General features: G+C 43.2%; 1 protein-coding gene across 7 annotated transcripts; it reads right to left on the reverse strand.

The window, feature by feature from the left end:
* Positions 1 to 263,068: 263,068 nt before the first annotated feature.
* On the reverse strand, positions 263,069 to 972,012 carry CTNND2 (catenin delta 2). 7 transcript variants are annotated; one of them, XM_088445721.1, is made up of 23 exons: positions 971,615 to 972,012; positions 874,707 to 874,845; positions 808,820 to 808,932; positions 763,207 to 763,241; positions 719,905 to 720,021; positions 700,525 to 700,697; positions 665,969 to 666,533; positions 650,891 to 651,082; positions 602,813 to 603,131; positions 579,814 to 579,946; positions 538,259 to 538,472; positions 511,847 to 512,030; positions 487,950 to 488,067; positions 460,231 to 460,416; positions 446,551 to 446,724; positions 426,740 to 426,890; positions 394,307 to 394,517; positions 388,698 to 388,782; positions 350,887 to 351,009; positions 321,120 to 321,246; positions 288,812 to 288,934; positions 282,642 to 282,715; positions 263,069 to 264,315 (listed from the first exon to the last, which is right to left on the reverse strand). In XM_088445721.1, the coding sequence occupies exons 2-23, from the start codon at positions 874,833 to 874,835 to the stop codon at positions 264,055 to 264,057; spliced, it is 3,807 nt and encodes a 1,268-aa protein (XP_088301847.1). In that variant the 5' UTR covers positions 874,836 to 874,845; positions 971,615 to 972,012; the 3' UTR covers positions 263,069 to 264,054. The 7 variants fall into 7 exon arrangements, with proteins under 7 accessions (XP_088301847.1, XP_088301846.1, XP_088301848.1 ...); XM_088445720.1 differs by having other exon boundaries at positions 350,887 to 351,012; XM_088445722.1 differs by having other exon boundaries at positions 350,887 to 351,012; positions 602,813 to 603,065; positions 650,891 to 651,085.
* Positions 972,013 to 1,026,736: the final 54,724 nt, after the last annotated feature.

Genomic DNA, 1,026,736 nt, shown 5'->3' on the forward strand with positions numbered 1-1,026,736 from the left:
GTTATGGTTATGGTTAGGGTTAGGTTTAGAAAAGGGTTAAAGTTAGGGTTAGGGTTAGGTTAGGTTAGGGTTAGGGCTAGGTTATTGTTAGGAGTAGGGTTATTAATGGTTAGGCTTAGGGTTAGTGTTTGGGTTAGAATAGGGTTAAGGTTAGGGTGATGTTAAGGTTAGGTTAGGGTTAGGGTTATTTAGTGTTATGGTTAGGCTTAGGTTAGGTTTTGGTTAGGGTTAAGGTTAGGGTTAGAAAAGGGTTAAAGTTAGGGATAGGTTAAGGTTAGGGTTAGGTCAGTTTTAGTTTAGGGTTAGGCTTAGGTTAGGGTTAGGGATAGGGTTAGGCTTAGGGTTAGGGGTAGGCTTAGGTTAGGGTTATGGCTAGGTTAGGGTTAGCTTAGGGTTAGGCTTAGGCTAATATTAGAGTTAGGGTTAGAATAGCTTTAAGGTTAGTGTTAGGTTAGAGAAAGGGTTAGTTAGGGTTAGGGTTAGTTAGGGTTAGTCTTAGGCTTAGGATAGGGTTAGAGTTAGAGTTAGGGTTTTGGTTAGTTAGGGTTAGGATTAGTTAGGGTTAGGGTTAGGATTAGGTTAGGGTTAGGTTAGGGTTGTGGTTAGGGTTAGGGTTAGAAAAGGGTTAAAGTTAGGGTTAGGTTAAGGTTAGCGTTAGGTTAGGTTTAGGGTAGGGTTTGGTTTAGGTTAGGGTTAGGGGTAGGTTTAGGGTTTGGGTTAGGGTTAGGGGTAGGCTTAAGTTAGGTTTAGGTTAGGGTTAGTCTTAGGCTTATATTAGGGTTAGGGTTGGAATAGGTTTAAGGTTAGCATTAAGGTTAGGGTTAGGGTTATAGGTAGGCTTAGAATAGGTTTAAGGTTAGAGTTAGGTTAGGGTTAGTGTTAGTTAGGGTTTGGCTTAGATTAGGGTTTGGTAAGGGTTTTGGTTAGGGTTAGAAAAGGGTTAAAGTTAGGGTTAGGTTAAGGACAGGGTTAGGTTAGTTTTAGGTTAGGGTTAGGCTTAGTTTAGGGTTAAGAGTAGGGTTAGGGTTAGGCTTAGAGTTAGGGGTAGGCCTAGGTTAGGGTTAGAATAGGGTTAAGATTAGGGTTAGGTTAAGGTTAGGGTTTGGTTAGGCTAGGGTTAGGGTTTGGTTAGGTTTATGGTTAGAATAGGGTTAAGGTTAGGGTTAGGGTTAGTTAGTGTTAGGTTTAGGCTTAGGTTAGGTTTAGTTTAGGGTCATAAATAGGGTTAGGGTTAGAAAAGTGTTAAAGTTAGGGTTAGGTTAAGGTCAGGGTTAGGTTAGTTTTAGGTTAGGTTTAGGGTTAGGCTTAGGTTAGTGTTAGGGGAAGGGTTAGATTTGGTATAGGGTTAGGTTAAGGTTAGGGTTAGATTAGCTTTAAGTAAGGGTTAGTGTTAGTTAGGGTTAGGCTTAGGTTAGGGTTAGGTTAGGGTTGTGGTTAGGCATAAAAAATCGTTAAAGTTAGAGTTAGGCTTAGTTTAGGGTAAGGGGTAGGGTTAGTGTTAGGCTTAGGGTTAGGGGTAGGCTTAGGTTAGGGTTAGGGTTAGAATAGGGTTAAGGTAAGGGTTAGGTTAAGGTTAGGGTTAGGTTAGGATAGGGTTAGGGTTAAAGATAGAAAAGGGTTAAGGTTAGGGTTAGTTAGTGTTATATGTTTAGGCTTAGGTTAGGTTTAGGTTTAGGTTATGGATAGGGTTAGGGTTATGGTTAGAAAAGGGTTAAAGTTAGGGTTAGGCTTAGAATAGGTTTAAAGTTAGAGTTAGGTTAGGGTTAGGGTTAGTTAGGGTTAGGCTTAGGTTAGGGTTAGGTTAGGGTTTTGGTCAGGGTTAGAAAATGGTTAAAGTTAGGGTTAGGTTAAGGTTAGGGTTAGGTAAGTTTTAGGTTAGGCTTAGTTTATGGTTAAGGGTATGGTTAGGGTTAGGCTTAGGGTTAGGAGTAGGCTTAGGTTAGGGATAGAATTTGGTTAAGGTTAGGGTTAGGTTAAGGTTAGGGTTAGGTTAGGCTAGGGTTAGGGTTAGGGTTAGGTTAGGTTTAGGGTTAGAATAGGGTTAAGGTTAGGGTTAGGGTTAGTTAGTGCTAGGTTTAGGCTTAGGTTAGGTTTAGGTTAGGGTTATGGATAGAAAAGGGTTAAAGTTAGGATTAGGTTAAGGTCAGGGTTAGGTTAGTATTAGGTTAGGTTTATGGTTAGGCTTAGGTTAGTTTTAGGGGTAGGGTTAGATTAGTGTTAGGGTTATGGTTAGGTTAAGGTTAGGGTTAGGTTAGTTTTAAGTTATCGTTAGTGTTAGTTAGGGTTAGGTTTAGGTTAGGGTTAGGGTAAGGTTGTTGAAAGGGTTAGAAAAGGGTTAGTGTTAGGTTAAGGTTAGGGTTAGGTTAGTTTTAAGTTAGGGTTAGTTAGGGTTAGGCTTAGGTTAGGGTTAGGTTAGTTCTGTGCTTAGGGTTAGAAAATGGTTAAAGTTAGGGTTAGGTTAAGGTTAGAGTTAGGTTAAGGTTAGGAGTAGGTTAGTTTTAAGTTAGGGTTAGGATTAGTTAGGCTTAGGCTTATGTTAGGCTTAGTTTAGGGTAAGGGGTAGGGTTAGGTTAGGGTTAGGTTAGGATAGGGTTAGGGTTAAAGTTAGAATAGGGTTAAGGTTAGGGTTAGGGTTAGTTAGTGTCAGGTTTAGGCTTATGTTAGGTTTAGGTTAGGGTTATGTATAGGGTTAGGGTTATGGTAAGAAAAGGGTTAAAGTTAGGGTTAGGTTAAGGACAGGGTTGGTTTCATTTAAGGTTAGGGTTAGGGTTAGGCTTAGCTTAGTGTTAGGGGTTGGGTTAGTTTAGGGTTAGGCTTAGGGTTAGAATAGGGTTAAGGTTAGGGCTATGTTAAGGTTAGGTTAGGTTTAGGGTTATTTAGGATAGGGTTAGGCTTAGGTTAGGTTTAGGTTAGGGTTATGGTTAGGGTTAAAAAAAAGGTTAAAGTTAGGGTTAGGCTAAGGTTAGTGTTAGGTTGGTTTTAAGTTAGGGTTAGGCTTATGTTAGGGTTAGTGGTAGGGTTATGGTTAGGCTTAGGGTTAGGGGGTAGGCTTAGGTTAGGGTTAGGGTTAGAATAGGGTTAAGGTTAGGGTTAGGATGAGGTTAGGGTTAGATTAGTTTTAAGTTAGGGTTAGGGTTAGATATGGGTTAGGCTTAGGTTATGGTTAGACATAGGGTTTAGAGGTAGGTTAGAGGTAGGATTTAGGGTTAGGGTGATGGCTAGGCTTAGGTTAGGGTTAGGGTTAGAATAGGGTTAAGGTTAGGGTTAGAATTAGTTTAGGGTTAGGTTTGGATAGGGTTAGGGTTAGGTTAGGGTAAGGGTTAGAATAGGGTTAAATTTAGGGTTAGGGTTAGTTAGTGGTAAGGTTAGGCTTAGGGTTTGGGTTACGTTTAGGCTTAGAATAGGTTTAAGGTTAGCGTTAGGTTAGGGTTAGGGTTAGTTAGGGTTAGGGTTAGGCTTTGGTTAGGGTTAGGTAAGGGTTGAGGTTAGGGTTAAGTTTATGGGTAGAAAAAGATTAAAGTTATTGTTAGGTTAAGGTTATGGTTAGGTTAGGGTTAAGGTTTGGGTTAGGGTTAGAATAGGGTTAAGGTTATGGTTAGGTTAGGGTCAGGGTTAGTTAGGGTTAGGGTTAGGCTAGGTTAGGGTTGTGGTTTGGGTTAGGTTTAGGGTTAGAAAAAGGTTAAAGTTAGGGTTAGGTTAAGGTTATGGTTAGGTTAGGGTTAAGCTGAGGCTTAGGATAGGGTTAGGGTTAGAATAGGGTTAAGGTTATGGTTAGGTTAGGGTTAGTTATGGTTTAGGGATCATGTTAGGGTTAGGTTAGGGTTAGGCTTAGGTTAGGGTTAGAGTTATTTTAAGTTTAGGGTTAGGCTTAGGTTAGGGTTAGGGGTAGGTTTAGTTGACGGTTAGGGTTAGGCTTAGGTTTAGGGTTTGGCTTATATTTTGGTTAGACATTGGGTTTAGAGGTAGGTTAGAGGTAGGGATTAAGGTTAGGGGGATGGTTAGGCTTAGGTTAGGGTTAGGGTTATGTTAAGGTTAGGGTTAGGTTAGGATAGGTTTTGGGTTAGGGTTAGGGATAGGTTAGGGTTTGGGTTACAATAGGGTTAAGGTTAGGGTTTGTTAGGGTTAGTCTTAGGTTAGGTTTAGGTTAGGGTTATGGTTAGAGTTAGGGTTAGAAAAGGTTTAAAGTTAGGGTTAGGTTAAGGTTAGGGTTAGCGGTAGGGTTAGGGTTAGTCTTAGGATTAGGGGTAGTCTTATGTTAGGGTTACGGCTATATTAGGGTTAGGTTAGGGTTTGGCTTAGGCTTATATTAGGGTTAGGGTTAGGTTAAGGTTAGGGTTAGGTTGGCACTGGCTTAGGGCTAGTGGTAGGTTAGGGTTAGGGTTAGATTTGGGTTAAGGTTAGGGTTAGTTAGTGTTAGGGTTACGCTTAGGTTACATTTAGGTTAGGACTATGGTTAGGGTAAGGGTTAGGGTTAGAAAAGGGTTAAAGTTAGGGGTAGGTTAAGGTTCGGGTTAGGTTAGTTTTAGGTTAGGGTTTGGGTTAGGCTTAGGTTAGTATTAGGGCTAGGGTTAGGCTTAGGGTTAGGGTTAGAATAGGGTTAAGGTTAGGGTTATGTTAAGGTTAGGTTAGGTTTAGGGTTATTTAGGGTTAGGCTTAGGTTAGGTTTAGGTTAGTTTTATGGTTAGGGTTAAAGAAATTAGTTAAAGTTAGAGTTAGGTTAAGGTTAGTGTTAGGTTGGTTTATTTTAGGGTTAGGCTTAGGTTAGGGTTAGGTGTATGGTTAGGGTTAGGCTTAGGGTTAAGGGTAGGCTTAGGTTAGGGTTATGGTTAGAATAGGGTTAAGGTTAGAGTTAGGTTAGTTTTAAGTTAGGGTTAGGGTTAGTTAGGGTTAGGCTTAGGTTATGGTTAGACATAGTGTTTAGACGTAGGTTAGAAGTAGGGTTTAGGGTTAGGGTGATGGCTAGGCTTAGGTTAGGGTTAGGGTTAGAATAGGGTTAAAGTTAGGGTTAGGATTAGTTTAGGGGTAGGTTTGGATAGGGTTAATGTTAGGTTAGGGTAAGGGTTAGAATAGGGTTAAGGTTAGGGTTTCGGTTAATTAGTGTTAGGGTTAGGCTTAGGTTAGGTTTTGGTAAGGGTTATGGATAGGGTTAGGGTTAGAAAAGGGTTAAAGTTAGGGTTAGGCTAAGGTTAGGGTTAGGTTAGTTTTAGGTTAGGGTTAGGCTTAGGCTTAGGTTAGGGTTAGGGGTATTTGGTAGGGTTAGTTTAGGGTTAGGCTTAGGGTTAGGGAAATGGTTAAAATAGCGTTACGGTTAGGGTTATGTTAAGATTAGGTAACGGTTAGGGTTATTTAGGGTTGGGGTTAGGCTTAGGTTAGGTTTAGGTTAGGGTTATGGTTAGGGTTAGGGTTTAAAAAAGGGTTAAAGTTAGGGTTAGGTTAAGGTTAGGGTTAGTTTTAGGTTAGGGTTAGGCTTTGGTTAGGGTTAGGGGTAGGGTTATGGTTTGTCTTAGGGTTAGGGGTAGGCTTAGGTTAGGTTTAGGTTAGGGTTAGGCCTAGACTTATATTAGGGTTAGGGTTAGGGTTAGGGTTATTTTAAGTTTAGGGTTAGGCTTAGGTTAGGGTTAGCGGTAGGGTTACTTGAGGGTTAGGGTTAGGCTTAAGGTTAGGGTTTGGCTTATGTTTTGGTTAGACATTGGGTTTAGAGGTAGTGATTAAGGTTTGGGTGATGGTTAGGCTTAGGTTAGGGTTAAGGTTATGTTAAGGTTAGGTTTAGGTTTGGATAGGTTTTGGGTTAGGGTTAGGGATAGGTTAGGGTTTGGGTTACAATAGGGTTAAGGATAGGGTTAGTTAGTGTTAGGGTTAGGCTTAGGTTAGGTTTAGGTTTAGGTTAGGGTTAGAAAAGGTTTAAAGTTAGGGTTAGGTTAAGGTTAGGGTTAGCGGTAGGGTTAGGGTTAGGCTTAGGGTTCGGCGTAGTCTTATGTTAGGGTTACGTCTATATTAGGGTTAGGTTAGGGTTTGGCTTAGGCTTATATTAGGGTTAGGGTTAGGTTAAGGTTAGGGTTAGGTTAGGATCGGCTTAGGGCTAGGGCTAGGTTAGGGTTAGGGTTAGATTAGGGTTAAGGTTAGGGTTAGTTAGTGTTAGCGTTAGGCTTAGGTTACTTTTAGGTTAGGGTTATGGTTAGGGTTAGGGTTAGAAAAGGGTTAAAGTTAGGGTTAGGTTAAGGTTACAGTTAGGTTAGTTTTAGGATAGGGTTTGGGTTAGGCTTAGGTTAGTGTTAGGGGTAGGGTTAGTTTAGGGTTAGGGTTAGGCTTAGGGTTAGGGTTAGAATAGTGTTAAGGTTAGGGTTATGTTTAAGGTTAGGTTAGGTTTAGGGTTAGTTAGGGTTAGGCTTAGGTTAGGTTTAGGTTAGTTTTATGGTTAGGGTTAGGGTTAAAAAAATGGGTTAAAGTTAGGGTTATTTTAAGGTTAGTTTTAGGTTGGTTTATTTTAGGGTTAGGCTTAGGTTTGGGTAAGGTGTAGGGTTAGGGTTAGGCTTAGGGTTAGGGGTAGGCTTAGGTTAGGGTTACGGTTAGAATAGGGTTAAGGTTAGGGTTAGGAAAAGGTTAGGGTTAGTTAGGGATAGGCTTAGGTTAAGGTTAGACATAGGGTTTAGACGTAGGTTAGTGGTAGGTTTTAGGGTTAGGGTGATGGCTAGGCTTAGGTTAGGGTTAGGGTCATAATAGGGTTAAAGTTAGGGTTAGGATTAGGTTAGGGGTAGGTTTGGATAGGATTAGGGTTAGGTTAGGGTAAGGGTTAGAATAGGGTTAAGGTTAGGGTTAGGGTTAGTTAGTGTTAGGGTTAGGCTTAGGTTAGGTTTAGGTTAGGGTTATGGATAGGGTTAGAAAAGGGTTAAAGTTAGGGTAAGGTTAAGGTTAGGGTTAGGTTACTTTTATGTTAGGGTTAGGCTTAGGCTTAGGTTAGGGTTAGGGGTAGTGGTAGGGTTAGTTTAGGCTTAGGCTTAGAGTTAGGGAAAGGGTTAAAATAGGGTTAAGGTTAGGGTTATGTTAAGATTAGGTAACGGTTAGGGTTATTTAGTGTTGGGGTTAGGTTTAGGTTAAGGTTATGTTTAGGGTTAGGGTTTAAAAAAGTGTTAAAGTTAGGGTTAGGTTAAGGTTAGGGCTAGTTTTAGGTTAGGGTTAGGCTTTGGTTAGGGTTAGGGGTAGGGTTAGGGTTTGGCTTAGGGTTAGGGGTAGGCTTAGGTTATGTTTAGGTTAGGGTTAGGCTCAGGCTTATATTAGGGTTAGGTTTAGAATAGGTTTAAGGTTAGCGTTAATTTAAAGTTAGGGTTAGTTAGGGTTAGGGTTAGTTACGGTTATGGTTAGGCTTACGTTAGTGTTAGATTTAGGGTTAGGCTTAGGGTTTGGGTTAGGGGTACGCTTAGAATAGGTTTAAGGTTAGAGTTAGGTTAGGGTTAGCTTTAGTTAGGGTTAGCATTAGGCTTAGGTTAGGGTTAGGTTAGGGTTGTAGTTAGGGTTAGGTTTAGGGTTAGAAGAAGATTAAAGTTAGGGTTAGGTTAAGGTTATGGTTAGGTTAGGGTTAAGCTTAGGCTTAGTTTAGGGTTAGGGTTAGAATAGGGTTAAGGTTATGGTTAGGTTATGGTTAGGGTTAGTTAGGGTTAGTGTTAAGCTTAGATTAGGGTTAGGTTAGGGTTGTGGTTTGGGTTAGGTTTAGGGTTAGAGAAAGGTTAAAGTTAGGGTTAGGTTAAGGTTATGGTTAGGTTAGGGTTAAGCTTAGGCTTAGGTTATGGTTAGGGTTAGAATAGGGTTAAGGTTAGGGTTAGGATGAGGTTAGGGTTAGGTTAGTTTTAAGTTAGGGTTAGGGTTAGATATGGGTTAGGCTTAGGTTATGGTTAAACATAGGGTTTAGAGGTAGGTTAGAGGTAGGATTTAGGGTTAGGGTGATGGCTAGGCTTAGGTTAGGGTTAGGGTTAGAATAGGGTTAAGGTTAGGGTTAGAATTAGTTTAGGGTTAGGTTTGGATAGGGTTAGGGTTAGGTTAGGGTAAGGGTTAGAATAGGGTTAAATTTAGGGTTAGGGTTAGTTAGTGGTAAGGTTAGGCTTAGGGTTTGGGTTACGTTTAGGCTTAGAATAGGTTTAAGGTTAGCGTTAGGTTAGGGTTAGGGTTAGTTAGGGTTAGGGTTAGGCTTTGGTTAGGGTTAGGTAAGGGTTGAGGTTAGGGTTAAGTTTATGGGTAGAAAAAGATTAAAGTTAGGGTTAGGTTAAGGTTATGGTTAGGTTAGTGTTAAGCTTAAGCTTAGGTTTGGGTTAGGGTTAGAATAGGGTTAAGGTTATGGTTAGGTTAGGGTTAGTTATGGTTTAGGGATCATGTTAGGGTTAGGTTAGGGTTAGGCTTAGGTTAGGGTTAGAGTTATTTTAAGTTTAGGGTTAGGCTTAGGTTAGGGTTAGGGGTAGGGTTAGTTGACGGTTAGGGTTAGGCTTAGGTTTAGGGTTTGGCTTATGTTTTGGTTAGACATTGGGTTTAGAGGTAGGTTAGAGGTAGGGATTAAGGTTAGGGGGATGGTTAGGCTTAGGTTAGGGTTAGGGTTATGTTAAGGTTAGGGTTAGGTTAGGATAGGTTTTGGGTTAGGGTTAGGGATAGGTTAGGGTTTGGGTTACAATAGGGTTAAGGTTAGGGTTTGCTAGGGTTAGTCTTAGGTTAGGTTTAGGTTAGGGTTATGGTTAGAGTTAGGGTTAGAAAAGGTTTAAAGTTAGGGTTAGGTTAAGGTTAGGGTTAGCGGTAGGGTTAGGGTTAGTCTTAGGATTAGGGGTAGTCTTATGTTAGGGTTACGGCTATATTAGGGTTAGGTTAGGGTTTGGCTTAGGCTTATATTAGGGTTAGGGTTAGGTTAAGGTTAGGGTTAGGTTGGCACTGGCTTAGGGCTAGGGGTAGGTTAGGGTTAGGGTTAGATTTGGGTTAAGGTTAGGGTTAGTTAGTGTTAGGGTTACGCTTAGGTTACATTTAGGTTAGGACTATGGTTAGGGTAAGGGTTAGGGTTAGAAAAGGGTTAAAGTTAGGGGTAGGTTAAGGTTCGGGTTAGGTTAGTTTTAGGTTAGGGTTTGGGTTAGGCTTAGGTTAGTATTAGGGCTAGGGTTAGGCTTAGGGTTAGGGTTAGAATAGGGTTAAGGTTAGGGTTATGTTAAGGTTAGGTTAGGTTTAGGGTTATTTAGGGTTAGGCTTAGGTTAGGTTTAGGTTAGTTTTATGGTTAGGGTTAAAGAAATTAGTTAAAGTTAGAGTTAGGTTAAGGTTAGTGTTAGGTTGGTTTATTTTAGGGTTAGGCTTAGGTTAGGGTTAGGTGTATGGTTAGGGTTAGGCTTAGGGTTAAGGGTAGGCTTAGGTTAGGGTTATGGTTAGAATAGGGTTAAGGTTAGAGTTAGGTTAGTTTTAAGTTAGGGTTAGGGTTAGTTAGGGTTAGGCTTAGGTTATGGTTAGACATAGTGTTTAGACGTAGGTTAGATGTAGGGTTTAGGGTTAGGGTGATGGCTAGGCTTAGGTTAGGGTTAGGGTTAGAATAGGGTTAAAGTTAGGGTTAGGATTAGTTTAGGGGTAGGTTTGGATAGGGTTAATGTTAGGTTAGGGTAAGGGTTAGAATAGGGTTAAGGTTAGGGTTTCGGTTAATTAGTGTTAGGGTTAGGCTTAGGTTAGGTTTTGGTAAGGGTTATGGATAGGGTTAGGGTTAGAAAAGGGTTAAAGTTAGGGTTAGGCTAAGGTTAGGGTTAGGTTAGTTTTAGGTTAGGGTTAGGCTTAGGCTTAGGTTAGGGTTAGGGGTATTTGGTAGGGTTAGTTTAGGGTTAGGCTTAGGGTTAGGGAAATGGTTAAAATAGGGTTACAGTTAGGGTTATGTTAAGATTAGGTAACGGTTAGGGTTATTTAGGGTTGGGGTTAGGCTTAGGTTAGGTTTAGGTTAGGGTTATGGTTAGGGTTAGGGTTTAAAAAAGGGTTAAAGTTAGGGTTAGGTTAAGGTTAGGGTTAGTTTTAGGTTAGGGTTAGGCTTTGGTTAGGGTTAGGGGTAGGGTTATGGTTTGTCTTAGGGTTAGGGGTAGGCTTAGGTTAGGTTTAGGTTAGGGTTAGGCTTAGGCTTATATTAGGGTTAGGGTTATTTTAAGTTTAGGGTTAGGCTTAGGTTAGGGTTAGCGGTAGGGTTACTTGAGGGTTAGGGTTAGGCTTAAGGTTAGGGTTTGGCTTATGTTTTGGTTAGACATTGGGTTTAGAGGTAGTGATTAAGGTTTGGGTGATGGTTAGGCTTATGTTAGGGTTAAGGTTATGTTAAGGTTAGGTTTAGGTTAGGATAGGTTTTGGGTTAGGGTTAGGGATAGGTTAGGGTTTGGGTTACAATAGGGTTAAGGTTAGGGTTAGTTAGTGTTAGGGTTAGGCTTAGGTTAGGTTTAGGTTTAGGTTAGAAAAGGTTTAAAGTTAGGGTTAGGTTAAGGTTAGGGTTAGCGGTAGGGTTAGGGTTAGGCTTAGGGTTAGGGGTAGTCTTATGTTAGGGTTATGTCTATATTAGGGTTAGGTTAGGGTTTGGCTTAGGCTTATATTAGGGTTAGGGTTAGGTTAAGGTTAGGGTTAGGTTAGGATCGGCTTAGGGCTAGGGCTAGGTTAGGGTTAGGGTTAGATTAGGGTTAAGGTTAGGGTTAGTTAGTGTTAGCGTTAGGCTTAGGTTACATTTAGGTTAGGGTTATGGTTAGGGTTAGGGTTAGAAAAGGGTTAAAGTTAGGGTTAGGTTAAGGTTACAGTTAGGTTAGTTTTAGGATAGGGTTTCGGTTAGGCTTAGGTTAGTGTTAGGGGTAGGGTTAGTTTAGGGTTAGGGTTAGGCTTAGGGTTAGGGTTAGAATAGTGTTAAGGTTAGGGTTATGTTAAGGTTAGGTTAGGTTTAGGGTTAGTTAGGGTTAGGCTTAGGTTAGGTTTAGGTTAGTTTTATGGTTAGGGTTAGGGTTAAAAAAATGGGTTAAAGTTAGGGTTATTTTAAGGTTAGTTTTAGGTTGGTTTATTTTATGGTTAGGCTTAGGTTTGGGTAAGGTGTAGGGTTAGGGTTAGGCTTAGGGTTAGGGGTAGGCTTAGGTTAGGGTTACGGTTAGAATAGGGTTAAGGTTAGGGTTAGGAAAAGGTTAGGGTTAGTTAGGGATAGGCTTAGGTTAAGGTTAGACATAGGGTTTAGACGTAGGTTAGTGGTAGGGTTTAGGGTTAGGGTGATGGCTAGGCTTAGGTTAGGGTTAGGGTCATAATAGGGTTAAAGTTAGGGTTAGGATTAGGTTAGGGGTAGGTTTGGATAGGATTAGGGTTAGGTTAGGGTAAGGGTTAGAATAGGGTTAAGGTTAGGGTTAGGGTTAGTTAGTGTTAGGGTTAGGCTTAGGTTAGGTTTAGGTTAGGGTTATGGATAGGGTTAGAAAAGGGTTAAAGTTAGGGTAAGGTTAAGGTTAGGGTTAGGTTACTTTTATGTTAGGGTTAGGCTTAGGCTTAGGTTAGGGTTAGGGGTAGTGGTAGGGTTAGTTTAGGCTTAGGCTTAGGCTTAGGGAAAGGGTTAAAATAGGGTTAAGGTTAGGGTTATGTTAAGATTAGGTAACGGTTAGGGTTATTTAGTGTTGGGGTTAGGCTTAGGTTAGGTTTAGGTTAAGGTTATGTTTAGGGTTAGGGTTTAAAAAAGGGTTAAAGTTAGGGTTAGGTTAAGGTTAGGGCTAGTTTTAGGTTAGGGTTAGGCTTTGGTTAGGGTTAGGGGTAGGATTAGGGTTTGGCTTAGGGTTAGGGGTAGGCTTAGGTTATGTTTAGGTTAGGGTTAGGCTTAGGCTTATATTAGGGTTAGGGTTAGAATAGGTTTAAGGTTAGCGTTAATTTAAAGTTAGGGTTAGTTAGGGTTAGGGTTAGTTACGGTTATGGTTAGGCTTACGTTAGTGTTAGATTTAGGGTTAGGCTTAGGGTTTGGGTTAGGGGTACGCTTAGAATAGGTTTAAGGTTAGAGTTAGGTTAGGGTTAGCTTTAGTTAGGGTTAGCATTAGGCTTAGGTTAGGGTTAGGTTAGGGTTGTAGTTAGGGTTAGGTTTAGGGTTAGAATAAGATTAAAGTTAGGGTTAGGTTAAGGTTATGGTTAGGTTAGGGTTAAGCTTAGGCTTAGTTTAGGGTTAGGGTTAGAATAGGGTTAAGGTTATGGTTAGGTTATGGTTAGGGTTAGTTAGGGTTAGTGTTAAGTTAGCTTAGGGTTAGGTTAGGGTTGTGGTTTGGGTTAGGTTTAGGGTTAGAGAAAGGTTAAAGTTAGGGTTAGGTTAAGGTTATGGTTAGGTTAGGGTTAAGCTTAGGCTTAGGTTATGGTTAGGGTTAGAATAGGGTTAAGCTTATGGTTAGGTTAGGGTTAGTTATGGTTTAGGGATCATGTTAGGGTTAGGTTAGGGTTAGGCTTAGGTTAGGGTTAGGGTTATTTTAAGTTTAGGGTTAGGCTTAGGTTAGGGTTAGGGGTAGGGTTCGTTGAGGGTTAGGCTTAGGTTTAGGGGTAGGCTTAGGTTAGGGTTACGGTTAGAATAGGGTTAAGGTTAGGGTTAGGAAAAGGTTAGGGTTAGGTTATATTTAAGTTAAGGTTAGGGTTAGTTAGGGTTAGGTTTAGGTTAAGGTTAGACATAGGGTTTAGACGTAGGTTAGTGGTAGGGTTTAGGGTTAGGGTGATGGCTAGGCTTAGGTTAGGGTTAGGGTTAGAATAGGGTTAAGGTTAGGGTTAGAATTAGTTTAGGGTTAGGTTTGGATAGGGTTAGGGTTAGGTTAGGGTAAGGGTTAGAATAGGGTTAAATTTAGGGTTAGGGTTAGTTAGTGGTAAGGTTAGGTTTAGGGTTTGGGTTACGTTTAGGCTTAGAATAGGTTTAAGGTTAGCGTTAGGTTAGGGTTAGGGTTAGTTAGGGTTAGGGTTAGGCTTTGGTTAGGGTTAGGTAAGGGTTGAGGTTAGGGTTAAGTTTAGGGGTAGAAAAAGATTAAAGTTAGGGTTAGGTTATTGTTATGGTTAGGTTAGGGTTAAGCTTAAGCTTAGGTTTGGGTTAGGGTTAGAATAGGGTTAATGTTATGGTTAGGTTAGGGTTAGGGTTAGTTAGGGTTAGGGTTTGGCTTGGTTAGGGTTGTGGTTTGGGTTAGGTTTAGGGTTAGAAAAAGGTTAAAGTTAGGGTTAGGTTAAGGTTATGGTTAGGTTAGGGTTAAGCTGAGGCTTAGGATAGGGTTAGGGTTAGAATAGGGTTAAGGTTATGGTTAGGTTAGGGTTAGTTATGGTTTAGGGATCATGTTAGGGTTAGGTTAGGGTTAGGCTTAGGTTAGGGTTAGAGTTATTTTAAGTTTAGGGTTAGGCTTAGGTTAGGGTTAGGGGTAGGGTTAGTTGACGGTTAGGGTTAGGCTTAGGTTTAGGGTTTGGCTTATGTTTTGGTTAGACATTGGGTTTAGAGGTAGGTTAGAGGTAGGGATTAAGGTTAGGGGGATGGTTAGGCTTAGGTTAGGGTTAGGGTTATGTTAAGGTTAGGGTTAGGTTAGGATAGGTTTTGGGTTAGGGTTAGGGATAGGTTAGGGTTTGGGTTACAAAAGGGTTAAGGTTAGGGTTTCTTAGGGTTAGGCTTAGGTTAGGTTTAGGTTAGGGTTAGGTTAGGGTTAGGGTTAGTTAGGGTTAGGCTTAGGTTAGGGTTAGGTTAGGGTTTTGGTCAGGGTTAGAAAATGGTTAAAGTTAGGGTTAGGTTAAGGTTAGGGTTAGGTAAGTTTTAGGTTAGGCTTAGTTTAGGGTTAAGGGTATGGTTAGTGTTAGGCTTAGGGTTAGGAGTAGGCTTAGGTTAGGGTTAGAATTTGGTTAAGGTTAGGGTTAGGTTAAGGTTAGGGTTAGGTTAGGCTAGGGTTAGGGTTAGGGTTAGGTTAGGTTTAGGGTTAGAATAGGGTTAAGGTTAGGGTTAGGGTTAGTTAGTGCTAGGTTTAGGCTTAGGTTAGGTTTAGGTTAGGGTTATGGATAGAAAAGGGTTAAAGTTAGGGTTAGGTTAAGGTCTGGGTTAGGTTTGTATTAGGTTAGGTTTAGGGTTAGGCTTAGGTTAGTTTTAGGGGTAGGGTTAGATTACTGTTAGGGTTATGGTTAGGTTAAGGTTAGGGTTAGGTTAGTTTTAAGTTAGCGTTAGTGTTAGTTAGGGTTAGGTTTAGGTTAGGGTTAGGGTAAGGTTGTGGAAAGGGTTAGAAAAGGGTTAAAGTTAGGGTTAGGTTAAGGTTAGGGTTAGGTTAGTTTTAAGTTAGCGTTAATGTTAGTTAGGGTTAGGTTTAGGTTAGGGTTAGGGTAAGGTTGTGGAAAGGGTTAGAAAAGGGTTAAAGTTAGGGTTAGGTTAAGGTTAGGGTTAGGTTAGTTTTAAGTTAGGGTTAGTTAGGGTTAGGCTTAGGTTAGGGTTAGGTTAGTTTTGTGCTTAGGGTTAGAAAATGGTTAAAGTTAGGGTTAGGTTAAGGTTAGAGTTAGGTTAAGGTTAGGAGTTGGTTAGTTTTAAGTTAGGGTTAGGATTAGTTAGGCTTAGGCTTATTTTAGGCTTAGTTTAGGGTAAGGGGTAGGGTTAGGTTAGGTTAGGATAGGGTTAGGGTTAAAGTTAGAATAGGGTTAAGGTTAGGGTTAGGGTTAGTTAGTGTTAGGTTTAGGCTTATGTTAGGTTTAGGTTAGGGTTAAGTATAGGGTTAGGGTTATGGTTAGAAAAGGGTTAAAGTTAGGGTTAGGTTAAGGACAGGGTTGGTTTCATTTTAGGTTAGGGTTAGGGTTAGGCTTAGCTTAGTGTTAGGGGTTGGGTTAGTTTAGGGTTAGGCTTAGGGTTAGAATAGGGTTAAGGTTAGGGTTATGTTAAGGTTAGGTTTAGGGTTATTTAGGAAAGGGTTAGGCTTAGGTTAGGTTTACGTTAGGGTTATGGTTAGGGTTAAAAAAAAGGTTAAAGTTAGGGTTAGGCTAAGGTTAGTGTTAGGTTGGTTTTAAGTTAGGGTTAGGCTTAGGTTAGGGTTAGTGGTAGGGTTATGGTTATGCTTAGGCTTAGGGGGTAGGCTTAGGTTAGGGTTAGCATTAGAATAGGGTTAAGGTTAGGGTTAGGATGAGGTTAGGGTTAGGTTAGTTTTAAGTTAGGGTTAGGGTTAGATATGGGTTAGGCTTAGGTTATGGTTAGACATAGGGTTTAGAGGTAGGTTAGAGGTAGGATTTAGGGTTAGGGTGATGGCTAGGCTTAGGTTAGGGTTAGGGTTAGAATAGGGTTAAGGTTAGGGTTAGAATTAGTTTAGGGTTAGGTTTGGATAGGGTTAGGTTTAGGTTAGGGTAAGGGTTAGAATAGGGTTAAATTTAGGGTTAGGGTTAGTTAGTGGTAAGGTTAGGCTAAGGGTTTGGGTTACATTTAGGCTTAGAATAGGTTTAAGGTTAGCGTTAGGTTAGGGTTAGGGTTAGTTAGGGTTAGGGTTAGGCTTTGGTTAGGGTTAGGTAAGGGTTGAGGTTAGGGTTAAGTTTAGGGGTAGAAAAAGATTAAAGTTAGTGTTAGGTTAAGGTTATGGTTAGGTTAGGGTTAAGCTTAAGCTTAGGTTTGGGTTAGGGTTAGAATAGGGTTAAGGTTATGGTTAGGTTAGGGTTAGGGTTAGTTAGGGTTAGGGTTAGGCTAGGTTAGGGTTGTGGTTTGGGTTAGGTTTAGGGTTAGAAAAAGGTTAAAGTTAGGGTTAGGTTAAGGTTATGGTTAGGTTAAGGTTAAGCTGAGGCTTAGGATAGGGTTAGGGTTAGAATAGGGTTAAGGTTATGGTTAGGTTAGGGTTAGTTATGGTTTAGGGATCATGTTAGGGTTAGGTTAGGGTTAGGCTTAGGTTAGGATTAGAGTTATTTTAAGTTTAGGGTTAGGCTTAGATTAGGGTTAGGGGTAGGGTTAGTTGACGGTTAGGGTTAGGCTTAGGTTTATGGTTTGGCTTATGTTTTGGTTAGACATTGGGTTTAGAGGTAGGTTAGAGGTAGGGATTAAGGTTAGGGGGATGGTTAGGCTTTGGTTAGGGTTAGGGTTATGTTAAGGTTAGGGTTAGGTTAGGATAGGTTTTGGGTTAGGGTTAGGGATAGGTTAGGGTTTGGGTTACAATAGGGTTAAGGTTAGGGTTTGTTAGGGTTAGGCTTAGGTTAGGTTTAGGTTAGGGTTATGGTTAGGGTTAGGGTTAGAAAAGGTTTAAAGTTAGGGTTAGGTTAAGGTTAGGGTTAGCGGTAGGGTTAGGGTTAGGCTTAGGATTAAGTGTAGTCTTATGTTAGGGTTATGGCTATATTAGGGTTAGGTTAGGGTTTGGCTTAGGCTTATATTAGGGTTAGGGTTAGGTTAAGGTTAGGGTTAGGTTGGCACTGGCTTAGGGCTAGGGGTAGGTTAGGGTTAGTGTTAGATTTGGGTTAAGGTTAGGGTTAGTTAATGTTAGGGTTATGCTTAGGTTACATTTAGGTTAGGATTATGGTTAGGGTAAGGGTTAGGGTTAGAAAAGGGTTAAAGTTAGGGTTAGGTTAAGGTTCGGGTTAGGTTAGTTTTAGGTTAGGGTTTGGGTTAGGCTTAGGTTAGTGTTAGGGCTAGGGTTAGGCTTAGGGTTAGGGTTAGAATAGGGTTAAGGTTAGGGTTATGTTAAGGTTAGGTTAGGTTTAGGATCGGCTTAGGGCTAGGGTTAGGTTAGGGTTAGGGTTAAAAAAAAGGGTTAAAGTTAGGGTTAAGTTAAGGTTAGGGTTAGGTTAGTTTTAGGTTAGGGTTAGGCTTAGGTTAGGGTTAGCGGTAGGGTTAGGGTTAGGCTTAGGGTTAGGGGTAGTCTTATGTTAGGGTTATGTCTATATTAGGGTTAGGTTAGGGTTTGGCTTAGGCTTATATTAGGGTTAGGGTTAGGTTAAGGTTAGGGTTAGGTTAGGATCGGCTTAGGGCTAGGGCTAGGTTAGGGTTAGGGTTAGATTAGGGTTAAGGTTAGGGTTAGTTAGTGTTAGGGTTAGGCTTAGGTTACGTTTAGGTTAGGGTTATGGTTAGGGTTAGGGTTAGAAAAGGGTTAAAGTTAGGGTTAGGTTAAGGTTACAGTTAGGTTAGTTTTAGGATAGGGTTTGGGTTAGGCTTAGGTTAGTGTTAGGGGTAGGGTTAGTTTAGGGTTAGGGTTAGGCTTAGAGTTAGAATAGGGTTAAGGTTAGGGTTATGTTAAGGTTAGGTTAGGTTTAGGGTTATTTAGGGTTAGGCTTAGGTTAGGTTTAGGTTAGTTTTATGGTTAGGGTTAAAAAAATGGGTTAAAGTTAGGGTTATTTTAAGGTTAGTTTTAGGTTGGTTTATTTTAGGGTTAGGCTTAGGTTTGGGTATGGTGTAGGGTTAGGGTTAGGCTTAGGGTTAGGGGTAGGCTTAGGTTAGGGTTACGGTTAGAATAGGGTTAAGGTTAGGGTTAGGAAAAGGTTAGGGTTAGGTTATATTTAAGTTAGGGTTAGGGTTAGTTAGGGTTAGGTTTAGGTTAAGGTTAGACATAGGGTTTAGACGTAGGTTAGTGGTAGGGTTTAGGGTTAGGGTGATGGCTAGGCTTAGGTTAGGGTTAGGGTTATAATAGGGTTAAGGTTAGGGTTAGGATTAGGTTAGGGGTAGGTTTGGATAGGATTAGGGTTAGGTTAGGGTAAGGGTTAGAATAGGGTTAAGGTTAGGGTTAGGGTTAGTTAGTGTTAGGGTTAGGCTTAGGTTAGGTTTAGGTTAGGGTTATGGATAGGGTTAGAAAAGGGTTAAAGTTAGGGTAAGGTTAAGGTTAGGGTTAGGTTACTTTTATGTTAGGGTTAGGCTTAGGCTTAGGTTAGGGTTAGGGGTAGTGGTAGGGTTAGTTTAGGGTTAGGCTTAGGGTTAGGGAAAGGGTTAAATAGGGTTAAGGTTAGGGTTATGTTAAGATTAGGTAACGGTTAGGGTTATTTAGTGTTGGGGTTAGGCTTAGGTTAGGTTTAGGTTAAGGTTATGGTTAGGGTTAGGGTTTAAAAAAGGGTTAAAGTTAGGGTTAGGTTAAGGTTAGGGTTAGTTTTAGGTTAGGGTTAGGCTTTGGTTAGGGTTAGGGGTAGGGTTAGGGTTTGGCTTAGGGTTAGGGGTAGGCTTAGGTTATGTTAAGGTTAGGGTTAGGCTTAGGCTTATATTAGGGTTAGGGTTAGAATAGGTTTAAGGTTAGCGTTAATTTAAAGTTAGGGTTAGTTAGGGTTAGGGTTAGTTACGGTTATGGTTAGGCTTACGTTAGTGTTAGATTTAGGGTTAGGCTTAGGGTTTGGGTTAGGGGTACGCTTAGAATAGGTTTAAGGTTAGAGTTAGGTTAGGGTTAGCTTTAGTTAGGGTTAGCATTAGGCTTAGGTTAGGGTTAGGTTAGGGTTGTGGTTAGGGTTAGGTTTAGGGTTAGAAGAAGATTAAAGTTAGGGTTAGGTTAAGGTTATGGTTAGGTTAGGGTTAAGTTTAGGCTTAGGTTAGGGTTAGGGTTAGAATAGGGTTAAGGTTATGGTTAGGTTATGGTTAGGGTTAGTTAGGGTTAGTGTTAAGCTTAGCTTAGGGTTAGGTTAGGGTTGTGGTTTGGGTTAGGTTTAGGGTTAGAGAAAGGTTAAAGTTAGGGTTAGGTTAAGGTTATGGTTAGGTTAGGGTTAAGCTTAGGCTTAGGTAAGGGTTAGGGTTAGAATAGGGTTAAGGTTATGGTTAGGTTAGGGTTAGTTATGGTTTAGGGATCATGTTAGGGTTAGGTTAGGGTTAGGCCTAGGTTAGGGTTAGGGGTAGGGTTAGTTGAGGGTTAGGCTTAGGTTTAGGGGTAGGCTTAGGTTAGGGTTACGGTTAGAATAGGGTTAAGGTTAGGGTTAGGAAAAGGTTAGGGTTAGGTTATATTTAAGTTAGGATTAGGGTTAGTTAGGGTTAGGTTTAGGTTAAGGTTAGACATAGGGTTTAGACGTAGGTTAGTGGTAGGATTTAGGGTTAGGGTGATGGCTAGGCTTAGGTTAGGGTTAGGGTTAGAATAGGGTTAAGGTTAGGGTTAGAATTAGTTTAGGGTTAGGTTTGGATAGGGTTAGGGTTAGGTTAGGGTAAGGGTTAGAATAGGGTTAAATTTAGGGTTAGGGTTAGTTAGTGGTAAGGTTAGGCTTAGGGTTTGGGTTACGTTTAGGCTTAGAATAGGTTTAAGGTTAGCGTAAGGTTAGGGTTAGGGTTAGTTAGGGTTAGGGTTAGGCTTTGGTTAGGGTTAGGTAAGGGTTGAGGTTAGGGTTAAGTTTAGGGGTAGAAAAAGATTAAAGTTAGGGTTAGGTTATTGTTATGGTTAGGTTAGGGTTAAGCTTAAGCTTAGGTTTGGGTTAGGGTTAGAATAGGGTTAAGGTTATGGTTAGGTTAGGGTTAGAGTTAGTTAGGGTTAGGGTTAGGCTAGGTTAGGGTTGTGGTTTGGGTTAGGTTTAGGGTTAGAAAAAGGTTAAAGTTAGGGTTAGGTTAAGGTTATGGTTAGGTTAGGGTTAAGCTGAGGCTTAGGATAGGGGTAGGGTTAGAATAGGGTTAAGGTTATGGTTAGGTTTGGGTTAGTTATGGTTGAGGGATCATGTTAGGGTTAGGTTAGGGTTAGGCTTAGGTTAGGGTTAGAGTTATTTTAAGTTTAGGGTTAGGCTTAGGTTAGGGTTAGGGGTAGGGTTAGTTGACGGTTAGGGTTAGGCTTAGGTTTAGGGTTTGGCTTATGTTTTGGTTAGACATTGGGTTTAGAGGTAGGTTAGAGGTAGGGATTAAGGTTAGGGGGATGGTTAGGCTTAGGTTAGGGTTAGGGTTATGTTAAGGTTAGGGTTAGGTTAGGATAGGTTTTGGGTTAGGGTTAGGGATAGGTTAGGGTTTGGGTTACAATAGGGTTAAGGTTAGGGTTTGTTAGGGTTAGGCTTAGGTTAGGTTTAGGTTAGGGTTATGGTTAGGGTTAGGGTTAGAAAAGGTTTAAAGTTAGGGTTAGGTTAAGGTTAGGGTTAGCGGTAGGGTTAGGGTTAGGCTTAGGATTAAGTGTAGTCTTATGTTAGGGTTATGGCTATATTAGGGTTAGGTTAGGGTTTGGCTTAGGCTTATATTAGGGTTAGGGTTAGGTTAAGGTTAGGGTTAGGTTGGCACTGGCTTAGGGCTAGGGGTAGGTTAGGGTTAGTGTTAGATTTGGGTTAAGGTTAGGGTTAGTTAATGTTAGGGTTATGCTTAGGTTACATTTAGGTTAGGATTATGGTTAGGGTAAGGGTTAGGGTTAGAAAAGGGTTAAAGTTAGGGTTAGGTTAAGGTTCGGGTTAGGTTAGTTTTAGGTTAGGGTTTGGGTTAGGCTTAGGTTAGTGTTAGGGCTAGGGTTAGGCTTAGGGTTAGGGTTAGAATAGGGTTAAGGTTAGGGTTATGTTAAGGTTAGGTTAGGTTTAGGATCGGCTTAGGGCTAGGGTTAGGTTAGGGTTAGGGTTAAAAAAAAGGGTTAAAGTTAGGGTTAAGTTAAGGTTAGGGTTAGGTTAGTTTTAGGTTAGGGTTAGGCTTAGGTTAGGGTTAGCGGTAGGGTTAGGGTTAGGCTTAGGGTTAGGGGTAGTCTTATGTTAGGGTTATGTCTATATTAGGGTTAGGTTAGGGTTTGGCTTAGGCTTATATTAGGGTTAGGGTTAGGTTAAGGTTAGGGTTAGGTTAGGATCGGCTTAGGGCTAGGGCTAGGTTAGGGTTAGGGTTAGATTAGGGTTAAGGTTAGGGTTAGTTAGTGTTAGGGTTAGGCTTAGGTTACGTTTAGGTTAGGGTTATGGTTAGGGTTAGGGTTAGAAAAGGGTTAAAGTTAGGGTTAGGTTAAGGTTACAGTTAGGTTAGTTTTAGGATAGGGTTTGGGTTAGGCTTAGGTTAGTGTTAGGGGTAGGGTTAGTTTAGGGTTAGGGTTAGGCTTAGAGTTAGAATAGGGTTAAGGTTAGGGTTATGTTAAGGTTAGGTTAGGTTTAGGGTTATTTAGGGTTAGGCTTAGGTTAGGTTTAGGTTAGTTTTATGGTTAGGGTTAAAAAAATGGGTTAAAGTTAGGGTTATTTTAAGGTTAGTTTTAGGTTGGTTTATTTTAGGGTTAGGCTTAGGTTTGGGTATGGTGTAGGGTTAGGGTTAGGCTTAGGGTTAGGGGTAGGCTTAGGTTAGGGTTACGGTTAGAATAGGGTTAAGGTTAGGGTTAGGAAAAGGTTAGGGTTAGGTTATATTTAAGTTAGGGTTAGGGTTAGTTAGGGTTAGGTTTAGGTTAAGGTTAGACATAGGGTTTAGACGTAGGTTAGTGGTAGGGTTTAGGGTTAGGGTGATGGCTAGGCTTAGGTTAGGGTTAGGGTTATAATAGGGTTAAGGTTAGGGTTAGGATTAGGTTAGGGGTAGGTTTGGATAGGATTAGGGTTAGGTTAGGGTAAGGGTTAGAATAGGGTTAAGGTTAGGGTTAGGGTTAGTTAGTGTTAGGGTTAGGCTTAGGTTAGGTTTAGGTTAGGGTTATGGATAGGGTTAGAAAAGGGTTAAAGTTAGGGTAAGGTTAAGGTTAGGGTTAGGTTACTTTTATGTTAGGGTTAGGCTTAGGCTTAGGTTAGGGTTAGGGGTAGTGGTAGGGTTAGTTTAGGGTTAGGCTTAGGGTTAGGGAAAGGGTTAAATAGGGTTAAGGTTAGGGTTATGTTAAGATTAGGTAACGGTTAGGGTTATTTAGTGTTGGGGTTAGGCTTAGGTTAGGTTTAGGTTAAGGTTATGGTTAGGGTTAGGGTTTAAAAAAGGGTTAAAGTTAGGGTTAGGTTAAGGTTAGGGTTAGTTTTAGGTTAGGGTTAGGCTTTGGTTAGGGTTAGGGGTAGGGTTAGGGTTTGGCTTAGGGTTAGGGGTAGGCTTAGGTTATGTTAAGGTTAGGGTTAGGCTTAGGCTTATATTAGGGTTAGGGTTAGAATAGGTTTAAGGTTAGCGTTAATTTAAAGTTAGGGTTAGTTAGGGTTAGGGTTAGTTACGGTTATGGTTAGGCTTACGTTAGTGTTAGATTTAGGGTTAGGCTTAGGGTTTGGGTTAGGGGTACGCTTAGAATAGGTTTAAGGTTAGAGTTAGGTTAGGGTTAGCTTTAGTTAGGGTTAGCATTAGGCTTAGGTTAGGGTTAGGTTAGGGTTGTGGTTAGGGTTAGGTTTAGGGTTAGAAGAAGATTAAAGTTAGGGTTAGGTTAAGGTTATGGTTAGGTTAGGGTTAAGTTTAGGCTTAGGTTAGGGTTAGGGTTAGAATAGGGTTAAGGTTATGGTTAGGTTATGGTTAGGGTTAGTTAGGGTTAGTGTTAAGCTTAGCTTAGGGTTAGGTTAGGGTTGTGGTTTGGGTTAGGTTTAGGGTTAGAGAAAGGTTAAAGTTAGGGTTAGGTTAAGGTTATGGTTAGGTTAGGGTTAAGCTTAGGCTTAGGTAAGGGTTAGGGTTAGAATAGGGTTAAGGTTATGGTTAGGTTAGGGTTAGTTATGGTTTAGGGATCATGTTAGGGTTAGGTTAGGGTTAGGCCTAGGTTAGGGTTAGGGGTAGGGTTAGTTGAGGGTTAGGCTTAGGTTTAGGGGTAGGCTTAGGTTAGGGTTACGGTTAGAATAGGGTTAAGGTTAGGGTTAGGAAAAGGTTAGGGTTAGGTTATATTTAAGTTAGGATTAGGGTTAGTTAGGGTTAGGTTTAGGTTAAGGTTAGACATAGGGTTTAGACGTAGGTTAGTGGTAGGATTTAGGGTTAGGGTGATGGCTAGGCTTAGGTTAGGGTTAGGGTTAGAATAGGGTTAAGGTTAGGGTTAGAATTAGTTTAGGGTTAGGTTTGGATAGGGTTAGGGTTAGGTTAGGGTAAGGGTTAGAATAGGGTTAAATTTAGGGTTAGGGTTAGTTAGTGGTAAGGTTAGGCTTAGGGTTTGGGTTACGTTTAGGCTTAGAATAGGTTTAAGGTTAGCGTTAGGTTAGGGTTAGGGTTAGTTAGGGTTAGGGTTAGGCTTTGGTTAGGGTTAGGTAAGGGTTGAGGTTAGGGTTAAGTTTAGGGGTAGAAAAAGATTAAAGTTAGGGTTAGGTTATTGTTATGGTTAGGTTAGGGTTAAGCTTAAGCTTAGGTTTGGGTTAGGGTTAGAATAGGGTTAAGGTTATGGTTAGGTTAGGGTTAGAGTTAGTTAGGGTTAGGGTTAGGCTAGGTTAGGGTTGTGGTTTGGGTTAGGTTTAGGGTTAGAAAAAGGTTAAAGTTAGGGTTAGGTTAAGGTTATGGTTAGGTTAGGGTTAAGCTGAGGCTTAGGATAGGGGTAGGGTTAGAATAGGGTTAAGGTTATGGTTAGGTTTGGGTTAGTTATGGTTGAGGGATCATGTTAGGGTTAGGTTAGGGTTAGGCTTAGGTTAGGGTTAGAGTTATTTTAAGTTTAGGGTTAGGCTTAGGTTAGGGTTAGGGGTAGGGTTAGTTGACGGTTAGGGTTAGGCTTAGGTTTAGGGTTTGGCTTATGTTTTGGTTAGACATTGGGTTTAGAGGTAGGTTAGAGGTAGGGATTAAGGTTAGGGGGATGGTTAGGCTTAGGTTAGGGTTAGGGTTATGTTAAGGTTAGGGTTAGGTTAGGATAGGTTTTGGGTTAGGGTTAGGGATAGGTTAGGGTTTGGGTTACAATAGGGTTAAGGTTAGGGTTTGTTAGGGTTAGGCTTAGGTTAGGTTTAGGTTAGGGTTATGGTTAGGGTTAGGGTTAGAAAAGGTTTAAAGTTAGATTTAGGTTAAGGTTAGGGTTAGCGGTAGGGTTAGGGTTAGGCTTAGGATTAGGGGTTGTCTTATGTTAGGGTTACGGCTATATTAGGGTTAGGTTAGGGTTTGGCTTAGGCTTATATTAGGGTTAGGGTTAGGTTAAGGTTAGGGTTAGGTTGGCACAGGCTTAGGGCTAGGGGTAGGTTAGGGTTAGGGTTAGATTTGGGTTAAGGTTAGGTTTAGTTAGTGTTATGGTTACGCTTAGGTTACATTTAGGTTAGGATTATGGTTAGGGTAAGGGTTAGGGTTAGAAAAGGGTTAAAGTTAGGGTTAGGTTAATGTTCAGGTTAGGTTAGTTTTAGGTTAGGGTTTGGGTTAGGCTTAGGTTAGTGTTAGGGCTAGGGTTAGGCTTAGGGTTAAGGTTAGAATATGGTTAAGGTTAGGGTTATGTTAAGGTTAGGTTAGGTTTAGGGTTATTTAGGGTTAGGCTTAGGTTAGGTTTAGGTTAGTTTTATGGTTAGGGTTAGGGTTAAAGAAATTAGTTAAAGTTAGAGTTAGGTTAAGGTTAGTGTTAGGTTGGTTTATTTTAGGGTTAGGCATAGGTTAGTGTTAGGTGTAGGGTTAGAGTTAGGCTTAGGGTTAAGGGTAGGCTTAGGTTAGGGTTATGGTTAGAATAGGGTTAAGGTTAGAGTTAGGTTAGTTTTAAGTTAGGGTTAGGGTTAGTTAGGGTTAGGCTTAGGTTATGGTTAGACATAGTGTTTAGACGTAGGTTAGATGTAGGGTTTAGGGTTAGGGTGATGGCTAGGCTTAGGTTAGGGTTAGGGTTAGAATAGGGTTAAAGTTAGGGTTAGGATTAGTTTAGGGGTAGGTTTGGATAGGGTTAATGTTAGGTTAGGGTAAGGGTTAGAATAGGGTTAAGGTTAGGGTTTCGGTTAATTAGTGTTAGGGTTAGGCTTAGGTTAGGTTTTGGTAAGGGTTATGGATAGGGTTAGGGTTAGAAAAGGGTTAAAGTTAGGGTTAGGCTAAGGTTAGGGTTAGGTTAGTTTTAGGTTAGGGTTAGGCTTAGGCTTAGGTTAGGGTTAGGGGTATTTGGTAGGGTTAGTTTAGGGTTAGGCTTAAGGTTAGGGAAAGGGTTAAAATAGGGTTACGGTTAGGGTTATGTTAAGATTAGGTAACGGTTAGGGTTATTTAGGGTTGGGGTTAGGCTTAGGTTAGGTTTAGGTTAGGGTTATGGTTAGGGTTAGGGTTTAAAAAAGGGTTAAAGTTAGGGTTAGGTTAAGGTTAGGGTTAGTTTTAGGTTAGGGTTAGGCTTTGGTTAGGGTTAGGGGTAGGGTTATGGTTTGTCTTAGGGTTAGGGGTAGGCTTAGGTTAGGTTTAGGTTAGGGTTAGGCTTAGGCTTATATTAGGGTTAGGGTTAGGGTTAGGGTTATTTTAAGTTTAGGGTTAGGCTTAGGTTAGGGTTAGGGGTAGGGTTAGTTGAGGGTTAGGGTTAGGCTTAGGGTTAAGGTTTGGCTTATGTTTTGGTTAGACATTGGGTTTAGAGGTAGTGATTAAGGTTTGGGTGATGGTTAGGCTTAGGTTAGGGTTAAGGTTATGTTAAGGTTAGGTTTAGGTTAGGATAGGTTTTGGGTTAGGGATAGGGATAGGTTAGGGTTTGGGTTACAATAGGGTTAAGGTTAGGGTTAGTTAGTGTTAGGGTTAGGCTTAGGTTAGGTTTAGGTTAGGGTTAGGGTTAGAAAAGGTTTAAAGTTAGGGTTAGGTTAAGGTTAGGGTTAGCGGTAGGGTTAGGGTTAGGCTTAGGGTTAGGGGTAGTCTTATGTTAGGGTTACGTCTATATTAGGGTTAGGTTAGGGTTTGGCTTAGGCTTATATTAGGGTTAGGGTTAGGTTAAGGTTAGGGTTAGGTTAGGATCGGCTTAGGGCTAGGGCTAGTTTAGGGTTAGGGTTAGATTAGGGTTAAGGTTAGGGTTAGTTAGTGTTAGGGTCAGGCTTAGGTTACGTTTAGGTTAGGGTTATGGTTAGATTTAGGGTTAGAAAAGGGTTAAAGTTAGGGTTAGGTTAAGGTTACAGTTAGGTTAGTTTTAGGATAGGGTTTGGGTTAGGCTTAGGTTAGTGTTAGGGGTAGGGTTAGTTTAGGGTTAGGGTTAGGCTTAGGGTTAGGGTTAGAATAGGGTTAAGGTTAGGGTTATGTTAAGGTTAGGTTAGGTTTAGGGTTATTTAGCGTTAGGCTTAGGTTAGGTTTAGGTTAGTTTTATGGTTAGGGTTAGGGTTAAAAAAATGGGTTAAAGTTAGGGTTATTTTAAGGTTAGTTTTAGGTTGGTTTATTTTAGGGTTAGGCTTAGGTTTGGGTAAGGTGTAGGGTTAGGGTTAGGCTTAGGGTTAGGGGTAGGCTTAGGTAAGGGTTAGGGTTAGAATAGGGTTAAGGTTATGGTTAGGTTAGGGTTAGTTATGGTTTAGGGATCATGTTAGGGTTAGGTTAGGGTTAGGCTTAGGTTAGGTTTAGGGGTAGGGTTAGTTGAGGGTTAGGCTTAGGTTTAGGGGTAGGCTTAGGTTAGGGTTACGGTTAGCATAGGGTTAAGGTTAGGGTTAGGAAAAGGTTAGGGTTAGGTTATATTTAAGTTAGGGTTAGGGTTAGTTAGGGTTAGGTTTAGGTTAAGGTTAGACATAGGGTTTAGACGTAGGTTAGTGGTAGGGTTTAGGGTTAGGGTGATGGCTAGGCTTAGGTTAGGGTTAGGGTTATAATAGGGTTAAGGTTAGGATTAGGATTAGGTTAGGGGTAGGTTTGGATAGGATTAGGGTTAGGTTAGGGTAAGGGTTAGAATAGGGTTAAGGTTAGGGTTAGGGTTAGTTAGTGTTAGGGTTAGGCTTAGGTTAGGTTTAGGTTAGGGTTATGGATAGGGTTAGAAAAGGGTTAAAGTTAGGGTAAGGTTAAGGTTAGGGTTAGGTTACTTTTACTTTAGGGTTAGGCTTAGGCTTAGGTTAGGGTTATGTTAAGATTAGGTAACGGTTAGGGTTATTTAGTGTTGGGGTTAGGCTTAGGTTAGGTTTAGCTTAAGGTTATGGTTACGGTTAGGGTTTAAAAAAGTGTTAAAGTTAGGGTTCGGTTAAGGTTAGGGTTAGTTTTAGGTTAGGGTTAGGCTTTGGTTAGGGTTAGGGGTAGGGTTAGGGTTTGGCTTAGGGTTAGGGGTAGGCTTAGGTTATGTTTAGGTTAGGGTTAGGCTTAGGCTTATATTAGGGTTAGGGTTAGAATAGGTTTAAGGTTAGCGTTAATTTAAAGTTAGGGTTAGTTAGGGTTAGGGTTAGTTACGGTTATGGTTAGGCTTACGTTAGTGTTAGATTTAGGGATAGGCTTAGGTTTTGGGTTAGGGGTATGCTTAGAATAGGTTTAAGGTTAGAGTTAGGTTAGGGTTAGCTTTAGTTAGGGTTAGCATTAGGCTTAGGTTAGGGTTAGGTTAGGGTTGTGGTTAGGGTTAGGTTTAGGGTTAGAAGAAGATTAAAGTTAGGGTTAGGTTAAGGTTATGGTTAGGTTAGTGTTAAGTTTAGGCTTAGGTTAGGGTTAGAATAGGGTTAAGGTTATGGTTAGGTTATGGTTAGGGTTAGTTAGGGTTAGTGTTAAGCTTAGCTTAGGGTTAGGTTAGGGTTATGGTTTGGGTTAGGTTTAGGGTTAGAGAAAGGTGAAAGTTAGGGTTAGGTTAAGGTTATGGTTAGGTTAGGGTTAAGCTTAGGCTTAGGTTAGGGTTAGGGTTAGAATAGGGTTAAGGTTATGGTTAGGTTAGGGTTAGTTATGGTTTAGGGATCATGTTAGGGTTAGGTTAGGGTTAGGCTTAGGTTAGGGTTAGGGGTAGGGTTAGTTGAGGGTTAGGCTTAGGTTTAGGGTTTGGCTTAGGTTTTGGTTAGACATTGGTTTTAGAGGTAGGTTAGAGGTAGGGTTTAAGGTTAGGTTGATGGTTAGGCTTAGGTTAGGTTTAGGTTAGGGTTATGGCTAGGGTTAAAAAAAGGTTAAAGTTAGGGTTAGGCTAAAGTTAGTGTTAGGTTAGTTTTAAGTTAGGGTTAGGCTTAGGTTAGGGTTAGGGGTAGGGTTATGGTTAGGCTTAGGGTTAGGTTGTATGCTTAGGTTAGGGTTAGGGTTAGAATAGTGTTAAGGTTAGGGTTAGGATAAGGTTAGGGTTAGGTTAGTTTTACGTTAGGGTTAGGGTTAGTTAGGGTTACGCTTAGGTTGGGGTTAGACATAGGGTTTAGAGGTAGGTTAGAGGTAGGGTTTAGGGTTAGTGTGATGACTAGGCTTAGGTTAGGTTTAGGGTTAGAATAGGGTTAAGGTTAGGGTTAGAATTAGGTTAGGGTTAGGTATGGATAGGGTTAGGGTTAGGTTAGGGTAAGGGTTAGAATATGGTAAAGGTTAGGTTTAGTTAGTTTTAAGGTTATGCTTAGGGTTTGGGTTACGGGTAGACTTAGAATAGGTTTAAGGTTAGAGTTAGGTTAGGGTTAGGGTTAGTTAGGGTTAGGGTTAGGCTTAGGTTAGGGTTAGGTAATGGTTGTGGTTAGGGTTAAGTTTAGGGGTAGAAAAAGATTAAAGTTAGGGTTAGGTTAAGGTTATGGTTAGGTTAGGGTTAAGCTTAAGCTTAGGTTAGGGTTAGAATAGGGTTAAGGTTATGGTTAGGTTAGGGTTAGGGTTAGTTAGGGTAAGGGTTAGGCTTAGGTTAGGGTTAGGTTAGGGTTGTGGTTTGGGTCAGGTTTAGGGTTAGAAAAAGGTTAAAGTTAGGGTTATGTTAAGGTTATGGTTAGGTTAGGGTTAAGCTTAAGCTTAGGTTAGTGTTAGAATAGGTTTAAGGTTAGAGTTAGGTTAGGGTTAGCTTTAGTTAGGGTTAGCATTAGGCTTAGGTTAGGGTTAGGTTAGGGTTGTGGTTAGGGTTAGGTTTAGGGTTAGAAGAAGATTAAAGTTAGGGTTAGGTTAAGGTTATGGTTAGGTTAGGGTTAAGCTTAGGCTTAAGTTAGGGTTAGGGTTAGAATAGGGTTAAGGTTATGGTTAGGTTATGGTTAGGGTTAGTTAGGGTTAGTGTTAAGCTTAGCTTAGGGTTAGGTTAGGGTTGTGGTTTGGGTTAGGTTTAGGGTTAGAGAAAGGTTAAAGTTAGGGTTAGGTTAAGGTTATGGTTAGGTTACAGTTAAGCTTAGGCTTAGGTTAGGTTTAGGGTTAGAATAGGGTTAAGGTTATGGTTAGGTTAGGGTTAGTTATGGTTTAGGGATCATGTTAGGGTTAGGTTAGGGTTAGGCTTAGGTTAGGGTTAGGGTTATTTTAAGTTTAGGGTTAGGCTTAGGTTAGGGTTAGGGGTAGGGTTAGTTGAGGGTTAGGCTTAGGTTTAGGGTTTGGCTTAGGTTTTGGTTAGACATTGGTTTTAGAGGTAGGTTAGAGGTAGGTTTTAAGGTTAGGTTGATGGTTAGGCTTAGGTTAGGTTTAGGTTAGGGCTATGGTTAGGGTTAAAAAAAAGTTAAAGTTAGGGTTAGGCTAAAGTTAGTGTTAGGTTGGTTTTAAGTTAGGGCTAGGCTTAGGTTAGGGTTAGGGGTAGGGTTATGGTTAGGCTTAGGGTTAGGGGGTATGCTTAGGTTAGGGTTAGGGTTAGAATAGTGTTATGGTTAGGGTTAGGATAATGTTAGGGTTAGGTTAGTTTTATGTTAGGGTTAGGGTTAGTTAGGGTTAGGCTTAGGTTATGGTTAGACATAGGGTTTAGAGGTAGGTTAGAGGTAGGGTTTAGGGTTAGTGTGATGGCTAGGCTTAGGTTAGGTTTAGGGTTAGAATAGGGTTAAGGTTAGGGTTAGAATTAGGTTAGGGTTAGGTTTGGATAGGGTTAGGGTAAGGTTAGGGTAAGGGTTAGAATAGGGTAAAGGTTAGGGTTAGTTAGTGTTAAGGTTAGGCTTAGGGTTTGGGTTACGGGTAGGCTTAGAATAGGTTTAAGGTTAGAGTTAGGTTAGAGTTAGGGTTAGTTAGGGTTAGGGTTAGGCTTAGGTTAGGGTTAAATAAGGGTTGTGGTTAGGGTTAAGTTTAGGGGTAGAAAAAGATTAAAGTTAGGGTTAGGTTAAGGTTATGGTTAGGTTAGGGTTAAGCTTAAGCTTAGGTTAGGGTTAGAATAGGGTTAAGGTTATGGTTAGGTTAGGGTTAGGGTTAGTTAGGGTAAGGGTTAGGCTTAGGTTAGGGTTAGGTTAGGGTTGTGGTTTGGGTCAGGTTTATGGTTAGAAAAAGGTTAAAGTTAGGGTTATGTTAAGGTTATGGTTAGGTTAGGGTTAAGCTGAGGCTTAGGATAGGGTTAGGGTTAGAATAGGGTTAAGGTTATGGTTAGGTTAGGGTTAGTTATGGTTTAGGGATCATGTTAGGGTTAGGTTAGGGTTAGGCTTAGGTTAGGATTAGGGTTATTTTAAGTTTAGGGTTAGACTTAGTTTAGGGTTAGGGGTAGGGTTAGTTGAGGGTTAGGGTTAGGCTTTGGGTTAGGGTTTGGCTTATGTTTTGGTTAGACATTGGGTTTAGAGGTAGGTTAGAGGTAGGGATTAAGGTTAGGGTGATGGTTAGGCTTAGGTTAGGGTTAAGGTTATGTTAAGGTTAGGGTTAGGTTAGGATAGGTTTTGGGTTAGGGTTAGGGATAGGTTAGGTTTTGGGTTACAATAGGGTTAAGGTTAGGGTTAGTTAGTGTTAGGGTTAGGCTTAGGTTAGGTTTAGGTTAGGGTTATGGTTAGGGATAGGGTTAGAAAAGGTTTAAAGTTAGGGTTAGGTTAAGGTTAGGGTTAGCAGTAGGGTTAGGGTTAGGCTTAGGGTTAGGGGTAGTCTTATGTTAGGGTTACAGCTATATTAGGGTTAGGTTAGGGTTAAGCTGAGGCTTAGGATAGGGTTAGGGTTAGAATAGGGTTAAGGTTATGGTTAGGTTAGGGTTAGTTATGGTTTAGGGATCATGTTAGGGTTAGGTTAGGGTTAGGCTTAGGTTAGGATTAGGGTTATTTTAAGTTTAGGGTTAGACTTAGTTTAGGGTTAGGGGTAGGGTTAGTTGAGGGTTAGGGTTAGGCTTTGGGTTAGGGTTTGGCTTATGTTTTGGTTAGACATTGGGTTTAGAGGTAGGTTAGAGGTAGGGATTAAGGTTAGGGTGATGGTTAGGCTTAGGTTAGGGTTAAGGTTATGTTAAGGTTAGGGTTAGGTTAGGATAGGTTTTGGGTTAGGGTTAGGGATAGGTTAGGTTTTGGGTTACAATAGGGTTAAGGTTAGGGTTAGTTAGTGTTAGGGTTAGGCTTAGGTTAGGTTTAGGTTAGGGTTATGGTTAGGGATAGGGTTAGAAAAGGTTTAAAGTTAGGGTTAGGTTAAGGTTAGGGTTAGCAGTAGGGTTAGGGTTAGGCTTAGGGTTAGGGGTAGTCTTATGTTAGGGTTACAGCTATATTAGGGTTAGGTTAGGGTTAAGGTTATGTTATGGTTAGTGTTAAGTTAGGATAGGTTTTGGGTTAGGGTTAGGTATAGGTTAGGGTTTGGGTTACAATAGCGTTAAGGTTAGGGTTAGTTAGTGTTAGGGTTAGACTTAGGTTAGGTTTAGGTTAGGGTTATGGTTAGGGTTAGGGTTAGAAAAGGTTTAAAGTTAGGGTTAGGTTAAGGTTAGGGTTAGCGGTAGGGTTACGGTTAGGCTTAGGGTTAGGGGTATTCTTATGTTAGGGTTACGGCTATATTAGGGTTAGGTTAGGGTTTGGCTTAGGCTTATATTAGGGTTAGGGTTAGGTTAAGGTTAGGGTTAGGTCAACACCGGCTTAGGGCTAGGGTTAGGTTAGGGTTAGGGTTAGATTAGGGTTAAGGTTAGGGTTAGTTAGTGTTAGGGTTAGGCTTAGGTTACGTTTAGGTTAGGGTTATGGTTAGGGTTAGGGTTAGAAAAGGGTTAAAGTTAGGGTTAGGTTAATGTTAGGGTTAGGTTAGTTTTAGGTTAGGGTTTGGGTTAGGCTTAGGTTAGTGTTAGGGGTAGGGTTAGTTTAGGGTTAGGGTTAGGCTTAGGGTTAGAATAGGGTTAAGGTTAGGGTTATGTTAAGGTTAGGTTAGGTTTAGGGTTATATAGGGTTAGGCTTAAGTTAGGTTTAGGTTAGTTTTTTGGTTAGGGTTAGGGTTAAAAAAATGGGTTAAAGTTAGGGTTAGGTTAAGGTTAGTGTTTGGTTGGTTTATTTTAGGGTTAGGCTTAGGTTAGGGTAAGGTGTAGGGTTAGGGTTAGGCTTAGGGTTAGGGGTAGGCTTAGTTTAGGGTTACGGTTAGAATAGTGTTAATGTTAGGGTTAGGAAAAGGTTAGGGTTAGGTTAGATATTAGTTAGGGTTAGGGTTAGTTAGGGTTTGGTTTAGGTTATGGTTAGACATAGGGTTTAGACGTAGGTTAGAGGTAGGGTTTAGGGTTAGGGTGATGGCTAGGCATAGGTTAGGGTTAGGGTTAGAATAGGGTTAAGGTTAGGGTTAGGATTAGGTTAGGGGTAGGTTTGGATAGGGTTATGGTTAGATTAGGGTAAGGTTAGAATAGGGTTAAGGTTAGGGTTAGGGTTAGTTAGTGTTAGGGTTAGGCTTAGGTTAGGTTTAGGTTAGGGTTATGGATAGGGTTAGAAAAGGGTTAAAGTTAGGGTTAGGTTAAGGTTAGGGTTAGGTTAGTTTTAGGTTAGGGTTAGGCTTAGGCTTAGGTTAGGGTTAGGGGTAGTGGTAGGGTTAGTTTAGGGTCAGGCTTAGGGTTAGGGAAAGGGTTAAAATAGGGTTAAGGTTAGGGTTATGTTAAGATTAGGTAACAGTTAGGGTTATTTAGGGTTGGGGTTAGGCTTAGGTTAGGTTTAGGGTAGGGTTATGGTTAGGGTTAGGGTATAGAAAAGGGTTAAAGTTAGGGTTAGGTTAAGGTTAGGGTTAGTTTTAGGTTAGGGTTAGGCTTTGGTTAGGGTTAGGGGTAGGGTTAGGGTTTGGCTCAGGGTTAGGGTCAGGCTTAGGTTATGTTTAGGTTAGGGTTAGGTTTAGGCTTATATTAGGGTTAGGGTTAGAATAGGTTTAAGGTTAGCGTTAATTTAGCGTTACGGTTAGTTAGGGTTAGGGTTAGTTATGGTTATGGTTAGGCTTAAGTTAGTGTTAGAGTTAGGGTTAGGCTTAGGGTTTGGGTTAGGGGTATGCTTAGAATAGGTTTAAGGTTAGAGTTAGGTTAGGGTTAGTTTTAGTTAGGGTTAGCGTTAGGCTTAGGTTTGGTTTAGGTTAGGGTTGTGGTTAGGGTTAGGTTTAGGGTTAGAAAAAGATTAAAGTTAGGGTTAGGTTAAGGTTATGATTAGGTTAGGGTTAAGCTTAGGCTTAGGTTAGGGTTAGGGTTAGAATAGGGTTAAGGTTATGGTTAGGTTAGGGTTAGTTATGGTTTAGGGATCATGTTAGGGTTAGGTTAGGGTTAGGCTTAGGTTAGGGTTAGGGTTATTTTAAGTTTAGGGTTAGGCTTAGGTTAGGGTTAGGGGTAGGGTTAGTTGAGGGTTAGGCTTAGGTTTAGAGTTTGGCTTAGGTTTTGGTTAGACATTGGTTTTAGAGGTAGGTTAGAGGTAGGGTTTAAGGTCAGGTTGATGGTTAGGCTTAAATTAGTGTTAGGGTTATGTTAAGGTTAGGGTTAGGTTAGGATAGGGTTTGGGTTAAGGTTAGGGCTAGGTTAGTGTTAGCATTAGAATAGGGTTAAGGTTAGGGTTAGTTAGTGTTAGGGTTTGGCTTAGGTTTGGTTTAGGTTAGGGTTATGGTTAGTGTTAGGGTTAGAAAAAGGTTAAAGTTAGGGTTAGGTTAAGGTTAGGGTTAGGGGTAGGGTTAGGGTTAGGGTTAGGGGTAGTCTTATGTTAGGGTTACGGCTATATTAGGGTTAGGTTAGGGTTTGGCTTAGGCTTATATTAGGGTTAGGGTTAGGTTAAGGTTAGGGTTAGGTTAGGATCTGCTTAGGGTTAGGTTAGGGTTAGGGTTAGAAAAGGGTTAAACTTAGAGTTAGGTTAAGGTTAGGGTTAGGTAAGTTTTAGGTTAGGCTTAGTTTAGGGTTAAGGGTATGGTTAGGGTTAGGCTTAGGGTTTAGGAGTAGGCATAGGTTAGGGTTAGAATTTGGGTTAAGGTTAGGGTTAGGTTAAGGTTAGGGTTAGGTTAGGCTAGGGTTAGGGTTAGGGTTAGGTTAGGTTTAGGGTTAAAATAGGGTTAAGGTTAGGGTTAGGGTTAGTTAGTGCTAGGTTTAGGCTTAGGTTAGGTTTAGGTTAGGGTTATGGATAGAAACGGGTTAAAGTTAGGGTTAGGTTAAGGTTAGGGTTAGGTTAGTTTTAGGTTAGGTTTAGGGTTAGGCTTAGGTTAGTTTTAGGGGTAGGGTTAGATTAGTGTTAGGGTTATGGTTAGGATAAGGTTAGGGTTAGGTTAGTTTTAAGTTAGCGTTAGTGTTAGTTAGGGTTAGGCTTAGGTTAGGGTTAGGTTAAGGTTGTGGAAAGGGTTAGAAAAGGGTTAAAGTTAGGGTTAGGTTAAGGTTAGGGTTAGGTTAGTTTTAAGTTAGGGTTAGTTAGGGTTAGGCTTAGGTTAGGGTTAGGTTAGTTTTGTGCTTAGGGTTAGAAAATGGTTAAAGTCAGGGTTAGGTTAAGGTTAGAGTTAGGTTAAGGTTAGGGGTAGGTTAGTTTTAAGTTAGGGTTAGGTTTAGTTAGGCTTAGGCTTAGGTTAGGCTTAGTTTAGGGTAAGGGGTAGGGTTAGGTTAGGGTTAGGTGAGGATAGGGTTAGGGTTAAAGTTAGAATAGGGTTAAGGTTAGAGTTAGGGTTAGTTAGTGTTAGGTTTAGGCTTAGGTTAGGTTTAGGTTAGGGTTATGTATAGGGTTAGGGTTATGGTTAGAAAAGGGTTAAAATTAGGGTTAGGTTAAGGTCAGGGTTGGGTTCATTTTAGGTTAGGGTTAGGGTTAGGCTTAGGTTAGTGTTAGGGTTTGGGTTAGTTTAGGGTTAGGCTTAGGGTTAGGGTTAGAATATGGTTAAGTTTAGGGTTATGTTAAGGTTAGGTTAGGTTTAGGGTTATTTAGGATAGGGTTAGGTTTAGGTTAGGTTTAGGTTAGGGTTATGGTTAGGGTTAAAAAAAAGGTTAAAGTTAGGGTTAGGATAAGGTTAGTGTTAGGTTGGTTTTAAGTTTGGTTTAGGCTTAGGTTAGGGTTAGGGGTAGGGTTATGGTTAGGCTTAGGTTTAGGGGGTAGGCTTAGGTTAGGGTTACGGTTAGAATAGGGTTAAGGTTAGGGTTAGGATAAGGTTAGGGTTAGGTTAGTTTTAAGTTAGGGTTAGGGTTAGTTAGGGTTAGGCTTAGGTTATGGTTAGACATAGGGTTTAGAGGTAGGTTAGAGGTAGGGTTTAGGGTTAGGGTGATGGCTAGGCTTAGGTTAGGTTTAGGGTTAGAATAGGGTTAAGGTTAGGGTTAGAATTAGGTTAGGGTTAGGTTTGGATAGGGTTAGGGTTATGTTAGGGTAAGCGTTAGAATAGGGTTAAGGTTAGCGTTAGGGTTAGATAGTGTTAAGGTTAGGCTTAGGGTTTGGGTTACGGGTAGGCTTAGAATAGGTTTAAGGTTAGAGTTAGGTTAGGGTTAGTTAGGGTTAGGGTTAGGCTCAGGTTAGGGTTAGGTAAGGGTTGTGGTTAGGGTTAAGTTTAGTGGTAGAAAAAGATTAAAGTTAGGGTTAGGTTAAGGTTATGGTTAGGTTAGGGTTAAGCTTAAGCTAGGTTAGTGTTAGGGTTAGAATAGGGTTAAGGTTATGGTTAGGTTAGGGTTTGGGTTAGTTAGGGTTAGGGTTAGGCTTAGCTTAGAGTTAGGTTAGGGTTGTGGTTTGGGTTAGGTTTAGGATTAGAAAAAGGTTAAAGTTAGGGTTGGGTTAAGGTTATGGTTAAGTTAGGGTTAAGCTGAGGCTTAGGATAGGGTTAGGGTTAGAATAGGGTTAAGGTTATGGTTAGTTTAGGGTTAGTTATGGTTTAGGGATCATGTTAGGGTTAGGTTAGGGTTAGGCTTAGGTTAGGGTTAGGGTTATTTTAAGTTTAGGGTTAGGCTTAGGTTAGGGTTAGGGGTAGGGTTAGTTGATGGTTAGGGTTAGGCTTAGGGTTAGGGTTTGGCTTATGTTTTGGTTAGACATTGGGTTTAGAGGTAGGTTAGAGGTCGGGATTAAGGTTAGGGTGATGGTTAGGCTTAGGTTAGTGTTAAGGTTATGTTAAGGTTATGTTAAGGTTAGAGTTAGGTTAGGAAAGGTTTTGGGTTAGGGTTAGGGATAGGTTAGGGTTTGGGTTACAATAGGGTTAAGGTTAGGGTTAGTTAGTGTTAGGGTTAAGCTAAGGTTAGGTTAGGGTTATGGTTAGGGTTAGGGTTATAAAAGGTTTTAAGTTAGGGTTAGGTTTAGGTTAGGGAAGTGGTAGAATTAGGGTTAGGCTTAGGGTTAGGGGTAGTCTTATGTTAGGGTTACAGCTATATTAGGGTTAGGTTAGGGTTTGGCTTAGGCTTATATTAGGGTTAGGGTTAGGTTAAGGTGAGGGTTAGGTTAGGATCGGCTTAGGGCTAGGGTTAGGTTAGGGTTAGGGTTAAAAAAAGGGTTAAAGTTAGGGTTAAGTTAAGGTTAGGGTTAGGTTAGTTTTAGGTTAGGGTTAGGCTTAGGTTAGGGTTAGGGGTTGGGTTACGGTTAGGCTTAGGGTTAGGGTTAGGCTTAGGTTAGGGTTAGAATAGGGTTAAGCTTAGGTTTAGGGCTAGTTAGTGTTAGGTTTAGGCTTAGGTTAGGTGTAGGTTAGGTTTATGGATAGGGTTAGGGTTAGAAAAGTGTTAAAGTTAGGGTTAGGTTAAGGTTAGGGTGAGTTTTGTTTTAAGTTAGGGATAGGCTTAGGTTATGGTTAGGGTTGTTGTTAGGGTTAGGTTGAGAAAATGGTTAAAGTTAGGGTTAGGCTTAGGTTAGGGTTGGGGTTAGTTTAAGATTAGGGTTAGGCTTAGGTTAGTGTTAGGGGTAGGGTTAGTTTAGGGTTAGGTTTAGGCTTAGGGTTAGGGTTTGGCTTGTGTTATGGTTAGACGTAGGGTTTAGAGGTAGGTTAGAGGTATTGTTTAGGGCTAGGGTGATGGTTAGGCTTAGGTTAGGGTTAGGGTTAGGCTTAGGTTAGTGTTAGGGGTAGGTTTAGTTTTGGGTTAGGGTTAGGCTTAGGGTTAGGGTAGGAATAGGGTTAAGGTTAGGGTTATGTTAAGGTTAAGTTAGGTTTAGGGTTATTTAGGGTTAGGCTTAGGTTAGGTTTAGGTTAGTGTCATGGTTAGGTTTAGGGTAAAAAAAGGGTTAAATTTAGGGTTAAGTTAAGGTTTGGGTTAGGGTTAGGGTTAGGGGTAGGATTAGAATAGGTTTAAGGTTAGAGTTAGTATAGGGTTAGGGTTAGAATAGGGTTAAGGTTATGCTTAGGTTAGTTTTAGGTTAGGGTTTGGGTTAGGCTTAGGTTAGTGTTAGGGGTAGGGTTAGTTTAGGGTTAGGGTTAGGCTTAGGGTTAGGGTTAGAATAGGGTTAAGGTTGGGGTTATGTTAATGTTAGGTTAGGTTTAGGGTTATTTAGGGTTAGGCTTAGTTTAGGTTTAGGTTAGTTTTATGGTTAGTGTTAGGGTTAAAAAAAAAGGGTTAAAGTTAGGGTTAGGTTAAGGTTAGTGTTTGGTTGGTTTTAGGTTAGGGTTAGGCTTAGGTTAGGGTTAGGTGTAGGGTTAGGGTTAGGCTTAGGGTTAGGGGTAGGCTTAGGTTAGGGTTACGGTTAGAATAATGTTAAGGTTAGGGTTAGGATAAGGTTAGGGTTAGGTTAGTTTTAAGTTATGGTTAGGGTTAGTTAGGGTTAGGCATAGGTTATGGTTAGACATAGTATTTAGACGTAGGTTAGAGGTAGGGTTTAGGGTTAGGGTAATGGCTAGGCTTAGGTAAGGGTTAGGGTTAGAATAGGGTTAAGGTTAGGGGTAGGATTAGGTTAGGGTTAGGTTAGGGTAAGGGTTAGAATAGGGTTAAGGTTAGGGTTAGTTAGTGTTAGGGTTAGGCTTAGGTTAGGTTTAGGTTAGGGTTATGGATAGGGTTAGGGTTAGAAAAGGTTTAAAGTTTGGGTTAGGTTAAGGTTAGGGTTAGGTTAGTTTTAGGTTAGGGTTTGGCTTAGGCTTAGGTTAGGGTTAGGGGTAGTGGTAGGGTTAGTATAGGGTTAGGCTTAGGGTAAGGTATAGGGTTAAAATAGGGTTAAGGTTATGGTTATGTTAAGATTAGGTAACGGTTAGGGTTATTTAGGGTTGGAGTAAGGCTTAGGTTAGGTTTAGGTTAGTGTTATGGTTAGGGTTAGGGTTTAAAAAAAGGTTAAAGTTAGGGTTAGGTTAAGGTTAGGCTTAGTTTTAAGTTAGGCTTTGGCTTTGGTTAGGGTTAGGGGTAGGGTTAGGGTTTGACTTAGGGTTATATTAGGGTTAGGGTTAGAATTGGTTTAAGGTTAGTGTTAATTTACAGTTAGGGATAGTTAGGGTTAGGGTAAGTTAGGGTTATGGTTAGGCTTAAGTTAGTGTTAGAGTTAGGGTTCGGCTTAGGGTTTGGGTTAGGGGTAGGCTTAGAATAGGTTTAAGGTTAGAGTTAGGTTAGGGTTAGGGTTAGTTAGGGTTAGCATTAGGCTTAGGTTAGGTTTAGGTTAGGGTTAGGCTTAGGCTTATATTAGGGTTAGGGTTAGAATTGGTTTAAGGTTAGTGTTAATTTAGAGTTAGGGATAGTTAGGGTTAGGGTAAGTTAGGGTTATGGTTAGGCTTAAGTTAGTGTTAGAGTTAGGGTTAGGCTTAGGCTTTGGGTTAGGGGTAGGCTTAGAATAGATTTAAGGTTAGAGTTAGGTTAGAGTTAGGGTTAGTTAGTTTTAGCATTAGGCTTAGGTTATGGTTAGGGTTAGTTAGGGTTAGGGTTAGGATTAGGCTTAGCTTAGGGTTAGGTTAGGGTTGTGGTTTGGGTTAGGTTTAGGGTTAGAGAAAGGTTAAAGTTAGGGTTAGGTTAAGGTTATGGTTAGGTTAGGGTTAAGCTTAGGCTTAGGTTATGGTTAGGGTTAGAATAGGGTTAAGGTTGTGGTTAGGTTAGGGTTAGTTTTGGTTTAGGGATCTTGTTAGGGTTAGGTTAGGGTTAGGCTTAGGTTAGGGTTAGGGTTATTTTAAGTTTAGGGTTAGGCTTAGGTTAGGGTTAAGGGTAGGGTTAGTTGAGGGTTAGGCTTAGGTTTAGGGTTTGGCTTAGGTTTTGGTTAGACTTTGGTTTTAGAGGTAGGTTAGAGGTAGGGTTTAAGGTTAGGTTGATGGTTAGGCTTAGGTTAGTGTTAGGGTTATGTTAAGGTTAGGGTTAGGTTAGGATAGGGTTTGGGTTAGGGTTAGGGATAGGTTAGGGTTAGCGTTAAAATAGGGTTAAGGTTAGGGTTAGTTAGTGTTAGGGTTTGGCTTAGGTTAGGTTTAGGTTAGGGTTAGGGTTAGTGTTAGAAAAGGGTTTTAGTTAGGGTTAGGTTAGGGTTAGGGGTAGGGTTAGGGTTAGGCTTAGGGTTAGGTATAGTCTTATATTAGGGTTACGGCTATATTAGGGTTAGGTTAGGGTTTGGCTTAGGCTTATATTAGGGTTAGGGTTAGGTTAAGGTTAGGGTTAGGTTAGGATCAGCTTAGGGTTAGGTTAGGGTTAGGGTTAGTATAGGGTTAAGGTTAGGGTAAGGGTTAGAATAGGCTTAAGGTTTTGGTTAGGTTAGGGTTAGTTATGGGTTAGTGATCATGTTAGGGTTAGGCTAGGGTTAGGCTTAGGTTAGGGTTTGGGTTAGTTTAAGGTTAGGGTTAGGCTTAGGTTAAGGTTAGTGGAAGTGTTATTTAAGGCTAGGGTTAGGCTTAGGGTTAGAGTTTGGCTTAGGTTATGGTACGACATTGGGTTTATAGGTAGGTTAGAGGAAGGGTTTAGGGTTAGGGTGATGGTTAGGCTTATGTTAGGGTTAAGGTTAGAATAGGGTTAAGGTTAGGGTTATGTTAAGGTTAGGGTTAGGTTAGGATAGGGTTAGGGTTAGGTTAGGGTTAGAATAGGGTTAAGTTTAGGGTTAGTTGGTGTTAGGGTTAGGCTTATTTTAGGTTTAGGTTAGGGTTATGGTTAGGGTTAGGGTTCAGGTTAGAAAAGGGTTAAAGTTACGGTTAGGTTAAGGTTAGGGTTAGTGGAAGGGTTACGGTTAATCTTAGGGTTAGGGGTAGTCTTAGGATAGGGTTACGGCTATATTAGGTTTAGTTTAGGGTTAGACTTAGGCTTATATTAGTGGTAGAGTTAGGGTTAATGTTAGAGTTAGGTTAGAATAGAGTTAGGGTTAGGTTAGGGTTAGGGTTAGAATAGGGTTAAGGTTAGGGTTAGTTAGTGTTAGGGTTAGGCTTAGGTTACGTTTAGGTTAGGGTTATGGTTAAGATTAGGGTTAGGGTTAGAAAAGGGTTAAAGTTATGGTTAGGTTAAGGTTAGGGTTAGGTTAGTTTTAGGTAAGGGTTTGGGTTAGGTTTACATTAGTGTTAGGGGAGGGTTAGTTTAGGGTTAGGGTTAGGCTTAGGGTTAGGGTTAGAATAGGGTTAAGGTTAGGGTTATGTTAAGGTTAGGTTAGGTTTAGGGTTATTTAGGGTTAGGGTTAGGCTTATGTTAGGTTTAGGTGAGTGTTATGGTTAGGGTTAGGGTTAAAACAAAGGGTTAAAGTTAGGGTTAAGTTAAGGTTAGGGATAGGTTAGTTTTAGGTTAGGGTTAGGCTTAGGTTAGGGTTAGGGGTAAGGTTACGGTTAGGCTTAGGGTTAGGGTTAGGCTTAGGTTAGGGTTAGAATAGGGTTAAGCTTAGGGTTAGGGTTAGTTAGTTTTATGTTTAGGCTTAGGTAAGGTTTAGGTTAGGTTTATGGATAGGGTTAGGGTTAGAAAAGTGTTAAAATTAGGGTTAGGTTAAGGATAGGGTGAGGTTTGTTTTAGGTTAGGGATAGGCTTAGGTTATGGTTAGGGTTGTTGTTAGGGTTAGGTTTAGAAAATGGTTAAAGTTAGGGTTAGGCTTAGGTTAGGGTTGGGGTTAGTTTAAGATTAGGGTTAGGCTTAGGGTTAGGGTTTGGCTTGTGTTATGGTTAGACGTAGGGTTTAGTGGTAGGTTAGAGGTATTGTTTAGGGCTAGGGTGATGGTTAGGCTTAGGTTAGGGTTAGGGTTAGAATAGGGTTAAGGTTAGGGTTAGGTTAAGGTTATGCTTAGGTTAGTTTTAGGTTAGGGTTAGTGTTAGGCTTAGGGTAGTGTTAGGGGTAAGTTTAGTTTAGGTTCAGGGTTAGGCTTAGGGTTAGGGTTGGAATAGGGTTAAGGTTAGGGTTATGTTAAGGTTAGGTTAGGTTTAGGGTTATTTAGGGTTAGGCTTAGGTTAGGTTTAGGTTAGTGTTATGGTTAGGGTTAGGGTTAAAAAAAGGGTTAAAGTTAGGGTTAGGTTAAGGTTAGTGTTAGGTTGGTTTTAGGTTAGGGTTATGCTTAGGTTAGGGTTAGGTGTAGGGTTAGGGTTAAGCTTAGGGTTAGGGGTAGGATTAGAATAGGTTTAAGGTTAGAGTTAGGTTAGGGATAGGGTTAGTTAGGGTTAGGCTTAGGTTAGGGTTAGGTAAGGGTTGTGGTTAGGGTTAATGTTAGGGGTAGAAAAAGATTAAAGTTAGGGTTAGGTTAAGGTTATGTTTAGGTTAGGGTTAAGCTTAAGCTTAGGTTAGGGTTAGGGTTAGAATAGGGTTAAGGTTAAGGTTAGGTTAGGGTTAGGGTTAGTTAGGGTTAGGGTTAGGCTTAGGTTAGGGTTAGGTTAGGGTTGTGGTTTGGGTTAGGTTTAGGGTTAGAAAAAGGTTAAAGATAGTGTTAGGTTAAGGTTATGGTTAGGTTAGTGTTAAGCTGAGGCTTAGGTTAGGGTTAGGGTTAGAATAGGGTTAAGGTTATGGTTAAGTTAGGGTTAGTTATGGTTTAGGGATCATGTTAGGGTTATGTTAGGGTTAGGCATAGGTTAGGGTTAGGGTTATTTAAGTTTAGGGTTAGGCTTAGGTTAGGGTTAGGGTTAGTTGAGGGTTAGGGTTAGGCTTATGGTTAGGGTTTGGCTTATGTTTTGGTTAGACATTGGGTTTAGAGGTAGGTAAGAGGTAGGGTTTAAGGTTAGGGTGATGGTTAGTCTTAAGTTAGGGTTAGGGTTATGTTAAGGTTAGGGTTAGGTTAGGATAGGTTTTGGGTTAGGGTTTGGGATAGGTTAGGGTTTGGGTTACAATATTGTTAAGGTTAGGGTTAGTTAGTGTTAGGGTTAGGCTTAGGTTAGGTTTAGGTTAGGGTTATGGTTAGGGTTAGGGTTAGAAAAGGATTAAAGTTAGGGTTAGGTTAAGCTTTGGGTTTGCGGTAGGGTTAGGGTTAGGCTTATGGTTAGGGGTAGTCTTATGTTACGGTTTCGGCTATATTAGGGTTAGGTTAGGGTTTGGCTTTGGCTTATATTAGGGTTAGGGTTAGGTTAAGATTTTGGTTAGGTTAGGATCGGCTTAGGGCTAGGGTTAGGTTAGGGTTAGTGTTAGATTAGGGTTAAGGTTAGGGTTAGTTAGTGTTAGGGTTAGGCTTAGGTTACGTTTAGGTTAGGGTTATGGTTAGGGTTAGGGTTAGAAAAGGGTTAAAGTTAGGGTTAGGTTAAGGTTATGGTTAGGTTAGTTTTAGGATAGGGTTTGGGTTAGGCTTAGGTTAGTGTTAGGGGTAGGGTGAGTTTAGGGTTAGGGTTAGGGTTAGGGTTAGAATAGGGTTAAGGTTATGGTTATGTTAAGGTTAGGTTAGGTTTAGGGTTATTTAGGGTTAGGATTAGTTGAGGTTTAGGTTAGTTTTATGGTTAGTGTTAGGGTTAAAAAAAGGGTTAAAGTTAGGGTTAGGTTAAGGTTAGTGTTAGGTTAGTTTTAGGTTAGGGTTAGGCTTAGGTTAGGGTTAGGTGTAGGGTTACGGTTAGGCTTAGGGTTAGGGGTAGACTTAGGTTATGGTTATGGTTAGAATAGTATTAAGGTTAGGGTTAGGATAAGGTTAGGGTTAGGTTAGTTTTAAGTAAGGGTTAGGATTAGTTAGGGTTAGGCTTAGGTTATGGTTAGACATAGGGTTTAGGCGTAGGTTAGAGGTAGAGTTTAGGGTTAGGGTGATGGCTAGGCTTAGGTTAGGGTTAGGGTTAGAATAGGGTTAAGGTTAGGGTTAGGATTAGGTTAGGGTTATGTTTGGATAGGGTTAGAGTTAGGTTAGGGTAAGGGTTAGAATAGGGTTAACATTAGGGTTAGTTAGTGTTAGGGTTAGGCTTAGGTTAGGTTTAGGTTAGGGTTATGGATAGGGTTAGGGTTAGAAAAGGGTTAAAGTTAGGGTAAGGTTAAGGTTAGGGTTAGGTTAGTTTTAGGTTAGGGTTAGGCTTAGGCTTATATTAGGGTTAGGGGTAATGGTAAGGTTAGTTTAGGGTTAGGCTTAGGGTTAGGGAAAGGGTTAAAATAGGGTTAAGGTTAGGGTTATGTTAAGATTAGGTAACGGTTAGGGTTATTTAGGGTTTGAGTTAGGCTTAGGTTAGGTTTAGGTTAGGGTTATGGTTAGGGTTATGGTTAAAAAAAGGGTTAAAGTTAGGGTTAGGTTAAGGTTAGGGTTAGTTTTAGGTTATGGTTAGGCTTTGGTTAGGGTTAGGGGTAGGGATAGGGTTTGGCTTAGGGTTAGGGGTAGGCTTAGGTTAGGTTTAGGTTAGGGTTAGGCTTAGGCTTATATTAGGGTTAGGGTTAGAATAGGTTTAAGTTTAGCTTTAATTTAGAGTTAGGATTAGTTAGGGTTAGGGTTAGTTAGGGTTATGGTTAAAAAAAGGGTTAAAGTTAGGGTTAGGTTAAGGTTAGGGTTAGTTTTAGGTTATGGTTAGGCTTTGGTTAGGGTTAAGGGTAGGGATAGGGTTTGGCTTAGGGTTAGGGGTAGGCTTAGGTTAGGTTTAGGTTAGGGTTAGGCTTAGGCTTATATTAGGGTTAGGGTTAGAATAGGTTTAAGTTTAGCTTTAATTTAGAGTTAGGATTAGTTAGGGTTAGGGTTAGTTAGGGTTATGGTTAAGCTTAAGTTAGTGTTAGAGTTAGGGTTAGGCTTAGGGTTTGGGTTAGGGGTAGGCTTAGAATAGGTTTAAGGCTAGTGTTAGGTTAGGGTTAGGGTAAGTTAGGGTTAATATTAGGCTTATTTAAGGGTTAGGTTAGGGTTGTGGTTAGGGATAGAAAAGGGTTAAAGTTAGAGTTAGGCTTAGTTTAGGGTAAGGGGTAGGGTTAGGGTTAGGCTTAGGGTTAGGGGTAGGCTTAGGTTAGGGTTAGGGTTAGAATAGGGTTAAGGTTAGGGTAATGTTAAGGTTTGGGTTAGGTAAGGATAGGGATAGGGATAAGGTTAGGGTAAGGCTTAGGTTAGGGTTAGGGTTAGAATAGGGTTAAGGTTAGGGTTAGTTAGTGTTAGGTTTAGGCTTAGGTTAGGTTTAGGTTAGGGTAATGGATAGGGTTAGGGTTATGGTTAGAAAAGGCTTAAAGATAGGGTTAGGTTAAGGTTAGGAATAGGTTAGTTTTAGGTTAGGGTTAGGCTTAGGTTAGTGTTAGGGGTAGGGATATTTTAGGGTTAGGGTTAGGCTTAGGCTTAGAATAGGGTTAAGGTTAGGGTTATGTTAAGGTTAGGTTATGTTTAGGGTTATTTAGGGTTAGGGTTTGGCTTAGGTTAGTTTTTGGTTAGGGTTAGCATTAAAAAAAGGTTAAAGTTACGGTTAGGTTAAGGTTAGGGTTAGGTTAGTTTTAGGTTAGGGTTAGGCTTAGGTTAGGGTTAGGCTTAGGTTAGGGTTAGGGCTAGGTTAGGGTTAGGTTAGGGTTAGGCTTAGGGTTAGGCTTAGGTTAGGTTTAGGATAGGGTTATAGTTAGGGTTAGGTTTAGAAAAGGGCTAAAGTTAGAGTTAGGGTTAGGTTAGGGTTTGGGCTAGGTTAGGGTTAGGTTAGGGTTAGAAAAGGGTTAAGGTTACGGTAAGGTTAAGGTTAGGTTTAGTTTAGTTTTAGTTTAGGGTTAGGGTTAGGGTTAGATAGGGTTATGCTTAGGTTAGGGTTAGGTTAGGGTTGTGGTTAGGGTTAGGGTTTGAAAAGGGTTAAACTTAGGGTTAGGTTAAGGTTAGGGTGAGGTTTGTTTTAGGTTAGGGATAGGCTTAGGTTATGGTTAGGTTAGGGTTGTTGTTAGGGTTAGGGTTAGAATAGGGTTAAAGTTAGGGTTAGGGTTAGGATAGGGTTAGGGCTAGGTTAGGGTTAGGTTAGGGTTAGGGTTTGGGCTAGGTTAGGGTTAGGTTAGGGTTAGAAAAGGGTTAAGGTTACGGTAAGGTTAAGGTTAGGTTTAGTTTAGTTTTAGTTTAGGGTTATGGTTAGGGTTAGATAGGGTTAGGCTTAGGTTAGGGTTAGGTTAGGGTTGTGGTTAGGGTTAGGGTTTGAAAAGGGTTAAAGTTAGGGTTAGGTTAGGGTTAGGGTTAGGTTAGTTTTAGGGTAGGGTTTGGGTTAGGCTTAGATTAGTGTTAGGGGTGGGGTTAGTTTAGGGTTAGGTTTAGGCTTAGGTTTAGGGTGTGGCTTAGGTTATGGTTAGATGTAGGGTTTAGAGGCAGGTTAGAGGTAGGGTTTAGGGTTAGGGTGACGGTTAGGCTTAGCTTAGGGTTAGAATAGGGTTAAGATTAGGGTTTGGTTAAGGTTAGTGTTAGGTTTAGAGTAGTGTTAGGGGTAGGGTTAGTTTAGGGTTAGGGTTAGGGTTAGAATAGGGCTAAGGGTAGGGTTATGTTAATGTTAGTTTATGTTTAGATTTTTTTAGGGTTAGGTTTAGGCTTAAGTTAGGTTTAGGTTCGAGTTATGGTTAGGGTTAAAAAAGGGTTAGGTTAAGTTTAGGTTAAGGTTAGGGTTAGGTTAGTTTAGGTTAGGGTTAGGCTTAGTTTAGGGTTAGGGGTAGGGTTAGGGTTAGGCTTAGGGTTAGGGGTAGACTTAGGTTAGGGTTAGAATAGGGTTAAGGTTAGGGTTAGGTTAGGCAAGGGTTAAGGTTAGGGTTAGGTAAGGTTTAGGGTTAGAATAGGGTTAAGGTTAGGGTTAGAGTTAGTTAATGCTAGGTTTAGGCTTAGGTTAGGTTTAGGTTAGGGTTATGGATAGAAAAGGGTTAAAGTTAGGGTTAGGTTAAGGTTAGGGTTAGGTTAGTTTTAGGTTAGGTTTAGGGTTAGGCTTAGGTTAGTTTTAGGGGTAGTGTTAGATTAGTGTTAGGGTTATGGTTAGGATAAGGTTAGGGTTAGGTTAGTTTTAAGTTAGCGTTAGTGTTAGTTAGGGTATGGCTTAGGTTAGGGTTAGGTTAAGGTTGTGGAAAGGGTTAGAAAAGGGTTAAAGTTAGGGTTAGGTTAAGGCTAGGGTTAGGTTAGTTTTAAGTTAGGGTTAGTTAGGGTTAGGCTTAGGTTGGGGTTAGGTTAGTTTTGTGCTTTGGGTTAGAAAATGGTTAAAGTTAGGGTTAGGTTAAGGTTAGAGTTAGGTTAAGCTTAGGGGTAGGTTAGTTTTAAGTTAGGGTTAAGTTTAGTTAGGCTTAGGCTTAGGTTAGGCTTAGTTTAGGGTAAGGGGTAGGGTTAGGTTAGGGTTAGGTTAGGAAAGGGTTAGGTTTAAAGTTAGAATAGGGTTAAGGTTAGTGTTAGGGTTAGTTAATGTTAGGTTTACACTTAGGTTAGGTTTAGGTTAGGGTTATGTATAGGGTTAGGGTTATGGTTAGAAAAAGGTTAAAGTTAGGGTTAGGTTAAGGTCAGGGTTGGGGTCATTTTAGGTTAGGGTTAGGGTTAGGCTTAGGTTAGTGTTAGGGGTTGGGTTAGTTTAGGGTTAGGCTTAGGGTTAGGGTTAGAATAGGGTTAAGGTTAGGGTTATGTTAAGGTTAGGTTAGGTTTAGGGTTAATTAGGATAGGGTTAGGAATGGGTTAGGTTTAGGTTAGGGTTATGGTTAGGGTTAAAAAAAAGGTTAAAGTTAGGGTTAGGCTAAGGTTAGTGTTAGGTTGGTTTTAAGTTAGGGTTAGGCTTAGGTTAGGGTTAGGGGAAGGGTTATTGTTAGGCTTAGGGTTAGGGGGTAGGCTTAGGTTAGGGTTGCGGTTAGAATAGTATTAAGGTTAGGGTTAGGACAAGGTTAGGGTTAGGTTTGTTTTAAGTTTGGGTTAGGGTTAGTTAGGGTTAGGCTTAGGTTATGGTTAGACATAGGGTTTAGAGGTAGGTTAGAGGTAGGGTTTAGGGTTAGGGTGATGGCTAGGCTTAGGTTAGGTTTAGGGTTAGAACAGGGTTGAGGTTAGGGTTAGAATTAGGTTAGGATTAGGTTTGGATAGGGTTAGGGTTAGGTTAGGGTAAGGGTTAGAATAGGGTTAAGGTTAGGGTTAGGGTTAGTTAGTGTTAAGTTTAGGCTTAGGGTTTGGGTTACGGGTAGGCTTAGAATAGGTTTAAGGTTCGAGTTATGTTAGGGTTAGTTACGGTTAGGGTTAGGTTTAGGATTAGGGTTAGAATAGGGTTAAGGTTAGGGTTATGTTAAGGTTAGGTTAAGTTTAGGGTTATTTAGGGTTAGGGTTAGGCTTATGTTAGGTTTAAGTGAGTGTTAGGGTTAGGGTTAAATAAAGGGTTAAAGTTAGGGTTAAGTTAAGGTTAGGGTTAGGTTAGTTTTAGGTTAGGGTTAGGCTTAGGTTAGGGTTAGGGGTAGGGTTACAGTTAGGCTTAGGGTTAGGGTTAGGCTTAGGTTAGGGTTAGAATAGGGTTAAGCTTAGGGTTAGGGCTTAGTTAGTGTTAGGTTTAGGCTTAGGTTAGGTGTAGGTTAGGTTTATGGATAGGGTTAGGGTTAGAAAAGTGTTAAAGTTAGGGTTAGGTTAAGGTTAGGGTGAGTTTTGTTTTAGGATAGGGATAGGCTTAGGTTATGGTTAGGTTAGGGTTGTTGTTAGGGTTAGGGTTAGAATAGGGTTAAAGTTATGGTTAGGGTTAGGATAGGGTTAGGGCTAGGTTAGGGTTAGGTTTTGGTTAGAAAAGGGTTAAGGTTACGGTAAGGTTAAGGTTAGGTTTAGTTTAGTTTTAGTTTAGGGTTAGGGTTAGGGTTAGATAGGGTTAGGCTTAGGTTAGGGTTAGGTTAGGGTTGTGGTTAGGGTTAGGGTTTGAAAAGGGTTAAAGTTAGGGTTAGGTTAGGGTTAGGGTTAGGTTAGTTTTAGGTTAGGGTTTGGGTTAGGCTTAGATTAGTGTTAGGGGTAGGGTTAGTTTAGGGTTAGGTTTAGGCTTAGGTTTAGGGTGTGGCTTAGGTTATGGTTAGATGTAGGGTTTAGAGGCAGGTTAGAGGTAGGGTTTAGGGTTAGGGTGACGGTTAGGCTTAGCTTAGGGTTAAAATAGGGTTAAGATTAGGGTTTGGTTAAGGTTAGTGTTAGGTTTAGAGTAGTGTTAGGGGTAGGGTTAGTTTAGGGTTAGGGTTAGGGTTAGAATAGGGCTAAGGGTAGGGTTATGTTAATGTTAGTTTATGTTTAGATTTTTTTAGTGTTAGGGTTAGGCTTAGGTTAGGTTTAGGTTCGAGTTATGGTTAGGGTTAAAAAAGGGTTAGGTTAAGTTTAGGTTAAGGTTAGGGTTAGGTTAGTTTAGGTTAGGGTTAGGCTTAGTTTAGGGTTAGGGGTAGGGTTAGGGTTAGGCTTAGGGTTAGGGGTAGACTTAGGTTAGGGTTAGAATAGGGTTAAGGTTAGGGTTAGGTTAGGCAAGGGTTAAGGTTAGGGTTAGGTAAGGTTTAGGGTTAGAATAGGGTTAAGGTTAGGGTTAGTTAATGCTAGGTTTAGGCTAAGGTTAGGTTTAGGTTAGGGTTATGGATAGAAAAGGGTTAAAGTTAGGGTTAGGTTAAGGTTAGGTTAGGTTAGTTTTAGGTTAGGTTTAGGGTTAGGCTTAGGTTAGTTTTAGGGGTAGTGTTAGATTAGTGTTAGGGTTATGGTTAGGATAAGGTTAGGGTTAGGTTAGTTTTAAGTTAGCGTTAGTGTTAGTTAGGGTATGGCTTAGGTTAGGGTTAGGTTAAGGTTGTGGAAAGGGTTAGAAAAGGGTTAAAATTAGGGTTAGGTTAAGGTTAGGGTTAGGTTAGTTTTAAGTTAGGGTTAGTTAGGGTTAGGCTTAGGTTGGGGTTAGGTTAGTTTTGTGCTTAGGGTTAGAAAATGGTTAAAGTTAGGGTTAGGTTAAGGTTAGAGTTAGGTTAAGCTTAGGGGTAGGTTAGTTTTAAGTTAGGGTTAAGTTTAGTTAGGCTTAGGCTTAGGTTAGGCTTAGTTTAGGGTAAGGGGTAGGGTTAGGTTAGGGTTAGGTTAGGAAAGGGTTAGGTTTAAAGTTAGAATAGGGTTAAGGTTAGTGTTAGGGTTAGTTAGTGTTAGGTTTACACTTAGGTTAGGTTTAGGTTAGGGTTATGTATAGGGTTAGGGTTATGGTTAGAAAAAGGTTAAAGTTAGGGTTAGGTTAAGGTCAGGGTTGGGGTCATTTTAGGTTAGGGTTAGGGTTAGGCTTAGGTTAGTGTTAGGGGTTGGGTTAGTTTAGGGTTTGGCTTAGGGTTAGGGTTAGAATAGGGTTAAGGTTAGGGTTATGTTAAAGTTAGGTTAGGTTTAGGGTTAATTAGGATAGGGTTAGGAATGGGTTAGGTTTAGGTTAGGGTTATGGTTAGGGTTAAAAAAAAGGTTAAAGTTAGGGTTAGGCTAAGGTTAGTGTTAGGTTGGTTTTAAGTTAGGGTTAGGCTTAGGTTAGGGTTAGGGGAAGGGTTATTGTTAGGCTTAGGGTTAGGGGGTAGGCTTAGGTTAGGGTTGTGGTTAGAATAGTATTAAGGTTAGGGTTAGGACAAGGTTAGGGTTAGGTTTGTTTTAAGTTTGGGTTAGGGTTAGTTAGGGTTAGGCTTAGGTTATGGTTAGACATAGGGTTTAGAGGTAGGTTAGAGGTAGGGTCTAGGGTTAGGGTGATGGCTAGGCTTAGGTTAGGTTTAGGGTTAGAACAGGGTTGAGGTTAGGGTTAGAATTAGGTTAGGATTAGGTTTGGATAGGGTTAGGGTTAGGTTAGGGTAAGGGTTAGAATAGGGTTAAGGATAGGGTTAGGGTTAGTTAGTGTTAAGGTTAGGCTTAGGGTTTGGGTTACGGGTAGGCTTAGAATAGGTTTAAGGTTCGAGTTATGTTAGGGTTAGTTACGGTTAGGGTTAGGCTTAGGATTAGGGTTAGAATAGGGTTAAGGTTAGGGTTATGTTAAGGTTAGGTTAAGTTTAGGGTTATTTAGGGTTAGGGTTAGGCTTATGTTAGGTTTAAGTGAGTGTTAGGGTTAGGGTTAAAAAAAAGGGTTAAAGTTAGGGTTAAGTTAAGGTTAGGGTTAGGTTAGTTTTAGGTTAGAGTTAGGCTTAGGTTAGGGTTAGGGGTAGGGTTACAGTTTGGCTTAGGGTTAGGGTTAGGCTTAGGATAGGGTTAGAATAGGGTTAAGCTTAGGGTTAGGGCTAGTTAGTGTTAGGTTTAGGCTTAGGTTAGGTGTAGGTTAGGTTTATGGATAGGGTTAGGGTTAGAAAAGTGTTAAAGTTAGGGTTAGGTTAAGGTTAGGGTGAGTTTTGTTTTAGGTTAGGGATAGGCTTAGGTTATGGTTAGGGTTGTTGTTAGGGTTAGGTTTAGAAAATGGTTAAAGTTAGGGTTAGGCTTAGGTTAGGGTTGGGGTTAGTTTAAGATTAGGGTTAGGCTTAGGTTAGTGTTAGGGGTAGGGTTAGTTTAGGGTTAGGTTTAGGCTTAGGGTTAGGGTTTGGCTTGTGTTATGGTTAGACGTAGGGTTTAGAGGTAGGTTAGAGGTATTGTTTAGGGCTAGGGTGATGGTTAGGCTTAGGTTAGGGTTAGGGTTAGAATAGGGTTAAGGTTAGAATTAGGTTAAGGTTATGCTTAGGTTAGTTTTAGGTTAGGGTTAGGGTTAGGCTTAGGTTAGTGTTAGGGGTAGGTTTAGTTTAGGGTTAGGGTTAGGCTTAGGGTTAGGGTAGGAATAGGGTTAAGGTTAGGGTTATGTTAAGGTTAAGTTAGGTTTAGGGTTATTTAGGGTTAGGCTTAGGTTAGGTTTAGGTTATTGTCATGGTTAGGTTTAGGGTTAAAAAAAGGGTTAAATTTAGGGTTAAGTTAAGGTTTGTGTTAGGTTGGTTTTAGGTTAGGGTTAGGCTTAGGTTAGGGTTAGGTGTAGGGTTAGGGTTAGGCTTAGGGTTAGGGGTAGGATTAGAATAGGTTTAAGGTTAGAGTTAGTATAGGGTTAGGGTTAGAATAGGGTTAAGGTTATGCTTAGGTTAGTTTTAGGCTAGGGTTTGGGTTAGGCTTAGGTTAGTGTTAGGGGTAGGGTTAGTTTAGGGTTAGGGTTAGGCTTAGGGTTAGGGTTAGAATAGGGTTAAGGTTAGGGTTATGTTAAGGTTAGGTTAGGTTTAGGGTTATTTAGGGTTAGGCTTAGATTAGGTTTAGGTTAGTTTTATGGTTAGTGTTAGGGTTAAAAAAAGGGTTAAAGTTAGGGTTAGGTGAAGGTTAGTGTTTGGTTGGTTTTAGGTTAGGGTTAGGCTTAGGTTAGGGTTAGGTGTAGGGTTAGGGTTAGGCTTAGGGTTAGGGGTAGGCTTAGGTTAGGGTTACGGTTAGAATAATGTTAAGGTTAGGGTTAGGATAAGGTTAGGGTTAGGTTAGTTTTAAGTTATGGTTAAGGTTAGTTAGGGTTAGGCTTAGGTTATGGTTAGACATAGGATTTAGAGGTAGGGTTTAGGGTTAGAGTAATGGCTAGGCTTAGGTAAGGGTTAGGGTTAGAATAGGGTTAAGGTTAGCGGTAGGATTAGGTTAGGGTTAGGGTTAGGTTAGGGTAAGGGTTAGAATAGGGTTAAGGTTAGGGTTAGTTAGTGTTAGGGTTAGGCTTAGGTTAGGTTTAGGTTAGGGTTATGGATAGGGTTAGGGTTAGAAAAGGGTTAAAGTTTGGGTTAGGTTATGGTTAGGGTTAGGTTAGTTTTAGGTTAGGGTTTGGCTTAGGCTTAGGTTAGGGTTAGGGGTAGTGGTAGGGTTAGTATAGGGTTAGGCTTAGGGTTAGGTATAGGGTTAAAATAGGGTTAAGGTTATGGTTATGTTAAGATTAGGTAACGGTTAGGGTTATTTAGGGTTAGAGTAAGGCTTAGGTTAGGTTTAGGTTAGAGTTATGGTTAGGGTTGGGGTTTAAAAAAAGGTTAAAGTTAGGGTTAGGTTAAGGTTAGGCTTAGTTTTAAGTTAGGGTTTGGCTTTGGTTAGGGTTAGGGGTAGGGTTAGGGTTTGACTTAGGGTTATATTAGGGTTAGGGTTAGAATTGGTTTAAGGTTAGCGTTAATTTACAGTTAGGGATAGTTAGGGTTAGGGTAAGTTAGGGTTATGGTTAGGCTTAAGTTAGTGTTAGAGTTAGGGTTAGGCTTAGGGTTTGGGTTAGGGTTAGGCTTAGAATATTTTTAAGGTTAGAGTTAGGTTAGGGTTAGGGTTAGTTAGGGTTAGCAAAAGGCTTAGGTTAGGTTTAGGTTAGGGTTAGGCTTAGGCTTATATTAGGGTTAGGGTTAGAATTGGTTTAAGGTTAGCGTTAATTTAGAGTTAGGGATAGTTAGGGTTAGGGTAAGTTAGGGTTATGGTTAGGCTTAAGTTAGTGTTAGAGTTAGGGTTAGGCTTAGGGTTTGGATTAGGGGTAGGCTTAGAATAGATTTAAGGTTAGAGTTAGGTTAGGGTTAGTTAGTTTTAGCATTAGGCTTAGGTTAGGGTTAGGTTAGGGCTGGTTAGGGTTGTGGTTAGGTTTAGGGTTAGAAAAAGATTAAAGTTATGGTTAGGTTAAGGTTATGGTTAGGTTAGGGTTAAGCTTAGGCTTAGGTGAGGGTTAGGGTTAGAATAGGGTTAAGGTTATGGTTAGGTTAGGGTTAGGGTTAGTTAGGGTTAGGGTTAGGCTTAGCTTAGGGTTAGGTTAGGGTTGTGGTTTGGGTTAGGTTTAGGGTTAGAGAAAGGTTAAAGTTAAGGTTAGGTTAAGGTTATGGTTAGGTTAGGGTTAAGCTTAGGCTTAGGTTATGGTTAGGGTTAGAATAGGGTTAAGGTTGTGGTTAGGTTAGGGTTAGTTTTGGTTTAGGGATCTTGTTAGGGTTAGGTTAGGGTTAGGCTTAGGTTAGGGTTAGGGTTATTTTAAGTTTAGGGTTAGGCTTAGGTTAGGGTTAAGGGTAGGGTTAGTTGAGGGTTAGGCTTAGGTTTAGGGTTTGGCTTAGGTTTTGGTTAGACTTTGGTTTTAGAGGTAGGTTAGTGGTATTGTTTAAGGTTAGGTTGATGGTTAGGCTTAGGTTAGTGTTAGGGTTATGTTAAGGTTAGGGTTAGGTTAGGATAGGGTTTGGGTTAGGGTTAGGGATAGGTTAGGGTTAGCATTAAAATAGGGTTAAGGTTAGGGTTAGTTAGTGTTAGGGTTTGGCTTAGGTTAGGTTTAGGTTAGGGTTAGGGTTAGGGTTAGAAAAGGGTTTTAGTTAGGGTTAGGTTAGGGTTAGGTTTAGGGGTAGGGTTAGGGTTAGGCTTAGGGTTAGGGATAGTCTTATATTAGGGTTACGGCTATATTAGGGTTAGGTTAGGGTTTGGTTTAGGCTTATATTAGGGTTAGGGTTAGGTTAGGATCAGCTTAGGGTTAGGTTAGGGTTAGGGTTAGAATAGGGTTAAGGTTAGGGTAAGGGTTAGAATAGGCTTAAGGTTTTGGTTAGGTTAGGGTTAGTTATGGGTTAGTGATCATGTTAGGGTTAGGCTAGGGTTAGGCTTAGGTTAGGGTTTGGGTTAGTTTAAGGTTAGGGTTAGGCTTAGGTTAAGGTTAGTGGAAGTGTTATTTAAGGCTAGGGTAAGGCTTAGGGTTAGGGTTTGGCTTAGGTTATGGTACGACATTGGGTTTATAGGTAGGTTAGAGGAAGGGTTTAGGGTTAGGGTGATGGTTAGGCTTATGTTAGGGTTAAGGTTAGAATAGGGTTAAGGTTAGGGTTATGTTAAGGTTAGGGTTAGGTTAGGATAGGGTTAGGTTAGTGTTAGAATAGGGTTAAGTTTAGGGTTAGTTGGTGTTAGGGTTAGGCTTATTTTAGGTTTAGGTTAGGGTTATGGTTAGGGTTAGGGTTCAGGTTAGAAAAGGGTTAAAGTTAGGGTTAGGTTAAGGTTAGGGTTAGTGGAAGGGTTAGGGTTAATCTTAGGGTTAGGGGTAGTCTTAGGATAGGGTTACGGCTCTATTAGGTTTAGTTTAGGGTTAGGCTTAGGCTTATATTAGTGGTAGAGTTATGGTTAATGTTAGGGTTAGGTTAGGATAGAGTTAGGGTTAGGTTAGGGTTAGGGTTAGAATAGGGTTAAGGTTAGGGTTAGTTAGTGTTAGGGTTAGGCTTAGGTTACGTTTAGGTTAGGGTTATGGTTAAGATTAGGGTTAGGGTTAGAAAAGGGTTAAAGTTATGGTTAGGTTAAGGTTAGGGTTAGGTTAGTTTTAGGTAAGGGTTTGGGTTAGGTTTACATTAGTGTTAGTGGGAGGGTTAGTTTAGGGTTAGGGTTAGGCTTAGGGTTAGGGTTAGAATAGGGTTAAGGTTAGGGTTATGTTAAGGTTAGGTTAGGTTTAGGGTTATTTAGGGTTAGGGATAGGCTTATGTTAGGTTTAGGTGAGTGTTATGGTTAGGGTTAGGGTTAAAACAAAGGGTTAAAGTTAGGGTTAAGTTAAGGTTAGGGATAGGTTAGTTTTAGGTTAGGGTTAGGCTTAGGTTAGGGTTAGGGGTAGGGTTAGTTAGGGTTATGGTTAAGCTTAAGTTAGTGTTAGAGTTAAGGTTAGGCTTAGGGTTTGGGTTAGGGGTAGGCTTAGAATAGGTTTAAGGCTAGAGTTAGGTTAGGGTTAGGGTAAGTTAGGGTTAGCATTAGGCTTATTTAAGGGTTAGGTTAGGGTTGTGGTTAGGGATAGAAAAGGGTTAAAGTTAGAGTTAGGCTTAGTTTAGGGTAAGGGGTAGGGTTAGGGTTAGAATAGGGTTAAGATTAGGGTAATGTTAAGGTTTGGGTTAGGTAAGGATAGGGATAGGGATAAGGTTAGGGTAAGGCTTAGGTTAGGGTTAGGGTTAGAATAGGGTTAAGGTTAGGGTTAGTTAGTGTTAGGTTTAGGCTTAGGTTAGGTTTAGGTTAGGGTAATGGATAGGGTTAGGGTTATGGTTAGAAAAGGCTTAAAGATAGGGTTAGGTTAAGGTTAGGAATAGGTTAGTTTTAGGTTAGGGTTAGGCTTAGGTTAATGTTAGGGGTAGGGATATTTTAGGGTTAGGGTTAGGCTTAGGGTTAGGCTTAGAATAGGGTTAAGGTTAGGGTTATGTTAAGGTTAGGTTAGGTTTAGGGTTATTTAGGGTTAGGGTTTGGCTTAGGTTAGGTTTAGGTTAGGTTTTTGGTTAGGGTTAGCATTAAAAAAAGGTTAAAGTTACGGTTAGGTTAAGGTTAGGGTTAGGTTACTTTTAGGTTAGGGTTAGGCTTAGGTTAGGGTTAGGGCTAGGTTAGGGTTAGGTTAGGGTTAGGCTTAGGGTTAGGCTTAGGTTAGGTTTAGGTTAAGGTTATGGTTAGGGTTAGGTTTAGAAAAGGGCTAAAGTAAGGTTAGGTTAAGGTTAGGGTTAGGTTAGGATAGGGATAGGGAACGGGTTAGGGTTAGGCTTAGGGTTAGGCTTAGGTTAGGTTTAGGTTAGGGTTATGGTTAGGGTTAGGTTTAGAAAAGGGCTAAAGTTAGAGTTAGGGTTAGGTTAGGGTTAGGGCTAGGTTAGGGTTAGGTTAGGGTTAGAAAAGGGTTAAGGTTATGGTAAGGTTAAGGTTAGGTTTAGTTTAGTTTTAGTTTAGGGTTAGGGTTAGGGTTCGATAGGGTAAGGCTTAGGTTAGGGTTAGGTTAGGGTTGTGGTTAGGGTGAGGGTTTGAAAAGGGTTTAAGTTAGGGTTAGGTTAAGGTTAGGGTGAGGTTTGTTTTAGGTTAGGGAAAGGCTTAGGTTATGGTTAGGTTAGGGTTGTTGTTAGGGTTAGGGTTAGAATAGGGTTAAAGTTAGGGTTAGGGTTAGGATAGGGTTAGGGCTAGGTTAGGGTTAGGTTAGGGATAGAAAAGGGTTAAGGTTACGGTAAGGTTAAGGTTAGGTTTAGTTTAGTTTTAGTTTAGGGTTAGGGTTAGGGTTAGATAGGGTTAGGCTTAGGTTAGGGTTAGGTTAGGGTTGTGGTTAGGGTTAGGGTTTGAAAAGGGTTAAAGTTAGGGTTAGGTTAGGGTTAGGGTTAGGTTAGTTTTAGGTTAGGGTTTGGGTTAGGCTTAGATTAGTGTTAGGGGTAGGGTTAGTTTAGGGTTAGGTTTAGGCTTAGGTTTAGGGTGTGGCTTAGGTTATGGTTAGATGTAGGGTTTAGAGGCAGGTTAGAGGTAGGGTTTAGGGTTAGGGTGATGGTTAGGCTTAGCTTAGGGTTAGAATAGGGTTAAGATTAGGGTTTGGTTAAGGTTAGTGTTAGGTTTAGAGTAGTGTTAGGGGTAGGGTTAGTTTAGGGTTAGGGTTAGGGTTAGAATAGGGCTAAGGGTAGGGTTATGTTAATGTTAGTTTATGTTTAGATTTTTTTAGGGTTAGGGTTAGGCTTAGGTTAGGTTTAGGTTCGAGTTATGGTCAGGGTTAAAAAAGGGTTAGGTTAAGTTTAGGTTAAGGTTAGGGTTAGGTTAGTTTAGGTTAGGGTTAGGCTTAGTTTAGGGTTAGGGGTAGGGTTAGGGTTAGGCTTAGGGTTAGGGGTAGACTTAGGTTAGGGTTAGAATAGGGTTAAGGTTAGGGTTAGGTTAGGCAAGGGTTAAGGTTAGGGTTAGGTAAGGTTTAGGGTTAGAATAGGGTTAAGGTTAGGGTTAGGGTTAGTTAATGCTAGGTTTAGGCTTAGGTTAGGTTTAGGTTAGGGTTATGGATAGAAAAGGGTTAAAGTTAGGGTTAGGTTAAGGTTAGGGTTAGGTTAGTTTTAGGTTAGGTTTAGGGTTAGGCTTAGGTTAGTTTTAGGGGTAGTGTTAGATTAGTGTTAGGGTTATGGTTAGGATAAGGTTAGGGTTAGGTTAGTTTTAAGTTAGCATTAGTGTTAGTTAGGGTATGGCTTAGGTTAGGGTTAGGTTAAGGTTGTGGAAAGGGTTAGAAAAGGGTTAAAGTTAGGGTTAGGTTAAGGTTAGGGTTAGGTTAGTTTTAAGTTAGGGTTAGTTAGGGTTAGGCTTAGGTTGGGGTTAGGTTAGTTTTGTGCTTAGGGTTAGAAAATGGTTAAAGTTAGGGTTAGGTTAAGGTTAAAGTTAGGTTAAGCTTAGGGGTAGGTTAGTTTTAAGTTAGGGTTAAGTTTAGTTAGGCTTAGGCTTAGGTTAGGCTTAGTTTAGGGTAAGGGGTAGGGTTAGGTTAGGGTTAGGTTAGGATAGGGTTAGGTTTAAAGTTAGAATAGGGTTAAGGTTAGTGTTAGGGTTAGTTAGTGTTAGGTTTACACTTAGGTTAGGTTTAGGTTAGGGTTATGTATAGGGTTAGGGTTATGGTTAGAAAAGGGTTAAAGTTAGGGTTAGGTTAAGGTCAGGGTTGGGGTCATTTTAGGTTAGGGTTAGGGTTAGGCTTAGGTTAGTGTTAGGGGTTGGGTTAGTTTAGGGTTAGGCTTAGGGTTAGGGTTAGAATAGGGTTAAGGTTAGGGTTATGTTAAGGTTAGGTTAGGTTTAGGGTTAATTAGGATAGGGTTAGGAATGGGTTAGGTTTAGGTTATGGTTAGGGTTAAAAAAAAGGTTAAAGTTAGGGTTAGGCTAAGGTTAGTGTTAGGTTGGTTTTAAGTTAGGGTTAGGCTTAGGTTAGGGTTAGGGGAAGGGTTATTGTTAGGCTTAGGGTTAGGGGGTAGGCTTAGGTTAGGGTTGCGGTTAGAATAGTATTAAGGTTAGGGTTAGGACAAGGTTAGGGTTAGGTTTGTTTTAAGTTTGGGTTAGGGTTAGTTAGGGTTAGGCTTAGGTTATGGTTAGACATAGGGTTTAGAGGTAGGTTAGAGGTAGGGTTTAGGGTTAGGGTGATGGCTAGGCTTAGGTTAGGTTTAGGGTTAGAACAGGGTTGAGGTTAGGGTTAGAATTAGGTTAGGATTAGGTTTGGATAGGGTTAGGGTTAGGTTAGGGTAAGGGTTAGAATAGGGTTAAGGTTAGGGTTAGGGTTAGTTAGTGTTAAGGTTAGGCTTAGGGTTTGGGTTACGGGTAGGCTTAGAATAGGTTTAAGGTTCGAGTTATGTTAGGGTTAGTTACGGTTAGGGTTAGGCTTAGGATTAGGGTTAGCATAGGGTTAAGGTTAGGGTTATGTTAAGGTTAGGTTAAGTTTAGGGTTATTTAGGGTTAGGGTTAGGCTTATGTTAGGTTTAAGTGAGTGTTAGGGTTAGGGTTAAAAAAAGGGTTAAAGTTAGGGTTAAGTTAAGGTTAGGGTTAGGTTAGTTTTAGGTTAGGGTTAGGCTTAGGTTAGGGTTAGGGGAAGGGTTACAGTTAGGCATAGGGTTAGGGTTAGGCTTAGGTTAGGGTTAGAATAGGGTTAAGCTTAGGGTTAGGGCTAGTTAGTGTTAGGTTTAGGCTTAGGTTAGGTGTAGGTTAGGTTTATGGATAGGGTTAGGGTTAGAAAAGTGTTAAAGTTAGGGTTAGGTTAAGGTTAGGGTGAGTTTTGTTTTAGGATAGGGATAGGCTTAGGTTATGGTTAGGGTTGTTGTTAGGGTTAGGTTTAGAAAATGGTTAAAGTTAGGGTTAGGCTTAGGTTAGGGTTGGGGTTAGTTTAAGATTACGGTTAGGCTTAGGTTAGTGTTAGGGGTAGGGTTAGTTTAGGGTTAGGTTTAGGCTTAGGGTTAGGGTTTGGCTTGTGTTATGGTTAGACGTAGGGTTTAGAGGTAGGTTAGAGGTATTGTTTAGGGCTAGGGTGATGGTTAGGCTTAGGTTAGGGTTAGGGTTAGAATAGGGTTAAGGTTAGGGTTAGGTTAAGGTTATGCGTAGGTTAGTTTTAGGTTAGGGTTTGGGTTAGGCTTAGGTTAGTGTTAGGGGTAGGTTTAGTTTAGGGTTAGGGTTAGGCTTAGGGTTAGGGTAGGAATAGGGTTAAGGTTAGGGTTATGTTAAGGTTAAGTTAGGTTTAGGGTTATTTAGGGTTAGGCTTAGGTTAGGTTTAGGTTAGTGTCATGGTTAGGTTTAGGGTTAAAAAAAGGGTTAAATTTAGGGTTAAGTTAAGGTTTGTGTTAGGTTGGTTTTAGGTTAGGATTAGGCTTAGGTTAGGGTTAGGTGTAGGGTTAGGGTTAGGCTTAGGGTTAGGGGTAGGATTAGAATAGGTTAAGGTTAGAGTTAGTATAGGGTTAGGGTTAGAATAGGGTTAAGGTTATGCTTAGGTTAGTTTTAGGCTAGGGTTTGGGTTAGGCTTAGGTTAGTGTTAGGGGTAGGGTTAGTTTAGGGTTAGGGTTAGGCTTAGGGTTAGGGTTAGAATAGGGTTAAGGTTAGGGTTATGTTAAGGTTAGGTTAGGTTTAGGGTTATTTAGGGTTAGGCTTAGATTAGGTTTAGGTTAGTTTTATGGTTAGTGTTAGGGTTAAAAAAAGGGTTAAAGTTAGGGTTAGGTGAAGGTTAGTGTTTGGTTGGTTTTAGGTTAGGGTTAGGGTTAGGTTAGGGTTAGGTGTAGGGTTAGGGTTAGGCTTAGGGTTAGGGGTAGGCTTAGGATAGGGTTACGGTTAGAATAATGTTAAGGTTAGGGTTAGGATAAGGTTAGGGTTAGGTTAGTTTTAAGTTATGGTTAGGGTTAGTTAGGGTTAGGCTTAGGTTATGGTTAGACATAGGATTTAGACGTAGGTTAGAGGTAGGGTTTAGGGTTAGAGTAATGGCTAGGCTTAGGTAAGGGTTAGGGTTAGAATAGGGTTAAGGTTAGGGGTAGGATTAGGTTAGGGTTAGGGTTAGGTTAGGGTAAGGGTTAGAATAGGGTTAAGGTTAGTGTTAGTTAGTGTTAGGGTTAGGCTTAGGTTAGGTTTAGGTTAGGGTTATTGATAGGGTTAGGGTTAGAAAAGGGTTAAAGTTTGGGTTAGGTTAAGGTTAGGGTTAGGTTAGTTTTAGGATAGGGTTTGGCTTAGGCTTAGGTTAGGGTTAGGGGTAGTGGTAGGGTTAGTATAGGGTTAGGCTTAGGGTTAGGTATAGGGTTAAAATAGGGTTAAGGTTATGGTTATGTTAAGATTAGGTAACGGTTAGGGTTATTTAGGGTTGGAGTAAGGCTTAGGTTAGGTTTAGGTTAGAGTTATGGTTAGGGTTAGGGTTTAAAAAAAGGTTAAAGTTAGGGTTAGGTTAAGGTTAGGCTTAGTTTTAAGTTAGGGTTTGGCTTTGGTTAGGGTTAGGGTTAGGGTTTGACTTAGGGTTATATTAGGGTTAGGGTTAGAATTGGTTTAAGGTTAGCGTTAATTTACAGTTAGGGATAGTTAGGGTTAGGGTAAGTTAGGGTTATGGTTAGGCTTAAGTTAGTGTTAGAGTTAGGGTTAGGCTTAGGGTTTGGGTTAGGGTTAGGCTTAAAATAGGTTTAAGGTTAGAGTTAGGTTAGGGTTAGGTTTAGTTAGGGTTAGCAAAAGGCTTAGGTTAGGTTTAGGTTAGGGTTAGGCTTAGGCTTATATTAGGGTTAGGGTTAGAATTGGTTTAAGGTTAGCGTTAATTTAGAGTTAGGGATAGTTAGGGTTAGGGTAAGTTAGGGTTATGGTTAGGCTTAAGTTAGTGTTAGAGTTAGGGTTAGGCTTAGGGTTTGGATTAGGGGTAGGCTTAGAATAGATTTAAGGTTAGAGTTAGGTTAGGGTTAGGGTTAGTTAGTTTTAGCATTAGGCTTAGGTTAGGGTTAGGTTAGGGTTGTGGTTAGGTTTAGGGTTAGAAAAAGATTAAAGTTATGGTTAGGTTAAGGTTATGGTTAGGTTAGGGTTAAGCTTAGGCTTAGGTGAGGGTTAGGGTTAGAATAGGGTTAAGGTTATGGTTAGGGTTAGGGTTAGTTAGGGTTAGGGTTAGGGTTAGGGTTAGGCTTAGCTTAGGGTTAGGTTAGGGTTGTGGTTTGGGTTAGGTTTAGGGTTAGAGAAAGGTTAAAGTTAAGGTTAGGTTAAGGTTATGGTTAGGTTAGGGTTAAGCTTAGGCTTAGGTTATGGTTAGGGTTAGAATAGGGTTAAGGTTGTGGTTAGGTTAGGGTTAGTTTTGGTTTAGGGATCTTGTTAGGGTTAGGTTAGGGTTAGGCTTAGGTTAGGGTTAGGGTTATTTTAAGTTTAGGGTTAGGCTTAGGTTAGGGTTAAGGGTAGGGTTAGTTGAGGGTTAGGCTTAGGTTTAGGGTTTGGCTTAGGTTTTGGTTAGACTTTGGTTTTAGAGGTAGGTTAGAGGTAGGGTTTAAGGTTAGGTTGATGGTTAGGCTTAGGTTAGTGTTAGGGTTATGTTAAGGTTAGGGTTAGGTTAGGATAGGGTTTGGGTTAGGGTTAGGGATAGGTTAGGGTTAGCGTTAAAATAGGGTTAAGGTTAGGGTTAGTTAGTGTTAGGGTTTGGCTTAGGTTAGGTTTAGGTTAGGGTTAGGGTTAGGGTTAGAAAAGGGTTTTAGTTAGGGTTAGGTTAGGGTTAGGGTTAGGGGTAGGGTTAGGGTTAGGCTTAGGGTTAGGGATAGTCTTATATTAGGGTTACGGCTATATTAGGGTTATGTTAGGGTTTGGTTTAGGCTTATATTAGGGTTAGGGTTAGGTTAGGATCAGCTTAGGGTTAGGTTAGGGTTAGGGTTAGAATAGGGTTAAGGTTAGGGTAAGGGTTAGAATAGGCTTAAGGTTTTGGTTAGGTTTTGGTTAGTTATGGGTTAGTGATCATGTTAGGGTTAGGCTAGGGTTAGGCTTAGGTTAGGGTTTGGGTTAGTTTAAGGTTAGAGTTAGGCTTAGGTTAAGGTTAGTGGAAGTGTTATTTAAGGCTAGGGTTAGGCTTAGGGTTAGGGTTTGGCTTAGGTTATGGTACGACATTGGGTTTATAGGTAGGTTAGAGGAAGGGTTTAGGGTTAGGGTGATGGTTAGGCTTATGTTAGGGTTAAGGTTAGAATAGGGTTAAGGTTAGGGTTATGTTAAGGTTAGGGTTAGGTTAGGATAGGGTTAGGTTAGGGTTAGAATAGGGTTAAGTTTAGGGTTAGTTGGTGTTAGGGTTAGGCTTATTTTAGGTTTAGGTTAGGGTTATGGTTAGGGTTAGGGTTCAGGTTAGAAAAGGGTTAAAGTTAGGGTTAGGTTAAGGTTAGGGTTAGTGGAAGGGTTAGGGTTAATCTTAGGGTTAGGGGTAGTCTTAGGATAGGGTTACGGCTATATTAGGTTTAGTTTAGGGTTAGGCTTAGGCTTATATTAGTGGTAGAGTTAGGGTTAATGTTAGGGTTAGGTTAGGATAGAGTTAGGGTTAGGTTAGGGTTAGGGTTAGAATAGGGTTAAGGTTAGGGTTAGTTAGTGTTAGGGTTAGGCTTAGGTTACGTTTAGGTTAGGGTTATGGTTAAGATTAGGGTTAGGGTTAGAAAAGGGTTAAAATTATGGTTAGGTTAAGGTTAGGGTTAGGTTAGTTTTAGGTAAGGGTTTGGGTTAGGTTTACATTAGTGTTAGTGGGAGGGTTAGTTTAGGGTTAGGGTTAGGCTTAGGGTTAGGGTTAGAATAGGGTTAAGGTTAGGGTTATGTTAAGGTTAGGTTAGGTTTAGGGTTATTTAGGGTTAGGGATAGGCTTATGTTAGGTTTAGGTGAGTGTTATGGTTAGGGTTAGGGTTAAAACAAAGGGTTAAAGTTAGGGTTAAGTTAAGGTTAGGGATAGGTTAGTTTTAGGTTAGGGTTAGGCTTAGGTTAGGGTTAGGGGTAGGGTTAGTTAGGGTTATGGTTAAGCTTAAGTTAGTGTTAGAGTTAGGGTTAGGCTTAGGGTTTGGGTTAGGGGTAGGCTTAGAATAGGGTTAAGGTTAGGGTTATGTTAAGGTTAGGTTAGGTTTAGGGTTATTTAGGGTTAGGGTTTGGCTTAGGTTAGGTTTAGGTTAGGTTTTTGGTTAGGGTTAGCATTAAAAAAAGGTTAAAGTTACGGTTAGGTTAAGGTTAGGGTTAGGTTAGTTTTAGGTTAGGGTTAGGCTTAGGTTAGGGTTAGGCTTAGGTTAGGGTTAGGGCTAGGTTAGGGTTAGGTTAGGGTTAGGCTTAGGGTTAGGCTTAGGTTAGGTTTAGGTTAAGGTTATGGGTAGGGTTAGGTTTAGAAAAGGGCTAAAGTAAGGTTAGGTTAAGGTTAGGGTTAGGTTAGGATAGGGATAGGGAACGGGTTAGGGTTAGGCTTAGGGTTAGGCTTAGGTTAGGTTTAGGTTAGGGTTATGGTTAGGGTTAGGTTTAGAAAAGGGCTAAAGTTAGAGTTAGGGTTAGGTTAGGGTTAGGGCTAGGTTAGGGTTAGGTTAGGGTTAGAAAAGGGTTAAGGTTACGGTAAGGTTAAGGTTAGGTTTAGTTTAGTTTTAGTTTAGGGTTAGGGTTAGGGTTCGATAGGGTTAGGCTTAGGTTAGGGTTAGGTTAGGGTTGTGGTTAGGGTTAGGGTTTGAAAAGGGTTTATGTTAGGGTTAGGTTAAGGTTAGGGTGAGGTTTGTTTTAGGTTAGGGAAAGGCTTAGGTTATGGTTAGGTTAGGGTTGTTGTTAGGGTTAGGGTTAGAATAGGGTTAAAGTTAGGGTTAGGGTTAGGATAGGGTTAGGGCTAGGTTAGGGTTAGGTTAGGGATAGAAAAGGGTTAAGGTTACGGTAAGGTTAAGGTTAGGTTTAGTTTACTTTTAGTTTAGGGTTAGGGTTAGGGTTAGATAGGGTTAGGCTTTGGTTAGGGTTAGGTTAGGGTTGTGGTTAGGGTTAGGGTTTGAAAAGGGTTAAAGTTAGGGTTAGGTTAGGGTTAGGGTTAGGTTAGTTTTAGGTTAGGGTTTGGGTTAGGCTTAGATTAGTGTTAGGGGTAGGGTTAGTTTAGGGTTAGGTTTAGGCTTAGGTTTAGGGTGTGGCTTAGGTTATGGTTAGATGTAGGGTTTAGAGGCAGGTTAGAGGTAGGGTTTAGGGTTAGGGTGATGGTTAGGCTTAGCTTAGGGTTAGAATAGGGTTAAGATTAGGGTTTGGTTAAGGTTAGTGTTAGGTTTAGAGTAGTGTTAGGGGTAGGGTTAGTTTAGGGTTAGTGTTAGGGTTAGAATAGGGCTAAGGGTAGGGTTATGTTAATGTTAGTTTATGTTTAGATTTTTTTAGGGTTAGGGTTATGCTTAGGTTAGGTTTAGGTTCGAGTTATGGTTAGGGTTAAAAAAGGGTTAGGTTAAGTTTAGGTTAAGGTTAGGGTTAGGTTAGTTTAGGTTAGGGTTAGGCTTAGTTTAGGGTTAGGGGTAGGGTTAGGGTTAGGCTTAGGGTTAGGGGTAGACTTAGGTTAGGGTTAGAATAGGGTTAAGGTTAGGGTTAGTTTAGGCAAGGGTTAAGGTTAGGGTTAGGTAAGGTTTAGGGTTAGAATAGGGTTAAGGTTAGGGTTAGGGTTAGTTAATGCTAGGTTTAGGCTTAGGTTAGGTTTAGGTTAGGGTTATGGATAGAAAAGGGTTAAAGTTAGGGTTAGGTTAAGGTTAGGGTTAGGTTAGTTTTAGGTTAGGTTTAGGGTTAGGTTTAGGTTAGTTTTAGGGGTAGTGTTAGATTAGTGTTAGGGTTATGGTTAGGATAAGGTTAGGGTTAGGTTAGTTTTAAGTTAGCATTAGTGTTAGTTAGGGTATGGCTTAGGTTAGGTTAGGTTAAGGTTGTGGAAAGGGTTAGAAAAGGGTTAAAGTTAGGGTTAGGTTAAGGTTAGGGTTAGGTTAGTTTTAAGTTAGGGTTAGTTAGGGTTAGGCTTAGGTTGGGGTTAGGTTAGTTTTGTGCTTAGGGTTAGAAAATGGTTAAAGTTAGGGTTAGGTTAAGGTTAGAGTTAGGTTAAGCTTAGGGGTAGGTTAGTTTTAAGTTAGGGTTAAGTTTAGTTAGGCTTAGGTTAGGCTTAGTTTAGGGTAAGGGGTAGGGTTAGGTTAGGGTTAGGTTAGGATAGGGTTAGGTTTAAAGTTAGAATAGGGTTAAGGTTAGTGTTAGTGTTAGTTAGTGTTAGGTTTACACTTAGGTTAGGTTTAGGTTAGGGTTATGTATAGGGTTAGGGTTATGGTTAGAAAAGGGTTAAAGTTAGGGTTAGGTTAAGGTCAGGGTTGGGGTCATTTTAGGTTAGGGTTAGGGTTAGGCTTAGGTTAGTGTTAGGGGTTGGGTTAGTTTAGGGTTAGGCTTAGGGTTAGGGTTAGAATAGGGTTAAGGTTAGGGTTATGTTAAGGTTAGGTTAGGTTTAGGGTTAATTAGGATAGGGTTAGGAATGGGTTAGGTTTAGGTTATGGTTATGGTTAGGGTTAAAAAAAAGGTTAAAGTTAGGGTTAGGCTAAGGTTAGTGTTAGGTTGGTTTTAAGTTAGGGTTAGGCTTAGGTTAGGGTTAGGGGAAGGGTTATTGTTAGGCTTAGGGTTAGGGGGTAGGCTTAGGTTAGGGTTGCGGTTAGAATAGTATTAAGGTTAGGGTTAGGACAAGGTTAGGGTTAGGTTTGTTTTAAGTTTGGGTTAGGGTTAGTTAGGGTTAGGCTTAGGTTATGGTTAGACATAGGGTTTAGAGGTAGGTTAGAGGTAGGGTTTAGGGTTAGGGTGATGGCTAGGCTTAGGTTAGGTTTAGGGTTAGAACAGGGTTGAGGTTAGGGTTAGAATTAGGTTAGGATTAGGTTTGGATAGGGTTAGGGTTAGGTTAGGGTAAGGGTTAGAATAGGGTTAAGGTTAGGGTTAGGGTTAGTTAGTGTTAAGGTTAGGCTTAGGGTTTGGGTTACGGGTAGGCTTAGAATAGGTTTAAGGTTCGAGTTATGTTAGGGTTAGTTACGGTTAGGGTTAGGCTTAGGATTAGGGTTAGAATAGGGTTAAGGTTAGGGTTATGTTAAGGTTAGGTTAAGTTTAGGGTTATTTAGGGTTAGGGTTAGGCTTATGTTAGGTTTAAGTGAGTGTTAGGGTTAGGGTTAAAAAAAGGGTTTAAGTTAGGGTTAAGTTAAGGTTAGGGTTAGGTTAGTTTTAGGTTAGGGTTAGGCTTAGGTTAGGGTTAGGGGTAGGGTTACAGTTAGGCATAGGGTTAGGGTTACGCTTAGGTTAGGGTTAGAATAGGGTTAAGCTTAGGGTTAGGGCTAGTTAGTGTTAGGTTTAGGCTTAGGTTAGGTGTAGGTTAGGTTTATGGATAGGGTTAGGGTTAGAAAAGTGTTAAAGTTAGGGTTAGGTTAAGGTTAGGGTGAGTTTTGTTTTAGGATAGGGATAGGCTTAGGTTATGGTTAGGGTTGTTGTTAGGGTTAGGTTTAGAAAATGGTTAAAGTTAGGGTTAGGCTTAGGTTAGGGTTGGGGTTAGTTTAAGATTACGGTTAGGCTTAGGTTAGTGTTAGGGGTAGGGTTAGTTTAGGGTTAGGTTTAGGCTTAGGGTTAGGGTTTGGCTTGTGTTATGGTTAGACGTAGGGTTTAGAGGTAGGTTAGAGGTATTGTTTAGGGCTAGGGTGATGGTTAGGCTTAGGTTAGGGTTAGGGTTAGAATAGGGTTAAGGTTAGGGTTAGGTTAAGGTTATGCTTAGGTTAGTTTTAGGTTAGGGTTAGGGTTAGGCTTAGGTTAGTGTTAGGGGTAGGTTTAGTTTAGGGTTAGGGTTAGGCTTAGGGTTAGGGTAGGAATAGGGTTAAGGTTAGGGTTATGTTAAGGTTAAGTTAGGTTTAGGGTTATTTAGGGTTAGGCTTAGGTTAGGTTTAGGTTAGTGTCATGGTTAGGTTTAGGGTTAAAAAAAGGGTTAAATTTAGGGTTAAGTTAAGGTTTGTGTTAGGTTGGTTTTAGGTTAGGGTTAGGCTTAGGTTAGGGTTAGGTGTAGGGTTAGGGTTAGGCTTAGGGTTAGGGGTAGGATTAGAATAGGTTTAAGGTTAGAGTTAGTATAGGGTTAGGGTTAGAATAGGGTTAAGGTTATGCTTAGGTTAGTTTTAGGCTAGGGTTTGGGTTAGGCTTAGGTTAGTGTTAGGGGTAGGGTTAGTTTAGGGTTAGGGTTAGGCTTAGGGTTAGGGTTAGAATAGGGTTAAGGTTAGGGTTATGTTAAGGTTAGGTTAGGTTTAGGGTTATTTAGGGTTAGGCTTAGATTAGGTTTAGGTTAGTTTTATGGTTAGTGTTAGGGTTAAAAAAAGGGTTAAAGTTAGGGTTAGGTGAAGGTTAGTGTTTGGTTGGTTTTAGGTTAGGGTTAGGGTTAGGTTAGGGTTAGGTGTAGGGTTAGGGTTAGGCTTAGGGTTAGGGGTAGGCTTAGGATAGGGTTACGGTTAGAATAATGTTAAGGTTAGGGTTAGGATAAGGTTAGGGTTAGGTTAGTTTTAAGTTATGGTTAGGGTTAGTTAGGGTTAGGCTTAGGTTATGGTTAGACATAGGATTTAGACGTAGGTTAGAGGTAGGGTTTAGGGTTAGAGTAATGGCTAGGCTTAGGTAAGGGTTAGGGTTAGAATAGGGTTAAGGTTAGGGGTAGGATTAGGTTAGGGTTAGGGTTAGGTTAGGGTAAGGGTTAGAATAGGGTTAAGGTTAGGGTTAGTTAGTGTTAGGGTTAGGCTTAGGTTAGGTTTAGGTTAGGGTTATTGATAGGGTTAGGGTTAGAAAAGGGTTAAAGTTTGGGTTAGGTTAAGGTTAGGGTTAGGTTAGTTTTAGGATAGGGTTTGGCTTAGGCTTAGGTTAGGGTTAGGGGTAGTGGTAGGGTTAGTATAGGGTTAGGCTTAGGGTTAGGTATAGGGTTAAAATAGGGTTAAGGTTATGGTTATGTTAAGATTAGGTAACGGTTAGGGTTATTTAGGGTTGGAGTAAGGCTTAGGTTAGGTTTAGGTTAGAGTTATGGTTAGGGTTAGGGTTTAAAAAAAGGTTAAAGTTAGGGTTAGGTTAAGGTTAGGCTTAGTTTTAAGTTAGGGTTTGGCTTTGGTTAGGGTTAGGGTTTGACTTAGGGTTATATTAGGGTTAGGGTTAGAATTGGTTTAAGGTTAGCGTTAATTTACAGTTAGGGATAGTTAGGGTTAGGGTAAGTTAGGGTTATGGTTAGGCTTAAGTTAGTGTTAGAGTTAGGGTTAGGCTTAGGGTTTGGGTTAGGGTTAGGCTTAGAATAGGTTTAAGGTTAGAGTTAGAGTTAGGTTAGGGTTAGGTTTAGTTAGGGTTAGCAAAAGGCTTAGGTTAGGTTTAGGTTAGGGTTAGGCTTAGGCTTATATTAGGGTTAGGGTTAGAATTGGTTTAAGGTTAGCGTTAATTTAGAGTTAGGGATAGTTAGGGTTAGGGTAAGTTAGGGTTATGGTTAGGCTTAAGTTAGTGTTAGAGTTAGGGTTAGGCTTAGGGTTTGGATTAGGGGTAGGCTTAGAATAGATTTAAGGTTAGAGTTAGGTTAGGGTTAGGGTTAGTTAGTTTTAGCATTAGGCTTAGGTTAGGGTTAGGTTAGGGTTGTGGTTAGGTTTAGGGTTAGAAAAAGATTAAAGTTATGGTTAGGTTAAGGTTATGGTTAGGTTAGGGTTAAGCTTAGGCTTAGGTGAGGGTTAGGGTTAGAATAGGGTTAAGGTTATGGTTAGGGTTAGGGTTAGTTAGGGTTAGGGTTAGGGTTAGGCTTAGCTTAGGGTTAGGTTAGGGTTGTGGTTTGGGTTAGGTTTAGGGTTAGAGAAAGGTTAAAGTTAAGGTTATGGTTAGGTTAGGGTTAAGCTTAGGCTTAGGTTATGGTTAGGGTTAGAATAGGGTTAAGGTTGTGGTTAGGTTAGGGTTAGTTTTGGTTTAGGGATCTTGTTAGGGTTAGGTTAGGGTTAGGCTTAGGTTAGGGTTAGGGTTATTTTAAGTTTAGGGTTAGGCTTAGGTTAGGGTTAAGGGTAGGGTTAGTTGAGGGTTAGGCTTAGGTTTAGTTTTTGGCTTAGGTTTTGGTTAGACTTTGGTTTTAGAGGTAGGTTAGAGGTAGGGTTTAAGGTTAGGTTGATGGTTAGGCTTAGGTTAGTGTTAGGGTTATGTTAAGGTTAGGGTTAGGTTAGGATAGGGTTTGGGTTAGGGTTATGGATAGGTTAGGGTTAGCGTTAAAATAGGGTTAAGGTTAGGGTTAGTTAGTGTTAGGGTTTGGCTTAGGTTAGGTTTAGGTTAGGGTTAGGGTTAGGGTTAGAAAAGGGTTTTAGTTAGGGTTAGGTTAGGGTTAGGGGTAGGGTTAGAGTTAGGCTTAGGGTTAGGGATAGTCTTATATTAGGGTTACGGCTATATTAGGGTTAGGTTAGGGTTTGGTTTAGGCTTATTTTAGGGTTAGGGTTAGGTTAAGGTTAGGGTTAGGTTAGGATCAGCTTAGGGTTAGGTTAGGGTTAGGGTTAGAATAGGGATAAGGTTAGGGTAAAGGTTAGAATAGGCTTAAGGTTTTGGTTAGGTTAGGGTTAGTTATGGGTTAGTGATCATGTTAGGGTTAGGCTATGGTTAGGCTTAGGTTAGGGTTTGGGTTAGTTTAAGGTTAGGGTTAGGCTTAGGTTAAGGTTAGTGGAAGTGTTATTTAAGGCTAGGGTTAGGCTTAGGGTTAGGGTTTGGCTTAGGTTATGGTACGACATTGGGTTTATAGGTAGGTTAGAGGAAGGGTTTAGGGTTAGGGTGATGGTTAGGCTTATGTTAGGGTTAAGGTTAGAATAGGGTTAAGGTTAGGGTTATGTTAAGGTTAGGGTTAGGTTAGGATAGGGTTAGGGTTAGGTTAGGGTTAGAATAGGGTTAAGTTTAGGGTTAGTTGGTGTTAGGGTTAGGCTTATTTTAAGTTTAGGTTAGGGTTATGGTTAGGGTTAGGGTTCAGGTTAGAAAAGGGTTAAAGTTAGGGTTAGGTTAAGGTTAGGGTTAGTGGAAGGGTTAGGGTTAATCTTAGGGTTAGGGGTAGACTTAGGATAGGGTTACGGCTATATTAGGTTTAGTTTAGGGTTAGGCTTAGGCTTATATTAGTGGTAGAGTTAGGGTTAATGTTAGGGTTAGGTTAGGATAGAGTTAGGGTTAGGTTAGGGTTAGGGTTAGAATAGGGTTAAGGTTAGGGTTAGTTAGTGTTAGGGTTAGGCTTAGGTTACGTTTAGGTTAGGGTTATGGTTAAGATTAGGGTTAGGGTTAGAAAAGGGTTAAAGTTATGGTTAGTTTAAGGTTAGGGTTAGGTTAGTTTTAGGTAAGGGTTTGGGTTAGATTTACATTAGTGTTAGGGGGAGGGTTAGTTTAGGGTTAGGGTTAGGCTTAGGGTTAGGGTTAGAATAGGGTTAAGGTTAGGGTTATGTTAAGGTTAGGTTAGGTTTAGGGTTATTTAGGGTTAGGGTAAGGCTTATGTTAGGTTTAGGTGAGTGTTATGGTTAGGGTTAGGGTTAAAACAAAGGGTTAAAGTTAGGGTTAAGTTAAGGTTAGGGATAGGTTAGTTTTAGGTTAGGGTTAGTTTTAGGTTAGGGTTAGGCTTAGGTTAGGGTTAGGGGTAGGGTTACAGTTAGGCTTAGGGTTAGGGTTAGGCTTAGGTTAGGGTTAGAATAGGGTTAAGCTTAGGGTTAGGGTTAGTTAGTGTTAGATTTAGGCTTAGGTAAGGTTTAGGTTAGGTTTATGGATAGGGTTAGGGTTAGAAAAGTGTTAAAATTAGTGTTAGGTTAAGGATAGGGTGAGGTTTGTTTTAGGTTAGGGATAGGCTTAGGTTATGGTTAGGGTTGTTGTTAGGGTTAGTTTTAGAAAATTGTTAAAGTTAGGGTTAGGCTTAGGTTAGGGTTGGGGTTAGTTTAAGATTAGGGTTAGGCTTAGGTTAGTGTTAGGGGTCGGGTTAGTTTAGGGTTAGGTTTAGGCTTAGGGTTAGGGTTTGGCTTGTGTTATGGTTAGACGTAGGGTTTAGAGGTAAGTTAGAGGTATTGTTTAGGGCTAGGGTGATGGTTAGGCTTAGGTTAGGGTTAAGGTTAGGGATAGGTTAAGGTTATGCTTAGGTTAGTTTTAGGTTAGGGTTAGGGTTAGGCTTAGGTTAGTGTTAGGGGTAAGTTTAGTTTAGGGTCAGGGTTAGGCTTAGAGTTAGGGTTGGAATAGGGTTAAGGTTAGGGTTATGTTAAGGTTAGTTTAGGTTTAGGGTTATTTAGGGTTAGGCTTAGGTTAGGTTTAGGTTAGTGTTATGGTTAGGGTTAGGGTTAAAAAAAGGGTTAAAGTTAGGGTTAGGTGAAGGTTAGTGTTTGGTTGGTTTTAGGTTAGGGTTAGGGTTAGGTTAGGGTTAGGTGTAGGGTTAGGGTTAGGCTTAGGGTTAGGGGTAGGCTTAGGATAGGGTTACGGTTAGAATAATGTTAAGGTTAGGGTTAGGATAAGGTTAGGGTTAGGTTAGTTTTAAGTTATGGTTAGGGTTAGTTAGGGTTAGGCTTAGGTTATGGTTAGACATAGGATTTAGACGTAGGTTAGAGGTAGGGTTTAGGGTTAGAGTAATGGCTAGGCTTAGGTAAGGGTTAGGGTTAGAATAGGGTTAAGGTTAGGGGTAGGATTAGGTTAGGGTTAGGGTTAGGTTAGGGTAAGGGTTAGAATAGGGTTAAGGTTAGGGTTAGTTAGTGTTAGGGTTAGGCTTAGGTTAGGTTTAGGTTAGGGTTATTGATAGGGTTAGGGTTAGAAAAGGGTTAAAGTTTGGGTTAGGTTAAGGTTAGGGTTAGGTTAGTTTTAGGATAGGGTTTGGCTTAGGCTTAGGTTAGGGTTAGGGGTAGTGGTAGGGTTAGTATAGGGTTAGGCTTAGGGTTAGGTATAGGGTTAAAATAGGGTTAAGGTTATGGTTATGTTAAGATTAGGTAACGGTTAGGGTTATTTAGGGTTGGAGTAAGGCTTAGGTTAGGTTTAGGTTAGAGTTATGGTTAGGGTTAGGGTTTAAAAAAAGGTTAAAGTTAGGGTTAGGTTAAGGTTAGGCTTAGTTTTAAGTTAGGGTTTGGCTTTGGTTAGGGTTAGGGTTTGACTTAGGGTTATATTAGGGTTAGGGTTAGAATTGGTTTAAGGTTAGCGTTAATTTACAGTTAGGGATAGTTAGGGTTAGGGTAAGTTAGGGTTATGGTTAGGCTTAAGTTAGTGTTAGAGTTAGGGTTAGGCTTAGGGTTTGGGTTAGGGTTAGGCTTAGAATAGGTTTAAGGTTAGAGTTAGAGTTAGGTTAGGGTTAGGTTTAGTTAGGGTTAGCAAAAGGCTTAGGTTAGGTTTAGGTTAGGGTTAGGCTTAGGCTTATATTAGGGTTAGGGTTAGAATTGGTTTAAGGTTAGCGTTAATTTAGAGTTAGGGATAGTTAGGGTTAGGGTAAGTTAGGGTTATGGTTAGGCTTAAGTTAGTGTTAGAGTTAGGGTTAGGCTTAGGGTTTGGATTAGGGGTAGGCTTAGAATAGATTTAAGGTTAGAGTTAGGTTAGGGTTAGGGTTAGTTAGTTTTAGCATTAGGCTTAGGTTAGGGTTAGGTTAGGGTTGTGGTTAGGTTTAGGGTTAGAAAAAGATTAAAGTTATGGTTAGGTTAAGGTTATGGTTAGGTTAGGGTTAAGCTTAGGCTTAGGTGAGGGTTAGGGTTAGAATAGGGTTAAGGTTATGGTTAGGGTTAGGGTTAGTTAGGGTTAGGGTTAGGGTTAGGCTTAGCTTAGGGTTAGGTTAGGGTTGTGGTTTGGGTTAGGTTTAGGGTTAGAGAAAGGTTAAAGTTAAGGTTATGGTTAGGTTAGGGTTAAGCTTAGGCTTAGGTTATGGTTAGGGTTAGAATAGGGTTAAGGTTGTGGTTAGGTTAGGGTTAGTTTTGGTTTAGGGATCTTGTTAGGGTTAGGTTAGGGTTAGGCTTAGGTTAGGGTTAGGGTTATTTTAAGTTTAGGGTTAGGCTTAGGTTAGGGTTAAGGGTAGGGTTAGTTGAGGGTTAGGCTTAGGTTTAGTTTTTGGCTTAGGTTTTGGTTAGACTTTGGTTTTAGAGGTAGGTTAGAGGTAGGGTTTAAGGTTAGGTTGATGGTTAGGCTTAGGTTAGTGTTAGGGTTATGTTAAGGTTAGGGTTAGGTTAGGATAGGGTTTGGGTTAGGGTTATGGATAGGTTAGGGTTAGCGTTAAAATAGGGTTAAGGTTAGGGTTAGTTAGTGTTAGGGTTTGGCTTAGGTTAGGTTTAGGTTAGGGTTAGGGTTAGGGTTAGAAAAGGGTTTTAGTTAGGGTTAGGTTAGGGTTAGGGGTAGGGTTAGGGTTAGGCTTAGGGTTAGGGATAGTCTTATATTAGGGTTACGGCTATATTAGGGTTAGGTTAGGGTTTGGTTTAGGCTTATTTTAGGGTTAGGGTTAGGTTAAGGTTAGGGTTAGGTTAGGATCAGCTTAGGGTTAGGTTAGGGTTAGGGTTAGAATAGGGATAAGGTTAGGGTAAAGGTTAGAATAGGCTTAAGGTTTTGGTTAGGTTAGGGTTAGTTATGGGTTAGTGATCATGTTAGGGTTAGGCTATGGTTAGGCTTAGGTTAGGGTTTGGGTTAGTTTAAGGTTAGGGTTAGGCTTAGGTTAAGGTTAGTGGAAGTGTTATTTAAGGCTAGGGTTAGGCTTAGGGTTAGGGTTTGGCTTAGGTTATGGTACGACATTGGGTTTATAGGTAGGTTAGAGGAAGGGTTTAGGGTTAGGGTGATGGTTAGGCTTATGTTAGGGTTAAGGTTAGAATAGGGTTAAGGTTAGGGTTATGTTAAGGTTAGGGTTAGGTTAGGATAGGGTTAGGGTTAGGTTAGGGTTAGAATAGGGTTAAGTTTAGGGTTAGTTGGTGTTAGGGTTAGGCTTATTTTAAGTTTAGGTTAGGGTTATGGTTAGGGTTAGGGTTCAGGTTAGAAAAGGGTTAAAGTTAGGGTTAGGTTAAGGTTAGGGTTAGTGGAAGGGTTAGGGTTAATCTTAGGGTTAGGGGTAGACTTAGGATAGGGTTACGGCTATATTAGGTTTAGTTTAGGGTTAGGCTTAGGCTTATATTAGTGGTAGAGTTAGGGTTAATGTTAGGGTTAGGTTAGGATAGAGTTAGGGTTAGGTTAGGGTTAGGGTTAGAATAGGGTTAAGGTTAGGGTTAGTTAGTGTTAGGGTTAGGCTTAGGTTACGTTTAGGTTAGGGTTATGGTTAAGATTAGGGTTAGGGTTAGAAAAGGGTTAAAGTTATGGTTAGTTTAAGGTTAGGGTTAGGTTAGTTTTAGGTAAGGGTTTGGGTTAGATTTACATTAGTGTTAGGGGGAGGGTTAGTTTAGGGTTAGGGTTAGGCTTAGGGTTAGGGTTAGAATAGGGTTAAGGTTAGGGTTATGTTAAGGTTAGGTTAGGTTTAGGGTTATTTAGGGTTAGGGTAAGGCTTATGTTAGGTTTAGGTGAGTGTTATGGTTAGGGTTAGGGTTAAAACAAAGGGTTAAAGTTAGGGTTAAGTTAAGGTTAGGGATAGGTTAGTTTTAGGTTAGGGTTAGTTTTAGGTTAGGGTTAGGCTTAGGTTAGGGTTAGGGGTAGGGTTACAGTTAGGCTTAGGGTTAGGGTTAGGCTTAGGTTAGGGTTAGAATAGGGTTAAGCTTAGGGTTAGGGTTAGTTAGTGTTAGATTTAGGCTTAGGTAAGGTTTAGGTTAGGTTTATGGATAGGGTTAGGGTTAGAAAAGTGTTAAAATTAGTGTTAGGTTAAGGATAGGGTGAGGTTTGTTTTAGGTTAGGGATAGGCTTAGGTTATGGTTAGGGTTGTTGTTAGGGTTAGTTTTAGAAAATTGTTAAAGTTAGGGTTAGGCTTAGGTTAGGGTTGGGGTTAGTTTAAGATTAGGGTTAGGCTTAGGTTAGTGTTAGGGGTCGGGTTAGTTTAGGGTTAGGTTTAGGCTTAGGGTTAGGGTTTGGCTTGTGTTATGGTTAGACGTAGGGTTTAGAGGTAAGTTAGAGGTATTGTTTAGGGCTAGGGTGATGGTTAGGCTTAGGTTAGGGTTAAGGTTAGGGATAGGTTAAGGTTATGCTTAGGTTAGTTTTAGGTTAGGGTTAGGGTTAGGCTTAGGTTAGTGTTAGGGGTAAGTTTAGTTTAGGGTCAGGGTTAGGCTTAGAGTTAGGGTTGGAATAGGGTTAAGGTTAGGGTTATGTTAAGGTTAGTTTAGGTTTAGGGTTATTTAGGGTTAGGCTTAGGTTAGGTTTAGGTTAGTGTTATGGTTAGGGTTAGGGTTAAAAAAAGGGTTAAAGTTAGGGTTAGGTTAAGGTTAGTGTTAGGTTGGTTTTAGGTTAGGGTTATGCTTAGGTTAGGGTTAGGTGTAGGGTTAGGGTTAAGCTTAGGGTTAGGGGTAGGATTAGAATAGGTTTAAGGTTAGAGTTAGGTTAGGGATAGGGTTAGTTAGGGTTAGGCTTAGGTTAGGGTTAGGTAAGGGTTTTGGTTAGGGTTAATTTTAGGGGTAGAAAAAGATTAAAGTTAGGGTTAGGTTAAGGTTATGTTTAGGTTAGGGTTAAGCTTAAGCTTAGGTTAGGGTTAGGGTTAGAATAGGGTTAAGGTTATGGTTAGGTTAGGGTTAGGGTTAGTTAGGGTTAGGGTTAGGCTTAGGTTAGGGTTAGGTTAGGGTTGTGGTTTGGGTTAGGTTTAGGGTTAGAAAAAGGTTAAAGATAGTGCGAGGTTAAGGTTATGGTTAGGTTAGTGTTAAGCTGAGGCTTAGGTTAGGGTTAGGGTTAGAATAGGGTTAAGGTTATGGTTAAGTTAGGGTTAGTTATGGTTTAGGGATCATGTTAGGGTTATGTTAGGGTTAGGCTTAGGTTAGGGTTAGGGTTATTTAAGTTTAGGGTTAGGCTTAGGTTAGGGTTAGGGTTAGTTGAGGGTTAGGGTTAGGCTTATGGTTAGGGTTTGGCTTATGTTTTGGTTAGACATTAGGTTTAGAGGTATTTAAGAGGTAGGGTTTAAGGTTAGGGTGATGGTTAGGCTTAAGTTAGGGTTAGGGTTATGTTAAGGTTAGGGTTAGGTTAGGATAGGTTTTGGGTTAGGGTTAGGGATAGGTTAGGGTTTGGGTTACAATAGGGTTAAGGTTAGGGTTAGTTAGTGTTAGGGTTAGGCTTAGGTTAGGTTTAGGTTAGGGTTATTGTTAGGGTTAGGGTTAGAAAAGGATTAAAGTTAGGGTTAGGTTTAGGTTTGGGTTTGTGGTAGGGTTAGGGTTAGGCTTATGGTTAGGGGTAGTCTTATGTTAGGGTTACGGCTATATTAGGGTTAGGTTAGGGTTTGGCTTTGGCTTATATTAGGGTTAGGGTTAGGTTAAGGTTAGGGTTAGGTTAGGATCGGCTTAGGGCTAGGGTTAGGTTAGGGTTAATGTTAGATTAGGGTTAAAGTTAGGGTTAGTTAGTGTTAGGGTTAGGCTTAGGTTACGTTTAGGTTAGGGTTATGGTTAGGGTTAGGGTTAGAAAAGGGTTAAAGATAGGGTTAGGTGAAGGTAATGGTTAGGTTAGTTTTAGGATAGGGTTTGGGTTAGGCTTAGGTTAGTGTTAGGGGTAGGGTTAGTTTAGGGTTAGGGTTAGGGTTAGGGTTAGAATAGGGTTAAGGTTAGGGTTATGGTTAGGGTTTGGCTTATGTTTTGGTTAGACATTAGGTTTAGAGGTATTTAAGAGGTAGGGTTTAAGGTTAGGGTGATGGTTAGGCTTAAGTTAGGGTTAGGGTTATGTTAAGGTTAGGGTTAGGTTAGGATAGGTTTTGGGTTAGGGTTAGGGATAGGTTAAGGTTTGGGTTACAATAGGGTTAAGGTTAGGGTTAGTTAGTGTTAGGGTTAGGCTTAGGTTAGGTTTAGGTTAGGGTTATTGTTAGGGTTAGGGTTAGAAAAGGATTAAAGTTAGGGTTAGGTTTAGGTTTGGGTTTGCGGTAGGGTTAGGGTTAGGCTTATGGTTAAGGGTAGTCTTATGTTAGGGTTACGGCTATATTAGGGTTAGGTTAGGGTTTGGCTTTGGCTTATATTAGGGTTAGGGTTAGGTTAAGGTTAGGGTTAGGTTAGGATCGGCTTAGGGCTAGGGTTAGGTTAGGGTTAGTGTTAGATTAGGGTTAAAGTTAGGGTTAGTTAGTGTTAGGGTTAGGCTTAGGTTACGTTTAGGTTAGGGTTATGGTTAGGGTTAGGGTTAGAAAAGGGTTAAAGTTAGGGTTAGGTTAAGGTTATGGTTAGGTTAGTTTTAGGATAGGGTTTGGGTTAGGCTTAGGTTAGTGTTAGGGGTAGTGTTAGTTTAGGGTTAGGGTTAGGGTTAGAATAGGGTTAAGGTTAGGGTTATGTTAAGGTTAGGTTAGGTTTAGGGTTATTTAGGGTTAGGATTAGTTTAGGTTTAGGTTAGTTTTATGGTTAGTGTTAGGGTTAAAAAAAGGGTTAAAGTTAGGGTTAGGTTAAGGTTAGTGTTAGGTTAGTTTTAGGTTAGGGTTAGGCTTAGGTTAGGGTTAGGTGTAGGGTTACGGTTAGGCTTAGGGTTAGGGGTAGGCTTAGGTTAGGGTTATGGTTAGAATAGTATTAAGGTTAGGGTTAGGATAAGGTTAGGGTTAGGTTAGTTTTAAGTAAGGGTTAGGATTAGTTAGGGTTAGGCTTAGGTTATGGTTAGACATAGGGTTTAGACATAGGTTAGAGGTAGAGTTTAGGGTTAGGGTGATGGCTAGGCTTAGGTTAGGGTTAGGGTTAGAATAGGGTTAAGGTTAGGGTTAGGATTAGGTTAGGGTTAGGTTTGGATAGGGTTAGGGTTAGGTTAGGGTAAGGGTTAGAATAGGGTTAACGTTAGGGTTAGGGTTAGGCTTAGGTTAGGTTTAGGTTAGGGTTATGGATAGGGTTAGGGTTAGAAAAGGGTTAAAGTTAGGGTTAGGTTAGTTTTAGGTTAGGGTTAGGCTTAGGCTTATATTAGGGTTAGGGGTAGTGGTATGGTTAGTTTAGGGTTAGGCTTAAGGTTAGGGAAAGGGTTAAAATAGGGTTAAGGTTAGGGTTATGTTAAGATTAGGTAACGGTTAGGGTTATTTAGGGTTAGAGTTAGGCTTAGGTTAGGTTTAGGTTAGGGTTATGGTTAGGTTTATGGTTAAAAAAAGGGTTAAAGTTAGGGTTAGGTTAAGGTTAGGGTTAGTTTTAGGTTAGGGTTAGGCTTTGGTTAGGGTTAGGGGTAGGGATAGGGTTTGTCTTAGGGTTAGGGGTAGGCTTAGGTTAGGTTTAGGTTAGGGTTAGGCTTAGGCTTATATTAGGGTTAGGGTTAGAATAGGTTTAAGTTTAGCTTTAATTTAGAGTTAGGATTAGTGAGGGTTAGGGTTAGTTAGGGTTATGGTTAAGCTTAAGTTAGTGTTAGAGTTAGGGTTAGGCTTAGGGTTTGGGTTAGGGGTAGGCTTAGAATAGGTTTAAGGTTAGAGTTAGGTTAGGGTTAGGGTAAGTTAGGGTTAGCATTAGGCTTATTTAAGGGTTAGGTTAGGGTTGTGGTTAGGGATAGAAAAGGGTTAAAGTTAGAGTTAGTTTAGGGTAAGGGGTAGGGTTAGGGTTAGGCTTAGGGTTAGGGGTAGGCTTAGGTTAGGGTTAGGGTTAGAATAGGGTTAAGGTTAGGGTAATGTTAAGGTTTGGGTTAGGTAAGGATAGGGATAGGGATAAGGTTAGGGTAAGGCTTAGGTTAGGGTTAGGGTTAGAATAGGGTTAAGGTTAGGGTTAGTTAGTGTTAGGTTTAGGCTTAGGTTAGGTTTAGGTTAGGGAAATGGATAGGGTTAGGGTTATGGTTAGAAAAGGCTTAAAGATAGGGTTAGGTTAAGGTTAGGAATAGGTTAGTTTTAGGTTAGGGTTAGGCTTAGGTTAGTGTTAGGGTTAGGGTTAGGCTTAGGGTTAGGCTTAGGGTTAGGCTTAGAATAGGGTTAAGGTTAGGGTTATGTTAAGGTTAGGTTAGGTTTAGGGTTATTTAGGGTTAGGGTTTGGCTTAGGTTAGGTTTAGGTTAGGTTTTTGGTTAGGGTTAGCATTAAAAAATGTTAAAGCTACGGTTAGGTTAAGGTTAGGGTTAGGTTAGTTTTAGGTTAGGGTTAGGCTTAGGTTAGGGTTAGGCTTAGGTTAGGGTTAGGGCTAGGTTAGGGTTAGGTTAGGGTTAGGCTTAGGGTTAGGCTTAGGTTAGGTTTAGGTTAAGGTTATGGTTAGGGTTAGGTTTAGAAAAGGGCTAAAGTAAGGTTAGGTTAAGGTTAGCGTTAGGTTAGGATAGGGATAAGGAACGGGTTAGGGTTAGGCTTAGGGTTAGGCTTAGGTTAGGTTTAGGTTAGGGTTATGGTTAGGGTTAGGTTTAGAAAAGGGCTAAAGTTAGAGTTAGGGTTAGGTTAGGGTTAGGGCTAGGTTAGGGTTAGGTTAGGGTTAGAAAAGGGTTAAGGTTACGGTAAGGTTAAGGTTAGGTTTAGTTTAGTTTTAGTTTAGGGTTAGGGTTAGGGTTAGATAGGGTTAGGCTTAGGTTAGGGTTAGGTTAGGGTTGTGGTTAGGGTTAGGGTTTGAAAGGGTTAAAGTTAGGGTTAGGTTAAGGTTAGGGTGAGGTTTGTTTTAGGTTAGGGATAGGCTTAGGTTATGGTTAGGTTAGGGTTGTTGTTAGGGTTAGGGTTAGAATAGGGTTAAAGTTAGGGTTAGGGATAGGATAGGGTTAGGGCTAGGTTAGGGTTAGGTTAGGGTTAGAAAAGGGTTAAGGTTACGGTAAGGTTAAGGTTAGGTTTAGTTTAGTTTTAGTTTAGGGTTAGGGTTAGGGTTAGATAGGGTTAGGCTTAGGTTAGGGTTAGGTTAGGGTTGTGGTTAGGGTTAGGGTTTGAAAAGGGTTAAAGTTAGGGTTAGGTTAGGGTTAGGGTTAGGTTAGTTTTAGGTTAGGGTTTGGGTTAGGCTTAGAATAGTGTTAGGGGTAGGGTTAGTTTAGGGTTAGCTTTAGGCTTAGGTTTAGGGTGTGGCTTAGGTTATGGTTAGATGTAGGGTTTAGAGGCAGGTTAGAGGTAGGGTTTAGGGTTAGGGTGATGGTTAGGCTTAGCTTAGGGATAGAATAGGGTTAAGATTAGGGTTTGGTTAAGGTTAATGTTAGGTTTAGAGTAGTGTTAGGGGTAGGGTTAGTTTAGGGTTAGGGTTAGGGTTAGAATAGGGCTAAGGGTAGGGTTATGTTAATGTTAGTTTATGTTTAGATTTTTTTAGGGTTAGGGTTAGGCTTAGGTTAGGTTAAGGTTCGAGTTATGGTTAGGGTTAAAAAAGGGTTAGGTTAAGTTTAGGTTAAGGTTAGGGTTAGGTTAGTTTAGGTTAGGGTTAGGCTTAGTTTAGGGTTAGGGGTAGGGTTAGGGTTAGGCTTAGGGTTAGGGGTAGACTTAGGTTAGGGTTAGAATAGGCTTAAGGTTAGAGTTAGGTTAGGCAAGGGTTAAGGTTAGGGTTAGGTAAGGATTAGGGTTAGAATAGGGTTAAGGTTAGGGTTAGGGTTAGTTAATGCTAGGTTTAGGCTTAGGTTAGATTTAGGTTAGGGTTATGGATAGAAAAGGGTTAAAGTTAGGGTTAGGTTAAGGTTAGGGTTAGGTTAGTTCTAGGTTAGGTTTAGGGTTAGGCTTAGGTTAGTTTTAGGGGTAGTGTTAGATTAGTGTTAGGGTTATGGTTAGGATAAGGTTAGGGTTAGGTTAGTTTTAAGTTAGCATTAGTGTTAGTTAGGGTATGGCTTAGGTTAGGGTTAGGTTAAGGTTGTGGAAAGGGTTAGAAAAGGGTTAAAGTTAGGGTTAGGTTAAGGTTAGGGTTAGGTTAGTTTTAAGTTAGGGTTAGTTAGGGTTAGGCTTAGGTTGGGGTTAGGTTAGTTTTGTCCTTAGGGTTAGAAAATGGTTAAAGTTAGGGTTAGGTTAAGGTTAGAGTTAGGTTAAGCTTAGGGGTAGGTTAGTTTTAAGTTAGGGTTAAGTTTAGTTAGGCTTAGGCTTAGGTTAGGCTTAGTTTAGGGTATGGGGTAGGGTTAGGTTAGGGTTAGGTTAGGATAGGGTTAGGTTTAAAGTTAGAATAGGGTTAAGGTTAGTGTTAGGGTTAGTTAGTGTTAGGTTTACACTTAGGTTAGGTTTAGGTTAGGGTTATGTATAGGGTTAGGGTTATGGTTAGAAAAGGGTTAAAGTTAGGGTTAGGTTAAGGTCAGGGTTGGGGTCATTTTAGGTTAGGGTTAGGCTTAGGTTAGTGTTAGGGGTTGGGTTGGGTTAGTTTAGTTTAGGGTTAGGCTTAGGGTTAGGGTTAGAATAGGGTTAAGGTTAGGGATATGTTAAGGTTAGGTTAGGTTTAGGGTTAATTAGGATAGGGTTAGGAATGGGTTAGGTTTAGGTTAGTTTTATGGTTAGGGTTAAAAAAAGGTTAAAGTTAGGGTTAGGCTAAGGTTAGTGTTAGGTTGGTTTTAAGTTAGGGTTAGGCTTAGGTTATGGTTAGGGGAAGGGTTATTGTTAGGCTTAGGGTTAGCGGGTAGGCTTAGGTTAGGGTTGCGGTTAGAATAGTATTAAGGTTAGGGTTAGGACAAGGTTAGGGTTAGGTTTGTTTTAAGTTTGGGTTAGGGTTAGTTAGGGTTAGGCTTAGGTTATGGTTAGACATAGGGTTTAGAGGTAGGTTAGAGGTAGGGTTTAGGGTTAGGGTGATGGCTAGGCTTAGGTTAGGTTAGGGTTAGAACAGGGTTGAGGTTAGGGTTAGAATTAGGTTAGGATTAGGTTTGGATAGGGTTAGGGTTAGGTTAGGGTAAGGGTTAGAATAGGGTTAAGGTTAGGGTTAGGGTTAGTTAGTGTTAAGGTTAGGCTTAGGGTTTGGGTTACGGGTAGGCTTAGAATAGGTTTAAGGTTCGAGTTATGTTAGGGTTAGTTACGGTTAGGGTTAGGCTTAGGATTAGGGTTAGAATAGGGTTAAGGTTAGGGTTATGTTAAGGTTAGGTTAAGTTTAGGGTTATTTAGGGTTAGGGTTAGGCTTATGTTAGGTTTAAGTGAGTGTTAGGGTTAGGGTTAAAAAAAAGGGTTAAAGTTAGGGTTAAGTTAAGGTTAGGGTTAGGTTAGTTTGAGGTTAGGGTTAGGCTTAGGTTAGGGTTAGGGGTAGGGTTACAGTTAGGCTTAGGGTTAGGGTTAGGCTTAGGTTAGGGTAAGGGTTAGAATAGGGTTAAGGTTAGGGTTAGGGTTAGTTAGTGTTAAGGTTAGGCTTAGGGTTTGGGTTACGGGTAGGCTTAGAATAGGTTTAAGGTTCGAGTTATGTTAGGGTTAGTTACGGTTAGGGTTAGGCTTAGGATTAGGGTTAGAATAGGGTTAAGGTTAGGGTTATGTTAAGGTTAGGTTAAGTTTAGGGTTATTTAGGGTTAGGGTTAGGCTTATGTTAGGTTTAAGTGAGTGTTAGGGTTATTGTTAAAAAAAAGGGTTAAAGTTAGGGTTAAGTTAAGGTTAGGGTTAGGTTAGTTTGAGGTTAGGGTTAGGCTTAGGTTAGGGTTAGGGGTAGGGTTACAGTTAGGCTTAGGGTTAGGGTTAGGCTTAGGTTAGGGTTAGAATAGGGTTAAGCTTAGGGTTAGGGCTAGTTAGTGTTAGGTTTAGGCTTAGGTTAGGTGTAGGTTAGGTTTATGGATAGGGTTAGGGTTAGAAAAGTGTTAAAGTTAGGGTTAGGTTAAGGTTAGGGTGAGTTTTGTTTTAGGTTAGGGATAGGCTTAGGTTATGGTTAGGGTTGTTGTTAGGGTTAGGTTTAGAAAATGGTTAAAGTTAGGGTTAGGCTTAGGTTAGGGTTGGGGTTAGTTTAAGATTAGGGTTAGGCTTAGGTTAGTGTTAGGGGTAGGGTTAGTTTAGGGTTAGGTTTAGGCTTAGGGTTAGGGTTTGGCTTGTGTTATGGGTAGACTTAGGGTTTAGAGGTAGGTTAGAGGTATTGTTTAGGGCTAGGGTGATGGTTAGGCTTAGGTTAGGGTTAGGGTTAGAATAGGGTTAAGGTTAGGGTTAGGTTAAGGTTATGCTTAGGTTAGTTTTAGGTTAGGGTTAGGGTTAGGCTTAGGTTAGTGTTAGTGGTAGGTTTAGTTTAGGGTTAGGGTTAGGCTTAGGGTAGGAATAGGGTTAAGGTTAGGGTTATGTTAAGGTTAGGTTAGGTTTAGGGTTATTTAGGGTTAGGCTTAGGTTATGTTTAGGTTAGTGTCATGGTTAGGTTTAGGGTTAAAAAAAGGGTTAAATTTAGGGTTAAGTTAAGGTTTGTGTTAGGTTGGTTTTAGGTTAGGGTTAGGCTTAGGTTAGGGTTAGGTGTAGGGTTAGGGTTAGGCTTAGGGTTAGGGGTAGGATTAGAATAGGTTTAAGGTTAGAGTTAGTATAGGGTTAGGGTTAGAATAGGGTTAAGGTTATGCTTAGGTTAGTTTTAGGTTAGGGTTTGGGTTAGGCTTAGGTTAGTGTTAGGGGTAGGGTTAGTTTAGGGTTAGGGTTAGGCTTAGGGTTAGGGTTAGAATAGGGTTAAGGTTAGGGTTATGTTAAGGTTAGGTTAGGTTTAGGGTTATTTAGGGTTAGGCTTAGTTTAGGTTTAGGTTAGTTTTATGGTTAGTGTTATGGTTAAAAAAAAGGGTTAAAGTTAGGGTTAGGTGAAGGTTAGTGTTTGGTTGGTTTTAGGTTAGGGTTAGGCTTAGGTTAGGGTTAGGTGTAGGGTTAGGGTCAGGCTTAGGGTTAGGGGTAGGCTTAGGTTAGGGTTACGGTTAGAATAATGTTAAGGTTAGGGTTAGGATAAGGTTAGGGTTAGGTTAGTTTTAAGTTATGGTTAGGGTTAGTTAGGGTTAGGTTATGGTTAGACATAGGATTTAGACGTAGGTTAGAGGTAGGGTTTAGGGTTAGGGTAATGGCTAGGCTTAGGTAAGGGTTAGGGTTAGAATAGGGTTAAGGTTAGGGGTAGGATTAGGTTAGGGTTAGGGTTAGGTTAGGGTAACGGTTAGAATAGGGTTAAGGTTAGGGTTAGTTAGTGTTAGGGTTAGGCTTAGGTTAGGTTTAGGTTAGGGTTATGGATAGGGTTAGGGTTAGAAAAGGGTTAAAGTTTGGGTTAGGTTAAGGTTAGGGTTAGGTTAGTTTTAGGTTAGGGTTTGGCTTAGGCTTAGGTTAGGGTTAGGGGTAGTGGTAGGGTTCGTATAGGGTTAGGCTTAGGGTTAGGTATAGGGTTAAAATAGGGTTAAGGTTATGGTTATGTTAAGATTAGGTAACGGTTAGGGTTATTTAGGGTTGGAGTAAGGCTTAGGTTAGGTTTAGGTTAGAGTTATGGTTAGGGTTAGGGTTTAAAAAAAGGTTAAAGTTAGGGTTAGGTTAAGGTTAGGCTTAGTTTTAAGTTAGGGTTTGGCTTTGGTTAGGGTTAGGGGTAGGGTTAGGGTTTGACTTAGGGTTATATTAGGGTTAGGGTTAGAATTGGTTTAAGGTTAGTGTTAATTTACAGTTAGGGATAGTTAGGGTTAGGGTAAGTTAGGGTTATGGTTAGGCTTAAGTAAGTGTTAGAGTTAGGGTTAGGCTTAGGGTTTGGGTTAGGGGTAGGCTTAGAATAGGTTTAAGGTTAGAGTTAGGTTAGGGTTAGGGTTAGTTAGGGTTAGCATTAGGCTTAGGTTAGGTTTAGGTTAGGGTTAGGCTTAGGCTTATATTAGGGTTAGGGTTAGAATTGGTTTAAGGTTAGCGTTAATTTAGAGTTAGGGATAGTTAGGGTTAGGGTAAGTTAGGGTTATGGTTAGGCTTAAGTAAGTGTTAGAGTTAGGGTTAGGCTTAGGGTTTGGGTTAGGTGTAGGCTTAGAATAGATTTAAGGTTAGAGTTTGGTTAGGGTTAGGGTTAGTTAGTTTTAGCATTAGGCTTAGGTTAGGGTTAGGTTAGGGTTGTGGTTAGGTTTAGGGTTAGAAAAAGATTAAAGTTATGGTTAGGTTAAGGTTATGGTTAGGTTAGGGTTAAGCTTAGGCTTAGGTTAGGGTTAGGGTTAGAATAGGGTTAAGGTTATGGTTAGGTTAGGTTAGGGTTAGGGTTAGGGTTAGTTAGGGTTAGGGTTAGGGTTAGGCTTAACTTAGGGTTAGGTTAGGGTTGTGGTTTGGGTTAGGTTTAGGGTTAGAGAAAGGTTAAAGTTAGGGTTAGGTTAAGGTTATGGTTAGGTTAGGGTTAAGCTTAGGCTTAGGTTATGGTTAGGGTTAGAATAGGGTTAAGGTTGTGGTTAGGTTAGGGTTAGTTTTGGTTTAGGGATCTTGTTAGGGTTAGGTTAGGGTTAGGCTTAGGTTAGGGTTAGGGTTATTTTAAGTTTAGGGTTAGGCTTAGTTTAGGGGTTAAGGGTAGGGATAGTTGAGGGTTAGGCTTAGGTTTAGTTTTTGGCTTTGGTTTTGGTTAGACTTTGGATTTAGAGGTAGGTTAGAGGTAGGGTTTAAGGTTAGGTTGATGGTTAGGCTTAGGTTAGTGTTAGGGTTATGTTAAGGTTAGGGTTAGGTTAGGATAGGGTTTGGGTTAGGGTTAGGGATAGGTTAGGGTTAGCTTTAAAATAGGGTTAAGGTTAGGGTTAGTTAGTGTTAGGGTTTGACTTAGGTTAGGTTTAGGTTAGGGTTAGGGTTAGAAAAGGGTTTTAGTTAGGGTTAGGTTAGGGTTAGGGTTAGGGTTAGGCTTAGGGTTAGGGATAGTCTTATATTAGGGTTACGGCTATATTAGGGTTAGGTTAGGGTTTTGTTTAGGCTTATATTAGGGTTAGGGTTAGGTTAAGGTTAGGGTTAGGTTAGGATCAGCTTAGGGTTAGGTTAGGGTTAGGGTTAGAATAGGGTTAAGGTTAAGGTAAGGGTTAGAATAGGCTTAAGGTTTTGGTTAGGTTAGGGTTAGTTATGAGTTAGTGATCATGTTAGGGTTAGGCTAGGGTTAGGCTTAGGTTAGGGTTTGGGTTAGTTTAAGGTTAGGGTTAGGCTTAAGTTAAGGTTAGTGGAAGTGTTATTTAAGGCTAGGGTTAGGCTTAGGGTTAGGGTTTGGCTTAGGTTATGGTATGACATTGGGTTTATAGGTAGGTTAGAGGAAGGGTTTAGGGTTAGGGTGATGGTTAGGCTTATGTTAGGGTTAAGGTTAGAATAGGGTTAAGGTTAGGGTTATGTTAAGGTTAGGGTTAGGTTAGGATAGGGTTAGGGTTAGGTTAGGGTTAGAATAGGGTTAAGTTTAGGGTTAGTTGGTGTTAGGGTTAGGCTTATTTTAGGTTTAGGTTAGGGTTATGGTTAGGGTTAGGGTTCAGGTTAGAAAAGGGTTAAAGTTAGGGTTAGGTTAAGGTTAGGGTTAGTGGAAGGGTTAGGGTTAATCTTAGGGTTAGGGGTAGTCTTAGGATAGGGTTACGGCTATATTAGGTTTAGTTTAGGGTTAGGCTTAGGCTTATATTAGTGGTAGAGTTAGGGTTAATGTTAGAGTTAGGTTAGGATAGAGTTAGGGTTAGGTTAGGGTTAGGGTTAGAATAGGGTTAAGGTTAGGGTTAGTTAGTGTTAGGGTTAGGCTTAGGTTACGTTTAGGTTAGGGTTATGGTTAAGATTAGGGTTAGGGTTAGAAAAGGGTTAAAGTTATGGTTAGGTTAAGGTTAGGGTTAGGTTAGTTTTAGGTAAGGGTTTGGGTTAGATTTACATTAGTGTTAGGGGGAGGGTTAGTTTAGGGTTAGGGATAGGCTTAGGGTTAGGGTTAGAATAGGGTTAAGGTTAGGGTTATGTTAAGGTTAGGTTAGGTTTAGGGTTATTTAGGGTTAGGGTAAGGCTTATGTTAGGTTTAGGTGAGTGTTATGGTTAGGGTTAGGGTTAAAACAAAGGGTTAAAGTTAGGGTTAAGTTAAGGTTAGGGATAGGTTAGTTTTATGTTAGGGTTAGGCTTAGGTTAGGGTTAGGGGTAGGGTTACAGTTAGGCTTAGGGTTAGGGTTAGGCTTAGGTTAGGGTTAGAATAGGGTTAAGCTTAGGGTTAGGGTTAGTTAGTGTTAGGTTTAGGCTTAGGTAAGGTTTAGGTTAGGTTTATGGATAGGGTTAGGGTTAGAAAAGTGTTAAAATTAGGGTTAGGTTAAGTATAGGGTGAGGTTTGTTTTAGGTTAGGGTTAGGCTTAGGTTAGGGTTGGGGTTAGTTTAAGATTAGGGTTAGGCTTAGGTTAGTGTTAGGGGTAGGGTTAGTTTAGGGTTAGGTTTAGGCTTAGGGTTAGGGTTTGGCTTGTGTTATGGTTAGACGTAGGGTTTAGAGGTAAGTTAGAGGTATTGTTTAGGGCTAGGGTGATGGTTAGGCTTAGGTTAGGGTTAGGGTTAGAATAGGGTTAAGGTTAGGGTTAGGTTAAGGTTATGCTTAGGTTAGTTTTAGGTTAGGGTTAGGGTTAGGCTTAGGTTAGTGTTAGGGGTAAGTTTAGTATAGGGTTAGGCTTAGGGTTAGGGTTGGAATAGGGTAAAGGTTAGGGTTATGTTAAGGTTAGTTTAGGTTTAGTGTTATTTAGGGTTAGGCTTAGGTTAGGTTTAGGTTAGTGTTATGGTTAGGGTTAGGGTTAAAAAAAGGGTTAAAGTTAGGGTTAGGTTAAGGTTAGTGTTAGGTTGGTTTTAGGTTAGGGTTATGCTTAGGTTAGGGTTAGGTGTAGGGTTAGGGTTAAGCTTAGGGTTAGGGGTAGGATTAGAATAGGTTTAAGGTTAGAGTTAGGTTAGGGATAGGGTTAGTTAGGGTTAGGCTTAGGTTAGGGTTAGGTAAGGGTTTTGGTTAGGGTTAATTTTAGGGGTAGAAAAAGATTAAAGTTAGGGTTAGGTTAAGGTTATGTTTAGGTTAATGTTAAGCTTAAGCTTAGGTTAGGGTTAGGGTTAGAATAGGGTTAAGGTTATGGTTAGGTTAGGGTTAGGGTTAGTTAGGGTTAGGGTTAGGCTTAGGTTAGGGTTAGGTTAGGGTTGTGGTTTGGGTTAGGTTTAGGGTTAGAAAAAGGTTAAAGATAGTGCGAGGTTAAGGTTATGGTTAGGTTAGTTTTAAGCTGAGGCTTAGGTTAGGGTTAGGGTTAGAATAGGGTTAAGGTTATGGTTAAGTTAGGGTTAGTTATGGTTTAGTGATCATGTTAGGGTTATGTTAGGGTTAGGCTTAGGTTAGGGTTAGGGTTATATAAGTTTAGGGTTAGGCTTAGGTTAGGGTAAGGGTTAGTTGAGGGTTAGGGTTAGGCTTATGGTTAGGGTTTGGCTTATGTTTTGGTTAGACATTGGGTTTAGAGGTATTTAAGAGGTAGGGTTTAAGGTTAGCGTGATGGTTAGGCTTAAGTTAGGGTTAGGGTTATGTTAAGGTTAGGGTTAGGTTAGGATAGGTTTTGGGTTAGGGTTAGGGATAGGTTAGGGTTTGGGTTACAATAGGGTTAAGGTTAGGGTTAGTTAGTGTTAGGGTTAGGCTTCTGTTAGGTTTAGGTTAGGGTTATGGTTAGGGTTAGGGTTAGAAAAGGATTAAAGTTAGGATTAGGTTAAGGTTTGGGTTTGCGGTAGGGTTAGGGTTAGGCTTATGGTTAGGGGTAGTCTTATGTTAGGGTTACGGCTATATTAGGGTTAGGTTAGGGTTTGGCTTTGGCTTATATTAGGGTTAGGGTTAGGTTAAGGTTAGGGTTAGGTTAGGATCGGCTTAGGGCTAGGGTTAGGTTAGGGTTAGTGTTAGATTAGGGTTAAGGTTAGGGTTAGTTAGTGTTAGGGTTAGGCTTAGGTTACGTTTAGGTTAGGGTTATGGTTAGGGTTAGGGTTAGAAAAGGGTTAAAGTTAGGGTTAGGTTAAGGTTATGGTTAGGTTAGTTTTAGGATAGGGTTTGGGTTAGGCTTAGGTTAGTGTTAGGGGTAGTGTTAGTTTAGGGTTAGGGTTAGGGTTAGAATAGGGTTAAGGTTAGGGTTATGTTAAGGTTAGGTTAGGTTTAGGGTTATTTAGGGTTAGGATTAGTTTAGGTTTAGGTTAGTTTTATGGTTAGTGTTAGGGTTAAAAAAGGTTAAAGTTAGGGTTAGGTTAAGGTTAGTGTTAGGTTAGTTTTAGGTTAGGGTTAGGCTTAGGTTAGGGCTAGGTGTAGGGTTACGGTTAGGCTTAGGGTTAGGGGTAGGCTTAGGTTAGGGTTATGGTTAGAATAGTATTAAGGTTAGGGTTAGGATAAGGTTAGGGTTAGGTTAGTTTTAAGTAAGGGTTAGGATTAGTTAGGGTTAGGCTTAGGTTATGGTTAGACATAGGGTTTAGACATAGGTTAGAGGCAGAGTTTAGGGTTAGGGTGATGGCTAGGCTTAGGTTAGGGTTAGGGTTAGAATAGGGTTAAGGTTAGGGTTAGGATTAGGTTAGGGTTAGGTTTGGATAGGGTTAGGGTTAGGTTAGGGTAAGGGTTAGAATAGGGTTAACGTTAGGGTTAGTTAGTGTTAGGGTTAGGCTTAGGTTAGGTTTAGGTTAGGGTTATGGATAGGGTTAGGGTTAGAAAAGGGTTAAAGTTAGGGTAAGGTTAAGGTTAGGGTTAGGTTAGTTTTAGGTTAGGGTTAGGCTTAGGCTTATATTAGGGTTAGGGGTAGTGGTAAGGTTAGTTTAGGGTTAGTCTTAAGGTTAGGGAAAGGGTTAAAATAGGGTTAAGGTTTGGGTTATGTTAAGATTAGGTAACGGTTAGGGTTATTTAGTGTTAGAGTTAGGCTTAGGTTAGGTTTAGGTTAGGGTTATGGTTAGGGTTATGGTTAAAAAAAGGGTTAAAGTTAGGGTTAGGTTAAGGTTAGGGTTAGTTTTTGGTTAGGGTTAGGCTTTGGTTAGGGTTAGGGGTAGGGATAGGGTTTGGCTTAGGGTTAGGGGTAGGCTTAGGTTAGGTTTAGGTTAGGGTTAGGCTTAGGCTTATATCAGGGTTAGGGTTAGAATAGGTTTAAGTTTAGCTTTAATTTAGAGTTAGGATTAGTTAGGGTTAGGGTTAGTTAGGGTTATGGTTAAGCTTAAGTTAGTGTTAGAGTTAGGGTTAGGCTTAGGGTTTGGGTTAGGGGTAGGCTTAGAATAGGTTTAAGGTTAGAGTTAGGTTAGGGTTAGGGTAAGTTAGGGTTAGCATTAGGCTTTTTTAAGGGTTAGGTTAGGGTTGTGGTTAGGGATAGAAAAGGGTTAAAGTTAGATTTAGGCTTAGTTTAGGGTAAGGGGTAGGGTTAGGGTTAGGCTTAGGGTTAGGGGTAGGCTTAGGTTAGGGTTAGGGTTAGAATAGGGTTAAGGTTAGGGTAATGTTAAGGTTTGGGTTAGGTAAGGATAGGGATAGGGATAAGGTTAGGGTAAGGCTTAGGTTAGGGTTAGGGTTAGAATAGGTTTAAGGTTAGGGTTAGTTAGTGTTAGGTTTAGGCTTAGGTTAGGTTTAGGTTATGGAAATGGATAGGGTTAGGGTTATGGTTAGAAATGGCTTAAAGATAGGGTTAGGTTAAGGTTAGGAATAGGTTAGTTTTAGGTTAGGGTTAGGCTTAGGTTAGTGTTAGGGGTAGGGATATTTTAGGGTTAGGGTTAGGCTTAGGGTTAGGCTTAGAATAGTGTTAAGGTTAGGGTTATGTTAAGGTTAGGTTAGGTTTAGGGTTATTTAGGGTTAGGGTTTGGCTTAGGTTAGGTTTAGGTTAGGTTTTTGGTTAGGGTTAGCATTAAAAAATGTTAAAGTTACGGTTAGGTTAAGGTTAGGGTTAGGTTAGTTTTAGGTTAGGGTTAGGCTTAGGTTAGGCTTAGGCTTAGGTTAGGGTTAGGGCTAGGTTAGGGTTAGGTTAGGGTTAGGCTTAGGGTTAGGCTTAGGTTAGGTTTAGGTTAAGGTTATGGTTAGGGTTAGGTTTAGAAAAGGGCTAAAGTAAGGTTAGGTTAAGGTTAGGGTTAGGTTAGGATAGGGATAGGGAACGGGTTAGGGTTAGGCTGAGGGTTAGGCTTAGGTTAGGTTTAGGTTAGGGTTATGGTTAGGGTTAGGTTTAGAAAAGGGCTAAAGTTAGAGTTAGGGTTAGGTTAGGGTTAGGGCTAGGTTAGGGTTAGGTTAGGGTTAGAAAAGGGGTAAGGTTACGGTAAGGTTAAGGTTAGGTTTAGTTTAGTTTTAGTTTAGGGTTAGATAGGGTTAGGCTTAGGTTAGGGTTAGGTTAGGGTTGTGGTTAGGGTTAGGGTTTGAAAAGGGTTAAAGTTAGGGTTAGGTTAAGGTTAGGGTGAGGTTTGTTTTAGGTTAGGGATAGGCTTAGGTTATGGTTAGGTTAGGGTTGTTGTTAGGGTTAGGGTTAGAATAGGGTTAAAGTTAGGGTTAGGGTTAGGATAGGGTTAGGGCTAGGTTAGGGTTAGGTTAGGGTTAGAAAAGGGTTAAGGTTACGGTAAGGTTAAGGTTAGGTTTAGTTTAGTTTTAGTTTAGGGTTAGGGTTAGATAGGGTTAGGCTTAGGTTAGGGTTAGGTTAGGGTTGTGGTTAGGGTTAGGGTTTGAAAAGGGTTAAAGTTAGGGTTAGGTTAGGGTTAGGGTTAGGTTAGTTTTAGGTTAGGGTTTGGGTTAGGCTTAGATTAGTGTTAGGGGTAGGGTTAGTTTAGGGTTAGCTTTAGGCTTAGGTTTAGGGTGTGGCTTAGGTTATGGTTAGATGTAGGGTTTAGAGGCAGGTTAGAGGTAGGGTTTAGGGTTAGGGTGATGGTTAGGCTTAGCTTAGGGATAGAATAGGGTTAAGATTAGGGTTTGGTTAAGGTTAATGTTAGGTTTAGAGTAGTGTTAGGGGTAGGGTTAGTTTAGGGTTAGGGTTAGGGTTAGAATAGGGCTAAGGGTAGGGTTATGTTAATGTTAGTTTATGTTTAGATTTTTTTAGGGTTAGGGTTAGGCTTAGGTTAGGTTTAGGTTCGAGTTATGGTTAGGGTTAAAAAAGGGTTAGGTTAAGTTTAGGTTAAGGTTAGGGTTAGGTTAGTTTAGGTTAGGGTTAGGCTTAGTTTAGGGTTAGGGGTAGGGTTAGGGTTAGGCTTAGGGTTAGGGGTAGACTTAGGTTAGGGTTAGAATAGGGTTAAGGTTAGGGTTAGGTTAGGCAAGGGTTAAGGTTAGGGTTAGGTAAGGTTTAGGGTTAGAATAGGGTTAAGGTTAGGGTTAGGGTTAGTTAATGCTAGGTTTAGGCTTAGGTTAGGTTTAGGTTAGGGTTATGGATAGAAAAGGGTTAAAGTTAGGGTTAGGTTAAGGTTAGGGTTAGGTTAGTTTTAGGTTAGGTTTAGGGTTAGGCTTAGGTTAGTTTTAGGGGTAGTGTTAGATTAGTGTTAGGGTTATGGTTAGGATAAGGTTAGGGTTAGGTTAGTTTTAAGTTAGCGTTAGTGTTAGTTAGGGTATGGCTTAGGTTAGGGTTAGGTTAAGGTTGTGGAAAGGGTTAGAAAAGGGTTAAAGTTAGGGTTAGGTTAAGGTTAGGGTTAGGTTAGTTTTAAGTTAGGGTTAGTTAGGGTTAGGCTTAGGTTGGGGTTAGGTTAGTTTTGTGCTTAGGGTTAGAAAATGGTTAAAGTTAGGGTTAGGTTAAGGTTAGAGTTAGGTTAAGCTTAGGGGTAGGTTAGTTTTAAGTTAGGGTTAAGTTTAGTTAGGCTTAGGCTTAGGTTAGGCTTAGTTTAGGGTAAGGGGTAGGGTTAGGTTAGGGTTAGGTTAGGATAGCATTAGGTTTAAAGTTAGAATAGGGTTAAGGTTAGTGTTAGGGTTAGTTAGTGTTAGGTTTACACTTAGGTTAGGTTTAGGTTAGGGTTATGTATAGGGTTAGGGTTATGGTTAGAAAAGGGTTAAAGTTAGGGTTAGGTTAAGGTCAGGGTTGGGGTCATTTTAGGTTAGGGTTAGGGTTAGGCTTAGGTTAGTGTTAGGGGTTGGGTTAGTTTAGTTTAGTGTTAGGCTTAGGGTTAGGGTTAGAATAGGGTTAAGGTTAGGGTTATGTTAAGGCTAGGTTAGGTTTAGGGTTATTTAGGATAGGGTTAGGAATGGGTTAGGTTTAGGTTAGGGTTATGGTTAGGGTTAAAAAAAAGGTTAAAGTTAGGGTTAGGCTAAGGTTAGTGTTAGGTTGGTTTTAAGTTAGGGTTAGGCTTAGGTTAGGGTTAGGGGAAGGGTTATTGTTAGGCTTAGGGTTAGGGGGTAGGCTTAGGTTAGGGTTATGGTTAGAATAGTATTAAGGTTAGGGTTAGGACAAGGTTAGGGTTAGGTTTGTTTTAAGTTTGGGATAGGGTTAGTTAGGGTTAGGCTTAGGTTATGGTTAGACATAGGGTTTAGAGGTAGGTTAGAGGTAGGGTTTAGGGTTAGGGTGATGGCTAGGCTTAGGTTAGGTTTAGGGTTAGAACAGGGTTGAGGTTAGGGTTAGAATTAGGTTAGGATTAGGTTTGGATAGGGTTAGGGTTAGGTTAGGGTAAGGGTTAGAATAGGGTTAAGGTTAGGGTTAGGGTTAGTTAGTGTTAAGGTTAGGCTTAGGGTTTGGGTTACGGGTAGGCTTAGAATAGGTTTAAGGTTCGAGTTATGTTAGGGTTAGTTACGGTTAGGGTTAGGCTTAGGATTAGGGTTAGAATAGGGTTAAGGTTAGGGTTATGTTAAGGTTAGGTTAAGTTTAGGGTTATTTAGGGTTAGGGTTAGGCTTATGTTAGGTTTAAGTGAGTGTTAGGGTTAGGGTTAAAAAAAAAGGGTTAAAGTTAGGGTTAAGTTAAGGTTAGGGTTAGGTTAGTTTTAGGTTAGGGTTAGGCTTAGGTTAGAGTTAGGGGTAGGGTTAGGGTTAGGCTTAGGGTTACTGGTAGACATAGGTTAGGGTTAGAATAGGGTTAAGTTTAGGGTTAGGTTAAGGTTAGGCTTAGGTTAGTTTTAGGTTATGGTTAGGCTTAGGTTAGGGTTAGGCTTAGGTTAGTGTTAGGGCTAGGTTAGGGTGAGGTTAGGGTTAGGCTTAGAAAAGGGTTAAAGTTAGGGTTAGGGTTAGGGCTAGGTTAGGGTTAGGTTAGGGTTAGAAAAGGGTTAAGGACAGGGTAAGTTTAAGGTTAGGTTTAGCTTAGTTTTAGGTTAGGGTTAGGGATAGTTATGGTTAGGCTTAGGTTATGGTTAGGTTAGGGTTATGGTTAGGGTTAGGGTTATAATAGGGTTAAGGTTAGGGTTAGGTTAAGGTTAGGGTTAGGTTAGGATAGGTATAGGGATTGGGGTAGGGTTAGGCTTAGGGTTAGGATAAGGTTAGGTTTACGTTAGGGTTATGGTTAGGGTTAGGTCTAGAAAAGGGTTAAAGTTATGGTTAGGGTTAGGTTAGGGTTAGGGCTAGGTTAGGTTTAGGTTAGGGTTAGAAAAGGGTTAAGGGTAGGGTAAGGTTAAGGTTAGGTTTAGCTTAGGTTTATGTTAGGGTTAGGGTTAGGCTTAGGTTAGGGTTAGGTTAGGGTTGTGGTTAGGGTTGTGGTTAGGGTTAGGGTTTGAAAAGGGTTAAAGTTAGGGTTAGGTTAAGGTTAGGGTGAGGTTTGTTTTAGGTTAGGGATAGTCTTAGGTTATGGTTAGGTTAGGGTTGTTGTTAGGGTTAGGGTTACAAAATGGTTAAAGTTAGGTTTAGGCTTAGGTTAGGGTTGGGGTTTGTTTAAGGTTAGGGTTAAGTTTAGGTTAGGGTTAGGGGTAGGGTTAGTTTAGGGTTAGGTTTAGGCTTAGGGTTAGGGTTTGGCTTAGGTTATGGTTAGACATAGGGTTTAGAGGTAGGTTAGAGGTAGGGTTTAGGGTTAGGGTGATGGTTAGGCTTAGGTTAGGGTTAGAGTAGGGTTAAGGTTAGGGTTAGGTTAAATTTAGGGTTAGGTTAGTTTTTGATTAGGGATAGGGTTAGGCTTAGGTTAGATTTAGGGGTAGGGTTAGTTTAGGGTTAGAGTTAGGCTTAGGGTTAGGGTTAGAATATGGTTAAGTTTAGGGTTATGTTAAGGTTAGGTTAGGTTTAGGGTTAGGGTTAGGCTTAGGTTAGGGTTAGGGTTAGGTTAGGGTTAGATCTAGGCTTAGGTTAGGTTTAGAGTTAGGGTTAGGTTAGGGTTAGAGATAGGGTTAGCGTAGGTTTAGGGTTTGGCTTAGGGTTAGGTTATGGCTAGACTTACGGCTTATGGTTTGGTTTGACTTAGTGTTTAGGATTAGGGTTAGGCTTAGGTTAGGGTTAGGGTTAAGCTTAGGTTAGGGTTAGAGCTGGGTTAGGTTAGGGTTCGAGTTAGGGTTAGGGTTAGAATAGGGTTAAGGTTAGGGATAGGTTAGGGTTAGTTACGGTTAGGCGTAGGTTAGGGATAGGGTTAAAATAGGGTTAAGGTTAGGGTTAGGTTAGGTTTAGGGTTAGTTAGGGTTAGGGTTAAGGTTAGGGTTAGAATAGGGTTAAGGTTATGGTTAGGGTTAGGTTTAGTTTAGGGTTAGGATTAGTTAGGGGTTAGGGATAATGTTATGGTTAGTTTAGGGTTAGGGTTAGTTTAAGGTTATTGTTAGCCTTAGGTTAGGGTTAGGGGTAGGGTTAGTTTAGGGATATGCTTAGTTTAGGTTTAGGTTAGGGTTAGGCTTAGTTTAGGTTTAGGTTAGGGTTATGGTTAGTGTTAGGTTTAGGTTTAAAGAAGGGTTAAAGATAGGGTTAGGTTAAGGTTAGGGTTAGGTTAGTTTTAGGTTAGGGTTAGGCTTAGGTTAGGGATAGGGGTAGGGTTAGTTTAGGGATAGGCTTAGGGTTAGGGTTAGGTTATGACTAGAATAAGGGTTTAGGGGTATGTTAGAGAGAGGGTTTAAGTCTAAGGTTAGGCTTAGGTTATTGTTATGGTTAGGGTTAGTCTTAGGGATAGGGGTAGGTTTAGGTTAAGGTTAGGGCTAGGTTATGGTTTGGTTAGGGTTAGGGTTAGTTAGGGGTTAGGGTTTGGGTTAGGGTTAGGGTTTGGGTTAGTTAGGGGTTAGGTATAATGTTAGGGTTAGGTTAGGGTTAGGCTTCGGTTAGGGTTAGGGTTAGGCTTATCTTAGGGTTAGGGTTAGTTTAAGGTTAGGGTTAGGCTTAGGTTAGGGTTAGGGGTAGTGTTAATTTTGGGTTAGGGTTAGGCTTAAGGTTAGGGATTGGCTTAGGTAATGGTTAGACTTAAGGTATAGGGGTAGGATAGAGTTAAAGTTTAGGGCTAGACTTAGGGTTTAGGGTTAGGTTAGATTTAGGGTTTATGATTACTGTTAGGCTTAGGTTAGGGTTAGAGTTAGAATAGGGTTAAAGTTATAGTTAGGTTAGGGTTAGTTAGGGTTATGGTTAGGATTAGTGTAGGGTTAGGGTAGGGTTGTGGTTTGGGTTAGGGTTAGAAAAGTGTTAAAGTTAGGGTTAGGTTAAGTTTAGGGATAGGGTTAGTTTAGGGTTAGGGTTAGGCTTAGGGTTAGTTTATGGTTAGACATAGGGTTTAAGGTTAGGTTAGAGTTAGGGATTAGGGTTAGTGTTAGGTTAGGGTTAGGGTTAGCTAGGGGTTAGGGTTAGGTTAGGATAGGGTCAGGGTTAGAGTGTAGGTTTTGGGTTAGGGTTACACTTAGGTTAGGGTTAGGTTAGGGTAGGCTCAGGGTTAGGTTAGGGTTAGTGTTAGGGTTAGAATAGGGTTAAGGTTATGGCTATGTTAAGGTTAGGTTAGGATTAGGGTTATTTAGGGTTAGAGTTAGCCTTAGGTTAGGTTTAGGTTAGGGTTATTGTTAGGGTTAGGGTTAAAAAAAGGGTTAGGGTTAGGTTTAGGTTAGGATTAGGTTACTTTTAGGTTAGGGTTAGGCTTAGGTTAAGGTTAGAGGTAGGGTTAGGGTTAGACTTAGGGTTAGGGGTAGGCTTAGGTTAGGGTGTCGGCTTGGTTAGGGTTAGTTTAGGGTTAGCTTTAGGCTTATACTAGGGTTAGGGTTAGAATAGGTTTAAGGTTAGCATTAGGTTAGGGTTATGGTTAGTTAGGGTTAGGGTTAGTTAGGGTTAGGGCTAGGCTTAGGTTATAGTTAAGTTAGGGTTGTGGTTAGGGTTACGGTTAGGGTTAGAAAAGGGTTAAAGTTAGGGTTAGGTTAAGGTTAGGGTTAGGTAAGTTTTAGGTTAAGGTTTGGCTTAGGATAGGGTTAGGGTTTAATGTTAGGATAGGGTTAGGCTTAGGTTTATATGTAGGCTTAGGTTAGGGTTAGGCTTAGGTTAGGGTTAGGGTTAGTCTTAGTGTTAGGGGTAGGCTTAGGTTAGGGTTAGGCCTAGGTTATGGTTAGGTTAGGGTTAGGCTTAGGCTTAGGTTAGGGTTAGGGTTAGAATAGGTTTAAGGTTATGGTTAGGTTAGGGTTAGGGATAGTTGAGGTTTAGGGGTCATGTTAAGGTTAAATTAGGGTTAGTCTTAGGTTAGGGTTAGGGTTAGTTTAAGGTTAGGGTTAGGGGTAGGGTTAGTTTAGGGTTAGGGTTAGGCTTAGGGTTTGGCTTAGGTTATAGTTAGACATAGGGTTTAGAGGTAGGTTAGAGTTAGGGTTTAGGGGTAGGGTGATGGTTAGGCTTAGGTTAGGGTTAGTGTTAGAATAGGGTTAAGGTTAGGGTTAGGTTAAGGTTAGGGTTAGGTTAGGATAGGGTTAGGGTTAGTGTTAGGTTAGGTTTAGGGTTATAACACGGATAAGGTTAGGGTTAAGGTTAGTTAGTGTTAGGGTTAGGTTTAGGTTATATTTAGGTTAGGGTTATGGTTAGGGTTAGGGTTAGAAAAGGGTTTAAGTTAGGGTTTGGTTAAGGTTAGGGTTAGGTTAGTTTTAGGATAGCGTTTGGCTTAGGTTAGGGTTAGGGTTTAATGTTAGGTTAGCGTTTGTCTTAGTTTTAGAGGTAGGCTTAGTTTAGGGTTAGTGCTAGGCTTAGGATAGGGTTAGGGTTAGTCTTAGGTTTTGAGGTAGGCTTAGGTAATGGTTAGGGCTAGGTTATGGTTAGTTTAGGTTTAGGCTTAGGATTTGGTTAGGGTTAGGGTTAGAATAGGGTTAAGGTTATGGTTAGGTTAGAGTTAGGGTTAGGGTTAGTTATGTGTTATGGATCATGTTAGGGTTAGGTTAGGGTTAGGCTTAGGTTAGGGTTAGGGTTAGTTTAAGGTTAGTGTTAGGCTTAGGTTAGGGTTAGGGGTATGGTTTGTTTAGGGTTAGGGTTAGGCTTAGGGTTAGGGTTTGGCTTAGGTTATGGTTAGACGAAGGGTTTAGAGGTAGGTTAGAGGGTGGGTTTAGGGTTAGGGTGATGGCTAGGCATAGGTAAGGTTAAGGGTTAGAATAGGGAATAAGGTTAGGGTTAGGTTAAGGTTAGGGTTAGGTTAGGATAAGGTTAGGGTTAGGTTAGGGTTAGGGTTAGAATAAATTTAAGGTTAGGGTTAGTTAGTGTTAGGGTTAGGCTTAGGTTAGGTTTAGGTTAGGGTTATGGTTCGGGTAAGGGTTAGGGTTAGAAAAGGGTTAAAGTTAGGGTTAGGTTAAGGTTAGGGTTAGGTTAGTTTTAGGTTAGGGTTAGGGTTAGGCTTATGGTAGTGTTAGGGGTAGGGATATTTAGGGTTAGGGTTAGGCTTAGGTTAGGTTTAGGTTAGGGTGTTGGTTAGGGTTAGGGTTAAAAAAGGGTTTAAGTTAGGGTTAGGTTATGGTTAGGGTTAGGTTAGTTTTAGGTAAGCGTTAGGGTTAGGCTTTGGTTAGGTTTAGGTTAGGGTTAGGCTTAGGCTTATATTAGGGTTAGGGTTACAATAGGTTTAAGGTTAGCATTAGGTTAGGTTTAGGGTTAGTTAGGGTTATGGTTAGGCTTAGGTTAGGGTTAGCGTTAGGTTTAGGTTAGGGTTAGAGTTTGGGTTAGGGTTAGGGGTAGGCTTAGAATAGGTTTAAGGTTAGCATTAGGTTATGGTTAGGGTTAGTAATGGTTAGCGTTAGGCTTAGGTTAGGGTTAGGTTAGGGTTATGGTTAGGGTAATGGTTAAGGTTAAAAAAGGGTTCAAGTTAGGGTTAGGCTTAGGTTAGGGTTAGGGGTAGGGTTTGTTTAGAGTTAAGGTTAGACTTAGGTTAGGGTTAGGTTAGGGCTATGGATAGGGTTAGGGTTAGAAAAGTGTTAAAGTTAGGTTATGGATATGGTTAGATTAGTTTTAGGTTAGGGTTAGGCTTAATTTAGGGTTAGGGTTTAAGGTTAGGATAGGGTTAGGATTAGGTTTAGAGGTAGGCTTAGGTTAGGGTTAGGGTTAGGTTAGGGTTAGATCTAGGCTTAGGTTAGGTTTAGAGTTAGGGTTAGGTTAGGGTTAGAGATAGGGTTAGCGTAGGTTTAGGGTTTGGCTTAGGGTTAGGTTATGGCTAGACTTACGGCTTATGGTTTGGTTTGACTTAGTGTTTAGGATTAGGGTTAGGCTTAGGTTATGGTTAGGGTTAAGCTTAGGTTAGGGTTAGAGCTGGGTTAGGTTAGGGTTCGAGTTAGGGTTAGGGTTAGAATAGGGTTAAGGTTAGGGATAGGTTAGGGTTAGTTACGGTTAGGCGTAGGTTAGGGATAGGGTTAAAATAGGGTTAAGGTTAGGGTTAGGTTAGGTTTAGGGTTAGTTAGGGTTAGGGTTAAGGTTAGGGTTAGAATAGGGTTAAGGTTATGGTTAGGGTTAGGTTTAGTTTAGGGTTAGGATTAGTTAGGGGTTAGGGATAATGTTATGGTTAGTTTAGGGTTAGGGTTAGTTTAAGGTTATTGTTAGCCTTAGGTTAGGGTTAGGGGTAGGGTTAGTTTAGGGATATGCTTAGTTTAGGTTTAGGTTAGGGTTAGGCTTAGTTTAGGTTTAGGTTAGGGTTATGGTTAGTGTTAGGTTTAGGTTTAAAGAAGGGTTAAAGATAGGGTTAGGTTAAGGTTAGGGTTAGGTTAGTTTTAGGTTAGGGTTAGGCTTAGGTTAGGGATAGGGGTAGGGTTAGTTTAGGGATAGGCTTAGGGTTAGGGTTAGGTTATGACTAGAATAAGGGTTTAGGGGTATGTTAGAGAGAGGGTTTAAGTCTAAGGTTAGGCTTAGGTTATTGTTATGGTTAGGGTTAGTCTTAGGGATAGGGGTAGGTTTAGGTTAAGGTTAGGGCTAGGTTATGGTTTGGTTAGGGTTAGGGTTAGTTAGGGGTTAGGGTTTGGGTTAGGGTTAGGGTTTGGGTTAGTTAGGGGTTAGGTATAATGTTAGGGTTAGGTTAGGGTAAGGCTTAGGTTAGGGTTAGGGTTAGGCTTATCTTAGGGTTAGGGTTAGTTTAAGGTTAGGGTTAGGCTTAGGTTAGGGTTAGGGGTAGTGTTAATTTTGGGTTAGGGTTAGGCTTAAGGTTAGGGATTGGCTTAGGTAATGGTTAGACTTAAGGTATAGGGGTAGGATAGAGTTAAAGTTTAGGGCTAGACTTAGGGTTTAGGGTTAGGTTAGATTTAGGGTTTATGATTACTGTTAGGCTTAGGTTAGGGTTAGAGTTAGAATAGGGTTAAAGTTATAGTTAGGTTAGGGTTAGTTAGGGTTATGGTTAGGATTAGTGTAGGGTTAGGGTAGGGTTGTGGTTTGGGTTAGGGTTAGAAAAGTGTTAAAGTTAGGGTTAGGTTAAGTTTAGGGATAGGGTTAGTTTAGGGTTAGGGTTAGGCTTAGGGTTAGTTTATGGTTAGACATAGGGTTTAAGGTTAGGTTAGAGTTAGGGATTAGGGTTAGTGTTAGGTTAGGGTTAGGGTTAGCTAGGGGTTAGGGTTAGGTTAGGATAGGGTCAGGGTTAGAGTGTAGGTTTTGGGTTAGGGTTACACTTAGGTTAGGGTTAGGTTAGGGTAGGGTCAGGGTTAGGTTAGGGTTAGTGTTAGGGTTAGAATAGGGTTAAGGTTATGGCTATGTTAAGGTTAGGTTAGGATTAGGGTTATTTAGGGTTAGAGTTAGCCTTAGGTTAGGTTTAGGTTAGGGTTATTGTTAGGGTTAGGGTTAAAAAAAGGGTTAGGGTTAGGTTTAGGTTAGGATTAGGTTACTTTTAGGTTAGGGTTAGGCTTAGGTTAGGGTTAGAGGTAGGGTTAGGGTTAGACTTAGGGTTAGGGGTAGGCTTAGGTTAGGGTGTCGGCTTGGTTAGGGTTAGTTTAGGGTTAGCTTTAGGCTTATACTAGGGTTAGGGTTAGAATAGGTTTAAGGTTAGCATTAGGTTAGGGTTATGGTTAGTTAGGGTTAGGGTTAGTTAGGGTTAGGGCTAGGCTTAGGTTATAGTTAAGTTAGGGTTGTGGTTAGGGTTACGGTTAGGGTTAGAAAAGGGTTAAAGTTAGGGTTAGGTTAAGGTTAGGGTTAGGTAAGTTTTAGGTTAAGGTTTGGCTTAGGATAGGGTTAGGGTTTAATGTTAGGATAGGGTTAGGCTTAGGTTTATATGTAGGCTTAGGTTAGGGTTAGGCTTAGGTTAGGGTTAGGGTTAGTCTTAGTGTTAGGGGTAGGCTTAGGTTAGGGTTAGGCCTAGGTTATGGTTAGGTTAGGGTTAGGCTTAGGCTTAGGTTAGGGTTAGGGTTAGAATAGGTTTAAGGTTATGGTTAGGTTAGGGTTAGGGATAGTTGAGGTTTAGGGGTCATGTTAAGGTTAAATTAGGGTTAGTCTTAGGTTAGGGTTAGGGTTAGTTTAAGGTTAGGGTTAGGGGTAGGGTTAGTTTAGGGTTAGGGTTAGGCTTAGGGTTTGGCTTAGGTTATGGTTAGACATAGGGTTTAGAGGTAGGTTAGAGTTAGGGTTTAGGGGTAGGGTGATGGTTAGGCTTAGGTTAGGGTTAGTGTTAGAATAGGGTTAAGGTTAGGGTTAGGTTAAGGTTAGGGTTAGGTTAGGATAGGGTTAGGGTTAGTGTTAGGTTAGGTTTAGGGTTATAACACGGATAAGGTTAGGGTTAAGGTTAGTTAGTGTTAGGGTTAGGTTTAGGTTATATTTAGGTTAGGGTTATGGTTAGGGTTAGGGTTAGAAAAGGGTTTAAGTTAGGGTTTGGTTAAGGTTAGGGTTAGGTTAGTTTTAGGATAGCGTTTGGCTTAGGTTAGGGTTAGGGTTTAATGTTAGGTTAGCGTTTGTCTTAGTTTTAGAGGTAGGCTTAGTTTAGGGTTAGTGCTAGGCTTAGGATAGGGTTAGGATTAGTCTTAGGTTTTGAGGTAGGCTTAGGTAATGGTTAGAGCTAGGTTATGGTTAGTTTAGGTTTAGGCTTAGGATTTGGTTAGGGTTAGGGTTAGAATAGGGTTAAGGTTATGGTTAGGTTAGAGTTAGGGTTAGGGTTAGTTATGTGTTATGGATCATGTTAGGGTTAGGTTAGGGTTAGGCTTAGGTTAGGGTTAGGGTTAGTTTAAGGTTAGTGTTAGGCTTAGGTTAGGGTTAGGGGTATGGTTTGTTTAGGGTTAGGGTTAGGCTTAGGGTTAGGGTTTGGCTTAGGTTATGGTTAGACGAAGGGTTTAGAGGTAGGTTAGAGGGTGGGTTTAGGGTTAGGGTGATGGCTAGGCATAGGTAAGGTTAAGGGTTAGAATAGGGAATAAGGTTAGGGTTAGGTTAAGGTTAGGGTTAGGTTAGGATAAGGTTAGGGTTAGGTTAGGGTTAGGGTTAGAATAAATTTAAGGTTAGGGTTAGTTAGTGTTAGGGTTAGGCTTAGGTTAGGTTTAGGTTAGGGTTATGGTTCGGGTAAGGGTTAGGGTTAGAAAAGGGTTAAAGTTAGGGTTAGGTTAAGGTTAGGGTTAGGTTAGTTTTAGGTTAGGGTTAGGGTTAGGCTTATGGTAGTGTTAGGGGTAGGGATATTTAGGGTTAGGGTTAGGCTTAGGTTAGGTTTAGGTTAGGGTGTTGGTTAGGGTTAGGGTTAAAAAAGGGTTTAAGTTAGGGTTAGGTTATGGTTAGGGTTAGGTTAGTTTTAGGTAAGCGTTAGGGTTAGGCTTTGGTTAGGTTTAGGTTAGGGTTAGGCTTAGGCTTATATTAGGGTTAGGGTTACAATAGGTTTAAGGTTAGCATTAGGTTAGGTTTAGGGTTAGTTAGGGTTATGGTTAGGCTTAGGTTAGGGTTAGCGTTAGGTTTAGGTTAGGGTTAGAGTTTGGGTTAGGGTTAGGGGTAGGCTTAGAATAGGTTTAAGGTTAGCATTAGGTTATGGTTAGGGTTAGTAATGGTTAGCGTTAGGCTTAGGTTAGGGTTAGGTTAGGGTTATGGTTAGGGTAATGGTTAAGGTTAAAAAAGGGTTCAAGTTAGGGTTAGGCTTAGGTTAGGGTTAGGGGTAGGGTTTGTTTAGAGTTAAGGTTAGACTTAGGTTAGGGTTAGGTTAGGGCTATGGATAGGGTTAGGGTTAGAAAAGTGTTAAAGTTAGGTTATGGATATGGTTAGATTAGTTTTAGGTTAGGGTTAGGCTTAATTTAGGGTTAGGGTTTAAGGTTAGGATAGGGTTAGGATTAGGTTTAGAGGTAGGCTTAGGTTAGGGTTAGGGTTAGACAAAGGTTAGGGTTATAGTTAGGGTTAGGGTTAGTCTTAGGGTTAGGAGTAGGCTTAGGTTAGTGTTAGGGCTAGGTTATAGTTAGGTTAGGGTTAGGCTTAGGTTAGTGTTAGGGTTAGAATATGGTTAAGGTTATGGTTAGGGTTAGTTTAAGGTTTGGGTTAGGCTTAGGTTAGGGTTAGGGGTAGGGTTAGTTTAGGGTTAGGGTTAGGCTTAGTTTAAGTTTATGTTAGGGTTAGGGTTAAAAAAGAGTTAAAGTTAGGGTTAGGTTAAGGTTAGGGTTAGGCTTGGGTTAGGCTTAGGTTAGGGTTAGTTTAGGGCTAGGGTTAGGAAAATGGTTCGGGTTATGTAATGGCTAGCCTTAGGGTTTAGGGTTAGGTTAGAGTGAGGGTTTATGGTTAGGGTTAGTCTTAGGTTAGGGTTAAGGATATGGTTAGTCTTAGGGTTAGGGGTAGGTTTAGGTTAGGTTTAGGGCTAGGTTATGGTTAGGTTAGGAATAGGTTTAGGCTTAGGTTAGGGTTAGCATTAGAATAGGGTTAAGGTTATGGTTACGTTAGTTTTAGGGTTAGGTTAGGGTTAGAGTAAATTATGGGTTAGGGTTAGGGTTTGGGTTAGGGTTAGGGATAATGTTAGGTTTAGGTGTGGGTTAGGCTTAGGTTAGAGTTAGGGTTAGTTTAATGTTAGGGTAAGGCTTAGGTTAGGGTTAGGGGTAGAATTAGATTAGGGATAGTGTTAGGCTTAGGGTTTAGCTTTGGTTATGGTTAGACATAGGGATTAGGGGTAGGATAGAGTTTGGGTTTAGGGCTAGGTTTACGGTTAGGGTTAGGGATAGGTTAGGTTTAGAGTTAGAATAGGATTAAGGTTAGGGTTAGGTTAGGGTTAGGGTTATTTAGGGTTAGGGTTATTTAGGGTTTGGCTTAGGTTAGGTTTATGTTAGGGTTATAGTTATGGTTAGGGTTAGGGTTATAAAAGGGTTAAAGTTAGGGTTAGGTTAAGGTTAGGGTTAGGTTAGTTTTAGGTTAGGGTTAAGTTAGGGAGGGGGTTAGTTAGGTTTAGGCTTACGTTAGGGTTAGGTTAGGGTTGTGGTTAGGGTTTGAAAAGTTAGGGTTAATTTAAGGTTAGGGTGAGGTTAGTTGTAGGTTACGGATAGGCTTAGTTTAGGGTTAGGGGTAGGGTTTAGTTTAGTTGTAGGGTTAGGCTTAGGGTTAGGTTATGGTTAGACTTAGGGTTTAGGGTTAGTTTAGAGTTACGGTTTAGGGTTAGGGTTAGGCTTCGGTAAGGGTTAGGGTTAGTATAGGGTTAAGGTTAGGGTTAGGTTTAGGTTAGGGTTAGGATTAGGGTTAGTGTTAGGGTTAGGGGTAGGCTTAGGTTAGAGTTAGGGCTAGGTTATGGTTAGGTTAGGGTTAGACTTAGGCTTAGGTTAGGGTTAGAGTTAGAATAGGGTTAGGGTTAGGGTTAGGGTTAGTTTAGGGTTAGTGATAGCCTTAGAGTTAGGGTTAGGTTTTGGTTAGATTTAGGATTTAGGGTTAGGTTAGAGTTAGGGTTTAGGGTTAGGCTTTGGTTAGGGTTAGGCTTTGGTTAGGGTTAGGGCTAGGTTAGGGTTATGTTAGGGTTAGGCTTAGGCTTAGGTTAGGGTTAGGGTTAGAATAGGGTTAAGGTTAGGGTTAGGTTAGGGTTAGGGTTAGATAGGGGTAGGGTAAGGCTTAGGTTAGGGTTATGGTTAGAATAGGTTAAAGTTAGGGTTACTGTTAGTTAGGGTTAGGCTTAGTTTAGAGTTAGGTTAGGGTTGAGGTTAGGGTTAGTGTTAGAAAAAGATTTAAATTAGGGTTAGGTTAAGGTTAGGGTTAGGTTACTTTTAGGTTAGGGTTAGGGGTAGGGTTAGTATATGGTTAGGGTTAGGCTTAGGGTTAGGGTTAGGTTATGGTTAGACTTTGGGTTTAGGGTTAGGTTAGAGTTAGGGTTTAGGGTTAGGGTTAGGCTTAGGTTAGGGTAAGGGTTAGAATAGGGTTAAGGTTAGGGTTAGGTTAAGGTTAGGGTTAGGGTAGGGTTATGCTTAGGTTTGGGTAATGATGGGGAAAGGCTTAGGGTTAGGTTAGGGATAGGGTTAAGTTTAGGGTTTGGGCAGGGATAGGGATAGGCTTAGGGATAGAATTAGGTTAGAGTTAGAGTTTAGGGTTAGGGTTAGGCTTAGGTTAGGGTTAGGCTTAGGGTTAAATTTAGGGTTAGTTTAGGCTCATGGTTATGGTAAGGCTTAGGTTAGGGTTAGGGTTTAAGTTTAAGATAGTATTAGGGTTAGGGTGTTGGTTTAGGGTTAATCTTTTGCTTAAATTAGTGTTAGGCTTAAGGTTAGGCTTAGGTTAGGGTTAGGGTTAGAATAGGGTTAAGGTTAGGGTTAGGTTAGGTTTAGGTTAGGGTTAGGTTAGGTTTAGGCTTAGGTTAGGGTTAGGGTTTAGGGTTAGGATAGAGTTAGGGTTAGGGTTAGTTTAGGGTTAGGGTTAGTTTAGGGTTAGGCTTAGGTTTAGAGTTAGGCTTAGGTTAGGTTTAGGGCTAGGTTATGATTAGGTTAGGGTTAGGCTTAGGCTTAGGTTAGGGTTAGGGTTAGAATAGGGTTAAGATTATGGTTAGGTTAGGGTTAGTTTAGGGTTAGGGTTAGTTGGGGTTAGGGCTGTTGTTAGGGTTAGGTTAGGGTAAGGCTTAGGTTAGGGTTAGGGTTAGTTTAAGGTTAGGGTTCGGCTTAGATTAGGGTTAGGGGTAGGGTTAGTTTAGGGTTAGGGTAAGGCTTAGGGTTATTTTATGGCTAGACTTAGGGTTTAGGGTTAAGTTTTAGTTAGGGTTTAGCGTTATGGTTAGCCTTAGGTTAGGGTTAGGCTTAGGTTAGGGTTAGAGTTAGGGTTAGGTGAGGGTTAGGGATAGGGTTAGTTTAGGGTTAGGGTTAGGCTTAGGGTTAGGTTATGGCTAGACTTAGGGTTTAGGGTTAGGTTCGAGATAGTGTTTAGGGTTAGGGTTTGGCTAACATTAGGGTTAGGCTTAGGCTTAGGTTAGCGTTAGGGTTAGAATAGGGTTAAGGTTAGGTATAGGTTAGGGTTAGGGTTAGTTAGGGTTAGGCTTAGGTTAGGTTTAGAATAGGGTTAAGGTTAGGGTTAGGTTAGGGTTAGGGTTAGTTAGGGTCAGGGTTAAGGTTAGGCTTAGGTTATGGTTAGGGTTAGAATAGGGTTAAGGTTAGGTTTAGGGTTAGTTAGGGGTTAGGGATAATGTTAGGGTTAGGTTAGGGTTAGGGTTAGTTTAAGGTTAGGGTTAGGCTTATGTTAGGGTTAGGGGTAGGGTTAGTTTAGGTTAAGGTTACGGTTAGGTTAGTTTTAGGTTAGGGTTAGGCTTAGGATAAGGATAGGGGTAGGGTTAATTTAGGGTTAGTGTTAGGCTTAGGGTTAGGGGTAGGTTAGAGAAAGGGTTTAGGTCTAGGGTTAGGCTTAGGTTATGGTTAGGGTTAGTCTTAGGGTTAGGGGTAGGATTAGGTTAGGATTAGGGCTAAATTATGGTTAGGTTAGGGATAGGTTTAGGATTAGGTTAGGTTTAGGGTTAGAATAGGGTTACGGCTAGGTTATTTTAAAGGTTAGGGTTTGGTTTAGGATAGGGATAGGGGTAGGGTTAGTTTAGGGTTAGTGTTAGGCTTAGGGTTAGGGGTAGGTTAGAGATAGGGTTTAGGTCTAGGGTTAGGCTTAGGTTATGGTTAGGGTTAGTCTTAGGGTTAGGGGTAGGATTAGGTTAGGATTAGGGCTAAATTATGGTTAGGTTAGGGATAGGTTTAGGATTAGGTTAGGGTTAGGGTTAGAATAGGGTTACGGCTAGGTTATTTTTAGGTTAGGGTTTGGCTTAGGATAGGATTAGGGTTTAATGTTAGGATAGTGTTAGGCTTAGGTTAGGGTTAGTCTTAGGGTTAGGGTTAGGCTTAGGTTACGGTTAGGCCTAGGTTATGGTTAGGTTAAGGTTAGGATTAGGCTTAGGTTAGTATTAGGGTTAGAATAGGGTTATGGTAATGGTTAGGTAAGGGTTAGGGTAAATTATGGTTTAGGGATCATGTTAGGGTTAGGTTAGGGTTAGTCTTAGGTTAGGGTTAGGGTTAGTTTAAGGATAGGGTTAGGGGTAGGGTTAGTTTAGGGTTAAGAGTAGGCTTAGGGTTTGGCTTAGGTTATGGTTAGACATAGGATTTAGAGGTAGGTTAGAGTTAGGGTTTAGGTTTAGGGTGACGGATAGGCTTAGGTGAGGGTTAGGGTAAGAATAGGGTTAAGGTTAGTGTTAGGTTAGGGTTATGGTTAGTTAGGGTTAGGGTTAGTTAGGGTTAGGGTTAGGCTTAGGTTAGGGTTAGGTTAGGGTTGTGGTTAGGGTTATGGTTAGGTTTCAAAAAGTGTTAAAGTTAGGGTTAGGTTAAGGTTAGGGTTAGGTAAGTTTTAGGTTAGGGTTTGGCTTAGAATAGGATTAGGGTTTAATGTTAGGATAGGGTTAGGCTTAGGTTTAGAGGTAGGCTTAGGTTAGGGTTAGGGTTAGTCTTAGGGTTAGGGGTAGGCTTAGGTTATGGTTAGGCCTAGGTTATGGTTAGGTTAAGGTTAGGATTAGGCTAATATTAGTGTTAGGGTTAGAATAGGGTTAAGGTTATGGTTAGGTTAGGGTTAGGGTTAGTTATGGTTTAGGGATCATGTTAGGGTTAGGTTAAAGATAGTCTTAGGTTAGGGTTAGTGTTAGTTTAAGGATAGGGTTAGGGGTAGGGTTAGTTTAGGGTTAGAGATAGGCTTAGGGTTTGGCTTAGGTTATGGTTAGACATAGGGTTTAGAGGTAGGTTAGAGTTAGGGTTTAGGTTTAGGGTGACGGATAGGCTTAGGTTAGAGTTAGGGTTAGAATAGGGTTAAGGTTAGGGTTAGGTTAAGGTTAGAGTTAGGTTAGGATAGGGTTAGGGTTAGTGTTAGGTTAGCGTTAGAACAGGCTTAAGGTTAGGGTTTGGTTAAGCTTAGGGTTAGGTTCGTTTTAGGTTAGGGTTTGGCTTAGGTTAGGGTTAGTGTTTAATGTTAGGTTAGGGTTTGTCTTAGGTTTAGAGGTAGGCTTAGTTTAGGGTTAGGGTTAGGCTTAGGTTAGGGTTAGGGTTAGGGTTAGTCTTAGGGTTATGGGTAGGCTTAGGTTATGGTTAGGGCTAGGTTAGGGTTAGGTTAGGGTTAGGCTTAGGATTTGGTTAGGGTTAGGGTTAGAATCGGGTTACGGTTATGGTTAGGTTAAGGTTAGGGTTAGGTTAGGATAGGGTTAGGTTTAGTTTAGGGTTAGGGTTAGGTTAAGGTTAGGGTTAGGTTAGGGTTAGGGTTAGGCTTAGGTTAGGGTTAGAAGTAGGGTTAAGGTTAGGCTTAGGGTAAGGGGTAGGCTTAGGTTAGGGATACAGCTAGGTTAGTGTTAGGTTAGGGTTAGGCTTAGGCTTATATTAGGGTTAGAGTTAGAATAGGTTTAAGGTTTGCGTTAGGTTAGGTTTAGGTTTTGTTAGTGTTAGGGTTAGGCTTAGTTTAGGGTTAGCATTAGGCTTAGGTTAGGGTTATAGTTACGGTTATGTGTAGGCTTAGAATAGTTTGAAGGTTAGCGTTAGGTTAGGGTTAGGTTAGTAATGGTTAGGGTTAGGCTTAGGTTAGGGTTAGGTTAGGGTTGTGGTTAGGGTTAGGGTTAGAAAAGGGTTAAAGTTAGGGTTAGGTTAAGTTTAGGGTTAGGTTAGTTTTAGGTTAGGGTTTGGCTTAGGTTAGGGTTAGGGTTTAATGTTAGGATAGGGTTAGGCTTAGGTTTAGAGGTAGGCTTAGGTTAGGGTTAGGGTTAGGTTTAGGTTAGGGTTAGGATTAGGGTTAGTGTTCGGGTTAGGGGTGGGCTTAGGTTAGAGTTAAGGCTAGGTTATGGTTAGGTTAAGGTTAGACTTAGGCTTAGGTTAGGGGTAGGGTTAGAATAGGGTTAAGGTTATGGTTAGGTTAGGGTAAGGGTTAGTTTTAGTTATGGGTTAGGGATCATGTTAGGGTTAGGTTAGGGTTAGGCTTAGGTTAGGGTTAGATTAAGGTTAGGGTTAGGTTAGGATTAGTCTTAGGTTAGGGTTATGGTTAGGCTTAGGTTAGGGTTAGGGCTAGGTTAGGGTTAGGCTTAGGTTAGGGTTAGGGCTAGGTTAGGGTTAGGTTAGGGTTAGGCTTAGGGCTAGGCTTAGGTTAGGTTTAGGTTAGGGTTATGGTTAGGGTTAGGGTTAGTTTTAGAAAAGGGTTAAAGTTATGGTTAGGGTTAGGTTAGGGTTAGGCTTAGGTTAGGGTTAGGGTTAGAATAGGGTTAAGGTTAGGGTTATATTAGGGTTAGGGCTAGGTTAGGGTTAGGCTTAGGTTAGGGTTAGGTTATTTTTTTGGTTAGGGTTAAGGTTAGAAAAGGGTTAAAGTTAGGTTTAGGTTAAGGTTACGATTAGGTTAGTTTTAGGTTAGGGTTAGGCTTAGGTTAGGGTTATGGGTAAGGTAAGTTTAGGGTTAGGGTTAGGCTTAGGGTTAGGTTATGGTTAGACTTAGGGTTTAGGGTTAGGTTAGAGTTAGGGTTTAGGGTTAGGGTTAGGCTTAGGTTAGGGTTAGGGTTAGAATAGGTTTATGGTTAGCGTTAGGTTAGGGTTAGGTTTAGTTAGGGTTAGGGTTAGGCTTATGTTAGGGTTAGGATAGGGTTGTGGTTAGGGTTAGGGTTAGTAAAGGGTTAAAGTTAGGGTTAGGTTAAGGTTAGGGTTTGGTTAGGGTTAGGGTTAGGCTTAGGTTAGGGTTAGAAGTAGGGTTAAGGTTAGGCTTAGGGTAAGGTGTAGGCTTAGGTTAGGGATACGGCTAGGTTAGTGTTAGGTTAGGGATAGGCTTAGGCTTATATTAGGGTTAGAGTTAGAATAGGTTTAAGGTTTGAGTTAGGTTAGGTTTAGGGTTAGTTAGGGTTAGGGTTAGGCTTAGTTTAGGGTTAGCATTAGGCTTAGATTAGGGTTAGAGTTAGGGTTAAGGGTAGGCTTAGAATAGGTTGAAGGTTAGCGTTAGGTTAGGGTTAGGGTTAGTAATGGTTAGGGTTAGGCTTAGGTTAGGGTTAGGTTAGGGTTGTGGTTAGGGTTAGGGTTAGGGTTAGAAAAGGGTTAAAGTTAGGGTTAGGTTAAGTTTAGGGTTAGGTTAGTTTTAGGTTAGGGTTTGGCTTAGGTTAGGGTTAGGGTTTAATGTTAGGATAGGGTTAGGCTTAGGTTTAGAGGTAGGCTTAGGTTAGGGTTAAGGTTAGGGTTAGGCTTAGGTTAGGGTTAGGATTAGGGTTAGTGTTAGGGTTAGGGGTAGGCTTAGGTTAGAGTTAGGGCTAGGTTATGGTTAGGTTAGGGTTAGACTTAGGCTTAGGTTAGGGTTAGGGTTAGAATAGGGTTAAGGTTATGGTTAGGTTAGGGTAAGGGTTAGTTTTAGTTATGGGTTAGGGATCATGTTAGGGTTAGGTTAGGGTTAGGCTTAGGTTAGGGTTAGTTTAAGGTTAGGGTTAGGCTTAGGTTAGGGTTAGGGCTAGGTTAGAGTTAGTTTAGGATTAGTCTTAGGTTAGGGTTATGGTTAGGCTTAGGTTAGGGTTAGGGCTAGGTTAGGGTTAGGTTAGGGTTAGGCTTAGGGCTAGGCTTAGGTTAGGTTTAGGTTAGGGTTATGGTTAGGGTTAGGGTTAGTTTTAGAAAAGGGTTAAAGTTACGGTTAGGGTTAGCCTTAGGTTAGGGTTAGGGTTAGAATAGGGTTAAGGTTAGGCTTAGGTTATGGTTAGGTTATTTTTTTGGTTAGGGTTAAGGTTAGAAAAGGGTTAAAGTTAGGTTTAGGTTAAGGTTACGATTAGGTTAGTTTTAGGTTAGGGTTAGGCTTAGGTTAGGGTTATGGGTAAGGTAAGTTTAGGGTTAGTGTTAGGCTTAGGGTTAGGTTATGGTTAGACTTAGGGTTTAGGGTTAGGTTAGAGTTAGGGTTAGGCTTAGGTTAGGGTTAGGGTTAGAATAGGTTTATGGTTAGCATTAGGTTAGTGTTAGGTTTAGTTATGGTTAGGGTTAGGCTTATGTCAGGGTTAGGATAGGGTTGTGGTTAGGGTTAGGGTTAGTAAAGGGTTAAAGTTAGGGTTAGGTTAAGGTTAGAGTTAGGTTAGTTTTAGGTTATTATTTTGCTTAGGTTAGTGTTTAATGTTAGGATAGGGTTAGGCTTAGGTTTAGAGGTAGGCTTAGGTTAGGGTTAGGGTTAAGCTTATGTTAGGGTTAAGGTTAGTTTTAGGATTAGGGGTAGGCTTAGGTTAGGGTTAGGGCTAGGTTATGGTTAGGTTAGGGTTAGGCTTAGGTTAGGGTTAGGGTTAGAATAGGGTTAAGGTTATGGTTAGGTTAGTGTTAGGGTTAGTTATCAGTTAGGGATCCCAGTAAAAGAACTACAGATAAGCCTAAAAGTGTTATTATTTGGTACACACATTTATATTTGAGCACGTGCATTTCTTACTTTAAAATTTCTACACTATCAGGCGCATGTTCTTTCCAAACTTCACTTCCAGATCACATTTGTCCTGATTGCCATTCGGGAACACGGGAAGACTACTGCCACCTTCACCGGAAGGATTAATGTGTCACATCTGTTAGCACTAAATGGATTCTACATATTTATAAAATATTTCCTACACCGCAGTGCAACACTACTTGAGACTTGAACCAGTGCGCCTTTCTATAAATCCTCTACAAGAATATATATATATTCTGTATATATATATATATATATATATATATATTTGCTGTGAGAAATCAGTTGCCAATGTTGTGTATATGTTGCTATGGTGGCACTTGGAAAACAGCATTTGTTGCATGTATAAACAACTAAGGCCATTTAGAATGATGATGGGGTGTATTCTGTTCTGTTGTCTGTCAAATTTGATGCTGCTGTCATGAATCAGCTGCTAATATTTCAATCTGTTACTACACCCATGGCCAAAAGTTTTGAGTGACACAAGTATTGGTTTTCACAAAGTTTGCTGCTTCAGTGTTTTTAGACCTTTTTGTCAGATGTTACTATGGTTTACTGAAGTAAAATTACAAGCATTTCGTAAGTGTCAAAGGCTTTTATTCACAATTACATTGAGTTTATACAAAGAGTCAGTATTTGCAGTGTGGATGGTTGGGAGAAGTTTATCAACTTCTTGGCCACATATTGACTGATGGCCGCCCATTCTTGCCTAGTCAATGCTTGGAGTTTGTAAGAATTTGTGGGTTTTTGTTTGTCCACCCGCCTCTTCAGGATTGACCACAAGTTAGGTCTGGGGAGTTTCCTGGCCATGGACTCAAAATTTTGATGCATTGTTCCCCGAGCCACTTAGTTATCACTTTTTCCTTATGGGAAGGTGCTCCATCATTCCAACAGTAAAGCATCCTGAGACCATACATGTGTGGGGCTGCTTCTCAGCCAAGGGAGTGGGATCACTCACAATTTTGCCTAAGAACACAGCCATGAATAAAGAATGGTGCCAAAACATCCTCCAAGAGCAACTTCTCTCAACCATCCAAGAACAGTTTGGTGACGAACAAGGCTTTTTCCAGCATGATGGAGCACCTTGCCATAAGGCAAAAGAGATAACTAAGTGGCTTTGGGCACAAAACATCGAAATTTTGAGTCAATGGCTAGGAGGTCTGGAAAAAGAAGGGTCAACACTGCAAATAATGACTCTTTGTATAAACTTAATGTATTTGTCAATAAAAGCCTTTGACCCTTATGAAAAGCTTGTAATTTTATTTCAGTATCATAGTAACATCTGACAAAGATGTCTAAAAACACTGAAGCAGCAAACTTTGAGTAAACCAATACTTGTGTCATTCTCAAAACTTTTGGCCATGGCTGTAAAGCAGAATGTACACAGCTACAGTATGGCTGTCCTAAATGATTTTCAGTTACGGGCTTCTTATGTATTGTTCGTCATTAGATATATGCTTCTGTTTTATTTTAGATAGATATATTTAGACAATATATGTTAGATATATTGTTTAGTATGACCCCCTCCCTTTCATGCACCTGAAGAGAATTGATAAATTGATTGTTTGCTGTTTTGAGAGGCATAGATGGAACCAGCATTTGGAGGGCATGCTGGTTCTTGTAGTGCTAATTGGATTGCCATGGGGTGACTCCCAGGTAAGCTGGCTCTCAATTTGGATGTATTTCTGTATGTGCCTTTTATCATGAGTCATTACCATAGACAATTACATGGCCCAGAGTGGGTACTTTTATCATGCAGTGTAGGGACCACCAGTTATCAGAGAAGCTGTGAAGTTGGCCTGGTGGCTTACCATGTATTTGCAAATGCATGCAACAAATATCTCTGAATTTTTATTACCATATAGTTTTCAAGTATTGTTGCAGGTAAAATTTAGTGCGCTGGGGGATATCCCCCTTTTCTGTTTTTTAGCTATAAGATTGTATATGTTATGTAGCTTGTTTGCTAGTTGATGTTTAGGTGGATGAATTTGATGTATCATAGGGTAGTAGAGGTTATGTCAGTGTCAATTGTGTGATGACAAATGTGCATTATTAAATGTGAGAGGCATGCTCTTATTATTGGTTGCTGTGGGTGTTGTTATAGCCATACCAGTCCCTATGAACAGGCCCAGTGACAGGGGTGTACTAAAGATACTCCTGTCCCAGTGTGGATGGTAATGCCCAGGGATGTGACATCGCTGCCGGGGATCTGTTGCTGCCGGGTGATGCGAGTCTCTCCCCACCTTTCTATGCTTGGAGCATGCTCTGCACTTGTTGAGATAAGCCATAGCGCCGGGATGGAGAGGCGTCAGCAGGCATTTGCAGGGGCTGAGAACGCTACTGCTGGGTCCTCCCACCTGCATAGCTGCAGTTGGTATGGAGCACACACACACATACTCAAGGGGGCCCCTCAAAGACATCATTGTACTGGGCCTCAAGACTTCTGTTGCTGGCCCTGCCTATGAATGTGTCGCACTTCTGGTGCTTTGGTTTAGGGAATCAGTTTAATAGGATGTGCATAATTATAGGAAATAAACACTGGCACACACTTCTGTCTAATTGCCCCATATATGTTATATCTTGGTGAGGTCATTGCTTTGCTGATTCTTGGTTGGCCCCAGGAAGTAAATTCAAATTGGGGTAGGCAATGTCTGTCTCTCCAGCTTAGGCAAGGCATGCCGGACATTGCCTACCACTGGTCTATAACATTTATACTGTAGGTAGAATCTGATCAGTAGGCACCCATTCCTTTCCATCATTCTAATATATAGTTCTCTGCTTTCAATATCTCTTGTCATGATTCATTATGGATCTCAAAATTGCGTATGCATGCAGATCAACTGCGATAGTATGCTAATCCTCCATTGCGAATGGAATGCAAACTCAGCACTACATAAGGACACCCACTTTATATTGCACACATCCGTAATACTAGCAGAATAGCAAAACAATTGGTACAATCGAGTACCATCGCAGCCTCACGCACACTTGCACAAGGTCTGACCTTACTCAGAAATTGCTAACAACCACACACGCTATGAGACCTCATAAGGTGTATGGCATTGCAGTGGTTCATTTATGCATGCTCCTGCACTGGCACATCTGAGTTTCCCCGACCCCCCCGTCCCCCGTCACCTCCCACAAAAGATGCTTCCTGTCAATCAATCTGCAAGGAGTCTGCGTAGCCTCTGTGATCGCAGTTCCAATCACAATCGCTAGTTTGCGCATGCACACTGTGATGCATATGCTTGTGCAAAACGCAACAAGTGGCCGATTGGGTGCGGAATCGCAGTTGCGTATGGTAGTGAATCAGGCCCTATAATAGATGTATTTTGTTATAATTTAGAAAATGAGTGTCTAAGGGATTTTTCAGATTGTTCATCCGACTATGTTTCAATGATTTTTCACTTGACCATCAGTCAAGGATGGTTTAGCTACAATATATGGGCCTGATTCAGTCCTGCTCGCGAGCGCTGAGCACTCGCAAGCGGGTCGATGTTGGCCAAGTGCGCATGCGCACGACGGAGGCGGCTCCGTCGTGCACATGCGCGAGACCCGAATAACGATGGCCAAGCCGTCGTTATGGGTCTCGCACCAAAGGGGGCGTGCTGTTGATGGTGATTGACAGCACACTCCCTTTGGTGGGCATGCCGGGGGCGTGGCTGCCCAGACGGAGGCATTCCCATGGGAACGCCTACCATCTGGGGTCGGCCCCACTGACATTAGTGATGTCAGTGGGAGTGCTTTTGGCTCTGATACCTACCACAAGGGTCTCGTCGCAAGCCCGATGGCCCTGATTCAGAGCGAGCACTCTGTCAGAGCGTCCGGCTCTGAATCATGGCCTATGTTCCTTACTTTTCATTAGATTTGCTCTGGTAGTATTTTTTAGGACTCCCAGTGACTGTGGTTATGCTGATATATGCTTTGCGATCAGCATGCTGTGCCAAGAGACAAATAATCACCCACTTGAACACTATTAGAGCACAAGATTGTATAATCAGATGGCTTAATATTACACATATTAATCAATTAGAGTCCTGCCAATAATGCTTTTGTTTTGCATGTGCATTGCCCAAATAGTATCACGTACCTAAAAACAATTGCTCACATCCCCAGTAGCTAAAAACAGTATATGTCTTATATTTATATATTTACAGTACACATTTGCTCTTTAAAAAGGATACTGTTATTGCTTTTCAGGCTGGAAGTACGGGACTTCCCACTGATATGAAGAGAAGGGTTTTTTTGTACCAGGATGATTTATTATTTACAAGATTATAGTGCAAATAACATTATTTTGTCTAATGCACATCTTGAAGAAAAAATATATAGAAAACCATTATTAATACCAGCAACTTGAAACCACGGTTAGTATTGGCTTTTTAAAGAAAACGTTATTAAACTTTAATTTGTGCAAATTATGTTGTAGGATAATTGGCACTAAACATTTAATTTTTTTCTAAAATAGTCATATTGTTGAGATACAGTATATTGAACAGTTTTTGCTCATAATGTCTCTCCATTTAGATTTATTTTTATAGAGAAAAAAGGTTTTATGGTATGATACATAAGCAAAATTTTACATAAAAAGCACATATTCCAGATCAACAGAAAATATATTTTATAATACAAAATATTTGGAAGTCACATGATGGAAAACATACATTTTATATTACTACATAACTAGTTTGAGCAATAGAGCAAAAAAAGTAATATTGTGCCCATCACACCACTACACTATATACATACTGAATGTCCCTGGAGCTACCACATAAAATCCTACTGCCAACTGTGTAGTGTCATACCCATTACAATAGCCTCTTGCTCACAACAAAAACAATAACTCAAATACTCAAACAATCGTTTCATGGCCAACATAACAGCCAATGGCTATGAAATAACAACCATATGTACGCACAGCTGCCTTGATCCTTGTAGCACTGCCAAACAAACTCAGATACCAGCAAAAACTAATCTGAGCAACCAGCACAATAATTGTTTATTGAGCTGTGGTTGTGCTTCCTATTCATGTAGTTTAAATTTTAGTCAGTTTTCCTGAGCATATGTGTAAGTTGCCAGAGAAATCGGGTCAGGTTCTTTGTGTTTCTTTTTCGAACACACTTTAGTTATAGCCAGGGCACAGTGCAAGCCACAGAAGACTCATATTGTGAGCACTTACAGATCCAATATAAATTGTTCCCGGTACTTTTATACATAGTTTGTCTGCATCATTGTTTATATTATGTTTTATTAATATGGCGCCACAAGTTTTTAGTAGAGCTGTAGGAATAAAACAACATATTTACATAAGTGTATTAGGGGTCTATTTACTAAACCTTGGATGGAGATAAAGTGAACGGAGATAAAGTCCCATCCAATCAGCTCTTAACTGTAATTTTTAAACACATCCTGTGAAATGGCATTTAGGAGCTGGCTGGCTGGGACTTTATCTCTGTTTACTTTATCTCCATCCAAGGCTTAGTAAATAGACCCCTTATACAGTTACAGACAAGTTTACAAATCTACCTGTATACATATTTTCATAAATACAACCTGCAAGTTTCATAATTATGTAGCGGAGACTATAGGAGAGAGAGCCCTCCTCGCAAGAGCTTGCATTCTTTGTCTAACAGTGCAGACAACTATGGAGACCTGACCTCATTAGAACATATAGAAATCTTAGCAAAAGCCCTGATTGGAGAATCATGAAACCATTCTTGAAGTTAAAATTATTAAAGCAAAATAATTGTGAAGTCTGCTCAGCTTACTTGGAGTTCCAAAGTCCAAAAAATGTATTTGCACAAAGAAATAAATAACGTACTGCCCCTTACAATGCGCATGTGCGATTGGCACCAATACAAGGCTTCAGTTCTGAATGCACTGACTTCCATCGGTCACTGCAGTACAATTTATAAGTTCACATTCAAATAGTCCTTAGGGAATAAAATTATTGGGTACAAGCAGAGATCTGTATATACTCGACATCGGACAGGTCAGTTCCTTCTTCTTTGTGTGTGCAGCTGGATCTTAATTAGGCCAGGGGCTCAGCCAAAGGCTATCCCATGCTGGAAATCCTTTGTCTTACAGTATCATGGGTGAGGGGGAAATGTTTGAGTTTCAGGGGAAGCACATTACATTGCTTAACTGCAAATAAAGGGATCTAGAACATTACATAAATAATATTACATTTATATTTCCAACAGAGATGCAGTATTTACCTATAATACAATACATATTAAATGCTGATTAAAATAAGACTAAACATCAATATCAATATCAATAATTATTTAAAATAAGAACTTTGTAGTGATGATATTCCATAACCGCATGGTGTAATGATATTTGCAGGGTCACCAAAGTTATCCTATTGGAATACAGAACAAAACAAGCCTGAGGAATGGTGCAATATTATGAATCACAATAGCATACAATCAGATCTCATGCAATCAGAACTCATACAATCAGATTGGCTAATCATTATTTGTAACTTATATAAGTAAATGCCAAGATATCTGTCTTTAACAGTCCATCCTTTGATAGGTCACAAAACGCTATCATCCCTTCTTAACTTATGACATTTACCCAGACATAAAATTTTGTTATATATATATCTATCTATATATATATATATATATATATATATATATATAAATGTCCGTGAACCCGGCACTCCTGTTGATATACACGAATGCTCTGGTGCCCTCCAGGGTTGTAAATAACAGCCAAATGTAAGGAGTCCAATGAGAAGGCACTCCGGAGACTTTACAGCAAGTAATAAAACCATCTTTTAATACCTCCTATGTTTCGGGAGTTACCCCGTCACCAGGGCCTGAATAAACATACAGCACTAGCACAACATATAAATACCCTCCCCCATAAACAATTAACACTGTGGGTTATCTCACCTGAGGGATGCCAGCTGACAAGATCCCCAGCAGCATGGCCAGACAGCATGTCACTGTCTGGTGACATCATCAGTCCTCGCCCCCCCACCACATGAGCTCAAACCCTGGTTGCCAAGCAACCAACACCACTGCATACAGCGTAATAAAAACATACAATAAACATATGTTAAAAATTACATTGTCAGCACTGCAATAATCTCACATGAGGTATACACTTTTGTACAAACTAAATAATAATTCAACTACTTAAATATCCATATTTCCAACTCTAGCAAGGATCATCATAAGAGTCCAAATTCTTCCCCTCAGGGTAATTCACAACATAATCTACTATCAAAACACTAGACATAGTACCATATGAGCTACAATGAGCTCCAAGTAACTATGCCTAAATAAAGCAATAGGGTGAAGGAGTAATTACAAACAAAAATCCCTGATGCACTTCAATCTTCCATCCAATACATTATATTGCATGTTACCCTGCCCAAATGCATATGAGACAAGGTATCCTTGCCCCTATAAACTTTACTATCATTACAAAAAACACTGTAGCCCCAAGGTTTCATTCAAGCCCCTGGTTGCAAGGGTACCCAGAGTATGTATCCACTTAGATTATTTTTGAAGCAGACATCTACCTCTCTTATCACCATGTTTCAAAATTGGCACATGATCAATAATTATAGCTCTCAGGCAAGCCACACCATGTCGAAACTGTGAAAAGTGCCTAGCCACTGGCTGATCACTATGGCCTGAATCTATAACCTGAATGATTGCACTTCTGTGCAATGCCAATCTTTCCATAAATTTCCTCATAGTTGAAACCACATGGGCAAGATAGGAGGTAGATCACATGAGTTGTTGTACAGGTCAATGCATAATGAATTTTGTACTTTTTCGCCGTGTGAGGATGTGCAAAGGTGTCCCCCACCAATAAGGACCTACAAGTCACTCAGCCCAAACAGCAGAAACACCCCACTCTCTGACTCAAAAAATGTGTTGGATTCATCCTATCAATCCCTGTGATATCCAGATTCACTACTCTGTCTTTCAGGTTTCTCCCTCTCGTGTGACAGGGCATCAGTCTAGAACTGTATAGTGCTGACAGCTCCCTATCTGAATTAACAATTGGCCACCAACCTTTTGCTCTCTTATTGATTCTAACACTACTGGTTGTGTACCTATTTACCCATGGGACAAGGCAAGAGAAAGCACACAGCGAAACGCGCGTTGGCACACCAGCCGTGTGTGCTCCCTTTCTGAATTAAGAAATCATGTTATGATCCTATGTTATGACTATTGTAATACAGAGAAACCTGCACTGTGACAGGACGTGACTATGTGAGAGAGCTCAGCCATCTCACTAACCGCTCAATAAGCAACAGTGTTGCAAGCTGTGCATGTGTGTTTTGCTACTGATGTAACCAATGTTATACTAGTTACAACATAGAGAATCCCTATATCATCCGAAACCATCAATAAATAATCACCTCATGCACTTATGTTTAGGGGATTGAATAGACAACAAATGTGAATGATTCTTTGACCATAATATATTATAAATGAATGGGGAAGAGACAAAATAATATATAAATTGAATAAGAGCTTTCATTGCTCCCCCATTAAATCAATGGATAAGATATCATATAATTAATATCCCACTGGCGAATTACATTGTTAGATTCAGTGATTATCAAAATTAGGTGCACATGCACTAATTTTAAATAACTATTCCCCCAACAAATTTGTGCAGAAGATCGATACTCCGTTGATAAACGGTACCCTCGACCACAATGAGTCACTGCTACTATAAGGTGATGGTGTATTAAATTAATGATGAATTGTTAATACTTTCTGGTGTGATTTATGGAGTCAATGAGTCACCATTATAACAATAAAACATGCAACAGACAAGGTGTATTTGTGATATACTAAAGGGGGAATTTAGGACCAGTTATGATTAACTACACCAATTAAAATACTCAAGAGACTATATAGCGGAACAATATCAATATATGTGATACCATTGGGTAGAAGGGTACACCCTTCATTCAAGGAGATTCTCATACCGATACGTTAATATATCTCTTGTAATATATCGATACTGTAGGTTCACTACCTTTACTGTAGCCCTTTCCCCCCCTATTTTTCTCTGTTTTTCATTTAGAGCTTCAACCATTAATATTGTGATTATATGACTGCTCAATCTTATTACATATCAGAATAATAGATTTAACAGATTGACAAATTGAGACAAATGGCGGGGCATTTTTTTATTAAAATATAAACATATACAAAACATTTTCACAGATACTTATCACAAATCTTCACATTATATCACTTTTCATTTTTTAATTGATATTTCACTAATTTTGGTGCCATTTGCACCAATCTTTTTAATGTATACCTAATAAAGATTTATCTTTTTTATGTTAATGGAAAACTTCATGTGCGCCACACATTAAGACAAACTCTTTCTTTCTTCTTTTAACAACTTAACAACACTAGAAGAAGAGTTGTGTTCATTTAATAGGGCACGGAGGTCCATTTCCATGCCCTGCCAGAAGATAAGCAGATCATCAATGAATCTATAATACATGATGACCTCCTTCAATAGAGTACCATCACTGTACAATGAACTCTGTTCAACATCATGCATGAAGGTGTTGGCATACGATGGGGCCACATTGGACCCCATCGCACACTCCGCCCTCTGCAAATAGTATTTCCCGTCAAAAAGAAAGTAATTTCTCTCCAAAGTGAGCCACAACAATTGTATAAAAAATCCACTGGTGGACCTGTATTAATAGGATAATTGGTAATATGCTTTCTCACTGCCTCCACACCCACATTGTGTGGGATGTAGGTGTAGAGGCTGGTTTCAGCAGCACTGTACAAACATATGTTTGCAGGTAATTCCCCCAAAGACTCAAATGTCACCAAAAGGGTCGTAGTGTCCTTCAAATAGGAGGACATCTGTTGTATACAAGGATTCAAAAGGGTATTCAAATACACAGATGTAAACTGGTACAAGGACCCCTGTGCAGATATAATCAGATGCCCCTGGGGGTCCACTAAACATTTGTGGATTTTTGGCAGAGTATAGTAAAGTGGCACCACTGAGTGAGTTACAGTCAGGGCCTTCTGTAGTTTCTGTGTGATGATTTGTTGCTGGACCGCTTCTGTCAGTATTTGATCAAATTCCCATTTTAAATTAGCAAGTGGGGTCACCAGGAAGCAATTCATATATGGATGTGTCCTGTAATTGTCTCAGGCACTCCTTCTTGATGTAAATATCTCTCTCCAGAATGGCAGGATAATGATGACTTTGTTTTCTAAAAGTACGGATAGGAATACCTTTCTGCAGCATGACAGGTAGTCCCATGGGTCAATAGGTACACAACTAGTAGTATTAGAATCAATAAGAGAGCAAAATGTTGGTGGCCAATTGTTAATTCAGATAGGGAGCTGCCAGCACTATACAGTTCTAGACTGATGCCCTGTCACATGAGAGGGAGAAACCTGAAAGACAGAGTAGTGAAACTGGATATTACAGGGATGGATAGGATGAATCCCACACATTTTTTGAGTCAGAGAGTGGGGTGTTTCCGCTGTTTGGGTTGTGTGACTTGTAGGTCCTTATTGGTGGGGGGACACCTTCACACATCCTCACACGGCGAAAAAGTACAAAATTCGCTATGCATTGACCTGTACAACAACTCATGTGATCTACCTCCTGTCTTGCCCATGTGGTTTGAACTATGTGGGCAAGACAGAGAGGAAATTTAAGGAAAGATTGGCATTGCACAGAAATGCGATCCATCAGGCTATAGAGTCAGACCATAGTAGGCCATAGTGACCAGCCAGTGGCTATGCACTTTTCACAGTTTCGACATGGTGTGGCTTGCCTGAGAGCTATAATTATTGATCATGTGCCAATTTTAAAACATGGTGGTAACAGAGGTAGATGTCTGCATCAAAAATAATCTAAGCGAATACATACTCTGGGTACCCTTGCACCCAGGGGCTTGAATGAAACCTTGGGGCTACAGTGTTTTTTGTAATGATAGTAAAGTTGATAGGGGCAAGGATACCTTGTCTCATATGCATATGGGCACGGTAACATGCAATATAATGTATTGGATGGAAGATTGAAATGCATCAGGGATTTTTTGTTTGTGATTACCCCTTCATCCTGTTGCTTTATTTAGGCATAGTTACTTGGAGCTCATATGGTACTATGGGCCTGATTCAGATCCCCTCACAAGCGCACAGTGCTCGCAAGCGGGTCGATGGTCCCCGACTGCGCATGCTCCACCTCCGGCGTGCGCATGCGCGAGACCTGTACTGCGATGGCAGCTCCGTCACAATGGGTCTCGCTACAAGACGGGGTGGCTGTCAATGTTGATTGACAGCTCGCTCCATTTTGTAGGCGGGGAGGGGGATGGCTACACAAATGCAGGAATTCCCTTAAGAATGCCTAGCATTTGTGGGCAGCCCTACTTACATCACTCGTGATGTCAGTAGTGGACTTCCTGCACCATTAGAGCAGGAAGTCCACTCGGGCTTGCGAAAGCTGAGACCCTACCACAGGGTCTCCTTGCAAGCCCGATGGTCATGATAATCGTGACCATCGCCAGGCCACTCACAAAAGCTGTGGGTGGTCACCCACAGCTTAGCGAGCGGCCTGGAGGCTGAAAAAAAAAATCCCCGCCCTGATTCAGAGTGTGCACTCGCAAACAGCGAGCACTTCTGAATCAGGCCCTATGTCTTGTGTTTTGATAGTAGATCACGTTGTGAATTACCCTTAGGGGAAGAAATGGGACTCTTGTGATCCTTGTTAGAGTTGGAAATATGGATATTTAAGTAGCTGAATTATTATTTAGTTTGTACAAAAATGTATACCTCATGTGAGATTATTGCATTGCTGACAATGTAATTTTTAACATGTGTTTATAGTATGTTTATATTATGCTGCATGCAGTGGTGTCGGTTGCTTGGCAACCAAGGATTGAGCTCATGTGGGGGGGGCGAGGACTGATGATGTCACCAGACAGTGATGTGCTGTCTGGCCACGCTGCTGGGGTCTTGTCAGCTGGCATCCCTCAGGTGAGATAACCCCCAGTGTTAATTGTTTATGGGGGATGGTACTTGTATGTTGTGCTAGTGCTGTATGTTTATTCTGTTTGTCCCTGATGAAGGGGTAACTACCGAAGCGTAGGAAGCATTAAAGGAAGGTTTTATTACTTGCTGCAAAGTCTCTAGAGTGCCTCCTCATTGGATTCCATATATATATATATATATATATACACAAATCAGACATAGATCATTCAGTTGAGTACAGGAGGAAAGGGTAAGATGTGGTAGGATGTGGGAACTCATCTAACCTGTAAAGGATGCTTGGAGAATTTAGGGCTAAATTTTCTATGATGTCTGGTGTAACATTCACTATACATATAATTATGTATGGCTATATCTATTCACATTTCTTTCCTTATTAGAACTAATTGAAATATTTCAAACTATACATACATTCTTTACGATCCACCAATAAATACTAATTCGCTAAAGGATGTTTGCCTATTTCAAATCACAATTTGCATTCATAGACCTTTTTCTTCTTCAATTTTGGACCCTCCAGAGCATTTCAAAATCCCAAAGTTCATCAGATCTATTTATTATACTAAAATTGAACAATGCGTTAGGTTGGACTGAATTTTCTTATCAATTTCTCCTCTGATTCCACACCTTCAGTACCACCACCAAACCCATTCTCCATCACTTGATTACCTTTGCAAAAAATAGATTGTCCTGTGGGAAAAACAAAAAATGTGGAAAAGAGAGAAAGAAAAAAAAAATAGGAGACAAAAAGTCCGAAAGAATGCTGTGGTAGTAGATCTTTTGTTGGATCTTTATTTCAGGTGTTTAATGGCAATTGTCTCTTTAAGTCTCATGGAATAGATTCTCGAGTGATGGCGTAACATGTTCAGTCTCTGCTTGGTCTTGAATTTTCTCAGTATTACTGACTTTCTTGCCGTGGGTGGCATGTATCCAAGTATCTCTTTCGGCTACCTTCAAGACTGTAGTGCTAGTCATCAAAACCTGGTACGGTCCTTCCCACCTGTCTACTAAACAATCTGAACATAATAAGTTTTGGATCATAATATATTTTCCAGGCTCAATCTCATGGCATTTTGCTTCTGGCATCTTAGGAGACAATAATTTCAATGGTTTTTGTTGCTTCCTCAAGTGCTTACTCATTTTTATGAGGTAACTTCATTGTTGCACTTTAAATCTTCTTGAGGATTTATCATCACATGGGTTGTTTACCAAAAAGTATATCAAAAGGTGACAGGTTAAAAGGTGGTTTGGAGTGGTCCTGATGCTGTGCATGACTAGTGGCAATGCTTCTGGCCATGCAAATGGATTCAGTATGATTTACCACCAGCCACATGGCCGGCGGTTCTAATCTCAACAACGGCGTCCCGGCAGAGGAGGAAATCCTGATTGTCCTTAGGTACGTATAAACTAACCTAATTCCCCCTTCCTAAACCTAACCCTCCCTTAGGGGTGCCTAACCCTAACCTCCCCCCTAAGTGCCTAACCCTAATCCCCACTCTAAGTGGCTAAACCTAACCCCTCCTTCCCCTAGCCTAAACCTGGCACCTGGGGGGGTGCCTAACCCTAACCTCCCCTGGGGGTGCCTAACCCTAACCTCCCCTTCCAGTAGCCTAAGCCTAACCTCCTGGGGGGGTACCTAACCCTAAGCCCCCCCTGGGAACCCTAAACCTAAACCCTCCTCCCTGTCTGCACCGGTTGCCCAGCTTACCTTTGTTCGGTAAGCTGGGTGTCGGGCTCCCGTCGTAGGGAAAATTACAGGCGTTGGGATCTCGACGCCTGTCATTTAACCCTTGCTGTGATTATACAGATGGGAAGTACGCGGTCGGGATTCCATTCATCAGCTTCCCGACTGTATCCCCACGCTAACCCAGTTTCAACCATCGCTTTGCTCAGTTTGTTCTTAATAGTCCTATTGACTCTCTCCACTGGTATGCCTGCTGCTGTCAAAGGTATAAAACATTATTCTTATCTGTCATAGGACCCCAACTTTATATATATGAAATCAAACTGATATAAATGTTCCATGCAATCATGCGTATCTGTGTAACTGCTAAATCCTCATCACTCTCCACCCTTTGTATCTTATGATAACTAAATTACAGATTTAGCATATTACATGTTTTGATGGTTATTATTTGATGATGCCATAAGGGACTATTTCCATCTTGTGCTCATTTGTGTCAAATTTAGAATGAGCACATATTGCATAGGGTGCATATAACATTAGATTACGCCCTTATATTGTGTTTTTCCTAAATCCTGTCTGGTGTCAAGTGCCTCATCCCCTGAGTCAGACATGTCCCACAATATTTCTCCTTTGACCGACATGGCTTATCCTTATAATGAGTCCTGCTTGCAAGAGATGAAACAATTGTTTTAGCATTAGGCAAAAAAGACATTAATTATCATAACAATATCTCATCCATATGAATAAGGATGGATAAATATAGAGGTTATTAAGGATCTGGTCGTCCCTCTATCTACAATAAAAGTTTGATTAGTACCAGAAACATTAATTTTTACATTAAGTTCATCATTGAGGATTTCTGTCACTCTATCTGGCTGTAGAACACAGGTATGACCTAAACTTCAAGAGTTATTGACATACTCACATGTAGCATTTATGGCTATCATTTGTGCTTGTCTCTGGTATGTAGCATCAGGTACTTGGGTATTCAGCCAAATTTCCCTGTTCCTGATTATGTGTAGAGTAATTTCTCCCATGTACCTGAGAATAAACTAAGTCTGTATTTCCCTTCTTATATTGTTCCACTTTACATTTCCTGGCCATATGTCCTATTTGTTCACATGTGTAACACTTACCTGACTGTGGCTGTCTTTGCTTTACATACCGTACACTGTACCTTTGCTGCTGTGGATGCTGTTCCTGCAGGGCCTGTCTACTCACAGTCATACATTTTTCAATTTGCATTTCCTTTCGTTTGATTATATTTTTATCATGAACAATAGCTGATTTCCTAAGGGCATCTACCTTGATTCCTCTCCAATTTTTATATATGGGTTCATGGGCATTACCCAAATCCGTAAAACATTTTTGACAATTTGTTATATCTTTCCTAGGATCTGGGAATTCAGTAATAATTTACCTTAATTCAGATCTACTCCAAGGACAGTGCTGAGCTACATTTCAAAATGGGATCACACCATCCTGTCACGGTCACCATGGAGAATTCCCCTGTTGATGGGGTGAAAGCTGAGATCCCGGATTGAGGGAGGAATCGGAGGCATGGGGCATAAATATAAGATCTTCTCATCCACGGATGTCAGACGTTGATGAGACCAGTCCAAAGGTGCGGAGTCTAACCAGCAGGGAGGTGTTCTCCAGTGACCCCACCAATCGGGATATGGGTTTAAGCTGCACCCAACTGGCAGGTCACAGTCCTTTGAACTGGTGTCCGATACCGTGAGAATAGAGACAAATAAACAATGGCCCTGGGAATATACTTCAAGGAGAAGTACTATTACGGGAGACTGATACTTGTATTGGAATGCTGGATGCACTGTTATGACAAGGAAAAGACTTTTGTAACTAGTTCTCAGGAAAGGGTCCTGGATGCAAACTAGCGTCGAGATAGTCACTAGAAACTTGTACACCAGAAAGCGGTTCTGGACACAAACTTGTGTCGAGATGGCCACTTGAAACTTGTACACCAGAAAGGGGTCCTTCACGCAAAACTGCATCGAGAGGTGGTATTGTAATGCACACAGGCGAGATGTCAGATGCACTTTTGCACAGAAGGTTGGTATGTGTTTTGCACACAGGCTAGATGTTTAGCGCACTGTTGCAGAGAGAGATGGTACTTGTTTTGCACACAAGCTAGATGTTGCGAGCAGTGTTGCAGATAAAGATGGTGCTTGTTTTGCACACAAGCTAGATTTTGGATGCACTGTTGCAGAGAGATTAGGCACTTGGATCACCAGTAATCATGGAGGAACCTGGAACGAGGTAACAGAAAGAATACACTCATAGCTACAATGTTACACAGGTAACTTCCTTCTGTCCGGAGGCCAGCTTTATACCCCGCAGTAGCAGATCATTGGAAGACAGCATCAGCTGACTACCACCATGCTACCATTGGGTACAGGGTAGTCAGGTGATGAAAACTGTCATGGCTGCGTCCATGACGGCGACCGCAGTAACCAAGGCACAGCACAACTCAAGGCAGTCTACAAGGCTCTAAGATTAATACTCAGTGCATCACCCTCCGCCGCACCAGGCGTCTGACCACACGAAAGACCAGGGGAAGCTGGCACTGGGCTGAGTAACGGCTTATCCTAGGCCGCAACCTGACACATCCTTATTAAGCTTACTATTGGGAACAGCTATTGTGCATACAGGGTGTAGTCCTGCATGTTCACTATTGTTTATTCTAATTGCAGGGACTATTGTTTCAATAGCATGAATGCTCCTGGGCTTATTAGCATTTGAGAGCATCTTATGATCCCCCACTATGGCCACTGGAGCAGAAAATACTCATCCCTTACTTAGGGGCCCTCCTGTAACTGAAGGACATGAGAAACAGCAGAAATTAAAGCAGGTTCATAGTCTTCATTAAAATCATCATATTTTCTTTTTCCATCACTGGATACAAATTACATTTAACTTTCTTATCAGCGGTACTTAGGCCATCATCTGCATGTGGTGGAGGTAGTCCGCTTGTGACATGTGTAACCAATTGCGTATCTTTGTTTATACCAGTATGTGTGATTTTTTCTTTTCACACCATATACTGCCCTCATGTAGCCACAAATTCAAACACGTATTATGTTTAAGTCACCACTTCAGCGATCTTAACGTACAAATCTTATCTTTAACTGAGCTAAATATTTCTGGGTCAAAGCTACCAACACTAGGAAATGGTTTCACACATTTTGCAGTCAATTTCATCCACTTATCACAGTACGGTGTTGCCTTCACACCATACTTTTTTGCATACCTTGCTGACCCTACTGGTCCTATTTTGACCTTCACACCAGTCACAATTTGCCCCTGACGCCTCTGCTTTGTTCTCATAGCGGAAAATCTTATTCCTGTCGTATGAAAACAAGCCATGGTGTGCGTCCATGGGCTCATGTTACTTAAGTGACGTGTCCTCCACTCATCACGACTGGGAGCACACCAAGCCACATTCAAGGTGTCTTTCCAGTGTGGTCCCTAACACACACTGTTAAAGACTGATACCGTCACTCAGTTACAATTTCTTGTCTCTGAGCCGGGCCAATCACCTGCTTTCATTGGTACTATTTACTGCAAGCTTTGATGATTGCTGTAAACAATTCAAGCAGATTAAAACTCTAGCCTTAACCACTTGCATTTCGGAAATATACTTTCAAGCTAATCTAACCTCACAACACAACAAAAATACTTGTAATCCCTACAGTATCTTGTATATTTCAAAAACCTGAATGCCTCTTACCTGGGCATTCAGCTTGATACCTCACATGGGCACCCCACATTTCAAAAGCGATGTGACCTCCACTTTTTAACAATATTTCCAACACACAATTCACATACACTCTTTTTCCTGTACAGGAATTTTCTATTGCTGGTAGCTTATTCCCAGAAACTTCTAACAATTTACTTCAGTATACTATACAATAGCAGAACAAATATAAACATTTGAATTTAGTGGCAAACAGTAAATGCAGTATATACATAACTTAAAAACACAGCCGCTTACCCTTGAACATAACCATGGAATTTAAGTACACAATCTCTTTACATAAAAAAAAATATCACAATAGGACTTTTGTAGGAATTCAGCTTGCCAGCACCAGATGCACTCTAAGAGAACGATTTGCGTTCTTACCTTAAAGATTCTTTGCCATTGTGCTGAAACAAAAATGAATTCTGGGGCAGTACCTTTAATTTTAGATATCTTTTCTATTTAAAATATATATACTGACTGAGATTAAAACTAAACTATGAGTCAGTCTCTGAGGCCACAGATTCTGTTATCAGTGTGACTGGCTCAGAGCTTTTCAGGTGCTAAGTAACCTTTTCAGCTTACAAGCACAGGAACAGTAAATTAAGGTAAATTAAAACTGTACAATACTGTATCTTAACTGGGCTAATTTGGGAAACACCCCAACTACAGTTCATTTGTTTTTAAATGGTACTAAAATACTATACATAACAATCATGTATGTATATGCACAGCATATGCCATACAACAGACACAGGATTTTAAAAACAAAGTATTTCTTTAGTTTTCAGGAAGATGTCTGGATTCAGCACTGACTCTTCTCTCCACCAATTAGAATTTATTGGATTTTATCTGAAACCCGGAATACTCGTCTGTGTCAACTATCAATGTTGTATTACCTCAACATATAAACTTAAGCAACTACAGTATAAGAATATGCTAGCATTTCATAAGCACTTAAAATTAAGTTCAACTCAATAGAAATGTACAACTACTGTATACACTTACAAGTTTTGAAATATCTATCCAGTTGATACGCTATATTTATATTAAATTCCTTTACCCTAGATATTGAATGTTTCAAGTGTGTTAAATAAAATTATATTGATTCTATTTTGATGGTGCACATATATTGTTGCAAGCCCGAGCTTGGTGCACATCTGTTGTTACAGAAAGCTATTGTTACTATTGTCCTTGGGTTGCTTATTTATTTGTTAATTTGTAGCTACATCCAAGTTTTAGATACTAGGTAGGATAAACTTCACATATAAAGTAATTAGGGGTCCATTCATCATCTCTTAATGGCCCATTACACATGCAGAAATGCTAGTGTTTGAGAGAAAGAAAAAAAACACACATACACTACCTGTTTCAGCATCAGGTTTAAAACATAGCATTTAAACCAGCGGTTACATTATCATAATAAACTTTGTAAATAAAAGGTCCAAGTTGTACAGATAAAATTTGAAGTGATGACGGTAAAGCTAAAATATAAAACCAAATATATTGCAGGATGATTAGCAGTCTGCACCTGTTACTATGGATACTGGGAACCAGAAACCGGAAGCAAGATTGTTGTCCTTTGGTAACTATGGATACTGATAAACACCAGTGGTGCCGAAAATGATGTAGTGGTATTAACCAGAACTTCCGGTCACCATGGATACCGACAAACAAAAACAAAAGTAGTATTGAATAATGGGCTTTCCAGTAATCTATGAAGCCATAGGTCTACAAAAATATATATTATATAATTTATAATTAGGATAAAATCAAATTAGTATCTCTGAGGAATCAGAGTCTACCTCACATATATAATTAATGATATATCCTTGGTAACATGAATCGAAATGGGTATATATATAAATAGAAGTATAAAATAACGTTAATTCTGATATCTTATTCATTATAAATACAATATCATAAAACAATAAAACAACCTAATCAATTTGTACAATTGTATAAGATAGTTGGATGTTCATTTCTCAGTATAAAACGATAAGGTGATTGAAAGGAGAAATTAGACTGACAAGAGGACGGATACTTACATTTTTAGGTATATAACAAGTTAAAGCAGATTGGAGGAACAGGGATGAGGAAAGAAAGTGAATTTTGTGGTTCTATAAATTAAGAACTATTGTCCCTGGAGGTTTAAATCATGAATTTGAATGAAAATGCTTTCTATAGCCAGTATGCAGACCTTACGCTTATGACTCGTTAAATTTAGAAGGGAGAATAGGTGAGGGATGGGGTACGGTATAGTAAGGGCATCTTCATGTAAATGTGACTGAGTCAGACCATGACACAGGTGCATATTAGTCTGTCTGGATTGCTGGTGTAAAATACTCTATGATGATGAATTAGTAGGATTAGCTAACCATTTCTTATTGTCTTAACGTGGTGGCTATTTAATGTCTGTACAACAATCATCCTAACAAAGAAGATTTTTATTGCAGTCATACAGGGATAAAGAGATACTTTAGGTGTAGGGCTGTTTCTAATTAATTACAATTGTAATGCTTAAGTATGAGGAACTGCAATCACACTTTATAGAAAGTTTTGTTATTCTTTAATGTGTACGGAATACATTTGGATTTTGGACCCCACAAGATAATAACATGTGGCTATTGGGGATACTGCAATAAACATAATTTTTCACAACAATATCTACACACTAACACAATCATACACTATATACTGATTTATCATTTTGAAACATCTATTTAGCCGATTATATTTGCTTACATTTTAATCTATATGAAGTTGATTTTTTTTTTTACTACTTTGCTAGATCAGAATGTGACAAATGTGTCATACGTGCTGAAGGGATGTCATGCATATTAATATTGTTTTAATACATTTGTTTAACAACACATTACACAATGATTAATGTGGAGGGTGTCTGCAACATAAATTCCCTGCAATGTTTATGCAGTTTAATCCCAAAACGCTTACATGATTAACACACATATCATCATTATTCCATTTCTCATGTTTATGTGTCATATAGGCTCATTTGATCAGGTGATAAGGAAAACCTCCCCTGGCACCAGCAGGAGCCCCAGCGCCATCCCTGTCACACAATAGCGAGGTCATTATATTGCCATTGGCAGAATAAACCCATTTGAAAATAAAAGAACAACTTTTGCTCGTTTCCCGCATGTCAAAGTCACAATAGATACTACACATGTGGCCCTTGTTCCACCAGCAGTATGAAATGAGTCAGTCTTTCATAACTACATTCCTTCAATGTGTAGGCTATATGGACTGTGTCTCTCGTCATTTGGAGTAGGGTGCCAGTTTTTCTGTGAATATTTATGACACCTTCATAATAAAAGATTCAGCAATATTGCAAACATTATATCTATTAGGTAAATGTGTTTGTACTCATTCAAAGTAAGTTGTCTATATCATAGCTAGAATTAGGAGCTGTATATATTTAATTGTATTCCATGTAGAGAATCATAATTTTACCTTATGACAATTGCTGATGACGATGACGATAAAGAAAACAGCTAAATCATTCTCACCAGTAGTCCTAGCACACAGATATACAGATAGGAAATGCATTTCATATTTCATTTACAGTTCTGTAAGCCAGCTGTGGTAAAGGTCAGCTTACCAAGCAAAGACTTGGACCTCATTCAGAGTCGGTCGAAGTGGCCGCACGGTCGTACGCCACCGATGTTCGCTATACTGGGCATGCGTAAAGTTCGCAATGCGCGTGCGCAAACTAACCGCTACGATCAGAAATTTCTCTCTCCTTGAACACAGCCAGGTCGGTAGTTTGAGTGACAGATGGAGGCGTTTGTGGGTGGTAACAGGGGAAGGTGCTTGAAAACGGGGGAGTGGAGATCCGAACGCAGGCGTGCCAAATTATGCGAACGGCGTTTTATGGGAGTGCATATGGATTATGGGAGTGCGTAATTAACAAAGTAGCGTCATGGCACATGTGACATGGGAGGTTTTTACACTGACATGATCATAGTGCTTAAGAGAGGGTATGGTCAACCTTAAGCTCTACGACCAGTTCCGATGGTTCCCGATGGTCTCGATTAATCATTATATGCCCGGAGATGATGTGCAATGCATACGAGAAGGGGGCGTATTTATTTGTCTTCCGACCGCTTCCTCCCCTTGGTCGCCAACTACCGATCCGAACTTAGGGATGCAACTTGCGAGGGAATCATTTGAATATCCGGCCCCTTTTCCCGTACCACCGTGCGGCCGCTTTGACCGACTCTGAATGAGGTCCTGTATGCTTTAGTACGCAGGATATGAATTCACAGCTACCAATATTATTTTAAAAATGTTAATTGATGTTACAGCCCACTTCACCAAATTGTCTTTATTTTATATTTCTTGTTAATATTAAACATTTTCCACAATCATAATATCAATCGCAACATGTTAGAGTCATCCTTTGCTCCTTGTTTGATATAAAGAATGCAACATATTGTGTGATGCTTCACAAACATGCATATTTAATAAACTAACATTTTATAGACTTACTAAAAATTAAAACTAAAGTGACTGTGCTGGTGTATAAAAGTCTGTAGTACTAGTACATATACCTGTTGTCAAATGATCACAAATGGCTTCTCTCAAGAAAAAAAACATTTAATAACACATATCATATAAATAAAAATATATCAAAAACATCTTAGTATAAAAGGCAGCAGAGAAATATGCATAAAATATGTCCGTATAAATAAATAAAAAAGTCTGCGATATTTTTAGGAGTGCCAAATTTCATAAAATAGACAGTCCCAACCTGGACGTTTCAGTGTTTGATATATATATATATATCACAAAAGTTCCATAGCAAGACAGATTGTCACCTAATATTAATATCCCCAGCTTGAAACATCAATAAGTGAGATGTAACTTGCCGCTGAGCCCTACGTCTGAGGACTTGACAGTGTGTGTAGCGGTGGCAAAAGTATGCACAAGCTGACAGTCCTAGTAAATACAGTGGGCATCGCTGGCAGCTGCTTACGGAAAGTGCAATGTGCTGGGGAAATCCCGTTGTAGCTGGCCAGCTAGAGTCTTTCTGGGCTGTGGGAGCTGTGGGAGGCAGGTAATTCTGATTTCAAGGCACTCCCTCATGTCGTACAGGACCAATGGAACAATAGATGATTATAATATGTTCTAGCTTGTATGAAGTGGCAACTTCTTTGGAACATCCACGTATAAAATGAATGCAGCAAACTGTAAAGCATCAATGCATTTCATTCTACTTCTGAGAACTTGTTCTTAAATAACATGTTGACACCAGAGTGTTGACATATGGTTTTTTGCTTATTTTATCCTAACCCTATATATAAATCTGTCACAGTGTGCCGGACACCGGTCATTACTGACCGGGTCCCGCAGCACTGGAGTCCCTGCTGGCAGATCCGTAGCTAGACATTTTTGTGCCCTGTGCCAGAAAGAGCTTTGGTGCCAAATCGTAAACAGAGGCAGTCCTTTTTATGGACAGGCCAAAAAAAGGGCATGGTCTCATAAGGAAAGGGCATGGCCACACTATAGTACCACCAATTCACATTACACCACACAGCAGTGTCACTTATTTACATTACACTACATATCTGTAGTAGTGTCCCTTAGGCACATTATGCTAAATTATACTAGTGCCCCTTACACATTACGCCACTAAGTAGTAATGCCCCTTACACATTAAGCCACACAGTACAACTCCCCCCTCCTCCCTTACATATTATACCACACAGTACAACTCCCCACCTCCTCCCTTACACATTAAGCCACACAGTACAACTCCCCCTTTCCTCTCTTACATATTATGCCACACAGTAAAACTCCCCCCTCCTCCCTTACACATTATGCCACACAGTACAACTCTCCCTCTCCTCCCTTACACATTATGCCACACAGTACAACCCCCCCTTTACATATTATGCCACAGCACTGCCCCACCACCTGCCTCTGTCTGTAACAGTGTTAAAAACACAGTGGACAGGACCACACATGGCAGGTTCTGTCACTATCCAGTGCCCTGGTGTCCACAAAGTGCAGCCGCAGCACGCCGTTCCCTGCTTTACCCATCCAACAGCAGCAGCTCCTCCACAGAGAGACTTCACCCACAGAACTGTGGGAGTCTTGGACGGGGAGACATCTTGATGTAATGACGTCTCTCCTATCCCAATAGATACAGGGCTTGTTGCACTTGCTGGGACTTGGGAGGTTGTGCCGGAGACTCAGACTGAGTGAGTCACACTCTGTCCCATGTAGGGGGGGAGCTGAAGGCTGCGGCTGTTAATTGCCCTCCTGCTTGGCGCCACAATGGCGCATCGCGATTTAAGCAGTGGCAGCCAATCACTAGCAGAGAAACTAGAGAGAAAATTAGGTGGGTGGCTGGTGTTCCACCCTCAGGACAGTTGCGCTCTGTGTGGTGGCACCGGCAGCACCACCCTAGATATGGCCCTGTCAGCTGGTGGCGGGCAGCAGATGGGGAGTCCCCTGCGCCCGCTGCTTGTGTCTCTGCTCCCGGCCCCTCTCCATCTCCCAATACGGCTGCAACTGCAGGCAGCCGCGGCTCCACTAGAGATGCGTGCACTGTCCTGCAAGGGGAATTTGAAGCAGCAGGGGCACCAAACATGGAGTCACATTTGGCGCTATAATTGGACTTCTCCCTATAAGAGGGAATCTCTGGCAAAAGGCAGGTGCCAGAGTATAGGTTCATAACTTGCTTCTGCATACTTGATCTGTGTCCCTTGTCTGTTCACTGTTTCTGACCTTGGCTATTCTCTTCAACCTGATTTTTTCTCATTCCTGGTATTGTGCAGCTCTGATGGTTCTGACCCGGATTGTCGACCTCCCTTGCAAGTCTTCCTCCTGACATACTAATTCCACACACCAGTGTATACCAGCACCTCTAAGAGAGAACCCAGACAGAGAGGGCTGTGACTTGCTTGTCGGGCACAGCTAAGTCCATACATCCTTGCAGGGTTCCTTTCAGGGGTCCCTGGTGAAAACCACTGGCATATTAGACACTGCACTTCTGTACTGGGTCTCTGCCAATCCCAATTACAGGCAAGCACCATTATTCACCTGAACAATTAGGACAGAATACTCTGGCCAAAAAGAAAATGGATGCTGCTGGTAATCCGTCACCAAAAGAGTTGCTGGAGCACCTTAATGCCAGAGTTGAGAAGCAGGAACAAGATCTGGCCCAGATTATGCAATTCAGTGGGTGGATATTGCACAGGCACCACCAGCAAAACCTGCACCGCCTCCCGCCATGTTGATGCAAGCTACAGGAGCTTCAGCTCTATTGAGGATTCTGAAGCCCTCAAAATTTGACGGGGACCCTAACAATTGTCGGGGTTTCTAAATTAATGTTCAATCCAGTTTTAGATCCAAGTCACAAATTTTCCCACAGACACGTTTCCCTGTTAAGTGGCCAGGCCTTGGCATGGGCTTATCCACTCTGTTAGAGGAACGATCCTTTGGTCAACAATTACACTAGCTTTTTTGAAGCCTTTAAGAAGGTGTTTGACGAGCTGGATGTGTGACTTCAGCAGCATTAGCGATCTTCCATCGTCCATCTGAAGCAAGGTAACCAATCTGTGGGTCAGTGCGCTGTGCAGTTCAGAACTCTTGCTTCGGAGCTCAGGTGGTACAACAAAGCCTTCATGCAAGGGCTTTCGGAATAGATTAAAGATGAATTGGCATCAGGAATGAGAATAGTCCCATCGCTACAGCTTTAAGCTTGCTCCTTGTTTCACAGCTCTGGTAGTCCTGCCAGAGGAACCCATGCAAGTTGGGAAATCTTGCGTTCCTGCTAAGGAGAGAGAAAGGATGTTCAAAAACAAGATATGCCTATATCCAGATCATCTTCTTTCCATTTGCCCCATCCAGGAAACATGAAGCCCTAATCAATTGTGGGGTGATCAGGTTAGATGAGTTTCAACACAAGAAATGCTCCATCATAATTTTTGATCAATGTGACCCTACTGTTAGAGCGATCTGCTGAAAGTCTCAAAACTTTCCAAGATTCGGGTGATGATGGCAATTTTATTATGGCTAAAAAAGTCAAGGAGCTGGGAATTGCAAGTAACTCCCTTCAGACTCCACTCCATGTAATTGGAATGGATGGAAATAAACTTCCTTCGGCTTCCATATGCTACTGAACTTCAGAGATCACCATGCAAGACGACACTCTCCATAAAGATTTAATTTATTTTTATATACTCCCATCAACTGAATGTTCAGTAATTCTGGGTCTTCCATGGCTATGCAAGCACGCTCCCGCTCTGGACTGGAATGAACCTCAAATCTTGTCTTGGGGCTCTAGGAGGTCTCAATGAGTTTATTAGCTATTCAGTTTTCCTAAACTAAACAAGTTCATTTTATTTTAATCTTTCTTTATGAAGTCTGGATAAACACACCCAACCATATATCATACTTGAGAGGATGTCAAACCAACCTTATGCTACATCTTGGATGTTTAACTAAACAAACAACAGATCCTAAAAAACTGAATCAGGCGCAACAGTAATTAAGATTAATACAGCAGATGTTTATCTTGTTATCAGCTCCCAAAAAGTATTCTGGAGATATTAAATAAACAGTATTGAAAGACCATAAAGGCACCTAGGGAGCGCTTAAAACACTTATTTAATATAATTAATTCAATATTTAATGCTCTAGATATCACATAAAATGATAAACAACATACATATACTAAAGGCTTAAAAAGTTCAATACATAAAGAATTAGATGTTCCAATGGCAGGATATTAATCCACTTATTTAGCTCCGCTACAGAAAAACCACAGCATGATAATTAACAGAAAGAAATCCAATAGTTATAGTCACTTAGAGCAAACAATGTGTCTGAAAGACTGGCATAAATCTCCAACTCCGCCATTGTAAGATCAGCTCACCACCTGCGCAGATAACACTCCTTGGACACAGTCACAGAGTAGCAGCGGTGGGAGAGATCCTCAGTGAATTACGCTCCTCATTTTTGGAATCAGGCTACCACCTGAGGTAATGATACAACAGCGTCAAGTTGGAGCAACACTTAGAAGCCAGAGTCACGGGGAGGGAGAAAGCCACTCACGCTGGAGTCAGACATCCATATTAACCTATAGGAACATGTTCCACTCTTAATTATACTTGTATACTTACATTGAATATAAATTATTTTTATTTAGGGTTGTATTTAGTAGATTTCACTCACTACATTCCCTTATGCTTTTTTTGCACACTAATACACAGGTTTTTGTATGTTTGTATTGATTTTCACTTTTAGTTTTTAATCGATGTATAGATAGTTTACATTGTAATTTGTTTTGTTTATTCACCAATCCTACACATGCCACTGACAACATTATGCACAGACATTTTTACTCAATATATTTTTCCTTTACTTTTGACCCTATACTATTAATATCACATACATTGGATTCCCTCTCATCAACCTTTACTTTAGTACACCAAGATCTGTAATCTACTGTGATGTACAGAAATACCTCCATACTTTGTGTAATATTACTGTTCCATCACCCTATATAAGTATGCTCATGTGTATGTATTTTCTCATGTGTGTATATATATATATATATATATATATATATATATATATATATATGAAGAAACGGACGGCACTCGTGGAGACTAAATAGCAAAAAACACAAATACAATCCTGTAGTCAATGTTTCGAAGGATAGACCTTCTTTATCAAGACTGGAACACGATATGAATGAAATAACAAAACTTAATTACCTTATCATATCACCGACGTGTCTCATGCAGCATACTCCGATTCCCAGCTGAGGCCCGGTGACGTCACAAACGCGATGCGTCGACGGCCGGGATCTCCCAGGGAGGAGTGGTCAATAGTGAAACCCATCACCATGATTACAATACACACACGGAAGGCACACTGGCATCCGTGTTTACCTGTAGCCAAATAAAATGCATGACATCAATAGCAGAGATCTGACTGTGACTGTATAGCAGCAACATATGAGGGGAAAAATATACTTGTATAAGTAGCACATAAATAAGCACTAAATAACAGACGAGTATGGGGAGAACATGTTAGAGAAAACAAGTGAGGGACAATGTTTCATTAAAGCCACGGGGTTGTACAGTTTGTAACCTATGAATCCACTTGGCTTCCTTTTCTAGCAAAACTCAATCTCTATCACCCCCCTTGGATTAGGAGGTACCAGTCTATCATTTTATAACAAATCGTAGATAGGCTATGGTGATGATCCTTGAAATGTCTAGGTACAGGAAGGTCTGAATTTTTGCCTTCCAAAGCTGCTCTGATGCTGGATCTATGCAATGCCATTCTCTCTTTCATTTGCCGTGTGGTCTTACCAATGTAGAGCAGCCCGCATGGGCATCTGAGGAAATAAATGATGAACCTACTAGAACAGGTAAGTGCATATTTGATGTGATACAACTTGCCAGATCTGGGATGGGTGAACGTATCTCCTGTTTCCAAAAAGCTGCAAGTGATACAGCCAGTGCATTTATAATTACCCGCTCTCTGGGTAAGGAAATGTGTAGGTTTGTCCTTGCTTAAAGAACTAATATCGATTTTCACAACTACATCTTTGATGTTTCTACCTCTACGAAATGAGGGGAGAATGGATTTCTTATAAAGAGTAGAAGTTTGAATATTTTCAGATACGATGGGCCAAATGCTTCTCGCTTTTTTGACTAAATCAGAACTTGCTGTAGTGTAATTTTGAGTCCAGACAATCGATTTATTTTGTACTTCTTTAGATTTACTTTGTAAAGCAATAGTTCTGTCCATGGATAATGCTCTTGTCTTAGCTTTATTTAAGATTTTATGTTTGTAGCCACGTTGAGCAAATTTCTTCATCATTAGATCAATTTGTTGAATAGCATCATCTGGTTCACTGCATATACGTATGATACGTAAAAATTGAGAGTACGGCAATCCTTGCTTACAAGCTGGTGTATGGTGGCAGGAGGCTAGTAGCATAGTGTTCCGATCCGTGCTTTTGTAGTAAATGGAAGTTTGAAGCTTACCAAAATCATTTTGTTTAATTAAGACATCTAAAAAATGAATTTGCTGGTAACTGTATTGAGAGGTAAACTTAATGGGAGAGTCTTTTCTGTTAATGTCATTCATCAAAACATTAAATGAATCTTCTGAGCCTTTCCATAAGATGAAAATATCATCTATATAGCGCAAAAAACAAACCATCTGTTTGATAAATTCAGGATTGGAGAAGAAAAAAGCTTGCTCAATGAAGAACATATATATATTAGCAAAGCTAGGGGCCACACTGGACCCCATAGCACATCCGGATAGCTGTTCACAGTACTGGCTGTCAAACAGAAAGTAATTATGTTTGAGAGTAAACCCTAAAAGTTGCATAAAAAAATCAATCTGTGGGCCCGTGTACTCAGGATTGTTGCCTATGAAGGTAGGTACAACATCTAAACCATGATCTTGAGGGATGCTGGTGTATAGGCTACACTCATCAACTGTACACATCAAATATCTATCAGTACTGGATGGTAGGTCACGTAATTTACACAAGAAATCTGTAGTGTCTCAAAGAAAGGTACATTGTCCCTCATTCAAAGCCGCTCGTAAGCGGTCGTACGCTCGTAGTCATCCGATGTTGTTAAACCACGCATGCGTCGGTGTAACAGTGCGCATGTGCGTACGGCTGATTGCGGTCATTTTTTCAGTCGTTCGTCGAATGGCGAACAGGAAGTGACATGTCAAATGTGATTGCCAGAACTGTCCATTTTAGGGCAGTGACGGGGGTGGAGATGGGAAAACACAGGCGTGTCGAGGCGTTTTTTGGGCGTACATAAATTATCTGATGCGAACGGCCAATGTGAACGGAACAAGTGTTACGTCACTGTCTGATCCACTTTCCATTCCAACTGCTCGCTCAGCTTGTGGTCTGGTATTCTCTACTGCAATGATGATGGTCTCTTCATTCTTCCTGTAGCTCATCAATGGTTTCCCGATTTATCAATTGAGGCCTCAAAAACAATCAGTTTTGAATTGCAAAAATGCTTGTAAGGGGTTTAGCAAATAGCCTTTTTTTAGTAGCAAAAAACCGTACGCACGTGAACTACTCAGCTGATAATTTCTGGGTTAGACAATCAATTAGCTTACAAATTTATTTTACATTTGCGTGTTTTTGCCAAATTTGATTTTTTTTTTTTTCCGGGCAACAATATTGTATGCAGTTTTGTTGTTTTTCTTCATTTTTTAGGGCCCAAGAAAACAATCGTCCTTTTGTTTTTTGCTAAGTGTTAATTAAAACTCATAAATTGTTTTTAACCCTTGGTTTATTTTTCCCTAAAAAATGTTTAGATTACCGTGGTATTGTTTGTAATGTTGTTTGCAGGATTACCTTTTAACCATTTTTTGAATAAATTAACAATAGAATTGTGCAGATTTTCAACAGTATTTTTTATTTTTTTGGGTTTATTTCTCAACCAATTTTGGGGAAATAAAAAAAACATGATAACGTAAAAACAAATAAAAAATGATTTTAAAAACACACAAACAAAATAAGTGGCATTTGAAATCCACAAACAAACACAATTAATAAAAAATTCACAAGAAAGGAGAGGGAGGTTTTGGGCATTAAGGAATATGGTGCCTACACTGAGAAGGATTGTGGGAAAATTAGCCAGTGCTGTCATCGCCTTTTGGCCCGTTTGGCCGGGGTAGGGAGGGAGCCTGAATGGGTCCGGGATGTCCTTCTGCTGGCCTGGCCAGAGGCAGATGTTGTGGCCTCTGGACTAGGCATAGGGCTAGGCACATTTGGAGGGATGGCTGTTGTTGTGCCAGAGGTGGAGGGTCCTGATGTTCCGGCAGGAAGGGAGGCCGGCTCCAACATGTGCTGGCGAATGAGCTGCTCCAGGGCATTTGCTATTCGCACGTTGGCCCCAGTATTTTCCGCCAGGGCCTTAGCAATGGTCACGTTGGCAGCAGCACTTTGCTCCAGGGCGTCCGCCACCCGTAGCAGATTGGCGTCCATCCTCAGCAGAATCTTGGTCTGCTGATCCGTTTTAATATTGAGATCAGTGAGGAGGCCCACTGCCTGCAAGGGGGAATGCCCTGAACTGTCTGCCACAGGGTCCACAGCCGGATCTACTGCTTCCTCCCCTGCAGAGCCAGAAGAAATTCTGCGGCCAAAGCTCCCCTCTGGAGTAGACTCATCCGCCTGTGTCTCTGTGAGAAAAAAGAGAAAAGAGTAACATTATAATCTAGATATTGTCCCAAACACATTTCTGAGTTGTTAACATTGCAACATTTACCTAGGGCAACATGAGGAGCCGCAAAGTCTGGCATGTCGATATCCATGTTCGACATGCCAAACACCTCCTCATCCTGCACACACCCCTGGGCCAGCTCCTCCAAATCTGTGAGCTCCAGTGACACAGGGGTGGGACCCCCACCTGTCCCCCCTGCATGCCTAGCCCTATCAGCCAGTTTTTGCTTAAGACGATATTTGAAGTCGCTCCATCTGTGGGTTAAAAAGTTGGCATTATTCCTACAGTATTTGGACCTGTAAACACTTTTTACTAAAATGTAGTTTTTACGTACCGGCGTTTGACCTCCCGGGTTGAACGTTCACAATCACCCACCCTATTGACACCACTGGCTATGTCATCCCACATTTTCAATTTCTGGCTTGCACCCATATTCCTTGGTGCCTGTGGCAGGTTGTCATTGCACATTTGCACCAAAACCTCCATCTCCTTTCTTGTGAATTGTGGCTGCCTTTTTTTTTTTGTTTAGTTGGCCTACTAGGCCCAGCAGCCTCTTCCATGGCATCCTCAACACCTTTTTTTAAAAATGGGATTAAAATTTTAAATGTAAAATTTGGCCAAAATTGTTGTTAAACAGTATCCTTTAGCCCAAAAAAGAGAAATACTTACCTGGCACCTCTTGGCCAGTGCTTTGCTGCTCTGTAGCAATTTTGGACTTTCAGGTCTCACTACAGCAGACCGATCTGGCTTTTCAGTGACGTTTTTATACATGCGTCAGCATTATTCATCCGCATCATTGACTGTGCACTCCTATTGTCTGTCCTTAATTTGAGCAGGAAAATAAAGACTATTTATGGCTTGGTGTGACTGGAGTCGATGTGGCATGCTGTTTGTTGGAGGTTTGGTGTAGGAGTATTTTTGAGGTTTTGCGGTTGACTGAGTAGAAGGAGGAAAATTTTGTTTTTGTTTTTTGGTTTATTTCTAGCTTCTTTATTTTCCGTTGATTTTTTTTTTTTTTTTGGCTATTTTTTTGTGATTTTTTGAGTAAGTATTTTAATAAACCACCGTAAAAAAAAAGTAAATAGTTTACAAATGTTTTTAATATTTTTTTATTTTGCTTTACAGTTATTTTGGCATTGCCCCAGTGAAGTTTTTGGACTTTGGGATATTTGTCTGTTTTTGGTAAGTGTTTTTGTTTTCATGATTTTACAAATTAGATGTGTTGTTCTTAGCATATGTTTAGCAAATTAATGTTGTTTTTTTCTGGTAACAATCATGTCTTACCACTAAAAGTAGCGTACTATTTAGCGAACTAATGTGTCTTGTTTTAACTGTAAAAGTGGTGTACTATTTAGCGAACTAATGTGTCTTGTTTTAACTGTAAAAGTAGCGTACTATTTAGCTAACTAATGTGTCTTGTTTTAACTGTAAAAGTAGCGTACTATTTAGCGAACTAATGTGTCTTGTTTTAACTGTAAAAGTAGCATACTATTTACCGAACTAATGTGTTCTGTTTTAACTGTAAAAGTAGCGTACTGTTTAGCAAACTAATGTGTCTTGTTTTAACTGTAAAAGCAGCGTACTATTTAGCGAACTAATGTGTTTTTATTTTTTCAGTGTAAAATCATGTTTTACCACTAAATGTAGCGTGCGATTCTCCGAACTAATGTGTGCTCCCTTCTCTTTCTTTTTTACCCTAAAAAATGTGTTTACAATCCAAGTTTACCCCAAAAAAACTAAAAATATTTTCTACTTTTGAAATGTAGGTTGTTCTACTCATGACAAGACCCCGGCCTGTAAGCATCTTTGGATTTCTTAAAAAAGATAAGTATATTTTTCATTACACATTTGTCTAAAACAATAACTACCTGGCTTACCATTTCAGGTTGATGTTGGTCGTATTATATTGGCCATGGTTCCAGAACCCGACCAACCTCAACTTCGTCCCAGGCGTAGTTCTCGTAGGCGTGCAAGGCCCCAGATATATAGAACACGTGTCACCCTTTTTGGAATGCCAGATGATGAGGTATTAAGACAATACCGTATTCCTACACAAATCATCCGAGACACTCTCTCATTAATAGAGAGTGATCTTGAACGGCAAATTGACAGTCCTACAGCAATCTCACCACTTACGCAATTAATGTCGGTGTTACATTTCTGTGCCTGAGGATCCTTTCAAACCACTGTGGGAATAGTTGCCTGAATCTCCCAATCCTCCTTTTCAAGGATCCTGAGGGCAGTGATGGAGGCCATTTTTAAACACCTCCTTCATTTTATTACAATGCCAGTGGATATGGGTTCACTTAGTGTGGTGAAGGCCAATTTTTACCAAATAGCTGGCTTCCCACACATCATAGGGGTTGTGGATGGCACTCACATACCACTTCAGCCTCCAGCAAGGCTGGAGGCTATTTTTAGGAACCGCAAACACTTTCATTCACTGAATGTAATGGTGGTATGTGATGCCTCCCTCCAGATCCTGTCCCTGAATGCCAAATTCCCCGGGAGTGCACATGATTCCTTCATCATCCGGCAATCAGGGATTTGGCACAAATTAGACAACCTACAAGCTGGTGATGCGTGGCTTCTGGGTAAGTTGACACCTTCTGTTGCAACCACTGCAAAGCTTGTTACACAATGGTCCTGATGTTTGTTTTTGTTTTTTCACAGGAGACAGTGGTTGCCCTTGCACGCCCTGGCTGCTCACTCCTTGTTTGGCTCCCACACCAGGGCCACAAAGTGAGTATAATTCCGCACTTACAGCCATCAGGCAGGTGGTGGAGTGCTGTATCGGCCTTTTAAAAGGCCGATTCAGATGCCTCCACCGCTGTGGTGGTGAGCTCATGTAATGGCCGGATATGGTTTCGAAAATTGTGTTCCTGTGTGGGATATTTCACATCACCATAAGGAGTGGTGTCCCAATGCAGCCAGAGGATGCCTTGCCTGAGGATGGCCCCCCCGAGGTTGGTCGGAGCTCAGTATGTGGGGGGGCCATACGCGATGATGTGGTGGCCAGATATTTTAGGTAATTATTTTCAAAAATTTAGTTAATTGACATAATGTAGACATGTAAGATTTTAATGGCCAATTTTAATTTTTGTTTTTTTGTTTTTTTGTCTTTTATTCCATAAAATTACCCGAAAAAACGATGCCTACTACCTGATCCTAAAAATTGTCTACATGTGGCCACATTGGATATAACTTCTGGAACAATTATTTCATCGCATCATTTGTGGATTCATGTTGGCCTGCTACTTCTTCAAACAGTTCTTGATTGTTGTTTTTTTTTTTTATTTCTGGTGTTGGTTGTTTTTTGGAGTGTGTTTTCACTGTGTGAATTGATTGTCACAATTCACTTTGTGTTTATTATTTGTGTGGATTAATTTTTTGGATTACGTTAAAAAGACTTTTCCTTGGTAAATTACAAGCAAGTATAACCTGGTCCAAAAAAGGCAAACTTTCTTAATGGCTAATCCTGTAATGTGTTAAATTGTAAAGTATTTTACCATGCTTTGTGGCTAAAAACAAACACCAAAGGTATTATGGTGAATCAGTATGTTTTCTAATCTAGGCCTAAGCAGGTTTGATTTAATATTTACATTACCCACCAAAAAAAATAAAAAATTGCTGGTAATTCTACAAACCTATTGGTATTGTTAGGTGTTTTTTAGTGCCAGCTTACATACTTACTTTAGCTTTCTACAATCAAATTTACATTACTTCAAAAAACATGCTCCAATAGTCGACTTATGTAAGGTTAAACAATCTAATATTTACAGACAAGGAATGAGACTTTAATAAATCAAAATATATTTTATTTTTTTTAACATTTTTATGGAGGAAAAAAAAAATTAGTGGCGCAGGAGCGCCAACATGTGATCCAGGACCACGAGCATGCCTACAACATGGCCCCTCAACCTGTGCAAGCCCTCCTGCATTTCTTGCATCTGCCTCTGGTCCTCTGTGGGTTAAAAAAAATGTGTGGATTACTAAACTGACACCTTAATTTATATGTTACCAGACAACTTAAAAATCAGACTATACTTTAAAAAAAGAGTATAAATAAAAAAAAACAAAGTAATGGCAAACGCAAAGATTGTACAAATAAAAACTTAAAAAATTACACATAAAAAGACAACCAAAAAAAGGGAGAACTACACAAAAACACTACATTTGTTGGTACCGTAAACTAGAAAGACACAAGTATGAGTGTTTGGACATGTGTGATATGTGTAAGGGGAAAACATCCTCGACATTGTTTTGCAAAAATATATATCCAAAACATTAGAAATACTTAACAAATTGGAAATGCACAGGCAAAAGGACAACATCACCCAAAAACAAAAAAATGCAAAAGCAACCATAGTTTAAAAGGGAAACATACCAGTCATATTGATGACTGGTCCTGGAGCCCCGACATCGTCCTCCTCTGAGGTGGGCCAGTGCTAGTCCGATGGAGGAGGGGAGATGTGTCTAGGTGTGGAGGGGGAAGAAAAGAGAGGGGTGGGTGGAGGGGAGGGTGATGAAAAGAGAGGGGGGTGGAGGGGAGGGTGAATTTTGAGGGATGATAATATTAGGAGAGGGAGGGGCCTCATGGACTGGCCGGTCTGGGGTGGAGGGGGAATTTGGGGAAGGTTGGGGAGAGGAGGATTGGGTGGGAGTGGGGGATAGGGGACGAGGCCGACGATGTTGTCGTATTAGACGTCATAGTCTGCACCCCTAAATGATGGATAAAAATTTTAAGTTTTTTTTTTTTTTTTTGGTTTTGTTAAAAATTTACACACCCAAAAATTTTAATTGAAAAAAAAAAAAGGAAAACATGCACATGCAGGTATGTCCTAAATAAACAAACAGGGCTAGATGGAAAACATGCACACACAGGTATGTCCTAAATAAACAAACAGGGCTAGACGGAAAACATGTAGATGCAGGTATGTCCTTAATAAACAAACAGGACTAGTCGGATAACATGCACACGCAGGTATGCTTACATTTAAAATGTAAAAAAAACACTTACTGTCGCTAATTTGCTGACGCAAATTGGCCAAAAGGCGTGGGGACCTGCAGTGGAGATCCGACCACCGCCTTTCAAGCTTGCCGATATTGCGGCGGAAGCCCAAATTACGCAGCCGGCGCCGCACCTCCGCATAGGCGAGCCGCTTGCAGAGGTTTGTGATGGGGGCCGGATGATCAGTGATTCTCCGGTCCATCACATCTGTGAGGATCTGGAGTTCTCTGCGTGTAAATGCTGCGGCTCTCATGATGGCAATGATTTTTTCAACAAAAAACAGTTTTAATAAAGGTCCCAGAAAAAATTTGATTGGCTAATGTACTTTGAAAAATAACAGAACGCATTGTATTGGTTATTGTATGAGTCATGTGACCTACACCCTCACAAATATAATGTGAATTATGATAGGCTTGATGCAGTGACATGCGTAAGCTAATTTAAATAATATTAATAAAGATGAAAAATCTGCATATAAACTAACGCAAAACAATAGTAGCATTAAAACAAACTTTAAAATTTGAAAAACCATCCCCTTGGTACAAACGTACGTATTCTGCGGAAGGAATGACACACACGAACAATAATAAAGTTTATTGACATTGTTAAAAAAAACGGATTGCAAAGATGTGAATACCAATTAAGCTAATGAATATACTGATTGCTATCAATCGATTCAAGTATGTGGGCAGAATGAAATAGCAGACAATCGAAAACTGACAAGGCCACTTCCGGAATTGCCTTGTGCGAGCGTTCCCTGCAACCAAAGAGGAGACGGAATGGTCGCTATTTCGAATGTTCGCTAGCTAGAGGAGGGGTTGGGAGACTATGGGGCGGAAGATTAGCTACGAACGAAAATACGAGCGAGCGGTTTCATTTACATTTTCCCGCTCGTACGCCGTACGTGCGAACGGCCACTTGCGTCTGGGTCTGAATCAGGCCCTTTGTTTGCAAATTAAGGGCTGTAGATAAAAATCCAAGTATAATACAGCGAATTGCGTGCTGCAATTATGGTTCGCCATTGCGGTTTTGCCGCATTTTTATGGAGTTTAGGAATATTGTAAATTATTGGGACTTTAGGATGATGTTGCATCAATGCTTCTCCAATCTGAATAGGGATAATCAGATCATTCATAGCTTCTTTGAGTACTTGTAATTCAGATTGGTATTTATATGTAGGATCAGAATAAAGTTTCAAGTAGACATCCCTATTGGCCAATTGGTCCATAAGTTCATTCCTATAGCTTGATAAATCTTGAACAACTATGCCTCCACCTTTGTCCGCTGTGCGGGTAATGATGTCTGTATATTCACTCAATTGTTTCAATGCTAGACATTCTGATGCTGACATATTGTTAATATGTTGTGTAGAGTGACAATGATCTCTCTCAATGATAGTATCCAAATGATGAGTGAAACTTTTAATGTGGATATTGTTGGACAAAGGGGTAAAGGTGGATTTCTTGCGTACAGGGACTGAAGTAGGATCCAAGGTAGAGTTACCAAAATGTTCTTGTAGTTTAATTCTTCTTTCGAATTTAAACAGATCTATTTTCTCCTGAAAAATGTCCAGTTTTTGAGTCGGGACAAAAGACAATCCTTTATTAAGGACTTTCAATTCTTCTGTACTGAGTATCCGAGAAGACAAGTTATAAACTATTTCCTCCTGTTGTATACTCTTTTTGGTTTGTCGAGCCCATTGGCCCCCACACCGGGTGCTGGTTCTCCTGTGAGGTCCAGAGTGGCGCGACTGGCTAGCCCTAAAGGGGGTCTTGTTGTAGAAGTATTGGCGTTTTTATTGGTTCTTTCTATTTCACTAGAAGAAGCACCAGCACTCGAATAGTCAGTATCACGAGCATATTTTCAATCTTGGCGGAATCTGGGTCGGGTGTCTCTATTTTCTCCTCTATTGTACGCCCAGCTATATACCCTGAATTCTGCGTAATCTCTTGTAACAGTATTGAATTTAGCCTTCTTGAATTCCACTAAATCAGCACGATATTTTTCGATTTGTGTGGTTAAATTCTTAAGACAATCTTGTGAGAGATCATCTTTAATCTTCTGTAGATTAACTGTTTCAAATGCTGTGATTTTTTCTTTGACTAGGGTTAATTCCCTTCAAGACTCTTCAATGACCAGTAGGATAAGGTCAAAGGAGCATTTGTTTAATACAGCTGCCCACATTCTGCAGAATTCAGGATTATAGCGTCCAATAGTTGGAATATTTTTAATACAAAAACCCCGCGGGTCTTCGAAAGAAGAATTAAACTACAAGAACATTTTGGTAACTCTACTTTGGATCCTACTTCAGTCCCTGTACGCAAGAAATCCACCTTTACCCCTTTGTCCAACAATATCCACATTAAAAGTTTCACTCATCATTTGGATACTATCATTGAGAGAGATCATTGTCACTCTACACAACATATTAACAATATGTCAGCATCAGAACGTCTAGCATTGAAACAATTGAGTGAATATACAGACATCATTATCCGCACAGCGGACAAAGGTGGAGGAATAGTTGTTCAAGATTTATCAAGCTATAGGAATGAACTTATGGACCAATTGGCCAATAGGGATGTCTACTTGAAACTTAATTCTGATCCTACATATAAATACCAATCTGAATTACAACAAGTACTCAAAGAAGCTATGAATGATCTGATTATCCCTATTCAGATTGGAGAAGCATTGATAGAACATCATCATAAGGTCCCAATAATTTACACTATTCCTAAACTCCATAAAAATGTGGCAAAACTGCCAGGGCGACCCATAATTGCAGCACGCAATTCGCTGTGTTATGGGATTTCACAATACTTGGATTTTTATCTACAGCCCTTAATTTGCAAACAATGTACCTTTCTTCGAGACACTACAGATTTCTTGTGTAAATTACGTGACCTACCATCCAGTACTGATAGATATTTGATGTGTACGGTTGATGAGTGTAGCCTATACACCAGCATCCCTCAAGATCATGGTTTAGATGTTGTACGCACCTTCATAGGCAACAATCCTGAGTACACGGGCCCGCAGATTGATTTTTTTATGCAACTTTTAGGGTTTACTCTCAAACATAATTACTTTCTGTTTGACAGCCAGTACTATGAACAGCTATCCGGATGTGCTATGGGGTCCTGTGTGGCCCCTAGCTTTGCTAATATATATGTTCTTCATTGAGCAAGCTTTTTTCTTCTCCAATCCTGAATTTATCAAACAGATGGTTTGTTTTTTGTGCTATATAGATGATATTTTCATCTTATGGAAAGGCTCAGAAGATTCATTTAATGTTTTGATGAATGACATTAACAGAAAAGACTCTCCCATTAAGTTTACCTCTCAATACAGTTACCAGCAAATTCATTTTTTAGATGTCTTAATTAAACAAAATGATTTTGGTAAGCTTCAAACTTCCATTTACTACAAAAGCACAGATCGGAACACTATGCTACTAGCCTCCAGCCACCATACACCAGCTTGTAAGCAAGGATTGCCGTACTCTCAATTTTTACGTATCATACGTATATGCAGTGAACCAGATGATGCTATTCAACAAATTGATCTAATGATGAAGAAATTTGCTCAACGTGGCTACAAATATAAAATCTTAAATAAAGCTAAGACAAGAACATTATCCATGGACAGAACTATTGCTTTACAAAGTAAATCTAAAGAAGAACAAAATAAATCGATTGTCTGGACTCAAAATTACACTACAGCAAGTTCTGATTTAGTCAAAAAAGCGAGAAGCATTTGGCCCATCATATCTGAAAACATTCAAACTCCTACTCTTTATAAGAAATCCATTCTCCCCTCATTTCGTAGAGGTAGAAACATCAAACATGTAGTTGTGAAAAACGATATTAGTTCTTTAGGCAAGGACAAACCTACACATTTCCTTACCCAGAGAGCAGGTAATTATAAATGCACTGGCTGTATCACTTGCAGCTTTTTGGAAACAGGAGATACGTTCACCCATCCCAGATCTGGCAAGTTGTATCACATCAAATATGCACTTACCTGTTCTAGTAGGTTCATCGTTTATTTCATCAGATGCCCATGCGGGCTGCTCTACATTGGTAAGACCACACGGCAAATGAAAGAGAGAATGGCATTGCATAGATCCAGCATCAGAGCAGCTTTGGAAGGCAAAAATTCAGACCTTCCTGTACCTAGACATTTCAAGGATCATCACCATAGCCTATCTACGATTCGTTATAATATGATAGACTGGGTACCTCCTAATCCAAGAGGAGGTGATAGAGATTGAGTTTTGCTACAAAAGGAAGCCAAGTGGATTCATAGATTACAAACTGTACAACCCCGTGACCTTAATGAAACATTGTCCCTCACTTGTTTTCTCTAACATGTTCTCCCCATACTCGTCTGTTATTTAGTGCTTATTTATGTGCTACTTATACAAGTATATTTTTCCCCTCATATGTTGCTGCTATACAGTCACAGTCAGATCTCTGTTATTGATGTCATGCATTTTATTTGGCTACAGGTAAACACGGATGCCAGTGTGCCTTCCGTGTGTGTATTGTAACCATGGTGATGGATTTCACTATTGACCACTCCTCCCTGGGAGATCCCAGTCGTCGACGCGTCGCGTTTGTGACGTCACCGGGCCTCAGCTGGGAATTGGAGTTTGCTGCACGAGACACGTCGGTGATATGATAAGGTATGTAAGTTTTGTTATTTCATTCATATTGTGTTTCATTCTTGATAAAGGTCTATAATTCGAAACGTTGACTACAGGATTGTAGTTGTGTTTTTTGTTACTTAGTCTCCGAGTGCCGTTCGTTTCTTCCTATGTTCAGTACTGTTTTGGAAAGGCACCGGAGCCACTTATTTTTGGACGGATCTAGCGCCGGACTATTCTACATTGTATATATATATATATATATATATATATATATATATGGACTTGTTTTCCCATGTGATACATTGTATCTTCACTTGTATATATTTATTTTTGTTCAAATGCAAATTTTATTTCTACTGTTATCTAGGTAATGTTTGTGGTGTAACAAAAATATTTAACATTTGTTGTTCCATATACCATGCACACATGTTCTCTCCTTTGGTCCCCTTTCTTTCACAGCTGATTATACTCTCACTATCATCACATGTTTCTCTCTTATTATTTATTAAATATTGGCACTAGGTGCTTTTAATAGTAGTATTTTTATTGATGTTTTTATATATTACATATATATATGCGGCCTGTCTCCATATTCTAAGACTACTGGATTCTCCTATTTAGCATTATATTATAAAAGGTTCCTTTTTAATTTTTTATCTATTTATATATGTATTAACAAATATACTTGCAATACACAATGGTATGATGATCATGTTGTATTTTTAGACATCATATTACTTAAATTTGGGACATTATAGATGCATGTCTAAGGGAGTTTTGCCAATATATTTTTGTCACTTTTTTTTAGTGTTCTGTTCACATATCATCATTGTGACCATCGCCATGGGTTACAGCGATTCATCAATGTCACGTGTCATGACTGTATGTATTCTGTGTGCCCTGGGTAAAGTGAGCTCATGGCACTATGAGCAACAAACTGAATGTGAGAGTTATGTGTATTATTATAGTTTACCTAAAATATATATTTCATGAATGTGTGCTTGCTATGAATTGGTACAGTATGTCAAAACATCATTGCATCAGCAACTCAGCACCAAGTGGTCAGGTGCTACCTAGCCTTTGACGACAAAAGTTTCATGGAAGGAGTGTTTGCTCTTCACCCTAGGGGGCCCCTATTCCAAGCCTGTGCACAGACAGGCCTGCTTATTTTGCAGTTTATCAGTTTTCCTGCCATAAAAAGACCTTTTCAAGTCATGGAGATATATGACACTTAAGTCCTGGTTTACATCTGCACAGATCTGTGTAGAACAAAAGGACAGTCCCTTTTGAGCCCAGGGAGGTGGTGGCTGCTGGTGGAGAGGGTGGTTGTGGAACCATGAGACCCAGCCACCCAAGTTTCACTATGTTCACTCTACAAGGGAGTAGCTTCATGCTAGGAGTGCTCCTCATCTTCTGTATATGGTGGTCTCCCTCCACACAGAACATCAGAGTAAGATAACTTACGATTCTGAATTTTTATAATTTTCTTTTATTTGAAATTAATCTGTGCATTTATACATGTATGTCTTGTTTATTCACCTGTTTTTCCTTGTAATTTAACCCTGGAGATATTTTCTCAATAAATCCTAAAAATGTATCAGCATTATCTCTGTGCTCTAATGAATTCATGGCCCATGCTACTTTTGTGTTATTATTTGTGGAATATTAAGTAAGATTTAAGTGTCTGGGGACCACAAGAGCGCTATTCTAATACTCTTCGTGGTGGCAGCTCAAGTTAAACTCATGTGACAACCGCCCACCTGCAGGTTTGCATATCTGAGCGCAGACTGGGGCGCGGTGTCGTGACAATCATAGTTGTGGTTATTTCGGCTTTAGTGTATCGATTACAGTACTATGTTTTAAAATAATTTTGAGGGGCATGTATTCTAAATTGAGTCTAAATCAGGGGTTCCCAACCATGGTCCTCAAGGCACACTAACAGTCCAGGTTTTAAGGATAACCATACTTGAGCACAGGTGACTTAATTAGTACCTCAGTTATTTTGATTTAACCATCTGTGCTCAAGCATGGATATCACTAAAACCAGGACTGTTTGTGTGCCTTGAGGACCGATGTTGGGAATCACTGGTCTAAGGGGTAAATTTACTAAGAATCGAGTCTGATCTAGTTTTTTTTTTCAACTTGATTTGCATCGACGAAACTCGGGTGATTTCATGCTTCTGAAACTCACAAATTTACTAAGAATTTAGTTCAGCTGAGAGTGAGTTGGCCGATGGTGAAGCAGATCGAGATTTCTCCCCAGAGTAACAAGTTTAGATAGAGATTACTCACCCAAGATTGCAGTGTTTACTCTAAGCCAAACTCTCCCGAACAAGCAGCCTGCACATATCAGTGAGATTTGTGAATGCTGCTTGTGTGTTGTACCTGTAAAAAAAAGGTTAATATAATAATGACGTAGAGTCCCACCCAAAAAAGCATAACCAGACCCAGACTGCTTATCCAGTCCTAGTTCTTAAAAATACAGGGTAAAAAACTAGTAGGGTTACCCCAAATTTTAGGAAACAGCACTGGGCTGCAGAGCCTGTCCTGGTTTTTTTTAACCCGGCATCAGTACGGTAGAAAATTGTTACACCGGCATTCAGGTGGGTCAAAATTACCCTGAAATATTTAACCCCACATTTCTAATTTTTTTGCAAAGATTTGTAAATCCATCAGTATATTTTAGTTAAAAGACTCATAAAAAAAGTTATTTATGTGAAACAAAAGACCTTAGAAGTAATTTTAGGAACTTTATTTTACTATTATGAAAAACTATAAAATTAGTTAACAAAAATAGACATCCTTAGTCTCACTGTTATTAAACTAGATAAAAATTAACTTTTTGACATATATTTTACATTTTGGTGTAAGTGAGTATGAGATCTTTAGGAAATAAATGCAAAGTCTTATACTTATCATGTTCTTGCACCATATTACCACACTTGCTGCAGTACGGAACAATATGTTTGGGGCAAATAAACTTGTTACAGTTTGTAACAATGGGAATGAACAGTCTAAACAGCCTGCGCCCCAAGGACTGCAGCTCAGTCCACACTCAGGAGCACCACTCCTCCAAATACAACAAACAAAGAAATATGAGTGGCCCAAAGAGCGCTTGTCCCTCAGTAAACACGTCTTCTTTTATCCGTTCGTAGATTATATAATATTCTCAACCAGGGATAGAAAGATAATATGCAGTTATATTCCAATTATGAATGTTTCTCTGATAAATAGTGACAAGCCTGGGAACCATTCACCTACAATAGGTGAGATGCATTCACAAAAATGTATCTTTAAATCCTCTTGTGTTCAACATAGATAAGTAGATACTTTTCAATGCTTGTTCCCCTCTGGGAATAGACTCACCTGGGATCAGGTATCGACGTTCCCCAAAAGGTTTCTTTTCACCCCATAATTGTCCACCACTTCGTACAGTATGTACTGGAGACGCAACACGGAAGTCTTTAGAGCGTTGGAGCCGATATCACTCCTGAACATGACACTGCATCCTCTAGTCCATCTAAATTATTCTGCAATATCATCCCAATATCTTCCAGTATAAACTTCTTATAGTTATCAGACGTATCTTCCCTTTCCCAAAAAAATTGGACAGCTTTAAGGCCCAATTGATGCACTATAATAGTGTACAGGGATGTGACATCCGCCGTCACCATCCTGTACCCAGTTTGCCATTCTATATCGGTCAATAAACTAATCACTGATATTGTATCCTTTAAATATGATGGAGTACCTTGTACTAGAGATTGTAACTGGAGGTCAAGGTAATGGGATAAATTGGACAGGACTGAGTTTGTACCTGCCACAATAAGGCGGCCTGGGGGTTCCTCTTTATTTTTATGTAGCTTCGGTAGTACATATATCACGGGAATGGAGGGTTTATCAATCTTAATATAGTCTTGTACTGTTTCTGTGATAATGCCCTTAGATGTATATAGAATGAGGAAAGTTTCCAATTTCTTGGCTATCATATCTGATGGATTACTCCTCAATGTCTTGTACAACAAACTATCTGATAGTTGTCTGACAATTTCCCTATTGTATTCCTCCACATCCATTACTACAACACTACCACCCTTGTCGGCCGGTTTAATAACAATTCGTTCATTATCCCTTAAAGTTTAATGGCATGTCTTTCCTGTTTTGATAAATTCATATTCTTAATCGGTTTAAGGCTATTTCTTTCCAGATCGTCCTTCACTAGACATTAAAACGTTCGATGAAATACCCCTTTTTATGAAGAGGGAAAAAGGTGGACTTTAAAAAAAAAAAAAAATGGTTTCTATTAGGGGTGAGCGGGTTCGGATTTCTGAAATCCGAACCCCCCCGAGCCCCCCCGATCCGAGTCCGATCCGAGTCAGGCTCGACTTTTCCCGCCTGACTCGGATCTGACATCGAGGCAAAACGTCATCATCCCGCCTTCCGAGTCTCGCGGGTTTTGGATCCTATATAAGGTACCCGCGTCGGCGCCATTTTCTCACTCGGCTGTGGACAGTGAAGAGGGAGGGTGGGAGTTAGTGCTGTGTAGTGTAGTGTAGTGTAGTGCTGCTGTTGTCCACTACTTCAAAGTCCATAGGGGCTGGCTGTGTTGTGCTGTGCTGCTGTTGTTAATAGGGGCTGTGTCCACTACTTCAAAGTCCATAGGGGCTGGCTGGACTGTGTTGTGCAGTCAGTTCCAAAGTCCTGTGCAGTGTCCCAGTCCTAAAGGGGTGCTGTAGTGTTGTCCAGGGGGTGCTCTGTCCATCAGGGGTGCTCCCCCCAAGTGCTAAAAAAATAATATATTTTCTGTGTTTGTGAATTGTGTGCGCAGTAGCCGCACGTGCATCAACAAAGTAGTGCCAAGCGTGCGCCTGTGTCATAAGTAAAGGGCCGGCTGGCTTGACCGTTAAGGGTGCTGTAACCCCCGAAAGTACACTCCAGTCCAAACCAAAAAAAAAATTATTTTCTGTGTTTGTGAATTGTGTGCGCAGTAGCCGCACGTGCATCAACAAAGTAGTGCCAAGCGTGCGCCTGTGTCATAAATAAAGGGCCGGCTGGCTTGACCGTTAAGGGTGCTGTAACCCCCGAAAGTACACTCCAGTCCAAACCTAAAAAAAAATTATTTTCTGTGTTTGTGAATTGTGTGCGCAGTAGCCGCACGTGCATCAACAAAGTAGTGCCAAGCGTGCGCCTGTGTCATAAGTAAAGGGCCGGCTGGCTTGACCGTTAAAGGGTGCTGTAACCCCCGAAAGTACACTCCAGTCCAAACCAAAAAAAAATTATTTTCTGTGTTTGTGAATTGTGTGCGCAGTAGCCGCACGTGCATCAACAAAGTAGTGCCAAGCGTGCGCCTGTGTCATAAGTAAAGGGCCGGCTGGCTTGACCGTTAAGGGTGCTGTAACCCCCGAAAGTACACTCCAGTCCAAACCTAAAAAAAAATTATTTTCTGTGTTTGTGAATTGTGTGCGCAGTAGCCGCACGTGCATCAACAAAGTAGTGCCAAGAGTGCCCCTGTGTCATAAGTAAAGGGCCGGCTGGCTTGACCGTTAAAGGGTGCTGTAACCCCCGAAAGTACACTCCAGTCCAAACCAAAAAAAAATTATTTTCTGTGTTTGTGAATTGTGTGCGCAGTAGCCGCACGTGCATCAACAAAGTAGTGCCAAGCGTGCGCCTGTGTCATAAGTAAAGGGCCAGCTGGCTTGACCGTTAAAGGGTGCTGTAACCCCTGAAAGTACACTCCAGTCCAAACCAAAAAAAAATTATTTTCTGTGTTTGTGAATTGTGTGCGCAGTAGCCGCACGTGCATCAACAAAGTAGTGTCAAGCGTTCGCCTGTGTCATAAGTAAAGGGCCGGCTGGCTTGACCGTTAAGGGTGCTGTAACCCCCGAAAGTACACTCCAGTCCAAACCAAAAAAAAAATTATTTTCTGTGTTTGTGAATTGTGTGCGCAGTAGCCGCACGTGCATCAACAAAGTAGTGCCAAGCGTGCGCCTGTGTCATAAGTAAAGGGCCGGCTGGCTTGACCGTTAAGGGTGCTGTAACCCCCGAAAGTACACTCCAGTCCAAACCAAAAAAAAAATTATTTTCTGTGTTTGTGAATTGTGTGCGCAGTAGCCGCACGTGCATCAACAAAGTAGTGCCAAGCGTGCGCCTGTGTCATAAGTAAAGGGCCGGCTGGCTTGACCGTTAAGGGTGCTGTAACCCCCGAAAGTACACTCCAGTCCAAACCTAAAAAAAAATTATTTTCTGTGTTTGTGAATTGTGTGCGCAGTAGCCGCACGTGCATCAACAAAGTAGTGCCAAGCGTGCGCCTGTGTCATAAGTAAAGGGCCGGCTGGCTTGACCGTTAAAGGGTGCTGTAACCCCCGAAAGTACACTCCAGTCCAAACCAAAAAAAAATTATTTTCTGTGTTTGTGAATTGTGTGCGCAGTAGCCGCACGTGCATCAACAAAGTAGTGCCAAGCGTGCGCCTGTGTCATAAGTAAAGGGCCGGCTGGCTTGACCGTTAAGGGTGCTGTAACCCCCGAAAGTACACTCCAGTCCAAACCTAAAAAAAAATTATTTTCTGTGTTTGTGAATTGTGTGCGCAGTAGCCGCACGTGCATCAACAAAGTAGTGCCAAGAGTGCGCCTGTGTCATAAGTAAAGGGCCGGCTGGCTTGACCGTTAAAGGGTGCTGTAACCCCCGAAAGTACACTCCAGTCCAAACCAAAAAAAAATTATTTTCTGTGTTTGTGAATTGTGTGCGCAGTAGCCGCACGTGCATCAACAAAGTAGTGCCAAGCGTGCGCCTGTGTCATAAGTAAAGGGCCGGCTGGCTTGACCGTTAAGGGTGCTGTAGCTCCCGAAAGTACACTCCAGTCCAAACCAAAAAAAAAATTATTTTCTGTGTTTGTGAATTGTGTGCGCAGTAGCCGCACGTGCATCAACAAAGTAGTGCCAAGAGTGCGCCTGTGTCATAAGTAAAGGGCCGGCTGGCTTGACCGTTAAGGGTGCTGTAACTCCCGAAAGTACACTCCAGTCCAAACCAAAAAAAAAATTATTTTCTGTGTTTGTGAATTGTGTGCGCAGTAGCCGCACGTGCATCAACAAAGTAGTGCCAAGAGTGCGCCTGTGTCATAAGTAAAGGGCCGGCTGGCTTGACCGTTAAAGGGTGCTGTAACCCACAAAGTACACTCCAGTCCGAACCAAAAAAAAATTTATTTTCTGTGTTTAGCCGCACGTATATATCAAATCGATATAACATAAATGGAGGACCAAACTTTCTCCGATAAAAATAAAATAGAGAAAGATCAAGAACCACTTCCTCCTAGTGCTGAAGCTGCTGCCACTAGTCATGACATAGACGATAACATGCCATCAACGTCGTCTGCCAAGGCCGATGCCCAATGTCATAGTAGAGGGCACATACAATCCCAAATGGCAAAGTTCAGGAAAATGACCTTGAAAAAGACATTTAAATCAGCTGAAGAGAAACGTAAACTTGCCAATATGCCATTTACGACACGGAGTGGCAAGGAACGGCTAAGGTCGATCCCTAGTATGTTCATGACTAGTGGTTCAGCTTCACATGACGATGGAAGCACTCCTCCCACTAAAAAAATCAAAAGAGTTAAGCTGGCAAAAGCACAGCGAAGAACTGTGCTTTCTAAGAAGATATCACAAATCCCCAAAGAGAGTCCAAGTGTGGTGGTGGTTGCGATGCCTGACCTTCCCAGCACTGGACGGGAAGAGGTGGCTCTTTCCACCATTTGCACGCCCCCTGCAAGTGCTGAAAGGAGCACCCACAGTCCACTTGCTGATATGCAAATTGAAGATGTCACTGTTGAAGTACAACAGGATGAGGATACTGGTGTAGCTGGCGCTGAGGAGGAAGTTGGCGAGGAGGATTCTGATGGTGATGTGGTTTGTTTAAATCAGGCTCCGGGGGAGACAGTTGTTGTCCGTGGGATGAAAAAGCCCATCACGGTCATGCCTGGGCAGAAGACCAAACATTCCACCTCTTTGGTCTGGCAATATTTCTATCCAAATCCGGACAACAACTGTCTTGCCATATGTACCATATGTAAAGGTGAAATAAGTAGGGGTAGGGACGTCAACCACCTAGGAACATCCTCCCTTATACGGCACCTGCAGCGCGTTCATAAAAAGTTACTGTCAAGTTCAGAAACTTTGGCTCAGACCTAAGCAGTCCAGGGACACCTAAATCCCGTTGTCCTGTTGTATCCAAGCGCCTGCAAACCACACCGTCAACTCCCTCCTCGTCAATTTCCTCCTTAGTCAGGATCGGAAGTAGTCCTGCAGGCCATATCACTGGCATGACTGACTCTCCTATCCGGGATTCCTCCGGAGGATCCTGCATTGCTACGCCTACTGCTGCCGCTGCTGCTGTTGCTGCTGCTGCTGGGAGTCGTTCATCATCCCAGAGAGGAAGTAGGAACACCACTACTTTTACTAAACAATTGACCCTCCAACAGTCCTTAGCGAGGAGGATGAAGTACGACAGCAGTCATCCTGAAGCAAAACGTATAACTGAGGCCTTGACTGCTATGTTGGTGTTAGACGTGCGTCCGGTATCCGCCATTAGTGCAGTGGGATTTAGACAATTGATGGAGGTAGTGTGTCCCCGGTTCCAAATCCCGTCTAGATTCCACTTCACTAGGCAGGCGATACCGAGACTGTACAGAAACGTCAGAAAAAGTGTCCTCAGTGTCCTGAAAAATGCCGTTGTACACAATGTCCACTTAACCACGGACATGTGGACAAGTGGAACAGGGCAGACTAAGGACTATATGACTGTGACAGCCCACTGGGTAGATGTATCACCTTACGCAGCAACAGCAGCAGCGTCACCAGTAGCAGCATCTCAGAAATGCCAGCTCGTTACAAGGCAGGCTACGCTGTGTATCACCGGTTTCAGTAAGAGGCACACCGCCGACAACCTCTTAGAGAAACTGAGGGAAATCATCGCCCAGTGGCTTACCCCACTTAGACTCTCCTGGGGATTTGTGATATCTGACAACGCCACCAATATTGTGCGGGCATTACATCTGGGCAAATTCCAGCACGTCCCATGTTTTGCTCACACAATAAACTTGGTGGTGCAGAATTTTCTGAAAAGCGACAGGGGCGTGCAGGAGACGCTTTGGGTGGCCCGAAAAATTTCTGGCCACTTTCGCCATTCAGCGACTGCGTGCCGAAGACTGGAGCGCCAGCAAACACTCTTGAACCTGCCCCGCCATCACCTGAAGCAAGAGGTTGTGACGCGGTGGAACTCAACCCTCTATATGCTTCAGAGGATGGAGGAGCAGCAAAAGGCCATACAAGCCTATACATCCACCTATGACATAGGCAAAGGAGGGGGTATGCACCTGACTCAAGCGCAGTGGAGAATGATTTCCGTGTTGTGCAAGGTTCTTCAGCCCTTCGAACTTGCCACACGTGAAGTCAGTTCAGACACTGCCAGCTTGAGTCAGGTCATTCCCCTCATCAGGCTTTTGCAGAAGCAGCTGGAGAAAGTGAAGGAGGAGCTAAGACGGAGCGATTCCGCTCGGCATGTGGGACTTGTGGATGAAGCCCTTCATTCGCTTTGCCAGGATTCCAGGGTGGTCAATCTGTTGAAATCAGACCACTACATTTTGGCCACCGTGCTCGATCCTAGGTTTAAAGCCTATGTGGTGTCTCTCTTTCCGGCCGACACAAGCCTGCAGAGGTGCAAAGACCTGCTGGTGAACACACTGTCAGCTGAAGCGGAACGTGACACGTCAACGGCTCCTTCTTCATTTTCTCCCGCAACTGGGGCTGCCAGGAAAAAACTTAGGTATCCTAAGCAACCCGCTGGCGGTGATGCAGGGCAGGCAGGACCAAGTTTGGACATCTGGTCCGGACTGAAGGACCTGGCAACAATTTCTGACATGTCTACTGTCACTGCATATGATACTGTCACCATTGACAGAATGGTGGAGGATTACATCGGTGACAGCATCCAAGTAGGCATGTCAGACAGTCCATACCTGTACTGGCAGGAAAAAGAGGCAATTTGGAGGCCCCTGTACAAACTGGCTCTATTTTACCTGAGTTGCCCCCCCTCCAGTGTGTACTCCGAAAGAGTGTTTAGTGCAGCCGGGAACCTTGTCAGCGAAAGGCGTAGGAGGTTGCTTCCACAGAATGTGGAGAAGATGATGTTCATCAAAATGAATTATCAGCTCTTCCAGGGAGACCAGCCTCCAGAAGGTACAGAGGGACCTGTGGTGGTGGATTCAAGTGGGGACGAGTTAATACTTTGTGAGGATGAGGATGTACACACTGAAGAGGGTGAGGAATCGGTGGATGAGGAGGATGAGGATGACATCTTGCCTCCGTAGAGCCAGTTTGTGCAGGGACACATTAATTGCCAGCTTGTTTTGTGGGGGCCCAAACGAACCAATCATTTCAGCCACAGTTGTGTGGCAGACCCTGGCGCTGAAATGATTGATTTGTTAAAGTGTGCATGTCCTGTTTATACAACATAAGGGTGGGTGGGAGGGCCCAAGGACAATTCCATCTTGCACCTCTTTTTTTCTTTGCATTATGTACAGTTTGGGGCCTAGTTTTTCTAACTGCCATCCTGCCTGCCACTGCAGTGTCACTCCTAGATGGGTCACGTGTTTGTGCCGCCCACTCGTGTCGCTTAGCATAGTCATCCAGCTACCTCGGTGCAACCTTTTGGACATAAAAACACTATTGTGAGGTGTGAGGTGTTCAGAATAGACTGGAAATGAGTGGAAATTAAGGTTATTGAGGTTAATAATAGCATAGGAGCAGAAAAACCTACAAATTCTGTGATTTTAGCTGTTTTTATGCTTTTTTTCAAAAAAATACAGATCCAAAACACAAAACCCAGAACCCAAAACACGGAAGGGTGGTTTTGGCAAAACCAATCCAGATCCAAAACACGAAGAAAGATCCAGATCCAAAACCAAAACACAAAACACGAAAAGTGGCCGGTGCACACCCCTAGTTTCTATAGGTTTCTATCATTTCCCTCCAAACTATAGGTTATGGTGCTTTAATTATATATATATATATATATATACCATCCAGTTTAGATATAGCCATTAGCACTTATATTTCATATTGATGTGTGCTTCTGTATGCCCTATTAACTGTATATTTTTATATTTTATTTTTTATATCTCCCGAATATCATTATCTTATGCCCATTATGTTGGTACTCGCACACTATGATTAAGAGCTCTGGTCTTCTACAATATGGCATCCAATAGAACACTAGAGGATGCAGTGTCATGTTCAGGAGTGATATCGGCTCCGACGCTCTAAAGACTTCCGTATTGCGTCTCAAGTACCGGAAGTGCTATACGACAATGGAAGCCACGTACTGGAACTCCCGGCACCTCTTGATGCTCACTGTAGTGGATGTCCAAAACTGATGGCATCAATTTCTATTGATGCTCAGTCTGTTTGAGTGAGCTCTTCCTAGATACGGACTGGATCTGGAGTATGTTATCCGCATGTTTTTAACATTTTGGATGAATATCTGTTTATCATCATTGGTAAAAGTAAATGTATATATGTATATGATCATCGTTTTACCAAACTATGTATTTTTTATGTGTGTAATGGTTTATAATGCACCAATGTGAATAGAAGTGTTCCATTTCTTAGCGATTGCCTTGTATACACTTTACAGTAACCCCTCCTCCTTTTGATGTTGAGGCGTATAAATAGCTGGAGGCATGGTCCCAATACACCCTGAGGAAGGACTTGAAAGTCAGAAACGACTTGGTGGAGAACTAAAGGGGAACTCTCAGTTGGACTTGGACTTTCCTATACACCTTATCCATCTTGTGTGTGCAAATAGGATTCCACATTATTCCAGATATAGTGGTTTCCTCTTTTTTGTGGTTATCTTCATTATCCACTGAGAACCCCATTTTGGGACTCTATACCCTTTTTTTATACTTGATTTTTATATTTTTATGAATGTCCTCCGTTTGGATGTTCATTGTTATATGTAGCGTAAGGATATATTCAGTTGTCTGGAAAATAAATAATTTTAAGTGAGTATTTGTCTCCTTGGAGCTGGACATTTTTCTTTTCTGGAGTGGCTAGAAGCATTATACCCATATATATGAAGTGGTGGACAATTACAGGGTGAAAAGAGACCTTTTGGGGAACGTTGATACCTGATCCCAAGCATTGAAAAGTATCTACTTATCTATGTTGAACATAGAGGGATTTAAAGATACATTTTTGTGAATGCATCTCACCTATTGTAGGTGAGTGGTTCCCAGGCTTGTCACTATTTATCAGAGAAACATTCATAATTGGAATATAACGGCATATTATCTTTCTCTCCCCGGTTGAGAATATTATATCACCTACGAACGGATAAAAGAAGACGTGTTTACTGAGGGACAGCGCTCTTTGGACCACTCATACTTCTTTGTTTGTTACAGTTTGTGCATGTGTGGGTGGTCGTGCGATCTTTTATAGCAGGACAAACTTGACATCTTTTCCGTACACCTTGAACTTTTGCTTGTGGCTCCTCAGAAGCCTCCTGCTCTGTGTCTCTCTGCTGGCTGCATATACTAACGTGATCTTCATTTACCACTCTGCTGGCTGCGTATACTAATGTGATCTTCATTTACCACTCTGCTGGCTGCGTATACTAACGTGATCTTCATTTACCACTCTGCTGGCTGCGTATACTAACGTGATCTTCATTTACCACTCTTCTGGCTGCGGTATACTAACGTGATCTTCATTTACCACTCTGCTGGCTGCGTATACTAACGTGATCTTCATTTACCACTCTGCTGGCTGCGTATACTAACATGATCTTCATTTACCACTCTGAAACAAAGTAACAGCGCTAATGGATGGAGAGACATTTTAAATAAATGTATATCATATACACATGGCTTGGTCAAAATGAACACAATTTAATAAGAACGTATAAAAACATAAATATGAAAGCTAAAATGTGCAATATTACATTAGGAATTGGCCCCACAACACTATAATGAGTCACTGAGGGCCTGATTCAGAGCCGGATGCTCTGACCAGAGCGCTCGCTCTGAATCAGTGCCCTCCTACCTAAAAATGGAGCGGCCTCCTGGCCGCTCGCATAGCTGTTGGTGACCACCCACAGCATATGCGAGCGGCCAAAAAGATGGTTGCGATGGTCAAGAACATCACGACCATCGGGCTTGCGACAAGACCCTGCGGTAGGGTCTCGGTGAGCCAAAATCAGAGGGTATCAGAGCCAAAATCACTCCCACTGACATCACTAGTGATGTCAGTGGGGCCGGACCCAGACGGTAGGCATTCCCATGGGAACGCCTCCCTCTGGCAGCCACGCCCCCGGCACGCCCACCAAAGGGGGCGTGCTGTCAGTCACCATTGACAGCACGCCCTCTTTGGTGCGAGAGCCGGAGCGGCAGCTTGGCTGTCGCTGTCCGGGTCTCGCGCATGCGCACGATGGAGCTTCCCTCCATTGTGCGCATGCGCATTGGGGTGACATCGACCCGCTTGCGAGCTTCCTGAGCTTGCGAGCGGGTCTGAATGACCCCCAGAGTCCAGTATCAAGTAAATAGCCGGTGCAAGTCCCAGTAAGAGGAGTACATTACCAAGTGGGTACTGTAGCAGGAAGTCCTTGCATATAAAGTAAGTCCTTTAACTTGGATTAGCTGTTGCCATATAGCAATTGACTCCAAATTCCTGGTCCGGAAAATTGAATAAGTGTGGTCCAAGTGCTCTGGTATGTGGGGGTCCATGTGCAGGCTCAACGCGTTTCCGTGCGGAAGTATCCAGCACCTTCGTCAGGAGCAAGTGTCATTTACCACTCTGCTGGCTGCGTATACTAATGTGATCTTCATTTGTCAAATGGTCACTTTGTTCTGAATCAGATTCCTCTAAAAAAGATAAAATACGTTGCTGTTCACGTTCTTCGCGATCCATTTTGAAGAAAAACCTATAAATAACAAAAAACAAACTATAAACACTACACTAATTTGGCACAAAATTGTAACATTGACTGTAAGGTTGGGTCATATTTACCTTTTTGACGTTTGCACACGTCTATCTCCCTGCGCAGTCGCACATTAACTAAGCTGTGGTGAAAAACAAGAAGTGAGGGGTCTTAACTCCAGCTACTGAGAAGTTTGGCAACATCGCATTACATTACAAAAAAATACACACAAGTGAAAACTGCCCGGGTCAAAATGACCCAACCTGACTGACGCCGGGTTAAAAATAGGGGGGAGAAAAGTGCATAAGGGTCCCCCTATATTTAAAACCAGCACTGGACTCAAATCCGGCTGGGTTGTAATGCCACAGCCAAGGGACCCAATCACCAGGTCACCCCAGCCAAAGCATTATCACCCCAAGCCGGTCAGCCCAAGCTGGGGATCTCAGGGGAGGTGGGGACCTCCCAATAAAAAGGTCCCCCCTCACCTGAGCACCCCAGGCTTAGTCTGAAGCTTGGGGCTTTTCTCCACACCCCTGGGCTGTTGATATGGGGGTAATAGTAGTGTAAAAAATTAGAAACTATTGTTTTTTATCGTAAAACTACAGGTGCCATCATGCCTGCCCTTTAGCACTTGTGGAACTACAAGTGCCAGCAGGTGGCCAGCACCCATACCCCCACTGTAAAAAAATAGACAAAAAACCACAATACACACACACCGTAGAAATTATACCTTTATTACATATACCTACCACACTTATACATACTTACCTGCTGCCAGTTGATCGGTCCACTTCTCCAAGTAGAATTCCAATGAGTATCTGTGAACAAAGATCCTATACTCACCTCCGCTGGTCTCTGTAGCATCTTTGGTAAGTCCCCAGCACAGCAGACTGTAGCCGTCTATGTACTGTCACATAGGGCCTGATTCAGCAAGGAACGCACAGATGCAGACACACGCAATCGGCTGATGCGAGAATATGCTAATGAATGCATACGCATGGCAATCACAGCAGAATAAGCAGATGCCCAGCACTACATAGTACCACCCACTTCCCTTTACTTGCATCTTCTATACCTGGCAAGACAACAGAAACATCGGTAACATCAAGAACCATCAGACCCATACGCACAATAGTGGTTGACCTGACCCTACTGCAGACATAGCAAGACTTCCTGTGTGCAACTAGGACCTCAGGCTGCATCCGCCGCTGCAAGGGCTTAAATATGCACGCCCCTGAAACACCCTCCAAATGCACAGGCACACCTGCGTTTGCCAGACCACCCCCCGTCACTACCCACAAATGGCAATTCCTGTCAATCACTGTGCTTCTGCAAATGCAGTTCCCATCGCAATAGCTGGTTCACACACATGCACTGCGATGCATAATAATCGACCTATTTTGTGCATCTGCATCCATGCGTTCCTTGCTGAATCAGGCCCATAGATGGCTAACTGGCTTCTGACGGGACACCCCATGTCAGGGATGTTTTAAGAGAGGAGGGGGCCCGTGTGCACTCCTCATGCGGGGCCCCCTCCTCTCTCCCTGGTGGCTGGCAGCCGACTGACGTGGCTTGCCAGCCACTGGAGCATTAGTAGACTCCAGGCACTAGAGTGTGCCCGGAGTCTACTGCGCATGCACAGAATGTCGGAAAATGGCCGCGGCGGCCATACTCCGGCATTCTGTGCATGCGCAGTAGACTCCGGGAACAATCTAGTGCCCGGAGTCTACTGCGCATGCGCAGAACACCGGAAAATGGCCGTGGTGGCCATTTTTATGGTTTTCAGAGCAGCAGTGACACCCAACGCGGGACCTCGGACAGGTAAGTTTAAAAAAAATATGGGTGCAGTGTGTGTGGTGCGGGGCCACCCTGGACCCGGGGGCCCGTGTGCCCCGCGCACACTGCACCCATTATAGATACGCCACTGCCCCACGTGTAAAATGTCAGAAGTCGGACTCACCAGCCAATCAGCAGCCACTAAATGTAAAGCAGCATAAGTGTGGTAGGTGTATGTAATAAAGTTATTCTTTCTACAGTGTATGTGTGTGTTGTGGTTTTCTAACTATTTTTTTACAGCGGGGATACAGGTACATTTCACTCTTTTTTGGCAATTTACAGGCAGAAACATACAAGGAATACACTGATCTGTGTATGTTTCTGCTGAACTCACAGCTCACAGGCAGATGAATTAATTTCACAAATTTGGACACAAGTTTTGTCCGTTCTCGTGAGAGTTTTGAAACTCTCATCTTGGTAAGTTCCTGAATCCTATCTTCACTAATGAAAAGTTACTCAAGTTTGGCCGATGGTGAAGTGAAGAGAGTTTGCTAACTCTCCAGACTTTTCCTGTAGCAAAGGAGATTTCTCTCCTGAGTTTGACATTAGTAAATTTGCAAGTGGGAAAAAATGAGCAAACTCTCCAGAGATTGCTAATTTGACCAAACTCGAATTTTAGTAAATTTACCCCTAAATTTTTATGTTAGATATTTATCTGCATGCGGAACACTGCACGATGGAGGGATGAACTATTAACATATAAATAGGCTGCAGTTTGCTTTTTGTCAACAAACATAGACTTTGATTGAGTGACTGTTCCTTCTACCAATCACAGACTTAAAGTAAATAGGCATTTTGTATAGAGATATGATGAATGGTTAATCCTCCTACCAACCACATACTGTTTGGAATGTAAACAAACTACTTTTCATACAACTGAATGGACTGGGCACATTATTGGCTCAATAACTTGTCGCCGGATTCCATATGACGGTAAAATGCAGCAGGGGCAGATTGGGATGGAAAACCAGCGTGGGAAATTTCTACAGCAGCCCTAAACGGGAGTAGGTGGAGTCTGTGAAGGGGGCGGGATCTGATGGCATAGCGATATGGATCTGATGATATATAAGGGGCATGTGGAGGAGAGAGAGCAAGAAACGGCAGAGTGAGATGGGGAGGGAGAGAGGAGACAAGAGAGATAGAAAGAGAGATGAAAGTTGTTTTTTTCCTCATAATTTATTAATGTACAGTCCACTCTCCTCTATATAATAATAATGCCACTAGGGGTGAGCGATTTCTAAAATCCGAACCCCCCCGAGCCCCCCCGATCCGAGGCCGATCCGAGTCAGGCTCAACTTTTCCCGCCTGACTCAGATCTGAAATCGAGGCAAAACATCATCATCCCGCCTTCCGGGTCTCGCGGGTTTTGGATCCTATATAAGGTACCCGCGTCGGCGCCATTTTCTCACTCGGCTGTGGACAGTGAAGAGGGAGGGTGGGGGTTAGGGCTGGCTGGGCTGTGTAATGTAGTGTAGTGCAGAGTAGTGTTGTGCTGTGCTGTGCTGCGCTGTGCTGCTGTTGTCCATAGGGGCTGTGTCCACTACTTCAAAGTCCATAGGGGCTGGCTGGACTGTGTTGTGCAGTCAGTTGTCCATAGGGGCTGTGTCCACTCCAAAGTCCTGTGCAGTGTCCCAGTCCTAAAGGGGTGCTGTAGTGTTGTCCAGGGGGTGCTCTGTCCGTCAGGGGTGCTCCCCCCAAGTGCTAAAAAAAAATATTTTTTCTGAGTTTGTGAATTGTGTGCACAGTAGCCGCACGTGCATCAACAAAGTAGTGCCAAGCGTGCGCCTGTGTCATAAGTAAAGGGCCAGCTGGCTTGACCATTAAAGGGTGCTGTAACCCCCAAAGTACACTCCAGTCCAAACCAAATAAAAAAATATTTTCTGTGTTTGTGAATTGTGTGCGCAGTAGCCGCACGTGCATCAACAAAGTAGTGCCAAGCGTGCGCCTGTGTCATAAGTAAAGGGCCGGCTGGCTTGACCATTAAAGGGTGCTGTAACCCCCAAAGTACACTCCAGTCCAAACCAAATAAAAAAATATTTTCTGTTTGTGAATTGTGTGCGCAGTAGCCGCACGTGCATCAACAAAGTAGTGCCAAGCGTGCGCCTGTGTTATAAGTAAAGGGCCGGCTGGCTTGACCGTTAAAGGGTGCTGTAACCCCAAAAGTACACTCCAAACCAAATAAAAAAATATTTTCTGTGTTTGTGAATTGTGTGCGCAGTAGCCGCACGTGCATCAACAAAGTAGTGCCAAGCGTGCGCCTGTGTCATAAGTAAAGGGCCAGCTGGCTTGACCGTTAAAGAGTGCTGTAACCCCCAAAGTACACTCCAAACCAAATAAAAAAATATTTTCTGTGTTTGTGAATTGTGTGCGCAGTAGCCGCACGTGCATCAACAAAGTAGTGCCAAGCGTGCGCCTGTGTCAGAAGTAAAAGGCCGGCTGGCTTGACCATTAAAGGGTGCTGTAACTCCCAAAGTACACTCCAGTCCAAACCAAATAAAAAAATATTTTCTGTTTGTGAATTGTGTGCGCAGTAGCCGCACGTGCATCAACAAAGTAGTGCCAAGCGTGCGCCTGTGTCATAAGTAAAGGGCCGGCTGGCTTGACCGTTAAAGGGTGCTGTAACCCCCAAAGTACACTCCAAACCAAATAAAAAAATATTTTCTGTGTTTGTGAATTGTGTGCGCAGTAGCCGTACGTGCATCGACAAAGTAGTGCCAAGCGTGCGCCTGTGTCAAAAGTAAAGGGCCGGCCGGCATGACCGTTAAACCGTTAAAGTGTGCTGTAACCCCCAAAGTACACTCCAAACCAAATAAAAAAATATTTTCTGTGTTTGTGAATTGTGTGCGCAGTAGCCGCACGTGCATCGACAAAGTAGTGCCAAGCGTGCGCCTGTGTCAAAAGTAAAGGGCCGGCTGGCTTGACCGTTAAAGAGTGCTGTAACCCAAAAAGTACACTCAAGTCCAAACCAAATAAAAAAATATTTTCTGTGTTTGTGAATTGTGTGCGCAGTAGCCGCACGTGCATCAACAAAGTAGTGCCAAGCGTGCACCTGTGTCATAAGTAAAGGGCCGGCTGGCTTGACCGTTAAAGGGTGCTGTAACCCCCAAAGTACACTCCAAACCAAATAAAAAAATATATTCTGTGTTTGTGAATTGTGTGCGCATTAGCCGCACGTGCATCAACAAAGTAGTGCCAAGCGTGCGTCTGTGTCATAAGTAAAGGTCCGGCTGGCTTGACCGTTAAAGAGTGCTGTAACCCCCAAAGTACACTCCAGTCCAAACCAAATAAAAAAATATTTTCTGTTTGTGAATTTTGTGCGCAGTAGCCGCACGTGCATCAACAAAGTAGTGCCAAGCGTGCGCCTGTGTCATAAGTAAAGGGCCGGCTGGCTTGACCGTTAAAGGGTGCTGTAACACCCAAAGTACACTCCAAACCAAATAAAAAAATATTTTCTGTGTTTGTGAATTGTGTGCGCAGTAGCCGCACGTGCATCAACAAAGTAGTGCCAAGCGTGCGCCTGTGTCATAAGTAAAGGGCCGGCTGGCTTGACCGTTAAAGGGTGCTGTAACCCCCAAAGTACACTCCAAACCAAATAAAAAAATATTTTCTGTGTTTGTGAATTGTGTGCACTGTGGCTGCACGTGCATCAACAAAGGAGCAGTGCCAAGCGTGCGCCTGTGTCCCATAAGTAAAGAGCCGGCTGGCTCATTTCTTAAAGGGTGGTGTAACCCACAAAGTGCACTACTCTCCAGCAAAAATAAAAAAATATTTTCTGTGTTTGTGTGCGCCTTAGCCGCACGTATATATCAATATAACATAAATGGAGGACCAAACTTTCTCCGATAAAAAAATAAAATAGGGAAAGATCAAGAACCACTTCCTCCTAGTGCTGTTGCTGCTGCTGGGAGATGTTCATCATCCCAGAGAGGAAGTAGGAACACCACTACTTTTACTAAACAATTGACCCTCGAACAGTCCCTAGCGATGAGGATGAAGTACGACAGCAGTCATCCTGAAGCAAAACGTATAACTGAGGCCTTGACTGCTATGTTGGTGTTAGACGTGCGTCCGGTATCCACCATTAGTGCAGTGGGATTTAGACAATTGATGGAGGTAGTGTGTCCCCGGTTCCAAATCCCGTCTAGATTCCACCTGCATCCTCAAAGCAGTAGCGACAAGCGTGCGCCTGTCTGTTAAAGGGTGGTGTAACCCTCAAAGTGCGCTCCACAAACAATAAAAAAATTCTTCTTTTTTTTTCTCTTTGTGAAATGTGTGGGCTGTAGCCGCACCTGCATTCTTAAAGCAGCAGCGACAAGCATGCGTCTGTCTGTTAGAGGGTGGTGTAACCCTCAAAGTGCGCTCCACAAACAATAAAAAAATTCTTCTTTTTTTTCTGTCTTTGTGAATTGTGTGGCCTGTAGCCGCACTTGCATCCTCAAAGCAGCAGCGACAAGCGTGCGTCTGTCTGTTAAAGGGTGGTGACACCCTCAAAGTGTGCTCCACAAACAATAAAAAATGTCTTCTTTTTTTTCTGTCTTTGTGAATTGTGTGGGCTGTAGCCGTACTTGCATCCTCAAAGCAGCAGCGACAAGCGTGCGTCTGTCTGTTAAAGGGTGGCGTAACCCTCAAAGTGCTCCAAAAAATAAAAAACTATTTTTTTAATGCGTTTGTGACTTGTGTGTGATGTAGCCGCACGTGCATCAACACAGTAGCAGCGCCAAGCGTGCGCCTGTGTCATAAGTCAAGGGCCGGTTTGGACATCTGGTCCGGACTGAAGGACGTGCCAACAATTTCTGACAAGTCTACTGTCACTGCATATGATACTGTCCTCAAAGCAGCAGCGACAAGCGTGCATCTGTCTGTTAAAGGGTGGTGTAACCCTCAAAGTGCGCTCCACAAACAATAAAAATATTCTTCTTTTATTTCTGTCTTTGTGAAATGTGTGGGCTGTAGCCGCACTTGCATCCTCAAAGCAGCAGCGACAAGCATGCGTCTGTCTGTTAAAGGGTGGTGTAACCCTCAAAGTGCGCTCCACAAACAATAAAAAAATTCTTCTTTTTTTTTCTGTCTTTGTGAAATGTGTGGGCTGTAGCCGCACCTGCATCCTTAAAGCAGCAGCGACAAGTATGCGTCTGTCTGTTAAAGGATGGTGACACCCTCAAAGTGTGCTCCACAAACAATAAAAATTTTCTTCTTTTTTTTCTGTCTTTGTGAAATGTGTGGGCTGTAGCCGCACCTGCATCCTTAAAGCAGCAGCGACAAGCGTGCGTCTGTCTGTTAAAGGATTACATCGGCAACAGCATCCAAGTAGGCATGTCAGACAGTCCGTACCTGTACTGGCAGGAAAAAGAAGCAATTTGGAGGTCCCTGTACAAACTGGCTCTATTTTACCTGAGTTGCCCGCCCTACAGTGTGTACTCCGAAAGAGTGTTTAGTGCAGCTGGGAACCTTGTCAGCGAAAGGCGTAGGAGGTTGCTTCCACAAAATGTGGAGAAGATGATGTTCATAAAATGAATTATCAACTCTTCCAGGGAGACCAGCCTCCAGAACGTACAGAGGGACCTGTGGTTGTGGATTCCAGCGGGGATGAATTAATACTCTGTGAGGATGAGGATGTACACAACACTGAAGAGGGTGAGGAATCGGTGGATGAGGAGGATGAGGACGACATCTTGCCTCCGTAGAGCCAGTTTGTGCAGGGACAGATTAATTGCCAGCTTGTTTTGTGGGGGCCCAAACGAACCAATCATTTCAGCCACAGTCGTGTGGCAGACCCTGGCACTGAAATGTTTGGTTTGTTAAAGTGTGCATGTCCTGTTTATACAACATAAGGGTGGGTGGGAGGGCCCAAGGACTATTCCATCTTGCACCTCTTTTTTTTCTTTGAATTATGTACTGTTTGGGGCCTAGTTTTTCAAACAGCCATCCTGTCTGCCACTGCAGTGTCACTCCTAGATGGACCACGTGTTTGTGCCGCCCACTCGTATCTCTTAGCATAGTCATCCAGCTACCTCGGTGCAACCTTTTGGATATAAAAACACTATTGTGAGGTGTGAGGTGTACAGAATAGACTGGAAATGAGTGGAAATTAATGTTATTGAGGTTAATAATAGCATAAGAGCAGAAAAACCCACAAATTCTGTGATTTTAGCTGTTTTATGCTTTTTTAAAAAAAAATACAGATCCAAAACACAAAACCCAGAACCCAAAACACGGAAGGGTGGTTTTGGCAAAACCAATCCAGATCCAAAACACGAAGAAAGATCCAGATCCAAAACCAAAACACAAAACACGAAAAGTGGCCGGTGCACACCCCTAAATGCCACACAAGTGTGTGCTGGGAACTGTGTTACTCCTCCACATATAACTGTACAGTCCCCTCTCCTCTACATAATTATGCCACATATCAGTGTGTACTAGCAGCGGTTTTATTCCCCCTCATATCACTGTATAGTACCTTCACCTTGATATAATAATAATAATAATAATAATAATAATAATAATAATAATAATAATAATACCTCATATCAGTCTGCTGGGTGGTGTGTTATTCCCCCTCATATATCACTGTACAGTTCCCTCTCCCTATATAATAACAATACCACATACAGGGCCGCCTCCAGTAGGAGCCGCGCCTTGTGCAGCCAGGGACCCAGATGCCACATGGCCTAATTACTTAAGGCCATGCCCCCTTAATGAAGCTATTTGGGGGGTGTGCCCTTATGGCATGCCTCCCATTTAACATCGGGCTGGGCGCAAGCCCAGCGCTATGTCAGTAGCTGGGCTGCCCCCAGCTATCTCCATGCACTGAATGGATGTGCGCTGCATCCATTCTTCTTCTCTGGGGCTGCCACCGCCGCACAGCTGTGGCAGTGGAGTGCCCAACCTCCCAACCACCCGCGGGACACTTCGTCCCACAGGTTGAATAGCTGGGCAGTGCCCAAAAAACATGACTATCCCGCTGAAATTGGGAATGGTTGGGAGGGGTGCGTCCTCTATAGGGTCGCACCCCTGTTCTTCCGCACTGGTCGAACATGCCTCGAGCCAGCCCTGACTAAATATGAGTGTGCTGGGAGCTGTGTTATTCTCCCTCATACAGTATTTCACTATACAGTCATATCTCCCTATATAATAACAATACCACACATCAATGCCCTGGAAGCTGTGTTATTCCTCCTCATATATCACTGTACGATCCCCTACCCCTATATAATAATACCGCATATCAGTGTGTGCTGGGAGGTGTGTTATTCCCCCTCATGTATCACTGTACAGTCCCCTCTCCCTATTTATTAATAATACCACATATGAGTGTGTGCTGAGAGCTGTGTTATTCCCCCTCATATATCACTGTATGGTCCCTCCTCCACCAATATAATATAATACCACTAATCAGCGAGTGCTGGGAGCTGTGTTATTCCCCCTCATATATCACTATACAGTACCCTCTCCCTATATAATAATAATCCACATATCAGTGTATGCTGGGAGCTGTGTTATTCCACTCATATATCACTGTAGAGTACCCGCTCCCTATGGGGCCTATTCATCAAACTATAAATGGCACGGTAACCATATGGAAATGCTAGTTTCCGCATTTTTAAGTTACCGGGCCATTCATCATTAGGGGTCCAATAGGACCCCCCCCAGTATCTTCAGACGTCACTTGTTCTCGGATCCACGCTCCTTCCTATGGGAAGGAGTTCTGGGGGATGAGAAGAGGAATCTGAGAGGATCCCTCCGCCGCCTCCTCACCAGCTCCGCGGCAGCTGTGTGCATGCATGACCCGAGGTCACGCATGCATTGCTGGGACGATGGCGAGCAGGTAAGTAACGCAGCTACAGAAGTAGCTGCGATACTTTCCATAGGGACAACTGCTTGTCGGAGCAGTTGTCCCCTCACCAGAGCAATGATGAATCGCTCTGGTGTCAGGCTTCCCCCACTGTGAGTTAGATACTAAAGTATCCTTCGCAGTGAGTTTTAAACTTCATAATTGGAGGCCATACGGCCTTCGATGATGAATAGGCCCCTATATAATAATAACACCATATATCAGTGTACTAGGAGCTGTATTATTCCCCTTATATATCACTATATGGTCTCCTTTGCTGTAATTGATCAAAATAACCCCCATTTCAGTGTGTGCTGGAAGTTGTTAATTAACACTCCCTCCCTATAGCAACCCTGACAGTCTTCAATCTCCCTAGAGGGTCACTTACTAGCCTTTATACAGTGCTGGTCTCACTGCTGCTTCCTTGAGGTAAGAGAACACAGCAGGTAGGGATCTTTTCAAATCCCTCTGCTGTATCGGGTACTGTACGGCCTCTCAGGGTGGCGTACAGTATCACTGTCAAGTTCCGAAAAAAATGCCTTTTTGGAACTTGATGAATTACATAATTTCCAAAGTATGAGAACTGTGGAAATTATTGTGGGACAAATGTAACCAGGAGATATCAGTGATATATCCTGTGCTACATGTTTAATGAATAACACTGACACTTAATTACCACATAAATTGGTGAAAATCTTAATTTTCACCTACTTTTGTAGAAATCAAGTGATGATAAAAAAATATATATTGTATGAACCTGATGTGTCTGATTCTGTGACATATAAATGGATATCGCAGAGACACCACAGGATCTGTGTTCTGGAATTTATATGTGGTATGTGTAAGGAGCTATATTATTTTCAATTTACCTGTTACTTTTATAGTGTACCTGAAAGTGTTTATATTTGATTACAATTTTTTATTATTATGGACCTAAAGAGACTCCTATAATAAGGTTTATATAAACCCATATATATATGGGTGTGAAGTGGTGTTGGATGACATTTACAGAAAAACTAATTTTTACGTTATATGATACAATATTTTCTCCATTGCTGTTGACTGTATATAAAAGTTTTAATGATATACAGAAACATATATATTTTTGCTGGAAATTGATCATATGCTGTTTGACCTGTCTTCTATGTAGAAAATTATTTCTTTAATATTAATACATGGGTGGACTCGCCGATGTTATGAGTCTGTTTGCCCTACTATTTTAGATGAGAAAAAGATAAAAGGTATATTTTAATACTAACCACAATTCTTACATACAATACTATACATTTTTCTACAAATGAGTGCTCCCAAAAACAGGAATTTCTTTTTTTAGCTTCTGCTAAAATAATTCTGAGAGATGTTTTCAGTAAAAAGGCTGCCAAAACTCTTCCCACTCATTGAGAATGGACTGCGCAATTGATTTGGTGCCTGGGAAAGAGTCCACCCTCCATTCCTGAGACTCCGGCAGTGACCGATTATATTAAAAAAAGGTTTTATCAGGGAGTCTAAGTCTCCAGCTAGAGCAGGACTCTTCTTTGTTAAAAAGAAGGATGGAGGACTTCAAGTGGGCGGGCCAAGCTGCATGACCGCTTCTTAGGAGCTCTCCCTCCTAGTGCCCTGAAACAGTCCATAAACACCAGTGGCACCGGGACTTTTGACCCCACATTACCATCTGTGGGGACTGGAGATACGGCAGGGCAAAGTGGGCAACTTCCCCCGGCTCCCCCATGTGCTACACCACCGAAGCAGGCACACTTACTGGCGGCTGCTATCTTGATTCATTGCCGCGGTTCCCTGCACCTATACTTACCTCTCCATACTTCTCCTGCTGGGCAATCTGTCCATCCACCAGGAGTATTGACCTGCATAGAGCTTAGATGATCTTGGTGAGTCTGCTGTCACGCTTATCTGAGGTCTCTGGAGCTTACCTGAAGCTGCAGATGGATGTAGACTGTATGGGAATATGGGCTGCATAGCTTCTTATAAGATATCTGTACAGCCAGATTGCAGCATCTTCATCCCTATGAGCTCTGACTAGGATCAGTGGACATTTCTGTGGCATTTCTTCAATAATTAAAAGGTCAATATTCCCTGTCTTATATATAGTAATTATCAGTGGCTGTTCCTGTATTGTTTCCCTGCTGGCAGTGGTTGTGATTCAACTGTACAGCTCTATATTCTGATCTGCTATACAACACATGGATAAATATATGGCCAAACAGCAAAGATCAGGCCGGGGTGGCATGGCATCCACATCTAAAGAAACAAAGTGACTACTAGTCCTTCCTCATCCCCTGGGAGATATGATGTCCTGGATGGGCTTTGTGACCCGATCAAATTCAGTTCAGGTATAATTGCTAAAGTACAAGAGGTTTCTGACCTATTATCACCTTTATTGCATAAAAAATTGTATGGTCTTAAAGAAACAATTGAGTCCCCTCCCCCTTCTGTTTTTGTATCTTGGTTATATATTGGGATTATTATAGGCCCTTACATTTTGGTTCATAAAATATTTAAAGTTTATGGTACTGCGAATTACAGAAAACTGTTTCCCATATCTACTTTTTTACTCCAGAAATGAGGTTTGTTATGTATACTACACTATAATTTTGGCTCAAAAGAATCCCTGTGCATTCTGGGACATAGGGGATCTGGGTAATTCGGTTAATTGCTCACATGGTATCTAGTAAACGAGGCATTGGTTAATACCATGATCAGACCTCGAGACTCTGAGAGTATAACGTCATATAAAATTGCTCACGTGGAATGTAGAGGAACTGAATACGCTAATTAAACGTACAGTAGGAAGGTGTTGCAGCATTTAAAAAGGCTGAAATCTCATATACTGTAGCTGTGCTTCAGGAGACACTGGAAAATAGGTGATCCCAATGTTTTGAGAGACACATGGATCGGTGACTATAAGGCAGCCTCATATATGTCAAAGAAGAGGGGTGTTGTAGTCATTTTTCATAAATCACTCTGTTATAAAAATACTGGTTACCAAAATTGATGAGGGTGAACGTTATCTATTCATTAATTTAGAACTAGATGGTGAAGTATCTCTCTATGCACCCACAGGCCCAAACAATTTTTTTACAGAGATATACACACGCATACAGGATTGTGCATTGATTTTGGGGGGTGATTTCAATGCCTTGTTGTCACCAACTCTTGATAAATCCAACTCGCATACTGAAATGAAGGGGGGTATGCCTACAGCTTTGGCTTTATTGACAGATTCACTAAATTTACTTGATCCTTGAAGATATCAGCATTCGGTAGCAAGAGAATACACATTTTATTCTCACCCGCATCACACATCAACTAGACTTGATTATTGGTTGATATCCACGAGTTTACTCCCCACACTTCAGGAGTCTAAGATAGAAATTATTGTTTTGTCCGATCATACCCCTACTTGGTTTACTTTGTCCCTTTCCACCCCCAGGGTTACTTCTGTTGACTGGAGGTTTCCTACGTATCTTTTCACCTCACCTGATTTCAAACTGTTTTTAGAACAACAATTTTCAAATTATATTGATGACAATATTGAGCATATAGAGAATATTAATTTGTTTTGGGTAGCTTCAAAACCGGTATTACAAGGTCATATTATTTCTTATGTAACCAATAAAAGAAAACATCAAAACCAAAGATTTCATACTTTGGGTTTAGAATTTTCAAAGGCTTATGAAGAGTTATTATTAAGTTAGGATACAGAAAATACGCTAAAAATGTATGAGGATACTAAAACTCTTTATGATACTTTGTGCACAAAGAGGGCGCAAAGTTATTTAGATTACCAAAAACACCAATATTTTAGGAAATAAGGCCAGGAAATCACTGGCTAATGTTGTGAAAAGTTATACAAATACCACTAATATATTGTCCCTCTCCTCACCAAATGGTAAATTACATGACACTTCAGAAATTGCTAAGACGTTTTTGGTATATTATAGCAATTTATATTTGGCACCCACTGATAGCCCAGCCCTTGGCATGAGGTTTCTCAACCTTAATAGATGATGAGCATGAATCTCTTACAGCACTGGTTACCACACAAAAGGTTTTAATGACTCTCAAAAGTAAAAAAAGTAACGGTAAAACTCCAGGTCCGGATGGACTAAGTGCCGAATGCTATAAATAATTATACTATAAATAACTATCCCTACACATAACACCACATTTGGTGTCATTGTATAACTAAATTTTGGAAGGAAATGAGGCCCCTAAAGAATTTGCAGCCCGGGACACTCAGCGGCTCATTCTGGGAAATACTTCAAAACAAGTGCTGGAGTTATCTGCCCTAGCGTATCATAGGAGCAACCCACAGCAGCAGTTCATAATTGGGATGCCAGGATTTTAAACCCCACCCATCTAAACAATCCCTCAGTGTCGCGGCTGGCCACGCTAATCAGGGACAGCAGGTGCGTTGTCAGGTAATACTGAGACTTGTCTACGACTACAGTAAGATTGCTTTAATTGACCTGCTGCATTGACTGGGACTGTGGGGCTGATTCAGACCCGCTTGCGAGTGCAGGATGCTCACAAGCGGGTCGATTGTGCCGAATTGCGCATGCGCACGACAGAGGGAGTTCCGTCGTGCGCATGCGCGAGACCCGAACAACGAAGGCCAAGCCGTCGCTATGGGTCTCGCACCAAAGGGGGCGTGCTGTCGATGGTGAGTGACAGCATGCCCCCTTTGGTGGGCGTGCCTGGGGCGTGGCTGCCAGACAGAGGCGTTCCCATGGGAACGCCTACCATCTGAGTCCGGCCCCACTGACATCAGTAGTGATGTCAGTGGGAGTGATTTTGGCTCTGATAGAGCCAAAATCACTCCAGGGCTTGCGGTCACCGAGACCCTACCGCAGGGTCTCGTCGCAAGCCCGATGGTCGCGATGGTCATGACATGGCCGATGTTCTGCGTCTGCGCATGCGTATGCGTATGCTCCGTTATGCGCATGTGCAACCGAGTTCTTGCGATCAAATTTTCATTTGCTCGTATGGACTGCGAGCAGGAAGTGACTCCCGATAGTTGATTGACAGGAAGGGCCATTTGTGGCTGGTGACAGGGGGTGGTCTAAAAATGCAGGCGTGCCACAATGTTCGCACAGCGTTTTAGGGGCATACATAAATTATCTGCTGTGAGAGAGAAGTAGTAATACATCACTCTGCGAGCAGGTTACAGGTCAGGATGATCATCCAGCTTGTGGTAGGGTATGGTCTCCTGCAAGACCGATAGTATTTTCGTTGGTATCTAATGTAACCGATGTTACTAGTGATGTTGCTATTTTGAAGCCCACTATGCAAACACCTAATAGTCTGCAAACTTGTTGGTAATAACAGGGCTAATTGAATGCCCAATTGCTCGGGTGCGTTTGCAGGAGCGAATTAGTTTAATTAAACCATTTACTGCTGATGGATTTCTAAACATGTTTGTTTTGTAAATTATCCTGAAACTTGTATTTTTGGATACTTTTGTGTAAATGTTGTTTGTAAGCAATTACCTTTTTCCTGGGATTATTAAACCTGCTTTTTTTTACCATCAAAAAACGAATGTAGACAAAGACGTATGGTGTGTAATGTTTTTTTTTAATTTTGTTATTTTTTTGCACATTTAAAATCATGGCAAAAAAGACATTTACACTAAAAAAAAATTCGATATATAAAAACAAATTGAAATCATTAAAAATTCACGAGGAATGAGATGGAGGTTTAGGTTGCAAGAAATATGGGGACTGCACAGGAATGGATGCAGGACGAGATAGCCAGTGCTATCTTTTGCCTTTTTTAGGCCTCAGCTGAAGTGCAAGCTCGGCAACAGTCGACTTGCGTGTAACATGCCGACTGGCCTGGACAGAGCTGGATGGTATTGGCTCTGGCCTAGGCATAGGTCTTGCCATAGGATGGGGGCTGGCTGATGGGCTGCCAGAGGTGGTGGTCCTCGATTGAATAGCAGGAAGGGAGGATGGCTCCAACATGGCAAGTCAGTTGGCCTGCTCCTGGGCAGCAGCAATACGATCATGGGCCGCAGCAGATCTCTACAGGGCCTCCACCATCCTCGCCATAGTGGTTTCCATCCTCGGCAGGACAGATGTATTCTGCCAAGTCTAGTCAACCAACTCGGTGAGGAGGGCCATGGCCTGCGATGGTGGTGCCCCAGGAGTGGGGTCCAGAGGGTCCACAGATGATTATTTATTTCATCCCCTGCAGACCCTCCAGATCTGCTGGGCCCATACCTGACCTCAGCAGCAGGCTCTTGCTCTTCTGGTTCTGTAAAGAAGCTAATAACAATTAATCATATTGTGTATGTCGAGTTGTTTCTGGCAAGCAGTTTTTCTTTGTTTTTTTATTTTGGGTTAATTTAAAAAATTACTTTCTACACCATGTGGAGCTGCAAAGTCAGGCATGTCTGTGTCCATATTAGACACATCGACCACATCCTCTTCCTGCACACACCCCTCAGCCATCTCTTCAAAGGAGTTAAATCGAGCGACTCAGGGGTGGAACCACCACCTGTCCCCAGGGCATGCTGAGCCCTCTTTCCAGCTTCTTCAGCCGGGATTTGTTTTTGTTCGTTTTTTATTATAAAAGAAATAAAAACAAATAAAAGATCCTCAATAACGGAGTGGTCCCCTCCAGGTTGACAGCACTGACTATCTCATCCCAAATCCTCTCCTTCTGTCCAACCCCAATATTTCTGGGTGCAATGACAATTTGACAATTTTCTCTATGCACATGCCAACCAAAACCTCAATCTCCTTCCTTGTGAATGGTGGCTGTCTCTGCCTGCGCCTCCCTTGGCTTGTGCCAGCCTCCTCATCCATAGCTTGTGCATCTTGAGGGTCTACACGTTGTAATTGTAAATTTGTGATTACTTTTTGAAACATGCATAATTCATACTGTCATTAATTTTTGGGGCAAGTGCAAACATTGACGTTTCAATTTACTTAATTGGGGTGTGCTTTGGTTTGAATGCTCCTCATAGTCCATGGTGTATCACTACTGATCCAAGCATGAGTAATAGTGGTGTGTGCCCAGTATTTATAGATGCCTACGCATCATAGGCTGTGCACTGTGCACTTTGCGTTGTGTGCTCTGCGTACACATATTTTTTTTTGGCGGGAGTTTGCACCCTATTTAAGGTTGATGTGTTTCAGCCATTAGATGTGCTTTATTGTTTGTTAGTGGCTGGTGTTTGAAGGGTTTAGTTTATGCATGAAATCTCCTTGGTATTTTTGACAGATAAGTACATATGAGTACTGCATGCTGTTCTTGTGTTGATGTTGCCTTAGCCTGCCATGTTTGCCTCGCTTGAAATGTCTAGTAATCTTCTTTATTAGCAGACCATGTTTTTTACTACTAAAATGTCTAGTATTCTTAATTGTTAGGAGAGCATGGTTTACTTTTCTTTCCCTAATTTTTCAATTAATACTAATTTACATTTTTTTGTCTTTAATTTAAAAAAAAACATGTAGGAGCAAGCCAAGATGTCCCTTTCCAACCCTGTAAAATTAATCTCCATTCTGCTGAAGTTAAGTTTTTTTGTAATTTTTAAAATTATACACAAACTAAAAAATGTTTGTTTAAATTTCAGAGAGCTGTTGGAGATTCATTATGGCGATGCTCTCACACCCCTACCTACCTGTCCATCCTCCTAGGCATATGCAAGGCCCCAGATATGTAGAACACGTGTCACCCTTTTTGGAATGCCAGATGATGTTGTCTTAAGAAGGTTCCGGCTCCCACCCAACATTATCATAGACACTCTCTCATTAATAGAGAGTGATCTAGAAAGTGAAATTAACATTCCTACAGCAATCCCACCACTAGCGCAGTTGTCAGTGTTACATTTCTGTGCCTCAGTGTCCTTCCAGACCACAGTGGGTGTTGTGGGTTGGATATCCCAGCCATCCTTTTCAAGGATCCTGAAGCGTATTTTTACCAAAAATTGGACATTTTATTAGTATGCCATTGGATATGGTAACCCTTGGTGTGGTAAAGCAGCATTTTCTAGAAATTGCTGGCTTTCCACACATCATAGGGGTAGTGGATGGCACTCACATACCACTTCAACCTCCTTCATTGCAGGAGGCTATTTCTAAGAAATGAAAACACTTTCATTCTTTGAATGTAATGGTGGTATGTGATGCCTCCCTCCATATCTTGTCCCTGAATGCTAAGTTTCCAGGGAGTGCCCATGATGTGTTTGTCATTCGGCAATCAGGGCTTTGGCATAAATTAACCACCCTGCAAGCTGGTGATGCGTGACTTCTGGGTAAGTATAATATGTTGATGTGTTGCTCAAATGAACTTGATGTCACTGTACTTTTATGATATGTATTTTTCAAATTCATTTTGTGCAGGAGATAGTGGATATCCTTGCACGCCCTGGCTGCTGACTCCTTATTTGGCCCCCACACCAGTGCCACAAACCCAATATAATGCTGTGTTTACTGCCACCAGGTAGGTGGTGGAGCACTCTATTGGCCTGTCAAAGGGCCTATTCTGATGCCTCCACCGGTGTGGTGGGGAACTCATGTATTCGCCAGAGATGGTTTCCAAGATTGTGGTCCTGTGTGGAATCTTTCATAAAATTGCCATAAGTCCCAATGCAGCCAGAGGATGCCTTGCCAGAGGATGGCCTCCCTGAGGTAGGTGGTGTGGGAGTGTCTAGGGGGGCCATCCGCGATGCTATGGTTGCTCATTTCTTCAGGTATTTTTTTATATTTGTGGCATATCTGTTCTCTTTTGTGGTACATATTTAGTCCATTTATGTTTAGATGATTACCAATATTTTAATTTTGAACTGATGGCATGTATGCTTACTTCTTTTTTTGTGTTTTTTCTAAACAAAAACTCTTTCTTCCCCTCCAAAATCCATCATTGCCACATTATCAATGCCTTTGTATGTGGCATTTGGAAATACGACACTTTGGATGGATTTGGACAATATGTTGTGATGCTCCATCTTCTCCCAGCTCTTGATGTTTTTTTGGCCAACATTTGTTTTGTGTTTTCCGTTGTTGTAAATAAATTTCCTTGCTCTGTAAGTATTTTTTTTTGTTTGTTTTTAATTTTTAACCAATGCACATTCCTATCTCACATACATTTTATTTTTGGAGTTTAAACCAAACCAACATACCGATCCATTTCATTATTGTGTGTGTGAATGTGTGTTTGTTGTAATCAGGATTGCACTTTTTGAAAAAGTGCAGCAAAATGTATACATCTTTTATTAATCTTAAAATGTAATTTTCCCTGAGGCCCAATGTTAACAAAATGAGTTCATAACCTATGCTAGTTATGGGTAGTAGGGCTAACCTGTTTTTTTGGGGGGGTTTGTTTAAGTTTTTGCCTAAAAATCTGAACAATTCTAAACTAAACTAACAAATAAAAACTCGGTCTAGGTATTTTTATAAACCAGTAGAAATATAGTGTTACTGTTACCCATTCAAATGACAATGGACTTCAATAACTTAAATGTAAAAAAAACATATTGTTTACCCTGTAAAACATACAAAATCGGTTCTACACCTTGGTTCAGAATGTGGTTATCGGTGAATAATGACTCTGTGGTTTAACTAAACCGAATTTTAATAACAAAACAAGGTACATTTCCAAATTTCCAAATTATGTAATTTTTCACAAAAATTTGGCCAAACAACAAAAGTATTAGAAAAAAAAAAAGGCGTGGGCACTAAGCTGACCTCTAGCTGAAAGATACTGTAAGTACACAGCCGTATATGCATAGCAAAAAATTGGGCACATTAAATGTTGCAAACTGTGCCAGGGGTTGCTGCACAATGTAGTTATGGCTTGGTTAAAAATGCATAAACTAAATTATTGTTTTTTTCAAACACAAAAACAGTTTTAAAATGACAGATATGTACACAATTTAAAAAAAAAAGATTACACTACAAATGTATCAATGCTAGTTTACACATTTAAAAAACATTCTACTACACATGAAATTGATGGTAACATACAGAGAGAACAAAAAAAAAATTGCTGATCAGGGGCCAAATATGCATTTGTGGCCTCCCTTGCAAAATTTAAAATAGCTGACAGAAAAGAAGGAAATAACATAAAGTGCCATGGGGTCATGATAAAGGGCCAGGTTAGAGAGGGTAGGGCACTATATGGTGATTATTAAAGAAGAGATATACAAGTGTTAATATGGCCAAATGTCCCAAACAGTAACAGCGACACAAGGCGTGTGTTAGCCTGTGGCATGGCACAGCTCACAGCTACTTTGTTCACAGAATTAATATAGTAAAACAGGATATTTCTGTTTTTTTACAAAAACTAAAGCAAAAAAAAACCCCAATAAGTGCACCAAAAAAACAATGTGTAATAGTTATCTGTGTCTAAACTCACACCTAAAACACAACTTTTTAGTTTGTAAATTGAAAGGATAATGTTGGCCAAAAATTTGAAAGTATGATTTAGCAACAACAAAATATAATAGCAGTGAGCATATGATGTTGATGGTCCAATTGTCAGAAATGTGAACATTAAATAATTGATTTTTGTAAAGGCATCAAGAATCAACTTTTTAGGTTTAAAATGTGCAAAAATTGATTTTTCTAACTTTTCAGGCCTAAATTTAACATGGTGACACCTCAAGTATGCTTCAACATGCACCAAAGACAAGGTAGGCTTATATGTTTGTATTTAATTGTTTTAAAGTTCAAAACAGTGTAGGCATAACAAAATAACTGCCCAAAAATAGAAATCCTGGATACGTGTCCAATTATAGTGACCACACCATCAAGAAATATTCACAATATTAGTGTACACGTTATTACAGTATGTGGCAAAATAAACACTTGTAGTTATGTGAACAAGGCCACAAAATTATAATATTATATGCTCACCCTTAACAACATTAACATGTAGCCCCACACACATACATTATGTGTTACAATAAAGGACATATTTGAAATAGATTTACATTTTTGAAAATTTTACCTGCATTTCTGGAAAATGTGACCTGTTCCTGTATGTTGCCGGTGAAGGAGGGGAAAATTCAGAGGAGTGTTCTAGGGAGGGAGGGAGGGAGGGATGGGTAATTTGGCAGGAGAGGGGAGGGGAGGGAGGAGACATTTGGGAGGAGTCGGCTGGGGAGGGAGGACACATTTGGGAGGAGTGGGCAGGAGAGGGAGGAGACTCTTGGAAGGAGTGTTCTAGGGAGGGAGAGGTAATTTGGGAGGAGAGGGGAGGGGAGGGAGGAGACATTTGGGAGGAGTGGGCAGGAGAGGGAGGGGTAATTTGGGAGCAGTGGGGAGGGGAGGGAGGAGACATTTGGGAGGAGTGGGCAAGGGAGGGGCTTTGCGGAATGGGCAAAAGATTTGTATCCGCTGTTGTCCTAAGTGAAGGATATACTTTGTTTGTTGATTGTTTACTATAATTTATAACATTAATTTAGCATAATCGTATTTTCACTAAGTAGACACTGTTTTTTTTAATAAAATGTAATTAGGTTACATACTTTACATAATATAAAGTACAGTAGGGCCATACTGTACAATAGTTGCACATACATTACTGGTAAATATCATATTTACAGTACAGTAGGGTCATATTGTACAATAGTTGAACATACATTACTGGTTAATATCATATTTACAGTACAGAAGGGCCATACTGTACAATAGTTGCACAAACATTACTGTTTCTAACATTAATAAAAGCATAGTAGGGCCATAATATTTTTTTTGCAAATTGCTGATTTTAATAAGTCATACTTACGCTGGCGAATACGCAGACGTAAACAAGCCAGAAGGTCAGGTGAGCGGCAGCGCAAGTCGGACCACCGCCTTTCCAGCAGCACGATGGTACTCATGTACCCCGCCATACGCAGCCAACGGCACATCTCCGTATACACTTGGATTTTTTCACGGTTGGGGATGGGGGGGCTAGAGTGCCCAAGCGCCGGTCCATTACCTGGACCAAAATTGCCAGCTTCTGGCTTGTGAACGCTGCCGCTCTCATGATGGCAATGACAATTTTAACAGTAAACACAATTTATACAGGAAAAAAATAAAAGATGATTGAGTATTGTAGATTATTCGGTGTCAGTTTAGTTGAGGGCGAGCGGCCGTGCAAATGCATTGATTACCATATTCTCGCTCGCACGCCATGTGGGCAAGTGCGGCTTAGCGACCAGGTCTGAATCAGGGCCTATATGCTTTGCTTACTAACTAACTCTTTGAAAAAGACCCCATTCTATAGGGACAAAACGCATCAGTGGACCCCCTGGTTGATAGCACCTTAAAGTGTGACAAGCTTTCCTGAAGGAATTCAATTGAAATACCAAGCGGAATTACCAATGCGAGCACCTAATAAGCCTGTGGGCTTGTGAATAGGCTTTGGTCCGATCATCACGGCATGTTTAGCTGGTGAGCACATGAGACAGAGGAATTGCTGGTGCGGTGTAAGCCCAGCTCCGGTGGCTGCCTAAGAGAAACGAGAAGCCAGATTTACCACTCGCTGCACCAGTGTAAAGGTTACGCTTGCTAACAGATATCCGCAGGTACTTTGGATTATTTAATTGTGACATTTCAGCTTGTCAATTTATAATAGTCACTTTGGACTGTAATTTAATTTATCAAGTAATTATATATTGGAATTATAGAGAAGTAATTGGTGTTCTAGATGAGCGACGAGATCATTAGATTTGTTTATTGCTTACTAACAGCACTTGGATTTGTACCATCTGTCTAAGTTAAAGATTTGTTGGTTAACATTAATCCCAAACAGGATTGTTCTGTGTGATAATTTGCCCCAACATATTTGTCTTGGTGACCAATCATTCTATATTTATTTATGATTATTTTTTGGCTTTGACAGCCTGGTATGTTTTTTAACTGTATGTAATATATGTTGATTATGCATTTCTTACCATGATCCTTCTTCTTATTTAATTTTTAATATTATTCTATTAAATTGATTATCTTCTTCACTCAGCGCTCCACCCCCCTTTTTTTTTTAGTTCCCTAAGGAATTTAATTAAGCCTGTATTGTTGTATTACATAAGCCGGGGAAAGATCCGCAGTTGGTACAACCATACTGCCCGATATCCCTGTTGAATCAGGATCTTAAGATTTTGTCCAAGATTGTTGTACAGAGATTGCAGATTCTATTGCCAAAATAATTGCATCCCTCACAGACAGGCTTTGTCAAGGGCAGGTTATCGGTACATAATATGAGGCAACTAATTGCGGCCCTGACAAAATTGTTTTCTTCGGAAAATGGTCAGACTCTGTTGGTGAGCTGTGCTGCGGACAAGGCCTTTGTCCTGGACACATTTTTTGAGGGTACTGCATCTCAGGAATTTTGGTGTAAATTTTGTTACTCTCTTTAGAACGTTATATAATAAATCTATGGTATTTCTCACTATAAATGGCTTAAATACAACAACATTTCAGTTACACCAAGGTACTAAACAGGGATGCCCATTATCGCCTGTATTGTTTAACTTATAAATGTGTAGGATGGCAGGGTGTAAAAATCCGCCCATTAGAAATGAAAGTATCAGCATATGCAGATGATCTTTTATTATATTTTGCAGATCATCAGGCCGCTTTTCCCTGTTATCTTAAAATATTGCAGGATTTTCATAATATCTCAGGATTTTTGGTGAATAATACAAAAACAGTGGCTCTAGCATTGCATAAGGCTGCAAAACGATATTGGAGGAAGTCGTTCCCCTTTATATGGGCCAACTATACCCTAAAATATTTGGGAATTAATATTTCGGTCAATCCATTTAATTTATACAGATTAAATTTTCCTGGCCTGATCGAGCAGACATTGAAAGACTTTGGAGCATGGAAACATTTACCGTTGTCGTATCTGGGCAGATGTCACTTAATTAAAGGTGCCCACACACATAGCGATTTTTCTTCCAATATGGCCGATTTCGACGAATCGTTATGACGAATCGGGTAATAAAAGTACAAATCGTGAGTTTATACTCACGAGCACGATGCCTATGTGCGTCCCCACTCATCGTTCCTCGCATCCTCTGATCTACCGTGCTGTAGGGCAGATTAGCCAACCTGGAACATGATGGAAGCCGATCGTGAGGGTTTTTTCCCTCATGAAGAATCGTACGATTCATCTCACAACGCGTAATTTGATTGACAGCTTCATGTGCATGCCCCATCGCCATCTTGTGCAGCATCATGTATGGAGGATGATAGACGCACTTTGGGAGCCTGCACACTGGAAGTCTTGTTTTGTTGGAAGTTGGGTGAGTATTTGTGCAGTTTAAATGCAACCACACTGACCACCAATATGTGCTCCGCCACTGCCCACCAATGTGTGCCCCAGGTAATAAATGCATGACCCAGCCACCACCCACCGTATTGAGGTGGGCGGTGGCTGGGTCATGCATTAAACTCCCACTGCCCACCAATGTGTGCCCCCCAGGTAATAAATGCATGACCCAGCCACCGCCTGCCGTATTGAGGTGGGCGGTGGCTGGGTCATGCATTACGCTCCCACTGCCCACCAATGTGTGCCCCCTACCTAACCATTAACTTGCAAATAATGTCATGGGGCCACCTAATAATTAATTAGGAAAAAAAAACAATTTATTTTAAAATTAATAGACAAAAATATTTAATCAAGATAAACAAATACATTCCAGGCAGATTATTCATATTGAAATAACATATTATATTAATAATAAACATGTTTAAAAATCAATTCAATACAGATAAAATAAAAATAAATTTTAAGTAATATAACAAAAAAAATAAAAAATAAACACGTATTTAACAAAATAATCACCCTACATTACATTTAAAAACACACATTATTTAAAGCTGGGGTCTTCTACCTTTCGGTCTCCAGCTGTTGTGGAACTACAAATCCCAGGATGCCCTGCCACCCACCCCTGGGAAATAATAGCATGTTAAAACTGTTTTTAGGGCATCCTGGGATCTGTATTTCCACAACATCGACAGGCCCAAAGGTGGAAGACCCATGTTGTCAAACAAAGAAAAACATTATATTACCAAGAAATTAGCACATGACATTCCTGTAAAAGAAAACACGATTGCAATACCATAACAAACCTTTAAAAACCTGTACAAAAGAAAATATTAAAACATTAAAAATGTTAACTATAAGAAAATTAAATTATTAAAAACCTGTAAAAAAGATAATATTAAAACATTAAAAATGTTAACTATAACAACATTAAATTTAAGACAACTACATACACAAATATTTAAATATCCATTTTTTTTTTCTTCATAGATAATGTCCATGGATAGTGAACCTGAATTAGTTACAGGATTAAATGAAATTCTGCACTCGAAAGAGTGTCTGTGGAAGATCAGTTCTCGGAAGTACCACAACACAAGTTGGCCACACTAGAGGTACTTTTGGAGTATACGAAAAAGTACATTTCTGATGCAGACCTGAAAACTGTACTGCAAAAGATTCAAAATCTCAGGACAGTGTACATCAAAGTTAAAAAGAAGGTGGATGACTCAAAAAAATCAGGAGCGGGCACAGATGAAATATATATTCCTGTGCTTTGGTACTACCATATGATGTCATTCATCAGTGATCAAGAGCATCAAAGGGAATCTATCGTCTTGATGGCTGAGCGTGAGGGAGAAGAGGAGGTTGCAGAAGTCTTGGTAAGTAGTGACACAGTTTTAACCAAAATCATTAATGTTTTTGTTGTTAAATCCCAAATGTACAATTTAGGCAGTAGTTCACAGACAGTCCTCCTGCCATGGTACAGCACCTGGTCCATTAAAAAAGGTCATGTACTCCTCCCTCACTTCTTTGGCATGTGCGGTGGATGTTGTTGTAATTGGGGTGCAGACACAGATGACAAATGTTCAATGTCCTCCAGGGGTCCTACATCTTCTGGCCTAGCTGAGACTGGTCCTCATTGAGTAGATTTTCTTCACAGAAAGTTGTACAGCACACAGCACACCATCACGACCCAGTCTATCTTTTCCACACGTAGATTGATGGCGGTGTGGAAAATGCGGAAGCGTTTGCTCATTATTTATAAATGTATTTTCCACAATTTGCCGTGTCTGGGATAGACGGTAGTTGTAGATCCTCTTCTCTTTGGTCAGGCCCCTCTGTGCAAATGGTTTCATCACATGTTCATGTAATGCAAAAGACTCGTCTGCGACGAAAACGTAATTTAGGCCGTGCTTTGTCTGGTCCAGTGAGGGCAAGTTGAGGGTTTTGTTGGCGAGTCTCTGGTAGAAACCCGTCTTTTTGAAGGACCCACCATCCAAAGCATGGCCATTCTTGCCGACATCCACAAACAAAAATTCATAGTTGGCATTCACCACTGCCATGAGAACGATGCTGAAGAATCCTTTGTAGTTGTAGTAATATGATCCAGTGTTGGCAGGTGGGTTGATGCAGATGTGTTTCCCATCGATGGCTCCTCAGTCAGGGAAATTCCAACGTTGTTCAAAATCTTCCGCGATGCTGGTCCACTCCTCCACGGTGTTAGGAAACTGTAAAAATAGTAAAAAAGGGGTTAAAACATGACTATAATATTTGTTTTTGTCCTATATAGACTCCCACCCAAGACCCTGATTTAACATCCACACCGGACCTCAGTCTGCTCGGTGGTGACAGTGAGCCGGAGAGTACCACACAAGTGGAAACTCCACTTCCACCTGGACCCTCATCTTTTTCACAACAACCGCAAAAAAAGAAAAAAAAACAGGGGAAAAAGGAGAACCTTACTGAACGTGAGGACAATTTTTTCCAAAATGGAGAACGGCTGCTGCAGAAACCCCCAGATGCAATAGATGATTTCACAGCTCATGTGAACAGCACATTGAGAAATCTGGATACAGATATCCAAAGAAACTTTCTCAGGTTAAACTACGACCAGTTGAGTCGCTGTATGAGCAAAAATATCTCCAATTCTACATACATTGCAGATCCAATGCTATTTTCCCCTGCCCCAAATAGGTATGTCCACCGCACCCCCTGCCCAGTTAGATATTACTCCCCCCCCAAGCACCAGCAGGACCTTGCTCTGCTGGATGCAGTGGATGAGTCGCCCCAATATACAGAGATGTAATTTTTTTCTTGCTTTTAATATCACCAAATTTTATGAATTCTAATGGGTGCATGGGATAGGGTGGTGACAAGGTCACTATGCACATGGCACAAGTACACATTGCTGGAAGCAGGGGCCACAATGTGTACTTGTGCCATGTGTGTATTGGCCTGTTCAAACTGGTGTCTGACCCACCCTATCACATACAGCCAGCTACCTATTGGGATTCATAAAATTTGGTAATATTTTATTTTGTTTTTTTTGTCTTGCTTTTAATATCACCAAATTTTATGAATTCTAATATGTGCTTGCTGCATAGAATAGGGTGGTGATGACGCCATTTGGACAAGGTCACTGCGTACATGGCACAAGTACACATTGCTGGAAGCTGGGGCCACAATGTATACTTGTGCCATGTGTGTATTGGCCTGTTCAAACTGGTGTCTGACCCACCCTATCACATACAGCCAGCTACCTATTGGGACTCATAAAATTTGGTGATAATGTTCTTTTGTAAAATTGTTATACAAAAAGGATATTGCACACAGTTTAGTGCACACTTTCAGTTGCCTGCAGGTCAGTGCACATTGTACTAAATGAAGGCTATTTTTTACTTTATCATGAGTAAAATAAAAATAAATACATTTTTCTTTACACAAGAAACCAATGTGTAGTGTGTGTTTTTTACTTACCTTGCAATACTGGTACTTTAGCACTTTAACAATGGCTTTGCAGGTCTCCGGAATGATGACGCTCAAGGACTGAGGTGAGATGAGAGTCCCAAACTTCAGGTCTTCAAATGACCTTCCTGTAGCTAGATACCTCAGGGTAGCCACCAGTCTCTCTTCAGCAGGGATTGCCCTCCGCCACCTTGTGTCCTGTCTCTGGATGTGGGGGGTCACCAGATGCAGCAATTCCTGGAAGGTGGCGTCATCCATGCGCAGGTAGTTCCGATAGTCATCTGGGTTGTTCTCCTTGATCTCCATCAGCAGGGACATGTGAGAGCGGGTATCCCTTTGTAGAAGCCACTCCTTGGTCCTGCATGCTCTCGTCCTTTTTCTCTGGGCCCTCTTCCTAATATCCCGGACCCCAGCTTCAGCGACCAACACTCTATACCGATAGGGATGCATCAGTACAGAATTCAGGAACAGAATAGAATGCAGGTAGGTAGCACACACTTGCAGGTAGAATAAACATTGTAAAATGCAAGCCAAATACAAAGAGCACAGTAGCAATGTACAGGATTCAGCAGGAATACACCTAGCCTCATCTAGTAGCAGAGCAGAATGTACACAGAGTTTAAAGGGTGCCTGCTATTTATACTCCCTAGATAGCCCTTCCCATTGTTATGGCTATTTAAATTTCCCACCAATAGTCAAGAGCCTGTGTTTTTTTTTTTAAACTCATGATTTGTTATGGCCAATCTCACGATGCGTATGATCCGATAGATCGTGAGATCGAAAAACAGATTGGGTGTCTTTTGTCCAAAATCGTGATCACGATGGCAAGGGAGCTCCTGTGAAAGTTCATGTGGAAATTGGACAAGAAATCGGATCGTGAGCACATCGGTATGTGTGTGGGCACCTTAAGATGATTTCTTTCCCACAGTTGCTGTATCCATTACAAATGCTGTCTTTGTTATTTTCTGATACCGATTTAAAAATATTAAATAAAGCAATTAGTAAATTTATTTGGGAGAATAAAAAAACTAGGATATCAAATTGAGTCAATCTCCCACTAAGGGAGGGATTAATCTGCCATGTCTGCGTACATATGCTCTAGCAGCAAATTACAGATATTTGGTGGATTTGTTGAGATATAGATAAATTTGCCAATATGGCATTAGAACAAGCTATGAGTCTTGAAATACCTCTTCTAAGCTTTTTGCATATGCGACAATCCTATTTCCCTAAACATATACTGTATCTCAAAATCTATTATTGACTACCACCTGTATGTGCCTTTATCATGAGGCCTTATAATTGGTACATTTTACATTTGGGGTGAGCATTTGGGCATAGGGCCCCCGGGGCTGGTCTGGCTGGGCCCCCTCATGGCATCACCACTTAATACACATAGTTGCTTTTCACATCACTTGTTATGTTTGTATTTTTTTCATGTAATATTTCACATATATTTTAACCATTTTTTCAAACACTCATTAATTAGTCTTTCACATCTATACTTTACACTGCACTATCACACTTTTTCCAATTTTCGTGTGATGCCCTCGGGGGTCCTGGGCTGGATGTTTTTTGGGGTGCACTGCGCCCCGGACATGAACCCCTTAGTGTTAGGGACTGCTAGTGACAGAGAAGCCGTGACGAGGCCTAGCAGCATCCCATGTATTTGCAAATACATGCACCCAATATCTCTGAGTTTCTATGACCATATAGTCTTCATATATTGTTGCAAGTACTATTCAGTATGCTGAGGAACAATAGGGGGTTAAATCCACCTCCTTTTTCTACCACCTGTACTGCCCTGAAATTGACAAAATATTGGATGGGTGTCTCGACTTATTATTCTCGCTTCAATAGTGGTTTTACATCTGCTGTTTTTAATTCTTGGTACCATAAGGGTCTCCGTTTAATACACCAATTTCTAGATCAAGATACTGTCGAAGCCGGATAATTGGCTGAGATAGGATCGGTTTAAAATTAGATCTGCGTGACGCCATTTTGCGAATGGCAATGAGACACCATTTTGCGACTGGCCGCCCAGCACCATTTTAGTGAAACTCGCCATTATAAGTACATTCGGCGATGCTATTATTTAGCGTTGTGCGATTCCCCCGCAATAGAAAGAAGTTAAAAGTCCTTACCATGTAAATACAGACAGTCACTAAAACATATAAAATGATCATCCCTGCATAACACGTACCATAATGTACTCCACAAAACACATAGTCGCACAGTGCTAACTAGCGTCTTTTCCCTATTCCCCAATACTTACACACTGCACACTTACATAAAAGGTTCCCTAGTATTAAAGTGTAATATTGAAGGTTTATTCAGTAATTATTAATGTTGTGAAATAAAGATTATTTGATATCTAAGATTTAGTACATGGTAAGCAGACCGTGTTTGGTGTTGTACTGATCCACTGTGTCTCTACAGATTTCCGGTACCATCGGTGAGAAGATTGGAACAAGCGTCTGCAAACTATGGACTATAGAGAGTTAAAACACTAAAATGTACTTTGTAATGTTAGCAGCTTAGATTAGCATGCAGCGGGAAAAAGGACACAAAGGGCGGTTGGAGGCTGTTTGTGTCTATTTGAATTGACCTATGAACTATCCTGTAACAAAAGCACCTTTAAGAAGATCCAATGAAAGCATGTCAAACTTGTCTATTGTATTGCCTATCCCTGCAAGAGTATATATGTGCGCTCTCTGACCCCAGTCTTGAGTCTTCTTGCTGTGCTGTTGACGGAGGTTTCGAATGCTGATGCCAGTATCTGGGCCCAGAGCGCGTGCATATATAACAACTGTACCTTGGGTCTGTATGATTTATTTGCACTAATTGTATTTAGATCACAGCGTGTAACCATCTGTTTTTATATTGAATAATATCTTTTTGTGCTTTGGAACCACATTCAAAGTCTGAAAGCATTTATTTCTTGTGCTATTACGCTGAATAGCGACAATTTTAGAAGGTATAGGAAGGAATATTGTTTAGAAGGTATAGGCAGGAATCAATTGTTAGAAGGTATAGAGAGGTAGGAATCAATAGTTGGGGGCTCGCAGTGTTTGTCACGCTACCAGTCACTAGGGAACACTCGGTAGCAATCTCTCAGCAAAAGAGTGGAGGCGCCTAGCAGGAGAACGCATTGTGCCTTCAAAATCTGCTATCACTTTGTTGCTGAGAGTCCACTACCTGTTATTGTGACTTTAGGAGCGCTGATTGAGAATCAAGGGACGAGGGAGGAAAAAGTTTGTTTTCCTTCATCGATAGTTTTTTTGTGTTAAAAAGGGGAAATCGCATTATTGTGTATGCGACCAGTCGCAATATAGTGTAGAGTCATAATACATGTTGTGTAGTAGTCGCATTATTGTGTATGCGACTAGTCGCACAATAGCGTATACATGTTTCCGGTATTGCTGGCAAGTGTTTTAAACAAAGCCATTGAGAGTGCACGGTGATATTGATAGATAAGCATTGTTGTTAATCTTGATCAGTGTTGCCATAGTCTGGGAAAATATGTATTTTTCTGCGCAGGAAAAGGGTGTGTAACAGTGAGTATTTGTTGGTAGGGGTAACTTGTTCCCTAGTTAAGGGTATTGTAGGACCCTTAAGTGCTAGGCGCCTGATGTTGGCCTAGTAGCTCAGTAGTAGATACTGTTCTATACACATAAGCAGGTGTAGTTGTCTTTGTTGTAGATTCGGCTCCCAGTGTGATTACAATATTCAGTGATCAGTTAGGGTTATTTGAGCATTGTAATTGAACTGCACAGTTTTGGCTAAATTGTGATTGTGAACTGAGTAGAGGGTTGACGAAATCACAGAAAAGGGTAAGTATTATTGGAATACCTACATGCTAGCAGTTGAAACGTAGTCAAAAAGGGATTAGGTGCATGGAAGCAGCCTGGTTATTCTTCCATAGGTGTGTGGGCGCATCCTGTTAATATAGTCCACAGGTAAGTGAAAGTATCTTGACTGTCTTTCACCAGTTTAAATCTCTATTGAAAAGCTTAGGGTTCTCCCAGATGGGGGCTAAGCAAACGGTAGAGATGTTAGATGATGTGCTGCAGTTGGAAGCGCTGCTTGGGTCGGCACACCATATTATGCATACTAAGTACGGTGCTTATGCAATTAGGTACTGTGATGTATGGTTTAAAATGATGATGAAGAGTGTTAGACCGTTTCCCAGAATTGGCAGCTTTGATAAGGAGGTATTGAACAATGTCTGCATCTGTATGATGCGCTCTGGAATGAAAAAGGTAAAATATAACGAGTGTTTAAAATTGTGGCAGTGTGAGGGGGATGTGTGACTTAAAGGTGTGCAAGCGATGCAAACTAGTGTCACAAGCACATTACAGGAGAGAGTCGTGCGCACTGTGAAATGGCATGCACGTGCAGCAAGGTAGTGTTGTGGAAGGTATTGCCAGTGGTTCACGCGCACCACTGCCACCCTATGTGGATGGGGGTGCAGGTACAGTTGTTGAAAAAACCTATAATAATGTAACAAGTAACCTGTACCCTCTCTAAAGTAATCATAAGTAAAATGTTTATGATGCGGATGATGAGCCTATTGTTGTCTGCCATTTCCCTTGCTGTACACATGTTAGATGCTCCACCACAACAATCACAAGTGGTGCCACCATCTTCATCAGTGATAGTACAGGAGGTGTTAACATCCACTGCACCCGTAGAGGAAGTTGTTAACCCTACACGTAGCAGTAATAGACTAAATCCCTAGCCAGGTAACAAGGTCAAAAGTAGCAGTGCAGCCGGTCTGCATCCCATCCGGACAATAACTGTTCCGAATGGTAATGTGGATGCAAACAGTGTAGTGCCCACAAGGGAGGTAGCAATGCACTGTACTTGGACAAGAGCGGAGCTAAACTCCATAATGAATGATTTCCCCGATCCTAAAAAGGAATTAGCCAAATGCCTGATGTTTCTTTTCCTGCAAGTTCTCAGTTCCAGAGAAGAACTATGCAGTTGGGGATAAAGAGTTACTGCCAATCAAGCTGACCTTAGAGGACTGGTGTCACCTGCTGGAGGGATCAAGATTCCCAGTCACAGTTTTCACAGATCATAAAAACCTTCTGTATCTCAAAACGGCCCACTGTCTAAACTATTGCCAAGCTAGATGGTCATTATTCTTTGATCAATTCTTCAGTACTTCTAAGGATGAGTTATCTAACAGAAACAAGCCCATTCTGGATCCAACTTGCTTCCTTGCTGTGTCAAGTAGCATAAAAATTCCATCCGGGAAATCCTTCATATCTCCAGAATTAATGGCCCACACTACTCCACTGGGCCCATGCATCTCACTTCACCGGGCATGCAGGGGTGAAGAAAACTTTAGACTTGATTCTCAGGCAGTATTGGTGGCCATCAGTATGAAAGGATTGTCAAGGACCTTGTGGAAGCCTGTTCCATCTGTGCTCAACATAAGATCCAACCTCAAGTTCCTTGTGGGCCTTTACATCCTCTATATACACCAAGCCGACCTTAATCCCATGTTTCTATGAACTTCATCACAGATTTGCCCTCTTGTCAAGGCTTTAACACCATTTGGGTAGTGGTGGACAGATTTTCAAAGGCAGACCATTTTGTTCCTTTGAAGGGCCTGCTTTCAGCTCCAAAACTGGCAGACACCTTCATGAAATAATTTTTTAGACTATATGATTTTCTCAAGGAGATTATTTCAGACCGAGGGATGCAGTTCACGTCAAAATTTTGGAGAGCACTTTGCAAGTGTATCAGAGTCCGCCTAAACTTCTCCTCTATTTACCATCCTCAGAGTAATGGACAGACATGGTAAATCAAGATCTTGAAAAATTTAAGAGAATATATGAGTCCGCTAATCAGGATTATTGGGTCTCCCTACTACTGTGGGTGGAGTTTGCCCATAATAATCTTCTTCACCTTGGTTTCTCCCAGCAGTTCATGCCACTACTAGACAGTTTAGGAATGAAAAAGGTACTGGACCTGTGTGAATCTGTAAAATTGGAGGCACCCTGCAGCAGCATAAAAAGAGGTATGCCAGCCCCAAAAATACACAGAAAAAAACAAAATAAAAATAAAAATAATACAGCACAGTAATTTAGTTTTTTCTACTACTAAACAGTTTGTCAAGAGTGGGAAAGAGGTGAGAAGGAATCTATGAAAAGCCTCTTCCCGGTACAAATTTTTTACTGATAAGAAGAGAAGGAGAGTTCCGGTCCTGAGAATGTAACAAGCTGCAGTCATGTCCTGGTAGATGGAGATTCTCTCAGGCCGGTTGCTGGGAGACAAAGACGCCATGCTTTCAGCTTGTAGATCCTCCCATCTGGCTGACATCATCTCTGCAGGGATGGGATTGGTGCATCCTCCTTCTTCTACCTTGCTGGTGCACTGTTAGGGGTGCCGATGATAGCGTTCTACGTGTTTCTGGTTCAACTGTGAGTATTCTGTGTCCGGTCCAGTATCCAGTGTCCACGTCTGCTTTGTTTTGATTCCTGCCATTTGTTTCATACAGGGGGCATGGCCGCATACCAGTCTCCTGCCACTTGTGTCATCTAGGCAGCATGGTCCGCATACCAGCTTCCTAACATTTGTGTCATCTAGGCGGCACATGCCGCACCACAGCATCTCGTTTATGCTATCCAGTGAGTTACCACTTGTGTCAACCTGGCAGCACAAGCTGCACCATTGCACCAGGTGCACGCAAACCAGTGTACTGCAACTTGTGTCAACAGGGCAGCCCAAGCTGCACTTCTGCATTCCGTGTACGCAAACCAGTGTACTGCTACTTGTGTCAATCTGGTTACACAAGACAGACTTCTGCACCCTGTGTATGCAAATTAGTGTACTGCAGTGTGACAACCAGGCGGTTCAAGCTGCACTTCTGCACATCCTGTACTCAGCCAAGAGGCTGCTTCTTGCCAAAGACTTACCAGCCCTCAAGGCTGCTGCACGGCCCAAGGCCACATCTCGTACACAGCCCAGAGGCTGCCTCTTGCAAGGCTTATCACCCTCAAGTCTGCAATACCTCATCAGCCCTAAAGGCTGCCACATGGCCAAAGGCCGCATTTTGTACACAGCCCGGACGCTGCCTCTTGCCAAGGCTCATCAGCCCTCAATGCTGCAACACCTCATCAGCTCTCAAAGCTGCCACAAGGCCAAAGGCCGCATCTTATTCACAGCCCAGAGGCTGCTTCTCGCCAAGGCTTATCAGCCCTCAAGGCTGCAACACCTTACCAGCCCTCAAGGCAATTACGGCAGCAACTAGCCAAGTATTCCAACCTTGCATTCAGCTGATATTTCAGCCTAAAGGCTGCAACAAACAGAATACCAATCTTAAGGGTTACCCCCACCAACCTCCTTGTACAATCCTCTGCTCTGCACAAATCTGAGTCGATTCCCTCCTGGATTCATTACAGAGTCCTGGTGACAAAGTCTGGTTATCAACAAAACACTTTCAATTAAAAGTTCCCACCATGAAGTTCGCTCCTAGATTCAATGGACCCTTCCAGATCCTCCAGGTGATCAATCCAGTGGCATTCCATCTAAAATTTCATGGCACTCTCAGGATACCTAGTGTATTTAATGTCTCTCTCCTTAAACCTCTGCTGCTTAATCAATTTTCAACACCTTGCAATCCTTCTGCAATTCTGGTAGATCACCAGGAGGAATACGAAGTAAAACAGATCTTGAACTCCATATTTTCTAGAGGTTCTGTTCAGTTCCTGATGGTTTGTAAAGGGTATGGTCCCAAGGATCATTGTTGGGTCAAGGCTTCAGATATTCCTGTGTCTCAGCTCCTCCAGAAGTTCCACTGGAGGTTTCCTAACAAACCTTTTGTGTGATGTTCAGCGCTCACCCCTAGAGGGGGGGAATATAACAGTGCATTGGACACCATTCATTACTTAATGGGTCCATCAGCACTAAAGTTCTGGCCAGCAGTGGGCAGCAGGCGGAGAGGTGCATGCACCAACCTGCAAGGGAATTTTAAAGTTGCTTCTCCCTATAAGAGGGAGTTTCTGGCACTAGGCAGGTGCCAGAGTATAGGCTCATACCTTGTTCCCACGTACTTGATCTGTACCCCTTGTCTGTTCACTGTTTCTGACCTCGGCTATTTTGTCTTATCTCTGGTACAGTGCAGCTCAGCTGGTTCTGACTCGGATTGTCGACCTCTCTTGTATATCTTCCTACCGACGTACTAATTCACACAGCAGTACGTGTACAAAGTAGGGATGAGCAGGTTCGGATTTCTGAATTCTGAACCCCCCAGAGCCCCCCCGATCCGAGCTGGATCCGAGTCAGGTTCCAGTTTTCCTGCCTGACTCGGAACTGAAATCGAGGCAAAACATCATCATCCCGCTGTCAGATTCTCTTGGGTTTTGGATTCAGTAAAAGGTCCCCGTGTCTGTGCCATTTTGCACTCTGGCTGTGGACAGTGAAGAGGGATGGTGGGAGTTGTGCTGCTGTTGTTGTCCATAGGGGCTGTGTCCACTTCAAAGTCCATAGGGGCTGGCTGGACTGTGCTGTGTGTCTATTGGCCATAGGGGCTCTGTCCACTCCAAAGTCCATAGGGGCTGGCTGGGCTGTGTTGTGCAGTGTCCCATAACGGCTATAGGGGTGCTGTAGTGTTGTCCAGATCTATTTTAAGTACATCTCACATCATAATTATTAGATAACAATACCTTTAATAACTCTGGTTATTAACTATAATGTGTGGGAACCATTTTATAAATATGCATTCGCATATGTGCGTCTGTGTATTGAAATAGCAAATGTGCGTCTATGTGTATGTACGAGAATATATACAGATGAGGTTCCATGTGTAAGTATGTGAATACGCATATGAGCGTCTGTGTGTATATATGTATATATATATATATATATATGTGCGTGTTGTGTGTAAGTGTATGCATGTTGTGAATTCACATTTGTGCACATTGGATTGCACTGACGCAAAGTAGCGTCCTAGTAATACGTCATCAGACCATAGACGACTATATCGTCAAATAATAATTGTAAAGCAATCGTATCCAATTATTTGACTTTGACAGTCCACCCTTTGTTAGCACACATAAAACTAAAACATTCTATTCTTAACCTATTTAGTCATGCATGATAAATTATCTAATATTCTATACTGCATGACACAATTCAGTCATTGAACCATCAATAGTGAGTCTCAGGAAAGGGTAAAACAACTCTAATATGCACTCAGTGGATCTATAGGGGACCATTGGTAGGATGTGGGACCTCATCGAACCTATAAAGGAAGTTTGGGGGAAAAATTGAGACTATGGCCCTCATTCAGAGCCATACGCTCTGAGCAGAGCGCACGCTCTGAATGAGGGCCGGGCTCCATTTTCATGGAGCGTCCTCCTGGACGCTCGTATAGCTGTGGGTCACCACCCACAGGCTATACGAGCGTGCTTTTTGATGGCCACGATGGTCGTGACCATCGCGACCATCGAAATTGTGAGCCGGAGCCTGCGGTTGAGGTTTTCAACCGCAAGCTCCGGAGTGATTTTGGCTCTATCAGAGCCAAAATCACTCCCACTGACATCACTAGTGATGTCAGTGGGCCGGCTTCTGACGGGAGGCGTTCCCGTGGGAACGCCCCCGTCAGGGAGGCACGCCTCCGGCACGCCCACCAAAGGGGGCGTGCTGTCAATCAACATTGACAGCACGCCCCCTTTGATCAGACACAACGAGCGAAGGACTTTCCTTCGCTCGTCGCGTCTGGCGCATGCGCACGACGGAGCTCCCTCCGTCGTGCGCATGCTCAGTGCATAACATCGACCCACTTGCGAGCGGACAGCCGCTCGCGAGTGGGTCTGAATCAGGCCCTATATTATCTATGATGTTTAACGGAACATTTACAATACATTTTATTATACATGACCAAGCCTATTCACATGTTATTTTCTGATGGTACATTCAATTTCAGGATCATAATGCAGTTCTTTATCAACCTTAGTACCTATACTACCACTACTCACCACCATTATGATTTAATTTTCACTGTTTATCTTGGTGGTACGTTTTCCACACTTCAACACAGTAAGAACACATCTGACACGTAAACCAATTACTAAAATGACAACAAGTATAAGAAGAAGAAGCTTACCTACACTAGCAATCATCTCCTGTACCCACTCTCCCAGACCAGAGAACCATTTTACAGGGTTTAACCATGGGAACCATTTCTCTACCTTTACCTCAGTCCCATACAAGGAAGTATTATGGTCCTTCTGAAATTTCCATTTTAGTTGTAGGATTTCATTCATTCCCTGGTCAATCACCTCTTTGGGGTCATTAGTATTATTGGTGATGTACGTGCAACATTTGACACCAAATTGGGTGGCCAAAGTCACACAATATCCACCAGTAATAGCTGTCAGGTAGTTTAACACTAGCCTATGTTGTACCCAATCCTTTTTATAAGCCTGTAGCTCCTTACCCGTATACCTGAAAGTGTCATCATACATCTCGGTGATGTTGACTATTAATTTAGCCAGGTCTTGGATGTATCTAAAATTTTAAGTTCCCCGAGTGATCCTGGTGGGATCTAATGCTACCAAAATTTGGAAATCAGTTGTTTCACTAATCAACTGTGTGGCTATATGTTCTTCACCTGGGATCATATTTCTTTTGTCATGATGTTCATCCTGTGTGTGTATGTATGGAACTCGGAGATAACCAAGAATAAGCCCTTTTTCCACAAACATAGTATACATTATCTGGGAGGACATAAGGTATATTACGATCTTGCACAATATCATATAAAGTTTTAACAAAACTACCTATACCTATTGTCTTCATCTGTTCAAGACACATTTCAGCCTGAATAACATTTTTACAATAACCCATAGGAACTTTTCCAATAGATACCACATTCAGTTTGTTCCTATGCCCTCGTCTCTGGGGTTCATCACTACTGGTGTGGCAAGCCATTGTCTGATCCAATAAGTCTGCTTCCCAATTCTCCAGTATTTCTATGTATGATATGTTTAGACACCCAACATTCAGTCTGGTTTAAGACCTTACCCACTAAGGAATGGTAATCATCTAAAGGATGCCTGCCCAAATACAGATTACTCTTGGACTGGCATTGTTGGATGCATTTCTCATCAACTACGGATCCACAGTACTCACAGATACAATATTCCTCAGACAATAGCCCCTCACACTGTCTCCGAGTTCCATGGCTGACAAATCTCTTAACAATCACTGAACTAAATTTGACCTTATGTTGCCCTGATCATTCTATCGCTCTCTCCTCCGACTTTACTCTATCGACATCACTATTGGCCTCCCTCTCCATCATCTGTCCTCCATCACAGAAATAGGAAATTCTGAAACAAATAAGAATGAGAAGAACCCTGGAACAAGAAAAATAAATAGATCGCCACTCCATTGCTGGAATAGTAGACTGTACACGTCTCTGGCTCAGGTGTTTTCACTGCAGACTTTAGTTCTTCCAGAACAGGCTTGCAATAGACAGGTCCACGTTGTCTGTCTTGACTTCGCCTGATAACTCCTTCGGGTGGTTGACCTTTCTGCAGTGAGTGGAATGGACCCAGGTATGTCTTTCTTCTACCTTCAAAGATGTGGTATGCATCATCAACACCTGGTAAGGACCTTCCAAACAATCTGAGCATAAGAAATTTCAGATCATAACATATTCTCCAGGTTCAACATCATGACAGTTTGTTTCTGGTATATCAGGAAACAACATTTTCAGTTTCTGTTGCTGTTGTTTCAACTATCTACTCATTTTTATAAGATACTGCACAGTAACCTCATTATTACTCTTCAAATCATCCTGTGGATTTATAATCAAATGAGGTTGCCTTCCACACAGTATATCAAAGGGAGACAGATTAAGAGGAGGTCTGGGAGTGGTTCTGATGCTATGGAGAATGAGCGGTAAGGCTTCTGGCCATCCTATTCCAGTTTCAGCCATGATCTTACTCAGTTTATTCTTAATAGTACCGTTTACCCTCTCCACCTTGGCACTGGCTTGCGGTCGGTAGGGGGTGTGAAGTCTACTATTGATTCTCATAAGTTTACACAAGTTCTGGAAAACTTCACCAGTGAAATGAGTACCCCTATCACTTTCTATGATTCTAGGGATACCGTATCTGCATACAAACTCCTGAACAATCTTATTAGCATTAAAACAGCAGTATTAGTGGCAGCTGGATATGCCTCTACCCAATTAGAAAATACATCAGTACAAACTAATACATACTTTAGATTCCTGCAAGGTGGTAATTGGGTGAAGTCATTTTGTATTACCGGAAAAGGTCCATCTGTTGGATGGATATGGGATGGCTCGGTTGGTATTGTCTTCCCGACATTTTTCCTCAAACAAGTCAGACAGGACATTGCTTTCTTTCCAGCTTGAGAAGAAAAGCCTTTTGCACACCAATAGTCTCTGACCAACTTGCACATACCTTCTTTTCCCTGGTGAGTCAGACTGTGCGCTGCCTCAGCCAGGCTTGGGTAGTATGCCCTGGGAGCAACAGGCCTACCTTGTCCATCTCTCCAAAGCCCTGAGGACTCCTGACCACATCCCTTCAATCTCCAGACTGCCTTTTCCTGTAGGGAACACAAATCTTGCATTTCAATTAATTTCTGTGTGTCTATTGTCTGGAAGTCCATCACTTTGTTAGTTGGTATTTTTATGCTTGACCCTGCTGCCCATTTGGCAGCTTCATCTGCTCTGTTATTGCCCTTTGACACCGGGTCTTTTTCGCATGTGTGAGCTTTGCATTTGATGACAGCTACTGCCTTTGGTAACTGAATTGCTGTCAGAAGTCCTTTTATGTGGTGTGAATGTGCTACTGGTGTACCTGCCACTATCATAAAGTTCCTAATACACCAAAGAGCTCCAAAATCATTTACTACCCTGAAGGTGTACCTAGAATCAGTGTATAAGTTCGCTTATTTACCTTCTGCCAAATCACATGCTCTCCTTAATGTCACCAGTTCAGCCACCTGGGCTGAGTGACGTGGACCAAGTGGTTCAGCTTCCACAACCTCCTCATCATTTACAACAGCATAACCTGTGCATAATTCTCCTGTGTCTGTCTGTCTATGACAACTCCCATCCGTGTAAAACGTCAAATCCAAATCGTCTAATGGTGTGTCACGTATGTCTGGTTTTGCAGTAAAGGTCTGATTCAAATATTCCATACAATCATGTGTGTCAGTATACCTGCAAAACTCGCCTTCAACCAGCGACTCACCATCCTCCACCCTTTGTGCATCTTGAGGCACATATAGTAAGTACATTGCTGGATTTAACATATTGCACTGTTTAATGGTAATATTTGCAGGTGCCATCAGAGCTAGTTCCCATTTCGTAAACCTTGCTAAAGAGACATGTCTGGTTTGGGCTGAATTTAACAAAGCAGATACTGCATGTGGTGTATAGACAGTTGTATCATGCCCTAATACTACGTCCTCACTCTTATTTACCAGAAAAGTAGTTGCAGCTACACTTCTTAAACACATAGGGAGTGATCTTGCCACAGTGTCCAATTGTGCACTGTAGTATGCTACAGGTCTGCCAGCATCACCATGTTTCTGTGTGAGGACACCTGCTGCACAGCCATCAGCTTCTGTACAATATAACTCAGACCCATTGCTTGGTTGAATAGATTGCAAACAGTCATGTAAGGCCTGGGAAAAAATACTTGGGCTATGAAGCCCTAGGGTGATCGCATCCATGTATATTATACCCCTCTGTAGGAGAATGCAAATAGATATTGACAGTCAGGGTGAAGAGGAACAGAGTAGAGCAAAAACTACAGGTATGACCTGACCCCTAGCACTGACTATCACCCTCCAGCAGAGCATTTGCTGTCACTGTGTGAGTGGGTACATTTCCTGCATCTTGCAAGTGTCCTCTCTGAGTGTTTCTATGTGTTCCCTTCTTAGGTGGTCCCCGATTTCTCGATTTACAGTCCCTTCTTATGTGTCCCTCTTTGTTACAATTAAAACACCTTCGTGGTTTATATTGTAAGTCTGTGTCTGTGTATATGCTTCCTGTAGAGCCTGAATGCTCGTTGCCATTAACTTCTCACTCTGTGCCTCTTTCTTCCTGGAAATGTTCTTATAATGTTCTATGGCAGATTCCCTAAGTGCAGCTACAGTAATTACTCTCCAGTTAGGTAGAGAGGTTTGCACCCTGGTTTTTAGATTATCTTTGAGACAATCCATTAGAACCGTAACAGCTACCTCCCTGTGGTGTACATCATTTTTATATCTATTATACCTGTGTACTGGGTTATCGCTAGCAGCGCTCTGTTGAAATAATCTGCTGCAGATTCACTATCTTTTTGTTTGATAGTGAAGATTTTACTCCAGTTCACTACCACTGGAAAATATATGGCCAACTGCGCAATTACTTGCTTTATATTTACCTGATTATCCTCATCCGTTAAGGGTCTATCCATCTCCAAATTACAATCTGCAATAAACTTTTGTACATCAGTATTGGAAGGAAGGCAGGCCCTTAACACCATTCGCCAATCTTTATTAGTTGGCTCATGAGCATTACCTAAATCTTTAACAAATTTCTGGCATTTGGCTAACTGTTTCCTAGGATCTGGGAAGTCTGAAATAATTGAATGCAATTCTACTCTCGTCCATGGACAATACATTGCTACATTCCTTAAGGGAACTATACCATCTTTGTCCGGTTTCCCATTGGGAACTGCTATTGTACGGACAGGATGAATACCTACCACATCACTATGTTCAGGATTAATAATTGGACTTATTGTTTCGGTACTATGGATGTTACCTCTTCTACCACGTTCTCCACTAGTCTCAGCAATTCAACCGCTGCCCCTGCTGGTTGGATCGCTGCCTTTCCTCTCTGTGAAACATCTAGCTTATTAACAGCATGTGCAATGGCTGAAATTACAGTGGGTTCATCATCTTCTACAACAACATTTTCCTTGAGGTGACTTAAAACAGGGTATAAGTTACTTGTTCTGATTTTTTGATTTTTGGTTTTGGCTGTACTTCCACCTGCAGCCGCATAGGGCAGTGGAGGTGCGCATGTGCTCTCTTCTTTATACGTAGTAATGCTACCTTGCAGCGTGGGTACGCTATTTTGCGGTGCACCATTTTGCAGTGCGCTATTTTGCCATGTGTTCCCCTCGTGCAGCCACAGCTTTAAATAGTCATTGCATTTTACTCTTTTCTTCAATGATTTGACTAAACATATGTTATTTCTAACATTACTTAATACCTCCGAATCGAAACTGCCAACCTTTGGAAATGGTCTTATACATCCAGTGGTCATCTCAACCAATATGTCACAGAACGCTGTTGCGTACATGCCATACTCCCTATTCATTATATACCTTGCCAATCCAATCGGCCCATCCATGATCAGCTCTTCCTTGACCATCCCTAGTGACTGCTTAGCACCCATCTGGGACAACGCTTTTGCTTCTTTCACTAGGGACTTCGACAGTGGATGAATTCACAAGCTGCGTCGACTCACATACTCCCACTGTGCAAAACTGACCGCTTAGGTGTGATTGTCAGCTTGCACAATGAGGAGCAAAATATAGCCTATGCTATTATTCTGCCTTCTGGACAAATTCACAAGCTTTGTCTCTCAGCTTCCCACTTTGAGTATTTACTCCCTCACAACCCTAAGTCACAATCACAGTTTTATACACAACTATGCGGTGTGTACACAACCATGCAGTCCAATCGCAATGCCTATAGATACTAACTACCAATAAGCTTTGTTATTACTATTGGGTGTGTCTGCCGAAAACCCCTTAGATTTCACTGAAAACAGAAATCCCTGCTTTTGCTGCCAAAATAACTGCTGTGTATACCTACTCGGTAGTAGTTGTGCCGCGTCAGACACCTACCGGGTCTCTCCTGTCTCATTCCAACAGTGCCACAAATCTTTTTCTTTTCACATCACAAGCACACGTTCACATTCATATCCCACCTTGTTTTCTGCACAGAAAAATTACTTTCCCAAGTGACAATACCTATTCAGAGGTTTTAACAAGTATTCACGCTATAAATACAACAAGACTGCTTAACCACTTAAATGACGAATTCTTTTTCCAAAAACCGCTCCAAAATTGTCGGTTTCTTTTATGATTGAATTAGGTCAAGAACATAATTTTAAAGTTATCCATCACTATTTTATTTGAAAATATTTTTTTTTTAAAACAGTATACCATAAAAATAGCAAATTTTATGTTATACTGCAGTGATGGCCATTGACAGCTGTACCATTGATGGTACAACCATCGTTAGAAGCCATCAATTGTTTAGCGATTGGGCAAGATCTGTGTAGACCACAATTGTCGATGTTTCCTAAACATCAATTGATGGCTATCATCGATGGTGCAACATTGATGGCCACCAGCAATGGCAAACCACTTGTTTTCAGTCAGACATCGATGTTTGCAAACCATCGATGGTTGGTTGACATCCCTAAACAGAGGCTCTGTGATATCTATTGAACATATATGTATATATATATATATATATATACAGTCAGGTCCATAAATATTGGGACATTGACAGAATTTTCAGATTTTGGCCTCTATTCACCACCACAATGGTTTTGAAATGAAACAAACAAGATGTGCTTTAACTGCAGACTTTCAGATTTAATTTGAGGGTAATTACATCCAAATCGGGTGAACGGTGTAGGAATTACAACAGTTTCAATATGTGCCTCCCACTTTTTAAGGGGCCAAAAGTAATGGGACTATCAACCCAAAAGCTATTTCATGGACAGGTGTGGGCTATTCCCTTGTTATTTCATTATCAATTAAGCAGGTAAAAGGTCTGGAGTTGATTCTAGGTGTGACATTTGCATTTGGAATCAGTTGCTGTCAACTCTCCATATGAGATCCAAAGAGCTGTCACTATCAGTGAAGCAAGCCATCATTAGGCTGAAAAATCAAAACAAACCCATCAGAGAGATAGCAAAAACATTAGGTGTGGCCAAATCAACTGTTTGGAACATTCTTAAAAAAAAGAACGCACCGGAGAGCTCAGCAACACCAAAAGACCCGGAAGACCACGGAAGACAACTGTGGTAGATGACAAAAGAATTATTTCCCTGGTGAAGAAAAACCCCTTCACAACAGTTGGCCAAATCAAGAACACTCTCCAGGAGGTAGATGTATATGTGTCAAAGTCCACAATCAAGAGAAGACTTCACAAGAGTGAATATAGAGGGTTCACCACAAGATGCAAACCATTGGTGAGCCACAAAAACAGGAAGACCAGATTACAGTTTGCCAAACAACATCTAAAAAAGCCATTACAGTTCTGGAACAACATCCTATTGACAGATGAGACAAAGATCAACTTGTACCAGAGTGATGGGAAGAGAAGAGAAGGAAAGGAATTGCTCATGATCCAAAACATACCACCTCATCAGTGAAGCATGGTGGTGGTAGTGTCATGGCGTGGGCATGTATGGCTGCCAATGGAACTGGTTCCCTTCTATTTATTGATGATGTGACTGCTGACAGAAGCAGCAGAATGAATTCTGAAGTGTTTCAGGCAATATTATATGCTCATATTCAGTCAAATGCTTCAGAACTCATTGGACAGCGCTTCACAGTGCAGATGGACAATGACCCGAAGCATACTGCAAAAGCAACCAAAGAGTTTTTTAAGGCTAAAAAGTGGAATGTTATGCAATGGCCAAGTCAATCCCCTGACCTGAATCCGATTGAGCATGCATTTCACTTGATGAAGACAAAACTGAAGGGAAAATGCCCCAAGAACAAGCAGGAACTGAAGACATTTGCAGTAGAGGCCTGGCAGAGCATCATCAGGGATGAAACCCAGCGCCTGGTGATGTCTATGCGTTCCAGACTTCAGGCTGTAATTGCCTGCAAAGGATTTGCAACAAAGTATTAAGAAGTGAAAGTTAGATTTAGGATTGTTTAGTTGGTCCCATTACTTTTGGCCCCTTAAAAAGTGGGAGGCACATATAGAAACCGTTGTAATTCCTACACCGTTCACCTGATTTGGATGTAATTACCCTCAAATTAAATATGAAAGTCTGCAGTTAAATCACATCTTGTTTGTTTCATTTCAAAGCCATTGTGGTGGTGAATAGCGGACAAAATATGAAAATTCTGTCAATGTCCCAATATTTATGGAACTGACTGTATTTATATATATATATATATATATATATATAGAACATGTATATATATATATATGCATATAAATATATATATATATATATATATGTGCATATGTATATATATATGTATATATATATATATATGCATAAATATATACAAAGAAATCCTTCTGGCATGGGTATGCACCCAGCACGAAACAAAGGAAGGCGGCACTCCAATAGATGATGCAAATCAACGTGTATTATTAATACAGCAACATATTAACATCCATGTGTAAACATTTCAAGGCTAAGAGCCTTTTCATCAGGACATGTAAAGGATATATATATATGAAGTCTCATGGAGGACTATATTTTAGTATGGCCAGGCCCCTTATAAAAGTGGGCATTATGGGGGAGGAGGAGCAGCTGAGGCTGGAGGGGGTGGCCCGGATACTTAGAACAGCGGCGGCTACCAGAGCCGCCGCTGCTGTCTATACATCACTGCCGGAGCCGCAGCTGGAGGGTGTCCCGCTGGCGGCCCGGACCCATAGCACAGTGGCGGCTACCAGAGCCGCCGCTGCTGCTTCTGCTGAGCCAGTGATCACTATGTGATCACTGCTGTGCCTGAGCCACATACCATAGCCGCGCTGCTGCTGCTTCTACACAGTGATCATGCTGATCACTGTGTGTTCCCGGAACTGCAGCGGAAGGGTGTTCCGCTGGCGGCTCCGATACATAGCAGCAGCGGCGGCTACCAGAGCCACCGCTGCTGCTTCTCACTGAAAGGGGTGGGGCTGGCTGGGCTGCCCGATCACTGCTGGCCACAGTGATCGGGATATACTGGAGCCTGCAGCCGGGCCGGGAGGGGGGTGCCGCCAGATGCCCGATCACTGTGGCCAGCAGTGATCGGGACACAAAGGAGGGGGATCCGCGGGTGTAGAGGGACCAGAAGGTCCCTCTGATATAGGCGGCAGTGGGAAGATTAACTTCCCGTAGCCGCCTAGTGGCCATTCCTGACTGGTCGTATCCGATACGACCATGTCAGGGAAAGCCCAGCCTTTTGTGGTCGTATCTGATACGACCATGCCAGGCAAGTGGTTAAACATGTGGCAGCAAAAGAGGGATTGCTTAAACATGTGGCAGCAAAACAGGGAAGATGCATATGCTATGTGCGAATCGCCTATTGCAGCGCAAAAATGATTTTTCTCTCTTGTCCCTGGATTCTAATCAGTGCTCCTTAGATTACACAAAAATGAGTATTCGGTTTCACAACATAAAGTGCTAAACAGGCTTTGTTTCTTACCAGTATATGACGCGTCCACCCTTTGTTGAGGAACTGAAATCCGTACACACTACGTAATTCCGGTAGCGTGATATCAGTCACGAGCCTCCATCTATGAATACCTATTAGTCGCTATTTAGTGCTGCAAGTCGTTTAAGAAAGAATTGCTTTCCAGTCCAATCGTGTGGTTCCAAAGCACAAAAAGTTATTTATATAAAAAGGGGTAACATGATGTAAGAGTTAACAATTAGAGTAAAAAGCAATAAAATAGTACAGCCGATACATACGCATGCGCACTGGTCCCAGTATACAGTCATCAATACAGAAGTCTGCGATCACTAGAAGATGTGTGTACACTGAGGTCAGGACACAGCCTATATACCTTACAGGTTTCAGAGTTAACAAAGGGACAAACTGACAGGTTCTCATTGGTTCTTGCTTCTGGTCAATCTGGTCATTGGTCAGTTCATACGGTGTCATCAGGGGTATGGCTCAGTCTTCCAACAGTCACATTGTGTAGCTTCCCACCGAAGAACAGGTTAATACTGGCTACAACACTGAATACAAGTAATGACATTCTATTTAATAACTCCCTATCATCCATAACTAGCGGACGCACGATGCGACTTCTTTTCTGATAGAAACGGATGTCTGCAAATAAACAGGGATTTAGTGTGATACCAAACATGACATGTCCACTGTATTCTGAACCTTAGATATCTTTTAAGTACATCTCACATCATAATTATTAGATAACAATACCTTTAATATCTCTGGTTATTAACTATAATGTGTGGGAACCATTTTATACATATGCGTTCGCATATGTGCGTCTGTGTATTGAAATAGCAAATGTGCGTCTATGTGTATGTAAGTGAATATATACAGATGAGCGTCCATGTGTAAGTATGTGAATACGCATATGAGAGTCTGTGTGTATATATGTATATATATGTGTGCGTTATGTGCGTCAGTGTATGTGTGTTGTGAATTCGCATTTGTGCACATTGGATTGCACCGACGCAAAGTAGCGCCCTAGTAATACGTTATCAGACCATAGACGACTATATCATCAGATAATAATAGTAAAGCGATCGTATCCAATTATTTGACTTTGACAGCTGGCTGGCTCGTCTATTGAAGGGTGGTGTAACCCCCAAAGTGCTTGAAAAAAAAATATTATTTTTTCTGTGTTTGTGCGCTGTAGCCGCACGTGCATCAACAAAGTAGCGCCAAGTGTGTGCCTGTGTCATAAGTAAAGGGCCGGCTGGCTCGTCTGTTGAAGGGTGGTGTAACCCCCAAAGTGCCTGAAAAAAAAAAAAATTTCTGTGTTTGTGACTTGTGTGCGCTGTAGCCGCATGTGCATCAACAAAGTAGCACCAAGCATGCACCTGTGTCATAAGTAAAGGGCCGGCTGGCTCATCTGTTGAAGGGTGGTGTAACCTCCAAAGTGCCTGAAAAAAAAAAAATGCTGTGTTTGTGACTTGTGTGTGCTGTAGCCGCACGTGCATCAACAAAGTAGCGCCAAGCGTGTGCCTGTGTTATAAGTAAAGGGCCAGCTGGCTTGTCTGTTGAAGGGTGGTGTAACCCCCAAAGTGCCTGAAAATAAAATAATTTTTTTTTCTGTGTTTGTGACTTGTATGCGCTGTAGTCGCACGTGCATCAACAAAGTAGAGCCAAGCATGCACCTGTGTCATAAGTAAAGGGCCGGCTGGCTCGTCTGTTGAAGGGTGGTGTAACCCCCAAAGTGCCTGAAAAAAAAAAAATTTCTGTGTTTGTGACTTGTGTGCGCTGTAGCCGCATGTGCATCAACAAAGTAGCACCAAGCATGCACCTGTGTCATAAGTAAAGGGCCGGCTGGCTCATCTGTTGAAGGGTGGTGTAACCTCCAAAGTGCCTGAAAAAAAAAAATGCTGTGTTTGTGACTTGTGTGTGCTGTAGCCGCACGTGCATCAACAAAGTAGCGCCAAGCGTGTGCCTGTGTTATAAGTAAAGGGCCAGCTGGCTTGTCTGTTGAAGGGTGGTGTAACCCCCAAAGTGCCTGAAAATAAAATAATTTTTTTTTCTGTGTTTGTGACTTGTATGCGCTGTAGTCGCACGTGCATCAACAAAGTAGAGCCAAGCATGGACCTGTGTCATAAGTAAAGGGCCAGTATTGAGACACTGTTAGTCAGTAATACAGCAGTGTAGTATATTCATAACAAATATTGTGACCTGATACTGTAAGTGGTAGCGCAGTGTATTCATACAAAATATTGTCACACTAAGTGGAAACACAGTATGTTATTCAACACATATTGTGACACTGTAAGTGGTAGTGCAGTGTATTCATAAAAAAATTGTGACACTAAGTGGAAATGCAGTATAATATTCAACACGTATTGTGACACTGTAAGTGGTAGCACAGTGTAGTCATAAAAAATATTGTGACACTGTAAGTGGAAATGCAGTGTATTATTCAACATGTAATGTGACACTGTAAGTGGTAGCACAGTATATTCATAAAAAATATTGTGACACTAAGTGGAAATGGAGTATAATATTCAACACATACTGTATTGTGACACTGTAACTGGTAGCACAATGTATTCATCAAAAATATTGTGACACTAAGTGGTAGTGCAGTTTATAATTCCTAAAAAATACTGTGACACTGTAGGTCCTTGATAAATCAGTGTAATATTTAAAATTAGTACAAATTGACGTGTGTGCTATACACCACTTTGTGTTTGTTGATATAGAGAATGATCAGTTGAGAGGAGAGCAGGGACCTCATACTAGTGCTGGAGCTGCTGCCAGTGCTACTAGTCATGGCAATACTAGTCCATCTACGTCATCTACTAAAGCCGATGCCCAATGCCATACAGGGCTTAAGTCAGGGCATCTAAAATCAAAGAAGCAATTTTTTACAGTGGTAAATAAAAAAACATCAGAGGGAAAGTTAGCTGCAGAAATACATAAAATTGGCAACATGCCTTTCACCATATGAAGTGGCAAGGAAAGGCCTTTATTTATGACTGGTGGTCTGCCTCTTATGATGATTTAAGCACAAGTGAAAATGCTGACATAGAAATTGAAGATGCTTCTGTGGAAGTGCACCAGGATGAGGAGGATATTTGTGTAGCCAATATGGATGTTGATGATGAGGATGTTGATAATGATGATATTGTTGATGAGGATGTTGTTTGTATAAATCAGGCACCAGTGGAATAAACAGTTATTGCTATGATAAGGAAAAGACCATTGTCATGTCTGGGCATAAGACAAAAAAAATCCACTTCTTATGTGTGGAATTATTTCTACCCAAATCCGGACAACAATTCCAAAGCCACCTGTACCCTTTGTAAAGCTAGAGTAAGTAGAGGTAGGGACCTTAAACATCTAGGAACCTCCTCCCTGTTATGTCATCTGCAGGGTATCCATCCAAAAAGTTTTATTAAAATTCAGAAACATTGGCTAAAAAAGTAACAGCAAGCAGTCCAGCGTCAGCTAGCTCCCTGATTTATGCTAGATCCAAGCACCTGCCATCGTCACCACCAACACCTTCATCAACAATATCCTCAATCATAAAGTGGTTTGTTTGGGTTCCCAAAAGACAAGCTACCAATGGGCAGCTGACATTGCTGGCAATTATCTCTCTGTGCACAAACTGGCTTTACCAAGGCAAGATGTTGTTGCCATCATCATCTGATTCCTCACCCTTATTAGTGGCTACGTCATCTTTCTTCACAAAAAATGAATTCATCCCCGCTAGGATCCACAATAACAATTGTGTCACAGCTACAGACACTTGAGACTCCAGGGAAGAGTCAGGCTTACTAGGTAGTATGAACTTAGGTGGTTTTAGGAATGACATTTTCATGAAATATCACTAGCATGAAATAAAAGTAAATAGAATTTATTCAAGAACAAAAACTGTATGGCAAAGTTCCACATTAAGGACCTTATTCAGAGGTGGCCATACAGTCTATGACTGTACGGCCGCCTCAATGTTTGCCAGTGCGCATGCGCACGAGGGAGCCGGCTCCCTCGTGCGCATGCATGAGACCCGCTACAACCAACAGCGCCTGTCGTAGCGGGTCTCTTTCCAAAGGGGGCGAGCTGTCGATGTTGATTGACAGCTCGCCCCGTTTGGAAGGCGGGCCGGGGGGTGGCAGCCCAAATGGAGGCATTCCCATGGGAACGCTACCGTTTGGGGGAGGCCCCACTGACATCACTAGTGATGTCAGTGGAGAGCTTCCGGCTCTGACAGAGCCAGAAGCTCTCCGGGGCTTACGACAAGTGAGACCCTACCCTAGGTCTCGTCATAAGCCCTGATGGTCACGATGATCAATGACCATCGTGACCATCGCCCGAGCGGTCATTAGAGCTGTGGGTGTTAACCCACAGCATAACAACCGCAACAGAGGTGGGCGGTCAGGATGCAAGTGGCCGCCCAGTTTCTGAGCGACTGCTTGCATCCTCCAACCGCCTCTGAATGAGGCCCTAAATCTCAATAACACAAAGTTCATGACATGCACTAACAGGTGCAGGGGTATGCCCCTGTGAGAAACAAAGTTCAAAGTACACACTGAACTGGTGTGGGGTGAAACCCCAAGTCCGACACGAGGCTAGGGCCTCAGGATAGAATGGAGGGCAATAACAGGGTTGAGCCCTGTATCATGACAGAGGTCTGGAACAGGGTTGACCCTTGAGATGTAACAAGATCCGGAACGAGGTTAATCCCTGAGATGTAATGAAGATCCGGAACAGGGTTGAGCACTGAGACTTGATGAGGGTCCGGAACTGGGTTAAGCCCTGGGACGTGATGAGGGTCCAGAACTGGGTTGAGCCCTGCAACGTAATGAAGGTCTGGAGCACGGTTGAGCACTGTGGCATAATGAAAGTCCGGAGCAGGGTTGAGCCCTGAGGCAGGATGAAGGTCCGGAGCAGGGTTGAGCCCTGTGGCAGGATGAAGGTCCGGAGCAGGGTTGAGCCCTGCGATGTGATGGGGTTCTGATGAGGATAGACTGTAATAGTGCAGTTGACAACTGTAGAAGAAATAACCCCAGTGTCCGTATGAGTCAATTATAACAAGTAAACCAAATAGTATAGCGTAGAATGGAATAGCAGTAATAGAGCAGGATAACAACAGAAAGACAATGGCAATGCTGAGCTCTGTAGTGCAGCTGATAACCTGTATCAAAACTTGAACTGAAACACGAGCAGGAATGTAGCGAGATCCACATCATACACCAGGCACAGTGGGGATCTGGCCTGAGTCCAAGGAAGACTTGAAAGTAACGTTGCACAGATAATGAGGCATAGTTAGTAACAGGCTTTATACTAGAGGTCTGTGATCCATAGGAAGTTCAGAATATGTGATCCAAATAGAATCAGGTTTGGAATAATAAGCAATCAAGGAATCCAACCTGACGACATCTAAGAAACAGATTATCACTTTAACTCTCTGCACACTGCATGTGATGAACGACAGTAACCAGGATAGATCCTCCAACGACCACAATGGAACTTCGGCAAGTGTAGATTATCTTTATGTACTGAAATAGTCAAAGTCCTGGCAAGTTGCCTCTATAATTTTAGGGCATAATTGGCTGTAAAGGTCTTCCTCATGGAATAAGAAGTTCATTTTGATGAACATCAACTTTTCCACATTTCGAGGAAGTAGTCTCCTACGCTGATCATTGACAAGGTTCCTGACTGTGCTGAAAACTATTTTGGAGTACACACCGGAGGGTGGGCAGATCAAGTAAAGCAAAGCCAGTTTGTGCAAGAGCCTCCAAATTGCCTTTTTTTTTACTGCTAGTAGTCAAATGGACTGTCTAACATGCCTATTTGGATGCTATCATTAAAAATAGTCCTCAACAATTCTTTGAATGGTGACCGTATCAGATGGAATCATGGTAGAGGTCTCATTAATGTCATTGTAGGCAATTCTTTTACACCTGACCAGGTGTCAAAACTTGGTTGTGTTGACTCATCTGCATCACCAGTGGGCCTTTAGGGAAAGACCTTGGCAGAGACCCATTTGCCAGAGAAACTGAAGGAGGAGCCATTGCTGCATCACGTGCTACTTGAGCTGACAATTTGCTTAGCAACATGTCTTTGCATCTCTTCAGATCTGTGTCCATTGGGAAGAAAGACACGATGTATGACTTAAACCTAGGATCCAGCATGGTCACCAAAATGTATTGATCTGATTGGAAGGTCCTGACAACACTTGGATCCTGGTGAAGCGAATAAAGGACTTGATCTACAAGTCCAATATAATTTGCAGAATTGCTTAGTTACAGCTCCTCCTTCAGTTTCTCAAGTTGCTTTTCTAACAGTCTAACCTGCAATAAGTCTCAACAGGTAGCACCTCCCATTATATATATTCAGAGTGTGCAGTCCATTAATCTTTCCTAATTAAGTTAATTACCTGACTCTAGCTGGCAGTATCTGAACTCACTTCACAGGTGACTACTTTGAAGGGGTTCGGCACTTTGCACATCACAGAAAGTATTTTCCACTGAGCTTGAGTGGAGTGTCATAGTTCGCTGTGTAGCTTTGAATAGCTTTTTGCTGTTCCTCCATCTGCTGAAAACATAAAAAGGGTGGAGTTCCACCTTGTAACTACCTCTTGCTTCAGCTGGTGGCAGGGCAAATTCAACATTTCTTTCAGGTGCTGCAATCTTCTATCTGCCTGCTGAATGGTAAAAATGTCCAGATATTTTTTGGGCCACAGAGAGCATCTCTTGCACGGCCCTATAATTTTGTAAAAAAATTTACACCACCAAGTCGATTGCGAGAGAAAAACTTAGGACGCGTTGGAAATCACCCAGCTTTAATGCTCTCACAAAATTGGTGGCATTGTCAGAAATCACAAATCCTGAGGAGAGTGCAAGCGGGGTAAGCCCTTTTACAAAGACTTCCCTGAGTTTTCTAAAAGGTTGTCAGCAGTATACCTCTTAGTGAAACTGGTGATACACAGAGTAGCTTGCCTCTGAATAAGTTGCTGTTTCTTATATGCTGCTGCTGCTGCTGTTGGTGCAGCTGAAGCCAATACACCCACCAAGTGGGCTGTTACAGTTATGTAATCTTGTGTTTGCTCTGTTCCACTTGTCCACATATCTGTGGACAGTGGGTACAATGGCATATTGAAGGACACTAATCAAGATTTTTTTAACGTCCCTGTACAGGCTGGGAATTGCTTTTCTAGTGAAGTGGAATCTAGATGGGATTTGGTAGCGAGGACACAGCACCTCAATTAACTATCTAAAACCCCCCTGCATTATTGGTGGATATTGGACACACATCTAATTCCAGCATAGAGATTATGGTGTCAGTAATCTGCTGTGCAACTGGGTTACTGCTGTGAATACTTGCTCCCCCTTGCAAAGGTTTATTTAACAGTTAAATGTTTTTTTTTAAACTACTACTATTAGTCTTCCTGGTCCCCTTCTGGGATGAAGATACACTCCCAGCAGCAGGCATAGTGCTCAAGGACTCTTCTGGGACAAGGACTGATGTGAATGATTTAAATATATTTTGTAAATCAAAATTTTTTATTAAATTTACTACTAATTAAACCTTCCTTTCCCTGCCTTCAACTACATACGTACTGCAACTCCTTCAGGCCTCTGACCTAGTTCTTGATTAATGAAAACATTCTTGGTTTTCAAACTTCCTATGGGGTCATATAGTTTATAAACTGCCATTCTGTCTACCACTGCAGTGTCACTCTATGCCATGTTGGAAGCTGAACTGGCACTCACTGCTATTGCATATGTTAGTCAGCCAGCTAGCTCGATGCAACCTTTTGGCCTAAACTGGATAAAGCAATATTGTGAGCTGTGAGGTGGTCAAAATTAACTGGAAATGACTGGAAATAAATGTTATTGCAGTTAATAATACATTAGGAACAAAAACAGGCCCAAATTATGTGATTTCAGCTGTTTTTATTAGGGATGTGCAGGCTCAGATTAGTTCGGATTTTCCCGCCAAAAATTGGGTCTCAGAAAGAGGCAAAACATCATCTTTCATGGAGAAACATCATCTTTCATGGACTTGCATACACAGGCACACCACTGGTCGCATCATTGATGTTCTTAACCACTGCATACGAATTTTCAGTTGCAGGCATAGACACAGCCCCAAACGGTTGCAACGTGCCTGCATTTGAGTCACCATCCTTCCCCCATTACGCCCCACAAACGCCTCCTGACTATCCATCACTCTGCATCAGTGGTGTATCTAGGGGTGATGAGCAGGGCTCGTGACCTGGGCACCATCGGACCTGTGGCGCAGGGGGGAAAACTATTTAGTGTAGTGCTGATCCACAGAAAGAGCAGTCTGTCATAAAAGCACTGATTACAACAATATGTTAGGATCGAACAGCAGCAGCTAATTGCGATAACCTTATTGGTGATTAATGTGAATAGATTTTAAAAATAGAAAGTAATCATACTGAGTTGTACCTGTGCAGGATATGATGTGAATCCTCATTAGTAGGACATAAATACTTTTGAAAAGCACAGTAAAAATTCAGGCCCTCATTCAGATGCGCTCGCAAGAAGCGAGCGCTCGTTCTGAATGAGGGCGGCTGCTTCTATTTTTAAGTGCGGACACCCACAGCTTAGCAACTGACCAGGGTGATGGTCGTGATGGTCAAGACCATCATGACCATCAGAGCTTGCGATGAGACCCTAAGGTTGTGTCTCGGCAGCCGCAAGCCCCAGGGAGCTTCCTGCTCTGAATGAGCAGGAAGCTCCTCACTGACATGCGGCCACCCACAAAACAGCAGGTGTTCCTTAAGAAACGCCTCCATTTGTGAAACCACCCCCCGTCCTGCCTACAAAATGGGCCGAGCTGTCAGTCAACATCGACAGCCGGCCCTTTTGTAGTGAGCTCCTGAGCAAGAGAGTTTCTCTCTCGCTCCGGGGCTTGCGCAAGCGCAGTATGGCCGCTGCACATGCGCAGGGCCTAACCATCGACCCGGTTGCGAGTGCTCAGTCCTTGCGACCGGGTCTGAATGAGACCCTCGGTGTGGTTAATAAAGATGTTATACGAATGACATAATCACCTAGACTATGGTGCCCATTTATGCAGTTACCAAGAGGCAACTGATTGGATACATTTCAGGAGATAAAAGTGACACATAGAGTACAACTGTTATCAGCTGGAATATAATACTGTATTAGCAGAGAGAGGTTACATATAGAATTATAGCAGGACCATTATGATTAGCCCATTACTGATGATTTGAGAATGTGTAATAGTTAGGTGTAATAGAGTATCATTAGCAGCATTGACTGGCTACCTTGAAAAAGGGCTAAGACTGCACAACACCTATCTTTCCGTGTGCGTGGAACAACATTCCATTAAACTCTCTGGCTATAACATATGAAATGAAAACATAACAGTATGATGAATACTACTAAGCAAATAGCTGTGCTAAGTGATATACAGAAACGGAACAACACAGACAACGGTTGTTTTGTTGAACATATTTTTTAATACTCTTTACTATTTTTTATTCCTTTATTTATGTTCTTTTGTTTTATAATTCACTTATTTCAATTGATAAGATTTATACATTTAATACATACCAATAAAGTTTATAACTTTTAAATTATATTATTGTGGTCGCCAGTGCTCCCTCAAAACTACTTACCGTTCTCTTCGTGTTTTTGCAGTGGTGTAACTACGGCCCCCGCGGTGGCTTGGGGGTGCCGGGGGCTGTTGCTTCGCCACTGCAACTTTGAACTCTGACCTCTGAAGTGATCAGAGGCTAAGGAAGCCTACGATCACTTCAGAGGCCAGTGCATGGGTGACTTCATCACGTCACTGACGACATGAGGAGCCTGCGTGGCTGCGCTTGCTCAATCAAGTTAGATACAGTCAGCATGGCAGGGGGAGCGACAGCCTGGATGATGGCCATGTGGAGTCAGGTAAGTACTGGGGTCAGGTAAGTACTGTGGGGCACTAGTTTAAGAGGCACAACTACATGGGGCACAGCATATGGGCACAACTACAGGGGGTACAGAATATGTGCACAACTACAGGGGGTACTGTATATGGGCTCAATTATAGGGGTCACTGCATATGGGCGCAACTACAGGGGACACTGCAAAAGGAGCACTACAGCAGGGGGCATTGCACAAAGGGGCACTGATACAGGGGGCATTGCATAAGGGGCACTGCTACAGGGGGCACTGCTACAGGGAGCCCTGCATAAGGTGCACTACTACAGGGGGCATTGATAAGGGGCACTACTACAGGGGGGATTGCATATGGGGCACTACTACAGGGGGACTACTACAGGGGGCACTAACTTGATACATGCAGTTTACAGGTTATAAGATATGTTCCCAATAATCGGGTTCTACATGTACATAGAAACTGTGCAACCTATCTTGAGCTAAGGTGACAAACTGGCAGGAGTGGAGAGGAGGGTTGGTGAAGTGGATCTTTCAGGTTTGGTTGTAAAGGGCATTACTATGTGGCATAATGTGTAAGGGGCATTACTGTGTGGCACAATGTGCTATTAGAGGTATTACTTAGTGTGGCATAATGTGTTATAAAGGGCATTACTCTGTGGCATAATGTGTAAGGGGCATTACTGTGTGGCATAATATGTTATAGGGGCATTACGGCGTGGCATAATTTTTATAAGGGCATTACTGTGTGTAAGGGGCATAATGTGTTGTAAGGGGCATTACGGTGTAACAAGGTGTTATAAGGGGCATAACTTAATGTGTCATAATGTGTAAGGGACATTACACATAATGTGTAAGGGACATTACAATATCATGAAACCATATACCTTAAATGTCATCTTTGGATGTGTTTGTTTTATGGGTGGGGGAGTGCCTGAAACTTTTTTTGGCAGTGGGGAGAAACATTTATAGTTATGCCACTGTGTTTTTGTGAAATATGTAAAAATCAAGTTATGGGTAGCACCTCATACTAGCTATTTAACTATACAGTAGGACATTTACCACAGATCTGAGCTATTTTGAGATATGGACCATTGAAGATGTTAGTTATGACAGTTATTTTGAGCTATGGACCATTGAAGATGTTAGTTATCCGAAACTAGGATTTTTGTCACCCAGGGCAAGGACATAATTCGGTACCCCCCCAAAAAAAAATACAAAATAGAGGACAAAAAGAGTGTGGTTTTGTGACACAGTAATACCCCTTATAACACATTAGGCCATACATTAATGACCCTTATAACACATTATGCCATAGTAATGCTCCTTATAACACATTATGCCACACAGTAATGTCCCTTGTAACACATTTTGCCACAGTAATGTCCCTTATAACACATTATGCCATAGTAATGCTCCTTATAACACATTATGCCACACAGTAATGTCCCTTGTAACACATTTTGCCACAGTAATGTCCCTTACAATGCAGTATGCAACATAGTAATGCCCCTTATATATTAAGCCACAGTAATGCCCCTTATTCATTAAGCTTCAGTAATGCCCCTTATACATCATGCCACAGTAATACCCCATATACATTATGCCACAGTAATGCCACACATTATGCCACAGTAAGGCCCCTTTTACATTATGCCACAGTAAGGCTACTTACACATTATGCCACAGTAAGGCCCCTTACCCATTATGCCACAGTAAGGCCTATTTTACATTAAGCCACAGTAAGGCCCAATCTCCCTTCTCTTACCAGCCAGGGCCGTGCAGTGGGTGAACTCGGGGTGGTGCAGGATGGGGCTGCCACACGCTGTTGAACTGTCAGTACTGTCGTCATTGTAATGTGGTGCTGCTCGCAAACCAATTGGAGCTCATGGACCGGCAGCCTCTGCTGATTGGTTGCCGGTCTGCGAACACTGATTGGCTTGCAACCGGCACCACATTAGACTGACGGTGTCTCTGTGCCTCTTAAGGCCAGGATGCAGCTCCAAACCCACAAGAGCAGCAACCTAGCCTCCCATCAGCCTCTCCCCGGCACCCCCTCAAGTCCGGCACCCGGGTCCATTGGCCCATTAGTCCCCCTGGTTGCAGCCCTGGTTATGATAAAGATACTGGTGCAGGATTAATTTCTGTCTTGATTTTGGAGTTTGTTTCTGGTCTATTATTAGTCTGTGATTTGTTTAACCTGGTTGAATATATGCATCATACTTGCCAACTCTCCCTGATTTTCAGGGAGACTCCCTGAAATAGTAACAATCTCCCTGTTCCCCTAAAGAGTCTAGCAATCTCCCTGATGGCACCTTACCCCCATTATGTAGCTGTTATATATGAACTGCTTTCGGGCTCATTTACGTTTGGCTGTAAATCAATTTTATGCCATTTTAACTCAGACTCCACCCCAGCTCTGGCTGGCCCAAACCTCTCTCTCAATGTTCCCCGCACACACCTGCGCTCCATCACAGCCCTATCCTGACCCCCACATCTCCACAGCTCTGTCCTGGCTCTGTGCCGTCCCCCCACCCATGTGGCTCCGCCCCCCCTTCACTGTAACTTCATCCTGACTTCTTCCCACCACTTTGTCCCATCCCCCCTCCCATATTTATCCCGAAAGCTGGGAGTCATTGGGGCTTACGCCCATGCTTCCACTGCGTGTGCATTGAGGAGATGGGACAGCCTTACACAATAATAATAATTATAAATATTATTATTATTATTATTATTATTATTATTATGATTATTATTATTATTATGTTTCTTGTTGTGATCTAATTTTCTTATATTTTTGGATTCCTTAACCTTTGGATTCCTTACTGATTTTATTAGACATATCATTTTGCTGTGTTTAATATACACGCAGATGTCATCAGTGTTCAGTTGCTGATAAAGGAGCCTATTCATCAACACTAAAATAATGTTTTTAAGGACATTTTCCTTAAATAACGTTATTTTAGTATTCATGATGACACTTAGCACAGGAGATAACACTGATATGTCCTTGCTAAGTCCCCCTGCCTTAACTTCCACACTCCCCAGTATGGGGATATGGAAATTATGGTATTCATCAAATTCCGAAAATTATGTATTTATGAATTTGATGGAGGTACTATCCGCCACTGTGAGGTGGCGAATAGCAGGTGAGACTTACCTGGGGTCAGCTGGACAGGTCCCCCGCAGCTCCCTCTGGTGCTCTAGTCCCTCCTCTGGCTCCAGTGGTTGCTCGCACACTGTGTTCTCCCATCAGAACACAATAAAGTTTAGAAAAAAAAACTTTTTTTTTTTCTAAACAGCACTGTGGTGTGCTTGGAGACCACGTGTCAGACCAGCAGGATGGAGCCGGAGGCTGCTGCGTGGGCAGGTAAGTGCGGGACGGGGAGGAAGTGAGCGGAGGGGGAGGGGGGATGGGGGGGCACACAAACTTACCGCCGCTGTAAGTAGTGCTGCGCATGCGCTGGGTTTACGAATGTAACAGCGCATGCTCAGCACTGTTTCCAGCTGCGGTAAGTTAGAGTAGAGAGGTAAAAGTATCTATTTCCCGAAAAGCTGTCATCACAAAAATGACAGCTTTTCTGAATAGATAGTTATGGGGAGGAGGAATGATGAATTCCTCCGATAATTAGGTTGAACTCCATGCAATTTCTAAACCTAATTACCTCCATCGATTTTTAAGGTATGATGAATAGGCCCCAAAGTCAGATAAAATAATAAGGTAGATAGGGGGTGTGTTCCTTCCTTCCTTCTCTCCATTTATGTTGCTCCTATATAACATATCTGCTGGCAGATTAATTTAACAGCAATCCTGGGCATTCTTGTCTCTTTTTATTATTTGAATGTATAACTGGTGCTTCTTATTCTGCCAGTTTCCTTTTTATTAAATGGATTAAAGTATTCCAATATATAAAATATATACAGTAAAATTAAAGATGATATATATTTTTCAGCACTGGAGCTTGTTAAATTAGGGCTGGTTGGGGAGTAATGATTTTTGAGTCACCTTTACCCAGATGCTCAGAGGGACCTCCGTGCTAGTAATGGACAGAGGGCCTGATGCAGACGTACACAATGGCGATTGCTATGTAGATCGAGCAATTGTTTGCTTGTCCGAACACCGCGCTGCACACACGCATCGATTACATTGCGATCACGCACACACAGGGGACCCACTCACAAAGTGAGTGACAGGTAGTCAGTGTTTGGGGGTGGTAACAGGGGGGTGGTTAGAGAAAAAATACAGGTGTGTCTGACCGTTTAAATGACGTTTCGTGGGCATGTAAAAATTAGTCATTGCAATGTTCTGTGCAGCATGAGAGCTCTCTGTATGTCAGGAGAGCTGCGGTGTTTGCATGGCTGCCCGATGTGTGTCAATGGGACCAATGTTTACACTGTTTCATATCATCCTACGTATATGAGAAGGCAGCAGTGGGTGTCCCTATGCCTGGGTGTGCTTTGGAAGTCATTAACATATTTAACTGTGATCCATAAGATAATGCAGGTGTGTTTGCATTACCATCCATCTCTGAATCATGCCCAGAGTTCAACTACTCCTGAGGAATACAGCAGGAGCCGAAGAATGGCAGGTAGACAGTGGCCACCCTGATAGAGCATACTTTATCCCCTTGCGGGTGCCAGGCAGCCTTTTGCTGTAATGCATGATCCCCTCCTCACAGTCTGCGATGGGACCTGTTATTCGACGTGCCTGGATGCCTCAAGAATGGAGTTGAAGAACTGCTTCACAGTCCACCTACTACACTTTCCTAGGCTTTACTGGCAGCATGCTATTTATTGTATGGCTGTCATTATGGGATGGGTATGGGATCCCGGTGGTCAAAGTCCCGATGCTGGCATCATGACAGGGTTAGGATACTGACACCTGTTGGTAGCTATCCTAACCCTCCCTCCCCGATGCCTGAACCTAACCTCCACCCGTAGTGCCTAAACCTAAACCTAACCCTCCAACCTAGTGCCTAACGCTAACACAACCCCTAGTACCTAACCCTAACCCCGCTACTTACCATCAGGATGCTGTTGCCGGGGTTCTGACAGTTGTCAATATTCCTGTGCTGGAATTCTAAGCACCAGCATCACATGTGCCAGAACACTGAATATATCCTGTCATCAGAGTGCAGCCTGTTTTGTATGGTGGTAAATGGGATGTTTTTCTGTATAGTATGGTTGTCATTAGATTGGTCTCAGTATTGATGGCTGTCACCAGTCTTTATTGTTATGTTTATGTTTCTATCCTGTGCATGATGCTCATATACTGAAGATTAAATTGACATTAATTGTGCATTTTTGAACTTGCTTAATGTATTGTATTTTATGTGTGATTGGAGACAATTCTTTGAACACAACCTTTTGTCATATACATATTTATAAGATATAATAACAAATTCCCTTTTTCCCCAGTGCTGTTCTTCCCTCCCATTTTTTTTTGCACTAGAAATGAGGGATTTAAAAAATGGTATGTTTTATTGTTCGCAGAAACAAATAGAAAAGAACATCTATCCGCACAGGTACAAATATCTGTCAGATATGGTCTTATAAGAGAAAATTATAATCATATAAACTCCTATAAATAATTCTATCTATTGGTATCTACCATTTTATCTGAATGGAAAAAGAGGGGAGCTATCCCAGACAATTATCTAAGTACAATCAACAGAACGAAGAAAAAAAGAATTGTCTAAGGTAGATGCACTCATGCTAAAATATAACTTTTATTATGTTTTTTTTTAATTCTGAACATAAAGAGAAACCACAGTGAAATATAAAAGAAAGTGTGTGTGTATAATCATTGAAAGAATAAGGTGTATTAAAATAGTCCCGAACGCATGGGGCTCCTAATCAGGGCCATATTCAATTAGACGCGAAAAGCCGAGATCCACGGAAAAGTTTCGCGGATCGGGACTTTTGCGTGGTGAAAACTTATCTCCATATTCAATTCCAGCCGGGTTTTGCATATGCGGAAAGTCAATGCAATGTAATAGGCAAAAAAGATTTGTCTCTGAATAGCAGGAGAGAATAAGTGCAATTTTTTTATTTTGGGGTGCAAAGGTGGGGAAACCTCTCAGCACCCTTGGGACAGCCCCCAAAGGACAACTGCATCAAAAAATTCCAAGAAAAAACTTGACACCCCAAAAAAGTACTTTAATTTTGGGGGCAAAAAAGCACAAAGTGGGGGGACAACTTCAAAAACTAGTGAAATAAGGTTCAGGGGGTGCTCTAAGAAGGGGCCAAGTGTTTTTGGGATTGCTTTTGCTTGTATGACAGAGGAATTTCACTTTTATTAAAACCTTACTTTAGAGACCTTAAAATATGCTAGCACCCATTTTCAGGTACCCCAAATTTGACAGGACTACTTATTTTCACCAAAAATACTGTTTAATGCCATTCTTCACCACTTGTGCAAAGACGCAACTAAGAAACTATTGAAACAACTTTTTATTTATTATTTTGGGCAGCAGCCCCTCGACAGACAGGAGCACAGCACCCCTACGCAGCTACACTGATGACAGTGACAGCCAGGTGTAAAACTGATAATAAATTAATTTAAAAACAATTCTTTGGGTGCAGCACCTGGCTGTTAAATTGATCATAAATTAATTTAAAAACAATTCATTGGGTGCAGCCCCTGGCTATTAAATTGATCATAAATTAATTTAAAAACAATTCATTGGTTCCTAAACCAACCATAACATTAATTTAAAATGTCAGGCAGCAATGCCCCAACCAGCACATAATGGAAAGGAAAGAGGTGCAAGATGGAATAGTCCTTGGGCCCTCCCACACACCCCTATGTTGTATACGAAACAGGACAGTTTAACAAACCAATCATTTCAGTGACAAGGACTGCCAATTGTGGCTGAAATTATTTTTTTGTTTGGACCCCCCACAAAACAAGCTGATCCCTAACACAAACTGGCTTTACATTACAAGTTGTCCTCATGCTCGTCATCCCCATCAGTGTGTACATCCTCTCTTTCACACAATATTAATTCGTCCCTGTGGGAATCCACCATAGGCGCCTCTGTAATTTTTTTATGTAATTGTTGGTAGAGGTTTTCCTCGTGGATTTTAATGAACATCATCTTTTCCACATTTTGAGGAAGTAACCTCCTACGCTAATCACTGACAAGGTTGCCAGCTGCACTGAAAACTCTTTCGGAGTACACACTGGAGGGTGGGCAACTTAAGTAATGCAAAGCCAGTTTGTGTATGGGACTCCAAATTGCCTCTTTTTCCTGCCAGTACTGAAAGGGACTATCTGACATGTCTGTTAGGATGTTATCTCTGAAATAGTCCTCCACCATTCTGTGAATGGAGACCGTATCACACATAGTCATGGTAGAAGACATGTCACTAGTAGGCAGTTCTCTAAAGCCCGACCAGATGACATTTTTTGGTGACTGATCTGCATGACCAGCAGGCATTCTGTAAGGAAAATTTAGTTTTTTCCTGGCAGTTGTTGAAACTGAAGGAAGAGATGAAGGCAATTCACATGCGGCTGGAGCTGACAATTTTTTGACCAACAGCTCTTTGCATAGTTTAAGATTTTGGTCTATTGGAAAAAAACTCACAAGGTAGGACTTAAACCTAGGATCCAGAATTGTAGCCAAAATATATTTTTCAGATTTCAATAGATTGACGACTCTTGGATCCTTGATCCACCAGTCCGACATACTTTGCGCAATCACTCTGTTTCAGCTCCTCCTTCAGTTTCTCCAGCTGTTTTTTTGCAAAAGTCTGATGAGGGGAATGACCTGACTCAAGCTGGCAGTGTCTGAACTAACTTCATGTGTGGCAAGTTCAAAGGGTTTGAGAACCTTGCAAAACATGGAAATTATTCTCCACTGCGCTTGAGTAAGGTGCATTCCTCCTCCACGGCCTATGTCATAGTCCATTGTATAGGCCTGGATGGCCTTTTGCTGTTCCTCCATCCACTGAAGCATATAGAGGGTAGAATTCCACCAAGTTACTACCTCTTGCTTCAGCTGATGGCAGGGCAAATTTAACTGTACCTGCTGGTCATGCAATCTTTGACAAGCGGTCACCGAATGTCTAAAATGTCCGGATATTTTGTGGGCCACTGAGAGCATCTCCTGCACAACCGTGTCAGTTTTTAAAAAACATTGCAATTAATTGTGTGAGTAAAACATGGGACATGTTGGAATTCGCCCACATGCAATGCTCTCACAATATTGGTGGCATTGTCCAAAATCACAAATCCTGAGGAGAGTCCAAGTGGGGTAAGCAATGATTTCCCTGAGTTTTTCTAAGAGGTTCTCAGCGGTATGCCTCTTAGTGAAACCAGTTATACAAAGAGTAGCCTGCCTCTGTATCAGCTGTCTTTTGGTAGATGTTGCTGCTGCTGTTGTAGGCAATACACCTACCCAGTTGGCTGTCACAGTCATATAACACTTAGTTTGGCCTGTCCCACTTGTCCACATATCAGTGGTCAAGTGGATAGTGGGTACAACAGCATTTCTGAGGACATTAATAAGGTTTTTTTTAATGTCTGTACAGATTTGTAATTCCTCTTCTAGCAAAGTGGGATCTAGAAGGGATCTGGTAGTGAGGACACAGGAACTGAATTAACTGTTGAAAACCCACTGCAGTAATGGCGGATACTGGATGCACATCTAATACCAGTATAGCTGTTATGGCAAAAGTAATCCACTGTGCAACTGTGTGATTGTGTCATACTTGTTTGCCCTTGCAAACGATTGTTTAACAGTTAATTGTTTTTTGGAGGATACGCTACAAGTAGTCTTCCTCCTGGTCCCCTTCTGGGATGAAGATCCACTCACAGCAACAGCAGCAGCAACAGGCGTAGTCTTCAAGGATCCTTCTGAGGAATCACGGATAGGAGAGGAGTCAATCATGCTTCGAATACCAACATTGGATGCAGCAGGACTACTTGTGATGATGAATGAGGATGTTGATGATGCAGGTGTTGGTGTTGGAGATCGAAGGCTCTTGGATCTCTCAGAGAGGGAGCAGGTAGGTGACACTGAACTTGTTACATTTTGAGTTTTGGAACTTGGCAACATACACTTTGATATTTAATGAATGCGCTCCAAGTGACGTAACAAGGAGGAGGTTCCTAGGTGGTTTAGGTCCCTCCCTCTACTCACTCCTGCTTGGCAATGGTTACATATGGCTTGACAACTGTTGCCCGGATAGGGATGGAAATAATTCCACATGTGAGAAGTAGATTTCTTTGTCTTTCCGTATCAACACCATCTTTACCCCAAACAGGTACAGTATTTAGACACTGCATCAATTGCAGCGGCGTCCCGTCCCAGCAGCAGTGTGTGCACAATTACAAAGCAGCAAAGCCATCTCTGTGTCATTGCATAGAAATGAAGGGTGGGGGAGGTGCTGAGCTACAGTACTGTATGCAGTGAGTTCAGCAGCAATGGTCAGCATTAACTCATCTCCTATTATTGGAAGCTGAGAGTGCTTCTTTACACCACAGCAGTTATGTGTCCCAAATACCAATTAGTGTCATGTTGAGCAAGCTGCTAACAACAGTATCTATAGTGGTTAGCGGCAAAGCCATCTCTGTGGCATTGCATGAAGGCTGGGGAGAGGTGCAGAACTATAGTATGTTGCAGTGAGGTGCAAGCAAAAATATGTAACTGTATCTTTGAAGGAAAGAAATCCTCTACATCATCAGGATAACACACCTAAACTTACACAATTAAGATGCAAATGAAAGCTTGTAAAGGTTCCTTTGCTTTTATAGGCAATAGTTCTAAAACACAGCTAAAAGCTGAGTATATGTAGGACAAGGTATTCTTTTTTTGCATACACATACTCACACTCTGTGCTGCATAGTAAATCCCATCTGGGTATCTTTGTGTTCCACCTGGTAAAAATTCTTCAGTCCCAAACTCATATGGGTAACTAATATATTTATTTACTCATAAAAGTTCCATAAAACACCACATAGAATTGATGAAGAAATGTATAAAATATATATATATATATATATATATATATATATATATATATTTATATATATAACCAAATAATGGCAAATTGCCATAAAATGTGCAGCAATGTGCAAAGGAATGGGGAACTGCACTTGGACAAAAACCGGAGAGTTCTGGACCCGAAAAAATACAAAACAAAAAAAATAGTATCTTTTGCCTATTTATTTTGTGTGTGTGTGTGTGTGTGTGTGTGTGTGCGTGTTAGGCTTTGCCGCACAAGATACAGCAACGCAACCTATTGCTCTAGTCATCATCCTGTGCTCTCGGCCCAAGTTTTGGACCCGAAAAAAAAAAAATTGTGTCTTTTGTATATTTTTTTTTTGTGCACGCACAACTGCACGTGTGTGAATTTTGTAACCGCACCTTGGCTATACTATTGGTGCTTGTGACACTGCTTCAAGACCACAGAGAATATGTAGGGCTGTCACATGACAGGAGAGCAAGGCCAAGAACCACATGTTATAGCTGCCGCCAGTAGTCATCATGATAATGCAAGGCCATCAACTTCTTTGTCCTCTATGAAGGCCCATGGCCCATGGCTTAAGTCATGCCATGGATATGGTAAAGCTACTTTTACTGTAGTAAAGAAAAAAAATCAAAAGGCAAGGAAAGGATAAGGCCATGGCCTTTATTTATGTTGACTGCTAGTTCTGCTAGCCCTTCTGCTTGTAGTAGTAGTGGTGGCGGTACCATTAAAAAAATGAAAGTTGTTAAGAAGAGTAGGACAGCTCCGGAAAAACCAACTGTGTGCCCTGAGAAATCGAAATCACAAATCCCTGAGGAGAGTGCAAGTATGTCCGTGGTTACCATGTGTGAGCCAGACCTAAATACTAGTTTACTGGAGGATCCTCCAAGTTCCAACATTTGTGTGCCCTCTGTAAATGTGGGGAAGTGCAGTCAACATATTGCACATGTAGTCAGTGAGGATGCTTCTGTGGAATTGCACATGGAGGAGGAAGATATTTTGGTAGCTGAAGGTGCTAAGGATGATGAGGATGTTGATGATGAGGATGTTGATGCCGAGGATGTCCTTTGTGTAAGTAAGGCAACAGCTGTTGCCCATGGATTGAAAAAGCCAAAGCCCATTGTTGTCATGCCGGGGCAAAAGACAAAAAATTCCACTTCTCACGTGTGGAATTATTTCCACCCCAATCCGGACAACAGTTGACAAGCCATATGTAACCATTGCTAAGGAAGAGTGAGTAAAGGGAGGGACCTAAACAACCTAGGAACCTCCTCCTTGTTACGTCACTTGGAGCGCATTCATCAAATATCAAAGTGTATGTCACCAAGTTCCAAAACTCAAAATGTAACAAGTCCAGTGTCACCTACCTGCTCCCTCTCTGTGGGATCCAAGCGCCTTTGATCTCCACCACCAACACCTGCATCATCAACATCCTCATTCGTCATCGGGAGTAGTCCTGCTGCATCCAATGTTGTTATTCAAAGCATGATTGACTCCTCTCCTATCCATGATTCCTCAGAAGAATCTTTGATGACTATGCCTGTTGCTGCTGCTGTTGCTGTGAGTGGAATTTCATCCCAGAAGGGGACCAGGAGGGAGACTACTTGTAGTGTATCCTCCAAAAAACAATTAACTGTCAAACAATTGTTTGCAAGGGCAAACAAGTATGACACAATCACTCAGTTGCACAGTGGTTTACTGATGCCATAACAGCTATGCTGGTATTAGATATGTGTCCAGTATCCGCCATTACTGCAGTGAGTTTTCAACAGTTAATTGAGGTCCTGTGTCCTCGCTACCAGATCCCTTCTAGATTCCACTTCACTAGAACAGCAATTCCAAGTCTGTATAGGACATTTAAAAAAACCTCATTAATGACCTCAGAAATGCCGTTGTACCCACTGTCCACTCGACCACTGATATGTGGACAAGTGGGACAGGGCAAACTAAGGATTACATGACTGTGACAGCCCACTGGGTAGGTGTATTGCCTACAACAGCAACAGCAGCAGCAACATCTACCAAAAGACTGCTGATACAGAGGCAGGCTACTCTTTGTATAACTGATTTCACTAAGAGGCATACCGCTGACAACCTCTTAGAATAACTCAGGGAAATCATTGCAAAATGGCTTACCCCACTTGGACTCTCCATGAGATTTGTGATTTCGGACAATGCCACCAATATTGTGAGAGCATTACATGTGGGCAAATTCCAACATGTCCCATGTTTTGCTCACACAATTAATTTGGTGGTGCAACATTAAAAAATGACAGGGGCATGCAGTAGATGCTCTCGGTGGCCCGCAAAATATCTGGACATTTTAGACATTTGTGAAACGGTTGTCGAAGATTGCATGACCAGCAGGTACTGTTAAATTTGCCCTGCCATCAGCTGAAGCAAGAGGTAGTAACTTGGTGGACTTCTACCCTCTATATACTTCAGCAGATGAAGGAATAGCAAAAGGCCATCCAGGGCTATAAATCAGACTATGACATAGGCCATGGAGGGGAAATGCATCTTACTCAAGTGCAGTGGAGAATAATTTCCGTGTTGTGCAAGGTTCTCAAACCCTTTGAACTTGCCACACGTGAAGTTAGTTCAGACACTGCCAGCTTGAGTCAGGTCATTCCCCTCATCAGACTTTTGCAAAAACAGCTGGAGAAACTGAAGGAGGAACTGAAACGGAGCGATTGTGCAAGGTATGCCGGACTGGTGGATGAAGCCCTTGATTCACTTCACCAGGATCCAAGAGTATTCAATCTATTGAAATCTGAAAAATATATTTTGGCGACCATTCTGGATCCTAGGTCTAAGTCCTACCTTGTGAGTTTTTTTCCAATAGACCGAAATCTAAAACTATGCAAAGAGCTGTTGGTAAAAACAATTGTCAGCTGCAGCCGCACGTGAAACGCCATCATCTCCTCCCTCAGTGTCTGCTGCTGCCAGGAAAATACTCAATTTTCCTTACACAATGCCTGCTGGTCATGCAGATCGTTTACCAAAAAATTACATCTGGTCGGACCTGAGAGAACTGCCTACTAGTGACATGTCTTCTACCGTGACTATTGGTGCTACAGTCTCCAGTCACAGAATGGTGGAGGACTATTTCAGAGATAACATCCTAATAGGCATGTCAGACAGTCCCTTTCAGTACTGGCAGGAAAAAGAGGCAATTTGGAGTCCCATACACAAACTGGCTTTGCATTACTTAAGTTGCCAACCCTCCAGTGTGTACTCCGAAAGAGTTTTCAGAGCAGCTGGCAACCTTGTCAGTGATCGGTGTAGGAGGTTACTTCCTCAAAATGTGGAAAAGATGATGTTCATTAAAATGAATTACAAATTCCTCGAGGAAGACCTCTACCAACAATTACATAAAAATTGTCTCTCCCGGCTTTTCCCCCATTCCTTCTCACTCTCTCTCTCTCTCTCAGCTTACCTCTTTATCTCCTATGTCTCTCCCATCTCCCTCTATTCCTCTACTCTCTCCCAGCTTCCTCTCTTTCTCCTGTGTCTCTCCCATCTCTCCCTATTCCTCCTCTCTCTCCCAGCTTCCCCTCTTTCTCCTATGTTTCTCCTGTTTCCCCCTATTCCTACCAACTATCTCCCAGCTTCCCCTCTTTCTCCTATGTCTCTCACTGCTTCCCCTATTCCTCCTCACTCTCTCGTCTTTCCCTATTCCTTCCTACTCTCTCCCAGCTCCCTTCTCCTATGTCTTTCCCGGCCACTTCAATTACTTCTCTCTCTCCTGGCTTCCCCTATTCCTTCCCTTTTTCCCAGCTCACCCTATTTCTCCTGTGTCTCCCTAGCTTCCCCAGTGACTCTTCCCTTTCTCTCAGCTCAACCTGTTCCTTCACTCTCTTGTGGCTCTCCCTTTTTCTGCTCTCTCCCGGTTCAACCTATACCTTCTCTTTCTCTCCTGGCTCTCCCTATTTCTTCTCTCTCTCTTCCTGCTCCCGATATTTCTCCTATGTCTCTCCTGGCTCCCCATATTCTCTCGCTCTCCATCCCAGTTCCTCCTATTCCTCCTCTCTCTCTCTCTCTCTCTCTCTCCTGGCTCTCCCTAATTCTCCTATGTTGGGTCCCCTCTTTCCTTCTCTCTCCCCAGCTACCCAAATTCCTCCTTTTTTCTCCTGGCTCTGCCCTTTCCTCCTCTTTTTTTCCTGTCTCCCTCTATTTCTTTTAGTATGCAGTATTAATTGTATACAATATTTTTTTTATTATATTTCTATTTTATAATATTTGTTTTGTGCAAATATTCATGTTTGAGTATGTGACTAAGGGACACTATTGTGTGAAATAATGTGAAAAAGGGACACTACTGTGTGACGTAACGTGAGTATGGGGCACTACCGTGTGACGTAATGTGAAAAAGAAACACTACTGTGTGACGTAATGTGAAAAAAGGACACTACTGTCTGATGAAAGGTAAAAAAGGGCACTACTGTGTGATGTAACATGAATAAGGGACACTACTGTGCAGAGTAGTGCGACTAAGGGACACTACTGTGTTTTGTAGTGTGACTATGGGGCACTACCGTGTGATGTAATGTGAAAAAGGGACACTACTGTCTGACGTAATGTGAAAAAGAGACACTACTGTGTGACGTAACGTGAAAACTTAGGTGGCTATGCCCCTTCCCAGCAAAACCACACCAAGACCATCGCGATCATCGGGCTTGCGATGAGACCCTTGTGGTAGGGTCTTGTTGCCACAAGCCCTAGAGTGCTTTCAGCTCTAACAGTGCTGAAAGCACTCCCACTGACATCACTTGTGATGTCAGTGGGCTGGCCCCAGACGGTAGGCGTTCTCATGGGAACGCCTCCTTCTGGGCAGCCACGCCCCTGGCCTGTCCACCAAAGGGGCGTGCTGTCACTCAACATTGACAGCACGCCTCCTTTGGTACGTGACCCAGAGCGACAGTTTGCCCATCGCTATCTGGGTCTCGCGCATGCGCACGATGGAGCCGGCTCCGTCGTGCGCATGCGCACTTGGCCACCATTGACCCGCTTGTGAGCGCTATGCTCAGGCCCTATGAATCAGGCCCTGTGTGTAAAGCTGGGTACACACTATGCAATTTTTGGCCCAACATAGTTGTATCTGTCAGATAGGGCTAATAATTATGCAGTGTGTATGCAGCACCAGGGCGCAGCGGTCAGTCTAATACCTGCCACATTGGCTCCTGATATAGCGTGTGCTACGCAGGTTGGGCATGGGATCCCAGTGGTCGGGATTAAGCAGTTAGAATTCCGACAGTTAGAATCCTAACCCAGTTAGATAACTGTCCTAACCCTAACCCACCTTTCTTGCAGCCTAACTTAAACCCTCCCACTTGCAGCCTAACCCTCCCCACTGCAGCCTAACACTCCCCACTGCAGCCTAACCTTCTCACTGCAGCCTAACCCTCCCACCTGCAGCCTAACCCTCCCCACAGCAGCCTAACCTTCCCACTGCAGCCTAACCTTCTCTCTGCAGCCTAACTTTCTCACTGCAGCCTAACTTTCTCACTGCAGCCTAACCCTCCCCACTGCAGCCTAACCTTCTCACTGCAGCCTAACTTTCTCACTGCAGCCTAACCTTCCCACTGCAGCTTAACCTTCCCACTGCAGCCTAAGCCTCCCCACTGCAGCCAAACCCTCCCCACTGCAGTCTAACCCTCCACTTGCAGCCTAACTTTCTCACTGCAGCCTAACCCTCCCCACTGCAGCCTAACCTCACTGCAGCCAAACTTTCTCACTGCAGCCTAACCTTCCCACTGCAGCTTAACCTTCCCACTGCAGTCTAACCCTCCCCACTGCAGCCTAACCCTCTCACTGCAGCCTAACCCTCCCCCTGCAGCCTAACCCTCCCACCTGCAGCCTAACTCTAACAGGCTGTAGGGGGGAGATCCCCTTCTCTGAAAGTGCAATTATCTGACACTGTGTACGGAGATGAGATGATTTGGAACCCGAAAGGATTGTTTAGAAGTAAATGATTATTAGGTAGTGTGTACGGTGTATATTGGCCATATTTCAATCGGTGGTCTGAATTGGTGTAGTTGTTAGCATTGTTGGGCAAAATCTTATAGTGTGTGTACCCAGCGCTTTCACTTTACAAAGTGCAGAAAATGAGACATACAAACTGAATGTTACAAGTGACATCTGTGTAAGAGCTGACAATTAACAAACAACAAGTTAATCGTAAATGACAAAATAAGATGTGGTTAAGATGCTAAAAGTACAGTATATTGAGAATTTTCATTAGTGAGCCTAATACCATAATGGAGTTGACTTTAACAGATTTTTTGATAACATTGTTGAGATTATTGATTGAAGCCTGAAGTACAGTATAGTTTCTCTTGGGCGAGAGGAAGAAATGAAGGTTGTATAAGCACGGTAGCTCCTAACTACCCTGTGAACTGACAGACAATGTGAGAGCTATAGGCTAATAAAATCAGTACATTTGTGAAACAGTAAGTTCCAAAGAGATTACACCTGAGGTTTTGCCATGAGATAGCATCAGAACACATGATTGTTGTGGTGTGCCAGGAAAGCAGGCAATGAGCACCAATAGTACTGACATGCCCATCCTTAATTTGGTGTCAGATGTGGTTTACTATGGCAGGTGAGAACAAATAAACGTGTGCACTTACCACATCAGGATTTTAGTTCCCTAGTGCATCAGAGTGGGTTTCCGATAAGGGCAAGGCTTATTACTATATCTCAGTAAGAGACATCATCTGCTCACATGCTGGAGAAAGGAAGAAGTCAGGTAGTAAACATTTAATGGGAAGATGGGCCTGAGTATGCTAATCTACAGTCTTATTTGTAACAGATCATGAATATTTATAATATTACCACAGGCCAGGCAGGTCTAAGATTTGTCAGCTGTATCAAGGTCACTCTGACCAGTTATGGTAATTTATATGTAGTTCTTTGGGAAGAAAGTATGGGTGCTCTTGAGTCTCCTCTGACCAAGGGAAATGGGGGTAGAAGGGTAGGTAATGGAATGTTTTTTTGTTATCATTGACAATTTACAGTCGGTAGGTGCCTGAGTGTATGTAGCAACAACATCCCACAGATGGAAAGGGGTCTACAGCCTTTTTAAAAGTTATTTTTTATTGGCAAAGTTTGATAACATGACAAAATACCTTCCCCTTCAAAGTCAGTGAAAAGTGTTCAACCCACAAGAAAGTAAAATACAAAAAATAAAACCCACAAAGTATCTAATATTGACACATCTAGAATTTTGTATCTGCACTGTATTGAACCAGCGTAAGAGAAAACTCTTACCAGAAGTTCTATAAATACCTTTCCCCAAACCTCTGACAGCATCTCTTCAAGAATTGTCAATCTTTGTTCAATGAAGACTCTCAGGGTCTAGATCTCCCTTAATTTGTTACATTGATTCTTCAGAACAGCAGTCATAGATTCCATTGAATATGATAGAAGCTAAGAGGTATTAATTTCATTTTCATAGCTAGTCCATAAACATTTTGCTGCTATTAAAATATTAGATACATTTTTAAAGCCTTGAGCAATTGAAAAATAGAGTTTCACTAAATAAACCTATTAAATTGTAACTGTACATTTTCCTCAATCATTCTACAAACTTCCAACTAGTAGGGTTGGACTACAGTAGGTGGCAAATCCACAATGCATGCAAATAGGAGCCAGTCAGAGAAAATCTCTGTAAAAATATCCCTGTAAATTCAAGGGAGAATAAGTGCTATCCTATTTAGTCATAAAGGAATAAGGGGCTGATGTATCAAGCAGTGAAAAGAGTGGAGAAGTTGCCCACAGCAACCAATCAGCTTCTACCTATCATTTTATAGAATGGACTTGTTATATAAAAATGCTGTGCCATTGTCCAATAAAAATATTTGAAGAAAAAAAAAAAGAATGTACTACATCAAAGCTGATTGGTTGCTATGGGCAACTTCTCCATTAGTCCAGTTCTCCTCGCTTTTCACTGCTTAAAACATCAACACCTAAGTTAGCACCTACTCATAACCTTTTATGTGTTATTGTGCAGGGTGACAGAAGTGTTGGTTGCAGCACTTTCTAGATCACTGCCTAATTCCCTCTCCCATTACAACACGTAGTCAAAATTAATATCTAGATCTGAGGAAATAATGTCAGGGTAAAATGAATATTAATTGTATCAGGAATTCCATCTTGGTGCACCAACCCTCAAAGAGATGGTAGGTTTTCCAGTAGCAAATGGGGGAAAAGGAGGGTTTGAGTAGGCTTTCCACCAACACCTGAGTAAATATCTGCCTAGCCCGATGGGTGTTTGGATTTGCAGGTTTTTCTCTGGTGGAGTCAGAAATACACATTCAGAAAAGGCATTGTAGACCCTTGTTGAAATATGTCCCATTACCTTTCCATGTAGATAGATGCCCCAAACCATTAAAGCAGGATTGGCAAAGTGTCCAGAGGGACTGAAGTGAAAATCATAGTTAACTGAGAGCCAGAGCAGATGAGTAAACCATTAGACAGGATGTGGCCTGGGATCGGCCATTACTCACCGCAGCACCAGTGTCTTTGATCTCCCAGGCGGTTTAGTGGCGTGTGGTGTGCTGAGTATTTTCCCTGGGGTATGCTAGGACATCCATGTGTGCGCTCGGTTGCAGTATCTTGTGATTATGGTCATGGGTGCAGCCATGTTGGTCTGTATCACCTGACTAGTCTTTCCCCAATGGTAGTCCACTGGTCGCTCAGCTAATCTTTTCTTCCAATGACCAACTACCTAAGGGTGTATACCTGGAACAGGAAGTTGCCTGTACAACTTCGCTACTACAGTGACTGTTTGCTGTGACAGCGTCCCAGGCTCCTCGCTGTGCTCATTCCTAGTGATAGAGTCCAGTATTCTCTCACAGCGTCTGGATCTCCAGTGATTTTCTCTAGTGATTCCTACAGTCTGTGTGCTGATTTCCTGTGACATTCTCTAGTGTCCTCCTCTATCAGTGAACTGATCTTCAGAGAAGAGTCTCCAGTGTAGTCTACAAAACTGTGTACTGATCCTCTGTACTGCCCACAGTGCACACCTGGGTCTGGATCCTCTGTACTGCCCATAGTGCATACCTGTGTCTGGATCCTCTGTACTGCCCACAGTGTACACCTACGTCTGGATCCTCTGTACTGACCATAGTGCATACCTGTGTCTGGATCCTCTGCACTGCTCACAGTGTACACCTGCGTCTGGATCCTCTGTACTGCCCATAGTGCATACCTGTGTCCAGATCCTCTGTACTTGCCACAGTGCATACCTGCGTACGGATCCTCTGTATTACCCAAAGTGCAAAACTGCGTACAAATCATCTAATCTCTTCAGTGTTGTTGTCCTCATATCCGTTTCTGTGTCCTTCCTATTCCCTCGTACCTGGCCTGAGGACCGCGACCTGCTCACTTGGTGCAGTGAACCCAAATCCCAATTGAAGGAGTCACTGGTGAAGACCACCAGGCGGCTTAGACTCTGCACCTCAGGTCAGGTCTCACCAACACCTGTGTTTGGCATATGAGGAAGACATACATACAGCCACCCCATTTGCTGCTTCCTGGTAGGTTTCTGTCCTCATTGAGCTCGCCTTAGGACATCTGCATTACGGTTTGACAGGTGTACCGTCCCAGTCAAACTCCCCACCTTAGACCTTAGGCTCTTAGACCTCTAACTGTGGATACCCAGTGTCAGGACGTAACACCATTCATTTGAGTTTATTCCTGCTGTACAGATGCATCCAGTTATATTATGTCTGAGCACACCACAAACATGCGCACACATCGTGCCTGTATATGATACGGCATGCTACAGTGCTCTGCAATCGCACCGTGCATTCCCATGAAGGCGCGTATCCGCTCATGGGCGTGCATCTTGCGCTATGTGTGTGCATATCGGTGGGTGACATAGTAAAGTGTACAGAAAAAAATTGAGAAATACTGTATAATACATAATGTTGCAAATAATTTTTCCTCCTACTATACTATATAATATCTCTGTTCTTTCCTCTGTGTAATCCATTTCTGATTTTATTTCATTAAGGGCTTGATTCAGCAAGGATCGCTATTCTGATTATACACACGCAATTGCATTGCTAATATCTGCGGTGTTATTTAAATGTGTGCATTCACATTGAGTACGCAGCCTGACATAAGGACGCCCACTTCCCCTTATTCACATCCGTATACTAGGGCAACGTAGCGAATCAACAATCGGTAACATCAAACCCATATGCACAGTTAAGGAAGCCCAGACCTCACTCAGGAATTGCTAATGCTATGAGACCTCAGGAGGCGTCAGGTAACTAGTGGCTAGTTTATGCACGCCCATGCAATGGTGTTGAAACGCACTGGCATGCCTACGTTTGCCTGACCACCCCCCATGACCACCCACAAATGGCACTACCTGTCAATCACTCTGTTCTGGTTCTACGTAGCCTCTGCAGACGCAGTTCCCATCGCAATTACTACTTCAGCATATGTATGCGCAGTGCGGATTAATAGACCAATTGCGTGCGTATAAGCAATTGCGTTCCTTGCTGAATCAAGCCCTAAGTCACTACATCCCTTTCTTTATATTTATACAATATGCATTGGTATTTTCATAATGCCCACTAAGGGCCTCATTTAGAGTTTCACGCTCTTTCAGGTACTATTAAAATAATATTGCCAGAATTGTGTACTTACGTGTAGAGTTGCATGAAGTTTGTCCAATACAGAACACAAAATGTAATTATTCCAAATCAACCATGTTGTATCTCATTGCTTGTATTGCTACCATACCATATTGTTGGTGGTGCTCCCAAAGCCCAAAATATACCATATACAAAGGAAAGAAGAGCAAGAAGGGCTTGTTGCTGGGGCACTCTTAAATCAACATGTACATAAAATATAACTTTTAACAATATAATTAAATTTCAATTTTATTTATTGAATTTTAATTGTATTATGAAAAGTTATATTTTATGTACATTTTGATTTAAGAGTGCCCCAGCCACAAGCTCTTCTTGCTCTTCTTTCCTTTGTACCAATACAGAACACGGCAGTATGTATACGCTATAAATGCATGTGTTTATACGCCAAACAATCATGGTAGAGATGTGTCTTGATAGTGCTAATTATAAATACAAAAGTGACCCTATTTGTCAACAATACAATGTAACGAAGTGCCGTATACATAAAATAAAAATATAAAATTTACATTTTCCAAATAAAATTAAATTAAATGCAAACACTTCCACCACGTCTTATCCCTTTTTTATCACTTTATAAATTGAATGGGAATTTATTTTTGTGCAGTAGTCCAAATGGAACTGACAAATAAAGAAATCCAAAGAGACGGCTATAATATGACATAATATAGCTGTGATGCTAATGAAGCACTATGAGCTGGAGGGTCAATAGAAAATGCCAAAAAGAAGCAACTATTAGATAATGCTGTTAGTGTAATCATCATCACATGTAGCTTTACATTACGCCTCCAGAACCTGCAAAGATATACAGTATAAGGATGTGCTCTATTCTCAAGGGAAATTTCACCTCCAGGATACGGGCAGCACATAAGTCTATTTCTCTAGGCGCAGTGGACTACAAGTCCTAAATACTATCATAAATTATTGATGCATTTTGGTACCACCCAGGAACAAAATGGAAATGCATATTTTATGCCCCACTTTACAAACAATTCTAGATGAGGTTATAAGACATGAAATTATCACCCATTAGTACAGTATCTTACAAAAAAAACTGCAATCTTTCTCTAAGCAACATTTTCTCTTAAGCTGGCCACACATCTAAAGATTATCTGTCCAACCAGCCAACTGACCAACCGTCCAACTTGTCTGTCCAACTAAAACTCTTCCCCACACATCTAACCAACTTTTCATCCAACCAGGCAACCTGCCAACTTTTTCAACAGACCAGCCAACTTCTGTCCAACTTGTGATGTCACAGAAGTAGGCGGATACTGCCATGCCTACTTCTGCATGTTTTGAATAAATATATTGAACACACACACACACATACATGTCTGTGCGTGTTTAAATATATGTGTATATATATATATATATATATATATGTGTATAACACACACACATAATATATATATATATATATATATATATATATAAAAAATATATATATGCGACATTGGACAGTGCCGAATGAGGGGAGCAGAGTTGGGATGGATCGACGGGTACAGCGCCGTAATGGTCGGGGGAGTGTGGCCCATTTATCATTCAACCATTATCGGGGATAGCCGCAAATATTAAGTATTTTTCAATATCTGTTGCTGTCCCTTCATTTCCGTAGGCAACGCAACCCCCATTAGTTTCTATAGCGGATGCAATGCTGACAGATTTATTAAGTTCCAGAATGCGAAACATTCCGAAACCTTGATGCGCGCAGCATGAGCCTTCTGAAGATGGCGTAAGCCACTGTAGCCTATGGGCTACACATCACAAATCTGTCTGGAAGAGGGTTCCATAGGAAACATCCCTTGGCAATGGCCGCATCGCATGTGTGGTCTGCAGACCGCACATGCGCAGGATCCAAGCACAGGAGTGAAGTGACCGCCGTCTCTGCAGGTGGAACTTCATACATCCAGGCAGTATGATCACATCCTGCAATATGATCATTACTAAATGGGCTACACACACATATATATCTTATACAGTATATGGATATAATTATGAGACTGGCGGTCTCAATTCCAACTGTGGAATCCCGGCAGGAGATTTAACATAGGTGGCGAAATTCCGACGGCTATGTTAATCCCAACGCCGGACCGTTCGCCCTCCTGCCGGTTAAGTACAATACTTAGCCCGGGGATGGGGGGTTAGGTTTAGGAACCACCGGGGGGACTTAAGGTGCTTACACACTAGGCGATGTGGTCACGATCCGATATCATGTCCCTTGAACTTTCCCCGGCACTCCAGGACACGATGTGCAGCGCCAGCTGCATGATGTGTCACAAGATCTATCGTGCACGATCTAAAGATTTGTTGATCTTTAGATCGTGCAGGATAGCAAACAGATGCTTGCACGGATCAGGGATATCCGGGATGCATGTATCTGTCTGTAAAAAAATAAAACACAGATGCATGGACGGGAACAGTGCGACCCGTCTGTGCTGCTGTTTAAAAAAAATGAAGTGTGTAAAAAAAAAATGGCGTGACCCCTCCCCCAAAAGAGCAACCAGCCCCCGGGCTTTAGTGATCCAGTGCTGGTTGCGCAAAATACGGTGGACAAACGACGTAGGGGTCCCCCGTATTCTGTGCAACCAGCACTGGGCTGTGATCCGGTCCTGGTTCTGGAAATACAGGGGGAAAAATGAGTAGGGTCCTCTTGTATTATCCAGAACCAGCAGCTGACTTTTTCTAGCGGGGGGGCTAATGCCACAGCCAGGAGAGCCCATTCACCGGGCCACCCAGCTGAAGCATTAACCCTGACCGTGTCAGCCCAGGCCAGGGATCCCTGGGGAGCTGGGGACCTCCCCAATAAAGGGGTCCCCCCTCTCCAGGGCACCCCAGGCACAGGCTGATAGCCCGGGGCTATCCCCAGCACCCCCGGGCGGTGGGTGCCGGGTTGATTGTGCATAGTGTGTGTAAATAATAGATTAACTAATATTGTCTTTTGCTGTGGAAATGCAGGTCCCAGCAAGCCTCCTTGACATTCTGGTACTTGGAGAACCACAAGTACCAGCATTCAGATCATTACGGGCCCCGCTCTTACCTGTAGTTCCACTGCAAAAGCAATATTAAAATAAACACAGGACACACACACCGTACAAAGTATAAGTTTATTAAACATACATGCACTCACATCTACACACACATGTACTCATGTACCTATGTATCCCTATAGCATCGGGCCACTTGTCCAGTAGAGTATCCATAGGGGACCTATTAAAAAAAACACACTCACCATCTCCTATGCGAAGTTCGGTCCTCTTCGTTCCAAAGTAGGCATTCCAGAAATCATGGAGCCACGAACTAAAGTACCGTTCTTTAGGAACGGTACTTCCCGAATGAGAGCTTAGCGGCGGGATTTCACCATGGAAACCCAGCTGCTGAGCGTTCACTGGCTGAGACGCGAGTCCTCCGCCTCTCAGTCGGGATCTCCACCATCGGGCATCTGCTGTCGGGATTTCAATTCCATTCCGATCTCTCTCTCTCTCTCTCTCTCTCTCTATATATATATATATATATATATATATACACCCACACACACACACTTATACGTACACATACATACAACTGGGGGGGTAACTCATGCGGGGGAAGGGGGGCACCTATGATGGAGACCTATGATGGAAAGGGGGGGGAGACGACCGGCGGGGCGGTAGACCTGTGATCGCGGGGGGGAGAACACCAGCGGGCGGGCAGACCTGTGATCGCGGGGGAAGGAGTGCGGGCATGGGACAGTGAAGGTGCAGCTGCGGGTGGTGATCGCGGAGGGGGGGCGGTGCACATGTGGGGAGGGGGTGAGGGCAGTGCACACTGAAGCTGCAACAGTGGGTGGTGATGTGGAGACGGCAGTGGAGACCAGTCCTGTTGTCAGGGGCGGGGGGGGGGCTACATACTTACTGGAGACTGGTGAGAGACTGTAGTGCTGCAGCTCCACCGATCCTCTCCTACGCTGCACCTGCCCCATCCCCTATACAAACAATGTCACACAGACATACATGGAGGAAAGGACAGATATATACACATACAGTACATACACACACTGGCAAGCAGGGTCGTACTGTACATAGACACATACATACAGACAAGGAGGGTCACTCATATACACGTACAGGCAGGGTGGTTCACACATAGGCACATACATACATACAGGCAGGGTGGTTCACACATACATACATGCAGGCAAGGAGGCTCACAGAGACACATACATACGGACAGGGAGGGACGATCACAGATACATACAGGCAGACATGGAGGTTCACACAGACACATAAATACAGTCATACATACATACATACACGGAGGTAGGATCACACATACATACATACATACATAGTCATATATATATATATATATATATATATATACAGGCAGGCAGACAAGGAGGCTCACAGACACATACATACAGGAAGGCTCACACATACACACATACATACAGGGAGGTAGGATCATACGTACATATAGGCAGGCAAGGAGGCTCACACAGACATACATACAGGAAGGATCACACAGACATACATATACACATGATACATATATATATATATATATATATACACACATACTGTAGATATACATACACAATATGGGGCAGCAGGAACAACCTCCTGAAGAGGGAGGCCAACCACATCACTCCAGGGATAGGAGGTCAGCCAGGCAGCACCCTGTCAGGTGCCACAGAAGTGAGAGGATGAAGGTCTGGAGCTTCATCAATGCACCGGTGATAGAGCAGGTGAGTATGTATCGGGCTCTGGGAAGAGGGTTGGTCGGCACCAGGGCGGCAGATGCAGTTGTGATCGCGGGGGGGGATAGTGCACTCGCGGGCGTTGCAGCTGTCATCGCGGTGGTCTGTACCCACGAGGGGAGGTGGGGTGCAGCACTGCAGCTTTGATCGAGGTTGGAGAGGGGTGCAGCTGTGATCGCGGGGGGGGGGTGGTGTGCACCCGCGGTGGGTGGCAACTGTGATCGCAGGGGGTTTGAACGGAGGGGGCAGTACTGCAGTTTTGATCGAGGCTGGAGAGGGGGTGCAGCTGTGATCGTGGGGGGGAGGGGATGGTGTGCACCCACGGCGGGTGGCAACTGTGATCGCGGGGGCTTGTACCAGCAGCGGGTGGGTGGGGGGGGTGCAGCTTTGATCGAAGGAGAGGTGCTGCAGCTGTGATCGCGGGGGAAGGGGGGCATTGGTGCTGCTGTGATCGCGTACCTGGTCTGTGCAGCAGCTGTACGGATCTTTTCCCCCGCTCAGCAGCCCGCTGACAAGGGCAGTACAGTCGGCAGGTGGTGAACTATCCCCCTACACTAGAACGATAGTTGGTGAGAATCAAACATGCTTGATTTTCACCAACTAGTTGGAACGACCGTTTCTGGCCGTTTTTCAGCGTGTGGGAGCAAACGGCTGACTATCGTTTGCTAATACACACAGGACGATTATCATTCCAACCTGCCAACTAATTGGCTGGTTGGAACGATATTGTTCTGGTGTGTGGGGGCCTTTACACATTCAACCACACACAATATAGAACCTCTCCACACAAACGCCAAGATACTGAGAAAATAAACATTAGATTGAGTTCAATAAGTAGAACACATTATAAAACAGTTATAAGCTCAATGCCGCCATTTTGAAGGCAGCGGAACATGTATATACAATGTTAGGAACATATGACACGCAAAATGGCCTAATTGGCTGGAGCTGGGCATTTGGTTTACATTCATGGTAATATTCCTTTTTTGCTCATATTTTTTTGAAATGGCTATGCAGTACTACATGATGTTATATGTTATTATTCATTTGTATTCATTTATTTTGAAGTATACAGATAGTATACAGTTAGTTGGGAATGTGAGATATACAGTATGATCTAGTTAACATCTTCCATGATATATAGCCCTGTTCCACTAAATGCATATTATTATTGCCCTTTGGGCCCATTTTGAGTTGCACGCAATCAGAACGCAATGCCAATGGATACGTAGTTAAGCGATTATTTGCAACCGCGCATGCGCAAAAAGTTCTGAAAACTCTATAATGCATTAGTTACACAGAGTGTATGCACAAAGGTGCTGTTGTGATCGGGACATTGTATCAGAAGAGTGGCGGAAACGTGATGGGTGGTGACTGTGTGGTGGCTTGAATTGAACATAAACAAGTCAGTCTCGTGTTATGGGAGTGTCGCTGGCATATCAGTGACAGTGACAGAGAATCTGCATCTGCCACAGGTCTGGTGCAATTTTTGATAGTGCGACAGATGGTGGAGTATAATGACGCAACAAGTGGTCTTATAGTGTGCACAGGTGGTAAAAGTGAGCATCTCAGTCCTTGCACATTTAGATGCATGGAAAGGAGTTTGTAATCCATCATTTTTGCTTGCAAATCAGAATCAGGCCCTTTGTGTTGAAATGGTTAATACTGATTGTTCCCAACTCCATAAAAGACACTTCAGTCCCCAATCATGAGATTATTGACTGCAGAAAAAACCTGGTGAAAAGAAGTGAGGAGAGAACTTTGACTTATGCTGTTCCGTCCTAGGGTGCAATTATCAGCTCCTCACGTCTCCATCTTTTCATCAACCTGCTTCTTCTCACTACCCTAGAGGCAGATGGTTTGAGCCTTCAAAAGATGAGAAGTTGTTTATAGCAACCAACCAGATTCTAGATATCATCTATCAAGCACATTATGCAAAATGAGAAGTATAAGCTGATTGGTTGCTATGGGTAACTTCACCACCAGTCGTCTTTAGAAGGCTTGCTAGTGTACATATCCTCCTTAGTTATGGATTGTACTCTGGGCCTGATTCAGACCTGGTCGCAAGCGCTGAGCGCTCGCAACCAGGTCAATGTTTGCCCACTGGGCATGCGCACGACGGAGCCGGCTCCATCGTGCGCATGCGGGAGACCCAGCAAGCTCCGGGTGCTCCGTTACTCCGGGTCTCGCACCAAAGGGGCGAGCCGTCGATGGTGATTGACAGCTCACCCCATTTGGTAGGCGTGGCCGGGGGGTGGCTTCACAAACGGAGGCGTTCCCAAGGGAACGCCTGCCGGTTGTGGGTGGCCCCACTGACATCACAAGTGATGTCAGTGGGAGAGCTTCCAGCTCTATTAGAGCCAGAAGCTCTCTGGGGCTTGTGGCCATGAGACCCTACCACAAGGGTCTCGTCGTAAGCCCGATGGTCGCGATGGTCCTGACCAATAGCTGTGGGTGGTCACTCACAGCTATGCGAGCGGCCAGGAGGCCGCACAAAAAAAAAAAAACGCCCAAATTCAAAGCGAGCGCTCTGAATCAGGGCCTCTGTCCCTACTATTAGTGTATTGGGACCATAATGACTGGCAACACTAGTGGAGAAGGAGCACGAAAACACGTTCTCTCCTTCTGGTGTTCTGTACTGCATTTGTCCAAATATCACAGGAGATTAACAACAACAAGACTAAGCTGAAATGATTTGTAACATTGATGTTGTCCATCACGAGGAACAGACTATCAGTACGCTAGTATGCAGTATGATCAGCAAAATATAATTTAGATACAAATACAAATATACAAATGAGTACATCAGATGAAAATCTAAACATTGAACATTTATACCTAATCAGTCGTAATTAAATTCTCTTGCACTACTTTGCCCATATACTGTAAGTCCATGACATTTTTTGATTACATTTATTAACATTTAACACAGTGTTTTGACCTGTGAATGTGATCATACAAATCCTATCATATTTTATGCATTATGTGCACTATATCGCATACCATTTTATTTTTACATGGAATTGGATTATTGCTTGCAGTAGAGCAATAAATTATTGCTGTTTATAAACTACCCTTTATTTCTAAAATTGATACACTTTTACAGTAGTGTTTGGTACAAAGGGCTACACAATTTATCTATTACAGTCAAAAACATCACACTTTACATATACACAGGATTAATGTACTTAATCATCTAAAACTTGTATGCAAGAAGTTCTAAACATTAATTTGGTGTTAAAACACTGTACAGAATAAGTTCAAATTTCTAGTCTGTGGAAGATTTTAGAATATGACATAAATTTAGTTGTTACCACTCCAATGCATTAAACTTCAACAGTCAAATTGTTACATAAATGTGCCCTACATAAAACAATATAGCAATCAGCAAATTATAGACTTTATATACCCTTTAAAAATCACTTACAATTACCACAGGTTATTAATTGTGTAAATATCAGGTTATTTCATTTTGTGGTCGTAAATAATTTGTTTCATTAGCCAAATATATATTGTTTTCATGTAAGGAAGAACCTATGACCATTCAATTTTACATATAGATATAGCAAAGCCCTACTCTTTTTGGAAATGTATTAGAAAAAGGGATCATTATTGCAAGTTCAATATATCCGTTTAAGAATAAGTACACAAGAGTCCTTGGCTGGATATAGTGAATCTTATAAAGACATTTGCTTGTTGAAATGATTTGACAGATAGCGGCAGAACAATAGAGCCCAGCATGAACCAATGCCCTGTCGCCTGTTATGATATTTTAGAAATGTTTAGTGTTATAGAAGAGAGAAACATCTAACTGATTGATGCAAAATCCATGTCAGATGAAACAGAGAGATCAGCAGATTTATTTGATTAATAATGTAATAAGTCATGCACCCGCTTAATTTGGTCATTTCCACTTCTAGTTTGTGGAAGTATACAGACTCTTCCACTGTGGAAATGTTATACCATGCAACGATGATTATAAATATCCTTTGCCATCTCACCAGAACTTTCACCTGCATGCAAAAGCACAACAATGGGAATAGAAACAATGTGACCTTAATAATAGATAACTGATTCCACCAAGAGCTGTAGTACAGGTTGAGTCTCCCATATCCGAAATGCTCTGGACCAGGAGCATTTCGGATATTGGGTTTTTTCAGTTTTCAGAATACCAGAGGCCAGGGTGCTGTGTGAGTCTGGGAGTGTCACGGGAGGCCTAGCGGGAGTCGCGGGGGGGTCCGGCGGGTGCCGCAGTAGGTCCAGCCTGTGGTGCAGGTGTAACAGGAGGGTGGACGTATGCTGCAGGGGCTCTGGCGAGTGTCAGAGGGATTTCCGGCGGGTGCCGCTGCTGTGTAACAGGAGGCTGCAGGGGGTCCAGCGCTTGTCACTGGAATTTCCGGCGAGTGCATTGGGTCCGGCGGGCGCTTCGGGTATCACTGGGGGATCCGGTGAGTGACGTGCTGTCTGGAGTGTACCGTGGTGGAGATCCGGCATGTGGAGGAGAAGAAGACTCATATTTTCTGGTGAGAAAATGCCTCTGAAGCCACATCCACCTTCTAGTCATTGGCCATTGACACTAGTGACGTCATGACGTCAGGTCACGTCATGACGTCACTGCTGCCCTCAAATTTTCCGGTTTTTGGAATATTTCGATTTTTAGAATATACGGTTATGGGAGACTCAATCTGTATAAGTATCACAAAAACTCATACACTAAGTTATATGTATAAATTAATATTCAAGACAGGTATTTTGATGTTTTCTCCTCTTTTGAGTCAAGAGAAGAGGAAATGTAGAAAGGGTATAAGGCAAAGTTAATCAAGATAGACCCATTATCCAACACCTGCTATGTCAGTATACTGTATCACTGTCAAGAAAAGCATTTGGTTAACATACAAAGAAGGCTACATTAATTTCCCGTCATATTCAACTGTACATGTATCTACAAAAATAAAGTAAACTCTTGATTAAATGAAGGATACAAAGTATTCTGAATACAAGTGGTTCCACACATGTTTGATTCCTGAGTTAACTTATCCATGAACATCCGATCATAGTTGGGGTCATGTATACAAATGCTAAGCTGGTCCAGTTGCCCTACGTGGACAAATATGGATTGATGGATGGATAGATGGATACCTATATATCACCACAAGTGCTTGGGAAATGTTCAAGAAGGCTGTATATGGGGCGTTATACATAACTGGGAGATAAATAGGCCTTGGAGAAACATCAGAAAAGGACTCTGCTCTGAAGAGTCTAATTAAGTAACTAGGAAAGAAAATTACAGACATGAATTTAATGCTGGCATCAACCTGCATCACAGTAGTTGTAGGCTTATTTGACTGAGTCTCACTGCATGTGTTTTGGAGATTGGTCTGGAATGTGTGAGGAGAGGATAAGTAGATATCAGCCGGAAGGAAATGACACACACGAATGCACGAACATACACGAATGAACGCACGCACACACACACACACACACACCAGCAGCATAGTCGTGTATAGTAGACCAGCCATATTAAGGTTCTGATGCACAGGTGAATGCAAGTCAACCATAATAGCTTCAGCATTTCATGCATGGAACTCAATACATATTTTCCCATATGCAGTTGAGCAAACCACTCCTATCTGTAGACACTAACTTGCATAAAATCGTCCCGTTACAACTTGGTAGCTCCACTTTAGACCTAATGCATACGACTCTGCAAAGCCTGTACTTGTCTATACTTGGTTCTGATGCATATTGTATATTCAACTCTGCATTAGTCCTTACATGTGTAAGTGGGTGTCGGGGTACAAAGTGCGTTAATGAAAAAAAGGTTTATTAATAATATCAATCAAACTTCATGGGAAGTCAGCCATGAGATTAGGATAAAATGGGGATGGTTATGAAATGGGATAAACGTGTAAATGATAAATTGAGTAAATAACATGTGATTTCATTATATGGTCATACAAAATGTTTGTTGTGTCAATGGTTTTACATATACAACTGCATATGGACTAAACTGAAGTATTTTATCTGACATAATTGATATAATTTCAAACATATAATTTAGGTTTCTCAAAACCATACATAGCATGATATTATATTTGACTCTTTAATAAAACATTTTCTAGGAATTAAACATTTTTTTAATGTTAAAGCTCTCTGGGAGTATATTGATTAAAACTGTTAAAATTATATATACAATTTATATCAATAAAGTTTTATAAATATATATTAACCAATATGGCTAAATAAATATTACAATTATAGAAAAGTGGCAATATTAATATATTCAAATCAGATTAGCAAGGATTAAAATAAAATATAAAAAAAAAGATTGCTAAAGAAAGCAAATCTTATAAAAATGAAAACATATTATTGGACAGTAATGCCGGTTATACATTGTCAGTATATCGTTAATTCGATCGATGAACAATATATCGCAGGTGCTTACGTCTGTGAATGACGTCGTTCGCACACATATCAGGTCGGCCCTGCGGCACAGCCGATGCATCTGCATTTGTGTATGGGTAACCCACCGATGGCCCGTACATTTGCTGCAGGGACCGCCGACACTGGCATCTCAACTGGGCGGGCAAATTTTAATGCTCGTCCAGTTATGATGTCAGCTCAGACATATCAGTTGGCCGATTGGAAAGTGTGTATACTGTAGCTTGCCTATTGGCTGCTTGGACACTTGCCAATTGGACAGCAGATTGGTCTGACCGATCTGTCATTATAGTGTGTACCCAGCTTAAAACGTAGAGCAGGTGATAGATAGATAGATAGATAGATAGATAGATAGATAGATAGATAGATAGAATGTTTTGTACTTAGGCTATGGAAAAATATACTTATGCATTAAGGGGCTGAATCTGAGCAGGTGGACAGATTTTATATTTGCAAAGAGTTTTAAATTTGAGAGGGGCTTGTCCAAACGCCAATCTAAATTGCAATTTAAAAAAAAAGGTGTCCACCATTTGTGGGCTACATGCAAAAGTAGCCAATATTTACCTCATATGCATTGTATTTGCACCTCTTGCATTGAACCATGGTTTGTTTCAGATATTAAGTTATGCTAGGCATGCACTGTCCAATCATTGGCTCGATTAGCCGATAATCATCTGATTGGGCCAATAATTAAACAATGTACTGCCACTACCGATAGGTAATTATCGGTCTGTCGGACATGCTGAAATTGTCCAGCATGTCTAATAGATCAGATAATTGGTTGGCCGCATCTGGCAGTGTATGCAGTGCCGTGGCCGACTGTCCGATATATCCTCTGTTCCTCCACAGGGAAGGAATGCAGATATCATGGCCAAACACTGTGAAATATCTCACAGTGGGCTTGGTTTAGAGCTGGATGCAATGCCGATGTTTGCACAGTTGAGTGATTCTTTGCTACTGCATGAAAAGTCCTGTAACCCCTATGGCGCACTGGCCCCTGGGTCCAGGAAGGCCCACACCGCACACCCTGCACCATTATTATACTTAACACTCTGGAGTCCCACATCGGCAAAGGTGTCAGCGCTGTAAATAAATGCCTGGAAAATGGCTGCCATGGCCATTTTCCCGGCGTTTTGCACAAGCGTAGTATGGAAAACACCTGACCTGAGCATGCGCTGTAGACTTTGGGCACAGACTAGTGGTCAGAGTCTACCTCTGCAGCGCAGCGCTGCGCTTCCAGCTGCCGGAGAGAGAGCAGGGGGCCATGGATTGAGACTGTACACAGGCCCCCTCCTCTCTTGAAATGCCCCTGCTATGGCGCAAGCGTTCATTTGAGTGTATAGAGATTCCGCTGTTGCATACAAAGGCGCTGGCATTAGAATTCGTGAAGCAAAATTATGGGCACACCTGGGCGGCATCCTGAAGTGAATGCTAAAAAAGGCTGTCACATGGGCGTGTTATGGGAGTGTCAGTGAATGTGGCTGTATTCCCAAATGCAGAGCCACAGACACAGAGACCATGTTTAACTGTAATTCAGAAGGAGACATTGCACCAGCTGTAGGCTGGTGCAAGTGTCAATGGTTGAAGCGATGGTGCGCCTATGATGGAGTGTTCAAAAGCACCAGCGAAGGTACACTGTCCACGAACATTGAAAGTGGCCGTTAAAGGCATACACAGTCTGGCGCACCCATGTGCACAAGGGAAAGGCTGAAACTAATGTTGTATATAACTACCACTGTGACTCCACAACATATTGTAACCACGGCTGCAACTGCGACCACCTCTAAATCAGGCCCAGTGTACAGCCAAGATATCCGATGGGTTAAAGCTTGTTAGATAAATTGTCTGTCGGTCTGACAAACTCCTTTTAGCTGACAGTGTATGCCAAGCATTACTTGGTGTATTTGCTTTGCTCACAACAGCACCTGAATGAGAAACAACTGGGAAAATCTGAGATTGCAATGACTTAGGAGTACTAGTCAGTGGCGTATCTATAATGGATGCAGTGTGTGTGGGGTACAAGGGCCCCCGGGTCCAGGGCGGCCCCCCACCGCACACACTGCACCCATATTTTTTTAAACTTACCTGTATGAGGTTCCACGCCGGGTGTCACTGCTGCTCAGAACACTGGAAAAATGGCCACTGTGGCCATTTTCCGGTGCTCTGCACATGCGCAGTAGACTCTGGGCACTAGAGTGTGCCCGGAGTCTACTGTGCATGCACATATCACCGGAAAATGGCACTCTAGTGCCCGGAGTCTACTAAGGCTCCAGAGGCTGGCCAGCCGCGTCAGTCGACTGCCAGCCACCGGGGAGAGAGGAGGGGGCCCCGCACGAGGAGTGCACACGGGCCCCCTCCTCTCTTAAAACGCCTCTGGTACTAGTGGACAGTAAGTAGCTCTCTCTGCGATAACTGATAACATCCTGTACTGCATAAAAAGTATACAATACGAGATTTCTGCTGTGGATTCACTTTTTCACTGCTAATTATATTGCATCTATGTGCACTTATCATCATTTATCAATTGTGCTATCACGTTACCCCGTCTCTTACTTCTGGCTACACCTACATGCAATGTGCTTCTCCTTTTTGTCGCTCTCTTGTAAAAAAAATGCAGAAAAGTATACAATGGCTAAAGGATACAGTCAAATCACATCTAAAAAATTAAAATGACTGATAATCAAAACGTGTTGTTTTTAAAGTATCTCCTGTACTTTAAATGTGCTACAAAGATGCACTTCATACATATATCTTTTTATTATTACACACCTATATACAGTATATAATAGAATAGTAAGGTAAACAAATGCTGACAGATGCTTGTGAGGTTTTTACTTAAGAACTAGGGGTCTGATTCAGATTTGGGAATAGAGTGAGCTAGAGAAAGTAATTGTGAACCTGGACAAACCATGTTGCAATGCACGGGGTGCAAATAGACACATTTTTTTGCATGCGAGGTAAATACTGACTGCTTTTGCATGTAGTCCACAATGGCTGGACAGCTTTATTTTTACACTGCAATTTAGATGTCAGCTTGGACACACCACCCCCAAATCTAACTCTCTCTGCACATGTTACACCTGCCCCACCTGCAGTACAGCATGGTTTTGCCAAAATGCAGTTACTTGCTCTTTCTTCCTCTATTCCCGAACCTGAATCAGGCCCTAGGTCCAGAGATGACTGCATATTTGTTTTAAATACTTTTGACAGCTACACTAAATTCTGGTATTTTGTATAATGTGACATTGTGGACATCACACAAAACTGGCGGGTTTTGACCTTCAAACCTCTGGATTTACTGTATAGCTGTTTAGAAGGTGAATCTTATATGTGGCATATACACTTCCCAAATCGTCTGTGGTCTCAATCAAACCTCCATAAAAGGACTGAAAAACCACAGCTACAGTATCTGGCCAATCAAAAGACAAAGGGGCACAATACATTTATTATATGGGAAATCATTATGTATTCAATAAAATTTAAATAACCTTGATAATTATTTAGTGTGGCAATATTATTTAAAAAAGGAGGCCAAATTAATGAGTAATTAGATTAATAGACTAATAATATTTAAATAATTTTTAGTTGCCACTATTAAATGATTGCTAATAGGGCCAAAGAAAAATGTCATTATGATGGGGAAACAAGTTCTTATGTGACTATAAATGTTAGCCACATCATAAAATAATTGTTTCTCCCATCGTAAATACATTTTTAGGGGTCTATGTACTAAAGCTTGATGAGAGATAAAACACAGCTGTAAAATGTAAGTTAGAAGTGGATTGGTTAGTGCTTTATGTCTCACAATTTTCTCCCTCTCCAGTCTTTGATAAATACCCTCGTTAATTTGGTCCTACACTATAAGCATTATTTAATATTAGCAATTCCATATCTTTTAATGAATACTAATGGTCTATTAATGACTTTCTGCCTTATGTTTATGTACTGATTTATTAAACTTCTCTTGACGCAATGTTGTCAAATTGTTTTGTCAGCCCCTAAAAAGTGGCATTCATTGAAAGTCAAATTTTGATAAACAGCATAATACTTCTTTTATCATGATGATCAGTATGATGCTTGGTGATCTGAAATGAAATACCCATATTGAAGATTAAAATCAGCAAAAAAATATTTTTATTGCTGTGGATTTTTCCTGTGGTGCAGTGTCTGATCATGTTTGCAAATGTCCAGATGTTGGCTGAATGTTTCATTGGACAAATGGAACATTGAGAAATACAATGAGGATATATATGGAAAATACTGTATAATAAAACAATAAATGTAAAAAAATCCCTATAATGTTGGCCACTAGATAAAGAGTCATGGTTAGGGGACATTGACACCTTCTAGAAGTTATTACTGTTGTATCTTGCGATTTCCACTAATAGGGCCCGATTGCTGTAATCTTACATTTAGGTGCACAAAAGTTAACAACTAAGCAAAGTAATCTACTGTTCACAAAGGGAGGTTAAGGTCCCACAAGTATTCCTTTGCTACAGTATAATGCAATTCATTTCCCCCTGTTGATATTTCACAAGCATGTAAGCAAGGTTTTTTTGCCAGCCATTCAATCCTTAGGGCTAACATGGAGAGAATCACTTGTCACCCTAAACTATTTTATATATATCCTCTATGCCATTACTATTCAACAATACATTAGGACTGTGGGATTCATTCAAATAAACAGGCATAAAAAGTTAGTAATGTCCAAATTCAACTCATCCACTATGCTAGGCTTACCTCCTATACTACTCTGCACACCTGTAGGCTTCCTGCCCAGGTAAATTTTCCTATAACACCTGGTACATGGTGTTTTACATTTTGCTCTTAAAAAAAAAAGCAATAATTATTATTATTGCTGATTGCTAAGGTGGCACAGTTGAGAACAAGACATACATATAACAGGGACAGACAAGGCAGATAAAATGAGGACCCTCTTTAAACAAGAGGAGGGAGTATGGTTCAGAATGAGATTGGGTGAGTGTATTAGTGTGAGTATTATAGGTGGGAAAGAGAGCAGGTACAGATTTGGTGGGTGTAGTAATCTGATCGAGCGTGGTAGGGAATACCAGAAGGGAGTGAGAGGTGGTTACCAGAGACAAGGGGATGTGCAGGTCAGAGGTAGATCTAGATGGCAGGAGGGAGAGAATTTTGAGATGACATAGGAAATGTATGAAGGTATGGTGGTGCTGTGGGCTTTTGTAAGCATGAGTGGGTATTTTGAATACCCACCTATTCCAATGTGATAATAATTAAATTATTCACATAATACACATCAACCCTGTTAAAATACATTGTTTATTTCCTTTCTCTCTTAGGGGCATATTCAATTAGACGCGAAAAGTTGGAAAGGTTTCGCCTGCCGTACTTTTTGCCATCTTCGCGTGTTTTGGAGGCGAAAACTCTTCATGTGTGGCCCCGCTATTCGCCCTATTCAGTTCCAAAGGACGCGAAAACAGGACCTGGCGAAACTCAAACAGGCGAAAAGTGCTGTCAGATATGGGGAAATCAGCCTGACACCCCCCAAAAGATGCACTAACATTGGGGATCAATGTATATGCCCCCGAATAGCCCCACTGAAGCTATTTGGGGTACTTAAATGCTCTCAATAGCAATAACTAGTCCCAGCAAATTTGGGGTACATGAAAATGGCTGCAAGCATGGTTAAAAATTGCAAAACTAAGTTTTAAAAAACATGAAAAACGCACCTTCAGCAACCAAGTGCAATCAAAAGAACACCTCCCCCATACTTGCAGACCCTCCAAAAGCTTATTTTGCTAGTTTTTAAGTTTGTATACCAATTTAGTTTTTTTTCATCCTCTTTTTCTATGTCATGTTTTGGGGTGTTCTTCAAATATTTGGGGAATTTTTTTGATGCAGGTAACCTTTGGGGACCTGTCCCAAGGGTGCAGGGTAGTTTCTCCACTTTTGATCCCAAAACCGCAATTCTGCACTTTTTTCCGCCTGGTTTCATAGGCAAATCTTTTTCGCCTTTGAAAATGCATTGACTTTCCGCATAGGCAAAAAGTACTTGAAATTGAATACGGGTATAAGTTTTCGCCTGGTGAAATGACGTCACTGGCGAAACATTTTCGCCGAAAACGGCTTTTCGCGTCTATTTGAATTGCCTCTAAATCTGTACGTCCCGCCCTGCCCCTCACACACACATTTGTTTTAGGTGTTGTTCTAGCTCAGTGAAGCACATTTAGTGCAAATATCACATTTCAGAAAATGGACATAAGTTAACCATAATATGCCTAATATTATGTTCCCACAGCGCCTCCTATGGGTACAGGTGAAGATTTCGGTATCTGACACATTTTCGAACAAAACATATTTTTGGCTACAACATGCTAGCAGGATAACTCCTCTTCCTGGTGGCAAGATTTTAAAAAGATTCATTAACTTTTTTATTTGGATACACTAGATCAGGGAGATGCTGACACATATTGTACCATTTTGAAGACTCTTTATGCTCAACTGCTCTGCTCTCTCTAAAATCTAATAAACAAAATCTATATAGGTTCCCTAAAATTCCATTGCTCACTTAATTATATTTAATCTTAGACAGCATAAGGTAGAAGACAATTCCCCTTGAACAATGTTACATATGCAATAATATATTAGGTGAAGAACAGTAGACGTGTAGATGAAGTCATTGGTGAATTTACATTATGCTTTCTGAAATTATATAACTTACAATAGAAAATACCAGTAACATGACTGATTTAGGGGGAAAAAATAACAATATAATTTACTGTAGGGTGAAACATACTATAGAAGGTTTTTACATCACATTTAAAGTAAAAATATAAAATCTAATTATACACAAGCAAATTACTGAAAATGTGACATCAGCATGTGCATAGTTTTGCTGATTACAATTACATAATGATTTATTTTTAAACACCACCAACCTACTTTGGTTCCAATGTAATCTAGAATTTAACTAGCAATATTATTTTTAATTTGTCCCATAAAGATAAATTAGTAAATACATACTCAATATTTTACAAGCATAAAAACTTTAGGGACCACATTTTTACAAACAAATGTAAAAAATGTTTTCCTCTAATCTTCCAATAAATGTAGTTACATTGTATTCATGCATTAAAAGTCTAAATAATGATTTAATCTGAAAGACATATAAAATATATTAAATTGGAATTAATGTAAAAAATACATCACAAACTTGTTGGTGTTAATGTGTTTAGCTTGATAAGCAGTCATATGAGAGATAAGTCAGAGGAGACTCTCGACAGACTGATCAACCTTCTCAAAATTCACCGTTTAAATGGTAACTCCGACAAAACTGTGAATTGCCTAATAACTGTTTTAGGAGGAACTGGGCCTTTTAGAATTTTGGAAAGGATAACAGTGGCACAGAGACTATGCTGCCTCACAGCACTGGATCTATGGGTTTAGGTTCAACCAGGACATTAACTATATGGAAATAGTATGTTCTACCAGTTTTCGTGTGGGTTTCCACTACATGCTCATTTCCTCGACAGTCCAAAACTATACTAGTAGGTTAATAGGTTTTGGGCAGTACTGACCATAGCGTGCTTGTGGTAGAGAATTTAATCATCAGTAGCAGGGGCTGATTTGAATTATTAAACATTCTTTGTAAAGTGCTGTGCAATATATTGGCACTGTATAAATAATGGTCCATAATAATACTATATTAAAACAATGTGGCATGTCATTAATATGCCCCACCTTACTTCCCTTCATAGTTTCCTTTGACAAGTGAAAGCAGTAGACCATATTTTCACTTTAGTTGAAACCATCCACCATGGTTTCAAACAATGGGCATCTACTATATATGAGTTTCCTATTCCTTAATTCATCTAGATACTAAGCTCTCATAACTAAAAGTTTACATTTAGAAATTAAATTTGTGTATGTATACAGTATCTCTAATCTGTCTGTTTTGATCCACAACTGTATTGGTCTTTTCCTTACATATTGTGCATCTTTAGTTTCTCCCCTTCACTTGTATTTGTACATGTCTGGCTTATTCTTCTACTAATCAGCTTTACAGGATTGTGTGACACTGTAAGGCTATGTACACATTGGTGTTTGCAGTGCATATTTTAACACTGAAATAGTTTAATGTTAAAACTGAAATTAAGTTTACAAGTGCATTCAATCTGCATTTATTAAACTTGCAACTTTAACAAGACAAAATGTTGTTATCTACCAGCCAATCACAACTGGAAACACATCTATAAATGCTTCTTACTGCATCACATTGCACTCGTGTTGCGATAAATTAAGTTTACAAATGCATTGACTAGCCTCAAAGCCACTGAAATGGAATAAGGAGCGTTGAAATAACGCACAGCTGCGTAACATAAGTTATACGCCATTAAAATATGGACGTTCTAATTTGGTACAATACATTTTATTTTAACAGCCATTTACATGCTCTTAATTGTGTTATAACCGCATAATTTTAACACCAATGTGTACATACATAGCATTGGTTAGGTTTTAGAATAAATCTCTGTGCAGCCTGCCTTTATATGAAAATTTTCCCAAAATTTACAGTATTTCATAAATAAAAATAATACAAGTTATAATACAATAATAATGTATGTTTCACATACTCACAGCTCTAAGGCACATGGTAGTAGAATACAACAAAGATCACACAAATCAATGTTAAGAAGTAAATGATTCCTCCAGTTTGATTCATGCATGGTACACAGAAAGGTGACATACCATTTAGCATATTATAATGCAGAGTTGGTAGCATTATTATAAACATGAGTCACATGTCTATGTTATGCTATAAAAGTAAATAAATAGTAGTAAATGTCAAAGATTAAATGCAATCACACAAAAATTAAGAAACATTCATACACATGCAGACATATCTTTGATACATTGTAGCTTTTTGTTTTGGAAATAGACATGTTTGGCAAGTATGGATGACAGATCAATTGTAATTTATTTTCTTTTAACACTGTATCATCATAAAGAAAACTGGTAAAAATGAAAAAAAATCTATTTCAAATATCTACATGTAAAATTTTAGGCAGTGAAAAAGCACTTTGTTGACAAAGAGTGTAGAATGATGATGTTATCTGTCAGAAATTACTGAATGCTTTGTTTAGTTGCCACAAACAAATTCACATATCAGACCATACAATACTGCGAAATAGTATTTTAGTCTTGTTTGCTGTTTTACCTTGTCGTAACTTACTGGGGCAAAGGAAAACAAAGTATATTGAAATCCTTGCATCTTTTCAAAATTTTGAAGAACTGAAGCAATATCTAGAACCACTGATGAAGAAACACTGTGGCATTGGTGTAATATACACAATGCACTCTTCTTTATCCGTAATGTACATCAAATACTTTACAACAAAGCATTAACAAAAAGCAAGAAACATCTTGCTGTACAGAGGAAACCTCAAATGCAACTTGAAGCCTAGATTCACAATGAGGATAGTAAACAAAATGTGAAGGACTGTTCCCCATAGATTATGTAAACTTCACTCTTGTGCTTATTGTACCACCTCAACGCACATCCAATGTCACTTCTTCCCACCACCCTCTAAGCATATTCATTATTCACCATCTATGCAACGCATAACTAGAGGTCAGTTACTAAAGCACCAGTGAAAGATTAATGCAGCGTACTTTGTTATATAACATTGCTGCCATGCTTTTTTACATACCCAGCTTCACAGATTTGAAGCTAACCTCCTGCTATTAATGTTAACTTATCTCTCATGGCAATTACAACCTTCTATGAAGTATTAGTTTCCATTACATCAGCCTTCTACAACACCATATTCAATTTTCCACAATGATAATTAGGGCCTTTCTAAGGAACAGGCTTAACAAATTAAATCTGCAAGGAAAAATGTCTTATGTTATGCATGCACATGCACAGATTCTGAATCTGCGTCTCAAACCCAGGAGTCTGGAGAGGCCGGATAGTGGCTTGTTTCATAGTTCAGTTCACTATAGGGGCGAGCTGCAGAATAAAAGTCAACATAGTTTCCAGTTGACTTTAATCCCAGATGCATATTGTACTCGGTGGCTGGAGGACGGTGGTGAACTTGATCCTCAAAGAAGGAGTCATCAAAATTTCTTGTTGAATTCTGAAAAGGTTGATAGGTTTCATAGTCTTTTCTGCTGGATTCTTGTGGAACTGGCTGTGTAGAAATCTATTTAGAAAAAAATGGAACAAATATTTATTACAATGTGCATGGTATTTCCAGTATTATCGCAATGTGCATTGTACAGATACAGTGCATCTGGAAAGTATTCACAGCGCTTCACTTTTTCCACATATTCAAAAAGACTTGAGGCTGTAATTGCTGCCAAAGGTGCATCAACAAAGTATTGAGCAAAGGCTGTGAATACTTATGTACATGTGATTTCTTAGGTTTTGTTTTTTTTTAATTAAATTTGCAAAAATCTCAAAAAACCTTTTTACATGTTGTCATTATGGGGTATTGTGTGTAGAATTTTGAGTACAAAAATGAATTTATTCCATTTTGGAATAAAGCTGTAACATAACAAAATGTGGAAAAAGTGAAGCGCTGTGAATACTTTCCAGATGCACTGTATGTCCTTCCTAGTCTATCCTCCGTGTACTGAGTCACGTTACACATGGTACATGAGAGCCACAGTGACTTGACCAGCACAGGACATCTTTTTCGCAGCAAATGTGTCTTATTCACAATGTGATGCAAAAAAGATGCACAAACAGACTTCAAAGAAAAAGAAAAAAGAGCTGCATTCACTCAATCAACTTGTTGGTTGGCTGCCATTTAACACAGCAGTTTGATTTAATAATTGTTATTTATTATCAAGGTTGATTTAAATACACCTTTCTGGTACACTGATAGTTCTATTCCAGCGCCTTGGGTATATATTTTGATTTGCACAAGCAGACTTTGCTGATTAAAATGATATATGGCATGTGTATGTTATGTGTGCGGCCGCGTCTGTACAATCATCACAACGGAACAGCCACTGACACTGTAACGTAGCATTTCATATGCAGATACAGCTGCAGTCGCACATACACATGCAGCATATCATTTTAATCAGTAAAGTCTGCTTATGTGAATAAGACACAATTGTGGAGGAAAAGACATACAAAAAGGTGCTCAGCATGAATAAACTCACACATGGTGCAACTAGAAGAGCTGTTTAACACAACTGCAGCAACAATGACGGAGGACACATCTGTATTTCTATTATTATTGCAATATACATGGCATTACTATTATTATTACAATATACATGGCATTACTATTATTAAATTTATTACAATATACATGGCATTACTATTATTAAATTTATTACAATATACATGCCATTTCTATTATTATTACAATGTAAATGATATTTCTATTATTATTACAATGTACATGGCATTTCTATTATTATTACAATGTACATGATATTTCCAAATACCAAAACAAATAAGTGAAACCAGTTTCAGTAATATGGATATAGAGAATGCACAAAGCATGCTACAGTATATAGTACTCATTCAATATTTAAATACAGCGTACTAATTTGGGGAAAACTAGGTAACAGCTGCAGACTACATTCCAAGTAAAGAGTTGTATATAGGCAGTTCCAGACTCCTACTGAGCTCAGTTCTGGCTTTCCAAGTTCATATTCTGCCAATGCTCAGTGTCTGGCACCATTTGGGAAATAGAAGAGTTGATAAATAGGAAACAGTAACAAGATTCAGTCAGTGTGAGAGGAAGAATATACACAAACACATTCAGCTTACGATATACATACTGCATTTAAATACAACAATTTTGTTATATTTCTTGATGGACATTTATTTATATGATATGTCTAATGCAAAAAGGTAAGGCAAACAATATTTTGTTCACATTTAAAAATCCTTAAAGATGGTTGATATGTTCGGAGTATTCTAGTAATCTCAGCGCCTAATTGACCAACTGCTGATAAATAGTCTATACACACCTGCAGCAGAATGGTATGAGGTGTTGCCACCCTCACAAATTTAGACAAAAAGAAAGACATTCTGCGCTGGAGTGCAAGTTCAATCAATTATATTTATTCATACCATATATTGTCTCAATAAAAACAGCATAAGTACAATATGTACCACTTTGGACTCTTATATGCACTTTCCAAAATAAAAACAAATGTAACCACTACTTCTATATATCAAGTGGGAATGTATCCATTACATACCATAAAACATAACAGCTTGAAAAATAAAAATTATCAGCATTCTGTACATAACAATATAATATAAACCTGTATATAGGGTATTGGCAGCTTGAACAAGTAATATGTTCCTTATATCTAGAGGGTTATTCCCACAAAGACCACTTTAGCATTTATTTATATTGTGGATGTCCAGGTAATTCTCCTAGTGTATATGGAGAATAGAAAAGTCAATATATAACTTCCAGGTAATAGCTACAGTGTACAAGCATATCCAGATAAATGAAATGTCCCAAACACTGACGGCAAGCAGGGGCGTCCCCCTAGAGCAGGTCAGAGAAACATAAGATCAGGTCCAGCCTGACTCACCATCCGCTGATATTAGCATGCAAGCAGGAGAAGCTGTAGTTGCAGCGCCGTATTCAATCCAGTCTTAGAGCCGGAGCGCTGGCCACCGTCGCTTCATCAGGTGTAGTGGTGCTGTGCCACTGACCGCCGTGTGCCTTTCCAGGTGGGTGTTAAGGATAGCAATGCAAAGATAGTAAAGCACCAAGAGCTACAGGGACAACTACGCGTTTCAGTCACTCAACTTGAAAAAGGTCACAGCAAGTGACCTGAGAAAGCACAAGTGAAACACGTGTCTAGGCGTTCTCTGTGCCAGTCCTAAATGTTAATAATACCTGTTGTACCTATAATTTGAAAGTTATGATAGAAATTGAAGCTCCACTGAATTGATAGTAATTCTAGCTGTAGCTTATGCATGGCGCTGCAGAGCCAGTGCAAATAGTGCAGCTTTTACTCTCAGAGCAGGCGATATACCAGGCTAGCTGAGAGGAGACACGTGGCCAGACTCAAAGCACTGCTGTGTATATTAAGTGAGCCAGCTGAGAAAGATATGTGGCCACTGTAAGCAGCGCTGCCTTATGTGATAACTCGGCTGAATGAGAGAGATATACAGCCAGAGTCAGCAGTGCCGCTTTATATTATACTATTACCCCGTGTGTATGAACCAAGCTATTAATTAGTTTAATTAGTGACGAATAGGAACAGGCACTTGTAATTTAGAGGAATTACTGGCAGGCTGGATACTCTGTAATGATCTGTTTGTTATCCACTATTAAACCAGACTTCTGAGATTGATACAGTGTTGCTGTTCTGGAATCAACATGGTGTTGTGGAAACACAATTACAAACAGAAATCGTCTATAATGTGTTACATCATAATATAACACCCTAGTAAGGGGATTCATTTGGTTGATATATTAGATCTGTAAGCACACATGATTATTACTGGATCTTCTCAATTGAGATGTACACACGTGGGTTAAACTAATTGCTGATGCTCTCTATTAAGCAGCCAATTATTTGAGAACATCTCAAACTGTCATTGAATTTAGGAGCATTATAAATTTAATAGGTACACAAAGGGACACTATCAAGTGTATATGTGACAAATATATAGGACTGAGCACACATATTTTAATATGTCCTGTTATATGTAATATTGTATGTTTTGTATTTTGCTGTGTTTGTTCACCCAAGGGTGTATTTTAAGAATTGAAATAAAGGTTATATTTTATTTTTATTATAAGTAATAGTGCACTCATATAGGGATTCTTCCCTTCTCTCCTTTTTTGAACTAAAGTAGATGCACATAGTGTTCATCAGGATAATAATCCATAATACGAGTCTGAGCGTTCCATGTTTATATAAATAGAGCACAATTTATCAAGTCCAACCTGCCAACTGGTGGCATGCCAGACTGCCTCCCACAGTCAGAGACACAATTGTGCATAAAACAGTCATTTCCATAATCACATCATTGATAGAGCCAGAAAGATCCAGTGCTCCTTTCCCTCTCACAGTAACAGCATGTAATTGCACAGCCAGTGCTTGGGTTGCTGCTCACAGCTTCCTCCTTCACAGTACAATACAGAGCTGACTGTATTCGAGACACTGGCATGCCCATGTCCCGCAGGAGCTGTGGAACAGCTACCCTGAACAGAGCAGAGCTGCAGACTGCCAAAATAATGAGGCTAAGCTGATTTATGTCCTGATTATAACTGTTTCTGACCTTAACAAAAAGATAGTTCAAACTCCATGCTGTGTGAGCTGTCTTTCCTGTCAAGATGCAAAATGAATAAATACAGTAGTGAAACAGAAAACCATTCCTATATCTTCAACAAACCCAGCCTACTTAGCATCAGACTTGACCCCCTGGGCTAATGCTGACTAGCACTTGGCCCCTCCTGGTACCATTGGAAGATGGTTACCAGGGTAGTACAGTTAAAATATAGTGCATGAACAGATATGCGGTAGTAAATACTATGACTTTAGTGTCATGAGAGCGTTAACTACAAATGTTGGAACCTTTGTTATATAATTTATGTTACACCAGGTAGCTAAATACATAACTTATATTGCCCAATGTTGTATTATAACTCGTCAGGGACGGGCTGGGCCAGGGGTCAGAACAATTTAAGCCCTAGGGGGCCACCAGTTGCCTGCAGCTGCACTTTGCATAGACATGCAGGGCTGGCCTTGGGCATAGGTGACCCTCAGAAACCGTCCTGCACCAGCGTCTGTGACTGTCTTTAATAAGGAGGCTGCTGGTACCTAGAGAGGCTGAATACTGAGGTAAGGGCGGGGTTGCCCAGTGCTCAGCCTGGTGCTCAGCAGCAGCCTCTCAAGTACCACCCAGTAGGAGCAAGCAGCAGCCTGGAGGCAACTTTCCTTTTCCGGCCGGCCACGTTCTTTGGAAGTTAAGTGCACCTCAAGGTGAAGAGGGATGCAGCCAGTGGTGTGGTTACTTTTAGCTGTGAGATTAGGGGGGCAGGGCAGGGAGTACAAAGGGGGAAGGAGAGCACATTGAGGCATGTGAATGTGAGAAGAGGAGCACAGTGTGGGATGTGGATAGGGGAAGGGGAGCACTTAAAGAAGACTACGGCTAGAAGCTTGCCTGAAATCTATATACTCTCTTACAGGAGCTATTACTCATCCTGCCAGAGCTACAGCCTGGGTGGCAAAAGCCATTGAGAGTTGGACAGAGGCCCTAGAAGATACATTTATCTCTGATGCTTCCAGGGAACATCTGTCATACATATCTCACATTAGAGATGCAGCCTCCTATTTAGGGGAGGCCGCTTTGGATATTTGCCTCCTAGCTTCCAAGGCATCTGCTACTTCTGTGGTAGCCCACTGTATTATTTGGCTTCCCTCATGGAAAGCAGATTCGGACTCTAAAAAAGGCTTTGGAGTAAATGCCTTATTCTGGGTAGATCCTGTTTGGCCCAGAATTGGACTACCTTGGCAGCTTTCAAGACAGTGTTCCTGCCCTCTGCATCTACTTCGGTCCTTTCGTCCCCGAGGAAAAGCTAAAGATCAGTCGTTTCCACGGCAGTTGGCATCCACAAAGGCCTAGGACCAAACAGGCCTGGGCTACTAGACGTCCACCCACCAAATCTGAGGACAAGTCCTCAGCCTGATGGGGCGGGCCTCTCCATGGGGGCTCCCATGGTGGAAGGCCGACTTTTTCAGTTCACCCAGTTCTGGCGTCAGACCACCTCAGATGTCTGGGAAAGAGAAGTGGTCTCCCATGGATACGCCCTCTCATTCCTGAGGCGGCCGTGCCAGCAGTTTTTTTACACAGGACCTCCATCAGACCTAAGCAAAGCCCTGCTCCTCTAGAAGGCCATTCAGTCCTTACTACTCTCGGGGGTAATAATTCTGGTCCCCTCATCACAGAGGGAAGGACAATTATTCTACCCTTTTCTTGGTTCAAAAGCCCAATGGGTCTCATCAGTCTATCTCCAACCTCTACGCTCTATTGTCCTGGCCATGAAGCCTGAGGACTTTATGGTGTCTCTGGACAATCAGGACGCTTACCTACATGTACCTACAGTACAGCGCCTTCTCATCAGCATTATCTCCAATTTGCTGTACTACGACAACATTACCAATTTCAAGCACTGCCTTTTGGGCTTTCTACAGCTCCTCGGGTCTTTACCAAGATCATGGCAGTTATGGCGGCCTATCTTTGTCGTCAAGGGATCAAACTGCTCCCATACTTGGACGATCTCTTGCTCTTAGCAAGCTCCCCAAAAGTTATTTACCGCCATCTTCAAGTAACCAATGTCTTTCTATAAATGCATGGTTGGCTGATAAACTGGAAAAAGTGTTCCCTGACCCCTTCTCGAAGAATGGTACATCTGGGAGCCCTCCTGGTCTCTCAGGCTCAGAGAATCTTCCTGACCGCAGACAAAATCTCTGTATTACAGAACCGAGTGTGCAGATTACTCCCCAGTGTAAATTCAATCTGCAATGCAGACCTTGGGATCAATGGTGTCCATCTTTGACATGGTGGAGTTGTTCAATTTCACTCCATGCCCATACAAAACCTGATGGAACAGGTTGCCTCATCTCATCAGATCCATGATGATGGGCCTCTCTCCGGAGGTTCGCCTGTCTCTATCCTGGTGGATACAGATGTTCAATCTAAACAAGGATCACCCCTTTTGGATCCCAGACTGGGCAGTCTTCACAATGGGATGCATAGCTGTCCTTCCTGGGGCGCTGCACTCCAGCCAAGGCAGTCTTACCAATCAACGTACTGGAACTTCGAGCCATTTACAAAGTCCTCACTCTGGCTCAGGATATTCTTTAGGGCAAGCCTGTACAAGTACAGTCCAACAATTCTACCTCAATCACCAAGGAGGCACTCAAAGTTGGTTAGCAATGGCAGAAGTGTCCCATGGGCCACATGGGCCGAACGCCATCTCCCAGCCACCTCCGCAGTGTTCATCCCAGGATTTCTCAATTTGGAGGCAGACTTCCTCAGCCGACACGACTTGCATTCAGGGGGAGTGGTCTCTCAATCCAGAAGTTTTTCAGCTCCTGGTGGCCAAATGGGGTCTACAGGACACAGACCTCATGGCCTCACCACATAACCACAAGCTTCCAATGTACGGCCAGGACAAGGGACCCCAATGCAGCCTTCGTGGATGCATTTTCTGTGAAGTGGACCTTCCATTTGTCATAGCTCTTTCCTCCGGTCTCCCTTCTGCCTCAAGTTCTTCGGAAGTTCAAGCAGGAAGGGGGCATGGTCCTGTTGGTAGCTCTGGCTCAGCCCAGATGCCATTGGTACTCTGATCTTTAAAGTCTCTCCATAGACGTTCCTCTCCAACTTCTACTCTACTACCAGACCTGTTGTCTCAGGGTTCCAGTCTACATCCGGACCTGGTCTGTCTGTCTTTAATGGCTTAGCTCTTGAGACATCCCTCCTAAGGTCTAAAGGGTTTTCTAGCTCTGTCGTCCATATATATTTCCAGTGGTGTGCTGCTATAAACTATGACCCTCAGGTTTTTAGGATTTCTAGAATATTTGCTTTTATTCAAGCTGGATTGGATCTCGGGCTCCATCTGCTCCTCTATTGGATGTTCACACCTTCCTGCAAGGTGTTCTACATATACAACCTCCCTTCATCCCTCCTGTGGCTCCGTGGGATTTGTCAGTGGTTATCCATGCACTTCAGGAACCTCCATTCGAACCCCTGGATTCAGTCGATGTCCAATGGCTCACTGCGAAGACTCTGTTTCTTTTGGCTATAGCAATTGCCCGTAGGGTATCAGATTTATGGGCACTTTCCTGTCGCTCCCCATTTCTAACCTTTCATCCAGACAGGGCTGTTCTTCCCAAGTCTCTCATTTCCACCTCAATGAGGAAATTGTGGTTCTGACCTTTCAATCACCAGGCCTCTCAGAAGGTAAGGCCTCTTTGGATGTGGTCTGTGCTCTGAAGATCTAGGTGGACCGTACTACTTACATCAGGAAATCAGATTCCCTCTTATATGGATTCCATAAAAAGGGATGGCCAGCTAACAAACAGACTCTGGCCAGATGGCTTCGCATGACTATATCACAGACTTACATGCAGACTGGCCTTCCTGTGCCGGCTACAGTCTCAGCTCTACTGAAAGCATTCTACTCGCTCTGTGGGTTCCTCGTGGGCAGCCCGCCGTGGTGTGTCTGCCAAACAACTATGCAAGGTGGCCATGTGGTCTTCTGTCCACATCTTTCTTATGTTCTATGCCTTTGATACATATGCCTCTCAGGATGTTTCCTTTGGGTGATGGGTTCTCCTCTCAGGTCAGGAGCATCCCCACCCTTGAACAACTGCTTTGGCACCCTGTGGAGCCTTATGGACCCTGAAGAAGAAAAGGAGAGTAATGTTAAACTGTCCAAAAGCCTGCTCCATGTGAACCCCCTAGAACCCAGGCTAGTGAGGTCTTTCACCACTAACAACCTCCTGTTGTTCCCTTAGAACTAAGACACGTTCACCGGTACTTAGGCGGCTGTGTGGTCTTAAAACTCAGTGTAGTAGTGATTCACACAAAGGTACAAAGGGATTCAGTGGTGAAAAGAATGACAGGAACAGATACAGGTTCAGGTAAGGCTTGAATGTCGATGGTACGACTTAGTGAACTGAAGTTGCAGTTTGGGAACCGATGGTGCAGTAAGAACTGGTAGCAGAGCTTGGAGTAGCAGGAGCCGATAAAAGAAGTTGGTATGCACGTGCAGTGGCTTTGAAGCCCATGGTGCGGCTTGGAGCCAGTAGCAGAAGAAAGAACACACTTGATGTGGCTTTGTGAGCCGATGGTGCGGCTTGGAGCTGGTAGCAGAAGAAAGTTCACAATTGATGCGGCTTTGAGAGCCAATGGTGCAGCTTGTAGCAGGTAGCAGAAGAAATAACACACTTGATGTGGCTTTGAGAGCCGATGATGCGGCTTGGAGCCAGTAGCAGAAGGAAGTTCACAATTGATGTGTACTAGTTACTGTAATGATTCATGGACTGCGGCTTTGAGATCCGGTACACAAGTTTGTGTACTAGTTTGTGTACTGCGGCTTAGAGAGCCAGTACATAAGTCTGTATACTGTGACATGGCTTTGAGAGCCGGTGGCAGCACGGAGGCCGATGGTGTGGCTAGAGTGGTTAGGGAGATGATGACAGCATGGAAACTGCTGGTGTGGCTAAGGAGCCGTAGGAAAGGGTGGTGAGTCGGTGGCAGCAGAGAAGCTGGTGATGCAGCTAGGGAGCCATTGGAGAGGCTAAGAGACGAGGGGAAGGTAATTTCGCTGGAGTGCCAGTAATCACTTCCACAAGGTGATACAGAATGCTGACGGTACAGATGAGCCGAGAGGACCTACAGAAACTCTATAGTCGGCGTGGCGGCAAAAGGCCAGTGTGCACAAATAGGAGTAGAAACCAATCACACCGCTGTGTGGACAACACGTTACCTCCTGAGGCGTGCAGATCACCTAGCAACCGAGGGAACTGGAACAACACTGTCATGAGAAGGTAAACTGCTCAAGAGAGACAAATCGTGACCACGACTCTTAACAAAAACTTACCCTTGTTAACTCTCTTTCTTTGAAGTCCATAGAGTCCACATGGCACCCGCCCTTACGCACATGGGTTCTATGGGTTTATTGTCTTGGTCACTTGTTTCCTTATTTGTGTGATTCTCTCCTATCCTGCTCCTGCCTTGGGCTTGTTAACAAAACTGAGTTGCCCTCAGGCTGTGGGCGGGGTATAGAAGGAAGGATCTGAGCATCCTGGGACAAAAAAAAGCTTTACTGTTGGTGTCCGGTCCTCCAGGCAGGGCCGTAACTAGGGTAGTGCGACCAGTCCCATGGCACAGGGCACGGAAGGTGGCACTGTTTGGGCATGTCAATTTTCCTGTTTATTATCATTCTCACTTTTAGCTTCCTCTTCTTTTATCCCCAGCATCTCCTGGCCTCCCCTATCTCTTCCCTGACCCTTCCCCATGAGGCCATGGCCCTTTTTCAGGTGCATTATCTTATGCCCTATTTAAAAAATGGGGGGGCGCCAATGCTCTTTCTGGCACAAGGCACCAAAAAGTCTAGTTACGGCTCTGCCTCCAAGTACCACTCTCCCTGTGGACCCAATGGACTACAAAGAAAGATAGTTAACAAGGGTAAGTTTTACCATAACTCTCCATTTAACATAACAATTTTTCATACATGCTCTAAAACACCATATCAACATTACACAAACCACATCCCGGAGCTATTCTATTCAGTGTGATGTTTGGTCCGACTAAAGAATTTCTTCTAGTACCCTCCTTAGGCTGCGAGGAGAAATCCAACAAAAGTGCCAGTTGCGCAGCTGTTTGCCAGCTTAGCGTGATGCTAACAGTCTTGTGGCGGGCCCTTTAGTCGGAGAATGCGAGTACTCGCGATTAAATACCCAGGTTAAGTCGTGAGAACTGGTATTCTCTGACTTAACAGCGCGCTGAATTGAACAGCTTGTGGCCCATGTGTGGTTATTATTGTAATTTACTATGAATGCAACTTTTTATTAGTTTTTCTTCACAATGTATGGACATGTACTATACTGTGTATGAACTGTGGGGCCGATTCAGCGTGCAATGCTGAACGCAGATTCCCGATTATCATTCTGAGAGTGTGCAAAATTGGTTCTTTGTAATCGCACGCAGGCCCTGATTGACAGGTAGAGGCATTTAAGGGGCGGTGTAGGGGCAGGGGCGGCCGGCGTTTCCGGAAATGGGGGCATGTCTGCACCATTTTCCAGGAGACTTTACTGGCCTTGCAAGCCGGCCAGCCAGAGTAAGCTCAGGCTTACTCAGCTGGCCGGCAGCCCGGAGCTGTCCTCCATCGTGACCATCGACCACCGACGGTCACGAAGGTAATCCCAGCCTGCGACCTTGGTCGTAGTGCTGGAATCCTAAATGCAGCAGGGGGTGTCATACACTTCCTGCTACATTTGCATATTTACAATGACGGAATTGCAAAGCTGCCTGCGAATGGCTCATTAAATCAGTTATGCCTGTATATAAATCCAGCTCTGCAAGCTAAGCAAATTGTGGCTTTTCCAGGGATACAAAGTATATTCTATAGATTACAAAGGCTAAAGCCATCTGAAAGTGATGTTAGCTACCGGGGTCAAGATCCAGAATATAAAGCATTCAGGATCTTGGTAAACTCTGGGGGCTGCTTTTGAGGTCAAAAACAGGAGCCCGTTTAGATATCTCAAAAATCTCCCCCCTATATACATCCAGGGGCTACTTAATATTTATAATTTTTTTTAAGTGTCATAGTGACTCTGGTGCAATTTCCATTTACCTGTGCCAAGAGGGCTGGGACTGAGGGGCATTAACATGCCACAGTACAGTAAAGGCATGCTAATGTGGGTGCTGAAAACCCACCTGTTGATAAAAGAATATCCGTCCACCACTTTAACATGTCACCACGTAATCTACCTCACCTTCTTGCAGTGTCAAATTCTCTCACTCCTGCTTCCTGCCCTTAGCTCTCCTTACACGGGCACACTCCTTATGTGTTCTGTTTATCTCCCCCTTCCTTTTGGATTCTAATCTTTCTTCTGATCTCATTACCTACGTCTCTTGCACACCAGCTACACTCTAAGGCCCTCATTCAGAGGTGCTCCCAGGAAGCGAGTGCGCGTTCTGAATGAGGGCGGCCGCTTCTGTGTTTTAGTGCAGCCTCCTAGTCGCTAGCTAAGCTGTGGGTTACCACCCACAGCTTTAGCGACCAACCAGGTTGATGGTCGCGATGGTCAAGACCATCGCGACCAATGGGGCTTGCGACGAGACCCTAAGGTTGGGTCTCGGCAACCGCAAGCCCCAGGGAGCTACCTGCTCTGATCAAGCAGGAAGCTCCCCACTGACATCACTGCTGATGAGAGTGCGGCCGCCCACAAACTGGCAGGCGTTCCGTTAGGAATGCCTCCGTTTGTGTAGCCACCCCCCCGCCCCGCCTACAAAATGGAGCGAGCTGTCGATCAACATCGACATCCGCCCCTTTTATAGTGAGCTCCGGAGCGAGAGAGTTTCTCTCTCGCTACGGGGTTTGCGCACGCGCAGTGCGGCCGCTGCGCGTGCGCAGGGCCTTAACATCGACCCAGTTGCGAGCGCTCAGCGCTTGCGACCGGGTCTGAATTGTCGAAGCTGGATTATTGGCTTAGACAAGATCAGTTTAAAATTGAATCGCAGCGACACCATCTTGCGACTGGCCGCAAAACGCCATCTTGGAAATGAGATCGCAAGACGCCATTTTTCAAATGGCCGCCTAAGCGCCATTTTACATAAACTCACACTTTAGTACATGTGGCGATATTACTATTAGCATCATGCGATTACATCTGTGACCATCGCCATAAATTATGGCGATTCATCAAAAGCCCATTTCATGACTTTACGTAGTTTGGTGCTCTGGATAAAGTGTGTATATTATTATAATTCCCCTAAAGGATATATTTCAGAAATGGCTGTACAGTATGTCAAAATTGGATTGCATTAGCTAAACAGAGCAAATGGCCACGTGACAACTAGTCTGTGAAGACAAGCTTCATGAACATAACGTCTGCTCTCACTCCAGGTGGCCCTGCTCGAATACAGCAAGAGGGTCGTTTGTAGCACCTTACATTAGCAGGCTTCCTACAATAAAATACCTTCAAAGCCAAGAGTGTTATCTGAGGTTTGGGTCTTGTAGCTGTGCTAATTTGCATTTACACAAGAACCTGGGAGAACAAAGGACTGTACATTTGAGCCTGGGAAGGGTGGGGGCTGCTGAGAGAGGGGGGCGTGTGGAACTATAATGCTCAGCATTCCACACTGCTAGGTGTTCACTTAGTTTAAGTGAGATTTAAGTGCACCATTTCTCTTACACACATTAATACGCACAATTGCGCTGTTACTAATCGCATATTAGCGAATGCATAAGATCCTGTATGAAAATGCTGTTTATTAGCTTGATGCGCACGCATCTGCCCCAAGTTAACTAGCGTCTTTACATCACACCCTGCATACTTACACATTACATATTCATATAAAAGGTTTAATAAGCTTTAAAGTATAAGATTTAAGTTTGTTCACTTAGCATAAATGCTGTGAAATAAAGATTATTTGGTAACTAAGGTTTTATACATGATAAGTAAGCAGTGATTGGTATTGTACTGATGCGTACTCTTTCAACAGTATTCCGGTACCATCGGTGTGGAGATCGCATCATGCATTCTCAACTTATGGACCGCAGAGACTTCAAGCAACAAAATGTACATTATATGAACAACTGTTAGGATGATTGCATGAGGCAGGAAACCAGAGACCCCCAGTTGTTAGAGGCTGGGTTGTATCTATTTGAATCAACCTGTTAAATGCCTTGTAACATATGCCCTCTCCTTTAGGACCAATGGTATTAGCAACAAACTTCACTATTGTGTTGTTTATTTCTGGGGGGTATAAATATGCTCTGAGCCTGGGTTACTATTATTTGTGCTGAATGCTGATCGACGAGGGGTTTCTTGCTGATGCCTAACATCTGGACCAGAGAGCGCTGCGTATGTATAATTGTACTTGGGTCTGTATAATCTCTTTGCACTAAGATTATATGAGGATCATAGCGTGTAACTGCTGTACTTTACTTAATTAATACTTTGTGCTTTGGAACCACATGTTCTAAGTCTGGAGTCTTTATTTACTGGATGACTGCGTACGCAAATTAGTGTCATCCTTAGAGGTTTATAGGAAGGATTTTAGAAGGTATAGGCAGGGGTATATAGAGGTTCAAAGGCAGAATCCTTAGTATGAGGGTCTATATCTCCTCCTTGGGCTTTCTGCCCTTGGACTCCAGTCCTCTGTTGTTTTTGTTTCTTCAGACAACCTAGACCCGTTATCTGCAGCCACTCTAATGGCTATAGGTTTCAGCTGATGCTGAAAATTTCCATTGCACCCCTTGTATCAGTGGCTGTGTTGAGATTTGTAGTGATATATGTTACTTGTCTACTGTATTGTACTGTACTGTTTTAACCTGTACTGTCATATTGTTTTGTCCTCTGTACGGCACTGTGGACCACTTGTGGTGCCTTATAAAATAAAGTCTAATAATAAAATAATATTAATACGAAATGCCCCCCAAGATGGCAAACCATAAGTCGCAAGTGTACCTGTTAGGGGGTGGATGACTTGCAATTACTCAAAACCCTGGTGCATATTGTGAGCTGATGAAGATGACAGCAACTGATTCCCGGAACGTGTCTAAATCACGTTGTGCAAATATAGTATATAGGCCTGTAATGAGGGGTGTGCGACTGGGGCCGCCACACAGATCACAGGGCTCTGTGGGCAGCACCGCCACTGCACCATGACCCTTGCTTCTAGCTAGCAGGGTGTCTGAAATGGTATCCTGTAGCCAGTATCACCATGGCAGTGGCACCCGTAGCGTCCTTTGGGCGCTACCGGCAGGGACCCTGCCGTGAATACAGCTGCCTGGAGCATCTTGAAGACGATCCAGGCACTGCTGCACTATGCACAACGTCATGATATCATGTGCAAAGGGGGCGGCACAGGGCACTGTTAAGCCCTGTTACGGCCCTGATAGTATGACTACAGTAACTGCAATCTAAAGCAGGATTATAGTGGGGGAAGGCTGCTGACATGTTTATTAGTGTGGACTTTAACAAAAATTATTATCTAAACTTTCTGGCCATTTACTTTATGGCAATGAATACTTTATGGCATGAATTATGTACTGTCTTTTTGCCCCTCTTTTGTACTCAGTATAGCCACAACTACTGTAGATGCAAATTACGTCCAAATCTATCTATTTATTAATGTTGCCATTAATAGAGAAGATAATGTATTTGTTTTTCTGAAAATAATTTGTACAGGATATTTATATGTATATTTACGGATGTAGTCAGCATCAGACAGACAGAATTCCGGCGCCGGCGCCTTAGGTTTAAGGTTAGGCACTAGGGGCAGGGTTAGGGTTAGGCTGCAGGGAGGAGAGGGGGTGCAGTTAGTGTTAGGCTGCAGGAGGGGTTGGTTAGGCTTAAAATACTTACCTGCATGCGTCAGGATTTCCACCGTCAGGATTCAGCAGCCGGGATTCTGATGCCGCCACTATCAGCGCCGGGATTATGTACCCAACCCGATATTTATATATATTTTTCACTATCATCTTTTTCAAGATTCTATTTCACATAGAGATATGTATGCATTAGAGGGCAGACCATGTCAACTGGGAAAGTTCATCATCCTTGTAAACATTGAGTACAGATTTGCAATTGCCACCTGGTGTCTGCAACTTAACGTAAAACAATATGGGCCTGATTCAGAGCCGGACGCAATTAGCGCTCGCTCGTCCAGAAAATAGGGGTGGCTATACAAATCAACCGTTCGCTGTTTGCGGTCTGTTCACGCCTCTAGGTTTGAACGAGCGAACAAAACTTGCGGACGTTTTTTGGGAAACTACGCCCCCTTGCCGCTCGCATCCTACGTCATATCCGCTATTTATTAGATTAATCAAGTACATCGAACAGGGTATGAGCTGCTCGCTATTCTTGTGGTTGGTTTTTGCTACCACAATTTTGCGAGCAGTTCTGGCTAAAAAATAACCCAGTGACGTGGTCAATGACGCTGCTGTTTTAAATATGCACACCCATAAAACGCCCGTTTTGACCTTTAAGCACGCCTGCGATCGGATCTCCACTCCCGGTTTTCAAGCACCTTCCCCTGTTACCACCCACATACGCCTCATCCTGTCACTCAAATTAGCAGGCATTCGCTATTTTGCGAGCACATGAATTTCGGCCGCACTGACTGGTTCGCGCATGCGTATAACGATCCGTACGCATGCGCAGTTGGGCAAACATCGCTCGGAGCGAACGATCTGCCACTTACGAGTGGCTCTGAATCAGGCCCTATATTTCTAAAAATTGGTGTTTTGCAGACAGAGCCTGAGAATGTAGTGGCGTGCATGCTGCCTAGCGAGCATTAAAATATTTTATATACTACAAAATTCACTGATAATGCAACATAATCTAGACTTTTAGCATGAAAGAACAGATACACATATAATAAAAAGAAATTTAAAAATACAAAAACAAAAATTCTGATTGCATACATATTTTCTTTCATATATTTCAACTCAAGGTCAAAACAGGTTTAGGATGAAGCTGCCCAAAGGGTATGCAGTCAGGAAGTCCACGGTCGAAATGTCGACTGCCGGCTTCCCAACTGTGCAATCCCGACAGGGAACTAATGATAGGCGTTGAAATCCCGATGCCTATCATTATCCCTACGCCGGGAGCCTGACGCCAGGCATACCAACTTAAGGTAAGCCGGGCAGCGTGCGTGGACAGCCGCGCGGGTGGGGGTGGTGGGTTAGATTAGAGGCTCCCGGGGAGGCCTTATGGTTAGGTTAGTTATGGTTAGGGTTGGGTAAGGGTGAGGAGAGGGTTAGGTTAGTTAGTTTACTTACTTGTCTGTATCTTCACTGCTGCCGGTCTTCCGGAGTCATTCATACCAATCTCGCCCAAAGATCTTGATTATAAAGATTTTTTTACAAGATCTCCTAGTCTATCACAGTGCAAACCACGTTGCAATAAAAAATGACAGCTTCCTTCTGCAACTGTGAGTAAAGGTGAAGAAAGGTGGGCTAGTGCATAATAGTCTCATTCTAGAAGGCAGAGGCTGAATGACCATAACCTTATCGGAAGATTTCCCGGCAGGCCCATTCCAAGATTTTTCTATATATACACAATGGTCTGTCTCAGAGGGTAGATTCCGTACCCCGATGAAATATGTGAGAGTTACTGGGAGGGTTGCAAAGGAAGTAGATCAGTGTTTACCAACTGCAGTCTTCAGGGACACCTAACAGTGCATGTTGTCCAGGTCTCCTCAGTATCAAAAGTGATGATCTTTTAATATGTGTCAGTCAGTAATGAATACACCTGTGCACCAACTAGGAGATCTGTTTCACACTGCAAGCAATAACCCTGGATATTGCATGTGAATGCGAAGAAACCCGGGTTACTGTGCAGTGTAAAAGGGCCAGGTTGAAAAAGTTGTGTCGAGCGACCCGGCATTTCAACCCTGGTCACAAACGGGGTTGAACATGGGTTCAACCCGGCTCGCGATGCAGTGTCAACGGGTAACCTGGGTCGATACGACCCGGATCCCGTTCACAATCATAGGAAGAGACGTCGCTTGGAGATGATCTCATCTCCAAGTTCTTACTCAGCACGTGATGGTGGTGATATCATCAACCCGGCAATAAGAATGGTCAGGCTGCCAGTCTGAAAGGGTCGCACCCGGGATAGATGCGTGAACAGCTGGGTCACACCCGGGATGGATGCGTGAACAGCTGGGTCGCACCTGGGATGGATGCGTGAACAAAAACCCGGGTGCGACCCGTCATAGTGATGTGAAAGGGGTATCAGTGGTCCATGAGTTGGGAAACACTGGAGTAGGTGGTGACACATACATGTCATCATTTGGAGGTGCAGCCCTCATTGACGTAAGGCAGTGATGCGAGCTGTTAGTTACAGTGGTATCATTAGTATCAGTGGCACTGGTGGTGCAGATGCCTGTTTGAGAAAGCCCTTTGGATCTCCCAAGAATCCCTTATAGGGACCGGATACCACGTGGATTAGTAGTGATAATGTAACAGGAAGTCCATGCGCTGCTAAACAATAAAAAACATGTATCTGTGTAAGTGTAGTTACAGTGGGAGGATGTAGACTGCTAAACTGCCTTTGGAGAGTGGACCCAAATACTGTGAGGGGATACCAACTGGCCATCAGATTTCAGGCTTTTACAGTTTTAGTAGGAAAGCTCTCACTGGGTCTTTTTAACATTAAGCGGTCTATTTACTAAGCAGTGTTAGGAGACAGAGTGAAAAGTGATAAGAAAATGATAAGGTGCCAGCCAATCAGCTCCCAACTGTCATCTCACAGGTTTGTGTTTGAAAAATGACAGTTGGGAGCTGATTGGCTGGCACCTTATCACTTTTCACTCTGTCTCCTAACACTGCTTAGTAAATAGACCCCTAATAATGTAATCTGGGATTCTGTTTTATCACATAACTCAGGATAAATCATTCAACATTTAAGGGACCTCTCAAGCTAATTACGACTGTGGGATACATTTTAGAGCAGACAGTACTTTACTTACTTAGACCAAACACTGAGCAAAGAATTTGCATAAACAAGCATCCGATACCTGTACTTATTTTGAAGTATGTAGTTTGCAATATTAAGAATATATTAAAATGTAGGATGTGTGCAAAAGACAACAGAATACAAATTGGCTTATTTTGATTACATTATGTTACAAATAAGATACTCCCATACATAATTTCCATGCTGTGATTGTAATATTTATCAGCTAATAAACACTTGATAATTTGCAGGCTTCAATGTAGCATAAATTATATTTAAAATTATACTATAAACAATTACAGTGCTTAAAACAATCACTTACCTGGTTGTGTTTGATATCATCAGCAGGTGCGCCAAATGAATTCCTATATATGGTTGAGGATCCAGAGTTTTCAGCTAAAGCAAGGGAAATCAGATTTATCAGCTAAATATGAACTACTATAAGAGAAAATATTTAAATATAGATAGATGATAGATAGTTAGACAGACAGACAAGCATGCAGACAGACAGACAGATAAGACAGATATAGACATATTAAAAAAAAATATATATGTATATATGCTAAAGGTTTTTGTTTTAACAAATTGGCAGATGAATGTGCTGTGTGCTGTTCCATCAAAAGAAAATACCCACCCCAATGTCTATTTCAATCCCTCTAAATATCTAATAGGGCAGAGTCATAATTGCATATTTCCTGTATCATATTACTGCCTGGATAAATTAGTTAATATTAATAATATTAATCATGGGCTTGATTTAGAGATAAACGCTATGCTGATGTTTTCACAGTTGATCGATTATCGGCAATCTGTACTTCTAAGTCGCACTGCGCATTCGTCAAGATACAGTACCATAGTCACTCACAGCGACTTTTTACTCGCAGTGTAATTGACAGACAGCAAGTGTTTGGGGAGGCAGAGCCGTAACTAGACTTCTTGGTGCCCAGGGCCAGAAAGTGCCCTAAAAGAGGATGTGACTGAAGGTGCTTGGGGAGGTGGCCAGATGGAGGGGGAGTTGGCCAGGGAGCAGATAGGGGCGCCAGGAGATGCCAGAGATAAAAAGTTACAAGTTAGCATGATTATGACAGAAAATTGACAGGTCTGAACAGCGCACCCTACCCTGCGGTGCCCTGTGCCGTGGCACATGTCGCACCACGCTAGTTACGGCCCTGTGGGGAGGTAATGAAAAGTGGCATAAAAGATTGCAGGTGTGCCACACTCTGCATCTGCGATCCCATATCTCAGTTCCCGTGGCCATTCTGCACAACCATAAGCCATCTCAGGACTGTGATAATCAAATGATCTGCGACTTATGCTGCGTCTTTGTATGCAAATGCTTGAATTTGGAAAACTGCCAGTGGGCAGCTTAATACATATCCTGGTAATAAGCCACATTAGCATATTTTTGAATAGCAGCTGAGTACACCTAGGCATTAGCATACAACTCTGAATCAGGTCTTTTGTAAGGCACACTAATAAAAAGGACAAACAATTAGATATTGCAGCAGATTTGGTGCAACTAATCATTGATAGTTTTATTGGAAGGTTACAATGGTACTAAGTCAAACAACAAACAGATAATAAAGACAACAGCTCATGTAGAGTTGGACATATTTGTTTTCCATATGTAAGCAGGAAAAAATTGCATTCATGCACAGGTTTAGTGGGACATACAGTATGTCAGCATGAACAGAAGACTCCCTTACTGTACTTGGCCTATGCTTGCTCACTCTAACTCCTCCCTGTTAAGCTTCCCAAGCATAAATTGTATAGTAGGTGCAAGATGTGCCAAAGTCCACAAATGGATGTATGCATACTTATTTTTTGCTCACATGTATAGTAAGAAAATGTGCATTTTACGCAAATAACACAAGTGTACTTTCATCTCTACGTGAGCTCCTTCATATCTGCATAGCTCTAGCCAGACAAAATGCGTTTGCTCGTTCCCAGCGTATGCAAATTCGGCTAAGTGACGGCATGGCAGGCAAATACACGGCAAGGCATAAGCACACGCACTATGTCTGCCTGTGCGATCGCTTTGTGTATGCAGACTCCAACCAGCCTGTCATAATACGCCCACTAGCGCATGTCATCACCAGGAACTGTATGCAACCATCGGTATATCGGGTACCATCGGAAGCGAACGCAGCGCTTGAGGTAGACTATACCCTAACACAAGCACTGCGATCACTTCAGTGTGAAATACAACCAGGTGACGTGTACTATGACGCTGCCTGTTAATTATGCACCCCTCTGAAACCGTGTTATTTCGGTCAGGCACGCCTGTGTTCACATCTACACTCCCCGTTTCTAGTGGCCAGCCCCTGTTACCACCCACAAACGGCTTCTCTTGTCACTCACTCTGGTGGGCTGTCTATGCTGGGTGAGCGTACTGTCAAAGCCGGATAATCATCTGAGACAGAATCTGTTTACAATCGGAATCTGCGTGACGCCATCTCACGAAAGGCGACAAAACTCCATCTTAGAAATAGATCACACAACGCCATTTTGTCAAAACCATAGAGTAACAATCTTCCCCAAACACATACCGACAGTGTTTAACATACATAAAAAAAATGACTTATTAGCATTAGAACACTTTTTAGTAATCCTTCCAGAAATCATGCCCTGATGTACACAAAGTCCATTCTGGGGACAACCTTGATACCATAACAAACACAGTATACTAGGAAAACAACTAACAATACACCAGAAACTGTGGGTGTTTTTGCATGTAAATGGAGAGACTCCACATGTAGACAGGTGCAGCTGTGGCAATTGTAATATGGCCCAGAGACTTGAATTAAATCTGCTCTTTTTCAGACAGGCTGGCACCAACACGGTTGGGGGTCTCCACCCTGTTTGAGAGGGAAGCTCACTGCCCATAACACATTTGCATTGCAGTTTGAAACTTTAGTAAGAAATTATATATTATATATATATATATATATATAATCCATCATAAATAGAATCTCATGCATAAACACCACACATTAAGCACAGTTGCGCTGCTAACATGACGCACATTAGCGAATGCACAATAACCTGCATGCAAACGCTGTTTATTAGCTGCATGCGTGCACATCTGCCCCAAATCAGATAAACCTAACTAGCGTCTTTTCCCAAACCCCTAATACTTACATAATGCACACTTATACAAAAGGTTCCATAGCTATAAAGTAAAAGATCTAACTTTTATTCATTTATTACAAATGCTGTGAAATAAAGACTATTTTGGTATCTAAGGTTTAATACATGATAAGTAAGCCGTGTTTGGTATTATACTGATCTGCACTTTCTGAACAGCTTCCCGGTATCTTCGGTGTGAAGATCGCAACATGCATTCTCAACTTATGGACCGTAGAGAAATAAAGCACTAAAATGTATTTTGTGAAACCAACAGCCTAGATTTGCATGCAGGGGGAATAGAGGAGGCAAAAAGCTGTTATAGGCTGTTCTGTGTCCATTTGAATCAACCTGTTAAATGCCCTGTAACAAACGCACCACGATGGAGAACCAATGGGATCAGCAACAAACCTCTCTATTGTGTTGTCTGTTTCTGTAAGGGTATAAAGGTGTGTGTTGTGACCCCAGTCTGGAGTCTTCTTGCTGATTGCTGATTGACGGAGGTTTCTTGCTGATGCCGGTATCTGGTCCAGAGCGCGTGCGTATGTATAACTGTATCTTGGGTCTGTGTAATTCTTTAAACTAAATTGTACTTAGATCACAGCGTGTAACTGACTGTACTTTACTTGAATAATACTTTGTGCTTTGGAAACACATGTTCAAGGTCTAAAGTCTTTATTTTACTGTATGACTGCGTACGCAAATAGCGTCAATTTTAGAGGTTTATAGGCAGGGTTTAGAAGGTATAGGTAGGTGCGTATAGAGGTTGAAATCCAGTATCCTTAGTACGCTTCCCGATCTTTCACAGTGCTTCACGCATGCGCAGAATGCGAACCATCGGCAGCTACGAGCGACGCTTCTTAGCGTCCAGGTTTGAATTGGGCCCATTGTCCTCTTACTTTAAAGATTAAGTTAAGCACTAAGGGGCATATTCCTTTTTTAAGCTCATAAACCCCTGGTTACTATGGTATCCAATTCACCACGAGTTCTGGTGGCAGATACCAAACTCTCAAAGCAGTATTGGTTTGTTGTGGGAACAGCTACTCTAAAAAGTAGCTGTCCCTGCAAGCCCTATCACTAACACTTTTGCTGCTAATTAGTACAGTTTACACTGCTGGGGTTCACTTGGCAGTGTTATTGTGCCTGCGTGAATTGAGTTCACGCATGCGCACAGAATATCCAGCAACCACATAGGGCCAATACTTTGTAGGTCCACAGTGAATGCTGCAGACACCTTTCTTGGCAAACTGTCCACAAGTTCCTGGACAACAGCAGGCAGTTGGTTTTGTCATTATGCCTTAAGCACAGTGACCAATTGTGACACTGAAGAAGGTTGAGTCGGCCTAGAACGCAACCATTGCTACAATTCGTTCCAGATGTTCTCAATGGGGTCAAGATCTGGACTCTGAGCTGTCCAGTCCATCAGGGTTACTGAATTTTCTGTATACCAGTCCAGTCGCCCTGGAAACATGACAGGTGGCATTGTTGTCCTGATAAACATTAGTTGTTTCCGTAGTACTGCCACAATGTAGGGAGCACAGAGTTATCGAGAACATTTCTAAACTTGTCGTTTTATACCTACACAAACACGTATCTGCTGCAGGAGCACACCATTTCACTTGCACAGGGGTGTCCAATCACTTTTTTCTACATAGTGTAGTTAGAGATTGAAAATTGAGGTGATATTTAAATTGTCACTGAGCTTGTGTCTCCCTGACATCTTGGTAGTTTGCAGGGGCATTAGATGTGTACCTGCATGGGCCAGCTATGTGCAAGTGTGTATGCAGAAAGATATTTAGCACTGTACATCCAGTGTGCTGTGTAAGAGAATTGCACTGAAGTTGATTGCTACAGTATATGAATGATACTACGGAGGCAACAGCATTCTAGGGAACACATTTAGCCACCAAAATTTTGCTGTACAAAACTGTGAGGAAAATTCAAACAGTCTTTTACAAGATGGCCTTGTGGAAAGGACTGAGATTATCCTTCAAAGAAATGGTTCATTTTGTTTAAACCTTTTTGATACATATGATGCACTTTATTAGGTATGTGAAAGTTGTGTTAGTATCTCTTCACACAAGGGTTTGCAGAACTTTCTTGCAACTTTTTAGCAAGAAAAATTAAACTCCATATAAAAATGTACATGCAAAGAAAAAAGTGTGACTTGGCTGTAATGCATCTGGATGTTCTATATTAACATTTTTGAAATCACATGTTTTGGCAGAGATGGATGTTGGGTGTCCTCATTTACAGTTGGATGTAGAACTAGAAGTTCATATTCTGGCTTATGTTCTCTCAAACCTTAAAACTCCAAGGCAATGCAACTGGAAGTGAGTAAAATTAAATCTGCATTTGAAGCTGAGACCATAAGGGTTAATTGCAGCACTGAAACTACAAATGGCCCATAGCAATGATTAGTAGAAAGAGAAGTAGTGTATGTAAGCAATTGTTCTCAGCCATCAAGATACAGTATGAAGTTTGAGAAACAGTGGCCAGCAGTTACTAATACTACAGATTACAACGTTAACACCCTGCAAAATAAATGATGCAATCCCCCTTCCTGAGCCTAGCGCATACGCAGTACAGATCAGAGTAGTACTACACATCGGAGAAGTACTTTAACTACGGGTTTGCGTACTACTCTGAATCAGGCCCATTGTTCACTGATTACTCAGTTTCAAGCAGGTTTCATGTTCTCTGAGTGGTACTAGTGCTGAGAAGTTTTATTGATAAAGGCTCTTAATAACCTCCTAAATTTCCTCTCCTCAGTGGCATAACCAGGGGGGGGTCACCTTGCCCTGGGCACCTCAGCGCTGGAAGTTCTGCAGTTCCGGTGGGACACATCTCACCAGACTGTTCCCAGCAGCAGGTGACATTTGGCACCGGCTGCAAGCTGGATGCAGCTCATGGACCAGCGGCCATTTGAATTTGCCGCCGGCCACGAGCCAATAGAAAACAGCCTTGTGGCTGGCTCTGTCCATGGCGTCTGACGTCAGACGCCACTGGGCAGAGAAGTCAGCAGGCGGAGGAGGCAGAAGTCGCGTGAAGAGATCCGGCGACCCTGGAAGAGCCCAGAAGATGCCGGGCTCAAGACAGAAGCGCTCCAGGATGGGCCAGCGGCAGAAGATTGCGGCTGAGGACAGGAGGGCTACGATTAATTCCTACCTAAACCACCAGGATGTCGGGCACTAGGTCCGTTGGTTAATTAGGGGGGACACCACTTATTTCCCTTGCCTAGATACTTTGCTCATTGCCACTCATACAGAGCATTGCTCTCCATTTGTTTTTCTAATGCTTATCATACACAATATTATCTTTAACATACAGAAACTTATTAAACATACTGTACAACTGTATCTATACCTGTCATAGTATCTTTTCTAGACGTATGTTCTCCTTTGTAAGTGGCATTTGATCCAGCTGATTCGTAGTCTACTTTCCTTTCCTTCAGGTTGATCATTTCCCGAGGGGATGCAGGGGCACTTGCTTTATGAAAACAAAAACAAAATGCAGTAATGACCCGTAGTTCATAATCATTGTAAATTATTTTTTTAGCTAGGATCTCAATATGAAGCAGATTTAAATATATATATATATATATATATATATATATATATTTATATATATATATATATATTTTGATATTGTAATTATTTCAAACATAATTGGGGAAAGTAACAAGTAAATTTGGAAAGCTGCCTCAGTGTACTAGCTCAGAAAGAACCTGCCAATGTGCCAGAGCCTTTGTGATCTTCTGTGCACATACCATTTTATTTAGGGTTCAGGGAGTTCGGCACTGGGCCCCTCTTGATAATGTGGCATGCTGCACGTGCCCCCCAACCAACATCCCATCTGTTAATACGCCTCTGGGAACCATTTATATGTTACCAAATGGCTATTGCTTCAAAGGGCTGTGGCATATTGGTATGGGGATAAGAGATACACAAGCAACTCCATCATCCAAGTTGGGGAAGCCTGAGGTATTGTCAAATCTCATTTTATTGGGAGCCTTTGAAATTATTTACAGGAGAAATGTATACTGCGACCCCCACAATGTATAAGAAACAATTATTATAGTGGCAGAACATGGCATCATCTGCCTCTGTGCCCACTAAGAAGATTTGAATGGAGGTTTCAGGAAGTGTGGACTGGGATTGCCAGGCCCTCCTCTCTTCTGGGTGCTCTAGTGACCACACACCATGCAATAGTGATAGATTTACCACTGTACACATGGAATCTGGAATCAGGAATCATAGAAAAGGTGATCTATTAAAGAACAAATAAACTATACTTTTACAAAAGCACTTATTTATCAACCTTTCACATACATACCCACATTTTTCTTTTAGTAACTGCCCAAGAGAAAAAAATTAGTCTACTTTTGCAAGATTACAAGTCCAACTGAAAACACATGGCAGAAAGAGTAAAACATTACATTCTGCATCCTATGCACCTGTGCTGGTGATAATTTAGTTTGACTGTGTGCGCTGATCCTGTGTTCTTGTAAATTTTGCCCTGATCTTGGCCTGGAAATGTTCTGCCCACTGCTTTCTCTGACTTCAGACTGTTTATTGTGTAGTTCATGCACTCGGCCTGCCAAAACCCCAGATTGTTTATTGGATCTTGCCTTGTTTGCTACCTGCCCTGCCCTTGGTTTGCTTAGTGGACCTTGACATACATGCTGCCTATCCCTAAATTCAAATTGTTACTGGAATTGCTCTGCAACACTATTGGCTCCCATATTCTGGCAGTATATAGCCAATCACAAGTACTTCTCTGTCAGTACGGGATGAACACCTTTCCATTTCTCTGCCTCCAACTCACTTCATCTACTACCTAAATACCCAGCAACAATAAGTCCCTACTATTTTCAGATAAGGACCTGGGGCATCCGAATTCTCAGAGAAAGGTGGCTTGCTATTGGTAAAGACTTTGCAGAATGAATTTAGGGATATAGTTATCGCCATGGTTATTGCCCTAAGAAATTCCAAATACTGTGTTACTGCTACTTTTGCTACTAATATTTTACTTAGAGGCAAGTGCAGGAGGGATTCAAACTGTGCCTTTGATCAAAATATGTCACTTACATTTAATATATGCTATATTAACACAACACATTTTTTATTTATGCAGGATTCTTGCAAATAACACCTCCTAAATTGTGTTTTCTTTTAACTTTTCATCTTATTCGAATAATCTCAAAATGTCTTTCATTGACAAATCAGGGAAATATTTTATTTTTTGTAATTATTATATATGCAAAGTACAAAATATTCAACAGTAGAGTAGTGAGTTGCCCAATAGCTGATAACTTACATCCAAGTCACAACACATTTGTTGGTCTGTTTATAATCTTTTCTGCAGAAAAGTTGTTTTTTCAAATTAAGGGCCTAATTCAGCAGAGATCATAATTGCAACTACGTACGCAAATCAAGTGATTGTTAGCCAATACGCATGCACCGCACTGCTCACGCACGGTGATCACACTGCGATCACGCATGCAGATAGGAATCCATTGCAGAGTGAGTGACAGTCGGTGAGCGTTTGGGGGTGGTGAGGGGGGGAGTGGTTGCAGATATGCAGGCGTGCCTGTTAGTTTGAACGCCGCTGCATGGGTATACATTAATTAGCCACTGCAATTGCCTACACAGCTGGAGAGCCTTCTGCGTCCAATGAGACTTGCAATTTTTTAAACAGGTCAGAACTGCTGTAATTGTGCATAACGGGCTGATGTGCTTTGATGGTACTGATGTATACGCAGGTCTGCAAGTATTACGAATGTGAGAAAGCAGTAGTGGGCATCTCTATGCTGGCTGAGCTGTTGCAGGCATTAGCATATTTTCGCAGCTGCATTGTGTGCGATTATGCAGCTGCGATTGTAATTGTGATTCGTGCTGAATCGCCTAATTCTGCTGTCTTAGCTTGCAAACCCTAGCCTTGCCTTTTAAATTATTGCCTGTCATTGCAGCACCAACTCATGCACACACAGGACAAGTCTATGTTGCACTGGCAAAAATACATTGTCAATTGTCTGAGGAAATTAACATGTCCTGAGAAATCCTGAGTTTTTTACTCACACCTGACCACAAAGACTGGTTAAGCACTTTACAGAATTATATGTTTTTACTTACTCACGTGGAATGTGTATAGAATGTATATATGACTAGCTGACGTACCCGGCGTTGCCTGGTTTTAAATCTTCAAGTTATTAAGTTAGGCATTGCAGACCAATTACCACCCCTCTGTGAAGTTTTCATCCATCCATCCAGCTAAAGGCCCAGAACAGGATCCACAGATCAAAGTACTACCCTGCGTACACCACCGAGAGGTCCAACCAAGACCCTAACCCCCCTAAACCCTGACCAGGATCCAACTGGACCACCTCACGTTGGTCCAGTTGGATCCTGGCCTGGTTTTAAGGGCATTAGAGTGCAGGGGTGTCTGCACGCATGACCGGACAGATAAACAAACAGACCAATGAATTTTAAGGAATGGGATTGAAAGAGAGCCGCCGTTTCAAATCCTGACAGTGACAGGCCAACAGGTGAAGATCCCGATGCCCGGTGGTAAGTATGCTAACTCTCCCCCCTAACCCTCCCTTAGGGTTGCCTAACGCTAACCTCCCTCTGGGGGTCCCTAAATTTAACCCTCCATCCCCGTGCTAAGTGTATACTTACCAAGCAGAGAGGACGACCAGTCCGGCATCGAGATTAACATAGGCAGTCTCATAACTACATCCCTAATTTTATATATAAGATTACTACAGGAAGGTGTTTTAAAATTGTCAAGTTTTTATAATTTAAAACTCTATATAGTATGCATAAAACAACTTAGAATTTTTTGTTTTATTCATGGATTGTTAGTACAGTATGCTGAATAAATTGATTCTAATTTTATACTATTGTCTGAATACCACCAAGATCCATCTCTCTATCTCTCTCCCTCTCACTTCCCCCTCCACCTCATCAAGATACTTTAAAGGTGTTGCGCAGATAGCAATATTCAAAACAAAAGGACTAACTTGCCAGAATTGTGCCCATGTATGCATCTCGCAGGCTATTACATAAGGCATATGGACTCCTGTTTGCTCACCTGTGCACAGACCCTCTGACCTTGATTTTGTTTAATTTCTCAGCTACTGTACCAGCAACTGGGGTACAAACTCTGAAATTTGTAGTTTACATGTCATTGGTAGATTGAAGAGCATGGGTAGGACAGTGGCACGTGTAATAAGTACATTACCGTTCAAAAGTTTGGGGTCACTTAGAAATTTCCTTATTTTTGAAAGAAAAGCACTGTTTTTTTCAATGAAGATAACATTAAATTAATTAGAAATACACTCTATAAATTGTTAATGTGGTAAATGGCTATACTAGCTGCAAACGTCTGGTTTTTAAAGGAATATCCAGTGTTCTAATGGTACATTGTGTTCGCGTTAGAAGACTAATGGATGATTAGAAAACCCTTGAAAACCCTTGTGCAATTATGTTAGAACAGCCGAAAACGGGTTTGCTCGTTAGAGAAGCTATAAAACTGGCCTTCCTTTGAGCTAGTTGAGTATCTGGAGCATCATATTTGTGGGATCAATTATACTCTCCAAATGGCCAGAAAAAGAGAAATTTCATGTGAAACTCGACAGTCTATTCTTGTTCTTAGAAATGAAGGCTATTCCATGCGAGAAATTGCCAAGAAACTGAACATTTCCTACAACGTTGTGTACTACTTCCTTCAGAGAACAGCACAAACAGGCTCTAACCAGAGTAGAAAGAGAAGTGGGAGGCCCAGGTGCACAACTGTGCAAGAAGAAGTACATTAGAGTCTCTAGTTTGAGAAATAGACGTCTCACAAGTCCTCAACTGGCAGCTTCATTAAATGGTACCTGCAAAACGCCAGTGTCAACATCTACAGTGAAGAGGTGACTCTGGGATGCTGGCCTTCTTGGCAGGGTGGCAAAGAAAAAGCCATATCTGAGACTGGCCAATAAAAGGAAAAGATTAATATGGGCAAAACAACACAGACATTGGGCAGAGGAAGATTGGAAAACATTATATGGACAGACAAATCGAAGTTTGAGGTGTTTGGATCACACAGAAGAACATTTGTGAGAAGCAGAACAAGTGAAAAGATGCTGGAAGAGTGCCTGACACCATCTGTCAAGCATGGTGGAGATAATGTGATGGTCTGGGGCTGCTTTGGTGCTGGAAAAGTGGGAGATTTGTACAAGGTAAAAGGGATTTTGAATAAGGAAGGCTATCACTCCATTTTGCAACACCTTGCCATACCCTGTGGACAGCGCTTGATTGGAGCCAATTTCCTCCTTCATCAGGACAATGACCCAAAGCACACCTCCAAATTATGCAAGAACTATTTAGGGAAGAAGCAGGCAGCTGGTATTCTGTCTGTAATGGAATGGCCAGCGCAGTCACCAGATCTCAACCGCATTGAGCGGTTGTGGGAGCAGCTTGACCGTATGGTACGCAAGAAGTGCCCATCAAGCCAATCCAATTTGTGGGAGGTGCTTCAGGAAGCGTGGGGTGAAATTTCTTCAGATTACCTCAACAAATTAACAGCTAGAATGCCAAAGGTCTGCAATGCTGTAATTGCTGTAAAAGGAGCATTCTTTGATGAAAGCAAAGTAAGAAGGACAAAATTATTATTTCAAATAAAAAATCAATATTTCTAACCTTACCAATGTCTTGACTATATGTTCTATTCATTTAGCAACTCATTTGATAAATAAAAGTCAGTTTTCATGTAAAACACGAAATTGTCTGGGTGATCCCAAACTTTTGAACGGTAGTGTAGGTATGTGTAATACCAAAGATCTTTGAAGCCGAATGCCAGCATATTTAAACCAACATAATTAAATTGTGGCAGAAAAGAGGCAAGGAAAGCAATCACGAAAAATAATTCAGGACTAAAAAAAGGAAACATAAGGAATATTACTGTAGTTTATCTGAATGAAAATGGATTATAACAAAGTCAGCTCTATAAATTGAAGATTGTCTGAAAAAAGGGAAACATTTGCCAAATTTGGAACTTCAACAAATATCTGTGTTTCTGACCAGGGGCGGATTGGGCCACCGGGACAGCGGGTAAGTTCCCAATGGGCCGGTCCCACAGTCTCCTTAGCCTAGCCGGCTCACACTGTTGACCGCGGTCGTGCTTCCAGTACTTGCGTTCCACTGAGGAACGCAAGTACTGGAAGCTGTCATATGCTCCAGATAGTGGGCACTTCCAAATGCCGCTAGCGGTAGCAAAGGCGGATGGCGTGCCTCCACCTCCGACTGGGAGTTATAGGGTAACCAGCCTTACCTCCTGGGCCATGGGACTGTCTGTCTGCACAGCACCTGGAATCAGGGCAAGCAACAGGGTTGACATCAATGTGATATGGGAGCCTAGGTACGCTCTCTCCACCCCCTTCCCGAGTCCTTACGCTTTCCTTCCCTCCAGCTCTGTTCGGCCGATCCATCTGCCCTGCAGGCATCATTGCAGTGTGTGAGGACCTCTCTCCCTGCCCCCAGTATTAATATTGTGCCTCTCTATACCACACAATGCCCTCATTATTAATTGTATGCCCCTACTATGACACACTGCCCCCACTCCAATATTAAATATCATTCCTCACAGTCAGGGGCACTATCAAGGGGGAGACTGCCGGGATTGGAGTCCCAGTCGTGGACAGTGGACAAGGGAAGGCTGCCGATCTATTCTATCAGGGTTGAGATTATTTCCCCTTCATTGTAAGGACTAGGAAGTGTTGAAGTGTTGTTCGCTTACCACATGTTTATATTCCCCCTTTGTGTTCACGTGGATAGTAGGGAATGATGTTGGACAGTAACTGATGACGTCAGGGTCCTCTCCTTGAAGGGCATCTAGATACTACCAATCTATCGGCCCTGGGCTCCATAAATTCTAATATCAGCCCTGCCTGGAAGTGTAACTGGGGGCCCTCTGGCCAGCTACAAGATGTGCGGTGCAGTCCAAATGTCAACAAGTACTGCAGACAGGTCAGTATGGGGCATTATGAATGTTTGTTTATTCCTGTCAGGGTCCAATGTGTTTTATTTTTATCCTATTGAGGGCAATGTTTTGTTTTTTTCTGCTGTTGGGGGCCATTGTGTTTTAATTTCTTCTTATCAAGGACAATGTGTTTTTTTTCCTGTGGGTGCCAAAGTGGGGTTTTTTTTTGTGCGATGATTTTAGTCTGCACATGCTTCTAAGTTGCACCATGCATGTGTTCCGATGGTGTTCATATAGAGTTGCAGTACAAATTCAGATGGATGCACCAAGAAGTGTATTAGAAATGTGTTGGCCATTCCTAGTCAGTTACAGGGGGATTGGCTTATCATATGCAGATGTAACGCAGTATGAGCGTGTCACTAAAAGTGGTTATATACAGAGATGCTGAATTGCTAGGTGCAGTCCATACCATACTTGCCTACCCTCCGGATTTGGTCGGGAGCCTCCAGAAAATCGGGTGCCGCTCCCAACCTCCCGGGAAGGCACGCAGTCCTCCCGGCCCCGGCGATGTGTCCGCACCCCCCCGCGCTTTTAAGTAAAAACCCCGGCAGCAGGGGGGCCGGTGATGCGATTCGCGCCATCGTAGCTCTGCCCCCGGCTGCACAATGCCATTAATCACGGCATTGTGAACAGGGGGCGGAGCCACAATGACGCGACCGCGCTGTCACACCCCATGCACCGCCCCCAACGCCGCGTCAGGTGCCGGGCCCCGCCCCCTTTGGCCGTGTCATGCCCCCAGCACTGTAAGCCCGACAGATCCCTCCTGGAAGGAGGGAGCTAAATGTCGGCAAGCCTGGTCCATACTCAGATGAACTGCACCTAGCATAGGGTTAAAGTTTCAATGGTGCGACTGATGGTGGCATCTAAAAATACACAAAGCATGATTGCACCATCAGGACATACTGAGAGTGGGCGTCTCAGGTCTTGCATATTTGGACGCACAGATGTACAGCAGGGAAGGGCATTGCAGCAGCATTAGCATAAAGTCACAGACGCAACTGCAGCAAAAGTCACAAGGAATGTTGCAACTGCCTCTAAGAATCAGGCCCTGTGAGGAGTGATCTCTCCCCCTTAACAGACCCTGTCCCCGTTAGGGCTGCGTCTATAAATTTCACGGGCTGGTTTGCTATCCCAATCCTCCCCTGTTTCTGGACAATTAAACTATATGTGAATGCAATGTTACAATAGATTTCAGTAATCAAATTAGAAAAGAGCCAATCAAGTGGCTTTAGATCCAGAGTCATTGGCAAAGACATTGGGCTTTCCTGGGATTCATAAAGGATCTTTTCATTGCTGTGATAAAAGCAGTGACAGCTGCTCCCACATTTATGTGAAGGATAGTTATGGTATGAACAGAGATTGTTTTCACACTGGAGAGCTTTGGGTTCATCACAGTATAATATATAAGCAGGGTTTGTAAAACTAAATAAAATAAATAAAATAGGGAAAATACACTCTTCCACACTGCAATATGGGGTCAATCACATAGTAAGGAGCCCTTACGGTCCAGCTCTTCCCTGGTTGGAGGTGATAGGTCAGTGCCAGTTGTTCTGTATGGATTCCCCATGGTTACCACAGGTGGTTTAAGTACAAAGACATGGAAGATGATAAGTATTCATGGACAAGATGGTAAGTTTAGTTCAAAGTCAAACAAGATAAATTTGTTAAACAATATTTCGAAAGTTCAGGTATTGTGGTATTATTGACAGGAAACCCAGAAGGATGGTAAAGGAAGTGTAGAGCTGCCAATTGAGACAAATAAATACAATGGCTGCAAAATGGAAAATGGAAAATGACTGCAAATCAGTGTAACTGTGAAAAAAGTCTCAGTCATTGACAACAACACACCCGCGTCTGGCTAGCCACCTCCCTGTTACCTCCCAGGAACACCCACTGAAATTGCATCTCTCTGCGACTAAAGCTGGGTACACACTACTACAATGGATTTGTTTGTACATGTGTTAGGAAGCCATCTGATGTTTCTAAGGGCTCTATTTACTACAATCCGCATTGGTAATGCAGATTGTAGTGTGATATTACCGAGTGAATTTGCATTGCGAATTCATGCAATATCACAGGGATTTACTGCAAATCCCTTGCAGGGACAGAGCTTGCGAGAAAGCTCTGTCTCTGCGAATCCCCTCCGCACACTAGCCACGGTATTTAAAAAAAAAATAAAAAATATTGTGACAAGTGCCCCGCGCATGCGCCGCTGCTACCCCTCCAGTGCTAAGCCCTGCCCCTGTTGCCAAGCCCCGCCCCCTGCAATCGCAGACCCCCCGTGACCTCCGCCCCCCATGACCCCCCCCTCCCCCTTAATTACACTTACCTGCATGATCCGGGCTCCGGTGATGTCCTCCGGTCAGCTGACATCCCATACTGCACTGGGACCCGGTCACCTGATGACCGGGCCACAGTGCACCATGGGAGACCAGCTGACTGGAGGGAGGACATCACCGGAGCCCCAAACTCCGGTCCCTGGACTTAGGCAAGTTAATTTTTTTTTTTTACTATTTTTTTTTAGTTTTTTTGCAGTGTATCAGCGTATGGTCTGTTTAGACCACACAGCTAATTACTGGGGCTGGCTCCGGGCTCTGCTCTCCCCGTCAGTCCGGTAACCGGGGTAGACCCTGGATAACATCACCTCCAGGTGGCGTTATTATCACAGGGCTTTCCCCAGTATTTTTTCACAATTTATTTTTAGTAACTTTGACCAGATCACATTTCCCATTACAAGTATGGGAAATGCAATCTGATTACTAAAAATAAGTGATACTTAGGGGTTGGAGTAGAATTTTACGAATTCTACTCCAATTGTCCTTTAGTAACTTTAGGTGATACTAAAATTATGTGAAATGGGTGTGAAAACACCCTTTTTCACTTTATTTTAGTAAAAATAATGTTAATAAATAGAGCCCTATATGTGATATGATAAAGTTTGGAAGAAGTAAAAGAAGCCACCTGACTGTGAAAATGGTGTCAAGAGTCGTTCTTTGTAAGTAGATTCCTTACAAAGTGGTGTAATTCATGGGATACTTCTGCCAGCCGTGTCCCGCATGGCAGAGACCAGGCGCTGCCTTGTTGTGTTGGTGAGTGAGGTTAACCGGCCTGTAAAAATCGGTTTATTTACACATGTGTAAAAGTTATGCAAAGTTCAAATGTGTAAGGTTTATGCCGTGTCCTTGAAGAGAAATAAGTGTTTAAGAATGTGAATATTTGCAAGCAAAAAGCAACTGTAAGTATATATATAATATAATAATATATATATATTAAAGTTGTGCTGAGACCCCCGTGTTTTGGTTCTAAATCGTTTTGATTTTGCCAAAACCATCCCCTCAAGTGTTTTGGGTTCAAGTGTCTATAAACAAACATACACAGTGACAAAGAAAGTAAAAAACAAGAAGACAAAGGGCCTGATTCAGAGCCGGACGCAATTAGCGCTCGCTCGTCCTGAAAATAGGGGTGGCTATTCAAATGAACCGTTCGCTGTTTGCGGTCTGTTCACGCCTCTAGGTCTGAAAGAGCGAACAAAATTTGCGGTCGTTTTTTGGGAAACTACGCCCCCTGGCCGCTCGCATCCTACGTCATGTCCGCTATTTATTAGATTAATCGAGTACATCGAACAGGGTATGCTGCTCGCTATTCTTGTGGTTGGTTTTTGCTACCACAATTTTGCAAGCAGTTCTGGCTAAAAAATAACCCAGTGACGTGGTCAATGACGCTGCTGTTTTAAATATGCACATCCATAAAACGCCCGTTTTGACCTTTAAGCACGCCTGCGATCGGATCTCCACTCCCTGTTTTCAAGCACCTTCCCCTGTTACCACCCACATATGCCTCATCCTGTCACTGAAATTAGCAGGCATTTGCTATTTTGCGAGCACATGAATTTCTACCGCACTGACTGGTTCGCGCATGCGTATAACGATCCGTACGCATGCGCAGTTGGGCAAACATCGCTCGGAGCGAACGAGCGCCCACTTACGAGTGGCTCTGAATCAGGCCCAAAGTATTCTATTACGGGGCACTCTTGGACTGATTATAATCAGGAATGTGTCGTACAGTGATCTATAGTAAAAATAAAACATAACCTTTATTCAATTATTAAAATAAGGTCAGCAAAATATAAAATTTTTTATATTTTCTTAAATAATACTGTGTATACGTGAATTTAAACTGGAAATGTCCACAATTATTGTTAATTAGTTTTGCAGTCACAGTTGTATATACCACACTGTTTATATTATAGGATGCATTTAAATAAATCTATGATCTCAAAATCTTACTATTTTCACACACAGACTCCCAGCAGGCTATAAGTCTCTGATTGAATTTTATACATATGTACCTCAATCAATAATCTAATATTGTATATATAATTTCTTCCCTCTCCTTGTAATTTCAATAGCTCCCATATGTTATTCACATTCATATATTCCACATCCATCTAATTACTTCCACAACTGAAGCTAATTGTATTTTGTAGTTTTGAAATTATTTTCAGGAGCTAACTTGTTCCACAATTAATGAGATAATGATGTTGCCTTGTAACCATACTGTCTACTTAGGAACAAAACAAGTCCCACTCATTGGCATATAATATATATATATATATATATATATATATATATATATATATATATATATATATAGCAAATACTTGTCAATCCTAGGAAAGACTGGGGCGACACTCAGGGATTTATATGCCAAAGAAGTTTACTTGAAAACATTTCAATAGGCTAGGGGCTAGAAGGCTAGAAAATCCTTAAAATGTTTTGCTTTTTTAAAAATAATCATGATTGCTGTCACACATAAGATGGATGATGACCGCAATTGATTGCAGTCATACAGCTTTAACTCCAATAAGATGGCCGCTATCAGTAGTTTGGATGTTTGCCCCACATAAGATGGCTGCCGCTATGTTCTATGCATGGTGTCTTGTTTATCTGCCCCATATAAAATGCCTGAAGGCCTGAGAATCAGTGGCTACTACCAAGATGGCAACATATCCGGAAGTGCGTAATCGCAATTCCGGTTCACGGAGTTTTGGTTAGTGCAAAAACTCCTGACCCTAAAGAGAGGGGTTAACGCCATATTAGGCACCACACTAGTCACACCACATGTCCGCTATAATAAGTGGCGTGTGGGTGTATATTTAAAAGTTGTTTACACCCCATGATTGCCGGCGACATGGCTTGATGACGTCATTAAGATGGCCGACTTCAGTATGTGGGCCGAACCTCGAGAGCCTTGAAAGAGAGATGGTCTGAACATGTCAGGAACATTAAGAAAGGTTTTGAAAAACACTCCTTTTCTCTACATTTCAAAGAGCATCATAACAATTCAATTAAAGGTATCATTAGAGTGATGGGAATCCAAATAATAGAGAAAAATTGGAGAAAGAAAAAAATAGATGGAAATTTGGAAAGAATGGAAATGAAAAGGATCTACGAATTGGGCACCTTACACCCCAAGGGAATGAACATGGACTTTGAATTTAAATGGTTTTTATGAACAGTTTATAGTATTTTTATCTGAGGTTCTTATGTGATTTTATACATTATATTATATATATTTTTAGGTTTTTATGTATTCCAGCTAACAGGGATATTTTTAAGTATATTTATATTTGTGTACCATATGTATATATGATGAGAACCCGTTTGACAAGAAATAGGCAACTTCTGAAGAATATCTTGGTAGTCCAGATTTCATGACTCGAGGATTTATGTAAGCGGAATAACAAGAGGAAATATTCCTATTTTATATTGTATTCTATGCGTTCCACCTTTTACATCAGGTGGAGCGCATTAGTTCATTCTGACCACATCCGCCAGATTGTACCGGAAGTCGAGGGAGTCCGGACTCCACGGCAAATATGCGTTCCACCGTGTGAACTGGGTGGAACGCATCAACTGATTTACATCACTTCCGCTACATAGAACCGGAAGGAGATGCGGGTCACTCTGTTTACTGCGTGGAACGCAACAAAATTAATGGTAAACCATCGATAGATATGCTGGATCTGTACTAGAAATTCATGACTACCATCCATAAATGAAATATGTCTAGGTAAAAACAAAATTTATCCCCCGATCGGGAACCGGAAATAATTTGCATTCCACACGTATTACGTAGTGGCACGCAGAATTACAAACAAAAGAGCTTATTTGGATCTACAAATTTATTGATTATTAAATTCGAATTGAGAAGTATTAAAAAGGGATTGGATGTCTACATATTTTATGTGAGAATATTAGAGATCTAATTGTGTTGACCCTCTCCAGAATAATGAACCAATCAAAGAGGAGGGAGGGGTATTTAAAGGTAAGTCAGTCTAGTTCAATACACCTTGATAAAGGCTTTCCATAAGCAGAAACGCGTTGTTGAACCAGTGAGGAGGTAACCAGGCTAACCAGGAAGTAAGAGGTAGATTCTTGATCCCAGGAGGTACCCTTTCTAGAAGTTATACATTATACGCTTGATGGTGTTTGTATACACCCGGTTTTAAGGTACGCAGCCTCGCTGTTGTTTTAAATATAAATTTGTCTTCAATAAAACCTTATCACACTACTGGCGACCTGTATTTCTCCCCTTTTATCTTTTGAGGAACAAGGGGTTATTACACGTCGGTGTGAAGAGGTAACAAGAGACAATTTCATTTGGCAGACTGACTGGACTGTGAAGTATTGTGAAATACATTTATTACATTCATCCAACTATTATTTCTGGATAATTTAAAGGATTTTATGACTATTTTTCATAAAAAGTGGAATTTTTACTTAACTATCACCCCAATTTAAGGTTTTGCTCAGGGTTTATTTCTATATTTTCCGATTTTGGCATACCCCCACTAAGAGGGTATATAAAGTGGCACTCCAGGACCTGGATATCACGCCCGGTCTGGTTCTCCTGCACCTCTATAAAGTGAATTTTATTCTGCTTACAACTTATACAAGATAAGCAATATTTTTATATTTATTTTAGTCACTACTCTTGTTCTGTCTATGTTTCCAGTCTTGATTGTTAATAAATTATTGTTCACTGAGAATTTTCTCCATTTTATGGTTTGAGGCCTGCTGTGTCTGGTTTATGAAGCCGGAGGTGGGTCTGTAAATACCAGGAACATGGATGACTGAACTCGCTATATGCACTTTTTATTGCATAAATCTGGTATGCAGATATATGTACATCCACTGTTTCTATATTTGCATGAGAAACTACTACACTATATTATGTTTATGGGCTTTATCTGAGCCCTTTTTTTAAGGTTTATCAACATCACCCCCGTAATAGTAGGAGTATTGCCTGGACATCAGATAAGCTTACAAAATTCTTATTTTTGGTATGCACAATACTTACCGTTTGAGCACTAATTACTTCAATTGAACTACTACACTATTAGGTGCACGTCTCTTATTATTTTTCAGCACCTTTAATTCCCCGTCTGCCACACGGATCATTAGAAGACTGCTGCCACCTGTTATTATCAGGATTGTCATTTTTCTGCAACGTATCATCATCTTTTTCACTACTATTTATAGAGGGAACCCAAAAAAATGTTGTGCGCTAGTGTTCACTTAAATTACCTCATTTATATACACATATATATGTGGAAATAGTGGTATTCGGATGGTGCACAAGGTGCTCATCCCAAAAGATATTTATGCCAATCTTGAGTTAAATGTGCAGGATTGAAATACACAGTTCCTTTTCAATTAACGTGGCAGCTGTCTCTCTGTAAATCCGTGTGGTGACCGGATTGAATTTATCTGAAAGGGGGTTGGAAATAACATGCACCTGATAGTGTAGTAATTTAAATAAAGTGCAAGTGCCCAAACTAGTTGCACTACATGGGCTGTATCCAATCTAGCATGTGCCATCTGTCCCATTGAGTTGGACGCAATGTCATAGAGACGGCGCCAATGATGACAGTAAGATACGGTATAGCTAGATATGATATCCATAGTTTTATTGCAAGACCACTTTTTGGTCATCTCGTTTGGAGTGATTAGTGGGTATAAAGGCGGGGGCCCAGGGAGGCATTTCTTGTGTTGATGCCCCTTTTAAGTCTGCTGTAAATTGCTGCTAATTTATCTGATGAAATATGGGATTGCATGTCTTGATGATGCCCTGGATATAGACCGAAACGTCGACTGATTTTAGCAACCATAACAGGAATGTGTTTTACCTGGTTGGATATATTAAACTGATTATTGAATTCAAAGTAGACTGGTGAGTGCTCGGTTATTATTGATGCTATACAGGAATATATATATATATATATATATATATATATATATTTCATATCTGCTTAATTACTCCCACATTAGGAGCTTATTTATTCCGCAGTTTGAGAAATGATAGTTGTAGAGATGGTAGTTATATGGTAGTATATTAGTATATTCAAATTTTTATTCCAAATGTATAAGCTATGTCACTCAATAAAGGAAATAGCAATATATCGCAATTATTATGAGCATGCACTTATCCCATTGTGCGCTTAAGAAATTACTCCCACTAAGGTCCGAATTTATTTAGGTGCGAAAAGTCACATTTAGCGAAAAGCATTCGCCGATACGAAGTTATCACCGCATTCGCCAGTTTTTATGCAAGCTTTTCATGTACTTTCTCAATATGTGCTCTCGCTTTTAGTCCTATCCAATTGCACGTGAAAAAACACATGTGCGATAATTGCGCATAGCAAAACTAGCGAAAAGTACAGCACATTTTGGGGAAATCAGTCTGTACCCCATAAAAAGCCTAAATGACACTGGAAATCATTATAGAAGTGTATTAAGAGCCCTAATAAAAGTATTTTGGGATCTTAAATTGAGTCAAATGGCTGTTATATGCATATTTGCATAAGTGTGGAAAATTTATATAAAGCAATTTCTTTTGGAAATAATAATTGCTGTAGTTAAATTGGGGGTACATTAAAAAGGGTGCTAGTATATTTTTGTGTCTATAAAGAGCACTTTTAAAACATTTTAACAATACACCTTCTACAGCCAGCTGCAATCCTAAAAACACCTGTCCCATCCATACAGACCCCCAAAATACCTGACCAAGTATTTTTAACCCATTTTCCAACACTTTGTACATGTTCACCCCAAAAATGACATGTCATTATTAGGGGTATTTAAGCTATTTATAATTTATTTTTGCCTAATTAGTCATTAGGGGGGTCTCCAAAGGGTTCTGAACCAAGGCCTGATTCAGCAAGGTTCGCGATTGCAAAGCTGCACACAGGCAGCTTTGCAACTGTGATCCTTGCAGATTTTGTAATGCACAGGAGCCATCACGCCTCCTGCTGCATTACTTATTCAAGCTGCATTGTGCAATGCAGCATCGGATATGCTGCGGGACCATCGACCGGCTAAGTGACCCATGGGGTCACGCAGCCGGCCGCCACAGATCAGAGGAAGAGACCAGGAAATCTCCGTCAGCCAACGTAGAGCCTGATCTCTTCCCTTACCCCTAATGGTGGTAACACGCCTCCGTTCCGAGAAATGGCTGCCATCGCTGCCCCCTCCCCACCCACAAATGGCAGCAGACAGTCAATCAATGACAGTCTGCTGCCAGCCTGCATGCGGAATTGCAGACCTGTTGTAGACATGCGCAGAATGGGTCAGGCGTCTGCGCAGATTCCCAATCATCGGGAATCTATGTCCAGCAGTGCACTAGCATACACTGCTGAATAAGGCCCCAAGTCCCCACATTTTTAGCCAAAAATAGAGATTTTGCACATTTTATCACCATGCTCTGAGATGGCGAAAAGTTTTCACCGGTTTCTGCATATGGAGTTTTCGCACATGTAAAAACTCCGGAAATTTTATAGCGCGATACGCGCATATGTGCGAAGAGGTCGCATCGGCGAATCTAATTGAATTGAATAGCGCCGGGAGCGAGCTCCCGGAGATATTTGTCGAAGCTGGATTATTGGCTGAGACAAGATCAGTTTAAAATTGAATCGCAGTGACACCATCTTGCGACTGGCCGCAAGACGCCATCTTGGAAATGAGATCGCAACATGCCATTTTGCTAATGGCTGCCTAAACACCATTTTAGATAAACTCACACTTTAGTACATGTGGTGATATTACTATTAGCATCATGCGATTGCATCTGTGACCATCGTCATAAGTTATGGCGATTCATCAAAAGCCCATTTCATGACTTTACGTAGTTTGGGTGCTCTGGATAAAGTGTATATTATTAGAATTCCCTTAAAGGATTTATTTCAGAAATGGCTGTACAGTATGTCAAAATTGGATTGCATTAGCTAAACAGAGCAAATGGCCATGTGACAACTAGCCTGTGTAGACAAGCTGCCAAGCGTGTTATCTGAAGTTTGGGTCTTGTAGCTGTGCTAATTTGCATTTACACAAGAACCTGGGAGAACAAAGGACTGTACTTTTGAGCCTGGGAAGGTTGGGGGCTGCTGAGAGAGGGGGGCGCGTGGAACTATAAAGCTCAGCATTCCACACTGCTAGGTGTTCACTTAGTTTAAGTGAGATTTAAGTGCACCATTTCTCATACACACATTAATACGCACAATTGCGCTGTTAACTAATCGCATATTAGCGAATGCATAAGATCCTGTATGAAAACGCTGTTTATTAGCTTCATGCGCACGCATCTACCCCAAGTTAACTAGCGTCTTTTCATCACACCCCGCATACTTACACATTACATATTCACATAAAAGGTTTAGTAAGCTTTAAAGTATAAGATTTAAGTTTGTTCATTTAGCATAAATGCTGTGAAATAAAGATTATTTGGTAACTAAGGTTTTATACATGATAAGTAAGCCGTGATTGGTATTGTACTGATGCGTACTCTTTCAACAGTATTCCGGTACCATCGGTGTGGAGATCGCATCATGCATTCTCAACTTATGGACCGCAGAGACTTCAAGCAACAAAATGTACATAATATGAACAGCTGTTAGGATGATTGCAAGAGGCAGGAAACCAGAGACCCCCAGTTGTTAGAGTCTGGGTTGTGTCTATTTGAATCAACCTGTTAAATGCCTTGTAACATATGCCTTCTCCTTTAGGACCAAAGGTATTAGCAACAAACTTCTCTATTGTGTTGTTTATTTCTGGGGGGTATAAATATGTGTGCTGACCCTGGGTTCCTAGTCTTTGTGCTGAATGCTGATTGACGAGGGGGTTCATGCTGATGCCTAACATCTGAACCAGAGAGCGCTGCATATGTATAATTGTACTTGGGTCTGTATAATCTCTTTGCGCTAAGATTATATGAGGATCACAGCATGTAACTGCAGTACTTTTACTTGAATAATACTTTGTGCTTTGGAACCACAGATTCTAGGTCTGGAGTCTTTATTTACTGTATGACTGCATACGCAAATTAGCGTCATCCTTAGAGGTTTATAGGTAGGATATTAGAAGGTATAGGCAGGGGTATATAGAGGTTCAAAGGCAAAATCCTTAGTTGGGGGCTCATAGTGAAGTCACTTACCTACTCACACGGCACATACAGTTATCGATATCTCAGCAAAGGGTTGAGTGGCCACATGCAGGGTTTACCTGCAACCGCTTTGTGCTGAAAGATCGCTATCCGTTTTGGTGTGAGCCAAGGAAGCTGACTAGAATCCAGGGACAAGAGAGGAAAAAGATTGTTTTCCTTTGTTGATAGAACCTAACGTTTAAAGGGGTGCCACAGTATTGAGCACGCGGCTGAGTCGCAGTTTTGCGCACAGTAAAGACGCACTTTTGCGTACGCAGCTAAAAAGTTGTCATACGGTTGTGTGGTAGTCGCATTATTGTGTATATGACTGGTCGCACAATAGCGTATACATACTTCCGGTTGTGCTGCCAAGTGTTTAAATAAAGCCGTTGAGGTTTACATTTTTCAATTGTTATCAATATCTGGGTTAACGTGTATTTTTCTGCGCAGGAAAAAGTGTGTAACAGTGAGTATTTGTTGGTAGGGGTAACTTGTTCCCTACAGTTAAGAGGTACCGTATGACCGTTAAAGGCTAAGTGCTAGTCGCTCGGTAAGCAGCTTACCGTTCTATACACAGTAGCAGGTGTACATGTTGTCTATGTTATAGAGAGGTACGTGGAAGTAGCCTACTTAAACTTCCATAGGTGTGGAAGTTGCCTTACTAAATCTTATCCGGGTGTGGAAGTTGGAAGCGCTGTTTGGATCGGCCCATCGTATTATGCATACTAAGTACGGTACTTATGCGATAAGGTATTGTGATGTATGGTTTAAAATGATGATGAAGAGTGTTAGACCGTTTCCCAGAATTGGTAGTTTTTATAAAAATGTACTAGATAATGTCCAGGATCACATCAGTCTGATGCGCTTCCAAGAGAAAAAGGTCAAATATTATGAATGTTTAAAGTTGTGGCAGCATGAAGGGGATGCGTGGCTTAAAAATGTGCAAGCGACGCAAACTAGCATTGCGAGCGCATTGCCAGAGAATACATCCGCGACGCTAAATTGCAATACGGGTGAGCTGCAAAATAGCGCGCACATGCAGCAAGGTAGCATTGTGGGGAGTATTGCCAGCAGTTCACGCTCACCACCCCCACCTTATGTGGATGGAGGTGCAAGTACAGTTACCAAACATACCCATAAAAATGTAACAAGCAATTTGTACCTTCTCCTAAGCAACCATAAATAAAATGTTTATGATGTGGATGATGTGTCTATTGTAATGTCTACCATTTCCCATGCTGTGCAAATGATAGATGCTGCATCACCACAATCACGAGTGGTGCCGCCGTCTTCATCGGTAACAGCAAGGGAAGTGCTAACACCTTCTGCACCCGTAGAGGAAGTTATGAATACCATGCGTAGCAGCAGCAGATTAAACCCCCAGCCAGGTAACAAGGTCAAAGGTAGCAGCGCTGCCAGTCTGCATCCCATTCGGTCACTAACCGTTCCGAATGGAAATGCAGATGCGAACGTTGTAGTGCCCATGAGGGAAGTGGTAATGCATTGCCCCTGGACAAGAGCAGAACTAAATTCCATCATAAATGATTTCCCCGATCCCAAAAAGGAACTAGCCAAATGTCAAAGATTTTTGAGAAATTTGGGTAGTTCTCATGAGCCAACTAATAAAGATTGGCGTGTGGTGTTAAGGGCCTGTCTACCACGCAATACCGACGTGACAAAATTTATCACGGATTGTGTATTGGATGGTGACGTTCCCTTAACAGACCAAGTAAACCAAGGTAACATTTCCTGATTGTAACTCAATTGGGTATATATTTTCCGGTAGTAGTTAACTGGAACAAAATTTTCACCATTAAGCAAAAGGAGACTGAATCTGCAGAAGATTATTGCGACCAGGCTCTGCAGGCTATCACCCAGTACACAGGGTTAGAAGATGTTAAAGATAGAACTCACCACAGGGGAATGATAGTCACGGTACTCAAGGACGGTCTGAAAGAGAATTTAAAGACTCGGGTTCAGACCTCACAACCTGGCTGGAGGGGAGTCACAATAGATACCCTCATAGAATCTGCCATAGAACATGATAAAAACATCTCAAAGAAGAGAGAGACCCAGAGCAAAAAACTAATGGCTGTCAGTATACAAGCTCTGGAGGGAATGACGGTAACATCACAGCCAACAGACACACTCGCATCTGCACACACACTTACACCTAAACAGTTATATGCTCTCACTAACCCCACGCAACAACAAACACAGCTCTATTCCACAAACCCTATACAACCACAGGTCCCATACTACTCACAAACCTCATATCCCCCACAATACCCATACCCTCCCTATCCTTACCCATATCCACCACCTTTACAAACCACCTTTACAAACCTCACAACAACACGTGTCTTCACCCGATCCACGAACATGTTTTAATTGTAAACAAACAGGACACTTAAGTAGAAACTGTACAGTAAAAAAAGTAGGAACCCCAAATCAGGGAAGACCTGGACATCCCCATAAGGGATATGCACAGAGACCAGCAAATGTCCAGAAGGCGCCAGCTCCAATTGTGGCCGTAAATGCTTTATTGGAGAATGGTAGCCAATGCTAGGGGTCAGGTCATACCTGTAGTCTACAGATAGTCAGGTTAACGGGAAGTACTAGGGAAGAACCGGTCATGATGGTTGATGTAGCTGGTACTGATTATCCTTTTCTTGTAGACACAGGGGCGACCAGGTCAGTGATAAAATCTCCCGTTAATTTACAGGTGACCAACGAGACAGTACCAACAATGGGTGTAACAGGTAAAGTGGAACAGTATCCTTTAACAAAGTCCACAGAGGTTACTATTGGGCCGTTGCATACCAGGCATTCTTTCCTTCTGGCTGCTGCGATTCCTACTAACCTGCTGGGTAGAGACTTGTTATGTAAGATGGGATGTGTTATATATTGCACCCCTGATGGTGTATTTTTAGATATCCCAGAGAGAGTTGCACACGAGGTGCGGGATATGTTGGACACTCCCCAAAGGATAATGTATCACTCTACAAGTTTAAATGAAAATCCATCTCAGGTAGATGAAATGTTGTCCCAAATTCCAGATTCCCTTTGGACTAAGGATTGACAGGACACTGGATTAATGGCAAACGTAAACCCTGTAATGGTAAATTTAAAAAGCGGTAGGCAAGCTCCAAAAATTCCCCAGTACCCACTAAAACAGGAGGTAGAATTAGGGTTTTTTCCAATAATTGAGCGATTATTGCAAAAGGGAGTTTTAGTTCGTACAGCTAGTGTAGCCAACAGTCCCATCTTCCCGGTGAAGAAGAGTGGTGGGAGGGGTTATAGGCTGGTACAAGACCTTAGAGGTGTTAATAAGGTAGTAGAAAGCCAATTCCATGTAGTGCCAAATCCAGCTGTCATCCTGATGCAGATTCCACCAAATGCAACCCATTTCACTGTCATTGACCTTTTTTTTTGTTTTCTTCTCTGTGCCTCTCCACCCTGACTGTCAGTATCTATTCGCATTTACATACAGAGGTGTACAATACACATGGACACGGTTACCCCAAGGTTTCATAGGCAGCCCCAGTATCTTCTCCCAGGTATTGCACGACTGTTTACAATCTTTTCAACCTGCCAATGGATCTGTTCTAATTCAATATGTGGACAATGTATTGCTATACTAAACTTTTGTTGCTTCATCTCTCGCATACAGGACACAAGGTGGCTAAGGACAAACTACAGCCGTGCCGATCCAGAGTAAAATATTTGGGACACTGCCTAACCCAGGGGTTACGACATCTTACAAATGATAGAATCCAGGCCATACAGAACATGACACTGCCGCAGAATCAACAGCAAATTCGAACCTTCTTGGGAATGTGTGGATACTGTAGAATGTGGATCCCAGGTTTTTCTATTTTGGCCTTGCCTTTACAGGAATTAGTCTCTTCCTCAAAGCCCGATCGTGTCATACACACAGAGGAAACAGAGCAGGCTTTTCTTAATCTTAAGGATACTCTGACAAAAGCTCCTGCATTGGGAATACCTGATTATGAAAAACCTTTTGATTTGTATTGTACGGAAGCCGATGGTTGTGCTGCAGGTGTCCTTACACAAAAAAATGGTGATGCCAGTAAGCCCGTAGCATACTACAGTGCCCAATTGGACACTGTGGCAATATCACTCCCCACTTGTTTGAGAAGTGTAGCAGCTACCGCTTTATTGGTGAGTACAAGTGAGGATGTAGTATTGGGTCATGATATGATTGTCTACACTCCCCATGCTGTATCTGCTCTGTTGAACTCAGCTCAAACCAGACACGTCTCTTCAGCTAGGTTTACCAAATGAGAACTAGCACTAATCGTACCTGCAAACATCACTGTTAAACGTTGCAGCACGCTGAATCCAGCAACGTATTTACCATATGTACAACATGATGTACAAAGGGTGGAAGGAGGCAAGTTGCTTGTGGGAGGTGAGTTCAGCAGACATAATGATACGCACGATTGTAACCTGACATACACGACACACGTTTAGAGAATGTAGATGTGACTTTTTATACGGATGGGAGTTGTCATAGACAAACAGACACAGGTGAATTATGTACAGGTTATGCTGTTGTAAATGACACAGACATCATAGAAGCTAAACCTCTCGGTCCTCCTCACTCTGCCCAGGTGGCAGAGTTAGTAGCACTAACTAGAGCGTGTGAACTGGCAGCAGGCAAATCTGCTAACATTTACACTGATTCGAGGTACGCGTTCGGGGTGGTTCACGATTTTGGGGCACTATGGCGTCTGAGAAATTTTATGACAGCAGCAGGCATACCAGTTGCACATAAAACATCTTTTAGAAGCAATCCAACTGCCCAAAGCGGTGGCAGTAATTAAATGTAAAGCCCATACATGTGAGGATGATCCGTTGTCACTGGGCAACAACAGAGCCGATGAAGCTGCAAAATGGGAAGCAGGGTTAAAAATGTTTTCTCCAACTGAAAAAAATATGTCTTTCCAAACATTTGATATGCTGAAATTAATTGAGATGCAAAATTTGTGTTCAATTCAGGGAAAGTCCATTTGGAAGTCCAAGCGATGTGGGCAAGAGTCCTCCGGGCTCTGGAGGGACGGACAAGGTAAACCAGTAGCCCCCAAGGCATATTACCCCAGCCTGGCTGAGACAGCACACGGTCTGACTCATCTGGGAAAACAAGGTATGTGCAAGTCGGTGAGAGCATACTGGTGCGCACCAGGTTTTTCTTCACAAGCAGAAAAGACAGCAATGTCCTGTCTGACCTGCTTGAGGAAGAACATAGGGAAAGCGATCCCTACCGATCCATCCCACATTCCACTGACTGATGGACCTTTTCAGGTGATACAAATTGGTTTCATCCAATTACCACCCTACAGTAATCTTAAGTATGTATTAGTGTGCACTGATGTATTTTCTAATTGGGTTGAGGCCTACCCAGCGGCCACTAATACTGCTGCGTTTAGAAAATAGTTCAGGAATTTGTATGCAGGTACGGTATCCCTAAAATCATTGAGAGTGACAGGGGTACTCATTTCACAGGTGATGTTTTTCAAAATATGTGTAAGCTGATGGGTATTAATAGCCGACTTCACACCCCCTACCGACCGCAAGCCAGTGCCAAGGTAGAGAGGATGAACGGGACTATTAAAAATAAGTTAAGTAAAATCATGGCAGAGACTGGACTAGGATGGCCAGAAGCGTTACCTTTGGTCCTACATAGCATAAGGACCACTCCTAGACCCCCTCTAAATCTGTCCCCATTTGAAATACTGTTCGGTAGACAACCTCATTTGATTATAAGTCCACAGGAAGACTTGAAGGGTAACAACGAGGTAACTGTAAAGTATCTTATTTCAATGAGTAAGCAGTTAAAGCAACAGCAGCAGAAACTGAAATTGTTGTCCCATGATATGCCTGAAACTAACTGTCATGTTGTTGAACCAGGAGAATATGTTATGATCAGAAATTTCTTGCGTTCAGGTTGTTTGACTGATCGGTGGGAAGGTCCGTACCAGGTGCTGCTGATAAGTACTACATCTTTGAAGGTGGCTGAGAGAGATACCTGGATCCATTTGACTCACTGCAAAAAGGTCAATCAACCGGTGGAGAAACAAGTCAGAGACAAGGCTGATAGCGTGGACCTGTCGCTAGCTAGCTTGTTCCGGGAGGATTGAAAAGGTCGTAGTGAGATACCTGAACTAAGAGAAATGTGCAGGACTTGTTGTGACAATGGACGGGCCTGCTGTGTTCATTTTCATATTCTCTTTTAGAGTGTTCACCATACTGGTCGGTTCGGGAATATCCAGTTTCTGTGATGGGAGACTGATTGAGGAAATGGGAGCTGATGGCAGTGCTGATGGAGTGGAGTCAGGAGGAGTGCAATGCCAATCAGGGGAGTGTCTGACCAATCTTAGTACTGTAATTGTTAAGAGAGCTGTCATTCCGGATACTCGGGGACGGTATGGAGGTTTATCGTCTGAAGATTCCTGTATTTGTGAGCTTTGTGGGTCCCTAGTTGATGAGAACTGTATCCAACGGTGCCAACCTAAATATAACCCGTACTGGGGCGGGTATCCTTTAGAGGATTATCATAGCATGGTAGGCAAAGTGTTAAATCAAACTGATTGCTGGGTGTGTTCACATGTGCCACAGGGACAGCATAATGTAGGGTTGGTGCCATTTCTGCTGAATATCACGGAAATTTTAGAATTACAAAAAGGGAAAACATTGGATGGAAAATTCCTCTCATCCAAACCAACTCATTTCAAACTCTATCAATTCCAAGTAGATAGATCACTTTTGTGTTTAAACATAATCAACCCCAATAAACCCGGGAGTTGGGAAGTGACAGGGAATAATCAGACGATGACCTTCTCACAAAGAGCTGATAATGAGTCCATACACCATGATCTGTTATGCTAAATTAAATCTATTGGGAAACATTTTAGGTATCTGTATACATTGAGTTCCACCAAATAAATTATTGGTAAGGTGCCAGATGGTTATTGTGCTAAAATAATACAGCCAGAAACTTGCATGTACCAGATGGAATACCCAGAAATAGGATTGTTTGCAAGGGAAATGTGCTTAATGATAATGATGCATACCATTCCTTATGTTCTCCCTGATAATGTATATTTTATATGTGGAAGAAAAGCGTATAAGTGGCTCTCCCCGAGTTCCGAAGGTTTGTGTTATCTGGGAAGAGTAGTCCCAGAATTTATGACCCTCACACATGTTGAAATGCTTGGTATACATAAAAACACACCGTCACCATATCTTCACACACAATATGAACACAGAGGCAAACGAAATATGATACCTGGTGACGTGCACAAAGCCACTCAGTTAATTAGTGAGACAACTGGCTTTCAAGTTTTAGTCGCATTGGATCCCACCAGGATCGCTCGGGGTACAATAAACTTTAGATATATTCAGGAACTTGCTAAATTGATAGATAATATCACTGAGATGTACGATGACACATTCAGGTATACAGGGAGAGAATTGCAAGCATACAAGAAAGAACTGGTGCAACACAGGCTAGTGTTAAATTATTTAACTGCTGTTACTGGAGGGTATTGCGTAACATTGGCCACCCAATTTGGAGTAAAATGTTGCACCTATGTCACCAATGATACCAGCAACCCAAAGGAGGTGATAGACCGGAAGATGGATGAAATTCTGCAGCTAAAATGGGAGTTTCGTAAGAACCATAACGCTTCAGTGGATGAAGTAAGGGTGAAGATAGAAGGATGGGTTTCATGGCTGAACCCAGTGAAATGGTTCTCAGGTCTAGGGGAATGGGTCCAGGAAATGATCGCCAGTATAGGCAAATTCTTAATCCTTATACTGATTGTCATCATAATAATTGGCATATGTGTCCGGTGTGTTCCTATTGTGTTGAAGTGTGGAAAATTTAGAAATAGAGTAAAATGAAAGAACAAAATTATGATGGTGGTCAGTATGAATACCGAGGTAAATACAGAACTGCATTACAATCCTGAACTAGGAAATACCATCATTTAATGTATTATATTTAGACATGCATAGAATGTATTAGTGAAATGTTATTTTTAAAAACACCTCAGATAATGTAAAGTCTCAATTCCCCTTCAAGACTGCCTTTATAGGACTTTTGTATCCCCACACCTTTCACATGATCTTCCAAGATCCGCGGTGTGCGTATAATAGTAGTTTTATGTCCCCACTCAGAGACACATTATTGATGGATTAAGAACCACCCTGTGCCATCCCATAATAACACTAAATAGTATATAAATGTAAGCCTAAATTATATTTTAAAATCAGATTGTGATAGCATGTTGTTCACTATCAAAGGGTGGACTGTCGAAGCTGGATTATTGGCTGAGACAAGATCAGTTTAAAATTGAATCGCAGCAACACCATCTTGCGACTGGCCGCAAGACGCCATCTTGGAAATGAGATCGCAACACGCCATTTTGCGAATGGCCTCCTAAGCGCCATTTTAGATAAACTCACACTTTAGTACATGTGGCGATATTACTATTAGCATCATGCGATTGCATCTGTGACCATCGCCATAAGTTACGGCGATTCACCAAAAGCCCATTTCATGACTTTACGTAGTTTTGGTGATCTGGATAAAGTGTATATTATTATAATTCCCTTAAAGGATTTATTTCAGAAATGGCTGTACAGTATGTCAAAATTGGATTGCATTAGCTAAACAGAGCAAATGGCCACGTGACAACTAGCCTGTGTAGACAAGCTTCATGGACATAACGTCTGCTCTCACTCCAGGTGGCCCTGCTCAAATACAGCAAGAGGGTCATTTGTAGCACTTTACATTAGAAGGCTTCCTACAATAAAATACCTTCAAAGCCAAGAGTGTTATCTGAGGTTTGGGTCTTGTAGCTGTGCTAATTTGCATTTACACAAGAACCTGGGAGAACAAAGGACTGTACTTTTGAGCCTGGGAAGGTTGGGGGCTGCTGAGAGAGGGGGGCGCGTGGAACTATAAAGCTCAGCATTCCACACTGCTAGGTGTTCACTTAGTTTAAGTGAGATTTAAGTGCACCATTTCTCATACACACATTAATACGCACAATTGCGCTGCTTACTAATCGCATATTAGCGAATGCATAAGATCCTGTATGAAAACGCTGTTTATTAGCTTGATGCGCACGCATCTGTCCCAAGTTAACTAGCGTCTTTACATCACACCCCGCATACTTACACATTACATATTCACATAAATGGTTTAATAAGCTTTAAAGTATAAGATTTAAGTTTAGCATAAATGCTGTGAAATAAAGATTATTTGGTAACTAAGGTTTTATACATGATAAGTAAGCCGTGATTGGTATTGTACTGATGCGTACTCTTTCAACAGTATTCCGGTACCATCGGTGTGGAGATCGCATCATGCATTCTCAACTTATGGACCGCAGAGACTTCAAGCAACAAAATGTACATAACAAGAACAACTGTTAGGATGTTGCATGAGGCAGGAAACCAGAGACCCCCAGTTGTTAGAGGCTGGGTTGTGTCTATTTGAATCAACCTGATAAATGCCTTGTAACATATGCCCTCTCCTTTATGACCAATGGTATTAGCAACAAACTTCTCTATTGTGTTGTTTATTTCTGGGGGGTATAAATGTGTGCTGACCCAGGGTTCCTAGTCTTTGAGCTGAATGCTGATTGACGAGGGGTTTCTTGCTGATGCCTAACATCTGGACCAGAGAGCGCTGCGTATGTATAATTGTACTTGGGGTTGTATAATCTCTTTGCGCTAAGATTATATGAGGATTACAGCGTGTAACTGCTGTACTTTTACTTGAATAATACTTTGTGCTTTGGAACCACAGATTCTAGGTCTGGAGTCTTTATTTACTGTATGACTGCGTATGCAAATTAGCGTCATCCTTAGAGGTTTATAGGTAGGATATTAGAAGGTATAGGCAGGGGTATATAGAGGTTCAAAGGCAGAATCCTTATATTCAGTTCAGTGCGCTGGTCGTAGAATTCCAGTTATCGCACCTATCGCGCCTTAACAAGGGTGTTAAGGCACGTTAACCGGCATTCTCTGACCAAAGTACCGGGTGCGAGAAGAAATCCTTAGCGCACCCAAACAGCGCGGTGTATTGAATAGCTGCTGGAGTTCCCTCCCACGGCTATTCAACTTAGCGTTGAATTGAATTTCCCCCATAGAGATACAGTATTGCAATTTAATGGTTACACTTTCTTATTAACATGAAGTGAGTACAAATGTATCGTCACTGTGGTATCCAGACTTAACATTGTTTCAATATATCACAATCCAACCAGACCCCTACCTGGGCTGTAGCCTATAGCAGTGGTTCCCAAACTTTTTTGATTCATGGCGCCCTAGACTACCAACATTGTTTTCATGGCACCCCTAATCCAAAAGTTTGTTATTGAGAAAATCTGAAAAAATGTAGTAAAGTGAAGTAAATTGTGCTTACCTGTCATCCTTAGGTTCAGTTATTGGGTTGTGGACAGGTTTGTGCTTCTTTTTGTCTATATATTTACATTACATTGACCATAAATAATTTGATTTGGTGCTGGACCACCAACCTGAGGCACCCTTGCAAGTGTCCCGAGGCAAACCAGGGTGCACGATGCACAGTTTGGGAACCACTGGCCTATAGTATTATTGCATAATTAAACTCTAGTTGAGAGTATAGATCACTGCTGTCTCTGATGGGATATTATAGTAATTCTATTATATCTCCTCACTGCCAAATGCTGGTAATACAGCTAATGAAGTAATATCCCTTCAGATTTATACTATGAATCTGTGTCAGTGGGAAGCGCATATCCATCACACCATAAATCATCCTGGTCTCCTGACATTTATACTACGGGAATGGTGTAGCGTCTATCCCAATCAATTTTAATTTACAATAAACATTCATGAGATAATAAACATAACAGTGTGGTTTTAGGGGAAACACACAAATTGCTGAACGCGGATTGTTGCACCTATATTTTACATGCACCCATTATAGTATGATCTGCCTGTGTTAATAAATTTTATAGGATTACTGCCGAAATATAATCATTAACGATTTATTTAGAGAAAGCAGTCCTCCTTATCAAACTGCACTAATTTAGTTGGCAACTTCAAACCCACGAGTGAGGCTATATATATACAATATACCCTAACCCAATTATGGGTATGAATGAATATCAATTCTTTCTAATTAACGGGTATTAATTAATCTATCATCCTCCTCATGTATTGTGTATTGCTCTCTCTGGGGAGTAGCACATGAGCAGTACAATCATCCATATATTATCTTTGGTAAAACCTGAGCTTTCTTGTGGTGCCTTATTCGATACATACAGGCAAATCTATTGCAATAGTGTCTGCAACAGTGTTTCTTTTTCAAGAGACTATTGAGCAACTGTAACTATTGCAGTATCTCAACCGCTATATTAGATTCCATACTGGTAGATATTTATCAGTCTCCAGACATTAATTATTATAGCAGAAATCATGTTTCTAATTAAGGTAATGATATTTTTCATTAACTAGCTATTATACTCACTGTTACGCCACTCTCTTGGTATTAATACACCAATATCATAAAAATTGTGTGTACAATTTTCGATTATTTTTCATACCAGTGAATAGCTAATTTTGTCTATGCAGCACAACACTTATTTTGCTTAATGTGGATGAAAAACATACCCTGTTCTACCAGTAGCAATATAGAAGTATTCAAATATATAGAAGGTGTACTTTCAGGTGGACATATATGACTCATGATTTAAAATACTTATAGAGACAAATACAATTTATTACATTTAATTTATTTTTAATTTTGTAATGATGTTACTGATAATATATTTCATTTCACTTTAGTTCTGTTCTTTTAATTATTTCAATAAAAGTTATATTTTATTGAGATTCATTAGTACGCCAACTAAGAGGACATTCTTGCTCTCCTTTTTTTCTTATCCAATTGTTTAGTGTCCCTAGGCAGCACCCCCAACTATTCTATCAATAATACAATTGGTGACCTACAAATTGGGGTATTTTTCTCTTTTTTGCCTTTATGGTCTATAATTTAACAATACATCAACTAGTGCAGAAGTTTCCCATTTCCCCGTTTCCTTTTATTACTCTCTGCATTAAGAGTATATTCTGGTTATTCACCAATCGGTATCCAAGGCCGCTATTGACTATTTTGATTTAATATTGACTATGACAAAGATGCTTGCAGTCTTTTCCACATTTTTCCACCCACTCCATCTGTCTGCAACTGTCTCTAAAGGCAATTAGTATGTAGTATTGCAGCATGAACTACAGCCCACACCTTCTCCATACACTCTCCTCTGGGAAATGGCATCTAAAATCACGAGGGAGGGACTAGCAATCCAAAACATGCAAGATTCGTGATCTGAACCTGGTGAGGAGACCAAAGCCGGAACCCGGTTCTACTCGGAACCCCAAAGTGATCCAAACCAGGTTTCTGTCCTCCCTGAGCTCGCCTTAGGACACCTGCCTTACGTTTTGACAGGTGTACCACCCAGATCAGTTTGGATCACTTTGGGGTACTACTCGGAACCCCAAAGTGATCCAAACCAGAACCCCAAAGTTCGGGTGTATTCAGTTATATGTGTATTCATTCCAAGGCAGCATTCAGGGATAAATAAAACAGTGGCATCTGCCACTGTTCCACTACTGTTTTATTTATCTCTGAGTGCCTTGGTGTTTGTGACCTGACCTTTGTCAGTGAGTTGAAGGCAATGGGGTGAAGCAGCTGACCTTCATAACAGTGAGTACCTGTAAAGATGCCCTCATTTGTCCAACTAAATGAGGACAGGTATGTCCTCCTCCTTCTCCCTGTTTTCCACCACTGATAAAACCACACCACATATGAGCAGACACACTTTTGTACAAACATCCTCCTCAAAGAGGACATGGCACACACACGTACCAATAGTGAAACCTCTTGCTTTTGTTTTCCTTAACCCAGCTCACAGCAACAGAAAGATAATGTAAATATGATTTCTTTATAGCACTGCTCTAGGAGCACCCATTAGTGTAATACTTAAAAGTTCTATGATGGTTACAGGAACCTGGCAGTGAGTAAATTCAGCTAATACAATGAGGTGATATCACTATTAACAAGGTACCAATCCAAATGAAGAAAGCAAATGAAAATATTTACAATCCACATTCCATTAATGTGCAATTACTATGGGATATAGTATGCTCTGCAGTATCCATGCCTTAGCAAGTTTGTAATCTATTTAGTGTGTTGTGAGTGTAACTGGGAGTGCAATACACTATAAGGTAGCTACAGAATAGATAGCCACATAGGAATATGCTTGTATACATGCTCAGTTTTCTATGCTGTTGGAACAATAAAAATAAAATTACCTTGATTACCAGTAGCCTGAGGAGTTTGTCTATCTCGTTCTACAAAACTTGGGGACAATGGATTTAACTGAACAATGGGCCTGATTCAGACCTGCTCGCAAGCGCTATGCACTTGCAAGTGGGTCGATGGTGGGGCACTGCGCACGTGAATTTTTCACTCGCTCCGGGGCTCGCTACAAACTGGGCGGCTGTCGATGTTGATCGACAGCTCGCCGATGGTCGCGACATCACCTGGCCACACGCAAAAGCTGTGGGTGGTCACCCACAGCAATGCGAGCGGCCAGGAGGCCGGTTTTTTAAAAAAAGTGGCCGCCCTGATTCAGAGCGAGCGCTCGCTTTTTGCGTGCGGCTCTGAATCAGGCTCAATGTCCAATATACACTACTCTAATATCACTGTCATCCCACATTGTCCCCAATTATAAGTTTTCTTTCCATGAATTCCACTTCTTCCACAAGAGATTTCCCTTCCCTTTAGCCACTGCCATTTGGTTGTTCTATCTCCCCACTCCTTTTTTATTTTCCTTTTTTCATATCTATTACTGTTTAACACAAAAAGCATGAGTCTGGCAACTTGATTTTTGCTACATCCTGTTAATTGTGCTATTTACTGATAGATTTACATTATTTTGATTAGCCCTGTTATCTATCATGTTGTATTACTTTGTTTATTTTACATCCTCTGTATGATACATTCTCATTATTTGTACTGTGCTTATTCCTTGTATGCTTTATTAGATGCATCTATTAAATAAATAAATAAATAAATATATAAAGTTACCTGATCTGTTATTAGGAGACATGCGAACTGGAGATATGGAGGGAGTTCGAGAGGAAGAGTAAGGTCTTTGTCGATCTCTTTCAATGGTTGATGATGATGCTACAAAGTGATACTGGGACCATCCATCCTAAAAAATAAAAAATGGCACAAATGAATGCTTATACTAGAATGTAATACATAAATAGATTTTACATTTACAATAGTATTACACACTGGTTTAGGTATTTAGTGTGGCTGCACTCTGGTTTATTGCGTGAGAAAGCCGCTATGATTGTCTATTTGCATATAATCCAACATGGATTATGTGTGAGGCTCATTCAGAAAATACATAAATTAACCTTACTAATACAATGAATTTCATTGAGAGCTCACACACAGGGTCTGTACGTAAATAGAGTGAAGCCTCAAGGAGAAAATTATCATTGATCATTTTTTTTTTTAAGTAAAATGAAGGAAAGGAAAAATAACATCCATCGGCATTTACAATACAGTACATCAAAGGGGGAAAAATAAACTATAGTGATTGGGGAGGGTGGTGTATACTTCAATTAAGTCTTTTGTTACAGTGTGGAGCAAGGCAGGTTTTTCATAAAGGGCTGCATTATTTTTTTGCAGACCTAATTCACTTTTCTTAGAAGGAGTTATGCTGTTTACTTTATTTATTTATTTTTTAATATTTCTTTTTTTTATTATCCATGAAAATGCCACTTATCAAGTCTCTAGTATGCAGACGCATCATGATATTCTTACAGCGTATCTCGATGCAGTGTAAATATAAATTAATGTGGACACATTATAATACACTAATATGAGTTGCCCATATCTTCAGACTGCAGCTCAAAATAATCATGCAAGTGTAGAAATTCTGTGGCATTATGTTAAATACTTTAATTAGAAGTTCCAAAATAGATATAAACAAGTAATACTTGTATGAAAATATAGAGGGCTCGATTCAGACCCGGTCGCTCGTTCTCAGAGTATGCAAATTCAGCTAAGTGACAGCATGGCAGGCGAACGCACGGCAAGGCATAAGCATGCCCACTATGTCTTGGCGTGCGATCACTTTATGTATGCAGACGCCCACCAGCCTGTCTTAAGATGCCCACTTGCACACGGCATCTCCTGGAAAATTTTATGCAACCATCGGTACATCGGGTACCATCGGAAACGAACGCAGCGCTTGAGGTTGACTACACCTTACCTCAAGCACTGCGAACACTTCAGTGTAAAATACAACCAGGTGACATGTACAAAGATGCTGCTTGTTAACTATGCATGCCTCTGAAATGGCGTTAAGACGATCAGGCACGCCTGCGTTCACACCTCCACTCCCCGTTTCTAGTGGCGAGCCCCTGTTACCACCTACAAATGGCTTCTCCGGTCACTCACTCTGCTGGACTGTCTATGCTCAGCGAGCGAACGCTTCTTGATCTTTCGCACTGGTTCGCACGCGCGCACTGCAATGCATACGCAGTATGCGAAAATCGTCCAGCTAAGAGCGAAAGCTTCTTCGCATCCGGGTCTGAATCGGGCCCAGAGTTCCCCTAATAGCTAATCTGCAATATAAGGAGATTCCCTGAAAATACTTTAAGGAGTCTCCTGGACATTTCGGGAGAGGATGCATGTATGACTCTCACTGGGCAGTGCCGCTTGCAGTTGAATTTCAGTAAAAGCTTGATTGTCTCAAGCTTCCGACAAATACAAATATGCTGTGTAAAACTTGGGACAGTAGTATATCATAAGAAAGTCCGACCTTCTTTTATGGAAACAACAAGGGTTGACAGGCTCAGAGCATATATCCTTTGGTCACTTTATTTAGGCTGCCATGCTTATAACAAGTGTTTTGTGTCTTACAGTATGTCCAAATTCATAAACAAAAATAACATATACAATAAATAGGTCAACATTTCAATAAAAGTGAGTTCGATAACAGCTGAGTTCCCTCTAAAACTCAGTATGGGCGCAGCCATGTTGGATTCAGTCACCTGACTCTCCTCCACCACTCAGAGGACCTCATTCAGAGCTGGTCGCACAGAGCGTGCGGTCGGTCTGAATGAGGGGAGGACGTCTTGAATTTTCAAGACGTCCTCCTTTGCGGTGGTAAGGCTGTTAACACCCACAGCCTTACGACCGCCTAAGGTGATGGTCGCGATGGTCAAGCCTTCCAAACGGGGCGAGCTGTCAATCAACATCGACAGCTCACCCCGTTGGATCGAGACCCGCTACGAACGGCGCTGTCGGTCGTAGCGGGTCTCACACATGTGCACGACGGCGCCGGCGCCGTCGTGCGCATGCTCTGTGGGGGGCCATCGACCCGGTCCGAGCGCATCGGCGCTAATGACTGGGTCTGAATGACCCCCGGAGTGCTGCTCCCAGCATTATATAATTTCCATTTCCTAACTGGCCTCCATTGCCAGTATGGGTTGGGAATGAGTTCCCGGCGGTCGGAATGCCGCTGATCAGAATACCGACAGTGGCATCCCCACAGTGATATGTAAGTATACTACCACTAACCCTAACCCCTACCCTATCTCTAACGCTCCCTCCCCGGTGTCTAACCCTAACCTCCCCACCTAGTGCCTACACCTAACCTCCCCCTCCCAGCACCCTAAACCTAACCCTCCCCCTTTACTGCCTAACCCTTCCTCTAGTACCTAACCCTAACCTCCGATACTTACCTTTGGGATGACGGCGGTCGGGATACTGGAGCCGAAATCCCGGCGCTTGGGATTCCGCCACCGGTAGTTTGACCGTCGGCATCCTGCATGCCGGAATGCTGACTACACCCCACCAGTACAACGTTGCTTCTGCTGAAGTTACAGCTGAGCTCCCAGGTACACTGTATCTGAATGGTTCCAGTCCGTGTAATTCCAGTTCCAAGTCTGGTTGCAAGTCTCCATTCCATCTGTGCTCCAGCCTTGGTTATCCACTGAGACTTGTTCCTAACTACAACCATCGATCCCAGCCGATATCTCCAACCATCGGTCCCAGCCGATATCTTCAACCATTGGTCCCAGCCAATATCTCCAACCATCGGCCCCAGCCGATATCCCCAACCATCGGCCCCAGCCGATATCTCCAACCATTGGTCCCAGACAATATCTCTAACCATCGGCCCCAGCCGATATCCCCAACCATCGGCCCCAGCCGATATCTCCAACCATTGGTTCCAGACAATATCTCCATTCATCGGCCCCAGCCGATATCTTCAACCATCGGTCCCAGATGATAACTACAAACATAGGTCCCATCCGACACCTCCATCAACGGTTCCAAACCGACCCAGTTCTGCAATTCATCATTGGTTCCAAACTGACCAGTAGTGTAACTCATCATCATCGGTCCCAAACCGATCCAGTACTGCAATTCATCAACATTGGCCACAACCAATCAACTAATTTCATCAACATCGGAGTCATATCAATTAAGTTCTTCAATTCTTTAACATCGGTTAAACCGATCAAGTTCATCAATTCATCAACATCGGTTTCAAATCCTTCATATTCTTCAATTCATTAACATCAGTTCCAATTCGATTGTCTCCAAACATCAGTTCCAACCTGTCTCCAAACATCATTTCCAATCCGATTGTCTCCAAACATCAGTTCCAATCTGATCCTGCTTCATCAATCCCACATCATCGGTTCTATTCCATCGATTCTACAGCATCAGTTCTAAATCCAACCTTGCTTTACCAATTCCATATCATCAATTCCACTACATCAATTCCTATCCGATTCTACCACTACAGTTCCTATTCAGTGTCCAATCTAATAAAGTTGTTCCACTGTCATCGCCTTCGGGTTCATCACCTCCAGCAGTTCCACTGCCTCCTATCTTCCCTCATTGCATGAGGAAGTCTTGGCGCAAGCCACACAAAATCACTAATGCCTCCCTAGGCTCCTCTTTAGCCTCCATTGCCTGTTCCAACCAATTCAAACAAAGAGCTACATATGAGGAGACTACAAATGTTGCTTGCACTAACTACATAACTGCATGTATGGTTGTTTGTCATCTGGGAATGATTATTGCCATAACTAAATTTGAACTCAAGTTTGCATAATATATGCTAATATCTAAAAACGTATTTCAAAATGAATATAAAGGGTACAAATTATTTGGCCTAAAGTATTTGAGCTCCTCCATTTAAGCTTTAATCACTAGATCATGAGTTCCCATATCATTTGGCCAATAGTTGAATTTGGCTCCATTTAAATTGGGCAACATGTCACTTGTGTCTCTATTTTATTTGTGAAGCATGGCATCAGAACCCAAATGCAGTGGGGTGCAAAAAAACTGTACCCATGTAAATTGAAGCTTGCTGGGTAGGGACTAAGGCAGTGGTTCCCAAACTTTTTTTACTTCACGGCACCCTTAGGGGTAAATTTACTAAGGTGAGAGTTTTTAGAAGTGGAGATGTTGCCCATAGCAACCAATCAGATTCTACTTAACATCTAACTAGCACCTTCTAGAAGATAATAGCTAGAATCTGGTTGGTTGCTATGGGCAACATCTCCAATTCTAAAACTCTCACTTTAGTAAATTTACCCCTTAGTGTCTCATCAGATTTTTGCGGCACCTATGGAGCAAAAGAAAATATCTAACTTTATGTCCTGACAACTAAGGGCCTGATTCAGAGCCGCTCGTAAGCGGCCTCTTGTTCGCTCAGAGCGATGTTTGCCCAACTGCGCATGCGTACGGATCGTTATACGCATGCGCGAACCAGTCAGTGCGGTCGAAATTCATATGCTCATAAAATAGCGAATGCCTGATAATTTGAGTGACAGAAAGAGGCGTATGTGGGTGGTAACAGGGGAAGGTGCTTGAAAACGGGGAGTGGAGATCAGAACGCAGGCGTGCTTAAAGGTCAAAACGGGCGTTTTATGGGTGTGCATAATTAAAACAGCAGCGTCATTGACCACGTCACTGGGTTGTTTTATAGCCAGAACTGCTCGCAAGATTGTGATAGCAAAAATCAACCACAAGAATAGCGAGCAGTTCATACGCTGGTCGATTTACTCGATTAATCTAATAAATAGCGGACATGACGTAGGATGCGAGCGGCCAGGGGCGTACTTTCCAAAAAACGACCGCAAGTTTTGTTCGCTCGTTCAGACCTAGGGGCGTGAACAGACCGCAAAGAGCGAACGGTTCATTTGAATAGCCACCCCTATTTTCTGGACGAGCGAGCGCTAATTGCGTCCGGCTCTGAATCAGGCCCTAAGTACAGCAGCCATTATAAAGAATGAAATAAATAAATTGAAAACCAGTAAGAGGTAATCCTGCCGATATTTGAAAATACTGCTTTATAAGCCACAAAAGGGCGCTTATTGTTTTAAAAAAAATTATATCTGAATGATTTTCCTTCAAGATTCTATGGTATGGTGATGTCAAAATCATTAGATATTTGCATACATACAGTACTAATGTTGCTTGTAAGTGTCAAATAGCTCTAGTTATAGCACATTTGGCATTTACCACCTCTTCTTACATCTCACCCACTGACTATATTCAGCACTGGTGTGGGGTGGAAAGTAGTATTGGTGACTACGGTAATGATATTATTACATTGTTATAGATATATAGATATTTTAACTGAAGATGAAGTGTATAAAGAAAAAGAATGTACGGCTTATGCACTTTGGGCCTGATTCAGACCCGCTCGCTAAGATGCATACTTTCGCTATTGCCGATGGAATGCAGTGTGTATGCATTGTGCGCATACATCGTAGTGAGCATGCGCATACCATAGCGAAGGTTCACAATGCATTCGCTCGCTGCGCATAGACAGCCCAGCAGAGTGAGTGACAGGGGAAGCCGTTTGTAGGTGGTAACAGGGGCTGGCCATTAAAAACGGGGGAGTGGAGGTGCAAACGCTGGCGTGCCAGAGCATCTCAACGGCGTTTTAGAGGTGTGCATAATTATAAGACTGCATCATAGTACACATCACCTGGCTTGTTTTTACACTGAAGTGCTCGCAATGCTTGTGGCAGGGTATGGTCAACCTCAAGTGCTGCGATAGCATCCGATGTTAACCGATGTACCGATGGTTGCATACACTTCCTGGACATGACGTGCACAAGTGGGCGTCTTAAAATAGGCTGGTGGGTGTCTGCATACACTATGTGATCGCTCTCTAAGAAATACTGGGCGTGCTAATGCAATGCTGTGAGGTAGCACTGCCTACGCAATTTGCATACACGTCGTGAGAGTGATCACATCTAGCGAGCTCTGAATCAGGCCCTTTATCTCTAATTAAAATATCTATAACCATGTAATATTAACTTTACCATGGTCTGCAATACACCCTTCCACCCCACACAAGTGCTAAATATACAGCTTATTTAACAATCAAAAACATAATAAAAAAGGGGTAAAATTAATTTTCAATTAAATATATCTAATTTTAATTAACAATAACAATTACATTACGCCCACCCCAAAACTTCAGACACACTGTGTCACAGAATGTCACTAACCCAGAGGTTCAAAAACGCGGTCCTCAAGGCTCCCCAACAGTTAAAGTTTTAGAGATATCCCTGGTTGAGCACAGATGACTTAATTAGTACCTCAGTCAATTTGATTTAACCACCTGTGCTTAACCATGGATATCTCTAAAAGAGCTTAAAGGGGTGCTGGTAACACCATTAACAGAATTATTCAACCAGTCACTAGCTACTGGAGTAATTCCAGAGGACTGGAAAAGAGCAAATGTTGTCCCACTGCACAAAAGTGGAAGCAAGGCAGAGGCAAGCAACTACAGATGAGTGAGCCTTACATCAGTAGTAGGGAAATTGATGGAAACACTCTTAAAAGAAAGAGTCATAGATTATCTCAAATCCAACAATTTGCAGGATCCCAAACAGCATGGATTTACTGGGGGGAGAACATGTCAAACAAATCTTATTGACTTTTTTGACTGGGTGACTAAGGAAATAGATAAAGGGGGGGCCTTACTAGACTCTAGTAAGGCTTTTGACACTGTTCCACATCGCAGACTGTTAAATAAACTGGAAAGCATGGGATTGGATACAAAGATAGTTGAATGGATACGATCATGGCTGCAGGATAGGAAACAGAGAGTTGTAGTAAACGGAGTGCAGTCTCAAGAGGGAAATGTTACCAGTGGAGTACCTCAGGGATCTGTACTTGGACCAGTGCTTTTTAATATTTTTATTTGTGACATTGCAAATGGTATTGAAGGGAAACTATGCCTTTTTGCAGATGACACAAATGTATTCAACAGGGTAAACACACCAGGAGGGATAAAACAAATGATTGAAGATCTAGGTAGACTAGAGGAATGGTCAAGAATGTGGAAACTACAGTTTAATGCCAAAAAATGCAAGATCATGCACTTGGGTCTCAAAGATCCAGTGGCTAAATATAGTATTAATGGCACTATACTGGAAACTACTGAAGAGGAAATGGATTTAGGAGTCACTATTTCAGGTGACTTAAAGGCAAGCAAACATTGTAACAAAGCAATGAGGAAGGCAAGTCAGATGCTTGGTTGCATAGGGAGGAAGTTCAGAAAGAAAGTTCAGTTCAGTTCTGGAGGCCATATCTCCAGAAGGATATAAATACATTAGAGACTGTACAAAGAAGGGCAACTAAAATGGTGCAAGGTCTACACCACAAAATGTATCAGGAAAGACTAAAAGATCTTAATATGTATAGTTTGGAGCAGAGATGTGATAGGGGGGACATGATAGAAACGTTCAAATATATAAAGGGTTTTAACAGGGTAAAGGAAGGAGACATTCTTCAAAGAGAAGTATTAGAACAAGAGGACATGTTCTAAAACTGGAGGGTGGTAGGTTCAGGGGAAATTTGAGAAAAAATTACTTCACAGAAAGGTTAGTGGACAAGTGGAATAGCCTCCCATCAGAGGTGGTAGAGGCTAAGACAGTAGAGCAATTTAAACATGCATGGGACAGACATAAGGATATCCTTCAGAAGAAGTAAGGATCAATAAGGGTTGAGGTAATAATATGTTTAAAAATGGGGCAGACGAGATGGGCCAAGTGGTTCTTATCTGCAGTCAAATTCTATGTTTCTATGTTAAACCTGAACTGTTGAGAGTACAGGAGTTACTGTGAGCTGCAGCCTGCAGAAGGATGAGAGACCGGTAACAGTAGGAGGAGCGGAGCCGTACGACTCTGACTGTGACAATCAGTGAGAGCCAGAAGCAAAGCATGGGGCTGGCTGTGCTATGTAAATGGCTGCGGGCTGCATAGAGAGGCATCTTACTTGCTGTCAAACCATCCACCCATGGCACTCCTGCACTTTGGGAACCACTGGACTAAGGGCCTGATTCACAGGGGAAAACAAGTGTGACCACTGCAGCTCTGCACCTGCTGCAGCGGAGATCAGCTCTGTACCGGGAGCCATGCTAACACCTGCAATAGGGGTTAGGATGGCTCCTTCCTGATAACCATCTGCCTGCAGCAAGTGATGGTGCACCCACTACTGCAGCTCGACAGTGACCTGGGACCAGAGACACCTGTCTGTACACCTATCCAGGGACCACCGGTACAGAGAGCCACCTGCCGGAACCACTGATTCTGCATCACAACAAATGTGGCTCACCAGCACATGCTGCTGCAGAGTTGGCTGAAACTCAGTGAGTCTGTCTATCTCGGACCCACCAGCCGTTGTCACACAGCGTAAAATATACATATCAGGCATAATTGTATATGAGCATCTCTGCCACAGCGAAATGCACGTCGGTGTCCTGCTGTGTGTCAGATGTACAAATTGTGAATACTACATATACAGTATATGTTTGTACCTATATCTGTCTCATATATATCTGATATATATCTATCCACAAACACACAATATTTGTTTTTCTACTATTATTATTTTTTTATTTTTTTTGGGGGGGGGGCTCCAAACTCTGACTTGCCTCCAGGCAACTGGGATGAACTTATGCTCCTGACTGTGTGTAACGTCCTCACTCTATGCAGACCTCACCCTCCAGGAATGGTGTAATACACCCTCCTGTGCCTGTTTCTCATCCAATGGAATTGTCCTGCTGTGGACATATCCCTGTGCTAAGAGGAACCCATAATAAAGGCAGAAAATAGAAAATCTGTTGAAACTGACTCTAAATAAAGCCTTTTTGCTTAGTATATTATTCCCACACAAATCACCTCTTACACTTCTTTATAACCCTAGAAATATACATATATTCCCCAGTATAAGTGTATCACATACAAATTTCATTTACAAACAACTCATGCGGGCACATAAGGCTTTATAGATTACTTGAAAAATACTCATTTTACATCGTAAATTGAAAACAGCATACTGGCTCCACAACCTTCATTACTTTAACATTTTCTGTATTTCTCCTAAAGTGCTGCGTGTTTATGTCTGACTTTAATCACTAAAGGTCTGATTTCCACTGCCTCTCAGCACATGTAAAAACCAAGGGCCTGATTCACTACGGAACACAACTGCGAATGCAATAGCGATTACGTACACAGTTCACTGCGATAGTATGCTAATTCATTGCCGCCGCTGCACTACATAAGGACGCCAACTTTACCTTACACATATCCGTAATTTTAGCAAGACTGCAAAATCATCGGTACACTCGAGTACCATCACAGCCTCTCGCACACTTGCACAAGCTCTGACCTTACTCATAAATTGCTAACTTCATCGCACGCTGAGGCCACAGGCTGTATAGGGCATCGCAGTGGCTAGTTTATGCACACCTCTGCAACGACATTCAAATGTACTGGCACGCCTGTGTTCAGCCGACCACCCACCCCTAACAAAAACCCACAAACAGCACTTCATGTCAATTACTCCACGATGGGTCTGTATAGTCACTGCAATCGCAGTCACGGTCACAATAGCTAGTTCGCGCACGCGCACACTGTGATGCATACACATGCGCAGAATGCAACGATCAGCTGATTGTGTGCGTATTAGCAACTGTGTTCCTTGCTGAATCAGCCCCAAATCCTTTTGTTGAGAAAATAGATGCTGCAAAATACAGTAGGGAATGCCCATTAAAAATGTGCCTGTACAATTTATTACCTTGTCCTACAATCCAAAATCTTATGTTTGCATTTGGGTGCTTAACTAAGTGGCTGATCTTGAAGTAAGAAAAAATATCTTTGTCTCAGAAGAGTTAAAAGACCCTACTCTGTTAAGTATAGAGAGAATGTAAAAGTGGTTGATGGAAACCCAGTAGAACCTGAGAGAATTTTGCAGTAGTTTTTTTGTCCGGGGGTCCAAAAAGACGTATCAGACTACTGTGAATCCTATCAATACCATGCTCCCAAACACCATTATAAAAGTATGCTTGTTCCATTACCCATTATTGAGGCCCCATTAAAGAGAATAGCTATGGATTTGGTTGGACTTCTTATAGAGTATATCTAAAAATAGCAATAGAAATTGTTATGGTTACAATTTGCACCTGTAAATGAAAGCAAATCAAGTATGTTTTTCTCCAGATATACTGTAAAGCTGGCCACACACTAGACCAACTTGCATCCAACCATCCAACTTGTTGATTGATTGGAATAAAAATCTGGTAACGTATGAGAGTTTATGATGAACAGCAATTTGCTCCTAAGTGCCAGAAAACAGATGAAAATGGTCGTCAGACAAGTTTGTTAAATGTTTGATCTAAATAATTTGTTCAAACAACAGTTTTTGTCCATTTTCCGGCATTTGGGAGCAAATTGCTGATTGTAATTTACTCCCATACCTTACCAGATTTTCATTCCAACTAATCAACAAGTTGGATGGTTTGATGAAAGTTGGTCTAGTGTGTGGCCAGCTTTAGTAGTAAAATAAATGAGGTGTCTATATATTTTTTACTTGAGATAACAATAACACCTACTGTAGGGGTCAATCCAAATAGGTGTGAATTGCAAGGTGCGAGTTGCCATTTTCTCTTTGAATATGCATAGCTAATTCATTATGCAATCCAATTAGCAACTCGCACTGAATCAGTTAGACTGAATTCGCATCTTTCCATTCGCACCTCTCTGAGGGTGAGAGATGGGAAGGAAAATCTTTATTTTAAGGTTAAAATGTCAGGACACTGTGGTGAACCCCTTGGACCCCCCTAATGACTTATTAGGCATTTGGAAGTTTCCAATTAGCTTAATTAGTCCAATAAATACATGTCATTTTTTGGGGTAAAAAAAATTGTCCTCAAATTACCCCAAAATCAACTTTTTTCATTAGTTTAGGTACCCCAAATTTAATTACAATATTTTTTTCATTTAAAATAATTGTTTTTTTATGATTTTTTAAAATTTTTCAAGATACCCTCAAATCACCCTTTTTACAACTGTTTTTTGCATTTTGCAAGTTTGTTTTTTATCATTTTCTTGCATTTAAACCCCTCCCCCACAAATCAGCCATTTGACACCATTTTAAAACCTACAGTACCTTCTTAATGCCCACAAACAGCCTTCTATATGGTCCTGCTAACAAAATTATCAATTTTTGGGGTCCAGGATGGCCTCCCGACTTTTTCATGCACTTCTCTCAAATCTCATTTGGCATTCGATGCAAAGTCGGCGAGTTTCAGGAAACAAACTCGCTACTCGCAATTCGCACCTAATTGTGTTGACCCCTTAAGATAGATACAATACTGCCAAAATAGTACCTATATCATAAGTGAATGAAATTACAGAAAAAGGGGGGGTGTGCGGGGGAAAAATATAAATATATATATCAGATATATCTCATGTGGTTGCAACTCTAAGCGAAACAGGTATAAGTAATGTCCTGCACAGTTTAGGGGGTGGCGTCCCACACCTCTAAAGCAAAGCAAAAGAAAGGTACTTGTAAGTCTCTTTAAAAATAACCGTTTTGTTGAATCCAGATAATAGTCCGTAGTTGTAACTGTGTCCGGAGGGAAAAAAAGTTGGTATTAAAAATTTTGTATCAGCTAGGTGGAGTAAGACACAAAAAGGAATTCTGGACTATGCTGCCCACCTTAGGAAACATACGACCGGTGTGTAACCTGTATCTAGGTCTCCGCCGTCTTCTGCTGTAAGGATTCAGCTGCAGCCTGGGGAGGGGATGTTCCTATCTTCAAAACCCCTACAAGGGAATCTTTGCTAGGCTCCCCCTCCTCTAACAGAGTCTTACCTCTAAAGTCCTCTCTGTGTGACCGGCTCCCGCTTCACTCCGCCCTGCTGTCTCCTCATCAATCACCTCTCTGTACTCTCTGGTACCCTTTATCAACAAATTTTCTGCCCAAACACTACTCCCACAGGTGGGTGCAAGAGAGACAATATTTCTAATAAAGTCTGCCCATGGTAATGGATTATGCTACCATATACCTGGAAGCAATACCATTGCGCTATACATCAACTAAGACAATCGCTAGGGAACTAATATGTCTTTAACAGATGGAAATACCTAAGGAAATTCTAACTGATCAGGGTACCCCATTTATGTCAAGAATCATGGAAGAGTTGTGCTGTCTGTTTATAGTTAGTCATCCAAGGACCTCCATATATCACCCTCAGACTGATGGTTTAGTAGAGTGGTTTAACAAAACATTAAAGAATATGCTGAAAAAAAAGTGGTGGATAAAGATAGGAAAGATTGGAATTATTTGTTACCCTATTTATTGTTGGCCATTAAAGAGGTTCCACGGTTTTCCACAGGGTTTTTGCCTTTTGATTTTCTATATTGGAGACAACCAAGCTGGTTATTGCAAAAGAGACATGGGAGGGGCAACACAGTCCTTATAAAACGGTTATTGAGCTTGTTTCTCAGATGCAGGAAAGAATAGCTGCAGTGGTGCCAATAGTGAGAGAGCACCTGGAACAGACCCAACAAACACAACAAAGAGTGTGTAATCATAATGCCCAATTATGCACCTATACTCCTGGGTGAGTGCTTATTTTGGTTTCCATGGTAGAAAGTAAACTTTTAGCTAATTGGCGAGGACCAGTTGAAATCATAGAAAAGTAGGTGAGGTTAATAAAGCATACAGAAACCCAGAACAGATCTACCATGTACATTTTATAAAATTTTTTGAAGGATAGAGTAGTTCTGTCAGCCACCCTGGTCCCTTAGGTAACCACAGTACCTTGGTGCTCGAAGTACCAATAGCCAAAACCCTCTCAAGTAGTCAACAGCACGAGAATAAAGATTTTCTTGTAAGAAATACAGATTTGTTGTCTGACATACCTAGTAAAACAACAGTCATTAAACATGACATTATCACTGATCCGGGGTTTAACATTAACCTAAAGCCCTATCGAATATCAGAAGCCCAACTGGGAATTAGATATAATTGAAGAATCACATAGCGAGTCCAAAATGTGATGGGAGCTTACACTTCTGCAATTATTTCTGTAAATTGAATAGGGTGCTTAAATGTGATGCTTACCCAAAGGAAAATGGATATCAGCTGTCGGTAACACCTAAGCTGCTAAAACATGGCGCTAGACAACCACTGGCTATATACTTATATTTAGTGTGATATAGCTGCATACAATGATCAATCAATGATTACAGTATGTAAACATCACCATGTGCTGCTGCTAATTTTTATGCCAGTAGCCACCAGGCAGTACATAGTAATTACTATAAAGAAAGGAATAAAAAAAAACTGCGCTGCAATGGTGAGAAAAATATATATTAAGTGATGGTGCTTGATAGACGAATTAAATACATGCTTCTTCTGACTATATATAAAAAAATATTTATTTAAAAAACACATACAATATAAGATTATTAATATCAGTAGTACATTCCCAATACTGCTGCCAATAATGGATAATAAGTTAGTAACAAATTCACAAACCTATGTAAATACAATGTATCCTATTAGGTGTATAGCCTATGCCCTCATAGCTGTAAGTTAGAATGATGGCAAGTCCGGAGCCTGGCAAAAAGGAGATCAAGGCTGGTGAGCAGTGACAATAATGCAGCAGAATGTCTGTATTTAATTGGTCTATCAAGCACCATCACTTATATATGTATATTTTTCTCACCATTGCAGCACAGTTTGTTTTCTTCCTTTCATGATGCTTACCCAATGCCTTGTGTGGATGAACGTATTGAACGGCTGGGAACAACATGGTACTTTAGGCTTAACCAAAGGGTATTGGCAAGTTCAATTGACAGACAAATGCAAAGGAAAAAAACAGCTTTTGCTGCACCAGAGTCTGTTCCAATAAAAAAATGTTGCCATTTGAGTTACATGGTGGAGCCGTCACCTTTCTGAGGGTGATGAATAAAAATGTTAAGACCCCATAGACAGTATGCTGCTGCTTATCTAAATGAAGTAGACATCTTTTGTCCTGAATGGCAGTCTCACTTACCCAAGGTACAAGCTGCGTTGGACTCTATACTAGAGATGTGTGCCGACCCCCGTGTTTTGGTTTTGGATCTGGATCTCCTCGTGTTTTGGATCTGGATTTTGGTTTTGCAGAAATGCCCCTTGCGTGTTTTGTTTTTGTTTTTAGATCTGTATTTTTTCTAAAAAAATCATAAAAACAGCTAAAATCACATAGTTTGGGCTTGTTTTTGTTCCTACAGTATTATTAACCTCAATAACATTTATTCTAATTAATTTTGACCACATCACAATATTGATTTTTTTCATCTAGTTTAGGGCCAAAAGGTTGCATCCACCTAGCTGGCTAACTAAGCTAAGTGACAGCAGTGGGCGGCACTAACATGTGGCAGTTCATCTTCCAAAATGGATACAGGGTGTTATACAGTGTGGGTGGGATACACCAATAGTGCACTTACTGTGACAGCAGTGTTGGCAGTGTGGGGTGCTGGCGGTGTCCTCAATGCGAGAGTGCCAGTGGTGTCCTCAATGCGAAAATGCCAGCGTTGTTGGCAGTGTGGTGGTGTTGGCAGAGTGGGGGTCCTGGCAGTGTCCTAGGTGCACAGTTCCGGCAGAGTGGGGGTGCCAGCGGTGTCCTCAGTGCAGGAGCGCTGACAGTGTCGGCTGTGGGGGATACCCTCAGTGTGGGAGTAGCAGCAGTGTGGGGTCGCTGACAGCGTCCTCAATACATGGGGCAGTAGTGCAGGTGTGCTGGCAGTGTCCTTAGTGCAGGGTGCCAGTGGTGTCGGCAAAGCGGGGGTGCCAGCGGTGTCCCCAGTGCATGTGTGCTGACAGTGCAGGGGTGCCGTTGGTGTCTTCAGTGTAGGAGTGCCAGCAGTGTCGGCAGTGTGGGGTTGCTGATGGTGTCCTCAGTACGTGGGGAGTGCGGGGGTGCTGGTAGTGTCCTCAGTGCAGGGTGTATGCAAAGCGGGGGGTGCCAGGAGTGTCGGCAGTGCAGGGGTGCGATGGTGTTCTCAGTGTGGGAGTTCCAGCAGTGTCGGCAGTGTGGGGTCACTGACGGTGTCCTCAGTACATGGGGCAGCAGTGCAAAGGTGCTGGCAGTGTCCTCAGTGCAGAGTGTTGGCAAATCGGGGGTGCCAGCGGTGTCCTCAGTGCACGTGTGCTGACAGTGTCAGCAGTGCAGGTGTGCCGGTGTTGTCCTCAGTGTGCTGGCAGTGACAGACGGCTCTCTCAGCATGCATGACAGACGGCTCTCTCAGCCAATAAGTGTTAAGCCCGCTTGAGGCAAAACCTTGCGATCCGACAGCGGGATCGCAAGGTTTTGCCTCAATTAGGGAAATGGGGCAGGCAGGGAGATCCGAGCTGTGTCTCAGATCCCCCTGGATCCTGTGAAATTCGGGTGGGTCCGGTTCCCGGAGAACCGGACCCGCTCATCTCTACTCTATACATGAGACAGGAATGACAGCCAACCCAAAAAATGTGTTGCTTAGGGATGGTGAAGTATCTTGGATACACCATAGGCAGAGGTTTGATAAAACCCCAACCAAATAAAATTGAGGAAATACAAAATTGACCACTACCCCTAAATAAGAATGCATGTGAGAGCTTTCTTAGGAATCAAGGAGTATTATAGAAGATTTATACCCAATTTTTCCACCACTGCTGTCCCAATGACTAACCTTACTAAGGTGTAAACAGTCAGCTTTGGTTAAGTGGAATCCAGAGTCAGAACAGGCTTTACAGGCGTTGAACGTAGTGTTGTGCAACCAACCAGTTTTGATGACACCTGACTTTAAAAATGAACATGTCATGCAGACAGAAGCACCAGATGTAGGAATAGGTGCTGTATTGTCTCAAAGCAAAGATGGTGAAGAGTATCCTTTTATTTACTTACTGCAAGTAGGAAATTGAATGTACATGAGAAAAACTATCACTGTTGAAAAAGATTTGTCATTTAAATGGGCATTAGAAACAATAAATTACTATCTTTTGGGGAGAAAATTTAGATCACGAATCATGCTTTGTTATGTCTGAGAATACAGAGAGCAATAGGAGAATAACCAGAAGGTTGTTGGCATTGCAAAGTTTTAAGTTATCAGTAGAACATAGGCAAAGAAGACAACTAACCAATGCAGATGCTTGTCCTGTGTTTTTTGTTTTGGAACTAAAGGTGTTCCACCCAGGTCAAAACAGGAGTTATGTTTCTGCAGAGGGGTATATACGTGACAAAAACACTGGGGATGTTGTCAATGGAGAACCATGTATGCCCCAGGATCCTAGCTTCTGTCTGGTAGATAGTTAGCTAATTAGCAATCTTGATTGCCAGACCACCTGTAAGAGGCTGATAAAAGGTGGGTCAGTTTAGTTAGTCTGTCTCTCATTGCCTGAGGAGCAAGTTGAGGCCTCAGAGAAAGAGATCATTGCTTGAGATTGTAGGTGCTGTGCTAAATGCTGTTTTTGTGAGTTGGACTCTAGGTTCTTCCAAATTGAGAGAGGGAATTGAAGAGGAGAGTGAATGAAGGTGTTATGTAACAATTTTCTGTAAAATTACTTTTTTTTTAATGGATGAAAAGTGTTATGACCCATGGATCATAGTAACAATGTTATTTTAAATGTTGGTAGTCTATTTACTGAATATATTATGCTGATAAAAGTGCTATTTCCAATTCATGTCAAATTTATCTTTAAGTGTAAATGATGTTTTTTTTTAAATGTAACATAACACCTTCATCCACTCGCCTCTTCAATTGTGTGCTATATCCCTTTCAGACTAGCAGCAAATTCCTGGATTATTGCATGTGAATGCGCAGCAACCCAGGATTTTGCTTAGTCTGAAAGGGTCCTTAAAAAAAAACCCCGGGTCAAGCATTTCAACCCAGCTAATTACAAAAGTTGAACCCGGGATCTACCCATCTCCAAGTGCTGGCACTGCACCGTGTGCAGTGATGCGGCTGACCCGGGAATAAGCCACCTATCTGAAAGGGGTCTGAGCTGGGTCACATCTGGGTTGGACCCGCGTTCAAAATCCCGGGAGCGACCTGGCATTTTGATCTGAAAGGAGTATTAGTTAGAGCCATACAGGCTAGGATTTATTTTTATGTTTTGTTTATTCTGTGCTCTCAAATAAAACTAGCTGCAGTTTCTGGACTGCTACTAAATGGCTGCTGCGTGCAAGGTACTTCCATTCACCCCAGGACATGACACCACTAACTTGATCTTGATATATATATATATATATATATATATATATATATGTAAATGGTCCCAGCATCAAAAAAGTCTAAAAACACCCTTATACCCCTTGACGTTTTTGGTGGTATTATTTGATTTTTTTGTGATTTTCAGTGTTATGCATTCCTTATTATGTTTAAGTGTCAGCTCTATCAACTGATAAATGGTGGTGGCTGACCACCATATGCAGTTAAAACAGTGTACACAGGGGTTGAAAATGAGCGACCAAGGTGCTTATACACAGTGTAAATAGATATAAATATGAACAAATAAATGAATAATTGATTATTAAAGTGACAGGTGTCTTAGTAAAAAATAAACAAAAGGCAGGTAATAAAATACTACTTATAAAGTGTTTAGTGGTGAAATAATGTGTCAAAAAGTGCTTATGCTTCGATAAAATGATTTAATGGAAACTATTAACAATAATTAAAAATAGTAACTTCAGATCACAAAATAAACAACAAGGAGAAAAATTAGCATATAGAAAATTAAAATTTTCTATTTGCTCAATTTACTCCTTGTTGTTTATATTGTGACCTGAATTGGAACTCATGTTCCAATGTCCGCCCTCAATACTGCAAATGGTCACAAGAGCTTTTTCATAGGTGCTCTTTGCAAAAATATGCAGTAGGTATATAGCTAGCTATAAGTTCTCATGGCAGATAAATATGTGCATTTCGCTAAATGAAGGTTACTGGAAGTCTGCAGACTGCGATTAGTAAGTGACCTTTTTTGAATTACACAAGAAGACAGCTGATCCCAATAATCTCCTGCATGCTTCCAGCAGTCACCTACAAGACTGGAAGTGCTCCTTACCTAAGAGTCAATTCATTAGGGCTAAGAGGATTACATAAATGATTCCTTTAACCAAAGGCAAAATTTTTGGGAGGCTGTAATGTTGACAGATGTAGAGTAATATGTTCATTAAACAATATGAAAAAGTGAGACAGTGATGTGTATATTTATAAAAACATGCTTCGTGGGTAAAAAAAATCAAAACACAATTAATTCTATATCAATGTTGTTTTTTTTATAGACATATAATACTACGTAATGTATTTAAAAGCTAAAACTGGGTACACACTAGACGATATATTGGACGATTTGTCATTTTGAGGTGAATCGAAATGGCAAATCGTCCACATTGTCCAGTGTGTATGCACAATTGCGCGCTCCAGTGCATTGTTCAACAAATCTTCAGATCGGTTTGCAGGCCAATCTGAAGATCCGGCGGCCAACAACATGCTTCTAGATGCGGTGGAGGAACAATATATCGGGCAGTCGTACACCAAATCGTGCACATCAACATGTAATTTTGATTTTCACGTGCAACAATTTCAAGCATTTAATGCAATACCACTGTAAAATTCTGGACAGTTGTGTAACATCTGACCAGTGTGCGACATTGCCATGGATAACAGCAAAACTAAATGCTGGGGCTAAGAGTAATATCAGCATTTGAACAGTACAACATTTCCTTTCTTCTACAGGGTAGAGGAGTCAATGGCCCACACTGGTCCCATTGCTGACCCCATGCTACAAGGCTCTGTGCTTTGCCTATGCTTGTGAACACCGCAACTGGACACAAGATGACTGGAATTGTATAGCCTGTTCTGACGAGTTGAAGTTCCAACTGTTTTGGGAAGATGGACAATTATACGTGTGGAGAAAACCCCCTAAGGCAATGGACATAACATGCCAAGAAGGGACAGCATAGGACGGCATTGGCTCTGTTATGGTGTGGGGTGTTTTCAGCTAGCATGCTTTAGGACCCCAAATACATCAATGAAACTACGTAACCATCCTTGTGGATCATTTTCACACGTACATGTCATGCATTCGCTCATTCACTCCATGGGTACTTAGCCACCAGATGTATAACTGGTATCATGAGTTGACTCCCTCATTGACCAGATTTGAACCCAATATAACACTTGTGGGATGCAGTGCAACATGCTATCAATAGCAGGGTTCCACCACTGGCAAATTTTATGGAATTGTGGACAATTATTCAAGAGGCATGGTGCACACTATCTACTCGGGCCACGCTAATACAGTAGATATTAGTACAGAAACCACAGTGAACTGACTAATCTGCACAGCGCCATTCATTCTTATGGGGACTGTCCCATAGTGACATCTATTTTGCAATGGGGATCCCAGGGAGAGCAGCAGCGTTTTTTTGTTTTGCTAAGATTCAGGAATGCTACATGGACCAAAGATGCTGTGAACCCCTACATTTTGTAAGTAATAATTATGTAAATAATGGATGTGTTGGGGAATTTTGATTTAATAAAATAATACAATATTAGAGTTGAGTGTCCTGTCTTCTGTTTTATATTTATTTTACAGGTGGATTACAAGTACCAGCAGGCTCTTGATGTCTGTACTGGCTTTCCTGCGGTCACACTAGATTAGAGAGCTCATTCTGGCCTTGTATAAAAGTTGGATTGCGTGCTGCAATATTTCTATTATCCAAAGTTTTGGTGAGTCATGTATAAGGTATCCCAGACCTGTTGTGCTAGCTGTCCAGCAAAAGCTCCCAGGCATCTAGCCCTAGTGCAGACAATACAGACACATTTCCCACTGGAGGAGTCTGAATAAGTTTGCAGTTGTGGTCCTAGCCAGGAATCAAATAGCAGACTCTCCCGCTTGAGCATTATGAAAGTTGGCGACTGCATGAACAAGAACACTCACATATTCAAGGTGAGTACTTCAAAGGTCTGCTTATGGCTGAGCTTTGTGAAATGTGCCACATCACCCTGTAACAGACAAGCAAATAGAAGCTGTAAAAGGTTCATCAGCATTACTCAAGATGTTACAAACCTTGGAGTCTCAAGAAATGGATGAATATGTGCAGAAGGAACCAATGTCCTTGGTACTATATTGGAATCTCAAGAGAAATAGTGGTGAATATGAAACTTGTGCGTGAAGAAACATAACAGTGTAAAAGAAGTTCTCAAAGTTTTCCACTGAGTAGACACAACCCATGTGATGAACACCAAGATTACTAATTGGCTGGACAAGATTGGTGACTGTGTTAAGGTGTTAGTGCAGCAAGTTGTGGAATTTATTTCCTCAGAATAAAAATATGAATGCAGCCTGCAGCCCAGTTTCGGCTATTTTCCCATGCTGTTTTTCCCTCACAAAAACTACAACCACATTACACTTTGGGCAGGGGGAATTTATTAATTCAACCTTTTTATTTTACTAGTAAATATGTATGCTCATCATCATCATCATGTGTGCATAGGCTTAAACCTCTGTTAGGACAGTTACAATTTTTACAACAACTTAAAGGCGTATATGTACATCCTACTCTGAAAGGCTGCATCTCCAGGGGTTATGTTACACCATAGTTGCCTACCCTCCAGATTTGGTCGGGAGCCTCCCGAAAATCGGGTGCCGCTCCTGACCTCCCGGGAAGGCAGGCAAGTCTCCCGGCTGCCGCCGACCCCTCCAGTCCCACCGCAATTACTTGTAGAACAGCGGCAGCCAAGGGGGGCGGTGACGCGATTCGCGTCATTCTGGCACCGCCCCCTGCTTCACACTGCCTGTAATATCGGCAGTATGTAGCAGGGGCGGGGCCAAAAGGATGCGCTCATGTGGCTCCGCCCCCCGCCCACAAAACTTGCCATCTTGCTGGCCCCGCCCCCCAGTAATGCCGATCTGGCTGCTCCCTCCCAGAAGGGGCAGCCAGATAGTCGGCAAGTATGTGTTACACATGCCTACCCTCCAACATGACCCGTTCCATTAGGTACAGAATGCTCTAATCCTGGACTTATTTCTTAATTTATGATTGCAGCCACCTGTGTTGAACTAGGTAATTGATGAGATAGGTGTTTCAACACAGGTGTCTGCAATAAAAGAAAATAATTGCAAAACAAGCCTGATTTTGTATTTGCTTTTATTGGCCTTTTAAATTCAGAAGGCAAAACTACCAAAGATTTAAGCTGCATACACACGTAAAGATTTTCTGTCCGACCATCCAACTAGTTGATTGGTTGGAATGAAAATCTGGTAAGGTATGAAAGCAAATGACCATCAGCAATTTGCTCCCAAACGCCGGAAAATGGACAAAAACTGTTGTTTGAACAAATTGTTTAGAACAAACATTTAAAAAACTTGTCTGACGACCATTTTCATCTGTTTTCTGGCATTTAGGAGCAAATTGCTGAACATCAGTTACTCCCATACGTTACCAGATTTTCATTCAAACCAATCAACTAGTTGGATGGTTGGACAGAAAATCTTTACATGTGTATGCAGCTTAAGAGTTTTGAAAACCTCCTGCTTAGTAAATGTACCCTGTGGACCATGTTATCCTACCCTCCAACAATGATCCATTCCACACGGTACAAAATGCTCTCCTCCTGGACTTCCCAACTAATTAATGATTGCAGTCACCTGTGTTGAACTAGTTGATAGATGAGACAGGTGTTTCACCACAGGTGGCTGCAATTATAGATTAACAGGGCAATTCAATTTGGAGCGAAAAGTCAGTTTTTGCTATAATTTCGCACCGATGACGTCATTTTCGCTGGTTTTGGTTTTACACCGTATTCAATTTCAAAGACTTTTCGCAGGTTCGAAAAGTCTTTGAAAAAAAAAACGGGGATAACTTTTCACCACTGAATAGGTGGCGAAAAAAAGTGCAGAATTGGGGTTTAGGGTTGCAGGCTTAAAAAAAATAGCCTGCATCCCTGGGAATGTCATTTTAAAATAAACTGTGTCAAAAAAAGTAAAAAAAAAAAAATAGGGACACCCCAAAAAAATTATTGAAAATTTGGGGTGAAAAAAAATGGGAAAAAATTGTTTAAAAATAGGGAAATAGGTTCAGGGCTATTCTGCAAGTATGCGGCAGGTGTATTCTAGAATAGGCTATTAGCGGCAGGTGCATATTTGCCGAATTTTTAAATAAGGACTTTAGGGACTTAAAAATATGCTAGTACCCATTTTCATGTACCCCAAATTTGATGGGACCACTTAAAAAAATGAAAAAAAAAACCTAAGTGCTCTTCTGCATCACTTCTTCAATGTCGGGAAAAAAACACCTGCAGCCGTTATTTAAATCCCCGACTTTCATTTGCAGGCTAAAACGGGGGTACCCATAGTGATCCCCCATGTTTTTATAGTTTTAGGGGGTCCTACAATTTATTCCAGGTAAATTTATTTTTAATTTCGCCGATCCTACTACGCCGGGTCCCGTTTTCGTAGCTTTCAAATTGAATACGGGGATAAAGTCGGCGCGCCCCTGATAGTTTATCCCAGGAAAATCTCCGATGTGGAGCGAAAAGTCCAGCACGGACTTTTCGCTCCCATATTGAATACCCCTGTATGAAGGAATCCCAGGAGCAGAGCATTTTGTACTGGATGGATGTGGTCATGTTGGAGGGTCTGTGTTGTTTTACTGACAGGTGCTCAGGTCCTCCATATGCTCCTCCCATGCTCCAGTGAGTTTGTGTAACTGCAGACGCTGGCCCTGAGGTGACGTTTTGTTTCTTTAGGGAATAGCATGGACAGGGCTCAGTGAGAGCCACTTACACGAGTTAAGCATAACAGCAATGGTTCTGCAATTTGTGATAGTGGTGGAAAGGGTGATTATTATTAATATTATTATTATTATTAATAACCTTTACTTATTCAAGCCATAAAATTACACAGCAGTCTATAGAGAACATTTAATCAATCACACGCGTCCCTGCCCCAGTGGGACTTACAGGCTAAATTTTCCACTAGCATATTTTTGATAAATAGAGGTAATTTCCATGTGTAGTTCTATGCCCTGGGAGCAGATACAAAATCACCACTGTTCTGTAGATACTATATTGAAAGCAATCTATTTTTCAGGATCTTCTGGGATGATGTAATTCCATAGTACTCCTATTTTGGAAAGTCTCTATGTTGGTTGCGTGTCACTCCTATCACCTCTGAGTCACTGCTGTCTGTAGCATATTCTATTTATTATTACAGCACTAGGGGATACATTTACTAAAGTGAGAGTTTTTACAAGTAGAGTTGTTGCCCATAGCAACCAATCAGATTCTACTTAACTTAAATAGCACCTTCTAGAAAATAGTAGCTAGAATCTGATTGGTTGCTATGGGCAACGTCTCCATTTCTAAAAACTCTCACTTTAGTAAATTTACCCCTAATAATCAATTAAAAATAAATTTTTATTTATCTTATTAGATAATTATTTAGCATGTCATTTGCAACAAAAGATAAAAAGATTACACAAAAAAGAGCAGATAATTCCAAAAATGAAACAATTACCGAATACATTGACCAACATAAAATATCAAATTTGGAAAAACACTGGTGTATAGCAGTGTTTCCCAAGCTCATTCCTCAAGAAGCACTAATATCGCATGGTTTCCATTTTCCCAAGTTGGTGCACAGGTGTATTCATTACTGGCTGACACATTTTAAAAGATCCATAGGTGGAGCTAATTTTTTCACTTGTGACTGTGAGGAGACCTGGAAAACATGCACTGTTAGTGCTCCCTGAGGAATGAGTTTGGGAAACACTGCTATATTTTATTGACACTGATAAATTCATGTAACCCTTAACCAAAAGCCTGCTGATAAATAAAAATATTCCCAGGTGAAAATGCTGAGGTTAGAAGGCAGAATGTTATTGTATAGGTTATTCAATTTCATGACTTCTTCAACTGGAGATCTAACGTGTTTGACATTCTAAATATAAGCATCTTCAGGTGTCTATAGGTGGCATTATCAAATAACACATACAGAATATCAAGTAAGGTATATGACTGCTATTTGACTTCACTTTTGTAGCCAGTTTAAGAAGACAGTAAAGACAGTGTTGGAATAGGGCATGAAGAGCCAACCAGGGGAATGCAGTGGTAGGGGCCCATGCTTAAGGGCAGTGGTCAGTCACCACAGGGGGCATGGCCAGCCACCACAGAGGCTTGGCTAACCACTACAGAGAACACAGCCTGCAGACAACCTGGATACTACAGTGCATGGTCTGGGCCCCTTTATAAATGTATAAAGTAATAGTGTTAGTTCATGCAGTGTAATCTACTAGATTATGCATTCTAATGAACACACCATAGTCCTGGGAATGTAGTATAATGTAACGTAGTATAAAAATAATGTATATGATGATGATCCTGTCTATATATACCACATATACTTTACATATGATAGTGTACCCTGTATACACTAGCCAGTGTCTAAAACCCAATGAGAACTGCACTATGTTTAGTAAAGGCCAAATACATGCCATTGTACAACAAAAACAAAATGGTGATTTATCTAAATTATTACCACTGGGATGACTTAAGTGTTGGCTACTTTTTTATTTCTTTTAACAATTGCATTCTTTGCAATATGATCTATTTTAAATTTTATTTTCACACAGGAATACAATAAATCTGATAACCCATCTACTAATTTTTATTGGTAGGAGGCCGAACCTTGGTGTAGTTTCTATAGGAATAAACCAAGCACCCATGTTCATCAATGTTTCTGCTCTACGAGGTAACTGACTGTTTAAAAAAGTAAAAATGCATAATTCTAGTGCACCGTGTGTAACCTGAGATTAGATGGCAGGGTGGGGCCCCTCTAGATAGTGAGGCTCACCAGGGATTTCCCCTGTGGGCCAGTCTGACACTGAGTAAAGATTAGGGATTTTGTATGCAACTTCAGTGGTCAGTTCTGCAATCAGCATACAAAATAAGCTGATATTGATAATGTATCCATATTATATCATCCCCTCCAATTCCAGACCCTCCAACATGACCTGTTCCACCCAGTGGCGTAAATTCATCCCGGAAGCCCGAAGGCAAGTTATAATTTGGTGCCCCCCATCACAGTCGCTGACACTGTAATGTAGCATTATGTAAGCAGATACACCTGCAGTTGCACACGGAATATAGGCATGCAATGGAGGAGTGAGACAGAGAGTTGTGGGTGAAGGGGGCACCGGACGTGACATAAGAAGCTGCTGAAGAGCAGCAACACCAAAGAGTAGGGACAGGCTATAGATAGACGGAGGCAGCAGCTGATGGTCTGACACTGAGCTCTGCACTAGTGTATAGTGGCTTCTCAGGTGCCAGGAAAAGGTGCCATTTATTGGGCGTCCGGGTACATAGTGTGATAGAAGCATGGAGAAGTGTGGAATGGCTTCTATATTTGTCACAGATTCCTGTCTTATGTCTTTTAAAACCCCCAGGAGAAGTCTGTTAGAAAAGCAGACTAGTACTGTCGGCTTCTATAAAAATCCAGAATGGGTCCTGGGGGTATGGATGTGAAGAGAGGGAGGGCTCCATCCACAGGCCACTCCAGGTCTTGGGCCTTTCAACCTTGTAGCAGGCTCATCAGGGCTTGCACCTGGAAGTGGCTAATATATGCTGGGTCTAGTTAGGGCTGAGTGTCTCATACCTGGGGGAGCAGGCCTGCAGGTTAGCTTGCTCTGAGACACTGCTGGCTGCAATCATACATTTGGTGGGAAGTCCAGGAGCAGAGCATTTTTTACTTGGTGGAAGGGGTCATATTGGAGGGTAGTTAGTTCCCTAACAAGCTATCAATATACCAGGACTATGTTAAAGATATTATAATGCCATACCAGTAACAATAATACAGCTCAAGTATGTGGTAAAATGAAATATATAGAAAAGATAAGAACTAACTGGAGTAACTGTAGAATTTTCAAAAGTAAATATTGTCTACAGCAGAGGTAGTCCGCAAGGCACCCTAACGGTAAACTAAATCCGCAAGGCACCCTAATGGTAAACTCAGTCCGCAAGGCACCCTAATGGTCAATGATTGAGCACAGATGGTTAAATCAAAAGACTGAGGGCCTGATTCAGAGCTGAACGCTCTGACCAGAGCGCTCGCTCTGAATCAGGGCCCTCCTACCTTTTTTTGGAGCGTCCTCATGGACGCTCGCATAGCTGTGGGTTACCACCCACAGCTATAGCGAGCGTCCATGATAATGATCGCGATGGTCTTGACCATCGCGACCATCGGGCTTGCGACGGAGACCCTGCGGTAGGGTCTCGCTGCCGCAAGCCCTGGAGTGATTTTGGCTCTATCAGAGCCAAAATCACTCCCACTGATATCACTAGTGATGTCAGTGGGGCCGGCTTGAGACGGTAGGCGTTCCCATGGTTCCCACGCCCCCGGCACGCCCACCAAAGGGGGCGTGCTGTCAATCAACATCGACAGCACGCCCCCTTTGGTGCGAGACCCGGAGCGATGGTGAGCCCATCGCTTGCTGGGTCTCGCACATGCGCACGACGGAGCTCCCTCCATTGTGCGCATGCGCAGTGGGGAACATCGACCCGCTTGCGAGCGTCCTGCCGCTCGCGAGCGGGTCTGAATGACCCCCTGAGGTACTAATTAAGTTACCTGTGCCCAAGCATGGCTATCCTTAAAACCTGAACATTAGGGGGTCTTAAAGGCCGGGTTTGGGAACCTCTTATCTACAGGAAACACTCAATGGTAATTATATCAAGTGTTATTGTATGCAAAGAAAATACCATCACTGATAGTGCAGCAGACACCAGTAAATAACATGTACATTAATCTTTATATAATATTTTGTTTAGCTTGCAGTTTACTGCATACACAATATACACTGAGTAGTATATGCACCCAGTTTACTCCAGTAGGTGTGGCTTTACATCTGTCGGTCAGTATCCTAACCCCCTCCCTACCCTTGACTCCCCCTCCCCGTTGCCTAAACCTAACCTCCCCCCTAATGCCTAAACCTAATCCACCCCAGCACCATAAACCTAACCCTCTCCCCTTAGTGACTAAGCCTGACTTGCCAGCAATCTGACAGGAGGTGGGATTCCGGCGCCGGCATCCCGACTGACCGTATTATGACCGCATCCCCAATCACCACGTTACTGAACCTTAGGGTGACATATAAGCACAATTTACTTCATTTAATTTTTGCTGAATTTCTCAATAAGAGACTTTTGGCCCAGGAGTGCAGTGAAAAAAAAGCTGATACTCCCGGGTGCCATGATTCAAAATCAGTTTGGGAACCACTGGTTCATTTATCCCAGCATTGTCCTGATGACTATCTGTGCACAGTTTCCACTTCTCACTTTCCAAGCTACCTCCTACGTTTGTTACTCAATGACCAAGAGGTGAGTATTTTAGGAGCTACTTAGGGGCAGATTCATTAAACTGAGGTGTTTACCACACGGGTAAAGCTCTAGGTTTAGCACCTGGAGCTATTCAATTATTCTGCATATTCTCTGCATGGTAAACGGCGGCTAACGTGCGTTAAGCAATGGATTCCGTGTTAAGTTCTGTAATCTATGAGTATCTCCGTGTGTTAAGCCCCAGAGGGGTTGCGAGGAGAAATCTGCATTAAGTGCACCCTCTGGGTCTAAACATGTGGGGTATCGTCACTCAAGTAAATAGTTCAGGGCAGATCTCTGGGTAAACCTTGCGTAAAATTGAATCTACTCCTTAAGATTATTTGGATTATGTAAGGGCTTTACAGTAATAATGTAATACCACACCATGCGATTAACACGATTGCATAGTGCTTAGTGTTTACCGACTCACAGCACTGAGGTCATGAGTTCAGTCCCTAGCCATAGCCTATCGGTGTGGAGCTTGTACATCCTCTCAATGTTTGCATGGGTCTTCTATGGTAGCTTCAGTTTCCATCCACACTCCATAAATATAACGGTAGCAAATTTAGATTCTGATATAATTAAGCCATGTGTGAGTATGCATGTTTGGGAATTTGGACTCATGACATATATTCTCTGTAAATTAATAATAATAATGTGAGGGCATTTAGGAAGCTTCCTTATTATTTCAAGGAACTGAGATTAACATGGAATTTTCTTCTCAAAAAATTTAATTGTATTTAAATTATCAAATAAGGAATTCCCCCAAAAAGTAACCTTTGTTATAATTTATATGTCCAACATTACAATAGTAAGGTGTCTATTTAAAAAAAAAAAAAAAAGCAAAAAGCCGCACAAAAAAATTGTTGATTTTCGTTTTTTTCTCTCTCCATATTTACATATTTTTTTTTAAGTGCCGGTACAGCACTTGCGGTAAAAGCTGTGCCGGCAAAGAGAATTCAAACATCTTTTGCATTTGCAAAAGATGTTTGCATGGTCTGCGCATGAGCCAATCATCGTTGGTGAAGTCAGACACCCGTTGGTCGGATAAGTGGCCGAGGTGAGTAGAGAAGAGGAAACAGATTGGGGAAGCAGGAGCCGCTGGGTGATCAGACAAGACGGAGCCGGACTGGGACAGCAGAGGAAAGCAAGAAGAGAATGCCTCTTCCCTACTTTTCTCCGTTCGTGCAGGTAAAAGTTGAATGCTGGAGAAAAGCCATATATTTGTTTATTAAATTATATTGTAATGTATGTTTAAATCTCCATTTGTTTATTTATGCTGACAGATCAAATTTGATTTACAGAAAAGGTGCCTTTCACGTGAATGTATCATACTGTAGTATCATTATACAGTTCATCAAAAAAAGACATGTAGCACTGATCATGTCATTTTCACCGAGCAGTAGCAATATAAATAACTATGGGGTCTATGTACTAAGCCTTGGATGGAGATAAAGTGAACAGAGATAAAGTAACAGCCAATCAGCTCCTAACTGCCATGTCACAGGCTGTGTTTGAAAAATTACAGTTAGGAGCTGGATGATTGGTACTTTATATCCGTTCAAGTTATCTCCGTTATCTCCGTCCAAGGCTTAGTAAATAGACCCCAGTGTACAAACCAATCAGCACCTATCTGTCACTGTACAGGAGCTGATTGGCTGGTACTTTATCTCCATCCACTTTATCTCTATCCAAAGCTTAGTGCATAGACCCCTTTATACTGTACAAGAGATGAGAGAAATTGCAATAAGATATCACACACATCAAATTTTGAAGCTGATTCACAGAGATGGTATATTCCAACAGTCACGTCATTCTGCAGTGGTGTGGTTGGGGCAGGACTGGGCAGTCATACAACCATATTCCATGAATGAATCGTGCTAAAGATTGTGGACAAATGAGACATATTGTCTGATAACAGTTTTAAATATTTCACTCATCTCTATATACATTTTCTGTAGCTATATAATGCATTGGCAGTACTAGAAAACTTTGTGGGCAGAATGTAATTTTGATTGTATAAACAGAGCTTTAATTGAATAACTTTGCTTGTACATTAAACATACTATAACAATGAAGAGTGGATAGCTGACAGCCAGAATACCTGGATTTGGGAATTGATTCTGGTCGCTTGGCCCTGGGAGAGAGTATACAGAGCGTTGTCTGGCTCAGACTGAAGGGTGGGTGAATATCCGCCTTCCTCATTCACTTTCAAGCCTGGGGCATCCTGCTGCCACAAATCAATGAGTCATTTGTCAGTCATTACAGTCAGTAAACACTACAAATTCCTAATATAAATATGTTTATAAATATTTTATGTGTGTTTATAGCACAATTAGGAATACATTAGGTATATACACAAAACAAAAAGACATGACATTTTGTTAGCTGTGCACACCTTAATCACCCCACCCCAAAAATTATCTGATGGCATAATTCATAAATAACATGACAAATGGCAACAGTGATGTCACTGATTACATTTACATCACACAGGATATTTCATACATTGTCTATTATTACATCATAGATATAACGAAACATCCCCATGAAATAAATTATTACATTTGCAAGCATCTTGAAACCTAATGAAGTATAGTACAATAGCATCTAAAACTGATGCATTATTATGCACTCAGAATACATTATTTTATAATAGTGAAAAGTGACAGCCAGTAATTATAATATGTACATCGATACCATGCATTTATTTGCTTCCCCAATCTGCCTGACAGATTAATAGGACTATTTACTATGCAACGGTAGTAGGAAGCATTATTCATATGGTAGCAATACATAATGTACAGTACAGTACCCTCCAAGAAGAACCCCAGAGAAAATTCCTTTCCGTAGCAATGGTTCTCTCCTCAATGAAGGGTTAAAGGGATTTGTGCTGCCCTGCATGTGTGGCTAACATGGTCATAGTGATTTTACCCAGAGGGATTCCAGAAAAGACTCTGGAATAAGTTGTTAGATCTTAGTCACTTATCGTTTTTGCAACTGAAATCTTAATACTATGGACATACAGCAGAGACTCCTGTTACTTAAGAAAGCTGAAGTCCTCATCCTACAGTAAGCAATATGCCAGTAGGCTTGCAAAGGAAACAGAATCGTCACCTAGGTATAGTATTAGAGCACATTCTATTTCTAGTAACAAAGAAAATGAAAAAAAAATAAGTTAAGGAAATATTTTTTTTTATTAGTTATGAATTATAAAAAATACTCTTAAAGGAATATTGTAACACATTTAAACATAAAATTATATAATAACATAAATACTAAGAATGCACAATACAAAATCACAAAGCACAATGCAACATATAGACATTTATTTAAATGCTGAGTGTTTTTGTAATTTGTTTTAGAATTTATAATCCTGTATGAGTTGTAATCACTGACGCTAAATAAGATGTTGTATATAATGATACTTGTCATGTGATTTTATGGATGATGTCATCCAATAACTCTGGGAAGTGAGGGGTAATTAATGTTTGTGCAGAAATTTCATAACATTTTCTGTATTTATTGCTTTTGATACCACCTTAATAGTGCTGTTGTTTTATATTTAATTTCTTGCTTTCATATCATTTCAGTAATTTACATTGTAGTCTAATAACATTATTGTAATTTCTGTAGGAATATTTATTAAAGCAATAGACAAAAACAAAACTGTTAAATATAAAGCACAATTGTAGCATTCTGGCTTTTAGATGCTTGATGGAAGGAGGATAAGGTTGACTCATGCACAGCAGAGAACATTCATCCCCAGGAGGAAACTTAAATACATAGCTAAGAACTAACATTCAATAGTAATACTGGTAATAATATGTGCGTAGATAAGAAAAGATTATTATTGCAAATGACTGAACATTCATATTTAAAGTACCCTAGAGATACAGTATATGCAACTAGAACTTTCATAGCTATAGGTAAGAGTCTTTTAATTTATTTTTAACTAGCAACCCACCCCAGTTTCACCTCACCAAAGCCCCTTGCATCTCACCACTTGTCTATCTCTTATACCACACCCCTTACCACAACACCCTGCATCACACCAGCCATCTGTATCTCACAACAACCCCCTGCTTCTCACTCTTGCCCCCTGCATCTCACCAGTGTCACCACAACTTGCACTGCTGCAGCCCTGCAGCTGGCTGGGCCCTGGCCACTGGGATGTGCTGGGAAGGACAGGAGGATCATGGATAAGATATTTGTATTACAGCTACTGCAAGCATTATCAGCAATATGGTGTTCTGATGGTTGTTTGTTTTTATTAAATTCCTTATAGCTATGCCTCTCCTGGCTCCTTCCTGGCTACTGTGACTGCATCAGGGCATCTTCATGGGTTCATTGGAGGCTGTCTATCACTCTCTGGGCCTCATTCAGATTTGGGAATAGAGTAATGGTGCGTACACACGGTACGATAAAAATGCACAATATGAACGATAACGATATCGATCATATCGTTATAGTTCATTTTTCGCTGCCACCAACGACTTGCGATGCACGGGCACTTATGGACGATAAAGATTTCGTTCATCAACAATGCATGTAGGCCAACCTGGTCGATATCGACCAGGTTGCTATAGGGACCCACGATCATTGATCGCAGGGTGCTGGCCGTCGTTGGTAGGTTGGTGGCGTGCTGGATGATCGATATCGATCATCCAGCACTCCGGGAAGGTGCAAGTCAATCAGTCAGCGATAACGTTATTGCTGACTGATCGTACCGTGTGTACGCACTATTAGAGCAATTAACAATATACCTGGACAAACCACGTTGCAATGCAAGGTGTGCAAATACCTACTTTTTTGCATGTGGGGTAAATACTGGCTGCTTTTGCTGGACAGCTTTATTTTTAAACTGGAATTAAGATTTCAGTATGAACACCCCTCCCAAATCTAAAATTTTCTGAATATTTTAAATCTGCCCCACTTGCAGTGCAACATGTTTTTACCAAGTTGCACAGTTACTAACTCTTTCCTTCTCTATTCTCAAATCTGAATCAGACCCTCTGTCTGCCTCAGACACGATCCTGCTCCAGTCCCTGACTCCCTGCCCTCTCTATAGGCTGCTGCTAAGCAACAGGGCACATTGTTAGCTCTGATTGGCTCTCACTTTGCTGTTTCAGCACTATGGGCAGCTACTGTACTTCAACTTGGTATAAGATTAGATATTTTTCTGTGACTGCTTCCCTAAAATAGTCACTGCTCGGCTACCTTTTGTCACAGTCCTGCCATTTTGCATTCTGCTTCAATGGAAATGAAGCCATATTAACTGAGGGTGTCTCAGGACAAATGTATGCTGACGGTCTGGCTCTGTGCAGGTCCCTTCTCTCTGGCAGCACAATAGACTCTGACTTTGTGTGCCCAGGCCATGTTCCCAGTGACAACAGCACTATTTTAGATACTTCAATAAATAAGGCTAAGCAGAAGTTACAGCATGCAAACTGTTTGGGCAGGCCTGGACCTAAGACTGTATGTTCTGGCATGCCCAGGATACATCTGAGCTTTATAGGGTATACTCTTTCTTTTATACTTTTATTTTTATTAGTTAATAGCAACCTTTGAGTTATGGCTTGAACAGGACTCATGCCTCGATTTGGTAAAATATTCTATTTTCATTTAGGACCTGATTCAGACCCGCTCACTAAGTTGCGCTCGCTCACTGTGAGCGATTTTCGCCCATCTGCGCATGTGTATAATTCACAGTGCGCGTGTGCAAGGCAGTCTTTGCGTTCTGATTTTGGTTGCTCATAAGCCACTATCAGGTTGTTAGTTTGAGTGACAGATAGTGCCATTTGTGGGTGGTAACAGGGGAGGTGCTTGTGAACTGGGGAGTGGTGCTGTGAATGCAGGCGTGTCAAGGCGACAAAACGCTGTTTAAAGGGTGTGCATAATTGTCAAAGTAGCGTCATTGTACACGTCACCTACATGTATTTCTGCCCGCACTGATCACAGTGCTTGCGGTGGGGAAAGGCAACCTTAAGGGCTGCGAGCAACTCTGATGGCTCTCGATGTTACCGATAAATCCTACAATTCATGGAGATGATGTGTGTTGCGAGTGGCAATGGGTCGCCTTTATACACTAGCGAGCACTCACTGCCGTAGCTCGCTAAGACATAGAGGGCGTCCTTACGCGATGCAGTGGGAGCGCTTAAATTAAATATCTGGCCCCTTTTTGCCAGTGAGCGACCACATCTTGCGAGCGGGTCTGAATGAGCTCCTTAGTCCCTTAATAATTCTTGCAATGAGTAAAGATCTATTACAGGCATGTCAAACTCGATATCCCAATTGGGCGAAATAATCAAGGTCTAATATTGCAAAAAAAGAAAAAGTTGTATCTGCAATTTTGTAAGGTTTTTATTAAGTAAAAACAACAATAATGTTTAATGTTTTCTTCCCGATACTCAACATCTCTTTTCTGTCACCAATTTTCCTATTTCAGGAGAAATTTTATTGGATGTGTTACTTTTAAAACTAGAGCACATTCTATTTCTAGTAACAAAGAAAATGAAAAAAAATATTGTGCTCCTTACACATTATGCCACACAGTAATGCCCCTTACACATTATTCCACATAGTATTGCCCCTTGCAACACTTTATGCCACAGTAATGCCCCTTACAACACATTATGCCACACTACTTCCCCTTGCAGATTATGCCACAGTAATGCCCCTTATAACATTATGCCACACAGTACTGCCCCTTACACATTACTGTGTGGCATAATGCGTTATAAGGGACATTAATGTGTGGCATAATGTCACCAAGTATGGCAGTGATAGCAGAATGTTATGGGATGTTTTCTAGTGGTGCTGACTGGCAATTTAGTCAGGACCATGTCAGGTTTATGGGAAGATGAAAGATGCCAGTTACTGCACAAATCCTGATACACCCTGTCAAAATGTTCACACTGTGGAGGAAATTTGTCTTTCTAAAGGATAATGATCCAAATCATTCCGCAGCAAGAGCAACACTCTGTTGGCTTACAGTAAAATGAAAAATATATGTAACTGACTGGCACTGTCAGAGTCCTGCTCCCTCACTGCTGCTGCCTGGCATTGTTCTGTGAGCTCTCCAGTCAGTCACTCAGCACCTGCCTTTCTGCCTCTTCTCCTGACTCATGTCACTGCGCGGCTTGCCCCAACACCACAGCTGCCCTAATGGCTCCTCGGCACAGTGCACTGTGGGAATAGACTTCACGACGTCTCTACCAGTTCCAATAGACACTGCAGGAGAAAGGAGAGGGGCGGACAAAAAGGGTCAGGCAGCTGCAACACTGCCCACTGCAATGTGCAATGGTAGCAAGTGCCCCCACCTAGTTGCAGCCCTTGTCAAGTCCATTCCACTTGTTTTCCCATAGCAATGCAAGGCTACAAAAAATATGCGTTTGGGCCACATGCGGTCCGCATGTTTGATACATCTGATCTTTTATCTAGTAAACCAGTAGATTGTATGTGTATATACAGTACAAAGAATACATGTCCTGTAAGTATGTGTTGTTCGGTACTGGCTTACTAAAGGATAAAGCTGTAGTCAATTTCCCTTGAAGGTAACTTACATTTAGAGAAATTATGAAGTATTTCATTTAATAATAATAGCATTCTTTAATATGTAAACTGGTTCTTTTGCATGTTTGGAGATCTTTTTGATAGCTCACAAATGCATATCCAACATAATATTGCAGGTCATTTAGAAATACTGTCAAGGTATTAAGGTTGGAAATGCTTGTTCTAGACGTCTGTGAGAAAAGAAGAACAGTGAGGAAGTAAAGTGACATGAAACAAAATATTAAGTAATAATAACTGCATTTTGGCAAGATCCATTAAACTTCATGAGCTAAGCACATTTTTGAGTTAGACAGGTTTCTGTTTTTCTGTATGTCATAGAAAGTCGGGGTATATCAGTGAAAAGAATAGCAGAACGTCATTAATAGAGTTTAACATGTTTTTTTTGTTTGACAAAATGAAATATTAGAATTTAAAAGGAACTTGTGTGTTTTCAAACACTGGTTCTACCTATTGGAATTCTTTTGGATTTAATTTCCTCACTCCCTTTGCCCTACAATAAATAAGTGCCTCTTGGATTTAATTCCCCCACTCCCTTTGCCCTACAATAAGTAGGTTGTTGTGGCAAGTAGACGAGCCTCAATTTCCAGCACTCCACATATTGGTCTAAGATAAATGCTTTAAACAGAGGTGTCAGTAGCAGGTTATATTGAGAGATTGAGAGAAATCTTTGTAATTTGGGAATTGAAGACCTGATGTCCAGTCCCAATATAAAATTATTATTATATGCTGCTAGGAAATATTAATAAGATTGTAAATCTGTCATGATATTTGTTGTTCCTTACAGCTAAGACCATTACAATGGTCAGTATTTTTTTAATCGGCCCATGACCCATGCAGTCTGTTATTATTACAGGTACTTTATGTGGTAAGCATGTTTTTTTCTTTGTCCTACTCTGATTAACTGATTTACGGTGCAAACTATGTTTTATTATGTATTGTCTCCATGATGGTTAAACTAGAAATACATTTTTGTAATCTTAAGCAACACAGTTCCAGTGCTCAGTGCTAGAATTCCAAATTTACACTCAGCTTTTGTACACTATTATTTCATCAAAGACGGTGGGGTACGGAAGGTGCGCTCGCCCTGTGGGTGCAATGATGATGGGGGAGTGTTGGACTGTGTATGTGGTTGCTAATGTGTGTGGTGTGAATGAGTGGGGATGGGTGGACCTCTGGAATGACAGAGGCAGACACAAGGTGGGATTGAATGGTTTTATTGGAGTGTTGTACACCTGGCGGCGTCCCGCGTATGCATGAAAAGTCTCGAAGTATTGTACCTACCGGCAGATGGACTGCTCGGGATGGGCTTGATGTGTGACAATCTGTGGTCTGTATGGTTAGGGTGGAGGTGCTTGCAGCAGCAAGTGTGGGGGCGATGCAAATGGGATGGCTGAGGCCAACCGGAGGTCCCCGTGGGGATGAGGAGCTTCAGGTGGGAGTAGGCCGTGGGTCTGGAATGTGGGCGTATGGGGTCTCCAATGCGTTTCGGCAGGGGTTCTGCCTTGAAGAAGGGTGACCCACACTGCACCCCCGGCTCTCACAGGGGGACCCACCCCCCACCCCAGTGACCCAGCACCAGTTGCAGCTCCCACAAGCAACTCAGCCTCACTGCTGCATTCACAAACACCAGCACCACCCGGTCTCTGACCGCTGCAAAATAGAAGATCCTCTTGAACAACAGCTACTCAACTTTACCACCGCAGCAGCTTCAATCAGTCAACAAGGAACTGCAGCAACACAACACTCCTACGGCCTACCAACCTCAGGCCTTACCTACTGGTAAGACTTTGAGACTTTTCATTCATACGCGGGACAACGCCAGGTGTACTACACCCACCCATCACACCATACCCCTCTCGCTCTCCGCCCCTCACCCACCGAGACTACCAAGACTGTCGACCATAGTGTCCAGCAGGGGTAACGTGTCGGTCTATTGAACCGCACGGAAAGGAGCCCCCTGAAAGGGTCGACCCACCTCCCCAGTCTCCCCCCCCCACCTCTCTCACCAACCACCACACCCACCTTGTTGCCCGGGACTATATAGGAGAAGCACTGTGACTACTCCAATAAAACCATTTAGTCCCACCTTGTGTCCGCCTCTGTCATTCCATTGGTCCACCCCTCCCCACTCATTCACACCACACACACTAGCAACCACATACACAGTCCAACACTCCCACATTATCATTGCACCCACAGGGCGAGTGCACCTTCTGTACCCCACCGTCTCTATCCAATTTTACGCAGGACCTAGTACGCCTGCGATCAGGGAGTGCAGCACCCCACTCACTCTTATAGCACACCTCTCAGCCCACTAACATATCACATCTGCCCACACAGCAGAGCGCAGTCCTACCCAACCATCACCATATTTCATAAAAGAGATAAGTGCAGCATGGGGATAAATAGCAACCCCAACAGCCTACAGTACTTCTGCACACTGCTTATTTCTGTAGCACAAACATTTTCCCATGAAAGGAAAGCTGTAACACATTTTCAAATATACCTTTATGTAGACCAATTACTAGATGCTATGTTACAATTTCAGACAGCTATCATCAAGTGCACATCAGATACATAATAAGGAATAAATGGAAACTCCAGGGAACAATAAAAACAACAACAGCAATCCTTCATATGTAGAGCAAGCAAAAATACAGCAAGTTAGGCTGCAAAGTAAATGTATTATATTAGAAACAATGATAAATCATCAGAAAGGCAATGAATGCAATCTGCTGAAACCTTAACCCGGTGAGATTGGTATACTGTATTGGTTTCAGTTATTGCAGCTCTAACTGAGCTCATATATACTTCACATACTGTAGGCATGATGAAGTAAATATTTAATAAGTATTGTATTGTTAAAACATCACAACTCATGGCTCTTGTATGCCAGCAGAGACAAAATTGTATCCTTACCGCATGGGTATGAGAAATAGTAGTGCAGTCAATCCAGAACATTTCCAGTTCCTTTACTGCATGTATAGAATCACAAAGAATCCAGAATGAAGATGTCCCTCTACAATGCACCGGACCACAGCATTCAATAAGTGAGTCTCACAGTAAGACTAACAAGGAATAACAGCAATTGTACTGTGCCATCTCGCACTGAGGGATAAGTAGCTAACCACTCAGCTGATTGGATGAGAAGAAGAATAAAGATAGGAGCACTCCTGAAAAGTAGTCCAGTACAATAGCCTTGATGCGTTTCTTGATCTGCCAGTGACTCTCTTCTCCTGAATAGTCCCTAAATCTGATAAATTGGCACCATGGCAAATACTACACCATACAGGCTAATCCATTCCTACAAAAGATGACTGATTATATTGAGACTTATTTAACAACCTTTAGGGTCAATTTAATTACCTGCAAATACACCACATGTGCAAGTTAGCACAGCAACAGCTGCACTTTTCAGCAGCTTAAACTCGGTCAAAACTGCTCGCAGTCCCATAGGGCTGAAAGCAAAAATGAGCAAATTGGCGCTGGGAGCTGGCAGCGAACTACTGCTGTGCTGTTGCCACCCTTCGTAGGTAATTGGATTGACCCCTTTGAAAGAACAGCCAAGGGGAAGACTCAACTTCAAAAACAATGGGCTTGCCTCAAAGCATCTTTCCTTTCTGGAGAGCCTCAAAATACTCATGATTTGATTCTTGCAGTTATTTGGGACTATAATAAATTAAAAACAGAAAGCTTGAATTGTTTAACAGTAACCCTTTCCATCCACACACAATGGGCCTGACTCAGAGCCACACGCAATGCCGATGTAGTTGAGAGAAAGTTTGCTACTGTGTATGCATGAAAATCCCTAACAGCTCCTACAGCACAGGCGTTACACAGTGTGTATGCACAAAGTCGTTGTTGTGATCAAGACTGACAGTATCCGAGATGTCTTGGAAGCGTGATGGGTGTTAGTGGATGTTTTAGGTGGCTTAGCGTATGCATGGAGATGTTCTTTGTAACAGCATTTTTATAAAGTCGCAGACAGGTGACTGTCAATAGACGCAGCTATGGCTGTATCTGCATCCACCTCTGATTCAGCCCCAACGTGTGAACCATTTTGGGTGTGGTGGACATGCCTCCCTGCTCCCAATTGCATGAGCTCATCAACCTCACCCCAAAAATTGCTATATTCTCACATACATATAGATAAAAATAGTGATACCACTTGCGCTAAGGATTGATCCAAATTCTCACTTTGTCCTGTTTGACAGTTAGTTTCATATAAATAAAGATAAAAAACACACAATGGTGTAATATTGTTGGGAGGGTTAAGACTCCATAAGTGTCCAAAACAGTAAATAGGAAGACACAAGCTTGTGTTTGCAACTCATCATTGCATTATAGCTTTTTATTCTGTTTAATATTTCCTTTGGAGCAATTATGCTATCATACAGATTTGTCCACATACATCTAACTTCCTTGCACGTTAAACAGCCCTTCTAGTTGTGCCATGACGTGGTGTGACTCTGTAGTGCTGAGCGACTTTTTACCTTCAAATGCGTCTTATTCGCAGATAGGACGCACAAGCAGCTTCTGCTGATTAAAATGATATGTGGAATGCCTATATTCTGTGTGCAACTGCGAGTGTATCTGCATGCGAAATTTCACAGCCACTGACACTGTAATGTAGTATTTCGCATACACCCACAGTCACACACAAAATATAGGCATGCTGCATATTATTTCAATCAGCAGAGCCTTCTTGTGTGTCCTATGTGCATCACTTTGCGAATAAGATGCATTTGAAGGTTAAAAAAGTTGCACAAAAAGATGCTCGGCTCTGCCGAGTCGCACGCCACTCACAAGTTATGTTTAACGTGACTTGTAGCTCATGGAGGTAAGACGTATGTGGCCACATCTGTATGTCCAATCCTGGAGAGCATCCCAGATGATGTAAACAAACCTTTATGAGCTTTTCACCATCCTGTCTCGTGTAAGAGTTTGCACTGTGTACCCTGTCCACCACATTCGGGTGATATTACGGAAGTGGGACTGTCTGGACTTTGGAAAGGAACTTGAACACCATCTTCCTATTTACTGTTTTTGACGCTTTATTTATATGAAACAAACTGTCAAATGGGAAAGCAGTTGATGAGAATACTGTCAGCTGGAACAATCCTTAGCGCAAGTGATGTCACTGTTTTTATCTGTATGTATGTATTTGTAAGTAGGTAACTTATTTGTGGCCCACACTGCTTTGGAGTACAGTGCCATAAGTTTGTTTGTTTTATTCCCAAGAGATTCTCACATGACCACATATTGTGGAAAGGATCACCATGGACTTCAACATGAGATCATTGCCTGCTGTTCTGCACACACAGGTGATTCACTGGACCTTAAAATAGCAATCCAGCTTTTGGAGATGGTGGTGAGATATGATGGCCAAGGAGCTCTTTAGAATATCACTGTGCCAGAGGTGTATTAAGAACTATGAAGCGGGCCCCCAATCTCTCTGCCCCCATACTTGATGAAATGTGCCTCCCGTGCGGGTGCGCCTGCTCCCCATGCTTCTGCTGTGGCACCATCCCCGTGCTAAATTCAGAAAAATGGCGCATGTGCAGAGGAGAACAAAGACTCTGGCACAGTATTTGCTAGCTCCTGTGCAGCACCATCTTTCTGAATACATCACTAACAAGATGGCACTGTGTGAGAAGCAAAGGGAGATATTGCACTGCACAGGGGGCACAGTGGTCTGTCCTTGGTGTAAGGTGTGACCCATGGGCCAGTGGGCACTGCAAACCCTGCACCTACAATAGATACGTCACTGTGCTATGCCCTATGGTAGTGCACAGCAACCTGAGGTGGCTTCTTATAGACTGTTATGAGGGAAATGATTGATGGGTGATGGAATAAATGAAAACAGAGACTGTAGGTTCAGGGCCTGGAAACTGTCACAGCCATGTCTGGAAGGTATTATTAACAGCTCTGTGCTCTACAAAGATTATTTAGTCATTCACATCAGTCCAGGCTTGGTTTGGTCGGGAGCCTCCAAAATATTGTGTGCCGCTCCCGACCCCCCGGAAAGGCAGGCAAGCCTCCCGGCTGTCGCCTGCTCCGGACTACTACTAGAAACCCTCGCGGCGCGGGGGGGGGGGCCCGATGATGCGATTCACGCTGGATCACGCCATCGTGGCTCCGCCCCCTGCTTCACAATGCCTTTATTTGCAGCACTGTGAAGAGGGGGCGTGGCCATGACACAATTGTGCGGTCATGCCCCCTCGCCCCACCCCCAAAACATCATCATAGCCCAGCCATGCCCCCCGCTGTATGCAGGCATTCAGCTCCCTCCCGAAAGGAAGAGAGCTGAATGTCGGCAAATATGCATCAGTCCTTGCCCCAGTGGAGCTTACAATTTATATTCCCTATTATATGTACAGTACTTACTAGGGTTAATTTTGACAGAAGCCAATTAACCTACCAGTATGTATTTGAATTGCAGGAGGAAACCCACACAAACATGGTGAATACTTAAAAACTCCACACGCATAGTACTTTGGTCTGGGTTTGTACCCATGACTTCACTGCTATGAGGCAGTAATGCTAATTACTATTCCACCATGCTGCTCACACATTACCAAGGGCTTTACAAACATATTGTAACATTTTCAGATGTGATGTGTTAGGACATGTTGCTGCGAATGGTCCAGTTACTGATGAGCCCATACTATGCATTTCACAGAATTACACTTGCCCAGCTAGCATGTTTGCAGTACAACTGGCAGGACCAGACAAGCAAATATGTGTAGTTATTGTGGAGAGCACAAGCAGTTATTGTGCCCCCCTAATATTAGGTAAAAACTATTGTAATATGGGGACACACAGAATTATGTAATAGCCAAACAGAACACTGAGATCCATATGGTTTCACTGTTGCTACTGTGGGATTAGTTCTTTCTTAATGCACAAAGCTATTATAGGGAGAGATTTTCCCTACTTCTGGAAGGTGTGGGAAATCTTAATACAGGTTGAGTCTCCCATATCCAAAATGCTTGGGACCAGGGGTATTTTGGATATCGGAATATTTGTATACCATTATGAAATATTTTTGGAAAGGGACCCAAATCTAAACACAGAATGAATTTGTGTTCTATATATACACTTTATACACACAGCCTGCAGGTCATTTTATACAATATTTTCAATAATTTTGTGGTTCAAACAAAATTTGTGTACATACATGAAATTCATTAATGTTTCAGATACACCTTATACACAAAGCCTGAAGGTAATTTTATACAATATTTTTAATAATGTTGTGCCTTAAATAAAGTTTGTGTACTTTGAACCATCAAAAAGCAAAGGTTTCACTATCTCAGTCATGCTAAAAAAAATTCTGTATTTCGGAATATTCTGTATTTTGGAATAGTTGGATATGGGTTACATTGGAGCATACATGCCCACTCTTCCGGAATTTCCAGGAGACTAATTTGAAGGAGAGTCTCCCGGGTCCCTGGAAAGTGAGCAAACTCTCCCTCATCCTGCCAATTCTAAGGTGAAGTGGGCATATTTGCTATGAATCCCATCATCGTGGACCAGTCCCCAGTGATGTAGCGCTGTGAACTATGGAACAATATCACAGGGGGTAAGGCCGTAATGTTATGATTCGTGGCCCCACCCTGCCTTCCTGGACCTCCATCTTCACTGACCTCCAAGAGCTCATAGCTCTGAAGTAGACAAGTACTGTATGCTTTGAATAATAGCCCAGATACCTTACACAGTAATGTACACACAGTTGCAGTGGGCATGTCCTCTCAAACCCCAGAAGCACTATCTATTTCAAGGTAGTATATTGTTGAAAGTATTGCGAATGTGCCTCATCTTGAAGTAAGGAAAGTCCATTTTTCAAAGATTAATTCCAAAATCCCATTCTAGTAAAAGCCAGAGAATATGAAAAAAGTAATACAGGTTGAGTCTCCCATATCCAAAATGCTTGGGAGCAGGGTTATTTTGGATATCGGAATATTCCGTATTTTGGAATATTTGCATACCATAATGAAATATCTTTGGAATGGGACCCATGTCTAACCACAGAATACATTTATGTTTTATATACACCTTAAACACACAGCCTGCAGGTCATTTTATACAATATTTTAAAAATTTTGTGCATCAAAAAAAAGTGTGTATACATACATGAAATTCATTTATGTGTCATATACACCTTATACACACAGTCTGAAGGTTATTTTATACTGTATCTTAATAATTTTGTGCTTTAAACAGTGTACATTGAACTATCAGAAAGCAAAGGTTTCACTATCTCAGTCATGCTAAAAATATCCCGTATTTCGCAATATTCCGTATTTCGGAATATTTGGATATGGGAGACTCAACCTGTATATGGAAATCTAGTAGACCCTGATAATAGGTGAAAACTGGAGGCTATATTACTACTACATAGTAATATTTAATAACTTGTGGAATCAAGTGACTGATGATAGTATCGAGTATTTGGTTAAGCCTATAGAATGAGCCTCCTGTTTTCACCTATTGCAGCCACTTTTCCAATAGAGCAAGATGTGCTCACAAGGTGAAGCAAGCAATTAGTCAGGGCAGGTGGCTAAAGAGCAGAATGGTAAACTAGCAAGGCTCAGGGTTGGTGTCAAGAAAAAGTACAGTAGTTAATAAACAATCTGGGTTGGGAATTCAGCAGATACAGAAACAAACAATTTAAGATCAAGAAAATAACAGTCTGAATAGTGAAAATGAGCTAGGTCAATCAGGAGTATGGTTAGAACAATACTAATAACAGACTAGTCTAAAAGCTATAACCACCAACTTTATAGCTCTGCCCACTCGCGGACGGCCGAAGCTCCGCCCACTCGCAGACGGCCGAAGCTCCGCACACTCATGGGAGGCCGAAGATCCTACCGTTTACCACCCACAGTCTTCCATCTGCAAATAAGCCAGCAGTTGGAGACTGCAGTTGGCTCTAAAATAATGGTAAAAATATGGACATGGGTCATACCGAACAGAGAAATACCATAATACCTCATGCATCCCCACAGGTATAATTGTAATATCTGATGCTGCACTGCCTGATCTGTGTGAGATTTCTCTGGAGCTGTGTGTATGTTTTAGTGTGTGTGTATGTGTATATTATAAGTGCACAATCGTGCCCTTATATTAAGGCTGAATAGAAAAAAACGGGAAGCTCCATAGAGAATTCCGAAGGGGCGGGCAGGGTGTTTAAGGGACAGACGGGTTGAACTGTCGCTTGGTGCTGCGTGCCAAATTTCAGGGCAAAAACATACAAAATGAGGATTTGGGAGTAATCTAAAGCTCCAACTGTCACTTTTTTCTGTCATTCTCAGTTAGGACAACTTTTTTGCATGGGGGATTTTTGGGAAGGCATAACTCAGGGGGCAAATTTAGACTTGGGGTTTGTTTTATTAGGTAGCTATTGTTCCAGAATAGGGCCTTTTGGAGTTCAAGTAATTGAAAAAGTTACCGTTTTTAAACTATTACCTCACAAACCCGACATTATACAGATAGGAAGTTTCAATTCCTTGCGCAGCCTCAGTAGAAGCCTTCAGCTGGTGTACTCACTGTGGCTTCACTTGGGTGCACCAAGATTGGTGAACTCTGCGGCGGTAGCAGGGGCCGGGGGGAAGGAAGCCAGTGTCAGTGAGACCCATCTGTGCTTGTGTTTAAAAAGAAAATCTGTGTAAAAAAAAATGTTGTGCACCCTCCCCCCAAAAAAACAAAAACAACCAGCTCTGGGCTTTGGAGCCCCAGTTCTGGTTGTGCTAAATACAGAGGACAAACAACGCAAAGCGCAACCAGTGCTGGGCTCTAAGCTGGTCCTGGTTCTAGAAATACAGGGTGAAAAAATGTGTAGGGTCCCCCTGCATTTACCAGAACCAACACCGGACCCTTTCTAGCAGGGGGTGATGCCACAGCCAGCGGCCCCCCAGCCGAAGCATTACCCCTGACTGCTAGTCAGCCCAGGCTGGGGATCCCTGGGGAGCTAAGGACTTCTCCAGGGCACCCCAGGCACAGGCTGATAGCCCGGTGCTATCTCCGGCACCCCTGGGCGGTGGGTGCCAGGTTGATTGTGTCAAGTGTGGTGCAAGTAAAGTTTAAATATTGGCTTTTGCTGTGGAACTACAGTTCCCAGCAAGCCTCCCCCGCATGCTGGTACTTGGAGAACCACAAGTATCAGCATGCGGGGCATTACGGGCCTGCTGGTACCTGTAGTTCCACAACAAAAGCAATATAAAAAAATCACAGAACACACCATATAAAAGTAACATTTTATTAAAACATACATACACACACATGTTCTCACACATGCATTCACATATTCACCTAGTATCCCTGAAGCCAATCTGTCCTCTTCTCCAGTAGATAATCCAATGGAGTACATGTATTAAAAAATCCATACTCACCTCCTCCTATGCGTGGATCTGTCCTCTTCGTTCCAAAGTAGGCAATCCAGGGTCTTGAAAAAAAAAAACGCAATTACGCAAGCCACGAACATTAGTAGTGTCCTCTAAGGACACTCCTACCAGAATGATAGCTCCGCTGTGGAATTGCAGTCCAGAAATCCCGTTGCGGAACACTCATTGGCTGAGAGAGGTGAGCCTTCCGCCTCTCAGCCGATGAGCGGTTCTCGCCATTGACTTCAATGGTGAGAACCGAGCGTGCCGTTTTAAAAAATGGCGCCTCAGTGCCATTTTTTAAATTTAAAGATGTCCGCAGCGAGCCAATCATGGCTCGCGACATCATCGCTCCACCCCTTCGGCTGGTTTATATAAAGCTAGTGCGAGGCGACTTCCAGTCACTCAGTCCATCAGCCGGGTAGCTTGAGAGAAGATCAGCTGAAGCAAGAAGACGCCGGGAAGTCCTGGATGGGCTGCAGCCATGCAAAAGAGCTTAAAGGCCGCCGCCCTCCAGGTGAAGACACCATGGAAGTCCTGGGGGAAGCGGCAGCCATCAAAAAGAGCTTAAAGGCTGCCGCCCCCCAGTTGAAGTAGCGGAAAAATAAAATATTACAACAGTCACTTTGTTTTATTTTAATATTTCTTTTGCAGGGGTACTATAGGTATCCGCGGGCCATTAATGCCCTGTCTGCTGGTACTTGTGGTTCTCCAAGTACCAGTGTGCGGGGATGCCTGCTGGGACCTATAGTACTACTGCAAAAGACAATATTTATATTTTCATATGCACCATACTACACAATCAACTCAGCACCCACTGCCTAGGGGTGCTGGGGATAGCCCCGGGCTCTCAACCGGGGCCTGGGGTGCCCTGAGAGGGACCCCTTTATTGGGGGGGGCCCAGTTCCCCTGGGCTGACTAGCAGTCAGGGGTGATGCTTTGGCTGGGGGGCCCGGTGAAAGGGCTCCCCTGGCTGTGGCATCACCCTCCTGTTAGAAAGGTGCTGGTTCTTGTAAATACAGGGGGACCCTACGCATTTTTCTCCCTGTATTTCCAGATCCAGGACCGACTCAGAGCCCAGTGCTGGTTGCGCTTAATATTGGGGACCCCTACGTCATTTGTCCCCCGTATTTTGGCAATCAGGACTGGTTCTGAAAAGCCTGGTGCTGGTTGTGCTTCATACATGGGGACCCCTATGTCGTTTGTCTCCTGTATTTAGCACAACCAGTACTGAGGCTCCAAAGCCCCGAGCTGGTTGGGGGGTCACGCCAATTTTTTTTTTACACAGGTTTCATTTTTAAACAAAAGCACAGATGAGTCTCACTGATCCTGTCCATGCTTCTGTGTTTATTTATACACAGATACAGGTATCACGGTTCGTTCAGATCCAAACCTGCATCAGCCTGCTGCTACCTCCCCCATGTCCTGCCACCTGCACCACCACCACCGCTAACACCCATGGGTCCCAGCTGCTTCCTTCCCCCGAGCCCACCACCGGTACCACCCGCACTGACCTGCCATCTTGGTGCACCCAAGTGAAGCCACAGTGAGTACACCTGATGGAGGCTCCTACTGAGGCTACGCATATATCTCTATAATGGCGGATTTGTGAGGTAATAGTTTAAAAACTATAACTTTCTCAATTACCTAAACCTCAAAAGCACCGACCCTGAGCTAATAAAACAAACCCAAAGTGTAAATTTGCCCCCTACCCTGAGTTATGCCTTCCCATAAATCCCCCCATAGAGAACAGCAGAAAAGTGGTCCAAATTGAGTGTCAGAAAATACTGACAGTTGGAAATTTAAATTACTCCCAAGTCCTAATTTTTTATGTTTTTGCCCTGAAATTTGACCTGCAGCACCAAGCGACAGTTCTACTAGCCCATGACAAATTTCAGCTCCGTAACTCCAAAATCTTTTGAGGTGTAGCCCTTTAAACACCATGCCCCATCGGAATTTCTCTATTGGAAAATTCATTTTTTCTGAGAGGACCCCTACGTCGCTCATCCCCTGTATTTTGGCAAACAAGGCTCTGATTACTCTGGTGCTGGTTGTGCTTAATACAGGGAACCCCTGCGTCATTTGTCCCCTGTGTTTAGCACAACCAGCACTGGGGCTCGAAAGCTCGATGCTGGCTATGCTGTGGAGGCACATAATTTGTTTTTATATTACACATTCATTTTTTAAAACAATACATGGATGGATCTCACTGATATGTCCATGCATCTGTGTCTTATTGATTTGATTTTCTCAGGTGCATGCCCAGCAGCAGTGAGTCCCTCTGTTGCCCGCTGATGCTTCTGTGCATGCCCGTTGCTGCCACTGCTCTGCACCCCCACTGCTGCCACTGCCCCCCACACCTACAGCCTGCCAACGCAGCCATCTCTCCCTCTGCACCCTTAAAACACCTCCTGTGTGCTGTCTGCTCCTCCTGTGTTATTGTACCTATTTGTTGTTCTCCTGCCCTGCAGGTGGCCTTGTTTGCTCGTCAAAACTCTGATGGTTAATAAATTATAAAAAAGCAATGAAATTCCATAGACAAACGAACCTTACGGTTTTACATGTCCCATTAAGGCTTCTTAGACATGATCTGAAATTTCACAAAACCTACTGAATTTGTGCCACTCAAACTAAAAAAAGCAATGAAATTCCGATAATTAAGGCTGGCGCCTTTTTGGACGTGTTCCTTGCGCAATACAGATATGGTATGCCATCACACCCTATGGTTAACTGTGGGATTCAGTACTCTCACAGAATGAGATTGCTGTCGCTCACAAAATGGTGGAGCTGCTAATTCACAGAATTGTGTGCTCAAGTCTATGGGTTAATCCAATTATACACGATGTACTGGCTCTTGATGCAACATCAATTCCTGTCTATCTTTTATACCAAACCCCATCAGGGATAGAGCACATGATAATTTAGTCTTAAAGTGCATACACACGTAACGATTGTTTAAACGATTTGTCATTAACGATGTCATTCAGTTTTTGAGTTATAAAGATGAACGAAAATTGTTCAAGCTCGCTCCCGTTTGTAGTTTGTAGTTCATCGTCCATTTCAGACTGTCCAACAGAATGATTTTCATTAAGTGAAGGAACATTTTTCGTTCATCATTGTAAAAATTGTTCATTACACTTAAAAAATTGTTCACTTTTTCAAGGGAAAATCTGACAGATAATTGTTGGTTACAAAATCGTTAAGTGTGTATGCACCTTAAAGAGTAGTCATAGTAGTGAGACTATTATTGCCTGACACTGCCGCTGAAAGTGACAAAAGGTTGTTCCTAAACCATAAAAGAGAATAGTATTAGGCCTGACTTATGCTTAACTAATGGCAGGGGTAGAGAAAACTTCTGAAAACATTTACAGAACTTTTTCTGGCCATGGACCATAAAGATGTGTCTGAATATTGTGCAACCTGTCCTCAGTGCCAGGACAATGCTTACAGGCCACATATTAAGAGTTTTGTGGACTCATTATGTATATTCTAGCTATGTTGTCTAAGATACCAGGTACCCAAAAATATCACCATTACTAATTCTGTCTGCTGCTCAGAAAAACAGAGCCAAAGTTATTAAATCAAAACACCTTACATACTTATCCTACGTTACTAATAAAGAAAGACACGGACACGTAGCAGCTTAGCTAAAAGGTCACAGCTTTTAGCTGCAACCCAGTTCAAGCTTTCTATCTCTGAAAAACTCGGGGAATGACTTAAACGTCCCCCCTAAAGACACACTTACAATGGGAAAGTCTTGCTTCCCTTACGGGCACAGTCCGAGCGATCCGCACATGAAATGCTCAGGTCCCCCCAAACAGAGAGGACAAACTCGCCATGTAAATAGAGGGCAAGCACCCTCCCAATGCTTTCTTGTGCCACAATAAAGCCACTGAGATGCAGCATTCTCCCGCCAATACTATGTCTCCCCTAAGTGGAAAAAAGGAGTTAATACACAAATTAAAAGGCAAAGTCTTTGGGTGGGATGGAGGGTTCCAAAATGGCAAAGAGGCTATCTTTACCCAGAACACCCTTAATATACTCCACTATTTAAAAAACTCCTCCTAAGCAAATGTGATAGGATCACTGGTAAAGTGGTCTGTGGCAGGTACATTTGTCCCAGATTCCTGTCTTTTGTGTTTTAAACCCCCAGGAGAAAGTCTGCAGTGTAGCAGGTTTGAGTTTCGGCTTTTTGAAAAGCCGGTTTGGGACCTGGGGGTTGTGGGTGAGAGGAGAGGGAGGGCTCCACCCACGGCCACTCCAGGTTTTGGTTCTCGCAGCCTGGTAACAGGCTTGTTAGTTTTCCACCTGAGAGTGGCCAATATAAGCCTAGTGTGTTTAGGGCTGAGTGTCTCACCTGGGAGAGCAGGCAGGGAGTTTGCTCAGAGACACTTGAAAAACCTATCTGTGAGTACTGTGCTGTGCTTTGTTGCTGGCGAGGGCATTAGGCCCTGCCAGGTTCTGGTAGTGAGGGAACTACCTGTGAAGTTAGTGCCCTGACAGGGCTAGGATTTATATTTATGTTTTCTTTATATTTCTGTCATTGTACAATAAAGACTGGCGCCGACCAGCTTGTACTTGCATCCAGACTGGTGTGCTGCTTCCCTGCTGGTGTGTGTGTGTGTGTGTGTGTGTGTGTGTGTGTGTGTGTGTGTGTGTGTGTGTGTGTGTGTGTGTGTGTGTGTGTGTGTGTGTAAGGAAGGAGTATTCTACCCAGGAGAGGGACCCCCCTAACCTAACTGTGTCACACAAAGCATTGGCCAACTTCACAACCAGGTGACACTGTAATTAAACTAAACAGCCCATCAACAAGGCTGTCATGCTAACCAATCAGCAAAAACCTAGGATTCTTAACTAGTCAGCTGTCGCCTACCTTGAGGCTAGACATGAGGCTATTTCTAAAGAAATAAAGAATGTTGAAATTACACGTAATTGGACAGTGACATAATGTCCTAATTCTGAAACAAGTCAGGAATTTCTCTGCAATGATTCCATAAACCTATCTACCCTCTGCTGTCTGTGGATAAGCTACAGTAACTAAGAGATAGGGAACAGCCCAACACCTCACTACTCTAATGTAAGTACAGGGTACTGTCCAGTGTTAGTAACATGGAAAGAAAGGGCAGCCTTCTCCATGCCAGAGGGACAGTTTCAATGTACAGTAAAACATTGCCTTTTGGACACATTGGGGCTGATTCTGAGTCAGACACATCCGTGCCTGCGTCTTTTGGCGGTTGCATGTCTGTGACTTTATGCAAATGCTGCTACAAAGCCCTTTCCTGGGGAACATCTGAGAAAGGAGAGTGAATTCAGGCTCTAGTCTGAAGTCTTGCAGCCAGACAGCAGCCTGATTAGCAACTACAGCTGCAAGATGTAAATAGAATGGTATGTCAGTCTGCAGTCTCTTAATACCTGGGCAGTAAGGATGTACAGAGAGAGACATAGGGGTATATTTACTAAAGTGAGAGTTTTTAGAAGTGGAGATGTTGCCCATAGCAACCAATCAGATTAAACATTTGAGTAGCACTAGCTAGGATCGGATTGGTTGCTATGGGCAACATCTCCACTTCCAAAAACTCTCACTTTAGAAAATTTACCCCCTATAGCTTGTTGCAAGTGACTATCTGTAACATCAGTGTGTGTGGATTAGACATTAAGCTCCCCACACCTAATTTTAAGGAATATAATAAAGGTTATGTTTCAATTTTATGCTGCTAAAATAGGTGATATCTTCCATCAGTCTGTGAGTGCTCCTTATACGTGTACTTTCTTCTTCATGCTTTGATGCTCCCTATACTTAGAAAGAGGGACAATTGTTAGTTAGTGATGAACAAGCTATGATATATTTGGTTCCCAAACCATTATTTTCTAGAAAAGAAAAAAGCCCCTCTATGTGTTGGAAATAGAAATCCTTCTAATTTGCAGAGGTATACTGAGAGTGGAAAGTGTGGTTTTGCACCATTGCACTGCATACTTCTACTACTCCCTGCTCTCAGGCAATAACTCTCCAAATAACAATCATGAATATAATCTGCATTGGTCAGCTACAAAGAATGCAACTAGAGTTCTTAAATGGCAAATGTAATAAAATAGAAAATAGAAAGCAGGATGCCAAAGACAGCAAAAATAATCCTAAAAGTATATCAACACTTAAAAGACAAGGGAGGAGATGTATCAAAGCTCGGAGAGATATTAAAGAGTCTGTACCAACCAATCAGCTCCTGTCATTTTTCAAACACACACTGTAAAATGAGTTAGAAACTTATTGTTTGGTATTTTAGTTCTCGTCACTTTATCACTCCCCAAGGTTTGATAAATCTCCCCCAAGGACTCAACACATTGATCCCCTACAAAATTAAGCTGGAAGTTGGTCACAAAGGAAAATGAGAACATGAAGTAGTTAGCGATTTTATTTTCCACTGTGCATACAAAGGAACAAATTAGTGTTGGTATGTTGTATAATAAGGCTACAGACGCCAAGGCAAATTAATATTTGTGGTTGACAAAAGTCTCAAAAAAGATTAGGCAAAAATAATGGGAACAAAGCACATGGACTAGTCGTCATCCACAAGTCCTCATAGAGCTTAGATCAGTCACTGCAAAAACCATGTTTTGAATTTTTAAAGATTTTCTCCAAACTAGGGCCGTATTCTATTGCAGGCGAAAAGCCGTTCTCGGCGAAAAGTTTTTGCCGATGATGTCATTTCGTCTGTCGGAAACTTTCCGCCCAATTCAATTGCAATCGCCTAATATCTGTTTTAAAGGAAACTTGAACTTCTGCTTAAATTATAGATATATGCTGCATTTATAAAAGCACTTATGCCAGAGGAGTTCTGAATTGCAGCAAAATATTTACATTTTTATTTTTTACTTAATTTTTTTTTTATACTAATTTATTTTTAGATTTATTTTAATTTTTTTATTTATTTATTTAATTTAAAATGTTTTTGGCAGAACAATAATAGGAGAACAAGTGTGCATATATACTTGGTTTTATATCCAAAAGCTATAAATGGTATAAAAACATTGTGCGGAATAAGTAAGGGGGTGTCCATATAGAAAGTTTAACATACGGCTCCATTTGAACACAAAATGGCCTAATTTTAATTTATTTTTACTGTTATAATTTATTGCATTTATTGTCTTAATGATTGGTGTAGGTTGCCAGCTGATGTCTTGTGAGTGACTTATTAACTGATATTTAAAAGGAAATGAATACATATATTTTACTGTTTGCCAGCGCATAATTTTTTTTTTTATATATACATTTCTCAAAGGAGTTTGAAACTGTGCGCCGCCCACAGGTAGCTATCAATGGTTCATACTGTAACTGGACTGGGTTAGAAATAGTGTACCTCAAGGTTTCGTCTTTGGACTTTCGCTGTGAAGTTTTTTCATAAATAATAAAGAGGTTGTTAAAAGTACTCATTTTGCAGCGGTCACACACAGAGGCGTCACTTACCTCCATGGCACCCGGGAACCTGTATATGTTCTGAGGTAATATTTATTTGGGCTGATTTGTCCTTTGGGTGGGGGAAGGGGGGGATGGTTCAAAGGGTTCTGAAACAATTCCCCAAATTTGCACCCCAAAATAGAGATTTTGCACTTTTTTCCACCTGCCATTCATTGGAGAAACTTTTCCACATGTTTAAGTGCATTGAGTTTCTGCTTAGGCAAAAACGTCCTGGAACTGAATTTGGTGATAAGATGCAAATAGGCGAAAAGCAGCACAGGCAAAACTTTTTAGCTGATTTCGGCTTTTCATGTCTAATTAAATAAGTCACAAAGTCTGCAAAACTATGATTGAACGTCCTCTTGAACTGCCTTTGGCTGACGTTGATGGATTTAATCAATGATTGGACATTTTCATAACACAATACAGAGGGTTACTGGTATTAAAAACATTATGAAGTATGATTTAGAGTGGTGTTTCTCCACCACAACCCTGAAATGTTCCCAACAGGTCATGTTTTTAGAATTTCTGTCTATGGATACAAGATTGATAATTCTTGGCCCAGCAAAATATATTTTCTCACCTGTACATGTTTACAGAAATCCACAAGACTGGAATTGAGAACCCCTTTTTTGGTGGGGTAGCCTTCTAGATGAAATGGGCTTTTTTGGTTTATTTTAAACAGATGAAATGTTAAACTTGATGAACATTAATATTTTTTAAACCTTATGAACTATGCAGCTATCATGATTATTTAAACACCTAGCCTAAAAATAGTATTTTAAGCTAGGGCAGTGCTTCTAAAAGGTTTTGTACACCTTCCCACTCTATACATGCCGAGGTCTGATTTTCACAGCAGAGCTTTGAAAGGGAAGATACATTCAGTACCATAGACAGCATCAGAGGACTGGCTGTGAGCAGCATTTCCCAATAAAATATTTTTATCATGCATTCTAGAAGGGTTACAGCTGGATCCCCATCAGTTTCTGTACCCTGACGTCATCAGTTACTGTCAAACTTCATTCCCTACTATCCACGTGGGCATAGAGGAGGAATATAACCTTGTGGCGAGCGAACAAGTTTCTTTTTTTAGTGGACTGTGCGGGCAGGAAACTGCACAGAGCTGAAAAAAATGGCACACTTGCTGAATACACATTAATGAACAATTAAAAGGTAAAAAATAAAATAAAAGTTGCCTTATAAAACAGCTAATAACATTTATAACTATTTATAATATTAGATATTACATGATATGTTATAACACATCTTAATATAGTAGATTTTCCATTGGTAAACATATTGAAACACCATACAGCCAGCAAATTTCAGTATATTTTAAGAGAACAAAACTGATAACAAAAAACAATAGAACAACAAATAACAATAGCTTGTATTCATTGTATTTATCTCAAGAGCAAATGTGAATACAAATTCAAAAGCTGGATGAAGGTCCAGTAGTTTCATGGATGGCAAAAATAACAGAGCCCTGTTAATGCTGTTGGGCATCTTCCAAACGCCTTTAATGACAGTGATTTTACCAATTTCAAAAGAATCATTGTGCATTGAGTTAATTTTTAATCCAATTAAATATTCCTATTATCATTTATGTATATAGTGCCACAAATTCCACAGTGCTGTTTTGTCCAGTTCGAAAAGAGATTATAGAACATAAAACATAAAATACAGAACAAGGTAATGAAAAATCCAAGAACCAAGAAGAAATAACTTTTCCTCTCTGAAGTTGAAATATAAACCAACACTAGTTCCAGCCCATATTGTAAAGTTATATAGTCACAGAAGGTAAGCCAAAAATATTATGTTTATTTTAACCATAACTATAAAATTAGTATATAATTCAATTAAATTGTATTTGTCAATGTACCACAACATAAACATGCATAAACATGCATTGACAATGAAATGTGAACTTGTTGTCTCGCAAAACAGTATGACAAAATAATACTAAAAAAACAGCAGAAACACGAAAGATCTTAATTAGAATGTGCAGTATAATAAAATGACTGCCAGTGGTTTACAGTCAGCAACTAAATATATATACCATTTTCGGATAGCATTGATCTCCCGGACAAAACTTTTATTTGTGGATCCTGTGGCTGCATCCTTTTTTGTGAGGGTATGCATTCGGCATCTCGGCTGTCTGGATGCCAACGCTTACCTTACCGGCGCTAGAGTACCGACACCGGTCAGAATCCAGGCGCCGGCATCCCAACCGTCGGGATGCTAAAGGTAAGTAGCGGGATGGGGGGGAGAGGGTTAGGGTTAGGCACTTGGTGGAGGGTTAGATTTAGGGTGCAGGGAGGGTAGGTTTAGGTTGCAGGGAGTGGGAGGTTAGGTTTAGGCACTAGGGGGGAGATTAGGTTCAGGCACCAGGGATGGAGGAGTAGGGAGATGTGGAGGGTTAGCATACCGACCACCAACTGTAGGTATGTTAACCCTGTCGGGATCCAGGTGTCGGGATTCTGAACGCCTGGATCCAGTCTGTCGGTATTACATACCGATTCCAGTGTGAGAGTGAAATGAGAATAAGGCAAAGTAATACTTTGGTTTCAAATTATCACATCCAGGTGGTGTTTCTTCCGACTATCCAGAACTTGCAGACATCAGTTCATAAATGAATAAGCTACAGATATAATTCAATGCTTGATAATCCAGAATTGTAAATTACATTGCACACGCTTTTCATTTTCATGGTCTAATATACTCAGGCTGGAGTGTAATTATTAAATTTGTTTATTTTAGTACTTACTGGCACAGCTTCCTGTGGTGCCTAAGGACTTGTCAGTTCAGGAACAGATGTTTCGATGTTCCAAGCTGACTCTCGCTTTGGTAATTTCTGAAGTCCATCTTGAGAGTCACTCATATTTCTTATAATAAGCATAAGCATGTCCCTGCTAATGATACTAACGACTAAACCTTTAAAAATTATCAATGTGATCAATCCCTTTTAAATAACAAGAACAACAGTTACAACTGTGATTAACATCATACGTAGGAGACAAATGGGTGGATGCGGCCCATGTTATCCAAGGGAAAATGACTGGGCATGTACAACACACTGATAACCATCTCTAGCAGTTGCTGATTTAGTGAAAACAAAAAAAAATCATAGTAAACGCATGTAGCACTATATTGCAAACACCTGCACTTGCCACAGACGACTGCTAGCCCAACTGTATAAAAGTCAAGCATAAATATATATGGAATAAATACATTTCCCTAATACGTGGTTCAATGACAATAGAAACTTTAGTAACAAATATACATATAATAAAAGTATATATTAATTATCTATAAAAATTACTAGCACTTCTAAATATAAATAGCATTAAAATATAAAACAAATGTTATAATTTGCATGTTAATAAGTAGAAACCAACAACACCAGAACAGAACAGTACATGAAGTCTGATTTTTAACACACAAACAGTCCTGCAAATTATACTCTTTCAATAAAATCTAGAACAATATAGTCCTATCTGAAAATAGGTCTTTAACTCTCCACTGGCCAGTGACACTTTCCTCTATATCTTTACACACACTTTCTTCTCACTGCCCTTCTCTTTCTTGCAAACTGCTTGAATGGCTTGTCAGTAACCACCTTATCAACTCTCTCTCCTATCACTCCCTCTTTGATCTACTGCAGTCTTGATTCAGGACCGGATTCATCTTTGGAAGTAAGCTATAGCAAGAAATGCTGCACTGCAGGTGGGGCAGATGTAAAATGTGAAGAGAAAGTAGATTTGGCAGGGCCATGTCCAAACTGACATCTAAATTGCAGTATAAAAACAGAGCTGTGCAGTATTTGTAGGCTACATGCAAAAGCAGCCAGTATTTACCCTACATGCAAAAACATTTATGTTTTTACACCCCTTCATTCCAATTAGATTTTGTGATACCACGTTGTCCTGATAAGCCTGCGTTCTGATGTACCTTTCTGACAGCTCCCTCTCTGCCGATACCATGCCGTCCTGATGTACCTTTCTGACAGCTCCCTTTCTGCCGATACCATGCCGTCCTGTTGTACCTTTCTGACAGCTCCCTTTCTGCCGATACCATGCCGTCCTGTTGTACCTTTCTGACAGCTCCCTTTCTGCCGATACCATGCCGTCCTGATGTACCTTTCTGACAGCTCCCTTTCTGCCGATACCATGCCGTCCTGATGTACCTTTCTGACAGCTTCCTTTCTGTTTCTACTGTTGGCTTCTGCTCTTCTCCCTCTACTCATTGGGGTCCCGCATGTGTGAGTCCTTTTCTCTCTTCTAATCTCGCAGTACACCTCCTCCCTGAAGGAACTAAGGGGGTCATTCAAACCCGCTCGCGAGCGCAGGATGCTCGCAAGCGGGTCGATGTTCCCCCAATGCGCATGCGCACGACAGAGCGAGCTCCGCCGTGTGCATGCGCAAGACCCGGACAACGACAGCCAAGCCGTCGCTCCGGGTCTCGCACCAAAGGGGCCGTGCTATCGATGTTGAATGACAGCACGCCCCCTTTGGTGGGCGTGCCGGGGGCGTGGCTGCCAGACGGAGGCATTCCCATGGGAACGCCTACCGTCTGAAGCCGGCCCCACTGACATCAGTAGTGATGTCAGTGGGAGTGATTTTGGCTCCGATAGAGCCAAAATCACTCCTGGGCTTGCGGCAGCGAGACCCTACCGCAGGGTCTCCTTCGCAAGCCGGATGGTCGCGATGGTCTTGACCATCGCGACCATCTTTTTGGCCGCTCGCATATGCTGTGGGTGGGCACCCACAGCTATGCAAGCGGCCAGGAGGCCGCTCCATTTCCATGTAGGAGTGCACTGATTCAGAGCGAGCGCTCTGGTCAGAGCGTCCGGCTCTGAATCAGGCCCTAATTTTCTCCATTCAGTCTCTAATAACACTAGTATACTGATTACACCATAATCTATTTTGGGTGACATCCTGCCGTGGGTGATTATAGTGTATAATAGTGTACTGTAACGATTCTATCACCAAACCTGGATTAGTGATGGCAGGATCAAAGACATAAGTTATAATGAACCACTGGTTTTTATTAGGGTCTCTCGCAAGTTGGTTAGGGCCTTGCTTCTGGTACTGTAGGTTGGCCAGTGCAGCCCTCTGCACTGTCCCAAAAGTATGATTACATAGTGCCAAGAAAAAAAACAAAAAACGATGGTCTGCAAAATGCCAAGTAGAATCCAGAAGCAGCATCAGGACAAGCAGGAGAGTAGTAAAGAATGGTCTGGGTAAAAGTCACTGGGCACAGCCACTGGAGTGAGCAGATTGAAGGAATACAGGTAAGAGCCTAATACTCTGGCACACTATGTGCCAGAGAAAGTTCAAACAGGCTAAGGTAGACTTAGAATAATTAGATAATTTGTATCTTAGCAAACAATTTTGAGTTTGGGGTTCTGGAAACCATGGCTAGGTGCAAATGATAACAATTTTAGTGTATGATTAAGAGATAACAATTTTAGTGCATGATTAATGATTTAAGACATATGGTTAATCTGCATTGTAGAGATAAATCCACCTCTGCTAACTAGGCATCAACGGTAAAATAATGTGACTTATTTTGGAATCGGTATGTTATACGCCGGATGTCAGTGCGGCAGATGAAATACTGGAGCCGGATGTCCGGCAGATGAAGATCCCGACAGGGGAGGTAAGTAGGCTATCCCTAACCCACTCCCCCCCCTTAACCCTAACCCTCCCTTAGGGGTGCCTAACCCTAACCTTCCCCCTAGTGCCTAACCATAACCTCCCCCCAGGGGTGCCTAAACCTAACCCCCCCCCCCTCCCTGCACCCTAAACCTAACCCTTCCGGGGTGGGGGAGCCTAACCCTAACCTCCCCCCGGGGGTGCCTGACCCTAACCCCCCCTTCCCCTAGCCTAACCCTAACCCTCCCAGGGGGGGGTGCCTGACCCTAAGTCCTCCCGGGAGACCCTAGACCTAACCCTCCCCCCCACGGCTATCTACTCCTGTTGCCCGGCTGGCCTACAATTGGTATGCCGGGCGTCGGGAATTTGGCGTGGGGCTAATAATAGGCGTCGGTATTTAGACGGCTATCATTAGTCCCATTCCGGGATTTCACTGTCAGGAAGCCGACGGTCTGCATTTCGACTGCCAGCTTGCTGACTACATACCCTTATTTTACATAACTGTAGCTGCAAGTACATAACTTATGGCAATGGACAACTCTAAGAATAAAAAATAATCAATGTGATTAGCATAAACTGAATCTGATAAACAGACTTTTACAAATAGTCAGTTTAATACCTGAATGTTGTTCAAGTATGTAAAAGATAAATTAGAACAAGTAATTGCAGAATACTCAGAGAATGTTGATCTTTCAAATATGTTTAGCTGCGTACAGTGCAAGATTCAGCAAATAGGTGTTCCGTTATAGCCTATGCATAACATTAACCCCTACTAACATAGATATGCCTCAATCTATCTATCTATCTATCTATCTATCTATCTATCTATCTATCATACAATGAAAAGTACAAAAATCAAGATAGAAGAAATATATCCTTCTACAATATTTACAAACCATTAAAATCACCCATTTAAAATTGGCCATTTTCTGATATTTAGGTAGAGAATATTGTAACAACTGTCACTGGCAAAAATGAAAGCAGAGGGACTAAGAAGAGGAAAGAACAAAAAAACATAAACAAAAATGATAAATCACATAAAGTTCATAATTGTATTTTTACATTGTTGAAGCTGATACTGTATTAACAAAAAGATAGATTACTCTTCTTGAAAAAGGGTTAACAGTACATAATAAAAAGCCTAGTTGTTTCTCACTATTTTTGGATGCTAACATATTCTTTAAGAATCTAACGCTTAAAAGACACTTCTAAAAGTTAAAACAGAACTAGAGCAATAATACAGAATTATTAATCACAAAGCTCCACTACAAATTCAAGATTAAAACATCGCACAACCCTTTAGCCAACAGAATCACAGGACAATACCTTAGAAACAAATTCTGAGAAAGTGGACTAGGAAGGAGGAGAAGGTATTTGGTCTGTACGTAATAAATATCTTAATCAAAGTTTAATTATTATTACTATGGAGTAGACATTTCCAAAATAAAAAAAGACCCCAGTAAAAGAGTAATAGAAGTTGATTTGCTGCTGAGAGGTCTACAAGAGGGTATGTTAAACAATGATTAATATTATTACTCGAGAAATGAGTCCCCTAGTATTACAATATTTTCATTTCTTCTTAAGATACTGTATACAAAAGAATCCTTCAGGTCAGCCCACTAGATCAGGGCTAGGCATATTTATAATGGGTGCAGGATGTGCGAGGCACAGAGGCCCATGGATCCATGGGGGCCCCCGCACGCACTTCCCGAAAATGTCACTTGGAAGATGGCGCCGCAGAGGAGGAGGGATCCACATTCCAGAGCAAAGTAAGATGCAAGACTTGGGGGAGGGGCACTGCTCAGAAGAGGGCGCCCGCTGTTCTCAGGTTCCATTTGGGCGTCAATACACCCCTGGATCAGGGATATGGTAAGTTTATTTCTGAATACAGTACGTGGATGTCTCTTAAGAATAGTTTTATTATGAATAGACAATATGCCTTTTACATTTTACATAGTGTGTGATGTCTCCCAGTGAGAGGAAAAGGCATTGCAATAAAAAATTGAATTTACCCAGCAGTTATACCTAATAAACTGATATACAGTAGCTTACTACAAGAATAAATTCTATGCTGAGAAATCACGGTTCAGAATAATATAGTCATAGATATAAATTTGCAATCAATATATCTAATTTATGAACAGTAAGGTTTCCGGTCGACTGGTTGTCAGTAAAATGGTCGATATTTAGAAGTTTGACCACCCCTACGTAGACATGTATTTAAGTCGACATTGTAAAATGGTTGGCACATTCAAAATGTTGACAATTAACATGTTGTCACTAAAATGTTAACATGGTTTTTTAATGATTTTTAGGGTTAAGTTTCAGTTTAGGGTTAGGGTTAGGTTTAGGGTTAGACTAAAATAACAAAAAAAATATGTAGACATTTTTGTGTTGACTTGTAAAATATCAACCTTTTGAATGGGTCAACCATTTATCCATGTGAACCTAAATACATGTCTACATATTAGTGGTGGACCTAATGACCTTGCTGACATTTTAACTGGTAACATTCAGAATGTTTACCTTTTTACAGTGGACAAGTCATACCACACCCAATAGTAAAGTCTGATCAGTCAACATTGGTATTGTCCTTTTTGTAGAAACAGAAGTGTATTGTAGATCAGGGCATCATAGCAGGCATGAGCATTCCCTGGATGGGCATATGACCCATAGGTACACCTATGACCAGCATTTTTAACACGAAAATCTGATACAGTATGCAGGGAAATACCTCCCAAACCAGAGGAGGGTTCCCAAATGTCCTAGTATTGCTATTAATACTATTAAAATATGCTTTATGTGCAGTTGCAGATACCACGAGGGAGTGATTGGGGAAGAGGTAAAGATTCTGGCAAATGGGACATTTCTAAAAACAAATAATTGAAAATTAGTTCTATCCCTGGAACTAGGCAGCTTTGCGGGTTGTAATTTCATGATTTCATGATGTTGCAGTTCCTATTTAACTGAGACACGCATAGCTACTCATACAAAGTGCTTTGATATTATTTATCAAAACCAAAAGTGGCTTTTTAAATATCACACAGTAAACAAATGACTATGTTATTACCATTGAGCTGCATTCAGTGGCATTGCAGCTCAGCTCTATTGCAGATCTGACTCTCCCGTACATTAAACTTGGAACCTGGTTAAATTGCTTTTTGGCCGGCAGCAGTTATTGTGTAAGTTTGGGGCAGATAAACACTGATTCCTGAGCTGGGATGGCCAGCAGTGGAGGAAGACGTTAGATGGCGGGTTGCACTGCAGAAATTCCTGCAGCATGGCTGGGATAACAGAAGAGACTGACAGAAGAGGGAGGGATTAAAGGGACCATCCACATTGTTTTCAAAATTATTTTTATGATAAAAAGAACACCCCTCTACCAGGATAAAGTGGTGATTCACCACTGCACCCCCACCTGACCACTTAGAACACTTTAATGGATGTTCTGATTGCAGGAAGGTTGGGAGTAATGCAAAACTCAAATCTGGGCTGTCCTACTGAATTTGGGACCGTTTGGAGGTATTATACACAAAAATAGGCTAGATTTATGGAAGCAGAAAAATGAACAAGGCAAACAGAACATTGTCCTCCTAAAAGTCCTTTATGTCTATTTCTGGCTTTGTCCAACATTACTCCTAGTTTTAAACAGTTGCATGATGACACACAGTGGGGAAAAAAAGACAAAACTAGAATGTGATTCTTTGTTCCTGAGAGTTATGTTTACAGTTGATATGACTATAGTTGATAGAAATTGTTATTTAGATTTTGGGGTACATTTATAGTTATTGCAATTCAACAAAATCAACTTTTGGTAACAATAGACAATAGCAATAAAATATAATGGTCATGCCCCCATACCACGGTTGCACTGCAAGATTATACACTTATGCTGTAAATGTATCGACAAAACAAATGCAATGCAATCTCATGAAAATTCTTCAGTCAGAGCAGATGACACTGTCTTGCAAAACTGTCACAGATTACAAACATTTAGTATGACATCTTCTGTCAAATTCATTGGTATGCATGATTCCCTCAATGGGGTCAATCCAATTAGGTGCAAATTGAAAGTTCTGAGTTTGTTTAATCAAACTCGCAGACTTTGCACGAATGCACATGAATGTGCATGAAAAAGTAGGGAGACCATCCTGGACCCCCCTAAAATGATAATTTTGTTAGCAGGACCATATAGAAGGCTGTTAGTGGGCATAAGGAAAGAACTGAAGGTATTTAAATGGTGTAAAATGGCAGATTTGTGCTTTTTTTAAAAAAAATACAAAAAATTATGAAAAACTAATATTTCTCGTTTAATTTGAAACTAAACAAAAGATGCAAAAAAAAAAGTAGGATAAAAGGTGATTTGGGGGTAATTTGAGGGCACTTTTAAAAAATGTAAAAATGAAAAAATTCTAAAAAGCAATTATTTTTCAATTAAACAAATACTGTAATGAAATTTGGGATGCCTTAACGAACGAAAAAGTAGATTTTTGGGTTATTTGAGACCATTTATTTTAAATCACCAAAAATGTAATTATTGGGTTTATCAAGATAACTGTAAACTTCCAATTGCCTAATTAGTCATTTGGGGAGGTGTCCAGTGAGTTCTGCATGGTGTCCCGACAGTTTAACCTTAAAATAAAGATTTTCCCTACCATCTCTCACCCTCAGGGAAGTGCGAATAGAAAAATGTGAGTTTACCCTGACTGGTTCAATGTGGATTGCAAAATGAATTCTCAATGCGAATTCACATAGAAAATGGCAATTCGCAACTCGCACCTAATTGTTTTGACCCCAATGATTGCCTTCTCATTCCTGAGGATGCAGTACCAAATCATGGATGCACTCACCATAACACTGGAATGCAGTAGTTTTTGTTTCCCCAGATATAAAGTTTCCCACTTACTTACTTTAGATGTGCAGCGGACTATTACTGTAGTTCTCCAACTAGTACTTTTGCATAAACTCGTGTTCATGTGAACATATATACACAGTGCCTTGCAAAAGTATTCACCCCCCTTTGAATTTTTCATGTTTTGTTGCCTCACAACCTGGAATTAAAATGGATTGTTTGAAGGTGTGCATCATTTTATTAACAGAACATGCCTACAGCTGTGAAGTTGTGTTTTTTTTATATTGTGAATCAAACAATAACAGAAAACTTCAGCGTGCATGACTATTCACCCCCCTAAAGTCTGTAATTTGTCGAGCCACCTTTTGCAGCAATTAAAGCTGCAAGTCACTTTGGATAAGTCTCTATGAGCTTGCAACATCTTGCCCCTGGGATTTTTGCCCATTTCTCAAGGCAAAACTGCTCCAGCTCCTTCATGTTGGATGGTTTCCGCTTGTGAACAGCATCTTCAAGTATGACAACAAATTCTAAATTGGATTGAGATCTGGGCTTTGACTAGGCCATTCCAACACATTTAAATGTTTCCCCTTAAACCACTCGAGTGTTGCTTCAGCAGTAAGCTTTGGGTCATTGTCCTGCTGGAAGGTGAACCTCCGTCCCAGTCTCAAATCACAGGCAGACTGAAACAGGTTTTGCTCAAGAATAACCCTGTATTTAGCACCATCCATCTTTCCCTTGACTCGAATCAGTTTCCCAGTCCCTGCTGCTGAAAAACATCCCCACAGCATGATGCTGCCACCACCATGTTTCACTGTGGGGATGGTGTTCTTGGGGTGATGGGATGTGTTGGGTTTGCGCCAGACATAGCGTTTTCCTTGGTGGCCGAAAAGTTCAATTTTAATCTCAACTGACCAGAGCACCTTCCTCCATACATTTGGGGAGTCGCCCACATGCCTTTTGGTAAACTCAAATCATGTCTTCTTATTTTTATCACTAAGTAATGGCTTTTTTCTGGTCACTCTTCGATAAAGCCCAGCTCTATGGAGTGTACGGCTTATTGTGGTCACATGCACAGATACACCAGTCTCTGCTGTGGAACTCTGCAGCTCCTTCAGGGTTACCTTTGATCTCTTTCCTGTCTCTCTGATTAATGCCCTCCTTGCCCGGTCTGTGAGTTTTGGTGGGCGGCCCTCTCTTGGCAGGTTAGTTGTGGTACCATGTTCTTTCCATTTGATGATGATGGGTTTGATGGTGCGTCGGGGGATCATCAAAGATTTGGATATTTTTTTATAACCCAACCCAGAATTGTACTTCTCAACAACTTTGTCCCTGACTTGTTTGGAGAGCTCCTTGGTCTTCATGGTGTGATGCCTCTTGCTTAGTGGTGTTGTAGCCTCTGGGGCCTTTCAGAAAAGTTGTGTTTATACTGACAGATCATGTGACACTTAGATTTCACACAACTGGGACTTCACCAAATTAGACTATTTTGTGCAGATATATCACACAAAATTCAGATAAAAAAAAAATTACAGGTTGTAATGTAACAATAAATCTAAAAAGCCAAGGGGGGTGAATACTTTTGCAAGAAACCGTATATATATATATATATATATATAGTATATATATATATATGTGTATGTATACATATATATATCTACTAGGGGTGAGCGGGTTCGGATTTCTGAAATCCGAACCCCCCCGAGCCCCCCTAATCCGAGGCCGATCCGAGCCAGGCTTGACTTTTCCCGCCTGACTCGGACCTGAAATCGAGGCAAAACGTCATCATCCCGCCTTCCGGGTCTTGCAGGTTTTGGATTCTATATAGGGTACCCGCGTCGGCGCCATTTTCTCACTCGGCTGTGGACAGTGAAGAGGGAGGGTGGGAGTTAGGGCTGGCTGGGCTGTGTAGTGTAGTGTAGTGCAGTGTTGTGCTGCGCTGTGCTGCTGTTGTCCATAGGGGCTGTGTCCACTCCTCCAAAGTCCATAGGGGCTGGCTGTGTTGTGCTGTGCTGCTGTTATCCATAGGGGCTGTGTCCACTCCTCCAAAGTCCATAGGGCCTGGCTGTACTGTGTTGTGCAGTCAGTTGTCCATAGGGGCTGTGTCCACTCCAAAGTCCTGTGCAGTGTCCCAGTCCTAAAGGGGTGCTGTAGTGTTGTCCAGGGGGTGCTCTGTCCATCAGGGGTGCTCCCCCGAAGTGCAAAAAAAAATATTTTTTTTCTGTGTTTGTGAATTGTGTGCGCAGTAGCCGCACGTGCATCAACAAAGTAGCGCCAAGCGTGCGCCTGTGTCATAAGTAAAGGGCCGGCTGGCTTGACCATTAAAGGGTGCTGTAACCCCCAAAGTGCACTCCAAACCAAATAAAAAAATATTTTCTGTGTTTGTGAATTGTGTGCACTGTGGCTGCACGTGCATCAACAAAGTAGCGCCAAGCGTGCGCCTGTGTCATAGGTAAAGGGCCAGCTGGCTCGACCGTTAAAGGGTGCTGTAACCCCCAAAGTGCACTCCAAACCAAATAAAAAAATATTTGATGTGTTTGTGAATTGTGTGCACTGTGGCTGCACGTGCATCAACAAAGGAGCAGCGCCAAGCGTGCGCCTGTGTCCCATAAGTAAAGGGCCGGCTGGCTAGTCCGGTAAAGGGTGGTGTAACCCTCAAAGTGCGCACCACAAAAAATAAAAAATTCTCCTTTTTTTTCTGTCTTTGTGAATTGTGTGGGCTGTAGCTGCACCTGCATCCTCAAAGCAGCAGTGACAAGCGTGCGTCTGTCTGTTAAAGGGTGGTGTAACCCTCAAAGTGCGCTCCACAAAGAATAACAAATTTTTCTTTTTTTTCTGTCTTTGTGAATTGTGTGGGCTGTAGCTGCACCTGCATCCTCAAAGCAGCAGTGACAAGCGTGAGTCTGTCTGTTAAAGGATTACATCGGTGACAGCATCCAAGTAGGCATGTCAGACAGTCCGTACCTGTACTGGCAGGAAAAAGAGGCAATTTGGAGGCCCCTGTACAAATTGGCTCTATTTTACCTGAGTCCCCCCCCCCTCCAGTGTGTACTCTGAAAGAGCGTTTAGTGCAGCCGGGAACCTTGTCAGCGAAAGGCGTAGGAGGTTGCTTCCACAAAATGTGGAGAAGATGATGTTCATAAAAATGAATTATCAACTCTTCCAGGGAGACCAGCCTCCAGAACGTACAGAGGCACCTGTGGTGGTGGATTCCAGCGGGGACGAATGAATACTCTGTGAGGATGAGGATGTACACAACACTGAAGAGGGTGAGGAATCGGTGGATGAGGAGGATGAGGACGACATCTTGCCTCCGTAGAGCCAGTTTGTGCAGGGACAGATTAATTGCCAGCTTGTTTTGTGGGGGCCCAAACGAACCAATCATTTCAGCCACAGTCGTGTGGCAGACCCTGGCGCTCAAATGATTGGTTTGTTAAAGTGTGCATGTGCAGTTTATACAACATAAGGGTGGGTGGGAGGGCCCAAGGACAATTACATCTTGCACCTCTTTTTTTGCTTTGCATTATGTACTGTTTGGGGCCTAGTTTTTCAAACTGCCATCCTGTCTGCCACTGCAGTGTTCACTCCTAAATGGGCCACGTGTTTGTGCCGCCCACTCGTGTCGCTTAGCATAGTCATCCAGCTACCTCGGTGCAACCTTTTGGACATAAAAACACTATTGTGAGGTGTGAGGTGTTCAGAATAGACTGGAAATGAGTGGAAATTAAGGTTATTGAGGTTAATAATAGCATAGGAGCAGAAAAACCCACAAATTCTGTGATTTTAGCTGTTTTTATGCTTTTTTAAAAAAAAAATACAGATCCAAAACACAAAACCCAGAACCCAAAACACGGAAGGGTGGTTTTGGCAAAACCAATCTAGATCCAAAACACGATGAAAGATCTAGATCCAAAACCAAAACACAAAAAGTGGCCGGTGCACACCCCTAATATCTACACACTGTATAGAATAGGCACAAAAGGTCTGCAAGCCTACCTTTTTGTAAAGACTTCTGAGATCTCTGTACTGCCACATGCTATTAAGGACTTGAGATGCTGCCTTCACTACTTTCGGCGAATGCCTGTTTTAAAGTATGGAAAAAAAAAGCAATGTTAGAGGACAAATTTTAATGAGATAAATTGATGCAAATATATATTATGTAATGGGATTCCTATTTTAAATCTTCAGATTATCATATGAAACTTTTTACTACTATTAATATAATATTACTACTTTTTTTACACTGTGGGTCAGATTGCAGTAATACATATTTTGAGATGCTAACAATCAATGCCCCATACTAGATGATGTGTGTATGCAGTAACAAAGTCAGCGGCGGGCCCGGCAAGTGTATACGCACTTGTTGATGCCGACCAACGACAAAAGGCGGCGGGGAGGGGGGAGTGGGGCCATGCTGCATTCACCAGCATGGCATCACTCACGATAACCCCAGATTGGGCTGCATGTGCAGCCGACTGGGGATAACGTAAATGACCCACAGGAGCGCGCATACATACACTCTGGAGGTTTTGAAATATCATTGTCATTCAAATAGTTCATCAAAATCGTCTAGTGTGTATGCGGCTTAACACTAAAATTACTTTTTATACAATCAAGACTTGCTCTATAAATAAACAAAAACTAAGCATGACATATAAATATTGATTGGTTGACCTGCAGTGGCTTATCTATCATGGGTGCAGGTGTCAGGGCCGCAGTGAGGGTGGTGCGACGGATGCTTCTGCACAGGGCGGAATCCTCCAAGGTCGCCGGCTGTAATCTGCCCGGTCCGGAGGTCTGCAGGAAGAGACCTCCTGGAGTGCTACGTGGCCCTCACAGAGCAACGCCAAAGAAACCCCCGACCTCTACCCTTCCGCTGGAAGAAAAGGTATGTGCTTACGGGGAGGAGGGGGTGGGGGGGGTTAGCGAGAGGGGCGGCAGTGCAGCACAGAGCGCACTGCCATCCTGTTACGGCGCTGGCAGGTGCACACAGGCCCCTGGGTCCAGGGAAGCCCACACCGTACACCCTGTACCAATGTCTTATACTTACCTCCCTGGAGTCTTGCATCGGCAGTGGCAGCAGCGTGGCACAAATCAATGGGAAAATGGCGTTGCAGCCATTTTCTTGGATATTTGTGCATAAGTAGAATAAAAATAACCGGGAACATGGTGCCTGAGCCATGTCCCCAGAGACCTGTGGATGCGCAGTAGACTCACATGGGCAACCTCCTCTTGTAAGCTGCCTCTGTTGGTCTGTCATACCCTATACTGAAAGAACAATTATATAAACATTAGTTTAAAAATTGCCATACACTACCCTGTAGATTCGAAGTACTGCAATACACTAGACAATATAACACCAAGTTTGGAGGTCCTGACACACATTAACCACCACATTGATAACTTGCTTTACACTAGTCAGAAGAATGGAGGTTGCAGCAGATCCTTGACTCCATATTGGACATCTTGCCATATACCAGATACAGCAATCAAAGGAATGCTCACAACACTGAAAGCCTTGTCATATAATCATCATCAGATTGGAGGTTTGTTAACCCCATTTAAATACTGTTGGATCATTCCAAGACATGTAACATATGTAACAGTGTCTTCACAAAATGATATTTAATCTGTTACAGCATTTACTATACTGTGCCTAATAATGTTGCATGATGTTTGTATTTGGTGAAATCAAATTATTTTTTCAACCTAAATGTAAACCGAGTATAACATATGTAACCATGAAATGGCTCTGCCATACAGGGGCATATTCAATCTGGAGCGAAAAGTCAGTTGCCGTATTTTTTAGCAGTCAAAAGTTATCGCGCTCGTCCCCGCTATTCCCCGTATTAAATTAGAATTTGTCGAAAACGGGATGCTCTGACATGGGGGATCACTATGGGTATCCACAATTAGCCCTGCTAAAGGTATGTGGGGTCTTTAAATGGTCTCAACAGGTGCTGTATAGCGTTTTTGGGAAAGTGGTGAAGAATAGCATTTAGCAACTTTTTTGGGGAAAAATAAGTTGTCCCATCAAATTTGGGGTACAAGAAAATGGTCACTAGCATTTTTAATGTGGCTAATGTGAAGTTTTAAAAATTGTGAAAAATCCACCTGCCGCAACCACCTGCAATCAAAAAAACACCTGGGGCATACTTTTGCTTGTTTAGAAATTTGTCCCCCAACTTTTATTTTTCCCCCAAAATGAAAGTACCTTTTTTTGGGTGTCCTGTGGTCCTTTTTTAAAATTTTTTGACACAGAATATCTTTGGAGGACTGTCCAAGAGGTGCAGGCTGGTTTTTGGAAGTATGCACCCCAAAACCCCAATTTTGCACTTGTTCTCGCCACCTATTCATTGATGATACTTTATCGCTGGGTTCGAACCTCTGACTTTCTGCACCGGCAAAAAGTCGGGGATATCGAATACGGGGAAAAGTGAAAAATGCGAAAATGACATCAATGGCAATAAAGTATAGCCAATAACGGCTTTTTGCTCCAAATTGAATATGGCCCACAGTGTATTAGCCAACAGATTCAAAGCTCACTATAGTCATTAGTCATGGGATTGGTGCTTTGCTATACACTAGTCATCATTTTAAAAGTCCTATAACACAGCAGAGATCAGATTGTAAATCCTGCCATACAGCAGCTACTGTACATGTTACAAAGCCTTGCCATGCATTAGCCACCAAATTGGCAGTTCTACAATATCATCAGAATCAAAGTTTTACCATACACTACGATTTAAGGTCCTGCCATAAATTAGCCTACAGATTGAAAATATTGGCTTACTATAAAATAGAAAGTTCCTCCATACATCAGCAACTCACTTAAAAACCTCACCATACACTACTTACTGTATATAAAGACTACTGTACACAACAACAAGTATGAAGTCCTTGCGTACACTAGCCACCTTATTGAAAGTCCTATCATTCACTAGGCATTAGTTTGAAAGTCTTACCATGTGCTAGCCACCAGATTGGAGAGATGTATTACAGTTACAACAAGACTGAAAGCCCTGACATATACAGGACTCCTGACTGAGAGCCTCACAATACACAAAACAATAGAGGTTTGATCATTATATGCCATAAATAGTCACCACATAGAAAGAACTGTCAAACACTAGCAATTAGACAGAAAGCTACACAATAGCTACATATTCTAAATCCATTTCAAGGTCCTGTATTGCACTAGTTAGAAGACTAAAATCTATGACACACACTAGCCTCTACAATAAAAACTATGCCATACACAAGCAACCACATTGAAAACCCTGCCATACACTTGCCTTACAATGACCAACATATTAGAGGTCTTCCATATACTAGTCATACCGGTGAAAGACTGCTATACATTATCCACCATACTGAAGCTTCCAATACACTTACCACTGGATTGGAGAGCATATTAACACAGTCGGCACCATACTGAAAATACTGCCTTACCCCAGCCACCAGGTTACAATTCCTGCTATAAACTAGTCCAAAAATAGTTTACATATCCCTGCTACAAAATATGAAGCTATAACATGTACTAGCCACCTTATTGTAAGTCTTACCATGCTCCAGACTTAAGTATCTGAGTGCCACTGTGGAAACTGGTGGATTCCATGAGCCCTGTGAACCCTTTGTAGATGTCATTTTTTTTTTTTCTGTAGACCATAGTTGGCTTTGGACAGCCTCTGTAGACTTTACTTGGATTCAGTAACACTGTAATGATCCACCACAATGTCAGCTATAGAAGATGGGAGCTTTACCTTGTTACTAATAACAATGACAGCATCATCCACTTACACATCACAATCATACTGCCTAATGCAACACCCTTATATAAAACTTACTATCCACTCAGTTTAGTCAGCTACTGTATAGTGTGGTTCTGATACAGATGTGTCTACATACATTTTACCTCCGTTTAAACAGCAGAGGCTGCCTGTGCATCCTATTCGCATCGCGTTGCGTATAATACACATTTGAAGGTCTAAAGTTGCACAAATAGATGCTTGGCGCTACAGATTTACGCCATGGCATGGCGCAACTAGAAGGGCTGTTTAACACACAAGGAAGTAAGATGTATGTGGACACATCTGTAGCTTCCACACACAAGTGTTCTCTCCTGAAATTAGCCAATGGCATAATATAGATTATGTGGTTAAAAAGTGGCTTTGCTAAGTTTCTATAAACCACAGTTAATTTTGCATAGTCTTGTAGATCACAGGTTTCTTTGGTCAGCCTCTGTTGGCCCTAGTCAGCGTTAGTCTCCCTCAGTGAGCCCCAATTGGCTGTAGTCAGCTTCTCTAAGCTCCAGTTTATTGTGTAGATACTACATAGTGTCTCATTAACTTTTTTAATCTCCGTACAGTCTTACGCAATGTGCAACTGACCCAGGCCCCCGCCGGGCCCCTTCAAATAGCCCGGGTAAAGAGTATCCCCCACCACCACCCTCGGGCTCCCATGACCATATGCCAAAGACCAGTGAGGTATATTCTCAATTATTCAATGCAGTTTGGTGTCTGTTGGCTTGAGAAAAAGCTGTGGCAGGTATCTTAGCACTGCATATACAGATTCACACTCATTTGCACATACAGTAGATGTACAATTGTCACACATCAAATTGATCAGTATAATCTAGCAATGTAATTTTGTCGCTTCCAGTTGTTTTATTTATGTGAATAATATGCACATTATGAGCGAGAAAGACAAGGCATGGCCGAGTTACCCGGAATCTGGGGGTTTGGCGCAACTGTATGATGACACATCTTTACTGGACTATCTTCTCACTCATTAACTGCTCAGGCTTTCAGCTTTGAATTGTTTCTGCTCTCCCAGCTCTCAAAAACTTGAATCAGGTAATGATGTAGTTTGCAGAGGAGGACCCCAACTAAAATGCTCCATGGGATGGGGCACTAACTTAAGAGATCTATACGTTAGTCCACAGCCAAAATGTTACGGCAATTAAATCAGTAAATTTTGACTAATTTTAATATGATAAATAAGAATATGACAGTTAAAATGTATGATTAGCCTTAGTATATATGTAACCTGACCGCCGTCAGGTTGCCATGTTCGGGGATGAGTGATCTGCATACACTGAACGTCTGAACGCTGGAGACGAAGGCGTCGTAATCATGCCGTCGTCCCCCGCATCGTTAAATGGATGGGCAGCATTAGACTGTCTTTAAAAACTACCAAATATTTCTAGAATATAATTGTTTGTTTTACAATTTAACATAATTGTAATAATAATATTATTATTAAAAGTATGCATAGATTCTCTTTATTTGCACCTTTGTAGGTTCATGTGCTTTAACCTTTACTATATAAGGTAGAGTGGGTATTTTTAGTACTTTAGCAAATATATTTTCTATTAGATTTTCTATTTCTAGTTATCTTTGAACTCAACATGAGAAACAATAAGGAATAAACAAATGCATTAAGGAAACAAAAAACAATTATTATTTTTTATTAACCAGTGATATCAACCTGCAATAATTTACAGTATGTGTCCCTTATGTATAATGCATAGAGCTGCCACCAAATTGTTTATGTATTACAAATGTAAGAATTTGATAAAGGTGTCACATTATAGTTTTGCATACTTGTCTCCTTTGCTCTTTGAAATGCCAACTAATTTTTCAATGCCTCCTGCATCTCGTAGGGCTTTAGCATTCTCCATGTTCTTAGTTATAACTTCATGAAGTGTGCAGCAGATAGCAGTAACAGTGTCATCAGACATAGTCTTGCTAGTTAAGTTGTTGCAGTTGTTTCCCCCAGGAAGACGGTGCACCAGGTCTCGCATAGCATATTTGCCTAAGTTAGTAAACAAAAACAAAAAATATATATATATATATTAAAATACAATTCTCTTTGGTGACTGGTGCTTTAAGATTCTATTACTGTATTAGGATACAATAATACACGACTGTAGTGGATCATAAGCAGAGAAGTGCAATGTTTAAGTTTGATGATACAAGTGAAGAAACTGATAAATATTGGTGTAGAGTAATGCAAATGGGCACTGGACAAAAATAAAAAAAATATAACCACCCCAAACACTGAACTACAGTATATATGCACATTTTCTATTTCACATTTTGGAAACCTGAGCTTTTTTGGAACATGAATTTATTGCGAAAAATACATATTTCTATCATCTCCTTTTATTATCTCCAGAATCTGGAAAGGGTGGCAGAAATCTCAGTAGGCAAAAAAGTACAATTTTATTTAAATATTGCATCAATTTTGCAACAGTTTTTTTTCTTTTGCCCTGATTTATCAACAACTACTGTGATAACAATGAGTCTCCAGGAGCTCATCAGGTCATATAAGGGACAAACTGCATAATTACAAATAAATGAGAAAATAAATCGTAGGATGGAGGGCAAGCAATGGATATAGTGTTTGCAAAAGCAAGCCCAGTGTGTAGGTACTGATGAAAATGTTAGTTGGCACTAAAATATTGGTTTAATACAGTCTCCGAATTATCAAGGAGGCTGTTGTGGGTGGGCAAACAGCGAGCAGCTCTGAATCAGGCCCTTAGTATCACTACTGCCTTGCCATTTTTTACTTTACCCTTACAAGATGCCACAAAGCTCCTATTCCAGTCCTTTAAAATTTCCTGTATTGGTTATTGCATGCTTTTCCAACTACTTCTAAGTTTGCATAATTATAATAATATATACAAAAAATGTCTAAAATAAAAATGTAGCAATTCTTAAATCCTCAAACGTATAGACATTAGAATGATCATGACTGACCATGGTTAAATAATGTTCCTAGAGTATACTAACAAATATATGTGTTTATATAAATAATTATAATGCTATTCCAGGTATATTAACACAAAGATATTCTCAACTTGGGAAACAGTACTCTTTCTGAGGGGCATACTACTTGATTGGCCACACAGCATAACTAAGGGCCTGATTTAGCAGTGCACGCAAGTGCATTGTTGATCGCAGAATCCCGATTATCAGGAATCTGCACGTGCGCAGGACCCATTCTGCAAGTGTGCAGAATGGGTCCTACGTAGTCACACGCAGACCCTTCTATGCCTCTTCCTGATTGACAGGCAGAGGCATTTAAGGGGTGGTGTGGGGGCGTGGTCGGCTGCTGTTCCCAGAAATAGGAGCGTGTTAGCCCAGTTTTCCGGGAGTTGCAAACCCAGTGTCCTGGGTTCGTAAGCCGACCAGTCTGAGTAAGCTGAGGCTTATTCAGCTGGTCCACCATAGCGACCATCGATCACCGATGGTGATGGTCATCCCAGCCTGCGACTTTAGTCGCAGTGCTGGGATCGCAAATGCAGCAGGGGGTGTCATACACCTCCTGCTGCATTTGCATAATAGCAAGGACGTAATTGCAAAGCATGCAGCTTTGCAATTGCGATCCTTGCTGAATCACCCCCTAAGTTCATTAGCTCTGTTATAGAAAAAAAAAAACTTCAAGATGTAAAAGTCTTTTCAGCCAATATACTGTTGCAGCTGGGCCCCAGTTTCGATAACAGCACCTACAGTAAGGTCTAGTCAAGACACGGCTGAACAGATTTTACCTTGCATCATCCACTATCTCAGAAGTCTTTTCTTACCAATAATTATTAGGATAAGCTCATCTTTTGGCAAATATTGCTCAAAGGTATCACTATTAGCACCATTAGAAAGAGGAATATGAAAGGTGAATATGTGATGACAATATTACAAATAGTATTCAAATAGTATTACAAAAGCATCAGACTCCAAGAAAAGTTTCCTGTATCTGTCAATATATAATAGACTATTGTACAATGTACGAAGGTGGTTCAATAAGATAACAAGACCTCCTATGTGTGCAATGTTCTCTATTTCATTCTAATTTCCCACCAGGCCAGAGCAGGTAGACAGGTGCTTCTAGAGGGGCCAGGATTGGCGGAATCCCGAGATTTTAGCCTAAAATCATCGGGATTTAAATCTAGGTATTGGAGCTTTCAATCCCGGGATTTCGGGATTAGTGAGTGCATGCGCTTTTTTTGGGGGGGCGGGCAGCGGTGCGCACCTGCAGCAGATGGCTCAGACGATGCCCGGCTGCCCCTGACGACAGCTGCACCCACCTACCTGCCCGCCCGCACCACGCTTAAACCTAAGTAGAGGAGGACTGTCCTCCTTGGTGAGGCGGCTGTAGGTATCATCACAGAGGGAGCCAGCCCAGGCAGCCGCAGGGAGAGAAGCACACAAGCAGAGGCCAGCACTCGGGGGAATGGGGAAGGGGACTAGAGAGATATAAGGACTGAGGGGGGAAGAGAGATAAGGACTGAGGGACAGGGGGGGGGATAAGGACTGAGGGACAGTCCTTATGGCTGCTGTCTGCCAGTACCCAACTCAATCCTAGGATCCCGGGAATCCCGGGATTGAGGCTTTCAATCCTGAATCCAAGAATTGGAAAAATGGCCTGGGATTGGCCTCCCTAATTGCTTCTCCTCACGGCCATCAGTCTGAGCTTCATATCAGTCATATCGTCCCACCATCAGATGGCGGGGCTGGCAAAAACATGGTCAAACATTGAGGTGCGTAGTGTGATCAGATTTCTGTTTCTAAAGGGGACATCAGCAGCTGACATTCAACTACAACTTGTCCAGGTGTACGGTGTTAACGTCGTGTCACGGAAATAGGTGTGGGTTTGGTGCACTGCCTTTGATAACGGCAGAGGAGACATTCAAGATGAGCAGTGATCTTGCCAACCAAGCATGTCCACCACATATGACAATTTGTGCTGCATTGAAGGTCTGATTTAGGACAGACGCATTCAAGTTAGTGATATTGCTGACGAACTGAACCTCTCAGTGGGTACTGTGCACAACATCGTTCATGAGCAACTGGGGTACAGAAAAAAATGTTCACGCTGGATTACAAAGCAACTCACAGAAGTTCAAAAAACTAATAGGATGGTATTGTCTCTCGTGCACTTGACGCGGTACCATGAGGAGGGAGTGCAGCTCCTGCAGCATATTGTTACAGGTGATGAAACATAGGTGCATCATGTGACACCGGAGACGAAGCAAGCATCCATGACATGGAAACACGCATCATCCCCACATTCAAAAGATATTCAAAATAACTCCATCAGCAAAGAAGGTCATGGCAACTGTGTTTTGGGACCACAAGGGCATGTTTCGGGAAGCAATCGGGAAGCCGACTGCCCAAATACCGGCAGCCGGCTTCCCGACTGTCATTTCCCGGCAAGGGTGAAATGCCGGGCGTCTAGATGTAGACGCCCGCATTTCCCCGACGCTGGGAGACCGGCACCCGGCATCCCGATCGTAGTGATGCCAGACGCCGCGAGCGGACAGCCGCGGGGGGGAGGGTTAGGTTTAGGGCTACCGGGGGGGACTTAGGGCTAGGCACACCCCCGGGAGGGTTAGGGTTAGGCTAGGGGAAGGGAGGGTTAGGACCCCCGGGGGGGACTTAGGGTTAGGCACCCCTCCCCGGGGGACTTAGGTTTAGGCAGCAGGGAAGGGGGTGTTTAGGATTAGGCACTTAGAGGGGGGATTAGGGTTAGGCACTTGGGGGGGAAGTTAGGGTTAGGCACCCCTAAGGAGGGTTAGGGTTAAGGGGTTAGGTTACTATATACTCACCTATCCACGATCGGGTTTCCAGCGCTGTCGGGGTTCCGCTGCTTCTAACTCTGCTGTTGTCGGGCTGCCGCTGACGAGAATCGAACCGCCGGCCGGCGGTATTTCATACCCATTCCCATGTTTCTTGTTGATTTCCTCTCCAAGGGGCCTATTTATTAACAATATTTTTACTAAAATAAAGTAAAAAGGGTGTTTTCACACCCATTTCACCTTATTTTAGTATCACATAAATTTACTAAAGAGCAATTGGAGTACAATTCGTAAAATTCTACTCCAAACCCTAATTATCACATATATTTAGAAAGCAGATCGCATTTCCCATAATTGTAATGGGTAATGTGATCTGACCAGATAAACTAAAAAGAAAATATACTGGGTGAAGCCCTGTGATAACGCCACCTGGAGATGGCGTTATCCGGGGATTCTCCCAGTTCCCCGACTCCTGCTCTGCTCTAACAGGCAGAGCAGAGCCAGGAGCCGGTCCCTGTGATCAGCTGTGTGGTTTAATTAGACCAAAAGCTGATCACTGCAAAAAAAAAGTAAAAATTATCTGCATACAATGACCAGAGATCTGTGCTCCGGTGATGTCCTCTATGGCTCCGGGCAGCTGGTCTTCGGGCTCCTGCCCTGTGACCCTAGTCAGCTGATTCACAGAACAGCTGACCGGGGTCACAGTGCAGAAGCCAGGAGACCAGCTAGACCGGAGTCCCAGAGTACATCACCGGAGCACCGATCACCGGAGGTAAGTGTAAGCTGGGGGGTCACAGGGGGGGAGCGCACGGGGGTTACCGCGGGCAGTCGTGAGGGGGTTGGGGTAGATGGTGACGGCGCATGCGCAGACATTCTCCCTGTATTTTTTCAAAAAAATATAGGGAGAAGTGTGCGGAGGAGATTCGCAGGGACAGAGCTTTATCGCGAGCAAATCCCTGTGATATTTCCTACATTCGCAATTCGAATTTAGGGCCTGATTCAGAGCCGGACGCTCTGACAAGAGCGCTCGCTCTGAATCAGGGCCCTCCTACCTAAAATTGGAGCGGCCTCCTGGCCGCTCGCATAACTGTGGGTGACCACCCACAGCTTATGCGAGCGGCCAAAAAGATGGTCGCGATGGTCAAGACCATCGCGACCATCGGGCTTGCGACGAGACCCTGAGGTAGGGTCTCGCTGCCGCAAGCCCAGGAGTGCTTTTGGCTCTGTCAGAGCCAAAAGCACTCCCACTGACATTACTAGTGATGTCAGTGGGGCCAGACCCAGACGGTAGGCGTTCCCATGGGAACGCCTCCGTCTGGGCAGCAACGCCCCCGGCACGCCCACCAAAGGGGGCGTGCTGTCACTCATCATCGACAGCACGCCCCCTTTGGTGCAAGACCCATAGCGACGGCTGGCCGTCGCTATGCGAGTCTCGCGCATGCGCACAACGGAGCTCCCTCCGTCGTGCGCATGCGCACTAGGGCGCTATCGACCCGCTTGCGAGCGCTCAGCGCTCGCGAGCGGGTCTGAATCAGGCCCCTAGGGCCTTATTTATCACCAAGTTTTATCACTCACAACGAGTGATAAAACTTGTTGCATATGATAAATGGTGCTCCAGCCGTCAGCTCCCGACTGTCATTTTTCAAGCAGATGACAGTTAGGAGCTGATTGGCTGTTGCACAAGTATCATACACAATGAGTTTTAGAACTAAATAAATAAGGCCCTTAATCGGAAATATCACACTACAACTGCATTTTAAATACGGATTGTAGTAAATAGGGCCTCAAGGGTTATAGTGTGAATGCTGTCTCCTATTGTGATACATTGAGCCGTTGCAGAGTGAAATTAGTCGAATTCATTGAAAATTACCTGGGTTGCTGTCAGGGGCGTCTTTAGAGAGGAGGGTGCCCGTGTGCATCACCCATCCTGGGCCCCCTCCTCTCTCCCCGGCGGCCAGCAGCCTACTGACGCGGCTGGCCGGCCACCAGAACATTAGTAGACTCTGGGCACTAGAGTGTGCCCGGAGTCTAATGCGCTGCGCAAAACGCAGAAAAAATGGCCGCAGCGGCCATTTTTCCTGCTTTTTGTACAGTGCTGACACATGGGGCGGGACTTTGGAGAGGTAAGTTATAAATAATATGGGGGCAGGGTGTGCGGTACGGGCCCCCCCTGAACCCGGGGGGCTGGTGTGCACCGCACACCCTGCACCCATTATAGATACGGCCCTGGTTGCTGTGGACAGGCGTCATATTGCTGCATGATAACTGCAGGCCACACGCATGAGTTGTTACAGTGCTACCACTGGGAGATAATGGACTGTCCTCCCTACAGCCTTGACCTGGCACCGAGTGATTTACATCTCTTTGGTCCATTAAAGAAGCAACTGGGTGGAAAGAGATTCGCTACTGACGGCGAAGTTCAGGGAGCTCTCAGGTCCTGGCTTCATGCTCTTGATTTCTTTTATGCTGGGATAAAAGCGTTGGTCTTCCGTTGGACCAAATGCTTATACAAGTAAGGGGGAAAATGAATCTATACCAAGGCCATACTATTGATTACACCTATATGTATGTGTTAAATGAATTTAAGCAATGAGAGGTCTTGTTACCTTATTTATTGAACCATCTTCGTACTACTACATGTTGAAAAATTTATTATATTTGATATCGCAGAGGTAATTCCTTTGTGCCAATTTGTGCAAATTTAATAAAAAAAACAACTAATAAATCACATGTACATAAGTATTCACAGCCTATGCCATGAAGCTCAAAATTTAGCTCAGGTGCATCCTGATCCTGTAGGATCATCCTTCAGCTTAATTTATAGTCCACCTGTGGTAAAATCAGTTGACTGGACATAATTTTGAAAGACATACACCTGTCTATATAAGGTCCCACACTTGACAGTGCATGTCAGAGTACAAACCAAGCATGAGGTCCAAGGAATTGTCTGTAGACCTCCGAGACAGGATTGTCTCGAAGCACAAATCTGGGGAAGGGTACAGAAAAATATCTGCTGCTTTGCAGGTTCAAATGGCCTCCATCATCCGTAAATGGAAGTTCGGAACCACCAGGACTCTTCCTAGAGTGGCTGGCCGTCTAAACTGCGCGATCGAGGGAGAAGGGCCCTAGTCAGAGCTACAGCATTCCTCTGTGGAGAGAGGAGAACCTTCCAGAAGGTCAACTATCTCTGCAGCAATCCACCAATCAGGCCTGTATGGTAGAGTGGTCAGGTGGAAGCCACTCCTTAGTAAAAAGCACATGGCAGCCTGCCTGGAGTTTGCCAATGCACCTGAAGGACTCAGACCATGATAAACAAAATTCTCTGGTCTGATGAGACAAAGTTTGAACTCCTTGGTGTCAATGCAGGCACCGCTCATCACCAGGCCAATACCATCCCTACATTGAAGCATGGTGGTGGCAGCATCATGTTGTGATGTTTTTTAGTGGCAGGAACTGGGAGACTAGTCAGGATAGAGGGAAAGATGAAAGCAGCAATGTACAGAGTCACCCTGGATGAAAACCTGCTCCAGAGCGCTCTTGACCTCAGACTGGGGCGACAGTTCATCTTTCAGCAGGACAACGACCCTAAGCACACAGCCAAGATATCAAAGGAGTGATTTCAGGACAACTCTGTGAAAGTCCTTGAGTGGCTCAGCCAGCGCCCAGACTTGAATCCGATTGAACATCTCTGGAGAGATCTGAAAATGGCTGTGCACCGACGCTTCCCATCCAACCTGATGGAGCTTGAGAGGTGCTGCAAACAGGAATGGGCGAAACTGCCCAAAGATAGGTGTGCCAAGCTTGTGGCATCATATTCAAAAAGACTTGAGGCTGTAATTGCTGCCAAAGGTGCATCAACAAAGTATTGATCAAAGGCTGTGAATACTTATGTACATGTGATTTCTTAGATTTTTTTAAATAAAATTTGCAAAAATCTCAAAAAACCTTTTTACACATTGTCATTATGGGGTATTGTGTGTAGAATTTTGATCACAAATATGAATTTATTCCATTTTGGAATAAGGCTGTAACAACAATGTGGAAAAAGTGAAGCGCTGTGAATACAGGGCCTGATTCAGACCCGCTCGCGAGCACTGAGGGCTCGCAAGTGGGTCGATGTTGGGCCAGTGCGCATGAGCACGACAGACCCGGCTCCGTCGTGCGCATGCGCGAGACTCGGATGGGTCTCGCTACAAAGGGGGCGTGCTGTCGATTGTGAGTGACAGCACGCCCACTTTGGTGGGCGTGCCGGGGGCGTCTGGGCCCTACCGTCTGGGCCCAGCCCCACTGACATCACAAGTGATGTCAGTGGTATTGGATTTGGCTCTGATAGAGCCAAAAGCACTGCAGGGCTTGCGGCAGACGAGACCCTACCACAAGGGTCTCGTCCCAAGCCCGATAGTCGCAATGGTCTTGACCATCACGACCATCTTCCTGGCTGCTCGCTACAGCTATGCGTGTGGCCAGGAGGCCGCTCTAAAAAAAGAGAGGGAGGGCAGTGATTCAGAGCGCTCTGAAAGAGCGTCCGGCTCTGAATCAGGCCCACTTTCCGGATGCACGGTACTTACAGCAAAAACTTACGCAACTCTGTAGTTCTCAGATTATCGTGGAAAAATGTAATCGCAGCAGGAGGCAAGAGGGACTTTGGGACTTTGTTATTACTATAATATTAATAATAAATACACATTATTATTATTAATCATCCTCAAAAGTAAGGAAAGCCTCTGAGGCTAGGAAGTGTGGAGAAGTCCTTGAAAGGCAATTTCAATACCCCCTCCGTTACTATATTAACATAATCAAAGTTTATACCCTGGACAACCTTTCAGTTTCAGGAGAATGATTTACTGTTTCTGTACTGTATCCACAGCATTTCTAATATTGTTTCATATAGTCTCGCCAGTGATTTTGTGTGCAAAGCTTATGTCTTGCACTCTGCTAGTTAAGTCTACTGTTCTGTGCAGATCTGCATTTGTTTGACAATGCCTAGCTACCTTTTACCATGGAAGAGCATAAAACCCCTTCAGTAGACGTACCTGGAAGTGAGGTGAGTGAGGGTGGAAGTGGAGATTTATGCCCACACTTTCCCCAAAATAAGATAGTTGGCACCTTGCGGGCTCGCTTCACTCACCATGCTGCGTGCATGGTGGCTCGCTTTGCTCGCCACATGAATTTATTCCCCCTCTATTCCCACTTGGATGGTCAGGAATGACGTTGGATACTGGCAGATGACGTCATCATACTTCTACGGAAGGGGATCTATCTCTTCCCCTTTTACCATGTGACAAGGCAAAGGGTTGAATCTTCCATTTATCTTACTGCAGATTCTGGGTAGTGTCTCCACGGAGAGGGCCTTGACGTCATCAGCCAGTGTCCAGTGTCATTTCCTACCATCCAAGTGGGCATAGAGGGGGAATATAACTATGTGGCAAGCGTAGCGAGCCACCGAGCACGCGAGAGGACAACGTTCTTGTTTAAGTGGGGACAACTTACTTGTTTAGCTGGCTTTCATGGGCATGAACTGCACTTCCACCCTCACTCACGTCACTTCCAGGTCCCTAGCAAGAAGGGGAAATAACCTCTACTGCAGATTCTGTATATGAGATGCTGACAGGAGCTGTGTAAGTCTCCTGTTCCCCACAAAGCTTATATCTTCTTACCACATTGTTTATTCTCTTATTTTATTTTGTTACCAGAAGTACAGTGATCTTCTCTGCAGAACCACACCTGTATTATATGGGCAATTATTCCAGTCAGTATTAATAAAAGTTCAAAAACCTCATTGTCTGTGGATTAAGAGATGAACTGGGTTTAGCTATCTGAATAGTTACACACTGCTTACATGTAATGAGAGTCAGAATAGTTTCAGCCTTATTTGAAACTAGCTGGGATACCTGTTGTAGCCCGGGTTGAAGACTGGACCCTGAAGTACATCTGCAGCCATTATTTACATTGTCCTCACCTATAACCCCATTCCATTGATCCTGAAAAGAATCCCACAGTTTGCTGACATGCATGCAAGCAGTGGCGTAACTACCGTGGGTGCAAGGGATGCCCGAGCTGCCTCTGTGGCCCACAAGTCTCCCTGCACCCAGTAATGCACATAAGGTGGGCCGGTCAAGTCAGGGCAGCAGAGGGGTGTCAGTGGTGTTGATTTGGTGCCGGCCTGCCAGGTGATTACAGCTGGTGCACCGGCAAGCAGACATGGAGAAACAGCGCCTATGGTCGCGGGACAATTAGAGCTTGCGGACCGGCAGCCTATCAGCAGTGCTAGTCTGCGAGCTCCGATTGGCTTGCGACCGACACCAGATTCAAATTGCACTGGCGCTGTCTGTCCATGTCTGCAGGTATGCCAGCTGTAATTAGCTGGCTGCCTGGCTCCATATCCACACCTACTGGCTGCTGATGGCACACAAGGGGAGGCAAAATGCTGCTGGAGGGAGACAGGGAGGTGAAATGCTCGAGGGGGGCTAATGTATAAGGGGCATTACCTTGTGGCATAATGTTATAAGGGGCATTACTGTGTGGCATAATGTGTAAGGGACACTGCTATTGTGTGGAATTATGTGTTGTATGGGATACTACTACTATGGTATCATCTGTAAAGGGCATTACTGTGTGGTATAATGTGTAAGGGGCATATTATGGGCATTACTGTGTGACATAATGTATAAGGGGCACTACTACTGCATGGCATAATGTGTAAGGGGTATCACTGTGTGGTTAACCTGAATGGGCTCTGGGTGGCATAACATGAATGGGCTCTGTGTGGGGGCAAATGTATGTGTTGTTTTAACCTCTGGGGGACTCCTTTTAAGATCTCGCTATGTGGCCCCCAAAGTTCTAGTTATGCCCTTGCATGCAAACACAGAGGGCTGACTAAAATATATGGTCACTTTAAAAAGGACTAACTCTGGATTTAATGTAAACTTGCATGAGTAAAAAAGTTTGACACTTGCTCAGACTGTAAGGTCAAAAAGATACTTTTGTAGATTTCACACAGGTTTTTGGCAAACTGCCAGTTTCCACTTCAGCCAGCCCGTGAACCTGTGTTATTTAAGAGTGTCCCCATTTTTAGGGATTGTGTGACAGTGTGTGGCTTTGACGGAGTTGAAACCTAGGCAAAAACCTAATCCTGGTCAAACTACATGACCCTGCCAAATTTGGTAGGGCTAGGTCCAAAACTGGCCATGCATAAAGGACAAACAGACAGACAGTCAGACACACTTTCTCGCTTATTACATGTACAGTATATAGACAAGACTGATTTGGTGGAATAAAATCAATTCCAACTATTACATTGAATGTACTTTGACACTGCTTAATAGAGATTATATCAAAGTTATCATAGTTTTCTGCTAAACTCATTTCACTATGACACAATGTCCCCATCTGTCATTTGCAAAGCTCTGGTCCCATGGCAAATTTTTAATGGAGTTCTGTTCAGATTCATGCATGGGGCTCTCATTGGTCTAGTACACAGGTTCTCAAACTCGGTCCTCAGGACCCCAATCAGTGCATGTTTTCCATGTCTCCACACTGAATCAAGTGAAATAATTTGCTCCACCTGTGGACCTTTTAAAATGTGTCATTGAGTAATGACTACACCTGTGCACCTGCTGGGTGACCTGCAAAACGTGAACTGTGTGGGGGTCCTGAGGACCGAGTTTGAGAACCACTGGTCTAGTAAATGCTTTACTTCAGTAAGATGTTTGAGCCAGAGTTAGCCTTTACTGGATTTATGTTATCCAATTCTATTTTCATATATCTCTAGATCATAGTTTAAAAAAAAAAAAAATAAGAATAAGGCATTTATTGCTCCTGTCTTGCATATGCAGTTTGAAAGGGGCATAGCTAGCCTGTAGAGCGGAGTGGCAGGAAATGCTGGTCTAAACTAGTAACAACCACCCTTTGGAAGGGATTGCTACACATGTATCACAGGCAGCTTGTTCAATGCATTTGGGGTCAGGGCTGGATTAACAATGGGGTGGGTGGAGCTGTAGCTCCAGGCCCCACATCAAAATAGGCCCACAGGCTCTGCTGTTGACAGGAAAAAAAAATCCTGTTACAGCAGCCTGGCCTGCCCTGCCAGTGACCGTCAGATCAAGAAATGGGCTCAGCAGCTGCATCATTACAGTAGTGTCTTACTCTGACAGATCCCCAGTATAGCTCCGCTCTCTACCACCGGCACAAAGGGAGGCAGCAGGGGAGCCGCTGCTGCATCATGACAGCAGTGGGTGTAAGTGTGACTGATAACTGGTCCTTACAGCTCCGCCCTCTACAACTGTGGGGGAGGGGGGGTGGGAGTGTTGTGTGGAATTGGAGGGATAAGCTCCAGGATGACCATGTAGTATCGCAGAGATGGGACCCTGTTAGAGTTGGGTGGGCAAGAGGAGCCCAAGCAGAGGAAATAAGGAAGTGGCAGGCAGAAGGAGGTGGAGCCAAGCTCTGAAGCAGTGCAGAAAAAGGTGCTGCTCATGAGCAGTAAAAGATAAGTTAATTATTCTGTCATCTCTGTGTCTAGTAATTTGTTACTGACCTGTCAGCCAGATTAACAGTAGTGCAGGTATGAGTATCCTAGCATTTTCAATATACTCAGTTATGTCAGTTATCTTTCTAAAGTGTAAACTTTACCATCATATTCAGCAGGGGTATAGAATGCACCATTTCATGCTATTAAAAGGTGTGTGTTTGCTGTATGTAAAGTAATATAACGCTTTTTGATGGTTCCATATGACAGCACCTTAGAATATTATGCTATGCCACCCTCTGGTTGGCTCATAAAGCTGTTCTACGGGGGCATCTGATTAGTATAGCATCTAAAAATTTAAAAAAGACTTTCTAACTCGTACTAACTCCATTTCCATCTGGCTCCAGCAACTGGAGTCACAACATAAATAGTTCCCTAGCCCTTCCCTTCAACAGGAGCTTCCCACTGTTCGGCATTCTCTTGCTCTCCTTTTTTCCCAACACATGGCTAAACGTCTAAAATGGTTACGCCAAACCTTTTATGAAAAGGGAGATAAGGCTAATAAGATTTTGTCATCTAGGCTCCGTGCGGCACGAACTCATAAAGATATCCTCATGATTAAAAATTCCAAAAATCGCCTTCTTCACAACCCAGCAGCTATTCGTTCTGAATTTCAGAGTTTCTACAGTAACTTGTACAACCTGCAGTCTGCCTCACCCCCTACTTCTGTCCCACCTACTGAGACGGCAATTCAAAAATTTCTTTCAGCTGCCAATCTTCCTCAGTTGTCCCATGAGGCGATCAGGGGTTTGAGTGAGATCTCGGAGGAGGAAATCGAAATTTCCATTAGAGAGCAGAAGTCCGGCAAGTCCCCTGGACCTGACGGCTTTACAACTGCATACTAAAAAAAATGTATGGGGTATCTGGTTCCCCACCTCCACTCCATGTTGTAGGCAGAGATCGTCATGGTGCCTAAGGAGGGTAAGGACCCGCACAGTTGTGCTAGTTATAGGCCTATCTCCCTCCTCAACCTAGATGTTAAAATATATGCCAAAATTTTAGCCAACAGACTTAACCAAGACTCTAGGAGATCCTCGGCTGTTATCCTGTCTGTCGAACTCCTGGAACTTTATGTCCCAAACCCTATGATCACTTGGGATATTGGGAGACTTCCTGACTGGTGTCATGGCCCTCTGCTACTGTCTCCTTCAACGGTGTCCCTTCCAACTGTTTCCTTATCTCAAATTGCACCAGGCAGGGCTGCCCTTTGTTCCCTTTGATCTTTGCCCTGATAATAGAAACTCTGGCCTACCTCATCCGACTGAACCCTAGCATTCATGGAGTGCAGGTTTGGAATACATCTTCCAAAATCGCCCTTTGTGCCGACGACATTTTACTTATCCTCACTCAACCCCGGATGTCTTTACCCAACTTTATAATCTACTATACTGCTATGGTGTGCTCTCCGGATATAAAATCAATTTTTTTAAATCTGGGAAAAATTCCCCCCACCAGGACGCTGAGGCCATTAAATCCTCCTGCAACTTTAAATGGCAACATAGAAAAATCAAATACCTTGGGATCTTCCTGACATCCTGTTATGATCTATTATATCAGGATAATTGTCCAGAGCTTTTTACAATGCTACAAGCAGATCTGACCTCCTGGAAATACTATCGTGGCAGGGCCGGATCATCGCAATCAAAATTAATATTCTCCCTAAATGGCTCTACCTTTCCAGACTCTCCCAGTGGCAGTTCCCCTTAACCTCCTTCAAATCTTCAGAAATCTATCAAACGTTTTATTTGGAATTTGCCATTTCAAATAAAATGGTTGACAGATTTCTGAAGGTCATCCTTAAAAAAATCTATTTCCAAGGGAGGTAGAGGACTCCCGGATATTATGCTCTACTACCTGGATTTACACTTTTCCCACATGGTTACCTCGTACTCCCCCCCACATAACGACCTTCTGGCTTGCTATTGAATCTAGTTATATCAACTCCCCAGACCTATCCTCCCTGTGGGGCCTACAAAAGAAACACTGTCCTTCTCCCTATAACCTTCCTCCAACACTTAAATTCATTTTACACATATGGGTTTTATACTCACTTAAATTTGCTATTACCACCCCTATATCTCCTCTTACCCCCGTATGGTTTAAACCCCAATGTCCCCCCGGGTTTACATACATCACGCATGAAGTCATGGATACAGCGTCCCTTAAATTTCCTGCTGAATTTAGCTCACAGGGGCTCTGGCTTTCTCTCTCAGACCTGCAATGTCCAACCCAATCCCTAAATCCCTTTGAATATTTCCAATTCCGACACTTTTTAGGCTCTTTACCCCAGGCCCCGCTTCTCTGCGACCTCACTCCTTTTGAAAGACTCTGTATACATTACCACATGACTAAAGGGATGATCTCTCAAATATACGGCATTCCCATCACTGCTCTCCCTACTAATAATCCCCATGAATCCTTCTGGGAGATGGACCTCGCCCCTCCACCTGACGAAGAGACTTGGGACGACATGAGACTGGCAATTGCTAAAACCTCTATCTCTACTCGCCTTAAAGAAACTTCTTACAAATTATATTACCGCTAGTACTACACCCCATTACGGATTTCCCATATGTTCCCTGCTGCTTCACCCCTCTGTTGGAGAAAATGTGGCCTTCGAGGTATCCTCACCCATATCTGGTGGATCTGCCTGATCCTTGAACCTTTCTGGACCTCGGTTCATGCTCTTCTGGACACTGTCTTTGGGAGTCCAATCCCGAAGGACCCATGGACCTTCCTTTTAAGTTACCCCCCCCTGATCTTAGTAAACGCTCTGTTAAATTGGTATCCCACAGTTTAGTTTCTGCTAAAAGTTTGATTACTCGTAACTGGAAAAACCCTCTTCCACCAACCCTCTCTGCCCTAAAGTCCCAATCCGGCATATAGCGGAGATGGAAAATATTCCCTACTACCTTCATGATAGAGGTCATATATTCTCTCAGGTTTGGGCTCTGTGGCTCTCATATGGTGGCACTTCACCACCTTTGATCTCCACACTCACTACCCATGTGTGATTCATGGGCGATGGATGAGTCTGCTCCCCCTACTCCGACCCCTCTGTGACAAACCCTCCTAATTAACTAAATACTTTTCTCTGCTGTTCTCCAAGTGGCACGTTTTTCTTCTTTCTAATGCTTTGTTAAATTGTTATACCCGTATCTGGCATATTGGATTTCACAGATTTGCCAATCACGATCAAAATATGATCGTGATTTGCAAATAAATTTAACATGTATAATTTCACCGATTATCCTCGCTGCACATCGATGGCCTGGAGGCCTTTAGGTGATCCCTCCTCACTGTGCATAAGATCTGTGAAAGAGGTGGAGAGGGAAATGGGTTTAAAGTTCTCTTTATCAAGGAGAGTTAAATAAACTAAAACTAAAGGTAATTAATTTACAAGGGTAAATGGTGTGTTGTATTGCGAGCTTCAGTCTGCTTTGTTCATTTGGTTAAACCAACTATGTTGTTCATTAACCTAATGTACTGTTTTTTTGACCCTTCTGTTACCCTACCTAAATTTTCTTGCTTTCCGATGTGTACTTCACCACACAGATACTCTTCAGACAGCTGGACAATTTATTGGAGATAATTTGTGTGCTTTGGTCTGTATTTTACATTATCTGATGGTCAAGCTGAGTTTTTGCCCTGGGTAACAGAAAGCATAGCTTCACCCCTGGAATGAAGTCCCACCCACTGAAACCACGGGACATACCCTCCGTCCACCCACCCGAGGTTCAAACACCGGCATGCTGTCACACTATTAATATACCCCTTGTCCAGACCACACTCCCACAACACCGGTCACACCTCCCACATCACTAGCAACATTCCTGTGGCGCTGGGAAAAAAAAAACACGGCACACAATAGGCCCTTCACAAGTTTCAGCTCCAGGCCCATATGGACCTTTAACTGGCACTGTTTGGGGTAGTACTGTGGCAGAATAGTAAGCTTTTCTGTATCATATCATTGGGGTCATGAGTTCAATCCCCAACAAGGACCCGATCTAAGTGGAGTTTGTATGTTCTCCCCAGCACTCTTGTGGTTTCCTGCAGATGATCCAGTTTCCTCACACATTAAAACATACTTGTAGATTAATTGGCTGCTGATCAAAATTGCTTCTATTGTGTGCATGTGGTTGTATGTTAGGGAATTTAGGACCTGATTCAGACCCGCACACAAGATGCGATCGCTCGCTGGCAAAAAGGGGCCGGACATGTAAATTAAGCGTTCAAACTGCGTCGTGTAAGGACGCCCACTGTGTGTTAGTGAGCTAAGGCAAAGTGCGCTCGCAAGAGTCTGAAGATGCCCCGTGCCACTCGCAACACGTCATCTCCGGGAATTTAATGTTTAATCGGGATCATCGTGAGCCATTGGAGCAGCTCGCAGCCCTTGGGGTTGCCTTTCCCTGCCGCAAGCACTGCGATCAGTGCGGGCTGAAATACATGCAGGTGACGTGTACAATAACGCTACTTATACACACCCTTTACACTGCATTTTGGCGGCCTGACAAGCCTACATTCGCAACACCACTCCCCCGTTCACATGCACCTTACCCTGTTACCACCCACAAACGGCACTATCTGCCACTCAAAGCAGCGACATTATAATGGCTTACCAAAATCAGATCGCTACGAATGGCTTGTGCATGCGCACTGCGAATTATATGCATGCGCAGATGGGCGAAAATCGCTCACAGTGAGCGATCGCACCTTAGCGAGCGGGTCTGTATCAGATCCTTAGTTTGTAAACTCCAATAGGATAGGAACTGATGTGAATAATTACATATTCTCTGTACAGCATTGCATAAATTGTCATAATAATAATTTTGCTGCTGGCACATACACAGACTTATACTGAGTTACACATATCTCACAATACATTAAGGTCAAAACATAGGAATATTTTTATATCAAGCATATAACTGTGTATACTTACAACCAACTGTTGTGTTACATGCAAAAGGTGCATTATCTTAACTATAAAAGTTAATGTGTCACATATACAAGAAAAAATAGACAGTGTTATAAAAAAATGCTATGTCAATAAATGCTAAAGTCAATAAAATATGTCAATAAATGCTATAGTCGCATTTACTCTTTGTCATTTACTGCTTTCAATTTCTAATGATAATGTTGTTTACTGCAGTAATCCTAAATTAATTGACAAATAAACAAATCCAAATAAATTTATATTGTGTTGCCATTTAAATTCTAATAGTAATCTTTTTTCTTGCATTATACCAAAATTAAAATGTCAATTTTATAAAATGTAGCTGTAATGCTAAGTACTATCAGATGGACACAGAGGCATATTAAGAGACTCCTCTCTCCCCGGAGTCTACTGTGCATGTCACCGGGAAAATGTTGCGGTGGCCATTTTCCAGACGTTTTGTGTAGCGCTGCTCCATGGGACTTCAGAGAGGTAAGTATAAAAAAAAAGTATGGATGCAGGGTGTGCGTTGCGGGCCCGTGTGCACCGAACACCCTATACCCATTATAAATACGCCCCTGGCTGGAGAGGACAATCATGATCATCATCATGTATCTGGCAAACACATGAGATGTGCCTCCTAAAAAACTTACTTAAGGATACATCCAAGTTTTATTACATTGCATTTCAAGGGAGTGTGTAACATGTACTTGTAATCAAGCTAGCACTAAGCGCTACTAGAACAAATAAAAATAATAAAATAAACACTAAAAAAATTAAAATTAAATATAAATAAAAGAAGCAATATGGGTAAGATATAATAAAAAGAAGCATATTCTTTAAAAACGTCAACATATAAAGCAAGTAATAAGGTGCAATTTCTGTGCGTTAATATGGTTGATAGCCTTTATAGGCTAGCTAATGGGACTAAAGTTACATCGACCGCGGACGTCCGACATCATCAGTTGATGCCGCGGTTCAGCCAAGCGGTGCTCACACAGACCGCCGGCAACCGCTGCAATAGGAGAAAACTACGGCAGGACCAGCCCATCCTCTAGCAGGGTAAGGTTAGGGACAGTTGGAACCGCTAATCGCGGGATCCGGGACTTCTACCAAGCAGCACCCCTCCCGAGCCCCGTAAGCTTTGCTCCCCAATTTTTCCTATAAGGCTATAAACATTACTAACGCACATAAATTGCACCTTTTTACTTGCTTTATATGTTGCCATTTTTATAGTACATGCTTATTTTTATTATATCTTACTCTTATTGCTTCTTGTATTTATTTTACATTTTTATTCTTATTTATTATTTCTTTAGTATTTATTTTATTATTTTTATATGTTAGCTGCTTTAACACACGAGCACAGCAATACTATTTCCTTGTACCACATGTTTATGAACTTACTATTACTGTTCTAACTTTGTACTTGCTGTTCCACCTCTCAAGTCATAAGGGAAATGCAAATTCTATAAGTGCCAATCTACTTACTGGTGCATTTTCATGAGCATGTAGTACAGAAATGCATATATTTACTCCCCACAAATGGATTGACATCCAACTCTAATACCACTTTTACACCTAAGTCCCGGGTCTGACCTGGGATTTGGAAAATTGTTCCAAACTGGGTCAGACCAGGGACAGACCCCTTTCACACCAAGGGATAGCCCTTGAAGAAGTCTGATACCTTAGACGAAAAATGTTGGAGGCTCCTGTATTCCACCTATTCACGAACTGATTTTTTTTTTTAAATCAGATAAGCCGTTGTTATCATTATATACTTGATGCTTTTTATGAATTTTTTGTCTTTTTAAAATACAATTTAATGTATTTACCTGATATGTGGCTTTTGCATATGTGTTGCCCTATATGTTTAGGGCTGTTTTGTCTTAAATACATTGTTTTATATATATATATATATATATATATTTATATATATATATATATATATATATATATATTGTATAAGGGCGCTCTATATCAGTTGTAATATCTTTATTTTTCACATATATAACAGACCACCACTGTTATTAATCTACTGATTGAGCTGACACCCATACCATTGGGGTGTGCTTGCTTTTGAAAAAAATCACACATTGGCGTTTTCTTTTTATTACTATTTTTTAAGACAGATCATTCGAATTCCCTGGTCTAACTATAGTAAGGAGTCTTTATTTCAGTTGGCGCTGTAATCTCTTATATATATATATATATATATATATATAAAGAGCACAGTCATGCCCTTATATTAGGGCTGAATAAAACAAAACAGAATCTAGAGAATTCATGAAGGGGGGGGGCATGGTGTTTAAGGGGCTACACCACAAAAGCTATTGGAGGTACCAAGCTGAAATTTAGCACAGATGGGTAGAACTGCCGCTCGGTGCAGCATGCCAAATTTCAGGGCAAAAATGAGGATTTGGGACATTCCAACCGTCAGTTTATTCTGACACTCAGTTAGGACAACTTTTGTGCTGTTCTCTATGGGGGATTTTTGGGAAGGCATAAGTCAGGGTACAGGACAAATTTAGACTTGGGGTTTGTTTTAGTAGGTAGCTATTGTTCCACGGTAGGATCAGGTAAATTAGAATGTTATAGTTTTGAAACGATTACCTCACAAATGCGCCATTATACAGATAGGGAGCTTCAAGTTGTTGTATAGCCTCAGTAGATGCCTTCAGAAGGGGGAGTGTACTCACTGTGGTTTCACTTGGGTGCACAAAGATGGTGGTCCTTTGTGGGTGGTAGCGGCGGTGGTACTCGGGGGAAGGAAGCGGGCGTTAGCCGCGGCCAGGACCCGGGGAAGGTAGTGGGCATTAGCAGCAGCGGTGGTGCGGGCTGCAGGACCCGGGGGTATATCAGGCGTTAGCAGTAGATGCAGGAACAGATCAGGAAAATCCGTAATGCCTGCATCTGTGTATAAATAAATAAACTCAGAAGCATGGACGCGGTCAGTGAGATCCGTCTGTGCTTCAAGCCCCGGGCTTTGGAGACCCAGTATGGTTGTGCTAAATAGAGGGGACAAACGCCGTAGTGGTCCCCTGTATTAAGCACACCCAGGACAGGGCTTTTCAGAACCAGTCCTGGTTACCAAAATACAGGGGACAAACCACGTAGGGGTCCTATGTATTAAGCACAACCAGCACCGGGCTCTGAGCCGGTCTTGGTTCTGGAAATACAGGGGAAAAAATACATAGAGTTCCCCTGTATTTACCAGAACCAGCACCTGACCCTTTCTAGCAGGGGAGTAATGCCGCAGCCAGGGGAGCCCTTACACCGGTTCACCCAGCTGAAGCATCACCCCTGACCGCTAGTCACGCCTCTACAGGGCACCCCAGGCCTAGGCTGATAGCCCTGGGCTATCCCCGGCACCCACGGCTCATGAAGTCATCGCCCCACCCCTTCGGCTGGGTTATATAAGCCAATGCGAGGTAGCAGCATGGCAGTCCGATGGCTGGGAGGGAGCGTACAAGAGTTCCCAAAGAAAGAAGATGCCTGGAAGTCCTAGTGGGTGGCGGCCATGAAAAAGAGCTTAAAGGCTGTTGTCCACTAGGTGAAGAGGATATCCTAAGCCCTGGGGAGGTGGCAGCCCTGCAAAAGAGTTAATTGGCTGCTACCCCCCCAGGTGAAGACACCAGAAGCCCTGGTGGGTTGGCGCCCACAAGGCGAAGACAATAGTAGCTCAAGCAGTTTGGCACCCACCAGACGACGGAAGTCTTGGGGTGGCGGCGGCCCCGAAAGAGAGCTTAAATGCTGCTGCCCCCAGGTGAAGATACAACCAAATAAAAAATTTTTACCGTGTAGTGTATTTACTTTAATATTTCCTTTACAGGAGTACTACAGGTACCAGTGGGCCCTTAATGCCCTGCTTACTTCTGGTTCTCCAAGCACCAGCATGCAGGGGAGGCTTGCTGGGACCTGTAGTTTACCTTCAAAAGACAATATTTACACTGTTTGCACTACACAATCAACCCGGCACTCACCAGCCAGGGGTGCCGGGGATAGCCCTGGGCTATCAGCCTAGTCCTTGGGTGCCCTGGAGAGGGGGACACCTTTATTGGGGGGTCCCCAGCTCACCTGGGATCCTCTGGGCTAACTAGAGGTCAGGGGTAATGGTTTGGCCGGGGGACTTGGTGAAAGGGCTCCCCTGGCTTTGGCATTACCCCCCCTGCTAGAATTTACAGGGGGACTCTACTCATTTTTTTCACCTGTATTTCTAGAACCAGGACTGGCTCAGAGCCCAGTGCTGGTTGCATTAAATACAGGAGACCCCTACGTTATGTGTCCCCTGTATTTTGGCAACCAGGACTGGTTCTAAGTAGCCCAAAGCTGGTTGTGCTTGGGAGGGATGTATGTCCTGGTTGCATTAAATACAGGGGACCCCTACATCATGTGTCCCCTGTATTTTGGCAACCAGGACTGGTTCTAAATTGCCCAAAGCTGGTTGTGCTTGGGGGAGATGTATGTCTGTGTGACCTTACACAATCAAGCTGGCACCCACCACCCAGGGGTGATGGGGATAGCCCCGGCCTGGGGTGTCCTGAAGAGGGGGACCCCCTTATTGGGGGGGTGCCCAGCTCCCCGGGGATCCCCGACTTGGGCTCACTAGTGGTCAGGGGTAATGCTTTAGCTGGGGGACCCGGTGAAAGAGTTCCCCTAGTTGTGGCATTACTCCCCCACTAAAAAGAGCTTGGTGCTGGTTATGGATAATACAGGGGACCCCTGCTATTCCAAAACCGAGACTTGCTCGGATGAGCCCAGTACTGATTGTGCTAAAGACAGGGGACCCCTATCTATTTTGTCCCCTGTATTTTCACAACCAGGACCAGCAGTGAAGAGCCCAGGGCTGGTTGTGCTTTGGGGCACTTTTTTTATATTACACATATTAAATTTCTAGCAGATGCATGGATGGATCTCACTGATATGGCCATGCATCTGTGTCTTATTGATTTGATTTTCTCAGGTGCATGCCAAGTGCCAGTGAGCCCCTTTGTCACCCACTGATGCCCCTGTGCACTACTCCACATACCCGCTGCTGCCACTGCCCTGCACAACTGCGGCCTGCCCCCGCAGCCATCTCTCCCTCTGCACCCCTAAAACACCTCCTGTGTGCAGTATCGCCCTCCGCCCACGCTAGTGTACCATTTTGTTGCCGTCTCCCCTGCAGGTGGCCCGGTTTGCTCCTCCAAACCCTGATGGTTAATAAATAATAAAAAAAACTATGAAATCCCTTAGACAAAAAACACCTTACAGTTTCACATGTCCCATTAAGGCTTCTTAGACATGATCTGAAATTTAACAAAACCTACTGAATTTCTGTCACTCAAACTAAAAAAAGCAATGATATTATGATCATTAAGGCTGATGCATTAGTGGACGTGTTTCTTGCGCAATACAGATATGGTATGCCATCACGCCCTGTGGTTAACTGCAGATTCAGCACTCTCACAGAGTGAGATTGCCTTCACTCACAAAATGGTGGAGCTGCTAATTCACAGAATTGTGTGCTCATTGGAATACACACATGCAGTCTATGCAACTGAGGTGTGGGCAGAAGATAGAGCTGCACAGAAGGGATAAGAGTGGGGTGGATGAAGGAAGAGAAAGAGTGGTGTGGATGTGGGAGACAGAAAGGTGGAGAGGAGGAAAGATAAGCAGCATAGGTGGGGTGCGATCCAAAGTGGTGCGGAAGGGTGAAAACAGTGGTGCAGATGGTGGGTGAGACAGAGTGGCATGGTATAGGGGACAAGAGAGACATGGATGAGGGGTACAGAGTGTCATGGATGCGGGAAGATAGAGCAGTGCAGACTGGTACGGATGAGGGAATACAGACTAGCACATTGGGAGAACACACATCAGTAGGGATTGTGAAAGACAGATTGGTGCAGATGGGGGGAAGATAGAGTGGTGCAGATGGGAGGGTAGACAGAGTGGCATGGTTGGTGGTGACAGAGTGGTGCAGATGGAGGAAGAAAGAGTGACACAGATGAGGGGAAGACAGAGTGGTGTGGCTGGGGGGAAGGTAGTGATGTAGATGGAAGGAAACAGAGTGCCACGGATGCAGGAAGGCAGCGTGGCGCAGACTGGGAAAGACAGATTGTTGCAGATGAGAGAAATAAGAACTAGCACAGTTGGGAGACCACACAGCTGTAGGGATTGGGGAAGATATAGGAGCATGGAGGCAAAGATAGTGTACATGCATAGACAGAGTATGATAGTTTTAGCAATTAGGGAGCTGAATGTGTTTTTTTAGTGGGATGTGTGTGCCACATAACTGCTCAGATCTCAGTTCCATAGACTGCATGTGTGTATTCCAATGAGCACACAATTCTTTGAATTGAGTGACAGCAATCTCACGAGTGCTGAATCTGCAGTTAACCACAGGGTGTGATGGCATACCATATCTGTATTGCGCAAGGAACACCTCCATTAAGGAGTCATCCTTAATGATTGGAATTATATTGCTTTTTTGAGTTTGAGTGTCAGAAATTCAGTAGGTTTTTTCAGATCATGTCGAAGAATCCTTAATGGGACATGTGAAACCGTAAGGCTTCTTCTCTATGATATATATATATATATATATATATATACTCAAACATTCGGTGGCAGTCCCTGTAAATAAAGACTAGAAAAACATAGCTATCATAGCGACATTTCAGTGCCTTTAATCTGCGTTTTTATTAAGCTTAGAAGACAAAATAAATTAAAATAAATAGCTTACCCCATGTGGACCAACCCTCCAACATGCCTCATGTGCGCTGCCAAACGGCAGTCGCAAGAGAAACACGTCATGAACGGCTCAGTGTGTAACCATGGTGATACAAATAACAATGCACCTGTGGCTGCTAACTAGAATAAAACTATTTGAAATGCAACGTGTGAATCCACACTATACCAGAACAATTAAATAAATAACAGGATATAAAGCTAGCAGCCAATGGGGAACAATTAGTATACTAAACCAAAATACACCAACAGTGCCAATGTGCAAAAATGTACGTGACAAGTATGAATACTATACAAAAAAACACAAACACAATACACATATAATCACTAACAAACAAATACAAAAAGATACAAAAAAGATCTACATTAATCAGGAATAACAATATTATACATAACTTTAGAATGATGCCTATGGTACATTGAAACAAGGTTCAAGGACAGACTATTCCTATACTGTAATAACAATCTATAGCACTACTATAGCGACCTCATAAATAAATTAACTGGTGCAACAACTTAATGCTTTGCACCAAAGCTAGAGCACTACATGAAATTGATGCTAAACTCAAATACTTATATGTGTCACTACCAATATCAAAGCACACTAACTAGTGTGAGCTGACATAACAAAAAACAGAGAATTAAACAAAACATTGTAGCCCCAGTGCCTCATTCAGGCCACGGGGAGACAATGTGTCTAGTCTCATAATCCAATTAGCTTCACATTGCAATAATTTTTTCTTACGATCACCCCGTCTTATCAGGGGCGGCACATGATCTATGATGCGGTATCTAAGTGTGGCAAGATTATGTTTGGCCACAACAAAGTGTCTTGCTGTTCACTAGTACCAGTGGCAATCGCAGCTCTAATGGCTGATCGGTGTTGGGCCATGCGGACTCAAAGGGTACATTCTGTTTTCCCTATGTACATCATAGAGCAAGGGCACGTGATGGCATAAACAATAAACGAACTTGTGCATGTCAAATGAAACCGGATATTGTATTTAATGCCAGTAAATGGATGAAAAAATTACGGACCTGTCTGTAAAAAACTGCAAGTAGTGCAGTTGGAACATCTAAAGCATCCCAATTTGGGACTACCCAAAAATGTACTACCCTTGGGTTTCCCCAGTTGAGAAATGTCATTGCGCACCAAGATATCTCTAAGATTCTTTCCTCTGCGGTAACCAGACATTAGGGAGGAATTAATGAGTGGTTTTAATTGTTTGTCGGTATTGATAATTGGCCATAATGATTTGGCTCGCCGATTAATTGTGATGGTCATGTGATTGAAATTATTCACCCAAATATGTCTATTGGGCTTATCAACCTCAGTGGACAATCTATTGTCTAATAATTTGTTCACAGGAACAGACAAAGCCTTACATTTAGCTCGCTCTAAATCTACAATGCTGTAACCTCTTTGTGCAAAATTGGTCATCATCTGATTAAGCTGTCTAATGCCTTCATCATGATCCCTAGCTATTCTCAACGCCGGCAAAAACTGAGAATAGGGTAAGGCATTTTTTAGTGGAGCTGGATGAGCACTACTGGCCAATAAGTAGTTATTTCTGTCAGTGGCCTTTGTATACAGAGAAGAAACTAGTCTACCATTGCTCTTAGTAATTGTTACGTCAAGGAAATTAACTGTAGTATAACTCGTAACATAGGTAAACCTCACTGGTCTATTCAGACTATGGTACCGCTTCATTAGATCTACAAAAGACTGTGTAGTGCCTCCCCACACAATTAGCAGATCATTGATGTTTCGAAAGAAAGCCAATATATTGGATGCAACAGCTGCATCCGCGAAAATTCCAACAATTTCATAAATAAGGCCTCATTGGTACCCTCAAATAGAGGATTATCATGAATAAGATTCCTAGTAGCCTGTAAACCTTCACTATGAGGGATGCAGATGTACAGACTACACACATCGACAGAACAAAGTACACTATCAACAGTTAAATCAAAGGGTTATCCTTTGTCCCCACTGTTCCTTTCAATCAGATACAATGGAAAAAATCAGGTCAGGCTTGCTGGGACCTGTAGTCCCACTGTATAGAACAATATTTGTTTCAATTTATTTTACACCATTAACCCCGCCACCAGTAATGCTGGAAATAGTCTGGGCTTTCAGCCCAGGCCTGTGGATTCCTTGAAAGGGGAGATACCTTTTTAAGGTGGGGCCCTGACTTCCCAAGGGATTCCAGTTTGGGGCTAGTTTATGGCATGGCATGTGTGTCTCCCTGACATAGTGTAAGTCCCCCGGCTGTTTCAGCTCGGTGCTGGTTTTTGGGAAATCGGGGAAACCCCACGCCGGGTTTCCCCCAATTTTCCAGTATCAGACCAGGCTCAGAGATACAGGGCTGGCTATGTTTTTTTTTCCTTTTAACTCTTTCTTTACATGATACATCATACTGATCTGTGAATTACTTCTTCTCAACTTGCCTGCCACATTATTTGGGGTTGCCCGTTAATTTCGTATCGATTGTTGGTCTGATGTTCTAAAGTTCGGGTTTTGGTTGTTTTAGCCCCAGTTTTGCCTTTAGTGAATATGCGGTTTTGGTCAGTTTGCAAGATCAAAGGAAATTCAACCAAAAACACAATAGCGACCTTTAGTAAATGTACCCATTGGAGTCAGATTTAAAAAGGAGACACAGCCTATAAATTGCTTGTTTAAAACCACACAATTGCAAATCCAAGGCTATATATGTATATCACACGTGTCCACATTTACAGACACTAGGAGGTAACACTCTGAGTTGTATGTGCATTTCATATGTGTCACATTTTAAATAACTGACCTTGTAGTTGTATTTGTATAAAGAATCTGCAGCTCACATTTATCAAATTGAAATAAAGAAAAATGCAGAAATGACAGAAAAAGTTGTCAGGAAGCTTAGAGATATAGCTACTCAACATTGTCTAAAATACCACCAAGTGTACATCTTTTGGATTTCATTTGTTGCATTGCTTGTTTGAGACATTGATGTTGGACTTGCATAAAAAGGATCCTTGACGTTGTGTTGAAAGCTTAAATGTTTTGATACACACATTCACACATTGCAGTAGAGATGTGCGCAAACCCCAGTGTTTTGGTTCTAAATAATTGTCGGGTTTTGGCAAAAATACCCTCAAGTATTTAGTTTCATTTCGGATTTCTTTAAAAATTTATAAAAACAGCTAAAATCATGTAACTGTAACCTGTTTCTATTCCTATAGAATTATTAACATAAAAAACATTAATTTCCAGTCAATTTTGACCACCTCATAGCACCTGAAATCACTAGAGAGTGACTTAAATGCAATCCAAAATATCAGTTTTTGAGATCAGAGTTCCAAACTTGGCAAGAAGACTCGAGTTGGGACTCGGTTCTACTCAGAACCCCAAAGTGATCCGAGGTGGTACTTGGTTCGACTCGTCCACTCTGTTTTATGTAAAAATGCATGAATTATAATAAAGTCTGTACTACACTATATGGATTTTTTTCCCGATTTCCATATGTTCAACTTACCTGAAAAGAGGATCATTCGAGAGAAATAGGATAGAATCAAGTTCCTGATAGCCAGTGAAGAACTTGGGTTCAGCTTAAGCGCTATTGTCTGTTTGTTATAGTAGACCATACCTAATGGCACGGTTTTTTACCTGGCATATACAATATTAGAACTGATTCCAGCTTAACAATATTGCACTACTGTTTGTTTCATATTTTTAAAGCGTCAGTATATTTTAAAAGGCAAAATCAAGTTGATTTTTTATTTTTTGCCACCTTAAAAATACAGGCTACCTCAGTGAGATTGTGCTTGTGTCTGCATCTTGCTGGCTATTACATAAGGCACCATGAGAGTTATGGTAAGAACTTACCTTTGTTAACTCTCTTCAAAGTCCATAGGGTCTTCAGGCTAAACTTGGGGTGTAGGTGATAGGAACCAATCCGGGTACCATGCAGTTAAAGTCCCATGATGCATTGGGTCCACTCTCCCTATACCCCACCCCCGAGCCAGAGACACCTCAGTTGGTAAAAAGCCAAAGGCCGGAGGAGGATAAGAGACTGGAACACTCAAGACTGGAACACTCAAGAATCACACTCACAGAGAAGAAGACGGGAAACCGGTGATCAGTACGAAAGCCCATATGAAGCCAGGTGCGTCAGGGCGGGTGCCCTGTGGACCCTATGGACTTCCAAGAAAGAGTTAACAAAGGTAAGTTCTTACAATAACTCTCAGTTTCTACTTCAGGGTCCATAGGCTCCACATGGAAACCTTGGGGATGCCCCAAAGCAGTCCTTTTAAGGGTGGGGACGCTCCTGCGCTGAGAGGAGAATCCAGCATCCTGAGAGGTGAAGGTATCAAATGCATAGAACCTTAGAAAGGTCTGGACAGAAGACCACGTGGCCGCCTTACAAAGCTGGACAGCCGAGGCGCCACGGCAAGCTGCCTAGGGGGGACCCACAGACCGAGTAGAATGAGCCCTAACAGAATGCAGAACAGGCTGTCTGCTTGTGTGTAAGCTTCTGAGATAGGCATACGAAGCCATCTAGCCAATGTTTGTTTGTTGGCTGGCCATCACTTCTTGTGAAATCCATAGAGCACAAACAAGGAATCTGATTTCCAAAGAGAACTGGTATGATCCACATAAATCCTGAGGGCGCGGACCACATCCACTGAGGCCTCACCTGCCGAGAGCTTTGGTGATAGAAAGGCCGGTACTATAATTTCCTGATTAATAAGGAAACTAGAAACAATCTTAGGAAGCAACTCAGGGTGAAAACAAAGCACCACCCTGTCCTGGTAAAATATCAGAAAAGGAGGATGACAGGAAAGTGCTCCCAACACCCTTCTGACAGATGCAATAGCCAGAAGAAAAAGAGTCTTAGCTGTTAACCACTTAAGTTCCACTGAATCAAGTGGTTCAAATGGAAGACCCTGAAGGGCCCGAAGAACTACCCCAGGGAGCCACTGGGAGGACAAAGGGAGGTTCAATCCGGAGGACACCCTGGTGGAAGGTGTGGTAATCTGGAAGCGAAGCAATTCTACGTTGAAACCACACTTTCAACGAGGCCAGGCGTAGGTCGAAGTCCAATCCGGCTTGAAGGAATTACAGTATTCTGGAAATTCGAAACACCTGAGGGTCATAATCTCTTGTATGACACCACTGGAAATATGTATGCCACAGTCTGTGGTAGAACCTGGCAGAGGCCGGTTTACATGCTCTAAGCATTGTGTTGATGACTGAGCTAGAGAATCCCTTGGACCTTAGGATGGATGTTTCAAGAGCCAGGCCATCAAAGACAGACGATCCAGGTCCGGGTAAAGGCAAGGACCCTGAGACATCAGGTCCAGATGTTGAGGCAGGAGAAATGGAATGTCGATGGAGAGTATACGAAGATCTGAGTACCAATGACGTCTGGGCCAAGCTGGAGCCACCAGCAGGACAGTGCCACCATCTTGCTTGAACTTCCGAAGCACCCGAGGTAGCAGGGAGACTGGAGGAAATAGGTATGCAATCGGAAGGTCCATTTTACTGACAGAGCATCCACCAGGCTTGCTACGGCATCTCTTGTTCTGGACCCGTACACTGGTAACTTGTGATTGTGTCGGGAGGCATGAGATCCACCTCTGGAAGACCCCATTTGTCCACTAGGAACTGAAACACCTCTTGGTGAAGAGACCATTCCCCTGGCTGCACGTAGTGATGGCTGAAGAAGTCCGCTTCTCAATTGAGAAGTCCCGGAATGAACACTGCTGATATAGCCGGGAGATGAGATTCTAACCACGTCAGAAAACGTGACACTTCTGACATTGCTGCCCGACTTCGAGCGCCTCCTTGATGGTTGATGTTAGCCACTGTGGTGGCGTTGTTGGACTGAACCTGCATGAGCTTTCCGTGAAGAATGTGCCTTGCCATCATGAGGGCCCTGTACACAGCCCAAAGTTCCATTATGTTGATGGGCAGGGATGCCTCTACCATTGTCCACTGGCCCTGAAAAGAGTGTGGACCGGTCACTGCGCCCCATCCCTGGAAACTGGTATCCAATGTTAGGAGTATCCAGTCAGGGATCCAAAAGGTGCAACCCTTGGTTAGATGAGATGTCTGTAGCCACCAAGAGAGGGATAGATGCACCTCCAGAGAGAGTACTATCGTCTGAGCTCTGATCCGGTGGGGTAATCTGTTCCAGCTGGAGAGGATCAGCCCCTGCAGGGAATTTCACCATGTCAAATGTGGACACCATGGATCCCAGAACCTGCAACACTGAGTGGACTGACACCCAGCGACTGTGGAGACATCTGCATATTTGCAGCTGCAGCATTGAGATCCTTTCTGGAGTTAGAAAGATTCTCTACTGGTGAGAGTCCAGAAGGGCTTCCAAATGAACCATCCTCTGTGAGGGAATTAAGGAGGACTTTTTCCAAGAGATTTGAGGTCGAGGATAGGCTGATGAGACCCATTCGGTTTCTGAACCAGAAAGAGAGTAAAATAATCTCCAGTCCCTCATTGAGATAACAGAACTGGTATAATTACCCCTGCCTGCAGCAAGGATTATATGGCTTTCTGGATCTGCAAGGCCTTGATCTTGTCAGAAGGAGGGCCTGTGCAGAAAAATTGGTGGGGAGGTCTTCGAAGGAATGAGAGAGCGTACCCCTGATTGACCACTTCTCTTACCAAAGCATCCTTGGTGGTTTTTACACCAGCACTGGGTTTTTACCAGCAGAGGGAGGCCCACCCCTTAAGGCTGCGGGTTTATCCTTTGGTTTGGAGGCCGGGCATCTTGTGCTCCAGGCCTATTTCTTAGCTTGGCAGTCTTCTTGGCAGCGGATAGCCTAGGGAAGGACTGCCCTTTGGATTTTCCTTGGGTACGAAAGGAGGAACTTCGAGACTTTGCAGGAACAGATGCTAAGGGCAGAAATACAGATTTGGATTTGGCCAACGTGTCAACAATCTTGTCCAAGTCTGGACCAAACAAAATCTCCCCATCATAGGGTAAGGCTCCAGGCCTTTCTTAGAATCGGCATCCGCGCTCCAATAGCGTAGCCACAGGGAACGGCGAGCAGACAGCCGCACCTGAGACCCTAGAAGTCAGTAAACTTGCATCCAGAGCGGCCTCACCGATATATATGCAGCCACATCCCAAATATGGCCGTCCAGTGACACCGGATTCTCTGGAACTTCCAAGGTGCCCTCATGTGTATCAGCCCAACTCTCTATAGCCTTACCTACCCAGGAGATAGCCATGGATGGCCGGGCAACAGCTCCTGAAAGAGAGTATATAGACTTTAGGCAAGTTTCCATCTACCTATCCGTAGGATCCTTTAAGGAAGAAATGGAAGGCATAGGTAACGTTGAACTTTTAATTAACCGTGTACCGTGTGAATCCACTGCAGTGGGTGATTCCCACTTCTTACAATGAGCCTCAGGAATTGGGTAACATGAGGTCAAACGTTTCTGAGGTTGATACCTCTTGCCAGGCGATTGCCAGGCCTCAGCTATGTGATCCACCAGAATACTGCAGAAGACACCTTTATCTGTTTAAACAGAGGGTGTTTAGATTAAGGGGCTGGTTTGTCATCCTCTATAACCAATGCGTATCTGACCGCACGCACCAAGGCAGGAATATTAATCCTTGACTTAGGTTCCGCCTCTTGCCGAGGAGAGTCGGGGTTAGAGGCATCAGCCACCTCTCCATCATCAGATGACATCTCAGATTCTGACAGCTGTGTGGATTGAGATGACAACACAGGACGCTTAGCTGGTTGAATGGGCTTCTCACTCTGCAACATGGTCTGAAGAGCAGTAGCGGTCGCTGCCAGACTCTGTACTGAGATAGAGCATACTTGCCGACATTATTGGGGAGATTTCCGAAAGCAGCAGGAGGGGACCTGCTGCTCTCCTCTTCGGGGGGCGGGGCCAGATGCTAGACAACATTAAGCCCCGTCCCCTTTACAGAAAACTCCCGCGATTCACTGTGTCTGTGGGGAGGGGGCAGGGCTAAATGATGCAATTTGCACCATTTATGTCCCGCCCCTTCCCTACGGACCCGAAAATTCCAAGTAAAATCTCCCCATCCTGCCCACTTCACTAGGAAGTGGGAGGGATGCGGGAGATATGCCTACTCTTCCAGATTGGTTCCCATCACCCACATCTCAAGGTCTCCCTGTGGACCCTATGGAGTCTGAAGAAGAAATTGTATTAAAGCTCTTAAACAAAATTGCAGTTACTTCAATGTAAAACAGGGTAGTCAATACTTCACAAACAAAAATGAAAAACTTACCTATTAGTTCTTTATTTCTGACATCCAAGGCCATATTCCGTAAAGCAGTAGCAACTGCACATACCACTCTATCATTGTCTATTCGCAGAAGCTCCACTAAAATTGGTAGACCTTTTTCTTTACGGACAGCAGCACGAATATAAATAGACCACTGCAAAATAAGTTATAAGAAAAATGTAGCTGTTAATAGTTTTTAGTTTAATACAGGTGTCAAACCACAGTTTATACATTTGATAGCAAAGGAACAGTTTAAGATGTAAAAGTTTAATTTACTCTATTGTCATGAAAAGCATAAAACTGTATAGGCCTTATGTACACAGTGCTGAGACACCACAGCACAAAGGGGCTGATTCAGCATTGCACGCAAGTGCAATGCTGAACACAGATTCCCGATTATCGGGAATCTGCACGTGCAAAGGACCCATTCTGCGAGTGTGCAGAATGCGTTCTAAGTAATCGCACACAGCCCTTCAATGTCTCTGCCTGATTGATAGGCAGAGGCATTTAAGGGGCGGTGCGGGAGCATTCCCAGAAACGGGGCTGTGCCCACCACATTTTCTGGGAATGGCAAGGCCAGGGGGCAGATTTTTGGCCCCGCAAGCCAGCCAGCCTGAGTAAGCTGAGGCTTACTCTGCTTGCTGGCGGCCCAGCGCCATCCACCATCACAACCGATGGTCGCGATGGTGATCCCAGCCTGCGACCTCGGTTGCAGTGCTGGGACCGCAAATGCAGCAAAAATGCCAGATGTAAAAATGCACTCGTAATGCTCCTCAATTGCAGAACCATAGCAAGGCACTCCTGCCGCACATGTGGCACCAAGAGGGGTCCAGGCAGTGGCGGCTCTAGGCACGGGTTAGTAGGGCCATCGCCCGGAGTGCAGCCCTGCTCCCTGCCTTGCTCGCTATAATTTGCTCCAGAGGAAAAGCACGCCCCCACCCTCCTGCTGGCGTTATTGGGTAAGCGCTCAGGGGGAGGGAAGGGGCACGGCTATGTAACAGGACAGTGCTGAGTGCATGGAAGCCTAACGCCAGTCCTGGGTCCAGGAGGAGATGGTTGAGTGAGGGACGGCAACCAGGCTGCCATTGTAGGCCCTCTTGGCCATGTGCCTTGGGCGGTGGCACAGGTCGGCTTTGCTCACTCATGGCTAATTTAAGACATTAATGAACATAAGTCAAGCAGTTGGTTATGAGAAATATTTTTTTCTTTAAATGACAGGGTGGTTCTAAAGTGGTATAAGGTTGGACTTTTGTGTGATGGTTTTGGTGTGTGCGTTTAGAGATTTTCTACATGCTCACAGAGCTACACGCACTTGATGGTATATAGACTAAAGTGCAGGTGTTTAGAAGTGGAGTTGTTGCCCATAGCAACCAGTCAGATTCTACTTAACATTTATCTAGCACCTTCTAGAAGATAATATCTAGAATCTGATTGGTTGCTATGGGCAACATCTCCACTTCTAAAATCCGCCACTTTAGTAACTATACCCCTTGCAATCTGCTGAGACATGTCCACAGAGAGAAAGTAGATTGACATAGACATACCGCTGCAAAACCTACATGCCTTGCTCTTCCCATTAAGTGTGCATCTTAAATGAGAATTTCTGTCATTGACTGTCATAATTTACATTATTATATTATAGATTATATAAAACAAAAAGAAATGGAGATGGTGTAAAATTCAAATCAGCTGAAAGTCACTTAGTGCACTGTGCAAACAGTAGGATTATTATTATCTAGTCATTTATAAAAGCACCACATTTTTAGATATTGCTGTATATTTAAAATTGTAATGCGCAAACCTGTTTTCCTCTTAAATCACAAAATAATGTTACATGAAGATTAAAAAATAAAATGATGTTTGAACAAAATATGTAACTGTACATGCAAATATTTTAGCACACTATGGGCCTGATTCAGACTTGGGAATAGAGGGCCTGATTCAGACCCAGGTCGCAAGCGCTGAGCGTTCGCAACTGGGTCGATGTTTGGCCACTGGGCATGCGCACGACAGAGCCGGCTCCGTCGTGCGCATGCGTGAGACCCGGCTAGCGATGGGTGCTCCGTCGCTCCGGGTCTCGCACCAAAGGGGGCGAGCTGTCGATGGTGAGTGACAGCTCGCCCCGTTTGGTGGGCAGGCCGGGGGGGTCCCCAACGGAACGCTTGCCGTTTGGGGGCAGCCCCACTGACATCACCAGTGATGTCAGTGGGAGAGCTTCCGGCTCTGTTAGAGCCGAAAGCTCTCTGGGGCTTGCGGCCATGAGACCCTACCACAAGGGTCTCGTCGCAAGCCCGATGGTCACCATGGTCTTGACCATGGCGACCATCAACCTGGACGCTCACTATAGCTGTGGGTGGTCACCCACAGCTATGCGAGCGCTCCAAAAAAAAAAATCGCCCTGATTCAGAGGGTCCGGCTCTGAATCAGGGCCAGAGTGAGATATCTCTCTCAACTGATCATCTTGGTGAAACCATGCTGCACTGCAGGTGGGGCAGATTTAAAATGTGCAGAGATTTAGATTTGGGAGGAGTGTTTCCAATCTGACATCTAAATTGTAGAGTAATAACAAAACTGTGCAGTATTTGTGGGCTACATGCAAAAGCAGCCAGTATTTACCCTACAGGTAAAAAAAAAAATATGTATTTACACCCCTTGCATTGCAATATGGTTTGTCCAGGTACACAGTTGAGAGAGATATCTCACTCTATTCCCAAGTCTGAATCAGGCCCTAAAGCCGCATACACACTAGATGATTTTTATGAACGATATGGACAATAACGATATCATTCATATCGTTCAGTATGTATGCAGTGAACGACCAATGATGCGCGCAACGATGTCTTTTGTCGTCCATATATGCAGGCCAATCTGACGATATCTTAAGACTTGCCTGTTCGGAGATGTGGCAGCATGACTTCACTGAAAGATATATTTCAGTGTGTACACCCAATATCGTTTGTCCTGCACTACAGAAAGTTCATCTTTCACCAATATCATTCATACAGCACATTGTCTAGTGTGTATGAGCCTTTAGTATACAACCCATTGCTTTTCTTTACTTCAAACTTTTGCAGAAAATCAGTTTGTATTAGTTATTAGGTGGTGATTTAAAATAGCAATGCATGGGATAATAGCCTGCAAACCAGAGCAGCCACTTCCATGCCTACTTAAGCAAGAATACAAGAGAAATGCATTGGGGAAAAAAACCTGAACCATTTGGCTTTATTTCTTCACCAAAACTACATGAAGGTTACTACAGAAGCACACCAAGGGCTAAACATTACTTTTCTGAAAGAAATCAATCACTTATAATACTTGAGACAGGATTTACATTTTAAATATTCTAACCATCAATCACAGTATGGAAATGCAGGTAATGCAATTTGTACAGGATTTCCAAACAAAACATCTCTCTTAAGCTTTATTTATACAGTAAATAACACAGTATGATTGTAAAAACAGGATTTTGGTACTTACCATTAAATCCCTTTCTCCGATTCCACAGTGGACACTGGAGTCTCAGTACAGTGGGGTATAGATGTGGGATAACTGGGAGCTGGCACTTTAATAAATTTGAATAGTAGCTAACTCCTCCCCCTCTATACCCCCCTACAGGTCAGTCTAAATAAACTGCGCCCGAGGAGAGCTGGAAATAAAATAACAGAGGCGAAGAGAACTAGAACATGCCTAAACAACTAGCAAATAAGTAAACAAATCAAGCAGACCTTGAAGAAAAAACTGACTGTCCAAACCTGGCAGAACAGTAACAAATGCAGGTGGAACAACGCCAGGTGGGCGTCCAGTGTCCCCTGTGGAATCGAAGAAAGGTATTTAACGGTAAGTACCAAAATCCTGTTTTCTCCTTCATCCACTAGGGGACACCGGAGTCTCAGTACAGTTGGGACGTCCCAATGCTCACATCCCGGGCGGGGGAGCGCTGAGAACCCTGCAAAGCAGCATGGCCATACTGTGAAGCAGAAGCCGCAAACGTGTCAAAACGGTAAAACTTTGTAAAAGTATGCCGGCCCGACCAAGTGGGCGCTCGACAAAGCTGGGTCAGGGAAACCCCGCGGGCAGCCGCCCACGAAGGACCCACCGAGCGCGTAGAATGCGCTATGATTGAGCTAAGTGGTTGCTTTGATGCAGCCAGATAGGCTTGTCTGATTTTCAGATGAATCCATCCTGAAATAGCCTTAGAAGCCGGCCAGCCAGGCCGCCCCATATCATATCGAACAAACAGCGTATCCGACTTCCGGAGGGATGCTGTCCTATCAAAATAAATCCGAACAGCCCGGACAATATCTAGGGATCTGAAAGCCGAAGAATCCTCTTTAAACACCGGAACTACTATCAGTTGGTTGATGTGAAACGCTGACACTACCTTAGGCAAAAAGGATAACTGCGTGCGTAGCTCAGCCCTATCCTCATGAAAAATGAGGTAAGGCGGACGACAAGAAATAAATCCGAACAGCCCGGACAACATCTAGGGATCTGGAAGCCCGAAGAATCCTCTTTAAACACCGGAACTACTATCAGTTGGTTGATGTGAAACGCCGACACTACCTTAGGCAAAAAGGATAACTGCGTACGTAGCTCAGCCCTATCCTCATGAAAAATGAGGTAAGGCGGACGACAAGAAAGCGCCCCTAGCTCAGACACACGCCTAGCAGAGGCGAGCGCCAACAGGAGAACCACTTTCCATGATAAAAATTTTCATTCCACTGTATGTAAAGGTTTAAACTAGGGATGTGCAGGCTCGGATAGGTTCGAGTTTGCACGTGGAGTTCGGATTTTTCCCTCCAAAAAAACGGAACTCAGAACGAGGCAAAACGTCATCTTACATGGATGAACATCATCATTCCTGGTCTTTTGTCCAGGAATGATGATGTTCGTCCATGTGCGATGATAGTGCTTAGATGTAACTTCCTTTCTAGCCCTTAACATAGTAGGAATCACCCTGGAAGGGATACCCTTCTTTCTTAAGAGAGCCCTTTCAACAGCCACACCATCAAACGAAGCTGCTTTAAGTCCTGATAAATAAACGGACCCTGTTGCAGTAAATCTTCTAGCAGAGAAAGAGGCCACAGATTGTCTATCAGTAGAAGACATAGGTTGGAATACCACACCCGTCTGGGCCAGTCTGGAGCCACCAACAGAACCTTTACCCCTTCTCGTTTGATTCTTTGCAGCAGACGAGGAAGGAGTAGGAGTGGCGGAAACAGGTAGACAAACTGAAACCGCCAAGGAGCTGTTAGAGCATCCACCGCCACTGCCTGTGGATCCCTTGTCCTGAGCAGTAACATAGCAGTTGATGGTTCAGTCTCAGTGCCATAAGATCTACCTGAGGGAGATCTTATGAAGGGCCATCATTATTGCCATGACCTTCGTGAACACTCTTGGTGCTGATGAAAGACCGAAAGGTAAGGCCTGGAATTGAAAATGAGAGGCCCGCATTGAGAACCGAAGGAATGCCTGATGAGGAGACCAAATGGGAATGTGGAGATAAGCATCCTTTATGTATAAGGATACGAGAAACTCGCCCCTCTATAGCCCTGCAATGACGGATTGCAGGCACTCCATCTTGAACTTGAAAGCCCGCAAATAAGGATTGAGATGCTTCAAGTTCAGAATGGGTCTCGCCGAGCAGTCTTGGAATGAAAACCTTGACCCTGCTGGTGGATAGGGACATGCACTATTACTCGAGAAGACAGTAGCTTTTGTATTGCCTCCTGTATAACAACCCATTTGTCTGCAGATGTCGGCAAACCGGTTGTGAAAAAACAAGGAGGAGGTTGGATCTGAAAATCCAGCTTCAACCCCTGAATAATGATATCCTGGACCCACACATCCTGGCAAAACTTGGTCCAAACTTCCATGAAGTAGCAAAGGTGAGCTTCCACCCTGGGGTCCCCCAGGAGAGAAGGGAGCGCGTCATTCTGGAGGCTTAATTGAAGCCTTATCCTGCTGGGAGGAGGATGCAGTGGCTCTACCCCTGCCTCTGGGACCATGGGAGATAGCGGGAGCGCCTCTGCCACGGCCCCTAAATCTCCCTGGAATACGAAAGGACCAAAAGGACGGTCCGGCAAAGGGCTTCCTGAGGGGAGGAGCAGCAGATGGTGGATAAGTGGACTTGCCACTTGTGGCTTGAGATATCTACTTATCCAGTTTCGTTCCAAACAGAGCTTCTCCTGTGAATGGCAGCGCTTCCACGGCTCTCTTGGATTCCGCATCCGCCTGGCATTGTTGCAGCCACAGGGCTCTGCGGGCTGAGACAGCCAAGGCCAAGGATCTAGATGAAAGAAAACAAATATCCTTAGAAGCCTCTCCAAGAAAAGCAGCAGGCTCTGCAATCTGTTCCGCTAGAGGGACCAGATCCTCCGCCGGAGTCCCAGTCTTAAGGCCCTCAGCGAGCTGCGTAGCCCATGCTTCCACCACCTTGTTGACCCAACAGCTGACTAATGCGGGTCGAAGAGACACCCCTGCTACAGTGTACATTGACTTCAAGGTAGTTTCTAACTTCCTGTCAGAAGACTCCCTTAAAGACACTGCACCTGGAACAGGGAGCACTGTCTTTTTAGACAGACGTGACACTGAAGGGTCCACTGACAGAGGTGTTTCGCATAAATGCCTGCTTTCTGCAGGAAAGGGATAGTATGATAAAAGCTTCCTTGAAATCTGAAACCTTTTATCAGGGTGTTTCCATGCGGAGGTAAGGATCTCGTCCAATTCCTCAGACACAGGAAAGGAGGCTGCCAGTCTTTGCTTTTGTAACACCTGGCGTATCGCAGCAATCAGCGCCTCTACTCGCTGATATACAGGCTCCGCCTCCTCTGGCAGCTGTTCCTCTATAGGGTCCTGTACCTCCCCTCCCTCCATATCAGGCATGTCGTCCTCTTCCGGATCATTCCACATAAGAGGATTCGGTATAAGTCTCCTGATAGGGACACAAGAGGACGATGCCACGGGAGGAACCTGGGTTGACATAACCCTTGTGAGCCCTTCTACAGACCTGGCTAAATACCGTGCCCAGTCTGGCTCATAGAAGGCAGACCTCTGAGATCTTTCAGCCTCTCTCCCTGCGTGAAGCTTCCAGCACTGTAGACATTTGAGACATGACTGATGTAATTTGATCAGTGCATGAATTTTGTAGGGATGCTGCAGTCTGTGTTTCTGAAGCACACTTCTCACACAACAGGGAACTGGATGATAGTCCCTGTGTAAACTTCTCTGCACAATTCTTACAGGAGAAAGTTTTTTTTTTAATTGAAGCATAATTGAAGCATAATAATTGTGTACAATGGTACAGAAAAAAAGAAAAAAAAATGACACATAAATGAATATCAATATCAATATAAACAATGACACTTTCATATCATGCATACAGAATAATCAACATCTGGAAGCTGATACATTAACTAATCAGCAAATATCTGTATCAATACATCATTGCAGTATAATCAAGAAAACAATATAAATGAGTATATATGAATAATTCTAACAAATTTTTTTTCTTTTCTTTTTTTTATCTTTTCTTTTTTTATTACTACACAAGCCCGAGTTCTCGACAACATTTCATATCTCTCAGCGGGAGGATTATATATATTAAGATAATATTGGAGGATCATTTGCAGAAATACGTGTTTCATACCAAAGGAGAAAGTTTTTTGTGCAGCCTTAGACCCCTTAGATGACATTCTACCACTTCACTGTACACAGCACACAGAGAAAAGTGATACAGACAAACACACACACACACACACACACACACACACACACACACACACACACACACACACACACACACACACACACACACACACACACACACACACACACAGAGACTGTTTGAAAAACAGATAGGGGCATAGAGGGAGATTATGCTATCAACCCCACCCAACCAGCCCTGCTTCAGAGACCAGTGCTATTAACACAATTGAAAGCTGTAATCAGTCCAACCTTATCTTTCACGGAGCTTCCCTCCTAAATAGCAGATCGATCGTATCGTAAGATCGTATGTACATTATGTGTCAATCGTGTGGCCGGGACTGCCAGAGAGCTGCCGGGGAGTTCAAGGGAAATCGTAAGATGAATCTTATCTTATGTTGGTCGTACTAGTGTATGGCCAGCATTAGTCGTACTAGTGTATGGCCAGCATAAGTCGTACTAGTGTATGGCCAGCATTAGTCGTACTAGTGTATGGCCAGCATTAGTCGTATTAGTGTATGGCCAGCATTAGTATATGATTTGCTCCACCAGTTTATTGCAAAGATAGAATGATTGTTAATATCTAAATAAAATGCCTGAAACTAATGGTGATCTCCCTGACTCAGTGTATCTAGTAATCTACCTGAGGCCAGACTGGGCTAAACACAGTGTTGTCATTATCACTCTTTCCGAACAAGGAGAAAACACTGTGGAGAAGAATAAGGAAGATGAAGATCTCCAGCAGACTTATGGCTACAAGAGTAGCTGTATGCCTAAGAATGTGTGATGAATTATAGAGGATATGTGATGAATGACATGAACCTGGTGGAAGGGAAAGAGTTACACTGTATCCCTACAGGGTTCCTTCAAGATGCTAGAAAACAGTAGATTGCATCATATCTACAATGCACAGTCACTTGGTAAAACATCCTGCTTTTAAGTCATGGGATAGCAGTATGTAAAGGTAATGGTAGGTAGCATCACCGTACTGTGACATCTTGGAAATGCCCAGACCTGCATCAGTTGCAATCTGACATCTCGTTGCTAGGTTGCTCATGGCAAGGTGACTTATGTGACTTATTGGAGTCCGAACAAGGCATGATAGTGGGTGCCCGACAGTTGGGACATTCCATTTGCAAAGTCAGCGGACATTCAACATTCCTCGATTTATGATATCATGTGTGTACCGGGAATACCTCATGGAAGGCAATACCACCCACTGTGGACAGCACAGTGGCCGAATACGGGTGCTTAATTATCATGACCAGCTCTGTCTAGCGTAGTAACAGACAAGCAACACTGGCTCAAATCACATCCACATTCAGTGCAGGAGATCAATGCAGCGTTCATTAGCTTCCATGAGATATGGGAGCAAAGGACCCACCAGAGTGCCCCTGTTAATACTACGACACCAGACACACCACCCCACCTGGGCTCTGTCACATTTGTGTGGTTTGTTTGTGAGCCCGAGCTATAGACACTGGTAGGCGAGGGTTCGGGAGTGCGTACTGTGAAACTGGAAGGTTTGATGTGGTTTCGAGTCATGGACTGGGAACAGAGAGATAAACAGATTTTCAGTACTTGGGAAGTTGGCAAAGACCCAAGGCAGAGGTGCAGAATCAGACATGTTTGGTGAGGCTGAAGCTTGCGATGCACATATAAGAGCAGAAGTGGAATTAGTTTGCGAAACCTCAAACTGTTGAGAGAATATCATTCCTGGAACTGACTGGAGTCCTTTACTGCATACTTGCCTACCCTCCCGATTTGGTCGGGAGCCTCCCGGAAATCGGGTGCCGCTCCCGACCTCCCGGGAAGGCAGGCAATCCTCCCGGCTGCCGCCCACCCCTCTTGTCCCCCACCAGCACTTACCTTAGAAACCCCCACAGCGGGGAGGGGGCGTGACGCGATTCACGCCGAATTGCGTCATTTTGGCTCCTCCCCCTGCTTTGCAATGCCTGTAATGTCGGCATTGTGTAGCGGGGGCAGGGCCAAAATGACGCGATCACGTGGCCCTGCCCCTGCTCCGCCCACAAGCATCATCTGGCCAGCCCCGCCTCCTCACGATGGCCATGCCCATTGTAATGCCGATCTGGCTGCTCCCTCCCGGAAGGGGCAGCCAGAAAGTCGGCAAGCCTGCTTTACTGTAACCAACAGATCGGAATGAATTGGGTCCAGAGACACTTGAACCGGCTTGAACCAGAGGAACCTTCCGACAGACGGATGGAACCGGATAGAGTGCCTGATTCAGCAAGGAACGCACGGATGCAGACGCACGCACCCGTCCACTGCGAGAATGTTAATCAATGCATACGCCTGGAGACCGCAACACAAGATGCAGACGCCCAGCCCCATACTATGCCGCCCATCTCCTTTTACTTACAGCCTGATCAGCACGCAAGACAGCATAAACATCGGTAACATCGAGAACCATCGGAACCATTAGCATAATAGTGGTTGACCTGACCTGCCGCAGGATTTTGTCCGCTTCCTGTGTACCGCTTATGGTATGGCTGCATATGCCACTGCACTGCCTTAATTATGCACGCCGCTATGCATGTGGAGTGCAAAAACATTGACCAAGTACCTGCGTTCTCTCCTGTGCGCTCCTTGCTGAATCAGGCCCAGAGTCCGGAAGGGCTGGAATCGAAGGAGCCTTTGGACAGATGACTGGAACCAGATACTGTCCAGAGGAACTTGAATCAGTTGGAACTGAAGGAGACAAAACCAGATTGGAATCGGATTTACTTGAACCAGCTGGAACTGGAGGAGACAAAACCGGATTCGAATCGGATTACTTGAATCTAATGGAACCGGAGGAGAGGATGGCCCTTCTTGGGCCTGAACCATGCTGGAAGTCACTAGGGTAGTGCTTTCAGGATGTGGCTGACAAGAGTCCATAACTGCCTTCATGGCACTATGAATCCCACCTGGGATATTGGCCCTGAGGACCCTGTCTGGGGTTGGCAACTCAGATACGTCTCTTGTGGTTGGCAGATCAGAGTTTTCTCCTAGAGCTAAAGGCTTGGATGCCTATTCTGAAGCTAGAACATAAGATAACCAACCTGGGATTAGATCGGATACCTCTACCGAGGCTGGTGAAACGAACGCCCCTTCTGGAGCTGCAGAGTCAGATGCCCCTCCTGGGGCTGGAAAATCTGATTCCTCTCCAAAGGTTGGAAAATCAGATGCCTCTCCTGAGGCTGATAAACCAGACTCCCTTCCTGGGGTCAGAACTTTAGAAAACCCTACTGGGGTCAGAACATTGGGTACCCCTCCTGAGGGTGGAAAATCATACGGGATATAGTCAGGAAGCCGATGGTCTAAATATCGACCGGCGGCTTCCCGACTGTCTAATCCCGGCAAAGTACTAATGACAGGCGTCGAAAACTCGAAGCCTGTCATTAGACCAATGCCGGGAGACCGATGCCCGGCATACCGAACGAAGGTAAGCCGGGTGCGGACTGCCACCAGGGGGGGATGGTTAGATTTTAGGGCTCCCAGGGGGGACTTAAGGTTAAGCACTCCATGGGAGGGTTAGGCTAGAGGAGGGGGGGTTAGGGTTAGGCACCCCCGGTGGGAGGTTAGGGTTAGGCACCCCCCTGGGAGACTTAGGTTTAGGCTACAGGGAAGGGGGGGTTAGGGTTAGACACTTAGAGGGGGGATAGGGTTAGGCACTTGGGGGGGAGTTTAGGGTTAGGCACCCCTAAGGGAGGGTTGGGGTGGTAGCGTTAGTAAATACTTACCTTATTAGCGATCAGGATCTTCACCTCTGCCGGGCTTCCACTGTCGGGATTTGAACCATGCGGCCGGCGGTATTAACTACTGCATCCAATCAGACTCTTCTCTTGACCTGAAAGATTTAAACATTCTTATTTGGTTCCCAATACTGGAATAGGGTCTTCTTGTCACAGGGCCCCAATCATGAATTAGAGTCTCCTTCTGGGCACCCTTCTTGACACCCCTACCAAGTGTAGTGGGAATGGAGACAGCAGAGACCACACCTTGTGAAGTGTACAATTTTTAATTAAGTCATCAGAATTTCCACAGTAAAGAAAGAGGTGGAACTCCTCGCGCCCCTGGCGTTCAGCTTCGGAAGAAGTCTGTAGCAGGAGTTCTTTGGTCACATAAATTTGAGGAGAGGTCTCCATAGTGCTGGGAGCACCTCCAATAATTTTGGGTAACATCAGTTTGATTCTGGATAGGAGATCCTGCAACTGTTCCAAAAGTTGATGAAGACTCTTAAACATTCGAGCATAACAGCAGTAGGGAGTTGAGGAGTCCGAAAGAAATTGAGAGAGGAAGAACCCCATTCAGGAGGCACAGCTTTAGCAGAAGTACCATTGAGCTTGTTTGATGTCAGTAAGTGAAGTTGCAAAGTGGGAGGAGGAGCTGAGACCACTGAACTGACAAATTGACTCACTGAAGAAGTTGAATGTGGGTTCGGATGAGTAAAGAGCCTTTAGGCCTGAGACATTAGTTTGGAGGCTATCTTGGCAATCCAAAATTTCTTGCAGAACCTGCACCAATTGTCGCTGAGATGACTTGAGCCCTTCAAGGCGTCCTACAATGTTTTGCAGGATATCGGCCCTACTACCATAACTGCCTGTCGAATCCATTGGGCCAATGCAAACTGTCACACTTGTGCGGTTTGCTTGTGAACTCAAGCTGTAGACACTGGCAGGTAAGGTTCAGGAGTGCATACATTGAAACTAGGAGGTTTGATGTGGTTTTGAGTCATGGACTGAGTATAGAGATATAGGCAGATGACCAGTACTTGGGAAATTGGCAGAGACCCAAGTCAGAGTTGCGGAATCTTACTCGCCGGTGGTGTTCACCAGTGACCCCCACAAGGGGATTTGGGCTTGGCTGCGCCCGACGTGCAGGTCACAGTCCTCTGTTTGAGTTTCCCTGTACTGGTTTGTGGTTGAAGCAATGAGAACACACTGGACAGCTATGTGTGTGAACCGGAATGGGACGAGACTGGATACATCAGGTTGGAACTGGCCCGGATGCACCAGAATCTGAATGGAGTAGATGCATGGGAATGGGACCGGCCTGGATGCACCGGAATGGGACCGGACTGGATGCACCGGAATGGGACCGGACTAGATGCACCGGAATGGGACCGGACTGGATGCACTGGAATGCGACCGGACTGGATGTACTGGAATGGGACCAGACTGGAGGCACCGGAATTGAACCGGACTGGATATACCGAAATGGGACTGGACAGGAATACTGAAATAAAACCGGATAGCAACTGGAGCCAGCGGTGAGATGGGAATCTGCACTGAGTAACAGAGATTTCTGCAGGAGCTCAGACAACATTGCACTGGCAAATTGCACAGTGTCGGGAACTTCCTTAAATACTTTGGGATAGTCAGGGATTGGGTAGTGGAGTCAGGTGACGGCAGATTGGGATTCCATTGGCTGTGAGTTAGTCTCCTGATTGAAAGCAACATGGCTGCGCCCATCTCTGATTTGGAGGGAACTCAGGCGTGGATCACACTGTTGGCATGCAAAGAGAATGGCAAGCACTAACGGACTGGAAACAATACCTTCACATGATCTCTGCATTCCGGTCCAGCATATCAGATGGATTGCGAAACTCTGCTTATAATCATGAGTGTGCAGATCTCACAGACAGAGAGTCCCTCAGGTGCACAATCAGGCTCCGATTCAGAGCCGGACGCTCTGAAAGAGCACTCGCTCTGAATCAGGGCGTCTTTTTTTTTTTTATGGAGCGGCCTCCTGGCCGCTCGCATTGCTGTGGGTTACCACCCACAGCTAATGCGAGCGGCCTGGATGATGGTCGCGATGATCAAGACCATCGCGACCATCGGGCTTGCAAGCCCCAGAGAGCTTACGGCTCAAACAGAGCCGAAAGCTCTCCCACTGACATCACTTGTGATGTCAGTGGAGCCACCCCAAATGGTAGGCGTTCTCAAGGGAACGCCTCTGTCTGGGCAGCCACCCCCTTGCCGCTCACGAAAGGGGGCGTGCTGTCACTCAACATCGACAGCACGACCCTTTTGGTGCGAGACCCGGCTCCGTTGTGCGCATGCGCTCTGGGCCACCATCGACCCAGTTGCGAGCGCTCAGCGCTTGCGACCGGGTCTGAATCAGGCCATCAGTCCAGAAGGGGAAATCCAGCAATTAGCAACACAGACACATGCCTGCATGCTGAACAGATCTCCAAGGCAGAGCCGTAACTAGACTTTTTGGTGCCCTGTGCCAGAAAGAGCATTGGCGCCCCCCTCATTTTTCAAATGGACATAATGCACCCAAAAAAGGGGAATGGCTTCATGTGGAAGGGCCAGGGAAGAGATAGGAGAGGCCAGGAGATGCTGGGGATGAAATAAGAGGAAGCTACAAGCAAGAATCATAATAAACAGAAATTTGACAGGCCCAAACAGCGCCCCCTGACCTGTGGTGCCCTGTGCGATGGCACCGGCCGCACTACCCTAGCTACGGCCCTGCTCCAAGGCAAATCTGGATAAACTAACCTGTAGAGCAGGTGGCAGAGGTAAGTCACAGGACAAACTAGTAAAATATAAGGGAAATAAGTCAGGATCATGACAGGCTCATGACATTGTTAAAAGGACCCTGGAGGACATGATGAGTCACGGTGCCATCCTGGCCAAGGGGTTGATATGCCCCTGTGTATAAGTAGATAGTGTACACAGATAAGAAAAGTTATACAATATCTATTTTCTACATGTTCCTCAAACATTGATATACTGCTTTCTACTAGTAGTCGCTATTCTGAAGATACAGTATTTAGAATTTGTGGCTAATTGTGTTAGCGCCATGTACAACTATGTGGAAGATATACATTTCTGTGCCATTTAATCAATCACACAGACCTACTTATGTCTGACATAGGACAACTTATATGAGTCACCATCGATTTCCAACAATTTTGTGTGATTTGACCTATTTTCAGGTTGAGAGTACCTAATATAATTTTCCATTCATGTTTAACAAAGTAGCAGAGAGTGATATTTTATTACTAGCTGAGATACCCGGCGTTGCCTGGGTTGAAGACTGGACCCTGAAGTACACCAGTAGCCTTTATTTGTTTACATTGTCCTTGCCTATAACCCCATTCCATTGATCCTGAAAAGTACCTCACTGTTTGTTAACATGCATGCAAACAGTGGCGTAACTATTTTGGCCGCAAGGGGTTCTGCTGCTATCATGCCCGAGTTGCCTCTGTGGCCCGCCGCTCTCCCTCTCTACATTTTTATGTATCATTTACCTCATTTTGGATTTTGTGACATAAAATATTCCTTTATTTATAGGATTTACATACCTTTATCTACAGTGTCACATCACATATTTTGCCTATTTTTGGAAATAAAATGCTGAAACGCTCATAACACCTTTTACCCAGTTTATACATTAATATTTCTCTGAGGAGTATTTATAAAATAAATTTTCTTACTTATATTTATGTTTGTACTCACTTGATTTTAAGAATCCATAATTAAAAAGGTATATTCTACTATACAACACTGATAGACATTAAAGAGTGCCAAAAAAAAGAGAGTAGTTTTTCTCTTCTCTGGTAAAATCAATAGTTACACTGTCTGTAGAGAGTACCATCTTGGGCCTTATTCAGCAAGGAACGCAAATGAGTGCACACATGCACTCGGCCGCTGCGTGTATATGCTAATCAGTGCATACGCATGGCAACCGCAGCACAAGATGCAGACATCCAGAAATACATAATGCTGTCCACCTCCCTTTACTCACAGCCTGAGTAGTCCGCAAGATAGCGGAAACATTGGTAACATCGCGAACCATAGAAATCATACGCCTAATCAGTGGTTAAACTGACCCTCCCACAGACTTTGCTACATCTCCTGCACGCAGTGAGAGCTCAGGCTGCGTGGGGTCTCAGAATGAAAAATGTATGCACGCTTCTGCAACGGCGTTAAAATGCACTGGCACGCCTGCGTTCGCACGACTGCACCCCGTCACAAACGGCACTTCTTGTCAATCACTGTTAGAGGGGTCTGCGTGCACGTTGCATCTGCTCTGTGTACCCTTTCCTGATCGCACTGGTTGGCTCGTGCATGCGAAGTGTGAAAACATTGTCCGACTGCGTGCGTGCGCACATTTGCATTCCTTGCTGAATCAGGCCCTAAATAACCTAATTATAAGTTGGTCATACACATCAAACTAATGGTGCATACACACGTAGTGATCAGCCAGCGATACAATATCACTGACTGATCATTATGCACCCTCCCTGGTGTGCTGGATGATTGATATCGAACATCCAGCACACCACCTACTTACCGACGACTATAGTGCTCAATGATTGCTGGTCCCTATAGTAACCTGCTCGATACTGAGCAAGTTGACCGGCATGCACGGCTGATGGACAATATCGTTATCGTCCATACGGGGCCGCACATCGCTGGTCGATGGTAAGTTGGTAGGGACCTTTTAAATTAGTGATTTAAACGATAATGGTAACGATATTGTTATCGATCAAATCGTTCTTTTAAATCGCTACGAGTGTATGCACCATTACAGTTTTACTAAGAGCTCAGTGTAGAGTCAAAACTTGTACCCTGTTTGATGTATTGAAACAGAATGCAGATGACATTAATACTTCTCCTGTGATTGAAATACTATTTAATTTATACTATTTTCTTAATATAATTGTGGGAAAATTATTGTTTAATTTTATTGAGAACAAATGTAGTTATTAATTATATTAAAGGGGCAATATTAATTAATTGCTAATTGGAGTTTATTATTTTTTTTTTATGATGGTGGCAACATTTATTATTTTATGGCTATATAAATGGTGCACACATAATAAAACAACATTACCTCATCATAAAGACAGTTTTAAACACCAAGTAACAATTTATTAATATTGCCCTTTTATTATAATTAATAAATAATAAATACAATTGATCTTATAATAAAATTAAACAATACATTTTCCCCAATATATTAATAAAATAGTATTTCTCTCATAAAACAATTATAAGTGTTACAATATCTGCTTTGTTATTTTTGGCGGTTTTAATCAAAACCTCTTGAAAAAACTTTTGCCAAATCGCCGTAAAACAGATGGGCATCATGGGTGGCTTACAAAACCCCAGCCAACCTGCCATTTAGTAATTTCCCCCTATGTACAAAATACACAGTGCTGTACAAAAAAAAAAAGAGTAATTTTTGTTGCTTTGCATGTGACTCAAAGTTGGTCTTTAGATCAGTTCTGCTAGTGCCAGATTTCTTGGCACCCTATGGAAAACTTCAACCTACTGAAGCGCCCCCACCACTGCCACCAATACCCACTTTCCAGCCCATCAGGTGAAAGTGAGGAGGCGTCGTCTTAGAAGTTCCACAGCCGCCACCTGCATTTAAGACATCCATAATATTGTAATGAGCAGACTCTGTTGCGCCCCCCAGATCCCGGGGCCTTAGACAGCTGCCTAAAGCTGCCTAATGGTAGAGTCGGCCCTGATAGAAAAGCTTAGGCAAACAAAACAAAAACAAAGTGAAAGGGCAGCAGCCATATCTAGTCCACAGTCAGTAGAGGCCTGTGGTCATATAGTCATGCAAGAAAATAAATTACAATGCCAGGACTGGAAAGTAAGCCCACACTGTATGAGAAAACTTCGACTAAGCATAGAGGGAACAAGCTAAATGCTATGGACAGAAAGAGGACAGGTAAGCAGCTCTTTGAATAACAGCAGACTTACTCCAGTGTGATTCACTTTAACATGACACCAGACAATGCATGTAAGTGTTTAAGATTGCTGAAATTGCAGTCTAATAAAGGGATGGACATCGGAAGCCTAGGGCAGTGGTTCTCAAACTCGGTCCTCAGGACCCCACACAGTTCACGTTTTGTAGGTCACCCAGAAGGTGCACAGGTGTGTTCATTACTCACTGACACATTTTAAAAGTTCCACTGGTAGAGCTGATTATTTCACTTGTGATTCTGTGAGGAGACCTGGAAAACATGCACTGTATGGGGTCCAGAGGACCGAGTTTAAGAACCTGTGGCCAACCATCGATGTTTCCAATTCAATGGAAGTACTTTTTCCATCGACTACTGGGAATTTGATGGTTGTCAGCCATCGGATGCACATTTCCAATGCCCATCCGATGGCTGGCTGTGGGGTAGGAGCACACACTGCTGCACTGCATAGCAGACAGCGGGTGTGCAGCAGAAGAATTGATGCCAAGCGTATGGACACGGCTTCTATTCTCAGTGTAGGGGGAGCCTGGGGGCATCTCAGAGAGATGCTGGTCACACCCCCACAGCGACGTGGGTGGGGTGCTGCGAGGCTCTGCCCCCTTTCACAGAGGCTCTGCCCCTTTTCACCAGTTAGTATAACCATCGCGATGGTTGCAATGTGATGGCTAGTTGCCATCGTTTTTCTGGATTTGATGTTGGAAGCATGGCAACTATTCCGATGTTCATTCTAATACTGACTTGAGTCGTAAACCTATATGCATACATGCTTACATAGTATCCAATTGCTGTCCTCGTTCTGTACCAACATGGGTGCACAGTATTTAGTGACATGTTCACATACTGTATACTGGAAATTAAAGAAATTAGTGCATAGAAAACTTTTATGAAGTGCACTGCATAAATGCAAATGCACCTTATTAGGACCAGGACTAGCATCCCAATATTGCCCATTATATGTTTTGCTGTTAATACCGAAGTGGTAATTTCTGTGTATTGGCATTTTCCTACATTAGTCTGATTGCTGCCCACCCTGATGTTTGCATTCTGACTTTTGACCTTACTGGCTCACTATTATGGACCCTTGTTTTGGACATGACAACATTTCGCTATATTCTAAATTTCTTGTTGACCAGCTGTCACTGTCTTTGGCATGCTCTCTTCTGTCTGATGTCTAAATTAAATTTCCACTATTAGTTAGCACCTGTGACTCATGTACCTACAGCAACTTACTATCAGTATATCAAGCTTTCAGGGAAAGGAGACCCCCTTCAGGGAGACCCCCTTTCAGGGAAAGGAGAACCCCTTTCAAGACTGAAAGAAAATCACAGAACACCCAAATTTCTATGTTCCATGAGAACAAATCTTTCTCTTTTGGTATTACAAAAAGTGTAATAATAAATTGAAAATAAAGTGCTTCACTACATTTTTTGGATCCTAAGTCAAATAGTTTTAACACCTGGAAGACACACAGACACTGTTTCTCAATCAAAAACGTTTCCCATTACATATATAGTGAAGGAAATATGGGCACTATGAGCTTAAAGAAATATGTGATTGACTAACAGGGTGGACTGACCCACAGGTATACAGGGGAAATCCTCATTGGGCCCCACCCTTTCCTCCAGACAGTGCACTCAATTTATACATTATTAATAGAGGGTCAGTTGTGGAGCAGGCTCATAGATGAACTTAAGTTCTTGGTTTATTTATATTTAACCCCTTAACCACTTCCCAGGCGTGGTCACATCAGATGCAGCCACACCAGAATGGGCTGTACCTGACATGGTCACATCTGATGCAACTAGTCTGAAACACCCACTAGGCGGCTACGGGAAGCTAATCTTCCAGCAGCCACCTATATCAGAGGGGTCTGCCGGCCCCTCTGCTCCCCTGGCTCTCCCCTCCAATGGGCAAGACGGCGTTGCACGGACACTGGCAGCCATGATCCATCAGACATTCTGCGCCTACCATAGGCAGGTGCAACGTCCAATGGAGTGGCCGACAGTGCTCCAACTATGCGTCTTTGCACGCACACTGGCAGAATTGTGGAGCAGTCGGTGTGCGCCTCAATAGGACACCCATCAGGCGTGGCATTACCATAAAGACGTAGTAGCGAGTGCACCAAAAGATGCAGCTGCTACTGCAACTGTGTCCACCTCTGAATCACCCCCTAAATGACGAAAGGGGTACGTGAAGGATGACACAATGGTACTCTTATAGGTGACATTGATGAAGATGCTACAGCTATGGAAGAAACTGTAGAGTATTGCTGTTGCTTGTTTGCATGCATTTGTTTGCTCTATTGGTACTTTATTATATGCTTTGCCTGCTTGCTTACTAGCTAAGGAGAACTAGAACAACATATTGTATAACTTACCTTCCAACTTCCTGCAGCTAAGTTTTGCAATGCTCCAGCTGCACCTTCAAGGGTGTCTGGGTTTGAGCACTCAGAAAGAAGTGTGAGGTAGGGTTTAACTATTGAAGGATGCCATAGCATCTGAATTCCTTTTGGTGGATCTGCACACTCAGGAAAGGGTCCAACTCCATCCCACTGTTTTAAGAAAAAAAAAGAAGATTAATTTTCATAGTTGACTGGATCGTAAAATAAAAACATCTCAGTCACTATTATTATTACTATGATAACATGACACCTCTCAATATTTGAAATGACCAAAACGTAAAAGTACATTACATTGCATTGCAAATACTGATACACTGTATGCAAGCATGTAGGCAGATTTGTAAATACAACACAGTAAGTAAACACAGTGGGGCTCATGTAGAGTTGACCACGTTTCATGTCAAAAGCACAGATGTACTGTAGAATGTGTTAAAAAAAAGGTGCAAATAGGCATGTATGCTGAGTCAGACGCATCCCAAGATGCAGCTCTGTAACAGTAGTGTATGTGCCAGGTTTATACTAGGAGAATACAGTAACATATGTGCTTGACTTATGTCGGGAGCTGTGGCTTGACAGTTTTACTAGTAAATGCTAGTGTCTGGACTGTGTTATTAATAAATGCGAAAGCAGCATTTAAAAATTAAATGAGACTATTCTTGAATGGAAATATCAATGAATGCATATAGATGCTGCAACTTTATATAATACAGCAACTTATGAATTAAATACATTGGGAGGGGTCCAGATACAATCCATCAATTAGATTGATGGATTGCATCTGGACCCCTACCAATGTATATGTATGCATATTTTGCACCAGGGTTCGAGCATCCGCAAGGGAAACGCATCCTGACAGGGATATATACATGCCCCGCCACATCTTTACCTATAGCACAGCTTATCACACCATGCATTGGGTGAAACGGACTCCTGCGATCGGAGACGTGCATTTGCTTCTCTATAGGAATGAATGGGAGACGCACTCCCACAAACGGAGATGCGTATACGCGTCTCCAAAGGACTGAATGGAGACGTACTCCCGCGATCGGGGGTGCGCCATAGCATATCATGTCGCATAGCACAAGGTGCGGGCACATTTGTGGCGCGATCAGCCACAATGAACTTGGGCGCATCTGTAGACTTCTTTGTGCAAATGTGCAGTGCTGAGATGCGTACAGCCATGAGCCCCAGCATGCACACATGCTATATAATAAACTCATTTATATCCTTATTTATAACTTCCTCAAGCTTCTTGCTATCATTCTCATTCTGACACTGCTTATCCATATGCCCCTTCAACTTATACTTATTCAAGATATCTAGACAAGGAGGTAGTCTACTGTAAGTATAATTTTGCCCCCACGTACACATATTAAGTTCTGCAACCTCCACCCACACCTCCTCCAACCACATAATTAAAATTCACTTTATTCAACTCTATTCACCTGTTTCTCTTCTCTGTACGGATGTCTTATACTACCATTCTTCCTGTACCTCACAAATTCACAATGTCTCTGTATGGCTGCTATCCTGCCTTTCTTTACTTTATACTCATTAGTCATAATGTACTGGTTTGTCAGTGAGCCGCCTGAATTTCAGGGGGTCCTCCCGGACCTCCATGAGAGTAGACCACGTTTCCAGATGTGCTTATCTTTTTTTATGAAGCGCACAGGTTGGCACCATGGGGAGGTATGGTGAGGCAATTCAAGTCACTACACCGCAGGGGGCATAGTACCATAGAGGCGATCTACTTCATCATGGCCTTGCAAGATGATGTAAATAACCCCTTCTAGTACCCCTGGCAAGGGGCTACTTATCTGAGATTGGCTAAGCCTTGTAAAATAATTGATTAATTATTAATTAGGGTAGTGGAGAACAAGGAAAACAGTAAATAAAGGGTGTAAGAGGGTTGCATGATAATTCAGAAATATAATGAATTAATGTTTTGGTGAAATAATGTTAATGCACAATAATAGGACAAGTTCTTCATGATGAATAATAGGGGTTATTTATCTCAAATTAGCCATGGATTCCAAATTAACACCAAGGAATTATCTTTGTCCATGGAGGTGGAACTTGATCTTCTCAATGTGTACCAGATAACATTTTTAAGAACACATTAGTGGTGTCGCTCCAACTGCCTCCAAGATTTAGCGACTAAACACTTGAACATGTAACGTCCCTTTAACCTCTAAAGGGATCTTAGGTTACTAATCTCCTTGATGTCTAGGATGTACCCATCCTTAACTGCACGTTACGTTCACTCGAGTATCATACATGCCTACCCTCCCACGGGCAGATTTTTCGGGTAACCCCCCGCACCCCCGAAAGGGTAGGCACTTCTCCTAGTGAAGTGGGCAGAATGGCGAGAACTTCCGCGGTGATCGCGGATCCCTGTGTAGGTGGTGGGGCTTAATGACGCGATTCTGCATGAATTGCTTCATTTAGCCTCGCCCCTTATGTAAATTTACGCCAATTGCAGCAGTCTTCCACAAAGGGGGCAGGGCTTAATGATGCAAGACACCAGGCCCGCCCCCCATCATGACCCAATCTTTCTCCTCCCCAGGTTCTCCCGGCAAGGAGATAAAAAATGTAGGCAAGTATGTCAAGTATTGGTAGTCAGTATGGGCCTACTTGGGAAAAGCCTATTACATCAGTATAGTATGTATTGCTCTGAGTTATATGCACAGTATCCTTTGTTTAATAAAATCCTTTCAAACTTAGGATCTTTGATCTCTGCTGCTTCATACCATTTTCTCGGTTAACTACACACTCACTTTTAAGGGATTTAGTCACTTTTATAGAGAAGTGAACCAATGACTTCATTCATACATTACAACGTTGCTTGGAAATGTAAAGTACACAAATTTATACATTACTATATGAGAAATTAACTGAACGAAAGCGTAACACAGGTCATTAATGACAGATTTAATTCCAAAAATATTTAGTGACCGACTATATTTAGCTCACTACTCTTAGGGGTAAATTTACTAAAGTGAGAGTTTTTAGAAGTGAGTTTTAAAAGAGATGTTGCCCATAGCAACCAATCAGATGCTAGCTATTATCTTCTAGAAGGTGCTAGTTAAATGTTAAGTAGAATCTGATTGGTTTCTATGGGCAACATCTCTTCTAAAACTATATTCTAAAAACTCTCACTTTAGTAAATTTACCCCTTACAGTACAGCATGACTCCCAAAGTCTTCTGTAATGTTAATGTGCTTAACACTCCAACAGCATAAATATATGGGCTGCTTCAGGGCATTGCATTATTACACATTTTTTCCTTTTTTGCACTTTTAGCACCTTTATCATTTGTTTATTATATATGTAACAGTTTTACAAATCTGTTTTTCACCTCACTTCTAACATATGCAGTAGCTGCTCCTATCTATCTAACACTCTTTTACACTTCACCTTTCTCATTAGAGTGATGCCCTGGGGTAGCTCAGCTGGGCTGGTTTGGAGGTGCCTCGTGCCCTGGACTTTAATCCCAGTATGTTAGAGACCTACCCTAAGAGGTTACCTTGACGTGTGGGTAGGCCCATAGCCTTGGCTATAATTATGCTAAAACCTCTATTTATTGCAAAATGTTATTGTAAAATGTATAATATACAGTATGTAATTAGTTGGAATTGTGCACTTGTAATTTCTCCTTTTTGTGTCTGCAACATTAGTCTCAACAGGTAGCACCTCCCATTATTTATATTCAGGGTGTGCAGTCTAAAAATATAAAATATATGGTTACCTGGATGCTCCTGCTGCTAAATGTTTAAGCATTGCAGAGCATATGCAGTAGTGTACAATTTTACAGTTTATAGTAATCACTGTCATATTCTAGGGAGAGACTGCAAAAGTATATGTTATGACTTCCCAGAAAAAAGAATTAGCAAGAGTAAAAAAAAACCCAGAGCCTAGACCAGTGGTTCCCAAACTGTGCGCCTTAGCACATGGGGTGTCCTGGAACACTTGCAGGGGTGCCTCAGGTTGGCGGTCCAGCACCAAATCAAATTATTTATGGTCAATGTAATGTAAATATGTGGACAAACAGAAGGTCAAACCTGTCCACCAGCACATAACTGAACCTAAGGATGACGGGTAAGCACAATTTACTTCACTTTACTAAATTTTTTCGGAATTTCTCAATAACAAACTTTTGGCTTAGGGGTGCCATGAAAACAATGCTGATACTCTAGGGCGCTGTGGTTCAAAAAAGTTTGGGAACCACTGGCCTAGACTATAGAGCCTCCTGTTCTTTGACTGCAGCTATAAAGAGTTAATTAGGCTTACTATACTGTAATGTATCCAAGTGCATAACAGATAAGAATACTTTTGTTTGGTTTAGGGCAGCTAAAAGAAACAGTATCTTGTAGTGTCTGTGATATGGACTCCACCATAGGAATAACAGCTTAACCAATGTAATAATACTGAATTATGACTCCAATATATCCTTTGGCTATTTCTAAGCATAAAGCTAGGCACACACTGACAGGAATATTGGCCGATCAATTGATCAGTCAATATATCTGCTGCCCGTCGGTGGGTGTGTACCTGCGATATGTCTGTGAACAACGTTGTTCACAGACATATCGCATTGGCTGTGCTGCACAGCCGATGGACAGATATATCTGCAGACATATCTGTACATTGGCAAGTGTGTACGGGCGGTCTGCAGACCGCTCGTACACATGCAGCGGCAGCTGCAGGAAGGGCGGCGGACCCGTCCCCTCCTACACACTGAACACAGATGATGGTTGTCCAGTGTGTACGAACAACCATCATCTGCAGATATATCTATTTAGTGTGTACCCAGCCTTAATTTAAATGTCTCTGGGGTCTATTTACTAAGCAGTGTTAGGAGACAGAGTGAAAAGTGATATGAAAGTGATAAGGTGCCAGCCAATCAACTCCCAACTGTCATCTCACAGGCTGTGTTTGAAAAATGACAGTTGGGAGCTGATTGGCTGGCACCTTATCACTTTCATATCACTTTTCACTCTGTCTCCTAACACTGCTTAGTAAATAGACCCCTCTGTATGAAACTCCCCCAGCTCCTTCTTCTGACTCGCTGGCTCTGCTTAGAGATGGCTAGTGAGTGAGTGTCTCAACACAATGACTCAAATCATTCAGATGTTCGAATGATTCGAGTAACTCAGTGTTTGGTGTGTCGAGACACCCACCTCCCTAGCCTCTCTGTCAGAGCCAGAGAAGCCAGAGCCAGACTGAGTGGCAGCTCCGACCTCATCATACTTCTGCACTGAGTCAGATCAGCAGTGTAGGGGGTGGAGCTGTCAGTGACTCACTCTGAGTCGTACTGCTACTGCCAGGGCTAGCGGGAGTGCACTGACTCGGGAGAGTCAGTGCAGAACCTTGAGATGTAGTGCTGGGCTGCAGGGGGCGGAGCTGTCAGCGACTCACTCAGAGTCGCCGGCACCTCTGCTTCCTACAGCTCTAAAGAGCTGTGTCATGAGACACTGTCTCAAGACACACCACTGAGTTGAGCCATGTGGCTCAACTCAGTACAATGAATCAATCTGCCCATCCCTAGCTCCGCTAGATGGCTCCCTCTTCAGCTACACCCACCACCCGCAGAGGATACAGGGGGAGTGAGCACTCAGGGAAGGGACCAGCAGACTCCCTGTCAGTCTGCTGGCAGCTCCTTTTATACCCCTCTCTATTCCTGCCCTTCTTTCCTTGAAATGAACCTAATCACTCTCAACTAAATCACTCCGCTCCTTCTATGTATCCCATACACTGGGGCACATCCTCACCAAAGAGAAAAAAGGACCACATAAATCTACAGTATATCTAAAAACATGAAATATACAAGCATACACATAAATTAAAATGACCTCATACATAAGGCAAATACATGAAATATATATGTATATATCATGAGCTACAATACACAGTTTTTAACAACATTTACCACATGAGTTGTAGTTCACAGGTTCATACATATATTTTTACTTCATAAATTGTACATACATGTATCTGTATACACAAAACATTTCAATATACACTCCAATACAGAATAAAACATATTCCACCTCAGGGAAGTGTACATTTATGAATTATATTGTATATGCCTTTTTAAATGTATGTATTTATTTAAATGACATCACCTCATATATAATGTGTATTTCCTTTAACCCTTAACCAGGGTTACACACACAGGTTTTATTTTTTAAATGGTTTGTTTCATATAGTATTTTCTGCATCTTTCACAAAAGGAAGGATCAAGTATTATTGTTAACTGGGCAGGAGTGAAATTATTTAAGTACCTTGAATTCATTATCCCATAAGTGTGTTATTTTTTGTGCATGTCCACCACATACAGTTTATAAAAACTAGTGCCTATTTTAATTGTTGAGGGTGGTCAAACTAAGAATTCTAAATGCTAGGTAAACCCAATACATTTTAGACAGTGCAGAGAAGGAAACAGAAACCCTCTTGTAGCACATTTTTTAAGTTACCGTATATACTCGAGTATAAGTCGACCCGAATATAAGCCGAGGTACCTACTTTTACCACAAAAAACTGGGAAAACGTATTGACTCGAGTATAAGCCTAGGGTGGGAAATGCAGCAGCTGGTAGTGCCCCCTGCAGTAATCCCCCTCTGGTAGTGCCCCCAGTAGTCCCCTCCAGTAGAGAGATGTAATAAAAAAAAAAAAAAAAAAAAACACTTACCTGAAACCCCCACTCCTGGTCCCGCCGCTAACAGCTCCTCCGGCCGCTTTGCATGGGAGAGACGTCATTACTCATGACGTCTCTTCCATCACCCACTGCGGGAGCCGGAAGATGGCTCCCGCAGTGGGAACAGCAGCAGCCGATGAGAGTCTGACAGACTCTCATCGGCTGCTGATTACAACAAACACACAGCTGCCGGCTCCGGCGGCTGTGTGTTTGTGCTGTATAGCGCTGAGCGAACTCCGTCCGGTCAGCGCTACACACTTCACTCGAGTATAAGCCGAGGGGGTGCTTTTTCAGCACAAAAAATGTGCTGAAAAACTCGGCTTATACTCGAGTATATACGGTAATTAAAGCAAATTCTTGATCTGAGAAACACTTTTTGAATACTAGTAAATTATTAATGATAATTCTTTATATACACCTTTCTCCCAATAGGACATATATGCAGAGTGAGACATCTTTGGTGAACTTATGGTGCATACATACTAAAATATATGCTCCCTGAGCGATATCGTCTAGTGTGTCCCCGGCAGGGTGTGTTCAATGTTGTTCATGACATTGAGCACACCCGCTGAACGATATCATTAACGATATCGTTCAGCGCCGGGCTCTCGTCCCCCATTCCCGAACATGCAGCAACCTGACGACATCGTCAGATTGTGCTGCATGTTCAGGCGATGGACAATGTCGGAAACGACCAGTGGGAGTGCGCATCGCTGGTCGTTTCAGACATAAAAGTGCACGATTTGTGCACGATTACTGAGCGATTGCACGATTACGATGTCGTAATCGTGCAGTCGCTCAGTAATATCGCCCAGTGTGTACCCACCATTAGGGCCATATTCAATTAGACGCGATAATTTCTAGTTTCCACCTACATCGCGTGTTTTGGACGCAGAAACTTATTGCTAGTCACCCTATTCAATTCCAAAGGACGTGAGAACGGGACCCGAAACGCAAACAGGCGAAAAGTGCTGTCAGATTTGGGGATATCAGCCTGACACCGCCCAAAAGATGCACTAACATCGGGGATGAATGTAGATGCCCCCGAATAGCCCTACTGAAGCTATTTGGGGTACTTAAATGCTCTCAATAGCTGGTAATTAGCATCTTTGCACAAGTGGTGAAGAATAGCATTTACCAGGTTTTTTTTTTTAGAAAATAACTAGTCCCATCAAATTTGGGGTACATGAAAATGGGTGCAAGCATATCTAAAAATCACAAAAGTGATGTTTTAAAAAAAACTTAAAAACGCACACTCAGCTCGTACCTGCGATCAAAAAAACACCTCCCCCATACTTGCAAACCCCCCAAAAGCTTATTTCGCTAGTTTTTACGTTTGTACCCCAACTTTGTACTTTTTCGCCCCCTTTTTCAAAGTAATATTTTGGGGTGTTCTTCAATTTTGTTTAGGAATTTTTGGACGCAGTTATGCTTTGGGGGCTGTCCCAAGGGTGCTGAGTGGTTTCCCTACGTTTGCACCCCAAAACCGCAATTCTGCACTTTTTTTCACCACCTATTCATAGGCGAATCAATTTCGCCTATTACATTGCATTGCATTTTTGCGTATGCGAAAACTATTTGGAATTGAATACAGCAATAAGTTTCCTCCTGGCGAAATGATGTCATCCGCGATACTTTTTCGCGGAAAACGGCTTTTCGTGTCTAATTGAATACAAGTTGCGATTCTAAGTTGCGATTCTATGTAATCATTCAGCTCAGTTCCTGTTCCACTGGAATCTGTATGATACCCCAGCTGCCGCATGGCCGGGAGTTCGAATTCCAGCAGCGGCAGCCCGACAATCCAGCAGAGCCCGGCAGCAGAAGCCCGACAGCGCTGGAAATCCCGATCGTCCTAAGGTAAGTATCTATTAACCTAACCTAACCCCCCTAACCCTCCTTAGGGGTGCCTAACCCTAACCTCCCCCCCCAAGTGCCTAACCCTAATCCCCCCCTTCCCCGCTGCCTAAACCTAAGTCCCCCGGGGGTTGCCTAACCCTAAGTCCCCCCCGAGGGTGCCTAACCCTCGCTCCCCATAGCCTAACCCTAACCCTCCCGGGGGGGTGTCCGCACGCGGCACCCGGCATCCCTTCAAACGGCATGCCGGGCGCCTGTCTACCGGCGTCAGTGAAATGACAGGCATCTAGATATAGGTGCCCGGCATTTCACCCTCACCGGGATATGACAGTCGGGAAGCCGGCTGCCGGTATTAAGGCAGCCAGCTTCCCGATTGTATACCGTTCCACTGAAGCTTACAGTCTAAATTACTTGTTACAAATCAAAGAGAAAAAATTACATTTTAAAATTATACATACCATCAACACAGATTCTTATGTGGGATCCGCCCTGTTGGTTCACTCTATCACATTCAAAATACAAAAAAGATTTATTTAGGTCTCAGGGCCTGATTCAGCACAGGACAGATTTGCGAAGCCGCTCAAAAGCAGCTGTCTATCACTTACTGTCAATCACTTACAGTCTGCTGTCGAACTGCGTGTGATCACGCAGACCCATACTGCACATGGGTCTGGCGCATGCGTGGATTGCTGACCATCGGGAATCTGCCATCAGCACTGCACGTTGAATCAGCCCCTCAGTGCGGAATCGTCCTATTTTGTAGTCTAAATGCTTTATCACACACATACAGCACACAACAGTCCATTTTTCTCAGAAGTCAGTATTTTGGGGGATTTATGTGAAAAGAAACCAGAGTACCAGAGGAAACCCACACAAGACTATTGAGTACACACATACTCCACACAAATAGGCCGTTGGTGGGAATGAAACCTGAGAACTTAGCACTGTCGGGCAGCAATGCTAACAACTATGCCACAGTGCTGAGTATAGGAGGTAAATTTACTAACAGTCGTGTCCTGCTCATGTCTGTTCGTTTTTAAACACGGGTAGGAACGATCAGAATCGGGAGGTTTTTTTAAAAAGAAATTTGGCCATTTACCAAGCTCCCGTGTTTGTCAGGATCATGTTTCCCGATGGTGTATGTGATCGTTTTTAACTGTGTTTAATCCCCATGTTTCCCTCCCGAACAAGCAGCCTGCACATATCAGTTAGATACGTGCAGGCTGCTTGTGTCTTTGAAAGTTATTAAATATGCTGCTCAGGAAGGGACCTATTTGACACTTCTATTTTTAAATTGTGTTTGCTTAGAGTACACCCATTATTATAATCACAATTCTTGGTAAAGTCCCGTTTTGTATTCCTGTCTATTGAAAGTACTGCCGTTTTCAGACGATGGTGTATTCATTTGTATTGGTATTTGTGGCCGCATTTTAAGTACAAAAACTCCCATGTTCACCTGTAAAATAAATAATAATATACTCTTGTTTTTGCCATAGTTAATTTCCATGTTTGAAAAAATGGCTAAATACTCCTGTACATGCAAAAACAGACCAACATGAATGTTAGTAAATGTACCCCCTAGGAGTTCACTTGCAAATGTCTAATATAATATAAGTTAGGCCGGATATTTACCCTGCCATTATAATATTTTTTTTTATATAGGACCCATACTGACTATGGAGGTACCATTGAGCAATTATTATTTATTTATTTTTATATCAGGGAGATCAGGGCTGCTAAGAAATGTTTTACTGACTAGCTGCTAAATTATTTTTCGGCAAATGATCCTGTGTCAGTGTGGAGAGGCATGCAGACTATCACAAGCTATAAGAAATCACCTAGCCATGTTACTATGAGCCGCAAATTGGCATATGAGTTGAATGTTTTTTATTGCAGATTTGATAAGCCAGAATTTAATTTTATATAATCATCAATAATTACCCTACCCAAAACTGGAAGTTGTTCTTTTAGATTGCACGGAAGGTCAGGCGGACGTGGCTAAACCAGTGGTTCCCAAACTGTGTTTCGCGGCACCCTGGGGTGCCTCAGGACACTAGCATGAGTGCCTCAGGTTGGTGGTCCAGCACCAAATAAAATTATTTACGTAATGTAAATATGTGGACAAACAGAAGCGCAAACCTGTCACCCACAACGTAAATTAACCTAAGGATGACAAGTAAGCACAATTTACTACTTCACTACATTATTTTCTGAATTTCTCAATAACAAACTTTTGGCTTAGGGGTGCCGTGAAAATAATTCTGATGCACTAGGGCGCCGTGATTCAAAAAAGTTTGGGAACCACTGCAGTAACTGTTTATTATAAAGCAGTTAACAGGAAGAAATACAATAAAAATAATCTATTCAAGTCATGCTTGCCTACCCTCCCGATTTGGTCGGGAGCCTCCCGAATATCGGGTGCCGCTCCCGACCCCCCGGAAAGGCAGGCAAGCCTCCCGGCTGCCGCCTACCCCCCCAGACTAATAGTAAAACCCCCCGCTGGCGGGGGGCCCGATGACGCGATTCGCGCTGAATCGCGTCATCGTGGCTCCGCCCCCTGCTTCACAATGCCTTTTTTCCGGCATTTTGAAGAGGGGGCGGGGCCGGGGTCGTGACCGCACGATCGCGTCATCGTGGCCCCCAAAACGGCATCATAGCCTGGCCACACCCCCCACACAATGCAGGCATTCAGCTCCCTCCCGGAAGGAGGGAGCTGAATGTCGGCAAGTATGATTCAAGTATGTCCTGGATACATCACTCTAATAGGATGTTTCAAAACTGGACAGACGAGTAGAAGACGGCAGAGTTTATAGATTACTTATTGCACTTAGGAACCATTAGCAGGCTCCTGGAAGTAACTCTTGATGGTAAGTGCTGGTAAATGCAGGGATATGAAGTCTATTTGAGTAATTGGGTAACTCCTCCAGAAAGTATTTTGAGGACAAACAGACCAAGTAAAATTTACATCTAAACTCCACGGCCGGCTAGCCAGCCAGCTATGATCTCATAGCATGTCACAATTATCTATTTTGGTATTACACAGTAATTCAAATGGCAAATTGAGTTATAAAACATTTGTTAAGATGAATTTGAGAGGCTCTTGCATACATTTATAAATGGCATTTTTACAATGACAGCAGATAGGCAACACATGTTTCTATAGGGCAAGATGGAATATATTTTGGATGTTAGATTATGATGAAGACATAGGGGCATATTCAATTAGCTGCGATAAGCGCTGTTCAGCGAAAAGTTTTCATCTGTGCAGTCATTTCACCCTTTTCTCCGTATTCAGTTCCAAAGACCTTTCGCCTGTGCGAAAAGTCTGCGCATAGTATCCAGCGGAAAAGAATCGCCTATGAAAGCAGGCGAAAAAAAGTGCAGCATTGGGGTTTTGGGGTGCAAAGTTGCGGGAACCCCCCTGCGGCCTTGGAACAGTCCCTCAAAGGTAAACTGCATAAAAAAAAAACTTTAGATCACTCCAAAAAAGTACTTTCGTTTTGGGGGCGAAGAAGTCCAAAGTTGGGGGACAAACTTAAAAACTAGTGAAATAGACTCCAGGGGGGTCCCCCAAGTATGCCCAAGGTGTAAAAAAAACACCTTGCAGGTGCTTGCGGCAGGTGGATTTTTCACTATTTTTAAAACTTCACTTTAGCAACGTAAAAATATGCTAGCACCACTTTTTAGGTACCCCAAATTTGCTGGAACTACTTATTTTCTCAAAAAAAACTGCTAAATGTTATTCTTCACCATTTATGCAAAGATGCAAAATAGCAGCTATTGAGATAATTTAAGTTCCCCAAATACTTTTAGCAGGGCTATTCGGGGGTACCTATAGTGATCCCCAATATCAGTGCATCTTTTAGGGGGTGTCTGCCTGATTTCCCAAAAACTGACAGTACTTTTCGCATGTTATAGTTTCATTGGGTCCCATTTTTTGCGATTTGTAATTGAAAATGAATACGGGGTAAAGCGGGCAAGCGCGCGATACATTTTCGCATTGAAAACCAGCGATGTCGGTGAAAAGTCCGGCATGCGAAAAGTACGGTACTTTTTGCCTGGATTTGAATATGCCCCGATATCCGAAATCTAACAGGTACTTAATTTCACTTCATTTTCAACGGCGCTCTCGCTGTTTAAAAATCTCTGGGTGGATCCCTGCTCTGCTCAACAACATGGTCATCCTATGAGAGATTAAATCAACAGTAGAAACCTGTTTATTGCTCCTTCAGTACTTCACAAATGTATGGTGTTCTCTAATCAAATGTTCAGTACACTAGTGCACAAGTCTGACAGCAGATACAAACCATTCACTAAGGAGTTATCTGTTGTTTCCTATTTCTCTATTGCAGTTTGAAAAATACTTATACTTTCATCTTCAATCAGACTATGGGGTTGCCAGGCTGATTTACCCAAATCTGACAGTACTTTTCGCTTGTTTGCATTTCGCCAGGTCCCGTTTTCGCCAATTTCAAATTGAATATTGGGATAAGCGGTGACGGACGCGATACTTTTCCGCATTGAAATCCAGCGATGATGTCGTAAACCTCATCAGCGGGACTTTTCGCACCTAATTTGAATATGCCCCATAATCTCAAATATTTAAAATCAGATACTGATCTTAGACCATACTATATTTGAGTTTGCTCTAATGAGATGATATGCTTCTAATACACTTTGCAAGATTAGGATTTCATTCACATATGCATACTATTGTACAGTTCAAAAACAATAATTTTTTTTTAGTTATCCAATGTTCCACCAAAATGATGCATGTACCAGATAGTATAATATACACTCAAAGGGATGCAGACATAATCACAAACTGTTGATACTGTAGGTCAGTTATGAATAAGGAACACAGGTAACATCTTGGTGGTGAGAGTTTGAGCTAGAGATAGCAATTTGGGAACTTCCTGATACAGTAAATAAGTGTGAAACAACATTTGAGCATGTGTTTCAATGTCTGGACATCAAAGTCTGCCTAACAGCATGTTGTGATTCACAGTGTCATAACTTTGATCAAAATTGTTGGACTACAAAATAGACTAGAGAGTTTGGAATAGAATAACGCTAAATATTATATGTGTATGTGTGTGTATTACCTGATCTAGAGATTTCTTTTTCTTCTTCTTTTTGCCCCAGCATCCTGAACTTTCAGTATCTTTGCTGTTGTTTTCACTACAAAGCAATCCATCAAGTTCATCAGTTCCCATCTGCTGTCCCTGAGAAGTTTCTGCAGCTAGCCGGTAGGAAAGATTCCTCAATATGCACACACAGTTTTCAACGGTCTTTGAGAAGAAATAAATGTTGATTAATAAAGAAAACATTTAAAAATAGTTAAACATTTTCTCCAAATATGAGATCACTGTTAACTGAAATGACATATAAAGGATCCCCCAGTAAATCAACATCCAATATGCTGTATACATCCATTTTTATATTTTTAAACATATTCTTAAATAAACGATAATTTTTCCTTATAGTGCATATTAGGGGTGAGCGGATTCGGTTCGACTCGGTTCCGTTCGGATTTAAAAACCTAATCTTATTGGGTATCAGCTGTCACGAGTTTTGGATAACCAATAAGATTCGGTTTTTCAATCCGAACGGAACCGAGTAGAACCGAACCCGCTCACCCCTAGTGCATATCATTCCTCTGTGCGCCATTTACACACACAATCTTTGTTAGTATTATTTGGATGGTATAGGAAAGACCATCGGTGTTAAAGGCAGCACCAGGATTCACATAAAAAGAGACACAACAAACCAACCCTATACACCCCTAACCACCACACTATGGGCTGTATTCAATTAGTTTCGCACCCGCGATACTTTTTCACATGCTGCACTTTTTGCTGACTTTGCGTGTTTTAGCCGTAGAAACTTATTGTGCGCGCCCCTGCTATTCGCCGTATTGAATTCCAAAGGATGCGAAAACACGTCCCGGCGAAACTCTAACAGGCGAAAAGTGTTGGCAGAATTGGGGAAATCAGCCTGACACCCCCCAAAAGATGCACTAACATTGGGGATCAATGTAGATGTCCCTGATTAGCCCTACTGAAGCTATTTGGTGTATTTAAGTGCTGTCAAATGCTCCAAAATAGTGGCTTTGCACAAGTGGTAAAGAACAGCATTAATCAGGTTTTTTGGGGGGAAAATAAGTATTGCTGTCAAATTTGGGGTACTTGAAAATAGGTACAAGCATTGTTAAAAATCGCTGAAGTCAAGTTTCAAGTGCTGCAAAAAATGCACCTTCAGAAAACACCTGCAATTAAAAAAAAAAAAACACCTAGAACCATACTATCAGACCCCCCCAAAAGTCTATTTCACTAGTTTTTTCGTGTATACCCCCATTTTGTACTTTATCACCCCCATTTTCAAAGTGCTTTTTTGGGGTGTTGCTCTTTTTTTTCTTTGTTTTTTGACGCAGTTATCCTTTGGGGGTCTGTCCAAAGGATGCAGAGTGGCTTACGCACCTTTGCACCCTAAAACCACAATTCTGCACTTTTTTTCCGACGGCTATTCAGAAGCAAAACTTTTTCGCCGGGTACATTGTATTGACTTTCCGCACCGGCGAAAAGTCGCAACAATTGAATACGGCGGAAACTTTCCCGCCTGGAGAAATGCCATCACTTGCGATATTTTACCGTAGTTTCGGACTTTTCACCTGGAGTAGAATAGGGCCTATATGCATAAAGGACAAAGGTAAGGAGCGCAGGAAACCACATAAATATCCTATACAGTATGCTAATGACTCTTGCAAAGTTTCATAGAGCATTCTATCAAATATATAGGGAATAATAAGTACATTATGTAAAAAATACATTAATAGACATTTGTAAAATATTAATTTTTTTCCTTGTTCTTCTCGAGTTTATCTGTAAAAAAAAATGACTAGTAAAATAGTAAAAGTAACTTCTACATTGACCTATTGTGGAATAGTTATTGGAATAGTTCTCTGTAAAGTTGGAAAATGTGAGTATCCTGTGAATTTGTGTTTAAAAATATTGTATGTCCTATTGTTTGTGTATCTTTAGTGGGTATTAGTGTGTATTTGTGTCTTCAGGTACATATGTGTCTATGATATGCATATACAATTGTGGCCCTTATAAAAAAATGCGAGTATTACTATGGCAAACTACAATATATTTTTAAGCATTTACTAAGGTAATCCTGCAGAATTTTCTAATAAAGTGTGTTTGTGCTAATGTTTTAATATCATTTTATTTTGTAATGCCATGCTTGGGCTACAGATTACACAACCTTTAGTTTACTATAATGTACGGTTCTGTCTCTCTAAATATATGCCAGCATAGTGCCACATGTACTGCAAACGACATGATATCACTGATGTATTTGATCTAGATGCAGATTAAGAAGTATTTTGGTTTTATGTTCAGCTTCTAGTGTATGTTTAAAACTTCAATAAAACATATAATTAATCTAGTCTTTCCTAATATCCCAATTTATATTTTCACATAATGGTATAAAGATTCCTTAGGACAAGGTGACCAGTAAGATCGCAACCAGTGAAATTCACCCATATGTTGGGTTCTGTGCTGACTTGAGTATATAAAATGTTCGGGGGTGTGTAGGTGAACTACTGCTGCACCTATTATTTTATTTAAATTTATTTATATAAACACTAATTTTTCCAGCAAGGAAAAGGTAAAAAATAACCAGCACTCACGTTTAGATGAGCAAAGATAGAGCAAACAGTTGCTGCTGTTTTCTGTTTCTTTGGACCATGTGAATAAACCTATCTTTGTTCATCTAAACGTGGGTGCTGGTTCATGTTTTACTTCTTCCTTGCTGGGACAGTGAGTGTTTTATATATAACAAAATAACACACTTCGAGGGCGCATTAATTCACATAAAGTCCTCAACTGAAGAACTGGAGCTTTCAATTCGATGCTGGAACTATTTAGGAAAGTCCCAACAATTAAATTCAATGCTGGATAAAGGTAAGTCAGTTCTTTTCCTTTTAGCAATCTTCTTACAGATATTCCGGACAGTTCTAAAAAAGACCCTCTCACCAAAAAACACCCAGAAATATGGCCAATTGGCCTAACATTAGATATCCAATAGGTAATTTATTATAAAATATTTTACAATACATAAATGAAGCTTTAATTGCTTACATCAACAATGATCCATTTGCCATAGGATGGAAGATAAACATATTTTAAATAAATCCTGCTGCTACCCACATCTGGTAAGATCTTATTGAAGCAGGTATCTCCTTTCTCCTTTACGGCAATAAATTCCCAAGATAAAATCCTACGTGTTTCGTCCATTAGGACGTCATCAGGGGTAAATGATTCAGTCCAAAAAGTTATGGCCGATCCTGGTAATAAGTGGACAGGAATGATCCTTATATCAATTTGCACTTCAGAGAAGTTAAATCCCTCCTGTGCTAAGCTCTGACCTGATCCTAGGATATATATATATATATATATATATATTGTGATGACTTGGAGTATTTAGCTCAGTAGACGGATGTCTGTGGTGAAGTGCTTAGTGCTCAAATGAGGACCCATGCAGCTTTTCCAGGTAAAATAAATGAAGTGGTGCTTTGCTTCCAGCAGGAAAAAACAGGTACAACACAAAACAATAAACAACCTAGGCCCTGTTTAGGGTGTCTAACTTACTTCTTGACCCTTACTACCAGAACACAGCTAATCTGTAAATGCAAAGTATTTCTCACATGAAATGTCCAAATCTTAGTAGCTCCCCTCTGCCACATGCAGATCTGGACTGGCCTTCTGGCCCACTCACAATGTCAGTCTCGGCCCTGCTTCCTGCAGGGTAGCATAGGCTCTGACCTGGCTTAGCTGGCTGCCACAGCTCCACGAGGTTGTGTCAGAGAATTTAGAAATCTCCCTGCATCCTTCAGGTCTGACCCTGGCCACCCAGCCTGTTTCACTCTGACTGCAGTCCCCCTGGACTGTATGACTTCTCCAGCCCCACCTGGGCTCTGTGCAAAGGGTAGCAATTAGGCATCCACCCATAATGCTTTTCTAGTCTGTGTGGGTGGATCTCCCCTGCCCCACACAGAATCTGCTGCTCACCAGTGCCACATCTGGTGATATTGCCAATATATATATATATATATATATATATACATATATATATATATATATATATATATATATAGAATCCAATGCTCCGGCACTCCTCCACGCAGTGTAGGTGGGCATACAGCCCCAACTTGCTCCGGTGCCTTCTGTGGAGGACAGCACCCCCAAATCGATATTGAAACAATGTCAGGTAGCACTCGGGGGCTAGTGTAAACAATCCCAGGGATACCTAGGAGGGTACCGGTCTCTTGTTGTTTTTGTAGTGGGAGAGCTGCCTATTGGAATCGATTTTATATATATATATATATATATAAACAATGTCAGGTGGCACTCGGAGGCTAGTGTAAACAATACCCTCACCAGAGGGGTTTTATTTGGTGGGTCAACGTTTCGTGGTATTGTACCCCTTCCTCAGGACAACATAGGAAGGGGTACAATACCCCAAAATGCTGACCCACCTAATAAAATGCCTCTGGTGAGGGTATTGTTTACACTAGCCTCCGAGTGCCGTCTGACATTGTTTCTATATATAACTGAAAAACTTTTGCTATTGGCGCTAACAATAATATACTGCAAATCTATATATGTAGCACATAAAACCAAGGGGATTTTGTCATGATTTGATCAAAGCATTTAAGCCTGCAGCCAAGCGTCAAATATATATAATCGATTCCAATAGGCAGCACTCCCACTCCATAAACAACAAGAGACCGGTACCGTCCTACATATCCCTGTATTAAGGATCCAATGTGTAGAAAACAGCAGACGACGCTTGGATAATAAATTCCAAATACAGCTGGATAAATTGTTTCAACGTTTCGATCCTGATGACAAGACAAAAAACAGTCTTGAAACGTTGAAACACTTTATTCAGCTGTGTTTGGAATTTATTATCCGAGTGCCGTCTTTCTCTCTATCTATCTATATATATATATATATATATATATATATATATATTTATACACTCTGTAGTGGTGGCACTCGGTACAAAAATAAGTCACTGAAGCAGGTAAGTTATACCAACATTTCAGAACTTTAATGTTGACGATGGATCTTGACGAATAGCAGCATCTGTTATCTGTCTAAAAACTTGTGTCACTGCAAACCCACAATGCTTCCGATGGTGAACCAGTCACCCGAATGATAGGTTGGGGGGACTTGGGGTTACAAAAGGAAGTCATATGGATGTATTACAACCCTGCTTGTGAACTGTAAATTGCCATGCTCTGAAGTTAATGCTGTCCATAGCTTACCTGATGCTGTTTACCTGCCTGAGAATAAAGGAACTGCTTGAACCTTTTAATCCAGTGTATGTGATCCTTTCTACATTTGGCGCCCGAACAGGGACACATTTCTGGCTGCTGCTACACAGCAAATGGACCCCAGAATACAGTTAAGCAACCTGGCAGTTGTTTTCACAGCTTGTGCAAAATTGTTGTTTTTTTTATGCTTGTGGCTTTTAGCTAAATATATTGTTTGTATGTTTATCTATGGTGAAGCAGCCAGTGAGATAAACCTGTATGCAGATAGCATGGTGTTAATTTGCTCTAGTTTACACTGGCACACCAAAGAGAATTTATAAAGCCTCCTAAGTTTGTCCATAAAGGGATAAAGCAGTGTGAAATGGAGGAGATTTTGAAAAGTTTTGCTGAACTAGCAGCAGCGCAGCAAGCACAGGTGCAAGGACAGCAAAATTTGATTCACGGTCAACAGACTCAAATGAGGAAAGGCGGGCTTGAGCGAGAGGTGTTACAGAAACTTACTCCATCTGATGACGTTGAAGCCTTTCTGTGCACCTTTGAGCATACTGCTGTACATTTAAAATGGCCCGAGGAGGAGTGGGCTGCCAGTCTTGCTCACTGTCTCAAGGGGAACCTCAGAGAGCATATGTCGATTTGACTCTGGCAGAGGCAAACTCCTATCCTCACCTGAAAAAGGCCATACTCAACAGGGTTGGAGTGACAGGCCCCAGCAAAGCTCAGGAGTTTCAGGAATGGCGGCTGAACTCATCTGAGCCTCCAAGGGTCCAGCTGGCCAAATGAGACTGTCTGAGTAAGACATGGTTGCAGCCAGAGAAAAACTTGGCTCAGCATATAATAGAGATGGTGGCTTTGGACCATGCTGTATGAGTATTCGATCTTGTGGTACAACAGTGGGCCCTACAAGCAGATCATCAAACATTAGTTAGCAGTGGTGATTGAACGGTACCTGACTCTTGGGAAATTGAGTTAGGCCAAACAGGGTTTCCAGCCAGTACCTTAGCCCAGAACCCAGGTCTCAGTTCTTAAAGTGAACCACCCACCTCCAACTGTGTGTTTTGACTTCAGCGAGCCCAGTCATTTGCGCCCAGACTGTCCAAAGCAGGGTGAGCCAATGGACTGCAGTGCTGGAAAAACAACTCGACCGGTGGTCAGCATGGCTGCTGGAAACCACCTTGTTTCATTTGATGGTGCAAGAAGAAGGCTGGGAGGTCTGGGCCTTAGTGGATACTGGTAGCAAATTAACCATCATCTCTGCCAACCTGGTTCCACCTGGTACTGATCAGTTGCTACCCCCGGTAAAGATCATATGTGTACATGGGGATGTAAAAGCATGCTCCCGAAAGTGATAAAAGGGCGATCTCTGAAGGTGGTAGCCGCAGTAGCTGCCAGACCACGCTACCCATTGATCCCAGGTCAGGACTTTCCGTTACTACAAGAGGTGGTTACTTGGCATGATGACAGCAGATGGACCATGTCAGAGATGTCCCAAGAGCCAAGTTCTGCAGTATCCCAAAGTTTGGTGGCAGTAACACCCTGCTTAGCCAGTGAGCAACAGGAGGAGAGTGAGACCGAGGCATAGTGGATTCTCATCAGCAAAGAAGAGTCTTTACAGGACTTTGGCCAAGACCAACAGAATAATGGGAACTTGATAAACGCATTTGAAAATATTGTAGAAGTAAATGGTAAAGTAATCACTGCTTTACCAATAGAAGGTTTATCATAATTTGCATTGAAAAATTATTTGTTATATCGTGTAGCATATTTGCAGGGTAAGAAAGTAGACCAATTGTTGGTTCCCTGGAAAAACGAGCAGTTGATGTTGAGGGCGGCTGATACACACCTGCGGGGTGGCCATTTAGGGGAGGAGAAAACTCTCCAGGGTATTGAGTTAAGATTCTTTTGGCTAAGCATTCATGCAACAGTACAAAAATATTGTCAGGAATGTCCAGTGTGTCAGAAGACAGCACCCCGGAAAGGGTTTCGGGCACCCTTGGTTCCCCTCCCTGTAATTTCTGTACCTTTTGAGAGAATTCGTATGCATCTGGTAGGGCAGGTGGAAAAATCTGCTTGTGGGCATCAATACATATTAGTGGTAGTAGATTATGCCACAAGGTACCCGAAGGCCATAGCGCTACGTAATACGAAATCTAGCACTATTGCCCGGGAGTTATTGATGCTATTTACCCATCTGGGAATATCAAAAGAGGTTCTGATGGATCAAGGTACCCCTTTTGTATCTAAATTAATGAAAGATTTGTGCTGACTGTTAAGGGTAGATAGTATTACCACCTCAGTTTATAACCTGCAGAGGGCCTAGTACAACGCTTTAACCAGACCCTCAAACAGATGGTAAAGAGGGTGGTGTCACAAGAAAAGCAAGATTGGGATTTACTCCTGTCTTATTGCAGTTTGCAGTTTGAGAGGTGCCCCAATCCTTCATGGGGTTCAGTCCCTTCGAACTCCTCTATGGGAGGCAACCTAGAGGGATTTTAGATGTGTTAAATGGTGGGAGCAACAGTCATGCCAAGATTCTAATATCATTCAGTTTATGTCCCAATTGTATGGCCGGTTAAGGCAGATTGCCCCACTACTGAACGAAAATATGGACAGAGCTCAACAGCGTCAGAAACTCAATTACGGCATTACCACAGTTGACCGGTATTTCAAACTGGGAGACAAGGTACTCATGTTTGTGCCTACTACTGAAAGCAAATTGTATGCACAATGGCGAGGCACTTATGAGATCATAGAAGCAGTGGGACCTGTAAACTACAGGGTACGACAGGAGGGTAGAAGAAAGGAGGCACAAATTTACCATGTAAATCTATTAAAACCTTGAAATGAAAGTGCCAGTCAGCCCTCTTTAGTGGCAAAGAAAACCCCAGACTGTCAGGTATCCATTGAGGTACCTCAGTCTTAGCCAAAAACAGGAAGTGGTGAGCTTAGTAGGACGAAACCAAGATGTATTCTCTGCTATTCCGGGAAAGACCCAAATCATACAGCATGATATTGTTACTCCTCTGGGGTGATAATAAAGCAGAGACCCTATCGCATACCTGAGGCAAAACGGGCAGCGGTAAAACAAGAGGTGGAGGAGATGCTGCACTTAGGGGTCATAGAGGAGTCAAACAGTGAAAGGAATAACCCCATTGTCTTAGTGCCTAAGCCTTCGACGGCTTTAAGGCTTTAAGATGCTGTAATGACTTTTGCAAAGTTAAATAAAGTTTCTTAGTTTGATTCCTACCCTATGCCCCGGGTTGACGAGCTGGTGGAGAATCTAGCAAAAAGCCAGTATCTCACCACTCTTGATTTGACAAAGGGGTATTGGCAGATTCCTTTGACTGAAGTGGTTAAAGCAAAAACAGCCTTCTCTACCCCCAGAGGGCTTGTTCCAGTACAGAATGCTGCCTTTTGGTTTGCATGGAGCCCCAGCAGTTTTTCCAGAGGGCTATGAATAAGTTGCTTTGGCCCCACAGGTAGTATGCAGCTGCATATTTAGATGACATTGTCATCTTTAGCTCTGACTGGGAGTGGCACCTTCCAAGGATAGAAGCAGTGTTACAGTCTTTAAGGGCACATGGGTTTACCGCTAACCCTGAGAAATGTGCCATTGGAATAGTGGAGGCGAAATACTTGGGATATGTCATAGGCAGAGGGCAGGTTAAACCTCAGCCCAGTAAAGTGGAAGCAGTCCTCACTTGACTTAAACCCAAATGTAAATCACAGCTTAGAACATTCCTTGGTCTGGTGGGTGATTACCACAGATTCCTACGTGATTTTGCACTAGGGCGGCTCCACTGACTGAGAGCCTTAAGAAACATTCTCCAGACCAGATAATATGGTCTAAGTCAGCAGAGACTGCTTGGCAGAATTTAAGAAGAGCTTTGTGTGAAGAGTTGTTTTGCTAGCTCCTCACTTCAAGAAGCAGTGTGTGTTGCAGGCTGATACCTCTGGGACAGGCTTAGGAGCAGTCCTTTCCCAGGTTGTAGATGGGGAAGAGAAACCTATACTCTATCTTAGCCAGAAAGAATGCAAGTACTCAACTGTGCGATTAAGTGGGGAGTAGAGTCGCTAAAATATTATCTGTTGGGGTGAGAATTCCGGCTTCCCTTACAGTGGAGGCACACAAACAAAGAGGTGAATGCACGGGTGACCCGCTGGTTTTTGGCTTTACAGCCATTCAAATTTGAGGAACAGCATCGACCAGAGAAACAGCACCTCAATACTGATGCCCTTTCCAGAAGGTTTGTGGATCCAGAATCTCCAAGCAACCGTATGGTCAAGCTAGGGAAGGAAGAGGGGGTGCAAGGAGAGCTCTAGAGTGGAAGATTGTGTTCCTGAACGGATGACGCAAATAGAGGTGGGTGAGGCAGAGAGGTCGCCTGAAAAAGTTTTAGCTATACCAGGGTGGTCGAAGCAAAGGGGGAAGGAGTGTGACAGGGACAGCATGCTTTCACATGAGGTTAATGTGGAGCAGCAGGTTTGTGCAGAGATGGAGCAATAAACAGCATGGCAATGGGATCCAGTGCAGGTTTTCCTGGGATCAGTTGTAAGCCACAAATCAAGGCTAATTAGCAGCACCTGTTATCTGTCTTTAAAGTTGTGTCAGTGCAATTCCACAATGCTTTCGATGGTGAACCAGTTGCCCAGATGATAGGCTGGGGAGATGTGGGGTTACGATAGGAAGTCATATGGATGTATTACCAACCTGCTACTGAGCTGTAAATTGCCATGCTGGGAAGTTTATGCTGTCCAAAGCTTACCTGATGCTGTCTACCTGCCTAAGAATAAAGGAACTGCTTGAACCTTTTAATCCAGTGTATGTGATCCTTTTCTAAATTGGTATATCTTACCTGCTTCAGTGATTTATTTTTGTACTGAGTGCCACCGCTACAGAGTGCATAATGGACCTCAGTGCGGGATCCTAATCAGAGTGCACCAGTGACTATTAGGCTGTACAGTATATATATATATATATATATATATATATATACAGTATATATATATATATATATATATATATATACACACGAAGTGTGTATATATATATATACAGTCAGGTCCATAAATATTGGGACATTGACAGAATTTTCATATTTTGGCCTCTATTCACCACCACAATGGCTTTGAAATGAAACAAACAAGATGTGCTTTAACTGCAGACTTTCAGATTTAATTTGAGGGTAATTACATCCAAATCAGGTGAATGGTGTAGGAATTACAACGGTTTCTATATGTGCCTCCCACTTTTTAAGGGGCCAAAAGTAATGGGACAAACTAAACAATCCTAAATCTAATGGGTTGCATCCACTAGACGATTTTATCCCTGTCCAACCTCTTAACGATTTTCCCTTGAAGTTTCCCTTGAAATATGATCTTCCACTCTGAACAATTTGCAAAAGATTTGCAAAAGATTTGCAAACGATCTAACAATAAACTATATTGTTTTAATCTGTGATTGAGAGCTTTCAGCTATAGTGGGCAGATAGTGGTTCATCGTTTGATCGTTCAGCGTGAACGATGTGTAAATGATGTGTAAACGATTTCTAAGCAATCAAGTGAAATTGACCTGCATGTTCAGTCGATGGAGAAGACGATCAAATGACCAGCAGGAGCGCACATCGTACATCGTTAGAAACAATTACTGCACGATTTGCAAACGATGGGTTTCTCCCTTCTGACATATTAAAGAATCACAACCCAACGCGTTTCGTCCACTAGGACTTCCTCAGAGGTATATATATCCAAATTGAAAGTTATCCAGTATAGCACTGCCGAAATATTATCTTTGTGAAGGATCAAAATAATTTATGTGTATGATCCAATCGACACCTGACGTGTTGTTGTCCCTAAGAAGGACCAAAAAAATTAAATGTATGATTAAATCGACACCTGACTAAATGTTGTCCCTAAGAAGGACTTATTCAACTGATCTCCAACTGTGGTACACTCTGATCCCAGGAGCACACTGTATATATATATATATATATATATATATACCAATCCTCCAGATTCCCAGCACTCGCTCCTGATAAAATATTCCCTGCGCTGGTGCCCTCCTAGGAGAAATCCTCCATGTAAAGCAATACAGACTGGCTGCACTCAGCGTCTTCATATAACTATCATAATTTCATTTCCGACGGAGGCCCAAAACATCGGAAATAAAATTCTGACTTTTCAATAAAGTTGCTGAGTGCTGCCAGTCTGTATTGCTATATCTATATATATATATTTAATATAAATAAGAAAACAACTTGAGAAAATGATATACAGTATTAATAAAAATATTTTCGTTTTTGTTTATTTATTTCCATTACCCAATAAATCCCCCCGCTTTTTTTTTTTCAACAGCTCTCTCTCTATGATTATCCCATGCACTAATCTGCCTGGTTCAATGCTGCTCGTCAGACCCTCTCGTAAGATGCGTTTGCTTGCTCCATGCGTATGCAAATTCGAGAAGGCAGGCGATCGCACGGCAAGGCATTAGCTCGCCCACTATGTCTTGGCGTGTGATCGCTTTGTGTATGCAGATGCCCACCGTTTTTCTAGTGGCTAGCCCCAGTCACCACCCACAAACGGCTTCTCCTGTCACTCACTCTGCTGGGCAGACTATGCGTAGCGAGTGAACGCTTTCTGATCTCTCGCACCGGTTCACGCACATGCACTGCGATGCGTATGCATGCGCACATTGCGAAAATCGGCCAGCTACGAGCGAACGCATCCTAGCAAGCGGGTCTGAATCAGGTCCTCAATCTAATTATTTTAATTCTGTATCTCATATTCATTGCCTATGTGCTGGTAAGAAATTTTTGTCTTTTGTTTACTAGAAAGTTTATTTTTATATTATATAAATTCTATTAAAGAATTTCATATAGGTTAAAGATTTTTTATGATTAATAGTGTATATCTTTTATATGTAACCGTTTTCTGGATAATCTTCAACAAAGTAGTTAATTTAGATGTGCATACATGTATACACATGGATGTCTGTTGCAGTCTTGTGTTATTATCTTTGTTACAATCTGTATGTAATAATGAAAATGTACTGTATGATCCTAATTGAGTTTGTGAGACAATTGACCTTTTTTATAGGTATAGTTGTGTGTTTTTACCCTGATACAAATGGGGATTCCAGTTATCACACACCTGTATCTTCTTGTCTTAATTGTTTGTTGGGGGTATATACTGTATAGCAGGTCCAATGAAGTGAGGCTTAATTACCACTGAGGAAACTGGCAGTATACTGACGGCCGAGAAACACGTTAGAGCTATTATAATTGACTTTGTCTCACAAGCGGGACTCATTGTTTCAATCCCGACTGCTGATACTTGTCCCAGACCCCGTCAATACATGGTCTGACCACCTACTGTGCATCGCAACTCACACAGGATTATACAGGTGCAGCCGCAGAGAGAATTTAACCACTTAACTGACAAATTATTTTTCCAAAAACTGCTCCAAAATTGTCGGGTTTTTTTTATGATTGAATTAGGTCAAGAACATCTAATTAAAACTTATTCAACACAATTTTATTAAAGAAAATCTTTTTTTCCTGTTTTTTTTTCTATTTTGAAACACAGTATACCATAAAAATAGCTATTTTTTCAAATTCCTGAATTTGAACTTTAAACACTTTTAAACTATTTAAGACTTATATAAAACTCATTTAACAGTAATTTTCATAGTAATAGCCAGGCGTCTGCAAGGAGCAGCGCCGGCCTGATCAGTGAAGAGGTGGGGTAAGTGGCTGGGGGGGAGCAGGCGGAGGCTGCCTGTTCCCTTCCCCAGCAGCGCAGGGGTTACACAGGAGCACCGGCTCCATTTAGTCAAATGACCCGGCATCTGCATGGGGGACATTGATTTTATTACCCCAGCGTCTCCGTGTAGCAGCGCTGGGGTTACACAGGAGCCACACTCCTTCCCAGTGTAACAGCCCGGCATCTGCAAGAAGCAGCGCCGGATGTGATATGTGAACGGGGTGAGTGGTTGGGGGAGGTAGTAGGCAGAGGCTGCCTGTTCTCTTCCCCGGCAGCGCGGGGTTACACTGGAGCATCGACTCCATTTAGTCTAATAACCCGGCATCTGTAAGGAGCAGAGTCAGCAGTGTGTGTGTTTGGAGGGGGGGAGGTGTCGGGTTGCTGATCACTGTTCCCAGCAGTGATCAGCACAAACGAGTACAATGCGTAGTTGCAGAGGGACCGGAAGGTCCCTCTGAGGCTGGTGGCTGCTGGAAGATTCTCTTCCAACACCCACCTGCAGGGCATTTCTGAATGGTCGTATCAGATACGACCATATCAGGAAAAGCCCAGTCTGGTATGGTCGTATCTGATACGAGCATGCCAGGCAAGTGGTTAAAGTAGGCACCTGTCTTTCAGCACTGCTCATCACAGCCAGGCCAGGAGTCATACACAGAGCAGATCACCTGTTTAAAGGCCCCTACACACTAGACGTTTTTTTAAAGATTTGGCTGATTCCGATGCATCGGAACGACAAATCGTTAAAATCGTTTCTCGCGTGCTCCCATGGGGTCGTCAGCCGCATCGCCTGATCTTTTATACATGCAGTCCAATAAGGCGATGCAGATGACGATCCCATGCAGCGTTATGTGGCAGGAGGCGGCATATCTGGTGGTTGGGCACCGGATCATCCAGTGTGTATGCATCACCCTCAGACTAATGGTTAGTGGAGAGGTTTAAAAAAAACTTTAAAGCATATTCCGTTGTGCTTTACAAATGGAAATAACATTAATAGAACCAAACTGGGTAGTAACAGACAGACATAAAGGTAAGAGGGCCCTGCCTGCAAGCTTACAATCTAAAGGGAAATGGGTGATACACAAGGATAGGTGCTACATGTTGCAATTGGTCCAGTCAGATTGCAGAGGTTATTGGTGGGCTGTCACATAGGAAAGTTGACCTAGGGACAGGAGGATGTGAAATTGTAGAAGAAAATATGTCAGAGTATGTGTAGACTGTAAGAAGGGATGTAATTAGATAGCTTCCCTATGAAGGTTAAGTGGGTGGTTCTGGAATCTGATAAGCTTGTCTGAAGAATTGAGTTTTCAGGGAACGCTTGAATGTTTGAAGACTAGCGGAAAGTCTTATTATACGTGGGTGTCCTGTAACCGTGAATGGGAACAAGTGATGTGTGTGGACAATAGACACAGATCTTGTGCAGAGCTGAGATGTCTGGTTGAAAGATATTTTGAAAAAAATGAAGAGATGTATGTTGGTGTGGTTTGGTTAACAGCTTTATGTGTGAGTGTAAGTATTTTATATTGAATACGGTAGAAGACCGGTAACCAATGGTGGGACTGACAGAGTGGATCAGCAGACGATGAACGTTTGGCGAGGAAGATCAACCTCGCAGCTGCATTCATTATGGATTGTAGTGGTGAGAGCCTGTTTTTGGGAAGGCCAGTAAGGGGACTATTGCAATAGTCAATGCGGGAAATAAAGAGTGCATGGATTACAGTTTTTGCAGTGTCTTTTGTAAGATAAGGTCGAATTTTAGCTATGCTTTTTAGATTTTGAGACAGATTCAATGTGGGGAACAAAGGACTGTTCAGAGTCAAGGATGACACCTAGGCAGCAGGCTTGTGGGGTGGGAAAGATTGGGATTATTTGTTACCCTATTTATTTGGACATTAAAGAGATTTCACAGTCTTCCACAGGGTTCTCAGAGGATGTCACTGATGACATCGTATCGTGTATCACCAGCGACATAGTGGTTACACACTAGACGATGTGCACGATATATCGGTCCAATCCGTTACATCAAACAACATATCGTCTAGTGTGTACCCAGCCTTTTATAGCACTCAAATATAGCATGCCATAAAACACCTGTGTTGCATATTTTAAACAAAATGGAAGTGCACCTTTCGTTTTTCCACTCATAAAAACTCCCATCTACTAATAAACAAGTGTATACATAACATACCCTTCAGCCCATCAATGTTTGTTCAAATGCCATATTGCATTACTAATCCAGACCACAGCCTTCTGTGCCTGTTTATTAACACCGCACACATGCGTTCCAACAGTGGGGGACCCAGTGGAACTCACCCATGTGAACGGCCAAACGAGTATTTCCAATTGTGTTGCATTGCTGACTCATCTGTGTGATGTGAGCCTCCATTCACCAGGTCTCATAGAGGAAGTCTGTTAGCTAATTGTTTCCTATAGGAACCCTGATGAGCATTCCGTGCACCGCACATTTTATACAACACACCTTTGCTTTAGATTCATGTATAGTTATGGTCACAGCTGTTTACAGTACATCCCTACATACAATTACTCACTGTGCATCATAAAAAATACAAAGAACAAACAAATACAAACACTTGAGTCACACATATACATGTAATAGTCTGCAATTTCATGCTCACCATTACCTGCATATACTGTATGTCATCCCTAAATACCAATATCTATAACTTAGTGTAAATAATAATGAAAAATTGTGTATACCGTATATACTCGAGTATAAGTCGAGTTTTTCAGCACATTTTTTGTGCTGAAAAAGCCCCCCCTTGGCTTATACTCGAGTCATGCCCGCATGGTACGCAGCTGAGTAGCGTACCATGCGGGCCGCGGTGCAGACTGTGTCTCTGTGACACAGCTGCACCGCGTGTGTAGCACTGACCGGACGGAGTTCGGTCAGCACTACACACTGCCAAACACACAGCCGCCGGCGTCGGCAGCTGTGTGTTTGTTGTAATCAGCAGCCGATGAGAGTCTGTCAGACTCTCATCGGCTGCTGCTGCTCCCACTGCGGGAGCCATCTTCCGGCTCCCGCAGTGGGTAATGGGAGAGACGTCGTCATGACGATGCCTCTCCCATAATGCAAAGTGGCCAGAGGAGCCAGTAGCAGCGTCGGGACTAGGAGCGGGGTTTCAGGTAAGTGTTTTTTTTTCTTTATTACATCTCTCTCTACTGGGGGGGGCTACTACTGGGGGCAGTACCAGGGGGATTACTACTGGGGGCACTACCAGGGGGGGTATTGCTACTGGGGGCACTACCAGGGGGGTATTACTACTGGGGGCACTACCAGGGGGGTATTACTACTGGGGGCACTACCAGAGGGGGAATATTACTACTGGGGGCAGTACCAGGGGGGATTACTACTGGGGCAGTACCAGGGGGGGATTAATACTGGGGGCACTACCAGGGGTGATATTGCTACTGGGGGCACTACCAGAGGGGGAATATTACTACTGGGGGCAGTATCAGGGGAGGGATTACTACCAGTAGCTGCTGCATTTCCCACTCTAGGCTTATACTAGAGTCAATAAGTTTTACCAGTTTTTTGTGGTAAAATTAGGTACCTCGGCTTATATTCGGGTCGACTTATACTCGAGTGTATACGTTATGTAACAAAGAAACAAATATATACAATAAAAACAAATGTAAAGTGATTTTTGCAGCACAGGTCAGTGGCAAACGCAGGATTTCTAGAGAGGGGTTTCCAAATGCTAGATTTTAAAGCGAGTGTGGCCAGTCCATGAAGAGGGTATAATTAGCACATAACCAACTACAGTATAATATATGTCATACTAAGTATAGTGTTATAATTCTGACATATACAGTATACAGGACCAGCAATCACAGTAAGCCATTAGATGCGGCAGTAGGGCCATCCTGCCTGAGCTGAATGTTTTTATTTCAGATGTGGGCTCCATTCCAGATTTGATAGCCTCTCTCTGAGCATGGTTCAAATTATCATGTCAAATCTTAGGTGTATTTGCCTCCTGTAAATCGTCTTCACAAAGTTTTAAGAAAGTCTTGATATTGTGGTTCCTGGACGGTGGGTCAAATGAACATGGTCTTTTTAAAATTGACCTGGAATTATCGTCATTACACACATTTAAAATTTTCGACCCAACCTGTGATATCAAACTTATCAAGTTTATATATAGGTACAAATTCTAGTCCCATCTTAAACAAAGAGCTCTCTCCACGTGTCAAAGTATGTTTTGACAAATGAATCACAGCGTTAACAAATGTTGTCTCCTTCCTTTTCTAATATCACCCCTTCCTCCTTGTTTGTGTTCTGCGGTGTATTTTTTTACGGAACTCAATGTCTGATCCCCTCTCCCCCCTAAGTAGTGGATTAAGTTATAGCACTTGGTGGTAAAAGATGTTTGTAACTGAGTACAAATAAGATTAATATATATCAACAGTAAATACTGCTTTCCTCCTATATGTGCATATATTCATGTGGAGTCTACTGGTGTTATCACCTGTCAATCACCTATAAACTGTATGCTGTTTATAGTCAAGATTCACAGTTTCTAGTTTTCTGTGCTTACAAGCTACAGGCAACCAGTACATTTCTATAGCGATCTATATTTGTGCTTAGCTTATCTGATTTATCCTCAGATAATATAGGTGTGACGGAAGCTCTTAATTCAGTCAATACTGCTCTGAGCTTGCCCAACTCAGATCCCACCTCCTATACTACTAACAAGATGAGATCCATACAACATTTATTTAGAACTCTGCACCATTTAGAACACAATGTTGGATTGGTTCTCATTATAGTTGATGTGACAATATTTGTTCATGCAGGACCAGAACTATCTCTTTTTTATTTAATCTTAATAGTCTATGATCAATCGAGGATTTTTATATTTTTATATATATATATATATATATATATATATATATATATACATGTCAATAGAGGACTGCTGAAGTGCTCTTGATGAAATTTCACTTTGCTAGCATCGTCATCAGTTAACGAGATTTGGGCAATTGCTGCTTGATGAAGCAGGTTATTGTCAAGAAACTTGGTTCTAGATTGTGTCATATAATCAACTTTGTATGTGTAACCACTCTAATGACTAAACATGCAGGTGAGGACGAATACAAATGTATCTCTTACAGTAAACTTGTTAATAACACTGAATCACAGTAAAATACAAATTGTAAAATAGCCAGTTAGGTACTGACCGAAAAATCAACCAACCAGGAATAAGGTCACAAAAATGTGAAGAAATTCTTGTATAATATAAATAAATTATACAACAAATTAATCTTCAGAAGATGTGATGCTGAATTGTCGAAGATAATAGCATTACTAGATCAAATCTCCAACCATTCAAATTTGTCCAAGAGCAGAGACCAGTGAACAAAAGAAAGTCCACCTCATCAAATAACAAAAGAACCATGCACTCACAGTGGCTCATTGAGTCCATCAGCTGGGGTGCTCCTGTAGAAACCATGTAGAATTCCTCCAATTCACCAGTCCATATTGAAATGTAGACAGAGCAGGGCACTCATCAGTCTTGTAGCAATTTAGAAAGATGTAGTTTATTTTAAATATAAAGTGTCATAGACCGTAACCATGGTGCAACCTTATCCATCCAAAATTAGCAGCAAATGACCAAACTCACGTGACCACCTTATATAGCACTCAAATATCACAAATCATAAAACACCTGTGTTGCACATTTGAAACAAACCGGAAACAAATATATATATAATAAAATAAAAAAATAAAAACTGGCTGAGCAGAGATTGTACTACTAGCAGGGCCACCATCAGGAAGGGACTGTTGATACTGGAGTCCCGGGCCCGAAAACTTAGACAGAGAGGGAGGGCCCGTCCGCTCTTACCGCCTGCCAAGCAATAAAGTGAGAGGGGGCCTACTTCTACCGTAGTGGTGGCTACTAGCCCCGTGCAATAAAGTGACAGGGTTGCCACAACCATGCAATACAGCTTTTTTTTGCAAGCTGGCGCATATGACATCATGATGGCACATCACGCCGCTGAAAAAGAGAGAAGGTGTGGCGTGTGGGGACCAGCCAAAACAGAACAAGGTAAGTGATATATCAAGCAGATGCGGTGGCTGCCTGGGGCAGGAGAGTGGAAACCAAAAGGCAAAGCAGGGCTGGAAAGACAGAAGGGCCTGGCTGGGGTCAGGTAAACACTGCAGGGTTGGATAGATAGAAAGGGTTGCTGGCTGGGGAGATAGAAGGGGTGTCGGCTGGACAGAAAGAAGGAGTTTTGGCAGGGGAGACAGAAAGGGTGCTGCATGGGGTTAGGGAGTCACTGCAGGGCTAGAGAGACAGAAGGGGTGCTGACTGGGGAGATAGAAGGGATGCTGGCTGGATGTCACAGGCGTGGGATTTTGGGGCTGTGTTCCCTGGCTGGGCCTTGGACCTGTATTACTCAGCTCAGATGCTCGCTGGAGGAGACTTGGTTTGATGAAGTTCCTCTGCATGAGAGGATGCAGAAGACTGGTAGAGGATTGATATAACACAGAAGTTGCTTGATGTGGCTGGAAAGCCGTGTAATGGATGGTGGAAGCACGGACTGCTAGGTGCGACTAAGTAGCCGTATGGTAAAGGTGGCAGCACGGGCTGCAGGGTGCGGCTAAGGAGCCGTAAGGTGATGGTGGTAGCTCGGACACTAATTGGAGCGGCTGGGAAGCAGTATGAAGATGGTGGTAGCGTGGAAACTATTTGGAGTGGCTGGTAGCCGTATGGAGATGATGGTAGCGTGGAAGCTACTTGGAGTGGCTGGGTAGCCGTATGGAGATGGTGGTAGCGTGGTAGCTACTTGGAGCGGCTGGGTAGCCGTATGGAGATGGTGGAAGCGTGGAAGCTACTTGGAGTGGCTGGGAGCCATATGGAGATGGTGGTAGCATAGAAGCTACTTGGAGCAGCTGGGTAGCCGTATTGGAGATGGTGGTAGCATGGAAGCTACTTGGAGCAGCTGGGTAGCCGTATTGGAGATGGTGGTAGCATGGAAGCTAATTGAAGCAGCTGTGGAGATGGTGGTAGAGTGGAAGCTACTTGAAGCAGCTGGGTAGCCGTATGGAGATAGTGGTAGCGTGGAAGCTACTTGGAGCAGTGACAACACCTACGGAGCGCAGTGGTGAGGCTCACTTAGTTAGACTAAGGGACTTGTTGCACTGGCAACTAGTGAGAGAAGTGAGGTTCCTTTTATAGGGAGTGCTGGATGCTTACTGGCTGGAGGAGAAGGAGGAGCAAGTCCATTGGTGGAAACCGCGTCACATGGGCAATCCAAGATGGCCACGCTCACGGACCGGAGTTCCGCGGTGGACCCACGTGTGAGATGCCAGGCCGGAGGCTGAGGAGAAGATGCAGGCGCCATCAGGAGACAGGGAGAGAGATTGCCTGCAGGAACAGGCCAGCGGGGCAGCAGACCACCGCTCCGCAGTGCTCTGAGAGGTAAGTGCCGAGGTCTGATTCTGGGGTCTCTGTGGTGAGTTGTGACAGTACCCCCCTCTTGACGAGTGGCCTCTGGACACTTTCTGGGTTATGAGGGAACTTCTTGTGGTAGATCTTGACCAGGCGAGGTGCATGTACATCAGGAGCATTAACCCAGATTCTTTCCTCTGGACCGAAACCCTTCCAGTCTATGAGATATTGAAGGCGATTGTATCGTAAACGAGAGTCTAGGATACTATTGACCTCAAATTCCTGTCCAGGTTTAGCTTAAACACCAGCAGCTTTAGGAGGTTCCTTTTGAAATCTGTTGAGGATCAATGGTTTCAGAAGAGAGACATGGAAAGAGTTAGGAATGTGGAGGTGTGGAGGTAGTTTTAGCTTGTAAGCTACTGGATTCAGAACCTTGGCAATTGGAAATGGCCCAATATAATGTGGAGCGAATTTCATTGAGGGAACCCGGAGTCTGATGTTACGACCAAATCTCCAGATTGAAGACTAGGTACTGCTCGTCTCTTGCGATCAGCAAATCTTTTATATCGGGCAGATGTTTTAATAAGGGTGGAACGAACCTTCCTCCAAATATCAGAGAACTGCTGGAGAGAAATCTTGGCAGCTGGCACATCCAGTGTCGGAAGAAGTGAAAATTCTGGAACTCGAGGAAGGAAGTGGAATTAGTGGAACTGTAAGGAAAGGAGTGGAATTAGTGGATGTGTCATAATGATTGTTGTGAGCGAATTCGGCCCATGGGAGGAGCTCTACCCAATCATCTTGAGAAGAGGAAATGAAGGTGCGAAGAAACTGTTCGAGATCTTGGTTGACCCTCTCAGTTTGTCCGTTGGTCTGGGGATGATACGCGGTAGAGAAGTTAAGTTTCACCCGAAGTGCTGAACAAAGTGATCTCCAAAATGTAGCTACAAAATGCACTCCTCTGTCAGAGACGATTTCTTGCGGAAGACCATGAAGTCTGAAAATCTCCTTAATGAAGTTTTGGGCGAGTAATGGAGCCGATGGAAGTCCAGTGAGAGGCACAAAGTGGGCCATTTTGGAGAATCTGTCCACATTAACCTAGATTGTGTTGTGGCCTTGAGATGGAGGAAGGTCAGTGATGAAATCCATAGATAAATGTGTCCATGGTCGTGAAGGAATGGCTAATGACTGAAGTTGCCTGGAAGAAGCTTGCTGAGGTACTTTATGCTGAGCACTCTTAACACAGGAGGAGACGTAGGAGACAACATCTGTTTCATTGAAGGCCACCAGTAGGATCGCCAGATAAATTCAGTCATCTTCTCAATGCCATAGTGTCCAGAGAAATGAGATGCATGAGCCCATTGTAACAACCTTTAACGACGGTGGAGTTCCGCAAAAATCTTCCCCACAGGTGGAGTCATAGTAATGCTGGTAGTGGCAAACGAGGTTGGATTCAAGATGGGATGATCCTGTTCAAAGAGCTGTTTAGAACCACTCTCCATAGAACAAGAGAGAGCATCGGCTTTACAGTTTTGAGAACCGGGGAGGTAGGAAAGCTTGTAGTTAAATCGAGAGAAGAACATCACCCATCTAGCTTGCCGTGGATTCAAGCAGTTAGCTGATTTCAGATAGAGTAAGTTCTTGTGGTCTGTATAGATGGTGATGGGATACTGAGCCCCCTCTAAAAGATATCACCATTCTTCAAGCTCCAATTTTATGGCGAGTAACTCCTGGTCTCCAATGGAGTAGTTCTGCTCAGCTGGCAAAAATCTCTGGGAATAGAATCCACAAGGATGAAGTTTTTCATCCTCAAAGCGTTGAGAGAGGACTGCTCCAACTCCCTCAGATTGAAGCATCGACTTTCAAAATGAAAGGTCTTGTCATGTCTGGTTGTTTCAACACAGGGGCCAAGATAAATGCTTGCTTCAAAAGTTGAAAAGCAGAAGTGGCTTCTGCCTGCTCACCAAGTAGTTGGATCCGCCCCCTTACAAGTGAGAGCTGTGATGGGAGCTACCAGGGTAGAGAAACCTTTAATGAATTTACGGTAGTAGTTTGCAAAACCTAAAATCCGTTGAATGGACTTCAGTGATTTAGGAATAGACCAGTCGAGGATGGATTGAAGTTTTGCAGGATCCATCTGAAGATTTGACCCGGAGATGACGTACCCTAGAAATGGTACACTGGAAGCTTCGAAAATACATTTTTCCAACTTGCAGTAAAGTTGATTAGAGCGTAATCCCTGGTGTTGAAAGCTGTCTTCCATTCATCACCGGGTCGGATACGAATCAAGTTGTAGGCGCCTCTTAAATCGAGTTTTGTGAAGACTGTGGCTCCTTTGACCTTGTTGAACAACTCAGTTATGAGAGGTAAGGGATACCGATTTTTAATAGTTACATCATTGAGTCCGTGACAATCAATACATGGACGTAACCCTCCGTCTTTCTTTTTTACGAAGAAAAAACCGGCCCCGGCTGGAGAAGAGGAAGGCCAGTGTGAAACCTTTTTCTAGGTTTTCCTCAATATATTCGGACATGGATTGAGTTTCCGGGAGTGAGAGTGGATAGGTACGTCCCCTATGAGGGTTCTTCCCTGGAATGAAATCTATGGGACAATCCCATTTGCAATGGGGAGGTAGAAGATCCGCCTTTTGCTTACTGAACACATCCGAGAAATCCGAATAGGGTTCAGGCAATTGGCACCCCAAGAGGTAATTTGCATGGTTGACCAATCGATTTGTGGAGAATGTCTCTGCAACCAGGGTAACCCAAGAACTAAGGAATGAGAGGCTTTGGGAATCACTAGGAAAGATAGTTCCTCAGAGTGGAGAACCCAGATGGTGAGTTTAAGGGGTTGAGTACGTTGAGTTATGGTTCCACTATTAATTTGACTACCATCAATGGCAGTTAAAGTTACTACTCGGCTTATAGCTTCAACAGGAATCCGATATTTATGAACAAAGTCTGTAGTCATAAAATTTTCTGCAGCCCCTGAATCTAGCAGGGTTAGAACGGCAGCTGGACCCTGTGGAAGTGTCAATTGAGCTTGATTAGTGGAATCAGACTTCCTGGGTGATTCGATGGCTACTCCTAACTTAACCTCTCTTCGATAAGTTAGGAGGAGGCATTTCCCGGACGAATGGGACAGGATTTAACTAAATGTTGGGGAGATCCGCAATACATAAAGAGATTCTGTCTCTGCCTTTTCTGCCGTTCCTCAGCGGACAGGCAGGATCGGTTAACCTGCATGGGTTCTTCGCCCACGGGAGAAGGTAGTCGAGAAGCTGGACGTGGCCTTCCACGATCAAATCTGCCTCTCTCCAAGGCACACTCTCTGTGTCGAAGGTCCACCTTACTGCAGAGAGTGATTAAATCATCCAGACTGGTTGGAAGGTCACGGGAAGCCAGATCGTCTTTGAGTCTTTCTGAAAGACCACTCCAGAAGGCAGCAATGAGAGCATCCTCATTCCAACTGAGCTCCGAAGCCAGGGTCCGGAATTGGACGACATATTGGCCGACGGTCCTGCTGCCCTGACGGAGGCGTAGAATATCAGCTGATGAAGTGGTTCTTCCAGGCTCATCAAAAATCCTGTGAAAAATGGCAATGAATTCAGGATAGTTGGAGAGCAAAGGATCCGACTTCTCCCAGAGGGGCGAGGCCCAATCGAGTGCTTGACCAGAGAGTAGAGAGATAATGTACGACATTCGGGTTCTGGCTGTCGGAAAATTGGCGGGTTGAAGCTCAAAATTAATTTCGCAATGATTCAAGAAACCTCTGCATAACTTGGGGTTGCCATCAAACTTGCTTGGAGGTGAGAGCTGAAGACAAGCAGAAGGTGGAACTGGAGGAGCAGGTGACACCGCAGGAGGAAAGGCGGCTTGAGTGCCAACTGGAGCAGCCTGAATGTTGTCCAGACGCGATGACATATCCTGAATGAATTGGATCAACTGGACCTGAGAGGTCTCTTGTCTTTCCAGTCGAGATAGCACATCCTGAGAGGAATCTACTCCAGATCCTTGACCACTTGCCGAGTCCATCAGGCCAGTGTAAACTGTCAAAGGCGTGGGATTTTGGGGCCTTGGACCTGTATAGCTCAGCTCAGATGCTCGCTGGAGGAGACTTGGTTTGATAAAGTTCCTCCACATGAGAGGATGCAGAAGACTGGTAGAGGATTGATATAACACAGAAGTTGCTTGATGCGGCTGGAAAGCCATGTAATGGATGGTGGAAGCACGGACTGCTAGGTGCGGCTAAGGAGCCGTATGATAAAGGTGGCAGCACGGGCTGCTGGGTGCAGCTAAGGAGCCGTAAGGTGATGGTGGTAGCTCGGACACTACTTGGAGCGGCTGGGAAGCTGTATGGAGATGGTGGTAGCGTGGAAGCTACTTGGAGTGGCTGGGTAGCCGTATGGAGATGGTGGTAGCGTGGAAGCTACTTGGAGCGGCTGGGTAACCGTATGGAGATGGTGGTAGCGTGGAAGCTACTTGGAGCAGCTGGGTAGCCGTATGGAGATGGTGGTAGCGTGGAAGCTACTTGGAGCGGCTGGGTAGCCGTATGGAGATGGTGGTAGCGTGGAAGCTACTTGGAGCGGCTGGGTAACCCTATGGAGATGGTGGTAGCGTGGAAGCTACTTGGAGCGGCTGGGTAGCCGTATGGAGATGGTGGTAGCGTGGAAGCTACTTGGAGCGGCTGGGTAGCGGTATGGAGATGGTGGTAGCGTGGAAGCTACTTGGAGCGGTGACAACACTTACGGAGCGCAGTGGTGAGGATCACTTAGTTAGACTAAGGGACTTGTTGCACTGGCAACTAGTGAGAGAAGTGAGGTTCCTTTTATAGGGAGCACTGGATGCTTACTGGCTGGAGGAGGAGGAGCAAGTCCATTGGTGGAAACCGCATCACATGAGCAAACCAAGATGGCCGCGCCCATGGACCGGAGACCCGCAGTGGACCCACATGTGAGACACTGGGCCGGAGACTGAGAAGAAGATGCAGGCGCCGTCAGGAGACAGGGAGAGAGATCGCCTGCAGGAACAGGCCGGCGGGGCAGCAGACCACCGCTCCGCAGCGCTCTGAGAGGTAAGTGCCGAGGTCTGATTCTGGGGTCTCTGTGGTGAGTTGTAACACTGGAGAGACAAGGGGTGCTGGCTGGAGAGACAGAAGGTGTACTGGCTGGAGAGACAGAAGGGGTTCTGGCTGGAGAGACAGAAGAGGTGCTCACTGAGGAGCACCTTTTGATGCATATGAAGATAATTGAAGGATCTTGTGATAAATATAAGGATTAGCATATAGAGTTTTGTGAGATACATATAGGAACATATGGAATTGTTTGTGAAACAAAAATAGGAGCATATTGGATTTATGTAGGTCTATATGAATCATATAGGAATGGTAGTTGTAGCTGGTAATGTACAAAATGGGACTTGTAGTTCATACTACAGTATGTGTAAAATGGGAATTGCAGTTCATATTGTGAATAAGACTGGAAGTTGTACTGGGAATTGTCATTGAATATGAGGTAAAAATAAATAAGCCCAGTGATCTAGCAGTGGCTCCCATACATACTGTACATCAGGGTGGTGCTTAATATTTGAATGGGTTTTTTTGGGGAGGGGAAATGTGGAGATGTCTGAGAGGCATATGAGGAGTTCAAAAGCATACATTATCATGGGACCCAGAAACAGTGAAATAGGACCCCAAATTATTTAAATAATGGGTCCCGGAACTCAAAGAATTTTGGTCACAGCGTGACCACTGGCTATTGGTCCCAATAATATACATTTCTTTAAAGTGCATTATGAATTTTCAAAAAACTTCTTTTGAGCCAAGTATTGCAATTCTAAGAAATTACCCCATAAATACATAGCGTTATTCTTCTGAGTACATAAATACTAAAAATATGAACTTTACATACGTTTTAACCAAGTTACAAGATCAAAAAAACAAAATTACAGTAGACAGAATTTGTGTCTTTGTTTAATTTTTGCAAGTTACAAGATCAAAAAACAAGACTACAGTAGATGAAAAAAGTCTTTGTTTATTTTTCACATGTTGCAATCACTGGTGGCTAATGTGCAGGCCGTTATCTCAGCAAGATTGCATTTTCAAGCTACAACAATAAGGAAGATTTTAATGACAGTGTTTCTGATACCAGAGTTTTATTTGCATTTAAATGGATAGATGTTCCTTTGATGTTCTGCTATGAAGAATGAGTTTTTAAGCAGAAAGTTATTCTGAGGTTGAGTTATTTAAATCATGAAACACTATCTATTATATAACTTACTAACGTTTCCGTTTAGTTCATACACAATGAAGCAGATGGCAAGGGCATGCCCCCTGCTGACAGCTTCTTCCAACTGCCAGTAAGAAACACATGTGGGGAAAAGGGGAGTCCTGGGGAGCTGCTCACGGCCCGGAAAGTCCACAAGGGAGCAGTGAGACTTTGGGACTGAGAGGCTATTTGTCCTGTTTACTACAAGTCTCATCAGCATGATGTCCTGTCCTGATGGCAGGTGAGAGTGGAAGAAAGAGGTAGGGGGACACGTAGGGAGAGAGAGAAAGATGGGAGGGAAAGATTTTGGGCGAAGCAGGAGTGTGAATTGGGGATAGAAAGAGAGCTGAGGGAAAGGGGGTGAGGTTACGAGAGTTAGAGATGGGAAAAGAAACCCCTGCAGCGCTGAGGGCAATAGCAGGTGACGGGGCAAATACGGTGTCCAAAATACTAGTATTAATATAATTAAGAATATTAGAGATGCTTTTTATAGTAAATCTATATGTACTTTACATTCCAGTAGTAGAACTTTAAATGTTGGATGTAAAATGTTGTAGACACTATTCTTCTATGCAAAGTAATTGTAATAAATATCTTGAAATAAGACTGGAATTTTGTTGTGTTCCTGATTACAAAACACAATTATCTTGATACTTTGTGAATAAAGAAACCACTTTCCTTTTCAGATGGCATTGTTACTGATGAATATAAACAGCATTGTGATTCATTCAGCACTGACAAAAACAGATGTGTAATTATTGCTGTATGTGCTGCTGACACATCAGGTAAACTATCTGTTATTCAGAAACTTCAGCTGGTTATGTAACTTTCAGATGGCAGTATTTTCTTCTAAGGTACAAATGAGTATGGATTATACAGCACAAACTGTATGTGTACTTTTGTAGTCAATGAGTCTTGGTTTAATACTGTCTATAAAATGACTCTGATTGTTCATATTACCAGAATCGCTGCAATTATTTTTTTCTCTGCAGAATCTTAAGTTCTAGTTTCTATTTGTTATTGAACATTATAAAAAACACATACCTTACTATCTATCTCATTGTTTCCTAGTGCAGCCTGGATGACATAGAGCAATGCATCAGTCAGTCCATCACACTCCCTCATCCTTCTGCGTGCCTCCTCTCCAGCAGAACTCACATTCCTGCAAATAAAACATAAAATGCCAGTTTGAACAAGTTTCAACTGAAGTCAACATCATGGTTTCTATAACTCTGTCTACAAGGCCTAGATAAGCTCCCCTTATAGCTATATAGGCCTATATTTACAAGTCCCACTTTCCCATTGATGCTTTTAAGTCTATATATGTTTGCTAAGTACAACTGTATAAAGCTGTTAAAGTGTAGCTTGTGATTTATGGTTCCAGTTTATTCTGGAGCATTTGATAACACAAAACAAACACTTATAAAACAATATTAATGCTATTTGGGATAAAGGCTAAACTTGCAAAGTGTATTAGAAGAACCTAATCCACTGACTGGAGCAAAATGCCTAACATTTATCTGACATCAGTATCCACATATATAAAACTTGGGAATGTGGCTTCATCATAGCATACAGTATTTGGTTTGGATTTAGACATCATAACATACACAATGTAAACTGAGCTTGCCCTATAGAAACAAATACTACCTAACCTATGCTTATGTATAGGGAATATATAGGAATATGGGCATGCGATTAATATCCCGACGATCGGGATGCCGACTGCGGAAATCCCTTCACTGGAATCCTGATCACTGAATAAAAACCGGCGCTGGAATCCCAACATGACTGGGGATGCCGACGTCGGAGCCCCGGCAGCCGGCATCCCAATCGTAAGACCGGAGCAAGATAAGTATTAGCCGCAGAGGGGAGAGTCAGGTTCAAGGCTGGATTCAATTAGCAGCAAAATCAGCCGTTTTCGCCGCCGCCGGCGAAATTGGACGATTTTGCCAAAAAAACCTGTAAAAATGGCCGATTTTACTACAAAAAAAAACACGGGAAAAGTTTTCTCCACGTAAGAACAGGAGAAAAAAATGCAAAATCCCTAGTTTTGACTATGAATGTTGGGATTTCTTTCAGAACCCTTTGGACATCCCCCTAATGATAGATGACCCTAATTTTTTTTGAAAGTTGCGAAATTTGACAAAAAAGTCTGGTCAAATTTTTGGATTAAAAAAAAATTGTCAAAAATGGGTTTAACGTATTAGGTCTGGTTTTTTGGGGGACGGTATGGATGTGCCAAGTGCTTCAAAACTTTGTATGTGGCCTTTTTAACAGTTTTTAAAATTGCTCTTTTAAAACACAAAAATATACTTGCACTCATTTTAACGTACCCCCAATTTACATGGAACAGTAATTTCCAGGAAAAAAAATGCTTTCTACAATTTTTTTACATTTTTCCGTATACGCATATTACCACCAACGGACGCAATTTAAGTACCCTAAATACTTTTATTACTGCCGATCGTGCACTTCTAAAATAATTCCAGATGTATGTCAGTAATTTTTTGGGGTACAGATGCAAATTCCTAATTTTTTCGCCCATATTTTTTCACCCCTCCCGTTTTTGCCTTTTTTTTGCCGAAAATCGGCAGTTTTCTATGGTTTTTTTTGCCAAAAATGGCAGATTTCACTGTTAATTGAATCCGGCGCTCTGGTGTAAAGCTTGTACCCCGGAAACGTGAGGTAACTCTCTATGTAATACTCTTCTTGGTCAAATCATACAAACCATGGACTGTAAACTTCAGACTACAACTTTTTTAAATCTTACTTTGTTAATACCAAGTCTTATTTTATTACTGTGTTAGTTCACAATTGCAAAGCACTATAACTATTGAAATAATAATTATTCTGAATAATAATAATAATAATAATAATAATAATAATAATAATAATAATCAATTTAACAGGGTGAGAATTACATCTTGATTACAAAAAGAGATCCAAAAACTGCCATTTACACACCCAAATGAAGAGAAGGTAGCAAACAGAAGATATGCTGTTGGAAAGCTTTATAGGCCTGTTATGCAAAGATGTCACAACCTATTGTACTCATTTTTAGCACTAGCCAGTATATATTGACTTGAGCCACCATGTAAAAGGCGCCAACATATTGTACAGTGCTGTACATAAAAGAGAGTATTACAATCTAATAAATACAAGTGGTAACAAAGTAAAAACTGGAACTATTGCATGTTCATGGAAACAAGCCCTGTGCTAGATCCTGGCTCCAGAAAATTGATGATAACTGATACAGTTCTACATCCTGACTCTGAGCAGTTATGATTACTTGAAATGATAGGCATTCAGGAAATGTGTCAAACATCTGTCTGCTTACAGCAAAGTTTATTCATCCAGCTTATTATGTTATCAAATGTGATCTGTTCTTGTCAGTTGTTACCATGTCTACTACTGTGAAACGTGTGCAAAAGACAAATAAATATTTTACATGAAGGGCTTCTAGTACAAAACGTGTATTGTATTTAAAAGAGAGATGAGCGGGTCCAGTTCTCAGAGAACCAAAACCATCCGAACTTGCAGATCCGAGGCGAGATCTGAGTCCGGCACAAGTTTTCCCGTCTGAATTGGATCTCAAAGTGAGACAAAACATCATCATCCCGCTGTGTCGGATTCTAGCGGATTTTGGATTGTATAAAAGTCCCTCCCTCATGGTGATCGGCCCCATTTGCTTGCTTAGTCCTGGGCTGTCAGAGCTGTGCTTCATCCAAGAGGTGGCTGCCGATGTTGATTGACAGCTCGCCCCGTTTTGTAGGTGGGGAGGGGGGGGTGGCTGGACAAACTGAGGCGTTCCTGAAGGAACGCCTGTCATTTGTGGGCGGCCCTACTGACATCACTCATGATGTCTGTAGGGCTTGCGGGAACGAGACCCTACCGTAAGGGTCTCGTCGCAAGCCCAATGGCCGACCATCGCGACCATCATCTGGCCGCCCGCAAAAGCTGTGGGTGGTCACCCACAGCTTAGCGAGCGGCCTGGAGGCCAGGTAAAAAAAAAAAGCGGCCGTCCTGATTCAGAGCGAGCACTCGCTTTTTGCGTGTGCCTCTGAATCAGGCCCTGTGTCCATCCAAAGACAGGGGCTGAAGGGGTGTATTCGTAAAAAATATTGACACTGTTAGTGGAAAGTAAACGCAGTGTATTCGTAAAAAATATTGTCACACTGTAAGTGGAAAACGCAGTGTATTCGTAAAAAATATTGACACTGTTAGTGGAAACGCAGTGTATTCGTAAAAAATATTGTCACAGTGTAAGTGGAAAATGCAGTGTATTCGTAAAAAATATTGACACTTTTAGTGGAAACAGTGTAATCGTAAAAAATATTGTCACACAGTGGAAAACACAGTGTATTCGTAATATATATTGACACTTTTAGTGGAAACACAGTGTAATCGTAAAAAATATTGTCACACTGTTAGTGGAAAATGCAGTGTATTCATAAAAAATATTGTTACACTATTAGTGGAAAACTCAGTGTATTCGTAAAAAATATTGTCACACTGTAAGTGGAAACGCAGTGTGTTAATAAAAAATATTGTCACACTGTAAGTGGAAAACGCAGTGTATTCGTAAAAAATATTGTCACACTGTAAGTGGAAAACACAGTGTATACGTAAACAATATTGTCACACTGCAGGTCATTGATACTGCAGTGTAATATTTAAAATTGGTACAAATTGACGTGTGTGCTGTACCCCACTTCATTTGTGTCTGTTGCGGAGAACGACCAGTTGAGACTGCAGGAACCACATACTAGTGGTGGAGCTGCTGCCAGTGCGACCAGTCATGACGATACTAGTCCATCTACATCAGTGGTCTCCAACCTGTAGCATCGACGCCATGGGTGGAGCCATAAGGAAGCATTTCAGATGATTGCCGCAGCCTCTACAGCAATCACCTGATGTGCTTCCCCGTGGTTCCACCCATGGCGTCTAAGCTACGGCGAAATCACACAGCAGCCCTGCCTATATCTTTTGCTCCTCTACTGCATGTACCTCCGTGGAGCCGGTAATTAACTGTGAAATGTGCCTGTGCTTAAATGTTATTTACAAACTACAACAATATCACTGTAATAACTAAATGCATTTTTATTTTCTATGAAACATCTTTTTTTTTGTTATTTTCATTAAATTACCTTCAATTGTTCGGTTATTAGCCAGGAGTTGGGTATGAGATCCCGGCGGTCGGGATGCCGTTGGTCAGAATCCCGACACCCTGAAGGAAGGAAGGCAAGACTAACCCTGATCCCTACCCTAACCCTCCCTCTCCGGGGCTTTACCCTAACCTCCCCCCTAGTGCCTAAACCTAACCTCCCCCTCCCTGCACTCTAAACCTAACACTCCCTCCTCGGTACCTAAACCTAACCTTCCCCCCCCCTAGTGCCTAAACCTCACCTTCTCCTCGCCGCACTCTAAACCTAACCCTCTCCCTTTGTCCCTAATCCTAACCCTCCCCCTAGTGCCTAACCCTAACCCCGCACCCTAACCCTCCCCCAAACGTCCGATACTTACTTTCGGGTTGCCAGCAGTTGGGATTCTGGTGCTGGGAACCCAACGCTGTCGGTATTTCAGCGCCGGTATTTTGACCGTCGGCATCCCAGACACCGGGATGCTGACTCCAACCCATAAGGGGTATTTAGGTCCGACTCCTGCAGCAGGTAGTTGCTGTTCAACTTCACCATATGACTGCACGTAGTTATTCCTGGTGACAACTGGCTTATGTTCCAGAGGCTATATTACTTTCCTCAGTGTTCCTGGTTCCCTGTGCTTCCCTTGTGACCTCCATGTATCCACCCTGTGTTCACCACGAGTTCTTCCTATGGCTCCCACTTGCACCCCTGTGCATTCTGTTCCTGTATTTCCGTACCAATCATTAGTTACCCTGCGTGTCTCCAGTTACATTCCTGTGTGCAAATCTCATCATCTGCCTGTGCGTCCGGAGCAGCACTTTAGTGTACAAAATACACATACCTGTGTACTAATCTCAAATCATCTGCCAGTGTGTCCAGAGTCGCACCTTAGTGTACAAATACACATTCCTGTGTGCAAATCTCGTCATATGCCTGTGCGTCCGGAGCCGCACCTTAGTGTACAAAATACACATACCTGTGTACTAATCTCAAATCATCTGCCAGTGTGTCCGGAGCTGCACCTTAGTGTACAAAATACACATCTTTGTGTACTTCATCCCTACATTCTATACAAGTCCAGTCTACTCTCCCAGTGCGCCCCCAAGTGGCATCATCATATACTGGGCCTGATTCAGAGCCGGACGCAGAGCCAGGGCATTTTATTTTTTTTTTGGAGCGGCCTCCTGGCCGCTCGCACAGCTATAGCGAGCAGCTATGATCATGGTCGCGATGGTCAAGACCATCGCGACCATCGGGCTTGCAACGAGACCCTTGTGGTAGGGTCTCGTTCATCGCAAGCCCCAGAGAGCTTTCGGCTCTAACAGAGCCGGAAGCTCTCCACTGACATCACTCATGATGTCAGTGGGGCCACCCACAAACGGCAAGCGTTCCCTCGGGAACGCCTCCATTTCGGCAGCAACCCCCCCGGCCCGCCCACCAAACGGGTGCGAGACCCTTAGCAACAGATTGCCTGTCGCTAGCCGGGTCTCGCGCATGCGCATGACGGAGCCGGCTCCGTCGCGCGCATGCACTGTGGGCCACCACCGACGCGGTTGCAAGCGCTCAGCGCTTGCGACCGGGTCTGAATCAGGCCCACTGTGTTTCCGTCCTTTCCATTCCCTTGTGCTACTTCCAGTGTTACGTTTGGCCCTCATTCAGACCCACTCGTGAGCGGCTGTCCGCTCGCAAGTGAGTCGATGGTCCCCACTGCGCATGCGCACGACGGAGGGAGCTCCGTCGTGCGCATGCGCGAGACCCGACGAGCGAAGGACTTGCGATGGTGACTGACAGCACGCCCCCTTTGGTGGGCGTGCCGGGGGGGCGTGCCTGCCAGACGGAGGCGTTCCCAAGGGAACGCCTACCGTCTGAAGCCGGCCCCACTGACATCACTAGTGATGTCAGTGGGAGTGATTTTGGCTCTGATAGAGCCAAATCACTCCTGGCCTTGTGGTTGAAAAACCCAACCGCAGGCTTTTGCTCGCAGTTCCGATGGTCGCGATGGTCAAGACCATCGCGACCATCATTCTGCACGCTCATATATGCTGTGGGTGGTGACCCACAACTATACGAGCGTCCAGGAGGATGCTCCATATTAATGGAGGTGGGCCCTGATTCAGAGCGAGCGCTCTGGTCAGAGCGTCCGGCTCTGAATCAGAGCCTTTGTTAGTTGTTTTCAGTATATTACTCCGGTCTCTCGTCACTCCCTGGTACCTGTCCAGAGTGCAGCGACCTGCTCACTTGGTGCTGCGAAAACCATATACCAATTGGAGGGGTCACTGGAGAAAACCACCAAGTGAGTTAGACTCCGCGCCTCTGGGCAGGTCTCGCCAAACCTGGGTTTGACCGCAATTGGGAGACTTAGTCTATCACTCCCGTCATTTCCCTGCAAGTATCCAAAACCCCTTGGTTTCTAACCTCAGGTAGTCACAGTACCCGGTTGTTACAGTTTGAACAGGCCACAACATGCAAGCCGCTGGGTTTTTGGATCTATCCAATCTTCATGAATTAGGTTCCCGTGTAGAAACTCATGAGACCACTCTACAATTCATGAGTCAACAATTGCAAACATTTTCTGGCCAAATAAAAAAATGTTCTTCTGCTCTCACTTCACTATCTCCAAGTGCCTTACAAGGCCCATCTGGAAAACCACCTGTGTCTGTTTCATCAGAATCTCGAGTTGCTTCTACGTTCATGGCAAAAAAATCTTAAAACTTCTCGTCCCCCTTCCCAGTGTCCTCCGATCTTCCAGCTGTCTAATACCAGTGACATCAGACACTTTACGACTTTTTCCCAGCTACTGGAGCAACTGCAACATCTTCTCCCCGAAATTTTTCAAAGTATTTCTAGCGTTTCTGGTGCAATGGCTGGGTTGGTTACCATTCCATCCAGTCAAGTTGGAGAGAGGCATCGCAGTTTCCCACGTCCTACACTTACCGAGGGTGAATGCCAGCGACGCTGAGAATTATACCTTTGCCTCTATTGTGGTCATGAAGATCATTTTATTAAAGAGTGTGTTCTTTGTCCATGCCAATACTGTTATACCTTTGCCTCTATTGTGGTCATGAAGATCATTTTATTAAAGAGTTTGTTCTTTGTCCATGCCAATACTGTTGGTTCTAGCCATCCACCATCGGAGGTATCTGTATCCCTCAGTCCAGACAAGGAAGGGAGGTCCATCCAAGATGAGAAAATCCAAATTTTCAATTGGGGTCCAACTACTAGATATTGCCATTCATGTTTTGGAAATTTGGGGAGAATGGCCTTCTCTATAAAGCTCACTAGGACACAAGTTTCTGGTGGGTCTGGCCTCATACCAAATAAAGCCTGTACTAAGAACTATTGTAATCCAATAGGTTCTGGAGGGGAAACTATGTCATTATCCACTGAGGAGGAGTCTGAGGTCAACATGCCAGAAGTGGGTTTATTATCAACTTTAGAGGAACAGCTTGCCTCATCAAGAATCTGTGCTTTACCTGAGTCTACTATACCAGTAAAAGTACACTGTACTGAAGTTTCCAAAGGAACTTTTGATACTTCCGGTATAGTTCGAGAAAGGTTTTCTGAACAATTGTTTCCTACCACTAATATTTTGAGTTTTCCAACCCAGTAAGGGGTTTCTGTTTTGAGTTTCATACCCCAGGATGGGTTTTTGAGTCTCTGGTCTTGCATCCCAAGAGGGAGTTTAATGTTCTATACCCCAAGAGGAAATGTCAAGTCAACCTCCACAGGAAGGGGTTTCATGTCCCATACCTAAGCAGGGGGTTTCAAGTCCTACGCCCCAGAAGGGGGCCTTCATTTCACTTTTTAAGCCCCAGGAGGAGGCCTTTGTTTTGAGTTCCATGCCCCAGGAGGGGGGCATGGAAAAGAGGGTTTTGAGCTTCAATCCCCAGGAGGGGTCTTCTGGTGTTATACCCCAGGAGGGGTTTTCGAGTATTATACCCCAGGAGGGGTTTTCAAGTTTCGTTCCCCAAGAGGAGTTTTTGGGTCTCTCTCACCCCAGGAGTGAGTCTCTGATCTTGCATCCCAAGAGGGGGCTTAATTTTCAATACCCCGGGAGGAAATGTCAAATCAACTTCCCCAGGAAGAGGTTTTAAGTCCCATACCCCAGCAAGGGTTTGCAATTACTGTACCCCAGGGGGGACTCTCAAGTCTCACATTCCAGGAAAGGAGTTCAAGTTTCATATACCAAGAGGGGGTTTTAAGTCCCATTCCCCAGGAGGGGTCTTCTGGTGTTATACCCCAGGAGGGGTCTTCTGGTGTTATAGCCCAGGAGAGGTTTTCAAATTTCATACCCCAAGAGGGGGTTTTGAGTCTCTCACCCCAGGAGAGAGTCTCTGATCTTGCATCCCAAGAAGCAGTTTCATGTTCTGTACCCCGGGAAGAAATGTCAAGTCAACTTCCCCAGGAAGGGGTTTTTAGTCCCATAGCCCAGTAGGGGATTTTAAGTGATATACCCCAGCAGGGGTTTATAAGTGCTGCACCCCAGGTGGGTAATAAAATGAATTATCTAATTGTGGGATATGATAGTGGAGAGTCCAAAAGGAAGAAAGCAAAGGGCTTCGGGATTTAAATTATAGATGAAGATAGTCTTCGTGTGTAAATAAATACCAGCTCCAATTCTTCTGAGTTTCAATCAAGTTCTTCTGTCAATTTAAGTGAGGAGCTTCCATCAAGTTTAGTTATATCACCCAAACCTCAGTCTAAGGAATTGATATTACCTCCAAGGGATATTCTGCAACTCAGGAATCATTTAATACATTGATGCCCATAGTCTTTGATGTAGAGGTGCCCCAAAATACTGCATTGCTGAAGCACTTTGACACACTAATAAGAACTGATCCGTCTTGCGGTATCACGCCCACCAATCTGGTTCAATTTCTCATTAGGAACATTAGATGGAGAGCTTTAGATTGGGCTAACCCACTTATTGAGTCCAAGGATCCAATTCTACTAGATTTGGGGGCTTTCAGTACAGCTCTAATTAAGGAATTTACTCCTGTGGATTTGTCTTTGATTTTTTTTTCTGATAATGGGTTTAGTTTGACCTCATCACCGGCTGATATTAAACTCAGATGTACCACCTTACTCCCTTGTCAAGAAAACACGATACAGGAGCCATCTGTATTGAAGAAGAAAACTTCATTCCCTACTAGATATCAGCTCAAGCTTCGTAAAGCTACAAAGTCTTCATAGTGAGTTAGAAATAATTGTTTCAAGTTTGTGGAAATGTAATCAAGATTTTTTCTGAGTCAAATTTTTTTGGATGTTTTAGTAGAAATCTTTTGAAAATTATGAAGTTTGCTCCTTGTGAAGTTTCTTCAAGTTTTTAGGGAAGCCTTTTTATATTCCTGGAATTTTTTCTGTAGAAATCCTTGTGCATGTTTTGGTGTTCGGAGTCCACCCTGAAAGGTGGCGTACTGTCAGGATATGGCCTGGGATCGGCCTTTACTCACTGCTGGACTGGTGTCTTTAGGTTCCAAGGCATTCAGATGTCAGTGGCAGTGGTGGGTTATGGCTGAGGATTCTCCCCGGGGTCCGGTAGGACATTCATGAGTGCGTCCTGGCTCCTGTGTTAGCAGGTATGGGCACAGCCATGTTGGTTTATCTTACCTGACCAGTCTCCTCCAATGGCAGTCCTGCTTGTGTCCCAGCAGATCTCAGGATCCAATGACCAGCTGCCAGGGGTATTTAGGTCCGACTCCTGCAGCAGGAAGTTGCTGTTCAACTTCACCATATGACTGCACGTAGTTATTCCTGGTGACAACCGGCTTATGTTCCAGAGGCTATATTACTTTCCGCTGTGTTCCTGGTTCCCTGTGCTTCCCTTGTGACTTCCATGTATCCACCCGGTGTTCACCACGAGTTCTTCCTGTGGATCTCACTTGCACCGCTGTGCATTCCGTTCCTGTGTTTCCAAACCAATAATAAATTACCCTGCGTGCCTCCAGTTACAAACCTGTGTACAATCTCCAGTTACTTTACTAGTGTATCCGGAGACGCACATTAGTGTACAAAATACACATACCTATGTACTAATCTCAAGTCATCTGCAAGTGTGTCCGGAGTCACTCCTTAGTGTACAAAATACACATCCTTGTGTACTTCATCCCTACATTCTGTACATTCCAGTCTACTCTCCCAGTGCGCCCCCAAGTGTCATCATCATATATTGTGTTTCCATCCTTTCCATTCCCTTGTGCTACTTCCAGTGTTCCCTGGGTTAGTAGTTTTCAGTATATTACTCTGGTCTCTCATCACTCCCAGGTACCTGTCCAGAGTGCCGCAACCTGCTCACTTGGTGCGGCGAAAACCAAATCCCAATTGGAGGGGTCACTGGAGAAAACCATCATGGTAGTCACAGTACCCGGTTGTGACAGCTTAAGGTAAGACATCTAAAATCAAGCAATGTATTACAGTGTTAAAGAAAAAAAATGTAAAAGCTAAGTTAGCTACAGAGAAAGAAAAAATTGGCAATATGTCATTTACTACATGAAGTGGCAAGGAAAGGATAAGGCCTTGGCCTTTATTTATGACTGGTGGTTCTGCATCTTATGATGATGTAAGCCCTTCTCCCTGTAGAAGTGTCAAAAAATTTTAAATCGCTAAGGCACATGAACCAGCTGTGTGCTCTGAAAAGTCACATATCCCCGAGGAGAGTCCAGGTATATACGCAGTTGCCATGTGTGAGCCTGACCTTTCTAATACTGTACTTGAAGACGATCCTCCTTCCACCATTTGTGTGCCCTCTGCAAATGTGGGGATGAGCAGCACAAGTCAACATGCTGACGTAGAAATTGAGGATGCTTCTGTGGAATTGCACCAGGAGGATGAGGAGGATATTTCTGTACTTGGCGATAACAAGGATGATGAGGATGTTGATGATGATCTTGATGCCGAGGATGTTTGTGTAAAAACAGTAAATCAGGCAACAGTTGTTGCCCATGGTGGGAAAAAGCCCATTGTTGTCATGCCTGGGCAAAGGCCCAAAAATTACACTTCTCACGCCTGTTGCTGCTGCTGCTGTGAGTGGATCTTCATCCCAGAAGGGGACCGGAAAAACTCCTTATAGTTTAACCAAACAATTGACTGTCAAACAATCCTTTGCAAGTATGACAGCAGACACCCAGTTGCACAGCGGAGTACTGACGCCATAACAGCTATGCTGGTAATAGATGTGCGTTCAGTATCCGCCATTTATGCAGTGGGTTTTAGTCAGTTAATTGAGGTCATGTGTACCTGCTACCATGTCCCTTCTAGATTCCACTTCTCTAGAATAGCAATTCCCAATCTGTACAAGGACATTAAAAAAAAAAGATTAATGTCCTCCGAAATGCCCAAATGCTGTTGTTCCCACTGTCCACTTAAACACAGATATATGGACAAGTGGGACAGGGCAAACTAAAGATTACATGACTGTGACATCCCACTGGATAGGTGTATTGGCTCTAACAGTGCAAACAGCAGCAGCATCTAACAAATTCCAGCTCATTCACAGGCAGGCTACTCTGTGTATCACCGGTTTCACTAAGAGGCATACCGCTGAGAACCTCTTAAAAAAACTCAGAGAAATCATTGTAAAATGACTTACCCCACTTGGACATTCCTCGAAATTTGTGATTTCTGACAATGCCACCAATATTGTGTAAGCATTACATGTGGATGAATTCCAACACATCCCATGTTTTGCTCACACAATTAATTTCGTGGTGCAACATTTTAAGAAAAATGACAGGGGCGTGCAGGAGATGCTCTCGATGGACCGAAAGATTTTTGGACATATTCAACATTCAGCAACTGCGTGTCAAAGATTGCAGCACCAGCAAGTACTGTTGAATTTGCCCTGCCATCAGCTGAAGAAAGAGGTAGTAACTAGTTGGAATTCTACCCTCTATATGCTTCAGCGGATGGAGGAGCAGCAAAAGGCCATCCAAGGCTACATTACAGCCTATGACATAGGGAAAGGAGCGGGAATGCACTTTTGTCAAGCGCAGTGGAGAATAATTTCCGTGTTGTGCAAGGTTCTCGAACCCTTTGAACGTGCCACATGTGAAATTAGTTCAGACACAGCCAGCTTGAGTCAGGTCATTCCCCTAATCAGACTTTTGCAAAAGCAGCTGGAGAAACTGAAGGAGGAGCTGAAACAAAGTGATTCTGCTAAGTATGTCGGACTTGTAGATTAAGCCCTGCATTCGCTTTGTCAGGATCCAAGGGTTGTCAATCTCTTGAAATCAGATCACTATATTTTGGCGACCATACTTGATCCTAGGTCATACCTTGTGTCTTTCTTTCCGGTGGACATAAATCTGAAAAGATGCAAAGAGCTGTTGGTGAAAAAATTGTCAGCTTAAGCGGCACGTGACACGGTAGCATCTCCTCCTTCAGTTTCTGCGGCTGACAGGAAAAACTAAATTTTCCTGAGACTCACTGCTGGTGGTGATGCAGATCAGTCAGCAAAACCTAATGACATCTGGTTGGGTCTGAAAGAACTGCCTACAATGAGTGACATGTCTATCGTGACTTTGCCTGAGACGGTCACCATTCAGAGAATGGTGGATGATTATTTTAGGGATAGCATCCAAATAGGCATGTCAGACAGTCCGTTTCACTACTGGCAGAAAAAAAGGCAATTTGGAGTCCCATACACAAACTGGCTTTGCTTTACTTAAGTTGCCCACCCTCCAGTGTGTACTCTGAAAGAGTTTTCAGCGCAGCCAGGAACCTTGTCAGTGAACGTCATAGGAGGTTACTTCCCCAAAATGTGGAAAATTGATGTTCATCAAAATGAATTACAAATTCTACGAGGAAGACCTTTACCAGCAATTAAGTCAAAACAATACAGAAACGTCTGTAATGGTGGATTCCAGCAGTGACAAATTAATATTGTGTGAAGAGGATTTACACACTGATGGGGATGACGATGATGACATCTGATCTTACCTATGTTGTAAAGCCAGTTTGTGTATGGGATCATTGCCACCAATGTCCACTGCGCATTGGCAGCTTGTTTTGTGGGGGTCCAAACAAACCAATAATTTCAGCCACAAGAGGCAGACCCTGTCGCTGAAGTGATTGGTTTGTTAAACTGTGAATGTCCTTTTTCATATATACAACATAAGGATGGGTGGGAGGACCCAAGGACAATTCTATCTTCCACCTCTTTTCTTTGCATTATGTGCTGTTTGGGGCATTGCTGTCTGACATTTTTAATTTTATGGTTTATGAATGTCCAGAAATTGTAATGACCACAGACAGCAGCTCCTGCATGCCCCTTTCATTTTATTAAAGAAAATTCTGAACCACCAAGTTGATGGGGTGGGAAAATATGAGCAGCAGCACAGAGCATCTTCCTGCCAGGATGTGTGCAATAAAGTGCAAATACGTTTAATACAAAAAAGAGTTGTGTATATTGGTCACATACAAATATATTTACATGGTACATACAGTGCGTAAAGCAGGCTGAGGTAACCTGAAGCACGCCACCTGTTGTTGACAAATAACTTTCAGTAGGCCCAGCAAACATCACAGATGCTGAGAGTTGTAGTTCAGCCAGAGAACTAAAGGCTGCTTTCCTCTGATGTTAACAGCAAGTCTTGGTCCAATTATCCCTAACAACCTCCCTGAGTACAAACTAGTAAACGTCTGTTTACAGTATGTTCTAGCAACACCTCCACAAGCAAGGCCACCTCATTTTTTTTATTAGATCATAGGGGGTCATTCAGACCCACTCGCGAGCGGCAGTACGCTCGCAAGTGGGTTGATGTTCCCCACTGCGCATGCGCACGACGGAGGGAGCTCCGTCGTGCGCATGTGCGAGACCCGGTGAGCTTTCCATCGCTCGGGGTCTCGCAATAAAGGGGGCGTGCTGTCGATGTTGATTGACAGCACGCCCCCCTTTGGTGGGCGTGCCGGGGGCGTTCCTGCCAGACGGAGGCATTCCCATGGGAACGCCTACCGTCTCAAGCCGGCCCCACTGACATCACTGATAGAGCCAAAATCACTCCTGGCCTTGCGGCTGGGAAACCCGACTGCAGGGTTTCCCTCGCAAGTCTTGACCATCGCGACCATCTTTTTGGACGCTCGTATATGCTGTGGGTGGTGACCCACAGCTATACGAGCGTCCAGGAGGACGCTCCATTTTAATGGAGGAGGGCCCTGATTCAGAGCGAGCGCTCTGGTCAGAGCGTCCGGCTCTGAATCAGGGCCATGATGTATAAAAAATTAAAAAACCTCCTCTAGATCAAAGATGTCTTTTAGGAACTGAAGAACTTGATCCTAGACTGATCTTCCCTCATAATTTTTTTTAAGAATCAAAATATTAAATTAAATAAATTAAACATTAATCAATCCTTCCATCCTTTCCCTGTTTTCAGTCCATAAACATTACAACTCCGTCGGGCCCCTGACCTAGTTAAGGAAAACATTCTTGGTTTTTAAAATTCCTAGGGGTTGTACAGTTTATTAAACTGCCATCCTGTCTACCACCGCAATGCCACTCTGTGTCATGTTCGAAGCTGAACTGCCACATGTTAGTGCCGCCCACTGCTGTCACTTAACTTAGTCAGCCAGCTAGCTGGATGCAACCTTTTGGCCCTTAACTAGATGAAAAAAAATCAATATTGGGAGCTGTGAGGTGGTCAAAATTGACTGGAAATGAGTGGAAATAAATGTTATTGAGGTTAATAATACTGTAGGAACAAAAACAGGCCCAAAATATGTGATTTTAGCTGTTTTTCTGATTTTTTTTAGAAAAAATACAGATCCAAAACCAAAAAGCAAAAAACACGCAAGGGCGGTTTTGGCAAAACCAATCCAGACCCAAAACAAGAAAAGATACAGATCTAAAACCAAAACACGGGGTCAGCGCAGATCTCTAATTAAAAATTATTTGTTCTGTACAAAATTTAGGCCCTCATTCAGACCCACTCGCGAGCGGCTGTCCGCTTGCAAGTGGGTCGATGGTCCGCACTGCGCAGGCACACGACGGAGGGAGCTCCGTCGTGCGCATGCGCGAGACCCTAAGAGCGAAGGACTTTCCTTCGCTCGGAGTGTCTCATCAAAGGTGGCGTGCTGTCGATGTTGACTGACAGCACGCCCCCTTTGGTGGGCGTGCCGGGGGCGTGCCTGCCAGACGGAGGCGTTCCCAAGGGAATGCCTACCGTCTGAAGCCGGCCCCACTGACATCACTAGTGATGTCAGTGGGAGTGATTTTGACTCTGATAGAGCCAAAATCACTCCTGGCCTTGCGGTTGAAAAACTCAACCGCAGGCTTCTGCTCGCAGTTTCGATGGTCGCGATGGTCAAGACCATCGCGACCATCATCCTGCACGCTCGTATATGCTGTGGGTGGTGACCCACAGCTATACGAGCGTCCAGGAGGACGGTCCATATTAATGGAGGTGGGCCCTGATTCAGAGCGAACGCTCTGGTCAGAGCGTCCGGCTCTGAATCAGGGCCTTAGTGTGGTATTATATAGAAATACATTTATCCAAATATGCAATATTGTATGACAATTCATTCAGTAAATTTTCTTAACTAGGCAAAATATACTGTTTACGATGGCTGGTGTATCTGCAAGCAAAATGCTATGTTACACTGTCAGCGGCTAACTTAGCGTTTTGTATGCCGATACACCCGCAGTTGCACACAGAATATAGGCATGCCACATATTATTTTAATCAGCAGAAGCTACTTGTGCAGTCTATTTGCATCGCTGTGCGAATAAGACGCATATGAAGGGAAAAAATCACACAAAAAGACACTCTGTGCTACTGAATCATGCCAAGGCATGGTGTGACTAGAAGGGCTGTTTAACGCTCAAGGAGGCTAGATGTATATGGACACACCTGTAGGATTTTTGATTGTTCATTAGATATTCTTCCTGGTGCTCAAATTCTGTTTGGTCTTGAGCAGAACCTGAGTTGCAGACTTTAAAGGAGTATATTCATGACAATTTAGCAAGAGGCTTTATTTGTCCATTTACTGTACAGCTGGAGCTCCAATCTTCTTTGTGAGCAAAAAAAGATTGTGGTTTAAGCCCATGTGTTGAGTACAGTGCACTAAGGGTTCGATTCAGACCAAGACGCTAAGCTGCGCTCTCTCACTGCCAAAAGGGGCCAGGCATGCAAATTCTGCGATCGCACTGTCTGGTGTATGGATACCCTCTATGTCTTAGAGACCAACAGCAGAGTGAGCATACGCCGGTATAAAGATGCCCACTTTTCTTTCTTAGCACATGTCATTACCAGGAAGTGTATGATTAATCAGAACAATCGAGAGCCATCGGAGCTGCACGCAGCGCTTGAGGTATACCCTACTCCACCACAAGCACTGCGATCATTGCAGGCTGAAATACAACCAAGTGACGTGTACACACTTCCATGCTAATTATGCACACCCATAAAACTCTGTTTTGATGCCCAGACATGCCAACGTTCGTAGCACCACTCCCCCGCTCACAAGCACCTTCCCCTGTTACCACCCACAAACGGCACTGTCACTCAAAGTAGCGCTCAGTCTTTGTGTTAAGAGCGCAGGATTTCCGATTGCAATGACTGGTTCGCATACGCGCACTGTGATGCTTACGCATGCGCAGACGGGCGACAATCGCCCATAGCGTGCATCCACAGCTTAGTGTCCGGGTCTGAATCGGGCCCTAAATGCCATCACAATAAGGAATAGATTACATGTTACCACTTATTTCTGAATTGTTTGAAAGGGGCTAAAATAGTCACAAAACTTGATCTGAGAGGCGCATACAATTTAATTTGTATATTTGGGCATTGGGGTTGACGAATGGAAAAAACATTTTGAAACCAGATATGGACACTTTGTATACCTTATGATACCCTTTGAGTTGGTCAATGCAACCACAACTTTTTATCACCTACTGTAATTAAGAAATACAAAGACAGTGGTGGTACCTGTACCGCTAGTGATCCCTTTATAATATCACTATCACAGGAAATGATGACAGCAGATGCAGTAAAGAGAAAAAAAAATACTTTAATATTATAATAAAGCATTTTTTTCTAGTTGAAATGAGTTTTTATCTGAATATGGCATGTGAATATGTGTTTATGTCTAATTTAGGGATGCTGAATTCAGTTGGAAAATCAGATTTTCTCTATCTAGTCAAATTTATTAGATGCACACAAATGACAAATCAGTAATAGCTATATCTGAAAAAAGTAAGATAAGTGAAAATTTCAATTAATCTCTATAGAATTTAAATATTCTCATCGTATTCGTTTATAAAATACTAATAAAACTACATAAACGCTTTAAAACTCAAACGAAACTTCAGAAACTCGTAACAATCCAAATTAGTTTTAATGTAATTGTTAATAATAGACACAATGTAAAGACACTTTGCTTTAGGGAAATAGGCTGTTGACATCATTGCAGGGTCCCAGCGTCCTTGGTAGTGATGCTTCATTGTCAGAATGTCTTGGTGAAAACGTTCCCTCTGTTCACCACTTACACTGCCCAGGTTATCAGGGAAAACGTTTAATGGGAATGTAAAAAGTGACTCGTGACATTTTACAACCCATATTCTTGTAGTTATCAAATAGTTAATTCAAGATGGGCAAGTAGTTGGCCTCTTTTCTGTGTCGTAAGAATCTACGCACAGCAGTCTTGAAGGAGGGCCAAGCAGCCAACTCAATTTCTTTCAATTTAGTGTTAAATGTTTCCTTTTTCAAGGGCGAAGAAATATGCCTTCTTTTAGCTTTGGTTTGCATAACTTCAGAAATGTTTCCTTCAGATAACTGAAAAATTATCTTATACGGCTGAACCAATGGATTGTGCTTGATGTTTTTCTCTCCAGAAACATATGTTTTTTTTCTCGGGTCACTTCTTTGTGATATAGGAGGAGATGCACTAACGTCGGAAATGCGGTCAAACCCCAGAAAACTTCTGACTGCATTTCTCACATGCATCAAGCCACAGTATGCGTATGGGCTTCTATTTGCAGCTGCCCCACTGGGAGGGATCCCTCCCTGCACCCCCACACACACACCTCTCGCAGCGCACATACATCTGCACATGCACAGACAGATGCAGGCATTTCAGGGTCATAGACCCGGAACTCCCTCATTCACAAAGGACCGATCTTACTGAGAGAGTGGCACTTAGCATTTTCCTTCATACATACCAGGAGTGCTGGGTCAGCTGAAGGGAAGAAGCTCACTCAGCTGACCCGGCACTCCAGACATACTGAAAACCAGCCCGGATACCGGCTCTGTGTGACAGCCCATACACCTGCCGAATGGCTTGGTGTCCTGCCCTTATCATCAGTCAGCAATCCTGCACCATACTGCAGCACGGGAAATTGGATCAGCTTACCGTCCACATACAGCATGGCACACACTGGTACTGGCAACCGCTGGAGACTTTGTGGGTATACTGCTGAACTTTACATACTCGCTCCAGGGATCAAAAAGAGCACGCACACAAGAATAAGAAAATTTTATTTTTAAGGTTGGCCACCCCAACTACCGGTAATATATATGATTCTCCTTGGAGTTAATTACTGAAACAAGTTTACTCTGGGTCTGTTGGAAAGTACTTTTAACGGATCTTAGTGATGGAACACTGGAATTTCTTGTGTTGATATAAGGTGGACATTCATTCCCTGTTCTTCATTTTTTAAACATCCAATCTATAATTTTATATTGTCTTTTTTATATATTTTATTCATTTATTTTTTACCACTGTCCCAGCACTTCATTAGTAGGCTCAGACCGGTTGTCTATTTACAGTTGTACCTTTTATTTGTGAGAAATGCACTTATGTATCACATAGCCATTTAATGGCAACATTGTTAATCCAGCAAAAGATACAATCTTTCCATTGAGAAAACTCATAAGTCTATTTACACTCCAATAGTTGATACAAAAGACTACTACAGTTACTGTCTAAATTATTTGAAATCATCAGTAGGAAACATCTAGACGCCGTCTGTTTCTATTGCATTTATTTTTATGTCTCTATACTTTTTAGATTAATTGTTGTATTTGTATTAATAAATTTGTGAAAATGCATACTACATATTTTACAATTTGTATGCAATGCACCTAGAGATAATTATTCTCGTATTTGTGTGACATTTCAGCACTGTTATTCTATATTGTTTTCTCCTGGTTTAGATTCTTTGGGGGTATGAATACTACCCCCTGAATACTGCTGTAGAAGTTTTGCAGGTTCTTGTACATTATTTTAGTTTTATCAGCTTTATAATTAATTTAATATCTGGATAGGATTTTAGCTACAGCAGCGCCACACCTTCTCTATTTATAATGTCATTAGTGTAATCAAACACCATGCCCTAACAAATGCAGAAATTCAGTACTTTTCAAATATATACCACATTTCTGGGGCCCATTTATCAAAATTCTTAGCGTATTAAAATGGTGCTCCAGCCAAATCAGCTCCTAACTATCATCTGGTGCTCACCAAATGGTTTTCAAAGAGCCCCCATTTGATTATAGGGGCAAAACGCGTCAGAAAAAACCGTAGCACCTTTATTGAGGACACTGATATTAAAGCACAGGTTTCAGCGGTACTACATCTATCTTTGCAGTCAACATGGATTTACCACAACGCACAAGTTACTGGCTCCCACGCTGCTCTACCACCACTCTCGGCGAGCACAGGATAGAGGGGAAGCGGCCAGCAAACAGAAACAGTCTTCAATTACGAACTGGACTTCAGTGGGGTGAGATTACTACTAGCTGCACAATTATTCACGCTACTTAATCTGCCATCATTGGCATATATACAGGAGAGAGGAGTATGTTTATTGGAGCAAAGATCTGGGCAAATTAACTATTTTTAGTTCTAAGCTCTTAATTTCAAGTGCTGCTATTACTCACATGATATTCGGAGCTGGTTTGCTGTGATTCACTGTAAATGATACCTCAAAAAGTGCCCTTGTCCTTTATTATACCAGTGCAATAGCAGTAAATGAACTGAACAGACACTATTTTTTATGCATTTTATATTGGGAGTGTAAAATATGTAGATTTTTTTCTTTAATTAGTTAATTATTTTATTTTTCTTGCATTTATGGTACTGGCATTAGTAAGGCATTGCTTTATTGAAAACATAATTTGTAATATTGTTATTTAGTGTCCTGTATGTAGAGACCATTTGATCCTTATACAGTATTATATATGAATAATTTTATATAAAAAAAAAAAAAAATCCTTTCTGTATGAGCTTTCTGCCATCTCATATCTTTATTTTTCCTTGCACGGTTCTCTCTATTTTTCTCTTTAATTTAGGAGGCTGCCAATATTTCTGCCTTACAGAAACTAAGCATGTCTTATTTTACTAGCTTATATATCAACTGTTCCCCACACCTCTTAGGTTATAAGCTCATTGGGGCAGGGGCATCTTTACTTTCTGTTTCATGTTATTGTACAATGCATCCAGAAAGTATTCACAACACTTAACTTTTTCCACATTTTATGTTACAGCCTTATTATAAAATTGAATAAATTATTTTTTGTCCTCAAAATTCTACACACAATACCCAATAATGACAATGTGTAAAAAGTTTTTTTGAGATTTTTGCTAATTTAATAAAAAAAAAATCACATGTACATAAGTATTCACGGCCTTTGCCATGAAGCTCAAAATTGAGCTCAGGTGCATCTTGTTTCCACTGATCATCCTTCAGATGTTCCTACAGCTTAATTGGAGTCTACCTGTGGTAAATTGAGTTGATTGGACATGATTTTGAAAGGCATACACCTGTCTATATAAGGTCCCACACTTGACAGTGCATGTCAGAGCACAAACCAAGCATGAAGTCCAAGGAATTGTCTGTAGACCTCCGAGACAGGATTTTCTCGAGGCACAAATCTGGGGAAGGGTAAAGAAAAATATCTGCTGCTTTGAAGGTCTCAATGAGCACAGTGACCTCCATCATCTGTAAATGGAAGAAGTTCGTAACCACCAGGACTCTTCCTAGAGTTGGCCAGCTGTCTAAACTGAGCGATCGGGGGAGAAGGGCCCTAGTCAGGGAGGTGACCAAGAACCTGATGGTCACTCTGTCAGAGCTACAGCATTCCTCTGTGGAGAGAGGAGAACCTTCCAGAAGGACAACCATATCTGCAGCAATCCACCAATCAGACCTGTATATTAGAGTGGCCAGACGGAAGCCACTCCTTAGTAAAAAGCACATGACAGCCCACCTGGAGTTTGCGAAAATGCACCTGAATGACTCTCTGGTCTGATGACACAAAGATCGAACTCTTTCGCATGAATGCGAGGCATTATGTTTGGAGCAAACCAGGCACCACTCATCACCAGGCCAATACCATCCCTACAGTGAAGCATGGTGGTGGCAGCATCATGTTGTGGGGATGTTTTTCAGCGGCAGAAACTGGGAGACTAGTCAGGATAGAGGGAAAGATGAATGCAGCAATGTACAGAGGCATCCTGGATGAAAACCTGCTCCAGAGCGCTCTTGACCTCAGACTGGGGTGACGGTTCGTCTTTCAGCAGGACAATGACCCTAAGCACACAACCAAGATATCAGAGGAGTGGCTCTTGAATCCAATTGAACATCTCTGGAGAGATCTGAAAATGGCTGTGCACCGCCGCTTCCCATCCAACCTGATGGAGCTTGAGAGGTGCTGCAAAGAGGAATAGGCGAAACTGCCCAAAGATAGGTGTGCCAAGCTTGTGGCATCATATTCAGAAAGACTTGAGGCTGTAATTGCTGCCAAAGGTGCATCAACAAAGTATTGAGCAAAGGTTGTGAATACTTATGTACATGTGATTTCTTAGTTTGTTTTTTTTAATTAAATTTATAAAAATCGCAAAAAAACTTTTTACACATTGTCATTATGAGGTATTGTGTGTAGAATTTTGAGGACAGAAATTCATTTATTCCATTTTGGAATAAGGCTGTAACATAACAAAATGTGGAAAAAGTGAAGTGTTGTCAATACTTTCTGAATGCACTTTATGTCATTTATTTGTATTACGATCCCCTCAATGTACATTTCTATATAATACTGTATGTTGCTGCTTTAAAAAAGATAACAATATAATAAAGCTGCAAGATACATCTTTTGGTCACTTCTATGCAATTTAAATTAAGTCCCTGTACCTTCAGAATCCATTGTTTTTTTCTTTTCTATAGAAACAAGAAGATAAAAACACACAAAAATGGGGAATGTGCACAATAAATTGAATAAACATGACCTTTATTATATTCACATGTAAAAGATAATATATAGATGTGTAGATATACATTGTGTACTTTGATCTTTCATTAATTATTCTCTCATAATAAGTTGTGGATTTTACCTGCTGTTGTACTGATGTATTTACACATTTAAAAAATTCTCTATTTAAAATAATTTCTAAATAAGTTAATTGCATCTGAGAGATCTCCACCATTGAGGAAAAGCACACATGAGCACCACCATTTGAGCAGCTACTAGCCACACTTGCCTAACTTTAACTGCTTTAATTATGTTAAATAATAAGTGTTTTAATTAAGTTATAAAAAAGTGAAGTTTTTATGGCCTGAGATTGTGAACACATTGAATAAATGACACGAGAAACCTGCTGTAATTCTCCTGGTATTGTTTGCCATGAAAACCAAGTGTAATTTTTCCTTTTTTACTTGTATTGATTAAGCCAGAAGCAGATTGTATAACACTCATTGTAGGAGCAGCAGATGGTTAATTGCTTTTATATGACTGGCAATGCACTTTATGGATGGAGTCCACGTCTGATATTATCTTTTTAATTTCCTCTGTTTTGTTTTTTTGTAATGAGAAATACATAGTTAACAAGGTTTCAAAATGGTGGAAGAAAGTATTGTAGCTTGAAGATAGAAGCAACTATCAGAGGGAGGACACTGCCATCTCTGGAACAAGCACTAGTTTATAGCTTTTTATACACATATACAATCACTACGTTTACAAAAAAAGTAAAGAAAAAAATTACTTTAGCTTAAAATCAAGTTTTGTTTTAAAAAAAACGTATACTTTTTTTGCGGGTAAATAAGATTAAAAGCACATGTCATTAAATGTTTTATGAAAAGGAGCACTACAGCAACATACATATGCTCCAGTAAAAACAGACATTGCAGGAATTAATACATGTCTAAGTCAGAGGACTCCAGTGTGAATACTTCCCTAGGGCTGAGTATAGAGTACTTGATACTCATATATGGAATAAACATCTTCAGCAATGATGCAAAGTCCTCTCTAGGATAGATGCTTGGTTGTGATGGACACTTTATTTTGTTACAGAAATTAAAATACTTTTTAAAGACATTAGCAATGGTTACATTTTGAACTGTTCACTTCATAGTTATACCTGTTTTCTATGTTCTGCCAAAAGCACTAGCCCTGATTCAGTGTTCTACTGAGGGTCTGGGTACGGGATGCCAGCACTCAGAATCCCAGTGGTCAGAATACTGATGCCGGCATCCAGACAGGATTAGGAAACCGACACCGGTCGATATGTCAGAAGGCAGTGTTCTAAACAATCCTCTAATAGAAAAGACTGTTCCCAATCTCAGGTAATGAATTATTATGCTATCTGAACAAAATTAATAATATCTTTATTTAAATTAATTCCTAGATGCACAATAGATATACTCTAAATACATCCGGTAATTTAAAAAAATTTAAAATGCAATTTTAGGTATATAATTTTATGTATATAAATTTGTCTGGATTAATTTAATTCACTATACTATGCTTGTGATGATCAAATAAACAGATCTATAGTTAAATGCATACATAAATGTTCTCTGTTCTGCCTTACCTTAGGCACCCAGTGGCATTGCGCAGCACCTGTGTTGAGTGTAATTGTATTTTGCGATCATCCTGGAGTATAGAGTTTTCCCAACCAGAATGTGGGATAATCACTGCATTGGTCAACACTGCAAGGGCATCTTGAATTATTGGCATTTTAAGGGCATCACAAGAGGAAAGATTCCACAAAACTCCTAAATGAAATAACAAAAAATGCTAAAAAGTCAATTATGGTAACATTTCGGGGTAAATTTACTAAAGTCAGAGTTTTTAGAAGAGCGATTTAAAAGTGATGTTGCCCATAGCAACCAATCAGATTCTACTTAACATTTAACTAGCACCTTCTAGAAGATTATAGCTAGAATCTGATTGGTTGCTATGGGCAACATCACTTTTAAAACTCTTCTAAAACTCTCACTTTAGTAAATTTACCCCTTCTTATATCTTAAAGACAATTTAATTATTCAATGGATTTTACTTTAAACAATGATATACCAGAGAATAATATGATGATTTCTAAATTATAGTTATTCACTGATGTACATGTTTCAAGTGTATGTTTGAAAAAATAATTTTTCATAAGCCATCATACAACTTCAGCTGCCAATGCAAAAAATGCAACTTGTCAGACACAGACACACAATAATTTTATGCGCTGAAAAACATTTAATCCTAAATGCTGCAGATAATTTAATGTTAGTATTTAAAAAATAATAACAACAGAGAAGTAGCAGGCAAATCAATAATATTGATACTGTACTTAAATCAATGAATATCAGAAATAGTTCTAAATAAAAAAAAAATCTATTTCTCTATATATTTTTATTTATAATTGTGTATTAAAATTTTTTAAGATTTTTATTTGTTAGAATGTAAAATAATATGACCAAAAAAAGTAAACATACAGTATTATACTAAACCTACCCTTTTCATTCACACTACAAGATGTTTGTATACTAATGTACTGTTATTTGTAGGGATGTGTTAAAATGAATGTGTGGCCTCTATCCTATTATAGAAATCATGTTGATATATTGGACAAAATGGCTTTAGAGGCTATCAACTGGACATTTTTATTAGAGCCATTTGATAAACATCATGGCTAATTTTAAGGTGTACTTCCGCTCATTAAACCCGTCTTCCTGTACATGATGAAATACATACAACCATCCACATTAATAAGTATCATACTATTTAATCCTCCATACACATTTATGGACACTGATGAAGGGATTGTACATCATAATTTGCACATCTTGTTTTGTATCTTTTTTTTCCCCACCCGAAATGATGTCAGGTATGCATTTTTATATATACAGGAGGGGAGGTTGGATGATAAGAAAATTGATTTACATCCTAATGTGAAGTTACATTTTTCTATCTATTTAAATTTCATGTGTTTCCTTATAAACACATCAGAGAAAGAGGACTAGAAGGAATGGCTACGGTCTCAGCTTCTTCCTCAGAGATAGCCTCACCTTATTCCCCTCCGATCATTTGATTTACACTATCTTGCCACCAGAAGGTCTATAGAGCTGGATACTTCCTGATAAAAACCAGGTAAAAGAGTTAATAGGAGGCCAGTTGGACTAAATATGTACTGTGGGGCTTTTGCTAGATACAATACCTCTACCAAGCATTTGCAAAATTTCAGCTCCTCAGTCCTTTCTGTATGCATTCTTTTCCAAGTTACCATACACCAACCAATCCCCGAAAAACTGTTTTAGGCTCAGGGATGGTTTCAGCATTTTTTGACCCAGGATGGCTGAAACTTCATGGATGAAAACTTAAATAGCTCAATCTATTCACTGTCCAGCTTTATTATTGCATTGCTTGTCATCCCACCACTTAAACCCACATTTTTGTAAGTGTTTTTCTACCTAATGTTATATGTTTCAAGTCTGTTCATTATGGGATTTCCAAGGCTTCAATACTGTAGCATAATACAGTAATCAATTGACATTGTGGTAAACTGGTACCTTGGAGCTGATAATGTAAAATTAATTGTTTGGAGTCTGCCTTTCACTTAGGAGGATTTCTGAGATGTTTTGTGCAAGCAATCTACAACAAAGTTTATAATTCACATATGTTGGGATTGTACCACAGACCACTTCCTGGAGCCCTGCCACCTCAGCATAGGATCTATTATTTCTTCAATCCACAAAGAAATTAAGGAGAATGTAGAGAAAAGCTTCATTCATCATTCCACCTCAATGGTAGGAGTCAGTTTCTTCATTGTTAGAAAGAAATACAGAACGCTGAAAGCGTGTGTCTAAGGCAGTGGTTCTCAAACTCGGTCCTCAGGACCCCACACAGGTCACGTTTTCCAGGTCACCCAGCAGGTGCACAGGTGTATTCATTACTCACTGACACATTTTAAAAGATCCACAGGTGGAGCTAATTATTTCACTGATTCGTGAGGAGACCTGGAAAACATGCACTGTTTGGGGTCCTGAGGACCGAGTTTGAGAACCTGTGGTCTAAGGAATGAGCCAAATGCATGACAAGGAGGCCTGCAGCCTGTCTGATTTAATAACTCAGTGACTGCACAAACTTATAATTTATCTCTATGCTTGACTAGTTCTTACATAGTAACCAAAGTGTTCATAACAGCTACTGTACACCTTCAATTACATTCTACCCTCAGTATTTAATAAAAATTCCACTTCCTCTTTAAATCATGAGAGCCCTCTACATAAATCAATTTGGGGATGTAGTTTCCAAACCACTGCCTCTGGTGTTATGTTCGCAAACTTTACAGTTATGCCTGTCTGCTACTGGAGGTGCATGATGAGGGAGGGGTCGTCTAACCTAGGCCAAGTATGGTGAGGGTGTGTTTCTGTAATTGTGAACACAAGCAGACCCACACTGAGACGTATTGATGCCCGTCAAAGCCGTTTCAATTGCAAGTGTCTGAGGTTTGGTGTAGGAACACGCTGATGGTGATGACATTCACCAGAACTACATTACTGCTATACGTCATTGAAGATGATAGGCGCTTTATTATAAGATTTGTGCATAATTCATATGATTGTGTGAGCATAATATAGAAACAGGATTTAATTTTTTAATTGTACACTGGTGGAAAGTTATGCCTTCTGTATTCAAGTCAGGTGTTTTTTTCAGAAAAATTGGAGAGGAGGTGACTATGACAAGCTAAGTTCTGGCCAAAGAGGAATCCAAATTGATATACGAATTGGGAACACTCGCCCCAGAGGGCCATAATGTGGACTTTGAACTTACCCCATTTTTATGATTTTTATAATAATCTTTATAATAATTTGTATAATCTGTATACAGTCACCAGTATAGAAATAGATAAGGATTTATATTTATTTATTTACCTCAAATCATGTCCATTTATATACTAGAGTCTACTCATCTTACTTATCTATACTCTGTTAGTTTACAGTAGGGGTGAGCGGGTTCGGATTTCTGAAATCTGAACCGCCCCCGAGCCCCCCCACCTGACTCGGATCTGAAATCGAGGCAAAACATCATCATCCCGCCTTCCGGATCTCGCAGGTTTTGGATTCTATAAAAGGTACCCGCGTCTGCGCCATTTTCTCACTCGGCTGTGGACAGTGAAGAGGGAGGGTGGGAGTTAGGGCTGGCTGGGCTGTGTAGTGTAGTGTAGTGCTGTGCTGCTGTTGTCTATAGGGGCTGTGGGCCTGATTCAGACCCGCTAGCGAGCGCAGAGCGCTCGCAAGCGGGTCAATGTTGCCCAAGTGCGCATGCGCTCTCCTCCAAAATCCATAGGGGCTGGCTGTGTTGTGCTGTGCTGCTGTTGTCCATAGGGGCTGTGTCCACTCCTCCAAAGTCCATAGGGGCTGGCTGGGTTGTGTTGTGCAGTTTGTTGTCCATAGGAGCTGGCTGGGCTGTGTTGTGCAGTCAGTTATCCATAGGGGCTGTGTCCACTCCAAAGTCTATAGGGGCTGGCTGGGCTGTGTTGTGCAGTGTCCCAGTCCTAAAGGGGTGCTGTAGTGTTATCCAGGGGGTGCTCTGTCCGTCTGGGGTACTCCCCCCAAGTGCAAAAAAATTTTTTTTTTTCCTGTGTTTGTGAATTGTGTGCGCAGTAGCCGCACGTGTATCAACAAAGTAGCGCCAAGCGTGTGCCTGTGTCATAAGTAAAGGACCGGCTGGTTCGTCTGTTAAAGGGTGCTGTAACCCCCAAAGTGCACTCCAAAAAAAATATATTTTTTTTGTGTTTGTGAATAAGGCCTGATTCAGAGCCGGACGCTATTTGCGCTCGCTCGTTCAGAAAAAGGGGCTGGCTATTTAAATTGAGCGCTCGCTCTTTGCGGTCTGTTGACGCCTCTATGTCTGAGCGAGCGAACGAAACATGCGCTCGCTATTTTGTAAAGACACCCCCTGGCCGCTCACGTCATCTCCGCTATTTAATTGATTAATCGAGTACATCGAAAGGCGTCTGAACTGCTCGCAGTGCTTGTGGTTGGATCTTCCTACCGCAATCATGCGAACAGTTCAGGCTAAGAAACAACCAAGTGACGTGGTCGATGACGCTGCTTTGTTAATTATGCACACCCTTAAAACGCCCGTTTTGGCCATCTGGCACGCCTGCGTTCGGATCTCCACTCCCCGTTTTCAAGCACCTTCCTCTGTTACCACCCACAAACGCTTCATCCTGTCACTCAAATTAGCAGGCACTCGCTATTTTGCGAGCGCTCGATTTCCGACCGCAATGACTGGTTGGCGCATGCGTATTACGACCCACACGCATGCGCAGTTGTGCGAACATCGCTTGGAGCGAACGAGCGGCCGCTTACGAGCGGCTCTGAATCAGGCCCTGTGTGCGCAGTAGCCGCACGTGCATCAACAAAGTACTGCCAAGCGTGCGCCTGTGACATAAGTAAAGGGCCAGCTGGCTCGTCCATTAAAGGGTGCAGTAACCCCCAAAGTGCACTCCAAAAAATATATATTTTTTTCTGTGTCTGTGAGTTGTGTGCACTGTACGTACATCCTCAAAGCAGCAGCGCCAAGCGTGCGTCTGTCTGTTAAAGGGTGGTGTAACCCTCAAAGTGCACTCCAACAAAAATAAAACATTTTCTTCTGTGTTTGTGAATTGTGTGCACTGTACGTGCATCCTCAAAGCAGCAGCGCCAAGCGTGCGTCTGTCTGTTAAAGGGTGGTGTAACCCCCAAAGTGCACTCCAACAAAAATAAAACATTTTATTCTGTGTCTGTGAATTGTCTGCACTGTACGTGCATCCTCAAAGCAGCAGCGCTAAGTGTGCATCTGTCTGTTAAAGGGTGGTGTAATCCCCAAAGTGCACTCCTACAAAAATAAAACATTTTCTTCTGTGTTTGTGAATTGTGTGCACTGTACGTGCATCCTCAAAGCAGCAGCGCCAAGCGTGTGTCTGTCTGTTAAAAGGTGGTGTAACCCCCAAAGTGCACTCCAACAAAAATAAAACATTTGTTTCTGTGTTTGTGAATTGTCTGCACTGTACGTGCATCCTAAAAGCAGAAGCGCCAAGCGTTCGTCTGTCTGTTAAAGGGTGATGTAACCCCCAAGTGCGCTCCACAAAAAATAAAAAATTCTATTTTTTTTGTCTTTGTGAAATTGTGTGCACTGTAGCTGCACGTACATCAACAAAGGAGGAGCGCCAAGCGTACGCCTGTGTCCCATAAGTAAAGAGCTGGCTGGCTCATTTCTTAAAGGGTGGTGTAACCCACAAAGTGCACTAGTCTCCAACTAAAATAAAAAAAAAAAATTCTGTGTTTGTGTGCGCCTTAGCCGCACACATCAATATAACATAAATGGAGGACCAAACTTTCTCCTATAAAAATAAAATAGGGAAAGATCAAGAATCACTTCCTCCTAGAGCTGAAGCTGCTGCCACTAGTCATGACATAGATGATAACATGCCATCAACGTCATCTGTCAAGGCCGATGCCCAATGTCATAGTAGAGGGCATATACAATCCCAAATGACAAAGTTCAGGAAAATGACCTTAAAAAAACATTTAAATCTGAGAAGAAACGTAAACTTGCCAATATGCCATTTACGACAAGGAGTGGCAAGGCGACGGCTAAGGTCTTTCCCTATGTTCATGACTAGTGGTTCAGCTTCACATGATGATGGAAGCCCTCCTCCCGCTAAAAAAATCAAACGAGTTAAGCTGGCAAAAGCACAGCGAAGAACTGTGCGTTCTAAGAAGATATCACAAATCCCCAAGAAGAGTCCAAGTGTGGTGGCGGTTGCGATGCCTGACCTTCCCAGCACTGGACGGGAAAGGTGGCTCTTTCCACCATTTTCACACCCTCTGCAAGTGCTGAGAAGTGCACCCACAGTACACTAGTTCACTTACTGATATGCAAATTGAAGATGTCACTGTTGAAGTACAACAGGATGAGGATACTGGTGTAGCTGGCGCTGAGGAGGAAGTTGGCGTGGAGGATTCTGATGGTGCTGTAGTTTGTTTAAATCAGGCTCCAGTAAAAACAGTTGTTGTCCGTGGGATGAAAAAGCCCATCATGGTCATGCCTGGGCAGAAGACCAAACATTCCACCTGTTTGGTCTGGCAATATTTCTATCCAAATCCGGACAACAACTGTCTTGCCATATGTACCATATGTAAAGGTGAAATAAGTAGGGGTAGGGACGTTAACCACCTAGCAACATCCTCCCTTATACGTCACCTGCAGCGCGTTCATAAAAAGTTACTGTCAAGTTCAGAAACTTTGGCTAAGACCATAAGTAGTCCAGGGACACCTAAATCCCTTTGTCCTGTTGTATCCAAGTGCCTGCAAACCACACCATCAACTTCCTCCTCATCAATTTCCTCCTTAGTCAGGATCGGAAGTAGTCCTGCAGGCCATGCCACTGGCATGACTAACTCTCCTATCCGGGATTCCTCCGGAGGATCCTGCATTGCTACGCCTACTGCTGCCACTGCTGCTAGGAGTCGTTCATCATCCCAGAGAGAAAGTAGGACCACCACTACTTTTACTAAACAATTGACCCTCCAACAGTCCTTAGCGAGCAGGATGAAGTACGACAGCAGTCATCCTGAAGCAAAACATATAACTGAGGCCTTGACTGCTATGTTGGTGTTAGACGTGCGTCCGGTATCCGCCATTAGTGCAGTGGGATTAGACAATTAATGGAGGTAGTGTGTCCCCGGTTCCAAATCCCGTCTAGATTCCACTTCACTAGGCAGGCAATACCGAGACTGTACAGAAATGTCAGAAAAAGTGTCCTCAGTGTCCTGAAAAATGCGGTTGTACCCAATGTCCACTTAACCACAGACATGTGGACAAGTGGAACAGGGCAGACTAAGGACTATATGACTGTGACAGCCCACTGGGTAGATGTATCACCTTACGCAGCAACAACAGCAGCATCACCAGTAGCAGCATCTCAGAAACGCCAGCTCGTTCCAAGGAAAGCTACGCTGTGTATCACCGGTTTCAGTAAGAGGCACACCGCCGACAACCTCTTAGAGAAACTGAGGGAAATCATCGCCAAGTGGCTTACCCCATTTAGACTCTCCTGGGGATTTGTGATATCTGACAACGCCACCAGTATTGTGCGGCCATTACATCTGGGCAAATTTCAGCACGTCCCATGTTTTGCTCACACAATAAATTTGGTGGTGTAGAATTTTCTGAAAAGCAACAGGGGGGTGCAGGAGACACTTTGGGTGGCCTGAAAAATTTCTGGCCACTTTCGCCATTCAGTGACTTTGTGCCGAAGACTGGAGCACCAGCAAATACTCTTGAACCTGCCCCGGCATCACCTGAAGCAAGAGCTTGCGATGCGGTGGAACTCAACCCTCTATATGCTTCAGATGATGGAGGAGCAGCAAAAGGCCATTCAAGCCTATACATCCACCTATGACATAGGCATAGGAGGGGGTATGCACCTGACTCAAGCACAGTGGAGAATGATTTCGTGTTGTGCAAGGTTCTCCAGCCCTTCGAACTTGCCTCACGTGAAGTCAGTTCAGACACTGCCAGCTTGAGTCAGGTCATTCCCCTCATCAGGCTTTTGCAGGAGCAGCTGGAGAAAGTGAAGGAGGAGCTAAGATGAAGCGATTCCGCTCGGCATGTGGGACTTGTGGATGAAGCCCTTCATTCGCTTTGCCAGGATTCCAGGGTGGTCAATCTGTTGAAATCAGACCACTACATTTTGGCCACCGTGCTTGATCCTAGGTTTAAAGCCTATGTGGTGTCTCTCTTTCCGGCCGACACAAGCCTGCAGAGGTGCAAAGACCTGCTGGTGAAAACACTGTCAGCTGAAGCGGAACATGACACGTCAACAGCTCCTTCTTCATTTTTTCCCGCAACTGGGGCTGCCAGGAAAAAACTTAGGTATCCTAAGCAAGCAACTGGCTGTGATGCAGGGCAGGCAGGACCAAGTTTGGACATCTGGTCCGGACTGAAGGACCTGGCAACAATTTCTGACATGTCTACTGTCACTGCATATGATACTGTCCACCATTGACAGAATGGTGGAGGATTACATCGGTGACAGCATCCAAGTAGGCATGTCAGACAGTCCGTACCTGTACTGGCAGGAAAAAGAGGCAATTTGGAGGCCCCTGTACAAACTGGCTCTATTTTACCTGAGTTGCCCCCCCCTCCAGTGTGTACTCCGAAAGAGTGTTTAGTGCAGCCGGGAACCTTGTCAGCGAAAGGCGTAGGAGGTTGCTTCCACAAAATGTGGAGAAGATGATGTTCATAAAAATTAATTATCAACTCTTCCAGGGAGACCAGCCTCCAGAACGTACAGAGGGACCTGTGGTGGTGGATTCCAGCGGGGACGAATTAATACTCTGTGAGGATGAGGATGTACACAACACTGAAGAGGGTGAGGAATCGGTGGATGAGGAGGATGAGGACGACATCTTGCCTCCAGTTTGTGCAGGGACATATTAATTGCCAGCTTGTTTTGTGGGGGCCCAAATGAACCAATCATTTCAGCTACAGTCGTGTGGCAGACCCTGGCGCTGAAATGATTGGTTTGTTAAAGTGTGCATGTCCTGTTTATACAACATAAGGGTGGGTGGGAGGGCCCAAGGACAATTCCATCTTGCACCTCTTTTTTTCTTTTGCATTATGTACTGTTTGGGGCCTAGTTTTTCAAACTGCCATCCTGTCTGCCACTGCAGTGTCACTCTTAGATGGGCCACGTGTTTGTGCCGCCCACTCGTGTCGCTTAGCATAGTCATCCACCTACCTCGGTGCAACCTTTTGAACATAAAAACACTATTGTGAGGTGTGAGGTGTTCAGAATAGACTGGAAATGAGTGGAAATTAAGGTTATTGAGGTTAAAAATAGCATAGGAGCAGAAAAAAACCCAAATTCTATGATTTTAGCTGTTTTTATGCTTTTTTTCAAAAAAATACAGATCCAAAACACAAAACCCAGAACCCAAAACACGGAAGGGTGGTTTTGGCAAAACCAATGCAGATCCAAAACACGAAGAAAGATCCAGATCCAAAACCAAAACACAAAACACGAAAAGTGGCTGGTGCACACCCCTAGTTTACAGTCACAAAGCAGTTTACTTTTACTCCTAAAAACGTATCCCACCGCAATATTTTCTTTTTTATTTTAAGATACAAACTATCCTATATATGGTATTTTTGATTATATGAATTTAAATCTAAATATAACTTTTATTATGTATTGCTTGTATATGCACTTTACAGATGTATGTTTCTGTGTATTATATATTTGGTTCTCCATCATCTTGATTAACCTACTAAGAAGCCTGAAAAGAGACTTAAATATTTCACTTTACCTATATATTTAGTAGCTCCTACAAATAAACTTTAATATCAAGACATCACTTCAACAAAAGGAAGGGAATCTACTACGCTGTATGCCGAGGATGCAAGCAAGAGTAGAGTGACAAGTACTAAGGACTCATGGAATTCCGGGAGGGCAAAATCCCAAGACCACAGAGCCGCACAGAAGGGCGGAAGCGACACATCAGAAGTGATTTGCTAGTCCGTTTCGGGACCCATATGAGTACAATCGCTATTTAAGGGAAGCCATGGAGAGAGGTGAGCATACCCTGATCCCTAACAAAGCCCCTTAAGGTGAAACATGTTGGGGAAGGTAACCACCGGGCCCAAACCCATCTGATTTGCCAGACAAACAGATCTTTTTTTGCCGGCAAAAATCTCTCGAAGGAGACCCACAGTACCTAACTAGGAGGATTGCTCGTACTAGCAAGGAGGGTGAGTGAACCCCAAGTTATCCATACACACTCTGTAGAATGGAGTGATTATAAGGTGTGAATCTTTGCAATTATACAACTATCTGTGAACCCTGGATATGAAATATGGTGTAATCACTTTAATAACAGGCAGAAAACTCGCTATAAGATTTATATGACTATTGTTTCAAACGGATGGAGCTTAGGATATAAGGAACTTATTTTTTATATATATTTTAGGATGAATTTTTATGTTGTGTTGTTTTGTACGTGGTGTATACCGGTATTAGGAATTATTCTAGAGCAACACAATTGTACAACACTATTTACTTTTATTATTTTATCATTTGTTTACATTTCAATAAATAGTTATTTCACACACAGTACGTTACATAGTGTTTTGTGGTTTATCTTTATATTTATTTTTGATCTGTATATAGCCAGGGAATAGAAGTGTCCCATCTTTTCCCAATAACAGCATACACTCGTGATTAGACAAAGGGATCATATAATTAGCGCAGTTTCCCCCATGTTGTATATAAAAATACCCATAGCTCCCAACCGTCCCACTTGTGGCAGGACAGTCATGAGAACTATGGTCCTGCATCAACCATGCCCATGGTTAATGCAAAGGTAAGGCCAATGGTATAAAACACAAAAAAGACGAAGGTTCCAGTTCTCAATTAGTTGCAAGATTCTAGGGCAAATATATACTAAAGCTTGAGTTTACAAAACTGGAGATGTTACTCATTGCAACCAATCAGATACTGACTCACATTAATCTGATTTGATGTAGAAAATGATAGCTAGAATTTTATAGTTTGTTGAACCTCAGTGGTTAAGTCATCTCTATTGTGTAGAATGACAGCATGACAAGTAATTTTAGGCTCATAAAACAGTTTTACACCTAGCAATATTCAGCCTCCTGTGCAAATCATTGTACACCTAAATGTGTCTCAGACAACTAGTTTGTTAAAAAAATAAAACTTCTATTATGGTAGATATGGGTTAGTTAGTACACTATGGGCCTGATTCAGAGATTGAAGAGGATCCATTGATAATATGCTAATTCCACAAGAGGTGTCTTGAGTAAATAGACACCTCCTGCCAGCTTCTCTAATCTGTTGCTGCATCCAAGTATGCAGCATTGTATTATCTGTGTGACCATCAGTCATTTGAGTAATGGTCAGGTTACTCAGGATGGATGGGAAATTCACGCTGCTGAAGCCAGTGAAACTGTTTCGAAGGACCAGTACCTAGGCCCATCAGAGCTCTCAACAGCCCTGCCAAAGATGCAACCACTAACTTCAGCACGCCAAGAAAACTGGGTTGACATACCCTCGTATTTCAATAGTACTGCCTTTTACCGGCCCCAAACACAGCTTTTGGGATACTGCAAGTGGCATCGCAGCCCCATCTTTGCACATGTGCAGTGCAGCTTTGATCTGGATCTTTACAATCGCAAATCTAAAAACATTAGAAATGTACGAAAACATAGGGGTTTACATACATCTCTGATTTAGGCCCTATATTTTGAGGTGATGTTTTTTGCTGCTCTACATTTTCAGATATTTATTCTGATTTGGATAACATTTCTCAGCATGCAATTTTTTATATTTATTAACTGGTTTGCTTTTATTTGGCACTATAATTACATTATTTCTTTTAAATAAATAGTACTGCTTATTATATTTATATATACATTTGGTTGTGCTCTTTACATACTTATTCTTCCTTAGGATTTGTATTTAATTATAATTACTGACCTTTCACTTAATGGATTAATTTACGTATCAGAAGAAATGCAGAGTCACTGCGCAAATATTTATGCATTAATGCACCTACATGTCCACTAGGCTCATACTTTGCAGTACTTTTTCTTCACATTTTTGATGATCTTGACAGTGCCCATGTCAATATGATAAATATCATCAAATCAAAGTATTGTCCATTTGTACCAATTATCTGACTAATTACAAATGTTACCTAATTTTAAACTGGTTCTTTGAGCCACATTTGTTTGATATAATATACTGTATGACAGTAGAGAGATATCAGGAGAGGTAAACTTGAAGCTGTTTTTAAGCGAACATCCAAAAAATGCGCAATAAATTTCTGCCATCTTAAAAAATTGAATGTATTTTGTGTACACAAATAACATTGCACTGCTTCAATTATCACATATACTACACATCCAGAGATAGTTTCTTGTTTGAAACAGCAGAATTTGTTACCAGTGCAATTGATACTATATACACTCATTCCTATGTATCTACAAACAGGAATTCAATTACACCCAATAACTTTTCATGGGTGAAAAAGGGAGGTAGCCTCGAGCTTTATCGCCCTAAGCTATTCAATTAGGCTCCCTATTCACCTGATACCTTTGTTAGTGCCCGTTAATTGACGTATTAACTGACGATAACACACAGAATGTATTAAAATGATCGCGACAACCGTTGACCACCTAGTTATCAGGGATTTTTCTTCACTGCTTCTGCAGTGGTGAAAAAAATTCTTGACAAGTGCTGCACTTTTGGGATAATTTAATAGCCCCGATGGATAAATTAGCCCGCGGCTAATTGATTTCCCCCCAAAGGGCATCACATTCCACATTTGTTTTGTATTAAGAAATGACGCCCTCTGTTATGCTATACGTAAAATTGTTTGAATGGGTTTCATGTGGCCATCAAAATTTTTCCAAGCCTGTGTGAGCATCAACATTTTTCCATCAAAGGTGCACCCTAAAAACTGCATCTCATTCTTGGCAACTCTCCATGAATGTCAGGGAGACTCCCTGAAATAGTGATCTTCATGATTCCCTGACGCATATGAAATGTGGGGTATGACCCGTGCCACGTAGGTCTGCCTTTGATTGGAGTATTCGGCCTGGATCCTGGGATTTTTCAACTTTAATCCCAATATTTAGAATTATTATAGAAGGGAGTGGTCCTGGCGATTCTCCAAACCATTAATTATAAGTATTTGCTTCTATTTGCATCAGACCAAGACTAAGTGTAACAAGATCAGCACACTTACCACAAGACTCAGTGTGACAAGATCAACACACTTATCACTAAACTCAGTGTCACAAAATCAGCACACTTACCACAAGAATAAGTGTAATAAGATCAGCACACTTATCATAAGACCAAGAGTAACAATATTAGCACATTTATCACAAAACTCAGTGTAACAAAATCAGCACACTTACCACAAGAATAAGTGTAATAAGATCAGCACACTTATCATAAGACCAAGTGTAACAATATTAGCACATTTATCACAAAACTCAGTGTAACAAAATCAGCACACTTATCACAAGGCTCAGGACCTGATTCAGACCTGCCCGCTAGGATGAAATCGCTCGTAGCTTGCCGATATTTGCATTCTGCGCATGCATATGCATCACAATGCATGTGCGCGAACCACTGCGACAGATCGGGAAGCGCTCGCTCGCCCACCATAGACAGCCCAGTTGAATGAGTGACAGAAGAGGCCGTTTGTGGGTGGTAACAGGGGCAGGCCACTAGAAACGGGGGAGTGGAGGTATGAACGTAGGCGTGCCTGAGAGTCTTAATGCCATTTCATAGGCATGCACAATTAACAGGCAGAGTCATTGTACACGTCACAAGGTTGTATTTTACACTGAAGTGCTCGCAGTGCTTGTGGCCAGGTATAGACAACCTAAAGCGCTGCGAGCATATCCGATGTTGCTCAATGTACCAATGTTTTCATGTTCTTCCAGGAGATGACGTGCGCAAGTGGGAGTCCTATGAATGGCTGGTGGGCGTCTGCATACACATAGTGATCGCTAGCCAAGGCACAGTGGCATGCTAATGCCTTGACGTGCGATCGCCTGCCTTGCTGGGCGTGCGCTGGATTTGCAAACGCTGGGAGCGAGCGATCATATCTAGCGAGCAGGTCTGAATCAGGTCCTCAGTGTAACAAGATCAGCATTCTTAGCAGAAGACTTAATGTAACAAGGTTAGAACACTTATCATAAGACTCAGTATAACAATATCAGCACACTTATCAGAAGACTTAGTGTAACAAGATCAGCATACTTATCACAAGACTCAGCATAACAAGATGAGCACACTTATCAAAAGACTCAGTGTAACAAGATCAGCACATTTATCACAAGACTCAGGACCTCATTGAGACCCGCTCGCAAGCGGGTCGATGGTGAGGCACTGCGCATGCGCAGCGGCCGCAGTGCACGTGTGCTAGCCCCAGAGCGAGTGACAAATTCACTCGCTCTGGGGCTCACTACAAAAGGGGTAGCTGTCGATGTTGATCGACAGCTCGCCCCGCTTTGAAGGCGGGGATGGGGGGTGGCCGGACAAACGGAGGCGTTCCTGAAGGAACGTCTGCCGTTTGTAGGCGGCCCTACTGCACTCTATACAGACGATATTAATGATCTTTATTTGATATGAGAAAATCTCTATTTTAACCAGTAAATTACACAGGTCTGCGAAATTTAAGGTATTGAAAGCTTTTTTAACAATACTTTTATATTCTTAATTATACTCCTGTGTACATCAAGAAATAGTATATTAAAAAAAATTACCACATCACATTTACCTATAAGGGGGTTACATACATTTTTTAATTGTTTTTTACATATAAATTGTGAAATACGAATGAGTGCAGATGAAATCACTGTTTTAAAATGACAATAAAATCAAACAATAATAGAAATCTTGTTTTTGTTTTGTCTTCAAACTTCGTTTTGTCGCTTTTCGCTTATTAGCTTTTTCTGTGTCATCTCTGTGTAGCCATCATGCTGACGTCCTAACGACCCTGGTATCTTCTTTCTATATCTTTAACGTCTTGGTGGAACTGTTCACCTGTTCTTCACTGTAGACTCCGAGATTATTCGGGGAATGCTCAATATGGGAATTTAAAAAAAATTACCTTTAAACTCATATTGCAGCCAAGGTTTCTGTAACTATTAAGCATTTCCCTGACAATTTCTTAGTAGTTTGGAACCTTGACATTGCCTAAAAATGTTGAAATCACTTGTTTGAACGAAGTCCAAAACGAAAGTTCCACAATATTCATTACACATCCGAAATGTTCATCTTTTATTAACTTTCTAATGTCAGGGCCTGTAAAAATGAAAGTTTCTCCATCTTTAGGCAGTGCTTTTACAAATTGTTTCATCAGTCCTAATTTTACATTTAGAGCTGGAAGTAAAACTTTATTTGGATCTACTAAACTGGATTTGATAACATAATTTTTTCCAATTTATAAACTTTTTTAGGCAGGGGTTAAAAATGAGCCGGGACAGGGCAAAACTGTGTTGCATCTGTTGTATTTGGTTCCACCTTCGCCAGCTCACCTTGTAGTTGTAGTTATTGTGTGTGTGCAATATTCCTTTAGACAGTGTGGGGTTTAGGCCCTTTGTAAAATTCAGCTTCAGGCCCATGTGGACCTAATCTGGCACTGGGCGGGGGGAAGTTTTATGATGAGAACTGAATTGCAACGTTGTATACAACCGACTGAATTCATTTAAGACAAAGGCCCTCATTCAGAGCCGCTCGCTATTTGCAGTCGTTCGTTTAATAAAAAGGGGTGGCTATTCAAAAGAACCGTTCGCTCTTTGCGGTCTGTTCACGCCTATAAGTCTGAACGAGCGAGCAAAACTTGCGGTCGAAATTTTGATAAAAACGCCCCCTGGCCGCTCGCATCATACGTCATGTCCGCTATTTATTTGATTAATCGAGTACATCGAACAGCGTATGAACTGCTCGCTATTCTTGTGGTTGGTTTTTCCTACCACAGTTTTGCGAGCAGTTCTGACTATAAATCAACCAAGTGACGTGGTCAATGACGCTGCTGTTTTAATTATGCACACCCATAAAACGCCCGCTTTGACTTTTAAGCACGCCTGCGTTCTGATCTCCACTCCCCGTTTTCAAGCACCTTCCCCTGTTACCACCCACATACGCCTCATTCTGTCACTCAAATTTGCAGGCCCTCGCTATATAGCGAACAAACGATTTTCGGCCGCACTGACTGGTTCGCGCATGCGTACTAAAAACCGTACGCATGCGCAGATGTGCGAACATCGCTCGGAACGAGCGTACTGCCACTTACGAGTGGCTCTGAATCAGGCCCAATGTTTTATAATAAATGTAGGCAGAAGACATTTATTACTTTAGAGAATATGAAAAAAATGACTGGTTCATAAATACATGTTTTGCCGAAAAACGTGATGTTATATGCAAACTCGGGAGTCATTTTCTTGTTCAAAAGCCAAAAATCTATAAGTATCACATAAATTTGTTAAAAAAGCTTTTTCATAGCAGACCTGTGTTATGGATCTTAAAAATCATTATTATTTTTAATGACTATGGGGCCCATTCATCATCACTTAATTATTACAAAAGCAGGTGAAAATACACATGTTCACCTGCAATTGTAAAAATGAAGTGTTCAGGACATTCAACACGAAAGTAAAGCAGGAGAGAACATAGATATCTCCTGCTTACCTTCCTCTTGGGGAATGGCATGTGTCCTCATACATAAGTATGGGGACAGAATTCATCAAGCTCCGAAAATATATTTTTTCCGGAGCTTGATTGCGGTAGCATTCGCCATTTTCAGATGGCGCTTGCTACGGCTACCCGCTTTTTCCCTCTTTCCCTATGAGTCCCGGGTCACGAATAGGGATCCTTTTGGATTCCTCCGCCCCTGTCCAGCTCCTTCCACCTGATGTCGGGGCTCTTGTGCGCATGCGTGACCTGTAGGTCACGCATGCGCACTGCTCTTGCGAGCAGTGAAAAGATTCAGTGCTCCAAAAGGAGCAGCGGCAGTGAAGCAAAGATTTACTCTGCACATTACTGCACTCAGTTACAGTGGCATCATCATGTATATTACAGCCGACTGATTGAGCAATCATAGACACCATTACCACCATTGTTCATCTTCCAGAAGGTGGGAATGTCCTCTGGGTACGGTGAAATTATATGCTACTGTGTGAACTTTGTTCAGTTTCTGGGAGTCAAAGGACAGCCTTCTGGACACCCAGTCACTCCCTGAGTGAGTAGATGTGGTTTGCCTGGCCCATTAGTAGCATGGGAGAACCCCTCTGTGACTGAAATGTCAGTCTCCCTGGGCTCACCAGATCCTGTAGATCAGCGGTTTTCAACCGGTGTGCCGCGGCACCCTAGTGTGCCGTGGCCGGTTGTGAAGTGTGCCGCGGGGCTGTCAGAGCCACCGGGCACATTTTACTGTACTTCAGCATCCTGGGCCGCTGAGCTCCTCTGGGAGACTCAGGCGCGACCGGGTAGTGACCTGCAAAGATGCGGCAGCGAGACATCACAGGTCACGCACGCCGCGTTGTCCACTGCCCTCCAGCCCTCTGCCAGCCAACGCCCTGCGCCAATCAGCCAGCCCACGCTCTGTCCAGGCAGGCTCTGCAGCCTGCCTGGAAGCCCGCCCGCACGCGATCCTGCTGCAGTGTGAGTGACAAGGGGGGAAGAAATGTGGGTTTTGTGGGGACCAGACATTTTTTTCTTCTTCGTGGGTACCAGCCATAGTTTATTTTTTCGTGGGAACCAGTCATGTCATTTTTTTTAGTGAGAACCAGCCATATGTTATCCAGCCATATATTTGCCTATTTAGTGCTGAACAATGTGTTTTGTTTTGCTTTTTGTTTCTGTGGGGCCAGCCATAGGTTTCTTTTTCTGTGGGGAGCAATTCTGTGGGGCGCAATTCTGTGGGTATGGTTGTTTTTTTTGTGGGGAGCAATGTGTTTTGTTTTTTTCTGTTAGGCCAGCCAATGGGATTGTTTTATTCTTGTGGGGGCCAATGTAGTGTGTTTTTTATTCTTGTGGGGGCCAATGTAGTGTGTTTTTTATTCTTGTGGGGGCCAATGTAGTGTGTTTTTTATTCTTGTGGGGGCCAATGTAGTGTGTTTTTTATTCTTGTGGGGGCCAATGTAGTGTGTTTTTTATTCTTGTGGGGGCCAATGTAGTGTGTTTTTTATTCTTGTGGGGGCCAATGTAGTGTGTTTTTTATTCTTGTGGGGGCCAATGTAGTGTGTTTTGTTCCTGTGGGAACTAATGTAGTGTGGTTTTTCATAGTCCGCGCACACCTCATCGCCGGATAGTGTGCCTTGGCAATTTTAAAGTCTTGTGTAGTGTGCCGCGAGTTAAAAAAGGTTGAAAATCACTGCTGTAGATCCTACCTATTTACATTTTGCATGCTTGTGGTTTTGATTGTTCAATAGTAGACATATGTGATATTTATAAATTCTATACACTTTCAGCCTTTACACTTAGCGTTGTATGTACTACATTGTATTTTTTGAAATTTGTAGATGCTAAAGGATTATTGTTTTGTATAATTATTGTTAAAAATAAAAATGCAATACTACTATTTAGGCTCCTGCATATATTGGTCAAAACTCAAAATACAGTATATCTACAGCAGGGTGTGATATAAATGACTAAATATGCTCTGTAAAGCTATGTTTAATATGTGAGCATCATATAAATAACCAGTAATAAATAATCTCTAGCAGTGAAATGGTTAAACAGTTTTATTTTTACAAAGATTTACCTTATGGTTGCTGTAAAGATTCTAACATTTACCAGAACTTTCCCAGATTCAAATAGCCCTGCATGTGTTTTATTGGGGAGAAAAAATATTTCTGTCCAGGTCATGTCTAAGTGACCCAACCAAGGTATTTCTTTGCTGCTTCTAACCAATATAATTGAAGTAACTGAAGCGCAGGGTTTCATGATAATTCAAGTTAAATACCAATTTTGGAAAACTTTGTACTAGAAAGAAAACTTATCTGGAGATGATTCCAATAATCAACACACACAAACATACGCACGCACACACTCACTTCATGTCTTATCTTATACCTGCTCAATTTTGTGCTTACTTAATCTGTACGAGGTATCAGTTAAAACGAAAGCAGGAGGCATACAGTAAATGTATGTGATGATGAGAGAAAGGAAGTCAGGAAGTGCTAAAAAATCACTGGTGTGTCCTCTACAGTTTAAAATAAATGTGGCACAATCCTGTAGTACAACTACAGTATTTAAAATATAACAAATAGTATTAGAGCAACGATAAGGAACACATGGCCCTCAAACTATTAAATAAGAGCTAAAGCTGTGGTTGAAGCACAGTCAGAAACCAGAGAATATGAATATTCTTTGCCCGAAACAGTCAACTTCCACATCACATAACCTCCTCCACACAACATAGGGAGGTTACGCACCTCCCTCCTTCCTCCATGGGACAGAGCTGCATAATTACTGATTACTTTATTAAAACAATGTAAATGATCTTCAGGAGGCACTGTTATGTAGGGATTGGTATTCAAATCCAGACGCCGGTAAACCATCAGCAGTGAAGATCCCGACAGCTAAAAAGGTAACTCTCATTACTCCCCCCCTAACCCTCCTTTAGGGGTGCCTAACCTCCCCCCCCTAGTGCCTAACCCTAACTCCCCCCTAAGTGCCTAAACCCAACCCCCCCCCATCCCCGCAGCCTAAACTTAACCCTCCCTGGGGAGTGCCTAACCCTAAGTCCCCCCCGGGAGCCTTAACCTAACCCCCCCCCCGTGGACACTGACACTGCTCTGTTTACCTTCATTTGATATGCTGGGCATCGGGCTCCCAGCATAGGTATAATGACAAGCGTCGGGATTTCAACGCCTGTCATTGGTACCCTGCCGGGATTTGACAGTCGGGAAGTCGGCGGGTGGCATTTCATACATCGGCTTCCTGACTGCATTCCGTTATGTATCAGTGTGCAGAAGTTATTTATATTTGGTTCCACAGACATTCTCTACCATGGGGCACATTAGAAACAAAAGCGCAACAGGTTGGCGGATGGAAGTTTCCCTGCAAAAATGTGTTCTGCCTGTTCCAGCCTTATGCCTAACTTATAAATGCTGATGGAAAATCTGGTCAACAAGCAGAAAATAAAGATTTCTGTTGGTGGCCCTGTGCAGGGGAGGTGGAGTGGCCATCTGCTTTAAAAAAAAGCACATAAAGTTAGGGTCCACCCAGTGGAAATTCTTGCTCATTTTAGTGTATCGGGGCTCGGAGTTCTAGAAAATTAGGTTTCAGATTACTTCTCACTTACCGCCACCCTGGAGATTGAAAGACATTTCAACAAGAAATTGCAAACATTGTTGCTGACCTAGCTTTTCCATACAGTGGAGATGTTTTGCAAACCAGCATGCTTGTAGCCTGATGAAACCCTCTTCCAGTCAAAATGCAATGACTTTGCAAACTTCTTTTCAGAAAAAAGTATACTCTGGGTTGGAATCCCAACTGTGCCATTAAATAAATGTCACAGTTCCATGCCTGCAAAATCGGCCACCTGTATTCAAGGACCAGATTTGTCCTAATGTAGAAGACATTGCTGAAACTAACCGAAGGTTACGTCCTACCACCTGTGATATGGATCATACCTCAACCAAGCTTCTACTAGGGTGTATGGACATATTTGGTCCTGAATTTGCAAAAATAGTAAAAAATGCTTTTTGCAGAGAGGCATTTTTCCTGAACCACTAAAGGAAGCATTTGTTAAACCTCTTCATAAATATCTAATTTACATACTGACTGCATGGCCAACTACAGACCAGTATTAAACCTTAGAAAAAAAGATTCCCTACAGCCCACTGCAGAAATGTCAACAAAAAATACTTAAATCCTACATGATAATAGAGATTCAGAGGTATTAGTTAGATACATTTGTAAATATATGAATAAGTGACAGGCCATTGTCAAGTCTCCTCTATACTGGCATCCCTAACATTAAGGGGTTCACGTCCGAGAAGCAAGGTACCCCAAAAAATTCCATCCAAGGACCATCCCCAGGGCATCACATGAAAAGGGGAAATAAGGTGATAGTGAAGTGTAAAGAATAGATGTGTAAAGATCTGACTTTGACCTTGAAAAAGACCTAAGTTACGGGTCGAAACGCGTTGGTTACTTGCTTCTTCACGGACCCCACTGGACGACGAGGTGCGGATCTTCTAAGGACGCTGGTGCTATTTCATCCCAGCCGTTCATGCTGGACTGCGGCATTCTCATATGCACAGGAAAGACCAGACTTTTTGCCAGCTATACTCCATGATCCGGTAATTGTTGTCCTCCAGCCGTTTGGGGATTTTTTGCTATGCTCATATCAAACATTGTTGCTTGTCCATCTGTATGACAGCATTAGCATTTACAATTGAATATTATTGCTACTATTTGAGATACTACTTGTTTTTATTTGTCCTTTATATGTCATTTCTGTCTATATGATTAAATGGTATTGCACTATATGCACTTTTCTTTTTTATATGGGATTACCATCTTCCATATTATATCAAGAAAAGGATAACCCTTTGAACAGTTTTTCCATCTGATGAATTCTGCAAGATGCAGTTCCCATTAACCAGCTGGATATAAGTATTTTTGTAAACTATAGAGCTGGAATTGTGGTGTTCGTTTTTTTACATATGATCCTCTATTGTTCTATTTTATGGAAGTACATTAATTATTTACCAATTGTTTAATCAAAAGACTAGTTTGTAACAATATGATGCACTGGATATTCAGAATGTTACAGATGAATAAAATCTGCAATGCCTACCACAGTGACGGGCAAAAGGAGACCCTGAGGCCGCATGTGTACCCAGCTTCACCCTGCTTGGTGAACCATGAGTCCTTTCTTATGCTTTATGCTCCTTCAACCCCAGCTCTTGTTTGCTTCTCTATGCTCTATTGAACGTAACCTGCAGATCCAGGTCTTATTCAATAAGAGGGTCATAATACAGAGAATGGGCTAAATGTAATAGGGTGCGAGTTTTGAAAATGTGCGAGTATAGAGCTATATTCGCACATTTGCATGTTTCTCACACTCCTGCAACCACACTGCTGAAACTCGCAGCCAGATGTTTTTCCATGGAAAACATACAACTAGGCCAATGTAATATAGTCCAAGAGGTCTATTTACTAAGCTGTGTTAGGAGATAAAGTGAAAGGTGATAAGCTACCAGCCAATTAGCTCCTAACTGCCATTTTTCAAACACAGCCTGTGACATGGAAGTTAGGAGCTGATTGGCTGGTACCTTATCACCGTTCACTTTAACTCCTAACACAGCTTAGTAAATAGACCCCCAACTTTTGAACTCACACAATATTACTTACTTAAAACTCGCAGTATAGCCTGTGTGATCAGTCTCCCTGGCACATTTCAAATGTTTGAAGGGGGGTGAGCTGCCCCTTTACCCCTCACCCCCCCCCCCTTCCTGTTGATCTCCACAATAATAATTCCTAAAAATATGGGGGCACTCTTGTTTAAAACTAAACTCACATCTGTTTTTAGTTCACATTCTTGATGTTTCCAGAAAATAAAACACTTATTTCAATTTTATTTGATGTTTGATGATGCAATGTCCTCTGAAAAAACTATTTAATTTCTGTGGGTAGCATATAAAAAAACTACTGCTATTGATGTTTTTACAGTGGGGCCTATGTATCAAGCAGTGAAAAGCGTGGAGAAGTGGACCAGTGGAGAAGTTGCCCATAGCAACCAATCAGCTCCTACCTATTATTTTATAGACTGTACTTGATAAATACTACATCAAAGCTGATTGGTTGCTATGGGCAACTTTTCCACTCGTCCACTTCTCCAAGCTTTTCACTGCTTGATACATAAACCCCCTATATACAATAAAGGGAGGACTCTAGAGACTTCTATATAATACAGATGTTTGTGTCTCTAATATCAGTCTGTGGAACTATACAGAGGTCTGACCTGTAAGTTTTAACCAAAGCCAGACTGCAGTGGAAGAACAGGAAAGTTATTATTTATAGTTGCTGTAGTACATATCGAAAATAGACTGTACCATCAATTCACAGCTATGGGTTCTATCAAGTTAATAAACTGTGCATGCAAAATTCATTCTTAATCTTGACATGTTTTACTATTTTTTCTTTTCAGTTTGTGTCCAGTCACCTGCTGTGTTTCCTTTGGTTATTTCTCAGGTTCTCTGAAGGATTCATTTAATTTATTTTTAATTTGTTCCTTGTGGGACTGTATTGAAACAGAGCTCATTTATGTAAAGGTCATTGAACCAACTAGAGATTCCTGAACAGATCTCATTCATTCACAAATGGGGACATTTAACAAAGCTCCTGCAGTAGAAAACAAGTGCAAAAACTGCTGCACAAAATACGAATCATATTAACAATTGAAATACATATTTTTTTCCTTGATTATTCTGCTGGGACATTTCCCAAATTCTGTTACGAATCCTGCCACTAATAGGGGCATATCCTTGGTCAGGCTTCACAGTGCACTAGATTGTTATTTAACAAAACTGCAACTTTAAAATGTTCTTGCCCAAAACAAAGTGAACGATTAATGTCTTATACAGTAGGACAGAAGCTTAAGAATCACGTCTTTAGAGCCCCTATGTTACATCATACTGGGAATGCGGGGAAGTGAATAATGCAGTTAGCAACCTCCAGAGAAAAAATTAAGCTATTAACACAAACATGTATTACAGAGACAGAAAAGGGCAATGGATCCTGGTCTAATCATCTTCACCAAACATAACACATAAACACATTCTTACTGCAGCTTTATTTGTTATTTATTGACAGCTACTTGTAAAGCCAAATAGAATATGCTACTATATATATGGACCAAAAAAGTAATAAAATAAGACTGGGTAATAACAGACAGACATACAGGTGTGTCCTTATGCATCTACTGCAGTAGTGCCAAAAAGCCCCTCTCAGCGCACCACGTCCCGTGAGACTCTGTTAGCAGTGGACGTCTTTTTTCCGTCTTTTTTTGTAGTAAAAGCATCTAAAGATGCAATGCGATGTGACTAGGATGCACCAGCAGATTGTGCTGATCAATTTGATATGCAACACTTGCATATCTATGTGCAGCTGAGTCTTTTAATGTGTATACGAAATGCTAGAATGTAGCGGCTGCAGATTTCTTCATTCCAAGTTCCGTTGGGCTTCATATACAGACTCGGCACAGTCTACTTGTGCGTCCTAGTCACATTTCATTGCAACTTAGACGCATTATTGGCAAAAAAAGATGTCCGCAGCTAGCAGTGGCATAGATGTAAGATGGCCCTGCTCATAAGCTTTTAATTTGTGAAGATACACAAGGATAGGTGCTACCTATTGTATATTGGTCCAGCCAGATTGCTGAGGTTATTGGTGGGCTGTATGAGCCAGTCATACAGGAATATTGGCCATGGGTAAGCTCAGAGGCGTAACTATGTATTTTAAGGCCCCATACCAAAAGTTTGTTAGGGCCTCTATGTACCATCCAATGGTAAAAAATGTATATAACATATGTAACTTTGACAAGGAAATGGGCCCCTTCAGCTATAGGCCCCATACCAGCTGCACCCCTTGCACCTATGATAGTTACACCCATGGGTCAGCTGGATGTGAAAGTGAAGAAAGAGAACATATGTAAAGTTATGTATGGACAGACTGTATACTGTACAGGGGATGTAATTGGATAAGATAGATGATGGAGGTTATGTGTTTGGTCGATAAGCTTGTCTGAAGAGGTGAGTTTTTAGGGAACGCTTAAAGGTTTGGAGACAAGAGGAAAGTCTTGTTGTAAATTGGAGGTCATTCCACAGAATGGGTATAAGCCCAAAAAAAGTCCTGTAACCATGAATGGGACCAGAAAATGATTGTGGATCAGAGACACAATAATCAACAAGGGTCACCTTTACTGATTGCTATAGAGATGCATACTACTTAAAGAGCCAATATGGTTTTTGAAAAGGTAAATTATATATCCTTATACTCCAATATAACCCCTTTACATATCACGCACTATATAGTTAATCAGTATGCTCATTACAAGGAAGGTCCCGCTGGTAAATGTTAAATACCTAAATGTGGTTATCAGACAAAAACATGTACTGTAGTTGGGTGTTGTAACTATGGACTCTGCAGTTCTCCACAGGCATAATGGGTGATGATGGGTAAAGGCCACATGTGGGCATCCAGGAATTATGGAACATTGTATGCATTCTATTAAGTTAATGTTTTTGTTCTTGTGAAATGTAAAAAGATGGACACAGGCAAATATCAACACTATCAGGCCTACAGCATGTTCTGGGGAACCAATATTTAGTGGAATAATATGGCGATATACCTCTCATAATCATATACATTTCCCTTCATTAACATCATTGGTTTCTATTTTTCAACCATGATATCCATTACACACAGTGGCATTTACCCAGCAAGGGGTAACTAATGATCAGCGGAAATGTCTTATCAAGCCCTATACAACCCTCTTTATGAATTAGCCAATCGCAGGGTATATGTTAATCTGGTACCAGCACAATAAAGGCACGGCAGTAATGTTTTTTTAAAAAGTAGAGGGAGAATTTAATATCAAAACTTGTGCTGTCACCTCCCAGGAACAATGTGTGGGTAAAATCTAAAGGAAGAGTTTTGTGATTTAACTGGTATTTGTTTATGAATCTTGTTCTGCAATATTACCATATAGTATTGTTATTTTACCATACAGTATAATAAAGATACTATTATATCGTTCCTATTCTCTTGTCTCTGTGATCCTGAACCTGAGTGTATCCTGGATAACTTCGCAACACCCACGTACCTCACACTAATAAACAGTTTGTTTTCTCATTATTTCTACCATGTGGCCATTTTAGTTTAGCAACTAAAGAGATCATATTAGAAAGAAGCTGCATTTAAAAGCTGGAAAAGGGATTGGAATGATTCTTTATCTAAATAGGGGGTATTTTTGTGATACTGTACATCAAATGTATAGTCTAATTTTCTTCATATTCCTCACAAAAAAAAGCCTACAAAAGATCTGACACTAGTAAATTAATGGGACCCATACATCTGGATTGCTCCACATACTAATTTTACAGATGCCGGGATATCGGGGAAATCCAACAAGTTGGAAAGCCTCGGTTTGCGGATCCCAACCAAAATATTATCAGGATCAGTGAGTCAGGGAATTTTAACATGCTGTTTTTCCCCGATACACCTTCATAGATGGCCACTGATTAGCTAATCGGATTGTGGATCCAATCGGCTTAATGGGAAATCGGGGCCGTAGATGTATGGCCCACATAACTTGCTGTGAGAAACGGTAACACAAAGTCACAGCCACAAAAATTGCATCTTTAGTAAACTATAAATTATTGAATAAATGATTGGTCAAACCTGTTACAAGTTCTCTGATTTCCAGATCAGTGGCCTTTCGCAGCAGTCGTACTAACGCTGGAATACCACCACAGTTTTTCAGTGCAATTTTATTATCATCATTTGCTTTGCCATATACTAAATTCCTCAGTGCTCCACACGCACTACGATGGACATCTGTCATCCGATGATCTAGGAGATCTACTAATAATTGAATTCCTCCTTGTCTTCTTATCTGAAATTTAAATTAATAGCAGCTATATTATTAATAGAATGCATAAGGATGAGCATTTTTTTAAATATTTACAATAACAGTGCGAAAGATGTAAGCAAAATTAATTTTCAGATCAAGTAATCATACCAAGTAGATTTAAGTCTACTGCAGGCAAAAGTCTGTGATGCTTTTCCAATTACGTAAATAAAATAAAATATCCATTAGTGCAAAAACACAATAAGAAATAAATATATCCACTTTACAGAGTATAAAAGTGAATGCAAGCGGAAGAGCAACTCCATTTGTGATTCTGATTTCATGTGTCCACAGTCAGAAAATCTGGTTTATATATGCAGCTGCTCAATTATAGGAATAAACTTAACACTGTTTGTACATGTGACTTGACCTTAAAGAACAAGTAGCTTGTGTTACATCTGTCAAACACACTCGTTTACAATACAATATGGTACCTGTAATCTGTAGTTTAGGCCCAAGGTGTGTAACCCATGGGTCATAACTTCATTTGGGGGGTTCACAATTTTGTGGGGTTACACTATAATTCACTATGAAAGAGGGCCTATTTTTTCTATAATCAGCCATATCGCGGGTATAAGGTTATGGTATAATACCTACGTAGAGCTCTAAGTAGAGCCCACAGTTGTTATATGAATTTGCAAACAATACAGTACACTCAGAATGAGAACCAATAAAACATTCAAACAAAATCAGAGAAAATGCTATTGAAAATCACTGATCAGGAGAAGAATATGGATGCTAAAGTTTTCTATTATCCTGCAGAGTCCTGTCAAATCCATCATGATGAAGTGGAGAGAATATGGCACAACTTTCAATTTGCCTAGAACAAGTCAGCCTCAATATCTGAATATCCTAGAGCAAGAAGTGCATTTGTTAAGGGAGTCAACACTGACAGGTCTGTAGTCTTCGAGATTCCAAGATTAGAAAAACTGTCAATGGGACAATAAAAACCAACAGGGTGACAAAGTGATAAGCATTGCTGAAAGCAAATTATATAACATCTTACAAAGAGTTTGACAGAATGCATGGGTGGGGGAAGATTTTTTTCTTTTTTTTCCATAATCTGATTTTATTAAGCACTAGCATTGCAATACATAATAGCAATGAACAGAGGTCACAGAATTACTGACACCATTTTATATAGCAAAACAGAATTAAGAAGTATTCAAGCATACTGTAGTAGTAACAATCTACAAATAATCTGATTCGGGATACAAAAACACAAACAGAGGGAAAAACAAATAGGTAACTCTAAGTTATAGTAGTTATCTGAAGCCTTGTACAATAGCCAGTAAAAACCAAGTGGCCATGAATTCTCAGTTTCTGTTCATCTCAGAGAGTGTAATGTCCTCCATTTCCATATATTGATCAATTATATGAAAATAATCACATATAGGGGATTTTAGTGGATCACCAATGTGCAGTGATTATTGCCTTGGGTAAATTGATGAGATGTTTTAGCAATGGTTTTTTTTATATTTGGAAGTAGGCATTTTGACATTGAAAAACCAGGAGCTAAAATCTGAAGGGTAGTGGGTATTCTATATCATCGGGACAGGAACAATAACTGATATACTTTGGGAACTCTAATGCCAGAAAATATTTAGTTAGCAATTGTGTTTCATTGAAGAGTTAAGCTCACGTTGACAGGAACAAACAAGGCTAAACAGTTTAATCGGAGCCCGAGACAAACACCAGGGTTCAAATGAGTTCGATAGGTGTTCAGGACATATCTTCCAGCCAAAGAAGAAAGAAATGTATGATTTTGTAATGTGTCCAGGATTTCCTATCAGGAAGGTTGAAATGCTTCTGGAAATCCAATAACTGACACAGTGCAGCCTGCACCACCAACTGACCAACCTGAAGCAGCCCCTCCACACACCAGGATCTCAAGGCTAGAGCAGAATTTCCTGAACGGTACTGTGGAGTTTAAATTCTCGTGGTAAAGGGACAGGTATATTTCAGGATTCTAAGCGTTTCCAAAAAGCTAATGTTGGCTTGATGGTTGGGTGTACTACTATGGGAAGATCAGGATTCTACAGGAGGATGTCTATAGGATTCGAAAGGGAAGCTCCCTTAATCAGGTGGAGAAAGGTCCTCTGGTTGAATAATAAGAAGTTTTGTATACATTTATGGCATTAATGTTGCCACGCTGCTGGTACCATATATAATATGGGTAAAACCAAGAGGGTGGGCATATTTATTTTCTGTTTTGATTAAAAATGTTGCCTTGTGCTATCATGGCAGCCTTCAATTAAGGCTATAAAAGGCCTGGCTGGGTGTGGCTCACAAGCCAGGCCCTGTATAGATGTGTTCCTCTGTATCTGGGAGGTGAGTACATTTAACTGCAATGTAATGGTATGCTGGGCATATATGCTAGTGTAGGGACCTGCAGAAAAAAGGGGTCCCTTGATGCTGAGCTGCAGGCTTAAATGCTTTATTTAAATCATGACAAAATCCCCTTGGTTTTATTTACTGCACACACACACAGCTCATACATGCTTACCCTCACGGTTTTCATGGGAGGCTCCCAATTTTTCGGGTAACCCCCCGCACCCCTGGAAGGGTAGGCATTTCTCCCACATTCTGCCCACTTCCTAGTGGAGTGGGCAGAATTAGGAGAATTTCCACGGTGATCGCGGGTGTCCATGCAGGGGGCAGGGATTTATTACGTGAATCGCGTCATTTGCCTCCGCCCCTAATTAAATTTAAGCCACTCGGGGGCATTTTACCACGAGGGGGTGGGGCTTAATTATGCAATTTATCAGGCCCCACCCCCATTGCCACCCACCTGCCTCTTATCCCAGGGCTTCTCTCGGGGAAGAGACAGCAAAGGCAGGCAACTATGACACAGATTTGCAGTATATTATTGAAATAGTATACATTATTGTAATAGCAAAAGTTTTCCTGTTTTGTTTACATTTACGGCATTAATACTGCCACGCTGCTGGTACCATGTATAATATGGGTAAAACCGAGTGCGGGCATGATTCTTTTCTGGATAAGAAGAAGACAGAACCTTTTGGTCTTAGTGATACATGCTTTACTTGTTCCAAATACACCATCCCTATCATGAAGCATAGTGGTGCGTGCATGATCCTATGGGGGTGCTCCATTCTGCTTCAGAGACTGTAATAGTTGTCATAAGAGGACAAAATTGATTGTGCAGCATACAGAAAAATCATGGTACCTGCAGCACTGCACAAGGGACCGAAACTTGGGGGACATTTGTATAATAACCCAAAATAACACCAAAATTCTGGCTTGACCCTGTAAAATCCCAGACCTAAATCCCATGGTCTGTGGAATGATTTGAAAATTGTTCTTTAACAAATCCCAATCTAACACGATGGAACTTGAGCAGGTGAAAATCACAGTTCCCAGATATGCAAAGTGTAGACAGACTTACAGTAAGTAAAGAAAAAAAAATCAAAGCTGTAATTGCAACTAAGGTGCGTTTAAAAAATAAGGTTTAATACATATGTAATCAATTATTTTCTGATGTGTATCTGTAATTAATTGTATTTCTTTATGTGTCCTCCATTGTGGTCATCAACCATTTTCCTTTGAAGAACAGCATTATCTATATCAGAACATTACGTGAGGTGGAGTAACCAGCACATTACATCTAATACTGTCTTTCAGATCTGACAGTCTATGACATACTTTCAGATACACTAGTTTTATTAAAAATAAAAAAACACAACCAAAAGTCGCATGGAGTGAAATCTAGAGATTGGGGTGGACAATCTCAGAAAGTAGCAGCTGATGACCTTTTTTTTTTGTAAAGAGTTGAACTTGCAAATGTTGGACTATGCAAGTTGTGAGAAAATGTATAACAATTTTCTTGATCAATAAATGGGTAGCATCCTCTGAAGTATCTGTTGTCCAAATTTCACATAATTTTGTGCATTAGAACTTGCTCCTGAGTGCTGTGATTTCTACTTCTTATGGTGTTCAGTTAACCGAAAGTCAGTTGGAATGCATCAATCTATGAATTCCTACAGACCTGAAGGAAGATCCATTTAATCCGATTCATCTTTATTGTTATCATTAAAACCCTTAATATACAAGTGTCGTTTGACAGCCATATTGCAGTCCATATTCCCCTATTTACTCTCTGGAGCACTCAGCGAGACAAGATTCTACTAAACTAAACAGCAAGACACAAACATGGAGGTTATATATGGCAGTTTTGGTGAGTGTGGCAAATACACACAAGGATCAGCAAGCCCAAGTTCTGAAGGTTGCTGTGGATCAGAAAGAAAAACAGTAGGCTCTTCCATGAGAAGTTTGCTCAAGTGAGGCAGAAACGAGATCTTCTGGTGCTGCAGAAAATGTATTGCACTGATGATGTGGATGTATTGCACTGATGATTTGGCTGGTAGTCAGAGGTATGGGCAGACAAACTGGCACTATACTTGACGGTAGAGGCTCAGCTGGCTTATGTGGATTTGTCTTCAGAACAAGCCTTAGCAGGTGAATACTGAGAAATTAGCCCACATTGCGGGTTATGGGACCGCGGAGGTCTCAGTTAGCACCTCTAAGATTGGTGTTTTTGTCAAAGATAAGGCCATTCAGTCACAGTGGGCTGAACTCTTCAACGTGTTAAATACCAGTGTTGTGGCCATACAGCAATTCACTTGTCTGTATGAAAGAGATATTACCAATTGACCATTATGTCCATGTGTTCGACCAGTGTTTACAGAGGTGGGTTTTACAAGCGGATCCTCAGATGTATAAAGAACTTGCTCTGATGTTAGCCTGCTTTATGATACTGCAAAATATGACCAAAGCTCTGATACCAACTTCAAAGCCAATGTCCTGGCAATGGTTTGCAAGCCTACTGGTCAGCCTGGTGGAGATGATATCTCCGGCCAAGTGCTTTGAGTGTGAGGAGATGGGGCATTTCCGGGCAAAATATACATGCACCATGCCTCCTTCCATGGGAAGTTCACTGTTATTCCATGTGACAGTCCTGATTAAACAACATGACATTTTGGCTTTGGTTGACTCCAAAAGTGAGGTGACATTGGTGTCCAGTTTGGTGGTTCCTAAAGATATAATGATAAGACTGCTTAGAGTAAAGGTAATGTGCATTCTGGAACCACAGAAGAATATGAGAACTTGGCTGACTCTCACTTTAAAAGGCCAAACATTTATCATAGTGACTGTGGTAGCCCCAAAGTTGTTATAAGAAAAACAAAGAAAGATTGCTCCATGGTTGAGTCACAGTCCTGGATGAGTCACAAGATAAAATATAACTTTTATTAAGACAATATTAAAAATATGAAACAAAAATGTATAAAATGAACAAAATTATTGTGGATTAAAATTAGCACCAATGTAAAGTCAGAGGTTAATCATACAGTCATACAGTACATAACATGTCATTCTAGGCATATAGGTAAACCTCAAGGTGTTATACAATCAAATCCCCCAAAATGTGGGTACATAAGCGACCGCAGGAGAACGTGACCACAACTGTATTAAATGAAGTGCACACAAGACAAATGATCAAATAATGATATAACCTGAGGTTGTAACAATCTTAATTATTTCATGAGAAATAATCTAGCAATCTAGAGTATTAGCCCATAACCTGTCAAGTGTAATCATAAAAAAGGATATATTTTTGTATATTGTTGCACAGGATTGACCACTTAGGGATACACTTTTAACCATAGATTGTCTATTGCACAAATGGTTGATCACAACATAAACAATTTACCATATATGACAAATATTCCAATAGTCACTACTAAATCTCCTGTGCAGCATCTTTTCCCTTTCTCCCTTTATCCCTTTTTGCATAGCCCCAAAGTTGCCAGATTCCCTGATTAGGAGGTGATTAATGATCAGGTCCGGTTAAACATGTTGGCAACTGACTCACCAGCTGAAAGTCCAGTCTTAAAGGAGCCCGTCCAAACTTGCTCTTAATCTTGTCCAAAGAGGTAGCTGGATCAGCCAGTATACTCCTTGGCCAGTGACACTGCCAGTGAGACTTCTCATGGCGGTGATGACTGGTCCCCAATTTCAAAGCTCTGCTAGGAACCAGCTAAATGATGCTACATTAGAAAATGCATTTAAGTCTGTGGTAGAAGTTAGTGGTGTAATTAAGACTGCTAAGCAGGCAGAAGAAGTACTTTATATTTTGTTAAGGATGATTTGTTGTATAGAGAATGGGTTGTTCAATAGAGACAGGTTGATGAATTGTTAATCCCTCATTACCAAAGGTATTACATTTAGGGAATTTAGATCCAAGTAAGGACCAGTGAACTGGTGGGTTGTAGCAGAATAGTGGTGGTAGAATCAGAGGTCTATTCATCGGTGAGACCCATGTGGTAAATGTATAGTGCCTTCGGAGAGGTCAGTGATATCTGCAAGCTTCCCAGTCTGTCCCTGGAACCAAGTGAGCGGAAATCAACTCCTTACCCTGAATGTAGGTATGAGTGTCTGAAACTAGTGTTTGAGAACTCAGAGGACAAGACAGCGAGTAATTCAGGCAATCGGTAGCTAACTCTGCTAACGGATACTGCAGACAAATGGAGCCTAAGTACTCAAGGAGGAGCCTATGTCCAGCACCTAAACTCAGCATGAATCCCAACACTCTAGGGGGTAAATTTACTAAAGTGAGAGTTTTTAGAAGTGGAGATGTTGCCCATAGCAACCAATCATATTCTAGCTATTATCTTCTAGAATGTGCTAGTAGAATCTGATTGGTTGCTATGGGCAAAATCTCCAGTTCTAAAACCTATCACTTTAGTAAATGTACCCCCAGGAGGGGAGCTACAGAGCAACAACCACCATCGATAGAGGTACTGATGGTATAGTGCCAAAGTAGGTCAGGAACTGCTAATGCTGAGTATAAGCAATATAATGCAGTATACAGTAGGAGTTAACTGAAATAAGGATAAAGTCCACTTGAACCTGTAATGAGCAGGAGAGATGTACTCAGGGGACTTGCTAGTAGATGTAATGGTTAACATTACTGCCTCACAGCACTGAGGTCATTGGTTCGATACCCACTACAGCCTTAACTGTGTGGAGTTTGTATATTCTCCCTGTGCTTGCGTGGGTTTCCTCCGGGTGCTCCAGTTTTCTCCCACACTCCAAAAATATACTGGTAGTTTAATTGGCTCCTAACAAAATTACCCCTAGTGTGTATGTGGTAGGGAATATAGATTGAAAATTCCACTGGAGCAGTGACGTATGTGAATGGCCAAATATTCTCTGTAAAGCGCTTTGGAATATGTGTGCGCTATATAAAATAATTGGTAATAATAATAAAGTCACTGTGGCAGAAGACTTGGCACTGGAAGCACTTCAGAATACAGCAGGCTGGAACCATAGAATAACTCACCGACTTGGAGAGTAGATAAACCGTATAAGGACCGGATGTAGCATACGTATAAGCAGAATAGAACCGGAGACTTGAACCAGAATGGGACCAGAGGTAACAGCAGAGTAGCCGGAGTGGAACAGGAGGCTTGAACCGTAGGTAACAGCAGAGTAGCCGGAGTGGAACTGGAGACTTGAACCGGAACGGTGCAGCAAAAAACAGCTGAGTAGCCGAACTGAAGGCTTGAACCGGAATGGAATCGGAGGTAATAGCAGAGTTGCCAGAATGTAACAGTAGACTTGAGCTGGAAAGGAACCGGTTAGAGTAGCAGCTAGCCGGATTGGAACTGCAGACTTGGACCAGAATGGGACTGATGAGAGAAGCAGCCAGCCAGAGTCGAACTGCAGGCTTGAACCAGAGTGGGACCAGAGATAGCAGCAACCAGCCGGAGTGGGAACACAGACTGGTAGGTGCAAGATGGAAGCAGCATACAGCGCAGTGCTGCAGAGTGGATGGAGCAGACTCAGAGGCAGCAGACTTGCAGGACTCTAGTAGCACAAATTCAGGCCGTGGATCGGAGGTAAAGTACAGTAGCACTTACTCCCTAGTAGGGGTGAGCGGGTTCGGATTTCTGAAATCCGAACCCCCCCGAGCCCCCCCGATCCGAGGCCGATCCGAGTCAGGCTCGACTTTTCCCGCCTGACTCAGATCTGAAATCGAGGCAAAACATCATCATCCCGCCTTCCGTGTCTCGCGGGTTTTGGATTCTATATAAGGTACCCGCATCAGCGCCATTTTCTCACTCAGCTGTGGACAGTGAAGAGGGACGGTGGGAGTTAGGGCTGGCTGGGCTGTGTAGTGTAGTGTAGTGTTGTGCTGTGCTGCTGTTGTCCATAGGGGCTGTGTCCACTCCTCTAAAGTACATAGGTGGCTGGCTGTGTTGTGCTGTGTTGCTGTTGTCCATAGGGGCTGTGTCCACTCCTCCAAAGTCCATAGGGGCTGGCTGGACTGTGTTGTGCAGTCAGTTGTCCATAGGGGCTGTGTCCACTCCAAAGTCCTGTGCAGTGTCCCAGTCCTAAAGGGGTGCTGTAGTGTTGTCCAGGGAGTGCTCTGTCCATCAGGGGTGCTCCCCCCAAGTGCAAATAAAATAAATATTTTTTCTGTGTTTGTGTTTGCAGTAGCCGCACGTGCATCAACAAAGTAGTGCCCAGCGTGCGCCTGTCTCATAAGTAAAGGGCCGGCTGGCTTGACCGTTAAAGGGTGCTGTAACCCCCAAAATGCACTCCAAACAAAATAAAAAAATATTTTCTGTGTTTGTGAATTGTGTGCACTGTGGCTGCACGTGCATCAACAAAGGAGCTGCGCCAAGCGTGCGTCTGTCTGTTAAAGGGTGGTGTAACCCCCAAAGTGCACTCCAACAAAAATAAAACATTTTCTTCTGTGTTTGTGAATTGTCTGCACTGTACGTGCATCCTCAAAGCAGCAGCGCCAAGCGTTCGTCTGTCTGTTAAAAGGTGATGTAACCCCCAAAGTGCGCTCCACAAAGAATAAAAAATTCCTCTTTTTTTTTCTGTCTTTGTGAATTGTGTGGGCTGTAGCTGCACGTGCATCAACAAAGGAGCAGCGCCAAGCGTGCGCCTGTGTCCCATAAGTAAAGGGCCGGCTAGCTCATTTCTTAAAGGGTGGTGTAACCCACAAAGTGCACTAGTCTCCAACAAAAATAAAAAAATATTTTCTGTGTTTGTGTGCGCCTTAGCCGCACGTATATATCAATATAACATAAATGGAGGACCAAACTTTCTCCGATAAAAATAAAATAGGGAAAGATCAAGCACCACTTCCTCCTGGTGCTGAAGCTGCTGCCACTAGTCATGACATAGACGATAACATGCCATCAACGTCATCTGCCAAGGCCGATGCCCAATGTCATAGAAGAGGGCACATACAATCCCAAATGACAAAGTTCAGGAAAATGACCTTGAAAAAAACATTTAAATCATCTGAGGAGAAACGTACACTTGCCAATATGCCATTTACGACATGGAGTGGCAAGGAATGGCTAAGGTCTTTCCCTATGTTCATGACTAGTGGTTCAGCTTCACATGACGATGGAAGCCCTCCTCCCGCTAAAAAAATCAAACAAGTTAAGCTGGCAAAAGCACAGCGAAGAACTGTGCATTCTAAGAAGATATCACAAATTCCCAAGGAGAGTCCAAGTGTGGTGGCGGTTGCGATGCCTGACCTTCCCAGCACTGGACGGGAAGAGGTGGCTCTTTCCACTATTTGCACGCCCCCAGCAAGTGCTGAAAGGAGCACCCACAGTCCACTTGCTGATATGCAAATTGAAGATGTCACTGTTGAAGTACAACAGGATGAGGATACAGGTGTAACTGGCGCTGAGGAGGAAGTTGGCAAGGAGGATTCTGATGGTGATGTGGTTTGTTTAAATCAGGCTCCGGGGGAGACAGTTGTTGTCCGTGGGATGAAAAAGCCCATCACGGTCATGCCTGGCCAGAAGACCAAACATTCCACCTCTTTGGTCTGGCAATATTTCTATCCAAATCCGGACAACAACTGTCTTGCCATATGTACCATATGTAAAGGTGAAATAAGTAGGGGTAGGGACGTTAACCACCTAGGAACATCCTCCCTTATACGGCACCTGCAGCGCATTCATAAAAAGTTACTGTCAAGTTCAGAAACTTTGGCTAAGACAGTAAGCAGTCCAGGGACACCTAAATCCCGTTGACCTGTTGTATCCAAGCGCCTGCAAACCACACCGTCAACTCCCTCCTCATCAATTTTCTCCTCAGTCAGGATTGGAAGTAGTCCTGCAGGCCATGTCACTGGCATGACTGACTCTCCTATCCAGGATTCCTCCGGAGGATCCTGCATTGCTACGCCTCCTGCTGCCGCCGCTGCTGTTGCTGGGAGTCGTTCATCATCCCAGAGAGGAAGTAGGAACACCACTACTTTTACTAAACAATTGACCCTCCAACAGTCCTTAGCGAGGAGGATGAAGTACGACAGCAGTCATCCTGAAGCAAAACGTATAACTGAGGCCTTGACTGCTATGTTGGTGTTAGACGTGCGTCCGGTATCCGCCATTAGTGCAGTGGGATTTAGACAATTGATGGAGGTAGTGTGTCCCCGGTTCCAAATCCCGTCTAGATTCCACTTCACTAGGCAGGATTAGGCGATACAAGACTGTACAGAAACGTCAGAAAAAGTGTCCTCAGTGTCCTGAAAAATGCGGTTGTACCCAATGTCCACTTAACCACGGACATGTGGACAAGTGGAACAGGGCATACTTAGGACTATATGACTGTGACAGTCCACTGGGTAGATGTATCACCTTACGCAGCAACAACAGCAGCGTCACAAGTAGCAGCATCTCAGAAACGCCAGCTCGTTCCAAGGCAGGCTACGTTGTGTATCACCGGTTTCAGTAAGAGGCACACCGCCGACAACCTCTTAGAGAAACGGAGGGAAATCATCGCCCAGTGGCTTACCCCACTTAGACTCTCCTGGGGATTTGTGATATCTGACAACGCCACCAGTATTGTGCGGCCATTACATCTGGGCAAATTCCAGCACGTCCCATGTTTTGCTCACACAATAAATTTGGTGGTGCAGAATTTTCTGATAAGCGACAGGGGCGTGCAGGAGAAGCTTTGGGTGGCCCCAAAAAATTTCTGGCCACTTTCACCATTCAGTGACTGCGTGCCGAAGACTGGAGCGCCAGCAAACACTCTTGAACCTGCCCCGCCATCACCTGAAGCAAGAGCTTGTGACGCGGTGGAACTCAACCCTCTATATGCTTCAGAGGATGGAGGAGCAGCAAAAGGCCATTCAAGCCTATACATCCACCTATGACATAGGCAAAGGAGGGGGTATGCACCTGACTCAAGCGCAGTGGAGAATGATTTCCGTGTTGTGCAAGGTTCTCCAGCCCTTCGAAATTGCCACACATGAAGTCAGTTCAGACACTGCCAGCTTGAGTCAGGTCATTCCCCTCATCAGGCTTTTGCAGAAGCAGCTGGAGAAAGTGAAGGAGGAGCTAAGACGGAGCGATTCCGCTCGGCATGTGGGACTTGTGGATGAAGCCCTTCATTCGCTTTGCCAGAATTCCAGGGTGGTCAATCTGTTGAAATCAGACCATTACATTTTGGCCACCGTGCTCGATCCTAGGTTTAAAGCCTATGTGGTGTCTCTCTTACCGGCCGACACAAGCCTGCAGAGGTGCAAAGACCTGCTGGTGAAAACACTGTCAGCTGAAGCGGAATGTGACACGTCAACAGCTCCTTCTTCATTTTCTCCTGCAACTGGGGCTGCCAGGAAAAAACGTAGGTATCCTAAGCAACCCTCTGGCGGTGATGCAGGGCAGGCAGGACTAAGTTTGGACATGTGGTCCGGATTGAAGGACCTGGCAACAATTTCTGACATGTCTACTGTCACTGCATATGATACTGTCACCATTGACAGAATGGTGGAGGATTACATCGGTGACAGCATCCAAGTAGGCATGTTAGACAGTCCGTACTGGCAGGAAAAAGAGGCAATTTGGAGGCCCCTGTACAAACTTGCTCTATTTTACCTGAGTTGCCCCACCTCCAGTGTGTACTCCGAAACAGTGTTTAGTGCAGCCGGGAACCTTGTCAGCGAAAGGCGTAGGAGGTTGCTTCCACAAAATGTGGAGAAGATGATGGTCATAAAAATGAATTACCAACTCTTCCAGGGAGACCAGCCTCCAGAACGTACAGAGGGACCTGTGGTGGTGGATTCCAGCGGGGACGAGTTAATAGTCTGTGAGGGTGAGGATGTACACAACACTGAAGAGGGTGAGGAATCGGTGGATGAGGAGGATGAGAACGACATCTTTCCTCCGTAGAGCCAGTTTGTGCAGGGACAGATTAATTGCCAGCTTGTTTTGTGGGGGTCCAAACGAACCAATCATTTCAGCCACAGTCGTGTGGCAGACCCTGGCGCTGAAATGATCGGTTTGTTAAAGTGTGCATGTCCTGTTTATACAACATAAGGGTGGGTGGGAGGGCCCAAGGACAATTCCATCTTGCACCTCTTTTTTTTCTTTGCATTATGTACTGTTTGGGGCCTAGTTTTTCAACCTGCCATCCTGTCTGCCACTGCAGTGCCACTCCTAGATGGGCCACGTGTTTGTGCCGCCCACTCATGTCGCTTAGCATAGCCTTTTGGATACTATTGTGAGGTGTTCAGAATAGACTGGAAATGAGTGGAAATTAAGGTTATTGAGGTTAATAATAGCATAGGAGCAGAAAAACCAACACATTCTGTGATTTTAGCTGTTTTTATTCTTTTTTTAAAAAAAATACAGATCCAAAACACAAAACCCAGAACCCAAAACACGGAAGGGTGGTTTTGGCAAAACCAATCCAGATCCAAAACACGAAGAAAGATCCAGATCCAAAACCAAAACACAAAACACGAGAAGTGGCCGGTGCACACCCCTACTCCCTAGAGAGTGAGATTACTGGAAGGTAAAGAAATACAAGGTGCTAGTGTCAAGTGCAGGCTTTAATAAGGCACACTTGTCAGGGATACGATGAGGTGGTCATGTGAGTAGAGGAGATGGGTAAAGAATAGATACTAATGCTCACCTGATCAGAGACAACATGGCTGCACCCATGAACATCAGACGCCTCTGAGGGAATATTTGGATGCGGACAAGACACAACTAAATCCTCTTTAAACCTGGCCCAGAGGCAAAAGGCAGTAGAAATGGTGTAATGGAACAGCAATATTTTTTCCCCTATTCCAGGGCGAACCAACCCTATTGAACTTTACACAGTCACACCTCTTGGGGTAATTGTGAAGCAAAAACCCTACCGCATCCCAGTCCCTAAACAAGCTGCAGTAAAGCGGGACGTTGAGAATATGATCCATGAGATGCAGAGCCGATTTAGGCCTCATGGGGCCCTAGGCAATATACTAGCATAGGGCCCTCATCCCTCAATCAATCCAAAAAATAAATTTTTGTACAGCACCTTGAAGAAAGTCCACTGAGGCCTTGAAACATTGGGATGTATAATAAACTTTATTTTTTGTTAACATCCGTGGGGTGCCATCTATTTCTTTCCATGTTGTATCTTACTCCACTGTTTGGAACCTGTATTATTATTATCAATACTAAGTAGGACACCCTGATACTTTAACTACAATTCCCCAGAGTACCAAACACACACATGCACACACACATACTCATTTGATAAATATAACAGCTTCAGGCTGTCATAGAGCCAGTATCATCAGAGCCCAAGCTTCCTAAAGAATATGAGTCGCCTAACTTCTGTGCAGAAAGAGACTCACTCTCTCTGGCCCACCAGTCATGGACTGGCTGGCAACTTTTTATGCAGTGGGCACACACAAGCAAGTGTCCCTGACTTTCTATCAGTGCAATGCAATGTAAAAAATTAGTATGACAAATTCTGCAAGTGAAGTAGTTAGACTAATGTGGTGTAGACCAGCTGGGCTTTGCTTTCCATAGTCCCCACTGATAATAATGGGGACTGCAGTCTACAGCGCTAATTAGCCTTCTGCAGAGATGTCTGTGAATCTTCTGCATTAGGCTGTTGGCACAAAGCAACAATTCATAACATTATGCAGAAAAAGATTGATAAATAGGCCCCTAAATACTGTATCAGAGTCACATAATACAAAATTTGTTATGTGCCTATCCTGAACTAAGCAAGGAACACCTCTAGATGCCCAGCTATTCCCATTGAACATACTGAATTTTGGGGAAGCAATCGGGAAGCCGACTGCCTAAATACCGGCAGCCGGCTTCCCGACTGCCATATCCCGGCAAGGGTGAAATGCCGGGCGTCTAGATGTAGACGCCCGCATTTCCCTGACGCCGGGAGACCGGCGCCCGGCATCCCGATTGTAGTGATGCCGGGCGCCACGAGCGGACAGCCGTGGGGGGGGAGGGTTAGGTTTAGGGCTCCCGGGGGTGACTTAGGGTTAGGCACCCCCCTGGGGGACTTAGGTTTAGGCAGCGGGGAAGGGGGTGGTTAGGGTTAGGCACTTAGAAGGGGGATTAGGGTTAGGCACTTGGGGGGGAAGTTAGGGTTAGGCACCCCTAAGGAGGGTTAGGGTTAGGGGGGTTAGGTTAGTAGATACTCACCTATCCACGATCGTGATTTCCAGCGCTGTCGGGCTTCCGCTGCTCGGAACTCTGCTGATGTCGGCCTGCCGCTGACGGGAATCGAACCGCCATGCGGCCGGCGGTATTTCATACCCATTCCAAATTTTGCATCCCTGCTCTGCCTATCTTGGCCAGTACCACAGACTTATTACTTATGTATAGTAAAAATAGAGGCACACATTTAGCATTTTTGAATGAGGGGGTCTATGTACTAATAATTGTGGTACTGCCATAATTATTATGTATCCAACTTGCAGGGGATATTTTCATTTTTAATGAAAATATTCCTGCTATGTACAAAGGGGAACTCGCAGGTACAACGGTTGCGGTAACTGCTGTCTCTGCTAGTTATATCCCAGGCATTTAGGAGAAGTCTTTCACAGAAGTAAAAGACTTCTCCGGAGGAAGCTGGCACTGCGCAAGTGCACAGTGTCACCTTCTGGAGCCAGGCAGGAGCTGCGGGGGAGATTGAAAGCTCTCTCTCCTGATCCTGAAGCCCTCATAGGCTTACAGTAGTTTACACCATCTAAAGATGGTGTAAACTACGGTGGCCAAACTTCGCTTTTTGAAGTTTAGTACATAGGGGTCAGATCATAGTCCCCATTGATAATAATGGGGACTGTTATCTGCAGCACTAAGTGGCACTTTGCCGGAGATTTCTGTGAAATCCCCTGCATTGTGATATTAGTACATAGCGACAATGCATAACGACAATGCATAACGACAATGCATAACATTATGCAGAAACTGCAATTTCTGCATAATTTTATATAAAAAATAGCTTGAAACATAGGGCCCAAGGCAGGGCCGAAACTAGGATATCTGTCACACGGATTAAGGCAGCAATTTTCCCTTCCCGTACCTGGATTTTGTCCTTGCTCCTCCATAAGGCAGTGCATTACTCAGACGACCCTGGTATAGTGACTTACATTATTCCATACACCATAATGCCCATTACACATTATGCCACACACTGTAATGCCTATTACCAAAGTGCCACTTACATATTTGCCCGACACCGTTTTATGCCCCACAGTAATGCTTCTAATTACTTTAAAATTACCTGCTCGTTGCCATGGGGTTTCATGCTCGTTGCCAGGGGTTACATGCTCATTGCCAGGGGGTTTCATGCTTGTTGTCAGGGGATTTATGCTCATTGCCAGGGGGTTTCATGCTTGTTGTCAGGGGATTTATGCTCATTGCCAGGGGGTTTCATGCTTGTTGTCAGGGGTTCCATGCTCATTGCCATGGGGTTCCATGCTCCTTGCCATAGGGTTCCATGCTCGTTGCCATGGGCTTCCATGCTCGTTGCCATGGGGGTTTATGCTCAGCCAGGGGAGTTTATGCTCGTTGCCAGGGGGGTTTGAAGGGAGAAGATGCAGCTCTCAGCATCCTCTCCCTGCAGCGCCAGCGTTCCCGGCACTTCCGGGAACGCTATGTGCATTGCGCTCTGCTAACAGACACTAGAGGTCCAGTAGGACCTCTAGCATCTGTCTCTTCCTTGGCGACGGCCATTTTTTGATGGCCGTTTTCAGCAGAGTCAATGCGGACGGCTAGTCCGCATGGAATCTGCTGAAAACGGGCATCCAAAAATGGCCGCCGCCAAGAAAGAGACAGACACTAGAGGTCCAGTAAGGACCTCTAGCATTAGTCTCCTCTTCGGCGGCGGCCATTTTCAGATGGCAGAGTCTGCTTTTTCACCCCCCCGCAATCCCCTCCCGGTGCACGTGCACCTCTAGCCCCCCCCTAGTTGCGGCCCTGCCCAAGGTCTTTACAGATAGGGGAGAAGTGTTATTTTTGCAACACATGGTTTAGGCAGACGTGGACACTACAAAAAGGGACCATAATAGAACAATGTCAATTTGCTTTTTCTACTGCAAAGTTCAATAGTACTAAACCCCATTACAGACGGTTTTATTAACAACTTTCACTTTTATATACCTACTGATAGATCACCAGATTTTTATTCTTGCAAACTGATGAGATAAGACACCTCCTTTCTGCATCTCACTCATTCTTTGATCCATCTGTGGCCGAAGACTCATATTCTTTTCCCCGGACTTTATGTTTATGATGTCGCAAATCAGTCACACTGGTCAGTGTAACATCGCTGCTGCGTGCTTTTGCCAGAGAGCACAACGAAATGATGATAATTGCTGATCTTTCTTTAATTGTATTCCAGGCCATGGTCAGATCAGGACCCGGAGATTACAGGGAGTCAGGTGGTCAGATCAAGACCCAAAGATTACAGGGAGTCAGCTGTCAGCATGGTCTATGAGAGGGGACGGTATCCCACACTGGGCCAGTCAGCAGGCCGTCCCCAAAGCATGAAAATTATACTGGCCCGGGGGAGAACCAGATGACACCCTAGCCCAGCCCCTGCCTCCGGTCCTCACTTCACTGGTTGGGCTTGACTGAGCATGGGCTTGTGTACTCAGTGCACTGGGAGTACAGAAGTGTGGGACGGGGCCATGTGACATCAGGACATTACGCAGTGCTCTTCTGGTACTGTTTTGCAGAGTCACAGTAACGGAGCCTAGCGCCAGTATTCATGGCCTGGGCCTCGTTATGGAGCCTCTGTAAAACATTACAAAATCAAGAAAGGAAAAGCCTGTATTTGCGATGATCAGTGCGGATTTTCGGGCCTCAGACACGGGCCCTTCGGACCCACCGGGCCCTAGGTAGATACCTAGGTTGCCTAGCGGTAAATCTGCCTCTGATTAGATGTGACAGAAGCATCCACTAGTGAAGGGAATACTGAAAATGCTTTGTGGACTGAGTTTAATAAGAGGTGAGTACTTCAAAATGATTCTCCTGTGGTTGGCCTGAGCACTGTACTTTCAAAGGAAGTGAAGGGGTTAGAGAAACCGTCCTATATTTAATTCGCAAACTGCTTCCCGGAGAGAAAAAGTACACGACCTTAGAGCAAGAATGTCTTGCTTGTTAAGTGGGCAGTCAAAGCCATTCCACTGTATTGTAGAGCAAAAGCCAGGGGTGAAGAGGATGGTGAGAGCTTCACTGTTGGTACTCAGGGAGAAGACACACTGTGCCCAGCCTGGTTGCATCTATGAGAAGATGGAGAGGTTGGAAATACCTGTAGCTCTCTACCGAGTCTGCACTAGACCAGAATATATAAAAATTCTATTTATGAATCATTCGATAAAATACATTGGAAATTATATTCACATTTGCATGCTGCGAGTAAGCACTGGTATAGTCAGTCACATGCACACAATTTTTATTTTATATTTGTACAACACTACAGGATTTTGGATTAGTATGTGTATAATATATATCAAAAACAGCCTGCGAGATGGCAGTTGGGAGCTGATTGGCTGGCACTTTAACACTTTTCACTCTTTCTCCTAACACTGCTTAGTAACTAGACCCCTTAGTCTGGTGCAGATGTTCCTATTACCACCTCACTCATGCATATGTGTATTCCCATTTAACTGATATTGCAAGCTTCTTCAAGTAAATGCTCTGCATGACTATGCACTGTACTGTAGGTCCAAATGTTAACATGGATGTCAGAAAAAGTACTGTCTACTATACTTTTGCACATCCTCTATAATATTATTTAAATTATAATTAAATATAAATTATAATTTATTTTATAGCTTTTACTGTCATTCATTATTCAGTCAATTCATTAATTTAAGCTGATATACTGTACAAACAATACCCAGTAATTTGATTCACAAAACACAAGAACAGTAGTTTGACTTTGTCATCTGGTTGAAGGAAAATATATTGCAGGAAATATATTTATTTATTTTTATTATATAAATATATTTATTACACTTTGGGAAACAAATTTATCATAATGCAATGTGTTTACTTAGAATAATTGCTGGTGCCATGCATTATGTATTAAAGTGATTAAAGTTATGTCTATCCCGTTGCTGCAGTGGTATTGTCATTTGCATGTACATTAAAAATGCAGACGATGAGTAACACTCGTCATTCGCTTTGAGGGGGGCCCAATGAAATAAAAAAGAAAAATGACTTTCCCTACTGGTAAGGATAACTGGTGGAGACTTGTGCCAATTGAGGTCCTGACCTAACAGTGTGCTTTGACAGCACATTTTTATTGAAAAAAAAAACTTGAAAATGGTGAGAGAGGGACTTCAAGTCCCTATAAGTCCCTGATAAATGTACCTACAGTAGTAAGATAGAGACACCTTCATTCGAGTCCCCACAAAAGTTATTGCCTGGTGTTCAGTCTGATCAACAGACATTAAGGCCATCACTACAGAATATGTGTGCAAACCTGGCATCCATAAATTTAGAGGTACGCATATTTCAAAAGGTGCTCTCTTATGCCCATAGAGTCCCACATTTATTTTCTGTATATATGTTCAAGGATACTAGATTCCCTTTCATTCCGACAATTGCACCTGTACAGTACATGTTGGGGCACCCATATATGAAAGAGGAAGTCCCATCTTTTAAATGATGCGACCCCTTAGCAAGACATTTCTGTTAATTACCTGTGATCACCAGACAATATTACTGAATGCTGTAAAACAAAGTGTTATCCATAGATGGGGTGGGAGGTGCGCATTGTGACGTATCTCACCAATTTGAAAGAGGGTGGTATTCTCTTTGAAACGATATGCACACTTACAGGGGTATTCAATATGGGTGCGATAACATCATTTTAATATCGCAATTATGACGTCATTATCGCAGGTTTTACTTTTACACTGTATTCAATATCAAAGACTTATCGCATTTTTGAAAAGTCGAAGTTAAAAAACGGGGATAAGTTTTCACCATTGAATAGGTGGCGAAAAAAGTGCAGAATTGGGGTTTAGGGGTGCAGGCTTAAAAAAAATAGCCTGCACCCTTCAGAATGACCCCTTGAAACGATCTGTGTCAAAAAAAATAAAAAATAAAAATCGGGACACCCCAAAAAAAGCACTTTGAATTTGGGGGCCAAAAAAAAAAATGTTGGGGAACAAAGTTGAAAAATAGCGAACTTGACTCTGGGGGGCCCCAATTATGCCCCAGGTGTTTTTTTCATTGCAGCTCCTTGCGCAAGTGGGTTTTTCACGATTTTTTCAAGTCTGTTTAGCAACTTTAAAATATGCTGACCCCCATTTTCAAGTACCCCAAATTTGCTGGGCATAGTTATTTTTCCCCCAAAAAAAATCTAAATGCTCTTCTGCACCACTTTCTTCAAAGTCGCATTTATGCACTTGCCGCGGCTATTAGAAAGCCCGACTTCCTTCAGGAGTTAAAAATGGGGGTACCCATAGTGATCCCCCATGTCTAGACATCATTAGGGGGGTCCCTAGAATATTTCTCGAAAATTCCCGTTTTTGTTAACCTGTTAAAAAAATGTGTAAAAATTTAGAAAAAAAATGACATAAGGTCCCCCCCCAAAAGCCAAACCAGCCCCACGCTTGCCAGCCAGTGGTGGTTTCTAAAAATACGGGGAACAAAATGTGTAGGGTTCCACCGTATTTTAGAAACCAACACCAGGCTGCAGGGACTAGTGCTGGTTTTAAATATAGGGGGCAAAAACGACGTGGGGTACCCCCTATATTTAAGACCAGCACCAGACCCAACCGACCAGGGTGTAAAGCCACAGCCCGGAGACCCAATCACCGGGGCTCCAGGTCCAAAGCATTACACCCCAAGTCGGTCAGCACAAGCGGTGATCTCGGGGGAGTCGGGGACCCCCCAAAAAAGGGTACCCCCTCTCCCGAGCACCACAGGCTTACGCTGAAGCCTGGGGCTCATCCCCATACCCCTTGCTTGGTGGGTATGGGGGTAATAGGGGGGCCAAATAATGTAACACTACTGTACTTTACAGTGGAACTACAAGTACCAGCATGCCTGCCATTTTGCACTTGTGGAACTACAAGTGCCAGCAGACATGCGGCACCTGTAATTTCACTGTAAAATAAATAGTTAAAAAAAGACAAAACACACACACCGTGCCCAGTATAAGTTTATTACATACACCTACCCATTCACACATACTTACCTATACCAGAAGTTTCTGGTCCCTTGTCCAGTAGAGATCCATTGTAGCTGGCCCTGCAAGAAAGATTTCATACTCACCTACATCCAGCGCTGGTCTCCGCAGTAATCCATGGGTGTTTTAAAACAAAAAAATGTGTTACCCGATCCACGCTACAAGCTATGTGTATGTGTGTTGTCAGTCACACATACACATAGCTCCCAAATGGCCGCGCACGGGGCATTGCAGTCCCATCAGCCAATCAGCGGCAGCGCTCACTGTAGCGCGGCCACTGATAGGCTCCGGGAACTGACAGTTCCCACGTGGGTGAATCAGCCCACGTGAGAACTGTCAGTTGCTGGAGCCTATCAGCGGGCGCTCTACAGTGAGCGCTGCCGCTGATTGGCTGATGGGACTGCAATGCCCCGTGAAGTCCCGGCAGCGGCCATTCGGGAGCTATGTGTATGTGTGACAACACACATACAGATAGCTTGTAGCGTGGATCGGGTAACACCTTTTTTTGTTTTAAAACACCCATGGATTACTGCGGAGACCAGCGCTAGATGAAATTAAATCTTGAGTATGAAATCTTTCTTGCAGGGCCAGCTACCATGGATCTCTACTTGACAAGGGGACCGAACATCTGGTATAGGTAAGTATGTGTGAATGGGTAGGTGTATGTAATAAAATTATACTGGGCACGGTGTGTGTGTTTTGTCTTTTTTTAACTATTTATTTTACAGTGAAATTACAGGTGCCGCATGTCTGCTGGCACTTGTAGTTCCACAAGTGCAAAATGGCAGGCATGCTGGCACTTGTAGTTCCACTGTAAAGTACAATAGTTTTACATTATTTGGCCCCCCTATTACCCCCATACCCACCGCTCCAGGGGTATGGGGATGAGCCCCAGGCTTCAGCGTAAGCCTGTGGTGCTCGGGAGAGGGGGGACCCTTTTTTGGGGGGTCCCCGACTCCCCCGAGATCACCGGCTTGCGCTGACCGACTTGGGGTGTAATGCTTAGGACCTGGAGTCCCAGTGATTGGGTCTCCGGGCTGTGGCATTGCACCCTGGTCGGTTGGGTCTGGTGCTGGTCTTAAATATAGGGGGTACCCCACGTCGTTTTTGCCCCCTATATTTAAAACCAGCACTAGTCCCTGCAGCCTGGTGTTGGTTTCCAAAATACGGTGGAACCCTACACATTTTGTTCCCCGTATTTTTAGAAACCACCACTGGCTAGCTAGCCTGGGGCAGGTTTGGCTTTTGGGGGGGGACCTTATGTCTTTTTTTTTCTACATTTTTACAATTTTTTTTTTAAAGGTTAACAAAAACGGGAATTTTCGGAAAATATTCTAGGGAGCCCCCTAATGATGTCTAGACATGGGGGATCACTATGGGTACCCCCATTTTTAACTCCTGAAGGAAGTCGGGGTTTCTAATAGCCGCGGCAGGGAAAAACACCTTGCAAAGCTATTTAAAAACCCGACTTTCTTAAGCAGGCAAAAATGGGGTTACCCATAGTGATACCCCATGTCAGGACATCTTTAGGGGGGTCCCAGGCATATTTCCCGAAAATTCCCGTTTTTTTCCTTAAATGGGCTCAAGGGTCATTTTTTGAAAAACAGGGATAATTTTTCTAAGCACTATAGCAAGTGAAAAAAAAGCAGAATAGGGGTTTGGGGGTGTAGGCTTATAAAAATAACCTGTAGTTTTGGGAATGTCCCCTTAAAAGGAAATGTTCAAAAAAAAATGTCCTACAAAAAATCGGGACACCCTTAAAAAAATAAATTTGGGTTTAAAAAAAAAATAGGTAGACCCCAAAAAATTAATTAAAAAATTGGGGTGAAAAAAAATGGGAAAAAATTGTTTAACAATGGGGAAATAGGTTCAGGGCTATTCTGCAAGTATGTGGCAGGTGTTTTGAAGAATAGAATTATAGCGGCAGGTGCACAAATGCAGAATTTTTTAAAACTTACTTTAGGGACTTAAAAATATGCTAGTACCCATTTTCATGTACCCCAAATTTGATGGGACCACTTAAAAAAACGAAAAAAATAACCTAAGTGCTCTTTTGCAACACTTCTTCAATGTCGGGAAAAAAACACCTGCTGCGGCTATTTAAATCCCCGACTTTCATTTAAAGGCTAAAACGGGGGTACCCATAGTGATCCCCCATGATTTTACAACTTTAGGGGGTCTTACAAATTTTTTATGGAAAAAATCGTAACTTTACGCAAATCCAACTTCGGAGGTTCCCGTTTTCGACGATTTCAAATTGAATACGGGGATACACGGGAATGCGCCCGATACTTTAACGCAGAAAAAAACTCCGATATGAAACGTAAACTTCGGCAGTGAAGTTAACGTTTCATATTGAATACCCCTGTTAGAGGGGTATTCAATATGATACGTTAACTTCACTGTCGAAGTTTACGTTTCATATCGGAGATTTTACCTGCGTTAAAGTATCGGGCGCGTTCCCGCTTATCCCCGTATTCAATTTGAAATCGTCGAAAACGGGACTCGGCAATACTTGGATCGGGGAAAAAAACTGGAATTTTCTGGAAATAATTGTAGGAGCCCCCTAAAGATGTCCAGACCTCAGGGATCACTGTGGATACCCCCGTTTTTGCCTGCAGAAGAAAGTCTGGGTTTTTAAATAGCCGCGCAGGTGTTTTTTTTCCCGACATTGAAGTTTTTTTAAGTGGTACCATCAAATTTGGGGTACATGAAAATGGGTACTAGCATATTTTTAAGTCCCTAAAGGTAATTTTTTAAAATTCTGCAAAAATGCACCTACCGCTACTTTGCGTAATGAATAAAACACCTGCCCCATACTTGGGTACCCACCAGAAATAATTTCGTTAGTTTGGTAATTTTTTTACCTAATTTTTTTTAACCAAAGAAAATTTTTTTTTTTTTTTTTAATGGTGTCCCGATTTTTTTTGGGACATTTTTTTTTTAATATTTACTTTTAAGGGGACATTCCCAAAACTACAGGCTATTTTTTATAAGCCTACACCCCCAAACTCCTATTCTGCATTTTTTTCACTTGCTATAGTGATTTGAAAAATTATCCCTGTTTTTTTAAAAATGACCCTTGACCCCATTTAAGGAAAAATACAGGAATTTTCGGGAAATATGCCTGGGACCCCCCCTAAAGATGTCCAGACATGGGGGATCACTATGGGTAACCCCGTTTTTGCCTGCAAAAGAAAGTCAGGTGTTTAAATAGCTTTGCCAGGTGTTTTTTCCTGCCGCGGCTATTAGAAACCCCAACTTCCTTCAGTAGTTAAAAATGGTGGTACCCATAGTGATCCTCCATATCTAGATATCATTAGGGGGCTCCCTAGAATATTTCCCGAAATTTTCCGTTTTTGTTAAACTGTAAAAAAAAAAAAGCCAAACCAGCCCCAGGCTTGCCAGCCAGTGGTGGTTTCTAAAAATACGGGGAACAAAATGTGTAGGGTTCCACCGTATTTTAGAAAAAAACACCAGGCTGCAGGGACTAGTGCTGGTTTTAAATATAGGGGGCAAAAACGACGTGGGGTACCCCCTATATTTAAGACCAGCACCAGACGCAACCGACCAGGGTGTAATGCCACAGCCCGGAGACCCAATCACCGGGGCTCCAGGTCCAAAGCATTACACCCCAAGTCGGTCAACGCAAGCCAGTAATCTCGGGGGAGTCGGGGACCCCCCAAAAAAGGGTCCCCCCTCTCCCGAGCAACTGACAGTTCCCACGTGGGCGAGTCACACCACGTGGGAACTGTCAGTTGCTGGAGCCAATCAGCGGGCGCTCTACAGTGAGCGCTGCCGCTGATTGGCTGACGGGACTGCAATGCCCGGTGAAGTGCCGATAGCAGGCATTTGGGAGCTATCTGTATGTGTGGCAACACACATACAGATAGCTTGTAGCGTGGATTGGCTAAATGCGTATTTTTATTTTTAAATCCCATGGATTACTGCGGAGACCAGCGCTGGATGTAGGTGAGTATGAAATCTTTCTTGCAGGGCCATGTTTTTTGGATATTCTACTTGGACAAGGGAACCGAACATCTGGTATAGGTAAGTATCTGTGAATGGGTAGGTGTATGTAATAAACTTATACTGGGCACGGTGTGTGTGTTTTGTCTTTTTTTAACTATTTTTTTTACAGTGAAATTACAGGTGCCGCATGTCTGCTGGCACTAGTAGTTCCACAAGTGCAAAATGGCAGGCTTGCTGGCACTTGTAGTTCCACTGTAAATTACAATAGTCTTACATTATTTGGCTCCCCTATTACCCCCAGGGGTATGGGGATGAGCCCCAGGCTTCAGCGTAAGCCTGTGGTGCTCGGGAGAGTGGGGACCCTTTTTTGGGGGTCCCCGACTCACCCGAGATCACCGGCTTGCGCTGACCGACTTGGGGTGTAATGCTTTGGACCTGGAGCCCCGGCGATTGGGTCTCCGGGCTGTGGCATTACACCCCGGTCGGTTGGGTCTGGTGCTGGTCTTAAATATAGGGGTACCCCACGTCGTTTTTGCCCCCTATATTTAAAACCAGCACTAGTCCCTGCAGCCTTGGGTTGGTTTCTAAAATACGGTGGAACCCTACACTTTTTGTTCCCCGTATTTTTAGAAACCACCACTGGCTGCAAGCCTGGGGCTGGTTTGGCTTTTGGGTGGGGGACCTTATGTCATTTTTTTTGTAAATTTTTACACATTTTTTTTACAGGATAACAAAAACGGGAATTTTCGGGAAATATTCTAGGGACCCCCCTAAAGATGTCTACACATGGGGTTTCCCTTAGGGTACCCCCATTTTTAACTGCTGAAGGAAGTCGGGGTTTCTAATAGCCGCAGCAAGTGCATAAATGCGACTTTGAAGAAAGTGGTGCAGAAGAGCATTTAGATTTTTTTGGGGGGAAAAATAACTATGCCCAGCAAATTTGGGGTACTTGAAAATGGGGGTCAGCATATTTTAAAGTTGCTAAAAAGACTTGAAAAAATCGTGAAAAACCCACCTGCCGCAAGGAGCTGCAATGAAAAAAACACCTGGGGCATACTTGGGGATCCCCCCAGAGTCAAGTTCGCTATTTTTTAACTTTGTTCCCCAACATTTTTTTTTTGGCCCCCAAATTCAAAGTGCTTTTTTTGGGGTGTCCCGATTATTTTTTTTTTTGACACAGATCGTTTCAAGGGGTCATTCTGAAGGGTGCAGGCTATTTTTTTAAACCTGCACCCCTAAACCCCAATTCTGCACTTTTTTTCGCCACCTATTCAGTGGTGAAAAGTTATCCCCGTTTTTTATCAAAGACTTTTCAAAACTGCGATAAGTCTCTGAAATTGAATACAGTGTAAAAGTAAAACCTGCGATAATGACGTCATACCTCCGATATTAACGCAAAAACGGACTTATCGCTCCCATATTGAATACCCCTGTTAGTGGCATATTTATCATAATCCGTTTCTCAGATGCGGGTGGGATGGGATAAATTTGCCCAAATTCGCATTGCGTTATTTGAATACACCACAAGGATGAAACAAATATTGCATGTAGGTACAAAGCTTGCGAGAAAGCTCTGGGCCTGATTCAGAGCCGGACGCTATTTGCGCTTGCTCGTTCAGAAAAAGGGGCCGGATATTTTAATAGAGCGCTCGCTCTTTGCGGTCTGTTGACGCCTCTATGTCTGAGCATGCGAACGAAATATACGCTCGCTATTTTGTAAAGACGCCCCCTGGCTGTTTGCATCATACGTCATCTCCGCTATTTATTAGATTAATCGAGTACATCGAAAGGCGTCTGAACTGCTCGCAGTGCTTGTGGGTGGATTTTCCTACCGCAATCATGCGAACAGTTCAGGCTAAGAGACAACCAAGTGACGTGGTCGATGACGTGGTCGTTGCACACCCTTAAAACGTCCGTTCTGACCATTTGGTACGCCTGCGTTCGGATCTCCACTCCCCGTTTTCAAGCACCTTCCCCTGTTACCACCCACAAACGCCTCATCCTGTCACTCAAATTAGCAGGCACTTGCTATTTTGCGAACACACGATTTCCGACCGCACTGACTGGTTGGCGCATGCACATTACGACCCATACGCATGCGCAGATGTACGAACATCGCTCGGAGCGAACGAGCGGCCGCTTGCGAGCGGCTCTGAATCAGGCCCTCTGTTCCTGCTAATCTCTCCCACATACTTCTCAGGGTATTTTTCGCAATAAATAATACCCCAAGAGTTAAAAGAAGACTGTAGGCCTTGCTGGGCTAAGCAAGATGGTCAAAGTGTGCAATAAAAGAAAGAATGACAAAAAAGCATCATCAGCACCTGCATTAGAAATATGGAATAATGACAAAGCAAGAACCACAAAATAACTGGTGCATATGTATATATATATATATATATATTAGGGGTGTGCACCGGCCACTTTTCGTGTTTTGTGTTTTGGTTTTGGATCTGGATCTTTCTTCGTGTTTTGGATCTGGATTGGTTTTGCCAAAACCACCCTTCCGTGTTTTGGGTTCTGGGTTTTGTGTTTTGGATCTGTATTTTTTTTTAAAAAAGCATAAAAACAGCTAAAATCACAGAATTTGTAGGTTTTTCTGCTCCTATGCTATTATTAACCTCAATAACCTTAATTTCCACTCATTTCCAGTCTATTCAGAATACCTCACACCTCACAATAGTGTTTTTATGTCCAAAAGGTTGCACCGAGGTAGCTGGATGACTATGCTAAGCGACACGAGTGGGCGGCACAAACACGTGGTCCATCTAGGCGTGAAACTGCAGTGGCAGACAGGATGGCATTGAAAAACTAGGCCCCAAACAGTACATAATGCAAAGAAAAAAAAGAAGTGCAAGATGGAATTGTCCTTGGGCCCTCCCACCCACCCTTATGTTGTATAAACAGGACATGCACACTTTAACAAACCAATCATTTCAGCGCCAGGGTCTGCCACACAACTGTGGCTGAAATGATTGGTTCGTTTGGGCCCCCACAAAACAAGCTGGCAATTTATCTGTCCCTGCACAAACTGGCTCTACGGAGGCAAGATGTCATCCTCATCCTCCTCATCCACCGATTCCTCACCCTCTTCAGTGTGTACATCCTCATCCTCACAGAGTATTAATTCGTCCCTGCTGGAACCACAGGTCCCTCTGTACGTTCTGGAGGCTGGTCTCCCTGGAAGAGTTGATAATTCATTTTATGAACATCATCTTCTCCACATTTTGTGGAAGCAACCTCCTACGCCTTTCGCTGACAAGGTTCCCGGCTGCACTAAACACTCTTTCGGAGTACACACTGGAGGGGGGGCAACTCAGGTAAAATAGAGCCAGTTTGTACAGGGACCTCCAAATTGCTTCTTTTTCCTGCCAGTACAGGTACGGACTGTCTGACATGCCTACTTGGATGCTGTCACCGATGTAATCCTTTAACAGACAGACGCACGCTTGTCGCTGCTGCTTTGAGGATTCAAGTGCGGCTACAGCCCACACAATTCACAAAGACAGAAAAAAAAAAAGAATATTTTTATTGTTTGTGGAGCACACTTTGAGGGTTACACCACCCTTTAACAGACAGACGCACGCTTGTCGCTGCTGCTTTGAGGATGCAAGTGCGGCTACAGCCCACACAATTCACAAAGACAGAAAAAAGAAGAAGAATATTTTTATTGTTTGTGTAGCACACTTTGAGGGTGTCACCACCCTTTAACAGACAGACGCACGCTTGTCGCTGCTGCTTTAAGGATGCAGGTGCGGCTACAGCCCACACATTTCACAAAGACCGAAAAAAAAGAACAATATTTTAATTGTTTGTGTAGAACACTTTGAGGCTGTCACCACCCTTTAACAGACAGACGCACGCTTGTCGCTGCTGCTTTAAGGATGCAGGTGCGGCTACAGCCCACACATTTCACAAAGACCAAAAAAAAAACAACAATATTTTAATTGTTTGTGTTGCACACTTTGAGGGTGTCACCACCCTTTAACAGACAGACGCACGCTTGCCGCTGCTGCTTTAAGGATGCAGGTGCGGCTACAGCCCACACAATTCACAAAGACAGAAAAAAGAACAATATTTTAATTGTTTGTGTAGCACACTTTGAGGGTGTCACCACCCTTTAACAGACAGACGCACGCTTGTCGCTGCTGCTTTAAGGATGCAGGTGCGGCTACAGCCCACACAATTCACAAAGACAGAAAAAAGAAGAAGAATATTTTTATTGTTTGTGTAGCACACTTTGAGGGTGTCACCACCCTTTAACAGACAGACGCACGCTTGTCGCTGCTGCTTTAAGGATGCAGGTGCGGCTACAGCCCACACAATTCACAAAGACAGAAAAAAGAAGAAGAATATTTTAATTGTTTGTGTAGCACACTTTGAGGGTGTCACCACCCTTTAACAGACAGACGCACGCTTGTCGCTGCTGCTTTAAGGATGCAGGTGCGGCTACAGCCCACACATTTCACAAAGACCGAAAAAAAAAGAACAATATTTTAATTGTTTGTGTAGCACACTTTGAGGGTGTCACCACCCTTTAACAGACAGACGCACGCTTGTCGCTGCTGCTTTAAGGATGCAAGTGCGGCTACATCGCACACAAGTCACAAACACATTAAAAAAATAGTTTTTTATTTTTTGGAGCACTTTGAGAGTTACACCACCCTTTAACAGACAGACGCATGCTTGTCGCTGCTGCTTTAAGGATGCAGGTGCGGCTACAGCCCACACAATTCACAAAGACAGAAAAAAGAAGAAGAATATTTTTATTGTTTGTGTAGCACACTTTGAGGGTGTCACCACCCTTTAACAGACAGACGCACGCTTGTCGCTGCTGCTTTGAGGATGCAAGTGCGGCTACATCGCACACAAGTCACAAACACATTAAAAAAATAGTTTTTTATTTTTTGGAGCACTTTGAGAGTTACACCACCCTTTAACAGACAGACGCACGCTTGTCGCTGCTGCTTTAAGGATGCAGGTGCGGCTACAGCCCACACATTTCAGAAAGACCGAAAAAAAAGAACAATATTTTAATTGTTTGTGTAGAACACTTTGAGGGTGTCACCACCCTTTAACAGACAGACGCACGCTTGTCGCTGCTGCTTTAAGGATGCAGGTGCGGCTACAGCCCAAACAATTCACATAGACAGAAAAAAGAAGAAGAATATTTTTATTGTTTGTGTAGCACACTTTGAGGGTGTCACCACCCTTTAACAGACAGACGCACGCTTGTCGCTGCTGCTTTAAGGATGCAGGTGCGGCTAAAGCCCACACAATTCACAAAGACAGAAAAAAGAACAATATTTTAATTGTTTGTGTAGCACACTTTGAGGGTGTCACCACCCTTTAACAGACAGACGCACGCTTGTCGCTGCTGCTTTAAGGATGCAGGTGCGGCTACAGCCCACACAATTCACAAAGACAGAAAAAAGAAGAACAATATTTTAATTGTTTGTGTAGCACACTTTGAGGGTGTCACCACCCTTTAACAGACAGACGCACGCTTGTCGCTGCTGCTTTAAGGATGCAGGTGCGGCTACAGCCCACACAATTCACATAGACAGAAAAAAGAAGAATATTTTTATTGTTTGTGTAGCACACTTTGAGGGTGTCACCACCCTTTAACAGACAGACGCACGCTTGTCGCTGCTGCTTTAAGGATGCAGGTGCGGCTACAGCCCACACAATTCACAAAGACAGAAAAAAGAAGAATATTTTTATTGTTTGTGTAGCACACTTTGAGGGTGTCACCACCCTTTAACAGACAGACGCACGCTTGTCGCTGCTGCTTTAAGGATGCAGGTGCGGCTACAGCCCACACAATTCACAAAGACAGAAAAAAGAAGAACAATATTTTAATTGTTTGTGTAGCACACTTTGAGGGTGTCACCACCCTTTAACAGACAGACGCACGCTTGTCGCTGCTGCTTTGAGGATGCAAGTGCGGCTACATCGCACACAAGTCACAAACACATTAAAAAAATAGTTTTTTATTTTTTGGAGCACTATGAGAGTTACACCACCCTTTAACAGACAGACGCACGCTTGTCGCTGCTGCTTTAAGGATGCAGGTGCGGCTACAGCCCACACATTTCACAAAGACCGAAAAAAAAGAACAATATTTTAATTGTTTGTGTAGAACACTTTGAGGGTGTCACCACCCTTTAACAGACAGACGCACGCTTGTCGCTGCTGCTTTAAGGATGCAGGTGCGGCTACAGCCCACACAATTCACATAGACAGAAAAAAGAAGAAGAATATTTTTATTGTTTGTGTAGCACACTTTGAGGGTGTCACCACCCTTTAACAGACAGACGCACGCTTGTCGCTGCTGCTTTGAGGATGCAGGTGGAATCTAGACGGGATTTGGAACCGAGGACACACTACCTCCATCAATTGTCTAAATCCCACTGCACTAATGTCGGATACCGGACGCACGTCTAACACCAACATAGCAGTCAAGGCCTCAGTTATACGTTTTGCTTCAGGATGACTGCTGTCGTACTTCATCCTCATCGCTAGGGACTGTTGGAGGGTCAATTGTTTAGTAAAAGTAGTGATGTTCCTACTTCCTCTCTGGGATGATGAACAACTCCCAGCAGCAGCAACAGCACTAGGAGGAAGTGGTTCTTGATCTTTCCCTATTTTATTTTTATCGGAGAAAGTTTTTTCCTCCATTTATGTTATATTGATATATATACGTGCGGCTAAAGCGCACACAAACACAGAAAATATTTTTTTATTTTTGCTGGAGAGTAGTGCACTTTGTGGGTTACACCACCCTTTAAGAAATGAGCCAGCCGGCTCTTTACTTATGGGACACAGGCGCACGCTTGGCGCTGCTCCTTTGTTGATGCACGTGCAACCACAGTGCACACAAGTCACAAACACAGAAAATATATATTTTTTTGGTTTGGAGTGTACTTTGGGGGTTACAGAACCCTTTAACGGTCAAGCCAGCTGGCCCTTTACTTATGACACAGGCGCACGCTTGGCACTACTTTGTTGATGCACGTGCGGCTACTGCGCACACAATTCACAAACACAGAAAATAATTTTTTTTTTGGTTTGGACTGGAGTGTACTTTGGGGGTTACAGCACCCTTTAACGGTCAAGCCAGCCGGCCCTTTACTTATGACACAGGCGCACGCTTGGCACTACTTTGTTGATGCACGTGCGGCTACTGCGCACACAATTCACAAACACAGAAAATAATTTTTTTTTTGGTTTGGACTGGAGTGTACTTTCGGGGGTTACAGCACCCTTAACGGTCAAGCCAGCCGGCCCTTTACTTATGACACAGGCGCACGCTTGGCACTACTTTGTTGATGCACGTGCGGCTACTGCGCACACAATTCACAAACACAGAAAATAATTTTTTTTTTGGTTTGGACTGGAGTGTACTTTCGGGGGTTACAGCACCCTTAACGGTCAAGCCAGCCGGCCCTTTACTTATGACACAGGCGCACGCTTGGCACTACTTTGTTGATGCACGTGCGGCTACTGCGCACACAATTCACAAACACAGAAAATAATTTTTTTTTTGGTTTGGACTGGAGTGTACTTTCAGGGGTTACAGCACCCTTAACGGTCAAGCCAGCCGGCCCTTTACTTATGACACAGGCGCACGCTTGTCACTACTTTGGTGATGCACGTGCGGCTACTGCGCACACAATTCACAAACACAGAAAATAATTTTTTTTTTGGTTTGGACTGGAGTGTACTTTCGGGGGTTACAGCACCCTTAACGGTCAAGCCAGCCGGCCCTTTACTTATGACACAGGCGCACGCTTGGCACTACTTTGTTGATGCACGTGCGGCTACTGCGCACACAATTCACAAACACAGAAAATATATTATTTTTTTAGCACTTGGGGGGAGCACCCCTGATGGACAGAGCACCACCTGGACAACACTACAGCACCCCTTTAGGACTGGGACACTGCACAGGACTTTGGAGTGGACACAGCCCCTATGGAGAACTGACTGCACAACACAGTCCAGCCAGCCCCTATGGACTTTGAAGTAGTGGACACAGCCCCTATTAACAACAGCAGCACAGCACAACACAGCCAGCCCCTATGGACTTTGAAGTAGTGGACAACAGCAGCACTACACTACACTACACTACACAGCCCTAACTCCCACCCTCCCTCTTCACTGTCCACAGCCGAGTGAGAAAATGGCGCCGACGCGGGTACCTTATATAGGATCCAAAACCCGCGAGACTCGGAAGGCGGGATGATGACGTTTTGCCTCGATTTCAGATCCGAGTCAGGCGGGAAAAGTCGAGCCTGATTCGGATCGGACTCGGATCGGGGGGGCTCGGGGGGGTTCGGATTTCAGAAATCCGAACCCGCTCACCCCTAATATATATATATATATATATATATATATATATACTGTATGTATGTGTACATATATATATACACTGTATGTATGTGTACACACATATATATATATATATATATATATATATATATACTAGGGGTGTGCACCGGCCACTTTTCGTGTTTTGTGTTTTGGTTTTGGATCTGGATCTTTCTTCGTGTTTTGGATCTGGATTGGTTTTGCCAAAACCACCCTTGCGTGTTTTGGGTTCTGGGTTTTGTGTTTTGGATCTGTATTTTTTTGAAAAAAAGCATAAAAACAGCTAAAATCACAGAATTTGTAGGTTTTTCTGCTCCTATGCTATTATTAACCTCAATAACCTTAATTTCCACTCATTTCCAGTCTATTCTGAATACCTCACACCTCACAATAGTGTTTTTATGTCCAAAAGGTTGCACCGAGGTAGCTGGATGACTATGCTAAGCGACACAAGTGGGCGGCACAAACACGTGACCCATCTAGGCGTGAAACTGCAGTGGCAGACAGGATGGCATTGAAAAACTAGGCCCCAAACTGTACATAATGCAAAGAAAAAAAAGAGGTGCAAGATGGAATTGTCCTTGGGCCCTCCCACCCACCCTTATGTTGTATAAACAGGACATGCACACTTTAACAAACCAATCATTTCAGCGCCAGGGTCTGCCACACAACTGTGGCTGAAATGATTGGTTCGTTTGGGCCCCCACAAAACAAGCTGGCAATTTATCTGTCCCTGCACAAACTGGCTCTACGGAGGCAAGATGTCATCCTCATCCTCCTCATCCACCGATTCCTCACCCTCTTCAGTGTGTACATCCTCATCCTCACAGAGTATTAATTCGTCCCTGCTGGAACCACAGGTCCCTCTGTACGTTCTGGAGGCTGGTCTCCCTGGAAGAGTTGATAATTCATTTTATGAACATCATCTTCTCCACATTTTGTGGAAGCAACCTCCTACGCCTTTCGCTGACAAGGTTCCCGGCTGCACTAAACACTCTTTCGGAGTACACACTGGAGGGGGGGCAACTCAGGTAAAATAGAGCCAGTTTGTACAGGGACCTCCAAATTGCTTCTTTTTCCTGCCAGTACAGGTACGGACTGTCTGACATGCCTACTTGGATGCTGTCACCGATGTAATCCTTTAACAGACAGACGCACGCTTGTCGCTGCTGCTTTGAGGATTCAAGTGCGGCTACAGCCCACACAATTCACAAAGACAGAAAAAAAAAAGAATATTTTTATTGTTTGTGGAGCACACTTTGAGGGTTACACCACCCTTTAACAGACAGACGCACGCTTGTCGCTGCTGCTTTGAGGATGCAAGTGCGGCTACAGCCCACACAATTCACAAAGACAGAAAAAAGAAGAAGAATATTTTAATTGTTTGTGTAGAACACTTTGAGGTGTCACCACCCTTTAACAGACAGACGCACGCTTGTCGCTGCTGCTTTAAGGATGCAGGTGCGGCTACAGCCCACACATTTCACAAAGACCAAAAAAAAAGAACAATATTTTAATTGTTTGTGTAGAACACTTTGAGGTGTCACCACCCTTTAACAGACAGACGCACGCTTGTCGCTGCTGCTTTAAGGATGCAGGTGCGGCTACAGCCCACACATTTCACAAAGACCAAAAAAAAAAGAACAATATTTTAATTGTTTGTGTAGAACACTTTGAGGTGTCACCACCCTTTAACAGACAGACGCACGCTTGTCGCTGCTGCTTTAAGGATGCAGGTGCGGCTACAGCCCACACAATTCACATAGACAGAAAAATAAAGAACAATATTTTAATTGTTTGTGTAGCACACTTTGAGGGTGTCACCACCCTTTAACAGACAGACGCACGCTTGTCGCTGCTGCTTTGAGGATGCAAGTGTGGCTACATCGCACACAAGTCACAAACACATTAAAAAATAGTTTTTTATTTTTTGGAACATTTTGAGAGTTACACCACCCTTTAACAGACAGACGCACGCTTGTCGCTGCTGCTTTAAGGATGCAGGTGCGGCTACAGCCCACACATTTCACAAAGACCGAAAAAAAAAGAACAATATTTTAATTGTTTGTGTAGAACACTTTGAGGGTGTCACCACCCTTTAACAGACAGACGCACGCTTGTCGCTGCTGCTTTAAGGATGCAGGTGCGGCTACAGCCCACACAATTCACATAGACAGAAAAAAGAAGAATATTTTTATTGTTTGTGTAGCACACTTTGAGGGTGTCACCACCCTTTAACAGACAGACGCACGCTTGTCGCTGCTGCTTTAAGGATGCAGGTGCGGCTACATCGCACACAAGTCACAAACACATTAAAAAAATAGTTTTTTATTTTTTGGAGCACTTTGAGAGTTACACCACCCTTTAACAGACAGACGCACGCTTGTCGCTGCTGCTTTAAGGATGCAGGTGCGGCTACAGCCCACACATTTCACAAAGACCAAAAAAAAAAGAACAATATTTTAATTGTTAGTGTAGCACACTTTGAGGGTGTCACCACCCTTTAACAGACAGACGCACGCTTGTCGCTGCTGCTTTAAGGATGCAGGTGCGGCTACAGCCCACACAATTCACAAAGACAGAAAAAAAAAGAACAATATTTTAATTGTTTGTGTAGCACACTTTGAGGGTGTCACCACCCTTTAACAGACAGACGCACGCTTGTCGCTGCTGCTTTAAGGATGCAGGTGCGGCTACAGCCCACACATTTCACAAAGACCAAAAAAAAAAGAACAATATTTTAATTGTTTGTGTAGCACACTTTGAGGGTGTCACCACCCTTTAACAGACAGACGCACGCTTGTCGCTGCTGCTTTAAGGATGCAGGTGCGGCTACAGCCCACACAATTCACAAAGACAGAAAAAAAAAGAACAATATTTTAATTGTTTGTGTAGCACACTTTGAGGGTGTCACCACCCTTTAACAGACAGACGCACGCTTGTCGCTGCTGCTTTAAGGATGCAGGTGCGGCTACAGCCCACACAATTCACAAAGACAGAAAAAAAAAGAACAATATTTTAATTGTTTGTGTAGCACACTTTGAGGGTGTCACCACCCTTTAACAGACAGACGCACGCTTGTCGCTGCTGCTTTGAGGATGCAGGTGGAATCTAGACGGGATTTGGAACCGAGGACACACTACCTCCATCAATTGTCTAAATCCCACTGCACTAATGTCGGATACCGGACGCACGTCTAACACCAACATAGCAGTCAAGGCCTCAGTTATACGTTTTGCTTCAGGATGACTGCTGTCGTACTTCATCCTCATCGCTAGGGACTGTTGGAGGGTCAATTGTTTAGTAAAAGTAGTGATGTTCCTACTTCCTCTCTGGGATGATGAACAACTCCCAGCAGCAGCAACAGCACTAGGAGGAAGTGGTTCTTGATCTTTCCCTATTTTATTTTTATCGGAGAAAGTTTGGTCCTCCATTTATGTTATATTGATATATATACGTGCGGCTAAAGCGCACACAAACACAGAAAATATTATTTTATTTTTGCTGGAGAGTAGTGCACTTTGTGGGTTACACCACCCTTTAAGAAATGAGCCAGCCGGCTCTTTACTTATGGGACACAGGCGCACGCTTGGCGCTGCTCCTTTGTTGATGCACGTGCAGCCACAGTGCACACAATTCACAAACACAGAAAATAATTTTTTTTTTGGTTTGGACTGGAGTGTACTTTCGGGGGTTACAGCACCCTTAACGGTCAAGCCAGCCGGCCCTTTACTTATGACACAGGCGCACGCTTGGCACTACTTTGTTGATGCACGTGCGGCTACTGCGCACACAATTCACAAACACAGAAAATAATTTTTTTTTTGGTTTGGACTGGAGTGTACTTTCGGGGGTTACAGCACCCTTAACGGTCAAGCCAGCCGGCCCTTTACTTATGACACAGGCGCACGCTTGGCACTACTTTGTTGATGCACGTGCGGCTACTGCGCACACAATTCACAAACACAGAAAATAATTTTTTTTTTGGTTTGGACTGGAGTGTACTTTCGGGGGTTACAGCACCCTTAACGGTCAAGCCAGCCGGCCCTTTACTTATGACACAGGCGCACGCTTGGCACTACTTTGTTGATGCACGTGCGGCTACTGCGCACACAATTCACAAACACAGAAAATAATTTTTTTTTTGGTTTGGACTGGAGTGTACTTTCGGGGGTTACAGCACCCTTAACGGTCAAGCCAGCCGGCCCTTTACTTATGACACAGGCGCACGCTTGGCACTACTTTGTTGATGCACGTGCGGCTACTGCGCACACAATTCACAAACACAGAAAATAATTTTTTTTTTGGTTTGGACTGGAGTGTACTTTCGGGGGTTACAGCACCCTTAACGGTCAAGCCAGCCGGCCCTTTACTTATGACACAGGCGCACGCTTGGCACTACTTTGTTGATGCACGTGCGGCTACTGCGCACACAATTCACAAACACAGAAAATAATTTTTTTTTTGGTTTGGACTGGAGTGTACTTTCGGGGGTTACAGCACCCTTAACGGTCAAGCCAGCCGGCCCTTTACTTATGACACAGGCGCACGCTTGGCACTACTTTGTTGATGCACGTGCGGCTACTGCGCACACAATTCACAAACACAGAAAATATATTATTTTTTTAGCACTTGGGGGGAGCACCCCTGATGGACAGAGCACCCCCTGGACAACACTACAGCACCTCTTTAGGACTGGGACACTGCACAGGACTTTGGAGTGGACACAGCCCCTATGGAGAACTGACTGCACAACACAGTCCAGCCAGCCCCTATGGACTTTGAAGTAGTGGACACAGCCCCTATTAACAACAGCAGCACAGCACAACACAGCCAGCCCCTATGGACTTTGAAGTAGTGGACAACAGCAGCACTACACTACACTACACTACACAGCCCTAACTCCCACCCTCCCTCTTCACTGTCCACAGCCGAGTGAGAAAATGGCGCCGACGTGGGTACCTTATATAGGATCCAAAACCCGCGAGACTCGGAAGGCGGGATGATGACGTTTTGCCTCGATTTCAGATCCGAGTCAGGCGGGAAAAGTCGAGCCTGATTCGGATCGGACTCGGATCGGGGGGGCTCGGGGGGGTTCGGATTTCAGAAATCCGAACCCGCTCACCCCTAATATATACTGTATTTATGTGTACATATATATATATATATATATATATAAATATATATATAATAGTCAAGAAAGTCCGGCACTCACATAAGGAAGTAACTTGGCCCGGTGCCCTCACAATGCAATCACGCTTGTAGGTATATCCAATAGTGCGGCACTCGCGGCGCTTGGTCAGAAAAATGAATAGCACATACACAGGATGTATATCAACGTTTCAATCTATTTCGATTTTCTTCAGGACATATACAAATTTTGTATATGTCCTGAAGAAAATCGAAATAGATTGAAACGTTGATATACATCCTGTGTATGTGCTATTCATTTTTCTGACCAAGCGCCGCGAGTGCCGCACTATTGGATATATATATATATTTAGACTTAAAGCATAGCCAAAGATAGCTGCATATATTTGGCTATGCTTTAAGCCTAATCTACAAACATTTGAGTGTTGTGCATCTTTATACCATATATATTATGGACTACTTCCCTGGCACCCTCAATTGATGCACCAGTAGAGTGAGTAACCAACTACTCACAATGTATGTATGTACATATACATTTATCACATACAGTACATACATGAATACATTAAAACACTTGCTTCTGGTTCACATACTTCTCTGCAAATTTTAGTTACATTTATTTTATATATATTTTATATATATATATACAATCACAGTGTGGTTGTAAGTGGGAATGTCTATAATATTCTGCCAAGTATTAGGTAATCAGCAGTTGTTGGTATTGATTGTGCACGCACATATAAAAGAGCTCTACATGTGAAGAATTGGATTTTGTGCTTCTTTTCCCTATGGGGTCAGTACATGTAAAGCAATATTAAGATTGGAGAATTGTCTGTGAATGGAAAAAAAATCTATTTGGATGCTGACAGAAAGGAAGGATGCAATAAGCATATAAACCGGGGTTTAGCAAAATTAACTATTTTGAATCGCATTAAAAAAAAAGGCACAAGAAACCCCTGATGTGACCAGACTAGCTAAGGAAAACTATTACAGCTGACAAAAGAAACATTTATCCCAGTTGTAAAAAAAGAAAACTACAGTATAAAACAACTGTTTCTGTGCCTGCCATTAGTCTCATCAGGTAGCACCTCCCATCATATATATAATCAGGTTGTGCAGTCCAGGAATCTTTCCCATATACTCCATTTAATGTGATGTATTGCACATCTGAGGGAAAGGAGACGCCCTCAGTCTGGATTAGCACCCTTCCCTTATTGGTTTAAAAGCATGGAGTCTCGTAATGTATATGCACACTGGTATTAGGCACACTTCTAGGTAAGTCCTACAAGTTATATACTGTAGTGCAACTTTGGTTCATTTTTGGGGTATGGGTCCCCCTGGATTGCTTTGGTTGATCTGTTTCAGGGCACCGCATTATAACACATTTTAACTTTATAACACATTTAAAACCTTCACTGTTTGTTTATTATACATGTACTTCACTTTTTTATTTTCATTCTTTATATGCAGCTGTGGCTGCTCTTAACTATCTTTTTTACACTGCACTTTTCTTACTATGGCGGTGCCCTGGGGCGGCTTAGCTGGGCCAGTTTGGGGGGGTCCTGGCTCTGGATTTGAACTCTAGTATGTTAGGAACCTACCCTAAAGAGGTTACCTGGATATGGTGGGTAGGCCATAACCTTGGCCATGATTATGCTAAAAACCTTTATTGATTGCAAAATGTTATTGCATTTATATATTATCAATAATTTGGAGTTGTGCACCTGAGATTTGTCTGTTTCTGTGCCTGCAATTAGTCTCATCAGTAGCACCTCCCATTATATATATTCAGGGTGTGCAGTCCAGGAATCTTTCCCATAAACTCACTAAAATCACCAAAGAATCCCACAGTGCTTTAGGTATAGCAATCTGCATTCACACAGCATTTCCACAATAAAACTATAAATGCTACACTCCAATAGGCAAACGGATGCAGTAAATATATGCAGTCAAATTGATAAACTATGATGAGATAACAAAAGAGAATTCCTAATTGAAAGCCACAGTACACATACACATATACTGTATATCTGGAATTAACTATATTAAAAGTTAGCTAAATACCTCTCTTACTGTAAGGGAATTAGTGGCATAAATAACAATAAAATACAGGTACTGTAGTGTTTTTGTACTGTGTTGTATGTTTTCTCTGTGTTGAATTCTGTATGAAAAATTGGCAACTTTTTCTTATAAATAAACTCAATAAATAAAACACAGGAGGTATTGAATCAATTGGTATAAATGTCCCAGCATGGTGGCACAATGGTTAGCTGTGCTGCCCCTCAACAATGGGTTCATTAGTTTAATTCCAACCAGTGCCATAGAGTTTGCATATCCCCTCCATGCTTGTGTAAGTGGTACTCCGGTTCCTTCCATGCCTGTGTAATTGGTACTCCGGTTCCTTCCATGCCTGTGTAAGTGGTACTCTGGTTCCTTCCATGCCTGTGTAAGCGGTACTCCGGTTCCTTCCATGCCTGTGTAAGTGGTACTCCGGTTCCTTCCATGCCTGTGTAAGTGGTACTCCGGTTCCTTCCATGCCTGTGTAAGGGGTACTCCGGGTTCCTTCCATGCCAGTGTAAGGGGTACTCCGTTTTCTTCCATGTCTGTGTAAGTGGTACTCCGGTTCCTTCCATGCCTGTGTAAGTGGTACTCCGGTTCCTTCCATGCCTGTGTAAGGGGTACTGTTCCTTCCATGCCTGTGTAAGTGGTACTCCGGTTCCTTCCATGTCTGTGTAAGTGGTACTCCGGTTCCTTCCATGCCTGTGTAAGGGGTACTCCGGTTCCTTCCATGCCTGTGTAAGGGGTACTCCGGTTCCTTCCATGCCTGTGTAAGGGGTACTCTGGTTCCTTCCATGACTGTGTAAGTAGTACTCCGGTTCCTTCCCTTCCTGTGAAAGCCGTACTCCGGTTCCTTCCATGCCTGTGTTCCTTCTATGCCGGTGTAAGCGGTACTCCGGTTCCTTCCATGCCTGTGTAAGCGGTACTCCGGTTCCTTCCATGCCTGTATAAGCAGTACTCCGGCTACTTCCATGCCTGTGTAAGCAGTACTCCGGCTACTTCCATGCCTGTGTAAGCAGTACTCCGGTTCCTTCCACAATCCATAAACATACTGGTGGGTTAATTGGTTTCTAAAAAAAATTGAGCACAATTGGTATGTGTGCATTTATGTTGGGGAATATAGATTGTAAACTCCACTCACACAGGCACTGACGTGAATAACCAAATATTCTTTGAAAATCTATATATGTGTGCTAACTGTAAGTAACTGTTAATATAACTTTACTTTTAGCATAGTATTAGATTAAATGTGTTAACTTACCTCTGCTTTGATTTTATTGTCGCCGAAACATAGATGCTGCAAGTAGGCAGCTGCATTGGACTGTACGGAAGGAAACTGATGTTGTAGCATTTGTATTACTTCCGGCAGTTCCGGATCTCTCCAGCCAAACTCCCTGCAAATATAAAAACAATGTATGCAATTACAACAACATCAATTTGCTTTAACATTCTTACACAACAGGAGTTGTATATGCACAACAGATTGTCATCAACCTATTCCTGTCCTCAATGTGGATGGAAAACTCTAGTAGTTATAGCAGTGATGGGTCCTTTGGCTGATATTTTTTTCCTGCCGCATAAATAATTTTCTCTGCTGTATGGCATGTCAGCCCTAGCTCTTACCTCCTGCTTTATTGCCAGCAGCGCATCTATAATACTTGTAGGATGTGCAGTGTATACGTGCACCTGAGTCACACATCACTCACACTGCAACCATCTACTATACTTCCGCAGCTGCAGAAATCACTGGAAATAAATGACAAAAGTGCCATTTTCCTAAAGATATGCACTGTCGACTTTGGCACAGTGCCAGATTCTCAAAGCACAAGTGCCAGTGTGAGAGGGGGGTTCATGGAGATTACTCAAGCGCCCCTCCTCCATAGATAAGCCTATGTTAATTGGCCACTTAAATTAATTAAGTTCAGTGATGGGGCATGCAATACTTCACAACTGTCCTGATTTTGGAGGAAAATCTAAACATCTCTTTGCTGCTAGATAAAATACCCTTTTATTATCAAATAAAAGAAGAAACATATTACATCTAGCAGCAAATAGGTGTCTAGATTTTAAACACAATTTTCTTCTAAATAAAAGATTAAAAGTACATTTTTAAATCCATGCATTAATCATATGCCTTTCAGAAGAAATTCTCAGCATTGTTCTGCTTTTAATGCTCCTAGATGTCCCAAGCAGCTAACTTCTGCATCACGTGGCCTCCCCCACACAACACCAGTGCCGGCAACATACATATCTCAGAATCAGTGGCGTAACTAGGGGGAGTTGAGCAGAGAGGGAGGGGGGGGGGTCGCCAACCGCACTACCCAGTAACAAACACATCACAGCCGCCACCGGGTAGTACACTCGTACTACCCAGTGGCGGAGTGTTTGTTTTAGCAGCCAATGAGAGTCAGAAAGACTCTCATTGGCTGCTGCACCCACGGCCACAGACAGCGGAGGGCACAGGAGTGGGGATTTAGGTAAGTGTTGTTGTTTTTTTCTTTCCTGTGTCTATTCTATATATGTAAGGGGCACTGCATGGGGGGACCAATACTGGGGGTACTGTATAAGGGGCACTGCATAGGTTGGGCCACTACTGGGGGCACTGAATAGGGGCACTGCATAGGGGGGACCACCACTAGGGGCACTGTATAAGGGGCACTACTGGGGGCACTGTAAAACTGGCACTACTGAGGGCACTGTATAAGTGGCACTACTGGGGGCACTGTATAAGTGGCACTACTGTGGGCATTGTATAAGGGGCCACTACTGGGGGCACTGAATAAGGGGCACTACTGGTAGCACTGCGCAAGGGGGACCCATACTGGGGGCACTGTATAAGGGGCACTGCATAGGGGGAACCACTACTGTGGGTACTGTATAAGGGGAACTGCATATAGGGGACCACTACTGGGGGCACTATATAAGGGGAACTGCATAGAGGGGACCACTACTAGGGGCACTGTATAAGGAGAACAGCATAGAGGGGACCACTACTAGGGCACTGTCTAAGGGGCACTACTGGGGGCACTGTATCAGGGTGCACTACTGGGGGCACTGTATAAGGGGCACTACTGGGGGCACTGTATAAGGGGCACTACTGGTGGCACTGAATAAGGGGTACTACTGGGAGCAATGTATAAGGGGCACTACTGGGGGCACAGCATAAGGGGCACTACTACAGGGAGCACTGCATAAGAGGCACTGCTACAGGGGACATTGCATAAGAGGCGCTACTACAGTGGGCATTGCAAGAGGGGAACTACTACTGAGGGCATTAAGGTGCATATGGAATCGAGAGGAATGTTCCCAGAGTGGCGAGAAACGGTGGTGTGTCATGTTGATATGCACCCATTTTCACTGGTGATGCCCCTTGTGTCATATAGCCACACCCACTCTTTCATGGTGGGGGGGCCCAGTTTTTTAGCTTGTGCTGGGCTCCTGTGGAACCCTATGGACTTCGTAGAAATAGAGATAACAAGGGTAAGTTCTTACCATATCTCATATTTTCTACTTCAGGGTCCATAGGGTATCCACAGGATACCTTGGGGATGTCCCAAAGCAGTATCCTTTAAGGGTGGGGACGCTCCTGTGCTGAAAGGAGAATCCGCCGCCCGAAAGAAGCATCCTGAGAGGCGAAGGTGTCAAACCTGTAATACCTCACGAAGGAATGGACAGAGGACCACGTAACAGCCTTGCAGATCTGGACTGCAGAGGCACCACGTCGAGCTGCCCACGAAGGACCCACAGACCTAGTGGAATGAGCCTTCACAGAAGGAGGAACCGGCAGGTCTTCATGAAGATAAGCTTCAGAAATAGCCATACGGATCCAGGCTGCCAAAGTTTGCTTTGAAGCAGGCCAACCCTTTTTACGGAAGCCATAGAGGACAAACAAAGCGTCCGACTTCCTAAACGAAGAAGTGCGGTCAACATAAGTCCTCAAGGCCCGCACAACATCCAAAGAGGCCTCACCCACGGAAAGACCCGGTGAGTTAAAGGCCGGAACAACGATTTCCTCGTTAACATGAAACTGAGAAACAACTTTGGGAAGAAACTCGGGCCGAGTGCGGAGCACTGCCCTGTTCCCATGAAAAACCAAGAAAGGGGGTCTACAAGAAAGAGCCCCTAACTCAGAAACACGTCTGGCCGAAGCAATAGCCAGAAGGAAAACAGTCTTAGCTGTTAGCCATTTAAGATCCACTGAGCCCAGTGGTTCAAACGGCGGTCCTTGGAGAGCCCTCAGGACCACAGCCAAATCCCACGGCGCCACAGGTGGAACAAAGGGCATCTGAATGCGGACAACACCTTGCATAAAGGTGCGCACATCCGGGATTGTAGCAATCCTACGGTGAAACCAGACAGACAGGGCCGAAACCTGTACCTTCAAAGAAGCAAGGCGAAGCCCATGATCTAGTCCCGCTTGTAGGAAGGCGAGAATCCGAGACAGATGAAACTCCCGCGGTGCATAACCTCTCGGTCGACACCACTGGAAGAACGTATGCCACACGCGATGGTATATCCTCGCGGAAGACGGTTTCCGAGCTCGCAACATGGTACGCACCACAGAGCTGGAAAACCCCCGGGACCTCAGCATGGCCGTCTCAACAGCCACGCCGTCAAAGACAGCCGAGTCAGGTCCGGGTGAAGACAAGGACCCTGAGACAGAAGGTCCGGTCATAGCGGCAACCGCAGAGGACTGACCACGGACAGACCCTGAAGGTCTGAGAACCAGTGCCGTCTGGGCCACGCGGGAGCTATCAACAGGAGCGTCCCTCCTTCCTGTTTGAATTTCCGGATTACCCGTGGAAGAAGGGAGACCGGAGGGAACAGGTATGCGAACCGGAATGTCCACCGGACGGACAGAGCATCCACCAGAGACGCCCCTTCGTCTCTTGTGCGAGACCCGTACACCGGCAACTTGTTGTTGTGCCGGGACGCCATGAGGTCGATCTCTGGAAGACCCCACCTGTCCACCAGCAGTTGAAAAACGTCCGGGTGCAGGGACCATTCCCCCGGATGAACGTCCTGGCGACTTAGAAAGTCCGCCTCCCAATTTAGCACTCCCGGGATGAAGACCGCTGATATGGCCGGAAGATTGCGCTCCACCCAAACCAGGATCCGAGAGACCTCTACGAGAGCCGCCTGACTGCGGGTTCCTCCTTGCCTGTTTATGTAGGCCACGGTGGTAGCGTTGTCCGACTGGACCTGTACCGGGTGACCCTGGAGAAACCGATGTGCCTGCTGGAGAGCATTGAAGACCGCACGGATTTCCAAGATATTTATGGGAAGCTCCGCTTCTGTCGGCGTCCACCTGCCCTGGAACAAGTGTGGACCCAAAACCGCTCCCCAGCCCCGAAGACTGGCGTCCGTTGTCAACAGGACCCAATTTGGAACCCAGAACGGACGTCCCTTGTTGAGGTGGGTCGTCTGTAACCACCAAACAAGGGACAGGCGAACTTCCGGGGTGAGCACAATCGTCTGGGACTTCAGAGACTAAGGCAGCCCGTTCCACTTGGACAGGATCAGGTGCTGCAGAGGTCTGGAGTGAAACTGGGCGTATTCCACCATGTCGAACACCGACACCATGGAGCCCAGTAACCTCATCGCCGAGTGTAGGGACACCCGGCGGCTGTGCAGACAACTGCGCACCCTTGACTGTAAAGCAGAGATCTTGTCCTCCGTCACGAAGATCCTTTGCTGTCCCAAGCCCAATAAGGCTCCAAGATGCAGAATCCTCCGAGACGGGATTAGAGTGGACTTCTGCCAGTTGATTAGCCAGCCGTGCCGTTGCAGCAGTGCAATGGTCAGGTCCAAGTGGCGTAACAGGAGCTCTGGAGATCCTGCCACCAATAACAGGTCGTCCAAGTACGGCAACATGCGGACTCCCTGCAGCCGCAGAGAAGCCGCCATGACCGCCATCATCTTGGTGAAAACCCGTGATGCTGTCGCCAGGCCAAAAGGTAACGCCCGAAACTGGAAGTGGTCGCTGCGGATTGCAAACCTGAGGAACTGTTGATGGCGCAAAAGAATAGGGACATGCAGGTAAGCGTCCTGTATGTCCAATGACACCATGTAGTCCCCAGGTTCCAGCGCCAGAATGATGGACCGTAGGGTCTCCATCCGAAACTTCGGTACCCGCAAAGACCTGTTGAGTGCTTTGAGGTTGAGAATCGGACGATACGATCCATTGGGTTTCTGTACCAAAAAAAGATTTGAATAGAAACCCTGGCCCCTCTGGGAGAATGGAACGGGCACTATAACTCCAGCCTGGAGCATAGTGTGCAATACCTTCCGCAGCTCCGTAGCCTTGTTCCGGTCTGATGGTAGACCCGTGGTGAAGAATCGAGCCGGGGGTCTGTGCCGGAAGGAGAGGGCGTACCCGTGGGAGACCACCTCCAGAACCCAAGTGTCTATCGTAGTGGTCGACCAACACTGGGCGAACTGCAGCAGGCGGCCTCCCACCCTGGGATCCCCCAAAGGGAGGCCCGGAGCGTCAGGCCGCAGGCTTGTCATCTGGCTTGGGGGCCGGACGTCTGGTACTCCATGTCTGCTTCCGGGGCTTGACCGATTTCTTAGGGCCAGCCTGTCGAGGAAACGACTGTGGTTTGGGCCTAGATGACCGAAAGGACGATGGTCCAGAACCAGAAGGAGCAGCGGCCGACGGGAGACAAGCCGATTTGGCTGCCGCCAGCATGGCCACAATCTTATCCAGATCCGGACCGAAGAGAACTTCTCCGGTAAATGGCAACGCCTCCAGACCCTTTTTGGAATCTGCGTCCGCCTTCCAGGATCGCAGCCACAAGGTGCGACGAGCAGCTACCGCTGCTGAAGAAATCCTAGACACCAGAGTACTAATGTCTAGGGCCGCCTCGTTGATGTAGGTGGCCGAATCACGGAGATTGCCAATCAACTCTGCCTGTTCGGCAGGACAGTTGGAATCAAAAGAAGCCTCTAATGAATCCGCCCAGCGCTCCATCGCTCTAGCAACCCAGCAAATGGCCATAGCCGGCCGTGCTGCCCCCCCCGCAAGGGAATAAGCGGACTTTGCGGTCCGTAGCATCCTTAAGGGAGGACATGGATGGCATCGGCAATGTGGCACTACGGACAAGACGGGTCACGTGAGAATCCACCTGTGGAGGGGATTCCCACTTTGCAAAATAATTATCCGCGAACGGATAAGCCACCGCCAGGCGTCTCTGCGGCTGGTATCTTTTGCCAGGCTGTTTCCACGCCTCCTCTAAATGGTCCACCAACTGACCCGAAAGACTGTGGCATCGCCCTTCACATATTTGAAAAAGGCATACTTAGATTTAGCCGCTGGGGGAACTTCGTCCTCAATCACCAAGGCTGTGCGGACTGCCCGAATAAGTCCAGGAATATATACTTTGGACTTAGCATCAGTGTCCTTAGCATGGAGAGGTTCCTGATCGTAAGGATCCAGAATCTCCCCATCATCAGACGTCCCCTCGTCATCCTCATAAGGAGCCGACAGAGACGCCACCGGCCGTTTATGCGGCCGCATCACAGACTCCCCTTGCAACACATCCGACAAGTGCTGTACAGAACTCATCAGGGAGTTAACCCACGCTGGCTCCTGAGAAACCGAGAGCGGGGAAATAGGGAGACTGTGGGGTACCACCAATTGTCGTGGGAAACCCTGCATGGGTGACGACACCACTGACTGCTGGGACAAACCCATCGGTGTAAACACGGGCTGCGGAGCTAACTGGCCTACTAAGGCTGTAAGCGCTTGAGCGAAACAAGCCCAGGGCGGCTCCTGTACCGGTGCAGTAACCGTAAGAGGCCGCGCCATAGACAAACACTGCCGGCAGAGGCCCTCCGCGCTACCCTCCCCCTCCGCTAACGGTACTTTACACGTAGTACACTGTAGCCGGAGGGGAAAATCACTTTCAGACATGATGGCACCACGTATGTGACCCCTCTCACCAATTATATATTTAAGAGGCGAGAGACCACCCTGCAGCACCGCACCGCAAGGGCTTAGCAGAAAAAAACAGGGACAGTATAAAGCTGACAGTTTAGAAAAAAAGTTACAGGCAGCAGCGCTAGCACAGTCACATACAATGCAGAGAAATAACAATTCCTGCACTAACAGCGCTGATCACTCAACTACACAGACACAGGGCCTGGTAGGACACAGCGCTGCATACACAGACCTGACCACAGCGGAGGAGAGGTATGCGGGGGGACCCAGACCACGATGCTTCCAATGCAGGCTTCCAGCAGCGTTCACCATGCTTAGAAAAGATGGCCACCGAGGAGCAGAGAGAAGGCTGGCCTGGGGGAGGAGCGCTGACACAGGGCCAGTCAGCACAGTGCAGAGAGGGCTGTGTGCAGCGGGGGAGGCGCCGGCTGTGAGACAGGGAAGGCGCGCTCCCCTGGCATGCATTTAACCCCTGGGACGCCGCAGCGCTACCGCTCTGCTGCGGTCCGCTGTCCCAGGGGGTAGTGGAAGCGCAGGTTGGTCGCCTGGCTCCACGCTGCAGCGAGTCCCCAGGGAGCCCCCTGCCTGGGGACTTAGGACCATGTGATCAGCGGGGACCCCCCGCGGGACCCCGCTGCTTACCTCTGTCCCCCTTGAATCCGGCCATGGTGGGCTAGCTGTGACCCCAGATGTCCACCAGCATCCCCGGATCAGTACCGGCATTCTGGTACCGGCTGGGTGTAGGGAAGACAGCATGGACGTCAGGACTGACTGTCCATGCTGTTCATCCAGATGTGCAGCCACAGCTGCATGAAGAAAAAGCTTTAGGGGCTCTTCTAAGCCCCCCTCTAGCAGGTGCCTCCGACTACGGTCGGGCACCAAACAAAACTGAGATGCCTTGGCACGGGGGCGGGGTATAGGAGGGGGACCTAGTGCATCCTGGGAGGCTGAAAGCTTAACTCTTTGGTGCCCGATGACTGACGTCACACCTATACCCCAAGGTATTCTGTGGATACCCTATGGACCCTGAAGTAGAAATTATAATTAGCCACTATTTATATAGCACCAACATATTATAACATTGTACTGTATAATAACATAATAACACGTAAAAAGAAGTGATATGTATTAATAAATCTGACAACACTATTTTTGAATAAACTATGCAGACTGAAATATTAAAGGTCCAGAAGTGCTCGGTATAAACACTTGATCCAGCTTTTGTACTTTTAAATGTAATACCACTTTTATGGGGGTTATTTTGCTGTTGTTTTTGTTTTAGGTAACTTTTTATATCTTTTTAAAGTTTATAGAGAATAACAAACAAAATAGTAACACAACCACAAATGGGTAATATGGAAGATAGAGACACAAGTTTCTTTAGGTTCAAGACTTAAAGGTACCAAATGCCCCTGACCTTTTTAAAATGGAGAACATGCTTACAATTTCCATTCATCTTACAAATGCCAATCTGGTTATGTGGGGGCATCTAGAGTTTTCCAACAGTTTGTAATGAGCCAAAGGCTGCTGTCAATATATGATTGCCAAGTGATCAGTTCAGGACCATATGATGATATTGTATTAAGTGAGTTGGATGACATGTTTTGAAAAAACCCTGGGCCTGATTCAGAGCCGGTCGCTATTTGCGCTCGCTCGTCCAGAAAATAGGGGTGGCTATTCAAATGAACCGTTCGCTGTTTGCGGTCTGTTCACGCCTCTAGGTCTGAACGAGCGAACAAAACTTGCGGTCGTTTTTTGGGAAACTACGCCCCCTGGCCGCTCGCATCCGACGTCATGTCCGCTATTTATTAGATTAATCGAGTACATCGACCAGGGTCTGAGCTGCTCGCTATTCTTGTGGTTGGTTTTTGCTACCACAATTTTGCGAGCAGTTCTGGCTATAAAATAACCCAGTGACGTGGTCAATGACGCTGCTGTTTTAATTATGCACACCCATAAAACGCCCGTTTTGACCTTTAAGCACGCCTGCGTTCTGATCTCCACTCCCCGTTTTCAAGCACCTTCCCCTGTTACCACCCACATACGCCTCATTCTGTCACTCAAATTGTCAGGCATTCGCTATTTTGCGAGCACATGAATTTCAACCGTACTGACTGGTTCGCGCATGCGTATAACGATCCGTACGCATGCGCAGTTGGGCAAACATCGCTTGGAGCGAACGAACGGCCGCTTACGAGTGGCTCTGAATCAGGCCCCCTGTACAGCCAGACCCCTCTGGTCTCATGGTGCTACTATGACATAACTCTACACTCTGGGTCTTTATGTCGGCATATAAAGATCAACAACCAACTGTATGATAGAAAGTGGTAATGTTTCAAAAACAATTATGGTCAATGTTAATTCTTGTTGCTGTGATTTACCAACTACATAATATGTAATGATCAATCTATTTGTTCACATGACATTCTTGGAGCAAAACAAAGCACGTCAAAGAATGAAAATCAGTCCTGAATATTTTACATAATAAGAATTAAATTTCTACCAGAAATTATGCTGTACTGTAAAGTACAACCCAACAAGAAAAAAGAGGAGTAGTTTGTAAGGCAGTGCTGGGATCGCACATGCAGCAGGTAGTTTCATACAACTCCTGCCACAGTGCATATTAGCAAGAACGGAATTGCAAAGATGCCTGCGTGCAGCTTTGCAATTCCGTCTGAGGCTGAATCACCCCCTAGGACAATAACTGTTATGGTGCATACACACGGTCAGATTTGTCAGATCATCGTTATTGTTGAACGATAATGATGAACAATTTCATCAACGATCAACGATTGAATGATTTCTGACAGTATTAAAATGAATGAAATCGTCCAAATCTGTCTGCAAACACAGTCAGTGTCAGATATCGTTATCTGACATGCGGGAAAGCGCATCGTTGGTCGATGCATGCCCTACATGTCAACGATATGAACGATTTTTACAATCGCTATCATTCATATCTTTAACAAAAGCTGACCGTATGTATGCAGCATTAGACTATTATATATTATTGTTTCCAAATAAAAATATGTTATAACATCGAGACTTAGGGCCTTATTCAGACCCGCTCGCGAGCGCTGAGCGCTCGCAAGCGGGTCGATGGTGGCCCAGTGCGCATGCGCACGACGTTGCCGGCTCCATCGTGCACATGCGCGAGACCCGGAGAGCGATGGGCAAACCGTCGCTCCGGGTCTCGTACCAAAGGGGGGGTGCTGTCGATGTTCAGTGACAGCACGCCCCCTTTGGTGGGCGTGCCGGGGTGTGGCTGCCCAGACGGAGGCGTTCCCATGGGAACGCCTACCGTCTGGGGCCGGCCCCACTGACATCACAAGTGATGCCACTGACATCACAAGTGACATCACAAGTGATGTCAGTGGGAGTGCTTTCGGCTCTGTTTGAGCCGAAAGCACTCCAGGGACTTGTGGCAACGAAACCCTACCACAAGGGTCTCAACGCAAGCCCGATGGTCGCGATGGTCACCATCTTCCTGGCCGCTCGCTATAGCTGTGGGTGGGCACCCACAGCTATACGAGCGGCCAGGAGGCAGCTCTAAAAATCAAAAAGGACGGCCCTGATTCAGAGCGAGCGCTCTGTCAGAGCGTCCGGCTCTGAATCAGGGCCTTAGACTGTAAGCATAATATTAAATTTCTTAGTTTAAAGATATAAATAGTTAAAAGTAAATTGTTTTCACTATCTATATAATTAGATAAATTATTTTATTTCGCTTACAGTCTTATGGCCAAAGTCAATCAGCCGCAATACATTTTTTGTTACTGCGTGTTAAATTATCGTGCATATTGCCCAGTAATTTAACGTAATGCATGTATGCACACTCACACTTAACACGCAATTCAATTGGAAAAGGCTTATTCTGGCAGTTATTCTTGCTGGTAATACCCACGTAGTGTGGGTGAAAATGTGAAAATCAGCCTGTACCCTAAAAAAATGCAAACAAATATTGAATAACAGTATAAAAGTATGTTAGTGACCAAAAGCAAAGTATTTGAAATGTGTCAAATGGCTGTTATATGCATTTTACAAAAACAGTGAAAAAATGATAGAAAACAAGTGTTTTCTGCAAAATAAATGTTCTAGAAAAATTTGGGGTGCATAAAAATTCCTGTAAGTAGATATTTTTGTCATTTTAAGCCACTTTTAAAAATGTGTTAAAAACACCTGTAACTCCCACCTGCAAGCTTGAAAACACCTGTCCCAGTCAGATACCCCCTTATACCTGAACTACATCTTGCTACCCATCAATCTGCATTTTGTAAAATTTCACCCCCAAAATGACATGTCATTATTGTCGAAATTAAGTTAATTAAAAACTTTTACGTGCCTAATTAATCATTAGTGTGTGTGTCCCAGTGGTTCTGAATCAAGGGCCTGATTCAGCAGTGCACACAAGTGAATGGCTGAACGCAGATTCCTGATTATTGGGATCCGCTTGTGTGCAGGACCCGATCTGCACATGTGCAGAACGTGTCCAGTGTGATCACACACAAGCTCCCATATGCCTCTGCCTGATTGACAGGCAGAGTCATTTACGGAGTGGTGCGGGGATGGCCTGCGTTCCCAGAAACAAGGGCATTCGCCCCCGTTTTACGGGAGTAGCAAGGCCAGGATCTGCCCAATGGTAATCCCAGGCTGCGACCTCAGTCGCAAAACTGGGATCACAGATGCAGCTGGAGGTGTCAGACACCTCCTGCTGCATTTGCATTTTAGTAAGGACAGAATTGCAAGGCTGCTTTTGTGCAGCTAAGCAATTCCGTCCTGTGCTGAATCAGGCCCCAAGTCCCCACATTTGTACTTTAAAATAGGGATTATCTACAACTTTTAACCTGCTCAGGGGGATGCAAAAATAAAAGTCGCGTTTAACACTATGGAGAATTAACGCACGTTAACTTGTTAATGGGTTATCGTGGCTAATTGAATTTGACCCTAAATCTTGATTATACCACATATTTTTACAAAATAGTATACAACGTGAGGTTTACCATGCGCACAATAGTCAGCTGCTAGTGGAAAAAACACCCTATTTGGTGATCCCCACCTCCTGTGACACAATACAGATGAAAGAAAAATCAGGTGTGCCAATCCACCAGCGCAAAAACCTGTATCACTTAGAGTCTAAGGAAGAATCACACTCCTTATAAAGCAGTGGGTAGTAGATCACAGTTCATCCTGTCCTTCGAAAGCTGTATGTCAAGATTAATCTTTGTATATTCTCCTTCTCACTGTGTCTGTTCCAGCCTCCCAATATTCTCACAATAGATGAGGGGGATAAAACACATAAAGAGAGGTATGGTGTAATACCATTAAATACAGAAATACATAAAATATAAGTGTGCAAAAACTATTTCTATGTATCATGAATGAACATGTGGCATGCATCCACCCAAAGTTCTGATGAATTAAAGGCTATTACCAGCAGGACTTTCAGAACTGGATGGTATCAGTTCTGTCAAGTGTGAGATGGAAAAATCCTTAGGAGTCCCGGGAACACCCTTCTGGATATGCACTGTCTCTGCTGGAAGCAATCCCCAAGACCATCGGGTGAAAGCACCACATCCAATTTGACGCGTTTCGACCCTTACTAGGGCCTTTTACAAGGCAAAGTCAATGGATAAATGGGAGATTTCCTTTTTCCCTTAAATACCGCTGACAACCAATCAGCTGTGTTCCTACCTCAACCTAACTATACACAAATTCCTACCTAAACTGCTATCCTAATACGGGGACCAATCATATGTTCCGCTATTGCGGAAGTTGATGTCTCACAGTGCGTTCCACGTGTCCGATGATGTGACACCTCGTGATCAACCAGTGTCATGACGACTTTCCAATACGCAAGTGTTTCTCCGTGTAATGCGTGATCAAGATACCCGGCATCTTCCAGGGTTCCTGCTCACGTGTTCAGACCATGTGATCCCACATGACACCATATGACCCACCGTTGTCCTGGTAATACACAAACACAAAAGTCCTCTGGTATGCCTACGTCCCCTAGCAATGCAGAGGATGTTGGTTCCGACTCATTGGATCCTGTGGGGGTGCCCAGTGATGCTCCTGTCCCTAGTGGTTTAAGTGGTTTGCCAACTCCAGCGGTGAGTATGAGTGACCACACTGACTTCCCTTTGACTGACCTCAACCAGACTGACCCTAGCGATCCCAACCCATATCCTCCTGTAGAATGTCCCTACTTAGAAGGAAGTGAGGGCCCCAGACAGGAGTTCAGGGAAGCTCAACTTGCTGACCCATCTCTGGAAGGCATAATGTGCCCAGTTGGCAGTGGCCTTTTGGGGATGGTGGCAGAGAGTGTGACCTGGCGGAAAGGGTTAAGATACAGGGTAGCCAGGAAGGTAGAAGGGGATAGGTTCAGAGGCTGGTGATCTATCCACCATCACTTTGGAACAGGTAGCAGACAAAGTGGTGAGAGAAGACCTAGGTGATAGGGTAGGTTCCCCTAGTCATACGTTGTTGGAGGAGGATGGTAGGGCCGGTCTGACAGATAGTGCAAACAGATGCCAGGTGGAGATGACAGAGGTGCAGTGCCCAGGGTATAGTGTGGGGGGAGACAGTGGTAGGCCCAGAACAGTGGGGGTGGAGTCAACCAGAAACTGTCCCTGGCCCACAACCCCAAGACAGGTACTGACCTTAGAAACTGTAAGGCCCTACAGACTAGTTGTCCCTGACTTTAGTACTGTAGTGACACCCCTTACAGATTGGACTAAGGAGGGACTTCCCAAGTCAGTGGACTGGATACTCACTCGTGAGTTGGCATTCCAGTCATTGAAGGAAGTTCAGGTACCAGCTCCAGAGCAGATGGCGCAATTTGAGGACCAGGACATTGTGGTAAGAACTAATGCATCATTGCATGGACTTGGAGCAATACTGAGCCAGGAGGGGCCATATGGGCAGAAGCCCCCTGTGGATTGTTTGAGCAAGATACTGCTATGGTGGGAGGTGGGGTATGCCACAATTATAACACAGTGGATGGCAATTGCTTGGACATTGGACCACCTTCAGCACTATGTTTGCAACTGGGCTCCCACAGGGGAGACTGAAAGACTGTTGTGTTGGAGCCTTGGACTTCAGTGTTACTATTTGGACATTGTGCACCGACAAGGAAAGGCCCACTGCAATATGGATGAACTGTCTAGGCTGGAACCAAAGCCCCCCAGGTAGCATCCTTTCACCCCAAGACTCTGCGTTACCAGGAGCCAAATCGTTGGGACATGGCCCTCTGGTAACCCGCATGGATGAGGGGGGGAGAAGTGTGGCTGGAGGACGACCACACATGATTAAAATGGCTGCCACGGCACTGAAGAGATTAACCCTCATGCCACGGCACCATTTTTAAAAGGACCTTTAGGCGCAGTGCGCCACGTACTGTGAATGTATAAGTAATGTGTTTGAACATGTCATTCAATGTGCTGTGCGCAGTTGTGGAAATGTACTTTTTAAATGTTTAGCCTATGCACTTATAAGGAATGTATAAGTTGTTTTGATTTAGAAGGCTGTAACATTTAAGTCAAATGGTTATGAGACATTCTCACCTCCTAGTGATATGTAATTATCCTGATGTAGTGAACAAAACTTCATTTAGCACTTTCATTGAAATGCAATGCAGAGGTCTCTGGTGTGTCTCTATGTACAATATCCAGCCAGTTGGGTAAAAAAAAGTTGTTTGTGTTTAGGAAGCTTATATTTTGTGTAAAAATTTAGAAGGTGTTAAGACTCAGAAAGCCAAAACTGGTTTAGTCATAGACATGTGAAAAGACGAATGCAATAGAAATGTGCATTATATTTACCGTTTTAGAAACAGTATATGCTAACTCAGTTTGTGCTTAGGAAACCAAATGTTTTTGGGTGGATTAGAAAGGGGGAAATTGGGTGACTCCTTTGAAATGTAATATGTTGTTAAATTATATTATGTGAGGAATCATGATTGGTTGAGTGGAGCCCAGGGCAGATTTACCTCCCTGTGATATTGTGTGTAAGAATGATATAAAAAGAGGGCCTGTGAGCTCTGTATGTTGTACAACCCTGTAAATTCTTTGAGGAGAAGAACTGCTATTTGATAAGATTCATGCATGCTGATGTACCCCTTCAACTTGAAGGAAGGTCTATTTGAAGACTTTGAGCAATAAACATCTTGCCTGACTATTGCATCTCAATCCTGCGACCAACAGAATTGCACAAAACGCTATTCCGTTCTCCAGCTGTTCTGAGTAAGAGCTCCGTGTCTCCAAGTTCAAGCCCTCTGCCAAGCTACCGTGCAGACCTGGTCCATTGCGAGGGATCAGGAGGAATCAGCCGACACCAATCAGGGGGTGTGGCTGCAGCTAGTCAAATGCATACGCAGCAGAAGCGGTTCCAGGTGCCGAGGTAGGAGCCTGATTGTACGTGAAAAGCGGTTCCAAGCGCTGCTGAAAGGAGCTTGGTGGTGGCAGCTTTAGTAAACGCCCATGGTGCAGTGGGCGGAGTCAGTGACAGGCGATCACTGACGGTGAGTGGGAGTCCGAAAGCGCTAACCCGTGACCAGGGCCGGCCTAGGCGAAAGGCGTCCAGTCACAATAATGTCTTTGGAAAAGAGTTACAGTAGAAAAAATCACTCCAACATTGGATTGCTTCTAGAACTGGTGCTTTTTTAAACCATTAATCTTCACTGTAAATAAAAGAAATCTACAGTACTGTACATGAAATATAAATAGGAAATTTTAAATTTGCTTTAAAGCATGTCATTGTGATAATTCACTGCTACATTACGTATGCACATTTGTTTTCTGCTACCATTCAACTACAGAAAGGATTTATCCTTATAATCTAATATGTCTTTAGACAGCGTAGGGAGATAAGGGCGGCGTAGGCTCTTTGTCTGAGATTTAAATTTATCTCTCCAAGCTTATATTAGGACTCATACCACCGCCTCCTATATTTACAGGTGAAACAACTACTACTAAGCCTTGGAGAGAGATAAATTGGACAGAGGTAAAGTAGAAACCAATCAGCTCCTAACTTATTGGGCTGCACAGCCTAGGCTGCTACAACTAGAGTGCTTACATTCTAAGTGCTTAGTGTTATTAGAATTTTTAAATTGAAGCCGGAGTTATTCAGGAGGTATTACTAACTATACTTATACCTGGAAGGGACTGTGATGCGACTCTTCACTTCTTATCATCCAAAGGTAATTGACTACAGCACCCATCAGATACTGCTGCCTGGTATTTCTACTGCTCAGCATTTTTAAAATTGATAGGTAATTAACTACAGCACCCATCAGAAACTGTTGCCTGGTATTTCTACTGCTCAGCCTTTAAAAATTGATAGGTAAATGACTATACAGAATTTCATATAAGTAGTTTTAAAATCTGAGTCAAGGCAGGAAATTACTGTTTATCAGTGTTTGTAGACTGTCCTCTCACCATGTGTTTACTTGATTGCAGACCTTTTGTTGTGTGAGGAGGGTGTTGGGGGTGGGCACCTGGTTGTAGCCATACATATTAGTTACTACTAACCTGCATAGCCTAGGCTGCTGCAGCAAGAGCGCTTAGATCCTAAGTGCTTAGTTCTAAGTGTTATTAGAATTAAATTGAAGCCGGAGTTAAACAGGAGGAGAAGAGAAGGAGAGAAATCAATCAACCATCTCTGCTCCTAAGGACTACTTTAATCTAACGCCCCGTTTCCACCATACCCCTGGATTGTGCCTGCTCCTGGATTCCCCATCCTGGCCGCAGACCTCCTGGACCACCCTGTGCAAGATGCTAACTTCCTCAAACTGGGCCATACCAAATGATGCAGCAAGGAGACCACACAAATGGACCTTGGGTCGTGGTTGCCAAATCATGAAGCTTGGTGCAATTTTGCTCTATTCTTTGTCTTTTCCTCTTAAGTTTAGATTCATCTTTCCATAGATGTTATATTGCCATCACCCTTGTATTAATACTGCCATTTTGCCTCTGTATTCAGCCTTTTATTTTTTCTGCCTAGATGTTATATTTCTACAAGTTGCACACCCTGCCAGATGTAACCTACGCAGTGCGCACAAGGTGGCTGCCTCAGATGGTGCTGACATGGGCAGAATGAGCAACTTGTGGATCTATCCATGCAGTGCATATCACACCACACCACACATGTTCCTTGTATGGTATGTCACTCACTGTGACCTTCATAGTACGCCCAAGATGTCTGCCTCACCTGGTATGGGTGGGATGAAAAATACTTGGATCTGCTGGCTGTGTAATGTCCCTGCTCTTAGATTTAGTATGCTGTCACTTCCCCATATTATGTTATCTCTCCCAAGTGTTGCCTATTGGCTGCCTCGTCTTGTACCCTTCGTGAGTAGGATATATAACTCATGGAAGTTATTACTCAAAATGGCTACACCACCCATGCATTACTGTATATCCATCGTATCCATCATGCTGACTGTTTTCGGTTTGTGTTATTCTTTCTGTAATACTAAATCCTGATGTGTCAAGCGACTTTGAGTCCTGATGGAGAAAAACGCTATATAAATTATTATTATTATTATTATTATTATTATTATTATTATTATTATTATTATAACTGTCACTTTATAGGCTGTGTTTGAAAAATTCCAATTAGGAGCTGATTGGTTGGTACTTTATCTATCTCCAAGTCGTAGCACATAGACCCGATAGTCACCTATTGTTCCAAGCCAAAAAGGACGTCATCTTCCCTAAAAACATGTAAAATAAAGCTGGTCGATTATTAGCTACTATGTCAAAATCATGGCGTAAAAAGACAGATATTACCGCAATATGCAACCCATGTACTAACACACTATTGACTCCACCCAGGACATAGTTAAGAGTTTTGAAGAATGTTACTCGTCTTGATATCAGGATTGCCATTTGACCCTGGCAAACATGACCTCATGACCTCATGCTTCGTGAGGCTTCACTACCTGAACTTAGGGGCTGATTCATTATGGATCGCAACTGCAAAAGAATACACAAATCGTCCTATCGTGTGTACTGCACATGCGTATGCATCGCAGTGCGCGTGCGTGAGTTGACATTGCGATTGCACTGTGATCACTCATGCAGATACAAAGCCATGGCAGATCAAGGAACGGGATGTCAGTGATTGGGGATGGTGCATGTCCGTTTGAACGCCTTTGCATGGGCGTACACAAATTAGCCACTGTGATGGCATGTGCAGTTTGAGTACTTACTGCGTGCGACAAGGTTAGCAATTTCTGAGTAAGGTCACAATTGTTGTAATTGTGCGTGAGGGGCCGATATTACTTGGTGTTCCCGATGTATACGCAGTACTGCAAGGTATTACGGATGTGAGATAGTGATGGTGAGCGGTAGTGGGGGTCTCTATGCTGTCTGTGCGACGGCTTTGCGATTGCATTCATTAGCATATTTTTGTAGCAGACCTCCAAGCGTAATCTCAGCCGCGATCGTAATGAATCACGCCCTTAGTTCTAGTCAGAGGGAGTTGCTTTCCAGTGATGTATCCCTTACAGGGGTGTTGCCGGCTATCTCCCGGCTCCAGCTGGGCAAGTCTTCAGGACCTGATGGAATCTCCTATGAGTACTACAAACTCTTACAACAGCAGGTACAGATGTGTCCTCATACCTCTAGCCTCCTTGCGTGTTGAACAGCCCTTCTAGTCTCTAGTCTGACTCTCTAGCGCCAAGCGTCTTTTTGTAGCACAAGCAGCTTCTGCTGATTAAAATGATAAGCAGTATGCCTATATTCTGTGGGAAACTGCGGGTGTACCTGCATGTGAAATGCTACATTACAGTGGCAGCAGCTGTAACACTATAACGTAGCATTTTGCATGCAATACACCTGCAGTTTCACACAGAACATAGGCATGTTGCATATCACTTGTGCTACCTATTCACATCGCTGTGCGAATAAGATGCATTTGGAGGGGAAAAGTTACATGAAAAGACGCTTGGTGATATCGAGTCACATGGAGCTCCCGCGTTATGTGTAGCACAACTTGTAGCGCATGGAGGATAGATGTATGTGGATACATCTGTAGCACTGGCCCTGGTTGACCAGAACGGCTTCCCTTTTTCACATTTTAAGGATATGACTACTATTTTACTTCCCAAACCCCAGAGGAATTCAATGCTCCTGGAATTGTATAGGCCCATTAGTCTATTGAACACGGACGCTAAACTCCATGTAAAGATCATGGTGGACTGGCTACAGGGCATATTACCAGATTTACTTATTCATCATCAACTGGGATTTGTGTGGGGTCAACATTCAGTTTGAGCGGTAAAGGCTTTGATCGTGGCCATGATTGCCTCATCTGGACTGATTTTCTACACAAAATATGCTGCTCATCTTAGATACAACTAGGGCATTTAACACCATACTCTGGCCACATATCTTGACAATTTTTTAAATGTGAGGGTTTGGTTTTGCTTTTAGAAATATTGTTCTATATCTTTATACATCTCCCTTGGAAACTCAGATGAATGAATGTAGAGGGTACCCCCCTGGAGATGTTCCGAGGAACTCGCCAGGAATGCCCTCTATAACCCCTCTTGTTTAACCTAGCGATAAATCTGTTATGCTGGATTTTAGAAAAATGCTCTGTATTTAAAGGCATTTCGATTGGTTCGAAAGAGATTAAGCTAACTGCGTTTGTGGATGGTGTACTGCTATACATAGCAACACGATTGACTCCCTAGGAGTAATTGTTCATATAGAAAGTACTTAAACATTTTGAGGTGGTGTCTAGAAATCTATACAGTAGCTCTTTGTTTAGGCACCACCGCTACAACAATGCTTACGAATATACCAATTAAGTGGGTTATTTCATTTCCACGTCTTATGTACCTCGTACAGACACTTCCCCTCTTTGTTACTCTTAAAGATTTAAACTATATCAATGGATTATTCCAAAAATGTATATGGCATGGGAAGAAGCCCAATACAAGCCTCAAGAAATTGCAACAGCTCACAACTAATGGCGGGATTGGCTTTCTAGATACAGAACTGTACAATTAAGCTGTCCGATTGGATTCATGAAAGGGATATTTATTTCAACACTTCCATCAAAAGGGATTTCCTGGAAATGGGTAACTTGCTTAGCTTCCTCCATCTTGTCGAAGCTGGATTATTGGCTGAGACAAGATCAGTTTAAATTTGAATCGCAACGACACCATCTTGCGACTGGCCGCAAGACGCCATCTTGGAAATGAGATCGCAAGACGACATTTTGCGAATGGCCACCTAAGCGCCATTTTAGATTAACTCACACTTTAGTACATGTGGCGATATTACTATTAGCATCATGCGATTGCATCTGTGACCGTCGCCATAAGTTACGGCGATTCATCAAAAGCCCATTTTGTGACTTTACGTAGTTTGGGTGCTCTGGATAAAGTGTATATTATTATAATTCCCCTAAAGGATATATTTCAGAAATGGCTGTACAGTATGTCAAAATTGGATTGCATTAGCTAAACAGAGCAAATGGCCACGTGACAACTAGCCTGTGTAGACAAGCTTCATGGACATAACGTCTGCTCTCACTCCAGGTGGCCCTGCTCGAATACAGCAAGAGGGTTGTTTGTAGCACCTTACATTAGCAGGCTTCCTACAATAAAATACCTTCAAAGCCAAGAGTGTTATCTGAGGTTTGGGTCTTGTAGCTTTGCTAATTTGCATCCACACATGCCCTGGGAGAACAAAGACCAGTATTTTGGAGCCTGAAAAGGGTGGGGGCTGCTGGGGCATGAGCAAGTCATGGAACTATAAGGCTCAGCATTCCACACTGCTAGGTGTTCACTTAGTTAAGTGAAATTTAAGTGCACCATTTCTCATACACACATTAATACGCACAATTGCGCTGCTAACTAATCGCATATTAGCTTCATGCATAAGATCCTGTATGAAAATGCTGTTTATTAGCTTCATTCGCACGCATCTGCCCCAAGTTAACTAGCGTCTTTACATCACACCCCGCATACTTACACATTACATATTCACATAAAAGGTTTAATAAGCTTTAAAGTATAAGATTTAAGTTTGTTCATTTAGCATAAATGCTGTGAAATAAAGATTATTTGGTAACTAAGGTTTTATAAATGATAAGTAAGCTGTGATTGGTATTATACTGATGCGTACTCTTTCAACAGTATTCCGGTACCATCAGTGTGGAGATCGCATCATGCATTCTCAACTTATGCACCGCAGAGACTGCAAGCAACAAAATGTACATTATATGAACAACTGTTAGGATGTTGCATGAGGCAGTAAACCAGAGACCCCCAGTTGTTAGAGGCTGGATTGTGTCTATTTCAATAAACCTGTTAAATGCCTTGTAACATCTGCCCTCTCCTTTAGGACCAATGGTATTAGCAACAAACTTCTCTATTGTGTTATTTATTTCTGTGGGGTATAAATATGTATGCTCTGACCCTGGGTTCCTAGTCTTTGTGCTGAATGCTGAATTGACGAGGGGTTTCTTGCTGATGCCTAACATCTGGACCAGAGAGCGTTGTGTATGTATAATTGTACTTGGGTCTGTATAATCTCTTTGCGCTAAGATTATATGAGGATCATAGTGTGTAACTGCTGTACTTTTACTTGAATAATACTTTGTGCTTTAGAACCACAGGTTCTAGGTCTGGAGTGTTTATTTACTGTATGACTGCGTACGCAAATTAGCGTCATCCTTAGAGGTTTATAGGAAGGATATTAGAAGGTATAGGCAGGGGTATATAGAGGTTCAAAGGCAGTATCCTTAATCTTCATGACCAGGACACACACCCCACTCTTAGAGATAACCCCTTATTTTGGAACACTAGAAAGATCTAGTATATAATTAGACAGAATAATAATTTGAACGCCCATAAATCCTTGTTTTTACCTTTTATAAATAACCCTGATTTTCAGGATGGTCAATCCACACACGCATTTATATTATGGAAGGTTGGTAGAATCCATAATATTGTCTGTTTGGTAAATAGGAGCCTAGAAACAGAGTCTAATATTTTTCAGAAGCGACTGTGAAGTATGAGACTCCTGCTGGCTATCCCCGGGACTTTTTAAAGGCCCAACATGCCATTAGCTCTGTGATCCAAGCATTTTCAGACAGAGACTAGCAAAACCCAATGGATCAATTTTGGAGCGTCCTCCTATTATCATTCTTTTCAAGATGTCATGGATCATTCTGTCTCTCTTACTGGAATGGCACAATGGTTACCCAGTTCCCCACACTACAGACGCAGGACCTACTCACTAAACTTATTACATTTTGTAAACTGCTCCTGTCCACTATGTACAGTACATTGAAATGTTCTTGAATATTTATCATTGGGCATATCTTTCACCACACAGGAGTTTCCTTTTGGGATGCTCCTCTTCCCATAAATGTTATAAATGTGTGGAAAATAATGTTGATTTTTTTTCCATTGCATTTGGCTATGTTCTTTGATTAGAGGATTTTGGTTACAGGTCAGGCATCATGCAGAGCCTCACCTTATTAAATACCTTCCAGTCATTGCGGAATGGTCAGTGTTCGGCTTTCTGCCAGCTAATATATGGGTTTAGAAGGGAGGAAGACAATTGCTTCTTGCTATTAGCGCAGCAGCCCACAAAGCTATGTTACAAGAATGGATCTCTCCATCCTTATCATTTTTAAATCTAAACTTTTATCTATTTCGGATGGATTGGGTGGAGGTGACTTTGGATAGGGTGGCAAAGGTGGGGCGCTTTTTTGTACGTGAGAAGGCTATATTTTCATGTTATCTCCTGATATGAGAGGCCAAACTGTTTGCACCACACGTCATGGTACATAATGCACATGCTAGACAACTGCCTCCCTATTGATCTTTAAACGCCTCCGACCTGTGGAGGTAAGCAACACAGGGTTCTCATTGGATTGAATTTCTTAATGTTTATATTTATTTTTATTTCTTCCTTCTTTTATATCATTCAATGTACTGTTTCTGTTGTCTACTATAATTACAGCATGCTGCCTTGACAGTCATTATGTTCACTCGACATATATGGTTGCATATTTACACTGATGTCTGTTCTACTACATTTTTCTTCTTTATTATTGTCTTATATGTTCATGCTGTTACCTATTATTGCATATGATGCTACAATATAAAATATTTTTGGGAAAAAAAGAATTTGTCTTGACTTTCTATGCTCTTCTGAAAGCTAACAAGAAAATGAATTGTTGAAGTAACATTGTAGGATAATGTATTCACAAAAAAAAAAACAATTGTCATAAAAAAGTACATTACACTAAGTAATTATCCAGTATGGAAAACGTAACACAAAAGTGAAGCCCTGCTTACCTTGGATCTTTCTGAATGCTATCAATAGATGGTGATCTGGCTAATGTTCCTTCTGGTGGTATAGCTGGGCCCGATTTACTGTAGGGTGAGTCAACAGATGGACAATACTGCAGCTGTCGGTATGGATCTGCATAATTGGAGCCAGGGCCTGCAGCATAGCTGGCTCTCTGGAAGGTCCCTGTCGTGTTCTGAGCGCCATGTTGGCTGCCTGTACGCTGTAAAGGTACGGAGTCGACACCAGGGGAAGATGGGGCTACGACAGGAAAGTAGGGACAAAGTAAAAAACTGAGGATCTGTTCACAAAAATGGTTAACCAGGTCTAGGCAGGAAGAATACACACAAGTACAGGGGACATAGAAAAAAGAAAAAGCACTTTGTTATCTATGAAGACAGTAGCCAAGAAAAATATTAGTATATATTTACCTTAACTGTGTACATTGAATTTATTTTGTTTTAACTACTTTTAGTAATTCATTTCACTTATTATAATGATAGAGTAAGCCAAAGTAATGCAAAAAAATATATATGGGAAGGAAGATTACAAGTAGCTTACCTGTTATACAGTACACCAGTATACAATTATCTGAAACATAACACTGGGACATTTTACTTTTAGACCTATCTAAAAACTCTTGTGAAACTTAATCCCCCAGTCCCTTACCTGAATTGTTAGAATGTGGAACCATTAATCTGCAGTGTAGTGATCTTGGGTGAAATTGGGCCTCCACAATATGTTGCCGGTAGTTCAAAATGTAGGAATGTTGATGCAGCACTCAACCATGGCCTACTCTGTAAATACAGCCCTGCTTTGTGGAGACCCGAGTTCACCAGGAAAACAGCACACATGAAACAGAACAAATAGCAAACAGATTAAACACTGCACTGTTCATTTTTGCTTGAATTACTGAAACTAGCAGGATAAAAAAATATTTAAACCAACAAACATAAGGAGAAAAACAAAACTGTAAAGTACTGTATCAAAAGGCTAGTTTTCCTTTCTGAGTCCCAATGTACCCAAATCACTACTGATAACTTTTCTGTTTTGTAACATATTGGAAGCAGTTGACAGGAATAATTTAACATGCTTATTTTGAACAATTAGCAATATAAAAAAATACTAACTTACCTGATTTTATACATTTTTTTCACAAAAATAAATAATATCTGAAATGTAATTTTTAAACTTTAATAAAATCACAATAAATAGCAAAGAGAAGATTTTTGATATTTGTGAAAAAAATTCCATCCAGCTATACATTTGCACACATTAAGAATAATTTAGATTTATAAAAAAATAAAAGAAAAATGTTAATCTTGTTTTACTTATATTTTTACTTATTTTATATTTTTTATATAATCATTGCATTATTTTTTTGTGATTTAAATAATAACTTTGTAAAACTTCAAAGACGTATACAATAAAGTAATACTGTTATTCCCCCAAACTTACCAATTGGCAATCCTGCCAGAAGGGATGGTTAGTAAAGTACCTTAAGCCATCCGAAATTATTAAAACCAAATAAATAAGGTGATTGTATCCACAATTTATTTCATTTTATTCACACAATTCAATGACACAGTGAACACTATGTGGTCTCTTCTCTTTCTGTGACTTAGAATTTCACATTGAGAAACCAATCTTCATTTCTAGAAGTTTTACCTCACCTATCTTTGGTGAGTACATGCTTCATATTATTACATTTATTATCACCACACAGTATGCACAATATTTTCTTTTTTTTCTGTCATGTTCTACCAGTACGTGGAGACAAATTAGATATCAGTTACCTTAAGACTCTACAGAAGCAATCTCTCACTACATGATACAATAAATGTTACTAGTTTAAGGTGCAAAGTTGCAGAACTATTAATATTCAATATTGTTTAATATTTCTGAATATGCACTTTTATTTTATTTATTTTTTTGCAGTCCAAATGAAGTATGAATTATTTTATTATGAGTTTACATATGATATAAAAAAAATCAAGACAACTAACTAGACAATACATATAATATTTATTTTTCAATTTCTTAATTACTGCACCAGAGTCCACATTTCTACAGATATGTCAAGGGAAGAATATTTTGAACTTCCATTCCTTCCTGGCTGCATATTCCAATTAGTCAGTGCTATTTTTCATGGGGAATGCACAAGAAAGCCCTTCCAGAAATTCTCTATAACAATGATGTAATTCAGAACAGCGTTCCTGAAACGTACTCCAGGCAATTTAGGAAAAATAAAATAAAGTTTTTGCAACAAAAAGAAAATTTAAGTCATTTAAGAAGACATTATTATTCTGCTAAGACGATTTCAGCATTTGATTTAGCCACATACAGTAATGAAATTTTATAGTAAACAAACATTCATGGAGGAAAAAAAATCAATTACACTACGCGCATTAGTTTACTATAATAGCCTTTACCATTTAAACTGAGATTAAGCTACTTAACAACTTAAAAACAGATAAAAGCCAGCAATATGACAGAATTATGTTTACTGGTAATAATAGTCTCTATTATAACTTAATTTAAACTGTCCTAAAACTTCCACATTTGAATGTACTGAACTAAACAATTGGTGCTTATAACATGTTCACTGTATTTGTTATGAATCAAACCCATATTTATCAAATAAGTTGTACAATTTACAAATGAGGACTGAAAATCTTTTGGTTCTACATATGTTATACAAATTATTAGAAATTAGAATCTACGTTTTCACAAAGCATATATAATGATCTGCTAAAGTCTGTCCCATTGCCTACAAGCATGTGCTGTGGAAGCCAGGGCGTGTACTGACCCTTCAACTGCTCCCAGTGCTAGAGCGATGGGACAGTCCCTAGCCAGAGAGAAGAATATGCAGACATGGGGAAAGTATATGCAGCTGTGGGAGGGAGAAGGACAGGATAGAATGGGAGGGGGGGTCGGTCAGAGCAACAGACAGCAGGAAGGTAGGCAGGACAATACGGCGTAAGGAGCGAGGCAGGGCAGCAGTCAGGTTTGGGGGGGTGCAGTGGAGCAGGGGGTAGGAGGGGCCGGTGTCTTATATATAAATCTGTAAACTGTCCATCTCTGACATGCTCAGTACAGTATACTGTATGTTGAAACTCTCAAGTAACGTCATCACTGATACTGATGAGAGGGATCCAGACCAACTGTCTGTAGTTTTAATGTAGCCATTTCTTTGTAAAGGTGTTTTTTTGGTTACTACTTCAGATTTGCATCCTACCTTTCATTAGCATCAATCACAGAAGCAGTGGTAATATAGGAAATATACAGGAGGCATTTCTCAGAAAAGATTTGTAAAACCGATTGAAACCTGATGGCCTGTACACCCCCACTTTAGAGCAGCTTGGCCCACCTTCTCCACTAATTTACCTAATTTACCGACTTTGGGACTCTGACTGGTGTCGGGATCCCGAGGGCAGGCATCCCATGACCAACCCCTTTATAATCGTATACAGTATACACTTTATTTTTATAGTTTCTCATCTCATGTGCCAAATGGAGTCTTCCACCACATTTGTATTTCATCATGGACAACTTTATGTTTCCTTTTCAAGAACAAAATTCTTTCAGCAATGCAAAGTTAGGTAAACCAAATGATGAAACAGACAACTGAATGTTTACTAAAAATGTATACAATACACAGAAGTGAGACCACGTCCCTTGCCATAGGAAGACACTTTATTCGCCTTCAGCAAACACTTCCATAATGCCCTTGCATTTTATGTGCTCATGACCCAGAGAATGATGGGTTCTAAATACTAGTAAATAAATACAATATAATATGGAACCTTATAAACAGAATTTGCATAAAATAAGTGATCTAAAATGTAAACAATGATCTGTCCCTAAATGAGCAAACTCATATATACCTTCTTACAGCAATTTGTGCTCAATTTACTATGCAGTGCTTATTAAAGTTGCTTCATCTTCAGTGGTGTTACTACTGAATTTAAAGGTGTAATTATATTTTATTAAAAAAACAGCTGTGTTTTGTATTGAAAATAATAGCCATGGGGTTCCCAAATAGGGTGCTCTGGCAGCTTGGAGTGCCAAAGGGTACCTGCAGGGGTGCCACAGGTCGATGGTACATGTTTGGTTAATGTGATAGGCAAAACCAGTACTGGTGGCTGCCAATCATAAAATATGTGGGAAAAGAGAAGCACACCCCGGTCCACCACCACATAACTGGACCTACTGTATGGGTGACAGATGAGCACAATTTACTTCATTTAATAGTTTTTGCTGAATTTACCAATAAAAAACTTGTGGCCTAGAGGCGCCATGGAAAAAAATGGTGATACTCTAGGGCACCGTGATTCAAAAAAGTTTGGGAACCACTGTAATTGCCCCTTTAAATGCAGTGGTTGAAACACGCTGATGTGTTGCCTTTCAAATAGTGGCATAATAAAGTTACGTCCATAAACCTTATAAATCTAAACCATTATGTTTCAGGTAGTTAAATTGAAGAAACACAACTAGGACCTTACTAAATATTATAATGAATAAAAACAGAATGTAAATGTTTTCTCCACATACAGTGCTTTCCTCTTTAGGTCAAATGGGACTGTTCATCATAGCATTTACATATCTGCTAATGTCTACGTTGCTATAAAGAAGGCACACGCTGCATGGAATCTTAGTCATACATGTCCCTAAATTTTTGAAAACACATTTTTCAATCTATTAGTAATGTTCTTTGGCTATGTAGCTATGTATCAGCGGTACACTGATGATATTTTACTTATTTGGATTAGGTATTTGGACTACTTGATTACTTTTTTCATAAAATATGAAAATATTCAACAGATTGTGCTTTGGTAACATTGCATTATTTATATTCTAAAATTACAGAAAGCAGCTCCCTTCTATGATATGTTATATGTTAATGCCTAACCATAACATCTAAAGGTGCCTACGACAGATGTACGACAGATTATGTAAAATATGTCCAAATCGTGGGTGTCACGATGCCGATGCGTGTCCCCGCAGGTCGTACATCGCATCTTCAGATCTTGCTATAGCAGGCAAGATCTGCTAATCTCGTACACACTCCTGCGGCATATTGTACAGTGTTTATGCCTGTACGATATGTCGTTCAGATCCGTATATGATGCTTGCAGGCATGGATCAGGGAGATCTGTGCTGCAAACATGAAGACACAGATGCATGGATGGATCTCCTTCCGTGCATCTGTGTCTAATATAAATGAGTAGCCTGTGAAAAAAAAAACCCAGCATGCCCCCCCCCCAAAGAAAAAAAAAAAGTGCCCAGCCCCGGGCTTAGTGATCCAGTGCTGGTTTTGCAAAATATGGGGGACGAATTATGTAGGGGCCCCCCGTATTTTGCGTAACCAACACTGGGCTCTGATCCGATCCCGGTTCTGGAACTACAGGGGAAAAAATGAGTAGGGTCCCCCTGTATTTACAGAACCAGCACCAAACTTTTTCTAGTGGGGGGCTAATGCCACAGCCAGGGGAACCCTATCACCGGGTCCCCCGGCCGAAGCATTAACCCTGATTGCTAGTCAGCCTGGGCCGGGCATCCCTTGAGAGCTGGGGACCCCCCCAATAAAGGGTCCCCCTCTCCAGGACACCCCAGGCCGAGGATGATAGCATGGGGCTATCCCCGGCACCCCTGGGCGGTGGGTGCCAGGATGATTATGTAGTGTAGTGCATTTGAACGTGTTGAAAATATTGTCTTTTGCTGTGGAGCTGCAGGTCCCAGCAAGCCTCCCTGCATGCTGGTACTTGGAGAACCACAAGTACCAGCAAGCGGGGCATTACGGGCCCGTTGGTACCTGTAGTTCCACGACAAAAGCAATATTAAAACAAACACAGTACACACACACCATACAAAGTAAAAGTTTATTAAACATACATGCACACACACATGCACACGCTATCTCACATACCCACCTATGTATACCTGTAGCTCATCGGTCCTCTTCTCCAAGTAGAATACATAGGGTACCTGTAAATAAAAAATCCATACTCACCGTCTCCTATGCGAAGTTTGGGTCCTCCTCGTTCCATGTAAGCAATTCATGGGGTCTTGGCAAAACAAAAAAATGCAAATACAAGAGCCACCGGACAATAGTACCATCCTGTAATGACGGTACTTCCTGAATGAGAGCTCGGCGGCAGGGTTTCACTATATAAACACAGGTGCTGAGCGTTTATTGGCTGAAAGAGGCCACCATTGACTTGACTGAGCTCCCATTCGGAAAGTATTGTCCTTACAGGATGGTAGTATTGTCCAGTGACTCGCGTATTTGCTTTTTTTGTTTTGCCAAGACCCCATGGATTGTCTACATGGAACGAAGAGGACCCGAACTTCGCATAGGAGATGGTGTGTGTAGATATTTTTTTAACAGGTATCCTATGGATTCCTACTGGACAAGTGGACGTGATGGCTTCAGGGATACATAGGTGAGTATGTGAGATAGCGTGTGCATGTGTCTGTGCATGTATGTTTGATAAACTTTTAAATTGTACGGTGTGTGTGTACTGTGTTTATTTTAATATTGCTTTTTCTGTGGAACTACAGGTACCAGCAAGCCAATAAAAAGATTGGTGCTGGTTCTGTAAATACAGGGGGACCCTACAAGTTTTTCCCTCTATATTTCCAGAACCAAGACTGGATCATAGCTCAGTGCTGGTTGCGCAAAATATGAGGGTCCTCTATGTCATTTGTCCCCTGTATTTTGGCAACCAGGGCTGGTTCTGACTAGCCCAGTGCTGGTTGTGCTTAAATACGGGGGACCCCTACGTCATTTGTCCCCCGTATTTTGCACAACCAGCACAGGGCCACTAAAGCCCGGGGCTGGTTGCTCTTTTTTTTTTTTTGGGGGGGGGGGGGATGCCGTTTTTTTTTTATTTCACACAGGCTTTCATTTTTTTATAAACACAGCAGCACAGACGGATCTCACTGATCCCGTCCGTGCATCTGTGTTTATTTTTTTACAGACAGATGCATGCATCACGGATATCCCTGATCCATGCAAGCATCTTGTCTGCTATCCTGCGCAATCTAAAGATTACCAAATCTTTAGATCATGCACGATAGATCTTGTGACACATCGTGCAGCTTTTGCTGCACATCGTGTCCTGGAGTGGCGGGAAGCTGCTGGGGAGAGTTTAAGGGAAATTGCTCAAGATATTGCATCGTGAGCACAACGTCTAGTGTGTAGGCACCTTAAGTAATATTTTACCACTTCCTAGATTCATTAGATTATGAAAAAAGAATATGTCATTATCCATTACAGATTACATGATATGCTTTAGAAAATCACAGGATAAACATATCCCCAATGTGAGAAAAAAAAAAGAAAAATTAATAGAAAAACTCTTTGTCAGGAGAGCCATGCAACATAACCTTAACATCTAGTAGGCCAATTCAGGCATTGTTTAAGAGATGAACACTGGTCCATTGCATGTATATACAGTCAGGTGCATAAATATTGGGACATTTACATAATTTTCATATTTTGGCCTCTATTCACCACCACAATGGCTTTGAAATGAAAAAAACAAGATGTGCTTTAACTGCAGACTTTCAGATTTAATTTGAGGGTAATTACATCCAAATCAGGTGAACGGTGTAGGAATTACAATGGTTTCTATATGTGCCTCCCTCTTTTGCGTCCAGTGGGTAGTGGTTTGAGGAGAGGGCCGTCTTCAAGGGAGTAAATTAGATTATATTTCCTAGCGCACATTGGACAGGACATGATATATTCTTGAGTTTACTTAGAGAAGAGAGGTATTCACAAATATCAAGAAATATGGTTTTACTAACTCGTGACTGTCATGACCTTTTTTAACAAAAAACAGCTCTTTTTCAAACTTATAGTCAGGACAAAGAGACAGGACATTATGCAAAAGCAAACACTTTGTAATTCTGGATACATTAGTTAAGACTTGAAGAATTCCTACTTTTCTTGGTTGTGCTTGCAATCTTATTTCTGAAAGATTGAGGCATTGCAGCAGCAATTCTTTCCATGGGCAATATTTGTAATTATTTTGTGAGCAATGTAGAATGTCATTGAACTGATGAGGTAATTCATCAACCTTGCCATTTTGGGGACCGACCCTATCTGTTACTATGAGATGGAATTGAGTAAAATATAAGAGAGTTTCAAAGCTCCAGTGATCAGTGAAAATAGCAATCGGAAAATTAGCACCTTCTAAAAGATATTGTATTCCTTTAATGCCAATCGAATAGCTAATAATAACACACAATCTCTCACAGCACCATTTTGTTCAGAGGATGAAAGTTTCTTTCAGGTTGTTAACCTTTCTACAAAAGGTCAGGGAATAACAGTTCTCAGTTTCTGACATTTACCCTGTTCAGGACCCTATAGCCTACAAAAGGTTGAAATTCTCCATATTTTTCCCCCAAAAAAATTAAGTCTCCATATTGTAGAGAATCTAGTGAAAACAAAAGTTAGATGTTTATGGGACGTAGTCAGCATATTTTAACAAAGATTAAAAGCTTATGGATGTAGACAGCGCCGGGATCCAGGCTCCAGTATCCCGACCGCCGGCATCCCGAAGGTAGGTATCAGGGTTAGGGGAGGGTTAGCTTTATGGTTAGGGGTTAGGTACTAGAAGGAGGGTTAGGCACTAAGGGGAGCGGGTTAGGTTTAGGGTGCGGGGAGGGGGAGGTTAGGTTTAGGCACTAGGGGGGAGGTTAGGTTTAGGCATCGGGGAGGGAGGGTTAGGGTAAAGGGTAGGATTAGAGGTACTATACTTACCTATACATATAAGGAATCTGTCTGTTGGGATTCCGCTGTCGGTATTCTGACCGGTGGCATCCCGTCCACCGGGAACCCATACCCAATGTGTTATGCGAATATCATACATTAATATTGTCAGAATTGTTTTTTTAAAGTGTTTTTATCAAGAAAAACACATCATACAATAACATTTGAAATTGTATAAAGCAAAACATGACAGTCAAAGTAAAAAAAATACATTGTCCAATTAAAAATAACAAAAGTATTACAGAAAAATAAAATTAAGTCATGAATAACAATAAGAGGAATATGATACTTGAAGCAATTGTGGCAACAAGCAAAGTCTTATTGATATATATATATACTAGGGGTGTGCACCGGCCACTTTTCGTGTTTTGTGTTTTGGTTTTGGATCTGGATCTTTCTTCGTGTTTTGGATCTGGATTGGTTTTGCCAAAACCACCCTTGCGTGTTTTGGGTTCTGGGTTTTGTGTTTTGGGTCTGTATTTTTTTGAAAAAAAGCATAAAAACAGCTAAAATCACAGAATTTGTAGGTTTTTCTGCTCCTATGCTATTATAAACCTCAATAACCTTAATTTCCACTCATTTCCAGTCTATTCTGAATACCTCACACCTCACAATAGTGTATTTATGTCCAAAAGGTTGCACCGGGGTAGCTGGATGACTATGCTAAGCGACACAAGTGGGCGGCACAAACACGTGACCCATCTAGGCGTGAAACTGCAGTGGCAGACAGGATGGCATTGAAAAACTAGGCCCCAAACTGTACATAATGCAAAGAAAAAAAAGAGGTGCAAGATGGAATTGTCCTTGGGCCCTCCCACCCACCCTTATGTTGTATAAACAGGACATGCACACTTTAACAAACCAATCATTTCAGCGCCAGGGTCTGCCACACAACTGTGGCTGAAATGATTGGTTCGTTTGGGCCCCCACAAAACAAGCTGGCAATTTATCTGTCCCTGCACAAACTGGCTCTACGGAGGCAAGATGTCATCCTCATCCTCCTCATCCACCGATTCCTCACCCTCTTCAGTGTGTACATCCTCATCCTCACAGAGTATTAATTCGTCCCTGCTGGAACCACAGGTCCCTCTGTACGTTCTGGAGGCTGGTCTCCCTGGAAGAGTTGATAATTCATTTTATGAACATCATCTTCTCCACATTTTGTGGAAGCAACCTCCTACGCCTTTCGCTGACAAGGTTCCCGGCTGCACTAAACACTCTTTCGGAGTACACACTGGAGGGGGGGCAACTCAGGTAAAATAGAGCCAGTTTGTACAGGGACCTCCAAATTGCTTCTTTTTCCTGCCAGTACAGGTACGGACTGTCTGACATGCCTACTTGGATGCTGTCACCGATGTAATCCTTTAACAGACAGACGCACGCTTGTCGCTGCTGCTTTGAGGATTCAAGTGCGGCTACAGCCCACACAATTCACAAAGACAGAAAAAAAAAAGAATATTTTTATTGTTTGTGGAGCACACTTTGAGGGTTACACCACCCTTTAACAGACAGACGCACGCTTGTCGCTGCTGCTTTGAGGATGCAAGTGCGGCTACAGCCCACACAATTCACAAAGACAGAAAAAAGAAGAAGAATATTTTAATTGTTTGTGTAGAACACTTTGAGGTGTCACCACCCTTTAACAGACAGACGCACGCTTGTCGCTGCTGCTTTAAGGATGCAGGTGCGGCTACAGCCCACACATTTCACAAAGACCAAAAAAAAAAGAACAATATTTTAATTGTTTGTGTAGAACACTTTGAGGTGTCACCACCCTTTAACAGACAGACGCACGCTTGTCGCTGCTGCTTTAAGGATGCAGGTGCGGCTACAGCCCACACAATTCACATAGACAGAAAAAAAAAGAACAATATTTTAATTGTTTGTGTAGCACACTTTGAGGGTGTCACCACCCTTTAACAGACAGACGCACGCTTGTCGCTGCTGCTTTGAGGATGCAAGTGTGGCTACATCGCACACAAGTCACAAACACATTAAAAAAATAGTTTTTTATTTTTTGGAACACTTTGAGAGTTACACCACCCTTTAACAGACAGACGCACGCTTGTCGCTGCTGCTTTAAGGATGCAGGTGCGGCTACAGCCCACACATTTCACAAAGACCAAAAAAAAAAGAACAATATTTTAATTGTTTGTGTAGAACACTTTGAGGGTGTCACCACCCTTTAACAGACAGACGCACGCTTGTCGCTGCTGCTTTAAGGATGCAGGTGCGGCTACAGCCCACACATTTCACAAAGACCAAAAAAAAAAGAACAATATTTTAATTGTTTGTGTAGCACACTTTGAGGGTGTCACCACCCTTTAACAGACAGACGCACGCTTGTCGCTGCTGCTTTAAGGATGCAGGTGCGGCTACAGCCCACACAATTCACAAAGACAGAAAAAAAAAGAACAATATTTTAATTGTTTGTGTAGCACACTTTGAGGGTGTCACCACCCTTTAACAGACAGATGCACGCTTGTCGCTGCTGCTTTAAGGATGCAGGTGCGGCTACAGCCCACACAATTCACAAAGACAGAAAAAAAAAGAACAATATTTTAATTGTTTGTGTAGCACACTTTGAGGGTGTCACCACCCTTTAACAGACAGACGCACGCTTGTCGCTGCTGCTTTGAGGATGCAGGTGGAATCTAGACGGGATTTGGAACCGAGGACACACTACCTCCATCAATTGTCTAAATCCCACTGCACTAATGTCGGATACCGGACGCACGTCTAACACCAACATAGCAGTCAAGGCCTCAGTTATACGTTTTGCTTCAGGATGACTGCTGTCGTACTTCATCCTCATCGCTAGGGACTGTTGGAGGGTCAATTGTTTAGTAAAAGTAGTGATGTTCCTACTTCCTCTCTGGGATGATGAACAACTCCCAGCAGCAGCAACAGCACTAGTAGGAAGTGGTTCTTGATCTTTCCCTATTTTATTTTTATCAGAGAAAGTTTGGTCCTCCATTTATGTTATATTGATATATATACGTGCGGCTAAAGCGCACACAAACACAGAAAATATTATTTTATTTTTGCTGGAGAGTAGTGCACTTTGTGGGTTACACCACCCTTTAAGAAATGAGCCAGCCGGCTCTTTACTTATGGGACACAGGCGCACGCTTGGCGCTGCTCCTTTGTTGATGCACGTGCAGCCACAGTGCACACAATTCACAAACACAGAAAATAATTTTTTTGGGGGTTTGGACTGGAGTGTACTTTCGGGGGTTACAGCACCCTTAACGGTCAAGCCAGCCGGCCCTTTACTTATGACACAGGCGCACGCTTGGCACTACTTTGTTGATGCACGTGCGGCTACTGCGCACACAATTCACAAACACAGAAAATAATTTTTTTTTTGGTTTGGACTGGAGTGTACTTTCGGGGGTTACAGCACCCTTAACGGTCAAGCCAGCCGGCCCTTTACTTATGACACAGGCGCACGCTTGGCATTACTTTGTTGATGCACGTGCGGCTACTGCGCACACAATTCACAAACACAGAAAATAATTTTTTTTTTGGTTTGGACTGGAGTGTACTTTCGGGGGTTACAGCACCCTTAACGGTCAAGCCAGCCGGCCCTTTACTTATGACACAGGCGCACGCTTGGCACTACTTTGTTGATGCACGTGCGGCTACTGCGCACACAATTCACAAACACAGAAAATAATTTTTTTTTTGGTTTGGACTGGAGTGTACTTTCGGGGGTTACAGCACCCTTAACGGTCAAGCCAGCCGGCCCTTTACTTATGACACAGGCGCACGCTTGGCACTACTTTGTTGATGCACGTGCGGCTACTGCGCACACAATTCACAAACACAGAAAATAATTTTTTTTTTGGTTTGGACTGGAGTGTACTTTCGGGGGTTACAGCACCCTTAACGGTCAAGCCAGCCGGCCCTTTACTTATGACACAGGCGCACGCTTGGCACTACTTTGTTGATGCACGTGCGGCTACTGCGCACACAATTCACAAACACAGAAAATATATTATTTTTTTAGCACTTGGGGGGAGCACCCCTGATGGACAGAGCACCCCCTGGACAACACTACAGCACCCCTTTAGGACTGGGACACTGCACAGGACTTTGGAACTGACTGCACAACACAGTCCAGCCAGCCCCTATGGACTTTGAAGTAGTGGACACAGCCCCTATTAACAACAGCAGCACAGCACAACACAGCCAGCCCCTATGGACTTTGAAGTAGTGGACAACAGCAGCACTACACTACACTACACAGCACTAACTCCCACCCTCCCTCTTCACTGTCCACAGCCGAGTGAGAAAATGGCGCCGACGCGGGTACCTTATATAGGATCCAAAACCCGCGAGACTCGGAAGGCGGGATGATGACGTTTTGCCTCGATGTCAGATCCGAGTCAGGCGGGAAAAGTCGAGCCTGACTCGGATCGGACTCGGATCGGGGGGGCTCGGGGGGGTTCGGATTTCAGAAATCCGAACCCGCTCACCCCTAATATATACACACACATAGGATCCAGAAAGAATGAGAATATACTCAGGCAATCTAGAGAACAGGCGGCACTCCAATTGGAAAAAATGCAATATGTATTGATCAAATAAGTATCAACATAATCAACATGTATGTCGACGTTTCAAGGCCCTTAGGCCTTTTCATCAGGACACGAAAAAAGAACAACAGACAAACACTTTTGTGGATCCTATGTGTATCTATTCAAGGAGGGCACCCGTTTTATTGATTGATCGTCCAGAGTGCCGGACTGTTCCACTTGTATATATATATATATATATATATATAAATATATATATATATATTTAGTAACGGCCATTCCTAAAATGGAGGAGACTCTCTAGTAAGCACCTCCATATTATACCACGTGGTCATTCTAACCACTTTTCTAACATGATCTCTAATAGATAGTAGAAGAGTGAATAAATAGGGGAGCCAAATCATGAAAAATGTCTCTGCTTGGGATTCTGCATCAATTGAACACTTAAGCCAGTCCATCTTGTATAAATAGGCTAAGTGGGGTAGCATGAAAGAAATAGGGTAGAAATATTTCCACCGGGATAGAACAGTTTTCTCTTAAGCTGCTGCTATGCACGCCATTAGTAATTTAACTCCCTTAGATATATGAAGCGAAGTTGAAGGAACATATTGTTTCCAGGATGCCCAGGACATATGGACCATAAAAGGTATGCCTAACTCATTATTAATATAATTTTGTACATCTATCCAAAAAGTCTGCACTACAGAACAAGTCCATATGCAATGTATAATATCAGCGTCAGGGGTGGAGCACTTAACAGGAATTATCAGATACTCCAGTCGTCTAGTATGGTCATAAAACATTGATATAAGGTGAGGACATCAATGGCGAAGTCTTACGATACTATCTAAAGCGCAGGAGAAATCAGCTGGTTTCAAATCAGATAAAAATTGTGTAAGATAACTACAAATCTGAAAGTAAGTGAAAAGTGGGAAGTCAAGAGAGGGGTACTTCTCTTTAAGCTGTAAGGACAGAGGAGCGCTCTAAATCTAAAAATTTATATACCAAGTTGAGGCCCTGGAGGTGCCAAGATCGAGCCACCGCATTAGGCTCGCCACACTGAAAAGCTGGATTAGAGATTAGTGGTAGAAATAATGAGTGAGTCGGAAGTAGGCCAAGCCTTTTTCGAAGTGTATGCCAGGCATAACAGGGTGTGTAAAGAAGAGGATTAGCAATTAAAATCAGGGGTAAAGAGATTAGGGGGTGAGTGCAACAAGCTCACAAGTTCACTGGCGTAACTACTGTCCCTGCAGCCCCCGCGGTGGCTTGGGGGTGGCACCGAATCAGCGCAGCGCCGACGTCAAAGAAGTGATGGGAGAGAGGCAGCCGCACTGACTGCTGTGCCAGCGCAGGAGTCACTGTCAGGCAGGCCCGCAGGCGCATGGGAGCCGCGAGCTGGTTAAGCACGGCGGTGATAATGAGGGCTGGGCAGCGGCTGCTCAGAAACTTTTTTGGCAGGGGGGAGCAAAATTTATAGTTACGCCACTGCACAAGTTCACATGCGGACTAAATGCCTGATCTAAAACTGTATATACAAATTTATTGCCTAAATTTATTGTTTACATTCCAGGCCAAATTGCTGGAGATGGAGGATTCATAAAGGAGACACTATCAAAGGCCTTATCCCATAGTTGCCTACCTTTCAGTTGCTCTTCCCGGGAGAAGCCCGGGTAAGAGAAGCAGCAGGGGGGGTGACGGGGGCGGGGCCAGACAATTCACGTCATTAAGCCCCGCCCCCTCGCGGTAAAATTGCCGCGATTTGGTTAAAATTTACATAGGGGCGTGGCCAAACAACGTGATTCATGTAGAATCACATCTTAAGCCCCGCCCCCTACACGGAGACCCGCGATCGCCGCCTGAATTCTCCTCATTCTGCCCACTTCACTAGGAAGTGGGCAGAATGCGGGAGAAATGCCTTCCGGGGGTGCGGGGGGTTACCCGAAAAATCGGGAGCCTCCCGCGAAAACCGGGAGGGTAGGCATGTATGCCTTATCCACTTCACAAGTAACTATAATAGCCTCACTATCAACCATTTGTTTTGAATGGGTCATTGCAGTGGCAAACGCAGGATTTCTAGAGGGGGGTTTCCAAATGCTTGATTTTATAGTGAGTGTGGCCAGTCCATGAAGAGGGTAGAATTAGCACTTAACCAGCTTTAATATGCATAATACAAAGAATATTGTGTGTCATAATTCCAGCATATAGAGGACCAGCGATCACAGCAAGCCATTATATACGGCAGTAGGGACATACTGTCTGAGCTGAATGTTTTTATTTTAGATGTGTGCACCATTCCAGAGCATGGAGGTAAGTCCGGGAGTCTGGGAGCAGCAGCAGAACCTAGCACTGCCCTGGACATATATGTACATATTGGGCTTAATAGCAGCACATCCCTAATAGTGCATGTTTTCCAGATTTCAGAGTTGGTGCACAGGTTATTTATTACTGACTGATACATGTTAAAAGATACACAGGTGGTGCTAATTATTTAATTTGTGATACTGAGAAGAACATGCAGCACTAGTAAAATTCTATTATATTACTATTTCTATTGTGGTCATGGTGTGGGCTGAGGAGGGGGGTTTCCAGGCAGAAGGAAACCCCCCCTGCATTTGCATATGCATTGCCGCAATTAACACACGAATGTTGAGCACTGACTTTCAACCTTGAATAAACCTATTTTGCGCCGGGTGAAGGATATGAGGAAGGATGCATTGAAGACACTGGACAATTTAAACAATCTTAGTAAACAATTTAAAATCTTGATTTAAGAGAGATATAGGCCTGTAAGATTGTCAAGATTAGAGTCTTTACCCGGTTTAGGAAAAACAATAATTCTGGCTTCATTGAAACCAGGCAGAGGGGGGTGGCATTCCATTAATTAATTAAATAAAGTTAATAAATGAGGTATTAAGTGTGGAGCAAAAAGTTGGTATTATATTCAGCTCCAAAACCATCAGGACCAGGTGACTTCCCTTACTTCAAGGATTTAATTAGGAAGAGAAGTTCAGGTCCTGTGATCGGTTCCATTAAAGAGTCCCTCTCTGCATCAGTCAAAATAGTCAAACCAGCATGTCTAATAGATTGCATACCTAATGCCAGAGCATCTAGGGGAGCTGTGTACAGCATCTGATAATAGTGTAAGAATATCTCAGAAATAAATGCGAGGTATCAGGTTTCAGTTGTATACTGTGGGAGGGAGCTGAGTAAGAGCGAACTAAATTTGGCAATAGTCTACCAGATTTATTACCACCATGAAAAAACTTATTGCGTTGAATATTGCAGGAGAACTGCAATGCACAGTGAATCATATAAGTGCTTCACATCTAAATAGGCCTGCAAGTCTCTGGGGAATCACTCAAGATATGAGCATCATTAGACTTTGAGACTAAGATCTAGAGGCCTAGAGGCCAATAATTTACATCTCCAGGCCACATATTCTATAACCTGGCCATGTAATATCGGTTTAGAAGCAGCCCAGAATAAATTGATATCATCCAAATGCTGCACAATATCATCTACATAATTAAGGAAGGTCCTTTCCAAATGAGTACAAAAATCGGTCGACTTTTCCAGATAGGCCGGAAACCTCCAATTACAAGAAATGGAAATATGGGAATGTAAGGTAAGTGTGAACCACACCGAGGCATGATCAGAAACAGTAATAAGTTCAATACCTGAGCTCACTACCCATTGGAGAAGTGAATTAGAAACCAACCAAAAGTCAATACAAGACGAGGTGTGATGAGGATGGCAATAAATAGTATACTCACAAGACGTGGGATATTGGCACCTCCAGGGACAAAAAGTCATAGAGAATACATTAACAACCTTAACGTAAGAGGAAACCCCCCCTACCCTTGCCAGAAGCTGTTGTCCTGTCCAATCCTCAGGATTGTATGCAGTTAAATATACCCTCCAAAATGAGTTTGCCTTCCACCCAATTCTGCAATTCAACATAGGGGTCAGAGAAAAAAACTGCATTAGGGTCAGGAGGGGCATAGTTGGAAGCCAAAGTATATAGAGAATCATGCAAAATCAATTTAATAAAAAGTAACCGGCCTTCAGGATCTAATAGAGTATCTCGTATTTGATAGGGAAGACGTTTTCGAAAAAAAATCAAAACTCCTGTACGTTTTGCTGTAAAAGAGGCTGCCCTACAGTCACCAATCACGAAGCACATTATGGTCTGTAGAATTCCAGTGGGTTTCCTGTAGGATCGCCACATCAGGTTTCAAACTCCATAGAGAGGTAAGAATTTTCTTCCTCTTAATAGGGCTAGTCAGCCCTTCTATGTTCCAAGTCACAAATTTTAGAACTTTCTGTACCCTTGTGCAGCTAACCAGGGTTGCAGCCACATTAACCTATACCTAACCTAGGCCAAGGATCAACAACATTACTATAAAAGACTAATTCCCTACCTGTCCCAGCAAGTAAGTTTTTGGGAAAGTGCCCATGTAGTCATGTAGAACCAATTGAAGAAAAAATACTGTATGTATGAAATACCAACAAATGCATAAAACAAATATATTAATCATTTTAAAAGAACCATTGTGAGCAATCGGAAGTATTGCCATAATACCAAATATTGAAAAATCTGCCAAGAAAATAAGAAAAGTGTGAGGGGAAGTTAGGACAGGGAAATAGTGCAAACCTCGGATGGGTAGATAGGGGAGGAAAAGGAAAAAGAAAAAGGGGAATGAAAAATAACAAATGGAAAACATACAAAAGAAAACATTTTAAGGAGAACAAAAGGCAATATAAAATAAATCAAATGTGATGACTTACAGAATGAACATATAGATAAATCCGCAGAAATAGAGAAATCCAACAGCAGAAAAGCCACATTTGCCATAACAATAAGTTAATAACAAAAATATTAGGAAAGACCTGAACTAGATTCAAGTAGAAGGCGTAGAACAGGGAACATTTATTGTCGATCAGTCTGCATCCTCCATACGTGACGAAGACTGGGAGGTGAGAGAGTCAACAAAAAATTTTGCGGCCTGGGGGTATCAAAGAAATACGATTTCCCAGCGTAGGATACTCTCAATTTAGATGGATACAACAGAGCAAAACGGTGACCGAATTCAAAGAGACACTTGCAAATCGGCGAAAATTCCCTCCTCTTTGCTTTGTCCGCGTAATTAAGGATTCTCATGATAACAGAGCGGGGTCTGTCCCTGGTTGACTGCTAACAGGGCTAATGTGATGCACATGTTCCACCAACATCGATCCAGTAAGGGAGACGCATCCTAATTCATGAGGAAGCCAGTTAGAAACTAGTTGCATTAAGTCTTGAGATTCAACTGATTCTGGGGGACCAATGATGTGGATATTATTCCGTCTATTCCTGTTCTCCCGGTAATCTAATTTGTCTTACATAGAGGCTACAGCCTTTTCTTGAGCAGATAAGGCAGCCCGCATAACAGAGAGTCCATCCTCCAAATTAGATATCCGTTGCTTCACCTCTGTGAGAAGTTGGTCATGTTGGTTAAGATGAGTGAGCATAGAGTCTAACAAATCCTTGAACGGAGCTAGTTTCTGATCCAATAATGAAGAGAGGATGTCTGTAATCACTTGTGTTTTGAAGGATTTATCAGTGTCCATTGTAGGTAAATCAGGTATCAGCCCTCCGGGATTACCACTAGACCCAGACGCAGAGGAGGGAGGGTTGGTAGTTGGAGAAAGCATTTTTCTCTCTGCCTTTCCGAGCCTGGCTGCCTCTGGGACCTCTAGCCTGCTTAGCTACAAATTTATCCATGTGGGTGATAACACAGAGCAGCAGCAAAAAGAAAAAGGGGCCAAGTATTCACACATAACTGTACAGTGTTTTTTTTTTTTTCTACAAATAGCCATGGGTAGATTTATCATAGCTTGGAAAGAGATAAATTGGAAAGAGATAAAGTACCAACCATACAGCTCCTAACTTCCAATTTTTAAACACAGTCTGTAAAATGACAGCAGACGATTGGTTAGTACATTATATCTCTTCACTTCATCTCTCGCCGAGGTTTAATATGTCTCCCCCAAATAACTTTTAAGAGTGCATAATGTGTTTGAAGCCTTCATTCTACAAATCAAATATCGCCTCATGAAAATATCTGTGGAGGGGACGGCGCCATCAGGGGGGGTCTGCCGGTTCTGGAGTCCCAGGCCTGGACACTCGGTAGAAAGGAGGGGGCCTGTCTGCTCCATCCGCCCACTCCTACCTCCTTTGAATTAAAAGTGAAAAGGGGGCCGTTCCAACCGGCGCGCCGCACGCAACTACCACCGTGGCCTGCACAACAAATATTAATAATAGGGGACAATGGGTCCCGCTCCAACCGCCAGCCTGGCCATTCATTAAAGTTTTTTTTTAGCTGTGCGTGTGATGTCGTGCGTTCCACTGGAAGAAAGCCGCTGCACGTGAGGACTCGGAGCAGTGCCAGCCAGAACAGGAGAAGGACTGGTAAGTCATGTTTTGCAGGCTTGCAGCAGCATGTCATGCTGATGCGAGGAGTGGGACTGCCTGGCTAGGGCTAGGGCTGGAGATGGAGAGAGTGGGGACGAGAGGCAGAGGGGGAAAGAGAAGAGAGTTGAGCTTGCTGTATTATATAAGCAGGCGCACAGTGGGCTCTATTTATTAACATTATTTTTACTAAAATAAAGTGAAAAAGGGTGTTTTCACACCCTTTTCACATTATTTTAGTTTCACCTGTATTTATTACAGGGCAATTGGAGTAGAATTAGTAAAATTCTACTCCAACCCCCAGTATCACTTATTTTTAGTAAAGCAGATCGCATTTCCCATAATTGTAATGGGAAATGTGATCTGTGTGCAAGTTACTAAAAATAAATTGTAAAAAAATACCGGGGGAAGCCCTGTGATAATAACGCCACCTGGAGGTGGCGTTATCCAGGGTCTCCCCCGGTTACCGGGCTCCCACTCTGCTCTAACGGGGAGAGCAGAGGCGGGAGCCGGTACCAGTAATCAGCTATGTGGTCTAAAGAGACCGCAAGCTGATTGCTGTAAAAAAAAGAAAAAAAAAATTAAACATTTTTTTTTCACTTACCTGAATCCAGGGACCGGTGATCGGGCCTCCGGTGATGGCTCCTCTCCGGTCAGCTGGTCTCCCACAGTGCACTGGGGCCCGGTCATCAGGTGATCGGGCCCCAGTGCAGTATGGGAGATCACCTGATCGGGAAGCCGGGAGAAGACCACCGGAGGCCAGGAGGATGCAGGTAAGTGTAATGAAGGGAGGGGGGGTCGCGGGGGGGGTCGCGGGGGTCCGCGATCGCGGGGGCGGGGCTTAGCGCCGGGGGCGGGGCTTAGCGTTGGTGGGGGGATAGTAGCGGTGGTCGGTCGGCGCATGCGCAGGCTCTTAGTCGCGGTATTTTTTCCGAAAATACCGCGACTAGATTGCGGATGGGATCCGCAGGGACAGAGCTTTATCGCAAGCTCTGTCCCTGCAAGGGATTTATAGTAAATCCCTGTGATATTATAATATCACACTACAATCCGCATTCAATATGCGGATTGTAGTAAATAGAGCCCAGTGAGAGAAAGCTGGGTACATTAGAAAAAGGAGCAAAGAAGAAGACAGCTGTGGGGACAGGTGCAGAAAGGGGAGAAAGAGAGGAGCCAGGTGTAGAGAGGAAGAGAATGGGAGAGAACCTTGTATACTAGACAGGGACAGAATAATAGATAGTTGTACATACTGCAGAAAGAGTGACAGACAGAGAGAGATATCAGATTTGATTCTGATTGTGCATGACAGTGACTGATGTCTGGTGATCTATATCTTTCATGTGGACAGTGGTAGTGATGCTTGTCCTTCTACAGAGGTGGTAGGATTGTTGATCTGTCTGTTTCATATACCACAAATACAGACTTTGTTATTTGCCTAAAGCAGGATCGTTTCTAGGGGCAGGCGACCCGTGTAATCGCACGGGGCGCGCAGCCCCCGACCCCTGCTGAGATTCAGTTACCAGCGGGCGCCTGGCAGAGCAGAGCAGCCGGAGACGGAGGCTCCGGCTTCCGGCTCCCCCAGTGTGCACCATGGGAGGACGTCATAACGTCTTTCCCATGGTGCAGAGGAGCAGCCGAGCGGAGCAGACACCGGAGCGGGGCTGAAGGTAAGTATTACTGTTTTGGTTTTTTTTGTGCAGGCAGCCTGGACAATACTGGGGGGGGGGAATAGCTGAGTTTGCAGAATATCGCTCCTGCCCTGCAGAGCACTGTACATCCGGCGCAGCTGCTGTACACTCAGCGGAGCAATAGCTGTGTTTGCTCTGCTGCAGGACCCTGTGATGCGCTGGGTCAGCAGCTGATAGATGGCTGTGGGTTTCAGGGTGAGGAGAGGGATGGGGCATCCTGTCTCTCCCACCCTCCCCCGGTCTCCTCACCTGGTGGGATGCTGAGGTCTGGCTCCATGCGCGATCCCTGGACATGGTGGCAGTCCTCTTATACAGCGGTCATTATACACCGGGAAGAGCCGTGATCAGCAGCAACTACTCTTATTGCAGAGCCTGTCTCTCTGGTGGGTGCTCTGACCTAGCACTTCTCTAATCTCTCTCTGTTTTTTAGGGAAACTGGGACCGCAGCAACTCTCTCTGCAAAGTTTTTTTTTTTTTTCCTGTCACTTTACTTTTCCACCCTCCCCTTTTATGTGTCTCTGTCACTCCCTCCCCTGGGGTCTCCCACACACCAGGTGCTGGTAACACCCACAGCCCCAACTCATTACCTCCTCCAAGGGAGTGACCTTTCTGCATAAGCAGATCAGATATATATATACTGTATACTATTAATCTCCATCCCTGATTAGGGGCACCTGGGCACAGCTACTAGGGACATTACAAGGGGGGCACTTCTACTGGGGGAGGCACTACCACTGGGGGCACCTGGGCACTAATACTGGGGACATTGCTCTGGGGGCACTTCTACTGGGGGCATTGCTTAGAAGGCACCACTACTGGGGGCATTACTCAGGGCCCAGGGGCACTACTACTGGGGGCACTACTACTTGGGGCTTTACTACTTGGGGCACTACTACAAATGGAGCATTACTATTGGGGGCACTAATACAGGGGCATTAATACTGGGGAATTTATACAGGGGACACTACTACAGGGGGCATTACTATTGGGGGCAATACAACTGGGGCACTACAACAGGGACCATTACTATTGGGGGCACTACTGATGGGGGCATGACTACACGGGGCACTACTAATGGGGTCATGGCATAGGGAGCACCACTCCTGGGGGCACTACTACTGGGTGCACTGCATAAAGAGCACCACTACTGTGGGCTCTGCATAAGTTGCAATACCACTGTGGGCACTGCATAAGGGGCATAATAAATACAGGGGGCACTGCATAAGGGGCACAAATACAGGGGACACTTCATATGGGGACAACTACAGGGGACACTGCATATGGGGACAAATACAGGGGGCACTGCATAATGGGCACTTTTGCCTGAGAGCCAGTGGGAGGGAAGCCTAGACCTGTCGGGCTGGAATGGCAAGGGAGGGGGCTGGAATGAAGTGTGTATTATGTGAATCTTGTTTTTTCAATGTGTTTTATGTGGTTCTAGATTTAATAATGTATTTAAGGTGGATGTGGTTTTAAAACGTAGTTTATGTGCCTCTGGCTTTTCCAATATATTTTATGTGGACCTGGCTTATTTCAGTGTATTTTATGTGGAAGTGGTTTGTTGCAGTGTATTTTATGTGGATCTGGTTTATTTCAGTGTATTTTATTTGGAAGTGGTTTGTTGCAGTGTATTTTATGTGGATCTGGCTTGTACTGTCAATGTGCTGGGTTCGCTGCCAACGTGACTAAAAACGAGTGTGATACAAGGTCATACTCCTGCAAATGTCACACCAAAGGCATGCACACAGAAATGCGGCGTGGGCTTGTGACAGCTAGGCCACACCCCATTTTTTGAACTCGCGCCTCAGACGCGCCCATGCTGTCTGTCTTTTGTTTAGCTACATATATTTTTCAGCGCTCTGCCTCTGACAGGTTAGCCACCACCGTACTCAGTAGTCACAGTGACTGACATTCTGTGGTCTTTCGAGATCACGCTCCCTTACTGTGATACCACACCTCCTCACACTGAGGCCACGCCCACTCCGCAATATTACAGCTTCTTGGGGGAGGGGGGCGCATTTTGACTGCTCGCACTGGGAGCCTCAGACCCTAGAAACTGCCCTGGCCTAAAGCATACAAGCCAACTCTCCCTAATTGTCAGGGAGACTCCCTGAAATACAGGTTGAGTCTCCCATATCCAAAATGCTTGGGACCAGGGGTATTTTGGATAACGGAATATTCCGTATTTTGGAATAATTGCATATCATAATGAAATATATTGGAAATGGCACATATTGAAACAGTTGTAATTCCTACACCGTTCACCTGATTTGGATGTAATTACCCTCAAATTAAATCTGAAAGTCTACAGTTAAAGCACATCTTTTTGTTTCATTTCAAAGCCATTGTAGTGGTGAATAGAGGCCAAAATATGATAATTCTGACAATGTCCCAATATTTATGCACCTGACTGTACATGAAATTCATTTATATTTCATATACACCTTATACACACAACCTGAAGGTAAATTTATACAATATTTGTAATAATTTGTGCCTTAGACAAAGGGCCTGATTCAGACCCACTCGCGAGCGGCTGTCCGCTCGCAAGTGGGTCGATGGTGTGCACTGAGCATGCGCACGATGGAGGGAGCTCCGTCGTGCGCATGCGCGAGACGCGACGAGCGAAGGACTTTCCTTCGCTCGTTGTGTCTGATCAAAGGGGGCATGCTGTCGATGTTGATTGACAGCACGCCCCCTTTGGTGGGCGTACCGGGGGCGTGCCTCCCAGACGGGGGCGTTCCCAAGGGAACGCCTACCGTCAGAAGCCGGCCCACTGACATCACTAGTGATGTCAATGGGAGTGAGTTTGGCTCTGATAGAGCCAAAATCACTCCAGGGCTTGTGGTCGAAAAACCCGACCACAGGCTTCTGGTCGCACTGGCGATGGTCGCGATGGTCAAGACCATCGCGACCATCATCCTGCACGCTCGTATGTGCTGTGGGTGGTGACCCACAGCTATACGAGCGTCCAGGAGGACGCTCCAATTTTATGGAGGATGGCCCTCATTCAGAGCGAGCGCTCTGCTCAGAGTGTCCGGCTCTGAATGAGGGCCAAAGTTTGTGTACATTGAACCATCAAAAATCAAAGGTTTCATTATATCAGTCATGCCAAAATAATTCCGTATTTCGGAATTTTTTAATATGGGAGACTCAACCTGTAGTAGCAATCTCCCTGTCTCCCTGAAGAGCCTAGCAATCTCCCTGATTGCACCTTACCCCCATCATGTAGCTGTTATATTAAAAAAAGCAGAGATAAATACATTCAAATGGGATCATTAGTATCATTTCACTGCATTGGTTATAAGGCACAATGGCCCTCATTCAGAGCCGTACGCTCTGAGCAGAGCGCACGCTCTGAATGAGGGCCAGGCTCCATTTTCATGGAGCGTCCTCCTGGACGCTCGTATAGCTGTGGGTCACCACCCACAGGCTATACGAGCGTGCTTTGTGATGGCCGCGATGGTCGAGACCATCGCGACCATCGAATTTGCGAGCCGGAGCCTGCGGTTGAGGTTTTCAACCGCAAGCTCCGGAGTGATTTTGGCTCTATCAGAGCCAAAATCACTCCCACTGACATCACTAGTGATGTCAGTGGGCCGGCTTCTGACGGGAGGCGTTCCCGTGGGAACGCCCCCGTCAGGGAGGCACGCCCCCGGCACGCCCACCAAAGGGGGCGTGCTGTCAATCAACATTGACAGCACGCCCCCTTTGATCGGACACAACGAGCGAAGGACTTTCCTTCGCTCGTCGCGTCTAGCGCATGCGCACGACGGAGCTCCCTCCGTCGTGCGCATGCTCAGTGCATAACATCGACCCACTTGCGAGCGGACAGCCGCTCGCGAGTGGGTCTGAATCAGGCCCAATGATCCCTATGGCTACATGTATTTTCTGATAAGTATCAGTGTGTTTTCATGAACAAATAGATTTTACTAACTGCTTTTGGTCTCGTTTACATTTGGATATATGTCAATGTTATGAGACGCCTCTCAGATGTAGCAGTACACACCCACTTTACCGCCGCACTCATAGGTGGTGTTTTCACAATCTCCCTGAAATGCTTTTTCAAAAGTAGGCAAGCATGGCCTAAAGAGTCTACCTTGAGGTGGTGACAGACTTGATCATTTTTATTTTTTTTTGGCGTAAGGGGGGCCCTTTGCCTATTTTGTCAGTCTCGGGCCCCACAATTTCTGATGGCAGTCCTGGAAGGGAAGACAAGTACGGATGCCATTCACACTCACAGACTTATAGGGGTCTATCCAATTAGGAGCGAATGGGGCATAGAACAGTAGAGAAACGCCGGCAAAGGTACTGCAATTTGCCGCCTTCGTGGCCCAATCTCACAAATTTTTGCTTGCAGTCCTATGGGGCTGCAAACATAAATGTGCGAGTCCGGCGTTACCAAAAGTGCAGCATATATCCAAACTTACTCGCTAATTGAGGGTGGTGGTAATGATGGTTAAACATATTCAGGTGCTCAGTAATGCATTTCATCGTCCCTCTGCTCATTACATCATGTGCCAGGTAAGTCATGTGACGTTGTGCAAATTGGAAATGCACATAACCAAAATTCTTTAAAAAGTTTAACAACATGAAGAATGTAAAAACAAACATTAAAAAAAACTTGTAATGATTAATAGCTCACTCTTAAGAAGAGAAGCTTGCTTAATTTTCCAGAAGGGTAGTACTTCATAGACTATGAATGAAAGTACTTTTACTACAGTAAACATATACATGTTGAGTCTCCCGTATCCAAATATTCTGAAATACGGAATTTGTTTAGCATGACTGACATAGTGAAACCTTTGCTTTTTGATGGTTCAATGTACACAAACTTTGTTTTAGGCACAAAAATATTAAAAATATTGTATAAAATTACGTTCAGGCTGTGTATAAGGTATATATGAAACAAAAATTAATTTCACATATGTAGACAAACTTTGTTTGAGCCACAAAATTATTGAAATTATTGTATAAAATTATCTGCAGGCTGTGCATATAAGGTGTATATAAAACACAAATGCATTCTCTACTTAAATTTGGGTCCCATTCCCAAGATATTTCATTATGGTATGCAAAAATTTTCCAATATCCAAAATACCCCTAGTCCCAAGCATTTTGGATATGGGAGACTCAACCTGTAATAATATTTATAAATATTTATACTACTTAATCACATACATCAGAACATATTCTATTTTCTTTTTCAACAAGTGTAGACAAAGGGCCCGATTCAACAAGGATCGCTAATGCGATCGTGGTTGCAATCGCGTACGCAAGTCTGCTGCGAGAGTATGCTAATGTTTGCAATTGCAAAGCACTCGCACGCACAACATGCAGAGGCCCACTTCCCCTCTTGCACAACCGTAATACCTTGCAATCCAGCCAAAACATCGGTAACATCGAGTACCATCGGAGCCACTCGCACAATTAAGGCAGGTCAGACCTCACTTATAAATTGCTAACTTCCCTGTACGCAGTGAACACTCAAGCTACTTATGGCATCGCAGTGGCTAATTTATGTACGCCCCTGTAAAAGCGTTCAAACGCACTGGCACACCTGCATTCAGCCGGCCACTCCCCGTAACCACCCACAAACCGCACTTCCTGTCAATCACTTTAAAATTAATCTGCGTGATCTCTGCAATCGCTTTCCTGTTCACGGTGAGCCGCTTGCGCACGCGCACTAAGATGCATACTATGCATTCGCAGAAAGCAAACATCGGCCGTTTGCGTACGTATTAGGATCTGCGATCCTTGCTGAATCAGGCCCAATGTGATCATTATCACAATTTCTAATCTTTATAACACAATTTGACTTAATATTATTCCATTTCATGATTTCACCATTTTATAGTAATTATCAATATTTTCAGTAACTCATCAAATAATGCTATTATCAGTAACACAGTAAATATAGCTACATGTTCAATATATGCTTCAATTCATAGTGTTTATCTGTTTGTTAAGACAGTGATCCTTTAAATACAGGTTTTACTTTGTAGGTAGTATTTATTTACAAATATACTTGTTTTAATAAATATTATATATAAATGATCATTCAAATCTGCTATTTACTACTCTCTTTGGATATTTATGCAATAATTATTACAGTAATTATATACAAACATAAACTCAGAGTACAGGACTTCCTCTGTGCATAAAATTCACTTACAATTTTACTTTAATAATGTAACGATCTGGCTTGAGTTCCATATATGCAATTAGCTCTAGAAACTCTTATTTGAAAGACTATAAGCTCATAAATATTTTATATTAATATTTTATAAAAATATTGCACCAAAAGGTTATTATTCTGCAGTAGCAGCAGTGGTAGGTGTAACTATTTAATATCCAGATCTCTAAAAGTAAAGAGAATTAAAAAGCACTTCTCTTTTTCCAGCATATTGTGGGTTAAGTATCCGCTGATAGATTGCGCTACTGTCCGTAATGTTACTGAAAAAGGTATATGGTTTATTTTATGGGTATTATCAATAGATCAGCCTATATAGTTCTATGATAATAAAATGACGGATATCATTGGAGTGAATGACAATAATAAATGCACTAGAATGGATATATAGTTTTATGCCTATATTTATGCCTCAAGACTCAGGACCTCATTCAGAGCCGGACGCTATCAGTCGTTCGCTCGTACGCATTCGATTGTTTTAAACCACGCGTGCGTCCGGTTGTCATTGCGCATGTGCAGCCGGATCATTGCGGTCATTTTTCGTTCGCTCGTATACACAGCGAACAGGAAGTGACCTATGTCATTTGATTGACAGAATGTTCTGTTTATGGGTGGTAACGGGGGTGGAGATGAGAAAACACAGGCGTGGCAAGGCGTTTTTTTGGCGTACATGTATTATCTTGTGTGAACATCCAATGTGGACGCTATTTTGTACACGTCACTGTGTGATCCAATTTCCATTAAGACTGCTCGCTCAGCTTGTGGTCTGGTATAGTCTACCGCAATGACGATGGTCTCCTCGTACTTCCCCGGACTCATCGATGGTGTTGCGATTAATAAAGTGAGGCAACAAAAAATTAACTTTTAATTGCTAAACAGCTTCTAAGGTGTTTCGCAAATAGACCATTTTTAGTAGCTAAAATCCGAACGCAGGTGAACTACTCAGCTGCTAATTTCTGGGGCATACAATCAATTAGCTAACAAATGTTTGGGTTTTTTGAGTGCTTTTTACATATTTGTAAGAGCTTATCTTGTAGACAAACAATATTGTACGCATGTTTGGTTTTTTGGGGTTTTTTTTGGACCAAGAAACCAATCGTCCTTTTGTTTTTTGATAATTGTTAATTAAAACTCATAAATTGATTTTAACCCTTATTTTTTAGGCAAAATATGAAATGTTTCTATTACCGTTGTACTGTTTGTAAGTTTGTTAGAGGGATTACCTTTTAACCAGTTTGTGAATGAATCAACAATAGATTTTTGCAATTTTGTTTCCAAAGTTTAATAATTTTTTTTTTATTTTGTTTCAAGTTTTTTTTAAAGTAAACATATTTTTTTTCATGGGACAAAATCTAAAAATCATTTTGCCCACACACCCACAAAACAAGTGGCATTTGAACAGAAATAAAACAAATAAAAACAATTCACAAGAAAGGAGAGGGAGGTTTTTGCCATGCAGGAATGTGGGGCAAACACAGAGATGGATTGTGGGGAAATTAGCCAGTGCTGTCATCGCCTTTTAGGCCGTTTGGCCGGGGGTTGGAGGGAGTCTGAACGGGTCCGGGAAGTCCTTCGGCTGGCCTGGCCAGAGGCAGATGTTGTGGCCTCTGGACTAGGCATAGGGCTGGGCACATTTGGAGGGATGGCATTTGTTATGCTAGAGGTGGAGGGTCCTGATGTTCCGGCAGGAAGGGAGGCCGGCTCCAACATGTGCTGGCGAACGAGCTGCTCCAGGGCATTTGCTATTCGCACGTTGGCCCCAGTATTTTCCGCAAGGGCCTTAGCAATGGTCACGTTGGCCGCAGCACTTTGCTCCAGGGCGTCCGCCACCCGTAGCAGATTGGCGTCCATCCTCAGCAGAATCTCGGTCTGCTGATCCGTTTTATCATTGAGATCAGTGAGGAGGGCCAGTGCCTGCGAGGGGGAATGCCCTGGACTGTCTTCCACAGGGTCCCCAGCCGCCTCTACTGCTTCCTCCCCTGCAGAGCCAGAAGAAATTCTGCAGCCAAGGCTCACCTCTGGAGCAGACTCATACGCCTGTGTCTCTGTGAGAAAAAAATAAAATTATAATCTAGATATTGTCAAAAACACATTTCTGAGTTGTTAACATTACAACATTTACCTGGGGCAACATGAGGAGCCGCAAAGTCTGGCATGTCGGTATCCATGTTCGACAGGCCAAACACCTCCTCATCCTGCACACATCCCTGGGCCAGCTCCTCCAAATCTGTGAGCTCATGTGACACAGGGGTGGGACCCCCATCTGTCCCCCCTGCATGCCTAGCCCTATCAGCCAGTTTTTGTTTAAGCCGATATTTGAAGTCGCTCCATCTGTTGGTTTAAAATTTGGCATTATTCCTGCAGTATTTTGACCTGTAAACACTTTTTACTAAAATGTAGTTTTTACGTACCGGCGTTTGACCTCCCGGGTTGAACGTTCAAACTCACCCACACCATTGACACCACTGGCTATGTCGTCCCACAGTTTCCATCTCTGGGTTGCACCCATATTCCTTGGTGCCTGTGCCAGGTTGTCATTGCACATTTGCACCAAAACCTCCATCTCCTTCCTTGTGAATTGTGGCTGCCTTTTTTTTTGGCCCTAGCTTGCCTACTAGGGCCAGCAGCCTCTTCCATGGCATCCTCCACACCATTTTTTTTAAATGTTAAAAAATATTTTTAGTAAAATGTTTTAAAATGTAATGTTAAACATACGCATTTTCCCATCAAAAATAAAAACACTTACATGATGCCTGTTGGCTAGTACTTTGCTGCTCTGTACTCATTGTTTTTGTCAATGTAGCAGACCGATTTTGGCCTTCAGTGACGTTTTTAGACATGCGTCAGCATTATTCGGCTCCTATTGTGCGCTCCTATTGTCCGTCCTTAATTTGAGCGGGAAAATAAAGCCTATTTATGGCTTGCTGTGACTCGAGTCGAGATGGCATGTTATGATTGTTGGAGGTTTTGCGTTGGAGCGGATTGTTGGTGATTGTTGTATAGAAGGAGGACTTGTTTTTTTGGATCTTTTTGCTTTTTTTTCTTACTTCTTTATTTTTCGTTAGCATTTTATTTATTTTTTTGGCTTTTCTTATTTGAATTTTTGAGTATTTTAAAAAACCACCGTAAAAAATAATAGTAAATAGTTTCCATTTTTCTTTAATATTTTTTTTTTTACAGTTATTTTGGCAGTGACCCAGTGACGTTTTTTAACTTTGGGATATTTGTCTGTTTTTGGTAAGTGTTTTTTGTTTCATGAATTTACAAATTCGATGTGTTGGTCTTAGCATATGTTTCACTAAGTAATGTTTTTTTTTTTTCTGTGAACAATCATGTCTTACCACTAAATGTAGCGTACTATTTAGCGAACTAATGTGTCCTTATTTAAATGTAAAAGTAGCGTACTATTTAGCGAACTGTTTTATTGGTTTTAACTGTAAAAGTAGTGTATTATTTAGCGAACTAATGTGTCCTTATTTAACTGTAAAAGTAGCATATTATTTAGCGAACTAATGTGTCCTTATTTAACTGTAAAAGTAGCATACTATTTAGCGAACTAATGTGTCCTTATTTAACTGTAAAAGTGGCGTACTATTTAGCGAACTAATGTGTCCTTATTTAACTGTAAAAGTAGCATAGTATTTAGCGAACTAATGTGTCCTTATTTAACTGTAAAAGTAACGTACTATTTAGCGAACTAATGTTTTTTTTTATTTTAAATGTAAAATTAACGTACTATTTTGCGTACTAATGTGTTTTGAATTTTTCTGTGTAAAATCATGTCTTACCACTAAATTTAGCGTACTATTTTGAGAACTAATGTGTGCTCCCTTCTCTATTTTTTAGAATATTAAATTTGTTTTCAATCATAGTTTTTTTAATTAATCTCTTAAAAATTTTCTAACTTTGAAAAGTAGGTTGATTTGCACATGACACGTCCCAGGCCTGTAAGCATCTTTGGTTTGCTTGGAAAAGATTAGTATATTTTTCTTAACACATTTGTCTAAACCAATAACTATCTTGCTTAACATTTCAGGTTGATGTTGGTCGTATTATATTGGCCATGGTTCCAGAACCCGACCAACCTCAACTTCGTCCTAGGCGTAGGCCTCGTAGGCGTGCAAGGCCCCAGATATATAGAACATGTGTCACCCTTTTTGGAATGCCAGATGATGAGGTGTTAAGGCACTACCGTCTTCCGCCGCAACTCATCATAGACACTCTCTCATTAATAGAGAGTGATCTTGAACGGCAAATTGACAGTCCTACAGCAATACCACCACTTACGCAATTAATGTCGGTGTTACATTTTTGTGCCTCAGGATCCTTTCAAACCACTGTGGGAATAGTCGCTGGAATATCGCAATCCTCCTTTTCAAGGATCCTGAGGGCAGTGATGGAGGCCCTTTTTAAACACCTCCATCATTTTATTAAAATGCCATTGGATATGGGTTCCCTTAATGTGGCGAAGGCTAATTTTTACCAAATAGCTGGCTTCCCACACATCATAGGGGTTGTGGATGGCACTCACATACCACTTCAGCCTCCAGCAAGGCTGGAGGCAATATTTAGGAACCGAAAGCACTTTCACTCGATGAATGTAATGGTGGTAGGTGATGCCTCCCTCCAGATCCTGTCCCTGAATGCCAAATTCCCTGGCAGTGCACATGATTCCTTCGTCAACCGGCAATCAGGGATTTGGCACAAATTAAACAACCTACAAGCTGGTGATGCGTGGCTTCTGGGTAAGTTGACACCTTCTGTTGAAACCAATGCAAAGCTTGTTACACAATGGTCCTGATGTTTTTTTATATATTTTCACAGGAGACAGTGGTTACCCTTGCACGCCCTGGCTGCTCACTCCTTATTTGGCTCCCACACCAGGGCCACAAAGTCAGTATAATTCCGCACTTACAGCCACCAGGCAGGTGGTGGAGCGCTGTATCGGCCGATTCAGATGCCTCCACCGCTCTGGTGGCGACCTCATGTATTTGCCGGCTATGGTTTCGAAAATTGTGGCCCTGTGTGGGATATTTCACAACATTGCCATAAGGAGTGGTGTCCCAATGCAGCCAGAGGATGCCTTGCCTGAGGACGCCCCCCCCGAGGTTGGTCGGAGGTCAGTATGTGGGGGGGCCATACGCGATGAAGTTGTGGCCAGATTTTTTAGGTAATTATTTCCTCATAATGTTTAAAAATGCCACAATGTAGACATATAATATTTTAAAGTACACTTTTAACTGTTTTTTTTTGTGTTTTTAATCCCTAAAATGACCATAAAAATCCATGCCTACTACCTGATCAACACAACTGACTTTATGTGGACACATTGGATATAACTTCGGGAACAATGATTTCTTCTCCTCATTTGTGGATTCATGTTGGCATGCTACTTCTAAAAAACAGTTCCTGATTGTGTTTTTTGGGGGGTTTTGGTGTGTTTTTGACTTGTGTGTGTGAGTTGAATTTTGGAATTTATTTTGTGTATTCACTTGGTGTTTATTATTTGTGTGCATTAAAATGTAATTTTACGTTAACCAACCATTTCCATCGTAAATTACAACCAAGTGTAACCTGTTTCTAAAAATGCAAAGTTGCTTAATGCCTAATACTGTAATTTCTTATTTGGGAAAGTTTAGTACCCTGCTTTGTTGCTAAAAACAGACACCAAAGGTATTATGGTGAATTAGTATGTTTGCAATTGTAGGCCTAAGCAGGTAGCTTTAACTTTAACATTACCCACACCAAACAATAATCACATTTTGAGGTTACTTCTCCAAACCTATTGGTATTGTGATGTGTTTAATGTGCAAGCTTACATACTTACTTGAGCTTTCGACAAACAAATTTACATTACTTTAAAAATCAGGGACAAATAGTAGACTTATGTAAGGTTCAACAATCTAAGATTTACACACAAGGAATGAGACTTAAATAAATCAAAATAAACTTTATTTTTAAACAAACTGTTTTTGGCCCAAAAAAAAATTAGTGGCGCAGGCTCGCCAAAATATGGTCCAAGGAGACCAGCATTGCTACGACATGGCCCCGCAGCTCCATTAAGCCCGCAGACAAGGCCTCGTTCCGCCTCTGCTCCTCTGTGGGTAAAAAAAATGTGTGGATTAGTAAAATGACACCTTAATTTATATATTTTTTAAAAATCTAACAATTCAGACTATTGTTAAAATAAACAAAATGAAAAGCCAAAACAGGCCCAAAACAAAAGGAATGCAAAAGAACAGATTCAAAACAAATAAGGGCCCAAAAAAAAATAAAAAAAAACAAAACAAAACTACAAAGGGGAAAAAATACAACATTTGAGGGTAGCGTTAGCAAGAAAGACACAAGTGTGAGTGTTTGGACATGTGTCATATGTGTAAGGGTAAAACATCCTTGACATTGTTTCACAAAGATATATATCAAAAACATTGGAACTACTTTAATATTTTGAACTGCACAGGCAAAAGGACAACATCAACCCAAATGACAAAAACCATAAAAAAACATAGTTTAAGATGTAAACATACCGGACAAAATGGTGCCTGGCCCTGGGGCACCGAAATCCTCATCTTCAGAGGTTGGCCAGTGGCTCTGGGAAGGAGGAGGTGTAATTTGGGAGGAAGTGGAGGGTGAGGAAAAGAGAGGGGGGTTTGATGGGAGGGGGAAGTTGGAGGGATGGTAAGGTGAGGAGAGGGAGGGGACTGACGGGCGGCAAGGTCTGGGGTGGAGGGGGAATTTGGGGAAGAGTGGGCAGAGGATGTTTGGGTGGGAGTGGGGGATAGAGATCGAGACACCTGTCTTCGCCGTCTCATTCTCCGCTCGGCTTCTAAATGATGGAGACCAACATATTTAATTACAATGCTTTTTTTTTTTTTTTTTTTTTTTAAACCTGCAAAAAAAAAAACACGCCTATACTGGAAACATGCACACGCAGGTAGGGCCCAAAAACACAAACAAGGCTATACTGGAAACATGCACACGCACGTAGGGCCACAAAAAAATATATATATATACAAACACATAAACACTTACTTTCCAGAATCTGGAGACGCAAACGTGCAAGCAGGCGTGGGGTTCGGCAGTGCAAATCCGACCACCTGCGCTCAAGTTGGCCGATATTTCGGCGATAGCCGAGGGAGCGCATGCGGCGGCGCACCTCCGCGTACGCCATCCGCTTACGGAGGTTTGTGATGGGGGGAGGCTGATAGGTGATTCTCTGGTCCATCACTTCTGTGAGGACCAGGAGCTCACGCCTACAAAGCGCGGAGGCTCTCATGATGGCAATGATTTTTTTTACACAAAACAGTTTTAATAAAGGCCCTAGAAAAAATTTGATTGGCTAATGTACTTTGTAAATTAACAGGAACCATTCTATTGGTTATTGTATGAGTCATGTGACCTACAGCCTCACAAATATAATGTGAGGTATGATAGGCTTGATGCAGTGACATGCGTAAGCTAATTTAAATAAAAAAATTAAAGTACTAAAATATGCCTATAAAAAACAACGGAAAACAATAGTATCATTCCAAAAATCCATTAATTTCAAAAAACAATACCATTGGTGAAACCGTACGTATTCTGCGGTACAAATGATACACACTGACAAGAATAAAGTTTATTGACAATGAAAAAAAAAACAGGATTGAAAACATCTAGGCAATTAAGCAATTAAGGTAATTAATATAGTGATTGCCATGAAACGATTAAAGTATGTTTGAAGAATGAAAAAGCAAGCAATCGAAAACTGACAGGGCCACTTCCGGAATTGACTTGTGCGAGCGTTCCCTGCAACCAAAGAGGAGATGGACGGTCGCTATTTTGAACGTTCGCTAGCTAGAGGAGGGGTTGGGAAACTATGGGGCGGAAAATTAGCTATGAGCGAACTTACGAGCGAGCGCTTGAATTTTATTATTTCCGCTCATACGGCGGACGAGCGAACGACCACTTGCATCCGGCTCTGAATCAGGCCCTCAGTGTTACAAGAAAGCTCAAAAAACGTTTATAACAAAATGTCTTAAATTATCACTAGATAATGTTTGTATAAACTGTTTTTATATTTCATATTTTTCTTTTATAATAACCTTTTTGCGCAATATTTTTATATTTGCTGGGACCCATGCAATACTGTATTTTCAGATTTTAATAAATTATGTTATTTGATATTTTAAATTTGAATGTGTATTGGATGATTTAAATACTCAACAGTTCCTCAATTATTTGTTTTTCTTTAGGGGAAAGCCTACTATAGCCTTGTTGCAAATAAATGTACTTTAAATGTCTGTACAGCTATTTACAGGTCAGACAATCTCTGCAAATTATGGTGCTCCCTGAGCCCTGGGGTATCTCAGACAACTTCAAAAATACTAAAGATGACAATCATTTAAACAACTTGATCTATTTCCCGATCCCGAATATAAGCGCTCGCAATGTTCAGAGAGGCTCATCCTCAAAACTTATGGTACAGCAACATAGAAAAAGTGGGGAACTCTGGGTGCTCTAATAAGAAGGAAAACCAAGAACTTGGTCTGAATCCAGAAAAAAATAAATCAAACATCCAACACTGGGAGTGTGCCCAATATAAAACACAGCACCAGACCCAAAAGCAAGAAGAAAAAATGAAAAGAAAACAAACTGTGCCAAATGTGGAAGAAGAGGAGGTAAAAAAACAAAACAATGAGAAACTAAACAACTAATACTATAGGGATTAAAAAAAAATATTGGCATCTGTATTCACAGCTCCATCAAAGTTACCGATCTCCAAATAGCCCTGCTCAGTAAAGGACTAAAATCTGCAACAAAACATAAACGCAATAAGTTTAAGATGTTCAATGACGTACCCCGATTCACAAGCAAATTAAAGTTTTTTTTTATTTTATCAAGAATCCACTGGAGTCACAACCAATCAATGAACAACACAGATATCAGGACCCCATCAACATTTTGCCCAAGGCACACGAAAGGCCCATCCATCAAATCTTTAAAAAAAAACTAGTAATAGATGACTTTGAACAATTGTAATGTAGGGAATGAAGGAAACAATGGAGAATCAATATAAGCACTAGGGGGAGGGGGAGGGTTAGGATTGCAGTTAAATTACAACAAAAAACAAGTGTCGACCATTTGTGTGTTGATCTTCTGAACCTGCAAACGTTTAACACTGTCGACCTTCTGCACTGTCGACTTATTGTGCGTTGACCTTTTGTACCTGTCAAACTCATGTCCCTGTCGACCTATTACACTGATGATCTTTTATCTTTTGGTTGCTACAGGAAGTAACCGTGAGTGCACTGCTTTTCCTCTTTATATATATTATATAGATAATATATGTCATAATGTTCAACCCGTGACATCTATTCTAGTTGTATTTTGTTAATTCGCTATTGATACATAACAAGTGTACTTTTAAAGATAAGTTAAAGGTATATGAGTGTGTATACTGTATTTCTATTATTGTTTTTAAAACTTTTATATATTTTTTTCTTAGATTGTCCCCACTTAGAATTGACTATAAAAAACATTATAAACACATTTTAACTTTTACAGCAACAGTCATAGAAGCTCCAACTAGAGCTGAAACAAAACAATTACATTTGGGTCTTCTGGGACCACAGTTCTGTCTCTGGCATGGCATTCCTATTATGGTGTAATCACTAAGATAATACAGGAAGCACCAGTCTTTATCTTAGTATACATCATTCTAATAGTTTATAACAGTTGCTGACCACTTCTCAGAAGTCTAGTGCTGTCTCTAAGCAACACTGCTAAGTGGGCCCCCATCCTCAAGGGCACATAGTTTTAAAGCCTAAGTCAATCTATAGTAAAAAAAAGGCTGTGGGTAGTCGTAAGGGAGCGAGATAGAGGAAAACTAAACTCTTGACTAAAAATAAAGACCAATTTCTGTAGCTCTAATGTGAATTTTGCAGAAAAATTAAGACAGCGCATATATTTGTAAAGTACACCTGGGACATAAGCTAGAAATCAATGTCTCAAAAAGAATACCAACAAAAAATAATAGGCATAATATAGAATAATGTGAACATTGTCTACTTTTTGTGCTATACTAAATTTTCAGCTAGTATAGCTGGGAACACACTACACGATATGTCATGCAATCATGGCACCTGCGACTACCCTGCATGACCATCGGGTAGTGTGTGCTCCCAATCTGTCATTTACACACTTCGTTTATCATTTATCGCATCATCCCACATGATGTAATGTTCCCCACAATTATATATTGTGTCATAGTATGGCAGGTAGTGTAGTGTGCACCCAGACATGATATAGAGATGTGTTCTCATACATCTAGCCTCGATAAGCCACGACTAGCATGGCATGAGTGAGACTCCTGTACTACTCTGCTAGCTATATAGATTGGCTTGTTGGAACAACATTCTGGTAATGTATGGGAGCAAATGACAATTGACCATTTGCTATCAAATACTGGAAACCTGACGAAAATGATCGTTCAGACAAATTGGTTAAATCCCTTTGATTTAACCTATTTGTCTGAGCGACCATTTTTGGCCGTTTTCCTGTCGCACTGCGACTAAGATGCTTTGTGCAAGCAGAGTCACACGAGACCTGGTGGCTCACTCATGCCAAAGGTCTCGAGCCGCATGAGGTATTGAGGCTATATGTATGAGGACACATCTGTACTTCTGCTTGTAAAAATAGAATAATTAATAATAAAAATAAATGTGTTTCACATATGCCATCAGACCCCTCCTCTACAGCTTTTGTCACAAATGCGCCCCCTGCTTGCGTCTGTCTTAGCAGGACCCATTCTGCACACTCGCAGAATGGGTCCTGCGCACGCGCAGATTCCCGTGCACTGCGGAATCAGGCCCTATGTGTGGGAGCAAATGACAATTGTCCTTTTGCTCCCGCATGCTCAAAAATGGCTGAAAACAGTCGGTCCAACATTCCTCCACCAAATAGCTGCACTAATCATACCTACTCCCTCCTGGTCACTGGCATTGCTGTTCTGGTGTGTTATAGAATAGAATAGAATAGAAAACTGTTGGACAAAATGTTCTGTAAAAACCATTAACGCAAAAGAACATGCGTGTATGCATGATGAATGCATACACATAGGAACACATTGGACACTGATGGAGTGTGTACAGAATGATGAAAGAAACAGAAGAGGGGGGAGAAGGGAGAATGATTGGAGGGGAAGAGTAAGGGGACTATGGGTCTCATTCAGACTCGCTCGCGAGCGCAGGACGCTCGCAAGCGGGTCGATGTTACCCCAATGCACATGCGCACGACGGAGGGAGCTCCATCATGCGCATGCACGAGACCCGGACAGCGACAGCCAAGCTGTCGCTCCGGGTCTCGCACCAAAGAGGGCGTGCTGTCGATGGTGACTGACAGCACACCCCCTTTGGTGGGCGTGCCAGGGGCGTGGCTGCCAGATGGAGGCGTTCCCATGGGAAAGCCTACCGTCTGGGTCCGGCCCCACTGACATCACTAGTGATGTCAGTGGGAGTGATTTTGGCTCTGATAGAGCCAAAATCACTCCTGGGCTTGCGGCAGCGAGACCCTACCGCAGGGTCTCGTCGCAAGCCCGATGGTCGCGATGGTCTTGACCATCGCGACCATCATTATGGACGCTCGCTATAGCTGTGGGTGGTCACCCACAGCTATGCGAGCGTCCAAGAGGCCGCTCCATTTTCAGGTAGGAGGGCCCTGATTCAGAGCGAACGCTCTGGTCACAGCGTCCGTCTCTGAACCAGGCCCTATATGCTGAAAGGAATCAGTCTAGAAGGGTGATGAATGGGCATACTGAATGCTCACATGTGCGTTGTTAAAGCGGGCAACCCCAGAAAAGTGAGATGTATTTAGACTCAAAATGCTGGGGACGCCAGCGGCCCAACACACACGAGTCAAAAAAAAAGAAAGAAAAACATGTCTAATGGTCCAGGTGGATAATATTAATAATAATAATAATATTTATCAAAAATTTATAAAATATATATATATATATATATACTGTATATGGACAGAACACTCAAAGATGTATGCTGTGTCCACATGGTTGATCGTAATAAGTCCCCATGAATTACAAAGATATAGATTGAATTATAGGGATACCCAATAACTTATTCAGAGGGGCTGAGACCAAAAAATTTATAAATATATAAATGAAAAACAATATAAAGAATATAGAAAAATAAACAATGGTGGAGGTGAAGGTAAATGAGTGAATCGTTAAAGAACAAGCGCGATGCAGCATCAGCCAGCCCCCACATTGAGATAAATTTAAACTCAAAATGTAGGTGCTGACCAATGGTGGATCGCGCATAAATCAGGAGTGTGAGAAAGAATTTAGCAACAGGTCAACACGATGGAACAGTACACCTGTGGTTTTCATGGAGAGGCCCACCCCTAGGGATCTAGGATCTGGGGTTCCATAACCACAACGGTGTCAACAGTTATTGAGTTCGATCGTGTTGTTAAGACCTTTCGGTGAAAGAGTATCTAAATTGAAGATCCAAAAGGCTTCACATTTACATAGAAGATTTAATCTATCTCCACCTCTTTTGGTGAGGTGAATTTTTTCCAGAGCTGTAATAGTAATATCTTGCATTTTGCCAACTTGACAATTATACATATATCGCGAAAGGCTGTGTTGTTTAAAGCCTTTAATAATGTTTCTTCTATGCTCCATAAATCTCAGGTGTAGACAACTTGTAGTCCTACCAACATACTGGATACCGCATTTGCATTGGATAACATAAATGACAAATTGTGATCTGCAATTCAGAAATCTCTTATCAAATCCCATGTTGGTGCTGTTTGAAACAATGGTATGAGTACCATGAACCATATGTTGACAGGTTATACATTTGTCTCTTCCACATTTGAAGAAACCTTTAGGTTTCGGTGGTAGCCAATTGCCAACAGAGGATAAGGATGTAGATGTAATAACTGTATTTGTGGGGAAAGTACTAGGAGCCAGTTTGTGTTTAAGAGTCTGAGCTTTTCTAAATGTAACAGTGCTCTTGGATGGAAGTAGAGAGCCAAGATATCTGTCATGACGTAAAATAGTCATATTGTTGTTAAGAATTTTCTTAATATCATGTGCTGCTGTATTGAATTGGGTAACAAAAGTGAGTGATCTGTCAGATAGCGTATCTTTATTGATTTTATTGGCTTTTTTGATAAGAATAGATGATCTAGGTGTCTTATAGACTTCTTTTAAAGCTTGATCTAGGATTGATGTAGGGTATCCTTTTTGAACAAACATCTGATATAAATCTTGGCTCTGTGACTTGAATGCTTGCTCTGTTGAACAGTTTCTTCTAAGGCGAAGAAACTGTCCTTTAGGAATGTTGTTTTTCCAAGGTCTATGACTGCTCTTGTAATCTAAATAGTTCTGGCAATCGACCTCTTTTATATAGGTGGGTGATTGTACTTTCCCGTCTAATATTTGGACTTGGATATCAAGAAAAATGATAGTAGCAGAATCATAAGTGTGAGTGAAAGTGAGACCGAAGGTGTTGTGATTAAGGTGATTAATAAAATCGTCTAAATCTCTAGTTCCACCATCCCAAATAATAAAAATGTTGTCAATATAACGACCATAAAGTACCAGGTTCGCTCTGAACTCGCCCGACCAAACATGACGCTCTTCAAAGAGGCCCATGTAGAGGCTGGCATAGCTCAGAGTGAACCTGGTACCCATAGCTGTGCCTCGTGTTTGACTGTTAAAAGAAAAATAACTGTGTTCCAAGATAAACCGTATTGAAAATAAAAGAAGATCTCTTAAGTTAGAGTCCATTTCCATATTCCTGTGTAAATAGTGATTTATAGCTAATAGTCCAAATTCATGCAGGATATTCGTGTAAAGTGATTCAACGTCACAGGTTAACAATACATGAGTCTTTCCAAACTATTGACATCTGTAAAAAGTGAGTAGAGTCCTTAATATGAGACAGAAGTGCAATAACATATCTTTGTAGATGTGAATCTACATATGCTGAGAGATTTGTGGACATTGAACCTACTCCTGAGATTATAGGACGTCCGGGCGGGCGTTCTAAAGATTTGTGCACTTTAGGTAAATAGTGAAAGATAGGCGTAATTGGGTGATCTATAAATAAAAATTTAAAAGTGTCTTTAGTGATAGTGCCAGTGATGTGAGTGGTGGTAAGGAGAATGTGTAACTCCTCTTGAAAATTATTCGTAGGATCCGAAGATAGTTTCAGATAAAATTGCAAGTTGTCCAATTGTCTGGAGGCCTCCAATAGATAGTCCTCTCTATTGCGTATAACTAGACTCCCTCCTTATCTGCTTGTTTGATAATGATGGATTTTTTTTCATTAGGTTATTTAATGCACTTCATTCTATTTTGGAAAGGTTGTCTCTGAATGAATGATCTAGATAAATTTCTGAAATCATTCATTGTAGAGGTGTAGAAGCTTTCTATAAATGGGCCTCTATGTTGGAGAGGATTGAATTCAGAGGGTTTTTTAAGAAAATTCATTCTTGATTTAATTATAACGTATATATTGGAGTCTTTGGAGTATTGAAGGTTTCATCTTGATTTTCTTTAAGTAATGATTCTAGGGTATCCAGAGCTCCGATATCGTTACTGTCTAGTACAATTGGAGAACCGTCAATCTGTTTCTGATTCAGTGATTTCATGCAAAAGTAACGTTTTCTACTTAAAGTTCTGGTGAATTTGTTTAAGTCGACAAACAATGAAAAGAGATTGGGTCTCGCCTGGGGTGCAAATTTTAAATCTTTTGATAGGAGAGATTCTTCAGCGGGTGTCAATAATTAAAAATGTTTTTGGTGGTTAGTTCCACCTTGTGTTTTTTATTGTTTGTCTTCTTGACTCCTCCTCTTCTACTTCTATGTCCTCTGCTCTTCCTCTTTTGGGAGTATATTCTGACCTTAGGTTCTTGTTTGGAGATTTGGGGACAAATATGTGTGGGGACCGGTTCCTTTGTTCTAAAAAAGAAACCGAAGAACCTTTCTTATCAGTGTGTGTAGATTTAACTGGTTGGCTTCTTTTTGGTCTGGTAGAACCCCATCTGTCTGTATCGGACATTTGTGCAGATACATGACTCTTATCATTGAGTACTGTAAATCTGTGGGAATAATTGTCATCTCTATGTGATGTGAATTTATTGGATTGTTTGAAATTCTTGATTGAGTCATATTCAGAATTAGAAGAGTGTCATGAATTAAAATGACTCCTATAGGAATTTTTATTGTGATCAGAGTGTCTCTGTGTATCACGGGTATATGGATAGCTCCTAAAATACGTTGTTTGTCTTGAAGGTTATTGTTTATTCTCTTGATGGAATACTGATAGTCTACGTTCTCTATTGAATGAACATACTCGATTGTTATCGTAGTCTTCTCTATCTCTTATCATTTTTTTACCTTTAATCTGTATAAGAGATTTCTCGAAATCTTCTAATTTATTATTAAGTCTGATGTCTCTAGTATCAAAATCTGGGTGTTTCGAAAACTTAGAGAGCGACGTTTGTATTACCTCAATTTCTTTCTGTATATCATTAACTTTACTCTCCCTATATTTAATCAGAAGGCGCATTAGTGTTTTGGAACAGTTGTCCAATACTGAGTTCCATTCTGTAGTAAAAGTTATATCATCTTTAAAGGAACAGGATTTGAAAATCCTGAGACCTCTTGGTATCATGTCCTTCTCCAAATATTTTGTGAGAGTGACTTGATCCCACCAGTGTCTAGTTTCAGATATAGATAGATCTTCCAGTTTGTTAAACAGTTTATATAGATCTGTATCTGAATCAACAACTGCCACATTAGAAGTATTAGTTTCTTCATTGATGTATCTTTGTCTGCGTTCCAAACGTTCAGATAGACATTTAAGTGAAGACATCTTATAAATGTTTATATATTCACAAGGAGTGAAAATATACAGTGTATGGTCTGGTGCAGCCCGAATGTACCTAATTGGTTAGTAACAGAAACACATACAACAAAATCAGGCGATCCAGAGGTAACTAGAAAACACAAATCTAAATGCAGCTCACCACTGTGGGGTAGGCAAACCCCAGAAAAGCTAACAAAGAGTATTTGGAAAGTGTGGGAGCGCTAAATGATTAGTAGCACATAAATTGTAAAGACATCAATATGAATAGATACACATTTAATAACCCAAGAACATAAAAATAAGTCAGTACAATAATTTTAAAAAACAAATAAAAATAAAAATAGTTATAAGATAAATCTGAGTCGTAGAAAAAATATATATCAAGAGTCTTATTGAATCTTAAACTAAAAGTAAAAATTGTCCATGAGATTACAAAGTAAACAATGGATTTTGAATGAATCCTCAAAGAGTCTTAGCAGTTTGTATAAAAAATATGTAAATGTCACAATCTTAGTATGTTTCAGATTTAGAGATTGTTATTTGTATTTTGAATGATCAGAATTTTAATACACATGTAGGCACTTCCTTTTTTTATATATTTATATATGTATTGCTTATTAATTAATTAATTCTGTGTATTCCTGCTTTACTAATTTTATGTAGTTATGTAGACACAGCTATACATGTGTTCATATACATATTATTATGAGCATCATTTTTAATTCAGCTGCGTTTAATATTGAGTCGTATAAAAGCATATAAATGGAGGATTTTTTTCCAACAACTAACTACCACATTTTATCACTTTCAATTGAATTAATGAGGTTTACACCTGGAACTAATTACCATTACCTCCAACTATAAAACCAACTACAGCCAATGGGAACTTTAACCTCTGAGGAAACGGACAGTTTTTGGAGCCGAGAAACACGTTAGGTGTTCCCATTCACAATTCTAAGAACAAGACTCATTTGAGCTTCATTATTTTACTGCATTGAGCTGACTGAGAGGCCGTCTTCGGAGGTGGCTCTCACACGCAGCATCCAGGTACGGCAACGCTGATCAAACGCGATCCCTTGCAATCAAGCCCCCTGCCAGATTATCTCCGGCGAACACTGCTTCCGAGAAAGACACTGTCTATTCAGAAGCAGCGGGCGGATTCTACAGCCGCTCCACTGTCAGAACCACACTGACAATAATATTGAGAGCCGTCCTGCTTGTGCATCTATAACACTCTTTCCCGGTTGGGATCTACAAGTGGATATACCCTTTATGAATACTCCGCTATCAGGCATCCAAGCTATATCGTGGATTCAGCGGGTAAGCCAGCATTATCCACTATATTGCTGTATCTAAGATTGTGACATTTACAATTTTTTATACAAACTGCTAAGACTCTTTGAGGATTCATTCAATATCCATTTTTTACTTTTTAATCTCATGGACAATTTTTACTTTTAGTTTAAGATTCAATAAGACTCTTGATATATATTTTTTCTACGACTCAGATTTATCTTATAACTATTTTTATTTTTATTTTTTTTTTACAATTATTGTACTGACTTATTTTTATGCTCTTGGGTTATTAAATGTGTATCTATTCATATTGATGTCTTTACAATTTATGTGCTGCAGTTACTAATCATTTAGCACTCCCACACTTTCCAAATACTCTTTGTTATGGTTATGGAATGTTGTTCAAAGTGTCTGATCTTAAGCTGTAAACAGCACTATATGAAATTACTAGAAATTAATATTTAAAATGCAAATTCATTTGAACTTGGCCATGTTATTGTAAGAAGGTAAACGGTGGATTTACAGACCCATTTCTCTCCTCTCTTTCCGGAATCGGTATGATTTATTGCGTCCGGCGGTTGGAATCCTGACAGCGGCTGCCCAACAAGGGTGAAAATCCTGATCGTCCCTAAGGTAAGTATAGACTAACCTAATTCCCTCCCCTAAGCCTCCCTTAGGGGTGCCTAACCCTAACCTTCCCCCCAGTGCCTAACCCTAATCCCTCCTCTAAGTGTCTAAACCTAACCCCCCTTCCCCGTCACCTAAAAAGTCCCCCGGGGATGGGCCTAACCCTAAGCCCCACCTCGGGTGCCTAACCCAACCCTCCCTCCCCCTAACCTAACCCTAACCTCCCAGGGGGGGTGTCTAACCCTAAGTCCCCCCGGGAGCCCTAAACCTAACCCTCCTTCCCCACGGCTGTCCATGCCCGGCATCCCTTCGATCGGGATGCCGGGCGCCGGTCTCCTGGCGTCAGTAAAATGACAGGCGTCTAGATTTAGATGCTTGTCATTTAACCCTCGCTGGGATAAAGCAGTAGGGAAGCCGGCTGTCGGAATTAGGTCCGCTGGCTTCCCGACTGCATATCCTCTTTCCCACTGTATGTGATGGCGGTGGGGGATGGGCTATTTATCCAAGGGTGGGATCATATTACTTTATAGTGTGGGTCATGGTAGTGCTTATTAATTTAAGTTGGTGGGATGGGACTATTTATTTATTGCTGGGGTGGTTTGGTGGCTATTAAATTACTATTCATTTAATGTTGGAGCATGTTGGGGGGAAATCGGTCTATTTACTAATTCTGTAATCTGTTAGTTGAATGTTAGATCTGGTTGTAGGTGGAGAATGGCTATATATTAAATGTGTATGCCTTTGATTTAAAATCATGTTGGTTTAGAGGAGCAAGGGCTAGAGTGTCATTGCTAGGATTTACATATTTCTCGTACACTTTTTTCAAACAGGGCCCCAATATTCCAGGATCCAGTGAAGCAGTAAAGACAAGAAGCATTCTGGTGGGACAATACCGATATTAGGTCGCTGTCTGTCACTCTCAATCAGGACTTTGTCCCCACTGTAAAGGCAGTTAGGATGCATGCCCCGCCTCCCACTGCTCAGCACCTGAACACAGAGCTACTTGAACCAAAGAGTAGTGCACTAAGTACTGCCTGTGTACTTGAAGTGGATTGGAGGAGTCATATATCGCCCCGTAGGGCTCAGGTACCTGACGCATCGGTGCCGCTTTGCTGCCATTGAGAAACTGGTGGGTCACTGCAAGCCTTTCACACTATTAATCTCTTCAGTCAGCCATGTGGGTAGCATTTCTGCTGCACTTTTTCCTGCGCTGCCTCAGCATGGGTGTGAACATATTGGCCATGTCACATGATATCATTCCACCAATTATGTCCACAGTTCTGGCCACTAGATTTGTACAACCTATACAGGAATAGGGTGCCCAATTTAATTCAGCTCCTGTCTTCTAACCTTTGCCAGAACAACATCACTCCAGTGTTCGTTTCCTGGCTCTAGGCTGTATCTGCAGTTCTGTCCCTTTTCAGCTCACCTGTGTGGTTATCTAGCACTTGCAGTCCTGTTCAGCTCACCTGTGTGGTTATCTAGCACTTGCAGTCCTGTTCAGCTCACCTGTGTGGTTATCTAGCACTTGCAGTCCTGTTCAGCTCACCTGAGCGGTCCCAGCAACAGTTCTGTCCTGTTTAATACTGCAGCAGCAGTCATCAGTGATGTCTCCAATCACCAGTGCAGAAACCAGTACTCTCTGCTGTGGCAACTAACAGCACTTTCTCCATCTACCAGCACAGACACCAGTACTCTCTGCTGTTGCAGGCAGCTAAACAGCGCTGTCTCGAACCACCAGTGCAGACACCAGTACCCGCTGCTGTTGCAGCTGAACAGCGCTGTCTTCAACCACCAGTGCAGACGCCAGTACTCGCTGCTGTTGCAGCTTCACAGTAATGTCTCCAATTACCAGCATAGACACCAGTATTACCTGCTGTACAGTTATCAGTGCTGTCTTCAACATACAGCGCAATCTCCAGTTCTCATCACTGCTACAGCCTCCAAAACTACCTGCTGTATCTAGCCTTGCCTAAGGGTACCTTTGCTGTATCAGCTCACTCCAAAGCACAGTGTAACCAGTACTCAGCTCCATCTGCTGTCTACTTTGAAGGACCACTTGCACTTCTGGCACCCGCCTCCTCAGTACCTCCATACCAGTAGCAGCTCTGGTCTCTCTCTGGTGAACCGAGTTCACCCAATTCCAGTGCTCTGACAGGAAGTAGTCAGAGGGTGGCCTCACACTGGCTAAAATGATAGCCATACCATTTGCATGATGGTCATGCCCACTTTGGCAAAGTGGTGTGATTACCTCCTGTAGAAATCCCATGTTTCCCTGTGTGCTGGACAGAAAGAAAGTCACCAAGGTTTATTTTTAGTTCAGTAGAGATGTAATCACTTTGTTCGTTACTGTCTTAAGTAGCGCAGACGTTTTATCTACACAAACACCTCACATAATTTAGTTTGGAAATACTATATTGTTGAAAGTTGCTAAATGAGATTACAACATTATGAAATATGATTAAAAATTGTTGAAAACTATTTAAACCACCATATTCTTACTAAATAATAGACGATTACTTATAAATGAGAAATGTATTTATTAAATAATTAATTAATTATTGAAAGAGCTAAAAATTGTCTGCGTAAAACAGAATATCTGGCTGCATAACACTGTATGACAGCGGCGCTTACCTGTGTTGGTGCGATATGAGCTGGTATGTGCTGGTAATAATGGATCTCCCTGGCTTTGGCTTAGGCTTCTCATTGGTGGTTTTTGATAAACTCTGTCCTCATAAATGGGTTCTATGTGATGTTCTGGTGACTGTAACGCCCTTAGTTCGGGGCCTATGTGGCTGTGCTGACTGGTGTATGATGCTCGAGATCCTGCTTGAAAAAAGATAAACATAAGTAAATAAATACAGTAAAAACCGCATATAGCGCTAGGCAAAGAACGTCTCTCAATTTAAAATGACATAAATATAACATAAATAATTTGTGTGTGTGTGTGTATGTAATTGATACAAAGTTTGTGTATGTCACAAACACTCTGTATGGCAATAGTGTGACCGCCGCACTCTGAAAGGGCTTCATAAAAGGGAAGGGGAGATGAAAAATTGGGAGTGATGATAGAAGTGTGCCAAATGATAGGGGCTTATAATAAAAGGAGGAATTAATGAAGGGATTAATAGATAGAAAGTGGTAATGATGGAAGGGATGATGAGAGAGGTGGGAAACTGTTTAAAGGGGATAGATCATGAAGAAAAAGAAAAATTATTATTATGAGAAGAAAAATGTATGGAGATGGGGTGCAAGATGTTGGGAAATACAGGGAAGGATTTACAATACTGTAGGTCTGAAAGCAGACGTTAATGTTTTACTTCTATTACCTCTAAATGGTGGAAGAGATGAGAGAGGGAGAGTACCATTTAGCACCCGCAATGTCTATGACATCAGCTTCTCATTGGTCTTATGGGTCACACCTTTAGCAATGGGCTGACACAAACAAAGGGATCCAATCAAAATCCCAAACAAAGAGAACTGGGAGAAACAACTGCATTAAGCAGCCCAGGGACAGGAAGGTGGTACAAAGCTTAGGTAAGTAACTATGCGCAATACAAATTAGCTGCCCTAAGTTACATATATTCTTTACATATTAAGTAAAACTTGAAAGTGACAAACCTTATGGGCCTATTTATTACGGTTTTGCAGGATTACAGCAATATTAAGTAACTGAAATATTTACTGTAACGCAGGAAATATCATGTTTAGATAGGGCGTCCTGGAGTGGGCAAGCATGTCGGAGGTGTGTGTGTATAATTTTGCATTGAATGGAAGCTTGGCCAAATTGAAGCAATTCAATGCAAATCCTGTTATCTAAGTCCCTGGACTGCCCATTTTACTTGGGAAGTAGATGGCATGTGGCAGACTGGCACACTGTCTCTTGTGACTCTACACCAAAGATGTGGAGCCCCAGCTAGAGAGGGATCTTCTGATCCCGCCCAGGTAGGCTGCATATCTGAGCATCTGAGGATGTATGGGCATACACAGTGAAGAGACCAGGGCAGAACTTGGGAATACCGTATAGTGATAGCTGTAGTTATTATTATAGTACTGTAGAATCTTCAGAAATAAGCTTCTTGATGAATTCCTACAGTCATCTCTTTTTGCTGAGAATAGAGGTGATAAGAAATGCCACTTAAGGGACTTAAAATGCAATTTGAGATAAATAGACCCCTTGAGGGGTTAAGCACTGTCATTACTCAACACCTCTACACATGTACAGAATTGATTATTTAAGTAGTGCAGTGGCATAAATTAAATAATTAGTTCTGATGTATATGCAGAACAAGTTATACTTAAGTAACAAAGCAAATAGTAAATTAATGGTATCAAACATATAACAGCATTACAGGAAACATATTATACATAAAATGTACAAAAAACCCACCTATACATACAGCTGCAAAAAATACAATGATACACATATGTATGAATTGATTATATGCATATATACAAGCAAAAACATAGCAAAAATGCATGTACATTATTAAAGTTTATTTATAATGTGCCACAGATTACGCAGCGTGGAACAGAAAAATTTAGTAATGAATAGTAATAAATATATGCATGCAAACCTTATTTACATAATGTATATAAAATAATATACATTTTATGAGATAAGGTGCAAAATCCTATAAAAAATAGCTTTTACAAGTACAGTATATTTCCTTCTGTACAGTATATAAGGTATACACGTAAGAATGTAATAAGGTGACCTTGTTGAACCGAATGTGTTACTAATGGTGTGTACACACATAGTGATCTGCCAGCGATACAATATCACTGTCAGATCGTTATGCACCCTCCCTGGTATGCTGGATGATCAATATCGATCATCCAGCACACCACCAATTTACCGACGACTATAGCGACCCGCGATCGTCGATCGCGGTTCCCTATAGTAACTTGTTCGAAATTGAGAAAGTTGACCGGCATGCACGGCCGATGGACGATATAGCTATCGTCCATACATGGCCGCACATCGCTCGTCGATGGTAAGTTGGTAGGGTCCATTTAATAGAACGATTTGGAAGATAACTGTGATGATAACGATATCGATATCATTATCGTTCAAATCGTCCTTTTAAATTGCTACGTGTGTACGCACCTTAGCAGCTAATGACAACTTGAGGTGTTACAGAAATTTTCTAAAAACATTTTTGCCTTGTGCTAAGTATAAGATATCTTGGAGAATAGTCCTTAATGTTTCTTAAATTATATTATAGTGAAGTGCTACCTCCACAAGAGTTAGGGGACTCTTTCTTTCTGTATATTACAATACTGTATAGCCAGTTTTAAGGAGACTTTAGAGCAGGGGTTCCCAACCACGGTCCTCAAGGCACACTAACAGTCCAGGTTTTAAGGACAGCCATACTTGAGCACTAGTGACTAAATTAGTACAATAGTTAGTTTGATTTAACCATCTGTGCTTAAGCATGGCTATCACTAAAACCAGGACTGTTAGTGTGCCTTGAGGACAGAGGTTGGGAATCCCTGCTTTAGAGGTATCAACGCTTAAATTAAAAAAATTAATTGTCTAAAGGAAGCAAATTATTGTGAATAAAATTACGGGGAAAAATAATATGTTATTATATTAAGAAAGAAAAATTATATTCACATTAGAGGGCACTATTATTTCAAACTTAAATTATGGAGGTAATCATTTATTTATGACAAGGCAACACTTACTATTTCATGATACTGTACAAGCTGCCCACATAATGAGATTTCCTCATCAAAAATAAATGATTTCCTCTACTTGGCACCCATGGCTGGAATTCAAGTCTTCGAGAACATACATAATATCTGCTGCTTGAACCCGGTTATCTCTGCCCTGACAGAGCTCTTACAGTTGCTCCTACTGAATGCCGCCCCTTATTAGATATCCTTTCTATCTGCACTTCTGATCTACCAACTCACATTTGAAAGTATAAAGTTGCACGTAAAAGACGCTTTGGTGCAACTAGAAGGGCTGTTTAACGCGCAAGGAAGTAAGATGTATGTGGACACATCTGTACACTGTGAACTGCTGGGCTATATTATAACCCCCCTGCACTACATGAAAACTGGTTAACATCATTGGGGGAAGCGTTTGGGATACCACCTCTCAATGTCAAATTGCAACAATATTTCTAGACTCTTTCTCACTCACTGCCATCTTAACATCAGTGCATCCCAAACTGGAACTTGTCTACAGTTGACTTACCACTACCACTTTGCTACTGTTCTACCCTTCCTTGTATACTTAACCTGCTCAGTGTTCTCCACTCCAGTTAGTCATTCCAGATTGTTTGGGATTACATGCCATAATGGAGAAGATTGGGTGTGACAAGTAGTCAGAATGCTAAGGCTAAAGACAAACCTGCTTCACTCCCTATTATATCCAGCTGGAGAAGATCTAGATGTTTTCACAGACATCTCCAAATACAGCTCCTTTTCAATACAACAGACACTGGACATTTTGTATATTATCTCTCCCCTACTGGATAAAAAAAAAGTGTTGGGCATTACAGGGGCGATCAAATCTGCCCTCATCCAACTTTCACAGCTCTCTCAAAGGGTCACAACAGACGATAAAAGCCATATCTGCACTGTGGAAGATAATTCACATGAGGCATTAAACCGTTACTTTCTAAAATTGCGGCAACCGGAAGAAAAACTATTCTGTCTCAATGGACAGATCCTGCAGTGCCTGTTATTTCTGGGGATTTAATTTTTGTTTTTAATTGTCTGGATTGAAACATCCAAGAATACAGAAGTCTTGCAGATAGATTGTTTTCTGTTTGGCTACCCTATGTCCACACCCTCTCCCCCAGACTAATGATACAGAAAAAGAGCTTTCAACTTGTTCTTGGTGTAATCTTGAGGTCCTCACATATAGATTCCCATTTAGTAGCCCCAATTCCCCACCGTCTTCCCTTGTAAATGTATACATTTATAAACTATTAGGATTCTCCCAGAAGGGAATCAGGAGCTGATTCAGAGCCGCTCGCTAGATGCGATCGCTCGCACGATGTGTATGCAAATTGCGTAGGCAGTGCAATCGCACAACAATGCATTAGCACGCCCAGTAATCCTTAGTGAGCGATCACATAGTGTATGCAGACACCCACCAGCTTGTCTTAAGACGCCCACTTGTGCACGTCATGTCCAGGAAGTGTATGCAACCATCGGTACATCGGATGCGATCGCAGCGCTTGAGGTTGACCATACCCTGCCGCAAGCACTCGAGCACTTCAGTGTAAAATCAAGCCAGGTGACGTGTACTATGATGCTGTCTTTTAATTAAGCACACCTCTAAAACGCCGTTGAGATGCTCTGGCACGCCTGCGTATGCACCTCCACTCCCCCATTTTTAATGGCCAGCCCCTGTTACCACCTACAAACGGCGTCCCCTGTTACTCACTCTGCTGGGCTGTCTATGCGCAGTGAGCGAACGCATTGTGAACTTTCATGAAGGTACGCGCACTGCGATGCATACGCATGCGCACAATGCATACACACTGCATACTATCGGCAGCAGCGAGCATTTGCATCTTAGCAAGCGGGTCTGAATGAGCTCCTTAGAGCAGTGGGTTTATCTTTGGACTGGTGTACAGGTGTTTCTTTGGAATATGGTTTCATACCTGTATTGTCTATTTTATACTTGCATACCCCTATTCGACCCCCTTTCTTCTGTACTGGTTGTGTATCTGACGTTTTCAAAAACTGCCTCCAGTACATGGACTGTTTTACTTTGTCATTCATCTTTATCCTTCTAATATAGAGCATAAAGACTGTATACATGTACTATTTAGAATTTTGTGAACTGTAATATTATATTTGCTCTCTCTTTTACATTGATTGTATATTTTGATGTTCTCTATAACAATTTTTCAATTAATATATATTTTTTAAAAATAAAAGTATGTAAAAAAGTTTGAAAAAATAATAAAAGTGATTAAAATAATGTTACCTTAGTACACTCCACGCATTCCGGTCTTTGTTATATTCCTTTCCCTTTTCTTTTATATATTTAGGGAGAAATTGTGTGGGAGATAAGTATTATTCCATGCCAACTATTCTTCCTACTGAGTATTCAACTGATTATTTTTGCATGTGTAACAAAAGAAAGGGGAAATGGATATAACAAAGGTTATTATACATGGAGTGTACTAAGGTAAAATTATTTTAATAACTTAAATCCTTTTTTTTTTCAGAAAATGTCCTTGTTTTATCAATATTTTGCTGGATTTTCATCCTGCAGATCTTGCAAAAATAAAAACTTTTTAACGTGAATGTAATAAAAGTTTAGTTATGGCACAATTCACGGGTGCACAACCAGAACATGGATCTTTCTACTAGTTTTTGTACTTTGACATATGGTACAAAGCCAACAGTGACAACAATTAATGGAGACTTAGATGAATTAAAGAATCCAGTAAAAATGACTATAAAATTGGTCTTTATTTACTAGTATTGCAGTTGTCACTTTATTTCTGAAATGACATCATGGATTGACCACGCTCTCTAAGAAATGTCACAAAGAATACAGGCTGATATTGGGGTAAAGGAGAATCCCTAAAAAGTACTAGAAAGGTGAACCTAATAAAGTGGGCACTTAGAGCCTGTTTCAGTGATGGACACAGTGCCAATATGAGCACAGTTGACTGATGTTTTTTGTGTTGCACATGCATCTGAGTCACAACGCACATGTGTCCTAATTGTCTGCGCACAGAGAGGCAGCAGAAATCTGGTCGCAGGGCCTGGGGTATTTAGTGGACGTTTCTGGGAGGCAAAATGGGAGGTAACTGTTGGAGATAGGAATAACACCCCTATGCCTGCAGAGAGTTCAACCTCTTCATCTCCTAAATCTTCTACAAGTTCTTCAGGTCAGAGAAAGAGAATATTTCCAAAAGGTGCCTCTCAGTATCCCATAATTAACCTCATAAGAAATAAAACTTTTATAATAAGGATTTCCTTCACCCCTGCACTTTCTTTTCAGTCTGGGAGAGCATGGCTTCTGCTCCACTATCAAACTCGAGAACTTCAAATATGTAGGGCTGACTGGAGTCGGGATACAGTATGGGCACAGCATTGAGGTACATTCTCAAGGTGTAGTGTTAAAGGAGTACACGTATCCTTAGAAGATTAACTTCTTGATAGTCTTGATCCCTCTGGGCACTGGCCAATTGATCACGGCAGAAAGCTTCTCCAGTTGCATATATGTGCCATGTGCTGAAATTATTTGTCCAAGGAAGCTCACTGGTTGAAGGAGCAGTTCTCTATCTAGCCTTATTTCTCACATGGTAATGATGTTTCTCAAACATGCTGGAGTGTCACAAAAACTGGGACTTAGTCACTCTTACACTGTCTGGCGGTGCTTTACCAAGGTGGACGATCCTGTCCCAGAGTGCTGTCATTCCATTTTCTGAGGTTCATGGGTGCAGCCACGTTTGTGCCACAATGAAAGTGGGCGCATCTGTACTACATTAAAACCCTATGCTGCTTTAAAGCCTGCACTTACAGTTCCAGCCTGTGTTCAAGTATTGGTTCCAGTCCGGCTCTGCTACTGATACTTTCACTGACCTCACTCTAGTACAAGCCTGCAGTCCCACTACAGCTGATTGATGCTATCCCCGGTCCCACTCTGGTTCAAGCCTGTGGTTCCATTCTGGCTGGCTGCTGCTCTTGCCAGACCCACTTTGGTGCAAGTCTGCAGTTCCACCCTGTACAATCCCACTCTGGTGCTAGTCTGCGGTTCCACCCTGGCTGACTGTTGCTCTCTCCAGGTCCATTCCAGGTCCATTCCAGTTACTCTGCTGCTCTACCTCCGGACCCAATCCGGTTCAAGACTCTGGATCTACTCCGTTACTCTGCTGCTTTACCTCCGGTTTAAGTCTCTGGTTTCACTCTGGCTACTCCGCAATAACATCCAGTTCCAGTCCAGTTCAAGCTTCCAGTTTCACTTCGGCTACTCTGCAGTTACCTCTGGTTCCAGTCCAGTTCAAATCTCCGGTTCCATGTCTGTAACCTCCGGTTCTTATCCAGCTCATCTATTGTCCAAGTCAGCTAGTTATTCTGCAATTCCAGTCTGCTTGTATTGTGAAGTCTCTTGGGCACCTCAAAGACTCTACTAGTACTTCAAGTGCCAAGTCTTCTGTCACAGTTATGTCAGCTACTAGCAAGTCCCCTGAGTATATCCGTCCTGCTCATTGCAGTTTCAAGTGGACTTTAACTTCACTGTACAGTACTTCAATTTACTCCTGTTCTGCATCATATTGCATTTACTCAGCATTGCAGCTCCTGAACTACTCTGTCACTCACTACTCACTATACCATTGGTAGCTCTATTGATGGTGGTTGTTGTCCTGTGGGTCTTCTTCTAGAGTGTTGGGGTTCGTGCTGAGTCTCTACTACAAATGTTCACTCCAGCTGTTGGCGACTGGGTGCTGGATCTGAGCAGCTACCGGCTGCTCTCCTCCTCTGAGCACCTGCCGGCTGCTTTTCCTACATTGTACAACCATTTTATCAGGTTCACTCACTGCCCAAGAACGTAAAAAGAAGCTTACTCCAGGAACCTATCTTCTCCCGCAAATAAGAGAACAATGGCATTAGCTTCAAATTTATAAAATATTCTGCTCAATTAGATATCCAGACACCTAAATATTTAAATCTAGGGACCCAACATAGAGGCAAGGACAACTCAGGAGTATCAGGTGGAGCACCCTGTAACTGTAATATAGAAGATTTAACCACAGTTAGTGACAAGGCCCGAATAGTCACTAAATTCCTTAATTACTTTTAGAACCACAGGCATGGCTGTCCTATAATCCCTGAAGAACAAAAGTAAATCAACATAAAGCTACTGTATCAACTATATTCCCCAGCTAAAATCCTATAATGTCAGAGTGAGCCCTAAGGATACATGCCAGTGGTTCTATCGCTATGACAAATAGGGCAGGGGATAATGGGCACCCCTGTCTCTTACCACGAAAAAGGGAGAAAGGAGGGAAAATAAATTCTACCACAGGGTCTATCATATACACCCATACAACACATGACCTCCCATAAATAAAGCCATTCAACAGAATCAAAAGACAACCAAAGCCGACTTCTACTCATGAGAGGTCTGCAAATTAGTATAGAGACGTCTAATATTTATCAATGTTGATTTTCCTGGCATAAAGTTGGTTTGGTCCGGATGCACTATGGAGGCAATAACCTGTTTAAGTCTCAGGCATACCTGCCTACTTTTGAAAAAGCATTTCAGGGAGATTGTGAAAAGCAACACCTTATGAGCGCAGGAGTAAAGTGGACATGTCGATCTCCACCAACAGCAGAAGGGAGAATGATCTGACACCCCTCTGGCTTTGTACGTTATATGACAAATGTTAGGAAGCAAACTGGGGGAAACTAGGGCCAAATCAATTCTAGAAAATTAATGATAAGTTGTAGAAAAGCTGCTGCACTCCCGGATTTTTAACCCTCTAGGCATCCACCCACCCTAGGCTGTCTATAAAATTAGCAAAACCTCCACATGGGATACTTCACGGTATTTGTCCACAGAAGGATCCCCCAAACAAATTATCAGAGTACTTGGAGAAACATCCACAAATTCTGCTGCACGCTTAAACACTTCATATGAAAAAGGAGAGGGTACATAGGCAGCTTATATAAAAACTTGGAGTGTATTTTACAGTGAAGAAATACATATCTACCATATGGGTCTGACTTCAATGAGCTCAACACAAATGAAACTTATTTTTTTAATTAAGATTGAGATCCCCCTGGATGAAGACATGTGGGAGGTGTGGTATGCCCAACCCACCCACGGCCGCAAAAGAGAAAGAAGTCTACTACCCACTAAATGGGTCTCAGTTAAGCAGACAATATCAGAATCATACTGTTTAAGCAGCTTTAGTACCAAGGAGCGTCTAACTTTATAATTTACTCCGCGGACATTACATGTAAGAAAATTTACCTTAGACTCACATCTACATAGTAAACTATAACATTATGAGCCCCATATCCTTTTCCCTCTGACTCTAGCACACAAAAATAATTAGAAATACTACCTAGTGTGGCAAAAAATAATAAAATAATAAAAACAAAAGAAAAATAACAACAACTCCCAGATCCCGCCAACCATCCCTACTCCCCACCCCATATACAACCCCCAACATCAGCATATATAAAGGCTACATAAAGGTATGGTCTCTCAGAGTTTAAACTGATTTGACTTTAAGTAGATTGCAAACTGAAGTGAAAATAAATGTGAACTTATCGTAGATGGTGGACTGGCATTTGTTGCCTGTGTCTGGTATTGCTGAGGATCCTCACAATTTGTACTGCTGCAATACCTGTCCTGTTATCGCTGTTCCCAGACTGGGGGTTCAACTGGGAGCCGCTCTGTGCTGCCACAGTGTATGCAGCACAGAACGGCTCCCAGGTCCCCTCCTCAGTGTCACGTGACACATCTCGTCCACTGGGACTGGGGCCGCCCTGCGCTGTAGGGAACAATTCATGTACGCGGCTCAGTGCTAGTCTGGTCAAGTGATGCTGTGTGTCCTCCCTGGGTGTTCTCACAGCGCACAACCACCCTCTGTCGATAATAAAAGAGAAAGAGTGGAGGTGAGCTGGAGAGATGTGTATAGTGTGTATGAGCACTCCACAGGAACCAACAGTATGTGCAGAAGGTGAGGAGAAAGGACTGACCAGGGACTGGGGATACATGGAGAGGCTCAGTGGGGACTGGCAGTATGTGCAGAAGATGATCTGGGAGTTCTTAGCTCTGTGGGGAAAGGTAAAGAGAATAGTGGCAACGGGGTGTCAATTTTATTGGAGGGGCCCCACAACTTAGTTGTGCTGGGGCCCCTACAAGCTTAATTTGGCCCTGTTTGCATAGTTGTAACTTTCGGGAGAGCAGGGGTAGCAAAGCCTGACCTGCTCCCTTAGATGCCGGTTCTCATGTAGCTATAACCCGTGTTTCTTTTCTGGGTTATGTCTATTATTATCAGGGAGCTTAATGAGCTGTGTGACTGCTGACACTCAACAAATAATTCTGTTCACAGGGGATTGAAACCTAATAATAAAAACAACATAATTCCACTGACATAGGCTTTGAAAAAAATCCCAAATAACTAGACAATATGTTGTTTTAGAATTTATGTTAGAACTAACATTGAGACAGTATTAATGTAATGCAGCGCAATATGCCTTGTGTGAGTTAGCCATCAGGTCCCAAGCAACTTTGCAAGCGTCGGGTGTCTTTTTTGCCGAAAATAATCGATTGCAGATTGCAGAGTTGCCACAATCAATTGAAAAAGGGAAAGATTTTTATACAAAATCAATTGCAAATTGCACGATTGCTGCAATCAATTGCTGATGTGTGGGGGCCTTTAGTCACTGGAGACTGTGCTGATTAATTAGCTATGTGACACTTGTATATCTGTGTGCAACTGAGACTGTAATGGAACTTGGCGTGCAAAAAAGGGGTGGTGGCTGCATCATAGCACAACACATGCTGATTGAGAGGCTGAAGGCCCCCACACACGGAGCGATATAGCAGCTGATCCATTCTGAACGATATTGCCGCTATATTGTTCTGTGTGTGGACATGATATTGCCTGCTGCACGCTCCCTTGGGGTCATCCGTCGCTCATCCAGATCTTTCTGCATGTTCAACTGATCTGGGGGATCGACGAACGATCCCTTGCAGCGCTATGCGGGTGGGGGAGGGGGGTGCTGACATATCGGTTGGTCAGCCGTCACATCGCAAGGTGTATATCTCACCGTGTATGGGGCTCTTAAGTCGCACACAGTCGTATTTTCAGCAAAAAAGGTGCAAAAAATATGAGTCTCACAGGACCCGGCGCTCCAAGAGGGGCTGTTTGACGTGACTGCAGCAAAGACGAGTGAGGACACATCTGTATATACATATATTAGTTGAAGTACCCGGCATTGCTCAGGTTTAAATCTTCAAGTTGTTAAGTTTTATTAGGTGATGTCGTCCAAATCCATCCAATGGAAGGTCCAGAACAAGCTCACCAGGTCAAAGTTCTGCCCAGCGTACACCAACAGGAGGTCCAACCGGGACCCTAACCCCCCTAAAGCCTGTCCAGGATCCAACTGGACCACCTCGCATTGGTTTTATCCCAATCGGTGCAGGGGTGTCCGAATGCATAACCAGACAGACAAACAGATATTGTGGAAATACCAAGCTATGTGGCGATAGTGCATCACTGTGTCTTCTCTTGCTGCTGTTGCCTGAGCTCTGAACTCTAAACACTGCAGTGTACTTCCTGGTCACATGACACATCCAAGGTGTCCATAGGTGCTCAAGGCATGCCTCTATTAGCTCTCTTTCTGTGCAGTTTACTGCCCATTGTGTGGTCCTGTCCCCAGCTCTGCAAGCAGTGTCTGACTATACTGAAGCCAGGCTGACCTGTTGCTGCCTCGTCTCCCTGAAGTTCCAGGGGGCTCCACAAAGCTGGTGAGTGTTAACTATAAAAATGATTACAATATGCAGCAGCAAGGAAAACTATCCTTCAGGTGTGGATTCAACCGGAAATCCCCCCTTTTTCTTTATTTTGGGAAAAATTGTTCTACCTTTTCAGGATGGACTGGTTGGAAGCATCCATGGAGAGGGAGACAGAGTTGGTAAATTTTTTGAGATGTGGGAGAGTTGTGTGACCACTCTGCCACTGAGAACAAGACAGATGCTCCACAAGTGTTCCTCTCCTACGTCATGGTTTGAACTACAAATGGTGGATAATTACCCGCCGATATTGATGTAGAAGGGGGGGGGGGCTTCTATCCGCATGATGGCAAGGTACAAATATTGAATTTTCATATGCAATTTTGAGTTTCTGCATTGACAGTGATATATGTTATATATTATATTGATGGATGCTTGAATAGCATCAATATTATATTATGTGTTGTATGCTGATAAGTTATATATTGTGCAAAAGTATATGTTGCTCTTGTTTATGTGCTGAGTCATAATAAAAACATATTTAAAAAAAATTATTACAATCAACAGAATATGTTTATCAGTTATATATATATATATACAGGTTGAGTCTCCCATATCCAAAATGCTTGGGACCAGGGGTATTTTGGATATCGGAATATTCCGTATTTTGGAATATTTGCATACCATATTGAAATGTCTTAGGAATAGGGCCCAAATCTAAACACAGAATGTATTTATGTTTTATATACACCTTATATACACAGCCTGAAGGTAATTTTATACAATATTTTCAATAATTTTGTGGCTCAAACAAAGTTTGTGTACATACATGAAATTTATTTATGTTTCATATACACCTTATACACACAGCCTGTAGGTCATTTTATACTTTATTTTTAATAATTGTGTGCCTTAAACAAAGTTTGTGTACTTTGAACCATCAAAAATCAAAGGTTTCATTATCTCAGTCATGCTAAAAGTATTCCGTATTTCGGAATATTCCATATTTCGGAATATTTGGATATGGGAGACTCAACCTGTATATATATATATATATATATATATCTTCTGTATATATATATATATATATATATATCTTCTGTATTATTATTATAATCATTTTGATATCAAATTTCAGGAGTATGATGGGGGAGGCTATCCTCCCCCATCCTACTCTGACTGAACGTCCCTGGACCCCAGTGTGCCTGCCTGACCTGCTCCCTTAGATGCCGGTTCTCATGTAGCTATAACCCGTGCTTCTTTTCTTGGTTATGTCTATTATTATCAGGGAGCTTAATGAGCTGTGTGACTGCTGACACTCAACAAATAATTCTGTTCACAGGGGATTGAAACCTAATAATAATAACAACATAATTCCACTGGCATAGGCTTTGAAAAAAATCCCAAATAACTAGACAATATGTTGTTTTAGAATTTATGTAAGAACTAACATTGTGACAGTATTAATGTAATGCAGCGCAATATGCCTTGTGTGAGTTAGCCATCAGGTCCCAAGCAACTTTGCAAGCGTCGGGTGTCTTTTTGCCGAAAATACGTCTAAAGGCCCCCATACATCAGCAATTGATTGCACCAATCGTGCAATTTGCAATCGATTGTGTATAAAAATCTTTCCCTTTTACAATCGATTGCAGATTGCAGAGTTGCAACAATCAATTGAAAAAGGGAAAGATTTTTATACAAAATCAATTGCAAATTGCACGATTGCTGCAATCAATTGCTGATGTGTGGGGGCCTTTAGTCACAGGAGACTGTGCTGATTAATTAGCTATGTGACACTTGTATATCTGTGTGCAACTGAGACTGTAATGGAACTTGGCATGAAAAAAAGAGGTGGTGGCTGCATCGTAGCACAACACATGCTGACTGAGAGGCTGAAGGCCCCCACACACGGAGCGATATAGCAGCTGATCCATTCTGAACGATATTGCCGCTATATTGTTCCGTGTGTGGACATGATATTGCCTGCTGCACACTCCCTTGGGGTCATCCGTCGCTTATCCAGATCTTTGCAGGCAAGTGGGGGCCAGGAGGCCAGTGTCCAGACCTGCAGTCAGACAGGGAGGACACCAAGCTCTGACTGTGTTTGAGTGAAGTTGTGGCAGCCAAGCCAGGCCAGAGGCCAATGTCCAGACCTGCAAGCCATAATAGTTAGAGTTCAAGAAGTGAGGTAGTGCCCTGAATGGGGCTATGTGTTTGTTATTTGTGTTCCTGAATGTTGACATTAAAGCTCCATTTATTTCATTTAAACCTGAAAAGCTGCATGTGCACCCTTATTATGCACCTAGGCACTGCACCACTGACCCATCTAACAAGAGCAAGTGTTCTGGCTGTATGTACAGCAGCGAGCATGATAGGCACACAGCTACACCAAGCTTGCATATAATACAAGAGTATTGCATATGCAGCTCTCAAGTGAAATCCTTCTCCGAAACAGAACAGACAGTCATGGATAACCTCTACCTTACAATAGCCACACACAGTTTCCTCAAAAGTTACAAATGTTATTACACCATATCATGTATTATGTGTCCCTGTCACTCACCAGGTCACGAACATGCAAAACACGTGAAAACATCTGAATGTGTGCCCAGCTGATGGCAGTCACGTGCATTGCACCTCGTCGCAGACATGTGCTTCACCGGCCAAGGATAAAGTGTCCAAATAGCAGTTTTCGGATAAATAATTGGATAAGTTAGAGGGTAAGGTGGGTAAGTGGCCTGGCCAAACTGGCCATTCGGTTTCACAAAGTATTTCTGAACGATACCTTGTGGATGTCTTCTGTCTCTGAATATTGGTGGTAATGAAAGGAGTAACCTAAAAGCACCTTACTGAGTACGGTAACAGCTACATTACAGTTTGACAATTGGTCTGAACTCTGAAATCTCCCCTCCCACCAAGGCCACTTATTTCATCACCTGGGAGTTCCAACATCTACTGTATTGAGCATGTCATGGAGAAACATTTTTCACAATGATATAATACTAGTTTATTGGTCTTCTCCCCCCACTCATTGTACACTTACACTAACTTTCTTTGATACATTGCTGATAAGAGATTAGAACCTTTCAAGACACAATTATATTGACATATCTCCAAATTATTTTGTTCTCCAACAAGTTGGTGCTTATAATTTTACTGTAAATAATGAATATAGGTTTACATTTGGTACAACAGACTTTTATATCCATTCATTTACGTTGTCATGCATATAGAGTATAAAGAGGCATTACCTGCTAAGCTGCCAGGTCTCTGCAATGTGGCTGTGGCATATAGTTCTTGTGAATGCTTATTGTACTGATCAGAAGAGTGAACAAGTCGTTTTGTAGGTGATAGAGTAGCATATGTACCGATAGTTGAACTCAACTGATGCAAAGGTGAAGAAGATATATTTGACTGAATGGTTGGTGGAGAGGTCACACGTACAGATGAAGGAGAAAGACCAGCAGATGATACAACTATGTTGATAGGTGAACTGGTGCTGTAGGACTTGGCAAGGCGGCTTGGAGACTGTTTTGGAGAAGAAACCCTCTGCACGGTGCTGTAACCAGTACTCTCTGATGCAGAACCCACCCGCTGAAGCTTAGTTGGAGACCCTACTTGCTGCATTGATAAGGGAGAGCTTACTCTCTGTGCTGGCAAAGTTGAGCTTGAATAAAAAAGTGTTGAAGAATGCGGAGAATCAGGCAAATGGAAAGCACTTCCATGGCTTGGCACAAAGGACTCTCTTGAGTGAGAGGCAGCATGTGATTGAGAGGATTCAGATCCAGATGAATGAGCTACTCTGCTACTTGTGCCCTATAGTGAAAAAAAAAGAATTACAAAACAAATAGTAACTTCAAAAAAATGCTAAATACATAGAGATTAATCAAATCTATGTAACTGATAATGCATCTATGTAACTGATAATTACGAATATGACAATTTGCCATATCTGAATAACACTACAAGAATTATGTGCATTCTCTACTTTTCAGTGTCAGAGTTAAAATAAAAAGCGAGAGCCTACTTACCTGCTATGCTACATTTTGTGGAACTGCTGGGGTACCTGATTGGCACTGAACTCCAATATTTATTTTCCTCTCAGCCTTCAAATGTGATAAGGGATTGCACTGGCAACTCCGCACATTACTGTAAACAGGCCGGAAGTGCAGAGGAGACTAGAGTGCCGTAGCTAGAGCTATCAGAGACCACAGAGATTCATTGAATGGATTAGCAAGTAAGTAACCACTAGTTTTTTACCGCATCTTTCTGTATTTCACTCAATATTAAATGTGAGTTCTTCCTTAAATACAAAATGAAAGGTTACACAATTTATTTAGAGATAAGTCACTGGGGATCTTCTTTTTACTTTATAATGTCTAGGAAAAAAATAATTTTCCAAAACGCTCCTATCAAAAATATCTTCATGAGAGGAAAAGCACCAGAAACATTGTAATTGCTGTACAGTATACTATGAAATAAAATTGTGCCCTTTCAATTAAGACATTGAGGGTCTCATTTTCAGTTTGATGAATTTATGTTTTCACACAGTACATGCACATTAATAGCTGCTGGTTAATACAAATACGGGGGAACACCGCACCATTCCCCTCCCCCGTTTTTCCTGTACCAGAACGGAAAGAGGTCAGGGACTGGTTATGCTTTTTAAGGGGGGGGGGGGGATCCCTCGCCTTTTTTTTTTCAATTTTTTAACCATTTCTTTACACTCAAAATAGAAAGTTATGTATATATGATTCTGCGCTTCTTATTTCCACATGTAAACCAAAATTCCAAAGGAAGTCCTTCTTTACCAGTTAATCCACTTAATAAGTGAAAAGTTTCCACTGTTCTTTGTATCCTAGGATAGGATCAAATGAATAAAACAGCATATAACAAGAATCCTCCTACGCCTTTCGCTGACAAGGTTCCCGGCTGCACTAAACACTCTTTCGGAGTACACACTGGAGGGGGGGCAACTCAGGTAAAATAGAGCCAGTTTGTACAGGGGCCTCCAAATTGCCTCTTTTTCCTGCCAGTACAGGTACAGACTGTCTGACATGCCTACTTGGATGCTGTCACCGATGTAATCCTCCACCATTCTGTCAATGGTGACAGTATCATATGTAGTAACAGTAGACATGTCAGAAATTGTTGCCAGGTCCTTCAGTCCGGACCAGATGTCCAAACTTGGTCCTGCATACCCTGCATCACCGCCAGCGGGTTGCTTAGGATACCTATGTTTTTTCCTGGCAGCCCCAGTTGCAGGAGAAAATGAAGAAGGAGCTGTTGACGTGTCACGTTCCGCTTCAGCTGACAGTGTTTTCACCAGCAGGTCTTTGCACCTCTGTAGGCTTGTGTCGGCCAGAAAGAGAGACACCACATAGGCTTTAAACCTAGGATCGAGCACGGTGGCCAAAATGTAGTGGTCTGATTTCAACAGATTGACCACCCTGGAATCCTGGCAAAGCGAATGAAGGGCTTCATCCACAAGTCCCACATGCCGAGCGGAATCGCTCTGTCTTAGCTCCTCCTTCACTTTCTCCAGCTGCTTCTGCAAAAGCCTGATGAGGGGAATGACTTGACTCAAGCTGGCAGTGTCTGAACTGACTTCACGTGTGACAAGTTCGAAGGGCTGGAGAACCTTGCACAACACGGAAATCATTCTCCACTGCGCTTGAGTCAGGTGCATACCCCCTCCTTTGCCTATGTCAGAGGTGGCTGTATAGGCTTGATAGGCCTTTTGCTGCTCCTCCATCCTCTGAAGCATATAGAGGGATGAGTTCCACCGCATCACAACTTCTTGCTTCAGGTGATGGCGGGGCAGGTTCAAGATTGTTTGCTGGCACTCCAGTCTTCAGCACGCAGTCGCGGAATGGCGAAAATGACCAGAAATTTTTCGGGCCACCCAAAGCATCTCCTGCACGCCCCTGTCGCTTTTCAGAAAATTCTGCACCACCAAGTTTATTGTGTGAGCAAAACATGGGACGTGCTGGAATTTGCACAGATGTAATGCCCGCACAATATTGGTGGCGTTGTCAGATATCACAAATCCCCAGGAGAGTCTAAGTGGGGTAAGCCACTGGGCGATGATTTCCCTCAGTTTCTCTAAGAGGTTGTCGGCGGTGTGCCTCTTACTGAAACCGGTGATACACAGCGTAGCCTGCCTTGGAACGAGCTGGCGTTTCTGAGATGCTGCTGCTGGTGACGCTGCTGTTGTTGCTGAGGTGATACATCTACCCAGTGGGATGTCACAGTCATATAGTCCTTAGTCTGCCCTGTTCCACTTGTCCACATGTCCATGGTTAAGTGGACATTGGGTACAACCGCATTTTTCAGGACACTGAGGGCACTTTTTCTGACATTTCTGTACAGTCTCGTATCGCCTGCCTAGTGAAGTGGAATCTAGATGGGATTTGGAACCGGGGACACACTACCTCCATCAATTGTCTAAATCCCACTGCACTAATGGCGGATACCGGACGCACGTCTAACACCAACATAGCAGTCAAGGCCTCAGTTATACGTTTTGCTTCAGGATGACAGCTGTCGTACTTCATCCTCCTCGCTAAGGACTGTTGGAGGGTCAATTGTTTAGTAAAAGTAGTGGTGTTCCTACTTCCTCTCTGAGATGATGAACGACTCCCAGCAGCAATGGCAGCAGTAGGCGTAGTAATGCAGGATCCTCTGGAGGAATCCCGGATAGGAGAGTCAGTCATGCCAGTGACATGGCCTGCAGGACTACTTCCGATCCTGACTAAGGAGGAAATTGACGAGGAGGAAGTTGACGGTGTGGTTTGCAGGCGCTTGGATACAACAGGACAAAGGGATTTAGGTGTCCCTGGACTGCTTACGGTCTTAGCCAAAGTTTCTGAACTTGACAGTAACTTTTTATGAACGTGCTGCAGGTGACGTATAAGGGAGGATGTTCCTAGGTGGTTAACATCCCTACCCCTACTTATTTCACCTTTACATATGGTACATATGGTAAGACAGTTGTTGTCCGGATTTGGATAGAAATATTTCCAGACCAAAGAGGTGGAGCCTGATTTAAACAAACCACATCACCATCAGAATCCTCCTCGCCAACTTCCTCCTCAGCACCAGCTACACCAGTATCCTCATCCTGTTGTACTTCAACAGTGACATCTTCAATTTGCATATCAGCAAGTGGACTGTGGGTGCTCGTTTCAGCACTTGCAGAGGGCGTGCAAATGGTGGAAAGAGCCACCTCTTCCCGTCCAGTGCTGGGAAGATCAGGCATCGCAACCGTCACCACACTTGGACTCTCCTTGGGGATTTGTGATATCTTCTTAGAACGCACAGTTCTTCGCTGTGCTTTTGCCAGCTTAACTCGTTTGATATTTTTAGTGGGAGGAGGGCTTCCATCGTCATGTGAAGCTGAACCACTAGTCATGAACATAGGGAAAGACCTTAGCCGTTCCTTGCCACTCCGTGTCGTAAATGGCATATTGGCAAGTTTACGTTTCTCCTCAGATGATTTAAATGTTTTTTTTAAGGTCATTTTCCTGAACTTTGTCATTTGGGATTGCATATGCCCTCTACTATGACATTGGGCATCGGCCTTGGCAGACAACGTTGATGGCATGTTATCGTCTATGTCATGACTAGTGGCAGCAGCTTCAGCACTAGGAGGAAGTGGTTCTTGATCTTTCCCTATTTTATTTTTATCGGAGAAAGTTTGGTCCTCCATTTATGTTATATTGATATATACGTGCGGCTAAGGCGCACACAAACACAGAAAATATTTTTTTATTTTTGTTGGAGACTAGTGCACTTTGTGGGTTACACCACCTTTTAAGAAATGAGCCAGCTGGCTCTTTACTTATGGGACACAGGCGCACGCTTGGCGCTGCTCCTTTGTTGATGCACGTGCAGCTACAGTGCACACAATTCACAAAGACAGAAATTTTTTTTTTTTTTTTGTGGAGTGCACTTTGGGGGTTACACCACAGACAAACGCACGCTTGGCGCTGCTGCTTTGAGGATGCATGTACAGTGCACACAATTCAAAAACACAGAAGAAAATGTTTTGTTTTTTGTTGGAGTGCACTTTGGGGGTTACACCATGGCAGGTAGGAGCTGACTGGCTGGTACTTTATCTTCGTTCACTTTATATCCATCCAAGGCTAAGAAGGCTTAGTAAATACCCCTGTAATATGTATCTGTAATTGGCAGTGGCGTACCATGACTTTTTAACTGTTAAACATAAAATGGGTGCTCTGTTACATATTAAACTTTTCATATGTAAGTTGTAGATACTAATCATTTGATTATACAAAGGTAGAAAATTAAAAACATTTCGAGAGAGTGCGATTTCAGGGTTGAAGAGGTTGATCTTTCAAAGAGATGCTTTTGCTTTGCTTAAAGACGTTTATTTTTTTTTTACCATTTTAATTTTATATTATTTTAAACTTTTTTTTTTATTTAAAAGTAAAACTGAAAACCCAAGCCCACTCACACACTGGGCAGCCCCCAAGCGCTGCCGACAGGGAGAATAGATGCCGTGGGCACGTCTATTCTCCGGCGGTGACCAGGTCACCACACATTTCCCCACCCGCGGGACACTGCGACCCGCGGGTGAAGACGGCACCCACAGGCTGTGAGGGCAGGGCACTATTTCCCTCCTTCTGGAGAGCAGGGTGCTTTTTGCCCTCCAGAAGGAGGACAGGGCGCCGCACCCCGCTAAAACAGCCTAGCGGGAACGCTAAGTCTGTGTAAGAAGGCAAAAGACAGGTCCCATAGGAGTGAGACGCGCCATGCATTGTTTTACTTTATCTGCAACTTTGTAAAAATCTCTTTGCAACAAAAAAAGAATCATGAGTACCTAGGGCCTGATTCAGACCTGCTTGCGAGCGCAAAGCGCTCGCAAGCAGGTCGATGACCGGGCAGTGAGCTCGCACGAGCCCTGTAGCAGGGTGAGTTTTCACTCGCTGCGGGACTCACTACAAGACAGGGCGGCTGTCGATTGTGATTGACAGCTCGCCCCATTTTGTAGGCGTGCAGTGGGGGTGGCTGGACAAACGGAGGCATTCCTGAAGGAACGCCTGCCGTTGTGGGCGGCCCTACTGACATCACCAGTGATGTCGGTAGTGAACTTCCTGCTCTAATAGAGCAGGAAGTTCACTGGGGCTTGCGGTGGACCACAAGGGTCTCGTCGCAAGCCCGATGGTCGCGATAATCACAACCATCGCCAGGCCGCCCAAAAAAAGCTGTGGGTGGTCACCCACAGCTTAGCGAGCGGCCTGTAGGCGGTGGAAAAAACGCCTTGATTCAGAGTGAGCGCTCACAAAGAGCATCCGGCTCTGAATCAGGGCCCTAGTACATTATTTGCAAACTGAGGGTCTGATTCAGAGATGTACGCAATGCCAATATTTACGCAGTTAAAAGATTATCTGCAAACTGCGCATGCGTCAGGGTACATTCCCATAGTTTCTCATTACTTGCAGCGTGATTGACAGTCAGGGAGCCTTTTCGGGACGTGTCACAGCCTGCGTCTACGATCCTGTACGCAGTGAAAGTGGCTACGGCATTTCAGTTCCCGTGTCAATTCTTAGTAGCCATAGGGTTTTTCAGAACTGTGATAATAGAATGATCTATGACCGATGCTGCGTCTTTGTATGCAGACAGCTGAATTTGTAAAACTGCAGGTGGGCATCTCAATACATTGCTGAGTGTCTGCAACATTTGGATATTCTTGCACAGCAGCTGCATACAGGACCGCCGCTGCAATGGCATCAGCGTACAACTCTGAAAAGGGATCTCAGGGCCTTAGCTATGGTAGTGCGGCCGATGCCATCGCACAGAGCACCACAGGTCAGGGGGCGCTGTTTGGGCCTGTCAAATTTCTGTTTATTATCATTCTTGCTTGTAGCTTCCTCTTATTTCATTCCCAGCATATCCTGGCCTCTCCTATCTGTTCCCTGGCCCTTCCCCATGAAGCCTTGGCCCTTTTTTGGGTGCATTATGTCCCTTTGAAAAATGAGGGGGGCAACAATGCTCTTTCTGGAACAGGGCACCAAAAAGTCTAGCTACGGCTCTGAGGGACCTAATACTGAGGAATAAGTAGCACAATGAAAGGAGAAATAGCAAAGTGGAGGAAAAAGTACCCAGCACGGGAATTAATCCAGGCGACTCGCACCATTTGGCACACCCCCACAGTGCTGGTCACACAAAATGCCTTGGTGTATGAAGACACCAATATGCAAACCACACCCCCACAGCACTGGTCACATCCACCACATTACTAGTCACACCCCCACAGTGCTGGTCACATCCCCCACTTTACTAGTCTCACCCCCACAGTGCTGGTCACACAAAATGCCTCGGTGTATGAAGACACCAATGTGCAAACCACACCCCCACCACACTGGTCACACCCTCACATTACTAGTCACACACCCACAGTGCTGGTCACCTCCCCCACATTACTAGTCACACCCCCACAGTGCTGGTCACCTCCCCCACATTACTAGTCACACCCCCACAGTGCTGGTCACACAATATACCCCTGTATAAATTTCAGTTCCAAGCCCAACCAGAGCTTAATCTGCACGGACTGTTGCAGCTCAGCACATGTATCTTAAGGCGCAAATACTGTATACACGTTTGCATTTTACACCTATTTGTTATGTAAAATGAATCCATCTCTACATTCCTGAAAGTGTAAGTAAGAGTTAAACAGCAATAAAAATCATCAGAATATAAATCTCCATATAATCAGGATATTAATATAAGCAAAATGTATATAATGGAGCACCCAGATAAATGAAAAGCGATGGTTAGCGCTGCTTCATACCAACAGTTACATTTTAGATAAAAATGTATAAAAGACAATTATATAGCTCTAGCCATCTTATTATATAAGTGTTCTGCTGCTCTACAGAGTACACAGAAACCGTACAAGGTCATTAAGCTTTGCTAATACAAACACCGGCACAAAGCTCTTGGATGATGCTGTAGAGGTAGAGAGTAAAAGAATGTTCGATTCCTAATACTATTTATATCATAAATGAAAGTGTGTATTGTTTTATAATTCTGCGAAAGGCGTCTCAAATAATATTCCATTGCTAACTGAGCAGAAGATAGTTTTTTTTTCAGCTACATTTTTACAAAACATTATATGCACAGTTACCTGTGGAACAGTCATTGTAAATGTCCCCTATTATGTTGAGTAATTAAACACTGTGGGGACCAATTCTATTAAAAACAAAGGCCGCAATGTGCCGTCAGAATGGTGTGGAAACTTTGGCAATGGCAGCACCTTGCAGGCACAACATTCCTTGCATAACCATTGAGATGTGCAGTAAAAAGGAAAATGTTGTTGTGCCATGATAATTCGTAATCTGCACATTGTGGATGATTAAATCGCCCAAGTAAGTCCCGAAATAATTTTTGAAGCATAAAACAGCCAATGCACTGCATCAAGGGCCTGATTCACTAAGATTCGCTATTGCCATCGCAGCTGTGATTACGCACGCTGGTCTGCTGTGGAAATATGCTAATGACTGCATTCGCAAAGCTCAGTGTTCTCCCCAGAAAATGTTGCCAGCCGGGTGGCATCAACTAGCAGCCGGGTGGTGGCCTTCGTGCAAAAAGGGGCGTACCTTTACATGGAGGGCCACACAATAGTATTAATTCACATTATGCCCACACAGTATGGCATCTTTATTGCCCATTATGTACACAGTATGCCCCCTTATTGCACATTATGCCCACACAGTATAGCCCCTTACTGCACACTATGCCCACACAGTATTGCTCCTTATTGCCCTTTGCAGCATTTACATGCCCCACACAGATGTCATCACACTTCAGTAAATCACAGAAAAGCTGAGTGGTGTCTAAACAGAAAAAAAAGGTTATGCAAACCTGTAGCTGACCAGGGTGCACCATGTCTGCAAGCTTCTGGCCAGGGTGTAGGGAGAGGGCAAAAGTAGATAGTTGGGGCAGTATTGGGGGCAAGGAGGTTAGGGATAGGCAGTGCTGGGGGGTATGGAGGGGATGCACACAGCAGTCAGGGTAAATGGGAAATACACACAGCTACACAGTCGGGGATAGTGAAGGAATGCACAGTTACACAGTCAGGATTGGGGGGGTGCACAGCTGGCCATTAATACCAGGTGAAGGGGCCACACAGCCGGGGAGTGACAGGGGCCACAAATACCAGGGACAGGGGTCCTCGCCTTTCAGGGTGCTCCTCTCTACCAGCACAGTTTACACCTGAGCAGCAGCGGAACCAGCTTCTGGATGTGTTTCTGCAGCACCTTCCCAGCCAGGTCCGACTGAGGCATAGTGAATGGAGAGTGCCTGCAGCGGGAGCAGAGTGTGAGGGAGAGAGACCGGAGTGTGGCTGAGTGAGCTGGGAACACAGCGGGCACTGAGTCTGTTTCTGAATGAGCGACGAGCGGGCGGGAGCTGCAGAAGGCTGACACAGAGGGAGGAAGAGCCGCAAGCACTAGGGGGATTCTGGGAGCTGTAGTGAAGAGAATCTGCTGGTGGCAAGTGGTTGAGAAGACTCCGCCAGCTGTGATTGGTTTCTGCGGCGCTGCACACAGGACAAACAGTGCATCCTGCAGGTCCCAGTCAGTTTAAAAAACCAGGTCCCGGGCGGCAAGATAATTTTGCTGGGCGGACCGCCCTTTAAATAAAGCCTGGGGAGAACACTGAAGCTAGTACAGAGACGCCAAAAGCCAGCACAGAGACGCCCACTATTGCTTTCGCACATCCGTAATACCTTGAAATCCTGCGTATACATCGGGAACATCGAGTAACGTCGGCCCCTCATGCACAATTACAACAGGTCTGGCCTTACACAGAAATTGCTAACCTCGTCGCACGCAATGAGTACTCAACCTGCGTATGACGTTGCAGTGGCTTATTTATGCAAATGCATTGAAACGCACAGGCACGCCTGCGTTTCTCTGACCACTCCCTCGTCACCACCCCCAAACGCTGACGTCCCGTCCCTCCATCTGTGATGGCTTTGTATATGCGTGAGTGAGCGCAGTGCGATCGAAATGCTAACTTGCGCACGCGCACTGCGATGCATACGCATGTGCAGTAAGCAACAATCGGTCATCTGCGTACTTTATCGCAATAGCAATCCATGCTGGATCAGGCCCCAAATCCTCTTTGGCAGTCCATTGTGCCTTAATGAGAGCAAGTGTGGCGAGAGTTACACCAAAGAGGATAGCTTTACAGAGGCAGATGCTGAGTTTGTGGAGCAGCCGATGGGGGAGTAAAGCACCTAGCAGGTGCAACGGTACATCTAGTTTTCAGCATAAGCAATATTTCATTTTAATAGCAGTCCACACTCCCTTGTAATCTCAGTATCTGATTAAGCCACTTTAGACACATTACAAAAGATTGCATTTAGTGAAACAGGTTATTCTATAGGGTTAGATTTTTCATGCAACATTAACTCTTTGAACAAGGTGCAAGACTTTTACACATCTACTCACATACTTAGACATTAATTATTCAGCTGGTTTTATGTAAAACCTGGTCCTGCACACATTTGAATTCATACATAGATACAGTCTACAGTCTATTTGTTATTTTAATTAAATGTATTTCAGTGTCAATTTCTGGAATATGAATTTCATAAGAGCTCACCCTGAAATATGTTCACTCAGCATACTGTAACCACTGTTTCTACTGTCAAAGCAATGCATGCTGAACGAGCATATTTCAGTGACTCTTCTATGTAGAATGCTGCAATCTCTGTTCTGAAACAACCATGTGACCTGATGGGATTTGTAAATGGTTATGTTGCTAACAATTTTAATTCTAAAGAGCTTGTCTTGTTTATCTTTAGAAACTGTTGGGAATATTTATCTTGTACCTAGTCATAAGGATGATTTTTTTCATTGCAATAAAAAAAAAGTAATTATCACCCCAGTGTTACGGTTTCCCTAGGAAATCCTGTGTAAACCCCCAGAACTCAACAGACAAGTTCTTCTGCCACTAACAGCCACCCGTTGTTCCCTTAGAACTAGGAACGTTCACCGGTACTTAGGCGGCCATCTGGACTTAAACTCGGAGTAGTAGGGGTTTACACAGATCTCCTAGGAGTACCAGAGTAAAATATGACATCAAAGAGAGCCGGTAACTGAGGTGCGGCTATAGCAGCTCTGGTGGTATAGATGCGGCTAATGTAGCACTGGTGGTATAGATGTGGCTGGTAACCCTGTGGAAGAGATGCAGCTAGTAGCTGGAAGAATTGATGTGGCTGGTATAGCCTGAGGAGTTGATACAGCATATAGCTGGTTGAATTGATGTGACTGGTAGAGCCTGATGAATTGATGCAGCAAGTTGTTGGTATACTTGATGTGGCTGGAATAGCCTGCGGAATTGATGCAGCAAGTAGCTGGTTGAATTGATGTGGCTGGTAGAGCCTGAGGAACTGATGGAGCAAATAGCTGGTTCAATTGATGTGGCTGGTAGAGCCCGAGGAATTGATGCAGCAAGTAGCTGGTTGAATTGACGTGGCAATTGTCGAGGTGTGAATTAGTTAGCCAGGGTGCTGCTACTTGAGCCGAAGAATACGATGCGGCCTGGTGACCGAAGTGCAGCTTAGAGAGATGCAGGAACAAAGTCCCTAAACAGGAACCTGAAGGGCACGTAGCGGGACGCTATAGCCGGCAAAGCCATGAGGACGGTATAAAACAGAAAAAGAACCAATTAGAGCTACAGACGATCCTCCCATATTCACAGTACTCTTGGCATCGTCCGGCATCCAAATCGCCTAGCAACCAGTGGTGCAGTTCCCGCACGGCAGGCGGAAGTGTTAGATGTGGTCACTGAAGTGCCGGAGAGTGACGAGTCGCACTGGCGACTTGTAACAGTACGCCCCCCCCCCTTGACGAACGGTTAAGGAACCCCTGGAACCTAGTTTGAAAGGAAAGTCTCCAAAGAAGATCTTCTTCAACCTGGGAGCATGTAAAGAATTTTCCGGAACCCGAGACTTTTCTTCTGGGCCATAACCCTTCTAGTGGACCAGGAACTGCAATGCCTGGTTCGTGAGAACCTGGAATCAAGAATCTTTTCAACCACAAATTCCTGTTGTTCCCGAACTACAACTGGAGAGGGTCTAACTGATCGCCTGGACTTGAATTTTGAAGAAAAGAACACTGGCTTTAACAAGGAGCAATTAAAGGTGTTATTTTGGCAGTTTAAGCCGGAAGGCAACAGGATTGACCTGAGCAATAATCCGGAAAGGACCAATGAACCCGGGTCCCAATTTCTGTGAAGGTTCGCGGAGTTTAATATTCCTCGTAGTCAGCCAAACCCGATCTCCAACCTTGAATTTACACGGCTGCTGATGTTTGTCAGCAAGGGTCTTGGAACGAATAGAAGTTTTACGGAAACACAGATGAACCTTGTTCCAAATGGAGCGCAGCCGGGAGACAGAGGATGGTATTGGATTCAAAGGAATTAGCTCTGGGATGTAGTCAAGTAACGCAGTAGAATGGAGAAACTGAGGAAGCCGAATGGCAAGAATAGTTAAAAAGAAAATCCGCCAAAGGTAACTGAGCAACCCAGTCATTATGACATTTAGACACATAACATTGAAGGTATTGTTCCAAAGATTGATTGGCCCGTTCCATCTGACCATTGGACTGAGGGTGATATCCTGAGGAGAGGCTGAGGCAAATGCCTAATGAAGAACAGAAATCCCTCCAGAATTGGGCGACAAACTGTGTTCCCCGGTCAGACACAATATCCAAAGGTAACCCACGGAGACTGAAAATATGCTGGAGAAATAGTGTGGAAAGTTCCTTGGCGGTGGGAAGCTTGAGCAGATGAATGAAATGCGCCATTTTACTGAAGCAATATACCACAGTCCAAATCACTGAACACCGAAAAGAAACAGGGAGGTCTACAATAAAATCCATGGCGATGTGTGTCCAAGGTCTCCTAGGTATGGACAAAGGTAAAAGGAGGCCAGACAGAGCAACAAGTGGAGTTTTATTCCGAGCACAGATGTCACAGGCCCGAACAAATTCGCGAACATCTCGGCAGTGAAAGCCACCACACTGAGCGAGAAAGTAATTCCATTGTCTTGAAAATGCTTGGATGACCTATGGCTTTTTGGGAATAGAAATACAAAAAAACTGCGTCCCGAAGTCTCTCTGGAACAAACAATAGTCCGGCAGGTTTTTCAGCTGGGGCTTCCGACTGACAAGCTTTAATGGGATCGGCCAACTCACGTGCAACAGCCAGTTGAATACGAGAAGTAGGAATAATAGTTTCATCAAGACTTCTGGAAAGTGCATCCGCTTTAACATTTCTTGATCCAGGACGGAAAGAGATGAAATAATTGAAGCGGGTGAAAAATAAGGCTCAGCGTGCCTGCCTGGAATTCAGTCATTTGGCTGTTTCAATGTATGCCAGATTTTTATGGTCAGTGAGGACAGTGACCTAATATTTGGCTCCCTCAAGCCAGTGCCTCCAATCCTCAAATGCCCATTTTATTGCCAACAATTTATGATTGCCCACATCGTAATTTCTCTCTGTAGAGGCAAGGAGAAAAAAGCGCAAGGATGCAACTTATTGTTCAGGGGATCCTTCTGCGACAATATGGCTCCGGCCTTAACCTCTGAGGCGTCCACCTCGACAATGAATGGCAGATCCGGATTTGGGTGTTGAAGAACCGAGGCATTAATGAAAGCAGATTTTAGATTATCAAAAGCCTGCACAGCTTCAGAGGACCAGTTAGCGGTATCAGCTCCTTTATTGGTCAACTCAACTATTGGGGCCACAATAGAAGAAAACAAATTTATGAATTTCTGGTAGTAATTTGCGAATCTGAGGAAACATTGGACAGCTTTAAGAGTAGTGGACTGTACCCAATCCAGAATGGCCTTGACTTTATCAGGATCCATGGAAAACCCCTGGGATGAGATGGGGTATCCCAGAAAAGAATCTCGGCCACCTCGAATTCACTGGTGGCACTAGAAATGGGAGTAATCCTTTCTAAGAAGGTAAGGATACTGATAAATGCAAGTGAAAAAGGTTTGCAGTAGCTGTCTGTTGCTGTTATATCACACAATCGTCAAAGGTATAGTTCAACAGTCTGTAGGTAGATAGCAGTGGTTTAAAAGATGTTGGATAGGATGTGGTTGCTCAGATTACTGTTGGTGGGTGCATGCACCTCCTACCTCATCCTGTTGTACAGTCCGGTAACTGGTGATGGAAATGGCTTGAATGTGGAGGGGGCCTCATAATCGCTGGGTGCCAATTCCCTGTGTATGAGGCGGCAGCTGCCTAGTTGGAAAGAGGCAGCTGCTTCTTCAGACGTTCCGACGGTGAGCGTGAACAAATTCCTCACCGCCGCTCTGGTTGTTTCTGGGGTCCATCCGGCAACTCCGGCAGGTAGAGGGGCCGTGGCCAACGCGTTTCACCCGCTGAAAATAGTGTGGGCTTCATCAGGGCTGTATAGGTGTGGGGCTGGCAGGATATCCTTTATTTAAAGGCTTGTTCTGTCCCTCTCATTAGGAGCCAAGTCTTTAGAGGATTGTAATCCTAATTATTTGGATGTTGAGGTCTTCATTCGTGGTCAAATTCCATAGTCAATATTTGCAATAAATAGCACAAATGTACATATAGTAATAATAATCATATCAATCTATGTGCCTGTGAGTATGCACAAAGGGATTATATAGTTAATCTAGCAGGTGATTAACACATTGGTTATCAGTATTCAATGGAAATATATTAGTTGTTCACAAAGGCAAGCCTGATGGTTTAAATAAATATAATAGAATACACTGAAGAGAAAATAGTGGATTGTGTATAGAAAAAAAAGAAAAAATAATAGATGAGGTGCATGAGAATAGGCAAACATACACATAATGGTGGAGTAATTCAGTAGTTATTAATAAGGTAAATATTGAGGGTATTATCAATAGTATAGGATATTGGTTGTACAGTTGATCTACAGTTGATCTATGGTATTTGGGGAGCTGAAGAATCTGGAATGTGGTGGTAATTAAGTTGTTCTGTTGTTCTGGATCAGGTATTATTCCTGCATCATTTTAGTCATGGTTACTCTGTTGCGCTACAGACCAGACACACAGCACATACAGATGACCTTTGGGTAACTTTGCACCAGGGATGAGGTTGATAGCGCAGTCGTACGGTCGATGAGGCGGAAGGACATCGGCCTCTTGTTTGGAGAAAACGTCAGAGAAATCACTATATTGAAGAGGAATCTCAATAGAAGGGTCTGAAGCGGGAGGCTGCAACATCCGGACTGGTATCGAGAGGCACTGAGAACCACATCTGGAGCTCCACCTGGTGATTTCACCGGACTCCCAGTAAATAACAGGATTGTGAACTCTGAGCCAGGGAAGACCCAAGATGATAGGTGCCAAGGGACAATGAATGAGCAGAAAATAAAATTTCCTCAGAATGTAATAATCTTACTGACAGACAGATGGAAGGTATTTGAAAAGCGACAACACCCTCAGGGAAGGTATGACCATCTAAACCACAGATAGAAATGGAATGGTCCAGAGAAACAGCAGGAATATCCAAGGTCTTAAAGAAGGAATGATTCATGAAATTACCAGCCTCACCACTATCAAGGATTGAGGAGGTAAAACATTTCTTATTGGAAATTTGAAGGTGCGCAGGGACCAAGACTTAATTTTTTGGGGAAACAGATGTGAGGCCTAAATGTAATTTCCCCTGCACACTTAGGCTTTCCCTTTTACTGGTTTGTTTGGCCAGTTGTTAACTGAATGACCTCTGTTACTGCAGTACATACAAAGGCCCAAGGAACGCCTTCTTCGCTTCTCCGCAGGGGGCAGACAAAAAGCCCCTGTCTGCATAGGTTCTTCTGAATCCGGAGGAGGACCCCAGGAAGAAACCCTGTGAGATCTAGTGGGTAAGTGCCTTTCACGTCTGCGTTCACGAAAACGACGATCAATGCAGATAACAAGATGCATAAGGTCATCCAGCGACTCTGACACAGGGTGTTGAACTTGAATGTCTTTAAAAGGGTCCGACAGCCCAAAGCGAAACTGGCTACGGAGAGGGGGGTTATTACAGCCAGAGTCCATTGCCCATCTACGGAGCTCCGTGCAGTAGTTTTCTGCTGCCCTCAGTCCTTGCTTAAGAGACCATAGATTAGCCTCTGCCATTGCAGACTTATCCGGGTCGTCATAAAGGAGACCTAACGTTTAAAAAAAAAGCCTCCACAGAAAGAAGGGCGCTATAAGTGGTAGGCAACATGAAAGGTCAAGTCTGAGGGTCTCCTTGAAGAAGTGAAATAATTAATCCAACACGTTGTGACTCGGTTCCAGAGGAAATGGGGCGTAATTTTAAAATAGAGCTTACAACTCTCTCGAAATTTGAGAAACTCCTTGCCAACCAACGAGAACGGACACGAAGATGCATTTTGGGATTATTGATACTTACAGTATCTGAGCTGAAGTGGTACGAACATCTTCCACTCTGAGGGAGAGCTCCTGCACCTTCTGATTCAGAATTTGAATCTGGCCTGCCAGAGCTTGAGCTGGATTCTACGATGGCTCCATGCCTGTCACTACTGTTTGGCAGGCTATAATGTTACAGTTTCCCTAGGAAATCCTGCGTAAACCCCCAGAACTCACCAGATCTTCTGCCACTAACAGCCACCCGTTGTTCCCTTAGAACTAGGAATGATCACCGGTACTTAGGCGGGCGTCTGGACTTAAACCCGGTGTAGTAGGGGTTTACACAGATCTCCTAGGAGTACCAGAGTAAAATATGACACCAAAGATAGCCGGTAACTAAGGTGCAGCTAATGTAGCACTGGTGGTATAGATACGGCTAATGTAGCACTGGTGGTATAGATGTGGCTAATGTAGCACTGGTGGTATAGATGCAGCTAATGTAGAACTGATGGTATAGATGCAGCTAATGTAGAACTGGTGGTATAGATATGGCTGGTAAGCCTGTGGAAGAGATGGAGCAAATAGCTGGTAGAATTGATGTGGCTAGTATAGCCTGAGGAATTGATGCAGCAAGTAGCTGATTGAATTGATGTGGCTGGTAGAGGATGAGGAACTGATGCAGCAAGTAGCTGGTTGAATTGATGTGGCTGGTAGAGCCTGAGGAATTGATGCAGAAAGTAGCTGGTTGAATTGATGTGGCAAATTGTCGAGGTGTGGCTTGGTTAGCCGAAGTCTGGCTACTTGAGCCAGAGGATACGATGCGGCCTGGTGACCGAGGTGAGGCTACTAGAGCCGGAGGATACTATGCGGCCTGGTGCCCGAGGTGCAGCTTGGTTAGCCGTGGTGCAGCTACTAGAGCCGGAGGATACGATGCAGTCTGGTGACCGAGGTGCAGCTTAGAGAGATACAGGAATAAAGGGCCTGATTCAGACCCACTCGCAAGCGCTATGCGCTCGCAAGCGGGTCGATGGCCGGGCAGTGCGCACGCGCGAGCCCCGGAGCGAGCGAGCGAGAAATCACTCGTTCCGGGGCTCGCAAAACAAAACTGGGCGGCTGTCAATGGTGAGTGACAGCTCTTCCTGTTTTGTAGGCGGCTAGGGGGGTTGGCTGGCCAAACGGGGCATTCCCGAAGGAACGCCTGCCGTTTGAGGGCGGCCCTACTGACATCACTCGTGATGTCAGTAGTTGAGCTTCCTGCTCTATTAGAGCAGGAAGCTCACTGGGGCTTGTGGGAACGAGACCCTACCACAAGGGTCTCGTCGCAAGCCCGATGGTCACGATCATCGCGACCCTCACCTGGCCACTCGCAAAAGGTGAACAAAAGGTGAACACCCACAGCTTAGCAAGCGGCCAGGAGGCCGTTTTTTTTTAAAAAAGCGGCCGCCCTGATTCAGAGCGAGTGCTTGCTTTTTGCGAGTGGCTCTGGATCAGGCCCAAAGTCCATAAACAGGAACCAGAAGGGCACGTAGCAGGACGCTATAGTCGGCAAAGCCATGAGGACGCTGTTGGGTATAAAACAGAAAAAGAACCAATTAGATCTACAGACGATCATCCCATGTTCACAGTACTCTTGGCGTCGTCCGGCGTCCAGATCGCCTAGCAACCAGTGGTGCAGTTCCTGCACGGCAGGCGGAAGTGGTATATGTTGTCACTGAAGTGCCGGAGAGTGAGGAGTCGCAGTAGCGACTTGTAACACCCAGTTTATCAAAACAATAAAGCTTTTATTTATGATTCTAATTTTAATGATATTCTGAGATAGCAATAAAAGAATGGTTATTGCATTAATACATGTACCTCCAAGATACATATAAAATAGGCAAAAGAATCATACAATGGGCTGGAGTTACTGTTGTCAAAAGTAGTGTTATTACTTAGCCACAAACCTTTCATGCACAGGGTGGAAACCCATACTACTGTAGAAATCACGCATTTTGCACAGAAATATTTCTAAATCAGACCGTTATCTCCCTATAGCAGAGGTTCCCAAACTCGGTCCTCAAGGCACCCTAACGATCCAGGTTTTAAGGATAACCATCCTTGGGCACAGGTAACTTGAATTAGTCCCTTAGTCTTTTGATTTAATCATCTGTGCTCAACCATCAATATCCTTAAAACCTGGATCGTTAAGGTGCCTTGAGGATAGAGGACCTCATTCAGAGTCGATCACTAGATACAAGCGGTCGTTCTCAATGAGGGCGGCTGCTTGTGGTGTGAAGTGCGGCCTCCTTACCACCCACAGCTCTAGCGAGCGACCAGGTTGATGGTTGCGATGGTCAGGACCCTCGCGACCATCGGGGCTTGTAACGAGACCCTAAGGTTGGGTCTCAGCAAGCACAAGCCCCAGGGAGCTTCCTGCTATGATCGAGCAGGAAGCTCCCCACTGACATCATTGCTGATGTCAGCGGGGCCGCTCCCAAACGGCAAGCGTTTCGTCGGGAACGCCTCCGTTTGGCCGGCCACCCCCCCTGCCCGCCTCCCAAACGGGGCGAGCTGTCAATCACCATCGACAGCTCGCCCCTTATTGTGCGAGACCCGCAGCGATGGAGCGCCCGTCGCTAGCCGGGTCTCGCGCATGCGCACGTCGGAGCGGCATGTTTATTTTAAACAACTGTAAAATTAACAATGGGCCTGATTCAGACCCACTCGCGAGCGGCTGTCCGCTCGCAAGTGGGTCGATGTTATGCACTGAGCATGCGCACGACGGAGGGAGCTCCGTCGTGCGCATGCGCCAGACGCGACAAGCGAAGGAAAGTCCTTCGCTCGTTGTGTCTGATCAAAGGGGGCGTGCTGTCGATGTTGATTGACAGCACGCCCCCTTTGGTGGGCGTGCCGGGGGCGTGCCTCCCTGACGGGGGCGTTCCCACGGGAACGCCTCCCGTCAGAAGCCGGCCCACTGACATCACTAGTGATGTCAGTGGGAGTGATTTTGGCTCTGATAGAGCCAAAATCACTCCGGAGCTTGTGGTTGAAAACCTCAACCGCAGGCTCCGGCTCGCAGTTTCGATGGTCGCGATGGTCACGACCATCGCGGCCATCAAAATGCACGCTCGTATAGGCTGTGGGTGGTGACCCACAGGTATACGAGCGTCCAGGAGGACGCTCCATTTTCATGGAGGGCGGCCCTCATTCAGAGCGTGCGCTCTGCTCAGAGCGTACGGCTCTGAATGAGGGCCTATATGCTGTAAGTGCAACATTTTATTATGACATTTAATTGCATATTTTTGCACTTTATGGAGTTTATGTAATGCGTAGGTTCCGAGATTATGGAACTGGCGTGATTTCAGCAAGTTTGCTGAATTTAAAACGGCAATTAGTTATAAGGCAAAACCAGCATTTTACAAAAAGAAAAATGAATCATGCATAAGGGCGCTAAAATGAACAGTACTTCCCTGGAAATGTCCTTCATTTCCAGGGAAGGATTCCTCCTCTTCCGTATCAGGCAAGGTATATGTAAAGGGAAAAAAAAAATACAAATATCCTCGTGTAATACAGTATAAACTGGATGTCAATAAATTTTAAATAGATAATTACATATATGTTAATGGGGTTGCCCTCCAAACAGAGGACTCACACAAGATTGTAAATAACAGGCATATCGTATCGCACCAATATCTCAGATCGATGTGGCCATCACCATAGCAATATAGATGCAGGGGATGCCCCCTTAATAATTCACTCACAGACTTATGAGTTAATCAAGCATCTCTGGTGGGTATTTTTACTCCTCCTCTCCTCCCATGCAGCTTCTCAGATATCCAATAATGTGAATATAACAAGGAAAATAAGGGAATTATGCCACAATGACTTGTATCCACAACAAATTAATTTTATTCCCACTAGAAAACAGTATAAAATAATAATCTTGCACTAATAAGAGTTCTAACCCTCACATTACATATAAAATATACACAATTCATGTTCGGATGTTGAACTTCCGGTTCTTCTCAGCCGGAAGTGATGTCCCGCCTCGTGTCCAAGCCTCGATCTGGCCAGCCTTCCAGCCCGCGGACGCGGTCTACAGATCTCCCACAACCGGAAGTGATGCCACACCTTGCGTCCAAGCCTCGACCCGGGCAACCTCCCAGCTTGCGGACGCGGTCCATTCAGACATAGGAGGCGTCCTCATACCTTAGTGTGCGATCGCATCATTTGCATATTTTCTTTCCATATGGCAGCGAACGAGGCAGCCTAGCGAACGGGTCTGAATGAGCGCCTCAGTCCAAAAGGTTTACCCTATGATACAATTTTAGCTAATTATCCTCTAGCTTTCAGATCATGGAAGAGAGTTATCAAATCTTGGAGAGAGATAAAGTGGAGAGAGATAATGTACCTCGACCATATTGGTACTCTCATGTGAAGCCACTCTGACCACACTCACTGCAAGCAGCTACACGCAACGTTATGAAATCCCCTATCTTTATCATGGGAAAGATTTTATCACATTTTATAAAAAACTGTAACATTCTCAAATACCTTAATCCTAAAAAGCCGTGAGCTGAAACAAGATCTATCAGACAAAACAAACCCCTAAGGGTAGATTTACTAAAGCTTCTAAAAATGTGTTGATGTTGCAACTAGCAACCAAACAGATTCTAGCTATCATTTCCCTATTGCATTCTAGAAAATGATAAAGTCTGATTGGTTGCTATGCGCAACACCACTACTTTTCTGTTTCAGAATCTTTAGTAAATCGACCCCCTAGTCTTAAATACACTTAAGCTGGCCACACATCAGACAAACTTTCCACCAACCATCCAACTGACCAACTGTCCAACTAAAACGCTTCCTCACACATCTAACCAACTTTTCACCCAACCAGCCAACTTTTTTAACAGACGAACCAACTTTTGTCCAACTTGTGATGTCACAGCAGTAGGCGGAGAGTGCCTACTGCTGCATGTTTTGAATAAATATATTGAACACACATATATATTTATATATACAGTACCATAGTACCAGTCAAAAGTTTGGACACATCTTCTCATTCAATGGTTTTTGTTAATTAAATTATTTTCAACATAGATTAATACTGAAGACATCAAAACTATGAAAGAACACATATGGAATTATGTTGTTAACAAAAAAGTGTTAAACAAATCAAAATATGTTTTATATTTTAGATTCCTCAAAGTAGCCCCTTTTTGCTTGGATGACAGATTTGCACACCCTTGGCAGTCTCTCAATCTGCTTCATGAGTGTCTCCTGGAATGGTGTTGAATTAACAGGTGTGCCTTGTCAAGAGTCAATCTGTGGAATTAAGGCCCCCATACATCAGAGATGGATTGCAGCAATCGTGCAATTTGCAATCGATTGTGTATAAAAATCTGCAATGTATGGGCTTCACAGATCGCAGATTGCAACCAAAAAGTGATTGGAATTGTTTAATCTGATTGTCCAACATGTTGGATTTCACAGATCGATTGGGGCTGTAGATTGCTAGTGTATGGACATGATCAGCAGATTTGCAGACCGTTTCTAGCAAAATGATGGGCCTTTCAAGATTGCCAGATCTGTGTTTGCTGCAATCGATCTGCAAATCACTGAAAAAGATCTGTAGTGTATGGGCGCAGATTGCTCGATTGGGAAATCCTAAGATCGGGCAATAAATCTTCAAATTGTTCAATTGTGGTTTTCAGATTGCTGATGTATGGGGGCCTTTACTTGCCTTCTAAAGGCCCCCATACATCAGAGATTGATTGCAGCACTCGTGCAATTTGCAATCGATTGTGTATAAAAATCTTTCCCTTTTTCAATCGATTGTGGCAATTGTGCAATCTGCAATCGATTGAAAAGGGAAAGATTTTTATACACAATCGATTGCAAATTGCACGATTGCTGCAATCAATCTCTGATGTATGGGGGCCTTAAGAGGGGTATTCAATATGAAACGTAAACTTCGCTGTCGAAGTTTACGTTTCATATCGGAGCTTTTACATGCTTTAAAGTATCGGGCGCGCGCCCGCTTATCCCCGTATTCAATATGAAATTAACGAAAACGGGAGCCTGCAAAGTTGGATTTGTGTAAAGTTACGAATTTTTCCTTAAAAAAATTGTAGGACCCCCCTAAAGTTGTAAAAACATGAGGGATCACTATGGGTACCCCCGTTTTAGCCTTTAAATGAAAGTCGGGGATTTAAATAGCCGCAGCAGGTGTTTTTTCCCGACATTGAAGAAGTGATGCAGAAGAGCACTTAGGTTATTTTTTTCGTTTTTTAAAGTGGTCCCATCAAATTTGGGGTACATGAAAATGGGTACTAGCATATTTTGATGTCCCTAAAGTAAGTTTTTAAAAAATCTGCAATTGTGCACCTGCCACTATAAATCTATTCTAGAAAACACCTGCAGAATAGCCCTGAACTTATTTCCCTATTGTTAAACAATTTTTTCCCATTTTTTTTTTTCACCCCAATTTTTAAATACATTTGTTGGGGTGTCCCTATTTTTTTTTTAAACTTTTTTTGACAGTTCTTTTTTAAGTGTCATTCCCAGGGGTGCAGGCTATTTTTTTAAGCCTGCACCCCTAAACCCCAATTCTGCACTTTTTTTCGACACCTATTCAATAGTGAAAAGTTATCCCCGTTTTTTATCAAAGACTTTTGGAACCTGCGAAAAGTCTTTGAAATTGAATACGGTGTAAAACTAAAACCTGCGATAATGACGTCATAGGTGCGATATTAACGCAAAAACAATGTTTTCGCTCCCATATTGAATACCCCTATAAATGTGTTTGAGACCATCAGTTGTGTTGTGCAGAGGTAGGGTTAGTGCAAAGTGGACACCACTATTTGACTACTGTTGTAATCCATATTATAGCACCAACCACTCAACTCAGTAAATAGAAATGCCAGTCCATCATTACTTTAAGACATGAAGGTCAGTCGATACGGAAAATTTCAAGAACTTTGAATGTATCCTCAAGTGCAGTTGCAAAAACCATCAAACGCTATGATGAACGTGCACCTGCAATCCAGCACACCCAGAACCTTATTTCGCTAGTTTGAGAATTTGTCCCCCCACTTTGTGCTTTTACGCCCCCAAATTCAAACTACTTTTTTGGGGTGTTCTTAAGTTTTTTGCTGGATTTTTTTTCACGCAGTTGTCCATTGGGGGCTGTTCAAGGGTTCTGAGAGGTTTCCCCACCTTTGCACCCCAAACAACAATGTTGCACTTCTTTTCTCCTGCTATTCTGAGGCAAATCTTTTTAGCTAATTACATTGTATTGAGTTTCCGTGTACGTGAAAAGAAGATGGAATTGAATACGGCGAGAAATTTCCGACAGGCGAAAAGACGCAATCGGCAATACTTTTTTGTGGATCGCGGCTTTTCGCAGCTAATTTAACAAGGGCCTTGGTTGGGGCACTTAAGGTTTTGATTGTCATAGCCATGGTCAAAGCAAGCCTCTTTTTCAATGTTGCAGGACAGCTGTAAGTTCTTAACATATTACCCTTTTATAAATTTGAAATTTGCTCATTTATTTTAGTTTTTGCTAAACTAAACTTTTTTTCTTTTTTTCTAGCTATCATTTTACAGGCTGTGTTTGAAAAATGACAGAAGCTGAATGGTTGGTATTTTTTTTCTCTCTACTTTATCTCTGTCCAATGCTTGATACGTCTCACCCATAGTCAATGTACTGCTGACCTTTGTACCATTTCAGGTTATTCACTGGACTTGAATTGCTTACATGCACACACATATATACAGATGGGAAGCAGTCGGGAAGCCGACGGATGGAATCCCGGCAAGGGTTAAATGACAGGCGTCGAAATCCCAACGCCTGCCATTTTACCTACGCCGGGAGCCCGACACCCGACTTACTGATCGAAGGTAAGCCGGGTGCGGACAGCCGCGGGGAGGGCAGGGGGGTTAGGTTTAGGGCTCCCGGGAGGTTAGGGTTAGTCTAAGGCAGTGATTCCCAACCTCGGTCCTCAAGGCACACTAACAGTCCTGGTTTTAGTGATATCCATGATTGTGCACAGATGGTTAAATCAAAATAACCGAGTCACTAATTAAGTCACTTGTGCTCAAGTATGGCTTCCCTAAAACCTGGACTGTTAGTGTGCCTTGAGGACCGTGGTTGGGAACCCCTGGTCTAAGGGAAGGGGGGGTTAGAGTTAGGCACCCCCAGGGGGAGGTTAGGGTTTGGCACCCTCCCTGGGGGACTTAGGTTTAGGCGGCGAGGAAGGGGGGGTTAGGTTTAGGCACTTAGAGGGGGCATTAGGGTTAGGTACTTGTGGGGGAGGATAGGGTTAGGTACCCCTAAGGGAGGGTTAGGGTTAGGGGTAAGAAAACGGTTAGGAAATACTTACCTTGGACTATCGGGATTTTCACCCCTGCCGGGCAGCCACTGTCGGGATTTGAACCGCCGGCCATGAGGGGTAATATAGGTGAGTATGTGTGAGTGTGTGTGTGTGTATGTATGTATTAAACTTATACTGTGTAAGGTGTGTGTGTGTTTATTTCAACATTACTTTACAGGTGAACTACAGGTCCCAGTGGGCCCTTAATGCCCCGCATGCTGGTACTTGTGGTTCTCCAAGTACCGGCATGTGGGGGAGACTTGCTGGGACCTGCAGTTCTACTGTAAAGACAATGTTTTTTTTCTACTATTGGAGGGGTCTCCAACTCCCCAGGGATCCCTGGCCTGGAGTGACTAGCGGTCAGGGCTGATGCTGCGGCTGGGGGGCCTGGTGATAGGCCTCCCCTGGCTGTGGCATCAGTCCCCCGTTAGAAAGGGTCCAGGGCTGATTCTGTGAATTACAGGGAGACCCTACGCAAATTTTTCCCTGTAAATCCAGAACCAGCCCTGCTTCCCATAGCCCAGTGCTGGTTGAACTAAGTACAGGGATACCCTGCGCAATTTTTTCCCTGTAAGTCAACCAGGTCTGGGTTTGAAAAGTCCGGGAATGGTTATGTTTTGGAGGGGTACCTAACGTAATTATTTTTTAACATTTAACTATTTGTTTACTTTTTACAGTCAGATACATGCAGGCATCTCACTGATGTCTGCATGTATCTGTGTGAGAACGAACTGCACATGCTGAAAGTGAAATCATGAAGCAGTTCAATGCAGTCGGGGATTTGCAGTTTGGTTTGAAGTGGGATTTGCCGTGCGATTTGTACATGAACATGTCAAATCGAAATGCAAATCACTGTTCAAAACCGAATCAAATCGAATTTGTTTTGCAAATCGCAAAACAAATCGACCATTAGTAAATCTTGTAAAAAAACGGAGTTGTCACAATTCGATTTGAGTCGGTTTGAGATTAGCTAAATCACACTTCAAATCGAACATCAAATCGACCTTTGATAAATTTAATCCCATAAAGTGGAGACATCGCTCATAGCAACCAATCAGCCTTTAGCTATCATTTATCTAGGAAAATCTTTAAAATACAGTTATAAGCTGATTGGTTGCTATGGGCAATGACTAATACACGGAATATGGCATGTAATGTTATATTTGGTTACTTACTAACACAGTGACGTTATTTGCAACAACTGTCTCAGAACTTGCATTAAACTGATAATTTCACTCCAATTTGATTGATAAAAATTTTGGGGGAAATAAGGGGTTACTAAATTCAATAATCTGTTAATTATTTAATTTAAAAATGTAATATGATTTTTCAGCACATTAAGGATATAATGACTAAACATATATTAGGGGTGTGCACCGGCCACTTTTCGTGTTTTGTGTTTTGGTTTTGGATCTAGATCTTTCTTCGTGTTTTGGATCTGGATTGGTTTTGCCAAAACCACCCTTCCGTGTTTTGGGTTCTGAGTTTTGTGTTTTGGATCTGTATTTTTTTTTAAAAAGCATAAAAACAGCTAAAATCACAGAATTTGTGTTTTTTTTCTGCTCCTATGCTATTATTAACCTCAATAACATTAATTCCACTCATTTCCAGTCTATTCTGAACACCTCACACCTCACAATATTGTTTTTAGGCCAAAAGGTTGCACCGAGGTAGCTGGATGACTATGCTAAGCGACACAAGTGGGTGGCACAAACACGTGGCCCATCTAGGAGTGACACTGCAGTGGCAGACTGGATGGCAGTTTGAAAAACTAGGCCCCAAACAGTACATAATGCAAAGAAAAAAAAGAGGTGCAAGATGGAATTGTCCTTGGGCCCTGCCACCCACCCTTATGTTGTATAAACAAGACATGCACACTTTAACAAACCAATCATTTCAGCGCCAGGGTCTGCCACATGACTGTGGCTGATATGATTGGTTAGTTTGGGCCCCCACAAAACAAGCTGGCAATTAATCTGTCCCTGCACAAACTGGCTCTATGGAGGCAAGTTGTCGTCCTAATCCTCCTCATCCACCGATTCCTCACCCTCTTCAGTGTTGTGTACATTCTCATCCTCACAGAGTATTAATTCGTCCCCGCTGGAATCCACCAACACAGGTCCCTCTGTACGTTCTGGAGGCTGGTCTCCCTGGAAGAGTTGATAATTCATTTTTATGAACATCATCTTCTCCACATTTTGTGGAATCAACCTCCTACGCCTTTCGCTGACAAGGTTCCCGGCTGCACTAAACACTTTTCGGAGTACACACTTGAGGGGGGGGGGCAACTCAGTTAAAATAGAGCCAGTTTGTACAGGGGCCTCCAAATTGCCTCTTTTTCCTGCCAGTACAGGTACGGACTGTCTGACATGCCTACTTGGATGCTGTCACCGATGTAATCCTCCACCATTCTGTCAATGGTGACAGTATTATATGCAGTGACAGTAGACATGTCAGAAATTGTTGCCAGGTCCTTCAGTCCAGACCAGATGTCCAAACTTGGTCCTGCCTACCCTGCATCACTGCCAGCGGGTTGCTTAGGATACCTAAGTTATTTCCTGGCAGCCCTAGTTGCGGGAGAAAATGAAGAAGGAGCTGTTGACGTGTCACGTTCCGCTTCAGCTGACAGTGTTTTCACCAGCAGGTCTTTGCACCTCTGCAGGCTTGTGTCGGCCGGAAAGAGAGACACCACGTAGGCTTTAAACCCATGATCGAGCACGGTGGCCAAAATGTAGTGGTCTGATTTCAACAGATTGACCACCCTGGAATCCTGGCAAAGCGAATGAAGGGCTTCATCCACAAGTCCCACATGCCAAGCGGAATCGCTCTGTCTTAGCTCCTCCTTCACTTTCTCCAGCTACTTCTGCAAAAGCCTAATGAGGGGAATGACCTGACTCAAGCTGGCAATGTCTGAACTGACTTCACGTGTGGCAAGTTCGAAGGGCTGGAGAACCTAGCACAACACGGAAATCATTCTCCACTGCGCTGGAGTCAGGTGCATACCCCCTCCTTTGCCTATGTCATAGGTGGATGTATAGGCTTGAATGGCCTTTTGCTGCTCCTCCATTCCCTGAAGCATATAGAGGGTTGAGTTCCAACGCGTCACAACCTCTTGCTTCAGGTGTTGGCGGGGCAGGTTCAAGAGTGTTTGCTGGCGCTCCAGTCTTCAGCACGCAGTCGCTGAATGGGAAAAGTGGCCAGAAATTTTTAGGGCCACCCTAAGCGTCTCCTGCACGCCCCTGTCGTTTTTCAGAAAATTCTGCACCACCAAATTTATTGTGTGAGCAAAACATGGGACGTACTGGAATTTGCCCAGATGTAATGCCCACACAATATTGGTGCCAGATATCACAAATCCCCAGGAGAGTCTAAGTGGGGTAAGCCACTGGGCGATGATTTCCCTCAGTTTCTCTTAAGAGGTTGTCGGCGGTGTGCCTCTTACTGAAACCAGTGATACACAGCGTAGCCTGCCTTGGAACGAGCTGGCGTTTCTGAGATGCTGCTACTGGTGACGCTGCTGTTGTTGCTGCGTAAGGTGATACATCTACCCAGTGGGCTGTCACAGTCATATAGTCCTTAGTCTGCCCTGTTCCACTTGTCCACATGTCCGTGGTTAAGTGGACATTAGGTAAAACTGCATTTTTCAGGACACTGAGGACAATTTTTCTGACGTTTCTGTACAGTCTCGGTATTGCCTGCCTAGTGAAGTGGAATCTAGACGGGATTTGGTATCGGGGACACACAACCTCCATCAATTGTCTAAATCCCACTTCACTAATGGCGGATACCGGACGCACATCTAACACCAACATAGCAGTTATCCATTTTGCTTCAGGATGACTGCTGTCGTACTTCATCCTCCTTGCTAAGGACTGTTGGAGGGTCAATTGTTTAGTAAAAGTAGTGGTGTTCCTACTTCCTCTCTGGGATGATGAACGACTCCCAGCAGCAACAGCAGCAGCGGTAGCAGTAGGCGTAGCAATGCAGGATCCTCCGGAGGAATCTCGGATAGGAGAGTCAGTCATGCCAGTGACATGGCCTGCAGGACTACTTCTGATCCTGACTAAGGAGGAAATTGACGAGGAGGGAGTTGACGGTGTGGTTTGCAGGCGCTTGGATACAACAGGACAAAGGGATTTAGGTGTCCCTGGACTGCTTACGGTCTTAGCCAAAGTTTCTGAACTTGACGGTAACTTTTTATGAACGAGCTGCAGGTGACGTATAAGGGAGGATGTTCCTAGGTGGTTATCGTCCCTACCCCTACTTATTTCACCTTTACATATGGTACATATGGCAAGACAGTTGTTGTCCAGATTTGGATAAAAATATTGCCAGACCAAAGAGGTGAAATGTTTGGTCTTCTGCCTAGGCATGACCGTGATGGGCTTTTTCATCCCACGGACGACAACAACTGTCTCCCCCGGAGCCTGATTTAAACAAACCACATCACCATCAGAATCCTCCTCGCCAACTTCCTCCTCAGCGTCAGCTACACCAGTATCTTCATCCTGTAGTATTTCAAGTGTGACATCTTCAATTTGAATATCAGCAAGTGGACTATGGGTGCTCCTTCCAGCACTTGCAGAGGGCATGCAAATGGTGGAAAAAGCCACCTCTTCCCGTCCAGTGTTGGGAAGGTCAGGCATCACAACCGCCATCACACTTGGACTCTCCTTGGGGATATGTGATATCTTCTTAGAACGCATAGTTCTTTGCTGCGCTTTTGCCAGCTTAACTCGTTTGATTTGAGGAGGGCTTCCATCGTCATGTGAAGCTGAACCATTAGTCATGAACATAGGGAAAGACCTTAGCCGATCCTTGCCACTCCATGTCGTAAATGGCATATTGGCAAGTTTACGTTTCTCATCAGATGATTTAAATGTTTTTGCTAAGGTCATTTTCCTGAACTTTGTCATTTGGGATTTTATATGCCCTCTACTATGTCATGACTAGTGGCAGCAGCTTCAGCATTAGGAGGAAGTGGTTCTTAATCTTTCCCTATTTTATTTTTATCGGACTAAGGGTCTGATTCAGACCCACTCGCGAGCGGCTGTCCGCTCGCAAGTGGGTCGATGTTCTGCACTGAGCATGCGCACGACGGAGGGAGCTCCGTCGTGCGCATGCGCCAGACGCGACGAGCGAAGGACTTTCCTTCGCTCGTTGTGTCTGATCAAAGAGGGCATGCTGTCGATGTTGATTGACAGCACGCCCCCTTTGGTGGGCGTGCCGGGGGCGTGCCTCCCTGACGGGGGCATTCCTAAGGGAACGCCTCCCGTCAGAAGCCGGCCCACTGACATCACTAGTGATGTCAGTGGGACTGATTTTGGCTCTGATAGAGCCAAAATCACTCCGGGCCTTGCGGTTGAAAACCTCAACCGCAGGCTCCGGCTCGCAGTTTCGATGGTCGCGATGGTCAAGACCATCGCGGCCATCAAACTGCATGCTTGTATAGGCTGTGGGTGGTGACCCACAGCTATACGAGCGTCCAGGAGGACGCTCCATAGTTATGGAGGCCAGCCCTCATTCAGAGCGTGCGCTCTGCTCAGAGCGTACGGCTCTGAAAGAGGGCCTAAGTTTTGTCCTCCATTTATGTTATTTTGATATATACATGCGGCTAAGGAGCACACAAACACAGATAAGAATTTAAAAAAAAAAATTTGAGTACACTTTCGGGGTTACACCACCCTTTAACAGTAGAGCCAGCCGGCCCTTTACTTATGACACAGGCGCACTCTTGGCGCTGCTCCTTTGTTGATGCACGTGCGGCTACAGCGCACACAATTCACAACACAGAAAAGTAGAATTTTTTATTTTTTTTAAGTGCACTTTAGGGGTTACACCACCCTTTAACAGATGAGCCAGCCGGCCCTTTACTTATGACACAGGCGCACGCTTGGCGCTGCTCATTTGTTGATGCACGTGCGGCTTTAGCGCACACAATTCACAACACAGAAAAGAAGAATTTTTGATTTTTTTTTAAGTGCACTTTCGGGGTTATACCACCCTTTAATAGACGAGCCAGCCGGCCATTTACTTATGACACAGGCGCGAAGTTTGGCACTGCTCCTTTGTTGATGCACATGTGGCTACTGCGCATACATTTCACACACAAACACAGAAAAAAAGAAGAATTGTGTATTTTATGTGGAGCGCACTTTGCGGTTACACCACCCTTTAACAGACTTATGACACAGGCGCACGCTTGGCGCTGCTCCTTTGTTGATGCACGTGCAGCTACAGCGCACACAATTCACAACACAGAATAGAAGAATTTGTAATTTTTTTTGGAGTGCACTTTGGGGGTTACACCACCCTTTAACAGACTTATGACACAGGTGCACGCTTGGCGCTGCTCCTTTGTTGATGCACGTGCAACTACATGGCATACAATTCACAAACACAGAAATAAATGGGGTTTTATTGCACTTGGGGGGAGCACCCCTGATGGACAGATCACCCCCTGGACAAAACTACAGCACCCCTTTAGGACCACAGCCTTTATGGGACACTGAACAACACAGCCCAGCCAGCCCCTATAGACTTTTGGAGTGGACACAGCCCTTATGGACAACTGACTGCACAACACAGCCCAGCCAGCCCCTATGGACAACAGCAGCACAACACAGTCCAGCCAGCCCCTATGGACAACAGCAGCACAACACAGCCAAGCCAACCCCTATGGACTTTGGAGGAGTGGACACAGCCCCTATGGACAACAGCAGCACAACACAGCCCAGCCAGCCCTAGCTCCCACCCTCCCTCTTCACTGTCCACAGCCGGAGTGAGACATGGCGTCGACGCGGGGACCTTTTATAGAATCCAAAACCTGCGAGATCCGGAAGGCGGGATGATGACGTTTTGCCTCGATTTCAGTTCCGAGTCAGGCAGGAAAACCCGAGCCGGACTCGGTTCCTGGCTCGGATCGGGGGGGGCTCGGGGGGGTTCAGATTTCAGAAATCCGAACCCGCTCATCCCTAACATATATGTGTTTAAATAACTTGCCATTGAAATTCCAGCTTAATCTGTCCCTGATCCAGGGAGAGATGTATCAAACCTTCAAGAGGTAAAGTGCCCACAGCAACCAATCAAATACATTCCACCTCATGATAGCTAGAAGCTGATCGATTGCTATGGGCAATTCCTCACTTTACAGATGTGTCCTCCCTCATCATTGCTGCAGTTGCGCCAAATAGCCCCTCGTGACGCGCCAGGTTCGCTAGCGCCTTTTTTGCTGAAATGAGTCTTAGTTGCATTGCAAAGCGATTAGGACGCACCAGGGGATGTAGTTACCATCCTGGCCATCTCAGAATACTGGTGCCAGAATCCAAACATCAGTCGGAATCCAGGCGCCAGAGTCCCAACCGCCGGCATCCCGACGGTAAGTATTAGGGTTAGGGGGAGGGTTAGATTTAGGTTTAGAGGTCAGGCACTAGGGGGAGGGTTAGAGTTAGGCGGCGGGGTAAGGGTTACGGTTTGGCTGTAGGAGGGAGGGTATGGGTTAGGGGGAGGGTTAGGACACTTACCGACTGTCTGGATCCCATACCCGACCCCGCACCAGGAGACTGTGCTGATTAATTTGATACTGTATGCAACACTTGTATAGTATATCTGTGTGCGACTGAGTCTCTGAATCTATATGCGATGTACGCAGTGCTACATAGCAGCAACCGTGGCTTTTTTACATGCCAAGTTCCATTTTACTTTGTATACAATATACAAGTGTCGCACATCAAATTTATCAGTAAAGTGTTGTGCGTCCTATTCGCATCACATTACAACTAAGATGCATTTTTGTTAAAAAAAAAGGGCGCACAACCCTAGAAGAGTTGCACAGGACCTGGCGGCTCACTTGCTCCAGGCATCTCACGCCACGTGGCTTATTGAAGCTAGAGGTTTCATACGTTCCCACCTACCAGTGTCCGAGTACACTTACATCTAGGTTTACCTGGTTACATACTCTGTTAGTTAATTTGAACAAGTGCATATCTGCTATTTTGGTACTTAGGGCTCTATTTACTACAATCCGCATTTGTAATGCAGATTGTAGTTTGATATTATCGACTGAATTCGCATTGCGAATTCAGGCAATATCACAGGGATTTACTACAAATCCCTTGCAAGGACAAAGCTTGCGAGAAAGCTCTGTCCCTGCGAATCCCCTCCGCACACTAGTCACGGTATTTTCGCAAAAAATACAGTGACAAAGTGCCCGCGCATGCGCCGACCGGCCGCCGCTGCTATCCCTCCCGGCGCTAAGCCCCGCCCCCGTAGTTAAGCCCCCCCCCGCGACCCCCTTCCCTTAATAGCATTTACCTGCAGTCATCGGTGCTCCGGTGATGTCTTCCATGACTCCAGTCAGCTGATATCCCATACTGCACTGGGACCCGATCACCTGATGACCGGGCCGAAGTGCACCATGGGAGACCAGCTGACCTTAGGGAGAACATCACCGGAGCCCTGACCACTGGTCCATGGAGTCAGGTAAGTACATTTTTTTTTTACTTTTTAAAAAAATTTTTTTAGCAGAGATCAGCTTGCAGTCTGTTTAGACCACACAGCTGATCACTGGGACCGGCTCCGGGCTCTGCTCTGCCTTTTAGAGCAGAGTAGGAGCCTGGTAACCGGGGGAGACCCTGGATAACGCCACCTCCAGGTAGCGTTATTATCACAGGGCTTTCCCAGATATATTTTTACAATTTATTTTTAATAACTTTAGTTGGATCACATTTCCCATTACAATTATGGGAAATGCGATCTGCTTACTAAAAATAAGTGATACTTAGGGGTTGGAGTAGAATTTTACGAATTCTACTCCAATTGCCCTGTAATAACTATAGGTGATACTAAAATAATGTGAAAAGGGTGTGAAAACACCCTTTTTCTCTTTATTTTAGTAAAAATAATATTAATAAATAGAGCCCATCATATTAGAGCTGATGCTAGCACACAATTGCATCTATACAATTACGCTGCACTGCATGAGTCATTGGGGGAGATGTACGAAGCCCAGAAACGGTATCAGCGCACGTTATGTACGCTGATACCGCTTCTCCCCGATGTATGATCGGGGGTCTGGGCGGTAAATGACCGCCCCTGTCATTATCGGCGCTGCTATCTATAAGATAGCAGCACCGACGGCAGGGCCATGTACGAACGGTCATAACGCATGACCGTTCGGCCGGCTGTAGCTGTCGTTATCGACAGCTACAGCCTGGCGTTAGCCTATCACCACAGCAGGGACAGCCCTGTCCCTGCTGCGGCGGCTTCCGGCTCCAGGCGGGGATCTCGCGATACTTGCGAGATCCCGCGCATGCTCAGTGGAGCCGGCCGGGAGAGAGACACAGCGCATCAGCACTAGGCTGATGCGCTGCTGTCTCTAGCGGGTAGCGCCGGAGGGGGGAGTTAACGCTCCCCCTCTCCGGCCGCTGAGATGTTTATACATCTCATCGGTAGTGCTTCCTGCTTCGCCTCGGTAAAGAGGCGAAGCGGGAAGCATTATAGCGGCACGTTAAGTGCCGCTATAATACATCTACCCCATTATCCTCTAATATCTAATGTTACAAATGGAGGAAACCTAAGTGTACTGTGTTTTGTAACAAACAAAACATTTTATTACATCATTAACCATATTTCTAGGTCACATTTTCTATCACATAATTGTATCTGTGCTTTCTATAAGCAGGTACTTTACAGTCTTCCATATTTGTATGTGGTCCCTAATCTACTGTACAAACAAAAAAATGTATGGCTCATAAAACGCCATTGGTTACAATGCAAAATCTACATTTATAGATTGTCACTGTATTTTGTGATTGTAACTGTCATTTGTAGAAAATGGAGAAAATGTTTTATTTTCAGCTATTTACAAATGTTTTTTTTTTTTATAAAAATGAAATAAACAAGCCCAGGTTCTTTACTAGACATATAACTCAACTGTGATAAATGCATAATAATCTGATTCAAATATATGTGACCTGAATACATAAATGTGCTTTTAAGTACAGCTTTAACAATGAAGAGATGTAGCTACTGCACTTGACCACTTACTTGAGTATAGCTCTGAATGGCAGATCTGGCTTGATTGCTGCGGCTTGGGAGCTGCAATGCTGATGTATCCCCCAAGGCAAGGGCCTGGTTGCTATGGTAGCTTGATGAATACTGGAAAGACCCTTCAGGTTTAGAATTGAGCTGAAGTGCACTCTGGGATAGGAGGCTGGGCCCTGAGTTAAGAAAAGTAATTTGGAACAGTCATTGATGATCTCAGTGAAGCAGAAAATCACATGCAGTGCTGGGTTTGTCAATAACAGTGAGATTTTATGAACATTGTGTGTGTTAACCTCTAACTCTAGCCACGGATGCATATTCATCTATTCTATGACACAAAATAAAACCTACACCCAAACAGACCTGTTGATTTTAAAAAAATTTCCCACAGTGGGATAATTGGCACTCGATGCTTCCTGTATGCCACAGTGGGTAGCATGGAGCATAACAGGAGGATGGATACACCCAATGCTTTGTGCTATGTGCAGTGTGCTGTGAACAGTATTGTGTGAAAGGTCTGTGGTGAAAAATGTATGGTACAGTAAGGCAAGGTATTTTCTTTACAATACAAAAGCATTATGTTGTACTAAAGGATATGCACTTTAAATTGCTGGACATGGGGATGAACATTGCCATAAAGTACTTTATATACAGCCCAAAATCAAGCACATACAATGCATCCCAATATCCAGCAATTTAATCTATTATACCACTATATAACCTCAGAAAAAGGGACGCATAATTGTCTAGTCTCTCAGATTTTCGTGAGATTCCCAAATTTAGGGGAAAGTTGACAAGTCTCTCGTATCCCTGCCCTTTGTAAAAAATCGGAAAATTGCGGTAAAACATCAAGGAGGGCTGGTCCATAATAATGTGATTAGCAGCGACAGTGTCGGAGTGGGGCATGAAGGGTCCATCAGAGGAATGCAGTGTAGGGCATTTCACACCTGGAACACTACAAGCCCCAACAACCCCTGCTTGCTGTAGGCTGTTTCTGCATCTACCACTGTTACATGGATGCACCACTGATGCATCTGTTAACCCCTGCTGTTACTAATAAACCTGCAAGCTGGTAAAGTCTCACTGTCTGGCCTCAACTCTATTCACATTCCACTGGTGCCTATTGTTCTACGCCAATTGACATATCAACAGGTTATGGGCTCAGGCACCACAGCCGCCAAAATAGCCTGCATGTGAAGTTTACAGTGAGTGCTATGCTTAGATCAGCACACAAAATGTTCAGCACAGCACCAGCCAGAATGAGCTTCATGAAGCTGGGAGGTTCAGAGAACTGCGCCACATGAAGTTCACTGATGAAGTGGATAGGGCCATGGAGAGCATATACCTGGTTGTGCAGCATCACGTTTATTCCATAATTCACAGGAGAGTGTCAGCACATGACATGTGGATAACTCTGGAGACAGCATATGAAGATAAGGGTATGTAATTAAAATACTGACGGCTGGTCAGGATTCCCAGAATCAGGATGCCACTGTCGGCATTTTGACAGCAGGCATCCGGACTGCCGGGATTTCATACCCAACCCGAAGATAAGGGTCTAATGAGAAGAATTAATCTGTGGTCAATTATACAGTTGAGTGAATGCACTAGTATGAGTGCCTATTTCAACAAATAATGCCTGTAAACGTCCAAGTCAATGACGAAGAGATTACTATGGCGGTGCTACAGAACTTAACATTGAAATTATATTTCCTAGTGGTAGCTATAGCTAATACAGCCAAGCTATCAACAGAGATCATTAGGACAGTACTGCTGCAGTTCCAAGAATGTGTATCAGTTGAATTAAATGCTGAGAATACTGCATTACATACTAAAGATTAAGGCCAGAAAATTCAAGTACAAGTGCTATGCATGTCATAAGACAGGACACAAAGCACCTGAATGCAAACTAAAAAAAATGTAAATGCTGCGCAGAAAAAGGAGCGTGCCAGGGAAAATGAGTCAGCCTTAAATGTAACAAGCAGTCACAGAGAATTGTTGGTACATGGACTCTAGAGCTACAAGCCATTTCAGTTGCAAAAATAAGTGGTTCACAACACTGAGATCGAGTAAACCTGTAACAGTCGAAGGGGTTGGAAACAAAACCTTTACAGCCACAAAAGTCGGGACTATCACAGTGCGCCTTAGGATGAAAAGTGAAACCAAAGTCACTGAAATCCGAAATGTGTTAGATATACCAGTTTGGGGACAAACCTCGTGTCCATAGATGTCCTTGACAAGAATGGATACAGAATAAACTTCATAGAAGGCAAGTGTATCATATAGAATAAAAGAGGAACTGTGATTGCAACGGCCACCCATTGCTGTGGCTGTATGTCTCAGACATGGAGGAGTGTTGCGCGATGATGGCCTTTGGAAGCAAATAACAAGACTATGGAACTGTGAAAACAAAAAGGGTTGTTTCAAATAGAGGAGTGATTTTCAACCTTTTCAATTCAAGGCATGCTACACAAGATTTGAATATGGCCAAGGCACACTATCTGGTGATGCGGCGTGCATGACCAATGAAAAAACATAAACATTGGCTTCCACATATAAAAATACACACACTTTGGCTTCCACAGAAATAAAACACACTACATTGGCCTCCACAGGAATAAAACACACTACATTGGCCTCCACAAGAATAAAACACACTACATTGGCCTCCACAGGAATAAAACACACTACATTGGTCTCCACAGGAATAAAACACACTACATTGGCCTCCACAGGAATAAAACACACTACATTGGCCTCCACAGGAATAAAACACACTACATTGGTCTCCACAGGAATAAAACACACTACATTGGCCTCCACAGGAATAAAACACACTACATTGGTCTCCACAGGAATAAAACACACTACATTGCTACATTGGCCTCCTCAGGAATAGAAAACACTACATTGGCCTCCTCAGGAATCACAACAGCTCGCGGCACACAAGCGTGCCCTGACACAGTGGTTGAAAAACCCTGAACTAGAGACTGCCAGTATGAATGCCAAATTGCAGGAGTTCTGTGACAACCAACGGAAGAAAACCTCCTGGGAAATATTGCGAGAAGTTTGCAGGTGTCATTTTCTGTAATCCACAAGATGCTTAAGTAAAGATGTAAACAAGTGAACTGTCTACTACCGAGACGGAGTGTGTAAAATTTTCAGAGACTACTCGAGAGATTCCATGCTTAAAAGAAACTTTGAGTGACTCAAGTTTTCTTACCAGGGATGAGATTGTCAACCTTGTGTGCAATGAGAAAGAAGAAATGGGCTTGACTTCTATTATATTGTATGTCAACAGGTTAACACTGTGAATAACCAATAACATAATTTTCTCTATCCATTAGTTAGCCCTTCTTACCTACATATATACACTCCACACTTGGTGTACCACCATACACATACGAAGACAATCGTAAATTACATATATACGTGCACAATAACCCTTGTAATAATTTGTAAAAAAAAAAAAAATCATCTATCTAAGATCCTACGACTGGGATTACTTAATTGTAGGTTAGTGAATGAATGCAAAACTACAATGCCATTCCAATCATTGTCAGGAACTGTTTGCATTATGCAAAGCCCACAGTCAACAAAAGGAGGGGACAGTGGTATGTTCTAACCACCCACTTTAAGGTGAATCTTGGTGCAGTTTCTATAGAAGTGAACCAAGCACCCTTGTTCATCTGTGGCCCTGCTCCACCAGGTTACTGACACTCTAATAGAGTAAAAATATATAATTCAAGAGCACAGTCTAGAACTTGACCTCTAGATGAGTGTGTGGGCCCGCAGGTAGTGGGACCCACCTGGGATTTCCCCTATAGCCCTGTAGGCTTGTATGACCCAGTGCCTTGCTACGCCTTCAACCAGCACAATTGGACCTCCCTCTCCAAGAATCAAAAATGCCAATGTTGACAAGTTTGCAGGCAAAAAATGTGTCCAATCCATGGCATGATTTAGTGAAGGCGTGTCTACGCAACTGCAAGCTATGATGATTTGGGCTGAAACACACATACACAAAACTGTGAGCAACTCTGTAGAAGAGAAAATATACAATTTTTTTTCATGAATGCCATGCAAGAGCATCTGCAGTTGAATTGCGTTCAACTCTGCAATAGGCCCATTGTGTTTATGTTTCCCTTATACTATCCACATCATGCAATAGCATGGTCTGGATAACAATCTTGGAACCAGGTGTGGTTCTCTACAATAAAGTTGCAACTACAGTAGGTATAGATCTCCATAATATACCTTGCACCAAATACGAGTTTGCAAATTATATTTAGTACCAGGTACGGCTTTGTATTCTAGATGGCACCAGATATAGTTCTACATTTTAGAGTTGACAGCAGATATGGCACTGTACATTAGACGTGGCATCACATATGGCTCTGCTTATGAGACTGACAGTTGATATAGCTCAGCCTGCTACACTTGGCACCCAGTATTACTGATCATATTAGTAATATTACTCTTATTAACATACAGTACATGGCTAACTTGGCATCAGATACTGTATGACCAGCAGCCAAGGTAGGTTTGTATACTGTATACAGCATTATGCGATACCACCAATTCTCCAACTGCTTCAATTGTGATACTATCAATTCCGTTAGCTTAAATTTTCCACTTTGATCACTGTATATGACTCCATCTTTTACATTTTAAAGAAGATATAATACAACTATTTTACAGCAGCAATTGCTCAGTACATTGTACCTTATGTAGAATGAGCACTAATGTATGCCATTAAGTCTGGCGTAAAAGTAAATTGCATGAAATGTAGCTCATTACGGTTAAAGTGGGACCTCTACACTGCACACCAATACTGAACAGCTTTCCCAGTGAGTGAAGGCTTTGTATTGGCTATAATGCCAGGCTCAGATTCTGCCATACATGGCACAGTCCCTGTAAGGAGCAGATGTTTTGTAGCCCATGGACATGCCACATGATTCAGAGATGGACGCAATGCCGATATTTACGCAGTTTGAGAGATCGTTAGCCATTGCACATGCTCGTGCGTCACACTGCTCATGCACATCATTCGATTTGTTATTATGCTCACACCGAGTAATTCATTTGCAAAGTGAGTGACAAGTAGTCAGTGTTTGGGGAGGCAACGAGCGGTGGTTAGAAAAGTGCAGGCGCATTGGACCATTTAAAAACTGTTTTATGGGCATGCATAAATTAGCTACTGCGTCTTGCTCGCAGCAGGAGAGCCCTCTGTGTGTCTGCGGCATGTTAGACTTACTCAGAAGGCTGATGGCCGTCTGATCAGTGTTCAATGGGTCTGATTCAGAGCCACTCGTAAGCGGCAGCTCGTTCGCTCTGAGCGATGTTTGCCCAACTGCGCATGCGTACGGATTGTTATACGCATGCGCGAACCAGTCAGTGCGGCCGAAATTCATGTGCTCGCAAAATAGCGATTGCCTGCTAATTTGAGTGACAGAAAGAGGCGTATGTGGGTGGTAACAGGGGAAGGTGCTTGAAAACGGGGAGTGGAGATCCGATCGCAGGCGTGCTTAAAGGTCAAAACGGGAGTTTTATGGGTGTGCATATTTAAAACAGCAGCGTCATTGACCACGTCACTGGGTTATTTTATAGCCAGAACTGCTCGCAAAATTGTGGTAGCAAAAACCAACCACAAGAATAGCGAGCAGTTCATACCCTGTTCGATGTACTCGATTAATCTAATAAATAGCGGACATGACGTAGGATGCGAGCGGCCAGGGGGCGTAGTTTCCTAAAAAACGACCGCAAGTTTTGTACGCTCGTTCAGACCTAGAGGCGTGAAAAGACCGCAAACAGCGAACGGATCATTTGAATAGCCACCCCTATTTTCTGGACGAGCGAGCGCTAATTGCGTCCGGCTCTGAATCAGGCCCTATGTTTCCAATGTCCCGGTTTTATGCGTGAGCATCGGATGTGAGATGCTTTCAGTGAGCGTCTCTAAGCACAGGACGGCAAGTGAGTCATAAGGATATTTTCCCACTTGCGATCAATGAGAGATTGCAGTTGCGATTGCATTAGCATACATCTCTGAATCAGGCCCTATATAGGTTTAACCTTTTGGAAAGCATGCCTGAAACCAAGAGGTGGACCTCTTCCTCCCATTTGTGTAGGTAAGAAATAAAGTTGGGAACAATGGAGTGTGGGCTTATATTTATTTGTAATAAAATACTTTTTCTATAGTTTCATTGTTTTTGTTTCACAGTTTTACAAGTGCTAGTATGCTCTGGTAACCAGGGGTATGCTGTTTCTTGTATTTGTACAAACACCAGTGTACCCTGCTCTTTTTGGGAGCTGTAGTACACCAGCAAAATAGAACTGTTATCTGCTTTTAAAAAATAACCCTTTCTTATCACGCCATGCCGTGGCGTGACTCGGCAGCGCTGTGCGTCTTTTCGTGCAACTTTTCACCTTATGCCTTCAAATGCGTCTTATTCATACAGTGATGTGAATAGGATGCACAAGCAGCTTCTGCTGATTAAAATTATATGGCGCATGCCTAAGTTCTGTGTGCGACTGCGGCTATATCTGCATGCAAAATGCTACGTTACAGTGTCACAGCTACTGACACTGTAACGTAGCATTTTACATGCAGATACACCCGCAGTCGCACACAGAATATAGGCATGGGCCACATAATTTTAATCAGCAGAAGCTGCTTGTGCATCCTATTCACATCACTGTATGAATAAGACGCATTTGAAGGTAAAAGGTAAAAAGTTGCACAAAAAGACGCACAGCGATACCCAGTCACGCCACGACATGGCACAACTAGAAGGGCTATTTAATGGGCAAGGAAGTAAGATGCATGTAGACACACCTGTCTAACATAATTTACTGGGAAAAGGATCTAGAAGAACCTTTCCCAGTAATTGCAACTCGCACATGTGCTGTGTAATGACCGCACATGCACAGTAGGTCCTTGACGTGATCACTTTCATTTACACAACACATGGACTGGCTCCCTGTCCCTGGATGTGATTTTGAATGCATCCCTGGGGTACAAAATTTCTTATGGCCGTGAGGAGTTCTAATTATCGGTTCTAAAACATGATAAATAATAAATGGGCCCCTAAATCCTAGTTTTAAAAAAATAAAAATGTTGTAATCACCAGTCAGCTGTTTCAGATCACAGCTATCTATTTAAAAACTAATTCTATACACCGTGGAATATCCTAGAGTTGCTATAATGTGACTGGCAAGGCTGTTTTCAAATTCCTGTTGCCTGATCATTTGTTAAAAAAAAAAAAGTTCAGGGGATCTCACATACATAAATGATACATGCCACATCAGATCAGATTACCAGCTATATTTGGCTGAAGGGTTGCAAAACATCAATTAATTCCATTTATAGTAAAATATATAATTGACATCAATTCCGATTTGATGTATCATTTATGCAAGCAAGCATCCTCTCCCCATACTCTGTTTTAATAATCTACCTTTAGAACGTAGAGTTAAATAAATGACTAATGAGATACTCTATGTTCCAGGGTTCAGTACAGAGATTAGTATCAGGTCGTCTTGCATCAATGCACTCATTTGTTGCTATTATTAAATTTGTATTCCTTTGTGCAACTCAGCGCTTCACAGACAGTCCTCAAGGCACCCTGAGCAGCCCAGGTTTCTTAAGGATATCCATGCTTAGTCAATTTGATTCAACCATCTACTGTAAGCCCAAGCGTGGATATCCTTAAATCCTGATGAGCGAGTTTGGGACTAACTAATAACAATTACTATGTTTTTAAATTGTTATTTACCACTTGTTCTCATAATGAATATATATTACACGAGTATCATAACATTATGTAAATAATGTATTCAATGATTTGATAATGAGATTAGCATGTTATCAGTATGACATTTTAAATACTCTTTACTTGATTACCAAAGGCATGTACCCCAAAATGTAATATACTCTTTTTGAACTTCCACTACCATTTATGTGTAGTTTCCACTCTAACACTTACAGACATCTGTGAGCTATTTTCCATAAATTGTATGCAAGTGAATGGAAAGTTGTTTTAGACACATACAGTAGTATTATAAAGTTTGTGAACCCTTTAGCATTTACTGAATTTCTGCATAAATATGACTTTGCATATCATCATCATCAAAATAGACAACCCAATAAATAAAAACATGCTCAAAAGAGAAAACTATGTCATTAATTTATTGAATTAAATGACCCAACTTGATCCTATGGCAACAAAATATCCCAAAACTATAATACTGCCACCACTGACATAGGTTGCAATGAGGTTCATTTTTTGGAATGCAATTTTTGGTTTTCTGCAAACATAGCATTTGTCATGTGAGCCAAAGTTGTCCACTTTAGACTCATTTGCCCACAGAATAGTCTCCTAGTAGTCGTCTGGCTCATCCATGTGGTCTTTAGCAAACTTTAAACTGACAGCATTGTTCGTCTTAATGTAGTGGCTTCCTCTTTACTATCCTTCCAAACAGGGGAAAAGACATCACCGGGAGTTTCCCATGTGGGCCTGACCGTTTTATGGCCGCCCAGCTGCAGAAAAAATATTTTTTTTTCGTTTCATTTTTTTTTTTAAATACGTTACACAACACTGATCGGGAGCCAGTCCCGGCATATTACTGGCTGAATTGTGGCTGACCCCTCCCCAAGAACCAGCCAACTATGGCTGTGCTTCGCGGATCAGTTAGCCCACCCCTTTCTGATCAAAGAGAGAAAAAGAAAGAAATAAGAGTAAAGATCCATACTCAAAACTACCATTTTTGGAAAACAATAGAATCCAAAGAAAATACAATTCATCCAGTAATATAAAGAACAAAGAGTAATTTTAACTACAACAAAACAATTAAAAAACAAAAAATAAAAAAACAATATCCTTATTCCACCATAGTCCCTCCTTTCAAACAAACAATGAATTAGCACACCCCCCTTTTATAATTATTTTAATTACTACCAGCTAAATATCCCTTAACATATTTATATAATGCTCATATATTTTTTACATCCATAAACATTTTATACTGTTAATTGATGAGTATTAATTGTAACAACTTAATACTATCACTGTATTTCTCTGCAATCTTTCCTATTTTATTGTTACTACTAGAATACAGAATTTTAACCATCAACACATTAATGTAATCCATTGTTTAAACGCAAGCTAATTAAATTATTATGGCTCTTATTTTTAGTACTTACACTTACTAGCCCAGATTGCCTCATATTTGCAATATTATAAAATGTATTCTTTTTTGTCTTGGCAACATGTATTGGATCAAAAACTTGCCAGCAACTTTGCAACGCTACAAATTCACTGAATCAATGATTGACAATCAGCCCAGCCAGTAGGGAAATGAAGAGCCCTATAAAGAACACAGCAGTGGACAGCCAATCACACTTCCCTGACAAAGATCACCGCCCATTGGAGATCGAAACGCATTGGACCAGGGACTTTACTGCATACAGTACCTTTACCCACCTGCACCAGTAGACCCGTCCGGCGGTGAGCTCAGCCGAGGAATGGGGCTGCTGGGTGCTGCACATAACACACCCACTCACGGAGAAACACAGATGACCAGTCGCAGCACCACACCTGCCGACAAGACCATCTACCTAGATGCCGGAGATTCTATTCATACAGGCGGCCACCTCACCGGACATAGGTAAGAGCCAAAGCGCTAGTTCACAGTATCATTACGATACAGCGCAGGCTTACACCAACTCATCACCACATGAACTTTTCCTTTAAAGGATCAGAGTTATTTACCGTGGGACCATCAGTTTTGTGCATATCCACCAACTGCACACTACAAGTAACAAGTGTATTTCTTTAAGAACTATTTACTAGCTAGTACAATCTTTTGAATATTGTTTTTATTCTGAACTGTGCTTTTGCATTCAAAGTGACAACTAAGCCCCCTTTTTTCATGCAAAAAGGATTTTAGAATGTTTTATTTATATGTATTATAATACTATTGATTTTATTCTGTTTACATTTCATAATAAACACTTATATACTACCCCACATATCTCACCCCCTTTTTAACCATTTGCAAGTCTCACAATCTGCAGTACAAATTTCATAATCACACAACAGGACAATTTCTATCTATTTGCGCCAGCAACACCACTACTTTTCATACTTAACCCTGTGTCTTGTGGAAAAAGACACAACCTTGCAGGCAGCACTATTTAAGAAATCAAACCTTTCCAATTATATATTACACATAAGGGATAGCACTGTTAATCAGCACAGCCTGTAAACCTGCCTGTTTGAGTGCTCGCCTGTGCTCCTGCTGGATCCCAGCTTCCAAATAGCCTGCACCGATCTGCCTGCTCCCAGTCTACTGCTGGAACCATCCTGCACCTTCTACTTACCCTTTCCCTGCCAAAGGACCTGTGTGTACAGTTAACCCTGAACCTACACTGCCTCCATTTATCTAGCTCTCTGTTTCTACACTGAGCCATCTCGGTACAACTCTCCACTTAATTCATCAGCTGCTGCTATTCTAATTACTCCATTACCTGCAGTGACCATTTGGATTACAAAGACTTTTATTACTTCTGCCACTACCTGGACATTACCTATACATACTTCACAACAGTTTATAATCATCACCCTCCTCTTAATATTCTGGACTTTATTTTATCCGTATACATGTATGCAAGTTCACCCATTAAAAAAAACACTTTTCAATTTAAATCTGTTCAGGTATCTGCTCCTATTTCCACCCCGGGTCCACAACAAACTCAGATCCTAACAGTTTGCACTGGCCCAATGGACTCGGCCACAGAACAGCAGTCCAGAATGGATTTAATTTAGAGCATAGCAACCCGTTTGGAAAACCTGGAAACAATGCAACACCAAATGGCTCAGTTCTTCCAAGAAATGGTTAAATGCCAATATATCATGCAAACTACTTTGACTACTTCAAATGTTACAGTGGTTACACCTGCCACCACGTCTGATAATACAGGTTACAGAACATCTCCTCGGTTGCATCTACTTATGCCAAATAAATTTGACGGCAGTCCCAAGCTATGTCGCGGATTTCTTAATCAATGTGATGTGCATTTTACCTTGCAGCCAGATAATTTTCCTTCCGCTAAAACTAAAGTGGCCTATATCGTGTCCTTATTGACCGGCTCAGGTTTGGATTGGGTTTCTACAATCTAGGAGCGTTCAGACCCTCTCCTGGACAATTATAATGAATTTCTGTCATCATTCAGGAGGATTTTTGATGAGCCAGGAAGAACAGTTTTGGCCTCATCCAGTATTATGACTCTAAAACAAAGAGTGTGTGTGCTCTGCGCTCTGTGAAATGTGTATAGCTGCTCAGTATCATACATAACATGGATAGTAAATTTATAAACCAAGCGCTCCTAAAAAAAATTGTGTTAAAAAGCATAGTGAAAAGACATATTCTGAAACATCCAAACAAAATAGTGTTTATAGGCACTTTTGTGGATGTATTGAAAATTGAACGGTAAAGTCACTATCTCAGTGCATAGAGATATAGTATGGTCGCTGATGCTGCCCTCACTTTCCCTACAATACCTTTGTTTGGTGAGTAGTGTTATTCGGTACAGCTTGGGACGCTTTGTAAACAGGTCTTTTGTTGCTTCCCGATCTCAGCATTCCTAGTGTACCATTCCTTGGTTATATCATCTCCGGTTCCAGTCTAGAAATGGATCCTAAAAAACTTCAGGCAATTCTGGATTGGTCTCGACCTCAGACATTGAAGGCTGTTCAGAGACTTCTCGGATTCGCCAACTATTATAGGCATTTCATCAAGGAATTTTCATCTCTAATGGCTCCCATTACAGCTTTAACCCTCAAAAACGTCAACCCCGCTCTGTGGCCTCCTGAGGCAGAAACAGCCTTTCAACTTCTGAAACAGGTTTTCATAACAGCTCCAGTCTTAAGACAACCTGACTTGGATAAACCCTTCCTGTTAGAAGTGGATGCATTTTCAGAGGCAGTGGGAGCTGTTTTTTCCCAATGATTTGAGGATAATCGAGTCCATCCATGAGGTTTTTTTCTAAGGGGTTCTCTCCAGCTGAGAAAAACTAGGCCATAGGAGAACAAGAACTTTTAGCCGTTAAATTGGCATTAAAGGAATGACGATACCTTTTGGAAGGGGCTAAATTCCCCTTTACCGTCTTCACTGATCATAGGAACCTTCTTTTCTTAAAAAATATCCAGTGCATGAGTCCTCGTCTGGCCCGATGGGCAATATTTTTTCTCGTTTCCAATTGACCTTGACTTTTCGTTCAGGAGCGCTCAACCAAAAGGCTGATGCCTTATCAAGATCCCTATCCTGTGACAACAATTCTGAGATTCTACGTAGTACTCCAGTGTTACAGTCAAAAGTATATGCTGCAATACAACTACAACCTCCTACTGGGAAAACTTTTGTGGCCCCGGAGTTAAGGAAGCAGCTACTTACATGGGCTCATTCTTCAGGTTCGCAGATTACTCTGGCATTCAGAAAACTCTGGAGTTCCTAAGAAGATCTTACTGTGGCCATCAATGAAAGTTGACTTAGTGGAGATAATTTCTTCCTGTACCTTATGTGCACAGCACAAGTCTCCTCGTCAATCCCCAGCTGGTGAACTTTTACTTCTGCCCATTCAACCTTGCTCATGGACACACCTCTCCTTGGATTTTATAACAGATTTACCAAATTCTGATGGCTATACCACCATCTGGGTCATGATAGACCGATTTTCAAAAATGTACCTCTGAAGAAATTGCCTTCTGCATCGGATCTGGCTCATCTTTTTGTTTGACACATATTTCGTCTCCATGGACTTCCTGCCAAGATTGTCTCAGATCGAAGTGTCCAATTTGTAGCGAAGTTTTGGAGAGTGCTCTGTTCTGTTTTACAAGTGAAATTGAATTTCTCTATGGCCTATCACCCGCAAAGCAATGGATCTACTGAGAGAGTAAACCAGGATCTCGAAACCTTTTTAAGAATCTTCATGCCTTCTTCTCAGAATAATTGGCTTGAATTTCTTCCATTGGCTGAGTTTGCGCAAAGCGCTTCTTACCATTCCTCCACCAAACAAACTCCATTTTTTATTGTGTACGGCCTTCACCCTCACATCCCTGAATTCTGGAATCTGCCGTCTTTGACGTACTGGCTGTGGATGACACTGTACAGAGGTTCGCCTCAATGTGGGCTCAAGTATGCACGAATGTGGAGAAGACCTCTGCACGTTACAAAAATCAGGCGGACAGGAGACGAAGAAAAGTGCTTCAAATGAAAATTGGGGATCAAGTGTGGCTTTCCACCCGTAATTTGCACCTCAGAGTTCCATCAATGAAGTTCACCCCACGATTCATTGTACCCTTTTCCATTACTGAAGTAATTAATCCAGTTTCCTACCATCTACAATTTCTTCCTACCTAAGAATTCCTAATTCCTTCCACATATCCCTACTCAAGCCATTGATTCTCAACAAGTTTCTCAAAGTTCTTCCAGTTCCTTCCTGTGTCCAAACTGAGAGAGGTGTGGAGTTTGAAGAGTCCCAGGTCTTGGATTCCCGATTCCGAAGGGGTCAATTACAGTATCTTCTGGATTGGAGAGGCTATGGCCCTGTGCTAGACTAATGCCCAAGACATTCACGCTCCTACACTCATCAGGAAGTTTCACTCTGCCCATCCAGAGAAGCCTGGTAAGTGTCCTGAGGCCACCCGTAAGGAGGGGGGTACTGTCACGACCAGGAATTCTCAGCATAGGGGACAACGGGTATTACCTGTGAGGGCGCTGTGGCATGGTCCTTCCGGGGGAGGGGCTGTTGTCTGGCGGAGGGCATTGGCTGTGTCATTCTGGCCGGGGTAAGCCTGGTGGTGTTTATATTCTGCTCTGGTATGGGCACCGCCATCTTCCCTCTGGTCATGTGACTTAGCTGCTCTAGTCCTGGTGTGTCACATGCCCTCCCTGACCTATCACAATTCTGCACTGGGTACTTAAGGGAGTTCAGAGCTTCCCATAGTTGCCAGTGCAACCTGTTTCATAGCATATGCTGTGAGAGAGTTCCTGTGCTCCTGTAAACCTGCCTGTTTGAGTGCTCGCCTGTGCTCCTGCTGGATCCCAGCTTCCAAGTAGCCTGAACTACTCTGCCTGCTCCCAGTCTCCTGCTGGAACCATCCTGCACCTTCTACTTACCCTTTCCCTGCCAAAGGACCTGTGTGTACAGTTAACCCTGAAGCTACACTGCCTCCATTTAATCTAATCATCACCCTCCTCTTAATATTTTGAACTTTATTTTATCCGTGTACAAGTCTGCAAGTTCAACCATTAAAAAAACAACTTTTCAATTCAAATCTGTTCAGGAGTCTGCTCCTATTTCCACCCCGCGTCCACAACAAACTCAGATCCTAACAATCACATTATACAGAGTGTGTTGTGTGCAATCTAGAATTTCTTATTGGCACGAATAGCGGCAATAAGAAATTTAAATTATCATGTCTAAAACCTGATCATTTGTAAATATGCCCTCTTGTCACTTGGCTGCCCAATGCAGTAGGCAATGCCCTCCTTCCACCTACCATATACCTGAACAGGGACCGACTTGTGGTGGAATGGCTGCTGCTGGGGACTGGAGCTACTCTGCTGCCAGTGACTGGAGGTGGAGCTAATACTTTGCTGCTGGGACTGGAGCTACTCTACTGCAGGGACAAGGAACTATAAAGTTAGCCAGTGGCAGTGGAGGAGGGAGATCATGTCACTGCATGGAGAGTGCACAGAGCCTGCAACCTACTGCCCAGATTCAGCATTTCTGTGTATGAGCTGTACTCCAGGGTGAGTGACACAGGTGTACCTATAATTATATGCACTGTCTGATCCCAGGGAGCACTGGTTGCATTGGCCACAAACTGGGGTCATAATACCCAGCATCTGAGTATCCTGGTCCCATACTAGAGTCACTAATACATAACACCTGTCTATAATGGCCAGTTGGCTACATAGTGGGGACTCTAATACACAGCATCTGGTCACACAGCTCCTGTCTATGCTGTTTTTATTTTATATATACTGTACTGTAAACAATATTTTTGCACTTCGCAGTGTATAACTCCTTTGTGTGCAGCAAACTGGAGAATGGCACTGGGGAGACACAGGAGGGTGGTGCTGGGGAGACACAGGAGGATAGCACTAGAGAATTGCAGGAGGATGATGCTGGGGAGGTGCAGGAGGATGGTGCTGCGGAGATGCAGAAGAATGGTGATAGGGAAACGCAGAAGGATGGTGCTGGGGAGACGCAGGGGGATGGAACTGGGGAGACACAGGAGGATAGCAGTAGGGAAATTCAGGAGGATGGCGCTGGGGAGACACAGGAGGATGGTGCTGGGGAGACACAGAATGATGGTGCTGGGGAGATGCAGGGGGGTGGTGCTGGGGAGATGCAGGGGGATGGTACTGGGGAGACACAGGAGGATAGCACTTGGGAAATTTAGGAGGATGGTGCTGGGGAGACACAGGAGGATGGTGCTGGGGAGACACAGGAGGATGGTGCTAGGGAGACACAGAATGATGGTGCTGGGGAGACACAGAATGATGGTGCTGGGGAGACACAGAATGATGGTGCTGGGGAGATGCAGGTGGATAGTGCTGGGAAGACACAGGTGGATGGTTATGGGGAGACGCAGAAGGATGGTGCTGGGGAGATGCAGGTGGATAGTGCTGGGAAGACACAGGTGGATGGTGATGGGGAGACGCAGAAGGATGGTGCTGGGGAGATGTAGGGGGATGATGCTGGAGAGGCGCAGGAGTATGATGCTGGCGAGACAGTTGGCACTGGAGACACAACCGGGGCATGATGCTGGAGACATACACATAGGACCACTAGTACTAGAAGAAAAGGCTGGGAGACAGTAATTTTAAGTAAGACACCAATTCTAATGAAGCTATACTATATTACTTATAAACAGGGCCGCCATAAGGTAGGGACTGCCAGGACTGTAGTCCCGGGCCCGGACACCTGACAGAAAGAAGGGGGCCCGCCCGCTCCTACCACCCACTACTACCTCCTTTTACTAATTCCTTAAGTGAAAGGGGGAACCCGCTCCAACCGGCGGACCGCGCCGGACTTGAGTGATTTACAGAGGACAAGGAGGCCCGCCACTTCTCCCGCCCACCCACTTGTTCAATAAAGCTTTTCTTTTTCTTTGAGTTGGAGCAAATGACGTCTTGCCGCATCTGCCAGCCAACCAGCCCGGGAGAAGAAGGAGCCTCCTTTAGTGAGGTAAGTCTGCAGCAGTGGATGCGGGGAGTGTGGACTGCCTGGCTAGGACTGGGGAGGGAGAGTGTAGATTAAGAGAGTCTGAGTAGGATAGAGTGAGCTGGGCCATCTGTTTTATATATTTATATATATATATATATACACACAGCCATGCAGTGTGGTAGTGGGGGGGGCATCTTTACAAATGATCGGGCTTTAGACCTGATCATTTTAATTTCTTATGACCGCTAATCATGGCAATAAGAGATTCTAGACCGCTCAGATGTATTATTAATCACCCACAGGGACAGGGGCTCTGAAAGGAATCCATCCCTGCGATGTGCAAGAAGTAACATGCAATCATTTCACTTCTCCTTCGGGAGCCAGGGCCTTTCTGCACATGCGTAGTCTGCTGACCACGCATGTGTGGCATCCATTGCTCTGGAACACTCTCCTGGTAAATTTAGTGGAATGTAGCCCATAGGCTACAACATCTAACATCATCTTCAGAAGGCGTTAGCTGCCAGAGCCAAACTTTGGAATGCTTCACTTTCTTGAACTTGGTAAATCTAACAGCTTCGCAAGGATGCATAGAAACCTATGGCCGCTGTGGCTGCTGTAGGAAATGGAGGTACCTCTGCAGATATGGAGATATCTGCTGCAGTCCCTTCTTCAAACATTCAGGTATTCAAATTCAAATATTGTTTTATAAATATGCCCCTTAGATTTGGGACCTTTTAAAAAAAAATTAATAAATAACTCTGTTAGGTGGCAGACAAATGAGTAAGAGTGTTACTGATGACACTGTTTAATTAGTTTATTTTTCTCTTTTAAGTGATTTATCATTTACGTCTCAGCTGATGGCAGGAGTGACGAATAAAAAAAATGCATCTAAAATGCATTTCACATTATCAAAGTCCCTACAGCTTTGGGGGCCTGAGCATTTACTTGATATTTCCTATTCACAACAGTGTGTGTGCGAATGTGGTATTCATCTCTGTCATAGTGATGTTTTGCCTGGCTCTTACACCTTCTTAATATTGTTTCCAGTGTGTATGAGTACTAATATAAGTGTGCAGACAGAATTTTAAAGAACATATACTTTAAGGGGTACCATATTCCTTTATTTACATCCATCGCCGCCATCAACTCCTGGGCATGGTCCCAACATGATGAAAAACTGGGTTTGAGTGGCTTGTGGGCATGGCTTTTAACGCAAGGCCATGGGCATGGTCCCAACATGATGAAAAACTGGGTTTGAGTGGCTTGTGGGCATGGCTTTTAACGCAAGGCCATGCACCCTTTTTCGGACGCATGCCAAAGGACCCAATCTCCAGACAGAAAGTTGAGAGGTATGCTGTATGGCGTTTACTGGGATGCTTTTGGACATTTTTCCAGGGCCTCTTTAAATTCCCAATCCCAAACATAATATACATGTTCAGTGTTTGTCTGCTGGTGGACTCATGAACACTGGCATTAGACAATGCAAGAGAAGCTTGCAGATGCTTTAGATGTTACTCTGTTATTTTATTATACATCAGAATATTATATTCCTACAGTAGTATTTGGAGTGATTTTTATTGGACAACCACTGCTGGGGAGAGTAATAACTGTGCATTTTCTCCATTTGTACAATAACTGCCCAATAGTACTATATATTGGTAAAGGTCAATTATTATTTTAAGGCCATCAGAAATCTCCTTTTATTGAGCAATGAGTTCACAAACCAAGGTGAAGACCATTCTTCAATAGTAAAAATAATTTTATTCAAATAGAGCGGCTGCACATGGTTGACACCCTATTCACTGACCCTTCTGACTATAATTATTCCCTTAACTGAGGTGATAAATCCTTGATTTTCATGTACTTTGTGCGATCATTATATTTAATGTTGGATCATTTTGATCAATAGATGAAAAAGTATTTGGTCCAAATGTAATAGGGTGAGAGTTTAAAAAATGTGAGAGTAAACTTTTTAAACTTGGTCAATATAATAGAGTCCGAGAACACGCAAACTCGCATGCTTTTCAGACTCAAAAAACTCTCACGATTTAAACTCTCATCCAGATGTTTTCCAATTTGGAAAATACAACAAGATCAATGTAATAGTGTGAGAGTTTACTGCTAAACTCTCACATTTTCTAAACTCTTACCCTATTACATTAGGCCCTATATGTTTGTGTGATACTTATGCAGAAATTCAGAAAATTCACAAACTTCCTAGCCCCACTATCTGAAATGGCAAAATGTTTAAAATAAGATGCAAACAACAATAACAAATGCTTGTAGTGGATAAAGCCTTAGCAGGGGATCAGTGATGCATGTGACACTTCCATTTGGAAATAAAGCTCTTAAGTGCTGCCCAAAGCAAAGTTGATCTTTTGGTTTTGGTTTACTACACACAGAGGAAAAATGGGAGCAATATTTCAGAAAGCATAAGGATCATTGATGCCTATTTTAAGATACTTCTATGGTTCACATTTGCATATATGAAATACTATTTACAAGCCAAAAAAGGTCCGAAAACATAAAAATTTCTACATTTGCAAAATGTCCGAACATGTACCAGCTACAAATTGGTAACATGCATTTATAATGGGGAACTGAATGCTGAGCGATATGTGCCGCACAAGCACTCCATGACTTATATCTTTGTGCATATTTCCTCGTGCTACATGGAGGTGTGCAAGATGATTAGCAAAGTTTTATTGTCATATTAAATTGTAGGGTGCACAGCTGTACATTGCTTAAAATTTAATTCCTCCTATTAGCAAAATATTCACTAGTTTAGCAGAAACCTTACCAAAGCAGGGCCTCTGTGAGCCATGGTCTGGCACCCCACACACCCCCATCAATGGAGGAACATGAAGGGGGCTGGAGGGCATGTCGTAAGTGGTGTGATGTTGTTGAGGTAACAATCGTGCCGCCCCCTCTGCCTTGCATCCACAAGCGGCAGCACTTGTCGCTCACCCCTCGTGTACATCTGTATATTGTGATAGAAATGATGAGGGCTCAATGATACCACTACATTGATTGTCACTAGGACACAACTCCAAGCTGCAATATTCTAAAAGCACAATCACACGAGAAACAACTTTTTACAACTTAATAAAATCTATACTCAAGTTATATTTTTCAAAATATACACTTACTTTCACTGGAGGAAAAGTCTTGTGGTTCTAGTATGCCCGACTCCTGCAGTGATCTAATACATGAATCGACCAGTTCTAAGCCAGTTGTCAGCTCATCTTCTATATCTTTCTGACCATCTGTAAAATAAGAATGGCAATGTAACAATCACTTTACCTTCGCTCATAACATAATTTTATCTGTACAGTACATTACCATTTGCACATTATTTGTTATTTGTAGCCAGGTTTATTCAAAATAGTTAATTATCTTATTATTGTAACTATCTCCCTCCCTCCATGCTTGTATTTGGCAAAGAGCAGTCATAGTTAATTTATGGTGGTGGCAGTGATAGGGTGAATGATATCTATGTGCCACATGATACAGTGACAACCTAATTATGCTGCTATCATGAAAATGTTGAGGGTGTAAATATTTGGCCCGATGATGCAGATTTAGGACGCAGAGCAGTTTGCGTATTTCCGCTCTGTACATGCTCTAAAATTTAGGGCACACAAGTATGAGCTATGCAGACTAATACATATCCTGATCTTATCTACACTTATAAACAGGAAGGTTGAATAGTGATTTGTCTAAGGAAGACCCGCAGAATCCTGCTGCTATGGCGTGGAGTTCCCCCTATTTTCCTATTACCACAGTGCACACAAACGGGCTGTGGTAGTATATTATATTAAAAAATAAATAACACAAATCACATACTTACCACACCCTTGGATGGCCTACTCTTCGGTCCAAAGGTCTTCAGAAAATAACAAACCAATAACATGAGCCCCTCACGCTCTTTACACTATATAGTGCCTAACCCAAACTGACAGGTAATTAGCGGACATTGTCATAGGAATTAATAGGGGAGCGCTGATTGGCTAAAAGTGGCCATAACAACCGTTCACTCTCAGCCAAGCAATGTTTCCCCATTCAATCCTATGACAGTGTCCCTAAATGACCTGTCATTTCTCAGGAGCTCTGTACATAATGTGAACAGTGTGTGCTAGTGGGGACTGGTGATAAGTTTTTTTTATTTTCAAAAGACCTAAAGATGCCTATATTGACTGAATAGGGGGCCACTCAAGGATGTGGTATGTAATTTATGTTTTTTTATATATTTATTTTTTAAATAAAATGCTACTGTGGTTACATTTACATTTTCTTAGCAGGCGGACTATAGGTTCCAGCGGGTGATTAATGTCCGGGCATGCTGTCAATTGTTGTTCCACAAGTGCCAGCATGCCGGGGCAGTACCTGGAACTTGTAGCCCACCTGTAATCAATATTATTAACAAATATGTCACCATTAACCCTGTTTCCACCACCAGGGGTGTGGGGAATATCCTTGGGAGGGGAGACCCCAGTTTCCGAGGAATTACATGCCCTGTTCTAATCAGTTTAGGGGTTAGTTAAGGTGATGGCAGGGGGACCCCACATTGTGTGTCTCCCTGCTATGACATAATTAATGATAATGCTTCCCATTTAATAGTGATTTATATAACGATTTGCAAAATATCTAATCTGCAGATAGCCCATAAAAATGCATTGCTCATTGAAATGAAATGGATTATATATATATATATATATATATATATATATATATATATAAATGGCGTGTGGATGGCACTCCCATATGAAAAATACAAGCCTGGGTGCCCTCCGTGGAAAGTGTAGCGCTTTCCCTATGTACGTGATCGTATGGCACTGCACAGGTCGGCCATCCGAGCAGCCATCAGCTCTGGTTCTAGTGACCAACCGGTGGCCAGACATTTAGTGGAGGCTGGCCACAACCTGTCAACCCTCAGGTACATTATCATCAACCATGTCCCAGTCCTGACTCGTGGGAGTAACAGATCTCAGAAACTGTTACAATGCGAGTCACAATGGATCCATACGTTGCGGACATTATACCTGAAGGGTCTTAAAGATAATTTAGGGCTACATTGCTTCTTGTGAGTGCTGTCGGCTAAATTGTGCTGGCTCATTATTGGGTGACTTTGGATTTCCGTCCGGATCTCTCAGAATATGTATTCTCTACGCTGACTGGGTGTGATCAATACATGAACTTGATTTGAATTCAATACAGTTTCTGCCATTATGTTTGGTTTTGAGACCAATTATGTACTTAAACATTGATGCCATTGGGAGTAGCTCTATTCCATATGCATTGTAACAACAGTAAATAATTGTGCTTTTAATGTGATTAACTATGTATTTGCTATGCTTGATATATGTGGATCATGTCATTTATCACATTCCTCCGTATTTTGGTTTTAGACACTTTGGGGTCTATTTATCAAGCAGTGAAAAGTGTGGAGAAGTGAACCAGAGGAGAATTTGCCCATAGCAACCAATCAGCTCCTACCTATTATTTTATAGACTGTACTTGATAAATGCTACTGCTGCAAAGCTGATTGGTTGCTAAGGGCAACTTCTCCAGTAGTTCACTTCTCGACACTTTTCACTGCTTGATAAATAGACTCCTAAATCTGTTGCCTAGGAAATTGGTCGAGCTTGTGACGTCATTTTGTGGCGCCCTGAGGCTGAACCCGGATGCCGCGGCTGTACACATGGGGCCTCATTCAGAGGCGGTCGGAGGATGCAAGCGGTCGCTCAGAAACTGGGCGGCCACATGCATCCTGACCGCCCGCCTCTGTTGCGGTCGTTAGGCTGTGGGTTAACACCCACAGCTCTAACGACCGCTCCAGTGATGGTCGCAATGGTCAGAGACCATCGCGACCATCGGGGCTTACGACGAGACCCTAGGGTAGGGTCTCACTTGTCGTAAGCCCCGGAGAGCTTCTGGCTCTGTCAGAGCCGGAAGCTCTCCACTGACATCACTAGTGATGTCAGTGGGGCCACCCCCAAATGGTAGGCGTTCCCATGGGAACGCCTCCGTTTGGGCTGCCACCCCCCCAGGCCCGCCTTCCAAACGGGGCGAGCTGTCAATCAACATCGACAGCTCGCCCCCTTTGGATCGAGACCCGCTACAACCGGCGCTGTCGGTCGTAGCGGGTCTCACGCATGCGCACGACGGCGCCGGCACCGTCGTGCGCATGCTCTGTAGGGGCCATCGACCCGGTCCGAGCGCATCGGCGCTAACGACCGGGTCTGAATGACCCCCATGGTGTGGTGCGGGGTCTATGTAAGTAACTGCTTTTGCATTGTCTTTTGTTATCTTGAATTGATGCATTAAATAACCGAAGTTCGGATAGATCTGAGGGCATATAAACACCTAGGCAGGGATACGTGGAGTTAATAAATTAGGTAGGAAGGTTAGCTTAATGATTGACAGGTTGACACTGTGTTCGGATTGGTGAGTGCTGATTTAAGGGGTGTGGTGAGTAGGAGTGTGGGTAGGTCTGAAGAGTTAATCTGCCTCTTTTGAATTTGATCTGCGTGCTGTTCGGTCGCAGGTCGTATGGTTTCTGTGTTTGAAGAGCTTTTTTCTCTACAATCTTGTAATTCTTTCCCTCTCTATTCTCACATCTTACACGTCTTCCTTCTTCTTCCTATCTAACCTCTATTCTCTTTCTGTCACTGTCTAATCTAACTATGTCTCGCCCCCAGCGTGCCCGATCTGTCCCCGCCCGGCTGGCTGATGCTGCCGGGCTTGGGCTCATTCCGCTGGTCCCTCCGCCTGCCCCCAACGCGAGTTACCCCCGCCGGTCCTCCCGCAGATCTGGGGGTGCCGACGGGGAAGGTGCGGGTGGCGCCGCTCAGAGCCGCGGGCGCGCGCGGCGCGGCATCCACTCCACGATGCCGCAGGCCACCCCGGCTGAGTCCTGCTCTGGGGATTTAATCAGCCGGGGGTCGGAGGACGCCAGGCCTCGCGGGCGCCGCTCGCGGGGGCGTGCGCGGTGCTGTTGAAGTAATGGTCACCCCGGCTGCGTCCCACTCTGGGACGCCGGCCAGCCGGGGGACCAAAAGGAGCCATAAGGGAGTGAGTCGGGAGCCTGCCAGGGCTCCGGCTCACTCCATAATGGTGGGGGGGCGGAGCCAGCGGCCATCTTCTCAGGGCCAGGGTCAGCAACCATCTTGCAGCGGGGGTGTGAATCAGGGGCAGCATAGTCTGCTTGCTGCCATGGGATCCCCCATGGCAGCCCCTGTACCCCCTTTGGTCAATGATGGCATAAGACCAGCCAGCCAGGCTGGTCAGACAGGCGCAGCACTGGATAACACTGCCATTGCTGGGCTGCTGGTGGCAGTGGTGGGTGCTCTCTCGCCCCTGCTGTCTCAGCGGCATGGGGCTGCAGGGACGCCTGCGGCCTCTTCAGGGGCTGCATCGGACAATGTGCGGGCGCAGCTAGGTCCAATCCTACAGCAGTTAGGTAATTTGTGCGGCCTCATCCTCGCAGCATCACCTGTTGCCGCGGTTTCCTTTGCCCCAGCAGCCGATGCGGGTGATGTTTCACATGATTCCGCGTCTGTATCTTCTGTTACAGCTGACAGCGGGGCAGACGCTCCCTTGGCTGCACCTACGGTGATCACAGTCAACCCAGTTACCTCGGGTTCCCCCGGGGTTGGCGTCATCGCGGATCCTGGTTCCCGGAACGTGGTCGATGTGCATGCTGGTGAGTGCGATAGTTCTTCTAATATTATCTCCTCTTCCAGTTCTACGTCTTCTTCAGACGATAGTTCCCGCAGGGCTAGGCGCAGGCGATCCAAGCGATCACGACGCCATCATTCTAGGAGATGCCGTCATTCCAGTGACAGATCATCAGGTAGTAGCACTAGCGTAGAGGGTGGGGCCGGTCCAGCCGACGTAGTACACTGCGCAAATACAGAAGTCACAAGGGGTTTACGGATGCGTGTTAGGAAGCGCATTCGCCTGGGACGCTACGTAGACATGTTCACCCTCACGGCTAAAGCTAAAAAAGAGTCCGCCGCAGCAAAAAAGAAAGGAGGCATAGGGGTGGAGGCTTATAAGTCCTATACTAACTGGTTGTCGGGCTTTTGTGTCTTTTCTGCCTGCTATTTAAAAACCAGACCGTCCGAATACCTTAATGTTATTCGATATCTTCACTTGATTCACGGTCTGTTCCGGTCGTCTCGGGGTGCGGCCTGGTGTCACTATGATGAGGAATTTCGCAGGAAACAGGATAGGGTAGTTAATCTTGAGCTGGGTTGTAAAGATGTAGAAGTCTGGATGGAGGTTTCTCAGTCTGCGGGGAGTACGCCTGAACCGTCCCAAGGTCGTCAGGTGCAATCCGCGAACACGGTGCCCGCTAGGACTACTGGTAATAATCAGGCGAAAGAAAAGTGTTTCGCCTTTAACCACGGCAACTGCACGATGGGGGGTCGGTGTCGTTTTCGACACCTCTGCATCCGTTGCAATGCAGGCCACCCCAGCAAAGATTGCCCCAGAAACAGCGGGGGTCCCCCAGCAGCTGGCTCTGGGCCTGACCTAAGCGGGTTACCTCTGGATCCTCTAGGTAAAGCTATGTCCCCGATTCGGTTGGATGCCATGAACAAGTGGCTTAATTGGTATCCATTATGCGTTGATGCAGATTTTTTACGTTCAGGGTTTACAGAGGGTTTCCGCCTTCCAGTTTCGGGAGCAGTAAGTTCAGGATGTCCCACGAATCTCCGTTCTGCCTACGATTTGCCACAAATAGTCAGAGCCAAGGTGATGAAGGAGGTCAGTCTAGGCCGCATGATTGGGCCCTTTGACTTACCTCCGGTCACGGGCCTGATTCTTTCTCCTGTAGGAGTGGTTCCCAAAAAAGCCCCAGGTAGTTACCGGCTTATACAACATCTGTCCCACCCCCCCCAGGAACGTCGGTCAACGATGCCATTGCCGAGGTCGATAGTTCCGTGCATTACCAATCGTTTGACGCGGCTCTCGGGCTGGTTTGCGCCTCAGGCACGGGCTCGCTTTTAGCCAAAGTGGATATCGAATCCGCATTCAGGCTGTTACCCTTGCATCCGGATTCTTTCCGTTTCATGGGTTTCAGGTTGGCAGACGGGTATTATTTGGATAAATGTCTCCCGATGGGTTGCTCAGCGTCATGTGCTTTCTTTGAGCGGTTTAGTTCCTTCCTCCATTGGTGCGTTACCATGGGTTCCGGCGAGGTGGGTCTGGCTCACTACTTAGATGATTTTTTATGTGTGGGTCCTTCCAATTCTGATCGTTGCGATCGCCTCCTTTTTTCGCTACAAGCGCTCTTCACGGAATTTGGAGTCCCAATCGCGCATGACAAGACGGAAGGTCCTTCCACTTGTTTAATCTTCTTAGGTATTGAGATCGATACTATTGCTGGGTTTTGTCTACTGCCTCAGGACAAAATTTGTCGTTTGCAGGACGCCATACTTCTTGCGCTAGCATCAGGGAAGGTCACTCTCAGACAGGGTCAATCTTTGCTTGGTTTGCTGAACTTTGCTTGCAAGGTTATCCCTATGGGGAGAGTCTTCTGTCGCAAGCTACAGCGTGCTTTAGGAACTTTGCGTTTACCTCATCATTTCCTGCGTTTGTCCGCGGAGCACAAACTAGATCTCGCAGTTTGGGAAGTTTTTCTGTCAGGTTTCAATGGGGTGCGTATTTGGCCGTCAGTTCCGCAAACGAACCGTGGCCTGCAGCTCTTCACAGACGCTGCGGGTTCCTCTGGTTTTGGGGCCTTCTTGGATGGGTCTTGGTGCTTCGCCACATGGCCAGAGGAATGGGTAAGGTTGGGACTGACCTCAAACTTGCTTCTCCTTGAACTCTTCCCCATCATTGTATCACTTGAACTCTGGGGTTGGCGCTTGCGCGACCAGTCAGTGGTGTTCTGGTGTGATAATTTGGGGGTTGTACAGGCCATCAACAACCAAAGATCCTCGTGCCTCCCGGTGCTGCGACTTCTAGCTTACCTGGTGCTGCGCGCATTGCAAATGAATATTAGCTTTACCGCTAGGCACGTCCCTGGGGTTGACAATGCTATTGCTGACGCGCTGTCTAGGCAAGATTGGGTGAGGTTCAGGGCATTGGCTCCCTCAGCAGCTTTAAGAGGTGAATCATGTCCATCTCATTGTTGGCAGATTATCAAGCCGGCATGGAGGATCTCGCATGTCGGTCCGTGGCCCCTCGGACCTTGACTGCGTATCAGGCCTCGTGGCACCAATGGGAATGCTTCTTACAGAGTCAGAGATCAGCAGGTACTTCCAAGCGTGCACTCATGATAGAATTTGTGTGGAGTCTGTTTGGTGAAGGCAGGTCGCGGGCTTATGTAGCCCAGAGGCTGACCGGCATTTCCTTCTTTTTGCAACTGGCAGGAAGTAGGGATGTCACTAAGGGTTTTTTGATACAAAAGGCTCTTAGAGGCTGGTCGCGCGCAAGCCCGGCGCCGGTTGATCGTCGGCGCCCCATTGGTCCGGATCTATTATTACGGTTAATTGAGTGTTTGCCAGTTATATGTTCGTCCCCTTTTGAAGCGTTGCTTTTCTGGCTCGCTTTTGCGATGGTCTTCCATGGGGCTTTTCGCATCAGCGAGTTGGTTGCACAGTCTCGTTCCGCCCCTCCCCCACTGCTGCAATCTCACATTGTCCTTCGTGGCTCCGTGCTTTGCCGTATTCAACGATCTAAGACTGATCAGCTGGGTAGGGGTCGATGGGTGTTCCTGCAATCCTCTCCGATGGAGGGAATTTGTCCGGTGCACCTTGCGTCCCAATATATCAGTTACCGCCCCGTGCTTGAAGGGGCTTGGCTCATGCATTTAGATGGTTCCCCTCTAACTAAATTTCAGTTTCGGTCGTTTTTTTATCGTTGCATACGGCACGTCGGGCTTTCCACATCGGAGTTCGGTACTCATTCCTTTCGGATTGGCGCAGTGACTTTTGCAGCTTCTTCAGGTTCCTCTCCACAGGAGATCCAGGCCCTGGGGCGGTGGAAGTCCGACGCATTCAGAAGATATGTCCGTCTGGAGTCTTGATGTACTTTGTTTCAGGCTTGAGTGCTTCGGCCAACTCGTCACCTTTTAGGTGGGGGTCTCGGGGGATTTTGCCCTGTTTTTTGCCCTGCATTGGACACTGATTGGTTATCTACATTATAAAATTATTGAATATGATAGTCGAAAAATAAAAAGATCCAGCAGGTTTTTTTGTAGGTTTTTACCTCGGGTCAAGCCTTCCTTCCCCCTCTTCCCACCCCACCCACCATCTCCCTCTGCAATATTTTAGTCACAGTATCTCATGTATTTTTCTGTGTATTGCAGGTGGCATCCAGGATTGTAAGCCCATTTGGTTTGTCGGTCATTCTTATATGTTTTGGGCGGGGCAGTCCCGCTTTGCAACAGATGCTTCTGTTTTCCCTCGTTGGGATAGAGTGAGGTGGTTAGGCCACAGAGGTATGCGTTGGGGATCGTTATTGCCCTGTCTCCAGACGGCAGCTGAGAATTTCGGTTCTCCTATAATCTTGGTGATTCACCTGGGCGGGAATGATTTGTGCCAGCAGACGTCTCTCGAGTTGCGGCACAATATTATCCGAGATTTGGGTGTGTTGCTCAGTATGTGGCCTGATTGTGTGATTGTATGGTCCGACATTATTGCCAGGCTTTCCTGGAGGTGCAGGTATAGTGTGGTGGGGCTGGACAAGGCCAGAAAGAGAGTGAATAGATGGGTGTCCGAGAGAGTTTTGCAAATGGGAGGTTTGGTGGTGCGTCACCCTCTAATTAGGGTACAAGATGCCCATCTTTTTCGTAGGGATGGGGTTCACCTCACGGAGGAGGGGCTATTTTTATTTCTTGAAGGTATAGGGTTAGTGTTAGGAGGTTTAGTTTGTTAGGTAGTATGGTGGCGTACATGTTTCATTGGGAACATGTGTGGCGAGAAAGAACGGCAGTCTATATAAAGCGTCCACCTTGCTGCAGTAATTGGCGGTGCACCCCCCTTCAATGCACTGGTTAGGCTAATTTTACCCTACTGGGGTCAGCGGCACCTCTCGTCGGAGTGGGCTAATAATAGTGCATTGGGATGGGGGCTGGATACCGTCCAACTTGCCAGAGAGGGATATCAGCCCTTGCAAGTTGTTATATATCACTCTGACACTTGAATTGGGATAGTGGCCCTTTTCAATGAGTGCATTACATCCTTGCTTAAGTCAAGTGGGGCGTTAGATGACTTGCCGTTCTTTCTTATTCCACCATACTATGTTGTAAAAATAAAGCTGACCATTTGTTTTTATCGCATATACTTTGTCTGTCTCTTTATTTTAGTTAAGTTGTAATAACATAATTATGGTTGCACACATTATCTGCCGATAGGTAGTTTAAAATAACCGAAGTTCAGATAGATCTGAGGGCATATAAACACCTAGGCAGGGATACGTGGAGTTAATAAATTAGGTAGGAAGGTTAGCTTAATGATTGACAGGTTGACACTGTGTTCGGATTGGCGAGTGCTGATTTAAGGGGTGTGGTTAGTAGGAGTGTGGGTAGGTCTGAAGAGTTAATCTGCCTCTTTTGAATTTGATCTCCCACCCTCCCTCCCCGATTTTCCTTTTGTGTCTTGTGTCGGCTTTATTTGCAATGGCGAGAAAGAACGGCAGTCTATATAAAGCGTCCACCTTGCAGCAGTAATTGGCGGTGCGCCCCCCTTCAATGCACTGGTTAGGCTGATTTTACCCTACTGGGGTCAGCGGCACCTCTCGTCGGAGTGGGCTAATAATAGTGCATTGGGATGGGGGCTGGATACCGTCCAACTTGCCAGAGAGGGATATCAGCCCTTGCAAGTTGTTATATATCACTCTGACACTTGAATTGGGATAGTGGCCCTTTTCAATGAGTGCATTACATCCTTGCTTAAGTCAAGTGGGGCGTCAGATGACTTGCCGTTCTTTCTTATTCCACTATACTATGTTGTAAAAATAAATAAAGCTGACCATTTGTTTTTATCGCATATACTTTGTCTGTCTCTTTATTTTAGTTAAGTTGTAATAACATGTTTATGGTTGCACACATTATCTGCCGATAGGTAGTTTAATAGGCATCGAAACGTTGATACTACCTGTGGTGCCGCTGAAACATGTGATATATATATATATATATATATATATATAAATGGGGATGTGCACCGGCCACTTTTCGTGTTTTGTGTTTTGGTTTTGGATCTGGATCTTTCTTCGTGTTTTGGATCTGGATTGGTTTTGCCAAAACCACCCTTCCGTGTTTTGGGTTCTGGGTTTTGTGTTTTGGATCTGTATTTTTTTGAAAAAAAGTATAAAAACAGCTAAAATCACAGAATTTGTAGGTTTTTCTGCTCCTATGCTATTATTAACCTCAATAACCTTAATTTCCACTCATTTCCAGTCTATTCTGAACACTGAACACCTCACAATAGTGTTTTTATGTCCAAAAGGTTGCACCGAGGTAGCTGGATGACTATGCTAAGCGACACGAGTGGGCGGCACAAACACGTGACCCATCTAGGCGTGAAACTGCAGTGGCAGACAGGATGGCAGTTTGAAAAACTAGGCCCCAAACTGTACATAATGCAAAGAAAAAAAAGAGGTGCAAGATGGAATTGTCCTTGGGCCCTCCCACCCACCATTATGTTGTATAAACAGGACATGCACATTTTAACAAACCAATCATTTCAGCGCCAGGGTCTGCCACACAACTGTGGCTGAAATGATTGGTTCGTTTGGGCCCCCACAAAACAAGCTGGCAATTAATCTGTCCCTGCACAAACTGGCTCTACGGAGGCAAGATGTCATCCTCATCCTCCTCATCCACCGATTCCTCACCCTCTTCAGTGTGTACATCCTCATCCTCACAGAGTATTAATTAGTCCCTGCTGGAACCACAGGTCCCTCTGTACGTTCTGGAGGCTGGTCTCCCTGGAAGAGTTGATAATTCATTTTATGAACATCATCTTCTCCACATTTTGTGGAAGCAACCTCCTACGCCTTTCGCTGACAAGGTTCCCGGCTGCACTAAACACTCTTTCGGAGTACACACTGGAGGGGGGGCAACTCAGGTAAAATAGAGCCAGTTTGTACAGGGACCTCCAAATTGCTTCTTTTTCCTGCCAGTACAGGTACGGACTGTCTGACATGCCTACTTGGATGCTGTCACCGATGTAATCCTTTAACAGACAGACGCACGCTTGTCGCTGCTGCTTTGAGGATGCAAGTGCGGCTACAGCCCACACAATTCACAAAGACAGAAAAAAAAAAAGAATATTTTTATTGTTTGTGGAGCGCACTTTGAGGGTTACACCACCCTTTAACAGACAGACGCACGCTTGTCGCTGCTGCTTTGAGGATGCAAGTGCGGCTACAGCCCACACAATTCACAAAGACAGAAAAAAGAAGAAGAATATTTTTATTGTTTGTGTAGCACACTTTGAGGGTGTCACCACCCTTTAACAGACAGACGCACGCTTGTCGCTGCTGCTTTAAGGATGCAGGTGCGGCTACAGCCCACACATTTCACAAAGACCAAAAAAAAAAACCAATATTTTAATTGTTTGTGTAGCACACTTTGAGGGTGTCACCACCCTTTAACAGACAGACGCACGCTTGTCACTGCTGCTTTGAGGATGCAAGTGCGGCTACATCGCACACAAGTCACAAACATTAAAAAAAAATTTTTATTTTTTGGAGCACTTTGAGAGTTACAACACCCTTTAACAGACAGACGCACGCTTGTCGCTGCTGCATTGAGGATGCAAGTGCGGCTACAGCCCACACAATTCACAAAGACAGAAAAAAAAAGAACAATATTTTAATTGTTTGTGTAGCACACTTTGAGGGTGTCACCACCCTTTAACAGACAGACGCACGCTTGTCGCTGCTGCTTTAAGGATGCAGGTGCGGCTACAGCCCACACATTTCACAAAGACAGAAAAAAAAAGAACAATATTTTAATTGTTTGTGTAGCACACTTTGAGGGTGTCACCACCCTTTAACAGACAGACGCACGCTTGTCGCTGCTGCTTTGAGGATGCAGGTGGAATCTAGATGGGATTTGGAACCGAGGACACACTACCTCCATCAATTGTCTAAATCCCACTGGACTAATGGCGGATACCGGACGCACGTCTAACACCAACATAGCAGTCAAGGCCTCAGTTATGTTTTGCTTCAGGATGACTGCTGTTGTACTTCATCCTCATCGCTAGAGACTGTTGGAGGGTCAATTGTTTAGTAAAAGTAGTGATGTTCCTACTTCCTCTCTGGGATGATGAACAACTCCCAGCAGCAGCAACAGCACTAGGAGGAAGTGGTTCTTGATCTTTCCCTATTTTATTTTTATCGGAGAAAGTTTGGTCCTCCATTTATGTTATATTGATATATACGTGCGGCTAAAGCGCACACAAACACAGAAAATATTTTTTTATTTTTGCTGGAGAGTAGTGCACTTTGTGGGTTACACCACCCTTTAAGAAATGAGCCAGCCGGCTCTTTACTTATGGGACACAGGCGCACGCTTGGCGCTGCTCCTTTGTTGATGCACGTGCAGCCACAGTGCACACAAGTCACAAACACAGAAAATATATATTTTTTTGTTTGGAGTGTACTTTGGGGGTTACAGAACCCTTTAACGGTCAAGCCAGCTGGCCCTTTACTTATGACACAGGCGCACGCTTAGCACTACTTTGTTGATGCACGTGCGGCTACTGCGCACACAATTCACAAACACAGAAAATAATTTTTTTTTTGGTTTGGACTGGAGTGTACTTTGGGGGTTACAGCACCCTTTAACGGTCAAGCCAGCCGGCCCTTTACTTATGACACAGGCGCACGCTTGGCACTACTTTGTTGATGCACGTGCGGCTACTGCGCACACAATTCACAAACACAGAAAATAATTTATTTTTTGGTTTGGACTGGAGTGTACTTTCGGGGGTTACAGCACCCTTAACGGTCAAGCCAGCCGGCCCTTTACTTATGACACAGGCGCACGCTTGGCACTACTTTGTTGATGCACGTGCGGCTACTGCGCACACAATTCACAAACACAGAAAATAATTTTTTTTTTGGTTTGGACTGGAGTGTACTTTGGGGGTTACAGCACCCTTTAACGGTCAAGCCAGCCGGCCCTTTACTTATGACACAGGCGCACGCTTGGCACTACTTTGTTGATGCACGTGCGGCTACTGCGCACACAATTCACAAACACAGAAAATATATTATTTTTTTAGCACTTGGGGGGAGCACCCCTGATGGACAGAGCACCCCCTGGACAACACTACAGCACCCCTTTAGGACTGGGACACTGCACAGGACTTTGGAGTGGACACAGCCCCTATGGAGAACTGACTGCACAACACAGTCCAGCCAGCCCCTATGGACTTTGAAGTAGTGGACACAGCCCCTATTAACAACAGCAGCACAGCACAACACAGCCAGCCCCTATGGACTTTGAAGTGGTGGACAACAGCAGCACTACACTACACTACACTACACAGCCCTAACTCCCACCCTCCCTCTTCACTGTCCACAGCCGAGTGAGAAAATGGCGCCGACGCGGGTACCTTTATATAGGATCCAAAACCCGCGAGACTCGGAAGGCGGGATGATGACGTTTTGCCTCGATTTCAGATCCGAGTCAGGCGGGAAAAGTCGAGCCTGACTCGGATCGGGGGGGTTCGGATTTCAGAAATCCGAACCCGCTCACCCCTAATATATATATATATATATATGTATATATATATATATATATATATATATTAGGGGTGAGCGGGTTCGGATTTTTGAAATCCGAACCCTCCCGATCCGAGGCCGATCCGAGTCATGCTCGACTTTTCCCGCCTGACTCGGATCTGAAATCGAGGCAAAACGTCATCATCCCGCCTTCCGGGTCTCACGGGTTTTGGATCCTATATAAGGTACCCGCGTCGGCGCCATTTTCTCACTCGGCTGTGGACAGTGAAGAGGGAGGGTGGGAGTTAGGGCTGGCTGGGCTGTGTAGTGTAGTGCAGTGTAGTGTTGTGCTGTGCTGTGCTGTGCTGCGCTGTGCTGCTGTTGTCCACTACTTCAAAGTCCATAGGGGCTGGCTGTGTTGTGCTGTGCTGCTGTTGTTAATAGGGGCTGTGTCCACTACTTCAAAGTCCATAGGGGCTGGCTGGACTGTGTTGTGCAGTCAGTTGTCCATAGGGGCTCTGTCCTCTCCAAAGTCCTGTGCAGTGTCCCAGTCCTAAAGGGGTGCTGTAGTGTTGTCCAGGGGGTGCTCTGTCCATCAGGGGTGCTCCCCCCAAGTGCAAAAAAAAAAAATATTTTTTCTGGGTTTGTGAATTGTGTGCACTGTGGCTGCACGTGCATCAACAAAGGAGCAGCGCCAAGCGTGCGCCTGTGTCCCATATGTAAAAGGCCGGCTGGCTTGTCCGTTAAAGGGTGCTGTAACCCCTAAAGGGCACTCCAAACAATATAAAAAAATATTTTTTTTTGTGTTTGTGAATTGTGTGCGCAGTAGCCGCACGTGCATCAACAAAGTAGTGCCAAGTGTGCGCCTGTGTCCCATAAATAAAGGGCCGGCTGAATTGGCCGCGAAAGGGTGCTGTAACCCCCAAAGGGCACTCCAAACAAAATAAAAAAAAAATTTCTGTGTTTGTGAATTGTGTGCACTGTGGCTGCACGTGCATCAACAAAGGAGCAGCGCCAAGCGTGCGCCTGTGTCCCATAAGTAAAAGGCCGGCTGGCTTGACCGTTAAAGAGTGCTGTAACCCCCAAAGGGCACTTCAAACAAAATAAAAAAATATTTTCTGTGTTTGTGAATTGTGTGCACTGTGGCTGCACGTGCATCAACAAAGGAGCAGCGCCAAGCATGCGCCTGTGTCCCATAAGTAAAGGGCCGGCTGGCTCATTTCTTAAAGGGTGGTGTAACCCACAAAGGGCACTACTCTCCAACAAAAATAAAAAAATATTTTCTGTGTTTGTGTGCGTCTTAGCCGCACGTATATATCAATATAACATAAATGGAGGACCAAACTTTCTCCGATAAAAATAAAATAGGGAAAGATCAAGAACCACTTCCTCCTAGTGCTGTTGCTGCTGCCACTAGTCATGACATAGGCGATAACATGCCATCAACGTCGTCTGCCAAGGCCGATGCCCAATGTCATAGTAGAGGGCACATACAATCCCAAATGACAAAGTTCAGGAAAATGACCTTGAAAAAAACATTTAAATCATCTGAAGAGAAACGTAAACTTGCCAATATGCCATTTACGACATGGAGTGGCAAGGAATGGCTAAGGTCTTTTCCTATGTTCATGACTAGTAGTTCAGCTTCACATGACGATGGAAGCCCTCCTCCCACTAAAAAAATCAAATGAGTTAAGCTGGCAAAAGCACAGCGAAGAACTGTGCGTTCGAAGAAGATATCACAAATCCCCAAGGAGAGTCCAAGTGTGGTGGTGGTTGCGATGCCTGACCTTCCCAGCACTGGAAGGGAAGAGGTGGCTCTTTCCACCATTTGAACGTCCCCTGCAAGTGCTGAAAGGAGCACCCACAGTCCACTTGCTGATATGCAAATTGAAGAAGTCACTTTTGAAGTACAACAGGATGAGGATACTGGTGTAGCTGGCGCTGAGGAAGTTGGCGAGGAGGATTCTGATGGTGATGTGGTTTGTTTAATTCAGGCTCCGTGGGAGACAGTTGTTGTCCGTGGGATGAAAAAGCCCATCACGGTCATGCCTGGGCAGAAGACCAAATATTCCACCTCTTTGGTCTGGCAATATTTCTATCCAAATCCGGACAACAACTGTCTTGCCATATGTACCATATGTAAAGGTGAAATAAGTAGGGGTAGGGACGTTAACCACCTAGGAACATCCTCCCTTATACGGCACCTGCAGCGCGTTCATAAAAAATTACTGTCAAGTTCAGAAACTTTGGCTAAGACCGTAAGCAGTCCAGGGACACCTAAATCCCGTTGTCCTGTTGTATCCAAGCGCCTGCAAACCACACCGTCAACTCCCTCCTTGTCAATTTCCTCCTTAGTCAGGATTGGAAGAAGTCCTGCAGGCCATGTCACTGGCATGACTGACTCTCCTATCCGGGATTCCTCCGGAGGATCCTGCATTGCTACGCCTCCTGCTGCTGCTGCTGCTGTTGCTGCTGCTGCTGGGAGTCATTCATCATCCCAGAGAGGAAGTAGGAACACCACTACTTTTACTAAACAATTGACCCTCCAACAGTCCTTAGCGAGGAGGATGAAGTACGACAGCAGTCATCCTGAAGCAAAACGTATAACTGAGGCCTTGACTGCTATGTTGGTGTTAGACGTGCGTCCGGTATACGCCATTTGTGCAGTGGGATTTAGACAATTGATGGAGGTAGTGTGTCCCCGGTTCCAAATCCCGTCTAGATTCCACTTCACTAGGCAGGCGATACCGAGACTGTACAGAAACGTCAGAAAAAGTGTCCTCAGTGTCCTGAAAAATGCCGTTGTACCCAATGTCCACTTAACCACGGACAAGTGGAACAGGGCAGACTAAGGACTATATGACTTTGACAGCCCACTGGGTAGATGTGTCACCTTACGCAACAACAGCAGCAGCGTCACCAGTAGCAGCGTCTCAGAAACGCCAGCTCGTTCCATGGCAGGCTACGCTGTGTATCACCGGTTTCAGTAAGAGGCACACCGCTGACAACCTCTTAGAGAAACTGAGGGAAATCATCGCCCAGTGGCTTACCCCACTTAGACTCTCCTGGGGATTTGTGATATCTGACAACGCCACCAATATTGTGCAGGCATTACATCTGGGCAAATTCCAGCACGTCCCATGTTTTGCTCACACAATAAACTTGGTGGTGCAGAATTTTCTGAAAAGCGACAGGGGCGTGCAGGAGACGCTTTGGGTGGCCCAAAAAATTTCTGGCCACTTTCGCCATTCAGCGACTGCGTGCCGAAGACTGGAGCACCAGCAAACACTCTTGAACCTGCCCCGCCATCACCTGAAGCAAGAGGTTGTGACGCGATGGAACTCAACCCTCTATATGCTTCAGAGGATGGAGGAGCAGCAAAAGGCCATTCAAGCCTATACATCCACCTATGACATAGGCAAAGGAGGGGGTATGCACCTGACTCAAGCGCAGTGGAGAATGATTTCCGTGTTGTGCAAGGTTCTCCAGCCCTTCGAACTTGCCACACGTGACGTCAGTTCAGACACTGCCAGCTTGAGTCAGGTCATTCCCCTCATCAGGCTTTTGCAGAAGCAGCTGGCGAAAGTGAAGGAGGAGCTAAGATGGAGCGATTCCGCTCGGCATGTGGGACTTGTGGATGAAGCCCTTCATTCGCTTTGCCAGGATTCCAGGGTGGTCAATCTGTTGAAATCAGACCACTACATTTTGGCCACCGTGCTCGATCCTAGGTTTAAAGCCTATGTGGTGTCTCTCTTTCCGGCCGACACAAGCCTACAGAGGTGCAAAGACCTGCTGGTGAAAACACTGTCAGCTGAAGCGGAACGTGACACGTCAACAGCTCCTTCTTCATTTTCTCCTGCAACTGGGGCTGCCAGGAAAAAACTTAGGTATCCTAAGCAACCCGCTGGCATTGATGCAGGGCAGGCAGGACCAAGTTTGGACATTTGGTCCGGACTGAAGGACCTGGCAACAATGTCTGACATGTCTACTGTCACTGCATATGATACTGTCACCATTGACAGAATGGTGGAGGATTACATCGGTGACAGCATCCAAGTAGGCATGTCAGACAGTCCGTACCTGTACTGGCAGGAAAAAGAGGCAATTTGGAGGCCCCTGTACAAACTGGCTCTATTTTACCTGAGTTGCCCCCCCTCCAGTGTGTACTCCGAAAGAGTGTTTAGTGCAGCCAGGAAACTTGTCAGCGAAAGGCGTAGGAGGTTACTTCCACAAAATGTGGAGAAGGTGATGTTCATAAAAATGAATTATCAACTCTTCCAGGGAGACAAGCCTCCAGAACGTACAGAGAGACCTGTGGTGGTGGATTCCAGCGGGGACGAGTTAATACTCTGTGAGGATGAGGATGTACACAACACTGAAGAGGGTGAGGAATCGGTGGATGACATCTTGCCTCCGTAGAGCCAGTTTGTGCAGGGACAGATTAATTGCCAGCTTGTTTTGTGGGGGCCCAAACGAACCAATCATTTCAGCCACAGTTGTGTGGCAGACCCTGGTGCTGAAATGATTGGTTTGTTAAAGTGTGCATGTCCTGTTTATACAACATAAGGGTGGGTGGGAGGGCCCAAGGACAATTCCATCTTGCAACTCTTTTTTTTCTTTGCATTTGCATTATGTACAGTTTGGGGCCTAGTTTTTCAAACTGCCATCCTGTCTGCCACTGCAGTGCCACTCCTAGATGGGCCACGTGTTTGTGCCGCCCACTCCTATCGCTTAGCATAGTCATCCAGCTACCTCGGTGCAACCTTTTGGACATAAAAACACTATTGTGAGGTGTTCAGTGTTCAGAATAAACTGGAAATGAGTGGAAATTAAGGTTATTGAGGTTAATAACAGCATAGGAGCAGAAAAACCCACAAATTCTGTGATTTTAGCTGTTTTTATGCTTTTTTAAAAAAAAAATACATATCCAAAACACAAAACCCAGAACCCAAAACACGGAAGGGTGGTTTTGTCAAAACCAATCCAGATCCAAAACAGAAGAAAGATCCAGATCCAATACATAAAACACGAAAAGTGGCCGATGCACACACCTAATAAATATATATATATATATATATATATATATACAAATACAACAGTGATCCGGCACTCACTGGTAGACACATGCAAGATGCTTGCTCAGGTTCCCTCCTTACAGGGAACGGCGTCCCCACAATATACATACACAAGAGGCAGCACTCGGAGGGCCTGATTCAGAGCCGGACGCAATTAGCGCTCGCTCGTCCTGAAAATAGGGGTGGCTATTCAAATGAACCGTTCTCTGTTTGCCGTCTGTTCACGCCTCTAGGTCTGAACGAGCGAACAAAACTTGCGTCGTTTTTTGGAAAAATATGCCCCCTGGCCTCTCGCATCCTACATCATGTCCGCTATTTATTAGATTAATCGAGTACATCGACCAGCGTATGAACTGCTCGCTATTCTTGTGGTTGGTTTTTGCTACCACAATCTTGCGAGCAGTTCTGGCTATAAAATAACCCAGTGACGTAGTCAATGACGCTGCTGTATTAATTATGCACATCCCTAAAACGCCCGTTTTGACCTTTAAGCACGCCTGCGTTCGGATCTCCACTCCCCGTTTTGAAGCACCTTCCCCTGTTACCACCCACATACGCCTCCTCCTGTCACTCAAAATAGCAGGCATTCGCTGTTTAGCGAACAAACAAATTTCGGCCGCACTGACTTGTTCGCGCATGCGTATAACGATCCGTACGCATGCGCAGTTGGGCAAACATCACTCGGAGCGAACGAGCGGCCGCTTACGAGCGGCTCTGAATCAGGTCCAGAGTCCATTCATGGAAGAGAAAAGGTGCTGTGATTTATTCAATGATCATTTCATCAATGTTTTGGGGCCACATGCCTGTTCATCAAGATGACATGGAGAAGAGGACCGGTCCAGGTATTGTAGGTGAGTATGTGTGATCATGTATGTGTGTAATAATTTTATACTGTCACGGTGTGTGTGTGTGTCTTGTCTTTATTTTAACTTTTCTTTACAGGTGAACTAGAGGTACCAGCGGGCCCTTAATGCCCTGCATGCTGGTACTTGTGGTTCTCCAAGTACCAGCATGCGGGGGAGGCTTGCTGGGACCTGCAGTTCTACTGTTAAAGACAATGGGCCTGATTCAGACCCACTCGCAAGCAGCTGTCCGCTCGCAAGTGGGTCGATGTTGTGCACTGCGCATGCGCACGACGGCGGGAGCTCGGTCGTGTGCATGCGCCAGATGCGACGAGCGAAGGACTTTCTTTCGCTCGTTGTGTCTGATCAAAGGGGGCGTGCTGTCGATGTTGATTGACAGCACGCCCCCTTTGGTGGGCGTGCCTCCCTGACGGGTGCGTTCCCAAGGGAACGCCTACCGTCAGAAGCCGGCCCACTGACATCACTAGTGATGTCAGTGGGAGTGATTTTGGCCCTGATAGAGCCAAAATCACTCCGGGCCTTGCGGTTGAAAACCTCAACCGCAGGCTCCGGCTCGCAGTGGCGATGGTCGCGATGGTCAAGACCTTCGCGGCCATCAAACTGCACGCTCGTATAGGCTGTGGGTGGTGACGCTCCATAATTATGGAGGGCGGCCCTCATTCCGAGCGTGCGCTCTGCTCAGAGCGTACGGCTCTGAATGAGGGCCAATGTTTTCACTTATATTTTTAAACATATTTTACACAGGGGTGGCGGGGATAGCCCGGGCTATCAGTCTAGGCCTGGGGTGCCCTGGAGAGGGGGACCCCTTTATTGGGGGGTCCCCAACTCCACAAGAATCCCTGGCCTGGGCTGACTAGTGGTCAGGGGTAACGCTTTGGGACCCGGTTTCCTTGACTGTGGTATTACCCCCCCGCTAGAAATAGCCAGCTACTGGTTATGGAAATTACAGGGGAACCCAACGCATTTTTTCCCCTGTATTTCCAGAACCAGGACCAGCCCAGCATTTTTCCCCTGTATTTGCACAACCAGAACTGGCCATGAAAAGTCCAGGACTGATTGTGATTTTAGGGGGGACCCCACATCAATTTATTTTTAAATTACCACTTAATAAGCTTTTTACACTAAGGTACATGCCTGCATCTCACTGATCTATGCATGCATCTGTGTCAAATAGAACTGCTCATACTAAAATCGAAAGCATGAAGCTCTTCTATTCATCTGGGGATTTGAAGTTCGATTTTGAGTTAGTTTTAGATTCGATTTGCAAATCGAATGTTAGTAAATTAAAAGATCCTATACTCGTCTATGGGAAAACATCGATGTTTTGCAGAAATTCGATTTGGAATTAAATAATTTTTTCTGTTTGATTTGACATTCAATTTGGGCTTTGGTAAATGTCCTAAAAAAATCAAACCAAAATTGTATGGAAAATCAAACAGAATTCAAAATCGAACCTTTGTAAACATAGCCCCCTTGAGATATTGATTTATGGTGATGTTGGCCATAGTGGCATCCTATGACTAGTTTGCCCTTGCTGACAGCCAAACATTACCCGGGATTAACTGGCTACTATTCCTTTACCCGAACAGCATAACACTTTTCCAAACAAATAATCTACTTTATAATAAAAATGTATACAAAGAAAAAGTATAAAGCTCAAATTATAGCACTTTTATGAAAGGGTTAACACACTTCACACCAGAGGCGTATCTATAATGGGTCCAGGGTGTGCAGTGCACACTGGCCCCCGGGTCCAGGGGGGGCTCGCACCGCACACCCTGCACCCATATTATTTCAAATTTACCTCTCCGAGGTCCCGCGCCAGGTGTCAGCTCTGTACAAAAAGCCGTAAAAAATGGCTGCCGCGGCCATTTTTCCGGCATTTTGCGCATTGCACAGTAGACTCTGGGCACACTCTAGTGCCCAGAGTCTAATAATGCTCTGGCGGCTGGCCAGCCACGTTAGTCGGCTGCCGGCCGCCGGGAAGAAAGGAGGGGCCCCGGACATGGAATGCACACGTGCCCACTCTTCTCAACAGACGCCCATGCTTCACACTATGGATAAAGGGAGAAAATATTATAAAGTGACTTAAGATACAAAGGGAAAAAGGGCCACTGCTCTCTGTTTAGCCAACCATGGTATATCTTGTGGAGGCTTCTCTCCCAGTGATGCTAGTGAAGCAGCAGTTTCTCTTTACTTTAAAGGTGCCCACACATATACTGATGCACTCACAATACGATTTTATGGCCAATTTCCTCATGAACTTTCACGGGAGCTCCCTTGCCGTCGTGATCACGATTTGGAGTTAAAAATGTCCAATCTGACTAAAGATCTATCTTGCAGCCAATGCATTGTATCCCAGATTGGCTAATCTGCCCTACAGCACGGCAGATCAGAAGATGCGATGTACGACGAGCGGGGACGCGCATCGGCATCGTGCTCGTGAGTGTAAACTCACGATTTGTACTTTTTTTACCCGATTCATCGTCACGATTCGTCGAAATCGGCCAAATCGTGTAAAATGGCGCTATATGTGTGGGCACCTTCACTCTGCTTTTGGTGGATACACAGATCCACAGAACCTGCAGCAGTAAAGATCTCCAGCTGGCTGGTGTTTTATGCACCCTGATCTTAAGTTAGAATAGCAGAAGCCTATAGCCCACTCCATTCCTGAGATTACATTCCTGAAGTGATAGCTCTAAAATCCTCCCACCCTCCAGGCTCCAAGAAGGGCTTACACTTCCAGGCTTTCCCCAATGTCATATCTGTAAGCTTCTGGTTTGGATTCTCCTGTTTCCCTAGAGATCTATGTGACAATTATCTCTCATTTTTTGGAACTCATGTCTTCCGGGACTCCACAACATCTATGCTGCTCATGCTCACAAAATAGACCTTCCGAAATAGGTATATAATCACTAGTGATGGGTACAAGCCAGGCATTGTTCCCTAGATTGGACTGCAGAGTAAATGGGCATACACACTAGACAATTCGCTCCATGAGCGACACAACACTGGCACAGCGCTACCATCAGATATTGTGGGGCCCGGTACTGGCAAAACAGGTAGGGCCCCCCAGTGGTATGCGGCAGAGGTGGGCGGAGCTGTGGATGTGGGTGGAGCTACTTCGGGTGGGGCATCAACTGGTGTGTAAACCAGTTTAAAATTCTCAAAGTTTCGGCTGTGGGGCAGTAGTTAGGGAAAGCTGGTTGGAATAGGGGGCAAAGGGCAGTGAAGGCCATCTGTACTGGGTGAGGGACAAGGCAGGATGTTGGCTGGACTGAGGGGGAGCGCAGGGAAGGCTGGCTGGACTGGGGGGTGGGGCAGGACAAGGAAGACAGGCCTGCTGGACTAAGGGGGGGTGCAGGGAAGGCTGGCTGGACAGGGTGAGGGGCAGGGCAGGGAAGACAAGCCTGCTGCACTAAGGGGGGTGCAGGGAAGGCTGTCTGGACTGAAAGGGGGATAGTGCAGGGAAGGCTTGCTGGACTAGAGGGGGAGCACAGAGCAGGGTCAGCATACCTGGTTTCTTCATAAAACAAACACGGCCGGCATTTCCTGAGAAGGAGGGGGCCAGGTGGCAGCGCCAAAGTGCAGAATGCACGGATGTCAGGCACTGTTAGAAATATGGAGCCAATATGGACCCAATCACAGTTTGTGGAACGGCAGCCAATCAGAAGCAGATGCTCCTGATTGGCTGCCGGTCCACGAGCTGTGATTGGCTCATGGCCTGGCGGCCAGCTCCATATTTTAAATGCAGCCAATGGTCTTTCTCCCTGCCAGTGCCTGCCACCCGTGCATTCCTCGCCGCTGCCACCCAGGTCCCCTTTCTGTCCTGGCCCAGGACTGGAGTGCCGACAGTCCCCTCCTGATTGCGGCCCTGGCTGCTACCACACAGCTCTGGGAAAACATGCAGCTGTCCAGCTGTCCATGTACAGACAAGTTATCCAACCAGCGCAGAGAGAGGTGGACGGTTACTCTTGTGCTGCAGGAAGAGGCTTAGGAGGTTATTGTTACGGTGCACCAAGTCTCGCTCTAGGACTACAGACACCATCATACAACGCAAAACTGACTGCTTTCATAACTTAATTAATGAAAGGCAGCCTAATAATAAAACCTGTGTGTTATGTCCATCCCTGCATCAGAGTCGGATTAAGACTGCTACTTCTTACTTGTGCCAGGCGCCACAGAACACCTTCAGAAGGCTTGTGGAGTCCATGCCTCAATGGGTCAGAGCTGTTTTGGCAGCACAATGTTAGGCAGGTGGTTTAATGTTACAACTGATGGGTATGTATATATATATATATATATATATATATAAAGTCAGTCGCCATTCCCAGTACTGGGGTGCAAGTGGCTTGTGACCACATTGCTTAAAAATAAAAACAGAAAACTCAGCGCTCACCATTGTTAAATCACTCCCAATAATACATAAATAATGGGGTTTTGGTTCATGGATAGATCAATGCATTTAAGGCTGCAGCCCACATCGCGGGACCCCATTTCTCTGCAGGTAGCTGCTATCACGGAGTTTAAACTGAGAAAATGTTGTTAACTTAATGTACAGCGTCAAAAGTGCTTGATTGCATAGATAAGATACCTACATATTTTAGATACAAAGTGTACAAGGTGCAAAAAGTGTAAGTGCAACCAAAATAAAGCTACTGCTGTAGTTTTAATGGATTAATGCCTTTAGTTTAAGGCAGCGTGTTTAAATGCTTAAACAATAATGGATGATAACCACATATCCTAAATAGTAAAGTGCAGAGTGGTAAAAGTGTCAATGCAAATGTTGTGCAAATTGCTAAATTAATGCCCTTAGGACCCGATTCAGACCCAGACGCTAAGCCGCGATCGCACGTTATGGCCAATAGTCGCCCGTCTGCGCGAGCCAGTCACTGAGATCGTGTATCGTGATCCCGTAGCACAAAGACTGAGCGCTACTTTGAGTGACAGATAGTGCCGTTTGTGGGTGGTGACAGGGGAAGGTTCAGGAAAACGGGGGAGTGGATGAGTGTACGCAGGCGTATCTGAGCGTCAAAAAGGCATTCTTTGGGCATGCATAATTAGCATGGAAGCGTCATTGTACACGTCACCTGGTTGTATATCAGCCTGCAGTGAATGCAGTGCTTGCGGCAGGGTAGGGTCTACCTCAAGGGCTGCGAGTAGCTCCGATGGCTCTCGATTTTACTGAATAATCATATACTTCCTGCAGATGACATGTGCTAAGAAAGAAAAGTGGGTGTCATTACACCGGCGTGCGATCACTCTGCCATCAGAGGGCATCCTTAAGCCTGGCCGCGCGTTCGCGGAATTTGCATACCCAGACCATGGCGGCTGCGAAGTGCACTGCGTTGCGTCTGGGTTTGAATCAGGCCCTTAGTGCCAATCAACAGATTCTGTAGCCACTCTAGCACGTTAATCACCACGTTTGGTCAGTACATATACTAAATTACAACCCTTTAAAAATAATGCATGTAATATAATAGAACGGGTTCCCGACTATAGATAGACACCAGATGTTAGACAGTCAATAGTTAGACAGGGATAAAAGTTCGACACAGAAAAAAGTCAGACACACTAAAAAGTTTAGTAAAAAGTTTAGTTAGACATGTAAAAAGTTTGACAGGTACAAAAAGGTCGACAGGGTCAAAAGTTTGACATGAAAATGATCGACACAAAAATGGCTGACATTTATTTTTTTAATATTTTTTCAGGATTAGGGTTAGGTTTAGGGTTAGGCACTTACTGGAGGGTTAGGGTTAGGCACTTACTCACATGGTTATGCGCTTACTCAGACGGTTAGGGTTAGGCACTAGGAGGGAGGGTTAGGTTTAGGCACCAAGGGGAGGGTTAGGCACTTACCCCGCGGTTAGGGTAATGCACTTACCCAGACGGTTAGGGTTAGGCACCAGGAGGGTGGGTTAGGGTTAGGCACCAAGGGGAGGGTTAGGGTGAAGATTAGGGCTAAAAAACAAAATTGTCGACCATTTTTGTGTTGATCATTTTCATGCCGAACTTTTGACCTTGTCGACCTTTTGTACCTGTCGAACTTTTTACATGTCTAACTTTTAGAGTGTCTGACTTTTGTCTGTGTCAAACTTTTTTCCTGTCTAACTATTGACTGTCTAACATCTGGTGTCTATCTAGATATTGTCTATCTAATTACTGCCTTTCTCTTATATCACACCCAATAGAACCAGGTAATGATCCATGTGTCCCTATGCCTTTTCTGACATGCACCAATATAAATGCAACTTATTTAATAAAAAATATGTATTAAACATTAGCAATGGTAAGAAACAACAAACATATAGAGAATTTGAATAAATAAAACAAAATATATGTATTAAACATAAGCATGAGAAAAATACATTAGCAATGGTGAGAAACAACAAACATATAGAGAATTTGAATAAATAAAATAAAAAATATGTATTTAAACATTAGCAAGAGTAAAAAAAAACATTAGCAATGGTAAGAAACAACAAACATATAGAGAATTTAAATAAATAAAATAAATAATAAAAAATATTTCATATAAAGGAATCCAAAAGTGCAAAGTGCCTATCTTGATCAGAGTATTAGGTAAATCCATGGACCTCCATGGTCTTAAGTTGCTTCAATGTGATGCAAGATGGATACACCAATTAGGTGTGATCTCTCCCAGAGGGCTTATTAATGATAGTATAAAGCTATCATGATTTCATTACAATGCATATTCTGCATCAATCTTTTTATACAGCATTAACTACTATAATAACATTTTATTTATATTGTTCGAATATCTGTTACAATGTGTATGGTTTCTCTTTCGTGATGTGCATTATGTTTTCTTGTAACTACAGTATTGTGATGGTTGCATAGATTCAACATGTCTAAGCGATGCACAGGCGTGATGACATCATTATGCTGCAACACCAGGTGTGTGAGTGGTCCTGATCCCAGAAGAGATGCATTCACATGGTGTTTAAATTTGGATATAAGGTATGTTTGCAATGTTGTTTGTATTGATTCTGATGAAAGTGATAAACTGAAACGTTGATCTACAATCCACACCATTTTAAGAGTAATATTTAGGCTACGAGTGGCGCACATTCCATGATATATATATATATATATATATTGTAACACAGTCAGATTAGGGGTCCCTCTCCTGGGTAGAGGTCTTCTTCCTTACACACACAGCAGCTGGGAAACAGTACGCCAGTCTGGATTCGAGTACAAGCTGGTCGGCGCCAGTCTTTATTGTGCAAAACAGAAACTACAAAAAGAAACCATAAACATAAATCCTAGCCCTGGCTGGGCTCTAACTTTACAGGTGGTTCCCTCACTACCAGAACCTGGCAGGGCCTAATGCCCTCACCAGCAACAAAGGCACAGCAGACTCCCTACCTGCTCTCCCAGGTGAGACACTCAGCCTTATCCAAACTAGGCTTATATTGGCCACTCTCAGGTGGAAACCATAACAAGCCTGTTACCAGGCTGCAAGATCCAAAACCTGGAGTGGCCGTGGGTGGAGCCCTCCCTCACCTCTCACCCACAACCCCCAGGTCCCAAACCGGCTTTTCAAAAAGCCGAGACTCAAGCCTGCTACACTGCAGACTTTCTCCTGGGGGTTTAAAACACATAAGACAGGAATCTGGGACAAATGTACCTGCCACAGACCACTTTACCAGTGATCCTATCACATATCCCCCCCTTTGTTTCGACCTGTGGGGCGAAACAACTGAAGCCCCCAAACAATGAACGCGTGACAACGCGTCTGCATTGGCCAGCTGGCTTCCTGGCCTGTGTTCCACTGAAAATGTAAAAGTTTGTAACGCCAAGAACCATCTCGTAATTCTCGCATTACTGTCCTTATTTTCGGACATCCACTTCAAAGGGGCAAGATCAGTGATCAATTTGAACTTTCTTCCAACCAAGTAGTACCTGAGAGCCTCTAACGCCGACTTTATGGCCAACGCCTCCTTCTCCACTGTGGCATAGTTTCTTTCATGTACATTCAACTTTCTGCTTAGATAGAAAATAGGGTGTTCCTCACCCTCCTTGTTCTGGGACAGGACCGCTCCTATACCTACTTCTGATGCATCGGTTTGTACTATGAATTCCCTGTCAAAATAGTCATCAGGACTGGTTGGGAACACAACGCTACTTTCAACTCCTGAAAAGCTTTCTCTGCCTCAGGACTCCATTCTACCATGACTTTTTGTTTGCCTTTGGTCAGGTCAGTCAGTGGGACTGCCATGGTGGCAAAGTTGGGTATAAACCTCCTGTAGTACCCTGTAATTCCCAAGAAGGCTCTCACCTGCTTCTTATTCAGAGGCCGTGGCCAGTTTTGTATGGCATCAACCTTATTGAGCTGAGGCTTTATCAGGCCTCTGCCAATGGTGTATCCCAGATATTTTACTTCCTCCATGCCTAGACAACACTTTTTTGGGTTGGCTGTCAAACCTGCTTTATAGATGGAGTCCAATACTGCTTGTACCCTGGGTAAGTGAGACTGCCAATCAGGACTATGAATGACCACGTCATCCAGATAAGCAGCCGCATACCGTCTATGTGGCCTTAGAATCCTGTCCATCATTCTTTGGAAGGTAGCAGGTGCCCCATGTAGCCCGAAGGGCAACATCTTGTACTGAAAGAAGCCCTCTGGCGCTGAAAAAGCTGTCTATTGTTTGGCGCTCTCGGTTAACGGTACTTGCCAATACCCTTTGGTTAGGTCAAGAGTGGTTAAATACCTTGCCGTTCCTAGTCTCTCAATCAGTTCATCCACTCTTGGCATCGGGTAGGCATCGAATTTTGAAACACTGTTCAACTTTCGGAAGTCATTGCAGAAATGCACACTCCCGTCGGGCTTTGGAATCAACACAATGGGACTTGACCATACGCTATGTGATTCTTCAATAACCCCTAACTCTAGCATATTTTTAATTTCTTTCGACACCGATTCTCTTTGTGCTTCTGGTAACCTATAGGGCTTTAGATTAACTTTAACCCCTGGGTCAGTGATTATGTCATGTTTAATGACCGAGGTTTTCCCAGGTACGTAAGAGAACAGCACCCTATTTCTGATCAGAAACTCCTTGACCTCTTGTTGTTGAATTGCCGACAGGGTTTTTGCCACTGTCACTTCGGAAACTAAGGGCCCTGGATTTACTGGAGGGGCTCGGATGGCCAACAGTACCGTTCTATCTTTCCAGGGCTTTAACAGATTTATATGGTATATCTGTTCCGGCTTTCTTTTCCCCAGCTGGTAAACTTTGTAATTGACCTGTCCCACTCTTTCTAAGATTTCAAAGGGCCCTTGCCATTTAGCCAAAAGTTTATTTTCCACAGTGGGAACCAATACTAACACTCTGTCCCCAGGAGCAAAGCTGCTTAACCGAGCATTGCGGTTGTATACCCTCTGCTGTGCCTGTTGAGCCTGTTCCAGGTGCTCTCTCACTATCATCACTACCGCAGCAATTCTCTCCTGCATTTGAGAAACATGCTCAATCACCGTTTTGTAAGGACTAGACTGCCCCTCCCATGTCTCTTTGGCAATGTCTAGTAACCCCCTTGGGTGTCTCCCATACAACAAGTCGAAGGGTGAAAACCCGGTGGAGGACTGGGGAACCTCTCTTATGGCCATCAATAAATACGGCAATAAGTAATCCCAATCCCTACCATCCTTGTCGACCACTTTCCTAAGCATGTGTTTTAACATCTTGTTGAACCTCTCGACCAGCCCATCGGTTTGGGGGTGATAAACCGAAGTTCTTAACTGTTCGATTTTGAACAGGCGGCATAACTCTTTCATGACTTTTGACATAAACGGTGTACCCTGGTCAGTTAGTATATCCTTAGGTATACCCAGCCTGCTAAAGACATGAACTAGCTCTCTGGCAATGGTCTTGGTTGACATATTGCGCAATGGGATCGCTTCGGGTACCTGGTAGCGTAATCCATTATGACCAGAATATTCTGGTGTCCCCTGGCAGACTTCATTAAGGGTTCAACAAAATCCATCGCTATTCTTTCAAACGGCACCTCTATAATAGGCAATGGAACTAGTGGACCCTTAAAATGTGGTCTGGGAGCATGATACTGATTTTCAGGGCAGGATGCACAAAAGTCAGATACCTCTTTATGGAGCCCGGGCCAGAAAAACCTCTACATTATTCGCTCAGTGGTTTTCTCTACCCCTAGATGGCCTGCCGTTATATGACCATGGGCCAGATCCAACACTGTTCTTCTGTAGGCTTTGGGAACTATTAGTTGTTCCACAATATCTTCCCCCTTCTTAGTCACCTGATATAACAAATCCTGACACATTGCCATGTGGGGATAGGACAAAGGATAATCAGGGTGTACGGGTTTACCATCAACTACTTTTACATTCTCCCTGGCTTTTACCAAAGTTGGGTCATTCAACTGCTCCACGGCAAAGACCTCTCTTCTGACCTCTAAATCAGGCAGACGATCAATTGGCCCAACAACACTTCCCACCTCAGTGGCAAGCCACCCTCACGCTCCACATTCTCTACTTCGCCAATCATAGTAGAAAAAGGGAATAACTCTGACTCAGAAGAAACTCCCTCTTCCACTACATCGACAACCTTCTCAAATGGGTCGGGGTTGTTCACTTCTGGAACAAAACGGCTTTCCCACAACTTCCAGAAGTGAGCAAAGTCTCTCCCCAATATTGCATTGTACATCAGACCATGCACCAAACCCACAGAAACTATAGCAGAACCACATGGTGTCTCGATGTTCACCTCAGCAGTAACATAATATCGAGTATCCCCATGTATGCAGGTCACACCAACAGTTTTCCCGTTACGCCTCAAAGGGTTCACCAGCTCAGCTTTTATAAGTGTCACCAAGCTACCAGAGTCTAACAGTGCCTCTACTCGGTTGCCATCTACAGTGAGTACACACACGTGCTTATAAGTCTCAGCCTGCCGGTCAGCCGTACAGGCTGTCTGTGCAAAGAAAGACCCCCTGCGGTAGACATGAGCAGTATCACATTGCATAGGTTCAGTTGTAAGTGAACAATTAGCGGCAATATGGCCGAAGCCACCACATCAGAAACACTGAGTCATATTAATGTCTAGTCGTTTACGGGGCAAGAACCTTCCTGGCCTGGCAGGCCTGTCTCCAGGTTCTACACCCTCAGTCTTAGGTACATTCCACCGCCCAGCACCCTTCTCCCCTGGAACAGTCTTACCAGTGTCTGTGGGAGTTCGCCGGTGCGCCATCGGGGCTCGGTGGGGCATACTCATCAGCTCCTCAGCCGCCACGTACCTCTCCACCAGCTCGACCAACTGGTCCGCGGACTTAGGGTCTGCATGGCTCACCCACTTGCGCAGAGTCACAGGTAACGATCGCAGGTATCGGTCCATCACGACCCTTTCCACGATCTGTGGTCCCATCAGCGTCTCGGGCTGTAGCCATTTTGAGGACAGATGGACCAGGTCATGCATCTGTGAACGTGGAGGCTTGTCCATATGGAACTCCCAGCGGTGGACCCGTTGGGCACGAACAAAGGTGGTGACTCCCAAACGAGTTAGGATCTCCTGTTTTAGTTTTTTATAGTCCTTGGCATCAGCCAGGCATAAGTCGAAATAGGCCTTTTGTGGCTCCCCAGACAGAAAAGGTGCCACCAGACTTGCCCACTGCTCCTTGGGCCAACTCTCCCTTTCGGCCGTTCTTTCAAATGCAGTGAGATAGGCCTCCACATCATCGCCCGAAGTCATCTTTTGGAGGAAGTGACTGGCTCGTATGGAGTGAGTGGTGGTGGGAGGACCAGTATTAACATCTCTGGGCCGGGCGACCAGGTGCTGTACCACCTCTTTTATGGCCTGGCTGTTTTCCGCTAAGGCCTGGCGGGTTTCCTCGATGGCGACCTGTTGTTGCCTCTGGGCTGTCTCCAAGGCCAACAGTTGCACCCTGGTGGATTCCTGCAGAGCCCTGGTAGATTCCTGCTGAGCTGCTGTAGCTTGGAGCAAGGCCTTAATAATGTCCTCCATTTTGTCCTGGGGTGTAGGTTGGAAGCTGAACCGTGCCTCTCTGAGCATTGGCTGACGCCTCCTCTATGGGACTCCAAGGACACAGCGTTATTTCCACACTCACAAATTGGGTGTCTGTCCCTTTAATTTTTAAACGGAAAGTTTTCCTCTCGCTGCAACTTCAGTGTGTGTGGGTGCCCGCATTCTCCACCATATTGTGACACAGTCAGATTAGGGGTCCCTCTCCTGGGTAGAGGTCTCCTTCCTTACACACACAGCAGCTGGGAAACAGTACGCCAGTCTGGATTCGAGTACAAGCTGGTCGGCGCCAGTCTTTATTGTGCAAAACAGAAACAACAAAAAGAAACCATAAACATAAATCCTAGCCCTGGCTGGGCTCTAACTTTACAGGTGGTTCCCTCACTACCAGAACCTGGCAGGGCCTAATGCCTTCACCAGCAACAAAGGCACAGCACAACACTCACGGATAGGTTTTCCAAGTGTCTCTGAGCAAACTCCCTGCCTGCTCTCCCAGGTGAGACACTCAGCCTTATCCAAACTAGGCTTATATTGGCCACTCTCAGGTGGAAACCCTAACCTGTTACCAGGCTGCAAGATCCAAAACCTGGAGTGGCCGTGGGTGAAGCCCTCCCTCTCCTCTCACCCACAACCCCCAGGTCCCAAACCGGCTTTTCAAAAAGCCGAGACTCAAGCCTGCTACACTGCAGACTTTCTCCTGGTGGTTTAAAACACATAATACAGGAATCTGGGACAAATGTACCTGCCACAGACCACTTTACCAGTGATCCTATCACAATATATATATATATACTGTATATACAGTATATTGTGACAAGATCACTAGTATAGTTATGGAAGCAGGTATGTTTGCCTCATATTTCTTACATACAGTATGTGCTTTAAAACTCCAGAAATATCGTTGGATCTGCTAGGAGCAGTTGGGCTTTTGGAAAGAACCGGATTAGGGTCCTGGTGTTGGATGTGAGAAGAGAGGGCGGGTTCTCCATCCATTAGGCCCAGTTGGTTCTTTGGGCTGTCAGCCTCACAGAAGTCTAATCAATGCCTTAAGCTGTAGGCGTGTGTGTTAAAAGGCTGTCAGCCTGATCATTAGAGCCTCACACTGCCTGGGGAAAGGTAAGACTATGCCGCATCTATGAGAGATGCTTTGAAAACCAGTGAGCTGTGCCTAGTAAAACTTCTTGTGTTGGTTTTTCTTTTAGTGAGTTAGGAATATCTTTTGTATAGTTAGCGTCGGACGGCAAGAATTTATTTTGATGTTTTTTTTATTTCTGTAATAATTCTGTTTCCTTAATAAAACTGGTTGAGGCTAGTTGCACAAAACTAACGGACTGTTTGTGATACCTCAGCTGCTGTATCCTGCCTTCTACCGCAGGAGATGGGATCTCTTCCCCTGACACTGTTACATACAATATATATATATTGTGACACAGTCAGGTTAGGGGGTCCCTCTCCTGGGTAGAGGACTCCTTCCTTACACACACAGCAGCTGGGAAACAGTACGTCAGACTAGATTCGAGTACAAGCTGGTCGGCGCCAGTCTTTATTGTACAATGTCAGAAATAACATAAAGAAAACAAAACATAAATCCTAGCCCTGTCGGGGCACTAACTTCACAGGTGGTTCCCTCACTACCAGAACCTGGCAGGGCCTAATGCCCTCACCAGCAACAAAGGCACAGCACAACACTCACAGTTAGGTTTTCAAGTGTCTCTGAGCAAACTCCCTGCCTGCTCTCCCAGGTGAGACACTCAGCCCTAAACACACTAGGCTTATATTGGCCACTCACAGGTGGGAACCCTAACAAGCCTGTTACCAGGCTGCGAGAACCAAAACTTGGAGTGGCCGTGGGTGGAGCCCTCCCTCTCCTCTCACCCACAACCCCCAGGTCCCAAACCGGCTTTTCAAAAAGCCGAGATTCAAGCCTGCTACACTGCAGACTTTTCTCCTGGAGGTTTAAAACACATAAGACAGGAATCTGGGACAAATGTACCTGCCACAGACCACTTTACCAGTGATCCTATCACAATATATATATATATATATATATATATATATATACAGTATATATATATGTATACGTATATGTATATATATATATATATACAGCCAAAGAGAACCAGAAAATCTGGTAGACCAGCACTGCAATTTCATATGAAATAAAGTAAGTGACATGGTACTTATCAGTGTCCGTGCAGTGTGAACCGACATTGCGGCATCAGGGTTTACAGCGGAACAGCTGTTTCGGTGCCGTCCGGCACCTTCCACCTGGGGCATATAGCTAACACACTGAGGTCAAGTCATATATCAACCCACGTTAACAAGTCACACCTGAATCATCACACAATCAAGCACACCTCACTTAAGATCTAGCCAAATCAGTTTACTATACATGGCCGTTCAGCCCGCTGAGTCCGATGGGGACCCGAAGTGACGCGAGTGGACCAACCGAGCTTGCATGTCAGATGCCGGAAGTAGTATTTCGGCTGTCTGATCGCAACAGTATAACAATATCACTTATTAGCAACTTACGGTACATCAGCATAATGATTTGTGGCTAAGCAACATCAAGTAAATATTAGTAAAGTATCTTACTAACATATAAGTGGTTACATGGGCATTTTATAATGTATACCACAATTTGCTTTCACAAGTGAGACAATAATTGATTTTAAATAATTTCTTGGATTTTGGACCCACAAAATGTTCACCAGTGAGCAAAAATCTGCAGATAATAAACCCTGTGCAACAGAACACTCCATTCTTTAAAGATAACCATGTTTTTGGTATTTTGGTACCAATGTCGGACCGTGTGATAATGTCTTTAATGTTGTTACTTCATCTGTAGCTGAATAGTGGTGGATTTCTAAAACATTGAGACAAAAATGGGTCTGTTTGCACTATATGTCAGTGGCGTAACATTGCACTTTTGATTAGTTGTGAACTGATGGAAAAACAGTGTTAAAGACAAGTCTCTCATATTTCGCACATTCAGCTGTTTTACTGCTGTCAAGTAAGGTTGTTCAATCAAGTTGCATGCATTTATCAGTTGCCTCCTTGATTTCGTTTGAATCATAACCACGATTAATGAATTTTTTGTCCATTTCACTTAAAGCATCCGATTATTGGTTTCTGTCTAAAGTTATACAAACCACTTGAAGAAATTGTGAATAAGGTGAACCCCTTTTTAGAGGTGAGGGATGGAAACTGTCCGCTTCTAAAAGGGTGTTTTTATCCATTTTCTTAGCGAAGACAGATGTCTCTAATATACCAGTAGAGACATCAATGTTGATATCTAAATAACTAATTATCTGGGAACTGAAATTCATGGCAAATTTGATAGTACTTTAAATTGAATTAAATTCATCCACAAATCTGAGAAGATTTTGCTCACAACCAGTCCACACCATGAACACATCATCTATATTTCCGGTAAATAAAAAAGAATGTATTCAGCAAAATGAATACATTTGCATACGCCGGGACCATATTCAAACCCATCGCTGTACCCCCTAAGAAGTAGTTTTTATGAAGTATTATGTCAATAAGTAATATGACAAAATCTACTGGTGGACCCTCATAGTGTGGACTGGTGATGATCATCTCTCTAATGGCCTGCATGCCATCCTCATGAGGGATATTGGTGTAGAGATTTACAATATCCATAGTAACCAGTAACACATCATTTGATAATAATACAAATGATTTCAACAGATTCAGAAAATGTGTGGTATCTTGTACATAATATTCAGTGTTCTAAACTAGTGGCTGAAGTAGCAAATCAACGTACTGGGAAAGGGGTTGGCATAAAGAATCTTGTGAATAGATAATACCCCCACCTTTATCATCGGGGCAAATTATTATTTCCTTGTTATTTTTCAAAGTGACATGACATTTTTTGTTTATGAATAGCAGGTACCACATCTCTTTTCACTAAATTAATACATTTATCAATGAATGGACTGTTAACCATCGGATCAAACATAATTTTATGTCGGAATGCTATTCTAGGCTCATTTTTTAATCCCTTACTACCAAAGTAATGTTTTAACTTTAATTGTTGTTGAAATTTATACAGATGCACTTCAAAGTCGAATGGTTTTTGTTTATTTGACAAAATTAAGCCTCTTAGTAGTACCTCCAATTCACATTTAGCTGGTGTATAGTCCGATATATTAAATAGAACTATTTATTTTTGCCCCTGCTCCTGCCTCTGCTGGATCTTTGAATCTCTGCCAATCTCCTGTCCATCATGCTGAAGATCAGTCCGGATGGTTCTGGCTTTGTCTCCTGTCTTCCAGTTGAGCTCCAGTTAATTCCTGCCTGCTATATTGTTGTTCTGCCATTTGTGTCATCTAGGTGGCACAGTTTTGAATATCATCTACCTGCCTTTGAGTCATCCAGGCGGCACGGTCTGCATATCTGTCCCCTGCTGTTCGTGTCACCCAGGCGGCATTGGACAGTGTACGCATTATAGTGTCAGTTGCTTGTGTCAACCCGGCGGCACAGGCCACATTACAGCATCAGCAACTTGTGTCTACCCGGCCGCACAGGCCGCACTACAGCGTCAGCTAGTTGTGTCAACCCAGCAGCACAGGCCGCACTACAGCTTCAGCTGCTTGTGGCAACCTGACGACACAGGCCGCACTACAGTGTCAGCTGCTTGTGTCAACCCGGCGGCACAGGCCGCAGTACAGCGTCAGCTGCTTGTATCAACCTGGCAGAACAGGCCGCACTACAGCATCAGTTAACCGTAAGGATTTTCTAAATTTCAAAGAGAGCTGCAAGCTCTACTTCAGGCTCCGACCTAGGTCCTCGGGTTCTTAAGCCCAACAAGTTGGGATAATTATCTCTTTGTTACAGGGTGACCCGCAAACAAAGAGCCTTTGGTCTTCCCTCAACTAGCCCTGCACTGCTGACAGTCAAAGTATTCTTTTCTACTTTGGGCCTCCTCTACGACGACCCAGACAAAGCGGCAATGACAGAGGCTAGCCTCAGGTCACTGAAAGAGGAAAACAAAGCTGCTGAGGACTACTCTACCGCAGATGGGCAGTCGATTCCGGCTGGAGTGACCCAGCCTTGCGAAGCCAGTGTCAGTGTGGACTGTCTGAGGAGATTAAGGATATCTTAGTCCAGTATCCTGCCCCTAGTTCTGTGGATGACCTCATGAACCTGGTTATTCGTGTCGACTCCGTGAACGCCGAGTGGAGAAGAAATTGCCTTCTCTGCCTCTGCGATCTCTGTTATGGGTATCTCCGTGCGAGTCTGAGGAACCAATGCAACTGGGAGCATTTCGTCTTCCGGCCAAAGAAAAACGGAGAAGACGTTCGTTGGGTCTGTACCTGTACTGCGGGCGTAGAGGACATATGGCTCAGCTTTGCCCACTGAAGTCGGGAAAAGGCAAGGTCTAGATGAGCTAGGGGGATGTACATCTAGGCCTTGCATCCATCTCCCCAGAAAATTCTGTCCTTATTACCTCAGTCATCTCTCTTTCTAATGATCAAGTCTCCGTTCTTGCGTTCATTGATAGCGGAGCTGCGGAGAATTTAATGGACGTAACCTTTTTCCAGACCTTGGGCCTGAAACCTCAGCCCTTATCCACACCTGTGTCGGTTATTGGCCTGGATGGGTCAAGTCTCTCCAAGCTTCCAGTCATCTGCCGGACCCCTTCATTACAATTTGCCGTTGGAGCTCTGCATCGGGAGAAATTGTCATTCCTACTTCTTCATTGTCTGCTGGCCCTGTAGGCACAGCACAGACTGTGAAATGACTGCACGATTACAATGTCGTAATCGTGCAGTCGTTTTTTGGTCTGCTAGTGGATGTGCCCCATAAGACTCGGAATCTGTATACGAAGCGCTACAATGTAGTGGACGCAGCTTTTTTCATTCCAAGTTCCGTTGTGGTTCATATACAAACTCAGATGCACACAGATATACAAGTATTGCATATCAAATTAATCAGCACAGTTTGCTGGTGCATCCTAGTTGCATCACATTTTCGTAGACTAATTTTTGGAGAAACTCACATCAGGCAAGTCACGCTGTGTGGCGAATAGGCTAGATACTGTATATGAGGATACCTCTGTAAACTGTACAACATTACCTCATTCATATGTATGAATGTTATTTTAAAGTCAGCACTTTTGTGATTACTACTAATCCCATTTTTCCATTTTCCCTTATATAGATCATTAAGCACAGTTCGAATACCATTGCATGCTTTATACAGAAATTTCCATAACCTAAACTACTGCTGCTCTTTCAATGCGGAATGGACAGGGGATGAGATTTGCACCAAAAGTAAAAATTGATGTTGAGAAGAGCTGTGTGTCCAACTACACATAATTGAACTTAAAGATAGCAAGCTAAAATAGCAAGTACGCTCAATTTCTTAATTTTTTTTAGTAACTTTGGTCGGATCACATTTCCGATTACAATTATGGGAAATGCGATCTGATTACTACAAATAAGTGATTCTTAGGGGTTGGAGTAGAATTTTACGAATTCTACTCCAATTGCCCTTTAGTAACTGTAGGTGAAACAAAATAATTTGAAAAGGGTGTGAAAACACCCTTTTTCACTTTATTTTAGTAAAAATAATGTCAATAAATAGAGCCCTTAGAGAGTCAGTTACAGATGTGTGCAGATACATCTCACCTCTGTGCGCTACAAGTCACATTAAGCATAACATGTGCATGCCATGCGACTCGGTAGCGCAGTGAGTCTTTCAGTGTGACTTTTTACCTTCAAATTCATCTTATTTTCAAAGCAATGTGAATAGGACGCACAAGAAGCTTCTGCTGGCATGGTTAAACACTGCCAGTCAGCTGTGGAGCTGCCTTATCCCTTACCTTATTATATGGAATCCCCATCCCCTGGGGCACTGAGCAATGACCTAGGTAGCATGCACAGAAATCATTCCCTGCTGTGTGTACTATGTAAGTGTGCTCACCTCTCTGCAGGCGGTGTACCATTGGGCACTGTCACTGTGTGCAGGTTGCTTCTGTCCTCTCACCTACTCCTATCCCCTCAGCAGCAGCGCTGGGGCCTCCTGCTCTCCCGCTTTCTCCCTTCCACCAGCTTCCACTTCCTCCTCCTCTGCCCTGGGCGAATATGATCTTAGTGGGGAACAATGTCCCCCTCAGCAACTGACCCAGGGCCTCCTCGCATTGCTGCTGGAATAGATGCTGCTAGAGCTGGGTCGGAGCAGCTCCGCCCAGGGGGCCCCCTGAGTGAGGGTAGCCTGAGGGTACTCACCCCCTGTGCCCCCTTTTTCCCACTCTGAATTTGGTATATATAGACAGGATCATTATCATGTGTTTCATTATTATACATATGTTACCTTATTCTGCATTCTCAGGATTGGTATTAATCAGAATTGGTATGAAATACCGACAGCTGAATAGCCGACGGTTCTCATGCCGACGCCAGTGTCCGAAGGAAGGATATCCCGACAGCGGACAGTAAATATTCGAACCCCCCCAACCCTCCATTAGGGGTGCCTAATCCTAACCTCCCCACAGTGGTGCCTAACCCTAAGTCTCCCCCCGGGGGTACCTAACCTAACCCCCCCTTCCCGCACTCTAAATCCAAACCTCCAGGGGAGTGCCTAACCCTAACCTTCCCCCGATGGTGCCTAACCCTATCCCCCCCTTTCCCCTAACCTAACCCTAACCCTCCGCGGGGGCTGCCAAACCCTATGCCGGCCCGGGATTCCGACTGCTGGCATTCTGGGTGGCGGTAATTTATATCCTTATTAATCTGGTACATTATCATAACTGCAGTATCAATATTATTTGATACATATATTTATAAAGGAACCTAGGTCATGCACTCTATAATGGTTAGTGAAGACTCTGTGATAGCTTAACAGATAACAATTTTCCTGCTGTGTAGTCTGTTGCACCCAAATTCCAGGCTGGGCTTTCCCTGACATGGTTGCAGTGGTTTAAATAGGGGGGGTTGGCCAGGGCTCATACGGGTCCGCACTACACAGTAAACAAACATACCGCCGCCAGCACCAGGTAGTACACTCGTACTACCTGGTGGCGGTGTGTTTGTTTTACCAGCCAATGAGAGTCAGACAGACTCTCATTGGCTGCTGCACCCACGGCCAGAGCCAGACTGGAGCTCACTCATGAGCTCCACCTTCCGGCTCCTGCAATGGGTGATGGAAGAAACATCATGGCATCTCTCCCATAGTGCCGAGTGGGAGAAAAGGAGTAGCGGACAGCGGCGGATGCAGGAGCGGGGATTCGGGTATAAGTATTGTGTTTTGTTTTGTGTGTGTCTTTGATATATGTAAGGGGCACTGTATAGGAGGGACTACTACTGGGGGCATTGTATGAGGGGCACTACTGGGGGCATTGCATAGGGGGGACCACTACTGGGGGCACTGCATAAGTCGCATTGCATAGGGAGGACCAATAATGGGGGCACTGTATAAAGGGCACTACTGGGGGGCACTGCATAGAGGGGACCACTACTGGGAGTACTGTATAAGGGGCACTGCATAGGAGGACCACTACTGTGGGCACTGCATAAGGGGACCACTACTGGGAGCACTGTATATATGGGATACTACTGGGGGCACTGTATAAAGGTCACTACTGGGGGCACTGTATAAGTGGCCCTGCAAAGGGGGACCACTACTGGGGGAACTGTATAAGTGTCACTGCATAGGGGGGACCACTACTGGGGGCACTGCATAATGGGCACTATTGGGGGCACTGTGTAAGGGGCACTACTGGTGTCACTGCATAGGAGGACCACTACGGGAGGCACTGTATAAGGGGCACTACTGGGGGCACTGCATAGGGGTACCACTACTGGGAGTACTACATAGAGGGGAACACTACTGGGGGCATTGTATAAGGAGCACTACTGGGGGCATTGTATAAGGGGCACTACTGGGGGCATTGTGTAAGAGGCACTACTGGGGGCACTGCATAAGGGGCACTACTGGGGGCACTGTATAAGGGGCACTGCTACTGGGGCATTGCATAAGGGGTACTATTACAGTGGGCATTTCAAGAGGGGCACTACTGGGGGCATTAAGGTGCATATGGAATGGAAAGGAATGTTTCCAAAGTGACGAGAAACGATGGTGTGTCATATTGACATGCCCCCATTTTCAGTGGCCATGCCCCTTGTGGCATGTGGCCACGTCCACTTTTTCAGGCACATACTTGAGGGTGCACGATTATTTTACTTGTCCTGGACTCCAAATACTCTAGTTACGCCACTGCATGATTGTGTAAGGACTCTGCTGGCTGTCAATACCAGCTCAAAGGCATTTCCTGTTCAAGCGCTGGTGATGCAGTGTCGTGGTGCACAGAGATCCGTTGTGAGTCTGGGGAGGATGGTGAAGGTCGCAGCTGTAGCATCTGAGAGCTCAGGCCGGAGGCCGGGGTCTGGATTTAGTCTGGCTGTGTCTCCATGTGGCCGGCATTCCTGCATGTCTGAGGCTGTGGGTGGTCACCCACAGCTTAGCAAGTGGCCAGGAGGCTGTCTATAAAAAAAAATAGGGATGCCCTGATTCAGAGCGAGCACTCTCAAAGAGCGTCCGGCTCTGAATCAGGCCTCTTGTTCCAAACAGACTGATGAAGGTGACTAAGAGACTGCAGAAACAGGTTTGAAAGAATTAGCTCTGGGATTATGGATAGTAACACACATGAAAGGGAGACTGAGGAAGAAGTATGACCGGAATCTTTGTAGGCAAATTCTGAAAGCAGCAAATTCTCAACCCAATACTGTAGTTGTGGCACTTAGAGACTTAACACCGGAGGTACTGCGTCAAGGACTGATTGACATGCTCAGTCTGTCAGTTTGACTGTGGATGATGACCAGAGGAAAGACTGAGATTGGTCACAAGGGCGAACAGAAGGATTTCCAAAAATGAGCAAAAACTGAGTTCCTCAATCAGAGACGATGTCCTGTGGTAAACCGTGAAGGCAAAATATGTGTTGGATAAACAGGGTGGCTAATTCCTTGGCAGTGGGGAGCTTAGTTAAAGGGATGAAATGTGCCATCTTACTGAATCAATCCACCACTGTCCATATGAAGCTACACTGTGATTAAAAAGGGAGGTCAATCACAAAGTCCATGACTATGTGGGTCCAGTTTCGAAGGCACCTGAAGGGGAAGAAGATGTCTAGCAGAAGCTTCACGGGGAACCTTTTTCCTAACACAGATGTCATATGCCTGAATGAAGTCTCGGACATCTTGAGTCACAGACGACCACCAAACCAATCAAGGTGATAACACAAGAGTCTTTAGGACCCCTGGATGAACCCCTGCTGGAATGGAAGTCCACAATGACTGCTCTGCCAAATTTTCTGCCAGACCAGCATGAATATGAACAGTAGGAATAATTGGATCATTGGAATTAACAGGCTGCTGTACTGGAAGAAAGCTTTGTAAAAACGCATCTGCTTTGATGTTCTTGGTTCCCGGTCTAAAATAAATGACATAGTTAAAGTAGTTGAAGAATAGCGCTCAGCGAGCTTGTCGTGATCACAGTTTTTTTCGCAGCCTCAGTGTATGATAATTTCTTGTGGTCGGTATAGATGGCAATTTGGTGCTTAGCCCCCTCTAGCCAATGCCTCCTATCCTTAAATTCCCACTTGATAGCCAGCAGCTCTCGACTGCCAACATCATAGTTCTTCTCAGCTGGAGAGAACATTCAAGAGAAGTTGGCCGCTTATGCTGTTACAATCACTAGTAAGTCACCGTGTAAGTCCTCTAGAGTCACACTGGCAAGGTCTTCTGCCAATAACAGCCCCTTTTCTGTCCGGGAACGGCTACAGTCCTGGCTTTCCTCACCTGATGGCAGTCCTGCTAGACATGGTCTTCAATGTTGGTCTGCAGAGTGATTTCATGTATCACACAGATTCCAGATTATTTGGAATCTGCACATGTGCCTGACCCGTAACTGCACATGTGCAGAATGGGTCTGCAATCCAGCATGCAGTCCTGCAGCAGACTGTGAGTGATTGACAGTCTGCTGCCATTTCTGGCCGGGAAGCAGGCGGCGACTTGTGTCGCTGCCATTGGGGGGGAAGTGGAGAGGCCAGGATTTCCATTGGCTGATAGAGATTTCCTGCCCTCTTTTATCATTCGCAGCAGCCGACTTGCATTACTCCATGTTCACTCAGCCGGACGAAGAGATTAAAGATGATCCGATGCTGCATCCTTGGATGCAGATCATATCAGTAATGCATGCAGGAGGTGTAACGCCCCCTGCTGCATTACCTTATTACAGCTATCTAAGCTGCTAACATGTTAGCATATCCGTCCACAGCTAAATCGCCCCCTCTGTTCTGCAGTGAATTTGGAAGCTATACCAATTTCTGTTCTGTAAGTCAGCCTGCTCTTGATATACCTCATTCCAAACTACAGTATATGAGAATACACCTGCATGCACTGTCATTTGCTCCTACCTTACATAGATATCTAGGTTAAAGGCGAAGACCATTAAAAAAAATATAGGCTGCAGGTGTACTTCAGGGTCAAGTATTCAACCTGGGCAATGCTAGCTATCCCAGCTAGTATATATATTATATATATGCAGGCATCGGCGACTTTTCAGCGAGCCTGTCTGATGTTTTAAAGGGGCAATCCTTTAAAAGGCAAAACCAAATTGGTTTTGCCTTTTAAATTAGTGCCCCTTTAAAACATCAGGCAGGTTAGCTGGAAACTTGCTGGTGCCTGCATCCCACAGGCTATATAATTTAATATATTAAAATTATAATATTAAATTATTTTATCTAATAAAATGTGAGTTTTCACCTTGTGTTTGCCAGCGGTACTGTTCCTCCGTTGAACTGAAAAGAAAAAGAAAGTAGAAGAAATTATATTCAAAATAAAAACTATAGTTTTTATCAACAATATAGAAGACTTTTATCAATGTTGAATTAAGTTATACAATCAAAATGTAGCTATTCCTAAACCTACACTATAGCAAAATATTTGAATGTGTTTAATAAAAATTCATTGTCTTGTCTCTTAATACAGTATGTTGTACATGTTATATCTTGAAATATTTATTTTTAAATAGTTAAATGCTATTTCTGAAATGATCTACTACTGCATGTAATGTCATAAATCAAAAAGCCTTCAATTGAAATATTCTGGAGATGATTTAATATTAAGGCAAATTTAGCTACTTTGTGCAAAATGTTCAAATTAAAAACTATTTTGTGCATTTATATTTTACAACCTGGTTTAAACATATCAATGAAATTATAAGTTAATGCATGTATTATACTTGTAAACGTATTTGTTTATGTACCCTGTGAAAGGCATGTTAGTGATTAAATGGATGTACTTCCAATCTTCCATTACATTATAAGGAGAGATGTACTGCAAGTCACCTACAAAATTGCTAATTAGGTTCTGGTGAAATTATGCTCTCTGGGTACTTCATTACAGGATGTAGTTATTAAACTGCCTGCTGCTGGTCTAAATGCCGACGTTTCAAGCCCGATGTGGGTCCTAAGATAGGCGTCTAAATACTAGTGCCTATCTTAATCCTGACGCCGGAATCCTAACAGAAGCCATGCCGAATGAGATAAGTCCGGGGAGTCTTAGGAGTTAGCCACAGGGTTGGGGGTTAAGTTTAGGCTCCCCCGGGGGGACTTAGGGTTAGGCACTCCCTGGGGATGGTTAGGGTTAGGCTAGGGAAAGGGGGGGTTAGGGTTAGGTACCACAGGGAGGAGGTTAGGGTTAGGCACCCCCCTGGGCGGGTTAGGTTTAGGCACCACCAAGGGAGGGTTAGGGTTGGGGGAGGGGAGGGATAGGATACTTACCAGCCGGCGTCGAGATCTCCTCCTGTCGGGCTTCCACTGTCGCTGAAAAGCCTCCGATATTCAATCCCATTCCCTTCATTATAAATGGTTCCCTAATATATATAAATCGCTAGTATTAATCTTTGTAAAGCTGGGTACACATCAGATGACCAGCAAACATTGTGAAGGTTGTCCAGATTCCCTTGAACTCCCAGACAAACTATATAGTGCACACATACCATGCAAACTAACAAACGACGAAACGATATATTGTGCATCATTCGGGAGTTCAATATACTCAGATACAATGGCCCCCATTTATCACTGAAGCATAACCCCTTTAGAACTCGCTAAAGGGGTTATGCCACGCTTTCTGGATTTAACAAACAGCAGTAATCTAAGATTATCGCAGTTTGTCAAGGATCGCTTTTGTCATCTTTTATATGGTGAGAGTGACGTGCTCCCCATTCCCGGCAATAGAGACCTGGTGCTGCCTTTCTGGTACTGCCGGGTCCCCGGGTCATGTACATGCACAGACGTACCATTGTGCATGCGCATAACACAGGAGCCCCGTCACTGGCAGCATTAGGCTGCCAGCAGCCCAGCGGAGGAAAAATTGCACTGGTGTTTACCATCGTTGATAAATGGGGGCCATTGTTGCTTTTTAAACACCTGACGACCATTTTAAAGATTTCTGACCAAATTTAAATAGGGGGCAGGTCAAAAAAACATATCTAAAACCTGCCTACTCTCCCAGAAGTTGCGGGAGTCTCTTGAATTTGGGGGCATTCCCCCGCACCCCGGAAAGAGTAGGCACCCTCTCGCATCTTGCCCACCTCCAAGTGAAGTGGGCACTATGGGAAAGAAATCCCGCGAATCGTGGGTAAACAGTGAAGGGGCAGCGCCAATATGACGTGTTTCTAAGACAATTATGTCATATTGGCCCCGTCCCTGATCGATTAACCTTGGATTCAGGGCATTTCACGTGAGGCTTATTGATGTGTAGTGCCAGGCTCTGCCCCCATCCAAGTCAGCTGCGTCTCTTGGCTTCTCCCGAAGGAGAAACTCAAAATGTAGGCAAGTATGACATATCATTCATTATTCGGTAGAGCATACACACGGCATGATATGAACAAAATCGATAACGAGATTGTCAGATTGAGCTGCATGTAGGGGCGACTTGAAGATACGATGGACAACGCCGTGGGAGCCTGCATTGTGCGTACACACTTGATGATATGAACGCTTTGTTGTTCCATCGGAATCGGGCAAATCGTTCAAACTATTGTCTGATAAATCTATTATTAAGCTATCCATATAAGTCTCCATTTTGTAACAAGATGGATGATCTGTGCTTGTAGAGTTATTCATAAGTGTTAATTGCAAATTCAGCTGTAGTAACCTTCCTAGTTTAGGGAAGATTGGAATGTATTGGAGATAACATTGTATGTCTGTTCCCATGCTCACCTCCCTTCCTCCCTAACAATTCTCTCCCTCATGTATAGATAATAATGTAATGAATACTAACAATGACTGCTGTGTTGGGATGTAGTGTGAAAATACTCAAATGTTGCTAATGTGAGAACACTGTGCTTTATATTATTGTATGACACGTAAATATAGACAGAAGAATCTTGAAACACAAGATGGCTGGCTGTGTTGATTCGGTCTCCTGAGTACTCAGTATTGCAAAGGTCTGACACACAATAATGAGCTTTGGCTGGTGACTACCCACAGAAGATTAATTACAATCTATCACTTGGAGGTTCCCATACCGAGATGTCCTGTGCTGATCCATGGGCGGACACGTCCGGAGTGACCGGCACAGTGGATTCTAATTTTAATCCCGGGATGAGTGGTATTCTGCTCAAATTAAACTGCACTGTTTTGGGGAACTCCCGTGTCTGCCTAGGGATTCAGGTATGGATATCTATGTGTCTCAGACTCTTGTTTTTGTTGTTTTGTTTTAGGTTTTGGGTTTTGTTTTATGAAATTACATGTCTAATGAATCTTTAAAAATGTATACAGATTATAATCTTTTTAGATTTACATGTGAGAAATGCAAATGTGTTATTGTGTTTAACAGTCTAATAATTTGTTTCCCTGATTAGCATAAGTATTGTCCCTTGATACATCTTGTGATCTTTATACTTCCAGAGTGAATAGACATAGAAGTACCTTTTGTTTGTTGGTAGATTGCCATATTAATGAAGATTATCTCCAGACTAGAGTAGAAGAAGTGTTGGATTTGTTTATAACAACTTTGCCAATCAATCTATATCCCAAAGGTGCAGTCATAGTGTGCCCAGAACTACTAAGGCGACCCACTTTAGTAACAGAAGGTATACGGTTTGGTGAAACCCGCAAAATAGGGTTTGGTGAAATGCGCAAAATAGGGTTTGGTGAATCCCACAAAATAGGGTTTGGTGAAACCTACAGAATAAGGGTTTGGTGAAACCCACAGAATAAGGGATTGGTGAAACCACAGAATAGGGTTTTGGTAAACCCACAGAAATGGGTAATGTGGACAGCAAACATCTGTCCAACTGTCAGACCTCCATGGATATTATACGTACAGTATTAGGTCCTGGGGTGACAGAAGGAATGGAAATGGCACACTTGATCCGACTAAATTACAACAGATATGTAAGTTGCATGGCTCCTGCATAAAGAGTAACAAACTTGAAGGCAAACTTCTGAATTGGATAAAAGTGGTAAAACAGATCTTGTTAAAAAGTCACAAGAAAGGGAATAAGAAATTAATTGTATTTACTTTAAGGATTATTTTGAAGAAACATCTCTAAGGTCAGTAGGTCCAAATTGTTCAGTAAAGAACTAATATGCCCTGATATAGACTGTCAAGCATGTGATGATTTGAAATTGTGGAGAGTGCTAAATTGTTTATTATTTTAAATGTAAAAATAAACTATAAATGACAATTAGTGAGCTTAAGAAGTAGTTAACGTGGAAAAATGCATAAATCAATGTGTATGTTCAATGACATCTAAGTGTTATGTTAATGACATATTCCAATATTTGAAGGTGTGACATAATTGTTCTTGTCTTAGTTAACCTTTTATATGCCTAATTTACATTATATCATTGCAAATGCTAAAACAAGCAATTTTGTTTTGTGAGTAATCTACCTCTCAATATAACCAGTCATAAAGTCCAACAATATATTGTATCCATCTGGGGCTGCTAAAAATGTTATTCAGTTCACATCTCATCAGAACATTTGACCTCCTCAGTAGTCCTGGCCACTGGCCTGGATGGTCAAATGCAGTATTTACAACAGATAAATCCATTGCAAATTACTGTAAATAATGGTGTAACATTGGAGACACAGTTTCTAGTCTGAAATGACTGCCCACTTAGGGTCTCATTCAGACCCGGTCACAACCGGGTCGATGGGTAGCCCTGTGCACGCGCAGCGGCCGCACTGTGCGTGAAACTCTCTCGCTCCGGAGCTCGCTACAAAAGGGGCAGCTGTCGATGTTGATCGACAGCTCGCCCCATTTTGTAGGTGGGCCGGGGGGGTGGTTTCCAAAATGGAGGTGTTCCTTAAGGAACGCCTACCGTTTTGTGGGTGGCTGCACTGACATCATCAGTGATGTCAGTGGGGAGCTTCCTGCTCCATCAGAGCAGAAAGCTCCCTGGGGCTTGCGGTTCTCGAGACCCAACCTTAGGTCTCGTCGCAAGCCCCGATGGTCGTGATGGTGATCATCATCGTGATCATCAACCTGGTCGGTCATTAAACTGTGGGTGGTAACCCACAGCTTAACTAACGACCAGGAGGCCACACTTCAAAAATGAAGTGGCCACCCTCATTCAGAAAGAGCGATCGCTTTTTGCGACCGCTTCTGAATGAGGGCCTTAATCTTTTAGAGGCAGATTTATGGTCAGCATTAAATGCTACAATAACATACAAAGATGGGGAAGTGACTTTAGCTTCCAAACCAAGTCCTCTTAGAAGAATATCCGTTGATACAACACATAAACAGATCTCATTAATGTTGTTATACTGAAAGTCTATACTAAAATGAGATGTTTGCTAAAATCACTACTATGTTATGGGCACAGGATAAAATAGATATAAGGCTATTGCCCATTTAAATTACACTTTAAGCTAACATGTGTGGCCAGTTAAACAATACCCTTTAAGATCAGATCATGTAACCAAATAGGTAGATGGTTACATGAAAGCAGGGGTATTTAGGGAATGTCGTTCCAGTTAAAACTCGCATTTGTTCCTTATTAAACAGAAAGACTCAAATGCAGATAAATCATGAATCATCCTAAGTGAGTGCGATCTAAAAGAGATTAATAAAGGGATACAGGTTTAATACATGGATTGTACCTAATCTGCACACCTTGTTGAATGGCATACCACTCCTCCTAACAAAAGAAGCAGTATGTTTAGACTAAACTGCCACAAGCGGGTGCTATAAATCCTAATGTTAAAAGGATTGGCTGTTTGCCAGTGCAATCAGATCGTTATAAGTTATGTAGACTGTTGAAGTCAGATAATAGGATATGATTGCTTGCAATTATTATCTGACAATCTAGTCGTCTATGGTCTGATGATGAAGTGCTTGGACGCTACTCTGCGTCAGCGCAATTCCAATGTACACAAATGCGTACATATATATATCATTCAAGGTTTAGTCAAGTGTGTGAGAAACAGGTTCCAGGTGTATGTGTGTGAGTGTTTGCATATATATTGAGAAGCTCCGCATACAGATACAATATGTCTGTGGCAATGGAAGTGTAACACAGAGACTGATATGCTCTTAGGAAATGTTCTGAATGCAGAGTTAAAAGCCATTGTCAGAAACCTGCATATCTATAGCAATTGTCAATGCTACTGTGGTTTAGGGGAACTGATATTTGCACTTCAGGCAGGCAGAAGAAAGCCTTTGTTGAGCTTTGTGACTCCAACACACATCTGCTCGCCTCCTCTGAGCAGAATAACCTTTTTATAAATGACACCTTGGAATTTGGTCCAGGCAAGCTTAATGTCAAATATGCAAGAAAAGGATAAAAGTTGGCGAGATATATATATATATATCCATTACACATATCTGATGCACATAACACACACAAACATATATGCATACACATAGACACTCACATGCATACTCACATTACACCGATGCACATATGCGAACGCATATGTATAAAAAGGTTCCTTCACATTAAACGTAATATTAGAGGTTTTAGTAGCATATAGTTATGTTGTGAAATGTTTGTACAGTATATGGTATTTAAAATATAGAACATAGTAGACAAGTCATTTTTGGTACCATTCTAAATCCCTGTTTATTTGTAGATCTCTGGTTCTATCGGCAAGGAAATCGCAGCATGCGTTCGCAAGATATGAATTGTAGGTTAGAATGTATCTCTGTATGTAGTGTTTTTTATTAGCTCTTCGGCGGGAAAACCATACAAAGAAACATCTGAAGATCTGCGATATACCCCCAGTGATACCATATGAACTAACCAATGAACGGAGTGACCTGAAGCAAGAACCAATGAGCATCTGTTATTCTGTGCCTTTGTTGTCTATGAAACCTGTACCAAATATAGGCTTGTGAGCTGAGGCAGTAGTCAGTCATTTCTCCATATCCTTTGGTGATGGTGACCGCAGATTCAGGATTGAAATACTGCATACTGGACCAGTGCACACGCGTATGTATTGGTTTGTACCTTTGTATTTACTTGCTTTTTGCGCTAATTGTGTTAGATCAAAGCGTGTAACTTTCTTTTTATTTCAATAATATAACTTTTTGTGCTTTGGAACCACAATTGGATTGGAAAGCAATTATTTCTTATGCGAGTTGTAGCGCTAACTAGCGACATTTTCGGTATATAGATTTAGAGGTATCAATAAGACGATCTACGGTTATATGTTATTTCAAAACAGGATTAGTTATATGAAACAATAGTGTTACTGAATATTCTGCACAAGTAAAACAAAATTATAAAGTATATAAAGATAAATTGCAATCCATACAGACAAAAATTTATTTTATTTTTTAGGACATCGTATATCAAACTAAGTTAAGAACTTACAAAAAAAAGACAGTGCTTATTTGCATATTGTAAGGAATAGATACTTTATGTAAATAAATTGTAACTTTTGTATAATGCAAACAAGGCATTAACATATGAATAAATTGAAGTTTATTATGTTGTAAAACAAGATATTATTAATGCCTCAGCATTGGTTTTACCTGATTATAGTAAGCCGTTCATACTGTTTAGTCATGAGTCTAAAGGTGCCCACACACATAGCAAATTTTTTCACGATCTGGCCAATTCCGACACATTGGAACGACAGATCGGGTAAAAAATGCTAAATCGTGAGTCCTCACTCACGATCACGATGTGATGTGCGCCCACGCTGGTGGCACAATGCATCTTCAGATCTGCCGTGGAGTACGGCAGATCTGACAATCTAGGAAACAATGCACTGTAAAAAAGTCTGGCTGCAGGAGATCGTATGCAGATTGGACAGCATATCGTGTGCTGATCGTGTGCTGATCGTGTGCTGAGCTGTCGGGGAGAATTTCAAGGGAAATCGGACACATCGTCGGATCGTAAGTATATCGGTATGTGTGTGGGCACCTTAACTCACATGCTCAGGAGGTCCTAAAACCATCACATGGAAACTCTTGTCACCTAGACACTGGTAAGTGCTGACATAGTGTTAGGACACCCCTTAACCCCCTATAGTATCACATGAAGTTATAAAATCCTTAGTAAAGTTTAAAGAAAGCATTTATCTATTGTTAAGCTAACGAAATACGAAGTAGCTTTGTTGTACAAGTAATGTCACACTTAAAGGTACAATGTTGAAACCCTGCGTCACTACTCCCGCAGGTTTCAAAGATGGGAGAATAGTAATATACAAGTAAATTGGGATAGTGTCAAGGATGACACTGAAAATATACAAACTTTTTATTTTCCTGATCATGATTGTGTTGAACTAATGAAGCAGGAATCATTGTCCTTATTTAACATTTCCGATGTTCCTTTTGTAGATAAAGTTCCATACACAATATGTTGGTTACGTCTGAGCACTGTTTATCCCGTAGTGGTAAATATGAGGATACACTTGAGAGATTACACCCAAAGCTGAAGACAATAGACTGGTAGACCAGGCCACACGTGCTGCTGCCATAAGTCACTACTCCCAAGGGCAACCCACTTATGAGGTAGATCCCGCCCCCAAGATTGACTTAAGTACCCTCGCAAAGCTCCAGGTACAAGCTCCAGAGGCTGAGAAAAGCAAAGCTAGGAGCTAAAGACAAATGGTGAGTTGGGGGAAGGTCAACGTTTATGCCTACCAAATAATGTTCATGTCTGGCCCAGATAATATATGGTGAGGTTCACTTGGGGAAGGATACAATGGTGGCTATCAACAATGGTAATTGGATCGCTCCAGGTTTTGCACAGACAGCACAGACCTTTGAAACAAGGTGTCTAATGTGTGCATTGAATAATCTGGGTAAGACTGTCCCAACTCCTTTGAAAAGTACACCCCAGACTCAGTGTTCCGTACAAAGGATACAAATTGATTTATACAACTGCCCAAATGTTCCGAATGTGATGTCCTCTTGTACGAGCCTCATCAGTCACTAGCCCGTAGGGTAGTCGTGTTGGAGGGCAGATGCAAAGACAATGGCCAAGGTAATTAAGATAATTAAGAAAATCATGATTAAGATCAACTGCAGATATGGTGTATTATGTATCAATCTTACAGAAACAATTAACTAAAATACATAGCTGTTTTCTTCTATTCCAGTCCTTTATCTTGATACAGGTATCCACTGTTTACAACCAGGAGATTGGATGATAATTTGGAAATATACCAGGAAGGCTATTGAGCCCAGATTTGAAACTTTGGCCCTCATTCAGAGCCGCTTGTTAGCAGCAGTACGCTCGTTCCGAGCGATGTTCGCACATCTGCGCATGCGTACGGTTTTTAGTACGCATGCGCGAACCAGTCAGTGCGGCCAAAAATCGTTTGTACGCTATATAGCGAGTGCCTGCTATTTTGAGTGACAGAATGAGGCGTATGTGAGTGGTAACAGGGGAAGGTGCTTGAAAACGGGGGAGTGGAATTCGAACGCAGGCGTGCTTAAAGATCAAAACGGGCGTTTTAAGGGTGTGCATAATTAATCCAGCAGCGTCATTGACCACGTCACTTGGTTTTTTTAAACTCAGAACTGCTCGCAAAATAGCGGTTGAAAAAACCAACCACAAGAATAGCGAGCAGTTCATACGCTGTACGATGTACTCGATTAATCTAATAAATAGCGGACATGATGTATGGTGCGAGCGGCCAGGGGGCGTTTTTATCAAATAAACGAGCGTATGTTTTGCTCGCTCGTTCACACTTAGAGGTGTGAACAGACTGCAATGTGCGAACGGATCATTTGAATAGCCACCCCTTGTTTTTGAACGAACGACCGCAAATAGCGAACGGCTCTGAATGAGGGCCATTATTCCAAATCCTGATGAGTACACTTATTTCAATGAAACTTGAGGGCACCTGAATATATGCCTCCTATTGCAAAGTCTTCATCCAAGAGGATTGGAGTAATTTGATATTATGAATAGATACATGTTCCTAGGCCCCAAGCCAAACAAAGGCTTGTGGAAATGTATATTTTGCTTTGCTTTGTTATAAGTTTAATTTTAGCTTTAAAACTTTTTAAGCTGAGTAAATGCATATATAGTGGTATATCAAGAGATGAAGCAGTAACAATATCTAGACTCAGTGTATAGTATGATCACAATATAGTAGCTTTAGCCAAATTGTTTTATATTGTTACATACAAAATATTTGATGTGCTTAAAATGATCACTAAGGAACTGCAATTTAAAGCAAAGGTTATGGGACAGTATACACTGATCCTTTACTACCTTACAGCTGCTTGATAAGGTATGTGTCTTATAGTGAAACTAGCCTGTTGTAATGTATATAGTTGATAACTTTTCTGACCTGATACATGGACACAGGAAGAAAATCAACAAATTAAAGGACCAGTTCAGGAATACACATAGTGATCCAGAGTATGGTCTTGATGATAATGAATGTTTTTTCTAATTAAACCCAGCAAAATGGTTTAATGAATTCAGTAGATGGATATCAGGAATTCTTTCATTTATTGATAAAGGTTTAGCTTTGTTTATAATCATTTATATTGCTAGAAAACTTGTTATTTTTCTGATTAAGAAGTTACTTACACTTCTTTGTTGTTTCTCCAAGGAAACTACACTAAAAGGCCTTGATGATAACTCAAGTCTATTATAACATCTATGCCTAAGACAACATTCCAAGCTATACCATTTATGGAACCAGCCTCATTGAGGATGACAAGCAAACATGTGGCAAGACTATCATCATTTACCTGAATATGCATGACAAAATGGACAAGATAAAAGACAATTAGAGACTGAGGACCATGGCAGGGAACGGGTCAATGCTCCCGAGGAGAGGGGGGTGATCCGAAGTATGGGTTCCTGTAGATCAGGGATGGGAACCTCCTGCCGGGTGCCTTATAAGGCCCTTGGTATCATTTGGTCTGGCCCTCAGAGCTTTTTTCTGCTAGTGTCATTTGGTTAGCAGGGTGCCTAGAATGGCACACTCTAGCCAGAATCTATGCAGCAGTGCCACCTGGAGCATCCTTAGGATGCTTCAGACTGTCACACCGCTGCCCTTACAGCTCCTCGGAGCACCCTGAGGATGCTTCGGGCAGTGCTGTAATCACTGGCGAATGTGGCCCCGTCCCCATTTGATGTCATGCGGAGGGGGCATGGCCTAAACCAGGCCCACAAATAATGTTATATATATCAAAATGGCCCTCGGCAGAAAAAAGGTTCACCACCTCTGCTGTAGATGGAGCCTATATTTATACGCACCTGTTAGAATAGCAAGATCGCATTCCTCTTAGGTAGATAGTATAGGGTAAAGTTATGAATAAAAGGATGGGAAAATGGTAAATCTGTTATTAAGCTATCCATATAAGACTCCATTTTGTAACAAGATGGATGATCTGTGCCTGTAGAGTTATTCATAAGTGTTAATTGTGAATTCAGCTGTAGTAACCTTCCTAGTTTAGGGAAGATTGGAATGTATTGGAGATAACATTGTATGTCTGTTCCCATGCTCACCTCCCTTCCTCCCTAACAATTCTCTCCCTCGTGTATAGATAATAATGTAATGAATACTAACAATGACTGCTGTGTTGGGATGTAGTGTGAAAATACTCAAATGTTGCTAATGTGAGAACACTGTGCTTTATATTATTGTATGACACGTAAATATAGTCAGAAGAATCTTAAAACACAAGATGGCTGGCTGTGTTGATTCGGTCTTCTGAGTACTCAGTATTGCAAAGGTCTGACACACAATAATGAGCTTTGGCTGGTGATTACCCACAGAAGATTAATTATGATCTATCATTTCTAATGTGTACCCAGCTTAAAGCTGGGCATCCATTATACAATTTTAGGTCAGATATCTGTCCAATCTGGCTGGTTGGAATGAAAACCTTTGTAATATATGGGAGCAAATGACAATCGATCATATGGTTTTAAACACTGAAAAAAGGACAAAAAAAATTGTTCAAATTGGTTAAATTTGTGTGTTTTAACCAATTTGTCTGAACAAACATTTTTGGCTATTGTCCAGTGTTTGTGAACAAATGGACGATTGTCATTTGCTTCCATGCATTACCAGGTTTTCATTCCAACCAGCCAGATTGGACAGATATCTGAAAGACAATTGTATCGTGGATGCCCAGCTTTAGTCTGATATAGATCTGATAAATTGCAGTCAAGTTGCTAAGTAATGAAGACAGATCAGAGGTAACCCAGGCATTTTGGGGGTCATTCAGACCCGTTCGCGAGCAAAGGACGCTTGCAAATGGGTCGATGTTGCCCCACTGTGCATGCGCACGACGGAGGGAGCTCCGTCGTGCGCATGCACGAGACCCGGACTGCGACAGCCAAGCTGTCGCTTCGGGTCTCGCACCAAAGGGGGCGTGCTGTCGATTTTGATTGACAGCACACCCCATTTGATGGGTGTGCCGGGGGGCGTGCCTGCCAGACGGAGGCGTTCCCATGGGAACGCCTACCGTCTGAAGCCGGCCCCACTGACATCACTAGTGATGTCAGTGGGAGTGATTTTGGCTCTGATAGAGCCAAAATCACTCCAGGGCTTGCGGCAGAGAGACCCTACCGCAGGGTCTCCGTCGCAAGCCCAATGGTCGCGATGGTCAAAACCATCGTGACCATCATCATGGACGCTCGCTATAGCTGTGGGTGGTAACCCACAGCTATGCGAGCGTCCATGAGGACGCTCCAAAAAAAGGTAGGAGGGCCCTGATTCAGAGCGAGCGCTCTGGTCAGAGCGTCCAGCTCTGAATCAGGCCCTTTGTCCCATAGTGATAGGACATAACAATCACATGATCTTTTCAGATCGGGAGTAAAGAAATACAATATGAAAAAAATACAGGTAAAAAGATTTGTTTTAAACTTAAAAAGGACTCGTAGACATTACCCAAACAGAGGAGCATTATTAATAATTATGCTAGCTTCTGTTAACTTTAGTTCCACATACAGGTTGAGTTTCCCATATCCAAATATTCCAAAATACGGAATATTTTTAGCATGACTGATAATGAAACCTTTGATTTTTGAAGGTTCAATGTTCACAAACTTTTTTTAAAGCACAAAATTATTAAAAATATTGTATAAAATGACCTTCAGGCTGTGTGTATAAGATGTATATGAAACATAAATTAATTTCATGTATATACACAAATTTTGTTTGAGCCACAAAATTACTGAAAATATTGTATAAAATTACCTGCAGGCTGTGTGTATAAGGTGTATATAAAACATAAATGCATTCTGTGTTTAGATTTGGGTCCCATTCCCAAGATATCTCAATATGATATGCATATATTCGAAAACACGGAATATTCCGATATCCAAATATTTATTATATATTTTTCTCACTATAAAGAAATAGGTTTGCCTCCTATTTATGTTGATTGTCTTAAGTTTAAGAATATAATTTTATTGTGTTTATTATTCATGTGGTATCTATTGTGAACAGCTGCTAATTAGCAGCATTATTTCACATTGTGCAGCGGGGGCATAGCCACAATAATGCCTATGATGCTCCCGTCCTGCCCCCAATTTGCGGCATCACGCCCTCCTGCTGTGCCGATCTGGCTGCCTCCTCCCGGAAGAGGCAGTGAGATTTTCGGCAACCCTGTATATGGACATAAGAAAATGCAGGGGGGTTTCTGGTTGCCTGGAGACCCCCCACCCTAGCCCACAGCATTAGGACCACAATATAAATAGCATATAATAGTAGTTGCATGTTTTTAAAATCCCCTCAGTGTCACAAATGAAATAATTAGCACCACCTGTTGATCTTTTAAAATGTGCCAGCCAGTAATGAATATACTTGTGCACCAACTACGAGATCCGGTACACATGCACTGTTAGGAGTGCAAAAAAAGGGAAAATTTGGTGCGCTTACCGCTCAAATACTGTTTAGTGTAGACACTTGCTGCTGACACCAGAGGGATTTCTGCAAAATACCCTCACAAAAGTATAAATAAGGAAAAAGGTGTCTGCGCAAGTATCAATACACAAATCCCAAGGCTGTTGAATAATTAATCATATAAATTTATTACACATATGTGATGTGAGTGAGCTGCCAGGTCACGTGCAACTCTACCAGCGTTGAGCATCTTTTTTTGGCTAAAATGCATCTAAGTCGCAATGCGATGCGACACTTGTATATCTGACTCAGTATGTGAAGTGCTACTGTATGATGCAGCAGCTGCAGCTTTTTCCATGCCTGGTTCCATTTACAGACTCAGTTGCACACAGATATAAGTGTTGCATATCGAATTAATCAGCACAATTTCCTAGTGCGTTCTAGTTGCATTGCATTGTGACTAGGGATGGACATCGGAAGCCCACCAATGATGGCAGTGCTTCCACCATTGAATCTTTTGATGCAATGGTAACTAACCATCGCATCAAAAGAATTCGATGGCAAAAACTATTAATATGAATAGTTACGGTGCGGGATTGGGGGTGGAGATTATGAGCAGGGCTCAGAGCCGGAGCAAAAAAATATATAAAAAAGCTGAGGCCAACCAGCAGAGCTGAGGAGAGAGAAACACTGTCACTTCCCCTGCTGCAATGTCACAGCTGGCACTGGGAGTCTGGATCTGTGTGTGTTTACGAGTGACTGCTGCTGCTGCTGCAGGACCAGAGCTGAACACTGATTGGCTCTCACTGTCTCAGAGAGCCAATCAGAGCTAGCAGAGAGGGGAGGGACTGAGGGTCATGTCTGAGGCAGTGAGACAGCCTGCAACGATCCCAGCAGCATGAGCCATGTAGATCATCACATGCAGAGACACAGCACACCGCAGCCAGGGTAGGCATAGCTTTTAGTATTTAAAGAAAAGAAGCCACTATCGGAACACCATTGGATAATTACCATTCGATGGCAGCAAACATAGGAATGCTGCCATCGAACTGTGAAAACACTAACATCGGAAGAAAAACATTGATGGTCGGCAAACATCGACCATCGATGTCCATCCCTAATTGTGTAATTGTGACTTTGGCCCGTATTCAATTTGAGGTGAAAAGTCAGAGGTCGGACTCTTCGCCATCATCGCTGGTTTTTCCTGGGATAAAGTATCGGGCGCGTGCCCACTTATCCCCGTATTCAATTTGAATCCGGCGAAAATGGGACCCGGTGGAAAAGTATCGGAAAAGTCCTCTCAATTTTCAGAAATTCATCCTGGCACCCCCCTAAAGATGTCCTGACATGGGGGATCACTATGGGTACCCCCGTTTAAACCTGCGGAAGGTAATTCGGGTTTTGTAATAGCCACGGCAGGTGCATAAATATGCCTGTGAAGAAGGGGTGAAGAAGAGCACTTATCTTTTTTTTTTTTTTTTAATAACTATGCCCATCAAATTTGGGGTACATGAAAATGGGTGTAAGCATATTTTTAAGTCCCTAAAGCCATTTATTTAAATTCTTCAAAAATGCACCTGCCGCTACCACCCGTATTCTAGAAAACACCTGCCGTATACATGGGAACCCCCCTGAATCAATATCGCTAATCTAAAACTTTGTTCCCCCAATAAAAAAAAATTTGCCCGCAAAATTAAAGTACATTTTTTGGGGTGTCCTGAGGTTTTTTTAAAAATTGGTTTGACACAGTTTACTTTTAGAGGACACTCCCAGGGCTGCAGGCTATTTTTTTAAAGCCTGCACCCCTAAACCCCAATTCTGCACTTTTTTCGCCATGTATTACATGGAGAAAAGTTATCTTGGTTTTCTAACAAACACTTTTCGCACCGGCGAAAAGTCTTTGAAATTTAATATGGGGATAATTGAAACAGGTGAAAATGATGTCATCGGCGATATTGAATATGGCTCTTATGGAGCATACACACGGTCAGATTTTTCTTTTGAACTATATCGTTTGAACGATTTGAACGATTTTTTTTTTCCAAACGATTTGTACGATTTTGATAACGATTTACTCAACGATTTGAATGATATCTGAAGAAAAAGAACGATATCTGACAAATCTGACTACAAACATGTCAGATGTCAGAAATCGTTCTCTAACAAACGTTTATGCTTGTACACATGAACGATTTTTTCATCAGATTTGAATGATTTTTAAAATCGTTATCGTTCAAATCTGCTGAAAAATCTGACCGTGTGTATGCACCATAAGATGCATTGTTTTTATAAAACGAAAAAATTTTGCCAAATGCTAGCAGACTTGCACAGGTCATGGCAGTTCACTCACGCCAGCCATATCACGCTGCATAGCATCTGTGTTGTTCTTTACAGGTGGACATTAAGGGCCCGCCTGCACCTGAATTCCACCTGTAAAGAATATATTAAAATAAATACAGAACACCAAATGTTTTAGTAATTTAATGACCGCACCTTCAACTGGAGGGAGACGGCCTTTAAGAAATTTTGCATGGCTGTCGCCCCCCAGGACTTCTGGTGTCCTCTGATTTCAGGTGCTCTTGTCTGCTCCTTCCCCGCCATTGGACTGCCATTCGTTCCCTTAGGCTGGCTAATATTAGCCAGCCCAATGGGGTGGGGGATGACGCTGTGAGCTGGGATATGCCACCATTATGCCCTTAGGAACCCACTACCACTGCCCTATGCATGCTGCAGAACTGTGCAGTAATGGCTGAAGGGGACCAGATCCACCAAGATACAGGCCTGCCAACATGACTGTCACAGTCCTGCGGGTCGACCCTCCAGATATGCCAATCTGAGAATCGCCGCCCGTGACTTTTATAGGTTACCTCAGCACGTGTGGTTAACTAAACGCGGTAACTGCCACCAGCAAAGGGGAAATTTAGTGTTAAAACACAGGGTAAGCCTTTGCTCTTACCTGCCATACAATTATGCACACTTAGTAAAAATAGGTACCATGAGCCATACGAGGCCTTCAGTCATAAAAACACAGATCCAGAACTAGAATTAATGTTTAATTCAAGAATATCTTCAAAGCTTATTAACAAAGAGTTACAAGACTATAATAATGTTAAAAGGAATCACACATTTACAATTTCCAGAAAATAAAATAACAAAATAGAGGAACAAACCACTCAGTTGGATTGACTGGTTTTGGAATGAGGCCATCCCATTGGCGAACTCTGGAACATGAGTATCCTTCAATAGCCTCACGCAGAATGAACACTGAACCAGAATTGAGTCACATTTTTATGCCTGCTTCTCCAGGCATCCCCCTCACCCCCCTCCCTGGGTTGATTTTAACCCTGGTCAGCGGAGAGTGGATTGAGAACATAGGCTTAGGTCAATAAAAGTCCCCACTGATTAGGTGAGGAAATATACAAATCTATAGACTGAATGTCTCTCGGTATAAACAACCATTCTTTGATCTCTGGAGCTCATTCAGACCTGCTCGCAAGATGCGATCGCTTGCTGGCAAAAAGGGACTGGATATTTAAATTAAGCGCTCGCACTGCATCGCGTAAGGACACCCACTATGTTTTAGCGAGCTAAGGCAAAGTGCGCTTGCAAATGTCTGAAGATGCCCCCTTGCCACTCGCAACACGTTATCTCCGGGAAATGAAGGATTAATCGGGACCATTGTGAGCCATCGGAGCTGCTCGCAGCCCTTGGGGTTACCTTAGCCTGCCGCAAGCACAGCGATCAGCGCTGGCTGAAATACATGCAGGTGACGTGTACAGTGACCCTACTTTGCTAATTATGCATTCCTTTAAACAGCGTTTTGGTGGGCCAGACACGCCTGCATTCTCACATCCACCTTCCCCTGTTACCACCCACAAAAAGCACTATCTGTCACTCAAAGCAGCGACCTGATAGTGGCTTACGAGCAAGCAAAATCAGATCTCAACGAATGGCATGCACACGCGCACTGCGAATTATACGCATGCGCAGATGGGCGAAAATCGTTCAGAGTGGGCGATCGCGCCTTAGCGAGCGGGTCTGAATCAGGTCCTCTGTCCCTAAACATAACACAGGGCTCTTAAAGACTGTTTCAGCAAGGGCCTGGCCAGCTGTCCTGTAATTTCCATGGACATTTTTCTTATATGCAATATACAAATGGACATTTTTATGACTGATGCAGTAAAAGAGACCTTTTTACAACCTCTGCTGCCCATCTTCAAAGGCTTGACATCTTCCACACACAAATGATGTTACATACAAATTTACAAGGAAAAGTTACATGTTTATGACAACACAAGTATGCCCATGTTGATGCAAAATCATCTTTTCCGCTACAATGACCACAGCCTCCATCGTGTCCCGCTGCATCAGTGGATGGTGCCGGATCCAGCCCCGCTACCACACTTGGATGCAGCAGCTGGGCAGTGCCGCTGATTCTGGTATGTGCCAGGCTGACAGCTGCAGACTAACAGCTGCTGCAGATGGTGTGCTGAGCTGCCGGGACCGGAGATCGGTGACCAGCGCCAAGGGGGGTGTTCTGCGCAGGGGGTGTGGCCTGTGTCACTGAGTATGATTAGCACCTACCTTAAAAACCTAATTTTCCCTTCCCTCTTTGCTTATATCAATAGTGGCGCATGCCCGAAAAAATTAAGGGGTCATGGAAAAGCCATATATATACGGTGTATGTCTTTTGTACTTCAGTTGCTGCTTCAGTTTCCTCCTCAGTGTCCCCATCCACCTAACTCAGATTGATCAGAAACATTGGCTCCCAGTGGTCCCAGTTATGCTCCCAACAGCTGGTGTAAGCAAGTGCATTGGAATCATCCTCGACCTACCCCCCAGCGGCAGCAGCGATAAGACCGCCCACTCTGCGGAAAGATTTCTTTACTTTACCTCCTGTTTCCACCCCTATCAACCCTCTCTAGTCTCCTCCACTACCCCTCTCTCCTCTCCTCAGTCTCTCTTGCACCCCTCTGTTCCCTAGTATACCTCTATTCTCATTTACTTCCCTCCCTCCATAGCCCTACTACTCCACCCACTAAGTCTCACTCCCTCCTGTCTCTCACTTTCCCTTACTTTCATTCAGGTCACACTAAACTACCTCCTAACTCACCGCCTGCAGTTTCCCCTCCTCAGGAACCCATCACTATACTCCCTTCACCTCCAAATGAATCTCATCTCCACGCTACAGCAACCCGGATAATCTCATTCATATCACTCCCACTAGCTCTCTTCCAGTGTTCACCTTCATGTAGCTGTCATCTATCGTCCCCATGGCTCACCCTCCAAATTTCCCCAAATTCCTTGACAACTTTGATTTATGGCACTCTAAACTCCTTACCCTTACATCATCATTTAGTTTCTCTCAATGAACCTCCTCACCTTCCCATGTGAGTGTACAGTCACTTAATCTAGTCTTCACTCACCAATGTGATATTTATGATTTCTCCAACTCCCTATTCCCTCTCTTGACCATCAACTCTTCTCTTTTAACTTATCCCTCACCCCTATTGTGATCTCTGCCTTCTAAGGTTACCATCACTAAGCGTAACATTGAGGCTATTGACACTAGATCCTTATCCTCCCTGCTCAATCCACTTCTATCCCCCATGCTCTCTCTTTCCTGCCGTGAGCAAGTGGATTCCTTATACAATGTCTCCCTTACTCCTGCTATTGACTCTGTTATTCCAGCAGTCGCTACTCACCACTGCAGATCCGCACCTCAACTGTGGCATTCCAAATGCACAGATACCTGCAAAAGTGTTCCAGTACCACCGAATGTCAGTGTAGGAAATCACGTTCTAGTGCTGACTTCCTCCATTTCAAATGTATGCTCTCAAGCTAGTCTCCCCTCTTTACTCTCGACCCTTCACATCTAACACCCACTTCACATCTAAAATCTAAGCAATACATCAGGCCACCACATCCCACCAGACCCTTGGCACACCAACCTATTTTCCCCATCGCCCCCATCCACTTTACCAACATTTACTTCTTTCTCCCCAGTATCTGTAGATGAAGTCTTGGCCCTAATCCAGTCCTCCCCTCCTTCCATCTCCCCCCTTGACCCTATCCCATCACCTCCATTCCATATTATGTGGGTGTTATGGTCGCTAATGTAGCAATGTGTATTATCCATGTTCTTGTACTGCATTGTATTGTACTGTACTGTAAGTCACTGGTCACCTATTTGTTTATGTACTTTGCAAGGCCCGGCAGAAAACTTGTTTCACCATACAAATAAATGATGATGATGATGATGATATTGCCCATCTCTTCAATCCCTCCCTCTAATCAGGCACTGTTCCCTCTGCATTCAAGCATGCCCTCATTCTTAAAAAACCCACTCTTGATCCTGACACTCTCTTTAGATCCCGTTCCATCTTTCTCCTCTCCTTTTTTTTCAAACTCCTTGAATGCATTGTCTACAACTGCCTCACCATATTTCTTTCCTCCTACTCTCTACTGGGCACATTTCAGTCTGTATTTTGTTCTATCCACTCCACAGAAACTACCCTCACTAAAGTCATCAATCAACTCCTTGCTACCAAATCCAAGGGACACTACTCTCTGCTTATTCTCCTTGAGCTGTATTCTGCTCTTGAAACTCTCCACCTGAAAATCCTCCACTCCCTTGGTTTGCATGACACTGCTCTCTCATGACTTTCCTCCTACCTCTCTGAACATCCTTCTCCGTATGCTCTCATAACTTCAATCCCCCACTTTCCCTGCCAGCAGGTGTCCCCCCTAGGTTTACTTTTTGGACCTCTCCTATTCTTCTACTATACTTCCTCTTTAGGTGAGCTCCTTTGGCCTCCAATATCATCTCTATGCTAATGACACTCAGATCAGCCTATCTTCCCCTGACCTTTCCCCCTCACTCTTCACTCATCTCCAACTGTATGCTATTTCCTCTTGGATGTCCCAGCACTTTCTTAAATTTAACATATCCAAGACTGAGATGATAATTTACCAACTCTCCCGAATACCCTCATCTCCCACAATTTTTTATCTATTGACACCACCATCATCTGCTCTAGCCCGCAAGTGAGCTGTCTTAGAGGCATTCTCGACTCCTCCTTTTCTTTCAACCACACATCCAGTACCTCTCACAGTCCTGATGTTTACAGCTGAAAAATATTTCCAGAATTAGACCCTTTCTCATCCTGGAGGCAAAAAGACCCTCATTTACTCACGGATCATCTCCAGACTGGACTATGCAACCACCTCCATGGCTCCCACCTGTTTCTACTACAATCTGTCCTCAATGCTGCTGCCCGGCTACTACATCTGCCACCCTTCTCCTACAAGACCTTCACTGGCTTACCTTCAGAACTTAATTCAAACTTCTTACACTAATTTACATGCTCTTACCCTCTTGCTCCCTCTCTGAAATATATGCAAATGAGTAGCCCATAAGCTACTATAGCCATATGGAGAAGAATTCCTGAGCTTGGTAAATCCAGCAGCACTGCAACCCCCATAGAAACTATTGGAGCTGCATTTGTGGATGAAAATAGAGGGACAATGGCAGATACTGGAGAAAACTGCTGTGATCCCTCCATAGTCCATAGTGCTCCTGCTGTGATCCCTCCACATATTCCCCCTCTCCAACCATTATATCCTTCCCTTTAGCCTTTCCCTATTCCTGCCACCTTTCCACCATACCAAGGCTACTATCTCCAAGCATAACCTTGACATTACCAACAATGAAGCTTTATCCTGCTCACTTTACTGACCTTAATCTACCATCTCCACTCTTTCCTCTATGACCAGACTATCTACCTTTGCAACAGCATCTTTACCTCCCCCTGGTTTCTACCATCCCTATCAACTCTGTCTTTCAAACTTAACAGGTACTGTACCTTAAAAATGCTGTTGATCTACAGCAATAAAGGAAGTCTCTTCCACCACTTTAAAATCATTGTCTCTTCCTATAGCTCTGCCCCATCTCTCTCCAAACAGTCCTATTACAAATGCAGGATGGAGGCATTCTAATGTATGCTGTGTACAGTATGGGAATATACACACAATTGTGAACACATGACCATTGAAATTATGCATATACACTTGCGAAAACCATATTATTTTATTGGTCAGGGGCAGGTACAGTACAAGTAGTGAATGATGATAATGGTGTTCACCAGCACTATAGAGAACAGCCTGCCATTGGCTTTTGACCTCTGCACTGACACCTATTTTTTGGGGGGGGAAGGGGTGGTTGTCAACACTACCATCTACTTGTGTTACAAGTCAGCTGCCTGAGCAGCATTTCTGACTGATCGCTCCCATTGCTGCTTCACTCTTCATAAAATCTCCTGGATTATACTCTTTCTTCCCCTGGATGCTAATAAGACTCTCATCTACTCATACACCTTTCACACTGCCAGCAATAACCCGGGTTTCTACACATGAACGCATTGCAATCCGGGCTACTGACTATGCAGTGTGAAAGGGACAGGTTGAAATAACCCAATTTGAGCGACCCAGCATTTCAACCCTGGTAACGAACAGGTTCAACCCGGCTCGCAATGCAGTGTGAACGGGTAACCCGGGTCGATTCGCCCCGTGTCTTGTTCACATCATAGGAAGAGCTGGTGCTTGGAGATGATTTCATCTCCAAGCACTGGCTCTGCACGTGATGGTGGTGACATAACTGACCCAGCAATAAGCTGAGTCGGGCGACCAGTCTGAAAAGCGTCTCAGCAAGGTCGCACCCGGGATGGACCTGTTTACAAAATCCTGGGTGTGACTCGTCATTGCGATGTGAAAGGGGTATTACTTATCATATCACATTTGAACTATTGCAAGCAACTCTTTTTTTGGCCTTTTTCTCCCCACTTCAGCCCATCTTTAATGCCGATGCACAGCCTCTCCTCTCTCCCAGTCTTTACACTATCTATCCCCTATAGAATTAAATTCAAACTCCTCACCTACACCTATAAAATCTTAACTCACTCCTCTCCCTCCTCCATCCACACTCCCATCCAGCCTCTCAACTCAGACAATTATCACTGCCTCACCTTTCCTCTGATTTCTTCTTTTCACTCTAGCCACTTTTACCCCTTTCAGACTTAAGCCTAAAACCCGGGGTTTTGCACGTGAACGTGCATTAACCTGGGTCTGGCGTAAGTCTGAAAGGTGTAACCCGGGTTGACAGTGCCGGGTCCACAGTTTCTCAGGGACTTGCAACCCGGTTCAGTGCCAACTGAATGCTGAAAGACATGTGAAGGGTGATGACTTTGGAGTAACCTGGATCATCCCCCTTAGTGTGAAAGGGGTAGCCCGGCTTCAACCGGTGCTTGGTGTCCTGAATCCGAGCCGGATTGAAGCTGAGATTTTAGGTCTGAAAGACTTCTACCATGCAGCTCCCTACTCCCCATCTCTGGAAGTCTTCACATCTAATGGACACCAAAATCGCACTTCGTCATAAAAGACTACCAACCCTCCTCCTAACCAAATCCCTACTGCCCCCACCATCTCTACCACAAAGTATTACCCTTTCTGTTATATTCCCTCTCTTTGCTCATATCCTCTTCTTCTCGCTACTCATGTCAACAGTATGTCAGGATGTGGCCTGGGATCGGCCGCTACTCACCTCCGTGCCGGTGTCCTTGGGCTTAGGTGTTCAGTCACTGGGAGTGGAGGTGAGTGGTGACTGAGTATTCTCCCCAGGGTTCGCTAGGGCTTCTGGACATGTGTCCTGGTTTCTGAGGTGCCAGGCATGGGCGCAGCCATGTTGGTCCATATCACCTGACTAGTCTCTCCCAATGGTAGTCCTGCGGTCACTCAGCTGATCCTCTGATCCAAAGACCAGCTACCTAAGGGTATTTAAGTTTGACTCCAGGAACAGGAAGCTGCTGTTCAACTTCGCTATTCCAGTGACTGTGATACTCACCAGTGTTTCTCCGTGTTAATTCCTCAGTCTGTTGCTTCAGCCTATTCACTGTTCTCCAGTGTTATTTGCATCAGCTCCCAGGCTGACTTCCAGTGTGTCATTTCAGTTCTCTCACTGAACTCCAGTTCTTTTCATAACAGCTCCTGTGTTGTTGTTATTGTGCTGTTCAGTTCCCCAGCTGTCTCCCTGTGTTACTGGTGTCTGCTTTCATGCTAATTACTAGTTAGCTCTTAGCTGGATCCTCAACAATTCTCAGTGCCTTTCTGTGTTACAGTTCCCTGTGTTCTCAATGCAAGTCAGCAACTGGTTCCTTTACTATTCTCAGTGCATTCCTGTGTTACATTTCCCTGTGTTCAAGTATTCAGTTCACACACTGATCTCCTGTGTTCAATTCATACGCTAATTTCCTGTGTTCAAGTATATAGTTCACACGCTGATCTCCTGTGTTCAAGTATTCAGTTCATAAGCTGATCTCCTGTGTTCAAGTATTCAGCTCACATGCTGATCTCATGTGTTCAAGTATTCAGTTCATATGCTGATCTCCTGTGTTCAAGTATTCAGTTCACATGCTGATCTCCTGTGTTCAAGTATTCAGTTCACATGCTGATCTCCTGTGTTCAAGTATTCAGTTCACATGCTGATCTCCTTTGCTCAAATATTCAGTTCACATGCTGATCTCCTGTGTTCAAGTATTCAGTTCACACGCTGATCTCCTGTGTTCAAGTATTCAGTTCACACGCTGATCTCCTGTGTTCAAGTATTCAGTTCATATACTGATCTCCTGTGTTCAAATATTCAGTTCATGTGCTGATCTCCTGTGTTCAAGTTCTCAATTCATACACTGATCTCCTGTGTTCAAGTATTCAGTTCATACACTGATCTCCTGTGTTCAAGTATTCAGTTCATACGCTGATCTCCTGTGTTCAAGTATTCAGCTCATACGCTGATCTCCTGTGTTCAAGTTATTTAGTTCTTACGCTGGCCTCTAGTGTTATACCTTTATTATCTCCGTGCTGGTTTCCTGTGAATTAACTCTTGTAAATATAATTGTCGATCTTCCTGCCACTCCAAGGTACCTGTCCAGAGGGCTGCAACCTGCTCACTTGGTGCAGTGAAACCCATATTCCAACTGGAGGGGTCACTGGTGAAGACCACCAAGTGAGTCAAGGTGCGTACACACAGAACGATATATTGTAACAATATGAATGATAATGATATTGTTCAAAGATATAGCGCTCATATCGTTACGTGTGTATGCAATGAACGACCAACGATGCTCGCTCCCGCTGGACGATAACAATATCAACCATCTTTCATGCAAGCAGGCCAATCTAGAATATATCGTTATGTCTCCATAGGGATCCGCGATCATAGAACGTTTTTTCGTTGGTGGTTTTTGGGTGTGTGGATGAACAATATCATTCATCCAGCACACCAGGATTTTTAAAGGAAGCTTGTTCAATGATATTGTTATCGCTGATGATCGTTCTGTTTATACCCAGCATTAGACTCTGTGCCTGTGGGCTGGTCGAGCCAAACCTGGGTTTGGCCGCAATAGGAAGACTTAGTCACTGTCACTCTCCTATTTATTCCCTAGCCACTTTAACACCATAGTTTTTTGTCCTCATCTGAAGAACTTTCCGTACGGATTGTGATACAGTACAACCAGAGCCGTAGCTAGACTTTTTGGTGCCCTGTGCCAGAAAGAGCATTGGCGCCCCCCTCATTTTTTAAATGGACATAATGCACCCAAAAAAGGGGAATGGCCTCACGGGGAAGGGGCAGGGAAGAGATAGGAGAGGCCAGGAGATCCAGGGATGAAATAAGAGGAAGCTAGAAGTGAGAATGATAATAAACAGAAATTTGACAGGCCCAACAGCGCCCCCTGACCTGTGGTGCCCTGTGCGATGGCACCGGCCGCACTACTGTAGCTACGGCCCTGAGTACAACTATATCCTGTGCCTCCTCCCTGGGCTCTCAGACCTTGGTCTCCATAACTTCCTGGACTCTTTTTCTCATTCAGTAGGTTTAGTCCTGTTTTTATGATGGATTTCACAAAAAAAAGCATCATATGGTATTGAGTAAATTGGCAATCCCAAGGGTATTGACAACACATGCAAGATCATAAATAATGAGGTTACTAACATAAAGAGATCATTAATGAGAACATTTATATTTGTAATCCCTTGAAAAAATGGTACAGGTTTTTTTTCTATCTATTAGAAATCACTCTGGTTGTCTGTAAACAAAAAAAAACACACCCAGTTTTGTTCTTTCTTTTTCCTTACTTTTCTTCATCAAGCAGCTATTTTACAGTTTGCAATGTGTCATGTGACACGTATCAACCGTAGTCACATGACATAGGATGTAGTGAAAAGGGAGACATTATAATACATGAAAGTCTATGACACAGACTACTCTGCTTGGGAATGCACTTAATAATACCGATTTTATACCTAAATTCCGGGCCTGACCCGGAGATTGGAACAAGGTTCTAAACCGGATCAGACCCGAAATTTAGCCGGCGCCGACCCAGGGTATTTCAGAGTCAGCGCCGTTCATACTGGAGCCGGGTCTGCAGTGAAGCGGATGCTTGGAGATGACGTCAACTCCAAGCGCCACTGAAGCTGGCCAATCGGAATACAATCCTGTCCTCTTTTACAGCTAACACTAATAACAAAATAAGCAGTTCTGACGTGCTGTCGCTAGAGCAGCTGTTAAAAGGGATTGTCAGTCCCAATAACAAAGAAAAATACACATATAAAAAGGGAACCAGCGCTAAATGAACAATAATCACATAAATGATGGACGGTTTCTTTAAAAAAATCAAACCCACTGGTATTTTATTAATTAGGTAAAATATGCGCATTGGAGTGTAGAAATGGTTTTGCACCTACAGTATTGCAAAGAATATAAATATAACATGAAAATGCATAGACATCCAATCAAACAGATGTTATAAACACTAAAAAATAGTGAGGATAAAATTATATGAGTCCGCCTAAAGACTGTTTTATAATGATAGTGTTGGATTAGGGCTCTCTCCACAAAGTCCCCGATTAGGATGTAATTCGCAGCAATACAATGTTACCAACAGATGGCTGAAAAAAGTTGTCAGGATGTTCTCTGGCATCCAGCACTTGAAATACATATACTGAAGCACAATCCACTAGGAAGTGTCCAAGGCTGCAGAAGGTTGAATCCAAAAGGAGATTTAAGAGTCCAATAAATGTCCAACAAACATAAGAGTCCAGATAGGTGGTTATAATAATCTCTCAACGCGTTTCGCTGAGCAATGACCACTCAGCTTCCTCAGGAGTGTGTGGTGTGGGTCAGATTATTGCCTTTATATACCCGCAAGGTAATTAAAAAAACAAAAACACCAAGCTCAACATTTTACTGACTTCCTCTGTCATTGACATCATGCTGTCCCTCCAGGTGTGTGCAGAGTGCAGACCCTTTTACAGCTACCTGGGTTAACACTGCAATAACCCGGGTTTTAGCTCTGGTGTAAAAGGGGTAAAACTGAAACACAAATTAATTCTTATGGAGATACTTTGGACCGTATTCAATTAGCGGCAGAAAGCCATTTTTTGCGGAAAAGTTTTGTCGGTGACATAATTTTGCCAGCAGAAACTTATCCCCATATTTAATTGTGGCGACTTTTCGCCGGTTGCGAAAACGCAATGCAATGTACCCGGCGGAAAAGTTTCGCCTATGAATAGCTGTTGAAAAAAAGTGCAGAATTGCGGTTTTGAGGTGCAAAGGTGGGGAAACCACCCTGTACTCTTAGAACAGGTCCCCAGGGGTAAACTGTGTAAAAAAAATCCATAAAAAAAAAATAAAGAACACCCCAAAAAATGACTTTGAAAAAGGGGGTGAAAAAGTTAAAAGTTGGGGTACAAACTTAAAAACCAGCGAAATAGACTTTGGGGGTCTACAAGTATGGGGGAGGTGTAATTTTGATTGCAGGTGTTTGCCGAAGGTGCATTTTTAACCCTTTTTAAGACCTCACTTTTGCAATTTTTAACCATGCTTGCACCCATTTTCATGTACCCCAAATTTGCTGGTACTACTTATTTTCACCTAAAAAAAAACTGCTAAATGCTATTCTTCACCACTTGTGCAAAGACGCGAATTAGCAGCAAATGAGAGCATTCATGTACTCAAAATAGCTTCAGCAGGGCTAATCGGGGGCATCTACCATGATCCCCAATGTTAGTGTATCTTTTGGGGGGTGTCAGGCTCATTTCCCCAAAACTGACAGCACTTTTCGCCTAGTTGAGTTTCGGCAGGTCCCGTTTTCACATCTTTGGAATTGAATACGGTGAAAGAGGGGACGCGCATGATACTTTTTCGCATGGAAAACCAGCAATGTCGGCGAAAAGTCCGGCATGCAAAAAGTACAGAACTTTTTTGCGTCTAATTGAATACGGCCCTATGTCTTAGATCAGCAGCCGGATACATCTCTCATTTTACAAGAGAAAAACTGAGTTTAAGGTGGACAAGAAAAAGACAAAAATTTGAGATGTGGTCATAATATCGATATGTACAATGTCAACAGTTATGATGTCAAAATTGTTGAAATGACGACATTGAGCATGTCAGCGTGTGCAGAATATCGACATGTTCTCAATGTTGACATTTGAAATGTCAAGATGTGAAATGTCGACATTCCGCATGGACCGAAGGGCGAGGGTTAGCTACCAGGGGGTGTGTTAGGCTGCAGGACAGGAGGTTTGGGTTAGACACTAGGGGGAGGATTAGGGGTAGGGGTTAGGATTAACAATACTAACCACCGGAAGCGCCGCAGAATTCGCCATCATGTGGTCACCGCAGTACACGAAAGCCACCACTGGTACCGCCAGGCCTGCCATACCAGGCAGGTACCACCATAGTTGTTTTGCTGACATTCTAATTCTGTCAACGTTTCATTGGTGTCGACGTGATGAATGTCGACGTGGTCAATGTCAGCATGCCAAGTTGACATTCTCATGTCGAAGTGACAAATGTTGCTAAAATATACCACACCCATAAAATGAATGTTAAGAAGGTACAACATTTCTATTTAAAAATAAAAGTCTATGTTGGATTACAGCTTTAACAAATGCTGAACTTGACAATAATTTTACTTTATAATAACTTGCTTTATGCATCTTGCTTTATGCATACTAATTATTTCTAATTATTATCAGATCTGTTTCCGTCACTAACCTATCATGATTATTTTTCCCTTAAGATTACATTAATCATTTTAAATTTAGCACACCTTCTTAGCAAATTATATAGCTAAGTATTCCCATGTGTTTGTCATACTATTTCAGTAATCAAGTTAAAGAGGATAATTGGATACACATTTAGAATAAAATAGATACTAATCACTAAATCACTGAAAAAACTATGATAATAAATATATTTGTATTTTTTGTTACAATAAGGGGAATTTAGGAACATGTATAAATATGTCTCCCCAGCTTATTTCAAGTGCATACTAGATTTTCGCTACCTCCCAGCATGTAAGTAAATCACCATAAATTTACTTGCTGTGCCCATGAAAGTTAATTTAAATATATTATCCCTCTTTGGGAGTGACTGTGTTATTCTGCTTTTACACCTAAATTCCGGGTCTGAGGTTGGAACAGGGTTCCAAACCCAGATCAGAACCGGAATTTAGCCGCTGCTGACCCAGGATATTCCCGAGTTGGTGCCGTTCACACCGGAGCCGGGTCTGCAGAGACCCGGCTTTTCCGGCGTTGAACTGGACGCTTGGAGATGACGTCATTTCCAAGTGCCACTGAAGCCGGCCAATTGGCAGGCTTGCGGAGCAATCCAGGTCATCGTGACCCGGATCGCGACGTTTACACTGCAGGGTTTAACGGGTTATTCCTGTATAAAACCCTGCAAGTTACCTGGGTTGGATTGCCTATCCCCTTTTCCCCTCTGGTGTAAAAGAGGTATGAGTAACAAAGAACACATGAAGCCTGGAGAGCAGGGTGAGAGTGCAACATGCCCCATGCTCACATTCCAATTTTAAAATATTCAGCTGTACCTCCTATGGTGAATTAATTCGCTGTTGATAATGGTCATGTCAGATGGCAGTACGATTTGCTGGAGAAAATAGAGGGCCTGATTCACTACGGATTGCTATTGCGATCGCAGCTGCGATTACGCACGCAGGTCTGCTGCGAAAATATACTAATGACTGCAATTGCAAAGCTAGTATAGAGATGCCCAAAGCCAGCATGTAGATGTCCACTACCACTTTCGCACATTCGTGATACCTTTGTGGTGCCGCATATAGATACTGAGTCACCCTTGAAATAGCTCTTTTCAGGCACCATTAATTAGCCCCAAAAAGTTTTTTTTTTTTTTTGGGATGAGACGTTATGCAGAGCGCGTTGATATAGGCAGGGATGCTGAAGTTTACATGACCCCGCTTCTCCCTGGGGGCTACTGAGCCTGCGCAGCTCCAGGGAAGATTTCCCAACCCAGCCAGCAACCTGGGAAAAATCACCTAGAGCACCACACCTTGCAAACCTGCGTAGACATCGGTACCATCGAGTAACATCGGCCCCTCATGCACACTTACAACAGGTCTGACCATACTCAGGAATTGCTAACCTCGTCGCACGAAGTGAGTACACAAGCTGTGGGTGCCGTCGCAGTGGCTAATTTATGCACGCCCATGTAACGCCGTTCAAACGGACAAGCACGCCTGTGTTTATCCAACCACTCCCCTGTCACCACCCCTAGACGCTGACTACCTGTCAATCACTCTGCGATGACTTACCGTGCTCTGTGTGATCGCAGAGCAATCACAGTGTAGCTGTCGCACACGTGCACATGCACAGTACTCAACAATCAGCCAACTGCGTACACTGGGCCTGATTCAGACCCGGTCGCAAGCGCTGAACGCTCGCAACCAGGTCGATGGTGGCCCAGAGCGCATGCGCACGACGGAGCCGGCTCTGTCGTGCGCATGTGCTAGACCTGGATAGCGATGGGCAATCCGTTGCTCCGGGTCTCGCACCAAAGGGGGCGTGCTGTCGATGTTGAGTGACAGCACGCCCCCTTTGGTGGGCGGGTCGCGGGGGTGGATGCCCAGACGGAGGCGTTCCCATGGGAACGCCTACTGTTTGGGGGCTGCCCCACTGACCTCATGAGTGACGTCAGTGGGAGAGCTTTTGGCTCTGTTTGAGCCGAAAGCTCTCTGGGGCTTGCGGCCACGAGACCCTACCACAAGGGTCTCGTCACAAGACCATCATCCTGGCCACTCGCATTAGCTGTGGGTTGTAACCCACAGCAATGCGAGCGGCCAGGAGGCCGCTCCATAAAAAAAAAAAACGCCCTGATTCAGAGCGAGCGCTCTGTCAGAGCATCCGGCTCTGAATCAGGGCCACTGTTGCAGTTGTGATCCATAATGAGTATTGAGAGAGAGAGTAGTCACTGCTGCATATTTGGACAGGTCCTACTTGCTGAGAACACAGTATCTTGGTGAACTGCACTTCTCACCAGGGGCGGGATGCACGACACATTGTACTCGTGGTGTGATGCATTCCGCCAGTCATCGCATGCAGCGTTGGCAATGCCATTATGCATGACAATCCCCACAAAGGACTGCTCTGTCAGTAAAAGTGGCCCTTTGAGGTGGAGAAACTTCTGGGTCTATGGGTCTATGATCCAGAAGGCCCTCCGGCATTCTTCTGTGCATCCGCAGAAGGACGCGCTTGCTGCGGATGGTGCTGGGAGGGATCCGATTGGATCCCTCTCACAGCACTCTGCGGAGAAAAACGCATAGGGTAATGCCATCAGGAAGATGGTCGTTACCCACTGCAGCTAAGTCCCGGAGTGCATCACACTCCGAAGCTTTGTGCATATGAGAAATGCCATCAAATCCACATTTTCAGGGACCTGCTTTTCAGACCGCTTCACCGGACAGGTAAGTATTTCCGAATTATTACTTAGAATTATTGTATATTGCATCGATATGATGTGATTTATAGTGATAATAAACACTTGCAACACTGACTTCTACTTGAAAAGACTCCTAAGGGCTCTAATTACTAAACTTAAAACTGTCTTTTAAATGGGGGATGGTCATTTATGCTAATTATGGAGAAGATAAAATAGTCTCTTCCACAAACTTTTCTCCAAAAGATAACACCATGCGGTATATTTACTAAAGTGAGAGTTTTTAGAAATGGAGATGTTGTCCATAGCAACCAATCAAATTATAACATTTAACCTATACTTGCCTACCCTCCCGATTTGGCTGGGAGCCTCCTGAAAACTGAGTGCCGCTCCCGGCCCACCGGAAATGCAGGCAAGCCTCCCGCACCCTCCCCCCCGCGGTAACAAGAGATACTCCCGCAGCAGGGGGGCGGTGATGCTAACCACGCTAAATCGCGTCAGTTTGGCCCTGCCCCCTGCTTCACAATGCCAGTAATCTTGGCATTGTGTAGCGGAGCGGGGCCAAAATGATGCGATTGCATGACCACCCACCAATGCAGGGTAATCTGTCCGACCGTGCCCCCCCTGCTATACCAATCTGGCTGCTCCCTCCTGAAAGGGGCAGCCAGAATGTTGGCAAGCTTGACTTAACTTTCACCTTCTAGAAGATAATAGCTAGAATTTGATTGGTTGCTATGGGCAACATCTCCATTTCTAAAAACTCTCACTTAAATATACCTCCATTTCTGTATGGTGTTATCAGGGCTATATTAAGAGAGGAGGGGGCCCGTGTGCATTGCCCATCCTGGGTCGCCTCATCTCTTCTCAGCAGCTGGCAGTGCACTGACCACAGCAGTAGACTCTGGGCGCAGCATGCATTTTCCAGGGGTCTAGTGCAGCGCTGCTACATCCGACGTGGGACTACAGAGAGGTATTAAAAAATATGGATGCATGGTGTGCGGTGTGGGGACCCAGGGGCCCGTGTGCATCAAACACAGCGCACCCATTATAGATACGTCTCTGGGTATTATGGTAGGACAAGGCAGATAAAACAAACAATTGTAATTGCAGATAAAATAATATCTTAAAGAATGGAAAATTAAAAAAAGGAGTTGTAAGTATAATATACCGTAGTCAAAATGATGTTCTTGATTTAAGTACTGATGACAAGGAAAGCTCATTAAGTTTCCACGCATGGAAGCATTGGCCTCCGGACATCAGTTGTCAGAGGGGCACAAGGGGACAGATAAATCCTTCTATAACTGCTGCCTGTGCCATGCTGATCACTGCAGTAACTCAGGCAGTGGTTATGGATAAAACTATCCGTTGGATCCTGGTAGCCGCTGTCACTTGTCGGCAGCTCCCTGCTACAATAAAGTACTTTTTAATTTATTGTGACACACATCAAGCTTGTAGTCAAGTTCCTTCCAAGCTCTTTGCAGTATGTGGGGGTTAATTTCTGTGATGCGCATGCACAGGTCAACTAGCATTATTGTAAGTTGTGGTACAAATACACAATCCTTGATGAAACCCCACAAGAAGAAAACACATGGGGTGAGATCTGGGGAAAGTGGTGGCCTACGCAGCAATTCTTGATCTGCTGCAGCTGCACGGCAAACCCATCTTTGTGGCAACCGGTCATTGAGGTGGCCCCAAACATAGTTATGGTAATGAGGTGAGGCACCATCCTATTGAAAGATGTAGAGAGCACTATCTTTTTTTCAGCTGTGGGAGGAGATATAGGGTGTCACTCAGACCCGGTCGCAAGCGCTGAGCGCTCGCAACCGGGTCGATGGTTAGGCCCTGCGCACAGGCAGCGGCCGCACTGCGCATGCGCAAGCCCCGGAGCAAGAGAGAAACTCTCTGGCTCCGGAGCTCACTACAAAAGGGCCGGCTGTCGATGTTGATCGACAGCTTAGCCCGTTTTGTAGGCGGGGCGGGGGGGTGGTTTCACAAACGGAGGCGTTTGTGGAGGCGTTAAGGAACGCCTACCGTTTTGTGGGCGGCCGCACTGACATCAGCAGTGATGTCAGTGGGGATCTTCCTGCTCGATCAGAGCAGGAAGCTCCCTGGGGCTTGCGGCTGCCGAGACCCAACCTTAGGGTCTCGTCGCAAGCCCCGATGGTCGCAATGATCACCATCGCAACCACCACCCTGGTCGGTCGCTTAGCTAGCGACCAGGAGGCCGCACTTAAAAATAGAAGCAGCTGCCCTCATTCAGAACGAGCGCTCGCTTCTTGCGAGCGCCTCTGAATGAGGGCCATAGTTCCAGCAAATCAAGGTAGGTAGCTCATTTCAGAGTTGCCTGAGTGAAGAAAAAGGGGCCATAAATCTAGAAATGGCATAGAATACATTGACTTTGCGGGAATCACGTTCGTGTTGCAAGAATGCATGGGGATTATCAGTACCCCAAATTCTCAAGTTATGTTTGTTCATCTTCCCTGCTGCTTCGTCTCTATAAACCAACTTTTCAGAGAAACCGTCCTCTTCTATTAGCCTGATTGTCACAGAAAGCCACTCACAACTTGCAGCATCTGCAGACTGTAGTGTCCCATTTGCAAACGTTTCAGCAGAACCCGATATAAATTTTTCTGCGGGATACATTTCTTCTTCCTCACTCCATGCTAGCCAACAATGGGTTATGGGGATAATTCAGACCCGCTCGTGAGCGGCAGTACGCTCGCAAGCGGGTCGATGTTCCCCCACTGTGCATGCGCACGACGGAGGGAGCTCCGCCGTGCGCATGCGCGAGACCCAGCGAGCGACGGGCTCTCCATTGCTCTGGGTCTCGCGCCAAAGGGGGCGTGCTGTCGATGTTGTAGTAACCAAGGCATTTTGGGGGTCATTCAGACCCGTTCGCGAGCAAAGGATGCTTGCAAATGGGTCGATGTTGCCCCACTGCGCATGCGCACGACTGAGGGAGCTCCGTCGTGCGCATGCACGAGACCCGGACTGCGACAGCCAAGCTGTCGCTTCGGGTCTCGCACCAAAGGGGGCGTGCTGTCGATGTTGATTGACAGCACACCCCCTTTGATGGGCGTGTCGGGGGGCGTGCCTGCCAGACGGAGGCGTTCCCATGGGAACGCCTACCGTCTGAAGCCGGCCCCACTGACATCACTAGTGATGTCAGTGGGAGTGATTTTGGCTCTGATAGAGCCAAAATCACTCCAGGGCTTGCGGAAGCGAGACCCCACTGCAGGGTCTCGGTCGCAAGCCCGATGGTCGCGATGGTCAAGACCATCGCGACCATCATCATGGACGCTCGCATATGCTGTGGGTGGTCACCCACAGCTATGCGAGCGTCCAAGGGGCCGCTCCATTTTCAGGGAGGAGGGCCCTGAATCAGAGCGAGCGCTCTGGTCAGAGCGTTCAGCTCTGAATCAGGCCCTATGTCCCTTATCACATAGGTAGAGACAAGCAAAAAAAGAACACATACTCCTCTATTTGGCCTATCCCCACCTCCTTTGTCTTGTTCTCGTATCTTTAGGTAGTGGCAGCTAGTTTTGCTATTTTGGATTGGGCTTACAGTACCTTTTAAATGACTCATGGCCTGATTCAGACCCAGTCGCGTGCGCTGTGCGCTCGCAACCGGGTCGATGGTGGGCCAGTACGCATGCGCACTACGGAGCCGGCTCCGTCGTGCGCATGCGCAAGACCCAAATGGCGACGGGCACTCCGTCGCTCCGGGTCTCGCAACAAAGGGGGCGAGCTGTCGATGTTGAGTGACAGCTCGCCCCCTTTGGTGGGCGGGCCAGGGGAGTGGCTGCCCAAACGGAGGCGTTCCCATGTGAACGCCTCCGTTTGGTGGGGCGGCCCCACTGACATCACGAGTGATGTCAGTGGGAGAGAAATCTCTCTGGGGCTTGCGGCAACGAGACCCTACCACAAGGGTCTCATCGCAAGCCCAATGGTCGCGATGGTCTTGACAGTGAGGCGGCAGGATATCATAATTTTTCTTAAAGAAAACTTTGTCTAGGTCACGATATGGAGCTGGAATGGATGAAGCAACATCAGCAGCAGCCAGACGAATAGATCGGGACAGACATTGAGAGAAGCATGAAGTACCCCCATTCCAGAATTTCACCAATCTGCCACTGGATCACGGGCTTATGCTTCTTCAACCAGGGTAACTCCAAGACCACTGGAGCCAAAGGATACTGCAGGAGAAGAAACGAAAGTTCCTCACAATGTAGGACACCAATCTACAGCTGCAAAAGGAGTCTGGAAGTGCACTGGGGCCTCGGAAAGACTGATCCCATCCAGTCCAATCACTGACACAGGAGTGGATAATGACAGCGGGGTCAGACCCAAAGTTTGGAAGAAGGACAAGTGCATGAAATTATCCGCTGCAGCACTGTCGACAAATGCAGGGACGGAGACCTGCATGTTGGAAAGATGAATAACTGTGGTTATCCAGACAGAATTTTCCTGGGAGACGGATGCAAGGCCTAGATGTACCTCCCCTAGTTTACCTAGACCTTGCCTTTTCCCGACTTCAGAGGATAAAACTGGGCCACATGACCTATACCACCGCAGTAGAGACATAAACCCAACGAGCATCTCCTTTGTTTCTCTTCGGGCGGAAGACGAAATGCTCCCAGCTGCATAGATTAATCCATGTCGGACGCCCACAAAATCGAGGGGGTTGAGAATGTAACTTCTTCTCTACTCGGCGTTCCCAGAGCCGTCGGTTGACACAAATTGCCAAGCTCATGAGGTCATCCAGGGAACTTGGGGCAGAATACTGGACCAGGATATCTTTAATTTCGTCCGATAAACCCCAATGAAACTGACTTCGCAAGACTGGATCGTACCATCCTGCATCAACAGCCCACTTGCGGCACTCCATACAATAATCTTCCGCAGCTCTATTCTCCTGCTTCAGTGACCTAAGACTTGCCTCTGCCATAGCCGCCTTATCTGGGTCATCGTAGAGCAACCTTAAAGCAGTGAAGAATGCCTCAACTGTCTGAGGGGCCAAACTGGATGAAGAAAGCCCAAAGACCCAGGTTTGTGGATTGCCCTGAAGTAAGGAAATATTAATGCCTACTTGTCTGAGAACGCGAGGACCTGGGCCGGAGTCTGAAGTAGAGCTTACAGCTCTCTTTAAAGTTCAGGAAATCCTTCCAGTTTCTGGAGAACCGGTCACGCAAATTTAGTTTTGGTTCCACAATAGTGGGAGCAGTGGCACCACGAGTCTCCTCCACACGGAGAGAAAGTTCCTGCACTTTTTGTGTCAGTATCTGGATCTGGCCAGACAGAATCTGAGCCTGGTTCTGACTGGGGTCCATGATAGAGGATCACAATACCCTGAAAGAATATAAATATATATGTGAGGCTGGTGATAATGTTAAGGCTAAGGTCAGACATAGTGTATTAGTCCCGCAACAGCCTTGAGGGCTGGTATACCTTGGCTTGATGTGGCTGTGTAGCAGCCTTGAGGGCTGGAAGTGCCTTGGCTGACTATAGCCAGTGGGCCAGTAAGGCAAGATGCGGCCTTTGGGCTGGTAGCAGCCTTGAGGGCTAGAAGTGACTTGGTTGGCTGTGGCCTGTGGGCCAGTAAGATGAGATGCTGCCTTTGGGCCGGTAGCAGCCCTGGCTGGTTGTGGCCCGAGGGCCAGTAAGATGAGATGCGGCCTCTGGGCTGAGTAGCAGCCTTGAGGGCTGGAAAACCTTGGCTTGATGTGGCCTCTGGGCGTAAATAACAGTCATTGAGTGAAGTAGCAGCCTTTGGGCTGTGAAGCAGCCTCTGGGCTGTGTAGCAGCATTGAGGACTGAAAGACTTGGCTAGAAGATGCTGAGGTGCGCTTTGTGCCGCTGGGATGACACTAGCGATTGTACACAAGATTGCGTACGCAGGACGCTGAGGTGCGCTTAGTGCTGCCGGGATGACACCAGCGGTAGTACACAAGGTTGCATACACTGTACGCTGAGGTGCGCTTAGTCCCGCCAGGATAACACTAGCGACAGTACACAAGATCGAGTACTCTGATGTGCACACTCTGGACACTGGGTGCAGTCTATGACGCCTGGATGACACAAACTGCAGGAGGCAGGAATGCAGACCGTGCTGTCAAGATAACACAAGCAGCAGGTAGTGCAAATGCGGACCGTGCCACCTACATGACACAAACGACAGGAACAATGAAGCTGACTGGATACAGGTCACTCGACTGAATACAGGAGACCACGCTAGCACCGGAAACACGTGAAACGCTATCACCGGCATCGGAGCAGCGCTCACAGGAGAAGGTCATGGACGCAGGAGCCAATCCGGGCTGATCCCAGAATGATGGACAGGAGGTAGGTGGAGCTTCAGCGAACGCTGGCCCGGCGTTCACCTCGCACAGAATTAACAGTGCGGCGGATTGTGACAGTATACCCTTTATCCCAAACAATTTTCCTTTTCAATTTAAGTGCCTGCAGTTTCCTGTAAGTGTCTGTTTCACTATGAAAGGGCTGCGTAGATCTCAGGACCAGCTGCTTCTCCCATGGGCAGCTTTACGTGGCTTGCTCACGAGTTAGTAGCCCCAAGCATCTTTTTATGTTAATACCTGAAGGAAAAACTGCAAATATTGTTTACAAAGACATTTTGTGATCAATGTCTACAATATAAAATATACATCACATCATTAGATGCCACTACTGTCTTTGTAAAATTGGTTCTGCTGAGCAATAACAGAATCCATGCAAGTGAAGCTGCGGGCAAACGCAAGTTTCTAATAACAGTATGGTTCATTGGCTTAGCCATATAATTACTGCACATTTTTATGTATAATATGTCCATAAGTGCAATATAAACCCAAATTTGTCTTTCAAGCAGTGGCAGATTTTACCTAGGGGCTGCAGGACTGAAACTCCCCAGTAAAATCCTCTACCTCCAGTGAACCAGTTGCTGTCTGTATGCACTGGTTATACTGTCTGTGACTTCCAATGGGAAGCACTATCTGCTAGGCGTTTTCTCCCCCTGGAACTGACAGTCCAGAACACTATTAACAAAAGTGTGCTTACAGTGGGAAGGAACTCCCCTGACTTGCCATTAGCCTTACCCAGTTCCTAGGTGCGCAACTGATGAGTCCCTATAAGCGGGGCTTGGGCGCATGCGCAATCCTTACACCTTCCAGATGCGCAATGGACCTGGCAGGCGGCGAATCACATGCTCTGCATTCTGGGGCCAGAAAGCAGCACAGCAGGCAGCCCCAGTCCTCAAAAAGGGCAGTGTTTTGGTATAGTGGTTTGATATAAAAACACATGCACATACTGTATGTTTAAGCTCGCATTCTTGCAAATTTTAAAAACACTTTTTTGTCATTGCAGGTAGATTTCTGTTTTTTTTTCAGGTGATGTAAAGAGACCAGTGATATGATTTACAGTGCATCCGGAAAGTATTCACAGCGCTTCACCTTTTCCACATTTGGTTATGTTTAGGGGTGTGCACCGGCCACTTTTCGTGTTTTGTGTTTTGGTTTTGGATCTGGATCTTTCTTCGTGTTTTGGATCTGGATTGGTTTTGCCAAAACCACCCTTCCGTGTTTTGGGTTCTGGGTTTTGTGTTTTGGATCTGTATTTTTTTTTAAAAAAGCATAAAAACAGCTAAAATCACAGAATTTGTAGGTTTTTCTGCTCCTATGCTATTATTAACCTCAATAACCTTAATTTCCACTAATTTCCAGTCTATTCTGAACACCTCACACCTCACAATAGTGTTTTTATGTCCAAAACGTTGCACCGAGGTAGCTGGATGACTATGCTAAGCGACACGAGTGGGCGGCACAAACACGTGACCCATCTAGGCGTGAAACTGCAGTGGCAGACAGGATGGCAGTTTGAAAAACTAGGCCCCAAACTGTACATAATGCAAAGAAAAAAAAGAGGTGCAAGATGGAATTGTCCTTGGGCCCTCCCACCCACCCTTATGTTGTATAAACAGGACATGCACACTTTAACAAACCAATCATTTCAGCGCCAGGGTCTGCCACACAACTGTGGCTGAAATGATTGGTTCGTTTGGGCCCCCACAAAACAAGCTGGCAATTAATGTGTCCCTGCACAAACTGGCTCTATGGAGGCAAGATGTCATCCTCATCCTCCTCATCCACCGATTCCTCACCCTCTTCAGTGTGTACATCCTCATCCTCACAAAGTATTAACTCGTCCCCACTTGAATCCACCACCACAGGTCCCTCTGTACCTTCTGGAGGCTGGTCTCCCTGGAAGAGCTGATAATTCATTTTGATGAACATCATCTTCTCCACATTCTGTGGAAGCAACCTCCTACGCCTTTCGCTGACAAGGTTCCCGGCTGCACTAAACACTCTTTCGGAGTACACACTGGAGGGGGGGCAACTCAGGTAAAATAGAGCCAGTTTGTACAGGGGCCTCCAAATTGCCTCTTTTTCCTGCCAGTACAGGTATGGACTGTCTGCCATGCCTACTTGGATGCTGTCACCGATGTAATCCTCCACCATTCTGTCAATGGTGACAGTATCATATGCAGTGACAGTAGACATGTCAGAAATTGTTGCCAGGTCCTTCAGTCCGGACCAGATGTCCAAACTTGGTCCTGCCTGCCCTGCATCACCGCCAGCGGGTTGCTTAGGATACCTAAGTTTTTTCCTGGCAGCCCCAGTTGCAGGAGAAAATGAAGAAGGAGCCGTTGACGTGTCACGTTCCGCTTCAGCTGACAGTGTGTTCACCAGCAGGTCTTTGCACCTCTGCAGGCTTGTGTCGGCCGGAAAGAGAGACACCACATAGGCTTTAAACCTAGGATCGAGCACGGTGGCCAAAACGTAGTGGTCTGATTTCAACAGATTGACCACCCTGGAATCCTGGCAAAGCGAATGAAGGGCTTCATCCACAAGTCCCACATGCCGAGCGGAATCGCTCCGTCTTAGCTCCTCCTTCACTTTCTCCAGCTGCTTCTGCAAAAGCCTGATGAGGGGAATGACCTGACTCAAGCTGGCAGTGTCTGAACTGACTTCACGTGTGGCAAGTTCGAAGGGCTGGAGAACCTTGCACAACACGGAAATCATTCTCCACTGCGCTTGAGTCAGGTGCATACCCCCTCCTTTGCCTATGTCATAGGTGGATGTATAGGCTTGTATGGCCTTTTGCTGCTCCTCCATCCTCTGAAGCATATAGAGGGTTGAGTTCCACCGCGTCACAACCTCTTGCTTCAGGTGATGGCGGGGCAGGTTCAAGAGTGTTTGCTGGCGCTCCAGTCTTCGGCACGCAGTCGCTGAATGGCGAAAGTGGCCAGAAATTTTTCGGGCCACCCAAAGCGTCTCCTGCACGCCCCTGTCGCTTTTCAGAAAATTCTGCACCACCAAGTTTATTGTGTGAGCAAAACATGGGACGTGCTGGAATTTGCCCAGATGTAATGCCCGCACAATATTGGTGGCGTTGTCAGATATCACAAATCCCCAGGAGAGTCTAAGTGGGGTAAGCCACTGGGCGATGATTTCCCTCAGTTTCTCTAAGAGGTTGTCGGCGGTGTGCCTCTTACTGAAACCGGTGATACACAGCGTAGCCTGCCTTGTAACGAGCTGGCATTTCTGAGATGCTGCTACTGGTGACGCTGCTGCTGTTGCTGCGTAAGGTGATACATCTACCCAGTGGGCTGTCACAGTCATATAGTCCTTAGTCTGCCCTGTTCCACTTGTCCACATGTCCGTGGTTAAGTGGACATTGTGTACAACGGCATTTTTCAGGACACTGAGGACACTTTTTCTGACGTTTCTGTACAGTCTCGGTATCGCCTGCCTAGTGAAGTGGAATCTAGACGGGATTTGGAACCGGGGACACACTACCTCCATCAATTGTCTAAATCCCACTGCACTAATGGCGGACACCGGACGCACGTCTAACACCAACATAGCAGTCAAGGCCTCAGTTATACGTTTTGTTTCAGGATGACTGCTGTCGTACTTCATCCTCCTCGCTAAGGACTGTTGGAGGGTCAATTGTTTAGTAAAAGTAGTGGTGTTCCTACTTCCTCTCTGGGATGATGAACGACTCCCAGCAGCAGCAACAGCAGCAGCGGCAGCAGTAGGCGTAGCAATGCAGGATCCTCCAGAGGAATCCCGGATAGGAGAGTCAGTCATGCCAGTGACATGGCCTGCAGGACTACTTCCGATCCTGACTAAGGAGGAAATTGACGAGGAGGGAGTTGACGGTGTGGTTTGCAGGCGCTTGGATACAACAGGACAACGGGATTTAGGTGTCCCTGGACTGCTTACGGTCTTAGCCAAAGTTTCTGAACTTGACAGTAACTTTTTATGAACGCGCTGCAGGTGCCGTATAAGGGAGGATGTTCCTAGGTGGTTGACGTCCCTACCCCTACTTATTTCACCTTTACATATGGTACATATGGCAAGACAGTTGTTGTCCGGATTTGGATAGAAATATTGCCAGACCAAAGAGGTGGAATGTTTGGTCTTCTGCCCAGGCATGACCGTGATGGGCTTTTTCATCCCACGGACAACAACTGTCTCCCCCGGAGCCTGATTTAAACAAACCACATCACCATCAGAATCCTCCTCGCCAACTTCCTCCTCAGCGCCAGCTACACCAGTATCCTCATCCTGTTGTACTTCAACAGTGACATCTTCAATTTGCATATCAGCAAGTGGACTGTGGGTGCTCCTTTCAGCACTTGCAGGGGGCGTGCAAATGGTGGAAAGAGCCACCTCTTCCCGTCCAGTGCTGGGAAGGTCAGGCATCGCAACCACCACCACACTTGGACTCTCCTTGGGGATTTGTGATATCTTCTTAGAAAGCACAGTTCTTCGCTGTGCTTTTGCCAGCTTAACTCTTTTGATTTTTTTAGTGGGAGGAGGGCTTCCATCGTCATGTGAAGCTGAACCACTAGTCATGAACATACTAGGGATCGACCTTAGCCGTTCCTTGCCACTCCGTGTCGTAAATGGCATATTGGCAAGTTTACGTTTCTCTTCAGCTGATTTAAATGTCTTTTTCAAGGTCATTTTCCTGAACTTTGCCATTTGGGATTGTATGTGCCCTCTACTATGACATTGGGCATCGGCCTTGGCAGACGACGTTGATGGCATGTTATCGTCTATGTCATGACTAGTGGCAGCAGCTTCAGCACTAGGAGGAAGTGGTTCTTGATCTTTCTCTATTTTATTTTTATCGGAGAAAGTTTGGTCCTCCATTTATGTTATATCGATTTGATATATACGTGCGGCTAAACACAGAAAATAATTTTTTTTTTGGTTTGTACTGGAGTGTACTTTGTGGGTTACAGCACCCTTTAACGGTCAAGCCAGCCGGCCCTTTACTTATGACACAGGCGCACGCTTGGCACTACTTTGTTGATGCACGTGCGGCTACTGCGCACACAATTCACAAACAGAAAATAATTTTTTTTTTGGTTTGGACTGGAGTGTACTTTCGGGGGTTGCAGCACCCTTTAACGGTCAAGCCAGCCGGCCCTTTACTTATGACACAGGCGCACGCTTGGCACTACTTTGTTGATGCACGTGCGGCTACTTCTCACACAATTCACAAACACAGAAAATAAATTTTTTTTTGGTTTGGACTGGAGTGTACTTTGGGGGTTACAGCACCCTTTAACGGTCAAGCCAGCCGGCCCTTTACTTATGACACAGGCGCACGCTTGGCACTACTTTGTTGATGCACGTGCGGCTACTGCGCACACAATTCACAAACACAGAAAATACATTTTTTTTTGGTTTGGACTGGAGTGTACTTTGGGGGTTACAGCACCCTTTAACGGTCAAGCCAGCCGGCCCTTTACTTATGACACAGGCGCACGCTTGGCACTACTTTGTTGATGCACGTGCGGCTACTGCGCACACAATTCACAAACACAGAAAATAATTTTTTTTTTGGTTTGGACTGGAGTGTACTTTCGGGGGTTACAGCACCCTTTAACGGTCAAGCCAGCCGGCCCTTTACTTATGACACAGGCGCACGCTTGGCACTACTTTGTTGATGCACGTGCGGCTACTGCGCACACAATTCACAAACACAGAAAATAAATTTTTTTTTGGTTTGGACTGGAGTGTACTTTGGGGGTTACAGCACCCTTTAACGGTCAAGCCAGCCGGCCCTTTACTTATGACACAGGCGCACGCTTGGCACTACTTTGTTGATGCACGTGCGGCTACTGCGCACACAATTCACAAACACAGAAAATAAATTTTTTTTTGGTTTGGACTGGAGTGTACTTTGGGGGTTACAGCACCCTTTAACGGTCAAGCCAGCCGGCCCTTTACTTATGACACAGGCGCACGCTTGGCACTACTTTGTTGATGCACGTGCGGCTACTGCGCACACAATTCACAAACACAGAAAATAATTTTTTTTTTGGTTTGGACTGGAGTGTACTTTCGGGGGTTACAGCACCCTTAACGGTCAAGCCAGCCGGCCCTTTACTTATGACACAGGCGCACGCTTGGCACTACTTTGTTGATGCACGTGCGGCTACTGCGCACACAATTCACAAACACAGAAAATAATTTTTTTTTTGGTTTGGACTGGAGTGTACTTTCGGGGGTTACAGCACCCTTAACGGTCAAGCCAGCCGGCCCTTTACTTATGACACAGGCGCACGCTTGGCACTACTTTGTTGATGCACGTGCGGCTACTGCGCACACAATTCACAAACACAGAAAATAAATTTTTTTTTGGTTTGGACTGGAGTGTACTTTCGGGGGTTACAGCACCCTTAATGGTCAAGCCAGCCGGCCCTTTACTTATGACACAGGCGCACGCTTGGCACTACTTTGTTGATGCACGTGCGGCTACTGCGCACACAATTCACAAACACAGAAAATATTTTTTTTTTTGGTTTGGACTGGAGTGTACTTTCGGGGGTTACAGCACCCTTAACGGTCAAGCCAGCCGGCCCTTTACTTATGACACAGGCGCACGCTTGGCACTACTTTGTTGATGCACGTGCGGCTACTGCGCACACAATTCACAAACACAGAAAATAATTTTTTTTTGGTTTGGACTGGAGTGTACTTTCGGGGGTTACAGCACCCTTTAACGGTCAAGCCAGCCGGCCCTTTACTTATGACACAGGCGCACGCTTGGCACTACTTTGTTGATGCACGTGCGGCTACTGCACACACAATTCACAAACACAGAAAATATATTATTTTTTTAGCACTTGGGGGGAGCACCCCTGATGGACAGAGCACCCCCTGGACAACACTACAGCACCTCTTTAGGACTGGGACACTGCACAGGACTTTGGAGTGGACACAGCCCCTATGGAGAACTGACTGCACAACACAGTCCAGCCAGCCCCTATGGACTTTGAAGTAGTGGACACAGCCCCTATTAACAACAGCAGCACAGCACAACACAGCCAGCCCCTATGGACTTTGAAGTAGTGGACAACAGCAGCACTACACTACACTACACTACACTACACAGCCCTAACTCCCACCCTCCCTCTTCACTGTCCACAGCCGAGTGAGAAAATGGCGCCGACGTGGGTACCTTATATTGGATCCAAAACCCGCGAGACTCGGAAGGCGGGAAGATGACGTTTTGCCTCGATTTCAGAATCTGAGTCAGGCGGGAAAAGTCGAGCCTGACTCGGATCGGACTCGGATCGGGGGGGCTCGGGGGGGTTCGGATTTCAGAAATCCGAACCCGCTCACCCCTAGTTATGTTACACAATGGAATAAATTAATTTTTGTGCTCAAATTTCTACACACAATACCACATCATGACAACGTGTAAAAAATTATGTGGAATGGGCGAAACTGTTCAAAGATAGGTGTGCCAAGCTTGTGGCATCATATTCAAAAAGACTTGAGGCTGTAATTGCTGCCAAAGGTGCATCAACAAAGTATTGAGTAAAAGCTGTGAATACTTATGTACATGTGATTTCTTAGTTTTATTTTTTTATTCAATTTTCAAAAATCTCAAAAAAACTTTTTACACATTGTCATTATAGGGTATTGTGTGTAGAATTTTGAGGACATAAATGAATTTATTCCATTTTGGAATAAGGCTGTAACATAACAAAATGTGGAAAAAGTGAAGCGCTGTGAATACTTTCTGGATGCACTGTATGTGGGTATTGGACAAAAGTTACTAACATCAATATTGTAAATAGGCCTACCCCAAAATCTCTAAAATAGACTCAATATAGGGGTGACTAAAGCCTCAGCAGTGAAAAGTTTAAACAGATTTTGAAAATGTGAATGTAAATAAAAAGCAAATAGCACCTACCTAATACTGCTCATGCTGCCAGTTTCTGACCCCAGTTTGCATCTTTCTAGTTGGCTGGCAACAATCTGACGTTCGGCCTCAAGTTCTCGTGTTAGTCTTTCAAATTGCAGCTCCTAAAAATTAGAAAAGCACATTCAATATATATAATATATACTTAATTACAATTTAGAAAATATTTACATTGCATATTATTGAAATTATTTGAAAAATCATTACATAACTTACCAGCACAGAAACAACAATTTGGCATTTTGAAAGCCTCAATGACATTTATACATTTGTGTTCTACAGTTCAACTTTCAATAGTTATTCTATCTTTTTGTAAATGTCTTAGAAAGGATTTCTAGAATGTCCTGTTTTGGTTTTAATACCAACAAGCAAGGATTTTTTACACTGCTTAATTTCATTAAAACTTATCAAGCTATCGGGATAATCACAGACATTGCATTTTATTAATTAAAAATTCAGGCATAAGTTATGCACTTTCCTACAGCAAGATAAAAATTACTGTAATGTGACATTTATTGCATACAAAAGGACCTTCTGATGTTATAAATGTATCAGCAGTATGTACAAAAAAAGAAAGCCAGCCGGCTTCTAGGGACTGCATCGGCTGCAGCCCCTAGAAGCCAGTAATGTTTGCCGTGATGGCAGGGGTGCAGTGCCAGATTAAGATCCACGTGGGCCTGAAGCTGAAATTTATTAAGAGCCTATTGTGTGCCACCGCAGGGGGTGTGACCAATGTTGCTTGGGTCTGACTAGTGATGATGGGGGCCTATATTTCATATATATAGTTATATACTGTATATATACTAGGTTATTGGACTCGGAATATGGCGGGTCACTTCAGTCTCTGCCCAATCCCGCCCTTTACTCTCTCAGATATAGTCACTCTCTCTGCTGTTTTGACTCCCATCACTACTTCATATATATTATGATTGCAGTAGTAAGGTTCGTATAAAGACTAGCTAATATATAAAGTCTAGAAACTTTTAAACATTATATTTGGCATATATATTTATTTTATAATAACATTAGAATTGCAATCATAATATATATTTTCTTTAGATTATTTGTTAAATTTCAAATTTCTTTCGATACGTCTGTATGTGTCATTTTGTCTGTAAGTATTGTATTGGTGCCACCCCAATATATGCATGTGTTGAACTAAGCCTTCCCCATATGTTTTTTTATTGCACTACCTCTCATCCGTATATTTGTATGTACTCTGCATTTCGCCACCTTCATCTGTATGTTCTCTGTTGTGCAGTCTATTTTCCCTCCCCATATGTATATCGTGCATTGTGCTCTTTCCCCTCCATCTCTAAGGGCTCTATTTATTAACATTATTTTTACTAAAATAAAGTGAAAAAGGGTGTTTTCACACCCTTTTCACATTATTTTAGTATCACCTATAATTATTATAGGGCAATTGGAGTAGATTTTGTAAAATTCTACTCCAACCCCTAAGTATCACTTATTTTTAGTAAGCAGATCGCATTTCCCATAATTGTAATGGGAAATGTGATCTGACCAAAGTTACTAAAAATAAATTGTAAAAAAATACCGGGGAAAGCACTGAGATAATAACGCCACCTGGAGGTGGAGTTATCCGGGGTCTCCCCCGGTTACCAGACTCCTACTCTGCTCTAAAAGGCAGAGCAAAGCCCAGAGCCGGTCCCAATGATCAGCTGTGTGGTCTAAACAGACCGCAAGCTGATCTCTGCTAAAAATTTTTTTTACTTACCTGACTCCAGGGACCGGTGGTTGGGGCTCCGGTGCTGACTCCCCTCCGGTCAGCTGGTCTCCCATGGTGCACTGCGGCCCGGTCATCAGGTCCCAGTGCAGTATGGAATATCAGCTGACCGGAGGCATGGAAGACATCACAGGAGCACCGATGACTGCAGGTAAGTGCTATTAAGGGAGGGGGGATCGCGGGGGCGGGTCTGCGATCACAGGGGGTGGGGCTTAACAACGGGGGCAGGGCCTAGCACCAGGGGGGTAGCATTGGCAGCTGGTCGGCGCATGCGTGGGCACTCACTTTGTCACTGTATTTTTTGCGAAAATACCGTGACTAGTATGCGGAGGGGATTCGCAGGGACAGAGCTTTCTCACAAGCTCTGTCCCTGCAAGGGATTTGTAGTAAATCCCTGTGATATTGCATGAATTCGCAATGCGAATTCAGTCGATAATATCACACTACAATCTGCATTACAAATGCGGATTGTAGTAAATAGAGCCCTAAGTCCTGTATTGTGATGTCCCCCCATCTGTATGTTCAGCATTGTGCTGTTCTTGACCCTATCTCTATGTCCTGCATTGTGCTGCCCTCCTATTGCCATGTTCTGCATTGTGTTGTCAGCCCACTCTCCATTTGTATGACCAGCATTGTGCTGTCTGCTCCTCCCCATCTGTATGTCCTGCATTGTGCTGTCCCCACCCCATCTGTATGTCCTGCCTTGTGCTGTCCCCCACCCCATCTGTATGTCCTGCATTGTGCTGTCCCCCACCCCATCTGTATGTCCTGCATTGTGCTGTCAGCCCCCTCCCCATCTATATGTCCTGCATTGTGCTGTCAGCCCCCTCTCCATTTTTATGTCCAGCATTGTGCTGTCTGCTCCCTCCCCATCTTTATGCCCTGGATTGTGCTACCCCCCCATTGGCATGTTCTGCATTGTGCTGTATACTCTGTCCACATCTGTATGTCCTGCAATGTGCTGTCCACCCCCTCCCTATTTGTATGTTCTGCATTGTGCTGTCCACCTCCTCCCTATCTGTATGTCCTGCATTGTGCTGACCAGCCACTTTTCCCATCTGTATGTAATGCATTGTGCTATCCTCCCCCTCCTCATCAGTATGTCCTGCATTGTGCTATCCACCCCCTCCCCATTTGTATGTCCTGCATTGTGCTATCCACTCGCTCCCCATCAGTATGTCCTACATTGTGCTGTTCACCCCTTCCCATCTGTCCTACTGTTAGGATCTGCGGTTAGCAGATCATCTTTGTTGCAGTTCCCAGTATTAGTTGCTACTGGGACACTGTATTAAATCCTGTCTTGTCTGTGTTTAGCCTGGCCTGTCATTCCTGTCTGTCTGTGTGCTGATCTCATGTGTTCATTAATTACTGTCTGTATGTGTGCAGTATCAGCTGCACACTAGTTAATTGTATTCTCTGTGTGCACAGGTCTGGTGCACACAAGTCTGTCATTAGGGAGGCTTGCAGGGCTTGCTCTGATTGGACCCTGTATCTGTTAAATTGCAGCCAGCCCTTTATTTCTTGCCGGTGATAGCGTTTTCACGTGTTTCCATTTGTGACCAGTCTCCTGTTTGTTTCAGTCGAGTTCCAGTTTCCCTGTTTGCTTTATTTCTTGTCTGCCGTTTGTTCCATCCAGGTGGCACGGTCCGCATAACATCTGCTGTTTGCCACTTGTGTCATCTAGGCAGCACGGTGTGCATTTCTAGTCCCAGCCGGTTGTGTCATCTTGGCGACACAGAGTGCCCTCGCAGTCCTGATTGCAAAATCCAGCCTCCAGCGGCTTGTGCCAACTTGGCGGCAATGGTCGCACTTCAGTGTCCTAGGGCCCTCATTCAGAGCCGGTCGTAAGCGGTCGTACACTCGTAGTCATCCGATGTTGTTAAACCACGCATGCGTCGGTGTAACAGTGCGCATGTGCGTACGGCTGATTGCGGTCATTTTTTCAGTCGTTCGTCGAATAGCGAACAGGAAGTGACATGTCAAATGTGATTGACAGAACTGTCCGTTTTGGGGCGGTGACGGGGGTGGAGATGGGAAACCGCAGGCGTGTCAAGACGTTTTTGGGCGTACATAAATTATCTGATGCGAACGGCCAATGTGAACGGAACAAGGGTTACGTCACTGTCTGATCCACTTTCCATTCAAACTGCTCGCTCAGCTTGTGGTCTGGTATTCTATACCGCAATGACGATAGTCTCTTCGTTCTTCCCGAGGCTCATCGATGGTTTTCCGATTTATCAATTGAGGCCTCAAAAACAATCAGTTTTGAATTGCAAAAATGCTTGTAAGGTGTTTAGCCAATAGCCTTTTTTTAGTAGCAAAAAAACGTACGCAGGTGAACTACTCAGCTGCTAATTTCTTGGTTAGACAATCAATTAGCTTTCAAATTAATTTTACATTTGCGTGTTTTTGCCAAATTTGTTTTCTTTTTTTTTTCGGGCAACTCTATTGTACGCAGGTTTGTTGTTTTTCTTCATTTTTTAGGGGCCAAGAAAACAATCATCCTTTTGTTTTTTGCTAAGTGTTAATTAAAACTCATAAAATTAACCCTTGTTTTTTTTTTTTTTTAAATAATGTTTAGATTTCCGTTGTATTGTTTGTAATGTTGTTTGCGGGATTACCTTTTAACCAGTTTTTGAATAAATTAACAATAGAATTGTGCAGATTTTCAACTTTATTTTTTTATTTTTTATTTTTTTGTTAAAAAATTTTGGGGAAATACAAAAAACTTGATAACGTAAAAACAAATAACAAATGATTTTAGAAACACACAAACAAAATAAGTGGCATTTGAAATCCACAAACAAACACAATTATTAAAAAATTCACAAGAAAGGAGAGGGAGGTTTTGGGCAATAAGGAATATGGGGCAAACACTGAGAAGGACTGTGGGAAAATTAGCCAGTGCTCTCATTGCCTTTTGGCCCGTTTGGCCAGTGAAGGGAGGGAGCCTGAATGGGTCCGGGATGTCCTTCTGCTGGCCTGGCCAGAGGCAGATGTTGTGTCCTCTGGACTAGGCATAGGGCGAGGCACATTTGGAGGGATGGCTGTTGTTGTGCCAGAAGTGGAGGGTCCTGATGTTCCGGCAGGAAGGGAGGCCGGCTCCAACATGTGTTGGCAAACGAGCTGCTCCAGGGCATTTGCTATTCGCATGTTGGCCCCAGTTTTTTCCGCCAGGGCCTTAGCAATGGTCACGTTGGCCGCAGCACTTTGCTCCAGGGCGTCCGCCACCCGTAGCAGACTGGCGTCCATCCTCCGTTTTAAGATTGAGATCTGTGAGGAGGCCCACTGCCTGCGAGGGGGAATGCCCTGGACTGTCTGCCACAGGGTCCCCAGCTGGATATACTGCTTCCTCCCCTGCAGAGGCAGCAGAAATTCTGCGGCCAAAGCTCCCCTCTGGAGCAGACTCATACGCCTGTGTCTCTGTGAGCAAAAAGAGAAAAGAGTAACATTATAATCTAGATATTGTCCCAAACACATTTCTGAGTTGTTAACATTACAACATTTACCTGGGGCAACATGAGGAGCCGCAAAGTCGGGCATGTCGGTATCCATGTTCGACACGCCAAACACCTCCTCATCCTGCAAACACCCCTGGGCCATCTCCTCCAAATCTGTGAGCTCCAGTGACACAGGGGTGGGACCCCCACCTGTCCCCCCTGCATGCCTAGCCCTATCAGCCAGTTTTTGCTTAAGACGATATTTGAAGTCGCTCCATCTGTGGGGTAAAAAGTTGGCATTATTCTGGCAGTATTTGGACCTGTAAACACTTTTTACTAAAATGTATTTTTTTACGTACCGGCGTTTGACCTCCCGGGTTGAACGTTCACAATCACCCACCCTAATGACACCACTGGCTATGTCATCCCACATTTTCCATTTCTGGCTTGCACCCATATTCCTTGCTGCCTGTGGCAGGTTGTCATTGCACATTTGCACCAAAACCTCCATCTCCTTTCTTGTGAATTGTGGCTGCCTTTTTTTTTTTTGTTTAGTTGGCCTACTAGGCCCAGCAGCCTCTTCCATGGCATCCTCAACACCATTTTTGAAAATGGGATTAAAATTTATAATATAAAATGTTACCCAAATTATTGTTAAACAGAATCCTTTTGCCCAAAAAAGAGAAATACTTACCTGGCGCCTCTTGGCCACTGCTTTGCTGCTCTGTAGTCATTTTGGACTTTCAGGTCTCACTACAGCAGACCGATTTGGCTTTTCAGTGACGTTTTTATACATGCGTCAGCATTATTCGGCCGCATCATTGACTGTGCGCTCCTATTGTCCATCCTTAATTTGAGCGGGAAAATAAAGACTATTTATGGCTTGGTGTGACTGGAGTCGATGTGGCATGTTGTTTGTTGGAGGTTTGGCGTTGGAGTGGATTGTTGGCTTATTGAGTAGAAGGAGGACATTTTCGATGTGATATTTTGGTTTTTTTCTTGCTTCTTTCTTTTCCGTTGGTTTTTTATTTTATTGTTTGGCTATTTTTTGGTGATTTTTGGAGTAAGTATTGTAAAAAACCACCGTAAAAAAAAATAGTAAATAGTTTTCAAATGTTTTTAATATTTTTTTATTTGGGTTTGCAGTTAGTTTGGCATTGCCCCAGTGAAGTTTTTGAACTTTGGGATATTTGTCTGTTTTTGGTAAGTGTTTTTGTTTTCATGATTTTACAAATTAGATGTGTTGTTCTTAGCATATGTTTCGCAAAGTAATGTTTTTTTTGGGGGGGAACAATCATGTCTTACCACTAAATGTAGCGTACTATTTAGCAAAATAATGTTTGAGTGGTTTTAACTGTAAAAGTAGCGTACTATTTTGCGAACTAATGTGTCTTGATTTAACTGTAAAAGTAGCGTACTATTTTACGAACTAATGTGTCTTGATTTAACTGTAAAAGTAGCGTACTAGTTTGCGAACTAATGTGTCTTGATTTAACTGTAGAAGTAGCGTACTATTTTGCGAACAAATTTTTTATTAAATTTACAGTGTAAAATCATGTCTTAACACTAAATGTAGCGTAGTATTTTCTGAACTAATGTGTGCTCCCTTTTTTATTTTTTTACGAAAACAATTTGTTTGCAATCATATTTTATTTAATGAATCTTAAACATATTTTCTACTTTTGAAATGTAGGGTGTTCTGCACATGACACATCCCAGGCCTGTAAGCATCTTTGGATTTCTGAGAAAAGATAAGTATATTTTTCTTAACACATTTGTCTAAAACAATAACTACTGTACCTGGCTTAACATTTCAGGTTGATGTTGGTCGTATTATATTGGCCATGGTTCCAGAACCCGACCAACCTCAACTTCGTCCGAGGCGTAGGCCTCGTAGGTGTGCAAGGCCCCAGATATATAGAACATGTGTCACCCTTTTTGGAATGCCAGATGATGAGGTATTAAGGCGATATCGTCTGCCACCACAAATCATCATATACACTCATTAATAGAGAGTGATCTTGAACAGCAAATTGAAAGTCCTACAGCAATACCACCACTTACTCAATTAATGTAGGTGTTACATTTTTGTGCCTCAGGATCCTTTCAAACCACTGTGGGAATAGTTGCGGGAATATCCCAATCCTCCTTTTCAAGGATCCTGAGGGCAGTGATAGAGGCCCTTTTTAAACACCTCCATCATTTTATTAATGTGGGGAAGGCCAATTTTTACCAAATAGCTGGCTTCCCACACATCATAGGGGTTGTGGATGGCACTCACATACCACTTCAGCCTCCAGCAAGGCTGGAGGCTATTTATAGGAACCGCAAGCACTTTCATTCACTGAATGTAATGGTGGTATGTGATGCCTCCCTCCAGATCCTGTCCCTGAATGCCAAATTCCTCGGCAGTGCACATGATTCCTTCGTCATCCGGCAATCAGGGATTTGGCACAAATGAAACAACCTACAAGCTGGTGATGCGTGGCTTCTGGGTAAGTTGACACCTTCTGTTGAAACCAATGCAAAGCTTGTTACACAATGGTTCTGATGTTTGTTTTTATATTGTCACAGGAGGCAGTGGTTACTTTTGCACGCCCTGGCTGCTCACTCCTTATTTGGTTCCCACACCAGGGCCACAAAGTGAGTATAATTCCGCACTTACAGCCACCAGGCAGATGGTGGAGTGCTGTATCCAGATGCCTCCACGGCTCTGGTGGTGAGCTCATGTATTTGCCAGATATGGTTTTGAAAATTGTGGTCCTGTGTGGGATATTTCACAACATCGCCATAAGGAGTGGTGTCCCAATGCAGCCAGAGGATGCCTTGCCTGTGGATGCCCCCCCCCCGAGGTTGGTCGGAGGTCAGTATGTGGGGGGGCCATACGCGATGATGTGGTGGCCAGATTTTTTAGGTAATTATTTAAAAAAATTAAGTTAATTGACACAATGTAGACATGTAAGATTTTAATGGCCAATTTTAATTTGTGTTTTATATTTTTTTGTCTTTTATTCCATAAAATTAACCTAAAACACGATGCCTACTACCTGATCCAAAAAATTGTCTTCATGTGGCCACATTGGATATACAGTCGTGCATAAATATTGGACATTGACAGAATTTTCAGATTTTGGCCTCTATTCACCACAATGGTTTTGAAATGAAACAAACAAGATGTACTTTAACTGCAGACTTTTAGATTAAATTTGAGGGTAATTACATCCAAATTGGGTGAACGGTGTAGGAATTACAACAGTTTCAATATGTGCCTCCCACTTTTTAAATGGCCAAAAGTAATGGGACTATCAACTCAAAAGCTATTTCATGGACAGGTGTGGGCTATTCCCTCATTATTTCATTATCAATTAAGCAGGTAAAAGGTCTGGAGTTGATTCTAGGTGTGACATTTGCATTTGGAATCAGTTGCTGTCAACTCTCAATATGAGATCCAAAGAGCTGTCACTATCAGTGAAGCAAGCCATCATTAGGCTGAAAAATCTAAGCAAACCCATCAGAGAGATAGCAAAAACATTAGGTGTGGCCAAATCAACTGTTTGGAACATTCTTAAAAAGAAAGAACGCACCGGAGAGCTCAGCAACACCAAAAGACCCGGAAGACCACGGAAAACTACTGTGGTGGATGATAAAAGAATTATTTCCCTGGTGAAGAAAAACCCCTTCACAACAGTTGGCCAAATCAAGAACACTCTCCAGGAGGTAGATGTGTCAAAGTCAACAATCAACAGAAGACTTCACAAGAGTGAATATAGAGGGTTCACCACAAGATGCAAACCATTGGTGAGCCACAAAAACAGGAAAACCAGATTAGAGTTTGCCAAACAACATCTAAAAAAGCCATTACAGTTCTGGAACAACATCCTATGGACAGATGAGACAAAGATCAATTTGTACCAGAGTGATGGGAAGAGAAGGAAAGGAACTGCTCATGATCCAAAACATACCACCTCATCAGTGAAGCATGGTGGTGGTAGTGTCATGGCGTGGGCATGTATAGCTGCCAATGGAACTGGTTCCCTTGTATTTATTGATGATGTGACTGCTGACAAAAGCAGCAGAATGAATTCTGAAGTGTTTCGGGCAATTTTATATGCTCATATTCAGTCAAATGCTTCAGAACTCATTGGACGGCGCTTCACAGTGCCGATGGACAATGACCCGAAGCAACTGCAGAAGCAACCAAAGAGTTTTTTAAGGCTAAAAAGTGGAAAGTTATGCAATGGCCAAGTCAATCCCCTGACCTGAATCCGATTGAGCATGCGTTTCACTTGATGAAGACAAAACTGAAGGGAAAATGCCCTAAGAACAAGCAGGAACTGAAGACATTTGCAGTAGAGGCCTGGCAGAGCATCACCAGGGATGAAACCCAGCGTCTGGTGATGTCTATGCGTTCCAGACTTCAGGCTGTAATTGCCTGCAAAGGATTTGCAACAAAGTATTAAAAAGTGAAAGTTAGATTTAGGATTGTTTAGTTTGTCCCATTACTTTTGGCCCCTTAAAAAGTGGGAGGCACATATAGAAACCGTTGTAATTCCTACACAGTTTACCTGATTTGGATGTAATTAGCCTCAAATTAAATCTGAAAGTCTGCAGTTAAAGCACATCTTGTTCATTTCATTTGAAAGCCATTGTGGTGGTGAATAGAGGCCAAAATATGAAAATTCTGTCAATGTCCCAATATTTATGGACCTGACTGTAACTTCTGGAACAATGATTTCTTCGCCTCATTTGTGGATTCATGTTGGCATGCTACTTCTTCAAACAGTTCTTGATTGTTGTTGTTATTTTGTTCTTTTTGGTGTTGGTTGTATATTTGAGTGTGTTTTCACTGTGTGAATTGATTGTGACAATTCACTTTGTGTTTATTATTTGTGTGCATTAAACTTTTGTTTAACGTTAATCAAACATTTCCTTGGTAAATTACAAGCAAGTGTAACCTGGTCCAAAAAAGGCAAACTTGCTTAATGGCTAATCCTGTAATGTGTTAAATTGTAAAGTATTTTACCCTGCTTTGTGGCTAAAAACAAACACCAAAGGTGTTATAGTGAATTAGTATGTTTTCTAATCTAGGCCTAAGCAGGTTTGATTTAATTTTTACATTACCCACAAAAAATTTTAAACAAAAAATGCTGTTAATTCCACAAACCTATTGGTATTGTTAGGTGTTTAATGTGCCAGCTTACATACTTACTTGAGCTTTCTACAATCTAATTTACCTTACTTAAAAAAACATGCTACAATAGTCGACTTATGTAAGGTACAACAATCTAATATTTACAGACAAGGAATGAGACTTTAATAAATCAAAATATATTTAATTTTTTTAAACATTTTTAGGGCGAAAAAAAAAAAATTAGTGTCGCTGGAGCGCCAACAAATGATCCAGGACCACTAGCATGCCTACTACATGGCCCCTCAAGCTCTGCAAGCCGGAAAACAGTTCTTGGTTCCGCCTCTGGTCCTCTGTGGGTTAAAAAAATGTGTGGATTACTAATATGACACCTTAATTTATATGTTACCAAACAACTTAAAAATCAGACTATACTTAAAAAAAAGAGAAAAAAAACCCAACACCAAAGTAATGCCAAACGCAAAGATTGTATAAATAAAAAAAACCAAAACATAAAAATACAACAAAAAATAGGGAGAACTACGCAAAAATACTACATTTGTGGGTACCGTAAACAAGAAAGACACAAGTATGAGTGTCTGGACATGTGTCATATGTGTAAGGGGAAAACATCCTAGACATTGTTTGACAAAGATATATATCCAAAACATTAGAAATACTTAACAAATTGGAAATGCACAGGCAAAAGGACAACATCAACCAAAAACAAAATAATGCAAAAGCAACCATAGTTTAAAAGGGAAACATACCGGTCATAATGATGACTGGGCCTGGAGCCACGACATTGTCCTCCTCAGAGGTGGGCCAGTGCTGGTCGGATGGAGGAGGGGTGATTTGGCTGGAAGTGGAGGGTGATGAAAAGAGAGGGGGGGTGGAGGGGAGGGTGAATTTTGAGGGATGGGAATGTGATGAGAGGGAGGGGCATCATGGTCTGCCAGGTCGGGGGTGGAGGGGGAATTTGGGGAAGGTTGGGGAGAGGAGGTTTGGGTGGGAGTGGGGGATAGGGGACGAGCCCGACGTCGTTGACGTCGTAGACGTCGTAGTCTGCGCTCAGCCCCTAAATGATGGATAAAATTTTATATTATTACATTTTTTTTTATTTTTTTACAAATTTACACACCCAAAAAAAAAAAAAAAAAGCGCGATACGGAAAACATGCACACGCAGGTATGTCCCAAAAAAAGAAACAGGGCTAGACGGAAAACAGGCACACGCAGGTATGTCCTAAATAAAGAAACAGGGCTAGATGGAAAACAGGCACACGCAGGTATGTCCTAAATAAAGAAACAGGGCTAGACAGAAAACATGCACACGCAGGTATGTCCTAAATAAAGAAACAGGGCTAGACGGAAAACATGCACACTCAGGTATGCTTACATTTAAAATGTAAAAAAAATACTTACTTTCCTGAATTTGCTGACGCAACTTTGCCAAAAGGCGTGGGGATCTGCGGCGTAGATCTGACCATCGCCTTTCGAGCTGGCCGATATTGCGGCGGTAGCCCAACATACGCAGCCGGCGCGGCACCTCCGCATAGGCTTGCCGCTTGCGGCGGTTAGTGATGGGGACCGGATGATCTGTTATTCTCCGGTCCATCATATCTGTGAGGACTAGGAGTTCGCGACGACAAGATGCTGTGGCTCTCATGATGGCAATGAATTTTTCAACACAAAACAGTTTTAATAAAGGTCCCAGAAAAAATTTGATAGGCTAATGTACTTTGAAAATTAACAGAAAGCATTCTATTGGTTATTGTATGAGTCATGTGACCTACACCCTCACAAATATAATGTGAGTTATGATAGGCTTGATGCAGTGACATGCGTAAGCTAATTTAAATATTATTAATAAAGATGAAAAAATCTGCATATAAACAAACGCAAAACAATAGTAGCATTCAAACAAACTTTAAAATTTGCAAAACCATCCCCTTGGTACAAACGTACGTATTCTGCAGAAGGAATGACACACACGAACAATAATAAAGTTTATTGACATTGTAAAAAAAAACGGATTGCAAAGATGTGAATACCAATTAAGCTAATGAATATACTGATTGCTATTAATCGATTCAAGTATGTTTGCAGAATGAAATAGCAGGCAATCGAAAAATGACAGGCCCACTTCCGGAATTGACTTGTGCGAGCGTTCACTGCAACCAAAGAGGAGACAGACGGTCGCTATTTAGAACGTTCGCTAGCTAGAGGAGGGGTTGGGAGACTATGGGGCGGAAGATTAGCTGCGAGCGAACATACGAGCGAGCGCTTGATTTTACATTTTTACGCTCGTACGCCGAACGAGTGAACGGCCACTTGCGTCCGGGTCTGAATCAGGCCCTAAGTGCGCAATCCAGTGCACCAACGCCTGTGTCAACCCGGTGACATAGGCCGCACACCTCAGCATCCTAAGTGCGCAATCCAGTGCACCAACGCATGTGTCAACCCGGCGACATAGTCCGCACCTCAGCGTCCTAAGTGCGCAATCTAGCGCACCAACGCCAGCATCTACCAGCCAAGGCCTACCAGCCCTCAAGGCTGCCACACAGCCCAAAGGCTGCATCTTGCCCACAGGTCACTACCAGCCAAGACATACCAGCCCTGAAGGCTGCCACACAGCCCAAAAGCTGCATCTTGCTCACGGTCCACAGGCCGCTACCAGCCAAGACATACCAGCCCTCAAGGCTGCTACACGGCCCAAAGGCCATAACTTATTCCACGGCCCAGAGGCCACTACCTGCCAAGAATAATCAGCCCTCAAGGCTGCTACACGGCTGCTACAAGCTAAGTTATCCTGCCCTAAAGGCTGTTGGTGGACTGAGTTAATTAGGTACCTCTATCCTTAACACCTACATTGTGCTGTTAAGTGTATGAGCTGTATAATCAAATTCATCACCACCTCCAATCTGTATGTCCTGTATTGTGCTCTTTCCCTTCCCTCATCTGTATGTACTGTAGTGAACAATCTAATGTTTTGTATTGTGCCCCCTCCCCCATCTGCATGTTTTAGATTGTGCTTTACCCCCATTTTTATGTTTTGTATTAGCCTCTTTATGCCCCAAGGTTTTGTATTGTACTCTCTCCCCATGTGGATAACTCACCTCTGCATGCCTTGTACCTCTTATGCGCCTCTGCTTCTCCGGGCTCTGTCACTGCAGAGTCTGTCCTGACCATATCGTCATCATATGATGTTCGTGCTACTGCCTGTGGGCTAGGTGCTGACCATGCTACTTGAGGCACTGTGGATCTTAGTGGTGCACAATCTCAGTGCATATTACCATTACTACATCTCTGCATCGACTGCCACCTAGCCAGTGTCACTGACACTATCAGAGGGATATATCAATACAGCCACCCAGCACCCTCTTCCTTTGCAGACCCTGCAGCACTGTCACTGACCTGCTCCGGGTGTCTCTTTTATGCACCCTGATATGACATTACCCCAGCACCACTGATCTAAAACCTAGCTGTATCTTTGTACGCAGTCGCTTGGATTTACGAAGCTGCTGGTGGGCGTCTCAATACAACTCCCGGTGACAGCAGCATTTGCATATTTTCGCACAGCCGCTGTGTACAAAATAGCAAGCTGTAGCGTCATTAGTGCACATCTCTCAATCAGGCCCCGAGTTCATCTAGCACTCTAATGAAGCAGCTGTTAATTAGGTGGAAGATATGCGGGTTCGGTTTTACTCGGATTTACTCGGATCTTTTCACCAAAATTATCAAAGTTCGGATTAGTTCAGATTTATTTTATTGGCTATCCAAAACACGTAACAGCCAATAGCCAATAAAATGCAGTTTTTGAGATCCGAGTAAAACCGAACCCGCACATCTCTATTAATTAGGTGGAAGATTAATTTGTTTGTAGCATATATAACACTTCCAGACTAGCAAAGGGCATAGGTGACCCCTAGAGCTACATATCATTTCGCCTATAAAAGGTTTTCCATTACTTGTGATGTAAATTCACATTTACCACATCTTGTCCATTATATTTTTTTCTTCCTTTTCAACAATCATTTCCAGCGAGGGCGCTATTATATTTTATTTTAAAGTTTGCGGCTTTGCAATAAATAGAACAAGTTTAATCCAGCAGGAGTTTAATTTCTAGGTCCAGATTCAATGTCCTCCCGTGTTTCCTAACATCCTCTCAATTGATCTATGGTTATTATTTACCATTTGATTCAAAAGAAAAGAAAGAAAGTATACAGCAAATTGGGGTTATAAGGGACAAGCTGACTTTCAGCTTAAACAATTCAGAGAAAAAGGAAATAACGAAAATGTTTTCAGATGATACTAAAAACACATGATAGATAAGACTGAGCGAAAATCTTTACTGAAGAATGTTTAGAAAAAAAACAAAAGAAGAGACAAACACATAAATGAAATTTTATTACGGCAAATAACTGTAAACCAATTGAGATGATTGCTCGAAAACATAGGAGAGACTTAAATATGGATCCAGTAATTGCAACCCTACTGTAAATTAAACCTTGTTTAATTTATATACTTGCGACCCGCCCCAGCTTTGCATGGGAGCAATTTCATCTAGCCAACCTATGTCATGTCACTATAGTCCCCTGCATCTGACCACAACCCCCTGCTTCTCACTCCTGCCCCCTGCATCTCACCAGTGTCATTACATCCTCCGCTGCTGCTGCCCTGCAGCTGGCTGGGGCCCGGTTACTGGGATGTGCTGGGAAGGGTAGGAGGATCATGGTTGAGAAATTTTTTATTTCAGTTACCGTAAGCATTATCAGTAGCATGTCCATGGGGCTGGGACACCAGTGCATATTTCCGCAGCCTCTGTGCGCACCCTTCCCCAGCTGCCAAACATAACGATGAGCAATATCCCCTTTACACAATGTACCCTGTATTTCGTGGGCTTCCTGTTGAGCTTCCTCACCGTGGAGCACCTGTCAGAAAACAGACTTTCATGGGAGTTGCCTCCTGTTCACCAAGGGGATATGGTTGAGCAGGAACATCACGCTGGAGAGGGAGCAGTAGTGGCTGGAGTCCATCTGCAGGAATATAATGGTTACTAACCATTGATATGTTTGTTCCAATGGTAGTGTTTTTACCATTTGATGGTGCCAGTCCGATATTTTCCACCATCAAATGGAAATCATTTCATGGTGTTATGATGGTTGGTTTTTAAAAAAAATTCCTCATAGCTATTCCTGGATACTGTTTCTGCATCAGGGCATCTTCATGGGTTCGTTGGAGGCTGTCTCTCATACCCCTTTCACACTGCAAGCAAATAACCCGGGTTATTGCACATGAATGCACAGCAACACGGGCTACTGTGCACTGTGAAAGGACACAGTTGAAATAACCCGGGTCGACCCAACATTTCAATTCAGGTAACGAGCAGGGTTGAACAAGGGTTCAACTCATCTCGCGGTGCAGTGTGAACGGGTGACTCGGGTCGAGGCGACCCTGGTCCCGTTCACTGCATAGGAAGAGCCGGCGCTTGGAGATTATTTCGCATGGAGATTATTTCATCTCCAAGCGCCGGCTCAGCAGTGATGGTGGTGATGTCATCAACCCGGCATTATTGAAAGGGGTCTCAGCCGGGTCGCACCTGGGATGGACGAGCGTACAAATCCCAGGTGCAACCTGGCATTAGCGATGTGAAAGAGGTATTTCTCTCTGTCTGCTTCAGATGTGACTCTGCTCAGTCCACCTCTCTCCAGGGTGCTGCTAAGCAACAGGGCACATTACTATGTCCAATTGTCTCTCACTGGGCTCTACATACTAAGGGCCTGATTCAGAGCCGGACGCTCTGAACGAGCGTCCGCTCTGAATCAGGGCGTGTTTTTTTTTTTTTTTGGTGCGTCCTCCTGGACGCTCGCATAGCTGTGGGTTACCACCCACAGCTTATGCGAGCGTCCATGATGATGATCGCAATGGTCAAGACCATCGCGACCATCGGGCTTGCGACGAGACCCTGCGGTAGGGTCTCGCTGCCGCAAGCCCTGGAGTGATTTTGGCTCTATCAGAGCCAAAATCACTCCCACTGACATCACTAGTGATGTCAGTGGGGCCGGACCCAGACGGTAGGCATTCCCATGGGAACGCCTCCGTCTGGGCAGCCACGCCCCGGCACGCCCACCAAAGGGGGCGTGCTGTCACTCACCATCGACAGCACACCCCCTTTGGTGCGAGACCCCGAGCGATGGCTTCCCAGTCGCTCCCCGGGTCTCGCGCATGCGCACGACGGAGCAGCCTCCGTCGTGCGCATGTGCATTTGGGTACCATCGACCCGCTTGCGAGCGTCCTGCGCTCGCGAGCGGATCTGAATGAGACCCTAAGCCTGAAAAAATGGTAAACGATGTAGATAACGTACCATCCAATAAGCTCCTAACTGTCATTTTGCAAACATAGCATGTAAAGTGACAGTTAGGAGCTGATTGGTTGGTACTTTGGGCCTGATTCACTATGGAACACAACTGCGAATGCAATAGGGATTACGCACTCAGTTAAACTGCGATTGTATGCTAATCCTTTGCGATCGCAATGCCACCACTGCACTACTTGAGGATGCCCACTTTACCTTACACACATCTGTAATGTTTAGCAAGTGTTACAAGTCCAGTCCAGGACTTGTCTCCTGCCAGTATTTCTCCTGCTCCTGACCATGCTTCTAGGTTGCCGGTTGCTAGGAGACCCAGACATCAGAGGATTTCACGTTTCCTCCTAGTGTTGCCTGATTGGCAGCTGATCCTATTTGAACTTCCTGGACTTGCGCCGCTCTGCCGGTTATAGAGTTTTCATGTGGAACTTTTGGTTATGCAACCTGCTTTCTGTGCATCCAGACTTCCAGTTATAATCTGTACATGCTGCTTGTACTCTACTCACCGGCTTCTAAGTGACCCAAGTACCCCGGGTTCAAGCAAATCTGTCTACTAGGCCCTCCAGGCCATACAGCAATCCTGCTGCTATACCATGTTCCAAACATCGCTGTCTACTAGGCCTTCCAGGCCATACAGCAATCCTGCTGCTATACCAAGTTTCAAGCATCGCTGTCTACTAGGCCTTCCAGGCCATACAGCAATCCTGCTCCTATACCACATTTCAAGCATCGCTGTCTACTAGGCCCTCCAGCAATCATCCTTCTATACCACATTTCAAGCATCACTGTCTACTAGGCCCTGCAGGCCATACAGCAATCCTGCTTCTATATCACGTTTCAAGCATCGCTGTCTACTAGGCCCTCCAGGCCACCCAGCAATCCTGCTTCTACTCCACGTTTCAAGCATCGCTGTCTACTAGGCCCTCCAGACCGTACCGCAATCCTGCTTCTATACCACGTTTCAAGCATCGCTGTCTACTAGGCCTTCCAGGCCATACAGTAATCCTGCTTCCACACCACGTTTCAAGCATTGCTGTTTACTAGGCCCTCCAGGCCATCCAGCAATCCTGCTTCTATACCACGTTTCAAGCGTCGCTGTCTACTAGGCCCTCCTGGCCATTCGACAACTTTAGTTTGGGCTGTAAGTCTACAGTATATTCTATTGACTGTCCTATTGTATCATCTCCTTACTGCACCATTGACATGTTGTGTTTGTACTGGCCCTCCAGGTCCACCTTATCACTTATAAAGTAAACTGCCATGATTTTAATATTCTGCTTGTGATTGTTCTTCGATGTGCCTCGTATCTCCATTACCTCCATCTCGGCCCTAGCAATTGCTAGAGGATCGTAACAGCAAGACTGCGACAACATTGGTACAATTGAGTACAATGTCAGCCTCACGTACACCTGCACAAGGTCAGACCTTACTCAGAAATTGCTAACTTCCACGCATGCTATGAGGCCTCAGGCTGCACAGGGCATCGCAGTGGATAATTTATGCACACCCATGCAACGGTGTTCAAATGCACTGACATGCATGCGTTCGGCCGACCACCCCCCAATCACCACCCACAAACGGCACTTCCTATCAATCACTCTGCAAAAGGTCTGCGTAGTCACTGCGATCGTAGTCCCAATCGCAATGGCTAGTTGGCGCACGCGCACTGCGATACATATGCATGCGCAGCAAGCAACAATCAGCCGAGTGCATATTAGCAACTCCATTCCTTTCTGAATCAGGCCCGTTATCTCCATCCACTTTATCTCTTTTCAAGGGTTAGACCCCCCCTGTCTCTTGCTGTTTCAACACCCTGACCAGCTTCTATACATCAGCTTGGTGCAATATGTTTTTTTCTGTGACTTTGCTTCACTAAAATCGTCACTGCTCGTCTCCCTTTTGTCACAGATGAATGGTTCATACTCCTAAACCTTCCTTAACTAATGCTGTATAGAATAGTTTAAACCCCATCAAAATTGGTTTACAGATCGCTATTGCAATCGCAACTGCGATTACGCAGGCATTCCCACTGCGAAATTATGATAATGATTGCTATCGCAATGCCGTCGCAGCCTAACATATGGACGCCCACTTCACCTTGCACACATCCATAATACTTAGCAAGTCTACGAAATCATTGGTAACATTGAGTACCATCGGAGCCTCATGCACACTTGCACAAAGTATGATCTTACTCAGAAATTGCTAACCTCATCGCATGCATTGAAAGCCCAAGGTGTGTATGTCATCGCAGTGGATAATTTATGCACACCCCTGTAACGGCGTTCAAACGCACTGACATGCCTGCGTTTTGCTGTCCACCTCCCGTCACCACCCCATACGGTCACTTCCTGTCAATCACTCTGCGATGGGTCAGTGTAGTCACTGCCCTTCTGCTCCACGGGAGGTTTCTGTCCTCCCAGATCACCTTAAGACACCTGCGTTACTGTTTGAAAGGTGTACCGCCCCAGTCAAACTCTCCACCTGCCACTGTCACGGAGTGGGTCACAGTCTGATCACAGTGAGTCCTTCGCACACTGCGATGGTTGTGCACAATGCAACAATCATCCATCTGCGTGCGTAACAGCAGTTGCAATCGGTAATGAATCAGGCCCTTTATTTTATATATATATATTAGGGGTGAGCGGGTTCGGATTTCTGAAATCCGAACCCCCCCGAGCCCCCCCCGATCCGAGTCCGATCCGAATCAGGCTCGACTTTTCCCGCCTGACTCGGATCTGAAATCGAGGCAAAACGTCATCATCCCGCCTTCCGAGTCTCGCGGGTTTTGGATCCTATATAAGGTACCCGCGTCGGCGCCATTTTCTCACTCGGCTGTGGACAGTGAAGAGGGAGGGTGGGAGTTAGGGCTGTGTAGTGTAGTGTAGTGTAGTGCTGCTGTTGTCCACTACTTCAAAGTCCATAGGGGCTGGCTGTGTTGTGCTGTGCTGCTGTTGTTAATAGGGGCTGTGTCCACTACTTCAAAGTCCATAGGGGCTGGCTGGACTGTGTTGTGCAGTCAGTTCTCCATAGGGGCTGTGTCCACTCCAAAGTCCTGTGCAGTGTCCCAGTCCTAAAGGGGTGCTGTAGTGTTGTCCAGGGGGTGCTCTGTCCATCAGGGGTGCTCCCCCCAAGTGCTAAAAAAATAATATATTTTCTGTGTTTGTGAATTGTGTGCGCAGTAGCCGCACGTGCATCAACAAAGTAGTGCCAAGCGTGCGCCTGTGTCATAAGTAAAGGGCCGGCTGGCTTGACCGTTAAGGGTGCTGTAACCCCCGAAAGTACACTCCAGTCCAAACCAAAAAAAAAATTATTTTCTGTGTTTGTGAATTGTGTGCGCAGTAGCCGCACGTGCATCAAAAAAGTAGTGCCAAGCGTGCGCCTGTGTCATAAGTAAAGGGCCGGCTGGCTTGACCGTTAAGGGTGCTGTAACCCCCGAAAGTACACTCCAGTCCAAACCAAAAAAAAAATTATTTTCTGTGTTTGTGAATTGTGTGCGCAGTAGCCGCACGCACATCAACAAAGTAGTGCCAAGCGTGCGCCTGTGTCATAAGTAAAGGGCCGGCTGGCTTGACCGTTAAGGGTGCTGTAACCCCCGAAAGTACACTCCAGTCCAAACCAAAAAAAAAATTATTTTCTGTGTTTGTGAATTGTGTGCGCAGTAGCCGCATGTGCATCAACAAAGTAGTGCCAAGCGTGCGCCTGTGTCATAAGTAAAGGGCCGGCTGGCTTGACCGTTAAAGGGTGCTGTAACCCCCAAAGTACACTCCAGTCCAAACCAAAAAAAAAATTATTTTCTGTGTTTGTGAATTGTGTGCGCAGTAGCCGCACGTGCATCAACAAAGTAGTGCCAAGCATGCGCCTGTGTCATAAGTAAAGGGCCAGCTGGCTTGACCGTTAAGGGTGCTGTAACCCCCGAAAGTACACTCCAGTCCAAACCAAAAAAAAAATAATTTTCTGTGTTTGTGAATTGTGTGCGCAGTAGCCGCACGTGCATCAACAAAGTAGTGCCAAGCGTGCGCCTGTGTCATAAGTAAAGGGCCGGCTGGCTTGACCGTTAAGGGTGCTGTAACCCCCGAAAGTACACTCCAGTCCAAACCAAAAAAAAAATTATTTTCTGTGTTTGTGAATTGTGTGCGCAGTAGCCGCACGTGCATCAACAAAGTAGTGCCAAGCGTGCGCCTGTGTCATAAGTAAAGGGCCGGCTGGCTTGACCATTAAAGGGTGCTGTAACCCCCAAAGTACACTCCAGTCCAAACCAAAAAAAAAATTATTTTCTGTGTTTGTGAATTGTGTGCGCAGTAGCCGCACGTGCATCAACAAAGTAGTGCCAAGCGTGCGCCTGTGTCATAAGTAAAGGGCCGGCTGGCTAGACCGTTAAAGGGTGCTGTAACCCCCGAAAGTACACTCCAGTCCAAACAAAAAAAAAATTTATTTTCTGTGTTTGTGAATTGTGTGCGCAGTAGCCGCACGTGCATCAACAAAGTAGTACCAAGCGTGCGCCTGTGTCATAAGTAAAGGGCCGGCTGGCTTGACCGTTAAAGGGTTCTGTAACCACCAAAGTACACTCCAAACCAAAAAAATATATATTTTCTGTGTTTGTGACTTGTGTGCACTGTGGCTGCACGTGCATCAACAAAGGAGCAGCGTCAAGCGTGCGCCTGTGTCCCATAAGTAAAGAGCCGGCTGGCTCATTTCTTAAAGGGTGGTGTAACCCACAAAGTGCACTACTCTCCAGCAAAAATAAAAAAATATTTTCTGTGTTTGTGTGCGCTTTAGCCGCACGTATATATATCAATATAACATAAATGGAGGACCAAACTTTCTCCGATAAAAATAAAATAGGGAAAGATCAAGAACCACTTCCTCCTAGTGCTGTTGCTGCTGCTGGGAGTTGTTCATCATCCCAGAGAGGAAGTAGGAACATCACTACTTTTACTAAACAATTGACCCTCCAACAGTCCTTAGCGATGAGGATGAAGTACGACAGCAGTCATCCTGAAGCAAAACGTATAACTGAGGCCTTGACTGCTATGTTGGTGTTAGACGTGCGTCCGGTATCCGACATTAGTGCAGTGGGATTTAGACAATTGATGGAGGTAGTGTGTCCTCGTTCCAAATCCCGTCTAGATTCCACCTGCATCCTCAAAGCAGCAGCGACAAGCGTGCGTCTGTCTGTTAAAGGGTGGTGACACCCTCAAAGTGTGCTACACAAACAATAAAAATATTCTTCTTCTTTTTTCTGTCTATGTGAATTGTGTGGGCTGTAGCCGCACCTGCATCCTTAAAGCAGCAGCGACAAGCGTGCGTCTGTCTGTTAAAGGGTGGTGTAACTCTCAAAGTGCTCCAAAAAATAAAAAACTATTTTTTTAATGTGTTTGTGACTTGTGTGCGATGTAGCCGCACTTGCATCCTCAAAGCAGCAGCGACAAGCGTGCGTCTGTCTGTTAAAGGGTGGTGACACCCTCAAAGTGTGCTACACAAACAATTAAAATATTGTTCTTTTTTTTTCGGTCTTTGTGAAATGTGTGGGCTGTAGCCGCACCTGCATCCTTAAAGCAGCAGCGACAAGCGTGCGTCTGTCTGTTAAAGGGTGGTGACACCCTCAAAGTGTGCTACACAAACAATTAAAATATTGTTCTTTTTTCTGTCTTTGTGAATTGTGTGGGCTGTAGCCGCACCTGCATCCTTAAAGCAGCAGCGACAAGCGTGCGTCTGTCTGTTAAAGGGTGGTGACACCCTCAAAGTGTGCTACACAAACAATTAAAATATTGTTCTTTTTTTTTTGGTCTTTGTGAAATGTGTGGGCTGTAGCCGCACCTGCATCCTTAAAGCAGCAGTGACAAGCGTGCGTCTGTCTGTTAAAGGGTGGTGACACCCTCAAAGTGTGCTACACAAACAATAAAAATATTCTTCTTCTTTTTTCTGTCTTTGTGAATTGTGCGGGCTGTAGCCGCACTTGCATCCTCAAAGCAGCAGCGACAAGCGTGCGTCTGTCTGTTAAAGGGTGGTGTAACCCTCAAAGTGCGCTCCACAAACAATAAAAATATTCTTTTTTTTTTTCTGTCTTTGTGAATTGTGTGGGCTGTAGCCGCACTTGAATCCTCAAAGCAGCAGCGACAAGCGTGCGTCTGTCTGTTAAAGGATTACATCGGTGACAGCATCCAAGTAGGCATGTCAGACAGTCCGTACCTGTACTGGCAGGAAAAAGAAGCAATTTGGAGGTCCCTGTACAAACTGGCTCTATTTTACCTGAGTTGCCCCCCCTCCAGTGTGTACTCCGAAAGAGTGTTTAGTGCAGCCGGGAACCTTGTCAGCGAAAGGCGTAGGAGGTTGCTTCCACAAAATGTGGAGAAGATGATGTTCATAAAATGAATTATCAACTCTTCCAGGGAGACCAGCCTCCAGAACGTTCAGAGGGACCTGTGGCTCCAGCAGGGACGAATTAATACTCTGTGAGGATGAGGATGTACACACTGAAGAGGGTGAGGAATCGGTGGATGAGGAGGATGAGGATGACATCTTGCCTCCGTAGAGCCAGTTTGTGCAGGGACAGATAAATTGCCAGCTTGTTTTGTGGGGGCCCAAACGAACCATTCATTTCAGCCACAGTTGTGTGGCAGACCCTGGCGCTGAAATGATTGGTTTGTTAAAGTGTGCATGTCCTGTTTATACAACATAAGGGTGGGTGGGAGGGCCCAAGGACAATTCCATCTTGCACTTCTTTTTTTTCTTTGCATTATGTTCAGTTTGGGGCCTAGTTTTTCAATGCCATCCTGTCTGCCACTGCAGTTTCACGCCTAGATGGGTCACGTGTTTGTGCCGCCCACTCGTGTCGCTTAGCATAGTCATCCAGCTACCTCAGTGCAACCTTTTGGACATAAAAACACTATTGTGAGGTGTGAGGTATTCAGAATAGACTGGAAATGAGTGGAAATTAAGGTTATTGAGGTTAATAATAGCATAGGAGCAGAAAAACCTACAAATTCTGTGATTTTAGCTGTTTTTATGCTTTTTTTAAAAAAAATACAGATCCAAAACACAAAACCCAGAACCCAAAACACGGAAGGGTGGTTTTGGCAAAACCAATCCTGATCCAAAACACGAAGAAAGATCCAGATCCAAAACCAAAACACAAAACACGAAAAGTGGCCGGTGCACAGCCGTAATACATATATATATATATATAGAGAGATAGAGAGAGAGAGAGAGAGAGAGAGAGAGAGAAAATAGCCCCTTCTGTGAAAATTATTATTGAATAAGAAGCAAACGTGTGCATGTGCAGTACCAAAGCTCCCTTGTGTGCAAGTTCAGAGCCCACTCGGTTCCAGCCGAAAACCGCAGACCATCGGTTCCAGACGGAAACTGCAGTCCATCGGTTCCAGACGATAATTGCAGTCTTGGAGAGTTATATAGCTATACACCTGTTGCTCATTCAGGGCTCTACTTACTACAATCCGCATATTGAATGCAGATTGTAGTGTCATTTTAACGACTGAATTCGCATTGCGAATTCAGGCAATATCACAGGGATTTACTACAAATCCCTTGCAGGGACAGAGCTTGTGATAAAGCTCTGTCCCTGCGAATCCCCTTCGGAGCCTTATCACGGTATTGTCGCAAAAAATACCATGATTAAGTGCCCGTGCATGCGCCGACCGGTTGCCGCTGCTACCCCCCCGACGCTAAGCCCCGCACCCCGCGACACTCCCTCCCCCCGCGGCCCCCCTCTCCATTACTTACACTTACCTGCATGCTCCGGGCCTCCGGTGATGTTCAGGTGATCTCCGATACTGCACTTGGACCCTATCACCTGATGACCGGGCAGCAGTGCACTATGGGAGACCAGCTGACTGGAGGGGAGTCATCACTGGAGGCCCGATCACCAGTCCCTGGAGTCAGGTAAGTAAATTTTTTTTTTTACTATTTTTTTTCTTTTTTTTACAGTAATCAGCTTGCGGTCTGTTTAGACCACACAGCTGATTACTGGGACCGACTCCTGGCTCTGCTCTCACCGTTAGAGCAGGGCAGGAGTCCGGTAACCGGGGGAGACCCTGGATAACTCCACCTCCAGGTGGCGTTATTATCACAGGGCTTTCCCCGATATTTTTTCACATTTTATTATTAGTAACTTTGGCCAGATCACATTTCCCATTACAATTATGGGAATTGCAATCTGATTACTAAAAATAAGTGATACTTAGGGGTTGGAGTAGAATTTTACGAATTGTACTCCAATTGCCCTGTAATAACTGTAGGTGATACTAAAATAATGTGAAAAGGGTGTGAAAACACCCTTTTTCACTTTATTTTAGTCAAAATAATGTTAATAAATAGAGCCCTCAATGTTTTTCACCTACATCATGGTACTCATTACGCCTAGTAGATAATGACCCTCCTTGTCAGGAACCAGGCTGTCGGGTCACAGCGGAGTGTCCGGACAGTAGCACTCCGGCTGACCAAGTCCTGGCTTACTGCTCTGTATGCCCGCCCTTCCCGCAGTTGTAAGCGGCATCTGCCACACGGAGCTTTCTAGCACTGATGGGAGGGTTATTGCTCAGCTCCATTGCTACCCACTGGCCACGCTCCATTCACCTAATGTTGTCTGCACGGCATGATGCCGCTCCACTGTGTCCACGCTGGCTTCCTCGGACCGTGTGCGCAGCCATCTTGGCTTGGTCACCTGATTCCGCATCGGCCAATCCTGTGCTGCTCTCGGGTCAGCTGTGAGTAATTCTCCAACCAGCAACAGACACTGGGTATATAAACCTTTCCTGGACTCTCAGTCATTGTCTGTGCAACGTCTCCTATCGCTCCATTTTTGGCTCCTGTTGGATCAATGTTTGTTTATGACCTGGAGAACTGTTGCTATTGTGTTACACTGAGCTCGGCTCAGTACTCTCAAGCAACCTCCTAAGCCATTGTTTACTGAGCACAGCTCAGCACACTACTCTCGAACTTTTGTTACTTTTCACTGAGTCCTACTCAGTTGTTTGTCTAAGGATTCTGACTATCAGTGACCTGGGCTCAACCCAGTGTATCAGCGTGAAGTCTTCAGTTATTACCAAGCTGCAAGAACTCCTTTCTTCGTCCTTCCGGATACTGCTCTTAGTTTTGCTTATGTTCCTCTGTGTGAGGTTTGGACTTCCTATTACTAAAAATCTTCTATCAACTTGTGATCAAATAAAGTTCCGTGCTTTACTTTAATCATCGTGTTCCTTATCCCTGCTTCACTACAGTCTGCCTTTGTCTACTTAACCTGTGTTCTGATTACCTAAGCCTGGTGCCATGCTATGAGGAAGACATATCTTAGACCTCCTCAGTTCCTGCTGCCAGTATCTCAGCCAGAAGAGCCTTGTCCATCACAGGAGGACAATTTCCCTAGAGTCATGACAGTCCTCCTCTTTCAGTATTGGGGGTTTCCAAGTCCATGCAGCACTGTTATTATGCCCAATTTATATTTTTTACTCGCTTTATTTTGTGATTCTAATATTTTTTGGGGATTAGACATGTGTTTGGCACATTTACATTTTTGCCTTGTCACTTGTTGACCATGATATATATACGATAAACTCGTGCTTTTTACTTGTATCTATGACTTCATCTTTATGACATTGTACATTGTATTAATTCTTTGCTCATATTGCTCGTGAATCAATGAAACATATTTGAAGAAAAAATATTAGTTCATGTACTCTGATAATTTAACAAAGTATCACAATTACTCACGAGTCTAGAAGGTTGCTAGATTATATCTAGAAGGCCTTAGTACCAAAGCCTTTGGAAGTAGCAATATCACACCACCACCAGAAATGTGTTCAATATATGGTAAATCTAGATGATATACTAGTACAGGCATGGCCAACCTGCTGTTGTGAAACTACAAGTCCCAGCATATCCTCACAACGATCAGCTTTTAAAACGGGCTGGCACTTGTAGTTTCAGAACAGCTGGAGAGCCACAGTTTGGCCAGGCCTGTACTAGTAGCACTTTCCAATCCTGAAAAAAGTTCACATAGGTGAACGAAACTTGTTGCTGCCGCTGTCCACTTCTCCACTCATTGCACCCAGAGCTGCCTGCAACACTGTGTAGACCTGATTGCCTAAAAGATCCAAGATTAATGCTGCACTATAGAAAGACCTGTGGAACTTTGTGGTCATATCCAACAGACACAATTACGCTGCAGAGAGACTGAAATAAGTGCAGCCAGGACACACAGCTGCCGCTACAATGCAGAGAGACCAGTGGACTGTGCAGCATCGCTGCAGCACCTGGTCCCAGTGCTAGGTCAACTAAACAACAATAGAGATACCAGCCTGGAGGGATAGGTATGGGATGCCAGTGCTCGGGATCCCGGCAGTCAGAAACCCGATGCTTGCATCCCGACAGGGTTAGGATACCTACACCCGTCGGTCAGTATCCTGACCCTCTCCCTCTCCCTACCCTAACCCTCCCTCCCCGGTGCCTGATCCTAAACTCCCCCCTTAGTACCTAATCCTAACCCTCCCCTCAAGGCAACCTAAATGTAACAGTCCACCCTTAGTGCCTAATCATCCCCCTAGTGCCTAACCCTAATGCTAACCCACTCCCTAACCCCGCTACTTACCTTCGGGATTCCAGCGTTCAGGGGCATATTGAATTCGGAGTGAATCACGCAGATCTCGCTCTCAATTTTGGAATACCACGGGTATGCACGCTAACGATACCTGCGATATTTAATTTTTTTAAAATGCAGTGGTGAAAACCCCACGATGCAAGAAAAACAAAACCTACTTACCTTTCCAGTGGTCTCCTTGGCTCTCAGTCATCTCCCCTCCATCTTGGCACTGGGGAGTTGAGGGGGCTGCTGGGAGACGAGGGGGCTGCTGGAAGGGGAGGTGGCTGCTGGGAAATGTAGTTCTCTCTGCTGCTGCCTCAGGGGGGTGTACACACACACATAGGGGTCACACAGACACTCACATTCACACACAATCACTTACACACACTCACACATACTGTACTTACACACCCCACTGCTGCAGAAGACCGGGTTCCGACACTGGAGGGAGAAGACAGCTCTTTGAAAGGTATTTACTGACTAATCAAGTTAATATGAAACTTCCAATTGCTTAATTAGTCATTAGGGGGGTGCTGCTGGTGTCCCAGAGCATTTCCGGAACTTCTTTCCTAAAAATATGGATTTTATAAAAAATTGTTAATGCTCTGGGGTTGCTCAAAAAAAAACCTCCCAGCGCTCTAAAAATTAAAAACCCTGCACTTAGCTGCATAGCAAAAATCCCGCTCTTGCTTTTTGCTATTCTCGTACCTAATTAAATACCCCCATATTGTCTGTAGGAGATGCTGGTAAGCAATTGACAGAGTACTGCTTTCACACTTATACTGTATATACTCTGCACTCAATATTTACAGTGCAAAAAACCTGGATGCAGATAAATAAAAGAAAGATCAACATTGTCTAGAACTAATAACTAAACGGTACCGTATGCTGAACTGTATACAAGAGTTCTAGTATAAATATCCATTGAGAAAATTTTCTATATCCATTAAGGATTCATTGTACTGTAACATATTATACTGCTAGTCAGTTGAATAATGAATTGCATATGTTAATTGTTAGATTGTTTTTATTTGTGTTTTTTTTTACATTGTAACTTAAAGATGAACTAGTTTTCAATAACCATATGTGTCTTTATAACACTGGCTATGCTGTTATTAGAGGTGCACCAGCACTGTTTATATATTTATTTGCACTTTCTAATCAACACAAATATCCATATGCAGTATCCAGAGTCATTCTGAAAAATGGCATTGCTCTAAAGGGGCAACTGAGATGGCAGCAATGGCTATCATATGGCTATGACATGTGTATGTGCATCTCTCCGACTGTTGGTAAGGTAACTAGGTAAACTTCTTACTTAGACCATCCACTCTCCCACCCTGTCTCTCCAATCACTAACAGGAGCACTATCACATGCAAGCAAAACCAATTGGGGTATTTTACGCTAAACAAACTGGCATACATCCATCTTAGCAACAGCCCCATAGTTCTATTCTTTAAATCTTGATTGCACAAAAAGGTAGAGAACAGCATGGTGTTCAGCATTATCACACACTAAAATGGGGAATTGTAAAGGTCCCGTAGATATATTAATTCTCTTACAGTTTACATAACTCAGAAAGATAAGAATATTGAGTGTCAGACCTAGTGCCATGGTCATTAAGATAAAATAGCTTCCTCTTTGATGAGGAATACTTCATGCCCGAAAATAAAGAGGCGAAAAACCATACTAAGAATTCTTCCAATACAGCCTATGCGTTGTAGCATCCATTAAACATTGTCTTTTTGCTATAGTAGATAATGTGGAATATGCTCTAATGGATACTGGATAGTAGCTCTATACTCTGCTCTCTTAAGAATAAAATGATTGGCTCTCTCACTTCCTCTTCCCAATTTCCTGCCACCTTTGGGTCCAGAGTGTCAGAAAATATCTATTATTCTTTCATTCAGTCATTCTTCCATTTATTCATCCATCGTTAGCGGGATATGAAGTAAAGCTTGCCCTCCAATGACCTTGATCATCAGTTCTCCCCTCTCTAACATTGGTAGTGGCACACGGTTATACTTAGAGGTTACGTAAGCATTTGTGCACAGCTACTGTACAGTACATATAGTGATGAAGTGACACTGGACTCTTCACAGTCTTGATTACATGGAGTAGAAGTCGAAATATTATTTATCAAAAAGTCCCAAAAAGACAGATTTTGTATCGCTGCTCATCACAGAGATATAATTTTTTTAAAACAAATTGCCACACAGTACATTTTTATTTATTTTAGTGAAACTGTATTAATAGTTCAGATAATTCTCTATCACAATTATTATTATAAAAATTCCAATAATTTTAATCCCAAGACCAAGAGGCGTACTTATTAAGATGGGAAAACACTGAGTAAACATACAACTGTACTGCACTACAGTACCTGTGGTTTTAAACTACGCAATAATGATAGGTAATATTTCCCTACACCTGAAGGTAGGGATATATTCTTGATTTTATTGTATAGATATTTAAATGTATACATATTTAAATCTCATAAATCACTTGAATACTGTGGTAGGATTATGTGGATGAGATAATTAATTTTTTACTGAATTATTAAAGGAATGATATTCAAAATTAATTAATTCAAGTATATCTAACTTAAAACAGCGATTGTATAGCACATCTATATTGTATATTGTAGAGATGGTCAATTGATAAATATTAAGGAAAACTGAGATATCTATATGCTAAAACTACTGAAGTTTGGAACTATAGAGCAGACATATTGGAGGTCACATTTTTCTTCAATTTGGTTGTCTATACAGGTTGAGGCTCCTATATCCAAAATGCTTGGGACCAGGGGTATTTTGGAATATTTGCATACCATAATGAGATATCTTGGAAATGAGACCAAATCTAAACACAGAATGCATTTATGTTTTATGTACACCTTATACACATAGCCTGAAAGTAATTCTATACAATATTTTCAATAACAAAGTTTGTGTACATACATGAAATTAATTTATGTTTCATATACACCTTATACACACAGCCTGAAGGTAATTGTATACAATATTTTTCATAATTTTGTGTCTTAAACAAAGTTTGTGTACATTGAACCATCAGAAAGCAAAGGTTTTACTATCACAGTCATGCTCAAAATATTCCGTATTTCGGAATAGTTGGATATGGGAGACTCAACCTGTACTGGAGAAAAAAAGTGCATTATCAACATAAATGGTCTTACTGAATAGCTTTTCTTGCAGTGATATATCAGCATATTGCTCTATTTGAATCCTTAAAAAACTGGTATTGAATGTAATTGCACCACATTAATAATAATCAATTGAAGACTATACAGCCCAGGGGCATATTAAGAGAGGAGGGGGGCCATGTGCAATCTCCGCCCGGGCTCTCTCCTCTCTAACTAGCGGTGTAAGTGAGTAGACTCTAGTGCTGTGCCAGAGTATAATGCGCATGTTCAGGTCTCCGAGAAAATGGCATGGCAAATATTTTCCCAGACATTTTTCTACTGTCCGTAGCTCAATTTACCAGGTGATTTGTACAACACTACCACTATCGACGCGGGACTTCGGAGAGGTAAGTATTGAACATGGGTGCAGGGTGTGTGGTATGGCCCCCTGAATGGTCCCCCACTGGGCATGCGCACGTCACTTGCTGAGACCCAACCTTAGGGTCTCGTCGCAAGCCCCGATGGTCCTGACCATCGCGACCATCAACCTGGTCACTAGCTAGAGCTGTGGATGGTAACCCACAGCTTAGCTAGCGACTAGGAGGCCGCACTTCACACCACAAACGGCCGCCCTCATTCAGAGCGACCGCTTCTATCTAGCGATCGACTCTGAATGAGGGCCATAGTTAGTATCCCGGCAGCCGTGATGCTGGCACTGATATTACCAGCACCAGAATCCTGACGCCTATCACAATCCCCGCACCGACAGGTAAGTAGCAGGGTTACTGAAGGTAAGTAGCGGGGTGGGGGGAGGGTTAGGCACTAAGGGGAGGGTTAGGGCTCGGCACTAGGGGGGAGGGTTAAGTTTAGGGTGCGAGGAGGGGGGGTTAGGTTCAGGCACTAGGGGGGGAGTTTAGGGTTAGGCACCAAAGACAGAGAGTTAGGGTAGGGAGAGGGGGAGGGTTAGCATACCGAACAACAAGTGTCAGTATGCTAGCCCTGCCGGGATGCCGGTGTCGGGATTCTGACAGCCGGGATCCTGATTCGATTCTGCTTAATACAATTTGGGCCTACCAATCAAAACATTATCTGGAATTACATGATTAGAATATGCTGATTGCATTATATGTATCTCATACTCACAGCATAGCGATAGATTTCATTGTTATATCATTGTTGAAAAATCTGTTATAAAGTGTTTGCAAAAACAATATATTGTAAGCAAAGTTCATTATATGTACAATTTAATCTAATAACTTATTATAGTATGAAGTGATTCTAATGATACAATTTACAGCATTATTGAGATAATAATATAATGTAATATACTGTATTTACAAAGCAGGGGGCTTCTTGGCAAGTATTAACTCAAAACTTAATATACTGTAGTGTCACTTTAAATTTTGATGTCAAACCCCCTTACAAAAGCAGCCATTTCAAAGTCTGGTTCCTTTGCTGAACTAATGAGGGAAAGGAATATCATAATACATTGATTGATTACTAGTTTGCAATTGGGTTAATAAGTTTCAAATAAGTTAATTACTCCATCAGTCACTGCTTGTTTTAGTGACTGTGGCTCCTTTACATGTGACTGATTTTTTCATTTATATGAGGACAACTACTAATGTCTAAACTTGTGAGTGACATGATTGTAAACACTGGCTCTTATACAGCCTTAGCTCCTTTAGGCATTGTCCTTAACAGTTTAAATTTGAAGTCTGCTAGTTGGTTGACCCAGATTGTTTTGATTATTCTTGCCTGACGCTTGCCCTGTTCTTAACTTGTTGTTACTACTCCTTGTCTGCCACCTGTACTAACATTAGGTGGTTTTGTTATCATTGTCTGCTACCCAACCTGACCACGGTCTGTGGCCCTGAAATTTACAAGGTTTGTATTACTTGATCCTCTTGTCTCTGCACAGAAATCTTGTAGCTACTATTCTGCTTGCAGGCACCAGTATTATAAACCAGTACTAAAGTACATTTGGGTGTAACTGAGACTATATGACTTTTGTATAACTGAATATCAGTTAGACAATTACATTCAAATAGGATTTTCTATAGACCTGTCTTAGCTCCGAGCCAGGCTGTATCTTACCAGGTGTTGGCATCCTGCAGATGGTCTGTGGGGCACATGCAGTGTTTCTCTCCTGCAGTTGACAGCTCAGCGGCTCCCAGCTGCCTGGTCCTGTGTGCTGCCAATGCATCCTCTAGTGACAGCTGCATGCTACTGCAGACAGAATACTGTATGCCTATTGGTCAGTTGACAATGTGACATCAGCTTGGCACCAAGACCCCTATTTAACAACGAAGCATAACCCCTAAAGATTACCACTGTTTGTCAAGCATCGCTCTCACCCTCTTTTAGATGGCGAGCGAGATGTGGTCCCCACTACCGCCAATTGAGACCCGGTGGTGCCTTTTCGGTTTCAGCTAAGCCTTCCAGACACTGCTGGGTCCTCGTGTCATGCACATGCGCATATGGACCATTGCACATGCACATTACACCAGTGCCCAGCGCTGGCAGCAGCCCAGCGGAGGACCTCGCCTCCTATATAACTGGCTACCTACATAACTCACAGTGTTCACCATACTGATGCCAGAGTATCAGCATATTTCTGTGATACAGCATTCTATATAATTCCCATGTACTAGCATGTGACCAACTTCAGCTTGCTTCTCTGTTTTGTATCTCCTCTAGTGACCCTGACCTATGGCTTATTTTACCATACTGAACTTGTGACACTAAGGCCCGTATTCAATTTGAGGCAAAAAGCCGTAATCAGCAGAAAAGTTTTGCAGATGACGTAATTTCACCAGGCGGAAAAGTATTGCCATATTCAATTTGAAAGACTTTCCTCCTAGCAATGTAATAGATGGATGGGACTACAGCTCCAGGCCTCCACACAAACATAGGCCCATCATTACAGCATTATGATACCCAGCTGCCTTGCTGGCACACAGTGTGCTATAAATCATAAGTATTCTAATTGCATTTCAGTTTTCCTCTCAAAAATATATATTTTTTCTATTTTTCAGTATGTAGGGAGATAATGGGTCTGATAGTGTAGGGGGTGTATATGTCAGCGTCTGTCATTTATCTAGCACTGTCTATAAAATAACAGAAGCTGATTGGTTGCTATGGGCAACTTTTCCCTTTGAACTCTCTTGAAGGTTTGATACATCTCCCCTATGTCTTGTGGAATAAACAAAACTACAGTATATAGCATGCAGCACTCAACATTGTGTCTTGAGCTGGTGGGGAATGTATCAGTGACTTGTGAGCTACATGATCCACTCACTAGCTTAAATTAATTACTGACCTATATGCCAGGAGAATAATGACTCATGAGCTCTACAGAATCCTCACAATTTCTGAGCAGAGCAGTGCCACCTGTGGTAGTTTAGCAGTACTGACTCATGATGAATGTATGAGAGAGCTGATGGGGAATGATTCATGTGACTTACATGAGTCACTGACCTAATTGAATTAGTGAACTAGATGCCAGGAGAATGACTCATGAGTCATCATGACAATCAGTTCAATGAGCTGCACATAGACCTCACAAAGTCACATAGCAGTGCCACCTGTGGTCGTATAGTAGTACTGACTCATGCCTAATGGAGCTGCTGTGTTCTCTCTGTCACTGTGTCTAACTCCTCCCACTTGTTTTAGCTCCTGATGAACAGATCTTTGCCAGAGCTGTGAACTGATTCAGACCCGCTCGCGAGCACTGAGCGCTCGCAAGCGGGTCAATGGTGCCCTAGTGCACATGCGCACGACGGAGGGAGCTCCGTCATGCGCATGCGCGAGACCCGAATAGCGACGGCCAAGCCAAGATGGTGAGTGACAGCACGCCCCCTTTGGTTGCTGCCCAGACGGAGGCGTTCCCATGGGAATGCCTACCGACTGGGGCCGGCCCCACTGACATCACTAGTGATGTCAGTGGGAGTGCTTTTGGCTCTGATAGAGCCAAAAGCACTCCTGGGCTTGCGGCAGCGAGACCCTACCGCAGGGTCTCGTCGCAAGCCCGATGGTCACAATGGTCTTGACCATCGCGACCATCTTTTTGGCCGCTCGCATAAGCTGTGGGAGGCCGCTCCAATAATAGGTAGGAGGGCACTGATTCAGAGCTAGCGCTCTTGTCAGAGCGTCCGGCTCTGAATCAGGCCCTGAGTGAACTAGTTCATTTTGAAGATCAGTTCATTTTGAACTGATCATTCGTGAACTACCCATCACTAGTGTAAAGAAGAGGAGTGGGGGCAGGGGAGTTTGCTTTGCTTATCCACAGGTAAGGCATTTATTTATTTCTGGCAGCAGCCCACATGTATTGGCTGTAATCCCTATTTTTCATTATTTTTTATTATTGATAATTTTCTCATGTAAACTGTACTTTATAGTGCAGCAGCTTATTTACACCTTTTTATTGGTAGATGTAAAAAGAATGCATATAAATATATATCTGTGTAAGTACTGTGTGTATATCTGTGTATGTACTGTGTGTACTGAATATATATATATACATACAAAAAATTCAATTTCAGAGGGCACTCACCATCTCAGAAGGTATCACAGAATGCTCAAGCCATCAGAAAAGGTGCTGATGGCTTGAGCATTCTGTAGCGTTCTATTTACCTTGACAAAGGTCCCACACGGGATCGAAACATCGGACATAGCCTGAATATTTTGACACTGGTGGTATGTAACAATAAAAATAACTGTTTACCTTCTGAGAATGTGTGTGCCCTCTGAATTTGAATTATTTTTGTATACAAGTGAACCTAGTGAACCTAATTTTATGTGACAGTGTGTGTATACATATATATATATATATATATATATATATACAGTGGCGGGCTGGGCCGGGGGGCAGGGTGCCATCTGCCCCCCAGGCCGGTCCACGCTGGGCCGGTCCCAGGGCCGGCGCAAACACACTCAGCAAACCCAAAGCATGCATTGCAGGGAGGCGCCATGCTAGAGAGGCGCTCTCCTTGCTTGCTGCAACTGAGTTTAGTGTTTATGTTGCCGACTGCCTCTCTGCCCCCTGGCCGGGTCCCTCCCCTCCCCTCTCCTCGGAGGCAGACAGCACTTGAGCACATACATTGCCGGCCCGTCCGTTCAGATACGCGGCGGCACTGTCACCACCAATCCCCTGCTGCTGCTTCCACCAGTCCCACCCACGATGTCGCCAATTCACCTGCTGCCGCCGCTGCCGGTCCCACGTTGTCACCGCCGATTCACCTGCTGCTGCCGCCAGTCCCGCGATGTCACCGCCAGTCCCCTGCTGTGCAGGACACGACAGTACCGCGTTGTCACCGCCGATTCACCTGCTGCCGCCGCCGCCAGTCCCGCGATGTCACCGCCAGTCCCCTGCTGTGCAGGACACGACAGGTAAGTAACAAAGTTGACTACTGGCGGGGAAATGAGAGGGGCTGTGTTGAGGAGAGCCATGAAGTAAGGGGCTCTGCTGAGGGGGGCCTGTGAAGTAAGGGGCTCTGCTGAGGGGGGCCTGTGAAGTAAGAGGCTCTGCTGAGGGGGGTCTGTGAAGTAAGGGGCTCTGCTGAGGGGGGCCTGTGATGTGAGGGGCTGTGCTGAGGGGGGCTGTTTTCCCTCCCCAGTGTCACCCACTGCCTCTTCTCAGTGTCACCCACTGCCTCTTTCCAGTCTCACCCACTGCCTCTTTCCAGTCTCACCCACTGCCTCTTTCCAGTGTCACCCACCGCCTCTCCCCAGTATCACCCACTGCCTGTCACCTATTGACTGTCACCCACTGTCTCTCCCCAGCATCATCCACTGTCTGTCGCATTTGTAGGAGGGCGCAAATTTATAGTTTGCAGGGGGGCGCCGAGTATCGGCCCTGACAGGTCCCCATGTTGTCTCTATTTCTGATTAATATCCACCATTTTCTTTTTCTTTTATAATGTTATATTTAGTGTATGTATTGAAACTAACACCCCTATTTGAGCCATTGATTAGGACACGCTCTCGCGGTCGGTCTGCGCGCGAGACCTCGCAATCTCTATTTCAGGATAAGCCGTTGTTTATGGGCCAGTGTCCTGGACTAGCCCCCCAGGCTAAAAGTTGCCAGCCAGCCCCATATATATGTGTGTGTGTGTGTGTGTGTGTATATGTAGTTTGCCCAGGGAGGATCAGTTTCTTCAGAGGTTTCATGTTGCCGAGAAACCACCATATCGATAAGGTGTATTTGTAACGGAATGGATAAGAATGCTCCCAGAGTGATGAGAAATGGGTGGTGTGTAATGATAACACGCCCCCATTTTGAGTGACTATGCCCCTCATGGCCACACCCACTTTTCTGTGCACGCCATAGGCACATACACTGACTCTACATTTTTTATACTTGCACTGCTGAAGGTAACATAAGATCTGGTTTGGAGTTGGAACTAGGACCACCCATTACCAAATGTCTAGTTTCGCCTATGCTCCTGCACCAAAGATAGAGCTGGTTTATATGTGTGCTGCTGCTGATGACACTTAGGGGTACATTTACTAAGAATCGGGATTGACCCGATTTTCAAAGTGATTCATCTCGGCATAACTCGCCTGAACTCGGGTGATTTTTTTCACTTTTTTTACCACATTTACCAACAGGCGATTTGTACAAAAACGAGTTTGCCGATGGTGATTTAGATCGAGATTCTCGGGTGATTTAAAAGCAAGCTCGAGTGAGTTATATCACCCAAGATTGCAGTGATTTCTCTCAGCACTACTCTCCCTAGCAAACAGCCTGCACATATCAGTGAGATATGTGTAAGCTGCTTGTGTTATGCCTGTAATAAACGGGTTAATTGTAACAAAAAAATGACGTGAGGTCCCCCTCCAAAACACTAACCAGCCCCGGACTTGCCAGCCAGTCCTGGTTCTTAACATTACAGGGAAAAAATGTGTTGGGTTCCACTGTATTTTAAGAACCAGCACCAGGCAGCAGGGACAGAGCTGGTTTTAAATATATGGAGAAATATTTAAAACCAGCCCTGGACCCTTTCTAACGGGGGACTGATGCTATAGCCAGGGGTGCCCTTTCACCGGGCCCCCCAGCCACAGCATCAGCCCTGATCGCTAGTCAGCCCAGGCCAGGGATCTCTGGGGAGTTGGGGACCCCCAATAAAGAGGTCCCCCTCTCTAAGGCACCCCTGGCCTGAGCTGATAGCCCGGGGCTATCCCCACCACCCCTGGGCGGTTGGTGGCAGGTTGATAGTGTTAAGTGTAGTGTAAAAATTAGTATTGTCATCATTGTCTTTACAGTGGAACTACAGGTCCCAGCAAGCCTCCCCCGCATGCTGGTACTTGGAGAACCACAAGTACCAGCATGCGGGGCATTAAGGGACCACTGGTACCTGTAGTTTACCTGTAAAGATATGGTTAATAAAACACACCACACACTGTGAAAATAGAGCTTTATTGCATTTATAAACACACTTACACATACTCACCTGTTTCCAGATGTTCCCGTCCCCTTGTCAACGTAAAGTATCCAAACAAATTACCTGTTAAAAAAGATCCAATACTCACCTTTATTTCCCACAATGTTCTCCGCAGAAATTAAATACTGGCTCCGAATACAGTGTAACAACATGTTTCTGCATGCTGTTACAGTGCACTAATGACAGCTCGTGGGAAAGAGTTGACATTAGTCCCGGGCTGCCAGCCAATCAGCAGCGGCTAACATTAGTGGCCGCTCATTGGCTGGGACCCACGTGGAGGAGCCGCTCATTGGTTAAGTCCACGTGGTTCCCAGCCAATGAGCGGACTCTAATGTAAGCCGCCGCTAATTGGCTGACGTCCTGGCAATAATGAGAGCGCAAGCCCTGAGATCTCATTATTGTTACTGTATCAGCATGCTGATGCGTATTGATACAGAGTATCCAGGCCCCTCTGGATTACTGCGGAGAACATCGTGGGACAAAAGGCGAGTATTGGAGCTTTGATTACAGGTACTTCCATTGGATACTGTACGTTGACAAGGTGACGTGAACATCTGGTACCAGGTGAGTATGTATGTGTGTGTATGTATGTAATAAAATTTTATTTTCACGGTGTGTGTTGTGTTTTATTTGTACATTTCTTTACAGGTGAACTACACGTACCGCTGGTACTTGTGGTTCTCCAAGTACCAGCATGCGGGGGAGGCTTCCTGGGACCTGTAGTTCCTCTGTATAGACAATGTGAAATATTAAAATTTTTACACAATGCACAAACAATATCAACCACGCCACCCACCACCCAGGGGTGGCGGGGATAGCCCCGGGCTATCAGCCTAGGCCAGGGGTGCCCTGGAGAGGGTGACCACTTTGTTGGGGGGTCCCCAACTCCCCAGGGATCCCTGGTCTGGGCTGACTAATGGTCAGGGCGGATGCTGCAGCTGGGGGGCCCGGTGAAAGGGCAGCCCTGGCTGTGGCATCATTCCCCCGTTAGAAAGGGTCCAGGGCTGGTTTTAAATATATGGGGCACCTCACGTCAATTTTGTTTTCCGTATATTTAAAACCAGCTCTGTCCCTGCTGCAGTGCCAGATTAAGGTCCACATGGGCCTGGAGCTGAAATTGATGAAGGGCCTATTTACACACATATATACATATATGCAATAGTAGAAAGGAGTCTCACAAAGCAGCGAAAAATGGTGTTCTTTAATCAACATTTTGGGGAGAGACTCCCTTTCCTCTGAGTAAATGTCGATTAAAGTACACCATTTTTTACTGCATTGAGAGACGTGCCAAGGGGAGGATGGCAGGACTGAGTAAAAGGTGGACGGATGGAGAGTGGGGGGGGGGCATCTAGAAAGAGTGATGGGAGGTCGGAACAGCAAAGAGGGGGCAGGGCGTAACAGAGAATGAATTAAAATCAGTGGCAGTGCACTTACAGAGGGAGGCATTGCACTGATACACTGAGACTCCTGGACGTGTACACTACTTCCTTGATAAGCTCAGTCATGATTGTTCGAGTAGCCTTCACGGAGCTGAGCTAACTTCTTATGTTGGGCCTGATGGTGCGGCCAGCGGCGTGACGTCATGCGGCGCCGATCAACTGTATGTGCATAGCATGCAGGCAGGGTGTGTGTGAAGCCTGAGAGAGCACCACTTACCTGCAGCATGCTGGCGGCTCGGACCTGGCTCCTCTGACCCAGCGGCGTGACGTCGTGCGCCGGGTCAAAGCAGACTATATTGTTCGAGGCTGCCGGCAGCCCGGCCTCCCTCTCCGTCACTGTGCCCCTGCAATGAGGACACATGAACTGGGCAACTGAGATTCCTGGGGGGCCGGGGCCCGGTACATGTGTCCCCTTTTTCCCCCCCTGTCGCCTGCCCAGAACTCAGTTGCCGAGGGAGGCAGGTAGGGGCACTGGGGGATGACCCGGGGACCAGAGCTTCTAGGGAACACACGGGGATGTTTTAGCACTACATGGGGGCGGGGCTTCGTTGGCATGGGTACGGGGTTTCGGCTTGCATGCAGAGACTATTTGGCTGGCCATGGAACGGAGCTTCGGAAGGCAGATGTGGGGAGGGGGACGGTGAATGGTCGGTGCTCCGGATCCTTCAAGTGCAGTGCAGACACTCTTGACAGGTAATTCTTTTTTTTTCCTTTCAACACTGTCTGCACTGCAGGGGATCCTGAGGGCCTATTTTCAAGGTGGGCCTGGAGCTGTAGCTCCATCCGCCCCATTATTAATCCGGCCCTGCCCTGCTGCCTGGTGCTGGTTCTTTTTTCCCTGTAATGTTAAGAACCAGGACTAGCTGGCAAGTCCGAGGCTGGTTAGTGTTTTGGGGGGGAACCTCACGTCATTTTTTTAAAGATCTAACCCTATATTTACCATTTACAGAAAGAAACCTACACAAATCACAATCATTTGTGTATGTTCTGACCATCTCGCAGCTCAGGGGGTGAGAGTTTGAAAAGTGATTTTGACAGAGAGTTTGCTCCTATCTCACCCGAGCTTGTCATCCCAATTCTTGATAAATTTGAGAGATGTATGTTTTAGGCGAAAAGTACTTCCGATTTGGCCCGATGGTGATTTGATTCGAGATTGCTATCTCACCCGAGTTTTACGAGTGAGATGAGAGAAATCTCTCTCTAACTCACCCGACTTTTGCCTTTAGTAAATTTGCAAGTAGGAAACAAATTAATAAATCACCCGAGATGGTCATCTCGACCTGTCTCGATTCTTAGTAAATTTAGCCCTGAATCTGCATTTATTTCTGAACCCGTAAAGCGGCAGCTTTACCTACAACTCTAAGTCAGGCCCTTAGTTTCTTTATAACATTTTGCAAACTTAGGCAAATTTATTAGTTAGTTTGTATATATTAAAAAAAAACTATAATCCAACAATTTCAGTTACCTAATGGAGTATTTATTTTAGTAAATATACATTAAAAATACACAGAATTCGGTATCACAATTTGTATTAAAAATATTCTAATCATTTTAACCAGCTATTTTGATATCTATTTAACTGAAAAAGAAGCATTTACAAGACATAAATTTTTCAGACCCATGTGGTATAAAGTATTCCAAGCCCACCTGCTGTGCTATTTGTTAGAGTACAAAATGTGTTTTTTCAGACAAACAATTATCAGTAATAGTTGTTATACTTGTTGTGACTGGTTTTAAATTTGTACATGGAGCTTGAAATGCTGCTAACTGGCGACTAATTACAAGTTCTGCACTTCAGAACAGCCATCATTCTCATCATCTTTCCTCCATCAACATCAGCTATTCATATCGGTGAGACAAACGGCTGGAGAACTGTCATTTCTGCTTCTATTTTTAAACTGGTATCTGGATTGCTTTCACTGAGTGCATAATGAAATAATTTTCATCATAATGCCTTTTTATATGATGTATCAGGGCTTGACATTATCAATGACACGTTTATGGTTTGCAATGATAGCTAGCCTCTTAAATGTTGTATGCCTTATTTGTGGATCTACATCTTCATGGTGCTTGCTTGAAAAATTGTGACAAAGCATTAAAATCCATGGAACTATTCTGATATTTCTTGGTTATTGTTCCTCACTATTAGCACCACTTGGAACACAAGCACATGTGCATAATGAATAGTAATTAGCAAATGTCACACAAGTATTGTAACTGATGTCTACAAACACAGAATGCTTAAGTTATTTGTGATTGAAATTGATGCTGTTTGCTATCCTTTACAGTTTTATTGATTTCTGAAGAGGCTGAATCACCAGTATCACTATTGAATTGCTTACTTTTATATTGATACTGGTACTTGCAATTTATTTTATCATAACATAAACATAAGTTTGGGTACTCTCAGCACCATTTCCTCACTGTAACAACTTGATAATAGTGATAACAGGAGTGCCATTACCCCATACTCCACCATATCTCCCAACTGCTCGATTTTGGCTATATTGTAAACAGAAGTCTGAGTCAAAATGTGTGTCATTTTAGGAGGATTTGAGTGTTATTTTGTTGTTGGGGTTTGGGCTTATTTTGTCTTATACGGAATGGGTATGGCCGGCGGTTCGAATCCCGTCAGCAGCAGGCCGACATCAGCCGAGTTCCGAGCAGCGGAAGCCCGACAGCGCTGGAAATCCTGATCATGGATAGGTGAGTATCTCCTAACCTAACCTAACCCCTCTAACACTAACCCTCCTTAGGGGTGCCTAACCCTAACTTCCCCCCCAAGTGCCTCACCCTAACCACCCCCTTCCCCGCTGCCTAAACCTAAGTCCCCCGGGGTGGGTGCCTAACCCTAAGTTCCCCCCAGGGGTGCCTAACCCTAACCCTCCCTCCCCCTAGCCTAACCCTAACCCTCCCGGGGGGTGCCTAACCCTAAGTCCCCCCCGCGGCTGTCCGCTCGCGGCGCCCGGCATCACTACGATCAGAATGCCGGGCGCTGGTCTCCCGGCGTCGGGGAAATGCGGGCGTCTACATCTAGACGCCCGGCACTTCACCCTTTCCGGGATATGACAGTCGGGAAGCCGGCTGCCGGTATTTAGGCAGTCGGCTTCCCGATTGCTTCCCCTCGATACTACATGTGTAACTAAATACTGGTAGTTATGTATCAAAAATAGTAAATGATGGGGGTTTGGGCATGAAAAAATGGATCACTGTGGGAGGAAGTGATAGGCGTGAGGATGGTAATATTAGGCATAAGAAATCACAATCAAACCCCCCTCTACAAATCCTGTGCTTGCCCCTACATAAGGAATCTCACAATAGAGTGCTGTTATTTGAGCTTGGCGGTCCTTGATTAAATCAATTTCACTGAAAATTGCAAAGTCTTCAATTTGACTTGATTTTCTGTGCTCAAGGGGTCTATTCATTATCACTTAATTTCTACAAAAGCAGGTGAAAATGAACATACAACATGTCCGGCTCTTTCCGACTGACATCGAGGTTTTGTGTGCCTGCGTGAACTCAAGGTCACGCAGACGCACTAACACTGCCGAGTCGAGTCGGCAGTGCTAAGTTTCACTGCTTTAAAAGGAGCAGTGAAAGCCGTTCGGGGAGACAGCTGATTTTCGGATCAGCTGTCTCCGGCTGATCCGAATGATGAATTGCTCCAGTGCTCCGTTTGGACCCCGATAATTAACATCATGAATAGACCTCATGTCTTCTTTCATTATTGGATGTCCGCATCCAGTTTAATGTAAATTGCAGTCACCATAATTAAAAATATCTGTCAGTTTAACAAAGAAAAAATTAGAGACTTGGTTAACAGACTGAAAATGTGAACAGTCAGCAACCACTATGGTATTTGATTGATAACAAAGCTTTTATAAAAGAGACAATTTTCTGGCACAACTGACATGGAAAATTCCAATAATTTCAGCCATCTATTGTGATATTCTGTTAAGTGAATTTGAAGAAGAAACTTATTTCTTGAAAAATGCTTTAAAGAATATCACAATCATTTCAATGAAAGAAGATGTTTAAAAAAACTATTTCAATTGCAGTTGGTATAGAGTATTTTAAAATCCTTTAAAACAAATTACCTGCACTATTTAATTAAATATGTCATTTTAAAGGGATGTAGTTATAATACTGACAGTCGGGATGCCAGCGCTGAGAATGCCGGTGCCGGAATCCCGACTGTAAGTAGTGGGGTTAGGGGGAGGTTTAGGGTTAGGCACTAGGAGGATGTTTAGGGTTAGGCACTAGGGGGAGGTTTAGGTATAGGCACTTGGTGGAGGGTTAGGTTTAGGTACTAGGAGGGAGGATTAGGTTTAGGCAGCGGGAGGGGGTTAGGTTTAGGCACTAGGGGGGGGAGGGTTAGGTTTAGGTAGCGTGGAGGGAAGGGAAGGGGAAGTGCTAGAATACTTACAAGTGTTGGTATGCTAACCCTGTCGGGATGCCAGCGTCAGGATTCTGACTGCCGGGATGCCAAACGGCATCTCATACCCAACCCATTTTAAAGGCTCCTTGTACTGAGACAAATGATGTATATAATATACTGCATGCAGAGCTGGGAAGAGGAATCCACATCAGTGAAATATTTAGCAGATCAGTAAAGCTAGTTGTCCTGGCTATATAGCTGCTAGAAAGCCTAATACTTCCCCACTGAAACTCAGTATTGCAATGATAACCTTAATAAGAGATAATGTGAGCTCATGATGAGGATTTAATGGATAGTACAAAGAGCATGGATGATATATTCTTATTGTTCATTGCAAAGTACTTAGAGTATGAATCTTGCTGCATATTCTCGGAAAAGTGAAAGTGGTTTAAGCAGATGATCAAGTAGTAAAACATTGGAAGTGTGGCCCATGGACTCGTTTCTGCCTGAGGAAGTTTTAAACAGCCACTAGTCAATATCAATTTTTGAGAAATGTAGAGAATGAAGAGTTTTACCCTCTCATCTAAAAGAGAAGAATAAGTGTTGAAGTTGAGAGCACTCTACTTTTATGAAGCTACTATCCCAATTATGATTAGTACTGTTGCCATGTAATTACAGATGTGTCCACAAATATCTATTCTTCATGCGCTACAAGTCGCGTTACACATAATGCGTGAGCGCCGTGCAACTCGATAGAGACAAGCGTAATTTTGTGTGACTTTTTCCTTAACATGCATCTTATTCGCAAAGTGATGTGAATAGGATGCATAAGCAGCTTATGCTGATTAAAATGCAATGATATGCGGCATACCTATATTATGTGTACAAATGTGGTTATATCTACATGCAAAATGCTACGTTACAGTGTCAGCGGTGGTGACGATGTAACGTAGCATTTCACATGCACATAGAGCCACAGTTGCATATAGGGCCTGATTCATTATGGATCGCTATTGCGATCACAGCTGTGATTAGGCACGCAGACCCACTGCGAAAATATGCTGATGTTTGCAATCGCAATACCGTCGCAGCCCAACATAAGGATGCCCATTTCCTCTTACTCTCATCCGTAATACATTGCAAGTCTGCAAAACCATCGGTAAAATCAAGTACCATCGGAGCCTCAAGCACAATTACAACAGGTCTGACCTTACTCAGAAATTGCTAACCTCATCGCACGCAGTGAAAACTTAAGCTGTGTATGTCAACGCAGTGACTAACTCATGAACACCCCTGTAACGGCGTCCAAACAACATGACACACCTGCATTTCCCCGGTCAACACCCCCAAATGGTCACTTCCTGTCAGTCACTCTGCGATGGGTCAGCGTAGTCACTGTGATCGCAGTGTGATCGCAGTGGAGCCTTTGCGCACTGCAATGCTGCGCACTGCGCAACAATTGGTCATCTGCGTGCGTAATCGCAATATCGATCCTTGCTGAATCAGGCCCAAAGGCATGCTGCATATCAGTTTAATCAGCAGAAACTGCTTGTGTGCCCTATTCGCCTTGCGAATAAGACACAATTTAAGGGAAAAGTCGCACAAAACTACGCTCAGCGCTACCGATCCGCGCCATGGCATGGTGCGGCTAGAAGGGCTGTTTAACACGCAAGTAGGCTTAATGAATGTGGACACATCTGTAGCTCCATTTATTTGAGTGACTGTAACTTGCTTATACTATAAGCATGATATATACCTTGAATTTGTTTGTGACTCATGTTCTATTCGTACAGTAGGTTAATTGGTTATTGCCAAATTTTTATTTTTTAACAATTTCAGATTTGGACATATTTGCTCATCCCAATGCACATTGAGAACTGTGATCTCTTTCAGCAAATCAACTTATGCATATAAAAGACCAAAATTACTACCACCCAAAAGTTGTGAACATCTTTTCACTTTAAAAATGTCTGCAAATTAGAATACAGTAGTTATTATAATTAGAAGCCACATTGTCCATTAATCTTCTTGTAACTACAAGTTTCATATAAGGAGTTGCTTCTTATAGGATTTATTTTATTAAGCTCAATCCTATACACTACAGAATGTCTTACAGAAAATAAAGCGCTGATGGTATCCTAGCACTTACAAGTATCCCATTAACCCATAAAGATATAGCTTTTATTAAGTCTACTTACACAGTGCATAGTACAGGGGTATTCAACATACAACCCTCCAACTGCTGTGGAACTTCACATCCCAGCTTACCACTTTAAGCATGCCCTAATAGCAAAACTGTGGCAGGGCATCCAGGGGTGTGCAGTTCCACAGCAGCTGGAGCGCTGCATGTTGAATATCCCTGGCCTTGTAGACAACAACTCTTTTTTTTTAACAAATTACTTATTTGTCACATTGCTCTCCGGATTGTGAGTGGCTTTGGATTCTCAACTTATTACCGGCAATCCACTCTAGCCGGAGGCACGCCAGGGACCCGCTCTTCCCACAGTCTCTCTATTCCTCTGCTATTCTTTTCTTCCCCCCTTCTCACATAATGGGTGTGGTATAGGTTTGACAGTGTCTAGACAGACACTCAGTAGGTCAACACTAGATGGCCGACAAGGTCAAAAGGTCGACAGATACAAACGGTCGTCAGTTATAAAAGGTCGATAGGGACAAATGATCGACACACCATGGTGGCTTCTGGTGATAGTTCTCTGCCCAGATCCTATGTGAGGACACTGTACCAGCTGACCACTACTACATTTATAGGAACCAGGAATTATATAATATAATGGGCTAAAAAAAAATTTATTAACTCCCTATTACCAGATATTTTCTTACAAAATTGTTATTGTTACAAATGATAGAGAACACAGGAGTCTCTCTGACAATACTCCTATTTCTTCTAAAGTATTAATGAAAGGGTAACCATATGCCTTGTAAACATTTTTTTGCATTTAGCACATTACACTACTGAATTTAGATTGCCTATATTCTGTACTTATCTATATCAATACTAGAATAATATTTTACACACAAGGGATCGATTGTTGTACAGGTGTTCATTGCAGAAGTCACTTAGCAGCAGGGGCGTAAGTAAGGTAGTGCGACCAGTGCCATGGCACAGGGCACCGTAAGGCAGCGGGCTGATACTGGTAAAAAGTTGTATATTAGATTTCCAGTGACTTGCAGTACTACTTTTGTGGTCTATTTGTTATCTTGCCCATGCGGTCTTCATTACGTGGGCAAGACTGAGCAGCAGATAAAAGAGTGCATGGCGCTACATAGATCTGCAATACGCTTAGGTATTAATTCTGGTACAAGTGATCAGCCAGTGGCTAAATACTGGATATCAGCACAGCATGGAGTAGCTGATCTACATTTCAAAATTATTGATCACATCCCGCAAAGTGTGAGGGGTGGTAATAGAACTAAAAGTTTATTACAAGCGGAAAGGCGCTGGATTTTTATATTGGATGCAATGGCCCCTAAAGGCCTTAACGAATGTTGGGGATTGCAGTGCTACACTTAATTATATTTTTTTAGTGATATTGTATTGAATAAATGCAATTGTGGATATTATATAATGCTAGATTTGTAGTTACAATTATCTTCTATATGATATGCAGTTTAGGTTTATATTGATGCACTCGTAAAATATTGTAACATGTTTTATTTTATGAAAAGTTTGTATTGTGTTGTCTTGACAACGTTTGGCGTGACAGCTGATTGATCCGGCTGAGAGATGTGGCTCTGTGACGTCCTAGAGGCTGCGACGCTGATTTGAGGGCGCGTGTCTCTGGGAAGCTGCAGCGTTGTGGACCGCTGTGAACAATCGACTGATTAAGGTAATTTGCTCATGAGATATATATATATATATATATATATATATGTGTGTTCTGTATTGTTATTTTGCATCCCTGATGACGGGCATGTACCCGAAATGGGTGTTGGATTAAAGCCTGTTTATACTTGACCAAGACGTGGAGTGCCGCCATTTGTGATTGTGATAATATATATGTGTGTGTGTATATATATATATATATATATATATAAAAGGACTGGGTAATTATCTCGCACTGTGTCCACTTGTGTTATATAATTTATAAGTTGCAGTCCCATATGTCCATTTGGATTACCACCAAAAATGCAGCTGCCTCGAGTTAAGGCTCCACCAAGCTCGATATGCAACATTCTAGGAAAGAAATGTGGAGCGCACAATTGTAAAACTTTATATAACAAAAAAGCATACACACACGTACATCTCAATAAAATTCAAACTGCATGAACTAGCCTGTCTCAATTCCAGTATCTCAAGGACCGTCACCACCGCTCCGGTTTAGGTCATTCTCCGGGGAATCATCAGCTCAGAGCTTGCTGAGTTGGGTTGCTTCACTCCTGGAACAGATCGCTTGGTTCAAGTCTTCTGCCGGGGATCACTGCTCACACATTGATAGTCACACCAACCTGGCGTGCGCTCCAAGCCTCACATTAACAGCCACTTCGTGATGAGCGTGTGCCTATATATATTGCTGCCCAAACGCGTTCCGTCAGTAATTGACTTCGTCAGTGGCATGATCACGCCCCCAATGCCACAATTCCCCGCCACTTCCCCCTTGTGCCGCGCCAAGCCCCTCGCTGTTTCGGCAAGTATGGTGCAAGTAAACATTCATAACGATGACGTCTATGAAACCAACAGTTTGGATAAGGGGGGTACGGATGCAGTGATGCATACAGGCGAATATCTGCGCGTGAAATGTGGGTGTAATTGCTGCTGCATGGTGTTTTAGTATGTAGGAAACTATTTTCTGTAATATTTTATGTACTGTATAATATACAGTACTTGTATTTTACAGGTTGAAAGTTGAAACCAGATTACATTTCACACATTTAGTGAAAGACGAATAGTAATAAAAAGTAAATTGTTGTATCAGCATCAGAGTTGAAATTGAAGTCATTGTAAATTAACATAATAAAAGCTATGTATTTAAATTTATGTTCTGAAATGATTACAAGCTGTAAAAACTACCATGAGATGGAAATTAGAAGAGTACAAAAGGTCAACACTATTCATGCCTGCAGCCAAAGACAAATAAATGAAAGTCTCGGCGCAACACGCGTAGATATTATATTTGCTGGGCTCAACGCTATTTTATATATTTACGGGGCATGTCTTATACTTTTAATGAGAATCATTTTCAGGTGCATGCTGATTAATGAAATAAAATGGTTTAAACACACATCATTTCTAACATGAAATAAAAGCAGTTGACACATACCCTTAATTTCATGATCAATTTAAGTTGCAAATGAAGCTAAAACAATCAGTATTTTTATGGTAAAATTAACAATGTTCATTTTATTGAAAAGACTGGTTCTAAAGTAATGGGAGTTGGACTTTTATATTTACATTTTTGCAGAGTGCACCTCTGGACATTTTACTGTCTCTCCACACTCCATGTCGCACTTCTACTTTGCAGAGCGATTACCTGAGAGCAAAAACTGTGGACTTGATCTAATCAGGAGGTAAGGGGCTTAGTTGCCATTGTCATGGTGTACAACTCTCCCCCCGTGCAGCCTGATCTCACCACGGACTCACACCTTTTTGCTTGCATTCCTATTCAGCCCTAAGGGGCATATTCAATTAGCCGCGAAAAGTAGTCTAAGTTTTGCCTGCCGGACTTTCCGCCTACATCGCGTGTTTTTGGAGTAAAGACTTTGCGTGCGCGTGGCTGCTTTCGCCCTGTTCAATTCCAAAGGATGCGAAAACTGGACCCGGCGAAACTCAAACAAACCAAAAGTGCTGTCAGATTTGGGGAAATCAGCCTGACACCCCCAAAAGATGCACTAACATTGGGTATCACTATGGATACCCCCGAATAGCCCTGCTGAAGGTATTTGGGGTACTTAAGTTCTCTCAATAAGTATACTGAATTTAATTAGTCAATGATTCCTTATACAGTTATCTGTGTGTAATAAACATTCAATGCTCATGTTTGCCAGTTAGTAATCTTTAACATTACTCAGATTTCTTAATTACTGCTATAATTTATAATGAACACCAGCCTCTGATATGTTCTTCTCATTATGATAAATCCGTAAATATGGTTAGATAGATACAGCTGTAGTGAGAAACTAGAACATTGGTCAAGTAGGATATCTATAATTGATGCATGATGTTCAATGCACATGTGCCCATGGATCCAGGTGCCTCCCACACCACACACCCTGCACCAAGGACTGACCACTTTGCCTGCCAGTGCAGAGCGACAGCCTTCTATGCTCGTCCTGTGGCACCAACTTTTTAGTTATATGTTCAGAAAGACGGCGAAGCATAGAAGATAAAAAAATACTCTGCCGCTGTTCCAGAGTCTTTGCTTTCCTCTTCACTATCTTTCCAAATTTATCACTGGAAAGATGGCACCATGGGACAAGAATAAGGAGCTGGCATGCCATGCAGGCATATACAGTGGCAATGGGCATAGTTGGACTATTAATGCAATTAATGCACCACTACACTTACCACAGCTGCAATTTCCCACGGTCCATCCTCCAACAGTGGTAGCTGATAGCAGAGTGAGGGTTGCCGGTCTGTCCTTAGTAAGACATGTTCCCACTGTTTGTGTTTATCTCTGGATAGACTTTGTATTATTATTATTTAGATTATAGGGTAGATAGAATCTTATGTGTGAACTGTATATAACATTGATTCCTAAAATGGCTCTGTACAACTGTGTTGTAGTTGCTACATACTTTTTTATAATGAATTAAATTCCATAAACATATCATTCATCACACTTCACATTTTCTGCAGCTTACCATCTCTGGGGGTAAATTTACTAAGATTTGTGATGGTTCCGATTTTCAAAGTGATTTATCTCGCTGGAATTCACCCAAATTCGGGTGATTTAATCCCTTTTCTTTTACCAAATTTACCAGCAAATTTACCAGCAGGCGATTTGAGCCTAAACGAGTTTGCCAATGGTGAAGCAGTACGAGATATCTCTCCCGAGTAACTCTTTTTGCAGGAGATTACTCACCCGAGATTGCAGTGTTTTCTCTCTGCAAATCTCTCCCGAGCTAGCAGCCAGCACATATCAGTGAGATATGTGCTTGCTGCTTGTGTTTTAACCCTTGTAAAAATTAGAAAAATGTTTAAAAAAATAAATAAATGACGTGAGGTCTCCCCAAAACACTAACCAGACCCGGGCTTGCCAGCCTGTCCAGGGATTCCCTGTAATGTAAGAATCAGCACAAGGCTGCAGGAACAGAGCTGGTTTTAAATATACAGCGAAAAAAAAGTACGTGGGTTACACCGCATATTTAAAACCAGCCCTGGACCCTATCTAATGGGGGGCTGATGCCACAGCCAGGGGAGCCCTTTCACCGGGCCCCCCAACCGCAGCATCAGCCCTGAACCAGGGAGCCCAGGCCAGGGATCCCTGGGGAGTTGGTGACCCCCCCAATAAAGGGATCACCCTCTCCAAGGCACCCCTGACCTAGGCTGATAGCCCGGGGCTATCCCCGCCACCCCTGGGTGGTGGGTGGCGTGTTGAATGTGTTAGGTGAAGTGTAAAAAATAGATTTTTCAACATTGTCTTTACAGTGGAACTACAGGTCCCAGCAAGCCTCCCCCGCATGCTGGTACTTGGAGAACCACAAGTACCAGCATGCAGGGCATTAAGGGCCCACTGGTACCTGTACTTCACCTGTAAAGAAATGGTTAAAAAAACACACAACACACCTGTAAAATAAAGCTTTATTACATACATGCATACACATAGATACTCACCCGTTTCCAGATGTTCGCGTCCACATGTCAACGTAAAGTATCCTATTGGAATTACCTGTAAAAAAAGATCCAATACTCACCTTTGTGTCCCACGATGTTCTCCGCAGAAATCCAAGATGGGCCCCGGATACAATGTAACAGCATGTTAGTGCATGCTGTTACATTGCGCTACTGTCTGCTCGTGGGAACTAGCAGACCTCAGTCTCGTGCCGCCGGCCAATCAGCGGCGGCTAACATTAGCAGCCCCTCATTGCCTGGGACCCACGTGGGGGAGCCGCTCATTGGCTAAGCCCACGTGTGTCCCAGCCAATCAGTGAAAAGTACTTCCAATTTGGCCCAATGGTGATTTGATTCGAGATTGCTATCTCACCCAAGATTTACGAGTGAGATGAGAGAAATCTCTAACTCACCCGACTTCTGCCTTTAGTAAATTTGCAAGCAGGGAAAAAATCAATAAATCACCCGAGATGGTCATCTCAACCTATCTCGATTGTTAGTAAATTTACCCCTTAGTGTTTGTTTGCAACATAGAGGTCTTGTAACAAAATGTTGCAATAATGCTTTTTACAATTTGCTACATATTCAAGCAATTAAACTACAATTATTATTCCCTTGTGTCCTTACATTTATTCCCACTTTATCTTTCTGTATTTCTTACTAGCGTGGATTCTGTTATTGCTCAGCTGAACTAATTTTACAAAGACAGTAGTGGCATCTAAAATTGTGATGTATATTTTAAATTGTAGACATTGATCACAAAATGTCTTTGTAAACAATATTTGCAGTTTTTCCTTCAAGGATTACCATATAAAGATGCTTGGGGCTACTAAGTCGTTAGCAAGCCACATAAAGCTGCCAATGGGAGAAGCAGCTGGTCCTGAGATCTACGCCTGCAGTCTTGAGCGTTTGTACCTGCGACTTGTTGATTGTCACAGCAACGCTTACAAGTAACTGCAGGTGCTTGAATTGAAAAGAAAAATTGTTGGGGAAAATTGGTATACATGGTATAAACACAGTCTCACATGCGCCAGATCCTGTTAGAATTTGTGCCTCATTTATGTTCCTCTGTAGAGCAGTGACTTTAAGTCAGGTTCAGCTGCATAACTTGGACGGAGTCAAGTTCCACAGAAGCCATGATCAGAACACCGACTTTCAGTGCAATGCTGTATGCTGGAAGTCCAGCTGTACTCTCTGGTAGATCCCAAATCCGTAGCTACTTAACCTACAGTAACACTGAAAGGTTGCAAGTAACATCAGCAGCGACTCTATGATACAGTGGGGCAGATGTATTAAGCTCTGGAAAGTGATAAAGTGGAGAGTGATAAATGCTCCTAACTGTCTTGTTACAGGCTGTGTTTGAGAAATGACAGGAGCTGTTTGGCTGGTCGTTTATCACCAGAATGTGGGCAATTCAGGTGAGAGACTACCTCTCTCGTCACAATATATATATTTATATACTGTATGTATATATATATATATATATATATATTTATATATATATTGTATATATATATATATATAAGTTTCTGAAGCGGCACTCACCCTTTCCGGACTTGGCCCAGGTGCTCAACCAAAAATAGATAAAGATCACAAGTAGTAGGTGGCACCTCATTTATCCCTGATTACGGTTTAAACTAATAAAGCAAAACATTGCAAAGCTGTGCAGTATACTATATTTCTCTGCCTCTTTACAAGTCCTGGAGTGCCGCCTACTGCTTGTAATCTTTATATATATATATATATATATATATATATGCAAGGCTTATCTTCCTTGCGAAACGTTCTTCTTCTGTTGCCCCGCTCTGTCAGTCCCTCCATTTGTTGCCGATTTTCTACCGTATTCAATACAAAATACTTTCACTTACACATAAGGCTATTAACCAAACCACACCAACATACATCTTTTCACTCATCTCAAAATATCTACCAACCCGACCTCTCCGCTCAGCACAAGATCTGCGTCTCTCATCCCCATGCATTACTTGTTTCATTTCAAAGCCACTGTGGTGGTGAATAGTGGCCAAAATATGAAAATTCTGTCAATGTCCCAATATTTATGCACCTGACTGTACACCTTGTCATTTTTGGCTTGAGGAGCCTGTACACAGCACACTCCAAGTTTGAAGCGTCTGGTTTTTCCTTTATTGCTCCTCTCCCTGATGTCACATTGAGATAATACATACCTCAGTTTCTTTCTAGATGACTATGCTATACAATATTGAAAACGCAATCCAAATTAATCCCGTAGTTTTTGCGTGATGCCGGAACGAACAGACAGGACAAACAAATAGTCCGAAAAAAAATAGTTCATACACACTCCCAAGGAGAAAATGTCTCAAAAAAATAAATCTATGTAAAGACACAACCATTATAACTTTATTATAAGTATAGACGTAGGTGAATTTTATTTCCGGATCAGGAATTCAAATCTGTGAATTCCCATATTTCAAATATATAATTATTGTGGTTTATATTTACAGGTAAACATTTTTTATAGTATCCTAACAGAGTATCAGAGTAAAATGACACTATACTTACTATTACCTATATTTAAGGGAACACTTGTGATCACTTACTGTACATATTATTCCTCTTGAGGTACAGTAACACCACATTGTGGCCATTTTTTAAATAATTATAAATAAATAAAAGAAGAAGAAAGATTAACACAAAACAAAGCATTGGGTGTATTGGGGGTGACATGCGCGAAAAGACATGCGCCCGCTGGCACAAAACAATTGAATATCGACCCATCTAAAGTGACACAAACAATTGAAGTGTGCCCTTTGAGCGCTTTCTTAATTTGACACTTGCTATAACCTCTAACCACAAATCTTGCACTTAATTTCTGTGCTCTTAACTGGAATGTCTCTGAATCAAAACAACTTTTTGTTTTCAGAAATTCTCCTTTGTGGATGAAACATAGAATTTGATGGCAGAAAAGAACCATTTGGCCCATCCAAATTTTATTGCATTTATATATTATCAGTAATTTGGAGTTGTGCACCTGAGATTTGTCTGCTTCTGTGCCTACAATTAGTCTCATCAGATAGCACCTCCCATTATATATATTCAGGTTGTGCAGTCCAGGAACCTTTCCCATATACTCCATTTGGCCCATCCGGTCTGCACTTATTTTTACCTTTTTGGTAAACTCAGCCCTATTTGATTCTTAGTTCTTACTAAGGATATTCTTATGCCTACAGTATCCCAAGAATGTTTAAATTCCTCCACTGTCTTAGCCTCTACCACCTCTGATGGGAGGCTATTGCTCTTATCCACTACCTTTTCAGTGATGTAATTTTTCCTCAAATTTCCTTTGAACCTACCTCCCTCCGGTTTCAGTGCATGTCCTCGTATTCTAAAATTTAAGTATGGGTGGGAAGTGAAAGCTGTCATGATGTAGTCTATTTGTACATTTTTTTTCCTGTTGCCACTTGGCCATTCTTTAATATTTTGATTTTGATTCTAATGTACTGTAGTGTATGTGATGTTTGTTAATTTCTCCAGCAATTGTAAGATTATTTTTATTCAGTAGATTAATATATGTCTCACAATCTCTCTTATGTTGGAACTCAGCTAAATTAACTTGGCAAATTAGAGTATGCAGACACACAAATCAATGCAACAATCATTGAAAATAGTAATGTTTATACTTTATAATGTTGGCAAAGTGCATTGTGCAAGTATACATGATGTCTGGTTCGATGCGGCACACAATATAATAATATAATGAACTGTCTTATACAAAAAAGAAAATATAATTTGGACAGTTTTATTAATACATGTGAAGCTCATATTTACTATACAAAAATAAATATAAACACAATAAAATATATAATTTAAATTAATTAAATTACGTTCAAACATCTGTTATTTTATTCTTTAAAAATCCAATCCTGCTGCAGTCCAGATTAAAATGTCAATTTAGTAATGCAAATAGACAGCAAAGATTTCATATACTATAACAGACAGTGTTGTCACTTGGGTCTGTGACACCCAGTGCATCCAAACATGGAGTGTGGCCTCCATCCCCCCTAATGTTGCCACTAATAACAGCTACACCAATGACTTAAGTAGTATCAGTTGGAGAAGTGAATTAATCATCCAATCACAAGCAGCTAGGTAGCATTGTCGATCCACTTATTGCACTAGCCCTCCAGAAATGGCATATACTGTAAGTGTGTCCAGGTCTACCTCAGTTACAATAAGATGAACATGTCTTTACAGTACTCTGCCTACATTAAACTATAAACACGATTTACTGATGGCTGCAGATTGACTTGTTAACATTTCTAGCACTGTGATTAACTTGATTCTCCATTGGGCGTTTATTATTAGCAGAATTTTCTCATATCAGGATGTGTTCCCATTTTTCTTAATCATTTTGCTTATCTCTCTGTGTCATCAATATTCTGAATATGACTTTCAGTCTCCAAACAGATATATGCAAAACTATTTAAAGTTATATCAAAATAGTTTATTAAAATAAATAATTTGCACAAAGAATGACAAATGCAAGGAGTGCGAGATGAATTTCAATATTTAATCAGTAGACAACAAATCAAATGTGTTTTGTTGTGCTTCAGTGAATAGAAAATCACTAAAAATGTATGTTCATCTAAGTGAAACATTTCTACTGTCTTTACAGTGAACGGCTTATGTTTATTGAACTGAAGCGAAATTTATTTTTAACAGATGAAGTCAGTGAAAAAATGAACAATGTACTATTTTGAGTTGTTGTCGGAATTGTAAATAGGCTCTTCTGCTGTTTGAAATGAATGCATTCTTGTTTTATTGTTTCATGGGACATTACATATACTGTCAAAAAAAGAGATGAAAATCTTTCTGTTCTGCATAGTTCCGTCTTCACTGTGTTTAAAATTAAAATCTATAGAAATACACTGTAATTTGTTAAGGTAAGGTCTGACAATATTTACAGCATTTTATACATACTTGTTTAAATTGTCCACTTCTAGGAGATCAGAGAGATGAAGTAAAGATGGTAAGCGCGTGTGTGTATATGGGGGGGGCATAGGGCCTTAAATTGCATTAAGGTGGCCGTACTCTCCGTTGTAGAGTGCAGCGATTTGCCATGACGACGTGGATCACCAAGCAATCTGCCTGTCTTCACGGGGGAAGTGAGCGGGATTTGGTCTACTGCCTAGGAGTGCAAAGGAACTCCCTGAAATTTGCGAGCTTCCGAGAAAATATGAGTGAAGACATTCATTATGAAGTAAGATGAGCCAATACTGAGCGAAGGTTACAATACACTGATGCAATGTTCAATCAAGATCTCATCTGCTTGGAGGACAAAATTCAAGTGATGGTAGGCAAGAATCTGCATCAGCTAGAGCTTGCAGCTCCTGACAGTAGTAACACTTCCAGTCTTAGTAAAGATGTGTTACTTTAAACAAGCTATAATATTACACAATTGCAGAGATTTGTGACAGAAAGAGAGCCCAGGCTGGTGTCAGATCAAAAAGTTGCATATAACAGAATTAGTTCTGTGGTAACAAGAAAAAACAGTGGGGTATTTTTCAGGATCAATGGAATGGGGTTATAGGTGAGGACAATGTAAAAAATGAAGGCTGCAGATGGACTTCAAGGTCCATTCTTGAACCCGGGCAACGCCGGGTATCACAGCTAGTAATTAATAACTGTGCCACAATAGTTTAATTGACAAATAAGTGTGGCCCCTTTAGTATAGTCAATAAATAATTGCACCATATAAATGATATGAACTGCTCACAAAGAGTCCTGATGCCAAATTAGCAATGCTGGGTAGACACTTTAGACACAGTATGGTTCAAGCAAATGACAAATTATATATCTGTAGCGGATCAGCGGTTGTGTACACCTGATATGTCTGTGAAGGATGGCATACAGACACATGCAGATATATCGGTGCATCTGCCTGTGATTACGGATGACCCGCTGAACGCACATACACTGGCTGCAGGGACCACTGCCACTGACATCACAACTGGGCACGCACATTTAAATGACCACCCAATTGTGATGTCTGGACCAACATATTGAGCAGCCAATTGGTAAGTGTGTGTACACGTGTTAGTGTCTGGTGAGCTCGCCTATTTTATAAACAGGCACTCATGGATGTGAGCTAAGTATATAATTGTATTGTAAAACCTGATGTTTTTAATTCGGTTTCGCCAGACAGTTTTCCTTAAATGCATGTGGTTTGGCTTAAACTAGAAGGGGTTTAGAGTTTGTCAAACTGCTGCACATAAATCTGTCACAGTCATATTTGATTTCTGATTGTTTTTTGAGTGTTGGGGGTATGCATTTATTGTAGGTTATAATAACTGTACAGGTCATTTTATATTCACAGTGTTACATGTCTGTTACTATTATCTTAACAGGAATAAATGTTGAAGCATGTGAACATTCCTTGTGTAGGCAGATTAGCAAAATGCTCCACAGAATATTCACATTATTCAGCAATTGGCTGCAGAATTTCACATACTTTTTAGAAGAAATGTGTCCTCAAGTAATCTGAGCAGAATTCTATCTACAATTTTGTTTCACCTGGAATTCTCCCTTATTGCTTCTGTTCTACATCATGATGTATTTTCTTCCAATGATCTGTGAGCCAAGGCACAGTATTTGCATGATATTTTCCTTTTGGCAGCATGGCAGCCTGTCAGGAATAAGATCAGCCAGCGCAGACATAAGAGTTTTACCTTTATGTCCTGTCACCACAGTGATCCCCTGTACTTAGACCTGAGGTGCAGCCTCCCCAGTTCACACAACATTCATTGTACTTATTAAGGGGGAGATTTATCAAAGCTTGGAGTTAGTAGCTGATCGGTTGGTACTTATCTCTCTCCACTTTATCCCACCCCAAGCTTCTTATAAACCTCCCCCGTGTCTTTCCCTTTCAGTGAGATCCCACTGACAAGTCATTTTAGATATATTAGTATCTTTAAAATGAGTTACTGCATATTAGTAACTTTACAATTAGTGTATACCATTTGCCGGCTCTCCCAGAATGGCTGGGAGGCTCCCAAAAATTGGGAGGCGCTCCTGGCCACCTGCAAGAGAGATCAAGTCTCCCCGTCCGGCCTCCACCTGCAAAAAATTCCTCCCATTCTCCCCACACTTAATGAGTGAAAGTAGACGGAATGCGCAGGGGGGGGCAATTACGCAATTCACGCTGAATCACGTCACTGGTCCCTGCTTTACAATGTTGGAATAGCATTGTATAACAAGGAGCGGGGCCGTGATGATGCGATCGCGATCTGGTGTTTTGGTTAACTGCGTAAATACTTAGAAACGGCACTACTTTTTTTCTGTTAAAATGCTGCTGAGATTGATATTTCACAAGAAGGACCAATAAGAGGTTTCTTATACCCCTTTTCCACTACCCAAATAACCTGGGTTATTTCCGGGTCTGCCCAGGTAATAGCTTGGTGTAAAAGGGTCCTTCCATTCGAGTCGAGTGACTTGGGAATCCGACCCTGGTAGCCACCAGGGTAGAACCCATGAAGGACCCGGATAACAGTGTGGTGTAAATGGCGTGACCTGTGTTATCTGACCTGCTCACGTAAAAAAGCTGCTGATTGGAGCTTCAGTGAGCAGTCACCACCCACTCTTATAAAACCTCATCTTTGGGAGTCTAAAAAAGGCCATTTCTAATGACCTATACAGATTTTGCAGAGTAGACCCGGGTTCAGTGTAAACAGGGCCAACCCAGGAAAAACCCTGGTCCAAGGTGCAGTCTAAACTGAGTCTGACACGGGATGGAACCGTGTTCGAAAACCTGGGTTGGACCTGGGTTTTTGGTGGAGGAGGAGTATTATTGTTCTACACAGGAGACCCTTTATGAGTTGTGGAAGAAAATACAGTATTGTTTTAGTGTGCAGTTCCTTGGTCTCCACTAAGGTAAAGGTGCAGGTTGGTGAATAGTTAACAGCTACCTAGGAATACTGCTTTTAAAACTATATAGTTTGTACTCAAGACAATTATTTTCCGAATCTGTATAAAGTGAATAAAAAAGTAAAGCTAAAAAGTAAGTAAAAGCAATAACTTAAAGGTGAAACACATATATGTACATAAGGCCTGATTCTGAGCCGATTGCAAAGGTGCCTGCACCCACACATGCCTGTTTTACTACCTTATGCTAATGCAAATATCCATTCATCTAATGCAGGGGATCTTGTGTGTGCAAGTGGACACCTGTGCTGCCCAATGATTTTATGCTGGCTGTCGCAACTGTAATCATTAGTATTGGCACTTGCACCAGTTCCATGCTAGGTTCAAGAAATCCATCAGAAACAGGCTTCCCTTCCCCAGACACACCAGAGAATAGCATTGGTACTTTTGATACACGTCCACGACACTGCCCTGAAAATCCCATGACACTCCCACAAGTCCGGGAGGTTAAATGCGATTGCTTTGCCAAAGTCAAGTTCCCCACCCGAAAAGCCCTATTTCACGACTCGGAATAGGACGGAGATACACAAAGGCCCGTATTCAATCAGTTTCGGACCCGCAATACTTTTCCGCCTGCCCCAAAACCGCTATTCTGCACTTTTTTCCGCCTGCTATTCATAGGCGAATCTTTTCCGCCTATTACATTGCATTGACTTTCCGCGTACTCGAAAAGTGTTTGCAATTGAATACGGCGATACTTTTCCGCCTGGCGAAATTACGTAATCTGCGATACTTTTTTGCGGATTCTGACTTTTCGACGGCAATTGAATACGGGCTATGATGCATACATTTGCAATTGAGCAGGCGCTGTATGCAAAAACTAGACATTTTCGTCCATGAACAGAGTCCCTGATTCAGAGCCGGACACTCTGAAAGAGCGCTCGCTCTGAATCAGGGCATTTGTTAGGGTTGTTTTGGAGCAGCCTCCTGGCCGCTCGCATAGCTGTGGGTGACCACCCACATCTATTGCGAGCAGCCAGGATGATGGTCGCAATGGTCAAGACCATCGAGACCATCAGGCTTGCGACGAGAGCCTTATGGTAGGGTCTCGTGGCCGCAAGCTCCAGAGAGCTTCTGGCTCTAATAGAGCCGGAAGCTCTCCCACTGACATCACTGGTGATGTCAGTGGGGCCGCCCACAAACAGCAGGCGTTCGCTTGGGAACGCCTCCGTTTGTGAAGCCACCCCCCGGCCACGCCTCCAAAATGGTGTGAGTAGTCGATCAAAATCGACAGCCGCCCCCTTTTGGTGCGATACCCGGAGCGATGGAGCGCCCGTCGCTAGCCGGGTCTCGCACATGCACACGTCGGAGCCGGCTCCGGCGTGCGCACGAGCAGTGGCCAAGCATCGACCCGCTCGTGCGCTCGCGAGCGGGTCTGAATCAGGCCCAAAGATCCGTGCAACTTAGTATCAGGCTTCTAATGTCTTTATTTACCTTTTATATGTACTATTTGCAATGTGAACACATTTTACAGATATCATATCCCACATTGCATGGTCCAAGCAATCTCAAGCCAGGGCTATTTTTCTACTGTCTAAATCACTATCTAAGTTCATGAAATGGCATCAGTGTAAATAAATGTATATAATCCTTTAAAATAAAACATAAACTTAGAAATACTTGCAAATGTATAATATTATGAACTATCCAGCACATACCACATTCAGAATGCAGTTCAAGAAAGGACATAGGGTTCAGTAAGGTTTCCATAGCAACAGCAAATATAGACCTTCCTTCATGTTAAAGCTCATTTTTTTCTTTAGGATAGTAAGTAACATCTGTTTTGCCATAAAAATTACTGCGACCAATTGTTTAATGAAGGAATGGTCGCGATAGTCGTGGTAATTTTCTCTGCAAAAAGTTCACGGTTACTGAATATGCCCCATGGAATTAATACCATGAGGACACAAAGAACATTCCTTTCTTACATTCCTTCCAAATGAGTGCCAATGATCCCATGATGCTTTAGTACAAGCCAATGGATTATGCACTTACAGAGGTTCATGCTGCAGCAATTGTTATCACAAAATAAATTAAAATGAGTACCAGCTGTTTAAAAAGTTATCATTGTCTTATTTAAAATGGTAGCTGTAAAGTAGATGTGAGCAGAAAGATTGCCTCCATAATGATGAGTACTGCACAGGAAATCAACTGGTAATTTGCAATGTAGTCAAACAGATGTTCTCTGTATAACAAATCATGGCTAAGAAATGGTCCTGATTTTACAGACAGAGATAAACCAATGAGAACAACTTATAGTTGTTAGCTTTTGTCTAGACTTTTTCACTGTTGATTGCCATTGTTAGAATGAGCATCTTCTTCCTGACATCTGAGAGGAAAAATAATTTTGTAAGAGTGCTTTAGACATCATCTTTCTTGAATGTGTCATGTAATATCAATAAACTAGATCTTATGCTGTGTACTCACTTAACAATGTGTACCCAGCCGATGTGTCGTGCAGTGGGTCCCAGTGGGGATGCCGGCATCGGTAACTGCGTACACACTTGACGATGCCGGGAGCGACGGCGCACCATCGGGGACTTGGGCGATGTAGCTGACAACGCATGGGAGGGCGCATTTGTCAGTGACATAGCGGGTACACACTACCCGATGTAGACGATATGTTATCCGATCCACCGGATCGGATGACATATCGTCTAGTGTGTACCCGGCTTTAGATTCCTACCTTCAGCTCTCACAGAAATGATTGCAATGTGTAAGTCAGCAAGATAATTTCCCTTCAATATATAATACATTTATTAAAGCAATTTACAATTTCATTTCTCCTCACTGGCCTCCTATGTTTCCATCTCGTTCCCCGACAAACTGTTCTCAATGCTACAGCTAGACTAATCTTCCTCTCCCACCATTCCACATCCGCCACTCCCCTCCACCAAAGCCTGCACTGGCTCCAGTGGCAAACGCAGGATTTCTAGAGGGGGGTTTCCAAATGCTTGAATTAGAGCCTGAGCTGAATGTATTTATTTTAGATGTGGGCACCATTCCAGGGCATGGGATCCGGGAGCCTGGAGGAGCAGCAGAAGAACCTAGCACTGCCCTGGACATATATGTAAATATTGGGCTCTATAGCAGTGCATCCCTAACAGTGCATGTTTTCCAAATCCCTTAATTGGTGCACAGGTTATTTATTACTAGCTGATACATGTTAAAAGATCCACAGGTGGTACTATTTATTTCACTTATGATACTGAGAAGAACATGCAGCGCTACTAAAATTCCCCTTCAGAATCCACCTTTCGCCACTTACTCCCTCGCTTACCTTGATTCCCAGCTGTATTGTGTACTGATAATTGTGGTGCTAATTGTTACTTGTGCTCTGTTTATGTTTTGGTTACTGTAATGCAATGTTATGTTCTGTGTACCCTGTACTTGTGGCATCCTATAAATGAAATGTAATAATAATAATAATAATAATAATCATATGAGGAGGTACTATAGAGTCAGTCAGCTGGATTCCAATTTTACAAAGTACTACTGTAGGTTTGCAAAGAATCAGTAAGTTTAAGACAGTAAATCAAAGTCACTTATAGTTAAGTACATTTTAAATCAATGTGTCTAATATATAAGAGAGTAAAACTCTGACATCTTAGTGAGACTACAATGCTGGATTTAGACATAAAGAACTAATTGCTTTAGACACTATGGGGTAAATTTACTAAAGTTTGATTTTGATTTTAGTTTGATTTCACATTTGATTTTCACTCGATTTTGCATTTGGAGATTTACTAAAGGCAAAATCATTTGTAAAATCGAACATAAAACCGAATTTCACTCAAATCCTACTCCAAATCGAACTTCGGAAAAACATTGATACTTTTACATAGACCAACACACAAGTCAATGTAGAGTCGCTGGGTAACTAAAGTTTATTCTGTAGTTCCCACCATTGACTTCAATGAAGGGAGCCGTTCATTGGATGAGAGAGGCGGGGGCTCACCTCTCTTAGCCAATGAACACTCAGACACGGCTCTACAAAGGCAGAAGCCATGTCTGAGCTCTTCATTCGGGAGGTAACAACCATCGTGGTTGTTACCTAGTTCGTGGTTTGTGTTTATTTGTTTTTTTAATTTACGAAGACCATGGATGCCTACAGGGAGAAGGGGACCAGTCCAGGTAATGTAGGTGAGTATGTATGAGTGAGTGTGTATGTATGTATTAAAGCTATACTATCACAGTGTGTGCATTGTGTTTATTTAAACATTTCTTTACAGGTGAACTACAAGTACCAGCAGGCCCTTAATGCCCCACATGCTGGTACTTGTGGTTCTCCGGGGGAGGCTTGCTTGGACCTGCAGTTCTACTCGTAAAGACAATGTTTACACTTATCTACTTTTACACTACACTTACACTATCAACCCACCACCCACCACCCAGAGATGGCAGGGATAGCCCCGGGCTATCAGTCTAGGCCAGGGGTGCCCTGGAGAGGGAGGGGTGGCTGGGCTGTCTAGCAGTCAGGGCTGATGCTTCGGCTGGGGGGCCAGGTGAAACCGGACTCCTGACTGTGGCATCAGCCCCCCACTAGAAAGGGTCCGGTGCTGGTTGTGGAAATTACAGGAGAACCCTACGCATTTTTTCCCCTGTAATTCCAGAACCAGGACAGGATCAGAGGCCAGTGCTGGTTGTGTTAAGTACAGGGGGAACCCTACGCAATTTTTCCCTGTACTTACACAACCAGGACTAGCTATGAAAAGTCCGGGGCTGGTTCTGTTTTAGGGGGGGACCCCATGTCAATTTAAAAAAAAAATTAACTCTTTCTAAGCTTTTTACAGTGAGATATATGCATGCATCTCACTGACGTACAGTCAGGTGCATAAGTATTGACACATTGACAGAATTTTCATATTTTGGCCTCTATTCACCACCACAATGGCTTTGAAATGAAACAAACAAGATGTGCTTTAACTGCAGACTTTCAGATTTAATTTGAGGGTAAGTACACCCAAATCAGGTGAACGGTGTAGGAATTACAACGGTTTCTATATGTGCCTCCCACTTTTTTGTGATTTGTTGTTCAATTTGTACATGAACATGCAAAAACGAACAGCAAATCACTGTTCAAAAATGAACCGCATCAAATTCGATTTAGAAAATGCTTCTAAAATTGAATTTTAGTAAATGAGGGATTTGAAGAGGGATTTATACTTTCGATTTGATTCGATTTGAGGTGAGCTAAATCGAACATCAAAACGAAAGTAAAAACAAACTTTGATAAATATACCCCTATGTGCATGCAAAAGTTGCATGCAATAAATGCTAACCTCGGTCTACAGTCAGAGTCTGCTGCACCGTCACAATATAACCACTTCTGAAAGTAATTGTCATCACTATCAATGTGCATGTGCACCTGCCCTATCCTTGGTGCAAGAGATCTGTGTGTATGCACAACTTTGAGGAATAGCCCTCAATTCCTTCTAATTGCCGGAATGTGTGTCTGTGGGAGCAGGGAAGATGACAAGGTCTGTTTTAGATGTCTTGAACTTATGGTGGTGTTGGGACATCAGTATGGAGATTTAGAGAAACCATAGGTTAAACAAAATAATAAGGGAAGAGGTCAGGAGAGGAGAGGTAGATTTTGGGTATCATTAGTGTAAAGGCGATACTGAAAGCCAAATGGGTAAACTACAGTAGTTCACCAAAAAACTGTGCACAGTGAGAAAAGCAGGTGCTGGGAACAGAAACTTGAGGGATCCCAACAGATAGTGGGAGTGAAGGAGGGGGATGTGTCAGAGGAGACAGACAATTGAAGAGGTGAAGTAAAAAAAAAAAGAAAAAACATGTGTCTGGAACAGTATCTAGCGATCCGGTAAATGACAGGTTCACGCCTGGTAAAAATGTGTCAACTCAATTATTTTATCTTGTTTCAAGAATTTTGCTTTGCAAAAAAAAAAAAAAACCTATTTTCACTGCCTCCTCTACATTTAGTAACAATGGCCTTCACTCTTCCAACCACCTCCTTTCTGTCTGTGCAAACTTCTGCTCCTCTGCAATCACCATTGTCCTGAGCCACAAGTCGAAGCAATTTGCAAAAAATGTGCTAATTTTATATATACAGTATAATGGGAAAATGTACACTCTATTATAAACTATATGGATATTAGATGTCCATATTAATGTACGAGGCTATATGCCAAGTGTTTTTATATGGCTCACAGAAATCCAAAATAACTCCTAATATCAATAATGATTTACTGCAGATGTACATTGTTCCTTACAATGAACACATTATCCAAATAGATATTTTAGTGATGACATCGGAATACAGATATTATTTACAAGGGATTCTAAATTTAACATTAATTCTGGTATACATAGAATTAATTATATTACACATCTAGTAAAACTGGTGTTTGAGGCCACATACTTGAATTCACCCATAAGTTCAATATAGGAAAGAAAAGAATCAGTTAGCTTCCTTACCTGTTCTTTAACAGAAGCAAGTATAGCTGAAGTTGTTTCTGTTTCAGAACCATCACCGTTTGATGTATTCATCATTGGGCTTAATGAACTAGTCTTCTCTGAGCATGATGGTTGATCTGGAACAGGCATAGCTTCTAGCCTAATAAAAAAAAGTTACACATTAGAAGGAGTTTGATGCAAATAATAATTTAGATTTGTTAGCAAAATTTAAACACGTACTGAACTGATAACATGGAATAGCATGGAATAGGTTAAAAAGGGCATTCAATAGAGAAATGAAGTCAATCTGTATACACATAGATTGTGTGTATCAATAAGATGCTACTGAGCCATTCCACAGAATTTGAAACCAAGGTGCAAACATTTTTTTTTCGATTGTGATGGATAACACTTATCATTCTTACTGAAAAAAGTGTGATCTTTTCTTGTGGTTAATTTTATTTTTCCCTCAAAAGCTTGGATCTAGACATAAATTGCATATTTTGAGTGAATATTCAGAAAATCTGTATTTAAGTTATGATTCAGTCTGTGCTTACTTTATCCTATCTATACTTCACTAAAAAGGTCCATTGTGAATTTACTATCTGTATTCTAAATGAACCTGCACCATCGAAAAATAGTTAGTTGTATTTCTGGGTAAGTTATGTATCAGAAAAAATATAGGACATTTCCATCAGTCACATACATGACCATTTGCACAATATCCCCATTTTTTGGAGTACATTACAAAATCTATTTTTTTAGTGCAAAAGCAATTCACTTCAGTTTATCTAAAAAAATAAAAAAAAATAAGATTTTTATTTAGTATTAGAATTTATAATGGGCATGTATGTGACACTGTGGTCAGGTGTGTGACATAAGAACAAGTTATGTATAACAACAAGTCATAACATTTCTATTTTGTTTATTTTCTCCCTAGAGAGCATTTCTTTTTTATTTTCTGATATTCTCACTGGAGGTCATTATTAGCAACTTCCTGTATAGATCACATGGAGGGCAGGGGGATATAATAGCATGCAAGATGCAGACATCTATGCTATTATATTTCTCCCCATGTTGTTTAAAGGAAGGTAGTTGATTTCAGAAGATAATCTATGTTTATTCTGCAATCAATTATCAAGGCTGAAAGTAAGAGAATATATTACCAGGATAAAAGGAATGATGCCAGTTTTAAGGAGAAAGAAATAAAATGACAGAAAAGGTTGAGGCAGACAAAAGCCATAACTATGACAAAGAAAGAGAGAAAGCAACAACCGAGGCAGCTAAGGAACGACATATAGAGGAAATATAGAGCTGCCAAGAAGGAGCATAATAATGTATTGGAGTTATCAGGTATCTTCTCCTATTAGCTTCACCTGATAGAATACCACAGACTCTTGGTAAAGGCAGGGTTGTACATCCCACCCTACAGATACTTTATGTCCTCATACATCTAGCCTCAATATACCTGCGTGACTAGCCTGGTGTGAGTGAGCCGCCAGGTCCCGCGCTACTCTGCTAGTGGCAGGTGACTTTTTTTTCCGAAAATGTGACTAGGACGCACCAGCAGACTGTGCTGATTAATTTGATCTGTGTGCACCTGAGTCTGTATATGAACCACAACAGAACTTGGAATGAAAAAAGTTGCAGCCGCTACATTGTAGCACTTCATATATAGATTCACAAACTCAGTCTAAAGATCCCCATACACGGTGCGATATAGCAGCCGATCCAACGGATTGGTACAATATCGCTGCTATATCGTACCGTGTGTGGGCATGATATCGGCCAGTGCGTGCACCCGTGGGGTCGTACATCGCTCCTCCAGATCTTACATGCTGCACATAAGATCTGGTGATACTATCTACAATCCCATGCAGCGCGATGTGGGGGGCGGAGGGGCGTGCCGGCATGTCAGGCAGCGGATCGCTCCGTTTGAGGGGACCCCCCGATATATCGGCCGTCGTGTCGCAAGGTGCATATCGCACCGTTTAGGAGGGCCTTTACACAGATATATGATCGTGTCACATATCAAATTAATCAGCATAGCCTGCTGGTGCAGCTTAGTCCAATCACACTACGACTTAGTAGTATTTTCGACAAAAAGGCCTGGCGCTAGGAGAGTCCCACAGGATCTGGCCGAGAAAGGCTTTTTAGCGCAACAGCAGCAAAGATGTATGAGGACACATCTGTATCTAGGGACGTTTTATGAGAGGAGGTGGCCCATGTGCAGCCTCCGCTTGGGCCCAGTCCTCCCTGGCAGCGGACTGAGGCCCTGATTCAGAGCCGGACGCTCTGACCAGAGCGCTCGCTCTGAATCAGGGCCGTCCTATTAAATTTGGAGCGGCCTTTTGGACGCTCGCATAGCTGTGGGTTACCACCCACAGCTTATGCGAGCGTCCATGTTGATGGTCGTGATGGTCAAGACCATCGCGACCATCGGGCTTGTGATGAGACCCTGCGGTAGGGTCTCGCTGCCGCAAGCCCTGGAGTGATTTTGGCTCTATCAGAGCCAAAATCACTCCCACTGACATCACTAGTGATGTCAGTGGGGCCGGCCCCAGACGGTAGGCGTTCCCATGGGAACGCCTCCGTCTGGCAGCCACGCCCCCAGCACGCCCACCAAAGGGGGCGTGCTGTCAATCACCATCGACATCACGCCCCCTTTGGTGCAAGACCCGGAGCGACAGCTTGGCTGTCGCAGTCCGGGTCTCGCGCATGTGCACGACGGAGCTCCCTCCGTCGTGCGCATGCGCATTTGGGTACCATCGACCCGATTGCGAGCGTCCTGCGCTCGCGAGCGGGTCTGAATGAGACCCTGAGCGCAGTAGATTCTAGGTTAATGCCAGAATCTACTGCGCATGTGTTGGTCTCCGGGAAAATGGTGCCTTCACCTTATTTTTACTGCGCATGCGCGAGTCACCGGAAAAATGGCAATGCCATTTTCCCTGTGATTTTTGCAGCAGCACTGCATGCTACAATGCTACAGTGGGCATTGCAAGAGAAGCACTACAACTGGGGGCATTAAAGTGCATATGGAATGGAAAGGAATGTTCCCAGAGTGATGAGAAATGCTGGTGTCATGTTGACACGCCCCCATTTTTCAGCGGCCATGCCCCTTGTGGCATGTGGTCATGCCCACTTTTATGACACGCGCACATAGGGGGGGGTCCATTTTTCATCTTGCCATGGACTCCAAATACCCTAGTTACACCACTGAAATACAACCACGCCTGTATCTTTCCAAAATGGGAGCAAATGACAATTGACCACTTGCTCCTAAACACTGGAAAACAGACAATTTGTCATTCAGACAAATTGGTCAAATCAAATGGTTTTGTAAGTTTTCCAGTGTTTGAGAACAAATGGTCGATTGTCATTTGCTCCTATACATTACCATATTTTTCATTTTAACCAGCCAGATTGAACAAATAGGGTAGGATGTATTAAGCGTCATATCGTGAATATGATACATTTCACCACTTAATAATACAGATATGTACCTAGAAATAAGATAAAAAAGGGCAGTTCTCCCAATAAGAACTGTCCTTTGTGAAAGAAGGACTTCCGGGTTTATGACAGGGCAGGGGAAACTGGGAGAGAACCGATTGGAGGAAATGTGAAAAGAATCCCATAGGCTTCTATTGGGCCATGCCATCTAAAGATGCCATTGCCCAATGAGTTCAAGCTCCAGAATTGATTGCATTCAGTAGTGCACGCGGTGGGGGTTTTGAGTACCCAGAAACCCCCCTGACAGACTGGAGAACAGGCACATCTTCTTAAGCCCTGCCCCCCTCGTGGCAAAATGCCGCTATTCGCGGGTCAGTCAGGAGGAGGCGGAGCCAATATGACACAATTCCTTTATAATTGTGTCATATGGCTCTTTCCCCTCCCGATAGACCCGCAAGTTGCGAAATTTTGCAGTTAGGGGGAGGGTCTTAATGACATGGTGCCAGCCTGCCAGGTCCCATCCCCATCAGGTCTACAACCTGAAGCTGCTGCAAGGTAAGTGTGTTTGTAATGTGTGTGTGACATGTATGTGTGTATATGTATGTGTGTGTATATATGTATGTATGACATGTGTGTGTATACCTATATGTGTGTGTATGTATATATATGTAGGCATGTACATATATATATATATATATATATGCGTGCGTGTGTGTGTGTGGAACCCCCCTGTAATAGTCCTGCATTTGCCCCAGGCATTCCGGAGCTTGGTCCTTAAGGGAATGCGGCCAAAACTTCAAAAGCTTAATTTCCATAGTTTTCCGGTTTAGTACATCCTGCAGCAATTGTATAGTTTGTATCTAGCTTAACTGCTTTTTCAAACACAGCCTTTAAAATTACAGTTAGGAGCGTATTGGTTGGTAATTTATCTCTCTCCACTTTATCTCTCTCCAAGCTTTGATAAATCTCCCCCTATGTCACATAACTGATTACATGTCAGATACATGACTGGCATAATTTTATCACATTCAAATATTGTGATAAAGTATTAGTAAATTGTGTTTAGTGATGTAGACCCAATCAGCTCCTAACTGTCATGTGTTTGAAAAATGACAGTTAGGAGCTGATTGGTTGGAGCACTCGTTGATAAATATGACCTAGGCTACCCTAATTATATGTATGTAAAGTATGTTTGTCACATATACGTAATTGTGGAATCTCCCTACTGGTCAAATGGGAGCATTCACTTCATATGCATCTCTCTCTTGCAGCTAATAAAATAATTTTTATAATTTATATAGAATTATGTTAATTATCTCTCCAAGCTTTGATAAATCTCCCCATATGTCACATAACTGATTACCTGTCACATACATGACTGGCATAATTTTATCACATTAAAATATTGTGACAAAGTATTAGTAAATTGTGTTTTGTGATGTAGACCCAGATTTATCTATAAGCAATATTCTTGTTATCACTCGTTACTAATCTTAAATGGTGCTCCAACCAATCAGCTCCTAACTGTCATGTGTTTGAAAAATTACAGTTAGGAGCTGCTTTTTTTTGTCAACTATAGTACATGATCATGCAAAGAAATGGTACATGATAAGATGTTACAAACCTATATATTCAATATTCTCTGATATTGTTTGTAGTAACCTATTGTACTTTATAAAGTACAGTTTGGTCTCAGTTTCTACATTTATGACCTAGGCTACCCTAATTATATGTATGTAAAGTATGTTTGTCACATATACGTAATTGTGGAATCTCCCTACTGGTCAAATGGGAGCATTCACTTCATATACAAATGCACATCTCTCTTACAGCTAATAAAATAATTTTTAGAATTTATACAGAATTATATTAAAATGATACTCCACAATGGCCATTTAGGTTAACTCAGTCTCTTTACAAACATTTTTTATTTGTATTTTGTGAAATCATGTAATGAGCAACAGCTCACACACCTGCAAATTAGAACTGTTAGTGGGATGCTCTCTTACAGTGCTTCCTCTTATGGTAGTCCCCTGATTGCACTAATCTCAGCCTCACCTCTGATTGTGGGAACCTGCTCACTCTCTCAGAGACAGGCTACATAAGAAGCCCATGTTGAGAGCTGGAGAATGCAACATGGGCCATATTCAATTAGAGGCAAAAAGTCAGAGGTCGGACTTTTCGCCATCATCGCAGGTTTTCCAGGGGATAAAGTATGGGGCGCGTGCCCGCATATCCCCGTATTCAATTAGGGTTTGGAGAAAATGGGAGCCGGCGGAAAGGTAAGTAGCGAAAAGTCCTGTCACTTTTTGGGGAAATCAGCCTGTCACCCCCCAAAAGATGTACTAACATGGGGGATCATTATGGGTACCCCCGTAAAGTCCTGGTACAGGTATTTAGGGTTTTTAAACGGTGTCGGCAGGTGCTTTAATGCGTCTTTAAAGAAGCGGTGAAGAATAGCATTTAGCTTTATTTTCTTTTGAAATAACTAGTCCCATCAAATTTGGGGTACATGAAAATGGGTGCAAGCATATTTTTAAGTCCCTAAAGTGATTTTTTTAAAAATCATTAAAAATCCATCTGCCGCAATCAAGAGCATTCTAAAAAAAATACTTGCTGCATACTAGGGGACCCCCCCTGAGTCTATTTCGCTAGTTTTTTAGTTTGTCCCCCAACTTTTTTTTTTTTCGCCGCCAAAACTAAACCACTTTTTTTTTTGCGTGTCCTGTTGATCTTTTAAAAAAAATGTGAACACAGATTACTTTAAGGGGACATTCCAAGGGGTGCAGGGTACTTTTTTTAAGTCTGCACCCCAAAACTCAAATTTTGCACTTTTTTTCGCCACCTATTCAGTGGTGAAAACTTATCCCCGGTTTTTGACAAAGACGAAATTGAATATGGGGATAAGTGAAAATGACGAAAATGACGACATCGGACGGACTTTTCGCTTCTAATTGAATACGGCCCACAATGTTAAAAGACAAAGGGGACTATTTATCAAGCTTTTCACCCCTGAAAATCATACAGAAACAGCAGTGTCCATGTCCACATAACTTGAGTGTCCCTTCTATTTACAAAAAGCTGAAAGCAGGAGTTCAGCTAATCAATTGCAGGATACCGCAGTCCCCATTTTTCTTTCAATGAGGACTGTGAGGTTCATCAATTTACAGTGGCGTAACTAGGGTATTTGGAGCCCAGGGCAAATTTGAAAAGGGAGCCCCCACCCCCACCCCGATGTGCACGCGCCTTCGGGGCGCGTGGCAAAAAATGGGCGTGGTCACTTAAAAATCGGGCGTGTCAACATGACACACCCTTTTATTTTCACACTGAACATTCCTATCCATATGCACCTTAACCCCAGTAGTACCCCATATACAGTTGTGGTCCCTCTTATGCAGGCCCATAGTAGTGCCCCTTATACAGTATCTCCAGTAGTGGTCCCCCTTAAACAGCCCCCAGTTAGTTCCCCTTACTCAGTACCCCCAGTAGTGGCCCCCCAAATGCAGTGCCCCATGTAGTGTTCCCCCTTATGCAGTGCCCCAAGTAGCAGTCCCCACAATGCAGTGCGCCCAGTAGCGGTATCCCCTTATGCAGTGCCCTTTATATGGTGCCCCCAGTAGTAGTCCTCCCCCTATGCAGTGCCATTTATATAGTGCCCCCAGCAGTAGTCCCTCCCCATGCAGTTTTCCCATAGTGGCCCCCTTATGCAGGCACCCAGTAGTGATCCCCCCTATCCAGTGCCCCCTGTAGTGGCCCTTCCTATTATTGCCCCCAGTAGTGGTCCCCCGAGTGCAGTGTCTCTAGTAGTAGGCCCCTTTTATAATGCCCCCAGTGGTAGTCCCCTCCCCCAAGTAGTAGTCCCCAGTAGAGGTTCCCTCTCCCGATTAAGTGCCCCCAGTAGTAGCCCCCCCAGTAGAGGTCCTCCCAATAATGGTGCCCCCAGTAGTAGCCACCCCTCCCCCGTTGTGCCCCCACCCCCAGTAGAGGTCCCCCCAGTAGTAGCTACCCCCCTCCCCCGTTGTGCCCCCAGTAGTGCAGATAGGTTAAAAAAAAAATATATATATATATATATATATAAAAATATACTTACCTGAATCCACGCTGCTGCTGCTCCGGTCCGCGACGCCGCTCCCGCCGCCGCCGCCCGCCAGTCCTCCCGGGTTGGCGCGCTCAGCATTATGGGACAGACATCATGACGTCTGTCCCATTACCCACTGCAGGAGCCGGACGGAAGCCCGGTTCTTGCAGTGGGTGCTGCAGCAGTCAATGAGAGTCTATCTGACTCTCATTGGCTGCTGTCTAACACACGCATCGCCGCCAGCACTGGCGGCGATGCGTGTGTTATGCACAGACTGAGCCCGCCTCCTAGCGCTATTGGGCAAGCGCTCAGGGGGAAGGAACTGGCTCAGGTGTGCAGCACAGGACCGGCGCTGGAAGCCTAGTGCCGGTCCTGTGTAAATGTATAGCGCTGACCGCACTCATTGCGGTCGGCGCTACACTGGCTAACTAGGGCGGGCCGGTACCGTGGCCGGCGGTGCCCCACCGTGCCACTGGTCCAACGGCGCCCAGGGCACGCACCCCGATCGCCCTACCCTAGTTACGCCACTGTCAATTTATCAAGCTTGATACCTCCTATAGATGATAATATCCAGTATCACAATTTTTTTGCATGGAGCAGTCTATACTTCACAGTCTGATGCCCATGCTTGTGCAGTAGGAGAGCTGGGTTTGAACCTGGCATTTTTTACTCTTTGTGAATACAGGGCCTAATTCAGAGCCGCTCGCTCTGACAGAGCGCTCGCTCTGAATCAGGACCGGGCTTTTTTATTTTTGGAGCGGCCTCTCGGCCGCTCGCATAGCTATGGTTGACCACCCACAGCTATAGCGAGCGGCCATGATGATGATGGTCGCGATGGTCAAGACCATCGCGACCATCGGGCTTGCAACGAGACCCTTGTGGTAGGGTCTCGTTCATCGCAAGCCCCAGAGAGCTTTCGGCTCTAACAGAGCCGGAAGTTCATCACTGACATCACTTGTGATGTCAGTGGGGCCGCCCCCAAACGGCAGGCGTTCTCATGGGAACGCCTCCATTTGGGCAGCCATTCCCCAGCCCGCCCACCAAAGGGGGCGAGCTGTCACTCAACATCGACAGCTCGCCCCCTTTGGTGCGAGACCCGGAGCGACGGAGTGCCCGTCGCTAGCCAGGTCTCGCGCATGCGCACAACGGAGCCGGCTTCGTCGTGCGCATGCGCTGTGGGCCACCATCGACCTGGTTGCGAGCGCTCAGCGCTTGCGACCGGGTCTGAATCAGGCCCACGGTCTCTTATCGAAGACACTGTCCTGCCAACAGAAGTTAGATAAATGAACCTGAAAAATCAATCCTCATTGCTGCAATATGTGTTGATGAGGAATTTTATTTTTTCAGGGCTCCACTGCCATACTGTCTAGATCTTAGACTTACAACTCAGGCAGGTTTGAACCAGAGAAAGCACCCAGAAACCAGATTGGAGGCAACCCTACACTTTACACCTAGATTATTTCCCTTAATAGACAGTGATTTAGGGGTCCATTCATCATCACTTAATTTCTATTAATTTCTACAAAACAGGTGAAAATATACATTTTCACCTACTTTTGTGTAAATTAAGTGTCAGGGCTATTCATTATAAAGATAATACAGGAGATATCACAGATATCTCCTGCTTACCTTCCAGCCCTGATGTGGCCAGGCAAAAATGAACACTGCAGCAAACAGGCATGTTTTTTTCTGAGAAATTTATGAAAGATATCTTCAAGGTACAGCAGCTCCGATAAGAGGAAACGGTATTTTTTTTAATATGCTACTTTACATACGGCAGATGGCACTAGGCAATATATCGGGTGGCCCGTACACACTGTACGATCCGGTGTACGACCGTCCAATATATCGTTCCCCCGCCGCATCCAGAACTATGGTGTCAGCCATCAGGTCTTCAGATGGGCCTGCACTGCAGGCAGATCTGAAGATGCGACGAACGGCATCTGAGAGCGCATGATAGTGCTTACTCACAGGGTGATGTTGGCGATTTGTCGTTCCGACTCACTCCCAAATGACGAATCAGCTGATAAGTGTGTACCCAGCTTAACATGCAGTGGGGAATGACAGAAAAAAAGCTTCAGTATGTGGTTCATGTTCCTTAGTTATATTGTCAGAGTTAAATTAAATAGTTAAATGTAATAAAGGATTTATATTTATTTTATGAAAGGAAAATAAAAATATGTCTGTGAAAATATGCATATGTAATACAGACAAGAGTTATTCAGTAGCTTGACCTTGATTCAAAAGAGAACCAGATGTGTATTTACAGTATTTATGTTGATGTTCTTATCAGCAGTGTGTGTGAGAAATAAATACAGGACTTTTGTTTTTTATATCATATTAATTTTCTTCTAATAATACATAATTGCAATTGTTGTACAAGCTCATTTGTTCATGTATCGTTCGTCAATTTTTTTCAATACAGTATTTGTCAAGATTATAAAAAGGTATGAGTCCCTGCAATACAAAATTGTGAAAGAGCCATCTAAACTAGCATGGCTCACTATGATGAATCTAAACTAGCATGGCTCACTATGATGAATTAATCTAAACTAGCATGGCTCACTATGATGAATTAATCTAAACTAGCATGGCTCACTATGATGAATTCATCTAAACTAGCATGGCTCACTATGATGAATCTAAACTAGCATGGCTCACTATGATGAATTAATCTAAATTAGCATGGCTCACTATGATGAATTCATCTAAACTAGCATGTCTCACTATGATGAATTCATCTAAACTAGCATGGCTCACTATGATGAATTCATCTAAACTAGCATGGCTCACTATGATGAATCTAAACTAGCATGGCTCACTATGATGAATTCATCTAAACTAGCATGGCTCACTATGATGAATTAATCTAAACTAGCATGTCTCACTATGATGAATTCATCTAAACTAGCATGGCTCACTATGATGAATTCATCTAAACTAGCATGGCTCACTATGATGAATCTAAACTAGCATGGCTCACTATGATGAATTCATCTACACTATCATGTCTCACTATGATGAATTCATCTACACTATCATGGCTCACAATGATGAATTCATCTAAACTAGCATGGCTCACTATGATGAACCTAAACTAGCATGTCTCACGATGATGAATTAATCTAAACTAGCATGACTCACTATGATAAATCTTAAACTAATATGTCTTACTATGATGAATTCATGTCAAATAGCATGGCTCACTATGGAGAATTCATCTAAACAAGCATCGCTCATTATGATGAATTCATCTAAACAAACACGGCTCACTATGATGAATTCATCTAAATAAACACGGCTCACTAAAATTAGTAAATGTAAAAAAATGAGGCTCACTATAGTGAATGCATCTAAACTACAATAGCATAACTCACTATGATGAATTCATCTAAACTAGCAAGGATCACTATGATGAATTAATCTAAACAAGCATGGCTCACTATTATGAATTAATCTAAACTAGCATGGCTCACTATGATGAATTCATCTAAACTAGCATAGCTCGCTATGATGAATTCATCTACACTAGCATGGCTCACTATGATGAATTAATCTACACTATCATGGCTCACTGTGATGAATTCACGTAAACAAGCATGGCTCACTATGATGAATTCCTCTACACTATCATGGCTCACTATGATGAATTCATCTAAGCCAGCATGGCTCACTTGTCGGGATTTCGGCGCCGGTATTTAGACCGTCGACATCCCGCACACCGGAATGCCGACTACATCCCCTCATTATGATGAATTCACCTAAACTAGAATGGCTCACTATGATGGATTCATCTAATATTTGCTTGCAACAGAGCACTCTTTATAGATCTTTATACATTCTAAGTGTCTTTTAATCTACAACTGGCCAGGAGATTTAAACAATATTCAGTTGCTTAAAAAAATATATACATAATTTGTATTTCAAAAGTTGAGATGAGTAAACTCACCAGTTGAGTCACTGAACTTTCAGTTAATATCAAAATTGAATTCAAATCATTGCATTGATCTTTCAGTATGTATGGAAATATGATTTTGAAATACACATATAGTGTTGTAAATGAATGAGACTGATGCCCAGTTTGTGTCTGCAGAGGTGAACGCAAATCTTCCATTTATGCTTCACATTGTGTGCTCGGAAATAAATACAAATATTAGCAGGTATGCACAGTTGCATGCATAGGGCTCTATTTACTACAATTTGTAATGCAGATTGTAGTGTGATATTATCGACTGAATTCACATTGCGAATTCAGGGTATATCACAGGGATCTGCTACAAATCCCTTGCAGGGACAGAGCTTGTCAGAAAGCTCTGTCCCTCTGAATCCCCTCCGTACTCTAGTCACAATATTTTCACAAAAAAATACAGTGACTAGTGCCCCGCGCATGCACCGACCGGCCGCCACTGCTACTCCCCAAGCGCTAAGCCCCGCCTCATCACTAAGCCCCACCCCCCACGATGGCGGACCCCCCGCAACCACCCCTCCTTTAATAGCACTTACCTGCAGTCATAGGTGCTCAGGTGATGTCTTCCATGCCTCCGGTCAGCTGATATCCCATACTGCACTGGACCCGATCACCTGATGACCGGGCCGCAGTGCAGGATGGGAGACCAGTTGACTGGAAGGGAGTCATCACCGGTACCCCGACCACCGGTCCCTAGAGTCAGGTAAGTGAATTTTTTTTTTTACTATTTTTTTTTGGCGTTATTATCACAGGGCTTTCCCTGGTATTTTTTTACAATTTATTTTTAGTAACTTAGGGCCTGATTCAGATCCGCTCGCGAGCGCTGAGGGCTCACAAGCGGGTCGATGTTGGCCCAGTGCGCATGGGCACGACGGAGGCGGCTCCGTCGTGCGCATGCGCGAGACCTGGATAGTGACAGGCAAACCGTCGCTCCGGGTCTCGTACCAAAGGGGGCATGCTGTCGATGTTGAGTGATAGCATGCCCCCTTTGGTGGGCGGGCCAGGGGCGTGGCTGCCCAGACAGAGGCGTTCCCATGGGAACGCCTACCATCTGGGGCCGGCCCCACTGACATCACAAGTGTGATGTTTATATAAAAAAAAGAAAAAACCATAGTGTTAACAAGTGATGTCAGTGGGTGCAAGAGCAAGACGTCCACTGGGACTTGCGGCAACGAGACCCTACCAGAAGGGTCTCGTCGCAAGTCCGATGGTCGCGGTGGTCTTGACCATCCTAACCATCATCCTGGCCGCTCGCACTAGCTGTGGGTGGTCACCCACAGCTATGCGAGCGGCCAGGAGGCTGCTCTAAAAAAACAATAGGCAGGCACTGATTCAGAGCGAGCGCTCTGAATCAGGTCCTTAGAACGGATCACATTTCCCATTACAATTATGGGAAATGCGATCTGCTTACTAAAAATAAGTGATACTTAGGGGTTGGAGTAGAATTTTACGAATTTTACTCCAATTGCCCTGTAATAACTACAGGTGATAATAAAATAATGTGAAAAGGGTGTGAAAACACCCTTTTTCACTTTATTTTAGAAAAAATTATGTTAATAAATAGAGCCCATAGTGTGGTGCTCTTGACCTCTACATGTATGCTTGGTTTGCTATTAGCCATCATGCAGCCTACACTTGGTGCAAATGATAGACCTGGAAATGTATTTATGCTTACGTTCAGTTCTGCATAGCCCTCGGTTGTATTGACCCTCATTGAACTTTGCTTATATGAGCATGTCTTGTTACTCTCCACTCTCCACTTATTCCTCTTTAGTTGCAAGTGTAGATGCTGCTGAAATACATGCAACTCAGCATCGCCTGTACTTGTGAATACTTGGGGCCTGATTCAGAGCTGAATGCTCTGACCAGAGCGCTCGCTCTGAATCAGGGCCCTCCTCCCTGAAAATGGAGCGTCCTCTTGGACGTTTGCATAGCTGTGGGTGACCACCCACAGCATATGCGAGCGTCCATGATGATGGTCGCGATGGTCTTGACCATCGCGACCATCAGGCTTGCGACGGAGACCCTGCGGTAGGGTCTCGCTGCCGCAAGCCCAGGAGTGATTTTGGCTCTATCATAGCCAAAATCACTCCCACTGACATTACTAGTGATGTCAGTGGGGCCGGCTCCAGACGGTAGGCGTTCCCATGGGAACGCCTCCATCTGGCAGGCACGCCCCGGCACGCCCACCAAAGGGGGCGTGCTGTCAATCAACATCGACAGCACGCCCCCTTTGGTGCGAGACCCGGAGCGACAGCTTGGCTGTCGCAGTCCGGGTCTCGCGCATGCGCACGACGGAGCTCCTTCCGTCGTGCACATGCGCAGTGGGGGAACATCGACCCATTTTGCTCGTGAATGGGTCTGAATGACCCCCTTGGTTCTAGAGCATGTGCAGAGCAAAAACACAGATACACTCTGCAAATGGGTATATACTCAACTGTGGATAAGCCCCTCTCTATGCAATCTTTCTTCAATTCGCCACAGGTTCAGTACTTTGTGCTTATGGGTTACAGTATGAGCATTTTGTGGGATAGTTACATGAAGCATGCGCCTGTTACCTCTGCAATTCAATGAGAATTAGAAATGGCAAATCGTGGTTGTTGTGCTTTAATTCTGATAACCAATGTGAAGTACATGAAAGAGTGAGTAATCATCCTGAATCCCCTCCCGCCCCCTCCAAAAAAGGCAAATAAGATAGCAAGACAGTGTAGGAGGCGGTTAGTGGCCATAAGCAAAGTACTGTAAGTAGTTAAAAGGTATCAAATGGTTTGTTTTTGGAACAAGTGTATTTCAGCAAATAAAAGTGTTTACAGTATTAAAATGTCTCTATAGAAATTTTTAAGTGCGTATGTACAAGCTTGTAAAAAGTTGTAAAAACCTCTTGTAACTCCCATCTGCAAGATCAAAAATCTCTTTTTGTTTTCTTTTTACTGACAGGGCAGAGCTTAGCCCCGCCCCCCGTGGCCGCTAAGCTCCTCCCCTTTTTTGATTGACCTGCGGACGGCATACCGACAGCAAAGGGGGTGCAAACCATCGATGGTACACCATAGACAGTTTGTGTGCCATCGATGGTAATCACCGATGGCCCATCTATTGTATCCATCGATTGACACCCCACCGATGGCCATCCAGAATCCTGATGAAGCCCAAAGGCGAAACGCATAGATTGCAGAGCGCATCGAGTCCGGAAGATCTGTCGCGATCAACCAGATGGACACACCGGAACCTGTCTCCCAGCAGACCCTCAGCGCACTGCACCACAGAGCCCGACAAGCAGGAACTTGTCTAAGGTACAGCTTTATACATTTATGTGCACATCGCTAGGTGACTCCACACCAGGAGCACACAGAGTTGGATATATGCAGAGATAGAAACCATAGAAAATTCTACTGCACTGGAGTCTAAATATTTTAATCCATTGTTTTCCCTCCCTTCAGACACATCAAAGGTATAACAGTAAATGATATAGTTAATGGAGTCAGATAGAGAGGGGTGCTACCAAAGATTAACCATAGATGCAAAAATGTTTATTACAGGGAATGGGGAAATGGGAAAAGAATCTTTTAACTAGGTGCACATAAACAATGTATTACATATAAAATATAACTTTTAATAGATCATGTAAAATGTTTATTATTGATGAGCACATGTGAAGCTAGCGAAATAAAAACAAGACATAAAGAAGAATGTGAAGAAAAGTAAATACAAGTGTTTAAAAAGAAATTCCGCTGACATATAGATAACTCGGCATCCAAAATATATTTGTGCTTTTCACCTTAATATAATGATGAGAAGTAGTGCTATTCTTACTATCTAGTGTGCAGTTGTAATAGACCACACATAGATTATGCAGAGATTTCTCCTATAATCATAACATAGTAATATTATGATATTCATTCAGGCTATCAACAAAATTGTTATATATTAATTGTATCCAAAAGCCGATATTTATAACACCACACTGTAATCAGATGAATATGTTTAACTCAGTGATGATAGTATGATATGGCTCCTAAAATCACTGCCGTCAGGGACCTGACATCCAGCAGAGTCAATATATCACTGGAACAAGGTGTCTTAATATGGATACATAATGGGGTCTCAGGGAGATAGTTTCCTATCAGTTTATACTAGCAATGCGGTGTTCACGTCCAACATGCATATGTATACTGTATTTCCCATGTATAGCCCCATACTGTGACAGCATAAATGTATATTTAACTCAGTGATGATAGTCTAACACGGCTCCTAAAGTCACTGCCGTCAGGGACTTGTCATCCAACAGAGTCAATGTATCACTGGAATGAGGTATCTTGATATGAGTACATAGTAACGAGGTCTCAGGGAGATAGTTTCTATCAATCTATATTAGCAACGCAGTGTTCGCGTCCATCATGCACGTGTGCACTGTATCTCCCATAGGTCTACAAACACATTTACTGCATAGCACTAGTTTTAAAACTCCTTGTACGGAGTCACATAATCACAAATAGCATATTAATACATATACATTGGTACATTCTGTCAGCGGAACTGCCGCCGACGCGCGTTTCGCTATACAAATAGCTTTGTCACAGTATGGGGCTATACATGGGAAATACAGTATACATATGCATGTTGGACGTGAACACCGCATTGCTAGTATACACTGATAGGAAACTATCTCCCTGAGACCCCATTATGTATCCATATTAAGACACCTTGTTCCAGTGATATATTGACTCTGCTGGATGTCAGGTCCCTGACGGCAGTGATTTTAGGAGCCATATCATACTATCATCACTGAGTTAAACATATTCATCTGATTACAGTGTGGTGTTATAAATATCGGCTTTTGGATACAATTAATATATAACAATTTTGTTGATAGCCTGAATGAATATCATAATATTACTATGTTATGATTATAGGAGAAATCTCTGCATAATCTATGTGTGGTCTATTACAACTGCACACTAGATAGTAAGAATAGCACTACTTCTCATCATTATATTAAGGTGAAAAGCACAAATATATTTTGGATGCCGAGTTATCTATATGTCAGCGGAATTTCTTTTTAAACACTTGTATTTACTTTTCTTCACATTCTTCTTTATGTCTTGTTTTTATTTCGCTAGCTTCACATGTGCTCATCAATAATAAACATTTTACATGATCTATTAAAAGTTATATTTTATATGTAATACATTGTTTATGTGCACCTAGTTAAAAGATTCTTTTCCCATTTCCCCATTCCCTGTAATAAACATTTTTGCATATATGCAGAGATACACAGGACTTGTCAACAGCTCAGACTGACAGGCTACAACACTGAATTGATTGAAACAGTGGTTTTACATCTCATAGAGGGGGAGATGTATTATAGCGGCACTTAATGTGCCGCTATAATACTTCCTACTTCGCCTCTTTACCGAGGCAAAGCAGGAAGCACTAACAATGAGATGTATTAACATCTCATCGGCCGGAGCGGGGGAGTGATAACTCCCCTCTCCAGTGATCCCTGCTAGAGACCACAGGGCATCAGCCCACTGAGCATGCGCAGGAGTTCGCTAGTATCTCAAGATCTCGCGTGCAGCCCTGGAGCCGGCAGCCCCCGCACCAAAGACAGCGCTGTGGGGATAGGGCATCGCCAGGCTGTAGCTGTCGATAGTGACAGCTGCAGCTGGCGGAACAGTCAGGCAAACTGACCGTTCATACATAGCCCAGGTTATCGTGCTGTTATCTTGTAGATAGCAGAACCGATAATGACAGGGCTCCCCTGCAAGGGCGCCCCCGAGTTTGAGAAACTGTGCTCTAGTGAAATAAGCATCCAATTATCTAGTGCTTCATGCAATTCCTTAAATAGGTTTTAATTATGGGCAACAGCTGACTGAACACAGATATAGGGACAAATGTCTTATGCTGGCCATACACTAGTACGACCAGCATAAGATGAGATTCATCTTACGATTTCCCTTGAACTCCCCGTCAGCTCCCTGGCGGTCCTGGCCGCGCGATTTGGTGCTTTGGACAGGCGATGTACATACGATCTCAGGATACGATTGATCATGTGCCTGCTGAAAAACTGATCATCATTCTTCAAAATGTCACTCAAATGACACTGGTCAGACGTATGATGCATCGCATGCACAAATACACAGAACAATCTACATACGATTGCGATAGATAATATGGCCTGCACATATGTTTTAAGAGCAGTGGGAGTGCATATCGGATCGTATCCTACCTAAATACTACACGATTTCGTCACAATTCATCGTATGATGCGCCGAAAATCGGGCAATCGCCTCGAAATCGTGCTAGTGTATGGCCAGCAATAGGGTACAAAATGTGAGGGTTTAGCAGTAACCTCTCACACAATTACATTGGTAGAGTTGTATCTTCAAAGTGGGAAAACATTTAGGGGGTCATTCCGACCCGTTCGCGAGCAGCAGTACGCTCGCAAGCGGGTCGATGTTCCCCACTGCGCATGCGCACGACGGAGGGAGCTCCGTCGTGCGCATGTGTGAGACCCGGGGAGCGACGGGCTTTCCATCGCTCCTGGTCTCGCACCAAAGGGGGCATGCTGTCGATGTTGATTGACAGCACGCCCCCTTTGGTGGGCGTGCCGGGGGCGTGCCTGCCAGACGGAGGCGTTCCCATGGGAACGCCTACCGTCTGAAGCCGGCCCCACTGACATCACTAGTGATGTCAGTGGGAGTGATTTTGGCTCTGATAGAGCCAAAATCACTCCAGGGCTTGTGGCAGGTAGACCCTACCGCAGGGTCAGCGTCGCAAGTCCGATGGTCGCGATGGTCAAGACCATCGCGACCATCTTTTTGGCCGCTCACATATGCTGTGGGTGTTCACCCACATCTATACGAGCGGCCAGGAGGCCGCTCCATTTTCATGGAGGAGGGCCCTGATTCAGAGCGAGCGCTCTGGTCAGAGCGTCCGGCTCTGAATCAGGCCCTTAGATAAGAGTTTAAATCGTGAGAGTTGAGTCTAAAAATATGTGAGTTTGCATGTTCTGAGACACCATTACATTGGTCGAGTTTAAAAAGTGTGAGAGTTTACTGCTAAACTGTCACATTTTCTAAACTCTCGCTCTATTACATTTGGCCCATTAAGATTTAACAGTGCCCAGATACTTCCCACTTGCATTTTGGACACAGATAGCCAGACCCACATGCTGGCTTGAAACATATGGCAGCGCTGCCCAGATACTGCCCAATTGCTTTTTGGATACAAATCCAGTTGTATATGAAATGTCAGTGCAGTGCGCCTTTTGACCATGTCACAGTGTCTGGCAGCAGGGGAATTTTGCCGGACTGACTGCCTGAGAAACAAAGCGTGGGGAGAACATTTTAGAGAAATGGACTAGAATGTGGCAACTTCAGTTTAATGCACAAATATGGCAACTTACGCATAGATTGATGTAAAACAAAACTTTAAATAAGATGAAGGGGTGGTGATTTTTAGGGGTGTACCTTGCTGTGCAAAGAAGCACAAAAGACTTTTCATGTTACACTTCAGTTTTCTAGGAGCATTTTGAGAAATGTAGGGCCTGATTCATAGCTGGACACAATGGCGATTACGGATGCTGATTGAGGATTGTTTGCCATCATGTATGCATATAAGCCGCACTGCACGTGTGCAGCTATCGCATTGCGACTACAGATGCACAGAGGAATCCATCGCAAAGTGAGTGACAGGCTGTCAGCGTTTTCGGGGGGTGATGGGGGCGGTGTGTCCTTTTGAACGCCATTTCATGGGCGTGCATAAATTAGTCCATTCGATCTTCTATGCAGCTCTGCGTGTTAGAAGAGCTCCCAAGACTGCAGCAGGTCAGATTTGCCACGAGGGCAAGATGGCTGCTCGATGTGCGTCAATGTCACCGATATTTACGCATGTAAGAAATGCCGTTTATGAGAAGGCAGCAGTGGGCGTCCTTATGCTCAGATAAGCTTTGCAACCATTAGCATATTTTCGCAGCTGCAACGTGTATGAAATTGCAGCTGCGATCACATTAGCGTCTGTCTCTGAATCAGGCCCGTAAACGTGTCCCTATGTCCTCTCACTCTCATGATTCATTTATGTAATAAATTAATATAAATCAGGAAGTGTTTTAGGAGAAAAAATAAAAGTTTAATCATATGAAAGGAGTGGATCTATTTAGAACCACTGTAAAGCACTTTTGCATAGGCTGCCTCTCCGCACAACTAGATCATGGGGCCGTATTCAATTAGTTTTGCATCCGCGATAAAGTTTTTGCCTGCCTGAATTTCCGCTGACATCACGTGTTTTATCTCAAACTTATCGTGCGCACCCCCGCTATTCGCCCTAATCAATTCCAAACCACACAAAAACAGCAAGCGGCGAAGTCAGAACAGACGGAAAGTGCTGTCAGAAACGGGGAAACAGCCTGAACCCCCCCAAAGATGCACTAACATTGGGGATAAATGCAGATGTGCCCGAATAGCCCTAATAAAACAATTTGGGGTACTTAAGTTGTTTCAATAGCTTCTTATTAGCGTCTTTGCACAAGTGGTGAAGCATGGCAATAAGCAGTATTTTTGGTTGAAAATAAGTTATGGCAAATTTGGGGTACTTAAAAATGGGTGCTAGTATATTGTAAAGTCTCTAAAGTGATGTTTTAAAATTTGTTAAAAACGCACTTGTTCCATGCACCTGCAATCAAAATAACACCTGGCCCATCCTTGCAGACCCCCCAAAATGTTATTTCGCTAGTTTTTATGCTTGTCCCCCCACTTTGTACTTTTTCACCCCCAAAAAGGACTTTTTTGGGGTGTTAAGTTTTTCCCTGGGATTTTTTGACACAGTTGTCCTTTGGGGGCTGTCCCAAGGGTTCTGAGTGGTTTCCCCACCTTTACACCCCAAAATAAAAATGTAGCACTTTTTTTCTCCAGCTATTCAGAGGCGAATCTTTTTCACCTTTTAGAATGACTTTCCGTGTACGTGAAAAGCGGCTGGAATTAAATACGGAGAAAAGTTTCCACCGCACGAAAGGCTGAGATTGGCGATACTTTTCCGCGGATCTCGGCTTTTCACATCTAATTGAATACGGCCCATGATGGTAAAGCATACTTGCCTACTTTTGTAAAAGCATTTCAGGGAAATTGTGAAAGCAGCACCCATTAGCATGCGGTAAAGTGGGTGTGTACTGCTACATCTGAGAGGCGTGTCATAAAAGTGACTGACATCCAAATGTAAATGAGCCCCAAAGCAGTTAGTAAGATCTACTGGATGATGAAAACATATTGATACGTTTCAGAAAATACATGTAGACATAGGAATCATTGTGCCTTATAACAATGCAGGGAAATTATACTAATGATCCCATTTGAATGTATATATCTCAGTTTTTTTATATAACAGCTACATAAAGGGGGTAAGGTGCAATCAGGGAGATTCATAGACTCTTCAGGGAGTCAGGGAGATTGCTACAGTTTCAGTGAGTCTCCCTGACAATGAGGAAGAGTTGGCTAGTATGTTGTAAAGCATCAAGTTTAAAGTCTAAAAGCTGACATAGGCCCTCATTCAGACCCACTCGCAAGCGGGCGCACGTATGTTAGGCGTACGTACAAAAATATTTAAATTCAATGGCTCGCTCGTATTTTCGTTCGCATCTAAAATTCCTCCCTAAACTCAGGCGACCCCTCCTCTAACTAACGAGCGTGCGAAATAGCGAGCGTACATCCCCGAAATGGCTTGAAGGGAACGCACGCACAAGTGAAACCGGAAGTGGCCTTGTCAGATGTCGATTACCTGCTCCTTTATTCTGCCTACCTCCCTCAATCGTATCATGCCAATCAATGTATCAATTAGCTTAATTGTTTTTTTTTTTTCAACACAATGCAAGAAACTTTACTCTTGTCCGTGTTTGTGTTTACCCGCAGAATACGTACGGATGGAACATTCGCTTTTATTGTTCAAAAAACATGTGAACCACAATTAAACAATTGTTCTATTGCTGTGTATCCCCGCATATTTTCCGGGGTTCATTTCTTTATTTAAATTTGCAAACGCATGTCACTGCATCAAGCCTATCATAACTCTCCAGAGATTTCTGGCCCTGTTGAACACATGACTCATACACTAACCAATAAAATTGCTCCTGTTAATTTCCAAAATACATTAGCCAATCAGAAATTTTGGCCACACTTTATCAAAAATGTTTTGTATGAAAAACTCCATTGCCATCATGAGAGCCTCCGCATTCACCAGGCGCGAGCTGCTGGTACTTACGGAGGTGATGGATAGGCGGATCACCAGCCAGCCTCCACCCATCACCAACCGGCAGAAGCGCTCCGCGTATGCGGAGGCACGGTCCCGCCTGCGGTCGATGGGTTCACGCCGCAACATCGGGCAGCTTGAGCGCAGGTGGTCAGACCTGCAACGGCGAACGCCCCGCTTGCTGGCATGCTTTCGCATGCAGATCGTTGAAAGTAAGTGTTATGTATTGTGGTTTCCATGTTTGTGTTTATGGGGCAAACTGCGTGTGCATGTTTTCCTGTCTGTCCTATTAATTATTTGTCCTCATATCTGCGTGTGCATGTTTTCCTGTCTGTCCTATTGATTATTTGTCCTCATATCTGCGTGTGCATGTTTTCCTGTCTGTCCTATTAATTATTTGTCCTCATATCTGCGTGTGCATGTTTTCCTGTCAGTCCTATTAATTATTTGTCCTCATATCTGCGTGTGCATGTTTTCCTGTCTGTCCTATTAATTATTTGTCCTCATATCAGCGTGTGCTTGTTTTCCCTCTATTTCTGTTTTTTTCATTCTACTCCTTTTTGCATGTTTTTTGTTGATGGTTTTTTTTTTTTAATTTGGGCCCCGGATTTGCCCAGAAACTAACCTCAATTTGTTTGACATATTTTAGGAGGACAGCCAAGACTACGCCGTCACCGTCCGGCCAGGCGGCGTTCCCGGCCACTATCCCCAACCCCCAGCCAACACTCCACCCCAAATATTTCCCCTATACCCCACTCCTCCCCAGCCTTCCCAGACCCTCTCCCGGAACTGTCGGGCCTCCTTCCCCTCCGTCCCACTTCCCCCTCTCCTCCACCCACCCCTCTTCCAATTACCCCCTCCCCGGAGTCCATCATTACCCCTCCCCGTTCTTTGGGGAATGAAGGCTCCTCCGAGGAGGAACATGGAGGGACTTCCGGAGCTCCCGTTTTGGCTCCCGGTATGTTTTTATTTCTCATTTTTTTTAACCACAAACTGTTTGTATGTAATCATGTGTCGTGCCTTTATTCGTGCTTGTTTGGTTTACTTTTGGTGATTTAGCAGTTTGCCTTTACCTCTTCCTGCTGATTTCAACATACACATATCACACCTGTGTGAATTTGTACATAGGCCTTGTATTTTTGCCAGCACCCCCTTTTTGTTTTGGGTTTTTTTTTTTCGGTTTAGGAGTGATTTCGTTGTGTTTTTGTTTTTTTAATGTGGATTCCCTATTGTTTTATTAATCCACACACTTTTCTCACCCACAGAGGAACAGAGGCGTCGTCAAGAGGTGGAGGATTGTGTTGGCCAGATGCGGCAACATGTAATTGGCCTTCTTGTGGCCCTTGACCGGCTGTCAGGCATCCTTCGCCAGTAGTTTTTTTTTTTTTTATTCGTTTTGTAAATAAATTTTGTAGTTCTAATATACGTTCTGGCTCATTCTTTTTTTCTAAAACACAAATAGTTTTCCCTGACATAAGTAGACTGTTCCTGCACGGATTTCCATTTTTTAAAAGTTAGATTGTATTTGTATTTGTATGTTAAACAGCCACAAGAAACACATAACAGTAACAATGTCATTTCCCTTTTTGGGTGTAGTGTCAATTAGATATTTCGCCATTTTACAGGTTCCTAGTTGGTGTGCAAGCTGCTTAGGCCAATCTTCAAAATCCAAAGGTTTGGACAGGCTTCCTTTTGGTGTGGGTTGGGAACCTGCAAACATATTTCAGTTTACATCAACTGGTGTCAGTACTGGATTACCCCTTAGTCAATTGTAAGGTGTGTTAACCTGGTTCCACTTGCTGTTAACGTCCAAAACAAGGAAGACCATTTCACTCTCCAAACATTTATTCACAACTTAAATGAGAAATCAAAGTGGTCAGTCCCAAAACCAAAAAACAGCGATAATCTCAAATACAACACATACAAATAAAATATTTAATTTAAAAAAACAATCAAGAACTGGTTGACGAAGGACCATGCCAACATGATTCCACAAACATGGTGTTGCGATATGGGTTCCAGAATATATGGACAAAATCACCAGATCCAGGTTTGGTAAGGGTAGCAGGAAGTAGTGAGCGTTGGAGTGGCAAAGATTATGTGAACAAACAGAAGATGGTGAAAAAATAAAAATAAATTAGATGTTCGCAAACAAACACAAACACATTAGGTATAAACACTGTAGTTTGGGTCAAACTTACCTAAAAAATCTGGCCACCACATCATCGCGTATGGCCCCCCCACATACTGACCTCCGACCAACCTCGGGGGGGCCATCCTCAGGTAAGGCATCCTCTGGCTGCATTGGGACACCACTCCTTATGGCGATGTTGTGAAATATCCCACACAGGACCACAATTTTCGACACCATATCCGGCAAATACATGAGCTCGCCACCAGAGCGGTGGAGGCATCTGAATCGGCCTTTTAAAAGGCCGATACAGCGCTCCACCACTTGCCTGGTGGCTGTAAGTGCGGAATTATACTCACTTTGTGGGCCTGGTGTGGGAGCCAAATAAGGAGTGAGCAGCCAGGACATGCAAGGGTATCCACTGTCTCCTGTGAAAAATAAGAGACAACATCAGGAACACTGTGTATCAAGCTTAACATTGTTATGTACTAAAGGTCTCCACTTACCCAGAAGCCACGCATCACCAGCTTGTAGGTTGGTTAATTTCTGCCATATCCCTGATTGCCGGATGATGAAGGAGTCATGTGCACTTCCTGGTAACTTAGCATTCAGGGACAGGATCTGGAGGGAGGCATCACATACCACCATTACATTCAGGGAGTGATAGTGTTTCCTGTTTCGAAATATTGCCTCCAGCCGTGCTGGAGGCTGAAGTGGTATGTGAGTACCATCCACAACCCCTATGATGTGTGGGAAGCCAGCTATTTGGTAAAAATTGGCCTTGGCCACACTAAGGGCACCCATATCCAAAGGCATTTGAATAAAATGATGGAGGTGCTTGAAAAGTGCCTCCATCACTGCCCTCAGGATCCGGGAAAAGGAGGATTGGGAGATGCCCGCCACTATTCCCACCGTTGTTTGAAACGATCCTGAGGCACAGAAATGTAACACCGCCATAAATTGCGTCAGTGGTGGTATTGCTGTTGGACTGTCAATTTGCCGCTCAAGATCACTTTCTATTAATGAGAGAGTGTCTATGATGATTTTGGGAGGTAGACGGTAGCGTCTTAAAACCTCATCATCGGGCATTCCAAAAAGGGTGACACGTGTTCGAAATATCTGGGGCCTTGCATGCCTACGATGCCTACGCCTGGGATGAGATTGAGGTTGGTCGGCTTCCGGGAGCATGGCCAGAACAATCCTCCCCAGATCAACCTGAAATTCCAAAATTTAAAAGTAAGGCTTTTGACCCACCCCCAAACTATATTAAAACAACTTAGCTTGATGATACCATCCATTGCTGCTTACATGCCGGGGTATTGTCATGATACGTCCAAACTGAAAATAAACAACAAAATTACTTGACACATTTCACTCTGTGCATTTTTGTGGATACATTTTGTGCTAGACCAAAGTTCAAATATGCCAAACACCCATTTAGCAAAACCGCAAAGCGACATTTAACACAGTACATCAAAACGGGTCGAAATGTTGGCTCAAAAAGCGAAAGCTAAACCATCAAAAAGTTAGAATGATTATTAAGCTGTTTAAAATGCGCAAATTAGTTCGCTAATACAAGTCACAAGAGTAACTACTAAAAATGTGCTAGTTAGTTCGCTAATACAAGTCACAAGAGTAACTACTAAAAATGTGCTAATTAGTTCGCTAATACAAGTCACAAGAGTAACTACTAAAAATGCGCTAATTAGTTCGCTAATACAAGTCACAAGAGTAACTACTAAAAATGTGCTAATTAGTTCGCTAATACAAGTCACAAGAGTAACTACTAAAAATGTGCTAATTAGTTCGCTAATACAAGTCACAAGAGTAACTACTAAAAATGCGCTAATTAGTTCGCTAATACAAGATAAAAAATGGACTTACCAAGAGCAAATATCTAAGATGCAAAATCAAAAGGTCTTTGGGGTCGAAAATAAACAAAATCTAAAATAGAATAAATTAGGTATCCAAAAATTACAAAATATACGAAACACAATGAAACAACAATTGAACAAAAGTTAGACTTCACAAAACTTACCAAATCAACAAACGAGGTCCCAAAAATATAAACCAACAAAGATAACGGAAAAAAAAACGCAAATCTAACCAACAAACGATTCTACAACCTCCAACTCCTTTCTACACAATCAATAAACTCCAGCCAAGATAACCTCCAACAATCCAAAAACGCCACCTCGACTTGAGACACACCAAGCCATAAATAGTGTTTCGTTTTCCGCACAAATTAAGGAGGGATCATAGGGCCGCACAATCAATGATGCGGCCGCAAAATAAGGACGCATGTATAAATACGTCACGAAAACACATTCAAATTCTGGTGTATTTCTTGTTTGGACCGCAGACATGGCGACAGACCAGGGAAAAAATGCCCAAGAGTCAGGCGGTAAGTCTTTCATGCATTTTCTATCAACGATTAATTTGAAACATAAGATGAGGCAAGTTGTGATTTTGTGAATTCTGTAAATTTACACAAATAGGTGAGGAGGATGACATGGAAGAGGCTGCTGGGCCCAGTATTCCGGCCAAAGCGGCCAAAAAAAAAAGGCAGCCACATTTCACAAGAAAGGAGATGGAGGTTTTGATCCAGAAGTGTGTGGACATGCTGCCACAGGCAGACAGGAATATGAGTCTAAGCCAGAAGTGGAGAATGTGGGAAGAGGTAGCCGTTGCTGTCAATACGGTGGGTGATTATGTCCGTCTAGCCCGGGATGTCAAACGGCGGTAAGTAAGCCCTTGCCCCCCCCTAAAAACAAACCCCATTTAAACCAAAGGATAATGGCTTCCATTTTTCCCCACAGATGGGGCGACTTCAAATATCGCCTAAAGCAAAAACTCGCGGACAGGGCTAGGCATGCAAGGGGGACAGGTGGGGGTCCCACCCCTGTGTCATTGGAGTTGACGGATTTAGAAGAGCTGGCACAGGGGTGTGTGCAGCCTGTGGAGGTGTTTGGCGTGTCCAACATGGATACGGACATGCCAGACTTTGCGGCTCCTCATGTTGGCCCAGGTAAGTATTGTGATGTCACCAACTCTGAAATGCTATTGTGCCAATATGTAGATTCTAATGTGAGTCTTTTCTCATTTTTCCAACAGAGACACAGGCGGATGAGTCTGCTCCAGAGGGAAGCCTTGGCCGCAGAATTTCTGCTGGCTCTGCAGGGGAGGAACCAGTACATCCGGCTGAGGACCCTGCAGAAGCCAGTCCAGGGCGTGCCCCCTCGCAGGCAGTGGGCCTCCTCACAGAACTCAATTTCAAATCGGATTTCCATACGGAGATTCTGCAGAGGATGGACGCCAGTCTGCTACGGGTGGCTGAGGCCCTGGAGCAAAATGCTGCGGCCAACGTGACCATTGGTCAGGCCCTGGCGGAAAATACCAGGGCCAACATCCGCATCGCCGATGCCCTGGAGCAGCTCATTCGCCAGCACATGGTGGAGCCGACCTCCCTTCCTGCCGGAACATCTGGATCCTCCACCTCTGGCACAACATCAGCCAATCCTCCAAATGTGCCTAGCCCTGTGCCTAGTCCAGAGGCCACAACATCTGCCTCTGGACAGGCCAGCCCGATGGCATCCCGGACCCGGTCTGGCGCCCACCCTCCCCCATCCAAACGGGCGAAAAAACGGTGACAGCAATGGCGACTTTTCCCACACTCCTTCTGTGCTTGGCTCATATTCCTTTCTGGTCAAAACTTCCCTCTCCTTTCTTGTGAAATGTTTTTAAGTTATTTTTGTACGTTTATGTTATCAGTTATTGATTTTTTTTTTTGGATAAAAAGTATCTTTGGCAGAAAAACAAAAAAAAAATATTATGCCAATTGGTTTGTGTTTAAACAATAAATTTATGAAAAAAATCTGACATTGTATTGTGACATTATTGGACAAATGGGTTACATTTAATCCTGGCCCTAAAGGCAAAAAAGGACACCAAAAACCATTTCATTTGTATAAAAAAAAGCCCTCTTGAAGGAACGTTTAAAAAAACACATAACGATGCAAATTGCACATTATAAAAAAAAAGGGGAGCTAATTAAAACATGATGACATTATTGTCACAATAGGCCATAAACAACAAATTGAGGCCAAAAAAAACCCCAAAAAATGTACGCCAATTGATTGTGTAATCCTGACATTAGCAGGTATGATTTCCACCTGCGTACGGTTTTGTGCTATCCCAATAAACTGCTTTCCAAACACATACCAAGCCGGTTTTCAATACAACACTAATTGCTTTTGTGACCACCCGCGATTAATCGCTGCAACATCGTGGAGTCCCGGGACGGAGGAGAAGGCCATCGCCAATGTGGTCGAGTAATCCAGACCCTAAACTGTGCGAGCATTTTGAAGGGAAAGAGGATGTTCCAGTGACGTATGTGACGGTCCGAACACATTTGACGTTCGCATCTGCTAATGTATGTACGCCCCAAAAACGCCTCGCCACGCCTGCGTTTTTCCATCTCCACCCCCGTCAACACCCAAAAACGCCCTGTTCTGTCAATCACATTTGACATGTCACTTCCTGTACGCTATTTTAGGAACGACAGATAAAAAGCTCGCAAACTGCCGTACGCACATGCGCAGTGTAACACCGACGCATGCGTGGTTAGTCAACATCGGAACGCAACGAGCGTACTGCTGTTTGCGAGTGGCTCTGAATGAGGGCCATAGTTACAATGCTTTACATTGTCATGCTGGCTTCAACATCACTCTGATCCCCTTCGTCTGATTGTCGACCTTGTGAACATTGACAATTTAAATACATTCCTTGTGATGCACTTCCATAAATGAGGTCCTGTGAGTTTACATTGCTAGTATAACTCTCAGTAAATAATGGAATAATTGCTGAAACACAACATATACAATCACTCTTGAGCAGTTGTAACATGTGAATGACCCATATACTGTACATGAGTCTAGCAATCACACATAAGCAGATTCTTTTTGCATATCTTAAGTATTTCCAACTTCAATCTCATACTCCTGTTCCATGTTCAAACTTTTGACTTTAACACTTACTTTGACAACAACCAGTAGTAGCTCCTACCTTCTTAAATGAGTGGGGCTGCCGCTGCCTGAACTGCCGAAGGCAAGGAGACCGTACTCCTGGAGGCCGGGATCTACGCAATTGATCTGGCAGGTGGGACTGTGCATATGCATAACACCAGCTTCTAGGGACTGCATTGGCTGCAGTTCCTAGAAGTCGGGTAGGGCTGCCTGGAAGACAGGGGAGTGGCTTCCCACTGGAAGCATACTTTCTGTTATCACAGTCCAGACTGTCAGTCACAGGGGACAAAACACCTCCCACTGGGACTGCCTGTCCTTTGTGTGATTGCAATGGAAAGCCACTTCAAGTCACAGTGTAGCCAGTGCAGTCACAGACTGCAACTGGCTCACTTTGGTGGAAGATTTTACTGGGGGAAGGGGGAGGGGGGTAAAATCCTAATTTCCTGCTAGGCTACTGTCCTGGCCTAGCAGGAAATAATGGCCACTGCTTCTCCTCCGGCACCTCATATCAGTCATACTGTCCCAACATCAGTTGTAAGATGGAGGGGCTGGTGGAAACATGGTCAAACATTGTGGTACGTAGTGTGATCAGATTTCTGCTTCTAAAGGGCACATCAGCAGCTAAAATTCAGTGCCACCTTGTTGAGATGTACAGTGATAACATCATGTCACGGACACAAGTTTGGGTTTGGTGCACTGCTTTTGATAATGGCAGGAAGATGTTCAAGATGAGCAGTGATCTGGTTAAACAAGCATGTCCACCACAGATTACAATTTGTGCCACATTGAAGGTCTGATTCAGCAGGACAGTTGCATTTGAGTTACTGATATTGCTGACAAACTGAACATCTGATGTGCCCTTCAGATGTAGAAATCTGATCACACTACATTTTGCCGTGTCTACAAAAGTCCCACCATGTTACAACTGATCTTGGGACCATACGACTGATACTGAGGCGCAGTCTACTGGCCGTGAGGGATAGCAGTGGTCTACCTGCTCTGGCCTGTGGGGGGGAAGCAATCACACTGATCGTGTCCCCCCTCCTGGATTTGTATCATGCGGAGGGGCTCACAGCGCCCCCCCTCCCCGGCGCTGCAAATAGGGTTTTTAATTTTATATTCTCTAATGGGGCATGGCCACGTTTCCTGATATTAGGCCACATCCCCGATAGTTATGGGGCCCTTGTCGGCTCTCTACGGTTCTGGTCCTGGCTATGTAAAGGGGATAGCCAGTAGAACTTTAGTTAGGTAAGTGAGAATTCCAAGAGAATAACACTGTCAAAAGAGCATTCCCTACAGCAGTGTGAAATAATAAATCTAGCAATTAACATGAATAAAAACAGAGTGGTCCCCTATTTCATAAAGTATATGCGCATTATAAATTAAAAAAAATTATAATAAAAATAATGTAATTTGCCATGTTATTTTATAAATTATGTTGTCAGAAAACCTTGGGGGTGTGTTTAATAATAGAAATGTATGAAGTTAATGTTTTTTCTTTCTGGTTATTTGCCTGTGTTTTTCTTAAAATTAAATATGTCCATTTTACAGGCAAAAGAAATATGTTTAGAAACATGTGTAGCAGTTTCATTACTTCCAAACGGTCCACACAAAAATAAACTGTTTTAAACACCAATTAACAGTCAAGTCAACTCTTTATGCATATGTTAGATAAATAAATTCTTCACCATACAATATAAAATGATAATGATTTATCAGATACACACAAATTACTACTGGTCCATAATAGGGGTGTGCACTGGCCACTTTTCGTGTTTTGTGTTTTGGTTTTGGATCTGGATCTTTCTTCGTGTTTTGGATCTGGATTGGTTTTGCCAAAACCACCCTTCCATGTTTTGGGTTCTGGGTTTTGTGTTTTGGATCTGTATTTTTTTGAAAAAAAGCATAAAAACAGCTAAAATCACAGAATTTGTAGGTTTTTCTGCTCCTATGCTATTATTAACCTCAATAACCTTAATTTCCACTCATTTCCAGTCTATTCTGAACACCTCACACCTCACAATAGTGTTTTTATGTCCAAAAGGTTGCACCGAGGTAGATGGATGACTATGCTAAGCGACACGAGTGGGCGGCACAAACACGTGACCCATCTAGGCGTGAAACTGCAGTGGCAGACAGGATGGCAGTTTGAAAAACTAGGCCCCAAACTGTACATAATGCAAAGAAAAAAAAGAGGTGCAAGATGGAATTGTCCTTGGGCCCTCCCACCCACCCTTATGTTGTATAAACAGGACATGCACACTTTAACAAACCAATCATTTCAGCGCCAGGGTCTGGCACACAACTGTGGCTGAAATGATTGGTTCGTTTGGGCCGCCACAAAACAAGCTGGCAATTAATCTGTCCCTGCACAAACTGGCTCTACGGAGGCAAGATGTCATCCTCATCCTCCTCATCCACCGATTCCTCACCCTCTTCAGTGTGTACATCCTCATCCTCACAGAGTATTAATTCGTCCCCGCTGGAACCACAGGTCCCTCTGTACGTTCTGGAGGCTGGTCTCCCTGGAAGAGTTGATAATTCATTTTATGAACATCATCTTCTCCACATTTTGTGGAAGCAACCTCCTACGCCTTTCGCTGACAAGGTTCCCGGCTGCACTAAACACTCTTTTGGAGTACACACTGGAGGGGGGGCAACTCAGGTAAAATAGAGCCAGTTTGTACAGGGACCTCCAAATTGCTTCTTTTTCCTGCAAGTACAGGTACGGACTGTCTGACATGCCTACTTGGATGCTGTCACCGATGTAATCCTTTAACAGACAGACGCACGCTTGTCGCTGCTGCTTTGAGGATGCAAGTGCGGCTACAGCCCACACAATTCACAAAGACAGAAAAAAAAAAAGAATATTTTTATTGTTTGTGGAGCGCACTTTGAGGGTTACACCACCCTTTAACAGACAGACGCACGCTTCTCGCTGCTGCTTTGAGGATGCAAGTGCGGCTACATCGCACACAAGTCACAAACACATTAAAAAAATAGTTTTTTATTTTTTGGAGCACTTTGAGAGTTACACCACCCTTTAACAGACAGACGCACGCTTGTCGCTGCTGCTTTGAGGATGCAAGTGCGGCTACAGCCCACACAATTCACAAAGACAAAAAAAAAATAACAATATTTTTATTGTTTGTGTAGCACACTTTGAGGGTGTCACCACCCTTTAATAGACAGACGCATGCTTGTCGCTGCTGCTTTAAGGATGCAGGTGCGGCTACAGCCCACACATTTCACAAAGACAGAAAAAAAAAGAAAAATATTTTAATTGTTTGTGTAGCACACTTTGAGGGTGTCACCACCCTTTAACAGACAGACGCACGCTTGTCACTGCTGCTTTAAGGATGCAGGTGCGGCTACAGCCCACACATTTCACAAAGACCGAAAAAAAAGAACAATATTTTTATTGTTTGTGTAGCACACTTTGAGGGTGTCACCACCCTTTAACAGACAGACGCACGCTTGTCGCTGCTGCTATAAGGATGCAGGTGCGGCTACAGCCCACACATTTCACAAAGACAGAAAAAAAAAGAACAATATTTTAATTGTTTGTGTAGCACACTTTGAGGGTGTCACCACCCTTTAACAGACAGACACACGCTTGTCGCTGCTGCTATAACGATGCAGGTGCGGCTACAGCCCACACATTTCACAAAGACCGAAAAAAAAAGAACAATATTTTTATTGTTTGTGTAGCACACTTTGAGGGTGTCACCACCCTTTAACAGACAGACGCACGCTTGTCGCTGCTGCTTTGAGGATGCAAGTGCGGCTACAGCCCACACAATTCACAAAGAAAGAAAAAAAAAGAACAATATTTTTATTGTTTGTGTAGCACACTTTGAGGGTGTCACCACCCTTTAACAGACAGATGCACGCTTGTCGCTGCTGCTTTAAGGATGCAGGTGCGGCTACAGCCCACACATTTCACAAAGACAGAAAAAAAAAGAACAATATTTTAATTGTTTGTGTAGCACACTTTGAGGGTGTCACCACCCTTTAACAGACAGACGCACGCTTGTCGCTGCTGCTATAAGGATGCAGGTGCGGCTACAGCCCACACATTTCACAAAGACCGAAAAAAAAAGAACAATATTTTTATTGTTTGTGTAGCACACTTTGAGGGTTACACCACCCTTTAACAGACAGACGCACGCTTGTCGCTGCTGCTTTGAGGATGCAAGTGCGGCTACAGCCCACACAATTCACAAAGACAGAAAAAAAAAGAACAATATTTTTATTGTTTGTGTAGCACACTTTGAGGGTGTCACCACCCTTTAACAGACAGACGCACGCTTGTCGCTGCTGCTTTAAGGATGCAGGTGCGGATACAGCCCACACATTTCACAAAGACAGAAAAAAAAGAACAATATTTTAACAGTTTGTGTAGCACACTTTGAGGGTGTCACCACCCTTTAACAGACAGACGCACGCTTGTCGCTGCTGCTTTAAGGATGCAGGTGCGGCTACAGCCCACACATTTCACAAAGACCAAAAAAAAACAACAATATTTTTATTGTTTATGTAGCACACTTTGAGGGTGTCACCACCCTTTAACAGACAGACGCACGCTTGTCACTGCTGCTTTGAGGATGCAAGTGCGGCTACAGCCCACACAATTCACAAAGACAGAAAAAAAAGAACAATATTTTAATTGTTTGTGTAGCACACTTTGGGGGTGTCACCACCCTTTAACAGACAGACGCACACTTGTCGCTGCGGCTTTAAGGATTCAGGCGCGGCTACAGCCCACACATTTCACAAAGACAGAAAAAAAAAGAACAATATTTTTATTGTTTGTGTAGCACACTTTGAGGGTGTCACCACCCTTTAACAGACAGATGCACGCTTGTCGCTGCTGCTTTGAGGATGCAAGTGCGGCTACAGCCCACACAATTCACAAAGAAAGAAAAAAAAAGAACAATATTTTTATTGTTTATGTAGCACACTTTGAGGGTGTCACCACCCTTTAACAGACAGACGCACGCTTGTCGCTGCTGCTTTAAGGATGCAGGTGCGGCTACAGCCCACACATTTCACAAAGACAGGAAAAAAAAGAACAATATTTTAATTGTTTGTGTAGCACACTTTGAGGGTTACACCACCCTTTAACAGACAGACGCACGCTTGTCGCTGCTGCTTTAAGGATGCAGGTGCGGCTACAGCCCACACAAAGACCGAAAAAAAAAGAACAATATTTTTATTGTTTGTGTAGCACACTTTGAGGGTGTCACCACCCTTTAACAGACAGACGCACGCTTGCCGCTGCTGCTTTGATGATGCAGGTGGAATCTAGACGGGATTTGGAACCGGGGACACACTACCTCCATCAATTGTCTAAATCCCACTGCACTAATGGCGGATACCGGACGCACGTCTAACACCAACATAGCAGTCAAGGCCTCAGTTATACGTTTTGCTTCAGGATGACTGCAGTCGTACTTCATCCTCATCGCTAGGGACTGTTGGAGGGTCAATTGTTTAGTAAAAGTAGTGATGTTCCTACTTCCTCTCTGGGATGATGAACAACTCCCAGCAGCAGCAATAGCACTAGGAGGAAGTGGTTCTAGATCTTTCCCTATTTTATTTTTATCGGAGAAAGTTTGGTCCTCCATTTATGTTATATTGATATATACGTGCGGCTAAAGCGCACACAAACACAGAAAATATTTTTTTCTTTTTGCTGGAGAGTAGTGCACTTTGTGGGTTACACCACCCTTTAAGAAATGAGCCAGCCGGCTCTTTACTTATGGGACACAGGCGCACGCTTGGTGCTGCTCCTTTGTTGATGCACGTGCAGCCACAGTGCACACAAGTCACAAACACAGAAAATAATTTTTTTTTTGGTTTGGACTGGAGTGTACTTTGGGGGTTACAGCACCCTTTAACGGTCAAGCCAGCCGGCCCTTTACTTATGACACAGGCGCACGCTTGGCACTACTTTGTTGATGCACGTGCGGCTACTGCGCACACAATTCACAAACACAGAAAATAATTTTTTTTTTGGTTTGGACTGGAGTGTACTTTGGGGGTTACAGCACCCTTTAACGGTCAAGCCAGCCGGCCCTTTACTTATGACACAGGCGCACGCTTGGCACTACTTTGTTGATGCATGTGCGGCTACTGCGCACACATTTCACAAACACAGAAAATAATTTTTTTTTGGTTTGGACTGGAGTGTACTTTGGGGGTTACAGCACCCTTTAACGGTCAAGCCAGCCGGCCCTTTACTTATGACACAGGCGCACGCTTGGCACTACTTTGTTGATGCACGTGCGGCTACTGCGCACACAATTCACAAACACAGAAAATAATTTTTTTTTTGGTTTGGACTGGAGTGTACTTTGGGGGTTACAGCACCCTTTAACGGTCAAGCCAGCCGGCCCTTTACTTATGACACAGGCGCACGCTTGGCACTACTTTGTTGATGCACGTGCGGCTACTGCGCACACAATTCACAAACACAGAAAATAATTTTTTTTTTGGTTTGGACTGGAGTGCCCTTTGGGGGTTACAGCACCCTTTAACGGTCAAGCCAGCCGGCCCTTTACTTATGACACAGGCGCACGCTTGGCACTACTTTGTTGATGCACATGCGGCTACTGCGCACACAATTCACAAACACAGAAAATAATTTTTTTTTTGGTTTGGACTGGAGTGTACTTTGGGGGTTACAGCACCCTTTAACGGTCAAGCCAGCCGGCCCTTTACTTATGACACAGGCACACGCTTGGCACTACTTTGTTGATGCACGAGCGGCTACTGCGCACACAATTCACAAACACAGAAAATTATTTTTTTTTTGGTTTGGACTGGAGTGTACTTTGGGGGTTACAGCACCCTTTAACGGTCAAGCCAGCCGGCCCTTTACTTATGACACAGGCGCATGCTTGGCACTACGTTGTTGATGCACGTGCGGCTACTGCGCACACAATTCACAAACACAGAAAATTTATTATTTTTTTAGCACTTGGGGGGAGCACCCCTGATGGACAGAGCACCCCCTGGACAACACTACAGCACCCCTTTAGGACTGGGACACTGCACAGGACTTTGGAGTGGACACAGCCCCTATGGAGAACTGACTGCACAACACAGTCCAGCCAGCCCCTATGGACTTTGAAGTAGTGGACACAGCCCCTATTAACAACAGCAGCACAGCACAACACAGCCAGCCCCTATGGACTTTGAAGTAGTGGACAACAGCAGCACTACACTACACTACACTACACTACACAGCCCAGCCAGCCCTAACTCCCACCCTCCCTCTTCACTGTCCACAGCCGAGTGAGAAAATGGTGCCGACGCGGGTACCTTATATAGGATCCAAAACCCGCGAGACTCGGAAGGCGGGATGATGACGTTTTGCCTCGATTTCAGATCCGAGTCAGGCGGGAAAAGTCGAGCCTGACTCGGATCGGGGGGGGCTCGGGGGGGTTCGGATTTCAGAAATCAGAACCCGCTCACCCCTAGTCCATAATATTTCCATCCCAGGATATTAAAGTCTCCTGGATTATGTACATGAAACCAGTGCGTAACTAGGGTATTTGGAGCCCAGGGCAAATGTAAAAATGGAGCCCCCCCCCACACTCCCTATGTGCACGCGCGCATCAAAAAAATGGGCGTGTCAACATGACACACCCCTTTATCGTCACTCTGAACATTCCTTTCCATATGCACTTTAACCCCAGTAGTGCCCTTTGTACAGTACCCCCAGTATGCAATGTCCCCAGTTGTGGTCCCTCTTGCAGGCTCATAGTAGTGCCCCTTATACAGTACCCCCCCAGTAGTGGACCCCCTTATGCAGCCCCCAATTAGTTCCCCTTATACAGTACTCCCAGTATGCAATGCCCCGAGTAGTGGTCCCCCTTATGCAGCCCCTCATTAGTTCCCCTTATTCAGTGCCACAGTAGTGATCTCCCTTATGCAGTGCCCCCCCTATGAACTACTCCCAGTAGTGGTCCCCCTTATGCAGTGCTCCTTTATATAGTGCCCCCAGCAGTAGTCCCCTCCTTATGCAGTGGTCCCTCTTATGCAGGCCCCCAGCAGTGATTCCCCCTATCCAGTGCCCCCTGTATTTTTCCTCCCAATTTAGTGCCCCTAGTGGTCCCCCAATGCAGTGCCCCTAGTAGTAAGCCCCTTATATAGTGCCCCAAGCAGTAGTCCTCCCCCCATGCAGTTCCCTCAGTAGTGATCCCCCCTATCCGGTGCCTTATACAGTGCCCCCTGTAGTTTTCCTCCCTATTTAGTGCCCCCAGTAGTGGTCACCTAGTAGTAAGCCCCTTATATAGTGCCCCCAGTAGTAGTTCCCCCCCAGTAGAGGTTCCCCTCCTGATGCAGTGCCCCCAATAGTAGTCCCCCCCAGTTATAGTCACCAGTAGTGGTCCCCCCCAGTAGTGGTCCCCCCCAGTAATGGTGCCCTCAGTAGTGGTCCCCCCCAGTAATGGTGCCTCCAGTAGTGCTCCCCCCAGTAATGGTGTCCCCAGTAGTGCTCCCCCCCAGTAATGGTGCCCCCAGTAGTGCTCCCCCCTGTAATGGTGCCCCCAGTAGTGCTCCCCCCTGTAATGGTGTCCGCAGTAGTGCTCCCCCCCTGTACTGGTGCCCCCCTCCTTCCGATGTGCAGACACACAACACAAGTGAAAAAAAATATAAAAAAAATACACTTACCTGAATCCACGCTCCGGCTCCAGCCACTGCTCCCGGCGCCGCATGTCAGTCCTCCCGGGCTGGAGCGCTCTACATTATGGGAGAGACATCATGACATCTCTCACATTAGCCACTGCAAGAGCCGGAAGGGAGCCGGCTCTTGCAATGGGAACTCAGCAGTCAATGAGAGTCTATCCGACTCTCATTGGCTGCTGGGTAACACACACATCGCTGCCGCACTGGCAGTGATTTGTGTGTTACTTCACAGCCTGAGACCGACCGCATCCCACCCTCCTCCTGGTGCTATTGGGTAAGCGCTCAGGGAGAGGGAAGTTCTCGGCTGAGCAGGAAAGGATCGGCGCTGGGAGCAGGGAAGCCTAGCGCCGGTCCTTTGTAAATGTGCAGCACTGATCACACACATTGCGGTTGGCGCTACACTGCCTAACTAGGGCAGGTCGGTACCATGGCCGGTGGCGCCCCCCTGCGCCGCCGGTCCTACGGCGCCCAGGGCACGCACCCTCCTCGACCCCCCTTAGTTACGCCACTGCATAAAACAAACATGTAAAATCTTCTTATGCTTACATGATACTAGCCAACTCTCCCTCATTGTCAGGAAGACTCTCTGACATAGCAGCAATCTCCCTGTCTCCCTGACTCTAGTAATCTCCCTGATTGCACCTTACCCTAATTATGAAGCTGTTATATTAATAAAAACGGAAATATATACATTGAAATGGGATCATCAGTGGCAAACGTAGGATTTTGAAAGAGGGATTTCCAAAATATATATATATATATATATATATATATACAGTCAGGTCCATAAATATTGGGACATTCACAGAATTTTCATATTTTGGCCTCTATTCACCACCACTATGGCTTTGAAATGAAACAAACAAGATGTGATTTAACTGTAGACTTTCAGATTTAATTTGAGGGTAATTACATCCAAATCAGGTGAACGGTGTAGGAATTACAACGGTTTCTATATGTGCCTCCCACTTTTTAAAGGGGCCATAAGTAATGGGACAAACTTAACAATCCTAAATCTAACTTTCACTTTTTAATAGTTTGTTGCAAATCCTTTGCATGCAATTACAGCCTGAAGTCTGGAACGCATAGACATCACCAAACGCTGGGTTTCATCCCTGGTGATGCTCTGCCAGGCCTCTACTGCAAATGTCTTCAGTCCTGCTTGTTCTTGGGGCATTTTCCCTTCAGTTTTGTCTTCATCAAGTGAAATGCATGCTCAATCGGATTCAGGTCAGGGGATTGACTTGGCCATTGCATAACATTCCACTTTTTAGCCTTAAAAAACTCTTTGGTTGCTTTTGCAGTATGCTTCGGGTCATTGTCCATCTACACTGTGAAGCACTGTCCAATGAGTTCTGAAGCATTTGACTGAATATGAGCATATAATATTGCCCGAAACACTTCAGAATTCATTCTGCTGCTTTTGTCAGCAGTCACATCATCAATAAAAACAAGGGAACCAGTTCCATTGACAGCCATACATGCCCACGCCATGACACTACCACCATCATGCTTCACTGATGAGGTGGTATGTTTTGGATCATGAGCAGTTCCTTTCCTTCTCCGTACTCTTCTCTTCCCATCACTCTGGTACAAGTTGATCTTTGTCTCATCTGTCCATAGGATGTTGTTCCAGAACTGTAATGGCTTTTTTAGATTTTGTTTGGCAAACTTTAATCTGGTCTTCCTGTTTTTGTGGCTCACCAATGGTTTACATCTTGTGGTGAACCCTCTATATTCACTCTTGTGAAGTCTTCTCTTTATTGTTGACTTTGACACATATACATCTACCTCCTGGAGAGTGTTCTTGATTTGGCCAACTGTTGTGAAGGGGTTTTTCTTCACCAGGGAAATAATTCTTCTGTCATCCACCACAGTTGTTTTCCGTGGTCTTCCGGGTCTTTTGGTGTTGCTGAGCTCTCCGGTGCGTTCTTTCTTTTTAAGAATGTTCCAAACAGTTGATTTGGCCACACCTAATGTTTTTGCTATCTCTCTGATGGGTTTGTTTTGATTTTTCAGCCTAATGATGGCTTGCTTCACTGATAGTGACAGCTCTTTGGATCTCATATTGAGAGTCGACATCAACTGATTCCAAATGCAAATGTCACACCTAGGATCAACTCCAGACCTTTTACCTTCTTAATTGATAATGAAATAACGAGGGAATAGCCCACACCTGTCCATGAAATAGCTTTTGAGTTGATAGTCCCATTACTTTTGGCCCCTTAAAAAGTGAGAGGCACATATTGAAACCGTTGTAATTCCTACAGCGTTCACCCGATTTGGATGTAATTACCCTCAAATTAAATCTGAAAGTCTGCAGTTAAAGCACATATTGTTTGTTTCATTTCAAAACCATTGTGGTGGTGAATAGAGGCTAAAATATGAAAATTCTGTCAATGTCCCAATATTTATGGACCTGACTGTATATATATATTATTTTATATACACGCGCACAAACTGCACGACAAGCTTAGGTTTAGCCTTTGCCTTTACCAACCATCAATGTGATAAATGCAAACATACATTAGGTGTCACATATATTCCACATGCAGTAGCACATACTAAGAGTAAGATACTGAAATCATGTGAGCAGAAAATATAGGAGAGGGAGTCAGGCCTGATTCAGAGCCGCTCGTAAGCGGCCGCTCGTTCGCTCCGAGCGATGTGGGTGGTAACAGGGGAAGGTGCTTGAAAACGGGGAGTGGAGATCCGAACGCAGGCGTGCCAAACGGTCAAAACGGGCGTTTTAAGGGTGTGCATAATTAACAAAGCAGCGTCATCGACCACGTCACTTGGTTGTCTCTTAGCCTGAACTGTTCGCATGATTGCGGTAAGATAAACCTACCACAAGCACTGTGAGCAGTTCAGATGCCTTTCGATGTACTCGATTAATCAAATAAATAGCGGAGATGACGTATGATGCGAGCGGCCAGGGGGCGTCTTTACAAAATAGTGAGCGCATGTTTCGTTCGCTCGTTCAGACACAGAGGCGTCAACAGACCGCAAAGAGCGAGCGCTCAATTTAAATAGCCGGCCCCTTTTTCTGACCGAGCGAGCGCAAATAGCGTCCAGTTGAATAAGGCCCACAGTCTGTGAGACACCCGGCGGCAGCTCAGCCTCTCAGGATGCTCCATGGCAATAGACTGCACCTGGGAAGGGAAGTCAGTTTTATGACACGCCTCTCACATGTAGCAGTACATGCCCACTTTTCCGCCGCGCTGTTAGGTAGCGCTTACACAATCTCCCTGAAATGCTTTTTCAAAAGTAGGCAAGTGTGGCTTCCATGTATATGTCATTAGTATACATTGATTAAGCATACAAGTTTAAGTACAGTTATAAGGATAGCAGTTGGGGCAGTACTGGTGGTAGGGAGGGGGTAAGAGGAGATAGCAGCTGGGGGCAGTGTTTACCTCCTTCATCCAGCTCCCTCCTGTCACAGGCAGAGTCCGCCTCAGCAGCCTCCTGCGTGCAGAGAACTGACTGAGGGAATTGGGGATGGAGTGCAGACTGCTGGTGGGGCCCGGCACCACCAACATCGCTGCTGCTGCAGCCAAAGAGGATGCCCAATGTAGAGATGGCCATTGACCATTGATGATTCATAATCATCGATGGTTTATGGCTGTCAAATGCTTTTACCATTGATGGGGGAGAACCAGATGGTTTCCCTCCATCAATGGCACAGCATAACCAAATGTTTTTTTTCTCTTTTTTATTACATGATGCCAGGACATGGAGCATAGCCCCGCCCCTGACACCAGTGAAGCCCCGCACCCAGTCAGTCAAATAACAGGGATGACCATCGATGGTCATCCATTGCAAAGTTGGTAACCATCGATGGCCACTTGCTAGATAGCCATCGATGGTATCCACACTGATGGCCATCCCTAGCCCGATGCAGAGGCTGGAGAGTGCGCTGGCGGGCAGGGAGGGAAGGACAGAGGTCTCAGGCGGCGATTGGATGATTAGACGCTGCCGGTGTGTGATTGGATGGCTGGCGGTCAGATCCGTAACTAAACTTTTTGGTGCCCTGTGCCAGAGAGAGCATTGGCACCCCCCCCATTTTTAAAATAGGGACATAAGATAATGCACCTGTAAAAGGCCCATAGCTTCACGGAAAAGGGACAGGGAAGAGATAGGGAGGCCAGGAGATGCTGGGGATAAAAGAAGAGGAAGCTACAAGTGAGAATAAACAGGAAAGTTGGCAGGCCCAAACAGCGCCCCCTGCCCTGCGGTGCCCTGTGCCATGGCACAGGTCGCACTACCCTAGTTACAGCCCTGCCGGCGGTGACTGGTTGGAGAGATGCTGCAGGCAGTGATTGGCTGCTGCGATGCACACACAGCACATCCTGCAGGACCCACTCATTTTTAAAAACAGAGGACCTCATTCAGACCCGGTCGCAATTGCTGAGCGCTCGCAAGCGGGTCGATGTTTAGGCCCTGCGCATGCGCAGCGGCCGCACTGCGCGTGCGCAAGCCCTGGAGCGAAAGAGAAATTCTCTTGCTCTGGAGCTCACTACAAAAGTGGCGGCTGTCGATGTTGATCGACAGCTCAACCCGTTTTGTAGGCGTGGTGGGGGGTGGTTTCACAAACGCCTGCTGTTTTGTGGGCGGCCGCACTGACATCAGCAGTGATGTCAGTGGGGAGCTTCTTGCTCGATCAGAGCAGGAAGCTCCCTGGGGCTTGCGGTTGCCGAGACCCAACCTTAGGGTCTCGTCGCAAGTCCCGATGGTCGCGATGGTCTTGACTAGGGGTGTGCACCGGCCACTTTTCGTGTTTTGTGTTTTGGTTTTGGATCTGGATCTTTCTTCGTGTTTTGGATCTGGATTGGTTTTGCCAAAACCACCCTTCGGTGTTTTGGGTTCTGGGTTTTGTGTTTTGGATCTGTGTTTTTTTGAAAAAAAGCATAAAAACAGCTAAAATCACAGAATGTGTTGATTTTTCTGCTCCTATGCTATTATTAACCTCAAAAACCTTAATTTCCACTCATTTCCAGTTTATTCTGAACACCTCACACCTCACAATAGTGTTTTTATGTCCAAAAGGTTGCACCGAGGTAGATGGATGACTATGCTAAGCGACACAAGTGGTCAGCACAAACACGTGGCCCATCTAGGAGTGACACTGCAGTGGCAGACAAGATCGCAGTTTGAAAAACTAGGCCCCAAACAGTACATAATGCAAAGAAAAAAAAGAGGTGCAAGATGGAATTGTCCTTGGGCCCTCCCACCCACCCTTATGTTGTATAAACAGGACATGCACACTTTAACAAACCAATAATTTCAGCGCCAGGGTCTGCCACATGACTGTGTCTGAAATGATTGGTTTGTTTGGGCCCCCACAAAACAAGCTGGCAATTAATCTGGCCCTGTACAAACTGGCTCTACGGAGGCAAGATGTCGTCCTCATCTTCCTCATTCACCGATTCCTCACCCTCTTCAGTGTTGTGTACATCCTCATCCTCACAGAGTATTAATTCATCCCCGCTAGAACCCACCACCACAGGTCCCTCTGTACGTTCTGGAGGCTGGTCTCCCTGGAAAAGTTGATAATTCATTTTTATGAACATCATCTTCTCCACATTTTGTGGAAGCAACCTCCTACGCCTTTTGCTGACAAGGTTCCCGGCTGCACTAAACACTCTTTCAGAGTGCACACTGGAGAGGGGGCAACTCAGGTAAAATAGAGCCAGTTTGTACAGGGGCCTCCAAATTGCCTCTTTTTTCTGCCAGTACATGTACGGACTGTCTGACATGCCTACTTGGATGCTGTCACCGATGTAATCCTTTAACAGACAGGCGCACGCTTGTCGCTGCTGCTTTGAGGATGCAGGTGCGGCTACAGCCCACACATTTCACAAAGACAGAAAAAAAAAGAAGAATTTTTTTATTGTTTGTGTAGCGCACTTTGAGGGTTACACCACCCTTTAACAGACAGACGCACGCTTGTCGCTGCTGCTTTAAAGATGCAGGTGCGGCTACAGCCCACACATTTCACAAAGACAGAAAAAAAAGAATTTTTTTATTGTTTGTGGAGCGCACTTTGAGGGTTACACCACCCTTTAATAGACAGACGCACGCTTGTCGCTGCTGCTTTGAGGACAGTATCATATGCAGTGACAGTAGACTTGTCAGAAATTGTTGACATGTCCTTCAGTCCGGACCAGATGTCCAAAGCGGCCCTTGAGTTATGACCCAGGCACACGCTTGGCGCTGCTACTGTGTTGGTGCACGTGTGGCTACATTGCACACAAGTCACAAACACATAAAAAAAATAGTTTTTTATTTTTTGGAGCAATTTGAGGGTTACACCACCCTTAAACAGACAGACGCACGCTTGTCGCTGCTGCTTTAAGGATGCAGGTGCGGCTACAGCCCACACATTTCACAAAGAGAAAAAAAAAGAATTTTTGTATTGTTTGTGGAGCGCACTTTGAGGGTTACATCACCCTTTAACAGACAGACGCACGCTTGTCGCTGCTGCTTTGAGGATGCAGGTGGAATCTAGACGGGATTTGGAACCGGGGACACACTACCTCCATCAATTGTCTAAATCCCACTGCACTAATGGCTGATACCAGATGCACGTCTAACACCAACATAGCAGTCCAAGCCTCAGTTATACGTTTTGCTTCAGGATGACTGCTGTCGTACTTCATCCTCCTCGCTAAGGACTGTTGGAGGGTCAATTGTTTAGTAAAAGTAGTGGTGTTCCTACTTCCTCTCTTGGCTGATGAACAACTCCCAGCAGCTGCAACAGCACTAGGAGGAAGTGGTTCTTGATCTTTCCCTATTTTATTTTTATCGGAGAAAGTTTGGTCCTCCATTTATGTTATATTGAAATATACGTGCGGCTAAGGCACACACAAACACAGAAAATATTTTTTTATTTTTGCTGGATAGTGCATTTTGTGGGTTACACCACCCTTTAAGAAATGAGCCAGCCGGCTCTTTACTTATGGGACACAGGCGCACGCTTGGTGCTGCTCCTTTGTTGATGCACGTGCGGCTACAGTGCACACAATTCACAAACACAGAAAATATTTTTTTATTTTGTTTGGAGTGCCCTTTGGGGGTTACAGCACCCTTTAGCGGTCAATCCAGCCGGCACTTTATTTATGGGACACAGGCGCACGCTTGCCACTACTTTGTTGATGCACGTGCGGCTACTGCGCACACAATTCACAAACACAGAAAATATTTTTTTATTTTGTTTGGAGTGTACTTTGGGGGTTACAGCACCCTTTAACGGACAAGCCAGCCGGCCCTTTACTTATGACACAGGCGCACGCTTGTCACTACTTTGTTGATGCACGTGCGGCTACTGCGCACACAATTCACAAACAAAAATATATATTTTTTTATTTTGTTTGGAGTGCCCTTTGGGGGTTACAGCACCCTTTAACGGACAAGCCAGCCGGCCTTTTACTTATGGGACACAGGCGCACGCTTGGCGCTGCTCCTTTGTTGATGCACGTGCAGCCACAGTGCACACAATTCACAAACACAGAAAAAATATTTTTTTTTTAGCACTTGGGGGGAGCACCCCGGATGGACAGAGCACCCCCTGGACAACACTACAGCACCCCTTTAGGACTGGGACACTGCACAGGACTTTGGAGTGGACACAGCCCCTATGGACAACTGACTGCACAACACAGTCCAGCCAGCCCCTATGGACTTTGAAGTAGTGCACACAGCCCCTATGGACAACAGCAGCACAGCGCAGCACAGCACAACATTACACTGCACTACACTACACTACACTACAACACTACACTGCACTACACAGCCCAGCCAGCCCTAACTCCCACCCTCCCTCTTCACTGTCCACAGCCGAGTGAGAAAATGGTGCCGACGCGGGTACCTTATATAGGATCCAAAACCCGCGAGACCCGGAAGGCAGGATGATGACGTTTTGCCTCGATTTCAGATCCAAGTCAGGTGGGAAAAGTCGAGCCTGACTCGGATCGGCCTCGGATCGGGGGGGCTCGGGGGGGTTCGGATTTCAGAAATCCGAACCCGCTCACCCCTAGTCTTGACCATCGCGACCATCAACCTGGTTGGTCGCTAAAACTGTGGGTGTTAACTCACAGCTTAGCTAGTGACCAGGAGGCCGCACTTGAAAAGTCAAGCAGCCGCCCTCAATCAGAGCGAGCGCTCGCTTCTTGCGACCGCTTCTGAATGAGGGCCAGAGTCCCTCACGCACTTTTGCGACAATTACATAGAGAAGATAACAGGAGGCACTGGGGGTGGGAGGGGAGAATACACAGGAAAGCAGAAGAGGTACAGACATGGGGAGAGGGAGGGGAGAGTACACACAAGAGCAGAAGGGATACACACATGGGGAAAGGGGAACAGGGATTTGGAGGGCAGAGCACATAGGAGAGCAGAAGGGGAGAGGGGAACAGGGGGCACAGCCTGGGTAGAAGAGGAGACTACACAGGAGAGCAGGAGGGGTACAGACACAGGGAGAGGAACAGGGAGCACAAGGTGAAATTACAATATATTATTTGTTTAAAGCAGTTAATATAATAAACATGTGCTAGCTGTGTATTAACCACAATACACCTTGAAAAAGGCCACAGAGGACGGGAGAAACGAGTTGGACACCAAAGCCTCCTGCACCATTACTCTGAGAACTCAGGCACCACCCAGCTTCCAGGTAGATGAAAGGCGGACCTTGAAGGACGATCAACACCCAAGTCCGAGCCGCAGGTAAGCCAGGTCTGTGCGCTACAACAGGGAACGCTGTCGGCGCTGGGGACATGACAGAGTGCTAAGTGACAGTGGTGTACCCGCTGCCTGAGCAATCCTGCACTCCATCCGGATACACCGCCAGACAACCCTCTCAGCCACAACTGTAGAGATCGCTATACATGCTGTCAGCCATCACAGTATGTTTAGTGCTAGCCCGGCTTACTTAATTGATACAATGTCTGTTCACCTTTCTGGCAACTATATAACAAGCGGATCTCCAGGAATCTTTTACATATTTTTCTCCCCCCTTTTTTTATCGATATTGGACTGATACTTAGGGCCGTATTCAATTAGCCGCAATAAGCAGTTTTCGTCGAAAAAGTTAAATTTTTATATTAGAATATCTTTGTTAACATCTTATTAAGCTAATAATTAGCAAATAAACACACAAACCTCGCAAGGTGAGTGCGAGCTGGGTATATCATCCCATTTGGCAAGTCAATCTGTCTACCATATTTACAGTAGTTATAGACTCACTACACTCTATGGAGCTCATTCAGAACCAGTCGCTAGCAAGGGCCACTCGTTGCAGATGATGTTCACTAATGTGTGCATGCGTGTAGTTCGCAGTGCGTGTGCGCAATCTAGTACGAGTGATCGCAAATTTCTCGCTCGCCCAGCAAAGACAGCCCAGTGGAATGAGTGACAGGAGAGGCTGTTTGTGGGTGGTAATAGGGGCAGGCCAGTAGTAACGGGGGAGTGGAGTTCCGAACGCAGGCGTGCCAGAGTGTTTTCACGCCATTTCTGGGGGTTGCATAATTAACAGGCAGCATCATAGTTCATGTCACCTGGGTGATTTTTACACTGAACTGCTCGCAGTGCTTGTGGTAGGGTACAGACAACCGCAAGCGCTGCGGTCAGATTCGATGGATCCCGATATACCGATGGTTGCATATACTTCCTGGAGATTACATACGCAAGTGGGCGGCTAAAGACAGGCTGGTGGGCGTCTAGAAACAAAAGGTGATTGCTCGCCCAGACATAGTGCAATGCGATCACCTGCCTTGACAGCACTTAGCTGAATTTCCATACGCTGGGAGTGAGCGGCTGCAACTAGCGAGCGGGTCTGAATCAGGCCCTATATACAATAAGGTGAGCGCTGTATAGTCCAACTTTTACAACAATACACCACAGCCTGCCCTATCAGTATTATACCAGGATACCAGGGTCTGCTTTCTTATATCATAACTGTACACCACAGCCTGCCCCACCTGTATTATAATAACAGGATACCAGGGTATGCCTCCTTATATTATAATAACAGGACCCCAGAGCCTGCCCCACCTGTACGATAGTTTGCTCCACTATAATTAGAATAGAACACCAGACAGTGTTCCCTTCATCACACAGGGCACAAGTGGGTGCTGCAGCTGTATTATAAAGGGGCACCAGAGAATACTCCTCTGTATAGCAGTTACATTAGGACACCAGGGTCTGGTCCTCTTGTGCTATAATAACTATAAATACCATTACCCACTGACAGATACAGCGATGCCGCCTACACAGGTTAGATGCTAGTTCTAAGTGGACTAATTGAGCTCTGATGTCACAACCATGTGACCCGCAATGGCAGAGGACTTGCACATCATACATGCCAACTCTCCCTCATTGTCAGGGAGACTCCCTAAAATAGTAGCAATCTCCCTTACTCCCTGAAGAGTCTACAAATCTCCCTGAGTGCATCTTACACAATACATACCTACCCCTCCCGGAATTCGCGGGAAGCTCCCGATTTTTCAGGTAACCCCCCGCACCCCCGGAAGGGTAGGCATTTCTCCCGCATTTCTGTCCACTTCCTAGTGAGGCAGAATTTGGAGCATTTCCAAGGCGATCACGGGTCTCCGTGAAGGGGGTGGGGCTTAATGGTGCGATTCTTCATGAATCTCGTCATTTGGCCAAACCCTCTATTTAAATTGGAGTCAATCGAGGCAATTTACACTGAGGGGGCGGGGATTACTGACACGAATCATCAGGCCCCGCCCCCGTCATCACCTTCCTGCTTCTCTTACCCGGGCTTCTCCTGGGAAGAGAGAAAAAGAAGTAGGCAAGTATGTCTTATACCCATTGTAAAGATGTTATATACATTAAAGATGGAGATATATACATTAAAATGGAATCATTAGTATTATTTCTCTGCATTGGTTATAAGGCAGGGCTTGACAAATTTTTCTAAAATCTAGGAGCCAGGATGAAAGTGTAGGAGCCAGACCACCATCCCCCCAAAAAAGTTACAGGAGTGATTGAGGAGCACAGCTCTGTGTGTTATGCAACTGTTATACATACTATACTAGTCCACAAAATGGTCACAGTTGAATGTATACAGTAAAATGGAGGCCCCCTCACTGCTCTGCACAGCTCCCCTGCTCCACCCCCCACCCTTCAGTAATAACGGACATTCACATAAAATAATGGTGCCAGAAAGTACAACAAACCCCCCCTCCCCTTGTGGTCACACCATAGACTCTACTACCGGAGAGTTCTATGCAGCCGGAGATAGGAGCCTGTAGACAGCCGGGACGTACAGGAGGATCAGCATAGACTGGGACAGACAGCAGGGATCAGAGCAGGCCAGGATGGAAAGGAGTCATCAGTGTAGGCCGGGACGGACAGAGGCACAGCAATCACCCCAGGCGACAATCAGCACATGCACTCCTGTGCATGATATGAACACCGCAATACTATAGGCACAAATCTCCGCTGGAGCTGATGAGATCTGCTTCCTCCTTCACTGCAAAATCTAGTAACCAGGCAGCAAAATCTGGTAGCCATGGCGACCTGGCCCCCGGGATTTGTCGAGCCCTGTTATAAGGCACAGTGATCGATATGGCTACATGCATTTTCTGAAAAGCATCAATGTTCTTATTTATCAACAAGTAGATCTTACTAACTGCTTTGGGGCTCATTTACATGTAAGTCAATTTTATGACACGCCCCCCAGATGTAGCAGTACACGCCCACTTTACCGCGCGCTCATAGGTGCTGCTTTCACAATCTCCCTGAATTGCTTTTGCAAAAGTAGGTAAGTATGTCACACAGTCACAAGGAAGATGTCACCGAAGGGGTCAGAAGTTAGAAGGAAGCACAATCCGCACACCTGGAGTAGCGGGGAAATCAGATGGAACGCACAGCCGCTACCAGTGGTGATTGTTTGGAAAGCAGCACACACACAGCTTGTCCTGCAGGACCCACTCATTTTTATAAACCGAGTGCCTCTTAAGCCAGGGCTCACATGATGGACTCCAGTGTCTACTAGATACATTGAAAAAAATACATATTGTAAGCTTTACAATGTATAACCTCCAGAGCTATGTAATTAACTCTTTCATGGCTTGTTCCATAAAAGTGTATTTCATAATTATCATCTTTATGCGCCTTATAGCCATTTTTTTTTTTTGCATTCTGTAGGGGCCTATTCATCAACACTAAAATAACGTTTTTAAGGACATTTTCCTTAAATAACGTTATTTTAGTATTCATGATGACACTTAGCACAGGAGATAACACTGATATCTCCTTGCTAAGTCCCCCTGCATTAATTTCCACACTCCCCAGTATGGGGATATGGAAATTATGGTATTCATCAAATTCCGAAAATTATGTATTTAAGAATTTGATGGAGGTACTATCCGCCACTGTGAGGTGGCAAATAGCAGGTGAGACTTACCTGCAGTCAGCTGGACAGGTCCCCCGCAGCTCCCTCCGGCGCTCTGGTCACTCCTCTGGCTCCGGTGGTTGCTCGCACACTTTGTTCTCCCAGCAGAACACAATAAAGTTTAGGAAAAAAAACAACTTATGGTGCATACACACGGTCAGATTTTTCCTTCAGATATGAACGATAACGATTTAAAAATCGTTCAGTCGTTCATATCTGAAGGAAAATCTGACATATCTGACATACCTGAACGATGGACGATCAACGATGCGCGTTCCCGTTTGTCAGATAACGATTTCTGACATCTGATGTGTTTGCAGTCAGACTTGGACGAATCCATTCATTTTAATGCAGTCAAAAATCGTTCAATCGTTCAAATCGTTCAAATCGTTCAAAACTTTGGTCAAATCGTTCAAATCGTTCAAATCGTTCGATCGTTCAATCGTTCATCTGACAAATCTGACAAGTCTGACAAATCTGACCGTGTGTATGCTCCATTACCACCGCTGCAGGTAGTGCTGCGCATGCGCTGGATTTATGAATGTAACAGCGCATGTGCAGCACTGTTTCCAGCTGCGGTAAGTTAAGAGTAGAGAGGGAAAAGTATCTATTTCCCGAAAAGCTGTCATCGCAAAAATTACGGCTTTTCAGAATAGATAGTTATGGAGAGGAGAAATGATGAATTCCTCCGGTAATTAGGTAGAGCTCCATGCAAGTTCTCAACCTAATTACCTCCATCGATTTTTAAGGTATGATGAATAGGCCCCCTAATCATTAAATTTACTCTCTGATTCATATGAATTGGTATTACTTGCTATCTCTAATCTCCGTGCTCTTCCACGTCTAAAGAGAATATATTTTGCTGTGAATTTAAGATTTTCTTTTTTCCGTGGTAAAGCTCTGGTAGAGCTCGCAAGCTCTGTCCCTGCAAGGGATTTGTAGTAAATCCCTGTGATATTGCCTGAATTCGCAATGTGAATCAGTCGATAATATCACACTACAATCTGCATTACAAATGCGGATTGTAGTAAATAGAGCCCTTAGGCCAAGATTTATCAAGGAGTGATATTCTTGTTATCACTTGTTACTAATCTTAAATGGTGCTCCAACCAATAACTATCATGTGTTTGAAAAATGACAGTTAGGAGCTGATTGGTTGGAGCACCATTTAAGATTAGTAACAAGTAATAACAAGAATATGACTTGTTGATAAATCTGGGGCCTAGTTTGTTAGTTATGAGCTGAAACCAGTGTCAGACTGAGACTAGGGGGTATATTTACTAAATTGCAAGTTTTTAGAAGTGGAGTTGTTGCCCATAGCTACCCATCAGATTCTAGCTATTATCTTCTAGATTCTAGAAGGTGCTAGATAAATGATAAGAAGAATTTGATTGGTTGCTATGGGCAACAACTCCACTTCTAAAAATCTGCACTTTAGTAAATAAACCCCTAAATATATAACCTGGCATTTAAAGCACAGAGGCCCACAGTCCTCCTCTTGGCTCATCATTCCACTCCCAAATTTCCCCATGTCAACATGACTTTTCGGGAAGAATTTTAACCATTTGTATAGACCAGGCTTGCCTACCCTCCCGATTTGGCCGGGAGCCTCCCGATTATCGGGTGCCGCTCCTGGCCCCCCGAAAGGCAGGCAAGCCTCCCGGCAGCCGGCAACCCTCCTGACCTCCCTCCAGAATAAACTAGACACCCCCGAACCGGGGGGGGGGGGGGGGGGGGCGGTCACATGATTCGCACTGAATCGCGTCATCGTGGCCCCGCCCCCTGCTTCACAATGCCGAAAATAACGGCATTGTGAAGAGGGGACGGGGCCACAATGACGCAATTGCGTGGCCCCGCCCTCAATGTAACATCAATGACCGGGCACGCCCACCGCTGTTAGCCGACAATCAGCTCCCTGTCGTCAAGTATGATATAGACTCCTTCCCCTTTGTATTCCTGACTCCTTCTACTTCTTAGTCTATACAAATATAATTCAAATATAAAGTGTACATCATATTTTGTATTATTTAAAATACAAACTTCACACCTCATTTTGCAGGAAATTCAAAAAACAATAGACTTAAGAGATATTTGTAATTATGTAGCTTATGTGTGCACCATGGTAATGAAAACATTCAGGGGCCTATTCATCAACACCAAAATAACGTTTTTAAGGACAGTATCCTTAATTACCGTTATTGTAGTATTCATGAACACACTTAACACAGGAGATATCTATGATTTCTCCTGGTTAAGTCCGCCTGTGTTAATTTCCACACTCCCCATACATCAGACCCTCCAACATGACCCATTCCATTAGGTACAAAATGCTCTGCTCATGGACTTCCCTCTTAATGTATGATTGCAGACACCTGTGCTGAAACACCTGTCTCATCAATTACCTAGTTCAACACAGGTGGGTGCAATCATACATTAGGTAGGAAGTCCAGAAGCAGAGTTTTTTGTACCTATTGGAATGGGGAATGTTGGAGGGCAGGCATACATTAGTATGAACATATGGAAATTATGCTATTCATCAAATTCCGAAAATCATGTATTTTCGGAATTTAATGGAGTTACTATCCGCTACTGTGAGGTGGCGTACAGTAGGTGACACTTACCTGTGTCAAGGTGGGCAGGTCCTCCTCCGCTCCCTCCGGTGCTCCCTGGTCTCTCCTCCGGCTCCGTCTGCTGTTCTGACACATGTTCTCCAGGCAGAACACAGTAAAGTTTAGAAAGAAAAAAAAAAAAGTATTTTTTTTTTTACTTCACTATGGGCCTGATTCAGAGCTGGACGCTCTGACCAAAGCGCTCGCTCTGAATCAGTGCCCTCCTACCTAAAAATGGAGTGGCCTCCTGGCCGCTCGCATAGCTGTGGGTGACCACCCACAGCATATGCGAGCGGCCAAAAAGATGGTCGCGATGGTCAAGACCATCGCGACCATCGGGCTTGTGACGAGACCCTGCGGTAGGGTCTCGGTGACCGCAAGCCCTGGAGTGATTTTGGCTCTATCAGAGCCAAATTCACTCCCACTGACATCACTATTGATGTCAGTGGGGCCGGACCCAGACGGTAGGCGTTCCCATGGGAACGCCTCCGTCTGGCAGCCACGCCCCCGGCACGCCCACCAAAAGGGGCGTGCTGTCAGTCACCATCGACAGCACGCCCCTTTTTATGCGAGACCCGGAGCGACAGCTTGGCTGTCGCTGTCCGGGTCTCGCGCATGCGCACGACGGAGCTCCCTCCGTCGTGCGCATGCGCATTGGGGTAACATTGACCCGCTTGCGAGTGTTCTGCGCTCGCGAGCGGGTCTGAATGACCCCCTGTGTTCTGCCTGGAGAACACAGTGTCAGAACAGCAGACGGAGCCGGAGGCGGCTGCAGCGGGTAGGTAAGTCGGGGACAGGGGGAGGTGAGCGGGGAGGGGGGGGGCACAGAATTACCGCATCTGTAGGCAGTGCTGCGCATCCACTGGTTTTACAAATGTAACAGCGCATGCGCAGCACTGATTACAGCTGCGGTAAGTAGTGAGGGAAAACTATCTATTTCCTGAAAAGCTGTCATCGCAAAAATAACAGCTTTTTGAAATAGATAGTTATGGAGAGGAGAAATGATGAATTCCTCCAGTAATTAGGTAGAGCTCCATGCGAGTTCTAAACCTAATTACCTCCAGAGAAATTTTAGTTATGATGAATAGGCCTCTCAGTGACCTAATCCCACTGTATTAAAATACACAAGATTTTAACATCTAGGACCTGATTCTGAGTCTAGCGATAACTGCACGCAATGCTGATATGCAGGCAGTTGGCCGATGTTGTAAGTACAGATGTGTTCTCATAGACTAATGCTACAGACGTGCCAAACAGCCCATGAGACTTGGCTTGTGCAGAGTCTGTTATGCTCGAATATACTTCTTAGTCACAATGCAATGCAACAAAACCACTTCACAAGACTGCCCTGATTAATTTGATATGTGATACTTGTACATCTGTGTGCAACTGTGGGTCTGAATCTGTATACAAAGTGTTAGTTGCCGCTGCTTTTTTCACGCCAAATTCCATTGTACAGATTCAGGGGCCTAGTCATCATCACTTCAATATTACAAAAGCAGGTGAAAATTAACATATTCACCTGCAATTGTAAAAATTACTTTTTCGGGCCATTCATCACGAAGGTAAAGCAGGAGATATCATAGATATCTCCTGCTTACCTTCCTCTGGCAGAATGGCCCACTGTCCCCATACACTAGTATCACAGATATCTCCTGCTTACCTTCATCTGGCAGAATGGCCTGCTGTCCCCAAACACTTGTATCACAGATATCTCCTGCTTACCTTCCTCTCCTGGAATGGCCCGCTGTCCCCAAACGCTAATATCACAGATATCTCCTGCTTACCTTCCTCTCCCGGAATGGCCTACATTCCCCATACACTAGTATCACAGATATCTCCTGCTTACCTTCCTCTGGCGGAATGGCCCACACTCCCCATACACTAGTATCACAGATATCTCCTGCTTACCTTCCTCTCCCGGAATGGCCCGCTGTCCCCAAACACTAGTATCACAGATATCTCCTGCTTACCTTCCTCTGGCGGAATAGCCCACTGTCCCCATACACTAGTATCACAGATATCTCCTGCTTACCTTCTTCTGGCAGAATGGCCTGCTGTCCCCAACACTAGTATCACAGATATCTCTTGCTTACCTTCCTCTGGCGGAATAGCCTGCTGTCCCCAAACACTAGTATCACAGATAACTCCTGCTTACCTTCCTCTGGCGGAATGGCTCGCTGTCCCCAAACACTAGTATGGGGACAGAATTCATCAAGCTCCAAAAATATTATATTTTTGAAGCTTGAGTGCGGAAGCATTCGCCATCTGAAGATAGCGAATGCTCCCGATACCCGCTCCTTCCCTACTGTACGGAAAGGAGGTCTGGTTTGCGAAGATCCGAAAACCAGCTGTCTCCGCAAGTTTTTTTACTGCTTCCTACCGGTCACGCATGCGCACAAGAGCCCCGAGATCCAGGAAGGAAAGAGCCGGACAGGGGTGGAGGGATCCGCAAGTATCTGAAGATGGCGAATGCTCCCACAGTCAAGCTCCGAAAATATTGTATTTTCGGAGCTTGATATATTCTGTCCCCATACTAGAGTATAGGGCGATTCCGCGAGAGAAGTTAAGTAGGAGATATCTGTGTATCTGTGATATCTCCTGCTTTACCTTCTTGATGAATGGCTCGAATACTTTTGCTTTTGTAGAAATGAAGTGCTGATGAATAGACCCCTGAGTCACACACAGATGTACAAGTGTCACATATCAAATTAATCAGTGAAATCTTGAGAAGCAATTTTGTAGCATCGCGTTGCGACTAAGATGCACATTTGGCATAAAATATGTAATAAAGATGCAGCTCGCCTGTGCCTGTGCCAGGCATTTCAAGCCCCATGATGTATTGAGGCTAGGTGTATGAGGACACATCTGTACTGCGCATGCTTCCTGATGGTTGCTGCACGGAGTTGCAAAATGAATTTGGACACAGAAAGTGTGGATTTGAGTGGGTGGGTGTTCCTGGGAGATAACAGGGATGTGGCTAGGCAGATGCAGCTGTGTCACTGATAGCAGCTGCATCTAAAGACGCATAACCGCAAGGCATGTTCAGATGGAGAAACTGCACCTACCATTGGGCTGGTTCGCGTTTCCATGGTGCATCCAATGGTGCCTCTAAAGAAGCACCAAGATGGATTTGAACCGCTGCAAGTGGACGTCTATAAACAAAGTTGTCCGCAGCATTAGCATAAAGAAGCAGATGTGGCTGCATATGTGTCTGACTCAGAATCAGGACCCTAACCTCCTGTACTACATTCAGAAACTTAATGTGTGTCCTATCAGTAATAGTGTAACGTGTACCTTATCAATAATTACTTTTAATTACCACAGTTGCTTGGCTAACCATTAAACAAGGCAAATATTGGTGTCGTTTCTATAGAAGCGAACCAAGAACCGATGTTTATCAGTGGTCCTGCTCCACAAGGTAACTGACCGGGATGCGGTCAATATCCTGACTAAAGGGATTCCGGCGATCGGAATGCCGGCGCCAATATCCTGACACTTGTCAGAATCGCAGCGCCGGCATCCCAACCACCGGAATCCCGAAGGTAAGTAGCGGGGTTGGGGGGAGGGTTAGGCACTAAGGGGGAGGTTTAGGGTGCAGGGAGGGGGAGGTTAGGTTTAGGCACTGGGGGGAGGTTAGGGTCAGGCACTGGGGAGAGAGGGTTAGGGTAGGGAGATGGGGAGGGTTAGAATACTGACCGACAAGCGTTGATATTCTAACCCTGTCGGGATGTCGGTGTCGGGATTCTGACTTCCGGGATCCCGAACGCCGGCATCCCGTATCCATCCCAACTGACCATCTAATAAAGTAACCGTGTACAATTCAGTGCACAGTCTGGAACATGACCCCGAGAGGAGGGGGTGGGGCCCTCTGACAGTGGGGCCTACCGAGGATTTCCCCTGTACCCCTAAGGGCCAGACCAACCCTGATTGTCGGTACCATTAACATCTGATACAATTGGTTGGTATAGTGCAGTGGATGTAATGCATTTGTTTTGCGGGAGACTATCTGGAGACTCAGCTACTGTCCAATCTGTAAACAATATTCGATGTTGCGGGGGGGAGATAGCTAAACTGCCTGCTGAATATGTAGGATGTCTGTATCCTTGAGACCACTACTGCCTCAGAGAGCACCGATAAGACATTCTACCTGGAATGCTGTGAGATCTGAAGAGGAACATAGACACTTCCCACAAGCTGTGACATTGCAAAACTCATATGTTGCTCTTGCAGGACTGGAATGTACAACTAATATAGGTAATACAGAACAGGAGGATATGCAGATTTCTACTAACTATAGGAACAGGAAAATTACATCTCCAAAATGGACTGCACATCTGGTACATGGTGCAAAGAAATCATGACTGGGACATAGCTATACCAGGATTTCATTTGTTTAGGAAAGACAGAGTGGGAAGAATCGAAGATGGGGTAGCAATGTACGTGAAAACAGCATAAATACTACTTTAATACAATGTATCGAAGAAGAAAAAACTGAGGCCCTTTGGGTGACCATAGAAACAGGGGAGAAGGCTAATCTCCGTACTGGGGTGATCCATAGACCACCAGATCAGGAAGGAACTGGACAGGAACCTATAGCAAGAATCACTAAAAAAGCATTAAAAGGAGAGATAATAATCATGAGAGACTTTACTATACCTGATGCAAGTTGTGATGGGTAAGTTTCCCTAGACGTAGGGACACTCTAAATTCTTTGCAGGAAGCATCACTCAAGCAATTGGTGAGAGAGCCCACTCGCAAAGACGTAATATTACACTTAAAACTTACATATGGTGATAGAATATCTGACATAATAGTGGGCGAGAACATAGGATCCAGTGACCATCAAGTTGTATGATTTAGTATAAAGACAGAGGGGTAAATGAAATAGCCTGCAGACTGCAGGCATCAGCGAGTTCTGTGGGAGACTGCCTGATATTTGAAAGTAGCAGTCATTTATCAAAATCAACCTGGTTTTGCCTATTAAATGACTGCTACTTTAATACATTGGCAGTTTCGCAAGGTATTCGCAGTCAGCAGGTTTTTATATTTACCTCTGTCGAAGCCAAATAGATTGTAAGCAATCGCACAATTGTGCATAATCCGCTTCACGATATTCATCGGACGATTTGATCATCCGCAGTCACTTCTTAAAATCATTCACGCTCCCGACGCACATTTGCACAGGCACCCGTGCGCGATCGCGATCCCAATGCGCATGCAATCATCCAGTAGTGCACGCATCCCCATACAGCTGCCCCGCGCCATATTGTGAATGGCACCCCACGCTACTCTGCGACTGGGCGCTCGGCGCCATTTTAGATGAAATAAGTTAATATGGCAATATCTAAATAATGTATTGCACATCAATCGCACAACAAGCTTTTTAATAATCCTTTCGGATACCTCACCACAATGAACTGTGTCCCATTCTAACAATAATCCAATGCTGAGTACACCAAAACATAACTTACATTTACCAATGCGCATAGTGCTAAATAGCGCATACACAAACTTCAATAACATACAAACTGACACAGCAAATGTTCCATATAAAAAATATTATATTATAATAGGATGTCGACCGAATGATATATGTTGAACACTAGATATATGATATGTGACCCCAGGAATGAGATAAACTGGTCGTGTATGGTACCTACCAATTTCCTTATGTCTCCACAGGATTATGGATCAGACAGCATGAATATCAGAGGAAACACCGACAAGTTATGAAGATCTGGAGGATTCATATTATTTACTGTACAACTTTGTATGCATTGGCTCTTTGAATTAACATACCTAGGGCGGGAGATTAGAAACAATGGGATCCTCTAACATAGTTCAGCCCCTAGTGACACCAAATGTATACTAACCATTGAAGTGCTGCATTTACTGTGACTCATAATAAAGGCCAATGAGCCCTCTTGTTTGTTATACAATTGAATCTAAAGTGAATAAATACCGAGCACTGTTTGAGTTGCTTACTCATACATTCCCATTGAATGAGTGGCAGCATCTTGGAGACGACTGTAATTCCTGGACCAGTGCGCTTGCGAATCGTGTGGTAATTGTATCATTTATTGTTATTTACTGTACTTTGGCGCTCATTGTTTAGATTAAGGCATTTATCCCTGTTTACAATATAATATTTTTGTGCATTGGAAACACAAACTCTTGAGTGTGACTACGTTATTTATGTTAGTAAATTAGCGATATATGTGTTCCTCTAAGACAACCAATCTCTCTCTCTCTTCAGTAACGTAATTCTAGATTCGTTACCTCAGAGACCGACTCATACCACATAAAAACAAAGGTGTTGTATTTTAGGAAGGTTGACTTTGTAGATATAAGAAAATGTGAAAAAAGGATTATTTGACAGAGTGGAGGAACTTGAAAGCAGTGCAGGAGAGGTGGGATAAATAAAAAAGTGCAATACTAAAAGATACAGACCTTTGTATCAAACGGGATAGCAAAATCACAAGGGAAAGGAAGCCAGTGTGGTTTGGAAAAGAAGTAGCAAGTATTTTGAAAGCAAAAAAAATGGCATCTAGGAAATATAAGCAGACTCAGAATAATGAAGACAAAGAAGTGCATCTTGTTAGACAGAAGCAGGCTAGGAAGGTAATCAGATCTGCAAAGGCAGAAGCTAAAGAGATAATGGCCCAGTCAGTAGGTAAAGAGGGCAAAACTTTTTTAGGTATATATATGAAAGGAGAAAAACCATAGGAGGCATAATAAGACTAAAGACAGAGAGTGAGGGGTATATGTTCTAAAGGTCGATGTTGATCGATTTAAAATTGATCAAAATCGATCAACATTGATGTTGTGTTTCTGTGGTTAATTCACACATTTAGGGGCCTATTCATCAACACTAAAATAATGTTTTTAAGGCCATTTTCCTTAAATACCGTTATTTTAGTATTCATGAAGTATCTTAACACAGGAGATATCACTGATATCTCCTAGCTAAATCCACCTGCGTTAATTTCCACACTCCCCATACATTAGTATGGGGATATGGAAATTATGGTATTCATCAAATTCCGAAAATTATGTATTCTTGGAATTTGATGGAGTTACTATCTGCCACTGTGAGGTGGCGAATAGCAGGTAACACTTACCTGTGTCAGCGTGGACAGGTCCTCCGGCGTCTTCCTCTGGTCCGTCCTCTGGCTCCGGAGGATGGTCTGACATGTGTTCTCCCAGCAGAACACAATAAAGTTTGGAAAAAAAAAAATATATATTTTTTTTCTAAACTACTGTGGTCAGCTGGGAGAACACGTGACAGCACAGCCACCAGAGCTGGAGGTGCTGCAGCGGGCAGGTAAGTGCGGGGACGGGGGGAGGTGACAGGAGAGGGGAGGGGGGGGACACAAACTTACTGCCGCTTTAGGCAGTGCTGCGCATGTGCTGGTTTTATGGATGTAACGGCGCATGCGCAGCATGGATTACACTTGCAGTAAGGTAGAGTACAGAGGGATAACTAACTATTTCCCGAAAAGCTGTCATCGCAAAAAATGACAGCTTTTCGGAATAGATTGTTATGGGGAAGTTATTTGTGAAGAACAAAAACTAGAGAAAGACAAATATGCCTTTGTAGGCGCACTCTTGAGAAAAATATATTGAAGTAATGAGTAGAATGTAATTAAAACTTAACATTTCATAAATAAACTTACTAAAAGGAATTCTCTTCAATTGGGTGATGCATACAAAATTAAGAAATTCACACTTTGACAATTAAATATATATCGACATAATGATGCTGTAATCAAAATCAAAGAAAATCATGGTGATAGATAATAGTTATATATCATACATAAATAACCAAGGGTTAATGGGGAGGAGGAATGATGAATTCCTCCGGTAATTAGGTAAAACTCCATGCGAGTTCTAAACCTAATTACCTCCAGAGAATATTTAGGTATGATGAATAGGCCCCTTAGTAACAGAAATTTTTTTTTTTTTTTAGTATTAGTAAATGTGTGATTTAGCTCCAAAAACACAACTTCGATGTTGATCGATTGTTAAAGATTTTCATCGATTTTAAATCTATTAAAATCAACCTTCAGTAAATATACCTTTGAGAGTCTTGTTGAGCGAGACGAGGTAATAGCAGAACATCTTAATAATTGTTTTTGCTCAGTATTCACTACAGAAAGAGAAGGGAAGAAGCCACAGTTAAGTTGCAAGTATGTCCATAAAAATGAAGTAGATAAAAGTGCATTTACAGAGGAGAAGGTCCTAACAGAACTCTCAAAACTGAAAGTGGATAAATCAATAGGGCTAGATGTCAAGATACTAAAAGAGCTTAAAGGGGTGATGATAACACCAGCAATAGACTAAGGGCCTGATTCATTACTGATCGCAACTGCGATTACGCATGCATTCAGCTGATTGTTACGTACTGTGCATGCATCGCAGTGCGCGAGCCGGCCACCGTGATCACAGTGACTACGCGGACCCATCGCAGAGTGATTGAGAGGAAGTGCTGTTTGCGGGTGGTGACCTGGGGTTGGTCGGCAAAATGCAGGCATGCCAGTGCGTTTGAACGCTGTTGCAGGGGCGTGCATAAATTAGCCACTGCTTTGCTATATGCAGTTTGAGGTCTCATAGCATGCGATGAAGTTAGCAATTTCTGAGTAAGATCTGACCTTGTGCAAGTGTGTGTGAGGCTGTGATGGTACTCGATTGTACAGATGGTTTTGCAGTCTTGCTAAACATTACGGATGTGTGTAAGGTATAGTAGGCGTCCTTATGTAGTGCTGCAGCGGCATAGCGATCATAATGAATTAGCATACTATTGCAGTTGAACTGCGTGTGTAATCTCTATTGTATTCGCAGTTGCGATCAGTAGTGAATCAGTCCCTAATATTAATTTCAGACCAAGCCGGGATACTGCCGTGTCAACCCTGGTCCAGGCTTGGTCTGAAACGGTCAACCCATGTTGTGTGTCCCCGGATCTCGACTCTGATCGAGACCAGGGTCATTCTCGGTTGAAAACCAGCTCAACTGCGGTGTGAAAAGGATCAACCCGGGTCATGCCCAAAATGAGTGGCGTCCCTCCTCGCACCGTGTTACACCAGTGCGGGGAGGGACGTTTTGTGCTGCGCTCGCCCCAAAAAAGGGGCGTGGCCTCGCAGCCTGATCCCCCGTCGTGGTCCCGTTTTTAATATTACTGGGGGGGGGGTGGGGGGGTGCAGGGGGAGGTGACTGCTTGTGTTGCAGTGCCGGCTCCTTCACAGTGTCAGGAGACGGGTGCTGCACTTAATACTACAGTGCAGCATCTTGCTCCTGTCACTGTGGGGGAGGGTCAGTCTGCACCTTGGTGTCACCCCTCTGCGGGTGACACCCGGGTGTGGCCTGCACCCCTCGCTCCCCCTTTGTGACGCCACTGCCTAAAGTGATCTAATTGGTGGCTGTGGCGCACTGGGAGATGATGTAATCTCTCAGCTGCGGTGCAGGCAGCATAGCAGGAAACTGACGTGAGAAAGCTCCTAGCCATAAGAGGGAGGAGGAGATAAGGAGACCGATCACAAGCACTGTTGTCCATGATTAATACAATGCAGTGAGCAGTCACCATACAATTTTCATTACCTCACCTTTGTGTGTCAAAAAAGTCAATTTCTTATGACACACACTGTGAAAGGGGAGTGAGCAATGACAAGGTTTGAAACCATGTTCAAAACTCGGGTTGGACCATGGATTTTGGTCTGGCAACAGTAGTATTCAACCAGAGCGTATGTAGTCCTACTGCACAAAAGTGGACGCAAGTAAGAGGCAAGCAAATACTGACCAGTGAGTCTTACATCAGTAATAGGGAAATTAATGGAAACACTCCATTGTAGAATTTCTGAAATCCAGCAATTTACAGAATCCCGAACAGCATGGATTTACTGGGGGAAGATCATGTCAAACACATCTTATTGACTTTTTCGACTGACTGACTAAAGTCAGTAAAGTAAACAGATCAAATGAGGGCCATAGATTTAGCTTATCTAGACTTTAGTAAGGCTTCTGACACTGGGCGGGATACAGCAATGTGAGAAACGCGGTCAAACACCCAAAAATTCAGTTTTCGGGGTTTTGACCGAAATGCAACCAAACCCCAGAATACACCGCATTGGATATGATGGGTAATGCCATCTTCAGATGGCATTACCCTATAGAAGCCTATGGGCTTCTATCCAGAGAGTGATGTGAGAGGGATCCAGTGGGATCCCTCCCATCACCTCCCACTGAGTGCGCATCCTTCTGCCCCAGAGGGACTTTTGGGTCATTGACCCAGAAGTCCCTCATTCGCAAAGGACAGGTCTTACTGAGAGCTTTGCATTCTCCTTCATGCATACCGACATAATTAACACCAGCATGAGTGCGAAGAGCGGCGGGAGGGATGCATCGCATCCCGAATGCGATGCATCATGCATCTCGCCCACTGTCACGCATCACAGACTGTTAAATAAACTCAAAAGCTTGGAATTGGAAATTAAAATGTTTGAATTTATTAGAACTGCAGGACAGAAAACAGAGAGTTGTAGTAAATGGAGTGCATTCACAGGAGGGAAAGCTTACCAGTGGAGTACCCCAGGAATCTGTATTTGGACCAGTCAGGGCCGGTGTAAGGTTTCTCGGCACCCTAGGCAAAACTTCAGCCTACTACACCCAATTACCACCAATACAGACTTCCCAGCCCCTCAGAATGAAAGTGCGTCTTATAAGTTCCACAGCCGCCGCCTGCATTTACAGCAAAGATGTCTCTTCAGAGACATACTTAATTTTGTGGTAGGCAGACTCAGTGGCACCTGCCGGATCTTGGCGCCCAAGGTAGCTGCCTACTGGTAGAGCCGGCCTGGGACCAGTGCTTTCTAATATCTTTATTGGTGACATTGCAGGGAAGAGATAGTACTGAACGTATTTCTGCAGATGACACAAAGGTATGCAACAGAGTAGACACACCAGGAGGGGCAAAACAAATGATTGATGATTGAGTGGCAACTATAGTTTAATGCCAAAAAATTAGAAATCATGCACTTGGGTCTCAAAATCCCAAAGGCTAAATGTTGGTACAGGCTCATCTAGAATACCGTGTTGCGTTCTGGAGGCCATATCTCCAGAAGGATATAAGTACAAGGGTAACTAAAATGGTGCATGGCCTACATCCCAAAACTTACCGGAAAAGACTAAAAGATCTTAATATGTATAGTTTGGAGCTGAAAAGTGAAAGGGGGTACATGATAGAAACTTTCAAATATAACAAGGGATTTAACAAGGTACAGGAAGGAATCATTCTTCAAAGGAAGAGAAGTAATAGAACATGCATAGATCATGCATAGAAACTGGAGGCAAGTAGGTTCAGAGGAAATCTGAGGAATAATTACTTCACGCCAGTAGCGTAAGTACGGGGGGGTCGAGCAGGGCACGTGCCCTGGGTGCCATCAGACCGGTGGTGCAGGGTGCGTTGCCGATCACGGTTCAGGACAGCGGTTTCAAGTCAGTGTAGTACGTACAGTTCACACTACACAGTAACAAAGACATCACTGCCGGTGCCGGGTAGTACACTCGTATTACCCAGCGGCAGTGTTTGTTTTAGCAGCCAATTACAGTCAGGCAGACTCTTATTGGCTGCTGCACCCACGGCCGGAACCGGGCTGGAGCTCACTCATGAGCTCTGCCTTGCCGGCTCCCGCAGCGGGTGATGGGAGAGATGTCGTGATGTTTCTCCCATAGTGCCATGCGGGAGAACGGAGGAGTGGATGGCGGTGGGAGCAGGAGCGGGGATTCAGGTAAGTGTTGTTTTTTTTTTCTGTGTATGTTATATGTAAGGGGCACTGCATATGGGGGACCACTACTGGGGGCACTGTATAAGTGGGACCACTGCTGGGGGCATTTTATAAGGGGCAATGCATTGGGGGGCCCACTACTGGGGGCAATGTATAAGGGGCACTGCATAGGGAGGACCACTACTGGGGGAAATGTATAAGGGGCACTGCATAAGGGAGACCACTACTGGGGGCACTGTATAAGGGGCACTACAGGGGCACTGCATAGGGGGGACCACTACTGGGGCACTGTATAAGGGGCACTATTGGGGGTACTGCATAGGGGAGACCACTACTGGGGCACTGCATAGGGGGACAACTACTGGGGGCACTGTATAATGGGCACTACTAGGGGCACTGTATAAGGTTGCACTTCTGGTGGCACTGTATAAGGGATACTACTGGGGCACTGAATAAGGGGCACTACTGGAAGCACTGTAAAAGGGGCACTACTGGGGGCACTACTACAGGGGCACTGCATAAGGGGCTCAGCTACTGGGGACATTTCATAAGGGGCACTACTACAGTGGGCATTGCAAGAGGGGCACTATTACTGGGAACATTAAGGTGCATATGAAATCAAAAGGAATTTTCCCAGAGTGACGAGAAACAGTGGTGTGTCATGTTGACATGCCCCCTTTTTCAGTGACGACGCCCCTTTGCGCAATGTGACCACGCTCACTTTTTCGGCATGAGTGGGGGGGCTCCATTTTTTTACTTGCCATGGGCTGCAAATACCCTAGTTATGCCACTGCTTCACAGAAAAGGTAGGTGATAAGTAGAATAGCCTCAAACAGAGGTGGTAGAGGCTAATAAGGTAGAGCAAATTAAACATGCTTACGATAGACATAAGGGTATCCTTACAGAGAACTAAGCATCAAATAGGGTTTGAGCTTACCATAAGGTTAAAAAAGGGGTAGACTAGATGGGCCAAGTGGTTCTTATCTGTGTCAAACTCTGTTTCTATGTAAAAGACTCACAAAGGCAGTTTCCAGTTCCCCATAAAACATATGTGCCCCTTCTTCTGGAACTCACTCCTTCACCAAGTAAAACTCTCTACCAGTCTCACCAGATTTAATGCACCCTTAAAATGCATATTTTTATTAAAGTATTCCAATCTCATGACCTCAACACTCTACTTCTCTACGCCTCAATCACATATCCCTTCCAATTCACCCTCCAACTGTTTATGCCTTCCTCTCACAGGCAGATTCTTCACCAATACAATGCAGCGCTCTGCTCTTTAGTGTCCCCTCTTCAGCAACTATGACAATATTTGCTCACCCATACGGTGGGTACAGGATTATTGGGTACTGAATGGACTCTTTCCCATGACTCGCTTCTGCATGCGCCTTCAAGCTACAGCAAAGTGCCCTACTCTTACTCCTGTAATTGTTACACCCAGTCCAGTGGCGTCACTTACCTTAGTGACATCTGGTGCAGTGGTCAATGCGAGATTCAGTCTCTCACGCGCCGAAGGCAACGCCCACTCATACATGTCACGCCCCCCCTTCATTATCAGAACTCAATGGCTTAGCACGGGAGAGGCTGGGAACTGCCTAATAGCTGCTGTTCTGCTCTTCTGAGTAAGCCCTGCTTACTCAGCGCAGCAGCAGCAGCTGGGCAGCCCCCAGCTTCTCACTGCAGTGTGGCTGCTTGGTGACACCATCCGAGGGGTTGACACCAAAATAGCAGAGCAGCTCTGCTATTTTGGTGTCACCCCTCGGATGGTGTCACCTGGTGTGGCCTGCCCCCCGCACCCCCCTTGTGACGCCAGTGACCCAGTCTGTTGTGTTATGGTAATATTTTGTAATTATTCTATAGCTGGCTGTTGTATATTGTACTTATGCTCTTATTTTGAGCTTATTTTGCTATTTTTTTTACTGAAAAGGAAAGAGAATCTGCATAAAAGTAATCCCCAGGGGCAGCATAGAGGACTCACATTCATAAATAGGGGAGCAGCTCCCCTAATTATGAATGTAGGTCCTCTATGCTGCCTCTGGGGATTAGTTTTATGCTATATATATATATTTATATATATATATATATATATATGCCCATGTGCGATCATTGAATAAATTAAAATACATGTTCTTACATTTTAAATACTCATGTTTTTGATACAATGTTCAATCACATTTTTATTTTTGCCACAAAAGCACCAGGGAAAACGATTTTTTCTTTTTTAATATTTCATGTTTACCCTGTACTGCTGATACTTTGTGGCTCCTAATAGATAAAACATAATAATAATCCTGCTTGTGGTACTTAGAATAAATTATATACACTGTAGATATAGTTATTTGCATTCATTCACACACAGATTTTGCTTTAGAAGTTATTTATACATTACAAAAAGGTATTAATATAAGCTTAGATACACATAACACATCACAGGGACAATTGTACTTATAAGAATAATGATACAGAACTTCATTTAATCACTTTACTGGCTAATATTTTTATGCAAAAATGCTAAAGCATGAAACAGAGGCATGTCTGAGAAGCTCGCCCTTGTCGCACATTACACATTCTTTCCGAGCTGCTAGTCTGTCCCCAGCAGCTATAGTTATTGTTTAGATGCAGCGTGCATGCAGAGCAGCAGGTGAGGTTGTGACCTCCCAACCTTTTCCTCTACGGGACACAATCGGGATGGTTGGGAGGTGTGAGGTAACTCTTTCACAAATTCTAACAGTGTTTACCCAAATGAAGGCAAAACAAAACCCTTAGCCTCACAGGGGAAATAAACTGTTTCCTGAAGCCAAAATTGACAATCAGATAAATTCACTGGATCATTCAACTCCTTAATGTCTTGTACAGCCACAAATGACATTTCTGGGATAAAATGCTATCACTACTATATTTTACGCAGCAGGAATTTCTGCAGCTTAGCTACTTTTACAATAAAATATGCCTTCCAATGCTGATGGTGTAACTTTCATTTGTAACTGATGACAACTCATCCTTGGTATAGTCCTACATTTGAAAAGTTGACTTTAGATTTATTTATACACATATTAAATACAATACATTTTTGTAACCTCTTTATAGTTTTTTAATCTGTTCATTCTCCTTAGTTGTCCATTCCCCTTAGTTGTCCATTCCCCTTAGTTATCCATTCCCCTTAGTTGTCCATTCCCCTTAGTTATCCATTCCCCTTAGTTATCCATTCCCCTTAGTTGTCCATTCCCCTTAGTTGTCCATTCCCCTTAGTTATCCATTCCCCTTAGTTGTCCATTCCCCTTAGTTGTCCATTCCCCTTAGTTGTCCATTCCCCTTAGTTAACCATTCCCCTTAGTTATCCATTCCCCTTAACATTGAGGTTGGCTGCCTCTGAACCCTATGAAGTTCTCCTATGTGCCCACATATTAAGCATGTAGTGTACTTAGGAACCTATTCATCATCACTTAATTATCACAAAAGCAGGTGAAAAGCACATTTTCACCTGCAATTGTGAAAATTAAGTATTTGGTCCATTCATTAAGAAGGTAAAGCAGAAGATATCACAGATATCTCCTACTTACCTTCTGTTTGCGGAATGGCGCGCTGTCCCCAAACAATAGTATAGGGACAGAATTCATCAAGCTCCGAAAATATGATATTTTCGGAGCTTGACTGCGGGAGCATTCACCATCTTCAGATGGCAAATACCCCCGCTTGTGGATCGCTACCTGCTCTTCCCTATGGGAAGAAGGTCTGGGATGCGAGAAGAGATCCTTTCGGATCCCTCCGCCCCTGTCCGGCTCCTTCCGCCGGATGTCGGGGCTCTTGTGTGCATGCGTGACCTGTAGGTCGCGCATGCGCACCGCCGTCACTGCTCCGATAGGAGCAGTGAAAAGATTCACTGCTCTGAAAGGAGCAGTGAAGCTGCTCGCGGGGGCAGCTGATTTCACATCAATTGCCACCGTGCTGGAGCAATGCTGAATTGCTCCGGTGGCCACGGCTAGTTAGAATGTTAATTATCGGGGGCGGGATGTACTAAAGGAAATATGCGGTAAAAACCCCGTTTTCTGGGTTTTTACCGCATTTCCATATGTACTAAGCCCCGCCCACCCTAACCTGGCGTTACGCTATAGAAGCCTATGGGCTTGTTACCGGACCCCGCACCCAACGCTTCGCCGCCGCCACCCCGCCGCCGCCCAGCGCTGGCCCCCACTCACCTGCTGTCCATGGTCGCCGGCCCGCGCTCCTCCTGGGTCCTCCGTCTCATCCTCCTCCTAATCTTCTTCCGGGTGCAGGGAGGAGGAGGAGGAGCCCGGGGCTTCCTGCACATGTGACCAGCAGGAGGCTCCCGGGGCTCGGAGGGGACGGGGTCCCACTGAGACCCCTTCACCAGGCATCGACTGCTTCGCAAAGGGCAGCTCTTATCGCAAGAGCTGTCCTTTGTGATACTAATCGCATATGTTAGTACATATGCGATTAGTAAGGTTGTGGTGACTGGCGGAATGGTCACTGCAACCTTAGTACATAGCTGCGTATGCCGTTGCACTGGCTAATTTATGCACCCATGCAATGGTGTTCAAATGGACAGGCCATAGGCGGGGGGAGCTAAATTTATAGTTACGTCACTGACTTAGGGGCCTATTCTTCACTTAATTTTTACAAAAGCAGGTGAAAATAAATATTTTCACCTGAAATTGTAAAAATTAAGTATTCAGGCCATTCATAATGCAGATAAAGCCCTCTGGTATGGGGACAGAATAACTCAAGCTCTGAAAATATATTTTCAGAGGTTGAGTGCGGGAGCATTCGCCATCTACAAGTCCCAGTCACGAAGAGGGATACTTTTGGATCCCTCCGCCCTTGTCCGTCCCCTTCCGCCAGTCGTCGGGGCTTTTATGCACATGCGTGACCTGTAGGCAGAGCCGTAACTAGACTTTTTGGTGCCCTGTGCCAGAGAGAGCATCAGCGCCTCCCCCCCCCCCCCCCCATTGGGGAAGGGCCAGGGAATTGATAAGGGGAGGCCAGGAGATGCTGGGGATAAAATGATAATAAACAGGAAAATTGACAGGCCCAAACAGTGCCCACAGGTCGGACCGCCCTAGTTACGGCCCTGCCTGTAGGTCGCGCATGCGCACTCCCATCACTGCTCCAAAAGGAGCGTCGAAAAGATTCACTTCACCGAAAAGGAGCAGTGAAGCCGCTCGCGGGACAGCTGATTTTCAGATCAGCTGCCACTGCGCCAAAGCAATGATGAATTGCTCCAGAATCCGCATCAAGTTAATTATCAGGGTCCGAATTTAATTGATAATTAACATCATTAATAGGCCCCTAGGTCCCTTTCCATCTCAGTTTTCCTACAATTGATTTCCATTTGATGTAGAAAAAAACATAACTTTGTCCTAGATGCATTACTGTACATTTATCTACATGAAATTTCATCCGTCCAGCTTGACATTTTGTCTAAATATTACTATAACAAGTAACTATACTCCTGTCTATTAAATACCTTACATAGCTTAGAGTTATCATTAAATATGGACACTTTATTTTCTAGGCCTCCGACAAGGTGATGCATAAGAAGAGGCATACTATTTGTAAATTTATAGCACGGTACACTTTTGTCGGTAACAACTCTTTAGTCTTCTAGCAGCACTAGACAACCCCGTACACTTAATGATGCGGATAGAGTATTGTTACACAAACTATCTATTGTCACATTTACTCATTTTGGGGCCTCTTTACCACAATCTGCATTTAAAATACAGTTGTGGTGTGATATTTTTGCCTAAATTCGCATTGTGGGGTCTATTCATCATCACTTAATTTATACAAATGCATGTAAAAATTAACACTTTCACATACTTTTGAATAAATGAAGTGTAAATTAAGTGTCGGGGCTATTCATCAAGTTCTCGAAAAAAAAAGTTTTTCGGAACTTGGTGTTATTGTACGCCATCCTCCGCAGCAGCCTATTAAGATTTACATGGCAGCCACTGCAGCCAGCAGAGGGATCTATTCAGAGAGGAAGCGGCGGGAGGGGGGGGAGCGGATGCAGAGGTGGCAGCAAGGGAGGGGAGCGGACATCGCACCTGGGAAATACTGCGGGGAGAGGAGAGAGCAGCAGGGGAAGAAGAGAAGACACTGGGCGGAGACAGAGCGGACACTGGGGAAAGGATGGGGGGGTTTACACACAGCTGGGAGATGGGGTCACAGAGCGGACACTGAGCCAGGGAAAGACTGCGGGGACAGGAGACAGCAGCAGGGGAAGAAGAGAAGACACTGGGCGGAGACAGAGCGGACACTGGGGAAAGGATGGGGGGGTTTACACACAGCTGGGAGATGGGGTCACAGAGCGGACACTGCGCCAGGGAAAGACTGCGGGGACAGGAGACAGCAGCAGGGGAAGAAGAGAAGACACTGGGCGGAGACAGAGTGGACACTGGGGAAAGGATGGGGGGGTTTACACACAGTAGCAGGGCAGAGGGAGGAAGGGGGGGGCACCGGCGGCAGGGAGATCTATAGGAACACTGAAGGTGTAGGGGGGAGAGTATCACTTTTCTGAAAAGCTGACTCAAAAAACAGCAGCTTCTCAGAAGTGATACTTTTGTTAGAGAGGCATGATGAATAACTACAAACAGTTTTTTAAACTTGCAGCGAGTTTAAAACATAATTATCACAAGTGGTAATTATGTAATGATAAATAGAATATAGACCCCCTGTGAATTTAGGAACTATCACATGAAAGTATTAAAATTTGCACGCAGGGACAAAGCTTGCAAGAAAGCATTGTCCCTGCGAATTCCCCCCCTGCACTTCTGCACTTCTCAGGGTATTTTTCGCTAAAAGAATGCAAATTTAAGAGCTTGGAGGAGTTTTTTTTTCTTCAATACTATTTTATTGAAAATTTTTGTAGGGTATAGAAAGAAAATGGTAAAGGAGGGGGGGAAATTAGGGGAAGGGGTACAAGACACATAGGACCTCATTCAGAGGCGCTCGCAAAAAGCGAGCGCTCGCACTGAATGAGGGCGGCCACTTTTTTTTTTTAAACCGGCCTCCTGGCCGCTCGCTAAGCTGTGGGTGACCACCCACAGCTTTTGCGAGCGGCCAGGTAATGGTCGCGATTATCACGACCATCGGGCTTGCGACGAGACCCTTGTGGTAGGGGCTCGTCTGCCGCAAGCCCCAGTGAGTTTCCTGCTCAAATGGAGCAGGAAGCTCACTACTGACATCACGAGTGATGTCAGTAGGGCCGCCCACAAATGGCAGATGTTCCTTCAGGAACGCTTCCGTTTGTCCAGCCACCCCCCCTCTCTGCCTACAAAACGGGGCGAGCTGTCGATCAACATCGACAGCCACCCCGTTTATAGTGAGCCCCGGAGCGAGTGAATTTCTCACTCGCTACGGGGCTTGCGCACGTGCGTGGCACGTGTGCAGTGACCCACAATTGACCCGCTTGCGAGCGCATAGCGCTTGCGAGCGGGTCTGAATGAGGCCCATAGTTTTCAATATACATAATGTGCAACCGAAAAACAATATAATAGTACAAACAATCAATAGAAAATAGTCATAGGGCTCTATTTATTAACATTATTTTGACTAAAATAAAGTGAAAAAGGGTTTTTTCACACCCGTTTCACATTATTTTAGTACCACCTATAGTTATTACAGGGCAATTCGTAAAATTCTACTCCAACCCCTAAGTATCACTTATTTTTAGTAAAGCAGATTGCATTTCCCATAATTGTAATGGGAAATGTGATCTGGCCAAAGTTACTAAAAATAAATTGTAAAAAAATATGGGGGAAAGCCCTGTGATAATAACGCCACCTGGAGGTGGCATTATCCAGGGTCTCCCCCGGTTACCGAATTCAGTCGTTAATATCACACTACAATCTGCATTCAATATGCGGATTGTAGTAAATAGAGCCCAAAAAGACATAATAAAACAGTTAAATAAGACATTAACTAGAGATGGGAGATTCATTGAAACTAAATGGAAGAGGATATGATAAGGATGATTTGGCCAGTAAAATGGCACCCTCTCTGTCCGTTACATATTCATGCCAATCCATCCATTTCACTATCGGGGAGGAATCAGAAATATAGATTCTGTCTCCATCAAATAATGAAAATTGACTTTATAAAACACTTTAATAATTGGGGGAGGAATAGGCTGTTTCCAAAATTAAGCTAAAGCAGCACGAGCTGTGATACAAATATGCACAAGTATATAACGCTGATGGACTGGTACTGAAGAAGGTGTACATATAGATGTAGTAAGGCCAAAGATGGACAGGGAGACAGGGATAACCCAAGAACCAGGGCCGGATTATAGGAGGGGCGAGCGGGGCGATCGTCCAGGGGCCCCCACACCTTTGGGGCCCCCACACTGACGACAATAATGATTGGAACCCGGCCACTCACCCTGGCCAGCTTCCGGTCTCGGCAGCATCACAGCCTCACTGCCACTGTTTCACCCGACAGTGGCTGTATGGAAGTCCCGCCCCCTTGTTGACAATGCCGCAATTCGCGGGTGCACGAGTAGGGGGCGGGGCTTAATGCAGTGAAGTGCCTGCCCCATCAGAACGGTTGCTGGGTTGCCTGCTGCAGCTGCAAGAGGTTAGTGTGCGAGCTCCCTTCCTCCATCTCTCTCTCCCCCTCTGTCCCCTCCTCCCTCTCTCTCCCTTCCTCTATTTCCCTCTTTGTCTCCCTCCCCATCCCTCTCTGTCTCACTCCCACCCCATCTCTCTCTCTCTCTCTCTCTCTCTCTCTCTCTCCCTCCCTCCTTGTCCCTTTCTCCCCCTCCCCCCACTCTCTCTTTACTGTATCTATATCTCTATCTTTATCTATTAATATATATATTTATTTTTTACGAAAACTACTCCAAAAGCCTTTGATACTAATGTAATGTGAAAAGTGCATGAAAACATGTTTTCACATTATTTTAGTAAAATATTATTGATAAACAGACTTCACTACGAGTTATTTACTGCTTTGAGCTAAGTTTATCTCCTCTTCGGGAGAAGCCTGGAGAGGAGATGCAGCGGGCTACTTAAGGGGGCAAAGTCGGACTTTTGCATAATCAGACCCCTTTAGCCCCACCCTCTCCATATGGACTTCAATTCCAGATGGTATTATCTCCCCATCTTGCCCACTTTACTAGGAAGTCGGAGGGATGCGGGAGATCCTCTGAGGGTGCGGGGGACTTCCCTGAAAACTCGGTAGCCTCCCACCCCTTCCAGGAGAGTAGGCAAGTATGTGGTAACCCTCTCTGGCCATTGTATGGGCAAGCATGCCCAGTACAGACATCTCCTTTACCGCTTAAATAATCAAGTGGAGAAGGATCTTTTATGGAGGAAAGTCATTACAGGGACATCCTACTATGGGAAGCACTGTCCTGGCATGACTTAAATGATACATTGCAATTTTAACTAATCTTTTAAAAAATGTTTAAGTCCATAAGCAGCACATTGACTACGTAGTGCAGAAATCAGCAAACAGACATCATATAGCCAAGTACACCTTGTTTTAAAGCTCCTTGTTGCAAACTTTCATATAAACAGTTTTATCTCCACTTTATATAATGTTGGAAGTGGTAAGATCAGATGTGAAATGGTAGCAGTTTTGGGGTACGCTTATTAAAATTCCACTAGCAATATAAACCATTAAATGCATTAGATATGTCCCTATACATTATATTACAGTAGCAATGCCTTCATTCTTAATTAAGCTACATGATCTGCCGCCATACATAATTATACCTCCACTATGCCTCCACTCTTTATTATACTAGATGTGTCCTAAAACATCTGACACCAGGGGTGTAAATACAGGAGGCAATGGAAGGTGGTCGTCTCTGGGCACAAGCCCTGAAAAGGGCACACTAACCTTTTCCATTGCTTCAGGTTCTGCTTTATGCACAGGAAGCCCTGGAGGCATTTCACAGGCCTCCCTCTCCCAGGGACCCCAATCTGGATTTGGGTCTCTAGGGATGGATCTCCAGCAAGGAACCGCATAAATGTACATAAAAGGGGCATGGCAAAGGCTGGAGTGCATGGCCCCTCCTTTGTTGGTTCTTCCCCCTCACACATGTGGGACCTGCTCCCTCTGCTGTTGCTGTGGAAGCAGCAAATAGCAAGAATGGAAAACCCTTGTTAGATACTGTGTTTGTTGTGGACCTGGGGTGGTAACAGGAGTAGACACCGGAACAGGTTTAAACTGAAAGGTGGGTTGTCTAATATGAATGTTGGTAGACATGAACAGTAAAATAAACTAAAGTCCAGTAATAACAAACTAATAAATGTGGCAGGAGGAAACTGTAGTGAGTGGGAATAAACGAATGTCCAGATCAGTGACAGAGATGAATGAAGTGAATCCTGATAGACTGTAAGGTGTAAATTTCCTAAGAATCGAGTTTGGTCGAGTTTTGTTTTTTTTGTTTTGTTTTGTTTTTTGTTAAACTCACTTTGCTTCACCAAAACTCGTGTGAGTTTACCCTTTAAAACTCGCAAATTTACTAAGAAGCGAGTTTAGCTGAAAGTGAGTTTTACGATGGTGAAGCAGAACAAGTTTTTTCCCTCAAATTGAGAGTTTAGATGAGATTACTTACCCGAGATTGCAGTGTTTTCTCTCTGCAAACCAGCACCTGGCTGCAGGGCCAGTCATGGTTTTAATTATAGGGGGAAAAAAATTGGGTAGGGGTCCCCATATACTTAAAACCAGCACCAAACTCAAAATGACCGGGGTGTAATGCCACAGCCCGGAGACCATATTACCGGGTCTCCAGGGCCAAAGCATTCTCTCCCCTAGTCGCTCAGGCCAAGCCGGGGATCACAGGAAAGGGTCCCCCCCCCCGAAACCCCAGGCTTGGTCTGAAGCCCGGGGCTCTTCCCCGCATGCCTGGAGCGTTGGTTTCGGGGGTAATAAAGTGAGAAATATAAGGAAACTATTGTATTTTACAGTGGGACTACAGGTGCCAGCATGCATGCCCTTTGGCACTTGTGGAACTACAAGTGCCAGCATACGGCTGGCACCCATACCCCCACTGTAAAATAAATAGTTAAAGACAAAACAGACACACCGTGCCTAGTAAAAGTTTATTTCATGCACCTACCCATTCACACATGGCGCTGCTCTCCGTAGCATCCAGGGTCTTGGTAAAACAAATAAACGAGTTACCTGAACCAGACCGGACAGATGTAAGTATATGCTGTTGCATATACTTACACCTCGCGAAATGACAGCTGTAATTTCTCATGGGGCGCAAGGCAATCAGCGGCCGCTTTACATGTAAAGCAGCCGATCATTGGCTGATCCCACGTGGGTCCCAGCCAATGAGCAGCCACTACTTGTAATTGAGAAATTACAGCTGGGGGGGTCCCCATCTCCCCTGAGCTCCCTGGCTTGGCCTGACCGGCTTGGGCTGATTATGCATTGGTCACGGAGCCCCGGTGAAAGGGTCTATGGGCTGTGGCATTACAGCACGGCCGTTTTGGGTCCAGTGCTAGTTTTAAGTATGGGGGACCCCTGCACAATTTTCCCCCCTATAATTAAAACCAGGACTGGCCCTGCAGCCTGGTGCTGGTACCTAAATTACGGTTAAACTCTACTCATTTTGTTCCCCGTAATTTTAGGAAACAGGACTGGCTGGCAAGACCAGGGCTGGTTAGGCTTTTGGGGGGGACCCTACGTCATTTAAAAAAAAAAAAACACTTTATATTAGGTATTCAGGCAGAAACATATCGCATTGATCTGTGTATGTTTCTGCCAAACTTGCAGCTCAGGAGGTGGTCTATTTGAAATATCAATTTATCAGTGAGTTTGCTACAAACTCTCCCCAGATTGTAGACTCGATTCTTAGTAAATTTGCGAGTTGCAACTTTTTCATGTAAAGTACTTTCTAGTTTGGCCAATGGTGAGTTTAGTCAAGTTTGCAAACTCACATGAGTTTTAACAGTGAGAAGAGAAAACTCACTTCCAAACTCACACCTGTTTCGACTGAGTAAATTTGCAAGTTTGAAAAACAGGCAAAACTCGCATGAGTTTTGTCGAAGCCGGATGATTGGCTGAGACCAAGGGCTCTATTTACTACAATCCGCATATTGAATGCAGATTGTAGTGTGATATTACCGAGTGAATTCGCATTGCGAATTCAGGCAATATCAAAGGCATTTACTACAAATCCCTTACAGGGACAGAGCTTGCGATAAAGCTCTGTCCCTGCAAATCCCCTTCGGAGCCTTATCATGGTATTTTCGCAAAAAATACCGTGATTAAGTGCCCGCGCATGCGCCGACCGGTCGCCGCTGCTACCCCCCGGTGCTAAGCACCGCCCCCTGGCACTAAGCCCCGCCCCGGTAACCGGGGAAGACCCTGGATAATGCCACCTCCAGGTGGCGTTATTATCACAGGGCTTTCCCCAATATTTTTTGACATTTTATTTTTAGTAACTCTGGTCGGATCACATTTCCCATTACAATTATGGTAAATGCGATCTGCTTTACTAAAAATAAGTGATACTTAAGGGTTGGAGTAGAATTTTACGAATTCTACTCCAATTGCCCTGTAATAACTACAGATGATACTAAAATAATGTGAAAAGGGTGTGAAAACACTCTTTTTCACTTTATTTTAGTCAAAATAATGTTAATAAATAGAGCCCCAAATCTTAAATTAATATCTGGCGACGCCATTTTGTGTCACCCCTGACGACGTCATCTTGCGTCATCAGCACGGAACCATTGTGTACGATGCTATATTTGATTATTAGCGTTGTGCGTCTGCTTTGCTACCGCTTATTGTTGAAAGTCCTATCAAATCTCTTATAAAAAGGTTCCCAAGAATTAATGTTAGAGGTTTTATTAGCTAATACTTATGTTATGAAATGTAAAGTATATGGTGTTTAAGGTATAGAGACTAGGAGACAAGTCATGTTTGGTTCCATTCTGAATCACTGTTTATTTGCAGATCTCCGGTTCTATCGGCAAGGAGATCGCAAGTTATGAACTATATGAAATTAGTGGTTAGAATGTAAAGCTGTATGTAGTGTATTTTACTAGTTTAAACCAGTTCTTCGGCGGGAAAACCACACAAAGCAACATCTGAGGAACTGGGACATACCCCCAGTGATGCTGTATGAACTGTCCAATGATCTGCATCATACCAGAATGTCCAGGAGCAAGACCCAATGGAAACCTGTTAACTAGTTTCTTTGTTCTGTGTAAGGTATATAGCCTGCTTACTGGTTATAGTATACAGCCATTCTTCTTGGATGACCACAGGCTTCTGGAGAGACGACTGTATACTAGGACCAGTGCGCACGCGTATATGTATCAGCTTGTACCTTTTGTATTTACTTGCTTTTTGCGCTAATTGTATAGATCACAGCGTGTTATACTTTCATTGAATAATATACCTTTTTGTGTTTTGGAACCACAATTGCATTGGAAAGCAATTATTTCTTATGCGACTTGTATCGCTAAACAGCGACATTTTGGGTATATAGATTTAGGGGTATCAATAGTTTGCAAACTCGCCATAAATCGCCAAAACTCGATTTTTAGTAAATTTACCCCTAAGAGTGAAGTGGATATCCTGGTATGCTGAATAGTGGCTGAGAGGGAAATCCGGAAATGCTGTGATGATGGCTGAAAGGGAAATCCGGAAATGCTGTGATGATGACTGAAAGGAGAATCCAGTAATGCTGTGATGATGGCTGAAAGGAGAATCCGGTAATGCTGTGATGATGGCTGCGCAGGAATGGGTTAACTAAGGAGACAGGTTCAGGCAGGAGTGGGTCTGGTGGAAGGTGCGTGGCTGATCTCAGTGGAGAGCAAGGCAAGGCAGAGCAGTGCAGGCTATGCAGGCAGCCAGAGGCTGACAAGGAGCTAGAGCAAGCACCGGAGCACAAGTCTAAGGTAAAGGAGTGCAGAGAACTCTCTCTGACAGCTGACTCTGTGAACACGTTGCACTGGCAACTACAGGGTGCTCTAAACACCCTTAAGTACCCAGTAACGGAAAGTGATATGCCAGAGAGAGCAGGTGACCCACAGACGATTGGCCTGCTGTGTCACATGGCCAAAGACTACATGGTGGCGCCCAGACAGCCGTGACGCAGAGACGCCTCTAGACTTACCCTTGCCAGGATGGCCCAATGCTGGCAGACCTCTGCATACACCAGTAAGGACTGCAAACCTCCAAGCCGCGAAAGCCTGGTCGTGACAACCCTGATCAACAACAGGTACTATTTGAGGTGTTGGCAGTTAATTGGTGGAGAAATGCAGTTAATTGGTGGAGGAGTGTGTGCCTGGTTGCTGATGTGCTGGCATGGCAGTGAATGCAGGGAGGGAGAGTGTGTGGGTTCTGCTGGGATGTTGGCAGTGAAAGCATGGGAGAGGGTATGACATGGTGCTGTTAGGGTGTTAGTGGTGAATACACAAGGGGACGGTGTATGTCTGGGTGCTGCTGGGGTGTTGGCAGCTGCCAATCAGCAGCCACTTACTCTAGAGCGGCCTCTGATTGGCTGGCGGCCCGGCATGTGATGGAACCCACAAGGTTTCTGTCATTTGACAGGGAAGAGATGTATGTCCATCTTCAACTGAGAGATAAATGGCAGAGTTTTGCTAATTTTCAACAGGTTGATCACTTCAAAGCCTATTTAAATTGTCTATTACAGCCACTAATGACTAAACATTGGTTTCTTTTTATATACTTTTAAATTTTTTCTTTTTTTCTTACTTGTTTAATTGATTTAAATGTCATTGCTAGTACTCTTAGGGCCTGATTCAGAGCCGCTCGTAAGCGGCCGCTCGTTCGTTCCGACCGATGTTCGCACAACTGCACATGCGTACGGATTTTAATACGCATGCGCGAACCAATCAGTGCAGCCGAAAATCGTTTGTTCGCTAAATAGCGAATGCCTGCTATTTTGAGTGACAGGAGGAGGCGTATGTGGGTGGTAACAGGGGAAGGTGCTTGAAAACGCGCAGTGGAAATCTGAACGCAGGCGTGCTTAAAGGTCAAAACGGGCGTTTTATGGGTGTGCATAATTAATACAGGAGCTTCATTAACCACGTCACTTGGTTGATTTATAGTCAGAACTGCTCGCAAGATTGTGTTAGGAAAAACCAACCACAAGAATAGCGAGCAGTTCATACGCTGTTCGATATACTCGATTAATCTATTAAATAGCGGACATGACGTATGGTGCGAGCGGCCAGGGGGCGTCTTTTTCAAAATTACGACCGCAAGTTTTGTTCGCTCGTTCAGACATAGAGGCGTGAACAGGCCGCAAAGTGCGAACGGTTCATTTGAATAGCCACCCCTTTTTAATGAACAAGCGAGCGCAAATAGCGTCTGGCTCTGAATCAGGCCCTTAGTACAGACATTTGGCATTTAGGATAAAACTTGAGAATGAATTATAACTGGCTTTTCAATGTTTATTTGTTTACAACTCCAATCCAAAAGGAGTGATATTATTGAAATATATCTGCTGAGTATATAAAAATCACAATAATCTATGATGAGGAGGGTAAATTGGGATGGTAGTAAGCACTTAATTTAGGTCTATTTTGAAATCTAAAAACTTGGATGGAAGATTTACCACTCAGAAGTGCTTGGGTCTCAGATGTATTTATAAAGCCTTTAATTTAGCAACAGATATTCTAATTCACTAGGATTTGGATAAGTAAAATATTTGACCCTTTTTTTGTCAATCTCACAAGGACAATTTTCTCCTTTCTCTGTAAAATATAGCTGCAAAAGTAAAAATGGATAAACTATGTAAATAAAATTGTATTCACTGAAGGCATGCTCCCCATTACACACTCACCCAGAACTTTGGATACACTGACTGTGCCTGTGCAAGGTTTCAGCTTTTTTCTGCATGGTATTAAGAATGAGCTATTGGGAGGGGGGACACCAGGGGCTAAGCTTTGACATGGTACATCTTGCAAGCATTGGGACTGGACTGTCCTCATTATTTTAGATGATGCTCAGGACTATCTGCAGAGCAACAGCACCAGTCATACCATACAGGAATTAAAGATTACCACTCCATAACAATAAGATTTAAATGAAGTGAAAGAAAACTATTATATTATCTATCTCTATTAAGGATTCAAGATTATATAAAGAAAATAAAGAAATTGCCATCTGTCTGGATGGACCCTGTTTTTGATACTTAAGAACTGATGTAAGACATTGGTTTCTCCTTTTGACTGAGTGTCAAATATTATATAATAGCGCCTTTCCACAGCCATTATTTATAACATTTATTTATTTATTAACAGTTTCTTATATAGCGCAACAAATTCCATTGCGCTTTACAATTTGAATTAACATTATATTGGGTTGTAAAAGACATACATACATAAAGGACATTTATAAGCGTAAGAGGGCCCTGCTCGCAAGCTTACAATCTACAGGGAAATAGGGGTTGATACACAAGGATAGGTGCTACATATTGCAAATTGGTCCAGCCCGATTGCAGATGTTCTTGGTGGGCTGTATAATCCAATCACACTGGAAAGTTGGCCTAGGGTTAGGAGGATGTTAAATTGAAGACAGAGAAGATGTGATAGGTGTTTACTATAAGAAGAGAGTTAGCTAGGGAGCTATAAAAGGTTAGGTGGGCGGTCCTGGAATCTGATAAGCTTGTCTGAAGAGGTGAGTTTTCAGAGAACGCTTGAATGTTTGGAAACTAGTGGAAAGTCTTATTGTGCGTGGGAAGGCACATTTACAAATTAATTCAATAAGATTTACTGTATTTGTATTTTTATTCTGTGGAGGTATCTCTTTAAAGGTTTTTTTTTTTAAATAATGTCAGGTAAAAAATTGCATATTTCAAGTGCATTTTTTTTGTTGTAGAATCTATGTACCATCCAAACTCATGTGGCCTTTAATCTAGCACTGAGTGGAGCATCTGCAATTTAAAACTAGATTGTCTTGTGTCATCCATGTGATCAGCTCTTATACAGGTATTTTCCAAAAATAGAAATGAAAGCGGTGACCACTTCTGGAGCTAGCAGTTCCTACATATGAGGGAAATAGGTTATTAATGCTAATTCACTGTCTCACACAAGAGACGTGCAGGTGAAAAAAAAACTACTAGTGTGATTTATGGTTTAATCTGTCAGTGTTGAGGTTGATGCAGGGAAAGCAAAGTGGCAAGTGAATCGATGGCAAGTTTCCTGTATTATTCACTCCAAACAAATTACAGGCACAATTAGGAACACTTATCATATGGTTTTGTTTGCAGACCTTCTCTGAACACAACCAACATACAGTATTTTGAGGAGGAAGCAGAGGCTGTGAAGAATGTGTGACGAATCAACTCACTCTAACCTGGTCTGCACATAATATGTGTACTCATTCATTTAATGTTTGACATATTAAGGCGCCAGACACTTGGCGGTTCTTAGATACTCCACCATGGATACTTTTTTCTAAATTTTGCATCTTAATTGCATCATCATAGCTGTATACAAAGCAGGGACGGTTCCAGGGGTAGCTGCGCCACTGTGCCGCCCGAGTGATGGTGGCGTTATTATCACAGGGCTTCCCCCGGTATTTTTTCACAATTTATTTTTAGTAAATCTCAGGCAGATCGCATTTCCCATTACAATTATGGGAAATGTGATCTGCTTACTAAAATTTTGTGATAATTAGGGGCTTGGAGTAGAATTCTACTCCAATTGCCCTTTAGTAAATTTAGGTGAAACTAAAATAATGTGAAAAGGGTGTTGTTAACACACCCCTTTTCAATTTATTTTAGTAAAAGAGAAACCGAATCGTTAGTATAAGAAAATAGGTGTTTTAAACCTCTAGGATGGCATGTATGCAGAACACTTGATTAGGTAGCCTATAGCAGTGGGGGGGCGTGTTTTATAGGGATGTTTATATAAGGGGTTAGAAGTGTGGGCCAAAGCCTCTTTGTTTCCAGGTTTCCCACCCTCCCTTCCCTTTTATTTTGGTTGTTTCAGTTTTGGATTTGGCTTTAGCGTTGTGGGAAAGAACGGCAGGTCACCAGTCCGGGTGCAATTATTTTGTTGAGGTGCGGTCCCTTCGTTGACTGGTAGTTGGCTTTACCAACCTAATGGGGGGCAGTATCATCACCGAAATGGGTGGGTAGTCAAGGTAGAGGGTGAGTGATACCTTTTTGTTGCTTATAGGGGTTCTATAGTTATGTTCGTGCACTCTGGGCTATATACGCCTGCTATGCCTGTTGTTGTTTGTGTGTGGGCATTGCAGAATTGGCTGATTTCTGTCCGTCCTTTCTTTTCCTCCGTACATCCTTAAATTAAATAAATAATAAATAAATAATTATTGCTCCAATAAATAGCAATACATTTATCTGCCAAATCTACGTCTCAGTGTCTTTATTTACTTTGGTTTAAGGGTAAGTGGCTTGCACACATGACACACCTCATCAAATAGAAGGTTTAATAATGTCAATAAATAGAGCACTTAGTAATTTACCTCAGGAGAGGTGATTGACTGTAAATGGCAGAGAACTCTGCCTACATAATCTACAGTGCCAGCTTTGCAAGCAGATTAGTATTATGTGGAAATGATACCAAATACAGGGGCCTATTCATCATACCTAAACTTTCTCTGGAGGTAATTAGGTTTAGAACTCGCATGGAGTTCTACCTAATTACCGGAGGAATTCATCAGTCCTCCTCCCCATAACTATCTATTTCGAAAAGCTGTCATTTTTGCGATGACAGCTTTTCATGAAATAGATACTTTTCACTCTCTACTCTAACTTACCGCAGCTGTAATCAGTGCTGCACATGCGCTGTTACATTTGTAAACCCAGCACATGCGCAGCACTACCTACACCGGTAATTTTGTGTGTCCCCCCCCGCCCCCTCCGCTCACCTGCCCCTCCTCCCCCTGCCCCTCCTCCCCCCTACACTCACCTGCCCCTCCTCCCCCCTACGCTCTCCTGCCCCTCCTCCCCCCTCCGCTCACCTCCCCCCCGTCCCCAACTTACCTGCTCGCGCAGCAGCCTCTGGCTCCGTCTGCTATGCTGTCATGTGGTCTCCCAGCAAAACACAGTACTGTTAAGAAAACTTTATTGTGCTCTGCTGGGGAGAACACATGACAGCATAGCGGACGGAGCCAGAGGAGAGTCCAGAGCGATGGAGGAAGACGCCGGGGTACCTGCCCAGCTGAAAGCAGGTAAGTGTTACCTACTATACGCCACCTCACAGTGGCGTATGGTAACACCATCAAATTCTGAAAATACCTAATTTTCGGATTTTGATGAATACCATAATTTCCATATCCCCATACTAATGTATGGGGAGTGTGGAAATTAACGCAGGGGGACTTAACCAGGAGATATCAGTGATATCTCCTGTGTTAAGTCTCTACATGAATACTAAAATAACGTTAATTAAGGAAAATGTCGAAAGTGTTGATGAATAGGCCCCACAGTATTACAACTACAAACCTAATTAGCAGCTTTATCTGAGGATTACATCTGACCCAGAAAGTTATATATATATATACTGTATATATGCATATATATTTGTAAATTTGCAATGCAACAAGGTCTGCCTTTTAGAACTATTATTTACAAGTGAACTCAAAACAGGAGCATCACTTGTTATGCATCCCGTGGCAGATTCACAGGACCAGTTTATGAGCGCCACCAATATTGAAACAACTAGGTTTAAGTCCAGACATGTGAGTCCTACAGTATCTAAGACAGAGTGAAATTAATATACATTTATTTGTTTAACTGTGTTTTTAGTTCAAAAGAACGCTTATTTAAGGATTTGCAATTACATGGTTATGTGTTATATGTATATTATCTTAACTACCTACGGAAATGCTATACTGTAGTGCCATTAATGTTACACATTTTACTGTTTAAATGTGACTAATTTTTCCATCATCTAAAGTCAGAACCGCCGCGGCCTGTTAAATAAACTGAGATTTTCTAAACCTGTGTAATTATTGGGTCTGGGGTTGGCTTATCTGCACCTCTCTGCCAAAGAAGAAATAGAAAACATCCCTGTTGCAGTGTACCTAATTCTTAGAACCTACCCAATCCACCGTACATTGTTGGTGAGTGTTACCCTTTAATGGGGAAAGGGTTTCACACATTGTTTAATTAAACTCTAGAGACTGTTATATGTGAAAATCTCAACAGTTTCTTAGATACTCAAGTGTCCCCCTCCTGCCTTCTGGTCTGGCACATGCAAGCATTCTTTGGTCAAAGTCACTTAGATCATATTTCTTCTCCATTCTGGTTTTTGTTTTAACAACAACTGTACCTATTCACCATGTCTGCATGGTTTTAAGCATTGAGTTTCTGCAACATGTTGGCTGATTAGATATGTGCATTAACTAGCTATTTTGAGTATGTACCTAATAAATTGGTCTGATTTAGAGTTGTACGCAATTCTAGAATTGTAGGCTATTCAGAGGTGAACCTATTCAGTAAACAGTCTAACTTCAGCAGGATCTCTTACACCAAGGACAGGGTTGGTGAAAATGTGCGCTGAGGATGATGGTGTCACTGTGGTCGCATAGATGGGGCCAACTGTGAATACAGATGGAAATCTACATATGCAATTGCTTTACGTACAACTCTAAATCAGGCCCTGAATGTATGTGCTGAAAAGTTTTATTAACATCCTAGGGGTATATTTAGTTACTAATGTTATAGTTTTTAGAAGTGGACAAGTTGTCCATAGCAACCAATCAGATTCTAGCTATTATCTTTTAGAAGGTGCTAGTAAAATGTTAAGTAGAATCTGACTGGTTACTATGTGCAACATCTCCATTTCTAAAAACTCTCACTTTAGTAAATATACCCTCTAGTTTTTAAGGTCCACATAAACGGAATAAAAATGTTAACAAACAAATGTCAGAGCATTGTAATCCTTATTTTACTCATATATCCCTAATTTTTTTAACTCCACATTTTGAGAAGTAGGGAGTTGCAGCTGGCCACTGACGGGGCAAGGTATGGTGCTTTGTGTCATTGAGCCCTGCCCCCATCGCTAGCCATAAAATCGGGAATCTCTGGGAGATTAGATAAGTACAGTATGATGTTACTTATAAGTTCAACCAAATCGAAATATCAAGATCTAAAAGTGTAGTTCTTAAATCACAAAGCAATCACATTCTGCAAAGAAAGGAAGGTCACTTTAGTGCAGTGTTAATAGCATACTATCCCAAAGAGATAATGAAAAACAAATAATCAATTGTCCATTACAAATCTCAGGACAATAAACCACTGCAAGATGCCTACATAGGAAAACAGATCATCAGTGGAGTGCAGTGGTTCAACAATCTATTATAAAGACACATTTAAATATTTAATACATAATTATCTTTCGGAAAAAGATGGTAGATTATCAGTAATGATCTGGTGCTGTTAATGTAGGTATGTCAGTGCAACATTTGATGCTGATAGATATAAATTAATAGAAAGTGAGAGATAATCGAGATCATGGTATCACCAAGCATACTTTGTTGTTTAACATGTGTCTTTATTAGTAAATAGATTAAAACATAAATAAAATTGAAAAAATTACCAATTTTAGTATTCTGCAAATAGCACACAAATATAAAACCAAAGAGATAAAATAAAAAATGCAAATGTTTCCTCATGGTTTATTACATTACAACAATATAGCATTAGGTAAATTGTAGTAATAGCCAAAAATCAATCACTACTTCATAGTGGGCAGAATAGTCCAGTGTTCCTCAAGTAAGATGGAACTGTGGGCCTGATTCAGACCCGCTTGTGAGCGCTGAGCGCTCGCAAGCGGGTCGATGTAGGCCAAGTGCGCATGCGCACGACAGAGGCGGCTCCGTCGTGCGCATGTGCAAGACCCGGATAGCGACAGACAAGCCGTCGCTCCGGGTCTCGCTACAAAGGGGACGTGCTGTCGATGTTGAGTGACAGCACGCCCCCTTTGGCGTTCCCATGGCAACGCCTACCGTCTGAGGCCGGCCCCACTGACATCACAAGTGGTGTCAGTGGGTGGACTTCTTGCTCTATAAGAGCAAGAAGTCCACTGGGACTTGCGGCAACGAGACCCTACCACAAAGGTCTCGTCGCAAGTCCGATGGTCGCGATGGTCTTGACCATTGCGACCATCTTCCTGGCCGCTCGCTATAGCTGTGGGTGGTCACCCACAGCTATACGAGCGGCCAGGAGGCTGCTCTAAAATTAAGAAGGACGGCCCTGATTCAGAGCGAGCGCTCTGTCAGAGCGTCCGGCTCTGAATCAGGGCCTGTATTTTAGCTGCTTTTAGCTGTATTTTAGAGATAAAAATTGAGAAACTAAGAGACGGATAGAAATAATGGGATCATAAGGCAGTGGTTTCCAAACTTTCTTGAATCATGGCACCCTAGAGTATCAGCACTTTTTTCACAGCACCCCTGGACCAAAAGGTTCTTATTGAAAAATTCAGGAACAATTATTAAATGAAGTAAATTGTGCTTATCTGTCATCCTTAGGCTCAGTTATGTGGACAGGGTTGCGCTTTGTTTGTCTATATATTTTATGATTGGCAGCCACCAGCTCTGGTTTTGCCTATCACATTGACCATAAATAATTTGATTTGGTCCTGGCACCCCTGCAATTTCCCCCGCAGCACCCCAGGGTGCCACGGTACCTAGTTTGGGAACCACTGCCATTACGTATTTCTTCTTTAGTGTGGAATTTACTTGTAGATAAGATCTTCTATACCAGAGATGTAGTTAGAATTTTGTGGGCACCATAACAACATTTTGAAGGGGAACCCGCACCAATGTTTCCAGTGAGTCAAGTCTCTCTGCAGCAGTTGTTCTTTTTAGTACCCATAGTACAACCCTAGCTTATTTTATGTCCCATAATAGTGCCCTAATTCACATTATGGGGTCTACTCATGATGTTAATTATCTGGGTCCAAACGGATAATTACCATCTAAGTTCTAACTCGCCGTGGACGCTGGCACAGAGACAGCCGATGCAAAAATCAGCTGTCCCTGCGAGCGGCTTCACTGCTCCTTTTGGAGCAGTGACGCTAGTGCCCATGCATGACCTACAGGTCACGCATGCGCACAGGAGCCCCGACGTCAGGCGGAAGGAGCCGGACAGGGGCGGAGGCATCCAAAGGATCTCTCTTTTCGCAACCCAGGACTCTTTCCCATAGGGAAGGAGCGGGTAGCGGGAGCACTCGCCATCTGAAGATGACGAATGCTCTCGCAATGAAGCTCTGAAAATATTGTATTTTCGGAGCTTGAAGGATTCTGTCCCCATACTAGTGTTTGGGGACAGCGGGCCATTCCGCAAGAGGAAGGTAAATAGGAGATATCTGTGATATGGCCAGATAATTTAATTTTTGCAATTGCAGGTGAAAATGTGCATTTTCACATGCTTTTGTAAATATTATAGTGAAGATGAATAGGCCCCTAGGTCATATAGTAATGCCCAAGTTTACATTATGCCACATAGTACACATTATGCCATATTATATCATCTCCAGTTCACACTATACCATATTGTAGTGCCCCCAGGTTATATTATGCCAAATTGTAGTGCTTCTAGTTCATATTATGTCTCACTGTAGTTCCCCAGTTAATTTTAGGACACATTGTATTGCTCCCATTTAGCGGCTGTATTTACCATTACCTCTAGATACACATAAACATACAATCATTGCAATTACATTACTATTCTTAATGATTAAGGATAGTAATGCCATCTGACACAGGTTTCTAACTGATACCCCTGTGCTATTACTAATCACAGGCATGTCCCCAGTGTATGTTTGAAACCCTGCCAGAAACAGGACAACAGCTGTGCAGCCCTGAACAGTCCCTGCAACAGGCAGGGCACTTGTACTGGGCCCCAAGATTCCGAGGAATCTCGGGAGCCCAGTTCATATGACTCTATTGCCTCTGCTGCTGCTGTAAGAAGGGCACAGGCACAGAGAGGGAGGCCGGCAGACTGGTGCAGCACATGTGACATCATGACGTCACTGCTGGATCAGAGGAGCCAGGCCCCAGTCACTAGGAAAGAACAGCAGGCAGCAGGTTAAGTGTTGGTTGAGCTGGGCTAAAGAAACACAGGTCGGGCATTGAGTGACTACAGGTGAAGTGGGTAGGGGATGGAGCTGAAGACAAAGGGCTGGGGAGACACAGGGTCTGAAATGCGAAGCTGAGAGACACAGGGGCTGGGGAATGAAGCTGAGAGACATGGGTTGGGGACTGAAGCTGAGGAACACAGGGGCTGGGGAATGAAGCTGAGAGACGAGCTGGGGAATTAAGCTGAGAGACAGAGGCTGGAGAATGAAGCTGAGATACACAGGCTGGGGAATGAAGCTGAAAGAGACAACGGAGTGCATGAAGCTGAGAGACGGGATGGGGAATGAAGTTGAGAGATATAGGGGCACGTCTTATCCTGATAAGAGGGACTGTTAGCTTTAGGCACTAATGGGAAGAGTTAGGGTGCAGGGTGGGGATGGATAGTGTGGGGAGGGTTAGTGTTAGGATGCAGGAAAGGAAGGTTAGGGGGAGAAGGGGGGAGGGTTACTATACATACCAGATCTTTGTCGGGATCCTGAGCATCAGGATACCGCTTTCGGTATATTGACAGTAGGCATCCTGACTGCCAGGATTTCATACCTATTCCATCTCACAGGATGTAGTCATGATACCTACAGCCGGAATCCCAGCTGACGAAATCCTGGCCCCAGAATACCGACAGTAGTGGACATCCCGACGCCGGAATCTCGACAGCCGGGATGCCAATCGTAAGTATAGCGGGGCCTGTTAGATCTTAGCTGCTCAGGGGCTTGTTAGGTTTAGGCATCATGCGGGGGAGGGGTGGGTAAGGGTTAGGCTAGGGGAGAGGGAGGTTAGGGTTAGGTACCCCCAGGGGTGGGTTGGGGTTAGGCACCACGAGGGGGTGGAGGGTTAGGGTAAGGCACTAAGGGGGGAGGGTTAGGTTTAGGTGCTAACATGGTGGGGAGGGTTAGTTTTAGGATGCAGGAAAGGAGGGTTAGAGGGAGAAGGGGGGATGGTTAATATACATTCCAGACCCTTGTCGGGATGCCTGCTGTATATCGACAGCAGGCATCCCGACTGCCGGGATTTCATACCGATTCCAATCTCACTACTGTAAGACCAATAAGTCTGCTCTTTAGCCCATTAACCAAATAATGTGCAATCATAGGCATGAATTTGAATTAAAAATATGCAGCACTATTTCTAAATACCCCCTCTCTCCCTTCCAGGTTCTTACAATTTGTGACATATCCATTGTAATGGCCACTTTAATGCCGCACACATTCATGAGCACAGATCCCCTGTCATGAGTAGATTAGTCTTCAGAACGCCACCCACTTCCCACAGTTATGGCATGGGGGCTTGATGATGCGATTCCTGACGCCATGCCCTCTGCACCTTAATCTCTTTGAATATTCCATAGGAAACATTTTAAACTTAGTTAATTATAATAGTATATCCCAGGTCACAAAATATGGTGACTAATGCACACCTATGGGCAGCCCTGAGGATACAGCCCAGGTGGAGCAGAAGCAGCCAGGCCATAAGGCCAGTGACCAGGGTCGTAACTAGGGTAGTTTGGCTGGTGCCGCCAGACAGAGCACAGGATGCCCTGGGGACGGAACCGCATCACAATCTCTATTTGCCGGGCGCCTGCTGCAATGTTATTACTAGTGGTACGTCATAGTGTTGATAGAGCGGAGGAGCTGTTGGACAACGGTGCACACAGCATGGTGGCTTGTCACGTGGCATCAAGTTGCACAGGCAGACAACCAGTGTGACAGTCAGTGAATGACAGTGAGATTGGTGGTCAGTGAGTGCTAGCAGGCAGCTGCTACAGCCAGGCTGGGTATAGGTGGAGGAATAGAACTGTAGGAGACGATGAAGTATATACATAGTAATGCTTATGCTATAGTGGTCTTGAGCTGACAGTCTTCTGATTGTTTCTGTTTTTCCCTTTAACTACCCCTGTACAAGCAGTGCACGGCCAAAGAACCGAGTAAATCCGAACCCGCACATCTCTACTTCAAATATGGGTACACCTTGCATCATTAGTGCAATAGTGTAGTAAGCACAATCTGGGAGGTTATTTATGCGGTTAAATGTGCATTGTCTTCAGAGGCAGGACGTTATTACTATTCTATGAATGTATGTACATATCATATCCAGACAAACCTTGCTGCAATAAACCTGCAACAGAAACTTATCTGCACTATGGATAAGGTACATTGTTGCCTAATCACGTAGGGTGTATAGAATGTTATCCAACAAGAGAATTGAAGCTAGCTTAACAATTTACAATTCGGTATGAATTACAGAGGTTTGCATGGCCATATCTCTTTTCCACGAGACCACACCCTTTTTTGGAGACGTTTTTTTTTGGGGGGGGGGGGTGGAGGGAGTAAGGCGGGAGAGGTTTGCTCTTTCTGACACAGGGCACCAAAATGTCTGCTTATGGAGCACTTTCCTGGGCAAAATACCCCAGAATGTTAAGTATATATTTTTCACATACTCTGGATAGCTGCTTTGTTCCAATTAAATATATATAATATATTCTGCAGACTGCGGGCCTGATTCAGCACGGATTGCAATTGCGAGTGCATCTGTGTAATCGCCTGCAATGCAACTACGGAAATATGCTAATGTCTGCCACCGCTCAGCCAGCATAGAGACGCCCACTGCTGCTTTCTCACATCTATAATACCTCACAGTCCTGCGTATACATTAGTGACATCGAAGCACATGGGCCTGTCACCCACAATTACAGCAGGTCTGACCCGTCGCAGAAGTTGTAAGTTCTGTCGCACACAGTAAGTACTCAATATGCGTAGGGAGTCGCAGTGGCTAATTTATGCACGCCCATGCAACAGCGTTCAAACTGACAGGCACACCTGCATTTCTGCAAAACCCACTCTCTAATCTTGTATGCCACCATGGGCCGTATTCAACTAGTGGCGATAATATCGCAAGCGATAATTAGGATTATCGGCTGATTTTATCACACCCACGATAATTTATCGCACTTTTATAGTGAGAAACAGGAGAAAAGTTTTCTCCATCTCAGACCTGGAGAAAAACAATGCAAAATCCCTATTTTTGCCTAAAAATGTGGGGATTTCTTTCAGAACACCCCCATAATGCTAAACGGTCTTTAAAAAATGTTAAAAAAAACGCCTACTGCAGCCACGTGCGATGTTTAAATCACTTGTCGCATCCATATGGCCCCCCAAAAAACCAGGCCCAATACTTTAAAGTCATTTTCATTTTTTTTTTTCCGCCAAAAATTTGCATGGTCGATTTTCAACAAAGTTTGCAAATTACGAAAAAATGTTGTGGTAATTTATCATTAAGGGGGGTGTCCAAAGGGTTCTGAAAGAAATCGCCACATTTTTAGACAAAATTTATCGCCGCTAATTGAATACGGCCCCATGTATTTACCTGAGAGCATTGATATGGTCACAATGTCGATAATTACGTTTTCAGGTAACCTAACGCTAACCCTAATCCTTACCCCTAAACCTAACCTTTGACCATAACCCTAACGTTTACCTTAATCTCTAAATCTAACCCTTACCCTAATGTGAACATTTTCACTATATTGATATATAATTTTAAATATGTTGACATCGTAAATGTCGACATTTTGGTGTCAACATTATGAATGCCGACGTCAGCATTATGAGTGTATCGTCCCTCTGACAACCCCTTGGTGTGTGCATCTCTGTCTCCTATTCCAGTGTGTCTGTTGACTTAATTCTTCTTGTCTGTCTTCCCAGGTTTGCCTGCCCACCCATTGTTTGTGTGCTGGCAGCAATAGCCACATTCACCAATGCGCATTGATAGACTGTATACCACCAAACTGTCGTGATTTTTGCTCTACAGTCCCAATTTGAGGCATTGTCCCAATCGGCTGGACAATTGGGGAGGTAGATATTTTACAAGTTGAACAGGTGTGCGTCATTAAATAGTAGAGAATAGGATGGGGGTAGTCTAGCATATCCTGCTAGAAGTACTTGCCACGCCTCCATGATCAATGTTCAAGCCTGCGTATCATGACATTAAACACCCTGCTACCCCGGTTTATCTGGGCAACATGTTGGAAAGTATGGTGCTGTATTACACACATGCTTTATTCCAAGAATGAAGCATTATTTATTTTCTCTTCTGTTAATATATCTGGGGATGGTGTTACCAAAACAGGTAGTACTCCAAATGGGTTTAGTTTATAGATGGGCTGCTTTGTGCATGCCTCCCAAGGCTAAAATGTGTCAGTCAGCCACTGATGTTTTGTGATGAATAAGTTAAACATAATTACCAGTTATCTGTAAGCAAACTACAGGTGTAACAAAAATTGTAACTTAATACTTTGTGAGTAGAGCAAAATTTTGCGCAACTCTACTTTTCAACCAGAACAGGCTATGTCATAAAGGATAGAAGTTCAGGTGTTACAATGTCCCACTTCTGAATTTACTTCAACATACAATAGGATCAATTCTGCACTGTGTTTTCAAGTTCGTATACAGTACATTATGGAATTTATAGTCTTTGAACAGATCTTGGACGACAGTGAGTTCATTCTGTATATTGTGTTGGGGTAGGACTGGAAAAGCCAAATTCCACTTCTAAACTGTGTGAAATTTCACAGCCAGTTGCAGAACAAACAAACTGTTTGGCAAAATAGTGGAAAATTATGTTTATCTATAATTGTAACAATAAAGAATCAATTAAATATCAACTTTACTAATGCCGGGCATACACTATACAATAAATGGGGTGATCTGCCCTACATCAGCGGATCCCCCCTATAATTGCACTGTGTGTGCGGGCGACTGAGGGTAAAATATCGATCAGTCGGGCATGCCTGATTGTCCAGCATGCCCGTGCGCTGCAATATTTTGTGTGTTAAATGTCGGCCTCATCGGGCAGTGTATGCCCAGCTGCGGCCAGCAGACAGACATTTTCCTTGTTCCTTCCTATGGAAGGAACAGGGATATGTCTCCTCCCCAGGGGCGGAGCGCAGATATCGGAGCCAATACACTGTGAGATATCTGCTGGGTGACCGGCTTCCAGATAAAATGTCTGTCGGTCTGACAGGCATTTTATCTGGCAGTGTATGCCCAGCATAAGCAAGACCAACCCAAATTTTTATGTAAACTACTATGTAACTATTCTATTATCTAACTTGGGTGGGGTACGGTATGCCAGAATTCCGACACCACTATCCCGCCAGGGTTAACATACCAACAGCTGTCGGTAAGTAGCTTAACCCTTCCCCTACCGCTAAACCTAACCCTCCCTCCCCGCACCCTAAACCTAACCTCCCCCCAGTGCCTAATCCTAACCCTCCCCCCCTAGTGCCTAACCCTAACCCTCTCCCTAGTGCCTAACCCTTACCACATTACTTACCATCAGGAATCTGACTAGTGTTGGGACTCCGGCACTGGCATTCTGAGCGCTGGCATCCCACACGCCGCGATATAAACTACATGCCATCTAACTTCTATTATCGATCTTATCTAACCAGGGGTGGTTTAAGAGAGACGGGGTTCGTGTGCAGCCTCCATGCAGGTTCCCTCTTCTCTGGCAGAGTAGTAGATTATGGCTTTGTGCGCTTGCACAGGTCTCCATGAACATGCCGCCTACATTTCAAGGAGACTTCTCTGCTGCGCAAATCTCCTGGAAAATGGCCCCACACCATTTTCCTGCTGATTTCTGTCTGCAGCACCAGCTGACGCAGGGCTCCAAACACATAAGAACAATTATATGGGTGTAGCGTGTGCGGCTTGGGCCCCCCTGGACTCAGGGGCCACTGCATCCATTATAGATATGCCAATGTATCTAACAGCTCCCAGACTGTCTAATACTATAATTTAATAATGTATAAAGAATAAAAAATGTATAATTAATTCCATGCTAATAAACTATTTCAATCAAAATATCAAAATAATGAAAATGTACTAAAGCTACACATATCACCAGTAAAAGGTATCAGATCTTAAACCTTTTGTGAAAACAATAATTTTGCAGTCGATGGGATCTATTCACTATCAGGGTCGACAAGCTGCAGTGGTGAATACTTAAATATCGGAGCAATTCAATATTGATCTGATGCAGGAATGGCTGCTCTAAAAAGCAGCAGTCCACACGATACTCACCACTGCTGATTCCGCAGTTAATTATTAGCAGTAGAACTGTATGCTGCCGGGACCAACCTGGCAGTGTTCGTGCGCATGCTTAACCAGGTGTCATGCTTGAGCACAGCCGCCAAGAATGTATACCAGAGGCAGTTGGGGGATCTTATCAGATCCCTCTTTGTAACCCAATCTCATTCCAATAAGAAGGAGTAGGGCTCTGGGAACCAATGCCATTCAGTATTTTCCATTATTCTTTTCCGGTGGGAGCATTGCCAAGCCTCCTGTTTTTAGCCACACTCCCTTCAGTGCAATGGCCCTGCTAACACCAACTAAGTTCCCACGTTTTTAATAATGGACCCATAATGAATCCAAACGTTACTAAAATCATGCAGAAAGTAGCGTTTCCGCATGTGTAATGGACTCATAGTGATCTTGAATAGGCCCCAAAGTCACTTTCAGAGAGGGCAGAATATTAAAAGTGCTGTATTGCACCAAATTGCATGACCATAAGGATAAGAGTACTTTGCTAGTAAGTGCCAAAAGGTAGAACAATTTTATTTTAGCTGGATAATTACTTTAGAATGTGTGTCCATAACTAAAATTGGCTGTTTTTGCAAGTTGGCACTCAGCTCTCAATAGAATGATACCAGCTGCATGGTATGATTTATCAAATGTACATTATACAATACAGATGACTCTGATCAATGTAGAATTGAATATGTGCAATAGTGTTAAGCCCTCGTAACTGAAAAGTACAAAGTAGATGTTTTTATAGTACAAATGCTAAACTAGCAAGAGATAATGTTACTGCTGGTTAATAGTCTGTGGCAAGGGAGACCCACACCTGCTTTCACAGATTTAGGCTATACCTTAGAGATACCGAGCATCGTTCATTTCATTGTCACTATATAAAGACATGTTTTATGGTGTGACTGTTTAATTGGTGCCAATGATCTGTATGAAATATTATATTGTACATTTCACCAAAAACATCTTGGATAGGTTATTAACTGCTGCTCCAGATCCCTATCAGACATCTCTCACCAAACCAATCATCATCTCAAGGTTGACATTTTTTTTACAGAATCCATGAATTTGTACAAGTGAATCTGAACTTAAAATCATCCAAATTTTACAGATACAATCACAAATACCTCATGTAAGGAATACTGCAGCAGACAATAACATTGCTAATGATTTTGATCTTATTGTCAGTGTTTTATTTTTGATTAGTTTTGTTAAGATTATTATTTTATACAAATATACTGTACAATGAATGGACTGAATTCACTATACCCCTTATTCAATGAGCAAACAATACTTTACTAGGGTGCATAACAAACAGGACCTATATCTCCCCATGCATGAAAACACTATGCTGCTTGTTGTTACTATTTAACCAATTAACTTCTGGAATCAAAGCAATAAATTGCAATGCATTGCAGTACTCAGACAACTATAGATAGATAGATAGATAGATAGATAGATAGATAGATAGATAGATAGATAGATTTTCTGGATACAAAGCAATAAATTGCAATGCATTGCAGTACTCAGACAGCGATAGATAGATAGATAGATAGATAGATAGATAGATAGATAGATAGATAGATAGATAGATAGATAGATAGATTTTCTGGATACAAAGCAATAAATTGCAATGCATTGCAGTACTCAGACAGCGATAGATAAATAGATAGATAGATAGATAGATAGATAGATAGATAGATAGATAGATAGATAGATTAAAAAATAATTTGTTTAAACATGTCTGGATAATGTACAGTAGCATTTATGGTACAATTAAATATTGGGGTTCGTATTTCACACTAGGGCTTTCCAACCTAATACCCACCGCTCAGGATGCATATACGAGACTGTGGAGACAATGTGATTAGGAGCAATGAACATAGTGTAATAGTGGTGGATTTGCTGTCTGTGTGTGAGTTTGCTGTGTCTGGTGATGCATGTTTCGGAACAGTAGTCCATGCTCACTCCCTCCTCCCTCTCTCCTTCCACCTCTAATCTTCTGCTTTAGAGAAGAAGGGGGAGGGGTGTGATTCTGCCATAGACGCAGGCAGTGAGAGGCAGAACTATGAGGTATCGTCTATAAAACTCCATCAGAACGCAGAGAACAATGCTGCTGCTGTCTTACATATACACACTGCTGCTGCTATACATACAGTATACACATTGCTCACCGTCTTCCTCCCACCCACCTCAATTTGTCGCAGCAATGGCACTGACAGCAACATTTAATCATTGTATGACATAACACATGCTTACCAGAAAGTAAATCACCCATCACAGTTATCTTACATCATTACAGTAAATAATAAATTCATTCAACATCCTCAACCCACAGCCTGGCAGAGATCAATATAGTCACAGCGGAACGTTTCTCTTACCGGAGGCCGATGAATATTCTTCCCCTTGGTGTCAGAAAAGCACAAAGAGAAGGAGGAGGAGAGAAGGGAGAGAAGGAGACAGACTGTGATGATGCCTGTGATGGTGGCCGCTGATCTGTCTCACTGGGCGACTCTGACCTTGCAGAGATGCAGCATCCTCCTCCTTCTGTCTGTTCCTGTGGAGGAGAGCTGCTTACTGCAGCCGGCACCTTCCCATCTTCCCCCTATCCCTGCTAGGATGTGGCCTAATAGGTCCGCAGGATAGCGATGCTCCTGTCGGTATAACCCCTCCGTGCCTAGACGGCGCTGCCAGTCTTCAGGGCGAGCTGGGTTTGTTTTCCCTGCCGTTGCCTGATGTTTCTGTCAGGAGATGGAGACGTGAGGAGATGCTTCTTCTTCTCCCTCTCTGGTGGTGCTGATGAGGAGAAGCTGCTGTCTCCATTGGCGGAGAGCACCCGTACCGCCGCCCCTTTCCTCCAAATTGTGAAGGCTTCGGGAGGAGCTAAGTGCAGAGAGCTGAGGGGGAGACTTGTCAGGATGAATGCTGTGCCTGCAACAGGACTGGGGCTGTGAGAGTGGGCGCAGCAATGAAATACTGCTCTGTGGAGATTGTGCCCTGAAACCAGAATTTTTTTTCTATCTGTCCTTAATTGTATGTGTTATGGAGCAATGTGTATTTTAAACTATGGGCATTAGATTGTTAAGTTGAGGTTGTTGTACCTCAGCTCAAATGCAAGGATTATTTTTGGTGACATCATTCCTTCAAAGTGTGTGTGTGTGTGTGTGTGTGTGTGTGTGTGTGTGTGTGTGTGTGTGTGTGTGTATAGTACTACTACTACATAGTGTGTACAACACTACTGCTGGTATGAGTACATTAAGGAAAGTGGGAAGTCAGGCAAGTTTTTTGCAGAAGCAATAAGAGTAAGAAAACCAAAGTATAGCAAAATAAAAATCATCTGTACACTTTAATATATGCAAACTATGACACTGTGGGGTTGATGCAGAGTTATGCATCACATGGCGAGGCATATGTGGTGGGATTTCTCACTGTGTATGCCCAAAACAGTGAGGGCACGCATAGGGTATCCATACAGATTTGCGTCAACCAGCCTTTTACACCTGACTGCACCTGGATGGACAGAGCAAGGGGCACAGTGCTTTCTAACATAAACCAACTACACATGTTTGCATAATGCAAACAAGGGCGATGCCCAGGTAACAGATGTAAGGAATAGAGGAGCATTATGAAAAGGGCATCCCTGAAACCCATTAAGCAAACCTGTCTTAGCTGTTGCCTTCTCTTTTCGGGCTGTTGGACCCACTGAGCTTAAGTATATGTTGACAGATGTTTCTGACAAACCAACTAGACAAAGCTCACTATACAGTACATAACACATAACATTATATTGCCTTAATTTATCTTCATGATGTCTCCTAGAAAGTACCAGCTGTGGTTAAACATTTGACGGAACATTCTTTTCTGTATATATGAGTGATCACAGCCAAAGTGCGGCTCCATAACTATGAGCAGCTGATGGACCAGCCATTTTACATACCTACTGGTCTGGCTTTAAAATACAGCAGTGAACAGGTACTCTTCTCAATACAATGTTCAAGAGCATCAATGTGGTGAGGACTTGCAGTGTACCTCTTTTTCTCCATATTGGTCACCAAGGGGCAACAGCTGCTGCCAAAAAAGCTTTTTTTCTCCTCATTCCAAACATACCAGACAACAGAAAATTGCATAAAAATACCAGTCACCAGTGGTTGCTTTAATATTAAGATAAGTGGTTGGTTATAATTCTAGCTAACAGTAGCTACACACACTTTGGCCAATAATCAGAATTGTTATGCTGCTAAAAATATAAATATATTAATTAAAACATATAAGGTGGTTGAAATTATTATTATACACATATGCAGGTGCACAAGCGCTCTTCAGGTACACAAGTGCTCTTCAGGCCTGTCTTGTTAGTCTTTTTTGAATAGGGACAAGCCAATGCCTACTGGAGCTGCTATAGCCCAAATATAATCTCCTCTGTGGATTTGCATTACTGTATCTCATAAATGTTGTAGTCACTAAAACACAAAGAAAGAATATAAAGCGTAGTACAGAACATTCAAAAGTTATAATGCAAGGATGCAAGCGTGGACGTGTCTGAAACTACAAGAATTAGGAGATAGAAGGCCCTGTGTTTATGGGCCTAAAACATCATCACTTAATTTTCACAAAAGCAGGTGAAAATGCACATTTTCACCTGTAATTGTAAAAATTAAGTTATCGGGCCATTCATCAAGAGGGTAAAGAAGGATATCTCCTACTTACCTTCCTTTTGCGGAATGGCCCACTGTCCCCAAACAGTAGTATGGGGACAGAATTAATCAAGCTCCGAAAATATAATGTTTTCGGAGCTTGACTGCGGGAGCAATCGCCATCTTCAGATGGCGAATTCTCCTGATCCAGCATTGCAACCCGCTCCTTCCCTATGGGAAGAAGGTCTGGCTTGCGATGAGGGATCTTTTCTGTCCGGCTCCTTCCGCCGGACGTTGGGGCTCTGGTGCGCATGCATGACCTGCAGATCACGCTTGCGCAGTCCCATCACTGCTCCGATAGGAGCAGTGAAAAGATTCACTGCTCCGAAAAGGCGCAGTGAAGCGGATCGCGGGGACAGCTGATTTCACATTAGCTGTCACCTAGCCGAAGCAATGATGAATTGCTGCGGTAGCCGCGGCGAGTCAGATAATTAACACCATGAATAGGCCCCTATGAGAGATAAAAAAAGAATGAAGCACAGTTAGATTGAGACAAGGTGGATGAGTGACAGAATGAGTATGTAGCCAGAGATAGACTAGGACATAGAGAGTGGTGTTTGGAGAGAGACTGGCAGGGTTTGATGAGCATGTGGGTTTTTAAGGAGTGTTTAGGACTTTGGAAGCTGAGGGGTATATTTAATAAATTGCAGGTTTTTAGAAGTGGAGACGTTGCCCATAGCAACCAATTAGATTTTAGCTATTATCTTCTAGAAGGTGCTAGATAAATGTAAAGTAGAATCAGATTAGTTGCTATGGGCAAACTCTACACTTCTATAAGCCCACACTTTAGTAAATATACCCCTGATAGTGTGATACAGCATAGAAGAGTATTCAGAAAAGTATAGCCGAAGTCTTGGAGGTGACAGTATGAAATGCTTATCACTGGGAAATTAAGTCGCTGGACACTGGCAGGATGCAGAGGATGGAAGGGAGAATGAAGTGAGATGAGGTTAGAGATGTGTGGTTGGGGTAGTGACTAAAGGGCCTATTAAGTTATATTTGTGAGATATTCCCCCGAAAACAGATGTTTTTTGGGGATACTCTCAAATATTAAGAATCCTCCAAATGTATGAAGGAGAAACCACAGCACAGATCTCCAATATCTGTTGCGGTCCATCCATTCCCGACAGCACCAGCAGCCCCCATAGGTGGGATGCGAACAGGGGCAGGCTGGACTGGGGGGCAGGGTGCTATCTGATCATGATCTAGGCTGCCTGGAGAGATGTTAGTGATACTGGGTCACCTAGAGATGTAGCTGAGGAGCAGGGGCTAACAGAAGCAGGCTATACACATTTGGTCACAGTCGACCAATGGAAGCCAGGTTTCCTTTCCCAGGAACCCAAGGGGCGGGAAAGTGGAAAAAAAGAGCAGTGCTTATCAGGGGAGACTATCAGGACTCCTGCTGCCAATGCCTTCCTCAAATTGACTGCTGCTGCCGTATGACTGTAAAGGGAGAGAGCCATTTCCCCCCTGCTGGGTCTACTCTCAGCAGCTGCTGCACACAGTGGACCTCGGACCTGCTACCAGCAGTATATACTGCCAGTAGTTCTGAGCAGATCATGAGGAGTAAAGAAGCTCACTGGCAGCAGGTGTTATTAAAATGTACCTTTTGTTTTAAGGTTTTGTCTTTGTTCTTGTGTCCCCCTATTCATTTGCACGTGTTGCATATATGGTAGACACACCTGTTGTTTCAGGATAAGGATACATCAACCTGTGGAACAAATCCTTAATAAGGTGGACTGACTTATAAAGAAGGACATTAACTGTACTATATGTAATGTGAACTTATTATTTGTTGTGGTGGTTGTTGACTATTTATTGGTTCTCTCCTAGTGTATTGATTTACCTACTTGGTTATTTGTTTACATGTGGAAATAGGAAGCGCAGATTTATTGCACATCTACATCATCACGTAACATGCTGTGTATCAAGCATGTACAATTGCTGACATCTTGTGCCTGTAGCTATGACTGTCCCTCTTTTGTTTCTAACAAAGTTTTTTTCCTTTAACGAAGTGAACTCTGGTCTCTCTGTTCTAGGAGACTGTTGGCAATATTATTTATAGGCCCATAGAGAGCAGGTTCGGGCACTGGTAAAAAAAAATAATAGCAGCACCGTCAAGAGGGTGTCACTGTGAGACCCTCAGCCAGTGACAAATCCAGGGGAAGGGGGGCATGTTCAGTGTGATTGCTCCCCCCTAGTCCGGGTTGGGTACAGGATGCCGGTGCCAAGAATCCCAGTACTGGCATCTCAACTGGGTTATAATGCCGACACCTCCAAGTAAGTAGGCTAGCCCTAACCCTACCCCTAAACCTAACCCTCCCTCTCCGCTGCCTAAAAGTAACCATCCCCCCGCAGCCTAAACCTAACCCTCCCCCCTGCAATCTACTCCTAACCTTTCCCCCCACAGCCTATCCATCCCCTGAGTGCCTAACCCCTCCCCCTCCCCCTATCCCCAATACTTACCATCGGGATGTCAGCAGTTGGGATTCTGGCACCAGGATTCTGACTGGTGTCGGGATTCCACCATCGGCATTCTGGGCGCCGGCATCTCGACTGCCAAGATCATAACTACATCCCCCTAACCCCACTGCAGCCCAGCACACAGCAGTGTGTGCTGGGGTGGGGAGTGGGGCTGCTAACAGGTAAGAGTGAGGAGGGTGGCATTGGACCCAGACCCCTCCAACAAGTAATTAGTACTCACTTCCCCCCCTCTCTGCACCCCAGCAATGGTCACCGCACATGTTTGGTCAGCAGGCCATGCATGCACAAACTGGCCTCGCTCACAATATAGAAATTAAATGATTGTTTTTGAACGAAGAGGACCGGAACCAAGGGGTAGGTGAGTATGGTTTTTTTTACAGGTACTGATCTGGATTCTACTGGAGAAGGGGACAGACCCACGCTAGTGACAAGGTAAGTATGTAGTGTGAGTGCAGGTGAGTGAGTGAATGTGTAATAAAATATAACTTTTGGTGTGTGAGTCTTGTTTTATTTATATTTTTTTTGCAGGTGAACTAGAGGTACCAGAGGGCCCTTTATGCCACGCATACTGGTACTCATGGTTCTCCAAGTACCAGTATATGGGGGAGGCATGCTCAGACCTCTAGTTCTGTAAATGATAATATTGTGTTAACTCTTTTTTACACAATCAATTCGGATAGCCGCGGGCTATCGCGGGATGGTTGGGAGAAGTTGCTCTTGGAGGATGTTTTGGTACCATTCTTTAATCATGGCTGTGTTCTTAGGCAAAATTGTGAGTGAGCCCACTCCCTTGTCTGAGAAGCAACCACACATGAATGGTCTCAGGATGCTTTACTGTTGGCATTACACAGGACAAAGACTTTTGGTGTCAAGAAGGGAAGCAAAGAAGCCACTTCTCTCCAGGAAAAACATCGGGGACAGGCTGATATTCTACAAAAGCTACAGGGATTGGACTGCTGAGGACTGGGGTAAAGTTATTTTCTCTGATGAATCCCCTTTCAGATTGTTTGGGGCATCTGGAAAAACACTTGTCCGGAGAAGGAAAGGTGACTGGTACCATCACTCCTGTGTCATGCCAACAGTAAAGCATCCTGAGACCATTCATGTGTGGGGTTGCTTCTCAGCCAAGGGAGTGGGCTCACTCACAATTTTTCCTAAGAACACAGCCATGAATAAAGAATGGTACCAAAACATCCTCCAAGAGCAACTTCTCCCAACCATCCAAAAACAGTTTGGTGACAAACAATGCCTTTTCCAGCATGATGGAGCACCTTGCCATAAGGCAAAAGTGATAATTAAGTGGCTCGGGTAACAAAACATCTAAATTTTGGGTCCATGGCTCCCCAGATCCATAGGCAAAACTAAGGGGTGGTCCGGGGGTCCACCCGACCACCCATTAGCCTTAGCTGCCATTTTGCATTTTTTTAAATGTAATTTATGTCCAGGATTCAGGGCGGTGTTAACGCCGCTTAGTTGCTTTTAATAGCCGGCTGCACCTGACCGGGAGTGCAGTTCCACCTCCCCTGTGTGTTGGCACCAATCCTGAGTCAACCCTCAGGTGCACGAGTGCGCAGTGATGTCATGACTTCGGGCCATGCACGCTCGCATGCCAGTGAGGAGTGATGAATGCTGTGTATGAGCTCGGAGGAGGAGGACACCGCGGCCTCACCCATGTTGTCGATGTCAGTGTGCAGCAGTGACAGTCAGACTAGACTACAAGAGTGAGCCGCCAGGCCAGCCTGTCTGCAGAAGAGGAGTGGGGGCAGTGGAGTTTGGCTTGCTTATCCACAGGTAAGGCATTTATTTATTTCTGGCAGCAGCTCGCATGATTTGGCTGTAATCCTTATTTTTCATTATCTTTTATTATTGATAATTCTCTCATGTAAACTTTACTTTTTAACTGCAGCAGCTTATTTACACTTTTTATTGGCAGATGTAAAAAGAATATATATATCTGTGTATGTACTGTATATATATATATATATATATATATATAAATATATTTGTGTGTCTGTGTGAGTATATATATGTGTGTGTTGGCCACATGAAAGTGCCGGTTGTCATCAGATTGGGTGACAGAGTAGATCACTACCCCAGTATGATTATTAATATTCTGTATTTATATGGTGCCACAAGGGTTCCACAGCACCTTACAAAGTTCATAAACAAATGAGTAGGCAAGAGAAACAGGAGGCTGAGGAACACAAATGGGTAGGCTGAGGGACACAAAGGGGTAGACTAAAGGACACAGGGGAGCTGAGGCTGAAAGACACAGGGGGCAGAAGGCTGGAGTGGCAAGGCAGGAAATTGGAGAGATGGGGCAGGAGGCTGTAAAAGCAGGAGAATGGAGGGGATAGAGGGGGCAGTAGGTAACACGGGGCACAAATCTGGTTGAACCTCTGTTGTATGATGACATGGGTTATATTCCTACATAAACAGGCATCTTCTGGACCATGTGATCTCCTACATGAACAGTTAATACCGACTGAAGATACAGTTTGCCCAGGGAGGATCAGTTTCTTCAGAGGTTTCATGTTGCAGAGAAACCACCATATAGATAAGATGTATTTGGAACGGAATGGATAGGAATGCTCCCAGAGTGATGAGAAATGGATGGAGTGTCATGATAACACACCCCATTTTTTTAGTAACCACGCCCCTCTTGACCACACCCATTTTTGCATGTGCGCCGAACATAAGCTCTGGTTTGGAGTTGGAACTAGGACCACCCATTACCAAATGTCTAATTTCGCCTATGCCCAGACTTTAATCCCATTGAGAACTTGTGGTCAATCCTCAAGAGGTGGGTGGACAAACAAAAACCCACAAATTCTGATAAAGTCCAAGCATTGATTAGGCAAGAATGGGAGATCATCAGTCAGTATGTGGCCCAGAATTTGATTGACAGCATGCCAGGGCAAATTGCCGAGGTCTTGAAAAAGAAGGGTCAACACTGCAAATATTTGCTCTTTGCATAAACTTAATGTAATTGTCAATAAAAGCCTTTGACACTTATGAAATGCTTGTAATTTTACTTCAGTATACCTGTCACGACCAGGGTTGTGAGGGGTCCGGGTCAGCGGCACATACCTGTCTGATTGCTCTGGTGGGGTCCCTCTGGTTAGTCCGCAGGCATATGGAGGTCTGCACTGCATGCTACAGAGGTCTGGAGGCATATTGTCCTGGTTCCTAGTGTGAGCATAGCACACTGTGGCAGTGCTGCAGCACGACATGGGCGCCGCCATCTTGGATTTGGTCAGGTGACCCTTCTCGACCAATCCAGGCAGAGCATTCCGGGAGTCCTAGCAACCAATCCTGCACTTCCTCTGGGTATTTAAGGGCTGAATTGCAGTCCTTTCATTGTCAGTGCAACGTTATTCCCAGCCTAGCTGGGTGCTAGTTCTCTGAGCTCCTTGCAAGTATCCTGTCTCTGCTGTGTTTCATATATCCACTGTTCCAGGTTCCAGCCTCCTAGTCATCCTGTGGACCAGCAGTGCTACTCCCTGCTACCACCCCTAGAGGGAGCCTTGCTTCTACATTTTGACAGATGGTGATCCTCTCTGACTACCCAGTTACCTGTTGTGTGTATCCACGCTCCATTCTGAGTATACACCTCTGCCAGTATCACTCCACTGCTAGTGGGTCATCCATGAGCAACACTCCTCTCAGACCAGCGTCCTTTCAGTAACAAACGTCTGCCCTCATAACCTCTCCTGGATCCACCCCGGGTTCATTCCTGCAAGTACCCGATCCGTTTGTGACAATACCATAGTAACATCTGAGCGAAAGATCTAAAACCACTGAAGCAGCAAACTTTGTGAAAACCAATACTTGTGTCATTCTCAAAACTTTTGGCCATGGCTGTACATGACAAGAACAGGCAGTACACATCACAATCAATAAAGTATTCAAGGGTGTGCATGTCCTGAGATCAATTTGTGCAAAAGGAGCACGGGCTCCACTACGTGGAAAAGGAGAAGGGAGTCAGGATTGGGGCAGGGGTAAGTGGGGCGCAGAGTAGAGGAGAAACTCCTCAACCCAGTATTCGCTGGGCAAAACAGCAATACTGTAAAAGTTTGTCATATATAAATACAAACTTGTCTGTTAGTCTCGGTAAGTACCTGAAGTGCAACACTGATGATTAGAAGCATGCAAGTTGTATTACATTTAAACAGTGATAAATATGTAATAAAGGAGAAGCCTGGTGGCAAACTGGTCCCATATGGTATATGGTCAGCCATGTCATCAGTGGTATATGTACTAGCACCAATAGTAAAGGAGAATAATAGCCATTGAGATCAAATATGGTTGCATTTAGATAAAACATTTTCTATGGTATATTATGTATGTAAATTTCTCATAACTGATAATGGAGTTAAATAGAGATACCCAGTCAGTAAAGCAGGGGCTCTAAGGCACCATCCAAGCCTGTGCTATACACACGTTGGCTGACATCAGTGTTTTAAATACATTTTGTCTAGTATATCTGTCAAGAATATCCTTATCTAAAATACCTAAATGGCAGATTGGTGGGGCTAGTAAGGGGAGAGAAACACCGGTGGTCGATACTGCTCCTGTGACCCTGCTCCAAAACACCAACTTTGGGACATGTCCATATATGATTCTATATTAAACCCCTTGGTGCCAAGCATTTAGGACAATTAGAAGTGAGCCTCTTTCCAAACTGACTGAGACTGTCAGGAGTGAAAATACATTTTATTTTAATCAGGATTTAATTATTAAATTTTCAGAAAACAAAAACAATTTGGTGACAAAACCAAACAACCCTGAGGTACTAAAGAGGGTACAAAAGTTATATATATTGTGACACAGTCAGATTAGGAGGTCCCTCTCCTGGGTAGGGGACTCCTTCCTTACACACACACACAGCAGCAGGGAAGCAGCACACCAGTCTGCATGCGAGTACAAGCTGGTCGGCGCCAGTCTTTATTGTACAAATGTCAGAAATAACATAAAGAAAACATAAACATAAATCCTAGCCCTGTCGGAGCACTAACTTCACAGGTGGTTCCCTCACTACCAGAACCTGGCAGGGCCTAATGCCCTCACCAGCAACAAAAGGCACAGCACAACACTCACAGTTAGGTTTTCAAGTGTCTCTGAGCAAACTCCCTGTCTGCTCTCCCAGGTGAGACAATCAGCCCTAAACACACTAGGCTTATATTGGCCACTCTCAGGTGGAAAACTAACAAGCCTGTTACCAGGCTGCGAGAACCAAAACCTGGAGTGGCCATGGGTGGAGCCCTCCCTCTCCTCTCACCCACAACCCCCAGGTCCCAAACCGGCTTTTCAAAAAGCCGAAACTCAAGCCTGCTACACTGCAGACTTTCTCCTGGGGGTTTAAAACACAAAAGACAGGAATCTGGGACAAATGTACCTGCCACAGACCTCTTTACCAATGATCCTATCACATATCCCCCCCCTTTGTTTCGATCTGTGGGGCGGAACAACTGAAGCCCCCAAACAATGAACGCGTGACAACGCGTCAGCATTGGCCAGCTGACTTCCTGGCCTGTGTTCCACTGAAAATTTAAAAGTTTGTAACGCCAAGAACCATCTTGTAATTCTCGCATTACTGTCCTTATTTTCAGACATCCACTGCAGAGGGGCATGGTCAGTGATCAATTTGAACTTTCTTCCGACCAAGTAGTACCTGAGAGCCTCTAACGCCCACTTTATGGCCAATGCCTCCTTCTCCACTGTGGCATAGTTTCTCTCATGTACATTCAACTTTCTGCTAAGATAGAAAATAGGGTGTTCCTCACCCTCCTTGTTCTGGGACAGGACCGCTCCTATACCTACTTCTGATGCATCGGTTTGTACTATGAATTCCCTTTCAAAATTAGGAGTCATCAGGACTGGTTGGGAACACAACGCTACTTTCAACTACTGAAAAGCTTTCTCTGCCTCAGGACTCCATTCTACCATGACTTTTTGTTTGCCTTTGGTCAGGTCAGTCAGTGGGACTGCCATGGTGGCAAAGTTGGGTATAAACCTCCTGTAGTACCCCGTAATTCCCAAAAAGGCTCTCACCTGCTTCTTATTCAGAGGCCGTGGCCAGTTTTGTATGGCATTAACCTTATTGAGCTAAGGCTTTATCAGGCCTCTGCCAATGGTGTATCCCAGATATTTTACTTCCTCCAGACAACACTTTTTTGGGTTGGCTGTCAAACCTGCCTTATAGATGGAGTCCAATACTGCTTGTACCCTGGGTAAGTGAGACTGCCAATCAGGACTATGAATGACCACGTCATCCAGATAAGCAGCCGCATACCGTCTATGGGGCCTTAGAATCCTGTCCATCATTCTTTGGAAGGTAGCAGGTGCCCCATGTAGCCCGAAGGGCAACATCTTGTACTGAAACAAGCCCTCTGGTGCTGAAAAAGCTGTCTTTTGTTTGGCACTCTCGGTTAACGGTACTTGCCAATACCCTTTGGTTAGGTCAAGAGTGGTTAAATACCTTGCCGTCCCTAGTCTCTCAATCAGTTCATCCACTCTTGGCATTGGATAGGCATCGAATTTTGAAATGCTGTTCAACTTTCGGAAGTCATTGCAGAAACGCACACTCCCGTCGGGCTTTGGAATCAACACAATGGGACTTGACCATTCACTATGTGATTCTTCAATAACCCCTAACTCTAGCATATTTTTAATTTCTTTCGACACCGATTCTCTTTGTGCTTCTGGTAACCTATAGGGCTTTAGATTAACTTTAACCCCTGGGTCAGTGATGATGTCATGTTTAATGACCGAGGTTTTCCCAGGTACGTCAGAGAACAGCACCCTATTTCTAATCAGAAACTCCTTGACCTCTTGTTGTTGAATTGCCGACAGGGTTTTTGCCACGGTCACTTCGGGAACTAAGGGCCCTGGATTTACTGGAGGGGCTCGGTCGGCCGACAGTACCGTTTTATTTTTCCAGGGCTTTAACAGATTTATATGGTATATCTGTTCCGGCTTTCTTTTCCTCGGTTGGTAAACTTTGTAATTGACCTGCCCCACTCTTTCTAAGATTTCAAAGGGCCCTTGCCATTTAGCCAAAAGTTTATTTTCCACAGTGGGAACCAATACTAACACTCTGCCCCCAGGAGCAAAGCTGCGTAACCGAGCATTGCGGTTGTATACCCTCTGCTGTGCCTGTTGAGCCTGTTCCAGGTGCTCTCTCACTATCGGCACTACCGCAGCAATTCTCTCCCGCATTTGAGAAACATACTCAATCACCGTTTTGTAAGGACTTGACTGCCCCTCCCATGTCTCTTTGGCAATGTCTAGTAACCCCCTTTGGTGTCTCCCATACAACAAGTCGAAGGGTGAAAACCCGGTGGAGGACTGGGGAACTTCTCTTATGGCCAACAATAAATACGGCAATAAGTAATCCCAATCCCTACCATCCTTGTCAACCACTTTCCTAAGCATGTGTTTTAACGTCTTGTTAAACCTCTCGACCAGCCCATCGGTTTGGGGGTGATAAACCGAAGTTCTTAACTGTTCAATTTTGAACAGGCGACATAATTCTTTCATGACTTTTGACATAAACGGTGTACCCTGGTCAGTTAGTATCTCCTTAGGTATACCCAGCCTGCTAAAGACATGAACTAGCTCTCTGGCAATGGTCTTGGTTGACGTATTGCGCAACGGGATCGCTTCCGGGTACCTGGTAGCGTAATCCATTATGACCAGAATATACTGGTGTCCCCTGGCAGACTTCATCAAGGGTCCAACCAAATCCATCGCTATTCTTTCAAACAGCACCTCTATAATAGGCAATGGAACTAGTGGACCCTTAAAATGTGGCCTGGGAGCATGATACTGACACTCAGGGCAGGATGCGCAAAAGTCAGATACCTCTTTATGCAGCCCGGGCCAGAAAAACCTCTGCATTATTCGCTCAGTGGTCTTCTCTACCCCTAGATGGCCTGCCATTATATGACCATGGGCCAGATCCAACACTGTTCTTCTGTAGGCTTTGGGAACTATTAGTTGTTCCACAACATCTTCCCCCTTCTTAGTCACCTGATATAACAAATCCTGCCACATTGCCATGTGGGGATAGGACAAAGGACTATCAGGGTCTACAGGTTTACCATCAACTACTTTTACATTCTCCCTGGCTTTTACCAAAGTAGGGTCTTTCAACTGCTCCATGGCAAAGACCTCTCTTCTGACCTCTAAGTCAGGCAGACGATCACCTGGCCCAACAACACTTCCCACCTCAGTGAGAGGCACATCAGTTGGCGGGCCACCGTCACGCTCCGCATTCTCTAGTTCGCTAATCATAGTAGAAAAAGGGAATAACTCTGACTCAGAAGAAACTGCCTCATCCACTACATTGACAACCTTCTCAAATGGATCGGGGTTGTTCACCTCTGGAACAAAACGGCTTTCCCACAACTTCCAGAAGTGAGCAAAGTCTCTCCCCAATATTGCATCGTACATCAGACCATGCACCAAACCCACAGAAACTATAGCAGAACCACATGGTGTCTCGATGTTCACCTCGGCAGTAACATAATATCGAGTATCCCCATGTATGCAGGTCACACCAACAGTTTTCCCCTCACGCCGCAAGGGGTTCACCAGCTCAGCTTTTATAAGTGTCACCAAGCTACCAGAGTCTAACAGTGCCTCTACTCGGTTGCTATCTACAGTGAGTACACACATGTGCTTATCAGTCTCAGCCTGCCGGTCAGCCGTACAGGCTATCTGTGCAAAGAAAGACCCCCTGCAGTAGACATGAGCAGTATCACATTGCATAGGTTCAGTTGTAAGTGAGCAATTAGCGGCAATATGGCTGAAGCCACCACATCGGAAACACTGAGTCATATTAATGTCTAGTCATTTACGGGGCAAGAACCTTCCCGGTCTGGCAGGCCTGTCTCCAGGTTCTACACCCTTAGTCTTAGGTACATTCCACCGCCCAGCACCCTTCTCCCCTGGAACAGTCTTACCAGTGTCTGTGGGAGTTCGCCGGTGCGCCATCGGGGCTCGGTGGGGCATACTCATCAGCTCCTCAGCCGCCATGTACCTCTCCACCAGCTCGACCAACTGGTCTGCGGACTTAGGGTCTGCATGGCTCACCCACTTGCGCAGAGTCACAGGTAATGATCGCAGGTACCGGTCCATCACAACCCTTTCCACGATCTGTGGTCACGTCAGCGTCTCGGGCTGTAGCCATTTTGAGGACAGATGGACGAGGTCATGCATCTGTGAACGTGGAGGCTTATCCATATGGAACTCCCAGCGGTGAACCCGTTGGGCATGAACAAAGGTGGTGACTCCCAAGCGAGTTAGGATCTCCTGTTTTAGTTTTTTATAGTCCTTGGCATCAGCCAGGCATAAGTCGAAATAGGCCTTTTGTGGCTCCCCCGACAGAAAAGGTGCCACCAGACTTGCCCACTGCTCCTTCGGCAAACTCTCCCTTTTGGCCGTTCTTTCAAATGCGGTGAGGTAGGCCTCCACATCATCGCCCGAAGTCATCTTTTGGAGGAAGTGACTGGCTCGTATGGAGTGAGTGGTGGTGGGAGGACCAGTAGTAACATCTCTGGGCTGGGCGACCAGGTGCTGTACCACCTCTCTTATGGCCTGGCTGTTTTCCGCTAAGGCCTGGTGGGTTTCCTCAATGGTGACCTGTTGAAGTCTGTTAGTCTCCTGCTGAGCTCTGGTAGATTCCTGCTGAGCTCTGGTAGATTCCTGCTGAAGTTTGTTTTTCTCCTGCTGAGCTGCTCTAGCTTGAAGCAAGGCCTTAATAATGTCCTCCATTTTGACCTGGGGTGTAGGTTGGAACCTTGCCTCTCTGAGCATTTGCTGACGCCTCCTCTATGGGACTCCAAGGACACAGTGTTATTTCCACACTCACCAATTGGGTGTCTGTCCCTTTAATTTTTAAACGGAAAGTTTTCCTCTCGCTGCAACTTTAGTGTGTGTGGGTGCCCGCATTCTCCACCATATTGTGACACAGTCAGATTAGGAGGTCCCACTCCTGGGTAGGGGACTCCTTCCTTACACACACACACAGCAGCAGGGAAGCAGCACACCAGTCTGGAAGCGAGTACAAGCTGGTCGGCGCCAGTCTTTATTGTACAAATGTCAGAAATAACATAAAGAAAACATAAACATAAATCCTAGCCCTGTCGGGGCACTAACTTCACAGGTGGTTCCCTCACTACCAGAACCTGGCAGGGCCTAATGCCCTCACCAGCAACAAAAGGCACAGCACAACACTCACAGTTAGGTTTTCAAGTGTCTCTGAGCAAACTCCCTGTCTGCTCTCCCAGGTGAGACAATCAGCCCTAAACACACTAGGCTTATATTTGCCACTCTCAGGTGGAAAACTAACAAGCCTGTTACCAGGCTGCGAGAACCAAAACCTGGAGTGGCCGAGGGTGGAGCCCTCCCTCTCCTCTCACCCACAACCCCCAGGTCCCAAACCGGCTTTTCAAAAAGCCGAAACTCAAGCCTGCTACACTGCAGACTTTCTCCTGGGGGTTTACAACACAAAAGACAGGAATCTGGGACAAATGTACCTGCCACAGACCACTTTACCAGTGATCCTATCACAATATATACAGTCAGGTCCATAAATATTGGGACATTGACAGAATTTTCAGATTTTGGCCTCTATTCACCAACACAATGGTTTTGAAATGAAACAAACAAGATGTGCTTTAACTGCAGACTTTCAGATTTAATTTGAGGGTAATTACATCCAAATCGGGTGAACGGTGTAGGAATTACAACAGTTTCAATATGTGCCTCCCACTTTTTAAGGGGCCAAAAGTAATGGGACTATCAACTCAAAAGCTATTTCATGGACAGGTGTGGGCTATTCCCTCATTATTTCATTATCAATTAAGCAGGTAAAAGGTCTGGAGTTGATTCCAGGTGTGACATTTGCATTTGGAATCAGTTGCTGTCAACTCTCAATATGAGATCCAAAGAGCTGTCACTATCAGTGAAGCAAGCAATCATTAGGCTGAAAAATCAAAACAAACCCATCAGAGAGATAGCAAAAACATTAGGTGTGGCCAAATCAACTGTTTGGAACATTCTTAAAAAGAAAGAACGCACCGGAGAGCTCAGCAACACCAAAAGACCCGGAAGACCAAGGAAAACAACTGTGGTGGATGACAAAATAATTATTTCCCTGGTGAAGAAAAACCCCTTCACAACAGTTGGCCAAATCACTCTCCAGGATGTAGGTGTATATGTTTCAAAGTCAACAATCAAGAGAAGACTTCACAAGAGTGAATATAGAGGGTTCACCACAAGATGTAAACCATTGGTGAGCCACAAAAACAGACCAGATTAGAGTTTGCCAAACAACATCTAAAAAAGCCATTACAGTTCTGGAACAACATCCTATGGACAGATGAGACAAAGATCAACTTGTACCAGAGTGATGGGAAGAGAAGAGAAGGAAAGGAACTGCTCATGATCCAAAACATACCACCTCATCAGTGAAGCATGATGGTGGTAGTGTCATGGCGTGGGCATGTATGGCTGCCAATGGAACTGGTTCCCTTGTATTTATAGATGATGTGACTGCTGACAAAAGCAGCAGAATGAATTCTGAAGTGTTTCGGGCAATATTATATGCTCATATTCAGTCAAATGCTTCAGAACTCATTGGACGGCGCTTCACAGTGCAGATGGACAATGACCCGAAGCATACTGCAAAAGCAACCAAAGAGTTTTTTAAGGCTAAAAAGTGGAATGTTATGCAATGGCCAAGTCAATCCCCTGACCTGAATCTGATTGAGCATGCATTTCACTTGATGAAGACAAAACTGAAGGGAAAATGCCCCAAGAACAAGCAGGAACTGAAGACATTTGCAGTAGAGGCCTGGCAGAGCATCACCAGGGATGAAACCCAGCGTCTGGTGATGTCTATGCGTTCCAGACTTCAGGCTGTAATTGCCTGCAAAGGATTTGCATCAAAGTATTAAAAAGTGAAAGTTAGATTTAGGATTGTTTAGTTTGTCCCATTACTTTTGGACTCTTAAAAAGTGGGAGGCACATATAGAAACCGTTCCTACACCATTCACCTGATTTGGATGTAATTACCCTCAAATTAAATCTGAAAGTCTGCAGTTAAATCACATCTTGTTTGTTTCATTTCAAAGCCATTGTGGTGGTGAATAGAGGCCAAAATCTGAAAATTCTGTCAATGTCCCAATATTTATGGACCTGACTGTATATATGTAATCACCTGCAATATTAAAATAAGCAGCTTTAAGCATGTAAATAGTATGTATATAGTTATTATATATATTTATAAATATGTATAGTGTGCCACTGTAGTGGAATGTAATGTATATGCAGGGGTTTAATGATTACAGTGGTGACAGTGGTATCATTTATTGGGAGGACGATGAACTATTGCAGTATCCCTGGCACTGAAGGGGTGCGATTGGCAGTTTGTAAAGTGACAGTTGGAGCTGGCAGAGAAAACAGTTATTCGAGGGGGCTCTTGAACTGCTGCCTACCTGAATAGAGGATGGCGTGCCATGGTGTTTGAGAGATGGAAACCAGTGATTGATAGGAGGGACGCTGAGGTGAACACTGCTAGATATTAGGGGGAGGAACTGGAGAGTGAATGCTGTCTCTTTATTACAGTAATACTATCTGTACATACTGCATGAGTACCGGACAGCAGTTCAGCAGTCCATAGACTAACATTGCATTGAAGCGGATAGGTGGTACTGTTTGTTGTACTGAGTGCATTAGATTAAGGACTACATGGGAAGTAAAGTGCTACCACATTCTTTCAAGCCACCAATACCTCGGGGTATTATAATTAATGAGAGCTATGTGACAATACAACAGATTTTTATATTGAGGAATTAGTTATACTAACATTCAGCACCTGCTCAGCATTATAATTCTGGCCTTCAGACACCATAGACTCCTGCCTATTGTATTTATATTCAGGCACAATTGCTAACATTGCACCAAGGATTATCAGGAATAACTCTACAGGCTGGTGCATATCACTACTAGAGCCCATTGGATGAGAAGAGACTAATTTTAGGAATTCCCTATAAACCCGCATTTTACTACTTAAATGCATACTACTCTACTAAACGTGCACCAACAAGCATGGCCATTCACATTGACTAATAAGAACAGCATATGAGAGGGTAATCTCTTTAAAGCTTTAAAGAAAACAGGTTATTGGTTATTTGTATGTAATTTGTATAGAATAATATTGTGACAATTTCATTCATGTGGGAATGTTATTCTGAATATGTTAGGTCTAATGCATTCCTCATTAACCAAACTCATCTTCAGCAGAACAGAGAGTTGCAGTAAAATAAACTATGTAACCTATTTGTGTGTAATCCGGAGTATGAACATAGATGTTAAATTTAAGTGAATTATTGCTGCTGCATATTTGTAAGGGTCACTGGTAGGTTAAAACAAATGATATTAAGGTATAACTTGACACATAACCAATACTTACCAGCAAGAGGTGTTCCCAAGTCCACTTCAGGTATAGCATAATGATATACAAGACTTGGGTGGAGGCACTAAAGGGAACAAAAGATTAGAAAGGTTTATAGTAGCAAGTAAGGGAAAGAGAATACCTGCTACATAATGCTGTTCTTATTAGTCAATGTGAATGGCCATGCTTGTTGGTGCATTAGATTAAGGACTACATGGGAAGTAAAGTGCTACCACATTCTTTCAAGCCACCAATACCTTAGGGTATTATAATGAGAGCTATGCGACAATACAACAGATTTTCATATTGAGGAATTAGTTATATTAACATTCAGCACCTGCTCAGCATTATACCGTATATACTCGAGTATAAGCCAAGTTTTTCAGCACATTTTTTGTGCTGAAAAAGCCCCCCCCTCGGCTTATACTCGAGTCATGCCCGCATGGTACGCTGCTGAGTAGCGTACCATGCGGGCCGTGGTGCAGACTGTGTCTCTGTGACACAGCTGCACCGCGTGTGTAGCGCTGACCGGACGGAGTTCGGTCAGCACTACACACTGCCAAACACACAGCCACCGGAGCCGACAGCTGTGTGTTTGTTGTAATCAGCAGCCGATGAGAGTCTGTCAGACTCTCACCGGCTGCTGCTGCTCCCACTGCGGGAGCCATCTTCAGGCTCCCACAGTGGGTAATGGGAGAGACGTCGTCATGAAGACGTCTCTCCCATAATGCAAAGCGGCCGGAGGAGCCAGTAGCAGCGTCGGGACCAGGAGCGGGGTTTCAGGTAAGTGTTTTTTTTATTACATTTCTCTCTACTGGGGGGGCTACTACTGGGGGCAGTACCAGGGGGGGATTACTACTGGGGGCATTACCAGGGGGGATTAATACATGGGGGCACTACCAGGGGTGGATATTGCTACTGTGGGCACTGCCAGGGGGGATTAATACTGGGGGCACTACCGGGGGGGATATTACTACTGGGGGCACTACCATGGGGTGTATTACTACTGGGGGCAGTACCAGGGGAGGGATTACTACTGGGGCAGTACCAGGGGGGGATAACTACTGGGGGCACTACCATGGGAATTACTTCTGGGGGTACTACCAGGGGGGAATATTACTACTGGGGGCAGTACCAGGGGGGGATATTACTACTGGGAGCAGTACCAGGGGGGGTATTACTACTGGGGGCAGTACCAGGGAGGCGATTACTACTGGGGGCAGTACCAGGGGGGATTACTACTGGGAGCACTACAGGGAGGGCTACTATTGGGGGCACTACAAGGGGTGGCTACTACTGGGAGCACTACAAGGTGGGCTACTACTGGGGGCACTATATAAGGGGCTTACTACTGGGGGCACAAGGGGCACTGCATAGGGGGGACCACTACCAGGGACACTGCATAGGGGGGCACCAAAAAATACGGTATACCCGCTTACCAAAAAATTTGGGCTAGGGCCGGCCCTGTCCAGGACCATACACACTGAATGGCTTTCCCCCTGTCCGGCACTGTCAGTGTGGGGCAGACAGCTTTCCATAGCACAGTGATATTCAAAGCCATCCACAAAGCTGCTCATCTGCTGGTAATACCTCTGACATCACGTCACACTGTGCAGAGCCTCGTCAGGAACAGCTGGGCAACGTCAGCTGGAGTGAAATCTTGCCTTGCGCATCAACATGCTCGCTGTGCGAATGGATGTGTATGGTTAGAGCTTGCGAACAGAGGCCCTGATTCAGAGCCAGACGCTCTGACCAGAGCGCTCGCCCTGAATCAGGGCCGTCCTAGTTAAATTTGGAGCGGCCTTTTGGACGCTCGCATAGCTGTGGGTTACCACCCACAGCTTATGCGAGCATCCATGATGATGGTCGCGATGGTCAAGACCATCGCGACCATCAGGCTTGCGACGAGACCCTGCGGTAGGGTCTTGCTGCTGCAAGCCCTGGAGTGATTTTGGCTCTATCAGACCGGACCCAGACGGTAGGCGTTCCCATGGGAAAGCTTCCGTTTGGCAGCCACGCCCCCGGCACGCCACCATCGACAGCACGCCCCCTTTGGTGCGAGACCTGGAGTGACAGCTAGGCTGTCGCTATCCGGGTCTCACGCATGCGCACGACGGAGCTCCCTCCGTTGTGCGCATGCGCATTTGGGTACCATCGACCCACTTGCGAGCGTCCTGCGCTCGCGAGCGGGTCTGAATGAGACCCAGAGAGCAAATAGAAGAAGTACTGTAGCAGGCTTTCAACGCATGTGCATGTGTACTGTTCAAAAGTTTTCAAAGTCTTTTTTTTTTTATCCTGTTAGAAATGGATCCCAATACTTCTAATCCTGGACCAAAACAAAAACGCAGGTCATATGAAGCTGGTTTCAAACTAAAGGTTGTGTCGAGCAGAAGGGAGCAATAACAGTATTGCAAGTAGGGAATTTTGTGTTGATGAAAAACAAATGAGGGAGTGGCGGAAAATGAAAGCTGACTTGGAAAAGATTCCAAAGGCAAAAAAAGCTCGACGTGGTTTAACAACTTCATATGAAGCTCTAGAGACTGAATTGCATAAATGGGTTATGGAGTGTCGTCAAAATGGTTACTGCGTGACACGTATGGGAATTCGCTTACGTGCCCTTCAAATGGCTAAAGATGACAAATTAAATGCACCAGGCATTGAAAATTTTGTTGCGTCAGCAGGATGGTGTACCCGCTTTATGAATAGGTTTGCCTTATGTTTGTGGCAAAGAACAAAGATTTCACAGAAGTTGCCAAAAGACCTTGATGAGAAAGTGATGTCATTCCATTCATTCATCATAAAACAAAGAAGGATCCATAACTTTGACCTGGGAGATATTGGGAATATGGATGAAACACCTGTGACCTTTGATCTTCCTAGCAACAGAACTGTGTCAAGCTTGGGAGAAAAAACTATTTTACTCAGAACCACAGGAAATAAAAAAAAACATTTCACAGTAGTTGTGTCATGTTTGGCTAATGGAACTAAGCTGCGGCCTGTCATTATTTTTAAAAGAAAGACCTTGTCTAAAAAGGTCAAATTCCCACCACGAATTACAGTGTGTGCACATATTAAAGGCTGGATAGATGAAGACGGAACAAAAAAATGGCTGGAAGAAATTTGGAACGGACGTCCAGGAACAGCCTTAAAGAAAAAACCATCAATGCTAGTTTGGGATATATTCAGAGCCCACACATCTGATGACATAATAAAATTGTCAAAGTCTTCTCAAGTTTCTTTGGCCATTATTCCAGGTGGGCTTACATCTGTATTGCAGCCCCTAGATGTGTGCTTAAACAAACCTTTCAAAGACCGTGTGCGAAAAAAGTGGCATGAATGGATGTCATCTGGTCAAGCCCGATTGACAAAAGTTGGAAATCTGATGAAGCCCAACATAGAATTGGTAGCAAAGTGGGTTCGTGATGCATGGGAAGAGATTCCAGAGGACATGGTGCAACGTGCCTTCAAGAAATGTGGCATTAGTAATGCTATGGATGGCAGTGAAGACAGCGCTTTGTATGAGAACGACAGCAGTGATGGTGATGACTGCGAACTCAGTGATGACGACAATGTCTATGCTCACACCAGATAAAGTTGAAGCTCTGTTTGGACATACAGATGATGATGAGGAATCCAGTTTTGAAGGATTTTAACTCTTGTGTTTTAGCTTGGTTGCTGATTGAGCTAAGGTTTTTGTACTTTTAAAGTTATTGTTAATACCATATTGGTTTTGTTGACTCTCTTTTCCACTTACAGAGCTAGTTTACTGTTTTTCTTTGAAATAAATATTCAAAAACATTTAACCTACAAAAACATTTAACCTACTGATGCCTCAATTAATGTAATTTTATTGGTATCTATTTTTATTTTTAAAATTTACCAGTACCTGCTGCATTTCCCACCCTAGGCTTATACTTATCAATAAGTTTTCCCAGTTTTTTGTGGTAAAATTAGGTACCTCGGCTTATATTCAGGTCGACTTATACTCGAGTATAATTATATATTCAGGTCGACTTATACTCAAGTATATATGGTAATTATGGCCTTCAGACACCATAGACTCCACCAGCCTGTAGAGTTATTCCTGAAAATCCTTGGTGCAATGTTGGCAATTGTGCCTGAATATAAATACAATAGGCAGGAGTCTATGGTGTCTGAAGGCCAGAATTATAATGCTGAGCAGGTGCTGAATGTTAGTATAACTAATTCCTCAATATAAAAATCTGTTGTATTGTCACATAGCTCTCATTAATTATAATACCCCGAGGTATTGGTGGCTTGAAAGAATGTGGTAGCACTTTACTTCCCATGTAGTCCTTAATCTAATGCACTCAGTACAACAAACAGTACCACCTATCTGCTTCAATGCAATGTTAGTCTATGGACTGCTGAACTGCTGTCCGGTACTCATGCAGTATGTACAGATAGTATTACTGTAATAAAGAGACAGCATTCACTCTCCAGTTCCTCCCCCTAATATCTAGCAGTGTTCACCTCAGCGTCCCTCCTATCAATCACTGGTTTCCATCTCTCAAACACCATGGCACGCCATCCTCTATTCAGGTATGCAGCAGTTCAAGAGCCCCCTCGAATAACTGTTTTCTCTGCCAGCTCCAACTGTCACTTTACAAACTGCCAATCGCACCCCTTCAGTGCCAGGGATACTGCAATAGTTCATCGTCCTCCCAATAAATGATACCACTGTCACCACTGTAATCATTAAACCCCTGCATATACATTACATTCCACTACAGTGGCACACTATACATATTTATAAATATATATAATAACTATATACATATACATACTATTTACATGCTTAAAGCTACTTATTTTAATATTGCAGGGGATTACATATACATACATACCTACAAATGACCATGCCCACAAACTTCTAAGGCATGTCAGAAGTAGAAGGGTAAGGGAGAGGGGTAAGACAATCCTAGAAAAGAAAGGAGAAGCTAGAGAAAGGCATCTGACTAGTAATCAGATAGAGAATATAGTGCATCACTTGAGTTTGTCCATGGGACCAAATTTTATAATACCTGGGGCCTGGGCATATATTGAGTAAATTTCTCATGATCAACTGTAATTCACTAAATCACCAGTGCCGCTCATTTTTGTTAGTAGACATTCTCAGGACCATCAATGTTCTGTCTATTATCACTTTGGCCAGAGCCAACATGTTAACTTGTATTGTAGTGTAGGTTTATCTGGTAGTATATGCAAGAAATCCTTCAAAAATATTAGTATCTCCATTACTTCAACTCAAGTCCTGTACCCTGTATCACATTTTGGACATAAACTGTAGCATCTCCTTTCCTGCCAATCTGAAGAAAACAAAGGGAGTATAGTAAACTTTATGTAAAATATACAGTTGCTAAGCATGATGTCCCATGCCTCATCTGAAACCTACCCTAGTTCATATGTACGCTTAAATGTACGCTTAACCCTAAGGGAAAGAGGATTGATAAGTGGTAGAACATCTGCATATAAGATAGAAATTGTTTTACGGGAGCCTACGCTGTGGAAGAGCTAAGCAATCGGGTGTAAGCTGAAAGGCTCAGTTGTAGATTAAACCAATACACTTAGGGCCGTATTCAATTAGACGCGAAAAGCCGAGATCCGCGAAAAAGTATCGCCGATTGCGTCTTTTCGCCTGTCGGAAACTTATTTCCGTATTCAACTCCACCTGCTTTTTGTATATGTGGAAAGTTAATGCAATGTAATAGGCAAAAATGAATCGCCTCTGAATAGCAGGAGAAAAGAAGTGCAAAATTTTTACTTTGTGGTGCAAAGGTGGGGAAACCTCTCAGAACCCTTGGGACAGCCCCCCAATGGACAACTGCGTCAAAAAAATCCTGAAAAAAACTTAAGAACACCCCAAAAAGTACTTTCATTTTGGGGGCGGAAAAGCACAATGTGGGGTGACAACTTAAAAAACTAGCGAAATAAGGTTCTGGGGGTGCTCTAAGAAGGGGTCAAGTGTTTTTGGGATTGCAGGTGCTTTTATGAGGGAGGAATTTCACTTTTATTAAACCTTCAGTTTAGAGACATTGGGCGGAATTCAATTGTTTTCGCGGCCCGCATCTCCCGTCTAAAGTGACAGGAGATCGCGGGCCGCTATGCAATTGTTCCAGATTTTCATGCTGATCGCGCCCAAAGTGGTCGGGTTTAGCCACGTAAAGCAGCTAAACCCGACCAAAGTGCTGGTCGCGATCGCGAAAAGTGATGTTTGCACGCCCAAACATGTCACTTTTCGCACATTTCAGCTCTCATCCCCCAGGGGCTGCGAGCTGAAATGTAGCGCTGGCAGCTGATTGTGCCCGACAGGAGCAAGAATTGAATAGCTCCGTCGGGCGCGATGGGGGCAGGGATGAATTGAATTCCACCCATTAAGAGATGCTAGCACCCATTTTCAGGTACCTCAAATTTGCCAGGACTACTTATTTTCTCTAAAAAATACTGTTTTATGGTATTCTTCACTACTTGTGCAAAGACACTAAGTAGAGGCTATTGTACCAATTTAAGTACCCCAAACAGTTTTATTAGGGCTATTCAGGCACTACTACATTGATCCCCAATGTTTTTGCATCTTTTTGGGGGGTTCAGGCTGATTTCCCCGAGTCTGACACCACTGTCCGCCTGCTCTGACTTCGCGTGTTGCTGTTTTCGCATCTTTTAGAATTGAATACGTCGAATAGCGGGGACACAGACGAAAAGTTTCCACGGCCAAAAGACATGATGTAGGCGAAAAGTCCGGCAGGCGGAACTTTATTGCGGGTGCGAAACTAATTGAATACGACCCTTAAAAAAAAAGAGACACCTATCTGTAAAATCATATCAGCAGCTATTTTAAAGAAGTGTAACAAGCTATAACCAACAAATTTCATAATGAAACAGTAAAAAGCAGGGACGCAAATGTGAAAGTTTAGTATAAGCCGCATGCGGCTCTTGTGCCGCCTGTTGTCCATAGCTTTTATAGCCAATGAATATACTGAGTATTAAACCACGCACAACTTAAAGGAGAACATCTAGCATTAATTATGCTTCCCAAATAGTTCTTTCATAACTATGAGTCTATTGCCTGTTTCACTGTGCCCTCATGTTTCTCCAGATCACTATATCTCCACTGTGAGGGCGTTCCCCATTATAATGTGCTCTTAAGTGACAGTGATAAATGCAAGGTTGATAGATGAGTACACAGAGATGGGGAAGTGGAAAAACAGATAGGCAGAGAGAAGTGGTGTCTGGGTGAGGGGAAAGGAAGGGAGCACAGCAAGGAAATCAATATCACACTCGGAAGAAAAAAAACAGTGGGAGCAGAAATAAACATAAGAGAAAAATGACAACATGACAGAGGGCCTGATTCAGACCCGGATGCTATTTGCGGACGCTCGTTCTTAAAAAGGGGCAGGATATTTAAATTGAGCGCTCGCTCTTTGCGGTGTGTTGACACCTCTATGCCTGAGTGAACATCCGAAAAATGTGCTCGCTATTTTGTAAAGACGCCCCTTTGCCGTTCGCATCACACGTCATCTCCGTTATTTATTAGATTAATCGGGGACATCGAAAGGCATCTGAACTGCTCGCAGTGCTTGTGGTAGGATTTACTTCCCGCTATCACTGCGAGCAGTTCAGGCTAAAAGACAACCAAGTGACGTGGTTGATGACGCTCCTTTACTAATTATGCACTCCCATTAAACTCTGTTTTGACCGTTAGGTACGCCTGCGTTCGGATCTCCACTGCCCCGTTTTCAAGCACCTTCCCGTTACCACCCACAAACGGTACATTCTGTCAATCAAATTAGCAGCCCCTCGTTGTTTTACGAGCGCACAATTTCCGACCACAATGACTGGTTTGCGCATGCGCATTGCGAACCATATGCATGCGCAGTTGTGCGAACATCGCTCAGAGCGAACGAGCGGCCGCTTGCGAGCGGCTCTGAATCAGGCCCAGAGACCCTTCTTAGCAGTGCAGAAAGAGATAACTGTGGAGGACAGAAAGACTGCAGGTGACAGAGAAGGGAACATAGAGATATGGCAGCTTTTACTTTCACAAATGAGTTACTGAAGTTTTTGAAGGGTAACATAACTTTGGCCAGCGATTTTACAGCACTCATACATTGGGCTGTACTAAAGGAAAAATGCGGTAAAAACCCTGAAAACTGGGTTTTTACTGCATTTCCATATGTACTAAGCCCCGGCCACCCTTTTTTTGTCACGGAGGGTAACACCAGAAAAACCTGGTGTTACCCTATAGAAGCCTATGGGCTTCTTACCGCACCCCGCTCCCAACGGTTTACCACCACGCCGTTGCCCAGCACTGGCCCCCACTCACCTGCACTCCATTGTCGCCGGCCCGCGCTCCTCCTGGGTCCTCTGCCTCGTCCTCCTAATCTTTCTGGGTGCAGGGAGGAGAAGGAGGAGCCCGGGGCTTCCTGCACATGTGACCAGCAGGAAGCTCCCGGGGCTTGGAGGGGACGTCACCTGGCATCGGTTATTTTGCAAAGGGCAGCTCTTATCGCAAGATTAGTAAGTTTGCGGTGACTGGCGGAATGGTCACCGCAACCTTAGTACATCCTGCCCATTGTTACATACACAAAGAATGGTGTCGGGCATGAAATCTGGAAGCACAATCTGAAGAGTGGCTGATTAACTTTGGACCACTGATATCACAATGAACATACATATATATAGTGGACCCCATAAGGGATGTAGTCAAAAGTTCTACAATGACAATGCTAACATTTATATTGTCAATGCCACAATGTTAACAGTTATGATGTTGACATTGGTAAAATGTATACGGGCAACGTGATGATGTGTCGACACTCTCAGAGTGTTGACTGGTAAAATGTTGTCATTGTCAGAATGTTGACATTAGGGTTAGACTGTGGGAGGGTTAAGGTTAGGCTGGGGGGGTAGGGTGTTAGAGTTAGGCACTAGAGGGACGATTAGGAGTAGGTATTAGGGGAGAAATACTTGAGTGCCGGAGGATCAGAGATTTGTCCCGGAAGTCAGTTAGTTGACTGCCGGGCGCTGGAAGAGTCCACTGCTTTCGTCAAGAGCAGGTAAGTCAACACTGGGCCATGAGCAGTGGCGTACTAAGGGTGTGTATGGGTGCCGTCTGACAGGTCTGACAGAGGGTGGTGCGGCCGACCTGGCAATGTGCAGTGCTGGGATCAAGTGTTAATCCCAGTGCCAGCAGTCCTGCAGTCCGATGGGACACATCTCACTGGATTGTTCTCAGTGACATTTGGCACCATTTGAAAGCAGGGTGCAGATCGCAGACCAGCAGCCATTTGAATTTGGCGCCATAATTGGCTTGCGGACCAGCAGCCAATAGAAATTGGCCATAGTGAGCCAATCGCGGGTCATCGTGTCATAGCTGGCTCCGCCCACAACATCTGAAGTCAGACACTATAGGGCAGAAAAGTCAATACGGCGGCAGTGGGCGGAGTATGCAGATGCCACGGGAAGAGCTCCAGTGGCTGTGGAAGAGGCCAGAAAACACCGGGATCAAGACAGAAGAGCGGCGGTGCTGCTGGCCAGGACGGACCAACAGCAGAAGAATGCGGCTGAGGACTGGACAGGTAGGCTACCATTAATCCCTCCCTAAACTGCCAGGTTGTTGGACACTAGGCCTGTGGGGTAATTAGGCCTGTTGGTAGGGGGGGGCATTTAGTCCCTTTCCCTCTACTTACGCCCCTGGCCATCATGGATGATATGTTGACATTCTTACATGTAGGTATTTCATTACTGTCTACGTGATGAATTTTGAGATTGTAAACGTTGACATTATGACCATTTTGACATTCTCATGTCGACATGATGAAGGTTGACATTATGGCTGTCGACATATCTATATGTATAGCTATACCCTTCATATAACATAAAAACTACCACCAGACTGAGAAGTAGTGAATATTTTGCCTGCTTTAATAAGCAAAAAATGTTGGTCAATGATTTCACGTTGAATATACATAGATGAGGCTGTCCTTCATACAACGGAGTTCAGTGTGACCCAAAGATATTATGGGCATGAAAACTGGCACAACATGGGCATTGTGGCCAATCATGTCTGTTTTAAGTGATTTTGATTTTATGAACTTAACACCAAAACACCAAACAATTGTAAATTTTACAGTTTTGAAAAATAATTGATAATTTAAAATTGTTAAATGACATTGAAACACTGAGGACCTCATTCAGAGCCGGACGCTATTTGCCTTTGCTCGTTCTGAAAAAGGGGCCGGATATTTATATTGAGCATTCGCTCTTTGTGGTCTATCGATGCCTCTATGTCTGAGCGAGCGTCCGAAACATGCGCTCGCTATTTTGTAAACACGCCCCTTGTCCGCTCGCATCATACGTCATCTCCGCTATTTATTAGATTAATTGAGTACATCGAAAGGCGTATGAACTGCTCGCAGTGCTTGTGGTAGGATTTTCCTACCGCAATCATGCGAGCAGTTCAGGCTAAAAGACAACCAAGTGACGTGGTCGATGATGCTGCTTTGTTAATTATGCACACCCTTAAAACACCCGTTTTGACCGTTTGGCACGCCTGCGTTCGGATCTCCACTCCCCGTTTTCAAGCACCTTCCCCTCTTACCACTCACAAACAACTCATTCTGTCACTCAAATTACCAGCCCCTCGCTATTTTGCGAGCACACGATTTCCGACTGTACTGACTGGTTGGCGCATGCGCATTACGACCCATACGCATGCGCAGATGTGCGAACATCGCTCGGAGCGAGGGAGCGGCCGCTTAAGAGCGGCTCTAAATCAGGCCCTGATTTCATAGAGTATATACACATGTGGCACTACCCTGCACAGCATGGAATCAAATCCAGTATGATACAAATAGTTTGGGGCATGAAAACTGGCACCTGGAAAAACACTGTAACCAAATTTTACTATTTGAAAAAATAATGTTTTAGATGTAAAATAACTGTGCATGACAGATTTCACTACTGCACATATCTATATACAGACTTGGCTGCCATTATAGCCTGCCTCTTTAGCATGTCATCTGAAGCATGGACTTAGAACCGGAGTTGAGTTTTAATATCATTTTTCATCTCTTTCCAGGTAAACTAATGCCATCTTCCATATCTGATGCTTTTCACTGCAAGAATAGTCTGTATTGAAAGTTTGTTTTACAACTGTGAGGCTGCATCTTCTCCCGACCATTAATTAGCTTGTTGAACAAACTGCTCAAACACTCCCTCCCACTGTACCAGCTGACCTAGCCTCTCCTGCAAAAGGAACTCATTTTAAAGCCTGCACACCAGTGGCGTAACTACAGTCCCTGCAGTCACCGCCGTGGCTTGGGGGTGGCGCTGGCATCAAAGAGGTGAGGGAAGAGATGCACGGACTGCTGTGCCTGCACTGCCGCCGGAGTCACTGTCAGGCGGGCTGCGGGTGCGTTGGAGCCGGTGAATCGCCGGTGGTGATACAGGGCTGGGCAGCGGCTGCTCCTGGCTGTGCGAAGACCAGAGCCAGCCCAACCATTACAAGGATTACAAAGGTGTGTAAGGCACAGAGCCACCCTGCCAGCAACACATGCTGCGCTCCCTTCACGGAGCTGCACTGAAAGAATTTCCCACCCACCCGCTCAGCGTCTGGATAGTTACGGAGAGAGGTGAGAGGAGATTGGGGGGCGATCGGGAGATTGCTTACCTGCTGCAATCAAGTTGGTCCAGTGCTGGTGAAGACCGTCGTGTCCGCGCTGATCTTATTCAGCGAGTGCCTGAGGTGAGGACAGCTGGCAGTCTGCGGGGACAGGCGGGCGGTGCTGGGCTCAGTCAGTGGGCTGCAGCGCTGGCTGATGGCTATATATACGTTAATACAATTTACAAATCACCATGTCATCTGCTGGCTTGCCCTTAGGAAGGGAAGGAATAATAACAAAACAAGGATATAGTTTGATTTTCTCTTCACTATAGTTTCTCTCTTCACTAAATAATCAATACAGTACGGTATTGTAAAATACATGGACCTGACTATTATGATGGGACCCTACTCCTAGCATCAGGACACTGCAACCACACTCATTTAGTGTCATTTGTTCTATGCGTAACCTATTCCACACATGGTAATCTTATGTAGTGCGCCCAACACGGCTGCCTCATTTGATACCTTTTGTGGGTGGAATATATAACCCATGGAAGTTATTTCCCAAAATGTCTGCACCAACCCTGCAATATGCTTATTGTGCTATCTAAGTTTATGTTGATTTTAATTATCTCTGTGTGGTTTTCTATTTTTTGCAACACCAAATCATTGTACAATGTACCATGTTTTCTGATGTCTTTAAGGCGACCTTGAGTCCTAAGGGAGAAAAGCGCTATATAATTATTATTATTATATGCGCCTTCCTCCCCGTCAACCCCATCTGTGTCTCACCTGTTTGTCTACCCTTCCCCTTTAGAATGTAAGCTCTTATGACCAGGGCCCTCTACCCTCTTGTGCTTCTCCTTACTTTACTTTCATCTGTTTCTTGCTCCCCACTAGGGCACCTAACACTTGGTTGCTTATGCTCTGTTGCTTATGTGGGTGTTGTGGTTGCTAATGTAGCAATGTATATTATCCATGTCCTTGTCCTGCATTCTATTGTATTGTACTGTAAGTCTTTGGTCACATATTTATATATTTTGTAAGGCGCTGCGGAACACATTAATAATAATACAATGTTATAAATTTAATAGAATGTTTTTTTGAGAATAATAAGTATTAAATCTAGAAAATCTCTTTTAACCAATGTGAATGTAATATCTTCTTGAGTACCTTGAGATTATCTAATACTGAAGGTTCCAGACAAATGTTTGCAGTATACAATGTACTGTACTTGTTTACCTTCTAGCATATAATGGACCTGAGTCGCTTTCAAAAACACATGTCTATCTGCGGGTTTATGCAAATGCTGCTCCAAACTCCTTCCCTTGTGTACATTTGTGTGGCCAAATGTGCAAGGACTGAGATGGCCACTTTTAGGGTCTGTGGATGCTGTAATACAGTACCAATAGGTGCATCCTAATAAGCCACTATTGGTCGCACCATCCAAACTTGCACCAGGACAGCCGCTTGCATTGACACACCAGAGACACTTCCATAACACACCCACTGCACAGCCCATCTCTTTATGCCTTTCCTGCCACCTCCCAGTCACTGCCCACAACATTTCTGATACCGTCTGACCCAATCACAACAGCACACTGGGCCTGATTCAGATGTGGATGCAATGACGATATTTATGCAGATACAGCTATTGTTAGCCATTGCACATGCGTGTAAGTCACACTGCATGCGTAGTAAGTAAAGTGGGATTACGCTCACAGAGGGTTCACTCGCAAAGTGATGACATGTAGTCAGTGTTTGGGGGAGGTAATGGTGGGAGGTTAGAAAAATGCAGGCATATCTGGACCATTTAAATACTGTTTTCTGAGCATCCATAAAATAGCCACTGCATTCTTACTCACAGCAGGAGAGCCCTCTGAGTGTCTGGAAACTGGTTATGTCTGCAACAGTTTACACTTACTCAGAAGGCTGATGGCCGCCTGATTTGCGTTTGGTGTTTTCGATGTTTACGGTTTTGTGCGAGAGCGACATATGTGAGATGCTTTTAGTGGGTGACTCTAAGCTCTGGTTGTCAAGTGAGTCATTAGGATATTCGCTCAATTGCAAATCCGTGAGAGATTTGCATCCATATCTGAAGCAGGCCCAGTCTGTGTAATGCATGCGCCATAGGGGTTTTAGAAATTTTTGCACAACTACATGCCTCCCAACATGACCCTCTGCAGAAGAGACACAATGCTCTGGTCCTGGATTTCTCTGGTAATTTATGATTGGTGGAGGCTCCAGAGGTGGGGCTGCAGCACAGTCCAAAATTCAAATAGGGGAGTCACACCAACTGCCAGTGCGTCCCGGCCAGTGATGTTTGGCAGTGTGTGAAATGACAGTAGGTGTGACTCCCCTATTTGACTTTTGATCTGCGCTGCAGCCCCTCCTCTTACCAGGGAAGTCCTGGACCAGAGTATTGTGTCCCTCCTGGAGAGGGTCATGTTGGGAGGTATGCAACTATGTGAACATCAGCATTGTGGGCCTGATTCAGATATGTACGTAAATCCGATGGTTTATGTACGTAACCGATTGTTGTACATGGGCAGAACAGGTCCTGCATGATCTCTCACAGTCCCCTCTTACGGCAAAGAACCGTTGCACAATACAGGGTTGTGTCGCCCCCATTTTATAGGCATACCAAGCCCAGGATCTGTGTCGTTGGACGTAGACATCCTGGTCCTGACAGAGGTGTTCTGACAACCAAGGTTGAATAAGCTTCGGCTTGTGCAGACTGGCCGAGGAACCAGGTCTCAATGGTGATCCAAATCCGTGTCTATGGACGCCTCACTTGGATCGCAGATGCATGCAGGTGCTGTCTATTTCCTACAGACGCAGGCCCAGTATACAGTTTGCATGTGACTCAGAATCAGGCCCAATGAGTGCATTGTTATTGGAATGTAAAGATTATGATGTACTATGTAAGTGTGTTTCAAAACATATAAAGTACTGTTTCAGTTTAACAAAGGGAGCCACTTTTTGCTGAGTTGAACTTAAACCACTTTACATAGTATAAATAATGTAAATTCGTACTGTGCATGCTCGCAAGCAGTAAAATAGTGTTCACTCTAAGTCTGGCAGCAGGCGGGCGCCGGACCTAGAGCTAGGGCACTTCTGCGCGCGCCCAAAAAGGGGGCGTGGCCAAAGAAAAGGGGCCGTGTCTTTATGACGCGTCTGCTTTTCGTCTCTCCTGGAGGCGTGGCCGACACTTATGGACATGCTGGACAGCCCTCAAGCACTGCGGTCACTGTGAATGGATGGCATCCATTCACCGGCGGTGACCACTGCGTCGCCGTCTTGACCACCCGTGGGACACTGCGACCCGCGGGTGGAGACAGAACCCGCAGGCTGTCTCAGCAGGGTGCCGCGCTGGAGGGCAGGGTGCTTTCTGCCCTTCAGAAATAGGGCAGGGCGCAGCGCCACGCTGAAACAGCCTAGTGGGAACGCTAGTAAAAGATACATTTACCAATGAGTTTGTGGAGCTATGGTATTTAGCATTACCGCTCGCCGCGGCATTTAGGTTTTCTTTACTTGAATTTATCAATAGTTTGCTACCCGGCGAGCGGTAACGCTGAAGATCCTGTCATTGCTGTTTTTTTTCTCTAAGCAACGCTGATGAATGGAAGATTTTTTAATGGGCGCATGCGCCGTGAGACCTGCCTCCCTTCTTCTTGTTTTCCTGGCAGCGGCAACAATCTCATTTCCCAGCCCAGCGTGTTTGCTGGGTTGGAAGGGAGGCCGCTCGCATGGATGGGGAGGTCTCTGTGCTGGGGTCCTGCGGGAAGGAGGAGGAGTGAGGGTAGAAGGAACCGGCCACCAGTTGCTGTGAGAATGAGGTAGGAAGGGGGTCGGCAGCTTCTGTGGGAGGTAGGGTGCGGGGGGACGCTGGCTGCTGCTAGAGGAAGGGCACCGGCTGTTGCTGGTTCACTGGGGGTGGGGCCGCCGGGTGCTATCCACGGAGGAGGGAGGGGGTGTTGGGTCCTGCACCCGTGCACTGGGAAATTATGGACCACACGGATCACAGCACTTGTGAGCGCTGTTTAACAGAAGCCTGCAGATGGAGAGTTCAAATTAAGGAAACGAATGGTAAATAAGCAATAACGTTCCTTCATAAATAAGGGTAGCCTACTGGATAACATGGTGAAACGGAAAAAAATAGCGCTTCTGTAGAAGAACACTTTCCATTCAATAATAAATCCACACTTATTTTCCCTCACAAACGAATTCACACACCTTAAACTCGTTAGTAAATGGAGCCCATAAGCACCAAAGCAGTCTAAGGAACCTCATTCAGAGCCGCTCGCAAAATGCGAGCGCTCGCTCTGAATGAGGGTGGCCACTCGCTAGGTTGTGGGTGACCACCCACAGCTTTAGCGAGCGGCCAGGTTGATGGTCGCGATGGTCAAGACCATCGCGACCATCGGGTTTGCGACGAGACCCTTGTGGTAGGGTCTCATCTACCGCAAGCCCCAGTGAGCTTTCGGCTCTATTAGAGCCGGAAGCTCACAACTGACATCACGAGTGACGACAGTGGGGCCGCCTCCAAACGGCAGGCGTTCCATGGCCGCCTCCGTTTGTGTAGCCACCCCCCCGCCCCGCCTACAAAACGGGGCGAGCTGTTGATCACCATCGACAGCCACCCCTTTTGTAGTGAGTCCCGTAGCAAGAGAATTTCTCTCTCGCTCCGGGGCTTGCACACGCGCAGTGTGCCCGCTGCGCGAGCGCAGGTGCACAACATCGACCCGCTTGCGAGCGCATAGGTGCTTGCGAGTGGGTCTGAATGAGACCCTAATTGTGTATCTGACACTTGCACACATTATGATTGGAAAGGCAGAACAGGGAAAACAAGAGGTATGAAAATACAAGCAGACTCGTGCAGATCTGCATAAATACGTATATACAAAAGACAGTTATGAGACCTATCTTTTGCAACTGCTACAAGGCAGGAGCAAGTCCATGGTGATGCTGATGACTTAGGGCCTGATTCAGCACGAATTGCAAGTATGCAATAGCACGCAAAAATATGCTCATAAATGCATACGCACTGCCACCGCAACATAATATGAAGACACCCAGCACTTCATAAAGACGACCCCTTACCTTCACTGACATCTGTAATAATGTGCAAGATAGTGAAAACATCGGTACAATCGAGAACCATCAGACCAATACACAGAATAGTGGTTGACCTGACCCTCCTGCAGGAATTGCTAAACTTCCTACACGCAGTGAGTACTCAGACTGCGTATGGGTTCGCTGTAGATAATTTATGTACGCCCCTGCAACGACATTCGAGTGCACTGGCACGCCTGCGTTCGCACGACCACCCCCCTGTCACCACCCACAAACGGCACTTCCTGTCAATCATTGAGTGATGGGTCTCCATACTACCTGCGAAAGCAGTGCTGATCCTAGCACCTGGTTCGCACACGCGCACTGTCTTATATGCATGCGTAGAATGCAAACATCGGCTGGCTGCGTGCGAACGCAGCCTTGCAATCCACCCTGAATCAGGCCCTTAGAGTACACAAGGCATATATGCTGCCGCTGCAGGTATTAAAATGTTAAATGACTTTGAACTACTGTACTGTACAGATTTCATAGTACCGATTCATTGGTAGCATTGCCCTGCATTGTACAGTCAAACTAACCAAAGATGCAAAGATATAATTTACTGTATATGAATAATTAAATATTACATTGAAGAGACTATAGGTTAACAGGGGTAGCAGCACCTTTGGGGATTGGCAGACGAGTAGGATTGTTTATTAAATTGCAGGAATTATGATGAACATTTGTTCATTCATTATATACACTGAAAGCTACAGTGCACATCTTTCATTTATTATATTTGGCATCTTGGAGCTTTTATTAATAGTACAATGAGACTGAAAGTACTGTGCTCCAGTACTGTATGTACCATGCTCCACAAAAAGCTAATAATTGCTTACCAACTATATTATAATCGATGTACTGTAATATAGTTCATGTGTTCATCAAATACCCAAGTTATAGATATAGTTTACTCATCATATAAATTCAACAGCAGAAATGAGGTTCAGATAACGTATAACCCTTGTTCTGTAATTCTGTTATTTTTTGCTCATTCTTGGAAGAAACTTTCACCCAAAAATCTGCAATCTGTTCAGAGAATGGTAATATTTATTGTGACACTTTAGTAGTTATAATCAAAACAGTAGCTTCTAGCTATTCAATTTAATTAATGTATCAGTTTGAATTCAACATTGTTACTTAGCGATACATTTGGTAATTAGTATTTTTATTTTGAATAGGTACACTATACTACACCATGTCAAAACAACTGCATGACAGAAGGCTTTTACAATTACATCCCTAAGCCACATTAATCAACCACATTTATTACTACCATGTCAGGCTATTTCCTCTATCAAGCTCTCATAAACCAGAATTATACTAATGACAATAGCTATCAGCATAATTAATGCAGAGCTTTTCATTTTAACTCCCAAACCTCAGGGGATAATAAGTTTGTAATAGTAGAACCTACAAATTTCAGAATATAGTCGGCATCCCTGCGTGCGGGATGCCGACAGTCTTAATACCGGCGCCGAAATCCCACAGATTGGGATCCCGGCACCAGTATGCTGACCATCGGCATCCCAAAGGTAAGTATTGGGGTGCAGGGTGAGGGTAGCGTTAGGTAGCAGGGTTAGGCACTAGGGGGAAGGTTAGGGTTAGGCACCAGGGAGGGAGGGTTAGGATTAGGGTATGGGCAGGAGGTTAGGTTTAGACACTAGGGGGGAGGTTAGGTTTAGGTACCGGGGAGGAGGAGGTTAGGTGTAGGGTACGGGGAGGAGGAGGTTAGGTTTAGACACTAGGGGGGGAGAGTTAGGGTTAGGCACCGGGAAAGGTGGGTTAGGGTAGGGGGTAGCAAAATAATTACCGTTGACTTCTGTAGCTGTTGGGATTCTGGCTATTGGGATGCCACTGTCAGTATTCTGACTAGCGGCATCCCAACAGCCGGGATATCATACCCAACCCCAAATTTCCTATCATCGTTCATAGGAAAATGTTCTCTGACCTGCCCCCCCTTCACAAACTCCCTCACCCCACCCCAGAACAAAATGGTAATGAATAAACTAAGGCCAGCTAGCAGCTGGAGGTAAATCCTTGCCTTATTGAACTACTATTGGTAACAACACAGGACCGCTAACCAGCAGAATAAGTAATAGCTCCCCTGAAAAGTTGAAAAGTGGGAAGCAGTGAATCAATGTCTTCAAGTTCCCTCTAGAGGCAGAGGGGAATCCAATCTAAATCTACCTCTCTCTGGTGACCAGAGGAAACATTAAATTCTACTAACAGATTTGTCCTCACTAACTTATCCTCAAATCATGCCAAATAGTCCCATTTGGAGAACCACATAAAATGTGAATAAGCTATGCCACTCATCCCAACACACGATGTTGTACTGTGTGTTTCTTATTCGCACCACAATTTGCAACTGTCACACATCAGCTTCCAGGTCCCCATTACCGGGTCTGGAGGTGTCATCTTACTGCCATCTGTGTCGCTGCAGGCCCCCTGTGGCATTCCTGAGACCTGTGGTCACTTATCTGTAAGTGTTGCTGGCATTCTACTCCCAGCAGTTCCTGCTGTTCTGCATCATGGGCACCACCATCATGGACTTTATCACATGACACATGATCCATTCTGCACTCATGGTGCCCTACTTAAACCAGGAACTGCTAACAGCATATTGCCAGTACAACAGCTCTATCTGAGTATCAGTACATTAGCTCCTGGTTCAAAACCTGCTCCAAAATTGCTTTACAGCATTCTGCTCATGTGCTATCCATGAAACCTGCTCCATTATTGTTTCACAGCATCCTGCTCCAGTGCTTTCCAGAAAACCTTTTCGAGTATTTGCTTCACAAGCATTCTACACATCTACACATCTGCTCTAGTAAATATTTCAAAAGCATTCAGTATAATCCAACAAACCTGCTCCTGTATTGCTTCACAGGATTTCACTACAGCCTGCTCCATTAGTGCTCCAGCATTCAATTCCTGTGTTTCCTCCAACCTGCTTTACTTGTTCACCCAGTACCCAGTTACAGTATAATTGCAGTCTGCTCCAAGATATCCTACTTACTGCTACAGTCAATAGCTACTGTATCCTGCAAACCTGCCCCCATTCTCAATACCTGGTCTGCTATCACTCTGCAGCATCAGTCGTCTGCTACTCCAAGTAGCCTGCATGAGGAATAGCTTAATGAAGCCATCCAGCTTCATTCACACTCCAGCACATACAGATGGTCCAAGGGGTCCCTATCCGAATCAACAAACCCCTAGTGCCATGACAGGGACATTACTATAATGCATGAGTACCCTGAACACTATTATTAGCTTTGCATGCAGCAGTGATGCGTGACATGGATGTTAATCCTAGAAAAAGGTGAAAGATTGAGGGCTGATATGAGTAAGCCATGCCATGTATTGCGCCACGCAGTGTTGTGATCATTATGCAACTTTATACCAACTCCATTGTGACAAATAATAAGCACCCACTATATACATATATATATATATATATATATATGTATATATATATATATATGACTTTGAATGCAGCTGCAGTGCAACACAGATGCTAAATTAAGATAAAATCATAGTTACTACCTGTGGTGGAGCGCCTAAGTTGTGCCATGTGTCTTGTGCAATATGGTGTAGAAATGATGGGTAAATAAGGATTCATCTGTACATGGTTCTTTCCATTCACTTCCATGTCATTGGTGAAAATAAACTTTAGGTACCCTGAGTGTTTTAATCTGTTGAATGTGAAACTGAAATCACAAAGACTTGTCATTTCATAATCGTGCTGTTGTAGCACAATATGAAGGAGGATGGAAGATCTGTACTCCCCTTACAGACAGGGCCGGCAACAGAAATCATGAGGCCCAGTACACCCATTGTTTTAGCGCTCCCCCATCCCCGGCAGGTACAGGCTAGTCTGCCTTACCTACACTATGTAGACAAAAGTGATTGGACACTGACAAAAATAGATCAATGAGATTTTATTGACATCAGTACTTTGTAGGTCCACCAAGTGCAGATTACTGCAGATAGAGATGAGCGGTTTGGACTCTGGGGGTCATTCAGACCCGGTCGCAAGTGCTGAGCGCGGCTAGCGATGGGCGCTCCATCGCTATGGGTCTCGCACCAAAGGGGGCAAGTTGTTGATGGTGAGTGACAGCTCGCCCCATTTGGGAGGCGGGCAGGGGGCATGGCCGGCCAAACGGAGGCGTTCCTGATGGAACGCTTGCCATTTGGGGGCAGCCCCACTGACATCAGCTGAGCAGCAGCCACAGCAGTCTCCTTTGCCTGTGGTTGCACTGATAGCTTTGCACTGGGCTGAGGGGCTTACAGTGCCCCCCACCCCGGCGTGCATGGCCACTTCGCGGTGCTGCAACAGTGTTTTTTTTTTGCTCGAGGGGGCATGTCCATGCCTCCCGTGATTAGGCCATGACCCATCTGTACCTGGGCCTGCCGGGGCTCTCTACGGCCCTGCAATTACTGTGACTCTGTTGGCCATACCCCAATGTGTATACAAGCATTGTGACTCCTTGGGCCGTAGCTCATACTTGCCTACTTTTTTTTCTCTTCCCGGGAGAAGCCTGGGTAAGAGAAGCAGGATGGTGGCGATTGGGGGGGAGGCAGATGATTTGCATCATTAAGCCCCGTCCCTCATGGCAAATAGCCACGAATGGCTCAAATTTAAATAGGGGGTGGGCCAAATAACGCAATTCATGAAGAATCACGTCACTAAGCCTGGCCCCCTACACGGAGACCTGCAATTGCCACGGAAATGATCCCCATTCTGCCCACTTTACTAGGAAGTGGGCAGAAATGTGAGAGAAATGTCTACCCTGTGCGGAGGGGTTAGAAAAATCTGGAGCCTGTGACTCCTTGGGCCGTACCCCACTGTGTATACAAGCACTGTGACTCCTTGGGCCGTACCCCACTGTCTATACAAGCACTGTGACTCCATGGGCCGTAGCCCACTGCGTGTTTATAGTGTTCACAAAAGTGGCAGTCCCTGTCGCTGAAGTGCTTGGTTTGTTAAAGGGTGCATGTCCTTTTTAATTTCCAACATAAGGGTGGGTGAGAGGGCCCAAGGAAAATTCCATCTTGCACTACCTTTCATTTCTTCCACTGCTGTGTGGCAATGTTTCATAGATGTGCTTTAAACTGCGGTGTATGTGCCGCTACTTTGTCGCTTAGTAAACAGCCAGCTCACTGCAGCCTTTTGCCAATAATGGTGAAAACAATATTGTTAGCTATGAGGTGATCTAAATTGATTGTAAATGACTGGAGATTAATATTATTGCGGTTAATAATATCTTGGAACAAAAAAAGCCCAAATTATCTGAATTTTTGTGAAAAATCCAAACCAAAACCAGTCACGGCGGTTTGGCAAACACAAAGCCAGATGACAAATCAGAGCCAAATCCAAATCCAGCAACAATGCCTGGCACACATCTCTACTGCAAACATACTTCTTTGCAAACTGTCCACAAGTTCCTGGACAACAGCAGGCTGTATGTTTTGCCATTCCGCCTTAAGTACAGTGACCAACTCTGACACTGAAGAAGGTCAAGTTGACCTAGAATGCACCCATTGCTCCAGTTCTTCCCAGAGGTTCACAGTGTGGTTAAGATCTGGACTCTGAGCTGGCCAGTCCATGTGGGTTACCAAATTTTCTGTATACCATTCCAGCGTCGCCCGGGAACCATGACAGATGGCATTGTCGTCCTGATAAAAACATTTGTTGTTTCCGTAGAACTGCAAGTGAATGGACCTCCCTACAAAGTGTTTGTGTGCAATGATATGCATGGTATGTGTTTTGCTTGCGTGGGGGTGTCCTATAATTTTTGTCTATATAGTGTATATGTAGTTTCTATGCAATATGGAACCTCTGAAGAAATTGTTCCACGTAGAAGGTGACTTCAGTCGGTATTCATTATTCATGTAGGAGACCACATGATCCAGTAGATGCCTGTTTGCGTAGGAATATATCCAATACCATCATCATAGTTGAGGTTCTACTAGATTATACAAAGTAACAGAAGTTTTGGTGCAGAGAAAAATGTACACTTTCCTGATCAAACAATTTTATATTATTAAAAACTGTATTTGCCAATTTGGTACAATTTGTGTCAGTAATATTTACTGTTACCAAGATACTTGTCCTTCTAATCCTGCGGTTGTGGATAATATCCAGCCACTTCTCCCAGTTCTCTGAAACCTGATCCCCTCTTGTGTCTCTCCAGCCCTCCTGTGTTTCTCCAGCCTCATTCCCCTGTGTCCCTCCTACTCCAACAGTGTCTTTCCAGCCATCACACTTACCTTCTTCTATGTCTTCTGGCTACCTGCCATGGCTCCCCTGCTCAATCTTTCAGTGATGCGGTGGGTGTGATGTCATGATGTCATGCACTCTGTGCCACAACAAACAAAAAAACTTTTATTGCATTGGCCACCACTGGTGTAATAAAGCTACAGCGTATCCCTGGACGGGGCCAAAACCACTGCCAAAGCTTGGAGAGAGATAAAGTACCAATCAATCAGCTTCTTTTCTACTTTATCTCTCTCCACTTTATCTCTATCAAAGATTTGATAACTTGATTAATCTCTCCAAAGGATGGGATGCACTAAATTGAAAATGCGATAAAAACCCAGTTCCTGGGGTTTTACCGCATTTGCCTTATGCACTAATGTCTGGCCGCTGGGGTTCTGATGTGTTTGCTGGGATTACCCTATCGAAGCCTATGGGTTTTCCCACATCGCGCTCGTATGAGGGATCCCAGCATGCCACACGGCTGCCACGTCACTCTGCGCATACGCAGATGAACTCCCGGGTCATAAACCCTGAAGTCCACCGGGCTGCACGGATTGCAAAGGAATGCTCTTATTGGAAGAGCTGTCCTTTGCTGTACTGGTCACATTTGTTAGTGCATATGCGATCAGTACAAATGCAGTCTGCGGCAGTAAGTACTGCACTATGTTAGTGCATCCCACCCAATGTCATCACACACATTTGAATATAGCGCATAATGGCAGAGAAGTATTTTTTTAATGGCTTGTCCCAATGTTGTTCTTATTATCTTCATAAAACTTGAGACCTGCAAGTATATTCTCCTTTCCCTCTCTTCACATCTCCCACTCCACCCTTCTCATGTATTGCAAAAGTTTTTAGTGGTTGTCCTAAGGAGTAAATTTGGCATATATGGGATATACAACTGGCTGATACTGAGATGACCGTAATTGTGCATTCCAATACCCAATCAGTGACATTTCTGCCCACCCTTCCCTGAGCATTGGGTTATGGCATGCTACTGTTAAAAACTTCCACTTGGGGAGATGCATGAAAACCTTTGAGAGACATAAAGTAGAGTAGTTGCTCACAGTTACCAATCAGCCCCACCCATCCCCATTTAGCGTCACAGATACAGGCCGACATACAGTATGTGCCAGAATAAAATTAATATGCATATGCGTGCGCCCACATTTTCTGGGCATCCATAGAGTGATATCATGCAAAATATATCATACTAACTGGCTCACTACTCAATATCAAGCCCTCAAGTTTGCACATATGGGAGCTTATGTAATAACCTATGGATAGCAGCCACTGTATTTTTAAAACAGCAATAAATTAAAAGGCAAAATCAGGTTGGTTTTTCCTTTGAAATGATTGGCATTTTAAAAAATACAGGCTTTCTTGCCAGAATCGCTCCCATGCATGCAGCCCACGCCCATGCCTGGCTAATGTATAAGCCCTATAGACTTGAGGCTCTGGGCCTGATTCAGACCCACTCGCAAGCACATAGGGCTCGCAAGCGGGTCGATGGCCGGGCATTGCGCACGTGTGGCATGCGTGAGCCCCGCAGCGAGTGAGAATTTCACTCGCTCCGGGGCTCATTACAAACTTGGCGGCTGTCGATGTTGATCGACAGCTCGCCCCATTTTGTAGGCTTTTGGATAAACGGAGGTGTTCCTGATGGAATACCTGCCGTTTGTGGGTGGCCCTACTGACATTGCTCGTGATGTCAGTAGTGAGCTTCCATCTCTATTAGAGCCGGAAGCTCACTGGGGCTTGCGGCAGACGAGATCCTACCACAAGGGTCTCGTCGCAAGCCCGATGGTCATGTTGCAAGCGGGTCTGAATCAGGGCCTCTGGGCCTGATTCAGACCCGCTCGCGAGTGCTGAGCGCTTGCAAGCTGGTCGATGTTGGCCCAGTGCGCATGCGCACGATGGAGGCGGCTCTGTCGTGCGCATGCGCGAGACCCGGATAGCAACGGGCAAGCCATCACTCTGGGTCTTGCTACAAAGGGGGCGTGCTGTCGATGTTGAGTGACAGCACGCCCCCTTTGATGGGCGGGCCAGGGGCGTGGCTGCCCAGACAGAGGCGTTCCCATGGGAACGCCTACCGTCTAGGGCCGGCCCCACTGACATCACAAGTGATGTCAGTGGGAGTGCTTTTGGCTCTGTCAGAGCCAAAAACACTCCAGGGCTTGCGGCAACGAGACCCTACTGCAAGGGTCACGTCGCAAACCTGATGGTCACGATGGTCTTGACCATCGCAACCATCTTCCTGGCCACTCGCTATAGCTGTTGGTGGTCACCCACAGCTATGCGAGCGACCAGGAGGCCGCTCTTAAAAAAGAGAAGGACGGCCCTGATTCAGAGCGAGCGCTCTGTCAGAGCGTCCGGCTCTGAATCAGGGCCTCTGTCCATTGACATATATAGTGTTGAAGAGAATTGTAGTACTGTAATACCCCTTTTCCAGCAAAATTCCGGGTCTGACCTGGAGTTGGAACAGAGTTCCTATCCGGATCAGACCCGGAATTTAGCCGGGGCTGTCTCGGGTTATTCCCGAGTTGGCGCCACTCACACCGGAGTCGGGTTGTGAAAGTGGACACTTTCAGATGATGTCATCTCCAAGCGCCACTGAAGCCGGACCAATCGGCCGGCTTACAGAGCACTCCAGGTCATCGTGATCTGGAGTGCGCTGTTCTCACAGCAGGGTTTCACGGTCTAAGCCCGTGTTAAACCCTGCTATTTACCTGCGTTGGATTGCCAGGTCACTCGTCCTGGTAAACCAACCCTCTCCCCTTTTACACCAGGGTGCTGCCCGGGTTAACCTTGCAATAACCCGTGTTTTAGCTCCAGTGTAAAAGGGGTATTAGAAATAATATAGGACTATGGTTGTGTGATAGTAGTGAGAAAGGTAGTTGTGAGGTACTGATGTGCCCAGCTATAACGTGGCATCACAGCGTTATCTCTCACGCCATGCATGGCGCGCCACACACCATGCCATGAGTCGCGCCACAAAGAAAGTTTAGTAATGAAAAAAGTCATTACGTGTAATACAACATTTTGCCCACCAGATGTCACTTTTCCGAAACTACATAGCGCATGCGTCTGATTTCATTACGTGTAATACAACATTTTGCCCACCAGGTGTCACTTTTCCTAAACTACATAGCGCATGCGTCTGATTTCATTACGTGTAATACAACATTTTGCCCACCAGGTGTCACTTTTCCTAAACTACATAGCACATGCGTGTGATTTCCAATGTACCGTACGGTATGTTCTGTATCACCGCCCGATGATTGTTTGACAGAAGCAGTGATTCGGTACACTATACAGTATTACAGCATTTTCCACATGGAATCAGGAATGTACGGTATAATAAAGCGGTAGAAGAATGTCTAATCCAGTTTGAAATCATTAAGCTCTGTATTACCCACTGACTGTGCGGTTGAAATCATACTGTGTTTGCGCAAATGTAAATACTGTCGGCACTGTCCTAGACTTAGACATTAGACTTTACAAACTACAGAACTCTAGTAATGGGTGAAGCGTGTGGCCTAGCGGTCTAATGCCTAGTCTCACTGCTTCTCCCCTCTTCTTGTTCCGTGGGTTCGAGACCTTGAAAATACAGGATGTTTTTTTATTTATTTTTAAAATCTTCACTTAAAATATTCAGTATTCAATACAGTACATATGGAGCGCATGCCTGCCTAGTGCTTCGGGAGTCAAACAGCGAAAATAGGATTTTTATTATTGTACATACAGTACTGTACCTTAGATTGCAAACTTGCGTCAATGCCGGCGCTGACATAGACGTGGACATTATAGTGATTTTTTTATGACCATCAAGTGGCAATGGGCCCTGTTAAAGAGACTGGTCTCTGTATAACAAACTGACTGCGCATTTAAACCGCAAAATTGCGTCAATATCTGCGCATGCCCAGTGGTCGGGTTTCAATCACAATGGAATGTGTGCCGCATGTCCAGTGGAGCCAAGCCATACACTAAGTTGCGCTATGCCATGGCGCATGCCCAGTTGTCTGTATTGCTACAGTACTGTTGAATTTTCACACTTATGCCATTCTGCACTGTCCGAGACTTACCGTACAGTATACACAATAGTAAATTCATGACTTCAGAAAGTGCTACAGTAGTGGACTTACAGAAGTTTGGAGGGAAGGCTGTGTATTACATACTGACTGTGATGTAGAGCGCAAACTTACGTCAATGACAATGCTGTCCCAGACTTGGAAACTTTAGTAATTTAATGTGTTCAGTAACTGATAGTTGACTTTGTTTAAGAGAGAGGTCCCTGTAGTACAAACTGACTCTGCGTTTAAACCGCAAAATTGCATCAATGTCTGCAGTTTGCGTTGTGGTGACTTATAGCCAGTTCTGATGGGTTACGGTACAAATAGGATCTCTGGCGCGTGCCCAGTGGTGGGGTTGCAATGCATTGCCAGTTGTGCTGCGCCATAGCCATACCCTTGTAGCGCTATGCCATGGCGTACAGTATGGAAGATCATACTGTACAGTAGCGGGTCATGATTCACACACAGTGAAAGTGTGTTAATATTATTATTACACTGACTGTGTAATAATAATATTAAAAATAAAAAGTGTAACCTTGACTGTCTAATAAGAATAAAAAAAAAGTTTAACCTTCCAGGTTTCGAACCGGAACCGGGTTGTACAGACGTCTGCAATGTAGAAGTTCGATTTCTTACCACTACGCTACAGACGCCTGAGTACTTCATCGTATGGTACTGTAGATGTCACATAAAGTACTGCAGAGGACAGAGGCAATTCTTACTAGGAGAGACTTGGAGCAAGGGGTTAGGTGATCCATCTTGGTTACACTTCTCGCCTTATGTTCGAGACCTTGATAATTTAATTTATTTTTTTAATGTTCACTATAGTACTGTAGTTCAGTCTTGTTATCCAACCCTTACAAAAATCAATATATTGTACTGTAGATGTGCCCAGCTTCAGTACTGTAGTTTGTTGCTCCATACGGTATGCCATACAGTATACCGCATTGCTAGTTGCGCGCTACACTGTGGCGTATTGAGTCACATAGCACTGCGCATGCCCAGTTGTCTGTATTATTGTAAGTACAATACGGTAGACATTGTAGTGATTCCATGACTCTAGGAACTACAGTACAGTAGATGCAGTAGTCTAGGGGGCTAATGCCTAGCCCTACTGCATCTACCATTTTCTTGTCCCGCTGGTTCGAGACCTTTACAGTATACTGTATACGGTAATTTTATTTTGTTTTAAATCTTCACTAATACATTATCCAGAAATTCTAGTATTTCAATGTCACAGTACTTTATGACAAAAAAGTGTAACCTTGACTGTGTAATAATAATAAAAAATAAAAAGTGTAACCTTTCAAGTTTCGAACCTGCAAAAGGGTTGTACAAGCAGCGTAATGTATTGGTTTGATTATTTACCATTACACTACAGCCACCTGCAATACCAAGGTTGCACCTGGCTTGAGTGTTTCCTACAATACTGTACGTCATCGTATCTCGGCCGCATGCCCAGATCTACAGTATACCCATGTAGCACTTTTTTTTTTTAAAGTCTTTGCTACTTTTGTTCAGTATTGTTATCCAGCCCTTACTAAACTTAGTACATTTTATATATTAGGGGGTAAATGTACTAAGATGGGAGTTCTATTAAGAAGTGATGTTGCCCATAGCAACCAATCAGATTCCAGGTATTACTGTATCTTCTAGAAGGTGCTACTGTAGATAAATGAGAAGTAGAATCTGATTGGTTGCTATGGGCAACATACAGTACAGTAACTTCTTAAATAGAACTCCCATCTTAATAAATTTACCCCTACATGTTTAACTTTTTCCCCCCAATTTTTTTTCTTCCACCCCCAAAATGAAAGTGAATTTTTAGTGTGTTCTGACTTTTTTTTTTTTTTTAAAGTTACGCAGTTTACAGTACCTTTAGGGGACTGTCTTAAGGCTGCACGTTGAAGGCTTCCCGCAATGTTGCACCCCAATTCACCAATTTTTTCTGCCTGCTTTTCATACAGTAGGTGAAACTTTTTCACATGCTGTCTTACTGTACATTGCATTGACTTCCCGCCTACGGTAGGCGGAAAAGCTTTCAAATTGAATACAGCGATAATTTTACGCCTGGCGAAATGACGTAATCTGCAAAACATTTTTTAGCCAATCACGTGTTTTTGCTCCAATGGGTGAAAAAGTGCTCTCACAGGCTGTGTTTGAAAAATGACAGTTGGGAGCTGATTTACTGACACCTTATCACTTTTTTATCACTCTGTCTCCTAACACTGCTTAGTATAGTAAATAGACCCCTTGGAGTGAAAAGATGAGATCGGCTAAAAAAAGTAAATAGACCACCCCTAAATTGAAAACGGCCCTCAGTGTGTACAGTACTGTATGTCTACTGTACTGTATACTACTGTAAGTGCCGGGCAGCTGTGAAATCACTGGGATGGGCAACAGGGATACTGTACAGTATATGACTGTGGGCAGCAACCCCCATCGGCCGGCGCGCCCCTGGTAAGTGAAATCCTGGCCAATAGGAAGATACACCCCTGCATCTGTGTGTTATTGACTTTTTGTACCTTTTTAATGACAGATGCATGTGTTGGGTCTCAGGCGCACTTAAAGACTGAATTACATACAGTACAAACACCAATTGTATAAATTAATGACAATTTTTATTTAACCTACAGTAACATGCTTTACAGAGGGGGGAACTTCTTTAGCTTTCCACCCCCGTAGTCCTCTACTGTCCCACACTTCTTTCTTCTGTCGCTGGCATGTCCTGGAGTTCCAAGCTGGACACGGACATGACTACTGTACAGAAACTAGGAGGAAGGAGATGACATGAGAACAGTCCTTCCTCAATGGCGACCGATATGCCCTACTGGACCGAGGACTACAGTACACAAAAAGATTAGGCTTTTAATTTAAAATCATCACTGGCACTTTTGGCCTCAGATCCAGAGTTTCACCTATACCAGGTGCAGACTCTACCTTGCATCAGAGTGCAAGGTCCACTGTACGCCATGAAGAAAGGAGGATAGGCAGAGACGAACAGACAGTAAAAGACAGACACACAGGTATGGTACATACAGTACTCACCAGAGATACTCTTTTTCTTATGCCTCTATACAATCTCACAATAGTGGTTAGTGCTTTAACAGTTTTAGCGCTGTAATCTCCTATATTTACCTATATATACTGTATAACACACGCACAGTCTTAGGAGACAGTGAAACTGTAAGGTACTTTACCAACCAATCAGCTCCCAAATGTAATTATTCAAATGCAATGTTGGGAACTGATTGGTTGGTGCAGTACTGTACGGTACCTTACATTACCGTATCTCTTTTCAATGTCTCCTAACACTGCTTAGTACTGTGTACAGTACTGTACCGTACAGTATGTACTATGGTATATTTGATTGAATCTACGGTTACTGTTGAAAAAAATTTTTACAAAATGACCAGGTTAAATGTAAGGTCAAAGTGACCCTTTCACACAGTAAAAATGTTATCAGCAAATTACTGCACTAAGTACAGTAAAGTGCTTTACTGTAAATGCTACAGTACTGTAATTTACTTTTCTGTGTGATAGGGTTATTACTGGAGTTGTATAGAGTACAGTAGCAGCACATTCTTGAAAGTGCAGTATGAGTACTGTAATTGTTTACAGTGTTGTAATGTGAAACATTTACTGTATACAGTACATGTATTTCCACTATTTTACTTAACATTGTATTTAGTGTCTTTATACTTGTGTATTTCAGAGTGCACTGAACTGTCAAAATGGTGAAGAGCAAAGGTTTTTACAACAGAACTGAATCTTGCCCACTTCCAATGACCAAAAGGCTGAGTGCACTAGTCCCACAATGGTCTACAAGCAAACCTTCCAAGAAGAAAACAGGTAAGGAAAATTTACAGGTACCTCTTCTAGTCAAGGCAAGGATGAATGCAAAGGCGAACAACAACACTTTGCAAGTGGACATCAGAGAAAATGGACCAGGGAACATGGAGCAACCCATGAACGTCCAGAACCAGGAGGAAGCACCAGTCATTTATGGGCCAGAAGAATTGGACACCTTTGAGCATCTTGTTGAAGATGTATCACACTCACCAACTCATCGAAAACTGTCATTCCAAGAAGATAATGCATGCACATGTAGCTGTGCTAGGATGGTGAGAGACCTCGTGGGAAAAGTTGGTCAACTGGAAGTGAAAATTGACAACTTGAAAGAAGAGCTGAAGGAAGGGCTGAAGGACACCATTGCAGAACCAATGAAAGAAGCAATCCGGCAAAGTAAAGAAGAAGGGCAAGAGGCTGCTGCCCAGAGTACCAGGAAGAGACATGACCAGGCAATCCAGTATGAAATGGTCACACTGGATGAATTTGAGCCTGAGGATAACGATGACGATTTCAACTTGGAGACTGACCCATCCTTCCACTTGCTCGATATGGACAATACAGTGGCATCAGAGCACTTGGACATGACACCAGCGCCATCATGCAGCCTGCCTCAGTGGGAGAGTACACCAGTGGCATCACATCGCCTGCCTGAATGGTCAGTTGAAGAATCGAGGATCAACAATGCAAGCATGCCTGTACTTTCACCAGGAATGCCTGTCATGTCGAGCAACCCAGCACCACTGACTGTATTTGGAACACCCTTACCGGATATACCACTGGCTGTGATCAACGTTGACAAGGACAATGAAATTTACAGAGCTGTCAATTGTGAGATGCATTGATATGCACAAGCAATATTTCAGGAACACGTGCCCTACGACCTGTACTGCAATTGGATGAAGCGGGTGAACTTTGATGGAAGTCGGAAGAAAGTACCAATCCACAACAATTTAAGAGAAGATATCCTCTCAAGATGCCGGACAAGATTCAGGATTGGAAAAGAAGAACTTACCCGGATAAAGGACACGCTGAATGGGGTGCTGCGTATGCCAAGGAAACATGCATGGAGGACAGTCATGCATACAAGTACAGATCTGCAATCAACAAACACAACTTGAAGGGACTTGTCAGAAGACAGGAAGACCCGGCGCTGCCGCTGTCCAGGACGTGGCAGTGGCAGAAGAAAGAAGCTGAGGACAGGAGAGGACTAAAGGGGTGGAAAGCAAAAGAGCTAAAGAAGAAGTTCCCCCCCTCAAAGCCTCTTCCACCATAACAGATAGGCCCTATGTGAGGCCAACGGAACATTAAACCCAACCTACAGTAGACCAACAGATCTGAAGAGAGGAAGACCCATGTGAAGAGAGAAGCAGAGACAGGAGAGGACTACAGGGGTGGAAAGAAAAAGAGCTAAAGAAGTTCCCCCCCTCAAAGCCTCTTCCACCATAACAGATAGGCCCTATGTGAGGCCAACGGAAAATTAAACCCAACCGACAGTACAGTACAGTAGATCAACAGGTCTGAAGAGAGGAAGACCCATGTGAAGAGAGAAGCGGAGGACAGGAGAGGACTAGAAGGGTGGAAAGCAAAAGAGCTAAAGAAGTTCCACCCCTCAAAGCCTCTTCCACCATAACAGGTACCGGTAGGCCCTGTGTGAGGGCAACTGTACTGTACATTAATATTGTAGTTTGTTAGGCTGGTGAGATACAGTAGGGCTGATATTAATGTTACAGTAGATTAGTGTGACACACTATTAGAGCAGGAAAGGGCCTTGCATGGCATATTCTCTCTCCTACAGGGACCTCTGTGTGGGATTGACCATCACGAAGAAAAAGAGTATCTCCGGTGAGTACTGTATGTACCATATCTGTGTGTCTGTCTTTTACTGTCTGTTCATCTCTGCCTATCCTCCTTTCTTCAGGGCGTACAGTGAACCTTGCACTCCGATGCAAGGTAGAGTCTGCACCTGGTATAGGTGAAACTCTGGATCTGAGGCCAAAAGTGCCAGTGATAATTTTAACTTAAAAGCCTAATCTTTTTGTGTACTGTAGTCCTTGGTCCAGTAGGGTGTATCGGTCGGCATTGAGGAAGGACTGTTCTCACGTCATCTCCTTCCTCCTAGGTTCTGTACAGTAGTCATGTCCGTGTCCAGCTTGGAACTCCAGGACATGCCAGCAGCAGAAGAAAGAAGCGTGGGACAGTAGAGGATTACAGGGGTGGAAAGCTAAAGAAGTCCCCCCCCCTCTGTAAAGCATGTTACTGTAGGTTAAATAAAAATTGTCATTAATTTATACAATTGGTGTTTGTACTGTATGTAATTCAGTCTTTAAGTGCGCCTGAGACCCAACACGTGCATCTGTCATTAAAAAGGTACAAAAAGTCAATAACACACAGATGCAGGGGTGTATCATCCTATTGGCCAGGTTTTCACTTACCAGGGGCGCGCCAGCCGATGGGGGTTGCTGCCCACAGTCATATACTGTACAGTATCCCTGTTGCCCATCCCAGTGATTTCACAGCTGCCCGGCACTTACAGTAGTATACAGTACAGTAGACATACAGTACTGTATTTTTTTTTAGCCGGTCTCGTCTTTTCACTCCAAGGGGTCTATTTACTGTACTAAGCAGTTTTAGGAGACAGAGTGAAAAGTGATAAAAAAAGTGATAAGGTGTCAGTCAATCAGCTCCCAACTGTCATTTTTCAAACACAGCCTGTGAGATGACAGTTGGGAGCACATTGGTTGGCACTTTTTCACCCATTGGAGCAAAAACACGTGATTGGCTAAAATTTTTTTACTGTTGTCGTGTATTTATTTAGTTAAAGCTTAGACAGAGATAAAATTGTAGATAAATAGCACCAACCAATCAGATCCTAACTGTCACTGTACAGGCTGTGTTTGAAAAATGACAGTTACTGTAGTAGCTAATTGGTTGGTGCTACTGTATTTACAGTTTCTCCAATTTTATCTCTCTCCAAGCTTTATTAAATCACCCCTTATGAGTGGTGTGCAATTAATAAAAGTACTGAATGGGTGACTTACTGTACTGTATTTTCTTACCGTTTAGTTGCTACAGTATGAATAAATTAAAATACAGTATACTGTACTTTATCCACAGAACCAAGTAAAGACAGAAAATGTTGTACTGAATAAAACAAATTTTAATAAAAATCAAAAATAAACAAAAATAAAGTTAACAAAAAATTAAAATATAGATCCACCAGGCGGTGGGCCATCTGCCGATATAGGGCCAAAAATACAATAATTTGTTCTGTAGGGAGAAAAAAAAGGGTACAGTATTACAACACTAATATACAATATTGTACAATCTTGACACTACCGTAAATACTGTACTCTACCTCGAGTCAGGCATGGTCCCTGCCTCCCTTGGGGTCCCTGACTGAAGACTGTATTGGAAAAAAATATATTCACATTAACAGTGCTGTATTTACCTTTTTATGGTATGGTGCTACTGTAGATGGTTTGGCTACTGTAGCTCCTAACAAAGTACTGTACAGTACATAAACGAACAAAACAATACAATGGCTACAGTACGGTACAATGCAGGAAAAGTACTGTACAGTCTAAACATTGCTACACCAAAGGTCATTATACTGACTGAAGCTTCAGGCTGGCAGACAGAGGGATACTTTAGGTGCGGTGTAGATACAGTACAGTAACCTCCCACAATTTAATGACTATTACTGTACAGTATCTGCAAAGCATGTTTGCAAATGATTGATGACCCTGCACTGAACAACTACATGTTCAGAGTAGGCTCATCACTTGCTGTACTGACAAACGACTGCACGATTACAATGTCGTAATCATGCAGTGGTTGTCATACCGGTATCTTTAAGTGGATGGGCACCTTTAGAGTGATGTCCTTTATAAAAAAAATAAAAACAAAGTGTGGTAGGAGAAGAGGTTGGAGGTGCGTCTTTGTAGTACAGAAGAGAAAGAGATACTGTGAAAACAAAAAAAGAAGAGAGAGACAGTACAGAAGAAGACAATGTACAGTTGTGTAGGGTACAGTACTTACACGGCCTGTGAGGCCTGCTTGGCCCAGGTTCCGGCAACTGGCCAGTGGGGGGTTGTTGCTGTGGCCTTCCATGTTCCCGCACTGTGGGGAAAAAAAAAATATTCCTGTTACACAAGTACAGAAATAATTAGTGTGTAAGGAGAAGAGGTTGGAGATGGGTCTTTGGAGTACAGGAGGAAGAGAGAGGCACTATAAAAAGGACAGCACAATGTACAGTACAGTAGTGCACGGTACTTACTAAGGGTGGCAAGCCACGTTCTAAAAGAGGAAAATGGTGGTGCTGCCACCATTGGTGGTGGTGCTGCTGCTGCCGCCGTTGGTGGTGGCAGTGCTGCCACTGCCGCACTTGGTGGTTGTAGGACTGTGGAAAAAGAACAGTTTCCATCAAAACCATTTGGAAACAAATAAACTGTGTAATGGTGAGTACACACTACATGATATGCTCCCTGAGTCATCCACTTTATCGCCCAGTGTGTACGCACCATAAATCTTGAACAGAGCCTCCATAACAACAAACACAATCACAGACAGAGGGAGAAAAAGAAAGAGGGAGGGGGGAGAGGGAGAGAGAAAGACAGAGAGAAAAAGAGAGAGAAAGAGAGAGAGAGAGAGAGAGAGGGAGAGAAAGACAGAGAGGGAGAGAGAAAGAGAGAGGAAAAAAGAGAGAGAAATAGAGAGAGAAAGGGAGGGGGGGGAGACGGAGAGAGAAAGACAGAGAGAGAGAGAGACTGACAAGGGAAAAATAGGAGAGAGATACAGTGCTGTAGAAAAGAACGTGGTGTACTGCACTTATGCGGGAAGGAAACACCACTGGAGGGTGGTTGTGGTGGTACCGCTGCTGCCGCCGTTGTTGGTGGTGGTATTGCTGCTGCTGCCGTTGGTGGTGGCGATGCTGCTGCTGCCACACTTGGTGGTGGTAGGACTGTGGAAAAAGAACAGTTTACATCAAAACCATTTGGAAACAAATAAACTGTGTAATGGTGAGTACACACTACACGATATGCTCCCTGAGTCGTCCACTTTATCGCCCAGTGTGTACACACCGGCTCCGGCTGCTCCTGTTTGAATTTTTTGAATGTGTGTTTAAGAAAAAACGATTATACGGTAGAAAAAATAACACCTCCATACTGTATATAACACCAATACAAACACACAAAAAATGAGAGTGATACAGTAGAAGACAATTTATAGTACTGTATACTGTAGTAGTGTAAGGTACAGTACTTATGCGGGCAAAAACCCAAATTTGGGTCAGTGGGGGACTGGCGCCGAGGCTTACCTTGTTGCAGAACTGTAGGGGGGAAAAAAACAGAATGTTCCTGTTATACAAGTATTGTAGAGAAAGAATTACAGTAGGGCCTGATTCAGATCCACGTGCAACTGGGTCAATTGTCCGGCAGTGCGCACGTGAGCCCCAGAGCAAGTGAGATGGGTCTTTGTAGTACGGGAGGGAGAGAGAGACACTGTGAAAGTAAAAAAAAGGAGTGCAATACAGTAGAAGACAATGTACAGTAGAGCACGGTACAGTACTTACACAAAATGGATTGCCTCCTTTTCCAGTCATCCCTGGGAGGCTGGTGCCCTTCTGTGCCTTGCACTGTGGGTAAAAAAAAATTGTCATTTTGCATGAAAACAATATGGAAAAATGTCAATAATTCAGCCTGACAGTACTATTACTACTGTATTATTACACTTTAATGACAGTATCCACTTACTGTACAGTGTGGGACATGGGCATTAGACCAGGTACTGTATACAGTATATGAGGCGATATTGTTTGTCACAGTGCCGGCATTGTCAAGTGTACCCTATGCACACTTGCTGATGCCGGCAGCAAAGAAAGACAAGGGGGTGGGAGGGTTAACAATATCCATAGATTGACCTGCATATACAG

This window comes from Taudactylus pleione, unplaced genomic scaffold (genome assembly GCF_031769625.1).
Source record: "Taudactylus pleione unplaced genomic scaffold, aTauple2 ptg000386l, whole genome shotgun sequence".
In the NCBI taxonomy this organism is placed as follows: Eukaryota; Metazoa; Chordata; class Amphibia; order Anura; family Myobatrachidae; genus Taudactylus; species Taudactylus pleione.

Bases quoted from the DNA above. Each gene is read 5' to 3' on its own strand.
- CTNND2 (XM_088445719.1), bottom strand. From the start codon at position 874,835: ATGCCTGTTCCAGATCAACCATCATGCTCAGAGAAGACTAGTTCATTA. The intron at 651,086-665,968 runs GTAATGCCTCTT...TCTTTTTTCAAG, and splicing joins GAGACCTGGCAGCTTAGCAG to CAGGATCTCGAGCATCATAC. The intron at 446,725-460,230 runs GTAATACACACA...TTCTTAAAACAG, and splicing joins AAAAGAAATCTCTAGATCAG to TGGGATGGAGTTGGACCCTT.